Source organism: Phascolarctos cinereus, unplaced genomic scaffold (genome assembly GCF_003287225.1).
Source record: "Phascolarctos cinereus isolate Bilbo 61053 unplaced genomic scaffold, phaCin_HiC Scaffold_726;HRSCAF=1367, whole genome shotgun sequence".
Lineage (NCBI taxonomy): Eukaryota > Metazoa > Chordata > Mammalia > Diprotodontia > Phascolarctidae > Phascolarctos > Phascolarctos cinereus.
The window spans coordinates 424899709-426053141 of record NW_027556098.1 but is presented as its reverse complement, the minus strand read 5'-3'; the positions used below and the strand labels follow the sequence as shown (position 1 = coordinate 426053141).

At 42.3% G+C, this 1153433-nt stretch overlaps 22 protein-coding genes, 9 long non-coding RNA genes and 5 pseudogenes across 42 annotated transcripts; 19 read left to right on the top strand and 17 right to left on the bottom strand.

The window, feature by feature from the left end:
* The first annotated feature begins 54007 nt into the window (after positions 1 to 54007).
* Positions 54008 to 82215, top strand: LOC144454444 (uncharacterized). Its single transcript, XR_013482817.1, has 3 exons — positions 54008 to 54322; positions 55567 to 55691; positions 80654 to 82215. It is a non-coding gene; the product is annotated as an uncharacterized LOC144454444 (long non-coding RNA).
* Positions 82216 to 86146: 3931 nt separating this feature from the next.
* On the top strand, positions 86147 to 116412 carry LOC110197791 (uncharacterized). Its single transcript, XM_078146445.1, is given in 11 exon segments — positions 86147 to 87166; positions 94819 to 94934; positions 98639 to 98801; positions 99104 to 99276; positions 101217 to 101343; positions 102688 to 102783; positions 109825 to 111946; positions 112025 to 112137; positions 112140 to 112267; positions 112421 to 112965; positions 113051 to 116412. Coding segments are annotated over 8 exon segments (3804 nt in total). The 5' UTR covers positions 86147 to 87166; positions 94819 to 94934; positions 98639 to 98801; positions 99104 to 99243; the 3' UTR covers positions 113691 to 116412.
* A 44646-nt stretch (positions 116413 to 161058) lies between these two features.
* LOC110197803 (uncharacterized) lies at positions 161059 to 164789 on the bottom strand. The gene is made up of 2 exons (XR_002321575.2): positions 163902 to 164789; positions 161059 to 161701 (listed from the first exon to the last, which is right to left on the bottom strand). It is a non-coding gene; the product is annotated as an uncharacterized LOC110197803 (long non-coding RNA).
* A 15262-nt stretch (positions 164790 to 180051) lies between these two features.
* On the bottom strand, positions 180052 to 194986 carry LOC110197755 (uncharacterized). The gene is made up of 5 exons (XM_020971804.2): positions 194879 to 194986; positions 192679 to 192804; positions 190276 to 190402; positions 188658 to 188753; positions 180052 to 184528 (listed from the first exon to the last, which is right to left on the bottom strand). The coding sequence occupies exons 2-5, from the start codon at positions 192709 to 192711 to the stop codon at positions 182004 to 182006; spliced, it is 2781 nt and encodes a 926-aa protein (XP_020827463.1). The 5' UTR covers positions 192712 to 192804; positions 194879 to 194986; the 3' UTR covers positions 180052 to 182003.
* A 2512-nt stretch (positions 194987 to 197498) lies between these two features.
* Positions 197499 to 219428, top strand: LOC110197757 (uncharacterized). Its single transcript, XM_078146394.1, is given in 8 exon segments — positions 197499 to 198379; positions 199113 to 199234; positions 204356 to 204482; positions 205830 to 205925; positions 214757 to 215362; positions 215365 to 216279; positions 216282 to 216750; positions 216752 to 219428. Coding segments are annotated over 8 exon segments (2493 nt in total). The 5' UTR covers positions 197499 to 198351; the 3' UTR covers positions 216882 to 219428.
* Positions 219429 to 249361: 29933 nt separating this feature from the next.
* Positions 249362 to 259705, bottom strand: LOC110197802 (uncharacterized). Its single transcript, XR_002321574.2, has 3 exons — positions 259455 to 259705; positions 257127 to 257333; positions 249362 to 249948 (listed from the first exon to the last, which is right to left on the bottom strand). It is a non-coding gene; the product is annotated as an uncharacterized LOC110197802 (long non-coding RNA).
* Positions 254012 to 605841, top strand: LOC144454442 (uncharacterized). The gene is made up of 3 exons (XR_013482814.1): positions 254012 to 255051; positions 398484 to 398571; positions 605799 to 605841. It is a non-coding gene; the product is annotated as an uncharacterized LOC144454442 (long non-coding RNA).
* Positions 263991 to 275807, top strand: LOC110197778 (uncharacterized). Of its 2 annotated transcripts, none has more exons than XM_020971841.1 (5): positions 263991 to 264311; positions 268730 to 268854; positions 271180 to 271264; positions 272575 to 272670; positions 273719 to 275807. In XM_020971841.1, the coding sequence occupies exons 1-5, from the start codon at positions 264191 to 264193 to the stop codon at positions 274231 to 274233; spliced, it is 942 nt and encodes a 313-aa protein (XP_020827500.1). In that variant the 5' UTR covers positions 263991 to 264190; the 3' UTR covers positions 274234 to 275807. The 2 variants fall into 2 exon arrangements, with proteins under 2 accessions (XP_020827500.1, XP_020827499.1); XM_020971840.1 differs by having other exon boundaries at positions 271138 to 271264.
* Positions 278126 to 279046, top strand: LOC110197827 (dicarboxylate carrier UCP2 pseudogene; annotated as a pseudogene).
* LOC110197754 (uncharacterized) lies at positions 300294 to 720556 on the bottom strand. The gene is given in 7 exon segments (XM_078146387.1): positions 300294 to 302816; positions 302819 to 303166; positions 304921 to 305016; positions 306362 to 306421; positions 306424 to 306487; positions 309444 to 309621; positions 720470 to 720556. Coding segments are annotated over 6 exon segments (2856 nt in total). The 5' UTR covers positions 309477 to 309621; positions 720470 to 720556; the 3' UTR covers positions 300294 to 300561.
* Positions 375449 to 391340, top strand: LOC110197771 (uncharacterized). Its single transcript, XM_020971826.2, has 5 exons — positions 375449 to 375595; positions 379835 to 379958; positions 382238 to 382364; positions 383876 to 383971; positions 388120 to 391340. Exons 2-5 carry the CDS (start codon positions 379926 to 379928, stop codon positions 389466 to 389468), a joined length of 1605 nt encoding a protein of 534 aa, XP_020827485.1. The 5' UTR covers positions 375449 to 375595; positions 379835 to 379925; the 3' UTR covers positions 389469 to 391340.
* On the bottom strand, positions 405365 to 487987 carry LOC110197783 (zinc finger protein 69 homolog; annotated as a pseudogene).
* Positions 444198 to 445129, bottom strand: LOC110197780 (dicarboxylate carrier UCP2 pseudogene; annotated as a pseudogene).
* On the top strand, positions 489052 to 502654 carry LOC110197764 (uncharacterized). Its single transcript, XM_020971820.2, is given in 5 exon segments — positions 489052 to 489498; positions 493157 to 493281; positions 495497 to 495623; positions 495858 to 495953; positions 500095 to 502654. Coding segments are annotated over 4 exon segments (2223 nt in total). The 5' UTR covers positions 489052 to 489498; positions 493157 to 493248; the 3' UTR covers positions 502062 to 502654.
* On the bottom strand, positions 504147 to 534889 carry LOC110197794 (uncharacterized). 2 transcript variants are annotated; one of them, XR_013482800.1, is made up of 12 exons: positions 534806 to 534889; positions 530219 to 530297; positions 528122 to 528212; positions 527673 to 527825; positions 526274 to 526361; positions 525310 to 525444; positions 518852 to 518978; positions 517278 to 517372; positions 513351 to 514602; positions 507491 to 507617; positions 506182 to 506263; positions 504147 to 504548 (listed from the first exon to the last, which is right to left on the bottom strand). It is a non-coding gene; the product is annotated as an uncharacterized LOC110197794 (long non-coding RNA). The 2 variants fall into 2 exon arrangements; XR_013482801.1 differs by lacking the exons at positions 525310 to 525444; positions 534806 to 534889 and having other exon boundaries at positions 527673 to 527770; positions 528122 to 534259.
* LOC110197752 (uncharacterized) lies at positions 534745 to 555498 on the bottom strand (annotated as a pseudogene). The gene is made up of 5 exons (XR_013482798.1): positions 555235 to 555498; positions 553924 to 554048; positions 543010 to 543136; positions 541540 to 541635; positions 534745 to 537663 (listed from the first exon to the last, which is right to left on the bottom strand). The product of XR_013482798.1 is annotated as an uncharacterized LOC110197752 (transcript).
* On the top strand, positions 580760 to 581881 carry LOC144454305 (uncharacterized). The gene has a single exon (XM_078146064.1). The coding sequence runs from the start codon at positions 580760 to 580762 to the stop codon at positions 581879 to 581881; it is 1122 nt and encodes a 373-aa protein (XP_078002190.1).
* LOC144454438 (zinc finger protein 606-like) lies at positions 609710 to 625884 on the top strand. 3 transcript variants are annotated; one of them, XM_078146428.1, is made up of 5 exons: positions 609710 to 610033; positions 614449 to 614573; positions 616366 to 616492; positions 617773 to 617868; positions 625636 to 625884. In XM_078146428.1, exons 1-5 carry the CDS (start codon positions 609841 to 609843, stop codon positions 625647 to 625649), a joined length of 555 nt encoding a protein of 184 aa, XP_078002554.1. In that variant the 5' UTR covers positions 609710 to 609840; the 3' UTR covers positions 625650 to 625884. The 3 variants fall into 3 exon arrangements, with proteins under 3 accessions (XP_078002554.1, XP_078002552.1, XP_078002553.1); XM_078146426.1 differs by lacking the exon at positions 625636 to 625884 and adding an exon at positions 621897 to 623865 and having other exon boundaries at positions 609718 to 610033; XM_078146427.1 differs by lacking the exon at positions 625636 to 625884 and adding an exon at positions 621897 to 623865 and having other exon boundaries at positions 609945 to 610033; positions 614399 to 614573.
* Positions 645250 to 651265, top strand: LOC144454445 (uncharacterized). The gene is made up of 2 exons (XR_013482819.1): positions 645250 to 645784; positions 648168 to 651265. It is a non-coding gene; the product is annotated as an uncharacterized LOC144454445 (long non-coding RNA).
* Positions 659339 to 720556, bottom strand: LOC110197826 (uncharacterized). Its single transcript, XM_078146285.1, is given in 11 exon segments — positions 659339 to 661962; positions 666500 to 666595; positions 667953 to 668079; positions 681279 to 681403; positions 682635 to 682784; positions 704158 to 704359; positions 704361 to 706438; positions 710672 to 710767; positions 712130 to 712256; positions 718982 to 719156; positions 720470 to 720556. Coding segments are annotated over 10 exon segments (5529 nt in total). The 5' UTR covers positions 719030 to 719156; positions 720470 to 720556; the 3' UTR covers positions 659339 to 659482.
* A 16660-nt stretch (positions 720557 to 737216) lies between these two features.
* On the bottom strand, positions 737217 to 776214 carry LOC110197772 (uncharacterized). The gene is made up of 5 exons (XM_020971827.2): positions 776120 to 776214; positions 774537 to 774691; positions 758657 to 758783; positions 757541 to 757609; positions 737217 to 745349 (listed from the first exon to the last, which is right to left on the bottom strand). The coding sequence occupies exons 1-5, from the start codon at positions 776133 to 776135 to the stop codon at positions 744112 to 744114; spliced, it is 1605 nt and encodes a 534-aa protein (XP_020827486.1). The 5' UTR covers positions 776136 to 776214; the 3' UTR covers positions 737217 to 744111.
* Positions 776215 to 782580: 6366 nt separating this feature from the next.
* LOC144454443 (uncharacterized) lies at positions 782581 to 798323 on the bottom strand. Its single transcript, XR_013482816.1, has 3 exons — positions 798299 to 798323; positions 783189 to 783341; positions 782581 to 782970 (listed from the first exon to the last, which is right to left on the bottom strand). It is a non-coding gene; the product is annotated as an uncharacterized LOC144454443 (long non-coding RNA).
* A 2959-nt stretch (positions 798324 to 801282) lies between these two features.
* On the top strand, positions 801283 to 823157 carry LOC110197776 (uncharacterized). Its single transcript, XM_020971837.2, has 5 exons — positions 801283 to 801758; positions 802813 to 803044; positions 815988 to 816114; positions 817480 to 817575; positions 821706 to 823157. The coding sequence occupies exons 2-5, from the start codon at positions 803012 to 803014 to the stop codon at positions 822929 to 822931; spliced, it is 1482 nt and encodes a 493-aa protein (XP_020827496.1). The 5' UTR covers positions 801283 to 801758; positions 802813 to 803011; the 3' UTR covers positions 822932 to 823157.
* A 23171-nt stretch (positions 823158 to 846328) lies between these two features.
* Positions 846329 to 853095, bottom strand: LOC110197789 (uncharacterized). Its single transcript, XR_013482818.1, has 2 exons — positions 847947 to 853095; positions 846329 to 847366 (listed from the first exon to the last, which is right to left on the bottom strand). It is a non-coding gene; the product is annotated as an uncharacterized LOC110197789 (long non-coding RNA).
* A 2930-nt stretch (positions 853096 to 856025) lies between these two features.
* Positions 856026 to 878779, top strand: LOC144454089 (uncharacterized). Of its 2 annotated transcripts, none has more exons than XM_078146401.1 (2): positions 856026 to 856152; positions 875481 to 878779. In XM_078146401.1, the coding sequence occupies exons 1-2, from the start codon at positions 856038 to 856040 to the stop codon at positions 877295 to 877297; spliced, it is 1932 nt and encodes a 643-aa protein (XP_078002527.1). In that variant the 5' UTR covers positions 856026 to 856037; the 3' UTR covers positions 877298 to 878779. The 2 variants fall into 2 exon arrangements, with proteins under 2 accessions (XP_078002527.1, XP_078002528.1); XM_078146402.1 differs by lacking the exon at positions 856026 to 856152 and adding an exon at positions 856222 to 856521.
* Positions 878780 to 885338: 6559 nt separating this feature from the next.
* Positions 885339 to 894046, top strand: LOC110197759 (uncharacterized). Of its 2 annotated transcripts, none has more exons than XM_078146404.1 (5): positions 885339 to 888379; positions 888801 to 888883; positions 889483 to 889609; positions 890434 to 890622; positions 892146 to 894046. In XM_078146404.1, exons 1-5 carry the CDS (start codon positions 888352 to 888354, stop codon positions 893627 to 893629), a joined length of 1911 nt encoding a protein of 636 aa, XP_078002530.1. In that variant the 5' UTR covers positions 885339 to 888351; the 3' UTR covers positions 893630 to 894046. The 2 variants fall into 2 exon arrangements, with proteins under 2 accessions (XP_078002530.1, XP_078002531.1); XM_078146405.1 differs by having other exon boundaries at positions 885340 to 885592.
* A 10566-nt stretch (positions 894047 to 904612) lies between these two features.
* LOC144454437 (uncharacterized) lies at positions 904613 to 923813 on the top strand. Its single transcript, XM_078146408.1, is given in 6 exon segments — positions 904613 to 904713; positions 907882 to 907964; positions 915810 to 915936; positions 919563 to 919763; positions 922340 to 922822; positions 922825 to 923813. Coding segments are annotated over 5 exon segments (1803 nt in total). The 5' UTR covers positions 904613 to 904713; positions 907882 to 907886; the 3' UTR covers positions 923739 to 923813.
* Positions 923814 to 936907: 13094 nt separating this feature from the next.
* On the bottom strand, positions 936908 to 952505 carry LOC110197753 (uncharacterized). The gene is made up of 5 exons (XM_020971803.2): positions 952409 to 952505; positions 943557 to 943639; positions 942841 to 942967; positions 941589 to 941789; positions 936908 to 939932 (listed from the first exon to the last, which is right to left on the bottom strand). Exons 2-5 carry the CDS (start codon positions 943632 to 943634, stop codon positions 937441 to 937443), a joined length of 2898 nt encoding a protein of 965 aa, XP_020827462.1. The 5' UTR covers positions 943635 to 943639; positions 952409 to 952505; the 3' UTR covers positions 936908 to 937440.
* A 9542-nt stretch (positions 952506 to 962047) lies between these two features.
* LOC110197793 (uncharacterized) lies at positions 962048 to 994924 on the top strand. 2 transcript variants are annotated; one of them, XM_020971853.2, is made up of 6 exons: positions 962048 to 962097; positions 965031 to 965134; positions 965844 to 965977; positions 969390 to 969478; positions 969883 to 970009; positions 976123 to 979772. In XM_020971853.2, the coding sequence occupies exons 2-6, from the start codon at positions 965100 to 965102 to the stop codon at positions 977349 to 977351; spliced, it is 1614 nt and encodes a 537-aa protein (XP_020827512.2). In that variant the 5' UTR covers positions 962048 to 962097; positions 965031 to 965099; the 3' UTR covers positions 977352 to 979772. The 2 variants fall into 2 exon arrangements, with proteins under 2 accessions (XP_020827512.2, XP_078002543.1); XM_078146417.1 differs by lacking the exons at positions 962048 to 962097; positions 965031 to 965134 and adding an exon at positions 994163 to 994924 and having other exon boundaries at positions 965146 to 965977; positions 976123 to 977346.
* LOC110197740 (methylosome protein WDR77 pseudogene) lies at positions 982941 to 985010 on the top strand (annotated as a pseudogene).
* Positions 994925 to 1011030: 16106 nt separating the features above from the next.
* LOC110197769 (uncharacterized) lies at positions 1011031 to 1038071 on the bottom strand. 2 transcript variants are annotated; one of them, XM_020971823.2, is made up of 5 exons: positions 1037790 to 1038071; positions 1027087 to 1027175; positions 1026587 to 1026713; positions 1025542 to 1025718; positions 1011031 to 1021659 (listed from the first exon to the last, which is right to left on the bottom strand). In XM_020971823.2, the coding sequence occupies exons 1-5, from the start codon at positions 1037827 to 1037829 to the stop codon at positions 1020341 to 1020343; spliced, it is 1752 nt and encodes a 583-aa protein (XP_020827482.1). In that variant the 5' UTR covers positions 1037830 to 1038071; the 3' UTR covers positions 1011031 to 1020340. The 2 variants fall into 2 exon arrangements, with proteins under 2 accessions (XP_020827482.1, XP_078002539.1); XM_078146413.1 differs by lacking the exon at positions 1037790 to 1038071 and adding an exon at positions 1037568 to 1037773.
* Positions 1038072 to 1053798: 15727 nt separating this feature from the next.
* LOC110197774 (uncharacterized) lies at positions 1053799 to 1070887 on the top strand. Its single transcript, XM_020971835.2, has 5 exons — positions 1053799 to 1053924; positions 1056735 to 1056830; positions 1057341 to 1057467; positions 1068614 to 1068781; positions 1069472 to 1070887. The coding sequence occupies exons 2-5, from the start codon at positions 1056747 to 1056749 to the stop codon at positions 1070632 to 1070634; spliced, it is 1542 nt and encodes a 513-aa protein (XP_020827494.1). The 5' UTR covers positions 1053799 to 1053924; positions 1056735 to 1056746; the 3' UTR covers positions 1070635 to 1070887.
* A 5751-nt stretch (positions 1070888 to 1076638) lies between these two features.
* LOC110197800 (uncharacterized) lies at positions 1076639 to 1081272 on the bottom strand. The gene is made up of 4 exons (XR_002321572.2): positions 1079626 to 1081272; positions 1078628 to 1079212; positions 1077885 to 1077975; positions 1076639 to 1077579 (listed from the first exon to the last, which is right to left on the bottom strand). It is a non-coding gene; the product is annotated as an uncharacterized LOC110197800 (long non-coding RNA).
* Positions 1081273 to 1081348: 76 nt separating this feature from the next.
* LOC110197751 (uncharacterized) lies at positions 1081349 to 1096697 on the top strand. Its single transcript, XM_078146386.1, is given in 6 exon segments — positions 1081349 to 1081428; positions 1083610 to 1083705; positions 1084219 to 1084345; positions 1091004 to 1091171; positions 1093313 to 1095949; positions 1095952 to 1096697. Coding segments are annotated over 5 exon segments (3072 nt in total). The 5' UTR covers positions 1081349 to 1081428; positions 1083610 to 1083621; the 3' UTR covers positions 1096008 to 1096697.
* A 15390-nt stretch (positions 1096698 to 1112087) lies between these two features.
* Positions 1112088 to 1123850, bottom strand: LOC110197785 (uncharacterized). 2 transcript variants are annotated; one of them, XM_078146415.1, is made up of 5 exons: positions 1123637 to 1123850; positions 1119301 to 1119389; positions 1118743 to 1118869; positions 1117076 to 1117243; positions 1112088 to 1115494 (listed from the first exon to the last, which is right to left on the bottom strand). In XM_078146415.1, the coding sequence occupies exons 1-5, from the start codon at positions 1123701 to 1123703 to the stop codon at positions 1114320 to 1114322; spliced, it is 1626 nt and encodes a 541-aa protein (XP_078002541.1). In that variant the 5' UTR covers positions 1123704 to 1123850; the 3' UTR covers positions 1112088 to 1114319. The 2 variants fall into 2 exon arrangements, with proteins under 2 accessions (XP_078002541.1, XP_078002542.1); XM_078146416.1 differs by having other exon boundaries at positions 1119301 to 1119373; positions 1123637 to 1123839.
* Positions 1123851 to 1128465: 4615 nt separating this feature from the next.
* Positions 1128466 to 1142427, bottom strand: LOC110197792 (uncharacterized). 2 transcript variants are annotated; one of them, XM_020971852.2, is made up of 5 exons: positions 1142350 to 1142427; positions 1139390 to 1139485; positions 1138743 to 1138869; positions 1134176 to 1134343; positions 1128466 to 1131494 (listed from the first exon to the last, which is right to left on the bottom strand). In XM_020971852.2, the coding sequence occupies exons 2-5, from the start codon at positions 1139471 to 1139473 to the stop codon at positions 1129852 to 1129854; spliced, it is 2022 nt and encodes a 673-aa protein (XP_020827511.2). In that variant the 5' UTR covers positions 1139474 to 1139485; positions 1142350 to 1142427; the 3' UTR covers positions 1128466 to 1129851. The 2 variants fall into 2 exon arrangements, with proteins under 2 accessions (XP_020827511.2, XP_078002524.1); XM_078146398.1 differs by having other exon boundaries at positions 1142295 to 1142395.
* Positions 1142428 to 1153433: the final 11006 nt, after the last annotated feature.

Sequence of the window (1153433 nt, the reverse complement as noted above, 5' to 3'; positions counted from 1 at the left end):
AAAGTGTATGGGCAGTTTAATAACTCTTTGGGCATAATTCCAGATTGTTCTCCAAAATGATTGGAGTAGTTCACAATTCCATCAACAATGAATTAGTGTCCCAATTTTTCCACGTCCCCTCTAACTTATGTTGCTTTACCCTTAAATCATTTTAGCTAATCTGGTAGGTGTAAAATGATATCTCAAGGTTGTCTGAATTTGCATTTCTCTAATTAATAATGATTTAGAACATTTTTATATGGCTATACTTGTTTTGATTTCTTTATTGGAAAACTGCCTGTTCATATCCTTTGACCATTTATCAATTGGGTAAAGATTTGTATTCTTATAGATTTGGCAAAGTTCTTTATATATTTGAAATATGAGATCTTTATCTGAGAAACTATAAAAACTCCCCCCCCACATTTCCTACTTTCCCTCTGATGTTGGTGACATTTCTTTTATTTGCACAAAACTTTTTAATGTAAGGTAATAAAAATTAGTCATTATATACATACTTTTGCTTTTTATTTTTCATTTATTTATAAATTGTTCACCTTTCCATAATCTGATAAGTAGTATATTACATGTTCTTCTAATTTTCTTGTAATATCTCTCTTTATATCTAGATCATGTATCCATTTTGGCCTCATCTTGGTAAATGGTGTAAGATATTGGTCTATGGCCAGTTTCTGCCATACTGCAGTTTTCCCAACAATTTTTACCAAATATTCTTATCACAAAATCTCAAGTCTTTATACTTGTCAAATATGAGGTTCAAATACAATATTTATTTGCTGCTGTAAATTGTATGTCTACTTTGTTCCATTGATTTACCTTTTCACTTATTTATTTATTTTAATGAGGCAATTGGAGTTAAGTGACTTTCCCAGAGTCACACAGCTAGTGAGTGTTATGTGTCAGAGGCTGGATTTGATCTCAGGTCCTCCTGACTCCAGGAACGGTGCTCTATCCACTATGCCACCTAGCTGCCCCTACCTTTTTAATTTCTTAGCCAGTACCAGATAGTTTTCATAATTATTGCCTTATAATACACTTTAAGATCTGGTACTGCTAAACCTCCTTCCTTTACATTTTTTCCCCCCATCACTTCCTTTGATATTCTTGACTTTTTGTTCTTCGAAATGAATTTTATTTTATTTTTTCCAAATTCAGTAACTTTTTTTTTTGTAATTTAATTGGGGTGGCATTGAATATATAAATTAGTTTAAGCAAAATTGTCATTTTTATCATATTGACCCTGCCTATTCATGAACAATTAATATTTTTCCAATTATTTAAACCTGATTTTATTTGTATAAAAAGGTTTTGCCATTTTGTTTATATAGTTCCTAGGTTTATTTTAGGCAAATGGACTCCCAGGTATTTTATATTGTCTAGAGTTATTTTAAATGGGATATTTTTTACTATCACTTCTTGCAGGGTTTTGTTTGTGATATATAGGAATGTTCATGATTTATGTGGATTTGCTTTATATCTTGTTCTCTTACTAAAATTATTAAATGTTTCAATTAACTTTTTAGTTGAGTCTTTGGGCTTTTTCCAATTACATCAATCTGCAGAAACACGTAGTTTTATTACCTCATTTTCTATTCTAATTCCTTCTATTTCTTTTTCTTCTCTTATTGATAGGATTTCCAATACAATATTGGATAATATTGGTTACAGTAGGTGTCCTTGTTTCACTCCTGATCTTAATGGGAAGGTTTCTAGCTTATGCTCATTACAAATGATGCTTGCTGATGGTTTTTATGGAAAAATCTATTTATACCAATACCTTTAAGTGTTTTTAATAGAAATGTATGTGGTATTTTATCAAGTTTTTTCTGCATCTATTGATATCATATTTAAAAAAATTATTATTGATACAATCAATTATGTCAATAATTTTCCTTATGTTAAATTATCCCTGCATTCCCGGTGTAAATTTTACTTTATTGTCATGTGTAATCTTTGTAATATATTGCTGTAATCTTGTAGCTAGTATTTTATTTAGGATTTTTTGCATCAATATTCATTAATTAATTTGGTCTATAGTTTTCTTTCATTGTTTTTACTTTTCCTGGCTTAGATGTTAGTACCATATTTGTTTCATAAAAGGAGTTTGGTAGGATACCTGCTTTGCCTATTATTCCAAATTATTTATTTAGTATTGGAATTAGTTAATCTGTAAATGTTTGATTGAATTCACTTGTATATCTGTCTGGTCCTAGTGCTTTTTTCTTAGGAAGCTCATTGATGGCCTGTTTCATTTCTTTTTCTAAAATAGATCTATTTAGACATTCTATTTCCTCTTCTGCTAATCTAGCCAACTTATATTTTTGTAAATATTTTTCCATTTTACTTAAATTGCTCAATTTATTGGCCTATGTTTGGGCAAAATAATTCCTTATAATTCCTTAAATTTCGTCTTCTTTCATGTATAACTACCCTTTTCATTTTTGATACTAGTGACTTGGTTTTCTTCTCTCTTTTCTTAAATCAAATGAACCAGTTGTTTATTTTATTTGTTTTTTTTTTCATAAAAATGAACTACTAGTTTTATTTATTAATTCAGTGGGTTTTTTTACACTGAATTTTATTAATCTCACCTTTAAATTTTAGAATTTCTAATTTAGTGTTTAATTGGTGATTTTCAGTTTGATCTTTTTATAGTTTTTTTAAATTGCATACCCAATTCACTGGTGTGCTGTTTCTCTGTTTCATTGTTTTAAGCATTTAAAGATATAAATTTTCCTCTGATCATTGCTTTTGCATATTTCATAGCTTTTGATGTTATCTCATGTTGTAATTCTCCTTAATGAAATTATTTCTATGATTCAGTCTTTAACCCACTTGTTCTTTAAGATTAGGTTGTTTAATCTCCAATTATTTTTCAATCTGTTTCCATGGTCCCTTATTATATACATTTTTTATTGCATTTTTATCTGAAAAGGATATTTTTAGCATTTCTACTTTTCTCCTTTTAACTATAAAATGTTTATATAGTAATATATGGCCAATCTTTGTAAAGGTATCATGAACTGCTTTAAAAAAAAATATTGCTTTCTATTTCCATTCAATTCTCTCCAAATATTTATCATATCTAGCTTATCTAGAATTCTGTTCATTTCCTTGACTTCTTTCGTATTTATTTTTTGGTTTGATTTATCCAATTCTGAGAGGGGAAGATTAAAGTCTCCCACTATTATAGTACTACTATCTATTTCCACTTGCAATTCATTTAACTTTTCTTTTAAAAATTTAGACACTACAGTATTTGCTGCATACAGGTTTGGTATTGCTATTGCTTCATTATCTATGGTACCTTTTACCAAAATGTAGGTAACCTGTTTTTCTCTTTTAATTAAATCTATTTTAGCTCTAAATTAGTCTGAGATCATAATTGCTCCCCCTGCCATTTTTGCATCAGCTGAAGGATAACTTCTCCTTCAACTCTCCATTTGAAATCTGTGTGTAAACAACATATTGTTGGATTCTGATTTTTAATCCATTGTATTATCCATTTCAATTACTATTTGTGAATTTCCCTCTATCTTATTTTTACTTACTATTTTCCTTCTCAGCCTCTGTTTTTATGCTGTTCTTATTACCATATCTTCTCCCCTTACCTTCTTATTCCCTATTTTACCCACCCCTCTAAAAGTCCCTCCTATATCTCTTACTATTTTATTCACTCCACCTTCCTAATCTTTATCTACACACCTTTCTAAAAATTCTTCCCCGACCATGTCCCCCAGTTCTCTCAACTCTCCATAAGTTCAGACTTCTACATTCTTCCAACATTACCAGCCCTCTATCCCATCTGATTCCTTTGTATTAGCTCTTCATTTCAAACCCCATTTTTATAATTGCTCCCTTTTACCTTTTTCTACCCCACTTTGTTTTTTAGAATCACTCTATCATATACAACTCAGCCCCAAGCTTTCTTTCACACTACCTAATGATGACATTTTTAATAATACTTAAAACATTTTGATATATAAGTAAACAGTTGACCTTAATGAGTGCCTTTTAATTAGTGTTCAATGTTTATTCTGGATCTTTTATATTTAATTTTCCATTGAGTTCTGATCTTTTTGTTACAAATACCTGAACATCTTTCAGCATGTCAAATGTCTTTTTTTTTTTCCATTCAGGATTATACTCAACTTTGCTGGGTTATTCTTGGCTGCAACCCCAGATCTTTTGCTCTTTGAAATATAATGTTCCAAGGCCTTTTATGTAGACACTGCTGGGTCTTGTGAAATACTGACTGTATTTTTCCAGTATTTAAATTCTTTTTTTTTCCTTGTTGCTTGCAATATTTTCTCCTTAACCTGGGAGTTTTGAAACTTGACTATGACACTCCTGTAAGCTTTTCTCTTAGGATCTCTTTCACGTAGTGAATGGTTGATGTTTTCTATTTCTACTTTAGCCTCTTGTTCTAGAACTTTAGGGCAATTTTCCTTAATAATTTCTTGTAATACTGTATCTAGATTGTTTTCTTTTGATCCTAACTTTCATCTATGCCAACAATTCTTAAGTTGTATCTCCTTGATCTGTTCTCCTGATCAGTTGTTTTTTAATGAGATGTTTCAGATTCTCTTATATTTTTCTAGTTTTATCATTTTTTTTTGCTGTCTTATTGCTTCATTCAATTCCATGTGCCCAAATTTAGTTTTCAAGGACTTGTTTTCTTCCTTAAGATTTTGTACCCCTTTTTCCAATTGGTTAACTTTCTTTTCTTAATTTTCTTGAATTGCTTCCCCCCCGCCACTTTTCCCTCATTCTCTATTGATTTTTTAATTCCTTTTAAGTTCTTCTAAGAGCCCTTTTTGACTTGTAGCCATTTAACATTACTCATTTTTATTTTTATTTATTTTTAGCAGATTATTATTATAATCAAGTGTTAATCCTGAGTTGTAGGTAATGTTGCCCAAGGCCTCAGGTTCTCCTTACTGCTATTTTCAGAATTCTCTCAAGGTGCTTAACCTCAGGGGACTCTTCTCTCCTAAGCCAAAGTTGTGGCCCCCAGACACACTATCCTGAAAATGTTCTTGCTCTTTGCAGTAGTACCATACTCACTGGGCATGTACTTGCTACCACTTGGGCCCAGCCACAACCCAAGATCATATCTGGTTGGCATCTCAAGGCTTGGCTTCTGGAAACCACATTGGGAGGTGGGAGTCCTTTAATCTTCTTCTGCTCACCCATTTGTTGTTCCATAGATGAAAGTTTTTGATGTAAAGTTTGTGAGGGAAAATTTCTTGAAGTTGTATGTGAGGTGAAAGTTGAGGTGAAACTTCTTGAGACCTGGTCTACTTCCTCACAGAGCTGCTCCAGGGCATGTGACTTATTGATTCAATGGAGTTGGCCTGGAAGTGTCTATACTTCACTCAGGTCAAACTTCAGCCCCTTGAGGTCTTATCCCTTCTGAGGTCCTCTCAAGCTCTCTTAGGAGGAAAACTGGTTTACCCCCTCATTTTTGCTGCTTTCCATTCATTCTGTGGTGATTTTCTATCTGTTCGTGGACAAAACCTGGAGAGGCCAGACATCTCTGAGCTACTCCTTCATCTCTCCAGATAAGTACCTTGTCCAGGCTTCATTAGTTTTTAAATTTCATCCATTTCTGTAACAACAACAAGGATTTCTCTTTCCAACAAGGGTTTTTCTTGCCCTTCATTATCCATCTTTTCCTTCTGTTTTACCCAGATTCTTATTCTCTGATACACGATCTCTATAATCATCTGGTCTCTCTCTTTTCTCTGTGTACTCATACATCCAAAATCTCCAAGGGAACCATTCTAAGCTCCACCCACTTTTTTTTTCTGACACAGCCTTGTAGGATTCACCCTATGGTTTCCTTTTTCCATTGTGCCTTGCTTTCAGGATAATATGTATTGTTGTAGGTGTCCCTCCGTGGTAGAGAACATCTCATCGTACTGACCTATATCATCTCTTGTTGACCCTTTTACTTCTTCTACATTTGCCTGGAAATCTCATCCCTGTGTCCTTGCTCTCCTAATCCTCCAAGTGCCCATTGCTCCCAAGGTCTCAGCTCCTCCCTTCCCTCATTCCATGAGAAGTAGACTTTTCAGGCACTAAGTCACCCAGGCCTCAGTGGGACATCCTTCTCTCCCTATAAGAACATTCATCACTGGAATTCCCTACCCCCTCCAAAGACAGGTCTCCTTCTTTTCTCCACCTTTTCAATCATTCCCCCCTTCTCACCTATTCCTCTCTATGTTCTTTTCTTCCTGAGACTATAAAGCTCACCTTCTCAATCCTCGTTCTCCTTGATTTTTCTGCAGCTTTTGACACCATAGATCCCTCTCTCCTCCTTGATGCTTTCTTCTCCCTAGGTTTTTGGGACACCCCTCTTTCCTAGTTTTCATCCTATTTCTCTGGATCCTCCTTCTTATTATGCCTTTTAACTATAGGTGTCCCTCAGGCTTCTGTCCTGGATCCTCTTCTTTTCTCTCTCTATACTACTTTACTTGGTGATCTCATCAGCTCCCATAGTAATAACCATCTACACATTGATGACTTTCAAATCTACCTTACCTGTCCCTTTCTTAATGCTTACCTCCAATCTTGTATCTCTAATGTCCTCAGAGATATATCAAACTGGATGACTAGTAAATATCATAAACCTAATGTGTCCAAAACTGAATTCATTACCTCTCCCCTAAACTGTCTCCTTCCCTATTATCTTAAAGAGCAACACTATGTCCTTCGGGCTCACCATCTAGGAGTTATCCTGGACTCCTCACTATCTTTTACACCACATATTCAATATGGTGCCAAGGTCTATCCATTTCACCTTCACAACACCTCTACAATATATCCCTTCTCTCCTCCAATATTGCCACCAGCTTGATGTAGGCCCACGTCACCTCACACTTGGGTTATTAAGCTAGCCTGCTGGTGGGTCTGCCTACCTCAAGGCTCTGCCCACTCCAACACAATCTCCATTCGGTCACTGCAGTGTTTTCCCACAATGAAGTTTTAATCACGTCACCCCTGCACTCCGTAAATTCCAGTGGCTCCTGATTACCTACAGGATCAAATACAAAACACTCTATCATTTGAAAGCTATTCTAACTTAGCCCCTCACATCTTTCCAGTTTTCTTACACCTTGCTCCCCACTATATAGTCTTTGATCCAGTGACACTGGCCTCATGGCCTCTCTTGGTTGCTGCCATTTTCTATGGCTATCCTTCATGCTTGGAATACCTTCCCTTCCCAGTTCAGAGTATTAACCTTCCTGGCTTCCCTTAATCCCCTAGTAAAACCCCACCTTCTGCAGGAAGCCTTTCCTAGCCCTTCTTTATGCTCTTGTCTTCCCTCTTTTAATCATTTCCTATTTCTTCTGTCCATAATTGGTTTATATGTATGTGTTTGCATATTGTCTCCCCCATTAGATTATAAACTCCTTGAGGGAAGGGAGTGTCATTTGCCTCTTTTTTGTATCACTAGTCCTTAGCATAGGACTTGGCACATAGTAGGTGCTTAATAAATGTATATGGAATTGAATGGAAAATTTGTAGTTTTTGATAAGACCTTGGCATATCATTCTCTTCTCTCTATCCCCCTCTTCTCCTATCCCTTTTCATGTAGCTTCCCATGATGTAATGTAGTTCCACAAAAGAAGTATTCACCTATAGGTAGGAGGTCACAAGATTCTGTCCATAATAACCCCTGTCCTCTTCACTGTTACCTTTACCAGATTTCCTCCTTCACCCTGTCTCCTTGTGTATGTTTAGAAAGAAGTCTCTTGCTGATCTTTCTGTTGTCAGTCTGTTGCCATTGTTACCTGCATTTATTCACTCCTCCTGCATTCTTTTGTTTAGGGTGTTCAAAGAACAAGTAATCAGTTCAGTTCTGGTTTTCTTTCTGAAAATATTTCAGACTCTTCTTTATTATTGGACATCCCCCTTCTCCCCACATTGCTAATCTCATTTTTGCAGGATAAGTCACTTTGGGCTGCATTGAGCTACAATGCTCTCTGGAAAACATCCTTCCATTCCCTCCTCATTTCTACTGGGTTTGGATAGTGTTGCATATTTCAGTGTCCTTTCCATTGTATTTGAAAGTCTTTTCCTGGTGGCTTGTAGAACTCAGTCTCAAAAAATTGACAGTCTAGCAAAGGAAGACAACACACAAAGGAATGATGAAAAAGTGTTGGGGTGAGGAGAAGGTACCCAATTCAGGGGCACAATGGATCAGTCAGTCACAGAAGTGAGAAAGAAGTTGAGCCAGGTAAGAAATGAAATGTCTCAGATGAGCTTTCTCCTTAAATGTAGGTTTGGGGTTCATAACCCCATCCAACCCATGGAGGTGAAGTGTGGATGTGGGAGGCTTGAAAAGGAAAAACAAGGTTGAGAAGAGCTTCTGTTGGGTATTGAGTCAGGGAATCAATTAGAGATCAGTTAGCTATCAATAAAAGGAATGCCTTCCTATAGTGAGAGCCCATACAATGAATACTATGCAATGAAGAATAATGACTCGAGACCCTAGTGAAAAATAAAGATGTATAAATTCTTGGGAATCTCAAAAAGTATAAAAGTTCAATAAATACTTTAATTGTTCCAAAGTAAAATAATAGAACAAAGGCAGTGAAAGATGAAATAGACTATGAGTCACGTGTTTTAAAGAAGAAATTGCAATGATAAAAAAGTGAAATGATAATTTTGCAATATGATGGAGAATTATTCCAAAATATCAAAATCTCTAATGAAGTGAATCATATCCTTATGATGGAAATGGAAGACTATCAAATTGCAAGCACAGTGGTCAAACACACATTGTGTATATAGCATTTTGGGAATATAGATGACTGCTCCCAAATATAAAAGTATTTTCAGATCTGTAAAAAGGAACCCTTCTTTCTCCATCACAGTTAATCTTGCTCTTACATAAATAATAGCAGATTATGGGTCATTTCTCTGATGCTTGTGCTAATTTTTGCCTAACAATTAGCACCAAGAAAATAGAGGTTCTTCACCATCCACCACTATCCATATGTAAAACCACTGGTTACAGCAAAAGGAGAAATTTTGAATCCAAGTTCATTTACCTTGGCAGTATACTTTCTAGCATGTACATAAAGATGATGAGGTTGTGAAAAGAAATAACTTTTAAATCAGTTAGTACTGAATGTTTTTGATTTATTCTTAGTTTGATGGTATGATTAAGCTCCCTTCTTTTAGCTATACTGCTAAGCCAGACTAAGATCAATGGTCTCTTAAGCCTAGGTTACCTATAGATTTAGTGTATACATAGCTTGATAAGACTTTATCATTTAGTGTCAGATTATTTAGAGTAAGACATATCTTTGTAATAATAAAATAATAATGGGATTATAAGACTTTTTTTAAATGTTAAGTTCCATTTTCTAGCCTCTGGAGAAAGGTTAGGTCCATGGAATGCTAAATTCCTCATTCCAGTCTTAGTGGATTAGCTCCTTTCCCTTCCCCCATCTCCCCCCCCCCCCCATCTAGAAGTTAAGTCTAAGTCAAGTAGTGTAAACTTCTAGGGTTGGGTTTCCCTTTCTGGCAGCTTGAGGATGGAGTGTGACAGTGAACTACAAACCACAAGTTACTTGTTTCCAGTCTTTCTTTAACCTATAAGCTTCTTTAAAGTAATCTTTTTGGTTCATGTTGTTCAAATGCCAAAAGTATGTTGCCAAAAAGGCTATTTTATAGAGAGCTCACACAAGGCAAGGTGCTCACATGGTGATCAGAAGAAGCAGGGCAAGGAAATTCCCAAGGTCTCTCTGAAGAACTTTGTAATCAATAGGGAGACATGGCAGACACTGGCATAGGATCCCACAGCATGGTGTGCCTGCATCAAAGAATTTGCTATGCTGTGTGTGCAAAGCAGAATTGCAGTAGCTCAAAAGAAACATGAGATGTATAGATTTAGAGCCATCTCCACCCGAAATGTTCACATGGATTTTTTGTGTCTGACCTCAGTGGTGGTAGAGCCTTCTGGGCCCTATTAGTCTGATCATCCATGGTCAGACTCACTGTACCTTGACCCTGACATAGGGATGTCATTTTGGTCCTCCTCGAGCAAAAAGAACAACAAAAACAACCAATTATGTAACTAAATATTATAATAAAGAAATATATGTTATTGACAAATGGAAGCAATCATAAAGCGAAGGCAGAAGATGTATTATCCATGACACATCATACCCAAGGTAGCCTCAAGCCCTCATTGTAACAAGCAATCACTCAGCTTCATTTGGCTGCAAAGTCTCATAGCCCCCAGTTCAGTCCAGATTGTAATTAGTATGTCTCTAGAATCCTTTTCATGTTTTATCTAGATAAGACTTTGTTTCAGCCTCTCAGGAACTAAACTAGATCTGTTCTTTTTCTTTCCTCTCTTCTGTAATCATACATAAATTCACAAACCCCCACAGAATACACTGTACTTGCCAGCTTCTTAGAAACTGCCCACAGAATTTTCTTTATAACATATCACTCCTATCAGTTCTGAGAAGACAGAAATTGCAGATCATCTTCTGTCTGTCTCTTCCATAGAACCTCCTCCCTCACAGGTAGAATACAAACTTTTGTCTACATTCCATAGGGAGACACACTCCGTAGTAAGACCTTTCTCAACTTCATTCCAATTCACCATATCAAATGCTTTTCTCAGTATTAAGCCCATTGGGCTCTTGATGACAATGCTTTCAAGTGTTGACTTTGACACTCATCAAGGATGTGACTTTTGGGTAAACCCCCTTCCTGTGCCTCAGTTTTCTCCTCTCATTTGATGAGGGTTAGATTACAAGAATTCTGGACTCTCTTTCCACTGTAAGTCCTATGACTTCTGATGGTTCAGGAGTTGGTGACATTACAAGATGTGGCTGTGGACTTCACCCAGGAGCAGTGGGGCCTCTTGGACCATCCTCAGAAGGAGATGTACAAGGAGGTCATGCTAGAGAATGCCCAGAACCTGCTCCCCCTGGGTAAGGACACTTCCCCTGGCCACTTTGAGTCTGCAATCCAAGGGAATATCTTCATTCTTGAGTGGGCTGGTTTGGAGCATTTATCAATTGCTAGAAGGGAAAAGTGCTGGTCTCCTGTGTCCAAGAGACAAGGTCTTCCTGCTGCCTGGTTTTCCTATAAAAGGTCAGTACACTGTGTGAAGAGAACCTGGAGGTTTCCTGGTTGCTCCTGAAGCTGTCTCTTGCCAATTCTAGGTAGCTTGAGGTCAAAGATCGGATCAGTATTGAAGCATCTCAGATGTGGAAGTAATCCCACATTATGTAGTCCAGCCTCTCCCTGGACATGAATTTTGTCTGCCAAGTCTCAGAAACTGCTCAGGTGGCTTTTCCTTGTGACCCCTTCCTCTTTGGGATGGCCCTACTGTATGGAACACTCTTCTTAAGAAGCCCCAATTTATAGCTCACAGCTCCAACACGTGCCTGGTATGGCAGGTTTGTCCTGAATCTTCCTTTACAATGCTCCCATTCCAGCAGAGATGGACAGGGAGGGAATAAGCCTTTCTATTCACCTGCTGTTCACCAGCTGTTGTGCTAAGTGCTCCCTTTACAATATTATGTCTTTAGGTGATATTATTATTCCCATTCGACATTTGAGTAAACTGAAGTAAACAGAGGTAATGACTTTTGCAGAGGCACACAGCTAGTAACTGCCTGAGGCTGGATTTAAACCCTGGCATCTCTGACTCCAGGCCCAGGGCTCTCTCCACTGCATTATCAGCTGCCTCTACTTTCCAGATAATCATAACCATGCAATGAGTCCATACTTCTATGAAGGTGTGCCAAGACCAAATTTTCTGATTCCTAATTGGCTCCATGATCTTCTCCCCCACCTTTCCCCAAAGCTCCTAAAATTAAATGCTGTGGAATCCTTGCTTAAGGAGTCCTGGCAACCATCCTGTGCTTCTTGTTAGCAAGCACCTGTCAATGGCAGGAATAACAAACTGGCCAATAGTCAGAATTTGGACTAAGGTTCATTAAGCTCCCCAGCTGGAAAATCTCACCAGAAGAGGCAAAGACTCTCTGAATGAACAGTTCCAAAATTTTTATAGGTTTCAGGGAGTGAGGAGCAGGGTAGGGGACAGGGCCAAAGTTGATTCATCAAGGAACCTTTTGCTGGAGCTCAAGGCTGATTGGGAACATCCTATTTTGGGTTGCTTACATTATGAGCATTAATGGTAGAAGAAGCCACATATGTGTGAACATGGTAGAGTGATTCTCAAAATGAAGTAGCTTTGTGTGCACACTTTTTTCCCTAAAGAGAACTGAATTACTAGTTTTTCTCCATCCTCATCCCTGATTCCCCATGCCCAGGGCTGCCAGGTCCCAGAGAAGATTTGACTTCTTATTGTAAAGAAAAGGAAGCACCATGGCTGCTAGAGCAAGAAGGCCTGAGGAGCTGCTGTCCAGGTGAGTGAGGTGAAAGCAGGTGGATCAGAGCTGTGATTACAAGAGGCTTCTAGGTGTGTAGGTGAAGCAAGTGCTAGATTTGGAGACAGGAAAACCTGACCTGGAATTATTTTTTAGACACTGTTTAGCAGTGGGATCCTGGACAAGTCATTGAACTACTGAATCTCAGTTTACTCATTTGTAAAATGAAGGAGTTGGGCACCATGGCCTTTCAACTCTCTTCTGTTGATAAACCTATGATCCTGAAAAAAGTCATTGTTTGGAATTTGGGGGATTTGAAACTCCCCAGAAAGTGCAAAAAGGGGTTAGGCTTTCTACTATGGGCTCTTTCTTAGATCTTCAAGTCAATAAATATTTATTAAGTGTCTGCTATGTGGCAGGCCCTTGCTAAGCACCAGGGATATACAGAAGCAGCAGGTGATTAACAACCCTAGAGAGAATTTTATATTTGATCCTTTTCCTAGGGAGCCATAGCAGGTAGTTGAGAACATGTTGACATGGTCAGTCAAGACTTTAGGAAGATGAACTTTGAGAAGTGGATAGAGGAGTGACTGGAGTGTGTGGAGACTTGAGGCAGCTTGGCCAAGCAGCAGGTTCTTGCAATGCCTCAGGTGTGAGGTGATTGGAACCTGAACCAAGACAGTGGCAGTGTTGGGAGAGAAGGGGGTGAATGGGAGAGATGTTACCTAGGTGGAATCAGAGGACTTTGCAGCAAATTGAATATGGGGGTCAGGAGTGTGAGAGTCAGTGAGGGGTGCATGACACTTTACATATCTACCTGCACTATTGAGGGATGCCTTGGAGAACTTTAGGAAAGTAAGAAGAGGGGAGGGCTGAGGGAAAAAGAATAAGTTTAGTTTGGATACAGTAGGAGAACCAGGAGAGGAGTGTCACTACAAATGAAAGACAGAGACAGAGACACTCAAAGGGAGGAGAGGGTGATTGACTGTAAAAGGCTGCAGAGAAAGATGAAGATGAAGAAACAGCCAGTGGATTTAGCAACTTTGAGATTTTTTGGTAATTTAGGAAACAGGAGTTTCAATTGATGAATAAAATTGGGAGCTAGACTGCAGAGAATTTCAGAGCAAGCAAAGGAAAGAAGTTGGAGACACCAGTTGCAAATGGGTGTCTCCAGTTGTTTAGCCATGAAATGGAAGGAAGATATTGGAAAATATCTTTTGGATTGAATGGGTCAAGTGACTGTGTTTTCAGGATTAGAAAGAAATGGTTTTATTTGTGGCAATAAGGAAGGAGACTGTGGAAGACACTGAAAAGTAGTGAAATAATGGAAATGCTGGAGAGGCAGTATACTGAGGAAGATGGCGTACTGGAATGGTATGATTTACACATGGGGAGGAGTTTGCTTTAGCCAGCAGAGGGATGACCATTTCATCTGATACTGAGGTCAAAAAGGAAAATAAGACACCTGATTTCTGGGAGGTGAGGAGGATAAGAGAGCTCTTCATAAATGGCCAGTTTTTTTCAGTGAAATAAGAGGCAAATTTCTCTGCTGGCAAGATGAGTTGGGGGGAGGGGAGCAAGCAATAAGGGAGGGTTGGGGACGTATGATAAAACTGGGGAAATCTGCTGTGGTGAATGGGATAAGGAGGGAGTTGTGTGGTTATTCACTCATTTCAGTTTTCTCTGATTCTTCATTACCCCATTTGGTGTTTTCTTGGCAAAGATACTGCAGTAGTTTGGATTTTCTTTTCCAGCACATTTTACAAGTGAGGAAACTGGGGCAAAAAGTGTGATATGACTTGCCCAGGGCCACACAGCTAATAATGTCTGAGGCTGGATTTGAACTCATGTCTTCCTGACCCCTATGCCCAGTACTCTATCCACTGTACCACCTAGCTGCCCCAAGTGAGTAAGTCAAACAATAGCCTGGCCACAGTGAGGGCCACACTGAGATCATGTAGCCTAAATGTGTAGTAAACACAGGCAACTTTGGTTTCATGATTTTCTCTCTCTCCATTCAGCAGCATGTAAGGAATACCAAAGGCTGCTGCCCTGCTTGAAATTAGTCCAAGGCTACACTTTGTATAAATCATCAACCTGTGTCTCTTACCTGATGTCTATGACTTCATTTTTACCGTATTCTTGGAGAATCATCGACTGATTCATTGAATTGACCACCACTCTCATTCTGGGGAGATCAAAGTTAAAGACTCTCAGGTGTCCCATAGTATGAGTTGCTTCAGGGGCCTAGAAAGAAGCCCTTGTGATCTTCACTATGGGTTTGATTACTTCCCATCAGAGTTGGAACCAGAGAAAGGTCGCTCAATATAGGGGATAAAGTGCAAGAAGAGACAGAAACAGGGTGGAGACCAGAACCTGCATTTGCCAACTAAGACAGAGACTAGAATACAAGGATTAAGGTAGAGCCTGGGGCCTGGTGTCTGCACTGTCAGTCAGTCAATAAGCATGGATGAAGTACCTCCAGCTTTGTAGGCACTGGAGCAAGCCCTGGGTATACAAAGGATGGGAAAAGACAGTCTCTGATGTCATAGAGCTTGCAATCTGGTAAACAAACATGGAAATGGTTTTAGAAGAAGCAACAGATCAGGAACCTCACTCTTAGCTGATCCAGGGAAAAGAAGAGTGTTTTGCAAGGGAAAGACATTTAGTTCAATGGGAAATAAAGGAATACAAGGAGTAAGGCTAATAATGGTTGAAGAAGGAGAGCATAATTAGGGAGTAAATAATAAAAGTCAAAATAAAATTGATAAAAATACATGCACATCTCAGAGATATTGTGGGTTCGGTTCCAGGGTACCACAGTAAAGTGAATATTGCAATAAAGTGAATCACATGAATTTTTGGTTTCCCAGGGCATATAAAGATAAGGTTTACATTATACTGTCATCTATTACGTGTGCAATACTATTATGTCTTTAAAAAGAGTGTAAAAATAAAACTTAAAAATACTTTCTTGCTAATAAAGGCTAACTATCAATATGGCCTTCAGTGAATCATAATCTTTTTGCTGGTGGAGGCTCTGACCCATTGTTAATGGCTGCTGATGGATCACTGTGGTGGTTGCCTAAGGTTGGCAGTGGCTGTGACAATTTCTTAAAATCAAGTAACAGTGAAGTTTGCCACATGGATTGACTGTTCTTTTCACTTAACTTTAAAGCCCCATTGTAGGGTTATTCATTGGTCCAATTTCAATATTGTTTCTCAGGGAATAGGAAGACTCAAAGGAAAGGAGAGAATAAGTCAACATGCAATAATAAAGTAAATTTTCTTAAAAAAAAAAAGAAAAGAAAGTTCAATGGAGATATGCTGTCTAGAACCATGGACAGAGCATACCCACTTGCATGGTTGGAGTTCTAGTCTCAGCTGCAGTGATGTTGGGCAGGTCATTCAGCCATTCTGAGTTCATGGCCTGAGTTGTGAATGTAATGAGAATGCCTGCCTAGGTCACAGGTGTGCTATGAGAATCTAATGTGATTGTGTGTGAAGCCCTTTGTGAATCAAGCATCCTGCAGGTGTGAGCCAGTGATAGTTTCAAATGATTGATTCTGTCCACTGAACTTTGAAGACTTTTCTCTTACCCTGGAGAAGTAGGATGTAAATCAGTTTATTTTCTGCCCATGAAGAGAAGGGGATACAATTACATACATGTGTATATGTGTCTGTGTATATGTGTTTTGTTGTTTTTTTTTTCTTGTGGGAGAGATTAGATCTGAAATGAAAGAGGATAATGCAAAGCTAAGCATTTCTTTGGAAGAAACTCACAAGCAAAACATCATGAATGATGGTTCCTGTGATTTCACTAGGAGACAAATTTGTTCTGTATTTCACAGAAGTGACACAGGAGAGAAACATTATGATTGTCATCCTTGTAAGAAAGACTTCAGCCAACAGTCATCCGTTATTAACCATCAAAAAATTCAAATTGGAGAGAAACCACATGAACGTGGTAAAACTTTTAGTGAACGCTCTTCTTTTATTGTACATCCTAGATTCCACAATGGAGAGAAACCTAATGAATGCAATCAGTGTGGAAAGACTTTCAGATATAAAATCCATCTTGCTGTACATCACAGAATCCACACTGGAGAGAACTATTATCTATGCCATCAATGTGGAAAGGCTTTTAGAAGAAGCTCTGATCTTGCTAAACATCAAAGAATCCACACTGGAGAAAAACCTTACGAATGTAATCAATGTGGAAAGGCTTTTACAAGGAGCTCCAGTCTTGCAAAACATCAGAGACACTGCATGAATGTGATAAATGTGGAAAGACTTTGACACAGTGCTCCAGTCTTGCTGAACATCATAGAAGCCACTCTGAAGAGAAACATTTTGAATGTAATCAATGTTGTAATAATGTGGAAAGGCTTTTTGAAGAAGCTCTGATCTTGTCATACATCAGAGATGTCACACTGGAAAGAAACCTTATGAGTGTGGAAAGACTTTCAAACATTGTTGTGATCTTGCTGTACATCAGAGAATCCACACTGGAGAGAAATCTTAAGAGTGTGTAGTATGTCATAAACCTTTTCATGCATGCTCTTCCCTAACTAAACATCAAGAATCCATATTAGAGGACAAACCTCATTAATGTGATTTATGTTGAAAATCATTCAGGCTAAAGTCATCCCTTATTTTTCATCAGAGGATTTACAGGAGATAGAAATCGTATCCCCGTCATGAGTGTGAGAAGGCATACAAATGGAGTGCAGAGCTTCTTAGACATCAGAAAATTTATCTGGGGAGCAAGCCTTATAAGGACTCAATGTGGCACGAACTTCATCCTGAAATCCTCTCTTCCTTTACGTCAAGGATTCCTAATGAAGAGAGAAGACTTATGAAAGTGCTCAATGAAGTCCTGACTTTCCCTGGAAGATAGAGGTCACTCGACATCACAATTCACTATGGACAGAAGTTTTTCAAAAGCAATAATTGTGGGACGTCCTTCACTTGGAACTCATACATACATCTATATTGGAAAAGCTTGCTGGAGATAAAACTTATGGATCTAATCAATGAGGGAAGGCCTCTTCCTCCAGCACAGACCTCATTACGTATCACATATTTTATACTATTCATGAAGTCCTGAAAATAGATTGAATTTGTCTTTTAAATCCTCAGGTTTGTCGTGACTCCCCTAAAATATTCCATGGCATTCTTCAGCCATTCCTCAGTAGATTGGTACTCACTCTGTCTCATGATGTTGGCTGGCACAAAAAGTCTTAGTATAAATATTTTGGTGTCTGTTGGAAATTTATTCTTTGCAATGACTTTTTTTTTAGGCTGTGGACTGGCACAATGAATAGAGGGCTGTCCCTGAGTCCACAAGACCTCATTTCAAATTCAGTCTCTAATACTTATTGGCTGTGTGACCCTTGACAATTCACTTAGCCTGTTTCTGGATGAGTTTCCTCATCTGTAGAACGGGAATAATAATAGCTACCTGCCAGGGTTGATGAGAGGATCAAATGAGGCAGTCTTTGTCAAGTGCTTTGCAAACATTAAATCACTATGTAAAGTGAACCACTTCTGAGTTCACTATTATGATTTTTTCCTCTGCTACCTTAATTCTCATAGATATGACAGTGGACTAAAAGGTATGGACAATTTAGTCACTTTTTCTTTTTATTCAAATTGACATTCAGAAGAGTATAGATGAAAGCAATGTGTTGTAATGGATGGGGAGAAGGGTTTAGAGATGGGAAGTCTTCACTTCAAATCTCATCTCAGATGCTCTCTAGCTACCAAACTCTGGGTGAGGAATAACCTCTCTGGGCCTCCATTTACTCATCTCTAAAAAGGGGAGGTTGTATCCGATTGGCTAATGTGAAAGAAAAGTGATCAGTTTTGAGAAGATGTGGGAAAATTAGGACATAAATGCATTATTGGTGGAGTTATGAACTGATCCAACCATTCTGGAGAGTAATTTGTTACTACGCCCAAAAGGGTATAAAACTGTGCATACCCTTTGACCCAGCAATAGCACTACTAGGGCTACATCCCAAAGAAATCATAAAAAGGGGGAAAAGACCTACATGTACAAAAATATTCATAGCAGCTCTTTTTGTGGTGACAAAGAATTGGAAATTGAGGGGATGCCCATCAATTGGGGAATGGCTGAACAAATTGTGGTATATGAATGCAGTGGGATATTATTGTGCTGTAAGAAATGGTGAGCAGGCAGATTTCAGAAAAAAAAAACAGAAAGACTTACATGAACTGATGCAAAATGAAGTGACAACGTAGTACACAGTAACAGTAATACTGTGCAATGAGCAAATATGACAGATTCTCTATTATTAGCAATACAATGATATAAGGCAATTCCAAAAGAATTTTCTTTGTGAAAAATGCTATCCACATCCAGAGAAAGAACTATGAAGTCTGAATGCACATTGAAACATACCTTTTTTCACTTTTTTGGTGGCTTTTCCCTTTTGTTCTATTACTTCTTTCAGAATATGTCTAATGTGGAAATATGCTTACATGATTGCATATCTATAACGTTTATCAGATTGCTTGCCATCTTGGGGATGGAGGATGGGAGTGGGGAGGGAGAAAAAAATTAAAACTCTAAATCTTGGGAAAAAAAATGAATAGTGACAAATAAAAAAAGAAGAAATAGATGCGGTAGGGATAGAGGGAGGGAAATAGTTCAGAACTTAAAATGTAACAAAAAATATAATTTAAAAGGGAAGGTTGGCCTTCTGTGGTCTCTCCCAACTCTAGATCTGTGTTCTCATCACAAGCACATTCATGTCTCTTTCCAAAGCCTCCTTTGGTATTCCAAGGAGGCCCTGCAGGACCACATCTGAGACTACAGCAGAAAGTGGTAGTCACTGAAACTGTCTTGTACTACCAAAAAATTAGAGACCTTGTACAAATTAGATGTATAATATTGAAAAGAAAATGAGTCCATTAACCCTGTGTTCATCAGATCCCAACACCTCACCTGCTCAAACTGGATTTACTAATCACTATAACATGCAGGGAAAACTGGCAAGCAGTCTGGCAGAAACTAGGTATAGACCAACATCTCATGGTATAGACCAGGATTAGCTCCAAACGATACATGTCGGAGACATGAAAGGTCACCTCAACCAAATCAGAGGAACCACGATGGAGATACATTTTGGAGTCAGGGAGTGGGTAAAAGTGCATCCTCCAAGAAGGGGGGGAGAAGAGGATATAGAAGAAAGGGGGGAATTTTTATCATGTAAAGAAAATTATGTATCTAAAATGTAAAAGGGAAGTCATTAAATGGGGAAATGATTTGTAGCAAGGTTCTCTAGTAAAGTTCTTATTTCCAAGTACTTAAAACTTGGATACAGATGTGTAAAAGTGAGCCATTGCCCAGTAGATCTCTGGTTAAAAGGTATGCATAGATAGTTTTCAGAGGAAAAAATCCAAGTTTTCAATGATAATATTCAAAAAATGGCCCACATCTATAACCACTAATCCATATAATTAACTATTAGAAAGATTTTCGGGGGCAGCTAGGTGGCACAGTGGATAGAGCACCGGCCCTGAAGTCAGGAGTATCTGAGTTCAAATCCGACCTCAGACCAAACATTTGACACTTACTAGCTGTGTGACCCTGGGCAAGTTGCTTAACCCCAATTGCCTAAAAAAAAAAAGAAAAAAAAAGAAAGATTTTCACATTGGTAGAGGTACCAAGAAAATTATAATCACCAATATTAGAGGGAATTCACGAATGTTTATTGAGGGACAGTGTCCTTGCATTGTCTGCATCAAAGAAAAAATGATGTGTCTCATCCTGCACTCTGAGTCCTTCATTTCTATCAGGACATAGGTAACATATTCCATCTTTTGTCCTCTGCAGACATGGTTGGTCATTGCATTGATCTGAGTTCTTAAGTTTTTGGACTTATTTTTCATTACAATATTGCTTTTATGTGTAAGGCATTCTGGTTCTGCTCATTTCTCTTTACAGTAGTTGATATAAGCCTTCCCAGGGTTAGGGTTTCTTACATTTCTTACAGCATACCTTATTACATCTCATTCACAGAAATAACAAATATTTGAGGGAATTTATTTTCCTTGACTACATATTAGCTTCAGAAGTCTGGGGAACATTACATCAGATGGGGAAAAGTGAATGTGAATTCAAAAATTAAATTAAAAAAAAACAAACAAGCCAAAACATGTATGCTCAAGTTCATTAATAATTAGTAGGTACCTTAATTCCCTGTTCATGAAGGTGTGAATTTGAAAAGTGATTAAGACCAGAAGGAATCAGGACAGATTGGAAAGTGCCATGCTGAATGTTTTTAACATCTCAAAAACAAAATCAAGCCATAAATAATAGAAATTATTTCATGAGATTCCCTTTTTCTGATTGTGTGTGTATAAAAGCATATGTATATGTATATATATATATACATATATATATACATATATATATATATATATATATATATATATATACATAAAGAGAGAGAGAGAGTGCTTATTTTCTTTCATTTTTGCCAGCTTTAAAGGCATGACAAGAAATGGCAAGCTAATTTTAATTGGACTTTCTCTTACTCTTTGTGCCGTGGAACAGCTTTTTCTGTGCTTGTTTATATTTGTCAATATCTTTGTAAACTTTCTGTCCCTCCAGTGGTCATCCATTGGCCACATTGGAGCAAGTTCCCTCTGTTTCTTGGAGATACTGACTTTTGTTGTTCATTTTTCATGCAACATAATGTAATGTTCATACTATAATTTCTTATCTTAATTGGTGTTCATTTATTTTATTCCAAACTTTTAAATTTTTAGTTAGAATTATCTTTAATATATTTTTTACATTAAGGATATTACTAGTCATAGTTGTGAAAGTTAACTGAATGTGTTTTCTCATGATTTTTAAAAATCAATTTTTTTTTCAGTTTGCAGAAATTATTCCACTTGCCTGCCTCTAATTTAGAAGGGAAGGAAACAACCAAAAAAACAAACCCTCAGAATTATGCCTAATGAAGGAAAACATTCCTGCCATGTCTGTGACCAGGAAATATCTGTCCCATTTTGCACCATAAGTTCTTCATCTGTTTTAGGAGGGAGGTAGCATATTTCATCAGTTGTCCTCTAGAGTTCCTTCTTTGACTGGTTCAGATGAGACAGCTTCTCTGACCACCAGATCCTCTTCTGTAGCAAAGACTTCTACTTTCACCCTTCCCAGTCTCTAGCCTCAAGGAACTGATAATCTAAAGAAGGAAGACCACACCCAAAAGGAAGCAGGAAGTGGGGGAGGGGAGAAGGTATCCAATGTGAAGGTAGGAGAGAGAAGTGAGTCCTAGGAGGTCCCAAAGTAACCCAGGCAAGTCAGAAATGAAGGGATGTCTGAGATGAGCTTCCTCTTTAAAGGGAAGTTGGGAGTTCATAACCCTGGCCCAGGAAGGTGAGTGATATATGTGGAAAGACTGAGAAGGAAAGAGATACAGAATAGGTTCTCTTAGGAGTGATTTATTAGGAAATCAATTTGGGATCAATTATTAATCCATAAAAGGAGTCACTGCCATCTATATTGAGAGATCAAACTGTGAATAAATACTATGCAATGAAGAATAGTGACTCCATTCCCCCTGGTGTAAAGGAAAGGTTTGTAAAGTCTTGGGAATCTCCAAAAGTGGGAAAGGATCAATAAATTCATTAACTGTGCAGAAGTTAATTAATAGAAATAAAAGAGGTTAAAGAGGAAATATGGATTCTAAATAAAGCTTAAATCAGGTGTTTTATAAAAGAAATCATGGCAGCCAGGTGGTGAAAGGGCAGCCAGGTGGCAGGCCTCGAGTCAGGAAGACTCCTCTTGAGTTCAAATCTGGCCTGAGACACTATCTGTGTGCCCCTGGGCAAGTCACTTCACCCTGTTTGCCTTCACTTCCTCATCTGTAAAATAAGCTGGAGATGGAAATGGTAAACCATTCCAGTGTCTTTGCCAAGAAAACTTCAAAAGTCAAACACTACTGAAATGACTGAACAACAGAAAAGAAGAAAACAAAATGATTAAAAATTGAGGTCAATTTTCTATGCACTAACTCCTCCCTGCTCCCCCCCTCCCCCATTGCTGCCCTCCCTTGTCAGTTTTTTGGGTCCTCCCTCATCACAGCTTCCTGACCAGAATGACCACCTCACTCATTGATCTCTGTTCTATAGAGGTCATGTCTTCACTCTCCATGCCAGCCTACCTCCCCTCCTCTGCCCTCACTGTCTTCTCTTCCTTCTCTCTATTTCTGTGGCCAAACTCTCCCTTGCACCAACAGAAGCTCCAGTGCCCCATTCCCCCGAGGCTTGTCTGGGCAGGCCTGGAGCAGAGCCCTGAAGGCTCCCCCAGCTCTTGGCCTCTGCAGCCCTTATAACAAGCAGCTTAGCCCTCATAGGAACCCCCTTCTTAGCAGGCTTCTATTCTAAAGACCCTATTATTGAAACAATAAACATATCCTACACCAGCTCATGAGCCCTAACAACTACCCTAACAGCCACATACAGCTCACGAATAGTTTACTTCACACTACTCAACCAACCATGATTCACCCCTCTACCTACAATCAACGAAAGTCACCCGAACCTTAAAAACCCTATCATACACTTAACCTTAGGAAGCATCTTTGCCGGATACCTCTTAACAATAAACATCCCTCCTACCCACACAATCCCTATAACAATACCACCCATCATAAAAATATCCGCCCTCATCGTAACAATCACAGGACTATTAATTACCATTGAGCTAAACTCCTTAACCAACAAATCACCAATACCACCTTTCATACACATACACAACTTCTCAATCATGCTAGGATACTTCACACACTTATTCCACCGACTATGTCCCCTAGCAAACCTACAAATAGGCCAACACATTGCCACCATACTAATCGACCTAAACCGATACGAAAAAACCGGACCCCAAAATCAAGCACATCTCCACACTTCCACATCCTCATACATTTCCTCTGCCCCAAAAGGCCTAATCAAAATATACTTCCTATCATTTATCATTTCCATCCCTACAATAATAATCATAGCCATCTAACTACAACCATGAATAACCTCCAAAACCACACAAATAGTAATAAACAAAATCCGACCTAAAGTGCTGTTGGCAGAGCAGAAATGGTCCTGCTGGTGCTGCTCACATCCTCCTGCCTCAGCTCACACACGTCTTCCCAGGTCTCTCTGAATCCCTCTCCTTTACCATCTCTTAGGTCCAGCAACAAACATTTGGAAAGGGTAAGGACACTGTGCTAACCTACTATGAATACAGAAGAAGGAAAAACCAGTTCCTGCCCTCAGAAAGCCTATGGTCTACAAGGGGACCTTACTAATCTCCTTGTTGTCATTCACCTAGGACAGATTCTCTACACTTTAATCAGAAATGAGCTCTGCCAGTTGGGTGGCGCCCTGCCCAAGGTTGAGGAAAATATTCCCTGGGTTAGACCAATCTCACCTCCAGGCCTGTCCTTCAGAGACTGTCTGACCTTCAGGGGCTGGTCCCTAAAAGAGATGTAGAAAGAGGGAAAAAATACTACTAATAACTAATCTACAAATAATTGGTTATGAATAATAGGAAAATAATCTTTTCTCTCAATTCTATTCCATATAGTTGTTTGACTGTCACCATCAATGGCTAGACAACCTCTGATAAAAACGGCTTCCATATTAGAAACAAACTTTTAAAAACCATTCCTCACTCCCCACGCCTGGGAACCGGAGAGGTCTTAGTTACAGAGTCAGGCTTGGGCCACCTGCTTTCAGCAGCTGCTTCCCATGGGCTGATGAGATTTTAGGACCTCTTCTCCAAAGAGAATTCCCAAGACATCTGTTTAGTCCTTCTTAGATACTGAGAATTTACAAGCCCTTTTGTGCTTTCCCCAAACAGTAAGTTATCGTTATGTTTGAAGACAAAATATGCCCAATGAAATAAAGTTCTTCAATGTTGTAACCTCATTCTCAAATAGCTCAGTTTATCATTTCACAGCACGAAGATCGGAAGAGGGTTGATTTCATCAGGGAATAACTGCATCTAGAATTCACGTTTTCAATTAGCAACATTTCATACACAATAGTGTCCCCAAAATCCTAATACAAGAAATATTAGAATAAGGTATGTGATATTTGGGATTTAAAATATGAAATGAAATTACTGCCAGTCAATTGACATTGATTTAGTTGGATGCATTTCAAAATTATTGTACATAGAAAATCATGTCATGCATATATCAGCTTGGTGCTCTGGCTGCATTTAGAGACCTACGTAGTATACTTTTCATCCAATTAGTTTTATTGTTCTTACAATTTCTAACATATCACCTTCATTATCAAATTTTAAGCATATTTTGTACTAAGGTCTGCCCTCCCCATACAAGGTCAAATGTCACAATTATCCTCCCAGGCAAACACATGTGGCTTGAAATGATACCACATTATTGTTTCACTTAGACCAAGCTCAGTCCCATCCAATCTGTATTTACAGTTATAAACAGACCCACATAGAACCTCTGTGTTCCCAAGGGCCATTTGCTGGTAGCACCTAAAACTATAGGGCCCTCTACTTAACCTGATGCCCAACTTGTATCATGGCAGTCTTTGTACTGAGAAGGAGGAGGGGGCGTGGAGGGCTGGGGGAGGGGGCACTCTATAAGGCGATCAGTGGGCTGCTGCCCAGGTGGAATATGAGCCTTGGGATGGAGTCTAGAGTGGAAAAGGGGGTCTTTCCAGTGCGGAGGGCCTTCCCCAAGATGGAAGGCAGGGCTTGTCTAGTTGAGGCAGGCAGGGTCCTGAGGTCCTGAGTAGGGGGTGGGGCTCTTGGGACTGGGAGGACCCTCCCACAGTGGGCTGACTGGAAGCAAGAACTCTTCCAGCTGAGATCTCTCTGCCTTTCCTGGGTCTTTGATCTCTCTTCCGGTCTCAGGTGAGTTTGAGCCAGCCCCACTTCCTGCTCTCTGCTGGCTGCCCTTGCCTTGGGTCTCATCCTCTTCCTCTAACCACATGGTGAATGTCCTCTAGGTCTACCTGGAGCAATCTTCCTTCCCAGGCCTGGCTGCTGGATGAGCTCCCCACGCCTAGCTCTTTTGCAGACTCCCAGTCACTTTCTAAGTGTCCAGGGTTGCCCTCTTTGGATTTGGCATTGGGTCACCCTTTCCCAAACTTTAGACCTTGCCCATAAGGACCCAGGAGTCCCATCTCCCTGATCCCAGCTCTCGGTTAGAGATGCAGTTGTTCTACCTTCAAACCAGGCCCTCTCTGGAAGGATTCACAAATTCTGCCTCTCCTCGTCCCCCAGCTCCTGCCCGGCCCCCTTATCTGGACCCCCAGCTCCTGGGCTGCTTCCCTGAGAGATCCCAGGCACTGGCTCCCTGTGTCAGCTCTCCCCTGGGGATTCCAAGCCTAAGCTCTACCAGAGGGTCCCAAGAGTCCTCCTCAGCTCCTAGTGAGACCTCAGCACACAGCCATCCTGCTTTGCCAGGCTCAGTGTCCACTTGGAGCCCTTCTGTCACTCCAGTGTCCCTGACCTCCCTGCCACGAGCTGGGTTAGAATGTCTCCCTCCCAACCCCTACCTGTGCTCCCCTTCCCCAGGCCTCCTGCTTCCCTGGCCCATCTTCTTTCAGAGCCCTCAGGCCCACTGCCAGGGGGCTGAATCCCAGACTGGATTTTTCTCTGAGCCTTAGGCTTTCCCTGGTCATCCCTGCTGGCTCCTTCCCAGAGCCCTCCCATCCCCAACCTTCCCTGCCTCCTAGGTCAAACTGTCAGTCTGTTGTGTAGATAATGTGTGTGTGTGTGTGTGTGTGTTAGTTAGGGAGAGGGGAGGTAGGGAGGGCAGAGGACCAGTTGTAGGGAGAGCTCTGATTCAGGAGCCATTGAGGCTCTGCTGGTCTCATCCCATCTGGGATCCCAAGCCCCTTCTGCCTCCTGGGTCTCTGAAGGAGAATGGGGGAGGGGAGGGGACAGAAGAGAAGGAATAGGAGAGGGTGGAATCATTTCACTTCCAAGCCTGACCCTTCCTGTAGGTTGCAGTCTCTGCTCTGAGGTCTGGGTCTTACCCTCTGTAAATCTCTGCACGCTGGCCTGCTGTCCTGGAAGGCCCTGGCCCTCTGGGATCCTTCAGCCTCCCCAGCTCAATGTGCAGAAGACCAAGGACTGACCCAGCAGGGAGCCTGGAACCAGAGGGAATGGCATCTGGGAGACGCAGACCCCCAGTCCAGATGAGTGCACTCTGCCCTCAGACTTGGCCAACATCAGCCAAGGAGGCCATTTCCACAAATCCAGAGGCTTGTCTATGAGGCCAGCAAGCCCTTACCTATAGTTCATTACCTCTACAAAAGCAGACAGGAAATTGAATACTGTAATAACAACACTGCCTGGTTCTCTCCTTCTGTTTTTTAAATTGATTCTTTGGAAGTTTAGCATCTCATGCACTAACACCCCACCCCCAAAACTGCTGCCCTCCTGTGGTTGTTTTTAAGTTTCCCCCAGGATCACTGACTCACAAGGATGACCACTTCACTCATCCTTCTCTGCTCTGCAGGGCTCTTGTCTTTGCTCTCTTTATGGGTGTCCAGGACTGCTCTCTGTGTCCCTTTCTTCCTGTCTTTCTGTCTCTCTCTGACTCTGTCTCTTTCTTTCTGTCTGTCTGTTTCTCTCTGTCTTTCTGTCTCTCTCTCTCTCTCTGTCTCTTTCTGACTCTGTCTCTCTCTCTGTCTTTGTCTCTCTCTCTGCCTCTCTGACTCTGTCTCTCTCTGTGTCTCTGTCTCTGTCTGTCTCTCTCTCTTTCTGTCTCTCTGTCTCTCTCTTCTCTCTCAGTCTCTGCCTCTGTCTGTCTCTTTCTCTTTTCCTCTCTCTGTCTTTCTCTCCCTCTCTGTCTGTCTCTCTCCCTCTCTCTCTCTCCCTCCTCTCTCTCTCCCACTGTCTCTGTCTCTCCCTTTCTGTCTCTCTCTCTCTGTCTCTTTCTGACTCTGTCTCTCTCTCTGTCTTTCTCTCTCTCTCTCTCTCTGTTTCTGTCCCTGTTTTTGTCTCCCTCTCTGCCTCTGTGTCTCTGCCTCTGTCTGTCTCTCTGTCTCTCTGTCTCTCTCTTCTTCTATCTCTGTCTCTGCCTCTGTCTGTCTCTCTCTTTTCCTCTCTCTGTCTTTCTCTCCCTCTCTGTCTGTCTCTCTCTCCCTCTCTGTCTGTCTCTCTCCCTCTCTCTCTCTCCCTCCTCTCTCTCTCCCACTGTCTCTGTCTCTCCCTTTCTGTCTCTCTCTCTCTGTCTCTTTCTGACTCTGTCTCTCTCTCTGTCTTTCTCTCTCTCTCTCTCTCTCTCTCTGTTTCTGTCCCTGTTTTTGTCTCCCTCTCTGCCTCTGTGTCTCTGCCTCTGTCTGTCTCTCTGTCTCTCTGTCTCTCTCTTCTTCTGTCTCTGCCTCTGTCTGTCTCTCTTTCTCTTTTCCTCTCTCTGTCTCTCTCTCCCTCTCTGTCTCTGTCTCTCCCTCTCTGTCTCTGTCTCTGTCTCTCTCTCTCTCTCTCTCTCTCTTCTCTCTCTCTCTCTCTCTCTCTTTCTCTCTCTCTCTCTCTCTCTCTCTCTCCCTGTCTCTGTCTCTCTCTGTCTCTGTGTGTGTGTGTGTCTCTCTCCCTTTCTCTCCTCCTGAGCTACTGCCCTTGGGCAGAAAAAGGTACAGAAAAGGTCATTTTTTTAAAAACAAAGAAAGGAGCCTTAAAGTATTAAAAGACCTTTAGTAGTATTTGTACCAGAACACCACCAGGACAACCAGGAGGGCCCTCCTCAGCAGTTAGTTACTTCCCCAGCACTTGCTAAGCTCCATTACCAGCCTCATTAGATAGGATTGAGGAGACTGAGTGAGTTTCTGGAAATATTCATCTGGAAGGTGACCAGCACTGCAAGGGACCTGTTGTTGGTGGTGTTGTTCAGTTTTTTCACTCTTGTCCATGATCCTCTTTGGGTTTTTCTTGACAAAGATACTAGAGCAGTTTACCATTCTCTTCTGGAGCTCATTTTAGGGATAAAGAGCCTGAGGCAAACAGGGTGAAGTGACTTGCCCAAGGTCACACAGCTAGGAAGTGTCTGAGGCTGGATTAGAACTGAGATCCTCCTGACTCTAGGGCCTGTGTTGTATCCATTGTAGTGCTGCCTAGCTGCCCAAAGAGACCTACAGTATTGTCGAAGGGCATCTGGTATAAAGGCAAAGACTTGTAACAGAGAAAATGGAATGAGTTTACATTCCTCACGAAATCCACTTTTGACAATCTTTACAACAACCTTTTGAGTCATATAATGTCTTTATTTCACAGCAAGGAAACTGAGGCACACAGTGGTTAAGTAACTGTTAACATCACACATAGTAAGTATCCGAGGTCAGATTTGAATTCAACTCTTCTGGACTCCCAGCCTAGGATGTTCTATCCACTGAGTCAACAGTTTCCTCTAAAAAGGATAGCTTTCCTCCACCAAAAATCAATCAATCAATCAAACAAATAAATAAATAACAGAGTTATCCAAGCATTTTTTCAAATGCCCAGAAGGACTTCTGAAGGATATGTGTCGAAATTAGCACAAACTTTTAAGGTGACCTAAACATAATAACAATTCATGATTTCACCTGTGATTACTGTTTCTCTTATATTTTGCTTATGGAAATGTTTTCCCTTTTGGAGGTGTTCATTAAGTTCAGAATAAATTTAAAAACTAAAGAATCTTTCAAGGTTCTGGTCAATGGGCGCCTTTTATAGGGAACTTCGCTGCTCCCCAAACAGCCAGTGCCTTCCCCTGTGAGACTGACCACCTTCTGTCTATTCTCTGTGGAGCCTGTCGGCATCCAGGTGACCCAGGGGATAGAGAGCTGGGCTGGAGTCAGGAAGAGCTGAGTTCAAAGGTTGCCTCAAACACTTACCTCTCTAGCGTTGGCCAAGTCACTTAATCTCTATCTGCATCAGTGTCCTTATCTTAGAGAATGAAGAAGACAATAACACCGCCTCTCTAGGTTGTGGTGAGCCTAAATCAATCAGTCAATAAAGATTATTAAGGCCCTGCTTTGTGCCAGGCTGCATACTAAGCTCTGGGGCTTACCACCCACCTTTGAGGAGTTTACAGTCTAATGGGGGAGCCAACCTGTAAATACACATATAAAAGCAAGGTGGATAACAGGGAAATAATTAACAGAGAGAGCACTAGAAGTAAGAGAGGTTGGGGAAGGCTTCCTGTAAGAGGTGACATTTGAGTTTGGACTTCAGGGAAGCCAGGGAGGACAGTCTGAGCTGAGGGAGGGAGAGCATTCCCAGGCATGGAAGAAAGCCAGAGAAAATGCCAGGAGGCAGAAGAAGAGGGTCTTGTTCATGGAGCATCCAGGAGCTTACTCTCAGTAGATGGGAGAGTGCGTGTCAAGGAGTAAGGTATAAGAAGGCTGGGAAGGTGAGGGGTGGGGGGGTTCAGTTACAAAGGCCTTGGGATTTCAAACAGCGTTTTGTGTTTGATCCCGAAGGCAAAAGGGAGCCACTGCAGTATATTGAGTAGGGAGGGGAAGTGATGGGGCCCGCTCCTTGGGAACATCACTGTAGTGGCTGAATGGAGGCTGGATTGGAGTGGGCAGAGGGCTGAGGCCGCTAGACCCACCAGGAAGCTATCTCAATAACACAGGTGTAAAGTGATGAGGGCCTGCCCCAAGCAGGGGCTGTCATCTGTAAAAGGGATTTGCAAGCCTCAAAGTGATATAGAAATGCTAGTTATTTTCATAGGTAATTATTTCCTTACCTACTGTCTCCCCCACTGGGAAATTCTCCCTTTGGATCCTGAGCCAGTCCTGGCCCTTTGCCAATGCTTAGTCCATGCTACTGGCTTCCTGGCTGGAGTCATCCTTCTCCTGTTCTGACACTTCCTGGGTGATCCCTCCCTTGACTGTCACCTAGTATCTATTTGCAGACCTGCAAGGGTGAAGAGCCCCCTGCGCTCCTTGAAGCAGCTCGCCCACCTGGGGACGGCTCTCATTGTCAGAGGGTGCTTGGTTTGCATTTGGCTGAGGGTTTTGCTTTGTTTTTTATTACGCTTCAATTGGTTTCTCTATGACGCCTATGCTCATTTCTGGAGACAAAGCAGACAAGTTCAGGTATGAGCCCTGGTCCATACAATTGCTCTAGATCTTCTGGCACTGAATTCAGTGGCCACTTCCGCCCTCTTGGGTCCACCGTCTCACCCCTGTTCTGACTTCCGCCATCTGCACCTTTTGTTTTCTGATCTAAGTCCGGTGGTGAGCCGCCTCTGATTCCACATTGGCCTCTTGGGACAATAGCTTTGTCTTGTTATTGAGATTCTTTTCCTTCGTGTCTTCAGGATTAGCTGCTTCAACGTCATGTGTTACTCTTGGGCTAACTTCCCCCATAGAAGATGAGGCCCTGGAGCCTACTTATCCTTCCTCTGACTTCTTCCCTTCCTTTGTAACCTGATGTTTCCAAATCTGTGGTGCCCATCAGCCTGTCCCCTGCTATCCCCTCCTCTGCTCCACATTCTAGAAGGAATGGTCACTTCCCTCCAGAGACTCATCATTACCAAGCCTATTCCCTGATATCCCCCCTCCTCTGCCCCACATTCTAGAACACAGGTGGTCACTTCTCTTCAGGGTCCCATCATTTCCAAGCCAACATCAGGCTCCTTCCTTTTGGTGACAGTCTGATACAGAGCCGAATTTCCCCTTGTAGCCTCCTGCACCTTTTCGAAGATCAATTTATCTTGAAGATCAATCAATCTGTTATTGGCTGCTCTGCTTTTGAGAGAAATAGGAGGAGAGGTGGAGGAGAGGGGAAGGAGAAAGAGAGTGAATGGAGTTTTCCTAGCACTACTGTCTCATGGGTCTGTTCCAGGCTCTGTTCCTTTTCCTTGCAGGACCATCAGGAGCTTCCTCCTTGGATGGTTCTGGTGGATCTGTCTCCTGTTGCATGAATTGCTTTATCCTTTCCACCAGCTAATGCCAATAAGCCAGCAAGAATCAGAGAAAGAAGTTCAATCCACCCAGAGTGTGGCAAACCCCACCTGGCCTTGAAGGGAAGGTGTGGCATTTACAATTCATCAGCAGTGTTTTTTACCATACTGGAGACAAAGGAAGAAAAGGTGGCTATTCCTTCCTTGTGGTGAAAGCTGGCCTTGCAAAGACCAAAGGTTGTGCCTGTTAAGGCCATTGTGTGTCTTCACCCCCCCCCCCTGTTAGTAGAGCTAGTTAGCCTAAATCCCAGGGAGCTATTTGTCATGGTAGATGATGGAGAAAGGGCGTGCCAGGGAATCTTGGGAGTCCTTTTGCTTTTTTTAACCAATTTGAAGAGTTGACCCTGAAGTGAATCTATTGTCATAGTGGCTGGTCCTGAGGTTCATGCAGGGGTCATACAAAACAAAAGGTAGGTTATGGAAAAAAATGGAGTCAGTCATGATCTCCCAGAATCTTGCTTTCAACACTCCAGGGATGTGCTGGAGCCAGCTTGAATCAGCTTGGGAGGCTGGTTGTTAAATGTTTCATGTGAAGATCTAGTTCAAGGAAATCAGCAAAAGCTACAAGTCAGCTGTCCATGGGTTTACTGATTTTCTAGACATAAGAAAGTGATGATCTCAATGAACAGAAAATGTAAAAGTACATTATGCTCACTATTTTTTCTTCCAGAAAGCCAGTTGTGAAACCTTTACTGGCTCACCATTGTCTGACTCCCTTTTTCATTCTTTCCTATAGGGATCCCAACAAAACCCCTTCCCCCTTCATGTGAAGGCATCAGGAAAGCCACTAATCCCTTTTGCTCTGGACAAAAGAAAATGGGAGGTAGTGGGCAGAAGCAATGGGGGTTGAGTATTGGTACCCCACTAACTAAAACAAAAGGGAAAAGGAGTCTAAGGTCAAAATGATGAAGAGAGAATGGCTAGAAATTCAGCCCAGAGGCCAAGAAGGTCAACTTGTGAGAATATTAAAAAGTGAAAAATGAGGGACAGCCCTAGAAAAAAGACTCAATCAAACAATAAGTGGAGATTTATTTTTTGTTTTTTATTTTTTTAATTTTTTTCTATATTTTAAAAATTTATTTTTAGTTTTCAACATTCATTTCCACAAGATTTTGAATTCCAAAATTTTCTCCCCATCTTGTCCCTCCCCCCACTCCAAGACGGCATGCATTCTGAAAACCCCTTCCTCCAATCTCCTCTCCCTTCCATCTCCCCCTCCCCTTTTATCCCCTTCCCTTTCTATTTTCCTGTAGGGAAGAATAGATTTCTATATCCCATTGCCTGTGTATCTTACTTCCCAGTTGCATGTGAAAACAAATTTTTAATACTTGTTTTTAAAACTTTGGGTTCCAAGTTCTCTCCCTTCTTCCTTCCCCACCCACTTTCATTAAGAAGGCAAGCAACTGGATACAGGTTGTACATGTGTAGTCATGCAAAACACTTCCATGATAGCCGTGTTGTGAAAAGCTAACTATATTTCCCTTCATCCTATCCCACCCCCCCGTTTTTTCTATTCTTTCTTTTGAACCTGTCCCTCCTCAGAAGTGTTTGCTTCTGATTACCCCCTCCCCCAATCTACCCTCCCCTCTATCATTCCCTACTTATCCCCTTCTCCCCTATTTTCCTGTAGGATAAGATAGATTTCCATACCCAACTGAGTGTGTATGTTACTCCCTCCTTAAGCCAAATCCTATGAGAAGAAGATTCACTCATTCCTTCTCACCTTCCCCTATTTCCCCTCACTGTAAAAGCCTTTTTTGTCTGTTTCATGTGAGATAATTTACCCCATTCTACCTTTCCATTTCTCCTTCTCCCAGTATAATCCTCTATCACCCCTTAATTTCATTTTCCAGGTATCACCTCCTTCACCTTCAACTCACCCTGTGCCCTCTATCTATCTATCTATCTATCTATCTATCTATCTATCCATACATACATATAATTTTTTTCCCTGCAACTACCCTAATCCTGACAAATGACTCATGAGTTATAAATATCATCTTTCCATGCAGGAATGTAAACAGTTCAACCTTAATAAGTGTCTCATGATTTCTCTTTCCTGTTTACCTCTTCACGTATCTCTTGAGTCTTGTATTTGAAAGTCAAATTTTCTATTCAGCTCTAGTCTTTTCATCAAGAATGCTTAAAAGTCTCCTATTTCACTGAATGACCATTTTTTTCTCCTGAAGGATTATACTCAGTTTTGCTGGGTAGGTGATTCTTGGTTGTAATCCTATCTCCTTTGCCCTCCGGAATATTATATTCCATGTCCTCTGGTTCCCTAATGTAAAAGCTGCTCAATCTTGTGTTATCTTGATTGTGTTTTGACAATACTTGAATTGTTTCTTTCTGACTGTTTGCAATATTTTCTCCTTGACCTGGAAACTCTGGAATTTGGCTACAATATTCCTAAGAGTTTTCCTTTGGGGATCTCTTTCAGGAGGTGATCAGGGGATTCTTTCAATTTCTATTTTGCCCTCTGGTTCTAAATATCAGCACAGTTTTCCTTGATAATTTCTTGAAAGATGATGTCTAGGCTCTTTTCTTGATCATGGCTTTCAGATAGTTCAATAATTTTTAAATTCTCTCTCCTGGATCCATTTTCCAGGTCAGTTGTTTTTCTAATGAGATATTTCACATTGTTTTCTATTTTTTCATTCTTTTAGATTCATTTTACAGTGTCTCAATTTCTCATAAAGTCACTAGCTTCCAATTGCTCCATTTTAATTTTTAAGGAAGTACTTTCTTTAGTAAGCTTTTGGACTTCCTTTTCCATTTGGCCAATTTTTCTTTTTAGGGCATTTTTCTCCTTGTTGGCTTTTTGGACCTCTTTTGTCATTTGGGTTAGGCTATTTTTTAAGGTGTTATTTTCTTCAGTATTTTTTGGGTGTCCTTTAGCAAGCTGTTGACTTGTTTTTCATGATTTTCTTGCATCACTTTCATTACTCTTCCCAGTTTTTCCTCTACTTCTCTTACTTGCTTCTCAAAATCCATGGCCTGGGACTGATTCATATTTTTCTTGGAGGCTTTGGATGTAGTTTGATCTTCTTTGTTACCAAAGAAAAATTCTATAATCTGACTCTTTTTGGACCTTTGTAAACTCTTTGTTAAGGTAGGGGTCTGTTTCCAGTGTGGAGAATATACTGTCCCAGACTTCAGGGGTTTTGTGCAGCTGTTTTCAGAGATACTTCTAGGGAGCTGTAAATTTTCAGTTCTTCCAAGGTTCTATGATAAGGGGCAAGGTGTTTACTCCTTTCCTGGCCTGTGCTCTGGTCTATAAGTGACCACAAGTATTCCCTTCTGTCCTGTAACTATGAGAAGGATTCTCTCTCTACCACCACTACAAGCTCCACCACACAGTGCTCCTCCTCACCCCAGGACTGCCACTCAGAACTGTGACCCAAATCCAAGCATGGACAAAGCAAGAGAATCCGGCACCATCAGAGAGATCCCTGCAATCCCCCTCTGATCAGCCACTCGATTCCCCCTCAGTCTGTGGGCTGAGAGCTCCAGAAGCAGCCGCCACCCCAGGGCTGTGCTTGGGGACTCAGGCCGGAACCCCACAGTGCTTCTCTCTCACCACAGTCACAGACTTTTCCCACTGACCTTCTAAGTTGTGCTTGGCATTCGTAGGTTGAGAAGTCTCCAAACAGCCACAGCTGCCTGTGATTCAGTCCTCTGTGGCCTGCACACCCATGTCAAACTGTGCCCATCGTGATATACCTATGTGGTCAACCATCCTGGTTGTCTTGGGCTGGAAATTTGTTTCACTCTGTCTTTATGTGGATTATGTTGCTTTAGAATTTCTTTAGAGCCATTTTTTTATAGGTATTTGGAGGGGTTTGGGGACGAGCTCAAGCAAGTCACTGCTTTCACTCTACCATGTTGGCTCCACCCCTCCTTCGCCTCATTTCTTACCTAGCCTTAATCACTGAATGGGCCCTGCCTCAGTAAAACTGAAACCTGTTAAAGACCTTAGCTTGAAAAGCCAGGGTCACCCACTGCCATCTCCAGCTGTCCTGAGCTATATCTTGCTGCTGGACCAAGGTGGCTGCAGGGTAAACTGACGCTGGCATCCCTCACTTCAATCCAATCCAATCCACTTGCATGTCATGGCATCAACTTCCTGATATCATGATCCTCTTCAAGAACAAAGGATAATCAACAATAACGACAATTAAATTACAGGTTCCTCTCCATCCTCATGCCAAATTTATTCCCCATGCCCAGGACTTCCAATTCCCAGAGAAGATTTGATCTCCCATTTGGAGCAAGGAGGCCTGAGGAATTCCTGTCCAGGTGAGTGAGGTGAAAGCTGGAGTGTGGGGGCTGTTATTCCAGGAGGCTTCTTCACACTGCAGTAAAGGGAGTGCTAGACTTGGGGGGAGGAAGACCTGACTTGTTATTTCTTTTCAGACACTTTTTAGCAGTGATATCTTGGGCAAGACACTGAACCTTTGAGCCTCAGTTTCCTCAACTGCGAAATGAAGGGTTTGGCTTTCATGGCCTTTCAGTTGCCTTCCAGTGATAAGTCACTGATTCCATTAGAAGTCTTTGTTAGCCACTTTGGACCATGGAACTCTCCTGTAACTATCTAAAAAGTGCTGAGGCTGTTTAATATGAGCTCTTTAAGCCAACATGCATTTATTAAGTGCCTACTATGTGCCAGGCCCTTTGCTAAGCACCAGAGATATGAGGGGATACAAGGCACTTCCTCTGCTCTCAAGGAGCCCACAGTCTGGTGGGAAGGACAACATGGATACAACTTTGAAAAACTGCTATTTACAGAATAAGTTGGAACCTGTCAAGACAAGGGAGGCAGGCACTAAGTTAAGAAAGACTGGAAAAGGCTTATTGTAACAGTTTTGCTTTGAGCCTGTACTTCAGAAAAGCCCAGGTGAACATTCTAGGCATGATAGACAGCCAAGGAAATCCCATGGTGTTGGAGACACGAGTGTCCCATTCATGGAACAGAAAGGAAGCCTCTGCCCCAAAGGATTCTAGCATATGTGGAGGGGGAGCAAGGTGAAAGAAGATGAGAAAGGTAGAAGAGGGGCAGATGATGAAGTATCCTCACAGCTCAACAGAGGATTTAATCTTTGATCTTGGTTACAGGGAGCCACAGGGGTTTTTACTGTAGGGAGTGTCATGGTCAGGCAAAAGCTTAGGAAGACGATTTTGACAGCTGGTTGGAGGATTGAGTGGCCTGGGGAGAGACTTGAGGAAGTGATCCCAACCAGCTACTTCTTGTAATACCTGAGATGGGAGGTTACTGGGGCCCCAACCAAGAAAGGGGCAATGTTGGGAGAAAAAGGGATGTATTTGAGAGAGGTTACAAAGGTGGAATCAACAGGACTTTGAAAAAGACTGAATGGGGGAGAGGGAAGGCTGTGCGAGAGACAATGAGAAACTTTCCATACTGTGACACCACCCATGCTTGGCTTGATCACAGAATTTGAGCAAAACACAGGAACATAGCTTTGTCAGCATTATTGTGATTGCACAAGTGAGCTCCATAGCTAGTAAAGATGTAATGAACATTACATTAAAGGTTCGGGTTTTTTTTTTAGGCAATTGGGATTAAATGACTTGCCCAGGGTCACACAGCTAGTAAGTGTCTAAGGCCAGATTTAAACTCAGGTCTTCCTGATTCTAGCGCTGTTACTCTATCCACTGCGCCATCTAGCTGCTCCCATTACATTAAAGTTTGAGGTCTATTATAGGGACCTTCTATTAGAATCTGTATTCCTATATGACTTATACAAAGTATGGATTAATACATTTCTTATTCTTATATTATTAGGTGATTGGCTAGATATATATTACTGAGTGAATATATTAAAATAAATACCAACAATCATTACCCCTTACAAAATCATAATGAACTAATACTGATTAGAGTTTGAGTAGGGGTCCCCAATGAATCATTTCTCTCATGAATAAATTAGAGGGAAGAGAAGAGAGTATCAAGGAAAAGTGGATGGTTGACAGTATCAGAGGCTTCAGAAAGGGCAATGGCATAATGTCTATGAATTAGAATAAATGACAAGAAAAGGTGGGTCTAACAGAAAATTAGTACAGGATGTGGGAAAAGAGTAAATGTATTTCTCAGGTTTTCATGAAATTTAAAAAGAATTACCATGTGATAGAGCCTCCCAACTGCTCCATAAAGAGCAGGTGGAACACAACAGAATAAAATTGTCATCAACCAAATGCATTTGAAGAAGTATTTAAAAGAGAAATGAAGACAATCTGGCTAGTGCAGCGGACAGAGCGCAGTCACTGGGTCTGAGTTCCACTCTCAGCTGCTGAGACTGGTCAGGTCACTCAGCCATTCAGACCTCATGACCTGAGTTGTAAATTACACTGAGAATCCTCACTATGTCTGTGTCTGGGGTTTGTTTTGATAATCGAATATAATTGTGTGTGGAACTCTTTATTAATTAAATTGTCCTATTGATGAAAACTAATAGTGTTTTCAAATGATTATGCTTATTTTACTTTGAAGACTTTTTGACTGGGGAAACTAATTGTTAATCAATTTACTTTCTGCCAACAGAAGGAAGAGGTTATATTTATTTGTGTATGTGTGTAATTGTTTCCATCAGTTGTACAGACCAGTTTTGATATGACAGACAGAAGTCCAAATCTGAAAAGGATATCATGGAATGATGATTCTCAATATAGCAAAGAGAGGGCTGATCTTGCTAAACTTGAGATTATCCACACTGTTAAGAAACATTATGAATGTAATCAATATGGAAAGACTTTCAAAAGCAGCTACAGTTTTGCTGGACATCAGAGAATCCACACTAAAGAGAAACCTTACAAGTGTAATCAATGTGGACAGACTTTCAAACTCAGTGATTATCTTGAGATACATTAGAGAATCCACAGTGGAGAAAAACCTTATGAATGTAATCACTGTGGAAAGGCTTTCACACAGATTTCCAATCTTGTTCAAAATCAGAAAATCCACGCTGGAGAGAAAACATATGAGTGTCTTCAATGTAGAAAGGTTTTCCGGTGCCTTTCCACTCTTTATCAACATCAAATAATCCACAGTGTAGTCAAACCTTATGAATGTAATCAATGTGGAAAGACTTTCACAGAATATTCTGCTCTTACTTATCATCAGAGAATCCACACTGGAGAGAAACCTTAGGAATATGATCAATGTGGAAAGGCTTTCAGACAGAGATGCCATCTTACTCTACATCAGAGAATCCACACTGGAGAGAAACCTTTTGAACGTAAACAATGTGGAAAGACTTTCACAGAATATTCTGCCCTTACTTATCATCAGAGAATCCACACTGGAAAGAAACCTTATGAATGTAATCAATTTGAAAAAGCTTTCAGATGCAGTTTCAGTCTTGCTCCCCATCTGAGAATTCACACACTGGAGAAACCTGATAAGTGTCTACCACATTCTAAACCTTTTAATGTATACTCTCACCTTCCTAGATGTCAGAGAATTCACACTGGAGAGAAAGATTTTGAATTTAACCAAGGTGGAAAAACTTTCAGAACAGAATCCAGTCTTGCTGTTTACTCTACATCAGAGAATCCACGCTGGAAAGAAACCTTAAAAATGCAATTAAAGTGAAAAAGCTTTCACAGAAAGCTTGCATCTTGTTCAAGATCAGAGAATCCACACTGAAGAGAAACTTTATGACTGTCTTAAATGTGATAAAATTTTTAAGGTAATGTACACTGTCACCTTTGCAAACAACTCAGACAAATGAAAAGTCCAAGAGATATAATTTCTGGGTTATCATTTTATTCATTATGGCTAGTGAATAATTAATAAAAAAGATGGTGATTTAACTATCTCTTATAAACCAGCGATGAATCACAAAGGCCTCTCAACACTTATATGCTCTTAGAAGAGTGAATGTTACCAACAGGCATAAATCAACTGTGGTTAAAAATTAATGAGAGAATGAATACTATAATGAGGGGTGGGTTTATTCTAATGAGGGGCTGGGGGAAGTGACTGATCTCTCAATCTTAGACAAAGAGACTTAACTCTATCCAGACTACCCCTGCTTAGGGCAACAGAGCCAAAAGGGGAATCCACTTCCTTCAGACATGTCTGACTAAAGCTCAGTGGACCAGAATTCACCCAGATGAAAATCTCTTTACCTTCCAGTCAGACCTAAGTTTTTCAGTTGGGTCAGTCTTGCCCAAAATTTCATCTTATCATCAACTCTGACCTTCAAAACTTCAGTGAATCACCTACAGGGGCTGATTTCTGAATATGGAAATAGAAAGAAGGAAAAAGCTCAGTCCTAATTCAATAATTGGTTATTGATATGATAGAAATAATTTCTCTCACATCACAGAATCCATTTGAGTGGACATGTCTCATTAATATAATCAATATATCAAAGTATTCAGGCTAAAGTCATCCCTTATTTCCCATCAGAGAATTCACTTAAGATTAAAATCATTCTGGCAATGAATGTGGAAAGACATTCAGATGGATTATAGAGTTTGTTAAACATCAGAAAATTTGTCTTGTGAACAATCCCTATGTGGACTCAGTTGGGAAGGCCAGAAATCATCTCTTCCTTCATGTTAAGAATTCATAGTGAAGAGGATACTTACAAATGTGTTCAATGAGAACCTACCCTTCCCTAGAGGATGGAGATCACTAGACATCACAATATTCACACTGGAAGGAAGCCTTAGAAAAGCAATAATTGTGGAAAGGTCTTCACCTGGAACTCATGCATGTATCTACATTGGAGAAATCTTTCCTAGAGATAAAACTTATGGATCTAATTAATGAGAGAAGGCATATCCCTGCAGTACAGACCTCATTAGATATTGCATATTTCATATAGTGCACGAAGCCATAAAAACTGATTGAATTTTTCTCTGAAATCCCCAAGTTTCTCATGACTCCCCTGAAGTATTCTGTAGCCCCCTACAGTGTAGCCTAAAACTGACTTGCTCACTTAATTGCATTCTCCTCCCATTGAATTGAGACAAACCTTTCCAAGCTGTCCTAGGCTGGTAATCTGCTTCACTGCTCCAAAATTCATCCTGAGGTAGTTTGGAAGGGAATTTGGAAGAGCCCAGGCAAGTTACCACCTCACTTGCCATCTTGGCTCCACAAGTCCTCATGCCCATTTTTGAAAGAAATATTCCCTTGATAGCTCAAATTTTCCTAAAAAGATTTCTTGTCTTTCGCATTCTATTGTTTTCTTCTATTTCTTTGTATTACTTATATAAGAAAGCCTTCTTGTCTCCTTGCTATTCTCTAGAATTCTGTGTTCATTTGGGTATATCTTCTCCCTTCCTCTTTTACCTTTCCCTTTCCTTCTTTCCTCAACTGTGTGTAAGGCCACATTGGACAGCCATTTTGCATTCTTGCTCTTCTTTTTCTTTGGAATATATTTAGTTATTGCCTTCTGTACAATATTAAGAACCTCTCTCCATAGTCCTGCAGGCACTCTTATCTGCCTGACCTAATCCCCTAAATCTAGTCATTACTCCCACTTTATATCCATAAGCAATGTTAGGGCTTATCTGTAGGATCTGATGGTTTTCCATATTTTCTTCAATTTGAGTCTGAATTTTGCAATAAGAAGCTCATGGTCTGAGCCACAGTCACTACCAGGACATGTTTTGACTGATTGTATGGAACTTCACCACCTCTGCCTTTTTTCTGTAGAAAATGTTTTAGGTTTTCATAGAACTGAGCAACTTCGGCTTCTTCAAAATTGGTGGTTGGAAGATAGACTTGTTTGTGTGATGTTTAACAGTTTACCTTGGATTTGAACAGTACTTGACTATACATTGGAAAACATCTTGTTGGAGATAAAACTGATGACTGTAATTAACAAGGTTAGGTCTCTTGTTCAAGACCTCTAGATTTCCCAGGATAAGAGACCTCATTAAACAACCAAAATTTCTTAGAGTGAATAAACCTCTGTAAATGTCATGGCTTTCCCCCCTGAAACCCTGTTTTTTCCCATTACTCTACAGTAATATTCCTTTGAATTCATATATTGTAATTTCTTTAGCTATTCAACAATTGATGGTTGTTCACTTTGTTTCTTGTTCTTTGTCGGCACAAAAAGTTCTGGTATAAATATTTTGATAACTGACTGCAATCCCTCTAGAGTATTGCAATCATAGCTGGACAAAGTGATTTTCTGTGTAACATAATTTGGAAAATATATTCAATGGATTGATGTCATTTGATTGGCAACAAGTTTTTGTTTTCAAACTGTCTTCTCAAAACAATAAGATTTCTTTTTAAATCTCTGATATTGCTTTTGTTATTATTGCACTTCAAAATTTTATTTTATTGTGATCATGGGAAATTATTTGGTAACCAACACTGTTTTTAAAAATGATACCTAGAGGGTGATGCAATTGTATTCTTAGGAAATCTACTTCTTTTTTGATCTGGATTCTGTGAAATGATGAATTAAAATGTTAGAGAATGTGGTTATAATGTTTAAAAAGTGCTAAGTATTTAATCATATATATTTGGATTTACAAAGAATAATTAGAATAACTTACTGTTTGGTAAAAGAAGAAAAGACAAATTCTGCTCATCTGGGAAGTTCTTTGAGGACCAACTAAGTACTTTTTTGGGACCTTCTTTTGGGGCAAGGTCATTAAATCTTGTCAGCCCTAGGAAAGAAGTTGCTTAAAGAAGAGGTTGTCCAATTCTAAAGTAATGAAGTGCTTTATTGGGTAATTGAGATATCTAAGAGCAAAAGTAGGGTTCGGGGAGGGGAAACATAAAAGTTTGTTTGAATACCCAAGTTTTGAGAGTTTGTCGACAGATTATGGAAATTATTAAATTCCACCTAGAGTAATATGTTTGGCAGTTATACCTTTGCACCGACTCAGGCTCAACAGATTCCAGCTTTGATTCAAAGTGAGACCCCTTCCTTGAGTAAAATTGGTATTGTCAGATCTTAGAATGCAGAAAAGAAGAGTATGGCTCCAATCCCCATGATCTGGATCTTCATCATGTCAATTCAACAGGCATTGATTACATGCCAGCCACAGTGCTAAGTGCTGGGGCACAAAGCAAGGTGAAACAGCCCCTGTCCTTGAGGAGCTCACATTCTAAAGGGTTTAGTCAAGTAATTAGGTCAACAAGCTTTTGTTAAGAACCTGGTTTGGTCTAAGCAACTGTAGGCTCTTGGGATTCAAAGAATGGAAAAAGAAAACAGGAGATAATTTGCAAATAACTGCACACACACAATCACAAGGTGATCCAGTGGATAGAGTGCTGTACCTGGAGTCAGGAAAACCTGAGCTCAAATCTGGCCTTAGACACTAGCAAGTTTGCCTCAGTTTTCTCTACTGTAAAATGGAGTTAATAGGACCTACATAGCAGGGTTGTTAGGATCTAGTGAGACAATATTTTTAAAGTGCTTGTGCCTGGCAAAAAGCAGGCACTTAAACAATGTTTGTTTCCTTGTTTCCTACATACAAACTATAGACAAAATGAATTGCAAGAAATCAAACAGATGGTGGAGCAAGAAAGGCTTCTTGCAGAAGGTGGGAGTTTGCTGGAGACTTGAAGCAAGAGTGAAACCAGGAGGTGGAGACAGCATTCAAGGCAAGGTGGTTTGGGGGAACCAGTGAAAATGCAGAGTCAGAAGGAGAATCACTTGTGACAAAAAACAAGTAGGCTGATGTAACTGGTTCCTGAGTGATTGGAGAGGAGCAAGGTGTGTGAGTGACACTAATGTTTGGAGAGCAATAGGTCTTCTCTGAATTCACATGGTGGGTAACTGCTGCCAGAGAGGTATTCTCGACAAGGCAGAAATGATGGAGGTAAAGACCTAGGCTTTTGTATTATGCTCAAGCATAGGTTCAGGCCTCAGAGAAAACCTAGAGACCTCAGGATTCTGACAAGGCTTGTTGTAGGCAGAACTGTATCAGTGACAGAGAAATCGCTCGGTTTAATGTTCCAATTTTGCACATTCTTCTTAGGCCATAAAAGTTAAAGAAAAGGTAGATCCACAATCCTATGCTTTATTCAGTGGCATAGAAGTTGAACAAACTTTGTTCATCAGAGTTATAACCACATAAATCCTCTAAGGAAACAAAGATCCAACCAAAGTCTAAAGGTAAACTGAGTCAGGTTACAGATTAAATGACATTCAGAGGATTCACAAATAGACTGAGGAGGAAGGTGTCCATATAGCCAAGGAGTCAGGGACAGGTGAGATTCCTCTTTTCTAAGGAATGCTTAAGGCTCTGAGTAAAATTTCACATTTCCTGGGGCAGGTTTTGGTCTGGTAAGGCTAATATTAAACAACAGTTTCAAGAGGAATAAGAGGAAATTAAAAATCTGCATAACAGTAGGATCAGCCTGGGTGCTTAGCATGGTGTCTCTCCCATGAAAACACAAGCTCCCTGAGGGCAGGGACTGGTTTCCTTTGTTGGCTGGTGGGTCTGGTTTGTTGTTTAGAATTTTGAAACTTTAGAAAATGTCAGTTTATATATTTTCTGCTGTTTCTGTCCTTACCTAAGTTCTGTACCTGGTATAAAAGTCTTTTAAAATTTGAGGGTCTGCCTTTTAAAATTCTCAGACAGATACTTTAATAATGGGAAAATCCAAATTTGAACACTCATTACCAAAACATGCTTAAAGTTTGAATTTCCATGACAGAGAAATTTTGGAAGCCAGTAGTACATATCTATAGAATTCTTAGAGGAATCTACCTAATCCTGTTGCTTTTCTCAAAATCTGCTATCCTATTTAATTGGACATCTATCACATTACACCTTTGCTTTTTTACTTGGTCTAATCATTTCCTCCTTAGGAGGATGTTATCCCTGTGTTATTATTATTTCGCCATGAATATAGGTTAAAATTGTAAGCTATTCCTTCTTGGATCCTACTATAGTGACTCAGAGATGTTCCAGTGTCCATCTATTATTTAATAGATTTAGTATTGTTGTTATAGTAATTCTTGATGATAGAAACTTGCTATAAAAGGAAGAAGAGGGAATAGTTGTAACAATGTCATACATCATAACAGAAGGGAAAGACGTCTTTAGCTCTGTTAGATTCCAGGCATGAGTCATATCTGATAGCCAATCATGTAGTCGCTGGATGTTAAAAGCAGTGTTCAGGATTAATCAGGTGGAGAATTTTCCTTTTCAGAAAGGAAATAGCAAAATGGGGAACAGAGTCAGGAAGATGTGTGCTGAAGCTACTATTTTAAGTGTCGCTTTGCAACAAGTCATGAGTTTTGTTAAGTAGATTAGTGCAAATGTCAGTTTTCTAACTGCATTGTCAGTTTTGTAACATGCTGAAGTTGAACCATGAGGTATTCAGTGTGCATTTGCCCTATCATTCTAAAGTGTGTTGGCTATCCCAGGGACAGGTGTTAGCCAAAATGTTATCTCTGGGAGAAAACATAGTTAAATTTTATGAAGAACTGAATCAGTAATACAAATCATTGAAAGATTTCTTTAGGAATGCTGCATTTCTCTGTGAAATCATGTCCAATCAAAATGACTAGAATATTTCTCTGCAAGATAAAACTAAGTTTATATATATGTGGCAAAAAAAAAATCCAAGCATTTTGAAAAAGGTTATTTTTTTTCCAAACACTTCTTCTTCAAAAGGAAATTTTGCATGAACATTTTTCCCACTTAGCCAAAGTCATTGATGAGCTAGATGACATATGGGAATCATTTGAAATATACACAGCTGTTATAGATCTATTGATTGGAGAATACAATGAAAGGTTCACTGACTTTGAGAATCATGAAGGCACACTCAAATTAGCATTTCAGCCTCACCTAGTTGATATCAACCTGGCACCTTAAGAACTACAGGTGGAATTGATTGAACTGTCAGTACATGACATTTTAAAGTCATTGTTTGATGCTAAGAAGGATCCAATTGAACTATGGAAAAATGCAGTAGAATACCCACGACTTCAGCAACGTGTCCAAAAAATGCTTTCTCGCTTTTCAGCCACTTACTGCTGTGAAGCTACATTCTCCTACCTAACCCAAATCAAGAAGCCCTTAAGGTCAACACATGACTGATACCCATCTAGAGGACCAACTGAAACTGAGACCTCCATGCTATGAAGTCTTGGGAATCTCCAAATGTGAGACAGGATCAATAAATTCATCACCTGTTCAGAAGTTAATTAATAGAAATAAAGGAGATTAAAGATGAAATATGGATTCCAAATGGAGCACAAATCAAGTGTTTTAAAAAAGAAATTAGGGCAGCTAGATGGCACCATAGTGGATAGAGTGACAGGCCTGGAATCAGGAAGACTCCTCCTCCTGAGTTTAAATCTGACCTCAGACACCTATTAGATGTGTTACCCTGGGCATATCACTTCACTCTTTTGCCTCAGTTTCCTCATCTGTGAAATAAACTGGACAAGGAAATGGAAACCCACTCAACTATTGTTTCCAAGAAAACTCCAAATATGATGCAGAGAGTCAGACATGATTGGAAAGATTGAACAACAAAAAAGTAGAAATCAAAATGATGAAAAATGGACAACAATTTTATATTCCTGATAAAGGATTGTTCCCAAATAATAGCAGTCCCGAAGAAGTGAATCATCTCACTATCAGGGAAATGGCAGAAAATGAAATGGAAGAGCATTGGCCCAACATATCTTCTGCATGTAGCAAGTTGAAAGAACAGATGACCCCTGGAAAGGATCAAGGGATTTTCAGACCTAGCCAAGCTTTCCAGCACAACATCTTCCATCAACCCTATTTCTAAACTCATTCTATTAATATTAGTTCCCCACAGTTTTAAGAGTGTGAGGGGTATGTTTAGATCATTTTTTTTCTAGTAAAGAACCTGGCATTGCATTTCATGAATTAGTTTCAATTCTAACCCCACTTCATAAAATGATACATTTTTGATAAGTGAAGGAACTCTCCTTTCCCTATTGAAATTATTCTTATTTCTATATGAATATCAAAATTAATTAAAATGTACCATTAACAAATGAAAGCAATGGTTAGCCAAGACATAAGATATTTTGTTTCTAATATATCATACCCAGCCCCTGTAAGCCCTCAGTATAAGAATGGATATCCCTCCCTCTGTAGCAGTTAGATGGCCTGATGGGAAGAGCCCATGCCTTGATGGAAGAAGACCTGAGTTCAAATCCAGCTTTAGACATTTACTAGCTGTGTGACTCTAGACTAGTTACTTAACTCTGTTTTCCTCAGTTTCCTTGTCTGTAAAGTGAGCTGAAGAAGGAAATAACAAAGCACTCTAGTATCTCTGGCAAGGAAACTGCAAATGGGTAGTGAGGAATTGGCTTTGACTGAAACAACTCAAGCATAACAAATCTCTTCTTCACCTGCATGGAAATGGTTTCCTACCATTCAGTTTAGTTAAGATTGTGATTGGTATTTCTTAAGAATTCTCTTCATGTTTTTATGTAGATAAGACTTTATTTCTGATTTAAAGGAAATTCATTAGAAGAGCCCTCAACCAAACGAGAGACTGAGGTTTGCAGAAGATAAGACAGGTAATTTTGATTACATAAAATGTAAAACGTTTCACGGAACAAAACAATATGCAGCCAAAAGGAATTAAAATTAAATGAAAATGAAATTTAAAAAATGAATTTAAATTTTTAAATTTAAATAAAATCAAGAAACTGAGGGGCTGGAATTTTCACTTGGATAAAGTTTCTCTGGTGAAGGCCTCATTTCTTTTTTTTTCTTTTTTTTTTTTAGGCAATTAGGATTAAGTGACTTGCCCAGGGTCACACAGCTAGTAAATGTCAAGTGTTTGGTCTGAGGCTGGATTTGAACTCTGGTACTTCTGACTTCAGGGCCGGTACTCTATCCACTGCACCACCTAGCTGCCCCTCTCATTTCTCAAATATATACACAACTGAGTCAAAATTACGCATTCTTTAGTTCGTAAGTGGCCAAAATATACAAACAGCCATTTTTGGAGGAAGAAATCTAAGATATTAATTGTCATATGAAGGAGTTATTTAAATCATTAATAATAAGGGAAATGCAAATAAAAAAAGCTGAGGTTCCTCATCACCTCCATGAGATAGGGTAAGATGGGAGAAAAGGAAAATAACAAATGCTGGTGGGGATGTGGGAAAGCAGCTACAGTAATACCCTGTTGGTGGAGTTGTGAACAATCCAACCAATATGGAGGAAGATGTGGATGTGTGTCCAAAGGGCTATGTAACTGCATGCTTTTTTTTTCTTTAGTGAGGCAATTGGGGTTAAGTGACTTGCCCAGGGTCACACAGGCTAGTAAGTGTTAAGTGCCTGAGGCCACATTTGAACTCAGGTCATCCTGACTCCAAGGCTGGAGCTCTATCTGCTGTGCCACCTAGCTGCCCCACTTTGCATGATTTTTGACCCAGCAATGCTGTTATATGGTCTTTTCTCAAAGGAGATAACAGGAAAAGGATCCATACGTAGAAAAATATTTCTAGCAGCTCTTCTTGTGGTGGCAGAGAATTAGGAATGGAAGAGATGCCAATTGGGGAATGGCTGAAAAAGTTATGGTATGAGAAGGTGATGATATATAATTGTGCTGTAAGAAATGATGAAGGGAATATTTAAAAAATATCTGGGAGGACCTATATGAACTGATACAAAGTGAAGTGAGCAGAACCAGGAGAACAGTGAAAACAGCAATATCGGAAAGAAAAAACAGCAGTTAGCATACCACCTGGCACGTAGTAAGTGCTTAACAAATGTTTATTGATTGATGCATAAATGCTTCTTGAATGAACATGATCTAGTCCCCAGATCAAGAGAATCTGAGGCATTCTCTTCTTGTCTGCACCCCAAGATCTGCAATATCAGCTCTAGTCAAGGAAGGAGGCCCTTTGGGAATCAAGGCTGGGGTTTCTTGAGACTAAGATGGTTCAAAGATATCACTTCTGTACATATTGTTCCAGGTGAGATTTTATACTTTTCACAATCAGAGGTCAGATAAAAATGGCTTCTATATTAGAAGCAAACTTGTAATCAAACTTGTAAAGCCTTCTTCCCCTGGAATTGGTATGTCTCTGCCTTCTTCCCCAGGAGCATAGCTCACTCTGCCTTCCTTTGCAGCTGCAATATCTCTGCCTTCTGGAAGCTGGCTCTGCTGGTGCAGTGCCCAGGAAGGTCAGACCCTGGGCCACACAGAGTTCCTGGCTTCTGCTCACTGCCCTTTCCACCTGGTCTATCTTCTCCATCTCTGCATCCCCCCTCTTCACCTGTGAGAGGTCTTGGTTACTCAGTGAACCGCTTCATCCCTTTAGAATTGGACACCCTTTTCTCAGAACTTCTTCCCCAGGGCTCCTAAGATGTTGTGACCTTGCCAAAGAGAAGGCCCCAAGACCTTCACTTGGTCAGTTCCCAAAGAACTTCTGAGATAATATTGAACTTTATACTGACAGTGGCCCATTGTTCCCAGATGTGCTTGTCAGTCAGTGTTGGGGGAGGCATCAAGCAGTCTGCTCCTCATCACCAGGCCAGTCATCCCCTGTGCTTCTGGTAGCCCTCAGGTACTGGCAATAGGTGAGGAGCTCAGATGCAGTGGCCCATCCCATTTTACTGCTTTAGATCCAGTCAAATTGTCTTATCTCATTACAAAAGGCATCAGTAAAAGCTGGTTCCATCTTGAATCTCTTGATGACCTAAGGTGATCAGCCCCTCAATGTTTTGCTAGCTTGACATAGGATAATAGACTCCTTTCAATTTTCTTTATCTTGTTTTTTGCCTCATTAATCAGGGTGAAAGAATGAATGAAGAATTTGCAAGGTCCTTTGTACTTTTCTCAAAGAGTAAATTATTATTATTCATTTTAAAGTCAAATATACTCAATTAAATATGGGACAGTTTTTAAACATTGTAAGCTGTCTTAAGACTTAATTCATAATTTCACAGCATTCAGATCAAAAGAAGTGCTTCTGTCAATCATTTACCAAAAGTTTAGTCCAAAGAGCAAACAGAATGTGGTTCCCCCTGTCAACACCACCCCAAATTATTTTGATTCCCCATTACCCCGGAAAGGCCTAAAACCTGGATCGGCTAATTAGGAGAAAGACATTTTGGCCCTCACTGAGCTTAACTTAATATAATGCCTTGTGTGCTCTGGCATAACAGACATGCTTTGCTTTGCTCTCTGAGTGAACCCAATATGCCCTTTCTTGTGTGTGTCAGCAACTACAAGGCTCAGATGAAGCTGATCAGGAGCATTCTTCTGTTTATGACTGTCCAGGGCAGGATGCTTGAACCAGACATTATCTTGAATAATAGGACTTTTTCTTATCTTGGTATTTTATGGACAGATGTTATGTTATGTATAGTTATGTTAATGATATAAGAAACACAGGCATGCTGGATCTATAATTTCAATGGACACTTTGACACTTCTATCTTATTCTATTTACAATCCAACCAATTAAGAAATTCCTTTCTCATATCATGGTTAACACACATAGAGACTAACATTATGGATGACACAGGCATCCTGGGCCAGGAAGGGAGGGGGAAAGACATAAAATGCCCTTTGTCTGTCCTTCCTTGGGCTCATTTACAAAGAGCTCCCATGCATATCTCTACATGCTTGATCCACCAGCTTTGAGAGAAATAAACAGAAATATTCAGCCTAATTCTGTCTTTCTTAGCACAGACTCAGTAATGCTTCACATTCCTTACCAAAGATTTGTTCAAGAATAAACAGAGTGGGGATTCACCTCACCAAAGTTTTGACCAGGGAAGAAACAGAATGAGGGGGTACATGTGCTATAACGTATTTATTTATTCTCCTTACACCAGGAAGTCGTGAATGCCCGGGAGTCAGAAAATAATTCTAAACACTGAGGTAAGCAAGGTAAAAGAGACCCTTTATACACTTAGAGCACTCCCAACTCAGGATGCCTGTGTCAACCATAATTATAGTCTCCATATGTGTTTGATCATAACGTGAGAAAGGGATTTCTTAATCAGATAGATTGTAAATACAATAAGATAAATGTCAAAATGTTGATTGAAATTATAGTTCCACTATGCCCAAAGGGCTATAAAAATGTGTATACTAGTTGACCCAGCAATAGCACTTCTAAGGCTGTATCCCAAAGAGATCATACAAATGGGAAAGGGACCCACATGTACAAAAATATTTATAGCAGTTCTTTCTGTGGTGGCAAAGAATTGGAAATTGAGGGGATGCCCATCAATTGGGGAATGGATGAGCAAGTTGTGGTATATGAATGTAATGGAATACTATCACGCTATAAGAAATGATGAGCAGGGAGACTTCAGAAAAACCTGGAAAGACTTATATGGATTGATGCTGAGTGAAGTGAGCAGAACCAGGAGAACACTGTACATAGTAACAGCAACATTGAGCAATGACTGACTTTATTAGACTTAGCCTTTCTCAGCAATGCAAGGATCTGAGATATCTCCAAAAGTCTCATGATGGAAAATGCTATCCACATCCAAAGAAAGAATATGGAGTTTGAATGCAGACCGAAGCATACTATTTGCTGTTTTTTTCTTCTGTTTTGTTGTTTCCTCTTTCTTGTGATTCCTCCTATTGTTCTAATTCTTCCTTACAACACGACTAATGTGAAAATATGTATAATAGGAATGTATATGTAGAGCCTATATCAGATTGCTAGCCATCTTCTATATCAGATGGAAGTGGAGAGGGAGGTGGAGAAAATTTAAAACTCAAAAGCCTATGGAAGTGATTACTGAAAACTAAAAATAAATTACTTAATAAAAAAAAAATTATAGTTCCAAGATGTCTGTTTCTTCTACCATTAACATAACATAACACAACACAACATAACATAATGGATGAGGTAGAAAGGAGTGCTTGAGGCAGATGGAGCAAGCAGGCTCTAGGCTGAGAGATATTAGAGAAGATGCAGGATGTGGCCAGCCAGAAGAGTGATCCAAGAAAATGATGCAGTGAAGCCCCTCTGTGGACTTACCTGTGTGCTTTCACAAAGCACCCCCTCCCCTTTCCTATTCTCCTTGCTTTCTCTACCTGATAAGCCTGACATCCCCTCCTCCCATTCTCTTGTCTCTCTTCCCTCTATTCTGTAAACTTGTATTTAAACCAGGTCTTTAACCTGGCTAATTGCTCTGCTTCCTATGCAAGGCAGGGTCCCTGGTTCCTTTAGGGAGCAGGGCTGCTGCATAGACTCTGCCCCCCACAGGGGAGTAGGGCCCACCAAGGCTCTGCCTCCCTCTGCCTCACAGGAGCAGGCCCTCTTGGGTGCATCATCCCAATAAATAGCTTTCTTCAACTGGGAGAACTGTGTGAGTGAATTTCTTTTGGGACAATAGGATCCACCTGAAGAGGTCTAGGGTTTTTGGGGTGCTGCAAATTCCCAAAAATTGCGGTGCTGTGCCCTGCTGAATGAATTCAACTGAAATCTTCAGCCAGAGGAAAAGTTTATTAGTGATAAATCACATAGGCCAGGTGACGCCTGTAAGGACAGGAGGGCATGAGAGATTCTCAGACATTAGTGAGAGGGGCAGGCACGAGAAAGTCTCAGCCTTTTGAGCTTGAGATTCTCAGCCTCAGAATGGGGGCAGGGTGGATCTTAAATACTAAAGTAACTTTGGGTGGCCAGAGAAGGGGGTTAGGAAAAGGGTCTAGGTAAGAATTCTAATTGGGGAGGTCTGAGAGATTGAATAGACAATGGGAATAGTTAATGGAGGGAACAGGAAGGCAGAAGTTTGAAAGGCATCTCCCCAAGATCAAAGGGTGGGGCTAGAACTTTCAAAGGGAGATGAGGGGAGTGGATAAGGAAACATTTGAGACCAGAGTAAGGCCTTTCTGGGGCTCAGACAAAAGGGAGCCAGATTCTTTTAGGGAGGGGCAAAGGCACATCTGAATAAGATTAAAAGGTAAGACTAAGGCTTTCAAAGGGAGATGAGGAGTTGGGCCTGTAGACAAATGGGAGTCAGATTCCCTTTGGGTCAAGGGTGGAAGATCTTGGACCCCGCCCCCATCACATCCATCTATTCCTCCATCATTTCAGGTGGCACCCAAAATTATTGGGGTGCCCCTGAACTCATCATTTCCATAACATAACATAACATAACATAACATAACATAACATAACATAACATAACATAACATAACATAACATAACATAACATAACGTAACAACAACAAAAGTCCCATTACACAAGATAGTGTTCAATTCAAGGCGTCTTGTCCTTGGCATTCATAAACAGAAGAACGCCCCTGGTCAGCTTCATCTGAGCCTTGCAGTTGCTGACACACACAAGAAGGGGCATGTTGGGTTCACTCAGAGCGCAAAGCAAAGCATGCCTGGTATGCCAGAGCATGCAAGGCATTATGATAGGTGAAGCTCTGAGTGGGACAAAATGTCTTTGTCCTCTTTGGCCAATCTAGCTTTCATACGTTTCTCAGGTGAGGGGAGCCCAAAATGGTTTGGGGAAGCCCCTGGCTGGTTCACACTCCTCTTCTAAGGGTACAATTGCATGCCCCTCTAGAAATCATTGTTTCAAATTAAGAGCATAACTTATATATTGTTTTCCCCAAATCCACAATTGAGAAAAATTTGAAGTGTAATAACAACATAAACACTGTTACAATGTCAATACATGAAACAATGATGCCAGTCAAATAACATCAATTCAGTTGATTATCTTAGATATTGTGGGAAATGATTTCTCTTGGTAATCTGTATCTGGGAGACTCAGAGCTCCCCCTTTGCAAGCCTTCTGCTTCAAAGTTCTTCAGAAGGCCCTCAGTGATAATGAGATTGGCTTGTCTTGGTCAAATCCTACCCAGATCTGAATTGATTTTATCCTATTCAGGCTCGGGTGGAGACAAATCCTCCTGCCTAGATAGAAGGAGGCTAGGAGTGGTCTGGAATGATGGCAGGTTGATAGGAAGCTGAAAGAGTATATAATGCTACACCCCAAAATCCTAAAGCAAGCCAGGTTGGACTCAACTTCCATGAAATGTATGTCAAGCTAGCTTGAGAGAAATTAACCAGGGGAAACGCATAGCCCAATTTTGTTTCTCTTTTTCAGAACAAGATGTTTCAATTTGGGGTTCATGGGGTTCAGGGTTCACAATATAAAAACCAATTTATCCATTTATCTGTTTGACCCTGTAGACTGTTTGCATTCAGAGAATACAATAGGGTAATTCTACTTACATTTAATTCTTATTCAGACAGCTCCTAAGGCCAAATTTTAAGTGTATTTTATATGAAGGATGGATCTGCCCTTAGTGTCAAACATCCCAATCGTCCTCCTGCAGCTGACTTTAAATGAGCCCCATTCTAATTTAAATCAGGAGAAAAGTGCTAACTAAACTGACTGCCTTTGGTGACAGCCTCCATTCTCAAACTAAACTTGTTGGGCTGTGAATCACTTACTTGCCTGGAAATCCCAGGTTTCCTCTTCCTTCCCAGGTTCCCCCTCCCACCTCTTAAAGTTGGGTGTCTTTCCTCCAGTAAGGAATCTGGTGGCAGAGTGATGGGGGAGGAGGAGCTGTCAGAGATGACCAGCCTGGTGGTTGGTGGCCCAGGTGAATAAGAGCCCTGGGGTGGAGTTTGGAGGCCTGGGAGGGGTCTAGGGCAGGAGAGGGCTTATCTCTGGGAACAAGGAATTGCAGGTGATGGAGGGCAGGGCTTGGGGAGGAGAGGGAGACAGGGTCCTGAGCTCCTGGCCCAGGCCTCAGAGGCTGGGCATAGGCTGGAAGGACCCTCCCAGAATGGGGTGGCTGAAAACAGGAACTTGTGCTGAGATCTCTCTGCCCTTGGAATTGGGATCTCCCTGCCTTCCTGCCTCACAGCTGAAATCTCTGCTGACTTCTCTTGGACCTGAGATCTCTGTCTTCCAGACACCCGCTCTGTGGGGCACATCCCAAGGAGGTCTCAGCCAGCCCCTTGCAGATCTGCTGCCTGTTCAGGCCATTGGATCTCATCCTCCTTCTCTGAACCTTTGGTGAGTACCCTCCGGTCTACCTGGAGCAATGCTCCTGCCCAGACCAGGCTACTGGACAAGCTTTGAGCTACTCTCTTTTGCAGACTCCCAAACACTTCCCAAATGTTCAGAGTCACTCTCTTTAGATTTCAGATTGGGTCACCCTTTCCCAAAATTTAAACCTTACCTATAGGGACCCAGGAATCCTGTCTCCCTGCCTCCAGATTCTGGTTAGAGATTGAGTTGTTCTCCATTTCAACCAAGCCCCTGTAAGGACGGAAAGTTCTGACTGAGGGCAACTAGGTGACAGGGTGGGTTGAGCTCTGGCCCTGAAGTCAGGAGGACCTGAGTTCAAATCCAGCCTCAGACCAAACACTTGATATTTACTTGCTAGCTGTATGACCCTGTGCAAGTCATTTAATCCCAATTGCCTTAAAAAAAATTGTGCCTACTCTAAGAACCTATTTTGGGTGCAGGAACCAAAGCTCCTGCCTGGCCCCCTTATCTGAACTCCTAACTCCTGGGCTACTTCCCTGTCAGATCCCAGGAATTGGCTCCCTGTGTCATCTCTCCCCTGGGGATTCCAAGGCTAAGCTCTATCAGAGGGTCCCAGGAATCCTCCCAGCTCCTAGTTAGACCTCATCACACAGGCATCCTGCTTTGCCAGGCTCAGTGTCCACCTGGAGCCCTTCTGTCACTCCAGTGCCCCTGACCTCCCGGCCATGAGCTGGTTTAGAATGTCTCCCTCCCAACCCCTACCTGTACTCCTCTTCCCCAGACTTCCTGCTTCCCTGACCAGTCTTCCTTCAGAGCCTCAGGCCACTTGCCTGAGTTGGGAGGGGTGAATCCCAGACTGGATATTGCCTCCCAGCCTCAGGCTTTTTCTGGTCATTCCTGGTGGCTCCATCCCACAGCTGTCCCCATCCCCAACCTTCCCACCCTCCTAGGTCAAGCAGTCAGTCTGTTCTCTAGATAATGTGTGTATCTGTGTGTGTGTGATAGTTGGGGAGAGGGGAGGCAGGGAGGCCAGAGGACCAGTTGTAGGGAGAGTTCTGATTCAGGTGCCATTGAGGCTCTGCTGGTCTCATCCCATATGGGATCCCAAGCTCCTTCTGCCTCCTGGGTCTCTATAGGAGAATGGAGGAGAGGAAGGGGACAGAAGAGGAGTAGGATAGAGTAGAATCATCTCATTTCCAAACCTGACCCTTCTTGTAGGTTGTGCTCTCTCTCTGGCATCAGTGCCTCACCCCTGTAAATCCCTGCAGGCCATGCTCCTGCCCTGGGATCCTTCTCCCTCCCCACCTCAGTGTGCAGAAGACCAAGGCCTGAACAAGCAGGGAGGCTGGAGCCAGAGGGAATGGCCCCTGGGAGCTGCAGATCCCCAGCCAAGGTGAGTGCACCCTGCCCTCAGACTTGACCCACATCAGCCAAACAGGGCATTTCCAGAGAAAAAGAGGATTGTCTAGGAGGCTGGCCATCCCCTACTTATGGATTATTTCTTTACAAAAATAGGCAGGGAATTGAAAACAGTAGTAACAACACTGGCCTGCTCTTTCCTGTGTTTTGAACTAATTCTCAGCATTTTGGCATCACAAGCAGGAACTACTCCCTTCCCCCCATCCCATTTGCTGCCCTCCTGTGTTCATTTTTGATGTTTTCCCTCTTGATCCCTGAGTTACAACGATGACCACTTCACTCATTCCTCTCTCTTCTGCAGGGGTCTTGTCTTTGCTTCCTTTATGCATGCCTAGCACCCCTTTCCCACTCCCCTCTCCTCTTTGCTTCTTTGGTCAAGCTCTCCCTGCCACACCTTGAAGACAGGATGCCCTGCTTAACCTCCAGGGTTCCAGCTGCACAAACAGTTTAACCCTCTGGTGCACACTGACTGGTCCTGTCTTGTTGCTGGTTTGACCCTCAAGGGCACACTGAGAGGGCAGTGAGGGTTGAAAGGACCAAATTCTATGACCTGGGGCTGGGGGGTGTTCTGGCCTCCTGCATACTCTGGCCCACTGTTTCTGGAAGATATGGCAACTGCAGAAAACAGGTTAAGTTGGCTCCTGGGTCACACTGACATGTTCAAAGGCCCTTAGCAGAGCTGTTTGGAGCAGGCCAAAGCAAAGAGTACCTTCTTTGGCTGTTAGTTGGAATTTTTGAGGGGCCTAGTACTTCCCTTATTAGAGAGGATATAGGGAAAGGGCTGAGTTTGGGGAATTATTCAAAGAGTTTTCTTTTCCAATGGGGGAAAGGAGGGTATTGAAGGAGACACAGTTCTTGTCAAACAGGCATCAGGCTCAAAGCAAAGACACAATGGAGTGACTTACTTTCTCTCCAAAATCCACTTTTGACCATCTTCACAACAACTCCATATGGTAGGTATTCTTATTATCTTTATTTCACAGTTCAGGAAACTGAGGCAAACAGACCAACCAGGGTCACATAGATAGTAAGTGTCCAATGCTGGATTTGAACTCAGATCTTTATGATATTCTTCCATTTCCTAGGTCCACCAACATTGTATTAGTGTGCCCATCTTCCCAAACCCCTCCAACATTGACTGGTGCCATTTTGTCAGTTTTGCAGAGAATGAGATGAAACCTCAGTGTTGCTTTGGTTTACATTTCTCTTCCCAGTGGTTTGGAGTATTTTTTCGTGTGGTCAGGAATACTTGGCAGTTCTTCTTTTGAGAATTCTTTGTTCATATTCTTTGACCATTTATCTATTGGGGAATAGCTCTTGTACTTTTTGTGTTGTTTCAGTCATGTCTGACTCTTCCTGACACCCTTCAGGGTTTTCTTGGCAAAGTTACTGGATGTTTGACATTTCCTTCCCCAGCTCATTTTACAGAGGAGGAACTGAGGCAAACAGGCTTAAGTGACTTGCCCAGGGACACATTGCTAGTAAGTGTCAGAGGCTAAATTTGAACTCAGATCCTTCTGATTCTAGGCCTGGTGCTCTATCTACTGGACAACCTAGCTGCCATTAGCTATTAGTCTTTTTTACATACTATTTCATTTTTCCCCCAATGACATATAAAAGCATTTTTTATTCCTAAGTTTTGAGTTCCCAAATCTTTACCTGCCTCCTTCCTCTTACCTCTCCTGCTTATGGTAAACAATCAGAAATAGGTTATACATATGCAGTCATTTTGAGAAAACAACTTGAACCAAAAGGAAAAAAGTGAAAACTAGTAGTATGCTTTAGGACTGTATTCAGACTCAATTAGTTCTCTCTATGCAGGGAGATAGTGTTTTTCATCATGAGTCCTTTGGGATTGTCTTAGATCATGATATTGCTGAGAATAGCAAAGTTATTCACTGTGGTTCACCATACAATATTGCCGTTACTTTGTACAAGGTTCTCCTGGGTCTGCTCACTTCCCTCTGCATCAGTTCATGTAAGTCTTCCTAGGTGTTTCTGAAATCATACTGCTTGTCGTTTCTTATAACACAACACTGTTCTATTGCAATCATATACCACAACTTGTTAAGGCATTCCCTAATTAATGGGCATCTCCTCAATGTCCAATTCTTTTCCACCACAAAAAGAGGTATTATAAATTCCCTTCTCCTAAATAGGTCATTTTCCCTTTTCATTCTCTTTGGTATACTTTCCTATACTGACTTAATAGTGTTACTGCTGGATCAAAGGGTATGAACATTTTTATAGTTTTAAAGTGTTCTCTAGAATGATTGGATCAGTTCACAACTCCACCAAGAGTGCATTAATGTCCCAGCTTTCCTACTTCCCTCCAATATTTATCACTTTCCTTTTCTGTTTTTTCAGTCAATTTAATAGGTGTGAGGTGGTAACACAGAGTTGTTTTAGTTTGCATTTCTCTAATCAATAGGGAGTATTTTTATATAATTAGAAGTAGCTTTTTTTTTTAATGAGGCAATGCAGTTAAGTGACTTGCCCAGGGTCACACAGCTAGCTAGTGAGTGCTGTGTTGGAGGTTGTGTTTGAACTTAGGTCCTCCTTTCTCCAAGGTCAGAGCTCTATCCACTGTGCTACCTAGCTGCCCCATTGCTTTGATTTCTTTATCTGAAAACTGCATGTTCACATCCTTTGACCATTTATCAATTGGGTCAGGACGTATAAATTTGACTCAGAGCTCTACATATTTGAGAAATGAGGCCTGTATCAGAGATACTTGCTGTAAATTTTTTCCCCAGTTGTCAGCTATGCTTCTAATCTTGGTAGAATGGATTTTCTTTTTGCAAACAAAGAATTTTAATTTAATACAAACAACATGACCTATTTTATATGTAGTAATACATTCTCTTCTAAATTCTTTCCTTATCCATAAATCTGATAGGTAAACTATTCCGTGTTCCACCAATTTGCTTATGATATCACTCTTTATGTCTAATTCACATACCCATTAAGGTACATGGAAACTTACCTTCAGATATAATCTGAGATGTTGGTCTATACCCATTTTCTGTCATAACATCTTCCATTTTTCCTAGCAACGTTTGCCTAATATTCAGTTTTTGTTCCAAAAGTTTGCGGATTGGTGTAGCACTGAGTAAGTAGGTTAATTTAAGAAGAATTGTCTTTTTTGTTATATTGGCTCAGGCTATCCACGAGGAGTTCACATTTTTTCCACTTGTTTAGATCTGACTTTATTTGTGTGAAAATCTTTTTTAATTGTGGTCTTGTAGTTTCTGGGTTTCTCTTGGAAGGTAGATTCCCAGGTGTTTTTAATGTCCTCAGTTATTTTAAATGCAATTTCTGTCTGTCTTTTGCTGCATGAATTGTTGGTAACATATAGAAATGTTGATGATTTACATGAGTTTCTTTTATATCTTGCAACTTTACTAAAGTTGTCAATTATTTCAACTAGGTTCTGAGTTGATTATCTAGGATTCTTTCAGTATAGGATCATATCATCTTCAAACAGTGACAGGTTTGTTTTCTTATTGTTTATTGTAATTTCTTCCATTTCTTCTTATTGCTATAGCTAGCATTTCCAGCATTATAGGGAACAATAGTGGTGATACTGGGCAACCTTGCTCCGCTCCTGAACTTATTGGGAAGCCTAGCTTACCCCCTTACAGATGTTTGTTGACAGTTTTAGATAGATATTACTTATCATTTTATAAAAAGCTCAATTTTTTATTGTGCCCTTCTTGTGTTTTTAAAAGGAATGAGTTTTGCATCTTGTCAAAGGCTTTTTATGCATCTATTCAGATAATCGTGTGATTTCTTTCGGTTTTGCTATGGATGCGGCCAATTATGCTGATAGTTCTCCTCATATTGAAGTAGTCTTCCATTCTTTGTATAAATCCCATCTGGTCATATAGTGTATGATCCTTGTGATATTTATAACTGTAATCTCCTTGATAGTAGTTTATTAAAATTTTGTACACCAACATTGAAGAGGGAATTTTGCCTACATTTTCTTTCTGTTTTGCTTCTTTCTGATTTAGGTCTTAGCAACTTTTCGCTTTTTGGTGAGGCACTTGGGGTTAAGTGACTTGCCCAGGTCACACAGTCTTAGCAATATTTTTGTCCGATAAAAAGAATCTTTATTTGCCTATATTTGCAAATAGTTCATTTAGTATTGGAATTCGTTGTTTTTTAAATGTTTGGTAGAATTTACTTGTGAATCGAGGATATTTTTTCCTTATGGAGTTCATTGGTAGTTTGTTTAATTTCCTTTTCTAAGATTGGGTTATTTAAGCATTCTATTTTCTTTTCTGTTAATCTGGGCAATTGAGATTTTTATAAATATTCATTTACTTCACTTAGATTATCTGATTTGTTGGCACATATTTGGGCTAAATTGATGTTAGTAATTGTTTCAATTTTCTCTTCATTCCTTTCACTTTTGGTAGTGGGAATTTGGTTTTCTCTTCTTTTTTTTTTTAAATCTAATTAGCCAATAGTTTGCCTTTTTTATTGGCTCTTTTACAAAAACCAGCTGCTAGTTTTATTTATTAGTTCAGTTGTTTTCTTACTTTCAATTTTATTAATTTTTCTTTGATTTCCAGAATTTCTAATTTTGTACATAGTTAGTAGGAGTTTTCAATTTGTTCTCTTTTTAATTGCATGTGTAATTCATTGATCTGTTTTTTCCATTATATGATTGATTGAAGTGTTTAGATGTATACAAAACTTCCCCCAAGTACTGCTTTGGCTGCATCCTATGAATGTTATGTCATCTCTTTGTTGTTATTCTCTGTAATGAAATTATCATTTCTGTGATTTGTTCTTTGATGTATTTATTCTTCAGGATTAGATGTTTCATTGTTTGTGACATCTTTTAGCAAGATGTACTTTCCTTCCTTTTCTCTTTTAATTAGATCTATTTTTGCTTTTGCTTTGTCTTCAATGATCATTGTTACCCTTCTTTTTTATTTACTTCAGCTGAAGCATAATAGATTCTCCTCCAGCCCTTTACCTTTACTCTGCATGTATCTCTGCTTCGAATGTGTTTCTTGTAAATGACTGATTGTAGGGTTCTAGTTTTTAATTCATTCTGCCATTCACTTCCATTTATGGGTGAGTTCATTCCTTTCATATTTACAGTTATGATAACTGTATTTCCCTTCATCCTATTTCTCCTTCTCTCTCTCTCTCTCTCTCTCTCTCTTCTCTCTCTCTCTCTCTCTCTCTCTCTCTTTTTCTCTCCCTTTCCCTCTCTCTCTCTCTCTCACACATACATACCCTCTCACCTCACCTTTTACCCTATCTTTCCTCACCAATGTTTTGCTCCAGATGAATACCTACCCCAATCTGCCCTTCTTTCTATCAGTTCACCCTCCCCTTATCAGTGCCCCTTTCTCTTTCTCAATAGGATAAGATAGATTGCTATACCCAACTGAGCATGTATTCTTTTCTCTGTTTCAGTCAGTTTTGATAAGACTAAGGTTCAATCCCTTCCTTCCCACATCCCTCATCTTCCCCTTCACTGTAATAGCTCTTCTTCTGCTCTTTTATGGGAGATAATTTAATCCTTTTACTTCTTCCTTCCCTCTTCTTGGAATGCAATTCGCTTTCTCACCCTTTACTTTTGTTTTCTTGAATGTCATGCAATCATAGTCAGTGTATGCTGTCAATGTATACTCCTTCTAATTGCCCTAATAGTCAGAAAGGTCTTAGGAGTTTCAGGCATCATCTCCCATGTAGGAATACAAAGAGTTGAACCTTATGGAATCTCTTCTGTTTTCTCTTTCCTCTTTACCTTTTGATGCTTTTCTTGGGTCTTGTATTTGAAGACATTTTGTTCAGCACTGGTCTTTTCACTAGGAAAGCTTGATTATTCTCCATTTATTGGATGTCCATTGTTGCCCCTGAAGGATTTTACTCAGTTTTTCTGGGTATGTGATTCTTGGTTGTCATCCTAGTTAATCTGTCTTGCTGAATGTCATTCCACACCCTTTGATTTTTTTTTTTTGTAAAGTAAAAGCTGCTCAGTTTCGTGTTAGCCTGACTGTGGCTCCATGAGATTTATCTTGCTTCTTTCTGGCTGCTTGCATTCTTTTCTCCTTGACCTGGGAGCTCTGGAATTTGGCTATAAAATTCCTGAGAGTTTTCATTGTGGAATGTTTTTCAGGAGGTGATTGGTGGATTTTCAATTTCTGTTTTACCCTCTGGCTCTAGATATCAGGGCAGTTTTCCCTAATAATTTCTTTGCCAAGAAAATACCAGATGGGGTCATGGAGGGTCAGACATGACTGAAACAACTGAACAGCAACATTAACATCCATATAGAATGTCTCATAGAGTGTGGTGTAAGATGTTGGTCTAATCCTAATTTCCTTCCTGACTGCTTCCCAGTTTTTTCAGCAGTTTTTTAACCAAATAAGGAGTTTTACTGTAAGTGGTTTGTTTTCCACTTTATCAAGCACTGAGTTACTGAGTTCTAATGATTCTGAATTTCCCTTGTTTCATTTGTTCCATTCATTTATCTCTCTCTTTTTTTTATTCTTACCAAAACCAAATGTTAAATGGTATTTTGCCAAGAGCAATGGTTTTGATGACTACTGCTGTATGGTAGAGCTTGAGGTCTGGAAGTGCATTTCACCATGTAGCCTTACTTCTTTTCATCATTCTTCTTGATGATGTAAGTCTTTTGTTTTTCCAAACAAATTTTGTTATTTAGTTCAGGCTTGTAAAATATCTCTTTCATAATTTTGTGTTATCATTATTGATGGTGTTCTGTCTTGTCCAACTCTTTGTGACCCCATTTGGGGTTTTCTTGGCAAAGATATTAGAGTATTTTATTTTTCCCTTTCTCCAGCTCATTTTGCAGATGAAGCTACTGAGGCAAACAGAGTTGAATGACCTGCCCAGGATCACACAGTAATTTTCTTAGGCCAAATTTCAACTCAGATTTTCTTGACTCCAGGCTCCACATTCTATCCACTCTGCCCCCAGAATTTCATTACTATAGAATTAAAAGTGTAAATATCCTTGTTAAGTATCTGTTTAGGTTTGTATCTTTTGTGGTCCCTGAACCAATTTCCACTCTTTATTATGGAATGAAAGGATGTATAGATAACTTTTTATCTTTGTTTGCTGTATATCTGTGGCCTAGTCTAAGGTTAATTTTTGTAAAAGTTCAATGTGGTACAAAGAAACAAATTATGTCTTCAGTTCTGATTTTCTAAAAATATTTCAGACTCTTCTTTCTTATTGAACATCCACCTTTTGTTCCACATTTGTAAGGTTATATTTGCAAGATAGGTCTCCCTTGGCTGCATATTAAGCTTCACTGCTCTCTGGAATACATTCTTATATTCCCATCTCATTTCTAGAGTGTTTGGAATAGTTTTGCTTCTTGCAGTGTTCTTTCCATTGTATTTGAAAGTCTTTCTCTTGATAGCTTTTAGAACTCACTTAGCCTCAAGGACCTGACAGCCTAATAAAGAAGACAACACAGGAACAAATGATGAAAATGGGTTGGAGTGAGGAGAAGGTACCCCAGTCCAGGGGCACAATGGAGCAGTCAGTCAGAGAAGTCCCAAAGAAATCAAGTGACATGAGTAATGAGATGTCTAAATGAGCTTTCTCCATAGATGGAAGTTTGGAGGTCATAACCCCATCCCATGGTAGTGAGAGATGGTTGTGAGAGGCTTGAAAAGGAAAGAGATTTGGAATAGCTTTTGTTGGGTGTGAGTAAGGGAATCAGAAACCAGCTATCAATAAGAGGACTGCCTTCCTGCAATGAAAGCCCACATGATGAGTACTATGCAATGAAGAGACCCCAGTGGTGGGACAAATTATAAATTCTTGGGAATCTCAAAAAGTATAAAAGATCAATGAATACCCCAATTGTTCAAACTAAAATAATAAATACAGGGAGTGAAAAGTGTTACATGGGTAAAAAATAGACAATGAATCAGTTTTAAAAAAGAAATCACAAACAAAAAATTAAAAGACAGTTTTATACGTATGATGGAGAATTGTTCCAAATAACAGAATTTCTGAAAAAGTGAATCATATCCCAGTGATGGAAATGAAAGACCTTCAAAGGCCAAACACACATAGTGCCTGTAGCAGTTTGGAAACATAGATAAGTGCTCATAAGTATCAAGGTATTTTCAAATTTGGCCAGCCTTTCCTGTATATGGTCCTTTTCTTGTCTTTTGTCCTCCCAAGTTTCCAGAGTTCTAGTGGTATATTTAGATTTTTTATTTCTCTTGAAGAACTTTCTCATAAATCAGGTGAAACATAACCTACACTAATTAAATTTTGCTATTTTAATGTATGAAGGAACTTTCCACAATTACATTTATTTCTCTGCAACTAAATAGCAGAGTATAGCTCGATTCTCTGCTGCTTGTGCTAATGTTGTCCTCACAATAACACCAAGAAAATACAGGCTGTCAGAAAAGTCAAGGATGTTAAGAGAATCAGTGAAAAAAAATTTGAAGGAAGGTGGTCTAGCTATATTATAAAGCTTATTAAAATAGTCTGGTACTGGTTAAGAAATACAGTGGTAGATGAAATGGACTAGATTAGGTACAAATTACCTTATAGATTAAAGAAATGCAAATTAAAACAACTCTGAGGTACCACCTTACATTCATCACATTGGTTAATATTTTTTTTAAATTTTATTTTAGTTTTTTAGGTAATTGGGGTTAAATGACTTGCCCGGGGTCACACAGCTAGAAAGTGTCAAGTGGTTGGTATGAGGCCAGATTTGAACTCAAGGCCTCCTGACTTCAGGGCCGATGCTCCATCCACTGCACATCATATTGGCTAATAAGACAAAATGGGAAAATGACGGAATGATCGAGGGTATGTGAGAACTCTTCATTAATGCATTAATTCACTGTTGGTGGAGTTACAAACTGATCCAACCATTCTATAGAGGAATTTCGAGCTATGCCCTAAGAGGTATGAAACTGGGCATAATTTTTGATCCAGCAATACCATTGCTGGATCTATAATGCAAAGACATCAAAAAAAGAGGAAAGGACCTATTTGTACAAAAATATTTATAACACCTCTTTTAGTGGTGACTAATAATGGGAAATCAAGGAGATGCCCATCGATTGGAGAATGGCTAAACAATCTGTGGTATATGATTGGAATGGAATATTATCATGTTCTAAGAAATGACAAGGAGGGTGATTTCATAGAAACCTGGAGAGACTTACATGAAGTGATGCAGGGTGAAATAAACAGAGGCAGAAAAACATTGTGCACAGTAATAGGAATACCATTCAGTGAAGAACTGTGAATGACTCAGTCATTATCAAACAACTAATATGGAAATGTTTTACATGATTGCACATGCGTAACCCATATCTCCTTCCTTCCTGTCTCAGGGAGGAGGAAGGAAGGGAGGCAAGGAGGGAAGGAGAAAGGTCATTTCTCAAGTTAGACTGCCAAGCATTCACACTCTGCTGGAGAGAGTACAACTTCGATGGGGTGGTGATGTTCAAATGCCAAAACAATGTTTCCCTAAAAGACTGTTTTACAGAGAATGCAGGCAAAGAAGGTGCTCACAAGGTGGTCAGAAAAAGTGATACAAAGGCATTCCCATGGTCTCTCTAAAGAACTTTGGCAATGTCTCCCATGGCATGGCTCACAATTGATTACAAAGGACCACCGAGCATGTCCTGCCCGCAGAAAAGAATTTGCTGTGCTGTACTCTTCTGTGTGAGCAAAGCAGAATGTCAGCAGCTCAAAAGAATGGTGAGATGTGCAAATTCAGAGCCATCTCCAGCCCAAATGTTCACATGGACTATTTGTGCCCAACAGGGGGTGGAGCCTTCTGGGCTTTAGTAGTCTCATCATCCATGGTCAGATACACGTTGACCCTGACATAGTGATTTCATTTTGGTCCTCTTTGAGCAAAAAGAACAACAAAAATGACCAATTGTGGGAACCAAATATTTTAATAAAAAATGTTATTGATGAATGAAAATAATGATAAAGTGATGGCATAAGATGTTTTGGCCATGACACATCACACCCAGGGCAGCCTCAAGTGCTCAAAGTAACAACAGATAACTTTATCTGACAACAAACAATATGCATGTACTCATCACCTAGCTTGTTGCCTCTTTAACAACTTTCAGGTTGACAGTAGGAAACAAGGAAACAAATAATTTTTAATTTTGTGCCAGGAATAAGCACTTTACAAATATTATCAGATCCCAACAACCCTGCTGTGTAGGCCCTATTACCTCAATTTTACAGTAAAGAAAACACAGGCAAACTAGCTAGTATTAGATCCAGATATGAGCTCTGGTCTGTCTGTGAACTATATCCACTTTATCTCTTATTAAGTATGTATGTATGGGTGAATAGAGGAATCCACCCCTAAGCTTTCACCACCATGATTTTGATCTCCCTGCTGACACATGGAGAATCTTTTGTACTGAGTTTTCTACTATTCTGGTGATTATTTGCATCATACAAGGCAAGCACACAGGAAGTATTACCCCACTTATAGCAATAAGTAAGAACCATAGTACTTGTCTGCACCAGGAGCCCCATTTAAATGCTGAGATTTTCCCATGCCCACTCGTCCTTATGGGCATCACCTGGCCTATATGATTTATCTTCAACAAACTTTCCCCCTGGCTGAAAGAACTGGGCTGAACTCCTTCAGGTGGGACCCTAGTTTTGTGATCTTGGGGTCCCAGCACCCCCAAACCTCCAGACCTCATCATAACCATTATGAGAAATTAAAGGATCCTGACATAGAAGAATATACTAGTAAGAGATGTCAAGTTTGAATACTTAACTCTGAAATTCTAGGCCAAATAACCCAATCTTATACTTGCATCTCACTACAACATCCTCAGATGCTCCTGCATGAATCAATTTTATTATTTATTTATTTTTTAATTCAATATTTATGCTCACAAAACTTCTGATTATAGGAATTTGCATTGAAAGAACAAAAGTAATGGAACAATTCTTCCCCAGATTCAGGTCAATTCTGGGCAGAAGTTATATAATGACCAACTGCATTGAGCCAGGTTTAAAGTCTGCCAGGTGTCATAGTGGGGAAATGGAGTCAGGAGAATCATACCTCAGCCATGCAGAAAAGTCATCCTCCTGACCTTCCCATGAGAATACCCCCTTGCAGCTCGCAAACCTCTTTGCAGGTTGCTGACTTCATGGGTCAGTAGCTTAATCAGTTCCTTGTTAACCACACCTGGAGCCAGACTCAAAATAATAGTTCATTAACAGTTCCCAGGCACATTCCCCTTATCAGTGTTTCAGGTGTGACTATAGTTTCACATTACTTAGGGAACGTCTCCAAAGTGAGCTCTAAGTAGCTTGCATAACTTGCTACACATGTTCCAGTTCCTAATAACATCCTAAGTAAAATCAAATTTCCATTAAGATCATAAGTTGCTACTCTAAATAGATTTGCCTTTCTGTTTCCCAAGCTTGTTTATCCTTAACCATCCTTAATCTGAAACAATAAGACTGGAATCTTATACAGTAATTTTAGCTCTTGCTAGGCCATTGAATGATTTCAGATCAAAACAGTAAGACCTTTCCTACTTACAGCTTATATGCTTTAGTACTAATCACTAGCCTTAGATCTCTGACACTGCTCCCATTGAGACTGTTTCTCTAAAAGCACCCAGTGAAGTCCAGTCCAAGGACACAACAACCTAGGAACAAAACTCTAAGTTCATAGTAGGTTTGGACATAATTTTCTTGTAAATAGAAATTTAGTAGGCCCTCTAAAAGAATATCAAGATTTCAAAACACTTTTTTCATAAAAGTATCTCCCTTTCTCAAAAACAGCTTACAATTTCCTAATTACCACAAAATTCTGTTACCTAAATTCTCTAGTCAAAAGGTGTCTGTATGAGAACTATGAGATTTCACAAAATCTTTTTTTTTGCATAATTACCAACTTTCTTTTCTCTCACACGCACAAAATACTTTTACCACTGCTTGACTTAAACAATAACTCTAAATAGCTTAGTTAACAATTTTAAATTTCAGAAGTGAAAGCCAGATAATCCCAACTAAAATTTCCCTTTAAACACAGTAAAAACTTAGAAGTTCTCATTTCTTAAATTACAATACTTAAAAGGAAATGTTACAAAACAGGACCATATAGATGCCCCAACAGCCCCTATTTATTCCTTTTTCTCTTTTCTCTGAAGGCACAATTAATTTAACCACATTCTAGATTATAAAAGAAATTGCCCTTCCAGCAACATAACTAATACAATTGCTTACCACATTACATCATATAAGAAAATTCAGAACTATATAAGCAGTATATTCAAAACTTAAAACAGACCCAGTAAAAATCTTTCTTTCTGAACCCTTCTGCAGGGACATCTGGATAGGAGGGGAAATGGCTAGGGGCCGTAGGAGGGAAGACAATGGAGGGCAGATTGGGTGTAGCCACAGGGAAAGGCCAGATGATGGGATTACAGACTCAGGCTAATGCCAGAGATTTGGCCATGGGGGAAAGTCCAGGGTTTTTCCTTTCTGGGGCTCAGATCCCAACCCTATCAATTCCCCCCACAAACAAATGGGACCCAAATTCTTTTGGAGTAAGGGGGCAAGGGTCTCAACTTCTGAACTGCTTCCTGCTGGCAAGGGTCATAGAGCTATCTCTGCCAAGAAGGGGTCCCAAAGAGGAGGTTGACTGGAACTGAGCACAGGCTGCATCCAGGGAATAATGTGGGGACATTGGCTGGTCCTGGATGTTTGCTGCCAACTGTAGGTGAATGGCTTGTAGTCTAGAAGACACAAACCCTTTTCCTAAATAGGTCATTTCCCCTTTTCATTGTCTTTGGTATACTTTGCTGTACTGACTTAGTGTTACCTCTGGATCAAAGGGTATGAACACTTTATAGCCCTCTGAGTATAGTTCTAAAGTGTTCTCTAGAATGATTGGATCAGTTCACAACTCCACCAACAGTACATTAATGCCCCAATTTTCCTACTTCCCTCCAATATTTATCATTTTCCTTTTTTGTTTTATCAGTCAATTTAATAGGTATGAGGTGGTAAGCCAGAGTTGTTTTAATTTGCATTTTTGGAGCATTTTAATGTGACTAAATAGTTTCTTTGTCTGAAAATTGCCTGTTTCTATCCTTTGACCATTTATCAATTGGGTCATAACTTGTATTCTTATAAAGTTTATTCCAAGCTGTAAATATTTGAGAAATGAGGCCTTTATTACAGATACTTGGTATAAATTTTTTTACCCACTTGTTGGTTTCCCTTCTAATCTTCCTTGCATTGATATTTTTCCTGCTATTTACTTCAGTTTATGGGTGAATTCATTCCATTCATGTTTACACTTATGATAACTGACTACGTATTTCCTTCCATCTTATTTTCCCACTGTTTATCCTTCTCTCTCTCTCTCTCTCTCTCTCCCATTTTTCACCCTGTCTCTTCTCACCAGTGTTTTGCTTCTGACCAACACCTTCTCTAATCTTCCCTTCCTTCTATCAGTCCTTTCTCCCCCATCTTTGTCTCTTTCTAGTTCTCTATAAGATGAGATAGATTTCTCTACCCAGTTGAGTATGTATGTTTTTCTGTCTTTGAGCCAATACTGATAAGAATAAGGTTCAAGCCCTTCCTTTCCACATCCCCCATCTTCCCCTTCACTGTAATAGCTCTTCTTTGCCTCTTTTATATGAGGTAATAGAAGACCATCAAAGGCCAAACACACATTGTGCATGTAGCAGATTGGAAATATAGATGGCTGCTCCCTAGTATTAAGGCATTTTCAGATTTGTTGTCAGAAATATCAAGGAAATTGAGGGAATCCATAAAAAAAATGTGAATGAAGGTGATCTGGCAGTACCAGATCTCAAACTGTATTATAAAGCAGTAATTGTTAAAACAATCTGGTACTGCTTAAGAAGAAGAATGGTATAGATTAGGTACAAATGACCTTATAGTAAATGACCCTAGTAATCTGGTATATGATAAACCCAAAGAGCCAAGGTTTTGGAATAAAAACTCATTATTGCACAAAAACTGCTGGGAAAATTGAAAAACAGAATGGCAGAAACTGGGTATAGACCAACATCTCACACTGTATACCAAAATAAGCTCAAAATGGGTACATGATTTACATATAAAGGATGGTAACACAAGCAAATTAGAGGGTATGGACTTGACCACATCAAAGAACGTGCTGTGTCATGTGAGCAAAGCAGAATGGCAGTATCTTAAAAGAATGGTGAGATGTGCAAATTCGGAACCTTCTCCACCTCAAATGTTCACATGACTCTTTGTGCCCAACCTGTGGTGGAGCCTTCTGGGCTCTAGTAGTCTGTTAATTTTTAGTCAGACATACTACACCATGACCCTGACATAGAGATATCATTTTGGTTCACCTGGAGCAGAATGAACAAGAAAAATGACCAACTGTGTAACTAAATATTATAATAAATAAATGTATGTTATTGACAAATGAAAACAATCAAAAAATGAAGGCATAAGATGTTCTGGCCATGACATATCATACCCATGGCAGCCTCAAGTCCTCATTGTAACAACAGATAACTCTTCTTCCCTTGGATGGAAAGTCTCATAGCCCTTGGTTCAGTCTAGATTGTTAGTATGTCTGTAGAAGCTTTTCCATGTTTTATCTAGATAAGAGTTTGATTCAGCCTCTCAGGAAATAAACTAGACTTTTTCTCTTTCTTTCCTTTCCTGTAATCACACATAACTTCACGTACCCCAACAGAATACACTGTACTTGCCAGCTTCTTAGAAACTGTCCATAGAATTTTCTTTATAATATATCATATCAATCAGTTCTGAGAAGACAGAAATTTCAGATCATGTTTTGTGTATCTCTGCCATAGAACCTCCTACCTCACAGTTAAAACACATACTTTTGCCAACATTCCATAGGGAGACATGCTCTATAGTTGTTGCCCGCAACCAGATAGTACACCGAACAGAAAGGCGTGAAATAAGTCTTGAAGAAATAGGCCAGGCGGAGCAGAAAACTGACTCAGTTTATTTTTCTGAGGGTACAGGATATATAGAGAAAATCCATCCTCACTTCAAAGGGTCCTCCCCTGAGACACTCCTCCTTATCAGAGTTCCTAGATAGAGTTGTAAATTCCAAGGCTCTTTCCTGGTGCCTGTATAAAGGAGTGAATATGTAAATCTAAGGTTCAAAGAGTGAGAAGGAATGTCTCAGGAACCTCCTAACAGGGAGAGATTGGACAGCCTTGCTTCTTAATTATTGAGCCCTTTGGGTAAAAGCCTGGGCAGAGGTCAAACTCTGTCCTGCATCTTAAACCCATATCAGAGTCTTAAGATTGGCCCTCAACATATAGTAAGACCTTCCTCAACTTCATTGCAACTCAGCATATCAAATGCTTTACCCGGTATTAAGTCCATTGGGCTCTTGATGACTATGGTTTGAAGTATTGACTCTGACACTCATCAAAGGTACCACCTTTGGGTAAACCCCCTTCATGTGCTTCAGTTTCCATCTCTTATGTGAGGAGGGTTAGACTACAGGAATTCTGGAGTCTCCTTCAGCTCTAAATCTTATGACTTTTGATGGTCTGAGAGCTGGTGACATTCAAGGACGTGGCTGTGGACTTCACCCAAGAATAGTGGGGCTTCTTGGACCATCCTAAGGAGTTGTACAAGGAGGTCATGCTGGAGAATGCCCAGAACCTGCTCTCACTGTGTAAGGACACTACCCTTGGCCACTCTGAGTCTGCAATGCAAGGGAATATCTTCATTCCTGAGTGGGCTGGGTTTAGAGCATTTATCAATTACTAAAAGGAAAAAGTGCTGGTCTCCTGTGTCCAAGAGACAGGGTCCCCTGCTGCCTGGTTTTCCTATAACAGGTCAGTATGCTGTGTGAAGAGAACCTGGAGGTTTCCTCCTTGCTCATGAAACTGTCTCTTGCCAACTCTAGGTAGCTTGAGGTCAAAGATCACATCAGTGTTGAAGCATCTCAGATGTGGAAATAATTCCACATTGTCTAGTCCAGTCTCTTCCTGGACATGAATTTTGTCTGCCAAGTCTCTGAAAACTGCTTAGGCAGCTTTTCCTTGTGAACCCTTCCTCTTTGAGATAGCCCTACTGTATGGAACATTCTTCTTAAGAAGCTAGATTTACAGCTCACACCTCCTACATGTGCCTGGTATGGCATGTTTCTCCTGAATCTTCCTTTACAATGCCTCCACTCCAGCGAGATGGTGGGAAAGACAGGAAGGGAATAAGCCTTTCTATTCACCTGCTATTCACCAGCTGCCATGCTAAGTGCTTTCTTTACAATATTATGTCTTCAGGTGATATTATTATCCCCATTTGACATTTCATTAGACTGAAACAAATAGAGGTTAAGTGACTTTTCCAGAGGCACAGAGCTAGTAACTGCCTGAGGCTGCATTGAATCCCTGGCATTCCTGACTCCAGACCCAGGGCTCTCTGCACTGCGCTCCCAGATGCCTCTAATTTCTGCATGATGGAAACTTTGTAGTGAGTCCATCCTTCTATGAACAAGGTGTGCCAGGAGCAAATTTTCTGATTCCTGATTGGCTCCATGATCTCCTCCCCCATCTCTCCCCAAAGTTGCCAAAAATGAATGCTTGGAAACCTTGCTTAAGGAATCCTAGGAACCATCCTGTGGTCTTGCTTGCAAGCCCGTGTCAATGGCAGGAATAACACATGGCCAAGAGTCAGAATTTGGGCTAAGGTTCATTGAGTTACACAGCAGGAGAATCTCAGCAGAAGAGGCAAACACTCCCTGAGTCTTTATAGGTTTCAGGGAGTGAGGAGCAGTGTAGGGGACAGGGCCAAAGTGGGTTCCTCAAGGTTCCTTTTGTTGGAGCTCAAGGCTGATCTGGCACATCCGATTTTGAGTTACTGGCATTACAAACGTTAACGGAAGAAGAAGGTAGATATGTGTGAATGTGATGGGGTGATTCTCCAAATGCATTGCCTTTGTATGCACACTTTTTTCCCTAAAGGAAGCTAAATTACTAGTTTTTCTCCATCCTCATCCATGATTCCCCATGCCTAGAGCTGCCAGTTCCCAGAGAAGATTTGATCTGTTATCCAGATCAAAGGGAAGCACCACGGCTGCTGGAGCAAGAAGGCCTGAAGAGGTGCTGTCCAGGTGAGTGAGGTGAAGCAGGTGGATGAGAGCTGTGATCACAAGAGAGTTCTAGTTGTGGAGGTGAAGCAAATGCTAGATTGTGAGGCAGGAAGACCTGACTTGGAATTCTTTTTTAAACACTTATTAGCAGTGGGATCCCGGACAAGTCAAGGAACCTCTGAGCCTCAGGTTCCCCATCTGTAGAATGAGGGAATTAGACACCATGGCCCATTAGCTGCCTTGTAGTGATAAATCTGTGATCCCGTTTAGAATCTGTAGGCAGGAACTCCTCTGACAGTGTAAAAACGGGTTAGGCTTTCCAATATGGGCTCTTTCTTAGACCTTCTTCAAGTCAATGAGTATTTAATAAGTGTCTGCTCAGTGCCAGACCTCTGCTAAGCACTAGGGACCTAAAGACATATAAGGAACATCCCCTGCTCTCCTGGAGTTCACAGAATGGGGGGGCCTACAACAATGTAGAACCCTGTTATGGACAGGACAAATTGGAGCTCATTGAGAGGGAAGCTCTACAGTGAAGGAGGACTGAAAAGGCTCATTGTGGATGGTGGGCTCTAGCTGGGGCATCAGGGAAGCCAGGGTGAGCATTCTAGACACAGGGATGGTGAGGAAAGCCTGTGGAGTCAGGTGATGGAGTGACCTGTTCACAGAAGAGAAGGGAGGCTAATAGAATTGCATTATAGCATACTTGGTGGGGATATAAGGGGAAAGAAAATTAGAAGAGTAGGTGAAGGGTAGGTAAAGAAGCAGCAGATGACTAAGATCCCTAGATGGGATTTTATATTTGATCTCTTTCCTAGGGAGCCATAGAAGGTTGTTGAGAACATGGAGACATGGTCAGTCAAAACTTCAGGAAGATGAACTTTGACAGGTGCTTAGAGGAATGACTGGAGTAGGGGGAGACTAGAGGCAGCTGGGCCAAGCAGCAGGTTCTTGCAAAACCTCGGGTGTGAGGGGTTTGGGGCCTGAACCAAGACAGTGGCAATGTTGGGAGAGAAGGGGGTGAATGGGAGAGATGTTCCCTAGGGGGAATCACAGGACTTTGCAGCAGATTGAATATTGTGGTCAAGAGTGTGAATGTATGAGAGTCAGTGAGGAGTGCATGACACTTCATTTCTGAGTCAGCACTATTGGCAGGATGCCTTGGAGACCATTAGGAAAGGAGGGAGCTGGGAGGGTTGGGGAAAAGAGAATGAGTTTAGTTTTAAAACAAGGATAGGAGTATGAGAGAGAGAGAGAGAGAGAGAGAGAGAGAGAGAGAGAGAGAGAGAGAGAGAGAGAGAGAAATCAAGAAGAATAAGGATAAATAAATGGCCAGTGAATTTAGCAACTTTGAGAGTTTTGGCAATTTTGGAGAGGAGTTGCTATTGACAAATGAAACTCAGAACTAGATTGCAGAGTATTTCGGAGACAGCAACAGGAAGGAGTTAGAGACACCAGTTGTAAATGGGCATGTCCAGCTGTGTAGTCATGATATGGAAAAAAGAAATTAGAAAATATCTCCTGGATTGAATGGATCAAATGTATTTTGAATATTGGAAAGAAATGGTTTTATTTGTGGCAATAGGGAAGGAGACAGTAATGCAGGAGAGACTGAAAAGTAATGAAATAACAGGAATGCTAGAGAGGCAGTACACTGAGGTAAATGGTGTACTGGAATGGAATGATTTACACATGGAAAGGAGTTTCCTTTAGTAATCAGAGAAAGGAATATATTAGAAAGCAGAAATTACCATGTTGTATTAAAGAAATACCCTTGACACAAAGATTAACATAGCCTTCAAATGGAGGGATCACATTCTGTAATACCTTTGGAAATTGTTCCCTAAACTCCCTCCACCATATGTCCTTTGACTCCATGATAACCACTAGACCTATACCCTAAAGAGTTAAATTACCCATATCCACAACGTGAAATTACAGTGGATGTTTGTTATTGCTGCAAAGATCTGGAAACAGATGGTGTGTGTACATTGGGAAATGACTGAAGAAATGAGGTCTAAGAATATAATGGAAGATTATGGAGCCATCTTGTTTTCCTTCCTTTTGAAAGAGGGCCAAAATGACATCACTATCCCAGAGTCAAGTTTGAGTGTGTGCAACCTGTGGCTGATCAGGCCAATGCAAGCTCAGAATGTTATACCACAGGTGTGGCACAAATAGTCCTTGTGAACCTTTGGTGTGGATTCTCTGAGTTGGCAGAACTTGTGTTTCTCTTGAGCTACTTCAATTCTCCTTGCTTCTAAGGCACAGCACCTTTTCTGATGTGGGCACGTCATACTGTGCAGCCCTGTTCCAGGGTCTCCCATGTCACATAATCAATTCCAAAGTTTTTAAGAGAGACCTTGAGAGTGTCCTTGTATCTCTTCTTCTGTCTACCATGTGAACATGTGTCCTGTGTGAGTTCTATATGAAATAGTCTTTTTGGCAAGCTTACTTTTGGCATTCAAACAACATGGCCAGCCCATCAGAGTTGCACTCTCTAAAGTAGACTTTGAATGCTTGGCAGTTTAGTTCAAGAAAGGATCTCAGTGTCTGGTATCTTATCCTGCCAGGTGATTTTCATAATCTTCCTAAGACAATTGAAATGGAAGTGATTCAGTTTCCTGTCATGGTACTGGTATACTGTCCAGCTTTCACAGAGATACAACAATGAGGTCAACACAACAGCTCTGTAGACCTTCAGTTTGTTAGTCAGTCTAATACCTCTTCTCTCCCACACTTTCCTTCAGAGCCTCCTAAACTCGGAGCTGGCTCTGGCAATGTGTGTGTCAACCTCAGTATCAATACGTACATCCTTGGAAAGTACACTACCAAAGAAAATGAACTTCTCCCTGACATTCAAGGCTTCTCCATTTGCTGTAACCAATGGTTCCACATATGGATGGTGTGGTAGTGGCTGATAGAGCACCTGTGTTTTCTTGGTGTTAATTATTAGGCTAAATTAGCAGGAGGAGCAGATTATTGATCCATGGTTTGTTACATCTCAGCTTCAGAGGCTGCATGGAGTGTATAATCACATGCAAAGAGAAAATCATGCCTCAACACTTCCTCCAGTTTGGTCTTCTCTTGTAGCGTCTTCAAGTTGAAAAATTTACCATCAATGTGTTAGCTGATCTTAATGCCATATTCATCCTCATTGAAGTTGTTTGATGATATGGCTGAAAACATCATGCTAAAAAGGATGAGAGCAAGCTCACATCCTTGTTTCACTCCATTGGTGACTGGGAAAGCTTGAGGGTATCATCCCTGCACAAGCATGTCATCATGAAATTGGCAAACAATACTGATGAACTTCTCTAGGCAACCAAATTTTGACATAATTTTCCATAAGCCCTCATGACAGACAGTACTGAAGGACTTAGTCGTATCTACACACATTGTATACACATCTCTACTCTGCTCTTGACATTTCTCCTGCAATTGTCAGGCAGCAAACACCATATCCAGTGTTCCTTGGTCCTTTCTGAAGTCACAATGGCTGTCAGGTAGATGAGCATGTTCTAGGTGAAGGATTAGCCTTTCAAGGAGGATTCTGGCAAGAATCTTACCAGCAATGACTACAAAAGAGGACCTTCCAGCCTTCCTTCCCCTCCCCAATCCCCATGATTGTCACAGGACAATCTATTTCCTTTACCTTTTTAGAGATGGACAGGTGGCTCAGTGGATAGAGCTCCAGCCTTGAAGTCAAGAGGACATGAGTTCAAATTCAGCTTCAGACACTTGACACTTACTAGCTGTGTGACCCTGGGCAAGTCAACCCTGATTGCCTCACCAGAAAGCAAAATAATAATAAAATAATAATAAAAAAGAACAATTAGTATAGCATCAAATGGAGTCAGTTGTGGGGCCATAAGAATGTTGAAAGGCACAGTGTCAGAGAACCTGGAGAGAATTGTCTGAACTGATATAGAGAAAAGAGAGCAGAACGAGAAGAGTTTATACTGTAGGGAAACAGATCAGTCCAATGAACAACCATAAATCCACAGCAGGAGTTAGGGTTAACTTTCCCTATCCTTCCCTTTCCACTGTGTCCTTCTTTCCTCTCTATTCTTTTCAGATCATCAAGACATAATGGATCCACTCCCAGACCCTCTACTAATTACTTTTGTCACCCCTGATGATGACAGGTTTTGGAGGGAATAGGTATCATTTCCCCCTACTAGAATGTGAGCAGTTTTTCCTTGTTTTTGTCTTTAATGATTTTTTAGTTATATTTCTCTTTATTGTCTTTCTCTTGACTCCTGTCTTAGAACTTCAAAGTTTCTCTGCTGCCCTGGTCTTTTCATTAGCAATGGTTGGAAGCCCTCTATCATTACAGGGGAATTTTCTCTCTTTGTAGTCTTATACCTGGAATCAGTTAAGTCAGAGTTGGGTCAAAGACATAAATCCCAAACGTATTACTCTAGGTGGAATTTCATGAGTTTAATAACCAGTGGCCAAATACATTCTCATAAAACTTGTATATGAGGAAGAAACTTGTAAGTTTCCCCTCCCTTAACCCTACTTTGGCTCCTAAAGTTCTTAATTACTCAGTAAAGCACTTCATTACTTTATTTTTTTTAAATTTTATCAATTTATATTGATTTATCAACACGCACTTCCATATGCTTTTGAGTTGAAAATTTTTCTCCTCCTTCCTCCCTCCCACCCTCCCCAAGATGGCACAATCTTAGTCATTGCATAACGTGGCTGTTATTGTGTACAAAGTCCTCTTGGTTCTGCTCACTTTACTCAGCATCAGATCATATAAGTCTTTCCAGGTTTTTCTGAAGTCAGCCTGTTCATCATTTCTTATAGCACAACAGTATTCCATTACATTCATATACCACAACTTGCTCAGCCATTCCCCAATTGATGAGCATCCTCTCAATTTCCAATTCCTTGCCACCACTAAAAGAGCTGATATGAATATTTTTGTACATGTGGCTCCTTTTCCCATTTATTTGATCTCTTTAGGATATAGCCCTAGAAAGCACTTCGTTACTTTAGAATTAGACAATCTCTTCTTTAAACAACTTCTTTCCCAGGGCTGCTAAGATTTTATCACCTTGCCTAAACAGAAGTTCCCAAAGCACTTGGTTGGTCCCCAAAGAACTTCCCAGATGGACAGAATTTATAAGTCTGTTCTACTTTTCCCAAGCAGTAAGTTATTCTGATAATTCATTTTAAAGCCAAATACATGCAATGAATTATTAGCAGTTTTTTTATTTAATTTTTTTCATAAGCTTTTGAGTTGAAAATTTTTTCTCCCTTTTTCTCCCCCCCACCCTCCCCAAGATGGCACACAATCTGACATATTGCTTTACATTTACATACCCATTAAACATATTTTCACATTAGTGAAGTTGTAAGTAAAACTTAAAACCAATAGGAGGAACCATCAGAAAGATGAAACAAAATTCAATTTAAGTTAAAAATAAGTGAGAGCGATTCCACTTCCATAGTTCTTTGGATGTGGACAGCATTTTCCATCCCGAGGTGTCTTAGATCCTCGTAAGGCTGAGGAGGGTTCAGTTTAACATTCTTAGTCATTGCATAACGTGGCTGCTATTGTATACAAAGTCCTCTGGGTTCTGCTCACTTCACTCAGCATCAGATCATATAAGTCTTTCCAGGTTTTTCTGAAGTCAGCCTGTTCATCATTTCTTATAACACAATAGTATTCCATTACATTCATATACCACAACTTGCTCAGCCATTCCCCAATTGATGGGCATCGTCTCCATTTCCAATTCTTTGCCACCATAAAAAGAGCTGCTATGAATATTTTTGTACATGTGGCTCCTTTTCCCATTTGTTTGATCTCTTTGGGATATAGCCCTAGAAGTGCTATTGCTGGATCAAAGGGTATGCATATTTTTGTAGCCCTTTGGGCATAGTTCCAAATTGTTCTCCAAAATGGTTGGATCATTTCACAACTCCACCAACAATGTATTAGTTCCAATTTTCCCACATCTCTCCAACATTTATCATTTTCCTGTTTTGTCATGTTGGCCAATCTGATAGGTGTGATGTGGTACCTCAGAGTTGTTTTGATTTGCATTTCTCTAATCAATAATGATTTAGAGCATTTTTTCATATGACTATAGATGGCTTTAATTTCTTCATCTGAGAACTGTCTGTTCATCTCCTTTGACCATTTATCAATTGGGGAATGGCTTGTGTTCTTATAAATTTGTCTTAATTCTCTATATATTTTAGAAATGAGGCCTTTATCAGAAGACTGGTTGTAAAAATTCTTTCCCAATTTTCTACCTTCCTTCTAATCTTAGTTGCATTGGCTTTGTTTGTGCAAAAACTTTTCAATTTAATGTAATCAAAATTATCCATTTTGCTTTTCATAATGTTCTCTATCTCCTGTTTGGTCATGAATTCTTCTGTTCTCCATAGATCTGATAGGTAAACTATTCCTTGTTCTCCCAGTTTACTTATGGTATCAGCCTTTATATCTAAGTCCTGAACCCATTTTGACTTTATTTTGGTATATGGTGTGAGATTTGGGTCTATGCCTAGTTTCTGCCATACTCTTTTCCAGTTTTCCCAGCAGTTTTTTTCAAAGAGTGGGTTCTTATCCCAGAAGCTGGGGTCTTTGGGTTTATCAAATAATAGATTACTATAGTCATTGACTACTGTGTCTTGCATATTTAACCTATTCCACTGATCCACCTCTATTTCTTAGCCAGTACCAAGCAGTTTTGATGATTGCTGCTTTATAATACAATTTAAGATCTGGAATTGCTAGGCCACCTTCCCCTGCATTTCTTTTCATTAGTTCCTTTGATATTCTGGACCTTTTGTTTTTCCAAATGAATCTTGTTATTATTTTTTCTAACTCTATAAAATAATTTTTTGGTAGTTTGATTGGTATGGCACTGAATAAGTAAATTAGCTTAGGTAGGATTGTCATTTTTATTATATTAGCTTGGTCTACCCATGAGCAACTGATGTTTTTCCAATTATTTAGATCTGATTTTATTTGTGTGAAAAGTGTTTTGTCATTGTGTTCATAGAGTTCCTGAGTTTGTTTCGGAAGGTAGACTCCTAAATATTTTATAATGTCTACAGTAAGTTTAAATGGGATTTCTCTTTCTATCTCTTGCTGTTGGGCTTTGTTGGTAATATATACAAATGCTGATGATTTATGTGGGTTTATTTTATAGCCTGCAACTCTGCTAAAGTTGTTTATTATTTCAAGTAGTTTTTTACTTGATTCTCTAGGATTCTGTAAGTATATCATCATGTCATCAGCAAAGAGTGATAGCTTTATTTCTTCTTTGCCTATTCTAATGCCTTCAATTTCTTTTTCTTCTCTTATTGCTAAAGCTAAAGTTTGCAGTACAATATTGAATAACAGTGGTGATAATGGACATCCTTGTTTCACCCCCGATCTTACTGGAAATGCTTCTAGTCTGTCCCCATTACATATAATGCTTGCTGAAGGTTTTAGATATATGCTATTTATTATTTTAAGTAAGACTCCATTTACACCTATGCTTTCTAGTGTTTTTAATAGGAGTGGGTGTTGTATTTTATCAAAAGCTTTTTCTGCATTTATTGAGATGATCATGTGGTTTCTCTTGGTTTTGTTGTTGATATGCTCAATGATGCTGATAGTTTTCCTAATATTGAACCAACCCTACATTCCTGGCATAAATCCTACCTGGTCGTAGTGTATTATTCTTGTGATAAGTTGCTGGAATCTACTTGCTAATATTTTGTTTAAAATTTTTGCATCTATATTCATTAGAGAATTTGGTCTATAATTTTCTTTCTCTATTTTGAAGTGACAAGTAGGTTAAGGGGATTTCTTCTGATGGAGTGCCTGAAGGACTGGACCGAAGTTTGCAATATCGTACAGAAGGCAGCAACAAAAAATATTCCAAGGAAAAAGAAGAGCAAGAAAGCAAATTGGCTGTTTCATGAGATCTTACAAATAACTAAGGAAAGAAGGAAAGGAGAAAGGAAAAGATACACCCAAAGGAATGAGGAATTCCAGAGAATAGCAAGGAGAGATAAGAGAGTTGTGATGTGTCATGAGGTCTGTGCTGCAGTCGAAGGTCTTCAATCATTTATCAAATTCAGAAGATTTATCTCCAGGAAGATTTCTCCAACATACAAACATGTATGAGCTCCAGTTGAAGGCCTTCCCACAATTATTGCTTTTATAGGGATTCCTTCCAGTGTGAATACTATGATGTTGAATGACCTGCATCTTCCAAGGAAAGGCAGGTCTTCACTGAGCACATAAGTCTTCTCTCCACCGTGAATCCCTGATGCAAAGGAACAGGATATCTCTGCTGAAGGCATTCCCACATTGACTCCTTGGAAGGCTTGTTGCTAAGATGAATTTTCTGGAGTCTAACAAGCTCTATAGACCATCTGAATGTCTTTCCACATTCATTATAGGAATATCATTTCAATCTCATGGGAATTCTCTGATGGGAAATAGGATGTGACTTTGGCCTGAATGCTTTTTTGTATTCATTATATTAACAAGGTATATCCTCTAGAAAGGATTCTCTGATGTGAGAGCAATTATAATTTTTCTCATATTAATAACCACTTATTGCTTTGGGCCTAAGCTCTGTGTACTGTGCGCCACCCCCCTCAGCCCCCCCCCAGTTTCTACTTTCATGCAGAAATCAGCTGCTCTAGGGGATTCAGCCATTCTCTGAAGGGCAGGGCTGATGAGGAAATGAAATTTTAGGCAAGATTTACCCTGAGCAAGTTTATAGCTAACCAAAACATAAAGAGATTTTAATCTTGGGGTAAATGCTGGTCCACTGTTTTAGTCAGGCAGGTATTTGGGGCAGTGGATTCCCCCTTTCCTCTAGATTGCCCTAGGCATGGGTGGTCTAGGAAGAGATAAGGCTATTTGTCCAACATTGAGTGATGAGTCCAGTCCCTCAGCTCCTTATTAGAGTAAGTCCACCTCTGCTTATAATATACATTCACAATAATTTTTAACCAATTAGACTTGATTTGTATCTTTTAGTAACACCCACTTATCTAAGGGCATGTAAGTGTTGAGAAGCATCCAAAATTCATCTTTGGTGTACAACAGATAGCTGAATGAACATTCTTTTATTAAATATTCACTAGCCACAATTAAGGAAATGGTTACCTAGAAATGGACTTTTCATTCATCAGATTTGTTTGGATAGGAGATGGTGTACATGAAGTTTTATCACATTCTAAACACGCATAAGATTTCTCCAGTGTGGATACTCTGATGTTGAACAAGATTTGAGCTCACTGGGAAAGCCTTGTCACATTAATTACACTGATAAATTTTCTCTCCAATGTGGATTATCTCATGTAGAGCAAGTTTCCAGTTTAGTCAGAAAATTTTCCACATTGATCATATTCCTATGGTTTTTCTCCAGTGTGCATCTCTGATGTACAGAAAGACTGGTCCTGCATTTGAAATCCTTTCCACACTGATTACATTAATAAGGTTTGTGTACAATGTGGATACTCTGATGTAGACTAAGATCACTTTTACACCTGAAAGCCTTTGCTCACTGATTACATTCATAAGGTTTCTCCCCAGGGTGGATTCTCTAATGTTCAGGAAGAGTAGAACTCTTTGTGAAAGTCTTTTCACATAGATCACATTCTTAAAGTTTCTCTCCAGTGTGGATTCTCTGATGTGCAGCAAGATTGGAGATCTGTGTGAAATCCTTTCCACACTGATCACATTCATAAGTCTTCTCTTCAGTGTGGATTGCCCAATGTTGAACAAATCAGAGGTATTCCTGTTAGCCTTTCTATACTGATCACATTCACAAGGTTTCTCTCCAGTGTGGATTCCCTGATGTTTAGCAAGATGAAAGCTTCTTCTAAAAGTCTTTCCACATTGATTATATTCATAAGGTTTCCTGCCAGTGTGAATTCTCTGATGTATAATGAAGGATGAACATACACTAAAAGCTTCACCACATTCTTCATACTCACATGGTTTCAATCTAGTATTAATTTTTTGATGGCAAATGAGGGATGACTCTTGACTAGGCTCTTTCCTACAATAATGACAATTGTAACATTTCTCTCCTATGTGATTTCTGTGAAGTACAGCACATATTTGTCTCCCAGTGAAGTCACAGGAACCATCACTCATGAAGTTTTCCTTGTGAGTTTCTTTCACAGAAATGCTTAGCTTTGTAACAGTCTTCTTTCATTTCAAGTGTAATCTCTCTTTCTGCAAGAAACAAATAATAACATATATAGAGAGACACATGTACACAGATATATAATTATAATCCCTTTCCTCCATTGCCAAAAACTAAATTAACTGATCTACATTCTACTTCACCTGGCTAAGAGAAAATCTTCATAGTTAAATGGACAGAACCAATAATTTGAAAATGCCATTACCTCACATCTCAGGGATGCTTGATTTACAATCAAGCTGGATCCTCACAAACACCTGCCATACAGGTGGACCATGTATTCTACTTACACACACAACTAAGGCCATGAGCTGAGAATGGCTGAGTGACCTGCCCCACATCTGGGCAGCTGAGACTCCAACTCCAACCCTGCAAGAGGGCACACTCTGTCCATGGTATTAGATGGCCTTTCTCCATTACACTTTCTTTCATTTTGTTTTCTTTTTGAAGAACAAAAATTTTATCATTGCAAGTTGACTTATTCTCTCTTTCTCTTTGGATCTACCTATTCCCTGAGATAGAACAATGTTGAAATTAGGCCCATTAATAATCATACAATAGGGCTTTAAATTCAAGGAAAAAGGAAAGTCTATCAGTGTAGCAAGCTTCACTGTAGCCTGATTTTAAGAAATTGCCACAGCCATTGCCACACTTGAGCAAGCACCGCCCCAATCACTCAGCAGCCATCAACACTGGTCCACCAGCAATAAGATGAAGACTCAATGAAGGCTCAGTGAAGAGTTAACTTTTTTTATAATTAAGATATTTTCAAATTAACGTATGTACACTTTAAAAGACCTGATTGTACACATAACAGACAACAGTATAAAGTAACCATAACTTTTATATGTGCTTAGAAACCAAAAATTCAGGTAACTCACTTGATTGCAGTATTCACTTTAATGTGGTGCTCTACAAAAGAACCCACACTGTCTCTGAGGTGTGCCTGAAATTCTTCTCATTCTTGTTTTGACTTTGACTCTTTCCTCCCCAATTTCACTCTCCTCCTTAAACTGTTAGTAGCCTCACTCCTTGAGATTCCTCATATCCCATTGAACTACCTGTCTCTCCATTCCCAAACTCTCTCCTTTTCCTGGATCAGCTAAGAGCAAGGCTCCTGATCTGTTGCTTCTTCTCAAGCATCTCCATGTTTGTGGGCCATGTTGGCAGCTCCTTGACAGCAGGGACTGGCTTCCCCCTTCCTAAAACTTAGTGAGGTGCCTAAAAAACTAGAGGTTCTTCATCCATGCTTACTGAATAATGAGTGGTTCCAGGGCTGACACCAGGCCCCAGTCTCCACCTCAGGCCTTGTATTCTGGTCTGTGTCTTATCAACCAATCAATAAACATTTATTAAGTACCTACTATGTGTCAGCCAGTAGGCTAAGTGCTAAGGATACAAAGATTGAGTAGGAGTTCACATTCCAGTGGTTTAAGTCAACAAGGCAACAAGCATTTATTAAGCACCTACTGTAGTAGGAAATACTGGGCTCTGGAGCTCTCAGGAATGGAAAAAACAAAAAGAAAACAGTAGACAACTTGCAAACCACGAAATACACACACACACACATACATGCATGCTTACACATGTATTTTCATATCTATTTCTCAAGTAAAAGGTTTTTAGAAAGAAGCTTGTTGCATCCTCTGGCTGTGGTGAGAGCTGAAATAGGGGCTGCTCCCAGATCTTTTAGTAAGTTTTACATTCCAAAGAGTTCAGACCAAGGAATAAGGAAACCAGTGGAAGGACTAGCTGGGAGGCAGTTTCCAAATACAGCAGTTAGAGGGCCCTCAAAGGGTATATCTCAGAAAACTCCTGGCCTCCCCCTCTGGACCCCTCCCTCCCCTGAAGTTGTCTGGAGTCAGGGGGTTCTGCATGTCCTGATTGAGCCACAGATCTGATGTCAAAGCATCAAACAGATCCAGGCTGTAAACCACACAAGGTAGGTTCAAACTACACAATCCCATTTTCCCAGGGGTTCTAAATATGCTTCAAGGAGAAAATGTCCACAAAGGCTTCTGCCTCCCTGAAAGCCTCCCCCTAGAGGCAGGCCGGCTCCCAGGCTCTCCCCAGATCCAGAGGCTGTGTTTTCCACCCACCCCCCAGAAATGAGGCAAGGCCAAAGCAGGGACTTTGCAGTGTCAGGAAAAGCTTGTAGCCAAAGCCTCCCCACCGAGATCTTTCCAAGGCTCCTCTCCACTGAGATCTGTGTGATGGGCCAAAGCCAAAGGCTGGTTTAACCCGCTCCCACATCCATTAAACATGAGGGGAATGCCATCAGCTCTAAGTTATCTGACACAGACCCATGTCTGTGCCCCAGCTGAGGCCTTCTCCTCTTCCCTCCTTTGCAGGTTGTATTGGCGCATTTTGTCTACACCAGCAGGGAGACCAACACTCTCCCTTCAGGCTGGATCCTCTCTTGTAACAAAGGAAACAACTGAGGCAGGCAGTCCAGCCCCCAGCACACTGGCTGGTGGGGATGACCTTCTACCCCGGGAGGCCCCCTTTCCTTCCAGAACACCAAGTCCTGTCGGTCTCAGTTTCCTCCTCTGTAAAGTGGGCATTTCGTGGGCTGGTTTTGGGGAGCAAATAACCCACCACATGGAAAGCCTTTGTAGCCCTTCAAAGCAGCCCCTCAAGGGAAACTCTCAGCGTTGTTTGTGTTGGACATTCAGGCCCTTTTTACGCCCGCTCGGGGACCCTGGACGTGAGCCCCCCTAGGATTCAAGGGGTGGGGAACATAAAACCGTAACGCTCTCTTTGGTGAGGGGGCGGGGCCGGGGACTGAGCCAAGGCCAGTGAGAGCTCTGAGCCTGCCCTCTCCCCTCCCACCCTATCCTCCCCCGCCTTGCCCCACTCGCCCCTGGTCCCGCCCCATCTCTTTGGCCCCGCCATCACAGGAAGTGGTGATTTCCCGGCTCCACCCTGGTCGCAGCCAATTGGAGTCAGCGGCGGCCCCACGTATGCCTGGCCCCACCCATGGGCCCGGAAAACCAGCCAGAGCCGCAGTCCGGACTACATTTCCCAGAAGGGTGGTGGTCATAATCGGAAGCGGCCTCACCTGGGAACTCTCGGAGAGGTCCCGCCCCTCGACCTTGTTCCAGGCCTTGGAGAAGCTGGCTGAAACCTCTTCCGGGATGGGCCAGCTGTGCGCATGCGCAGTTTCACCCGGGGCCCGGATCGTCCTGGAGATGGCAGTTGTTAGTTGAGCTGGTGGAACCGAGAGCAAGGGTGCTGGGGTCTCTGTTGTGAGTGTGACCTGCTGGGTCCGAGGGAACGTGGGAAGGCAGAGGAGCCGGGGTGTGGGGGGGGGGAGACTGGCTGGGCGGGGCTCCCTCTTCCTGCCTCGCCTGGAGCAAAGCTCAGCCCGCTTTCTGTACTTGCAGGTCCCAGGTAGGTCGGCCCCAGCAGCCGTGCCTCGTGCCGGCTACCCTGTCTTCCGGGCTCCCCCTCCTCCCCCCCTGCTCCCCCTCCTCTTCTTCCTCCACCCTGGTGCTGAGCGGCCCTCGCTGCCCGCCCCCCAACACCGCCAGACTGCCGGGCTCTTCCCCCACTGCACATTCGCCGTCGGGGCTCACTTTGCCCGAGGGACCCAGGAGTCCTGCTTCCTGTTGGGTCCTGGGGGTAGAGAGTGTCACGAGAGTTAGAGAGGCCCGGATGTGGACTCTGCTCAGCCTTGCCACGTGGACGGTGGGCGTTGGTGGACAATATTCTATTGCCAGGTAGGCACTTAGCTTGGAGTATTGAGCCTGCATCGTTAACGGGAATTGGCTCCTCCGTGGACACGCCTACGCAGTAGGAGGACCTTGAAGAAGGGTTTATTAGGGTGTGGAGCAGGAAGCAGGAGGTTCTTTTCTTCCCCTTTTTCGGTAAGCCACTCAGTCTTGACAGTGCAGCTCGGGGATCCGAGCGGGGAAGAAGGCCAACCCGAGAAATGTAACAATTAGGCAATAAATACCTGTACAACTAAATCTGCTGTGTCGGGTGAACTGTTGACCGTGTTCTTTAGCTGGTCTAAAGAATGAAACTCTGTTCCAGTCAAAAGGATGTAAGAGGACAGGGCCAGACGCATCCCGGGAACGTCTGAAGACTGTGGTGGCTAGAAGAGTCCGGAAAGTCGGTAAGGTAAGTAGGCCAGCCCACAGAGTGGCATAGGGAACTCTGCAAGTGGCGCCGGAACGGGGGCCCGAAGGCCTACCCTCCTGGAGTCAGGAGAAGGGTCAGCAGCCTCACCTCGGTTAGACACGGTGGGAAGACTACGGTTAGAGTCCGTGGTGAAAGATGGGACAGGGAGTGGCCATCCCTGTGATCAAACCTGAGAACAAAGCAGTTTTAGCTTGTCAGGTATATAAGGCAGCAAAAGGAGCAGAACTGCAGATTCGTATTAGAGACTGCCGGAAATTTATAGAACATATTTGGATTACCTCCCCTTGGATAGAACATGCAGGAGTTGACCCATCATGTTTCACTGTTGTGGGAGAGCAGATGACTGCTTATGAGGAAAGCAATCCTGGATTATTGACTGATACAGATTTTCTCATATTGGGCATTTTAAAGGCTGTTTGGGGAAAGCCCCTTAGACAGCCAAGAAAATATGGAGAGATGGTACAAATGGGGAACAGTCTCGGAGAAACCTCGGATGAGGAAACTCCTCAGCCACGCCCATATAAACCTATATACCCCACTTTGTCCAAATTCAGAGGTAAAACCTTTACTCAAACAGAATCAGGTACTTGCCCGAAGTTACGAGCTTGAACAACAGGAAGTCGAAGCTGTGGCGCAGCAACAATTAAAAGACGAAGTTAGTCATACTGTTGGCTGTGCGCCCAGTATTGTGGCACAACAAAAAAATTTTGACTTCCCTCCGCCTCCACCGCCCATCTCACAGGAGGAGGAATTACAGTCCCTTATACAGATGCTCAAAAGTTGCTGTTTAGATAAGGAGTCAGGAACGGGAAAGTTTCATAAGTTAAAGGACATAGGTAAAAAGGAGCTCACCCCTAATTCATCTTTAGTACAACAAAGTATACTAGAGGCAGCCAAAAATGTGGAAAATGTAGGAGAATGGGCAGATATGCTGCAAGCCTTTCCTGTTATGGCAACTCCTACTGGAGGCTGTACACATACGCCTGTACCTTTTAAAATACTCAAAGACTTAAAGGAAGCAGCGGTCAAATATGGTTGTTCTCCATATTGTATACAATTGCTGAAGACATCCACAGCACTTAATCCTTGGATTTCCCATGACTGGCTGTCTGTTATGGAAAGTTGTCTTACCCCTGAACAGTTTCTCCAGTGGCGATGTTTTTATAAAAGAGAGGTTGATAAATTTATTGCAGACCATGACATTACTAATCCAGAAGAAGCTTATCAAATGATGATTGTTTCTGGTCCTTGGAGCACCACTCAGGCTCAAACAGATTTAGATGTGTTAGTTTATTTGGCTCTTACTGCATGTGCCATTAAAGCTTGTATGAAGGTGGAAAAAACGGGTCAACAATATACCAATTTATGCAATCTTAAAAAATTTGCTAAAGAAACTCCATTGGACTTCATAAGCCATGTGAAACAACAGGTTGAAAGGTCTCTTGGTGTAGATTAGGCATCCAAGCTCATTACCTTACAACTTATAAAAGAGGGCTTTGCCAAGCCATACAAAACTGTAGTACAAAATCTCCCTTCAGATGCTGATTTGGAGGATATAGACAGGGTGTCCCATGTAGACCCAGAAAATTCTAAGATGGAAGCAGTGGCTGCTGCTATTAGTAGAGGAATCGCACAAGGTATTCAAGCAAAGAACAGGTGCTTCCACTGTGGGCGGACCGGTCATATGCAAAAAGATTGCAAAAAGGCACCAAGGTTGAGACCTGGGGGAGCATGTTTCTCTTGTGGGAAACAGGGGCATGTGGCAAAGGAGTGCCGTCAACAAAAGATAAGAGGAGATCAGGGAAACGGGCGAAGGGGCCCCTTGAGGGTCCCGAAAACTGCCTATCCTATAACAGTAGGAACAGATGGCCCCATGGGACCACAACTGGAAGCAACAGATTTCCTCTCTCAATATCAAAAGGAACTCCAACACAGATTCGACTCCACTCCCCAGGAGCATCACAAGCTTACATTCCCGAAAAGGGAAACACCTTCCCAGGAACCCCCCACGGACTTCCAGGCCAAATACCGTTATCACCTGAATCGAATGAAGTATTAGCATACCCTTCACAAATCCCAGATGGACAGCTCTTAAGTGTAAAACCTTGGGGTACACTACCAGTAAAAATTTTAGCATGACCTTTCCCTAGATTGGTTATAGGGCTTTCTACATATAGCCCCTACATATAGTACATACCATCTTACTGGAAGCTGGAGATACAACTATTTATCTTACCAATCCCAATCTTTTTCCAATTACTATTGGAGGTAATGAACCAGTTGCTAAAGCAATTCCTCTACCGTGGATGGAAAATGGACAAGATTCCCCTCAGATACAGTTTTGTCAACCTATACGATTTGATCATCCTATGTTGGAGATTAACATTGAGGGACACATTTTAACAGGGATGACAGACACGGGAGCAGATATTTCGGTTATTGGCCAACAAGATTGGGCTGAATGGCCTTTACAACAATACTGTTTACAGGTCATAGGTGTTGGAGGCTCTCAAACTGATATGAAAGCAACTCGTAATTTAAAATTTCACATGGACGGTCAAGAAGGATGGTTTAAGCCTATTATGATTGTGGGCTTGGAGACGCCCCTTTGGGGTCGGGATTTATTGAGTTCTATAGGTGCAACTATTATGACAGATTTAAACTAAACCGGGGCCCTGTTGTAATGACTTGTTCAATATCAATAGAAATTCCTAGGTTGAAATGGAAAACTGAAACGCCTGTATGGGTGGAACAGTGGCCCCTCACTATAGAAAAAATGAACGCCTTACAGGCTCTTGTTAAATAACAATTAGAAGAAAATCACTTAGAACCCTCTTTCAGTCCGTATAATTCACCAGTGTTTGTCATACGCAAAAAATCAGGCGCTTACTGCTTCCTTATTGATCTCCATAAAATAAATGAGATTATGTACCCAATGGGCACTCTCCAGCCTGGACTCCCCTCACCTAGCATGATACTGAGGGATTATCAGATAATAGTCATAGACATCTAAGATTGTTTCTTTTCAATTCCTTTACACCCTAGTGACCGAGAGAAATTTGCTTTCTCTGTTCCTACCATAAACTATCAAGGACCTTATAAAAGGTATCAATGGAAGGTCCTCCCGCAAGGGATGGCAAATAGTCTTATTCTTTGTCAATGGTTCGTAGATAAGGCACTATGACCTTTAAGAGAAAAATATACAGAGTTGTACATCCTACATTATATGGATGATATACTTCCTGCACAGCCCCCGGGTTGTGACATGAGTGAGGTGTTGCGACGCACCCTTGCACAATTGGAATTATATGGCTTAGTTGTGGCTCCTAACAAAATACAAACACAGGAACCCTTTCAATATCTTGGCCATCATCTAGAAGGTTGCAGGGTAACGAAACATTCCCCTAAAATAGCAACCGATTCTATCAAAACACTGAATCAGTTTCAAAAGTTGGTGGGTAGTCTGCAATGGCTACGTAATATTATTCCTATTCCACTTTCTTTGATGCAACTGTTGTATGACATATTAAAAGGGCCCTCTGACCTTAATTCGCCATGCCACTGGACCACCGAGGTGAAAGAGGCTATACAAGAAATTCAGAGATGTTTTCAATCACATACTGTTTGTATAAGCTCTGACGAACCTTTGTCAGTCGCTCTCTTTTTGGACAAACCCCTCTATGCTTGTCTTTTTCAATCAGCCAGAGCAATAGAGTGGTTGTACCCCTCAGCCCCGTCAAAGATTTTGACCTCCCGAACGGAGTATTTAGGTCAGTTTCTTTACTCCATAGTACAGTGTGCTGTCTCATTAAGTGGGGAGCCACCAATTTTTCATGCCTTATTACCAGCCTCTGAACTCCACGTGCTGGCCTCTGACAATATTCTATGGGCCTATTTGGTGATGACCTGTCGGTTTGTTACACCCAATCTTCCTCCCTGTTTGCAAGTGTTGCCTTCTTTCCCGTTGCTACCACCACCTACACCCATATCACCGGTCCCTGTACGAGGTCCCAACATCTTTACTGATGCTACTAAGCATCATAAAGCTTCAATTTATATCTCAGGCTTTACTCCACGGTCCTGGGTGTTAACGACACCTTTTGGCTCTGCTCAGAAGAATGAGCTCTTTGGAGCCCTTCAAGCCTTGAATAATTAAAGTTCCAAGCTCCTTTAACCTTATTTCCAATAGCAAATACGTTTGTCTAGCTCTGCCGCAATTACCTTCTGCCATTATTCATGCTCATGCTTCCACTATTTCTACTTTACTCTTTCAGGCGCAACAAGTTCTTCTGGCGCGTTCCTCTCCCGTCTATGTTTTACATGTGAGATCCCATACTAATGGTCTCGGTCCTATCTTTCAAGGCAATGATACAGCCAATCGCCTGCTTTATCCTTTATCTCTTTCTCCTATGGACTCAGCAATTCAGGGCCATGCTTCCTTGCATCTCTCTGCTCGTTCTCTTCGTCGCCTCTATGGTCTCTCTAAAGAGCAAGCTCGTCGTATTGTCCTCCATTGCACTACTTGTGCTCCTTTCCGTCCTCCTCCACCGCGTATGACCGTTAACCCTCGTGGCCTCTACCCTAATCAATTGTGGCAAATGGAGGTTACTCATTTTAGGTCTCAATTAATTCACGTTACTGTGGATACTTTTTCGGGTTTTCTTATTGCTTCTCTGCAATGTTCGGAGTCCACTCAGTCTTTTCTCATCTCTTTCGATGTTTTACATTAGCCAGTACGCCTTATTATTTGAAGACTGATAATGGCCCGCCATACACCTCCTCGGCCTTTGCCCAGTTCTTTTCCGAGTTTCACATCCATCACATCACTGGTATTCCCTATAACCCTACCGGTCAGGCTATCGTTGAACGGGCTAACCGCACCCTCAAGACTCTCCTTTTTAAACAAGGAAGGGGAGTTTCAGGGAAATTAACCCATGCACAATTAGATAAAGCCACATTCACCCATAATTATTTACAATATAATCAGGACAATCTCACACTTCCCATGTGTTTCTGGCAAGCCTTTGAACATGTTACACCTCCTAAAAGACCCCACACTACGCATTGCACTCAAGCGATGTGGAAAACTCATGACGGCCAGTGGAAGGGGCCAGGTCGGATAACCATGTGGGGTCCAGGGTATGCTCATGTCATTCTAGATACTTCCCGAGATGCCGACACCAACGGGACGTGGGTTCCCCTACCATGGCTCTGAGAATTACCAGATGGAGACGGGGAAGACAAAGTGCCCCAGACCTAATTGGAGGAGACAGCGGCACCGCAGAAGGAGAGACCAGACCATGATCACTTGCCAGACTCCTCGTAAGGCCTCTCTAGAGGATGTCGTGGTTCAAGGAAACCATCAACTAATGTACTGTACCTTTTGTGTTTCCTGACTACCCTACCTTCTCTGGTAACATCTCCTCATTCCACGAGCAATTGGACTCGGATTACAGATCCGCGCCGCCTTCAGGAGGACATTAATGGACAATGGTTTTGGGGGTTGATTCCACATCCTCCTGCCTTAAAAGGCATAGGTTGGGCTGAACAGACCCCTCAGATTCATATACGTGGGAATGCATCTACGCTGGTTGGCAGGCCGAAATCTGAACAATCCATTCAGATATCCATTCAACATCTTTTTAATTTTACCTTCCATACCGCCTCTCCTCCGGTATGTGTGTTAGCAGGCCCTTATGACGCTAACACAGGCGATGACACTTGTGTATCGTTGCAGAAACATCTACTGACATCTTGGTTCCATCCAGCAGTACACTTGGCTAATCATACCTCAAGACTTAACATTTCTTTGTTAGCCTTTCCGCATGAACCATGTAATATGACTAGTAATGTATCTGCTACATGTGTACAATGTCAGGCTGGTAACGGTAATACTTGGGCTCCCATTGAACCTTGTTCCTTGGGAGTCCCTTCTTGTGGAAATGACTTGTACAATTTGACTGTGACATTTCGGTATTGGGAACAGGTGTATAGTACTCAACATTTCCGGCAAATTCCCGCACCTACACCAATAGCTCAGCCCTTTCACACCTTTCATCCATCTTTATGGCATTTGGCCATACCGTTTGAGCTAATTGAAGTAGGTCTACAAATTTGTCCATGTAAAGATACTGATCCGTTTTATAAAGACTTCCCTTTTTCTATGTGGCAGTTGGTGTTTAGGAATTTGAATTCTACCTGTCATGACACTTCAGATAGTATGGACAGATTCTGCTATATATTCGAAGGTCAAGTATATACTCCCCCTAATTATGCCTTCGGACTCTGTACACCCGATGATACTGTTTTTGCGCCTCAACAACAACGGGCAGGCTTAATTCCCTATAGGGTGACATGCTCGAATTTGACTTTAACAAATGTCCTTACGTCTGCCTATCGTAACATGTATATTTTCATTCTAACATGTCCCAAATATACCTTGGTTCCCGTAAAAGCTAGTGTCCCTTGGGTGAAAGAACCAATAGATGAGTTATGGGCCAAATTGGCTGATGAAAAACCCCACAGAAAACGGGGCGTGGAAGACTTAGGTTTTGATATCATTAATATCGTATTCAGTATTTGGGAAGAGTTTCAAATTCAAGATTTATATCAACAGCAAGGGTTCCTTGCATCTACCCTTCAAAAGTTTCTCATACAAGAAACACAGTTGTGGCATACACAGAACATAATTAACCAAAAGCTCCAAAATGAAATTAATGTGTTAGTGCCTATAGTAGAGTTGTTAGGAGGTGAATTGGCTTTACATGAATTATTATCCCAAGTTCCTTGTCATTATAAATATTATCCCCTCTGCGTTACACCTTTACCTGTGAACGGCACAAACTCTTCCTTCCCAGGTACCTGGCCATCTATTTGTGCCGCTCTTCAAGGTGCTCTTCTTGCAAATAATGCTTCCTCTGAAATCGAACAGCTTGCTGTGCTCCTAAAGGAATTGCAAGGCATTGCTGCCAATTATACCAGTCAATCAAATTCAGTTATGAATCTTGCCACTTGGCTACGTAATCTTACTAGTTGGCATTGGCTAATTACTATTATAAGTCCTTCGTTATGTAACTGCGTTGTACTGTTAATTTTGCCTTCTTTGATACGATGTTTTATCATGCTTGTGAAAACTGCAATTATGCATACCAAGGCTGACTTGCTTGCCTTACGCCCTGCTCCCTACCCTGATGCCCACCATACAGCCCCTGTTTAAATGAGGAAGGGGAGTTGTTGGGTCCTGGGGGTAGAGAGTGTCACGAGAGTTAGAGAGGCCCGGATGTGGACTCTGCTCAGCCTTGCCACGTGGACGGTGGGCGTTGGTGGACAATGTTCTATCGCCAGGTAGGCACTTAGCTTGGAGTATTGAGCCTGCATCGTTAACGGGAATTGGCTCCTCCGTGGACACGCCTACGCAGTAGGAGGACCTTGAAGAAGGGTTTATTAGGGTGTGGAGCAGGAAGCAGGAGGTTCTTTTCTTCCCCTTTTTCGGTAAGCCACTCAGTCTTGACAGTGCAGCTCGGGGATCCGAGCGGGGAAGAAGGCCAACCCGAGAAATGTAACAATAAGGCAATAAATACCTGTACAACTAAATCTGCTGTGTCAGGTGAACTGTTGACCGTGTTTTTTAGCTGGTCTAAAGAACGAAACTCTGTTCCAGTCAAAAGGATGTAAGAGGACAGGGCCAGACGCATCCCGGGAACGTCTGAAGACTGTGGTGGCTAGAAGAGTCCGGAAAGTCGGTAAGGTAAGTAGGCCAGCCCACAGAGTGGCATAGGAAACTCTGTAGCTTCCAGCTCGCTGCAAGCTCCAGGTTTTCTGGGTCCCTGTCCCCGCCCCCCCTTTAGAGGTTGAGTTGTTCTCCCTTCCGACCCCCCCGTAATGATCCGGAGTTCTACCTGCACTGAGGACCCCGCTTTGGATGCAGAACCCCCAGCTCCTGCCTGGACCCCTTATCTGGACCCCCAGCTGCTGGGCTGCTTCACTGTCACATCCCAGGCACTGGCTCCCTGTTCCCGGTCACCCCTGGGACATTCCAAGCCTAAGCACTATCAGAGGGTCCCAGGAGTCTCCCCTAATCTGTTATGCAGAAATTGGGTTAGTGGATTGTTTCACCAGATAAACCTGGAGACCCAGCAACAGGGACCTTGTTCAACTCACTTTCACCCCATTCCTGTCCTATTCCTCTGTGGCCCCTTTAAAACACTGCTTTCCTCCCTGAGTGGTGTAAACTCTCCTTGAGGGGGAGAGCCACTGTCCTATCAAATTGAATAAACCTGGCTTTGGTTTACAAGCTTATGGTGCGGTTACCTGGTTATTCTGCTCATCTCCCACAGTCCTGAGTCACAATTCTGCACTTTATCACATTTATTAATAGTATGGGCTCTCACTGTTTGGCCATCCTTTTATGGATTGTAATTGATTCACTAACTCAGTCCTAACAGAAGCTTTTCCAAACCTCTTCCCTTCTCAGTCCTCCCTCATCCATTGGGGTGGGGCCATGGACACTGACTCCCACATCTCCTCATTTCTCTCTTAGCTCTGCTGATTTGGGGCTTGTCTACCTGACTTCTCCCCCCTTCCTGAGGATGCCCAATGTACGGCATCTTCTCTGCCTTTTTAGCTTCCTTTTCTGAGCTGGCTTTTTACATCAGATAGTAAGCTCCTTGAGGGCAAGGACTGTCCTTCCATATTTGTCTTTGAATCCCCAGGCCTTAGCACAATATCTGGCTCATGGTAGGTACCTGATAAATGCTTATTGACCATTGACTGTTATAGACCACCCAAACACTTAGGGGTGGCTAGGTGGCACCATAGTGCACTTAGAGATATTTGTATGCATATGTATGTATGTGTGTATATGTATATATATGTATTATAGACCCCTCCACAAATCATTTTTCACTCCAACAACTGAGAAAGGCCTAAAACCTGGATTGGCCAATCAGGAGAGATGTTTTGGCCCACTCTGGGCTTAATCTCTGGGCTTAATCTGTCATAATGAGAGCATACTGTGCTCTCTGAGTGATCTAAGAATGCCCCTTCTTGTGTCAGCCACTACAGGACCAACTGGAGCTGACCATCACTCTTTCTGTGATCACTAAGGACAGGATGACTGGAACCAGACACTCTCTGGAAGAGTGGGACTTTTCTTGTCTTGGTATCCTATGCACATATGTAGGGAAAAACGGATATCCTGGGACTGTAATTCCAATGGACACTTTGTTTCTTCTCTTATATTTACAACCTGTTCAATTAAGAAATTTCCTTTGTCATACTACATGTTACAAATGTAGTGGCTGTGTATATATACTATATATATATATACATATATATATATATAGACTCAGACTTTCTCAGTTGGGATTGCTCTAAGAGTATAAGTTGTCTATTTCGAATTGCTTGATTCAGTCAGAGTTAAACTTCTGGCTCCATGTCCATGTCACTAACTTAAGGGAATAAACAATGAGTTTACTTATCATCTAGCTTGTTGTCTCTTTAAACAACTTCCAGGTTCACAATGTATAATATAAACATATATAAATATATACGTATGTGTGTGTGTGTGTGTGTGTGTGTGTATACATATACATACACTAAATTGTTTTATCAAGTTTAGGGGTCTTCAGTTTAGATCTCTTAGTTATTGATAAATTTAACCATAAAAGAAAATAAAGAATTAAGGTAAAGAATAAAATTTTAGAAAAGTTAGGTGATAAGACTCCTGGAGAAATTTGAATGAGAATAGAATGGAGTATAAGTGTTACTCAGCTGTGCATGGCACCTTCACAGAAATTGACTATGTCTTAAGGCATAGAAACGTCACAGGAAATGCAGAAAAATAAATCTATGAAATATACTACCTGCTATTAGTCACAATAAATAATGAAGAGTGTTAAGGGGTCCCTTGAACTTGCTTGTCTTTTTCAGTTGCCATGTCACAAGTGACCCCCGCCTGTTTGTACCTGTTAGCCCTCATGTACTGGTGATTTGTTAGATGCTAAAATGCAAGGCCCCTTTTGCTGAAGAAGGTTTATCCAAATTGATTTTTATCTCATTACAAAAATTATCAGTAAAAGCTGATTTCATCTTGAATCCCTTGCTGATCTGCAGTGATAAGAGCCTCAATGTGTTGCTACTTTGACAGAAACTTCTTTTTAATTCTTTTAGTCCTAAGTTTTGCCTGCTTCATCTGGCTGAAAGTCTAAACAAAGAATTGTCCTTTTAACGTTAAGGAGAATTTACAAGCTCCTTTGAATTTTGCTAAAAGAGTAAATTGTTATCAATATTATTTATTTTATTATTTTTCAATAATTTGATTTTTAATTTATGGAGTAAAACAAGCTTTTCCATAACGTACAATAAAAAAGATGATTGTAATTGAAACTGCAAGTCTACTGCGAATAGCACAAGTTGCTATTCCTTTCCAATATGCAACAAAATTATCTTGTAAATTTCTTTTTATTTCTTTCTTTTTCTTCCCTCAACCCCTAGCTTTGGAAATGAATACTATTAGAGACACACATACACACACACACACACACACAGAGACACGTATATAAGGTATATAAGTATATATGTATTTATATGTAAAATTATTCTATATAAGATTGTATTTCTCTGGTGCATATGCAGATAGTGCCTTTCTTCATATATCCTTTATAGTTAATTTGGATTTTTAGAATAATCAAAATAAGTTATTCTCTTAAAGTTATTCTTAAGACACTATTGCTGGTGTTGTATACAAGGTTCTCTTGCTTTCATTACATTATTTTGTACAAGTCTTTCCAGGGTTTTCTAAAATCATTGAGCTCATCATTTCTTATACCACAGTATTACTCTGTCACAATCATATACCACAATTTGTTCAGCCATTCCCCAGTTGACGGGGATCCCCACAATTTCCAGTTCTTTGCTACTGCAAGGAGAACTGCTATAAGTATTTAGGAGATGTAGGTTCTTTTCCATTTTCCCAAATCATCTTAGGAAAGAGACCTAGTAGTGGTAGTGCTGGGTCAAAGGATACTGGCAGTTTAATAACTCTTTAATCATAATTCGAAATCTATCTCCGGAATGGTTGGATCAGCTCAGAGATCAACCAATAATGAATTACAGCATTAATTTTTCCACATCGGGACCCATATTTGAATGGGGGGGGCCTCCTGGACCCCTTGTTTGGACCCCCAGCTCCTGGGCTGCTTCCCTGTCAGATCCCAGGCACTGGCTCCCTGTGTCAGCTCTCCCCTGGGAGATTCCAAGCCTCACTTTTAGCAGAGGGGTCCCAGGAATACTCCGCAGCTCCTAGTTAGACCTCAGGACACAGCCATCTTGCATTCTGAGGCTCAGTGTCCACCTGGAGCCCTTCTGTCTCTCCAGTCTCCCTGACTTCTCTACCAGGAGCTGGTTTAGAATGTCTCCCTCCCAGCCCCTACCTGTGCTCTCTTTCCCCAGGCCTTCTGCTTCCCTGCCCCCTCTTCCATCAGAGACCTCAGGATCTGCTGCCAGGGGGCTGAATCTCAGACTGGATTTCTCTCCCAGCCTCAGGGTTCCTCTGGTCATTCCTGGTGGCTCAATCCCTGAGCTGTCCCCATCACCAACCTTCCCTCCCTCCTAGGTGAACCATTCAGTCTGTTGTCTAGATAGTGTGTGTGTGTGTGTGTGTGTGTGTGTGTGTGTGTGTGTGTGTGTGTGTGTGTGTGTTATTTGGGGAGGGGGAGTCAGGGAGGGCAAAGCACCCAGTGGAGGGAGAGCTCTGATTCAGGAGCCATTGAGGCTGTCCCTGGTCTCATCCCATCTGGGATCCCAAGCCTCTTCCTCCTGGGTCTGTGTAGGAGAATGGAAGAGGGGAAGGGGATGGAAGAGAAGGAATAGGAGAGGGTGGGATCATCTCATTTCAAAACCTTACCCTTCCTGTAGGTTGCACTCTGACCCTGAAGACAGTGCCTCAACCCTGTAAATCCCTGCAGGCCAGCCTCCTGCCCTGGGATCCTTCTCCCTCCCCACCTCAGTGTGTAGAGGATCTAGGCCTGACCAGCAGGGAGCCTGAACCAGAGGGAATGTCCCCTGGCAGCTGCAGACCCCCAGCCCAGGTAAGTGCACTTTTTCCTCAGATTTGACCCATATCAGCCAAGAAGGCCATTTCATTTCCAGAGACAAAGAGGATTGTCTACAAGACTGGCCATCCTCTCTACCTATGGATTGTTTCTTTGTAAAAATATGCAGGAAATTGAAAACAGTAGTACTACCTGTCAACCATTTACCAAAGGTTTGTTCCAAAGAAACAAACAGAATCAGTTTCCCCCTTAACTGAAGGTTGGTCCCAAGAACAAACAGAATCAGGCTGCTTTTCTATTCTCATAAAGCCAGACAATTCTGTGTGATGGAGTCAGAAAATCATTCTCAACTCTGAGTAAACAAGCTGAAGGAGACCCTTGATACAGTAGTACTTCCCTTGTTAGAGAGGATATAGGGAAAGGGCTGAGTTTGGGGAACCATTCAAAGGCCTGGGAGTTTTCTTTTTAACTACTGTTGTTTTGGTTTACATTTCTCTTACTAGTTAGTGATTTGGAGCATTTTTTATTTGTAATTTTTTAAAAAATTTTAAAGAAATGTAAAATAAGGAAAGAAAGAAAAGCATTGCTATGTGCACAGAATATGAGAGAGGATTCAAAATATACAGCAATAAATTTCCATTTCAATAAAACCTGTAGGGTAAATACTACTCTTTGTGTTCAGAGTTGTCTGTCTTTTATTTTGCTTCCTTGTAAGTTTTCTTTTGTTCTCTGCTGTGCAGTTTTGACATTGTTCTTTTTTTCCTCCTTCTTCCCCACCTATCCCTGCCCCCAGTCTTTGCCTCAGGCTAAAATTAAGTGTCTGTGTTTGTGTGTGTGTGTGTGTGTGTGTGTGTGTGTGTGTGTGTGTGTGTGTGTGTGTGTTGTTTGGATATATAAATTTCCTCCCAACTACTGCATTGGCTGCATCCCTTTAATGTTGTTAGGTTGTCTCCTTGTTGTCATTCTCTTCAATTAAATTATTAATTGTTTCTATAATTTGTTCTTGGATGCATTTATTCTTTAGGATTAGATGAGTCAGTTTCCAATTAATTTTATCTCTCTTTTTACTGCCCTTTATTGAATATACTTTATATTGTGTTATGGTCTGAATAGGATGCATTTTATATTTCTACTTCTCTACATTTAATTGTGATGTTTTTATGCTCTAATCCATGGGCAATTTTTGTGTGAATGCCATGTACTACTGAGGAAAAAATGTATATTCCTTTCTGTTCTCATTCAGTTTTCTCCAAAGTCTAGCAATCTAACTTTTTAAAATTTTATTTACCTCCTTAACTTCTTTCTCGGTTTTTTTTTTTTCATTCATCTGGTTCTGAGAGGGGAAGAGTCAGGTTCCCTACTAGTACAGTTTTATTGACTATTTCCTGCTGTAATTCATTTAAGTTCTCTTTTCAACACTTAGATGGTATACCATTTGGTGAATATATGTTGAGTATTGATGTCATTTCATTGTGGCACACTTTAGTCACAGATGGAAGGCATTCAGTTTCCTGGTTTATCTAGCTAAGACTTTTTCTTTTTGGTTCTCAGGAAATAAACTAAATCCTCTCTTTTTCTTTCTTCTCTTATCAATAATCACACATAAATCCTCCCAACCATCACAGAATACGCAGTACTTCATAGCTTCTCAAAAACTCTTCACAAATTTTTTTTTAAATATATTGCTTCTATCAGTTCTGAGAAGGCAGAAATTTCAGATCATCTTCTGTCTATCTCTTCCACAGGACCTTCTACCTCACAGATAAAACATACACTTTATCGCAGGATCCACGGGGAGACACATTCCATACTAAGACTTTCCTCAACTTTCTTCCAACTGACACTCCTCAAGGGTACCACCTTTGGGTGACACCCCTGCCTGTACTTCAGTTTCCTCCTTTCATGTGATGAGGGTTAGACTACAGGAATCCTGAAGTCTCTTTCAGCTCTAAATCTTGTGACGTTTCATGGTTTAGGAGCTGGTGACATTCAAGGATGTGGCTGTGGACTTCACCCAGGAGGAGTGGGGCCTCTTAGACCATCATCAGAAGGAGTTGTACAAGGAGGTCATGCTGGAGAATGTGCAGAACCTGTTGTCCCTGGGTAAGGACGCTTCCCCTGGCTACTCTGAGTCTGCAATCCAAGGGAATGTCTTCATTCCTGAGTGGGCTGGGTTTGGAGTGTTTAAAGTTACTAAAAGGGAAAAGTGCTGGTCTCCTGTGTCCAAGAAACAGGGTCCCCTGCTACCTAGTTTTCCTATAAAAGGTCAGTACACTGTGTGAAGAGAACCTGGAGGTTTCCTGGTTGCTCCTGAAGCTGTCTCTTGCCAATTCTAGGTAGCTTGAGGTCAAAGATCAGATCACTGTTGAAGCATCTCAGATGTGGAAGTAATCCCACATTATTTAGTCCAGCCTCTCCCTGGACATGAATTTTGTCTGCCAAGTCTCTGGAAACTGCCCTGGCTGCTTTTCCTTCTGACCCCTTCCTCTTTGGAATGGCCCTACTGTATGGAACATTCTTCTTAAGAAGACTCCATTTATAGCTCACATCTCCTACGTGTGCCTGCAATGTCAGGTTTGTCCTTAATCTTCCTTTCCATTGCCCCCATTCCAGCAGAGATGGTGGGAAAGAGAGGAAGGAAATAAGCCTTTCTGTTCACCTGCTCTTCACCAGCTGTTGTGCTAAGTGCTTTCTTTACAATATTATGTCTTTAGGTGATATTATTATCCCCAGTTCACATTTGAGTAAACTGAAGCAAACAGAGGTTAAGTGACTTTTCCAGTGTCACACAGCTAGTAAGTGCTTGAGGCCGTATTTCAACCCTGGCATCTCTGACTCCAGGCCCAGGCTTGTTCCACAGCACTACCAGCAGCTTCTAATTTCCAGCTAATCATAAGTATGCAGTGAGTCCATCCTTCTATGAAGAAGGTGCACCAGGACCAAATTTTCTAATTCCTAATTGACTCCATGATCTTCTCCCCCACCTCTTCCCAAACCTCCCAAAATTTGATGGCGTGGACACCATAGTTAAGGAGTCCTGGGAACCATCCTGTGCTTCTGCCTTGTAAGCCCCTGTCAATGCTAGGAATAACAGACTGGTCAAGAATCAGAATTTGGACTAATTAAGGTTCATTGAGTTCCCCAGCAGGAGAATCTTCCCAGAGGGGGCAAAGACTCCCTGAATAAACAGTAACAAGGTGTTTATAGGTTTGAGGGAGTGAGGAGCAGTGTAGGGGACAGGGCCAAAGCTGGTTCCTCAAGGCTGATTGGGCAGATCCTATTTTGGGTTACTTGCATTACAGGCACTGATGGGAGAATGAGCCACATATGTGTGAATGTGATAGAGTGATTCTCAAAATTCAGTAGCTTTGTATGCACACTGTTTTCCCTAAAGGAATCTAAATTACTTGTTTTTCTCTTCCCTCATCCCTGATTCCCCATGCCCAGGGCTGCCGGTTCCCAGAGAAGATTTGATTTCTTATTTTGAGGAAAAGGAAGCACCATGGCTCCTGGAGCATCAAGGCCTAAGGAGCTGCTGTCCAGGTGAGTGAGCTGAAAGCAGGTTGATCAGAGCTCTGATTACAAGAGGCTTCTAGATGTGGTGGTGAAGCAAGTGCTAGAATTGGAGGCAGGAAAACCTGACCTGGAATTCTTTTTTAGATACTTTTTAGCAGTGGGATCCTGGAGAAGTCAAGGAACTTATGAGCCTCAGTTTCCCCATGTGTGAAATTGGGGAGTTGGACACTTTACGCTTTCTTCCAGTGATAAATCTGTGATCCTATAAAAACTCATTGTTCAGAATTTGCAGGCAGGGACCCTTTTGAAAATGCAAAAAGGTGTTGGGCTGGGGAGGTGGAGCCAAGATGGTGGAGTGAAAGCAGTGACTTTCTTGAGCTCTCCTCCAAACCCCTCCAAATACTCATAAAAAATGGCTCTAAACAAATTCTGAAACAGAGCAGAACCCACAAAAAGACAGTGAAACAAATTTCCAGCCCAAGACAACCTGCATGATTAATCAGAAAGATTTATTGCACCGGGCTGGGAGCGCAGCACAGTGTGGGCAACAGACCGCAGTTTGGGCGTGCAGGCCACAGGGAACCTGGAGCAGGCCACAGAGGACTCAATCTCAGGCCGCTGTGGAGGTTTTCAGACTCCTCAATCCCCCAATGCCAAAGACAACTTAGAAGGTCAGTAGGAAAGGTCTGTTTCCTTTTATGCTGAAAAAGGAAGGCAGGGTCTCAGCTCCATTCCCCAAGAGCATGGCCCTGGGCAGGGGCAGCTGCTTCCCGAGCTTCCGGCCCACACACTGAGGGGGAATCCACTGGCTGATCAGAGAGGGATTGCAGGGATCTCTTTGCTAGTGCTGAGGCAGGAATCTCTTGCTTTGCCCGTGTTTATCTAGGCCACAGTTCTCGGCGGCAGTGCTGGGATGAGGAGGAGTATTGGCTTGGTGGAGCTTGTAGTGGCTGTGGAGAGGGACCCCTCCTCATAGTTACAGGACGGAAAGGAATACTGGTGGTCACAGTGCAGGAAAGGAATAAACACCTTGCCCCTTATCATACCACCTAGGAAGAACTGAAAATTTACAGGTCCCTACACGTATCTCTGAAAATAGCTGTACAAACCCCCCGAAGCTTGGGACAGTACATTCTCCACATTGGAAACAGAATTGTACCTTGACAAAGAGTTTAAAACTCAAGTAATTGTATTATCACTGAAAAAGGAAGATCAAAAATATAAACCAACCAGAAGAAGACAACAAAGTCAAAGCTCCTACATCCAAAGCCTCCAAGAAAAATATGAATCAGTCCCAGGCCTTGGAAGAGCTCAAAAGGGATTTTGAGAAGCAAGTAAGGAAGTAGAGGAAAAACTGAGAGTGAGTGATGCAAGAAAATCATGAAAAACAAGTCAACAGCTTGCTAAAGGAGACCCAAAAAAATACTGAAGAAAATAACACCTTAAAAAATAGCCTAACCCAAATGGCAAAAGAGGTCCAAAAAGCCAATGAGGAGAAAGAATGCCCTAAAAAGAAAATTGGCCAAATGGAAAAGGAAGTCCAAAAGCTTACTGAAGAAAATACTTCCTTAAAAATTAGAATAGAGCAATTGGAAGCTAGTGACTTTATGAGAAATCAAGACACTGTAAAACAAATCCAAAAGAATGAAAAATTAGAAAACAATGTGAAATATCTCATTGGAAAAACAACTGACCTGGAAAATAGATCCAGGAGAGAGAATTTAAAAATTATTGGACTATCTGAAAGCCATGATCAAAAAAAGAGCCTAGACATCATCTTTCAAGAAATTATCAAGGAAAACTGCCCTGATATATTAGAACCAGAGGGCAAAATAGAAATTGAAAGAATCCACAGATCTCCTCCTGAAAGAGATCCCCAAAGGAAAACTCCTAGGAATATAGCCAAATTCCAGAGTTCCCAGGTCAAGGAGAAAATATTACAAGCTGCCAGAAGGAAACAGTTCAAGTACTGTGGAAACACAATCAGGATAACACAAGATTTAGCAGCTTCTACATTAAAGGACGCAGGGCATGGAATATAATATTCTGGAGGGCAAAGGAGATAGGATTACAACCAAGAATCACCTACCCAGCAAAACTGAGTATAATCCTTCAGGGGAAAAAATGGTCATTCAGTGAAATAGAGGACTTTCAAGCATTCTTGATGAAAAGACCAGAGCTGAATACAAAATTTGACTTTCAAATACAGGACTCAAGTGGAACATGAAGAGGTAAACAGGAAAGAGAAATCATAGAGACTTATTAAGATTGAACTGTTTACATTCCTGCATGGAAAGATGATATTTAACTCATGAGACCTTTGTCAGTATTAGGGTAGTTGGAGGAAAAAATTATATGTATGTATAGTAGATAGATAGATAGAGGGCACAGGGTGAGTTGAAGATTAAGGGGTCATATCTGGAGAATAAAATTAAGGGATGAGAGAGGATGATACTCAGAAGAAGAAAGGGAGAGGTAGAATGGGGTAAATTATCTCACAAAAAAAAAAACAAAAGAAAGTCTCTTACAGTGGAGGGGAAACAGGGGAAGGTGAGAGGGAATGAGTGAATCTTATTCTCATAGGATTTGGCTTAAGGAGGGAATAACATACACATTCAATTGGGTATGGAAATCTGTCTTACCCTACAGGAAAATAGGGGGAGAAGGGGACAAGAGAGCAGGGGGATGATAGAGAGAGGGCAGATTGGGAAAGGGGTAATCAGAAAATACTTCTGAGGAGGGACAGGGTCAAAAGAAAGAATAGAATAAATGGGAGGGCAGGATAGGATTAAGGGAAATAGAGTTAGTTTTTCACAACATGTCTACTGTGGAGGTGTTTTGCATAACTGCACATGAACAACCTGTATTGAGTTGCTTGCCTTTTCAATGAGGGTGGGTGGGGAGGGAGGAAGAGAGAAAATTTGAAACCTAAAGTTTTAAAAACATAAGTTTAAAAAAAATGTTTTCACATGCTACTGGGAAATAAGAAATGTAGGAAATGGGGTGCAGAAGTCTATCCTGCCCTACAGGAAAATAGAAGGGGAAGGGGATAAGAGAAAGGGAGAGAGATAGAAGAGAGGACAGACTAGGGGAAGGGATATTCAGAATGCATGCCATTTTAGCATGGGGGGGGGGGGGAGATGGGGTGAAAATTTGGAACTCAAAAACTTGTGGAAGTGAATGTTGAAAACTAAAAATAAATCTATATAAAAAAACAGAAAAAAAGGGGGTTAGGCTTTCCAATTTGATTTCTCTCTTAAACTTTCGTCAAGTCGGTAAAAATTTATTAACTGCAAGCTATTTGCCAGATTCTATGCTAAGAATCCAAAATATAAAGAGATAGAAGGAACATCCCCTGCTCTCTTGGAGCTCAGAAACTGGGAAGGGGGGTAGTTTGGCGCAGATGACATACCAACCACTATGTCGAATTCTTCTATGCACAGGAGCTCACCAAGCGAGGGACACTGGAAAGGCTTATTGTGGAAGGTGGGCTACAGCTGGGGCTTCAGGGAAGCCAGGGTGAGCATTCTAGGCACAAGAATGGTGAGGACAGTCTGTAGAGTCAGGTGATGGAGTGTCCTGTTCAAAGAAGAGAAGTGAGGCCCATAGCACTGGAGTGTAGAATATTTGGTGGAGATATAAGGTGAAAGAAGATTGGAAGAGTGGGACAGTGGTAGGTGAAGCAGGGTTAGGTGATTAATAGCCCTAGAGCAATTTTATATTTGATCCTTTTCCTAGGGAGATATGGCAGGGTGGTGGGAACACAGTTAACATGGTCAGTCAAAACTTTAGGAAGATGAACTTTGAGAAGTGGGTGAGGAATGACTGGAGTGGGGGGAGACTTGAGGCAGCTGGGCCAAGCAGCAGGTTCTGGCAGTACCTCAGGTGTGAGGTGATTGAAGCCTGAACCAAGACAGTGGCAGTGTTGGGAGAGAAGGGGGTGAATGGGAGAGATCTTACCTAGGCGGAATGACAGGACTTTGCAGCAGATTGAATATGGGGGTCAGGAGTGTGAATGTGTGAGAGTCAGTGAGGGGTGCATGACACCCCATTTGTGAGTCAGCACTGTTGAGAGGATGCCTTGGACAGCCCTAGGCCAGTAAGAAGAGGGGAAAAGTTTGAGTTTAGTTTGGGTACAGTAGCAGAACCAGGAGAAGAGTGTCACTAAAACTCAGAGACAGAGAGAGAGAGAGGAAAGGGTGATTGCCTATGTCAAAGGCTGCAGAGAAGTCAAAAAAGGGTGAAGATTAAGAAATGAGCAGTCAATTTAGCAACATTTGAGAGTTTTTGTAATTTTGGAGAGGAGTCTTCACTAAAGAATGAAACAGGGAGCTAGACTGCAGAGTATTTCAGAGAAAGCAAAAGGAAAGAGTTGGAGACAGCAGTTGTAAATGGGCGTGTCCGGCTGGTTAGTCATGACATGGAAGAAAGATATTAGAAAATATCTCTTGGATCAAATGGATCAAGTGACTGTATTTTGAGGATTAGAGAGAAAAGGTATTATTTGTGGCAACAGGGAAGGAGACATTAGTGTTGGAGAGACTGAAAAGTAGTGAAAAAAGACAATGCGGTAGAGGAAGTATACATTGAAGATGGTGTGATGGAATGGAATGATTTACCCATAGAAAGGAGTTTCCTTTAAGAAGCAGAAGGAGGACTCTTTTATCTGATACTGATGTCATAAAGGAGAAAAAGGCACTTGATTTATTGGAGATGAAGATAAGATAGCTCTTCTTAAGTATCCAGTTTTTTCAATGAAATATAAGGCAGACTTCCTTGCTGAGGAGGTGAGTGGTGGATGTAGAGAGTGGGAGCAAGAAGTAAGAGAGGGTTGGGGAAGAAAAAAAAGAATTGGAAAAGCTGCTGTGATGAATGCAACTGGGAGTCAGTCATGTGATTGTTCAGTCATTTCAGTTGTTTCTGACACTTCATGACCCAGTTTGGGGTTTTCTTGGTAAAGATAATGGAATGGTTTGCCATTTCCCTTTTAGGCTCATTTTATGCACATGAATTAACTGAGGCCAGCAGGCCTGAGTGACTTGCTCAGTGTCAAACAGCTAGTAAGTGTCTGTGCCTGGATTTGAACCCAAGTCTTCCTGACCAGTACTCTATCCACTGCACCATGTAGATGCCCCAAGGGAGTTAGTTAGGGAGATATGAAAGGATGGCCTTGCCACAGTGAGGACTGCACTGAGATTATGTAGCCTGAATGGGAAGTGGACCCAGGAAGCCTGATTCTAAGTATCTAAGTAGTCACGAAGTAGAATTGGCCCAAGGCTATGCTTTACATAAACCTTCAACCTGTGTTCTGGTCTCTGAGGCTCAATCTTTCACCAGTTCTTGGAGAATCGTTGAGTTGACAGTCACTCTCACTTTGGGGTAGTGTCAAGTGGAAACTACTTGGTATCCCTTAGTATAAGATGCCTCAGGTACCTACATAGAAGTCTCTCTGATCTTCACTGGGGATCTTGTTAGGTTCCAACATGGTTAGAACTAGAGAAAGAGGCCTGTCAATGTAGGTGATAAAGTGCAGGAAAGAGGCATGAACAGGCCTGAAACCAAAACCTTCATTGGCCAACTAAGACAGAGACCAGAATATAAGGCTTGAGGTCAAGCCTGGGGCCTGGTGTCAGCTCTGGGCCCAGTCATCAGTCAATAAGCATGGATGAAGCACCTCCATTTTTCTAGGCACCTCGCTAAGCTTTAGGAAGGGGAAAAGCCAGTCCCTGCAGTCAAGGAGCTGCCAACGTGGCCTACAAACATGGAAATGGTTGAGAAGAAGCAACAGATCAGGAGCCTTGCTCTTAGCTGATCCAGGTAAAGGAGAGTGTTTGGGAATGGAGAGACATGTAGTTCAGTGGGATGTGAGGGCAGTCAAGTAGTGAGGCTAGTAACAGTTTAAGGAGGAGAGTAGAATTAAGGAGGAAAGAATCAAAGTGAAAATACGAATGAGAAAAATTTCATGCCCACCTCAGAGACATTGTAGGTTGAGTTCTAGAGCACTACAGTAAAGTGAATACTGCAACCAAATAAGTCACATGAATTTTGTAGTTTCTCAGTGTATGTAAAAGTTATGTTTACTATATACTGTCATTTATTATGTGTGCAATACTGTTTTCTAAAATGTATATAGGGGGAGCAGTTAGGTGGCGCAGTGTATAGAGCAACAGCCCTGAAGTCAGGAGGACCTGAGTTCAAATCTGTCCAAAGACCAAACACTTCGCACTTACTAGCTTTGTGTGCCTTGGCAATTCACTTAACCCCAATTGCCAAAAAATAATAATAAAAAAAATATGTACTAAAACTTAAAAATATTTCATTGCAAATAACAGCTATCTGTCATCTGAGCCTTCAGTAAATCATAATCTTGTTACTGATGGTGACTCTAGACAAGTGTTGATGGCTGCTGAGTGATCAGGGTGGTGTTTGCTCAAAACAGTGGCTGTAGTAATTTCTTAAAAACAGGCTACAATGAAGTTTACCACATTGATTGACTGTTCTTTTCACTTGAACATAGAACCCCATTGTAGGATTATTAATTGGCCTAATTTGAATACTCTTGTGTCTCAGGGAATAGGAAAACCTGAAGAGAGAACAAGTCAACATACAATAATAAAATAATTTTTCTTAAAAAAAAAAAAGAAAACAAAGGAAAGTGCAATAGAGAAAGGCCATCTAGTACAGTGGACAGAGCATGCCCACTTGCAGGGTTGGAGTTGTAGCCTCAGCTACACAGATGTTCTGCAGGTGACCCAGCCATTCTGAGCTCCTGGCCTGAGCTGTTAATGTAATGAGAATGCTGGGCCTTCCAGTGTCATAGGGTTTTGTGAGGATCCAATGTAACTGTGTGTGCAGCTCTTTCTGAATGAAGCATCCCTCAGATGTGAGCTAATGCAATTTTCAAATGACTGATTCTGTCCATTGAACTTTGCACTTTTTTCTGAGGTTGGGGAAGTAAGATGTAGATCCTGCTTTCTCAGTAGTTTATTTTCTGGCAATGGAGGGAACAGGTAATACTTTCATATGTGCATATATGTATCTTTATATATGTTTTATTGTTTCTTGCAGAAGGAGAGATTAGACCTGAAATGAAAGAGACTACTGCAAAGCTAAGCATTTCTGTGAAAGAAACTCATAAGAAAAGTTATATGAGGGATGGTCCTTGTGACTTCACTGGGAGACAAATCTGTGCTGCATTTCATGGAATCCACAGAGGAGGAAATCCTCATGATTGTCATCACTGTGGGAAAGTGTTGAGTCAGCAGTCATCCTTTATTTACCATCAAAAAATTACTCCTGCAGTGAAACCACATGAGTGTCATGAATGTGGTAAGACTTTTAGTGAATACTCATCCTTCATTATACATCAGAGGACTCACGTTGGCAGGACACTTTATGCATGTAATCAGTGTGGAAAGGCTTTCACACAGAGTTCCAAACTTACTCAACTTCACAGACTCCACACTACAGAGAAACCTTATGAATGTATTCAGTGTGGAAGGGCTTTCACCCAGAGCTCCAGCCTTATTAAACATCAAAGACTCCACACTGGAGAGAAACGTTATGAATGTATTCAGTGTGGTAAGGCTTTCAGGTATAAAAGTGATCTTACTCTACATCAGAGAATCCACACTGGAGAGAAACCTTATGAATGTAATCAGTGTGGAAAGGCTTTCACACAGAGCTCCAACCTTTTTAGACATCAAAGACTCCATACTGGAGAGAAACCTTATAAATGTCATCATTGTGCAAAGGCTTTCACAGAGAGCTACAAACTTGCTCAACATCAAAGACTGCACACTGGAGAGAAACCTTATGAATGTAATCAGTGTGGAAAGGCTTTCACACAGAGCTCCAGACTTATTAAACATCAAAGACTTCACACTGTAGAGAAACCTTGTGAATGTTTTCAGTGTGGTAAGACTTTCAGGTATAAAAGTGATCTTACTCTACATCAGAGAATCCACACTGGAGAGAAACCTTATGAATGTAATCAGTGTGGAAAGGCTTTCACACAGAGCTCCAACCTTTTTAGACATCAAAGACTCCATACTGGAGAGAAACCTTATAAATGTCATCATTGTGGAAAGGCTTTCACAGAGAGCTACAAACTTACTCAACATCAAAGACTTCACTCTGGAGAAAAACCTTATGAATGTAATCAGTGTGGAAAGGCTTTCACACACAGCTGCAACCTTATTCAACATAAAAGACTCCACACTGGAGAGAAACCTTATCAATGTAATAAGTGTCGAAAGGCTTTCACACACAGCTGCAACCTTATTCAACACCAAAGACTCCACACTGAAGAGAAACCTTGTGAAAGTATTCAGTGTGCTAAGGCTTTCAGGGATAAAAGTGATCTTACTCTACATCAGAGAAGCCACACTGGAGAGAAACCTTATGAATGTAATCAGTGTGGAAAGGCTTTCACACAGAGCTCCAACCTTATTATACATCAGAGAAAACACACTGGAGAGAAGCCTTATGAATGTAATCAGTGTGGAAAGGCTTTCACACAGAGCTCTAACCTTATTATACATCTGAGGAAACATACCGGAGAGAAACCTTATGAATGTAATCAATGTGGAAAGGCTTTCACACAGAGCTCTAGCCTTATTATACATCAGAGAAAACACAGTGGAGAGAAACCTTATGAATGTATTCAGTGTGGAAAGGCTTTCACACAGAGCTGCAACCTTATTAAACATCAAAGATTTCACACTGGAGAGAAACCTTATGAATGTATTCAGTGTGGAAACACTTTCAGGTGTAAAGGTGATCTTACTCTACATCAGAGAATTCACACTGGAGAGAAACCTTATGAATGTAATCAGTGTGGAAAAGCTTTCTCACAGAGCTCCAACCTTATTAAACATCAGAGACTCCATACTGGAGAGAAACCTTATGAATGTAATCAGTGTGGAAAGACTTTCAGGTGTAAAAGTGATCTTACTCTACATCATAGAAGCCACACTGGAGAGAAACCTTATGAATGTAATCAATGTGGAAAGGCTTTCACACACAGCTGGAAACTTATTGAACATCAAAGACTCCACACTGGAGAGAAACCTTATCAATGTAATCAGTGTGGAAAAGCTTTCACACAGAGCTGCAACCTTATTCAACATCAAAGAATCCACACTGGAGAGAAACCTTATGAATGTATTCAGTGTGGTAAGGCTTTCAGGTATAAAGTTATTACTCATCTCAGAGAATCCACACTGGAGAGAAACCTTATGAATGTGCAGTGTAGTAAGGCTTTCAGGGATAAAAGTGATCTTACTATACATCAGAGAAGCCACACTGGAGAGAAACCTTATGAATGTAATCAGTGTGGAAAGACTTTCACACAGAGCTCCAGCCTTATTACACATCAGAGAAACACACTGGAGAGAAACCTTATGAATGTAATCACTGTGGAAAGGCTTTCACAGAGAGCTCCAACCTTATTAAACATCAGAGAATTCACACTGGAGAGAAACCTTATGAATGTAATCAGTGTGGAAAGGCTTTCACACAGAGCTCCACCTATATACATCACAGAATTCACTGGAGAGAAACCTTGATGTAATCAGTGTGGAAAGGCTTTCACAGAGCTCAACTTATGAACATCAAAGACTCCACTGCAGAGAAACCTTATGAATGTAATGAATGAGGAAAGGCTTTCAGGTGTAAAAGTGATCTTAGTCTAAATCATAGAAACCACACTGGAGAGAATCCTTATAAATGTAATCACTGTGGAAAGACTTTCAAATGTAAAAGTGATCATAGTCTACATCAGAGAATCCACACTAGAGAGAAACTGTATGAATGTGATCAATGTGGAAAAGCTTTCTGACTAAACTGGGAACTTACTCTACATGAGAAAATCCCCACTGGACAGAGACCTTACGAAGGTAATAAGTGTGGAAAAGCTTTTACACAGAGCTCCAGCCCTATTAAACGTTAAAAACTCCACACTGGAAAGAAACCTTATGCATGTAATCAGTGTGGAAAGGCTTTCACATGGAACTCCCACCTTGTTAGACATCAAAGACTCCATACTGGAGAGAAACCTTAAAAATGTCATCAGTGCGGAAAGACTTTCACAGAGAGCTACAAACTTGCTCAACATCAAAGACTCCACACTGGAGAGAAACCTTATCAATGTAATAAGTGTGGAAAGGCTTTCACACACAGCTGCAACCTTATTCAACACCAAAGACTCCACACTGAAGAGATACCTTATGAAAGTATTCAGTGTGCTAAGACTTTCAGGGATAAAAGTGATCTTACTCTATGTCGGGGGAAGCCATACTGGAGAGAAACCTTATGAATGTAATCAGTGTGGAAAAGCTTTCACACAGAGCTCCAACCTTATTAAACATCAAAGACTTCACAGTGGAGAGAAACCTTATGAATGTATTCAATGTGCAGTCGCGTTCAGGTGTAAAAGTGATCTTACTCTACATCAGAGAATCCACACTGGAGAGAAACCTTATGAATGTAATCAGTGTGGAAAGGCTTTCACACAGAGCTCCAATGGTATTGAACATCAAAGACTCCATGCTGGAGAGAAACCTTATGAATGTAATCAGTGTGGAAAGGCTTTCACAAAGAGCTCCAAACTTACTCAACATCAAAGACTCCACGATGGAGAGAAACATTATGAATGTAATCACTGTGGAAAGGCTTTCACATAGAGCTCCAGCCTCATTAAACATCAGAGACTCCACAGTAGAGAGAAATCTTATGAATGTAATCACTCTGCAAAGACTTGCACTTGTAAAAGTTGTCTTAGTCTACATCAGAGAAACCATACTGTATATAAACCTTATGAATGTAATCAGTGTGGAATGGCTTTCAAATGCAGGACCAGTCTTTCTGTACATCAGAGAATGCACACTGGGGAGAAATCGTATGAATGTAATCAATGTGGAAAAGCTTTGTGAATAAACTGGAAACTTACTCTACATGAGATAATCCATATAGGAGAGAAACCTTATCAGTGTAATTAGTGTGACGAGGCTTTCCCACTTAGCTCAAATCTTGTTCAAAATCAGAATCCACACTGGAGAAATCTTGTGAGTGTTTAGAATGTGATTAACTTTATGCACACCATCTCCTTTCCAAACAAATATGATGAATGAAAAGTCCATTTTTAAGTATCATTTCCTTTATTCTGGCTAGTGAACATTTAATAAAAGAATGGACATTTATCTGTCTCTTGTAAACCAAAGATGAATTTTGGATGTTTCTCAACACATATATACCCTTAGATAAGTGGGTGTTACTAACAGGTACAAATCAAGTCTAATTGGTTAAAAATTATTTAGAATGAAGTGGACTTGTCTAATGAGGAACTGAGGGACTGGACTCATCACTCAATTTTGGACTAATAGCCATATCTTTTCCTAGACCACCCCTGCCCAGGGCAACCTAGAAAAAAAGGGGGAATCCACTTCCCCTCAGACCTGTCTTACTAACACACGCAATGGACCAGCATTTATCTCAAGATTAAAATCTCTATCTTTTGGTTAGATCTAAACTTTCTCCCTTGGGTAAGTGTCACCCAAGATCTCATCTCCTCATAAGCCCTGCCCTTTAGAGACTGGCTGAATCACCTACAGGGGCTGATTTCTGAATGAAAATGGAAACTGGAGCGGGGGCAGGGCTTGGGCTTATATCAATAAGTGGTTATTAATGTGAGAAAAAATATAATTGCCCACTCATCAGAGAATCTGTTCTAGAGGATATACCTTGTTAATATAATCAATACAAAAAAGCGTTCAGGCTAAAGTCATATCTTTTTTCCCGTCAGAGAATTTCCATGAGATTGAAATCATATTATTATAATGAATGTGGAAAGTCATTCAGATGGTCTATAGAGCTTGTTAGACTCCAGAAAATTCATCTTAGGAACAAGCCCTCCAAGGACTCAGTGTGAGAATGCCTTTAGCAGAGATCTGTTCCTTTACATCAGGGATTCGTAGTGGAGAGAAGACTGGATCCATCCATTGTGAATGTTTGCACTTGCACGTCCGACCTTTCTGGCAATTTGGAAAAAATTTGATCTCAGGTTAAGAAACCAAAAGAATTTGTTACACTTAGTCAGAAGTGGTCCGAGTTTAGTATCATCACGGTGTGAACACGGAAATCACTGTATGCCTGCTGATGACAGATTGAAATCAGTGAAGGTAAATTTTGAAGAGTAAATGGATAATGGCTGTCCTAAAGTAGTGATGGGCCAAAACAGTATCTATTATACCCCAGGGAACTGGAAAAAATGTTTCGCAGTCATGTTGGGGTCTCAGACATGGCAACAGAAAAAAAAATAAGATTAAAAGAGTTTTCCAGTTAAATTATTATGCTTAATGATGAAGTAATGTGAACATTTACTATATGTGCATCAAACAGCAAAATATCAGTCTTAACAGAGTATAAGAAAAGTGGATATAATACTAAATAATAGTACATGACAATTAAAAAGAGTAAACCTATTTCTCATTCGTATATGAATTTTACATAGAATGACCATGGGATAGTGCATCAAAACCAATCAGTACAGAAAAGCAGGAAGATTATCTAAGACTGACAAAAGAAAAAGAAACAAAAATTAAAAGGCATTTGAAGAAAGTATTGAAAGTGCAATGGAGAGAGGTCATCTAGTGCTATGGAAAGAACACCACCCTCACAGGGTTTGAGTTCTAGTCTCAGCTGCAGGATATTGGGTCAGGTCACTCAGTCATTCTGAGCTCATGGCCTGAGGTGTGAAGTGTAATGAGAAGCCTGCCCTCACTGGATTGTAGTTCTCTTGTGAACATCCAGTGTTATTGTGTGTGAAGCTCTTTGTAAGTTAAATGATACTGCAGATGAGAGCTGATGGCATTTTTTTTTTGCCAAGCAGTTGGAGCTAAGTGACTTGCCCAAGGTCAGACTGCTCTGTCAAGTGTCTGCTCTGAGACTGGATTTGAACTCAGATCTTCCTGACTCCAGACCAGTGCTCTATCCACTGCACCACCTAGCTGCCCCTGATGGCAGTGGTTACAATTTTCTTCCATCCCACCCATGGGGAGATGAAGGAAGAATGAATGGCATTTGAGATTAATGGGTGAGCTGAATTTCTAAACTTGGTTCAGAGACACGTAAACATGGCTTGGGCAGTTTTACAGCATATTGGGGTGACAGAGAACAGTATCAGAACAATTTTATTTTCTCAATCCCCCTTGTTTTGTCAAGGGGAGACTTGTACGGTGATGACCATCAACTCACTCCCAATGTACATTTAACTGGTAAACGTTATCTTGGAATCCAGATGTCCCATATTGTTGTCTGGTCTCTGGAACATCTTTTCTTCGGGCCATCTAGAGAATGTCAAACCTTTGGTACAGTTGTTCCAGTTCCTGGTTACTTGAAGTGACTCCTTAGCTGTTCTTGCTAAAATCTTTTGCAAAACAGATTTCAATACAAATTAGTGCAGCTTGTCAAATTTTACTTCTTAAATAACTAGTTCATGCTGTGGAAACCAACTAAAATTTAGATTTTGATCTTAACAATAGAACTATAAGTGGGAACATGCAAGAAGGAACCCAGAGTTTACTTGAAGCTTCAGAAAATTTAGGTTGTCTTTTTTTTTTCACATGCCCCATTAAAATCACCTGTTTTTGACATACAGCACTGTCTGATCTTGTCACTTTCTCAAAAGTATCCACTCTGATTCCAATTCCTTTAGGAAGATCACATGTTATGAGGATTCAATCCTATACATGAAAATTGAATTAACAACACTCTTGCATATAGAAGCTTTCCACCCCTGGGTTCAATAGTTATACAAATGAATTTACTTATAAGGGGCTGACTTTATTCCAGTTATAATAACAAAATTGGGAGAATATTTAACTCCAAAACAGTACATATCAAGAAGATCTTTATAATAAAACATGTTTGTACTACAGGACATGCAATATAAACAGGTGTTAATTCCACGTTAGTAATAAACTTCAATGAAAATTACTTTTCCATTAATGTGACACAAAATATTCCATGAGTTATATGCCTCTAAGAAAATTGATTGCACTGAAATTTACTTCCACAAACCAAACTGAAGATGTTTCTGATTTAATTTCAGTAATTAATAGAATGACAGGTTCCTCAATCACTTGTACCAGTACCCAATTAATCTTACATCATTTTGAAACATTTAAGGATCTTATTTTATCTTTGCCTAATTATTCCCATATTATGCTGAAAGAATGAACTATTTCAAGGATTCAATGTTATACAAGACTGTGTATGCATTAGCAGGCTGATGACAAGCCCAAGAACTAATTTACCTCATAGCTTTGGAATATGGAATTAATGCATATTCAGATTGAAAACAAGATCTCACATACTTGCACTGTGCTCTTTTACTGACCATTTACTCTGATTATCAAAAGTCTTCCCAGGTTTCTCTGAAACCATCCCCCAAATATTTTCTTAAAAGTTATATGCCGGGGCAGAGCCAAGATGGTGGCGTGAAAGCAGTGACTTGCTTGGCCTCTCCCCCAAAGTCCTCCAAACACCCATAAAAAATGGCTCTAAACAAATTCTAAAGCAGCAGAAGCCACAAAAAGACAGAGTAAAACAAATTTCCAGCCCAAGACATCCTGGATGGTTGATCAGAAAGGCATATCACATTGGGCAGGGAAAGGAGTGGAGTTCAGTGTGGGCTCCCATGCCTCAGTGAACCTGGAGCAGGACTCAGAGGAAGGAATCACAGGCAGCTGTGGAGGTTTCCAGACTCCTCAATCCACAAAAGTTAAAGACAACTTAGAAGGTCAGTGGGAAAAGTTGGTTTTTGAGGTGAGAGAGGAGCTAGGTCAGAGTCAGTTCCAGAGCACAGAGTGCAGAGCATGGACACTGGGGCACTCGCTGCATCCCGAGCTTCTGGCCCACAGACTGAGGGGGAATCAAGTGGCTGATCAGAGGGGGACTGCGGGGATCTCTGCTGGTGCTGAGGCAGGAATCTCTTGCTTTGCCCATGCTTGGATCTAGGTCACAGTTCTGGGTGGCAGTCATGGGGTGAGGAAGAGCACTGGCGCGGTGGAGCTTGTAGTCCTGAGGAAACCCTCCTCACAGATCCAAGAGAAAAAAGACTGCTTGTGGCCAGTCACTGAAAGACCAGAGCACAGGCCAGGAAAAGAGTAAACATCTCGCCCCTTATCATACCACGTTGGAAGAACTGAAAATTTACAGGTCCTAGAAGTATCTCTGAAAACAGCTATGCAAACCCCCAAAGCTTGGGGCAGTACATTCTCCACACTGGAAGCAGTCTCCGTGATGGAAACAGACTCTTACCTTAACAAAGAGTTTAAAACTCAAGTAGTTGGCTGGGATCATGAGCAAACCTTCCAAGAAGAGTCAGATTATATTATCTTATTTTGGTGACAAAGAAGATCAAAACATACAACCAGAAGAAGACAACAAAGTCAAAGCTCCCATATCCAAAGCCTCCAACAAAAATGTAAATCTGTTCCAGGCCTTGGAAGAGCTCAAAAGGGATTTTGAGAAGCAAGTAAGAGAAGTAGAGGAAAAACTGGGAAGAGAAATGAAAGTGTTGCAAGAAAATCCTGAAAAACAAGTCAACAGCTTGCAAAAGAAGATCCAAAAACCTGCTGAAGAAAATAACATCTTAAAAAATAGCCTAACCCAAATGACAAAAGAGGTCCAAAAAGCCAACAAGGAGAAGAATGCCCTAAAAAGCAAAACTGGCCAAATGGAAAAGGAAGTCCAAATGCTTACTGCAGAAAATACTTCCTTAAAAGTTAGAATACAACAATTGGAAGATTTTTTTTAATGAGAAATCAAGACACAGTAGAACAAATCCAAAACACTGTAAAATTCGGAAACAATGTGAAGTGTCTCATTGGAAAAACAACTAACCTGGAAAATAGATCCAGGAGACAGAATTTAAAAATTCTTGGACTACCTGAAAGCCATGATCAAAACAAGAGCCTGGACATCATCTTTCAAGAAATTATCAAGGAAAACTGCCCTGATATTTTTGGAAGAATCCACCAATCTCCCCCTGAAAGAGATCCCCAAAGGAAAAGTCCTAGGAATATTGTAGCCAAATTCCGGAGTTCCCAGGTTAAGGAGAAAATATTGCAAGCAGCCAGAAAGAAACAATTCAGGTATGGTGGAAACACAATCAGGATAACACAAGATTTAGCAGCTTCTACATTAAGTGACCGGAGGGCATGGAATATAATATTCCAGGGGGGCAAAGGAGATAGGATTACAACCAAGCAAAACTGAGTATAATCCTTCATGGGAAAAATGGTCAGTCAGTGAAATAGAGGACTTTGAAGCATTCTTGATGAAATGACCAGACCTGAATAGAAAATTTGACTTCCAAATACAAGACTGAAGTGGAACATGAAGAGGTAAACAGGAAAGAGAAATCATAAGAGACTTATTAAGGCTGAACTGTTTACATTCCTGTCTGGAAAGATGATATTTATAACTCATGAGACCTTTGTCAGTATTAGGATAGTGGGAGGGGAAAAATTTTATGTATACATAGATAGATAGAAAGACAGATAGATGGCACAGGTGAGTTGAAGATGAAGGGGTAATATCTGGATAATAAAATTTAGGGGTGAGAGGATTGTAGTAGGAGAAGGAGAAAGGGAGAGGTAGAATGGGGTATATTATGTTGCACAAAACAGACAAGAAAAGGTTCTTACAATGGAGGGGAAACGGGGGAAGGTGACAGGAAATGAGGGAATCTTGGGGAGTAAGGGAACAAGAGAGCAGGGGGATGATAGAGAGAAGGGCAGATTGGGAAAGGGGTAATCAGAAGGAAGTACTTCCAAGGAGGGACAGGGTCAAAAGAAAGAATAGAATAAATGGGGGGGCAGGATAGGATTAAGGGAAATAGAGTTAGTTTTTCACAACATGTCTACTATGAAAGTATTTTGCATACTGCTCATGTATGGTCTCTATTGAGTTGCTTCCCTCTTCAATGGGGGTGGGTGTGGTGGGAGGAAGGGAGAAAATTTGGAACCCAAAGTTTTAGAAACACATTTTTTAAAAAAATGTTTCCACATGCAACTGGGAAATAAGAAATACAGGAAATGAGGTGCAGAAATCTATCCTGCCCTACAGGAAAATGGAAAGGGAAGGGGATAAGAGATGGGGGGTGGGCAGAGATAAAAGGGAGGGTAGACTAGGGGAAGGGGTATTCAGAATGCATGCCATCTTGGGGTGGGGGAGGGGCAAGATGGGGTGAAAATTTGGAATTCAAAATCTTATGGAAGTAAATATTGAAAACTAAAAATTAATAAGTTTATATAAAAAAAAGTTACATGCCATCCCTCTCCCATAGCCTCACTCATTCAGCCATTCCCAAAACGACTGCATGCTCTCAGCACCTAATTCCACACTGGGAAATGATAGCAATGTTTTTACATTCTTTAGTTTATTATGATTAAGATGAATTCCTCCATTAGTCTAGTCTCCCTCTTATTCTTCCTTCTGTTTTCCCTTGTTTCCCTGCTTCATGAAATATATTTATATACCCAAATATCTGTGTGTGCTCTTTTCTCCTTTGATTAGTTAGATGAGAGTGAGGTTCAAATGTCAGCCACTCCTTCTGCCTGATCCTCTTTTGTTGTATAGCTGTCTGTCTACCTACACATCCTGATTATGAAATGTAACTTTCCTTAACCTTCTCTTTCCTTTCCCCTGTAAGGCTCTTCCTTTCTCCTCTTTTCAGATCATCAAGACATAATGGAGCCAATCCAACCATTTTGGAGAGCAATTTGGATCTATGCCCAAAGGGCTGTATAAAAATGTGCCTGCCCTTTGACCCAGCAATAGCACTTCTAGGGCTGTATCCCAAAGAGATTATAAAAAAAAGAAAAAGGACTCACACATACAAAAAGATTTATAGCAGTTCTTTTTGTGGTGCAAAGAATTGGAAATTGAGAGGATGCCCATCACTGGGGAAATGGCTGAACAAGTTGTCCTATATGAATGTAATGGAATAGTATTGTGCTATAGGAAGTGATGAGCAGGCTGACTTCAGAAAAATCTGGAAAGACCTGTATGGTCAAATGCTGAGTGAAGTGAGCAGAACTAAGAGAACATTGTACACAAAAACACCCACATTGTGTGATGACTGATATTCATAGACTTAGCTCTTCTCAACAACGCAAGGATCTAAGACATCTCCAAAGTTCTTGTGGTGGAAAATGCTAGCCACATCCAAAGAAAGAACTATGGAGTTTGAATGCAGATTAAAGCATACTATTTGCTATTTTTTTTCTTCTGTTATGTTTTGTTTCCTCTTTCAGGTGGTTCCTCCTATTGGTTCTAATTCTTACCTACAACATCCCTAACATGAAAATATGTTTAATAGGAATGTATATGTAGAGCCTACATCAGATTGCGCCCCATTTTGGGGAGGGAGAGGGAGAAAAATTTTAAACTCAAAATCTTATGGAAGTGAATATTGATAAATCAATCTACATTAATGAAAAAAAAACCATAATGGGCCCACTCCCAGACCTTCTACTAATTAGTCTTTTCAGTCCTGATGATGACAGGTTTCAGAGGGAACACATGTATCAGTTCCCCATATTAGAATGTAAGCAGTTTATCTTTGTTTTTGTCTTTAATGATTTTTTTATTTGTAGTTCTTTATCTTTTTCTTGACATGTCTTTGAACTGCAAAGTTTCTTTCTCTGCTGCCCTGGTCTTTTCATTACCAATGGTTGGAAGCCCCATATCATTAAACGGGAGCTTTCCCCCTTTGTTGTGTTATGCGTGTTTTTGGTGAGTTGTAAAGCAATATCCCTTGTCTTCTAGAATGTCCCAACTTCTTTGTTTTGTTTCATTTGTTTTGTTTTGGTTGTAGGGATCCTGACTGTGGTTCCTCAGTGTTTGAATTATTTCTGGATGCTTACAGTATTTGGATAGGATGGTCCTGTGAGTTTTCATTCTGGGGGTTTCTTTCTGGAGGTGATCTGTGGATTTTCTCTTTTTTCACTTTGACCTCACATTCTAAAGAGACATGGACTTTTTTTTTAAAACTTTATTAAAATAGGATGTCTAAGCTCACATTTGATCATTTGGAATCAATTGTGAGACATTAGAGACACTGGCACAAAACCACCCAGCATGCTATGCCCGCATGAACATCGGTGCTGAGCTCTGGGAGCAAAGGAGAATTGTAGTAGATGCACATATTTAGAGACACCTCCAGCCCAAATATCCATATGGACTATTAGGGTCTAACAATTGGTAGAGCCTTCCAAGCTTGTACTGGTTTCATCAGCCACAGTCTGACACTCTGAACCTTAACCCAAGCATAGTGATGTCATTTTGGTTCTCTTCAAGCACAAAGGACAACTAACAATGGTCCATTGTGCCAGACACTGTGTTAAGTAGTTTAGAGGTGTGGTCTCATTTGATCCTCATAACAACCTAGGGGAATAAATGCTATTATCATCCTTATTTTACAGTTAAGGAAACTGAGATGTGAAATGGTTTCCCATGGGTCACACAGCTAGTAAGCAGCTGAGGCCAAATTTGAACTCAGATCTCTGAGACTCCTGGACTGTTGCTCCATCTACTGCATCACCGAAGGAATCCAGTGATTCTTAAATTCTCTCTCCTTCATCTGTTTTCTAGGTCAATGGTTTTTCCTATGAGCTCCCTTACATTTTCTTCTTTTTTTCAGTCTATTGATTTTATTTTAATATCACCCTTTGTCTCCTAGAGTCCTTAGCTTCCTTTTGGCCCATTCTCATTTTCCACAGATCTGTTGCTGTTGTTTTTTCTTTTGGTTCAAGTTGGTTTTTCAGAATAACTAATAAGGAAATGTTTTACATGACTGCATATGTATAACCTATTTCTGATTGGTTACCATATGCAGGAGAGGTAAGAGGAAGGAGGCAGGTAGAGATTTGGGAGCTCAAAACTTAATAATGAAAAATGTTTTTATATGTCATTGGGGAAAAAATGAAATACTATGTAAAAAAGAGTAATAGCTAATGGCAGCTAGGTTGCCCAGTAGATAGAGCACCAGGCCTAGAGTTAGGAGGATCTGAGTACAAATTTAGCCTCTGACACTTACTAGAAATGTGTCCCTTGGCAAGTCACTTAAGCCTATTTGCCTCAGTTCCTCCTTTGTAAACTGAGCTGGGGAAGGAAATGGCGAACAACCAGCATCTTTGACAAGAAAACCCCAAAGTGTGTCACAGAGAGTCAGACATGACTGAAACAACACAAAAACTACAACAGCTATTCCCCAATAGATAAATGGTCAAAGGATATGAACAAAGAATTCTCAAAAGAAGAACTGCCAAATACTTCCAACCACATTAGAAAATGCTCAAAACCACTAGGAAGAGAAATGTAAAGGAAAACAACACTGAGGCTTCATGTCATACTCTTCAAAACTGACAAAATGGCACCAGTCAATGTTGGAGGGGTTTGGGAAGATGGGGACAGTAATAACATGCTGATGGAGCTAGGAAATAATAGATTATGAAGATCTGAGTTCAAATCCAGCATTGGAAACTTACTATCTATGTGACCCTGTTTGGTATGTTTGCCTCAGTTTCTTACACTGTGAAATAAAGACAATAAGAATACCTACCATATAGATTTGTTGTGAAGATGGTCAAAAGTGGATTCGGGAGAGAAAGTAAGTCACTCCATTATGTCTTTGCTTTGAGCTTGATGCCTCTTTGACAAGAACTATTTGTCTCCTTCAATACCCTCATTTCTCCATTGTAAAAAAAAACAAAACTCTTTGAACAATTCCCCAAACTGATCAGCCCTCTTCCTATATCTTCTCTAATGGGATGTATGAGGGCCTTCACAAATGCTAATTAACAGCCAAAGAAGGTCCTCTTTCCTTTGGCCTGCTCCAAACAACTCTGCTAAGGGCCTTTGAACATGTCAGTGTGACCCAAGAGCCAACTTAACCTGTTTTCTGGAGTTGCCATATTTTCCAAAAATGCTGGGCCAGAGTATGGAGAAGGCTGGAACTCACCCTAACCCTAGCTCATAGTATTTGGTCCTTTCAATCCTCACTGCCCTCTCAGTGTGCTCTTGAGGGTCAAACCAGCTACAAGACAGGACCAGTCAGTGTGCACCAGACTGATAAACTGTTTGAGCAGCTGTGACCCTGGAGGTTAAGCAGGGCATGCTGTCTTCCAGGTCTGGCAGGGAGAGCTTGGCCAAAGAAGCAAAGGGGAGGGGAGAACAGTTCTATGGATGTGTGGGGGAGGGGGGCTAGGCATGCCTAAAAGAACAAAAGACAAGATCACTGCAGAAGAAAGAATGAGTGAAGTGGTCTTCCTTTTGACTCAGGGATCAAGAGGGAAAACTTCAAAAATGAACACAGGAGGGCAGCAACTGTGATGAGGGGAGGGTAGTAGTTAGTGCTTGTGATGCCAAAGTGCTGAGAAATAGGTCAAAACACAGAAGGAGAGAGCAGGACAGTGTTGTTACTACTGTCTTTAATTCCCTGCTTATTTTTGTAAAGAAAGAATCCATAGGCAGTGAATGGCCAGCCTGTAGACAATCCTCTTTGTCTCTGGAAATGGCCTCCTTGGCTAATGTGGGTCAAGTCTGAGGGCAGGGTGCACTCACCTGGGCTGGGGGTCTGCAGCTCCCAGGGGCCATTCTCTCTGGCTCCAGGCTCCCTGCTAGGTCAGGCCTCAGTCCTCTGCTCACTGAGCTGGGGAGGGAGAAGGATCCCAGAGCAGGAGGCTGGCCTGCAGGGATTTACAGGGGTGAGACAGTGTCCTCAGGGTGAGAGCTCAGAATACAGGAAGGGTCAGGTTTGGAAATAAGATGATCCCACCCTCTCCTATTCTCTTCTGTCCCATTCCACTCCTCTGTTCTCTTTCAGAGACCCAGGAGGCAGAAGGAGCTTGGGATCCCAGATGGGAAGACACCAGTAGAGCCTCAGTGGCTCCTGAATCAGAGCTCTCCCTACGTGCAGTTCTTGTACCTACTGTGCAGGTGTTTTACCCAGAGTTCACTAGGAAAAGCTCACAAGGTGTGGTTTTAGGCCTGCTATGTCACTAAGTTAACTAAAGGTCAGGGACAACTGAGAGTTGTCCAGTCTGCCACCAATCAATGTCTTGTTTGAAAAGATAAATGTAGGGGGTTTACATAGGTCTTAAGTCTAGAATGCAGTTAATGAGGAGCCCAGGATATAGATAATGAGGTGGGGCTGTGGTATAGATAGTCCAGTGAGTAAGAATGTCTTTATGACCCAGTGCAAAGCCAGTTCAAACTAATAAATCCTTCAGGTGCTGTTTGTAACTGCACCAAGGAAAGAGATAAAGGTCTTGCTGGGGCCCACTCATGAGTAATTGCTAGGCACGGTGTCCTTGGGCTGGGGAGAAACTGTCAGGGATAGTGTTTCTCAAGCTAGGGAGAAATTGGGGCCCAAGCACAAGCACCCAAGCACCCCATCGTAGCGTTATATACTCTTTCAACTTCCTATCAACCTGCCATCATTCCAGACCACTCCTAGCCTCCTTCTATCTAGGCAGGAAGATTTGTCTCCACCCTAGCCTGCATAGGATAAAATCAATGCAGATTTGGGTAGGGTTTGACCAAGACAAGACAATCTCATTATTAGTGACTGCCTTCTTAAGCAGAAGACTTGCAGGGTGGAGCTCTGAGTCTACAAGATACAGATTACCAAGAGAAATCATTTTCCACAATATCTAAGACAATCCATTAAATTGATATTATTTGACTGGCAACTTTGTTTCATGTATTAACATTGTGACATTGCTTATGTTGTCATTATTGTGTGGGGTATGAAGACCCTTACCAATAAATCAGAGACTCAGAGGTATTAAGAAAAATATTAGTTCGTTTATTGGCTTTCTGGAGAAAGGCTCCCTAAGAGCACCCACAAGATGGTGCCGACCAAAGAGAGTTCAGCTCAGCAGATTATATAGATCCTAACTGCAATCCCCTCCTCCCTAGCCCCTTTCTCAGGGCTCATTGGTTCGAGCTCTGAAGGTACAATCTTATTCTTGGCAATCTACTTCAATCAACAGAGATCAAAGTCAGTTTCACAAACTTGCCTTGAGAGGAAAAGAGGCAGGAAGTTTTTGAAAAGGTAAGCAGCTCCAGAGGGGGAGGGGTGCTACTTTTCCCTGCTATGTGCCTAAAAACACATTTGGGGAGAGGGGAAGACCTAGTGCAGTACAGGGTGAGTTGCAAGGCATATTTTACTAACTGTAAATGTTTCAACGGAGCAAGAAACAATTAACTCTGATAATCACTTAAGATCAATTGAGCCCCAATAAGGGTCAAAAATCTGAATTAATCTTTTCTCTCTGAGTGAACTAAAAATGCCCCTTCCTGTGTCAGCAGCTGCAGGAGCAGATGGAACTGACTAGCATTCTTCCTGTTTGTGATCACTAAGGACAGGATACCTGGGACCAGACACTCTCTTGAATGGTGGGACTTTTCTTATCTTGGTATCCTATGGACATATGTTATGTAGGGGATGCACAGATATCCTAGATCTATGACTTCAGTTGACACTTTGACAACCTATTCAACTAAGAAATGTCCTTTCCTATGCTATGTATTAAAAAAAACATATAGAGGCTGTATTTTTTTGTTGTAACACAGACATCCTGAGTCAGGGTTTAAATGTCCTCCAAAAATTGCTTGAGTTAATCAGAGTTAAAGCTGTGATTCCATGTACATGCGCTACTTAAGGGAATAAAACAATATGAATTTACCTATCATCTAGCTTGTCTCTTTAACCAACTTTCAGGTCGACAGTAATGGTGCCGTGACATCGGATTGGAACTGAAGGAATGGGAGAAAACTGCAGCCCACTCTGGCAATGCTTTAGTGGCTCAGGCACCTCAGGATCCGTTTTTTCCTGGAGTCCTAACCTTGATGTGATCGGGTGAGTTTCTCCTATTTCCAGCTTCCATGGACATCCCACTAGTTTGGCTGAAGTCTGAAAGAAAATTCCCTTTAAGTTACCTCTGGGGTCGGGGACCAAGTCGAGGTTCAGAAACTCCGGTAGAAATGGTACATATGGATTGTTCCTTTAAAAGGATGTGATAAAATTGGATGATTTGAAAACTGTTAACATTTAATGAGATATATTTGGTTGTAAGCAGGTAATTAATTGGTTCTCTTTCTAGTATTAAATACCTGATAATTAATTGTTTGTGGTATGGTTATATATCTGAGATTTTTTTTTTTGTATGGTGTAATCTGGTAAACTGCAGTGGTCTCTATCGCTGTGCACTGTCTCCTACTGAGATTAGGCAGCCAGGAACATACTCACCACAGTGGCCACTCGAGTCTTCGGAGCCTACCTGGATACACGAAAGGACTAGTCGATTGGGAGGTGTTCAATTACTTTATTAGAGCATATTGAAAGTGTAGAAGCAGAGAAAGCAACTGGGGAAAAAACGGGGAGGACTAAGCCTGAGAGCTGAAGGAGAGAGTAGGAAAAGCCCCACCAGTAACCAAACCGAGCCACTTATACTCCATAGTCCAATCCCGCCTCCGTACCGATGAAGAGCAATCACAATGCATAGGGGGCTGATGATGGAGACTTGACTAGAACCCATAGGTCTAGCCCCCTCAAGGGAGACGGAGTGGGCGTGTCGATGGAGACACGGTAGGAGTACCCTACTCCACCGCCTCGACTACATCTGCTCCACCCATACATATGTGTACCCTCATTCCGTTAGTAGAGCGAGTATCACACCATGGACATATTCGTGACCAGCCCAGAACAGTGGGCCCTAACAGTAAACAAATTGTATCAGATATTTCTTTTATAATCTAGAGATGTTAGAGCAAGAATTGATACCCCTCCAAAAAAAATTTAAAAAATAGGGGAGAATGAATGGGTTAGAATAAACTTCCAAGTTTTATTTGCTTTTAAGAGGAAGTGTCACCTAAAATTCTTATCCATTCTGTATAAAAGTTTCCTGTGTTGTGGAATTCCTGAGTAAATGAGAATCCATGTGATATGGTAATTTGGAGATTTATGGACTACTGCATTCACTATCTATGTGAGATTCCAGAATGTTAATAGTTTTTCCTAATTTCCAGTGATATATTTAAAGACAAAGGGAAAAAAATACTGAGTAAATTTTTAAAGGTTTGATAATATTTGTTATTATGATAAGGCTAATTTGATTGGGTATGTTCTTCATGCATTATAAAAACTGAATTTTTTTCTCCATTACAAACACCTTTCTGACTAAGAAACTTTGTGATATCTAGGAATTCTGTAGTAAATAGAAATTTAGTTTGTTATAGTAGTTTGGGCAGTTATTTATGTTACTTAAGTACATTTTACATCAACTTAGTTTTAATGAATTCCAATTTTAAAGGTTTATTTTTATTTTAAGGTAGAAAAGTAAGATATCTATCACTTTAAAAGTTCCCAACAAGTGTTCTTCATAAAAGTTTAGTGATTATTCTTCTTAATATCAGGATAAATTTTAAACTGTTTTTAAAGAAGGGAAATACTTTTAGAAGAAATGTCTTTAATTTTTTTGAAGGTCTACTAAATTTTCATTTGCAAGAAAACTTATTGCCAAATTGTTGTAATGAGTTGTAAAGCAGAAGAGATCTTGCTGTTTTGATCTGAATCTGTAGTCATTCCATGGCCTAAGCAAGAGTTAAATTAGTGTTTAAACTTGTATGTATAAGATTCAAATCCTGAAGTGTCTCATTCTTCCAGAATGAGTATAATTAGAGAGGAATAAACAAGCTTGTGAACAAGGACATAAATTCATCAACTTGTGAGGTTAAAGTTAGTAACCTCTTTGTTTTGTTTAAGGAACAGAAGGATTCCAGTATAATTATGTTAGTGAAGAGTAGTAACTTAGGAGCTCTTTTGTGTTACTTAACGGGAAATCTAATATTATTATGAATCTGGAATTCGAACATGTGCAGAAATTTATACAAACTTCTGAAGACTCACCTTAAGATATTCCCATTGTTTAAAGGAATTATGAGAGCAGTGTGTGGGACAGTGACCACCTTAATCAAGAGTTCGGAGTCTGAATCAGAGATCAGAAAAGGTCTTTATTCTTTCTCATGAGAAAAGGCACAGCCCTTGTGGCTGCTAAAGCAGGGACAGCCAGGGAGTGGGCAGCTGGCTGTGAGAAGCAAAGTTTTATAGCCCTAACACATGCCCCCTCCCACTCTTACCTCTTTCCCTCATTGGCTGAGTACTCAAGGCGTATAATCTGAACTCGGCAACTGATACCCAATAGAAGCAAACATACCCATATTTGGGAACTAGATGAATGTGTATAATAGGAAGCAGGAGTGACCAAGAACTGCCTGTGCTGTCATGGATTTTTGAGAAAGGTGAAACTCTACTCAGGGCTTAGGCCTGAGGAAACTGCACTTTAGACCATCTCTCACAATTCCCCCTGTGCTTTTATCATTACTTGGCAGTTTCCTCACAAGGCTGCTGATAACACTCCTATTAGGCTGTCCTCATTATGGTCATCAAGTTCAACTTTATCCAGTCTCTCGGGGAATCCACCCCTGAGCTTTAACCACCATGATTTTGATCTCCCCGCTGACACATGGAGCATCTTTTGTACTGAGTTTTGTGCTATTCAGGTGATTATTTGCATCATACAAGGCAAACAGACAGGAAGAAGTATTTCCCCACTTACAGCAATAAGTAAGAACCATAGTACTTGTCTGCACCAGGAGCCCCATTTAAACGCTGAGGTTTTCCCATGCCCACTCGTCCTTATGGGCATCACCTGGCCTATATGATTTATCATCAACAAATTACCCCCGGCTGAAAGAATTGGGCTGAACTCCTTTAGGTGGGGCCCTCATTTTGTGATCTTGGGTTCCCAGCACCCCCAAACCTCCAGACCGCATCATAACCATTATGAGAAATTAAAGGATCCTGACATACAGGAATATACTAGTAAGAGATGTCAAGATTGAATACTTAACTCTGAAATTCTAGGCCAAATAACTCAATCTTATGCTTACATCTCACTATAATATCCTCAGATGCTCCTGCATCAATCAATTTCATTATTAATTTTTTTTAATAGATTTGGTATTTATGCTCACAACACTTCTGATTGTAGGAATTTGCAATGAAAGAACTAAAGTAAGGGAACAATTCTTCCCTATATTTATGTCAGTTCCGGGCAGAAGTCATATAATGACCAAGTGCATGGAGCCAGATTTAAAGTCTGCCAGGTGTCATAGTGGGGAAATGGAGTCAGGAGAATCATACCTCAGCCATGCAGAAAAGTCATCCTCCTGACCTTCCCATGAGAACACCCCCTTGCAGCTCATAGATGCAGCTCACAAACCTCTTTGCAGGTTGCTGACTTCATGGGTCAGTAGCTTAATCAGTTCCTTGTTAACCACACCTGGAGCCAGACTCAAAATAATAGTTCATTAACAGTTCCCAGGCACATTCCCCTTATCAGTGTTTCAGGTGTGACTATAGTTTCACATTACTTAGGGAACGTCTCCAAAGTGAGCTCTAAGTAGCTTGCATAACTTGCTACACATGTTCCAGTTCCTAATAACATCCTAAGTAAAATCAAATTTCCATTAAGATCATAAGTTGCTACTCTAAATAGATTTGCCTTTCTGTTTCCCAAGCTTGTTTATCCTTAACCATCCTTAATCTGAAACAATAAGACTGGAATCTTATACAGTAATTTTAGCTCTTGCTAGGCCATTGAATGATTTCAGATCAAAACAGTAAGACCTTTCCTACTTACAGCTTATATGCTTTAGTATTAATCACTAGCCTTAGATCTCTGACACTGCTCCCATTGAGACTGTTTCTCTAAAAGCACCCAGTGAAGTCCAGTCCAAGGACACAACAAACCTAGGAACAAAACTCTAAGTTCATAGTAGGTTTGGACATAATTTTCTTGTAAATAGAAATTTAGTAGGCCCTCTAAAAGAATATCAAAGATTTCAAAACACTTTTTTCATAAAAGTATCTCCCTTTCTCAAAAACAGCTTACAATTTCCTAATTACCACAAAATTCTGTTACCTAAATTCTCTAGTCAAAAGGTGTCTGTATGAGAACTATGAGATTTCACAAAATCTTTTTTTTTGCATAATTACCAACTTTCTTTTCTCTCACACGCACAAAATACTTTTACCACTGCTTGACTTAAACAATAACTCTAAATAGCTTAGTTAACAATTTTAAATTTCAGAAGTGAAAGCCAGATAATCCCAACTAAAATTTCCCTTTAAACACAGTAAAAACTTAGAAGTTCTCATTTCTTAAATTACAATACTTAAAAGGAAATGTTACAAAACAGGACCATATAGATGCCCCAACAGCCCCTATTCATTTCTTTTTCTCTTTTCTCTGAAGGCACAATTAATTTAACCACATTCTAGATTATAAAAGAAATTGCCCTTCCAGCAACATAACTAATACAATTGCTTACCACATTACATCATATAAGAAAATTCAGAACTATATAAGCAGTATATTCAAAACTTAAAACAGACCCAGTAAAAATCTTTCTTTCTGAACCCTTCTGCAGGGACATCTGGATGGGAGGGGAAATGGCTAGGGGCCATAGGAGGGAAGACAATGGAGGGGAGATTGAGTGTAGCCACAGGGAAAGGCCAGATGATGGGATTATAGCCTCAGGTGAATGCCAGAGATTTGGCCATGGGGGAAAGTCCAGGGTTTTTCCTTTCTGGGGCTCAGATCCCAACCCTATCAATTCCCCCCACAAACAAATGGGACCCAAATTCTTTTGGAGTAAGGGGGCAAGGGTCTCAACTTCTGAAACTGCTTCCTGCTGGCAAGGGTCATAGAGCTGTCCCTGCCTAGAGGGGGTCCCAAAGAGGAGGTTGACTGGAACTGAGCACAAGCTGCATCCAGGGAACCTTGTGGGGACATTGGCTGGTCCCTGATGTTTGCTGCCAACTGTAGGTGAATGGCTTGTAGTCTAGAAGACACAAACCCTTTTCCTAAATAGGTCATTTCCCCTTTTCATTGTCTTTGGTATACTTTGCTATACTGACTTAGTAGTATTACTGCTGGATCAAAGGGTATGGACACTTTTATAGCCCTCTGAGTATAGTTTTAAAGTGTTCTCTAGAATGATTGGATCAGTTCACAACTCCACCAACAGTGCATTGATGTCCCAACTTTCCTACTTCCCTCCAATATTTATCATTTTCCTTTTTTGTTTTATCAGTCAATTTAATAGGTATGAGGTGGTAAGCCAGAGTTGTTTCAATTTGCATTTTTGGAGCATTTTAATGTGACTAAATAGTTTCTTTGTCTGAAAATTGCCTGTTTCTATCCTTTGACCATTTATCAATTGGGTCATAACTTGTATTCTTATAAATTATTCCAAGCTGTAAATATTCGAGAAATGAGGCCTTTATTAGAGATACTTGCTATAATTTTTTTCCCCCACTTGTCAGTTTTCCTTCTAATCTTCCTTGCATTGATATTTTTCCTGCTATTTACTTCAGTTTATGGGTGAATTCATTCCATTCATGTTTACACTTGTGATAACTGACTATGTATTTCCTTCCATCTTATTTTCCCACTGTTTATCCTTCTCTCTCTCTCTCTCTCTCCCATTTTTCACCCTGTCTCTTCTCACCAGTGTTTTGCTTCTGACCAACACCTTCTCCAATCTTCCCTTCCATCAGTCCTTTCTCCCCCATCTTTGTCCCTTTCTAGTTCTCTATAGGATGAGATAGATTTCTCTACCCAACTAAGTATGTATGTTATTCTCTCTTTGAGCCAATATTGGTAAGAATAAGATCCAAGCCCTTCCTTTCCACATCCCCCATCTTCCCCTTCACTGTAATAGCTCTTCTTTACCTCTTTTATGTGAGATAATGGAAGACCATCAAAGGCCAAACACACATTGTGCATGTAGCAGACCGGAACTATGGATGGCTGCTCCTAGTATTAAGGCATTTTCAGATTTGGCTAACCTCTCCTGTATATGGTCCACTCTCTTGACTTTTGTCCCCCTAGTTTCCAAAGTTCTAGTGGTATGTTTAGATCCTTTATTTCTCTTGAAGAAACTGTCAATGTATTTCCATGAATTAGCTGAAACACAATCTACATTAATTAATTCTTGCTTTTTTAATGTGTGAAGGAACTCTTCACAATTACTTTTATTTCTCTGTAACTAAATAGCAGAGTGTGGAACGATTCTCTTCTGCTTGTGTTAATGTTGGCCTGACAACATCATCAAGAAGATAGACGTTGTCAGAAATATCAAGGAAATTGAGGGAATTGATAAAAAAAAATGTGAATGAAGGTGATCTGGCAGTACCAGATCTCAAACTGTACTGTTAAGCAGTTATTGTTAAAATAATCTGGTACCTGTTAAGAAATAGAATGGTATAGATTAGGTACAAATTACTTTATAGTAAATGACCCTAGTAATCTGGTATATGATAAACCCAAAGAGCCATGGTTTTGGAATAAAAACTCATTATTGCACAAAAACTGCTGGGAAAATTAAAAAACAGAATGGTAGAAACTAGGTATAGACCAACATCTCATGCTATATAGCAAAATAAGCTCAAAATGGGTGCATGATTTACATATAAAGGATGGTAAGATAAGCAAATTAGAGGGTATGGACTTGCCCACATTAAAGAACATGCTGTGTCTTGTGAGCAAAGCAGAATGGCAGTATCTCAAAAGAATGGTGAGATGTGCAAATTCGGAATCTTCTCCACCTCAAATGTTCACATGACTCTTTGTGCCCAACCTGTGGTGGAGCCTTCTGGGCTCTAGTAGTCTGTTAATTTTTAGTCAGACATACTATACCTTGACCCTGACATAGAGATGTCATTTGATTCAGTTGGAGCAGAATGAAGAACAAAAATGACCAACTGTGTAACTAAATATTATAATAAAGAAATGTATGTTATTGGCAAATGAAAACAATCAAAAAATGAAGGCATGAGATGTCCTGGCCATGACACATCGTACCCAGGGCAGCCTCAAGCCCTCATTGTAACAACAGATAACTCTTCTTCCCCTGAATGGAAAGTCTCATGGCACTCAGTTCTGTCCAGATTATTATTAATATGTCTCTAGAAGCCTTTTCATGTTTTATCTAGATAAGACTTTGATTCAGCCTGTCAGGGAATAAACTAGACCTTTTCTCTTTCTTTCCTTTCCTGTAATCACACATAAATTCATGTACCCTCACAGAATATTCTGTACTTCCGGCTTCTTACAAACTGCCCACAGAATTTTCTTTATAATATATCATATCAATCAGTTCTGAGAAGACAGAAATTTCAGATCATGTTTTGTGTGTCTCTGCCATAGAACCTCCTACCTCACAGTTAAAACACATACTTTTCCCCACATTCCATACAGAGATACACTCTATAGTAAGACCTTTCTCAACTTCATTTGAACTCACCATAGCATTTGATACCTTTTCTCAGTATTAAGTCCATTGGGCTCTTGATGACTATGCTTTCAAGTGTTGACTGTGACACTCATTAAGGGTACCACCTTTGGGTAAACCCCGTTCATGTGCTTCAGTTTCCTCCTCTTACATGATGAGGGTTAGCCAACAGGAATTCTGAAGTCTGTTTCAGCTCTAAATCCTATAACTTCTCATGGTTTAAGAGCTGGTGACATTCAAGGACGTGGCTGTGGACTTCACCCAGCAGGAGTGGGGTGTCTTAGACCATCCTCAGAAGGAGTTGTACAAGGAGGTCATGCTGGAGAATGCCCAGAACCTGCTCTCACTGTGTAAGGACACTACCCTTGGCCACTCTGAGTCTGCAATGCAAGGGAATATCTTCATTCCTGAGTGGGCTGGGTTTAGAGCATTTATCAATTACTAAAAGGGAAAAGTGCTGGTCTCCTGTGTCCAAGAGACAGGGTCCCCTGCTGCCTGGTTTTCCTACAACAGGTCAGTACGCTGTGTGAAGAGAACCTGGAGGTTTCCTCCTTGCTCATGAAGCTGTCTCTTGCCAACTCTAGGTAGCTTGAGGTCAAAGATCACATCAGTGTTGTAGCATCTCAGATGTGGAAGTAATCCCACATTATGTAGTCCAGCCTTTTCCTGGACATGAATTTTGTCTGCCAAGTCTCTGAAAACTGCTTAGGCAGCTTTTCCTTGTGAACCCTTCCTCTTTGAGATAGCCCTACTGTATGGAACATTCTTCTTAAGAAGCCTAAATTTACAGCTCACACCTCCTACATGTGCCTGGTATGGCATGTTTCTGCTGAATCTTCCTTTACAATGCCCCCATTCCAGCAGAGATGGTGGGAAAGACAGGAAGGGAATAAACCTTTCTATTCACCTGCTGTTCACCAGCTGCTGTGCTAAGTGCTTTCTTTACAATATTATGTCTTCAGGTGATATTATTATCCCCATTTGACATTTCATTAGACTGAAACAAATAGAGGTTAAGTGACTTTTCCAGAGGCACAGAGCTAGTAACTCCCTGAGGCTGGATTTACACCCTGGCATCCTTGACTCCAGGCCCAGGGCTCTCTCTCCACTGCACTGCCAGCTGCCTCTAATTTCTGGATAATGGAAACTTTGTAGTGAGTCCATCCTTTTATGAACAAGGTGTGCCAGAAGCAAATTTTCTGATTCCTGATCGGCTCCATGATCTTCTCCCCCATCTCTCCCCAAAGCTGCCAAAAATAAATGCTTGGAAACCTTGCTTAAGGAATCCTGGGAACCATCCTGTGGTCCTTGCTTGCAAGCCCCTGTCAATGGCAGGAATAACACACTGGCCAAGAGTCAGAATTTGGGCTAAGGTTCATTGTTACCCAGCAGGAGAATCTCAGCAGCAGAGGCAAACACTCCCTGAAAGACCAGTAACAAGGTGTTTATAGGTTTCAGGGAGTAAGGAGCAGAGTAGGGGACAGGGTCAAAGTGGGTTCCTCAAGATTCGTTTTGTTGGAGCTCGAGGCTGATGTGGCACATCCTATTTTGAGTTTACTGGCATTGCAAATGTTACTGGAAGAAGAAGCCACATACGTGTGAACGTGATGGAGCAATACTTCAAATGCAGTGGCTTTATATGCACACTCTTTTCCCTAAAGGAAGCTGAATTACTAGTTTTTCTCCATCCTTATCCCTGATTCCCCATGCCCAGGGCTGCCAATTCCCAGAGAAGATGCGATCTCTTATTCGGAACAAAGGGAAGCACCATGGCTGCTGGAGCAAGAAGGCCTGAGGAGCTGCTGTCCAGGTGAGTGAGGTGAAGCAGGTGGATGTGAGCTGTAATTATAAGAGGTTTCTAGGTGTGGTGACCAAGGAAGTGCTAGATCGTGAGGGAGGAAGACCTGACTTGGAATTCTTTTTTAAACACTTATTAGCAGTGGGATCCTGGACAAGTCAAGGAACCTCTGAGCCTCACTTTCCCCATGTGTAGAATGAGGGAATTAGACACCATGGCCCATAAGCTGTCTTCCACTGATAAATCTGTGATCCAGTAAAGGGACATTGTTTAGAATCTGTAGGCAGGAACTCCGCTGACAGTGCAAAAAAGGTTTAGGCTTTCCCATATGGGCTCTTTCTTAGACCTTCTTCAAGTCAGTGAGTATTTAATAAGTGTCTGCTCAGTGCCAGACTCTCTGCTAAGCACTAGGGACCTAAAGACATATAAGGAACATCCCCTGCTGTCCTGGAGCTCACAGAATGGGGAAGCCTACAACAATGTAGAACCCTGTTATGGACAGGACAAATTGGAGCTCATTGAGAGGGAAGGCTCTACAGTGAAGGAGGACTGAAAAGGCTCATTGTGGATGGTGGGCTCTAGCTGGGGCATCAGAAAAGCCAGGGTGGGCATTCTAGGCACAGAGATGGTGAGGAAAGCCTGTGGAGTCAGGTGATGGAGTGACCTGTTCACAGAAGAGAAGGGAGGCTAATAGCATTGCATTATAGCATGCTTGGTGGGGATATAAGGTGAATGAAATTTAGAAGAGTAGGAGAGGGATAGGTAAAGAAGCAGCAGGTGATTAAGAGCCATAGAGGGGATTTCATATTTGATCCCCTTCCTGGGGAGCCATAGCAGGTTGTTGAGAACATGGTGACATGGTCAGTCAAAACTTTAGGAAGATGACCTTTGATAAGAAGGTGGAGGAATGACTGGAGTGGGGGGACTAGAGGCATCTGGGCCAAGCAGCAGGTTCTTGCAATACCTCAGGTGTGAGGTGATTGGAGCCTGAACCAAGACATTGGCAGTGTTAGGAGAGATGGGGGTGAATGGGAGAGATGTTACCTAGGTGGAATCAGAGGACTTTGCAGCTGATTGAATATGGTGGTCAGGAGTGTGAATGTATGAGAGTCAGTGAGGAGTGCATGACACTTCATTTGTGAGTCATCACTATTGGGAGGATGCCTTGGAGAACATTAGGAAGGGATGGAGATGGGAGGGTTGGGGAAAAGAAAATGAGTTTAATTTGGAGAACAAGGATAGGAGTATCAGAGAGAGAGAGAGAGAAGTCAAGAAGGATGAGGATAAATAAATGGCCAGTGAATTTAGCAACTTGGAGAGTTTTGGCAGTTTTGGAGAGGAGTTTGTATTGAAGAATGAAACTGGGAGCTAGACTGCAGAATATTTCAGAGAAAGCAAAAGGAAGGGGTTGGAGACAGCAGTTGTAAATGGGCATGTCCAGCTGTATAGTCATGACATGGAAGAAAGAAATTAGAAAATATCTCCTGGATTGAATGGATCAAATGTATTTTGAGGATTGGAATGAAATGGTTTCACTGGTGGCAATAGGGAAGGAGACATTAATGCTGGAGAGACTGAAAAGTAAAGAAATAATGGGAACACTGGAGAGGCAGTACACTGAGGTAAATAGCATACTGGAATGGAATGATTTACACATGGAAAGGAGTTTCCTTTAGTAATCAGAGAAGGGAATATACTAGAAAGTAGAAATCACCGTGTTGTATTAAAGAAATGCCCTTGACACAAAGATTCACACAGCCTTCAAATGGAGGGATCACATTATGTAATACCTTCAGAACTTGCTCCCAAAACTCCCTCTACCACATCCCCTTTGACTCCATGATAACCGCTAGACCCATAAACTAAAGAGTTAAATGACCCATACACACAACATGAAATTACAGTGGATGTTTGCTGTTGCTGCAGAGATCTGGAAAAAGATGGTTCCTGTACATTGTGAAATGAATGAAGAAATGATGGTCTAAGAATATAATGGAAGATTATGGAGCCATCTTGTTTTCCTTTGTTTTGAAAGAGAACCAAAGTGACATCACTATCCCAGAGTCAATTTTCAGTGTGCGCACCTGTGGCTGATCAGACCAATACAAGCTCGGAATGTTCTACCACAGGTTGGACACAAATAGTCCTTGTGAACCTTTGGGGTAGATTCTCTAAGTCGGCAGATCTTGTGTTTCTCTTGAGCTACTTCAATTCTGCTTTGCTCCTAGAGCACAGCACCTTTTCTGATGTGGGCACGCCTTGCTGAGTGGTCCTGTGCCAAGGTCTCACATGTCACACAATCAATTCCAAAGTTCTTAAGAGAGACCTTGAGAGTGTCCTTGTATCTCTTCTTCTGACCACCATGTGAACATTTGCCCTGGTGAGTTATCCATAAAATAGTGTTTTTGGCTTACATTGGGCATTCAAACAACATGGCCAGCCCATCAGAGTTGCACTCTCTAAAGCAGAGTTTGAATGCTTGGCAGTTTAGTTTGAGAAAGGACCTCAGTGTCTGGTATCTTATCCTCCAAGGTGATCTTCAGAATCTTCCTGAGATAATTACATGGAAGTGATTCAGTTTCCTGGCATGATACTGGTATGTTGTCCAGCTTTCTCAGACATACAACGAAGTCAACACAACAGCTCTGTAGACCTTCAGTTTTGTAGTCAGTCTAATACCTCTACTCTCCCACACTTTCCTTCAGGGCCTCTGAAACACTGAGCTGGCTCTGGCAATGTGTGGGTCAACCTCATTATCAAAGTGTACATCCTTGCAAGGTACACTACTAAGGTAAATGAACTTATCCCCAGCATTCAAAACTTTTCCATTTGCTGTAACCAATGGTTCCACATGTGGATGGTGTGGGGCTGGCTAATGGAGCACCTGTGTTGTCTTGGTGTTAATTGTTAGGCCAAAATTAGCACAATGAGCAGATTATGGATCCATTCTTTGTTACATCTCAGCTTCACAGGCTGCATGGAGCCTGCAATCATATGCAAACAGAAAATCATGTCCCAACACTCCATGCATTTTTGTCTTGGCTTGTAGCATCTTCGAGTTGAAGAATTTATCATCAGTGAGGTAGCTGATGTTAATGCCATCTTCATCCTCATTGAAGCTATTTGATGACATGGCTGAAAACATCATGTGAAAAAGCATGAGAGCAAGCTCATATCCTTGTTTCACTCCATTGGTGACTGGGAAAGCTCGAGAGTATCATCCCTGCACAAGCGTGTCATCATGAAATTGGCGAGCAGTACTGATGAACTTCTCCAGGCAACAAACAATAAAACACATGTACACACATACATAATTGTAATCCCTTCCCTCCATTGCCGGAAAGTAAACTACTGGGGAAGTAGGGTGTAGATCCTACTTCCCCAGTCTAGGAGAAAAGTCTGCAATGGACAGAATCAGTCATTTAAAAATTCCATTCATTCACATCTGAGGGATGCTTCATTTACAAAGGGCTTCACACAGGATCACATCGGGTCCTCAGAAAACCCTATGACACTGGCAGGTCCAGTATTCTCCTTACATTCACAGCTCAGGACATGAGCTCAGAATAGCTGTGTGACCTGCCTGATATCTGTGCAGCTGAGGCTAGAATGCCAACCATGCAAGTGGGCATGGTCTGTTCATGGCACTAGATGGCCTTCCTCTATTGCACTTTTTTTGTTTTATATTTTTTTAAGAAAAATTATTTTATGATTGTATATTGACTTGTTCTCTCCCTCTCTTTAGGTCTTCCTATTCCCTGAGACACAACAGTATACAAATTAGGCCAATTAATACCCCTACAGTGGGGCTATAAGTTCAAGTGAAAATAAGGGTCAATCAATGTGGCAAACTTCACTGTAGCCTGGTTTTAAGAAATTGCCACAGCCACTGCCAACTGTGAGCAACCACCACCCTGATCAGTCAGCAGCCATCAACACCTGTCTAGAGCCACCATCAATAACAAGATTATGATTCACTGAAGGCTCAGATGATAGATAGCTTGTATTTGCAATGAAATATTTTTTAAGATTGAGTATATACATTTTTATTATTATTATTATTTTTTGGCAATTGGGGTTAAGTGACTTGCCCAGGATCACACAGCTAGCTACTAAGTGTCAAGTGTTTGGTCTGAGGCCAGATTTGAACTCAGGTCCTCCTGACTTCAGGGCCAGTACTCTATCCACTGTGCCCCCCTAGTTGCCCTCAGGCAGAACTTTCCATCCTTACAGGGGCTTGGTTGGAAGGGAGAATAACTGAATCTCTAACCAAATGCTAGAGACAGGGAGACAAGATTCCTGGTTCCTTTGGGTAAGGTTTGAATTTTGGGAAAGGATGACCCAATCTTAAATCTGAAGAGAGTGACTCTGAACATTTGGGAAGTGATTAGGTGTCTGCAAAAGAGAGCAAGTGAAAGCTTGTCCAGTAGCCAGGCCTGGTGGGCAGGATTGCTCCAGGAGGAACTGGAGGGCACTCACCACATGGTCAGAGGAGGAGGATGAGATCCAGTGGCCTGAAACTGACCAGATCCACAGTGAAGATCTCAGAGTCTTCTTTCTAGGCTCCTGAAGCATCTTATACTAAGGGTTACCAAGGAATTTCCACTTGCCACTACCCAAAACAGAGAATGACTGTCAACTCCATGATTCTCCAAGAATTGGCCAAAGATTGAGCTTCAGAGACCAGGGGAGGGACACAGGTTGATGTTTATGTAAAGCATAACCTTGCCTTGATTCTACTTTGTGACTACTTAGATACTTAGACCCAGGCTTCCTGGCTCCACTTCACATTCAGGCTACATAATCTCAGTGTGGCCCTCACTGTGGCAAGGCCATCCTTTGACATCTCCCTAACTGACTCCCTTGGGACAGCTACATGGTGCAGTGGATAGAGAACTGGTCAGGAAGACTTGGGTTCAAATCGAGCCACAGACACTTACTAGCTGTGTGACCCTGGGCAAATCACTGAGGCCTGCTGGCCTTAGTTAACTCATCTGCAAAATGAGCCTGAAAAGGAAACGGCAAACTATTCCAGTATCTTTACCAAGAAAACCCACAACTGGGTCATGAAGAGTCAGAAACAACTGAAATGACTGAACAATCACATGACTGACTCCCTGTTTCATTCCCCATAGCAGCTTTTCCAGTTCTTTTTAGTCTTCCACATACCTCCCTTATTTCTTGCTCCCACTCTCTACACCCACCACTCACCTCCTCCACAGAGAAATTTGCCTTATATTTCATTGAAAAACATGGATATTTAACAAGAGCTATCTTATCTTCATCTCCCATAAATCAAGTCCCTTTTTTTCCTTCTTGACACCAGTATCAGATAAAAGCATTCTCCTTCTGCTTCCTAAAGGAAACTCCTTTCCATGTGTAAATGATCCTCTTCCATCACACCATCTTGCAGGCATACTGCCTCTACAGCATTGCCTTTTTTCATTACTTTTCAGTGTCTCCAACACTAATGTCTCCTTCCCTATTACCACAAATGATACCCTTTCTTTCTAATCCTCAAAATACAGTAACTTGATCCATTTTATCCAAGAGATATTTTCTAATATCTTTCTACCATGTCATGACTAACCAGCCGGACATGCCCATTTACAACTGCTGTCTCCAACTCTTTCCTTTTGCTTTCTCTGAAATACTCTGCACTCTGGCTCCCAGTGTCATTCTTCAATGGAAATTCCTCTCCAAAATTACCAAAACTCTCAAATGTTGCTATATTGACTGGTCATTTCTTCATCCTCACACTTTTTTGACTTCTCTGCAGCCTTTGACACAGTCAATTACACTTTCCTCTCTCTCTCTCTGAGGTTTGGTGACACTCCTCTCCTGGTTCTCCTGCTGTATCCAAACTAAACTCATTCTTTTTTCCCTCTGCCCTCTCCTCGTCCTACTGGCCTAAGCCCATCCAAGGCATCCTCTCAATAGTGCTGACTCACAAATGAGGTGTCAGACACTCCTTACTGACTCTCACACATTCACACTCCTGACCTCCATATTCAATCTGCTGCAAAGTCCTGTCATTCCGCCTAGGTAAGATCTCTCCCATTCACCCCCTTCTCTCCCAACATTGCCACTGTCTTGGTTGAGGCTCAAATCACCTCACACCTGAGGTACTGCCAGAACCTGCTGCTTGGCCCAGCTGCCTGAAGTCTCCCCCTACTCCAGTCATTCCTCCACCCACTTCTCAAAGTTCATCTTCCAAAAGTTTTGACTGACCAGGTCACCATGTTCTTGACACCTACCTAGGGTACATCTACCTAGGAAAAGAATCAAATATAAAATCCACTCTAGAGCTATTAATCACCTACCCCTTCTTTACCTTCCGCTCTCCTACTTTTCCAATCTTCTTTTACCTTTTATCTCCACCAAACATGCTATACTCCAGTGCCATGGGCCTCTGTTCTCTTCTGTGAACAAGATACACCATCACCTGACTCTACATGCTTTCCTCACCAACCTGTGCCTAGAATGCTCACCCTAGCTTCCCTGAAGCCCCAGCTAGTGTCCTCCTTCCACAATAAGCCTTTCCAGTGTCCCTACCTCGATGAGCTCCTGTCCATACAAGAATTCTACATAGTTCTTGGCATGTCATTTGCCCCATTCTCACCGGATTCCCAGTTCCTGAGCTCCAGGAGAGCAGGGGATGTTTCTTGTGTCTCTTTGTAACGTGGATTCTTAGCTGAGGGTCTGGCAGATAGCTGGCACTTAATAAATGTTCATTGACTTGAAGAAAGTCTAAGAAAGAACTCAAATTGGAAAGCTTACCCTTTTTGCATTTTCAAAAGAGTCCCTGCCTGCAAATTCTAAACAATGAGTTTTTATAAGATCACAGATTTATCACTGGAAGAAAGGTAAAAGTGTCCAACTCCTGAATTTTACACACAGGGAAACTGAGACTCAGAAGTTCAGTAACTTGTCCAGGATCCCATTGCTAAAAAGTATGTAATAAACAATTCCAAGTCAGGTTTTCCATCCTCCAAATCTAGCACTTCCTTCACCTCCAAACCTAGAAGCCTCTTGTAATCACAGCTCTCATCCACCTGCTTTCACCTCACTCACCTGGACAGTAGCTCCTCAGGCCTTCTTGCTCCAGCAGCCATGGTGCTTCCCTTTCTTCAAAATAAGAGATTGAATCTTCTCTGGGAGCTGGCAGCCCTGGGCATGGGGAATCATGGATGAGGTTGGAGAAAACCTGCAATTTAGCTTTCTTTAGGGAAAATAGTGTATACAAAGTTACCGCATTTTGAGAATCACTCCATCATGTTCACACATGTCTGACTTCTCCCATTAATGCTTATAATGCAAGTAACCCAAACTAGGATGTATGAGATCAGCCTTGAGCTCCACCAAAAGGAACCTTGAAGCATCAGCATTGGCCCTGTCTCCTACCCTGCTCCTCACACCCTGAAACCCATAAACACCTTGGGACTGTTCATGCAGGGAGTCTTTGCCTCTTCTGGTGGGATTCTCCTGCTGGGGAGCTCAGTGAGCCTTACTTATGCCAAACTGGGATTCTTGGCCAGTCTGTTACTCCTGCCATTGACAGGGGCTTGCAAACAAGGAGCACAGGATGGTTCCCAGGACTCCTCAAGCAAGGTTCCTACAGCATTTATTTTTGGGAGCTTTGTGAGGAGGTGGGGGAGAAGATCATGGAGCCAGTCAGGAATCAGAGAATTTAGTCTTGGTGCACCTTCTTCATAGAAGAATGGACTCACTGCAAAGTTTCCATTGTCTAGAAATTAGAGGCAGCTGGCACTGCAGTGAAGCGTGCCCTGGGCCTAGAGTCAGGGATGCCAGGGCTAAAATCCAGCCTCAGACAGGTACTAACTGTGTACCCCTGGAAAAGGTACTTAACCTCTGTTTGCTACAGTTTACTCAATTGTCAAATGAGAATAATAATATCACTTAGTGATGTAATGTTGCAAAGAAAGCTCTTAGCACAACAGCTGGTGAACAGCAGGTGCCATCCACAGGCACATAACACTTAGTAGGTCTGTAACCCTGGGCAAGTCATTTAACCGCATTGTCTAGCCAAAAAAAAAACCCCACAAAATGAAGGAAATGCTTATACCCTTCCTTTATTTCCCTCCATCTGTGTTGCAAAGGGGGTACTGAAAAGGAAGATTCAGGACAAACATGCCATAGCAGGCATATCTAAGAGCTCTGAGCTACAAATTGAGGCTTCTTAAGAAGGGCCATCCCAATGAGGAAGGGGTGACAAGGAAAAGCTTCCTGAGCAGTTTCCAGAGACTTGGCAGACAAAATTCATGTCCAGTGACAGACTGGGCTGCATAATGTGGGATTACTTCCACATCTGAGAAGCTTCAACACTAATCTGATCTTTGACCTCAAGCTACCTAGAATTGGAAAGAAACAGCTTCAGGAGCAACCAGGAAACCTCCAGGTTCTCTTCACACAGTGTACTGACTTTTAATGGGAAAACCAGCCAGCAGGGGACCCTGTCTCTTGGACAAATTTAGACAATGTAGGTTGTGTTTCAGCCAATTCATGAGAAAGTTTCTTCAAGAGAAATAAAAGATCTAAACATACCACTAGAACTCTGGAAACTTGAGAGGACAAAAGACAAGAAAGGACTATATACAGGAAAGGCTGGACAAATTTGAAAATACCTTGATACTTATGAGCACACATCTATATTTCCAAACTGTTACATGCACAATGTGAATTTGACCTTTGAAAGTCTTTCATTTCTGTCATTGGGATATGATTCTGGTATTTGGAACAATTCTCCAAGATATATACAAAATTTTCTTTTACTTTTTCATCTTTCTGATCTCTTCTTTAAAACACCTGATTCATGGTCTATTTTTTACCCATATAACACTTTTCACTCCCTGTATATTATTATTTTAGTTTGAAACAATTGGGGTATTCATTGATCTTTTATACTTTTTGAGATTCCCAAGAATTTATAACTTGTCCCCACACTGGGGTCTCTTCATTGCATAGTACTCATCCTGTGGGCTTTCATTGCAGGAAGGCAGTCCTCTTATTGATAGTTGGTCTCTGATTCCCTTACTCACACCCAACAAAAGCTATTCCAAATCTCTTTCCTTTTCAAGCCTCTCACAACCATCTCTCACCACCATGGGATGGGGTTATGACCTCCAAACTTCCATCTATGGAGAAATCTCATTGTAGACATCTCATGACTCATGTCACTCGATTTCTTTGGGACTTCTCTGACTGACTGCTCCATTGTGCCCCTATACTGGGGTACCTTCTCCTCACTCCAACCCATTTTCATCATTCCTTCCTGTGTTGTCTTCCTCTATTAGACTGTCAGGTCCTTGAGGCTAAGTGAGTCCAAAAGCTATCAAGGGAAAGACTTTCAAATACAATGGAAAGAACACTGCAATATGCAAGAGTATTCCAAACCCACTAGAAATGAGGAAGGAATTGCAGAATGTGTTCCAGAGAGCAGTGAATCTCAGCATGCAGCCCAGGGAGAGCTATCCTACAAATATAACCTTCCCAATGTGGGACAAAAGGTGGATGTTCAATAATAAGGAAGAGTCTGAAATCTTTTTAGAAAATCAGAACTGAAGACATAATTTGTTTTTTTGCACCACATGGAACTTTTACAAAAATTAACCTTAGACTAAGGCACAGAGATTCTGCAAACAAAGATAAAAAGTTATCTATACATCCTTTCATTCCATAATAAAATAAGACTGGAAATTGGTTCAGGGACCACAAAAGATACAAACCTAAATGGAGACTTAACAACGATATTTACACTTTTAATACTATAGTAATGAAATTATGTTAGCAGAGTGGATAGAATGTTGAGCCTGGAGTCAGGAAAATCTGAGTTCAAATTTCACCTCAGACCCTTACTAACTGTAATCCTGGGCAGGTCATTCAACTCTGTTTGCCTCAGTAGCTTCATCTGTAAAATGAGCTGGAGAAAGAAGACAAAAAGCTCTAATATCTTTTCTAAGAAAACCCCAAATGGAGTCACAAAGAGTTGGACATGACTGAATAGGATCAATAATGATAACAACAAAATTATGAAAGAGATATTTTACAAGGCTAAAGAAAATAACAAAATTCATTTAGAAAAACAAAAGACTTACAACATCAAGAGGAATGATGAAAAGAAATAAAGCTATAGGGGGAAGAGCACTTCCAGACCTCAAACTGTAGTATACAGCAGCAATCGTCAAAACCATTGGTTTTGGTAAAATACCATTTACCATTTGGTATTGGTAAAAATAAAAGAGAAAGAGAGAGAGAGACAAATGAATGGGACAAATTAAACAAGGGAAATTCAGAATCATTAGAACTCAGTAACTCAGCGTGTGGTGAGGAAGAAAACAAACTACTTAGGGTAAAATTCCTTATTTGGTTACAAAACTGCTGAGAAAACTGGGAAGCAGTCAGGAAGGACATTAGGATTAGACCAACATCTTACACCACACTCTATGAGACATTCTGTATGGACGTTAATGTTGTTGTTCAGTTTTTTCAGTCATGTCTGACCCTCCATGACCCCATCTGGTATTTTCTTTCAAAGAAATTATCAGGGGAAACTGCTCTGATATATAGAGCTAGAGGGTAAAAAAGAAATTGAAAGAATCCACCAATCACCTCCTGAAAAAGATCCCACAACAAAAACTCTCAGGAATATTATAGTGAAATTCCAGAGCTCCCAAGTCAAGGAAAAAGAATGCAAGCAGCCAGAAAGAAGCAATACAAATCTCTTGGAGCCACAGTGAGGCTAACACAAAATTGAGCAGCTTTTACATTGAAAAAAAATCAGAGGGTGTGGAATGATATTCAGCAAGACAAATTAGCTAGGATGACAACCAAAGATCATATACCCAGAAAAACTGAGTAAAATGCTTCAGGGGCAACAATGGACATCCAATAAATGGAGAATAATCAAGCTTTCCTAATGAAAATACCAGTGCTGGAAATCTCTTCAAATACAAGACACAAGAGGAGCATCAAAAGGTAAAGAGGAAAGAGAAAACAGAAGAGATTCCATAAGGTTCAACTCTTTATATTCCTACATGGGAGATGATGCCTGAAACTCCTAAGACCTTTCTGACTATTAGGGCAATTAGAAGGAGTATACATTGACAGCATACACTGACTATGATTGCATGACATTCAAGAAAACAAAAGTAAAGGGTGAGAAAGCGAATTGCATTCCAAGAAGAGGGAAGGAAGAAGTAAAAGGATTAAATTATCTCCCATAAAAGAGTAGAAGAAGAGCTATTACAGTGAAGGGGAAGATGAGGGATGTGGGAAGGAAGGGATTGAACCTTAGTCTTATCAAAACTGACTGAAACAGAGAAAAGAATACATGCTCAGTTGGGTATAGCAATCTATCTTATCCTATTGAGAAAGAGAAAGGGGCACTGATAAGGGGAGGGTGAACTGATAGAAAGAAGGGCAGATTGGGGTAGGTATTCATCTGGAGCAAAACATTGGTGAGGAAAGATAGGGTAAAAGGTGAGGTGAGAGGGTATGTATGTGTGAGAGACAGAGAGAGAGGGAAAGGGAGAGAAAGAGAGAGAGAGAGAGAGAGAGAGAGAGAGAGAGAGAGAGAGAGAGAGAGAGAGAGAGAGAGAAGAGAGAGAAAGGAGAAATAGGATGAAGGGAAATACAGTTATCATAACTGTAAATATGAAAGGAATGAACTCACCCATAAATGGAAGTGAATGGCAGAATGAATTAAAAACTAGAACCCTACAATCAGTCATTTACAAGAAACACATTCAAAGCAGAGATACATGCAGAGTAAAGGTAAAGGGCTGGAGGAGAATCTATTATGCTTCAGCTGAAGTTAAAAAAAGAGAGGGCTAACAATGATCATAGTAGACAAAGCAAAAGGAAAAATGTTCTAATTAAAAGAGATAAGGAAGAAAGAAAACTATACCTTGCTAAAAGATGTCACAATGAAATGATGTCTATACTAAATATATATGCACCAAGTGGTATAGTATCTCAGCTTTGAAAGGACAACTTAAATGAATTATAGGAGGAAATAGACAATAAAACTATTCTAGTGGGGAATCTCAACCTTCCCTCTTATAACTAGATAAATCTAACTAAAAAGTAAAGAAAGAAGTTAAGCAGGTAAATAAATTGTAGAAAAGTGAGATTTCTAGACTTTACAGAAAACTTAATGAGAATAGAAAGGAATATAATTTTTCTCAGCTGTAGATAGCATTTATACAAAAACTACCCATGGATTACATAATAAAAACCTCATAATCGTATGTAGAAAACCAGAAATATGAAATGCAGCCTATTCAGTTCATTCTGCAATAACAATTACATTCAATAAAGGGCAGTAAAAAAGATTGAAAAATTAATTGTAAACATTCCTCTAATCATAAAGAATACATGCATCAAAGAACAAATCATAGAAATCATAATTACATTAAAGAGAATAACAACAAAGAGATGACATAATATTTATAGGATGCAGCCAAAGCAATACTTGGGAGAAGGTTTATATATATGTAAACACTTCCATCAATCATATAAAGAAAGGACAGATCAGTGAACTGGAAATGCATTAAAAAAAAAAAGAACAAATTGAAAACTCCTATTAATTATATACCAAATTGGAAATTCTGAAAATCAAAGAAAAATTAATAAAATTAAAAGTGAGAAAACCACTGAACTAATAAAAAAAAAACTAGCAGCTTGTTTTTATTTAAAAAAAGCGAATAAGAACGATAAACCATTGGCTAATTAGATTTTTAAAAAGGAAGAGAAAACCAAATTCGAGTATCAAAAGTGAAAGGAATAAAGAGAAAATTAAAACAATTACTAAGATCAATTTTGCCCAAATATATGCCAACAAATCTGAAAATATAAGTGAAGTAAATGAATATTTATAAAAATCTAAATTGCCCAGATTAACAGAAGAGAAAATAGAATGCTTGAAGAACCCAATCTTAGAAAAGGAAATTGAACATATTATCAATGAACTCCATAAGGAAAAAATCTCCTAGATTCACAAGTAAATTCTACAAAACATTTAAAATGCAGCCAAAATCCCTCTTCTGTGTTGGTATAAAAAATTTTAATAAAGTACTATCAAGGAGATTACAGTCCTAAATATCACAAGGATCATACACTATATGACCAGGTGGGATTTATACAAAGAATGGAAGACTACTTCCATATGAAGAAACCTATCAGCATAATTGGCCACATTCATAAGAAAACTAAAAGAAATCGTATGATTACCTCAACAGATGCATAAAAAGCCTTTGACAAAATGCAAAATTCATTCCTTTTAAAAACGCTAGAAGAGCACAGTAAAAAAAAAGTGAGCTTTTTATAAAATAATAAGTAATATCTATCTAAAACTGTCAACCAACATCTGTAAGGGGGTAAGGTAGGCTTCCCAATAAGATCAGGAGTGGAGCAAAGTTACCCAGTATCACTTCTATTGTTCACTCTATACTACTAGAAATTCTAGCTATAGCAATAAGAAGAAAAAGAAATGCAATTACAATAAAGAATAAGAAAACAAACCTGTCACTTTTTGAAGATGATATGATCCCATACTGAAAGAATCCTAGATAATCAACTCAAAACCTCATTGAAATAATTGACAACTTTAGTAAAGTTGCAAGATATAAAAGAAACTCATGTAAATCATCAACATTTCTATATGTTACCAACAAATCCAGCAGCAAAAGACAGAAATTGCATTTAAAATAACTGAGGACAGTAAAAAATACTTGGGAGTCTACCTTCCAAGAGAAACCCATAAACTGTAAGAACACAATTAAAAAAGATTTTCACACAAATAAAGTCAGATCTCAACAAGTGGAAAAAATATGAACTGCTCATGGATAGCCTGATCCAATATAACAAAAATGACAATTCTTCTTAAATTAACCTACTTACTCAGTGCTACACCAATCCACAACCTTTTGGAACAAAAACTGAATATTAGGCAAACATTGCTAGGAAAAATGGAAGATGTTATGACAGAAACTGGGTAAAGACCAACATCTCAGATTATATCTGAAGATAAGGTTCCATGTACCTTAATGGATATGGGATTTAGACACAAAGAGTGATATCACAAGTAAATTACCGGTACATGAAATAGTTTACCCCTCAGATTTACGGATAAGGGAAGAATTTAGGAGAGAATGTATTACTATATATTAAGTCGGTTGTTTTGACTGTATTAAATTAAAATGCTTTTTTTCTAAAAGAAAATACATGCTACCAAGATTAGAAATCAAAGCAATGGGGCAGCTAGGAGGCACAGTGGATAGAGCTTTGACCTTGGGGAAGGGAGGACCTGAGTTCAAACACAGCCTCTGACACAACACTCACGAGCTGTGGGACCTTGGGCAAGTCACTTAACTCCATTGCCTCATCAAAAAAAAAAAGCTATTTGTAATCATATAAAAATAAGTGCTATTGATTAGAGAAAGGGAAATTAAAACAACTCTGTGTTACCACCTCACACCTATTAAAACGGCTAATAAAACAGAAAAGGGAAATAATAAATATTGGAGGGAAGTAGGAAAACTGGGACATTAATGCACTCTTGGTGGAGTTGTGAACCTATCCAATCATTCTAGAGGACACTTTAGAACTATACTCAGAGGGCTATAAAACTGTTCATACCCTTTGATCCAGCAGTAACACTAGTAAGTCAGTATAGCAAAGTATACCAAAGACAATGAAAAGGGAAAATGACCTATTGAAGACAAGGGTATTTATAATATCTTTTTTTCTGGTGGAAAAGAATTGGACATTGAGGAGATGCCAGAGCATCATAGATGTGCTCTCTGCAGCAGAGTGTGAATGCTTGGAAGTCTAACTTGGTGGAAGGACTTCAGTGCTCAGTACTTTATCTTGCCAAGTGATCTTCAAAATCTTCCTAAGATAATTTTCATTGAAGATATTCAGGTTCCTGGCATGGCACTAGTATACTGTCCAGGTTTCACAGGCCCACAACAATGAGGTCAGCAGAAGAGCTCTCTGGCCTTCAGTTTGGTGTGCAGTCTAATACCTCTTCTCTCTCACACTTCTCTTAGCAGCCTCCCAAGCAATGAGCTATCTATGGCAAAGCAGGTGGTCAACTTTTAAAATTAGTTATATCACATGGGAAATAATCTGAAGTACAAAATTCGCTAGCAAGTAATGATTTAATTGGAACAGTTTACAGGTTACCTTTAAGTAAGGTTGACTAATTTCTCAGTAATTTTGACAAAGGTGTGATTTACTGAGCTTTTTTTTATTATAAAAGAGAAAGAAAAAAAATTACAACAACCTTAAGAAACATGTTTTGAACAAAATTCAACTGGACAAGGCTGGTCATCTGATTACTTATCCCTCCTGGGTTTTCTTGAATCAGATTCATCCTATGTCTCAACCTGTCCTTCAAAGTGAGAAAACCTCAGAAGTCCTTGCTCTGCAGGTGATGAGTTTTGCAACCAAAAGGATTACTTTAAAGAAGCATATAGTTTGAAGAAAGATTGGAAAAGAGGAACTTGTGGTTTGTAGGTAGCAGTCATACCCCATCCTCCAGCTGCCAGAAAGGGAAACCCAACCTTAGAAAATCACACTGCTCAATGTAGACTTAACCTCCAGCTGAAGAAAACATTAAAAGGAGCTAATCCACCAAGACTGGAAAGAGAAACTTAGGCTGTTGTTACTTCTTTTCTCCAGCAGCCAGAAAGGAGAATTTAGCTTTTGACAACTCTTATATTTCTATGATTAGTTTAGTCCTCCAAAGATATATATGTTATTCTAAATTATCTATGACTAAATGACAAAGTCTTACGAATCTGTATATTCACTAATTCTATAAGTAATCTAGACTTAGGAGAATACCAATGTTAGTCTGGCCTAGCTGTGAGGGCTAGCTTTACCCAAAAAAGGGAGCCTAATGCTACAACCAAGGTAAAAATAAACCAAAGTAATTAAACAGTAACTCATTTAAAGGTTGTTTCTTTTCACAACCTCATCACCTCTGTGTACATGCTAGAAAGTGTACTGTCAAAGTAAGTGAACTCATTCAGAGGATTCAAAATTTCTACATTTGCTATAACCAATAGATGGTGCCGTGCTGAATGGTATAGAACCTCCACTTTTTAAAAAACATCTTTAACAATATATTTTCTCCCAGTAACATGTTAAATTTGTTTTAATGTTTTTTAAAATTTTGAGTTCCAAATTCTATCCCTCCTTCCTTCCCCCTCCCTAAGATAGTAAGCAATCAGATATAAGTTGTGCATGTGCAATCAGGTGGAATATTTCCATGTTAATCATTTTGTAAAGAAGATTTTGAAAAAAAAAAAGAAAAATAATGCATGAAAAAAAGTGAAAAATAGCATGCTTCCGCCTGCATGAAAACAACATCAATTCTTTCTCTGCAGGTGGATGGCATGCTTCATCATTGGTTCTTTGGGATTTTCTTGGTTCATTGTATTGCTGAGAATAACTAAATTATTTATCGTTCTTCATGAAACATTATTGCTGTTACTGTATATAATGTTCTCCTGGTTTTGTTCACTTCATTTTGTTATCAGTTCATGTAAGTCTTTCCAGACTCTTCTGAAATCATCTTGCTTTTCATTTCTGAAAGCACAGCAATATGCCATTACTATCATATACCACAGCTTCTTAAGCCATTCCCAGTTGATGGATATCCCTTCAATTTCTCATTCTCAGCCACCACAAATAGAGCTGCTATAAGTATTTTTGTACAAATAGGCACTTTCCACTTTTTTTGATGTCAGCAACCCCAACCCAAATTAAACTCAGAGACTTCTCAAGGTGGAAAGTAAAGGTTACCTTTATTACAATCTCCCGAGATGACTGTCTGCTCCTTCGATACATGTGGGGAGAGAGAGAGAGAGAGAGAGAGAGAGAGAGAGAGAGAGAGAGAGAGAGAGGGGGAAGTAACAGGGGCCACCTTATGAAAGCAAATCTCCACCCACCATGCAAACAAGCTTCCGCCCACCACACAAACAAGTTTCTACCCACCACTCCTTACTCCCTCAACTGGGGGTGGACTTACATTCTAAGCCCGAAAGTTTCTTCCTATCCAGGCCCAAAATTCAAAACAAGGAAAGAGGCCAGAAACTCAGGTTGGGGGTGGGGCAGGGCTTATTCCTTCTGTTAAGTGCTTAAAAACAGGGTCTAAGTGGGGGAGGATTTTGAAAGTAATAATCAAGAATTATTTGACCCTTTGAGGAGCCTTCACTTCTGAGAGTTCATTTCTCACACTACCTTCTGAACTCATTACCTTAATTACACTGAGAAGTCTTCACTGGGACATCCCATTCACAGCCTTTTTCTTGTCTCTGGGATAAGGGAGAAGGGGGTTGGGGAGGGGAGATTGCAGTGGATTTCAGTTTCCTAGGAATTACCTAACTCATGGGAATTCTGCCCTAAACCCCCTCCTGATCATCACACCACTGGTAAGTCAGCATTAGGTTTATTAAATAAGGATATATATATATATATATATATATATATATATATATATATATATATATATATATATATATATATATATATATATTTAGATTGGCTATGCCCTGTTTCCTTGTCTTTGAATTTTCCGGCCTAGAATGTAAGCGCACCTCCCCAGCCAACAGGAGTAAGGGATAATGGTGGGTGAAAGTTTTTGCATTAGGGTATATAATCTCATTTTGCTTTCTGTGCCTGGCCTCTCTCCTCCTGGAAGTACAGGGGGCAAACATACACCCCTTCTCATGAGATTGTAATAAAAAGTAACCTTTGCTTCCACCTTGAGAAGTCTCTAAGTTTAATAGAGTTAGAAGTGCTGTCCTGCATATTGGGATGACGCAGCCCAGATGGCCTGCTCCCTGTGAGGCAGAGGGAGGCAGAGCCTTGTTGAGCCATACTCCCCTGTGGGGGGCAGAGTCTATTCAGCAGCCCTGCTCCCTAAAGCAACTAGGGCCCCTGCCTGCATAGGAGGCAGAGTAACTGGCTAGGTTAAAGACCTGGTTTAAATACAAGTTTTCAGAGTAGAGGGAAGGGAGACAAGAGAATGGGAGGAGGGGTATCAGGGATATCAGGGAGAGAAAAGCAAGGAGAATAGGAAAGGGGGGGATGCTTTGTGAAAGCACACAGGTAAGTCCACATAGGGGCTTCACTGCACCATTTTCTTGGATCACTCTTCTGGCTGGCCACATCCTGCATCTTCTCTCATATCTCTCAGCCTGAAGCCTGCTTGTTCCATCTGCCTCAAACCCTGCTTTCTACCCCATTGTTATGTTGTGTTGTGTTGTCTCTTGTCTTGTCCTGTTGTGTTATGTTGTTAATGAAGACATCTGGGAAGTATAATTTCAATCAACATTTTGACATATATCTTATTGTACTTATAATCTATCCTATTAAGAAATTCCTTTCTCACATTATGGCCAAACACATATGGAGACTATAATTATGGTTAACACAGGCATCCTGAGTTGGGACTGCTTTGAGTGTATAAAGGGTGTCCTTCAGCTTGCTTACCTCAGTGTCAGAATTATTTTGGGACTCCAGTGCATGTATGACTCTCTGGTGTAATGAGAATAAATGAATGAGCAGGTTATAGCACAGTACAGCCTGATTCTCTTTGTTCCTGCTCAAACCTCTGGTAAAGGGAACCCCACTCTCTGTTCTTCACCAAGCCTTTGGTAAGGAGTGTTAACCATTGCTGAGTCTGCTCTAAGAAAGACAAACAGAGTTTGACTGCATGTGCGTATTTCTTTCTCTCAAGAGGGCGGGTGTGCATGGGTCCATGCACAGGAGCTCACTAGAAAATGAACTCAGAGACAGACTAAATGGAGGAGACTTCATGTCCTCAGAGCAATCCCCTTCCCCTCATGACTTGGGATGCCCATGTTCTTCCTTAGCCAAAATTATAGTTTCCATAAAACAAACAGAGTGGCCCCATGGAGTCTGGCTTTCTGCCACCCTTAAACATAGGGTGTCATAAAATAGGAGATGTCAAGAAAGAGCCTCTAATGAGGGAGAGACATAAAATTATCAGATAAGGGAAAAGTCCCATGGGCCTGGTCCTTGTCAGAAGAGTGTTGCCCTTCAGCAAAATCCAGGAGGAGAGCTTTGGGCTCTTTCAGGGAGCCAGTGAAAGCAACGTGAAGATCAGGGGGAGTTAGTGCACCTTACTCTCAACAAAATGGGCTCAGAGAGGGAATAACATATACATCCAATTGGGTATAGAATTCTATCTTACTCTACAAGAAAGTAGGAGGGGAAGGGGATAAAAGAAGAGGGGGTGATAGAAGGGAGGATGTATTGTGCTGAAAGAATGAGCTCTTTGAGGGATTCAATCTTACATAAGACTGTGTAAGCATTAGCAGACTTATGACAAGCCCGAGAACTAATTTACCTAGTTGTTTAGGATATGGAATTACTATGCATTCATACTGAAAACAGCAAGATCTCATATACCTGAATTATGCTCATATTTTTTACTGACCATTTGCTCTGACTGTAGAAATTTGCTATAAAAGGAAACACCAAAGACATGATTATACCAGCATCACACTGGTCCTTCAGGCTTAAACCTAAGGGCACATATATGACAAGATAAAGCATCCTTAGATCTGTTTGATTTCAGGTAAGAGTCACAGTTTGGCAATCAACCATGCAGTAACAATTCCACCTCATAGACAGATTCAGGAATAGCCAAGTGAGAAACATTCCTGTTCAAAGGAATGTAATGGGGAAACTGAGCCAGGAGGATCCCACTTTTGGCTGATGCCAGTGTTGTCCTCTCAGCTTTTCCCAGATGTAAACGTCCGCCTGTAACAGTTCAGGCTCATATTCCCCCTGAGTAGCTTATGGCATTTCTCTAGAATGGTGAATTATTGATTCACAACACATCTATACCTAAATTCAAAACTCAAAATAAAATTAGTTATGGCACCAAGAGCTTTTAGCTCAAATGGCAAGATTCACTAATCATGGCTTAGGGCCAGATACAATTATTTCTTACTCTCATGGAGTTGCAAGAAGCAATAAAAATTTACCAGGACTCGCATATGTAAGAGATTTCACTTAACATCTTTCAATTATTTTCCTTTTCTTCTCAAATTTACATTTTCCATGGCGTAATGACTAATTACTAGAACTTATTTCTATATTATACATAAGCTTGCAAATTCTCAGCAAGACAAGTTCATTGTTTAGTAATTCCATAACCCAAACAAACTCTTTTCCCAAGACTGATGACCTTGCCCACACAGATATTTCCCAGGGACCTGGCAAGTTTACAGAATAAGGGGAATTGAGAGGGACCTCAGAGAAGGGGCTGACCCTGATGACTCTGCCTCCCCACCCCAGGATAGATTCTTCCTCCAGACTGATGTAAACCACATACTCTTTGGATGGCAAATCCCCTAGTTTTAGTATCAACTGCATTTGTTTTGCCTTGACTGGATTTCTTCCATATCCTTCTATGGCTAGGCACTTGCCAGGATGTCATTGCGGTTCCCTTATAATATAATGCATTCTGTAGCAGTGGCTCCCAGACCTGATATGGTTTGTTTATTTTTAGGTCCCAAGTATATGGCAACTGGCATGTGGGACCTCCCTATAGGGGTCACCCCCTATAGTCTTACATTGGAGGCGACCTTAGCTATCTTCCTAAGAGAGGAATGTTTGGGTATCCACCCCATCTACAATTAGAGCTGGTATGGGTCATGTTCTTCAACATTAGCTCCTCCGAGGTGGAATGCACTACCTCTGCTGCACAGCCTCATGCCCCAAGGAGAACTACTCTAAATGAACAGAACCAGTCTAGATAAGGCTTTCACATCATCACCTCCTTTCCACATACAGTAGTCAGTTATCAATTTTAGGTTTTAACATTAAAACAATAACCCCAAATAACTTAAACAGTCTAACAACTTTCATAAGTTATAGCCGTATTGTTTTAGTTGTAACTTCCTCTTACCTAAAGGCAAAGGTTTTCTAAAGGGAATTTACAAAATATTATAAGATGGGGTTAGCAGGACTGATTAAAAAAAAAACACATAACAGAAATATTTCCCAGCACATGTCTTGTTTCTTGGAGGCAGAGCTCCAAGGAGTCACCTGAACTCTCTCCCAAACCCCTTCAAATACCTTTAAAAACTGACTTTAAACAAATTCTAGAGCAGCAGAATGCAGAAAAAGATAGAGTGAAACAAATTTCCAGCCCAAGATCACTTTGAAGGTTGGGAGGAACGGTCTTTTGCACCAGGGTGACAGAACACAGTCCAATGCAAGACAGGCCTTGGTGTGACTGAATCACTGGCAGCAGTGGCAGTTTCCAGACCTCTCAGCCCACAGATGCCAAAGACAACTTAGAAGGTCAGCACGAAAGGTCTGTTGCACCAGGGTGAGAGTGGAGCACAGTCCAGTGCAGGCCACACCAGCACAGCCCCTGCTTAAGCAAACCAGGAGCAGGCCTTGGGAGTGATTGAATCAGCAGTGGCAGCATCAGTGGCTGCTTCTGGAGCACTCAGCCCACTGACAGCATGGGGATGGAATGACTGGTCAGAAGGAGATTACAGTGGTCTTTTTACTAGCCACAAGGCAGGACTCTGTTGCTTTGCCCATACTCAGATCCAGGTCACAGTCCTGGATGGTAGTACCAAGGACACATGGTCAGAAGAAGATAACCAAATCAAAGCTCCTATATCCAAAGCCAACAAGAAAAATATGAACTGGTCTCAGGCTATGGAAAAGTTCAAAAAGGATTTTGAAAATCAAGTGAGAGAGGTAGAGGAAAAATTGGGAAGGGAAATGAGTGATGCAAGAAAATAATGAGAAAAGAGTCAACAGCTTGGGAAAGGACACTCAAAAAACTATTGAAGAAAACAGCGCCTTAAAAAAACAGACTAGGCCAAATGGCAAAAGAGGTTCAAAAAGCCAATGAGAAGAATGCCTTAAAAATCAAAATTGGCCAAATGGAAAAGGAGGTCCAAAAGCTCACTGAAGAAAATAATTCCTTTTTTTGGTTTTGTTTTGTTTTTAGGCAATTGGGGTTAAGTGACTTGCCCAGGGTCACACAGCTCGTAAGTGTCAACTGTTTGGTCTGAGTCCAGATTTGAACTCAGGTCCTCCTGACTTCAGGGCCGGTGCTCTATCCACTGAGCCACCTAGCTGCCCCAAATAATTCCTTAAAAATTAGAATGGAGCAAATGGAAGCTAATGACTTTATCAGAAATCAAGATGCAATAAAACAAAACCAAAAGAATGAAAAAAAAAAGAATACAACATGAAATATCTCATTGGGAAAACAACTGACCTGCAAAACGGATCCAGGAGAGAGAAATTAAAAATTGTTGGACTACTTGAAAGCCAGGATCAAAAAAAAAGCCTAGACATTATTTTTCAAGGTATTAACAAGGAAAACTTCCCTAATATTCCAGAACCAGAGGGTAAAATAGAAACTGAAACAATCCACTGATCACCTCCTGAAAGAGATCCCAAAAGGAAAACTGCCAGAAATATTATAGCCAGATTCCAGAGTTGCTAGGGTAAGGAGAAAATATTGCAAAGAGCCAGAAAGAAACAATTCAAGTATCATGAAGCCACTGTCAGGATAACACAAGATTTAGCAGCTTCTACATTAAAAGATCAGAGGGCTTAGAATATGATATTCCAGAGGACAAAGGAGCTAGGATTACAACCAAGAATAACTTACCCAACAAAAGTGAGTATAATCCTTCAGGAGAAAAACTAAACATTCAATGAGATATAGGACTTTCAAGCATCCTTGATGAAAACTCCAGAACTGAATAGAAAATTTACTTTCAAATACAAGACTCAAGAGAAGCATAAAAAGGTAGATAGGAAAAGGAAATCATAAGGGACTTAATAAGTTTAAACTGTTTACATTCCTAAATGGGAAGATGATATTCGCAAGTCATATAACCATTATTAGGGTAGCTAGGAGTATATATAGACAGAGGGCAGAGGTGTGAGTTGAATATGAATGGATGATATATAAAAAATCAAATTGAGGGGGTGAGAGAAGAACGTACTGGGAAAAAGAAAAAGGGGGAGGTAGAATGGGATAAATTATCTCACATAAAAGAGGCAGGAAAGTTTTTATAGTGGAAGGGAAGAGAGGGGAGGGGAGGGAGAGTGAGTGAACTTTACTTTCATCAAAATTGGCTCAAAGAGCAATAACATACACATGCAATTGGGTATAGAAATCTATCTTTAACTAACTTTGCTAAGGTTCTTTATTATTTCAAGTAGTTTTTACTTGATTCTCTAGGATTCTCTAAGTATATCATTTTTTCTCATAAAGAAACTGGCAATGCATCTCATGAATTAGTTCCAATTCCAACCATACTTCATAAAATATCACATTTTTGATAAGTGAAAAAACTCTCCTTTCCCTATTGAAATTATTCTTATTTCTATATCAACATCAAAATTAATGAAAATGTACCATTAACAAATAAAAGCAATCATTAGCCAAGACATAAGATGTTTTGTCTCTAATATAGCATACCCACAGCCTCTTGAAGGCCTCGGTATAACAGTAGATATTCCTGCCTCAGTGGCAGTTAGATGGTGTGGTGGGAAGAGCCCCAGGCCGGATGCAAGAAGACCTGAGTTCAAATGCAGCCTCAGTCATTTACCAGCTGTATGACCCTGGGCTACTCAGTTACCTCTGTTTTCCTCAATTTCCAATTTCCTCATCTGTAAAGTGAGCTGAAGAGGGCAGTGACAAATCAGTATATAGATAGATAGATAGGTAGATAGATAGATAGATAGATAGATAGATAGATAGATAGATAGATAGATATAGATATATAGATATTTGGCTAGGCAATGGGGTTAAATGACTTGCCCAGTAAGTGTTATGTGTCTGAGGTTGGATTTGAACTCAGGTCCTCCTGAATCCACTGTGCCATCTAGGTGCCCATTTTTTGTTTTTGTTTTGTTTTGTTTTTCACTTCAGTATCTTTTTGAAGGAAACCCTTAATGGGATAATGAAGAGTTGTCTATGACTGAAACAGCTCAACCACAACAAATCTCTTTTTCACTTACATGGAAACAGGTTTGTACCATGCAATTTAGTCAAGATTGTGATTAATGTTTCTTAAGAAATCTCTTCATGTTTCCAAACTTAAGGAAGTTAACCAGAAGTGTCCTTGATCAAACCAGAGACTGAGGTTTGCAGAAGATGAATGAGGTAATTTGGATTACATAAAATGCAAAAGGTTTAAGGCAACAAAACAAAATGCAGCCAAAATTAAACTAAAATTAGGAAATTGGCAGTCTGGAATTTTTACTTGGGTAAAGTTTCTGTGATGAAGGTTTGATTTCTCAAATATATAGAGAACTGAGTCAAATTTGTACATTCTCTAGTTGATAAATGGTGAAAGTACATGAACAGGAATTTTTAGAGGAAGAAATCTGAGATATTAATAGTCATATAAAGAAATTATCTAAATCGCTAACAATTAGGGAAATGTAAATGAAAAAAACAAGTGAGGTTCCATCTCACCTCCATGAAATAGGGTAAGATGGGAGAAAAGGAAAATAAGAAATGCTGGTGGGGATGTGGGAAAGTAACTACAGTAATGCCTCATTGGTGAAGTTGTGAACTAGTCCATCCAGTCTGGAGAAAAATATGGATGTATGCCCAAAGGGCTATGTAACTTTGCATGCCTTTTGACCCTGCAATGCTGTTATATGGTCTTTTCTCAAAGGAGATAACAGGAAAAGGAAAAGGATCCATATGTACAAAAATATTTCTAGCAGCTCTTCTTGTGATGGCAGAGAATTAGAAATGGAGAAGATGCCAATTGGTGAATGGCTGAATAAGTTATGGTATGAGAACGTGACGATATATAATTATGCTGTAAGAAATGATGAAGGGAATGTTTAAAAAATATCTGGGAGTACCTATATGAACGATGCAAGGTGAAGTGAGCAGAACCAGGAGAACAATGAAGACAGCAATATCAGAAAAACAATTGCCAGGGGCTGTTTGATCTTTCTTTGTATCCTCAGCAGTTAGCACACCACCTGGCACACAGTAGGTGCTTAACAAAGGTTTATTGATTGATGCATAAATACTTCTTGAATTAACATGATCTATTCCCCAGCTCAAGAGAATCTAAGGCATTCCCCTCTTTTTTGCACCCCAAGATCTGCAATGTCAGCTCTAGTCAAGGAAGGAGGCCCTTTGGGAATCAAGGATGGGGTTTCTTGAGACCAAGATGGCTCAAAGATATCACTTCTGTACATATTGTTCCAGGTGAGATTTTATACTTTTCATAATCAGAGGTCAGACAGTCCATCAGATGAAAATAGTTCCTATATTAGAAGCGAACTTGTAACCAAACTTGTAAAGCCTTCTTCCCCAGGAGCATAGCTCACTCTGCCTTCCCATGGAGTTGCGATATCTCTGCCTTCTGGAAGCTAGCTCCGTTGGTGCGGGCCTCAGGAAGGTCGGACCCTGGGCCACACAGAATTCCTGGCTTCTGCTCACTGCCCTTTCCACCTGGTCTGTCTTCCCACTCTCTGCAACGCCCCTTCACCTGCGGGAGGTCTTGGTTACTCAGTGAACCACTTCATCCCTTTAGAACTGGACACCTTTTTCTCAGCACCTTCTTCCCCAGGGCTCCTAAGATTTGCAAAGGAACTGGAGGACAGCACAGGTCAATCATTCCATGGGTTCTGTGAGAGTATAATCAGTGTAGCACAAAGAAGAAAGTTAGGTAAGAAGAAGTCTTGCCTCACAAATATTGTCTTATCTACTTAATACACGAGTTGTTATTTGCCAATAGAAAAATATATCTTTTATGTATCAGTTTCCCATTTGTTTTGTTGCCAGTCTTGGGGGCTTAAAAAAAAATGAATTTCTATCTCTGAACAATAGATTATGGAAGTTCTCCTGTCACATCCAGGTACAAGGGTGCATATTCACTGCATGCTGGTTATAAATCAAAATACAGCTGGTAATGCATTGCATGGATACACCTGGACTTTATAAATTTATAGATATATACATATACATAGTTGGACTTTATATGTACATGTATAGATATACTTGGACTAAGCAGTCAGGAAGACCTAAGTCCAAATTTCTTTTTAGACACTTGCCAGCACTCTGCAAGTCACAACCTCTGCTGCCTCTGTTCCCTCTACAGTAAAATGGAGATAACAGTACCTCCCTTTAACATTGTGGTGAGAATTAAATGAGATAATGTCTATAAATCACTAAGCCCAGTAACTAGCACATAATAGGCACTATACGAATGCTAATTATTATTGTTTTGTTGTTAGTATTCTATTAAATTAACTTGATGAAAAACCAAATCAAAGATGGCATTTGTCATGTGTTGAAGCAAATACCACAAACTTTTGTTCAGAGACAAAAGTCTAACTTTGAATTAATTTCATGTATTACATTATGTTCAATACCTTCCAAATGGCAACTTGTTTGATTAAAAATATTATTCAAAGATATTTGTAAAATAAAGAAATTTACATCAAACTCTTACAGAAAATAGTAAATATAAGGTTTTAATTTTATTGGATATGCCCTAAACAGCATTGCTTATGGATATGAAGTGGAAGTGAAGAATAGATTTAGGGGATTAGAGCTGATAGAGTGACTGAAGAACTGTGGACAGAGGTTTGTAATATTGTACAGAAGGCAGCAACAAAAAACATTCAAAAGAAAAAGAACAGCAAGAAAGCATAATGGCTGTCTGATGACGCCTTACAAATAGCTAAGGAAAGAAGGAAAGGAAAAGGGAAAAGTTATACCCAAATGAATGCAGAATTCCAGAGAATAGCAAGGAGAGATAAGAGATCTGTGCTGCAGGCAAACATCTTCTATCATTAATCAAATCCATCAGATTTATCTCCAGGTACATCTCTCCAGTATATGCACATGTATGAGCTCCAGTTGAAGGCCTTCCCACAATTACTGCTTTTATAAGGATTCCTTCCAGTGTGAATATTGTGATGTTGAGTGACCTGCATCTTCCAGGGAAAGGCAGGTCCTCACTGAGTACTTTCATAAGTCTTTTCTCCACCATGAATCCCTCATGTAAAGGAACAGGATATCTCTGCTGAAGGCATTCCCACATTGAGGCCTTGTAAGGCTTGTTGCTAAGATGAATTTTCTGGAGTCTAACAAGCTCTATAGACCATCTCAATGTCTTTCCACATTCACTATAGGAATATGATTTCAATCTCATAGGAATTCTCTGATGGCAAATAAGATACGACCTTAGCCTGAATGCTTTTTCTATTGATTATATTAACAAGGTATATCCTCTAGAATGGATTCTCTGATGTGAAAGCAATTATAATTTTTCTCATATTAATAATCACTTAGTGATTTAGGCCTCAGCTGTGCAACCTGCAGTTTCTATTTTCATTCAAAAATCAGCCCCTGTAGGTGATTCAGCCAAGTCTCTAAAGGGCAAGGCTGATGAGGAGATGAAATCCTGGGGGAGACCTACCCAAGGGAGAAAGTTTAGAACTAACCAAAAGGCAAAGAGATCTTAGTCTTGGGGTAAATGCTGGTCCATTGTGTTTGAGTCAGAAAGGTCTGAGGGGAAGTAGATTCCCCCTTTTTTCTAGATTTCCCGAGGTATGGGTGGTCTAGGAAGAGATAAGGCTATTTGTATAAAATTGAGTCATGAGTCAAGTCCCTCAACTCCTCTTTAGAGTAAGTCCACCTCTCCTTATAATATTCATTCTCAACAATTTTTAACCAATTAGGCATGATTTGTACATCCATTTATCTAAGGGCATATAAGTGTTGAGAAGCATCCAAAATTCACCTCCGGTTTACTAGAGTATAGCTAAATGACCATTCTTTTATTAAATGTTCACTAACCAGAATAAAGGAAATGATTACCTAGAAATGGACTTTTCATTCATCAGATTTGTTTGGAAAGGAGATGATGTACATAAAGTTTTATCAAATTCTAAACACTCATAAGATTTCTCCAGTGTGGATTCTCTGATGTTGAACAAGATTTGAGCTTAGTGGTAAAGCCTTGTCACGTTAATTACACTGTGGATTACCTCCAATGTGGATTATCTCATGTACAGCAAGTTTCCAGTTTAGTCAGAAAACTTTTCCACATTGAACACATTCATATGGTTTCTCTCCAGTGTGCATTCTCTGATGTAGGCTAAGATCATTTTTACATCTTAAAGCTTTTCCACACTAATTACATTTGTAAAGTTTCTCTCCAGTGTGGACTCTTTGATGTTTAATAAGGCTGGAACTCCATGTGAAAGCCTTTCCATACTGATTACATTCATAAGGTTTCTCTCTAGTGTGGAGTCTCTGATGGTTAATAAGGGTGGAGCTGTGTGTAAAATCCTTCAGATAGATTACATGTATAAGTTTTCTCCCCAGTGTGGTTTCTCTGATGTAGAGTAAGATGGCTTTTATACCTGAAAGCCTTCCCACACAGATTACATTCATAAGCTTTCCTGCCATTGTGACTTCTCCCATGTATAATGAAGGATGAGTGCTCACTAAAAGTTTTACCACATTCATGTAGTTTCACATCAGCATTAATTTTTTGATGGTAAATAAGGGATGACTGTTGACTCAACACTTTCTCACAATGACGAGAATCATAAAGTTTTTCTCCTCTGCAGATTCTGTGAAATGCAGCACAGATTTGTCTCCCAGTAAAGTCACAAGGACCATCCCTCATGAAACTTTCCTCTTGAGTTTCTTTCAAAGAAATGCTTAGCCTTGCAGTAGTCTTTTTCATTTCAGGTCTAATTTCCCCTCCTGCAAGAAACAATAAAACATATATAAAGACACATTTACACACATATATAATTGTAATCCCTTCCATCCATTGCCAGAGAGTAAACTACTGAGAAAGCAGGATCCACACTGTACTTCCCCAGTTTAAGAGAAAAGTCTCCAAATTTCAATGGACAGAATCGGTCATTTGAAAATTCAATTAGTTTACATCTGATGGATGCCTCATTTATTTTTTTTCCCCTCGGTTACATGTAAAAACAATTTTTAATATTCATCTATAAAACAGTTCAAAATTCTCTCCCTTGCTCCCTCACCACTCCCCCCTCACTAAGAAAGCAAGTGGTTCAATATAGGTTATACATGTGTAATTATGCAAAACATACCCATAATAGTCGTGTTGTGAAAGAACATAGACAAAAAAAATACTGAAGAAAAATAAAGTGAAAAAATTTTTTGCTTCAATCTGTATTGAGACTCCATCAGTTCTTTTTCTGGGGATGGATAGCATTTTTCATCATAAGATCTTCAGAGTTGTCTTGCATCATTGTATTGCTGAGAATAGCTAAGACATTCACAGCTGATCATCCTACAAATATTGCTACTACTTCTTACACAGTACATTTCACTTTGAATCAGCCCATGTAAATCTTTACAGATTTTTCTGAGAGCATCCTACTCATCATTTCTTATAGTACAATAGTATTCCATCATAATCACATGTTGCAACTTGTTCAGCCATTCCCCAGCTGATGGACAGTCTTTGCTCCCCAGAAATGAGCTGCTATAAATATTTTTGTACACATAGGTCCTTTCCCTTTTTTTTTTCATCTCTTTTGGGATATACACCTAGTAGTGGTATTGCTAAGTCAAGGGTATGCATGGTTTAATAGACCTTTGGACATAGTTCCAAACTGTTCTACAGAATAGTTGAATCAGTTCACAACTCTACCAACAGTGCATTAATGCCTTATTTTCTCCACATTCCCTCCAACATTTGTCTTTTACCTTTTCTGTCCTATTAGCTAATCTAATAGGTATGAGGTAGTATCTCAGAATGGTCTTAATTTGCATTTCTCCAATCAGTAGTGAGCTAGAGTATTTTTTCATATTTCTATATCATACATATAACAACTCAAAAGTGATCACATCTTTTGATCATTTCTCAGTTGGGGAACGGCTCATATTTTTATAGATTTCACTCAGTTCTCTATGTTTGAGAAATGAAGCCTTTATCAGAGAAATCTGCTTCAGAATTTTTTTCACTGTTACTATTGCTAACGGTATTTCCTTCCATCCTATCACCCTTCCCCCATTTATTCTCTTCTCTCTCTTTTACCCTGTCCCTCCTCAAAAATGTTTTGCTTCTGACCACCCCTTCCCTCAATCAGCCCTCCCTTCTATCAACCCCCTTCTCTTATCCTCTTCTCCTCCTGTTGTCTTATAGGATAAGATAGATTTCTATACCCAGTTGAGTATATACATTATTCTCCCTTTGAGCCAATTTTCATGAAAGTAAGGTTCACGCACTCCCCCTCACCTCCTTCCCTCCCCCTCCATTGTAAAAACTTTTTCTTGCCTCTTTTATGTAAGACAATTTACTCCATTCTACCTTTCCCTTTCTTCCAGTGTATTCCTCTCTCACCCTTTAATTTAATTTCATTTTCTTAGATATCATCCCTTCATTTTCAACTCACACCTGTGCTGTCTGTCTGTGTCAACTCCTTCTAACCACTAATAATGAGAAAGGCCTTATGAGTTACAAATATCATTTTCCCATGTAGGAATGTAAACAGTTTAATCTTATTAAGTCCCTTATAATTTCCCTTTCCTGTTTATCTTCTTATGCTTCTCTTGAGTCTTGTATTTAAAAGTTAAATTTTCTATTCAGCACTGGTCTTTTCAAGAATGCTTGAAATGCTTGAAAGCCCTCTATCTCATGGAATATCCATTTCCCCCCCTAAAGGATTATACTAAATTTTGCTAAATTAGTGATTCTTGGTAGTAATCCTAGCTCCTTTGCCCTCTGGAATATTATATTCCAAGCCCTTTGATCCTTTAATGTAGAAGCTGCTAAATCTTGTGTTATCCTGACAGTGACACCATCATACTTTAATTGTTTCTTTCTGGCTGCTTGCAGTATTTTCTTTTTGACCAGAGAACTCTGGAATTTGGCTATAATATTCCTAATAATTTTCATTTTGGGATCTCTTTCAGGAGGTGATTGGCAGATTCTTTTAATGTCTATTTTACCCTCTGGTTCTAGAATATTGGGGCAATTTTCCTTGATAATTACTTGAAAGTTGATGTCTAGGCCCTTTTCTTGATCATGGCTTTCAAGTAGTCCAATAATTGTTAAATCATCTCTCTTGGACCCATTTTCCAGGTGAATTGTTTTTTCAGTAAGATGTTTCACATTGTCTTCTATTTTTTTTTCATTCAGTTTTATTTTATTGTTTCTGATTTTTCAGAAAGTCATTAGCTTCCACTTCCTCCATTATAATTTTTAAGGAATTGTTTTCTTCAGTGAGCCCTTGGACCTCCTTTTCCATTTGGCCAATTCTGTTTTTAAGGCATTCCTGTCCTCATTGGCTTTTTGGACCTCTTTTACCATTTGGTCTAGTCTATTTTTTAAGGTGTTATTTTCTTCATTTTTTTTTGTCTCATTTATCAAGCTGTTGAGGGATGCTTCATTTACAAAGAGCTTCACACACAATCACATTGGATCCTCACAAAACCCTATGACACTGGCAGGGCCAGCATTCTCATTACATTAACAAGTCAGGCCATGAGCTCAGAATGTCTGGATGACCTGCTAACATTTGTGCAGCTGAGGCAAGAACTACAACCCTGCAAGTGGGCATGCTCTGTCCACGGTATGAGATGGCCATTCTCTCTTGCACTTTCCTTTGTTTTCTTTCCTTTTTTTTTTTAAGAAACATTATTTCAGGGGGCAGCTAGGTGGCGCAGTGGATAGAGCACTGGCCCTGGATTCAGGAGGACCTGAGTTCAAATCCGACCTCAGACATATAACACTTGTTAGCTGTGTGACTCTGGGCAAGTCACTTAACCCCATTGCCTAGCCAAATATTAAAAAAAAAAAAGAAATAAAAAGAAAAATTATTTCATTATTGTATGTTGACCTGTTCTCTCCCTCTCTTCAGGTCTTCCCATTCCCTGAGACATAACAATATACAAACTAGGCCAATTAATAACTCTACAATGGGGCTATAAGTTCAAGTGAAAGGAAGAGTCAATCAGTGTGGCAAACTTCACTGTAGCCTGGTTTTGAGAAACTGCCGCAGCCACTGCCAACTTTGAGCAACCCCCACCCTGATCATTCAGCAGCCATCAATACCTGTCTAGAGCCACCATCAGTAACAAGATTACAATTCACTGAAGGCTCAGATGATAGACAGCTTTTATTAGCAATGAAATATTTTTAAGTTTCAGTATATACATTTTTTTTATTATTATTTTTTGGCAATTGGGGTTCAGTGACTTGCCCAGGGTCACACAGCTAGTAAGTGTGAAGTGTTTGGTCTGAGGCCACATTTGAACTCAGATCCTGTTGATCTCAGGGCCGGTGCTCTATCCAATGAGCAACCTATTGGCCCCCAGTATACATTTTATACAACAGTATTGTACACATAATAGACCACTGTATATAGTAAACATAACTTTTACATACACTGAGAAACCAGAAAATTCATGTAACTTAATTGATTGCAGTATTCACTTTACTGTGGTGCTCTACAACTGAACCTACACTGTCTCTGAGGTGTGCCTGAAAGTTTTCTCACTCTTCTTTTTGATTTTGACTCTTTCCTCCCTAATTCTACTCTCCTCCTTAAAGTGTTACTAGCCTCACTCCTTGAGGATCCTCATATCCCATTAAATTACATGTCTCTCCATTCCCAAACACTCTCTTTTCCTTGTATCAGCTAAGAGCAAGGCTCCTGATCTGTTACTTCTTCTCAACCACCTCCATGTTTGTAGGCCACATTGGCAGCTCTGTGATAGCAGGGACTGCCTTTCACCTCCCTAAAGCTTAGTGAGTTACCTAGAAAAATGGAGGTGCTTCATCCATGCTTACTGACTGATGACTGGGCCCAGGGCTGACACCAGGCTCCAGGCTCTACCTCAAGCCATGTATTCTGGTCTCTGTCTTAGCAAATGCAGGTTCTGGTTTCAGGCTTGTTTATGCCTCTTTCCTGCACTTCATCTCCTGCATTGAGTGGCCTTTTTGTCTAGTTCTGACCATGTTGAAACCTGATCAGATCCACAATGAAGATCACAGAGACTTCTCAGGCAAGTGGCCTGAGGGCTCTGAAGGAAGAGGGGGCAGGGAAGCAAGAATCTTGGGGAAGGGGAGTACAGGTAGGGGTTGAGAGAGAGACATTCTAACCCAGCTCATGGCAGGGAGGTCAGGGGCACTGGAGTGACAGAAGGGCTCCAGATGGACACTGAGCCTGGCAAAGCAGGATGCTGTGTGCTGAGGTCTAGCTAGGAGCTGGGGAGGACTCTTGTGACCCTCTGGTAGAGCTTAGCCTTGGAATCCCCCAGGGGAGAGCTGATACAGGGAACCAGTGCCTGGGATTCAACAACCAAGCAGCCCAGGAGCTGGGGGTCCAGATAAGGGGGCCAGGCAGGAGCTTTGGTTCCTGCATCCAAAGTGGGTTCTCAGAATAGGCACAACTTTTTTTTTTTTGGCAATTGGGTTTAAGTGACTTGACCAGGGTCACACAGCTAGTAAGTGTGAAGTGTTTGGTCTGAGGCCACATTTGATCTCAGGTCCTCCTGACTTCAGGGCCAGAGCTCTATCCACTGGGCCCACCTAGTTGCCGTCAGGCAGAACTTTCCATCCTTACAGGGGCTTGGTTGGAAAGGAGAACAACTCAATCTCTAACCAAAAGCTGGAGGCAGGCAGACAGGATTCCTGGGTCCCTGGGGGTAAGGTTTCAATTTTGGGAAAGGGTGATCCAATCCTAAATCTGAAGAGAGTGACTCTGAACATTTGGGAAGTGTTTGGGAGTCTGCAGAAGAGAGGAGCTGAAAGGTTGTCCAGTAGCCAGGCCTGGGGCCAGAGGATTGCTCCAGGCAGACCTGGAGGGTACTCCCCAAGTGCTCAGAGAAGGATGAGATCGAATGTCCTCAACAGGCAGCAGATCTGTGAGGGGCTGGCTCAGACCTAAGTGGGATGTGCCCCACACAGCTGTTGTCTGGAAGGCAGAGATGTCAGGTCCAAGAGAAGTCAGCAGAGACTTCAGCTGTGAGGGAGGAAGGCAGGGAGATCACAATTCCAAGGGCAGAGAGATCTCAGCATAAGTTTCTATTTTCAGCCAGTCCACTCTGGGAGGGTCCTGCCAGCCTCTGCCCAGCCTCTGAGGACCCCAGGAAGGACCCTTTCCTCCAATCACACCCTGGGCCAGGAGGTCAGGACCCTGTCTCTTTGTCTTCCCCAAGCCCTGCCCTCCATCACCTGCAATCTCTTGGCCCCTGAGATGAGCTTTCTCCTGCCCTAGGCCCCTCAGAGACCTCCAAACTCCACCTCGGGGCTCTTATTCACCTGGGCCACCACCCACCAGGCTGCTCATCTCTGAGAGCTCCTCCTCCCCCATCTCTCTGCCACTAGATTCTTTACTGGAGGAAAGATTCCAGACTTTAAGAGGTGGGAGGGGGAACCTGGGAAGGAAGAGGAAACCTGGAGATTTCCAGGCAAGTAAGTGATTCACAGCCCAACAAGTTTAGTTTGAGAATGGAGGCTGTCACAAAGGCAGTCAGTTTGCTTAGCACTTTTCTCCTGACTTAAATTAGAATGGGGCTCATTTAAAGTCAGCTCCAGGAGGACAATTGGGATGTTTGATCCTAAGGGCAGACCCACCCTTAATGTAAAATACACTTAAAATTTGGCCTTAGGACCCACATGTACAAAAATATTCATAGCAGCTCTTTTTGTGGTGGCAAAGAATTGGAAATTGAGAGGATGCCCATCCACTGGGGAATGGCTGAGCAAGTTTTCATATATGAATGTAATGGAATACAATTGCGCTATAAGAAATGGTGAACAGGCTGACTTCAGAAAAACCTGGAAAGACTTATATGGTCTGATGCTGAGTGAAGTGAGCAGAACCAAGAGGACTTTGTACACAATAACAGCCATGGTATGACATGACTAATACTGTTAAACTGAACCCTTCTCAGCAATACAAGGATCTAAGACATCTCCAGAGGCCTCAGGATGGAAAATGCTGTCCACATCCAAACAAAGAACTATGGAAGTCGAATCGCTATCACTTATTTTTACCTTCTGTTGAGTTTTGTTTCATCTTTCTGATGGTTCCTCCTATTGGTTTTCATTTTTACTTACAACTTCACTAATGTGAAAATACGTTTAATAGGAATGTAAATGTAAAGCCTATATCTGCTTGTGTGCTTCTTGGGGAGGGTGGGGGGGGAAGGGGAGAAAAATTTTTACCTCAAAGCATATGGAAGTGATTGTTGATAAATCAAAATAAATTAATAAACTTTTAAAAGAGTGAAAAAAAGAGCATTTTATAGACTAAATTCCCAACCCCCAAAATGTTGTTGGAGGTAGCTGCTATTGAGGAAAGTAAATAAAACTTAGATTCACGTTTTGCTGTTTATGCTTGTTCTTAAGCTCATAGGAAATTGGATTTTTTTACTTAAACAGTTAAAATGCTATAGTTCACTTTTTAAGGTAGTTTGGAAGTGTCAAATATGTTAGCCCAGAAATGTTTAGAATCGAACTAAAATTAATGCATATTATTTTCTGGGGTACATTAAGGCTAACAATGGATGAAATTTGGGAAAAAAAATAATAATAATGGTGACTTTATGTGTAACAAAGCTTTTGATATTGGCACATATACTTGTAATACAAGACTGACAGAATAAGGAATATTTGGGTAAATGGACATGCCACTTTGAAAGTTTAAGGTCTTCCTGCCATAATTTTCTTGAGCACTTTTTAAAAATTCCTAACCTTTTTGTCATTTAACTTAAGAATGAGAGCCATGATGGGTTGACCTTCAAGGCAAGCAAAATACAAAAGTGGGTAGCTCTAAGCCCATAGCAGATTTTTCTATTTAATTTTGTAAAAATTTGTTTCATAACTAATTATGCCCTTATTATATTTTGCACATCCAAACAAGAACAAATACTGTAGCATTGTAGTTATTGTCAAATATACAAAATTAGTAACCAATAAATTCTCTAACTACAAAAAAAATTGGCCTTAGGAGCTGTTTAAGAATTAAATGTAACTGGATCAGAGTTACACTATTTTACTCTCTGAATGCAATCAGTCTACTGGGTCAAACAGATAAATGGATAAAGTGGTTTTTATATTGTGAACCCTCAACCCCATGAACCCCAAACTGAAACATTGTGTTCTAAAAAAGAGACAAACAAAATTGGGCTATGCGTGTCTCCTGCTTAATTTCTCTCAAGCTAGTTTGACATGCATTACATGGAAGTTCAGTCCAAATGGGCTTGGTTCACGATTTTGGGGTGTAGAATTATATACTCTTTCAACTTCCTACCAACCTGCCATCATTCCAGACCACCCCTAGCCTCCTTCTATCTAGGCAGGAAGATCTGTCTCCACCCTAGCCTGAATAGGATGAAATCAATTCAGATTTGGGTAGGGTTTGACCAACACAAGGCAATCTCATTATCAGTGAGGCCCTTCTAAAGAACTTTGAAGCAGAAGGCTTGCAGGGCGGAGCTGTGAGTCTCCAAGATACAGATTACCAAGAAAAATCATTTTCCTCAATATCTAAGATAATCAACTGAATTGATGTTATTTCACTGTCAACTTTGCTTCATGTATTAACATTGTAACATTGTTTATGTTGTTATCACTCTTCAAATTTTTCTCAATTTGTGGATTAAACTAATGTATAAGTTATGCTCTTAATTTGAAAAAATGATTTCTAGAGGGGCATAGAATTATACCCTTAGAAAAAGAGTGTGAACCAGCCAGGGGCCTTCCCAAACCATTGTGGGCCCCCCTCATCTGAGAAAGGTCTAAAACCCAGATTGCCCAAACATGAGAAAGAAATTTTGGCCCACTCTGAACTTCACCTACCATAATGCCTCGAGTGCTCTGGCATACGAGGCATGCTTTGCTTTGCACTCTGAGTGAACCCAACATGCCCCTTCTTGTGTGTGTCAGCAACTACAAGGCTCAGATGAAGCTGACCAGGAGCATTCTTCTGTTTATGAATGCCAAGGACAAGGCCCATTGAACTGGACACCATCTTGCATAATGGGACTTTTGTTGTTGTTATGTTTCGTTATGTTACGTTACGTTACGTTACGTTATATGACGTTATGTTATGTAATGTTATGGAAATGATGAGTTCAGCGGCACCCCAAGAATTTTGGGTGCCATCAGAAACGATGGAGGAATAGATGAGTGGGTCCTATTGTCAGAGGAGAAATTCACTCTGACTGTTCTCCTAGTTGAAGAAAGCCATTTATTGGGATGATGCACCCAAGAGCGCCTGCTCCCTGGGAGGCAGAAGGAGGCAGAACCTTGGTGGGCCCTATTCCCCTATGGGGGGGCAGAGTCAAGGGCACAGCCCTGCTCCCTAAAGGAACCAGTGACCATGCCTGCACAGAAAGTAGAGCAATTGGCCAGGGTAAAGACCTGGTTTAAATACAAGTTTTCAGAATAGAGGGAAGGGAGACAAGAGAATGGGAGGAGGGGTATCAGGGATATCAGGTAGAGAAAAGCAAGGAGAATAGAAAAGGGGAGGGGGTGCTTTGTGAAAGCACACAGCTAAGTCCACAGAGGGGCTTCACTGCACCATTTTCTTGGATCACTCTTCTGGCTGGCCACATCCTGCATCTTCTCTCACATCTCTCAGCCTGGAGCCTGCTTGTTCCATATGCCTCAAGCACTCCTTTCTACCCATTGTTATGTTGTGGTTGTGTTGTGTTGTGTCAGGTTGTGTTGTGTCATGTTATGTTATGTTGTGTTGTGTTATTTTATTTATTATTTTAGCCAAAATTTTAGTGTCATATAGACTGTACAATTATATAATATATGTAGAATTATAGAATAGATTATATAATTATAGAATCTGAGATTGGATTTTGTCTCCCAGCCTCAGGCTTTCCCTGATGACTGGCCCAGAGCTGACACCAGGCCCCAGGCTCTACCTCAAGCCCTGTATTCTGGTCTCTTAGTTAGCAAATGCGGGTTCTGGCCTCAGCCCTGTTTCTAGCTCTTTCCTGCATTTTATCTCCTATATTGAGTGGCTTTTTTGTCTAGTTCTAACCATGTTGTAATGGTATCACATCCACAGTGAAGATCACAGAGACTTCTTTCTAGGCTCCTGAAGCATCTCATTCTATGGGACAGCTGGGAGTTTCTACCTCCTATTTCTCCAAACTGAGCATGGCTGTCAACTCAATGCATCTGGCCAACAATTATCCAAGAATGGGCCAAAGACTGAGCCTCAGAGATCAGGGGAGGGATGCAGGGGGATGATTCATGTAAAGCACAGCTTTGGATTAATTCTAAGGAAGGCCCTACCTTTTGCTACTACATAGATGCTGCTGAATGGAGAGAGAGAAAATCATAAAACCAGAATACCTGGGTCCACTTCACATTCAGGCTACTTAATCTCAGTGTGACCTTCACTGTGGCAGGGCCATCCTAAGACATCTCCCTAACTGATTCCCATGGGGCAGTTGGGTTGTACAGTGGATAGAGTACTGGTCAGGAAGACTTAAGTTCAGATCCACCCTCAGACACTTCCTCACTGTGTGACCCTGGCCAAGTCACTTAGGCCTGTTGGCCTCAGTTTCCTCACTTGTAAAAGTGAAAAGGAAATGGCAAACCACTCCAGTATCTTTGGCAAGAAAACCCCAAATTGGATTGTGAAGAGTCAGAAACAACGGAAATGAGTGGAGAACCACATGAGTGACTCCGTATCATATTCACCACAGCAGCTTTTCCAATCCTTTTCAGTCTTCCCCAACCCTACCTTATTCTTTGCTCCCACTCTCCACCAACCACTCACCTTCTCACCAGAGAAATTTACCTTACATTTAATTTAAAAAAAAAGGATACTAAACAGCAGCTCTCTTATCCTCCTCATCTCCCATGAATGAGATGTCCTTTTTTTCCTTTTTGACCTCACAATCAGATGAAATGGTCCTCTCTCTGCTTGCTAAAGCAAACTCCTTTCCATGTGTAAACCACCCCATTTCAGCACGCCATTTACCTCAGTATACTGCCTCTCCAGCGTTCCCATTATTTCTTTACTTTTCAGTCTCTCCGGCATTAATGTCTCCTTCCCTATTGCCACAAATAAAACCATTTCTTTCCAATCCTCAAAATGCACTTGATCCATTCACTCCAAGAGATATTTTCTAATTTATTTCTTCCGTGTCATGACTAAAGAGCTGGACATGCCCATTTACAACTGGTGTCTCCCACTCCTTCCTTTTGCTTTCTCTGAAATCCTCTGCAGTCTAGCTCCCAGTTGCATTCTTCAATGGAAACTCCTCTCCAAAATTGCCAAAACTCTCAAAGTTGCTAAATTCACTGCCCATTTGCTTATCCTCATCCTTCTTGACTTCCCTGTCTCTGTCTCTCTCTCTCTCTCACTCTCTGATACTTCTATCCTTGCTCTCCAAACTAAACTCATTCTCCTTTCCCCAAACCTCCTATCTCATTCTTTTCCTGATGGTCTCCAAGGCATCCTCCCATTAGGGCTGACTCAGAAATGAAATGTCATGCACTCCTCACTGACTCTCATACATTCATGCTCCTGACCCCCACAGTCAATGTGCTTTAAAGTCCTGTGATTCCACCGCGGTAACATCTCTCCCATTCACCCCCTTCTTTCCCTGTCTTTGTTCAGGCCCCAAACACCTCACACCTGAGGTACTGCAAGAACTTGCTGCTTGGCCCAGCTGCCTCAAGTCTCCCCCTACTCCACGCATTCCTCCACACACTTCTCAAAGTTCATCTTCCTAAAGTTTTGACTGACCATGTCACCATGTTCTCAACACCCTGCTATGGCTCCCCAGGAAGGGGATCAAATATGAAATCCCCTCTATGGCTCTTAATCACCTGCTGCTTCTTTACCTATCCCTCTCCTACTCTTCTACTTTTCATGCACCTTGTATCCCCCCCAAGCATGCTATAATGCAATGCTATTAGCCTCCCTTCTCTTCTGTGAACAGGTCACTCCATCACCTGACTCCACAGGCTTTCCTCACCATCCCTGTTCCTAGAATGCTCACCCTGGCTTCCCTGAAGCCCCAGCTAGAGCTCCCCTTCCAAAATAAGCCTTTCCAGTCCTCCTTCACTGTAGAGTCTTCCCTCTCAATGAGCTCCAATTTGTCCTGTCCATAACAGGGTTCTCCATTGTCTGCATGTTCTCTACCCCACCAGTCTGTGAGCTCCAGGAGAGCAGGGGATGTTCCTTGTATCTCTTTAGGTCCCTTGTGCTTAGCAGAGGGTCTGGCATATCGCAGGCATTGAATAAATACTCATTGACTTGAAGGAGGTCTAAGGAAAAGCCCATATTGGAAAGCCTAACCCATTTTTGCACTTTCAGGGGAGTTCCTGCCTACACATTCTAAACAAGGTCTCTTTACCAGATCACATATTTATGACTGGAAGACAGCTTAAATGCCATGGTGTCTAATTCCCTCATTCTGCACATGGGGAGACTAATGCTCAGAGATTCCTTGACTTGTCCAGGATCCCACTGCTAATAAGTGTTTAAAAAAGAATTCCAAGTCAGGTCTTTCAGGCTCCAAACCTAGCACTTGCTTCACCTCCACACCTAGAAGCCTCTTGTCATCACAGCTCTCATACACATCCTGATTCACCTCACTCACCTGGACAGCAGCTCCTCAGGCCTTCTTGCTGCAGCAGCCATGGTGCTTCCCTTTCTTCCAAATAAGAGATCAAATCTTCTCTGGGAACTGGCAGTCCTGGGCATGGGGAATCAGGGATAAGGATGGAGAAAAACTAGTAATTCAGCTTCCTTTAGGGAAAAAAAGTGTGCATACAAAGCCGCTGCATTTGGAGAATCACTCCATCAAGTTCACACTGATTATCATTTAAGATCAATTAAGCCCCAATAAGGGCCAAAAAAACCTGAATTAATCTTTTTCTCTCTGAGTGAACTAAAAACACCCCTTCCTGTGTCAGCAAATTCCAGGAACAGATAGAACTGATCAACTAAGCCCAGGATGTCTGGGACCAGATACTCTCTTGAATAATGGGACTTTTCTTATCTTGAGTTTCTATTGACACTTTGACATTCTTCTGTTTTATTGTATTTACAACCTTATTAAATTCAGAAAATTCCTTTCCCATGGTATATGTTAAACAAACATATGGAGGCTGTATTTTTTGTAACACAGACATCCTGAGTCTGATCACTCTAAACTGTATAAAACCTCTCTCATTTTGCTTAATCTCCGAGTCAGAATCACATTCTGGCTTCCATGTTGACATGATTCGCTAGCTAAAAGGCAATAAACTATAGAATCATGTATCACCTAACTTGTTTGCCTTCTTTAACCAAACTTTCAGGTTAACAACACATATCTGGCTTCTTCTCCCATTAATGTTTGTAATGCCAGTAACCCAAAATAGGATGTGCCAGATTAGCCTTTAGCTCCAGCAAAAGGGACCCTGATGAACTAGCTTTGGGCCTGTCCCCTACCCTACTCCTCACTCACTGAAACCTATAAACACCTTGTTACTGTTCATTCCGGGAGTCTTTGCCTCCTCTGGTGAGATTCTCCTGCTGGGGAAGTCAATGAACCTTAGCGCAAATTCTGACTCTTGGGCAGTCTGTTATTCCTGCCATTGACAGGGGCTTGCAAGCAAGGACCGCAGGAGGGTTTCCAGAACTACTTAAGCAAGGATTCCACAGCATTTATTTTTGGGAGCTTTGGGGAGTGGGGGAGAAGATCATGGACCGAATTAGGAATGAGAAATTTGGTCTTGGGAAATCTCCAAAGAAGGATGGACTCACTGCAAAGTTTCCATTATCTAGAAATTAGAGGCAGCTGGGAGTACAGTGGAGAGAGCCCTGGGCCTGGAGTCAGGGATGGCAGGGTGAACCTGCCATATCAGGCACATGTAGGACCTGTGAGCTATAAATTGAAGCTTCTTAAAAAGAATGTCCCATACAGTAGGGCCATCCCAAAGAGGAAGGGGTCGCAAGGAAAAGCCTCCTGAGCAGTTTTCAGACACTTCCCAGACAAAATTCATGTCCAGGGAGAGGCTGGACTGCATAATGTGAGATTACTTCCACATCTGAGAGGCTTCAACACTGATCTAACCTTTAACTTCAAGCTACCTAGAACTGGCAAGAGACAGCTTTAGAAGCAACCAGGAACCTCCCTGTTTTTCTTCACTCAATGTACTGACATTTTATAGGAAAATCAGGCAGCCGGGGACCCTGTCTCTTGGACACAGGAGACCAGCACTTTACCCTTTTCGTAACTGATAAATGCTCTAAACCCAGGACATTCAGAAATGAAGACATTCCCTTGGATTGCAGTCTCAGAGTGGCCAGGGGAAGTGTCCTTACCCAGGGAGAGCAGGTTCTGGGCATTCTCCAACATGACCTCCTTGTATAATTCCTTCTGGGGATGGTCCAAGAGACCCCACTCCTCTGGGGTAAAGTCCACAGCCACATCCTTGAATGTCACCAGCTCCTAAACCAACAAAAGTCACAAGATTTAGAGCTGAGACTCCAGGATTCCTGTAGTCTAACCCCATCATGTGAGAGGTGGAAACTGAAGCACAGGAAGGGGATTTACCCAAAGGTGGCACCCTTGAGAAGTGTCACAGTCAACACTTGAAAGCATCATTATAAAGAGCCCAATGGGCTTAATACTAAGAAAAGCATTTGACATGGTGAGTTGGAATGAAGTTGAGAAAGGTCTTACTATGGAGTGTGTCTCCCTATGGAATGTAGACAAAAGTTTGTATTCTACCTGTGAGGGAGGAGGTTCTCTGGTAGAGACAGACAGAAGATGATCTGCAATTTCTATCTTCTCAGAACTGCCAGACGTGATTTGTTATAAAGAAAATTCTGTGGGAAGCTTCTAAGAAGCTGGCAAGTACAGTGTATTCGGTGGGGCTTCATGAATTTATGTGTTATTACAGAAGAGAGGAAAGAAAAAGAACAGATCTAGTTTAGTTCCTGAGAGGCTGACACATAGTTTTATCTAGATAAAACATGAAAAGAATTCTAGAGACTTAGCAATTACAATCTGGACTGAACTAAAAGCTATGACACTTTCTGGCCAAGGGAAGAAGAGTTATGTGTTGTTACAAGGGGCTCAAGGCTGCTGTGGGTACGATGTGTCATGGCCAAAACATGTTATGCTTTCACTTTATGATTGTTTCATTTGTCAATAGCATATTTCTTTATTATAATATTTAGTTACACAGTTGGTCATTTGTGTTGTTCCTTCTGCTCCAAGTGAATCAAAATGACATCTCTATGTCAGGGTTAAGGTATAGTGTCTCTGACCATGGATGATCAGACTAATAAAGCCCAGAAGGCTGCACCACAGATTGGGCACAAATACTCCATGTGAACATTTGGGGTAGAGATGGCTCTGAATTTGCATATCTCACCGTTATTTTGAGCCACTGCCATTCTGCTTTGCTCACACGGCACAGCACATTCTTTCACGCGGGCACAACATGCTGAGTGGTCCTTTGCCAATGTGTCCCATGACTCACAATTGATACAAAGTTCTTCAGACAGACCTTGGGAATGTCCTTTTATCACTTCTTCTGACCACGTTGTGAGTGCCTTCTTTGCATGACGTCTCTGTAAAACAGTCTTTTGGGCAAACACTCTTTTGGCATTTGAACAACGCAGCCAGTGCATCAGAGATGTACTGTCTGCAGTAGAGTGTGAATGCTTGGCAGTCTAATTTATGGGAAGGCCCTCAGTGTTCAGTACTTTATCTTGCCAGGAGATCCTCAGAATCTTCCTAAGATAATCCACACAGAAGATATTCAGTTTCCTGGCATGGCACTGGTATACTGTCCAGGTTTCACAGGCATACAACAATGGGGTCAGCACAAGAGCTCTGTAGGCCTTCAGTGTGGTATGCACTTTAACACCTCTTGTCTCCCACACTTGTCTTGGCAGCCTCCCAAGCAATGAGCTATCTCTGGTGAAGCAGGTGGTCAACTCTTAAAATTAGTTATCTCCCATGGGAAATAATCTGAAGTACAAAATTTGCCAGTAAATAATGATTTAATTCTAACAGTTTACATGTTACCTTTAAGTAAGGTCAACTAATTTCTCAGCAATTTTTGACAAAGGTGTGATTTACAGAGCTTACTTTTATTACAGAAGAAAAAGAAAAAAATTACAACAACCTTAGAAACATGTTTTGAATAAAATTCAACTGGACAAGGCAGGTCATCTGACTGTTTGTCCCTCCTGGATTTTCTTGATCCAGACTCATCTCAGGTCTATCAACCTGTCCATCAAAATGAGAAAACCTCAGAAGTCCTTGCTCTGCAGCTGATGAGTTTGGCAACCAAAAGTATTACTTTAAAGGAGCAAATAGTTTGAAGAAAGACTGGAAAAGAACAAGTTGTGGTTTGTAGACAGCAGTCATACCCCAACCACCAGCTGCCAGAAAGGGAAACCCAACCTTAGAAAATCACACTGCTCAATGTAGACTTAACCTCCACCTGAAGAAAAAAATTAAAAGGAGCTAATCCACCAAGACTGGAAAGAGGAACTTAGGGTATTGTTAACCTCTTTCCTGCTGCAGCTAGAAAGGGGAATTTAGCTTTTGACAAGTCTTACAATCCCATGATTATTTTAGTCCTACAACAATATGTGTCTTACTCTAAATTATCTATGACTAAATGATAAAGCCTTACAAATCTGTGTATTCACTAAATCTACAGATAACCTAGATTCAGGAGAATATCTATGTTAGCCTGGTTTCACTGTGAGGTCCAGCTTTTCCCAAAGACGGGAACCTAATGCTACAATCAAACTAAAAGTAAACCAAAGTAATTAAACAGTAACTCATTTAAAGGCCATTTCTTTTCACAACCTCATCACCTCTGTGTACATGCTAGAAAGTGTACTGTCAAAGTAAGTGAACTCATTCAGAAGATTCAAAATTTCTACATTTGCACCAATAGATGGTGCCATGCTGAACGGTGTAGAACCTCCACTTTGTCTTTTTTTACATATTTCACAATATATTTTCTCCCAGTGACATGTTAAATTTTTTTAATGTTTTTTAAAGTTTTGAGTTCCAAATTCTATCCCTCTTTCCTTCCCCCTACCTAAGACAGTAAGCAATCAGATACGTTATACATGTACTATCATGTAGAGTATTTCCATATTAATCATTTTGTGAAGGAAGATTTGAAAACAAAAAAGAAAAATAATGAAAGTGAAAAATATCATGCTTCAGTCTCCACGAAAATAACATCAGTTCTTTCTCTGCAGGTAGATAAGATGCTTCATCATTAGTCCTTTCTAGTTTTTTTGGATCACTGTATTGCTGAGAATAACTAAATTATTCATAGTTGTTCACTGAACATGTCAAGCTAGCTTGAGGGGAAATTAACCAGAGGACATACATACCCCAATTTTCTTTGTCTCTTTTTTAGAACAATATGTTTCAATTTGGGGTTCATAGGGGCTCAGGGTTCACAATATAAAAAACACTTTATCCATTTATCTGTTTGATCCTATAGACTGATTGCATTCAGACAGCACAATAGCATAATTCTGATATAAACTGACATAATTCTGATATAAAGGATATAAACATGCAGCTCTGATATACAGAATGATTGGTCCTGCACTTGAAAGCCTTTCCACACTGATTATATTCATAAGGTTTGTATAGTGTGGATTCTCTGATGTAGACTAAGATCACTTTTACACCTTAAAGCCTTTCCACACTAATTACATTCATAAGCTTTCTCTCCAGTGTGGATTCTCTGATTTTTAATAAGGTTGGAGCTCTGTGTGAAAGCCTTTCCACACCGATTAAATTCATAAGGTTTCTCTCCAGTGTGGATTTTCTCATGTACAGCTAGTTCCCAGTTTAGTCAGAAAGCTTTCCCACATTGATCACATTCATATGGTTTCTCTCCAGTGAGGACTCTCTGATGTAGACTAAGATCATTTTTATATCTGACTTTCCACACTAATTACATTCATAACGTTTCTCTCCAGTGTGCTTTTTCTGATGTAGACTAAGATCACTTTTATACCTGAAAGACTTACCACACTGATTACATTCATAAGGTCTCTCTCCAGTGTGGAGTCTTTGATGTACACTACGGTAGCTTTTACACGTGAAAGCCTTACCACACTGATTACATTCATAAGGTTTCTCTCCAGTGTGGATTCTTTGATGTTTAACAAGGCTGGACCTCACTGTGAAAGTCTTTTCACACTGATTACATTTATAAGGTTTCTCTCCAGTGTGGATTCTCTGATGTCGAGTAAGATGGCTTTTACACCTGAAAGCCTTTCCACACTGATTACATTCATAAGGGTTTTCTCCAGTGTGGAGTCTTTGATGTAGAGTAAGATAGCTTTTACACCTGAAAGCAGTACCACACTGATTACACTCATAAGGTTTCTCTCCAGTGTGGATACTCTGATGAACACTAAGGTTACTTTTACGCCTGAAAGCCTTTCCACACTGATTACATTCATAAGGTTTCTCTCCAGTGTGCTTTCTCTGATGTAGACTAAGTTTACTTTTAAATCTGAAAGCCTTTCCACACTGATTACATTCATAATGTTTCTCTCCAGTGTGAACTCTTTGATGTTTAATAAGGCTGGAGCTCTCTATGAAAGCCTTTGTGCACTGATTACATTCATAAGGTTTCTCTCCAGTGTGGATTCTCTGATGTTTAATAAGCTGGGAGTTCCGTATGAAAGCCTTTCCACATTGATTACATTCATAAGGTTTCTCTCCAGTGTGGATGCTTTGATGTTGAGTAAGTTTGGATTTGTGTATGAAAGACTTTCCACACTGATGACATTCATAAGGTTTCTCCCCAGTGTGGATGCTTTGATGTAGACTAAGGTAGCTTTTATTCGTGAAAGCCTTTCCACACTGATTACATTCATAAGTTTTCTTTCCAGCATGAACTCTTTGATGGTTAATAAGACTGGACCTCCATGTGAAAGTCTTTCCACACTGATGACATTCATAAGGTTTCTCTCCAGTGTGGTTTCTCTGATGTAGACTAAGTTCACTTTTATACCTGAAAGTCTTTCCACACTGATTACATTCATAAGGTTTCTCTCCAGTGTGAACTCTTAGATGTTTAGTAAGGCTGGAGCTCCCTGTGAAACCCTTTCCACACTGATGACATTCATAAGGTTTCTCTCCAGTGTGGTTTCTCTGATGTAGACTAAGTTCACTTTTATACCTGAAAGTCTTTCCACACTGATTACATTCACAAGGTTTCTCTCCAGCGTGGAGTCTTTGATGTAGACTAAGGTAGCTTTTACACCTGAAAGCCTTACCACACTGATTACATTCATAAGGTTTCTCCCCAGTGTGGAGGCTTTGATGTAGACTAAGGTAGCTTTTATACCTGAAAGCCTTTCCACACTGATTACATTCATAAGTTTTCTTTCCAGCATGAACTCTTTGATGGTTAATAAGGCTGGACCTCCGTGTGAAAGCCTTTCCACACCGATTACATGCATAAGGTTTCTCTCCAGTGTGAACTCTTAGATGTTTAGTAAGGCTGGAGCTCTCTGTGAAAGCCTTTCCACACTGATGACATTCATAAGGTTTCTCCCCAGTGTGGATGCTTTGATGTAGACTAAGGTAGCTTTTATTCGTGAAAGCCTTTCCACACTGATTACATTCATAAGTTTTCTTTCCAGCATGAACTCTTTGATGGTTAATAAGACTGGACCTCCATGTGAAAGTCTTTCCACACTGATGACATTCATAAGGTTTCTCTCCAGTGTGAACTCTTAGATGTTTAGTAAGGCTGGAGCTCCCTGTGAAACCCTTTCCACACTGATGACATTCATAAGGTTTCTCTCCAGTGTGGTTTCTCTGATGTAGACTAAGTTCACTTTTATACCTGAAAGTCTTTCCACACTGATTACATTCACAAGGTTTCTCTCCAGCGTGGAGTCTTTGATGTAGACTAAGATAGCTTTTACACCTGAAAGCCTTACCACACTGATTACATTCATAAGGTTTCTCCCCAGTGTGGAGGCTTTGATGTAGACTAAGGTAGCTTTTATACCTGAAAGCCTTTCCACACTGATTACATTCATAAGTTTTCTTTCCAGCATGAACTCTTTGATGGTTAATAAGGCTGGACCTCCGTGTGAAAGCCTTTCCACACTGATTACATGCATAAGGTTTCCTGCCAATGTGATGTCTTCCATGTATAATGAAGGCTGAGTGTTCAGAAAAAGTTTTACCACATTCAAGACACTCATGTAGTTTCACACTAGGATTAATTTTTTGAGGGTAAATAAGGGATGACTGTTGACTCAATGCTTTCCCACCACGCAGACAATCATAAGGTTTTTCTCCTCTGTGGATTCTGCGAAATGCAGCAGAGATTTGTTTCCCAGTGAAGTCATAACGACCATCCCTCACGAAACTTTCCTCGTGAGTTTCTTTCAAAGAAATGCTTAGCTTTGCAGTAGTCTCTTTCATTTCAGGTCTAATCTCTCCTTCTGTAAGAAACAGTAATACATACATAAAGACACATGTACACACATACATAATTATATTCCCTTCCCTCCACTGCCAGAAAGTAAATGACTGAGAAAGCAGGATCTACATCCTACCTCCCTAGTCTAAGAGAAAAGTCTGCAAAGTTCAATGGACAGAATCAATCATTTGAAAATTGCATTAGTTCACATCTGAGGGATGCTTCATTCACAAAGAGCTTCACACACAATCACACTGGATCCTCACAAAACCCTATGACACTGGAAGGACCAGCCTTAAGATTACATTTACAGCTCAGGCCATAAGCTGGGTGGGTGGCCTGCCTAACATCTATGCAGCTGAGGCTAGAACTCCAACCCTACAAGTAGGCATGCTCTGCCCATGGCACCAGATGGCCATTCTCTATGCACTTGCCTTTTTTTTTTTTAAGAAAAGTTATCTTACTGTTGTATGTTCACTTCTTCTCTCTTTAGGTCTTCCTATTCCCTGAGACACAACAACATACAAACTAGACCAATTAATACCCCTACAATGGGGCTATAAGTTCAAGTGAAAAGAAGAGTCAATCAATGTGGCAAACTTCACTGTAGCCTGGTTTTAAGAAACTGCCGCAGCCACTGCCAACTGTGAGCAAGCCCCACCCTGATCAGTGAGCATCCATCAACACTTGCCTAGAGCCCCCATCAGCAACAAGATTATGATTCACCGAAGGTTCACATGATAGATAGGTTTTATTTGCAATGAAAAACGTTTAAGTTTCAGTACATATATTTTTTTATTATTATTCTTCGGTAATTGGGGTTAAGTGACTCACCCATGTACACACAGCTAGTACGTGTCAAGTGTTTGGTCTGAGGCCACATTTCAACTGAGGTCCTCCTGACTTCAGGGCCACTGCTGTATCTACTGCACCACCTACCTGCCTCCAGTATATACATTTTAGTTAACAGTACTGTACACATAATAGATAACAGCACATAGGAAACATAACTTAACTGTTATATACACTGAGAAACTAAAAAATCCATGTGACTTAACTGATTGCAGTATTCACTTTACTGTGCTGCTCTAGAACAGAAACCACACTCTCTCTGAGGTGTGCCTGAAATTTTTCTCACTCTTGTTTTGACTTTGACTCTTTGCTCCCAAAACTGACCCTCCTCCCTAAACTGTTACTAGCCACACTCCTTGAGTGCCTCATATCCCATTGAAATACATGTCTCTTCATTCCCAAACACTCTCTTTTCCCTGAATGAGCTTACAGCGAGGCTCCTGATCTGTTGCTTCTTCTCAAACACCTCCATGTTTGTAGGCCATGTTGGCAGCTCCCTGAAAACAGGGACTGGCTTTTCCCTCTCCTACAGCTTAGGGCGATGTGTAGAAAACTGGAGGTGCTTCATCCAAGCTTACTAACTGATGACTTGGCCCAGGGCTGACACCAGGCCCCAGGCTCTACCACAAGCCTTGTATTCTGGTCTCTGTCTTAGCTGGCAAATGCAGGTTCTGGTTTCAGGCCTGTTTCTGACTCTTTTCTGCACTTTATCTGCTATACTGAGTGGCCTTTTTGTCTAGTGCTAACCATGTTGCAACCTGACCAGATCCACAGTGAAGATCACAGAGACTTCTTTCTAGGCTCCTGACTATCTTCTACTCCGGGACACCCGGGAGTTTCCACTTGCCACTACCCTAAACTGAGAGTGACTGTCAACTCAATGATTCTCCAACAATTGGCCAAAGATTGAGCCTCAGAGACCAGGGGCTGGACACAGGTTGATGGTTTATGTAAAGCATAGCCTTGCCTTGATTCTACTTTGTGACTACTTGGATACTTAGAACCAGGATTCCTGGGTCCACTTCACATTCAGGCTACGTAATCTCAGTGTGGCTCTCACTGTGGCAAGGCTATACTTTGACATCTCCCTGAATGACTCCTTTGGGGCATCTACATGGTGCAATGGATAGAGAACTGGTTAGAAAGACTTGGGTTCAAATCCAGCCACAGACACTTACTAGCTGTGTGACCTTGGGCAAGTCACTCAGGCCTGCTGGCCTCAGTTAACTCATGTACAAAATGAGCCTGAAAAGGAAATGGCACACCACTCCAGTATCTTTACCAAGAAAACCCCCAACTGGGCCATGAAGAGTCAGAAACAACTGAAATGACTGAACAATCACATGACTGACTCCCTGTTTCATTCAGCACAGCAGCTTTTCCACTTCTTTTTATTCTTCCCCAAGCCTCCCTTAATTCTTGCTCCCATTCTCTACACCCACCACTCACATCCTCAATAGGGATTTTTGCCTCATATTTCATTGAAAAAATTGGATACTTAACAAGAGCTATCTTATCTTCATCTCCCATAAATCAAGTGCTTTGTCTTCCTTTATGACACCAGTATCAGACAAAAGCTTCCTCCTTCTGCTTCCTAAAGGGAACTCCTTTCCATGGCTAAATCATCCCGTTCCATCACACCATCTTCAGGTATAATGCCTCTCCAGCACCGCCTGTTTTCACTACTTTTCAGTTTCTTCAACACCAATGTCTCCTTCCCTATTGTCACAAATAAAACCATTTCTTTCCAATCCTCAAAATATACTTGATCTATTCAGTCTAAGAGATATTTTCTAATTTTTCTTCCATGTCATGACTAAACAGCTGGACATGCCCATTTACAACTGGTGTCTCCAACTCCTTCCTTTTGCTTTCTCTGAAATACTCTGCAGTCTGGCTCCCAGTTGCATTTTTCAATGGAAACTCCTCTCCAAAATTACCAAAACTCTCAAATGTTGCTAAATTGACCGGTCTTTTCTTCATCCTGATCCTTTTTTTGACTTCTCTGTAGCCTTTGACACACTCAATCACCCTTTCCCCTCCTTCTCTCTGAGTTTTAGTGACACTCCTCTCCTGGTTCTGCTACTGTAGCCAAACTAAACTCATTCTTTTTCCCTCAGCCCTCCCCTCTTTCTACCTGCTTAAGGGTGTCGAAGAAATCATCTCAATAGGGCTGACTCAGAAATGAGCTGTCATGTACTCCCCACTGAGACTCAAACACTCACACTCCTGACCCCCATATTCAATCTGCTGCAAAGTCCTCTGATTCCATCTAGGTAACATCTCTCCCATTTACCCCCTTCTCTCCCAACACTGTCGCTATCTTGATTCAGGCTCCAATCACCTTATACCTGAGGTATTGCAAGAATCTGCTGCTTGGCCCAGCTGCCTCAAGTCTCTCCCCACCCCAGTCATTCTTCCACCCACTTCTAAAATTTCATCTTCCTAAAATCTTGACTGACCATGTCACCACGTTTCCACCACCCTGCTATATCTTCCTAGGAAAACAATCAAATATAAAATCCTCTCTAGGGCTGTTAATCAACTACCCCTTCTTTACCTACACCTCTCCCACTCTTCCAGTCTTCTTTCACCTTAAATCTCCACCAAACACTCTGTACTCCAGTGCCATGGGCCTCCCTTCTCTTCTGTGAACAGGACACACCATCACCTGACTCTACAGACTGTCCTCACCATCCTGTGCCTAGAATGCTCACCCTGGCTTACCTGAAGCCTCAGCTAGAGCCCACATTCCACAATAAGCCTTTCCAGTGTCCCTAGGTCAATGAGCTCCTCTCCATAGAATAATTCTACATAGTTGTTGGTATGTCATCTGTCCCAACCTCCTCCCGCCCCAGTTTCTGAGCTCCAGGACAGCAGGGGATGTTCTTTGTGTCTCTTTATATCTTGGATTCTTAGCAGAGGGTATGGCACATAGCTGGCACTTAAGAAATGTTCATTGACTTGAAGAAAGTCTAAGAAAGAATTCAAATTGGAAAGCCTAACCCCTTTTTGCATTTTCAGAAGAATCCCTGCCTGCAAATTCTGAACAATGAGTTTTTATAGGATTACAGATTTATCACTGGTAGATAGCATAAAGTGTCCAACTCCCCAATTTTACACATGGGGAAACTGAGGCTCAGAGGTTCCTTGACTTGTCCAGGATCCCACTGCTAAAAAGTGTCTAAAAAAGAATTCCAGGTCAGGTTTTCTGCCCCAAATTTAGCACTTGCTTCACCACCACACCTAGAAGCCTCTTGTATTCACAGCTCTCATCCACCTGCTTTCACCTCACTCACCTGGATAACAGCTCCTTCGGCCTTCATACTCCAGGAGCCATGGTGCTTCCTTTTCCTCAAAATAAGAGATCAAATCTTCTCTGAGAACTGGCAGCCCTGGGCATGGGGAATCAGGGATGAGGGGAGAGAAAAACTAGTAATTCAGCTTCCTTTAGGGAAAAGAGTGTGCATACAAAGTTACTGCATTTTGAGAATCACTCCATCACATTCACACATATCTGACTTATTCTCCCATCAATGTCTGTAATGCAAGTAACCCAAAATAGGATCTACCCAATCAGCCTTGAGGAACCAGCTTTGGCCCTGTCCCCTACCCTGTTCCTCACTCCCTCAAACCTATAAACACCTTGTTACTGTTCATTCAGGCAGTGTTTGCCTCTTCTGGTGAGATTCTCCTCCTGGGGAACTCAATGAACTTTATTTAGTCCAAATTCTGATTCTTGGCCAGTCTGTTATTCCCCCCATTCACAGGGGCTTACAAACAAGGAGCAAAGGATGGTTCCCAGGACTCCTTAACCACGGTGTCCACAGCATTTAATTTTGGGAACTTTGGGGAGAGGTGGGGGAGAAGATCATGGAGACAAGTAGGAATTAGAAAATTTGGTCCTGGTGCACCTTCTTCTTAGAAGGATGGACTCCCTTCATAGTTATAATTATCTGTTTTTTGTTTTTGTTTTTTTGTTTTTTGCTGGGCATTGGGGTCAAGTGACTTGCCCAAGGTCACACAGCTAGTAAGTGTTATCTGTCTGAGGACAGATTTGAACTCAGGTCCTCCCGAATACAGGGCCGGTCCTCTATTGACTGTGCCACCTAGCTCTCCCCAGTTATAATTATCTGGAAAGGAGAGGCACCTGGAAGTCTGGCAGAGAGAACCCTGGGTCTGGAGTCAGAGAAGCCAGGGTTTAAATCCAGCCTCAGGCAGTTACTAGCTGTGTGCCTTTGGAAAAGTCACTTAACCTCTGTTTGTTTCAGTTTACTCAAATGTGAAATGGGGATAATAATATCACCTAAAGACATAATATTGTAAAGAAAGCACTTAGCACAACAGCTGGTGAACAGTAGGTGAATAGAAAGGCTTATTCCCTTTCTGTCTTTCCTACCATCTCTGTTGGAATGGGGGCACTGTAAAGGAAGATTCAGGACAAATCTGCCATAGCAGGCACATGTAGGAGCTGTGAGTTATAAATTCAGGCTTCTTAAGAAGGAAGTTCCATACAGTAGGGCCATCCCAAAGAGGAAGGGGTCACAAGGAAAACCCAGCTGGGCAGTTTCCAGAGACTTGGCAGACAAAATTCATGTCCAGGGAGAGGCTGGACTACATAATGTGGGATTACTTCCACATCTGAGATGCTTCAACACTGATCTGATCTTTCACCTCAAGCTACCTAGAACTGGCAAGAGACAGCTTTAGGAGCAACCAGGAAACCTCCAGGTTCTCTTCACACAGTGTACTGACCTTTTATAGGAAAACCAGGCAGCAGGGACCCTGTCTCTTGGACACAGGAGACCAGCACTTTTCCCTTTCAGTAATTATTAAACGCTCCAAACCCAGCCCACTCAGGAATGAAGACATTCCCTTGGATTGCAGACTCAGAGTGGCCAGGGGAAATGGTCTTACCCAGGGAGAGCAGGTTCTGGGCATTCTCCAGCATGACCTCCTTGTACAACTTCTTCTGAGGATGGTCCAAAAGGCCCCACTCCTCCTGGGTGAAGTCCACAGCCACATCCTTGAATGTCAACAGCTCCTAAACCATCAAAAGTCACAAGATTTACAGCTGAAAGGGGCTCCAGGATTCCTGTAGTCTAACCCTTATCATGTGAAAGGAGGAAACTGAGGCACAGTCAGGTGGGGTTACCCAAAGGTGGTACCCTTGAGGAGTTTCAGTTGGAATGAAGGTGAGGACAGTCTTACTATGGAAAGTCTCCCCGTGGAACCTGGGACAAAGTATGTGTTTTATCTGTGAGGTAGGAGGTTCTGTGGAAGAGACAGACAGAAGATCTGAAATTTCTGCCTTCTCACAACTGATAGAAGCAATGTAATAATAAAAAAAATTTGTGAAGAGTTTTTGAGAAGCTGTCAAGTACAGTGTATTCTGTGATGGTTGGGAGGATTTATGTGTGATTATTGATAAGACAGGAAAGAAAAAGAGAAGATTTAGTTTATTTCCTGAGAAGCTAAAACAAAAAGTTTTAGCTAGATAAACCAGGAAGTTGAATCTCTTCCATTTGTGGCTAAAAGGTGCCACAATGAAATGATATCAATACTAAACATATATTCACCAAATGGTATACCATCTAAGTTTTGAAAAGAGAACTTGAATGAATTGCAGGAGGAAATAATCAATAAAACTATACTAGTGGGGAACCTCAACCTTCCCCTCTCAGAACCAGATAAATCTAAAAAAAATTAAATAAACAAGAAAGAACTTAAGGAGGTAAATAAAATTAAGAAAAGTTAGATTGCTATACTTTGGAGAAAAGTGAATGAGAGTACTCATATGTTCTTCTCAGTAATACATGGCATTTGCACAAAAATTGCCCATGGTTTAGAGCATAAAAACACCACAATCAAATGTAGAGAAGGAGAAATATAAAAAGCATCCTATTCAGATCATAACATAATATAAAGTATATATATATAAAAGGCAGTGAAAAGAGAGAGATAAAATTAATTGGAAACTTATTCATCTAATCCTAAAGAATAAATGCATCCCAGAACAAATTATAGAAATAATTAATAGTTTAATTAAAGAGAATGAGAACAAGGAGACAATCTAACAACATTTATGGGATGTAGCCAATGCAGTAGTTGGGAGGAAATTTATATATCCAAACATATATATACATACTTAATTTTAGCCTTAGGCAAAGGCTGGGGGCTGGGATAACTGGGTGGCTGGGAAAGCTGGGGAAGAAGGAGGACAAAAAGATGAAAGTCAAAAGTCCAGGGCAGAGAACAAAAGAAAACTTACAAGGCAGCAAAAAAAAAAAAAAGATAGACAGCTCTGAACACAATGAGTAGTATTTACCATGTAGGTTTTACTGAAATGGAAATTTATTGCTGTATATTTTGAATCCTCTCTCATCTTCTGCTGTGCACATATCAATGCTTTTTTTCTTTCCTTATTTTGTATTTATTTAAAAATCTTTCAAAAATTATAAATAAAAATGCTCAAAACCACTAATAAGAGAAATGTAAACCAAAACAACACTGAGGTGAAAAGTAAACTCCCAGGCCTTTGAATGGTTCCCCAAACTGAGCCCTTTCCCTACATCCTCTCTAACAAGGGAAGTATGACTGTATCAAGGGTCTCCTTCAGCTTGTTTACTCAGAGTTCTGAATGATTTTCTGACTCCATCACACAGAATTGTCTGGCTTAATGAGAATAAAAAAGCAGCCTGATTCTGTTTGTTCTTGGGACAAACGTTCAGTTAAGGGGGAAACTGATTCTGTTTGTTTCTTTGGACCAAACCTTTGGGAAATAGTTGACAGTGTTTGGGACAGTGACCACCGAAATCAAGGGTTTGGAGTCTGAATCAGAGATCAGAAAAGGTCTTTATTCTTTCTCAGGAGAAAGGGCACAGCCTTTGTGGCTGCTCAAGCAGGGACAGCCAGGGAGTGGGCAGCTGGCTGTGAGAAGCAAAGTTTTATAGCCCTAACACATGCCCCCTCCCACTCTCTTATGTCTTTCCCCCATTGGCTGGGTACTCAAGGCATACAATTTAAACCCTACAACTAATACCCAATATTTGGGAACTAGCTGTACAGGTTCCCCAGGAAGCTGGAGCGACCAGGAATGGCCTGTGCTGACATGGATTTTTGAGAAAGGTGAAACTCAACTCAGGGCTTAGTCTGGAGGAAACTGCACTTTAGTAGTAGTACTACTGTTCTCAATTTCCTGCATATTTTTACAAAGAAACAATCCATAGTTAGGGGTGGGCCTCCTAGACAATCGGCTTTATTTCTGGAAATGGCCTCCTTGGCTTATATGGGTTAAGTCTGTGGGCAGAGTGCACTCACCTGGGCTGGGGGTCGGCAGCTCCCACAGGCCATTCCATCTGGCTCCAGGCTCCCTGCTAAGTCAGGCCTTGATCCTCTTGCACACTGAGCTGGGGAGGGAGAAGGATCCCAGGACAGGAGGCTGGCCTACAGGGATTTACAGGGGTGAAGCACTGCTCTCAGGGTGAGAGTGCAGCCTACAGTAAGTGTGAGACTTGGAAATGAGATGATCCCACCCTCTCCTATTCCTTGTCTTCTGTCCCCCTCCCCTCCCCCATTCTCTTTCAGAGACCCAGGAGGCAGAAGGGGCTTGGGATCCCAGATGGGATGAGACCAGGCAGAGTCTCAATGGCTCCTGAATCAGAGCTCTCCCTACATTTGATCCTCTGCCCTCCCTGCATCCCCTCTCCCCAACACACACGCGCACACACACACACACACACACACACACACACACACACACACACACACACACGCACACACATATACATATAGCCAGTATGTTTTTAACATGTAGCATGAGAAAGGAAATTTCATATTTGAACAGGTTGTAAATATAAGAGAAGAAACAAAGTGTCCATTGCAATTATAGTTCCAGGATATGTGTTTCTTCTGTAAGTATGTGCATAGGATACCAAGACAAGAAAAGTCCCATTCTTCCAGACAGTGTCTTGTCCCAGGCATCCTGTCCTTAGGGATCACAGACAGGAAGAGTGCTGGTCACCTCCAGCTGGTCCTGTAGTGGCTGACACAGGAAGCGGCATTCTTAGATCACTCAGAGAGCACAGCATGCAAAGCATTATGAGGCATAAAGCCCAGAGTGGGCCAAAACGTCTCTTCTGATTAGCCAATCCAGGTTTTAGGCCTTTCTCAGGTGTTGAAGTTAAAAATGATTTATGGAGGGGTCTACAATACACATATATACATATATACATATGCATACAAATATCTCTAAGTGCACTATGGTGCCACCTAGCCACCCCTAAGTGTTTGGGTGCTCTATAACAGTCAATGGTCAATAAGCATTTATCAGGTACGAAACTTGAGCCAGATATTGTGCTAAGGGCTGGGGCTTCAAAGACAAAAATGGAAGGCCAGTCCTTGCCCTCAAGGAACTTACTACCTGGTGGAAAAAGCCAGCAATCAAAAAATAGCTAAAAAGGCAGGGAGGGGGCAGAGAAGATGCTGTACACTTGGCATTCTCAGGAAGCAGGGAGAAGTCAGGTAGACAGCCCCAAAGCAGCAGAGCGAAGAGAGGAATGAGGACGTGGGAGTCACAGTCCATGGCCCCACCCCTATGGATGAGGGAGGACTGAGAAGGGAAAAGGTTTGGAAAAGCTTCTGTTAGGACTGAGTTAGAGAATCAATTACAATCAGTAAAAGGATGGCCTAACAGTGAGAGCTCATAGTATTAATAAATGCAATAAAGTGAAGAATTGTGACTCAGGACGGTTGGAAGGTGAGCACAATAACCGGGTAACTGCACCATAAGCTTGTAAACCAAACCAAAGCCAGGTTTATTCAATTTGATAGGACAGTGGCTCTCCCCCTCAAGGAGAATTCACATCACTCAGGGAGGAAAGCAGTGTTTTAAAGGGGCCACTGAGGAGTGGGACGGGAATGGGGTGAAAGTGACTTGAACAAGGTCTCTGTTGTTGGGTCTCCAGGCTTATCTGGTGAAACAATCCACTAACCCAGTTTCTGCATAACAGATTAGGGGAGATTCCTGCGACCCTCTGGTACAACTTAGGCTTGGAATTCCCCAGGGGTGACCGGGCACAGGGAGCCAGTGCCTGCGATGCGACAATGAAGCAGCCCAGCAGCTGGGGTACAGATAAGGGGGCCAGAGAGAAGCTGGGGGTCCGGAGAAGGGGTCCTGCATCCAAAGCGGGGTCCTCAGGGCAGGCAGAACTCTGGATCATTTTGGGGGCGCTGGAAGGGAGCACAACCCAAACCCTAAAGGCGGGCGGGCTCAAGGACCCAGAACACCCGTAGCCTTTGGTGGGCTGGAAGCAGGATTCCTGGGTCCCTCGGGCAAAGTGAGCCCCGATGGTGAACGTGCAGAGGGAGAAGGGGCGGGCAGTCTGGAGGTGTTGGGGGCGGGCAGCGGGGGCCGGTCAGCACAAGGGTCGAGGACTAGGGGGAGGAGGAGGGGGAAGAGGGGGGGGAGCCCGGAAGGCAGGGTAGCGGGCACAACGCACGGCCCCTGGGGCCAACCTACCTGGGACCTGCAAGCACAGAGCGCGGGCTGAGCTCTGCTCCACTTAGGGCAGGAAGAGGGAGCCCCGCCCAGCCAGGCTCCGCCCCGGCTTCTCCCCCCTCCCACGTTTCCTCGGGATCCAGCCGGTCACACCCACAACAGTGACCCGCCCACCCCCCTCGCCCCGCCCCCAAAGCTCCTCTAACAACGCCCATCTCCGGGGCCAACCGGGTCCCGGGGGAAACTGCGCATGCGGAACCAGGCCCAGCCCGGAAGAGTTTCCGGCGAGCTTCCCCAAGGCCTGGGACAAGGCCGAGGGGCGGGACCTCTCTGGAACTTCCCAGGTAAAGCCGCTTCCGGTTATGACCACCAACCTTCTCGGAAATGTAGTCTGGACTGCGGCTCTGGCCGGTATTCCGGGTCGATGGGCGGGGCGAGGCACACGTAGGGTCCGCCGCTGATTCCAGGTGGCTGTGCCAAAGGCGGGGCCAATGAGATGGGGCGGGACCATGGGCGAGTGGGGTAGGGAGGGGGGAGGATAGAGTAGGCGTTTTTTACTTGGATGAAGTTTCTTTGATGAAGGTTTGATTTCTCAAATATATACAGAACTGAGCCAAATTTATACGTTCTCTAGTTGATAAATGGTGAAAGTACATGAATAGGAATTTTTAGAGGATGAAATCTCAGATATTAATACTCATATAAAGAAATTATCTAAATCAGTAATAATTAGGGAAATGTAAATGAAAAAAACAAGTGAGGTTCCACCTCACTTCCATGAAATAGAGTAAGGTGGGAGAAACGGAAAATAAGAAATGCTGGTGGGGATGTGGGAAAGTAACAACAGTAATGCCTCATTGGTGAAGTTGTGAACTAGTCCATCCAGTCTGGAGAAAAATATGGATGTATGCCCAAAGGGCTATGTAACTTTACATGCCTTTTGACCCAGTAATGCTGTTACATGGTCTTTTCTAAAAAGGAGATAACAGGAAAAGGATCCATGAATACAAAAATATTTCTAGCAGCCCTTCTTGTAGTGGCAGAGAATTAGAAATGGAGGAGATGTCAATTGGGGAATGGCTGAATAAGTTATGGTATGAGAACATGACAATATATAATTATGCTGTAAGAAATGATGAAGGGAATGTTTAAAAAATATCTGGGAGGAACTATATGAATGTTGCAAAGTGAAGTGAGCAGAACCAGGAGAATAATGAAAACAGCAATATCAGAAAGAAAAAACAACTGCCAGGGGCTGTTTCATCTTTCTTTGTATCCTCAGCAGTTAGCATACCACCTGGCACACAGTAGGTGCTTAACAAAGGTTTATTGATTGATGCACAAATGCTTCTTGAATTAACGTGGTGAAGCCCCTAGCTCAAGAGAATCTGAGGCATTCTCTTCTTTTCTGCACCCCAAGATCTGCAATGTCAGCTCTAGTCAAGGAAGGAGGCCCTTTGGGAATCAAGGATGGGGTTTCTTGAGACTAAGATGGCTCAAAGATGTCACTTCCATGCATATTGTTCCAGGTGAGATTTTATACTTTTCATAATCAGAGGTCAGACAGTCCATGAGATAAAAATAGCTCCTACATTAGAAGCAAACTTGTAACCAAGCTTGTAAAGCCTTCTTCCCCAGGAGCATAGCTAACTCTGCCTTCCCATGGAGTTGCAATATCTCTGCCTTCTGGAAACTAGCTCTGCTGGTGCAGATCCCAGGAAGGTTGGACCCTGGGCCACACAGAATTCCTGGTATATGCTCACTGCCCTTTCCACCTAGTCTCTCTTCCCACTCCCTGCAACACCCCTTCACCTGCGGGAGGTCTTGGTTACTCAGTGAACCACTTCATCCTTTTAGAATTGGACACCCTTTTCTCAGCACCTTCTTCCCCAGGGCTCTTAAGATTATGTGACCTTGACAAAGAGAAGGTCCCAAGGCCTTCACTTGGTCAGTTCCCAAAGAACTTCAGAGATAATATTGAACTTCATACTGACTCATTGTGCCATTCTTCCCAGACCTGCTTGTCAGTCAGTGTTGGGGGAGGCATCAGGTAGTCTGCTCCTCATCACCTAGCCAGTCACCCTCTGCCTGTTTGCTCCTGGTAGCCCTCATGTCCTGGCAATAGGTGAGGAGCTGAGATGCAAAGGCCCATCCCATTTTACTGGTTCCATCTTCAATCCCTTGATGACCCAAAGTGATCAACCCCTCAGTGTTCTTCTAGCTTGACATAGGATAATAAAATCCTTTTAATTTTCTTTGTCCTGTGTTTTGCCTCCTTCATCAGGGTGAAAGAATGAATGTAGAATTTACAAGATCCTTTGTACTGTTCTCAAAGAGGAAATTACTATTCATCTTAAAACCAAATATGTCCAGTGAAATATGTAAGATTTTTTCCAACTCTGTAACCACTCTTACAACTTGATTCATAATTTCACAGCATTCTTATCAAAAGAAAATTTCATTTTCTGAGGTTAAAATTGTGTGTCCTTCTAGAAATCTTTTTTTTTCAAATAGAAGCATAAGTTATATGATGCTTTCCTCCATAACCCCAAATAAGAAAAATTTAAACATAGTAACATAAACAATGTTAGTTTTAATATATGAAACAAAGTTGTCAGTCACATAACAGAAGTTCAGTTGATTATTTTAGAATTATCTTAGATATAAAAGGCAGTTTATCCATTTATCCCTTTGACCCTAAATACCCTATAGACTGATTGCATTCACAGAGTACAATAGAGTAATTTTCATCCAGTTACATTTCGTTCTCATTCTTTCATCTCCTAAACACATCACCTTTTTAAATGCCAAATTTTAAGTGTATTTTACAATAAGAGTGGATCTGCCTTTAGGGTCAAACATCCCAATTATCCTCCTGGGATCTGATTTTAAATGAGCCCCATTCTAATATAAGTCAGGAGAAACCTGATACTTCAGCTGAGCCCCATTTTGTGAACTTCCTCCAGTTTGAAAATAAACTGTTTTGCTGTGAATCACTTGCTTGCCTGGAAATCTCCAGGTTGCCACTTCCTTGCTCTCCCCCTCCCACCTCCTGAAGTCCCGAATCTTTCCTCCAATAAGGAATCAGGTGGTAGAGTGATAAGGGAGGAGGAGCTCTCAGAGATGACCAGCCTGGTGGGTGGTGGCCCAGGTGGAATAAGAGCCCTGGGGTGGAGTTTGGAGGCCTGGGAGGAGCCTAGGGCAGGAGAGGGCTCATCTTAATGGCCAAGGCATTCCATGTGATGGAGGGCAGGGCTTAGGCAGGAAAGGCAGACTGGGTCTTGAGCTGCTGGCCCTGGGTGTGATTGGAAGAAAGGGTCCTTCCTGGAGACCTCAGAGGCTGGGAGGACCCTCCCAGAGTGGGCTGGCTGAAAACAGGAACTTGTGCTGAGACTGGGCTGCCTTCTTTCCTCGGAATTGAGATTTCTCTGCCTTCCTCCCTCGCAGCTGAGATTACCACTGCCTTCTCTTGGACCTGAGATCTCTGCCTTAAGATGCCATCGCTGTGGGTGCAGATCCCAGGTAGGTCTGAGCCAGCCCCTCACAAACCTGCTGCCTGTTCAGGCCATTGGCTGTCATCCTCTTCCTCTGACCCTGCAGTACGTATCCTCCAGCTCTGCCTGGTGCAGTCTTCCTGCTCAGGCCTGGCTACTGGACAAGCTCTGCATCTCTAACCCTTTCCAGACTCCCAATCACTTCCCAAATGCCTGGGTTCACCGTCCCCAGACTTACCATTGGGTCACCTTTTCCCAAATTCAGACTTTATAACCCAGGGACCCAGAAATCGTGCTTTACATCTTCCCATCAGGACTCAGTTATCCTGGCTCCCTGCCTGACAGTTGTGGTTAGAGATTGAGTTATTCTAACTTCAGACCAAGCCTCCAACTGCCCTCCCCAACCCCTGCTCATTCCTGGTGGCTCCTTTCTAAGCTTCCCTCCTACCTAGGTCAAGTAGTCAGTCTGTTCTCTAGATTATGTGGGTGTTAGTTGGGGAGAGGGGAAGCAGGGAGGGCAGAGGAGCAACTGGAGGAAGAGCTCTGATTCAGGAGCCATTGAGGTTCTCCCTGGTCTCATCCCATCTGGGATCCCAAGCCCCTTCTGCCTCCTGAGTCTCTGTGTAGGAGAATGGGAGAGAGAAAGGGGGCAGAAAGAAGGAGTAGGAGAAGGTGGGATCATCTCATTTCCAAGCCTGACCCTTCCTGTAGGCTGCACTCTTGCCCTGAGGGCAGTGCCTCACCCCTGTAAATCCCTGCAGGCCAGCCTCCTGCCCTGGGATCCTTCTCCCTCCCCAGCTCAGTGTGCAGAGGACCGAGGCCTGATCCACAAGGGAGCCTGAGCAGAGGGAATGGCCCCAGGGAGCCACAGACCCCCAGCCTGGTGAGTGCACTCTGCCCTCAGACTTGAGCCACATTAGCCAAGGAGGCCATTTCCAGAGACAAAGAAGATTGTCTAAGAGGCTGGTCATCCCCTATCTATGGATTGTTTCTTTACAAAAATAAGCAGGGAATTGAAAACAGTAGTAACAACACTGCCCTGCTGTCTCCTGTGTTTTGAACTGATTCTCTGCACTTTGGCATCACAAGCACTAACTACTACCCTTGCCCCATTGTAGTTACTGCCCTCCTGTGTTCATTTTTGAAGTTTTCTCTCTTGATCCCTGACTCACAAGGATGAGTACTTCAGTCATTCCTCTCTCTTCTGCAGGGGTCTTGTCTTTGCTCCCTTTATGCATGCCTAGCACCCCTCCGCCACTCATTGATAGAACTGCTCTCCCCTCCCTTTGCTTCTTTGGCCAAGCTCTCCCTGCTCTGCTTAACCTCCAGCTGCACCAACAGTTTATCTGTCTGGTGTACCCTGACTAGTCTTGTCTTGTAGCTGGTTTGACCCTCAAGGGCACACTGAGAGAGGGCAGTGAGGGTTGAAAAGACCAAATTCTATGAGCTGGGGCTGGGGGGTGTTCTGGCCTCCTGCATACTCTGGCCCACTGTTTCTTGAAAATATGGCAACTCCAGAAAACAGGTTAAGTTGTCTCCTGGGTCACATTCACATGTTCAAAGGTGCTTAGCAGAGCTTTTTGGAGGAGGCCAAAAGAAAGAGTACCTTCTTTGTCTGTTAATTGGCATTTGTGAAGGGCCTAGTACTTCCCTTGTTAGAGAGGACATAGGGAAAGGGCTGAGTTTGGGGAATTATTCAAAGAGTCTTCTTTTCCAGTGGGGGATGGGAGGGTATTGAAGGAGACACAGTTCTTGTCAAAGAGGCATCAGGCTCAAAGCAAAGACACAATGGAGTGACTTACTTTCTCTCCAAAACCCGATTTTGACCAGGTTCACAACAACTCCATATGGTAGGCGTTCTTATTATCTTTATTTCACAGTTCAGGAAACTGAGGAAAACACACCAACCAGGGTCACATAGCCTATTAGAGTTTGAGGCTGCATTTGAACTCAGATCTTCATGATGTTTTACCATTTCCTAGCTCCCCCAAAGTTGTATTAGTGTGCCCATCTTCCCAAACCCCTCCAACATTAACTGGTGCCATTTTTATCAAATTCACAGGGTATGAGATGAAGCCTCAGTGTTGTTTCGGTTTACATTTCTCTTACTAGGGGTTTGGAGCATTTTTTCATGTGCTTGGGAATACTTGCCAGTTCTTTTGAGAATTTTGTTCATATTTCTTGACCATTTATGTTTTGGGGAGTGGCTATTTGTTGGGGTTTTTTTCAGTTGTTTCAGTCATGTCTGACTCTTCCTGCCACACTTTGGGGTTTTCTTGGCAGAAGTACTAGAGTGGTTTGCCATTTCCTTCCCTAGCTCATTTTACAAAGGAGGATCTGAGGCAAACAGGCTTAAGTGACTTGCCCAGGGGCACATTGCTAGTGTCTGAGGGTAAATGTGAGCTCTGATCCTCCTGATTCCAGGCCTGGTGCTCTAGCTACTGTGCCACCTAACTGCCCTTGGCTATGAGTCTTTTTTACATAATATTTCATTTTTCCCCAATGACATATACAAACATTTTCTGTTCCTACGTTTTGAGTTCCCTAATCTCAACCTGCCTCCTTCCTCTTACCTCTCAATCACAATTGATGGAAGAAATGCAAATTAAAACAACTCTGAGGTACTACCTCACACCCATGAGATTGGATCATGTGGCAAAAAAGGAAATGATGGGTGTTGGAGGGGATGTGGGAAAACTTCATTAATGCATTACTGCATTGTTGGTGGAGTTATGAACTGATCCAACCACTCTGGAGAGCAATCTGGACCTGTATCTAAAGATTTATAATAGTGTACATAATTTTTGATCCAGCAATACTCCTGTTGTGTCTATAACCAAAAGACATCAAAATAAATGGAAAATGCCTATTTGTACAAACGTATTTATACCAGCTTTTTCTGTGGTGGAGAAGAATCAGAAATTGAAGGGATTCCCATCAATTGGGAATGGCTTAACAAGCTTCGGTCTGTGATGGTAATGGAATATTGCTGTGTTTTCAGAAATGAAAAGCAGGATGATTTCAGAAAAGTCTGGAAAGACTTACATGAACTGATACAAAATGAAGTGAACAAAACCAGGAGAACATTGTATACAGTAACAGAAATAATGTTCAATAAAGAACTATGAATCATTTAGTATTCTCAGCAATACAGTGATCCAAGAAAACCCCAAAGGACTAATAATGAAGCATGCTATCCACCTGCAGAGAAAGAACTGAAGTTGTTTTCATGCAAACTGAAGCACGCTATTTTTTCACTTTCGTTCATTATTTTTCTTTTTTTTTTTTCAGATCATCCTTTACAAAATCATTAACATGGAAACACTCTGTATGATTGCACATGTATAACTTATACCTGATTATTTACAGTCTTAGGGAGGGGGAAGGAAGGAGTTTGGAACTCAAAACTTTAAAAAACATTAAAAAAATTTAACATGTCACTGGGAAGAAAATATATAGTTAAATATGTAAAAAAAAAACAAAGTGGAGGTTCTACACTGTTCAGGATGGTACCATCTATTGATGCAAATATAGAAATTTTGAATCCTCTGAATGATTTTCCTTACTTTGACAGTACTGACAGTACACTTTCTAGCGCGTACACTGAGGTGATGAGGTTGTGAAAAGAAACTGCCTTTAAATGAGTTACTGTTTAGTTACTTTGGTTTACTTTTACTTTGATTGTAGTCTTAGAGTCCCTTCTTTGGGAAAAGCTATCCCTCACAGTGAAGCCAGACTAACACAGATATTCTCCTAAGCCTAGGTTATCAGTAGCTTTAGTGAATAGACAGATTTGTAACACTTTATCATTTAGTCATAGATAATTTAGAGTAAGACACATATTGTTGTAGGACTAAAATAATCATGGGATTGTAAGACTTCTCAAAGGCTAAATTCCCCTTTCTGGCTGCTGGAGAAAAGTGGTTAACAATACCCTAAGTTCCTCCTTCAGTCTTGGTGGATTAGCTCCTTTTAATGTTTTCTTCAGCTGGAGGTTAAGTCTACATTGAGCAGTGTGATTTTCTAAGGTTGGATTTCCCTTTCTGGCAGCTGGAGGATGGAGTATGACTGGTGCCTACAAACCACAAGTTCTTCTTTCCCAGTCTTTCTTCAAACGGCATGCTGTTTTAAAGTAATACTTTTGGTTGCAAAACTCATCAGCTGCAGAGCAAGGACTTCTGAGGTTTTCTCACTTCAGTGGACAGGTTGATAGATACAGGACGAATCTGGATCAAGAAAATCCAGGAAGAATAAGTAGTCAGATGACCTCCCTTGTCCAGTTGAATTTTGTTCAAAACATGTTTCTAAGGTGGTTGTAATTGTTTTTTCTTTCTCTTCTGTAATAAAAATAAGCTCTGTAAATCACACCTTTGCCAAAAATTACTGAGGAATTAGATAACTTTACTTAAAGGTAACCTGTAAACTGTTACAATTAGATTATTATTTACTAGCAAATTTTGTAGTTCAGATTATTTCCCATGGGAGATAACTAATTTTAAGAGTTGACCACCTGCTTCACCAGAGATAGCTCATTGCTTGGGAGGCTGCCAAGACAAGTGTGGGAGACAAGAGGTGTTAAAGTGCATACCACACTGAAGGCCTACAGAGCTCTTGTGCTGACCCCCATTGTTGTATGCCTGTGAAACCTGGACAGTATACCAGTGCCGTGCCAGGAAACTGAATATCTTCAGTGTGAATTGTCTTAGGAAGATTCTGAAGATCACCTGGCAAGATAAAGTACTGAGCACTGAGGGCCTTCCCTCAAGTTAGACTTCCAAGCATTCACACTGTAGTGCAGAGAGCACATCTCTGATGCGCTGGCTGCGTTGTTCAAATGCCAAAAGAGTGTTTGCCTAAAAGACTATTTTTCAGAGACCTCATGTAAAGAAGGCACTCACAAGGTGGTCAGAAGAAGTGATACATGGACATTCCCAAGGTCTGTCTGAAGAACTTTGTAATCAGTTGTGAGTCATGGGTGACTGGCAAAGGACCACTCACCATGGTGTGCCCACATGAAAGAATGTGCTGTAGCATGTGGGCAAAGCAGAATGGCAGTAGCTCAAAAGAACGGTGAGATGTGCAAATTCAGAGCCATCTTTACCCCAAATGTTCACATGGAGTATTTGTGCCCAATCTGTGGTGCAGCCTTCTGGGCTTTATTAGTCTGATCATCCATGGTCAGAGACACTATGCCTTAACCCTGACAGAGAGAGATGTCATTTTGGTTCACTTGGAGCAGAATGAACAGCACAAATGACCAACTGTGTAACTAAATATTGTAATAAAGAAATATGTTATTGACAAATGAAAGCAATCATAAAGTGAAAGCATAAGATGTTTTGGCCATGAGACATTGTACCCACGGCAGCTTCAAGCCCCCTTGTAACGACAGATAACTGTTCTTTCCATGGCTGGAAAGTCTCATAGCCCTTAGTTCAGTCCAGATTGTAATTGCTACGTCTCTAGAATTCTTTTCATGTTTTATCTAGATAAGACTTTGTTTCAGCCTCTCAAGAAATAAGCTAGATCTTTTCATTTTCTTTCCTCTCTTCTGTAATCACGCATACACTCATGAACCCCCACCAAATGACTGTACTTGCCAGCTTCTTAGAACCTTCACACAAAACTTTCTTTATAACAAATCACGTCTATCAGTTCTGAGAAGACAGAAATTGCAGATCATCTTCTGTCTGTCTTGTCCATAGAACCTCCTCCCTCACAGGTAAAATACAAATTTTTGTCCACATTCCATAGGGAGACACACTCCATAGTAAGACCTTTCTCAACTTCATTGAAACTCACCATGTCAAATGCTTTTCTCAGTATTAAGCCCATTGGGCTCTTTATAATGATGTTTTCAAGTGTTGACTCTGACACTCCTCAAGGGTACCACATTTGGGTAAACCCCCTGCCTGTGCTTCAGTTTCCTCCTCTCGCATGATGAGGGTTAGACTATGGGAATTCTGGAGTCTCAGCTCTAAATCTTGTGCTTTTGATGGTTTAGGAGGTGGTAACATTCCAGGATGTGGCTGTGCACTTTACCCAGGAGGAGTGGAGTCTCTTGGACCATCCCCAGAAGGAGTTGTACAAGGAGGTCATGTTGGAGAATGCCCAGAACCTGCTCTCCCTGGGTAAGGACACTTCCCCTGGCCACTCTGAGTCTGCAGTCCAAGGGAACATTTTCATTCCTGATGCGCTGGCTTTAGAGCATTTATCAGTTACGAAAAGGGTAAAGTGCTGGTCTCCTGTGTCCAAGAGGCAGGGTCCCCTGCTGCCTGGTTTTCCTATAAAAGGGCAGTGCACTGTGTGAAGAGTATCTGGAGGCTTCCTCGTTGTTTACAAGTCTGTCTCTTACCAGTTCTAAGTTGCTTGAGGTTAAAAGTCAAATCAGTGTTGAAGCCTCTCAGGTGTGGAAGTAATCCCACATTATGTAGTCCAGCTTCTCCCTGGACATAAATTTTATCTGGGAAGTCTCTGAAAACTGCTCAGGTAGCTTTTCCTTGTGACCCCTTCCTCTTTGGGATGGCCCTACTGTATGGGACATTCTCCTTAAGAAGCCTCAATTTATAACTCACAGCTCCTACATGTGCCTGGTACGGCAGGTTCTTCCTTCATCTTCTTTTATGAGGCCCCCATTCCAGCAGAGATGGTGGGAAAGACAGGAAGGGAATAAGCCTTTCTATTCACCTGCTGTTCACCAGCTGTTGTGCTAAGTGCTTTCTTTACAATATTATGTCTTCAGGTGATATTATTATCCCCATTTGACAGTTGAGTAAACTGAAGCAATTAGAGGTTAAGTGACTTTACCGGACACACACAGCTAGTAACTGTGTGAGGCTGCATTTAAACCCTGGCATCCCTGGTTCCAGGCCCAGGGCTCTCTCCACTGCACTCCCAGCTGCCTCTAATTTCTGCATAATGGAAGCTTTGCAGTGAGTCCATCCTTCTATGAAGGTTTGCCAAGACCAAATTTCTGATTCCAAATTCGGTCCATGATCTGCTCCCCCACCTCTCCCCAAAGCTCCCAAAAATAAATGCTGTGGAATCCGTGCTTAAGTAGTCCTAGAAACCATTCTGTGGTCCTTGCTTGCAAGCCCCTATCAATGGGAGGAATAACAGACTGGCCAAGAGTCAGAATTTGGGCTAAGATTCGCCAGCAGGAGAATCTCATCAGAAGAGACAGACTCCCTGAATGAACAGTAACAAGGTATTTATAGGTTTCGGGAGTGAAGGGCAGGGTAGGGGAAAGGGCCAAAGCTGGTTCATCAAGGTCCCTGTTGCTGGAGCTAAAGGCTGATCTGACACATCCTATTTTGGGTTACTGGCATTACAAACATTAATGGGAGAAGAAGCCAGATATATGTGAACGTGATGGGGTGATTCTCCAAATGCAGCGGCTTTGTATGCACACTGTTTTACCTAAAGGAAGCTAAACTACTAGTTTTCCTCTATCTTCATCCCTGACTCCCCATGCCCAGGACTGCCAGTTCCCAGAGAAGATTTGATCTCTTATTTGGAAGAAAGGGAAGCACCATGGCTGCTGGAGCAAGAAGGCCTGAGGAGCTGCTGTCCAGGTGAGTGAGGTGAATCAGGATGGATGAGAGCTGTGATGACAAGAGGCTTCTAGGTGTGGAGGTGAAGCAAGTGCTAGGTTTGGAGCAGAAGACCTGACTTGGAATTCTTTTTTAAACACTTATTAGCAGTGGGATCCTGGACAAGTCAAGGAATCTCTGAGCATTAGTCTCCCCATGTGAGAATGAGGGAATTAGACACCATGGCATTTAAGCTGTCTTCCAGTCATAAATATGTGATCTGGTAAAGAGACTTGTTTAGAATTGTAGGCAGGAACTCCCCTGAAAGTGCAAAAAGGGTTAGGCTTTCCAATATGGGCTTTTCCTTAGACCTCTTCAAGTCAATGAGTATTTATTCAATGCCTGCTATGCCAGACCCTCTGCTAAGCACAGGGACCTAAAGAGATACAAGGAACATCCCCTGCTCTCCTGGAGCTCACAGACTGGTGGGGTAAGAACATGCAGACAATGGAGAACCCTGTTATGGACAGGACAAATTGGAGCTCATTGAGAGGGAAGACTCTACAGTGAAGGAGGACTGGAAAGGCTTATTTGGAAGGGGAGCTCTAGCTGGGGCTTCAGGGAAGCCAGGGTGAGCATTCTAGGAACAGGATGGTGAGGAAAGCCTGTGGAGTCAGGTGATGGAGTGACCTGTTCACAGAAGAGAAGGGAGGCTAATAGCATTGCATTATAGCATGCTTGGGGGGATACAAGGTGCATGAAAAGTAGAAGAGTAGGAGAGGGATAGGTAAAGAAGCAGCAGGTGATTAAGAGCCATAGAGGGGATTTCATATTTGATCCCTTCCTGGGAGCCATAGCAGGGTGTTGAGAACATGGTGACATGGTCAGTCAAAACTTTAGGAAGATGAACTTTGAGAAGTGTGTGGAGGAATGCTGGAGTAGGGGGAGACTTGAGGCAGCTGGGCCAAGCAGCAGTTCTTGCAGTACCTCAGGTGTGAGGTGTTTGGGGCCTGAACAAAGACAGGGAGAAGAAGGGGGTGAATGGGAGAGATGTTACCTAGGTGGAATCACAGGACTTTGCACATTGACTGTGGGGGTCAGGAGCATGAATGTATGAGAGTCAGTGAGGAGTGCATGACATTCATTTCTGAGTCAGCCCTAATGGGAGGATGCCTTGGAGACCATCAGGAAAAGAATGAGATAGGAGGTTGGGGAAAGGAAATGAGTTTAGTTTGGAGAGCAAGGATAGAAGTATCAGAGAGTGAGAGAGAGAGAGAGACAGAGACAGGAAGTCAAGAAGGATGAGGATAAGCAAATGGGCAGTGAATTTAGCAACTTTGAGAGTTTTGGCAATTTTGGAGAGGAGTTTCCATTGAAGAATGAACTGGGAGCTAGACTGCAGAGGATTTCAGAGAAAGCAAAAGGAAGGAGTGGGAGACACCAGTTGTAAATGGGCATGTCCAGCTCTTTAGTCATGACATGGAAGAAAAATTAGAAAATATCTCTTGGAGTGAATGGATCAAGTGCATTTTGAGGATTGGAAAGAAATGGTTTTATTTGTGGCAATAGGGAAGGAGACATTAATGCCGGAGAGACTGAAAAGTAAAGAAATAATGGGAACGCTGGAGAGGCAGTATACTGAGGTAAATGGCGTGCTGAAATGGGGTGGTTTACACATGGAAAGGAGTTTGCTTTAGCAAGCAGAGAGAGGACCATTTCATCTGATTGTGAGGTCAAAAAGGAAAAAAAGGACATCTCATTCATGGGAGATGAGGAGGATAAGAGAGCTGCTGTTTAGTATCCTTTTTTTTTAAATTAAATGTAAGGTAAATTTCTCTGGTGAGAAGGTGAGTGGTTGGTGGAGAGTGGGAGCAAAGAATAAGGTAGGGTTGGGGAAGACTGAAAAGGATTGGAAAAGCTGCTGTGGTGAATATGATACGGAGTCACTCATGTGGTTCTCCACTCATTTCCGTTGTTTCTGACTCTTCACAATCCAATTTGGGGTTTTCTTGCCAAAGATACTGGAGTGGTTTGCCATTTCCTTTTCACTTTTACAAGTGAGGAAACTGAGGCCAACAGGCCTAAGTGACTTGGCCAGGGTCACACAGTGAGGAAGTGTCTGAGGGTGGATCTGAACTTAAGTCTTCCTGACCAGTACTCTATCCACTGTACACCCAACTGCCCCATGGGAATCAGTTAGGGAGATGTCTTAGGATGGCCCTGCCACAGTGAAGGTCACACTGAGATTAAGTAGCCTGAATGTGAAGTGGACCCAGGTATTCTGGTTTTATGATTTTCTCTCTCTCCATTCAGCAGCATCTATGTAGTAGCAAAAGGTAGGGCCTTCCTTAGAATTAATCCAAAGCTGTGCTTTACATGAATCATCCCCCTGCATCCCTCCCCTGATCTCTGAGGCTCAGTCTTTGGCCCATTCTTGGATAATTGTTGGCCAGATGCATTGAGTTGACAGCCATGCTCAGTTTGGAGAAATAGGAGGTAGAAACTCCCAGCTGTCCCATAGAATGAGATGCTTCAGGAGCCTAGAAAGAAGTCTCTGTGATCTTCACTGTGGATGTGATACCATTACAACATGGTTAGAACTAGACAAAAAAGCCACTCAATATAGGAGATAAAATGCAGGAAAGAGCTAGAAACAGGGCTGAGGCCAGAACCCGCATTTGCTAACTAAGAGACCAGAATACAGGGCTTGAGGTAGAGCCTGGGGCCTGGTGTCAGCTCTGGGCCAGTCATCAGGGAAAGCCTGAGGCTGGGAGACAAAATCCAATCTCAGATTCTATAATTATATAGTGTATTCTATAATTCTATATATTCTATAATTATACAGTCTATATGACACTATAATTTTGGCTAAAAATAAATAAAACAACATAACCTAACGTAATGCAAGAGAACGTAACAATGGGTAGAAAGGAGTGCTTGAGGCATATGGAACAAGCAGGCTCCAGGCTGAGAGATGTGAGAGAAGATGCAGGATGTGGCCAGCCAGAAGAGTGATCCAAGAAAATGGTGCAGTGAAGCCCCTCTGTGGACTTAGCTGTGTGCTTTCACAAAGCACCCCCTCCCCTTTTCTATTCTCCTTGCTTTTCTCTACCTGATATCCCTGATACCCCTCCTCCCATTCTCTTGTCTCCCTTCCCTCTATTCTGAAAACTTGTATTTAAACCAGGTCTTTACCCTGGCCAATTGCTCTACTTTCTGTGCAGGCATGGTCACTGGTTCCTTTAGGGAGCAGGGCTGTGCCCTTGACTCTGCCCCCCCATAGGGGAATAGGGCCCACCAAGGTTCTGCCTCCTTCTGCCTCCCAGGGAGCAGGCGCTCTTGGGTGCATCATCCCAATAAATGGCTTTCTTCAACTAGGAGAACAGTCAGAGTGAATTTCTCCTCTGACAATAGGACCCACTCATCTATTCCTCCATCGTTTCTGATGGCACCTAAAATTCTTGGGGTGCCGCTGAACTCATCATTTCCATAACATCACATCACATAACATAACATAACAACAACAAAAATCACATTCTGCAAGGTAGTGTCCAGTTCAAGGCGCCTTGTCCTTGGCATTCATAAACAGAAGAATGCTCCTGGTCAGCTTCATCTGAGCCTTGTAGTTGCTGACACACACAAGAAGGGGCATGTTGGGTTCACTCACAGAGCAAAGCAAAGCATGTCTGGTATGCCAGAGCACACAAGGCATTATTATGGTAGGTGAAGTTCAGAGTGGGCCAAAATGTCTTTCTCCTGTTTGGGCAATCTAGGTTTTAGACCTTTCTCAGATGAGGGGGGCCCACAATGGTTTGGGAAGGCCCTTGGCTGGTTCACACTCTTTTTCTAAGGGTATAATTCTATGCCCCTCTAGAAATCATTTTTTCAAATTAAGAGCATAACTTATACATTGGTTTTCCCCAAATCCACAATTGAGAAAAATTTGAAGAGTGATAACAACATAAACAATGTTACAATGTTAATACATGAAGCAAAGTTGACAGTGAAATAACATCAATTCAGTTGATTATCTTAGATATTGAGGAAAATGATTTCTCCTGGTAATCTGTATCTTGGAGACTCACAGCTCTACCCTGCAAGCCTTCTGCTTCAAAGTTCTTTAGAAGGGCCTCACTCATAAAGAGATTGTCTGGTCTTGGTCAAACCCTACCAAGTCCTGAATTGATTTTGTCCTATTCAGGCTGGGGTGGAGAAAAATTCTCCTGCATAGATAGAAGGAGGCTAGGAGTGGTCTGGAATGATGGCAGGTTGATAGGAAGCTGAGAAGTATGTAATGCTATACCTTGAAAATCCTAAACTGAGACAGTTTGGACTGAACTCCCATGCAATGCATGTCAAGCTAGCTTGAGAGAAATTAACACACATAGCCTAATTTTGTTTGTCTCTTTTTTAGAACAAGATGTTTCAATTTGGGGTTCATGGGGTTCAGGGTTCACAACATGAAAACCACTTTATCCATTTATCTGTTTGACCCAGTAGACTGATTGCATTCAGAGAGTAAAATAGTGTAACTCTGATCCAGTTACATTTAATTCTTAAACAGCTCCTAAGGCCAATTTTTTTTTGTAGTTAGATAATTTATTGATTATTAATTTTGTATATTTGACAATAACTACAATGCTACGGTATTTGTTCCTGTTTGGATGTGCAAAATATAATAAGGGCATAATTAGTTATGAAACAAATTTTTACAAAATTAAATAGAAAAATCTGCTATGGGCTTAGAGCTACCCACTTTTGTATTTTGCTTGCCTTGAAGGTCAACCCATCATGGCTCTCATTCTTAAGTTAAATGACAAAATGGTTAGGAATTTTTAAAAAGTGCTCAAGAAAATTATGGCAGAAAGACCTTAAACTTTCAAAGTGGCATGTCCATTTACCCAATTATTTCCTGTTCTGTCAGTCTTGTATTACAAGTATATGTGCCAATATCAAAAGCTTTGTTACACATAAAGTCACCATTATTATTTTTTTTTTCAAAATTTCATCCATTGTTAGCCTTAATGTACATAGAAAATAATATGCATTAACTTTAGTTTGATTCTGAACTTTTCCGGGCTAACATATTTGACACTTCCAAACTACCTTAAAAAATGAACTGCAGCATTTGAATTTTTTAAATAAAAAAATCCAATTTCCTATGAGCTTAAGAACATGCATAAAACTATAAACAGTAAAATGTGAATCTAAGTTTTATTTACTTTCCTGAATAGCAGCTACCTCCAACAACATTTTGGGGGTTGGGAATTTAGTCTATAAAATGCTCTTTTTTTTGGCTTTTATTTTTTTCAAATTTTATTAATTTATTTTGATTTATCAACAATCACTTCCATATGCTTTTGAGGTAAAAATTTTTCTCCCTCTTCCCCCCCCCCCACTCTCCCCAAGACAGCACACAAGCAGATATAGGCTTTACATTTACATTCCTATTAAACGTATTTTCACATTAGTGAAGTTGTAAGTAAAAATGAAAACCAATAGGAGGAACCATCAGAAAGAGGAAACAAAACTCAACAGAAGGTAAAAATAAGTGATAGCGATTCGACTTCCATAGTTCTTTGTTTGGATGTGGACAGCATTTTCCATCCCGAGGCCTCTGGAGATGTTTTAGATCCTTGTATTGCTGAGAAGGGTTCAGTTTAACAGTTTTAGTCATGTCATACCATGGCTGTTATTGTGTACAAAGTCCTCTTGGTTCTGCTCACTTCACTCAGCATCAGACCATATAAGTCTTTCCAGGTTTTTCTGAAGTCAGCCTGTTCATCATTTCTTATAGCACAGTACTATTCCATTACATTCATATATCACAACTTGAATCTTCTTTTCACTTGAACTTATAGCTCCATTGTAGGGTTATTAATTGGCGTAATTTGTATATTTTTGTGTCTCAGGAAATAGGAAGACCTGAAGAGAGGGAGAGAACAGGTGAACATACAATAATGAAATAATTTTTCTTAAAAAAAAAAAGGAAAAGAAAAGAAAACAAAGGAAAGTGTAGTAGAGAGTGGCCATCTCATACCGTGGACAGAGCATGCCCACTTGCAGGTTTGGAGTTCTAGGCTCAGCTGCACAGATGTTAGGCAGGTCACCTATCTGTTCTGAGCTCGTGGCCTGAGCTGTTAATGTAATGAGAATGCTGGGCCTGCCTGTGTCATATGGTTTTGTGAGGATCCAATGTGATTGTGTGTGAAGCTCTTTGTAAATGAAGCATCCCTCAACAGCTTGGTAAATGAGACAAAAAAAAAAGCTGAAGAAAATAACACCTTAAAAATCAGACTAGACCAAATGGTAAAAGAGGTCCAAAAAGCAATGTTGAGAGGAATGCCTTAAAAAGCAGAATTGGCCAAATGGAAAAGGAGGTCCAAAAGCTCATTCACGAAAATAATTCCTTAAAAGTTAGGATGGAGCAAGTGGAAGCTAATGACTTCATGAAAAATCAGAAACAATAAAATAAAACCAAATGAACAAAAAAAATAGAAGACAATGTGAAATATCGTATTGAAAAAAACAATTCACAATGGGTCCACGAGAAATAATTTAACAATTATTGGACTACTTGAAAGCCATGATCAAAAAAAGTGCCTAGGCATCATCTTTTAAGAAATTATCAAGGAAAACTGCCCCAGTATTCTAGAACCAGAGGGTAAAATAGACATTAAAAGAATCTGCCAATCACCTCCTGAAAGAGATCCCAAAATGAAAATTGTTATGAATATTATAGCCAAATTCCAGAGTTCTCTGGTCAAAAAGAAAATACTGCAAGCAGCCAGAAAGAAACAATTCAAGTATGAAGGAGTCAATGTCAGGATAAGACAAGATTTAGCAGCTTCTACATTAAAAGATTAAAGGGCTTAGAATATAATATTCCAGAGGGTAAAGGAGCTAGGATTACTACCAAGAATCATTAATTTAGCAAAATTTAGTATAATCATTTGGGGGGGAAATGGACATTCTGTGAGATAGAGGGTTTTCAAGCATTCTTGATGAAAAGACTAGTGCTGAATAAAACATTTAACTTTTAAATACAAGACTCAAGAGAAGGATAAGAAGATAAACAGGAAAGGGAAATTATAAGGAACTTAATAAGATTAAACTGTTTACATTCCTCCATGGAAATATAATATTTGCAAGACCTTTCTCATCATTAGTGTAGTTACAAGGACTTTATATAGAGAGACAGCACAGTTGTGAGTTGAAAATGAAGGGATGATATCGAAAAAAATGAAATTAAATTAAAGGGTGTGAGAGGAATACACTGGGATAAAGGGAAAGGTAGAATGGGGTAAATTATCTTACATAAAAGAGGCAAGAAAAAGTTTTTACAATGGAGGGGAAGGGAAGGAGGTGAGGGGGAGTGCGTGAACCTTACTTTCATGAAAATTGGCTCAAAGGGAGAATAATGTATATACTCAACTGGGTATAGAAATCTATCTTATCCTATAAGACAACAGGAGGAGAAGAGGATAAGAGAAGGGGGTTGATAGAAGGGAGGGCTGATTGAGGGAAGGGGTGGTCAGAAGCAAAACATTTTTGAGGAGGGACAGGGTAAAAGAGAAGAGAATAAATGGGGGAAGGGTGATAGGATAGAAGGAAATAGCGTTAGCAATAGTAAGTGTGAAAAAAATTCTGAAGTAAATTTCACTGATAAAGGCCTCATTTATCAAACATAGTGAACTGAGTCAAATCTATAAAAATACGAGCCATTCCCCAATTGATAAATGATCAAAAGATGTGATCACTTTTCAGGTGATATATCTATGGTATAGAAATATGAAAAAATACTCTAGCTCACTACTGATTGGAGAAATGCAAATTAAGACAATTCTGAGATACTACCTCATACCTATTAGATTAGCTAATAGGACAGAAAATGTAAAAGACAAATGTTGGAGGGAATGTGGAGAAAATAAGGCATTAATGCAATGTTGGTAGAGTTGTGAACTGATTCAACTATTCTGTAGAACAATTTGGAACTATGTCCAAAGGTCTATTAAACCATGCATACCCTTGACTTAGCAATACCACTACTAGGTGTATATCCCAAAAGAGATGAAAAAAAAAAGGGAAAGGACCTATGTGTACAAAAATATTTATAGCAGCTCATTTCTGGGGAGCAAAGACTGTCCATCAGCTGGGGAATGGCTGAACAAGTTGCAACATGTGATTATGATGGAATACTATTGTACCAGAAGAAAAGATGAGTAGGATGCTCTAAGAAAAATCTGTAAAGATTTACATGGGCTGATTCAAAGTGAAATGTACTGTGTAAGAAGTAATAGCAATATTTGTAGGATGATCAGCTGTGAATCTCTTAGCTATTCTCAGCAATACAATGATGCAAGACAGCTCTGAAGGTCTTATGATGAAAAATGCTATCCATCCCCAGAAAAAGAACTGATGGAGTCTCAATACAGATTGAAGCAAATATTCTTTTCACTTTATTTTTCTTCAGTATTTTTTGTCTATGTTCTTTCACAACATGACTGTTATGGATATGTTTTGCATAATTACACATGTATAACCTGTACTGAACCACTTGCTTTCTCAGTGAGGGGGGAGTGGTGATGGAGCAAGGGAGAGAATTTGAAACTCTTTTATAGATGAATATTAAAAATTGTTTTTACATGTAACCGAGAGAAAAAAATAAATGAAGCATCCGTCAGATGTGAACTAATTGAGTTTTCAAATGACCGATTCTGTCCTTTGAACTTTGAAGACTTTTCTCTTAAACTGGGGAAGTACAATGTAGATCCTGCTTTCTCAGTAGTTTACTCTCTGGCAATGGATGGAAGGGATTACAATTATATATGTGTATACATGTGTCTTTATATATGTTTTATTGTTTCTTGCAGGAGGAGAGATTAGACCTGAAATGAAAGACACTACTGCAAAGCTAAGCTTTTTTGTGACAGAAACTCAAGAGGAAAGTTTCATTAGGGATAGTCCTTGTGACTTTACTGGGAGACAAATCTGTGCCATATTTCACAGAATCCACAGAGGAGAAAAACCTTATGATTGTCATCATTGTGAGAAAGTGTTGAGTCAACAATCATCCCTTATTTACCATGAAAAAATTAATGCTGGTGTGAAACTACATGAGTGTCATGAATGTGGTAAAGCTTTCAGTGAACACTCATCCTTCATTATGCATGGGAGAATTCACAATGGCAGGAAAACTTATGAATGTAATCAGTGTGGAAAGGCTTTCAGGTATAAAAGCCGACTTACTCTACATCAGAGAATCCACACTGGAGAGAAACCTTATAAATGTCATCAGTGTGAAAAGACTTTCACACACAGCTCCACCCTTATTAACCACCAGAGACTCCACACTGGAGAGAAACCTTATGAATGTAATCAGTGCGGAAAAGCTTTCATAAAGAGCTTCAAACTTACTCAACATCAAAGACTCCACACTGGAGAGAAACCTTATAAATGTCATCAGTGTGGAAAGGCTTTCACACTGAGGTCCAGCTTATTAAACATCAAAGACTCCATACTGGAGAGAAACCTTATGAATGTAATCAGTGTAGAAAGGCTTTCACACGGAGGTCCAGCCTTGTTAAACATCAGAGACTCCACACTGGAGAGAAACTTTATGAATGTGATGAGTGTGGAAAGGCTTTCATGTGTAAAAGTGACCTTAGTCTGCATCAGAGAATCCACACTGGAGAGAAACCTTATGAATGTCATCAGTGTGGAAAGGCTTTCAGGTGTAAAAGCCATCTTACTCCACATCAGAGAATCCACACTGGAGAGAAACCTTATAAATGTCATCAGTGTGAAAAGACTTTCACACACAGCTCCACCCTTATTAAACATCAGAGAACTCACACTGGAGAGAAACCTTATGAATGTAATCAGTGCGGAGAGGCTTTCACAGGGAGGTCCAGACTTATTAAACATCAAAGACTCCATACTGGAGAGAAACCTTATGAATGTAATCAGTGTCATAAGGCTTTCAGGTATAAAAGCTATCTTAGTCTACATCAGAGAATCCACACTGGAGAGAAACCTTACAAATGTAATCAGTGTGGAAAGGCTTTCACAAAGAGCTTCAAACTTACTCAACATCGAAGACTCCACACTGGAGAGAAACCTTTTGAATGTAATCAGTGTGGAAAGGCTTTCACACTGAGTTCCAGCCTTATTAAACATCAAAGACTCCATACTGGAGACAAACTTTATGAATGTAATCAGTGTGGAAAGGCTTTGATGTGTAAAAGTGACCTTAGTCTACATCAGAGAATCCACACTGGAGAGAAACCTTATGAATGTAATCAGTGTGGAAAGGCTTTAAGGTGTAAAAGTGACCTTAGTGTACATCAGAGAATCCACACTGGAGAGAAACCTTATAAATGTAATCAGTGTGAAAGGCTTTCACACAGAGCTCCAACCTTATTAACCATCAGAGAATTCACACTGGAGAGAAACCTTATGAATGTAATCAGTGTGGAAAGGCTTTCACTCAGAAGTCCAGCCTTATTAAACATCAAAGACTCCACACTGGAGAGAAACCTTATGAATGTAATCAGTGTGGAAAGTCTTTCATGTGTAAAAGTGACCTTAGTCTACATCAGAGAATTCACACGGGAGAGAAACCGTATGAATGTAGTCAGTGTGGAAAGGCTTTCACACAGAGGTCCAGCCTTATTAATCATCAAAGACTCCATACTGGAGAGAAACCTTATGAATGTAATCAGTGTGGTAAGGCTTTCAGGTGTAAAAGCCATCTTAGTCAACATCAGAGAATCCATACTGCAGAGAAGCCTTATGAATGTAATCAGTGTGGAAAGGCTTTCCCATGGAGTTCCAGCCTTATTAAACATCAGAGAGTCCACACTGGAGAGAAATCTTATGAATGTAATTAGTGTAGAAAAGCTTGAAGATGTAAAAGTGATCTTAGCCTACATCAGAGGATGCACGCTGGAGAGAAACCATATGAATGTGATCAATGTAGAAAACTTTTATGAGTGAACTGGAGACTTGCTCTACATGAGATAATCTACAGTGTAATTAATGTGATAAGGCTTTACCACTGAGCTCAAATCTTGTTCAACATCAGGGAATCCACACTGGAGAAATCTTATGAGTGTTTACAATTTGAGAAAACTTTCTGTACATCATCTCCTTTCCAAACAAATCTGATGAATGAAAAGTCCATTTCTAGGTAATCATTTCCTTTATTCTGGGTAGTGAACATTTGATAAAAGAATGGTCATTTACCTATCTCTGGTAAACCAAAGATGAATTTTGGATGCTTCTCAACACTTACATGCCCTTAGATAAATGGATGTTACTAACAGGTACAAAGTATGCCTGATTGGTTAAAAATTATTGAGAATGAATATTATAAGGAGAGGTGGACTTACTGTAATGAGAAGCTGAGGGACTAGACTCATCACTCAGTTTTAGACAAATAGCCTTATATCTTCCTAGACCACCCATGCCTCTGGAAATCTAGACAAAAGTGGGAATCTACTTCCCCTCAGACCTTTCTGACTAAAACATAATGGACCAGCATTTACCCCAAGACTAAAATCTCTCTATCTTTTGCTTACTTATAAACTTTCTCAGTTGGGTAACTCTCCCCCAAGATTTCATCTCCTCATCAGCTCTGCGCTTTAAAGACTGGCTGAATCACCTACAGGGGCTGATTTCTGAATGAAAATAGAAACTGGGGGTTGCAGAGCTGAGGACTAAATCAATAAGTGGTTATTAATATGAGAAAAATTATAATTGCTATCACATCAGAGAATCCATTCTAGAGGATATAACTTATTAATATAATCAATACAAAGAAGCATTCAGGCTAAGGTCATATCTTATTTGCCATCAGAGAATTCCTATGAGATTGAAATCACATTCCTATAGTGAATGTGGAAAGACATTGAGATGGTCTATAGAGTTTTTTAGACTCCAGAAAATTCATCTTAGCAACAAGCCTTAGAAAGACTCGATGTGGGAATGCCTTCAGCAGAGATCTCCTGTTCCTTTACATGAGGGATTCATGGTGGAGAAAAGACTTATGAAAGTACTCAGTGAGGACCTGCCTTTCCCTGGAAGATGCAGATCACTTAACATCACAATATTCACACTGGAAGGAATCCTTATAAAAGCAATGATTGTGGGAAGGCCTTCAACTGGAGCTCATACATGTGCATATATTGGAGAAATGTACCTGGAAATAAATCTGATGGATTTGATTAATGATAGAAGATGTTTGCCTGCAGCACAGATCTCTTATCTCTCCTTGCTGTTCTCTGGAATTCTGCATTCATTTGGGTATATCTTTTCCCTTTTCCTTTCCTTCTTTCCTTAGCTATTTGTAAGGCCTCATCAGACAGCCATTTTGTTTTCGTGCTCTTCTTTTTCTTTGGATTATTTTTCTTGCTGCCTTCTGTACAATATTACAAACCTCTGTCCACAGTTCTTCAGGCACTCTATCAGATCTAATCTGTAAATCTATTCATCATTTCCATTTCATATCCATAAGCAATGTTGTTTAGGGCATAGCTGTAGGGTCTGATGGCTTTCCCTATTTTCTTTGATTTGAGTCTGAATTTTGGCAATTAGAACCTCACATTCTGGGCCTCAGTCAGCTCCACATCATGTTTTGACTGACTGTATAGAACTTCACCTCATCTTCCTTTTTTCCCTAGAATATGTTTTAGCTTTTTATAGAACTGAGCAGCTTTGGCTTCTTTGGAATTAGTCATTGGGAGATAGACTTGTTAGTGTGATATTGCATGGTTTGCCTTAGATTTCAACCGTACTTGTTATATGTTGGAAAAGTCTTGCTGAAGACAAACTTTATGGATCTAATCAACAAGGTTAGGTCTCTTGTTCAAGACCTTCTTAGATTTCCCAGTAGGAGACCTCATTAAATATCCAAAATTACTTATTGTGAATAAACCCCTAGAAATGTCATGGCTTTCCCCCCTCAAATGCTCATGTTTCCCATTACTCTACAATAATGTTTCTTGGAATTATAGATTGTAGCTTCTTTAGCTGTTCAGCAATTGATGGTTACTCACTTTGTGCCTTGTCCTTTGTTGGCACAGTAAGTTCTCGTATAAATATTTTGGTAGCTGACTGTAATCTCTCCAGAGTATTACAATCACAGCTGGGCAAAGTGATTTTCTATGTTAGATCATTTGGTAATTATATTCAACTGAATTTGATGTCATTTGATTAGCAAGAAGTTATTGTTTAAATCTGTCTTGTCAAAACAATAGGATTTGTTTTAAATCTGTAACATTGCTTTTATTATTATTAAGCTTCAAAGTTTTTTTTTCATTTTGATTTTGGGAAATTCTTTGATAACCAAGGTTGTTAATTTTTTAAGTGATACCTAGAGAGTGATACAATTACATTCTTAGAAAATTAACTTCTCTTGATCTGGATACTGTAAAATGGATGAATTAAACTCTTAGAGAATGTGGTTATTGGATATATTTGGCTGTAAAAAGAATAATGAGAATAAGTTATTGTTTGGGAAAAATAGAACGGACTTATAAATTCTGCTTGTCTGGGAAGTTCTTTGGGGACCAACCAAGTGCTTTGGGAACTTCTCTTTGGGCAAGGTGATAAAATCTTAGCAGCCCTGGGAAAGAAGTTGCTTAAAGAAGAGATTGTCTAATTCTACAGGAATGAAGTGTGTAACTGAATAATTAAGACCTCTAAGTGCCAAACTCAGGTTGAGGGATGGGAAACTTACAAGCTTCTTTATCATATACAAGTTTTATGAAAATGTATTTGGCCACTGGTCATGAAACTGATGAAATTCCATCTAGAGCCATATGTTTGGCAGTTATAGCTTTGACCCAGCTCAGGCTTCACAGATTCCAGGTGTAAGACTACAAAGGGGGAAAGCTCCCTTTTAATGATAGAGAGCTTCCAACCATTGCTAATGAAAAGACCAGGGTAGCAGAGAAACTTTGAAGTTCAAAGACGAGAGTAAAGGGAAAGATAAAAAAGAGAAATATAAATAAATCATTAAAGACAAAAACAAGGATTAACTGCTTACATTCTAATATGGGGAAATGATACCTATTCCCTCTGAAACCTGTCATCAGGGGTGATAAAAATAATTAGAAGGTCTGGGAATGGGTCCATTATGTCTTCAAGATCTGAAAAGAATAGAAAGGAAAGGACACAATGGAAAGTGAAGGTTAGGGAAAGTTAACCCTAACTCCTGCTGTGGAGTCATAGTTGTTCATTGGACTGCTCAGTTTCACTATAGTATAAACACTTCTGCTTTTGCTCACTTTTTTCTACATCGCTTCAGACAACCCTCTCCAGGTTCTCTCACACTGTGCCTTTCATCATTTCTTATGGCCCCATAACTTACTCCATTTGATGTTCTACTAGCTGTACTTTATTATTTCATTATTATTATTTTGCTTTTTGGTGAGGCAATCAGGGTTGACTTGCCCAGGGTCACACAGCTAGTGTCAAGTATCTGAGGCTGAATTTGAACTAAGGTCCTCCTGACTCCAAGGCTGGAGCTCCACCCACTGTGCCACCTATCTATGTCTAACAAGGTAAAGGAAATAGATTGTCCTGTGACAGTGACTGGGGAGGGGGAGCAGGCAGTGGGAAAGGAGGGGTTGAAGGTCCTCTTATTTCATAGTCATTGCTGGCAAAATTCTTGCCATAGTTCTCCTTAATAGGCTAATCCTTCACCTGGAACATGGTCATCTACCTGAGAGCCAGTGTGACTTCAGAAAGGACCAAAGAACGCTGGATATGGTGCTTGCTGCCAGACAACTCCAGGAGAAACGCCAAGGGTAGAACAGAGGTGTGTACTCAACATTTGTAGATATATCTAAGGCCTTCAATACTGTCAGTCATGAGGACTTATGGAAAATTGTGTCAAAATTTGGTTGCCTCGAGAAGTTCATCAGTATCGTTCGCCAATTTCATGATGACACGCTTGAGCAGGAATGATACTCTCAAGCCTTCCCAGTAACCAATGGAGTGAAACAAGGATGTGAGCTTGCTTTTGTGCTTTTTAGCATGATGTTTTCAGTCATGTAATTGTGCACAACTAATTCAGCTCGCCACTAGAGCAAGGATCCTATACTAACTTTGAAGGGATAAGGCCAGCTTAACCTTCTATCTCGAATGTGCATTGATGAGGTGGGAGACAAGATGGAAGCAACTCCATTTATTTTTAGCAAAGAACTTACTTATATAGTAAAATAACAGGAACTCTTTCTCAAGGTTCAATGACTATAGCCCAGGCTGTGCTCAAGGACAGTGCATGCAGGTCCTGTGCACTTATCTGACTCCAATCCCAGAATAGACTGCTAATGACCATACAATAACTAGGGGAGTTAAAGACTGTTAAAGATCCATACAATGGAGCACTGAACCAGGCCACCTTTGCTTAAAGATCAGCACCTGAGAGGGACCTTCGCCCAGTCAGTGAGACCTCATGAACAGCCTGTGGCCCTCTACATCCTTACAGATCCCCAACCACTCCCCCTATTTGTTTTTGACGGAGACAGAGCATATGAAGCTCAGTCCCAAAGTCCTTTATCTGATTAGCTATACACCTGAGCAAACACAGTCCAAAACACAGCATGGCCAGCAATAGCAAACATAGTGGCAACAAACAAGACAGTAGAGACATAAGCCAATGTCCAAGGTTATCAAAAGGGTTATGGAGTTTATCTAGCCAATCAGGTATATGTTGGGCAGTTTTATCTGGCATCAAATCCTTGTCAGCCGCCCTTGCAATATCTTTAGCAATTTTGCATAAGTCATCAATATCCACTGCAATAGTAGAATTCCCAAACAGCCCATTTAGATGTCTATGTATTCTTTGCCAATCCCTTTGGGATTTATTGTATTTAACATTGGTAAGGCAAATGAATTCATACCTATAATCACATTTCAAACGTGTTCTATATTCTAAAATATCCAATTCATCACCTATTTCGATAATGTTTTCCTGCATTCCGTCAAGTATATAATAAAATTCATCATCTATCCTTTTTTGTGTTTCAAAACCTTTAGATACATTGTGAGCTAATTGATTCATAAAATCAGCTTGAATCATTTCATTTCTTGCGATAGATATAGATTGAGATAAAGATACATAAGCAGTTATGATAGCTATAAGTGAAACAATTCCTAATACTACACATGAAATACATCTCTTTTTCCTAGCAACTGCTAATTGATTACTTTGGTCTATTATTCCAAAAATATGATCAGAATGTGACTCATACCAATCTTTGCTTCTCACAGGCACCAAGGCAAACTTTTATTGTGTAATAACAAAATAATTTGGTCTCTAATCTTGGTTCCTATACATTCAGACATCCTGCAGTTAATACAAGTGACATTATATTCCCCTGAATGCACGGCCATTATATTAACATTCTGTGCTCTTTTCCACATAAATGCATGATTACCAGTCAAACAAGCTCGCATTGTCATATTATCATGGAAGGTCCTTTGCAAATTCGTTTATGGGACCTAAGGCTGCCCACGCCTTCCACTGATTTTCAACCCCTCTGTCTGAAGGGAGGAAATGGAAACCCACCAAAAGCCCAAGTATGGTTGTTTTTCTCCCTAGTATAATTGTGCCAGGATTGTAAGGTAAAATTCTTTTGTAACACAACACAATGATGTTCTGAAGTATGATAGGGTAACCAAGGAGGATACCCTAAGCTCTTGCTAATCGGTGTCACATGATAGCATGGCTTTGAATTACTTGGACGTCTGACAGGTATGGCATTAACACACTGTGACCCCAAGATGCCCGTGTAAGTAACCTTATAAAATTGAGAAAAGACATACCCATCAAAACAGGTGGTGACATTAAATAACTGTAAACACGTGGAGTCTTTGGTGTCATTGCCCTTTGTAACACAAATAGGCAGCACCAAAGCCACACCAGTAAAGTTCATTTTTACAGTGTGTTGAGACCGGTTCTTAGGTGATATGAAATGAAATTCCTTGCCAAAACCTGTGGAGGCATTTCCTTGCAGAATGACCTCAGGTATTGTCTCTCCCCATGTAACTAGTCTGGGCCATGGTGGTTTTGTCACAAAGGCCCATCGTGTTGTATTTCCTGTCTCTGCTGCTGCTGTATTCTGTATCCCTGCTGACGATAACGACAAGAGGCACAGCTTGGTTAAAAGTTCTTGTAGTGCCTTCTTATTCTTTCGGCTCCTTCAATTTCCTGGCCGGCCTGTGTTTTCTCTTCTGCTTGCCTTGTCCCTTCTGAATGGATAATGCAGACATCCTTTGTTCTGACCCAAAGTTCTCCATCACCTGTGAAAATAAGAACAAACCCTTGCCCCCAGGTTAGCACTTGCCCTGGACCCTGCCAGACACCGTCAACATCTCTCCACATAACTTTCATATTATGTTTAGGAGAAAGGAATCTGTTTGATTTAGTGGTGTCACTAGTACTGTTGTCATTTCCTGCCAGATATTTCATTGCAGGAGAGAGGTTACAACTATCGAATTTTAAATAATTTATAGTGTAGAGTGCAGTGTTCAATTGATGCCAAGGGGATCCCTTAGCTCCCCCTTTTTGTTTTTGGAGCACCATTTTCAAGGTACGATTGGCACGTTCAACTATGGCCTGACCACGAGGATTATAGGGAAGGCCAGTAGTGTGACTAATAGAGAACTCAGTACAAAACTTTTAAAAACCTTTAGAAATATATGCAGGACCATTATCAGTCTTTAAGCATTGGGGTGGGCCAGCGAAGGAAAAACAATGAAGCAAGTGATTAACAACATTGCCAACAGCCTCACCCACTTGAGCAGTAGCAAAAATAAAGCCTGAATAAGTATCAATAGAAACATGAACATATTTTTGTCTTCCAAAAGGAGAATAATGAGTAACATCCATTTGCCATAAGGTGTTAGGTGTAAGTCCCTTGGGGTTATGGACATCAACATGGAAAGGGGGTTGAAAAGGCACACAATAGCACAGTGCTTAACAATTTCACATGCTTGTGATTTTGTTATGCCATATAAAGTTCTTAAAGACCTAGCAGATAAATGTAACTTATTATGACTATTCCTTGCTATTTCCACATTCATTGTTAAAGACCTATCAACAATATCATTACCTTCAAAAATTGGTCCTCAGGCAAGAGTGTGGGAACGAACATGCAAAACATAAAATAATTTCTGTCCTATTCTGTATCATAAGTTGTATATCATTAAGCAGCTGACATATATTGTCACCAGTATGTTTTATTACAGCAGTCTCTAAATGTTTTAGAATTCCTTCAACATATTTACTATCTCAGATAATATTCATTGGCTCCTCATATTTTTGAAATGCACAATAGACAGCATATAATTCATTCTGTTGTGTGGATATAAAGGGTGTTTCAATCACATGTAACTCCTTTCTTTTAGGGCACCAGATAGGGGCCTTATTCATCTTAGTGTCATCAGTAAAGACATTAATCCCATGTACGGGTTCACCTGCTGTGAGTGTGGGTTGTATCCAAGGCCAATTCTCAAAGATTGCACGATATGTAAAAGGTTTTCCAAAAACAAGTGTCAAATTTACATGTATTTGCCAATTAGGCAACTTTTGTATTGCCTTTTCTATAGCTTGTTGAGGAAATGGAAGGTATATGACTTCCGGATGTGTGCCACACAACATTAATTACTTAAAGTATTTTTGGCTGAGATGGTAAATATACTCATTCTAAAAAGCCTGTGTTTCAGATGTATCACTGCTGTTGGAGAATTTGGAGTGTTAAATATAGAAGCCTCCACACTTTCGTGCATGTCAATCCTGTTTGTGTGTGCTTCAACTACTTGTTCCTGAATACAGCAATGTGTGTTTCGCCTCAGGGATCTAATTGAGGATCACCTCTAAGGCAATCACATAAAGGTAAAATCATTAAGTGTTTTCAACTTTCATGGGTCTGTTTTTGGAGGATGTGGAACTATTTTTTCTTGAAGTATCTGGTGACCTAAATATTGATATGGAGGAAGTTTTTGAATTTTTTCTGGGGCTGTTTGAAGCTCATGACTTTGCAACAAATTTTGTATTTTTAACAAGATTTCTTCCAACACTTCAGGATTGGATGAGCACATAAAATGTCATCCATGTAATGTATCATTTTTAGCTTTTTGTAATGGAATAGTAAAAAGGCAATCTTTTAAATCAATAACTATCAAAGGCTAGGAAGTCATAAAGCATCGTTAATTTTCCTGACTTCTTTGCAATAATAAAAACAGGTGAATTTTAAGGAACCCAAACAAGTTCATGGATTTCACTTTGTATTTTGTCAGTTTTATGGATAGAAAAAGCACAAACAGTGGGCGGGAGAAAATAACAGCTCTCAGTAAATGTAAAATATAGCGCCCACAAATTAGGGTGAAATGAATTGAGTTTTAGCTATCTGTTATCCTTAGTGGTTTAACTTTATCTTAAAATAATTGATTAGTGGTGATTTATTAGGCAAGCTAAAAGTAATTATATCCTTAAAAGTCATGTGAAAATTATTAAAAATTATCAAGGAATCTTGATTAATTTGTAACATTTTGGTGGTATACCTGCAGACTGCAGAACAATACACCCAAAGTAAGCAAAGGGTGACACCCTCTGTACCCTTTCAGGGGTAATTATAAATCTATGAGACTGAAAGGCTTGTTGACTGAAAATCTTGGTAAAACTTGGGCTTTAATAGGGAAATTTGGTGGTAGTAGGACAACTGCAAAGTTTATCATCCATACAATGAATTATTTTTGTCTGGGAACATTTCTGACTAACAAGTTTAATAGTGTGATGAACAAAATTTCGGCACATGGTAAGAAACATTCCTCCTTAAAGGATCATAATAGGGAAAATGGGAAATACTGATTTAATGAGACAACCATATCCAAATTCAAAGTCAAAACAAAGTTAATTATAGTTCTAAGAGTCTTTAACCTCAAGCAGTAAGTTTCAGTGATTATGGCTTAAAGCCAGATACAGTTAATTATTTTCATAGAAGTGCAATAATCAATAAAGATTTACTAGGACTCACATATATAAGAAATTTTACTTAACATCCTTTCCCACATTTAAACTTGTCTTGGTGAAAAAGCCAATTATTAGCAATCATTTATATAAAGTTGCAATTTCTCAGTAAGCTAAATGAATTGTTTAGGAACTCAATAACATAAACAAATTCTTAGAGCAGATGACCTTGACACAGTTGGTAGGAGCTTTTGGCAAGCTTACAAAGTTAAGGGAATTGCCTTGTGTCCCTCCTTTTCACTCAGAAATAATTAAGAATTCTAGGTCTTAGCTTTAAAACACTAACTTCAAATAACTTAGTTAACAATTTTGGTAATTGTTATCTGACTACCTTTCAGTTTCTTATACTTCACGTTTTAATAACATCAAAATTGTTAAAAATTGCTTGACATAACACATAAAAGTGTACCAATTTGTAATGAGACTAGATTTTTAAAACTTGAAACATACATATTACTAATGTGAATGAAATAAATTATCTTTAGATTGTGTTCCAATACTTAAAAACTTTTCTTTTTGATTTGAAGAGGAAAACTCCTTCTCCTTCTTTTCTCCCTCACCCCAACCTGGCCAGGGTTGGAATTCGAGAGAAAGGAAGAGAATATTTTAAACATAATCTTTCAATCTTACACCCAAAGCTTTGGCCAGAGCTTTAGAATGCAAAAAAGAAAGAGATTTTTTTCTCCAAAAGTTTCCAAATCTTTTATTCTCAAATCATCTATTCCTGCTATTCATGTAAACAGATTATACTAGTCTTTCTATCCATACTTTTCTTATTCCTGTATGCTTAAACTTTCTCGCCTTTTATCAAATTATATAACCTAAATAATGAAGTACTTTTTCTCCCATTCTCTCCCCCATCCACCTGCTCCCAGGAAATGCGGCTGGTATTAGGGAGGGGGAAGGGGAGAAAGTCACTAACAGCATTTCAAAATCCAGTTGCAGCCCTTGGCTGCCTTGCAGTAAAAGATTAAACAAATCACAGACATTAATCACAGACCATCACTCACACAGACACAGACAAACATAGAACAAAATGACAGGGAAAATCCAAAAGTGAGAAACTTGTCAGAAATTCCCTACACAAATGAAATAATACTATTTTTATTTTAATTTATCTTTTCTTTTCATGGTATTCTAAAACCAGGCAAAATGTTTCTTAAGGTTTTGGTTTTCATAAAAGGAAACTTTTTCACTTTGTAATGCTCCACAATGTCCACAATATAGTGCTGTGACTACACTTTTCTTTTCTACTTCCCCTTGGGGATTTTTGAAATTTCTCATGGCACATGGCAGGAGCTTCCTTTGTTCTCACAGCTCCTACAAGCCCATTTTTATAAGATTATAGATAGTGAAAGTATCCAGAGGAACTGATTTTGGGCGTTTGGTGTTATAAAATTCTGTTAATTGTTCTCCCACTATTTTCCATTGTTCTAAATCTAAACTCCCTTCTCTGGGGTTCCATGGAGATGTTATATCAATAATATCTAGAAACTCTCTTATTTTCTTAGGAGTTACCTAGCACCCCTATTCCTCAATCACTTTATATATTACTCTAACATTCTGTTGCATATCTGAGAGAGATTTTGCCTCATGTTAAGACTGTATCTTACCTCTCCATAGTTTTGTGCCACGGGATACGATTTGGAGACCTCTCACAAGGAGGCTGCCTAGCTTCCCAAAGACCTTGGTGTCCTGACCGTGGGGTGATTTCTCCCTTCTCTCCAGCCCAGCCCTTCACTTTTCAGGCTAAAAGGGGTCCCACGTTGTGAATTGTGGGTTTCTCAGCTTCCTCCACTGCCTGCCCTTCAGTCTTCAGACTACAAAAGGGAGCCCCACGTTGGGTGCCACTTTGTTCTGCACAAGTAATTCAGCTTGCCACTAGAGCAAGGATCCTATACTAACTTTGAAGGGATAAAGCCAGCTTAACCTTCTATCTCGAATGCGGATTGATGAGGCAGGAGACAAAATGGAAGCAACTCTGTTTATTTTTAGCAAAGCACTTACTTATACAGTAAAATAACAGGAACTCTTTCTCAAGTTACAATGAGGTATAGCCCATGCTGTTCTCAGGGACAGTGTGCAAGTCCTGTGCACTTATCTGACTCCAATCCCGGAATAGACTGCTAATGACCATACAATAACTAGGAGAGTTAAAGATTGTTAAAGATCCATACAATGGAGTACCGAACCAGGCAACCTTTGCTCAAAGATCAGCACCTGAGAGGGGCCTTCGTCTAGTCAGTGAGACCTCATGAACAGCCTGTGGCCCTCTACATCCTTACAGATCCGCAACATGTCATCAAACAGCTTCAATGAGGATGAACATGGCATTAAGATCAGTTACCTCACTGATGGTAAATTCTTCAACTTGAAGACACTACAAGCCAAGACTAAGGTGGGGGCAGTGTTGGGGCATGATTTTCTGTTTGCATATGATTGCGTGCTCCATGCAGCCTCTGAGGCTGAGAAGTAACAAAGCACGGATCAATAATCTCCTGCTTGTGCTAATTTTGGCCTAACAATTCACACCAAGAAAACACAGGTGCTCCATCAGCCAGCACCATACCATCCACATGTGGAACCATCGTTTACAGCAAAAGGAGAAGTTTTGAATGGTGGGGATAAGTTCATTTACCTTGATAGTGTACTTTCCAAGGATGCACACATTGATAGTGAGGTTGACCCACACATTGCCAGAGCCAGCTTCATGTTTGGGAGGCTCTGAAGGAAAGTGTGGGAGAGAAGAGGTATTAGACTGACTACCAAACTGAATGTCTACAGAGCTGTTGTGTTGACCTCATTGTTGTATGTCTGTGAAAGCTGGATAATATACCAGTACCATGCCAGGAAACTGAATCACTTCCATTTAATTGTCTCAGGAAGATTTTGAAGATCACCTGGCAGGATAAGATACCAGACACTGAGGTCCTTTCTCAAACTAAAGTTCCAAGCATTCAAACTCTGCTTTAGAGAGTTTAACTCTGATGGGCTGGCCATGTTGTTTGAATGCCCCAATGTAAGCCAAAAACACTATTTTATGGATAACTCACCAGAGCAAATGTTCACATGGTGGTCAGAAGAAGAGATACAAGGACACTCTCAAGGTCTCTCTTAAGAACTTTGGAATTGATTGTATGACATGTGAGACCCTGGCACAGGACCACTTAGCAAGGTGTGCCCACATCAGAAAAGGTGCTGTGCTCTAGGAGCAAAGCAGAATTGAAGTAGCTCAAGAGAAACACAAGATCTGCTGACTTAGAGAATCCACCCCAAAGGTTCACAAGGAGTATTTGTGTCCAACCTGTGGTAGAATATTCCGAGCTTATATTGGTCTGATTAGCCACAGGCGCACACACTCAAACTTGACTCTGGGGTAGTGATGTTATTTTGGTCCACTTTCAAAAGGAAGGAAAACAGGATGGCTCCATAATCTTCCATTATATTCTTAGACCATCATTTCTTCAGTCATTTCCCAATGTACAGGAACCATCTGTTTCCAGATCTTTGCAGCAACAACAAACGTCCACTGTAATTTCACATTGTGTATATGGGTCATTTAACTCTTTAGTGTATAGGTCTAGTGGTTATCATGGAGTCAAAGGGCATGTGGTGGAGGGAGTTTAGGGACCAAGTTCCAAAGGTATTACAGAATGTTATCCTTCCATTTGAAGGCTGTGTGAATCTTTGTGTGAAGGGTGTTTGTTTTACACAACATGGTGAATTCTGCTTTCTAATGTATTCTGCTACTCTCCTCTATTTTTACAGTTGAGTTCATTCCATAATTACATTTTCTCCATGATATCTCTGACCTTTTCTCTTTGCTTCTGCCTCAATCCTTAGAAACATAAACTAGGTGGGGGAAGAGAATGGAATCAACCCTAGTGATTAATCATTGGAGTGGCCTGATCTCCATTCCTCAGCCCACCTATTCTTCCATCCATCCCATTCCCCGATGACTCACTGGAACACTATCTTAAAAGTCTCTTATCTTCTTCTGTCCTCTATTTGAAGCATCCACTCTGGTGCAAAGTTGTTTTCCACCATAAGGCAGCCAGGTGGCACAATGGACAGAAGACTATGAGTGGAGTCAGGAAGAGCAGAGTTCAAATCCAGCCTCAGACACTTTTCCCTGGGTGATACTGGGTAAGTTGCCATTCTTCTATTTGCCTCAGTCTCCTTATCTGTAAAGTGAGGATAATAATAGAACCCTTTGCCAGGGTTCTGAGGATCAAATAAGATAATATTTGTAAATTACTTGGAACATAGTAGGCACTCTATGAATATCAGGTATTATTACTATAAATTTTACTATTTCTGTACTAATTCTACTCTTCTTATACTGCTATTCTTTTCTCTCCTTACATTCATTTATTTCCTTCTGCAGTTTAATGTTGTCATTGTTGTTGTTTGTCCTTTGTTCTCCCACAGGACCTTGACTTCAGGAAGCTGAGGCCATGACTTGTAAGTGAATTGGATTTAAGTGAGGCAGGGCAGTGAAAAGCCACCAGCCTCACTCTCTCCCCTGTAGCCATCTGAGTGGGAAGATACAGATCAAGATGACTGGAGATGACTCAGGATGCAGTGGGGGACCTTGGCCTTTTTATGCTAAGGTCTTCAACATGTCGCAGTGTGACTGAGGCAATGCTGATTCAGTGATTAAGGCAAATAAGAAATGAGGCAGAGAATGGCCTTTTTATCTAGTAAAAAAAAATCACTGTGGCAGCTAGGTGGCACCACAATAGAGATCTGGCCTTGGAGTCAGGAGGACTTGAGTTCAAATTTGGACTTAGACAGTTGACACTAGCTGTATGACCCTGGGCAAGTCACTTAACCCCAATTGCCTCATCAAAAAGCAAAAAAAAATCAATCTGGGAGGGGAAGACCCTCAGGGTTTTTGGCCAAAACAGAAACAATTGCTGCTTACATTCACTGTGAGCCTCAGGGTCCAAAGAGTGGCCAATCAAGGCTTGGCCTGAGACCTATCATTGGCAAAGGAGGGAGAGTCAGATGGATTTGGGGTTAAGTTGGTCCTTAAGGAAAAAAGTTTCAGAGATCAAGTGGCTGAATATACAAAGAAAGGCAAAAAGACAAAAAAAAAAGCAAAAAAACACCCAGACCTTCCCCCCCTACCAGGCCAGCAAACCAAACCAGTCCCCACCCTTAGGGAGCTCACAGTTTAATGAGAGACAACCTGCTAACCACCTGGGCTCTTCCTACAGTTGTGCAAATTTTAACTTTCTTCTTATTTCTCTTAAAACTATTGGTTAATATTAACCTCACCTGACTGCAACCTGCCTCATAGGATGTGAAAATTTATACACTCCTTAGATGAGAAGCCAGAGGAGAATCTTACCTGTCCCTCCCTGAGGTTTAGAGTTGGGAGGGGTGGTTTAGGTGTGAGAGAATTCACTTACACCTTCTTTGTAACCATTGGGAGCTTTATTGACACCAAAGAAGTAGGCTGGCCCTGGAAGGAGGACTAGCAACTTGCAGAGGGTCTAGGGCCTGTTTTTATGCACAATTTTTGGGCACTTAGCCAAGAGTTCCTAGTGAGTGGTTAATGGCAGGGAAAAGAGTGTCAGGAAGGTGAAGCAAATGTGCTGGGTCCAATTTAAGGATGAGATCTAACCACATACAAAGAGGGTGGGCTAAGGAAGCAAGGATTTTGTTATCTGACAGAGCTTCCCAGTTACTGGGCAGATTTAGATGAGGCCCTCATAGCTGCTGGAAAAAGTTAGCCTTGTGTGGGACAGCGACCCTAACACAAATTAAACTCAGAGACTTCTCAAGATGGAAGGCAAAAGTTACCTTTATTACAATCTCTTGAGACCACTGTCTGCTCCTCACATAGGAGGACACAAAAGGAGAGGGAGTATAAACCCTAATGCAAACAAGTCCCCACCCACCACTATCCCTTAATCCCCTTAACTGGGAGGCTGGCCCACACTCCAGGTGAGAAATTCAAAGACAAGGAATCAGGGCATAGCCACTCCAAGCACATGTACTCCCCTTCAATAACCTGATGCTGAGGTATCAGGAGGGGATTTAGGGCCAAATTCCCAAGAGCTAGGCAATTCCTAGGAAACCAAAATCCTCCCAACCCCCCCTTTTTCCCCTATCCCAGGGACGAGAAAAGAGGCTGGAAGCCAAGGGCAAACAGCTCAGGTTGGGGGGCAGGGCTTATTCTTTCTGTTATGTGCTTAAAAACAGGGTCTGAGGGGGGGAGGATTTTGAAAGTAATAATCAAGAATTATTGACCTTTGAGGAGGCCTCACTTCTGAGAGTTCATCTCTCACAATTCCCCCTTCTCATTTCTTACAATTTGAAGCCTCCTCACAAACATTACACCTTACAGATATAGAGTGTTAACCTGAAAATGTGGTTAAAGAAGGCAAACAAGTTAGGTGATACATGATTATACAGTTTATTCGCTTTCAGTTAGCAAATCATGTTAACATGGAAGCCAGAATGTGATTCTGACTCGGAGATTAAGCAAAATGAGAGGGGTTTTATACAGTTTAGAATGATCAGACTCAGGATGTCTGTGTTACAAAAAAAAAAAAAGGTATAGCCTCCATATGTTTCCTAACACACAACATAAAAAAAGGAAGTTACCCAATTGCATACATTGTAAATACAATAGAAGAATGTCAAAGTATCAATCAACATTATAGATCCAGGATATGTGTTTCCTCTACATAACATATGTCTATAGGATACAAAACAAGGAAAAGTCTCATTAATCAAGAGAGTGTTTGGTCCCAGACATCCTGGGCTCAGTGCTGACAAACAGGAAGAATGTTGGTGAGCTCCACCTGGTCCTGAAATTTGCTGACACAGGAAGGGGTGTTTTTAGTTCACTCAGAGAGAAAAAGATTAATTCAGGTTTTTGGCCCTTATTGGGGCTCAATTGATCTCAAATGATTATCAAGAGGTCCAAAAGTATTGATAAATTGCCCATTTAAAGCTTCAGAAGTCTCTTCTCATACCACTGTCTGACACTGTGCATCATCTGGTGAAGTGTTCTTATCTAACTGCTGTTCAAACAGTGTCCAGCAGACTCTCACTCTCCTCCTGCAGAGATCCTCCTTCTTGTATCCACTGTCCTACAAGATTGATCTCAACACAATTTTAAATAACCTTCCCAATAACCAGGGCAAATAATGAAAATTAACTCAAACCCTATGTCTTCACCATTACTAGATCAAAATTGGAACTTTGTCCACTTGTCATGTTTCAGGATGCTCAAATTAAAAAAAAAAATTAGAACCTAGTCTTACGCTCTGCATTACTTCTAGTTTTATACCTTGCATTAATTCATTATTCATTCCTATTCATATACCCCATCAGGAGGATGAGATTCCACTAAGGAATTAATAACACACTCCAATACATAGTACATAATTTAAAACCAGCACACATCAAATACCAAAACAATCCCAACTTCTAGTCATGTACAAATAAATAATCCTTAATTAAAATAAATGCTTCCTTTAAGGTATTTACAAGAAAAGCCATAAGCTATTCCTCTTTTAACATTAATTGCAACAAACTGAGACACATAAGTATTAACTAAGTACCAGAATAATATCCTCCTTCCACAATCTCCTGGACTAATTATCCCTTAACAATGGGGGTAAGGGTCCAAGTAGACCCCTCCCCCTTGTCCCAAAAAGAATGTGGCTCCCATCTGTCTAAAGGTCCCAGCTCCTAATTAATCATCCTTTGAAAACCCCAGCCCCACCCCTTTTGATCCTATTCGGATGCCTTTCAAACTTCCTCCCCCCAGGTCCCCCCATTATCCACTCCCCATTGTCTATTCAGCTCTTTGACACTCCAGTAGGAACTCTCCCCAAGAGCCCCCCTCCCAGCCCCTCCTCTTCTTCTCAAAGTTACTTTAGTTCATGTAAGATTCAGAGACTTTCTCATGCCCACTCCTCCCCACGGGCATTACCTGGTCCATATGGTCTATCTCCAACAAACTTCCCTCCCCCAGCTGAAAGATCTGGGCTGAACTCCTTCAGAGGGGATCCTTCTGCTGTGACCTTGGAGTCCCAGTACCCCAAAACCTCCAGACCTCATCATAACCATTATGAGAAATTAAAGGATCCTAACTTATACAGGAAGATACTTAATTCTGAATTTGCCATGAAAGAACATAACTAAAATAAGAGAACAATGCTTTCCTAGATTCATGTGAACTCCAGGCAGAAGTTATATAATAACCAACTGCATTGAGCCAGGTTTAAAATCTGCCAGGTGTCATAGTGGGGAAATTGAGTCAGGAGAATCCTACCTCAACCATGCAGAAAAGTCATTCTCCCAGACCTTCCCATGAGAACACCTTTTTGCAGCTCATAGGTGCAGCTCACAAATCTCTTTGCAGGTTGCTGACGTCATGGGTCAGTAGGCTCAATCAGTTCTTTGTTAACTATACCTGGAATTAGACTCAAAATAATAGTTCATTAACAGATTCCAAGGTCTTAGATAGTAAATTCCCCTCATCAGAGTTTCAGGTGTGACTATAATTTCACATTAATTAAGGAACATCTCCAAAGTGAGCTCTAAGTAGCTTGCATAACTTCCCACACATGTTATAGTTCCTAATAACATCCTAAGTAAAATCAAATTTCCATTAAGATCATAAGTTGCTACTCTAAATAGACTTGCCTTTCTGTTTCTCAAGCCTATCTATCCCTCTCTAACTTTAGAATTTCTATGGGCTGTGCTTTTTTTTTTTGACTAGCCCCTCAGGGGCAGTCCTTAGACTGCTCTTTTTCAACACACAGAGTAATCAGTTACCAGTTTTAAGTTTTAGCATTAAAACAACAACCAACAATCTCACAATTTTCATAAGTGATAACTAAATTGTTTTAGCTGTAACATAAACAGTAAATTTCAGATGGCAACAACTGTGTTTCTAGATCATGTAAAATTATTATTATTATTATTATTTTTGGGTTTTTTGGCAATTGGGGTTAAGTGACTTGCCCAGGGTCACACAGCTAGTAAGTGTCAAGTGTTTGGTCTGAGGCTGGATTTGAACTCAGGTCCTCCTGACTTCAGGGCCGGTGCTCTATCCACTGCACCACATAGCTGCCCCCATGTAAAATTATCGATAGAAGGATGGGCTGGTTTCTTTACCTTGACCCATCCTCTTCGAGGCTGTAGCTGCTGCCCCTCCCCCTCCTTCCTATGGGGGGGGGAGGTGAATTCGCAAGTAGGGGTGTAAAACACTCTCTTAATCCTTACACAGAGAAGCCCCCTTGAGACAAGGGGAGGGAGTGGGTGAGGGGAGTGACAAGATTGTAAAAAAAACTCCTTAATGTTCAATCTCAAAAACTTCCAGAATCTGCTAAGATGTTTTAGCTGTCCTATCTTTTTCACTTCTACATCCACCCCTTAGAAACTTACAATGGGGCACTGAACTTTCAGACCTACATTCTTGAGACCAGTGTCCTTTCTATGCTACCTGAAGCTCTAACCATTGACTCTGTTTCTCTGAAAGTACCCATTTACGTCCAATTCAAGGACATAACATACCTAGGAATGAAACTTAGAAAATTCACAGTAGATTCAGACATAACTGTTATCAGTATCAAATTATTGCAACAAATTAGTTTGCAAAAGGAAATTTAGTAGGCCCTCTAAAAGAATATCAACAATTTTATCAAAACATCTTCTTCATAAAAGTATCTCCTTTTCTTAAAAACAGCTTACAATTTCCAATTACCATTGTCGAACTGAATGTTGGTTACAGAGACCACAAGCTAGTGATAAGTGACATTAAACCCTGACTCAGGACATCTGGGTTACTCAGTTTCATAGTCTTCAAATGTTTTAGTCTGAGCATGAGAAAAGAAATTTAATTAAGATAGGCAAATGTGAGATCCAGGATATCTGTGTTTCCTTTACCACTGTCAAGGTAGTGTCTGGGTTAAAGGTGCCTCAGTGGTCATAAACATAAGAATGCTCTCGATCAGCATTAGCTCACACAGGAAGGGGCATTCTTAAGCTCACTCAGGAAGAAAAGATTGATTCAGGTTTTTGGCCCTTATTGGGGCTTAATTGATCTGAAATGATTATCACCATAAAATTCCTAGTTACCTATTTTCTTTAGTACAGAGGTGTCTGCAATGGGCCACTTAATCAGTAAGAGTCCCATCTCACAAAATTCCTGCACAAGATTGATAAGAATTGTGAGATTTTACAAAATCTTTCTTTGCATGATTACATAGTTTCTTTACACACACACAAAAATACCTCTGCTAGTAATTAACTTAAACAATAACTCCAAATAGCTTAGTTAACAATTTTAAACTTCATAAGTGAAAGCCAAATAATCCCAGCTAAAACTTTCCTTTAAACAGAGACAAAACTTGGAAGTTCTCATTTCTTAAATTACAATACTTAAAAGGAAATGTTACCAAACAGAACCATATAGAATGCCCCAACATCCCTGATTCATTCCTTTTTCTCTTTTCTCTGAAGGCACAATTCTTAATTTAACATTCTGGGTTATAAAATAACTTGCCCTTCTAACAATGTAACTAATACAATTGCTTACTAGATTACATCACATAAGAACATTCAGAAATATGTAAGCAGTATATTAAAAACTTAAAACAGGCCCAATAAAGATCTTTCTTTCTTTCTTTCTTTCTGAAATCTTTCACCAGGTCCAGTCTCCTGGGGCCATTCCCACCCCTATAGACTGGCTTTTTTTTTTTATTGAAACCCTGATATATAAGGGAACACCTCATTAATTCCAAATCAGTACATATCAATAAGTTTTTCACAATAAAGTATGTTTATACTACAGGGCATGCATTATAAAATTATTTCCACAATTGCAATAAACTTTGAAACAACCCATTACAATTTACTTAAATGCACTGCCAGATCACTTTGCACAGAGAATCATTCATCTCATCATTAATATGTGGAAACTATAACTTTAAACCACCATACATTTTTATAATAGTCAAGATTTTAAGTGAAAATCTGCCATCATAGTCTTATAACCAAATATACCTCACTAGGTATTTAACAGGTTCAAATTATCTCAATTTCATCACTAAAGATAAGGAGACATCTACACTCTTTATCACTAAAGACCCATTCCAGGCCAAGAGTTACTTTAACACCATTTCTACCTCATGATTCCTCAAATTCTACAATCTAAGAGTTTTAGAAATACAATACAATTTAGAAACATAGTAATGACTTAAACAACAACCTTTAGATAACATCAGTTGCATTTCCAGATTATCACATGTAGAAATTATCAATCTTATTATTCTTAGTATTTTAACAATTACATTAACTAATAATTCCACATTTCATAACAACCATTTTTAACAGTAAACTTAAATCCAATCAGATCTGAATTTATAATCATTAATGATAAACAATTAAAAACATTTTTGTTTTAAATCCAACACTCTTGGCCCTTTAAAAGGAAATATCTTCCACAAATTTATACATTCCCTTGAAAAGACACGTGGTAACAATTCCTGCTTTAAATCCTCCTTTTCTTTCCTACTTCCTTAAAGGAACTAAGAAAAAGTCCACTCTGCTTCTTAGAGGCTTATGAGATGGAACCTCCATCCTGAAAATTTCAGGCTTCAGCAATTTGAACAGGATGGAACTATCTATAGATAATTGAATAGGGCTCTCCCTCTCCCCCCCCTCTTCCCAAATTGATTTTACACCTTTACTATGCATTCTAAAGAATTCACTGGTCTTACACAATTTTTTTTTCTAAAACTTTCCAAACCTTATACTCTCAAACCCACTATTCACACCCATTCACACCACAGACACAAACAGGAACACAAAAGAGACATACAACAAATTGCTGCAGAATCCTCAAATCATATTTAATCATTTTTTTTTTCTTTTTATCTTTCCCTTTATAATTTGGTAGTTCGTTCCAATCTTGGAGTCTGCTCCCTAAAGGACTATCTTCCAGAATATCAAATGGCAGCTTCTGGTCTGCTGTTTGCCCATAATTCTCTTACGTGTAGGCAATACACAAATGAATTTGATTAAGAGGGATCGTTCACCTCTCTGGGTCAGTGACTTAACAATTAAATTAACCAACAGAAGAGGTAGTCCTATCCCTTACAGTCAACTGAATGCTCTTTCAACTTCCCCAGAATTTAATCAGGTGAAGTCGCCCTCAACCCCAAGTCAGAGACTCAACAATTAGTTAATTTGACTGAGAATTGTCACCTTTCCTCCAGGTCAGTGACCTACTAATGAAGGGACAGGAGAGCCACCTTTCGGGCTGCACGCCTACAACTCATGTGACTGATCCTTCAATTCTGCACTCTATTTGCTGCAGCCGGCCTGCTTCACGTGATCTCACAGCTGCCCTGCGTCTCTCTTAGAGACCTTACCCAAATGGAGGGAGGCTCCCTAAGTCCGGTCTGAGGGTTGCCGGAGAAATCTCCGAGGGCACCCTGACCCCCAGGGTCCAGACAGTAGTCTCCCTCATGAACCAGTGAAATCTCGGTGGGAATTCCAAAGCTGTGTGGGACAGCAACCCTAACCGAAATTAAACTCAGGGAGTTCTCAAGGTAGAAGGCAAAGGTTACCTTTATTACAATCTCTGGAGACAGCTGTCTGCTCCTCACACAGGAGAGAGAGAGAGACCAGCAAGCAAAAGGAGATGGATTACAAACCCTAATGCAAACAACTCCCCACCCACCACTATCCCTTATTCCCCTTAACTGGGAGGTGGGCCCAAACTCCAGGTGAGAAATTCAAAGACAAGGAAACAGGGCATAGCCAATCCAAGCACACATACTCCCATTCAGTAAATCTGATGCTGACATATCAGGAGATTTAGGGCCAAATTCCCAAGAGCTAGGCAATTCCTAGGAAACCAAATTCTTCCCAACCCCCCTTTCTCCCCTATCCCAGAAACGAAAAAAGAGGCGGGAAGCCAAGGGCAAATGATTCAGGTTGGGGGGCAGGGCTTATTCTTTCTGTTATGTGCTTAAAAACAGGGTCTGAGTGCGGCAGGGGGGGATTTTGAAAGTAATAATCAAGAATTACTGACCCTTTGAGGAGGCTTCACTTCTGAGAGTTCATCTCTTACAGACTCATCATCTCTGACTCCTTGGGTGCATGTACATCCTCCTCCTCCTCATTCTATATGTGAATGCTCTAAATGTCATTTAAACTGTAACCTGACTTATTTTAGTTGTAGAGTTTGTTCAGAACTTTATTTCCTTCCTTGGTTCACCTTCTCTGTTTGATTTTCCTGCAATTTACCTTGTATATAGGTGGTATGTAGTGATAATCATTTAAGATTGTTTGAACCCCAATAAGGGGCAAAGCCTGAATGAGTCAACCACAGGGAGCACCCCAACATAATAGATAAGCTTTTCTTTGTTCTCAGTGAACATAGAATGCCCCTTCCTGTGTCAACAACTACGAGGCCAGCTGGAGCTGACCAGCATTCTTCCCATCTGTGATCACTAAGGACAGGATGCCTCAGACCAGACACTGTCTGGAAGAGAGGGACTTTTCTTATCTTGGTATCCTACAGACATGTGTTATGTAGGGGAAACACAGATATCCTGGGACTATAATTCCAATGGACATGTTGTTACTTCTCTTGTCTTACTGTATTTACAACCTCTTCAAGTAAGAAACTTCCTTTTTCATGCTATGTGTTAAAACACATGGAGGCTATATATTTTTTTGAGTGACACAGACATCCTGAGTCAGGATTGCTCTAAGAATTTAAATTTTCTATTCCAAATTGCTTAAGTCAGTCAGAGTTAAAGCCCTGACTCCATGTACCTGTTGCTAGCTTAAGGGAACAAACAATATGAATTTATTCATCACCTAGCCTGTTGCCTCTTTAACCAACTTTCAGGTTGAAGTAGGAAACAAGGAAACAAACAATTTTTAATTTTGTGCCAGGAAGAAGCACTTTACAAATATTATCTCATCAGATCCCAACAACTCTGCTGTGTAGGCCCTATTACTTCAACTTTACAGTAAAGAAAACAGAGGCAAAGTAGCTATTGTCAGCGTTCAGATTTGAGCTCAGGTCTTCCTGTGAACTATACCTACTCTATCTCTTAGTAAGTACATATGTATGGGTGTGTGTGTGTGTGTGTGTGTGTGTATGTGTGTGTGTGCAGCTGTTTGTAAATTCTCTCCTTTCTTTTTCCATTCTTAGAATCCCAAGACCCTACTAGTTTCTTAGACCAAACCAAGTGCATAACAAATGTTTATTGACTTACTTGATGAAATGCTTTAGAATGTGAGCTCCTTGAGGGCAGGGGCTGTTTCACCTTGCTTTGCACCCCAGGACATAGCACATGATGAATGCATGTTGAATTACCATGAATGAGTCCCCAGATCATGGAGATTGGAGCCATTCTCTTATTTTCTGCATTCCAACATCTGATAATATCAATTCTACTCAATGGAGGGTGCCATTTTGAATCAAAGCTGGAGTCTGTTGAGCCTGAGTTGGGTCAAAGGTATAACTGCTATACATATTACTCTAGGTGGAATTTCATTAGTTTCATAGAACTAATTTATACATGTTGGTAACTCCCACTTATCTAGAGTCATAACAGCATGCATAAGCCCCATGATTCAGGTTTGGTTTACAAAGGATAGATAAATGATCATCACTTGTTAAATATTCACTAGCTATAATTAATGAAACAATCACCGAGAAATTATGTCTCTTATACTTTTCATAGATTAAATTTGTTTGGTAAGGAGATGGTATACATAAAAATTTTATCACATTCCAAACACTCATAAGTTTTCTCCCCAGTATGGATTCTCTGTACTACAGTAAGTTTGGAGTACATTCTGAAAACTTTTCCACATTCATTACGTTAATACCGTTTCTCTCTGTCGTGGATTCTCTAATGTGCAACAAGACTGGAGCTCTGTGTGAAAGCCTTTCCACACTAATCACATTCATAAGGTTTCTTACCAGTGCAGATTCTCTGATGTACATCAAGACAGGCCCTCTGTATGAAAGCCATTCCACATTGATCACATTCATAAACTTTCTCTCCTCTGTGGATTTTCTGCCGTGTAGCAAGACAGGCCCTCTGTATGAAAGCCATTCCACATTGATCACATTCAAAAGATTTCTCACCAGTGTGGATTCTCTGATGAGCAGCAAGATTAGAATTCCATGTGAAAGCCTTTCCACATTGATCACATTTATAAGGTTTCTCCGCAATGTGGGTTTTTTGATGTTTTGCAAGACTGGAGCTCTGTGTAAAAGCCTTTCCACATTGATCACAGTGATAAAGTTTCTCTCCAGAGTGGATTTTCTGACTTAGAGCAAGGAGGGAGTTCAGTCTGAAAGTCTTTCTACATTGATTACATAAAAAGGTTTCTCTCCAGTGTGGATTCTCTGATGTAAAACAAGACAGGAGCTCCATGTGAAAGTCTTTGCACATTGATTATATTCATAAGGTTTCTCACCAGTGTGCATTCTTTGATGTTAAATAAGAGTGGAGCTTTGTGTGAAACCCTTCCCACACTGATCACATTCATAAAGTTTCTCTCCAGTGTGGATTGCCCGATGCCAAGCAAGATCACAGATACTTGTATACTTTCTATATTGATCACATTGAAAAGGTTTCCCTCCAGTATGGATTCCCTGATGTTTAGCAAGATGAAAGCTTCTTCTAAAAGTCTTTCCACATTGATTACTTTCATAAGGTTTCCTGCCAATGTGAATTCTGTGATGTACAATGAAGGATGAACATTCGCTAAAAGCTTCACTACATTCTTGACACTAATGTGGTTTCTGTCTAGTATTAATTTTTTGATGGTAAATAAGGGATGACTCTTGACTAGGCTCTTTCCTACAATAATGACAATTGTAACATTTCTCTCCTATGTCGATTATGTGAAGTACAGCACATATTTGTCTCCCAGTGAAGTCACAGGAACCATCATTCATAAAGTTTTCCTTGTGAGTTTCTTTCATAGAAATGCTTAGCTTTGCAGTAGTCTCTTTCATTTCAGGTCTAATCTCTCTTTCTATAAGAATCAAACAACAAAACATATATAGAGACACATGTACACAATATATAATTATAATCTCTTCCCTCCATTGCCAGAAAGTAAATTAACTGATCTACATTCTACTTCACCAGACTAAGAGAAAATCTTCATAGTTAAATGGACAGAACCAATAATTTGAAAATGTCATTACCTCACATCTGAGGGATGTTTGATTTACAAAGAGCTTCACACACAATCAAATTGGATCCTCACAAACACCTGTCATGGAGGTGGACCAAGTATTCTGCTTACACACAGAACTGAGGCCAGAAGCTGAGAATGGATGAGTAACTTGTCCAACATTTGTGCAGCTGAGTATAGAACTCCAACCCTGTAAGAGGGCATGCTCTGTCCACGGTACTAGATGGCCTTTCTCCATTCCACTTTCTTCTGTTTTGTTTTGTTTTTGAAGAAAAAAAAATATTATTGCAAGTTGACTTATTCTCTCCCTCTCTTTGGACTTTTCTCCTCCCTGAGACAAAACAATATTGAAATTAGGCCAATTAATAATCACACAATGGGGCTTTGAGTTCAAGGAAAAAGAAAAGTCAATCAGTGAGGCAAACTTCACTGTAGCCTGATTTTAAGAAATTGACACAGCCATTGCCAACCTTCATCAGTCAGCAGCCATCAGTACTGGTCCACCAGCAACAAGATGAAGATTCAATGAAGGCTTAGCTGATAGATACCTTTTATTAGAAGTAAATATTTTCAAATTAAAGTATGTACATTTTTATTAGACATGATACTATTGTACACATAACAGACAACAGTATATAGTAAACATAACTTTTATATGCACTGAGAAACTAAAAATTCAGGTAACTCACTTGATTGCAGTATTCACTTTACTGTGGTGCTCTAGAACATAACCCACAATGTCTCTGAGGTGTGCCTGAAATTCTTCTCATTCTTGTTTTAATTTTGATTCTTTCCTCGCCAATTCCACTCTCCTCCTTAAACTGTTACTAGCCTCGCCCCTTGAGTTCCCTCATATCCCATTGAACTACATGTCTCTCCATTCCCAAAAACTCTCCTTTCCCTGGATCAGCTAAGAGCAAGGCTCCTGATTTGTTGCTTCTTCTCAAGCATCTCCATGTTTGCAGGCCATGCTGGCAACTCCTTGACAGCAGGGACTGGCTTTCCCCTTCCTAAAGCTGAGTGAGGTGCCTAGAAAACTGGAGGTTCTTCATCCATGCTTACTGAATAATGACTGGTTCCAGGGCTGACACCAGGCCCCAGGCTCCACCTCAGGCCTTGTATTCTGGTCTCTGTCTTAGTTGGCAAATGCGGGTTCTAGTTTCCTGTCTGTTTCTGCCTCTTTCCTGCACTGTATCTCCCATGTTTAGTGGCCTTTTTATCTAGTTGTAACCATGTTGGAACCTGATCAGACCCACAGTGATGATCACAGAGACTTCTTTCTATCCTCCTGAAACATCTCATACTATGGGACACCTGGGAGTTTCTGCCTCCTATTTCTCCAAATTGAGAGTGGCTGTCAACTCAATAAATCTGGCCAATGATTATCCAAGAATGGGCAAAAGATTGAGCCTCAGAGATCAGAGGAGGCACACAGGTGGATAATTCATGTAAAGCATAGCCTTGGATTAATTCTAAGGAAGCCCCAGCCTTTGCTACTTACATAGATGCTGATAAATGGGAAAAGAAAAAAATCATAAAACCAGACTGTCTGGGTCCACTTCATATTCAGGCTACATAATCTTACTGTGGCCCTCACTGTGGCAAGGCCATCCTAAGACTCCCTTGGGGCAGCTAGGTGGTACAGTGGATAGAGAACTATTTAGGAAGACTCAAGTTCAAATCCAGCCTCAGACACTTCCTAGCTGTGTGACCCTGGGAAAGTCACTTAGGCCTGTTGGCCTCACTTTCCTCACTTGTAAAAGTGAAAAGGAAATGGCAAATCACTCCAGTATCTTTGGCAAGGAAACCCCAAATTGGATCATCAAGAGTCAGAAACAACAGAAATGACTGAATAACCACATGAGTGACTCCGTATCACATTTACCACAGCAGCTTTTCCAATCATTTTCAGTGTTCCCTTTTTATTTGCTCTCACTGTCCACCAACCACTCACCTCCTCACCAGAGAAATTTGCCTTTTTTTGATTGAAAAAAAAAATGGATACTTAGCAGGAGCTATCCTGTTTTCCTCATCTCCGATAAATGAGGTGCCCATTTTTTCCTTTTTGACCTCAGTATCAGATGAAATGGTCCTCTCTCTGCTTGCTAAAGTAAACTCCTTTTGATGTGCAAATCTTCCCATTCCAGTACGCCATTTACGTCAGTATACTGCCTCTCCAGCGTTCCCATTATTTCTTTACTTTTCAGTCTCTCCGGCATTAATGTCTCCTTCCCTATTGCCACAAACAAAACCATTTCTTTCCAATCCTCAAAATACACTTGATCCATTCAGTCCAAGAGATATTTTCTAATTTCTTTCTTCCATGTCATGACTAAACAGCTAGACATGCCCATTTACAACTGGTGTCTCCAACTCCTTCCTTTTGCTTTCTCTGAAATACTCTGCAATCTAGTTCCCAGTTGCATTCTTCAGTGGAAACTCCTCTCCAAAATTGCTAAAACTCTCAAAGTTGCTAAATTCACTGCCCATTTGCTTATCCTCATCCTTCTTGACTTCTCTGTCTCTGTCTCTGTCTCTCTCTGATACTCCTATCCTTGTTCTCCAAACTAAACTCATTCTCTTTTCCCCAACCCTCCCATCTCCCTCCTTTCCTAATGGTCTCCAAGGCATCCTCCCAATAGTGATGACTCACAAATGAAGTGTCAAGCACTCCTCATTGACTCTCACTATTGAGCCCCATATTTAATCTACTGCAAAGGTAACATCTCTCCCATTCACCCCCATATCTCCCAACACTACCACTGTCTTGGTTCAGGATTCAATCACCTCACACCTGAGATATTGTGAGAACCTGCTGTTTGGCCCAGCTGCCTCAAGTCTCACTCCACTCCTGTCATTCCTCCATCCACTTGTCAAAGTTCACCTTCCTAAAGTTTTGACTGACCATGTTATCATGTTCTCAACAATTGGCTATGGATCAGATAGGAAAGGGATCAAACATAACATCCCCTCTAGGGCTCTTAGTCACCTGCTGCTTCTTTACCTACCCCTCTCCTACTCTTCTAGTTTTCATTATATATTCCCTTATATCCCCACCAAGCATGCTATAATGCAGTGCTATGAACCTCCCTTCTCTTCTGTGAACAGGATAGTCCATCACCTGACTCCACAGGCTTTCCTCACCATCACTGTGCCTAGAATGCTCACGCTTGCTTCCCTGAAGCCCCAGCTAGACCCCCCCTTCCACAATAAGCCTTTCCAGCATTCTTTCACTTAGTACCTTCCCTCTCAGTGAGCCCCAATTTGTCCTGTCCTTAACAGTGTTCTATACTGTTGTTGGCATGTTGTCTGCCTGCCCTCCCCCCAGTCTGTGAGCTGCAGGAGAGCAGTGGATTTTCCTTACATCTCTTTAGGTCCCTGGTGCTTGGCAGAGGGTCTGGCACATAGCAAGCATTTAATAAATACTCATTGACTTGAGGAAGGTCTAAGAAAGAGCCCATATTGGAAAACCTAACCCTTTTTGTACTTTCAGGGGAGATCCTGCCTACAAATTCTAAACAATATCTCTTTACCAGATCACAGATTTAGCACTGGAAGACAACTTAAAGGCCATGGTGTCTATTTCCCTCATTCTACATATGGGGAAACTGAGGCTCAGAGGTTCCTTGACTTGTCCAGGATCCCACTGCTAATAAGTGTTTAAAAAAGAATTCCAAGTCAGGTCTTCCTGTTTCCAAATCTAGCAGTTGCTTCACCTCCACACCTAGAAGCCTGTTCTCATCATAGTTCTCATCTACCTGCTTCACCTCACTCACCTGGACAGCACCTCTTCAGGCCTTCTTGCTCCAGCAGCCATGGTGCTTCCCTTTCTTCCAAATAACACATCAAGGGGCAGCTAGGTGGTGCAGTGGATATAGCATCGGCCTAGGATTCAGGAGGACCTGAGTTCAAATCCAACCTCAGACACATAATACCTACTACCTTTGTGACCCTGGGCAAGTCACTTAACCCCATTGCCTAGCAAAACTAAAAAAAGACAAATAACAGATCTAATCTTCTCTGGGAAATGGCAGCCCTGGACATGGGGAGTCAGGGATAAGTATAGAGGAAAAACTAGTAATTTAGTTTTCTTTAGGGAAAAGAGTGTGCACAGAAAGCCACTGCATTTGGAGAATCAGTCCATCATGTTCACACGTATCTGTATTCTTCTTCCATTAATGCTTTAATACCAGTAGCCCAAAATAGGATATATCCAATCAGCCTTGAGCTCCAGCAAAAGGGACCTTGATGAACCAGCTTTGGTCCTGTCCCCAACACTGCTCCTCACTCCCTGAAACCTATAAACACCTTGTTACTGTTCATTCAGGGAGTCTTTGCCTCTTCTGGTAAGATTCTCCAACTGGGGAACTGAAGGAACCTTAGTACAAATTCTGATTCTTGGCTAGTCTGTTATTCCTGCCATTGACAGGGGCTTGGAAACAAAAGGCACAGGATGGTTCTCAAGACTCCTTAAGCAAGGATTGCACAGCATTTATTTTTGGGAGCTTTGGGGAGAGGTTGGGGAGAAGATCATGGAGACAATTAGGAAACAGAAAATTTGGTCTTTGCAAACCTTCTTCATAGAAGGGTGAACTCACTGCAAATTTTGCATTATGCAGAAATTACACTCAGCTGGTAGAGCAATGGAGAGAGCCCTGGGCCTGGAGTTAGGTATGCCAGTGTCTAATTCCAGCCTCAGGCAATTACTAGCTGTGTGCCTCTGGAAAAGCGACTTGACCTCTGCTTCAGTTTACTCAAATGTCAAATGGGGATAATAATATTACCTAAAGATAAAGGAAGCACTTAACACAACAGCTGGTGAACAGCAGGTGAATATAAATATTTATTGCCGTCCTGTCTTTCCCACCATCTCTGCTGGAATTGGGGCACTGCAAAGGAAGATTCAGGACAAACTTGCCATACCAGACACATGTAGCAGCTGTGAGCTATAAATTGAGGCTTCTTAAGAAGAATGTTCAATACAGTAGAGCCATCCCAAAGAGGAAGGGGTCACAAGGAAAAGCCTCCCGAGCAGTTTCCAGAGAGTTGGCAGACAAAAGTCATGTCCGGGGAAAGGCTGGACTACATAATGTGGGATTATTTCCACATCTGAGATGCTTCAACACTGATCTGATCTTTGACCTCAAGCTACCTAGAATTGGCAAGAGACAGCTTCAGGAGCAACCAGGAAACCTCCAGGTTCTCTTCACACAGTGTACTGACCTTTTATAGTAAAACCATGCAGCAGGGGACCCTGTCTCTTGGACAGAGGAGACCAGCACTTTTCCCTTCTAGGAATTGATAAATATTTCCAACCCTGCACACTCAGAAATGAAGATATTCCCTTGGATTGCAGACTCCAAGTGGCCAGAGGAAGTGTCCTTACCCAGGGAGAGGAGGTTCTGGGCATTCTCCAGCATGACCTCCTTGTACAACTCCTTCTGTCCAAGAGGCCCCACTACTCCTGTGTAAAGTCCACAGCCACATCCTTGAATGTCACCAGGTCCTAAACCATGAAAAGTCATAAGATTTAGAGCAGAAAGAGACTCCAGAATTCCTGTAGTCTAATCCTCATCAAGTGACAGGAGGAAACTGAAACACAGAAAGAGGTTTACCCAAGGTGGTACCCTTGATGAGTATCGGAGTCAACACTTGAAAGCATACTCATCAAGAGTTCAATGGGCTTAATACTGAGAAAATCATTTGATATGGTCAATTGGAATAAAGTTGAGTCTGCCTATGGAATGTGAGCAAAAGTATGTATTCTACCTGTGAGATAGAGGTTCTGTAGAAGAGACAGAAGATGATCTGTAATTTCTGTCTTCTCAGAACTGATAGAAGTGATATGTTATAAAGAAAATTCTGTGGGGACTTTCTAAGAAGCTGCAAGTACAGTGTATTCTGTTGGGGTTTGTGAACTTATGTGTGATTACAGAAGAGAGGAAAGAAAAAGAAAAGACCTAGTTTATTTGCTGAGAGGCTGAAACAAAGTCTTACCTAGATAAAGCATGAAAAGGATTCTAGAGACATACTAATTGTGATCTGGACTGAACTGAGGGCTATGAGACTTTCCAGCCAAGTGAAGGAGAGTTATCTGTTGTTACATTGAGGTCTTGAGGCTGCTCTGGGCACGATGTGTCATGGTCAAAACACCTTATGCCTTCACTTTATGATTGCTTGCATTTGTCAATAACATATATTTCTTTATGATAATATTTGGTTCCCATAGTTGGTCATTTTTGTTGTTCATTCTTTTCCAGGTGAACCAAAATGACATCTCTATGTCAGGGTCAAAGTGCGTCTGACCATGGATGATCAGACTAATAGAGCCCAGAAGGCTCCACCACACATTGGGCACAAAGAGTCCATGTGCACATCTGGACTGGAGATGGCTCTGAATTTGTACATCTCACAATTCTTTTGAGCTACTGCCATTCTGCTTTGCTCACACAGCACAGCACATTCTTTGATATGGGCATGCCATGCTTAGTGGTCCTTTGCCAATGTCTCTCATGACTCACAATTGATTACAAATTTCTTCAGAGAGACCTTGGGAATGTCCTTGTGTCACTTCTTCTGACCACCTTGTGAGTGCCTTCTTTGCATGAGGTCTCTGAAAAACAGTCTTTTAGGTAAACATTCTTTTGGCATTTGAACAATGCAGCCAGCACATCAGAGATATACCCTTTGTAGTAGACTGTAAATGTTTGAAAGTCTAACTTGATGGAAGTACCTCAGTGCCCAGTACTTTATCTTGCTAGGAGATCTTCAGAATCTTCCTGAGACAGTTCAAATGGAAGAGATTCAGCTTCCTGGCCTGGCGCTGGCATGCTGTCTAGCTTTCACAGGCATACAACAATGAGGTCAGCACAAGAGCTCTGTAGGCTTTCAGTATGGTATGCAATCCAATTACTTCTCCTCTCCCACACTTGTCTTGGGAGCCTCTCAAGCACTGAATTGTCTCTGGCAAAGCAGGCATCAAGGGTTAAAATTAGTTATCTGACATAGAAAATAATCTGAGGTATAAAATTTCCTAGTAAACAATAATTTAATTGTAATAGTTGACACGTTACCTTTAAGGTCAACTAATTCCTCAGTAAGTTGTGACACAAAAGAGTGATTTAAAGAGTTAGTTTTTATAACAGAAGGAGAAGAGAAAAATTACAACAATCTTAGGAAACATATTTTGAACAAAATTCAACTGGACAAGGCAGGTCATCTGACTACCTACTCTTCCTGGGTTTTCTTGACCCAGATTCATCCTGTGTCTATCATACTGTCCATCAAAGTGAGAAATCCTTAGAAGTCCTTGCTCTGCAGCTGATGAGTTTTGCAACCAAAATATTACTTTATTTATTTTTTTATTTAAATTTTTTATTTTTTCCATGTGCTTTTGAGTTGAAAATTTTTCTCCCTTTTCCTCCCCCCTACCCTCCCCAAGACAGCGCACAATCTGATATAGGCTTTACATTTACATACCCATTAAACATATTTTCACATCAGTGAAGTTGTAAGTAAAAATTAAAACCAATACGAGGAACCATCAGAAAGATGAAACAAAACTCAACAGAAGGTAAAAATAAGTGATAGCGATTCAACTTCCATAGTTCTTTCTTTGAATGTGAACAGCATTATCCATCCTGAGGCCTCTGGAAATGTCTTAGATCCTCATAATGCTGAGAAAGGTTCCATTTAACAATCTTAGTCATTGCATAACGTGGCTGTTATTGTGTACAAAGTCCTCTTGGTTCTGCTTACTTCACTCAGCATCAAACCATATAAGTCTTTCCAGGTTTTTCTGAAGTCAGCCTGTTAATCACCAAAATATTACTTTAAAGGAGCATATAGTTTGAAGAAGTACTGGAAAAGAGGAACTAGTGGTTTGTAGGTAGCAGTCATACCCCATCCTCCAGCTGCCAGAAACGGAAACTCAACCTTAGAAGACTGCACCACTCAATGTAGACTTAACCTCCAGCTGAAGGAAAAATGAAAAGGAGCTAATCCACCAAGACTGGAAAGAGGAACTTAGGGTATTGTTAACCACTTTTCTCCAGCAGCCAGAAAGAGGAATTTAGCCTTTGAAAAGAGTTTTACAATCCCATGATTATTTTAGTTCTACAAAGATATATATGTCTTACTCTAAATTATCCATGACTAAATGATAAAGTCTTACAAATCTGTGTATTCACTAAATCTATAGGTAACCTAGACTTAGAAGAATATCTATTTTAGTGTGGCTTAATTGTGAGGGATAGCTTTTCCCTAAGAAGAGAATTTACTCCTATAATCAAACTAAAAATAAACCAAAGTTATTAAATATTAACTGATTTAAAGGTTATTTCTTTTCTTTTTTTTTTGTTTTGTTTAGTTTTTTTTTTGTAGGTTATTTCTTTTCACAGCATCATCACATTTATGTACATCCTGGAAAACATACTGCCAAGGCAAGTGAACTTATCCACAGGATTCAAAATTTCTGTAACCAATTTGCTGTAATCAATGGTTCCACATATGAATGGTGCCATGGTAGATGATGGAGAACCTCTATTTTCTTCCTTTTTTTGTTTAAATTATTAAAAAAATTATTTTTATCCCAATTACATGTTAAAAACATTTTTTGACATTTGATTTTCTTTTTTATACTTTTGAGTTCCAGATTCTATCCCTCCTTCTCTGTCCCCTCCTCAATACAGTAAGCAATCAGATATAGGTTATACATGTACAATCACGTAAAATATTTACATATTAATCATCTTGTACAGGAATACTTGAAAAAAAATAAAAAGAATGAAAGAAAGTGAAAAATAGTTTGCTTCAGTCTGTATTCAATCAATATCAGTTCTTTCTCTGGAGAAGGATAGTATGTTTCATCATTAGTCCTTTGGGATTTTCTTGGATCATTCTGTTGCTGAGAATAGCTAAATCATTCACAGTTCTTCATTGAAAAAGATTGCTGTTACTGTATACAGTGTTCTCCTGGTTCTATTCTCTTCACTTTGCATTTGTTCATGTAAGTCTTTCCAAGTTTGTTGTCATTTCTTATAGCACAATAATATTTCATTACAATCATATACTACAGTTTGTTTAACCATTTCCAAAGTGATGGGTATGCCTTCGATTTCCCATTCTTAACCCCCACATAAAGAGCTGCTATAAATATTTTTGTACAAATAGCTCCATTTCTTCTTTTTTTTTTCCTTGATGTCTTTGGGATACAGACCTAAAAGTGGATCCCAGGGTATGCGTAGTTTTATAGCTTTTTGGGCATAGTTCCAAATTGCTCTTCAGAATGGTTGGAGCAGTTCGAAAATCCACCAACAGTGTCTTAGTGTCCCGGTTTTCCCACATACCCTTCAATATCCATCATTTTCCATTTTTGTCATATTAGCCAATCTGACAGGTGTGAGGTGTGCCTCAGAGTTCGTTTAATTTACATTTCTCTAATCAATAGTAATTTAGAGCATTTTTTCATATGACTATGGATAGTTTTGATTTCTTTGTCTGAAAACTACTTGCACATATCCTTTGACCATTTATCACTTGAAGAATGACTTGCATTCTTATAAATTTGACTCACTTCTCTACATATTTGAGAAATAATGCCTTTATCACAGATATTTTCTGGAAAAAAATTTTCCCTAGTTCTCTAATCTACTTATAATTTTGGTTGCATTCATTTTGTTTCGGAAAAAAAAATTAAATAAAATCAAAATGATCTATTTTACATTTTTACATTCTCTATCTCTTGTTTGGTCATAAATTCTTCCCTTATCCATTGATCTGACAGATAAAATATTCCATGAGTCCTAATTTGCTTATGATATCGCCCTTTATGTATAAATCATATACCTATTTTGACCACATCTTGGTATACAGTGTAATATGTTGATCTATGCCTCATTTCTGCTATACAGTTTTCCCAGCAGTTTTTGTAAAAAAAAAAAAAAGAGTTTTTTCTTCAGTGTGTTTTTGGGTCTCATTTAGCAAGTGGTTGATTTGTTTTTCATGAGTTTCTTGTATCACTCTCATTTCTCTTCCCTGTTTTTCCTCTACTTCTCTTATTTGCTTCTCAAAATCCCTTCTGAGCTCTTCCATGGCCAGGGACAAATTCATATTTTTCTTGGAGGCTGTGGATGTAGGAGCTTTGATTTTGTTGTCTTCTTCTGGTTGTATGTTTTGATCTTCTTTGTCACCAAAGTAAGATTCTATGATCTTTTTTGTGCTGTTTGCTCATGTTCCCAGCCAATTACTTAACTATTAAACTCTTTGTTAACTAGGGGTCTGCTTCCAGTGTGGAGGATGTACTATCCCAAGCTTTAGGGGTTTTGTGCAGCCGTTTTCAGAGATACTTCTAGGGACCTGTAAATTTTCAGTTTTTCCAAGGTGCTATGATCAAGGGTGAGGTGTTTACTCCTTTCCTGGCCTGGGCTCTGGTCTATCAGTGACCACAAGCACTCTTTTCTGCCTTGGAAATGTGAGGAAGATTCCCTCTTCATCACCACTACAAGCTCTACCATGCCAGCGCTCTTCTTCACCCCAGGACCGCCACCCAGAAGTGCAACTCAGATCTCAGCATGGGCAAAGTAAGAGATTCCTGGCTCAGTACCAGCAAAGAGATCCCTGCAATCCTCTTCTGATCAGCCACTTTATCCCCCCACCACTGCCGTGGGGCTGTGCCAGGACTGGGGCCAGCCCAAGCTCCTCTCTCACCCAGGTCCTACAGACCTTTTCCTACTGACATTCTAAGTTGACTTTGGCTTTTGTGCATTGAGAAGTCTGGAAACTGCCACAGTTCCCCTTAATTCAATCCCCTGAGGCCTGCGCCAGGTTTGCTGAGGCCCATCTTTGCCTACACACCCATGCTGAATGCATTCCTCTCTCAGCCCAGAGCAATAGGCCTTTCCAATCAACCATCCAGGTTACCTTGCACTGCAAATTTGTTTCACTCTGTCTTTTTGTGTGTTCTGCTGCTGTAGAATTTGTTTGGAGACATTTTTTACAGGTATTTGGAAGGGTTTGGGGGACAGCTCGAGGAAGTCACTGCTTTCACTCAACCATCTTCACTCTGCCCCAAAAATGAGTTTTTCTTCCAAAGGCTTGGATCTTTAGGATCATACATCAGATTACTACAGTCATTTACTGTAATTTAATTTGTACTTAATCTATTCTACTCTATTTCTTAGCTAGTACCAGACTGATTTGATAATTATGGCTCTATAAGACAGTTTAAGATCTAGTACACCTAGACCACCTTCCTTGATATTTTTTTAAATCAATTCCATTGATATCCTTGACCTTTAGGAGAACCTCTTTTTTCTTGGTCTTATTCTCAGACCAAAATTAGCACAAGAGAATCTATTCATACTCTGCTACCTAGTTACACAGAAATAAGAGTAATTATGCAGGGTTCCTTCAAACACTAAAAAAGCAAAATTTAATGTAGGTTCTGTTTCAGCTGACTCATGAGGAAGACATTGACAATTTCCTCAAGAGAAATAAAGAATCCAATCAGACTTCTAGAACTCTGGACACGGGAGAACAAAAGTCAAGAGAATGAGTGACGTGGCCTGTTTGATGGACCATACACAGGAGAGGCTGGCCAAATCTGAAAATGCCTTGATAATTGGGAGCAGTCCTTTATATTTCCAATCTGTTACATTCACAATGTATGTTTGGTTATAAACTATGCATACCCTTTGACCCAGCAATAATGATAAGTTGGTATCCCAAAAAGATTGAAAAGGGAAAATGACCTATTTAGGACAAGGGTATTTATAACAGCTCTTTTTGTGGTGGCAAAGAATTGGAAATTGAGGAGATGTCCACCAATTGGGGAATGGATTAACACCATGTGGTATATGCTTACAATGGAATACTATTCTATAAGAAAAGAAAAGAAGGATGATTTCGGAAATACCTAGAAAGACTTACATAGGGTCAACTAGGTGGCGGCAGTGGATAACACAGTGGCCCTGGAGTCAGAGGACCTGAGTTCAAATCCGGACCTACACTTGGCACTAGCTGTGTGACCCTAGGCAAGTCACTTAACACCAACTGCCTCACCAAAAAAAAGAAAAGCAAAGAAATTAAAGACTTATATGAAAGATGCAGAGTGAACTGAGCAAAACCAGGAGAACATTGTATAAAGTAACAGCAATATCATATGATGAGTAACAGGGAATAACTTAGGTATTCTCAGCAATATCATGATCTCAGACAATCCCAAAGGGCTCATGATGAAAAACACCATCCCCCTCCATAAAGAGGACTCATTGAGTCTGAATACAGGCCTAAAGCATCCTACTATTTTTCACTTTCTTTCTTTTAGGTTCAAATTTTATCTCACAAAATGAATAATACAGAAATGCTTTACATGATTACATATGTATAACCTGTTTCTACTTGCTTACTGTATGTAGGAGAGGTAAGAGGAAGGAAGTAGGTAGAGAACTGGGAACTCAAAATTTAGGGGAAAAAAAGAATGTAAGATTTAGTATTATTTTCCCAGTCAGGGAACCATATTAAGAGGTCTAGGACTTTTGGGGTGCTGCTGGAACCCCAAAATCACAGTACTGGGCCCTGCCTGAAAGAATTCAACTCAAATCTTCTTCAGCCAGAGGAACAGTTTATTAGTGATAAAACATATAGGCTAGGTGACGCCCATGAGGACGAGTGGGCATGAGAAGGTCTCAGCCTGAGATTCTCAGCCCCAAATGAGGGCCAGGGTAGATCTTATATAATTTGAGTGACCAGGGAAGGGTCTGGGAAAATGGTCTGGGAAAAGGGTCTGGGTGAGAATTCCCAGAGATTCAAATGACTAAGAGATTGAATAGACAATGGGAATAGATAACAAAGCAACTGAAAGGCATCTGAATGAGATTAAAAGGTAGGCTAAGGCTTTCAAAGGGAGATGAGGTGTGGGGGCTGTAGACAAAGGGGAGCCAGATTCCCTTTGGGTCAAGGGGCAAAGACCCAGGCTTGGGCCATACCCCATCAGCACCAGTCAATGTTGGACAGATTTGGGAAGATGGGCACACTAATACAATGTTGGGGGAGCTATGAAATGGTAGATCATGAAGATCTGAGTTCAAATCCAGCCTCAGACACTAACAAGCTATGTGACCCTGGTTGGTAAGTCATTGAACCTCTTTTTGCTCCAGTTTCCTGAACTGTAGAATGAAGATAATAAGAACACCTACATATAGGCTGTTGTGAAGAAAGTCAAGGGTGGATTTTGGGAAGAAAGTAAGTCACTCCATTGTGTCTTTGCCATTGAGCCTGATGCCTCTGAAGAAAACTGTCTCCTTCAGCATCCCTCTTTTCCCTACTGGAAAAGAAAACTCCCAGGACTTTGAATAGCTCCCCAATCTCAGCCCATTCCCTATATCCTCTCTAACGAGAGAACATATACCATATACCATAACAAATGCTAATTAACAGCCAAAGAAGGTACTTTTTCTTTTGTTTGTTTGTTTGTTTGTTTTTGCTAGGCAATGGGGTTAAGTGACTTGCCCAGGGTCACACAACTAGTAAGTGTTATGTGTCTGAGGCCGGATTTTTGAACTCAGGTCCTCCTGAATCCAGGGCTGGTTCTCTATCCACTGCACCACCTAGCTGCCCCAGAAGGTACTTTTTCCTTTGGCCCACTCCAAACAGCTCTGCTAAGGGCCTTTGAACATGTGAATGTGACCCAGGAGCTAACTTAACTTGTTTTCTGGAGTTGCCGTATTTTCCAGAAACATTGGAGTAGAGGATGTAGGAGGGCAGAACACCCCCCAGCCCCAGGTCATAGAATTTGGTCCTTTCAATACTCACTGCCCTCTCACTGTGCCCTTGAGGGTCAAACCAGCTACGGGAAAAGAATAGTCAGTGTGCACCAGAGTAATCAACTGCTTCTGCAGCTGGGACCCTGGAGGTCAAGCAGAGCATCCTGTCTTCAAGGTCTGCCAGGGGGAGCTTGGCCAAAGAAGCAAAGGGGAGGGGGAGCAGTTCTATGGATGAGTGGGGGAGGGGTGCAAGGCATGCATAAAGGGAGCAAAGACAAGACCCCTGCAGAAGAGAGAGGAAGGAGTGACTCAGGGATCAAGGGGGAAAACTTCAAAACTAAACACAGGAGGGCAGCAACTGGGATGGGGGGAGAGTAGTAGTTAGTGTTTGTGATGCCAAAGTGCTGAGAATCAGTTCAAAACACAGAAGGGAAGACCAGGCCAGTGTTGTTACTACTGTATTGAATTCCCTGTGAATGGGATGTTCCAGTGAAGACTCCTTAGTGTAATTAAGGTTCATGATAAGGCTGAGTGGGATGAGGGGTCCCATGAAAGCTTCTTAGAAGAATAAATAGAAATTGTATTAGACTCAAGGCAGGCATAGCAGCCCAACAGGCCTAAGTTTCGATTTACTAGAATTCAACCCCAAGTACCCCCCCATGCCATTGTTCAGTAGTTAAAGTTTGCCAAGCCTGAAACTCCTGAAGAAGCCCCCCCCCCCCCGTATTTTGTTGTCTGTCTTGGTGACCTGGCTGTACAGTACAGTGTCTAGCTTGACTGCACATCTTTAATTGCTTCTTTGGTATTACTTCAGCAAACTAAGAAATATAGATATGTATATTGTGTTCATTATTTTGTTTTCATTTTCTATGGACATTGAGAATGTGAGCCACATATTGGTCAGTTGGTGGGAGGGGGATTTGCCCATTAGGGCTATTTAATCAGGTCCTTTGCTCCTGTAGTCTGTCTCCTTTCATCAGAGTATTCTGGTGGAGGGACACCCAAATCTTGAGGTTTGAAATAATAATAATAAATTAACTTTCTGTTTTTTCATGGATACTTCTGTGTGTTCTTTAATTTGAGTGGCATCCCACACACCTGCCTATTTTTGTAAAGAAACAATCCATACGTAGGGGATGGCCAGCCTTATAGACAATCCTCTTTGTCTCTGCAAATGGCCTCTTTGGCTGATGTGGGTCAAGTCTGAGGGCAGAGTTCATTTACCTGAGCTGGGGGACTGGGGATCCCAAGGGCCATTCCCTCTGACTCCAGGCTCCCTGCTGGGTCAGGCCTTGGTCTTCTGCACACTGAGCTGGGGGGGCTGAAGGGTCCCAGAAGGGCAGAGGTCTTTCCCTGGCCTTCCAGGACAGCAGGCTGGTATACAGAGATTTACAGAGGGTAAGATGCTGCCCTCAGAGCAGGGACTGCAACCTACAGGAAAGATCAGGCTTGGAAATGAGATGATCCCAACCTCTCCTATTTCTTCTCTTCTGTCCCCTTCCCTTCCCCAGATGGGATGAGACCAGGCAGAGTCTCAATGGCTCCTGAATCAGAGCTCTCCCTACAACTGGTCCTCTGCCCTCCCTGCCTCCCCTCTCCCCAGGCAAAACACACACACACACACACACACACACACACACACACACACACACACATTACCTAGACAATAGACTGACTGCTTGACCTAGGAGGGAGGGAAGGTTGGGGATGGGGAGGGCTCTGGGATGGAGCCACCAGGAATAACCAGAGGAAGCCTGAGGCTGGAACACAAAATCCAGTCTGGCATTCAGCCCCCTAGCAGGGGGCCTAAGGGCTCTGTTGGAAGAGGGGGCAGGGAAGCAGGAGGCCTGGGGAAAGAGAGCACAGGTAGGGGCTGGGAGAGAGACATTCTAACCCAGCTCATAGCAGTGAGGTCAGGGACACTGGAGTGACAGAAGGGCTCCAGGTGGACACTGAGTGTGGGAAAGCAGGATAGCTGTGTGCTGAGATCTAACTAGGAGCTCAAAAGGACTCCTGGGACCCTCTGGTAAAGCCTAGGTTTGGAATCCCCAGGGGAGAGCTGACAGAGGGAGCCAGTGTCTGGGATCTGATAGCTAAGCAGCCCAGGAGCTGGGGGTCTAGATAAAAGGGGGCCAGGCAGGATCTTTGTTTCTTGCATCCAAAATGAGTTCTCAGGGCAGGCAGAACTTTCAATCCTTTGTCGACCTGAAAGTTGGTTAAGGAGACAAGAAGCTAGGTGATAAGTAAATTCACATTGTTTCATTCTTTATTCCCTTAAGCAGCCCATGTACATGGAATCAGAGCTTTAACTCTGATTGACTCAAGCAATTTTTGCAGGACATTTAAACCCTGACTCAGGCTGTCTGTGTTACTACAAAAAAATACAGTCTCCATATGATTTTTAACATATAGTATGGCAAAGGAAATTTCTTATTTGAATAGGTTGCCAAAGTGTCAATTGAAATTATAGATCCTGGATATCTGTGTTTCCCCTACATAACATATGTATATGTATATACACACACACACACACTCTATATCTATATCTATATCTATATCTATATCTATATCTATATCTATATCTATATCTATGTCTATGTCTATGTCTATGTCTATGTCTATATCTATATCTATATCTATATACATATATATTTATATTACATATTGTCAACCTGGAAGTTGGTTAAAGAGACAACAAGCTAGGTGATATGTAAATTCATTGTTTATTCCCTTAAGTTAGTGACATGGACATGGAGCTAGAGCTTTAACTGTGAGTGAATCCAGCAATTTGAAATAGACAATTTATACTCTTAAAGCAATCCCAACTCAGAATGTCTGAGTCAATGTGTATATGTATGTGTGTGTATATATATATATACATCTATATCTATATCTATATCTATATCTATATCTATATCTATCTATCTATATATATATATATATATACACAGCCACTACATGTTTTTAACATGTAGCATGAAAAAGGAAATTTCTTGGTTGAATAGGTTGTAAATATAAGAGAAGAAGCAAGGTGTCCATTGGAATTACAGTCCCAGGATATCTGTTTTTCCCTACATATGTGCATAGGATACCAAGACAATAAAAGTCCCATTCTTCCAGACATTGTCTGGTCCCAGGCATCCTGCCCTTAGTGATCACAAACAGGAAGAATGCTTGTCAGTTCCATCTGGTCCTGTAGTTGCTGACAGAGGAAGGGGTATTTTTAGTTCACTCAGAGAGAAAAGATTAATTCAGGTTTTTGGCCCTTATTGGGGCTCAATTGATCTTTGATTATCACCTTACAGGGCCTTGGTTGGAAGGGAGAACAACTCAATCTCTAACCAAAAGCTGGGGGCAGAGAGACAGGATTCCTGGGTCCCTGTGGATAAAGTTGGAATTTTGGGAAAGGGTGACCCAATCTTAAATCTAAAGAGAGGGACTCTGAACATTTGGGAAGTGATTGGGAGTCTGCAAAAGAGAACAGCTGAAGGCTTCTGCAGTAGCCAGGCCTGGGCGGGAGGATTGCTCCAGGCAGACCTGGAGGGCACTCACCCCTGGTCAGAGGAGGAGGAAGAGATCCAATGGCCTGAACAGGCAGCAGATCTGTGAAGGGCTGGCTCAGACCTAGGAGAGATCTCCCCTACAGAGCTGGTGTCAGGAAGGCAGAGATCTAAGGTCCAAGATGTGAGAGAGGATCTCTCAGAAGTGAAGCCTCCTCAGGGAGTCAATGGTTCTTGTTAATAGTTCTTGATTGTTGCTTTCAAAACCCTTCCCCGCTCAGACCCTGTTTTTAAGTACTTAGCAGAAAGAATAGTCTGCCCCCAACAGGAAGTGCTTGTCCTTGAAAACCTTCCTGCCACTTCTTGTCTCTGGGCAAACTTGTGTCTCTGTAAATAGATGTACCCCCTGAAAGCCCAGCCAATGGGATAAGGGGCTGGGGGTTAGAAGAGGAACTGTGGTAGAGACCTATAAAATACCTGCTGTATCTATGTTTGGTGAGCTCTGACACTGAGGTTTTTTGGTGTGGGTCACCCTTTCTCACGAGATCGTAATAAAAATTCTTTTCTGCTTTCTACCTGGAGAAGCCTCTGAGTTATATTTGGAAAATAAAAATAGCTGTCCCACACAAAGAGAAGGCAGCGGTGACCTCAGCTGTGAGGGAGGAAGGCAGGGAGACAATTCCAAGGGACTCATGATGGAAAATGCTATCCACATCCAAAGAAAGAACTATCGAGTTTGAATGCAGATCTAAGCATACTATTTGCTATTTTTTTCTTATGTTTTGTTTTCTCTTTCTTGCGGTTCTTCCTATTGGTTGTAATTCTTCCTTGCAACACCATCAATGTGAAAATATGTTTAATAGGAATGTATACATATAGCCTATATCAGGTTGCTTGCTGTTTTGGGGAGGGAGACTGGGAAGAGAGGGAGGGAGAACAATTTTAAATTCAAAAGCTTATGGAAGTGATTGTTGATAAATCAAAATTTAAAAGAAAGAGTTAGAAGTGAAATTTTTTTAAAAAAAGAAAATTAGCTCCTCAAATGATAAATGTTGGAGAAGATGTGGAAAAATAGGGACACTAACACCTTGTTAGTGGAGTTGTGAACCAATCCAACCTTTCTGGAGAGCAATTTGGAGCTATGCCCAAAAGGCAATTAAACTGTGCATTCCCTTTGGTCTAACAATACCACTGCTAGGTCTGTATCCCAAAGAGGTCATGAAAAAGAGAAAAGGATTTACATGTGCAAAAATATTTCTAGCAGCTCTTTTTGTGGTGGCCAAGAATTGGAAATTGGGGGAATGGCTGAACAAGTTGTGGTATATGATTGTGATGGAATACTACTGTTCCATAAAAAATAGTAAGCAGGCAGACTTCAGAAAAACCTGGAAAGACTCGTATGGACTGATGTCGAGTGAAGTGAGCAGAACCAGGAGAACATTTTACACAGTAACAGTAACATTGTGAAATGGCCAACTGTGACAGACTTAGCTCTTCTGAGCAACGCATCTAAGACAATGCCAAAAGACTCTTGACAAAAATGCTATCCACATCCACAAAGAGAACTGAATGCAGATTGAAGCAAGCAGTTTTCTCTTTTTTGTATTGCTTTTACTTTCTCCTGCTTTTTCCCTTTTGTTCTGATTCTCCTTTCACAACATGAGTAATGTAGAAATATGTCTAATATGATTGCATGTATATAGACTACATCAGATTCCTTGCTGCGTTGGGGAGGAGGGAGAAGAAAAAAAATTTGGAACTCAAAATCTTACACGAGTGAATGTTGGAAACTATCTTACCATGTAATTGGAAAAAATAAAATATTATCAAGTTTAAAACAAGAAGCTATCTAATTCCAAGACTGGCTGTCTGGAAACCACAAATAGATATGTGAGTTCTCTAATTGATTTGCACTTCACGTAACAAATATGTAAAGAAGAATTTGCAGTCCAAATTTTAAAACGACACACCATTAAAAAAAACCTAAGTTGAAAAAAGAAAAATAACTCCTCTTTTGATCTAGATGTTATGAAATTATGAATTAAGCTGTGAGAGAGGGTGGTTACAATGTGTAAACACTGGTGAGTATTTAATTGGGCATCCCTTATTTTAACATGGATAGAAATAAAAACTTAACTCTTTGACAAAAGTACAAAGGACCTTGTAAATTCTCCTTGTCTATAATGTTTTGGGGAAACTTACAAAGTAAGGGCCTTGGAACCTTGTCTTTGGGCAAGGTCATCTAATCTTATCAGTCCTGAAGAAGAAGCTCCTGAAAAAAAAGGGTGTCCCAATTCTGAAGGGAAAGCAGGCTTACTGAGTAACTGAGATCCCTCACAGCTGAAGTGGGGGTGGGGGTGGGGGGAGAGACCCAGTAGCAAGGCATGTAAGTAGAAGCCAGACACAGACAATGGCCTGGCTCAGCCCTACCTGGGTCCTGCACCCACAGAGCTGGCTTCCAGGAGGCTGAGATCTCAGCTGCAGGGGAAGGAGGCTTTACACGTTTGGTTACAAGTTGTGGTTGTGGTTATTGTTACTATAGAAGCAATTTATCTCATGGACTGTCTGACCAGAGATTAGGAAAATGATAAAATCGCACTGGAATAATATGTATCCAAGTGACACCTTCAAGCCCCCTTAGTCTCAGCAGACTCCAGCCCTGATTCCCAATGGGCCTCCCTCCTCCCCTTGAGTACAGCTGATGTTGTCAGATCTTGGGGTGCAGAAAAGAAGAGAATGCCTTCAATCCTCTGCAACTGGGGACTGGACTCCATCAGTTAATTCAACAAGCATTTATCAACCAATCAACAAACATTAAGCACCTACTATGTGTCAGCCAGTAGGCTAAGTGCTAAGGATACAAAGATTAAGTAGGAGCTCACATTCCAGTGGTTTAAGTCAACAAGTCAACAAGCATTTATTAAGCACCTACTGTAGCAGGAAATACTCACTCTGGAGCTCTCAGGAATGGAAAAAAACAAGAGAAAACAGGAGACAACTTGGAAACCACTAAATACACACACACACACACACACACACACACACACACACACACATGCCAACACACATATTTCCATATCTATTTCTGAGGTAACAGCTTTTAGAAAGAAGCTTGTTGCATCCTCTGACTGAGGTGAGAGCTGAAATAGGGGGCTGCTCCCAGAGCTTTTAGTAAGCTTTACATTCCACAGAGTTCAGACAGAGGAATAAGGAAACCAGCAGAGGGGCCAGCTGAGAGGCAATTTGCAAATACAGCACTTACAGGGCCCTAAAAGGGCAGATCTCAGAAAGTTCCTGGCCTCCCCCTCTGGACCCCTCCCTCCCCTGAAGGTGTCTGGGGTCAGGGGGATCTGCATGTCCTGATTGAGCCACAGATCTGGTCAAAGCATCAAACAGATCCAGGCTCTAAGCCACACAAGGGGAGGTTCAAACTACACAATCCTGTTTTCCCAGGGGTTCTAAATATGCTTCAAGGAGAAAATGTCCACAAAGGCTTCTGCCTCCCTGAAAGCCTCCTCCTCAAGTCAGGCCGGCCCCCAAGCTCTCCCCAGATCCAGAGGCTATGTTTTCCACCAAGGCCCCAGAAATGGGGCAACGCCAAAGCAGGGACTTTGCAGTGTCAGAAACAGCTTGGAGCCAAAGCCTCCCCACCGAGGTCTTTCCAAGGCTCCTCTCCACTGAGATCTGTGTGATGGGCCAAAGCCAAAGGCTGGTTCAACCCTCCCCCACATCCATTAAACCCACGGGGAATTTCATCAGCTCTAAGTTATCTGACATAGACCCATGTCTGTGCCCCAGCTGAGGCCTTGTCCTCTACCCTCCTTTCCAGGTTTTATTGGCGCATTTTGTCTACACCAGCAGGGAGACCAACCCTCTCTCTCCCTCCAGACTGGATCCTCTCTTGTGACAAAGGAAACAACTGAGGCAGGGAGTCCAGCCCCCCAGCACACTGGCTGGTGGGGATGACCTTCTACCCCGGGAGGCCCCTTTCCTCCAGGGCACCATGTCCTGTCAGCCTCAGTTTCCTCCTCTGTAAAGTGGGCAATTCCTGGGCTGGTTTTGAGGAGCAAATGACCCACCACATGGAAAGCCTTTGTAGCCCTTCAAAGCAGACCCTCAAGGGAAACTCTCAGCATTGCTTGTGTTGGACATTCAGGCCCTTTTCACACCACCTCGAGTACCCTGGAATTGAGCCCCCCTAAGGTTTAAGCGGTGGGTCCCTGGGGCGTCAGGGACCAAAGGCCGTGGTGAACATAAAGCCCTAACCCCTCATTTGGTGAGGGGGCGGGGCCGGGCACTGAGTCAAGGCCAGTGAGAGCTCTTGGCCCGCCCCGCCCCCGTGCCCCGCCCTCTCCTCGCCCACTCCGTCCTCCCCCGCCCTGCCCCACTCGCCCCTGGTCCCGCCCCATCTCCTAGGTCCCGCCCCCACGTTTAGCGGCGAAGCCCCGGTTCTGCCTTGGTCGCAGCTAATTGGAATCAGCGGAGGACCCCACGTGTGCCTCGCCCCGCCCATCGGCCCAGAACACAGGCCAGAGCAGTGTGAACTACATTTCCCAGAAGTCTGGAGGTCATAACCGGAAGCCGCCTATCCCTGAAACACCCCGCACCGTTCCGCCCCTCGGCCTTCTCCCAGGCCTTGGCGAACCTCGCCGGGGCCTCTTACGGTCTGGGTCTGCTTGCGCAGGCGCAGTTTCACTTCAGGGCTGGCCCTAAAGATGGGAGTAGTTAGCGGAGCTATGTGGGGGGGTGGCGCTGGGGTGCTCGGGTCTCTGTTGTGGGTGTGACCTGATGGGTCCGAGGGAACGTGGGAGAGTAGAGGAGCCGGGGCGGAGACTGGCTGGGCGGGGCTCCCTCTTCCTGCCTCGCGTGGAGCAAAGCTTAGGCCGCGCTCTGTGCTTGCAGGTCCCAGGTAGGTCGGCCCCAGCAGCCGTGCCTCGTGCCGGCTACCCTGCCTTCCGGGCTCCCCGTCCTCTTCTTCCTCCGCCCTGGTGCTGACCGGCCCCCGCTCCCCGCCCCCCAACACCGCCAGACTGCCGGGCTCTTCCCCTTTTGCATGTTCACCACTGGGGCTTACGTTCCCTGAGGGACTCAGGAGTCCTGCTTCCAGCTCCCCTGAGGGCTCCAGGTGTTCTGGGTCCCTGACCCCGCCCACCTTAGGGATTGCGTTGTTGTCCCTTCCGACCCCCCCATAATGATCCAGAGTTCTGCCTGCGCTGAGGACCCCGCTTTGGGTGCAGGACCCCCAGCTCCTGCCTGGCCTCCTTCTCAGGACCCCCAGATCCTATCTGGTCCCCTTATCTAGTCCCTCACTTCCTTCCTGGATCCTTCTCTGGCCCCCCAGCTCCTTCCTGGCCCCCTTCTCCGGATCCCCAGCTTCTCTCTGGCCCCCTTATTTGGACCCCCGACTCCTGAGCTGCTTCACTGTGAGATCCCAGGCACTGGCTCCCTGTGCCCGGTCTCCCCTGGGGGATTCCAAGCCTTAGCTGTACCAGAGGGTCCCAGGAGTCTCCCCTAATCTTTTATGCAGAAACTGGGTCGGTGGGTTGTTTCACCAGATAAGCCTGGAGACCCGGCAACAGGGACCTTGTTCAATTCACTTTCACCCCATTCCCGTCCCACTCCTCAGTGGCCCCTTTAAAACACTGCTTTCCTCCCTGAGTGGTGTGAACTGTCCTTGAGGGGGAGAGCCGCCCTCCTATCCAACTGAATAAACCTCGCTTTGGTTTACAAGCTTGTGAAGCAGTTACCTGGTTATTCTGCTCACCTCCCACCGTCCTGAGTCACAATTCTTCACTTTATCACATTTATTAATAGTGTGGACTCTCACTGTTAGGCCATCCTTTTGTGGATTGTAATTGATTTTCTAACTCAGTCCAAACAGAAGCTTTTCCAAACCTCTTCCCTTCTCAGTCCTCCCTCATCCATGGGGGTGGGGCCATGGTCTCTGACTCCCACATCTCCTCACTCCTCTACCTGACTTCTCCCCCCTTCCTGAGGATGCCCAATGTACGGCATCTTCTCTGCCCCCTTCCTGCCTTTTTAGCTTCCTTTTGAGTGCTGGCTTTTCCCATCAGATAGTAAGCTCCTTGAGGGCAAGGACTGTCCTTCCATTTTTGTCTTTGAATCCCAGCCCTTAGCACAGTATCTGGCTCTTGGTAGGTACTTGATAAATACTTATTGACCATTGACTGTTATAGAGCACCCAAACACTTAGGGGTGGCTGGGTGGCACCATAGTGCACTTAGGGATAGGTGTATGCATATGTGTGTGTGTGTGTGTGTGTGTGTGTGTGTGTGTGTGTATATATATATATATATATATATATATGTATGTATGTATGTATTGTAGACCCCTCCCCAAATCATTTTTAACTCCAACACCTGAGAAAGGCCTAAAACCTGGATTGGCTAATCAGGAGAGACATTTTGGTCCACTCTGGGCTTCATGTGCCATAATGCGTGGCATGCTGTGCTCTCTGAGTGATCTAAGAATGCCCCTTCCTGTGTCAGCCACTACAGGACCAGCTGGAGCTGACCAGCACTCTTACTGTGTGTGATCACTAAGGCCTGGGACCAGACAATGTCTGGAAGAATGGGACTTTTCTTGTCTTGGTATCTTATGCACATATGTAGGGAAAAACAGATATCCTGGGACTGTAATTCCAATGGACACTTTGTTTCTTCTCTTATATTTACAACCTGTTCAACTAAGAAATTTCCTTTCTCATGCTACATGTTAAAAACATACTGGCTCTGTATGTATACGTATATATACATATATGTATATATTGACTCAGACATTCTGAGTTAGGGTTGCTCTAAGAGTTTAAATTGTCTATTTCAAACTGCTTAATTCAGTCAGAGTTAAAACTCTGGCTCCATGTCCATGTCACTAACTTAAGGGAATAAACGATGAGTTTACATATCACGTAGCTTGTTGTCTCTTCAACCAACTTCCAGGTTAATATATAATATAAACATGTATAAATATATACGTATGTGTGTGTGTGTACATATACATACACTAAATTGTTTTAGGAAGTTTAGGGGTCTTCAATTTAGATCTCTTAGGCTGAGATAAATTTAACCATAAAAGAAAATAAAGAATTGAAGTAAAGAATAAAGTTGTAGTAAAGTTAGCTGATAGACTCCTGGAGAAATTTGAATGTGAATAGAATGGAGAATACCTATTACTCAGCTATGCATGGCACCTTCACAGAAATTGACCATGTATTAGGGCATAGAAACCTCACAGGAAATGTAGAAAGATAAATCTATAAAAATACACTACCTGCTATTAGTCACAATGTAAATGTTGAGGAGTATTAAGGGGTCCCTTGAATTTGTTTCTCTTTTTCAGTTGCCATGTCACAAGTGACCCCCGCCTTTTTGTACCCATTAGCCCTCATGTACTGGTGATTCATGAGATGGTAAAGTGCAAGGCCTCTTTTGCTGAAGAAGGTTTATCCACATTTGTTTTTTATCTCATTAGAAAAATTATCAATAAAAGCTGGTTTCATCTTGAATCCCTTGCTGATCTGCAGTGATAAGAGTCTCAATGTGTTGCTACCTTGACATGTTTTAATTCTCTTAGTCCTGAGTTTTGCCTGCTTCATCTGGCCTAAAGTCTAAACAAAAAATTGTCCTTATAACGTTAAGGAGAATTTACGAGATGCTTTGGACTTTGTTAAAAGACTAAATTCTTATCAATATTATATATTTTATTGTTTTTGAATAATTTGATTTTTAATTTATGGAGTAAAACAAGGTTTTCCATAACATACAATAAAAAAGATGATTGTAATTGAAACTGCAAATCTACTGCAAATAACACCAGTTGCTATTCCTATGCAATATTCCATATCTTGTACATTTCCTTTTTTTTCTTTCTTTTTCTTCCCTCAACCCCCAGCCTTGGAAATGAATACTATTAGACACACACACACATATATATAGGTATATATGAATGTATATGTAAAATTATTCTATATGTGATTCTATTTCTCTGCATGCAGATAGTGCCTTTTTTTCATATGTCCTTTATGGTTAATTTGGATGTTTAGAATAATCAAAATAACTTGTTCTCTTAAAGTTATTCTTAAGACAACATTGCTGGTACTGTATCCAAGGTTCTCTTTCATTCCACTATTTTGTATAAGTCTTTCCATGGTTTTCTAAAATCGTTGAGCTTATCATTTCTTATAGCACAGTATTACTATCACAATCATATACCACAATTTGTTCAGCCATTCCCCAATTGATGGGGATCCCCACAATTTCCAGTACTTTGCCACTGCGAGGAGAGCTGCTATAAGTATTTTAGGAGATGTAGGTTCTTTTCCATTTTCCCTAATCATCTTGGGAAACGGACCTAATAGTGGTATTGCTGGGTCAAAGGATACTGGCAGTTTAATAACTCTTTGGCCATAATTCCAAATCTATCTCCAAAATGGTTGGATCAGCTCACAGATCGACCAACACTGAATTACAGTCCTAATTTTTCCACATCGTGACCCCACTTTGAATAGGGGGACCTCCTGGCCCCCCTTGCCTGGACCCATAGCTCCTGTGCTGCTTCCCTGTCAGATCCCAGGCACTGGCTCCCTGTGTCAGCTCTCCCCTGGGAGATTCAAAGGCTAAGCTCTACCAGAGGGTCCCAGGAATCCTCCCCAGCTCCTAGTTAGACCTTAGCACACAGCAGTCCTGCTTTCCCAGGCTCAGTGTCCACCTGGAGCCCTGCTGTTTCTCCAGTGTCCCTGACCACTCTGCCAGGAGTTGGATTAGAATGTCTCCCAGGCTATACCTGTGTTCTCTTTCCCCAGGCTTCCTGCTTCCCTGCCCCCTCATTGTTCAGAGCCCTCAGGCCACCTTCCAGGGGGCTGAATCTCAGACTGAATTTGTCTCCCAGTCTCAGGCTGGCCCTGGTCATTCCTGGTGGCTCCATCCCAGAGCCCTCCCCATCCCCAACCTTCAGTCCCTCCTAGGTCAAGCATTCAGTCTGTTGTCTAGATAACGTGTGTGTGTGTGTGTGTGTGTGTGTGTGTGTGTGTGTGTGTGTGTGTGTGTGAGTTGGGGAGAGGGGAGGCAGGGAGGGCAGATGACCAGTTGTAGGGAGAGCTCTGATTCAGGAGCCATTGAGACTCTGTCTGGTCTCATCCCATCTGGGATCCCAAGCCTCTTCTACCTCCTGGGTTTCTGAAAGAGAATGGGGGAGGGAATGGGGACAGAAGAGAAGGAATAGGAGAGGGTGGGATCATCTTATTTCCAAGCCTGACCCTTCCTGTAGGCTGTACTCTCACCCTGAGGACACCCCTGTAAATCCCTACAGGCTACCCTCCTGTACTGGGATCTTTCTCCCTCCCCAGCTCAGCGTGCAGAGGACCAAGGCCTGACCCAGCAGGGAGCCTAGAGCCAGAGGGAATGGCCCGTGGGAGCTGCAGACCCCCAGCCCAGGTGAGTGCACTCTGCCCCCACCTTTGACCCTTATCAGCCAAGGAGGCCATTTCCAGAAACAAAGAGGATTGTCTAGGAGGCTGGCCATCCCTACCTATGGATTGTTTCTTCGTAAAGATATGCAGGGAATTGAAAACAGTAGTACTACTACTAAAGTGCAGTTTCCTCCAGACTAAGCCCTGAGTTAACTTTCACCTTTGTCCAAAATCCATGTCAGCACAGACCATTCCTGGTTGCTCCCCTTTCCTCAGGAACCATACATCTAGTTACCAAATATGGGTATGTTTGCTTCTATTCGGTATTAGTTGCCGGGTTTAGATTGTATTCCTTGAGTACCTAGCCAGTGGGGGAAAGAGGCAAGAGAGTGGGAGGGGGCATGGGTTAGGGCTATAAAACTTTGCTTCTCACAGCCAGCTGCCAACTCCCTGGCTGCCCCTGCTTGAGCAGCTATAAGGGCTGTGCCCTTTCTCATGAGAAAGAATAAAGACCTTTCCTAATCTGTGATTCAGACTCCAAACTCTTGATTTCGGTGGTCACTGTCCCACACACTATCAACGATTTGGTCCAAAGAAACAAACAGAATCAGTTTTCCCCTTAACTGAAGGTTTGTCCCAAGAACAAACAGGATCAGGCTGCTTATCTTTTCTCATTAAGCCAGTGAATTCTGTGTAATGGAGTCAGAAAATCATTCTCAACTCTGAGTAAACAAGCTGAAGGAGACCCTTGATACGGTAGTACTTCCCTTGTTAGAGAGGATATAGGGAAAGGGCTGACTTTGGGGAACCATTCAAAGGCCTGGGAGTTTTCTTTTCACCTCAGTGTTGTTTTGGTTTATATTTCTCTTATTAGTTAGTGGTTTAGAGCATTTTTTATTTGTAATTTTTTTAAAAAATTTTAAACAAATACAAAATAAGGAGAGAAAAAAAGCATTGATATGAACATGAGAGAGGATTCAAAATATACAGCAACAAATTTCCATTTCAATAGAACCTATATGATAAATATACTCATTGTGTTCAGAGCTGTTTGTGGTTTTGGTTTTTTTTTTTTTGCTTCCTTGTAAGTTTTCTTTTGTTCTCTGCTGTGCACTTTTACTTTGGTCTTTTTTTCCTCCTTCTTCACCAACTACCCCTGCCCCCCAGCCTTTGCCTCAGGCTAAAATCAAGTGTGTGTATGTGTGTGTATGTTTGGATATATAAATTTCCTCCCAACTGCTGCATTGGCTGTATCCCATAAATGTTCTTAGATTGTCTCCTTGTTGTCATTCACTTTAATTAAATTATTAATTATTTCTGTAATTTGGTCTTGGATGCATTTATTCTTTAGGATTAGATGAATAACTTTCCAATTAATTTTATCTTTCTCTTTTCATTGCCCTTTATTGAATATACTTTATATTGTGTTATGATCTGAATATGATGCACTTTATATTTCTACTTCTCTACATTTGATTGTGATGTTTTTATACTCTAATCCATGGGCAATTTTTGTGTGAATGTCATGTACTACTGAGAAAAAATGTATATTCCTTTCTATTCTCATTGGGTTTTCTCCAAAGTCTAGCAATCTAACTTATCTCAATTTTATTTACCTCCTTAACTTCTTATTTATTTTTTATTTTTTTAGATTTGTCTGTTTCTGAGAGGGGAAGGTTGAGGTACCCCACTAGTATAGTTTTATTGACTGTTTCCTCCTGTAATTCATTTAAGTTCTCTTTTCAAAACTTGGACTCCATACCGTTTGGTGAATATATGTTTAGTGTTGATATCATTTCATTGTGGCATCTTTTAGCCACAAATACAGAAGATTCAATTTCCTGGTTTATCTAGCTAAAACTTTTTGTTTTAGCTTCTCAGGAAATAAACTAAATCTTCTCTTTTTCTTTCCTCTCTTATCAATAATCACACATAAATCCTCCCAGCCATCACATAATACACTGTACTTTCCAGTTTCTCCAAAACTCTTCACAAATTTTTTTTTAGTAATATGTTGCTTCTATCAGTTCTGAGAAGGCAGAAATTTCTGATCATCTTCTGTCTATGTCTTCCACAGAACCTCCTACCTCATAGAAAAAACATACACTTTGTCCCAGATTCCACAGGGAGACACATTACATACTAAGACTTTTCTCAACTTTATTTTAACTGACACTCCTCAAGGGTACCATCTTTGGGTAACCCCCCTGCCTATGCTCCAGTTTCCTCCTCTCACGTGATGAGGGTTAGACTACAGGAATCCTAGAGTCTCTTTTAGCTATAAATCTTGTGACTTTTGATGGTTTAGGAGTTGGTGACATTCAAGGATGTGTCTGTGGATTTCACCCAGGAGGAGTGGGGCCTCTTGGACCATCCTCAGAAGGAGTTGTACAAGGAGGTCGTGGTGGAGAATGCCCATAACCTGCTGTCCCTAGGTAAGGACACTTCCCCTGGCCACTCTGAGTCTGCAGTCCAAGGGAATGTCTTCATTCTTGAGTGGGCTGGGTTTGGAGTGTTTAATAATTACTGAAAGGGAATAGTGCTGGTGTCCTGTGTCCAAGAGAGAGGTCAGTACACAGTGTGAAGACAACCTGGAGGTTTCCTGGTTGCTCCTCAAGCTTTCTCTTGCCATTCTAGGTAGCTTGAGGTCAAAGATCAGATTAGTGTTGAAGCACCTCAGGTGTGGATATAATCCCACATTTTGTTGTCCAGCCTGTCCCTAGACATGAATGTTTTCTGCCAAGTCTTTGGAATTTACCCAGGCGGCTTTTCCTTGTGACCCCTTCCTCTTTGGGATGGCCCTACTCTATGGAACATTCTTCTTAACAAGCATCAATTTATAACTCACAGCTCCTATGTGTGCCTGCTATGGAAGGTTTCTCCTGAATCTTCCTTTACAATGCCCCCATTCCAGTAGAGATGGTGGGACAGACAGGAAGGGAATAAGCCTTTCTATTTACCTGCTATTCACCAGCTGTTGTGCAAAGTGCTTTCTTTACATTATTATGTCATTAGGTGATATTATTATCCCCATTTGACATTTGAGTAAACTGTAGCAAGCAGAGGGTAAGGAACTTTTCCAGAGGCACACAGCTAGTAATTGCCTGAGGCTGGTTTTAAACCCTGGCATCTCTGACTCCAGGACCAGGGCTTTCTCCACTGCACTACCAGCTGCCTCTGCTTTCCAGATAATTATAACTATGCAGTGAGTCCATCCTTCTATGAAGAAGGTGCACCAGGACCAAATTTTCTGATTGCTCATTAGCTCCATGATCTTCTTCCCCGCTGCTCCCCAAAGCCCCCAAAAGTAAATGGTGTGGACAACATGGTTAAGGAGTCCTAGGAACCATCCTTTGCTCTTTATTTGCAAGCTGCTGTCAATGCCAGGAATATCAGACTGGCCAAGAATCAGAATTTGGACTAAGGTTCATTGAATTCCCCAGCAGGAGAATCTCACCAGAAGAGGCAAACACTCCCTGAATGAACAGTAACAAGGTGTTTATAGGTTTCAGGGAGTGAGGAGCAGGGTAGGGCACAGGGCCAAATCATGTTCCTCAAGACTGATTAGGCAGATCCTATTTTGGGTTACTTGCATTGCAAGCATTCATGGGAGAATAAGCTAGATATGTATGAATGTGATGGAATGATTCTCAAAATGCAGTAGCTTTGTATGCACACTCTTTCTCCTAAAGGAAGCTAAATTACTAGTTTTTCTGTACCCTCATCACTAATTCCCCATGTCCAGGGCGGCCAGTTCCCAGAAAAGATTTGATGTCTTATTTTGAGGAAAAGGAAGCACCATGGCTGCTGGAGCAAGAAGGCCTGAGGAGCTGCTGTCCAGGTGAGTGAGGTGAAAGCAGGTGGATCAGAGCTGTGATTACAAGAGGCTTCTAGGTGTGGTGGTGAAGCAAGTGCTAGATTTGGAGACAGGAAAACCTGACCTGGAATTATTTTTTAGACACTGTTTAGCAGTGGGATCCTGGACAAGTTACTGAACCTCTGAGTCTCAGTTTCCCCATGTGTAAAATTGGGGATTTGACACTTACTAGCTGTGTGTCCCTGGGCAATCACTTAACCCCAATTGACAAATAATAATAATAATAAAAATGTATATACTGAAATTTAAAAATCCTTCATTGCAATTAAAAGCTATCTGTCATCTGAGCCTTCAGTGAATCATAATCTTGTTGCTGATGGTGGCTCTAGACAAGTAATGATGGCTGCTGACTGAGCAGGGTGGGGGTTGCTCACAGTTGGCAGTGGCTGCGGCAGTTTCTCAAAACCAGGCTACAGTGAAGTTTGCCACACTCATTGACTCTTCTTTTCACTTGAACTTATAGCCCCATTGTAGGGGTATTAATTGGCCTGATTTGAATACTGTTGTGTCTCAGGGAATAGGAAGGCCTGAAGAGAGAACAAGTTAACATACAACAATAAAATAATTGTTCTTCAAAAAAAAAAAAACCCCCAAAAAAGTGGAATAGACAAACACCATCTAGTATGGTTGACAGAGCATGCCCACTTACAGGTTTGGTGTTTTATCCTCAGCTACACAGATGTTGGACAGGTCACCCAACCTTTCTGAGCTCCTGGCCTGAGCTGATAATGTAATGAGAATGCTGGGCCTGCCAGTGTCATAGGGTTTTCTGAGGATCCAATGTGATTGTGGGTGAAGCTCTTTGTGAATGAAGCATCCCTCAGATGTGAACTAATGCCATTGTCAAATGAGTGATTCTGTATTTGACCTTTGCAGACATTTCTCTTAGCCTGGGAAAGTAGGATGTATATACTGCTTTCTCAGTCGTTTATTTTCTGGCAATGGAGGGAATGGATTATGATTTTATATGTGTGTACATGTGTCTTTATATATGTTTTATTGTTTCTTGCAGAAGGAGAGATTAGACCTGAAATGAAAGAGACTACTGCAAAGCTAAGAATTTCTGTGAAAGAAACTCAGGAGGAAAGTTTCATGAGGGATGGTCCTTGTGACTTCACTGGGAGACAAATCTGTGCTGCATTTCACAGAATCCACAGAGGAGGAAATCCTCATGATTGTCATCATTGTGGGAAAGTGTTGAGGCAGCAGTCATCCTTTATTTACCATCAAAAAATTAATCCTGGAGTAAAACCACATGAGTGTCATGAATGTGGTAAAGCTTTTAGCGAATACTCATCCTTCATTATGCATCAGAAAATTCACATTGGCAGGACACCTTATGAATGTAATCAGTGTGGAAAGGTTTTCACAGAGAGTTACAACCTTATTCAACATCAAAGACTCCACACTGGAGAGAAACCTTATGAATGTAATCAGTGTGGAAAGGGTTTCACACGGAACTACAACCTTATTAAACATGAAAGACTCCATAGTGGAGAGAGACTTTATGAATTCAATGGTCTATAGAGCTTGTTAGACTCCAGAAAATTCATCTTAGGAACAAGCCCTACAAGGACTCAACGTGGGAATGCCTTCAGCAGAGATCTCCTGTTCCTTTACATCAGGGTTTCATGGTGGAGAGAAGACTTATGAATGTGCTTAATGAGGACCAGCCTTTCCCTGGAAGATGCAGGTCACTCATCATGACAATATTCACAATGGAAGGAATCCTTATAAAAGCAATAATTGTGGGAAGGCCTTCAACTGGAGCTCATATATGTTTGTATATTGGGGAAATCTTCCTGGAGAAAAATCTGATGGATTTGATTAATGACAGAAGATCTTTGCCTATAGCACAGACCTCATGAGACATCACAAATCTCTTATCTCTCCTTGCTATTCTCTGGAATTCTGCATTCATTTGGGTATAACTTTTCCCTTTTCCTTTCCTTCTTTCATTAGCTATTTGTAAGGCCTCATGAGACAGCCATTTTGCTTTCTTGCTCTTCTTTTTCTTTGGAATATTTTTTGTTGCTGCCTTCTGTACAATATTACAAACCTCTGTCCACAGTTCTTCAGGCACTCTATCAGATCTAATCCGTAAATCTATTCATCATTTCCATTTCATATCCATAAGCAGTGTTGTTTAGGGCATAGCTGTAGGGTCTGATGGCTTTCCCTATTTCCTTTGATTTGAGTCTGAATTTTGCAATTACAACCTCACATTCTGGGCCTCAGTCAGCTGTACATCATGTTTTGACTGACTGTATAGAACTTCACCTCATCTACCTTTTTTCCCTAAAAAATGTTTTCGGTTTTCTTAGAACTGAGCAGTTTTGGGTTCTTTGGAATTAGTCATTGGGAGATAGACTTGTTAGTGTGACGTTGAATGGTTTGCCTTAGATTTCAACAGTACTTGATTATATGTTGGAAAAGTCTTGCTGAAGATAAACTTTATGGATCTAATCAACAAGATTAGGTCTCTTGTTCAAGACCTCCTGAGGTTTCCCAGTATTGAAACCTGATTGAACATCCAAAATTAGTTACTGTGAGTAAACCCCTAAAAATGTCATGGCTTTCCTCCCTGAAATCCTGATGTTTCCCATTACTCTACAGGAATATTTCTTTCAATTCCTGTACTGTATTTTCTTCAGGTATTCAACAGTTGATGGTTACTTACTTTGTATCTTGTTGTGTGTTGGCACAAAAAGTTCTTGTATAAATATTTTGGTAACTGACTGCAGTCCCTCTAGAGTGTTACACTCATAGCTCCACAAATTGATTTTCTATGCAAGATGATTTGGAAAATATATTAAACTGAATTATCATTTCATTGGTAACTAGTTTTTGTTTAAATCTGTCTTGTCAGAACAATAAGATTTGTTTTAAATCTGTAACATTTGTTTTATTATTATTATTATGCTTCAACATTTTCTTTCATTTTGATTTTTGGAAATTATTTGATAACCAAGGTTGTTAATTTTTAAAATGATACCTAGAGGGTGATAGAATTGTATTAGGAAATCAACTTCTCTTGATCTGGATGCTGTGAAATGATGAATTAAACTGTTAGAGAATGTGATTATAATGTCTTAAAACTGCTAATAGTTCATTGCATATATTTGGCTTTAAAAAAAACAATCAGAATAACTTACTGTTTGGGAAAAGTAGAACAGACTTATAAATTCTGCTCATCCTGGAAGTTCTTTGGGGACCAACCAAGTGCTTTGGGACCTCCTTTTAGGGCAAGGTCATAAAGTCTTGTCAACCCTGGGAAAGAAGTTGCTTAAAGAAGAGATTGTCTGATTCTAAAGTAATGAAGTGCTTTACTGAGTCATTAAGACCTCTAAGAGCCAAAGTCGGGTTGAGGGAGGGGAAACTACAAGTTTCTTCATCATATACAAGTTTTATGAGAATGTATTTGGCCATTTGGCAATTCAACAAGCACTGATTATGTGTTAAATGCTGGGGTGCAAAGCAAGGTGAAATAGCCCCTGCCCTGAATGAGCTGGAATGCCAAAGGGTTTTAATCAAGTAATTAAGTCAACAAGCTTTTGTTAAGTATCTGCTTTGGTCTAAGCAACTAGTAGGCTCTTGGGATTCCAAGAATGAATAAAGAAAATTGGAGACAATTTGCAAACAACTACATATACATACATACATACATACATACATACATACACACATACATACTTACTAGGAGATCTAATGGATAGAGTACACGGGAAGACCTGAGATCCAATCTGGTCTCAGACACTAGCTAGTTTGCCTCAGTTTTTTCAACTGTAAAATGGACTTAATGGGGCCAACATATCAGGATTGTTGGGATCTGATGAGCTAATGTTTGTGAAGTGCTTGCGGCTGGCACAAAGCAGGCACTTTTAAAAGTTTCTTGTTTCCCACACACAACGTAAATTGCAGGAAATCATATAGAGACAGTGGACCAAGGAAGACTTCTTGAAGGAAGCCAGTGAAACAACGAGGCTGAGGCAGGGAGGGACAGCATTGAAGGCATGGTGGGGAAGGGCGGTGGTGGAAACCAGTGAAAATGCAGTCAGTGGTGGCATCTCCACCATGGCAGAGTAAAGGCAGGGAGTCGCCTGAACTCTCCCCTAAACCCTTACAAATACCTCTAAAAAAATTACTCTAAAAAAATGCTAGAGTAGCAGAACCCACAAAAAGATGGAGCGAAAAAAATTTATCACCCAAGAGAACCTGGAAAGTCGACAGGAAAGGTCTGTTGCACCAGACTGAGAGAGTCACACAGCCAGGATAACACAGAGCAGGCCCCAGGAATCCTGGAGCAGGCCTCAGGGTGACTGAATTAGACGTTTCCAGACCTCTCAGCCCACAGATGCCAAAGACAACTTAGAAGGTCAGCAGGAAAGGTCTGTCACATCTGGGTCAGCATAGTGCAGCACAGCCCTGGCCACAGCAACCTACGAGCAGGTGTTGGGAGGGACTGAATCAGCAGGGGCAGTGGCAGTGGCTGCTTCTTGAGTTCTCAGCCTACAGACAGTAAGGGGGGTGGAATAACTGGTCAGAAGGAGATGACGGTCTCTTTGCTAGCACTGGGGCAGGATTCTGTTGCTTTGCCCACACTTGCTTCTGGGTTGGAGTCCCAGGGTGAGGAGGAGCACTAGCATAGCAGAGCTTGAAACTACAGTGTGGAGAACACCCACCTCACAGTTCCAAGACAGAAGAGTGCTTGTGGTCACTCACAGACCAAAGTATAAGCCAGGAGAGTAGTAAACTCCTCCCCTTAGATCATACCACCTTGGAAGAACTCAAAATTCACAGGTCCGTAGAAGTATCTCTGAAAAGGGCTGCACAAGAGCCCTGAAACTTTGGACAGTATACCTTCTACACTGGAAGCAGAGCCACACCTTAAAGAGGTAAAAAGTCAAGAAATAGGCTGGGAAAATAAACAATTAATGGGGGGAAAGATTCTGACTACAGAAACTTACTTTGATGACAAAGAAGATGAAAACACTCAGAAGAAGACAACAAAGTGAAAGGTCCGACATCCAAAGCCTCCAGAAAAATATGAATTAAGTCCTCAGTGCAGGGTCTTTGGCTTCCTACAAGACAGAGCCTTTTAGTGGGCCAGCTAAGAAACTGCAAGGCAGCCCTTCCAGCCCTCCAGACACTGACTCAGCTGTAGGCTCATGCCTCTAGCCACCTCCCTGTGTTTCCCTTTATGGTCACAATTTCCCAACAACTTTCTATGGAAAATCAAGGGAAGTGGGTCATTTTTTTTTCTTTGAAGAGCAAGAGGCCTTTAGAGAAGCTTGATCCAGGTGTCATCATGGTGAGACCTCCAAATCAGGACTGCCGCAGAGTTCCTCAGTCTCATCTTGCTCAATCTTTCCATGTCTTCTTTGCCTCCTGGGAAGTAGCAGAAAGCCAGCTTTGCATCATGGTTGGATTTAAGCCTAGAGATGTGCCTGCAACAGCCACCATAAAGTTCCTTGGGGCTGGCACCGCTGCCTGCATCACTGACCTCATCACCTTCCCCCTGGACACAGCCAAAGTCCGGCTGTAGATTCGGGGAGAGAGCTAGGGAGCCATCTGAGCTTCCTCTGCCACTGCCCAGTGTGGGGTGTCATAGGCACCATTCTCACCATGGGAAAGACTGACGGTCCTGGCCCTGGCAACCTGTACAATGGGCTGGTGGCTGAGTTGCAGAGCCAAATAAGTTTTGCCTCTGTCCTCATTGGCCTCTATGTCTCTGTCAAGCAGTTCTACACCAAGGGATCTGAGCATGCAGGCATTGGGAGCCGCCTCCTGGCAGGCTGCAACACAGGGGCACTGGCAGTGGGCGTAGCCCAACCCACAGATGTGGTGAAGGCATGTTTCCAGGCCCAGGCTCATGCAGGCGGCAGCCAGAGATACCAAGGCACAATGGATGCCTATGAAGCGGAGGGACTTCTGGGTGTATGGAAAGGAACTTCACCCAATATTGCTTACAATGCTATTGTCAACTGTGCTGAGCTGGTGACCTTTGATCTCATCAAACATGCCCTCTTGAAGGCCCACGTCATGACTGATGACCTTCTATGCCACTTCCCATCAGCCTTTGGGGCTGGCATCTGCACCACCATCATTGCATCCCTGTACATGTGGTGAAGACGAGATACAAGAACTCTGCCATGAGCCAATATGCCAGTGCTGGCCACTGTGCCCTCACCATGCTTTAGAAGGAGGGACCCCAAGCTTTCTACAAAGGGTTCATGCCTTCCTCTGCTTGGGCTCCTGGAATGTAGTGATGTTTGTCTCCTATGAGCAATTGAAACGTGCCCTCCTAGCTGCTTACACTTCCTGGGAAGTTCCTTGCTGAGCCCTCTCCTGCTAGCTTTCTGCCTTATACCACTCCCCTTTGAGTCCAGACCCCATCCTGCCTCTCCTCCCCCATTTCCCCCCTATTCCTCTCCTCCCCTGCCTTAGCTTTGAAGGAGCCCCCTGCAAACTCCCCCCCCCACTTAGAATTTGTGCCATTTAAAGCTTCTCCAGCCCACTTCTCCTGACATTGCATCCTCACTCAATCCTTAAGCTCCTTAGTCCTAATAAAGCCAGACCAGAACCCTCTCCCTTGCCCCCCCCAAAAATATGAATTAGTCTGAAGCCGTGGAGAAGCCCAAAAAGGATTTTGAAAATTAAGGAAGAGAGATAGAGGTAAAATTAGGAAGGGAAATGAGTGATGGGAGAGAATCATGAAAAAAATGAATCAACAGTTTGTAAAGGAACCCCCAAAAAATACTGAAGAAAATAACACTTTAAAAAATGGACTCATATAAATGGCAAAAGAGGTCCAAAAAGCCAATGAGGAGAAGAATTCTTTAAAAATCAGAATTAGCCAGATGAAAAAGGAGGTCAAAAAGATCCCAGAAGAAAATATTTCCTTAAAAATTAGAATGGAGCAAATGAAAACTAATGAATTTATGAGAAATCAAGGAATCATAAAATAAACCAAAAGAATGAAAAAAAATTGAAGATAATGTGGACCTGGACAATAGATCCAGGAGAGATAACTTTAAAATTATTGGACTACTTGAAAGACATGATTTAAAAAACAAAGGAGAGCATAGAGATCATCTTTCAAGAAATTATGAAGGAAAGCTGCCCTGATATTCAAGAACAAGAGGATAAAATAAAAATCAAAAGACTCCACCAATCACCTCCTGAAAGAGATCCCCAAATGAGAACTAATAGCAATTTTATAGCCAAATTGCAGAATTCCCAGGTCAAGGAGAAAACATTGCAAGGATCCAGTAAGAAATAATTCAAGCATTGTGAAGACACAATCAAGACAACACAAGAGTTAATAGCTTCTACCTTAAAGAACTGGAGGACTTGGGATATGATATTGGAGAACAAAGGAGCTAAGATAGCAATCAAGAATAACCTACCCAGTGATAATCATTTAAGATCAATTAAGCCCCAATAAGGGCAAAAACCTGAATTAATCTTTTTCTCTCTGAGTGAACTAAAAACACTCCTTCCTTTGTCAGCAAATTCCAGGAACAGATAGAACTGATCAACTAAGCCCAGGATGTCTGGGACCAGATACTCTCTTGAATAATGGGACTTTTCTTATCTTGAGTTTCTATTGACACTTTGACATTCTTCTGTTTTATTGTATTTACAACCTTATTAAATTCAGAAAATTCCTTTCCCATGGTATATGTTAAATAAACATATGGAGGCTGTATTTTTTGTAACACAGACATCCTGAGTCTGATCACTCTAAACTGTATAAAACCTCTCTCATTTTGCTTAATCTGGGAGTCAGAATCAATTTCTGGCTTCCATGTCGACATGATTCGCTAGCAAAAAGGGAAGAAACTATATAATCATATATCACCTAACCTGCTTGCCTTCTTTAACCAAACTTTCAGGTCGACACCAGCAAAACTGAGTATAATCCATGAGGGAAGATATGAACATTCAGTGAGATAGAGGAATTTCATACATTTTTGAGAAAAGACTGGAGCTGAATAGAAAATTTGACTTTTAAATACACAGACTCAAAGGAAATATGAAGAGGTAAACAGGAAAGAACAATCATAAGGGACCTATTAAAGTTAAAATGTTTACATTCCTACATGGAAAGATTTGTAACTAATAAGAGCTTTCTCATTATTAGGGTAGTTAGAAGGAGTATGTATAGATAGTGGGCAGAGGTGTGAGTTGCACATGAAGGGATGATATCAAAAAAAATAAAATTAAGGGGTGAGAGAGAGGAATGTACAGGGAGAAAGAGAAAGGCAGAGGTAGAATGGGGTAAATTATCTCGCATAAAAGAGGCAAGAAAAAGCTTTTATACTGTAGAGGGAAGGGAGGAGGTAAGAGGAACTTCACTCATCAGAACTGGCTCAAAGTGGCTATAGATATCTAACTTACCCTACATGAAAATAGAAGGGAAAGGTGTAAGAGGAAGGGGCAGTGGTGACAGAAGGGAGGGCAGATTGGGAGAGGGTAGTCAGAAGCAAGACACTTTTGAGAAGGGACAGGGTGAAAGAAGAAAGAGAAAAGAGTAAATGAGGGAAGTGATATAAGATGGAGGGAAATATAGTTAGTCTTTCACAATGTAAGTATTATGGAAGTGTTTTGCATGACTACATGTATAATCTGTATGGAATCACTTGCCTTCTCAATGAGGAGGGGTGAGGAGGGAGGAAGGGAGAGAATTCAGGAAGTTTTAAAAATGCATGTATGTTAAAATTGTTTTTACAGGTAACTGGTGAAAAATGAAATACTGAATAGAAATAATATGAAAAGAAAATGCAGAGTCAGGAGAAGGATAGTCACATGTGACAAACAAGGAGGCCTATCTTACTGCATCCTGAGTACATGGAGAGGACTGAGGTGAGTGATATCTGGAGAACTAGTGTCTGGAGAGAAATAGGTCTTCTCTGAGGCCATGTGTTGAGTAACTGCTGTCAGAAACATATTGCCCACAAGGCAGAAATGATGGAGGGAAAAACTTCAGTTTTAGTATAATGCTCTAGCATAGATTCGGGCCTCAGAGAAACCCTAAAGAGTTCTGAGAATTGTGACAAGGCTTGTTATAGGCAGAACTGCATCAGGGACAGAGAAATCATTCAGTTCATTGCTCTAATTTTGCAGGGTCCTCTTAGGCCAAAAAAGTTAATCCCATGGTTCCTTCAATGTCATAAAAGTTGAACAAACTCCATTTAATCAGAGTCATAACTGCATAAATCCTCTGAGGAAACCAAGTTCCCAAGAAACTCTACAGGTAAAGGAAGACAGGTTAGAGATTAAATGACATTCAGAGGATTCACAAATAGCCTGAGGAGGAGGTTGTACATGTAGCCCAGGAGTCTGGGACAGGTGAGATTCTTCCTCTGGCTTCTTATCTAAAGAATGCTTCAGGCTCTAAGTAAATTTGCACATCCCATGGAGCAGGTTTCAGTCTGGGGAGGTTAGTAAAGACTTTTCTAGAGGCACACAGCTAGTAACTGCCTGAGGCTGGATTTGAACCCTGGCGTCTCTGACTCCAGGCCCAGTGCTCTGTTCACTGCACTACCAGCTGCCTCCATTTTCCAGATAATCATAACTATGCAGTGCGTCCATCCCCTTCTATGAAGAAGGTGAACCAGGACCAAATTTTCTGATTTCAAATTGGCTCCATGATCTTCTCCCCCACCTCTCCCAAAAGCTCCCAAAATTAAATGTTGTGGACACCTTGGTTGAGGAGTCCTGGGAATCAACCTGTGCTCCTTGTTTGCAAGCCCCTGTCAATGCCAGGAATAACAGACTGGCCAAGAAGCAGAATTTGGACTAAGGCTCACTGAGTACCCCAGCAGGAGAATCTCACCAGAAGAGGTAAAGACTCCCTGAATGAACAGTAACAAGGTGTTTGTAGATTTCAGGGAGTGAGGAGCAGGGTAGGTTAGAGGGCCAAAGCTGATTCCTCAAGGCTGATTGGGCAGATCCTATTTAGGCTTACTTGCATTACAAGCATTGATGGGAGAATAAGCCAGATATGTGTGAACGTGATGGAGTGATTCTCCAAATGCAGTAGCTTTGTATGCACACTCTTTTCCCTAAAGGAAGCTAAATTACTAGTTTTTCTCTTCCCTTATCCCTGGTTCCCCCATGCCCAGGGCTGCCAGTTCCCAGAGAAGATTTGATCACTTATTTTGAGGAAAGGGAAGCACAATGGCTCTTGGAGCATGAAGGCCTGAGGAGCTGCTGTCCAGGTGAGTGAGGTGAAAGCAGGTGTATGAGAGCTGTGATTCCAAAAGGCTTTTAGGTGTGGTGGTGAAGCAAGTGCTAGATTTGGAGGCAGGAAGACCTGACTTGAAATTCTTTCTTAGACAGCTTCTAACAGAGGGATCCTGGAGAAATTACTGAACCTCTGAGCCTGTTTCCACATGTGTAAAATTAGGGAGTTGGACACTTTATGCTTTCTTCCAGTGACAAATCTGTGATACTATAAAAACACATTGTTTAGAATTTGGAGGCAGGGACCCTTTTGAAAATGCAAAAAGGAGTTAGACTCCAATTTGAGTTCTTTCTTAGACTTTCTTCAAGTCAATGAACATTTATTAAGTGCCAGCTATGTGCCAGACCCTCTGCTAAAAATCCAAGATATAAAGAGACACAAGGAACATCCCCTGCACTCCTGGAGCTCAGGGTGGAGGGAGGGGGGAGGTTAGGGCAGATGACATGCCAATAACTATGTAGAATTCTTCTATGGAGAGGAGCTCATTGAGATAGGGACACTGGAAAGGCTTATTGTGGAAGGTGGGCTCTAGCTGAGGCTTCAGGGAAGCCAGGGTGAGCATTCTAGGCACAAGTATGGTGTGGACAGCCTGTAGAGTCGGGTGATGGAGTATCCTGTTCACAGAAGAGAGGGGAGGCTCACAGTACTCAAGTATAACATGTTTGGTGGAGATATAAGGTGAAAGAAGATTGGAAGAGTGGGATAGGGGTAGGTAAAGAAGAGGTAGGTGATTAATAGCCCTAGAGGGGATTTTATATTTGATTCTTTTCCTAGGTAGATATAACAGGGTGTTGAGAACATGGTGACATGGTCAGTCAAAACTTTAGGAAGTTGAACTTTGAGAAGTGGGTGGAGGAATGACTGGAGTGGGGGGAGACTTGAGGCAGCTGGGCCAAGCAGCAGGTTCTTGCAATACCTCAGGTGTGAGGTGATTGGAGCCTGAACCAAGACAGTGGCCATGTTGGGAGAGAAGGGAATGAATAGGAGAGATATTACCTAGGTGGAATCACAAGACTTTGCAGCAGAATGAATATGGGGGTCAGGAATGTGCATGTGTGAGAGTCAGTGAGGGGTGCATGACAACTCATTTGTGAGTCAGCCCTAATGGGAGGATGCCTTGGAGAGCCTTAGAAAAGCAGGAAGAGGGGAGGGCTGAGGGGAAAAGAATGAGTTTAGTTTGGATACAGTAGGAGAACCAGGAGAGGAGTGTCACTAAAACTCAGAGAGAGAGAGAGAGAGAGAGAGGAAACGGTGATTGACTGTGTCAAAGGCTGCAGAAAAGTCAAAAAAGGATGAGCATGAAGAAATGACTAGTTGATTGAGCAGCTTTTGAGAGTTTTGCTAATTTTGGAGAGGAGTTTCCATTAAAGAATGAAACAGGGAGCTAGACTGCAGAGTATTTCAGAGAAAGCAAAAGGAAGAAGTTGGAGACAGTAGTTGCAAATGGGCATGTCCAGCTGTTTAGTCATGACATGGAACAACAAAGATATTAGAAAATATCTCTTGGATTGAATGGATCAAGTGAGTGTACTTTGAGGATTATAGAGAATAGGTATTATTTGTGGCAACAGGGAAAGAGACATTGGTGTTGAAGACACTGAAAAGTAGTGAAAAAAAAGAATGCTGGAGAAGCAGTATACCTGGAAGATGGTGTGATGAAATAGGATGATTTTACATGGAAACAGTTTCCTTTAGGAAGCAGAAGGAGGATGCTTTTATCTGATACTGGTGTCATAAAGGAAAAAAAGGCACTTGATTTATGGGAGATGAAGATAAGATAGTTTTTGTTAAGTATCCAGTTTTTTCAATGAAATATAAGGCAGACTTCCTTGCTGAGGAGGTGAGTGGTGGATGTAGAGAGTGGGAGCAAGAAGTAAGGGAGGGTTGGGGAAGAACAAAAAGAATTGAAAAACTGCTGTGATGAATGCAACTGGGAGTCAGTCATGTGATTGTTCAGTCGTTTTAGTTGTTTCTGACTCTTCATGACCCAGTTTGGGGTTTTCTGGGTACAGACACTGGAGTACTTTTCCATTTCCTTTTCAGGCTCCTTTTGCCCATGAGTTAACTGAGGCCAGCAGGCCTGAGTGAGTTGCTCAGGGTCACACAGCTAGTAATTGTCTGTGGCTGGATTTGAACTGCAGTCTTCCTGACTAGTACTCTATCCACTGTACCATGTAGCTGCCCCAAAGGAGTCTGTTAGGGAGGTGTCAAAGGATGGCCTTGCCACAGTGAGGGCCACACGGAGATTATGTAGCCCTGAATGTGAAGTGGACCAAGGAAGCCTGGGTCTAAGTATCCAAGTAGTCATGAAGTAGAATTAACCCAAGGCTATGCTTTACATAAACCATCAAACTGTGTCCCTCTCCTGGTCTCTGAGGCTCAATCTTTGGCCAATTCTTGGAGCATCATTGGCCAGATTCACTGCATTGACCATCATTCTCAGTTTGGGGTAGTGGTAAGTGGAAACTTCCAGGTGTCCCATAGTATAAGATACTTCAGGAGCCTAGAAAGAAGTCTCTGTGATCTTCAGTGTGGATCTGGTCAGGTTCCAACATGGTTATAACTAGACAAAAAGGCCACTCAATATAGGAGATAAAGTACAGAAAAGAGGCAGAAACAGGCCTGAAACCAGAACCTGCCTTTGCCAGCTAAGACAAAACCAGAATACAGGGAGTGAGGTAGAGCCTGTTGCCTGGTGTCAGCCCTGGACCCAGTCATCAGTCAGTAAGGGTGGATGAAGCACCTCCAGTTTTCTACACATCTCACTAAGAGGTAGGAAGGGAAAAGCCGGTCCCTGCAGTCAAGGAGCTGCCAACATGGCCTACAAACATGAAGGTGTTTGACAAGAAGGAACAGATCAGGAGCCTGGCTCTTAGCTGATTCAAGGAAAAGAGAGAGTTTGGGAATGGAGAGACATGTAGTTCAATGGGATATGAGGGATCTCAAGCAGTGATGCTAGTAACAGTTTAAGGAGGAGAGTCAAATTGGGGAGGAAAGAGACAAAGTCAAAATAAGAATGAGAAAAATTTCAGGCACACCTCAGAGACATTATAAGTTCCCTTCTAGAGCACCACAGTAAAGTGAATACTGCAATCATTTAAGTCATATGAGTTTTGTAGTTTCTCAATGTATATAAAACTTATGTGTACTATATACTATTGTCTATTATGTGTGCAATACTGTTGTCTAAAATGTATATACTGGGGGCAGCTAGGTGGCACAGTGGATAGAGCAACAGCCCTGAAGTTAGGAGGACCTGAGTTCAAATGTGGCCTCAGACCAAACACTTGACACTTTCTAGTTGTGTGTCCCTGGGCAAGTCACTTAACCCCAACTGACAACAAATAATAATAATAAAAATGTATATACTCAATCTTAAAAAACATTTCATTGCAAATAAAAGCTATCTATCATCTGAGCCTTCAGTGAATCATAATCTTATTACTGATGGTGGCTCTAGACAAGTATTGATGGCTGCTGACTCATCAGGGTAGTGGTTGCCCAAAGTTGGCAGTGGCTGTGGCAATTTCTTAAAACCAGGCTACAGTGTAGTTTGCCACATTGATCGACTCTTCTTTTCACTTGAACTTTTAGCCCCATTGTAGGATTATTAATTGGCCTAATTTGAATACTGTTGTGTCTCAGGGAATAGGAAGAACTGAAGTGAGAACAAGTCAACATAAAATAATAAAATAATTTTTCTTAAAAAAAAAAAAGAAAGAAAAGTGGAATAGAGAAAGGCTATCTAGTACCGTGGACAGAGCATGCCCACTTACAGGTTTGGTGGTGTAATTTCAGCTACAGAGATGTTGGGCAGGTCACCCAGCCTTTCTGAGCTCCTGGCCTGAGCTGTTAATGTAATGAGAATGCTGGGCCTGCCAGTGTCATAGGGTTTTCTGAGGATCCAGTGTCATTGTATGTGAAGCTCTTTGTCAATGAAGTATCCCTCAGATGTGAACTAATGCAATTTTCAAATGACTGATTCTGTACATTGAACTTTGCAGGCTTTTGTCTTCGCCTGGGGAAGTAGGATGTATATCCTGCTTTCTCAGTAGTTTATTTTCCGGCAATGGAGGGAAGGGATGATAATTTTATGTGTGTAAACATATGTCTTTATATATGTTTTATTGTTTCTTGCAGAAGGAGAGATTAGACCTGAAATGAAGAGACTACTGCAAAGCTCAGCATTTCTGTGAGAGAAATTCATGAGGAAAGTTTCATGAGGGATGGTCCTTGTGATTTCACTGGGAGACAAATCTGTGCTGCATTTCACAGAATCCACAGAGGAGAAAAACCTTATGATTGTCATCATGGTGGGAAAGTGTTGAGTCAACAGTGTTCCTTTATTTACCATCAAAAAATTAATTGGGGAGTGAAACCACATGAGTGTCATGAACATGGTAAAGCTTTTAGTGAATACTAATCCTTCCTTATACATCAGAGAATTCACATTGGCAGGACACTTTATCAATGTAATCAGGCTTTCACACAGAGCTCCAAACTTACTCAACATGAAAGACTCCACAGTAGAGAGAAACCTTATGAAAGTAATCAGTGTGGAAAGGCTTTCAAACAGAGCTACAAAGTTATTCAACATCAAAGACTCCACAGTAGAGAGAAACCTTATCAATATAGTCAATGTGGAAAGGCTTTCAGGTGTAAAAGTGATCTTAGTCTATAATCAGAGAATCCACACTGGAGAGAAAGCTTATGAATATAATCAGTGTGGAAAGGCCTTCACACAGAGCTCCAACCTTATCAAAATTAAAGACTCCATACTGGAGAGAAACCTTACTAATGTAATCAGTGTGGAAAGGCTTTCATGTGTAAAAGTGATCTTAGTCTATAATCAGAGAATCCACACTGGAGAGAAAGGGTATGAATGTAATCAGTGTGGTAAAGCTTTCAAATGCAGGGCTAGTCCTTCTGTACATCAGAGAATGCACACTGGATAGAAACTATATGAATGATCAATGTGGAAAAGCTTTCTGAATAAACTGGAAACTTAGTCTATGTGAGAAAATCCACATTGGAGAGAAACCTGATTAGTGTGATTAAAGTGACAAGGCTTTCCCAGTGAGCTCAAATCTTGTTCAACATCAGAGAATCCACACTGGAGAAATTTTATGAGTATTTAGAATGTGATAAAACTTTATGTTGACCATCTGCTTTCCAAACAAATCTGATGAATGAAAAGTCCATTTCTGGATAATCATTTCCTTAATTCTGGCTAGTGAACATTTAATAAAAGAATGGTCATTTAGCTATCTCTTGTAAACCAAAGATGAATTTTGTATGTTTTTCCACACTTATATGCCCTTAGATAAGTGGGTATTACTAACAGGTAGAAATCAAGTCTAATTGTTTAAAAAGTATTGGGAATGAATATTAAAAGGAGAGGTGGTAGGACAAAGCATCCTTAGCTATGTTTGTGAAGTGTCACAGTTTAGCAACCAACCATGTCAATTCCACCTCACAAGCAGACTCAGGAAAAGGCAGGTAGGAATCATTCTTTTCCAAAGGAATACAATGGGGAAACTGAGCCAGGAAGTTCCCACCTTTGGCTAATGCCAAGGTTGTCCTCTAAGCTTTTCCCAGATGCAAACCTCCTCCTATAACAGTCCCAAATCACATTCCCTCTGAGTAGGTTGTGGCATTTCAGTGAAATGGTGGATTACTATTTAATGATCAGATAACTATACCTAAATTCAAACCTTAAAATGAAATCAGTTACATTCCCCAGATCTTTTACCTGAAATAGCAAGTCACATTAATCACAGCTTAGGGCTAGATACAATTATTTTTACTCTCATGGAGTTGCAGGAAACAATAAAATATTTACCAGTACTTACATACATAAGAGATTTCACATAATGTATTGTTTTTCTTTTCACCTCAAATTTAAATTTGTCCTGGTATAAAAGCCAATATTAGAAATCATTTCTATATTATACATCACCTTGCAAATTCTCAGCAAGCCATGTTCATTGCTTAGCAACTCCATAACCCAAACAAACTTGTTTCCCAGGGCTGATGACCTTGCCCACATAGATGGTTTCTAGGGACCTGGCAAGTTAACAAAATAAGAGGAATTGGCATTGACCCAGAAGGGGGTGCTGATCTTGATGCCTTTGCCTATCCATCTCACGATGTATTCTTCCTCCATGCTGAGCTGATGTAAACCACATACTCTCTGGGTGGCAAGTCCCCTATTTTTAGTCTTAATTTAGCTTCTTTTGCCCTGACTGAATTTCCCTCCTATCCTTCTATGGCTACCCACTTGCCAGGATGCCTTTCAGGATTCCCATATAGCACATAAGAGTAGAAATAGTTTCTTTTTAGGACCCCCACTATATGGTAGCTGGCATTGGAGTATCTGATCACCCCCTATTGCCATAGGGAGGCTACCTTGGTCATCTTCCTAAGGGAGGGGAGTCAGGCTTTTCCTCTACATCTACCCTTAGAGCTGCTGTCAGCTGTGCTCTTTGACATCATCTCCCCTCTTCTACCTATAATGAAATAGCCAGACCCTGCTGCAAACCCTCATGTTGCAAGGAGGACTGTTCTAAATGAGCAGAACCAATCTGGATGAGACTTTCACCTCATCTCCTCCTTTCTACACACAGTAATCGATTGCTAATTTTTAGTCTTTAGCATTAAAAGAGTAACCCCAAATAAATTAGTTAACAATCTTGTAACTTCATAAATGAAAGCCAAATTGTTTTAGCTGTAACCTCCTCTTTAACTACAGGTAAAGGTGAAAAGTGTCAGTTTCTAAATGGCAGTTACAAAACATTATAAGACAGGATTAGCAGGGCTGATAAAATAACTAGTTTTAAACATTTTTTCCACTGTCTTAGTTTCTTTCAGTTCATACTCTAATATTATCCCAGTTATGCAAAGTTTGTTGATATAACTGATACAAAAATTCACTGATTTGAAACACTATTATGTGTTTGAAACTTGAAATAAACATATTAGCAATCAGGTGACTCCAGTTCTGTTGAATGCATTTCCAAATTGCCGTATTTAGACAATCAGGCATCTTATCACCATTGTCATTGTGTACTGGTCACATCTAGTTAAGGAACTAATAATAATAATTGACATTTAGAATGTTTATCCTCTGCCAGGCATTGTGTTAGGCATTAAAGTGCCTCATGTGAAAAAAAAAAGTAACACTCATGTGAAGTAAACTTAATATCATCAAGTTAACAAATTTCTCATCTGTGTGTTTTCCCTGTTTATCTTAATGGACTGAATAAAGTTGACTTGCACAGGGTCAAAAAGCCAATGAAGTGATGGTTTGCATTAGAAACATGTTCATCAAGCTTCCCCAACCATGGACAAAGGATATGATTCAGAGAGATCAGGAGCACCTGGGTGAAGAGATGGAGAAACTCTGGGAACAGCTGAAAGGGAAGGTCAGCCACCTCTTGGAAGGCCAATGTAAGCCCAAGTTGAAGGGATTTAACCTGAAGCCCCTGAACCCTTAATATCATCTTGAAAGAATGCAAGGACCAGCATTGGGACTTCAACCACTGCCTCCTAGATGTCCACGGAAGACATGCTTCACAACCATGTGATAGGGTAGAGTAGGAACTAGCACCAGGAATCTATCAGTAGCAGTTTGCTACTAAACACTTTTTGTTTGTAGGATTTGGCCATATTCAGGCCAAGAACCTACAGCTTGTTGTTGTCTACCCAGGACACCACCAGGGTGGGCTGAAACACCAAGCCTATTGGTAGTCCTTGGAGAAAATCCAAGATGAGAGGTTGGAGCAGCAGAAGTGGGAGCATTAGCATGACTGCCACAGGCCCTTCCAACAGTTTCCTGCTGTCCAGGAGTGGGCATTTTCCCTTTGCCTCAGACCCACAGTTTGCCGATTGTTCTAGATATGGGGAAGGGAGTGGGAGAGAGGGACCACTTCATTTCAGCATGACTCCTCCCTTCCCTACACTCTTTGTGGGGAAAGGATGGATGTTATCTTACCTTTATATCTTGGATATAAATAACTTACTTTGGTTGTTTTTTGGTAGTATTTGATAGATTCTACATTCTACAATTTCTCTTTGAGTTTCATTTTCATTTATTTTATTCAAACATTTAAATTTTATGTAGTTAGAATTATCTGTTTTTTAAATTGCTATCTCAAATTAAGAGTTCTTGTGCTGAGACAGCTAGGTGGTGCAGTGGATAGAACTCCAGCCTTGGAGTCAGGAGGACCTGAGTTCTAATCTGACATTTGACACTTACTAGCTGTGTGACCCTAGGGAAGCCACTCAAACCTGATTGCCTCAACAACAACAACAAAAAATTCTTGTGCCAACAGTTGTGAAGAGTACTGAGTGTCTATTTTGTCTTAATATTCTTTTAAAATAAGCAAACATTTCCCCTCTGCACACCCTTAGCCACCTCAAATTGAGAGAGAAAAATAAAATTCCTATTCAAACATGTATAATCAAGGACAACATTCCTACATTGTCCATGTCTAAGAAAAAAAATATAGGTCTTTCCCTGCACTTCAAACTCTTATCTCTTACCAGGAGGTAGGCAGCACATTTCATCACTTATTTTCAGTAGTTGTGGTTTGTCGGTGTGTTCATTGGAGTTCTCCAATCAGAGTTTGGTGTTTTTCATATTTTTGTCATCATGCAAATTGTTCTGCTCACTCTGCATTGTATCAGTTCACACAAATCTTCCCAGGTTTTTCTGAAACCATCCCCCAAATATTTTCTTCAAAGTTATATGCCAGGGGCGGAGCCAAGATGGTGGCATGAAAGCAGTGACTTGATTGAGCTCTCCCCCAAACCCCTCCAAATACCCATAAAAAAATGGCTCTAAACAAATTCTAAAGCATCAGAACCCACAAAAAGACAGAGTAAAACAAATTTCGAGTTCAAGACAGCCTGGATGGTTGATCAGAAAGGCATATTGCACTAGGCGGGGAGAGGAGTGCTAGTGGGCTTGGGCAGGGGAGGCTGCAGGGAACCTGGAGCAGGCCTCAGAAGAATGAATCACAGGCTGCTGTGGTGGTTTCCAGAGTCCTCAATCAACGAACACAGCAGACAACTTAGGTCAGTGGGAAAAGTCTGTTTTTGTGGTGAGAGAGGAGCTAGGTCAGACCCAGTTCCAGAGCACAGAATGCAGAGCATGGGCGAAGGGGCACTCGCTGCATCCTGAGCTTCTGGCCCACAGACTGAGGGGGAATCAAGTGGCTGATCAGAGGGGGACTCCAGGGGATCTCTTTGCTGGTGCTGAGGCAGGAATCTCTTGCTCTGCCTGTGCTTGGACCTGGGTCACAGTTCTGGGTGGCGGTCCTGGGGTAAGGAGGAGTGCTGGCTCAGTGGAGCTTGTAGTGGCTATGGGGGAGGGAACCCTCCTCACAGTTCCAAGAGAGAAAAGACTGCTTGTGGACCCTCACTCAAAGACCAGAGCACAGGCCAGAAAAAGAGTAAACACCTTGACCCTTATCATACCACCTTGGAAGAAACAGCTATACAAACACCCGAAGCTCAGGATATTACATACTCCACATTGGAAATAGACTTTTACATTAACAAAGAGTTTAAAACTCAAGTAGTCAGCTCGGATCATGAGCAAACCTTGGAAAAAGAGTCAGATTATATTATCTTACTTTGGTGACAAAGAAGATCAAAACATAAAACCAGAAGAAGACAACAAAGTCAAAGCTCCTACATCCAAAGCCTCCAAGAAAAATATGAATCTGTTCCAGACCTTGGAAGAGCTCAAAAGGGATTTTGAGAAGCAAGTAGGAGGAATACAGGAAAAGCTGGGAAGAGAAATGAAAGTGATGCAAGAAAATCATGAAAAACAAGTCAATAGCTTGCTAAAGGACACCCAAAAAAATACTGAAGAAAATAGCACCTTAAAAAATAGCCTAACCCAAATGGCAAAAGAGGTCTAAAAAGCCAATGAGGAGAAGAATGCCCTAAAAAGAAAAATTGGCCAAATGGAAAAGGAAGTCCAAAAGATTACTGAACAAAATACTTCCTTAAAAATTAGAATGGATTAATTGGAAGATAGTGACTTTATGAGAAATCAAGACACTGTAAAACAAATCCAAAAGAATGAAAAATTAGAAAATAATGTGAAATATCTTATTGGAAAAACAACTGACCTGGAAAATAGATCCAGGAGAGAGAGAATTTAAAAATTATTGGACTATCTGAAAGCCATGATCAAAAAAAGAGCCTACACATCATGTTTCAATAAATTATCAAGGAAAACTGCACTGATATTTTAGAACCAGAGGGCAAAATAGTAATTGAAAGAATCCACAGATCTCCCCCAAAAGAGATCCCCAAAGGAAAACTCCTAGGAATATTGTAGCCAAATTCCAGAGTTCCCAGGTCAAGGAGAAAATATTGCAAGCAGCCAGAAAAGAACAATTCAAGTATGGTAGAAACACAATCAGGATAACACAAGATTTAGCAGCTTCTACATTAAGGGACCAGAGGGCATGGAATATAATATTCTGGAGGGCAAAGGAGATAGGATTACAACTAAGAATCACCTACCCAGCAAAACTGAGTATAATCCTTACAGGGAAAAATGGTCTTTCAGTGAAATAGAGGACTTTCAAGTATTCTTATCCAGCCTCTGACCAAACACTAGATGCTTACTAGCTGTGTGACACTGGGCAAGTCACTTAACCTCAATTGCCTAAAAAAAAAAGAGAAAGAGAGAGAGAGAGAATTTCAAGCATTCTTGATGAAAAGAGCAGAGCTGAATAGAAAATTTGACTTTCAAATACAAGACTCAAGTGGAACATGAAGAGGTAAACAGGAAAGAGAAATCATAAGAGATTTATTAAGGCTGAAGTGTTTATATTCCTGCATGGAAAGATGATATTTATTAGTTATGAGACCTTTGTCAGTATTAGGGTAGTGGGAGGGGAAAAAATTATATGTGTGTATAGATAGATGGGTAGATAGATAGATAGATAGATGGCACAGGATGAGTTGAAGATGAAAGGGTGATATCTAGAGAATGAAATTAAGGGGTGAGAGAGGATTATAGTAGGAGAAGGAGAAAGGGAGAGGTAGAATGGGGTACATTATCTCCCACAAAACAGACAAGAAAAGATTCTCCCAGTGAAGGGGAAACAGGGAAGGTGAGAGGAAATGAGGGAATCTTATTTTCATAGGATTTGGCTTAAGGAGAGAATAACGTATACACTCAATTGGGTATGGAAATCTGTCTTACCCTACAGGAAAATAGGGAAGGAAGGGGGACAAGAGAGCAGGGGGATGATAGAGAGAAGTGCAGATTGGGAAAGGGGTAATCAGAAGGAAGTACTTCTGAGGAGAGACAGGGTCAAAAGAAAGAATAGAATAAATGGGGGGTAGGATAGGATTAAGGGAAATAGAGTAAGATTTTCACAACATGTCTACTATGGAAGTGTTTTGCATAACTGCACATGCATGGCCTGTATTGAGTTGCTTGCCTTTTCAATGAGGATGGGTGGAGTGGGAGGAAGGGAGAAAATTTGGAACCGAAAGTTTTAAAAACACATGTTTAAAAAAAATGTTTCCACATGCAATTGGGAAATAAGAAATAAAGGATATGAGGTACAGAAATCTATCCTGTCCTACAGGAAAATACAAGGGGAAGGGGATAAGAGGAAGGGGGGGGAGATAGAAGGGAGGGCAGACTGGAGGAAGGGGTATTCAGAATGCATGCCATCTTGGGGTGGGGGTAGGGGCAAGATGGGGTGAAAATTTGGAATTCAAAATCTTGTGGAAGCAAATGTTGAAAACTAAAAATAAATAAATTTATATATATAAAAGAAGTTATATGCCATCTAGCTCCCATAGCCTCACTCATCTAGCCATTCCTCAAACCATTGCATGCTCTCAGCATCTAATTCCACACAGGGAAGAAATAGAAATGTTTGTACATTGTTTAATTTATTATGATTAAGATGAATTCCTCCATTAATCTAGTCTCCCTGTTCTTCCTCTTTCTGTTTTCCCTTGTTTCCCTGCTTAATGAAATGTATTTATATACTCAAATATTTGTGCGTGTTCTTTCCTCCTTTGATTAGTTAGATGAGAATGAAGTTCAAATGTCAGCTACTCCTCCTACCTGATACTCTTTTGTCATATAGCTGTCTGTCTACCTACACATCTTGATTATGAAATGTAACTTTCCTTAACCTTCCCTTTCTTCTCCCCTGTATTGCTCTTCCCTTTCTCCTTTTTTCAGATCCTCAAGACATAATGGAGCCAATTCAACCATTCTGGAGAGCAATTTGGATCTATGCCCAAAGGGCTGTATAAAAATGTGCAAAGCCTTTGACCCAGCAATAGCACTTCTAGGGCTGTATCCCAAAGAGATTATAAAAAAAGAAAAAGGACTCACACATACAAAACGATTTATAGCAGTTCTTTTTGTGGTGGCAAAGAATTGGAAATTGAGCGGATGCCCATCACTGGGGGAATGGCTGAACAAGTTGTCCTACATGAATGTAATGGAATACTATTGTGCTATAGGAAATGATGAGCAGGCTGACTTCAGAAAAATCTGGAAAGACTTGTATGGTCTAATGCTGAGTGAAGTGAGCAGAACTAAGAGAACATTGTACACAAAAACACCTACATTGTGTGTTGACTGATATCAATAGACTTAGCTCCTCTCAACGCAAGGATCTAAAACATCTCCAAAGTTCTTGTGATGGAAAATGCTAGCCACATCCAAAGAAAGAACTATGGAGTTTGAATGCATATCAAAGCATACTATTTGCTGTTTTTTTCCCCCTTCTGTTATGTTTTGTTTCCTCTTTCAGGTGGTTCCTCCTATTGGTTCTAATTCTTACCTGCAACATCCCTAACAGGAAAATATGTTTAATAGGAATGTATATCTAGAGCCTACATTAGATTGTGCCCCATCTTGGGGAGGCACAGGGAGAAAAATTTAAAACTGAAAATCTTATGAAAGTGAATGTTGATAAATCAATCTAAATTAATGAAAAAGGACATAATGGACCCACTCCTAGACCTACTAATTACTCTTATCACTCCTGATGATGACAGGTTTCAGAAGGAACACATGTATCAGTTCCCCATATTAGTATGCAAGCAGTTTATCCTTGTTTTTGTCTTTAATTATTTTTTATTTTAGTTCTCTATTTTATCTTTTTCTTGACACATGTCTTTGAACTGAAAAGTTTCTCTGCTGCCCTGGTCTTTTGATTACCAATGGTTGGAAGTCCCATATCATTAAAGGGGAGCTTTCCCCCTTTGTAGTTTATATGTATTTTTGGTGAGTTGTAAAGCAATATCCCTTGTCTTCTAGAATGTTCGAAGTTCTTTGCGTTGTTTCACTTGTAGGAATCCTGACTGTGGTTCCTCAGTTTCTGAATTATTTCTGGATGCTGACAGTATTTGGATAGGATGGTCCTGTGAGTTTTCATTTTGGGGGTTTCTTTCTGGAGGTGATCAGTGGATTTTCTCTATTTCCACTTTGACCTCACATTCTAAAGAAATATGGATGCTTGGTTTTTTTTCATTTCTTAAAATAGGATGTCTACACTCACACTCTGATCATTTGGAATCAATTGTGAGACATTGGAGACACTGGCATAAAACCACACACCATGCTATGCCTGCATTGACAATGATGCTGGGCTCTGGGAGCAAAGGAGAATTGTAGTAGATGCAAATATTTAGAGACATCTCCACCCCAAATGTCCATATGGACTATTAGGCTCTGACCATTTGTAGAGCCTTCCCAGCTTGTATTGGTCTGATCAGCCAGTCTGAGACTCTGAACCTTGACCCCAACATAGTGATGTCATTTTGGTCCTCTTTAAGCACAAAGGACAACTAACAATGGTCCAATGTGCCAGACACTGTGTTAAGTAGTTTAGAGGTATGGTCTCTTTGATCCTCATAACAACCTAGGGGGATAAATGCTATTATCATCCTTATTTTACAGTTGAGGAAACTGAGGCATGCAGATGTGAAATGATTTGCCATGGGTCACACAGCTAGTAAGTAGCTGAGGCCAAATTTGAACTCAGATCTCTGAGACTCCTGGCCTGATGCTCCATGTACTGCACCACCTAAGGAATCCAGTGATTCTTAAATTCTCTCTCCTTCATCTGTTTTCAGGTCAGTGGTTTTTCCTACGAGATCCATTACATTTTCTTCTTTTTTTCAGTCTATTGATTTTACTTTAATATCACCCTTTGACTTCCTATACTCCTTACCTTCCTTTTGGCCCATTCTCATTTTCCACAGATCTGTTGCTTGGGCAAGGTTCTACACTCCTTGTGCAAAGCCCTTAATTCTCTTTCCAACTCTTTCTTCCATACTCTTATTTCCTTTCCAACTTTCCCCCTCCAGTATTCTCACATCATTTATAGAAACGTTTTGAACTGTTAAGAGTTGTTTGATCTCCTCTAAGAATTCGAGCCAGAATGTCTGGGATGGTGCTGTTTCTGCTTTCTTGGGGTGCCAAGTGGTGTGCTACTTCAGCATCCCATGGACAGCTCAGACTGGGGACCTGCAAGCTTTCAGTACTACCTACCAAAGCTATCTGGGGCCCCAACCACCTCCCTGGCTGAGCTCTGCACATCCTGACCTGTGTGTTGGGTCTGATCAATCAGGCTATAGGCTTGTCCCTTGCAGAGTTTCAGTAGGTTATTGATGGACTCAGTCACTACAAAGCAGTCGGAAAAGTATTCTGGTTTAAAGGGACAGAACCACAGCATTCCATTTCATCTGGGATTCCTTTCCTGGTTATTCTTCTGCAGGCTTCAGACTGGACTGCAAGCAGCACCTGGGACCACACTATGCTCCTGGGATCAGAACCACAGGGCTGTTGCTGGCTTCTGATTTTGTTCATTATATAATCCCCATCCTAGGGCCCAGCACCTGCCCCTCACCATGAAACTAACACCTTTAGGAACAGATCCTCCCTTCTATCACCTCTTCTTTTATCTCCTTCCCTTCTACTTTCCTGTAGAGTAAGATAGAATTCTATACGCAATTGGGTGTGTATATTATGCCTTCTTCGAGCCAATTTTGTTGAGAGTAAGGTGCACTAACTCCCTCTGATCGTCAGGTGGCTTTACCTGGCTCCCTGAAGGAGCCAGAAGCTCTCCTGCTGGACTTTACTGCTGGGGAACATTCTTCTGACAAGGACCAGGCCCATCTGACCTTTCCCATGTCTGATAATTTTACGTCTGTTCCTCATTAGAGGCTCTTTCTTGACATCTCCTATTTCATGATTCCCTGTTTACAGGAGGCAGAAAGCCAGACCCCATGGACCCACTCTGTTTTATAGACACTATAATTTTGGCTAAGAAAGAACATGGGCATTCTGAGTCAGGAGGGGAGGGGATTGCTCTGAGGACATGAAGTCCCCTCCATTTAATCTATCTTCGAGTATATTTTCTAGTGAGTTTCTGTGTATGGACCATGCACACCCACCCTCTTGAGAGAAAGAAACATGCACATGCAGTCTAACTCTGTTTGTCTTTCTTAGAACAGACTCAGTAATGGTTAACACTCCTTACCAAAGGTCTATTCAAGAAGAAAGAGAGTGGGGTTCCCTTTATAACAGGTTTGAGCAGGAACAAACAGAATTAGGCTGTACTGTGCTATAATGTGCTTATTCATTTATTCTTATTACACCAGAGAGTTGTACATGCATAGGAGTAAGAAAATAATTCTGAACACTGACGTAAGACAGCTGTAGGACACCCTTAAAAACTTAGAGCAGTCCCACCTCAGGATGCCTGTGTCAACCATAATTAGTCTCCATATGTGTTTGGCCATAATGTGAAAAAGGAATTTCTTAATAAGATAGATTGTAAGTACAATAAGACAAATGTCAAAATGTTGATTGAAATTATAGTTCCAAGTTATCTTCATTAACATAACACAACACAACCTAACATAACACAACACAACACGACACAACATAACAATGAGGTAGAAAGCAGTTCTTGAGGCAGATGGAGCAAGCAGGCTGCAGGCTGAGAGATATGAGAGAAGATGCAGGATGTGGCCAGCCAGAACAGTGATCCAAGAAAATGATGCAGTGAAGCCCCACTGTGGACTTACCTGTGTGCTTTCACAAAGCACCCCCTCCCCTTTCCTATTCTCCTTGCTTTTCTGCATCTGATATCCCTGATATTGCCTCTTCCCATTCTCTTGTCCTACTTCCCCCTATGCTGGAAAAATTGTAATCACTCTGCCTCTTAACATAAGAGAACAGAACAGAACAACAAAAGTCCCATTATTCAAGATGGTGTCCAGTTCAAGGCGCCTTGTCCTTGGCATTCATAAACAGAAGAATGCTCCTGGTCAGCTTCATCTGAGCCTTGTAGTTGCTGACACACACAAGAAAGGGCATGTTGGGTTCACTCAGAGGGCAAAACAAAGCATGTCTGTTTGCCAGAGCATGCAAGGCATTATGGTAGGTGAAGCTCAGAGTGGGCCAAAATGTCTTTCTCCTGTTTGGCCAATCTAGGATTTAGACCTTTCTCAAGTGAGGAGAACCCAAAAGGGTTTGGGGAAGCCCCTGGCTGGTGCACACTCCTTTTCTAAGGGTACAATTGCATACCCCTTTAGAAATCATTTTTTCAAATTAAGAGCATAACTTATACATTGGTTTTCCCCAAATCCACAATTGAGAAAAATCTGAAGCATAATAACATAAACACTGTTACAGTGTTAATACATGAAGCAAAGTTGCCACTCAAATAACATCAATTCAGTTGATTATCTTAGACATTGTAGAAAATGATTTCTCTTGACTCAGAGCTCCCCCATGCAAGCCTTCTGCTTCAAAGTTCTTCACAAGGCCCTCAATGATAATGAGATTGTCTTGTCTTGGTCAAACCCCATCCAAATCTGAATTGAATTTATCCTTTTCAGGCTGGGGCGGAGACAAATCCTCCTACCTAGACAGGAGGCTAGGAGTGGTCTGGAAGGATGACAGGTTGATAGGAAGTTGAAAGAGTATATAATGCTAAACCCCAAAATCCTAAACCAAGACAGTTTGGACTGAACTCCCATGCAATGCCTGTCAAGCTAGCTTCAGAGAAATTAACCAGAGGACATGCATACCCCAATTTTGTTTGTCCCTTTTTTAGAACAAGATGTTTCAATTTGGGGTTCATGGGGGCTCAGGGTTCACAATATAAAAACCACTTTATCCATTTACCTGTTTGACCCTATAGACTGATTGCATTTAGACAGTACAATAGGGTAATTCTGATATAAACTGATATAATTCTGATATAAAGGATATAAACATGCAGCTCTGATGTACAGAAAGATTGGTCCTGCATTTGAAAGCCTTTTCACACTGATTATATTCATAAGGTCTGTATACAGTGTAGTTTCTCTGATGTAGACTAAGATGGCTTTTACACCTGAAAGCCTTTCCACACAGATTACATTCATAAGGTTTCTCTCCAGTGTGGATTTCCTCACGTACAGCAAGTTTCTAGTTTAGTCAGAAAGCTTTTCCACATTGATCACATTCATATGGTTTCTCTCCAGTGAGGATTCTCTGAGGTAGAGTAAGATCACTTTTACACCTGGAAGCCTTTCCACACTACTTACATTGCATAAGGTTTCTCTCCAGTGTGCTTTCTCTGATGTTTAGTAAGACTGGAGCTATGTGTGAAAGCCTTTCCACACTGATTACATTCATAAGGTTTCTCTCCAGTGTGGATTCTCTGATGAAGACTAAGGTTACTTTTACACTTGAAAGCCTTCCCACACTGATTACATTCATAAGGTTTCTCTCCAGTGTGCCTTCTCTGATGTAGACTCAGTTTACTTTTACACCTGAAAGCCTTTCCACACTGATTACATTTGTAAGGTTTCTCTCCAGTGTGGATTCTCTGATGTATAATAAGATGGGAGTTCTGTATGAAAGCCTTACCACACTGATTACATTCATAAGATTTCTCTCCAGTGTGGTTTCTCTGATGTAGACTAAGATCACTTTTACACCTGAAAGCCTTTCCACACTGATTACATACATAAGGTTTCTCTGCACTGTGAACTCTTCGATGTCTAATAAGGTTGGAGCTGTCTGTGAAAGCCTTTCCACAGTGATTACATTTGTAAGGTTTCTCTCCAGTGTGGATTCTCCGATGCACAATAAGGTTGGAGTTCTGTGTGAAAGCCTTACCACACTGATTACACTCATAGGGTTTCTCTCCAGTGTGGAGTCTCTGATGTTGAGTAAGTTTGAAGCTCTCTGTGAAAGCCTTTCCACAATAATTACATTCATAAGGTTTCTCTCCAGTGTGCAGTCTTTGATGTCTAATAAGGTTGGAGCTCCGTGTGAAAGTCTTTCCACATTGATTACATTTATAAGGTTTCTCTCCAGTGTGATTTCTCTGATGTAGACTAAGATCACTTTTACACCTGAAAGTGTTTCCACACTGATTACACTCATAAGGTTTCTCTCCAGTGTGGAGTCTTTGATGTTGAGTAAGTTTGGATTTCTGCGTGAAAGCCTTTGCACACTGATTACATTCATAAGGTTTCTCTCCAGTGTGGATTCTTTGATGTATAATAAGGCTGGAGCTCTCTGTGAAAGCCTTTCCACACTGATTACATTCATAAGGTTTCTCTCCAGTGTGAATTCTCTGATGTACAATAAGGTTGCAGTTCTGTGTGAAAGCCTTTCCACACTGATTACATTCATAAGGTTTCTCTCCAGTGTGGTTTCTCTGATGTAGACTAAGATGACTTTTATTCCTGAAAGCCTTTCCACACTGATTACATTCATAAGGTTTCTCTCCAGTGTGCTTTCTCTGATGTAGACTAAGTTTACTTTTACACCGGAAAGCCTTTCCACACTGATTACATTTGTAAGGTTTCTCTCCAGTGTGGATTCTCTGATGTACAATTAGGTGGGAGTTCTGTGTGAAAGCCTTACCACACTGATTACACTCATAGGGTTTCTCTCCAGTGTGGAGTCTCTGATGTTGAGTAAGTTTGAAGCTCTCTGTGAAAGCCCTTCCACAGTAATTACATTCATAAGGTTTCTCTCCAGTGTGCAGTCTTTGATGTCTAATAAGGTTGGAGCTCCGTGTGAAAGCCTTTCCACATTGATTACATTCATAAGGGTTCTTTCTGGTGTGGTTTCTCTGATGTAGACTAAGATCACCTTTACACCTGAAAGTCTTTCCACACTGATTACATTCATGAGGTTTCTCTCCAGTGTGGAGTCTTTGATGTTGAGTAAGTTTGGATTTCTGCGTGAAAGCCTTTCCACACTGCTTACATTCATACGGTTTCTCTCCAGTGTGGATTCTTTGATGTATAATAAGGCTGGACCTCAGTGTGAAAGCCTTTCCACACTGATTACATTCATAAGGCTTCTCTCCAGTGTGAATTCTCTGATGTACAATAAGGTTGCAGTTCTGTTGGAAAGCCTTTCCACACTGACTGCATTCATAAGGTTTCTCTCCAGTGTGGTTTCCTTGATGTAGACTAAGATGGCTTTTATTCCTGAAAGCCTTTCCACACTGATTACATTCATAAGGTTTCTCTCCAGTGTACTTTTTCTGATGTAGACTAAGTTTACTTTTACACCGGAAAGCCTTTCCACACTGATTACATACACAAGGTTTCTCTCCAGTGCAAACTCTTTGATGTGTAATAAGACTGGAGGTCCCTGTGACAGCCTTTCCACAATAATTACATTCATAAGTCTTCTCTACAGTGTGGTTTCTATGATGTAGACTAAGTTCACTTTTACACCTGAAAGTCTTTCCACACTGATTACATTCATAAGGATTCTCTCTAGCGCGGAGTCTTTGATGTAGACTAAGTTTACTTTTACACCTGAAAGCTTTCCACACTGATTATGTTCACAAGGTCTCCTGCCAATGGGATTTCTCCCATGTATAATGAGGGCTGAGTGTGCAGAAAAAATTTTACCACATTCATGACACTCATGTGGTTTCACTCCATGATTAATTTTTTGATGGTAAATAAGGGATGACTGTTGACTCAACAATTTCCCACAACGAAGACAATCATAAGGTTTTTCTCCTCTGTGGATTCTGTGTATTGCAGCACAGATTTGTCTCCCAGTGAAATCACAAGGACCATTCCTCATGAAACTTTCTTCGTGAATTTCTTTCACAGAAATGCTTAGCTTTGCAGTAGTCTCTTTCATTTCATGTCTAACCTCTCCTTCTGTAAGAAACAGTAAAACGTACATAAAGACACATGTACACACATATAAAATGTAATCCCTTCCCTCCACTGCCAGAAAGTAAATGACTGAGAAAGCAGTATCTACATCCTACCTCCCCAGTATAAGAGAAAAGTCTGCCAAGTTCAATGGACAGAATCAGTCACTTGAAAATTGCATTAGTTCACATTTGAGGGATGCTTCATTGACAAAGAGCTTCACACACAATCACACTGGATCCTCACAAAACCGTTATGAGATTAGCAGGCCCAACATTCTCATTACATTTCCAACTCAGGCCACGAGATCAGAATTGTTGGGTGACCTGCCTAACATCTGTGCAGCTGAGCCTAGAGCTCTAAACCTGCAGGTGAGCATGCTCTGTCCATGGCACGAGATGGCCATTCTCTATTGCACTTTCCCCTGTTTTCTTTCTTTTTTAAGAAAAGTTATTTTTTTATTGTATGTTGACTTGTTCTCTCCCTCTCTTTAGGTATTCCCATTCCCTGAGACATAATAGTATACAAATTAGGCCAATTAATAACTATACAATGGAGCTATAAGCTTAAGTGAAAAGAAGACTCAATCAATGTAGCAAACTTCACTGTACACTGGATTTAAGAAATTGCCACAGTCACTTTGAGCAACCCCAACCTGATGAGTCAGCAGCCATCAACACTTGTCTAGAGCCACCATCAGTAACAAGATTATGATTCAGTGAAGGCTGAGATGACAGCTTTTCTTACCAATGAAATATTTTAAAGTTTCAGTATATACATTTTTATTATTATTATTTTTTGGCAATTGTGGTTAAGTGACTAGCCCAAGGACATACAGCTAGTAAGTGTCAAGTGTTTGGTCTGAGGCCACATTTGAACTCAGGTCCTCCTGACTTCAGGGCTGGTGCTCTATCCACTGTGCCACCTAGCGCCTCCAGTATATACATTTTATACAACAGTATTGCACACATAGTAGACAACAGTATATAGTAAACACAACTTAACTCTGATATACACTGAGAAACTAAAAAAATTCATGTGACTTAATTGACTGCAGTATTCACTTTACTGTGCTGCTCTAGAACAGAACCCACGCTGTCTCTGAGGTGTGCCTGAAATTTTTCTCATTCTTGTTTTGACTTTGATTCTTTCCTCCTCAATTTGAGTCTCCTCCTTAAACTGTTACTAGCCTCACTCCTTGAGTGCCCTCATATCCCATTGAACTACAAGTCTCTCCATTTCCAAACACTCTCTTTTCCCTGAATTAGCTAAGAGTGAAGCTCCTGATCTGTTGCTTCTTCTCAAATACCTCCAGTTTCTGAGATCCAGGAGAGCAGGAGATGTTCCTTGTGTCTCTTTATATCTTGGATTCTTAGCAGGGGGCCTGGCACATAGCTGGCACTTAATAAATGTTCATTGACTTAAGGAAAGTCTAAGAAAGAACTCAAATTGGAAAACCTAACCCTTTTTTGCATTTTCAAAAGAGTTCCTGCCTCCAAATTCTAAATAATGAGTTTTTATAGGATCACAGATTTATCAGTGGAAGAAAGCTTTAAGTGTCCAACTCCCCAATTTTACACAGGGGAAACTGAGGCTCAGAGGTTCCTTGACTTGTCCAGGATCCCACTGCTAAAAAGTGTCTAAAAAAGAATTCCAGGTCAGGTTTTCCTGTCCCAAAATTTAGCACTTGCTTCACCAACACACCTAGAAGCCTCCTGTAATCAGAGCTCTCATCCACCTGCTTTCACCTCACTCACCTGGACAGCAGCTCCTTAGGCCTTCATGCTCCAGGAGCCCTAGTGCTTTCTTTTTCTCCAAATAAGAGATCAAATCTTCTCTGGGAACTGGCAGCCCTGGGCATGGGGAATTATGGATGAGGGTAGAGAAAAACTAGTAATTTAGCTTCCTTTAGGGAAAAGAGTGTGCATACAAAGCTACTGCATTTGGAAAATCACTCTATCACATTCACACATATCTGCCTTATTCTCCCATCAATGCTTGTAATGCAAGTAACCCAAAACAGGATCTGCCCAATCAGCCTTGAGGAACCAGCTTTTGCCCTGTCCCCTACCCTGCTCCACACTCCCTGAAACCTATAAACACTTTGTTACTGTTCATTCAGGGAGTGTTTGCCTCTTCTGGTGAGATTCTCCTCCTGGGGAAGTCAATGAACCTTAGTTAGTCCAAATTCTGATTCTTGGCCAGTCTGTTATGCCTGGCATTGACAGGAGCTTACAAGCCAGAAGCACAGGATGGTTCCCAGGATTCCTTAACCATGGTGTCCACAGCATTTAATTTTGAGAGCTTTTGGGAGAGGTGGGGGAGAAGATCATGGAGCCAATTAGGAATCAGAAAATTTGGTCCTGGTGCACCTTCTTCATGGAAGGATGGACTCATTGCATAGTTATAATTATCTAGAAAGTAGAGGCAGCTGGTACTACAGTGGACAGAGCCCTGGGACTGGAATCAGAGACGCCAGGGTTTAAATCCAGCCTCAGGCAGTTACTAGCTGTGTGACTCTGGAAAAGTCACTTAACCTCTGTTTGCTTCAGTTTACTCAAATGTCAAATGGGGATAATAATATCCCCTAATGACAAAATATTGTAAAGAAAGCATGTAGAACAACAGCTGGTGAACAGCAGGTGAACAGAAAGGCTTATTCCCTTCCTGTCTTTCCTACCATCTCTGCTGGAATTGGGGCACTGCAAAGGAAGATTCAGGAAAAACCTGCCATACAAGGCACATTTAGGAGCTGTGAGCTATAAATGGAGGCTTCTTAAGAAGAAAGTTCCATACACTAGGGTCATCCCAAAGAGGAAGGGGTCACAAGAAAAAGCTGCCTGGGCACTTTTCAGAGACTTTCCAGACACAATTAACGTCCATGGAGAGTCTGGACCACATAATGTGGTATTACTTCCACAAATGAGATGCTTCAACACTGATCTGATCTTTGACCTCAAGCTACCTAGAATTGGCAAGAGACAGCTTCAGGAGCAACCAGAATACCTCCAGGTTTTCTTCACACAGCGTACTGACCTTTTATAGGAAAACCAGGGAGCAGGGGACCCCTCTCTCGGACACAGGACACCAGCACTATTCCCTTTCAGTAATTATTAAACACTCCAAACCCAGCCCACTCAGGAATGAAGACATTCCCTTGGATTGCAGACTCAGAGTGGCCAGGGGAAGTGTCCTTACCCAGGGAGAGCAGGTTATGGGCATTCTCCAGCATGACCTCCTTGTACAACTCTTCTGAGGATGGTCCAAAAGGCCCCACTCCTCCTGGGTGAAGTCCACAGACACATCCTTGAATGTCACCAGCTCCTAAACCATCAAAAGTCAGAAGATTTAGAGCTGAAAGGGACTCCAGGAGTCCTGTAGTCTAACCCTCATTACGTGAGAGGAGGAAACTGAAGCATAGGCAGGGGGGTTACCCAAAGGTGGTACCCTTGAGGAGTGTCAGTTGGAATAAAGTTGAGGAAAATCTTAGTATAGAATGTGTCTCCCAGTGGAACCTGGGACAAAGTGTATGTTTTATCTGTGAGGTAGGAGGTTCTGTGGAAGACATAGACAGAAGATGATAAGAAACTTCTGCTTTCTCAGAACTGATAGAAGCAATATATTATTTTAAAAAAATTTGTGAAGAGTTTTGAGAAGCTGTGAAGTACAGTGTATTCTGTGATGGTTGGGAGGATTTATGTGTGATTATTGATAAGAGAGGAAAGAAAAAGAGAAGATTTAGTTTATTTCTTGAGAAGCTGAATCTCTTCTATTCGTGGCTAAAAGGTGCCACAATGAAATGATATCAATACTAAACATCTTTTCACCAAATGTTACCCCATCTAAGTTTTGAAAAGAGAACTTGAATGAATTGCAGGGGGAAATAGTCAATAAAACTCTACTAGTGTGGAAACTCAACCTTCCCCTTTCAGAACCAGATAAATCTAAAAAAATAAAAAATAAAGAAGAAAGAAGTTAAGGAGGTAAATAAAACCTAGAAAAGTTAGATTACTAGATTTTGGAGAAAAATGAATGAGAATAGAAAGGAATATGTGTTTTTCTCAGTAGTACATGGCATTCACACAAAAATTGCCCATGGATTAGAGCAGAAAAACATCACAATCAAATGTAGAGAAGTAGAAATATAAAGTGCATCGTATTCAGATCATAACACAATATAAAGTATATTCAACAAAGGGCAGTGAAGAGAGAGAGATAAAATTAATTGGAAACTTATTCATTCAATCCTAACAAATAAATGCATCCAAGACCAAATTATAGAAATAATTAATAATTTAATTAAAGAGAATAACAACACGGAAACAACCTAACAACATTTATGGGATGCAGCCAATGCAGCAGTTGGGAGGAACTTTATATATCCAAACATATATATACATATATACACACTTAATTTTAGCCTGAGGGAAAGGCTGGGGGGCTGGGATAGGTGGGGAAGGAGGAAAAAAAGAATAATGTCAAAAGTGGACAGCAGAAATAGCACTTCTAAGGCTATATCCCAAAGAGATCATACAAATGGGAAAAGCACTCACATGTACAAGAATATTCATAGCAGCTCTTTTTCTGGTGGCAAAGAATTGGAAATTGAGAGGATGCTCATCAACTGGAGTATGCCTGAACAAACCGTGGTATATGAATGTGAATGGAATAGCATTGCACTATAAGAAATGATGACAGGCTGAATTCAGAAAAACTTGGAAAGACTTATATGGTCTGATGCTGAGTGAAGTGAACAGAACCAAGACAACTTTGGACACAATAACAGCCATGTTGTGAAATGACTAATATTGATAAGCTTAACCTTTCTCAGCATTACAAGGATCTAAGGCATCTCCAGAGGCCTCGTGATGGGAAATGTTATCCACATCCAAAGAAAGAACTATGGAAGTTGAATGGCTATCATTTTTTTTCTTCTGTTGAGTTTTGTTTCCTCTTTCTGATGGTCCCTCCTATTAGTTTTAATTTTTACTTACAACTTCACTAATGTGAAAATGTTTAATAGGAATGTAAATGTACAGCGTATATGAAGTGTGCGCTATCTTGGGGAAGGTGATGGGGAGGAAGGGGGAGAAAAATTTTCAACTCAAAAGCATATGGAAGTGATTGTTGATAAATGAAAATAAACTAATAAAATTAAAAAAACAAAACAAAGTGCACAGCAGAGAACAAAAGAAAACTTACAAGGAAGCAAAAAAAAAAGACAGCTCTGAATCCAATGAGTAGTATTTATCATACAAGTTTTATTGAAATGGAAATTTATTGCTGTATATTTTGAATCCTCTCTCATATTCTGCTGTGCACATATCAATGCTTTTTTCCTCTCCTTATTTTGTATTTGTTCATAATTTTAAAAGAAATTACAAATCAAAAATGCTCCAAACCACTAACTAATAAGAGAAATGTAAACCAAAACAACACTGAGGTGAAAGAAAACTCCCAGGCCTTTGAATGGTTCCCCAAACTCAGCCCTTTCCCTATATCCTCTCTAACAAGGGAAGTACTACTGTATCAAGGGTCTCCTTCAGCTTGTTTACTCAGAGTTCTGAATGATTTTCTGACTCCATCACACAGAATTGTCTGGCTTAATGAGAATAGATAAGCAGCCTGATTCTGTTTGTTCTTGGGACCAACCTTCAGTTAAGAGGGAAACTGATTCTGTTTGTTTCTTTGGACCCAATCTTTGGTAAATGGTTGACAGTGTTTGGGACAGTGACCACCGAAATCAAGAGTTTGGAATCTGAATCAGAGATTAAAAATGGTCTTTATTCTTTCTCAGGAGAAAGGGCACAGCCCTTGTGTCTGCTAAGGCAGGGACAGCCAGGCAGTAGGCAGCTGGCTGTGAGAAGCAGTTTTATAGCCCTAACCCATGCCCCCTCCCACTCTCTTACCTCTTTCCTCCACTGGCTGGGTACTCAATGCTTACAATCGAAATCTGGCAACTAATACCCATAGAAGGAAACATACCCATATTTGGGAACTAGCTGTACGGGTTCCCCAGGAAGCAGGAGCAACCAGGAATGACCTGTGCTGACATGGATTTTTGAGAAAGGTGAAACTTAACTTAGGGATTAGACCTGAGGAACCTGCACTTTAGGCCATCTCTCACAACAGGTAGTACTACTATTTTCAATTTCCTGCATATTTTTACAAAGAAACAATCCATAGGTAAGGATGGCCAGCCTCTTAGACAATTCTCTTTGTTTCTGGAAATGGCCTCCTAGGCCGAAATGGGTCAAGTCTGAGGGCAGGGTGAACTCACCTGGGCTGGGGGTCTGCAGCTCCCAGGGGCCATTACCTCGGGCTCCAGGCTCCCTGCTAGGTCAGGCCTTGATTCTCAGCACACTGAGCTGGGGAGGGAGAAGGATCCCAGGACAGGAGGCTGGCCTGCAGGGATTTACAGGGGTGAGGCACTGCCCTCAGGGCAGAGAGTGTGCAGCCTACAGGAAGGGTCAGGCTTGGAAATGAGATGATCCCACCCTCTCCTATTCCTTCTCTTCTGTCCCCCTCCCCTCCCCCATTCTCTTTCAGAGACCCAGGAGGCAGAAGGGGCTTGGGATCTCGACAGGATGAGACCAGGCAGAGTCTCAATGGCTCCTGAATCAGAGCTCTCCCTACAATTTGTACTCTGCCCTGCCTCCCCTCTCCCCAACCAACACAGACACACAGACACACCCACACACGCACGCATTATCTAGACAACAGACTGATGGGGAGGGCTCTGCAATGGAGCCACCAGGAATGACAAGGGTCAGCCTGAGGCTGGGAGAGAAATCCAGTCTGAGATTCAGCCCCCTGAGGGCTTTGTTGGAAGAGGGGGCAGGGAAGCAGGAGGCCTGGGGAAAGAGAGCACAGGTAGAGGCTGGGAGGGAAATATTCTAAGCCAGTTCCTCACAGAGAGGTCAGGGATACTGGAGAGACAGAAGGGCTCCAGTGGACACCAAGTCTGGGAAAGCAGGATGGCTGTGTGCTGAGGTCTAACTAGGAGCTGGGGAGGATTCCTGGGACCCTCTGGTAGAGCTTAGGCTTGGAATCTCTCAGGGGAGAGCTGACACAGGGAGCCAGTGCCTGGGATCTGACAGGGAAGCAGCCCAGGAGCGGGGAGTCAAGACCAGGGGGGCAAGGAGGACCCCCCCTATTCAAAGCGGGGTCCTAATGTGGAAAAATTAGGACTGTAATTCATTGTTGGTGGATATGTAAGTTGATCCAACCATTTTGGAGATAGATTTGGAATTATGGCCAAAGAGTTATTAAACTGCCAGTAAGTATCATTTCACCCAGCAATACCACTATTAGGTCCGTTTCCCAGATGATTAGGGAAAATGGAAAAGAACCTACATCTCCTAAAATACTTACAACAGCTCTCCTTGCAGTAGCAAAGAAATGGAAATTGTGGTGATCCCCGTCAATTGGGGAATGGCTGAACAAATTGTGGTATATGATTGTGATAGAATAATACTGTGCTATAAGAAATGATGAGCTCAATGATTTTAGGAAACCATGGAAAGACTTGTACAAAATAGTGGAATGAAAGCAAGAGAACCTTGTATATAGTACCAGCAATGTTGTCTTAAGAATAACTTTAAGAGAACAAGTTATTTTGATTATTCTAAACATCCAAATTAACTATAAAGGACATATGAAGAAAGGCACTATCTGCATGCAGAGAAATAGAATCACATATAGAATAATTTTACATATGCATTCATATATACCTATATATGTGTGTGTGTGTGTGTGTCTAATAGTATTCATTTCCAAGTATGGGGGTTGAGGTTAGAAAAAGAAAGAAAAAAAAAGAAATTTACAAGATAATTTTGTTGCATATTATAAAAGAATAGCAACTGGTGTTATTTGCAGTAGATTCGAAATTTCAATGACAATCATCTTTTTTATTGTACTGTTATGGAAAAGCTTGTTTTACTCAATAAATTAAAAAACAAATTATTCAAAAATAAAATAAATAATAATGATAATACTTTACTCTTTTAGCAAAGTCCAAAGGACCTAGTAAACTCTCCTGAACATTAAAAGAACAATTGTTTGTTTAGACTTTCGGCCAGATGAAGCAGGCAAAACTCAGGAGTAAGAGAATTAAAAGTTCCTAAAACATGTCAAGGTAGCAACACATTGAGGCTCTTATCACTGCAGGTCAGCAAGGGATTCAAGATGAAATTCAGCTTTTATTGATAGTTTTTGCAATGAGATAAAAACCAATTTGGATAAACCTTGTTCAGCAAAAAAGGCCTTGCATTGTAGCATCTCACCAATCACCAGTACAACCAGGCAGGGGTCACTTGTGACATGGCAACTGAAAAAGTCAAACAAGTTCAAGGGACCCCTTAACATTCCTCAACATTTGCATTGTGACTAATAGCAGGTAGTGTATTTTTATATATTTATTTTTCTGCATTTCCTGTGGCCCTGATACATGGCCAATTTCTGTGAAGGTGCCATGCACAGCTGACTAATAGGTATTCTCCATTCTATTCACATTCAAATTTCTCCAGGAGTCTATCATCTAACTTTACTAGAATTTTATTCTTTACTTTAATTCTTTATTTTATTTTATGGTTAAATTTATCCAGGCCTAAGAGACCTAAATTGAAGACCCCTAAACTTCCTAAAACAATTTAGTGTATGCATATGTATACACACACACACACACACACACACACACACACACACGCACACACGCACAAATATGTATATATATTTATATTATATATTGTCAACCTGGAAGTTGGTTAAAGAGACAACAAGCTAGGTGATATGTAAACTCACTGTTTATTCCCTTAAGTTAGTGACATGGACATGGAGCCAGAGCTTTAACTGACTGAATCAAGCAATTTGAAATAGACAATTGATATTCTTTGAGCAATCCCAACTCAGAATATCTCAGTCAATAAACATATATATATATATATATGTATATATATATATATGTTTATACACACACACACACACACACACACACACACACACACACACACATATATATGTATACATACACAGCCACTATGTGTTTAACATGTAGCACAACAAAGGAAATTTCTTAGTTCAACAGGTTGTAAATATAAGAGGAGAAACAAAGTATCCATTGGAATTACAGTCCCAAGATATGTTTTTCCCTACATTTGTGCAGAGGATACCAAAAGAAGAAAAATCCCACTCTTCCAGACATTGCCTGGTCCCAGGCATCCTGTCCTTAGTGATCACAGACAGGAAGAGTGCTGGTCAGCTCCAGCTGGTCCTGTAGTGGCTAACACAGGAAGGGGCATTCTTAGATCACTCAGAGAGCACAGCATGCAAAGCATTATGGCACATGAAACCCAGAGTGAGCTAAAATGTCTCTCCTGATTGGCCAATCCAGGTTTTAGGCCTTTCTCAGGTGTTGGGAGTTAAAAATGATTTATGGAGGGGTCTACAATACATATACATACACACACACACACACACACACACACACACACACACACACACACACACACATGCATACAAATATCTCTAAGGCACTATGGTGCCACCCAGCCACCCCTAAGTGTTTGGGTGCTCTATAACAGTCAATGGTCAATAAGCGTTTATCAAGTACCTACCATGAGCCAGATATTGTGCTAAGGGCTGGGATTCAAAGAGAAAAATGGAAGGGCAGTCCTTGCCCTCAAGGAGCTTACTATCTGATGGAAAAAGCCAGCTCTGAAAAGGAAGCTAAAAAGGCAGGAAGGGGGCAGAGAAGATGGCATATACTGGGCATCCTCAGGAAGGGGAGAGAATTCAGGTAGACAAGCCCCAAAGCAGCAGAGCCAAGAAAGGAATGAGGAGATGTGGGAGTCACAGTCCATGGCCCCACCCCCATGGGTGAGGGAGTACTGAGAAGGGAAGAGGTTTGGAAAAGCTTCTGTTAGGGCTGAGTTAGAAAAGCAATTACAATCTGTAAAAGGATGGCCTAACAGTGAGAGCCCACACTATTAATAAATGGGATAAAGTGAAGGATTGTGGCTCAGGATGGTTGGAGGTGAGCAGAATAACCAGGTAACTGCATCACAAGGTTGTAAACCACAGAGGTTTGTTTATTCAATTTGATAGGAGGGTGGCTCTCAGGGAGGAAAGCAGTGTTTTAAAGGTGCCACAGAGGACTGGGTCGGGAACTGGATGAAAGTGAATCGAACAAGGTCCCGGTTGCTGGGTCTCCAGGATAATGTGGAGAAACAACCCACTGACCCAGTTTTTCCATAACACATTAGGGGAGACTCTTGGGACCCTCTGGTAGAGTTTGGGCTTGGAATGCCTCAGGGGAGACCGGGCACAAGGAGCCAGTGCCTGGGATTGGACAGTGAAGCAGCCCAGGAGCTGGGGGTCCAGATAAGGGGGCCAGGCAGGAGGTGGGGGGGGCAGGCCGGAGCTGGGGGCCCAGACAAGGGGGCCAGGCAGGAGTTGGGGGTCCGGATAAGGGGGCCAGGCAGGAGCTGGGGGGCCAGAGAAGGGGCCAGGCAGGAGCTGGAAGTCCTGCATCCAAAGCGGGGTGCTCAGGGCAGGCAGAACTCTGGACCATTATTGGGGGGGGTCTGAAAGGAACACAACTCAATCCCTAAAGGCGGGCGGGGTCAAGGGCCCAGAACACCTGGAGCCTGCGGGGGGCTGGAAGCAGGACTCCTGGGTTCCTCGGGCAAAGTGAGCCCCAGTGGTGAACCTGCAGAGGGGGAAGAGCCCGGCAATCTGAAGGTGTTGGGGGGGCGGGCAGCTGGGGCCGGTCAGCACTACAGCGGAAGAGCAGAGGGAGGAGGAGGAGGAGGAGGTGGACGCAGAGCGGGGGAGCCCGGAAGGCAGGGTAGCCGGCACAAAGCACGGCTGCTGGAGCCGACCTACCTGGGACCTGCAAGCACAGAGCGCGGGCTGAGCTCTGCCCCACGTGGGGAAGGAAGGGGGAGTCACGCCCAGCCAGCCTCCGCCCCGGCTCCTCCCCCCTCCCATGTTCGCTCGGACCCAGCAGCTCACACCCACAACAGAGACACGCCCACCCTCTCGCCCCGCCCCCCACAGTTCCCCTAACATCTCCCTTCTCCAGGGCCAGCCTGGCCCCAGGTGAAACTGTGCCTGCAGAAGCAGGCCCAGACCGGAAGAGGCTCCACCGCGCTTCTCCAAGGCCTGGAATAAGGCCGAGGGGTGGGACAGTTCCGGGTGTTCCCGGGGAAGGCCGCTTCCGGTTACGACCACCAACCTTCTGGGAAATGTAGTCCAGACTGAAGCTCTGGCTGGTGTTCTCGGATGGGCGGGGCGATGCACACGTGGGGTCCGCAGCTGATTCCAATTGGCTCCGCCCAAGGCGGGGCCGGGGCTTCGCGAATGAATGTGGGGGCGGGGCCAAGGAGATGGGGTGGGACCTGGGGCGAGTGGGGCAGGGCGGGGGGAGGACAGAGTGAGATGGGAGAGGGTGGGTTCAGAGCTCTCACTGGCCTTGACTCAATCCCAGGCCCCGCCCCCTCACAAAAGAGAGAGGGCTTTATGTTCATCATGGTCTTTGGTCCCTGACACCCCAGGGACCCACCGCTTAAACCTTAGGGGGGCTCACATCCAGGGTCCCCCAAGGGGACATAAAAAGGCCTGAATGTCCAACACAAGCAATGCTGAGAGGTCCCCTTGAGGGGCTGCTTTGAAGGGCTACAAAGGCTTTCCATGTGGTGGGTCATTTGCTCCTCAAAACCAGCCCAGGAATTGCCCACTTTACAGAGGAGGAAACTGAGGCTGACAGGACATGGTGCCCTGGAGGAAAGGGGCCTCCCGGGGTAGAAGGTCATCCCCACCAGCCAGTGTGCCGGGGGCTAGACTCCCTGCCTCAGTTGTTTCCTTTGTCACAAGAGAGGATCCAGCCTGGAGGGAGAGAGAGGGTTGGTCTCCCCTCTGGTATAGACAAAATGCGCCAATAAAACCTGGAAAGGAGGGAAGAGGAGAAGGCCTCAGCTGGGGCACAGACATGGGTCTGCGTCAGATAACCCTAGAGCTGATGGAATTCCCCATGGGTTTAATGGATGTGGGAGAGGGTTGAACCAGCCTTTGGCTTTGGCCCATCAGACAATTCACAGGAGAGAGGAGCCTTGGAAAGACCTCGGTGGGGAGGCTTTGGCTCCAAGTTCTTTCTGACACTGTAAAGTCCCTGCTTTGGCGTTGCCTCATTTCTGGGGCCTTGGTGGAAAACATAACCTCTGGATCTGGGGAGAGCCTGGGAGCCGGCCTGCCTCTAGGGGGAGGCTTTCAGGGAGGCAGAAGCCTTTGTGGACATTTTCTCCTTGAAGCATATTTAGAACCCCTGGGAAAATGGGATTGTGTAGTTTGACCCTCCCCTTGTGTGGCTTAGAGCCTGGATCTGTTTGATGCTTTGACACCAGATCTGTGGCTCAATCAGGACATGCAGGTCCCCCTGACCCCAGACACCTTCAGGGGAGGGAGGGGTCCAGAGGGGGAGGCCAGGAACTTTCTGAGATCTGCCCTTTCAGGGCCCTGTAAGTGCTGTATTTGGAAACTGCCTCCCAGCTGGCCCCTCTGCTGGTTTCCTTATTCCTCTGTCTGAACTCTATGGAATGTAAAGCTTACTAAAAGCTCTGGGAGCAGCCCCTATTTCAGCTCTCACCTCAGCCAGAGGATGCAACAAGCTTCTTTCTAAAAGCTGTTACTTCAGAAATAGGTATGGAAATATGTGTGTTGACATGCATGTATTTCTGTGTGTGTGAGTCCCTTGGAACTGTCTCCCTGCCTTCCTCCCTCACAGCTGAGGTCACCGCTGCCTTCTCTTGGACCTGAGATCTCTGCCTTCCAGACACCAGCTCTGTGGGGCAGATCCCAAGGAGGTCTGAGCCAGCCCCTCACAGATATGCTGCCTGTTCAGGCCATCTTCAGAATCTTCCTCAGACAATTCAGATGGAAGAAATTCAGTTTCCTGACATGGTGCTGGTATACTGCCCAAGTTTCATAGGCATGCAACAATGAGATCAGCACAACGGCTCTGTAGACCTTCAGTTCAGTAGGTACCTCTTCTCTCCCACACTTTCCTTCAGAGCCTCTTGAACACTGATCTAGCTCCAGCAACGTCAGTGTCAACTTCATTGTCAACATGTACATCCCTGAAAAGTATCCTGCCAAGGTAAGTGAACTTATCTACAGTATTCAAAATGTCTCCATTTGTTCTAACCAATGGTTCTACATATGGATGGTGTGGTGCTGGCTCATGGAGCATCTGTGTTTTCTTGGCATTGATTGTTAAGCCAAAATTAGCGTTAGCAACAGGGAATCAATCCATACTTTGTTTCATCTCAATTTCAGAGGCTGCATTGAGTGCACAATCATCTGCAAAAAAAAAATATATATATATATATGCGCCAACACTCCCTGCACTTTAGTCTTGGCTTGTAGCCTTTTCAAGTTGAAGAATTTACCTTCAGTGTGGTAGCTGACCTGAATGTCATGTTTGTCCTCTGTGAAGGCATTTGACAACATGGCTGGAAACATCATGCTACAAGAATGGGAGGAAGCACAGAGCTTTGTTTTACTCCATTGGTGACTGGGAAAGTAGAAGAGCATCACCCATTATCCAGAACACAGGTAAGCATGCTGAAGTGAAATTGACATACAAGATTGGTGACCTTCTATGGGCAACCAAAGTTGGACATAATTTTCTCTAAGCCCTCATGACTGACAGTATCAAAGGCCTTGGTCAGATCTACAGATGTTGCCTACAGACCTCTGTTCTGCTCCTAGCATTTTTCCCGCAGTTGTTGGGCAACAAACATCATATGGACCATTTATTCTCAGCCTTTTCTGGAGCCACACTGGCTCTCAGGTAGATGATGATCTTCCAGGTGAACGATCCAGGAAGATTCTGGCAAGAATTTTGCCAGAAAAAAACTTCTTGAAATAATAAACTTTAGCAACATTGCAGGATATAAAATAGACCTAAATAAATCATTGGCATTTCTATATATTACCAACAAAGCCCAACAGGAAAAGATAGAAAGAAATTCCATTAAAGTTACTGCAGACATTATAAAATATTTAGGAGTCTATCTGCTAAAACAAACCCAAGAACTATGGGGTTTTTTTGCTGTTTTTTGGTGAGGCAGTTAGGGTTAAGTGACTTGCCCAGGGTCACACAGCTAGTAAATGTCATGTGTCCGAGGCTGGATTTGAACTCAGGTCCTCCTGACTCCAGGGCTGATGCTCTATCCACTGTGCCACCTAGCTGCCCCCAAATCCAAGAACTATATGAACATAATTACAGAACACTTTTCACACAAACAAAGTCAGAAGAAAATAACTGGAAAAACATCAGTTGCTCATGGGTAGGCCAAGCTAATATAATAAAAATGCCAATTCTACCTAAGGTAATGTACTTATTCAGTGCCATACCAATCACACTACCAAAAAAAATTATTTTAGAGAGCTAGAAAAAATAATAACAAGATTCCTTTGGAAGAACAAAAGGTCCAGAACATCAAGGGAACTAATGAAAAGAAATGCTTGGGAAGGTGACCTAGCCATTCCAGATCTTAAATGGTATTATTATAAAGCAGCAATCATCAAAACTACTTGGTACTGGCTAAGAAATAGAGTGGTGGGGGGCAGCTATGGAGTACAGTGGATAGAGCTCTGGACTTGGAGTCAGGGGGACCTGAGTTCAAATCTGGCCTCAGATATTTGACACTTATTAGCTGTGTGACCCTGAGCAAGTCATTTAACCTGATTTCCTTACCCTCCTCTACCCCCCAAAAAAAGAAAGAAAAAGAAATAGAGTGGTGGATCAGTGGAATAGGTTAGGTATTCAAGACACAGAAGTCAATGACTACAGTAATTTACTATTTGACAACCCCAAGACCCCAGCTTCTGGGATAAGAACTCACTGTTTGACAAAAACTGGTGGGAAAACTGGAAAAGAGTATGGCAGAAACTAGGCATAGATCAAAATCTTACAGCACATACCAAAATAAAGTCAAAATGGGTCCATGTTTTAGATATAAACACTTATGCTATAAGCAAAATGGGAGAGCAAGAAATAATTTACCTGTCAAATTTATGGAGAACGGAAGAATTTATCACCAAACAAGAGGTAGAGAACATTATGAAATGCAAAATTGATAATTTTGATGACATTAAATTGAAAAGTTTTTGCACACAAACGAAGCCAGTACAACCAAGATTAGGAAGGAAACAGAAAACTGGGAAATTTTTTGTTTTTTACAACCAGGGTCTCTGATAAGGGCCTCATTTCTCAAATATATAGAGAATTAAGTCAAATTTATAAGAATAGAAGTCATTCCCCAATTGATAAATGGTCAAAGGATATAAACAGGCACTTTTCAGATGAAGAAATTAAAGCTGTCTATAGTAATATGAAAAAAAAACTCTAAATCATTATGATTGGAGAAATGCCAGAGTTCTCCCTAATAAGCTGATACTTCATCTGGAACTTGGTCTTCTACCTGACAGCCAGTTTGACTTCAGAAAGGACCAAGGAACACTGGATATGGTGTTTGCTGCCTGACAGCTCCAGGAAAATGCCAAGAACAGAACAGAGATGTGTACACAACATTTGTAGATATGACTAAGGCCTTCAGTACTGTCAGTCACGAGGGCTTATACAAAAGTATGTCAAAATTTCGTTGCCTAGAGGAGTTCATCAGTACTGCTCGCCAATTTCATGATGACACGCTTGAGCAGGGATGATACTCTCCAGCTTTCCCAGTCACCAATGGAGTGAAACAAGCATGTGAGCTTGCTCTCATGCTTTTTAGCATAATGTTTTCAGCCATGTCATCAAACAACCTCAATGAGGATAAACATGGCATGAAGATCAGCTACCTCAGCATGGTAAATTCTTCAACTTGAAGATGCTGCAAGCCAAGACCAAAGTGAAGGGAGTGTTGGGGCATGATTCTCTGTTTGCATATGATTGCAGGCTCCATGCAGCCTCTGAAGCTAAGATGTAACAAAGGATGGATCAATAATCTACTGCTTCTGCTAATGTTGGCCTAACAATTAACACCCAGAAAACACAGGTGCTCCATCAGCCACCACCACACCATCCATACATGGAACCATTGGTTACAGCAAATAGAGAAGTTTTGAATGCTGGGGATGAGTTCATTAACTTTGGTGGAGTACTTTCCAAGGATATACACATTGATAATGAGGTTAACACACACATTGCCAGAGCCAGCTCAGTGTTTGGGAGGCTCTGAAGGAAAGTGTGGGAGAGAAGAGGTATTAGACTGACTACCAAACTGAATGTCTACAGAGCTGTTGTATTGACCTCATTGTTGTATGTCTGTGAAAGCTGGACAATATGCCAGTATCATGCCAGGAAACTGAACCACTTCCATTTGAATTGTCTTAGAAAAATTCTGAAGATCACCAGGCAGGATAAGATACCAGACCCTGAGATCCTTTCTCAAACTAAACTGCCAAGCGTTCAAACTCTGCTTTAGAGAGTGCAACTCTGATGGGCTGGCCATGTTGTTTGAATGACCAATGTAAGCCAAAAACACTATTTCATGGAGAACTCACCAGGGCAAATGTTCACATGGTGGTCAGAAGAAGAGATACGAGAACACTCTCAAGGTCTCTCTTCAGAACTTTGGAATTGATTGTATGACATGTGAGACCCTGGCACAGGACAACTCAGCAAGCCGTGCCCACATCAGAAAAGGTGCTGTGCTCTAGGAGCAAAGCAGAGTTGAAGTAGCTCAAGAGAAACACAAGATCTGCTGACTTAGAGAATCCACCCCAAAGGTTCACAAGGACTATTGGTGCCCCACCTGTGGTGGAACATTCTGAGCTTTTATTGATCTGATCAGCCACAGGTGCGCACACTCAAACTTGACTCTGGCATAGTGATATCATTTTGGTCCTCTTTCAAAAGGAAGGAAAACAGGATGGCTCCATAATCTTCTTCAGTGACCATGTGACCATCATTTCTTCAGTCATTTCCCAATGTACAGGCACCATCAGTTTCCAGATCTTTGCAGCAACAACAAACATCCACTAATTTCATGTTGTGTGTATGGGTCATTTAACTGCTTAGTTTACAGGTCTAGTGGTTATCACGGAGTCAAAGGGCATGTGGTGGAGGGAGTTTAGGGATGAAAGGTATTACAGAATGTGATCCTTCCATTTGAAGCGTGTGTGAATCTTTGTGTCAAGGGCATTTCTTTTACAGAACATGGTGAATTCTGCGTTCTAATATATTCTGCTACTCTCCTCTATTTTTATAGGTGAATTCATCGCATGCAGATGTTATTCTGAGAATTAATTATATTTTCTCCATGATATCTCTGATCTTTCCTCTTTGATTCTGCCTCAATCCTTAGAAACATAAACAGAATGGGGTCAATACTGGTAATTAATCATTGGAGTGGCCTGATCACCATTCCTCTGCCCACCTATTCTTCCATCCATCCCATTCCCAGATGACTCGCTTGAACACTATCTTAAAAGTCTCTTATCCTCTTCTTTCCTGTATTTGAAGCATTCACTCTGGTGCAAAGTTATTTTCCACCAAAAGGCAGCCAGGTGGTACAATGGACAGAGGACTATGATTGGCATCAGGAAGGGTTGAGTTCAAATCCAGCCTCGATACTTTCTCCCTGGGTGACACTGGTTAAGTCATCATTCCTCTTTTTGCCTCAGTCTCCTTATCTGTAAAGTGAGGATAATAATAGCACCCTTTGACAGGGTTCTGAAGATCAAATAAGATAATATTTGTAAATTACTTGAAACATTGTAGGTACTCTATGAATATTAGGTATTATTATTATTGTAAATTTTACTATCTCTTCACCAATTCTACTCTTCTTATACTGCTATTCTTTTCTCTCCTTGTATCCATTTATTTCCTTCTGCAGTTTAATGTTGTCATTGTTGTTGTTTGTCCTTTGTTCACCAAAAGGAAATTGACTTCAGGAAGCTAGTGAATTGGATTTAAGTGAGGCAGGGCAGTGAAAAGTCACCAGCCTCACTTTCTCCCCTGTAGCCATCTGGGTGGGAAGATATAGATCAGGATGACTGGAGATGACTCAGATACAGAGGGGGACCTTGGCCTTTTTAAGCTAAGTTCTTCAACAAGTCTAGATTGACTGAGGCAATGCTGATTTAGTGATTAAGGCTAAATAAGAAAAGAGGCAGAGAATGGCCTTTTTATTAGTAAAAAAATATATCAATGTGGCAGCTAGGTGGCAGCACAGTGTGGATAGAGATCTGGCGTTGAAGTCAGGAGACCCTGAGTTCAATTCTAGCCTTAGACAGTTGACACTAGCTGTGTGAACCTAGGCAAGTCACTTAACCCCAACTGCCTACTCAAAAAGCAAAAAAAAAAAAAAAAAATCAGTCTGGGAGGGGGAAGACCCTCAGGGTTTCTGGCCAAAACAGAAACAATTACTACTTATATTCTCTGTGAGCCAATCAGGGTCCAAAGAGTGACCAGTCAGGGCTTGGCCTGAGACCTATTACTGGCAAAGGAGGGAGAGTCAGATAGATTTGGGGTTAAGGTTGGTCCTTAAGGGAAAAAGTTTCAGAAATCAAGTAGCTGGATATACAGAGAAGCCAAAAAAACAAAAACAAGAACAAAAATAGCAAAAAAAACCACCCAGACCTTTCCCCAAGCCAGCAAACCAAACCAGTCCCTGCCCTCAGGGAGCTTACAGTTTAATGAGAGACAACCTGCTAACCACCTGGGCTCTTCCTACAGGGATGCAAATTTTAACTTTCTTCTTATTCCTCTTGAAACTTTTGGTTGATATTAACACCTGACTGAAACCTACCTCATGGAATGTGAAAATTTACACACTCCTTAGATGAGAAGCCAGAGGAGAATCTTACCTGCCCCTCCTTGAGGTTTAGAGTTGGAAGGGATGGTTTAGGTGTGAAAGGATTCACTTAGACCTTCTCTGTAACCATTGGGAGCTTTATTGACACCAAAGAAGCAGGCTGGCCCTGGAAGCAGGACTAGCCACTTGCAGAGGGAATAGGGCTTGTTTTTATTCACAAGTTTTGGGCACTTAGCCAAGAGTTCCTAGTGAGTAGTTAGTGGCAGGGAAAAGGGTGTCAGGAAGGGGAAGCAAATGTGCTGGGTCCAATTTAAGGATGTGATCTAACCACATGCACAGACTGAGAGCTAAGGAAGCAAGAATTTTGTTATCTGACAGAGCTTCCCAGTTACTGGAACAGATTTAAATGAGGCTCTTATAGGTGCAGGGAAAAGTTAGCCTCATCATGTCTGACTCCTTAGCTGCATGCACATTCTTCTCCTCATTCTATTTGTGAATGCTCTAAATTTCATTTAAACTGTAACCTGACTTATTTTACCTGTAGAGTTTTTGGGAACCTGAATAGTTTATTTCCTTCCTTGGTCCACCCTCTCTGTTTGATTTCCTGCATTTTACATTGTATATAGTTCATATGTAGCGATAAACATTTAAGATCATTTGAACCCCAATAAGGGGCAAAGCCTGAACGAATCAACCACAAGAAGCACCCCAACATAATAGACATGCTTTTCTTTGTTCTCAGTGAATCTAGAATGCCCCTTCCTGTGTCAGCAACTACAAGGCCAGCTGGAGCTGACCAGCATTCTTCCTGTCTATGATCACTAAGGACATGATGCCTGGGACCAGACACTGTCTGGAAGAGTGGGACTTTTCTTATCTTGGTATCCTATGCACATAAGTTATATAGGGGAAACACAGATATCCTGGGACTATAATTCCAATGGACACTTTGTTACTTCTCTTGTCTTATTGTATTTATAACCACTTCAACTAAGAAAATTCCTTTCCCCTGCTATATGTTAAAAACATATGGAGGTTATATATTTTTTTGAGTGACACAGACTTCCTGAGTCAGGATTGCTCTAAGAATATAAATTGTCTATTTCAAATTCCTTAAGTCAGTCAGAGTTAAAGCTCTGGCTCCATGTACATGTTGCTAACTTATGGGAACAAATATGGATGTGCTCATCACCTAGCTTGTTGCCTCTTTAACTAACTTTCAGGCTGACAGTAGGAAACAAGGAAACAAACAATTTTTAATTTTGTGCCAGGCACAAGCACTTTACAAATATTATCTCATCAGATCCCAACAATCCTGCTGTGTAGGCCCTATTACCTCAATTTTACACTAAAGAAAACAGAGGCAAACTAGCTAGTATCAGAGTCCAGATTTGAGCTCAGGTCTTCCAGTGAGCTATAACCACTACATCTTTTAGTAAGCATGTAAGTGTGTGTGTGTGTGTGTGTGTGTGTGTGTGTGTGTGTGTGTGTGTGTGTGTGTATGTGTAGTTGTTTGCAACTTCTCTCCTTTCTTTTTTGGAATGCCAAGAGCTTACTAGCTGCTTAGACCAAACCAGGTGCTTAATAAATGTTTGTTGACTTACTTGATGAAATATTTTAGAATGTGAGCTCCTTGAGGGCAGGGGCTGTTTTACCTTACTTTGCACCCCAGAACTTAGCAAATAATCAATACATGTGGAGTTACCATGAATGAGTCCTCATATCCTGGAGATTGGAGCCATTCTCTTATTTTCTGCATTCCAAGATCTGATAATATCAATTCTACTCAATGAAGGGGTGGCATTTTGAATCAAAGCTGGAGTCTGTTGAGCCTGAGTTGGGTCAAAGGTATAAATGCTATATGTATTACTCTAGGTGGAATTTCATTAGTTTCATAGCATTGATTTATACCTGTTGGCAACTCCCACTTATCTAAGGTCATATAAGTGTTCATAAGCCCCATGATTCAGCTTTGGTTTACAAAAGATAGCTAAATCATCATCATGTTATTAAATATTCACTAGCTATAATTAATGAAACTATTACTGAGAAATTATTTTCATGTTTTGAACAAAATTCAACTGGACAAGGCAGGTCATCTGACTACTTATCCCTCCTGGATTTTCTTGACCAAGATTCACCCTGTGTCTATCAATCTCTCCATCAAAGTGAGAAAACCCAAGAAGTTGTTGCTCTGCAGCTGATAAGTTTCCCAAACAAAAGTATTACTTTAAAGAAGCATATAGTTTAAAGAAAGACTGGAAAAGAAGAACTTGTGGCTTGTAGGTAGCAGTCATACCCCATCCTCCAGCTGCCAGAAAGGGAAACCCAACCTTCAAAGATTACACTGCTCAATGTAGTCTTAACCTCCAGCTGAAGAAAAAATGCAAAGTTGCTAATCCACCAAGACTGGAAAGAGGAACTTAGGGTGTTGTTAACCTCTTTTCTGCCCCAGCCAGAAAGGGGAATTTAGCCTTTGACAAGTCTTACAATCCCATGATTATTTTACTCCTACAAACATACATGTCTTGCTCTAAATTATCTGTGACTAAATGATAAAGTGTTACAAATCTGTGTACTCACTAAATCTATAAGTAACCTAGAATTAGGAGAATATCTATGTTAGTCTGGCTTATCTGTGAGGGCTAGCTTTTCCCAAAAAAGGGAACCTAAGTAAATCAATCAAACTAAAATTAAACCAAAGTAATTAAACAGTAACTCATTTAAAGGCTGTTTCTTTTCATGATTCCATCACCTCTGTGTACATGCTAGAAAGTGTACTGTCAAAGTAAGTGAACTTATTCAGAGGATTCAAAATTTCTACATTTCCTGTAACCAACAGATGGTGCCATGCTGAATGGTGAAGAACCTCTGCTTTTTTTTTTTTTACATCTTTAACAATATATTTTCTCCTAGTGACATGGTAAATTTTTTTTAATGTTTTTTAAAGTTTTGAGTTCCAAATTCTATCCCTCCTTCCTTCCCAGCTCCCTAAGACAGTAAGCAATCAGATATATTATACATGTGCAATCATGCAGAATATTTCCATGTTAATCATTTTGTAAAGGGAGATTTTGAAAAAAAAAGAAAAATAATGAATGAAAGAAACTGAAAAATAGCATGCTTCAGTCTGCATGATAACAACATCAGTTCTTTCTCTCCAGGTGGATATCATGCTTCATCATTAGTCCTTTGGGATTTTTTTGGGTCATTGTATTGCTGAGAATAACTAAATTATTCATACTTCTTCATTGAACATTATTGCTGTTACTGTATATAATGTTCTCCTGGTTCTGTTCACTTCATTTTGTATCAGTTCATGTAAGTCTTTCCAGACTTTTCTGAAATCATCTTGCTTTTCATTTCTGAAAGCACAGTAATATTCCATTACCATCATATACCACAGCTTGTTAAGCCATTCCCAACTGATGGGCATCCCTTTAATTTCTGATGCTTAGCCACCACAAAAAAAAAAGCAGCTATAAATATTTTTCTACAAATACACATTTTCCAGTTTCTTTTGATGTCTTTGGGTTATAGACCTAGCAGGGGTATTGCTTCATCAAAAATTATGTGAAGTATTAGAACTCTTTGGGTATTGCTCGAAATTGCTCTCCAGAATGGTTGCATCAGTTCATAACTCCACCAACAATGCAGTAATACATTAATAAAGTTTTCCCACATCCCCTCCAACATCCATCATTTCCCTTTTTTGCCATATTAGCCAATCTGGTGGGTGTGGGGTGGTACCTCAGAGTTGTTTTAATTTGCATTTCTTTAATCAATTGTGATTGAGAGGGAAGAGGAAGGAGGCAGGTAGAGATTTGGGAACTCAGAACTTAGGAATAAAAAATATTTGTATATGTCATTGGAAAAAATGAAATATTGTGTAAAAAAGACTAATAGCCAATGGCAGTTAGGTGGCAGAGTAGATAGAGAGCTAGGCCTGTAATCAAGAGGATCTGAGTTCAAATTTAGCCTCTGACATTTGCTAGCAATGTGCCCCTGGGTAAGTCACTTAAGCCTGTTTGCCTCAGATCCTCCTTTGTAAAATGATCTAGGGAAGGAAATGGCAAACCACTCCAGTACTTCTGCCAGGAAAACACCAAAGTGTGGCAGGAAGAGTCAGACATGACTGAAACAACTAAAAAAAGACAACAAATAGCCATTTCCCAAAAACATAAATGGTCAAAAAATATGAACAAAGAATTCTCAAAAGAACTGACAAATATTCCCAACAACATAAAAAAATGCTCCAAACCACTAGTAAGAGAAATGTAAACCAAACCAACACTGAGGCTTCATCTCATACCCTGTGAACTTGACAAAAATGGCACTAGTCCATGTTGGAGGGGTTTGGGAAGATGGGCACACTAATACAACTTTGGGGGAGCTAGGAAATGGTAGAAGATCATGAAGATCTGAGTTCAAATCCAGCATCAAACACTAACAGGCTATGGGACCCTGGTTGGTCTGTTGGCCTCAGTTTCCTGAACTGTGAAATAGAGATAATAAGAACACCTACCATATGGAGTTGTTGTGAACCTGGTCAAAAGTGGGTTTTGGAGAGAAAGTAAGTCACTCCATCATGTCTTTACCTTTGATCCTGGTGCCTCTTTGACAAGAACTGTGTCTCCTTCAATACCCTCCCATCCCCCATTGGAAAAGAAAACTCTTTGAATAATTCCCCAAAACTCAGCTCTTTCCCTATATCCTCTCCGATAAGGGAAGTACTAGGCCCTTCACAAATGCTAATTAACAGCCAAAGAAGGTACTCTTTCCTTTGGCCTCCTCCAAACAGCTCTGCTAAGGGCCTTTGAACATGTCAATGTGACCCAAGAGCCAACTTAACCTGTTTTCTGGAGTTGCCATATTTTCCAGAAACAGTGGGCCAGAGTATGCAGGAGGCCAGAACACCCCCCAGCCCCAGCTCATAGTGTTTGTTCCTTTCGATCCTTACTGCCCTCTCAGTGTGCCCTTGAGGGTCAAACCAGCTACAAGACAAGACTAGTCAGTGTGCACCAGACAGATAAACTGTGCAGCTGGGACCCTGGAGGTTAAGCAGAGCATCCTGTCTTCAAGGTCTGGAAGGGAGAGCTTGGCCAAAGAAGCAAAGAGGATGGGGGAGCAGTTCTATCAATGACTGGGGGAGGGGGGCTAGGCATACCTAAAGGAAAGAAAGACAAGACCCCAGCAAAAGAGAGAGGAATGAGTGAAGTGGTCATCCTTGTGACTCATGGACCAAGAAGGAAAACTTCAAAACTGAACATGGGAGGGCATCAACTGGGATGGGGGGAGGGTAGTAGTTAGTGCTTGTGATGCCAAAGTGCTGAGAATCAGTTAAAAACAGAGAAGGAGAGATCAGGGCAGTGTTGTTATTACTGTTTTCAATTCCCTGCCTATTTTTGTAAAGAAACAATCCACAGTAGGGGATGGCTAGCCTGTAGACAATCCTCTTTGTCTCTGGAAATGGCCTCCTTGGCTAATGTGGGTCGAGTCTGAGGGCAGGGTGCACTCACCTGGGCTGGTGGTGTGCAGCTTCCAGGGACCATTCCCTTGGGCTCCAGGCTCCCTGCTGGGTCAGTCCTTGGTCCTCTGCACACTGAGCTGGGGAGGGAGAAGGATCCCAGGGCAGGAGGCTGGCCTGCAGGGATTTACAGGGGTGAGGCACTGTCCTCAGGGTGAGAGTGCAACCTACAGGAAGGGTCGGGTTTGGAAATGAGATGATTCCACTCTGTCCTACTCCTTCTTTTCTGTCCCCTTCCCCTCCTCCATTCTCCTTCAGAGACTCAAGAGGGAGAAAGAGTTTGGGATCCCAGATAGGATGAGACCAGCAGAGCCTCAATGGCTCCTGAATCAGAGCTCTCCCTACAACTGGTCCTCTACCCTCCATGCCTCCCCTCTCCCCAACTAACACACACACACACACACACACACACATACACACACACTATCTAGACAACAGACTGACTGCTTGACCTAGGAGTGAGGGAAGGTGGGGGATGGGGAAAGCTCTGGGATGGAGTCACCAGGAATGGCCAGGGGAAGCCTGAGGCTGGGGTGATAAAATCCCATCTGGCATTCAGCCCACTGGCAGGTGGCCTGAGAGCTCTGAAAGAAGAGGATGCAGGGAAACCAGGAGGCCTGGGGAAAGAGAGCACAGGTAGGGGCTAGAAGGGAGACGTTCTAAGCTACTTCCCGGCAGAGAGGTCAGGGACACTGGAGAGACAGAAGGGCTCCAGGTGGACACTGAGCCTGGGAAAGCAGGATGCCTGTGTGCTGAGGTCTAACTAGGAGCTGGGGAGGACTCCTAGGACCCTCTGGTAGAGCTTGGGCTTGGAATCCCCCAGAGGAGAGCTGACACAGGGAGCCAGTGCCTGGGATCTGACAGTGAAGCAGCCCAGGAGCTGAAGGGCCAGATGAGGAGACCAGGTAGGCACTTTGGTTTCTGCATCCAAAGTCATTCCTCAGGACAGGTAGAGCTTTCTTTTCTTTCTTTCTTTCTTTTTTCTTTTTTTACTTAGACAATTAGGATTAAGTGACTTGCCCAGGGTCACACAGGTAGTAAGTGTCAAGTATTTGGTCTGAGGCCCTGATCCCTCCCCCTCCTCCAGTGTCAGGTAATATTCCCCCTTGCCAGCCAGATTCCTTGGCCTTGCCAGTTCAGCTGGCACTTTCCAGTCCCTCACTTAGGAGAAGTGGGACTTCCTACCTCCCTTCCCGGCAAGCCCCTGCTCCGGCAGGGCCTTCAGGGCTTTTTCCTTTAAGGGAAGTACCTGCCTCTCCTAATGGGACACTTAGGGTACATGTTCCATTCTCCATTTCAGACCTCACCCAGATTCAGGAAAGGCTGGGTCGACACTATAAAGAGCCCACTAAATTGTAGGGAAGTGTCCCTACAATTCGAACTTTCTTGCGGTGATTTGCATGTCCTCTTCTCCGCCTGTTGTACCCCTGAGGTAAATGGTCAATGGCTGCAGCATTGATTGATGATGGTCTGTTGAGAACATTATGGAAGTGTTCAGCCCACTTCTCTCTAGAATCATGTCCTTATCACTAATCAATGTGGCTCCATCAGCATGGATATTTTAGATGCACCATGGGACTTTGGCCCATAAATAGCCTTCAGAGCATCATAAAAGCACTTTGGATTGTTAGTATTAGAATAAAAATTGAATTTCATCTGCCTTCTTACTAAGCCAAGAATCCTGCATCTCTCTAAGCTTGGCTTGTGCTTTACTTTTAATGGAAGTAAATACTGCCTTCTTAGAGAGATGGATGAGCTATCCTGCTGGTAAACCCTGTGGAGTTCTCTTTTTTCATTTAGCAGCTTCTGAATTTCTCCATCATTTGCATCAAACAGGTCTTGATTTTTGTGAGTGTTCTGACCCAGATGAACAATGCAGTGCTGTACACCAAACCTCTGAAAGCTGCCAACTCCTTTGCTGCTTCACTACTGCTGTGTTGGCTCAACTTAACTTCCAAGTTAGCAAGAAACCCTTCCTGCTCCAAGAAGTGCTCTAATCTGTTCACATTAATTTTTCTGGTAGTTATTTTGTCTTGGAGCCACCAATTTTGTTGAATGCAAATATTTAGCTTGGAGGGGATAAGTCTATGATCAGTCCAGCACTCTGCACCACACATTGCCTTTGTTACTCTCACCTCCTGTCTGTCTCTTCTTACAATCACATAGTCTATTAAATGCCAATGTTTGCTGTGAGGATGCATCCAGAAAGATTTTTGTGTTTAGGTAAATGGAAGACAGTGTTGGTGATGAAGGTCATGAGGTGCACAAGTAAGTAATCATTGGTGTTCTGTTTCCAACTTCATTCCTCCCCAGGACTCCCTGCCATGTCTGGTAGTCTGAGCCTACTCTAGCATTAAAGTCACCCAGAATTATAAGATTGTCCTCTTTTGGCCCATTGATGACAAGGGTCTCCAGGTCTTCATAAATTTTTCTTTGATCTCATCAGGGTTTGTCATGGTGGGAACATACACACTGATGTTTGTGGCATGACATTTTCCTGCAAGTGGCAATTGCCTTTCCACGAACCTCTCATTCACACCTTTCTGCAGGTACATATAGGTTTATTGACTAGATTAGATTTGAATGCAAAACCTACACCAGCTTCACAGCACTCCCCTTCATTGTGCCCATTCCAGAAAAAAAAAGTGTATCCAGCTCCAACTTCAGGAAGCTGGCCTTAATTAGCCAGCCTTGTTTCACTCAGAACTGCTATTTGGATGTGATACCTGCTGAGTTCTCTTACAACAAGAGCTGTTTTTCTTGCAGGTCTACTAGATTTTATGTTGTCTGTAAGTGCTAACATTCCATGTACTTATAGTGAGTGGAATCATTTTTGCATAAGTTTTTGTACTTTGTTGTGTGTATTTGTGTTTTGACCACTGGGTGAGATCCCTACCCGCCACAGTAATAAGGCCAGGTTTCGGTAAGCAGACAATTTTGGAGCACATTTCTAGCCCCTTTTACATATCAGGAAGTGAGCAGCACTATCCTTAAAAGACTGCTTAGACCCCAGGAGGCTTTGGACCCCCACTACTGCTTCCAGTGAGAAGATGACCCTATGGATTGGGCCACCAGTGTTCAGGATTGTGACTTACAGTTCCCAGTGTATCCGCACCTACTGTTTCATCACCACAGGACTCTGAGATAGGTAAAAGTGGTAAAATGTTATAGGTGATGTCTTTTGATTCATGTATAAATTGGATTTGAGTCAGAGTTGCACAAAGTGGTAAGCTTCACTCTCTCACTTCCAGAATACTCACAGTTCAGTGGCAAGACAGAGTCAAGATGACTGGAGATGGCTCAGGATGCAGCGGAGGACCTTGGTGTCCTTGATGTCTAACCAGGCTCTAAGGCTTCACAGCGCCTGCTTCAGCTGCCTTCATGGCCATTGGAACAAATTGTTCTCATCTGCCCATTCCACTGGGTGAAGTCTTCACATGCTTGGGGTAGACAACCCCCCTACCTCACAAATGGGTTTGAGACTCCTTGGTTACCTTCAACCTGGTTTAGCCTGTCTGCAAAAGCAGTTTATCAGGGTGGGGCCATTTTGCATGCCATAGCTTCTTGGAGCCACAGAGGAGGATTAGGTGAATCCAAAGGTGGAATGCAGCCCTGAAGAGGGCTCAGCAGCCCTCACACCAGAAACACTAGCCTTCCCTGAACATACCCTACACCCCACATACACACATACATACATAGATATATACATATATCTTATATAAAAGTATACATATGTCTGTATTTATACTGTTCATTTTCTTTCATGATTCTGAATTTTAAAATTAAAAAAAAAACAAATACTGCTACTATTACAGAATGACATCTCTTCCATGTCAATGCTATGGAAATCTTTGTATTAAAAATATTTCTTACACACAATATTTTGTTGAGTTCTCCTTTCTACTACATTCTGCTACACTCCATTGTTTTTGTTAGTGAATTCATGATTTTTATATTGATTTATGATGTTTAATCATGTTTTCTTCACCATATCCTCTTATCATCTTTACTTGTTGTTCTTGCCTCTAACTTTAGAAAAAATAAGCAAGTGGGAGAAGAAAATGGGCTCAACACTACTCATCTATAATTGAAATGTCATGATCCTCACTCCTAATCCCACCTTGTCTTCCATCCAACCCAGCGACAGATGACTGGTTGTAATACCATCTTAAAAGTCTCTTATCTTTTTAATCTCCCCACTTTGAAATATCTATAATGGCAACTTATTTTCCACTATGAGGTAGCTGAGTGGTGCAGTTGATTGATATGAATTCACAGCATCATGTCTGGAATACTTGAGTTCAAATACAGACCAAGACAGTTACTAATTGTGTGACACTGGCAAATCATAATACCTGCATTTGCCTAAGATTTTTTTTTAATCTGTAAAATAAGGATAATAGCACCAATCTCCCAGTATTGTTGTGAGGATCAAATCAGATAATGTTGGTAAAGCACTTAACCCATAGTAGGTGCTATGTAAATGTTTAGCTATTAATATTATTTTGATTTTGACTATTCTGTGAGAAATAATTCATTTGGACCCCTACTCTATTCTAATCAGTATTAATCAGCTTGCTATGATTCCATAGGGGCAGTGAGTATAAGTTCTGTATATTAGGCCCCACAGCTATGAACTCCAGATTTTAAGTTTACTTGCTTAATCATAGGAAGCTAACAAGAGACCCTCCACCCTTGTTTTCCCTTCACCAGTGTGTCAGAGGTGACTTAACTACACAGGAAGTCCTTGAAATTATTTTTGTGACTCCAGACTATTCTCTCTTGTCCAGCATGATCAGGTGACCATCTTATGACCATCTTATGACCACTTAGTGGAGATGTCCCATGCTTTACTCAACCTGAGACCTCCCTGCTGACATACCGTTTTTAGGTGATGCATAATTTTTGGCCTGTGAAGTGAGGCCTATCAATCAATCATATTCTACATGTTATATATCCCCTTTAGAGTATTCACATATTAAATCTGGTATGAAGCCTCATAAAAGTAAGGCCCTAAAAGAAGGAGGCATCTCAGATCATGAAGAAGATCTAAGGTCCACTTCATGAGAGGGACCACAGACCCATTAATAAAGTGCCATTGGCTTAGAGCTCAGGCCAGCTGAGTATCTGACCTAGGTTCAGAAACAAATAAATGTGGCAGTTTTAGAACATATTGGGCATGATAGAGAACAGAATCAATTTGATTTTCTCAATTTCCCTTTTTTTGTCGAGGGAGACTTGTACAATGACAATCATCAACCTACCCCCAACGTCCATTTAATTAGCAAATTTCATCTTGGAATCCAGATATCCTTTGTAGTGATCTGGTGTCTGGAACACCTTTTCTTGAAGCTATCTGGAAAATATCTGTCCTCTGGCACAGCTCTTTAGTAGAATTGTTTTTTGCTTCCAAGTTACTTGAAGAGACTCCTTAGACATTCCTGCTAAAATCTTTTACATAACAGATCTAAATACAAGTTAGTACAGCCTCTCAAGTTTTACTTCTCCAATAACTGGTTCATATTGTGAAGACCAGTTGAAATCTTAGAGTTCTGATCTTAACAATAGAACTATAAGGGGCAACATCAAAGTGAGATCACAGAGTTTGCTTGAAGCTTTAGAAAATTTAGGGGTTTTTTTACATGCCCCATTAGAATAATTTATATTTGACATATAAGATTGTCTCATCTTGTTGCTTTCTCAAAAGTTTCTATTCTGATTCCAATTCCTTTAGGAGGATTAGATGTTATTGAGGATTCAATCCTATACATGGAAATGCAAGTAACAGCAATGTTGCAGGTAGAAACTTTCCACCCCTGGGTTCAATAGTTATACAAATGAATTTACTTATAAGAGGCTGACTTTATTCCAATTATAATAAAATAATTGGGAGGATACTTAATTCCAAAACAGTGCATATCAACAAGTGGTTTATAATAAAATGTTTCTGCTACAGGACACACAGTACAAACAGGTGTTATTTCCACATTAGTAATAAACTTTAATGAAATTGACTTTTCCATTAGTGTAACACAAAATATTCCATGAGTTACATCTAAGAAAACTGATTGCAATGAAATTCTTTCTCAGGTCAAACTGAAGATATTTCTGATTTACCTTCAGTAATTAATAAAATGAGAGCTGAGTCCTTCAATCAGTTTTACCAATGCCCAATTAGTCTTACATTGTTTTGAAACATGTAAGAACCTTATTTTATCTTTGCCTAATTTCTCCCATATTGTGGTGAAAGAATGAGGTCTTTCAGGGATTCAATCGTACATAAGACTATATATGCATTAGCAGGCTTATGACAAGGCCAAGAACTAATTTATCTAGGTGTTTAGGATATGGAATTATTAAATATTCATATTGAAAACAGCAAGATCTCATATACCTGAATTATGCTCATATGTTTTTACTGACCATTTGCTCTGACTGTAGAAATTTGCTACAAAAGAAAAAACCAAAGACACAATTATACCAGCATCACACAGGTCCTTCGGGCTTCAACATAAGGGCACATATATGACGAGATAAAGCATTCTTAGGTCTGTTTGATTTCAGGTAAGGGTCACAGTGTGGCAATCAACCATGCAGTAACAATTACACCTCATAGCCAGATTCAGGAATAGCCAGGTGAGAAACATTCCTGTTGAAAGGAATGTAATGGGGAAACTGAGCCAATAGAATCCTACCTTTGGCTGATGCCAGTGTTGTCCTGTCAGCTTTTCCCAGATGCAAACATCTACCTGTAATAGTTCAGGCTCACATTCCCTCTAAGTAGCTCATGGCATTTCTCTAGAATGGTGAATTAATGATTCATCAGACATCTATACCTAAATTCAAAACTCAAAATAAAATTAGTTATGGTGCCAACAACTTTTAGCTCAAATGGCAAGTTTCACTAATCACAGCTTAGGGCTAGGTACAATTATTTTTGCCTCTCATGGAGTTGGAAGAAGCAACAAAAATTTACCAGGACTCTCATATGTAAGAGATTTCACTTAACATCTTTCAATTACTTTTCTTTTCTTCTCAAATTTACATTTTCCATGGTGTAATGACTAATTAGTAGAACTTTTTTCTATATTATACATAAACTTGCAAATTCTCAGCAAGCCAAGTTCATTGTTTAGCAACTCCATAACCCAAACAAACTCTTTTCCCAGGACTGATGATATTGCCCACACAGATATTTCCCAGGGACCTGGCAAGTTTACAAAATAAGGGGAGTTGAGAAGGGCCTCAGAGAAGAGGCTGACCCTGATGCCTCTGCCTAGCTGCCCCGTGATAGATTCTTCCTCCAGATTGATGTAAACCACATACTCTTTGGGTGGCAAATCCCCTAGTTTTAGTCTCAATTTAATTTGTTTTGCCCTAACTGGATTTCCTTCATATCCTTCTATGGCTATGCACTTCCCAGGATGTCACTGCAGTTCCCTTATAACATCGTGCATTCTGTAGCAGTATCTCCCCAGACCTGATATAATTTGTTTACTTTTAGGTCCCAAGTATATGGTAACTGGCATGTGTGGCCTCCCTATAGGGGTCACCCCCTATAGTTCTACACTGGAGGCGACCTTAGCTGTCTTCCTAAGGGAGGGATGTTCAGGTATCCACCCCATCTATAATTAGAGCTGGTGTGGGTCATGTTCTTCAACATTAGCTCATCTGAGATGGAATGCACTACCCCTGCTGCACAGCCTCATACCCCAAGGAGGACTGCTCTGAATGAACAGAACCAGTCTAGATAAGGCTTTCACATCATCCCCTCATTTCCTCATACAGTAGTCAGTAACCAATTTTAGGTTTTAACATTAAAACAATAACCCCAAATAACTTAGTTAACAATCTTACAACTTTCATAAGTTATAGCCAAATTGTTTCAGTTGTAACTTCCTCTTACCTAAAGGCAAAGGTTTTCTAAAGGGCATTTACAAAACATTATAAGATGGGGTTAGCAGGACTGATTAAAAAAAAATACATAACAGAAATGTTTGCCAGCACATGTCTTGTTTCTTGGAGGCAGAGCCAAGATGGGGCAGGGACTCACCTGAACTCTCTCCCAAACCCCTTCAAATACCTTTAAGAACTGACTTTAAACAAATTCTAGAGCAGCAGAATCCACAAAAAGATGGAGTGAAACAAATTTCCAGCCCAAGATAACTTTGAAGGTTGGCAGGAACAGTCTGTTGCACCAGGGTGACAGAAGAACACAGTCCAGCGCAGTCCAGGCCTTGGTGTGACTGAATCAGTGGCAGCAGTGCCAGTTTCCAGACCTCTCAGCCCACAGATGCCAAAAGACAACTTAGAAGGCCAGCAGGAAAGTTCTGTTGCACCAGGGTGAGAGTGGAGCACAGTCCAGTGCAGGCCACACCAGCACAGCCCCTGCTGCAGCAACCTAGGAGCAGGTCTTGGGAGTGATTGAATCAGCAGTGGCAGCATCAGTGGCTGCTTCTGGAGCTTTCAGACCACAGACAGCATGGGGGTGGAATGACTGGTCAGAAGGCAATGACAGTGGTGTTTTCACTAGCCCCAAGGCAGGACTCTGTTGCTTTGCCCATACTCAGATCCTGGTCATAGTCCTGGATGGTAGTACCAAGGACATATGTTCAGAAGAAGATAACCAAGTCAAAGCTCCCATATCCAAAGCCTCCAAGAAAAATATGTATTGGTCTCAGGTCATGCAAGAGCTCAAAAAGGATTTTGAAAATGAAGTAAGGGGGCAGCTAGGTGGCGCAGTCGATAGAGCAACGGCCCTGGATACAGGAGGACTTGAGTTCAAATGCAGCCTCAGTCATATAACACTTATTAGCTGTGTGACCCTGGGAAAGTCATTTAACCCCATTGCCTAGCCAGAAAACAAAACAAAAATAAACAAAAAAAAAGTAAATGAAGTAAGACAGGTAGAGGAAAAATTGGGGAGGGAAATGCGTGATACAAGAAAATAATGAGAAGAGTCAACAGCTTGGGAAAGGAGACTCAAAAAAGTACTGAAGAAAATATCATCTTAATAAAACAGACTATGCCAAATGACAAAAGAGGTTCAAAAAGCCAATGAGAAGAATGCCTTAAAAATCAAAATTGGCCAAATGGAACAGGAGGTCCAAAAGTTCACTGAAGAAAATAATTCCTTAAAAATTAGAATGGAGCAAATGGAAGCTAATGACTTTATCAGAAATCAAGAAGCAACAAAACAAAACCAAAAGAATGAAAAAAAAAAAGAAGACATGAACCACCTCATTGGAAAAACAACTAAACTGGAAAATGGATCCAGAAGACAGAAATTAAAAATTATTGGACTATTTGAAAGCCAGGATTAAAAAAAAAAGAGCCTAGACATCTTTCAAGGTATTGACAAAGAAAACTACCCTAATATTCCAGAACCAGATGGTAAAATAGGAATTGAAAGAATCCACTGATCACTTCCTGAAAGAGATTACAAAATGAAAACTGCCAGAAATATTATAGCCAGATTCCAGGTCAAGGAGAAAATATTGTACAGAGCCAGAAAAAAACAATTCAAGTATCACGAAGCCACTGTCAGGATAACACAAGTTTTAGCAGCTTTTACATTAAAAGATCAGAGGGCTTGGAATATGATATTCCAGAGGGCAAAGGTGCTAGGAGTACAACCGAGAATCACTTACCAAACAAAAGTGAGCATAATCCTTCAGGAGAAAAAATAGAAATTCAATGAGATAGAGGACTTTCAAGCATCCTTGATGAAAACTCCAGAACTGAATAGAAAATTTACTTTCAAATACAAGACTCAAGAGAAGCATGAAAGGGTACATAAGAAAAGGAAATCATAAGGGACTTAATAAGTTTAAACTGTTTACATTTCTACATGGGAAGATGATATTTGTAACTCATAAGATCATCATTAGGGTAGCTAGGAGTATATACAGACAGAGGGCAGAGGTATGAGTTGAATGTGAAGGGATGATATCTAAAAAATAAAATTGAGGGGTGAGAGAAGAACTTACTTGGAGAAAGAGAAAGGGAGAGGTAGAATGGGGTGAATTATCTCAAATAAAAGGGCAGGAAAGTTTTTCTAGTGGAAGGGAAGAGAGGGGAAGTGAAAGAAAATGAGTGAACTATACTTTCATCAAAATTGGCTCAAAGAGGGAATAACATACACATGCAATTGGATATAGAAATCTATCTTACCCTACAAGAAAGTAGGAGGAGAAGAGGAGAAGAAAAGGGGGTGGTGGTGATAGAAGGGAGCACAGATTGGTGGAATGGGTGGTCAGTAACAAAACACTTTTGAAGACTGACAGGGTGAAAGGAGAGATAAAATTGAATAAATGGGAGTGGGGTGAATTGGATAGAGGAAAATAAGAGTTAGCAAGTGTAACTGCAAAAATACATTTTGCAATTAAAAGCCTCATTTCTCAAACATAGAGAACTGACTCAAATTTACAAAAATAAGAGCCATTCCTCAATTGATAAATGGTCTGAAACTATAATCAATTTTCAAATGAAGTAATCAAAACTATAGCCATATGAAAAAGTATTCTTACTCACTATTGATTGGAGAAATGTGAATTAAAACAATTCTGAGGTACTATCTCATACCTGTCAGATTGGATAATAAGACAGAAAAGGTAAATGACAAATGTTGGAGGGGATGAGGGGAAAATGAAACATTAATGCATTGTTGGCAGAGTTGTGAAGTGATTCAACCATTCTCTAGAACAATTTGGAACTATATCCAAAGGTTGATAAAATCATATATATCCTGTGACCTAGCAATACTATTAGTGGATCTGTATCCTAAAAGAGTTAAAAAAAAAAACCCAAGAAGAAAAAGGACTTGTATGTACAAAAATATTTATAGCAGCCCTTTTCTGGGAGTAGAGAATCAGAAATTGAGGGGATTGGGCAGGTAGGTGGCAGAGTGGATAGAATACCAGCCCTGAAGTCAGGAGGACCTGAGTTCAAATCTGGCCTCAGACCAAACCCTTGACACTTACTAGCTAGCTGTGTGACCTGGGTAAGTCACTTAATCCTAACTGCCAAAAAAAATTATAGAAAAAAAGAAAAGAAAAAGAAATTGAGAGGATGCCTATCAATTGGGGAATGGCTGAACAAGTGGAAGTATGTAATTATGATGGGATACTGCTATACTGTGAGAAATGATGAGCAGGATGCTCTCAGAAATACCTAGAAAGACTTACATGGGCTGATGCAAAGTGAAATGTACTGTGTACAAAGTAAAAACAATATTGTAAGATGATCAACTGTGAATGACTTAGCTCTTCTCAGTAACAAAATGATCCAAGACAATTCTGTTTTTTTTCACTTTATTAATTTATTTTCATTTATCAATAATAACTTCCACATGCTTTAGAGTTTAAAATTTTTCTCCCCCTTCCTCCCCACCACTCTTCCCAAGACTGCACACAATGTGATGTAAGCTATAAATTTACATTCAAATTAAACATACTTTCACATTTCTGGTGTTGTAAGTAAAAATTAAAACCAATAGGAGAAACCTTCAGAAAGAGGAAACAAAACTCAACAGAAGAGAAAAAAATAGCAATTCAATTCTCATAGTTTTCTCTTTGGATGTGGATAGCATTTTCCACGACGAGGCCTCTGTATATGTCTTAGATCCTTGTGTTGCTGGGAAGGGTTAAATTTATCAATATTAGTCATTTCATAATGTGGCTGTTATTGTGTAAAAGGTTCTCTTGGTTCTGCTCATTTAACTCAGCATCAGACCATATAAGTCTTCTGAAGTCAGCTTGTCCATCATTTCTTATAGCACAATAGTATTACATTGCATTCATATACCACAACTTGCTCAGCCTTTCCCCAGTTGATGGGCAACTTCTCAATTTCCAATGCTTTGTCACCACAAAAAGAGATGCTAGGAATATTTGTGTACATGTGGGTCCTTTCCCCATTTGTATGATCTCTTTGGGATATAGCCCTAGAAGTGCTATTGCTGGATCAAAGGGTATGCACATTTTTATAGCCCTTTGGGCATAGTTCCAAATTGTTCTCCAAAATGGTTGAATCATTTCACAACTCCACCAACAATGCATTAGTGTTCCAATTTTCCCACATCTTCTCCAACATTTATCATTTTCCTGTTTTGTCATGTTGGCCAATCTGATAGGTTGATGTGGTACCTCAGAGTTGTTTTGATTTGCATTTCTCTAATCAATAATGATTTAGAGCATTTTTTCATATGACTATAGATGGCTTTAATTTCTTCATCTGAGAACTGACTGTTCCTATCCTTTGACCATTTATCAATTGGGGAATGGCTTGTTCTTATAAATTTGTCTTAATTCTCTATATATTTTAGAAATGAGGCCTTTATCAGAGAGACTGGTTGTAAAAATTCTTTCCCAATTTTCTACCTTCCTTCTAATCTTAGTTGCATTGGCTTTGTTTGTGCAAAAACTTTTCAATTTAATGTAATCAAAGTTATCCATTTTGCTTTTCATAATGTTCTCTATCTCCTGTTTGGTCATGAATTCTGTTCTCCATAGATCTGATAGGTAAACTATTCCTTGTTCTCCCAGTTTACTTATGTATCAGCCTTTATATCTAAGTCATGAACCCATTTTGACTTTATTTTGGTATATGGTGTGAGATTTGGGTCTATGCCTAGTTTCTGCTTATACTCTTTTCCAGTTTTCCCAGCAGTTTTTTTCAAAGAGTGGGTTCTTATCCCAGAAGCTGGGGTCTTTGGGTTTATCAAATAATAGATTACTATAGTCATTGACTACTGTGTCTTGCATATTTAACCTATTCCACTGATCCACCTCTATTTCTTAGCCAGTACCAAGCAGTTTTGATGATTGCTGCTTTATAATACAATTTAAGATCTGGAATTGCTAGGCCACCTTCCCCTGCATTTCTTTTCATTAGTTCCTTTGATATTCTGGACCTTTTGTTTTCCAAATGAATCTTGTATTATTTTTTCTAACTCTAAAATAATTTTTGGTAGTTTGATTGGTATGGCACTGAATAAGTAAATTAGCTTAGGTAGGATTGTCATTTTTATTATATTAGCTCGCCTACCCATGAGCAACTGATGTTTTTCCAATTATTTAGATCTGATTTTATTTGTGTGAAAAGTGTTTTGTAATTGTGTTCATAGAGTTCCTGGGTTTTTTCAGGAGGTAGACTCCTAAATATTTTATAATGTCTACAGTAAGTTTAAATGGATTTCTCTTCTATCTCTTGCTGTTGGGCTTTGTTGGTAATATATAGAAATGCATGATTTATGTGGGTTTATTTTATAGCCTGCAACTTTGCTAAAGTTGTTTATTATTTCAAGTAGTTTTTTACTTGATTCTCTAGGATTCTCTAAGTATATCATCATGTCATCTGCAAAGAGTGATAGCTTTGTTTCTTCTTTGCCTATTCTAATACCTTCAATTTCTTTTTCTTCTCTTATTGCTAAAGCTAACATTTCCAGTATATTGAATAACAGTGGTGATAATGGACATCCTTGTTTCACCCCTGATCTTATTGGAAATGCTTCTAGCCTGTCCCCATTACATATAATGCTTGCTGAAGGTTTTAGATAGATGCTATTTATTATTTTAAGGAAGACTCCATTTATACCTATGCTTTCTAGTGTTTTTAATAGGAATGGGTGTTGTATTTTATCAAAAGCTTTTTCTGCATCTATTGAGATGATCATGTGGTTTCTGTTGGTTTTGGTGTTGATATGCTCAATTGTGCTGATAGTTTTCCTAATATTGAACCAACCTGCATTCCTGGTATAAATCCTACCTGGTCATAGTGTATTATTCTTGTGATAAGTTGCTGTAATCTATTGCTAATATTTTGTTTAAAATTTTTGCATCTATATTCATTAGAGAAATTGGTCTATAATTTTCTTTCTCTATTTTGACTCTTCCTGGTTTAGGTATCAGCACCATATTTGTATCATAAAAAGAATTTGGTAAGACTCCTTCTTCACCTATTTTCCCAAATAGTCTTATAGTATTGGAATTAATTGTTCTTTAAATGTTTGATAGAATTTGCATGTAAATCCATCTGGCCCTGGAGATTTTTTCCTAGGGAGTTCATCAATGGCTTGTTCAATTTCTTTTTCTGAGATGGGGTTATTTAAGTATTTTACTTCCTCTTCTGTTAATCTGGGCAATTTATATTTTTGTAAATATGTATCCATTTCACTAAGATTGTCAAATTTGTTGGCATATAGTTGGGCAAAATAATTCCTAATTATTGTTTTAATTTCCTCTTCCTTGGTGGTAGCTTCACCTTTTCATTCTTGATACTAGTAATTTGGTTTTCTTCTTTCTTTTTTTAATTAAATTAACCAAAGGTTTATCTATTTTATTGTTTTTTCATAAAACCAGCTCTTACTTTTTTTATTAGTTCAATAGTTTTCTTAATTTCAATTTTATTAATTTTTCCTTTGGTTTTCAATATTTCTAATTTGGTGTTTGAGGATTTTTAATTTGTTCTTTTTCTAGTTTTTTTAGTTGTATGCCCAATTCATTGATCTCCTCTTTTTCTATTTTATTTATGTAAGCATTTAGAGATATAAAACTTCCCTAAGAACTGCTTTCACTGCATCCTATAAGTTTTGGTATGTTGTCTCATTATTGTCATTCTCTTGAATGAAATTATTGATTGTTTTTATGATTTGCTGTTTGATCTAATCATTTTTTAGGATTAGATTATTTATTTTCCAATTATTTTTTAGTCTATCTTTCCCTGGCCCCTTTATTGCATATAATTTTTATTGCATCATGATCTGAAAAGGATGCATTTAATATTTCTGTCTTTCTGCATTTTATTGTGAGGTTTTTATGACCTAGTACATGGTCAATTTTATTGTATGTGCCATGTGCCGCCAAGAAAAAAGTATAGTCCTTTCTACCCCCATTCAGTTTTTTCCAGAGGTCTATCATACCTAATTTTTCTAATGTTCTATTTACCTCTTTAACTTCTTTGTTGTTTATTTTGTGGTTAGATTTATCTAGTTCAGAGAGGTGGAGGTTGAAGTCCCCCACTAGTATAGTGTTGCTGTCTGTCTTCCTGTAACTCCCTGAACTTCTCCTCTAAGAATTTGGATGCTATACCATTTGGTGCATATATGTTTAGTAATGATATTTCTTCGTTGTCTATGGTGCTTTTTAGCAAGATGTAGTTTCCTTCCTTATCTCTTTTGATAAGATTTATTTTTGCTTTTGTTTGTCTGAGATCAGGAGTGCTACCCCTGCTTTTTTTACTTCAGCCAAAGCAAAATATATTCTGCTCCAGCCTTTTACCTTTACCCTGTATGTATCACTCTTCTTCAAATGTTTCTTGTAAACAACATATTGTAGAATTATGGATTTTAATCCATTCTGCTATCTGTTTCTGTTTTATGGGAGAGTCCATCTCATTCACATTCATAGTTATGATTACTATCTGTGTCTTTTTCTCCATCCTTTTTTCCCCTGTTTATGCTGTTATTTCTCCATTCTCCTTCCCCACCCATTATTGTTTTGCTTTTGACCACTGCCTCCTTCAGACACTTCTCCCTTCTATTGATCCAAGACAATTCTGAAGGAGTTATGATGAAAAATGCTATCCTTTCCCAGAGAAAGAACTGATGTTGTCTGAATACAGATTGAAGCATACATTTTAAAAAATAAAAACAAATTTAAATAAGTTTAAAAAAAATTTATTTTGGGTGAAGTTTTTTTTTGCCTGTTTTCTTTCATGACAGGACTATTATGCATATGTGTTGCATGGCTACACATGCATAACCTTTATCGAATTGCTTGCCTTCTCAATGAGAGTGGGTGGGGAGGAAGGAAGGGAGAGAATTTGGAACTCAAAGTTTTAAAAACATATGTTAAAAATTGTTTTTACATGTAACTGGGGAAAAATACAATACTAAATGAATCAAATCAAATAAAAAACATGTTTTCTTTCTTTCAGATTCTTATCCTACTCAAACAGTCTTCATTTCAGTAAACATATATTTTATTTCTCTCTCTGTCTCTTGTCTTCACCCATGCAGGCTGCTGGAGTCAGCCAGGGATGGCAGGAGAGAAAGAGAAAGAGAGTCTCTCACCATTATTCATCCCTGTCTACATTCTTAATTCCCTTCAACCTAGCTCACCAGCAAACCAGCATTTCTACATATTTCTTCTAACTGGAATTCCTTTCTGTTCTCAGCCCCTGAGTCTAGGAACTTGGTAATGGCTTTTATTTTTTAATGATGTGAGGAGGAGCTAACCCTGACAGTACTTTCTTCCCTTCTTGTCCCAACATGATGGAACATAATTCCATCGGAAGGGACACTAGGCCTTTTGGCATGTGCAGGGCATCCCCCTACTTACACTGTGGTCCAACACAGGCTACATGGAGGCCATCCAGGGATCCCCCCCTCCCCAGATTATCCCCTATTTCTTTCAAATTCCTTTGGTGTAATCCCCAACTATGCTGATTGTAAGATTTGGAATTCCCCTGGCTGGGGTGTTCTTTTGATACCAAAGGAATAGGCTAGTGGGCTCCACACTGATTATAGGTAGTAGTTTAATCAATCATTATGAATACTTACAAAACGGGCAATCTGGGGTGGCTGCCAGATGGTTCTTTACCTACCTCCTTCCTCTTACCTCTCAATCACAATTGATTACAGAAATGCAAATTAAAACAACTCTGAGGTACCACCTCACACCAACCAGATTGGCTAATACAACAACAAAAAAAAGGGAAATGATGGATTTTGGAGGGGATGTGGGAAAACTTTATTAATGCATTACTGCACTGTTGGTGGAGTTATGAACTGATCCAATCATTTTGGAGAGCAATTTGGAGTTATACCTAAAGAGTCATAATACTGTACACTATTTTTGATCCAGCAATACCCCTGCTAGGTCTATAACCCAAAGACATCAAAACAAAATGGAAAGTGGCTATTTGTACAAAAATATTTATAGCAGCTCTTTTTGTGGTGGCTAAGAATCAGAAATTGAAGTGTTACCCATCAGTTGGGAATGGCTTAACAAGCTGTGGTCTATGATGGTTATAAAATATTACTGTGCTTTCAGAAATGAAAAGCAAGATGATTTCAGAAAAGTCTGGAAAGACTTACATGAAGTGATACAAAATGAAGTGACCAGAACCAGGAGAACATTATATACAGTAACAGCAATAATGTTCAATGAAGAAGTATGAATAATTTAGTTATTCTCAGCAATACAATGATCCAAGAAAATCCCAAAGGACTAATGATGAAGCATGATATCCACCTGGAGAGAAAGAACTGATGTTGTTATCATGCAGACTGAAGCATGCTATTTTTCACTTTCTTTCATTCATTATTTTTTTCTTTTTTTTCAAAATAAATAATATTGATAGCATGTATCATTTTATCTACAACCACCATTTAGGTAACTTAAAAATTACATTGGTATTCAAGAAAGTGGAAAATTACTTAAGAAGCTAAGTTATATCAGTAATTAGAAAACAAATGAACTTGTTTTCTTAATCAGGTGGGGAGGAAACTTCAAGGGTAGGAGTAAATAAACTCTCTGCTTTAGAAATTTGACATGAGCAGTTTGTATATTAAAGACAGTCTAATGCACTGTATGCATACTAAAATTTCCAGTGAAATGTAGCTTGTAAATTTTCTGAATCAGCTCTTTAGTACTAGTTAAAATCTTAATATATTTTACAGTATATAAAAGGCTATAACTTCATAAGTCCTTTTTAACATATCTCTGATAGAACTTTTTGATTTAAAAAATTATTCATTCTGAAGTTGTAAGAATATTAATAGCAATATTTTTAGGCTTTCTTTTGTCCTGGTGGTTCTTTGGGAGGATTTGCAAGTAAATTAAACAACCAAGAGTGGTAAAGGGGACATTTATTTGTCTTTGGATATTTAGAAATAGATTTTTACCCTTGCCCAACAAAACCCTCTTAAATTCAGTAGATAACTAAAGAAATTCTTTTGCTTCGCTGCAGAGTTCTACTGCCTAACTCCCCTCTTGTATTAGAAAATCCAGCGTAAATTTGTCATAGCCTGGTCAGTAGTTGAAATAACATTTCAGAGTTGAAAATAATTTTTATTAATTAAACCATTAGGGAATCTTTTTTTAACTACAGATAGGAAACTTAGTTATTTCTGTGTTTTCTGCCAAGAAGTATAGCCTTAAACACATTTCTATACATACCTGATTTCTTAGCTACTTAAACTTATGATGTTCTAAACATTACTTAATCATATTTAGTTGGATTTTTTCTACTGAACAATTACACAATGTTAGGGAGAGTCTTATTCTAAAATTCCTTTATTTCATATCAATGTGTGATTCATGTTTTTTAAGTGTAATTACAATGTATGTGTCAGAGTATGAGCAAAAAGAAAAAAGTGGGGAAAAAATGAATATCATATGAAGACAAGCAGATTCTTTGGATTAGTTACATATTTTAAGGACATAAGCAATATCATTTCTCATTTTGCTTTACTATTCTTGGCAATCCAAGACACCTCAAGACTGACAATGGTCCCACCTATACTAGCAGGAATTTTGCCCAATTTTGTCTCACCTATAATATCACTCACTCTACTGGCATCCTGTACAATCTGATTGGACAAGCCATTGTTGAAAGACGCAACAAGGATATTAAAATCCTCCTTGATAAACAGAAAAAAGAGGGAATAGAAAATAGGGTAAGAAGGAGATTGGATCAGGTAATATATACCATAAATTTTTTGACACTAGATGATCAGGGACGTACTCCTGAACAAAAACATTTTGCAGGGCAAAAGAACAGGTTCTTAGATAAGCAACCAGATGTCACAGTAATGTGGAAGGATCCAAAGATGGGTAATTGGGATGGGCCAGTAAAATTACTAACCTGGGGTCGAGGTTATGCTTGTGTTTTTCCAGAACATGCAGGAGAACCAGTCTGGGTTCCCAAGAGGAACATCCGCACCTGTCAGCATGCTGACCAGAGGGATAGAGACCCTGAGCATCACAGGAAAAACTGGTCGGAGATACAAGCAGAGGAGGAAGGCAAGACCGAGAAGACGAAGAGCCAATAACAAGATGTTGACTGTCCTTTTTGCAATGATGACTGTCACAAATGGCTCCGGGATGGAGTCATGATTACATTGGACTTATATGCCTTACCCCTCTTTGGGTTAAACCTGTGACTTGAAATGTGATTACCACTATAGTGGTAATCTTTTGTCTGTGTAACTCCCTATTTGTTTTCTAATACTACCAATGTAACTCCTGATCAAATATTGAATAAGCTTCATGGCTCTTGGCATTCCAAAAATATAACATGGATGGTATTGATCCTCAAGGTATTGTTTATAAGCTGTTGTACTATATCAAGCAACTTAACACTTTCCAGAATACTTCAAGTCTGCTGTTGCATTTTGTACCCTGATAGTATTCTTGTTACTCTTGAGTTTTCTCCTGATGTGCGTCCCACGTTCTCAAGCTAGAACAGAAGAAAAGGGGAGATGTAGAGGGCTGGCTTTGGGGAGTTGGAGGGCTTAGGCCAGCCCGGGTCTTACCTGTAGATTGTACTAAGCCTGACAGCTGTGAAACTCAGAATATTGGCTCACCACCCCCCCGTTCCATCTCTTGAGAACAGGATGCAGAAAGGGAGGAAATGGATGGGGTACAGGACAGGATGCAGGAAGGAATGTAACAGACAAGGTACAAGAAAGTAAGGAAATCACTTAATTAGATTTGTACTTTTCACGAAAAATAATGTTACTATTGCTCAATCCAGTACTCTATAAGCCTGAGCCCTCAGATCAATAAACGGAGTTCGTTCTTCGCTGCCCTCACCTGGCCCGTGATTCTTTCTCTCTTCACACTTTGCCAGCATCAGACCACAGCCGGGGATGCAGGCGCTCCCAGCACCTACCCTTGTGTGGCTTAGAGCCTGGATCTGTTTGATGCTTTGACACCAGATCTGTGGCTCAATCAGGCCATGAAGGTCCCCCTGACCCCAAGCACTGTCAGGGGAGGGAGCAGTCCAGAGGGGGAGGCCAGGAATTTTCTGAGATCTACCCTTTCAGGGCCCTGTAAGTACTGTATTTGGAAACTGCCTCCCAGCTGGCCCCTCTGCTGGTTTCCTTATTCCTAGGTCTGAACTCTATGGAATGTAAAGCTTACTAAAAGCTCCAGGAGAAGCCCCTATTTCAGCTCTCACCTCAGCCAGAGGATGCAACAAGCTTCTTTCTACAAGCTGTTACCTGAGAAATAGAAATGGAAACATGTGTGCTGGCATGCATATATTTGCGTGTGTGTGTATTTAGTGGTTTCCAAGCTCTCTCCTGTTTTCTTTTGGTTTTTTCCATTCTTGGGAGCTCCAGAGCACAGTATTTCCTACTACAGTAGGTGCTTAATAAATGCTTGTTGATTTGTTGACTTAAACCATTGGAATGTGAGCTCCTACTTAATCTTTGTGTCCTTAGCACTTAGCCTACTGTCTGACACATAGTAGGTGCTTAATAAATGTTTATTGATTGGTTGATAAATGCTTATTGAATTAACTGATGGAGTCCAGTCCCCAGTTGCAGAGGATTGGAGGCATTCTCTTCTTTTCTGCACCCCAAGATCTGACGATATCAGCTCTACTCAAGGAAGGAGGGAGGCCCATTGGGAATCAGGGCTGGGGTTTGTTGAGACTAAGGGGGCTTGAAGGTGTCACTTTGATACGTATTATTCCAGTGTGATTTTATCATTTTCCTAATCTCTGGTCAGACAGTCCATGAGATAAATTGCTTCTATAGTAACAATAACCACAACCACAACTTGTAACCAAATGTGTAAAACCTCCTTCCTCAGCAGCTAAGATCTCGGCTTCCTGGAAGCCAGCTCTGTGGGTGCAGGTCCCAGGTGGGGCTGAGCCAGGCCTTTGTCTGTGTCTGGCTTCTACTTACATGCCTTGCTACTGGATCTCTCCCCCCACCCCCATCCCCACTTCAGCTGTGAGAGATCTCAGTTACTCAGTAAGCCATGCTGTCCCTTCAGAATTGGGACACCCTTTTTGCAGGAGATTCTTCTTCAGGACTGATAAGAGTGGATGACCTTGCCCAAAGACAAGGCCCTTACTTGGTAAGTTCCCCCAAAACTTTACAGACAAGGAGAATTTACAAGGTCCTTTGTACTTTTGTCAAAGAGTTAACTTTTTATTCTTATTCATGTCAAAGTAAAGGATGCCCAATTAAATACTTACCAGTGTTTACACATTGTAACCACCCTCTCTCACAGCTTAATTCATAATTTCACAACATCTAAATCAAAGGAGGAGTTATTTTTTTTCAACTTTAGGGTTTTTTTTAAATGGTACATAGTTTTAAAATTTGGGGTACAAATTCTTCTTTATATATTTGTTACATGCAGTGCAAATCAAGTACAGAACTCACATATTTGTTTGTAGCTCCCAGACAGCCAGTCTTGGAATTAGACTGCTTCTTGTTTTAAACTTAATAATATCTTATTTTTTCCAATTACATGGTAAAATAGTTTCCAACATTCACTTTTATAAGATTTTGAGTTCCAATTTTTTTTTCTTCTCCCTCCTCCCCAAGGCAGCAAGGAATCTGATATAGTCTACATACATACAATCAAATTAGACACATTTCTACATTAGTCATGTTGTGAAAGGAGAATCAGAACAAAAGGCAAAAACCATGAGAAAGGAAAAACAACAACAAAAAAAGAGAAAACTGTATGCTTCAATCTTCATTCTGTTCTTTTTGTGGATGTGGATAGCATTTTCGTCAAGAGTCTTTTGGAAATGCTTAGATCATTGCATTGCTCAGTAGAGCTAAGTCTATCATAGTTGGCCATTTCACAATGTTACTGTTACTGTGTACAGCACTCTCCTGGTTCTGCTTTCTTCACTCGACATCAGTCCATACAAGTCTTTCCAGGTTTTGCTGAAGTCTGCCTGCTCATCATTCTTTTATGGAACAATAGTATTCCATCACAATCTTATACCACAGCTTGTTCAGCCATTCCCCCAATTTCCAATTCTTGGTCACCACAAAAAGAGCTGCTAGAAATATTTTTGCACACATGAATCCTTTTCTCTTTTTTATGACCTCTTTGGGATACAGACCTAGGAGTGGTATTGTTAGACCAAAGGGAATGCACAGTTTAATTGCCTTTTGGGCAAAGCTCCAAATTGCTCACCAGAAAAGTTGGATTGGTTCACAACTCCACCAACAATGTGTTAGTGTCCCAATTTTCCCACATCTTCTCCAGCATTTATCATTTGAGAGGTTAACTTTCTTTTTTTCATTTAATTTCACTTCTAATTCTTTTTTTAAAATGTTAATTTATCAACAATTGCTTCCATAAGCTTTTGAATTTAAAATTTTTCTCCATCCCTTCCTTCCCAGTCTCCCTCCCCAAGATAGCATGCAATCTGATATAAGCTGTACATACACATTCCTATTAAACATATTTTCACATTGGTGATGTTATAAGGAATAATTAGAACCAATAGGAAGAATCACAAGAACGAAAAAATAAAACAAAAGAAAAATGTTGCCAGCAATAAAATAGTACACCTAAAGGGAAGGGGTGAAATATATCTAAGGTTCAAAGAGTGAGAAGGAATATCTCAGGAGCCTCCCTTCCAGGGGGAGATTTGGAGAGCCCTGCCTTAAGCCCTGTGGGTTAAGCCTGGGCAAAGGGCAAGTTTGTCCTGGATCTTAAACCCAGGTAGGACACTTAAATCAGGCCCTCTGCAAACTCCTCCCTTTTAGAATTTGCAAGCCACTTGAGGACATGAACATCAGTTACCAACACTCTGATCCTTGATTCAATTAAGGTAACAATGCAGGGGATAATGAAACATAATATAATGAATTATACTGCCCAAGAAAATGCATGAAGTAAGAAGGCAGGTAAATTTTTAGATATATTCATGGCACTTAATTTCTTTAAGATCTCTACAGCCAGATTTTTTGGGTTGGCCCTAGGGGAATGACTGTCTGCAATCTCCTGAGTGATATTTAGAACTGTGCCAGCCCCCCAAATAGGTGGGCACTTGTCTTATCTCATGAGATATTGGGACCTGAAGCATCATAGGTTAATAGGTTAATGTAAATATATGAACATCTATAATAGCATTGAAATAGCAACCTTGTTTTCAAGGGTTCTAACTTATCTGCTAAATACAATACTGATTGGTCTAATAAATTGACTTTATACAATGTATCAATAGCTTCTTGTGCATTAAGTACTAAACATATATATTTTGCTAAGTCATATACAAATTATGCAGTTTAGATTTCAGATTGTAGCATAATAGGTGAAACAGTAGTAGATAAGATAAAAGAAGCAATAATGATTAAAGCAATAATAAGGAAACCAATGATTTGTTTTGATTGACTCAAGAAGGAAGTCATAATTTGAAGAACATGGTCACCAGAATTTTGAAACTATCCATGTGAAATGTTGGTAGGGAAAATAGCAAATGATGATTGTTCTACCAAAAGTACAATAGAGTTATTATTATCAATACATTGTTTGAGAGTATAATTGACACAAGTAATGCTCTATTCAAAAGTAGTATTCGATTGAGTAAAAGTTACAAATCCATTAGACAAACTGGTATTAAAAACTGATGTAACAAGGAACAGACATGATTCAATATTGATGCTAAAATTTTGAAAAACATATATGAATGGGGTGTCCCAGTAAAGACTTCTCAGTATCATTAAGGTAATGAGTTCAGAAGGTAGGATAGGGTTAAGAATAGATTTCTGTAAGGTTTTTTTTAGTGCCATATATCAGTAGTTAAAATTTGTCTAGTGGTTAAGCCTTAACCTACTTTTTAATCTTATTCAAATGCATCTTTGCCCCTAAAAAGAATCTTGCTCCAGAAAACCCTTAAAAGGTTCCTTATCTACTCCCCTTGTCTCACTTTGACAGGATCTTGTTCAGATGTCTTCCAGTTCCCAGCACTGTCTGTTCAATCCCTAAAACCTTCCAGAACAATTGTAAATTCTCTTTATGGTAGACTAGCTCCACAGTACAAAGTCTAGCCTGACTGCGCATCTTTTTATTGCTTCTTTGACATTATCTCAGCAAACTAAGAAATATAGAGGTGTATTCTATGTCCTTTGTCTTATGTTAGAGTCCCGAGTGTGAGATTGTGAGCCAGATTAACGGACAGTTGGGAGAGGGAGGGGGAATTCAACTGTCAGGGCTATTTAAACTGACTTCTGCTTCTGCGTCCTTGTCTCCCCTCATCAGAGTTTACTGGTAGAGGGACACCCAAATCTTGAGATTTGAATAAGAATAAGAATAATAAATTAACTTTCTGTTTCTCCTTGGACACCTCTGTGTTTTGTTTTATTTTTAATTTGAGTGGACCCCCACATATGTAGGTGTCCTGGACGCTAGAGACATGAGGGTAATTGTAACATTGACATTATCTTGGAGATAGGGATCTTCTTGTCTTCCAAATATACAGGTGTTATTAGTATACATATAGACCCAATTTGTCCATATATGTGATAGGTTGCATCCAGGGTGGAAGAGGAAAATAAGTCCAGTGCTGAGCACTCTGTACATTACACACTCGAGCAGAAAGTAAAGCTACTATTACTAAAAATACAAGTTCAGAAGTCTTCCATTGCTCGATGAGAGGGAGCTTTCACTGGACCCCATGTGGGAAGGCAACTCGTCACTGTAGATTGGCTCCTTCTGTGCTTTCCCCAAATTTTCATACTCTGCATTTGAGCTGTGAGTTGTTATACACGCTCTGACATCTTTCTCTGGTATCTGGACACGTTTATCAAAGTTTTCTGAAAAAATATAAGCACTCCCTCATCCCCTTGTTAGTAATGGATCCGGTAATGGATCCACGTCTCTGGATATTTTTAGGCTGGAGTGTACTCATCCTTATCAATATTTAGAAAATTAAAAGCCAATTTACAAAATCAAGTCAATTGTCAAAAAATAATAACCAATAATCAATGAGGGGTAATAGCCCAGATTCCCCCTTTTTTGTTTAAAAAGAATAATTTTAATATCTTTATTTTTAATTATATAAAATGTTTGTAATCAGAAAAATGGTATAAAAAGCATGAAAGGAAGAAATGTTTTGCTAATGCAAGCTCCTCAGGAGCATTATCTGTATTAATTCATTTAAGTACACACATAATTGTGAAGGCTTGTAAAATATGATTGATCACATGTTTAATTGTTCTACTTGTTTGTAAAGTGGCAAAAATGAAAGAAGAAAAAAATATCAATTATAACATGAATATAAGAAAGCTTTTTAAAAGAAGGCTTATAAGTTACATCCAATTGTCAAATATGTTTGGGAGAAAAGCCTCTTGATACATTTGAAACATGCTGTTAATGAAAAAAAATCATTATTCTTTATACTATGTTTCTAATACTGTAGGAGTTTATTTATTCAAAAATAGTCTTCTCTATGGTTAAGATTGTTGTATTGGCAGAATATAGTTAATAAAAGGCTCAATAAAAGCTTAATAAAAGTTAAGTGTCAGCATTGTAGTTAAGAATCAATAATGGCACTGCTTTCAGTATATAATTGTGTATTAGTAATACATTTTAACTTTGCAATCTCTGTATTTTGAGAGACATAAACAGATTACTTGTTATCAGAAACAACATTAATAAGCTCATAATATCCTGCTGTACTGTACTTAACCCATGAGTGAATGTCATGGGTGCTGAAGGAATGGGGTTAAATCTAACAATATTTTTGAAATACCCATGAATAATTAGTAAAAAAAAAAGGTTAATATCTTAAGAAATGGTAAATAATTATCAGTATCAATACGACCAGAAAAAAATAGTAATAGCAACTTGTCAGTCCTCTAAAGAGGAAACAAATGTGTCTATTTGCCTTTTATTATAAGGTTGATTAATAACAGCAAGTAAATTTCCTGTAAGTTAAAAATCGTAGGGGACACTGGAGTACTAAGAATAACACCTGGTACCTCTTCATTTAAAGAAATATGAGTGAGTTGAGCTTCAGGAATTTTTCTGTTGGACTAAATAAAGCTCCTGTTTTGCTTCAGGAGTTAATGTCCTAGGGGAATTTAGATTAGGATCTCCTCTAAATGTAAAAAAAGAAATAAGCCAGTTGTTCTGTAGTAATTTGGAATGGTGGCCAAAACTAATTAGTATCCTCTAAAAGTTTTTGAAAATCATTAAGTGCTTCACTGTTTTTTCGGTGACAATATGACCTATGTAGGAAAATGGAGACTTTTCTTAAACTTTTTCTGGGGCTATAATAAGCCCATATTCTTGTAAAGCTAATTGAGGCTGAGGAAATGTGTGAGTTTTCAGTGGAACAGCTACAAAGTACGTCACTACATAGTGTATTATTTTTGCATCGAGAAATTTTTTCCTAATTGGTTGTATAGCTTTATTAACAAAATTTTGACACATTGTAGGGCTGTTTTTCACTCCTTGAGGAAGGACTTTCTATTGAAATCAGGTTGCAGAGTGTTCTGCATTAACACTGGGCATTTTAAAAGCAAAATATTTGTCAGCTTCTTGCAGTGGAATAGTAAAAAAGCAATCTTTTAAATCAGTAACTATCAAAGGCTAGGAAACAGGAATCGTAATGGGTGAAGGGAGACTTCATTAATAGCTTGGAGGTCATAAAGTATCCTCCATTTTTCTGACTTCATTTTAATAACAAAAACAGGTGAATTCCAAGGATTTGTAAAGAATTCTATACGTCCTTTTAAAAGTCTTGTTCAACTAATTGCTTTACTGTAAAAAGCTTCCTTTTTGTCAAAAGCCACTGTTCCACCCAAACTAAATAACAGCTCCCCTTAGATGTAAAATATGGTGCCCCCACAAATTAAAGGGAATTAATTGAGTTTCAGCTATCTATTATTCTACTTAGTTTAAATTCATCTTAAAATAATTGATTAGTGGTGATCTACTAGGCAGGCTAAAGCTAATTAATATCTTAAAGAGTTTTTAAAGAATGTTGCCTATTTTGTAATATTTTGGGGGTCTAATTGTGGACTGTGAAACAATATGTCCAAAGTAAGCAAAGGGTGATTTTTTTTGTGCCTTATCAGGAGTAATTATAAATCTTTGAGACTGAAGAGCTTGTTAAAGCTCACACATTAATGAAGAGAGTTGGCTAAATTTATCATCCATATAATAAATTATTTTTTTTTCTGGGAATATCTCTACCTAACAAGTTTAATAGCGTTATGAACAAAAATTTTGCACATGGTAGAAAACATTCCTTCTTAAAGGAACATAATAGGAAAACTTCAAATACTAATTTAATAGAGATGACTATACCCAAACTAAAACTCAAAACAAAATTAGTTATAGTCCTAAGAGTCTTTTACCTTAAGCAGTAAGTTTCACTAATCATGGCTTAAAGCCAGATACGTTAATTTTACTCCCATGGAGTTGTAATAAATAACAAAGATTTAGTAGGTCTCAAATACATAAGAGATTTCAGTTAACATCTTTCTTTCTCAAATTTAAATTTGTTCTGGTAAAAAATCCAATTATTAGAAATCATTTCATATAGTTGCAGCTTCTCAGCAAGCTAAATTAATTGTTTAGGAACTGCATAACCCTAATGACTTTTTTTTTTTCAGGGCCGATGACCTTGCCCACAACAGATAGTTTCCAGGAGCCCTGGCAAATTTACAAAGTAGAGAGAATTGCTTTGTGCCCTTCTTTTTACTAATAAGTAATTAAAATTTCTAGGTTTTAACATTAAAACAGTAACTTCAAATAACTTAATTAACAATCTGGTAATTTTCATAAGTGATAGTCAAATTGTGTTAACTATAAGCTGTTCTTTAATTACAGGTAAAGGTGGAAATACCTGACTTTCTAATTGACAGTTATAAAACATTACAAAGCAAGATTAACTGGGACTTGATAAAATAATTTAGCTGGTTTTTACACAGCTTCTCCACTGTCTTTCAATCTTTTTTTAATTCACGTTTTAATAACATGTAAATTATTAAAAATTGTTTGACATAACACAAAACAATACAAAAGTTTACCAATTTGTAACAATACTAGATTTTTAAAGCTTGAAACAAATATATTACTAATTTGAATGAGCTAAATTATCTTTTGATTGAGTTCCAAATACATAAAAAACTATTCTCATTCTGTCTGCCACACCCCAACTTGGCCAAGGTTGGAATTCGAGAGAATGGAAGAGAATATTTTCCAACAACTTATCTTTCATAATCTTTCAGTTTTACACCCAAAGCTTTGGCCAGGGCTTTAGAATGCAAAAAAGAGAATTTTTTCCTAACAATTCTCAAAAAGTTTCAAAACCTTTTTACTTTCAAAACCTCTAATCACACTGTGCAAATAAATTATACCTTCCTTAAGCTTGCTACACATACTCCTCTCTCCTACATGCTTAAACTTACTTTCCTTTCACCAATCATATAACCTAAATAATAAAATATTTTTTCTCTCCTTCTCCCTCCCATCCACCTGCTCCCAGGAGATGGCTAGTATTAGGGAGGGGGGGAAGGGGAGAAAGCTAGCTAGCTGCAAATGGTTTCAGATTAAACACATGCACACAGATACTCACATGGAACAGATAACACAATGACAGAGAGACTCTTGGTTCAGAGAATTCTTAAATCCCCTACACAAATCAGACAACACATTTGGAGAATGAGCTTTCTCCACTTCAGTTGTTTAAGAGAAAGGGAATACACATCTTTCACCTCATCCTCTTCTGCAATTCTAAGCTTCTTATCAAATAGTCTATTCCTCTCTTCTTCTTCCTCTGTTCCTGCCCCCACATTTACCCTGGGCATTTTTGTTGCTAATAGCACATTCTCTGGAGGGGTGACACATATTTTTAGCATGTTCCAAAATTCCTGTAGCTGACTATTTGTAATGAATAAGACCCTTTCTGTCATTATTTCTTTGAAAAATTTTAGATAGCATTCTTTGTCTTTGATTCCGCTCTGTGTTTGACCCATCCTTCTGATCCTAGGCACGCCTCCCAAAAACAAAAGTAAGTGTGCATGGCACTTCCTAAGCAACACTATTTTTTATGCTTGAGCCCCTTTTCCTTTCTATTCTTATGCTATATTTACCGAGCCTGTTTCTAAACTTTTCACCACTGAAGCCTGGTGGTTCCCCCTTTTAGCCCTAAAACTGCTAAGGAATAATTTGTAGTGACTGTTACTCCCTTTACCTTGAATCCACAGCATCCAGCTGCCAAAGACCTTCTTCCACAGTGTAATACACGACAAGGGTTTTCTCCAGAGTACAAGGGAGCCACCTTTCTCACACTTCAGATGTGGTCACTGTTCGGGGCACCAAATGTTGCCAGCATCAAATAGTACACATACTGGGAAGGTGTGAAATAAATGTGAGAATTCGGCCAGGCGGAGCAGTAAGGACTGACTCAGTTTATTCTTCTGAGGGTACAGGATATATAGAGAAAATCTAGCCTAACTTCAAAAGAGTCATCTGGTGAGATACTCCCCAAACATCTGGTGATAAGTGACAATAGCTATTTCCTCTTTATCAGAATTCCTAGATTGGATTGTAAACTCCAAGGCTTCCTCCTGGCAACTAGGCGCCACCTGCATAAAGGAGTGAATGTGTAAATCTAAGGTTCAAAGACTGAGAAGGAATGTCTCAGGAGACTCCCTTGCAGGGGGAGATCTGGAGGGCCCTGCTTTGAGCCCTGTGGGTTAAGCCTGGGCAAAGGGCAAACTTTGTCCTGGATCTTAAACCCAGATAGGACACTTAAAACCGGCCCTCTACAGGAAAAAAAATGACTAATACTATGCTTCAATCTGCATTGAAACTCGATAGTTCTTTCTTTGGGTGTGGATAGCATTTTCCATCATGAGCCCCTCGGAATTTTCTTAGATCATTGAACTGCTGAGAAGATCTAAGTTTATCAACAGTGGTAATTGCACGGCATGGCTGTAACCATGTACAATGTTCTACTGGTTCTGCTCACAAGGAGTTAATTTCTAAGGATACAATCCCATCACCCTCTAGGAATAATTTTTCAAGTTAGCATTTTTATACTATGGTTTCCCCAAAATCCCAAAATAAGAAAGATTAGAAGCATAAAAATAACATAAAAAAGGTTACAGATTTAAAACTTGACAGAAAATGTGAAATGGCATCAAAGTATTTGAGAATTTGTGAATTACTTTCCCTAGAAAAATCACTTCCTCCTTCTGTCCATTTCACACTCAAGACTGCTTGTATTCAGAGAGACCACAGTAATTTTTCTCCAATCACACTTAACTCTTATTCTCACAGCTCCTAAACATGTCACCTTAATGCCAAATTCTAAGGGTATTTTGCATTAAGGTCCCATCTACTTGTAGAGGGTCAACCATCCCTATTATCATAATGGGAGAACAGAGCTGACTTTAAATGAGCACACATAACAATTTAGATTAGGAGAAACTCAAGTCTGGATTTACAATTGCAGCTGGCATATAGAATCCCAATTTTCCTAAGGGCCATTTGCTTCAAGCAACTCACAGTATAGGACTCACTACTTTCAATTTGACTGCCCAAGTTTTATCAAGGCAGTCTTTTAGCTCAGAAGGAGGAGGGGCAAGTCCCAGAGCAAACAGAGAGAGGGAGGGGGGTGATGGTGGGATAGGGGAGGAGGAGCTCTCAGAGATAACCAGCCTGGTAGGTGGTGGCCCTGGTGGAATAAAAGCCCTCGTTTAGAGTTTGGAGGCCTGGGAGGGGTCTAGGGCAAGAGAGGGCCCATCCCAGTGGCCAAGGCATTCCAGGTGATGGAGGGCAGGGCTTGGGCAGGAGAGGCAGGAAGGGTCTGGAGCTGCTGGCCCTGGGTGTGATTGGAGGAAAGGGCCCACCTTGGGGGCCTCAGAGGCTGGGCAGAGGCTGGGAGGACCCTCCCAGAGTGAGCTGGCTCAAAACAGGAACTTGTGCTGAGATCTCTCTGCTTTTTTTCCTTTGAAGCTGAACTGTTTTTTCCTTCCTGGTAGATGAGATCCCTCTGCCTTCTACCCTTGGAATTGGGATCTCCCTGCCTTCCTCCCTCATAGCTGACATCATTGCTGCCTTCTCTTGGACCTGAGATCTCTGCCTTCCTGACACCAGCTCTGTGGGGCAGATCCCAAGGAGGTCTGAGCCAGCCCCTCACAGATCTGCTGCCTGTTCAGACCATTGGATCTCATCCTCCTCCTCTGACCACTTGGTGAGCACCCTTCAAGTCTACCTGGATCAATCCTCTGGCCCAGGCCTGGCTACTGGACAAGCTTTCAGCTGCTCTCTTTTGCAGACTCCCAGTCATTTCCCAAATGTACAGTCACTCTCTTTAGATTTAAGATTGGGTTACCCTTTCCCAAAATTCAAACTTTACCCGTAGGGATGGAGGAATCCTGTCTCCCTGCCCCCAACTTTTGCTTAGAGATTGAGTTGTTCTCCCTGCCAACCAAGGCCCTGTAATGAGTGAAAGTTCTGCCTGCCCTGAGGACCCACTTTGGATGCAGGAAACAAAGCTCCTGCCTGGACCCCTTATCTGGACCCCCAGCTCCTAGGATGCTTCCCTGTCAGATCCCAGCCACTGTCTCCCTGTGTCAGCTCTCCCTTGAGGATTCCAAGCCTAAGCTCTACCAGAGGACCCCAGGGATCCTTCCTAGCTCCCAGTTAGACTTCAGCACAGTCATCCTGCTTTCCAATGCTCAGTGTCCACCAGGAGCCATACTCTCACTCCAGTGTCCCCAACCTCCCTGCCATGAGCTGAGTTAGAATGTCTTCCTCCCAGCCCCTACCTGTGCTCCCCTTCCCCATGCCTACTGCTTCCCTGCCCCCTCTTCCTTCAGAACCCTGAGGACCCCTGGCAGGGAGCTGAATCTCAGACTGGATTTGTCTACCGGCCTCAGGCTTCCCCTGGTCATTCCTGGCGACTCCATCCCAGAGCTGTCCTCATCCCCAAACTTCCCTCCTTTCTGGCTCATTCAGTCAGTCTGTTGTCTAGATTGTGTGTGTGTGTGTGTGTGTGTGTGTGTGTGTGTGTGTGTGTGTGTGTTAGTTGGGGAAAGGGGAGTCAGGGAGGGCAGAGGACCAGTTGTAGGGAGAGCTCTGATTCAGGAGTCACTGAGGCTCTGCCTGGTCTCATCCCATCTGGGATCCCAAGGGCCTTCTACCTCCTGGATCTGGGAAGGAGAATGGGGGAGGGGAAGGGGACAGGAGAGAAGTAATAGGCTAGGGTGAGATCATCTCATTTCCAAGCCTGACCTTTCCTGTAGGTTGCAGTCCCTGTTCTGGGGGCAGGATCTTACCCTCTGTAAATCTCTGTACACCAGCCTGCTGTCCAGGAAGGACAGGGAAAGACCTCTGCCTTTCTGGGATCCTTCAGCCTCCCCAGCTCAGTGTGCAGAGTAGCAAGGCCTGACCCAGCCGGGTGCCTGCAGCCAGAGGGAATGGCCCCTGGGAGCCACAGACCCCCAGCCCAGGTGAGTGCATTCTGCCCTCAGACTTTAACCACATCTCCAAAGCGGCCATTTCCAAAGACAAAGAGGCCATCCCCTACCTATGGGTTGTTTCTTTTCAAAAAATAGGCAGGGAATTCAAAACAGTTGTAAAAACATGGCCCTGCTCTCTCCTGTATTTTGAACTGATTCTCAGCACTTTGGCATCACAAGCACTAACTACTGCCCTCCCCCCATCCCAGTTTCTGCCCTCTCTTGTTAAGTTTTGAAGTTTTCCCCCTTGATCCCTGAGTCACAAGGATGACCACTTCACTCATTCCTCTCTCTTCTGCAGGGGTCTTGTCTTTGCTCCCTTTATGCATGCCTTGCACCCCTTCCCCACTCATCCATAGAACTGCTCCCCCTCACCTTTGGTTCTTTGGCCAAGCTCTCCCTGCCAGACCTTGAAGACAGGATGCCCTGCCTAACCTCCAGGGTCCCAGCTGCAGAAGCAGTTGATTACTCTGGTGCACACTGACTATTCTTTTCTTGTAGATGGTTTGACCCTCAAGGGCACAGTGAGAGGGCAGTGAGCACTGAGAGGACCAAATACTATGAGCTGGGGCTGGGGGGTGTTCTGGCCTTCTGCATACTCTGGTCCAGTGTTTCTAGAAAATATGGCAACTCCAGAAAACAGGTTAAGTTGGCTTGTGGGTCACATTCACACGTTCAAAGGCCCTTAGCAGAGCTGTTTGGAGCAGGCCAAAGGAAAGAATACCTTCCTTGGCTCTTAATTGGCATTTGTGAAGGGACTAGTACTTCCCTTATTAGAGAGGGTATAGGGAAAGGGCCGAGGTTGGGGAATTATTCAAAGAGGGTTTTTTTGTTCCAGTGGGAGCAAGGAGGGTATTGAAGGAGACACAGTTCTTGTCAAACAGGCATCAGGCTCAAAGCAAAGACACAATGGAGTGACTTACTTTCTCTCCAAAATCCACTTTTGCCCATCTTCACAACTCCATATGGTAGGTAATCTTATTATCTTTATTTCCCAGTTCAGGAAACTGAGGCAAACAGACCAACCAGGGTCACATAGGTAGTAAGTGTCCAATGCTGGATTTCAACTCAGATCTTCATAATCTACCATTTCCTAGCTCCATCAGCACGGTATTAGTGTGCCCATCTTCCCAAACCCCTCCAACATTGACTGGTGCCATTTTGTCAGTTTTGCAGAGTATGACATGAAGCCTCAGTGTTGCTTTGGTTTGCATTTCTCTTCCTAGTGGTTTGGAGCATTTTTTCATGTGGTTGGGAATTCTTGGCAATTCTTCTTTTGAGAATTCTTTGTTCATATCCTTTGACCATTTATCTATTGGGGAATAGCTGTTGTAGTTTTTGAGTTGTTTCAGTCATGTCTGACTCTCTGTGACACACTTTGGGGTTTTCTTGGCAAAGATGTGGGATGTTTGCCATTTCCTTCCCCAGCTCAGTTTACAAAGGAGGAATTGAGGTAAACAGGATTAAGTGACTTGCCCAGGGACACATTGCTAGTAAATGTCAGAGGCTAAATTTGAACTCAGATCCTCCTAACTCTAGGCCTGGTGCTCTATCTACTGGGCAACCTAGCTGCCATTAACTATTAGTCTTTTTTATATACTATTTCATTTTTTTCCCCAATGACATATTAAAACATTTTTCATTATTAAGTTTTGAGTTCCGAAATCTCTACCTGCCTCCTTCCTCTTACCTCTCCTGCATATGTTAAACAATCAGAAATAAGTTATATATATGTAGTTATGTAAAGCATTTCCATCTTAGTCATTTTGAGAAAACTTGAACCAAAAGAAAAAAAGTGAAAACTAGTAGTATGCTTTAGGACTGTATTCAGACTCAATTAGTTCTCTCTATGCAGGAAGATAGTATTTTTCATCATGAGTCCTTTGGGATTGTCTTAGGTCATGATATTGCTGAGAATAGCAAAGTTATTCACAGTTGTTCACCATACAATACTGCTGTTACTTTGTACAAGGTTCTTCTGGTTCTGCTCACTTCACTCTACATCAGTTCATATAAGTCTAGGTGTTTCTGAAATCATATTGCTTGTCATTTCTTATAACACAATACTATTCTATTGCAGTCATATACCACAACTTGTTAAGGCATTCCCTAATTAATGGGAATCTCCTCAATGTCCAATTCTTCTCCACCACAAAAAGATGTATTATAAATACCCTTGTCTTAAATAGGTCATTTTCCCTTTTCATTGTCTTTGGTATACTTTCCTATACTGACTTAGTAGTGTTATTGCTGGATCAAAGTGTATGAACTGTTTTATAGCCCTCTGAGTATAGTTCTAAAGTGTTCTCTAGAATGATTGCATCAGTTCACAACTCCACCAAGAGTGCATTAATGTCCCAGCTTTCCTACTTCCCTCCGATATTTATCATTTTCCTTTTCCATTTTATTAGCCAATTTCATAGGTGTGAGGTGGTAACACAGAATTGTTTTAATTTGCATTTCACTAATCAATAGGAAGTATTGTTATATGAGTACAAATAGCTTTTTTTTTTAATGATGCCATGGAGTTAAGTGTCTTGCCCAGGTCACACAGCTAGTGAGTGTTATGTGTCTGAGGTTGGATTTGAACTCAGGTCCTCCTGACTCCAAGGCCAGAGCTCTACGCACTGCACCACCTAGCTACTCCATTGCTTTGCTTTCTTTATGTGAAAACTGCATCTTCATGTCCTTTGACCATTTATCAATTGGGTCAGGACTTATAAATTTGACTCAGAGCTCTATATATTTGAGAAATTAAGCCTTTATCAGAGATACTTGCTGTAAATTTTTCCCCCAGTTATTAGCTTTGCTTCTAATCTTGATAGCATGGATTTTCTTTTTGCAAAAAAAAGAATTTTAATTTAATACAATCAAAATGACCTATTTTATATTTAGTAATACATTCTCTCCTAAATTCTTCCCTTATCCATAAATCTGATAGGTAAACTATTCCATGTTTCCCCAATTTGCTTATGATATCACTCTTTATGTTGAAATCACATACCCATTAAGGTACATGATTCCTTATCTTGATATACAATGTGAGATGTTGGTCTACACCCAGATTCTCCCATGTCATCTTCCATTTTTCCTAGCAATGTTTGCCAAATATTCAGGTTTTGCTCCAAAAGTTTGGGGATTGGTGTAGCACTGAATAAATAGGTTAATTTAGGAAGAATTGTCATTTTTATTATAAATGGCTCAGGCTATCCATGAGCAGTTCATATTTTTTCCAGTTGTTTAGATCTGACTTTATTTGTGTGAAAATCCTTTTAATTGCCTTCTTTATAGTTTCTGGGTTTGTCTTGGAAGGTAGACTCCCAGGTATTTTTTACTGTCCTCAGTTATTTTAAATGGAATTTCTTTCTGTTTTTTGCTGCTGGATTTGTTGGTAACATATAGAAATATTGATGATTTACATGAGTTTTTTTTTAAATCTGGCAACTTTACTAAAGTTGTCAATTATTTCAACTAGGTTTTGAGTTGATTATCTAGGATTCTTTCAGTATAGGATCATATCATCTTGAAAGAGTGACACATTTGTTTTCTTATTCCTAATTGTAATTTCTTCCATTTCTTTTTCTTATTAGTATAGCTTGCATTTCTAGTACTATAGAGTGAATAATAGTGGTGATACTGGTCAACCTTGCTCCACTCCTGATCTTATTGGGAAGACTTGGTTACCTCCTTGCAGATGTTTGTTGACAGTTTTAGATAGATATTACTTATCATTTTATAAAAAGCTCAATTTTTTTTACCGTGCTTTTCTATTGTTTTCAAAAGGAATTAGTTTTGCCTTTTGTCAAAGGCTTTTTATGCATCTGTTGAGGTAATCATATGATTTCTTTTAGTTTTCTTATGAATGTGGCCAATTATGCTGATAGTTTTCCTCATATTGAAGTAGTCTTCCATTCTTTGTATAAATCCCATCTGGTCATATAGTGTATGATCCTTGTGATATTTATAACTGTAATCTCCTTGATAGTAGTTTATTAAAATTTTGTACACCAACATTGAAGAGGGAATTTTGCCTACATTTTCTTTCTGTTTTGCTTCTTTCTGATTTAGGTCTTAGCAACTTTTTGCTTTTTGGTGAGGCACTTGGGGTTAAGTGAGTTGCCCAGGTCACACAGTCTTAGCAATATTTTTGTCCGATAAAAAGAATCTTTATTTGCCTATATTTGCAAATAGTTCATTTAGTATTGGAATTCATTGTTTTTTAAATGTTTGGTAGAATTTACTTGTGAATCGAGGATATTTTTTCCTTATGGAGTTCATTGGTAGTTTGTTTAATTTCCTTTTCTAAGATTGGGTTATTTAAGCATTCTATTTTCTTTTCTGTTCATCTGGGCAATTGAGATTTTTATAAATATTCATTTACTTCACTTAGATTATCTGATTTGTTGGCATATATTTGGGCTAAATTGATCTTAGTAATTGTTTCAATTTTCTCTTCATTCCTTTCACTTTTGGTAGTGGGAATTTGGTTTTCTCTTCTTTTTTTTTTTTAAATCTAATTAGCCAATAGTTTACCTTTTTTATTGGCTCTTTTACAAAAACCAGCTGCTAGTTTTATTTATTAGTTCAGTTGTTTTCTTACTTTCAATTTTATTAATTTTTCTTTGATTTCCAGAATTTCTAATTTTGTACATAGTTAGTAGGAGTTTTCAATTTGTTCTCTTTTTAATTGCATGTGTAATTCATTGGTCTGTTCTTTCTTTCTATGATTGATGGAAGTGTTTAGATATACATAAAACTTCCCCCCAGGAACTGCTTTGGCTGCATCCTATGAATGTCATGTCATCTCTTTGTTGTTATTCTCTTTAATGAAAGTATGATTTCTATGCTTTCTTCTTTGATCCATTTATTCTTTAGGATTAGATGAATGTTTCAAATTAATTTTTTTAATCCTTTTCACTGCCCTTTATTGAATGTAATTGTTATTGCAGAATGAACTGAAAGGGCTGCATTTCATATTTCTGGTTGTCTACATATGAGTATGAGGTTTTTATGATGTAATCCATGGGTAGTTTTTGTATAAATGCTATGTACAGCTGAGAAAAAGGTATGGTCCTTTCTATTCTCATTCAGTTTTCTGTAAAGTCTAGAAATCTAACTTTTCTAGAATTTGTTTACCTGCTTAACTTCTTTCTTTATTTTTAAGTTAGATTTATCTAGTTCTGAGAGGGAAGGTTGAGATTCCCCACTAGAATAGATTTATTGTCTATTTCCTCCTATAATTCATTTAAGTTGTTCTTTCAAAACTTGCATATATATTTAGTATTGACATCATTTCATTGTTTGTGACATCTTTCAGCAAGATATAGTTTTCTTTCTTCCTTATCTCTTTTAATTAGAACATTTTTTTCCTTTTGCTTTGTCTACTATGATCATTGTTAGCCCTCTTTTTTTTTTTACTTCCACTGAAGCATAATAGATTCTCCTCCAGCCCTTTACCTTTACTCTGCATGTGTCTCTGCTTCAAATGTCTTTCTTGTAAATGGCTTATTGTAGGATTCTGGTTTTTAATTCATTCTGCCATTCACTTCCATTTGTGGGTGAGTTCATTCTTTTCATATTTACAGTTATGATAACTGTATTTCCTTTCATCCTATTTCTCCCATTTCTTTTACTCTCTCTGTCTCTCTGTCTCTGTTTCTCTCTCTCTCTCTCTCTCTCTCTCTCTCTCTCTCTCTCTCTCTCTCTCTCTCTCTCTCTCTCTCTCTTTCTCACACAGACACACAGAGACACACACACACACACACACAGACACCCCATACACTCTCTCACCTCACCTTTTACCCCATCTCTCCACAACAGTGTTTTGCTCCAGATGAATACCACCCCCAATCTGCCCTTCTTTCTATCAGTCCAGCCCCCCTTATCACTGCCCCTTTATCTTTCTCAATGGGATGAGATAGGTTTGTATACCCAACTAAGCATGTATTCTTTTCTCTGTTTCAGCCAATTTTGATAAGAGTAAGGTTCAAGTCCTTCCTTCCCACATCCCCCGTCTTCCCCTTCACTGTAATAGCTCTTCTTTTCCCCTTTTATGGGAGATAATTTAATCCCTTTACTTCTTTCTTCCCTCTTCTTGGAATGCAATTCTCTTTCTCACCCCTTACTTTTGTTTTCTTGAATATCATCCCATCACAGTCAGTGTATGCTGTCAGTGTATGTGGGAACTTTTTCAGAAGGTGTTTGGTGGATTCTTTCAATTTCTATTTTACCCTATGTGTCTAGATATCAGGGCAGTTTTCCCTGATAATTTCTTTGCCAAGAAAATACCAGATGGGGTCATGCAGGGTAAGACATGATTGAAACCACCTTACAGCAACATTAACATCCATATAGAATGTCTCATAGAGTGTGGTGTAAGATGTTGGTCTAATCCTAATTTCCTTCCTGACTACTTTCCAGTGTTCTCAACAGTTCCTTAAACAACTAAGGAGTTTTACCCTAAGTAGTTTGTTTTCCACCTTATCAAACACTGAGTTACTGAGTTCTAATGATTCTAAATTTCCCTTGTTTCAGTTGTTCCATTCATTTCTCTCTCTCTCTCTCTTTTTTATTTTTACCAATACCAAATGGTGAGTGGTATTTTACCAAAACCAATGGTTTTGATGACTGCTGCTGTATAGTACAGGTCTGGAAGTGCTCTTGCCCCTATAGCTTTATTTCTTTTCATCATTCCTCTTGATGTTGTAAGTCTTTTGTTTTTCTAAATGAATTTTGTTATTTTCTTTAGCCTTGTAAAATATCTCTTCCATAATTTTGTTGTTATCATTATTGATCCTATTCAGTCATGTCCAACTCTTTGTGACCCCATTTGGGGTTTTCTTGGCAAAGATATTAGAGTGTTTTTTTTTCTTTCTCCAGCTCATTTTACAGATGAAGCTACTGAGGCAAACAGAGTTGAATGACCTGTCCAAGATTACACAGTTAGTAAGGGTCTGAGGCCACATTTGAACTCAGATTTTCTTGACTCCAGGCTCGACATTCTATCCACTCTGCTCACATAATTTCATTACTACAGTATTAAAAGTGTAAATATCATTGTCAACTCTCCATTTAGGTTTGTATCTTTTGTGGTCCCTGAATCACTTTCCAGTGTTATTTTATTGTGGAATGAAAGGATGTATAGATAACTTTTTATCTTGGTTTACAGAATCTCTGTGCCTTAGTCTAAGGTTAATTTTTGTAAAAGTTCCATGTGGTGCAATGACACAAATTATGTCTTTAGTTCTGACTTTCTAAAAATATTTCAGACTCTTCCTTATTATTGAACATCCACCTTTTGTCCCACATTGGGAAGGTTATATTTGTGGGATAGCTCTCCCTGGGTTGCATGCTGAGCTTCACTGCTCTCTGGAACACATTCTTCAATTCTTTCCTCATTGCTAGAGGGTTTGGAATACTCTTGCATATTGCAATGTTCTTTCCATTGTATTTGAAAGTCTTTCTCTTGATAGCTTTTAGAAGTCACTTAGCCTCAAGGACCTGACACCCTAATAGAGGAAGACAACACAGGAAGGAATGATGAAAATGGGTTGGAGTGAGGAGAAGGTACCCCAGTACAGGGGCACAATGGAGCAGTCAGTCAGAGAAGTCCCAAAGAAATCGAGTGACATGAGTTATGAGATGTCTAAAATGAGCTTTCTCCATAGATGGAAGTTTGGAGGTCATAGCCCCATCCCATGGTAGTGAGAGATGGTTGTGAGAGGCTTGAAAAGGAAAGAGATTTAGAGGCAGCTAGGTGGTGCAGTGGATAGAGCACTGGCCCTGAAGTCAGGAGGACCTGAGTTCAAATCTAGGCTCAGACACATAATACTCACTAGCTCTGTGACCCTGGGCAAGTCACTTAACCCCAATTGGCCTGGGGATAGATCTTGGGTGGGGATTATGTATGAGTCGAATGTTAAGTCTTCTTAGTCACTATATTCCTAGCTTCAATATCATTGATGACCAATGGCTTTTACTGTTAGGTAGGGGTTGTGAATTTCATCTATCATATATAAGATTCGTAGAGATGGTAATGCGATTAATACTAAGATTACAGCGGGTACGATAGTTCATATAGTTTCTACTTCTTGGGCATTTATAGTGTTTGTGTGGGTAAGTTTTGTAGTTAATATTAATATAATGGTATATAGGACTAGTGAGCTGATCAAGAATACAATTATTAATGTATGGTCGTGAAAGTATATTAGTTCTTCTATGATAGGAGATGTGGCATCTTGAAAGCCTAGCTGTATAGGGTAAGGCATATAAGATATACAGGATTGAAACCTATAATTTAACCATGGCAAAGTTATGTAATTGTTATTACTAATATCTTATGAGAAAGTCATAGAGGCTATGGGGTTGACTTGAAATCAATTTTGGGGGTTCAATTCCTTCCTTTCTTGTAGTTAAGTTTTGATGAATGTTGGTTGTTCAAATGTATGATAAGGTGGTGGACAGCCATATAGTCACTCAATATTGGTAGTTGTTAGTTCTAGAGTAGATACTTCACGTTTAGATGCAAATGCTTCTCAAATAATGAAGATTGTTAGTACTACAGCTGTGAATGAAATGATAGAACCGATTGATGATAGAATGTTTCATAGTGCATAGGCATCTGGGTAATCTGAGTATCGTCGTGGTATTCCAGAAAGGCCTAGGAAGTGTTGAGGGAAGAATGTTAGGTTAACTCCAATGAATATTACGGTGAAGTGAATTTTAGCTCATGTATCATTGAGCGTGTATCCGGTGAATAGAGGAAATCAGTGAACGAACCCGCCTATGACAGCAAACACGGCACCTATAGATAGTACATAGTGGAAGTGGGCTACTACGTAATAGGTATCATGGAGAACGATATCTAATGATGAGTTGGCTAAGACAATTCCTGTTAGACCTGCAATTGTGAAAAGAAAGATAAATCCAAGCGCTCATAGTATTGCGGGTGATCATTTGATATTTCCTCCATGGAGGGTAGCTAATCAGCTAAAGACTTCCACTCCTGTGGGGATAGCAATGATTATAGTGGCGGAAGTAAAGTAAGCTCGGGTATCTACATCTAATCCTACTGTAAATATATGATGGGCTCATACGATAAATCCTAGGAATCCAATGGATATTATTGCTCAGACTATTCCTATATAACCAAATGGTTCTTTTTTTCCTGAATAAAAGGTTACAATATGCGATATTATGCCAAATCCTGGTAGGATTAAGATATAAACTTCTGGGTGACCGAAGAATCAGAATAGCTGTTGGCATAGGATAGGGTCACCTCCGCCTGTTGGGTCAAAAAAGGTTGCGTTTAGGTTGCGATCGGTTAGTAGTATAGTAATTCCTGCTGCTAAGACTGGAAGAGATAGGAGAAGTAATACTGCTGTGATTATTACTGATCAGACAAATAATGGGGTCTGGTATTGAGATAGGGCTGGTGGTTTTATGTTAATGATTGTGGTAATGAAGTTGATGGCTCCTAAGATAGAGGAAATACCTGCAAGATGTAGGGAGAAAATTGCTAAGTCTACTGATGCTCTGGCATGGGCTAGATTGCTGGCTAATGGAGGGTATACTGTTCATCCAGTTCCTACACCAGCTTCTACTGTTGAAGATGCCAGTAATAAGAGAAAGGATGGAGGAAGTAATCAGAAGCTTATATTGTTTATTCGTGGGAATGCTATGTCAGGGGCACCAATTATTAGTGGGACTAGTCAGTTGCCAAAGCCACCAATTATGATAGGTACAACTATAAAGAAAATTATTACGAAAGCATGGGCAGTTACGATAACATTGTAGATTTGGTCCTAGTCCTATTCTACTACTAGACCCCTCCCAGGCCTCCAAACTCTAAACGAGGGCTTTTATTCCACCAGGGCCACCACCTACCAGGCTGGTTATCTCTGAGAGCTCCTCCTCCCCTATCCCACCATCACCCCCCTCCCTCTCTCTGTTTGCTCTGGGACTTGCCCCTCCTCCTTCTGAGCTAAAAGACTGCCTTGATAAAACTTGGGCAGTCAAATTGAAAGTAGTGAGTCCTATACTGTGAGTTGCTTGAAGCAAATGGCCCTTAGGAAAATTGGGATTCTATATGCCAGCTGCAATTGTAAATCCAGACTTGAGTTTCTCCTAATCTAAATTGTTATGTGTGCTCATTTAAAGTCAGCTCTGTTCTCCCATTATGATAATAGGGATGGTTGACCCTCTACAAGTAGATGGGACCTTAATGCAAAATACCCTTAGAATTTGGCATTAAGGTGACATGTTTAGGAGCTGTGAGAATAAGAGTTAAGTGTGATTGGAGAAAAATTACTGTGGTCTCTCTGAATACAAGCAGTCTTGAGTGTGAAATGGACAGAAGGAGGAAGTGATTTTTCTAGGGAAAGTAATTCACAAATTCTCAAATACTTTGATGCCATTTCACATTTTCTGTCAAGTTTTAAATCTGTAACCTTTTTTATGTTATTTTTATGCTTCTAATCTTTCTTATTTTGGGATTTTGGGGAAACCATAGTATAAAAATGCTAACTTGAAAAATTATTCCTAGAGGGTGATGGGATTGTATCCTTAGAAATTAACTCCTTGTGAGCAGAACCAGTAGAACATTGTACATGGTTACAGCCATGCTGTGCAATGACTATCATTGATACACTCAGATCTTCTCAGCAATTTAATGACCTAAGACAATTCCAAGGGACTCATGATGGAAAATGCTATCCACATCCAAAGAAAGAATTATCGAGTTTGAATGCAGATTGAAGCATTAGTATTTGCTATTTTTTTTCTTCTGTTTTGATTTCTCTTTATTGTGGTTCCTCCTATTGGTTCAAATTCTTCCTTATAACGTCACCAATGTGAAAACATGTTTAATAGGAATGTATATGTATAACCTGTGTCAGATTGCATGCTGTCTTGGGGAGGGAGACTGGGAAGGAAGGGATGGAGAAATGTTTTAAATTCAAAAGCTTATGGAAGTGATTGCTGATAGATCAAAAATTTTTAAAAAAAGAGATAGAAGTGAAATTAAACAAAAAAAGAAAATTAAACACTCAAATGATAAATTTGGGGAAGACGTAGGAAAATTGGGACACTAACACATTGTTGGTGGAGTTGTGAACCAATCCAACCTTTCTGGAGAGCAATTTGGAGCTATGCCCAAAAGGCAATTAAACTGTGCATTCCCTTTGGTCTAACAATACCACTCCTAGGTCTGTATCCCAAAGAGGTCATAAAAAAGAGAAAAGGATTCATGTGTGCAAAAATATTTCTAGCAGCTCTTTTTGTGGTGACCAAGAATTGGAAATTGGGGGAATGGCTGAACAAGCTGTGGTATAAGATTGTGATGGAATACTATTGTTCCATAAAAGAATGATGAGCAGGCAGACTTCAGCAAAACCTGGAAAGACTTGTATTGACTGATGCTGAGTGTAGTGAGCAGAACCAGGAGAATGGTGTACACAGTAACAGTAACATTGTGAAATGGCCAACTATGATAGACTTAGCTCTACTGAGCAATGCAACGATCTGACACATTTCCAAAAGACTCTTGAAAAAAATGCTATCCACATCCAGAAAGAGAACTGAATGCAGGTTGAAGCATGCAATTTTCTCTTTTTTTGCATTGTTTTTACATTCTCATTGTTTTTCCCTTTTCTTCTGATTCTCCTTTCACAACATGACTAATGTAGAAATATGTCTAATATGATTGTATTTATATAGACTACATCACATTCCTTGCTGCCTTGGGGAGGAGGGAGAAGAAAAAAAATTTGGTACTCAAAATCTTATACAAGTGAATGTTGGAAACTATCTTACCATGTTATTGGAAAAAATAAGATATTATTAAGTTTAAAACAAGAAGCAGTCTAATTCCAAGACTGGCTGTCTAGGAACCACAAACAGATATGTGAGTTCTGTAGTTGATTTGCACTGCATGTAACAAATATGTAAAGAAGAATTTGTACCCCAAATTTTAAAACTATGCACCATTAAAAAAAACCCTGAAATGTGAGAAAGTTGAAAAGAGAAAGAAAAAAATAACTCGTCTTTTGATCTAGATGCTGTGAAATTATGAATTAAACTGTGAGAGAGGGTGGTTACAATGTGTAAACACTGGTGAGTATTTAATTGGGCATCCTTTACTGTAACATAAATAAGAATAAAAACTTAACTCTTTGACAAAAGTATAAAGGACTTTGTAAATTCTCCTTGTCTGTAAAGTTTTGGGGGAACTTACCAAGTAAGGGCCTTGTCTTTGGGCAAGGTCATCCACTATTATCAGTACTGAAGAAGAAGCTCCTGCAAAAAGGGTGTCCCAATTCTGAAGGGACAGTGTGGCTTACTGAGTAACTGAGATCTCTAACAGCTGAAGTGGGCGTGGGGGTGGGAGGAGAGGCCCAGCAGCGAGGAATGTAGCCTGGCTGAGCGCCACCTGGGACCTGTACCCACAGAGCTGGCTTCCAGGAGGCTGAGATCTCAGCTGCAGGGGAAGGAGGCTTTACACGTTTGGGTAAAAGTTGTGGTTGTGGTTATTGTTACTATAGAGGCAATGTACCTCATGGACTGTCTGACCAGAGATTAGAAAAATGATAGAATCTCACTGGAATAATATGTATCAAAGTGACACCTTCAAGCCCCCTTAGTCTCAACAAACCCCAGCCCTGATTCCCAAAGGGCCTCCCACCTTCCTTGAGTACAGCTGATGTCAGATCTTGGGGTGCAGAAAAGAAGAGAATGCCTCCAATCCTCTGCAACTGGGGACTGGACTCCATCAGTTAATTCAATAAGCATTTATCAACCAATCAATAAACATTTATTAAGCACCTACTATGTGTCAGCCAGTAGGCTAAGGGCTAAGGACACAAAGATTAAGTAGGAGCTCACATTCCAATGGTTTAAGTCAACAAGTCAACAAGCATTTATTAAGCACCTACTGTAGCAGGAAATACAGGGCTCTGGAGCTCCCAGGAATGGAAAAAACCAAAAGAAAACAGGAGACAACTTGAAAACCATTAAATACGCGCACACAAACACACACACACACACACACACACACACACACACACACATGCCAAACACATATTTCAATATCTATTTCTGAGATAACAGCTTTTAGAAAGAAGCTTGTTGCATCCTCTGGCTGAGGTGAGAGCTGAAATAGGGGCTGCTCCCAGAGCTTTTAGTAAGCTTTACATTCCACAGAGTTCAGACTAAGGAACAAGGAAACCAGCAGAGGGGCCAGCTGGGAGGCAGTTTCCAAATACAGCACCTACAGGGCCCTGAAAGGGTAGATCTCAGAAAATTCCTGGCCTCCCCCTCTGGACCCCTCCCTCCCCTGCAGGTGTCTGGGGTCAGGGGGACCTGCATGTCCTGATTGAGCCACAGATCTGGTCGTAGTGTTGTGGTGTAAGAGGTTGAGAGGTTGTGACCCCTGAAAGACCGGAATACAGGACGGGTCGTTTGGAATGAGTTCAGAGACTCAAGCATTCTTTAAGCTAAGGTGACAAAGTTTATTGTTACACTTTACATCAGGCAAGCATTCTTGAAGGATCCTATGGGAGACAGAGAATGCAGCTAGGGTTTATATGGAAAAGAGCATGGGAAAGAAATGCCAGGAACATTGATGAGGTAATCTAAAGGTGCAGGTGTCTTTGGGGGCTATGGATGGGAAAGTACAGGGAGTATACCGGACAGGGAGGGAGATGAAACAGGTATGAATCTTTGGAGTCTGGCAGGAGGAAGAGTCTTTGGCTGGCCAAGTACAAAACTCCTTGGGGTGGGCAAGACACCCCTCTCCCTCTGTCTTGATAAGAGAATGCTCTGCAATGAGGGAAAGCTTTCTCACAACACAGGAACTTACTAAGGAATTGGGAGGCTTCCAGAGACATGATCTGAGTGCTGGGGCCTGAGCAGCCCAGCTCTGTGTAGCTGTACAAGGGAGAGAGATAAGGGTCATGCCGAGGCCCACGCATGAATAACTGCTAGGCACAGTGTCCTTGGGCTGGGGGGCGGTTGTCAGAGACAGTGTTTCTGGGACTAGGGAGAAATTGGGGCACAAGTACAAGCACGAGCACCCGAGCACCCCATCAAAAGCAGCAAACAGATCCAGGCTCTAAGCCACACAAGGGGAGGTTCAAACTACACAATCCTGTTTTCCCAGGGGTTCTAAATATGCTTCAAGGAGAAAATGTCCACAAAGGCTTCTGCCACCCTGAAAGCCTCCTCCTAGAGGCAGGCCGGCTTCCAGGCTCTCCCTAGACCCAGAGGCTGTGTTTTCCACCAAGGCCCCAGAAATGAGGCCAGGCCAAAGCGGGGACTTTGAAGTGTCAGAAAGAGCTTGGAGCCAAAGCCTCCCCAGCCGGATCTTTCCAAGGCTCCTCTCCCCTGAGACTTGGCTGGCTGGTTCAACCCTCTCCCACATCCATTAAACCTGAGGGGAATTCCATCAGCTCTAAGTTATCTGAGCAGATCCATGTCTGTGCCTCAGCTGAGGCCTTCTCTTCCCTCCTTTCCAGGTTTTATTGGTGCATTTTGTCTACACCAGAGGGGAGACCAACCCTCTCTCTCCCTCCAGGCTGGATCCTCTCTTGTGACAAAGGAAACAACTGAGGCAAGGAGTCCAGCCCCCAGCACACTGGCTTGTGTGGATGACCTTCTACCCGGGAAGGCCCCTTTCCTCCAGATCACCACGTCCTGTCGGCCTCAGTTTCCTCCTCTGTAAAGTGGGCGTTTCCTGGGCTGGTTTTGAGGAGCAAATGACCCACCACATGGAAAGCCTTTATAGCCCTTCAATGCAGCCCCTCAAAGGGACCTCTCAGCATTGCTTGTTTTGGACATTCAAGCCCTTTTTACGCCCCCTCGGGGACCCTGGACGTAAGCCCCCCTAAGGTTTAAGCGGTGGGTCCCTGGGGTGTCAGGGACCAAAGATCATGGTGAACATAAAGCCCTAACCCGCTCTTTGGGGAGGCTTCAGGGCCAGAACTGAGCCAGGGCCAGTCAGAGCTCTGGGCCCGCCCCGCCCCGGGGCCCCTCCCTGTCCCCTCCCCTCTCCTCTCCCACTCTACCGTCCCCCTCCATGCACCACTCGCCCTCGTCCCGCCCCATTTCCTTCGCCCCGCCCCCACGTTCATTCCTGAAGCCCCCGCCACGCCTGGGTCGCAGCCAATTAGAATTATGGGCGGAGCCCACACGTGCCTCGCCCCGCCCATCGACCCGGAACACCGGCCACAGCCTCAGTCAGGACTACATTTCACAGAAGGGTGGTTGTCGTAACCGGAAACGGCCTTCCCTGGGAACTCCCGGAAAGGTCCCGCCCCTCGGCCTTGTCCCAGGCCTTGGAGAAGCTCGCCGGAAGCTCTTCCGGGCTGAGCCTGCTTTGCGCCGGCGCAGTTTCACCCGGGGCCCGGATCGCCGTGGAGATGGGAATTGTTAGGTGAGCTGTGGGGGCGGGGCGAGAGGTTGGGCGGTTCTCTTTTGTGGGTGTGAGCTGCTGCGTGCGAGGGAAAGTGGGAGAGAGGAGGAGCCGGGGTGTAGGCTGGCTGGACGGGGCTTCCTCTTCCTGCCGCGCGTGGAGCAGAGCTCAGCACGCGCTCTGTGCTTGCAGGTCCCAGGTAGGTCCACCCCAGCAGTCCTGCCTTGTGCCGGGTACCCAGCCTTCGGGGCTCCCTCTGCCCCCCTCCTCTTCTTCCTCCGCCCTGGTACTGACCGGCCCACGCTGCCCGCCCCCCCCAACACCTCCACGCTGCCGGGCTCTTCCCCATCTGCAGGTTCACCGCTGGGGCTCACTTTGCCCTGGAGACCCAGGAGTCCTGCCTGCAGCCCCCCGCAGGCTCCAGATGTTCTTGGTCGCTAACCCCGCCCTCCTTTAGGGGTTGAGTTCTTCTGCCTTCCGACCCCCCCCCCCATAATAATCCAGAGTTCGGCCTGCCCTGAGGATCCCCAGCTCCTGCCTGGCGCCTTCTCTGGACCCCCAGCTTCTGGGCTGCTTCGCTGTCAGATCCCAGGAACTGGCTCCGTGTGCCCGATCTCCCCTGGGGGATTCCAAGCCTAAGCTGTACCAGAGGGTCCCAAGAGTCTCCCCTAACGTGTTATGCAGAAGCTGGGTCAGTGAGTTGTTTTACCACATAGGCCTGGAGACCCAGCAACGGGGACCTTGTTCAATTCACTTTCATCCCATTCCTGTCCCATTCCTCCCTGGCCCCTTTGAAATACAGCTTTCCTCCCTGAGTAGTGTGAACTGTCCTTGAGGGGGAGAGCCACCCTCCTATCAAATTGAATAAACCTCGCTCTGATTTACAAGCCTATGGTGCAGTTACCTGGTTATTCTGCTCACCTCCCACAGTCCTGAGTCACAGTTCTTCACTTTATCACATTTGTTAATACTGTGGACTCTCACTGTTAGGCCATCCTTTTGTGGATTGTAATTGATTTTCTAACTCAGTCCTAACAGAAGCTTTTCCAAACCTCTTCCCTTCTCAGTCCTCCCTCATCCATGGGGGTGGGGCCATGGTCTCTGACTCCCACATCTCCTCACTCCTGCCTTGGCTGTGCTGCTTTGGGGCTCCTCTACCTGACTTCTCCCCCCTTCCTGAGGATGCCCAATGTAGGGCATCTTCTCTGCCCCCTCCCTGCCTTTTTAGCTTCCTTTTGAGTGCTGGCTTTTCCCATCAGATAGTAAGCTCCTTGAGGGCAAGGACTGTCCTTCCATTTTTGTCTTTGAATACCCAGCCCTTAGCACACTATCTGGCTCTTGGTAGGTACTTGATAAATACTTATTGACCATTCACTGTTATAGAGCACCCAAACACTTAGGGGTGGCTAGGTGGCACCATAGTGCACTTAGACATATTTGTATGCATATGTATGTATGTGTATATGTGTGTGTGTGTGTGTGTGTATATATATATATATATATATATATTGTAGACCCCTCCCCAATTCACTTTTAACTCCAACACCTGAGAAAGGCCTAAAACTTGGATTGGCTAATCAGGAGAGACGTTTTGGTCCACTCTGGGCTTCATGTGCCATAATGCTTTGCATGCTGTGCTCTGTGAATGATTTAAGAATGCCCCTTCCTGTGTCAGCCACTACAGGACCAGCTGGAGCTGACCAGCACATTAAGGACAGGATGCCTGGGACCAGACAATGTCTGGAAAAATGGGAGTTTTCTTGTCTTGGTATCTTATGCGTGTACGTAGGGAAAAACAGATATCTTGGGACTGTAATTCCAATGGACACTTTGTTTCTTCTCTTGTATTTACAACCTGTTTTTCCTTTCTCATGCTACATGTTATAAACAGTGGCTATCCATATATATACATATATATGTATATATATATTTATTGACTCAGACATTCTAAGTTGGGATTGCTCTAAGAGTATAAATTGTCTATTTCAAATTGTTTGGTTCAGTCAAAGTTAAAGCTCTGGCTCTATGTCCATGTCACTAACTTAAGGGAATAAACAATGAGTTTACTTATCACCTAGCTTTTTGTCTCTGTAACTAACTTCCAGATTGACAATATACAATATAAACATATATAAATATATATGTGTGTGTGTGTGTGTGTGTGTGTGTGTGTATAAATATCCATCCACTAAATTGTTTTAGCAAGTTTGCAGGCCTTCAATTTAGATCTCTTAGGCTTAGATACATTAAACCAAAAAGTAAAATAAAGAATTAAGGTAAAGAATAAAATTGTAGTAAAGTTAGATGATAGACTCTTGGAGCAATTTGAATGTGAGTAGAATGGAGAATACCTATTACTCAGCTGTGCATGGGACCTTCACAGAAATTGGCCATGTATTAGGGCATAGAAACCTCATCGGACATGCAGAAAAATAAATCTATAAAAATACACTATCTGCTTTTAGTCACAATGCAAATGTTGAGGAATGTTAAGGCTCCCTTGAACTTCTTTGTCTTTTTTTGCAGTTGCCATGTCCCAAGTGACCCCTCCTTGTTTGTACCTGTTAGCCCTCATGTACTGGTGATTCCTGAGATGCTAAAATGCAAGGCCCCTTTGCTGTATAAGGTTTATCCACATTTGTTTTTTATCTCATTACAAAAATTATCAATAAAAGTTGGTTGCATTTTGAATCCCTTGCTGAACTGCAGTGATAAGAACCTCGATGTGTTGCTACCTTGACATGTTTCAGAAACTTCTTTTTAATTCTCTTACTCCTGAGTTTTGCCTGCTTCATCTGACTGAAAGTCTAAAAAAAGAATTGTCTTTTTAACTTTAAGGAGAGTTTACAAGGTCCTTTGGACTTTGCTAAAAAAGTAAATTATTATCATTATTGCTTATTTTATTATTTTTCAATAATTTGATTTTTAATTTATGGAATAAAACAAGCTTTTCCATAACATAGTACAATAAAAAAGATGATTGTAATTGAAACTGCAAATCTACTGCAAATAACACCAGTTGCTATTCCTTTACAAAATACAGTAAAATTATCTTGTAAATTTCTTTTTTTTTTCCTTTTTCTTCTCTTTATCCCCAGCCTAGGAAATGAATACTATTAGACACACACGCGCACACACATATAGGTATATGGCAATGTATGGGTAAAATTATTCTATATGTGATTCTATTTCTCTGGATGCAGATAGTGCCTTTCTTCATATGCCCTTTCTACTTAATTTGGATGTTTAGAATAATCAAAATAACTTATTCTCTTAAAGTTACTCTTAAGACAACATTGCTGGTACTGTATACAGGGTTCTCTTGCTTTCATTCCATTATTTTGTGCAAGACTTTCCATGGTTTTCTAAAATCAATGAGGTCATCATTTCTTATAGCACAGTATTACTCTATCACAATCATATACCACAGTTTGTTCAGCCATTCCCCAGTTGACAGGGATCCCCCGAATTTCCATTTCTTTGCTACTGCAAGGAGAGCTGCTGTATGTATTTTAGGAGATGTAAGTTCTTTTCCATTTTCCCTAATTATCTTGAGAAACAGTCCTAATATGGTATTGCTGGGTCAAAGCATACTAGGACTTTAATAACTCTTTGGCCATAATTCTAAATCTATCTCCAAAATGGTTGTATCAGCTCACAGATCCACCAACAATGAATTTTTCCACATCAGGACCCCACTTTGAATAGGAGCCCCTCCTGGCACTGGCTCCCTGTGTTAGCTCTCCCCTGGGAGATTCTAAGCCTAAGCTCTTCCAGAGGGTCCCAGGAATCCTCCCCAACTCCTAGTTAGACCTCAGCACACAGCCATCCTGCTTTCCCAGGCTCAGTGTGCACCTGGAGCCATTCTGTCTCTCCAGTGTCCCTGACCTCTCTGCCAGGAACTGACTTACAATGTCTCCCTCCCAGCCCCTACCTGTGTTCTCTTTCCCCAGACCTCCTGCTTCCCTGCCCTCTCTTCTTTCAGAATTCTCAGGCTCCCTGCCTGGTGGCTGAATCTCAGATTGGATATTGTCTCCCAGCCTCAGGCTGACCCTGCTCATTCCTGGTGGCTCCAACCCAGAGCCCTCCCCATCCCCAACCTTCCCTCCCTCCCAGGTCAAGCAGTCAGTCTGTTGTCTAGATAATATGTGTGTGTGGTGTGCGTGTTAGTTGGGGAGAGGGGAGACAGGGAGGGCAGAGGACCAACTGGAGGGAGAGCTCAGATTCAGGAGCCACTGAAGCTCTGCCTGGTCTCATCCCATCTGGGATCCCAAGCCCCTTCTGCCTCCTGGGTCTCTGAAAGAGAATGGGAGAGGGAAGGGGGACAGAAGAGAAGGAATAGGAGAGGGTGGGATCATCTCATTTCCAAGCCTTACTCTTCCTGTAGGCTGCCCTCTCTGTCCTGAGGGCAGTGCCTCACCCCTGTAAATCCCTGCAGGCCAGCCTCCTGCCCTGGGATCCTTCTCTCTCCCCAGCTCACTGTGTAGAGGATCAAGGCCTGACTTAGCAGGGAGCCTGTAGCAGAGGGAATGGCCCCTGGGAGCTGCAGACCCCCAGCCCAGGTGAGTGCACTCTGTTCTCAGACTTCACCCATATCAGGCAAGGAGGCCATTTGCAGAAACAAAGAGGATTGTCTTCCAGGCTGGCCATCCCTGCTTATGGATTGTTTCTTTGTAAAAATATGCAGGAAATTGAAAACAGTAGTACTACCTGTTGTGAGAGATGGCCTAAAGTGCAGGTTCCTCAGGTCTAAGCCCTGAGTTGAGTTTCACCTTTCTCAAAAATCCATGTCAGTACAGGCCATTCCTCCTAACTCCTGCTTCCTGGGGAACCCATACATCTAGTTCCCAAATATGGGCATGTTTTCTCCTGTTGGGTATTAGTTGTGGGGTTTAGATTGCACGCCTTGAGTACCCAGCCAATGGGGAAAATAGGTAAGGGAGTGGGAGGGGGCATGGGTTAGGGCTATAAAACGTTGCTTCTCACACCCAGCTGCCCACTCCCTGGCTGTCCCAGCTTGATCAGCCCCAAGGGCTGTGCCCTTTCTCCTGAGAAACAATAAAGACCTTTTTTGATCTCTGATTCAGATTCCAAACCCTTGATTTCAGTGGTCACTGTCCCACACACTGTCGACCATTTCCCAAAGGCTTTGTCCAAAGAAACAAATAGAATCAGGCTGCTTATCTAGTCTCATTAAGCCAGACAGTTCTGTGTGATGGAGTCAGAAAATCATTCTGAACTCTGAGTAAACAAGCTGAAGGAGACCCTTGATACAATAGTACTTCCCTTGTTAGAGAGGATATAGGTAAAGGGCTGAGTTTGGGGAACCATTCAAAGGCCTGGGAGTTTACTTTTCACCTCAGTGTTGTTTTTGGTTTACATTTCTCTTATTAGTTAGTGGTTTGGAGCATTTTTAATTTGTAATTTTTTAAAAATTTTAAATAAATGCAAAATAAAGAAAGAACAAAAGCATTGATATGTGTGCAGCAGAATATGAGAGAGGATTCAAAATATATAGAAATAAATTTCCATTTCAGTAAAGCCTATATGGTAAATACTACTCATTGTGTTCAGAGCTGTCTATCTTTTTTTTTTTTGCTTCCTTACAAGTTCTCTTTTGTTCCGTGCTGTGCACTTTGTGCTTTGTTCTTTTTTTCCTCCTTCTTCCCCAGCTATCCCAGCCCCGCGCCCCCCCCCCCCCCCCGCCTTTGCCTCAGGCTAAAATTAAGTATTTATGTATATGTTTGGATATATAAATTTCCTCCCAACTGCTGCATGAGCTGCATCCCATACATGTTGTTAGTGTGTCTCCTTGTTGTCATTCCCTTTAATTAAATTAGTAATTATTTCTATAAATTTTTTCTGGGATGCATTTATTCTTTAGCATTAGATAAATAGGTTTCCAGTTAATTTTATCTCTCTCTTTTCACTGCCCTTTATTGAATATACTTTATATTGTGTCATGATCTGAATAAGATGCTTTTTATATTTCTACTTCTCTACATTTGATTGTGATGTTTTTATGCTCTAATCCATGGTCAGTTTTTGTGTAAATGCCATGTACTTCTGAGAAAAACATATATTCCCTTCTATTCTCATTCACTTTTCTCCAAAGTATAGCAATCTAACTTTTCTTGATTTCATTTACCTCCTTAACTCTTTCTTCTTTCTTAATTTAATTTTTTTGGATTTATCTTATTCTGAGAGGAGAAGGTTGAGGTTCCCCACTAGTATAGTTTTATTGACTGTTTCCTCCTGTAATTCATTTAAGTTCTCCTTTCAAAACTTAGACCCTATACCATTTGGTGAATATATGTTTAGTACTGATGTCATTTCATTGTGGCACCTTTTAGCCACAATTGGAAGAGATTCAGTTTCCTGGTTTATCTAGCTAAAACTTTTTCTTTTAGCTTCCCAGGAAATAAACTAAATCTTCTCATTTTCTTTCCTGTCTTATCAATAATCACACATAAATCCTCCCAACCATAACAGAATACACTGTACTTCACAGCTTCTCAAAAACTCTTCACAAATCTTTTTTGAAAACGTATTGCTTCTATCAGCTCTGAGAAGGCAGAAAATTCAGATCATCTTCTGTCTCTTCCACAGAACCTCCTACCTCACAGATAAAACACTCACTTTGTCCCAGGTTCCATACGGAGACACATTCCATAGTAAGAGTTTCATCAACTTTATTCCAACTGACACTCCTCAAGGGTAACACCTTTGGGTAACCCCACTTGCCTGTGCCTCAGTTTCCTCCTCTCACGTGATAAGGGTTAGACTACAACAATCATGGAGTCTCTTTCAGCTCTAAATCTTGTGACTCTTGATGGTTTAGGAGCTGCTGACATTCAAGGATGTGTCTGTGGACTTCACCCAGGAGGAGTGGGGCCTCTTAGACCATCCTCAGAAGGAGTTGTACAAGGAGGTCATGCTGGAGAATGCCAAGAACCTGCTCTCCCTGGGTAAGGACACTTCTCCTGGCCACTCTGAGTCTGCAATCCAAGGGAATGTCTTCATTCCTGAGTGGGCTTGGTTCGGAGCATTTAATAATTACTGGAAAGGAACAGTGCTGGTCTTCTCTGTCCAAGAGACAGGGGCCCCCTGCTACCTGGTTTTCCTATAAAAGTTCAGTACACTGTGTGAAGAGAACCTAGAGGTTTCCTTGTTGCTTCTAAAGCTGTCTCTTTCCAGTTCTAGGTAGCCTGAGGTCAAAGATCAGGTCACTGTTGAAACATCTCAGATGTGGAAGTAATTTCATGTTATGTAGCCCAGCCTCTCCCTGGACATGAATTTTCTCTTCCAATTCTCTGGAAACTGCCCAGGCGGGTTTTCCTTGTGACCCCTTCCACTTTGGGATGGCCTTACTGTATGGAAATTCCTTCCTTTTTTTCTTTTTTAGGCAATTGGGGTTAAGTGACTTGCCCATGGTCACACAGCTAGTAAGTGTCTAGTGTTTGGTCTGAGACCAGATTTGAACTCTGGTACTCCTGACTTCAGGGCCGGTGCTGTATCCACTGTGCCACCTACCTGCCCCTGGAACTTCCTTCTTAAGAAGCCTTAATTTATAGCTCACAGCTCCTACATGTGCCTGCTATGACAGGTTTGTCCTGAATCTTCCTTTGCAGTTCCCCAATTCCAGCAGAGATGGTGGGAGAGACAGGAAGGGAATAAGCCTTTGTATTCACCTGCTGCTCACCAGCTGTTGTGCTAAGTGCTTTCTTTACAATATTAGGTCTTTAGGTGATATTGTTATCCCCATTTGACATTTGAGTAAACTGAAACAAAGAGAGGTTAAGTGACTTTTCCAGAGTCACACAGCTAGCAACTGCCTGAGGCTGGATTTAAACCCTGGCATCTCTGACTCTAGACCCAGGGTTCTCTCCACAGGACTTCCAGGTGCCTCTACTTTCCAGTTAATTATAACTATGCAGTGACTCCATCTTTCTAAGAAGGAGGTGTACCAGGACCAAATTTTCTGACTCCTAATTGGCTCCATGATCTTCTCCCCCACCTCTCTCCAAGGCCCTCAAAACGAAATGCTGTGGACACCATGGTTAAGGAGTCTTGGGAACCATCCTGTGCTTCTGGCTTGCAAGCCCCTGTCAATGCCGGGAATAACACACTGGCCAACAATCAGAATTTGGACTAACTAAGGTTCATTGAATTCCCCAGGAGGAGAATCTCACCAGAAGAGGCAAACACTCCCTGAATGAACAGTAACAAGGTGTTTATAGGTTTCAGAGAATGAGGAGCAGGGTAGGGGACAGGACAAAAGTATGTTGTTCAAGGCTGATTGGGCAGATCCTATTTAGGGTTACTTGCATTGCAGGCATTGATGGGAGAACAAGCCAGATATATGTGAATGTGATGGAGTGATTCTGAAAATGCAGTAGCTTTGTATGCACACTCTTTTCCCTAAAGGAAGCTGAATTACTAGTTTTTCTCTACCCTCATCCCTGATTCCCATGCCCAGGGCTGGCAGTTTCCACAGAAGACTTGATATCTTATTTTGAGGAAGAAGAAGCACCATGGCTTCTGGAGCATGAAGGCCTAAGGAGCTGCTATCCAGGTGAGTGGGGTGAAAGCAGGTGGATGAGAGCTGTGATTGCAAGTGGCTTCTAGATGTGGTGGTGAATGAAGTGGTAAATTTGGGGACAGGAAAACCTGACCTGGAATTCTTTTTTAGACACTTTTTAGCAGTGGGATCCTGGACAAGTCAAGGAACCTCTGAGCCTCAGTTTCCCCATATGTAAAATTGGGGAGTTGGACACTTAAAGCTTTCTTCCAGTGATAAATGTGTGATCCTATAAAAACTCATTCCTTAGAATTTGGAGGCAGGGGCTCTTTTGAAAATGCAAAAAGGGGTTAGGCTTTCCAGTTTGAGTTCTTTCTTAGGCTTTCTTCAAGACTATGAGCGTTTATTAAGTGCCAGCTATGTGCCAGACCCTCTGCTAAGATTCCAACATGTAAAGAGACACACGGAACATCCCCTGCTCTCGTGGAGCTCAGAAACTGGGGAGGGAGGGAGTTTGGGGCAGATGACATACCACCAGCTATGTAGAATTCTTCTATGGATACGAGCTCATTGAGTGAGGGATGCTGGAAAGGCTTATTGTGGAAGGTGGTCTCCAGCTGGGGCTTCAGGGAAGCCAGGGTGAGCATTCTAGGCACAGGATCGTGACGACAGCCTGTAAAGTCAGGTGATGGTGTGTCCTGTTCACAGAAGAGAAGGGAGGCCCATGGCACTGGAGTACAGCATGTTTGGTGGCTATATAAGGTGAAAGAAGATTGGCAAAGTAGGAGAGCAGGAGGTAAAGAAGGGGTAGGTGATTAATAGTCCTAGAGTAGATTTTGTATTTGAACCTTTTCCTAGGGGGATATAGCAGGATGTTGAGAACATGGTTACATGGTCAGTCAAAACTTTTGGAAGATGAACTTTGAGAAGTGGGTGGAGGAATGACTAGAGTGGGGGGAGACTTGAGGCAGCTGGGCCAAGCAGCAGCTTCTTGGAATACCTCATGTGTGAAGTGATTGAAGCCTGAATCAAGACAATGCCAGTATTGGGAGAGAAGGGGGTGAATGGGACAGATGTTAGCTAGCTGTAGTCACAGGACTTTGCAGGAGATTGAATATGGGGGTCAGGAGTGTCAATGTTTGAGTCTCATTCGGGAGTGCATGAGAGCTCATTTCTGAGTCAGCACTATTGAGATGATGTTTTGGACAGCCTGAGGCAGGTAGGAAGACTGGAAGGCTGAGGGAAAAAGAATGAGTTTAGTTTGGACACAGTAGCAGAACCAGGAGAGGTGTGTCACTAAAACTCAGAGAGAGAGAGAGAGAGGAAAGGGTGATTGACTGTGTCAAAGGCTGAAGACAAGACAAAAAGGGACCAGGATGAAGAAAGGCCAGTCAAATTAGCAGCATTTGAGAGTTTTGTTAATTTTGGGGAGGAGTTTCCATTGAAGAATGCAACTGGGAGTCAGATGGCAGAGTATTTCAGAGAAAGCAAAAGGAAGGAGTTGGAGACAGCAGTTGTAAATGGTCATGTCCGGCTGGTTAGTCATGACATGGAAGAAAGAAATTAGAAAATAGCTCTTGGATTGAATGAATGAAGTGACTGTATTTTGGGGATTAGAGAGAATAGGTATTATTTGTAGCAATAGGGAAGGAGACATTAGTGTTGGAGAGAGTGAAAAGTAATGAAAAAAGGCAATGCTGGAGAGGCAGTATGCCTGGAAGATGGTGTGATGGAATGGGATGATTGACACATGGAAAGGAGTTTCCTTTAGGAAGCAGAGGGAGGAAGCTTTTGTCTGACACTGGTGTCATAAAGGAAGAAAAAGCACTTGATTTATGGGAGATGAAGATGAGATAGCTCTTGTTAAGTATCCAATTTTTTCAATGAAATATGAGGCAAAAATCCCTACTGAGGACGTGAGTGGTGGCTGTAGAGAATGGGAGCAAGAATTAAGGGAGGCTTGGGGAAAAATGAAAAGACGTGGAAAAGCTGCTGTGCTGAATGAAACGGGGAGTCAGTCATGTGATTGTTCAGTCATTTCAGTTGTTTCTGACTCTTCATGACCCAGTTTGGGGTTTTCTTGGTAAAGATACTGGAGTGGTTTGCCATTTCCTTTTCAGGCTCATTTCGCACATGAGTTAACTGAGGCCACCAGGCCTGAGTGACTTGCCCAGGGCCACATGGCTAGTAAATGTCTGTGGCTGGATTTGAACCCAAGTCTTCCTGACCAGTACTCTATCCACTGTACAATGTACTTGTCCCAAGGGAGTCATTTAGGGAGATGTCAAAGGATGGACTTGCCACAGTGAGGGCCACACTGAGATTATGTAGCCTGAATGTTAAGTGGACCCAGGAAGCCTGGGTCTAACTATCTAAGTACTCACAAAGTAGAATTAACCCAAGACTATGTTTTACATAAAACATCAACCTGTGTCCCTCCCCTGGTCTCTGAGGCTCAATCTTTGCCCAATTCTTGGAGAATCATTGAGTTGACAGTCACTCTCAGTTTATGGTAGTGGCAAGTGGAAACTCCCAAGTGTCCTGTAGTAGAAGATACTCAAGACCCTAGAAAGAAGTCTCTGTGATCTTCACTGTGTATCTGGTCTGGTTCCAACATGGTTAGAACTAGACAAAAAGGCCCCTCAGTATAGCAGATAAAGTGCAGAAAAGAGGCAGAAACAGGCCTGAAACCAGAGCCTGCATTTGCCAACGAAGACAGAGACCAGAATATAAAGCTTGTGGTAGAGTCTCGGGCCTGGTGTCAGCCCTGGGCCCAGTCATCAGTCAGTAAGCATGGATGAAGCTCCTCCAGTTGTCTACACACTTCAGTAATCTGTAGGAGAGGGAAAAGCCAGTCCCTGTTGTCAAGGAGCTGCCAACATGGCCTACAAACATGGAGGTGTCTGAGAAGAAGCAACAGATCAGGAGCCTTGCTCTAAGCTCATTCAGGGAAAAGAGAGTGTTTGGGAATGAAGAGACATGTATTTCAATGGGATATGAGGCACTCAAGGAGTGTGGCTAGTAACAGTTTAAGGAGGAGGGTCAGTTTTGGGAGGAAAGAGTCAAAGTCAAAACAAGAGTGAGAAAAATTTCAGGCACACCTCAGAGAGAGTGTGGGTTCTGTTCTAGAGAAGCACAGTAAAGTGAATACTGCAATCAGTTAAGTCACATGGATTTTTTAGTTTCTCAGTGTATATAACACGTAAGTTATGTTTACTATATACTGTTGTCTATTATATGTGCAGTACTGCTACCTAAACTGTATGTACTGGAGGCAGCTAGGTGGCGCAGTGGATAGAACACCGGCCCTGAAGTCAGGAGGACCTGAGTTCAAATGTAGCCTCAGACCAAACACTTGACACTTACTAGATGTGTGTACCTAGGCGAGTCACTTAACCCTAATTGCCATATAACAATAATAACAATAAAAATGTATATACTGGAACTTAAAAATATTTCATTGCAAATAAAAGCTATCTATCATCTGAACATTCAGTGAATCGTAATCTTGTTAGTGATTGTGGCTCTAGACAGGTGTTGATAGCTGCTCACTGATCAGGGTGGGGGTTGCTCACAGTTTGCAGTGGCTGCAGCAATTTCTTAAAACCAGGCTACAGTGAAGTTTGCCACACTCATTGACTCTTCTTTTCACTTGAACTTGTAGCCCCATTGTAGGGGTATTAATTGGCTTAATGTGAATATTGTTGTGTCTCAGTAAAAGGAAGACCTGAAGAGAGAACAAGTAAACATACAATAATAAAATAGTTTTTCTTAGAAAAAAAAACAAAGGGAAGTGCATAGAGAATGGCCATCTCCTATCATGGACAGAGCATGCCCACCTGCAGGTTTGGTTTTCTACCCTCAGCTGAGCTATGCAGGTCACCTAGCCATTGTGAGGTCATGGCGTGAGTTGTAAATGTCATGTTAAGGCTGGGCCTGCCAGTGTCATAGGGTTTTGTGAGGATCCAGTGTGAGTGTGTGTGAAGCTCTGTGTGAATGAAGCGTCCCTCCGATGTGAACTCATGCAATTTTCAAATGACGGATTCTGTCCATTGAACTTTGCAGACTTTTCTCTTAGACTGAGCAGGTAGGATGTAGATCCTGCTTTCTCTGTGATTTACTTTCTGGGCAGTGGAGGGAAGGCAATATAACTATATATGTGTGTACATGTGTCTTTATGTATGTTTTACTGTTTCTTACAGAAGGAGAGATTAGACCTGAAATGAAAGAGACTACTGCAAAGCTAAGCATTTCTGTGAAAGAAACTCATGAGGAAAGTTTCATGAGGAATGGTCCTTGTGACTTCACCAGGAGACAAATCTGTGCTGCATTTCACAGAATCCACAGAGGAGAAAAACCTTACCATTGTCTTCATGGTTGGAAAGTTTTGAGTCAACAGTCATCCCTTATTTACCAACAAAAAATTAATCCTGGCGTGAAACTACATGAGTGTCATGAATGTGGTAAAACTTTTTCTAAACACTCAGCCTTCATTATACATGGGAGATATCACATTGGCAGGAAACCTTATGAATGTAATCAGTGTGGAAAGGCTTTCACACAGAGCTCCAGCATTATTAACCATGAAAGAGTTCATGCTGGAAAGAAATCTTGTGAATGTAATCAGTGTGGAAAGGCTTTCAGGTGTAAAAGTGAACTTAGTCTACATCAGAGAAAGCACACTGGAGAGAAACCTTATGAATGTAATCAATGTGGAAAGGCTTTCACAGGGAACTCCAGCCTTATTAAACATCAAAGAGTTCACACTGGAGAGAAGCCTTATGAATGTAATCAGTGTGAAAAGGCTTTCAGGTATAAAAGTAAACTTAGTCTACATCAGAGAAAGCACACTGGAGAGAAACCTTATGAATGCAATCAGTGTGGAAAGGCTTTCACACTGAGCTCCAGCCTTATTAACCATCAAAGAGTTCATGTTGGAAAGAAACCTTGTGAATGTAATCAATGTGGAAAGGCTTTCAGGTGTAAAAGTGAACTTAGTCTACATCAGAGAAAGCACACTGGAGAGAAACCTTATGAATGTAATCAATGTGGAAAGGCTTTCACAGGGAACTCCAGCCTTATTAAACATCAAAGAGTTCACACTGGAGAGAAGCCTTATGAATGTAATCAGTGTGGAAAGGCTTTCACAGTGAGGTCCAGCCTTATTAAACATCAAAGAATCCACACTGGAGAGAAACCTTATGAATGTAATCAGTGTGGAAAGACTTTGAGGTGTAAAAGTGAACTTACTCTACATCAGAGAAACCACACTGGAGAGAAACCTTATGAATGTCATCAGTGTGGAAAGGCTTTCACAGTGAGGTCTAGCCTTATTAAACATCAAAGAGTTCACACTGGAGAGAAACCTTATGAATGTAATCAGTGTGGAAAGGCTTTCAGGACTAAAAGTAACCTTAGTCTTCATCAGAGTATCCACGCTAGAGAGAATCCTTATGAATGTAATCAGTGTGGTAAGGCTTTCAGGTGTAAAAGCTATCTTAGTCTACATCAAAGACTCCACACTGGAGAGAAACCTTATGAATGTAATTAGTGTGGAAAGGCTTTCAGATGTAAAAGTGATCTTAGTCTACATCAGAGAGTCCTCACTGGAGAGAAACCATATGATGTGATCAATGTGGAAAAGCTTTCTGACTGCACTGGGAACTTGCTGTATATGAGAAAATCCACACTGGAGAGAAACTTTATGAATTTAATCAGTGTGGAAAGGCTTTCACACAGAGCTCCAACCTTATTAAAATCAGAGAATCCACACTGGAGAGAAACCTTATGAATGTAATTAGTGTGGAAAGGTTTTCAGGTGTAAAAGTGATCTTAGTCTACATCAGAGAATCCATGCTATATACAAACCTTATGAATATAATCAGCATGGAAAGGCTTTCAAATGCAGGACCAATCTTTCTGTATATCAGAGCTGCATGTTTATCTTCTTTATATCAGAATTATATCAGTTTATATCAGAATTACCCTATTGTACTGTCTGAATTCAATCAGTCTATAGGGTCAAACAGAGAAATGGATAAAGTGGTTTTTATGTTGTGAACCCTGATCCCCCATGAACCCCAAATTGAAACACCTTGTTCTAAAAAAGAGATAAAGAAAATTGGTGTATGCATGTCCTCTGGTTAATTTCCCTCAAGCTAGCTTGACATGTTCAATGAAGAACTATGAATAATTTAGTTCTTCTCAGCAATACAATGGTCCAAGAAAACCAGAAAGGATAATCATGAAGCATGCTATCCACCTGCAGAGAAAGAACTGATGTTGTTTTTGTGCAGACTGTAGCATGCTATTTTTCACTTTCTTTCATTCATTATTTTTCTTTTTTTTTCAAATCTTTCTTCACAAAATGATTAACATGGAAATATTCTACATGATTGCACATGTATAACTTACATCTGATTGCTTACTGTCTTAGAGAGGGGGAAGGAAGGAGGGATAGAATTTGGAACTCAAAACTTTAAAAACATTTAAAAAATTTAACGTCACTGGGAGAAAATATATTGTTAAATATGTAGAAAGAAAAACCCCAAAGTGGAGGTTCGACACTGTTCAGCATGGCACCATCTATTGGTGCAAATGTAGAAATTTTGAATCCTCTGAATGAGTTCACTTACTTTGACATTACACTTCTAGTATGTACACAGAGGTGATGAGGTTGTGAAAAGAAATGGCCTTTAAATGAGTTACTGTTTAATTACTTTGTTTTACTTTTAGTTAGATTGTAGCATTAGGTTCCCTTCTTTGGGAAAAGTTAGCCCTCACAGTGAAGCCAGACTAACCTAGATATTCTCTTAAGTCTAGGTTACCTGTAGATTTAGTGAATACACAGATTTGTAAGACTTTATCATTTAGTCATAGATAATTTAGAGTAAGACACATGTTGTTGTAGGACTAAAATAATCATGGGATTGTAACACTTGTCAAAGGCTAAATTCCCCTTTCTGGCTGCTGGAGAAAAGTGGTTAACAATACTCTAAGTTCCTCTTTCCAGTCTTGGTGGATTAGCTCCTTTTAATGTTTTCTTCAGCTGGAGGTTAAGTTTACATTTAGCAGTGTGATTTTCTAAGGTTGGGTTTCCCTTTCTGGCAGCTGGAGGGTGGGGTGTGACTGCTGCCTACAAAAGACAAGTTCTTCTTTTCCAGTCTTTCTTCAAACTATTTGCTCCTTTAAAGTAATACTTTTGGTTGCAAAACTCATCAGCTGCAGAGCAAGGACTTCTGAGGTTTTCTCATTTTGATGGACAGGTTGATAGACACAGGATGAATCTGGATCAAGAAAATCCAGGAGGGATAAGTAGTCAGATGACCAGCCTTCTCCAGTTGAATTTTGTTCAAAACATGTTTCTAAGGTTGTTGTAATTTTCTTCTTTCTCTTCTGTAATAAAAATAAGCTCTGTAAATTACACCTTTGTCAAAAATTACCAAGGAATTAGTTGACTTTACTTAAAGGTAACCTGTAAACTGTTACAATTAGATCATTATTCACTGGCAACTTTTGTACTTCAGATTATTTCATATATAAGACAACTGATTTTAAGAGTTGACCACCTGCTTTGCCAGAGATAGCTCATTGCTTGGGAGGCTGCTAAGACAAATGTGGGAGAGAAGAGGGATTAGACTGCACACCAAACTGAAGACCTACAGAGCTCTCGTGCTGACCTCATTGTTGTACGCCAGTGAAACCTGGACTGTATACTAGTGCCATGCCAGGAAACTGAATATCTGCAGTGTGAATTGTCTTAGGAAGATTCTGAAGATCACCTGGCAATATAAAGTCCTGGGCACTGAGGTCCTTCCCTCAAATTAGACTGCGAAGAATTCACACTCTGCTGCAGAGGGCATATCTCTGATATGCTGGCTGCGTTGTTCAAATGCCAAAACAACTTTTGCCTAAAAGACTATTTTACAGAGATCTCATGCAAAGAAGACACTCACAAGGCGGTCAGAATAAGTGATACATGAACATTCCCAAGATCTCTCTGAAGAACTTTGTAATCAATTGTGAGTCATGGGAGACACTGGCAAAGGTCCAGTCAGCATGGTGTGCCCACATGAAAGAATGTGCTGTGCCATGTGAGCAAAGCACAATGGCAGTAGCTCAAAAGAATGGTGAGATGTGCAAATTCAGAGCCATCTCTACCCCAAATGTTCACATGGAGCATTTGTGCCCAATCTGTGGTGCAGCCTTCTGGGCTTTATTAGTCTGATCATCCATGGTCAGAGACACTGTACCTTGACCCTGACATAGAGATGTCATTTTGGTTCACTTGGAGCAGAATGAACAACACAAATGACCAAGTGTGTAACTAAATATTATAGTGAAGAAATATATGTTATTGACAAATGAAACAATCATAAAGTGAAGGCATAAGATGTTTTGGCCATGACACATTGTACCCACAGCAGCCTCAAGCCCCTTGTAACAACAGATTACTCTTCTTGCCTTGCCTGGAAAGTCTCATAGCCCTTAGTTCAGTACAAACTGTAATTAATATGTCTCTAAAATTCTTTTCATGTTTTATCTAGATAAGACTTTATTTCAGCCTCTCAGGAAATGAACTAGATCTGTTCTTTTTCTTTCATCTCCTGTAATCACACATAAATTCATGAACCCCCACTAAATACACTGTGCTTGCCAGCTTCTTAGAACCTTCCCACAGAATTTTCTTTATAACAAATCACATGTATCAGTTCTGAGAAGACAGAAATTGGAGATCATCTTTTGTCTGTCTCTACCATAGAACCTCCTCCCTCACAGGTAGAATATAAACTTTTGTTCACATTCCATAGGGAGACACACTCCATAGTAAGACATTTCTCAACTACATTCCAACTCACCATATCAAATGTTTTTCTCAGTGTTAAACCTGTTGGGCTCTTGATGAAGATGCTTTCAAGTGTTGACTCTGACAGTCCTCAAGGGTACCACCTTTGTGTAAATCCCCTTCCTGTGCTTCAGTTTCCTTCTCTCATGTGACAAGGGTTAGACTACAGGAATCCTGGAGTCTCAGTTCTAAATCTTTTGACTTTTGATGGTTTAGGAGCTGGTTACATTCCGGGATGTGGCTGTGGACTTCACCTAGGAGAAGTGGGGCCTCTTGGACCATCTTCACAAGGAGTTGTACAAGTAGGTCATGCTGGAGAATGTGCAGAATCTGTTCTCCATGGGTAAGGACAATTCCCCTGGCCACTCTGAGTCCCCAATCCAAGGGAATAACTTCATTCCTCAGTGGGCTGGGTTTGGACCATTTATCAGTTACTAAAGGGGAAAAGTGCTGGTCTCTTGTGTCCAAGAGACAGGGTCCCCTGCTACCTGGTTTTCCTATAAAAGGTCAGTACACTGTGTGAAGAGAGCCTGGAGGTTTCCTGGTTGCTCCTGAAGCTGTCTTGCCAATTTTAGGTAGGTTGAAGTTAAAGATTAGATCAATGCTGAAATCTCTCAGATGTGGAAGTAAAAAACTGGGAAACGGGAAGGAAATTAGAATTAGACCACACTCTTTGAGACATTCTATGTGGATGTTAATGTTGTTCAGTTGTTTCAGTCATGTCTGAGCCTCCATGATCCCATCTGGTATTTTCTTGGCAAAGAAATTATCAGGGAAAACTGCCCTGATGTCTATAGCGAGAAGGTAAAATAGAAATTCAAAGAATCCACCAATCACCTTCTGAAAAAAGATCCCACAATGAAAACTGTCAGAAATATTATAGCCAAATTCCAGAGCTCCCAGGTCAAGGGGAAAAGAATGCAAGCAGCCAGAAAGCAGCAATACAAATCTCATGGAACCACAGACAGGTTAACACAAAATTGAGCAGCTTTTACATTACCAGAAAAAAAAATCAGAGGGTGTGGAATGATATTCAGCAAGACAGATTAAGTAGGATGACAACCAAGTATCACATACCCAGAAAAACTGAGTAAAATCCTTTGGGGACAAAAGTGGACATCCAATAAATGGAGGATGATCAAGCTTTCCTAATGAAGAGAACAGTGCTGAACAAAATCTCTTCAAATACAAGACCCAAGAGAAGCATCAAAAGGTAAACAGGAAAGAGAAAACAGAAGAGATTCCATAAGGTTCAACTGTTTGTATTCCTACATGGGAGATGATTCCTGAAACTCTTAAGACAACAAAGAGATGACATAGCATTTAGAGGAAGTAGCCAAAGCAGTACTTGGGGGAAGTTTTATATATATGTAAACACTTTCATCAATCATATAAAGAAAGAACGGATCAATGAATTGGATATGCAATTAAAAAAAGAACAAATTGAAAACTCCTACTCATTATATACCAAATTGGAAATTCTGAAAATCAAAGAAAAATTAATAGAATTGAAAGTAAGAAACCCACTGAACTTATAAATAAAACTAGCAGCTGCCCTTTCCTCCAATCACACCCTGGGCCAGCAGCTCAAGACCCAGTCTGCCTTTCCTGCCTAAGCCCTGCCCTCACATGGAATGGGTTGGCCACTAAGATGAGCCCTCTCCTGCCCTAGGCTCCTCCCAGGCCTCCAAACTCCATCCCAGGGCTCTTATTTCACCTGGGCCACCACCCACCAGTCTGGTCATTTCTGACAGCTCCTCCTCCCCCATCACTCTACCACCTGATTCCTTATTGAAGGAAAGATTCGGGACTTTAGGAGGTGGGAGGGGGAGAGCAAGGAAGTGGCAACCTGGAGATTTCCAGGCAAGCAAGTGATTCAGGGCAAAACAGTTTATTTTCAAAATGGAGGTAGCTCACAAAATGCTGTCAGCTGGGTTAGCAGGTTTCTCCTGACTTAAATTAGAATGGGGCTTATTTAAAGTCAGATCCCAGGATGATAACTGAGATGTTTGACTCTAAGGGTAGATCCACTGTTAATGTAAAATGCACTTAAAATTTGGCATTGAAGAAGGTGATGTGTGTAGGAGGTGAAAAAAATGAGAATTAAATGTAACTGGATGAAAATTACTCTATTGTACTCTCTGAATAAATCAGTATATAGGGTATATAGGGTCAAAGGGATAAATGGATGAAGCGCCTTTTATATCTAAGATAATTCTAAAATAATCAACTGAACTGATGTTATGTAACTGGCAACTTTGTTTCATGTCTTAAAACTGTAACACTGTTTATGTTATTATTTTTCAAATTTTTCTTATTTGAGGTTATGGAAGAAACTATCATATAAGTTATGCTTTTATTTGAAAAATGATTTCTAGAAGGATATGCAATTGAAACCTTAGAAAATGAACTTTTCTTTTGATCAAAATGCTGTGAAATTATGAATTTAGCTGGAAGAGTGGTTACAGTGTTGAAAAAATCTTACATATTTCATCGGACATATTTGGCTTTGTGTGGGATGCCATTCAAATGAAAAATAAAACAAAAAGCAGGTGTCCAAGGAGAAAGAGAAAGTTAATTTATTATAGCTATAATTATTATTATTAATATTTCCAATCTCGAGATTTGGGTGTCCCTCCATCAGTAAGCTCTGATGAGGGTAGACTACCCCACAGAGGTAGAAGTCAGCTTTATATAACCCTGAAGACTCAGCTCCCCCTCCCTCACAGCTGTCCATTAACTCGGCTCACAATCTCACCAGCCAGACTCTAACACAGGACAAAGGACATAGCATACACCTCCATATGTCTTAGTTTGCTGAGATAATGTCAAAGAAGCAATAAAAAGACGCGCAGTTAGGCTAGACTTTGTACTGTGGAGCTAGTCTACCATAAAGAGAATTTACAATTGTTCTGGAAGGTCTTAGGGATTGACCAGACAATGCTGGGAACTGGAAGGCATCTGAGTAAGATTCTGTCAAAGGGAGATAAGGGGAGTAGATAAGGATTTTAAGGGTTTTCTGGAGCAAGATTCTTTTTAGGTGCAAAGACGCATCTGAATAAGATTAAAAAGTAGGTTAAGGCTTAAACACTGGAGAAATTTTAACTACTGATATATGTCACTAAAAAAAAATACTCACAGAAATCTATTCTTAACCCTATCCTACCTTCTGAACTCATTACCTTAATTACCTTAAGAAGTCTTCACTGGGACATCCCATTCAATCCCTCCTCTTTTTTTCCTATACTCTCTGAAGACTTCTCACATCCCACTAAATCTTAGTAACCATCAGGGTGGCTTTTCAAAACCATCAGCTTGATTTCCTTCTCTTCTATCTTAACCAAAATGAGACAGCGAGTCCTGCATAAAGGGGAGACACAGTGGGAATAGAATAATTCCCTTCAAATGTTAAAATCTAAGTGTTTTTAGAAATACAATACACTTTAGAAACAGTAATAACTTTTGTAATACTAACAAGAAACTTAAGATAACATCAATTGCGTTTCCATATAATCACATATAGAAATTATCATTCTTATGATAGCTTTGACACTTGGCACCTTTTACATTAAATCTGAATTCAAATTCTTCTCAGCTCTCTTTTCATATCACCCCTGTAAATATAGGCATTGACAGATCAAGGGGGCAGCCCCTTCATAAAACAGATACAGAGACCCAAAAGAAAACAATAATAATGCAATTGTCCCTTTAAGATTCAAAAAGTCTTTTCTTCTACAGCTGTGTGGCAGGGAATATCATCAATGAAGTACTCTGGTCCTTGGTATTTGTTCCAGCCATCTCCAATACAGCATCTCAGCATCTTCTTCTTGTCTTCTTGTAGGAGCCAGCTTTCTGTCCATTCTCCTACAAAAGTGACCTTAGCACAATTTTAAATTTATATATATATTATTATACTGAGAAATTAGTGACTTGACCACCCAGGCTAATTTAAATTGTGGACTTTATTATATTAGCACGCGGCTGCCAGGGATATTCACATCCAAATCAAGCAGCCCTCATCAGGGGTTGAGCCAGGGTTTATATAGGGAGTATACAGGACAGGGAGGGGGATGGATCTTTGAAGTCTGGCAAGAGGAAGAGTTTTTTTTTATTTTCTTTATTTTCTTTTGGGGGGCTGGTCGAGGACACCCCTCTCCCTCTATCTAGATATGATAATGCTGTGCAAACTTTCTCACAATGGAGGCTTCCAGAGATATGATCTCAGGGCTGTGGCCTGAGCAGCCAGATAAGGGTCTTGCTAAGGAATTTGGAGTTTTCCATGGCCTAAAGGGTTCTACTACCTAAATGGTAAAATAATGTTCTGCATTACATTCCACACTTTTTTTCTGTACCATGTCATTGACGTGGTGGGGGGCTGCCTCATTATAAGGTTCAAAGAAGGCAGACACCAGGGTCTGATAACAGGGATCTCTAACCAACAGTAACTTAATTAAATTAATACGGGATCTAACAAAGTCAAGGAGCCGATTAACTAGACAAGGGTCAAGAATTAGGGCTATAGTATGGAGGAGCAAAGGCCCGGCTAAGGCAGAAATAAGAATGGTTAACCATGGGGAAGTCCGAAACAGGCTCTGGTACCAATTTTCCTTCCCTTCTCATTCCCTCTGTCTCTCTGAAATATTTTTCCATACTAGGGAAAGCTGCTCCTGAACTACACCTGAGTTGTTGGTATAGAAACAGCAGGCCTCCCCTAGGGCAGCACAAAGGCCACCTTGCCTGAGAAACAATAAGTCCAAACCCCTCCGGTTCTGCAGAACCATCTCTGCCAAGGAGTTGACCTGTCTCTCCAGTTGGGATATAGAGTGCTCCAGATGACTGAGGTCTACGTTGACCTGAGCACTAAGTTCCTGGTAACTGGCCTCTCCTCGGACTAGGGCAGCGGTACCTACAGCAGTTGATCCCACTAACCCCAACCCCACTGAGGATAGGGATGAGGAGGGGAACGGCTCGCTTGCTTCAGTAGGACACACTGCCCTCATGAGTGAAGTACTCCCAACCCTCCGGGCCCTGAAGAAGGGAGACCCTGGGGATAATGGAGACTAATATACATAGAGGCTCAGATTCTTTTAGGAACACCACAGCAGAGACACACTGTGTGATCCCATCCAGACAGGCCCACCAAGTGCCGGATGGCACTGAATAAAAAGAGGAGGAGGATTGGGGAACAACCACAGTACTATTACAGACAGGAGAGTAAGGAGAAGTTTTCAGGGATGTGGTGGATGAGGTAAGACAGGTACCTTTTCCTTGGACATCCCCAGGGTCAACTTAGGTTGTTCCCACCGACAATTTTCCGAGTCTGGGCTATGGGAAACAGAACCATTAACTGCCACTCCCACATAGTATGGGGGTTGTGCATCCATACACAGCCAGCAGCTAGGTCCTAGGTCAGGCCAGGTGGAGTTGACAACGCTATGGATGCTTCTGAGCAGTCTCATAATCAAGGGGTGAGGAGGATCTCCCTGAGGGGTCCTACTAGGAGCCAGAGGAAAAGGGAAGGAGAACCAAGGGAAAGGGGGGATGGGCAAGTAGGTGGGGGCATGTGAAACAGGGAGGGGTAGGGAGAATAGGGAAATGCAGGGGGGTCAAGAGAGATTGAATAGAGAATGGGAATAGATAATGGAGGAACAGGAAGGCAGAAGTTTGAAAGGCATCTGCACAAAATCAAGGTGGGGCTAGGACTTTCAAAAGGAGATAAAGGAAGGCCTTTCTGGGGTCTATAGACAAAAGGGAGCCAGATCTGAATAAGATTAAAAGGTAAGGCTAAGGCTTTCAAAGGGAGATGAGGGTCTGGGGCCTGGGAGTCAGATTCCCTTTGAGGCAAAGAGCAAAGATCTTGGTTTGGGCCCCGCCCCCATCATTCCCCCTCAACAAATAGGAACCAAATTCTTTTGGTGAAAGGGGCAAGGTCTCTGCTTCTGAAACTGCTTCCTGCTGGCAAGGGCGTAGAGCTGTCCCTGCCTCTCTGAGTCCCGTTCGAGGGTCAAACTTCAAAACCTGGCTGATGCCAGGTTCAGTGGACTAGAGACCTTGGGTTGGTATACAGTCATCTGGAAGTTGATGGCTCTGACCCTAAAAGAAAGGAATCTGGCAAGAATATTTAGTAAACATGGACCAAACAAACACAAGAGAAGTATGATCAGTAGTGGCCTCTGTGTTTTCTTTCTGGAGTCCCTGCAGGAACTTGGTTAAGGAAGAATTAGTGCCATTGCCCTGAGTTCCTACTCCCCCCTTTTAGTTTTTGGCAAAGGAATCATCCAAGGAAGAGGACTGCCATAAGAGCGGACCCATACTGCCAACCCCCACTAAATAGTAAACAAGAGCAAACAACAATATGCATACCTTACATTAATCCACAGGCCCCAATGCATACATAGATATATGAAAGAATCCATTTTAACACAGTGCATATATGATCTTAAATGTTTCAGTCATGCCATGTTTCTCTGATTACATGGACAAGATAAACCACAAGCCATTTCCCTTTTAACATTATTAATTGTAACACAACTTTAAACAAGTATGATATTACCCAAATAACAAAATAACATTCTCACAAACCCCTGACCTAATTGTAAAGAACCTTAACTTATATAGGAACACACACAGGAACACAAGTCCCAGTTCTATAGTACCCTAAGATGTCACATTGCCTAAGGAACATTTCCAAAATGAGCCCTAAAAAGCTTGCATGCATTTCTACTCTTGTTCATAAAACCTCACTAAATTGGTGCAAAAGTTCTTAAATAACACAAATTCCAGAGTAGTATTAAGGAAACTGAATTCCTAAGTATTCCAGAATCCCTCATAAGTCTTTAGTTAAAGGCACATAGAGATAGTTCAGTTTTCCCAGTCACACAGGACTAGGTTCAAACAATACAACAAAGTTTACTCATAATTCACAAAATTGCATAATTACATTAAGTCAGGTACAGATTAAACCAATCAGAGAGCTCACAATAGACTAGTTTGGAAAAGAGAGATTTACATGTAATCAGGGTAACAAAGAAAACCTTAGACAGGAATCATACGAATCAATACAATCAGTATTAACTGACATTAAGTTCCTTGCTCATGTACAATTGGTTTAATTCATAGGCAGTTCAAAAAGGGAGCTCTGCTTCTCTGGCTTAGTGTAAAAATCCAAAACTGTGATCTTCCTACCTAAACATGCTTAAAGCTTGGATTGCCATGATAGATACATCTTGGAAGCCAATCATATCAGTCTAATCCTATTGCTTTTCTCAAAATTTGCTATCCTATTTAATTAGACATCTATCACATTACAGCTTTGTCTATTATTGTGTGTAAACATTTCCTCCTTAGGGGGATGTTATCCCTATATTATTATTATGTGGCCATGAATGTACTTGCATCCTATTACGGTAACACAGGGATGTTCCAGAGGGACAGGGTCATATATCATATCAGAAGGAAAGAACTTCCTTAGCTCCATTTGATTCCAGGCATGAGTCATATCTGATAGGCAATCATGCAGTCACTGGATATTAAAAGCAGGGCTTGGGATTAATCAGGTGGGGATTTTCCTGTTCAGAAAGGAAATAGCACCGTTGGGAAATAGAGTCAAGAAGATCCTATCTAGGCTGTGTCCAAGGTTGTCCTCAAAAGTCTTCCCAGGCACAGACTTCCACCTTTATCAGTTATCAGCCTGCAGCACATGCCATTCTACTATTGGCTTTATGACAACTCAGACAAGTACCCTGGTAATCAAAGCTCAAAACAATAGTAAATGTCTGTCCCAAAATCACAAATCCTAGATAATAAGAATTTAATCTCACATTTAATCTCACAATACTAAGAGACTGACCACAGACAAATACTACTGCTCTAATAATTCCTTTAAACAGTGGGAACATCTTGAGGTGAGTCTCCAGAAGTTTGTATAAATTTCTGTACGTGTTCTAATTCCAGATTAAAAATAATATTAGATTTCCCATTAATTTAACACACACCAAAAAAAGCCCTTACTACTCTTCACTAACATAACTATGCTGGAATCCTATTCCTTAAACAAAACAAAGAGGTTACTAACTTCAACCTCACAAGGTGATGGATTTATGTCCTTGTTCACAAGCTTGTTTATTCTTCTCTAATTATACTTTCAGAAATTGAATTTTTTACATATGATAAATTCAAACACTGATTGTATACTTAGGCCATGGGATAACCACAAATTCAGATCAAAACAGCAAGATCTCACATACTTATATTGTGCTAATATTTTTTACTGACCACTTGCTCTGATCAGAGAAATCTACTATAAAAGGAAAAAGGCAGGGACATGTGACATCCAAATATGACGGGATAGAAAATCCTTAGCTCTGTTTGAATTCAGGTAACAGTCACAGTTCTCCAATCATGCAGTATCAATTCCACATCATAGCCAGACTCAGAAATAGTCAAGTGGGAAACATTCCTTCTCAAAAGAACACAATGGGGAAACTGAGCCAGGAGGATACCATCCTAGATTGTCCTCACAGCTTTTTCCCAGATGCAGATCTCTACCCGATAGTAGCTTGTGGCATTTCTCTCAGATACCCATATTGAAACTCAAAACAAAATTAGTTATTCACAAGAGCCTTTTACCTCATGCAGCAAGTTTCACTAACCATAGCTTAAATCCAGATACAGTTAATATACTCCCATGGAATTGCAATAAGTAATAAAGATTTACCAGGACTCACATACATAAGAGATTGCACTTAACATTTAAACTTGTCCTGGTGTAAAAGCCAATCATTAGAAATCATTTCTATCTACCATACATAAACTTGTAACTTCTCAGAAAGCCAAGTTCATTGTTTAGGAACTCCAGACAAGTTCTGTTCTCAAAGCAGATGACGTTGCTCACACAGATTTTTTTTTAAAATTTCTCAGGGACTGGGGCAAGTTTACAAAGTAAGGGGAATTGCCTTATAATACCCCAGGGAGGGGCTAATTATGGTGCCCCTGCCTGTCGACTTCATTATCCCAAGGAGGACTGTTTTGAATGGGCAGAACCAATCTGGATAAGGCTTTTACCCAATTCCCTCCTTTTCCCACAGCAATCAATTAACAATTCTAGGTTGTAACATTAAAACAGTAACTTCAAATAACTTAGTTAACAATCTTATAACTTTCAGAAGTGATAGTCAAATTGTTTTAGCTATAAACCCTTCTTTAAAAACAGATTAAAATTTATCCTGATGTTAAGAATAATCACTAGACTTTTATGAAGAACATTTGTTGGAAATTTTTAAAGTGATAGTATCTTTCCTTTCTACCTTAAAGTAAAAATAAACCTTTAAAAATGGAATTCATTAAAACTAAGTTGATGCAAAATGTCCTCAAGTAACATAAATAACTTCCCAAAGTGCCATAACAAACTAAATTCCTAGTTGTTACAGAATTCCTAGACATCACAAAGTTCCTTACTCAAAAACGGAGAAAAAAATTCAGTTTTTATAATGCGTGAAGAACATTACCACAATAACAAATATTATCAAACCTTTAAAAATTTACTCAGTTTTTATCTCAAGGATTCTCATTTACTAAGGAATTTCACAACACAGGAAACGTTTACACAGATTTGATAAGAATTATAGGTGAAACTTCCCCTTAAAAGCAAATAAAATTTGGAAGTTTATTCTAACCCATTCATTCTCCCCTATTTATTTATTTAGTTTTGGAGGGGTAGACAAAAATATATTCCCAAATGCAATACCTTTGTTAAGTTTAGAAATGTACTGGACCAGTATTCTGATTGCTTTTTCTTTCCCATAATGACCAATCTTTAAAAGGACTCATCCGGGGATCTAACCTGAAAGGTGGGTGGACATAATTCCCTCCATCTCTCCTCAAACTTCCCTTACTATGCACTCAAAACAATCCACTCGTCTGAGTTTCCTGCAATGTACCTAAGTGCAAAACAGTGTAACAAGTCCTGAAATTGAAAACATCACATTTTTACCAATTTGGATGAGTTGGGGCTGCTGGGGAAACATCACCTAAACCCAGCAAGCCGCAGTCCTCAGCACATATACCAGTTGTCTATGTTCTGGTACAGAAGAACTTTTCTCTTTGTCTCCACACTCAAACTTGGCCAGAGTTAGAATGCAGAGAGAGAGAGAGACTATTATTCATGCAAAAGTCCCAAAACCTTCTCACTTTCAAAACCTCCACTCACACCATGCAACTAAACCATATTCCGTTCAAATTTTCTACACACACACTTCTCTCTCCTACATGCTTAAACTTCCTTGCCTTTCTTTCTAATGATTTAAAATCCCCTTAAAACCTGTACATATCTCATTCCTTTCTAATTCTGACCTGACACTTCAAAAATCCTTCCCAACTTGCCCTCTACCAACCATATAACCTAAATAATAAAGTATTCTTCTCTCTTTCCCTCTCCCATCCACACACTCCTTTGAAGCTGCTGTTACCTGGGGAGGGAGAGGGGGAGAAAGAAGGCAACTTTTCAGAGTCCTGCTACAGCCTTTGGCTGTCTGGCTGCAAACAACAACCCAAAAGGGAGCCTCCCCCCCTTATTGAAGAACACAGACACAGACAAACAATAAAAGCCTGAACACAAACACATCCTCCCAATGGAAGTTAGAGGAACTGCCCTGGAGAAAACTGTCTGCAATCCAGTCTGATACCTGCCTTTCAGTATGAAACAGAGGTGGCTTCAGGCAGATGATTGCAAAACAGAATCTCTTAAAAACACAATCTCTACACATATAAACTAATAGACCGACACTGAGACAGAAACCAGGAATGAGACATGGGCCCGACAGAACTAAGACAGAAACCAGGAACCAGGAACCGGGTACCAGGAACCAGATACAGGCATAGTCCCGATGTCTCGGGTTGCCTGGGGGATTGAGGCAGTAAGTGCTCTGCCAGTCCGGCACTCGTTCCCCACCAGAAAACAGGTCTGCAGACATTTACCTCCAGAGGGTTATCAGGTCCACCAGGGCCGAAATGAGGTACAATGAGAGTTGGGGAGGGTGGCTTCTCCTAGTCCTGAGTTCTGGGGCCCTGGAACATCATCAGGGGCCGGCTCCCCTAAAAGTTAGAACAGAACAATTCCCCCCTCCCGAGGCTCATGTCCTCTCCAGGTGGGTCTCTGCAGCGACATGGTACGCTGCTATCTCTCTAGGGCCTCCAAAATGTTGAACCCAGAAATCAGCAAGTGAGACCCAGATGTAATTTAAGATGTGGATTTTATTATCACATGGCTGCCAGGGGTATGCACATCCAAATCAAGCAGCCCAGATCAGGGGTCGAGCTAGGGTTTACATGGAAAAGAGCATGGGAAAGAAATGCCAGGAACACTGATGAGGTAATCCAAAGGTGCAGGTGTCTTTGGGGGCTATGGATGGGAAAGTACAGGGAGTATACCGGACAGGGAGGCGGATGGATCTTTGGAGTCTGGCAGGAGGAAGAGTCCTTGGGGTGGTCAAGGACACCCCTCTCCCTCTGTCTTGATGAAAGAATGCTCTGCAACAAGGGAATGCTTTCTCACAACACAGGAACTTACTGAGGAATTGGGAGGCTTTCAGACACATGATCTGAGTGCTGGGGCCTGAGCAGCCCAGCTCTGTGTAGCTGTACCAGGGAGAGAGATAAAGGTCATGCTGAGGCCCATGCATGAATAACTGCTAGGCACAGTGTCCTTGGGCTGGGGAGTGGTTGTCAGAGACAGTGTTTCTGAGACTAGGGAGAAATTGGGGTACAAGTACAAGCACAAGCCCCGGAGCACCCCACCATTATGTGTCAGAGATCACACAAACTAGACCAGGTGTGCTGGTCTCTGGTATAAACATAATTATCTAAAGCATTTATATTGCAAGCTTTCTTATCCATTTGCATTGGAGGTACAGGCTATGCTGAGCTATGCAAGAGTACATTTCACTATTATTTAGATTTAGGAGGAAAGAGGTCTGGGGCAAGATTAAGCACCAACTTTTGCTTTCCATGGCTTAAAGGGCCCTACTACCTAAATGCCAAAATAATGTTCTGCTTTACATAGTTACGATTATCTGGAAAGTAGAGGCAGCTTGCAGCACAGTGGAGAGAGCCCTGGGCTGGAGTCAGGTATGCCAGGGTTTAAATCCAGCCTCAGGCAGTTACCAGATATGTGCCTCTCACTTAAACTCTGTTTGCTTCAGTTTTCTCAAATGTCAAATGGGGATAATAATATCATCTAATGACATATTATTGTAAAGAAAGCACTTAGCACAACAGCTGGTGAAAAGCAGGTGAATAGAAAGGCTTATTCCCTTTCTGTCTTTCCCAGCATCTCTGCTGGAATGGGGGCACTGAAAAGGAAGATTCCGGACAAACCTGCCATACCAGGCACATGTAGGAGCTGTGAGCTATAAATTGAGACTTCTTAAAGAAGAATGTTACATACAGTAGCGCCATCCCAAAGAGGAAGGGGTCACATGGAAAAGCCACCTGAGCAGTTTCCAGAGACTCGGCAGACAAAATTCACGTCCAGGGAGAGGCTGGACTACATAATGTGGGATTACTTCCACATCTGAGGTGCTTCAACACTGCTCTGATCTTTGACCTCAAGCTACCTAGAATTGGCAAGAGACAGCTCCAGAAGCAACCAGGAAACCTCCAGGTTCTCTTTACACAGTGTACTGACCTGTTATAGGAAAACCAGGCAGCAGGAGGACCCTGTCTCTTGGACAAAGAAGACCAGCACTTTTCCCTTCTAGTAATTGATAAATGCTTTAAACCCAACACACTCAGGAATGAAGATATTCCCTTGGATTGCAGACTCAGAGAGGCCAGGGGAAGTGTCCTTACCCAGGGACACCAGGTTCCAGGTATTCTCCAGCATGACCTCTTTATATAACTCCTTCTGAGAATGGTCCGAGAGGCCCCACTCCTCTGGGGTGAAGGCCAGTGCCACATCCTGGCATGTCACCAACTCCTTAACTATCAAAAGTCATAAGATTTAGAGCTGAAAGAGACTCCAGGATTCCTGTAGTCTAACCCTCATCAAATGAGAGAAGGAAACTGAGGCATAGGAAGGGAGTTTACTCAAAGGTGGTACCCTTGGTGAGTGTCAGAGTCAACATGTGAAACCATCGTCATTAAGAACCCAATGGAATATTGAGAAAAGCATTCAATATGGGCAGTTGGAATAAAGATGAGAAATGTCTTCTTATGGAATGTGTCTCCCAGTGGACTCTGGGAGAAAGTAGATGAGAAGGATATGTAGAAGAAAAAGAGAGAAGATGATGTGAAATTTCTTCCTTATTAGAACTGATAAACATGATAGGTTATAAAGAAAATTCTGTGAAGAGTTTCTGAGAAGTTGGCAAGTGAAATGTATTCAGGGGGTGGTGGATTTATGATTACAGAAAAGAGAGGAAAGAAAAGGAGAAGATCTAGCTTATTTCCTGAGAAGCTAAAACAAAGTCTTATGTATATAAAGCATGAAAAGGATTCTAGAGACATACTAATTATAATATGGACTGAACTTAGGGCTATGAGACTTTCCGGCTAAGTGAAGGAGTGTTATCTCTTGTTATATTGAGGGCTTGAGGCTGCCCTAGGTAAGATGTGTGATGGCCAAAAGACCTTATTCCTTTGCTTTGGAGGGCACTCACCACCTGGTCAGAGAAGGAGGATGAGATCCAATGGTCTGAACAGGCAGCAGATCTGTGAAGGGCTGGCTGAGACCTACGAGGGATCTGCACCCACAGAGCTGGTGTCAGGAAGGCAGAGATTTCAGGTCCAAGAGAAGGCAGCAGTGATCTCAGCTGTGAAGCAGGAAGGCAGGGAGATCCCAATTCCAAGGGCAGAGAGATCTCAGCACAAGTTCCAGTTTTCAGCCAGCCCACTCTGGGAGGGTTCTCCCAGCCTATGCCCAGCCTCTGAGGCCTGGGCCAGGAGCTCAGGACCCTGTCTCCCTCTCCTCCCCAAGCCCTGCCCTCCCTCCCATGGAATGCCTTGACCCCTAGGATGAGCCCTCTCCTGCCCTAGTACCCCTCCCAGGCCTCCAAACTCCACCCCAGAGCTCTTATTCACCTGGGCCACCACCCACCAGGCTGGTCATGTCTGAGAGCTCCGCCTCCCCCATCACTCTGCCACCAGATTCCTTACTGGAGGGAAGATTCCAGACTTTGAGAGGTGGGAGGGGAAACCTGGGAAGGAAGAGGTAACCTGGAGATTTCCAGACAAATAAGTGAATCACAGCCAAATAAGCTTAGTTTGAGAATGGAGGCTGTCACAAAGGGCAAGTCAGTTTGGTTAGCACTTTTCTCCTGATTTAAATTAGAATGGGGCTCATTTAAAGTCAGCTGCAGGAGGACAATTGGGATGTTTGACACTAAGGGCAGATCCATCCTTAATATAAAATACACTTAAAATTTGGCCTTAGGAGCTGTCTGAATAAGAATTAAATGTAAGTAGAATTACCCTATTGTATTCTCTGAATGCAAACAGTCTACAGGGTCAAACAGATAAATGGATAAAGTGGTTTTTATATTGTGAACCCGGATTGCCATGAACCCCAAATTTAAATATCTTGTTCTAAAAAAGAGACAAAAAAATTCTTGTAAGTGTGTCATCTGGTTAATTTCTCTCACGCTAGGTTGACATGCATTACATGAGAGTTCAGTCCAAACTGGATTGGTTTAGGATTTTGGGGTGTAGCAGTATATACTCTTTTAACTTCCTATTAATCTGCCATCATTCCAGACCATTCCTAGGCAGTGAGGATTTGTCTGCACCTAGCCTGAATAGGATAAAATCAATTCAGATTTGGGTAGGGTTGGACCAAGACAAGACAATCTCATTACCAGTAAGGACCTTCTGAAGAACTTTGAAGCAGAAGGCTTGCAGGGTTGAGCTCTGAGTCTCCAAGATACAGATTACCAATAGAAATCATTTTCCACAATATCTAAGATAATCTACTGTATTGATGTTATTTGACTGGCAACTTTGTTTCATGTATTAACATTGTAACATTGTTTATGTTGTTATTAAGCTTCAGATTTTTCTCAATTGTGGATTTGGGGAAAACAATGTATGAGTTACACTCTTAATTTGAAAAAATGATTTCTAGAGGGGCATGCAATTGTACCCTTAGAAAAGGAGTATGAACCAGCCAGGGCTTCCCCAAACCATTTTGGGCCCCCCCTCACCTGAGCAAGGTCGAAATTCTAGATTTGCCAAACAGGAGAAAGACCTTTTATACCACTCTGAGCTTCACCTACCATAATGCCTTGTGTGCTTGGGCATAACAGACATGCTTTGCTTTGCTCACTGAGTGAATCCAACATGCCCCTTCTTGTGTGTGTCAGCAACTACAAGGCTCAGATGAAGCTGACCAGGGATGTTCTTCTGTTTATGAATGCCAAGGATAAGGCACTTTGAACTGAACACTATCTTGAATAATGGGACTTTCGTTGTTATTATGTTATGATAATATTTAAGATCAATTTAGCCCCAATAAGAGCCAAAAACTTAAATTAATCTTTTCCTCTCTGAGTGAACTAAAAACACCCCTTCCTGTGTCAGCAAATTCCAAGACCAGATAGGACTGATCAACATTCTCCCTGTTCATTATCACTAAGCCCAGGATGTCCGTGACCAGATACTCTCTTGAACAATGGGACTTTTCTTATCTTGAATTTCTATTGACATATTGACATTTTCCTATTTTATTGTATTTACAACCTATTCAATTAAGAAAATTCCTTTCCCATGCTATGTGTTAAACAAACATATGGAGGCTGTCTTTTTTGTAACACAGACATCCTGAGTCTGATCACGCTAAACTGTATAAAACCTCTCTCATTTTGCTTAATCTGGGAGTCAGAATCACATTCTGGCTTCCATGTTAACATGATTCGCTAGCTAAAAGGGAATAAACTATATAATCATGTGTCACCTAACTTGTTTGCCTTCTTTAACCAAACGTTCAGGTTGACAATTATGTTACGTTACGTTACGTTACGTTACGTTACGTTACGTTACGTTACGTTACGTTACGTTACGTTACGTTACGTTACGTTACGTTACATTACGTTATGGAAGTGATGAGTTCAGGTATACCCCAAGAATTTTAGGTGCCATCTGAAATGATGGAGGAATAGATGGGTGGGTCTTATTATTTAAAAAGAAATTCACTCACACAGTTCTCTAAGTTGAAGAAAGCCATTTATTACGATGATGCACCCAAGAGGGCCTGCTCCCTGTGAGGCAGAGGGAGGTAGAGCCTTGGTGAGCCCTATTCCCCAGTGGGGGGCAAAGTCTAGGTAGCAGCTCTGCTCCCTGAAGGAACCAGGGACCCTGCTTGCATAGGAGGCAGAGCAATTGGCCAGGTTAAAGACCTGGTTTAAATACAAGTTTACAGAACAAGAGGGAAGGGAGACAAGAGAATGGGAGGAGGGGATATCAGGATATCAGGTAGAGAAAAGCAAGGAGAATAAGAAAGGGGAGGGGGTGCTTTGTGAAAGCACACAGGGAAGTCCACAGAGGGGCTTCTCTGCATCATTTTCTTGGATCACTCTTCTGCCTGGCCACATCCTGCATCTTCTCTCATATCTCTCAGCCTGCAGCCTGCTTGCTCCATCTGCCCCAAGAGATGCTTTCTACCTCATTGTTATGTTGTGCTGTGTTGTGTTGGGTTGGGTTATGTTGTGTTGTGTTGTCATGTTATGTTGTGTCATGGTGTGTTGTGTTATGTTATGTTAATGAAGATATCTTGGACCTATAGTTTCAATCAACATTTTGACGTTTATCTTATTATATTTACAATCTATCCTATTAAGAAATTCCTTTCTCACATTAAGGCCAAACACATATAGAGACTATAATTATGGTTGACATAGGCATCCTGAGTTGGGACTGCTCTAAGTGTATAAAGGGTCTCCTTCATCTTGCTTACCTCAGTGTTCAGAATTATTTTCTGACTCCTATGTATGCACAACTCTCTGGTGTAATGAGAATAAATGAATAAGCAGGTTATAGCACAGTACAGCCTGATTCTGTTTGTTCCTGGTGTGTGGGATGCCACTCAAATTAAAAATAAAACAAAACACAGAGGTGTCCAAGGAGAAACAGAAAGTTAATTTATTATAGCAATAATTATTATTATTATTTCAAATCTGGAGATCTGGGTGTCCCTCCACTAGTAAGCTCTGATGAGGGGAGACAACCCACAGAAGTAGAAGTCAGTATATATAACCCTGAAGGTTCAATTCTCCCTTCCTCCCCCAACTGCCCATTAATTCAGCTCACAATCTCACACCCAAGACTCTAACATAAGAGAAAGGATATAGCATACATCTCTAGATTTCTTAGTTTCTTAAGATAATGTGAAAGAACCAATGAAAAATGTGCAGTTAGGCTGCACTGTGTATTGTGGAATCAGTTTACCATAAAAGGTAATTTACAATTGTTTTGGAAGGTCTTAGGTATTGAACAGACAATGCTGGGAACTGGAAGACATCTGAGTAAGATCCTGTCAAAGGGAGATAATGGGAGTAGATAAGGAACCTTTTAAGGGTTTCCTGGACCCAGATTCTTTTAGGGACAAAGAAGCATTTGAATAAGATTAAAACGTAAGTTAAGACTTAACCACTAGACAAATTTTAACTACTGATATATGTCATTAAAAAAATAGCTCACAGAAATCTATTCTTAACCCTATCCTACCTTCTGAACTCGTTACCTTAATTACACTGAGAAGTCTTCACTGGGACATCCCATTCACCCCTAACAGGGCTGCTGGCATCATGGGTCAGTGGCTCAGACAGCCTTCCTTGATATTTACACCTGGAGTTGGACTCAGAAACAGTTAGTCATTAGTCTCATTAAGTCTCTGAATAACAAGTTCCAATAATCAGTTTAAGATATGACTATAATCTCACATTGCCAAAGGAACATTTCCAAAGTGAGCCCCAAATGCCCTGCATGCATTTCAACCCTTGTTCATAAAACCCTACTAAGCTGGAGCAAAGGTCCTTAAGTAACACAAATTCCAGCATATTATCAAGAAACTAAATTCCTAGTTATCACAGAATCCCTAAATATCACAAAGTTCCTTAGTCAAAAGGTGTTGTAATAGAATCTCACATTGGCAACAGTAAGGGACTGATTACAACAAAGATACTACTACTCTTAGAATCCTTTTAAACAAAGGGAATACCTTAAGGTGACTCTCAAGTACTTTGCATACATTTCTGCACATGTTCTAGTTATCATGCAGTATCTGTTTCTCCTTATAGCCAGACTCAGGTATAGTCAGGTGGGAAACATTCCTTCTCAAATTTAAACTTGTTGTGGTGTAAAAGCCAATCATTAGAAGTCATTTCTATATACTTGCAAATTCTCAGCAGGCCAAGTTCCTTGTTTAGGAACTCCATGATCCAAACAAGCTTCTTGGGCAAATTTACAATACTAAGGAGGATCAGCAGGGATCCCAGAGAAGGGGCTGTCTCATCCACCCCATCTAACTTTAGAATTTCTATGGGTGTGCCTCTTTTTTTTTTTTACTAGCCCCTTGGGGCAGTCCTCAAACTGCTCTTTTTCAACACACACACAAATCAATTACCAGTTTTAAGTTTTAACATTAAAACAATAACCAACAGTTTTACAATTTTTATAAGTGATAACTAAATTGTTTTAGCTGTAACATAAACAGTAAATTTCAGATGGCAACAACTGTGTTTCCAGATCTTGTAAAATAATCGATAGAAGGATGGGCTGGTTTTTTTACCTTGACCCATCCTTTTCCAGGCTGTAGCTGCTGCCCCTCCCCCTCCTCCCCATGGGGGGTGTGTGTGAATGTACAGGCAGGGGAGAGGGGAGGGTAAAACACTCTATTAATCCCCACATAGAGAAGCCCTCTTGAGTCCAGGGGAGGGAGTGGGGGAGGGCAGTGACAAGATTGTAAAAAAAAAAACTCAATCTCAAAAAATTCCAGAATCTGCTAAGATGTTTTAGCTGTCCTATCTTTTTCACTTCTACATCCACTCCTTGAAAACTTAGAGTGGGGCACTGAACTTTCAGACCTACATTCTTGAGACCACTGTCCTTTCTTATGCTATCTGAAACTGCAACCATTGACTCTGTTCCTCCAAAAGTACCCATTTAAGGCCAATTCAAGGACACAACATACCTAGGAATGAAATTTAGAAAATTCACATTAGATTCAGACATAACTGTTATCAGTATCAAATTATCACAACAAACTAGCTGGCAAAAGGAAATTTAGTAGGCCCTCTAAAAGAATATCAAAGATTTTATCAAAACATCTTCTTCATAAAAGTATCTCCTTTTCTTAAGTAACATTAAACCCTGACTCAGGATGTCTGGGTTCCTCAATTTCATGGTCTCCAAATGTTTTAGTCCCAGAATGAGAAAGGAAATGTAATTAAGATAGGCAAATGTGAGATCCAGGATATCTGAGTTTCCTTTACCACCATCCAGGTAGTGTCTGGATTAAAGGCACCTAGGTGGTCATAAACATAAGAATGCTCTTGATCAGCATTCTTAGCTCACTCCGGAAGAAAAGATCAGTTCAGGTTTTTGGCCCTTATTGGGGCTCAATTGATCTTAAGTGATTATTACCCTAAAATTCCTAGTTACCTAATTTCTTTAGTACAGAGGTATCTGCAGTGGGCTACATAATCAGTAAGAGTTCCATCTCACAAAACTCCTGCACAGGATTGATAAGAATTATGAGATTTTACAAAATCTTTCTTTGCATAATTACATAGTTTCCTTACACACACGTAAAAGTACTTCTACCAGTAATTAACTTAAATAATAACTCCAAATAGCTTAATCAACAATTTTAAACTTCAGAAGTAAAAGCCAAATAATCCCAGCTAAAACTTTCCTTTAAACAGAGACAAAACTTGTAAGTTATCATTTCTTAAATTACAATTTTTAAAAGGAAATGTTACAAAACAGGACCATATAGAATGCCCCAACAGCCCCGATTCATTCCTTTTTCCCTTTTCTCTGAAGGAACAATTCTTAATTTAACATTCTAGGTTATAAAATAAATTGTCCTTCCAACAACATAACTAAAACAATTGCTTACTAGATTACATCACATAAGAACATTCATAAATATGTAAGCAGTATATTAAAAACTTAAAACAGACCCAATAAAGATCTTTCTTTCTTTCTGAACTCTTTCACCAGGTCAAGTCTCCTGGGGCCACACCTACCCCACTAGACTGCCTTTTCTTTCCTATCTATGGGGTCCGATAGCCTCAGGCCACATCCAGTAAACTTCCCCACACAAGCTAGTCTCTGTCTGAAGAGCCTGGCTCATTTAGCCCATCCCCCAACAAACCCAATAGTTAGCCTAAAGAAGGTCTGGGTTGAAAAACATATATATGTACATATATTTTTCTATTTTTCTAATTTCTAATTGAGGCCCTGATATGAGAGAATCCCTCATTATTTCCAAATACATATCAATAAGTTTTCCACAATAAAACATGTTTGTACCACAGGGCATATGTTATAAAATTATTTCCACAATTGTAATAAACTTTGAAACTACCCATTATCAATTCATTCATTCATTCATGCATTCATTTATTTATTTTTTTTTTTAGTATCAAGAAAATTTATTATAAAGAAAGTCCAGAGGATTTAGACTTTTCTGGCCAAAAGAGGACTCTACCCCTCTTCAAGAGGGGTGGGCCCCGTTATCAATTTAGATGGATGTACTTCTAAGTCACTTTGTACAGAAAATCATTCATCTCATCATTCATACATTGAAACTATAACTTTAAACCACCATACGCTTTTATAATAGTCTGGATTTTAAATGAAAACCTGCTATCATAGTCTTATAACCAAATATACCTCACTAGGTATTTAACAGTTTCACATTATCTCAATTTCATCATTAAAGATAAAGAGACATCTCCACTCTTTAGCACTAAAGACCCATTCCAGGCTAAGAGTTACACCATTTCTACCTCATAATGGTCCCTCAAATTTTACAATCTAAGAGTTTTAGAAATACAATACAATTTAGAAATACAGTAATAACTTAAACAATAAACTTCAGATAACATCAATTACATTTCCAGATTATCACATATAGAAATGATCTCTCTTATTACTCTTAGTACTTTTAACAATTACCTTAAATAATAATGCCACATCTCATAACAACCATTATTTTTTTTATAGAATAGTAAACTTAAATCCAATCAGATCCTAATTTATAATTGCTAATGATACACATTTTAAAACATTTTTAATTTTAAATCCAATACTCTTGGCCCTTTAAAACAAAATATTCCCCGCAAATTTATATATTCCCTTAAAAAGACATGTAAATAATCCCTACTTCAAAGTTAACTGGGTGTAATCACTTTTCTCCCCTTAGGCAGAAATCCTCTAGGGTTCCAGTAAGTATTTGAACAGCCTAACAATCTCCAATCACAATGATTGGCAAAATTTTAGAAAAGCACTTTCCCCAATAGTTTTTATAATGTTAAAAACCCTTATTTCTGTAATGTTAAACACATTGACCCCATACCAGACACATTGGTGGGAGGGATAAAGACAGTCATTCAAACTCTTGAATTCTAATCCTCAGACATTTTTCTTCTTCCATCTTGGGCTGCAAGCTCCTTAGCAGTTAAAGGCTGTCCACTGGCCTTCCAGTAACCTCTGAGAGATTCTCTCCTTTTTCTTTCTAATCTCAATCTCCCCAAGAAAGCTTGAGGCAGGAGCTCTTTCCCACTGTTCCTTTTCCAATCTCAGACCTCAAAAATTACCCCAAAATTTTTCTGGCAGACACAAAACATCCGTAGACAGACAGACAGGGTGTGCACGATATACTTCTAACCTTGATCACTCAAAAGAAGCTCATTTTGTCCCAGGTTCCCTCTTAGGCTGTTCCTTTTCCCATGGTTCACAAGTTCTCTTCCCTTCAGGACTCACCCAATCTCCCCAAACTCCTTTTAGGGGAGCCGGAGCCTTACGGACTCGAATGGCACAAAGGTTGGCCTCTCCCCACAGTCATTCTAGTGCTTCCTCAATGTTCCCAGAAGTTAGTTGGGCAGAGTCGCCTCCAGCCCTGAGTCAAAGAATCAGCAATTAGTGAATTTGATGAGGGTCACTATCTTCCCTCCAGGTCAGAGATTCAAGAATAAAAGGACATGAGAGTCGCTTACTTCGGGCTATACTCGTAAAACTTACATGACTGATCCCCTGCACCTCTGTACTCCTGCACCCAAATTGCTACAGCTGATTTTACACAATCTTGTTGCCGCCTTGCTCTTTGCCTTTGCTTCTCTGAGATTATCTCTATAAGAGCTTACTCAAACCAGAGTTGAGGCTCCCAAAGTCTGGTCTGAGGGCTGTTAGAGAAAGCTCTCCGAGGGGGTGCCGAGCCCAGGGTCCAAACAGGGATCTCACTTACAACTGGGTGTACCTTGGTGGAACTTCCAAAGCTGTGTGGGACAGCGATTCTAAATCTATTAAACTCAGAGACTTCTCAAGGTGGAAGCAAAGGTTGCTTTTTATTACAATCTTGCGAGAAGGGGCGTCTGTTCCCCTGGTATACTTCCAGGAGGAGAGAGGCCAGGCACAGAAAGCAAAATGAGATTATATACCCTAACACAAAAAACTTCACCCACCATTATCTCTTACTCCCATTGGCTGGGGAGGCAGGCTTACATTCTAGGTAGGACAATTCAAAGACAAGGAAACAGGGTATAGACAATCCAAAACATACATGTCCGTATTTAGTAAACTTAATGCTGACTTAGTAGTGGTGTGATGATCAGGAGGGGGTTTAGGGCCGAATTCCCATGAGTTAGGTAATTCCTAGGAAACTGAAATCCACTGCAATCTCCCCTCTCCAACCCCCTTCTCCCTTATCCCAGAGACAAGAAAAAGGCAGGAAGCTAAGGGCAAACAGTTCAGATTGGGGGCAGGGCTTATTCTTTCTATTATGTGCTTAAAAACAGGGTCTGAGCAGGGGAGGATTTTGAAAGCAATAATCAAGAACTATTAACAAGAATTATTGACCTTTGAGGAGGCTTCACTTCTGAGAGTTCATCTCTCACAACAACAAATGGCTTTCTTGAACCTGGAGAACTGTCTGAGTGAATTTCTTTTCTGACAATAGAACCCACATTTCTAATCCTCCATCATTTCAGATGACATCCAAAATTCTTGGGTACCCCTGAATTCATCATTCCCATAACATAACATAACATAACACAACACAACACAACATAACACAACATAACATAACACAACACAACACAACATAACACAACATAACACAACATAACATAACATAACATAACATAACATAACATAACATAACATAACATAACATAACACAACACAACATAACACAACATAACATAACATAACATAACATAACATAACATAACATAACATAACATAACATAACATAACATAACATAACATAACAATGAAAGTCCCATTAGTCAAGATAGTGTCCAGTTCAAAGTGCCTTGTCCTTGGCATTTATAGACAGAACAATGCCCCTGGTCAGTTTCATCTGAGCCTTGTAGTTGCTGACACACACAAGAAGGGGCATGTTGGGTTTACTCAGAGAGCAAAGCAAAGCATGTCTGTTATGCCAGAGCACACAAGGCATTATGGTAAGTGAAGCTTAGAGTTGGCCAAAATGTCTTTCTGCTGTTTGGCCAATCTAGGTTTTAGACCTTTCTCAGGTGAGGTGGGCCCACAATGGTTTGGGGAGGCCCCTGGCTGGTTCACACTCCTTTTCTAAGGATACAATTGCATGCCACTCCAGACACCATTTTGTCAAATTAAGGACGTAACTTATATATTGGTTTTCCCCAAATCAACAGCTGAGAAAAATTTGAAGCGTAATAACAACATAAACAATGTTTATGCCAGTCAAATAACATCAATACAGTAGATTATCTTAGATATTGTGGAAAATGATTTCTCTTGGTAATCTGTATCTTGGAGACTCAGAGCTCAACCCTGCAAGCCTTCTGCTTTAAAGTTCTTTAGAAGGCTGTCACTGATAACGAGATTGTCTTGTCTTGGTCAAACCCTACCCAATTTTGAATTGATTTTATCCTATGTAGGCTCTGGTGGAAAGAAATCTTCCTGCCTAGATAGAAGGAGGCTAGGAGTGGTCTGGAATGATGGCAGGTTGATAGGAAGCTGAAAGAGTATATAACACTACACCCCCAAATCCTGAAACAAGCAAGTTTGGACTGAACTCCCATGGAATGCATGTCAAGCTAGCTTGAGAGAAATTAACCACAGGACATGCATACCCCAATTTTCTTTGTCTCTTTTTTAGAACAAGACGTTTCATTTTGGGGTTCATGGTTCACAATATAAAAACCACTTTATTCATTTATCTGTTTGACCCTGTACACTGATTGCATTCAGAGAGTTCAATAGGTTAATTCTGATCCATTTACATTTAATTCTTATTCAGACAGCTCCTAAAGCCAAATTTTAAGTGTATTTTACATTAAGGGTGGATCTGCCCTGAGAGTCAAACATCCCAATTATCCTCCCCTATCTGACTTTAAATGAGCCCCATTCTAATTTAAGTCAGAAGAAATGTGCTAACAATCCAGCTGACTGCCTTTTGTGACAGCCTCCATTCTCAAATTAAGCTTGTTTGGCTGTGAGTCACTTACTTGCCTGGAAATCTCCACGTTACCTCTTTCTTCCAGGGTTCCCCCTCCCACCTCTTAAAGTCTGGAATCTTTCCTCCAGTAAAGAATGTGGTGGCAGAGTGATGGGGGAGGAGGAGCTCTCAGACATGACCAGCCTGGTTGGTGGTGGCACAGGTGAATAAGAGCTCTGAGGTGGAGTTTGGAGGCCTGGGAGGGGTACTAGGACAGGACAGGGCTCATCCTAGGAGCCAAGGGATTGCAGGTGATGGAGGGCAGGGCTTGGGGAAGAGAGGGAGACAGGGTCCTGAGCTCCTGGCCCTGGGTGTGATTGGAGGAAAAGTTCCTTCCTGGGATGCTCAGAGGCTGGGCAGAGGCTGGGAGGACCCTTCCAGAGTGGCCTGGCTGAAAATAGGAACTTGTGCTGAGATCTCTCCACCCTTGGAATTGGGATCTCCCTGCCTTCCTCCCTCACAGCTGAACTTACAGATGCCTTCTCTTGGACCTGAAATCTCTGCCTTCCTGACACCAGCTCTGTGGGTGCAGGTTCCTCCTAGGTCTGAGCCAGCCCCTCACAGATCTGCTGCCTGTTCAGGCCATTGGATCTCATTCTTCTTCTCTGACCATGGTGAGTGCCCTCCAAGGTCTGCCTGGAGCAATCTTCCTGCCCAGGCCTGGCTACTGGACAAGCTTTCAGCTGCTCTTTTGCAGACTCCCAATCACTTCCCAAATATTCAGAGTCACTCTCTTTAGATTTAGGATGGGGTCACCCTTTCCCAAAATTCACACCTTACCTATAGGAACCCAGAAATCCTGTCTCCCTGCCTCCAGCTTTTCCTTAGAGACTGAGTTGTCCTCCCTTCCAACCAAGCCCCCATAAGGATCAAAAATTCTGCTTGAGGGCAACCAGGTGGCTCAGTGGATAGAGCCCTGGCCCTGAAGTTAGGAGGACATGAGTTCAAATGTGGACCTCAGACCAAACACTTGACAGTTACTAGCTGTGTGACCCTGGGCAGGTCACTTAATCGCAATTGCCTAAAAAAAGAAAAAAAAAAAGAAAGTTCTGCCTGCCCTGAGGAACCACTTTGGATGCAGAAACCAAAGCTCCTACCTTGCCTCCTTATCTGGCCCCCCAGCTCCTGCCTGGCCTCCTCATCTGGACCCCCACCTCTTGGGCTGCTTTGTTGTCAGATCCCAGTCACTGGCTCCCTGTGTCAGCTCTCCCCTAGGGGATTCCAAGCCTAAGCCCTACCACAGGGTACCAGGAGTCCTCCTCACCTCCTAGTTAGACTTCAGCACACAGCCATCCTGCTTTCCCAGGCTCTGTGTCCACCTGGAGCCCTTCTGTCACTCCAGTGTCCCTGATCTCCATTCCATGAACTGGGTTAGAACATCTCCCTCCCAGCCCCTACCTGTGCTCCCCTTCCCCAGGCCTCCTGCTTTCCCTGCACCCTCTTCTTTCAGAGCCCTCAGGTCACCTGCCAGGGGGCTGAATCCCAGACTGGATTTTGTCTCCCCGTCTCAGGCTGAACCTGGTCATTCCTGTTGGCTCCATCCCAGAGCCATCCCTCCCCATCCCCAACCTTCCCTCCCTCCTAGGTCAAGCAGTCAGTCTGTTGTCTAGATATTGTGTGTGTGTGTGTGTGTGTGTGTGTGTGTGTGTGTGTGTGTGTGTGTGTATGTGTTAGTTGGGGAGAGGGGAGACAGGGAGGGCAGACGACCAGATGTAAAGAACAGCTACAAGTTGTAGCTCTGATTCAGGAGCCATTGAGGCTCTGCCTGGTCTCATCCCATCTGGGATCCCAAACTCCTTCTGCCTCTTGGATCTCTGAAGGAGAATGGAGGAGGTGAAAGGGACAGAAAATAAGTGGGACCGAGTGGAATCATCTCATTTCCAAGTCTGACCCTTCCTGTAGGTTGCACTCTCTCTCTACCATCAGAGAGGATATAGGGAAAGGGCTGAGTTTGGGGAATTATTCAAACAGTTTTCTTTTCCAATGGGGGATGGGAGGGTATTGAAGGACACACAGAGTTCTTGTCAAAGAGGCATCAGGCTCAAAGGCAAAGACACAATGGAGTGACTTACCTTCTCTCCAAAACCCACTTTTGACCATCTTCACAACAACTCTACATGTTAGGTGTTCTTATTATCTTTATTTCACAGTTCAGGAAACCGAGGCAAACAGACCAACCAGGGTCACATAGCTTGTTAATGTCTGAGGCTGGGTTTGAACTCAGATCTTCATGATCTTCTACCATTTCCTAGCTCCCCCAAAGTTGTATTAGTGTGCCCATCTTCCCAACCCCCTCCAACATTGACTGGTGCCTTTTTTGTCAAGTTCGCAGAGTATGAGATGAAGCCTCAGTGTTGTTTTGGTTTACATTTCTCTTACTAGTGGTTTGGAGCATTTTTTGATGTGGTTGGGAATACTTGGCAGTTCTTTTGAGAATTCTTTGTTCATATTTTTTAACCATTTATCTTTTGTGGAATGGCTATTTGTTGTTCTTTTTTAGTTGTTTCAATCATGTCTGTCTCTTCCTAACACACTTTGGGGTTTTCTTGGCAGACGTACTGGAGTGGTTTGCCATTTCCTTCCCTAGCTTATTTTATAAAGAAGGATCTGAGGAAAACAGGCTTAAGTGACTTGCCTAGGGTCACATTGCTAGTAAATGTGAGAGGCTAAATTTGAACTCAGATCCTCCTGATTCCAGGCCTGCTGCTCTATCTAATATGCCATATAACTCCTATTGGCTATTAGTCTTTTTTACATAGTATTTCATATTTTCCCCAGTGTCATATAAAAACATTTTTTATTCCTAAGTTTTGAGTTCCCAAATCCCTACCTGCCTCCTTCCTCTTACCTCTCAATCACAATTGATTTAAAAACATGCAAATTAAAACAACAACACCCACCAAATTGGCTAATATGGCAAAAAGGAAATGATGCATGTTGGAGGGGATGTGGGAAAACTTTATTAAAGCATTACTGCACTGTTGGTGGGGTTATCAACTGATGCAACAATTCTGGAGAACAATTTGGAGCTATACCCAAAGAGTTCTAATACTGTACATAATTTTTCATCCAGCAATACCCCTGCTAGGTCTATAACCCAAGACATCAAAACAAAGTGGAAAATGCCTATTCATACAAAAATATTTATAGCAGCTCTTTTTGTGGTGGCTAAGCATCAGAAATTAAAGGGATGCCCATCAATTGGGAATGGCTTAACAAGCTGTGGTATATGATGGTAATGGAATATTACTGTGCTTTCAGAAATGAAAAGCAAGATGATTTCAGAAAAGTCTGGAATGACTTACATGAACTGATACAAAATGAAGTGAACAGAACCAGGAGAACATTATATACAGTAACAGCAATAATGTTCAATGAAGAAGTATGAATAATTGAGTTATTCTCAGCAATACAATGATCCAAGAAAATCTCAAAGGACTAATGATGAAGCATGCTATCCACCTGGAGAGAAAAAACTGAAGTTGTTTTCATGGAGACTGGAGCATGCTGTTTTTCACTTTCTTTCATTCATTATTTTTCTCTTTTTTTCCCCCAAATCTTCCTTTACAAATGATTAACATGGAAATATTCTGCATGATTGCACATGTATAACTTATATCTGATTGCTTACTGCCTTAGGGAGGTGGGAAGGAAGGAGGGATAGAATTTGGAACTCAAAAATTTAAAAAACATTAAAAAAATTTAAAATGTCAATGGGAGAAAATATATTGTTTAAGATGTAAAAAAAAGCAGAGGTTCTTTGCCATTCAGTATGGCAGCACCTATTGGTTACAACAAATGTAGAAATTTTGAATCCTCTGAATAAGTTCACTTACTTTGATAGTACACTTTCTAGTATGTACACAGAGGTAATGAGGTTGTGAAAAGAAATGACCTTTGAATGAGTTACTGTTTAATTGCTTTGGTTTATTTTTAGTTTGATTGTAGCATTAGGTTCCCTTCTTTGGGAAAAACTAGCCCTCGAAGCAAAGCCAGACTAACAAAGATATTCTCCTAAGTCTAGGTTACCTATAGATTTAGTGAATACACAGATCTGTAAGACTTTCTCATTTAGTCATAGGTAATTTAGAGTAAGAAATATATCTTTGTAGGACTAAAATAATCATGGGATTGTAACACTTGTCAAAGGCTAAATTCCCCTTTCTGGCTGCTGCAGAAAAGAGGTTAACAATACCCTAAGTTCCTCTTTCCAGTCTTGGTGAATTAGCTCCTTTTAATTCTTTCTTCAGCTGGAGGTTAAGACTACATTAAGCAGTGCAATCTTTTTTTTTCCATATGCTTTTGAGTTGAAAATTTTTTCTCCCTTTTTCCCCCGCCCCTACCCTCCCCAAGACGGTGCACAATCTGACATAGGCTTTACATTTACATACCCATTAAACATATTTTCACATTAGTGAAGTTGTAAGTAAAAATTAAAACCAATAGGAGGAACCATCAGAAAGATGAAACAAAACTCAACTGAAGGTAAAAACAAGTGAGAGCGATTCGACTTCCATAGTTCTTTCTTTGGATGTGGACGGCATTTTCCATCCCGAGGCCTCTGGAGATGTCTTAGATCCTTGTAATGCTGAGAAGGGTTCCATTTAACATTCTTAGTCATTGCATAATGTGGCTGCTATTGTATACAAAGTCCTTTTGGTTCAAGCAGTGTAATCTTTGAAGGTTGGGTTTCACTTTCTGGCAGCTGGAGGATGTGACTGCTACCTACAAACCACAATTCCTCTTTTCTAGTCTTTCTTCAAACCATATGCTCCTTTAAAGTGACACTTTTGTTTGGAAAACTTAGCTGCAGAGCAAAGATTTCTGCGGTTTTGTCACTTTGATGGACAGGTTGATAGACACAGGATGAATCTGAATCAAGAAAATCCAAGAGGGATAAGTAGTCAGATGACCTGCCTTGTCCAGTTGAATTTTGTTCAAAACATGAAAATAATTTCTCGGTAATAGTTTCATTAATTATAGCCAGTGGATATTTAATAACATGATGATCATTTAGCTATCCTTTGTAAAGCAAAGCTGAATCATGGGGCTGATGAACACTTATATGACCTTAGATAAGTGGGAGTTGCTAACAGGTATAAATCAATGCTATGAAACTAATGAAATTCCACCTAGAGTAATACGTATAGCATTTATACCTTTGACCCAACTCAGGCTCAACAGACTCCAGCTTTGATTCAAAATGCCACCCCTTCATTGAGCAGAATTGATATTATCAGATGTTGGAATGCAGAAAATAAGAGAACAGTTCCAATCTCCATGATCTGGGAACTCATTCATGCATTCATTATTTGCTAAGTTCTGGGGTGCAAAGCAAGGTGAAACAGCCCCTGCCCTTAAGGAGCTCACATTCTAAAACATTTCATCAGGTAAGTCAACAAACATTTGGTAAGCAGCTGCTTGGTCTAAGCAACTTGTAGGCTCTTGGCATTCCAAGAATGGAAAAAGAAAGGAGAGAATTTGCAAATACATACACACATACACACATATACATACACACACACCCATACACCCATACATACATAGATAACTAAGAGATATAGTGGTTATAGTTCAGAGGAAACCTGAGCTCAAATCTGGACTCTAATACTAGCTAGTTTGCCTCTGTTTTTTTACTGTAAAATTGAGGTAATAGGGCCTACACAGCAGGGTTGTTGGGATCTGATGAGATAATATTTGTAAAGTGATTGTGCCTGGCACAAAATTAAAAATTGTTTGTTTCTTTGTTGCCTACTGTCAACCTGAAAGTTAAAGAGGCAACAAGCTAGGTGATGAGTACATTCATATTGTTTGTTCCCATAAGTTAGCAACATGTATATGGAGCCAGAGCTCTGCCTTAAGCAATTTGAAATAGACAATTTATATTCTTAGAGCAATCCTGACTCAGGATGTCTGTGTCACTCAAAAAAATATATAGCCTCCATATGTTTTTAACATATAGCATGAAAAAGAAAGTTTCTTAGTGGAAGTGGTTGTAAATACAGTAAGAGAAGAGAAGTAACTAAGTGTCCATTGGAATTATAGTCCCAGGATATCTGTGTTTCCCCTACATAACTTATGTCCATAGGATACCAAGATAAGAAAAATCCCACTCTTCCAGACAGTGTCTATTCCCAGGCATCCTGTCCTTAGTGATCACAGACAGGAAGAATGCTGGTCAGCTCCAGCTGGCCCTGTAGTTGCTGACACAGGAAGGGGCATTCTAGGTTCACTGAGAAGAAAGATAAGCATATCTATTATGTTGGGGTGCTGCTTGTGGTTGACTCGTTCAGGCTTTGGACCTTATTGGGGTTCCAATGATCTTAAATGATTATTACTGCATACCAACTATATACAAGATAAATTGCAGGAAATCAAACAGAGAAGGTGGGCCAAGGAAGGAAATAAAGTTCCCAACAAACTCTAGAGCTGAAATAAGTGAGGTTACAGTTTAAATGACATTTAGAGCATTCACAAATAGAATGAGGAGGAGGAGGATGTACATGTAGCCAAGGAGTCAGAGATGATTAGGCTAATTTTTCCCAGCAGCTATGCGGGCCTCATCTAAATCTGCTCAGTAACGGGGGAGCTCTGTCAGATAACAAAATCCTTGCTTTCTTAGCCCTTACTCTGGGTATGTGGTTAGATCTCATCCTTAAATTGGACCCAGCACATTTGCTTCCCTTTTCTGACACCCTTTTCCCTGCCATTAACTACTCACTAGGAACTCTTGGCTAAGTGTTGCCCACAACCAGATAGTACACCGAATGGAGAGGCGTGAAATAACTTATGACATGGGCCAGGCGGAGTAGAATTACTGACTCAGTTTATTCATCTGAGGGCACAGAATATATAGGGAAGATCTAGCCTAACTTCAAAGAGTCCTTCCTGTGAGATACTCCCCAGAACATCTGCTGAGGTTGTAACAATCATGAATTTCCTCCTTATCAGGGTTCCTAGATTGGCTGTTGATTCCAAGGTTTTCCCAGGTGCCTAGGCGCCACCTGCATAGAGGAGTAAATATGTAAACTTAAGGTTCAAAGAGAGAGAAGGGATGTCTCAGAGACCTCTTTATCAGGAAGGAATTTGGGGAGCCATACCACTTAATCCCTGAGCCCTTTGGGGTGAAAGCCTGAGCAGAGGTCAAACTCTGCCTTGGATCTTAAACCCTTATCAGACTCTTAAGATCGGCCCTCAACAGCTAAGTGCCCAAAATTTTGTGTAAAAACAAGCTCTAGTCCCTCTGCAAGTTGCTAGTCCTGCTCCCAGGGCCAGCCTGCTTCTTTGGTTTCAATAAAGCTCCCAATGGTTACAAAGAAGGTCTAAGTGAATTTTCTCACACCTAAACCATCCCTCCCAACTCTAAACCTCAAGGAGGGACAGGTAAGATTCTCTGGCTTCTCATCTAAGGAGTGTGTAAATTTTCACATTCCATGAGGTAGGTTTCAGTCAGGTGAGGTTAATATCAACCAAAAGTTTCAAGAGGAATAAGAAGAAAGTTAAAATTTGCATCCCTGTAGGAAGAGCCCAGTTGGTCAGCAGGTTGTCTCTCATTAAATTGTAAGCTCCCTGAGGGCAGGGACTGGTTTGGTTTGCTGGCTTTGGGAAAGGTCTGGGTGTTTCTTTGTTATTTTTGTTCTTGTTTTTATTTTTTTGGTCTCTCTTTGTATATCTAGCTGCTTGATCTCTGAAACTTTTTTTCCATAAGGACCAACCTTAAACCCAAATGAATCTGACTCTCCCTCCTTTGCCAATAATAGATCTCAGGCCAAGCCCTGATTGGTCACTCTGTGGACCCTGAGGCTCATACTGAATGTAAGTAGCAGTTGTTTCTGTTTTGGCCAGAAACCCTGAGAGTCTTCCCTGCCCAGATTGATTTTTTTTTTTTTTTGCTTTTTGAGGAGGCAGTTGGTGGACCCAGGGTCACACAGCTAGTGTCAACTGTCTAAGGCTGAATTTGAACTCTGGTCCTCCTGGCTGCAAGGCCAAATCTCTGTCCACACTGTGTTGCCACCTAGCTGCCACATTGATTTTTTTTTACTAGACAAAGAGGCCATTCTTTGCCTCTTTTCATATTTAGCCTTAATCACTGAATCAGCATTGACTCAGTCACACTGAGACCTCTTGAAGACCTTAGTTTAAAAAGGCCAAGGTCCCCCACTGCATCCTGAGTCATCTCCAGTCATCCTGTTCTATATCTTCCCACCGAGATGGCTACAGGGGAGAGAGTGAGGCTGGTGACTTTGCACTGCCCTGCCTCACTTAAATCCAATTCATTTGCAAGTCATGGCCTCAGCTAACTGAAGTCAAGGTCCTCTCGGAGAACAAAGGACAAACAACAACAATGACAACATTAAACTGGAGAAGGAAATAAATGGATACAAGGAGAGAAAAGAATAGCAGTGTAAGAAGAGTGGAATTGGTGAAGAAATAGTAAAATTTACAATAATAATAATACATAATATTCACAGAATGCCTACTATGTTCCAAGAAATTTACCAATATGATCTTATGTGATCCTCAGAACCCTGGCAAAGGGTGCTATTATTATCCTCATTTTACAGATAAGGAGACTGAGGCAAATAGAGGAAAGGTGACTTGCCCAGTGTCACACAGGGAGAAAATATCTGAGGCTGGATTTGAACTCAGCTCTTCCTGACTCCGGTCATACTCTTCTCTTCATTGAGCCACCTGGCTGCCTTATGGTGGAAAATAACTTTACACCAGAGTGGATGCTTCAAATAGGGGAGAGGAGAGGATAAGAGACTTTTAAGATAGTATTCCGGAGAGTCATCTGGTAATGGGATGGGTGGAAGAACAGGTGGGCTGAGGAATGCAGATCAGGCCACTCCAGTGATTAATTACTAATGTTGATCCCATTCTCTTCCCCCACCTACTTTATATTTCTAAGGATTGAGCCAGAAGGAAAGAGGAAAGGTCAGAGATACCATGGAGAAAATGTAATTAATTCTCAGAATAACATCTGCATGCAATGAATTCACCTGTAAAAATACAGGAGAGTAGCAGAATATATTAGAAAGCAGAATTCATCATGTTATTTAAAAGAAATGCCCTTGACACAAAGGTTCAGATAGCCTTCAAATGGAGGGATCACGTTCTGTAATACCTTTGGAACTTGGTCCCTAAACACCTTCCACACCTGCCCTTTGACTCCATGATAACCAGTAGACCTGTAAACTAAAGAGTTAAATGGCCCATATACACTACATGAAATTACATGTTTGTTGTTGCTGCAAAGATCTGGAAACTGATGGTGCCTGTACATTGGGAAATGACTGAAGAAATGATGGTCTAAGAATGTAATGGAAAAGTATGGAGCCATCTTGTTTTCCTTCCTTTTGAAAGAGGACCAAAGTGACATCACTACCCCAGAGTCAAGTTTGAGTCTGTGCACCTGTGGCTGATAACATCAATACAAGTTCGGAATGTTCTACCACAGGTTGGGCACAAATAGTCCTGGTGAACCTTTGGGGTGGCTTCTCTAAGTTTGCAGATCTTGTGTTTCTCTTGAGCTACTTCAATTCTGCTTTGCTCCTATAGCACAGCACCTTTTCTGATGGTGGCACGCCATACTGAGAGGTCCTGTGCCAGGGTTTCCTGTGTCACACAATCAATTCCAAAGTTCTGAAGAGAGACCTTGAGAGTGTCCTTGTATCTCTTCTTCTGACCACCATGTGAACTTTTGCCATGATGAGTTCTCCATAAACTAGTCTTTTTGGCAAGCTTACATTTGGCATTCAAACAACATGGCCAGCCCATCAGAGTTGCACTCTCTAAAGCAGGGTTTGAGTGCTTGGCAGTTTAGTTCAAGAAAGGATCTCAGTGTCTGGTATCTTATCCTGCCAGGTGATCTTCATAATCTTCCTATGGCAATTTAAATGGAAGTGATTCAGTTTGCTGGCATGGTACTGGTATACTGTCTAGCTTTCACAGACATACAACAACGAGGTCAACACAACCTCATTGTCAATGTGTACATCGTTGGAAAGTACACTATGAAAGTAAATGAACTTATGCCCGGCATTCAAAACTTTTCCATTTGCTGTAACCAATGGTTCTATGCATATGGATGGTGTGGTGATGGCTGATGGAGCACCTGTGTTTCCTGGGTGTTAAGTGTTAGACCAAAATTAGCACAAGCAGCAGAGTATTGATCCATATTTTGTTACATCTCAGCTTCAGATGCTGCATGGAGTGTTCAATCATATACAAACAGAAAATCATGCCCCTACACCCCCTCCACTTTGGTCTTGGCTTATAGTGTCTTCAAGTAGAAGAATTTACCACCAGTGAGGTAGCTTATCCTAATGCCATGTTCAACCTCATTGAAGTTGTTTGACGATATGGCTGAAAACATCATGCTAAAAAGCATGAGAGTAAGCTCACATCCTTGTTTCACTCCATTGGTGAGTGGGAAAGCTCACAAGTGTCACCCTGCACAAGCGTGTAATCATGAAATTGGCAAACAATACTGATGAACTTGTCTAGGCAATGAAATTTTGACATAATTTTCCATAAGCCCTCGTGACTGACAGTATTGAAGGCCTTAGCCATATCTACAAATGTTGTGTACACACCTCTGTTCTACTCTTGGCATTTCTCCTGGAGTTGTCATTCAACAAGCACCATATCCAGTGTTCCTTGGTCCTTTTTGGAGTCACACTGGCTCTCAGGTAGATGACCATGGTCCAGGTGAAGGATCAGCCTATTAAGTAGAACTCTGGCAAGAATCTTGCCAGCAATGAGTACAAAAGAGGGCCTTCCATCCCTCCCTTCCTTTCCCTCACCCCCATCCCCAGTGATTGTCACAATCTATTTCCTTTAATTTTTTAGAGATGTATAGGTGGTGCAGTGGATAGAGCTCCAGTCTTGATGTCAGGAGGACCTGAGTTCAAATTCGGCCTCAGACACTGTGACCCTGGGAAAGTCAAACGTGAGTGCCTCACCAGAAAACAAAACAATAATAATGAAATAATTTTTTAAAAAGAACAGTATAGCATGAAATGGAGTCAGTCATGGGGCCATAAGGAGTGATGAAAGGCACAGTGTCAGAGAACATAGAGAGAATTGCCTGAACTGATGTAGAGAAAAGGAAGCAGAACCAGAAGAGTTTATACTACAGGGAAACTGATCAGTAAAATGAACAACCCTGACTCCAGAGCAGGAGTTAGGGTTAACTTCCCCTAACCTTCCCTTTCCACTGTATACTTTCCTTTCTGTTCTTTTCAAATCATGAAGACATAATGGACCCACTCCCAGACCTACTAATCCTATCACCCCTGATGATGACAGGTTTCAGAGGCAACAGGTATCAGTTCCCCATATTAGAATGTAACCAGTTCATCCTTAATTTTGTCTTTAATGAATTTTTATTTGTATTTCTTTTTCTTATCTTTCCCTTGACTCTTGTCTTTGAAGTTCAAAGTTTCTCTGCTGCCCTGGTCTTTTCATTAGCCATGGTTTGAAGCCCTCTAGCATTAAAGGGAATTTCCCCCCTTTGTAGTCTTATACTTATTTTTGGTGAGTAAGTTCTAAGTTGTAAGGCAATATCCCTTGTCTTCTAGAATGTTCGAAGTTCTTTGTTTTGTTTTGCTTGTAGGAATCCTGACTGTGGCTTCTCAGTGCTTGAATTATTTCTGGATGCTTACAATATTTGCATAGGATGGTCCTGTGAGTTTTCATTTTGGGTTTTTTTTTTCTGGAGGTGATCTGAGGATTTTCTCTATTTTCACTTTGACCTCACATTCTAAAGAGACATAGACATGTTTTTGAAAAATTTCTTAAAATAGGATGTCTAAGCTCTCATTCTGATCATTTGGAATCAATTGTGAGTTATTGGAGACACTGGCACAGGACCACCCAGCATGCTATGCCCACATCAACAATGGTGCTGTGCTCTGGGAGCAAAGGAGAATTGTAGTAGATGCACAAATTTAGAGACATCTCCACCCCAAATGTCCATATGGACTATTAGGGTCTGACCATTGGTAGAGCCTTCCAAGCTTGTACTGGTCTGAGCAGCCAGAGTGTGACACTCTGAACCTTGACCCCATCATAGTAATATCATTTTGGTCTTCTTCAAGCAGAAAGGATGACAAACAATAGTCTATTGTGCCAGATACTGTGTTAAGTGGTTTACAGGTATGGTCTCATTTGATCCTCATAACAACCTAGGGGGATAAATGCTATTATCATCCTTATTTTACAATTGAGGAAACTGAGGCATGCAGGTGTGAAATGAAGTGCCATGGGTCACACAGCTAGTAAGCAGCTGAGGTCAAATCTGAACTCAGATCTCTGAGACTTCTGGCCTGATGATCCATCTACTGCACCACCTAAGGAATCCAGTGATTCTTAAATTCCTTCTCCTTCATCTGTTTTGCAGGTCAGTGGTTTTTTCTATGAGATCCCTTACATTTTCTTCTTTTTTTCAGTCTATTGATTTTACTTTAATCTCACTCTTTGTCTCCTGGAGTCCTTAGCTTCCTTTTGGCCCATTCTCATTTTCCACAGATCTGTTGCTTGGGGAAGGTTCTGCACCCCATGTACCAAGCCCTCAATTCTCTTTCCAACTCTTTCTTCCATACTCTCATTTCCTTTCCAACTTTCCCCCTCTAGTGTTCCCATATCATTTATAGAAGCATTTTGAACAGTTCACAGTTGTTTGATCTCCTCTAAGAATTCAAGAAAAAATGTCTCAGATGGTGCTGTTGCTGCTTTCTTGGGGTGCCAAGTGGTGTGTTACTTCAGGATCCCAGGGACAGCTTAGACTGGGGACCTGCAAGCTTTCAGTACTACCTACCAAAGCTATCTGAGGCCTCACCCACCACCCTGGCTGAGCTCTGCAAATCCTGACCTGTGTGTTGGGTCTGATCAATCAGGCTATAGGCTTGTCCCTTGCAGAGTTTCAGTAGGTTATTGATGGACTCAGTCACTACAAAGCAGTCAGAAAAGTACTCTGGTTTAAAGGGACAGAACCACAGCAATCCATTTCATCTGGGATTCCTTTCCTGGGTATTCTTCTGCAGACTTCAGACTGGACTGGAAGCAGTACCTGGACCACACTACACTCCTGGGATCAGAACCACAGGGCTGTTGCTGGCTACTGATTTTGTTCCTTGTTTAATCCCCATCCTAGGGCCCAGCACCTGCCCCTCACCATGAAACTACCACCCCTAGCAACAAATTCTCCGTCTTCCTTGTATGTACGATCCTGAAATAGGTAGTAAGCAACAACGCTTGCTGTTGCCACCTATTCCTACACCTTAATCAAGTTGAATTCCCCCAGCGGTGACTCTGGGACCCCTTCTTGGCCTGCTGAACAGCCTTTCTGTGAGCTGAAATGCTCTGCAGGTGTCCATAGAACTCTCTGTCTCCATAGAATGATCTGGAGCAATACCTCAATGTGGTTTCTTGGCTTTCCTGCTCCGTAGGCGGTGTGGGAGTTGTGAGCTTATGCTTCTTTTTCCAGCTGCTCTGCCATCTTCCTCCTTAAAGGTTTAATTTGGTGGCTTTTAAGGACAGCTGGGTGGCCCAGGGGATAGAGTGCTGGGCCTGAAAGCAAGGAGTTCATCTTGCTGAATTTAACTCTGGCCTCAGACACTGCTTACTAGCTGTGTGACCCTGGTCTCTTCACCCTCTTAGCCTCAGTTTCCTCACCTGTAAAATGAGCTGGAGAAGGAAATGAGAAATGACTCCAGTGTCTTTGTGAAGAAAAGTCCAAAAGGGGTCACAAAGAATTGGATATGAATGAAATGACTGAAAAATAGTCAGATCCAGTCTCTATTTTGAGGTCCATGTTTCAACTCCCAGTTGGAGGCTGGGAGTCCAAACCTGATTTCTACCAAAACAGCTTACCAGTTTTCTCTCCAATTCTTTTCAGAAAAGTAAATCCTTCCCTTGACCATTTATGTTCTTTAGTTCATCAAATTCTCGGCAACTGCTTTCCATTATTCTTTCTCATCCAGTTTGTTTGTTTCTTTTTGTTTCTTGGTAGGCAATGGGGTTAAGCGACTTGCCCAGGGTCATATAGCTAGTAAGTGTCAAGTGTCTGTAGCCGGATTTGAACTCAGATCCTCCTGAATCTAGGGCTGGCGTTACATTGCACTGCCTAGCTTCCCCTCTCATCCAGTTTTTACCCCTTCATCTTGTATGAACTGATGTGCACACAAATGAGTGGAACCTCATGAAACATTTACAGTGTGTACTACGCAGACCCAATGACTACATTAATATAAATGGAAATACTGAAGCAAGCAGCCCTCTGAATAACTGTCCAAAAGAGTTGATGTCTCTGGGATCAGATAATGAAAAGTAGTTCCCTCTTCACCAAGAGGCTCTGTGGACTCTCTGACAGGGTGGAAGGTTACCTCTGCTAGCCAATGTTCCCGTGGGATTGGATTCCTGGACCTAATTATTTTTCTCAAGAGAATTCCTGTCCTGTCCTGATCCCCACTCAGTTGGTCAAGAGTTAGTCATCAAGCAGTTATTCTGTGCCAGACATTGTGCTGAGTGCTGGAGATACAGAGGCAGTTGTTGTTTGCCCTTCATTCTCAGAGACGATCATGACTTCAGGGAAGTGATACCATGACATGCAAGTGAGGTGCATTTAAGTGAGGGAAGGCTGTGCAGAGTCACCAGCCTCACTTTCTTCTCCAAAGTCATCTGGGTCCAGTGGCCAGATCTAGATCAGGATGACTGTAGATGGTCCAGGATGTAGCTGGGAACCTACACCTTTTTAAGCTAAGGTCTTTAACAGGTCTAAGTTTGTTTGAGGCAGTACCCTTTCAGTGATTAAGGTTAAATAAGAAAAGAGGCAGAGAATGGCCTTTTTACCTAGTTAAAAACAAAACTCTATCTGGGAGGGGAAGACCGTCAGGGTTTCTTGCCAAAAGAGAAACAGTTTCTATTGGCATTCACCATGAGTCAATCAGGGCCCAAACAGTGACCAAGTAGGGTTTGGCCAGGGCCCTATTGCTCTCCAAGGAAGGAGAGACAGAGTGATTTGATGTTGGGACTGGTCAGAGCACATGAAAATAAGGGCATGGTACCCTTTGTGGACAGAGAGGGAAAGAAATAAACAAAGAAAAAAAGAACAAAAAGAAAAACAAAGAAAGAGAAAAAAAGAAAGACAGCAAGCAAGCTGTGTTGCCCAGACAACTTGTTCCAGCTGAGTCCCCCATGAGGCAGCTCCCTTTCTACTCAAAAGTTGTTCTTTGTCCTTCATTCTCGAAGAGGACCATGACATCTGGGAGGTGACATCATGATATGCACCTGAATTGGATGGAAGTGAGGCAGGGCTGTGCAGAGTCACCAGCCTCACTTTCTTCTCCAGGGCCATCTGGGTCCAGTGTCCAGATATAGATCAGGGCTGCTGAAGATGGCTCATGATGCAGTGGGAGACATTGGCTAGACAAGAAATGAGACAAAGAATGGCCTCTTTTACCTAGTCAAAAAAAAAATCTGGGAAGGGAAGACCTGGCTATTAGCAGGTTGTTGAGAACATGGTGAGATGGTCAGTCAAACCTTTAGGAATATTAACTTTGAGAAGTGTGTGGAGGAATGACTGGAGTGTGGGGAGATTTAAGGCAGCTGGGCCAAGCAGCAGGTTCTTGCAATACCTCAGGTGTGCGGTGATTGGAACCTAAACCAAGCCAGTGGCAGTGTTGGGAGAGAACGGTGTGAATGGGAGAGATGTTACCTAGGTGGAATCACAGGACTTTGCAGCAGATTGAATATGAGGACCAGGAGTGTGAATGTGTGAGAGTCAGTGAGGGGTGCATGAAACCTCATTTGTAAGTCAGCACTATTGGGAGGATGCCTTGGACAGCCTTAGGCAAATAGGAAGACTGGAGGGCTGAGGGAAAAAGGAGGAGTTTAGTTTGGATACAGTAGGAGAACCAGGAGAGGAATGTCACTAAAACTCAGAGAGAGGAAACGGTGATTGTGTCAAAGGCTGCAGAGAAGTCAAAAAAGGATGAGGATGAAGAAATGACCAGTCAATTTAGCAACTTTTGAGAGTTTTGCTAATTTTAGAGGGGAGTCTCCATTGAAGAATGAAACTGGGAGCTAGACTGCAGAGTGTTTCAGAGAAAGTAAAAGGAAGGAGTTGGAGACAGCAGTTGTAAATGGGCATGTCCAGCTGTTTAGTCATGACATGGAAGAAAGAAATTAGAAAATATCTTTTGGATTGAATGGATCAAGTGAGTGTATTTTGAGGATTAGAGAGAAAAGTTATTATTTGTAGCAGTAGGGAAAGAGACATTAGTGTTGAAGAGACTGAAAAGTAGTGAAAACAGGCGATGCTGGAGAGGCATTATACCTAGAAGATGGTGGGATGGAATGGGATGATTTACCCATGGAAAGGAGTTTCCTTTAGGAAGCAGAAGGAGGATGCTTTTATCTGATACTGGTGTCATAAAGGAAAAATGGCACTTGATTTACAGGAGATAAAGATAAGATAGCTCTTGTTAAGTATCCAGTTCTTTCAGTGAAATACAAGGCAAATTTCACTGCTGAGGAGGTGAGTATTGGGTGTAGAGAGTGGGAGCAAGAAATACAGGAGGGCTGGGGAAAAATAAAAAGAAGTGGAAAAGCTGCTGTGGTGAAAGAAACTGGGAGTCAGTCATGTGATTGTTCAGTCATTTCAGTTGTTTCTGATACTTCATGACCCAGTTTGGGTTTTTCTTGGTAAAGATACTGGAGTGGTTTGCCATTTCCTTTTCAGGCTCATTTTGTGCATGAGTTAACTGAGGCCAGCAGGCCTGAGTGAGTTGCCCAGGGTCACACAGGGAGTAACTGTCTGTGGCTGGATTTGAACTTGAGTCTTCCTGACCACTATGCTATCCACTGCATCGTGTAGCTGTCCCAAGAGAGTCAGTTAGGGAGATGTCGAAGGATGGCCTTGCCACAGTGAAATTATGTAGTCTTAATGTGAAGTGGACCCAGAAAGCCTGGGTCTGAGTATCTAAGTAGTCAAGAAGTAGAGTTGACCGTAGGCTATTCTTTACATAAACCTTCCACCTGTGTCCAGCTCTTGGTCTCTGAGGCTCAATCTTTGGCCAATTCTTGGAGAATCATTGAGTAGACAGTCACTCTCAGTTTAGGGTAGTGGCAAGTGGAAACTCCCAGGTTTCCCACAGTATAAGATGCTTCAGGAGCCTAGAAAGAAGTCTCTGTGATCTTCACTGTGGATCTGGTCAGGTTACAACATGGTTAGAACTAGACAAAAAGGCCACTCAATATAGGAGATAAAGTGCAGGAAAAAGGCAGAAACAGGGCTGAAACCAGAACCTGGATTTGGTAACTACAACAGAAGCAGAATACAGGGAGTGAGGTCGAGCCTGGGGCCTCCTGTCTGGGCCCAGTCATTATTCAGTAAGAGTCCATGAATACCTCCTGTTTTCTAGGCACCTCATTGAGCTTTAGGAAGGGAAAAGCCAGTCCCTGCTGAAAAGGAGTTGCCAACATGGCCTACAAACATGGAGGTGGTTGAAAACAAGCAACAAGTCAGGACCCTGGCTCTTAGCTGATCCAGGGAAAAGAGACAGTTTGGGAATGGAGAGATATGTAGTTCAGTGGGATATGAGGGATCTCAAGCAGTGATGCTAGTAACAGTTTAAGGAGGAGAGTCAAATTGGGGAGGAAAGAGTCAAAGTCAAAACAACAATGAGAAAAATTTCAGGCACGCCTCAGAGACATTGTGGGTTCTGTTCTAGAGCACCACAGTAAAGTGAATACTGCAATCAATTAAGTCACATGAATTTTTTAGTGTCTCAGTGTATATAAAAGTTATGTTTACTGTATACTCTTGTCTATTATGGTAGCAGTACTGGTGTCTAAAATGTATATACTGGAGGTTCTAGGTGGCACAGTGGATAGAGCACTGGCCCTGAAGTTAGGAGGACCTGAGTTCAAATCTGGCCTGAGGCCAAACACTTGACACTTACTAGCTGTGTGACTTTGTGCAAGTCACTTAACACCAGTTGCCAAAAAATAATAATAATGAAAATGTATATACTGAAACTTAAAAATATTTCATTGCAAATAAAAGCTATCTCTCATCTGAGCCTTCAGTGAATTCTAATCTTGTTACTGATGGTGGCTCTAGACAAATGTTGATGGCTGCTGACTGACCAGGGTGAGGGTTGCTCAAAGTTGGCAGTGGCTGTAGCAATTTCTTAAAATCAGTCTACAATGAAGTTTGCCACAGTGATTGAGTCTTCTTTTCACTTAAACTTATAGCTCCATTGTGGGGTTATTAATTGGCCTAATTTGAATACTGTTCTGTCTCAGGGAATAGGAAGACCTGAAGAGAGGCAGAGAATAAGTCAACATACAATAATAAAAGAACTTTTCTGAACAATAACAAAAAAACCAAAAACATAAGAAAGTGCAATAGAAAATGGCCATCTAGTACCATGGACAGAGCATACACACTTTCAGGTTTAAAGTTCTAGCCTCAGCTGCACAGATGTTAGGCAAGTCACCCAGCCATTCTGAGCCATGGCCTGAGTTGTAAGTGTAATGATAATGTTGGGCCTGCCAGTGTCACAGGGTTTTGTGAGGATCCAATATGATTCTGTGTGAATGAAGCATCCCTCAGATGTGAACTAATGGCATTCTCAAATGACTGATTCTGTCCATTGAACTTTACAGACTTTTCTCTTAGACTGGGGCGGTAGGATGTAGATCCAGCTTTCTCAGTCATTTACTTTCTGACAATGCAGGGAAGGGATTATAATTATATATTTGTCTACATGTGTCTTTCTGTGTGTCTTACTGTTTCTTACACAAGGAGAGATTACACCTGAAATGAAAGAGACTACTGCAAAGCTAAGCATTTCTGTGAAAGAAACTCAGGAGGAAAGTTTCATGAGGGATGGTCCTTGTGACTTCACTTGGAGACAAATCTGTGCTGCATTTCACCGAATTCGCAGAGGAGAAATAAGTTATGATTATCTTCACTGTGGGAAAGTGCTGAGTCAACAGTCATCCCTCATTTTCCATCAAAATATTAATCCTGGTGTGAAACTACATGAGTGTCATGAATGTGGTAAATCTTTTTGTGAACACTCAACCTTCATTACACATGGGAGAAATCACATTGGCAGAAAACCTTATGAATGTAATCAGTGTGGAAAGGCTTTCAAATGCAGGACCAATCTTTCTGTGCATCAGAGCTGCATGTTTATATCCTTTATATCAGAATTATATCAGTTTATATCAAAATTACCCTGTTCTACTGTCTGAATGCAATCAGTCTATAGGGTCAAACAGATAAATGAAGTGGTTTTTATATTGTGAACCTTGAACCCAATGAACCTCAAATTGAAACATCCTGTTCTAAAAAAGAGACAACCAAATTGGGGTACGCATGTCTTCTGGTTAATTCCTCTCAAACTAGCTTGACATGTGTTGTATGGGAGTTTAGTCCAAACTGACTTGGTTTAGGATTTTGGGGTGTAGCATTATATACTCTTTCAACTTCCTATCAACCTGTTATCCTTCCAGACCATTCCTAGCCTCCTTCTATCTAGGTAGGAGGATTTGTCTCCACTGGAGCCTGAGAAGGATAAAACCAATTCAGATTTGGGTAGGGCTTGACCAAGACAAGACAATCACATTATCATTGAGGGCCTTGTGAAGAACTTTGAAGCAGAAGGCTTGCAGGGTGGAGCTCTGAGTCTCCAAGATATAGATTACCAAGAAGAATCATTTTCTACAATATCTAAGATAATCAACTGAATTGATGTTATCTGACTGGCAATTTTGTTTCATGTATTAACATTGTAACAGTGTTCATGTTGTTATTATGTTTCAGATTTTTCTCAATTGCAGATTTGGGGAAAACCAATGTATAAATCATGCTCTTAATTTGAAACAATGATTTCTAGAGGGGCATGCAATTGTACCCTTAGAAAAGAAGTGTGAACCAGCCAGGGGATTCCCCAAACCATTTTGGGACCCCCTCACCCGAAAAAGGTCTAAATCCTACATTGGCCAAACAGGACAAAGACATTTTATCCCACTCTGCGCTTCTCCTACCATAATGCTTTGCGTGCTCTGGCATAACAGACATGCTTTGCTCTGCTTTCTGAGTGAACCCAACATGCCCTTTCTTGTGTGTGTCAGCAACTACAAGGCTCAGATGAAGCTGATCAGGGTCATTCTTCTGTTTATGAATGCCAAGGACAAGGTGCCTTGAACTGGACACTATCTTGTGTAAGGGGACTTTTGTTATTGTTATGTTATCCAGCATAGGGGGAAGTAGGAGAAGAGAATGGGAAAAGGGGATATCACGGATGTCAGATACAGAAAAGCAAGGAGAATAGGAAAGGGGAGGGGGTGCTTTGTGGAAGCACACAGGTAAGTCCAGAGAGGGGCTTCACTGCATCATTTTCTTGGGTCACTCTTCTGGCTGGCCACATCCTGCATCTTCTCTCACATCTCTCAGCCTGCAGCCTGCTTGCTCCATCTGCCTCAAGCACTCCTCTCTACCTCATTGTTATGTTGCATAGTGTTGTGTTGTGTTATGTTAATGAAGATATCTTGGAACTATAATTTCTATCACCATTTTGACGTTTATCTTATTGTACTTACAATCTATCTTACTAAGAAATTCCTTTCTCCCATTATGGCCAAACTCATACATAGACTACAATGATGGTTGGCAGAGGCATCCTGAGTTGGGACTGCTCTAAGTGTATAAAGGGTCTCCTCCAGCTTCCTTACCTCAGTGTTCAGAATTATTTTGTGACTCCCGTGCATGCACGACTCTCTGGTGTAATAAGAATAAATGAATAAGCACGTTATAATGCAGTACAGCCTAGTTCTGTTTGTTCCTGCTCAAATCTGTTGTAAAGGGAACCCCAGTCTGCTCTCGAACACACCTTTGGTAAGGAGTGTTAACCTTTACTGAGTCTGTTCTAAGAAAGACAAACAGAGGTAGGCTGCGTATGCATGTTTAGTTCTCTCAAGAGGGCGGGTGTGCATGGGTCCATACAGGGGAGCTCACTAGAAAATATACTCAAAGACAGACTAAATGGAGGACACTTGATGTTCTCAGAGCAGTCCCCCTCCCCTGCTGACTCAGGATGCCCATGTTCTTCCTTAGCCAAAATTATAGATTCCATAAAACAAACATGATCTTCCATTATATTCTTAGACTATCATTTCTTCCATCAACTCCCAGTATACAGGCACCATCTTTCCAGATCTTTGCAGCAACAACAAACATCCAGAATAATTTCATCTTGTATATATGGGTCATTTAACTCTTTAGTTTATAGGTCTAGTGGTTGTTATGGGGTCAAAGGGCACACAGGGGAATGAATTTAGGGGCCACGTTCCAAAAGGTGAAATAATTATATTTTCTCCACGATATGCTCTGATTTTTCCTACTTGCTCCTGCCCCAACACAAAGTAGGTGGGGAACAGAGTGAGATCAACACTAGTAATTGGTCATTGGAGTGTCCTGATCCCCATTCCTCAGCCCACCTATTCTTCTATCCATATTGTTCCCAGATGACTCGCTGGAACACTGTCTGAAAAGTCTGTTATCCTCCTCTCTCCTCTATTTGAAGCATCCACTCTGGTGCAAAGTTATCTTCCACCATGAGGCAGCCGGGTGGCACAATGCACTATGTCTGGAGTCAGAAAGAGTTGAGTTGAAATCCAGGCACAGACACTTTCTGCCTGGGTGACAGTAGGCAAGTCACAATTCCTCTATTTGCCTCAGTTTCTTTATCTGTAAAATGAAGATAATAACATCGTTTCCCAGGGTTCTGAAGATCAAATAAGATAATATTTGTAAATTACTTGGAATGTAGTAGGTACTCTATGAATATTAGCTATTATTATTTTAAATTTTACTATTTCTTCAACAATTGTAGTATCCTTATACTGCTATTCTTTTATGTCCTTGTATTCACATTTTTTCCTTCTTGAGTTTGATGTTATCAGTATTGCTTTTTCTGTTTTTTTTTTATTAATTTATTTTGATATATCAACATTCACTTCCATAAGCTTTTAGTTTAAAATTTTTCTACCCCCTCCCTCTCCAATTCAGTAGACAGTGTGACATAGGCTCTACATATACATTTCTATTAAATATATTTTTGCATTAGTGATGTTATAAGGAAGAATTAGAACCAATAGGACGAACCACAAGAAAGAAGAAACAAAGCAAAACAGAAGGAAAAAAAAAACGGCAAATACTATGCTTCAATCTGCATTCAAACTCCATAGTTCTTTCTTTGGATGTGGATAGCATTTTCCATCATGAGATTTTTGGAGATGTCTTAGATCCTTGCATTGCTGTGAAAAGGTAAGTCTATCATATTAGTCATCACACAACGTGGCTGTTACTGCGTACAATGTTCTCCTGGTTCTGCTTACTTCACTCAGCCTTAGACCACAAAAGTCTTTCTAGGTTTTTCTGAAGTCTGTCTGCTCATCATTTCTTATAGCATAATAGTATTCCATTAATTCATATACCACAACTTGTTCAGACATTTCCTAATTGATGGGCATCCTCTGAATTTCCAATTCTTTGCCACCACAAAAAGAGCTGCTATAAATATTTTTATACATGTGGGTCCTTTTTCCATTTGTATGATCTCTTTGGGATACAGCCCTAGAAGTGCTATTGCTGGGTTAAAGGGTATGCACATTTTTATAGCCTTTTGGGCATAGTTCCAAATTGCTCTCCAAAATAGTTGGATCAGTTCACAACTCCACCAACAATGCATTAGTGTTCCAATTTTCCCACGTCTTCTGCAACATTCATCATTTTCTGTTTTGTCACATTGGCCAATCTGATAGGTGTGATGTGGTACCTCAGAGTTGTTTTGATTTGCACTTCTCTAATCAATAACGATTGAGAGCATTTTTTTGGTATGAGTAGATGGCTTAAATTTCTTCATCTGAGAACTGCCTATTCATATCCTTTGACCATTTATCAATTGGGGAATGATTTGTATTCTTATAAATTTGACTTAATTTTCTATATTTTAGAAATGAGACCCTTATCAGACTGGTTGTAAAAATTCTTTCCCACTCTTGTACTTCCCCTGTAATCTTGGTTGCATTGGCTTTGTTTGTGCAAAAACTTTTCAATTTAATTTAATCAAAGGTATCCATTTTACACTTCATAATGTTCTCTATCTCCTGTTTGGTCACTAATTCTTCTGTTCTCCATATACCTGACATACAAATTATTCCTTGCTCTCCCAGTTTGCTTAGAGTATCAGCCTTTACATCTAAATCACGAACCCATTTTGACTTCATTTTGGTATGTGGTGTGAGATTTTGATCTATGCCTAGTTTCTGCCATACTCCTTTCCAGTTTTTCCATCAGTTTTTGTCAAATAGTGAGTTCTTACCCCATAAGCTGGTGTCTTTGGGTGTTGTTTTTGTCCTTGTTCTCCAAGAGGACCATGCCTTCAGGAAGCTGATGGTAGGACTTGGAAGTGAATTGGATTTAAGTGAGTCAGGGCAGTGCAAAGTCAGCAGCCTCATTCTCTCCCCTGAAGCCTTCTGGATTCAGTGGGAAGATGTAGATCAGGGAAAACTGGAGATGGCCTAGGATGCAGTGAGGGACCTTGGCCTTTTTCAAGCTAAGGTCTTTAACAGTCTCAGTTGAACTGAAGAAATGCTGATTGAGTGATTAAGGCTAAATAAGAAAAGAGCAGAGAATGGCCTTTTTACCTAGTCAAAAAAAAAAATCAATTTGGGAGGGGAAGACCCTTATTGTTTCTGGCCAAAACAGAAACAATTGCTATTTACATTCACTGTGAGCCAATCAGGACTAGGCCTGGGACCTATTGTTTGTTGAAAGAGGGAAAGTCAGATTGATTTGGGGTTAAGGGTGGTCCTTAAGGAAAAAAGTTTTAGAGATAAAATAGCTGGAATAGAAAGAGAGGCAAAAAAACAAAACAAAAAACCCTACCAAAACCAGACTCCCACCACCTAGCAAACCAAACCAGTCCCTGCCTCAAGGAGCTTAGAGTTTAATGAGAAACAACATACTAACACACTTGGGCTCTTTCTACTGTTATGCAGATTTTAAATTTCCTTTTATTCCTCTCTAAACTTTTACTCAATATTAACCTCACCTGACTGAAACCAGCCACATGGAATGTGAAAATTTACTCAGAGCCTGAAGCATTCTTTAGATAAGAAGCCAGAGGGAAGAATCTCACCTGTCCCAGACTCCTTGGCTACATGTACAACCTCCTCCTCAGGCTATCTGTGAATTCTCTGAATGTCATTTAATCTGTAACCTGTCTTCCTTTACCTGTAGAGTTTCTTGGGGACTTGGTTTCCTCAGAGGATTTATGCAGTATGACTCTGATTAATGGAGTTTGTTCAACTTTTATGACATTGAAGGAACCATGGGATTAACTTTTTTGGCCTAAGAAGACCCTGTAAAATTAGAGCAATGAACTGAATGATTTCTCTGTCCCTGATGCAGTTCTGCCTATAAGAAGCCTTTTCAGAATCCTCAGGACTGTTTAGGTTTTCTCTGAGGCCTGAACCTATGCTAGAGCATTATACTAAAGCCTAAGTTTTTCCCTCCATCATTTCTGCCTTGTGGGCAATAGGTCTCTGGCAGCAGTTACCCACCACGTGAACTCAGAGAAGACCTATTTCTCTCCAGACACTAGTTCTCCAGATGTCACTCACCTCAGTCCTTTCCATGTACTCAGGATGCAGTAACATAGGCCTCCTTGTTTGTCACATGTGAGTCTCCTTCTGACTGCATTTTCTTTTCATAGTATTCATATTTAGTATTTTATTTTTCCCCAGTTACCTGTAAAAACAATTTTAACATACATTTAAAAAACTTCCTGAATTCTCTCCCTTCCTCCCTCCTCACCCCTCCTCATTGAGAAGGCAAGCAATTCAATATAGATTATACATGTAGAGTTATGCAAAGACTTCCATAATAGTTACATTGTGAAAGACTAACTGTATTTCCCTCCATCTTATATCACTTCCCTCATTCTATTTTCTTTCTTCTTTTACCTTGTCCGTTCTCAAAAGTGTTTTGCTTCTGACTACCCTCTCCCAATCTGCCCTCCCTTCTATCACCACTACCCCTTTCCCCTCTACTTTCCTATAGGGTAAGTTAGATATCTATAGCCAATTGAATGTGTATGTTATACTCACTTTGAGCCAATTCTGATGAGTGAAGTTCCTCTTACCTCCTCCCTTTCCCTCTACAGTATAAAAGCTTTTTCTTGCCTCTTTTATGTGAGATAATTTACCCCATTCTACCTCTGCCTTTCTCTTTCTCACAGTACATTCCTCTTTCTCACCCCTTAATTTTGTTTGTTTGATATCATCCCTTCATGTGCAACTCACACCTCTGCCCACTATCTATACATACTCCCTCTAACTACCCTAATAATGAGAAAGCTCTTATTAGTTACAAATTTTTCCATGTAGGATTGTAAACAATTTAACTTCAGTAGGTCCCTTATGATTACTCTTTCTTGTTTACCTCTTCGTATTTCTTGAGTGTTGTATTTAAAAGTCAAATTTTCTATTCAGGGCTGGTCTTTTCTCAAAAATGCATGAAATTCCTGCATCTCGTTGAATATCCTTCTTTTACCCTCATGGATTGTACTCAGTTTTGCCGGGTAGGTGATTCTTGATTGCAATCTTAGCTCCTTTGTTCTCCAATATCATATCCCAAGCCCTCCAGTCCTTTAAGGTAGAAGCTGTTAAATCTTGTGTTGTCTTGATTGTGTCTTCACAATACTTGAATTGTTTCTTACTGGATCCTTTCAATATTTTCTCCTTGACCTGGGAATTCTGCAATTTGGCTATAAGATTGGTATTAGTTCTCATTTGGGGATCTCTTTCAGGAGGTGATTTGTGGATTCTTTTGGTTTTTATTTTATCCTCTTGTTCTAGAATGTCAGGGCAGTTTTCCTTCATAATTTCTTGAAAGATGATCTCTATGCTTTTCTGTTTTTAAATCACGTCTTTCAAGTAGTCTAATAGTTTTAAAGTTATCTCTCCTGGATCTATTTTTGAGGTCCACATTGTCTTCTACTTTTTTCCTTCTTTTGGTTTATTTTATGATTTCTTGATTTCTCATAAATTCATTAGTTTCCATTTGCTCCATTCTAATTTTTAAGGAAATATTTTCTTCTGTGATCCTTTTCGACCTCCTTTTTCATCTGGCTAATTCTGCTTTTTAAAGCATTCTTCTCCTCATTGCCTTTTTGGACCTCTTTTGCCATTTGATCTAGTCTATTTTTAAAGTGTTTTTTCTTCACTATTTTTTGGGGTCTCCTTTACCAAGCCGTTGATTCATTTTTTCATGATTCTCTCCCATCACTCATTTATCTTCCTACTTTTACCTCTATCTCTCTTCCTTGATTTTAAAAATCCTTTTTGAGCTTTTCCATGGCTTGAGACTAATTCATATTTTTCCTTCTTTTTGAGGGGGCAGGGGGTTCTGGTCTGGCTTTATTAGGACTAAGGAGCTTAAGGATTGAGTGAAGATGCAATGCAATGACAGGAGAAGTGGGCTGGAGAAGGTTTAAATGGTGCTAACTCTAAGGTGGGGGGAGTTTGTAGGAGGCTCCTTCAAAGCTAAGGCAGGGGAGGAGAGGAATAGGGGGGAAATGGGGGATGAGAGACAGGATGGGGTCTGGACTCAAAGGGGAGGGGTATAAGGCAGAAAGCTAGCAGGAGGGAGCTCAGAAAGGAACTTCCCAGGAAGTGTGAGTGGTCATCAGGCCCCATTTCAATTGCTCATAGGAGACAAACATCGCTACATCAGAAGCCCAAGGAGAGGAAGGCATGAACCCTTCATAGAAGGCTTGCGGTCCCCCCCTTCCAAAGCATAGTGAGGGCACAGTGGCCAGCACTGGCATACTGGCGCATGGCAGAGTTCATGTATCTCATCTTCACCACCTGCATGGCAAAGCAATGAAGGTGGTGCAGAAGCCAGCCCCAAAGGCTGATGGGAAGTAGCATGGAAGGTCACCAGTCATGACTTGGGCCTTCAGGAGGGCATCTTAGATGAGATCCTAGGTCACCATCTCAGCACACTTGACAATAACATTGTGAGCAATATTGGGTAAAGTTCCTTTCCATAAACCCAGAATTCCCTCCGCTCAGGTGACAGCTTCATAGGCATCCATTGTGCCCTGGTATCTCTGGCTGCTGCCTGCATGAGCCTAGGCCTGGAAATGTGCCTTCACCATATCTGTGGGTTGGGCTGCGCCCACTGCCAGTGCCCCTGTGATGCAGCCTGCCAGGAGGCAGCTCCCAATGCCTGCATGCTCAGATCCCTTGGTGTAGAACTGCTTGACAGAGACATAGAGACCAATGAGGACAGAGACAAAACTCATTTGGCTCTGCAACTCAGCCATCAGCCCATTGTACAGTTTGCCGGGGCCAGGGCCCTCAGTCTTCACCATGGTGAGAATGTTCTCTCTGATACCCCATACTGGGCAGTGGCAGAGGAAGCTCAGATGGCTCCCTAGCTCTCTCCCCACATCTGCAGCCAGACTTTGGCTGTGTTCAGGGCAAAGGTGATGAGGTTAGTGATGCAGGCAGTGGTGCCAGCCCCAAGGAACTTTATGGTGGCTGTTGCTGGCACATCTGTAGGCTTAAATCCAAACATGGTGCAATGCTGGCTTTCTGCTACTGCCCAGGAGGCAAAGGGAACATGGAAAGATTGAACACAATGAGACAGAGGAACTCTGCTGCATTATTGATCTGGAGATCTCACCGTGATGACACCTGGATCAAGCTTCTCTAAAGGCCTCTTGCTCTTCAAAGTTGCTCACAACAACCATGACCCACTTCCCTTGATTTTCCTTAGAAAGTTGTTGGGAAACTGAACACATAATGATGATAATATGTGCATATCTTCTTTGACATCAAAGTAAGTTTCTGTAGTCAGGATTTCCCCCCCCCCATTAATTGTTCATTTTCCCAGCCTATTTCTTGACTTTTTACCTCTTTAAGGTGTGGCTTTCCTTCCAGTGTGGAGGGTGTAGTGTCCAAAGTTTCAGGGCTTTTGTGCAGCTATTTTCAAAGATATTTCTAGGGACCTGTGAATTTTGAGTTCTTTCAACGTGGCATGATCTAAGGGGAGGTGTTTACTACTCGCCTGGCCTATATTCTGGTCTGTGAGTGACCACAAGCACTCTTCTGTCTTGGAACTGTGAGGTGGGTGTCCTCCACACTGTAGCTTCAAGCTCTGCTATGCGAGTGCTCCTCCTCACCCTAGGACTCCAATCCAGAAGCAAGTGTGGGCAAAGCAACAGAGTCCTGCCCCAGTGCTAGCAAAGAGACCCCGTCATGTCCTTCTGACCAGTTATTCCATCCCCTTACTGTCTATAGACTGAGAACTCAAGAAGTAGCCACTGTCACTGCCCCTGCTGATTGAGTCCCTCCCAACACCTGCTCCTAGATTGCTGTAGCCAGGGCTGTGCTGCACTATGCTGACCCAGATGTGACAGACCTTTCCTGCTGACCTTCTAAGTTGTCTTTGGCATCTGTGGGCTGAGAGGTCTGGAAACATCTAATTCAGTCACCCTGAGGCCTGCTCCAGGATTGCTGGGGCCTGACTTGTGTGACTCTCTCAGTCTGGTGAAACAGACCTTTCCTGTTGACCTTCCAGGTTCTCTTGGGCTATAATCTTTTTCACTCTCTTTTTGAAGGTTCTGCTACTCTAGTATTTGTTTAGAGTAATTTTTTTAGATGTATTTGTAAGGGTTTAGGGGAGAGTTCAGGCAAGTCCCTGCCTTTACTCTGCCCTCATGGCCATGACCCCACTGACTCTGCATTTTCAAAGTTTCCACCACTGCCCCTCCCCACCATGCCTTGAAAGCTGTCCCTCCTTGTCTTAGCCTCATTGTTTCCTGGCTTACTTGAAGAAGCCTTCCTTGGTCCACTGTCTCTGTTTGATTTCCTGCAATTTACCTTGTATGTAGGAAACAAGGAAACAAGCTTGTTGACTTAATTACTTGACCAAAACCCTTTGGAATGTGAGCTCCTTGAGGGCAGGAGCTGTTTCACCTTGCTTTGCACCCCAGCACTTAACACATAATCAGTGCTTGTTGAATTGCCATGAGGGAGTCCCCAGTCATGGGGATTGGAGCCATTTTCTTATTTTCTGCATTCTAAGATCTAATAATATTAATTCTACACAAGGAAGGGGCAACACTTTGAATCCAAGCTGGAATCTGTTAAGTCAGAGCTGGGGCAAAGATATAACTGCCAAACATATTACTCTAGGTGGAATTTCATCAGTTTCATAACCAGTGGCCAAATACATTCTCATAAAACTTGTACATGATAAAGAAACTTGTAAGTTTCCCCTCCCTCAACTTGACTTTGGCTCTTAGAGGTCTTAATGACTCAGTAAAGCACTTCATTACTTCAGAATTAGACAATCTCTTCTTTAAGCAGCTTCTTTCCCAGGGCTGACAAGACTTTATGACCTTGCCCTAAAAGGAGGTCCCAAAGCACTTGGTTGGTCCCCAAAGAACTTCCAGGATGAGCAGAATGTATAAGTCTGTTTTTCTTTTCCCAAATAGTAAGTTATTCCGATTATTGTTTTCAAAGGCAAATATATGCAATGAACTAAAAGCAGTGTTAAAACATTATAACCACATTCTCTAACAGTTTAATTCATCATTTCACAGTGTCCAGATGAAGAGAAGTTGATTTCCTAAGAAAACAATTGTATCACCCTCTAGGTATCATTTCAAAAATTAACAACCTTGGTTATCAAATAATTTCCAAAAATGAAAATGAAAGAAAACTTCGAAGCAAATAACAAAAGCAAGGTTACAGATTTAAAGCAAATCTTACTGTTTTGACAAGACAGATTTAAACAAAAACCAGTTGCCAGTGAAATGACAATTCAGTTGAATGTAATTTCCAAATTATCTTACATAGAGAATCACTTTGCCCAGCCGTGATTGTTACACTCTAGAGGGATTGCAGTCAGTTACCAAAATATTTATACCAGAACTTTTTGTGCAAGCAACAAACAAGGTACAAAGTAAGTAACCATCAATTGTTCAATAGCTGAAGAAAATACAGTACAGGAATTCAAAGGAATATTATTGTAGAGTAATTGGAAACATCAGGATTTCAGGGGGGAAAGCCATGACATTTGTAGGCGTTTATTCACAGTAAGTAATTTTGGATGTTTAATGAGGTCTCCTACTGGGAGATCTGAGGAAATCTTGAACAAGAGACCTAATCTTGTTAAGTAGATCCATAAAGTTTATGTTCAGCAAGATTTTCCAACTTACAATCAAGTACTGTTGAAATCTAAGGCAAAACATTCAACATCACACTAACCAGTCTATCTCCCAATGACTAATTCCAAAGAAGCCAAAGCCTCTCAGTTCTTTGAAAACCTAAAACATTTTCTAGGGAAAAAAGGCAGATGAGGTGAAGTTCTATACAGTCAGTCAAAACATAACCTGAAGCTGACTGAGACTCAGAATGTGAGGTTCTAATTGCAAAATTCAGACTCAAATCAAAGAAAATAGGGAAAGCCATCAGACCTTACAGTTATGCCCTAAACAACATTGCTTATAGATATGAAATTGAAATGATGAATAGATCTAGGGATTAGATCTGATAGAGTGCCTGAAGAACTGTGGACAGAGGTTTGCATTATTGTACAGAAGGCAGCAACAAAAAGTATTCCAAAGAAAAAGAAGAGCAAGAAAGCAAAATGGCTGTCTGATGAGGCCTTAAAAATAGCTAAGGAGAGAAGGAAAGGAAAAGGGAAAAGATATACCCAAATGAATGCAGAATTCCAGATAATAGCAAGGAGAGATAAGAGATTTGTGATGTCTCATGAGGTCTGTGCTGCAGGCAAAGGTCTTCTGTCATTAATCAAATCCATCAGACTTATCTCCAGGAAGATTACTCCAATATATAAACATGTAGGAGATCCAGTTGAAGGCCTTCCCACAATTATTGCTTTTACAAGGATTCCTTCCAGTGTGAATATTGTGATGTTCAGTGACCTGTGTCTTCCAGGGAAAGGCAGGTCCTCATTAAGCACATTCATAAGTCTTCTCTCCACCATGAATCCCGAAGTAAAGGAACAGGAGAACTCTGCTGAAGGCATTCCCACATTGAGTTCTTCTAGGGATCGTTTCTGAGATGAATTTTCTGGAGTCTAAGAAGCTCTATAGACCATCTGAATGACTTTCCACATTCATTATAGTAATATGATTTCAATCTCATGGGAATTCTCTGATGGGAAATAAGATATGACTTTAGCCGGATTGCTTTTTTGTATTGATTATATTAACAAGATATATACTCCAGAATGGATTCTTGGATGTAAGAGCAATTATAATTTGTCTCATATTAATAACCACTTATTGATTTAGGCCTAAGCTCTACACCCCCTAGTTTCTATTTTCATTCAGAAATCAGCCCCTGTAGGTGATTCAGCCAGTCTCCAATGGGCAGGGCTGATGAAGAAATGAAATCTTGGGTGAGAGTTACCCAACTGAGAAAGTTTGGATCTAACCAAAATATAAAGAGATTTTAGTCTTGGGGTAAATATTGGCCCATTGTGTGTTTTAGTAAGACAGGTCTGAGGGGAAGTGGATTCCCCCTTTTTGCTAGATTTCCTGAGGCATGGGTGGTCTAGGAAGGGATAAGGCTATTTCTCCAAAATTGAGTGATGAGTCCAGTCCCTCAGCTACTCATTAGAGTAAGTCCACCTCCGCTTATAATGTTCATTCTCAATAATTTTTTTAATATAAATTTATTTTTAGTTTTTAAAATTTACTTCCACAAGAATTTGAATTCCAAATTTTCACCCCATCTTGCCCCTCCCCCTGCTCCAAGATGGCACACATTTTGAATATCCCTTCCCTTAGTCTGCCCTCCCTTCTATCTCTCCCCCACTTCTCTTATCCCCTTCCCCTTCTATTTTCCTGTAGGGCAGGATAGATTTCTGTACCTCATTTCTTGTATTTCTTATTTCCCAGTTGCATGTGGAAACTTTTTTTTTAAACATGTGTTTTTAAAACTTTGGGTTTCCAAATTTTCTCCCTTTCTCCCACCACACCCACCCTTATTGAAAAGGGAAGCAAGTCAATACAGGCCATATATGTGCAGTTATGCAAAACACTTCCATAGTAGACATGTTGTGGCAAACTAATTCTATTGCCCTTCATCCTATCCTGCCTGCTAATTGCACATCTCACCATTCTTTTCAGCTATGCCATTCTGTTTTGCTCACACAGGACAGCACACCACAGCACAGCACATTCTTTGATGTAGGCAGGCCATGCTGGGTGGTCCTTTGGCAATGTCTCCCATGGCTCACAATTGATTACAAAGTTCTTTAAAGACACCATGGGAATGCCCTTGTATCACTTTTTCTCACCACCTTGTGAGTACCTTCTTTGTGTGCATTCTCTGTAAAATAGTCTTTTAGGCAAACATCTTTTTGGCATTTGAACAACATGACCAGGCCATTGAAGTTGTCCTCTCTGCAGTAGAGTGTGAATGCTTGGCAGTGTAAATTGAGAAATGACCTTTCTCCATCCCTCCTTGCCTCCCTTCCTTCCTCCTCCCTGAGACAGTAAGCAAGGAGATATAAGTTATGTATGTGCAATCATGTAAAACATTTCCATATTAGTTGTTTTATACAGGAAGACTAAAACAAATGAATAAAAGTTAAAAACAGCAAGCTTCAATGTGTATGCAAAAAGTGTCAGTTCTTTCTCTGTAGATTGATAATATGCTCCATCATTAGTCCTTAGGGATTTTCTTGGATCATGATATTGTTCGATTGATTTCATTGATAATGACTAAGTCATTTACGATTCTTCACTGAACAGTATTGCTGTTACTGTGTACAATGTTTTCCTGGTTCTCTTCATTTCACCCTGCATCACTTCATGTAAGTCTTTCCAGGTTTCTCTGAAATCACCGTCCTCATAATTTCTGACAACATAATAATATTCCATTCCAATCATATACCACAGATAGTTTAGCCATTCTCCAATCGATGGGCATCTCTTTGATTTCCCATTTTTAGCCACCACAAAAGAGCTGTTATAAATATTTTTGTACAAATAGGTCCTTTCCTCTTTTTTTTTAAATGTCTGGGTTATATATAAAACTTGTTAAAATGGTCTGGTAGTGGTCTAGCAATGGTATTGCTAAATCAAAAATTATGCCTAGTTTTATATCTCTAAGGGCATAGCTCCAAATTGCTCTCTAGAATGGTTGGATCAGTTTGTAACGCTACCAACAGTGAATTAATGCATTAATAAAGATTTCCCACATACCTTCTAACATCCATCATTTTCCCTTTTTGTCATATTAGCCAATATGAGGGGCAGCTAAGTGGTACAGTGCATAGACGACCAGTCCTGAAGTCAGGAGGACTTGAGTTCAATTCTAGCCTCAGACCAACCACTTGACACTTACTAGCTGTGTGACCCTAGGCAAGTCACTTAACCCCAGTTGCCTAAAAAAAAATGAAATAAAATAAATTTAAAAATATATTAACCAATATGATGGGTGTGAGGTGGTACCTCAGAATTGTTTTAACTTGCATTTCTTTAATCCATAGTGATTAAGAGCATTTTTTCATATTATTGCAGATAGCTTTGGTTTCTTTGTCTGAAAACTGCCTATTCATATCTTTTGACCATTTGTCAGTTGGAGAATGACTTGTTTTTTTATAAATTAGACTCAGTTCTCAATATATTTAAAAAAGGAGATCTTTATCAGAGATACTTGGAAAAAAATTCTCCAGTTTTCTGCTTTTCTTTTAATTTTAGTTGTATTGGTTTTGTTAGTGCTAAAACTTTTCAATTTTATATGATCAAAATTATGAATTTTACATCTTTTAATGTTCTCTATCTCTTGTTTGATCATAAATTCTTCCCTTAACTATAGATTTGACAGATAAATGAATCCATAGCCTCCTAATTTGCATAAGTTACCATCCTTTATGTACTCATACATATAATCATGTACCCATTTTGAGCTTATTTTCATATACAGTGTGAGAAGTTGGTCTATATCTAGTTTCTGCCATTCTATTTTTCAGTTTTCCTAGCAGCTTTTATTCCAACAGCTTGGATCTTTGGGTTCATCATGTACCAGATTACTAGGGTCATTTACTATACGGTAATTTGTACTCATCTCCCATTCTATTTCTTAACCACTACCAGACCATTTTAACAAGTTTTATAGTATAGCTAGGCCATCTTCCTTCATATTTTTTTCCATCGATTCCCTTAACATCCTTGACCTTTCCGACAACCTCTATTTTCTTGGTGTTACTGTCAGGAAAAAATTAGCCCAAGCAATAAAGAATGGATCCATACTCTGCTACTCAGTTGCAGAGAATTAAGAGGAACTGTGGAACATTCCTTCACATATCAAAATAGCAAAATTTGGTTAATATAGGTTATGCTTCACCTAATTTATGAGAAAGTTTCTTCAAGAGACATAAAAGATCTAAATATACCACTAGAACTTTGGAAACTTGGGAAGACAAAAGACAAGAAAGGACTATATACAGGAAAGGCTGGCCAAATTTGAAAATACCTTGGTACTTATGAGCACTTATCTATATTTCCAAACTGCTACATGCACAATGTGTGTTTGGCCTTTGAAGGTCTTTCATTTCCATCATCTGGATATAATTCATTTTATCAGAAATTCTGATATTTGGAACAATTCTCCATCATATATACAAAATCATCTTTTAATTTTTCATCTTTCTGATTTCTTCTTTAAAAAACCTGATTAATGGTCTATTTTTTACCCATAAAACACTTTTCACTCCCTGTATTCTATCATTTTATTTTGGAATAATTGGGGTATTTATTAATCATTTATACTTTTTGAGATTCCCAAGAATTTATAATTCTTGACCCCCCCCACTGGGGTCTCTTTATCTCATAGTACTCATCACGTAGGCTTTCATTGCAGGAAGGCAGTCCTCTTATAGATAGTTGGCCTCTGATTCCTTTACTCACACCCAACAAAAGCTATTCCAAATCTCTTTCCTTTTCAAGCTTCTCACAACCATCTCTCACCACCATGGGATGGGGTTATGACCTCCAGCTTCCATTTACGGAGAAAGCTCATTTTAGACATCTCAGTACTCATGTCACTCAATTTCTTTGGGACTTGTCTGACTGACTGCTCCATTGTGCCCCTGTACTGGGGTACCTTCTCTTCACTCCAACCCATTTTCAAAATTCCTTCCTGTGTCGTCTTCCTCCATTAGACTGTCAGGTCCTTGAGGCTAAGTGAGCTCTAAAAGCCATCAGAAAGGGCACCTAAGTGGCACAGTGAATAGAGCTCTGGCCTTGGAGTCAGAAGGACCTGAATTCAAATCCAGCCTCAGACACTTAACATTTACTAGCTTGGGCAAGTCACTTAGCCCCGACTGGCACAGCAAAAAGCAAATAAAAATAAAAATAAAGAAAAGCTATCAAGAGAAAGGCTTTCACATACAATGGAAAGAACACTGCAATATGCAACACTATTCCAAATCCTCTAGAAATGAGGAGGGAATGGAAGAATGTATTCCAGAGAGAATGAAGCTCAGTATGTGGTCCTGGGAGATCTACCATGCAAATATGAGCTTAGCAACATGGGACAAAAAGTGGATGTTCAATGATAAAGAAAAATCTGACATCTTTTTAGAAAATCAGAACTGAAGACATAATTTGTTTCTTTGTACCACATGGAACTTTTACAAAAATTAACCTTAGACTAGGGCAGAGAGATACTACAAACAAAGTTAAAAAGTTATCTAGACATGCTATCATTCCATAATTAAATAAGAATGGAAATTGGTTAATGGACCACAAAAGATACAAACCTCAATGGAGACTTAACAGTGATATTTACATTTTTAATACTATAGTAATGAAATTCTAGGGGCTGAGTGGATAAAATGTCGAGCCTGGAGTCAGGGAAATCTGGGTTCCAATTTGGCCTCAGACCCTTACTAACTGTATGATCCTGGGCAGGTCACTCAACTCTGTTTGCCTCAGTAGCTTCATCTGTAAAATGAGCTGGAGAAAGAAAAAAAACCATTCTAATATCTTTGCCAAGAACACCCCAAATGGAGTCACAAAGAGTTGGACAAGACAGAACAGCATCAATAATGATAACAACAAAATTATGAAAGAGATATTTTACAAGCCTGAAGAAAAATAACAAAATTCATTTGGAAAAATGAAAGACTTACAACATCAAGAGGAATGATGAAAAGAAGTAAGGCTATAGGGGGGAAAGCACTTCCAGACCTCAAACTGTACTATACAGCAGCAGTCATCAAAACCATGGGTTTTGGTAAAATTCCATTTACCATTTGGTATTGGTACAAATAAAAAGAGAGAGAGAGAGAAAGAGAGAGAGAGAGAGAGAGAGAGAGAGAGAGAGAGAGAGAGAGAGAGAGAGAGAGAGAAATGAATGGAACAAATGAAACAAGGGAAATTCAGAATCACTAGAACTCAGTAACTCAGTGTTTGATAAGGTGGAAAACAAACTACTTAGAGTAAAACTCCTTATTTGGTTAAAAAACTGCTGAGAAAACTGGGAAGCAGTCAGGAAGGAAATTAGGATTAGACTAACTTGTTTCACCATACTCCATGAGACATTCTATATGGATGTTAATGTTGCTGTAAGGTGGTTTCAATCATGTCTGACCTTGCATGACCCCATCTGGTATTTTCTTGGCAAAGAAATTATCAGGGAAAACTGCCCTGATATCTAGAGACATAGGGTAAAACAGAAATTGAAAGAATCCACCAAACAGCTTCTGAAAAATATCCCACAATGAAAACTCTTAGGAATATTATACCCAAATTCCAGAGCTCTTAGGTCAAGGGGAAAAGAATGCAAGCAGCCAGAAAGAAGTAATACAAATCTCGTGGAGCCACAGACAGGCTAACACAAAATTGAGCAGCTTTTACACTACAAAAAAAAAATCAGAGCATGTGGAATGATATTCAGCAAGACAAATTAACTGGGATTATAACTAAGCATCACATACCCAGAAAAACTGAGTAAAATCCTTCAGGGGCAACAATGGACATCCAATAAATGGAGGATAATCAAGCTTTCCTAGTGAAGAGACCAGTGCTGAACAAAATCTCTTCAAGTACAACATCCAAGAGAAGCATCAAAAGGTAAACAGAAAACAGCAAATAGAAAAGATTCAAAAGATTTAGCTGTTTATATTCCTACATGGGAGATGATACCAGAAAGACCCTTCCGATTATTAGGGCAATTCGAAGGAGTATACAATGCCAGCATACACTGACTGTGATGGGATGATATTCAAGAAAACAAAAGTAAGGGGTGAGAAAGAGAATTGCATTTCAAGAAGAGGGAAGGAAGAAGTAAAGGGATTAAATTATCTCCCATAAATGAGGAAAAGAAGAGTTATTACAGCGAAGGGGAAGATGGGGAATGTGGGAAGGAAGGGCTTGAATGTTACTCTTCTCAAAATTGGCTGAAACAGAGAAAAGAATACATGCTGAGTTGGGTACAGAAATCTATCTCATCCCATTGAGAGAGAGAAAGGGGCAGTGATAAGGGGAAGGTGGACTGATAGAAAGAAGGGCAGATTGGGGGAGGTATTCATCTGGAGCAAAACACTGGTGAGGAGAGATAGGGTAAAAGGTGAGAGGGTGTGTGTGTGTGTGTGTGAGAGAGAGAGAGAGAGAGAGAGAGAGAGAGAGTGGGAGAGGAGAAATAGGAAAAATAGGATGAAGGGAAATACAGTTATCATAACTGTAAATATGAAAGGAATGAACTCACCCATAAATGGAAGTGAGTAGTAGAATGAATTAAAAACCAGAATCCTACAATAAACCATTTACAAGAAATACATTTGAAGCAGAGACACATGCAGAGTAAACATAAAGGGCTAGAGGAGAATGTAGTATGCTTCAGCTGAAGTAAAAAAAAAAGGGGGTAATAATGATCATCAGAGACAAAGCAAAAGCAAAAATAGATCTAATTAAAAGAGGTAAGGAAGGAAAGTATATCTTGCTAAAAGATGTCAAAAACAATGAATTGATGTCAGTACTAAACATATATGCACCAAGTGGTATAGTATCTAAGTTTTGAAAGGACAACTTAAATGAGTTATAGGAGGAAATAGACAATAAAACTATACTAGTGGGGAATGTCAACCTTCCCTCTCAGAAGTAGATAAATCTAAATAAAAAATAAAGAAAGAAGTTAAGGAGGTAAATAAATTGAAGAAAAGTTAGATTGCTAGACTTTAGAGAAAACTGAATGAGAAGAGAAAGGAATATACCTTTTTCTCAGCTGTATGTAGCATTTATACAAAAACTGTCCATGGATTAGATCATAAAAACCTCATAATCAAATGTAGAAAATCAGAAATATGAAATTCAGCCTATTTAGTTCAATCTGCGATAAAAATCATATTCAATAAAGGTGCTGAAAAAGATTTAAAAAATTAATTGAAACATTCATCTAATCCTAAAGAACAAATTCATCAAAGAACAAATCATAGAAATAATAATTTCATTAAAGAGAATAACAACAAAGAGATGACAAAGATAAACCATTGGCTAATTAGATTAAAAAAAAAAGAGAAAACCAAATTTCCAGTATCAAAAGTGAAAGGAATGAAGAGAAAAATTTAAACAATTAATAGAATACTTGAATAACCCAATCTTATAAAAGGAACTTGAACAAATCATCAATGAACTCCATAAGGAAAAAGTCTCCCAGATTTACAAGTAAATTCTACCAAACATTTAAAAAACAATGAATTCCAATACTAAATAAACTATTTGGAAATACAGGTAAAGAAAGATTCCTTTTATCACAGAAAAATATTGCTAAGACTGTGTAACTCTGGGTAAGTCACTTAACCCCAAATGCCACACCAAAAAACCAAAAGTTGATAAGATCTAAATCAGAAAGAAGGAAAACAGAAGGCAAATGCAGACAAATTTCCCTCTTTAATATTGGTGTAAAAAAATTTTAATGAAGTGCTAGCAAGTAGATTACAGTCATAAATACCACAAGGATCATATACTATGTGACCACTGGGAATTTATACAAAGAATGGAAGACTGCTTTAATGTTAGGAAAACTATCAGCATAAGTGGCCACATTGATAACAAAAAACTACAACAGCCATTCCCCCATAGATAAATGGTCAAAGGATATGAAGAAAGAATGATCAGAAGAAGAATGGCCAAGTATTCCCAAACAGATGAAAAAATGCCCCAAACAATTAGGAAGAGAAATGTAAACCAAAACAACACTGAGGCTGCATCTCATTCTCTACAAAACTGACAGAAGTGGTACTAGTCAATGTTGGAGGGGTTTGAGAAGATGGGCACACTAATACCATGCTGATGGAGCTAGGAAATGGTAGAAGATCATGAAGATCTGAGTTCAAGCCCAGCATTGGACACTTATTCTCTATGTGACCCTGGTTGGTCTGTTTGCCTCAGTTACCTGAAATGTTAAGTAAAGATAATAAAAATACGTACCATACAGAATTGTCGTGAAGATGGTTAAAAGTGGATTTTGGAGAGAAAGTAAGTCACTCCATTGTGTGTTTGCTTTGAGCCTGATGCCTCTTTGACATCTCCTTCAATGTGTCTCCTTCAATACCCTCCTTTCCCCCACTGGAAAAAAAAACTCTTTGAATAATTCCCTAAACTCAGCCTTTCCTCTATATCCTCTCTAATAAGGGAAGTACCAGTCTCTTCACAAATGCTAATTAGAGCCAAAGAAGGTACTCTTTGCTTTGGCCTGCTCCAAAAAGCTCTGCTAAGGGCCTTTGAACATGTGAATGTGACCCACAAGCCAACTTAACCTGTTTTCTGGAGTTGTCATATTTTCCAGAAACACTGGGCCAGAGTATGCAGGAGGCCAGAACACCCCCCAGCCCCAGCTCATAGTATTTGGTCCTTTCAACCCTCACTGCCCTCTCAGTGTGCCTTTGAGGGTCAAACCAGCTACGAGACAGGACCAGTCAGTGTGCACCAGATCGATAAACTGTGCAGCTGGGACCCTGGAGGTTAAGCAGGGCATCCTGTGTTCAAGGTTTGCCAGGGAGAGCTTGGCCAAAAAAGCAAAGCAGAGGGGGAGCAGTTCTATGGATGTGTGGGGGAGGGGGCTAGGCATGCTTAAAGGGAGCAAAGACAAGACCCCAGCAGAAGAGAGAGGAATGAGTGAAGTGGTCATCCTTGTGACTCAGGAATCAAGGGGGAAAACTTCAAAACTGAACAGGGGAGGGCAGCAACTGGGATCGGGGGAGGGTAGTATGTAGTGCTTGTGATGCCAAAGTGCTGAGAATCAGTTCAAAACACAGAAGGAGAGAGAAGGGCAGTGTTGTTTCTACTGTTTTCAATTGCTTGCCTATTTTTGCAAAGAAACAATCCATAGGTAGGCAATGGACAGCCTCTGAGACAATCCTCTTTGTCTCTGGAAATGGCCTCTTTGGCTGATATGGGTCAAGTCTGAGGGCAGGGTGCACTCACCTGGGCTGGAGGTCTGCAGCTCCCATGGGACATTCCCTCTGGCTCCAGGCTCCCTGCTGGGTCAGACCTTGGTCTTCTGCTCACGGAGCTGGGAAGGGAAAGGGAGAATGACCTCAGGGCAGGAGGCTGGCCTGCAGGGATTTACAGGGTGTGGCACTACCCTCAGGGTGAAAGTGCCCCCTACTGGAATGGTCAGGTTAGGAAATGAAATGAGATGAAAGGTCTGGCCTGGAAATGAGATGATCCCACCCTCTCCTACTCCTTCTCTTCTGTCCCCTTCCTCTCCTCCATTCTTCTACAGAGACCCAAGAGGCAGAAGGAGTTTGGGATCCCAGATGGGGTGAGACCAGCAGAGCCTCAGTGGCTCCTGAATCAGAGCTCTCCCTACAACTGGTCCTCTGGTCTCCCTGCCTCCCCTCTCCCCCAACTCACACACACACACACACACACACACACACACACACACACACACACACACACATATGCACACACACATTATCTAGACAACAGACTGACTGCTTGACCTAGGAGGGAGGGAAGGTTGGGAATGGGTACAGCTCTGGAATGGAGCCACCAGAAATGACCAGGATCAGCCTGAGGCTGGGAGACACAATTCTGTCTGGGATTCAGCACCCTGGCTGGGACCCTGAGGGCTCTGAAAGAAAGGGGGGCAGGGAAAGCAGGAGGCCTGGGGAAGGGGAGCACAGATAGGGACTGGGAGGGAGATATTCTAAGCCAGTTTAGGGCAGGAAGGTTAGGGAAACTGGAGTGACAGAAGGGCTCCAGGTAGACACTGAGCCTGGGAAAGCAGGATGGCTGTGTGCTTAGGGATAACTGGGGAGGACTCCTAGGACCCTCTGGTAGAGCTTAGGCTTGGAATCCCCCAGGGGAGAGCTGACACAGGAAGCCAAAGCCTGGGATCTGACAGAGAAGCAGCCCAGGAGCTGGGGGTCCAGATAAGGGGATCCGGCAGGAGCTTTGGTTCCTACATCCAAAGTTGGGTCTCAAGGCAGGCAGAATTTTTTTTTAAGCAATTTCCCAGGGTCACACAGCTGTCAAGGTACCTGAGGCCAGATTTGAGCTCAGGTCCTCCTGACTTCCAGGCCAGTCCTCTATCCACTGAGAAACCTAGTTGCCCCCAGGCAGAACTTTCCATCCTTACAAGGGCTTGGTTGTAAGGGAGAACAACTCTATCTCTAACCAAAAGCTGGAGACAGGGAGACAGGATTCCTGGGTCCCTGGGGGGTAAAGTTTGAATTTTGGGAAAGGGTGATCCAATCTTAAATCTGAAGAGAGTGACTCTGAATGTTTGGGAACTGATTGGGAGACTGCAAAAGAGAGCAGCTGAAAGGTTGTCCAGTAGCCAGGCCTGGGCAGGACGATTGCTGCAGGTGGACCTGGAGGGCACTTACCACATAGTCAGAGGAGGAGGATGAGATCCAATGGCCTGAACAGGCAGCAGATCTATGATGGGCTGGCTTAGAACTAAGGATGTGCCCCACAGAGCTGGTGTCAGGAAGATAGAGATCTCAGGTCAAAGAGAAGGCAGCTCTCCTCAGCTTTGAGGGAGGAAGACAGGGAGATCTCAGCACAAGTTCGTGTTTTCAGCCAGCCCACTCTGGGAGGGTCCTCCCAGCCTTTGCCCAGAGTCTGAGGACCCCAGGAAGGGCCCTTTCCTCCAATCACACCCTGGGCCAGGAGCTCAGGACCCTGTCTCCCTCTCCTCCCCAAGCCCTGCCCTCCTTCTTCTGCAATGCCTTGGCCCCTGGGATGAGCCTTCTGACCTAGACCCCTCCCAGGCCTGCAAATTCCACCCCAGGGCTCTTATTCACCTGGGCCACCACCCACCAGGCTGGTCATCTCTGAGAGCTCCTCCTCCCCCATCTCTCTGCCACTAGATTCTTTACTGGAGGAAAGATTCCAGACTTTAAGAGGTGGGAGGGGGAACCTTGGAAGGAAGAGGTAACCTGGAGATTTCCCGGCAAGAAAGTGATTCACAGCCAAACCAGTTTAGTTTGAGAATGGAGGCTGTCACCAAAGGCAGTCAGTTTCCTTAGCACTTTTCTCCTGGCTTAAATTCGAATGGGGCTCATTTAAAGTCACCTCTAGGAGGACAATTGGGATGTTTGACCCTAAGGGCAGATCCACCCTCAATGTAAAATACACTTAAAATTTGGCTTTAGGAGCTGCCTGAATAAGAATTAAATGTAACTGGTTCAGAATTACTCTACTGAACTCTCTGAATGCAAGCAGTCTACAGGGTCAAACAGATAAATGGATAAAGTGGTTTTTATATTGTGAACCCTGAACCCCAAGAACCCAAAATTGAAACATCTTGTTCTAAAAAAGACAAACAAAATTGGAGTATGCATGCCCCCTGGTTAATTTCTCTCAAGTTATCTTGACATGCATTGCATGGGAGTTCAGTCCAAACTGGCTTGGTTTAGGATTTTGGGGTTTAGCATTATATACTCTTTCAACTTCCTACCAACCTACCATCATTCCAGACCACTCCTAGCCTCCTTCTATCTAGGCAGAAGGATTTCTCTCTCCAGGTTCTCTGATGCTGTGCCTTTCATCATTCCCGATGAAGAGGTCTAGGACTTTTGGGGTGTGCTTGGGGGACACCCCAAGATCGCGGCACTGGGCTCTGCCTTAATGAATTCAACTCAAATCTTCTTCAGCCACAGGAAAAATTTATTAGTGATAAAACACTTAGGACAGGTGACGCCCCTAAGGACGAATGGGCATGAGATTCTCAGCACCTGAATGGGGGCCAGGGTGGAATTTTTTCTGCACTAAAGTAATTTTGGGTGGCCAGAGAAGGGGGCTGGGAAAAGGGTCTAGGTGAGAATTCAGCTTGGAAGGTCTGAGAGACTGAATAGACAATGGGAATAGCTAATGGAGGGAACTGGAAGGCAGAAGTTTGAAAAGCATCTGCACAAGATCAAACGGTGGGGCTAGGACTTTCAAAGGGAGATAAGGGAAGTCAATATGGAACCATTTGAGACCAGAGTAAGGGCTTTCTAGGGCCTATAGACAAAGGGAAGCCAGATTCCCTTTGGGTTAAGGGAGGAAGACCTTGGCTTGGGCCACACCCCATCACTTAATGGTCCCTTAACTGACTCCATTTGATGCTATACTCCATGTTCTTTTTTTTGTAGTATTATTTTATTATTATTATTTTGCTTTTGGGTGATACAATCAGGGTTGACTTGCCCAGGCTCACACAGCTAGCAAGTGTCCAGTGTTTGAGGCTGAATTTGAACTCAGGTCATCCTGACTCCAAGGCTGGAGCTCTATCCACTGAGCCACCTGTCCATCTCTAAAAAGGTAAAGGAAATAGATTGTCCTGTGACAATCACGGCTGAGGAGAGGGGAGAGGAAAGTGGAGTGGAAAGTCCTCTTTTGTAGTCATTGCTGGCAAGATTCTTGCCAGAGTTCTACTTAATAGGCTGATCCTTCACCTGGACCATGGTCATCTGCCTGAGAGCCAGCATGACTTTAGAAAGGACCAAAGAACACTGGATGTGGTGTTTGCTGCCTGACAACTCCAGGAGAAATGCCAAGAGCAGAACAGAGGTGTGTACACAACGTTTGTAGATATGACTAAGGCCTTCAATACTGTCAGTCATGAGGGCTTATGGAAAATTATGCCAAAATTTGGTTGCCTAGAGAAGTTCATCAGTATTGTCCGCCAATTGCATGATGACATGCTTGAGCAGGGATGATACTTTCGAGCTTTCCCAGTCACCAATGGAGTGAAACAAGGATGTGAGCTTGCTGTCATGCTTTTTAGCATAATGTTTTCAGCCATGTTATCAAACAGCTTCAATAAGTATGAACATGGCATGAAGATCAGCTACCTCACTGATGGTAAATTTTTTAACTTGAGGATGCTACAAGCCAAGACCAAAGTGGAGGGAGTGTTGGGGCATGATTTTCTGTTTGCATATGATTGCAGGCTCCATGCAGCCTCTGAAGCTGAGATGTAACAAAGTATGGATCAATAATCTGCTGCTTGTGCAAATTTTGGCCTAACAATTAACATCAAGAAAACACAGGTGATCCATCAGCCACCACCACACCATCCATATGTGGAACCCTCGGTTACAGCAAATGGAGAAGTTTTGAGTGCTGGGGATAAGTTCATTGACTTTGGCAGTGTACTTTCCAAGGATGTACACATTGATAATGAGGTTGACACACACATTGCCAGAGCCAGTTCAGTGTTTAGGAGGCTCTGAAGGAAAGTATGGGAGAGAAAAGGTATTAGACTGACTACTAAACTCAAGGTCTACAGAGCTGTTGTGTTCACCTCGTTGTTCTATGTCTGTGAAAGCTGGACAGTATACCAGTACCATGCTAGCAAATTGAATCACTTCCATTTAAATTGCCATAGGAAGATTATGAAGATCACCTGGCAGGATAAGATACCAGACACTGAGATCCTTTCTTGAACTAAACTGCCAAGCATTCAAACTCTGCTTTAGAGAGTGCAACTCTGATGGGCTGGCCATGTTGTTTGAATGCCAAATGTAAGCTTGCCAAAAAGACTAGTTTATGGAGAACTCATCATGGCAAAAGTTCACATGGTGGTCAGAAGAAGAGATACAAGGACACTCTCAAGGTCTCTTTTCAGAACTTTGGAATTGATTGTGTGACACAGGAAACCCTGGCACAGGACCTCTCAGTATGGCGTGCCACCATCAGAAAAGGTGCTGTGCTATAGGAGCAGAGCAGAATTGAAGTAGCTCAAGAGAAACACAACATCTGCAAACTTAGAGAAGCCACCCCAAAGGTTCACCAGGACTATTTGTGCCCAACCTGTGGTAGAACATTCCGAACTTGTATTGATGTTATCAGCCACAGGTGCACAGACTCAAACTTGACTCTGGGGTAGTGATGTCACTTTGGTCCTCTTTCAAAAGGAAGGAAAACAAGATGGCTCCATACTTTTCCATTACATTCTTAGACCATCATTTCTTCAGTCATTTCCCAATGTACAGGCACCATCAGTTTCCAGATCTTTGCAGCAACAACAAACATGTAATTTCATGTAGTGTATATGGGCCATTTAACTCTTTAGTTTATAGGTCTAGTGGTTATCATGAAGTCAAAGGGCAGGTGGTGGAAGGTGTTTAGGGACCAAGTTCCAAAGGTATCACAGAATGTGATCCATCCATTTGAAGGCTGTGTGAATCTTTGTGTCAAGGGCATTTCTTTTAAATAACATGGTGAATTCTGCTTTCTAATATATTCTGCTACTCTACTTTTACAGGTGAATTCATCACATCCAAATATTGTTGTGAGAATTAATTACATCTTCTCCATGATATCTCTGATCTTTCCTCTTTGCTTCTGCCTCAATCCTTAGAAACATAAAGAGAATGAGATCAACACTAGTAATTAATCATTGGAGTGTCCTGATCACCATTCCTCAGCCCACCTATTTTTCCATGCATCCCATTCCCAGATGACTCGCTGAAACACTATCTTACGAGAAATGAGCGAGTTGATGACCCAAGCTAATTTTAAATTGTGGACTTTATTAGCGTGCGGCTGCCAGGGATATTCACATCCAAATCAAGCAGCCCCCATCAGGGGTTGAGCTAGGGTTTATATAGGGAGTATACAGGACAGGGAGGGGGATGGATCTTTGAAGTCTGGCTGGTCAAGGATACCCTTCTCCCTCTGTGTAGATATGATAATGCTCTGCAAACTTTCCTGAGCAGCCAGATAAGGATCTTGCTGAGGCCCATGCATGAATACTGCTAGGCACAGTGTCCTTGGTTTGGGGAGTGGTTGTCAGAGACAGTGTTTCTGAGACTAGGGAGGCATTTTTGGGGCAAAAGTATAAGCACAAGCACCCGAGCACCCCATCATTACAGGTCAGGGATCCCACAAACCAGACCAGGTGTCCTGGTTTCTGGTGTAAACATAATTATCTAAAGCCATTGTATTGCAAGTTTTCTTATCCATTTGCTTTGCAGGTATGGGCTGTGCGTAAGCCATGCAGGAGTACATTTCACTATTGTTTAGATTTAGGAGCAAAGAGGTCTGGGGCAAGATTAAGCAGCAACTTCTGCTTTCCATTGCCTAAAGGGCCCTACTACCTAAATGGTAAAATAATGTTCTGCATTACACCATATCTTCTTTTCTCCTCTATTTGAAGCATCCACTCTAGTTATAAGTTGTTTTCTACAAGAAGGCAGCCAGGTGACACAATAGGTAGAGGACTATGACTGGATCAGGAAGAGCTGAGTTCAAATCCAGCTTCAGACACTTTCTCAGTGGGTGACACTGGGCAAGTCACCTTTCCTCTATTTGCCTCAGTCTCCTTATCTGTAAAGTGAGGACAATAATAGCCCCCTTTGACAGGGTCTGAGGATCAAATAAGATCATATTTGTAAATTGCTTGGAACATAGTAGGGACTCTATGAATATTAGGTATTATTACCGTAAATTTTACTATTTCTTCACCAATTCCACTCTTCTTACACTGCTATTTTTTTCTCTCCTTGCATTCATTTGTTTCCTTCTCCAGTTTAATGTTGTCGTTGTTGTTTGTCCTTTGTTCTCCCACAGGACCTTAACTTCAGGAAATTAAGGCCATGACTTGCAAGTGAATTGGATTTAAGTGAGGCAGGGCAGAGCAAAGTCACCAGCCTCACTCTCTCCCCTGTAGCCATCTGGGTGGGAAGATATAGATCAGGATGACTGGAGATGACTCAGGATGCAGTGGGGGACCTTGGCCTTTTTAAGCTAAGGGCTTCAACAGGTTTCAGTGTGACTGAGTCAATGCTGATTCAGTGATTAAGGCTAAATAAGAAAAGAGGCAGAGAATGGCCTTTTTATCCAGTAAAAAAAAAATCAGTGGGGCAGCTAGGTGGCAGGGCAGTGTGGATAGAGATCTGGCCTTGCAGTCAGGAGGACCAGAGTTCAAATTCAGCCTTAGACAGTTGACACTAGCTGTGTGACCCTGGCAAGTCACTTAACCCCAATTTCTTCATCCAAAAGCAAAAAAATTTATTCTGGGAAGGGAAGACCCTCAGGGTTTCTGGCCAAAACAGAAACAATTGCTACTTACATTCACTGTGAGCCTCAGAGTCAAAAGAGTGACCAATCAAGGCTTGGCCTGACACCAAAGGCTGGAGAGTCAGATGGATTTGGGGTTAAAGTTGATCCTTAAGGAAAAAAGTTTCAGAGATCAAGTGGCTGGATATACAAAGAGAGGCCAAAAAACAAAAACAAAAAACACCTCCCAGACCTTTCTCCCCTCCCAAGCCAGCAAACCAAACCAGTCCCTGCCCTCAGGGGTCCTACAGTTTAGTGAGGGAAAACCTGCTAACCACCTGGGCTCTTCCTACAGTTATGCAAATTTTAACTTTCATCTCATTCCCCTTGAAACTTTGGGTTCATATTAACCTCACCTGACTGAAATATGCCTCATGGAATGTGAAAATTTACACACTCCTTAGATGAGAAGCCAGAGGAGAATCTTACCTGTCCCTCCTTGAGGTTTAGAGTTGGGAGGGATGGTTTAGGTGTGAAAGGATTCACTTAGACCTTTGTTGGGGATCTGTAAGGATGTAGAGGGCCACAGGTTGTTCATGAGGTCTCACTGAGGCCAGAGGCCCCTGTCGGGTGCTGATCTCTGAGCAAAGGTCTGCCTGGTTTGGTGCTGCATTGTCTGGATCTTTAACAATCTTTAACTCCCCTAACTATTGTATGGTCATTAGCAGTCTATTCTGGGATTGGAGTCAGATAAGCGCACAGGCGGTGCATGCACTGTCCTTGAGCACAGCATGGGCTATACGTCATTGTAACTTGAGAAAGGGTTCCTGTCATTTTACTATATATAAGTAAGTGCTTTGCTAAAAATAAACGGAGTTGCTTCTATCTAGTCTCCCGCATTGGAGACAGAAAATCAAGCTGGTCTTGATTCATCAGGTGATTGGGAAATCCTGGGCCCTAGGTAGGCTCTACAGCCAAGTAAACTAGTTGTGCACAACAAACTGGCGCCCAACGTGGGGCTGCACTGCTGCCGTGAAGAAGATACGGAGAGTAAGACAGCTGCGTGAAACAGTGGGGAAACGTCTGGACCAAGAAGACGCGACACCCACATCAAGACACCGAGGTCCGTTGGAGCCAGGCAGCCTCCTTGTGAGAGGTCTCCGAATCGTATTCCCGTGGCACAAAACTACGGAGAGGTAAGGTAAAGTCTTATCATGAGGCAACATCTAGGTAAACTCTTAGATAAGGAACAGAATGTTAGAGTAATATATAAAGTGATTGGGGAACAGGGGTGCTCGGTAACTCCTAAGAAAATAAGAGAGTTTCTAGATATTATTGATATAAAATCTCCATGGCACCCCAGAGAAGGGAGTTTAGATTTAGAATAATGGAAAATAGTGGGAGAACAATCGACAGAATTTTATAACACCAAAGGCCCAAAATCAGTTCCTCTGGGTACTTTCACTATCTATAATCTTATAAAAATGAGCTTGTAGGAGCTGTGAGAACAAAGGAAGCCCCTGCCGTGTGCCATTAGGAATTTCAAAAATCCCCAAGGGGAAGTAGAAAAGAAACGTGTAGTCACAGCACTATATTGTGGACATTATGGAGCATTACAAAGTGAAAAAGTTTCCTTTTATAAAAACCAAAACCTTAAGAAAGATTTTGCCTGGTTTTAGAATACCATGAAAAAAAAATAAAAAAAATAGTATTATTTCATTTGTGTGGGGAATTTCTGACAAGTTTCTCACTTTTGGATTCTCCCTGTCATTTTGTTCTATGTTTGCCTGTGTCTGTGTGAATGATGGTCTGTGCTGAAATGCTGTTAGTGACTTTCTTTCCCCTCCCTAATACCAGCAGCATTTCCCGGGAGTGGGTGGGTGGGGGAGAGAATGGGAGAAAAAGTACTTCATTATTTAGGTTATATAATTTGATAAAAGGCAAGAAAGTTTAAGCATACAGGAATAAGAAAAGTATGTATAGAAAGAATAATATAATCTGTTTGCATGAATAGCAAGAATAGATGATTTGAGAGTAAAAGATTTGGAAACTTTTGGAGAAAAAATTCTCTTTCTCTTTTGCATTCTAAAGCTCTGGCCAAAGCTTTGGGTGTAAGATTGAAAGATTATGTTGAAAAATATTCTCTTCCTTTCTCTGAATTCCAACCCTGGCCAGGTTGGGGTGGGGGAGAAAAGAAGGAGGAGGAGGAGGAGTTTTCCTCTTCAAATCAAAAAGAAAAGTTTTTAAGTATTGGAACACAATCTAAAGATAATTTAGTTCATTCACATTGGCAATATGCATGTTTCAAGTTTTAAAAATCTAGTCTCATTACAAATTGGTACACTTTTATGTGTTATGTCAAGCAATTTTTAATAATTTTGATGTTATTAAAATGTGAACTAAAAGAAACTGAAAGGTAGTGAGATAACTGTGTAAATCCAGCTAAATTATTTTATCAAGTCTGGTTAATTTTGTTCTATGATGTTTTATAACTATCATTTAAAATCAGGTATTTCTATCTTTACCTATGATTAAAAGAACAGCTTAGAGCTAAAATAATTTAACTATCACTCATGAAAATTGCCAAAATTGTTAACTAAGTTATTTGAAGTTACTGTTTTAAAGCTAAGACCTAGAATTCTTAATTACTTCTGAGTGAAAAGGAGGGACACAAGGAAATTCCCTTAACTTTGTAAGCTTGCCAAAAGCTCCTACCAACTGGCAAGGTTGTCTGCTCTGAGAGAAGAATTTGTTTATGTTATTGAGTTCCTAAACAATTCATTTAGCTTACTGAGAAATTGCAACTTTATATAAATGATTTCTAATAATTGGCTTTTTCACCAAGACAAGTTTAAATGTGGGAAAGAAAGGATGTTAAGTAAAATTTCTTATATATGTGAGTCCTAGTAAATCTTTATTCATTATTGCACTTCTATGAAAATAATTAACTGTATCTGATTTAAGCCATAATCAGTGAAACTTACAGCTTGAGGTAAAAGACTCTTAGAACTATAATTAACTTTGTTTTGATTTTGTGAATTTGGATATGGTTGTCTCATTAAATCAGTATTTCCCATTTTCCCTATTATGATCCTTTAAGGAGGAATGTTTCTTACCATGTGCCGAAATTTTGTTCATCACACTATTAAACTTGTTAGTCAGAAATATTCCCAGACAAAAATAATTTATTGTATGGATGATAAACTTTGCAGTTGTCCTACTACTACCAAACTTTCCTTATTAATGCCCAAGTTTTAACAAGCTTTTCAGTCAACAAGCCTTTCAGTCTCATAGATTTATAATTACCCCTGAAAGGGTACAGAGGGTGTCACCCTTTGCTTACTTTGGGTGTATTGTTCTGCAGTCTGCAGGTATACCACCAAAATGTTACAAATTAATCAAGATTCCTTGATAATTTTTAATAATTTTCACATGACTTTTAAGGATATTAATTACTTTTAGCTTGCCTAATAAATCACCACTAATCAATTATTTTAAGATTAAGTTAAACTACTAGGATAACAGATAGCTAAAACTCAATTCATTTCCCCTAATTTGTGGGCGCTATATTTTACATTTACTGAGAGCTGTTATTTTCTCCCGCCCACTGTTTGTGCTTTTTCTATCCATAAAACTGACAAAATACAAAGTGAAATCCAGTGAACTTGTTTGGGCTCCTTAAAATTCACCTGTTTTTATTATTGCAAAGAAGTCAGGAAAATTAACGATGCTTTATGACTTCCTAGCCTTTGATAGTTATTGATTTAAAAGATTGCCTTTTTACTATTCCATTACAAAAAGCTAAAAATGATACATTACATGGATGACGTTTTATGTGCTCATTCCAATCCTGAAGTGTTGGAAGAAATCTTGTTAAAAATACAAAATTTGTTGCAAAGTCATGAGCTTCAAACAGCCCCAGAAAAAATTCAAAAACATCCTCCATAAATATAGGTCACAGAACTTCAAGAAAAAATAGTTCACATCCTAAAAACAGACCCATGAAGTTGAAAACATTAATGATTTTACCTTTATGTGATTGCCTTAGAGGTGATCCTCAATTAGATCCCTGAGGCGAAACACACATTGCTGTGTATTCAGGAACAAGTAGTTGAAGCACACACAAACAGGATTGACATGCATGAAAGTGTGGAGGCTTCTATATTTAACACTCCAAATTCTCCAACAGCAGTGATACATCTGAAACACAGGCTTTTTAGAATGAGTATATTTACCATCTCAGCCAAAAATACTTTAAGTAATTAATGTTGTGTGGCACACATCCGGAAGTCATATACCTTCCATTTCCTCAACAAGCTATAGAAAAGGCAATACAAAAGTTGCCTAATTGGCAAATACATGTAAATTTGACACTTGTTTTTGGAAAACCTTTAATATCGCAATCTTTGAGAATTGGCCTTGGATACAACCCACACTTACAGCAGGTGAACCCGTACAGGATTAATGTCTTTACTGATGCCACTAAGATGAATAAGGCCTCTATCTGGTGCCCTAAAAGAAAGGAGTTACATGTGATTGAAACACCCTTTATATCCACACAACAGAATGAATTATATGCTGTCTATTGTGCATTTCAAAAATATGAGGAGCCAATGAATATTATCTGAGATAGTAAATATGTTGAAGGAATTCTAAAACATTTAGAGACTGCTGTAATAAAAAATACTGGTAACAATATATGTCAGCTGCTTAATGATATACAACTTATGATACAGAATAGGACAAAATTTTATGTTTTGCATGTTCGTTCCCACACTCTTGCCCCAGGACCAATTTTTGAAGGTAATGATATTGTTGATAGGTCTTTAACAATGAATGTGGAAATAGCAAGGAATAGTCATAATAAGTTACATTTATCTGCTAGGTCTTTAAGAACTTTATATGGCATAACAAAATCACAAGCACGTGAAATTGTTAAGCACTGTGCTATTGTGTGCCTTTTCAACCCCCTTTCCATGTTGATGTCCATAACCCCAAGGGACTTACACCTAACACCTTATGGCAAATGGATGTTACTCATTATTCTCCTTTTGGAAGACAAAAATATGTTCATGTTTCTATTGATACTTATTCAGGCTTTATTTTTGCTACTGCTCAAGCGGTGAGGCTGTTCGCAATGTTGTTAATCATTTGCTTCATTGTTTTTCCTTCGCTGGCCCACCCCAATGCTTAAAGACTGATAATGGTCCTGCATATATTTCAAGGTTTTAAAAAGTTTTGTACTGAGTTCTCTATTAGTACACTACTGGCCTTCCCTATAATCCTGTGGTCAGGCCATAGTTGAACGTGCCAATCGTACCTTGAAAATGGTGCTCCAAAAACAAAAAAGGGGAGCTAAGGGATCCCCTTGGCATCAATTGAACACTGCACTCTACACTATAAATTATTTAAAATTCGATAGTTGTAACCTCTCTCCTGCAATGAAATATCTGGCAGGAAATGACAACAGTACTAGTGACACCACTAAATCAAACAGATTCCTTTCTCCTAAACATAATATGAAAGTTATGTGGAGAGACGTTGACGGTGTCTGGCAGGGTCCAGGGCAAGTGCTAACCTGGGGGCAAGGGTTTGTTCTTATTTTCACAGGTGATGGAGAACTCTGGGTCAGAACAAAGGATGTCCGCATTATCCATTCAGAAGGGACAAGGCAAGCAGAAGAGAAAACACAGGCCGGCCAGGAAATTGAAGGAGCCGAAAGAATAAGAAGAAGGCACTACAAGAACTTTTAACCAAGCTGTGCCTCTTGTCGTTATCGTCAGCAGGGATACAGAATACAGCAGCAGCAGAGACAGGAAATACAACATGATGGGCCTTTGTGACAAAACCACCATGGCCCAGACTAGTTACATGGGGAGAGACAATACCTGAGGTCATTCTGCAAGGAAATGCCTCCACAGGTTTTGGCAAGGAATTTCATTTCATATCACCTAAGAACCGGTCTCAACACACTGTAAAAATGAACTTTACTGGTGTGGCTTTGGTGCTGCCTATTTGTGTTACAAAAGGCAATGACAGGAAAGACTCCATGTGTTTACAATTATTTAATGTCACCACCCATTTTGATGGGTGTGTGTTTAGTAACACGGCACCCCCTCCTTATACTGTTGTCTTTTCCAATTTTATAAGGTTTCTTACATGGGCATCTTGGGGTCACAGTGTGTTAATGACAGACCTATCAGATGTCCAAGTAATTCAAAGCCATGCTATCATGTGACACCGATTAGCAAGAGCTTAGGGTATCCTCCTTGGTTACTCTATCATACTTCAGAACATCATTGTGTTGTGTTACAAAAGAATTTTACCTTACAATCCTGGCACAATTATACTAGGGAGAAAAACAATCATACTTGGGCTTTTGGCAGGTTTCCATTTCCTCAGTGGGTTTCCCTCCATGACAGAGGGGCTGAAAATCAGTTGTGGAAGGCGTGGGCAGCCTTAGGCCTTCATAAACATCACGAATTTGCAAGGGACCTTCCACGATAATTTGACAATGCGAGCTTGTTTGACTGGTAATCATGCATTTATGTGGGGAAGAGCACAGAATGTTAATATAACACTGTGGATTCAGGGGAATATAATGTCACTTGTATTAATTGCAGGATGTCTGAATGTATAGGAGCCAAGATTAGAGACCAAATTATTTTCATTATTACGCAACAAAAGTTTGCCTTGGTGCCTGTAAAAAGCAAAGATTGGTATGAGTCATGTTCTGATCATATTTTTGGAATACTAGACCAAAGTAATCAATCAGCAGTTGCTAGGAAAAAGAGATGTATTTTATATGTAGCATTAGGAATTGTTTCACTTATAGGTATCATAACTGCTTCTGTATCTTCATCTCAATCTATATCTATCGCAAGAAAAGAAATGATTTTATGAATCAATTAGCTCGCAATGTATCTAAAGGTTTTCAAACACGAAAAAGGATAGATGATGAAATTTACCATATGCTTAAGGGAATGAAGGAAACCATTATTGAAATAGGTGATGAATTGGATATATTAGAATATAGAACACATTTGAAATGTGATTATAGGTATGAATTCATTTGCCTTACCAATGTTAAATACAATAAATCCCAATGGGATTGGCAAAGAATACGTAGACATCTAAATGGGCTGTTTGGAAATTCTACTATTGCAGTGGATATTGATGACTTATATGAAATTGCTAAAGACATTGCAAGGGTGGCTGATAAGGATTTGATGCCAGATTAAACTGCCCAACATGTACTTGATTGGATAGATAAACTCCATAATCCTTTTAATGACCTTGGACATTGGGTTTACATCTCTATTGTGTTCCTTATTGCCATTATGTTTGATTTTGCTGGCCATGCTGTGTTTTGGACCGTGTCTGCTCAGGTGCATAGCTAATTAGATAAAGGATTTTGGAACTGAGCTTCATATGCTCTGTCTCAGTCAAAAACAAATAGGGGGAGTTGTTGGGGATCTGTAAGGATGTAGAGGGCCACAGGCTGTTCATGCTGATCTCTGAGCAAGGGTCTGCCTGGTTCATGGTTCTTTAACAATCTGTAACTCCCCTAGCTGTTGTATGGTCATTAGCAGTCTATTCTGGGATTGCAGTCAGATAAATGCACAGGACGTGCATTCACTGTCCTTGAGCACAGCATGGGCTATATGTCATTGTAACTTGAGAAAGGGTTCCTGTCATTTTACTATATAAGTAAGTGCTTTGCTAAAAATAAACAGAGTTGCTTCCATCTTGTCTCCTGCCTCATCAATGCGCATTCGAGATAGAAGGTTAAGCTGGTCTTGTTCCTTCAAAGTTAGGATCCTGGCTCTAGTGGTGAGCTGAGTTAGCTGTGCACAGCAGACCTTCTCCATAGTCATTGGGAGCTTTATTGACACCAAAGAAGCAGCTTGACCCTGGCAACTTACAGAGGGACTAGGGCTTGTTTTTATGCACAATTTTTGGGTACTTAGCCAAAAGTTCCTAGCGAGTAGTTAATGGCAGGGAAAAGGGTGTCAGGAAGGGGGGAAGCAAATGTGATGGGTCCAATTTAAGGAGATGATCTAACCACATACACAGAGTGTGGGCTAAGGAAGCAAGGATTTTGTTATCTGACAGAGCTTCCCAGTTACTGGGCAGATTTAGATGAGGCTGTCATAGCTGCTGGGAAAAGTTAGCCTCATCATCTCTGACTCCTTGGCTGCATGTACATCCTCCTCCACCTCATTCTATTTGTGAATGCTCTAAATGTCATTTAAACTTGTGTGGGATGCCACTGAAATTAAAAAACACAGAGGTATCCAAGGAAAAACAGAAAATTAATTTATTATTATTATTTCAAACCTTGAGATTTGGGTATCACTCCACCAGGATGCTCTGATGAGGGGAGACACAGTAGAAGAGCAAAGGACCTGATTAAATAGCCCTAAAGGGAAAATTCCCCCTCCTACCAACTGTCCAATATTTGGCTCACATTCTCAATGCCCATAGAAACTGAAAAAAAAAACCAATGAACACAATATACATATCTATATTTCTTACTTTGCTGAAGTAATACCAAAGAAGCAATTAAAGATATGCAGTTAAGCTAGACACTGTACTGTATGGCCAGGTCACCATGACTGAGAAGAAAATATGGGGGGCTTCTTCAGGAGTTTCAGGCTTGGCAAACTTTAACTAGTGAATAATCCATAAGAAGGGGCAGTACTTGGGGTTGAATTCCCACAAATGAGGTGATTTTTAGTAAATCGAAACTTAGGCCTGCCAGGCTGCTATACCTGCCTGCCTTGATTCTAATACAATTTCTATTCTTCTAAGAAGTTTTCACAGGACCCCTCATCCCACTCAGCCTTATCCCAAACCTTAATTACACTGAGGAGTCTTCACTGGGACATCCCATTCAAACTGTAACCTGACTTAATTTACCTGTAGAGTTTGTTGGGAACTTTATTTCCTTCTGTAGTCTACCTTCTCTGATTTCCTGCAATTTACCTTGTACATAGTTGGTATGTAGTGATAATCATTTAAGATCATTTGAACCCCAATAAGGGCCAAAGGCTGAATGTGTCAACCACAAGGAGCACCCCAACATAATAGATATGCTTTTCTTTGTTCTCTGAGTGAACCTGGAGTGCCCCTTCCTGTGTCAGCAACTACAGGGCCAGCTGGAGCTGACCAGCATTCTTCCTATCTGTGATCACTAAGGACGGGATGCCTGGGAACAGACACTGTCTGGAAGAGTGGGACTTTTCTTATCTTGGTATCCTGTGGACATAAGTTATGTAGGGGAAACACACATATCCTGGGACTATAATTCCAATGGACACTTTGTTACTTCTCTTGTCTTATTGTATTTACAAACTCTTCAACTAAGAAACTTCTTTTCCCATGGTATATGTTAAAAACATATGGAGGCTACACATTTTTTTGAGTGACTCAGACATCCTGAGTTAGGATTGCTCTAAGAATATAAATTGTCTATTTCAAATTGCTTAAGTCAGTCAGAGTTAAAGTTCTGGCCCCATATACGAATTTACTCATCATCTAGCTTGTTGCCTCTTTAACCAACTTTCAGGTTGACAGTAGGAAACAAGGAAACAATTTTTAATTTTGTGCCAGGCACAATCACTTTACAAATATTATCTCATCAGATCCCAACAACCCTGCTGTGTAGGCCCTATTACCTCAATTTTACAGTAAAAAAACAGAGGTAAACTAGCTAGTATTACATCCAGATTTGACCTCAGGTCTTCCTATGAACTATAACCACTGTATGTCTTAGTAAGTATGTATGTATAGGGGTGTGTGTGTGTGTGTGTGTGTGTGTGTGTGTGTGCGTGTGTGTGTGTAGTTGTTGGTAAATTTTCTCCTTTCTTTTTCCATTCTTGGAATCCCAAGACCCTACTAGTTGCTTAGTCCAAACCAGGTGCTTAACAAATATTTGTTGACTTACTTGATGAAATGCTTTAGAATGCGAGCTCCTTAAGGGCAGGGGCTGTTTCACCTTGCTTTGCACCCCAGAACTTAGCACATAATCAATACATGTTGAATTACCATGAATGAGTCCCCAGATCATGGAGATTGGAGCCATTCTCCTATTTTCTGCATTCCAAGATCTGATAATATCAATTCTACTCAATGAAGGGGTGGCATTTTGAATCAAAGCTGGAGTCTGTTGAGCCTGAGTTGGGTCAAAGGTATAACTGGTATACATATTACTCTAGGTGGAATTTCATTAGTTTCATAGAATTTATTTATACCTGTTGGTAACTCCCACTTATCTAGGGTCACATAAGCATGCATAAGCCCCATGATTCAGCTTTGCTTTACGAAGCATACCTAAATGATCATCATGTTATTAAATGTTCACTAGCTATAATTAATGAAACAATTACCGAAAGAAATTATGTCTCTTATACTTTACATTGATTAGATTTGCTTGGTAAGGAGATGGTGTACACAAAAATTTTATCACAGTCCAAACACTCATAAGTTTTCTCTCCAGTATGGATTCTCTGAAGTACAGTACGTTTGGACTTCAGTCTGAAAGCTCTTTCACATTAATTACGTTCATACCGTTTCTCTCCAGTGTGAATTCTCTAATATGCAGCAAGACTGGAGCTCTGTGTGAAAGCCTTTCCACGTTGATCACATTCATAAGGTTTCTGTCCAGTGTGGATTCTCTGATGTATAATGAAGGTTGAACGTTCACTAAAAGCTTCACCACATTCTTGACACTCATGTGGTTTCTTTCTAGTATTAATTTTTTGGTGGTAGATAAGGGATGCCTGTTTACTGGGTTCTTTCCTATAATGATGACAATTGTAACATTTCTCTCCTGTGTGGATTCTGTGAAGTACAGCACATATTTGTCTCCCACTGAAGTTGCAAGAACCATCACTCATGAAGTTTTCCTTGTGAGTTTGTTTCACAGAAATGCTTAACTTTCCAGTAGTCTCTTTCATTTCAGGTCTAATCTCTCTTTCTGCAAGAAACAAACAATAAAGCATATATAGAGACACATGAACACACATATATAATTATAATCCCTTCCCTCCATTGCCAGAAAGTAAATTAACTGATCTACATTCTACTTCACCAGGCTAAGAGAAAATCTTCATAGTGAAATGGACAAAACAAATCATTTCAAAATGCCATTACCTCACATCTCAGGGATGCTTGATTTACAAAGAGCTTTACACACAATCAAATTGGATCCTCACAAACACTTGAAATGCAGGTGCACCAAATATTCTACTTACACACACAACTCAGGCCATGAGCTGAGAATGGCTGAGTGACCTGCCCAACACCTGTGCAGCTGAGGCTAGAACTCCAACCCTGCAAGAGGGCATGCTCTCTCCATGGTACTAGATGGCCTTTCTTCATTCCACTTTCTTTTGTTTTGTTTTCTTTTTTAAGAAAAAAAAATTATTATAGCAATTTGACTTATTCTCTCCCCCTCTTTGGATCTTCCTATTCTCTGAGACACAACAATATTGAAATTAGACCAAGTGCTAATCATACAATGGGCCTTTAAGTTCAAGGGAAAAGAAGAGTCAATCAGTGTAGCAAGCTTCACTGTAGCCTGATTTTAAGAAATTGCCACAGCCATTGCCAACCTTGAGCAAGCACCGCCCCAATCAGTCAACACCATCAACACTGGTCCACCAGCAGTAAGATGAAGACTCAATGAAGGCTCAGCACATAGTTACTTTTAAGAATTAAAATATTTTCAAATTAAAGTATGTACTTTTTTTAGACATGATAGTATTGTACACATAATAGACAACAGTATAAAGTAACCATAACTTTTATATCCACTGAGAAACCAAAAATTCAGCTGACTCACTTGACTGCATTATTCACTGTATTGTTGTGCTCTAGAGCAGAATCCACAATGTCTCTGAGGTGTGCCACTCTTTCCTCCCCAGTTTCACTCTCCTCCTTAAAGTATTACTAGCCTCACTCCTTGAGATCCCTCATATCCCATTGAACTACATGTCTCTCCATTCCCAAACACTCTCTTTTCCCTGGATCAGTTAAGTCCGAGGCCCCTGATCTGTTGCTTCTTCTCAACCACCTCCATGTTTGTAGGCCACGTTGGCAGCTCCTTGTCAGCAGGTACTGGCCTTCCCCTTCCTAAAGCTTAGTGAGGTGCTTCATCCATGCTTACTGAATAATAACTGGGCCCAGGGCTGACACCAGATCCCATGCCCTACCTCAAGCCCTGTATTCTGGTCTCTGTCTTAGTTGGCAAAGGCATGTTCTGGCCTCAGCCCTGTTTCTGCCTCTTTCCTGAACTTTATCTCCTATATTGAATGGCCTTTTTGTCTAGTTCTAACCATGTTGGAACCTGACCAGATCCACAGTGAAGATCACAGAGACTTCTTTCTAGGCTCCTGAAGCATCTCATACTATGTGACAGCTGGGAGTTTCTACCCCTATTTCTCAAAATTGAGAGTGGCTGTCAACTCAATGAATCTGGCCAATGATTATCCAAGAATGGGCCAAAGATTGAGCCTCAGAGATCAGGGGAGGGACACAGGTGGATGATTCGTGTAACACACAGCCTTGGATTAATTCTAAGGAAGCCCCAACCTTTGCTACTACATAGATACTGCTGAATGGAGAGAGAAAAAATCATAAAACCAGGCTGCCTCAGTCCACTACACATTTAGGATACATAATCTTAGTGTGGCCCTCACTGTGGGAAGGTTATCCTTTGACATCTCCCTAAATGACTCTATTGGGGTAGCTAGGTGGTACAGTAGATAGACAACTATTCAGGAAGACTAGAGTTCAAATTCAGCCTCAGACACTTCCTAGCTGTGTGACCTTGGGAAGTCACTTAGGACTGTTAGCCTCACTTTCCTCACTTGTAAAAGTGAAAAGGAAATGGCAAACAACTCCAGTATCTTTGGCAAGAAAACCCCAAATTGGATCATGAAGAGTCAGAAACAATGGAAATGACTGAATAACCATGAGTGATTCTGTGTCATATTCACCACAGCAGCTTTTCCAATATTTTTCAGTCTTACCCAACCCTTCCTTATTGTTTGCTCTCACTCTCCACCAACCACTGATCTCCTCACCAGAGAAATTTGCCTTACATTTAATTGAAAAAAAAAAAGGATACTTAACAGGAGGTATCTTGGGGCAGCCAGGTGTCACAGTGGATAGAGCACTGGCCCTGAAGTCTGGAGTACCTGAGTTCAAATCTGGCCTATGACCAAACACTTCACACTTACTAGCTGTGTGACCTTAGGCAAGTCATGTAACCCCAATTGCCTAAAACAAAACAACAAAAAAAACGGAGCTATCTTATCCTCCTCATCTCCCACAAATAAGGTGCCCTTTTTCCCTTTTTGACCTCAGTATCAGATGAAACGGTCCTCTCTCTGCTTGCTAAATCAAACTCCTTTCCATGTGTAAACCATCCCATTCCAGTATACCATTTACCTCAGTATACTGCCTCTCCAGTGCTCCCATTATTTCATTACTTTTCAGTCTCTCCCACATAAATGTCTCCTTCCTATTGCCACAAATAAAACCATTCCTTTCCAATCCTCAAAATACACTTGATCCATTCAGTCCAAGAGATATTTTCTAATTTCTTTCTTCCACTTCATGACTAAACAGCTGGACATGCCCATTTACAACTGTTGTCTCCAACTCATTCCTTTTGCTTTCTCTGAAATACTCTGCAGTCTAGCTCCCAGTTTCATTCTTCAATAGAAACTCCTCTCCAAAAAAGCCAAAACTCTCAAAGTTGCTAAATTCACTGGCCATTTATCCTCATCCTTCTTGACCTCTCTCTCTCTCTCTCTCTCTCTCTCTCTCTCTCTCTCTCTCTCTCCCCTCTCTCTGTCTCTGACACTCCTATCATTGTTCTCCAAACTAAACTCATTCTCTTCTCCCCAACCTTCTCATCTTCATCCTTTCCTGATGGTCTCCAAGGCATCTTCCCAATAGTGATGACTCAGAAATGAAGTGTCATGCACTCCTCACTGATTCTCATGCATTCACACTCCTGACCCCCATATTCATTCTGCTGCAAAGTCCTGTGATCCCACCTAGGTAACATCTCTCCCATTCACTCCCTTCTCTCCCAACACTGCCACTGTCTTGGTTCAGGTCCCAATCACCTCACACCTGAGGTACCGCAAGAACCTGCTGCTTGGCCCAGCTGCCTCAAGTCTCCCCTCACTCTAGTCATTCCTGTACCCACTTGTCAAATTTCATCTTCCTAAAGTTTTGACTGACCATGTCACCATGTTCTCAACAACCTGCTATGGCTCCCTAGGAAAGGGATCAAATATGAAATCCCCTCTAGGGCTATTAATCATCTGCTGCTTCTTTACCTACCCCTCTCCTGCTCTTCTAGTTTTCATTCACCTTATATCCCCACCAAACATGCTATAATGCAGTGGTATGGGCCTCCCTTCTCTTCTGTGAACAGGACACTCCATCACCTGACTCCACAGGCTTTCCTCACCATCCCTGTGCCTAGAATGCTAACGCTGGCTTCCCTGAAGCCCCAACTAGAGCCCCCCTTCCACAATAAGCCTTTCCAGTCCTCCTTCACTGTACAGTCTTCCCTCTCAATGAGCTCCAATTTGTCCTGTCCATAACAGGGTTCTACATTGTGGTCGGCCCCCCAAGTCTGTGAGCTCCAGGAGAGCAGGGGATGTTCCTTGTATCTCTTTAGGTCCCTGGTGCTTAGAAGAGGGTCTGGCACATAGCAGGCATTTAATAAATACTCATTGACTTGAAGAAGGTCTAAGAAAGAGCCCATATGGGAAAGTGTAACCCCTTTTTGCACTGTCAGGGAAGTTCCTGACAGAAATTATAAAAAATGTCTCTTTACCAGATCACAGATTTAGCACTGGAAGACAGCTTAAAGGCCATGGTGTCTAATTCCCTCATTCTACACATGGGGAAACTGAGGCTCAGAGGTTCCTTGACTTGTCAAGGATCCCACTGCTAATAAGTGTTTAAAAAAGAATTCCAAGTCAGTTCTTCCTGCCTCACAATCTAGCACTTGCTTTACTACCACACCTAGAAGCCTCCTGTGATCACAGCTCTCATCCAGCTGCTTCACCTCACTCACCTGGACAACAGCTCTTCAGGCCTTCTTGCTCCAGCAGCCATGGTGCTTCCTTTTCTTCCAAATAAGAGATCAAATCTTCTTTGGGAACTGGCAGCCCTGGGCATGGGATGTCAGAGATGAGGATAGAACAAAACTAGTAATTTAGCTTCCTTGAGGGAAAAGAGTGTGCATACAAAGCTACTGCATTTGGAGAATCACTCCATCACGTTCACACATATCTGGCTTCTTCTTCCATCAATGCTTGTGATGTCAATAACCCAAAACAGGATGTGCCAGATTAGCCGTTAGCTCCAGCAAAAGGGACCTTGATGAACCAGCTTTGGCCCTGTCCCCTACCCTGCTCCTCACTCCCTGAAACCTATAAACACCTTGTTTCTGTTCATTCAGGGAGTGTTTGCCTCTTCTGGTGAGGTTCTCCTGCTGGGTAACTCAATGAACCTTAGTCCCAATTATGATTCTTGGCCAGTCTGTTATTCCTGCCGTTGACAGGGGCTTGCAAGGAAGGAGCACAGGATAGTTCCCAGGACTCCTTAAGCAAGGATTCCACAGCATTTATTTTTGGGACCTTTGGGGAGAGGTGGGGGAGAAAATCATGGAGCCACTTAGGAATTAGAAAACGTGTTCTTGGCAAACCTTCTGTATAGAAGGATAAACTCACTGCAAAGTTTCCATTATCCAGAAATTATATGCAGCTGGTAGTGCAGTGGAGAGAGCCCTGGGCCTGGAGTCAGGGATGCCTGGGTTTAAATTCAGCCTCAGGCAGTTACTAGCTGTGTGCCTCTGGAAAAGTCACTTAACCTCTGTTTGCTTCAGTTTAGTCAAATGTCATATGGGGATAATAATATCACCTAATGACATAATATTTTAAAGAAAGCGATTAGCACAACAGCTAGTGAAAAGCAGGTGAATAGAAATGTTTATTACCTTCCTGTGTTTCCCACCATCTGTGCTGGAATGGGGGCAGTGTAAAGGAAGATTCAGAACAGACCTGCCATACCAGGCATATGTAGGAGTTGTGAGCTATAAATTGAGGCTTCTTAAGAAGAATGTTCCATACAGTAGGGACATCCCAAAGAGGAAGGGGTCACAAGGAAAAGCTGCCTGAGCAGTTCTCAGAGATGTGGCAGAGAAAATTAATGTCAGGGAAAGGCTGCACTACATAATGTGAGATTATTTCTACATCTGAGATGCTTCAACACTGACCTGATCTTTGATCTCCAGCTACCTAGAATTGGCAAGAGACAGCTTCAGGAGGAATCAGGAAACCTCCAGGTTCTCTTCACACAGGGCACTGACCTTTTATAGAAAAACATCCCCTGCTCTCCTGGAGCTCACAGACTTGGGGAGCCGACCACAGTGTAGAACCCTGTTATGGACAGGACAAATTAGAACTCATTAAGAGGGAAGGCTCTACAGCGAAGGAGGACTAGAAAGGCTTATTGTGGATGGGGGGCTCTAGCGGGGGCTTCAGGGAAGCCAGGGTGAGCATTCTAGGCACAGGGACGGTGAGGATTGGAGCTTACCCCAAGGTGGTACCCTTGATGAGTATCAGAGTCAACACTTGAAAGCATCGTCATCAAGAGCCCAAAGGGCATAATACTGAGAAAAGCAAAGAGTTGGAAATTGAGGAGATGTCCACCAATTACGGAATGCATTAACACCATGTGGTATATGCTTACAATGGAATACTATTGTGCTTTAAGAAAAGAAAAGAAGGATGATTTCAGAAATACCTAGAAAGACTTACATGGGGACAGTTAGGCAGCAGCAGTGGATAGCACATTGGCCCTGGAGTCAGAGGACCTGAGTTCAAATCTGGCCTCAGACACTTGATAGTAGCTAGGCAAGTCACTTACCCCCAATTGCCTCACCAAAATAAAAAAGAAAGGAAAGAAATGAAAGACTGACATGAAAGATGCAGAGTGAAGTGAGAAAAACTAGAGCATTGTATAAAGTAACAGCAATATTGTATGATGAACAACAGTGAATAACTTAGCTATTCTCAGCAATATCATGAAGGTGAAAGTGTTTCTAGGACACAGGAGACCAGCACTTTTCCCTTCTAGGAATTGATAAATGATTCCAAATCCAGCCCACTCAAGAATGAAGATATTCCCTTGGATTGCAGACTCAGAGTGGCCAGGGGAAGTGTCCTTACCCAGGGAGAGCAGGTTCTGGGCGTTCTCCAGCATGACCTCCTTGTACCACTCTTTGTGAGGATGGTCCAAGAGGCCCCACTCCTCCTGGGTAAAGTCGACAGCCACATCCTTGAATGTCACCATCTCCTTAACCATCAAAGGTCACAAGACACAGAGCTGAAAGAGACTCCAGGATTCCTGTAGTCTAACCCTCATGAAATGAGAGAAGGAAACTAAGGCATAGGAAGGGAGTTTACCCCAAGGTGGTACCCTTGATGAGTATCAGAGTCAACACTTGAAAGCATCATCATCAAGAGCCCAAAGGGCATAATACTGAGAAAAGCAGTTGATATGGTGAGTTGGAATGAAGTTGAGAAAGGTCTTACTATGGAGTGTATCTCCCTATGGAATGTGGCCAAAGTTTGTATTCTACCTGTGAGGGAGGAGGTTCTGTGGTAGAGACAGAAGATGATCTGCAATTTCTTTCTTCTCAGAACTGATAAAAGTGATATGTTATAAAGAAAATTCTGTGGGGAGTTTCTAAGAAGCTGGCAAGTATTGTGTATACTGTGGGGGTTTGTGAATTTATGTGTGATGATAGAAGAGAGGAAAGAAAAAGAACAGATCTACTTTATTTCCTGAGAGGCTGAAACAAAATCTTACATAAATAAAACATGAAAAGAATTCTAGAGACTTACCAATCACAATCTGGACTGAACCAAGGGCTATGAGATTTTCCAGCAAAGTGAAGGAGAGTTATCTGTTATTACACTGAGGGCTTGAGGCTGCCCTGGGTACGATGTGTCATGGCCAAAACACCTTATGCCTTCACTTTATGATTGCTTTCATTTGTCAATAAGATATATTGCCTCTTTATAGTATTATTTATATAGTTGGTCATTTTTGTTGTTCTTTTTGCTCAAGGAGGACTAAAATGACATCACTATGTCAGGGTGAAGGTATAGTGTGTCTGATCATGGATGATCAGACTAATAGATCCCCGAAGGCTCCACCACAGGTTGGGTGCAAAGAGTCCATGTGAACATCTGTGATGGAGATGGCTCTGAATTTGCACATCTCACCACTCTTTTGAGCTACTGCCATTCTGCTTTGCTCACACAGCACAACACATTCTTTGATGTGGGCAGGCCACATGTCCTTTGACAATGTCTCCCATGGCTCACAATTGATTACAAAGTTCTTCAGAGAGACCTTGGGAATGTCCTTGTATCACTTCTTCTGACCACCTTGTGAGTGTCTTCTTTGCATGAGATCTCTGTAAAATAGTCTTTTAGGCAAGCATTCTTTTGGCATTTGAACAATGCAGCCAGCGCATCAGAGATGTGCTCTCTGCAGTAGAGTGTGAATGCTTGGCAGTCTAACTTGAGGGAAGGACCTCAGTGCTCAGTATTTTATCTTGCCAGGAGATCCTCAGAATCTTCCTAAGATAATGTGGTGGCAAAGAGATGGAAATTGAGATGTCCACCAATTAGGGAATGCATTAACACCATATGGTATATGCTTACAATGGAATACTATTGTGCTTTAAGAAAAGAAAAGAAGGATGATTTCAGAAATACCTAGAAAGACTTACATGGGGACAGTTAGATGGCAGCAGTGGATAGCACATTGGCCCTGGAGTCAGAGGACCTGAGTTCAAATCCAGCCTCAGACACTTGACACTAGCTAGGCAAGTCACTTACCCCCAATTGCCTCACCAAAATAAAAAAGAAAGGAAAGAAATGAAAGACTGACATGAAAGATACAGAGTGAAATGAGCAAAACTAGGAGAACATTGTATAAAGTAACAGCAATATTGTATGATGAACAACAGTGAATAACTTAGCTATTCTCAGCAATATCATAATCTAAGACAATCCCAAAGGACTCATGAAGAAAAACACCATCCCCCTCCATAAAGAGAACTCATTAAGTCTGAATAGAGGCCTAAAGCATCCTACTATTTTTCACTTTCTTTCTTTTTGGTTCAAATTTTCTTTCACAAAATGAGTAATATGGAAGTGCTTTCCATGATTGCATATGTATAACCTGTTTCTGCTTGCTTACTCTATGCAGGAGGGGTAAGAGGAAGGACATAGGTACAGAACTGGGAACTCAAAATTTAGGGGAAAAAAAAAGAATGTTAAAAAATGTTTTTATATGTAATTGGGGAACAAAATGAAGTATGATTTTTTAAAAAGACTTATAGCCAATGGCAGTTAGGTGGCATAGTAGATAGAGCACCAGGCCTGGAATCAGGAGGATCTGAGTTCAAATTTAGCCTCAGACACTAGGAATGTGACCCTGGGCAAGTCACTTAAGCCTGTTTGCCTCAGATCCTCCTTTCTAAAATGACCTGGGGAAGGAAATGGCTAACCACTCTGGTACTTCTGCCAAGAAAACCCCAAAGTGTGTCACAAAGAGTCAGACGTGACTGAGACAACTCAAAAACTACAATAACTGCTATTCCCCAATAGATAAATGGTCAAAGGATATGAACAAAGAATTCTCAAAAGAATTGCCAAGTATTTCCAACCACATGAAAAAATGCTCCAACCCACTAGGAAATGTAAAGCAAAACACTGAGGCTTCATGTCATACTCTGCAAAACTGACAAAAATGGCATCAGTCAATGTTGGGGGGGTTTGGGAAGATGGGCACACCAATTCCATGTTGGGGGAGCTAGGAAATGGTAGATCATGAAGATCTGAGTTCAAATCTGTTGCCCACAACCAGATTGTACACCGAACGGAGAGGCATGAAGTAACTTTTGACATGGGCCAGGCGGGGTAGAATTACTGACTCAGTGTATTCATCTGAGGGCTCAGAATTTATAGGGAAGATCTAGCCTAACTTCAAAGAGTGCTCCCCGTGAGATACTCCCCAGAACATCTGCTGAGGATGTGACAATCACAAATTTCCTCCTTATCAGGGTTCCTAGATTGGGCTGTAAATTCCAAGGTTTTCCCAGGCGCCTAGGGGCCACCTGCATAGAGGAGTAAATATGTAAATCTAAGGTTCAAAGAGACAGAAGGGATGTCTTAGAGACCTCTTTATCAGGAAGGAATTGGGGAGCCGTACCACTTAATCCATGAGCCCTTTTGGGTGAAAGCCTGAGCAGAGGTCAAACTCTGCCTTGGATCTTAAACCCTTATCAGACTCTTAAGATCGGCCCTCAACACAAATCCAGCCTCAGACACTAACGAGGTATGTGACCCTGGTTGGTAAGTCATTGAACCTCTGTTTGCTCCAGTCTCCTGAACCGTGAAATGAAGATAATAAGAATACCTCCATACAGGTTGTTGTGAAGACGGTCAAGGGTGGATTTTGGGGAGAAAGTGAGTCACTCCATTATGTCTTTGCCTTTGAGCCTGATGCCTCTGAAGAAAACTGTCTCCTTCAGTATCCTCCTTTGCCCCACAGGAAAAGAAAACTCCCGGGACTTTGAATAGCTCCCCAATCTCAGCCCATTCCCTATATCCTGTCTAACAACGAACATATACTATATACCATAACAAATGCTAATTAAGAGAGAAAGAAGATACTCTTCCCTTTTGCCTGCTCCAAACAGCTCTGCTAAGGGCCTTTGAACATGTGAATGTGACCCACAAGCCAACTTAACCTGTTTTCTGGAGTTGCCATATTTTCCAGAAACACTGGATCAAAGTATGCGGGAGGCCAGAACACCCCCAGACCCAGCTCATAGTATTTGGTGCTTTCAACCCTCACTGCCCTTGAGGGTCAAACCAGCTACAAGACAGGACCAGTCAGTATGCACCAGATGGATAAACTATGCAGCTGGGACCCTGGAGGTTAAGCAGAGCATCCTGTCTTCAAGGTCTGCCAGGGGGAGCTTGACCAAAGAAGCAAAGGGGAGGGAGAGCAGTTCTATGGATGTGTGGGGGAGGGGTGGTAGGTATGCATAAAGGCAGCAAAGACAAGACCCCTGCAGAAGAGAGAGGAAGGAGTGAAGTGGTCATCCTTGTGACTCAGGGATCAAGAGGGAAAAGTTCAAAAATGAACACGGGAGGGCAGCAACTGGGATGGGGGGAGGGTAGTAGTTAGTGCTTGTGATGCCAAAGTGCTGAGAATCAGTTCAAAACACAGAATGGGAGAGCAGGCCAGTGTTTTTACTACTGTATTGAATTCCCTGACTATTTTCATAAAGAAACAATCCATAGGTAGGGGATGGGCAGCCTCTGAGACAATCTTCTTTGTCTCTGGAAATGGCCTCCTCGGCTGCTGTGGGTCAAGTCTGAGGACAGAGTGCACTCACCTGGGCTGGGGGTCTTCGGCTCCCAGCGACCATTCCCCCTGGTTCTAGGCTCCCTGCTGGGTCAGGCCTTGGTCTTCTGCACACTGAGCTGGGGAGGCTGAAGGATCCCAGAGGGGCAGAGGTCTTTCCCTGTCCTTCCAGGACAGCAGGCTGGTGTACAGAGATTTATAGAGGGTAAGATGCTGCCCTCAGAGCAGAGACTGCAACCTATAGGAAAGGTCAGGCCTGGAAATGAGATGATCCCACCCTCTCCTATTCCTTCTCTTCTGTCCCCTTCCCCATCCCCATCCTCCTTCAGAGACTCAGGAGGCAGAAGGGGCTCGGGATCCCAGATGGAATGAGACCAGGCAGAGCTTCAATGGCTCCTGAATCAGAACTCTCCCTACAACTGGTTCTCTGCCCCGCCTGCCTCCCCTCTCCCCAGCTAACACATGCATACACACACACACACACACACACACACACACACGTGCACACACACACACACACACACACACACACACACACACACACACACACACTATCTAGACAACAGACTGACTGCTTGACCTAGGAGGGAGGGAAGGTTGGGAATGGGGACAGCTCTGGAATGGAGCCACCAGGAATGATCAGGGCCAACTTGAGGCTGGGAGACAATGTGCAGTCTGAGATTCAGCCCCCTAGCAGGGGGCCTGAAGGCTCTGAAAGAAGAGAAGGCAGGGAAGCAGGAGGCCTGGGGAAAGGGAGCACCGGAAAGGGCTGGGAGGGAGACATTTCAAGCCAGCTCCTGGCAGAGAGGTTAGTGACACTCGAGAGACAGACAGAAGGGCTCCAGGTGAACACTGAGCCTGGGAAAACCTAGGCCTGGGCCACCACCCACCAGGCTGGTCATCTCTGAGAGCTCCTCCTCCCCTCTCCCACCATCACCTCCCTCTGCTCCGGGACTTCCCGTGCTACTTCTGAGCTAAAAGACTGCTTGGATAAAAACTTGGGCAGTCAAATTGAAAGTAGTGAGTCCTATACTCTGAGGTGCTTGAAGCAAATGGCCCTTAGGAAAATTGGGATTCTATATGCCAGCTGCAACTGTAAATCCAGACTTGAGTTTCTCCTAATCTAAATTGTAATGTGGGCTTCTTTAAAGTCACCTGTGTTCTCCCATTATGATAATAGGGGTGTTTGACCCTCTACAAGTACATCAGATCTTAATGCAAAATACCCTTAGAATTTGGCATTAAGGTGATATGTTTAGGAGGTGTGAGAATAAGAGTTAAGTGTGACTGCATCATAATTACTGTGTTCTCTCTGAATACAAGCAGTCTTGAGGCAGTTTCCAAATACAGCACTTACAGGGCACTGAAAGGGCAGATCTCAGAAAGTTCCTGGCCTCCCCCTCTGGACCCCTCACTTCCCTGAAGGTGTCTGGGGTCAGGGGGACCTTCATGTCCTGATTGAGCCACAGATCTGGTGTCAAAGCATCAAACAGATCCAGGCTCTAAGCCACACAAGGGAGGTTCAAACTACACAATCCCATTTTCCAGGGGTTCTAAATATGCTTCAAGGAGAAAACATCCACAAAGGCTTCTGCCGCCCTGAAAGCCTCCTCCTAGAATGAGGCCGGCTCCCAGGCTCTCCCCAGATCCAGAGGCTGTGTTTTCCACCAACCCCAGAAATGAGGCCAGGCCAAAGCAGGGACTTTGCAGTGTCTCAAAGGGCTTGGAGCCAAAGCCTCCCCAGCAGGACCTTTACAAGGCTCCTGTCCCCTGAGACCTGTCTGATGGGCCAAAAAGCTGGTTCAACCCTCTCCCACATTCATTAAACAAGAGGGGAATTCCATCAGCTCTAAGTTATCTGACACAGACCCCAGCTGAGGCCTTCTCCTCTTCCCTCCTTTCCAGGTTTCATTGGTGCATTTTGTCTACACCAGCAGGAAGACCAACCCTCTCTCTCCCTCCAGACTGGATCCTCTCTTGTGACAAAGGAAACAACTGAGGCAGGGAGTCCAGCCCCCAGCATACTGGCTGGTGGGGATGACCTTCTACCCTGAGAGGCCCCTTTCCTCCAGAACACCACGTCTTGTCGGCCTCAGTTTCCTCCTCTGTAAAGTGGGCATTTCCTGGGCTGGTTTTGAGGAGCAAGTGACCCACCACGTGGAAAGCCTTTGTAGCCCTTCAAAGCAGCCCCTCAAGGGGAACTCTCAGTGTTGCTTGTGTTGGACATTCAGGCCCTTTTTACACCCCCTCGGGGACCCTGGAAGTGAGCCCCCGTAAGGTTTAAGCGCTAGGTCCCTGGGTTATCAGGCACCAAAGACGATGGTGCACATAAAGCCCTAACCCTTTCTTTGGTGGAGCTGCAGGGCCAGGATTGAGCCAAGGCCAGTGAGAGCACTGGGCCCGCACCGCCGCGCCCGCCCCCGGGCCCAGCCCCTCCCACTCTATCCGGCCCTGGTCCCGCCCCATCCCCTTGGCTCCGCCCCCACTTTCAGTGGTAAAGCCCCGGCTCCACCTTGGGCGCAGTCAACTGGAATCAGCGGCGGACCCTACGTGGGCCTCGCCCCGCCCATCCGCCGAGAACACCGGCAGAGCCCAAGTCCGGACTACATTTCCCAGAAGGATGGTGTTCGTAACCGGAAGCGGCCTTCCCTCGGAACCCCAGGAGCGGTCCCGCCCCTCGGCCTTGTCCCAGGCCTTGCAGAAGCTCGCCGGAAGCTCTTCCGGTCTGGGTCTGCTTGCGCAGGCGCAGTTTCACCTGGCGCCCGGCTGGCCCTGGAGAAGGGAGTTGTTAGGGGAGCTGTAGGGGCTGGGTATTACGGTGCTGGGGTCTCCGTTGTGGGTGTCAGCTGCTGGGTCCGAGGGAGGAGAGAGGAGCCGGGGCGGAGCCTTGCTGGGCGGGGCTCCCTCTTCCTGCCCCGCGTAGAGCAGAGCTCAGTCCTTGTTCTGTGCTTGCAGGTCCCAGGTAGGTCAGCTCCAGCAGCTGTGCCTTGTGCGGTCTACCCTGCCTTCCGGGCTCCCCCATCACCGCTTGCTCCCCCTCCTCTTCTTCCTGCACCCTGGTGCTGAGCGGCCCCCGCTGCCCGCCCCCCAACACCTCCACGCTGTCGGGCTCTTCCCCGTCTGCAGGTTCACCATCGGGGCTCACTTTGCCCTGGAAACCCAGGAGTCCTGCCACCAGCCCCCCCACAGGCTCCAGATGTTCTGGGTCCCTGACCCCGCCCGCCTTTAGGGGTTGAGTTGTTCTCCCTTCCGACCCCCCCCATAATGATCCAGAGTTCTGCCTGACCTGAGGACCCCTCTTTGGATGCAGAACCCCCAGATCCTGCCTGGCCCCTTCTCTGGCCCCCCAGTTCCTGCCTGGCCCCCTTATCTGGACCCCCAGCTCCTGTTTGGCCCCCTTATCTGGACCCCCAGCTGCTGGTCTGCTTCGCTATCAGATCCCAGGCACTGGCTCCCTGTGCCCGGTCTCCCCTGGGGGATTCCAAGCCTAAGCTCTATCAGAGGGTCGCAGGAGGCTCCCCTAATCTGTTATGGAGAAACTGGGTCAATGAGTTGTTTCACCAGATAAGCCTGTAGACCCGGCAACAGGGACCTTGTTCAATTCACTTTCACCCCGTTCCTGTCCCACTCCTTTGTGGCCCCTTTAAAACACTGCTTTCCTGCCTGAGTGGTGTGAACTCTCCTTGAGGGGGAGAGCCACCCTCCTATCAAATTGAATAAACCTGGCTTTGGTTTACAAGCTTATGGTGCAGTTACCTGGTTATTCTGCTCACCTCCCACCGTCCTGAGTCACAGTTCTTCACTTTATCACATTTATTAATAGTGTGGGAACTCACTGTTAGGCCATCCTGTTACCGATTGTAATTGATTCTCTAACTCAGTCCTAACAGAAGTTTTTCCAAACCTCTTCCCTTCTCAGTCCTCCCTCATCCATTCCTCAACACCATGGGGGTGGGGCCCTGGACTCTGACTCCCACATCTCCTCACTCCTCTCTTTGCTCTGCTGCTTTGGGGCTCCTCTACCTGACTTCTCCCCCCTACCTGAGGATGCCCAGTGTATGGCATCTTCTCTGCCCCCTCCCTGCCTTTTTAGCTATTTTTTGAGTGCTGGCTTTTTCCATCAGATAGTAAGCTCCTTGAGGGCAAGGACTGTCCTTCCATTTTTGTCTTTGAATCCCCAGTCCTTAGCAGAATATCTGGCTCATGCTAGGTACTTGATAAATACTTATTGACCATTGACTGTTATAGAGCACCCAAACACTTAGGGGTGGCTAGGTGGCACCATAGTGCACTTAGGGATATGTGTATGCATATGTATGTATGTGTGTATATGTATATATATGTATTGTAGACCCCTCCACAAATCATTTTTAACTCCAGCACCTGAGAAAGGCCTAAAACCTGGATTGGCTAATGAGGAGAGACATTTTGGCCCACTCTCGGCTTCATCTGCCATAATGCTTTGCATGCTGTGCTCTCTGAGTGATCTAAGAATGCCCCTTCCTGTGTCAGCCACTACAAGACCAGCTGGAGCTGACCAGCACTCTTCCTGTGTGTGATCACTAAGGTCAGGATGCCTGGGGCCAGACAGTGCCTGGAAGAATGGGAGTTTTCTTGTCTTGGTATCCTATGCACATATGTAGGGAAAAACAGATATCCTGGGACTGTAATTCCAATGGACACTTTGTTTCTTCTCTTATATTTACGACCTGTTCAACTAAGAAATTTCCTTTCTCATGTTACATGTTAAAAACATATAGTGGCTGTGTGTGTGTGTGTGTATATATATATAATATATATATATATATACACATACATATATATATGTATATATATATGTATATATATATGTATATATATATTTGTTTATTTATTTATTGACTCAGATATTCTGCGTGGGGATTGTTCTAAGAATATGAATTGTCTATTTCAAATTACTTGATTCAGTCAGAGTTAAAGGTCTGGCTCCATGTCCATGTCACTAACTTAAGGGAATAAAAAATGAGTTTACTTATCACCTAGCTTGTTGTCTCTTTAACCAACTTCCAGGTTGACAATATATAATATAAGCATACATAGATATATACATGTGTGTCTATATACATATACATACACTAAACTTTTTAGCAAGTTTAGTGGTCTTCAGTTTAGATCACTTAGGCCTAGATAAATTTAATCATAAAATAAAATAAGGGATTAAAGTAAAGAATGAAATTGTAGTAAAGTTAGATGATAGACTCTTGGAGCAATTTGAATGTGAGTAGAATGGAGAATACCTATTACTCAGCTATACATGGCACCTTCACAGAAATTGACCATGTATTAGGGCATAGAAACCTCACAGGAAATGCAGAAAGATAAATGTATAAAATACACCACCTGCTATTAGTCACAATGCAAATGTTGAGGAGTGTCAAGGGGTCCTTTGAAGTTGTTTTGTCTTTTTCAGTTGCCATGTCACAAGTGACCCCCGCCTGTTTGTATCTGTTAGCCCTCATGTACTGGCGATGGGTGAGATGCTAAAATGCAAGGCCCCTTTTGCTAAAGAAAGTTTATCCACAATTGGTTTTTATCTCATTACAAAAATTATCAATAAGAGGTGGTTTCATCTTAAATCCCTTGCTGATCTGCAGTGATAAGAGCCTCAATATATTGCTACCTTGACATGTTTCAGAAACTTCTTTTTAATTCTCTTAGTCCTGAGTTTTGCCTGGGTCATCTGGGGAAAAGTCTAAACAAAGAATTGTCCTTTTAACATTAAGGAGAATTTACAAGGTCCTTTGGACTTTGATAAAAGAGCAAATTATTATCGTTATCATTTATTTTATTAGTTTCAATCAATTTGATTTTTAATTTATGGAGTAAAACAAGCTTTTCCATAACATAGTACAATAAAAAAGATAATTGTAATTGAAACTGCACATCTGCTGCAAATAACACAAGTTGCTATTCCTTTACAATATGCAACAAAATTATCTTGTAAATTTCTTTTTTTTTTCCTTTCTTTTTCTTCCCTCAACCCCCAGCCTTGGAAATGAATACTGTTAGACACACACACACACACACACACACACACACACACACACACACATATATAGGTATATATGAATGTATGTGTAAAATTATCCTATATATGATTTTATTTCTCTGGATGCGGACTGTGCCTTTCTTCATATATCCTTTATAGTTATTTTGGATGTCTAGAATAATGAAAATAACTTATTCTCTTAAAGTTATTGTTAAGACAACATTGCTGGTACTATATGCAGGGTTCTCTTGCTTTCATTCCATTATTTTGTCAAGCAGTCAGTCTGGTGTCTAGATGTGTGTGTGTGTGTGTGTGTGTGTGTGTGTGTGTGAGTTGGGGAGAGGTGAGGCAGGGAGGGCAGAGGACCAACTGGAGGGAGAGTTCTGATTCAGGAACCATTGAGGCACTGCCTGGTCTCATCCCATCTGGGATCCCAAGCCTCCTGGGTCTCTGAAAGAGAATGGGGGAGGGGAGGGGGACAGAAGAGAAGGAATAGGAGAGGATGGGGTCATCTCATTTCCAAGCCTGACCCTTCTTGTAGGCTGCACTCTTGTCCCTGAGGGCAGTGCCTCACCCCTGTAAATTCCTGCAGGCCAGACTCCTGTCCTGGGATCCTTCCACCTTCCCAGCTCAGTGTGCAGAGGATCAAGGCCTGATCTAGCAGGGAGCCTGGAGCCAGAGGTAATGTCCCTTGGGACCTGCAGACCCCCAGCACAGGTGAGTGCACTCTGCCCTCAGACTTGCCCCATGTCAGCCAAGGAGTCCATTTCCAGAAACAAAGAGGATTGTTTAGGAGGCTGGCCATCCCTACCTACGGATTGTTTCTTTGTACAAATGTGCAGGAAGTTGAAAACAGTTGTGAGAGAGGGCCTAAAGTGCAGTTTCCTCAGGTCTAAGCCCTGAGTTAAGTTTCAGCTTTCTCAAATATCCATGTTAGCACAGGCCATTCCTGGTCGCTCCCACTTCCTGTGGAACCCATACATCTAGTCCCCAAATATAGGTATGTTTGCTTCTGTGGGTATTAGTTGCTGGGTTTAGATTGTATGCTTTTAGTACCCAGCCAGTGAGGGAAATAGGTAAGAGAGTGGGAGGGGGCATGGGTTAGGGCTATAAAACTGCTTCTCACAGCCAGCTGCCCACTCCCTGTCTGTCCCTGCTTCAGCAGCCACAAGGGCTGTGCCATTTCTCGTGAGAAAGAGTAAAGACCTTTTCTGATCTCTGATTCAGACTCCAAACCCTTGATTTCAGTGGTCACTGTCCCACACACTGTCAACCATTTCCCAAAGGCTTTGTCCAAAGAAACAAATAGAATCAGGCTGCTTATCTATTCTCATTAAGCCAGACAGTTCTGTGTGATGGAGTCAGAAAATCATTCTGAACTCTGAGTAAACAAGCTGAAGGAGACCTTTGATACAGTAGTACTTCATTGTTAGAGAGGATATAGGGAAAGGTCTGAGTTTGGGGAACAATTTTCAAAGGCCTGGGAGTTTTGTTTTCACCTCAGTGTTGTTTTGGTTTACATTTCTCTTATTAATTAGTGGTTCGGAGCACTTTTGATTTGTAATTTTTTTTTAAATTTTAAATACATACAAAATAAGGAAAGAAAAAAAGCATTGATATGTGCAGAGCACAATATGAGAGAGGATTCAAAATATACAGCAATAAATTTCCATTTCAGTAAAACCTATGTGGTAAATAACTATTTATTGTGTTCAGAACTGTCCATCTCTTTTTTTCTTCCTTGTAAGTTTTCTTTTGTTCTCTGCTGTGCATTTTTGACTTTGTTCTTTTTTTCCTACTTCTTCCCCATCTATCCCCACCCCCCAGCCTTTGCCTCAGGCTAAAATTAAGTGTGTATATATATGTTTGGATATATAAATTTCCTCCCAAGTACTGCATTAGCTGCATCCCATAAATGTTGTTAGGTTGTCTCCTTGTTGTATTTCTCTTTAATTAACCTATGAATTATTTGTATAATTTGGTCTTAGATGCATTTATTCTTTAGGATTAGATGAATAAGTTTCCAATTAATTTTATCTCTTTCTTTTCACTGCTCTTTATTGAATATACTTTACATCGTGTTATGATCTGAATAGGATGCATTTTATATTTCTACATTTGATATTGATGCTTTTATGCTCTAATCCATGGGCAGTTTTTGTGTGAATGCCATGTACTACTGAGAAAAATGTATATTCCTTTCTGTTCTCATTCAGTTTTCTCCAAAGTCTAGCAATCTAACTTCTTTCTTTCTTTCTTTCTTTTTTTTTTAGATTTATCTGGTTCTGAGAGGGAAAGATTGAGGTTCCCCACTAGTATAGTTTTATTGACTGTTTCCACCTGTAATTCATTTAACTTCTCTTTTCAAAACTTAGACACTATATACCATTTGGTGAATATATGTTTAGCATTGATATCATTCCATTGTGGCACCTTTTAGCTACAAATGGAAGAGATTCAGTTTCCTGGTTTATCTAGCTAAAACTTTTTGTTTTAGCTTCTCAGGAAATAAACTAAATCTTCCCTTTTTCTTTCCTCTCTTATCAATAATCACACATAAATCCTTCCAACCATCACAGAATACACTGTACTTGACAGCTTCTCTAAAACTCTTCACAAATTCTTTTTTTGATAATATATTCCTTCTATCAGTTCTTAGAAGGCAGAAATTTCAGATCATTTCTGTCTGTGTCTTCCACAGAACCTCCCACCCCAAAGATAAAACACACACTTTGTCCCAGGTTCCACAGGGAGACACATTCCATGGTAAGACTTTCCTCAACTTTATTCCAACTGATGCTCCTCAAGGGTACCACCTTTGGGTAACTCCCCTGACTGTGCTTCAGTTTCCTCCTCTCAGGTGATGAGGGTTAGACTACAGGAATCCTGGACTCTCTTTCAGCTCTAAATCTTGTGACTTTTGATGGTTTAGGAGCTGGTGACATTCAAGGATGTGTCTGTGGACTTCACCCAGGAGGAGTGGGGCCTCTTGGACCATCCTCAGAAGGAGTTGTACAAGGAGGTCATGCTGGAGAATGCCCAGAACTTGCTCTCCCTGGGTAAGGACACTTCCCCTGGCCACTCTGAGTCTGCAATCCAAGGGAATGTCTTCATTCCTGAGTGGGCTGGGTTTGGAGTGTTTAATAATTACTAAAAGGGAAAAATGCTGGTCTCCTGTGTCCAAGAGAGAGAGAGTCCTCCTGCTGCGTGGTTCTCCCATAAAAGGTCATTACACTGTGTGAAGAGAACCTGGAGGTTATTCTCTACCCTCATCCACGATTCCCCATGCCCAGGGCTGCCAGTTCCCAGAGAAGATCTGGTCTCTTATTTTGAGGAAAAGGACGCACCACAGCTCCTGGAGCATGAAGGCCTAAGGAGCTGTTATCCAGGTGAGTGAGATGAAAGCAGGTGGATGAGAGCTGTGATTCCAAGAGGCTTCTAGGTGTGGTGGTGAAGGAAGTGCTAGATTTGGGGACAGGAAAACCTGACCTGGAATTCTGTTTTAGACACTTTTTAGCAGTGGGATGGTGGACAAGTCAAGGAACCTCTGAGCCTCAGTTTCCCCATGGTTAAAATTGGGGAGTTGGACACTTTCAGCTTTCTTCCAGTAATAAATCTGTGATGCTATAAAAACTCATTGTTTAGAATTTGGAGACAGGGGCTCTTTTGAAAATGGAAAAAGGGGTTAGGCTTTCCAGTTTGAGTTTTTTCTTAGGCTTTCTTCAAGTCAATGAACATTTATTAAGTGCCAGCTATGTGCCAGACCCTCTGCTAAGAATCCAAGATATAAAGAGATGCAAGGAACATCCCCTGCTCTCATGGAGCTCAGAAAGTGGGGAGGAGGGAGGTTGGGGCAGATGACATACCAACAACTATGTAGAATTCTATGGATACGAGCTCATTGAGTGAGGGACACTGGAAAGGCTTATTGTGGAAGGTGGGCTTTAGCTGGGGCTTCAGGGAAGCCAGGGTGAGCATTCTAGGCATAAGGATGTTGAGGACAGCCTGTAGAGTCAGGGAATGGAGTGTCCTGTTTACAGAAAAGGAGGGAGGCCCATGGCACTGGAATATAGCATGTTGGGTGGAGATAGAAGGTGAAAGAAGACTGGAAGAGTGGGAGAGGGGTAGGTAAAGAAGGACTAGGTGATTAATAGCCCTAGAGGGGATTTTATATTTGGTCCTTTTCCTAGGGAGATCTAGCAGGTTGTTGAGAACGTGATGACATGGTCAGTCAAAACTTTAGGAATATCAACTTTGAGAAGTGGGTGCAGGAATAATTGGAGTGGGGGGAGATTTGAGGGAGCTGGGCCAAGCAGCAAGTTCTTGCAGTACCTCAGGTGTTAAGTGATTGATTCCTGGACAAAGACAGCGGCAGTGTTGGCACAGAAAGGGGTGAATGGTAGAGATGTTACCTAGGTGGAAATACAGGACTTTGCAGGAAATTGAATATGGGGGTTAGGAGTGTGCATGTGTGAGAGTCAGTGAGGGGTGCATGACACCTCATTTGTGAGTCAGCACTATTGGGAGGATATGTTGGACAGCCTTAGGCAAGTAGGAAGAGGGGAGGGCTGAGGGGAAAAGAATGAGTTTAGTTTGGATACAGTAGGAGAACCAGGAGAGGAGTGTCACTAAAACTCAGAGAGAGAGAGAGAGAGAGAGAGGAAACGGTGATTGACTGTGTCAAAGGCTGCAGAGAAGTCGAAAAAGGATGAGGATGAAGAAATGGCCAGTCAATTTAGCAACTTTTGAGAGTTTTGGTAATTTTGGAGAGGAGTTTCCATTGAAGAATGCAACTGGGAGCCAGACTGCAGAGTATTTCAGAGAAAGGAAAAGCAAGGAGTTGGAGACACCAGTTGTAAATGGGCATGTCCAGCTGTTTAGTCATGACATGGAAGAAAGAAATTAGAAAATATGTCTTAGATTGAATGGATCAAGTGAGTGTATTTTGAGGATTAGAGAGAAAAGTTATTGTTTGTAGTAGTAGGGAAGGAGACTTTAGTGTTGAAGAGACTGAAAAGCAGTGAAAACAGGCGATGCTGGAGAGGCATTATACCTAGAAGATGGTGGGATGGAATGGGATGATTTACCCATGGAAAGGAGTTTAATTTAGGAAGCAGGAGGATGCTTTTATGTGATACTGTTGTCATAAAGGAAAAAAAGGCACTTGATTTATGGGAGATGAAGATGAGATACCTCTTGTTAAGTATCCAATTTTTTCAATGAAATACAAGGCAAATTTCCCCGCTGGGGAGGTGAGTGTTGGGTGTAGAGTGTGGGAGCAAGAAATAAAGGAGGGCTGGGGAAGAATAAAAAGAATTGGAAAAGCTGCTGTGGTGAATCAAAGAGGGAGTCAGTCATGTGATTGTTCAGTCATTTCCATTGTTTCTGACTCTTCATGACCCAGTTTGGGGCTTTCTTGGTAAAGATACTAGAGTGATTTGCTATTTCCTTTTCAGGCACATTTTGCACATGAGTTAACTGAGGCAGCAGGCCTGAGTGACTTCCTCAGGGTCACACAGCTAGTAAGTGTCTGTGCCTGGGTTTGAACTACAGTCTTTGTGACCAGTACTCTATCCACTGCAGCATGTAGCTGCCCCAAGGGACTCAGGGAGATGTCAAAGAATGGCCTTGTCACAGTGAGGGCCACAGTGAGATTATATAGTCTTAATGTGAAGTGTACCCAGGAAGCCTGGGTGTAAGTATCTTAGTAGTCACAAACTACAGTTAGCCCAAGGCTATGCATTAGATGAACCATCAACCTGTGTCCCTCCCCTGGTCTCTGAGGCTCAATCTTTGGCCAATTCTTGGAGAATCCTTGAGTTGAAAGTCACTGTTAGTTTGGGGTAATGGTAAGTGGAAACTCCCAGGTTTCCCACAGTATAAGATGCTTCAGGAGCCTAGAAAGAATTCTCTGTGATCTTCACTGTGGATCTGGTCAAGTTCTTACATGGTTAGAACTAAACAAAAAGGCCACTCAATATAGGAGATAAAGTACAGGAAAAAGGCAGAAAAGAGGCCTGAAACCAGAAACTGCATTTGGCAACTACAACAGAAGCAGAATACAGGGAGTGAGGTCGAGCCTGGGACCTCCTGTCAGCTGTGGGCCCACTCATTATTCGGTCCATGAATACCTCCTGTTTTCTAGGCAGCTCACTAAGCTTTAGGAAGGGAAAAGCCAGTCCCTGCTGTCAAAGAGCTGCCAGTGTGGCTGCAAAACATGGAGGTGTCTGAGAAGAAGCCACAGATCAGGAACCTGGCTGTTAGCTGATCCAGGGAAAAGAGAGTGTTTGGGAATGGAGAGATGTGTAGTTCAGTGGGATATAAGGACACTCAAGGAGTGAGGCTAGTAACAATTTAAGGAGAGTTAAATTGGGGAGGAAAGAGTCAAAGTCAAATCAAGAATGAGAAAAATTTCAGGCACACCTCAAAGACATTGTGGGTTCTGTTCTAGTGCACCACAGTAAAGTGAATACTGCATTAATTAAGTCACATGAATTTTTTTAGTTTCTCAGTGTATATAACAGTTCAGTTATATTTACTATATGCTGTTATCTATTATGTGTGCAGTACTGTTGTCTAAAATGTATATACTGGAGGCTCTAGGTGGCACAGTGGATAGAGCACTGGCCCTGAAGTTAGGAGGACCTGAGTTCAAATGTGGCTGCAGAGCAAACACTTGACACTTACTAGCTGTGTGAATTTGTGCAAGTCGCTTAACACCAATTGCCAGAAAATAATAGTAATGAAAATGTATATACTGAAACTTAAAAACATTTCATTGCAAATAAAAGCTATCTATCATCTCAGCCTTCAGGGAACCATAATCTTGTTACTGATGGTGGCTCTAGACAAGTGTTGATGGTTGCTGACTGATCAGGGTGGGGGTTGCTCAAAGTTGGCAGTGGCTGTATCAATTTCTTAAAACCAGGCTACAGTGAAGTTTGCCACATTGATTTTACTCTTATTTTTGCCTGAACTTATAGCCCCATTGTAGGGTTATTAATTGGCCTAATTTGTATACTCTTGTGTCTCAGGGAGTAGGAGGACCTGAAGAGAGGGAGAGAACAAGTCAACATAGAATAATAAAATAACTTTTCTTAAAAAAAAAAAAGGAAATGCAATAGACAATGGCCATCTCGTACCATGGACAGAGCATACCCACTTGCAGTTTTGAAGTTCTAGCCTCAGTTGCACAGATGTTAGGCAGGTCACCTAGCCATTCTGATCTCATGGCCTGAGTTGTAAGTGTAATGAGAATGTTGGGCCTGCCAGTGTCATAGGGTTTTGTGAGGATCCAGTGTGAGTGTGTGTGAAGCTCTGTGTGAATGAAGCATCCCTCCGATGTGAACTAATGCAATTTTCAAATGACTGATTCTGTCCATTGAACTTTACAGACTTTTCTCTTAGACTGGGGAGTTAGGATGTAGATCCTGCTTTCTCAGTCATTTACTTTGTGGCAATCAAGGAAAAGGATTGTAATTATATATGTGTGTACATGTGTCTTTCTGTATGTTTTACTGTTTCTTACAGAAGGAGATGTTAGACCTGAAATTAAAGAGACTACTGCAAAGTTAAGCATTTCTGTGAAAGAAACTCACCAGGAAAGTTTCATGAGGGGTGGTCCTTCTGACTTCACTGGGAGACAAATCTGTGCTGCATTTCACAGAATCCACAAAGGAGAAAAATGTTATAATTGTCATCATTGTGGGAAAGTGTTGAGTCAACAGTCATCCCTTATTTACCATCAAAAAGTTAATTCTGGTGTGAAACTACATGAGTGTCATGAATATGGTAAAACTATTTGTGAACATTCAACCTTCATTATGCATGGGAGAGATCACATTTGCAGGACACCTTATGAATGTAATCAGTGCGGAAAGGCTTTCACACAGAACTCTAGCCTTATTGTGCATCAGAGAATTCACACTGGAGAGAAACCTTATAAATGTAATCAATGTGGAAAGTCTTTCACACTGAGGTCCAGCCTTATGAAACATCAAACAAGCCACAGTGGAGAGAAACCTTATGAATGCAATCAGTGTGGAAAGGATTTCAGGTATAAAAGCCACCTTACTCTACATCAGAGAAACCACACTGGAGAGAAACCTTATGAATGTAATCAGTGTGGAAAGACTTTCAGGCGTAAAAGTCATCTTACTCTACATCAGAGAAAGCACACTGGAGAAAAGCCTTATGAATGTAATCAGTGTGGAAAGGCTTTCGCACGGAACTCCAGCCTTATTAAACATCACAGACTGCATACTGGAGAGAAACCTTATGAATGTAATCAGTGTGGAAGGGCCTTCACACAGAGCTCCAAACTTACTGAACATCAAAGACTCCACACTGGGGAAAAACCTTATAAATGTAATCAGTGTGGTAAGGCTTTCACACAGAACTTCCACCTTATAATACATCAGAGAATTCACACTGGAGAGAAACCTTATGAATGTAATCACTGTGGAAAGGCTTTCAGGTGTAAAAGTGATCTTAGTCTACATCAGAGAAAGTACACTGGAGAGAAACCTTATGAATGTAATCAGTGTGGAAAGGCTTTCAGCTGCAAAAGTAAACTTAGTCTACATCAGAGAAAGCACACTGGAGAGAAACCTTACAAATGTAATCAGTGTGGAAAGCCTTTCAGCTGTAAAAGTAAACTTAGTCTACATCAGAGAATCCACACTGGAGAGAAACCTTATGAATGTAATCAGTGTGGTAAGGCTTTCAGGTGTAAAAGCTATCTTAGTCTACATCAGAGAATCCACACTGGAGAGAAACCTTATAAATGTAATCAGTGTGGAAAGGCTTTCACAGAGAGCTCCAGCTTTATGAAACATCAAAGAGTTCACACTGGAGAGAAACCTTATGAATGTAATCAGTGTGAAAAGGCTTTCAGGTACAAAAGTAGCCTTACTCTTCATCAGAGAATTCACACTGGAGAGAAACCTTATGAATGTAATCAGTGTGGAAAGGCTTTCACACACAGCTCCAGCCTTATTAAACATCACAGAATCCACACTGGAGAGAAACCTTATCAATGTAATCAGTGTGGAAAGGCTTTCAGCTGTAAAAGTGACCTTAGTCGTCATCAGAGAATCCACACTGGAGAGAAACCTTATCAATGTAATCAGTGTGGTAAGGCTTTCAGATGTAAAAGTGATCTTAGTCTACATCAGAGAATCCTCAATGGAGAGAAACCATATGAATGTGATCAACGTGGAAAAGCTTTCTGACTAAACTGGGAACTAGCTGTACATGAGAAAATCCACACTGGAGAGAAACCTTGTGAATGTAATCAATGTGGAAAGGCTTTCAGGTGTAAAAGTGATCTTGGTCTACATCAGAGAATCCACACTGCATACAAATATAAATATCATCAGTGTGGAAAGGCTTTCAAATGCAGGACCAATCTTTCTGTACATCAGAGCTGCATGGTTATGTCCTTTATATCAGATTTTTATCAGTTTATATCAGAATTACCCTATTGTACTGTCTGAATGCAATCAGTCTATAGGGTCAAACAGATAAATGGAGAAAGTGGTTTTCATATTGTGAACCCTGAATTGAAACATCTTGTTCTAAAAAACAGACAAATAAAATTGGGGTACGCATGTCTTCTGGTTAATTCCTCTCAAGGTAGCTTGACATGTGTTGTATGGGAGTTTAGTCCAAACTGACTTGGTTTAGGATTTTGGGGTGTAGCATTATATACTCTTTCAACTTCCTATCAACCTGTTATCCTTCCAGACCATTCCTAGCCTCCTTCTATCTAGGTAGGAGGATTTGTCTCCACTGGAGCCTGAGAAGGATAAAACCAATTCAGATTTGGGTAGGGCTTGACCAAGACAAGACAATCACATTATCATTGAGGGCCTTGTGAAGAACTTTGAAGCAGAAGGCTTGCAGGGTGGAGCTCTGAGTCTCCAAGATATAGATTACCAAGAAGAATCATTTTCTACAATATCTAAGATAATCAACTGAATTGATGTTATCTGACTGGCAATTTTGTTTCATGTATTAACATTGTAACAGTGTTCATGTTGTTATTATGTTTCAGATTTTTCTCAATTGCAGATTTGGGGAAAACCAATGTATAAATCATGCTCTTAATTTGAAACAATGATTTCTAGAGGGGCATGCAATTGTACCCTTAGAAAAGGAGTGTGAACCAGCCAGGGGATTCCCCAAACCATTTTGGGACCCCCTCACCCGAAAAAGGTCTAAATCCTACATTGGCCAAACAGGACAAAGACATTTTATCCCACTCTGCGCTTCTCCTACCATAATGCTTTGCGTGCTCTGGCATAACAGACATGCTTTGCTCTGCTTTCTGAGTGAACCCAACATGCCCTTTCTTGTGTGTGTCAGCAACTACAAGGCTCAGATGAAGCTGATCAGGGTCATTCTTCTGTTTATGAATGCCAAGGACAAGGTGCCTTGAACTGGACACTATCTTGTGTAAGGGGACTTTTGTTATTGTTATGTTATCCAGCATAGGGGGAAGTAGGAGAAGAGAATGGGAAAAGGGGATATCACGGATGTCAGATACAGAAAAGCAAGGAGAATAGGAAAGGGGAGGGGGTGCTTTGTGGAAGCACACAGGTAAGTCCAGAGAGGGGCTTCACTGCATCATTTTCTTGGGTCACTCTTCTGGCTGGCCACATCCTGCATCTTCTCTCACATCTCTCAGCCTGCAGCCTGCTTGCTCCATCTGCCTCAAGCACTCCTCTCTACCTCATTGTTATGTTGCATAGTGTTGTGTTGTGTTATGTTAATGAAGATATCTTGGAACTATAATTTCTATCACCATTTTGACGTTTATCTTATTGTACTTACAATCTATCTTACTAAGAAATTCCTTTCTCCCATTATGGCCAAACTCATACATAGACTACAATGATGGTTGGCAGAGGCATCCTGAGTTGGGACTGCTCTAAGTGTATAAAGGGTCTCCTCCAGCTTCCTTACCTCAGTGTTCAGAATTATTTTGTGACTCCCGTGCATGCACGACTCTCTGGTGTAATAAGAATAAATGAATAAGCACGTTATAATGCAGTACAGCCTAGTTCTGTTTGTTCCTGCTCAAATCTGTTGTAAAGGGAACCCCAGTCTGCTCTCGAACACACCTTTGGTAAGGAGTGTTAACCTTTACTGAGTCTGTTCTAAGAAAGACAAACAGAGGTAGGCTGCGTATGCATGTTTAGTTCTCTCAAGAGGGCGGGTGTGCATGGGTCCATACAGGGGAGCTCACTAGAAAATATACTCAAAGACAGACTAAATGGAGGACACTTGATGTTCTCAGAGCAGTCCCCCTCCCCTGCTGACTCAGGATGCCCATGTTCTTCCTTAGCCAAAATTATAGATTCCATAAAACAAACATGATCTTCCATTATATTCTTAGACTATCATTTCTTCCATCAACTCCCAGTATACAGGCACCATCTTTCCAGATCTTTGCAGCAACAACAAACATCCAGAATAATTTCATCTTGTATATATGGGTCATTTAACTCTTTAGTTTATAGGTCTAGTGGTTGTTATGGGGTCAAAGGGCACACAGGGGAATGAATTTAGGGGCCACGTTCCAAAAGGTGAAATAATTATATTTTCTCCACGATATGCTCTGATTTTTCCTACTTGCTCCTGCCCCAACACAAAGTAGGTGGGGGAACAGAGTGAGATCAACACTAGTAATTGGTCATTGGAGTGTCCTGATCCCCATTCCTCAGCCCACCTATTCTTCTATCCATATTGTTCCCAGATGACTCGCTGGAACACTGTCTGAAAAGTCTGTTATCCTCCTCTCTCCTCTATTTGAAGCATCCACTCTGGTGCAAAGTTATCTTCCACCATGAGGCAGCCGGGTGGCACAATGCACTATGTCTGGAGTCAGAAAGAGTTGAGTTGAAATCCAGGCACAGACACTTTCTGCCTGGGTGACAGTAGGCAAGTCACAATTCCTCTATTTGCCTCAGTTTCTTTATCTGTAAAATGAAGATAATAACATCGTTTCCCAGGGTTCTGAAGATCAAATAAGATAATATTTGTAAATTACTTGGAATGTAGTAGGTACTCTATGAATATTAGCTATTATTATTTTAAATTTTACTATTTCTTCAACAATTGTAGTATCCTTATACTGCTATTCTTTTATGTCCTTGTATTCACATTTTTTCCTTCTTGAGTTTGATGTTATCAGTATTACTTTTTCTGTTTTTTTATTAATTTATTTTGATATATCAACATTCACTTCCATAAGCTTTTAGTTTAAAATTTTTCTACCCCCTCCCTCTCCAATTCAGTACACAGTGTGACATAGGCTCTACATATACATTCTATTAAATATTTTTGCATTAGTGATGTTATAAGGAAGAATTAGAACCAATAGGACGAACCACAAGAAAGAAGAAACAAAGCAAAACAGAAGGAAAAAAAAAACGGCAAATACTATGCTTCAATCTGCATTCAAACTCCATAGTTCTTTCTTTGGATGTGGATAGCATTTTCCATCATGAGATTTTTGGAGATGTCTTAGATCCTTGCATTGCTGTGAAAAGGTAAGTCTATCATATTAGTCATCACACAACGTGGCTGTTACTGCGTACAATGTTCTCCTGGTTCTGCTTACTTCACTCAGCCTTAGACCACAAAAGTCTTTCTAGGTTTTTCTGAAGTCTGTCTGCTCATCATTTCTTATAGCATAATAGTATTCCATTAATTCATATACCACAACTTGTTCAGACATTTCCTAATTGATGGGCATCCTCTGAATTTCCAATTCTTTGCCACCACAAAAAGAGCTGCTATAAATATTTTTATACATGTGGGTCCTTTTTCCATTTGTATGATCTCTTTGGGATACAGCCCTAGAAGTGCTATTGCTGGGTTAAAGGGTATGCACATTTTTATAGCCTTTTGGGCATAGTTCCAAATTGCTCTCCAAAATAGTTGGATCAGTTCACAACTCCACCAACAATGCATTAGTGTTCCAATTTTCCCACGTCTTCTGCAACATTCATCATTTTTCTGTTTTGTCACATTGGCCAATCTGATAGGTGTGATGTGGTACCTCAGAGTTGTTTTGATTTGCACTTCTCTAATCAATAACGATTGAGAGCATTTTTTTGGTATGAGTAGATGGCTTAAATTTCTTCATCTGAGAACTGCCTATTCATATCCTTTGACCATTTATCAATTGGGGAATGATTTGTATTCTTATAAATTTGACTTAATTTTCTACATATTTTAGAAATGAGACCCTTATCAGACTGGTTGTAAAAATTCTTTCCCACTCTTGTACTTCCCCTGTAATCTTGGTTGCATTGGCTTTGTTTGTGCAAAAACTTTTCAATTTAATTTAATCAAAGGTATCCATTTTACACTTCATAATGTTCTCTATCTCCTGTTTGGTCACTAATTCTTCTGTTCTCCATATACCTGACATACAAATTATTCCTTGCTCTCCCAGTTTGCTTAGAGTATCAGCCTTTACATCTAAATCACGAACCCATTTTGACTTCATTTTGGTATGTGGTGTGAGATTTTGATCTATGCCTAGTTTCTGCCATACTCCTTTCCAGTTTTTCCATCAGTTTTTGTCAAATAGTGAGTTCTTACCCCATAAGCTGGTGTCTTTGGGTGTTGTTGTTTGTCCTTGGTTCTCCAAGAGGACCATGCCTTCAGGAAGCTGATGGTAGGACTTGGAAGTGAATTGGATTTAAGTGAGTCAGGGCAGTGCAAAGTCAGCAGCCTCATTCTCTCCCCTGAAGCCTTCTGGATTCAGTGGGAAGATGTAGATCAGGGAAAACTGGAGATGGCCTAGGATGCAGTGAGGGACCTTGGCCTTTTTCAAGCTAAGGTCTTTAACAGTCTCAGTTGAACTGAAGAAATGCTGATTGAGTGATTAAGGCTAAATAAGAAAAGAGGCAGAGAATGGCCTTTTTACCTAGTCAAAAAAAAAATAATCAATTTGGGAGGGGAAGACCCTTATTGTTTCTGGCCAAAACAGAAACAATTGCTATTTACATTCACTGTGAGCCAATCAGGACTAGGCCTGGGACCTATTGTTGGTGAAAGAGGGAAAGTCAGATTGATTTGGGGTTAAGGGTGGTCCTTAAGGAAAAAAGTTTTAGAGATAAAATAGCTGGGAATAGAAAGAGAGGCAAAACAAAACAAAACAAAAAACCCTACAAAACCAGACTCCCACCACCTAGCAAACCAAACCAGTCCCTGCCCTCAAGGAGCTTAGAGTTTAATGAGAAACAACATACTAACCACTTGGGCTCTTTCTACTGTTATGCAGATTTTAAATTTCCTTTTATTCCTCTCTAAACTTTTACTCAATATTAACCTCACCTGACTGAAACCAGCCACATGGAATGTGAAAATTTACTCAGAGCCTGAAGCATTCTTTAGATAAGAAGCCAGAGGGAAGAATCTCACCTGTCCCAGACTCCTTGGCTACATGTACAACCTCCTCCTCAGGCTATCTGTGAATTCTCTGAATGTCATTTAATCTGTAACTGTCTTCCTTTACCTGTAGAGTTTCTTGGGGACTTGGTTTCCTCAGAGGATTTATGCAGGTATGACTCTGATTAATGGAGTTTGTTCAACTTTTATGACATTGAAGGAACCATGGGATTAACTTTTTTGGCCTAAGAAGACCCTGTAAAATTAGAGCAATGAACTGAATGATTTCTCTGTCCCTGATGCAGTTCTGCCTATAAGAAGCCTTTTCAGAATCCTCAGGACTGTTTAGGTTTTCTCTGAGGCCTGAACCTATGCTAGAGCATTATACTAAAGCCTAAGTTTTTCCCTCCATCATTTCTGCCTTGTGGGCAATATGTCTCTGGCAGCAGTTACCCACCACGTGAACTCAGAGAAGACCTATTTCTCTCCAGACACTAGTTCTCCAGATGTCACTCACCTCAGTCCTTTCCATGTACTCAGGATGCAGTAACATAGGCCTCCTTGTTTGTCACATGTGAGTCTCCTTCTGACTGCATTTTCTTTTCATAGTATTCATATTTAGTATTTTATTTTTCCCCAGTTACCTGTAAAAACAATTTTAACATACATTTAAAAAACTTCCTGAATTCTCTCCCTTCCTCCCTCCTCACCCCTCCTCATTGAGAAGGCAAGCAATTCAATATAGATTATACATGTAGAGTTATGCAAAGACTTCCATAATAGTTACATTGTGAAAGACTAACTGTATTTCCCTCCATCTTATATCACTTCCCTCATTCTATTTTCTTTCTTCTTTTACCTTGTCCGTTCTCAAAAGTGTTTTGCTTCTGACTACCCTCTCCCAATCTGCCCTCCCTTCTATCACCACTACCCCTTTCTCTTATCCCTTTCCCCTCTACTTTCCTATAGGGTAAGTTAGATATCTATAGCCAATTGAATGTGTATGTTATACTCACTTTGAGCCAATTCTGATGAGTGAAGTTCCTCTTACCTCCTCCCTTTCCCTCTACAGTATAAAAGCTTTTTCTTGCCTCTTTTATGTGAGATAATTTACCCCATTCTACCTCTGCCTTTCTCTTTCTCACAGTACATTCCTCTTTCTCACCCCTTAATTTTGTTTGTTTGATATCATCCCTTCATGTGCAACTCACACCTCTGCCCACTATCTATACATACTCCTTCTAACTACCCTAATAATGAGAAAGCTCTTATTAGTTACAAATTTTTCCATGTAGGATTGTAAACAATTTAACTTCAGTAAGTCCCTTATGATTACTCTTTCTTGTTTACCTCTTCGTATTTCTTGAGTGTTGTATTTAAAAGTCAAATTTTCTATTCAGGGCTGGTCTTTTCTCAAAAATGCATGAAATTCCTCTATCTCACTGAATATCCTTCTTTTACCCTCATGGATTGTACTCAGTTTTGCCGGGTAGGTGATTCTTGATTGTTATCCTATCTCCTTTGTTCTCCAGAATATCATATTCCAAGCCCTCCAGTCCTTTAAGGTAGAAGCTGTTAAATCTTGTGTTGTCTTGATTGTGTCTTCACAATACTTGAATTATTTCATATTGGATCCTTTCAATATTTTTTCCTTGAACTGGGAATGCTGCAGTTTGGCTATAATATTGCTATTAGTTCTCATTTGGGGATCTTTTTTAGGAGATGATTGGTAGATTCTTTTGATTTTTATTTTGTCCTCCTGTTCTAGAATATTAGGGCAGTTTTCCTTGATAATCTCTTGAAAGATGATCTCCATGCTCTTTTTTTTTTAATCATAGCTTTTAAATAGTCTGATAATTTTAAAGTTATCTCTCCTGGATCTATTTTCCAGGTCCACATTGTCTTCTAATTTTTCCTTCTTTTGGTTTATTTTATGATTTCTTGATTTCTCATAAATTCATTAGTTTCCATTTGTTGCATTGTAATTTTTAAGGAAGTATTTTCTTCTTTAATCTTTTTGACCTCCTTTTTCATCCTGCCAATTCTGCTTTTTAAAGCATTCTTTTCCCCATTGGCTTTTTGGAACTCTTTTGCCATTTGTTCTAGTCTATTTTTTTTTAAATTTTTATTTATTTTTTAATTTAATTTAATTTTTTTGCTTTTTGGCAATTGGGGTTAAGTGACTTGCCCAGGGTCACACAGTTAGTAAGTGTCAAGTGTTTGGTCTGAGGCCGGATTTGAACTCAGGTCCTCCTGACTTCAGGGCCGGTGCTCTATCCACTGCGCCCACCTAGCTCCCCCAGTCTATTTTTTAAAGTGTTATTTTCTTCAGTATTTTTGGGGTCTCCTTCACCTAGCCATTGATTCATTTTTTCATGATTCTCTCCCATCACTCATTTTCCTTCCTAATTTTACCTCTATCTCTCTTCCTTGATTTTCAAAATCATTTTTGAGCTTTTCCCTGGCTTGAGACCAATTCATATTTTTCTTTTTTTGGGGGGGAAGAAGGGGGTTCTGGTCTGGCTTTAGTAGAAGTAAGGAGGTTAAGAATTGAGTGAGGATGCAATGGCAGGAGAAGTGGGCTGGAGAAGGTTTAAATGGTCTAAATCCAAGTGGGTGGGAGTTTATAGGGGGTTCCTTGAAAGCTAAGGTAGGGGAGGAGAAGAATAGGGAGGAAATGGGGGAGGAGAGGCAAGATGGGTCTAGACTCAAAGGGGAGGGATAAAAGGCAGAAAGGTAGCAGGAGATGGCTCGGAAAGCAGCTTCCCAGGAAGTGTGAGTGGCCATCAGGCCTCATTTCAGTTGCTCATAGGAGACAAACATCACTACATTCCAGGAGCCCAAGCAGAGGAAGGCATGAACCCTTCATAGAAGGCTTGGGGTCCTTCCTCCCGAAACACGGTGAAGGCACAGTGGCCAGCACTGGCATACTGGCCCACAGCAGAGTTCATGTATCTTGTCTTCACCATATGTGGGCTTTCTGCTACTTCCCAGGAGCAAAAGAGAAATGGAAAGATTGAGCAAGATGAGACAGAGGAACTCTGCTGCAGCCCTGATTTGGAGGTCTCACCATGATGACACCTGGATCAAGCTTCTCTGAGGGCATGTTGCTCTTCAGAGTTGCTCATGGCAGACATGGCCCACTTCCCTTGATTTTCCATAGAAAGTTGTTGGGGAAACTGAACACTTAATGATGATACTATGTGCCTGTGACCATAAAGGGAAACAAGGGGATGTGGTGGGAGGCATGAGCCTACAGCTGAGTCAGTGTGTGGTGGGCTGGAAGGGCCACCTTGAGGTTTCTTAGCTGGCCCACTAAAAGGCTCTGTCTCGTAGGAAGTCAAGGACTCTGCACTGAGGGCTTCATTCATATTTTTCTTGGAGGCTTTGGATGTAGGACCTTTGACTTTGTTGTCTTCTTCTGAGTGTTTTCATCTTCTTTGTCATCAAAGTAAGTTTCTGTAGTCAGAATCTTTTCCCCCATTAATTGTTCATTTTCCCAGCCTATTTCTTGCCTTTTTACCTCTTTAAGGTGTGGCTCTGCTTCCAGTGTAGAAGGTATACTGTCCAAAGTTTCAGGGCTCTTGTGCAGCCCTTTTCAGAGATACTTCTACGGACCTGTGAATTTTGAGTTCTTCCAAGGTGGTATGATCTAAGGGGAGGAGTTTACTACTCTCCTGGCTTATACTTTGGTCCGTGAGTGACCACAAGCACTCTTCTGTCTTGGAACTGTGAGGTGGGTGTCCTCCACACTGTAGTTTCAAGCTCTGCTATGCTAGTGCTCCTCCTCACCCTAGGACTCCAATCCAGAAGCAAGTGTGGGCAAAGCAACAGAGTCCTGCCCCAGTGCTAGCAAAGAGACCCCGTCATCGTTTGTAGGCTGAGAACTCGAGAAGTAGCCACTGCCACTACCCCTGCTGATTCAGTCCCTCCCAACACCTGCTCCTGGTTTGCTGTGGCCAGGACTGTGCTGCATTATGCTGACCTAAGTTGTCTTTGGCATCTGTGGGCTGAGAGGTCTGGAGACGTCTAATTCAGTCACCCTGAGGCCTGCTCTGTGTTAGCATGAACTGTGTGACTCAGTCTGGTGCAACAGACCTTTCGTGTCGAACTTCCAGGTTCTCTTGGGTGAGAAATTTTTTTCTTGCCATCTTTCTGTGGTTTGTGCTCCTCTAGTATTTGTTTAGAGTAAGTTTTTTAGAGGTATTTGTTAAGGGTTTAGGGGAGAGTTCAGGGAAGTCCCTGCCTTTACTCTGCCATGGTGGAGATGACCCCACTGACTCTGCATTTTCACTGATTTCCACCACTGCCCCTCCCCAGCATGCCTTGAAAGCTGTCCCTCCTTGTCTTAGCCTCATTGTTTCCTGGCTTACTTGAAGAAGCCTTCCTTGGTCCACTGTCTCTGTTTGATTTTCTGCAATTTACCTTGTATGTAGTAAACAAGGAAAGAAACTTTTAAAAGTGCCTGCTTTTGTGCCAGCCACAAGCACTTCACAAATGTTAGCTCATTAGATCCCAACAATCCTGATATGTAGGCCCCATTAAGTCCATTTTACAGTAGAAAAAACTGAGGCAAACTAGCTAGTTTCTGAGACCAGATTTGATCTCAGGTCTTCTTGTGTACTCTGTCCACTAGATCTCCTAGTAAGTATGTATGTATGTATGTATCTATATGAAGTTGTTTGCAAATTGTCTTCTATTTTCTTTATTTATTCTTGGAATCCCAAGAGCCTACTAGTTGCTTAGACCAAAGCAGATGTTTAGCAAAATCTTGTTGACTTAATTACTTGACCAAAACCCTTTGGAATGTGAGCTCCTTGAGGGCAGGGGCTGTTTCACCTTGCTTTGCACCCCAGCACTTAACACATAATCAGTGCTTGTTGAATTGCCATGAGTGAGTCCCCAATCATGGGGAGTGGAGCCATTTTCTTATTTTCTGCATTCTAAGATCTAATAATATTAATTCTACACAAGGAAGGGGCAACACTTTGAATCCAAGCTGGAATCTGTTAAGTCAGAGCTGGGGCAAAGATATAACTGCCAAACATATTACTCTAGGTGAAATTTCATCAGTTTCATAACCAATGGCCAAATACATTCTCATAAAACTTGTACATGATAAAGAAACTTGTAAGTTTCCCTTCCCTCAACCCGACTTTGGCTCTTAGAGGTCTTAATGACTCAGTAAAGCACTTCATTACTTTAGAATTAGACAGTCTCTTCTTTAAGCAACTTCTTTCCCAGGGCTAACAAGATTTTGTGACCTTGCCCAAAAAGGAGGTCCCAAAGCACTTGGTTGGTCCCCAAAGAACTTCCAGGATGAGCAGAATTTAAAAGTCTGTTCTGCTTTTCCCAAATAGTAAGTTATTCTGATTGTTCTTTTTAAAACCAAACATATGCAATGAACTAAAAGCAGTGTTAAAACATTATAACCACATTCTCTAACAGTTTAATTCATCATTTCACAGTGTCCAGATGAAGAGAAGTTGATTTCCTAAGAAAACAATTGTATCACCCTCTCGGTATCATTGTAAAAATTAACCATCTTGGTTATCAAATAATTTCTCAAAATCAAAATGAAAGGAAACTTTGAAGCATAATAATAACAAAAGCAATGTTACAGATTTAAAATACATCTTACTGTTTTAACAAGACAGATTTAAAGAAAAACATGTTGCCAGTCAAATGACATCAATTCCATTGAATATATTTTCCAAATTATCTTACATAGAAAATCACTTGGCCCAGGTATGATTGTAAGATTCTACAGGGATTGCAGTCAACTATCAAAATATTCATACCAGAACTTTTTGTGCCAGCAAAGAACAAGATACAAAGTGAGTAACCATCAATTGTTGAACAGCTAAAGAAAATAAGTACAGGAATTCAAAGGAATATTACTGTAGAGTAATGGGAAACATTAAGATTTCAAGGGGGAAAGTCATGACATTTGTAGGGGTTTATTCACAGTAAGTAATTTTGGATGTTTAACGAGGTCTCCTACTGGGAGATCTAAGGAGGTCTTGAACAAGAGACTTAACCTTGCTAATTAGATCCATAAAGTTTATCTTCAGCAAGATTTTCCAACTTATAATCAAGTACTGTTGAAATCTAAGGCAAAACATTCAACATCACACTAACCAGTCTATCTCCCAATGACTAATTCCAAAGAAGCCAAAGCCTCTCATTTCTATGAAAATCTAAAATATTTTCTAGGGAAAAAAGGCAGATGAGGTGAAGTTCTATACAATTCATCAAAACATTACCTGGAGCTAAGTGAGGCTCAGAATGTGAGGTTCTAATTACAAAATTCAGACACAAAGAAAATAGGGAAAGCCATTAAACCCTATAGCTATGCCCTAAACAACATTACTTACTGATATGAAGTAGAAGTGATGAATAGATTTAGGGGATTAGATCTGATAGAGTGTTTGCTTGTTTCTGAGATGAATCTTCTGGAATGTAACAAGCTGTGTAGACCATCTGAATGTCTTTTCATGTTCATTATAGGAATATGATTTCAATGTCAGTGGAATTCTCTGATGGGAAATAAGATATGATTTTAGCCTGAATGCTTTTTTTCTACTGATTATATTAACCAGAATTATGTTAGCCAGAATTAATGAAATGATTATCTAGAAATGGACTTTTCATTCATCAGATTTGTTTGGAAAGGAGATGGTGTACATAAAATTTTATCACATTCTAAACACTCATAAGATTTCTCCATTGTGGGTTCTCTGATGTTGAACAAGATTTGAGCTCAGTGGGAAAGCCTTGTTACATTAATTACACTGGTAAGGTTTCTCTCCAATGTGGATTGTCTCATGCAGAGCAAGTTTCCAGTTTAGTCAGAAAGCTTTTCCACAGTGATAACATTCATATGGTTTCTCTCCAGTGTGCATTCTCTCATTGACAGAAAGACTGGTCCTGCATTTGAAGGCCTTTCCATACTGATTACATTCATAAGGTTTGTATACAGTATGGATGTCTGATGTACAGCAAGATTGGAGCAGTAACTGAAAGCCTTTCCACCCTGATTACATTCATAAGGTTTCTTTCCAGTGTGGATTCTCTGATGTAGACTAAGATCACTTTTACACATGATAGAATTTCCACATTAATTACATTCATAAGGCTTCTCTCCAGTGTGGAGTTTTTGATGTTCAATAAGGTTGGAGCTCTGTGTGGAAGCCTTTCCACACTGATTACATTCATAAGGGTTTCTCTCCATTGTGGAGTCTCTGATGTTTAACAAGGCTGGACCTCTGTGTGAAAGCTTTTCCACACTGATTACATTCATAAGGTGTTCTGCCAATGTGAATTTTCTGAAGTATAATGAAGTATGAGTGTTCACTAAAAGTTTACCACATTCATGACACTCACTTGGTTTCACTCCATGATTAATTTTTTGATGTTAAATAAGGGATGACTGTTGACTCAACACTTTCCCACAATGATGACAATCATAAGGTTTTTCTCCTCTGTGGATTGTGCGAAAGGTAGCACAGATTTGTCTCCCAGTGAAGTCACAAGGACCATTCCTCATGAAACTTTCCTCCTGAGTTTCTTTCACAGAAATGCTTAGCTTTGCTGTAGTTGCTTTCATTTCAGGTCCAATCTCTCCTTCTGCAAGAAACAATAAAACATACATAAAGACACATGTACACACATATATAATTATAATCCCTTCCCTCCATTGCCAGAAAGTAAATGAGTGAGAAAACAGGAACTACATCCTACCTCCCCAGTCTAAGAGAAAAGTCTTCAAAGTTCAATGGACAGAATCAGTCATTTTAAAATTCCATTAGTTCACATCTGAGGGATGCTTCATTTACAAAGAGCTTCGCACACAATCACATCATACCCTCACATAACCCTATGACACTGGCAAGGCCAGCATTCACATTATATTTACAACTCAGGCCATGAGCTCAGAATGGCTGGGTGACCTGCCCAACATGTATGCAGCTGAGGCTACAACTCCAAACCTGCAAGTAGGCATGCTCTGTCCGTGGTACTAGATGGCCTTTTTCTATTGTACTTTGTTTTCTTTTTTTTTTTTTTAGAAAAATTACTTTATTATTGTATGTTGACATCTTCTCTCCCTCTCTTCAGGTCTTCCTATTCCCTGAGACAGAACAGTATTCAAATTAGGCCAATTAATAACCCCACAATGGAGCTATAAGTTTAAGTGAAAAGAAGAGTCAATCACTGTGGCAAACTTCATTGTAGACTGGTTTTAAGAAAATGCCACAGCCACTTCCAACTTTGAGCAACCCTCACCCTGGTTAGTCAGCAGCCATCAACATTTGTCTAGAGCCACCATCAGTAACAAGATTATAATTCACTGAAGGCTCAGATGAGAGATAGCTTTTATTAGCAATGAAATATTTTTAAGTTTGAGTATATACATTTTTTAAATTATCATTATTATTATTTTTTGGCAATTGGGGTTAAGTGACTTGCCCAGGGACACACAGCTACTAAGTGTCAAGTGTTTGGTTTGAGGTCAGATTTGAACTGAGGTCCTCCTGACTTCAGGTCTGCTCCTCTATCCACTGTGACAAGTAGCTGCCCCCAGTACACACATTTAAGACAATAGTATATAGCAAACCTAACTTTTGTATACACTGAGAAACTACAAAATGCATGTGACTTAATTGATTGCAGTATTCACTTTACTGTGATGCTCTAGAACAGAACCTACAATATCTCTGAGGTGTGCCTGAAATTTTTCTCATTTTTGTTTTGATTTTCACTCTTTCCTCCCTAGTTCTACTCCCTTCCTTAACCTGTTACTAGCTGGACATGCCCATTTACAACTGCTGTCTCCAACTCCTTCCTTTTGCTTTCTCTGAAATACTCTGCAGTCTGGTTCCCAGTTTCATTCTTCAATGGAAACTCCTCTCCAAAATTACCAGCACTCAAAAGCTGTTAAATCGACTGGCCATTTCTTCATCTTCATCCTTTTTTGACTTCTCTGCAGTCTTTGACACAATAAATCACCTTTTCCTCTCTCTCTCTCTCTCTCTCTCTCTCTCTCTCTCTCTCTCTCTCTCTCTCTGTGAGTTGTAGTGACACTCCTCTCCTGCTTCTCCTACTGTATCTGAACTAAACTCATTCTTTTTCCCTCAGCTCTCCTGTCTTCCTACTTGCCTAAGGCTGTCCAAGGCATCCTGTCAATAGTGCTGACTCACGAATGAGGTGTCACGCACCTCTCACTCTCACACTGACCCCCATATTCAAATTACTGCAAAGTCCTGTGATTCCACCTAGGTAACATCTCTCCCATTCACCCCCTTCTCTCCCAACACTGCCAGTGTCCTGGTTCAGGCTCAAATCACCTCAAACCTGAGGTATTGCAAGAACTTGCTGTGTGGCCCAGCTCCTTCAAGTCTCCCCCCACTCCAGGCATTCCTCCACCCACTTCTCAAAATTTATCTTCCAAAAGTTTTGACTGACCATGTCACCACGTTCTCAACAATGCGCTATGTCTACCTAGGAAAAGGATCAAATGTAAAATCCCCTCTGGGGCTATTAATCATCTACCCCTTCTTTACCTACCCCTCTCCCACTCTTCCAGTCTTCCTTCACCTTATATCTCCACCCAACATGCTACACTCCAGTGTTACAGGCATCCCTTGTCTTCTGTGAACAGGACACTCCATCACCTGACTCTACAGGCTGTCCTAACCATCCTGTGCCTAGAATGCTCACCCTGGCTTCCCTGAATCCCCAGCTGGAGCCCTCCTTCCACAATAAGCCTTTCCAGTGTCCCTAGCTCAATGAGCTCCTCTCCATAGAAGAATTCTACATAGCTGTTGGTATGTCATCTGCCTCAACCTCCCACCCACCCACTTTCTAAGCTCCAGGAGAGCAGGGGATGTTCCTTGTGTCTCTTTATATCTTGGTTTCTTAGCAAAGGGTCTGGCACATAGCTGGCACTTAATAAATGTTTATTGACTTAAAGAAAGTCTACGAAAGAACTCAAATTGGGAAGTCTAACCCATTTTTGTATTTTGAAAAAAGTCCTTGCCTCCAAATTCTAAACAATGAGTTTTTATAGGATCACAGATTTATCACTGGAAGAAAGCTGAAAGTGTCCAACTCCCCAATTTTACACATCGGGAAGCTGGGACTCAGAGGTTCAGTAAGTTGTCCAGGATGCCACTGGGAAAAAGTGTGTAAAAAAGAATTCCAGGTCAGGTTTTCCTGCCTCCAAACATAGCACTTGCTTCACCTCCACACCTAGAAGCCTCTTGTCATCACAGCTCTCATCCACCTGCTTTCACCTCACTCACCTGGGCAGCAGCTCCTCAGGCCTTCATGTACAGGAGTCATGGTGCTTCCTTTTCCTCATAATAGGAGATCAAATCTTCCCTGGGAACTGGCAGCCCTGGGCACAGGGAATCAAGGATGAGGACAGAGAAAACCTGTAATTTAGATTTCCCTAGGGAAAACTGTGTGTTATACAAAGCTACCACATTTTGAGAATCACTCCATCATGTTCACATATACCTGGCTTCTCCCATTAATGGTTACAGTGTAAGCAACCCAAAATAGAGTGTGCCAGATCAGCCTTGAGCTCCAGCAAAAGGAACCATGAAGAATTAGCTTTGGCCCTATCCCCTACCCTGTTACTCACTCCCTGAAACCTATAAACACCTTGTTACTGTTCATTCAAGGAGACTTTGACTCCTCCGGTGGGATTCTCCTGCTGGGGAGCTCAATGAACCTTACTTAGTTCAAATTCTGATTCTTGGCCAGTCTGTTATTCCTGCTTTTGACAGGGGTTTGCAAACAAGGAGCACAGGATGGTTTCCAGGACTCCTTAAGCACAGTTTCCATAGCATTTATTGTCGGAGCTTTGAGGAGAGGTGGGGGAGATCACAGAGCCAATTAGGAATCAGAAAATTTGGTCTTGGCAAACCTTCTTCATAGAAGGATGGACTCATTGCATAGTTATGATTATCTGAAAAGTAGAAGCAGCTGGTAGTACAGTGGACAGAGCCCTGGGCCTGGAGTCAGGCATGCCAGGGTTTAAATCCAGCCTCAGGCAGTTACTAGATGTGTATGTCTGGTAAAGTCACTTAACCTCTAATTGCTTCAGTTTACTCAGATATCTAATGGGGACAATAATATCACCTAAAGACATAAAATTGTAAAGAAAGCACTTAGCACAACAGCTGGTGAACAGCAGGTAGAATAGAAAGGCTTATTCCCTCCAGCCTCAGACACATGACACTTACTAGATGTGTGACCTGGCCAAGTTACTTAATCCTATTGCCTAATTAAAAAAAAAAAGCACAAAATGAGAAAATGATTATTCCTTTCCTTTTTTCCCACCATCTGTGCTGGAATGGGGGCACTGAAAAGGAAGATTCAGGACAAACCTGGCATACCAGTCATATGTAGGAGCTGTGAGCTACAAATTGAGGCTTCTTAAGAAGAATGTTCCATACTGTAGGGCCATCCCAAAGAGGAAGGGGTCACAAGGAAAAGCCACCTGAGCAGTTTCCAGAGACTTGGCAGACAAAATTCATGTCCAGGGACAGGCTGAACTACATAATGTGGGATTATTTCCACATCTGAGATGCTTCAATTCTGGTCTGATCTTTGACCTCAAGCTAACTAGAAATGGGAAGAGATAACTTCAGGAGCAACCAGGAAAACTCCAGTTTCTCTTCAACCAATGTACTGACCTTTTATAGGAAAACCAGGCAGGAGGGGACCCTGTCTCTTGGGCACAGGAGACCAGCACTTTTCTCTTCTAGTAACTTCCAGTAACTGATAAATGCTCTAAAGCCAGCACACTCAGGAATGAAGATATTCATTTGGATTGCATACTCAGAGTGATCAGGGGAAGTGTCCTTACCCGGGGAGAGCAGCTTCTGGGCATTCTCCAGCATGACCTCCTTGTACAACTGCTTCTGAGGGTGGTCTAAGAAGTCTCACTTCTCCTGGGTGAAGTCCACAGCCACATCCTGGAATGTTACCAGCTCCTAAACCATCAAAAGTCACAAGATTTGGAGCTGAAAGAGACTCCAGAATTCCTGTAGTCTAACCCTCATTAAGTGAGAGGAGGAAACTGAAACACAGAAAGTAGATTTACTCAAAGGTTGTACCCTTGAGGAGTGTCAGAGTCAGCACTTGAAACCATCATCATGAAGAGCCCAATGGAATATTGAGCAAAGTATTTCATATGGTCAGCTGGAATGAAGTTGAGACAGGTCTTACTATGGAATGTGTCTCACTATAAAACCTGGGGCAAAGTATGTGTTTTAACTGTGAGGTAGGAAATTCTGTGGAATAGGCAGATAGAAGATGATCTGAAATTTCTGTTTCTCAGAACTAATAGAAGGAATATATTATTAAAAAAATTTGAAAATGGTTTCTGGGAAGTTGACAAGTACAGTTTATTTGGGAGAGGGGCTGAGTTTGTATGAATACAGAAGAGGGGAAAGAAAAGAAAAGATTTATTTATTTCCTGAGAAGCTAAAACAAAGTCTTATCTAGATGAAACATGGAAAGGATTCTAGAGACATACTAATTACAATCTGGACTGAATTTAGGATTATGAGACTTTCCAGCCAAGCAAGGAGAGTTATCTGTTGTTACTTTGAGGGCTTGAAGCTACCCTGGGTATGATTTGTCATGGCCACAATATCTTATGCCTTCACTTTATGATTGTTTTCATTCATCAATAACATTTTTTATTTAAATATGTGGTTTCCACAGTTGGTCATTTTTGTTGTTCTTTTTGCTCAAAGTGGACCAAAATGACATCATTATGTCAGGGACAAAGTGTGTCTGACCATGGATGATCACACTACTAAAGCCCAGAAGGCTCCACCCCAGGTTGGGCACAAATAGTCCATGTGAACATTTGGGCTGGAGATGGCTCTGAATTTGCACATCTCACCATTCTTTTGAGCTACTTTGCTCAAACACCACAGCACAGCACATTCTTTGATGTAGGACAGCCATGCTGGGTAGTCCTTTGGCAATATCTCCCATGGCTCACAATTCATTACAAAGTTCTTTAGAGAGGTCATGGGAATGCCCTTGTATCACTTTTTCTGACCACCTTCTTTGTGTGCGTTCTCTGTAAAATAGTCTTTTAAGGAAACATCCTTTTGGCATTTGAACATGATCAGCCCATTGAAGTTGTGCTCTCTGCAGCAGAGTGTGAATGCTTGGCAGTCTAACTTGAGAAATGATCTTTCTCCATTCCTCCTTGCCTCCCTTCCTTCCTCCTCTCTGAGACAGTAAGCAATGAGATATTAGTTATGCATGTGCAATCATGTAAACATTTCCATATTAGTTGTTTTATACAGGAAGATTAAGAAAATGAATGAAAGTGAAAAATAACATGCTTCAATTTATATGGAAACAATATCAGTTCTTTCTGTGTAGGTGGATAATATGCTCCATCATTAGTCCTTTGGGATTTTCTTGGATCACTGTATTGTTTGATTGATTTGATTGATAATGACTAAGTCACTCACAGTTCTTCACTGAACATTATTGCTTTTACTGTGTACAATGTTTTCCTTGTTCTGTTCATTTCGCCCTACATCACTTCATGTAAGTCTTTCCAGGTTTCTCTGAAATCACCCTCCTCCTCATTTCTTAGAACATAATAATATACCATTTCAATCATATACCACAGATAGTTTAGCCATTCTCCAATCAATGGGTATCACTTGGATTTCCCACTCTTACCCACCACTAAAAGAGCTGTTATAAATATTTTTGTACAAATAGATCCTTTCCTCTTTTTTTTTTTGATGTCTTTGCGTTACAGATCTAGCAATGGTATTGCTGGATCAAAAATTATGCCCAGTTTCATACCTCTTAGGGCATAGCTCCAAATTGCTCTCTAGCGTGGTTGGTTCAGTTTCTAACTCCACCAACAGTGAATTAATGCATTAATAAAGATTTCCAATGTACCCTCCCACATCCATCATTTTCCCTTTTTGTCATATTAGGAAATATGAGGTACAGTTAGGCAGTACAGTGGGTAGAGCACAGGCCCTGAAGTCAGGAGGACTTCAGTTCAGATCTTCCCTGAGACCAACCATTTGACACTTACTAGCTGTGTGACCCTGGGCAACTCACTTAACCCCAATTGCCTAAAAAAAAGAATTTAAAAAGATATTAACCAATATGATGGGTGTGAGGTGGTACCTCAGAGGTGTTTTCACTTGCATTTCTTTAATCTATAGTGATTAAGAGCATATTTTCATATGATTATAGATAGCTTTGGTTTTTTTTTTCTGAAAACTGTCTATTCACATCCTTTGATCATTTGTCAATTGGAGAATGACTTGTATTTTTATAAATTAGACTCAGTTCTCAATATATTTCAAAAAGGAGGCCTTTATCAGAGATACTTGGAAAAGAATTCTCCAGTTTTCTGCTTTCCTTATAATTTTAGTTGCATTGGTTTTGTTTGTGCTAAAACTTTTCAATTTTATATGATGACAAATATGGATTTTACATTTTCTAATGTTCTCTGTCTCTTGTTTGGTCATAAATTCTTCCCTTAACTATAAATTTGACAGATAAATGAATCTATACTCTCCTAATTTGTATATGTTACAATCCTTTATGTACTCATGTGCATAATCAGGTACTATTTCGAGCTTATTTTCGTATACAGTATGAGATGTTGATCTATACCTACTTTCTGCCATTCTGTCTTTCAGTTTTCCCAGCAGTTTTTGTTCCAAAAGTTTGGCTCTTTGGGTTTATCATATGCCAGATTACTAGGGTCATTTACTATAAGGTAATTTGTACCTAATCTGGTCCACTCATCTACCACTCTATTTCTTAACCACTACCAGACCATTTTAACAAGCTTTATAATATAACTAAACCATCTTCCTTCATATTTTTTTTTCATTGATTCCCTTAACATTCTTGACCTTTCTGACCACCTCTGTTTTCTTGGTGTTATTGTCAGGACAACATTAGCACAAGCAGCAGAGAATCGATTCATACTCTGCTATTGAGTCACAGAGAAACAAGAGTAATTGTGGAAAGTTCCTTCATACATTAAAATAGCAAAAATTCAGTTAATGTAGGTTATGTTTCAGCTAATTCATGAGAAAGTTTCTTCAAGAGAAATAAAAGATGTAAATATGCCACTAGAACTCTGGAAACTTGGGAGTACAAAAGAAAAGAAAGGAACATATGCAGGAAGGGCTGGCCAAATTTGAAAATACCTTGATACTTCTGAGAAGTTATCTATATTTCCAAACTGCTACATGCACAATGTATCAGCATAATTGGCCACATCGATAAGAAAACTCAAAGAAATCATGTGATTATCTCAGTAGAAGCATAAAAAGCCTTTGATGAAATACAAAATGCACTTTTTAAAAACACTAGGAGAGCACAGTGAAAAAAGCGAGGTTTTTATAAAATAATAAGTAATATCTATCTACAACTGTCAACAAACATCTGTTAAGATCAGGAGTGGAGCAAGGCTGCCCAGTATCACCACTATTGTTCACTCTATAGTACTAGAAATGCTAGCTATAGCAAGAAGAAGTGCAAGAAATGGAAGGAATTACAATAAGGAATAAGAAAACAAACTTGTCACTCTTTGAAGATGGTATGATCCTATATTGAAAGAATCCTAGATGATCAACTCAAAACCTAGGTGAAATAATTGACAACTTTAGTGAAGTTGCAAGATATAAAAGAAACTCATGTAAATCATCAACATTTCTTTTTTTTTTATTTTTAGGCAGTTGGGGTTAAGTGACCTGCCCAGGGTTACACAGCCAGTAAGTGTCAAGTGTTTGGTCTGAGGCCGCATTTGAACTCAGGTCCTCCTGACTTCAGGGCCGGCGCTCTATTCACTGCACCACCTAGCTGCCCTAATCATCAACATTTCTATATGTTACCAACAAACCCAGCAACAAAAGACCGAAAGCAATTCCATTTAAAATAACTGAGGATGGTAAAAAATACTGGGGACTCTACCTTCTAAGACAAACCCAGAAAGTATAAGAACACAATTAAAAAGGATTTTCTTAAAGTCAGATCTAAACAAGTGGAAAAAATATGAACTGCTCGTGGATAGCCTGAGCCAATATAATTAAAATGATAATTCTTCCTAAATTAACCTACATATTCAGTGCTACACCAATCTCAACCTTTTGGAACAAAAACTGAATATTTGGCAAACACTGCTAGGAAAAATGGAAGATGATATGGAAGAAACTGGGTGTAGACCAACATCTCACATTGTATATCAAGATAAGGCACCATCTACCTTAGAGGGTATGTGATGTAGACATAAAAAGGGATATCATAAGCAAATTAGCAGAACATGGAATAGTTTACCTATCAGATTTATGAATAAGGAAAGAATTTAGGAGAGAATGTATTACTAAATATAAAATAGGTCATTTTGATTGTATTAAATTAAAATTCTTTTTTTTGCAAAAAGAAAATCCATGCTATCAAGATTAGAAACAAAGCTAATAACTGGGGGAAAAATTTACAGCAAGTATCTCTGATAAAGGCTTAATTTCTCAAATATATAGAGCTCTGAGTCAAATTTGTAAGTCATGACCGAAGTGATAAATGGTCAAAGGATATGAACACGCAGTTTTCAGATAAAGAAATCAAAGCAATGGGGCAGCTAGGTGGTACAGTGCATAGAGCTCTGACCTTGGAGTCAGCAGGACCTCAATTCAAATCCAACCTCAGACACATAACACTCACTAGCTGTGTGACCTTGGGCAAGTCATTTAACTCCATTGCCTCATCAAAAAAAAAACCTATTTGTAATCATATAGAAATATTCCCTATTGATTAGAGAAATGCTAATTAAAACAACTCTGTGTTACCACCTCACACCTAGTAAAATGGATAATAAAACAGAAAAGGAAAATGATAAATATTGGAGGGAAATAGGAAAACTAGGACATTCATGTAATCTTGGTGGAGTTGTGAACTGATCCAATCATTCTAGAGAACACTTTGGAACTATACTCAGAGGGCTATAAAACTGTTTGTACCCTTTGATCCAGCAGTAACACTACTAAGTCAGTGTAGCAAAGTACACCAAAGACAATGAAAAGGGAAAATGACCTATTTAGGGGAAGGGTATTTGTAATATCTCTTTTTGTGGTGGAAAAGAATTGGACATTGAGGAGATGCCCAATAATTAGGGAATGCATTAACAAGTTGTGGTATATGATTGCAATAGAACAGTAATGTGCTATAATAAATGACAAGCAGTATGATTTCGGAAACACCTAGGAAGACTTACATGAACCGATGCAAAGTGAAGTGAGCAGAACCAGGAGAACCTTGGACAAAGTAACAGCAATATTGTAGGGTGAACAACAGTAAATAACTTTGCTGTTCTCAGCAATATCATGATCTAAGACAATCCCAAAAGACTCAGGGTGAAAAATACTATCTCCCTCCATAGAGAGAATTCATTGAGTCTGAATACAGACCTAAAGCATACTACTAGTTTTCATTTTCTTTTGGTTCAAGTTGTTTTCACAAAATGACTAACATGGAAATACTTTACATGACTGCATATGTGTAACCTATTTCTGATTCTTTACCATATGCAGGACAGGTAAGAGGAAGGAGGCTGGTAGAGATTTGGGAACTCAAAACTTAGGAATAAAAAATATTTTTTAATGTCATTGAGGAAAAATGAAATAGTATGTAAAAAAGACTAATAGCTAATGGCAGCTAGGTTGCCCAGTAGATAGAGCACCAGGCCTAGAATCAGGAGGATCTGAGTTCGAATTTAGATCTGACACTTACTAGCAATGTGTCCCTGGGCAAGTCACTTAAGCCTGTTTGACTCAGTTCCTCCTTTGTAAACTGAGCTGGGGAAGGAAATGGCGAACATCCAGTATCTTTGCCAAGAAAACCCCAAAGTGTGTCACACAGAGTCAGACATGACTGAAACAATTAAAAAACTACAACAGCTATTCCCCAGTAGATAAATGGTCAAAGGATATGAAGAAAGAATGATCAAAAGAACTGCCAAGTATTCCCAACCACATGAAAAAATGCTCCAAACCACTGGGAAGAGAAATGCAAACCAAAGCAACACTGAGGCTTTATGTCATACTCTGCAAAACTGACAAAATGGCACCAGTCAATGCTGAAGGGGTTTGGGAAGATGGGCACACTAATACCATGCTGATGGAGCTAGGAAATGGTAGAAGATCATGAAGATCTGAGTTCAAATCCAGCATTGGACACTTACTATCTATGTGACCCTGGCTGGTCTGTTTGCCTCAGTTTCCTGAACTGTGAAATAAAGATAATAAGAATACCTACCATATGGAGTTGTTGTGAAGATTATCAAAAGTGGATTTTGGAGAGAAAGTAAGTCACTCCATTGTGTCTTTGCTTTGAGCCTGATGCCTCTTTGACAAGCACTGTGTGTCTCCTTCAATATCCTCCTTTCCCCCACTGGAAAAGAAATCTCTTTGAATAATTCCCCAAACTCAGCCCTTTCCTTGTATCCTCTCTAACAATGGAAGTACTAGTCCCTTCACAAATGCCAATTAACAGCCTAAGAAGGTATTCTTTCTTTTGGCTTGCTCCAAACAGCTCAGCTAAGGGCCTTTGAACATGTTAATGTGTCCCACAAGCCAAATTAACATGTTTTCTGGAGTTGCAGGAGGGCAGAACACCCCCAGCCCCAGCTCATAGTATTTGGTCCTTTCAACCCTCACTGCCCTCTCAGTGTGCCCTTAAGGGTCAAACCAGCTACAAGATAGGACCAGTCAGTGTGCACCAGACAGATACACTGTTTGTACAGCTGGGACCCTGGAGGTTAAGCAGGGCATCCTGTGTTCAAGGTTTGCCAGGGAGAGCTTGGCCAAAAAAGCAAAGCAGAGGGGGAGCAGTTCTATGGATGTGTGGGGGAGGGGGCTAGGCATGCTTAAAGGGAGCAAAGACAAGACCCCAGCAGAAGAGAGAGGAATGAGTGAAGTGGTCATCCTTGTGACTCAGGAATCAAGGGGGAAAACTTCAAAACTGAACAGGGGAGGGCAGCAACTGGGATCGGGGGAGGGTAGTATGTAGTGCTTGTGATGCCAAAGTGCTGAGAATCAGTTCAAAACACAGAAGGAGAGAGAAGGGCAGTGTTGTTTCTACTGTTTTCAATTCCTTGCCTATTTTTGCAAAGAAACAATCCATAGGTAGGCAATGGACAGCCTCTGAGACAATCCTCTTTGTCTCTGGAAATGGCCTCTTTGGCTGATATGGGTCAAGTCTGAGGGCAGGGTGCACTCACCTGGGCTGGAGGTCTGCAGCTCCCATGGGACATTCCCTCTGGCTCCAGGCTCCCTGCTGGGTCAGACCTTGGTCTTCTGCTCACGGAGCTGGGAAGGGAAAGGGAGAATGACCTCAGGGCAGGAGGCTGGCCTGCAGGGATTTACAGGGGTGTGGCACTACCCTCAGGGTGAAAGTGCCCCCTACTGGAATGGTCAGGTTAGGAAATGAAATGAGATGAAAGGTCTGGCCTGGAAATGAGATGATCCCACCCTCTCCTACTCCTTCTCTTCTGTCCCCTTCCTCTCCTCCATTCTTCTACAGAGACCCAAGAGGCAGAAGGAGTTTGGGATCCCAGATGGGGTGAGACCAGCAGAGCCTCAGTGGCTCCTGAATCAGAGCTCTCCCTACAACTGGTCCTCTGGTCTCCCTGCCTCCCCTCTCCCCAACCAACACACACACACACAGAGACACACAGATGCATCATCTAGACAACAGACTGACTGCTTGACCTAGGAGGGAGGGAAGGTTGGGGGTGGGGACAGCTCTGGGATGGATCCATCAGCAATGGCCAGGGAAAGCCTGAGGCTCGGAGACAAAATCCAGTCTGGGATTCAGCCCACTGGCATAAGGCCTGAGGGCTCTGAAGGAAAAGGGGCAGGGAAGCAGGAGACCTGGGGGAAGAGTGCACAGGTAGGGCCTGGGAGGGAGACATTCTCACCCAGCTTATGGCAGGGAGATCAGGGACACTGGAGTGACAGAAGGGCTCCAGGTGGACATGGAGCCTGGGAAAGCAGGATGGCTGTGTGCTGAGGTCTAACTAGGAGCTGGGGAGGATTCCTGGGACCCTGTGGTAGAGCTTAGGCTTGGAATCCCCCAGAGGAGACCCAGCATAGGGAGCCAGTGCCTGGGATCTGATAGCGAAGCAGCCCAGGTGCTGGGGGCCAGGCAGGAGCTTTAGTTCCTGCATCCAAAGTAGGTTCTCAGGGTAGGCAGAACTGTTTTTTTTTTTTTTAGGCAAATGGGATTAAGTGACTTGCTCAGGGTCACACATCTATGAAGTGGCAAGTGTTTGGTCTGAGGCCACATCTGAACTCAGATCCTCCTGACTTCAGGGCCAGAGCTCTATCCACTGGGCCACCTAGTTGCCCTCAGGCAGAACTTTCCATCCTTACAGGGGCTTGGTTGGAAGGGAGAACAACTCGGTCTCTAACCAAAAGCTGGAGGCAGGGAGACAGAATTCCTGGGTCCCTATGGGTAAGGTTTGCATTATGGGAAAGGTGACCCAATCTTAAATCTAAAGAGAGTGACTGAACATTTGGGAAGTGTTTGGGAGTCTGCAAAATAGAGCAGCTGAAACCTTGTCCAGTAGCCAGGCCTGGGCCAGAGGATTGCTCCAGGCAGACCTGGAGGGCACTCACCACTTGGTCAGAGAAGGAGGATAAGATCCAATGGCCTGAACAGGCAGCAGATCTGTGAGGGGCTGGCTCAGACTTAGGAGGGACCTGCACCTACAAAGCTGGTGTCCAGAAAGCAGAGATCTGAGGTCCAAGAGAAGGCAGCAGTGATCTCAGCTGTGAAGGAGGGAAGGGAGATTCCAATTCCAAGGGCAGAGAGATCACAGCATAAGTTCCTGTTTTCAGCCAGCCCACTCTGGGAGGGTCTTCCTAGTCTCTGCCCAGCCTTTGAGGACCCCAGGAAGGGCCCTTTCCTCCAATCACACTGAGGGCCAGCAGCTCCAGACCCTGCCTGCCTGTCCTCCCCAAGCCCTGCCCTCCATCACCTGCAATGCCTTGGCCCCTGGGATGATCCCTCTCCTGCCCTAAACCCCTCCCAGGCCTCCAAACTCCACCCCAGGGCTATTACTCACCTGGGCCACCATCCATCAGGCTGCTCATCTCCGAGAGCTCCTCCTCCTCCATCACTAGGTTGAGGTTGGAGAGGCTGTGACCCCTCAAAGGCTGAAGTCAAGTTGGCAAAAAGTTTATTGTTAGGATTTTCAGTGGGCAAGGATTCTTAAGGATCCTGCAACCTTAGACTGGCATAGTTAAAGTTTATATACGATAAAATACAATTAAAACATGTGTCAAATATGGTAACTAGGTGATTCAGGGTGGAATTAGGGAGTGGTTAAGGAATGGTCAGTTCTTAAAAGAACGTGCATTTCTTGTACCTAGTGTGCAGGTGTTTTACCCAGAGTTCACTAGGAAAAGCCCACAAGGTGGGCCACATGGAGGTGTGGTTTTAGGCCTGCTATGTCAGTAAGTTAACTAGTGGTCAGGGATGTGTTGGACAGATATCCTTATTTTCCAAATTAAAGTTAAAGGCTTCATAAGGTAGAAAGCAGAAAATAATTTTTGTTATGATATCTCGAGAAAGGGTGATCCACACTGAAAAACCTCTCAATGTCAGAGTTCACCAAACATAGATATAGCAGGTTTTTTATAGATCCATACTGCAGTTCTCCTCCCCAACCTCCTTCCCTTATGGCATAGTTACAAGCCTTGAAGGTATAAGCCATAAAACTTCCTGGATACAAACAAACAGACGTGGTTATCTTGAAATGTTCGAATTCTGCAGACCCCTGGGAAATTCCTGTTCCCACCCCACCCCCAGGTGCCCGGGTAGACATGATATAGCCATTTGTTCACACAGTTGGGCAAAAGGCCTGTATTTTGAGTTTACATTTTATGAGGGGTTTTCACCACATTCCATTCACTCCCTCCTCTCATTGGCTCATTGAAAACCCCTCACAGCACTCCCCATACACTCCCTTCACTATCTCATCCTGTATCCCTGACCCATCTGACCTGATTCTATATCATTATTTTCATGGATCCCTCTGCCCTAACTTCTGATCGAAGTAATTTTGAGAGAGAATCCTTGACTAACCATAAAATTTGTCTATCATGTCTTCTTCATTGCCTCCTTGACTTCCTTACGAATCAAAGGGGTAGTCCCCTTTATAAATGAAGATACAGAGACCCAAGAGAAAACAATAATATAATTGTCCCTTTAAGATTCAAAAAGTCTTTTCCTATACAGCTGTCTGGCAGGGAACATTGTCAATGAAGTCCTCTGGTCTTTGGTATTTGTTCCAGCCATCTCTAGCACAGCATCTTAGCATCTTCTACTTGTCTTCTTGTAGGAACCAGCTTTCTGTCCATCCTCCTACAAAAGTGACCTTAGCACAATTTTAAATTACCATTTCTAATCCTTATAACCCTGATCATTTTTACAAACTCAAAATTGGAACCATGGCCAGTAGTCATGTTTAAGAAATTCACATCAGAACTCAGTGTCTCATACTTTACATTAATCCATTATTAATTTCCTCACCAGGAGGATGAGATTTCAGGCTCCCTACATACATAAATATATTAAATAATCAATTTTAACACAGTACATATAAAGTCTTAAACTTTTACTCAGGCCGTGTTTCTTTGATGGCATTTACAAAATAAACCACCAGCCATTCCTCTTTTAATGTAACAAAACTTTAGATAATGATATTAACCAAATAACGAAATAACCTTCTCCCAAGCCCCTGACCTAAGTGTCTCCATACCATTACCAAGAATTAACGAATCCTAACTCTTATGGGAATACATACAGGAACACTAGTCCAAGTTCTATAGTAACCTAAGATATTTCATAATCAATTACTTTAGTAAATTTCTTACTGTATTTGCAAACCTTCTGATTATAGAAACTTGCCACTAAGAGAGTTTATATATATATATATATATATATATACACACACACACACACACATAAGAGATTTATAGCAAGGGAACAATATTTCCCCAACTTCCTGTTAACTCCAGGCAGAGTGTTCTGTCAAACTGCAAACTGCATCGAGCAAGACTTAAAGTCTGCCAGGTTTCAGGTAAGGAATCAAGTCAAGAGGGTCGCACCTCAGCACATGCAGAACAGTTGCCCTCTCAACCTTCCAAGAAAACCATACCTGCAGTTCATACTTGCCCTTAACAGGACTGCTGGCATCATGGGTCAGTGGCTCAGACAGCCTTCCTTGATAGTTACATCTGGAGTTAGAAACAGTCAGTCATTAGTCTCATTAAGTCTTTGGATAACAAGTTCCAATAATAAGTTTAGGATATGAGTATAATCTCACATTGCCTAAGGAACATTTCCAAAGGGAGCCCCAAATACCTTGCGTGCATTTCCACCCTTGTTCATAAAACCCTAAGCTGGAGCAAAGGTCCTTAAGTAACACAAATTCCAGCGTATTATCAAGAAACTAAATTCCTAGTTATCACAGAATTCCTAAATATCACAAAGTTCCTTAGTCACAAGGTGTTGTAATAGAATCTCGCATTGGTAGCAGTAGGAGACTGATTACAGGAAAGATACTACTGCTCTTACAATCCTTTTAAACAAAGGGAACATCTTAAGGTGACTCTCAAGTAGTTTGCATACATTTCTACACATGTTCTAGTTATCATGCAGTATCTGTTTCTCCTTATAGCCAGACTCAGGAATAGTCAGGTGGGAAACATTCCTTCTCAAAGGAACACAATGGGGAAACTGAGCCAGGAGGATCCCATCCTAGATTAAGGTTAAGATTGTCCTTACAGGTTTTCCTAGATGCAGAACAGTACAGGATGACATTCCTTTTAAGTGCTTGTGGCATCTCTCTCTCAGATTTCTGATTTAATGCGGACAACTGTACCCAAATTCAAGCTCAAAACAAAATTAGTTATAGTTCCAAGAGCCTTTTACCTTAAACAGCAAATTTCACAAATTGCAGCTGAAAGCCAGATACAGTTAATTTTATTCTCATGGAGTAGCAATAAGCAGTAAAGATCTACCAGGACTCACATACATAAGAGATTTCACTTTACATCTTTCCTTCTCAAATTTAAACTTGTTCTGGTGCAAAAGCCAGTCATTAGAAGTCATTTCTATATACTTGCAAATTCTCAGCAGGCCAAGTTTCTTGTTTAGGAATTCCATGATCCAAACAAGCTTCTTGGGCAAGTTTAGGATACTAAGGAGGATCAGCAGGGATCCCACAGAAGGGGCTGCCTCATCCACCCCTTCTAACTTTAGAATTTCTATGGGTTGTGCTTTCTGATTAGTCCCTCAGGGGCAGTCCTCAGACTGCTCTTTTTCAACACACACACACAGAGTAATCAATTACCAGTTTTAATTTTTAACATTGAAACAGTAACCAACAATCTTACAATTTTCATAAGTGATAACTAAATTGTTTTAGCTGTAACATAAACAATAAACTTCAGATGGCAACAACTGTGTTTCCAGATCATGTAAAAGTATTGATAGAAGGATGGGCTGATTTACCAAGTATAGACACAGACTGGTTTCTTTGGCTTGACCCATCCTCTTTTACTCTCTCCTCACCGCTGTGTGCTGGAAGATACTTCCAGCCTGTAGCTGCTGCCCATCCCCCTCCTTCCTATAGCCAGGAGGGAAAGGTGAATTTGCAAGCAGCGGAGAGGGGGGTGAAACACTCTCTTCCTCATCTGATCTGGGATGAAAGGGGTTAACAGAAAAACCCGGAGCTGTTTGGAATCCCCACACAGAGAAACCCTCTTGACTCAAGGGGAGGGAGTGGGGGAAGGGAGCGACAGCATTGTAAGGAGGTGTTAGAAAACTCCTTAATGATCAATCTCAAAAACTTCCAGAATCTGCTAAGATGTTTTAGCTGTCCTAACCTTTTCAGTTCTACACCCACCTCGTAAAAGTTTAGAGTGTGGCATTAAACCTTCAGACCTACATTCCAGAGACCAGTGCCCTTTCTTATGCTACCTGAAGCAAGAACCATTGATTCTGTTTCTCTGAAAGCACCCGGTTAAGGCCAATTCAAGGACACAACATGCATAGGAATGAAACTTAGATAAGTCACAGTAGATTCGGACATAATTGCTATCAGTACCAAATTATTGCAACAGATTAGCTTGCAAAAGGAAAGTTAGTAGGCCCTCTAAAAGAATATCAAAGATTTTATCAAAACATCTTCTTCATAAAAGTATCTCCATTTCTTAAAAACAGCTTACAGTTTCCAATTACCATTGTTGACCTGAATGTTGGTTAAAGAGAACACAAGCTAGTGATAAGTGACATTAAACCCTGACTCAGGACTTCTGGGTTACTCAGTTTCATGGCCTCCAAATGTTTAACCTGAGCATGAGAAAGGAAATTTAATTAGGATAGGCAAATGTCAGATCCAGGATATCTGTGTTTGCTCTGCCATCATCAAGGTAGTGTCTGGGTTAAAGGCTCTTATGGTCATAAACATAAGAATGCTCTTGATCAGCTTTAGCTGTGGACACAGGAAGGGGCACTCTCAGCTCACTCAGGAAGAAAAAGCAACTCAGGTCCCTGGCCCCTATTGGGGCTCAATTGATCCCAAATGATTATCACCATAAAATTCCCAGCTATCCAATTTCTCTAGTCCAGAGGTGTCTGCAATGGGCCACTCAATCAGCAAGAGTTCCATCTCACAAAACTCCTGCACAGGATTGACAAGAATTATGAGATCCTACAAAATCTATCTTTGCATAATTACATAGCTTCTTTACACATACACAAAAATACTTCTACCAGTAATTCACTTAAACAATAACTCCAAATAGCCTAGTTAACAATTTAAAACTTCATAAAGTGAAAGCCAAATAATCCCAGCTAAAACTTACCTTTAAACAGAGACAAAACTTGGAAGTTCTCATTTCTTAAATTACAATTCTTAAAAGGAAATGTTACAAAACAGTACCATAAAGAATGCCCCAACAGCCCTGATTCATTCCTTTTTCTCTTTTCTCTGAAGGCCCAATTAATTTGACAACGTTTTAGATTGTAAAAGAGATTGCCCTTCCAGCAACATAACTAATACAATTGCTTACCACATCACATCATATAAGAGAATTCAGAAATATGTAAGCAGTATGTTAAAAACTTAAAACAGACCCAATAAAAAAATCTTTCTTATAGTATCAGACTTTACATCTAAATCATGAACCCATTTTGACTTTATTTTGGTATATGGTGTGAGATTTGGGTCTATGCCTAGTTTCTGCCATACTGTTTTCCAGTTTTCCCAGCAGTTTTTTCAAAGAGTGGGTTCTTGTCCCCAGAAACTGGGGTCTTTGGGTTTATGAAATAATAGTTTACTATAGTCATTGACTACTGTGTCTTGCATATTTAACCTATTCCACTGATCCACCATTCTATTTCTTAGCCAGTACCAAGCAGTTTTGATGATTGCTGCTTTATAATACAATTTAAGATCTGGAACTGCTAGGCCACCTTCCCCCTGCATTTCTTTTCATTAGTTCCTTTGATATTCTGGACCTTTTGTTCTTCCAAAGAATCTTGTTATTATTTTTTCTAACTATAAAATAATTTTTTGGTAGTTTGATTGGTATGGCACTGAATAAGTAAATTAGCTTAGGTAGGATTGTCATTTTTATTCTATTAGCTAGGCCTATCCATGAGCAGCTGATGTTTTTCCAATTATTTAGATCTGATTTTATTTGTGTGAAAAGTGTTTTGTAATTGTGTTCATAGAATTCCTGGGTTTGTTTCGAGAGGTAGGCTCCCAAATATTTTATAATGTCTACACTAAGTTTAAATGGAATTTCTCTTCCTATCTCTTGCTGTTGGGTTTTGTTGGTAAAATATAGAAATGCCGATGATTTATGTGGGTTCTTTATTTTATGTGGGTCTGCTGAAGGTATTCCCACATTGAGTCCTTGTAGGGCTTGTTCCTAAGATGAATTTTCTGGAGTCTAACAAGCTCTATAGACCATCTGAATGTCTTTCCACATTCATTATAGGAATATCATTTCAATCTCATGGGAATTCTCTGATGGGAAATAAGATATGACTTTACCCTGAATGCTTTTTTGTATTGATTATATTAACAAGGCATATCCTCTAGAATGGATTCTCTGATGTGAGAGCAAGTATAATTTTTCTAATATTAATGACCACTTATTGATTTAGGCCTAAGCTCTGAGTGCTGCTTGGCCCTCCCCTGACACCCCCCCCCCCCCCCCCCCCCGTTTTCTATTCTCATTCAGAAATCAGCCCCTGTAGGGGATTCAGCCATTCTCTGAAGGGCAGGGCTGATGAGGAGATGAAATTTTAGGCAAGACTTACCCAACTTAGAAAGTTTACATCTAACCAAAAGATAAAGAGATTTTAGTCTTGGGGTAAATACTGGTCCAGTATTTTAGTCAGACAGGTATTGGGGGAAGTGGATTTCCCCTTTTGTCTAGATAACCCTAGGCATGGGTGCTCTAGGAAGAGATAAGGCTATTTGACCAAAATTGAGTCATGAGTCAAGTCCTTCAGCTCCTCAATAGAGTAAGTCCACCTCTGCTTATAATATTCATTCTCAATAATTTTTAACCAATTAGGCATGATTTCTACCTGTTAGTAACATCCATTTATCTAAGGGCATAGAAGTGTTGAGAAGCATCCAAAATTCATCTTTGGTTTACAAGAGATAGCTAAATGACTATTCTTTTATTAAATATTCACTAGCCAGGATTAAGGAAATGATTACCCAGAAATGGACTTTTCATTCATCAGATTTGTTTGGAAAGGAGATGGTGTACATAAAGTTTTATCACATTCTAAACACTCGTAAGATTTTTGAAGTGTGGATTCTCTGATGTTGACCAGGATTTGAGCTCAGTGGGAAAGCCTTGTCACATTAATTACACTGATAAGGTTTCTCTCCAATGTGGATTATCTCATGTAGAGCAAGTTTCCAGTTTAATCAGAAAGCTTTTCCACATTGATCACATTTATATAGTTTCTCTCCAGTGTGGAGTCTCTGATGTAGACTATAATCACTTTTATACTTGAAAGCCTTTCCACACTGATTTACATTCATAAGGTTTCCCTCCAGTGTGGATTCTTTGATGATTAATAAGGCTGGAGTTCCATGTGAAAGCCTTTCCACATTGATTACATTCATAAGGTTTCTCTCCAGTGTGGATTCTCTGATGTAGACTAAGATGGCTTTTATACCTGAAAGCCTTACCACACTGATGACATTCAACAGGTTTCTCTCTAGTGAGGAGTCTTTGATGTTGAATAAGTTTGGAGCTCTGTGTGACAGCTTATCCACACTGATTATATTCATAAGGTTTCTCTCCAGTATGGTTTCCCTGATGTAGACTAAGATCACTTTTACACATGAAAGCCTTTCTATAGTGCATACATTCATAAGGCTTCTCTCCAGTGTGGACTCTTTGATGGTAAGTTTGGAGCTTTGATGGTAAGTTTGGAGCTTTGATGGTAAGTTTCCACACTGATTACATTCATAAGGTCTCTCTCCACTGTGGAGTCTCTGATGTAGACTAAGGTCACTTTTACATCTCAAAGCCTTTGCACACTAATTACATCTATAACATTTCTCTCCTGTGTGGTTTCTCTGATGCAGACTAATATGGCTTTTGCATCTGAAAGCCTTTCCACACAGATTACATTCATAAGGTTTCTCTACAGTGTGGTTTCTATGATGTTTAATAAGGTGTGAGCTCTGTGTGAAAGCCTTTCCACACTGATTACATTCATAAGGTTTCTCTCCAGTGTGGTTTCTTTGATGTAGAGTAAGATGACTTCTACACCTGAAAGCCTTTCCACAATGATTACATTCATAAGGTTTTTCTCCAGTGTGGAGTCTTTGATGTTTAATAAGGCTGCAGGTCTGTGTGAAAGCCTTTCCACATTGATCACATTCATAAGGTTTCTCTTCAGTGTGGACTGCCCTATGTTGAGCAAGACCAGAGGTACTTCTACAAGCCTTTCTATATTGATCACATTCATGAGGTTTCTCTTCAGTGTGGATTCTCTGATGTTTAGCAAGACTGGAGCTGCACCTGAAAGCCTTTCCACATTGATCACATTCATAAGGTTTCTCTCCAGTGTGAATTCTCTTATGTACAGTAAGACTGGAACTCTGTGTGAAAGACTTTCCACATTGATTGCACTCATAAGGTTTCTCTCCAGTGTGGATTCTCTGATGTACAGCAAGATGGGAGTTCTGTGTGAAAGACTTTCCACATTGATTGCATTTATAAGGTTTCTCTCCAGTGTGGATTCTCTGATGTGCAGCAAGACTGGAGATCTGTGTGAAAGCCTTTCCACACTGATCACATTCATAAGTTTTCTCTTCAATGTGGATTGCCCGATGTTGAGCAAGATCAGAGGTACTTCTACAAGCCTTTCCACATTGACCACATTCATAAGGTTTCTCTCCAGTGTGGATTCTCTTATGTACAGAAAGACTGGAGATCTGTGTAAAAGACTTTCCACACTGATCACATTCATGAGTTTTCTCTTCACAGTGGATTGCCCAATGTCGAACAAGATCAGAGGTACTTCTACAAGCCTTCCTATATTGATCACATTCACAAGGTTTCTCTCCAGTGTGGAGTCTTTGATGTTTAATAAGGCTGCAGCTCTGTGTGAAAGCCTTTCCACACTGATTACATTCATAAGGTTTCTCTCCAGTGTGGATTCTCTGATGTGCAGCAAGATGGGAGTTCTGTGTGAAAGACTTTCCACATTGATTGCATTCATAAGGTTTCTCTCCAGTGTGGATTCTCTGATGTACAGCAAGATGGGAGTTATGTGTGAAAGACTTTCCACACTGATTGCATTCATAAGGTTTCTCTCCAGTGTGGATTCTCTGATGTGCAGCAAGATGGGAGTTATGTGTGAAAGACTTTCCACACTGATTGCATTTATAAGGTTTCTCTCCAGTGTGGATTCTCTGATGTGCAGCAAGATGGGAGTTCTGTGTGAAAGACTTTCCACATTGATTGCATTTATAAGGTTTCTCTCCAGTGTGGATTCTCTGATGTGCAGCAAGACTGGAGATCTGTGTGAAAGACTTACCACACTGATCACATTCATAAGTTTTCTCTTCAATGTGGATTGCCCTATGTTGAGCAAGATCAGAGGTACTTCTACAAGGCTTTCTATATTGATCACATTCATAAAGTTTCTCTCCAGTGTGGATTCCCTGATGTTTAGCAAGATGAAAGCTTCTTCTAAAAGTCTTTCCACATTGATTACATTCATAAGGTTTCCTGCCAGTGTGATTTCTCTGATGTATAATGAGGGATGAATGTTCGCTAAAAGCTTCGCCATATTCTTGACACTCATGGGGTTTCTCTCTAGTATTAATTTTGTTATGGTAAATGAGGGATGACTGTTGACAAGGCTCTTTCCTACAATGCTGACAATTGTAACATTTCTCTCCTGTGTGGATTTTGTGAAGTACAGCACATATTTGTCTCCCAGTGAAGTCACAGGAACCATCACTCATGAAGTTTTCCTTGTGAGTTTCTTTCACAGAAATGCTTAGCTTTGCTGTAGTCTCTTTCATTTTAGGTCTAATCTCTTTTTCTGCAAGAAACAAACAATACAGCATATATAGAGCCACATGAACACACACATATAATTATAATCCCTTCCCACCACTGCCAGAAAGTAAATTAACTGATCTACATTCTACTTCACCAGGATAAGAGAAAATCTTCATACTTAAATGGACAGAAGTAATCATTTCAAAATGCCATTACCTCACATCTCAGGGATGCTTGATTTACAAAGAGCTTCACACATAATCAAATTGAACCCTCACAAACACCTGTCACACAGGTGGACCAAGTATTCTACTTACATACACAGCTGAGGCCATGAGCTGAGTATGGCTGAGTAACCTGCCCAATATTTGTGCAGCTGAGGCTAGAACTCCAACCCTGCAAGAGGGCATGCTCTCTCCATGGTACTGGATGGCCTTTTTCCATTTCACTTTCTTTTCTTTTGTTTTCTTTTTTAAGAAAAAAAATTTTATTATTGCAAGTTGACTTATTCTCTCCCTCTCTTTGGATCTTTCTATTTCCTGAGACACAACAATATTGAAATTAGGCCCATTAATAATCATACAATGGGGCTTTAAATTCAAGGAAAAAGGAAAGTCAATCAGTGTATCAAGCTTCACTGTAGCCTGATTTTAAGAAATTGCCACAGCCATTGCCAACCTTGAGCAACCACCACCCCGATCAGTCAGCAGCCATCAACAATGGTCCACCAGCAATAAGATGAAGACTCAGTGAAGGCTCAGCAGACAGTTAACTTTTTAAAAATTAAAATTAAAGTATGTACATTTTTTTAGACATGATCCTATTGCACACATAATAGACAACAGCATATAGAAACATAACTTTCATATGCACTGAGAAACCAAAAATTCAGGTGACTCACTTGACTGCAGTATTCACTTTCCTGTGCTGCTCTAGAACTGAACCCACAATATCTCTGAGGTGTGCCTGAAATTTTTCTCATTCTTGTTTTGATTTTGACTCTTTCCTCCTTAGTTCTACTCTCCTCTTTAAACTGTTAGTACTAGCCTCACTCCTTGAGTTCCCTCATATCCCATTGAACTACATGTCTCTCTCCATTCCCAAACACCCTGTTTTCCCTGAGTCAGCTAAGAGCAAGGCTTCTGATTTGTTGCTTCTTCTCAACCATCTCCATGTTTGTAGGCCATGTTGGCAGCTCTTTGACAGCAGAGACTGGCTTTTCCCCCTCCTACAGCTTAGCGAGGTGTGTAGAAAACTGGGGGTGCTTCATCCATGCTTACTAATAATAACTGGGCCGAGGGCTGACACCAGGCCACAGGCTCTACCTCAAGCCCTGTATTCTGGTCTCTTTCTTAGTTGGCAAAGGCAGTTTCTGGCCTCAGCCCTGTTTCTGCCTCTTTCCTGCACTATATTGTGCGGCCTTTTTGTCTGGGTTTAACCACATTGGAACCTGACTAGATGCACAATGAAGATCATAGAGACTTCTTTCTAGGCTCCTGAAGCATCTTATACTATGGGACACGTGGGAGTTTCAACTTGCCACTACTCCAAACTGAGAGTGACTGTAAACTCAATGGATCTGGCCAATGATTCTAAAAGAATTGCCAAAGATTGAGCCTCAGAGACCAGGGGAGGGACACAGGTTGATGGTTTATGTAAAGCATAGCCTTGGGTTAATTCCACTTTGTGGTTACTTAGATACTTAGAACCAGGCTTCCTGACTTCACTTCACATTCAGGCTACATAATCTCAGTGTGGCCCTCACTGTGGCAAGGCCATCCTTTGACATCTCCATAACTGACTCCACTAGGGCAGCTACATGGTGCAGTGGATAGAGTACTGGTCAGGAAGACTCAAGTTCAAATCCAGCCACAGACACTTACTAGGTATGTGACCCTGGGCAAGTCACTCAGGCCTGCTGGCCTCAGTTAATTCATGTGCAAAATGAGCCTGAAAAGGAAATTGCAAACCACTCTAGTATCTTTACCAAGAAAATGCCAAAATGGGTCATGAAGAGTCAGAAGCAACTGAAATGACTGAACAATCACATGACTGACTCCCTCTTTGATTCACCACAGCAGCTTTTCCAATTCTTTCTATTTTCCCCCAACCCTCACTTATTTATTGCTCCCACCCTCTACTCCCACCAATCACCTCCTCAGCAGGGAAATTTGGCTTATATTTCATTGAAAAAATTGGATACTTAACAAGAGCTATCTTATCTTCATCTCCCATAAATCAAGTGTCTTTTTTTCCATTATGACACCAGCATCAGATAAAAGCATCTTCCTTCTGCTTCCTAAAGGAAACTCTTTCCATGTGTAAATCATCCCATTCCATCACACCATCTTCCAGGTATAATGCCTGTCCAGCATCACCTTTTTTCACTACTTTTCAGTTTCTTCAACACCAATGTCTCCTTCCCTATTGTCACAAGTAATACCTTTTCTCTCTAATCCTCACAATACAGTCTCTTGATCCATTCAATCCAAGCGACATTTTCTAATATCTTTCTTCCGTGTCATGACTAAACAGCTGGACATGCCCATTTACAATTGGTGTCTCCAACTGCTTCCTTTTGCTTTCCCTGAAATACTCTGCAGTCTAGCTCCCAGTTGCATTCTTCAATGGAAACTCCTCTCCAAAATTAGCAAAACTCTTATAAGTTGCTAAATCATTGCTAAAGGTTATTTCTTCATCCTCATGCTTTTTTGACTTCTCTGCAGCCTTTAATATAGTCAATCACCCTTTCCTCTCTCTCTCTCTCTTTCTCTGAGTTTTAGTAACACTGCTCTCCTGGTTCTCCTACTTTATCCAAACTAAATTCATTCTTTTTCCCTCAGCCCTCCCCTCTTCCTACCTGCCTAAGGCTGTCCAAGGCATCATTTCAATACTGCAGACTCACAAATGAAGTGTCATGCACTCCTCACTGACTCTCACACATTCGCACTCCTGACTCACACATTCAATCTGCTGCAAAGTCCTGTGATTCCACCTAAGTAACATCTCTCCCATTCACCCCCTTCTCTCCCAACACTGCCACTGTCTTGATTCAGGCTCCAATTACCTCACACCTGCTGCTTGGCCCAGCTGCCTCAAGTCTCCCCCTACTCCAGTCATTCCTCCCCCCACTTGTCAAAGTTCATCTTCCAAAAGTTTTGACTGATCATGTCACCATGTTCTCAACAACCTGCTATATCTCCTAGGAAAAGGATCAAATATAAAATCCCCTCTAAGGCTATTAATCACCTACCCCTTCTTTACCTACCCCTCTCCCACTCTTCCAGTCTTCTTTCACCTTACATCTCCATCAAACACACTATATTCCAGTGCTATGGGCCTCCCTTCTTTTCTATGAACAGGACACTCCATCACCTGACTCTCCAGGCTGTCCTCACCATCCTTGTGCCTAGAATGCTCACCCTTGCTTCCTTGAAGCCCCAGCTAGAGCCCACCTTCCACAATAAGCCTTTCCAGTGTCCCTCACTCAATGAGCTCCTGTCCACAGAAGAATTCTACATAGTTGTTGGTATGTCATCTGCCCCAATCTACACCCCTCCCCAGTTTCTGAGCTCCAAACAGCAGGGGATGTTGAAAGAATTCAAATTGGAAAGCCTAACCCCTTTGTGCATTTTCAAAAGAGTCCCTGTTCCCAAATTCTAAACAATGAGTTTTTAATAGGATCACAGATTTATCACTGGAAGAAATCTTAAAGTGTCCAAATCCCCAATTTTACACATGGGGAAACTGAGACTCAGAGGTTCAGTAACTTGTGCAGGATCCCATTGCTACAAAGTGTCTAAAAAAGAATTCCGAGTCAGGTCTTCTATCCTCCAAACCTAGCACTTGCTACACCACCACACCTAGAGGCCTCCTGTAATCACATCCCTCATCCACCTGCTTTCATCTAATTCACCTGGGCAGCAGCTCCTGAGGCCTTCTTGCTCCAGCAGCCATGGTGCTTCTTTTTCTTCAAAATAAGAGATCAATTCTTGCCTGGGAACTGGAAGCCCTGGGCATGGGGAATCAGGGATGAGGACAGAGAAAACCTGTAATTTAGATTTCTTTAGGGAAAATAGTGTGTATACAAAGCTACTGCATTTTGAAAATCACTCAATCATGTTCACACGTATCTGGCTTCCTCTCCCATTAATGTTTATAATGTAAGTAACTCAAAATAGGATATGCCAGATCAGCCTTGAGCTCCAGCAAAAGGAACCTTGAAGAATCAGCTTTGGCCCTTTCTCCTACCCTGCTCCTCACTCACTGAGTCCTATAAAAACCTTGGGACTGTTCATTCAGGGAGTCTTTGATTCTTCTGGTGGGATTCTCCTGCTGGGGAGCTCAATGAACCTTACTTAGTCCAAATTCTGATTCTTGGCCTGTCTGTTACTCTTGCCTTTGACAGGAGCTTGCAAACAACGAGCACAGGATGGTTCCCAGGACTCCTTAAGCAAGGTTTCATAGCGTTTATTTTTGGTAGCTTTGGGAAGAGGTGGGGGAGAAGATCATGGAGCCAATTAGGAATCAAAAAATTTGGTCTTGGCAAACTTTCTTCATAGGATAGACTCATTGCAAAGTTTCCATTATCTAGAAATTAGAGGCAGCTGGTAGTGCAGTGGAGAGAGCCCTGGGGGCCTGGAGTCAGAGATGCCAGGGACTAATTGTAGCCTCAGGCAGTTACTGGCTGTGCACCTGTGGAAAAGTCCCTTAACCTCCGTTTGCTTCAGTTTTCTCAAATGTCAAATGGGGATAATAATATCACCTAACGACACGATATTGTAAAGAAAGCACATAGCACAACAGCTGGTGAATAACACGTAAATAGAAAGGCTTATTCCCTTCCTGTCTTTCCCACCATCTTTGCTGGAATGGGGGCACTTCAATGGAATATTCAGGACAAACATGCCATAGCAGGCATATCTAGGAGCTCTGACCTACAAATTGAGGCTTCTTAAGAAGAATGTCCCATACTGTAGGGCCATCCCAAAGAGGAAGGGGTCACAAGGAAAAGCTGCCTGAGCAGTTTCCAGAGACTTGGCAGACAAAATTCATGTCCAGGGAGAGGCTGGACTAAATAATGTGGGATTATTTCCACATCTGAGATGCTTCAATACTGATCTGACCTTTGACCTCAATCTACCTAGAATTGGCAAGAGACAGCTTCAGGAGCAACCAGGAAAGCTCCAGGTTCTCTTCAACCAGTGTACTGACCTTTTATAGGAAAACCAGGTAGCAGGGGACCCTGTCTCTTGGGCACAAGAGACCAGCATTTTTCCCTTCCAGTAACTTCCAGTAATTTATAAATGCTGCAAACTCAGTACACTCAGGAATAAAGATATTCCTTTGGATTGCAGATGCAGAGTGGCTAGGGAACTGTTCTTACCCAGGGAGAGCAGGTTCTGGGCATTCTCCAGCATGACCTCCTTGTACAACTCCTTCTGAGGATGGTCCAAGAGGCCCCACTCCTCCTGGGTAAAGTCCACAGCCACCTCTTTGAATGTCACCAACTCCTAAACCATCAAAAGTCACAAGATTTAGAACTGAAAGAGACTCCATAATTTATGTAGTCTAACCCTCATCAACTGAGAGGAGGAAACAGAACCAAAGAAAGGGGTTTATGCAAAGGCTGTACCCTTCAGGAGAGTCAGAGTCAACATTTGAAACAATCATCATCCAGAGCCCAATGGAATATTGAGAAAAGTATTTCATATGATCAGTTGGAATAAAGTTGGAATAAAGTCTTACTATGGAATGTGTCTCACTATAAAACCTGGGGTAAAGTATGTGTTTTAACTGTGAGTTAGGAGATTCTGTGAAAGAGATAGATAGAAGATGATCTGAAATTCCTGCCTTCCCAGAACAGAAGCAATATATTATTAAAAAAAAATTTGCAAAGAGTTTGTGAGAGGTTGAGAAGTACAGTGTATTTGGGAGAGGGGCTGAATTTGTATGAATACAAAAGAGAAGAAAGACAAAGAAAAGATTTATTTCCTGAGAAGATAAAACAAAGTCTTATCTAGATGAAACATGAAAAAGGTTCTAGAGACATACTAATTACAATGTGGACTGAATTTAGGGTTATGAGAATTTCCAGCCAAGTGAAGGAGAGTTATCTGTTATTACTTAGAGGGCTTGAGGATGCCCTGGGTATGATGTGTCATGGCCAAAACATCTTATGCCTTCACATTATGATTGTTTTCATTCATTGATAACATTTTTTATTGAAATATCTGGTTTCCACAGTTGGTCCTTTTTGTTGTTCTTTTTCCTCAAAGAAGACCAAAATGACATCACTATGTCAGGGTCAAAGTGTTTCTGACCATGGATGATCAGACTACCAGAGCCCAGAAGGCTCCACCACAGGTTGGGCACAAAGAGTCCATGTGACCATTTGGGCTGGAGATGGCTCTGAATTTGCACATCTCACCATTCTTTTGAGCTACTGCCATTCTGCTTTGCTCACACAGCACAGCATAGGACATTCTTTGATGTAGGCAGGTCATGTGCTGGGTGGTCCTTTGGCAATATCTCCCATGGCTCACAATTGATTATAAAGTTCTTTAGAGAGACCATGGGAATGCCCCTGTATCACTTTTTCTGACCACCTTGTGAGCACCTTCTTTGCATGTAAAACAATATTTTAGGCAAATATTCCCTTGGCATTTGAACAACAGGAGAAGCCCATCGAAGTTGTCCTCTCTGCAGTAGAGTGTGAATGCTTGGCAGTCTAACTTGAGAAATGACCTTTCTCCATCCCTCTTTGCCTCCCTTCCTTCCTCCTCCATGAGACAGTAAGCAAGGAGATATAAGTTATGCATGTGCAATCATGTAAAACATTTCCATATTAGTTGTTTTGTACAGGAAGATTAAAAAAATGAATGAAAGTGAAAAATAGCATGCGTCAATGTGTATGCAAACAACATCAGTTCTTTCTCTGTAGGTGGATAATATGCTCCATCATTAGTTGTTCAGGATTTTCTTGGATCATTTTATTGTTTGATTGATGTGATTGATAATGACTAAGTCATTCACAGTTCTTCACTTAACAATATTGCTGTTACTGTGTACAATGTTTTCCTGGTTCTGTTCATTTAACCCTGCATCATTTCATGTAAGTCTTTCCAGGTTTCTCTGAAATCACCCTCCTCCTCATTTCTTAGAACATAATAATATTCCGTTCCAATCATATAACAGAGATTGTTTAGTCATTCTATAATTGATGGGCATCTCTTTGATTTTCCATTCTTAGCCACTACTAAAAGAGCTGTTATAAATATTTTTGTACAAATAGGTCTTTACTCTTTTTTTTTAAATGTCTTTGGGTTATAGATCTGGCAATGGTATTGCTGGATCAAAAATTATGCCTAGTTTTATACCTCTTAGGGCATAGCTCCAAATTGCTCTCTATAATGGTTGGATCAGTTTGTAACTCCAGCAACAGTGAATTAATGCATTAATAAAGATTTCCCACATACCCTCCAACATCCATCATTTTTCCATTTTTGTCATATTAACCAATATGAGGTGCAGCTAGTTGGTACAGTGGATAGGGCACCGGCCTTGAAGTCAGGAGGACTTGAATCCAATTCAGCCTCAGACCAACCACTTGACACTTACTAACTGTGTGACCCTGAGCAACTCAGTTAATCCCAATTGCCTAAAAAAATAAAATAAATTAAAAAAAATATTAACCAATATGACGGGTGTGAGGTTGTACCTCAGAATTAACTTGCATTTCTTTAACCTATAGTGATTAAGAGCATTTTTTCATATGATTGTAGATAGCTTTGGTTTCTTTGTCTGAAAACTGCCTATTCATATCCTTTCCCCATTTGTCAATTGGAGAATGACCTGTATTTTTATAAATTATACTCAGTTCTCAATATATTTCAAAAAGGAGGCCTTTATCAGAGATACTTGGAAAAGAATTCTCCAGTTTTCTGCTTTCCTTATAATTTTAGTTGTATTGGTTTTCTTAGTGCTAAAACTTTTCAATTTTATATGACGAAAATTATGTATTTTACATCTTCTAATTTTCTCTATCTCTTGTTTGGTCATAATCTCTTCCCTTAACCATAGATTTGACAGATAAATGAATCTATATCCTCCTAATTTGCACATGGTACCATCTTTTATGTACCCATGTACATAATCTTACCCATTTTGAGCTTATTTTCATATACAGTGTGAGATGTTGGTCTATACCTAGTTTCTGCCATTCTGTTTTTCAGTTTTCCCAGCAGTTTTTGTTCCAAAGCTTGGATCTTTGGGTTAATCATATACCAGATTACTAGGGTCATTTACTATAAGGGAATTTGGGCCTAATCTAGTCCACTCATCTACCCCTCTATTTCTTAACCAGAACCAGAGTATTTTAACAAGCTTTTCAATATAGCTAGACCACTTCCCTTCATATTTTTTTACATTGATTCCCTTAACATCCTTGAGCTTTCTGACCACCTCTATTTTCTTGGCATTATTGTCAGGACAACATTAGCACAAGTAGCAGAGAATCGATCCATACTCTGCTATTGAGTTGCAGAGAAATAAAAGTAAGTGTGGAAAGTTCCTTCATACATTAAAATAGCAAACTTTAGATAATGTAGGTTATGTTTCAGCTAATTCATGAGAAAGTTTCCTCAAGACAAATAAAAGATCTAAATATACTGGTAGAACTCTGGAAACTTGGGAGGACAAAAGACAAGAAAGGACCATATACAAGAAAGGCTGGCCAAATTTGAAAATACCTTGATACTTATGAGCACTTATCTGTATTTCCAAACTGCTACATGTACAATGTGTGTTGGGCCTTTGAAGGTCTTTCATTTCCATCATTGGGACATGATTCACTTTATCAGAAATTCTGATATTTGGAACAATTCTCCATCATATGTACAAAATTGTCCTTTGCTTTTTTATCTTTGTGATTTCGTCTTTAAAATACCTGATTCGTGGTCCATGTTTTACCCATATAACACTTTTCACTGCCAGTATTCCAATATTTTAGTTTGGAACAACTGAGGCATTTATTGATCTTTTAAACTTTTTGAGATTTCCAAGAATTTATAATTCCCCCCCCCACTGGGGTCTCTTTATCTCATACTATTCATCATGTGGGCTTTCATGGCAGGAAGACAGCACTCTAATTGATAGTTGGTCTCTCATTCCCTTACTCACCCCAACAAAAGCTATTCAAATCTCTTTCCTTTTCAAGCCTCTCACAACCATCTCTCACCATGATGGGATGGGGTTATGACCTCCAAACTTCCATTTATGGAGAAAGCTCATTTTAGACATCTCATTACTCATGTCACTTGATTTCTTTGGGACTTCTCTGACTGACTGCTCCATTGTGCCCCTATACTGGGGTACCTTCTCCTCACTCCAACCCATTTTCATCATTCCTTCCTGTGTTGTATTCCTCTATTAGACTGTCAGGTCCTTGAGGCTAAGTGAGTCCAAAAAGCTATCAAGGGAAAGACTTTCAAATACAATGGAAAGAACACTGCAATAAGCAAAACTATTCAAAACCCTCTAGAAATGAGAACGGAATGGAAGAATGTATTCCAGAGAGCAATGAAGCTCAGCACGTAGCCCAGGGAGACCTATCTTGCCAATATGAGCTTAGCAATGTGGGACAAAAAGTAGATGTTCAGTGATAAAGAAGAGTCTGAAATATTTTTAGAAAATCAGAACTGAAGACAGAATTTGTTTCTTTGCACCACGTGGTATGTTTACAAAAATCAACCTTACACTAGGTTGCAGAGATACTGCAAACAAAGATAAAAAGTTATCCAGACATGCTTTCATTCCATAACGAAATAAGAATGGAAATTGGTTCATGGACCACAAAAGATACAAACCTAAATGGAGACTTAACAATGATATCTACACTTTTAATACTATAGTAATGAAATTCTGGGGGCAGAGTGGATAGAATGTTGAGCCTGGAGTCAGGAAAACCTGTGTTCAAATTTGTTCTCAGACCCTTACTAACTGTGTGATACTGGGCAGGTCACTCAGCTCTGTTTGCCTCAGTAGCTTCATCTGTAAAATGAGCTGGAGAAAGAAAAAAACACTCTAATATCTTTGCCAAGAAAACCCCAAATGGGGTCATAAAGAGTTGGACATGACTGAACAGCATCAATAACGATAAAACAAAATTATGAAAGACATTTTACAAGACTGAAGAAAATAATAAAATTCATTTGGAAAAACAAAAGACTTACAACATCAGAAGGAATGATGAAGAGAATTAAGGCTATAGGGGGAAGAGCACTTCCAGACCTCAAACTGTACTATATAGCAGCAGTCATCAAAACCATGGGTTTTGGTAAAATACCATTTAGTTGGTATTGGTAAAAATAAAAGATTCAGAGAGAGACAAATGAATGGCACAAATGAAACAAGGGAAATGCAGAATCATTAGAACTCAGTAACTCAGTGTTTGATAAGGTGGAAAACAAACTACTTAGGGTAAACTCCTTAGCTGGTTACAAAACTGCTGAGAAAACTAGGAAGCAGTCAGAAGGAAATTAGGATTAGACCAACATCTTACACCACACTCTATGAGATATTCTATATGGATGTTAATGTTGCTGTAAGGTGGTTTCAGTCATGTCTGACCTTGCATGACCCCATCTGGTATTTTCTTGGCAAAGAAATTATCAGGGAAAACTGCCTTGATATCTAGAGCCAGAGGGTAAAACAGAAATTGAAAGAATCCACCAATCACCTCCTGAAAAAGATCCCACAATGAAAACTCTCAGGAATATTATAGCCAAATTCCAGGGCTCCGAGGTCAAGGAGAAAAGAATGCAAGCAGCCAGAAAGAAGCAAAACAAATGTCATGCACCCACAGTCAGGCTAACACAAAATTGAGCAGCTTTTACATTGAAACAAAAAATCAGAGGGTGTGGAATGATATTCAGCAAGAGAAATTAACTAGAATGACAACCAAGGATCATATACCCAGAAAAACTGAGTAAAATCCTTCAGGGGCAACAATGGACATCCAATAAATGGAGGATAATCAAACTTTCCTAATGAAGAGACCAGTGCTGAACAAAATCTCTTCAAATACAAGACCCAAGAGAAGCATCAAAAGGTAAACAGGAAATAGAAAACAGAAGAGATTCCAGAAGGTTCAACTGTTTATATTCCTACACGGGAGATGATACCTGAAACTCTTAAGACCTTTCTGACTATTAGGGCAATTCGAAGGAGTATACATTGACAGCATACGCTGACTGTGTTGGGATGCTATTCAAGAAAACAAAAGTAAGGGGTGAGAAAGAGAATTGCATTGCAAGAAGAGGGAAGGAAGAAGTAAAGGGATTAAATTATCTCCCATAAAAGAGGAAGAGAAGAGCTATTACAGTAAAGGGGAAGATGGGGGATGTGGGAAGGAAGGGCTTGAACCTTACTCTTATCAAAATTGGCTGAAACAGAAAAGAATACATGCTCAGTTGGGTATAGAAATCTATCTCATCCTATTGAGAACAAGAAAGGGCAGTGGTAAGGGGAGGGTGGACTGATAGAAAGAAGGGCAGATTGGGGGAGGTATTCATCTGGAGCAAAATACTGGTGAGGCCAGATAGAGTAAAAGGTGAGAGAGTGTGTGAGTGTGTGTGTGTGTGTGTGTGTGTGTGTGTGTGTGTGTGTGTGTGAGAGAGAGACAGAGAGAGAGAGAGAGAGAGAGAGAGAGAGAGAGAGAGAGAGAGAAGGATAAATAGGAGAAATAGCATGAATGGAAATAAAGTTGTCATAACTGTAAACATGAAACGAATGAACTCACCCATAATAAATTGAAGTGAATGGCAGAATGAATTAAAAGCCAGAATCCTACAATAAGTCATTTACAAGAAACACATTTGAAGCAGAGACACATGCAGAGTAAAGGTAAAGGGCTGGAGGAGAATGTATTATGCTTCAGCTGAAGTAACAAAAAAAAAATGATCATCGCAGACAAATCAAAAGCAAAAATAGATCTAATTAAAAGAGATAAGGAAGGAAAGTATATCTTGCTAAAAGATGTCACAAACAATGAAAAGATGTCAATACTAAACACATACGCACCAAGTGGTGTATTATCTAAGTTTTGAAAGGACAACTTAAATGAGTTACAGAGGGAAATAGACAATAAAACTATACTAGTGGGGAATGTCAATCTTCTCTCTCAGAACTAGATAAATCTAACTAAAAAATAAAGAAGTTAAGCAGGTAAATAAATTGCAGAAAAGTTAGATTGCTAGACTTTAGAGAAAACTGAATGAGAATTGAAAGGAATATGCCTTTTTCTCAGCTGTACATAGCATTTATACAAAAACTCCCCATGGATTAGATCATAAAAACCTCATAATCAAATGTAGAAAACCAGAAATATGAAATGTAGCCTATTCAGTTCAATGTGCAATAAAAATTACATTCAATAAAGGGCAGTGAAAAACATTAAAAAATTAACTGGAAACATCTAACCCTAAAGAATAAATACACCAAAGAAGAAATCATAGAATAATTTAAATAAAGAGAATAACAACAAAGACATGGCACAACATTTATAGGATGCAGCCAAAGCAGTACTTGGGGGAAGTTTTTTATATACCTAAACACTTCCATCAATCATATAAAGAAAGAACAGATCAATGAATTGGACATGCAATTAAAAAAAAGAACAAATTGAAAACTCCTACTAATTATATACCAAATTGGAAATTCTGAAAACAAAGCAAAATTTATAAAATTGAAAATAAGAAACCCATTGAAATGATAAATAAAACTAGCAAATGGTTTTTATAAAGAAAAAAAGCCAATAAGATAAACCATTGGCTAATCAGATTTTTTTTTAAAAGGGAAAACCAAATTCCCAGTATCAAAAGTGAAAAGAATGAAGGGAAAATAAAAAGTTACTAAGATCAATTTTGCCCAAATATGTGGCAAGAAATCTGAAAATCTAAGTGAAGTAAATGAATATTTATAAAAATCTAAATAGCCCAGATTAACAGAAGAGAAAATGAATACTTGAATAACCCAATCTTAGAAAAGGAAATTCAACATCTATCAATGAACTCCATAAGGAAAAAATCTCCTAGATTGACAAGTAAATTCTACCAAATATTTAAAAAACAACGAATTCCAATACTAAATAAACTATTTGGATATAAGGCAAAGAAAGATTCCTTTTATCACACAAAAATATTACTAAGACTGTGTGAGCCTGGGCAAGTCACTTAACCCCAACTACCTCATCAAAAAGTAAAAAGTTGCTAAACCCTAAATCAGGAAGAAGGAAAACTGAAGGAAAATGTGGACAAAATTCCCTCATCAATAGTGGTGTAAAATATTTTAATAAAGTACTAGCAAGTAGACTACAGTCATAAGTATCTCAAGGATCATACACTATACAACCAGGTGGGATCTATACAAAGAATGGAAGACGATGTCAATATGAGGAAAACTCTCAGCATAATTGGCCACATCCATAACAAAACCAAAAGCAACCTTATGATTATCTCAATAGATGCATAAAAAGCCTTTGACAAAATGCAAAACTCATTCCTTTTAAAAACACTAGAAGAACATGGTAAAAAAATTAAGCTTTTTATAAAATAATAAGTAATATCTATCTAAAACTGTCAACAAACACATGTAAGGGGGTTATCTTCCCATTAAGATCAGGAGTGGAGCAAGGCTGCCCGGTATCAGCACTATTGTTCACTATCGAACTAGAAATGCTAGGTATAGCAATAAGAAGAAAAAGAAATGAAAGGAATTACAATGAGGAATAAGAAAACAAACCTGTCACTCTTTGAAGATGATATGATCCTATACTGAAAGAATCCTACATAATCAACTCAAAACCTAGTTGAAATAATTGACAACTGTAGTAAAGTTACAAGATATAAAAGAAACTCATGTAAATCATCAATGTTTCTATATGTTACCAACAAATCCAGCAGCAAAACACAGAACGAAATTCCATTTAAAATAACTCAGGACAGTAAAAAATACCTGGGAGTCTACCTTCCAAGACAAACCCAGAAACTACAAGAATACAATTAAAAAAAGATTTTCACACAAATAAAGTCAGATCTAAAGAAGTAGAAAAAACGTGAACTGCTCATGGATAGCCTGAGCCAATATAATAAAAATGACAATTCTTCCTAAATTAACCTACTTATTCAGTGCTACACCAATCCCCAACCTTTTGGAACAGAAACTGAATATTTGGCAAACTTTGCTAGGAAAAATGGAAGATGATATGGCAGAAACTGTGTATAGAGCAATATCTCACATTGTATATGAGATAAGGTACCATGTACCTTAATGGGTATGTGATTTAGACTTAAAGAGTGATATCATAAGCAAATTAGCAGAACATGGAATAGTTTACCTATCAGATTTATGGATAAGGGAAGAATTTAGGAGAGAATGTATTATACATATTAAATAGTTTGTTTTGACTGTATTAAATTAAAAACCATTTTTAGAAAAAGAAAATCCATGCTACCAAGATTAGAACAAAAGCTAATAACTGGGGGAAAAATTTACAGCAAGTATCTCTGATAAAGGCCTCATTTCTCAAATATATAGAGCTCTGAGTCAAATCTATAAGTCATAACCCAATTGATAAATGGTTGAAGGATATGAACATGCAGTTTTCAGATAAAGAAATCAAATCAGTGGGGCAGCTAGGTGTTGCAGTGCATAGAGCTCTGACCTTGGAGTCAAGAGGACTTGAGTTCAAATCCAACCTCAGACACACAACACTCACTAGCTGTGTTACGCTGGGGAAGTCACTTAACTCCATTGTCTCATCAAAAAAAATAACTGTAATCATATAAAAATACTCCCTATTAATTAGAGAAATACAAATTAAAACAACTCTGTGTTACAACCTCACACCTATACATTGGCTAATAAAACAAAAAAGGAAAATGATAAATATTGGAGGGAAGTAGGAAAACTGGGACATTAATTCACTCTTGGTGGAGTTGTGAACTGATCCAATCATTCTAGAGAACACTTTGGAACTATACTCAGAGGGCTATAAAACTGTTCATACCCTTTGATCCAGGAGTAACACTACTAAGTCAGTGTAGTAAAGTATACCAAAGAGAATGAAAAGGGAAAATAGCTATTTAGGAGAAGGGTAGCTGATGGAGCTAGGAAATGGTTGAAGATCATGAAGATCTGAGTTCAAATCCAGCATTGGACACTTACTATCTATGTGACCCTGACTGGTCTGTTTGCCTTAGTTTCCTGAACTGTGAAATAAAGATAATAAGAATATCTACCATATAGGGTTTTTCTGAAGATGGTCAAAAGTGAATTTTGGAGAGAAAGTAAGTCATTCCATTCTGTCTTTCCTTTTAGCCGGATTCCTCCTTGACAAGAACTGTGTGCCTTCTTCAATATCCTCTTTTCCCCCACTGGAAAAGAAAACTCTTTGAATAATTCCCTAAACTCAGCCCTTTCTCTATGTCCTCTTTAATAAGGGAAGTACTAGGCCCTTCCCAAATGCTAATTAACAGCCAAAGAAGGTACTTTTTCCTTTAGCCTGCTCCAAACAGCTCTGCTAAGCACCTTTGAACATGTGAATTTGACCCAGGAGCCAACTTAACCTGTTTTCTGGAGTTGCCATATTTTCCAGAAACAGTGGACCAGAGTATGCAGGAGGCCAGAACACCCCCCAGCCCTAGCTCATAGAATTTGGTCCTTTCAACCCTCACTGCCCTCTCAGTGTGCCCTGGAGGGTCAAACCAGCTACGAGACAGGACCAGTCAGTGTGCACCAGAGAGATAAACTGTTTGTGCAGCTGGGACCCTGGAGGTTAAGCAGGGCATCCTGTCTTCAAGGTCTGGCAGGGAGAGATTGGCCAAAGAAGCAAAGGGGAGGGGGAAGCAGTTCTATGGATGTGTGGGGGAGGGGGGCTAGGCATGCATAAAGGGAGCAAAGACAAGACCCCTGCAGAAGAGAGAGGAATGAGTTAAGTGGTTATCCTGGTGAATCAGGGATCAAGAGGGAAAACTTCAAAACTGAACATGACAGGGCAGCAACTGGGATGGGGGAACAGTAGTATGTAGTGCTTGTGATGCCAAAGTGCTGAGAATCAGTTCAAAACACAGAAGGAGAGAGAAGGGCAGTGTTGTTACTACTGTTTTCAATTCCCTGCCTATTTTTGTAAAGAAACAATCCAAAGGTAGGGGGATGGCCAGCCTCTGAGACAATCCTCTTTGTCTCTGGAAATGGCCTCCTCGGCTGATGTGGGTCAAGTCTGAGGGCAGAGTGCACTCACCTGGGCTGAGGGTCTGCGGCTCCCAGGGACCATTCCCTCTGGTTCCAGGCTCCCTGCTAGGTGAGGCCTTGGTCCTCTGCACACTGAGCTGGGGAGGGAGAAGGATCCCAGGGCAGGAGGCTGGCCTGCAGGAATTTACAGGGGTGAGGCACTGCCCTCAGGGAGAGAGTGCAGCCTACAGGAAGGGTCAGGTTTGGAAATGAGATGATCCCACCCTCTCCTAGTCCTTCTCTTCTGTCCCCTTCCCCTCATCCATTGTCCTTCAGAGACCCAAGAGGCAGAAGGAGCTTGGGATCCCAGATGGGATGAGACCAGGCAGAGCCTCAATGGCTCCTGAATCAGAGCTCTCCCTCCAGTTCGTCTTCTGCCCTCCCTGCCTCCCCCTCTCTCCAAGTAACACCCACATAATCCAGAAAACAGACTGACTGCTTTACCTAGGTAGGAGGGAAGCTTAGAAAGGAGCCACCAGGAATGACGAGGGGAAGCCTGAGGCTAGAAGACAAAATCCAGTCTGGCATTCAGCCCCCTGCCAGGGAGGCTGAGGGCTCAGAAGGAAGAGGGGGCAGGAAAGCAGGAGGCCTGGGGAAGAGGAGCACAGGTAGGGGCTGGGAGGGAGATATTCTAACCCACCTCATGGCAGGGAGGTCAGGGACATTGGAGAGACAGAGAGCTTCAGTTACACACTGGGCCTGAGAAAGCAGAACGACTATGTCCCGAGGTCTAACCAGGAGCTGGGGAGTACTCCTGGGACCCTCTAGTAGAGCTTAGGCTTGGAATCCCCCAAGGGAGAGCTGACAGGGAGCCAGTGTCTGGGATCTGACAGCGCAGCAGCCCAGGAACTGGGGGTCCAGAGAAGGGGCCAGGCAGGAGCTGGGGGTTCTGCATAAAAAGTTGGGTACTCAGGGCAGGCAGAACTTTTGGTTCTTTATCGAGGGTGGGGGAGGGTAGTTGGAGGCTTGGTCTGAAGTTAGAATAAATCAACCTCTAACCACAACCGGCAGGCAGGGAAACAGGATAACTGGGTCCTGATGGGAAGATGGAAAGCACGATTTCTGAGTCCCTGGGTTATAAAGTCTGAATTTGGGAAAAGGTGACCCAATGGTAAGTCTGAGGAGGCTGACCCCAGGCATTTGGGAAGTGACTGGGAGTCTGGAAAGGGTTAGGGATGCAGAGCTTGTCCAGTAGCCAGGCCTGGGCAGGAGGACTGCTCCAGGTGGACCTGGAGGACACATACCACAGGGTCAGAGGAAGGGGATGAGAGCCAATGGCCTGAACAGGCAGCAGGTCTGTGAGGGGCTGGCTCAAACCTACCTGGGATCTGCACCCACAGAGATAGCATCAAGAAGGCAGAGATCTCAGGTACAAGAGAAGGCAGCAGTGATCTCAGCTGTGAGGGAGGAAGGCAGAGAAATCTTAATTTGGAGGGAAGAAGGCAGCCCAGTCTCAGCACAACTTCCGGTTTTCAGCCAGCGTACTCTGGGAGGGTCCTCCCAGCCTCTGAGTCCCCCAGGAAGGACCCTTTCTTCCAATCACATCCAGGGCCAGCTGCTCAAGACCCAGTCTGCCTTTCCTGCCTAAGCCCTGCCCTCCATCACATGGAATGCCTTGGCCACTGGGACGAGCTCTCTCCTGCCCTAGGCTCCTCCCAGGCCTCCAAACTCCACCCCAGGGCTCTTATTCCACCTGGGCCACCACCCATCAGGCTGGTCATCTCCTGCTCCCCTCTCACTCTGCCACCTGATTCCTTATTGGAGGAAAGATTCGGGACTTTAGGAGGTGGGAGGGGGAGAGCAAGGAAGTGGCAACCTGGAGATTTCCAGGCAAGCAAGTGATTCACGGCAAAACAGTTTAACGGAGGTTGTTCAAAAAATGCAGTCAGATGGGTTAGCACGTTTCTCCTGACTTAAATTAGAATGGGGTTCATTTAAAGTCAGATCCCAGGAGGGATCTCAGTTTGACCCTAAGGGCAGATCCACTCTTAATGGAAGATACACTTAAAATTTGGCATTTAAAAAGGTGTTGTGTTTAGGAGCTGAAAGAATGAGAACTAAATGTAACTGGATGAAAATTACTCTATTGTACTCTGTGAATGCAATCAGTCTATAGGGTATATAGGGTTAAAGGGATAAATGGATAAAGTGTTTTTTATATCTAAGATAATTCTAAAATAATTGAACTGATGTTATGTGACTGGCAACTTTGTTTCATGTATTAAAACTAACATTGTTTATGTTACTATGTTTCAAATTTTTGTTATTTCTGGTTATGGAGGAAACTATCATTTAACTTATGCTTTCATTTGCAAAATGATTTCTAGAAGAATATTCAATTGAAACCTTAGAAAATTAACTTCTTTTGATCAGAATGCAGTGAAATTATGAATTAAGGTGTAAGAGTGGTTACAGTGTTGAAAAAATCTTACATATTTCTTTGGACATATTTGGTTTAAGATGAATAATAATAATTTCCTCTTTCAGAACAGTACAAAAGACCTTGTATATTCTTCATTCATTCTTTCACCCTGATGAAGGAGGCAAAACACAGGACAAAGAGAATTAAAAGGAGTCTATTATCCTGTGTCAAGCTAGCAGAACACTGAGGGGTTCATCACCTTAGGTCATCAGGGGATTCATGATAGAACCAGCTTTTACTGATGCCTTTTGTAATGAGATAAGACAATTTGTCTTGGTCTGAAGCAGTAAAATGGGATGGGCCTTTGCATCTCAGCTCCTCACCTATTGCCAGGACATGAGGGCTACCAGGAGCAAACAGGCAGGGGGTGACTGGCTAGGGGATGAGGAGCAGGCTGCCTAATGCCTCTCCCAACACCGACTGACAAGCAGGTCTGAGAACAATGGGCCACTGAGTCAGTATGAAGTTCAATATTATCTCTGAAGTTCTTTGGGAACTGACCAAGTGAAGGCCTTTGGACCTTCTCTTTGGCAAGGTCACAACATCTTAGCAGTCCTGGGGAAGAAGGTACTGAGAAAAGGGTGTCCAATTCTAAAGGGATGAAGTGGTTCACTCAGTAACCAAGACTTCTTGCAGGTGAAGGGGTGGAGTGCAGAGAGGGGCGAAGAGAAACCAGGTGGAAAGGACAGTGAGCATAAGCCAGGAACTCTGTGTTGCCCACGGTCTGACCTTCCTGGGCCCTGCAGCAGCAGAGGTAGCTTCCAGAAGGCACAGATATCGCAGCTCCAAGGCTATGCTCCTGGAGAAGGAGGCTTTACAAGTTTGGTTACAAGTTCACTTCTAATATAAGAGTCATTTTTATTTGATAGACTGTCTGACCTCTGATTATGAAAAGGATAAAATCTCACCTGAATCCATATGTATGGCAGTGACATCTTTGAGCCATCTCAGTCTCAAGAAACCCCAACCTTGATTCCCAGAAGGTCTCCTTCCTTGACTAGAGCTGACATTGCAGATCTTGGAGTGCAAGAAAGAAGAAAATGCCTCAGATTCTCTTGAGCTGGGGGAATGATCATGTTAATTGAAAAACATTTATGCATCAATCAATAAATATCTGTTCAGCACCTACTAAGTGCCAGCTGGTATGCTGACTGCTGAGGATACAAAGAAAGATTAAACACCCCCTGGCAGTTGTTTTTTCTTTCTGATATTGCTGTCTTCATTGTTCTCCTGGTTCTGCTTACTTCACTTTGCATCATTCATATAGGTCCTTCCAGATATTTTTTAAACATTCCCTTCATCATTTGTTACAGCATAATTATATACCATCACGTTCTCATACCATAACTGCTTCAGCCATTCACCAGTTGGCATCTCCTTCATTTCTACTTCTCTACCACCACAAAATGAGATGCTAGAAATATTTTTCTATATATGGATCCTTTTTGTTTTCCTGTTATCTCCTTTGAGAAAAGACCATGTGACAGCATTGCCAGGTCAAAAGGCATGTAAAGTTGCATAGCCTTTTGGGCATACATCCATATTTTTCTCCAGATTGGATGGACTAGTTCACAACTTCACCAATGAGGCATTATTGTAGTTACTTTCCCACATCCCCACCAACATTTGTTATTTTCCTTTCCTCCCATCTTACCCTATTTCATGGAGGTGAGGTAGAACCTCACTTGTTTTTTCATTTACATTTCCCTAATTATTAGTGATTTAGATAATTTCTTTATATGACTATTAATATCCCAGATTTCTTCCTCTAAAATTTCCTGTTCATATACTTTCACCATTTATCAACTAGAGAATGTATAAATTTGAGTCAGTTCTCTATATATTTGAGAAATGAAACCTTCATCAGAGAAATTTTATCCAGGTAAAAATGCCAGCCTTCCAGTTTCCTGATTTTAGTTTAATTTTGGCTGCATTTTGTTTTGTTGCCATGAACCTTTTACATTTTATGTAATCCAAATTACCTGATTCATCTTCTGCAAACCTCAGTCTCTGGTTTGATCAAGGTTAATTTCTGGTTAATTTCCTTCAGTTTGGAAACATGAAGAGATTTCTTAAGAAATATTAATCACAGTCTTGACTAAATTGAATGGTATGAGCCTGTTTCCATATAAGTAAAGAAGAGATTTGTTGTGGTTGAGCTGTTTCAGTCAGAGACAACTCTTCATTATCCCATTTAGGGTTTTCTTCAAAAAGATATTGAAGTGGTTTGTCATTCCCCTCTTCAGCTCACTTTACAGATGAGGAAACTGAGGAAAACAGAGTTAAATGACTAGGCCAGGGTCACACAGCTGCTAAATGACTGAGGCTGCATTTGAACTCAGGTCTTCTTGCATCCAGGCCTGGGGCTCTTCCCACCACACCATCTAACTGCCACTGAGGCAGGAATATCTACTGTTATACCAAGGGCTTCAAGAGGCTGTGGGTGTGATGTGTTAGAGACAAAACATCTTATGTCTTGGCTAACGATTGCTTTCATTTGTTAATGGCATATTTTCATTAATTTTGATGTTCATACAGAAAGAAGAGTAATTTCAATGCGGAAAGGAGAGTTTTTTCACGTATCAAAAATGTAATATTTTATGAAGTGGAGTTGGAATTGGAACTAATTCATGAGATGCATTGCCAGGTTCTTTATCAGAAAAAATGATCTAAATATGCTCTTCAGAACTCTAGAACACTGGAGGACGAAAGTCAAGAGAATGAATTTTGGTTCAGGGTTGATAGAAGATGTTTGGCTGGAGAGCATGGCCAGGTCTGGAAATCCCTTGATCCTTCCCTGGGAGTCATCTGTTTGTCCAGTCTGTGACTTGCAGAACATGTTCGGCCAAGGTGATTGTTCCCTGGTGTGCTTCCATTTCAATTTCTACCATTTCCTTAATAGTGACATGATGGACTGTGTTTCCCCCATTGTTGTGAGGTCCTTGAGAGAACAGTCTGCTATTTACTTTTTTTTTTCCTCCGCACTAAACATAATGCCTGGCACATAAGAAATGTTTATTGAATGAATAAATACTCCCCTTCTCTCCATATCAAAACCCCTTCATGTAATCTTCTAGCAGCTTCTTTCTTCCAGGCTCTCAGAAGGAGATTGTCTTTATCTTTGACAAGGCCAACCCTCTACATGGGCTTTTGATCCCAGCCCATACTGTCTTCTCCAACAGTTTGCAGGCTCACTCATCTTTCTCATCTCTCAAATTTTCAACCTTTCTCTACCAGCTGGTTCCTTTCCTTCTGCCTTCAAATACACTTGCCTCCTGCATCCATAAGGGACCCTTTACTAGACCCTCTCCAGCCCTTCAGCTATCTTTCTCTCTTACATCCTTTTCTTAGCCAAACTCCCTGAAAAACCACTCTGAACCCACTGAACTCTCTGCTCTCTACCTCACTCCTCCAAAATTGTTCTCTCTAGAGTTATCAGTGAACTTTTAAGTGGCCCAGCCTGAAGTACTTTTCTCTGTACTGGACATTGTTACCCACTCTCTCCTCCTGGATTCTCATTCCTCTGGGGTTTTCTCTACTTCTTCACTGCCTACCTGTCTGACTACACCTTTTCAGTCTTCCTTCACAGCCCATGGACCACATGCAACCCAACAGTGCATGTTCCCCAAGGCTCTGTCCTGGGTCCTTTGCTCTTTTTCCTTCTGGATTAATTTAATTATTATCTCTATACAAATGACTGTGATCTAGAAACCTCAATTCCTCCTCTGTACTTCAGTCCCATCACCCATTCCCTTTTGGAAATTTCCAACTCACTGTCTCACAGACCATTTAACCCCAAACTGCTCAAACCTAAACGCAATTTTTTTTTGCCCTGCACTTTCCTTCTCTTTCAAACTTCCCTCTTTCTATGGAAGGCACCACCATCTTTCAGCCTCCCAGCTCCACAAGGTTGTCATTATCCTGCACTCCTCTCCTTCATAGCACATATACAATGAGCTGCCAAATCTCACCTTGGCTACCTTCACTCTATCTCTCATTATGATAGTTTTAGGATTTATTTATGATCCTTAAAGACAATTTATACTAGTTTTCATAAATTCCGGTTTTTAGAATGTATTTTTGCTTTAAGGTTGTATAAGAGATATCTATAAGTTTAGATGAGAGCTGCACAACATATGGCCCACATCCTGCCAAAGAGGCCTGGAGCCCAGGTGTCCTCCCTCTGTCTATTTTCTATAATTACCACAGGGATTTTTTGTTTCTTTACCAGAGATCAATAGAACTACCTGGCAGCCACCCCAGATTGCCCATTTTGTAAGTATTCATAATGATTGATTAAACTACTACCTATAATCAATCTGGAGCCCCCTGGGCTCTTATTTTGGTATAAAAAGAACACCCCATGGTTATGGGGAAGGTACCAGGGTCCCCAGACAGGGGAATTCCAAATCTTACAATAGGCATAGTTGGCCAGGACACCAAAGGAATGCTAAAGCAGTAGGGGACAATCTGGGGAGGGGGGAATCCCTGGATGGCCTCCATATGGCCAGTGTTGGACCACAGTGTAAGCAGGGGGATGCCCTGCACATGCCAAAAGCCCTGGTGTTCCTTCTGATGGAATTATGTTCCATCACATTGGAATAAGAATGGGAAGAATGTATTGGTAGTATGTTAGACCCTCCTCACAGCATTAATAAAAAGAAAAAAGCCATTACTAAGTTCCTAGACTCAGGGGCTGAGAACAGAAAGGAATTCCAGTTAGAAGAAATATGTAGAAATTCTGGTTTGCTGATGAGCTAGGTTGAAGGAAAGTAAGCATGTAGACAAGGGCATGTAATGGTGAGAGAGTCTCTTTCTCTTTCTCTCCTTCCATCCCTGGCTGACTCCAGCAGCTTGCATGTGTGAAGAGAAGAGAGAGAGAGAAATAAATATATATGTTTAGTGAAATGAAGATTATTTGAGTAGGATCAGAATCTGAAAGAAACAAAACATGTTTTTTATTTGTTTGATTTATTTAGTATTTTATTTTTCCCCAGTTACAAGTGAAAACAATTTTTAACATTTGTTTTTAAAACTTTGAGTTCCAAATTCCCTCCCTTCCTTCCTTCCCACCCATCCTCATTGAGAAGGGCAAGTATTTTGATATAGATTGTACATGTGTAGCCATGCAAAACATATGCATAATAGTCATGTCATGAAAGAAAACAGGTAAAAAAAAAACAAAGAAATTTTTTTTAAAAAGGTATGCTTCAATCTGTATTCAGACACCATCAATTCTTTCTCTGGGGAAGGATAGCATTTTTCATCATAACTCCTTCAGAATTGTCTTAGATCAATAGAAGGGAGGAAGCACTGAAGGAGGCAGTGGTCAAAAGCAAAACACTAGTGGGGGGGGAAGGAGAAAGGAGAAATAAAAGCATAAATGGAGGGAAAGGATGGAGAAAAAGACGCAGATAGTAATCATAAGTATGAATGTGAATGGGATGGACTCTCCCCATAAAAGAGAAACAGATAGCAGAATGGATTAAAAACCACAATCCTACAATATGTTGTTTATAGGAAACACATTTGAAGAAGAGTGACACATACAGTGTAAAGGTAAAAAGCTGAAAGAGAATATATTATGCTTCAGCTGAAGTGAAAAAAGCAGGGGTAGCAATCCTGATCTCAGACAAACCAAAACCAAAAATAAATCTTATCAAACGAGATAAGGAAGGAAACTACATCTTGCTAAAAGGCACCATAAACAATGAAGAAATATCATTACTAAACATATATGCACCAAATGGTATAGCATCCAGATTCTTAGAGGAGAAGTTCAGGGAGTTACAGGAAGAAATAGACAGCAAAACTGTACTAGTGGGGGACCTCAACCTCCCCCTCTCTGAACTAGATAAATCCAACCACAAAATAAACAAGAAAGAAGTTAAGGAGGTGAATAGAACATTAGAAAAGTTAGGCATGATAGACCCTCTGGAGAAAACTGAATGGGGATAGAAAGGAATATACTTTTTTCTTGGTGGTACCTAGTACATACCCAAAAATTGAACATGTACTAGGTCATAAAAACCTCACAATGAAATGCAGAAAGGCAAAAATAGTAAATGCATCCTTTTCAGATCATGATGCAATAAAAATTATATGTAATAAAGGGCCATGGAAAGATAGACTGAAAAATAATTGGAAAGTAAATAATCTAATCCTAAAAAATGATCGGGTCGAACAACAAATCATAGAAATAATGAATAATTTCATTCAAGAGAATGAAAATAATGAGACACCATACCAAAATTTATGGGATGCAGAAAAAGCAGTTCTTAGGGGAAGTTCTATATCTCTAAATGCTTACATTAAAAAAAATAGAAAAAAAAGACATCAATGAATTGGTCATGCAACTAAAAAAAACTAGAAAAATAACAAATTAAAAATCCTCACTTAAACACCAAATTTGAAATAATGAAAACCAAAGGAAAAATTAATAAATTAAAATTCAGAAAAGTATTGAACTAATAAATAAAACTAAGAGCTGGTTTTATGAAAAAACCAATAAAATAGATAAACCTTTGGTTAATTAAATTTTTTAAAAAAAGAAAGAAGAAAACCAAATTACTAGCATCAAGAATGAAAAGGGTGAAGCTAGCACCAAGGAAGAGGAAATTAAAAGTATAATTAGGAATAATTTTGCCCAACTATATGCCACCAAATTTGACAATCTTAGTAAAATGGATACATATTTACAAAAATATAAATTTCCCAGATTAACAGAAGGGAAGTAAAATACTTAAATAATCCAATGTCAGAAAAAAAAATTGAGCAAGCCATTGATGAATTCCATAGGAAAAATCTCCAGGGCCAGATGGATTTACATGCGAATTCTATCAAACATTTAAAGAACAATTAATTCCAATACTATACAGACTATTTGGGAAAATAGGTGAAGAAAGAATCTTACCAAATTCTTTTTATGATACAAATATGGGTGATTTTAATGGTAGAGTCGGCTCAGACTACCAGACATGGCAGGGAGTCCTGGGAAGGAATGAAGTTGAAAACAGAACAGCAATGAGTACTTACTACTGAAGACTTGTGCACTTCATGACCTTCATCACCAACATCATCTTCCATTTACCTAAACACAAAAAAACTTCATGGATGCATCCTCACAGCAAACATTGGCATTTAATAGACTATGTGATTGTAAGAAGAGACAGACAGGAGGTGAGAGTAACAAAGGCAATGTGTGGTACAGAGTGCTCGACTGATCATAGACTTATCCCCTCCAAGCTAAATATTTGCATTCAACAAAATTGGTGGCTCCAAGACAAAATAACTACCAGAAAAATTAATGTGAACAGATTAGAGCACTTCCCTGAGCAGGAACAGTGTCTTGCTAACTTGGAAGTTAAGTTGAGCCAATACATTCAGCAGTAGTGGAGCAGAAAAGGAATGGGCAGCCTTCAGAGGTTTGGTGTACAGCACTGCATTGTTCATCTGGGTCAGAACACTCGCAAAAATCAAGACTTGTTTGATGCAAATGATGGGGAAATTCAGAAGCTGCTAAATGAAAAAAGAAAACTGCACAGGGTTTACCAGCAAGATAGTTCATCCATCTCTCTAAGAAGGCAGTATTTACTTCCCTTAAAAATAAAGTACAAACCAAGCTTAGAGAGACGCAGGATTCTTGGCTTAGTAAGAAGGCACATGAAATTCAATTTTTATTCTAATACTAATACTCCAAAGTGCTTTTATGATGTCCTGAAGGCTATTTATGGGCCAAAGTCCCATGGTGCATCTAAAATATCCATGCTGATGGAGCCACATTGATTAGTGATAAGGACATGATTCTAGAGAGAGGTGGGCTGAACCTTTCCATTATGTTCCCAACAGACCATCATCAATCAATGCTGAAGCCATTGACCATTTACCTCAGGTTGAAGTCAATCCTTCCCTAGCTGAAGTTCCAACTGAAGAGGGTTTGAATGCCATTAAGCTCCTTTCATGTGGTGAAGCACCTGGTGCTGATTCTATTTCAGATGAGAATTACAATGTGGAGGGTCCATTACTCATACAAAAGTTGACAGACATTTTCTGGGTTATATGGCAAGAGGAGATTATCCTCCAGGAGTTCAAGGATGCCTCCATTGTCCATCTCTATAAAGATAAAGCAAATAGATTTTCCTGTGAAAATCACAGGGGGTTCTCTCTCTTAGTCACCTCTAGGAAGATTCTTGCTAGACTCCTCCTTAGTAGGCTAATCTTTACCTGGAAGATCATCATCTGTCTGAGAGCCAGAGTGGCTTCAGAAAAGGCCAGGAGGAATGGTCAGTATGGGGCTTGTTGCTTGACAACTGCAGGAGAAATGCTAGGAGCAGAACAGAGGTCTGCTTGCAATGTTTGTAGATCTGACCAGGTCCTTTGACACTGTCAGTCATGACAGCTTATGGAAAATTATGTCAAAATTTGGTTACCCAGAGAAGTTCATCAGTATTGTGTGTCACTTTCATGATGGCATGGTTGTGTGGGTTCTGGATAACAGACAATGCTCTTGCACTTTCCCAGTTGCTGATTGAGTGAAACAAAGCTATGTTTGGGCTCTTTGTTTTAAAAAATTTATGAATTTAAATTCATTTTTTTCCCCCTCTCATCTGATCTTCCCCAGACTTCTCTGAAGCTAATATGTACTCAAGGAAAATAAATTCCTCCAAATATCCATCATTTCCGTGAATGAGATGAAAGAAGGTATTCTGTAAAAAATGAAGGTGAGGTTTGGAAAAGAACGTGGAAACATTTATATCAACTACTATAAAGAAAAATGGGGAGAACCAGAACACCTTACAAATAAAAACAATAAAGCAATGAAAAATCAGTCTGAAAGTCTTAAGAACTCACATAAATGCAATGACCAATCATGTCTGCAGAGGACAAAAGATGAAATGTTACCTATGTCCTGATAGAGTTGAATGATGCACAGTGTAGGATGACACATTTTCATTTGATAAAGACAATGCAGGAACACTGTTTGTCAACAAACGTTTGTGAATTCCCTCTAATATTAGTGATTGTCATTTTCTTATCACCTTTACTGACCTGAAAATCTTTCTAATTGTTAGTGATGTGGATTAGCGGTTAGAGACGTGGATCATTCCCCCACCACCAGTTAATAGTATTTTATTTTTTCCAATTACAGGTAAAGACAGTTTTCCACATTCACTTTTATAAGATTTTGAGTTCCAAATTTTTTTTCTCCTACTTTTCCTCCTCTCACCCCTCCCAAAGAGAGTAAGCAATCTAATATAGGCTATACATGTATACTCACATTATATTTCCACATCAGTTATGATGTGAAAGAATCAGAAGAAAAGAGGAAAACCACAAGAAAAAGAAAGAAATATGCTTTGCTCTGCATTCAGGACCTGGGCCATTTTATTAAATATGGTCATTGAAAACTTAGATTTCTCCCTTGGAAATCTATTCATACCTTTTGAGAAGAGATCGACTGGGGAATGGCTCGTTTTTATATATTTGTATTCATTCTTTAAATACTTGGAAATGAGACCTTTGTTGCAGAAATGGTCCGAATCAATCCCCCATTTAATTGCTTCCCTTTTACATTTTAGATACATTTAGTTCCTCTGTGTGATAAAAAAAAAATCACCATTTCATTCTGTATACTTTCCTCCACTTCTTCTCGGGGGATGCACTTTTTTCCACTCCAAAATTACAAAATGAATATTCATTATGGTTTTTCTGCTTTGTTTCAAGTGACCTTTCATATCTCAGGTATGTATCCATTTGGAGCTAATCCTATTCTGCACTATGAGATGTTGGTCTACACCTAGTTTCAGCCAAACTGCTTGCCAGTTTTACCAGCATTTTGTAGTGATTAGTAAATCCTATTGTAGCAGGAGAGGTCTTGGCATCTGTTGAACATGGAGTTAGCGTATTCCTTTTTTTTCTTTTAGCATATTATACATTTAATTAGCATAAGGTCTCTATTTTGTAAGTAACACAGGACTATTCCAGTGACTAACAACCTGGTCCTCCTAGGCCTCCTTCCTGAAATACCAGAGGAGCTTTGGAAAGGGACATATGAATGTACTTTTCATGAGAACTCCAATTTTGAGTTGGAAGGGACCATAGAAGGCATTGAGTCCAAACTCCCCATTTTATGTTGTATTTATTTTGGTTGTTCCATTTTAAGTAGTGAACTATCTGCTTTCTTCCCTCCTTCCCCACCTAATTTTTTTTGGCCAACATTTTTTTTATAAGATTTTGAGTTTCAATTTTTATTTCTGCCTACCTTCCTCCCATTCACCCTCCCCAAGATGGCACCAATTTGGTATAGGTTATACAAGTGCAATCATGTAAACATATTTCCACATTAATCATATTGTGAAAGAAAAAAATGGAACAAAAGGGTGTCACGGGTCCCTGACAGTGTTTATTTTCAGGTGAGTATGAGAGAGATAAAGAGATATGTGGGCCAGGTGGGTAACAGGTTCAGAACCAGTCCTTTTATTGATCTGAGGGCTAGAGTTTTTATACCCTAGTCATGGGAACAGAACCCAGAGTGGAAAAAGCCAAGTATCAACAATAATTTTTATCATGGTAACAGTAATTGAGGGTAGTCTCCCCCGGAGTCATCTCCTCATTTCCCGCTTATCTTTCAAGGTTTGTTGAAAATCCTTCATCTTCTCAAGGTAAAGACAGCACCTGGGAGAGGTTGGAGAGCATAAGTTCTGATCTAGGTGGCTCTTAGATAATGGACAGGAACAGGAACAACCTGGCATGACCTAAATCCTCAAACCCATCAGTGCAAGCCCTCAACAAAAGGGAAAAGCCATTAAAAAAGTGAAAAGAGTATGCTTTGATCTGCATTCAAAATTTATATTTCTTTCTCTGGATGTGGACAGCATTTTCCATCATGAGTCTTTTGGAATTGTCTTTGATCATTGTATTGCTGAGAAGAGCTAAGTCTGCCATAGCTAACCATCACACAACATCATTGTTACTGCATACAATATTCTGTTGATTCTGCTCACACCACTTTGTATCAGTTCATGTAAGTCTTTCCAGGTTTTTCTGAAATCTACCTGCTCATCATTTCTTACAGCACAATAGTATTCCATTGCATTGATATACCACAACTTCCTCAGCTATTCCCCAACTGATAGGGTTTCCTCAACTACCAATTTACTACCACAAAAAGAGCTGCTATATTTTTGCATACATAGGTCCTTTTCCTTTTTTTGTGATGTCTTTGGGATACAGATCTAGTAGTGGTATTGTTGGATCAAAGGGTATGCATAGTTTAATTGCCTATTGGGCATAATTCCAAAGTGTTCTCAATAATGGTTAGATAAATATACAACTCCACAGACAATGCATTAGTGTCTCAATTTTCCCATATCTTCTCCAACATTTATCATTTTCCTTTTCTGTCATATTGACTAATCTGACACAACCTCCCCTTTTCAGAGATGAGTAAATGGAGGTAAAGAAAGGTTATTCCTCAACCAGAGTTACACACTGAGAGAGCATCTAAAACAAGATTTGAAGTCAAGTCTTGCAACTCTACCCCTTTTCCCTATCCATTACAACACACTGCTTTCACCTACATTCTTCTGAATGTCAATTTGAATAAAAGGGAAAAGTGACTAAACTATCTATAACTTTTGACATTGTTATGAGGCTCATGATTCCACATTACATGGTGACTTAATGCTTGCAAAGTGCTTGACAAATACTGTCTCATTTGATCCACTCATTGACCCTGGCAGGTAGATGCTATTATTACTCTCATTCTACAAATGGAGAAATTCATCCAGGAATAGGTTAAAACATAACTTGTCCTGGGTCACATAACCAGGGAGCATCAGAGGTTTAATTTGAACTGAGGTCTTGTGGACTCACAGAGAGCCCTCTATTCATTGTGCCACCTAGCAGAGTAAAACATCATTACAAAAATGAGCATCTGATAGATAGCAAAATATTTATATTAACATGTTTTGTGCCAGACAACATCATGAGACAAAGTGAGTACCAATCAACTGGGGAATGGCAGAAGAATGCCACAGAATATTTTAGGGAAGTCATAAGAAAACTTAGAATTTCAGAGAAAAATTCAATCCATTTTCAGGGCTTCATACCCAGTATAAAATATGTGATGTCTAATGAAGTCTGTGTTGCAGGAAGAGGCCTTCTTTCATTAATTAGATCCCTTTTATCTCCAGCAGGTTTTTCCAATGAAGATGCACGTATGAACTCCACTTGAAGGACTTCCCACAATTGCTGCTTTTGTAAAGCTTCTGTCCATAGTGAATATAGTGATGTCAAATGAGTTCCACCATCCTGGGAAAGACAGGATCTCATTGAGCACATTCTTAAGTCTTCTCTCCAGTATGAATCCTTGATGTAAAGGAAGAGATGATCTCTGGTTGAAGGCCTTCCAATACTGAGTCCTTAGAGGGCTTGTTTCCAAGGTGAATTTTCTGATGTCTAACAGGCTCTGTACTCCATTTGGATGAATGTCCACATTCATGACAGGGATATTATTTCTATCTCCTGTAAATTCTATGATGAGAAATAAGGGAAGGCTTCAGCCTAAATGATTTTCCATGTTGATTATATTAATGAGGTTTATCCTCTAGTATAGATTCTCTGATGTTTAGTCAGGGAAGAGCATGCATTAAAAGGTTTATGACATACTACACACTCCTAAGATTTCTCTCCAGTGTGGATTCTCTGATGTACAGAAAGATCACAACAATGTTTGAAAGCCTTTCCACATTGATTACATTCATAAGGTTTCTCTCCAGAGTGACATCTCTGATGTACAACAAGGTCAGAGCTTCTTCTAAAAGCCTTTCCACATTTATCACATTCATAAGTTTTTTCTCCAGTGTGGATTCTCTGAGGTTCAGTAAGGCTGGAGCTGCAACTGAAAGCCTTTCCACATTGATTACATTCATGAGGTTTCTCTCCAGTGTGACATCTCTGATGTACAAGATCAGAGCTTCTTCGAAAAGCCTTTCCACAGTGATTACATTCATGAGGTTTCTCTCCACTGTGGACTTTCTGATGTACAGCAAGATTGCAACTCTGTGTGAAAGCCTTTCCATGTTTATCACATTCATAAGTTTTTCTCCACTGTGGATTCTTTGATGTAGAGCTTAATGGGCCCTCTTTTTGAAGGCATTTCCACACTGATTACATCCATAAGTTTTCTCTCCAGAATGGATGCTCTAATGTAGAGCAAGTTTGGAGTTCTCTCTGAAAGCCTTTCCACATTGATCACATCTATAAGGTTTCCTGCCAGTCTGAATTCTCTGATGTATAATGAAGGATAAGTCTTTCCTAAAAGCTTTACCACATTCATGACACTCATGTGGTTTCTCCCCAGTATTAATTTTTTGATGGTAAATAAAGGATGACTGTTGACTCAAGTCTTTCCCACAATGATAAGAATCATAACATTTTTCTCCTGTGTGGATTCTGTGAAATACAGCACAGATCTGTCTCTTAGTGAAGTGACAGGGACCATCCCTCATGAAACTTTCCTCGTGAATTTCTTCCACAGAAATGCTTAGCTTTGCAGTAATCTCTTTCATTTCAGGTCTAATCTCTATTTCTGTAAGAAACAAACAAAAAGACATACAGACAGACAAATGAACACACACATATAATTTTATCCTCTTCCTTCCATTGGGAGAAAGTAAACTTTTTTTTTGTGAAGCAGTTGGGGTTAAGTGATTTGCCCAGGGTCACACAGCTAGTAAGTGTCAAGTTTTGAGATCGGATTTGAACTCAGGTCCTCCTGACTCCAGGGCCAGTGCTCTATCCACTGTGCCACCTAGCTGCCCCCAGGGGGGAAGTAAACTAATGGATCTACATTCTACTTCCCCAGGCTAAGACAAAAGTCTACATAGATAAATGGACAGAATCAGTCATTTGAAAATGCCATTAGCTCACATCTGCAGGATAACTTGATTTAAAAAGAGCTTCAGACACAATCACATTGGATCCTCACAAATACCTGTGACACCAGTAGACCCAGCATTCTCATTACATTCACAGCTCAGGCCATGAGTGTAGAATGGCTGGGTGACCTGACCAACATCCCTGCAGCTGAGAGAACTCCAACCCTGTGACTGGGCATGCTCGTCCACAGTGCTACACAGCTTTTCTCCATTGAATTTTCTTTTGTTTTGTTTTCCTTTTAAGAAAATTTATTTTATTATTACATGTTGATTTGTTCTGTCCCTCTCTTCAGCTCTTCCTATTTCCTGAGGCACAACAGTATTCAAATCAGGCTAATTAATAACCCTACAATGGGGCTTTAAGTTCAAGGGAAAAGAAGAGTCAATTCTTGTGCAAACTTCAGTGTTACCTTATTTTAAGAAATTGCCACAGCCGTCAACAACCTTGAGCAACCACCACCCTGATCAATCAGCAGCCATCAACACTGTGCCAAAGACTCCACCAGCAATAAGATTAAGAATCACTGAAAGCTCAAATGATAGATGGCTTTTATTTATTCATTTCTTTTGGGCGAGGCAATGGGGTTAAGTGATTTGCCCAGGGTCACACAGCTAGTAAGTGTCAAGCTTCTGAGGCCAGATTTGAACTCAGGTCCCCCTGACTCCAGGGCTGCTGCTCTATCCATGATAGATAACTTTCATTAGCAATGAAATATTTTAAAATTTAAGTATGTACATTTTTAAGATACAATAGGATTGGACATGTAACAGACAACAGTATATTGAAAAAAAATAACTTGTATATGCACAGGGAAACAAAATAATTCAGGTGACTTATTTCATTGCAATATTAACTTTACTGTGGAGCTCTGGAACTGAACCCACAATACCTCTGAGGTGTAACTGAAATTTTTCTCATTCTTGTTTTGATTTTGAGTCTTTGCTCCCTAATTCTACTCTTCTTAAACTGTTACTAGCCTCACTCCTTGAGTTCCCTCATATCCTTTTGAACTACATGTCTCTCCATTCCCAAACACTCTCCTTTCCCTGGATCAGCTAAGAGCAAGGCTCCTGATCTGTTACTTCTTCTCAAGCATCTCCATGTTTGTAGGCCACATTGGCAGTTCCTTGACAGCAGGGACTGGCTTTCCGCCTCCTAAAGCTTAGTGAGGTGCTTAGAAAACTTGAGGTGCTTCATCCATGCTTACTAATAATGACTGGGCCCAGGGCTGAAACCAGGCCCCAGGCTGTACCTCAGTCCCTGTATTCTGGTCTCTATCTTAGTTAGCCAACCCAGGTTATGGCCTCAGACCCATTTCTGGCCCTTTCTTCCACCTTATCCCCTGTGTTGAGTGACTTCTGTTTGATTCTAACCTTGTTGGAACCTGACCAGATGAAGACCACAAACAGTTCTTTCTAGGCTCCTGAAGCATCTCATACTATTGGACACCTGGGAGTTTCTGCCTCCCATTTCCCCAAACTGAGAGTGGCTGTCAACTCAATGAATCTAGCCAACGATTATGCAAGAATGGGCCAAAGATTGAGCCTCAGAGATCAGGGGAGGGAAAGAGGTTGATAATTTATGTAAAGCACAGCCTTAGATTAATTCTGAGGCAGCAACCTTTGCAACTATTTACATGCTGCTGAATGGACAGAAAGAAAATCATAAAAACCAGGCTGACTGGTCCACTTCACATTCAGGCTACATAATCTTAGTGTGGCATTCACTGTGGAAAGGCCATGCTAAGACATCTCACTAACTGACTCCCTTGGGGCAGCTCGGTGCTGAAGGGGATAGAGTACTGGTCAAGAAGACTGAAATTCAAATCCAGCGTCACACACTTACCAGCTGTGTGACCCTGGACAAGTCACTTAGGCCTGCTGACTTCAGTTTCCTCATCTGCAAAATAGGCCAGAAAAGTAAATGGCAAACCATTCTAGTTATCTTTGCCAAGAAAACCCCAAATTGGGTCATGAAGAGTCAGAAACAACTGAAATGAGTGAATAACCATGATTGACTCCCTATTACATTTACCAGAGCAGCTTTTCCAATTCTTTTATTCCTCCCCAACCCTTCCTTATTTCTTGTTCTTACTCTATCCACTCACTACTCACCTTCTCAGCAGGGAAATTTGCCCCATATTTCATTAAAAAAAAAATTGGATACTTAACAAGAGCTATCTTATCCTCCTCATCTCCAATAAGTGAAGTGCCTTTTTTTCCTCTATGATACCAGTAATAGATGAAAGCAGTCCTCCCTCTGCTAGCTAAAGCAAACTCCTTTCCATGTGTAAATGATCCCATTCCAGCACGGCACCTTCCTCAGTATACTGCCTCTTCAGCCTTGCCTTTTTTTAGTACTTTTCAGTCTCTCCCACACTAACGACTCCTTCCCTGTTGTCACAAATAAAGTCATTTCTCTCTAATCATCAAAACACCGCCACTTGAGTCATTCAACCTAGGAGATAGTTTCCAATTTCTTTTTTCCATTTCTTGGCTAAACAAATGGAGAAGCCCATTAACAATGGGTGTCTCCAACTCATTTCCTTTGCTTTCTCTGAAATTCTCTGCAGTCTAGCACCCAATGTCATTGTCCAATGGAAACTCCTTTCTCCAAAATGGCCCCAAATCTCAACGTTGCTAAGTCCACTGGCCATTTCTTCATCCTCATCCTTCTTGACTTCTCTGTAGCCTTTGCCAGTCAATCACCCATTCCTCTCTCTCTGGGTTTTAGTGACCCTCCTCTCCTGGTGCTCCAAACTAAATACATTCTTTCCCCCCGATGGTTCCATCTCCCTACTCTTCTAAAATTCTTCAAGGCATCTTCACAATAGTGCACACTCACACATGAAGTGTCATGCATTCCTCACCGACTCTCACAATTCACACTCCTGACCCCCATACTCAATCTGCTGCAAAGTCCTGTGATTCCACCTTGGTAAACATCTCTCCCATATACCCCCTTCTCTTCCAACACTGCCACTACACACCCTTTTATCACCAACCCCTCTCCTACTCTTCCAGTCTTCTTTTACCTTATATCTCCACCAAACATGCTATACTCTAGTGCTACGGGCTCCCTTCTCTTCTGTGAACAGGACACTCCACTTCATGACTCCACAGGCTATCCTCACCATTCCTACACCTAGAATGCTCACCCTGGCTTCCCTGAATCCCCAGCTAGAGCCCCCCTTCCACAGTAAGCTTTTCTCAGTCCTTCACTTTAGTGCCTTCCTTCTCTCAATGAGCTCTGATTTGTCCTACCCATAACAGGTTTCTATGTAGTTGTTGGCATGTTGTCTGCCCCACCAGTCTGTGAGCTCCAGGAGAGCAGGGGATGTTCTTTGTATCTCTTTAGATCACTGGTGCTTAGCACAGCACATAACAGACCCTTAAAAAAATGTTCATTGAATTGAAGAAGATCTAAAAGCCCATCTTGGAAAACCTAACCCTTTTTTGCATTTGCAGGGGAGTTCCATGCCCTCAAATTCAAAACAATAACTTTTTATAGAATCAGAGATTTATCACTGGAAGACAGCTTAAAGGCCATGGTGTTCAACTCCTTCATTTCACGCGTGAGGAAACTGAGACTCAGTGGTTTTCTGGCTTATCCAGATCCCACTGATAAAGTGTCTAAAAAAGAATTCCAAGTCAGTTCTTCCATCCTCCAAACCTAACACTTGCTTCACCTCCACACCTAGAAGTCATTTGTCATCACAACTCTCATCCACCTGTTTTCACCTCACTCACCAGGACACTCACCTCAGGCCTTCTTGCTCCAGCAGCCATGGTGCTTCCTTTTCCTCAAAATAAGACATCATACCTTCTCTGGGAACTGGCAGCCCTGGACATGGGGAATCAGGGATGAGGATGGAGAAAAACTAGTAATTTAGCTGCCTTTAGGGAAAAGAGTGTGCATACAAAGCCACTGCATTTGAAAAATCACTCCATCATGTTCACACATATCTGGCTTCTTCTCCCATCAATGCTTGTAATGCAAGTAACCCAAAATAGGATGTGCCTGATCAGCCTTGGAGAATCAGCTTTGGCCCTGTACCCTACCCTGGTCCTCACTCCCTGAAACCTATAAACACCTTGTTACTGTTCATTCAGGGAATCTTTGCCTCTTCTGGTGAAATTCTCCTGCTGGGCAGCTCAGTGTACCTTAGTTAATCCAAATTCTGATTCTTGGCCTGTCTGTTATTCCTGCCATTGACAGGGTCTGGCAAGCAAAGAGCACAGGATGGGTCCCAGGACTTCTTGAGCAAGGATTCCACAGTATTTATTTTTGGGAGCTTTGGGGAGAGGTGGGAGTGAAGATCATGGAGCCAATTAGGAATCAGAAAATTTGGTCCTGGTACACCTTCTTCATAGAAGGATGGATTCATTGCATAGTTATGATTATCTGGAAGGTAGAGGCAGATGGGAGTGCAGTAGAGAGAGCCCTGGGTCTGGAGTCAAGGATGCCAGGGTTTAAATCCAGCCTCAGGCAGTTACTAGCTGTGTGCCTCTCACTTAACCTCCGTTTGCTTCAGTTTTCTCAAACGTCAAATGGGGAAAATAATATCACCTAATGGCATACTATTGTGAATTGGCATTTGTGAAGGGACTAGTACTTCCCTTGATAGAGAGGATATAGGGAAAGAGCTGAGTTTTGGGGAATTATTCAAAGAGTTTTCTTTTCCAATAGGGGATGGGAGGGTATTGAAGGAGACACACAGTTCTTGTCAAAGAGGCATCAGGATCAAAGGTAAAGACACAATGGAGTGACTTACTTTCTCTCCAAAACCCACTTTTGACCAGGTTCACAACAACTCTACATGTTAGGTGTTCTTATTATCTTTATTTCACAGTTCAGGAAACTGAGGCAAACAGACCAACCAGGGTCACATAGCCTGTTAGAGTCTGAGGCTGGATTTGAACTCAGATCTTCATGATCTTCTACCATTTCCTACCTCCCCCAAAGTTGTATTAGTGTGCCCATCTTCCCAAACCCCTCCAACGTTGACTGGTGCCATTTTTGTCAATTTTTGAGGAGTATGAGATGAAGCCTCTCTGTTGTTTTGGTTTACATTTCTCTTTCTAGTGGTTGGGAGCATTTTTTTCATGTGGTTGGGAATACTTGGCAGTTCTTTTGAGAATCCTTTATTCATATTTTTGACCATTTATGTTTTGGGGAATGGCTATTTATCATTGTTTTTCAGTTGTTTCAGTCATGTCTGACTCTTCCTGCCACACTTTGGGGTTTTCTTGGTAGATGTACTAGAGTGGTTTGCCATTTCCTTCCCTAGATCATTTTACAAAGGAGGATCTGAGGTAAACAGGCTTAAGTGACTTGCCCAGGGGCACATTGCTAGTGTCTGAGGGTATATGTGAACTCAGATCCTCCTGATTCCAGGCCTGGTGCTCTATCTACTGTGCCACCTAACTGCCATTGGCTATGAGTCTTTTTTACATATTTCATGTTTTCCCCAATGATATATAAAAACATTTTTTATTCCTAAATTTTGAGTTCCCAAATATCTACCTGCCTCCTTCCTCTTACCTCTCAATCACAATTGATTAAAGAAGTGCAAATTAAAACAACTCTGAGGTACCATCTCACACCCACCAGATTGGCTAATATGGCAAAAAAGGAGGGGATGTGGGAAAACTTTATTAATGCATTACTGCACTGTTGGTGGAGTTATGAACTGATCCAACCATTCTGGAGAGCAATTTCGAGCAATACCCAAAGAGTTCTAATACTTCACATAATTTTTAATCCAGCAATACCCCTGCTAGGTATATAACCCGAAGCCATAAAAAAAAGTGGAAAGTGCCTATTTGTACAAAAAAATATATATAGTGGCTCTATTTGTGGTGGCTAAGAATCAGAAATTGAAGGGATGCCAATCAACTGGGAATGGCTTAACAAGCTGTGGTGTATGATGGTAATGGAATATTACTGTGCTTTCAGAAACAAAAAGCAAGATAATTTCAGAAAAGTCTGGAAAGACTTACATGAACTCATACAAAATGAAGTGAACAGAACCAGGAGAACATTATATACAGTAACAGCAATAATGTTCAATGAAGAACTATGAATAATTTAGTTATTCTCAGCAATACAATGACCCACAAAAAAATCCCAAAGGACTAATGATGAAGCATGCTATCCACCTGCAGAGAAAGAACTGTGTTGTTTTCATGGATGATATTGTTTTCGCTTTCTTTCATTCATTATTTTTCTTTTTTTTTCAAAATCTCCCTTTACAAAATGATTAACATGGAAATATTCTGCATGATTGCACATGTATAATATATCTGATTGCTTACTGTCTTAGGGAGCTGGGAAGGAAGGAGGGATAGAATTTGGAACTCAAAACTTTAAAAAACATTAAAAAAAATTTACCATGTCACTAGGAGAAAATATATTGTTAAAGATGTAAAAAAAAAAAGCAAAGGTTCTTCACCATTCAGCATGGCACCATCTGTTAGTTACAGGAAATGTAGAAATTTTGAATCCTCTGAACAAGTTCACTTACTTTGACAGTACACTTTCTAGCATGTACACAGAGGTCATGAGGTTGTGAAAAGAAACTACCTTTAAATGAATTACTATTTAATTTCTTTGCTTTATTTTTAGTTTGATTGTAGCATTAGGTTCACTTCTTTGGGAAAAGCTAGCCCTCACAGCTAAGCCAGAGTAACATAGATATTCTTCTAAATCTAGGTTACCTGTAGATTTAGCAAATACACAGATTTGTAAGACTTTATCATTTAGTCATAGATAATTTACAGTAAGACATATATCTTTGTAGGAGTAAAATAATCATAGGGCTATAAGACTTGTGACAGGCTAAATTCCCATTTCTGGCTGCTGCAGAAAAGAGGTTAACAATACCCTAAGTTCCTCTTTCCTGCCATAGTGGATTAGCTTCTTTTAATGTTTTCTTCAGCTGGAGGTTTAGTCTACATTGAGCAGTATTATTTTCTAAGGTTGGGTTTCACTTTCTGACAGCTGGAGGATGCGATATGACTGCTACCTACAAATCACAAGTTCTTTTCCAATCTTCCTTCAAACTATTTGCTCCTTTAAAGTAAAGTAAACTTTTGGTTGCAAAACTCATCAGCTGCAGAGCAAGGACTTCTGAGGTTTTCTCACTTTGATGGACAGTATGATAGACACAGGATGAATCTGGGTCAAGAAAACTCAGGAGGGATAAGTAATCAGATGACCAGCCTTGTCCAGTTGAATTTTGTTCAAAACATGTTTCTAAGGTTGTTGTAATTTTTTTCTTTCTCTTCTGTAATAAAAATAAACTGTGTAAATCACACCTTTGTCAAAAATTACTGAGTAATTAGTTGACCTTACTTAAAGGTAACCTGTAAGCTGTTACAATTAGATCATTATTTACTAGCAAATTATGTACTTCAGATTATTTCATATGTGATATAACTAATTTTAAGAGTTGACCACCTGCTTTGCCAGAGATAGCTCATTGCTTGGGAGGCTGCCAAGACAACTGTAGGAAAGAAGAGGTATTAGAGTGCATACCACACTGAAAGCTTACAGAGCTCTTGTGCTGACCTCATTGTTATTTGCCTGTGATAGCTGGACAGCATACTACTGCCATGCCAGGAAACTGAATTTCTTCAATGTGAATTCTTTCAGGAAAGTTCTAAAGATCACCTGGCAAGAAAAAGTGCTGGACACTGAGGTCCTTCCCTCAAGTTAGACTTCCAAGCATTCACACTCTATTGCAGAGAGCACATCTCTGATGCGCTGGATGCAATGTCCAAATGCCAAAAGAATGTTTGCCTAAAAGACCATTTAGAGAGAACTCATACAAAGAAGGCACTTACAAGGTAGTCAGAAGAAGTGATACAAGGACATTCCCAAGCTCTCTCTGAAGAACATTGTAATCAATTGTGAGTCATGGGAGACATTGGCAAAGGACCACACAGCATGTCGTGCCCACATCAAAGAATGTGCTGTGCCATGTGAGCAATGCAGAAAGGTAGTAGCTCAAAAGAATGGTGAGATATGCAAATTCAGAGCCATCTCTACCTCAAATGTTCATGTGAACTCTTTGTGCCCAAACTGGGGAGGAGCCTTCTGGGCTCTAGTAGTCTGATCATCCATGGTCAGATACACTATACCTTGACCCTGACTTAGAGATGTCATTTTGGTTCACTTGGAGCAAAAAGACCAACAGAAATGACCAACTGTAGAAACCAAATATTTTAATAAAAAATGTTATTGATGAGTGAAAATAATCATAAAGTGAAGGCAAAAGATGTTTTGGCCATGACACATTGTACCCAGGGCAGCCTCAAGCTCTCATTGTCACAACAGATACCTCTTCTTCCCTTCGCTGGAAAGCCTCATAGCCCTTGGTTCAGTCCAGACTGTAGTTAGTATGCCACTTGAATTCTTTTCATGTTTTATCTAGATAAGACTTTGTTTCAACCTCTCAGGAAATTAACTAGATCTTTTCTTTTTCTTTCCTTTCTTCTGTAGTCACACATAAATTCACAAACCCCTACAGAATACACTGTACTTGCCAGCTTCTAAGAAACTCCCTACAGAATTTTCTTCATAGCGTATCGCTTCTATCAGTTCTGAGAAAAAAGAAATTGCAGATCATCTTCTGTCTGTCTCTTCCATAGAACCCACTCTGTCACAGGGAAAATACATACTTTTGACCACATTCCATAGGGAGACACACTCCATAGTAATGCCTATCTCAACTTCATTCCAACTCACTATATCAAATGCTTTTCTAGGTATTAAGCCCATTGGACTCGATAATGATGCTTTCAAGTGCTGACTCTGACAATCCTCAAGGGTACCACCTTTGGCTAAACCCCTTTCCACACTTCAGTTTCCTCCTCTCGTTTGATGAGGGTTAGATGACAGGAATTCTGGAGTCTCTTTCAGCTCTAAATCTTGTGATTTTTGATGGTTTAGAACTTGGTTATATTCAAGGATGTGGCTGTCATCAGACAGTAAGCATGGATGAAGCACCTCCATTTTTCTAGGCACCTCGCTAAGCTTTAGGTAGGGGAAAAGCCAGTCCCTGCAGTCAAGGAGCTGCCAACATTGCCTACAAACAGGTTGATGCTTGAGAAGAAGCAACAGATCAGGAACCTTGCTCTTAGGTGACCCAGGGAAAAGAGAGTGTTTGAGAATAGAGAGACATGTAGTTCTATGGGATATAAGGGCACTCAAGGAGTGAGGCTAGTAACAATTTAAGGAGGAGAGTAGAATTAGGGAGGAAAGAATCAAAGTGAAAAGAAGAATGAGAAAAATTTGAGGCACACCTCAGAGACATTATAAGTTCCCTTCTAGAGCACCACAGTAAAGTGAATACTGCAATCATTTAAGTCATATGAGTTTTGTAGTTTCTCAATGTATATAAAACTTATGTGTACTATATACTGTTGTCTATTATGTGTGCAATACTGTTGTCTAAAATATATATGCTGGGGGCAGCTAGGTGGCGCAGTGGATAAAGCACCAGCCCTGAAGTCAGGAGCACCTGAGTTTAAATCTGTTCTCAGACCAAACACTTGACACTTACTAGCTTTGTGTTCCTGGGCAAGTCACTTAACCCCAATGGCCAAAAAATAATAATAATAATAAATGTATATACTAAAACTTAAAAATATTTCATTGCTAATAAAAGGTATCTGTCATCTGAGCCTTCAGTGAATCATAATCTTGTTACTGATGGTGCCTCTAGACAAGTGTTGATGGCTGCTGACTGACCAGGGTGGGGGTTGCTCAAAGTTGGCAGTGGCTGTGGCAATTTCTTAAAACCAGGCTACAGTGAAGTTTACCACATTGATTGACTTGTTTTCACTTGAAGTTATAGCCCCAATATAGGACTATTAATTGGCCTAATTTGAATAACATTGTTTCTCAGGGAATAGGAAAACCTGAAGAGAGAACAAGTCAACATACAATAATAAAATGATTTTTCTTAAAAAAGAAAAAGAAAAGAAAGGAAAATGCAATAGAGAAATAACATCTAGTACAGTGGACAGAGCATGCCCACTTGCAGGGTTGGAGTTCTAGCCTCAGCTGCATAGATGTTAGGCAGGCCACCCACCCAGCTTATGGCCTGAGCTGTAAATGTAATCTTAAGGCTGGTCCTTCCAGTGTCATAGGGTTTTGTGAGGATCCAATGTGATTGTGTGTGAAGCTCTTTGTGAATGAAGCATCCCTCAGATGTGAACTAATGCAATTTTCAAAAGATTGATTCTGTCCATTGAACTTTGCTGACTTTTCTCTGAGACAGGGAAGTAAGATGCACATCCTGCTTTCTCAGTAGTTTATTTTCTGGCAATGGAGGGAAGGGATTATAATTTTATATGTGTGTCCATGTGTCTTTATATATGTTTTATTGTTCCTTGCAGGAGAGATTAGACCTGAAATGAAAGAGACTACTGCAAAGCTAAGCATTTCTGTGAAAGAAACTCAGGAGGAAAGTTTCATGAGGGATGGTCCTTGTGACTTCACTGGGAGACAAATATGTGCTGCATTTCATGGAATCCACAGAGGAGGAAATCCTCATGATTGTCATCATTGTGGGAAAGTGTTGAGTCAGCAGTCATCCTTTATTTACCATCAAAAAACTAATTCTGCAGTGAAACCACCTGAGTGTCAAGAATGTGGTAAGGCTTTTAGTGAATACTCATCCTTCATTATACATCAGAGGACTCACGTTGGCAGGACACTTTATGAATGTAATCAGTGCGGAAAAACTTTCACACAGAGCTCCAAACTTACTGAACTTCAATGTCTCCACACTAGAAAGAAACCTTATGAATGTACTCAGTGTAGAAAGGCTTTCACACAGAGCTCCAACCTTGTTAGACATCAAAGACTCCACACTGGAGAGAAACCTTATGAATGGCATCAGTGTGAAAAGACTTTCACACACAGCTCCACCCTTATTAACCATCAGAGACTCCACACTGGAGAGAAACCTTATGAATGTAATCAGTGCGGAAAAGCTTTCATAAAGAGCTTCAAACTTACTCAACATCAAAGACTCCACACTGAAGAGAAACCTTATGAAAGTATTCAGTGTGCTAAGGCTTTCAGGTATAAAAGTGATCTTACTCTACATCAGAGAAGCCACACTAGAGAGAAACCATATGAATGCAATCAGTGTGGAAAGGCTTTCACACAGAGCTCCAACCTTATTATACATCACAGAAAACACACTGGAGAGAAACCTTATGAATGTAATCAGTGTGGAAAGACTTTCACACAGAGCTCCAGCCTTATTATACATCAGAGAAAACACAGTGGAGAGAAATCTTATGAATATATTCAGCGTGGAAAGACTTTCACACAGAGCTGCAACCTTATGAAACATCAAAGATTCCACACTGGAGAGAAACCTTATGAATGTATTCAGTGTGGTAAGGGTTTCAGGGCTAAAAGTGATCTTACTATACATCAGAGAAGCCACACTGGAGAGAAACCTTATGAATGTAATCAGTGTGGAAAGGCTTTCAAATATAAAAGTGATCTTAGTCTACATCAGAGAATCCACAGTATGGAGAAACTATATGAATGTGATCAGTGTGAGTTCTCTGATGTATAAGGAAGGATTAGTATTCACTAAAAGCTTTCGACATTCATGACACTCATGTGGTTTCACTCCAGGATTAATTTTTTTATGGTAAATAAGGGATATTGACTAAACACTTTCCCACAATGATAATAATCATAAGGTTTTTCTCCTCTGTGGATTCTGTGAAATGTAGCACATTAAAAAAAACGCGGAATAGAGAAAGGCCATCTAGTACCATGGACAGAGCATGCCCACTTACAGATTTGGAGTTCTAGCCTAAGGCTTTCAGGTGTAAAAGCTATCTTAGTCTATATCAGAGAATCCACACTGGAGAGAAACTTTACAAATGTAATTAGTGTGGAAAAGCTTTAAGATGTAAAAGTGATCTTAGCCTACATCAGAAAATGCACCCTGGGGAGAAACCATATGAATGTGATCAATGTGGAAAAGTTTTCTGACTAAACTGGAAACTTGCTGTGCATGAGATAATCCACAATGGAGATAATCCACAGTGTAATTAATGTACAAGGCTTTACCACTGAGCTCAAATCTTGTTCAACATCAGAAAATCCACACTGGAGAAATCTTACGAGTGTTTAGAATTTGATAAAACTTTATGTACACCATCTCCTTTCCTAACAAATCTGATGAATGAAAAGTCCATTTCTAGGTATCATTTCCTTTATTCTGGTTACTGAACAGTTAATAAAAGAATCGTCATTTAGCTATCTCTAGTAAACCTAAGATGAATTTTGGATGCTTCTCAACACTTCTATGCCCTTAGATAAATGGATGTTACTAACAGGTAGAAATCATGCCTAATTGGTTAAAAATTATTGAGAATGAATATTATAAGCTGAAGTGGACTTACTCTAATGAGGAGCTGAGGGACTGGATTCATCACTCAATTTCAGACAAACAGCCTTATCCCTTCCTAGACCACCCATGCCTCGGGAAATCTAGAAGAAAGGGGGAATCTACTTCCCCTCAGACCTTTCTGACTAAAACACAATGGACCAGTATTTACCCCAAGACCAAAATCTCTTTATCTTTTGGTTAGTTCTAAACTTTCTCCCTTGGTTAAGTCTCCCCCAGGATTTCATCTCCTCATCAACCCTGCCCTTTAGAGACTTGGCTGAATCACCTAGAAGGGCTGATTTCTGAATGAAAATAGAAACTGTGGGTTGCAGAGTTGAGGCCTAAATCAATGAGTGGTTATTAATATGAGAAAAATTATAATTGCTCTCACATCAGAGAATCCATTCTAGAGGATATACCTTCTTAATATAATCAATACAAAAAAGCATTCAAGCTAAAGTCACATCTTTTTTCCCATGAGAGAATTTCCATGAGATTGAAATCATATTCCTATAATGAATGTGGAAAGACATTAAGATGGTCTATAGAACTTGTTAGACTCCAGAAAATTCATCTTAGGATCAAGCCCTCCAAGGACTCAGTGTGAGAATGCCTTTTGCAGAGATCTGTTCCTTTACATCAGGGATTCATGGTGGAGAGAACACTGGATCCATCCATGGGGAATGTTTGCACTTGCACATCAAACCTTTGTGGCAGTTTGGAAACAATTTGATCTCAGGTTGAGAAACCAAAAGAATTTGTTACACTTAGTCAGCAGTGGTCCGAGTTTAGTATCATCACGGCATGAACATGGAAATCACTCTATGCCTGCTCATGACAGATTGGAATCAGTAAAGGTAAACTTTGAAAAGTAAATAGATAACGGCTGTCCTAAAGAAGTGATGGGCCAAACCAATATCTATTATACCCCAGGGAACTGGAAAAAATGTTGGCAATCATGTTGGGGTCTCAGACATGGCAACAGAAAAAAAATAAGATTAAAAGGGTTCTCCAGGGAAATTACGATGCTTAATGATTTAATAGATGATGAAGTAATGTGAGCATTTACTATATTTGCATCAAACAGCAAAATATCTATCAGTCTTAACAGAATATAAGAAAAGTTGGATATAACACTGAATATTAGTACATGGCAGTTAGAAAGAGTAAGCCTATTTCTCATTCGTATATGAATTTTACAAAGAATGACCATGTGATAGTGCATCAAAACCAATCACTATAGAAAAGCAGGAAGATTATCTAAGATTGACAAAAGAAAAAGCAAAAAAAAAAATTAAAAGGCATTTGAAGAAAGTATTGAAAGTGAGATAGGGAAAGGTCATCTAGTGCTATGGAAGGAACACCCCCCTCACAGGGTTTGAGTTCTAGTCTCAGCTGCAGGATACTGGGTCAGGTCACTCAGTCATTCTGAGCCCATGGCCTGAGGTGTGAAGTGTAATGAGAAGCCTGCCCTGACTGTATTGTACTTCTGTTGTGAACATCCAGTGTTATTGTGTGTGAAGCTCTTTGTAAGTTACATGATGCTGCAGATGAGAGCTGATGGCATTTTTTTTTTGCTAGGCAATTGGAGTTAAGTGACTTGCCCAGAGGCATATAGCTGTGTCAAGTGTCTGGTCTGAGACTGGATTAGAACTCAGGTCTACCTGACTCCAGGCCAGTGCTCTATCCACTGCACCACTTAGCTGCTCCTGATGACATTTTCAAATGATTTAATTTTGCACATTTAAATTTGAAAACTCTTCTTTGTGACTGGGCAAATAGAATAAAAACCAGTTTCCTTTCTGCTAAAGGAGGAAAAAGGATATATTTAGATGTTTGCATGTCTGTGTACATATGTTTGTTTGTTTCTTCAGGTGCAGTAACCAGGTTGGAGGGGAATGAGACTGCTGCAAATCTGAACATTTCTGTGGAAGAATCTTGGCAACAGAGACTTGTGGGTAACTATCCCTAGGACTTGAGTTCAAGAGAAATCTGTTACTCTGATGTTAAGACAGATCAAAATCCAAAGAATCTCTGTGATTTTGATGAAGTTGGGAAGAGCTTCACACAATATTCAGTTCTAAATCATTGTAACAAAATGAACTCAAGTAATAACTATTGTCAGTATAGTAAATACAGGGAATGCTTTACAGAACAGGTGGAGCTTAATTAGTCTCAAGAGAAGCCTCCTGACATGCAAATAAGTCAAGGAAATCAAAGGAAAATGGCCTTCAGTTTAAGTTTGGACCTCATTAGACATCAGCAAAGTTATACTGTCAAAAAAAAATCTTTAAATATGTGATATGTAAAAATGCCATCAGATAATTTACACTAGAAAGCAAACTTATGAATGTAAAGAAGGTGCAGCAACCTTGACCCATCAGTCAACTCTTCCTTACCATCATAGATTTCATAATGGAATGAAAACATATGCATGTAATCAGGATGGGAAGGTCCTTCATTGGAATTGAGATCATGTTAAAAATCAGAAGATTCAACTAGAGAGAAGCCTTATAAATGTAAGAATGTGAGAAGGCCTTCTGTTACAAATAAGTCCTTACTGGCCATCAGAGAATTCATGCTGGGACAAAATTTATAAATATAATCAATGTGGAAAGGCTTTCGAATGTAACTCTAGTCTTGTTTTTCATGAGAGAATTCACACTGGAGAGAAACCACATGAGCGTCACAAATGTGGTAAAGCTTTGAGTGAACACTTGTCTCTTATTATACATCAGAGAATCCACCCTGGAGAGAAATCTTATGAATGGAATCAGTATGGAAAGGCTTTCCTACAGAGCTCCAGTCTTACTAAATATCAGTAGAAACTCCATGAATACTGTGAATGTAGCAGATCTTTTAATTACCGATCCAAGTCTATTGAACATAAGAGATTCCACATTGGAGAGAAACTTTAGGAATATTAGCAATGACATAAAGCCTTCAAACAACAGTCAGCCCTTATATCCCATCAGACAATTTATAGTAGATAGAGATTTATCACTGTCATGAGTGAGGAAAGACATTCAAATGGAGCATCAAGCTGGTTCAACATTAGAAAAATTATTCTGGGGGCAGCTAGATAGTGTAGTGGATAGAACACTGGCCCTGAAGTCAGGGGGACCTGAGTTCAAATCCAACCTCAGACCAAACACATGACACTTAATATCTGTGTGACCCTGGGCAAGTCACTTAACCCCAATTGCCAAAAAAAGAAAGAAAAATCATTCTGAGGAGAAGTTGCATATGGATTCAATGTCAGGCAGCCAGGGATCATCTCTTATTTTGCATGAGAGTGTTCATAGTGGAGAGAAGTCTTAAGAATATTCTCAAAGGGGATAAGTTTTCTCTGGTAGAAGGAGATTAGAAGATGACATAATAGTCATATTGGAATGAAGACTTATAGAAGCAATGATTGTGGGAAGGGTTTCCTTCACCTAGAGCTCGTACTTTAATGTACATTGGAGAAAACATGACACAGATGAAACTTATGGATCTAATTAACAAGTGAAGGAAGGCCTCTTTCTGCAGTACAAATTTCATTGACCTCTCAATATGAGACCTCATGAGACAGCCCAAATTTCATCTTGTGCATAAATTCCTCTGAATGTATTGAATTTTTCTTTGAAATCCTGATCTTTGTCTTTACTCCTCAATATACCATGGCATATAACTTCTTCAGCTATTCCCCAGCTGATTGGACCTCACTTTGTTTCCTGTTATTTGCTGCTACAAAAATCTTCATCAAAATGATATAGTAACTGTTGCATGTCTATTGCTATAATGCTTTCTCTAAACAGCTAGGTAGTACAGTGGATAGAGTACTGTACTTGGAGTCACAAATGTTGAGTTCAAATATAGTCTCTGAAACTTACTAGCTATGTGACCCTGGGCAAGTGACTTAACCTATTCCTACCTGAGTTATCCCATCTGTAGAAGGCTAATATGAGCATCTGCCTCCCAGTGTTGTTGTGAGCATCCAAAGAGACAATATTTGTAAAATGCTTTGTAATACCATGGAAGTACCAGCCTTTTTTTCCCCTAATGATTATTGATCCTTGGATCATTAGTTTCATAATGAGTTCAGTATGCTAAAACATACGGAATCAAATCACTTTTACTTCACATTGACATTTAAAATGGTGTAGATGAAGATATTGCTTGTAAAGAATAGAACTCTGGGTTTGGTATCAAGAAGATTTGGGTTCAAATCCTGACTCAGGAACTCTCTGGCTCTGTAAATCTGGACAAGGAACAACCCTCTCTGTGCCTCACTTTACTCATCTCTAAAATGACGAAGTTGGACTCAGTGGCTTCTATGGTCCTTTCTAGCTCTAAAAATATGTTCTCATCAAAAGTACATTGATCTCTCTCTCCCACAGCCTCTTCCTATAATCTAGGAAGGAATCCCAGTAGGACCAAATCTGCAGTTATACCAGAATATTGAGAAATAAAGAGTTTGAGAAACTGAAGAGATCAGGTGTGTAATATACAAAAGAAGATGAGTATGGTAAGGATGTGTTTAATTAATCCAAAAACCTTCACTATAGATCTAGGACTTACTAATCACTACAAAATGCTGTAGACATTGGAAAATAGTATGGCAGAAAATAGATATGCAGCAGTATCTCATGCTGTAGACCAAGATTAGCTCCTAATGTATACATGATGTAGATATGAAAGGTCACCTCAAACAAAGGAAATAGAAAGAACATATAGTTATGGCTAGTGGAAGAGTTCATCACCAAATGTGGGACAGAGAGGATTACAGAAAACAAAATGAACAATTTTTATCACCCAAAACACCCCACTGCATCTTTTTAAAAGGAAGTAATTAACTGGGGAAAAGATTGCAGCAAACTTTTTTTTTAATATAAATTTATTTATTTTTAGTTTTCAATATTCACTTCCGCAAGTTTTTGAGTTCCAAATTTCTCACCCCTACCCCCACCCCAAGATGGCATGCATTCTGAATACCCCTTCCCCTGGTCTGCCTTCTCTTCTATCTCTCCCCCCTCCCTTCTCTTATCCCCTTCCCCTTCTATTTTCCTGTACAGCAGGATAGACTTCTGTACCCCATTTCCTGTATTTCTTATTTCCCAGTTGCATGTGAAAATTTTTTTTTAAAAAACAGGTGTTTTCAAAACTTTGAGTTCCAAATTTTCTCCCTTCCTCCTTCCCCCCCACCCTCATTGAAAAGGCAAGCAACTCAATATAGGTTGTACATGTGCAGTTATGCAAAACACTTCCTTAGTAGACATGTTGTGAAAAACTAACTCTATTTCCCTTAATCCTATCCTGCCCTCCCATTTATTCTATTCTTTCTTTTGACCCTGTCCCTCCTCAGAAGTATTTCCTTCTGATTACCCTCTTTCCCAATCTGACCTCCTCTCTATCATCCCCCTGCTCTCTTGTCCCCTTCTCCCCTATTTTCCTGTAGGGTAAGACAGATTTCCATACCCAATTGAATGTGTATGTTATTCTCTCCTTAAGCCAAATCCTATGAGAATAAGATTCATTCATTCCCTCTCACCTTCCCCTGTTTCCCCTCCACTGTGAGAGACTTTTCTTTCTGTTTTTTTTGTGAGATAATTTAAACCATTCTACCTCTCCCTTTCTTCTCCAAGTATCATCATGTCTCATCCCTTAATTTTATTCTCCAGATATGACCCCTTAATCTTCAACTCACCCTGTGCCCTCTATCTATCTATACATACATACATACATACAATTTTTTTCCTTCAACTACCCTAATACTGACAAAGTTCTCATGAGTTACAAATATCATCTTTCCATGCAGGAATGTAAACAGTTCAATCTTAATAAGTCTCTTATGATTTCTCTTTCCTGTTTACCTCTTCATGTTCCACTGGAGTCCTGTATTTGAAAGTCAAATTTTCTGTTTAGCTCTGGTCTTTTCATCAGGAATGCTTGAAAGTCCTCTATTTCACTGAATGACCATTTTTTCCCCTGAAGGATTATACTCAGTTTTGCTGGGTAGGTGATTCTTGGTTGTAATCCTATCTCCTTTGCCCTCTGGAATATTATATTCCATGCCCTCTGGTCCTTTAATGTAGAAGCTGCTAAATCTTGTGTTATCCTGATTGTGTTTCCACAGTACTTGAATTGTTTCCTTCTGGCAGCTTGTAATATTTCTCCTTGACCTGGGAACTCTGGAATTTGGCTACAATATTCCTAGGAGTTTTCCTTTGGGGATCTCTTTCAGGAGGAGATCTGTGGATTCTTTCAATTTCTATTTTGCCCTCTGGTTCTAAATATCAGGGCAGTTTTCCTTGATAATTTCTTGAAAGATGATGTCTAGGCTCTTTTTTTGATCATGGCTTTCAGATAGTCCAATAATTTTTAAATTCTCTCTCCTGGATCTATTTTCCAGGTCAGTTGTTTTTCCAATGAGATATTTCACATTGTTTTCTAATTTTTCATTCTTTTGGATTTGTTTTACAGTGTCTTGATTTCTCATAAAGTCACTGCTTCCAATTGCTCTATTCTAATTTTTAAGGAAGTATTTTCTTCAGTAATTTTTGGACTTCCTTTTCCATTTGGCCAATTTTTCTTTTTAGGGCATTTTTCTCCTCATTGGCTTTTTGGCCTCTTTTGCCATTTGGGTTAGGCTATTTTTTAAGGTGTTTTCTTCAGTATTTTTTGGATCTCCTTTAGGAAGCTGTTGACTTGTTTTTCATGATTTTCTTGCATCACTCTCATTTCTCTTCCGAGTTTTTCCTCTACTTCCTTACTTGCTTCTCAAAATCCCTTTTGAGTTCTTCCAAGGCCTGGGACTGATTCATATTTTTCTTGGAGGCTTTGGATGTAGGAGCTTTGACTTTGTTGTCTTCTTCTGGTTGTATATTTTGATCTTCTTTTTCACCAAAGTAAGATAATATAGTCTGACTCTTTTTGCGCTGCTTGCTCATGATCCCAGCCAATTACTTGAGTTTTAAACTCTTGTTAAGGTAAGAGTCTGCTTCCAATGTGGAGAGTGTACTGTCCCAAGCTTCAGGGGTTTGTGTAGCTGTTTTCAGAGATACTTGTAGGGACCTGTAAATTTTCAGTTCTTCCAAGGTGGTATGATAAGGGGCAAGGTGTTTACTCCTTTCCTGGCCTGTGACCACAAGTATTCCTTTCTGTTCAGTAACTGTGAGGAGGGTTCTCTCCACAGCCACTACAAGCTCCACCAGCAGCCTCCTCCTCACCCCAGCACGCTGCCCAGAACTGTGACCCAGATCCAAACACGGGCAAAGCAAGAGATTCCTGCCTCAGCACTGGCAAATAGATCCCTGCAGTCCCTCTTTGATCAGCCACTGGATTCCCCCTCAGTCTCTGGGCTGGATGCTCGGGAAGTAGCTGCCCCCCCCCAGGGCCAGGCTCTTGGGGAATGGAGCTGAGACCCCGCCTTCCTCTCTGACCACCGACAGAAACAGACTTTTCCCACTGACCTTCTAAGTTGTCTTTGGCATTGGTGAATTGAGGAGTCTGGAAACCTCCACAGCTGCCCGTGATTCAGTCCTCTGAGACCTGCTCCAGGTTTGCTGCTGCCTGTGCGCCCACGCTGCGCTCCCAGCCCGGCGCGATACACCTTTCTGAGCAATCATCCAGGTTGTCTTCGGCTGGACATTTCTTTCACTCTGTCTTTTTGTGGATTCTGCTGCTTCAGAATTTGTTTAGAGCCATTTTGTATGAGCATTTGGAGGGGTTTGGGGGAGAGCTCAAGGAAGTCACTGCTTTCACTCTGCCATCTTGGCTCCGTCCCCTGCAGCAAGCTTTCTTCATAAAGGTCTAATTTACAATGTGTATAAAGAAGAGATCCAGATTATATACAGGTATATAAAGAATGGATATAATAGATATATGGTCAAAAACAAGAACAGACAATTTTCAAAGGCAGAAATGCACATTTTCAACCACTATAAGGGAAAAAAAAGCTTCCCATCTATAATCACTAATCCAAATCGCTAATAATGTGAAAGATTCTCAGATTGGTAAAGTTGATAAGGAAATGGGAATCACAAATAGGAAAGGGAATTTGTTTTGATTGATTGCAAATTTGTTGAAGAGTTTTGTATTTTGTTTGTCCTTTTCACCTGAGTGAGGGCAGATTGAAAGTGGAGAAAAATAAATAAGTTAAAAGAAATACAAGCTTAAGGGGAAAAAATGCTCCAAATCAGTAATGATTAGATAAACACAAATTAAATCATCTCTTAGGTTCTGCCTTGCACCCATGTAATTGGCAAAGATGACAAGAAAAGAAAAGAAGTGTTGGAATAGTGGGAAATGAATTAATTAAGACATTAATTGATTTACTTTTGGTGAAGCTGTGACTTGCCTCTCCCCTTTCCCTTCCAAATCATGAAATTTTATATTCCCTTTGTCTCAGTGATACCACTAGAGGGCATATTTCCCTAAATCAAATAAAGGAAATGATCTGCAATGCAGGAAAGAACTGGAAATTAAGGTGTGATGCCCTAAGGTAAGGTAACAGCTGAACAAATTTTGGTATATGAATCGTGGAACGTTAATATCCCATAAAACACAGGCAATTTCAGAGAAAGCTTAGAAGAGTTGTAAGGCCCAGAATCCTCCTGCTCAGGGAACCCCATACATACCCCATGGAGTGTTCTTTTGATAGCAAAGGAAAGAGACCACAAGCTCTAGATTATTACAGGTAGTAGTTTAATCAGTCATTATGAATACTTACAAACAGGAGAAATCTTTGGTCTGGGGCAGCAGACAAACAGTGTGGTGGATCCTCACTAAAGAACCTAAAACATCCCCCTGGTAATTATAGAAAACAGACAAAGACAAGAGGAGCTAGATAGTGCATCAGTACTGATTGGTGGCTAGTTTTGATTTTCAGGGAGTTAAGTCAATGTTATGCCCAAACATAAGTCTGTGTTGATCATGTCCCAGTCACCTATAGGTCACAATATTCTTGTTCTGGCTTTCATAGGTAATAGCATCTTAATTTATGACCCAGTGTCTAAGTTATAATTATATACAAGTCAGCATGTTTGGGCTTCTACCTTTCATAGAGTTTCAGTTTTCATGTTTTTTCACTTATTACTGTATTTTAGGGCTTTTTCCCAGTTCTAACCCTATAATCCACCCCTCAGTAGGGATCCATACATTCTTTTTTTTTCCCCCAAGGCAATTGGGGTGAAATAATTTGCTCAGGATCATGCAACTAGTAAGTGTCAAGTGACTTGCATGAGACTGGATATGAACTCAGGTCCTCCTGACTGCAGGGCCAATACTCTATCCACAGGTCCATACATTCTTTCCGAATATCTAACATAATGGGATGACTCTATAGTTAGGTGCTTTAAGGCCTTTATGTGTACAGCCAGTATGATCTCATTTGTAAGTATAAACCGCATAAGCAATATAAGCACAGACAGGAAAATAACATGACCAATAAGAAAATTATCCCAATTGTTACAATTTTCTTCCATCCCACTCCTGGGAAGGTGAAGGAAGAATGAATGGCATTTGAGATTAATGGGTGAGCTGAATTTCTAATGTTGGTTTACAGACACGTAAACATGGCTTGGGCAGTTTTACAACATATTGGGGTGACAGAAAACAGGATCAGAACAATTTGATTGTCTCAATCCTCCTTGTTTTGTCAAGGGGAGACTTGTACAGTGATAACCATCAACCTGCTCCCAATGTACATTTAACTGGTAAACTTTATCTTGGAATCCAGATGTCCCATGTCATTGTCTGGTCTCTGGAACATCTTTTCTTGGGGCCATCTGGACAATGTCTTGTCATCAGGGGCAAACCTTTGGTAGAATTGTTGTTCCAGTTCCAGGTTACTTGAAGAGACTCCTTAGATATTCTTGCTAAAATCTTTTGCAAAACAGATCTCAATACAAATTAGTACAGTCTGTCAAATTTTACTTCATAAATAACTAGTTCATGCTGTGGAGTTCCATGTGAAAGCCTTTGCACATTGATTACATTCATAAGCTTTCTCCCCAGTGTGGATTCTCTGATGTTGAGTAAGAGTGGAACTCTGTGTGAAAGCCTTTCCACATTGATCACATTCATAAGGTTTCTCTCCAGTGTAAATTCTCTGATGTACAATGAAGGATGAACTTTCACCAAAAGCTGTACCACATTCTTGACACTCATGTAGTTTCTTTCTATTATTAATTTTTTGATGGTAAATAAGAGATACCTATTGACTAGTCTCTTTCCTACAATGATGACAATAGTAACATTTCTCTCCTGTGTGGATTCTGTGAAGTACAGCACATATTTCTCTCCCAGTGAGGTTGTAAGAACTACCACGCACAAAGTTTTCCTTGTGAGTTTCTTTCACAGAATGCTTAGCTTTGCAGTAGTCTCTTTCATTTCAGGTCTAATCTCTCTTTCTGCAGGAAACAAACAATAAAACATATATAGAGACACATGTACACACATATATAATTTTTTTAATATAAATTTATTTATTTTTGGTTTTCAACATTTACTTCCACAAGATTTTGAATTCCAAATTTTCACCCCATCTTGCCCCTCCCCCCCACCCCAAGATGGCATGCATTCTGAATACACCTTCCCCTACTCTTCCCTCCCTTCTATCTCTCTCCCCTTTCTCTTATCCTCTTCCCCTTCTATTTTCCTGTAGGGCAGGATAGATTTCTGTACCTCATTTCCTGTATTTCTTATTTCCCAGTTGCATGTGGAAACTTTATTTTTAAAACATGTGTTTTCAAAACTTTGGGTTCCAAATTTTCTCCCTTCCTCCCACCCCACCCACCCTCATTGAAAAGGCAAGCAAATCAATATAGGCCATACATGCACATTTATGCAAAACACTTCCATAGTACACATGTTGTGAAATACTAACTCTATTTCCCTTAATCCTATCATCCCCCCTCATTTATTCTATTCTTTCATTTGACTTTGTCCCTCCACAGAAGTATTTCCTTCTGATTATCCCTTTCCCAATCTGCCCTTCTCTCTATCATCCCCCTTATCTCTTGTCCCCTTCCTCCCCTATTTTCCTGTAGTGTAAGACAGATTTCCATACCCAACTGAGTGTGTATGTTATTCGCTCCTTAAGCCAAATCCTGTGAGAATAAGATTCCCTCATTTCCTCTCACCTTCCCCTGTTCCCCCCTCCACTGTAAGAACCTTTTCTTGTCTGTTTTGTGCTAGATAATGTACCCCATTCTACCTCTCCCTTTTTGCTTCTCCTATTATAATCCTCTCTCACCCTTTAATTTTATTCTCCAGATATCACCCCTTCATCTTCAACTCACCCTGTGCCATCTATCTCTCTCTCTCTCTCCCTCTCTCTCTCTCTCTCTCTCTCTCTCTATCTATCTCTATCTATCTATCTATCTATCTATCTATCTATCCATACATATAATTTTTCCCCTCCCACTACCCTAATACTGACAAAAGGTCTCATGAGTTGTAAATGTCATCTTTCCATGCAGGAATATAAACAGTTCAGCCTTCACAATCTCTTATGATTTCTCTTTCCTGTTTACCTCTTCATGTTCCACTCGAGTCTTGTATTTGAAAGTCAAATTTTCTATTCAGCTCTGGTCTTTTCATCAAGAATGCTTGAAAGTCCTCTATTTCACTGAATGACCATTTTTTTCCCGTGAAGGATTATACTCAGTTTTGCTGGGTAGGTGATTCTTGGTTGTAATCCTATCTCCTTTGCCCTCCAGAATATTATATTCTATGCCCTCCGGTCTTTAATGTAGAAGCTGCTAAATCTTGTGTTATCCTGATTGTGTTTCCACCATACATGAATTGGTTCTTTCTGGCTGCTTGCAATATTTTCTCCTTGACCTGGGAACTCTGGAATTTGGCTACAATATTCCTAGGACTTTTCCTTTGGGGATCTCTTTCAGGGGGAGATTGGTGGATTCTTTCAATTTCTATTTTGCCCTCTGGTTCTAAAATATCAGGGCAGTTTTCCTTGACAATTTCTTGAAACATGATGTCTAGGGTCTGTTTTTTCATCATGGCTTTCAGACAGTCCAATAATTTTTAAATTCTCTCTCCTGGATCTATTTTCCAGGTCAGTTGTTTTTCCAGTGAGATATTTCACATTGTTTTCTAATTTTTCATTCTTTTGGATTTGTTCTACTGTGTCGTGATTTCTCATAAAGTCACTAGCTTCCAATTGCTCTATTCTAATTTTTAAGGAAGTATTTTCTTCAGTAATGTTTTGGACTTCCTTTTCCATTTGGCCAATTTTTCTTTTTAGGGCATTTTTCTCCTCATTGACTTTTTGGACTTCTTTTGCCATTTGGGTTAGGCTCTTTTTTAAGGTGTTATTTTCTTCAGTATTTTTTTGAGTCTCCTTTAGCAAGCTGTTGACTTGTTTTTCATGGTTTTCTTGCATCACTTTCATTTCTCTTCCCAGTTTTTCCTCTACTTCCCTTACTTGCTTTTCAAAATCCCTTTTGAGCTCTTCCAAGGCCTGAAATGGATTCATATTTTTCTTGGAGGCTTTGGATGTGGGAGCTTTGACTTTGTTGTCTTCTTCTGGTTGTATATTTTAATCTTTTTTGTCACCAAAGTAAGACAATATAGTCTGACTCTGTTTGCGAGGTTTGCTCATGATCCCAGCCAACTACTTGAGTTTTAAACTCTTTGTCAAGGTAACAGTCTGTTTCCATCATGGAGAATGTACTGTCCCAGTGTTTGGGGGTTTGTATAGCTGTTTTCGGAGATACTTCTAGGGACCTGTAAATTTTCAGTTCTTGCAAGGTGGTATGATAAGGGTCGAGGTGTTTACTCTTTTCCTGGCCTGTGCTCTGGTCTTTGAGTGACCGGCCACAAGCAGTCTTTTCTGTCTTGGAACTGTGAGGAAGGTTTCCTCTCCACAGCCACTACAAGCTCCACTGCTCCAGCGCTCCTCCTCACCCTGCCCCCCAGCAGGAGAATCTCACCAGAAGAGGTAAAGACTCTCTTAATGAACAGTAACAAGGTGTTCATAGGTTTGAGGGAGTGAGGAGCAGGGTAGGGGACAGGGCCAAAGCTGGTTCATCAAGTTCCCTTTTGCTGGAGCTAAAGGCTGATCTGGCACATCCTATTTTGGGTTACTGGCATTACAAGCATTGATGGAAGGAGAAGCCAGATATGTGTCAATGTGATGGAGTGCCAGATCAGCATTGAGCTCCAGCAAAAGGGACCTTGATGAACCAGCTTTGGCCCTGTCCCCTACCCTGTTCCTCACTCCCTGAAACCTATAAACACCTTGTTACTGTTCATTCAGGGAATCTTTGCCTCTTCTGCTGAGATTCTCCTGCTGGGGAGCTCAAGGAACCCTACTTAGTCTAAATTCTGATTCTTGGACAGTCTGTTATTCCCGGCATTCACAGGGGCTTGCAAACAAGAAGCACATGATGGTTGCCAGGACTCCTTAGGTAATGAGTCCAGAGCATTTATTTTTGGGAGCTTTGGGGAGAGATGGGGGAGAAAATGATGGAGCCAATTAGGAATCAGAAAATTTGGTCTTGGCAAACCTTCTTCATGGAAGGATAAACTCATTGCAGTTTCCATTATCCAGAAATTAGAGGCAGCTGGCAGTGCAGTGGAGAGAGCCCTGGGCCTGGAGTCAGGTATGCCAGGGTTTAAGTCCAGCCTCAGGCAGTTACTAGGTGTGTGCCTCTGGAAAAATCACTTAACCTCTGTTTGCTTCAGTTTACTCAAATGTCAAATGGGGATAATAATATCACCTAATGACATAATATTGTAAAGAGAGCAATTAGCAGAACAGTTAGTGAACAGCAGATGAATAGAAATGTTTATTCCCTTCCTGTCTTTCCCACCATCTATGCTGGAATCGGGGCACTGTAAAGGAAGATTCAGAACAAACCTGTCATACCAGGCACATGTAGGAGTTGTGAGCTATAAATTGAGGCTTCTCAAGAAGAATGTTCCATACAGTAGGGCTATTCCAAAGATGAAGGGGTCACAAGGAAAAGCTGCCTGAGCAGTTTCTAGAGACTTGGCAGACAAAATTCATGTCCAGGCAGAGGCTGGACAACATAATGCAGAATTACTTCCACATCTGAGATGCTTCAACACTGATCTGATCTTTGATCTCAAGCTACCTAGAATTGGCAAGAGACAGCTTCAGGAGCAACCAGGAAACCTCCAGTTTCTCTTCACACGGCGCACTGCCCTTTTACAGGAAAACCAGGCAGCAGGGACCCTGTCTCTTGGACACAGGAGACCAGCACTTTTCCCTTCCAGTAATTGCTAAATGCTCCAAACCCAGCACATTCAGGAATGAAGACATTCCCTTGGATTGCAGAGTGAGAGTGTCCAGGGGAAGTGTCCTTACCCAGGGAGAGCAGGTTCTGGGCATTCTCCAGCATGATCTCCTTGTACAGCTCCTTCTGAGGATGGTCCAAGAGGCCCCACTCCTCCTGGGTGAAGTCCACAGCCACATCCTGGAATGTCACCAGCTCCTAAACCATTAAAAGTCACAAGATGTTGAGCTGAAAGAGACTCCAGGATTCCTGTAGTCTAACTCCCATCACATGAGAGGAGGAAACTGAAACAGAGAAAGAGGTTTACCCAAAAGTGATACCGTTTGGATGAGTGTTGGAGTCAACACTTGAAACCATTGTCATCAAGAGCTCAATGGGCTTAATACTGAGAAAAGCATCTGATATGGTGAGTTGTAATGAAGCTGAGAAAGGTCTGACTATGGAATGTGTCTCCCTATGGAATGTGGGCAAAAGTATGTGTTTTAACTGTCAGGTAGGAGGTTCTATGGAAGAGACAGACTGAAGATGATCTGCAATTTCTGTCTTCTCAGAACTCATAGAAGTGATATGTTGCAAGGAAAATTTTGTGGGGAGTATCTAAGAAGCTGGCAAGAACAGTGTATTCTGTGGGGATTTGCGAATTTATGTGGATTACAGAAGAGAGGAAAGAAAAAGAAAAGGTCTAGTTGATTTCCTGAGAGCCTGAAACAAAGTGCTATCTAGATAAAACATGAGAAGAATTCTAGAGACATACTAATTACAATCTGGACTGAACCAAGGCATATGAGATTTTCCAGCAAAGTGAAAGAGAGTTATCTGTTATTACACTGAGGGCTTGAGGCTGCCCTGGGTACGATGTGGCATGGCCAAAACATCTTATGCCTTCACTTTATGATTGCTTTCATTTGTCAATAAGATATATTGCTTTTTTATAGTGTTATTTACATAGTTGGTCATTTTTGTTGTTCTTTTTGCTCAAGGAGGACTAAAATGTCATCACTATGTCAGGGTCAAGTTATAGTGTGTCTGACCATGGATGATCACACTAATAGAGCCCCGAAGGCTCCACCACAGGTTGGGCACAAAGAGTTCATGTGAACATCTGTGATGGAGATGGCTCTGAATTTGCACATCTCACCACTCTTTTGAGCTACTGCCATTCTGCTTTGCTCACACAGCACAACACATTCTTTGATGTGGGCAGGCCACATGTCCTTTGACAATGTCTCCCATGGCTCACAATTGATTACAAAGTTCTTCAGAGAGACCTTGGGAATGTCCTTGTATCACTTCTTCTGACCACCTTGTGAGTGTCTTCTTTGCATGAGATCTCTGTAAAATAGTCTTTTAGGCAAGCATTCTTTTGGCATTTGAACAATGCAGCCAGCGCATCAGAGATGTGCTCTCTGCAGTAGAGTGTGAATGCTTGGCAGTCTAACTTGAGGGAAGGACCTCAGTGCTCAGTATTTTATCTTGCCAGGAGATCCTCAGAATCTTCCTAAGATAATGTGGTGGCAAAGAGATGGAAATTGAGATGTCCACCAATTAGGGAATGCATTAACACCATGTGGTATATGCTTACAATGGAATACTATTGTGCTATAAGAAAAGAAAAGAAGGATGATTTCAGAAATACCTAGAAAGACTTACATGGGGACAGTTAGGTGGCAGCAGTGGATAGCACATTGGCCCTGGAGTCAGAGGACCTGAGTTCAAATCCAGCCTCAGACACTTGACACTAGCTAGGCAAGTCACTTACCCCCAATTGCCTCACCAAAATAAAAAAGAAAGGAAAGAAAGGAAAGACTGACATGAAAGATACAGAGTGAAATGAGCAAAACTAGGAGAACATTGTATAAAGTAACAGCAATATTGTATGATGAACAACAGTGAATAACTTAGCTATTCTCAGCAATATCATAATCTAAGACAATCCCAAAGGACTCATGAAGAAAAACACCATCCCCCTCCATAAAGAGAACTCATTAAGTCTGAATAGAGGCCTAAAGCATCCTACTATTTTTCACTTTCTTTCTTTTTGGTTCAAATTTTCTTTCACAAAATGAGTAATATGGAAGTGCTTTCTATGATTGCATATGTATAACTGTTTCTGCTTGCTTACTCTACGCAGGAGGGGTAAGAGGAAGGACATAGGTACAGAACTGGGAACTCAAAATTTAGGGGAAAAAAAAGAATGTTAAAAAATGTTTTTATATGTAATTGGGGAACAAAATGAAGTATGATTTTTTAAAAAGACTTATAGCCAATGGCAGTTAGGTGGCATAGCAGATAGAGCACCAGGCCTGGAATCAGGAGGATCTGAGTTCAAATTTAGCCTCAGACACTAGGAATGTGACCCTGGGCAAGTCACTTAAGCCTGTTTGCCTCAGATCCTCCTTTCTAAAATGACCTGGGGAAGGAAATGGCTAACCACTCTGGTACTTCTGCCAAGAAAACCCCAAAGTGTGTCACAAAGAGTCAGATGTGACTGAGACAACTCAAAAACTACAATAACAGCTATTCCCCAATAGATAAATGGTCAAAGGATATGAACAAAGAATTCTCAAAAGAACTGCCAGGTATTCCCAACCACATGAAAAAATGTTCCAACCCACTAGGAAGAGAAATGTAAAGCAAAACACTGAGGCTTCATGTCATACTCTGCAAAACTGACAAAAATGGTATCAGTCTATGTTGTAGGGGTTTGGGAAGATGGGCACACTAATACCATGTTGGGGAGCTAGGAAATGGTAGATGATGAAGATCTGAATTCAAATCCAGCCTCAGACACTAACAAGCTATGTGACCCTGGCTGGTAAGTCATTAAACCTCTGTTTGCTCCAGTTTCCTGAACTGTGAAATAAAGATAATAAGAACACCTACATACAGGGTGTTGTGAAGGTGGTCAAGGGTGGATTTTGGAGAGAAAGTAAGTCACTCCGTTGTGTCTTCTCCTTTGCGCCTGATGCCTCTGAAGAAAACTGTCTCCTTCAGTATCCCCCTTTTCCCTACTGGAAAAGAAAACTCCCAGGACTTTGAATAGCTCCCCAATCTCAGCCCATTCCCTGTATCCTTTCTAACAAGGGAACATATACCATATACCATAACAAATACTAATTAACAGCCAAAGAAGGGACTCTTTCCTTTGCCCTGCTCCAAACAGCTCTGCTAAGGGCCTTTCAACATGTGAAGGTCACTCACAAGCCAACTTAACCTGTTTTCTGGAGTTGCCATATTTTCCAGAAACACTGACAGAAGGGCTCCAGGTGGACATTGAACCTGGGAAAGCAGGATGGCTCTGTCCTAACTGTGAGCTGGGGAGGATTCCTGGGGCCCTCCGGGGAGAGCTAACACAGGGAGCCAGTGCCTGGGATCTGATAGCAAAGCAGCCCAGGAGCTAGGGGTCCAGATAAGGGGGCCAGGCAGGAGCTTTGTTTCCTGCATCCAAAGTGGGTCCTCAGGGCAGGCAGAACTTTCAATCCTTACAGGGCCTTGGTTGGAAGGGAGAACAACTCTACCTCTAACCAAAAGCTGGGGGCAGGGAGACAAGGTTCCTGGGTCCCTATGGATAAAGTTTGAATTTTAGGAAAGGGTGACCCAATCTTTTTTTTTTAATTATATATATATATATATATATATATATATGTGTGTGTGTGTGTGTGTGTGTGTGTGTATGTATGTATATATATATATATATATATATATGTGTGTGTGTGTGTATGTATGTATATATATATGTGTGTGTGTGTGTGTATCTATCTATCTATCTATCTATCTATATATGCACACATATCTTTATAACATAAATTCATTTATTTTCAGTTTTCAACATTCACTTCCACAAGTTTTTGAGTTCCAAATTTTCATCCCACCTCACCCCTCCCCCACCCCAAGATGGCATGCATTTTGAATATCCGTTCCCCTAGTCTGTCCTTTCTTCTCTCTCTTCCCCCCTCTTCTCTTATCCCCTTTCTTTTCTATTTTCCTGTAGGGCAGGATAGACTTCTGTACCCCATTTCCTGTATTTCTTACTTCCTGGTAGCATGTGAAAATAATTATTTAAAACATATGTTTTTAGAACTTTAGGTTTCTGTTTTTCTTTCTTCCTCTCTCCCCACCCACCCTCACTGAAAAGGCAAGCAACTCAATATACGTTGTACGTTCTCAGTTTGGCAAAACACTTCCATAGTAGACAGGTTGTGAAAAACTAACTCTATTTCCCTTAATCCTATCCTGCTCTCCCATTTATTCTGTTTTTTCTTTTGACCCTGTCCCTCCTCAGCAGTATTTACTTCTGATTACACCCTTTCCCAATCTGCCCTCCTCTCTATCTTCCCCCTGCTTTCTTGTCCCCTTCTCCCCCTATTTTCCTATAGGGTGAGACAGATTTCCATACCCAATTGAATATGTATATTATTCCCTCCTTAAGCCAAATCCTATGAAAATAAGATTCATTCATTCCCTCTTACCTTCCCCTGTTTCCCCTCCACTGTAAGAGACTTTTCTTTTGGTTTTTTTTGGTGTGTGTATGAGATAATTTACCCCATTATAGCTCTCCCTTTCTTCTTCTCCAAGTATAATCCTCCCTCATCCCTTAATTTTATTCTCCAGATATGACCCCTTAATCTTCAACTCACCCTGTGCCCTCTATCTATCTATCTATCTATCTACATATACATATATATAATTTTTTCCCTCCAACTACCCTAATACTGACAAAGGTCCCATGAGTTATAAATATCATCTTTCCATGCAGGAATGTAAACAGTTCAATCTTAATAAGTCTGTTATGATTTCTATTTCCTGTTTACCTCTTCATGTTCCACTGGAGTCCTGTATTTGAAAGTCAAATTTTCTATTTAGCTCTGGTCTTTTCATCAGGAATGCTTGAAAGTCCTCTATTTCACTGAATGACCATTTTTTCCCCTGAAGGATCATACTCAGTTTTGCTGGGTAGGTGATTCTTGGTTGTAATCCTATCTCCTTTGCCCTCTGGAATATTATATTCCATGCCCTCTGGTCCCTTAATGTAGAAGCTGCTAAATCTTGTGTTACCCTGATTGTGTTTCCACAATACTTGAATTGTTTCCTTCTGGCAGCTTGTAATATTTTCTCCTTGACCTGGGAACTCTGGAATTTGGCTACAATATTCCTAGGAGTTTACCTTTGGGTATCTCTTTCAGGAGGAGATCAGTGGATTCTTTCAATTTCTATTTTGCCCTCTGGTTCTAATATATCAGGGCAGTTTTCCTTGATAATTTCTTGAAAGATGATGTCTAGGCTCTTTTTTTGATCATGGCTTTCAGATAGTCCAATAATTTTTAAATTCTCTCTCCTGGATGTATTTTCCAGGTCAGTTGTTTTTCCAATGAGATATTTCACATTGTTTTCTAATATTTCCATTCTTTTGGATTTGTTTTACAGTGTCTCGATTTCTCATAAAGTCACTAGCTTCCAATTGCTCTATCCTAATTTTTAAGGAAGTATTTTCTTCAGTAATCTTTTGGACTTCCCTTTCCACTTGGCCAATTTTTCTTTTTAGGGCATTTTTCTCCTCATTGGCTTTTTGGACCTCTTTTGCCATTTGGGTTAGGCTATTTTTTAAGGTGTTATTTTCTTCAGTATTTTTTTGGGTGTCCTTTAGCAAGCTGTTGACTTGTTTTTCATGATTTTCTTGCATCACTCTTTTTTCTCTTCCCAGTTTTTCCTCTACTTCCCTTACTTGCTTCTCAAAATCCCTTTTGAGCTCTTCCAAGGCCTGGGACTGATTCATATTTTTCTTGGAGGCTTTTGGATGTAGGAGCTTTGAGTTTGTTTTCTTCTGGTTGTATATTTTGATCTTCTTTTTTCATGAAAGTAAGATAGTATAGTCTGACTCTTTTTGCACTGCTTGCTCATGATCCTGGCCAATTACTTGAGTTTTAAACTCTTTGTTAAGGTAAGAGTCTGCTTCCAGTGTGGAGAATGTACTCTCCCAAGCTTCAGGGGTTGTACAGCTGTTTTCAGAGATACTTGTAGGGACCTGTAAATTTTCAGTTCTTCCAAGGTGGTATGATAAGGGGCAAGGTGTTTACTCCTTTCCTGGCCTGTGACCACAGGTACTCCTTTCTGTTCAGTAACTGTGAGGAGGGGTTTCTCTGTACCACCACTACAAGCTCCACAATGCCAGTGGTCATCGTTACCCCAGCACCGCTGTCCAGAACTGTGACCCAGATCCAAACATGGGCAAAACAAGAGATTCCTGCCTTAGCACTGGCATAGAGATCCCTGCAATCCCTCCCTGATCAGCCACTGGATTCCCCCTCAGTCTGTGGGCCAGAACCTGGGGAAGCACCTGCCCCTCCCCCAGGGCCAGGCTGTTGGGGAATGGAGCTGAGACCCCACCTTCCTTTCTCAGCACCAACAGAAACAGACTTTTCCCACTGACCTTCTATGTTGTCTTTGGCATTGGTGGATTGAGGAGTCTGGAAACCTCCACAGCTGCCTGTGATTTAGTACTCTGAGGCCTGCTCCAGGTTTGCTGTGGCCTGTGCTCCCACGCCCCGCTGCACTGTGCTCTCAGCCCAGGAGGATATACCTTTCCAATCAACCATCCAGGTTGTCTTGGGCTGGAAATTTGTTTCACTCTGTCTTTTTGTGGGTTCTGCTGCTTCAGAATTTGTTTAGAGCCATTTTTTATAGGTATTTGGAGGAGTTTGGGGGAGAGCTCATGCAAGTCACTCCTTTCACTCTGCCATCCTGGCTCCACCCCCTAAGGGTGACCCAATCTTAAATCTAAAGAGAGTGACTCTGAACATTTGGGAAGTGATTGGGAGTCTGCAAAAGAGAGCAGCTGAAAGCTTGTCCAGTAGCCAGGCCTGGGAGGGAGGATTGCTCCAGGTGGACTTGAAGGGTGCTCACCAAGTGGTCAGAGAAGGAGGATGAGATGCAATGGCCTGAACAGATAGTAGATCTGTGAGGGACTGGCTCAGACCTATGCGGGATCTGCCCCACAGAGCTGGTGTCAGGAAGGCAGAGATCTCAGGTCCAAGAGAAGACAGAGGTGACCTCAGCTGTGAGGGAGGACGGCAGGGAGATCCCAATTCCAAGGGTAGAAGGCAAAGAGATCTCAGCTCCAGGGAAGGCAGAGGAATCTCATCAACCAGGAAGGAAAAAATAGTTCAGCTTCAAGGGAAAAAAGCAGAGAAATCTCAGCACAAGTTCCTGTTTTGAGCCAGCTCACTCTGGGAGGGTCCTCCCAGCCTCTGAGGCCCCCAGGGTGGGCCCTTTTGTCCAATCACACCTAGGGCCAGCAGCTACACACCCTGCCTGCCTCTCCTCCCGAAGCCCTGCCCTCTCTCTCATGGAATGCCTTGGCCCCTGGGCTGAGCCCTCTCCTGCCCTAGACCCCTCCCAGGCCTCCAGACTCCATCCCAGGGCTCTTACTCCACCTGGGCTACCACCCACCAGGCTAGTCATCTCTGAGAGCTCCTCCTCCTCTTTCCCACAGTCACCTCCCTCCCTCTCTCCCTTTGCTCTGGGACTTGCCCCTCCTTCTTCTGAGCTAAAAGATTGCCTGGATAAAACTTGGGCAGCAGTCTAATTGAAAGTAGTGAGTCCTATACCCTGAGGTGCTTGAAGCAAATGGCCCTTAGGAAAATTGGAATTCTATATGCCAGCTGTAACTGTAAATCCAGACTTGAGTTTCTTCTAATCTAAATTATAATGTGTGCTCATTTAAAGTCAGCTCTGTTCTCCCATTATGATAATAGCGACGTTTGATGCTCTACAAGTAGATCAGACCTTAATGCAAAATACCCTTAGAATTTGGCATTAAGGTGATATTTTTAGGAGCTGTGAGAAGAAGACTTAAGTGTGACTGCATCAGAATTACTGTGTTGTCTCTGAATTCAAGCAGTCTTCAGTGTCAAATGGACAGAAGGAGGAAGTGATTTTTCTAGGGAAGATAATTCACAAATTCTCAAATGCTTTGATGCCATTTCACATTTTCTTTCATGTTTTAAATCTGTAACCTTGTTTATGTTATTATTATGCTTCTAATTTTTCTCATCTTGGGATTTTTGGGAAACCATTGCATAAAAATGGTAAATTAAAAAATGATTCCTAGAGGGTGATGTGATTGTATCCTTAGAAATTAGCTCCTTGTGAGCAGAACCAGGAGAACACAGTTACAGCCATGCTGTGCAATGACTACTGCTGATAAACTTAGTTCTTCTCAGCAATTCAATGATCTAAGACAATTCCAAGGGACTCATGATGGAAAATGCTATCCATATCCAAAGAAAGAATTATGTACTTTGAATGCAGATCGAAGAATACTATTTCCTATTTTTTTCTTCTATTTGTTTTCTCTTTCTTGTAGTTCCTCCTATTGGTTCTAATTCTTCCATACAACATCACCAATGTGAAAATATGTTTAATAGTAATGTATATGTATAGCCTATATCAGATTGCATGCTGTCTTGGGGAGGAAGACTGGGAAGGGAGGGAGAAAGAAAAATTTTAAATTCAAAAGCTTATGGAAGTGATTGTGGATAAATTAAAATTTTTAAAAAAGGGTTGGAAGTGAAATAAAAAAATAAAATTAACTTCTTAAATGATAAATGTTGGAGAAGATGTGGGAAAATTGGGACACTAACGCATTGCTGGTGGAGTTGTGAACCAATCCAACCTTCCTGGAGAGCAATTTGGAGCTATGCTCAAAAGGCAATTAAACTGTGCATTCCCTTTCGTCTAACAATACTGATGGGGGAATCTGACTCACAGGCCCCAGACCCTCATCTCCCTTGAAAGCCTTAGCCTTATGTTTCAATCTTATTCAGGTCTGGCTCCCTTTTGTCTATAGGCCCCAGAAAGGCCTTCCTTATGGACTCCCCTTATCTCCTTTTGAAAGTCGTGGCCCCACCTTGGTTTTGTGCAGATGCCTTTCAAACTTCTGCCTTCCTGTTCCCTCCATTAGCTATTCCCATCATCTATGCAATCTCTCAGATCTCCCCAATTAGAATAGTTACCTAGACCATTTTCCCACCCCCCTTCTCTGACCACCCAAAGTTACTTTAGTATTTAAGATCCACCTTGGCCCTCATTCAGATGCTGAGAATCTCATGCTCAAAAGGCTGAGAACCTCTCATGCGGGCTTGTCTGTATGGGCATCACCCAGCTGAGAATCTCAGGCCCACAAGGCTGAGAATCTCTCATGCCCGCTCCTCTTTACGGGCGTCACCCGGCTGAGAATCTCTCGTGCCCCAAAGGCTGAGCCTTTCTCATGCCCGCCTGTCCTTATGGGCATCACCTGGCCTCTGTGATTTATCACTAATAAACTTTTCCTCTGGCTGAAGAAGATTTGAGTTGAATTCATTCAGCAGGGCTCAGTACCGCAATCTTGGGGTCCCAGCACCCCCAAAACCCCTAGACCTCTTCAATACCACTACTAGGTCTGTACCCCAAAGAGGTCATAAAAAAGAGAAAAGGATTTACATGGGCAAAAATATTTCTAGCAGCTCTTTATGTGGTGGCTAAGAATTGGAAATCAGAGGAATGGCTGAACAAGCAGAATATGATAGTGATGGAATACTATTGTTCCATAAAAACTGATGAGCAGGCAGACTTCAGAAAAATCTGGAAAGACTTATATGGACTGATGCTGAGTGAAGTGAGCAGAACCAGGAGAACATTGTACACAGTAACAGTAACATTGAGGGATGGCCAACTACGATAGGCTTAGCTCTTCTAAGCATTGCAATTATCTAAGACATTTCCAAAAGACTCTTGACGAAAATGCTGTCCACATCCACAAAAAGAACTGATTGAGGACTGAGGCATGCAGTTTTCTCTTTTTCGTGTTGTTTTTATTTTCTCATCGTTTTTCCCTTTTGCTCTGATTCTCCTTTCACAAAATGACTAACAGAAATATGATTAATATGATTGTATGTATATAGACTACATCAGATTCCTTGTTGCCTTGGGGAGGAGGGAGAAGAAAAAAAATTTGGAACTCAAAATCTTATACAAGTGAATGTTGGAAACTATCTTACCATGTAATTGGAAAAAATAAAATATTATTAAGTTTAAAACAAGAAGCAGTCTAATTCCAAGACTGGCTGTCTGGGAACCACAAACAGATATGTGAGTTCTGTAGTTGATTTGCACTGCATGTAACAAATATGTAAAGAAGAATTTGCAGCCCAAATTTTAAAACTATGCACCATTAAAAAAACAACCCAGAAGTTGAAAAAAGAAAGAAAAATAACTCCTGTTTCGATGTAGATGCTATGAAATTATGAATTAAGCTGTGAAAGAGGGTGGTTACAATGTATAAACACTGGTAAGTACTTAATTGGGCATCTTTTACTTTAACATGAATAAGAATAAAAACTTAACGCTTTGACAGAGGTACAAAGGACCTTGTAAATTCTCCTTACCTGTAAAGTTTTGGGGAAATTACTAAGTAAGGGCTTTGGGACCTTGCCTTTGGGCAAGGTCATCCAATCTTATCAGTCCTGAAGAAGCTCCTGAAAAAAGGGTGTCCCAATTCTGAAGGGACAGTATGGCTTACTGAGTAACTGAGATCTCTCAGAGCTGAAGTGGGGGTGGGTGGGGGGAGAGACCCAGTAGCGAGGCATGTAAGTAGAAGCCAGACACAGACAATGGCCTGGCTGAGCCCTACCTGGGACCTGCACCCACAGAGCTGGCTTCCAGGAGGCTGAGATCTCAGCTGCAGGCGGAAGGAGGCTTTACACATTTAGTTACAAGTTGTGGTTTGGTTACAAGTTGTGGTTGTTGTTATTGTTACTATGGAAGTGATTTATCTCATGGACTGTCTGACCAGAGATTAGGAAAATGATAAAATCGCACTAGAATAATATGTATCAAAGTGACACCTTCAAGCCCCCTTAGTCTCAGCAGACCCCAGCCCTGATTCCCAATGGGCCTCAAGCCTTCCTTGAGTACAGCTGATGTTGTCAGATCTTGGGGTGCAGAAAAGAAGAGAATGCCTCCAATCCTCTGCAACTGGGGACTGGACTCCATCAGTTAATTCAACAAGCATTTATCAACCAATCAATAAACATGGTATTAAGCACCTACTATGTGTCAGACAGCAGGCTAAGTGCTAAGGATACAAAGATTAAGTAGGAGCTCACATTCCAGTGGTTTAAGTCAACAAATCAACAAGCATTTATTAAGCACCTACTGTAGCAGGAAATACTCACTCTGGAGCTCTCAGGAATGGAAAAAACCAAAAGAAAACAGGAGACAACTTGCAAACCACTAAATACACACACACACACACACACACACACACACACATGCCAACACACATATTTCCATATCTATTTCTGAGGTAACAGCTTTTAGAAAGAAGCTTGTTGCATCCTCTGGCTGAGGTGAGAGCTGAAATAGGGGGCTGCTCCCAGAGCTTTTAGTAAGCTTTACATTCCACAGAGTTCAGACAGGAATAAGGAAACCAGCAGAGGGGCCAGCTGGGAGGCAGTTTCCAAATACAGCACTTACAGGGCCCTGAAAGGGCAGATCTCAGAAAGTTCCTGGCCTCCCCCTCTGGACCTCTCCCTCCCCTGAAGGTGTCTGGGGTCAGGGGGCCCTGCATGTCCTGATTGAGCCACAGATCTGGTGTCAAAGCATCAAACAGATCCAGGCTCTAAGCCACACAAGGGGAGGTTCAAACTATGCAATCCGGTTTTCCCAGGGGTTCTAAATATGTTTCAAGGAGAAAATGTCCACAAAGGCTTCCACTGCACTGAAAGCCTCCTCCTAGAGTCAGGCTGGCTCCCAGGCTCTCCCCAGATCCAGAGGCTGTGTTTTCCACCAAGACCCCAGAAATGAGGCAAGGCCAAAGTGGGGACTTTGCCGTGTCAGAAAGAGCTTGGAGCCAAAGCCTCCCCACCAAGGTCTTTCCAAGGCTCCTCTCCCCTGAGAACTGTCTGATGGGCCAAAGCCAAAGGCTGGTTCAACCCTCTCCCACATCCATTAAACCCATGGGGAATTCCATCAGCTCTAAGTTAGCAGACCCATGTCTGTGCCCCAGCTGAGGCCTTCTCCTCTTCCCTCCTTTCCAGGTTTTCTTGGCGCATTTTGTCTACACCAGAGGGGAGACCAATCCTCTCTCTCCCTTCAGGCTGGATCCTCTCTTGTGACAAAGGAAAACAACTGAAGCAGGGAGTCTAGCCCCCAGCACACTGGCTGGTGGGGACGACCTTCTACCCCGGGAGGCCCCTTTCCTCCAGAACACCAGGTCCTGTTGGCCTCAGCTTCCTCCTCTGTAAAGTGGGTATTTCATGGGCTGCTTTTGAGGAGCAAATGACCCACCACATGGAAAGCCTTTGTAGAGCTTCAAAGCAGCCCCTTCAGAGAACTCTCAGCGTTGCTTGTGTTGGGCATTCAGGCCCTTTCTATGCCCCCTCGGGGACCCTGGACGTGAGCCCCCCTAAGCTTTAAGGGGTGGCGAACATAAAGACCTAACCCTCTCTTCGGTGAGTGGGCGGGGCCGGGATCTGAGCCAAGCACTCTGGGCCCGCCCCGCCCTCGGGTCCCGCCCTCTCCCCTCCCACTCTATCCTCCCCCGCCCTGCCTCACTCGCCCCTGGTCCCGCCCCATCTCATTGGCCCCGCCCTCACGATCAGTGGCGAAGCCAACTCCAATCAGCGGCGGACCCCACCATAGCCGCAGTCTGGCCTACATTTCCCAGAAGGATGGTGGTGGTTACCGGAAGCGGCCCTCCTTGGGAACTCCCAGAGAGGTCCCGCCCCTCGGCCTTCTCCGTGGCCTTGGAGAAGCTCGCCGGAACCTCTTCGGGGCTGGGCCTGCTTCCGCAGGCGCAGTTTCACCCGGGGCCGGCTGGCCCCGCAGATGGGAGTTCTTAGGGAGCTGTGGGCGCGGGGCGCTGGGGGTGCTCGGGTCTCTCTTGTGGGTGTGAGGTGCTGGGTCCGAGGGAACGTGGGAGTGGGGGAGAAGCCGGGGCGGAGGCTGGCTGGGCGGGGCTCCCTTTTCCTGCCTCGCGTGGAGCAGAGCTCCGTCCGTTCTCTGTGCTTGCAGGTCCCAGGTAGGTCGGCCCCAGCAGCCGTGCCTTGTGCCATCTACCCTGCCTTCCGGGCCCCCCCCCCTCTTCTTCCTCCGCTCTGGTGCTGAGCGGCCCCCGCTGCGCGCCCCCCAACACCTCCACGCTGTCGGGCTCTTCCCCCTCTGCAGGTTCACCATCGGGGCTTATTTTGCCCTGGAGACCCAGGAGTCCTGCCACCAGCCCCCCACAGGCTCCAGATGTTCTGGGTCCCTGACCCCGCCCGCCTTTAGGGGTTGAGTTGTTCTCCCTTCCGACCCCCCCCATAATGATCCAGAGTTCTGCCTGACCTGAGGACCCCGCTTTGGATGCAGAACCCCCAGATCCTGCCTGGCCCCTTAACTGGCCCCCCAGTTCCTGCCTGGCCCCCTTCTCCGGATCCCCAGCTTCTCTCCGGCCCCCTTATCTGGACCCTCGGCTCCTGGGCTGCTTCACTGTCAGATCCCAGGCACTGGCTCCCTGTGCCCGGTCTCCCCTGGGGGATTCCAAGCCTAAGGTCTGTCAGAGGGTCGCAGGAGTCTCCCCTAACGTGTTATGCAGAAGCTGGGTCAGTGGGTTGTTTCACCACATAAGCCTGTAGACCCAGCAACAGGGACCTTGTTCAGTTCACTTTCACCCCGTTCCTGTCCCACTCCTCTGTGGCCCCTTTAAAACACTGCTTTCCTCCCTGAGTGGTGTGAACTCTCCTTGAGGGGGAGAGCCACCCTCCTATCAAATTGAATAAACCTGGCTTTGGTTTACAAGCTTATGGTGCAGTTACCTGGTTATTCTGCTCACCTCCCACCGTCCTGAGTCACAATTCTTCACTTTATCACATTTGTTAATAGTGTGGACTCTCACTGTTAGTCCATCCTTTTACATATTGTAATTGATTCTCTAATTCAGTCCTAACAGAAGCTTTTCCAAACCTCTTCCCTTCTCAGTCCTCCCTCATCCATTCCTCAACACCATGGGGGTGGGGCCCTGGACTCTGACTCCCACATCTTCTCACTCCTTTCTTTGCTCTGCTGCTTTGGGGCTCCTCTACCTGACTTCTCCCCCCTACCTGAGGATGCCCAGTGTACAGCATCTTCTCTGCCCCCTCCCTGCCTTTTTAGCTATTTTTTGAGTGCTGGCTTTTTCCATCAGATAGTAAGCTCCTTGAGGGCAAAGACTGTCCTTCCATTTTTGTCTTTGAATCCCCAGTCCTTAGCACAATATCTGGCTCATGCTAGGTACTTGATAAATACTTATTGACCATTGACTGTTATAGAGCACCCAAACACTTAGGGGTGGCTAGGTGGCACCATAGTGCACTTAGGGTTATGTGTATGCATATGTATGTGTGTGTGTGTGTGTGTGTGTGTGTGTGTGTGTGTATATATATATATGCATATATATATATATATATATATATGTATAAATTGTAGACCCCTCCCAAAACTATTTTTAACTCCAACACCTGAGAAAGGCCTAAAACCTGGATCGGCTAATCAGAAGAGACGTTTTGGCCCACTCTGGGCTTCATGTGCCATAATGCTTTGCATGCTGTGCTCTCTGAGTGATCTCAGAATGCCCCTTCCTCTGTCAGCCACTACAGGACCAGCTGGAGCTGACTGGCACTCTTCCTGTGTGTGATCACTAAGGATGGGATGCCTGGGACCAGACAATGTCTGGAAGAGTGGCACTTTTCTTGTCTTGGTGTCCTATGCACATACGTAGGGAAAAACAGATATCCTGGAACTATAATTGCAATGGACACTTTGTTTCTTCTCCTATATTTACAACGTGTTCAAATATGAAATTTCCTTTCTCATGCTACATGTTAAAAACATATAGTGGTGCTATACATATATATATATGTGTGTGTGTGTGTGTTTGTGTATGTATATTGACTCAAGACATTCTGAGTTGAGATTGCTCTGACAGTATAAATTGTCTGTTTCAAATTGCTTAATTCAGTCAGAGTTAAAGCTCTGTCTCCATGTCCATGTCACTAACTTAAGGGAATAAACAATGAGTTTACTTATCACCTAGCTTGTCAACTTCCAGGTTGACAATATATAATATGAACATATGTAAATGTGTGTGTGTGTGTGTGTGTGTATGTATACATACACTAAATTGTTTTAGAAAGTTTAGGGAGTCTTCAGTTTAGATCTCTTAGGCGCAGATAAATTTAGCCATAAAATAAAATAAAGAATTAAGGTAAAGAATAAAATTTTAGAAAAGTTAGATGATAAGACTCCTGGAGAAATTTGAATGAGAATAGAATGGAGTATACCTATTACTCAGCTGTACATGGCACCTTCACAGAAATGGACCTTGTGTTAGGGCTTAGAAACCTCATAGGAAATGCAGAAAAATGAATCTATAAAATACACTACCTGCCATTAGTTGCAATGCAAATGTTAGAGTGTTAGGGGTCCCTTGAACTTGTTTGTCTTTTTCAGTTGTCATGTCACAAGTGACCCCTGTCTGTACCTGTTAGCCCTCATGTACTGGTGATTCCTGAGATGCTAAAAATGCAAGGTCCCTTTTACTGAAGAAGGTTTATCCACATTTGGTTTTTATCTCATTGCAAAAATTATCAATAAAAGCTGGTTTCATGTTGAATCTCTTGCTGATCTGCAGTGATAAGAGCCTCAATGTGTTGCTACCTTGACATGTTTCAGAAACTTCTTTTTAATTCTCTTAGTCCCAAGTTTTGCCTGCTTCATCTGGCCGAAAGTCTAAACAAAGAATTGTCCTTTTAACGTTAAGGAGAATTTACAAGGTCCTTTGGACTTTGCTAAAAGAGTAAATTATTATCAGTATTATTTATTTTGTTATTTTTGAACAATTTGATTTTTAATTTATGGAGTAAAACAAGCTTTTCCATGACATAGTACAATAAAAAAAGATGATTGTAAATCTACTGCAGATAACACCAGTTGCTATTCCTTTACAATATGCACCAAAATTATCTTGTAAATTTCTCTATTTTTTCTTTCTTTTTCTTCCCTCAACCCCCAGCCTTGGAAATGAATACTATTAGACACAGACACAGACACACACACACACACACACACACATAGGTATATATGAATGTATGTGTAAAATTATTCTATACATGATTATTTCTCTGGATGCAGATAGTGCTTTTCTTCATATGTCCTTTATAGTTAATTTGGATGTTTAGAATAATCAAAATAACTTATTCTCTTAAAGTTATTCTTAAAACAACATTGCTGGTACTGTATACAAGGTTCTCTTGCTTTCATTCCACTATTTTGTGCAGGTCTTTCCATGGTTTTCTAAAATCATTGAGCTCATCATTTTTTATAGCACAGTAGTACTCTACCACAATCATATACCATAATTTGTTCTGCCATTTCCCAATTGATGGGGGGTCCCTACAATTTCCAGTTCTTTGCTACTGCAAGGAGAGCTGCTGTAAGTATTTTAGGAGATATAGGTTCTTTTCCATTTTCCCTAATCATCTTCGGAAACAGACCTAATAGTGGTATTGCTGGGTCAAAGAGTTTAATAACTTTTTGGCCATAATTCCAAATCTATCTCCAAAATGGTTGGATCAACTTACATATCCACCAACAATGAATTACAATCCTAATTTTTCCACATTGGGATCCCACTTTGAAGATGGGGGATGGCCTTGCCCCCCTTGTCTGGACCCCCAGCTCCTGGGCTGCTTCTCTGTCAGATCCCAGGCGCTGGCTCCCTCTGTCAGCTCTCTCTTAGGAGATTCCAAGCCTAAGCTCTACCAGAGGGTTCCAGGAATCCTCCCCAGCTCCTAGTTAGACCTCAGGACACAGCCATCCTGCTTTCCCAGGCTCAGTGTCCACCTGGAGCCCTTCTGTCTCTCCAGTGTCTCTTATGTCCCTTCCATAAACTGGCTTAGAATGTCTCCCCACCCTTACCTGTGCTCCCTTTCGCCAGGCCTCCTGCTTCCCTGCCCCGTCTTCTTTCAGAGCCCTCAGGCACCCTGCTAGGGGGCTGAATCTCAGATTGGATTTTGTCTCCCAGCCTCAGGCTTCCTCTAGTCATTCCTGGTGGCTCCATGGCAGAGCTGTCCCCATCCCCAATCGTCCCTCCCTCCTAGGTCAAGCAGTCAGTCTGTTGTCTAAATAATATTTGTGTGTGTGTGTGTGTGTTATTTGGGGAGGGGGAGGCAGGGAGGGGAGAGACCAAGTGGAGGGAGAGCTCTGATTCAGGAGCCATTGAGGCTCTGCCTGGTCTCATCCCATCTGGGATCCCAAGCTCCTTCTGCCTCCTGGGTCTCTGTAGGAGAATGGGGGAAGGGAGGGGACAGAAGACAAGGGGTAGGACTGAGTGGAATCATCTCATTTCCAAACCTGACCCTTCCTGTAGGTTGCACTCTCACCCTGAGGGCAGTGCCTCACCCCTGTAAATCCCTGCAGGCCAGCCTCCTGCCCTGGGATCCTTCTGCCTCCCCAGCTCAGTGTGTAGAGGATCAAGGCCTGACCTAGGAGGGAGCCTGGAGTCAGGGGGAATGGCCCCTGGGAGCTGCAGACCCCTAGCCCAGGTGAGTGCATCCTGCCCTCAGACTTGACCCACATTAGCCAAGGAGGCCATTTCCAGAGACAAAGATGATTGTCTATGAGGCTGGAAGCTGGCCATCCCTACCTATGGATTGTTTCTTTATAAAAATATACAGGAAACTGAAAACACTAGTTCTACCTGTCAACCATTTACCAAAGGTTTGGTCCCAAGAACAAACAGAATCAGACTGCTTATCTTTTCTCATTATGCCAGAGAATTCTGTGTGATGGAGTCAGAAAATCATTCTGAACTCTGAGCAGAGAGGATGTAGGGAAAGGGCTGAGTTTGGGGAACCATTCAAAGGCCTGGGAGTTTTCTTTTCACCTCAGTGTTGTTTTGGTTTACATTTCTCATATTAGTTAGTGGTTTGGAGCATTTTTTATTTGCAATTTTTAAAAAAATTTAAATAAATACAAAATAAGGAAAGAAAAAAAGCACTGATATGTGCACAGTAGAAGGAGAGTCAATTTAAAATATACAGCAGTAAATTTCCATTTCAATAAAACAGTGTTGTAAATACCACTCTTTGTGTTCAGAGCCGGATATCTTTTTTTTCTTTGCTTCCTTGTAAGTTTTCTTTTGTTCTCTGCTCTGTACTTTTGACTTTGTTCTTTTTTTCCTCCTTCTTCCCCACCTATCCCTGCCCTCCAGCCTTTGCCTCAGGCTAAAATTAAGTATGTATGTATATGTTTAGATATATAAATTTCCTCCTAACTACTGCATTGGCTGCATCCCATAAATGTTGTTAGGTTGTCTCCTTGTTGTCATTCTCTTTAATTTATTAATTATTTCTATAATTTGTTCTTGCAATGCATTTATTCCTTAGGATTAGATGAATAAGTTTCCAATTAATTTTTTCTCTCTCTTTTCACCGCCTTATATTGAATATACTTTATATTGTGTTATGATCTGAATAGAATGCATGTTGTATTTCTACTTCTCTACATTTGATTGTGATGTTTTTATGCTCTAATCCATGGGCAATTTTTATGTGAATGCCATGCACTACTGAGAAAAATGTATATTCCTTTATATTCTCATTCAGTTTTCTCCAAAGTCTACAACTCTAACTTTTCTAAATTTTATTTATTTGCTTAACTTCTTTCTTGTTTATTTTTTTTTTAGATTTATCTGGTTCTGAGAGGGGAAGGTTGAGATTCCCCACTAGTATACTTTTATTGACTATTTCCTCCTGTAATTCATTTAAGTTCTCTTTTCAAAACTTAGACATTATACCATTTGGTGAACATATGTTTAGTATTGATATCATTTCATTGTGGCACCTTTTAGCCACAAGTGGAAGACATTCAGTTTCCTGGTTTATCTACCTAAGACTTTTTTTTAGCTTCTCAGGAAGTAACCTAAATCTTCTCTTTTTCTTTCCTCTCTTATCAGTAATCACACATAAATCCTCCCAACCATAAGAGAATACACTGTACTTGACAGCTTCTCAAAAACTCTTCACAATTTTTTTTTGGTAATATATTCCTCCTATCAGTTCTGAGAAGGCAGAAATTGCAGATCATCTTCCATCTCTTCCACAGAACCTCCTGCCTCACAGATAAAACACACACTTTGTCCCAGGTTCCATGGGGAGATACATTCCATAGTAAGACTTTCCTCAACTTTATTCCAACTGACACTCCTCAAGGGTACCACCTTTGGGTAACCCACCTGCCTGTGCCTCAGTTTCCTCCTCTTGCATGATGAGGGTTAGACTGCAGGAATCCTGGAGTCTCTTTCAGCTCTAAATCTTGTGACTTTTGATGGTTTAGGAGCTGGTGACATTCAAGGATGTGGCTGTGGACTTCACCCAGGAGGAGTGGGGCCTCTTGGACCATCCTCAGAAGGAGTTGTACAAGGAGGTCATGCTGGAGAATGCCCAGAACTTGCTCTCCCTGGGTAAGGACACTTCCCCTGGCCACTCTGAGTCTGCAATCCAAGGGAATGTCTTCATTCCTGAGTGGGCTGGGTTTGGAGTGTTTAATAATTACTAAAAGGGAAAAATGCTGGTCTCCTGTGTCCAAGAGAGAGAGAGTCCTCCTGCTGCGTGGTTCTCCCATAAAAGGTCAGTACATTGTGTGAAGAGACCCTGGAGGTTTCCTGGTTGCTCCTGAATTTGTGTCTTGCCAATTCTGGATAGCTTGAGGTCAAAGATCAGATCAGTATTGAAGCATCTCAGGTGTGGAAGTAATCCCACATTATGTAGTCCAGCCTCTCCCTGGACATGAATTTTCTCTGCCAAGTCTCTGGAAAGTGCCCAGGTGGCTTTTCCTTGTGACCCCTTCCTCTTTGGGATGGCCCTACTATATGGAACATTCTTCTTAAGAAGCATCAATTTATAGCTCACAGTTCCTACATGTGCCTGCTATGGCAGGTTTGTCCTGAATCTTCCATTGCATTGCCCACATTCCAGCAGGAGTGATGGGAAAGACAGGAAGCCTTTCTATTCACCTGCTGCTCACCAGCTGTTGTGCTAAGTGCTTTCTTTAAAATATTATGTTGTTAGGTGATATTATCATCCCCATTTGACATTTGAGTAAACTGAAGCAAACAGAGGTTAAGTGACTTTTCCTGACAGGCTGCATTTAAACCCTGGCATCCCTGACTCCAGGCCCAGGGCTCTCTGCACTGCACTACCAGCTGCCTCTAATTTCTGGATAATGGAAACTGCAGTGAGTTTATCCTTCTGTGAAGGAGGTTTTCCAAGACCAATTTTCTGATTCCTAATTGGCCCTGTGATCTTCTCCCCCACCTCTCCCCAAAGCTCCCAAAAATAAATGCTGTGGAATCCCTTAAGGAGTCCTGGGAACCATCCTGTGCTCCTTGCTTGCAAGCCCCTGTCAATGCCAGGAATAACAGACTGGCCAAGAATCAGAATTTGGACTAAGGTTCATTGAATTTCCCAGCTGGAAAATCTCACCCGAAGAAGCAAACACTCCCTGAATGAACAGTAACAAGGTGTTTATAGGTTTGAGGGAGTGAGGAGCAGGGTAGGGGACAGGGCCAAATCGTGTTCCTCCAGACTGATTGGGCATATCCTGTTTTGGGTTACTTGCAGTACAAGCATTGATGGGAGAAGAAACTAGATATGTGTAAACATGATGGAGTGATTCTCCAAATGTAGTAGGTTTCTATGTATACTGTTTTCTCTGTCCTCATCCCTGATTCCCCATGCCCAGGACTGCCAGTTCCCAGAGAAGATTTGATCTCTTATTTTGCGGAAAGGGAAGCACCATGGCTGCTGGAGCAAGAAGGCCTGAGGAGCTGCTGTCCAGGTGAGTGAGGTGAAAGCAGGTGGATGAGAGCTGTGATGACAAGAGGCTTCTAGGTGTGGTGATGAAGGAAGTACAAGGTTTGGGGCTGGGAAAACCTGACTTGGAATTGTTTTTTCAACACTTATTAGCAGTGGGATCCTGGAGAAGTCAAGGAACCTGTGAGCCTCAGTTTCCCCATGTGTAGAATGAGGGAGTTGGGCTCTATGGCCTTTAAGCTGATTCCACTGATAAATCTCTGACCCTATAAAAAGTCATTGTTTAGAATTTGTAGGCAGGAATTCCCCTGCAAGTGCAAAAAGGCTTTAGGCTTTCCAATATGAGTTCTTTCTTAGACCTTCTTCAAGTCAATGAACATTTATTAAATGCCTGCTGTATGCCAGACACTCTGATAAGCACCAAGGACCTAAAGAGATACAAGGAGCATCCCCTGCTGTCCTGGAGCTCACAGACTTGGGGGGCCGACAATATGCCGACCATAATGGAGAACCCTGTTAAGGACAGGACAAATTGGAGCTCATTGAGGGGGAAGGCTGTACAGTGAAGGAGGACTGGAAAGGCTTATTGTGGATGGGGGAGCTCCAGCTGGAGCTTCAGGGAAGCCGGGGTGAGCATTCTAGGTACAGGGAGGGTGAGGACAGCCTGTGGAGTCAGGTGATGGAGAGTCCTGTTCACAGAAGAGAAGGGAGCCTATAGCACTGCAGTATAGTGTGTTCTGTGGGGATATGAAATGAAAGAAGTCTAGATGAATCGGAGAGGGGTTGGTGCTAAAGGGGTGTGTAGTGGCAGTGTGGGGAGAGAAGGGGGTAAATGGGAGAGTTGTTACCTAGGTGAAATCACAGGACTGTGCAGCTGATTGAATATGGGGGTCAGGAGTGTGATTGTGTGAGAGTCAATAAGGAGTGCATGACACTTCATTTGTGAGTCTGGACTACTGGTAGGATGCCTTGGAGAGCATTAGGAAAGTAGGAAGAGAGGAGGGTTGGGAGAAAGTGAATGAGTTTGGTTTAGACATTGTAGGAGAACTAGGAGAAGAGAATCACTGAGAGAAAGAGAGAGAGAGAGAGAGAGAGAGAGAGAGAGAGAGAGAGAGAGAGAGAGAGACAAGTGTGATTGTGTCAAAGGCTAAGGAGAAGTCAAGAAGAATGAGAATGAACAAATGGTTCATCAGCTTTGAGGTTTTTGGTCATTTTTGGAAGAGGAGTTTCCATTGAACAATGAACCTGACAGCTAGCCTTTAGGGAATTTCAGAGAAAGCAAAGGAAGGGAGTTGGGGACACCAGTTGTAAGTGTGTATCTCCAGCTGTTTAGTCATGAAATGGAAGAAATATACTGGAAAATATCTCTTAGGTTGAATGGATCACGTGACTGTATTTTGAGCATTAGAGAGACAGGGTTTTATTTGTGGCAATAGGGAAGGAGTTGTTAGTGTGGGAGAGACTGAAAAGTAGTGAAATAATGGGGATGCTCAAGTACTGAATATCCTGAGGAAGATGGCCTGCTGGAATGGGATGATTTACATGTGGAAAGGAATTTGCTTTAGGCAGCAGAGGGAGGACCGTTTCATCTGGTAGTGCTATCGAAAAGGAACAAAAGGGGGCAGCGAGGTGGCACAGTGGACAGAGCGCTGACCCTGCAGTCAGGAGGACCTGAGTTCAAATCCGGCCTTGGACTAAACACTTGACACTTGCTAGCTGTGTGACCCTGGGCAAGTCGCTTAACCCCAACTGCCTGAAGAAAATAAAATAAAGGAACAAAGGCACTTGATGTTTAGAAGATGAGGAGAATAGGAGAGCTCCTGTTAAGTATCCAGTGTTTTCAAGGTAATGTAAGGCAGATTTCCCTGCTGAGGAAAAGCTGCAGTGGTGAATGAAAGAGGGAGTCAGTCATGTGATTGTTCAGACATTTCAGTCGTTTCTGACTCCTCATGACCCAGTTTGGGGTTTTCTTGCCAAAGATACTGGGCTGGTTTGCCATTTCCTTTTCACTTTTACAAGTGAGGAAACCAAGGCCAACAGGCCTAAGTGACTTGCCCAGGGTCACGCAGTTAGGAAGTGTCTGAGGGTGGATCTGAAGTCGAGTCTTCCTAAATAGTTCTCTATCCACTGAACCACCTATCTGCCCCAAGGGAGTCAGTTAGGGAGATGTCTTAGGATGGCCTTGCCACAGTAAGGGCCACCCAGAAATGATGTAGCCTGAATGGGTAGTGGACCGAGGCAGCCTGGTTTAATGATTTTCTCCCTGTCCATTCAGCAGCATCTACGTAGTTGCAAAGTAGAATTACTCCAAGGGTATACTTGACATAAATCATTTACCTGTGTCCCTGCCCTGATCTGTGAGGCCCAGCCTTTGGCCCATTCTTGCATAATCGTTGGCCAGATTCATTGAGTTGACAGCCACTCTCAGTTTGGGGAAAAGGGAGGTAGAAACTCCCAGCTGTCCCATAGTATGAGATGCTTCAGGAGCCTAGAAAGAAGTCTCTCTGGTCTTCACTATGGGTCTGGTCAGGTTCCATGGTTAGAACTAGACAAAAGCCTCTCAATAGAGGAGATAACAGGGCTGAGGCCAGAACCCTCACTGACCAACTAAGACAGAGACCAGAATACAGGGAGTGAGGTAGAGCCTGGGGCCTGGTGTCAGCCCTGGGCCAGTCATTATTCAGGAAGCATGGATGAAGCACCTCCAGATTTCTAGGCACCTCGCTAAGCTTTAGGAAGGGAAAAGCCAGTCTCTGCTGCCAAGGAGCTGCCAACATGGCCTACAAACATGGAGATGCTTGAGAAGAAGCAACAGATCAGGGACTTCACTCTTAGCTGATCCAGGGGAAAGAGAGTGTTTGGAAATGGAGAGACATGTAGTTCAGTGGGATATGAGGGAACTTAAGGAGTGAGGCTAATAATGGTTTAAGGAGGAGAGTGGAATTGGGGAGGAAAGAGTCAAAGTCAAAACAAGAACAAGAAGAATTTCAGGCACACCTCAGAGACAGCGTGGGTTCTGTTCTAGAGCGCCACAGTAAAGTGAAAACTGCAGTCAAGTGAGTCACCTGAATCTTTGGTTTCTCGGTGTATATGAAAGTTGTGTTTACAATATGCTGTTGTCTGTTACCTGTGCAGTACAATGTTATTTGTGTAAAAATGTACATATTTTAATGTTCTCTGTCATCTGAGCCTTCGGTGATTCTTCCTCTTGCTGCTGGCGGCCCACTGTGGTGGCTGCCTACTGATCAGGGGGCTGGTTGCTCAAGGCTGGCAGTGGCTGTGGCAGTTTCTTACGATAAGGCAATGGTGAAGTTTGCCACGTTGATTGACTCTTCTCTTCACTTGAACATTTACAGGCCCATTGTAGGATTGTTAATTGGCCTAATTTGAATACTGTTGTGTCTCAGGGACAGGAAGACCTAAAAAGAGGGAGAGAACAAGTGAACATGCAATAATAAAATTTTCTTTCTTAAAAAAAAAACAAAACCAAAGGGCAGCCAAGTGGTACACTGTGGTACAATGGAGAGAGTACCAGCCCTGAAGTCAGGAGGACCTGAGTTCAAATCCGGCCTCAGACGGAACACTTGACACTTAGTGGCTGTGTGACCCTGGGAAGTCACTTAACCCCAATTACCTATAAAAAAACCCCCAGCAACAACAACAACAACACCCCCAGAGAAATGGAGAAAGGCCGTGTAGGACTGTGGACAGAGCATGCCCACTTGCAGGGCTGGAGTTCTAGTCTCCGCTGCACAGAGGGTGGGCAGGTCACCAGCCATTCTGAGCTCATGGCCTGAGTTGTGGATGTAATGAGAATGCTGAGCCTGCCTAGGTCACAGGCGTGATTGTGTCTGAAGCGCTTTTTAAATCAAGTTCTCCTGTAGATGTGAGCTAATGGCATTTGCAAATGACTGATTCTGTCCATTTGTCTATGAGGTCGTTCCTCTTAGCCTGGGGAAGTAGGATGTAGATCCAGTAGTTTACTTTCTGGCCATGGAGGGATGTGTGTGTACATGTGTCTCTGTACATAGTTGTATTGTTTGTGTCTTGCAGAAGGAGAGATTAGATCTGAGATGAAAGAGACTACTGCAAAGCTCAGCATTTCTGTGAAAGAAACTGACCAGGAAAGGTTCATGAGGAATGGTCCTTGTGACTTCACTGGGAGACAAATGTGTGCTGCATTTCACGGAATCCACAGAGGAGAAAAACCTTATGATTGTCCTCACTGTGGGAAAGTCTTGAGTCAACAGTCATCCCTTATTTACCGTCACAAAATCAGTACTGGAGAGAAACCACATGAGTGTCCTGAACGTGGTAAAACTTTTCATGAACTTTCAGCCTTCGTTATATATCGCAGTTTTCACAGTGACAGGAAACCTTATGCATGTCATCAGTGTGGAAAGGCTTTTAGAAGAAGCTCTGATTTTGCTCTACATCAGAGAATCCACACTGGAGAGAAACCTTATGCATGTGATCCTTGTGGAAAGGCTTTCCGACAGAAATGCAATATTGCTGTACATCAGAGAATCCATAATGGAGAAAAACATTTTGAAAGTAATAAATATTTCATTGTTTGCTTATATTTCTTTGCATTGTTTTTTTGTTTGTTTTTGCTTTTGCTTTTTGGTGAGGCAATCAGGGTTTAAGTGACTTGCCCAGGGTCACATGCAGCTAGTAAGTGTCAAGTGTCTGAGGTCACATTTGAACTCAGGTCCTACCGACTCCAAGGCCAGAGCTCTATCTGCTGTGCCACCTAGCTGCCTCCATTTGCATTGTTTTTTAAGAAAACTTTTCTGTCTCTCCTTGGCATTCTCTGGAATTGTGCATTCATTTGTATATGTATTTTCCCTTTCTCTTTTCCCTTTCCCTTTCTTTTTCAGACAGCCATTTTGCTTTCTTGCTCTTCTTTTTCTTTGGAATATATGTAGTTGCTGCCTTCTGTACGAACCTCTGCTGCAAACCTCGGTCCACAGTTCTTCAGGCACTCTGTCTACCAGATCTAATCCCCTGAATCTAGTCATCACTTCCACTTCCTATCCAGAATCAATGTTATATAATAAGGTCACATCTATAAGGTCTGATAGTTTTTCCTATTTTCTTCAATTTGAGTCTGAATTTTGCAATAAGAAGCTCATGATCTGCGCTGCAGTCTGCTCCTGAATCAGGTCTAGTTTTAACTGATTGTATAGAACTTTTCCACCTCTGCCTTTTTTCCCTAGAAAATCTTTTAGGTTTTCGTAGAACTGAGCAACGTTGGCCTCTTTCAAATCAGTGGTTGGAAGATAGACTTCTTAGTGTGATATTGAATGGTTTGACTTGGATTTGAATAGTACTTGACTGTATGTTGGAAAATCCTTGCTTAGAGATAAAATTTGTGGATCTAATTAACAAAGTTAGGTCTCTTGTTCAAAGACCTCTTTAGATTTCCCAGTATTAAGAGACCTCATTAAACATCTGAAGTTTCTTTCTGTGAATAAACCCCTGTAAATGTCATGGCTGTCCTCCCTGAGATCCTGATATTTCTCATTATTCTACAACAATATTCCTTTGAATTCATATATTGTAGTTTCTTTAGCTATTCAGCAATAGATGGTTACTCACTTTGTTTCTTGTTCTTTGCCAGCACAAAAAGTTCTGGTATAAATATTTTGATAACTGACTGCAGTCAGTCTAGAGTATTAAAATCATAACTGGATGAAGTGATTTTCTTTGTAAGATAATTTGGAAAATATATTCAACTGAATTGATGTCATGTGATTGACAACAAATTTTTGTTTTAAATCTGTTTTGTCAAAACACTGAGATTTGTTTTAAATCTGTAATATTGCTATTTATTAGTATGTTTCAAAATTTTCTTTTATTATGGTTTTGGGAAATTATTTGATAAAAATATTGTTAATTTGAAAAATGATACCTAGAGGGTGATATAGTTGTATTCTTAGGAAATTAACTCCTCTTTTGATCTGGATGCTGTGAAGTGATAAATTAAACAGTCAGAGAATGTGGTTACAATGTTTAAGAACTGCTAAGTATTTTTTTTTCTTTGCTTTTTGGTGAGGCAATGGTTAAGTGACTTGCCCAGGGTCACACAGTAAGTGTCATGTGTCTGAGGGCAGATTTGAACTCAGATCCTCCTGATTCCAGGGCTAGAGCTCTATCCACTGTGCCACCTAGCTGCCCCCTAAGTATTAATTGTATGTATTTGGCTTTAAAAAGAATAATAACATTGTTTGGGAAAAGTAAAAAAGTTACATAAATTATCCTTATCTGCGAAATTCTTTGGGTACTAACCAAATGCTTTGGAGACCTTCTCTTTGATCAGGGTCACCAAATCTTTTTTTTGGGGGGGGGTAGGCAGTGGGGTTAAATGACTTGCCCAGGGTCACACAGCTAGTAAGTGTTATGTGTCTGAGACCAGATTTGAACGCAGGTCCTACTGAATCCAGTGCCAGTGCTCTATCCACTGCGCCACCATGCTGCTCCTGGTTCACCAAATCTTGTCAGCCCTGGGAAAGAAGTTGCTTAAAGAAGAGATTGTCTAATTCTAAAGTAATGAGTGCTTTACTGAGTCATTAAGACCTTTAACAGCCAAAGTCGGGTTGAAGGAGGGGAAACTTACGAGTTTTTTATAATATACAAGTTTTATGAGAATTTGTCTGGCCACTGATCATGAAAATTATGAAATTCCACCTAGAGTAATATGTATGGCAGTTATACCTTTCAATCAACTCAGGTTCAATAGACTCCAGCTTCGATTCAAAATGACAGCCCTTCCATGAGTAGAATTGATATTGTCAGATCTTGGAATGCAGGAAATAAGAGAATGGCTCCAATCCCCATGATTGGGGACTCAGTCATGGCAATTCAACAAGCACTGATTATGTGCTAAGTGCTGGGGTGCAAAGCAAGGTGAAACAGCCCCTGCCCTCAAGGAGCTCACATTCCAAAAGGCTTAGTCAAGCTTTTCTTAAGAACCTCATTTGGGCTAAGCAACTAGGCTCTTGGGATTCAAAGAATGGGAAAAGAAGATAGGAGATAATTTGCAAATTAACTACAAACACACACACACACACACACACACACACACACACACACACATACTGTGAATAGGGTGCTGGGCTGGAGTCAACACCATGAGCTCAGATCTGGTCTCAGACACTAGCTAGTTTGCCTCAGTTTTCTCTACTGTAAAATGGAGGTAATAGGACCTACTTAGCAGGGTGGTTGTTAGGATCTAGTGAGATAATATTTGTAAAGTGCTTCTGCCTGGCACAAAGTAGGCATTTAAAAAAAAATGTTTGTTTCCTTATTTCCTACATACAAACTATATACAAGGTAAATTGCAGGAAATCAAACAGATGGTGGACCAAAGAAGGCTTCTTTTCTTTTTTTATTTATTAATTTATTTTGATTTATCAACAATCACTTCCATAAGGTTTTGAGTTTTAAATTTTTCTCCCCCTCCCTCCCTTCCCAGTCTCTCTCCCCAAGACTGCGCATAATCTGATATAGGCTCTACATTTACATTCCTATTAAACATTTGCACATTAGTCATGTTGTAAGTAAAAATTAAAACCAATAGGAGGAGCCACCAGAAAGAGGAAACAAAACTCAACAGAAGAGAAAAAAAAATAGCAAATAGCATATGTTTTGATCTGCATTCAAACTCCATAGTTCTTTCTCTGGATGTGGATAGCATTTTCCATCATGAGATTTTTGGGGATGTCTTAGATCCTTGTATTGCTGAGAAGGGCTAAATCTATCTTTTTTGTTTGTTTCTTGTTTTTTTCAGGCAACTGGGGTTAAGTGAGTTGCCCAGGGTCACACAGCTAGTGTCAAGTGTTTGGTCTGAGGGCAGATTTGAACTCAAGTCTTCTTCACTTCAGGGTCGGTGCTCCATCCACTGCCACCTAGCTGCCCCGGGCTAAGTCTGTCAATGTTAGTCATCACACAACATGGCTGTTACTGTGTACAACATTCTCCTGGTTCTGCTAACTTCACTCAGCATCAGACAATACAAGTCTTTCCAGGTTTATCTGAAGTCAGCCTGCCATTTCTTATAGCACAATAGTATTCCCTTACATTCATATTATCACATTCACAGTTATGATTACTATCTGTGTCTTTCTCTCCGTCCCCCCTCCTCATTTATGCTTTTCTTTCTCCTTTCTCCTTTTTCCTTCCAAGGAAGGCTTCTTGAAAGAAGCCAGTGAAACCAGGAGGGCCAGCACTGAAAGCATAGAGGGAGGGGTGTTGGTGGGAACCAGTGAAAATAGAGTCAGGAAAAGGAGAGTCACATGTAACAAACAAGGAGGCCTATGTTACTGGATCCTGAGTACGTGGAGAGGACCAAGGTGAGTGACATCTAGAGAACTGGAGTGTCTGGAGTGAAAAAGGTCTTCTCTGAGTTCATGTGGTGGGTAACTGCTGCCAGAGACATAATTGCTCACAGGCAGAAATTATGTACATAAAAACCTAAGCTTTAGTAGAAAACCTGAACAGTCATGAGGATTCTGATAAGTCTTGTTTTAGGCAGAACTGCATCAGTGACAGAGAAGTCATTCGGTTCAATATTCCAACTTTGCACCTTCCTCTGAGGCCATAAAAGTTAAACAGAAGGTAGATCCACAGTCCCGTGTTTCCTTTAATGTTATAAAAATTGAACAAACTTTGTTAATCAGTCATAACCACATAAATCCTCTAAGGAAACAAAGATCCAACCAAACGCTACAGGTAAACTAAGTCAGGTTCCAGATTAAATGGCATTCAGAGAATTCACAAATAGACTGAGGAGGAGGAGGACATACATGGTGGCAAGGAGTCAAGGACAGGTGAGATTCTTCCTCTGGCTTCTTATCTAAGGAATGCTTCAGGCTCTGAGTAAATGTTCACATTCCATGGGGCAGGTTTTGGTCAGGTGAAGTTAATATTAACCAAAAGTTTAGAGAGGAATAAAAGGAAATTTAAAATTTGTGTCACAGTAGGAAGACCCCAGGTGGTTAGCATGTTGTCTCTCCTATTAAAACATGAACTCCCTGAGGGCAGGGACTGGCTTGGTTTGTTGGCTTGGGGGTTTTGTTTTGTTTTGTGATGTTGTCTTGGGTCTTTATCTCTAGCACTCAGCACAATGTGTCGCATATAATAAGTGCTTAGTGAGTAACTGTTGACCAAATGAGTGTGGGTCAGGACAGGACTTGAATTCCTTCCTCCAGTGAGGATGCCCAAGGTTGGAAAGTGCCTCTAGCTGCCATCATTGCAAGATTTCCACAGGTGCCGCTGCTACAAACACACTAAGGAGAGGGCTCTGGTCCTCAAGGAGAAGAGGTTCTAAGCCTGCTTCCAAGACAAATGTTCACAAAGCAGAAAGCATCATCTCAATTACAGGATGGTGTTAGACTTCCAACAGGTGTGATAGGCCATTGGGATCACCCAGTTTACAGCATGGTTAAGAGAAGGTTGTGTGATTAGGAAAACAAGATATAACCAACTGGAAAAAGACCAGGACTGGTTGTGCCCAAAGTGTCAAGGATGAGAAACAGCCTTGATAAGTTAGGCTGGCAATATGGGTCTATGGGGCAGGAATATGTGACTTTGTGGTCCTGAATAGTAACTACATCTGTTGTCTGTTTCAATCAGGCAGCCTCCAGTCAGGCCAGCTCGGTAGCCCTCTCCCAAGTTTCATAGAGTTTCTTTTCCACCAATGTCCCAGAAACAAGGCAAGCCAACATGGGGGCTTTCTAGGCCTCAGAAATAGACCCAAGTCTAAAGCCTTCCCATGGTGATTATATTTACAAGGCTCTTCTCTAATAATATCATCTTGTGGTAATAACCAAAATAAAAACTGGAAGTGTGGGTTGAACACTTCCAAATCCATTAAACATGTTAGGAATACTCTCCACTATAAATTATCTAATGTTTACTAGGATTTGTGCTCTAGGCAAAGTTTGTCTTTACACCAGTGCCATTTCAGAGGCAAACAAGACCTCTTTCTCTCTCCAGAATGAATTCTCTCTTGTGACAAAGAAAAGTAACTAGGTCCAGGAATCCAATCCCATGGGCACGTTGGCTAGTGGAGATAACCTTCCATCCTGGTAGAGAGTCCCCAGGGCCTCTTGGTGAAGAGGGATCTACCTTTCATTATCTGATCCCAAAGACAGTTTTGGACAGTTACTCAGAGGGCTACTTGCTTTTGTCTTTCCATTTACATTAATGTAATCATTGGGTTTGTATAGTATACATTGTAAATGTTTCATGAAGGTTCTACTCATTTCTCTCTGCAACAATTCATACAAGAGCAAAAGAAACACATTAGATAAGAAAAAGCAGAAACAATTGAATTCAATGGCCCAGAATTTGATAAACTAAAGAACGTAAATGGTCAGGGGAAGGATCCCCCTTTTTTGAAAAGAACTGGGGAGAAAACTGCAAAGCTGTTTTGGTAGAAATCAGGTTTGGACTCCCAGCCTCCAATGGGTGGTTGAAACATTAAACTCAAAATGGAAACTGGACCTGACTATGGTTCAGTCATTTCAGTCATATCCAATTCTTTGTGACCCCTTTTGGAGTTTTCTTGGCAAAGATACTGGAGTCTCTTGTCATTTCCTTCTCCAGCTCATTCTACAGATGAAGAAACTGAGGCTAATAGGGAGAAGTGACTTGCCCAGGGTCACACAGCTAGTAAATAATGTCTGAGGCCAGAGTTGAACTCAGGAAGATGAACTTCTTGGCTCCATGCTCAGAACTCTATTCCCCTGGGCCACCTCACTGTTGATAAAAGCCACTAATTTAAAACTTTAGGAAGGAAAATGACAGAGGAACGGGAAAAAGAACCATGAGCTCACAATTCTCACAACTCCTACTGAGTGGGAAACCCAAGAAACCACAATGAGGTATTGTTCCAGGTCAGGCCATTCTAGGGAGACAGAGAGATCTATGGGCACTCAGAAGGAGTCTAGACAGGAAGGGCATTGCAGAGCCTTCCAGCTCAGGGAGAGGCTGTTCAGCAGGCCAACGAGTCCCAGATTCAGCATTGGGGGATTCAACTTGATACCTCAGGAAAGCAGCATTAGCACTGATGAGGGCGGGGCCCAAGCCAAGATCTTCACCCTTTGCCTCAAAGGGAATCTGACTCACAGGCCCCAGACCCTCATCTCCCTTTGAAAGCCTTAGCTTTACCTTTTAATCTTTATTCAGATGCGCCCTAAAAGCCTTAGACTCCCTCTTGTCTATAGGCCCCAGAAAGGCCTTCCTTTATCTCCTTTTGTGAGTCCTAGCCCCACCTTGATTTTGTGCAGAAGCCTTTCAAACTTCTGCCTTCCTGTTCCTCCATTATCTATTCCCATTGTCTAGTCAATCTCTCCGACCTCCCCAATTAGAATTGTTACCTACACCCTTTACCCAACCCCCTTCTCTGGCCACCCAAAGTTACTTTAGTATTTAAGATCCACCTTGGCCCTCATTCAGATGCTGAGAATCTCATGCTCAAAAGGCTGAGAACCTCTCATGCCTGCTCATCTTTATGGGTGTCACCTGGCCTATATGTTTTACCACTAATAAACTTTTCCACCTGGCTGAAGAAGATTTGAGTTGAATTCTTTCAGACAGGGCCCGGTACCGCGATCTTGGGGTCCCAGCACCCCAAAACCCCTAGACCTCTTCAGCACCATCCCAGACATTCTGTCTTGAATTCCTAGAGGAGATCAGCAACCATTAAGAGTTCAAAATGTTTTCATAAATGATAGGAGAACACTAGAAGGAAAAATTGGAATGGAAATAGGAGTATAGAAGAAAGAATTGGAAAGAGAATTAAGGGCTTGGCACACGGGCTGCAGAACCTTGCCCAAACAACAGATCTGTGGAAAATGAGAATGGGCCGAAAGGAAGCTAAGGACTCCAGGATACAAAGAGTGAGATTAAAATAAAATCAACAGACTGAAAAAAAGAAGAAAATGTAAGGGCTCTCATAGGAAACACCACTGGCCTGGAAAACAGATGAAGGAGAGAGAATTTAAGAATCACTGGACCCCCCAAGTGGTGCAGTAGATAGAGCACCAGGCCAGGAGTCTCAAAGACCCGAGTTCAAATTTGACCTCAGACACTTACTAGTTGCATGACCCTGAGCAATCATTTCACCTCAGCATGCCTCAGTTTGATCTGTAAAATTAGGATGATGATTGTGTTTATCCCCCCAAGTTGTTATGAAGATCAAATGAATTCATACATATAAAGCACTTCACACATCGTTGTTCTTTGTGCTCGAAGAGGACAAAAATGGCATTATTATAGTGGGGTCAAGGTACAGAGTATCAGACTGATCAAACCAATAGAAGCCTGGAAGGCTCTACCAATGGTCCATATGGACCTTCGAGGTGGAGAGGTCTCTACACTTGTGCGTCTCACATTTCTTTCGAGCTACAATTCTGCTTTGGTCATACAGCATGGCACCTTTTTTGATACAGGTGGAAGGAGGAATAAGAAAAAGGGCAGATTAAGGGATGAATTTATCTTAATCATAACAAATTAATGGATACAGGAAAAAATCTATCTTTTCACAGTGGTGAGGGCATGCCCATCAATTGGGGAATGGTTGAACAAGTGAGGGTATGTGAATATGATAGAATATAACTTTTAAGAAATCACTGAGGGAATGGCTTCAGAGAAATCTGGGGAAGACTTCTGTGAACTGATACAATGCAGAACAAGCCAAGTAATTTATATAATAACAAAAATAGAGAAAACACAAAACCAAAAAACCTCTGACTTAAATTAACACACAGTTAACGCAGTGATAAACCATAGCTCCAGAGGATAAGTGATGAAATATGCTGCCCACCTCCTGATAAGAGATGAAGAACTCAGAGTGCAGGGAAAGACCTATATTTTTTTTTTTGTCTTGGACATGGACAATGCAGGAATGTTGTCCTTGATTATACATGTTTGTAATAGGGGTTTTATTTTACTTTTTCAATTTGAGGTGGCGGTGGGGGTGGGGGGGTATGTTTGCTTATTTAAAAAAAAAAGACAAAACAGAAGGAAACAGACTCAGTACTTTCCACAATTGTGGCCACAAGAATTCTCATTCTGAGACAGCAATTTTTTAAAAAATAAATAATTCTAACTATAAAAAATTAAATGTTTGAGTAAAATAAATGAAAATCAAACTCAAAGAGAAATTGTAGCATGTAGAATCTATCAAATACTACCAAAAATTGACCAAGGAAAGTAATTTACATCCAAGATATGGAGGGAACTGACCCCCAAGTGTACCAGGAGCCATTGCCAATAGATGACTGTTGAAGGGATAGGAAGGTTTGCCTGTGGTTTCACTCCAGGGTCTTCATTTCTCTCAGTTCTTTTATGGCTCTTTGGAAGCTCATTGGGTATGGTTGTGTGGTGTGTCCACCTCAAGGAAGGGGCTCTGGGAAATTCCATGAAGCTATGGGAGTGGAGATAGGGAGAGCATTATCAGGGAAATGTCCAATGATGAATTTCCCCTAACCCTGCCTGGGCTATTCCCCTTTGCCTGAGAGATGTTAAGAAGACAAAGTCTCAGTCTGAGCAACAAGATGTTACAAAGAGTCTGTTAAAGCTCTGATGTAATGAGAATTCAGAAAGGACTAAAAGGGGAGTTGTGCTGTGAAATGTGAGCTGTCTTCACATTAGTTGCATGAGCTGTGTGATAAATATGGAGCTATTTCACAAATACAGAAGGTTTCCTGTCAATCACAAACCACCATTGAGCTTTGCTGTTCTATTCATAACTGCTATAAACTCTCCATCAGCCCCCTGTGAAGGATCTCTCCTCCATCCTTTCCCCACAATGAGGGTAGGGAAGGGAGAAGTCATGCTGGAATGAAGTGCTCCCTCTCTCCCACTCCCTTCCCCATATCTAGAACAATCGGCAAACTGTGGGTCTGAGGCAAAGGGAAAATGCCCACTCCTGGACAGCAGGACACTGTTGGAAGGGCCTGTGGCAGTCATGCTAATGCTCCCACTTCTGCTGCTCCAACCTCTCATCTTGGATTTTCTCCAAGGACTACCAATAGGCTTGGTGTTTCAGCCCACCCTGGTGGTGTCCTGGGTAGACAACAACAAGCTGTAGGTTCTTGGCCTGAATATGGCCAAATCCTACAAACAAAAAGTGTTTAGTAGCAAACTGCTACTGATAGATTCCTGGTGCTAGTTACTACTCTACCCTATCATGTGGTTGTGAAGTGCGTCTTCTGTGGACATCTAGGAATCAGTCGCTGAGGTCTCCATGCTGGTCCTTACATTCTTTCAAGATGACATCAAGGGCTCAGGGGCTTCAGGTTAAATCCCTTCAACTAGGTCTTACATTGGCCTTCCAAGAGGTGGCTGACCTTCCCTTTCAGCTGTTTCCAGAGTTTCTCCATCTCCTCATCCAGGTGCTTCTGATCTCTCTGAATCATATCCTTTGTCCATGGTTGGGGAAGCTTGATGAACATGCTTCCAAAGCAAACCATCACTTCCTTGGCTTTTTGACCCTGTGCAAGTCAACTTCACTATTCTGAGACCGTTTCCTCACCCTTTGGGCTAGGATCTCACTGCAAGGCCTTCAGTGCTCCCCGGTTCTGGTACCTTTTCAAGTCCAGGTCCACTATTTGCTGCTTGTTGGCCAGCTCCTCTGCCTTGGCCAGGTAGCATAGCACATGTTAGGCTTCCAGCCCCAAAGTGGCTTCCAAAGAAAGGAAGTTTTCCAAAGTCCTGACAACCAAAAATGACACATAAAAACATGTTCCAAAGCACTGATAAAAAGAGAAAGTTATACTAAGATGTTGCCATTTCTTGACATGCCTTCAAAATTGGCAAAAAAGGAAACCATCAATATTTGTTTTTTTAAAATTTTGAAATTTACAAATATGAAATAAAATGAACATTTTATATACACCATCAAACAGAAAAAGGGGATTGCACATGAAATAAGTTCTAATAGGCATAGCTTGATTTTCCTTTTGAGTAACTAAAAAATTCAACATGACACCTTCAAAGCTGTCCCCATTCCTTCTGACCTTCATTTTGTTCTATTCTGTATATTATTAAAAATCCATCAATTTAATTTTTTTTATTTTCTGGGGTGTTGGGAAAAGGGGGGAGGACAATCCTCTTCCAAATCCCTCCCACATTGTTTTTCTCTCCTACCTAAAATTAAAAAAAAAAGTAACAAAAGCACACAGTCAAGCAAAATCAGTTTCCACAATGTCCATTTCTCAAAATGTACTTTTTAATGTATATCTTGTATCCATCACCTTTTGGTCAGGAGGCTGGTTGACAGATCTTTGTAACTCCACTGCCACAGAGGTTGATCGTCACAATAATCGGAGGTGGGACATCTTTCAAGATTGTTGACCCTTACAATTTTGATTATTATCAATTACTGTTTGCAGTCTGATTACTTGGTTCAACTCTTCCAAGCTTTCTCTGAAAATACTATGTTTTATGGGATATTCATGTTCCACAATTTGTATACCAAAATTTGTTCAGCTGTTACTTTACTGTAGGTTATCACACCTTAGTTCTCAGTTTTTCTTCCTACACTGGGGACCTTTTCCTTTCTTTGATTTAGAGGAACATGCCCTCTAGTGGTATCACTGAGACAGAAGGAATACAAAATTTTGTAATTTGGCAGGGAAGATGGAGTGGGGAGGCACCTTACAGCTTCACGAATAGCAAACAAATTAATGTGTTAACTAATTACTTAATTAATTCCAACATTACATGAGTGCAAGGCAGAAACTGAGAGTTGATTTAGTTTGCATTTCTCTGATTATTACTGATTTGGAGCCTTTCTTTTCTTAAGCTTGTTTTTCTTTTAACTTATTTATTTTTCTCCCCCTTCAGTCTGCCCTCTCCTGGGTGAAAAGGAAAAGCAAAATACAAACCTCTTGAACAAATATGAAATCAAGCAAAACAAATTCCTTCTAATATCTGTGATTCTCATTTCCTTATCACCTTTATCAATCTAAAAATCTTTCTAATTATTAGTGACTTAGATTAGTGGTTATGGATGTGAAGCTTTTTTTCCCCATATGGTGGTTGATAATAGCATTTCTACCTTTGAAAATTGTCTGGTCATGCTTTTGACCATGTATCTATTGTATCCGTCCTTTATATTCCTGAATATAATCTGGATCTCTTCTTTATACGCTTTGTAAATGTAACCTTTCTGAGGGAAACTTGCTTCAACCTTTGCCCCAGTTAATTACTTTCTTTAAAATTTTTTGATGCAGTGTTTTTTTTTTCTGGTGTGTGTGACAAAAATTGGCCATTTTCTTTTCTGTGGTCCTCTCTGTCCTACATTTGGTGATGAACTCTTCCACTAGCCATAACTATGTCCTTATTTGAGGTGACTTTTCATATCCAGATGATATATTCATTAAGAGCTAATCTTGGTCTACAGTGTGAGATGCTGGTCCATACCTATTTTCTGCCAGACTATTTTCCAGTATTTCCAGCATTTTGTAGTGATTAGCAAGCCCTAGCTCCACAGTGAAGGTCTCTGGATTAATTAAACACATTCTCATTGTACTCATCTTTTGTGTATTACATGCCTGATCTCTTCAGTTTCTCAAACTCTTTATTTCTAAGTAGTCTGGTATAACTGCAGATTTGGTCCTACTGGACTTCCTTCCTAGATTATAGGAAGAGGCTGTGGGAGAGAGATACAAATATACTTTTGATGAGAACATTTATTTAGGGCTAGAAAGGAGCATAGAAGCCACTGACTACAACTTCGTCATTTTAGGGATGAGTAAAGTGAGGCACAGAGAGGTTGTTCCTTGTCCAGATTTACAGAGCTAGAGAATTCCTGAGTCAGGATCTGAACCCAAATCTTCTTGATCCCAACCCAGAGTTCTATTCTTTACAAGTAATGTCTTCATCTGCACTGTTCTGAATGCCAATTTGAAGTAAAAGAAAATTGACTCAAGTGTCCAGATGTTTTAGCCTACTGACTTCTCTATGACACTAATGATCCAAGGAACAAGTCATTTAAAAAAGAGTCTGGCGTTTCTATAATGATTGAAGTCTTGTAAAGCATTTTGCAATTACTGTCCCTTTTGATGTTTGCAGAAACTCTGGGAGGTAGGTGCTCTTAGCCCCATTCTACAGATGGGAAAACTCAGGTAGGAATAGGTTAAATAAGTTTCCAGGATCCAGACACAGCCCTCTATAAATACATGTCCAACAGTTACCAAATCATTTCCATGAGGACTTTTTGTGGCAGCAAATAACAGGAAATAAAGTGAGTCCCAATCAGCTGGGGAATGGCTGAAGAAGTTACAGTATGTGAATGTCATGGAATACTGAGGAATAAAGACATAGATCAAGATTTCAGAGAAAATCCATTGTATTTATACAAATTTGTGCACAAGATGAAATCTGGAATGTCTAATGAGGTCTCTTCTGTTGAGAAGTCCATGAAGTCTGTGATGCAGCAATAGGCTTTCCCTTGTTAATTAGATCCATAAGTTTCATCTGTGACATGATTTCTCCAATGTACATTCAGTTATGGGCTCTAAGTGAAGGAAGCCCTTCCCACAATCATTGCTTCTATAAGCCTTCATTCCAACATGACCATTACGTCATCTTCTGATCACCCTCTACCAGAGAAAAGCATGTCCCCTTTGAGAACATTCTTAAGGCTTCTCTCTACTATGAATCCTCTCATGCAAAGTAAGAGATGATCTCTGGCTGCCTGACATTGAATTTCTATGCAGCTTCTCCTCAGAATGATTTTTCTAATGAATCAGCTCGATGCTCCATTTGAATGCCTTTCCTCACTCATGACAGTGATAAAAACTCTACTGTGAATTGCCTGATGGGATATAAGGGCTGACTGTTGTTTGAAGGCTTTACATCATTGATTATATTCCTAAACTTTCTCTCCAATGTGGAATCTCTTATGTTCAATAGACTTGGAGCAGTAATTAAAATGCTACATTGCTGGCATCCATGAAGTTACTACCATGGATTCTCTGACGTTCAGCAAGAATGGAGCTCTGTGCGAAAGCCTTTTCGCATTGATTGCATTCATACCATTTCTCTCCTGTGTGAATTATCTGGTGTATAATAAGAGATGAATGTTCACTCAAAGCTTTACCACATTTGTGACAGTCATGTGGTTTTTCTCCAGTGTGGATTCTCTCATGGAAAACAAAACCATAGTTACATTCGAAAGCCTTTCCACACTGATTACATTTATAAATTTTCTCTCAACATGAATTCTCTGATGGCCAAGAAGGATGGATCTGTAACAGAAGGCCTTCCCACATTCTCACATTTATGAGGCTTTTCTCTAGTTTGAATCTTCTGATTTTTAACATGATCTGAGTTCCAGTGAAGGGCCTTCCCATCCTGATTACATGCATATGTTTTCATTCCAGTATGAAATCTATGACAGTAAGGAAAAGTTGACTGATGGGTTAAGGTTGCTGCACCTACTTTACATTCATAAGGTTTCTTTCCAGTGTGAATTTTCTGATGGCTAGTGATCTCAGAGTTCTGGCTGAAGGCCTTTCCTCCTTCATTACATATATAAAATTTTTTGCCAGTATGACTTTGCTGATGTCTAATGAGGTCTGAACCCAAGCTGAAGGCCATTTTCCTTGGATTACCTTGACCTATTTGCACGTCAAGAGGCTTCTCTTGAGACTAAGTAAGCTCTACCTGTTCTGTAAAGCATTCCCTATATTTACTGTACTGACTAGTTATTTCTTGAGTTCATTTTCTTACAGTGATTTAGGACTAAATATTGTGTGAAGCTCTTTCCAACTTCATCAAAATCACAGAGATTCTTTGGATTTTGATCTGTCTTGACATCAGAGTCACAGATTTCTCTCAAACTGAAGTCATGGGGTCTATTATGTTACCCATGAGTCTCTGCTGCCAAGATTCTTCCACAGAAATGCTCAGGTTTGTAGCAGTCTCTGGTTACTGCATCTGAATAAACAAACATATATACCCAGACACACCAGCATTTAAATATATCCTCTTCCCTCCTTTGGCAGAGAGGAAACTGATTTTTTATTCTATTTCCCCAGTCACAAAGAAGAGTTTTCAAATTTAAACATGCAAAATTAATCATTTGAAAATGTCATCAGCTCTCATCTGTAGTATCACTTAACTTCCTAAGAGCTTCACACACAATAACACTGGATGTTCATGACAGATGAACAATACAGTCAGAGCAGGCTTCTCATTATGCTTCACACCTCAGGCCATGAGCACAGGATGGTGGTGTGACAGGCCCCAAATCATTAAATCAAAGGAACAAGGAGGAAATTTCTTACCTTCCTTGCAACAATCACCAGATGCCCTGGAAAGTTTCTGAGGTCAGCATGACCTGTATGTCCTTGCTTCACACCTCAGGCCCTGAGCTCAGAATGACTGAGTGACCTGACCCAAATCCCTGCAGCTGAGACTAGAACACAAACCCTGTGAATGGGGTGTTCCTTCCATAGCACTAGATGACTTTTCTCCATTGCACTTTCAGTACTTTCTTCAAATGTCTTTTTAAAACTTTTTACTTTTTATTTTGTTAATCTTAGATAATATTCCTGCTTCTCTGTATTGACCAGTTTTGATGCACTATCACATGGTCATTCTTTGTAAAATTCATATATGAAGATGAGAAATAGGTTGACTCTTTTTAACTGCCATGTAATAATATTCAGTGTTATATCCAACTTTTCTTATATTCTATCACAACATATAAATATTTTGCTGTTTGCTGCACATATAGTAAATCTTCACATTATTTCATTATACTAAATCATTAAGCACAATAATTTCCTGGAGAGGCCTTTTAATCTTATTTTTTTTTCTATTGCCATGTCTGAGACCCCAACAAGACTGCCAACATTTGTTCCATTTCCCTGGGGTATAATAGATACTGTTTTGGAGCATCACTTCTTTAGGATAGCCATCATCCATTTACTTTTCAAAATTTATCTTCAGTGATTCCATTCTGTCATCATCAGGCATAGACTGATTTCAGTGTTCATGCCATGATGATATTAAACTCTGACCACTTCTAAGTGCAACAGATTCTTTTGGTTTCTCAACCTGAGATCAAATTGTTTCCAAACTGCCAGAAAGGTCTGGCATGCAAGTGCAAACATTCCCAATGGATGGATCCAGGTATGCACATATCCTCATTTACTTTCTATACACTGCACCAAAGCAATGGCCTCATTCCAAGGTTACCTTGTAATCTCATCTCATCAGCCCGGTAATCACCACATCAAGATGCTAAAAATGTTTGCATTCTTCCTGTACAGGTGACAGGCTCTTTGGAAAACATGATCACAAGGCACACACTTTACAAACCATCTTGAAAGCATTGCAGGCCATCAAAAACATTCTACAAAGGGACCTTACATAGTCACTCACAGTATTAAGGCTACTTTGTGATTTGAACTTATTTTCTATTTAAAATTACTCTTCCTTTATCTAGTAGACTTGCAAGGGAATTAGATGACAACACAGTTCAGTCATTCCACAGTTTCTGTGAGAGTGTAGTCAGTATAGTAGAAGGAAGAAATTTAGGTAAGAACAGGTCTTTCCTTACAAAGACTGTTATATCTACTTAATACACGACTTGTCATTTGCCAATAGAAAAATACGTGTTTTATGTATCAACTAGCCATTTGTTTTGTTGCCTGGCTTGGGGGCTAAAAATAAAAAATGCATTTCCATCTCCCAAGAATAGATTCTATAAATTCTATTATATCCAGATACAACAGAGCATTTTCACTGTATACTGGGTATAAATCAAAACACAGCTGGTAACGCATTGCATAGACAGTTGGACCATAGATAGAAAGAGAAAGAGAGAGAGAAAATTGGATTTTATATATATCAATATATAGATGTAGTTTGACTTAGCAGTTCGGAAGACCTAAGTTCAAATTCTTCTTTAGACACCTGCTAGCACTCTGATTCTAAGCAAGACACAACCTTTGTCTGCCTGTTTCCTCTACTGTAAAATGGAGATAACAGTAAATACCTTTAACCATTGTTGTGAGGATCAAATGAGATGATGTCTATATATCTGTATATATAGATAATGTTTATATAATCACTTAGCCCAGCAATTAGCTCATAACAGGCACTATACAAATACTAATTATCATTGTTTTGTTGTTAGTATTATTATTAAATTAACTTGATGCAAAAACAAATCAAAGATGTCATTTGTCAGGTGTTGAACCAAGTACTGCAAACCATTATTCAGAGAAAAAAGTCCAACTTTGAATTAATTTCACATATTGCATTATGTTCAACACCTTCCAAGTTATAACTTCTTTGATTAAAAATATTATTCCTATTCAACAAAATCTGTAAAATAAAGAAATTTACATTGAAGTCTTGAAGGAAATAGTAAATATGAGGTTTTATTGTCTTAAAATTTTTTTCCAGAAAGCCCCATATTAAATTTTTATAGTTTAAAGTAGGATAAAATTTTATATTTTACAATTTTACAGTGGAATGAAAGCATTATTTTGGAGCTTTGGAGGCAAAAGTTATCTAGGTCATTTTCATAAGTACTTAATGCGCAAATTTAAAAGAATATTATGAGTAGTAGATTAAATGACTATGGGGCTTCACAACCACTTTATTTTTGTTCTTCAAAGGTAGACACATTTCTTCAGTCATTTCCCAATGTACAGGCACCATCTTTCCAGATCTTTGCAATGACAACAAACATCCACAGTAATTTCATGTTGTGTATATGAATATGTATACTCTTTAGTTTATAGGTCTAGCGATTATCATGGGGTCAAAGGCCATACAGTGGAGTGAGTTTAGGGGCCAAGTTCCAAAGGTATTACAGAATGTGAAGCATTCTTTAGATAAGAAGCCAGAGGAAGAATCTCACCTGTCCTTGACTCCTTGCCACCATGTACATCCTCCTCCTCCTCAGTCTATTTGTGAATTCTCTGAATGCCATTTAATCTGTAACCTGACTTAGTTTACCTGAAGAGTTTGTTGGGAACTTTGTTTCCTTACAGCATTTATGAAGTTATGACTCTGATTAACAAAGTTTGTTCAACTTTTATGACATTGAAGAAAGCTTGGGATTGTGGATCTACCTTCTCTTTAACTTTTATGGCCTCAGAGGAAGGTGCAAAATTGGAACATTGAACCAAATGATTTCCCTGTCACTCTGATGCAGTTCTGCCTATAACAAGCCTTGTCAGAATCCTCATGACTGTTTAGGTTTTCTCTGAGGCCTGAACCTATGCTTTTATGCTTGAGCATAATACTAAGCCTAAGTTTTTACCTCCATCATTTCTGCCTTGTGGAGAATCCCTCTCTGGCAGCAGTTACCCACCACATGAACTCAGAGAAGACCTATTTCTCTCCAGACACTAGTTCTCCAGATGTCACTCACCTTGGTCCTTTCCACGTACTCAGGATCCAGTGACATCGGCATCCTCATTGTTCATCACATGTGACTCACCCTCTCCTGACTCTACATTTTCACTGGTTCCCACCAACACCCCTCCCTCCATGCTTTCAATGCTGTCCCTCCTTGTCTCAGCCTCCAGGTCTCACTGGCTTCCTTCAATTCTCGACCAAAATCCCATCTTCTGCTTTCCTTGGTCCACCATCTCTGATTTCCTGTAATTTACCTTGTATATAGGAAACAAGGAAACAAACATTTTTTAAGTGCCCACATTGTGCCAGGTACAAGCACTTTACAAATATTATCTCATCAGACCCTAACATCAACTCTGATAAGTAGGTCCTATTACCTCCGTTTTACAGTAGAGAAAACTGAGGCAAAATAGCTAGTGTCTGAGGCCAGATTTGAGTTCAGGTTTTCCTGACTCTAGGCCCAGCACTCTATCCACTGTATCTCCTAGTGATTATGTATGTATATATGTATGTATGTATGTATGTATGTATGTATGTGTGTATGTGTATGTAGTTCTTTGCAAATTGTCTCTTATTTTCCTTTTCCATTCTTGGAATTCCAATGATGGGGTGCTTGGATTCCAGTCCTAGGACCATATCTCTCACCCAGTCCAAAGACCATATCTCTGGCAATAACTCATGAGTGGCCACCAGTAAAGCATGCTATCTCTCTCCCTCTCTCTCCCTGGTACAGTAATAAGTTGATCCTGTAAGAATTTCCCTTGCCATAAACAGGATTATCTTGTATTGGCTCCTAAGCTATCTGGTACCAACATTACTATACATTCTAAATGTTGATACATCCATTCCCCAATCTATCCTGTCTAACAAGGCATTGACTACCTGCCACTCCCCAGTTCCACCCTGGACCACCCAAATAGCATACTTGGTACACTCACTGAACTTCTATTTAAGTTTTAGCATCACTCCTGTTTGGTTGCAAGTTCCATAAGGATCATGGCCCACTTTATTAATATTATAATAAACTTTTACCACTTGACTGGCAGACTGTTTGAGTCCTCAAATTCTTTCCAGATGACTCTGCCCTGTACCTCAGTATTTTGGGGTCCCTGAACCCCTAAACTGCCTGGTGCCCAACATGGGGCATGTCTGAGTTCTCAAGCCTTCTCTCACTCAAGGTAAGCCACCCTTCCCTTTACTCTGTAGTCAAGTCACTTCCTCAAACCCCTAGGAAGGCTTGATGGGATTTTAGGTCAAGCCTGCCACAGGTTCTTGGCAGAATTCCCTCTTGACAAAGGTCACCTTATTTTGGGAACTCATATGGTCATTCCCTCTCTAGGAGGCCAGTAGAGGAGTGACTACAAATCTGGAAAAAGCTCAGTCTCCAAGGCCCCAAAAAGGAATGTCTTGCCTGGCCTCAATATGATGTAGAAGACCAAGAAAAATTGTCTGATTTGTGAAGGGGATTTCTAACTCTGAGATTTTGGACTCCTCCCTCTCCCTGTCATTACCTGTATTGTTGTGTTCTGTGTTTGTGTCTCAGTGTGGTGTGTCTGTCTATAATCTGACCCCTTGTAAGATTTAAAATGCAGCCAGCCAGCAAGAAAAACTTCTGTGAGATGTGTCAATTAAAAGTTTCAAGGCTTGCACTTTGGAATAGACTTAGCACTTAACCCTTTCCTGCCTCACATAAAAGGAAAAGTTTTTGTGTACCAGGATACAACCAAAAAGCAATTGAATTCATTCTGGTCTCATTTTATGTGAAATATGTCTCTCCTAATCTGATGTGTAAGTCTGAATTTATAATGCTATTTGGCAGTAAGACAAGTTGGGAAAATTCATAGGTAGGAAATTTGTTAACTGGGTGACTTTAAGCAAATGATTATTATTAGTTCCTTAATTAGATGTGACCAGTATACAATGCCAATAGTGATGAGATGCCTGATTTTCTGTGCAAAATAATTTGGAAATGTTGGTTTATGCATTCAACAAAATTGAAGTCACCTAATTGGTAATGGGTTTGTTTCAAGTTTCAAATACATGTTGTTTCAACTTTGTAAACTTTTGTATTAGTTCCAGAAAATAAGTAATTCACATTTGTCCAGACTCCAGACTTCTTTCTCAGGATGTAGATACCATTTTCCATCACGAGTCTTTTGGAATTATCTTGGATCATTGTATTGCTGAGGGGAACTAAGTCTAACAAAGTTGATCATCCCAAAACATCACTATTAGTGTGCACAATATTCTTTTGGTTCTGCTCACTTCACTTTGCATCAGTTCATATAAGTCTCCCCAGGTTTTTTCTGAAACCTGCCTACTCATCATTTCTTATAGCAAAATAGTATTCCATTACATTCATATGCCACAACTTGTTCAGCCATTCTCGAATGAATGGGCATTATCTCATTTTCCAATTCTTTTCCACCACAAAAAGAGATGTCATAAAGATTTTTGTACACATAGGTCCTTTCCCTTTTTTAATAATCTTTTTGGTATACAGACATAGTAGTGGTATTGTTGGATCAAAGGGTATGCATGGCTTAATTGCTTTTTTGGGCATAGTTCCAAATTGCTCTCCAGAAAGGTGGGTTCAGTTCACAACTCCACCAACACTGCATTAATTCCCAATTTTCCCACATCTTCTCCAAGATTTATCATTTTCCTTTTCTGTCACATTAGCCAATCTGATACAAGCTCCCCTTTTTAGAGAGGAGTAAATGAAGGCATACAGAGGTTATTTCTCATTCAGGGTTATATCACTAGAGAGCATCTGAAATAAGATTTGAGGCCAAGTCTTCCCAATTTGAAACCCTCCCTCCTATTCATTACAATATACTGGTTTCACTACTACACTTTTGTTAATGTTGATTTGAATAAAAAGAAAAAGTGACTAAGCTATCCAAACCTTTTAGACAACTGACATTGCTATGCAACTTATGATCCCAGGTAAAAATTCTAATAGTGAGCTCAAGAGTAGCTAATTTACATTGTGATTTAATGCTTGCAAATCACTTGACAAATGATCCCATTTGATGTTCTCATTGACCCTGGCAGGTAGGTACTAGTATTATTCCCATTCTACAGATGGGGAAACTTGTCCAAGAATAGGTTAAGATATAACTTGTCCAGGGTCACAAAGCCAGTAACCATCAGAGAGCAAATCTGAACTGAACTTTCTGAGACAATCTGAACTGAGGTCTTGTGGACTAACAGAAAGCCTTCTATCCATTGTGCCACCCAGCAGAGTAAAACATCATTACAAAAATGAATGATAGCAAAATATTTATACTAGGACTTTTTGTGCCAGCCAACATCATGAGACAAAGTGAGTACCAATCAGCTGGGGAATGGCAGAAGAATGCCATGGAATATTTTAGGGGTGTCATGAGAAAACTTGGAATTTCAGAGAAATATTCAATCCATTTTTCAGGCTTCATACACAGGATAAAATATGTGATGTCTAATGAGGGTTTTGCTACAGGAAGAGGCTGTCTCTCATTAGATCCATAAGTTTTATTTCCAGCAAGATTTTTCCATTGTAGATGCATATATGAACTCCAGGTGAAGTCTTTCCCATAATTGTTGCTTTTATAAAGCTTCTGTCAATAGTGAATATTGTGGTATCTAGTGAGCTCCATCTTCCAGGGAAAGGCAGGACCTCATTGAGCACATTCATAGGTCTTCTCTGGACTATGAATCCTTGATGTAAAGGAAGAGATGATCTCTGGTTGAAGACCTTAACAAGGATCTCTTTATATCCCTGGTGCTTAACAGAGGGCCTGGCATGTAGTAGGCACTTAATAAATGTTCAGTGACTTGAAGAAGGTCTAAGAAAGAGCTCATATTGGAAAGCCTAGCCCCTTTTTGCACTTTCAGGGGTGTTCCTACCCCCTAATTCCAAATAATGACTTTTATATGATCACAGATTTATCAGCAGAAGAGAAGTTTAAGGCCATGGGGCCAACTCCCTCATTTTACAAATGAGAAAACTGAGACTCAGTGTTTTTGTGACTTATCCAGGATCCTGCTGCTAAAAAGTGTCTAAAAAAGAATTCCAAGTCAGGTCTTCCTGTCTCCAAACCTAGCACTTGCTTTGCCTCCACACCTAGAAGCCTCTGGTCATCACAGCTCTCATCCACCTGCTTTCACCTCACTCACCGGGACAGCAGCTCCTGAGGCCTTCATGCTCCAGCAGCCATTGTGCTTCCTTTTCCTAAAATAAGAAATCAAATCTTCTCAGGGAACTGGCAGCCCTAGGCATGGGGAATCAGAGATGAGGATAGAGAAAAACTAGTAATTCAGCTTCCTTTAGGGAAAAGAGTATGCATACTAGGCTATTGCATTTTGGGAATCACTCCATCATGTTCACACATATCTGGCTTTTTCTCCCATTAATGCTTGTAATGCCAGTAACCCAAAATAGGATGTGCCAGATCAGCCTTGAGCTCCAGCAAGAACCACCTTTGGCCCTGCTCCTCACTCCCTGAAACCTATAAACACGTTGTTACTGTTGATTCAGGGAGTCTTTGCCTTTACTGGTGAGATTCTCCAGCTGGAGAACTCAATGAACTTTACTTAATCCAAATTCTGACTCTTGACCAGTCTGTTATTCCTGCCATTGGCAGGGGCTTGCAAACAAGAAGCACAAGATTGTTCCCAGGATTCCTTAAGCAAGGATACCACAGCATTTAATTTTGGGAGCTTTCGGGAGAGGTGGGGAAGATCATGGAGCCAATTAAGAATCAGAAAATTTGGTCCTGGTGCACCTTCCTCATAGAAGGATGGACTCACTGCAAAGTTATGATTATCTGGAAAGTAGAGGTAGCTGGGAATGCAGTGGAGAGTGCCCTGGAACTGGTGTCAGAGATGCCAGGGTTTAAATCCAACCTCAGGAATTTACTAGCTGTGTGCCTCTGGAAAAGTCACTTAACCTCTCTTTGCTTCAGTTTGCTCAAATGTCAAATGGGGATAATAATATTACCTAATGACATACTATTGTAAAGGAAGCACATAGCACAACAGCTGGTGAACAGCAGGTGAATAGAAATGTTTATTCCCTTCCTGCCTTTCCCACTGAAATGGAAATTGGAAATTCCCCTTTAAATTAATAAGATCACTCAAATAAATAGGTTCAGTTCAAATCTCGGTCATGACCGTTCCATATCTCCTGAGTGTTCTTGGCCTAGCATTCCAGGAACTAGCCATTCCTAGGTCACGTTGACATGGAGGGTTGGCTCCTCTCCTTGTGAGACGTGATGTTATTAAAAAACAAAATACCAAGCCTCAGGCGGATGGGAGCGTGGCTAAGGTCAGATGTGTATTGGACAAACCATGAATAGCGCAAGCATCAAAAAGGGGTTCTTGGCCCCAAGCCTTCTTTGTTTAGAACAATATAAAAACACTGCGTCCTGTAAGCCCGCTGAGCCTCACCCGCGGGAAGGACGCTTCGCCCGGGAAAATCTTTACACAATTCAAGTTTGTACAGGCTGCAACGGGGCTCCCAGCCGTTGATTGACTTTGGAGGTTCCCTTGAATTGGTGATGTATTCTCTTCCATTACCGACTCTCTTGATCGGTGCTATATTATTGATTGTTCTTATTATTTATGCTTTCTATGCAAATTCAAACTATCTGTGCTTTGCTTCTTCTAAATAAATTATCTATTTCCTATTATTTTCTGGTGCATTGGAGAGTGTCATTTATAGGAGCGAATCCGAACCTCACTAAATCCTATTAATACAAAATTGGCGTCACGAACAGGATTCGCTGTATAAATGCCTTTCTTTAAGAGAAATGTTGAGCCCCGGGCTCCGGTAGAGGTCCCCGGTTGGGAGGACCCTCCGTTTTCCTCGCTCGCAAAAACCTGGTCACAGTGTACAGGACCTAGTGAGGATTGGGGGTGTTGGGGGTTCTCGTTTGGGGTGCGACGGATGGGCCGGTTGCCAGCAGGGATAATGGGGGGATACGACCAGTACATCATTTCCCTCCCTTTTGGGTTGTTTGCAGCCAGACAGCCAAAGGCTGCAGCAGGACTCTGAAAAGTTGCCTTCATTCTCCCCCTCTCCCTCCCCAGGTAACAGCAGCTTCAAAGCAGTGCGTGGATGGGAGAGGGAAAGAGAGAAGAATACTTTATTACTTAGGTTATATGGTTGGTAGAGGGCAAGTTGGGAAGGATTGTTGAAGTGTTAGGTCAGAATTAGAAAGGAATGAGATATGTACAGGTTTTAAGGGGATTTTAAATCATTAGAAAGAAAGGCAAGGAAGTTTAAGCATGTAGGAGAGAGGAGTGTGTGTAGAAAATTTGAAGGGTGAGTAAAAGGAAAGTGCATGCTGTAATAGCTGTAGCAAATATGAATTGGGACCCTGATACTTGGGAAGGTGATATTTGGGATGAAGATGATGATAGGTGGGGGGAAGTAATAGAGGAAGATGTTCCGGATGTTGTAGACGGGGAAGCTCGGCCGATAGTTAGGAGAAAAGCCGAAAAGGAGGGAGCTAACCCACCCCAGGTGACTGAAATCACGGAAGATTACTCCCAAAGAGAAATTACTGATTTGCTTAGTAGGTTTTCACAGCGATCAGGAGAGCCTGCAATCTCCTGGCTTGTAAGATTAAGTGATGGGGGAGCTGGAGGAGTGTGGCTAGACCCCAAGGATTGTCTAAAATTTTTGAGTTTGACCTCTATATTTTAATACAGGCAGAGAATAAAGAGGTGGTAGAGAAAAGATTAACTCAACTAATAGAATATATGAAGGAGAAGGGATGGGAGATTAATCCTGATAAAATTCAAGGTCCAGCTCAAAGTGTGAAGTTTTTAGGAATAATTTGGAATAAGGGTCATAGAGAAATCCTCCCCAAGGCCAAGCAAAAAATATTAGATTTTTCACCTCCTAGGGACAAAAGAGAAGCTCAAAAGTTCGTTGGGTTGTTTGGTTTCTGGAAGAATCACATTCCTCATTTAGGTCAGATTTTGAAGCCATTGTATAAAGTTACCCGGAAAAAGTATGCATTTGAATGGGGGGAAACAGAATCGAAAGCCTTTGAGGAAGCCAAAATAGCTATTCAAACTGCCCTGGATCTTTGGCCTGTACAGCCAGGGCCGATGGAATTGCAAGTTACAGTTTTGCATGGATATGCTGATTGGAGTTTATGGCAAAAACAACAGGGCAGGAATGTTCCTTTAGGATTTTGGTCGCGAAACTGCCACCTGCTGGCCAAAATTATACTCCTTTTGAACAACAATTATTGGCTGCATATTGGGCCCTGGTAGAGACAGAACATTTAACTTTAAACCATGAAGTTGTATTGAGGCCAGCCATACCCATTATGAGTTGGATTATGGGGACCCCCGCCTCACATAAAATAGGACATGCCCAAGAATCATCAATTATTAAATGGAAATGGTATTTGCAAAATAGAGTCAAGACAGGCAGATCGGGTATTTCCACCTTGCATGAAAAGGTATTAGAATTACCAAAACATTCAAATGATATTGATATACCACCAAAGTCTTATGATCAATCACCTGTTTCTTGGAATAATGGATATGATTCTCTAACCCCCGAGCAGAAGAAGCATGCTTGGTTTACTGATGGCTCGGCTAAATATATAGGATCTAAGCGATGTTGGAAAGCTGTAGCCTATAACCCTTCATGCAATACTATTTTGGAAAGCTCTGGTGAAGGCCAGAGTAGCCAATGGGCCGAATTAGTGGCTGTCTATCAAGTAATTCAAAAGGAACAAGGTGGCCAATGTCATATATATACTGATTCCTGGGCCGTAGCCAATGGCCTAGCAGTTTGGATGCCAATTTGGAAGAAACACGAATGGAAAATTAGAGACAAAGATGTGTGGGGAAAAGAATTATGGGAACAAATATGGGAATGGTGTCAATGTACTAATGTATCTGTATTTCATGTAGATGCCCATGTGAATCAAGATTCTGTGGAACGTGAGTATAATGCCCGTGCTGATGAATTATCCAAACTTCAAGGAAAAGCTTTAAAGGTCACCCCCAGAGAGGAAAATGAAACACAATTAGGAAAATGGGTCCATATCACCGCAGGACATCTTGGCGCTCTTGCATCTTACAGGTGGGCATTAGACAGAGGGACTAACATACCTCTGGATCTATTTAAGCAAATAGTACAAAACTGCATACAATGTCAATTATTTGCTCATCGGCCTGTGCCGAAGAAAATCACTGGAGAATTGGCTAGAGGGTCTTTACCTGCTCAAATTTGGCAAATAGACTATATTGGACCATTACCTGTTAGTCAGGGGTGTCAATATGCCTGCACTTGTGTGGACACCTACTCTGGGGTATTAGTTGCCTGCCCCTATAAACGGGCTACCCAGAAAAACACTTGTAAAACCCTAGATATTATTTCTCTTTATTATGGACCCCCCTACAAATACAGAGTGATAATGGTACTAAAGTTTGGATAAAGAAGCATCAATCTGATAGACCAAGGCCAGCTGAGCTCATAGCACAAGGAAACACTAATACTGCCATAGTAGTATACCCTGGTGATGATAAATGGTATCATGTCCCACTAACCCAAATGTTTTTACGATATTAAGTGTTTTACAGTGTTTGCCTGCTATACGCTAACTATGGCATGAACTCCAGGTATTCCAGTGGGGAATCCTCAGCAAGGACCGCGTACTGATTCCATCTACGCTGGTGAAAACAACACCACATCATGAATTGGTCATACCCATTCAACGTAGAAGTTTGGGACGCCCCTTATTTCCCCTAATGAGAATCAATTTAACTAGTTTTAATCTAACTGTAACTGCAGCAAACGGTACCAATATATCCTGTACCCTTACAAGTTGGCCACCTAGTCCATATTTTCCTAAAAGGTTAAGATCTGTAACATATAATTGGACACAAGTAAACTCCACCTACACTGTCTCACTATCACAAGCGGACGACAGAAAATATTTTTATTGTCGTAACACCTCCAATGGGCTGTATGAAGAATATCTAAACCAATTAGTATGGGTTGTACCTGTGACTCCGAAACCTCCTGGAATAATTCGTGTCCCCGCTCATGTACTAACACCTCTATCTTGCAACACAAAATAGTGTTTCATTATAATGTAACTTTTCCCTCTTTAGAAAGTTGTGTCAGGAAAAAAAGAGCTTGGTATGATACATTACTTGGTGGTGCAGGAACTGGTTTGGGTATAGTTAATTCTATAGACCTTGAGACCTTGGCTAGCAGACTGCGCAGTGCTGGACAAGATGTTTCTCAAGCTTTGACTGTGAATGCCCAATGGTTACCCACAACGATCCTGCCACACCAAAATACATTACAATATCAAGGCCAATTTTTACAAGTCTTTAATAATAGCATCCTCGTTAATTTACACCTTATGAAAAACATTGGTGTTTTATTTAATTGGACTAAATGTTCCTTGCAAAACTTATATACCCTCATACAGAAGGAAAATGCCCAAAGATTACTACAGGAAGGTAACTCTCACATATGGAACGATATACTTGACTTGTCAGATGTATGGAAAAAGCAAAAACCTGAGAATGCTAGATGCACTCCACTTTGGTGCGCTGGAACTATTATACTCTACCAAGTTAAAACTTGGACTGTTATGTGTCAATTTCATGTAATACCTTTTGTCTTACATAAATACTTTGCTTTACCTTATATCTATGGAAACTATATAGATTGGTATAATGTAACTCATACTCTGTCTGATTGTGTTGTAACTAATGGAGGGATTGTTTGTGGGATGATGACTCGGCAGATGGAACCCTGCCTTCTCTCACATTCATCCAATTTGTGTGATCTAACTTTATACCCAGTGAGTAACTTTTCTATGATATATGAAGTATCTACTCAATATGTTTGTATAGCCTCTAATAATCACTCTGACCTTCTATCTGTAAATGTTACTACTGTCCCATTTTCTGGTTGCTTACATAATGTATCTTTCCTACGCTGGCAAGGAAATGATTTTTACTTTCCACCAGACACTAACCTAGTTAAAAATTTTGCTTGGGTACCCCAATCTTTGCCTCTACCTCATGTGTCTCTATCTCTATATCCCCTTATGAACATCTTGAATCAGTCGACTGAAATCAAAAAGTTATTAGAGTCCAACCAACGCGCGTTAAATGAACATCGAATACAGACTCTTATAGCGCAGGAAGACTAGTCGAAGCTTCTCATTTAGTGATCTCAGATACTAATCATCATTGGTATGATTTTCTTTTTAAATCTCCTACTGCTACTATGTATTTTAATTCCTTAGCTACCCCCATACTACTACTTGCTTTGTTCTTTTTATGTCTTTGTATATGCAATTGTTGTATGTATACCAAAATACGCACTATATACACTCATGTCACACCTTTGCCCCTCACCTATTATTCTCATGATCTTAAGGCCAAGTGAAATGGAAATTGGAAATTCCCCTTTAAATTAATAAGATCACTCAAATAAATAGGTTCAGTTCAAATCTCGGTCATGACCGTTCCATATCTCCTGAGTGTTCTTGGCCTAGCATTCCAGGAACTAGCCATTCCTAGGTCACGTTGACATGGAGGGTTGGCTCCTCTCCTTGTGAGACGTGATGTTATTAAAAAACAAAATACCAAGCCTCAGGCGGATGGGAGCGTGGCTAAGGTCAGATGTGTATTGGACAAACCATGAATAGCGCAAGCATCAAAAAGGGGTTCTTGGCCCCAAGCCTTCTTTGTTTAGAACAATATAAAAACACTGCGTCCTGTAAGCCCGCTGAGCCTCACCCGCGGGAAGGACGCTTCGCCCGGGAAAATCTTTACACAATTCAAGTTTGTACAGGCTGCAACGGGGCTCCCAGCCGTTGATTGACTTTGGAGGTTCCCTTGAATTGGTGATGTATTCTCTTCCATTACCGACTCTCTTGATCGGTGCTATATTATTGATTGTTCTTATTATTTATGCTTTCTATGCAAATTCAAACTATCTGTGCTTTACTTCTTCTAAATAAATTATCTATTTCCTATTATTTTCTGGTGCATTGGAGAGTGTCATTTATAGGAGCGAATCCGAACCTCACTAAATCCTACTAATACACCCACCATCTGTGCTGGAATGGGGGCACTATAAAGGAAGATTCAGGATGAACATGCCATAGCAGACATTATCTAGGAGCTCTGAGCTATAAATTGAGGCTTCTTAAGAAGAATGTTCCATTCAGTAGAGCAATCCCAAAGAGGAAAGGATCACAAGGAAAAGCCACCTAAACAGTTTCCAGAGACTTAGCAGGCAAAATTCATGTCCAGGCAGAGGCTGGACTACATAATGTGGGATTACTTCCACACCTGAGATGCTTCAACACTGATCTGACCTTGGACCTCAAGCTACTTAGAATTGGCAAGAGACAGCTGCAGGAGCAACCAGGAAACCTCCAGGTTCTCTTCACACGGTGCACTGCCCTTTTATAGGAAAACCAGGCAGCAGGGACCCTGTCTCTTGGACACAGGAGACCAGCACTTTTCCCTTCCAGTAACTTCCAGTAACTGATAAATGCTCCAAACCCAGCGCACTCAGGAATGAAGACATTCCCTTGGATTTCAGGCTCAGAGTGGCCAGGGGAAGTGTCCTTACCCAGGGAGAGCATTTATGAAATTTACGTGGGATCACAGAAGATCTGAAAGAAAAAGAAAAGGTCTAGTTTATTTCCTGAGAGGCTGAACCAAAGTCTCATCTAGATAAACCATGAAAAGGATTCTAGAGACATACTAATTACAATCTGGACTGAACTGGGGGCTATGAGACTTTCCAGCCAAGGGAAGGAGTGTTAGCTCTTGTTACATTGAGGGCTTGAGGCTGCCCTAGGTATGATGTGTCATGGCCAAAACACCTTGTACCTTCACTTTATGATTGCTTTCATTTGTCAATAAGATACATTTCTTTATGATAATATTTAGTTCCCATAGTTGGTCATTTTTGTTGTTCTTTCTGCTCCAAGTGAATTAAAATGACATCTCTATGTCAGGGTCAAGGTATAGTGTGTCTGACCATGGATGATCAGACTACTAGAGCCCAGAAGACTGTACCACAGGTTGGGCACAAAAGTCCATGTGAACATTTGGGGTGGAGATGGCTCTGAATTTGCACATCTCACCATTCTTTTGAGCTACTGCAATTCTGCTTTACTCACACAGCACAGCATATTCTTTGATGTGGATACACCATGCTGAGTGGTCCTTTGCCAATGTCTCCCATGACTCACAATTGATTATATAGTTCTTCAGAGACACCTTGGGAATGTCTTTGTATCACTTCTTCTGATCACCTTGTAAGCACCTTCTTTGCTTGTGTTCTCTGTAAAATAGTCTTTTAGGCAAAGATTCTTTTAGCATTTGAACAACATGGCCAGGCCACTGGAGCTGTGCCCTCTGCAGTAGAATGTGAACGCCTGGCAATCTCACTTGAGAAATAACCTGTGTTCAGTACCTTATCGTGCCAGGTGATCTTCAGAATCTTTCTAAGACAATTCACATTGAAGATATTCAGTTTCCTGGCATAGCGCTGGCATACTGCCCAGCTTTCACAGGCATACAACAATGAGGTCAGCACAACAGCTCTGTAGACCTTTAGTTTGGTATGCAGTCTAATACCTCTCCTGTACCACATTTTTCTTGTGAGCCTCTCAAGCACTGAACTATCTTGAGCAAAGCAGACATCAACAGTTAAAATTAGTTATCTGACATAGAAAATAATCTGAGGTACAAAATTTCCTAGTAAATACTGATTTAATTGTAATAGTTGAGATGTTACCTTTAAAAAGGTCAACTGATTTCTCAGTAATTTGACAAAGGAGTGATTTACAGAGCTTATTTTTATAACAGAAGAGATAGAAAAAATTCCATCTATCTTAGGAAACTTGTTTTGAATATAATTCAGTTGGACAAGGCAGATCATCTGATGACTACTTACTCCTACTGGATTTTCTTAACCAGGATTCATCCTGTGTCCATCAACCTGTCCATCAAAGGGGGAAAATCTGAGAAGCCTTTGCTCTGCAGCTGATAAGTTTTCCAAACAAAAGTATTACTTTAAAGGAGCATATAGTTTGAGGACTGGAAAAGAAGAACTTCTGGTTTGTAGTTAGCAATCACACCCCATCCTGCAGCTGCGAGAAAGGAAAACCCAGTCTTACAAGACTATTCCACTTAACCTCCAGCTGAAGAAAAAAATAAAGAAGCTTATCTGCTAAGAGCTGTAGCTACAACCCTGTACATAGGTGGCTCAGGCCATAGGGTCATCTTCTCACTGGAAGCAGCAGTGACAGTTACCAGCCCCCTGAATGTCTGAACAGCCTTTTAAGGATTGCACTGTTCACCTCCTGGTGTAAGGAAGTGCTAGAAAAGGTGGCCTAAAAATTATCTACTTATCCAACCCTGGCCTGATTACTGTGGGGATCAAAGGTGTGAATGACAGGCTCATGACAAGGCAATTGCCACTGGCAGGAAATGTCACACCACCATCATCAGTGCCTATCTTCCCCCCATGATGAACAGTGATGAGGTCAAAGAAAAATTTTATGAAGACCTGAAGACCCTTCTTGTCAATGTGTCAAAAGAGGACAAGCTTATAGTTCTGGGTGACTTTAATGCTAGAGTAGGCTCAGACTACCAAACATGCCAGGGAGTCCTTGGGAAGAATGAAGTTGTTAACAGCAATAGCAATGATCACTTACTACTGAAGACTTGTGCATCTAATGACCCTCTCATCAACACTGTTCTCCATTTACTTAACCACAACAAAACTTTATGGATGCACGCTTGATGAAAACATTGACACTTAAGGAGACAGTGTCATTGTACGAGAAAAGATAGACAGGATGTGAGAGTGACAAAGACAATCAATGCTAGACGATCATAGACTTATTCCCTCCAAGCTAAATATTTGCATTCAACAAAAGCAGTGACCCCATGGCAAAATGACTACCAGAAGAATTAATGTGAACAGATTAGAGTGCTTCTCAGAGTGGGAACAGTTTGTTGCTAACTTGGAAGTTGAGCCAACACACAGTTTGCAACAGTGGAGCAGAAAAGGAACAGGCAGATTTCAAACATTTGGTGTCTAGCACTGCATTTGTTCATCTGGGGCAGAACCACTCAAAAACATCAAGACTAGTTTGATGAAAATGATGGGAAAATTCAGAAGCTGCTAAACGAAAAGTGACAACTCCACAGAGTTTACCAGCAGGATAGTTCATCCATCTCTAAGAAGGCAGCATTTAACTCCATCAAAAGTTAAGTACAAGTGAAGCTTAGAGAGATGAAGGATTTTTGGCCTTCTTAGGCAGATGAAATTCAGCTTTATGGTACAGCAAAAATCCGAAGTATTTTTATGATGCCCTGAAGGTTATTTATGGGCCAAAGAGCTATGGTGTATCTTAACTACTCAATGCTAATGGAGCCACAGAGATTAGTGATAAGGACATGATCCTGGAGAGATGGGCTGAACCCTTCCATAGTGCTCAACAGACCATCATCAATCACTGCTGAAACCACTGACCATTTACTTCAGGCTGAAGTCAATCCCTCCCTAGCTGAAGTTCCAACTGAAGAAGAGGTCTGGAATGCCATTAGGCTTCTTTCATGTGGCAAAGCACCTGGTGCTGATTCTATTCCAGCTGAGATTTACAAGGTGGGGGCGGGGGTCCATTGCTCATACAAAAGCTAACTGAAAATTTCCAGGTTATGTGGCAAGAGGTTATCCCCCAGGAGTTCAAGGATGCCTCCACTGTAAATCTCTATAAAGATAAAGGAAATTGATTGTCCTGTGATTATCACAGGTGGGTCTCTCAGTCACTGTTGGCAAGATTCTTGCTGGATTCTTCTTTAATAGGCTGATCCTTCACCTGGAAGATCCTCATCTACCTGAGAGCCAGTGTGGCTTCAGAAAAGGACAAGAGGAATGGTCAATATGGTGTTTGCTGCCAGACAACTCCAGAAGAAATGGTAGGAGCAGAACAGAGGTCTGCTTACAATGTTTGTAGATCTGACCAAGGCCTTTGACACTGTCAGTCATGGTGGCTTATGGAAATTATGTCAAAATTTGGTTGCCCAGAAGTTCATTACCATTGTACATCAATTTCGTGATAGCATAAACTTGCCCAGGTTCTGGATAATAGACAATGCTTTTGCACTTTTCTTGTCACCATTTGAGTGAAACAAGGCTGTGTTCTTGCTCCATGCTTTTTAGCATGATGTTTTGTCATGTTGTCAAATGCCTTCATTGAGGATAAAACAGCCATTAAGGTTAGCTACCACACGGAGTGTTGGTGCATGATTTTCTGTTTGCAGATGATTGTGCATTCAATGCAGACTCTGAAGTTGAGATGCAACAAAGTATGGATTGATTCTTTGCTGCTTGTGTTAATTTTGGCCTAACAATTAACACCAAGAAAAAACGGGGCACCATCAGCCAGCATCGTGCCATCCATATGTGGAACCATTGGTTACAGCAAATGCAGAAGTGTTCAATGCTGTGGATAAGTTCACTTACCATGGCAGTATATTTTCCAGGGATGTACACATTGATAATGAGGTTGTTGCACACACTGCCAGAGCTAGCTCAGTGAGAGGCTGTGAAGGAAAGTGTGGGAGAGAAGAGGTATTAGACTGACCACCAAACTGAAGGTCTACAGAGCTGCTGTTCTGACCTACTTGTTGTATGCCTGTGAAAGCTGGACAGTATACCAGCTTTATGCTCCATTCAGGAAACTGAATCTCTTCCACTTGAATTGTCTTAGGAAGATTCTGAAGATCACCTGGCAGGATAAGATACCAGACATTGAGGTCCTTTCTTGAGCTGAACTGCCAAGCATTCAAACCATTGTAGAGAGTGCAACTCCAATGGGCTAGCCACATTGTTCAAATGCCAACTATGTCTGAAAAGGACAAAAGATGGAATGTTACCCATGTCCTAATAGCAATGAAGGACTCGAGTGTGTGATGAATCATTTTTCTTTGACATAGTCAATGCAGGAACATTGCCCTTTAATACATGTTTGTAAATTCCCTCCAAAATTGATGATTGTCATTTTCTTATCACCTTTACCAATCTGAAAATCTTTCTGATTATTAGTGACGTAGATTAGTGGTTCAGATGTGGACCATTTCCCCCCACTTACTAGTATTTTATTTTTTTCCAATTACATGTAAAGTTTTTCACATTCACTTTTACATGATTTTGAGTACCAAAATTTTCTCCCTCCTGCCCTCCCTTCCCCAAGATAGCCAACAATTTCATATAGGCTTTACATGTACAATCATACTAAACATATTTCCATGTTAGTTATGTTGTGAAGGAAAATCAAAAGGTAAAAACCATGAGAAAGAAAAAAAGAAAGAAAATAATATGATTCAATCTGCATTTAGACCATGAAGCATGGTCATTGAAAATTTGGATTTCTTCCTTGGAAACTATTCATGCCTTTTGACTGGAGGTCTGTTGAGGAATGGCTCATTTTTATATGTCTATATCCATTCTTTAAATATTTGGAAATGAGGCTTTTGGAGAAAATTGTTGCAAACCAATTCCCCATTTAATTTCTTCCCTTTTCCATTTTAGATACGTTTAGGGTTTTTTGTGTAATATAAATCCCCCATTCTATTCCATATGCTCTTCACCACCCCTTCTCTGAGGATACACTTTTCCTCACTCCCTATCTACAAAATGAGTCTTCATTACAGTTTCTCTGATTTGTTTCAAGTGACCTTTCATATCTCAGCCATGTAACCATTTGGAGCTAATCCTGGTCTACATCATGAAATGCTGGGCTACACCTAGTTTCAGCCAGACTGCTTACCAGTTTTGCCAGCACTTGTAGTGATTAGTAAATCTAGTTCTAGCAGGTGATGTCTTGGGATTTGTTGAACACAGAGTATACTCACTTTTTTGTGTGTATTACATATCTAATTTGCACAAGGTCTCTTATTTTTAAGTAGCACAGCACAGTTTTAGTGACTACCAACTTGATTCTGCTAGGTCTCCTTCCTGAAATACCAGAGGAGGCTCTGGAAAGAGACATATGAATGTCCTTCTGATGAGAACCCAAATTTTTAGTTGGAAGGGACCATAGAAGGCACTGAGTCCAAACTCCTCATTTTATGGTCTATTTAGTTTTTTTGTTACATTTTAAGTTCTGAACTCTCTCACTCCCTTGCTCTCTACCCCAGTTATTTCTTTTTTGTTTGTTTTCAACATTTCCCCCTCCCTCCCTGCCTCTCTTCTCCCCTCCCCAAAATGGCAACTGATCTTAGAGGTGATACATGTGCAATCATGTAAACATATTTCAAAATTAATCATGTTGTGAAAGAAGAAATGGGGGAAAAAAAGGGAAGAGTCAAACACAAAAGAAAAAAACAGTGGGGGAAAAAAGTATGCTTCAATCTGCATTCAGACTTCATAATTCTTTTTCTGGATGTGGACACCATTTTCTATCAAAAGTCTTTTGGAATTGTCTCGGATCATTGTGTTGCTGAGAAGAGCTAAGTCTATTATATATATATATATTTTAGGCAACTTGGGTTAAGTGACTTGCCCAGGGTCACACAGCTAGTAAATGTCAAGCATTTGGTCTGAGGCCAGATTTGAACTCAGGTCCTCCTGACTTCAGGGCTGGCACTCTATCCACTGCGCCACCTAGCTGCCCCTAGCTAAGTCTATTATACCTGATCATCTCAAAACATTACTATTACTGTGTACAATATTCTCTTAGTTCTGTTGACTTCACTTTGTGTTGGTTCATGTAAGTCTTCATAGGTTTTTCATCATTTCTTATAGCAAAATAGTATTCCATTACATTCATATGCCACAACTCGTTCAGATATTCTTCAATTAATGGTCATTCCCTCAGTTTCCAATTCTTTGCTACCACAAACAGAGCCACTATAAATATTTTTGTATATGTAGGTCCTTTTTACTTTTTAATGATCTCTTTGGAATACAGACCTAGGAGTGGTATTGTTGGATCAAAGGGTATGCACAGTTTAATTGCCTTTTGGGCATAGTTCCAAATTGCTCTCCAGAATGCTGGATCAATTCACAACTTCACCAACAATGCATTAGTGTCCTAATTTTCCCATATCTTCTCCAACATTTATTATTTTTATTTTCTCTCATATTATCCAATCTGACATAACCTCCCCTTTTTAGAGATGAGTAAATGGACACACAGAGAGGTTTTTCCTCACCCAGAGTTACACAGTGAGAGAGCATTTGAAACAATATTTGGAGCCAAGTCTTCCAAACTCTAAACCCTTCTCCCCATCCATTACAACATACTACTTTCACCTACATTCTTCTGAACATCAATTTGAATAAAAAGAAAAAGTGACTAAACTATACCTTTTAGGCCACTGACATTGCTATGCAACTTATGATCATAATAGCAAGCTCACAAGTAGTTCAGTTTACATAGTGATTTAATGCTTGCAAAGCACTTGACGAATATTGGAAACTCATCCAGGAATAGGTTACATAACTTGTCCAGGGTCACATAGCCAGTAACCATCAGACACTGAATTTGAACTGAGGTCTTAATTGCACCACCCAGTAGACTAAAACATCATAACAAAAATAAATGTCCAACAAATACCAAAATATTTATACCAGGACTTACATTATCAAACAAAGTGAGAGCCAATCAACTGGGGAATAGCAGAAGAATGCCATGGAATATTTTAGGGGACTTATGAGAAACCTTGGGATTTCAGAGAAAAATTCAATCCATTTTCAGGGCTTCATGCACGGTATAAACTATGTGGCACCTAATGAGGTCTGTAGTATAGGAAGAGGCTTTTCCTTATTAATTAGATCCGTAAGTTCTATCTCCAGCAGGATTTTTCCAATGCAGATGCATGTATGAGCTCCAGGCCACGTCCTTCCCATACCTGTTGCTTTTATAAAGTTTCTTTCTATTTTTAATGTTGTGATGTCTAGTGACCTGCATCCTCCAGGGAAAGGCAACACCTCCTTGAGCTCACTCAGAAGTCATCTCTCCAGTGTGAATCCTTGATGTAAAGGTAGAGATGATCTCTGGCTGAAGACCTTTCCACATTAAGTCCTTATAGGGTTTGTTACCAATATGAATTTTCTGATGTCTAGCAAGCTCTGTACTCCATCTGTATGCCTTTCCACATCCATTACAAGCATGATTTCTATCTCTTGTGAGTTTTCTAAAGAGAAATAAGGGATAACTTTAGCCTGAATAACTTTCCATGTAGATCATATTAATGAGGTATATCCTCATTATAGTATAGTTTATAGTATGGATTCTCTGATGTTTAGCAAGGGAAGAGTATGCATTAAAAGCTTTACCACATTCTAGATACCCATAAGGTTTCTCTCCAATGTGGATCCTCTGATAAAGAGTAAGATCAGAGGAATATTTGAAAGCTTTCCCATGTTGATTACATTCAAAAGCTTTCTCTTCAGTGTGGCTTCTATGATGTTTGGAAAGACTGGAGGTCAATGTGAAAGTTGTTCCACATTTCTCAAATTCAAAAGGTTTCCCTCCAGTGTGGATTCTCTGATGTAGAGCAAAATGAGCCCTATGTTTGAAAGCCTTTCTACACTGATTACATTCATAAGGTTTCTCTCCACTGTGGATTTTCTGATGTTTAGCAAGCTTGGATCTCAGTGTGAAAGCCTTTCCACATTGATTACATGTATAAGGTTTCTCTCCAGTGCAGATTCTCTGATGTGCAGCAAGATGGGAGCAAAGTGTGAAAGCCTTTCCACATTTATCACATTTATAAGGTTTCTCTCAAGTGTGGATTCTCTGATGTGCAACAAGATAGGAGCTGCAATTGAATGCTTTTCCACAATGTTTACATTCATAAGGTTTCCCTCCAGTGTGGATTCTCTGATGTTTAACAAGTTTGGAATTCAATCTGAAAGCCTTTCCACATTGATTACATTCAAAAGGTTTCTCTCCAGTATGGCTTCTCTGATGCAGAGCAAGTTTGGAGCTCTGTGTGAAAGCCTTTCCACATTTATCACATTCATAAGGTTTCTCTCCAGTGTGAATTCTCTGATGTACAGCAAGACTGAAGCTGCAACGGAAAGCCTTCCCACATTGATTACATTCATAAGGTTTCTCTCCAGTGTGGATTCTCTGATGTACAGCAAGACTGGAGTTGCAACGGAAAGCCTTACCACATTGATTACATTCATAAGGTTTCTCTCCAGTGTGGATTCTCTGATGTTTAGCAAGTTTGGAGTTCAGTCTGAAAGCTTTCCCACATTGATCACATTCATAAGGTTTCTCTCCAGTGTGGATTCTCTGATGTAGAGCAAAATGAGCCCTATGTTTGAAAGCCTTTCCACACTGATTACATTCATAAGGTTTCTCTCCACTGTGGATTTTCTGATGTTTAGCAAGCTTGGAGCTCAGTCTGAAAGCCTTTCCACATTGATTACATTCATAAGGTTTCTTTCCAGTATGGATTCTCTGATGTGCAGTAAGATCAGAGTTTCTTCTAAAAGCCTTTCCACATTGACTACATTCATAAGGTTTCTCTCCAGTGTGGATTCTCTGATGTAATGCAAGGTTGGAGTTCAGTCTGAAAGCCTTTCCACATTGATTACATTCGTAAGGTTTCTCTCCAGTGTGGATTCTCTGATGTGCAACAAGATTGGTGCTGCAACTGAAAGCCTTACCACATTGATTACATTCATAAGGTTTCTCTCCAGTGTGGATTCTCTCATGCACAGCAAGATCAGAGCTTCTTCTGAAACTCTTTCCACATTGGTTACATTCATAAGGTTTTTCTCCAGTGTGGATTCTCTGATGTAGAGCAAGTTTGTAGTTCAGTCTGAAAGCCTTCCCACATTGATAACATTCATAAGGTTTCTCTCCAGTGTGGATTCTCTGATGTGCAACAAGATTGGTGCTGCAGCTGAAAGCCTTTTCACATTTATCACATTCATAAGGTTTCTCTCCAGTATGAATTCTCTGATGTGCAGCAAGATTAGAGCTTCTTCTAAAAGCCTTTCCACACTGATTACATTCATAAGGTTTCTCTCCAGTGTGGATTCTCTGATGTACAGCAAGCTTGTAGTTCAGTCTGAAAGCCTTTCCACATTGATCACATTCATAAGGTTTCTCTCCAGTGTGGATTCTCTGATGTAGAGTAAGATGGCTTTTAAATCTGAAAGCATTTCCACACTGATTACATTCATAAGGTTTCTCACCAGTGTGGATTCTCTGATGTTGAGTAAGTTTGGAGCTCTGTGTAAAAGTCTTTCCACATTTATCACATTCATAAGTTTTCTCTCCAGTGTGATTTCTCTGATGTACAGCAAGATGAGAACTGCAACTGAAAGTGTTCACCCATTGATTACATTCATAAGGTTTCTGGTCCGTGTGAATTCTCTGATGTACAATGAAGGATGAATGTTCACTAAAAGCTTTACCACATTCATGACACTCATGTGGTTTCACTCCAGGATTAATTTTTTGAAGGTAAATAAGGGATGATTGTTGACTCAACACTTTCCCACAATGATTAGAATCATAAGGTTTCTCTCCTGTGCGGATTCTGTGAAATACAGCACAGATTTGTCTCCTAGTGAACTCACAATGACCTTCACTCCTGAAGTTTTGCTCATAAGTTTGTTCCACAGAAATCCTTAGCTTTGTAGTAGTCTCTTTCATTTCAGGTCTAATCTCTCCTTCTGCAAGAAACAAACAATAAAATATATATACAGAGACACATATACACCCATATATAATTATCATCCCTTCTCTCCATTGGGATAAAGTAAACTGCCTGATCTACATCCTATTTCCCCAGGCAAGAGAAAAGTGTTCAAAGTGAAATGGACAGAATCAATCATTTGAAACTGCCATTAACTCACATCTGCAGGATGCTTAATTTGCAAAGAACTTCATTCATAATTACATCAGATCTTCACAACACAGCTCCAAAGGCAGGCCAAGCATTTTCATTACATTCACAAGTCAGGCCATGAGTTCAGAATCAAACTCTTTTGAGGAGGGACAGGGTGAAAGGAGAGAATAGAATAAACAGTGGTAGCAATGGGATAGAGGGAAATACAGTTAGCAATAGTAACTGCAAAAAAATTTTGAAGCAAGTTTCTCTGATGAAGGCCTCATTTTCAAACACATTGAAAACTGAGTCAAAATTTATAAAAATAAGAGCCGTTCATCAATTAATCAATGATCAAGGGATATGATCAGTTTTCAGATGAAGTAATCTAAGCTATCAATAGCCATATGAAAAAATACTCTATCTCACTATTGATTGGAGAAATTAAAACAATTCTGAGATACTATCTCATAACTATTAGATTGGCTAATAGGACAGAAAAAGGTAAATGACAAAGATCGGAAAGGATGTGGGAAAATTAGACATTAAGACTCTATTAGTGGAGTTGTGAACTGATTCAACCATTCTGTAGAGCAGTTTGGAGCTATACACAAAGTGCTATAAAACCATGCATATCCTTTGACCTAGCAATACCACTACTAAGTCTGTACCCAAAACAGATTGAAAAAAAAAAGGAAAAAGACTTATATGTAGAAAAATATTTGTAGCAGCTCATTTTGGGGTGCAAAGATTTAGAAATTGAGGAGATGCCCATCAACTGGGAAATATCTGAACAAGCTATGATATGTTATGATGGTGGAATACTACTATACTATAAGAAACGATGAGTAGGATGCTTAGAAAAACCTGGAAAGACCTGGATAGGTTGATGCAAAATGAAATGTACTTTGTACAAAGTAACAGCAATATTGTAAGATGATAAGCTGTGAATGATGTAGCTATTCTCAGGAATACAATAATCCAAGACAACTCTGACTATCCCCAGAGAAAGAACTAATGGTGTCTGAATACAGATTGAAGCAGACTTTTTTTTAACTTTTTTTCCTACGTTTTCTTTCATGACTGCACATGTATAACCTATATCGAACTGCTTGACTTCTCATTGAGGGTGGGGTGGGGAGGGAGGAAGGGAGAGAATTTGGAACTGAAAATTTTAAAAATAAGTGTTAAAAATTGTTTTTACATGTAACTGGGGGAAAATAAAAAGAAAATACTAAAAAAAATGATTAAGACTCACTGAAGGCTCAGATGATAGGGTTTATTAGCAATAAAATATTTTTAAATGAAAGTATGTACATTTTTAGACATAATAATATTGCACATGTAATGGACAATAGATATTGTAAACATAACTTATATGCACTGAGAAACCAAAAAATTCAGGTGACTCACTTGACTGCAGTGTTCACTTTACTGTGGTGCTCTAGAACAGAACCCACAGTGTCTCTCAGGTATGCCTGAAATTCTTCTCATTCTTGTTTTGACTTTGACTCTTTCCTCCCCAATTCCACTCTCCTCCTTAAACCATTATTAGCCTCACTCCTTGAGTTCCCTCATATCCCATTGTACTACATGTCTCTCCATTCCCAAACACTCTCTTTTCCCTGGATCAGCTAAGAACAAGGCTCCTGATCTGTTGCTTCTTCTCAAGCATCTCCATGTTTGTAGGCCATGTTGGCAGCTCCTTGACAGCAGAGACTGGCTTTTCCCTTCCTAAAGCTTAGCGAGGTGCCTAGAAATCTGGAGGCATTTCATCCATGCTTATTGACTGATGACTGGGCCCAGGGCTGACACCAGACCCCAGGCTCCATCTCAGGCCCTGTATTCTGGTTCTGTCTTAGTTAGCAAATGTGGGTTCTGGCCTCAGACCCATTTCTGATCCTTTCTTGCACTTTATCCGCTATGTTGAGTGACTTCTGTTTGATTCTAACTCTGATGGAACCTGACCAGACCCATAGTGAAGACCACAAACAGTTCTTTCTAGGCTCCTGAAGCATCTCATTCTATGGGACACCTGGGAGATTCTGCCTCCCATTTCCCCAATCTGAGAGTGGCTGTCAACTCAATGAATCTAGCCAACGATTATGCAAGAATGGGCCAAAGATTGAGCCTCAGAGATCAGGGAAGGGACACAGGTGGGTGATTCATGTAAAGCACAGCCTTGGATTAATTCTAAGTAAGGCCCTACCCTTTGCTACCACTTACATGCTGCTGAATGGAGAGAGAAAATCATAAAACCAGGCTGCCTGGGTCCACTTCACATTCAGGCTACATAATCTCAGTGTGGCCCTCACTATGACAAGACCATCTTATGACATCTCCCCAACTGACTCCCTTGGGGCAGCTAGGTGCTGAAGAGGATAGAGAACTATTCAGGAAGACTAGAGTTCAAATCCAGCCACAGATACTTCCTAGCTGTGTGACCCTGGGCAAGTCATTTAGGCCTGTTGGCCTTACTTTCCTCATCTGTAAAATAAGACTGAAAAGCAAATGGCAAACCACTCCAGTATCTTTGCCCAGAAAACTCAAAAGGGGGATCCTGAAGAGCCAGAAATCACTGAGGTCACTGAACAACAGCATAACTGCCTTGCCATCCCACTCATTATGGCACCTTTTCTAGTTCTCTTTATTCTTTCCCAACCCTCCTTTATTGCTTGCTCCAACTCTCCACCCCCCCCCCCGCAACTTAGCAGAGAAATTTGCCTCAAATTTCACTGAAAAAGAAAATTGGATATTTATCGAGAGCTATCTTATCTTCATCTCCCATAAATCAAGTGCATTTTTTTCCTTGTTGATACCACTATCACATGAAATGGTCCTCCCTCTGCTTGCTAACACAGACTCACAGCTGGAGATGCCCATTTACAACCAGTGTCTCCAGCTCCTTAACTCTGCTCCCTCTGAAATGCTCTGCAGTCCAGCTCTCAATGTCATTGTTCATCTGAAAGTCCTTTCTCCAAAATGACCCAAAATCTCCAAGTTGCTAAATCCACTGGCCCTTTATTCATCCTCACCCTTCTTGACCTCTCTATGGCTTTTGTCACAGGAAAGCTCCCTTCTCTCACTCTCTCTGTCTCTATCTCTCTCTGTTTCTCTCTCTCTGTAGTTTAATCCCACTCCTCTCCTGGTTCTCCAAACTAAATTCATTCTCTTTTACCCAAGCCCTCCCATCTTCCTACTTTCCTAATAGTCTCCAGGACCTCCTTTCAGTACTACAAGAGGATAAGTAAAGTGTCAAATATTCCTCATTGACTCACACAGTCACACGCCTGACCCCCATATTCAATCTGCTGCAAAGTCCTCTGATTCCACCTAGGTAACATCTCTGCCAGTCACCCCCTTCTCTCCCAACACTGCCACTGTCTTGGTTCAGGCTCCAATCACCTCACACCTGAGGTACTGCAAGAACCTGCTGCTTGGCCCAGCTGCCTCAAGTCTCCCCCTACTCCAGTCATTCCTCTACCCACTTCTCAAAGTTCATCTTCTTAAAGTTTTGACTGACCATGTCACCATGATCTCAACAACCTGCTATGGCTCCCTCGAAAAAAGATCAAATATAAAATCCCCTCTAGGGCTATTAATCACCTACCCCTTCTTTACCTACCCCTTTCCCACTCTTCCAGTCTTCTTTCACCTTATATCTCCACCAAACATGCTATACTCCAGTATTATGGGCCTCCCTTTTCTTCTGTGAATGGGACACTCCATCACCTGATTCCACAGGCTTTCCTCACCATCCCTGTGCCTGGAATGCTCACCCTGGCTTCCCTTAAGCCCCAGCTGGAGCCCACCTTCCACAATAAGCCTTTCCAGTCCTCCTTCCCTTTAGAGCCTTCCCTCTCAATGAGCTCCAATTTGTCCTCTCCTTAACAGAGTTCTACACTGTTGTTGGTATGTTGTCTGCCCCCCGAGTCTGTGAGCTCCAGAAGAGCAAGGGATGTTTCTTGTATCTCTTTAGGTCCCTGGTGCTTAGTGGAGGATCTGGCACACAGCAGGCACTTATTAAATGCTTATTGATTAGAAGAAAGTGTAAGAAAGAGCCCATGTTGGAAAGCCTAACCCCTTTTTGCACTTTCAGGGGAGTTCCTATGCCCTAATTCCAAATGATGACTTTTTATAGGATCAGAGATTTTTCACTGAAAGACAGCTTAAAGGTGATGGTATCTGATTCCCTCCTTCTACACATGGGGAAACTGAGGCTCAGAGGTTCCTTGACTTGTCCAGGATCCCACTGCTAATAAGTGTTTAAAAAAGAATTCCAAGTCAGGTCTTCCTGCCTCCAAATCTAGCACTTGCTTCACCTCCACTCCTAGAAGCCTCTTCTCATCACAGCTGTCATCCACCTGCTTCACCTCACTCACCTGGACAACAGCTCTTCAGGCCTTCTTGCTCCAGCAGCCATGGTGTTTCCCTTTCCTCCAAATAAGAGATCAGATCTTCTCTGGGAACTGGCAGCCCTGGGTATGGGGAATCAGGGATGAGGATGGAGAAAAACTAGTAATTTAGTTCTCTTTAGGGAAAAGAGTGTGCATACAAAGCTATTGTATTTGGAGAATCACTGTATCATGTTCGCACATATCTGGCTTCTTCTCCCATTAATGCTTGTAATGCCAGTAACCCAAAATAGGATGTGCCAGATCAGCCTTTAGCTCCAGCAAAAGGGAACTTGATGAACCAGCTTTGGCCCTGTCCCTACCCTGCTCCTCACTCCCTCAAACCTATGAACACCTTGTTACTGTTCATTAAGAGAGTCTTTACCTCTTCTGGTGAGATTCTCCTGCTGGGGAGCTCAATGAACCTTAGTCCAAATTCTGACTCTTGGCCAGTCCTGCCATTGACAGGCGCTTGCAAACAAGGAGCACAGGATGGTTCCCAGGACTCCTTGAGCAAGGTTTCCACAGCATTTATTTTTGGGAGCTCTTAGGAGAGGTGGGGGAGAATATCATGGAGCCAATTAGGAATCAGAAAATTGGGTCCTGGTGCACCTTCTTCATAGAAGGATGGACTCATTGCATAGTTATGATTATCTGGAAAGCAGAGGCAGCTGGTAGTGCAGTGGAAAGAGCTCTGGGCCTGGAGTCAGAGATGCCAGGGTTGAAATCCAACCTCAGGCAGTTACTATCTGTGTGCCTCTGCAAAAGTCACTTAACCTCTGTTTGCTTCAGTTTCCTCAAATGTCAAATGGGGATAATAACATCACCTAATAACATACTATTGTAAAGAAAGCACTTAGCACAACATCTGGTGAACAGCAGGTGAACAGACAGGCTTATTCCCTTCCTGTCTTTCCCACCATCTGTGTTGGAGAATGGGGGCACTGCAAAGGAAGATTCAGGACAAACCTGCCATAGCAGGCACATGTAAGAGCTCTGAGCTACAGATTGAGGTTTCTTAAGAAGAATGTTCCACACACTAGGGCCATCTCATAGAAGAAGGGGTCACAAGGAGAAGCTGCCTGAGCAGTTTCCAGAGACTTGGCAGGCAAAATTCATGTCCGGGCAGAGGCTGGACAACATAATGCAGGATTACTTCCTCATCTGAGATGCTTTAATACTGATCTGATCTTTGACCTCAAGCTACTTAGAATTGGCAAGAGACAGCTTCAGGAGCAACCAGGAAACCTCCAGGTTCTCTTCACACAGTGTACTGACCTTTTATAGGAAAACCAGGCAGCAGGGGACCCTGTCTCTTGGACACAGGAGACCGGCACTTTTCCCTTCCAGTAACTGATAAATGCTCCAAACCCAGCCCACTCAGGAATGAAGATATTCCCTTGGATTGCAGACTGAGAGTGGCCAGGGGAAGTGTCCTTACCCAGGGAGAGCAGGTTCTGGGCATTCTCCACCATGACCTCCTTGTACAACTCCTTCTGAGGATGGTCCAAGAGGCCCCACTCCTCCTGGGTGAAGTCCACAGCCACATCCTTGAATGTCACCAGCTCCTAAACCATCAAAAGTCACAAGATTTAGCACTGAAAGAGACTCCAGGACTCCTGTAGTCTAACCCTCATCATGTGAGAGGAGGAAACTGAAGTGCAGGAAGGGGGGTTACCCAAAGGTGGTACCCTTGATGAGTATCAGAGTCAACACTTGAAAGCATCATCATTAAGAGCCCAATGGAATTATGAGAAAAGCATTTGATATAGGCAGTTGAAATAAAGATGAGAAATGTGTTACTATGGAATGTGTCTCCCTATGGAATCTGGGACAAACTGTGTGTTTTATCTGTGAGGTAGGAGGATATGTGGAGGAGAAAGAGAAAAGATGATGTGAAATTCTGTCCATATCAGAACTGGTAAAAGCCATGTTATAAAGAAAATTCTGCAGGGAGTTTCTGAGAAGCTTACAAGTACAGTGTATTCAGGGGCATGGGGGTAGAATTTATGTATGCTTATAGAAAACAGAGGGGGAAAAAAGAGATCTAGTTTATTTCCTGAGAAGCTAAAACAAAGTCTTATGTAGATAAACCATGAAAAGGATTCTAGAGACATACTAATTATAAACTGGACTGAACTGAGGGCTATGAGACTTTCTAGCCAAGTGAAGGAGTGTTATCTGTTGTTACACTGAGGGCTTAAGGCTCCCCTGGGTAAGATGTGTCATGGCCAAAACAACTCATTCCTTTGCTTTGCAATTGCTTTCATTTGTCAATTGCATATATTTCTTTATGATAATATTTAGTTACATAGTGGTCATTTTTGTGGTTCTTTGTGCTCAAAGTGAACCAAAATGACATCACTATGTCAGGGTCAAAGTGTGTCTGACCATGGACGATCAGACTAATAGAGCCAAGAAGGCTCTATCACAGGTTGGGCACAAAGAGTCCATGTGAACATCTGGGCTGGAGATGGCTCTGGATTTGCACATCTCACAATTCTTTCAAGCTATTGCCATTCTGCTTTGCTCACACGGCACAGCACATTCTATGATGTGGCATGCCATGCTGGGTGGTCCTTTGCCAGGATCTCCTATGTCTCACAATTGATTACAAAGTTCTTCAGAAAGACCTTGGGATTGTCCTTGTATGACTTCTTGTGACCACATTGTGAGCACCTTCTTTGCATGAGTTCTCTGTAAAATAGACTTTTAGGGAAACATAGTTTTGGCATTTGAACAACATAGCCAGTCCACCAGAGCTGGGCCCTCTGCAGTACAGTATGAATGCCTACAGTCTAACCTGAGGGAAGGACTTTAGTGTCAAGTACCTTATCTTGCCAGGTGATCTTCAGAATCTTCCTAAGACAATTCAAATGGAAGTGATTCAGTTTCCTGGCCTGGTGCTGGTATGCTGTCCAGCTTTCATGGCATACAACAATGAGGTCAGCACAAGAGCTCAGTAGGCCTTCAGTTTGGTATGCACTCTGATACCTCTTCTCTCTCACACTTGTCTTGGCAGCCTCCCAACTAGTGAACTATCTTTGGCAAAGCGGGCATCAACTCTTAAAATTAGTTATCTCACATAGGAAATAATCTGAAGTACAAAATTTGCAGGTAAATAATGATCTAATTGTAACAGTTTACAGGTTACCTTTACGTAAGGTCAACTAATTCCTCAATGATTTGTGACAAAGGAGAGATTTACGGAGCTTATTTTTATAACAGAAGAGAAAGAAAAAAATTATAACAGCCTTGGTAAACATGTTTTGAACATAATTAAATTGGACAAGGCAGGTCATCTGACTACTTACTCCTGGGTTTTCTTGACCCAGATTCATCCTGTGTCTGTCAACCTGTCCATCAAAGTGAGAAAACCCTAGAAGTCCTTGCTCTGCAGCTGATGAGTTTTGCGACCAAAATATTAGTTTAAAGGAGCATATAGTTTGAAGAAAGACTAGAAAAGGGGAACTTGTGGTTTGTACTTAGCAATCACACTCCATCCTCCAGATGCCAGAAAGGAAAACTCAATCTTAGAAGATTATTCTACTTAACTTAGACTTAACCTCCAGCTGAAGAAAAAATGAAAAGGAGCTAATCCACCAAGACTGGAACCTCTTTTCTCCAGTAGGCAGAAAGGTGAATTTAGCCTTTGAAAAGAGTCTTACAATCCCATGATTATTTTAGTTCTACAAAGATATATGTCTTTTTATAAACAGTCTGCTACTAAGTGATAAAATCTTATCAATCCATGTATTCACTATATCTGCCAGTAACCTAGACTTAAAAGAATATATAAGTTACTCTGGCTGAGCTGTGAGGGCTAAGCTTTTCCCAAAGAAGGGAATTCATCCTAGATACCAAAAATAAAACCCATTCCTCTTAAAAAGACTAGAGAGCATAATAAAAGATGGAGCTTTTTATAGAACAATAAGTAATACCTATCTAAAATCATCAACAAGCATTATGTGTAATGGGGATAAGCTAGAAGCCTTCCCAAAAGGATCAGGGGTGGAGCTGATTTTTGTCCTTTTTTTTTTTTTTGCTTTTTAGGCAATTGGGGTTAAGTGACTTGCCCAGGGTCACACAGCTAATAAGTGTCAAGTGTTTGGTTTGAGGTCGGATTTGAACTCAGGTCCTCCTGACTTCAGGGCTGGTGCTCTACACTGTGGCGCCTAGCTGCCCCATTGTCCTTTATTCTTGAAGAGGACCAAAATGACATCACTACATTAGAGTCAAGTTACAGCATGTTGACTATGGCTGATCAGACCAATACGAGCTTGGAATGTTCTACCACAGGTCAAACTCAAATAGGCCATGTACATATTTGGGGTGGATTCTTGCATCATGTTTTTCTTTCGAGCTATTTCAATTTTGCTTTGTTGAGAAAGCACAGCACCTTCTCTGATGAAGGCAGCCATGCTGAGCAGGTCTGTACCAATGTCTCCCATGGCACACAATCAATTCCAAAGTTCTCATGAGAGACCTTGAGAGTGTCTTTGTATCTCTTCTTCTGACCTCCATGCAAGCACTTGCCTTGTGTGAGTTCTCCATAAAATAATCTTTTTGGCAAGTGTAGGCTTTGCATTCGAACAACATGACCAGCCCATCATACATGCACTCTCTGCAGCAGGGTTTGAATGCTTGGCAATTTAGCTTGAGAATGGACCTCAGTGTCTGGTATCTTATCCTGCCAGGTGATCTTCATAATCTTCCTAAGACAATTCAAATGGAAGGGATTCAGTTTCCTGGCATGGTACTGGCATACTGTCCAGCTTTCAAGACATACAACAATGAGGTCAACACAACAGCTCTGTAGACCTTCAGTTTGGTAGTCAGTCTAATCCCTCTTCCCTCCCACACTTTCCTTCAGAGCCTCCCAAACACCGAGCTAGCTATGACAATATGTGCATCAATGACATCAATGTGTACCTCCCTGGAAAGTACACTACCGAGGTAAGTGAACTCATCCCCAGCATTCAAAACTTCTCCATTTGCTGTAACCAATGGTTCCACATATGGACGGTGTGATGCTGGCTGATGGAGCATCTGTGTTTTCTTGGTGTTAATTGCTAGGCCAAAATTACCACAAGCAGCAGAGAATTAATCCTTACTTTCCTTGAGATGTTACATTGAGTGCACAATCATCTGCAAACAAAAAAAAAATCAAGCACCAACACTCCCTCCACTTTAGTCTTGACTTGTAGCTTTTTTAAGTTGAAGAATTTACCATCCATATGGTAGCTAACCTTAATGCCCTGTTCATCCTCACTGAAGGTGTTTGACAACATGGGTGAAAACATCATGTTAAAAAGCATGGGACAAGCCACATAACCCCATTGCCTAACAAAAAACCAAAAACAAAACAAAAATTAGGGCAGCTAGGTGGCACCATGGATAGAGCTCTGGCCCTGAAGTCAGGAGGATCTCAATTCAAATCCATCCTCAGACCAAACACTTGACACTTACTAGCTGTGTGACCCTGGGCAAGTCACTTAACCCCATTGCTTAGCAAAAAAACCAAAAACCAAAAACAAATTAAAAACATGGGGGCAAGCACACAGCTTTGTTTCATTCCCTTGGTGACTGGGAAAGCACAAGAGCATTGTCCATTAACCAGAACCTGGGCAAGCATGCTGTCATGGAATTGACATACAATGCTGATGAGCTTCTCTGGACAAAATTTTCCATAAGCCCTCATGATTGACAGTATCAAAAGGCTTGGTCAGCTCTACACATGATGCATGAAGACTTCTGTTCTTCTAGAATTTCTGCTAGAATTGTTGGGCAGCAAACACCATATCAACCATTACTATTAGTCCTTTCTGAAGCCACAGTGGCTTCAGTAGATGATGATCCTCCAGGTGAAGGAGCAGCCTATTAAGGAGGAGTCTGGGAAGAATCTATTTCCTTTACCTTTATAGAGATGGACAATGGAGGCATCCTTGAATCCTGGGGGATAACCTCCTCTTGCCATAAACCTGGAAAATTTCAGTCAGCTTTGGTATGAGTAGTGGACTCCCCACCTTGTAAATCTCAGCTGGAATAGAATCAGCACCAGGAGCTTTGCCACATGAAAGAAGCTCAATAGCATTCAAACCCTCTTCTTCAGTTAGAACTTCAGCTAGGGAGGGATTGACTTCAACCTGAGGAAATGGTCAGTGGCTTCAGCAGTGACTGATGATGGTATGTTGAGAACACTTTGGAAGTGCCCACATCTCTAGGATCATGTCCTTATCAGTAATCAATGTGGCTCCATCAGCACTGAGTAGTTAAGATGCACTATAGGTCTTTGGCCCATAAATAGCCTTCAGGGCATCATAAAAGTACTTTGAATTGTTACTATCAGCATAAAACTGAATTTCATCTGCCCAAGAAGGCCAAGAATCCTATATCTCTCTAAGCTTTGCTTATACTTTAATTTCAATGGAATTAAATGCCGCCTTCTTAGAGAGACATGAACTATCCTGCTGGTAAACCCTGTGGAGTTCTCATTTTTCATTTAGCAGCTTCTCAATTTCCCCATCATTTTCATCAAATCAGTCTTGATGTTCGGGAGTGTTCTGACCCAGATGAGCAAATGCAATGCTATACACCAAGTCTCTGAAAGCTGCCCACTCCTTTTCTGCTCCACTGTTGCAAATTGTGTGTTGACTTGGCTTAACTTTCAAGTTAGCAACAAACTGTTCCCTCCCAAAGGAGAGCTCTGATCTGTTGCCATTAATTCTCAGGGTAGTCATTTTGCCTTGGGGCCACTGCTTCGTTGAATGCAAATACTTATCCTCTCCAAGCTAAGTCTCTGATCAGTCCAGCACTCTGTGACACACATTGCTTTTGTTACTCGCACCTCATGTCTATCTCTTCTCCTTACAATCAGATAGTCTATTAGATGCCAATGTTTGCTTCGAGGGTGCATCCACCAACTTTTATTGCATTTAGGTAAACAGAAGACAGTGTGGGTGATGAGAAGGTCATGACATGCACAAGTCATCAGTAGTAAGTGACCATTGCTGTTGCTGTTTACAACTCCATTCCTCTCAAGGACTCCCTGCCCTGTCTGCTAGTCTGAGCTTACTCTAGCAGTAAAGTCACGCAGAATTATAAGTTTGTCTTCTCTTTTTTTTTGATATAAACTTATTTACTTTTAGTTATCAACATTCACTTCCACAAGTTTTTGAGTTCCAAATTTTTACCCCATCTCCCCCTTCCCCCCACCCCAAGATGGATGCATTCTGAATACCCCTTCCCCTAGTCTGCTTCTCTTCTATCTCTCCTCCCCTTCTCTTATCCCCTTCCCCTTCTATTTTCCTGTACAGCAGGATAGACTTCTGTACCCCATTTCCTGTATTTCTTATTTCCCAGCTGCATGTGAAAACATTTTTTTTTAAAACATGCATTTTTAAAACTTTGAGTTCCAAATTTTCTCCCTTCCTCCCTCCCCACCCACCCTCACTGAAAAGGTAAGCAACTCAATATAGGTTGTACATATGCAGTTATGCAAAACACTTCCATAGTAGACATGTAGTGAAAAACTACCTCTGTTTGCCTCAATCCTATCCTGCCTCCCATTTATTCTATTCTTTCTCTTGACCCTGTCCCTCCTCAGAAGTATTTACTTCTGATTACCCTTTCCCAATCTGCCCTCCTCTCTATCATCCCCCTGCTCTCTTGTCCCCTTCTCCCCCTATTTTCCTGTAGGGTAAGACAGATTTCCATACCCAATTGAATGTGTATGTTATTCTCTCCTTAAGCCAAATCCTATGAGAATAAGATTCCTCATTCCCTCTCACCTTCCCCTGTTTCCCCTCCACTGTGAGAGACTTTTCTTTTCTGTTTTTTTTGTGAGATAATTTACCCCATTCTACCTCTCCCTTTCTTCTTCTCTGAGTATCATCCTCTCTCATCCCTTAATTTTATTCTCCAGATATGACCCCTTAATCTTCAACTCACCCTGTGCCCTCTATCTATTATCTATCTATATATACATATAATTTTTTTCCTTCAACTACCCTAATACTGACAAAGTTCTCATGAGTTACAAATATCATCTTTCCATGCAGGAATGTAAACAGTTCAATCTTAATAAGTCTCTTATGATTTCTCTTTCCTGTTTACCTCTTCATGTTCCACTGAGTCCTGTATTTGAAAGTCAAATTTTCTATTCAGCTCTGGTCTTTTCATCAGGAATGCTTGAAAGTCCTCTATTTCACTGAATGACCATTTTTTCCCCTGAAGGATTATACTCAGTTTTGCTGGGTAGGTGATTCTTGGTTGTAATCCTATCTCCTTTGCCCTCTGGAATATTATATTCCATGCCCTCGGCCTTTAATGTAGAAGCTGCTAAATCTTGTGTTATCCTGATTGTGTTTCCACAGTACTTGAATTGTTTTCTTCTGGCAGCTTGTAATATTTTCTCCTTGACCTGGGAACTCTGGAATTTGGCTACAATATTCCTAGGAGTTTTCCTTTGGGGATCTCTTTCAGGAGGAGATCTGTGGATTCTTTCAATTTCTATTTTGCCCTCTGGTTCTAAATATCAGGGCAGTTTTCCTTGATAATTTCTTGAAAGATGATGTCTAGGCTCTTTTTTTGATCATGGCTTTCAGATAGTCCAATAATTTTTAAATTCTCTCTCCTGGATCTATTTTCCAGGTCAGTTGTTTTTCCAATGAGATATTTCACATTGTTTTCTAATTTTTCATTCTTTTGGATTTGTTTTACAGTGTCTTGATTTCTCATAAAGTCACTATCTTCCAATTGCTCTATTCTAATTTTTAAGGAAGTATTTTCTTCAGTAATTCCTTTTTTTGGCCAATTTTTTTTTAGGGCATTTTCTCCTCATTGGCTTTTTGGACCTCTTTTGCCATTTGGGTTAGGCTATTTTTTAAGGTGTTATTTTCTTCAGTATTTTTTGGGTCTCCTTTAGCAAGCTGTTGACTTGTTTTTCATGATTTTCTTGCATCACTCTCATTTCTCTTCCCAGTTTTTCCTCTACTTCCCTTACTTGCTTCTCAAAATCCCTTTTGAGCTCTTCCAAGGCCTGGGACTGATTCATATTTTTCTTGGAGGCTTTGGATGTAGGAGCTTTGACTTTGTTGTCTTCTTCTGGTTGTATATTTTGATCTTCTTTTTCACCAAAGTAAGATAATATAGTCTGACTCTTTTTGCGCTGCTTGCTCATGATCCTGGCCAATTACTTGAGTTTTAAACTCTTTGTTAAGGTAAGAATCTGCTTCCAATGTGGAGAATGTACTGTCCCAAGCTTCAGGGGTTTGTACAGCTGTTTTCAGAGATACTTGTAGGGACCTGTAAATTTTCAGTTCTTCCAAGGTGGTATGATAAGGGGCAAGGTGTTTACTCCTTTCCTGGCCTGTGACCACAAGTATTCCTTTCTGTCCTGTAACTGTGAGGAGGGGTCCTCTCCACAGCCACTACAAGCTCCACCAAGCCAGCACTCCTCCTCACCCCAGCACCGCCACCCAGAACTGTGACCCAGATCCAAACACGGGCAAAGCAAGAGATTCCTGCCTCAGCACTGGCAAAGAGATCCCTGCTATCCCTCTCTGATCAGCCACTGGATTCCCCCTCAGTCTGTAGGCCAGAAGCTCGGGAAGCAGCTGCCCCTCCCCCCAGGCCACACTCTTGGGGAATGGAGCTGAAACCCCGCCTTCCTCTCTGAGCACCAACAGAAACAGACTTTTCCCACTGACCTTCTAAGTTGTCCTTGGCATTGGTGGATTGAGGAGTCTGGAAACCTCCACAGCTGCCTGCAATTCAGTCCTTTGAGGCCTGCTCCAGGTTTGCTGTGGCCTGTGCTCCCATGCCACGCTGCACTGTGCTCCCCGCCCAGCGACATACCTTTCTGATCAATCATCCAGGTTGTCTTGGGCTGGAAATTTGTTTCAGTCTTTTTGTGGGTTCTGATACTTCAGAATTTGTTTAGAGCCATTTTTGATGAGTGTTTGGAGGGGTTTGGGGGAGAGCTCATGCAAGTCACTGCTTTCACTCTGCCATCTTGGCTCCACCCCCAAGGTTGTCTTCTCTTGACACAATGATGATGAGGGTCTCCAGTCCTCATAATTTTTTTTCTTCAACCTCATCAGGGTTCATCACGGTGGGAGCATAGTTACTGATAATGGTGGCGTGATGTTTTACTACAACTGGCAATTACATTGTCATGAACCTGTAGTTCACTCCTTGTGGTTGGCATACAAGCTTGTTGACTAGATTAGTGTTGATTGTAAAACCTACACCAGCTTCGTGGCACTGCCCTTTACTGCAGCCACTCCAGAAAAATGTGTATCTAGCTCTGACTTCAGTGAGCTGCCTCCATTTCCAGCCTCATTTCACTCAAAGCTGCTATTTGGCTGTGATCCCTGCTGAGTTCTTTCACAACAAGAGCTGTTTGTCTTGCAGGTCTCCTGGATTTTGTGTTGTCTATAAGTGTGTGCACATCCCATGTACTGACTGATGGTAAGTGGTATCATCTTTACAGAGGTTTTAGTGCATTTTGGGGGGTTTGACCATAAGGTGGGATCCCCACCTGCTGTGGTAATCAGGCCAGGGTTGAGTAAGCAGACAATTTTAGGGCACCTTTTCTAGCCCCTTCCTCACACCAGAAGGTGAGCGGTGTGATCCTTAAAAGCTTCTCAGACACACAGGGGCTGCCAAGTCCCACTGCTGCTTCCAGTGAGAAGATGACCCTATGGCCTGGGCCTGGGTTCAAGGTTGTGACTCCAGCTCCCAGTGTCTCCTCATCTGCTGCTTTGTCATTTGCCTGTCACCATGGGACTTTGAGATAGGTCAAAATGGAATGGGTGATGTCTTTAGATTCATATGTAAATCGGATTTAAGTGAGACAGAGTTGCACAAAATCATGAGCCTTACTCTCTCCTCTGGAGTCATCACAATCCAGTAGCAGGACAGAGTCAGGATGACTGGTGATGGCCCGAGACACAGTAGATGACCTTGGTGTCCTTGACGTCTAACCAAACTCTAGGTGCCCTGCAGCACCTGCTTCAGCCGCCTCCACAGCCGTTGGAACAAATCATTCTCATCTACCCACCCCACTAGAAGTCTTCACCCCCTCAACTCACCAATGAATTTGATCTGGTTTAGCTAGTCTGCTGAAATGATTGAACAGGGTGTGGCTGCTGTGCATGCTACAGCTTCTTGGAGCCCCAGGTGAGAGCTGGGTGGATCAGGTGAACACCAGAGATGGAAAGCAGCCCTCACATTGGAGATACTTCCCTGAACACAACATACACCCCAAACTGTGGAGCAAGGTTGCCAAGTATCACCATTATCATTTGCTATTGTATTAGAAATACCAGCTACAGTAGTAAGAGAAGAAAAATAAATGGAAGGATTTAGAATAAGCAGTGGGAAAACAAGCCTATCACTCTTTGCAGATGATACTATGCTATACATAGAGAATCCTAGAGAATCAACTCAAAAACTAACTGAAATAACTGACAACTTTAGCAAAGTTGCAAGATATAAAATAAACCTATATAAATCACCAGTATTTCTATATATTACCAAGAAGTCCAGGAGCAAAAGACAGAAAGAGAAAATACATTTAAAATAACTGAGGACAATATAAAATACCTGGGATTCTGCCTTCCAGGACAAACCAGAAACCAGAAGAACACAAATAAACATTTTCACACAAAGTCAGATCTAGACAAGTGGAAAGATATGACCTGCTCATGGGTAGGCTGAGCCAATATAATAAAAATGACAATTCTTCCTAAATTAATCTACTTATTCAATGCTACACCAATCCCAAACCTTTTAGGACAAAAACTGAATATTTTCTAAGACAGTATGGCAGAAACTGGGTATAGGCCAACATCTCACATTGTACACCAAGATAAAGTCAAAATGGGTACATGATTTAGACATAAAGGGTGATACCATAAGCAAATTAGGAGAGCAGGGAACAGTTTACATGTCAGATTTATGAATAAGGGAAGAATTTAGGACCAAACAACAGAAAGGATGGACTACTAGATGTAAAATGGGTCATTTTGATTGTATTAAATTAAAAAGGGTTTTTGCAGAAAAAAATCAATGCAACCAAGATTAGAAGGAGAGCTGACAACTGGGGGAAAAAATACAGCAACTATCTCTGATAAAGGCCTCATTTCTCAGATATATAGAGGAGTAAGTCAAGTTTATAAGAATACAAGTCATGAGCCAATTGATAAATGCTCAAAGGGTAGGAACAGGCAGGTTTCAGACGAAGAAATCAAAGTTATTTACAGCCATATAAAAATGCTCTAAATCCCAATTGATTAGAAAAATGCAAATTAAAACAACTCTAGATTACCACCACACACCTATTAAATTGGCTAATAAAACAGAAAAGGAAAATGATAAATACTGGAAGTAGGAAAACTGGGACATTCATGTACTACTGGTGGAGTTGTGAACTGATCCAACCATTTTGAAGAGGAATTTGGAACTATCCTCAGAGGGCTATAAACTATGCATTCCCTTTGACTCAGCAATAACAATAAATCGGTACCCCAAAGAGACTGAAAAAGGAAAATGACCTATTTAGGACAAGGGTATTTATAACAGCTCTTCTTGTGGTGGCAAAGAACTGGAAACTGAGGGGATGCCCATTAATTAGGGAAGGCCTTTACAAGTTGTGGTATATGATTGCAATGGAATACTACTGTGCTATAAGGAATGACAAGCAGGATGATTTCAGAAACACCTAGAAAGACTTACATGAACTGATGCAGAGTGAAGTGAACAGAACCAGGCACTTTGTAGACAGTAACAGTAATACTGTATGGTGAACAACAGTGAATAACTTAGCTATTCTCAGTGATACCATGATCTAAGACAATCTGAAAGGACTCATGATGAAAATGCTATCCCACTCCACAGAAAGAACTAAATGACTCTGAATACAGACCTAAAGCATAATATTTTTCACTGTTTTTCTTTCTTTTTAGTTCAAGTTTTCTTTCACAAAATGACTAATATGGAAATGCTTTACATGACTGCATATCTATAACCTGTTTCTGCTTGCTTACTGTATGCAGGAGGCAGGTAAAGAACTCAAAATTTAGGAATAAAAAATGTTTTTATATGTAATTGTGCAGAAGTGAAATATTATTAGAAAAGACTAATAGCTAATGGCAGCTAGGTTGCCCAGTAGATAGAGCACTAGGCTTAGAATCAGGAGGATCTGAGTTCAAATTTAGCCTCAGACACTTACTAGCAATGTGACCCTGGGCAAGTCATTTAAGCCTGTTTGCCTCAGTTCCTCCTTCATAAAATGAGCTGGGGAAGGGAATGGCAAACCACTCCAGTATTTCTGCCGAGACAACCCCAGAGTGTGGCAGGAAGAGACATACATGACTGAAACAACTCAAAAACTACAACAACAGGTATTCCCCAATAGATAAATGGTCAAAGGATATGAACAAAGAATGATCAGAAGAAGAAAGTACTCCCAACCATGTGAAAAAATGCTCCAACCCACTAGTAAGAGAAATGTAAAGCAAAACAACACTGAGGCTTCATGTTATACTCTACAAAACTGACAAAAATGGCACCAGTCAATGTTGGAGGGGTTTGGGAAGATGGGCACACTAATACCATGTTGGGGAAGCTAGGAAATGGTAGATGATGAAGATCTGAGTTCAAATCCAGCCTCAGACACTAATAAGCTATGTGACCCTGGTTGGTAAGTCATTGAACCTCTGTTTGCCTGAGTTTCCTGAACTGTGAAATGAAGATAATAAGAACACCTCCATATAGGTTGTTGTGAAGATGGTCAAGGGTGGATTTTGGGGAGAAAGTAAGTCACTCCATTATGTCTTTGCCTTTGAGCCTGATGCCTCTGAAGAAAACCGTCTCCTTTTCCCTACTGGAAAAGAAACCTCCCAGGACTTTGAATACCTCCCCAGTCTCAGCCCATTCCCTATATCCTCTCTAACAAGGGAACATATACCATATACCATAACAAATGCTAATTAACAGCCAAAGAAGGTACTCTTTCCTTTAGCCTGCTCCAAACAACTCTGCTAAGGGCCTTTGAACATGTGAATGTGACCCAAGAGCCAACTTAACCTGTTTTCTGGAGTTGCCATATTTTCCAGAAACACTGGACCAGAGTATGCAGGAGGCCAGAACACCCTCCAGCCCCAGCTCATAGTATTTGGTCCTTTCAAACCTCACTGCACTCTCAGTGTGCCCTTGAGGGTCAAACCAGCTACAAGACAGCACCAGTCAGTGTGTACCAGATGGATAAACTGTTTGTGCAGCTGGGACCATGGAGGTTAGGCAGAGCATCCTGTCTTCAAGGTCTGGCAGGGAGAGCTTGGCCAAAGAAGCAAAGGGGAGAGGGGAGCAGTTCTGTGGATGTGTGGGGGAGGGGTGCTAGGCAGCCTAAAGGAAGCAAAAACAAGACCCCAGTAGAAGAGAGAGGAATGAGTGAAGTGGTCATCCTTGTGACTCAGGGATCAAGAGGGAAAACTTCAAAACTGAACAGGGGTGGGCAGCAACTGGGATGGGGGGGAGGGTAGTAGTTAGTACTTGTGATGCCAAAGTGCTGAGAATCAGTTCAAAATACAGGAGGAGAGACCAGGGCAGTGTTGTTACTACTGTTTTCAATTCCCTGCCTATTTTTGTAAAGAAACAATCCAAAGGTAGGGGATGGCCAGCCTCACAGACAATCCTCTCTGTCTCTGGAAATGGCCTCTTTGGCTGATGTGGGTCAAGTCTGAGGGCAGAGTGCACTCACCTGGGCTGGGGGTCTGCAGCTCCCAGGGTCCATTCCCTCTGACTCCAGGATCCCTGCTGGGTCAGGCCTTGGTCTTCTGCACACTGAGCTGGGGAGGGAGAAGGATCCCAGGGCAGGAGGCTGGCCTGCAGGGATTTACAGGGGTGAAGCACTGCCCTCAGGGTGAGAGTGTAGCCTACAGGAACAGTCAGGCTTGGAAATGAGATGATCCCACCCTCTCCTATTACTTCTATTTTGTCCCCTTCTCCTCCCCCATTCTCTTTCAGAGACCCAGGAAGCAGAAGGAGCTTGGGATCCCAGATGGGATGAGACCAGCAGGGCCTCAATGGCTCCTAAATCAGAGCTCTCCCTACAACTGGTCCTCTGCCCTCCCTGCCTCCCCTCTCCCCAACTAACACACACACACACACACACACACACACACACACACACAGAGTCACACACATTCACACACATTATCTAGACAACAGACTGACTGCTTAACCTAGGGAAGCCTAGAAAGGAGACACCAGGAATGACTACGGGAAGCCTGAGGCTGGGAGACAAAATCCAGTGTGAGATTCAGCCCCCTCGCAGGGGCCTGAGGTCTCTGAAGGAAGAGGGGGCAGGGAAAGCAGGAGGCCTGGGGAAGGGGAGCACAGATAGGGGCTGGGAGGGAGACATTCTAACCCAGCTCATGGCAGGGAGGTTAGGGACACCGGAGTGACAGAAGGGCTCCAGGTGGACGCTGAGCCTGGGAAAGCAGGATGGCTGTGTGCTGAGGTCTAACTAGGAGCTGGGGAGGATTCCTGGGACCCTCTAGTAGAGCTTAGGCTTGGAATCCCCCGGGGAGAGCTGACAGAGGGAGCCAGTGCCTGGGATCTGACAGCGAAGCAGCCCAGGAGCTGGGGGTCCAGAGAAGGGGCCAGGCAGGAGCTGGGAGTTCTGCATACAAAGTTGGGTACTCAGGGCAGGCAGAACTTTTGGATCCCTATCGAGGGTGGGGGAGGGTAGTTGGAGGCTTGGTCTGAAGTTAGAATAAGTCAATCTCTAACCACAACCGGCAGGCAGGGAGACAGGATAACTGGGTCCTGATGGGAAGATGGAAAGCACGATTTCTGAGTCCCTGGGTTATAAAGTCTGAATCTGGGAAAAGGTGACCCAATGGTGTGTCTGGGGAGGGTGACCCCAGGCATCTGGGAAGTGATTGGGATTCTGGAAAAGGTTAGGGATACACAGCCTGTCCAGTAGCCAGGCCTAGGCAGGAGGACTGCTCCGGGTGGACCTGGAGGACACGTACCACAGGGTCGGAGGAGGAGGATGAGACCCAGTGGCCTGAACAGGCAGCAGGTCTGTGAGGGGCTGGCTCAGACCTACCTGGGATCTGCACCCACAGCGATGGCATCAAGAAGACAGAGATCTCAGGTCCAAGACAAGGCAGCAGTGATCTCAGCTGTGAAGGAGGAAGGCAAAGAAATCTCAATTCCGAGGGAATAGGGCTGCCCAGTCTCAGCACAACTTCCAGTTTTCAGCCAGCCCACTCTGGGAGGGTCCTCCCAGCCTCTGCCCAGCCTCTGAGGCCTCCAGGAAGGACCCTTTCCTCCAATCACACTCGGGGCCATCAGCTCAAGACCCAGTCTGCCTTTCCTGCCTAAGCCCTGCCCTCCATCACATGGAATGCCTTGGCCACTGGGATGAGTCCTCTCCTGCCCTAGGCTCCTCCCAGGCCTCCAAACTCCACCCCAGGGCTCTTATTCCACCTGGGCCACCACCCACCAGGCTGGTCATCTCTGAGAGCTCCTCCTCCCCCATCACTCTACCACCTGATTCCTTATTGGAGGAAAGATTCGGGACTTTAGGAGGTGGGAGGGGAGAGCAAGGAAGTGGCAACCTGGAGATTTCCAGGCAAGCAAGTGATTCACAGCAAAACAGTTTATTTTCAAAATGGAGGTTGTTCAAAAAATGCGGTCAGCTGGGTTAGCACGTTTCTCCTGACTTAAATTAGAATGGGGCTCATTTAAAATCAGATCCCAGGAGGATAACTGAGATGTTTGACCCTAAGGGCAGATCCACTTTTAATGGAAGATACACTTAAAATTTGGCATTTAAAAAGGTGATGTGTTTAGGAGCTGAAAGAATGAGAACTAAATGTAACTGGATGAAAATTACTCTACTGTACTCTCTGAATGCAATCAGTCTATAGGGTATATAGGGCCAAAGGGATAAATGGATAAAGTGGTTTTTATATCTGAGATAATTCTAAAATAATCAACTGAACTGATGTTATGTAACTGACAACTTTGTTTCACGTATTAAAACTGTAATATAGTTTATGTTATGTTTCAAATTTTTCTTATTTGAGGTTATGGAGGAAACTCTCATATAAGTTATGCTTTTACTTGAAAAATGATTTCTAGAAGTATATACAATTGTAACCTTAGAAAACGAACTTTTCTTTTGATCAGAATGCAGTGAAATTATGAATTAAGTTGTAAGAGTGGTTACAGAGTTGAAAAAAATCTTACATATTTCATTGGACATGTTTGGCTTTAGGAGGAATAATAATAATTTACTCTTTGAGAACAGTACAAAGGACCTTGTAAATTCTTCATTCATTCTTTCACCCTGATGAAGGAGGCAAAATACAGGACAAGGAGAATTAAAAGGAGTTTATTATCCTATGTCAAGCTAGCAAAACACGGAGGGGTTCATCACCTTAGGTCATCAAGGGATTCAAGATGGAACCAGCTTTTACTGATGCCTTTTGTAATGAGATAAGACAATTTGGCTTGGTGTAAAGAAGTAAAATGGGATGGGTCCTTGCATCTCAGCTCCCAGCCTGTAATGCAGAACATTATTTTACCATTTAGGTAGTAGGGCCCTTTAGGCAATGGAAAGCAGAAGCTGCTGCTTAATCTTGCCCCAGACCTCTTTCCTCCTAAATCTAAACAATAGTGAAATGTACTCCTGCATAGCTTAAGCACAGCCCATACCTGCAAAGCAAATGGATAAGAAAACTTGCAATACAATGGCTTTAGATAATTATGTTTATACCAGAAACCAGGACACCTGGTCTGGTTTGTGTGATCCCTGACCTGTAATGATGGGGTGCTCGGATGCTTGTGCTTATACTTTTGCCCCAAAATGCCTCCCTAGTCTCAGAAACACTATCTCTAACAACCACTCCCCAGCCCAAGGACGCTGTGCCTAGCAGTATTCATGCATGGGCCTCAGCAAGATCTTTATCTGGCTGCTCAGGTCCTAGCCCTCAGATCATATCTCCGGAAAACTCCAAATTCCTTAGCAAGACCTTTATCTGGCTGCTCAGGAAAGTCTGCAGAGCATTTTCATATCTGCACAGAGGGAGAAGGGTGTCCTTGACCAGCCAGACTTCAAAGATCCATCCCCCTCCCTGTCCTGTATACTCCCTATATAAACCCTAGCTCAACCCCTGATGGGGGCTGCTTGATTTGGATGTGAATATCCCTGGCAGTCGCGCGCTAATAAAGTCCACAATTTAAAATTAGCCTGGGTGGTCAACTCGCTAATTTCTTGGTATAACAGCCTATTGCCAGTACATGAGGGCTACCAGGAGCAAACAGGCAGGGGGTGACTGGCTAGGTGATGAGAAGCAGGGTCCGACCTTCCTGGGACCTGCACCAGCACAGCTAGCTTCCAGAAGGCAGAGATATCACAACTCCAAGGGAAGGCAGAGTGAGCTATGCTCCTGGGGAAGAAGGCTTTACAAGTTTGGTTACAAGTTTTCTTCTAATATAGGAGCCATTTTTATCTGATGGACTGTCTGACCTCTGATTATGAAAAGTATAAAATCTCGCCTGGAACACTATGTATGGAAGTGACATCTTTGAGCCATCTTAGTCTCAAGAAACCCCAGCCTTGATTCCCAAAGGGCCTCCTTCCTTGACTGGAGCTGACATTGCAGATCTTGGGGTGCAGAAAAGAAGAGAACACCTCAGATTCTCTTGAGCAGGGGATTACGTTATTTGAAGAAGCATTTATGCATCACTCAATAAATATTTGTTAAGCACCTACTATGTCCCAGGTGGTATGCTAACTGCTGAGAATACAAAGAAAGATTAAACAGCCCCTGGCAGTTGTTTTTTCTTTCCGATATTGCTGTTTCCATTGTTCTTCTGTTCTGCTCACTTTGCATCAGTTCATATAGGTCCTCCCAGATATTTCTTAAACATTCCCTTCATCATTTGTTACAGCATAACTATATATAATCACGTTCTTGTACCATAACTTCTTCAGCCATTCACCAATTGACATCTCCTCCATTTCTAATTCTCTGCCACCACAAGAAGGGCTGCTAGAAATATTTTTGTACATATGGATCCTTTTCCTTTTCCTGTTATCTCCTTTGAGAAAAGACCATATAACAGCATTGCAGGGTCAAAAGGCATGCAAAGTCACCTAGCCCTTTGGGCATACATCCATATTTTTCTCCAGATTGGATGGACTAGTTCACAACTTCACCAATGAGGCATTACTGTAGTTACTTTCCCACATTCCCACCAGCATTTCTTATTTTCCTTTTCTCCCATCTTATCCTATTTCATGGAGGTGAGGTAGAACCTCACTTGTTTTTTTATTTATATTTCCCTAATTATTAGTGATTTAGATAATTTCTTTATATGACCATCAATATCTTAGATTTCTTCCTCTAAAAATTCCTGTTCATATAGCTTCACCATTTATCAACTAGAGAATGTATAAATTTGATTCAGTTATCTATATATTTGAGAAATGAAACCTTCATCAGAGAAATTTTATCCAGGTAAAAATGCCAGCCTTCCAGTTTCCTGATTTTAGTTTAATTTTGGCTGCATTTTGTTTTGTTGCCTTAAACCTTTTACATTTTATGTAATCCAAATTACCTGATTTATCTTCTGCAAACCTCAGTCTCTGGTTTGATCAAGGACCCTTCTGGTGAATTTCCTTAAGTTTGGAAACATGAAGAGATTTCTTAAGACACATTAATCACAATCTTGACTAAATTGAATGATATGAACCTGTTTCCATGTAAGTGAAGAAGAGATTTGTTGTGGTTGAGCTGTTTCAGTCAGAGACAACTCTTCATTATCCCATTTAGGGTTTCCTTCAAAAAGATACCGACGTGGTTTGTTAGTCTCCTCTTCAGCTCACTTTACACATGAGGAAACTGAGGAAAACAGAGTTAAATAACTAGCCCAGGGTCACACAGCTGGTAAATGACTGAGGCTGCATTTGAACTCAGGTCTTCTTGCATCCACGACTAGGGCTCTTCCCACCACACCATCTAACTGCCACTGAGGCAGGAATATCTATGGTTATACCAAGGGCTTCAAGAGGCTGTGGGTATGATGTGTTAGAGACAAAACATCTTATGTCTTGGCTAACGATTGCTTTCATTTGTTAATGGTATATTTTCATTAATTTTGATGTTCATATAGAAATAAGAGTAATTTCAATGGGGAAAGGAGAGTCTTTTCACTTATCAAAAATGTAATATTTTATGAAGTAGGGTTGGAATTGGAACTAATTCATGAAATGCATTGCCAGGTTCTTTATGAGAAAAAATGATCTAAACATGCCCTTCAGAACTCTAGAACACTGGGAATGAAAGTCGATAGAATGAGTTCCGGAACATGGTTGATGGAAGACATTCTGCTGGAGAGCTTGGCCAGGTCTGAAAATCCCTTGATCCTTGCCGGGGGTCATCTATTTGTCCAGTCTGTGACCTGCAGAACACATTTGTCCAGGGTGATTGTTCTCTGATGTGCTTCCATTTCATTTTCTACCATTTCCTTAATAGTGACATAATGGAATGTATTTCCCCCATTATGTTATGAGGTCCTTGAGAGCACAGTCTGGTATTTACTTTTTTTTTTTATCCTCAGCACTGAACATAATGCCTGGCACATAAGAAATGTTTATTGAATGAATAAATGCTCCCCTTCTCTCCATATCAAAACTGCTTCATGCAATCTTCTAGCAGCTTCTTTCTTCCAGGCTCTCACAAGGAGGTTGTCCTTATCTTTGCCAAGGCCAACCCTCTACATGGGCATTTGATCCTAGCCTATACTGTGTTCTCCAACAGTATGCAGTCTCACTCATCTTCCCCACCTCTCAAATTTTCAACCTTGCTCTACCAGCTGGTTCCTTTCCTTCTGCCTTCAAATACACTTGCCTCCTGCATCCATAAGGGACCCTTTACCAGATCCCCTCCAGCCCTTGAGCTATCTTCCTCTCTTACCTCCTTTTCTTAGCCAAACTCCCTGAAAAACCACTCTGAACTTACTGAACTCTCTGCTGTCTGCCTCACTCCTCCAAAATTGTTCTTTCTAAAGTTATCAGTGAACTTTTAAGTGGCCCAGCCTGAAGGACATTTCTCTGTACTGGACATTGTCGCTCACTCTCTCCTCCTCCCTTCTCACTACTCTGGGGGTTTTCTCTACTTCTTCACTGCCTACGTGTCTGACCACACCTTTTCAGTCTTCTTTGACAGCCCGTAGACCACATGCAACCCAACAGTGCATGTTCCCCAAGGCTCTGTCCTGGGTCCTTTGTTCTTTTCCCTCTTGGATTAATTTAATTATTATCTCTATACAAATGACTCTGTGATCTAGAAACCTCCAACCCTCCTCTGTACTTCAGTCTTATCACCCATTCCCTTTCGGAAATTTCCAACTCACTGTCTCAAAGACCATTTAACCCCAATATGCTCAAACCTAAACGCACTTTTTTTTGCCCTGCACTTTCCCTCTCTTAAAAACTTCCCTCTTTCTATGGAAGGCACCACCATCTTTCAGCCTCCCAGCTCCACAGGGTTGTCATTATCCTGTACTCCTCTCCTTCATAGTACATATACAATGAGCTGCCAAATCTCACCTTGGCTACCTTCACTCCATCTCTCATGATGATAGTTTTGGGATTTATTTATGATCCTTAAAGACAATCTATACTAGTTTTGATAAATTCCAGTTTTTAGGATTTATATTTGCTTCAAGGTTGAATAAGAGATATTTATAAGTTTACATGAGGCCCGCACAACATATGGCCCACAGCCTGCCAAAGAGGCCTGGAGCCCAAGTGTCCTCCCTCTGTCTATTTTCTATAATTACCACAGGAATTTTTGGTTTCTTTAGCAGAGATCAATAGAACCATCTGGCAGCCACCCCAGATTGCCTGTTTTGTAAGTATTCATAATGATTGATTAAACTACTACCTATAATCAATCTGGAGCCCCTGGCCTCTTCCTTTGGTATCAAAAGAACACCCCATGGTTATGGCGAAGGTATGAGGTTCCCCAAACAGGGGAATTCCAAATGTTACAATCGGCATAGATGGCAGGACACCAAAGGAATGCCAAAGCAGTACAGGACAATCTGGGGAGGGGGGAATCCCTGGATGGCCTCCATGTGGCCTGTGTTGGACCACAGTATAAGTAAGAGGATGCCCTGCATATACCAAAAGGCCTAGGGTCCCCTCTGATGGAATTATGTTCCATCACGTTGGGACAAGAAGGGAAGAAAGGAGTGGCAGTAAGTTAGCCCCTCCTCACAGTATTTAAAAAAAAAAAGCCATTACCAAGTTCCTAGACTCAGGGGCTGAGAAAAGAAAGGAATTCCAGTTAGAAGAAACATATAGAAATGCTGGTTTGCTGGTGAGCTAGGTTGAAGGGAATTAAGCACGTAGACAGGGACGCGCCAAGGCATGTAATGGTGAGAAAGTCTCTTTCTCTTTCTCTCCTTCCATCCCTGGCTGACTACAACAGCCTGTGTGGATGAAGAGAAGAGAGAGAGAGAAATAAAATATATGTTTAGTGAAATGAAGACTGTTTGAGTAGGATCAGAATCTGAAAGAAACAAAACATGTTTTTTATTTGTTTGATTTATTTAGTATTTTATTTTTCCTCAGTTACATGTAAAAACAATTTTTGACATTTGTTTTGAAAACTTTGAGCTCCAAATTCTCTCCCTTCCTGCCTTACCACCCTCCCCCATTGAGAAAGCAAGCAATTCAATATAGGTTATACATGTGTAGCCATGCAAAACATATGCAAAATAGTCATGTTATGAAAGAAAACAAGGGAAAAAAACCTTAATAAAAGTAAAGAATATTTTTTTTAAAAAAGTATGCTTCAATCTGTATTCAGACACCATCAGTTCTTTCTCTGGGGAAGGATAGAATTTTTCATCATAACTCCTTCAGAGTTGTCTTTGATCATTGTATTACTGAGAAGAGCTAAGTCATTCACAGTTATCTTACAATATTGCTGTTACTTTGTACACAGTACATTTCACTTTGCATCAGCCCATGCAAGTCTTTCTAGGTATTTCTGAGAGCATCTTGCTCATCATTTCTTACAGTATAATAGTATCCCATCATAATGACATACTACAACTTGTTCAGCCATTCCCCAATTGATAGGCATCCTCTCAATCTCTTTTTTTTCTTTTTTCTTTTTTCGGCAATTAGGATTGAGTTACTTGCCCGGGATCACACAGCTAGTAAGTGTCAAGTGTTTGGTCTGAGGCCAGATTTGAACTCAGGTCCTCCTGACTTCAGGGCCAGTACTCTATCCACTGTGCCCCCTAGCTGCCCCAGTCCCCTCAATTTCTAATTCTTTACCCCCAGAAAAGAGCTGCTATAAATATTTTTGTACATATAAGTCCTTTTCCTTTTTGTTTTTTTATCTCTTTTAGGATACAGATCTACTAGTGGTATTGCTAGGTCACAGAATGTATACAATTTTTATCACCCTTTGGATATAGTTCCAAATTGTTCTAGAGAATAGTTGAATCACTTCACAACTCTGCCAACAGTGCATTAATGTCTCATTTTCCCCACATCCCCTCCCACATTTTGTCATTTACCTTTTCCGTCTTATTATCCAATCTAATAGATATGAAATAGTACCTCAGAATTGTTTTAATTCACATTTCTCTAATCAATAGTAAGAATACTTTTTCATGTGGCTATACTTTTGATTCCTTCATTTGAAAACTGATTATAGTTTTAGATCATTTATCAATTGAGGAATGGCTCTTATTTTTGTGAATTTGATTCAGTTCTCTATGTTTGAGAAATGAGGCTTTTAATGGCAAATTTTTTTTGCAGTTACAATTGCTATTATTTCCCTCCAACCAATTCACCCCCTCCCGTTTATTGTTTTATCTCTCCTTTCACCCTGTCCCTTCTCAAAAGTGTTTTGCTACTGACCACCACTTCCACCAATCTGCTCTCCCTTCTATCACCACCACCCCTTTCTTTTATCCTCTTCTTCTCCTACTTTCCTGTAGGGTAAGATAGATTTCTATACCCAATTGCATGTGTATGTTATTCCCTCTTTGAAGCAATTTTGATGAAAGTAAAGTTCACTCACTCTCCCTCCCCTCCCCTCTCTTCCCTTCCACTATAAAAACTTTCTTGCCTCTTTTATGTGAGATAATTTACCCCATTCTACCTCTGCCTTTCTCTTTCTCCAAGTACATTCCTCTCTCACCCCTTAATTTTATTTTTTAGATAGCATCCCTTCATTTTCAATTCACACATCTGACCTCTGTGTATATGTACTCTTAACTACCCTAATAATGGTGTTATGAGTTACAAATATCATCTTCCCATGTAGGAATGTAAACAGTTTAAACTTATTAAATCCCTTATGATTTCCTTTTCCTATTTACCTTTTTATGCTTCTCTTGAGTCTTGCATTTGGAAGTAAATTTTCTATTCAGTTGTGGAGTTTTCATCAAGGATGCTTGAAAGTCCTCTATCTTATTAAATATCTATTTTTTCCTCCTGAAGGATTATACTCAGTTTTGTTGGGTAGGTGATTCTTGGCTATAATCCTAGCCCCTTTGCCCTCTGGAATATCATATTCCAAGCCCTCTGATCTTTTAAGTAGAAGCTGCTAAATTTTGTGTTATCCTGACAGTGGCTTCATGATACTGGAATTGTTTCTTTCTGGCTCTTTGCAATATTTTCTCCTTGACCTAGCAACTCTGGCATCTGGCTATAATATTTGTGACAGTTTTCTTTTTGGGATCTCTTTCAGGAGGTGATCAATTGATTCTTTCAATTTCTATTTTACCCTCTGGTTCTGGAATATTAGGGCAGTTTTCTTGTTAATGCCTTGAAAGATAATGTCTAGGCTCTCTTTTTTTTTTTTTTGATCATGGTTTTCAAGTAGTACAATACTTTTTAAATTCTCTCTCCTGGATCCATTTTCAAGGGCAGTTGTTTTTCCAATGAGATATTTCACGTTGTCTTCTTTTTTTTTTTCATTCTATTGGTTTTGTTTTATTGCTTCTTTATTTCTCATAAAGTCATTAGCTTCCATTTGCTCCATTCCACTCTTTAAGGAATTATTTTCTTTTTTTAAAAATTTTTTAAATTTATTTTAATTTATCAACAATCACTTCCATATTCTTTTGAGTTGAAAAATTTTCTCCCCCTTCCTCCCCCCGACCCTCCCCAAGACAGCACACAATCTGATATAGGCTTTACATTTACATTCCTATTAAACATATTTTCACCTTAGTGAAGTTACAAGTAAAAATTAAAACCAATAGGAGGAACCATCAGAAAGATGAAACAAAACTCAACAGAAGGTAAAAATAAGTGACAGCAATTCAACTTCCATAGTTCTTTCTTTGGACATGGACAGCATTTTCCATCTGGAGGCCTCTGGAGATGTCTTAGATCCTTGTAATGCTGAGAAGGGCTCAGTTTAACAGTATTAGTCATTGCATAATGTGGCTGTTATTGTGTACAAAGTCCTCTTGGTTCTGCTCACTTCACTCAGTATCAGATCATATAAGTCTTTCCAGGTTTTTCTGAAGTCAGCCTGCTCATCATTTCTCATAGCACAATGGTATTCCATTACATTCATATACCACAACTTGCTCAGCCATTCCCCAATTGATGGGCATCCTCTCAATTTCCAATTCTTTGCCACCACAAAAAGAGCTGCTATGAATATTTTTGTACATGTGGGTCCTTTTCCCATTTATATGATCTCTTTGGGATATAGCCCTAGAAGTGCTATTGCTGGAAGGGAATTATTTTCTTCAGTGAACTTTTGGACCTCCTTTTCCATTTGGCCAATTTTGATTTTTAAGGCATTCTTCTCATTAGCTTTTTGAACCTCTTTTGCCATTTGGCCTAGTCTGTTTTTTTAAGATGATATTTTCTTCAGTACTTTTTTGAGTCTCCTTTCCCAAGCTGTTGACTCTTTTCTCATTATTTTCTTGCATCACTCATTTCCCTCCTCAATTTTTCCTCTACCTCTCTTAGTTGATTTTCAAAATCCTTTTTGAGTTTTTCCATGGCCTGAGACCAATTCATATTTTTCTTGGAGGCTTTGGATATAGGAGTTTTGACTTGGTTGTCTACTTCTGAGCATGTGTCCTTGGTACTATAATCCAGGACTGCAACCTGGATCTGAGTATGGGCAAAGCAACAGAGTCCTGCCTTAGGGCTAGTAAAAAGACTGTTGTAATCTCTTTCTGACCAGTCATTCCACCCCCATGCTGTCTGTGGGCTGAGAGCTCCAGCAGCCACTGATGCTGCCGCTGCTGATTCAATCACTCCCAAGGCCTGTTCCTGGTATGCTACAGCAGGGGTGTGCTGGTGTGGCCTGCACTGGACTGTGCTCCACTCTCTCCCTGGTGCAACAGACCTTTCCTGCTGGCCTTCTAAGTTGTCTTTGGCATCTGTGGGCTAAGAGGTCTGGAAACTGCCACTGCTGCCAGTGACTCAGTCACACCAAGGCCTGGCCTGTGCTGGACTCTGTTCTTCTGTCACCCTGGTGCAAAAGACCATTCCTGCCAACCTTCAAAGTTATCTTGTGCTAGAAAATTGTTTCACTCCTTCTTTTTGTGGATTCTGCTGCTCTTGAATTTGTTTAAAGTCAATTTTTAAAGGTATTTGCAGGGGTTTGGGAGAGAGTTCAGGTGAGTCCCTGCCCCATCTTGGCTCTGCCTCCAAGAAACAAGACATGTGCTGGCAAATATTTGTTGTGTGTGTTTGTTTGTTTTTTTTTAATCAGTCCTGCTAACCCCATCTTATAATGTTTTGTAAATTCCCTTTAGAAAACTGGTATTTCCACCTTTGTCTTTAGGTAAGAGGAAGTTACAACTAAAACAATTTGGCTATAACTTATGAAAGTTGCAAGACTGTTAACTAAGTCATTTGGCGTTATTGTTTTAACGTTAAAACCTAAAATTGCTAACTGATTACTGTATGTGGAAAGGAGGGGATGACATGAAAGCCTTATCTAGATTGGTTCTGTTCATTCAGAGCAGTCCTCCTTGGTGTATGAGGCTGTGCAGCAGGGTTAGTGCATTCCACTTCGGAGGAGGGAATGTTGAAGAACATGACCCACACCAGCTCTAATTATAGATGGGGTGGATACCTGAACATCCCTCCCTTAGGAAGACAGCTAAGGTCGCCTCCAGTGTAGAACTATAGGGGGTGACTCCTATAGGGAGGCCCCACATGCTAGTTACCATATACTTGGGACCTAAAAATAAACAAACATTTCAGCTCTGGGAGATACTGCTACAGAATGCACAATGTTATAAGGGAAGCACAATGACATCCTGGCAAGTGCATAGCCATAGAAGGATATGAAGGAAATCTAGTCAGGGGAAAACAAATTAAATTGAGACTAAAACTAGGGGATTTGCCACCCACAGACTATGTGGTTTACATCAGTCTGGAGGAAGAATCTATCATGGGGCAGATAGGCAGAGGCATCAGGGTCAGCCCCTTCTCTGAGGTCCCTCTCAATTCCCCTTATTTTGTAAACTTCCCAAGTCCCTGGGAAATATCTGTGTGGGCAAGGTCATCAGTCCTGGGAAAAGAGTTTGTTTGGGTTATGGAGTTACTAAACAACAAATTTGGCTTGCTGAGAATTTGCAAGTTTATGTATAATATAGAAATAAGTTCTAGTAAACATGAGAGTAAAAAATAATTGTACGTAGCCCTAAGTTATGATTAGTGAAACTTGCCACTTGAGCTAAAAGCTATTGGCACTGTAACTAATTTTATTTTGAGCTTTGAATTTAGGTATAGATGTCTGATGAATCAGTAATTCACCATTCCAGAGAAATGCCATAAGCTACTCAGAGAGAATGTGAACCTGAACTGTTACAGGTGGGACGTTTGCATCTGGGAAAAGCTGAGAGGACAGCATTGGCATCAGCCAAAGGTGGGATCCTCCTGGCTCAGTTTCCCCATTGTGTTTCTTTGAACAGGAATGTTTCTCACCTGGCTATTCCTGAATCTGGCTATGAGGTGGAACTGTTACTGCATGGTTGATTGCCAAACTGTGACTCTTACCTGAAATGAAACAGAGCTAAGGATGTTTTATCTTGTCATATATGTGCCCTTAGGTTTAAGCCTGATGATCCAGTGTGATGCTGGTACAATCACGTCTTTGGTTTTTCCTTTTATAGCAAATTTCTACAGTCAGAGCTAATGGTCAGTAAAAAAATATGAGCATAATTTAGGTATATGAGATCTTGTTGTTTTCAATATGAATGTGCAGTAATTCCATATCCTAAACAACTAGGTAAATTAGTTCTCGGGCTTGTCATAAGCCTGCTAATGCATACACAATCTTATGTAAGCTTGAATCCCTGAAATAGCTCATTCTTTCAGCACAATATGGGAACATTTTAGGCAAAGACAAAATAAGGTTACATGTTTCAAAACAATGTAAGACTAATTGGGTATTGGTACATCTGATTGGAGGACTCAGCTGTTATTTTATTAATAACTGAAGCTAAATCAGAAATATCTTCAGTTTGACCTGAGAAAGAGAATTTCATTGCAATCAGTTTTCTTAGAGAGATGTAACTCATGGAATATTTTGTGTTACACTAATGGAAAAGTCAATTTCATTAAAGTTTATCACTAATGGGGAAATAACACCTGTTTGTACTGTGTGTCCTTTAGCAGAAACATTTTATTATAAACCACTTGTTGATATGCACTGTTTTGGAATTAAGTATTCTCCAAATTATTGTATTATAATTGGAATAAAGTCAGCCTCTTATAAGTAAATTCATTTGTATAACTATTGAACCCAGGGGTGGAAATCTTCTACCTGCAAGAATCTTGTTACTTATATTTCCATGTATAGGATTGAATCCTCAATGGTATCTAATCCTCCTAAAGGAATTGGAATCAGAGTAAAAACTTTTGAGAAATCAACAAGATGAGACAATCTTTTATGTCAGTATAAATTATTCTAATGGGGCGTGTAAAAAAAAAACCTTAAATTTTTTGAAGTTTCAAGGAAACTCTGTGATCTCACTTTGATGTTGCCCCTTATAGTTCTATTGTTCAGACCAGAATGCTAAGATTTCAACTGGTCTTCACAATATGAACTAGTTATTGGAGAAGTAAAATTTAAGAGGCCATATTAACTTGTATTGAGATTTATTATGTAAAAGATTTTAGCAGGAATATCTAAGGAGTCTTTTCAAGTAACTTGGAAGTGAAAAACAATTATACTAACGAGTCGTCCTGGAGGACAGATATTTTCCAGATAGCTCCAAGAAAAGATGTTCCAGACACCAAACAACTACAAAGGATATCTGGATTCCAAGACAAAATTTGCTAATTAAATGGACATTGTGGGTAGGTTGATGATTGTCATTGTACAAGTCTCCCTTGACAAAAGGGAAATTGAGAAAATCAAATTGTTCTGATCCCATTCTGCAATTGATTCTATTCTCTGTCACCCCCAATATGTTGTAAAACTGCCACATTTATTTGTTTCTGAACCTAGTTCAGATACTCAGCTGGCCTGGGCTCTAAGCCAATGACACTTTATTAATGGGTCTGTGTTCCCCTCCCATGAAGTGGACCTCAGATCTTTCTCATGATGTGAGATGCCTCCTTCTTTTAGGGCCTTATTTTTATAAGGCTTGATATCAGATTTGATGGCTGAATACTCTAAAGGGGATATACAAAGTATAGAATACCATTGGTTGATAGGCCTTGCTTCGATGGCCAAAAATGATGCATCACCTAAAAATGGCATGTCAGCAGGGAGGTCTCAGGTTGAGCAAAGCATGGGACATCTCCACGGACTACGTGGTCATAAGATGGTCATAAGATGGTCACCTGATCGTGTTGGACAAGAGAGAATGGTCTGGAGGCACAAAAAATAATTTCAAGGACTTTCTGTGTAATCGAGTCACCTCTGATACACTGGTCAAGGAAAAACAAGGGTGGAGGGCCTCTTGTTAGCTTCCTATGATTAAGCAAGTAAACTTAAAATCTGGAGTTCATAGCTCTGGGGCCTAATATACAGAACTTATAATTACTATGAAATTACAGCAGGCTGATTAATACTAACTAGAATAGAGTAGGGGTCCAAATGAATTATTTCTCACAGAATATTCAAAATCAAAATAGCTAAATATTTACATAGCACCTACTATGGGTCAAGTGCTTTACCAATATTATCTGATTTGATCCTCACAACAGTCCTGGGAGATTAGTGCTATTATTATCCTTATTTTATAAATAAAAAAAAATCTTAGGCAAATGGAGGTATTGTGATTTGCCAGTGTCACACAATTAGTAAATGTCTTGGTCTGTATTTGAACTCAAGTATCCCCGACATGATGCTGTGAACTCATATCAGTCAACTGCACCACTCAGCTACCTCACAGTGGAAAATAAGTTGCCACTATAGATGTTTCAAAGTGGGGAGCTTAGAGAGATAAGAGACTTTTAAGATGGTTTTACAACCAGTCATCTGTTGCTGGGTTGGATGGAAGACAAGGTGGGATTAGGAGTGGGGATCATGACATTTCAATTATAGATGACTAGTGTTGATCCCATTTCCTTCTCCCACTTACTTATTTTTTCTAAAGTTAGAGGCAAGAACAAAAAAGAAAGATGATAAGAGGATATGGTGAAGAAAACATGATTAAATGTCAGATCAATATAAAAATCACGAATTCACTAACAAAAACAATGGAGGGTAGCAGAATGCATTAGAAAGCAGAACCCAACAAAATATTATGCGTAAGAAATATTTTTGAAACAAAGATTTCCATAGCATTGACATGGAAGAGAGATCATTCTGTAATAGTATCAGTATTAGGTTTTTTTTTTAATTTTAAAATTCAGAACCATGAAAGAATATGAACATGATAAATACATACATATGTATACTTATATATATATATATATATATATATGTGTATATGTATATATATATGTGTATATGTGTATATATATATATATATATATATATATATATATGTATATATCCATGTATCTATCTGTGTATGTGGGGTGTAGGGTATGTTCAAGGAAGGCTACTGTCTCTGGTGTGAGGGCTGCTGAGCCATCTTCAGGGCTGCATTCCACCTTTGGATCCACCTAATTCTCATCTGTGGCTCCAAGAAGCTATGGCATGCAAAATGGCCCCACCCTGAAAAACTGCTTTTGCAGACAGGCTAAACCAGGTTGAAGGTAACCAAGGGGTCTCAAACCCATTGGTGAAGTAGGTGGGTGTCTACCCCAAGCATGTGAAGACTTCACCCAGTGGAATGGGCAAATGAGAACAATTTGTTCCAATGGCCATGAAGGCAGCTGAAGCAGACGCTGTGGAGCCTTGGAGCCTGGTTAGGCATCAAGGACACCAAGGTCATCCACTGCATCCTGAGCCATCACCAGTCATCTTGATTCTGTCCTGCTACTAGACGGTGACTATTCTGGAAGTGAGAGAGTGAAGCTTACCACTTTGTGCAACTTTGACTCAAATCCAATTTATACATGAATCAAAAGACATCACCCATAACATTTTACCACTTTTACCTATCTCAGAGTCCTGTAGTAATGAAGTGATGAAGCAGTAGGTGTGGAGACACAGGGAGCTGTAGTCACAATCCTGAATACTGGTGGCCCAAGCCATAAGGTCGTTTTCTCACTGGATGCAGTAGTGGGAGTCCAAAGCCTCTTGGGGTCTGAGCAGACTTTTAAGGATAGTGCTACTCACTTCCTGATGTGTAAAAGGGGCTAGAAATGTGCTCCAAAATTGTCTGCCTACCCAAACCTGGCCTCATTACTGTGGCAGATGGGGATCTCACCCAGTGGTCAAAACACAAATACACACACACAAACACAAAATACAAAAACTTCTACAAAAATGATTCCACTCACCATAAGTACATGGAATGTGTGCACTTATAGACAACATAAAATCTAGTAGACCTGCCAAGAAAAATAGCACTTGTAAGAAAACTCAGCAGGTATCATATCCAAATAGCAGTTCTGAGTGAAACAAGGCTGGCAAATTAAGGCCAGCTTCCTGAAGTTGGAGCTGGATACTTTTTTCTGGAATGGGCACAATGAAGGGGAGTGCTGTGAAGCTGGTGTAGGTTTCACAATCAAATCTAATCTAGTCAATAAGCCTGTATGTACCTGCCAAAAGGTGTGAATGACAGGTTCATGGAAAGGCAATTGCCACTTGCAGGAAAATGTCATGCCACAAACATCAGTGTTTATGCTCCCACCATGGCAAACCCTGAGGAGGTCAAAGAAAAAATTTATGAAGACCTGGAGACCCTTATCATCAATGGGCCAAAAGAGGACGAACTTATAATTCTGGGTGACTTTAACGGTAGAGTAGGCTCAGACTACCAGACATGGCAGGGAGTCCTGGGAAGGAATGAAGTTGGAAACAGAACAGCAATGGCTACTTACTACTGAAGACTTGTGCACCTCACGACCTTCATCACCAACACTGTCTTCCATTTACCTAAACACAAAAAAACTTCATGGATGCATCCTCACAGCAAACATTGTCATTTAATAGACTATGTGATTGTAAGAAGAGACAGACAGGAGGCGAGAGTAACAAAGGCAATGTGTGGTACAGAGTGCTGGACTGATCATAGACTTATCCCCTCCAAGCTAAATATTTGCATTCAACAAAATTGGTAGCCCCAAGGCAAAATAACTACCAGAAAAATTAATGTGAACAGATTAGAGCACTTCCCTGAGCAAGAACAGTTTCTTGCTAACTTGGAAGTTGTTGAGCCAACACAGTCAGCAGTAGTGAAGCAGCAAAGGAGTTGGCAGCTTTCAGAGGTTTGGTGTACAGCACTGCATTGTTCATCTGGGTCAGAACACTTGTAAAAATCAAGACCTGTTTGATGCAAATGATGGGGAAATTCAGAAGCTGCTAAATGAAAAAAGAGAACTCCACAGGGTTTACCAGCAGGATAGCTCATCCATTTCTGTAAGAAGGGGGTATTTACTTCCATTAAAAGTAAAGTATAGGGGCAGCTAGGTGGCACAGTGGATAGAGCACCTGCCCTGGATTCAGGAGGACCTGAGTTCAAATCCAGCCTCAGACACATAACACTTACTAGCTGTGTGACCCTGGGCAAGTCACTTAACCCCATTGCCTAACCAAAAAAAAAAAAAAAGTAAAGTATAAGCCAAGCTTAGAGAGATGCAGGATTCTTGGCTCAGTAAGAAGGCAGCTGAAATTCAGTTTTTATTCTAATACTACCAAATCCAAAGTGCTTTTATGATGCTCTGAAGGCTATTTATGGGCCAAAGACCCACGGTGCATCTAAAATATCCATGCTGATGGAGCCACATTGATTAGTGATAAGGACATGATTCTAGAGAGAGGTGGCCTGAACACTTCCATAATGTTTTCAACAGACCATCATCAATCAATGCTGAAGCCATTGACCACATACCTCAGGTTGAAGCCAATCCTTCCCTAGCTGAAGTTCGAACTGAAGAAGTTTTGAATGCCATTAAGCTTCTTTCATGTGGTGAAGCACCTGGTGCTGATTCTATTTCAGATGAGAATTACAATGTGGAGGGTCCATTGCTCATACAAAAGTTGACTGACATTTTCTGGATTATATGGCAAGAGGAGGTTATCCCCCAGGAGTTCAAGGATGCCTCCATTGTCCATCTCTATAAAGATAAAGCAAATAGATTTTCCTGTGAAAATCACAGGGGGTTCTCTGTCTTAGTCACCTCTGGGAAGATTCTTGCTAGACTCCTCCTTAGCAGGCTAATCTTTACCTGGAAAATCATCATCTATCTGAGAGCCAGTGTGGCTTCAGAAAAGGCCAGGAGGAATGGTCAGTATGGGGCTTGCTGCTCGACAACTGCAGGAGAAATGCTAGGAGCAGAACAGAGGTCTGCTTGCAATGTTTGTAGATCTGACCAGATCTTTTGACATTGTCAGTCATGACAGCTTATGGAAAATTATGTCAAAATTTGGTTACCCAGAGAAGTTCATCAGTATTGTATGTCACTTTCATGATGGCATGCTTGTGTGGGTTCTGGATAACAGACAATGCTCTTGCACTTTCCCAGTACTGATTGAGTGAAACAAAGCTATGTTTTGCCTTTTTTTTTTAATTTATGAATTTAAATTCATTTTCTCTCACCCCCCCTCCCATCTGATCTTCCCCAGACTTCTCTGAAGCTAATATGTACTCAAGGAAAATAAATTCCTCCAAATATCCATCATTTCTGTGAATGAGATGAAAGAAGACATGCTGTAAAAAATGATGGTGGGGGTTGGAAAAGAACCTGGAAAGATTTATATCAACTACTGTAAAGAGAAATGAGGAGAACCAGAACACCTTACAAAACAACAGAGCAATGAAAAATAAGTCTGAAAGTCTCAAGAATTCACATAAATGCAATGACCAATCATGTCTGCAGAGGACAGAAGATGAAATGTTAACCACGTCCTGATAGAGACGAATGATGCACAGTGTAGGATGAGACACACTTTTCCTTTGATAAGGACAATGCAGGAACAGTGCTCCTCAATAAACGTTTGTGAATTTCCTCTAATATTAGTGATTGTCATTTTCTTATCACCTTTATTAACCTAAAAAATCTTTCTAATTCTTAGTGATGTGGATTAGCGGTTAGAGATGTGGATCATTCCCTCCCCCCCCAATAGTATTTTTTTTTCCAATTACAGGTAAAGACAATTTTTTACATTCACTTTTATAAGATTTTGAGTTCCAATTTTTTTTTCTCCTATTTTTCCTCCTCTCACCCCTCCCAAAGACAGCAAGCAATCTAATATAGGCTATACACGTATAACCACATTAAATATATTTCCACATCAGTCATGATGTGAAATAATCAGAAAAGAGGAAAACCATGAAAAAAAGAAATAAATATGCTTTTATCGGCATTCAGGACCTGTACCATTTTATTAAATATGGTCATAAAAAACTTGGATTTCTTCCTTGGAAATCTATTCATACCTTTTGAGCAGAAATCGACTGGGGAATGGTTCATTTTTATATATTTGCATTCATTCTTTAAATACTTGGAAATGAGAGCTTTATTGCAGAAATGGTGCAAATCAATCCCCCATTTAATTGCTTCCCTTTTACATTTTAGATATATTTAGTTTCTTTGTGTGATGAAAAATCCCCATTTTATTCTATATACTTTTCTCCATTTCTTCTCTGGGGATGCACTTTTTTCCACTCCAAAATTACAAAATGAATCTTCATTATGGTTTCTCTGATTTGTTTCAAGTGACCTTTCATATATCAGGTAGGTATCCATTTGGAGATAATCCTATTCTTCACTATGAGATGTTGGTCTACACCTAGTTTCAGCCAGATTGCTTGCCAATTTTGCCAGCATTTTGTACTGATTAGTAAATCCTATTCTAGCAGGAGAGGTGTTAGAATCTGTTGAACATGGAAATAGCATATTCCTTTTTTTTTAAAGCATATTACACATCTAATTAGTACAAGGTCTCTATTTTTTAAGTAGCACAGGACAATTCCAGTGACTACCAACCTGGTCCTCCTAGGCCTCCTTCCTGAAACCAGAGGTGCTTTGCAAAGGGACATATGAATGTACTTTTGATAAGAACTCCAATTTTGAGTTGGAAGAGACCATAGAATGCACTGAGTCCAAACTCCCCATTTTATGTTGTATTTATTTTGGTTGCTACATTTTAAGTTATGAACTATCTGCTTTCTTCCCTCCTTCCCCACCTAATTTTTTTGGTTAACATTTGTTTTTTTATAAGATTTGGAGTTTCAATTTTTTTTTCTCCCTCCCTCCCTCCCATTCACCCTCCCCAAGATGGCAACCAATTTGATATAGGTTATACAAGTGCAATCACGTAAACATATTTCCATATTAATCATATTGTAAAAGAAAAAATGGAACAAAAGGGAAAAGCCATTAAAAAAAGTGAAAAGAGTATGCTTTGATGTACATTCAAAATTTATATTTCTTTCTCTGGATGTGAACAACATTTTCCATCACAAGTCTTTTGGAATTGTCTTTGATCACTGCATTGCTGAGAAGAGCTAAGTCTACCATACCTAGCCATCACACAACATAATTGCTACTGCATACAACATTCTGTTGGTTCTGCTCACATCACTTTGTATCAGTTCATGTAAGTCTTTCCAGGTTTTTCTGAAATCTACCTGCTCATCATTTCTTATAGCACAATAGTATTCCATTACATTAATATACCACAACTTGCTCAGCTATTCCCCAACTGATAGGGTTTCCTCAATTATCAATTTACCACCACAAAAAGAGCTGCTATAAATATTTTTGCATACATAGGTCCTTTTCCTTTTTTTATGATGTCTTCGGGATACAGATCTAGTAGTGGTATTGTTGGATCAAAGGGTATGCATAGTTTAATCGCCTATTGGGCATAGTTCCAAAGTGTTCTCCACAATGGTTGGAGAAATATACAACTCCACAGACAATGCAGTAGTGTCTCAATTTTCCCACATATTTTCCAACATTTATTATTTTCCTTTTCTGTCATATTGGCTAATCTGACATGACCTCCCCTTTACAGAGATGAGTAAATGGAGGCAAAGAAAGGTTATTCCTCAACCACAGTTACACATTGAGAGAGCATCTAAACCAAGATTTGAAGTCAAGTCTTCCAACTTTGCTTCTTCTCCCTATCCATTACAACACACTGCTTTCACCTACACTCTTCCGAATGTCAATTTGAATAAAAGGGAAAAGTGACTAAACTATCTATAACTTTTGACATTGTTATGAGACTTATGATCCCAGGGGAAAATAATAATAGTAACAGTGAGCTTACGAGTAGTTCATGTTACATGGTGACTTAATGCTTGCAAAGTGCTTGACAAATACTGTCTCATTTGATCCCCTCATTGACTCTGGCAGGTAGATGCTATTATTACTCTCATTCTACAAATGGAGAAATTCATCCAGGAATAGGTTAAAACATAACTTGTCCTGGGTCACATAACCAGGGAGCATCAGAGGTTTAATTTGAACTGAGGTCTTGTGGACTCACAGAGAGCCCTCTATTCATTGTGCCACCTAGCAGAGTAAAATATCATTACAAAAATGAGCATCCTATAGATAGCAAAATATTTATACTAGCACGCTTTGTGCCAAACAACATCATGAGACAAAGTGAGTACCAATCAACTGGGGAATGGCAGAAGAATGCCATGGAATATTTTAGGGGAGTCATAAGAAAACTCAGAATTTTAGAGAAAAATTCAATCCATTTTCAGGGCTTCATACCCAGTATAAAATATGTGATGTCTAAGGAGGTCTGTGCTGCAGGAAGAGGCCTTCTCTCATTAATTAGATCCCTAACTTTTATCTCCAGCAAGGTTTTTCCAATGAAGATGCATGTATGAGCTCCACTTGAAGGACTTCCCACAATTGCTGCTTTTGTAAAGCTTCTGTCCATAGTGAAAACTGTGATGTCAAGTGAGTTCCACTATCCAGGGAAAGACAGGATCTCATTGAGCACATTCATAAGTCTTCTCTCCAGTATGAATCCTTGATGTAAAGGAAGAGATGATCTCTGGTTAAAGGCCTTCCAACATTGTGTCCTTAGAGGGCTTGTTTCCAAGGTGAATTTTCTGATGTCTAACAGGCTCTGTACTCCATTTGGATGAATTTCCACATTCATGACAGGGATATTATTTCTATTTCCTGTAAATTCTCTGATGAGAAATAAGGGAAGACTTCAGCCTAAATGATTTTCCATGTTGATTATATTAATGAAGTTTATCCTCTAGTACGGATTCTCTGATGTTTAGTTAGGGAAGAGCATGCATTAAGAGGTTTACGACATACTACACACTCCTAAGATTTCTCTCCAGTGTGGATTCTTTGATGTACAGCAAGATCACAGCAGTGTTTGAAAGCCTTTCCACCTTGATTACATTCATAAGGTTTCTCTCCAGTGTGGATTCTCTGATGTTTAACAAGACCAGAACTGCACCTGAAATTCTTTCCACATTGATTACATTCATAAGGTTTCTCTCCAGTGTGGATTCTCTGATGTACAACAAGATCACAACTTCTTCTAAAAGCCTTTCCACACTGATTACATTCATAAGGTTTCTCTCCAGTGTGACATCTCTGATGTACAACAAGATGAGAGCTTCTTCTAAAAGCCTTTTCACATTGATTACATTCATATGGTTTCTCTCTAGTGTGGATTCTCTGATGAAGAGTAAGGTTGGAGCTGCAACTGAAAGCCTTTCCACATTCATCACATTCATAAGGTTTCTCTCCAGTGTGGATTCTCTGATGTGCAGCAAGACTGGAGCTGTATCTGAAAGCCTTTCCACATTGATTACATTCATAAGGTTTCTCTCCAGTATGGATTCTCTGATGTACAGCAAGATTGGAGCTACAACTGCAAGCTTTTCCACATTGATTACATTCATAAGGTTTCTCTCCAGTGTGGATTCTCTGATGTACAGCAAGATTTGTGCTGCAATTGAAAGTCTTTCCACATTGATGACATTCATAAGGTTTCTCTACAGTGTGGATTTTCTGATGTAAAGAATAATGGGCCCTCTTTTTGAAGAAATTTCCACACTGATTACATTCATAAGATTTTTCTCCAGTGTGGATTCTCTGATGTACAAAAAGATGAGAGCTTCTTCTAAAAGCCTTTCCACAGTGATTACATTCATAAGGTTTCTCTCCAGTGTGGATTCTCTGATGTACTGCAAGATTGGTGCTACAACGGAAAGCCTTTCCACAGTGATTACATTCATAAGGTTTTTCTCCAGTGTGCATTCTCTGATGTACAGCAAGATTGGTGCTGCAACTGAAAGCCTTTCCACACTGATTACATTCATAAGGTTTCTCTCCAGTATGGACTCTCTGATGTACAGCAAGATTGCAACTCTGTATGAAAGCCTTTCCACATTTATCACATTCGTAAGTTTTTTCTCTAGTGTGGATTCTCTGATGTAGAGTAAGGTTGGAGCTGCAACTGAAAGCCTTTCCACATTGATTACATTCATAAGGTTTGTCTCCAGTGTGACATCTCTGATGTACAACAAGATCAGAGCTTCTTCGAAAAGCCTTTCCACAGTGATTACATTCATAAGGTTTCTCTCCAGTGTGGATTCTCTGATGAGCAGCAAGGTCGCAATAATGTTTGAAAGTCTTTCCACACTGATCACATTCATAAGGTTTCTTTCCAGTGTGACATCTCTGATGTACAACAAGATCAGAGCTTCTTCGAAAAGCTTTTCCACATTGATTACATTCATGAGGTTTCTCTCCACTGTGGACTTTCTGATGTACAGCAAGATTGCAACTCTGTGTGAAAGCCTTTACACGTTTATCACATTCATAACTTTTCTCTCCACTGTGGATTCTTTGACGTAGAGCATAATGAGCCCTCTTTTTGGAGGCATTTCCACACCGATTACATTCATAAGGTTTTTCTCTAGAATGGATTCTCTGATGTAGAGCAAGTTTGGAATTCTCTCTGAAAGCCTTTCCACATTGATCACATCGATAAGGTTTCCTGCCAGTCTGAATTCTCTGATGTATAATGAAGGATGAGTCTTCCCTAAAAGCTTTACCACATTCATGACACTCATGTGGTTTCTCCCCAGTATTAATTTTTTGATGGTAAATAAAGGATGACTGTTGACTCAAGTCTTTCCCACAATGATAAGAATCATAACATTTTTCTCCTGTGTGGATTCTGTGAAATACAGCACAAATCTGTCTCTTAGTGAAGTTACAGGGACCATCCCTCATGAAACTTTCCTCGTGAAGTTCTTTCACAGAAATGCTTAGCTTTGCAGTAATCTCTTTCATTTCAGGTCTAATCTCTGTTTCTGTAAGAAACAAAGAAAAAGACATACAGACAGACAAATGAATACACATATATAATTTTATCCTCCTCCTTCCATTGGGAGAAAGTAAACTTTTTTTTTGGTGAGGCAATTGGGGTTAAGTGATTTACCCAGGGTCACACAGCTAGTAGGTGTCAAGTTTTGAGATTGGATTTGAACTCAGGTCCTCCTGACTCCAGGGCCAGTGCTCTATCCACTGTGCCACCTAGCTGCCCCCAGGGAGAAAGTAAACTAATGGATCTACAGCTTACTTCCCCAGGCTAAGAGAAAAGTCTTCATAGATAAATGGACAGAATCAGTCATTTGAAAATGCCATTAGCTCACATCTACAGGATAACTTGATTTAAAAAGAACTTCAGACACAATCACATTGGATCCTCACAAACACCTGTGATACCAGTAAACCCAACATTCTTATTACATTCATAAGGCAGACCATGAGCTCAAAATGGCTGGGTGACCCGACCAACATCCCTGCAGCTGAGAGAAGAACTCCAACCCTGTGGCTGGGCATGCTCTGTCCACAGTGCTAGACAGCTTTTCTCCATTGAATTTTCTTTTGTTTTCTTTTTAAGAAAATTTATTTTGGGGGGCAGCTAGGTGTTGTGGTGGATAGAGCACCGGCCCTGAAGTCAGGAGTACCTGAGTTCAAATCCAGCCTCAGACACATAACACTCACTAGCTGTGTGACTCTGGGCAAGTCACTTAACCCCAACTGCCTTACTAAAAAAAAAAAAATTATTATTGCATGTTCATTTGTTCTGTCCCCGTCTTACGGTCTTCCTATTCCCTGAGAAACAACAATATTGAAAGTACACCAATTACTAACCAAACAATGGGGCTTTAAGTTCAAGGGAAAAGAAGAGTCAATCTGTGTGGCAAACTTCAGTGTTGCCTTATTTTAAGAAACTGCCATAGCCACCAATAACCGTGAGCAACCACCACTCTGATCAGTCAGCAGCCACCAACACTGTGCCAGAGACTCCACCAGCAATAAGATTAAGAATCACTGAAAGTTCAAATGATAGATAGCTTTTATTTATTCATTTATTTTGGGCTAGGCAATGGGGTTAAGTGACTTGCCCAGGGTCACACAGCTAGTAAGTGTCAAGCGTCTCAGGCCAGATTTGAACTCAGGTCCTCCTGACTCCAGCGCCGGTGCTCTATCCATGATAGATGGCTTTAATTAACGATGAAATATTTTAAAATTAAAGTATGTATATTTTTAAGACATAATAGGATTGCACATGTAAGAGACAACAGTATATTGAAAAAATAACTTTTACATGCACAGAGAAATAAAAAAATACAGGTGACTTATTTTATTGCAATATTCACTTTACTGTGGAGCTCTGGAACTGAACCCAGAATATCTCTGAGGTGTGACTGAAATTTTTTCATTCTTGTTTTGATTTTGACTCTTTCCTCCCTAATTCTACTCTCCTCCTTAAACTGTTACTACCCTCACTCCTTGAGTTCCCTCATATCCCATTGAACTACATGTGTCTCCATTCCCAAACACTCTCTTTTCCTTGGATCAGCTAAGAGTGAAGTCCACGATCTGTTGCTTCTTCTGAAGCATCTCCATATTTTTAGACCACGTTGGCAGCTCCTTGTCAGCAGGGTCTGGCTTTTCCCTTCCTAAAGCTTAGTGAGGTGCCTAGAAAACTGGAGGTGCTTTATCCATGCTTACTAATAATGACTGAGCCCAGGGCTGACACCAGGCCCCAGGCTCTACCTCAAGCCCTGTATTCTGGTCTCTGTCTTAGTTGGCCAATGCAGGTTCTGGCCTCAGACCCGTTTCTGGCCCTTACTTGCACCTTATCCCCTATGTTGAGTGACTTCTGTTTGATTCTAACCCTGATGGAACCTGACCAGATCCACAGTGAAGACCACAGAGACTTCTTTCTAGGCTCCTGAAGCATCTCATACTATTTGGACACCTGGGAGTTTCTGCCTCCCATTTCCCCAAACTGAAAGTGGCTGTCAACTCAATGAACGTGGCCAATGATTGTCCAAGAATGGGCCAAAGATTGAGCCTCAGAGATCAGGGGAGGGACACAGGTTGATAATTTATGTAAAGAACAGCCTTGGATTAATTCTAAGGCAGCAACCTTTGCAACTACTTACATGCTGCTGAATGGACAGAAAGAAAATCACAAAACCAGGCTGCCTGCCGTCCACTTCACCTTCAGGCTACATAATCTCAGTGTGGCCCTCACTGTGGAAAGGCCATCCTTTCACACCTCCCTAACTGACTCCCTTGGGGCAGCTAGGTGCTGAAGAGGATAGAGTACTGGTGAAGAAGACTGGAGTTCAAATCCAACCAAGTCACTTAGGCCTGCTGACTTCATTTTCCTTATCTGCAAAATAGGCCAGAAAAGTAAATGGCAAACCACACCAGTATCTTTGCCAAGAAAATCCCAAATTGGGTCATGAAGAGTCAGAAACAACTGAAATGACTGAATAACCACAGTTGAATCCCTATTACATTTACCAGAGCAGCTTTTCCAATTCTTTTTATTCTTCCCCAACCCTCCCTTATTTCTTGCTCTCACTCTCTCCACTTGCCACTAACCTTCTCAGCAGAGAAATTTGCCCCATATTTCATTAAAAAAAATTGGATACTTAACAAGAGCTATCTTATCCTCCTCTTCTCCAATAAATCAAGGGCCTTTTTTTTCCTCTATAATACTGGTAATAGATAAAAATGGTCCTCCCTCTGCTGGCTAAAGCAAATTCCTTTCCATGTGTAAATCATCCCGTTCCAGCACAGCATCTTCCTCAGTATACTGCCTCTTCAGCACTGCCTTTTTTCACTACTTTTCAGTCTCTCCTACACTAATGACTCCTTCCCTATTGTCACAAATAAAGTCATTTCTCTCCAATCCTCAAAACATTGTCGCTTGAGTCATTCAACCTAGGAGATAGTTTCTGATATCTTTCTTCCATTTCTTGGCTAAACAAGTGGAGGGAGCCCATTTACAATGGGTGTCTCCAACTCTTTTCCTTTGCTTTCTCTGAAATTCTCTGCAGTCTAGCTCCCAATGTCATTGTCCAATGGAAACTCCTTTCTCCAAAATGGCCCCAAAACTCAACGTTGCTAAGTCCACTGGCCACTTCTTCATCCTCATCCTTCTTGACTTCTCTGTAGCCTTTGCCAGTCAACCACCCATTCCTCTCCCTCTGGGTTTTAGTGACCCTCCTCTCCTGGTTCTCCAAACTAAATATATTCTTTCCCCTCAATGCTCCCATCTGCCTACTCTTCTAAAGCTCTCCAAGGCATCTTCCCAATACTGCAGACTCACAAATGAAGTGTCATGCACTCCTCACTGACTCACACAATTCACACTCCTGACCCCCATATTCAATCTGCTGCACAGCCCTGTGATTCCACCTAGGTAACATAACATCTCTCCATATACCCCCTTCTCTCCAACACTGCCATTATACACCCTTTTATCACCAACCCCTCTCCTACTCTTCCAGTCTTCTTTTATCTTATATCTCCACCAAACATGCTATACTTCACTGCTACGGGCACCCTTCTCTTCTGTGAACAAGACACTCCACTTCCTGACTCCACAGGCTTTCCTCACCATTCCTACACCTAGAATGCTCACCCTGGCTTCCCTCAAGCCCCAGCTAGAGCCCCCCTTCCACAATAAGCCTTTCCCAGTCCTTCACTTTAGTGCCTTCCCTCTCTCAATGAGCTCCAATTTGTCCTATCCATAACAGGTTTCCACATTGTGTTGACATGTTGTCTGCCGCACCAGTCTGTGAGCTCCAGGAGAGCAGGGGACGTTTTTTACATCTCTTTACATCACTGGTGCTTAGCACAACACACAGCAGACCCTTAAAAAATGTTCGTTGAATTGAAGAAGATCTAAGAGCCCATACTGGAAAGCCTAACCCCTTTTTGCATTTTCAGGGGAGTTCCATGTCCTCAAATTCAAAACAATACCTTTTTATAGGATCAGACATTTATCACTGGAAGAGAGCTTAAAGGCCACAGTGTCCAACTCCTTCATTTCACACATGGGGAAACTGAGGCTCAGAGGTTTTGTAATTTGTCCAGGATTCCACTGCTAAAAGTGTCTAAAAGAGAATTCCAAGTCAGGTCTTCCTGCCTCCAAATCTAGCACTTGCTTCACCTTCACACCTAGAAGCCTCTTGTAATCACAGCTCTCATCCACCTGCTTTCACCTCACTCACCTGGGCAGCAGCTCCTCAGGCCTTCTTGCTCCAGCAGCCATGGTGCTTCCCTTTCCTCAAAATAAAAGATCACATCTTCTCTGGGAACTGGCAGCCCTGGGCATGGGGAATCAGGGATAAGGATGGAAAAAACTAGTAATTTAGCTTCCTTTAGGTAAAAGAGTGTGCATACAAAGCGACTGCATTTTGAGAATCACTCCATCACGTTCACACATCTTTGGCTTCTCCCATTAATGCTTATCATGCCAGTAACCCAAAATAGGATGTGCCAGATCAGCCTTGAGCTCCAGCAAAAGGGACCTTGAAGAACTAGGTTTGGCCCTGTCCTCTACCCTGCTCCACACTCCCTAAAACCTATAAACACCTTGTTACTGTTCATTCAGAGAGTCTTTGCCTCTTCTGGAAGGATTCTCCAGCTGGAGAACTCAATGAACCTTAGTCCAAATTCTGACTCTTGGCCAGTCTGTTATTCCTGCCATTCACAGGGGCTTGCAAGCAAGGAGCACAGGATGGTTCCCAGGACTCCTTAAAAGCAAGGACTCCATAGCATTTATTTTTGGGAGCTCTGAGGAGAGGTGGGAGAGATCATGGAGCCAAATGGGAATCAGAAATTTTGGTCTTGGCACACTTTCTTCATAGAAGAATGGACTCACTGCAAAGTTTCCATTATGCAGAAATCAGAGGCAGCTGGGAGTGCAGTGGAGAGAGCCCTGGGCCTGGAGTCAGAGATGCCAGGGTTGAAATCCAACCTCAGGCAGTTACTAGCTGTGTGCCTCTGCAAAAGTCACTTAACCTCTGTTTGCTTCAGTTTACTCAAATGTCAAATGGGGATAATAATATCACCTAATGACATAATATTGTAAAGGAAGCACTTAGCACAACAGCTGGTGAACAGCAGGTGAACAGACAGGCTTATTCCCTTCCTGTCTTTCCCACTATCTGTGTTGGAGAATGGGGGCACTGCAAAGGAAGATTCAGGACAAACCTGCCATACCAGGCACATGTAGGAGCTGTGAGCTATAAATTGAGGCTTCTTAAGAAGAATGTTCCATACAGTAGGGCTATCCCAAAGAGGAAGGGGTCGCAAGGAAAATCTGCCTGAGCAGTTTCCAGACACCTGGCAGATAAAATTCATGTCCAGGGAGAGGCTGGACTACATAATGTGGGATTACTTCCACATCTGAGAGGCTTTAACACTGATCTGATCTTTGACCTAAAGTTACCTAGAATTGGCAAGAGACAGCTTCAGGAGCAACCAGGAAACCTCCAGGGTCTCTTCACACAATGTACTGACCTTTTATAGGAAAACCAGGCAGCAGGGGACCCTGTCTCTTGGACACAGGAGACCAGCACTTTTCCCTTTCTAGTAATTGCTAAATGCTCCAAACCCAGCGCACTCAGGAATGAAGACATTCCCTTGGATTGCAGACTGAGAGTGGCCAGGGGAAGTGTCCTTACCCAGGGAGAGCAGGTTCTGGGCATTCTCCACCATGACCTCCTTGTACAACTCCTTCTGAGGATGGTCCAAGAGGCCCCACTCCTCCTGGGTGAAGTCCACAGCCACATCCTGGAATGTTACCAGCTCCTAAACCATCAAAAGTCACAAGATTTAGCACTGAAAGAGACTCCAGAATTCCTGTAGTCTAACCCTCATTAAGTGAGAGGAGGAAACCGAAGCACAGAAAGGGGGTTTACCCAAAGGTGGTACCCTTGATGAGTGTCAGAGTCAACACTTTAAACCATCATCATCAAGAGCCCAATGGGCTTAATACTGAGAAAAGCATTCAATATGGGCAGTTGGAATAACAATGAGAATTGTCTTACTATCGAATGTGTCTCCTATGGACTCTGGGAGAAAGCAGGTGAGACAGAAGTATATGTAGAAGAAAAAGAGAGAAGATGATGTGAAATATCTTCCTTATTAGAACTAATAAACATGATAGGTTATAAAAAAAATTCTGTGAAGAGTTTCTGAGAAGTTGGCAGGTGAAACGTATTCAGAGGGTGGTGGATTTATAATTATAAAAAAGAGAGGAAAGAAAATGAGAAGATCTAGTTTATTTCCTGAGAAGCTAAAACAAAGTCTTATGTAGATAAATCACGAAAAGGATTCTAGAGACATGCTAATTACAATCTGGACTGAACTGAGGGCTATGAGACTTTCCAGCCAAGGGAAGGAGTGTTAGCTCTTGTTACACTAAGGGCTTGAGGCTGCCCTGGGTAAGATGTGTCATGGCCAAAACACCTTATTCCTTTGCTTTGTGATTGGTTTCATTTGTCAATAACATATATTTCCTCATTATAATATTTAATTCCCATAGTTGGTCATTTTGTTGTTCTTTTTGCTCAAAGAGAACCAAAATGACACCACTACATCAGGGTCAAAGTGTGTGTGACTATAGGATGATCAGACTACTAGAGCCCAGAAGGCTGCACCACAGGTTGGGCACAAAGAGTTCATGTGAACATCTGGGGTAGAGATGGCTCTGAATTTGCACATCTCACCGTTCTTTTGCTCTGCTGCCATTCTGCTTTGCTCACACAGCACAATACATTCTTTGATGTGGGTACACCATGCTGGGTAGTCCTTTGCCAGTGTCTCCCATGTCTCACAACTGATTACAAAGTTCTTCAGAGAGACCTTGGGAATGTCCTTCTATCCCTTCTTCTGCCCACATTGTGAGCGTCTTCTTTGCATGAGTTCTCTGTAAAATAGTCTTTCAGGCAAACATCCTTCTGGCATTTGAAGAACATGGCCAACCCATTAGAGCTGTGCTCTCTGCAGCAGACTGTGAATGCCTGGCAATCTCACATGAGAAATGACCTCAGTGTCCAGTACATTATCCTGCCAGATGATCTTCAGAATCTTCTTGACACAATTCAAGTGGAAGAGATTCAGGTTCCTGGAGTGGCGCTGGTATGCTGTCCAGCTTTCACAGGCATATAACAATGAGGTCAGCACAAGAGCTCTGTAGGCCTTCAGTATGGTATGCAGTCCAATACTTGTCCTCTCCCACACTTGTCTTGGCAGCCTCTCAAGCACTGAACTATCTCTGGCGAAGCAGGCATCAACTCTTAAAACTAGTTATCCCACATAGGAAATGATCTGAAGTACAAAATTTGCTAGTAAATAATGATCTAACTGTAACAGTTTACAGGTTACCTTTAAGTAAGGTCAACTAATTCCTCAGTAATCTGTGACAAAGGAGAGATTTACAGAGCTTATTTTTATTACAGAAGAGGAAGAAAAAAAATTACAACACCCTTAGAGACATGTTTTGAACAAAATTCAAGGACAAGGCAGGTCACCTGACTACTTACTCCTCCTATAGTTTCTTGACCCAGATTCATCCTGCGTCTGTCAACCTGTCCATCAAAGTGAGAAAACCCCAGAAGTCCTTGCTCTGCAGCTGATGAGTTTTACAACCAAAATATCACTTCATTTATTTAGTTATTTGTTTGTTTGTTTGTTTTTAGGCAATCAGGGTTAAGTGATTTGTCCAGGGTCACACAGCTAGTAAATGTCAAGGGTTAGGTTTGAGGCTGGATTTGAACAAAATATTAATTTAAAGGAGTATATAGTCTGAAGAAAGACTGGAAAAGAAGAACTTGTGGTTTGTAGACAGCAGTCATACCCCATCCTCCAGCTGTCAGAAAGGGAAACTCAACCTTAGAAAATCACACTGCTCAATGTAGACTTAGCCTCCAGCTGAAGAAAACATTAAAAGGAGCTAATCCACCAAGATTGGAAAGAGGAACTTAGGCTATTGTTAACCACTTTTCTCCAGCAGCCAGAAAGGGGAATTTAGCCTTTGACAAGTGTTACAATCCCATGATTATTTTAGTCCTACAACAATATGTGTCTTACTCTAAATTATCTATGACTAAATGATAAAGTCTTACAAATCTGTGTATTCACTAAATCTACAAGTAACCCAGACTTAAGAGAATATTTGTGTTACTCTGGCTTAGCTATGAAGGCTGGCTTTTCCCAAAGAAGGGAACTTAATACTATAATGAAACTAAAAATAAATCAAAGTAATTAAATAATAACTGATCTACAGATTATTTCTTTTCACAACCTCTTCCTCTGTGTACATGGAGGAAAGTATACTGTCAAGGTAAATGAGCTTATCCACAGGATTCAAAATTTGCTGTAATTAATGGTTCCACATACGCATGGTGCCTTTCATTCCATAATATAATAAAAAAGGAAATTGGTTCAGGGACCACAAAAGATACAAACTCAAATAAAGACTTAACAATATTTACACTTTTTATACTATAGTAATAAAATTATGGGCGCAGCTAGGTGGCAGAGTGGATGGAATACTGGGCCTCGAGTCGGGAAAATCTGAGTTCAAATTTGGCCTCAGACCCTTACTAGCTGTGTGATCCTGGGCAAGTCATTTAACTCTGTCTCAGTAGCCTCATCTGTAATATGAGCTGGAAAAAGAAAAAAACATACTCTAATATCTTTGCCAAGAAAACCCCAAATGGGGTCACAAAGAGTTGGACATGACTGAATAGGATCAATAATGATAACAAAATTGCTCAGAAGATATTTTACAGGCCTGAAGAAAACAACAAAATTCATTTGGAAAAACAAAAAACCTACAATATTCAAGGGGAATGAAGAAAAGAAATAAGGCTATACGGGGAAAAGCACTTCCAGACCTCAAACGGTACTAGACAGCAGCAGTCATCAAACACATGGGTTTTGGTAAAATACCATTTACCATTTGGTATTGGTAAAAATAAAAGAGAGAGAGAGACGAATGAATGGAACAAATGAAACAAGGGAAATTCAGAATCACTAGAACTCAGTAAGTCAGCATTTGATAAAGTGCAAAACAGACTACTTAGGGTAAAATTCCTTATTTGGTTAAGACACTGCTGAGAAAACTAGGAAGCAGTCAGGAAGGACATTAGGATTAGACCAACATCTTACACCACACTCTATGAGACATTCTATATGGATGCTATTGTTGTTGTTCAGTTGTTTCAGTTATGTCTGACCCTCCACGACCCCTTCTGGTATTTTCTTGGTAAAGAAATTAGCAAGGAAAACAGCCCTGATATCTAGAGCCAGAGGGTAAAATAGAAATTGAAAGAACTCCCCAATCACCTCCTAAAAAAGATCCCACAATGAAAATTCCCAGGGCAAGGAGAAAAGAGTATAAGCATCCAGAAAGAAGTAATTCAAACGTCCTGGAGCCACAGTCAGGCTAACACAAAACTGAGCAGCTTTTACATTAAAAAATCAGAGGGTGTGGAATACGATACTCAGCAAGACAAAGGAACTGGGATTACAACCAAGTATCACATACTGAGAAAAACTGAGTAAAATCCTTCAGGGGCAAAAATGGACATCCAATAAATGAAGGATAATCACGCATTCCTAATGAAAAGACTAGGGCTTGGGGCAGCTAGGTGATGCAATGGATAGAGCACTGGCCCTGGAGTCAGGAGAACCTGAGTTCAAATCCAGCCTCAGACGCATAACACTCACTAGCTGTGTGACCCTGGGCAAGTCACTTAACCCCAATGCCTGGCCAAAAAAAAAGAAAAAGAAAAAAGAAAAGAAAAGGAAAGGAAAGACCAGGGCTGAACAACAACAACAAAAAATCTTCAAAGATAAGACCCAAGAGAAGCATCAAAAGGTAAACAGGAAAGAGAAAACAGAAGATATTTAATAAGGTCAAACTGTTTCTATTCCTACATGGGAAGATGATACCAGAAATTCTTAAGACCTTTCTGACTATTAGGGCAATTAGAAGGAGTACACATTGACAGTATACACTGACTGTGATGGGATGATATTCAAGAAGACAAAATTAAGGGGTGAGAAAGAGAACTGCATTCCAAGAAGGGGGAAGGGAAAAAAAAAGAAGGGGGAGAATTATCTCACATAAAGAGGCAAAGAAGAGCTATTACAGTGAAGGTGAAGATCAGGGAGGTGGAATGGAGGGCTTGGGCCTCACTGTCATCAAATTTGGCTCAAAGACGGATAACATACATGCTCAGATGGCTATAGAAATGTCTCTCATCCTATAGGGAAGTAAAAAGGATGGGAATTGGGCAGGGGAGAACTGACAGAAAGAAAGGCAGATGGGAGGATGCATTGGTCAAAAGCAAAACACTGGTAAAGAGAGAAAGAGAGGATAAATAGGGCAAAATAGGATGGAGGGAAATACACAGCTAGTTACAATAACTGAAATATGAATGGAATGAATTCACTCATAAACTGAAGAAGACAGAATAAATTAAAAACCAGAATCCTACAATAAGCCATATATAAGGTACACATTTGAAGCAAAGAGTAAAGGTAAGGGGCTGGAGAAGAATCTATTATGCTTCAGTTGAAGTTAAAAAAAAAGAGTGGGAGTAATGATCATCTGTGACAAAGCAAAAGCAAAAACAGATCTAATTCAAAGAGATAAGGATGAAAACTATATCTTGCTAAAAGGTGTCACAAACAATGAAGTGATGTCAGTACTAAACATATATGTACCAAATGGTATAGCATCTAACTTTTGAAAGGACAACTTAAATGAGTTACAGGAGGAAATAGACAATAAAACTATACTAGTGGGGAAACTCAACCTTCCCTTCTCAGAACTACATAAATCTAACTAAAAAATACACAAGAAATAAGTTAAGGAGGTAAATAAATTTTAGATAAGTAAGATTTCTAGACTTTGGAGAAAATTGAATGAAAATAGAAAGGAATATACCTCTTTCTCAGTAGTATATAATATTTACACAAAAATTGCTCATGGATTAGAGCACAGAAAGCTCACAATCAAATGCAGAGAAGCAGAAATATAAAACACAAAGCCTATTCAGATCAAAATGCAATAAAAATTACATTCAATAAAGGGCAGTGAAAAGATAGATAAAAATTATTTGGAAACTTATTCATCTAATCCTAAAGAATAAATGCATAAAAGAATAAATCATAGAAATAATGATTTCAGGAAAGAGAATGACAACAGTGAAACAACTTAACAACATTTATAGGATGCATCAGAAGCAGTAGTTTGTGGGAAATCGATATACCCAAACACTCATATACATCTACACTTAATTGCAGCCAGGAAAAAAAAAATGGTAGCCATGGTGGGGGGTGAAAAGGGAAGGTGGAAGAAGGGGGAAAAAAGAGCAAAGTAAAAAGTGTACATCAGAGAACAAAAGAAAACTGACAAGGAATCAAAGAAAAGAGATAGGTAAAACACAAGGCATAGTTTTTACTATATAGGTTTTATTGAAATGGAAATTTATTGCTCTATATTTTGAATCCTCTCATGTTGTTTTGCACGTGGCAATGGTTGTTTTCCCCTTTCCTTATTTTGTATTTAAGTTTAAAATAAAAAAAATTACAAATTAAAAAAAATATATATATTCCAAACCACTTACATTTGTAAAGCAAAAACAACATTGAGGTGAAAAGAAAATGCCCAGGACTTCGAATAGTTCCCCAAACTCAGCCCTTTACCTATGTCCTCTCTAACAAGGGAAGTACTAGGTCCTTCACAAATGCTAATTAACCGCCAAAGAAGGTACACTTCTCTTTGGCCTCCTCCAAACAGCTCTGCTAAGGGCCTTTGAACATGTGAATGTGACCCACAAGCCAACTTAACTTGTTTTCTGGAGTTGCCATATTTTCCAGAAACACTGGACCAGAGTATGCAGGAGGCCAGAATAACCCCCAGCCCCAGCTCATAGTATTTGGACCTTTCAACCCTCACTGCCCTCTCAGTGTGCCCTTGAGTGTCAAACCAGCTACAAGACAGGACTAGTCACTGTGTACCATATGGATAAACTGTGCAGCTGGGACCCTGGAAATTAAGCAGAGCATCCTGTCTTCAAGGTCTGGTAGGGAGAGCTTGGCCAAAAAAGCAAAGGGGAGGGGGGAGCAGTTCTATGGATGTGTGGGGGAGGGGGGCTAGGCATGCATAAAGTAAACAAAGACAAGACCCCTGCAGAAGAGAGGAATGAGTGAAGTGGTCATCCCGGTGACTCAGGGATCAAGAGGGAAAACTTCAAAAATGAACACAGGAGGGCAGCAACTGGGATGGGGGGAGAGTAGTAAGTAGTGCTTGTGATGCCAAAGTGCTGAGAATCAGTTCAAAACACAGAAGGAGAGACCAGGGCAGTGTTGTTACTACTGTTTTCAATTCCCTGCCTATTTCTGTAAAGAAACAATCCAAAGGTAGGGGATGGCCAGCCTCACAGACAATCCTCTTTGTCTCTGGAAATGGCCTCTTTGGCTGATGTGGGTCAAGTCTGAAGACAGAGTGCACTCACCTGAGCTGAGGGTCTGCAGCTCCCAGGGGCCATTCCCTCTGGCTCCATGCTCCCTACTTGGTCAGGCCTTGGTTCTCTGGAGACTGAGCTGGGGAGGGAGAAGGATCCCAGGGCAGGAGGCTGACCAGCAGGGATTTACAGGGGTGAGGCACTGCCCTCAGGGTGAGAGTGCAACCTACAGGAAGGGTCAGGTTTGGAAATGAGATGATTCCACTCTGTCCTACTCCTTCACTTCTGTCCCCTCCCCTCCCCCATTCTCTTTCAGAGACCCAGGAGGCAGAAGGGGCTTGGGATCCCAGGTGGGATGAGACCAGTCAGAGCCTCAATGGCTCCTGAATCAGAGCTCTCCCTACACTTGGTCCTCTGTCCTCCTTGCCTCCCCTCTCCCCAGCTAACACACCCACATTATCTAGACAACAGACTGAATGCTTGACCTAGGTAGGAGGGAAGCTTAGAAAGGAGTCACTATGGAATGACCAGAGGAAGCCTGAGGCTGGGAGACAAAATCCAGTCTGGGATTCAGCCCCCTGGCAGGAGGGCTGACGGCTCTGAAGAAGAGGGGGCAGGAAAGCAGAAGGCCTGGGGAAGGGGAGCACAAGTAGGGGCTGGGAGACATTCTAACCCAGCTCATGGTAGGGAGGTCGGGGACACTGGAGTGACAGAAGGGCTCCAGGTGGACACTGAGCCTGGGAAAGCAGGATGGCTGTGTGCTGAGGTCTAATTAGGAGCTGGGGGGGAAGCAGCCAGGCGGCATAGTCGATAGAGCATTGGCCCTGGAGTCCGGAGGACCTGAGTTCAAATCTGGTCCTTACTTACTAGCTGTGTGATCCTGGGCAAGTCACTTAACTCCAATTGCCTCATCAAAAATATAAAAATAAATAAAAATTCAAAAAAAGAGTTGGGCAGGACTCCTGGGACCCTCTGGAAGAGCTTAGACTTGGAATCCCTCAAGGGAGACTGAGCACAGGGAGCCAATGCCTAGGATCTGATAGCGAAGCAGCCCAGGAGTTGGGGGAACAAATAAGGGGGCCAGGAGCTTTGGTTCCTGCATCCAAAGTGGGGTCAGACTTTGGATCCTTACAAGGGGCTTGGTCTGAAGGAAGAACAACTCAGTCTCTAAAAGCTTGGGGTAAGGAGACCAGACACCTGGGTCCTGATGGGAAGACAGAAAGCAGGATTCCTGGGTTTCTAGGGTGTAAAGTCTGAATTTTGGGAAAAGGTGACCCCATGGTAAGTCTGGGGAGGGTGACTCCAGGCATTTGCAAAGTGACTGAAAGTCTGGAAAGGGTTAGGAGTGGTGAGCTTGTCCAGTAGCCAGGCCTGGGAAGAAGGATTGCTGTAGGTGGACCCAGAGGATATGTACCACAAAATCAGGTGAGGAGGATGAGACCCAATGGTGAGAGAAGCCAGCAGAAGCCAGGAGATGGGAGGAGCCAGCAGAAGCCAGGAGATGGGAGGTGGGGTGGGAGGGGGCTGGCTCAGACCTACCTAGATATGCACCCACAGAGCTGGCTTCCAGAAGCTCTCAGAGATCTCAGCTCCTGGGGAAGAAGTCAGAGAGATCTCTGCTCTAAGGCAGAGAGATCTCAGTTTTAAGGGAACACACAGAGATCTCATCTCCAAGAGAAGAAGGCAGCACGATCTGAACTCAAGAGCAGGTAGAGAGATCTCAGCTCCAAGGAGGTAGTTCAGCTGCAAGGGAAGAAGGCAGAGCAATCTCAGGAACAAGTTCTTGTTTTCAGCCAGCCCACTCAGGGAGAGTCCTCCTAGTCCAGGGCTGGGAAACCTGCAGCCTTAAGGCCACGTGTGGCCTTCTAGTTCCTTAAGTGCAGCCTTTTGACTGAATCCAAATTGTACAGAACAAATTCTTTTATTTTTACTAATACATTTTTGTTCATCTTTTATATTTTTATTTTATTTTTAAATGAACACATTTAAAATATCAAAGAATAAAATAAGTTTCAATGAAATAATCCTCTCAGATTAACCAGCACAATTAGAACATTAGTAAGCCATAAGAGCTAAATTGACTTGGCAAGAGTTTATAGGGGTGGGGCACACCAGTCTGTTATCAGCTTTTGACTATGGTGTACTGTTTCTGTTTGAAGTGAAATTTGTGAATAGTTGCATAACTAAAGAATATTTTTTAATTCTGTCTGCTTAACAGACCATCATATCAAAGAAGACCAAGAGAACGCTGAAGGAAGAACACAGATTTTTAATGAAGATTGGGAATTGCAATATTATCTTGTTCTGCTAAAGATGATTTGTTTGCTTTTTAATACTACAATATCAACATTAAAGAAATTCAGTGCTCATCAGCATTATAACACTCATAAGGACCACAAATATTTTCAATCAGAAGGAGAGGCACAAAAGGTTGTATTGCAGAAGTTAAAAGATGAAAAGCAAAAGCAAAGACAATTCTTTTAAGTAGCAATAAGACCTGGAAATAATGCCACTGAAGCAACTCACAAAGCACATATATTTGGGGGAAAAGGAGAGACATTCAGTGATGTAGAAATTGTACTGTCAGGGGACTTCTGGGAGCCAAGATGGTAGAGTAAGCAGTACATCACTATCACTCTCCCTTTTTGACCTCTTAAAAAAAAAACAGAAAATAGTGCCCCAGGAAAAACCCTGGAACAGCAGAGCCAGCAGAAAGATAGGGTGTAGCAGTCTCTTAACCTGGGGAATTTGGAGGATCAGCAAGAAAGGTCCATTTCACTAAGGTAAAAGGGGATCACATTCGGGGACCTGAAGTATCCCAGCAAGCCAAAGGCAAGCCTCACCTCAGCAAACCAGCAGAAGAACCTAAGTCCCATGAAATGGAAGTGGATAGCAGAATGCATTAAAAACCATAATCCCACAATTCACCTCCTTGACTTCTTTCTTGTTTATTTTGTGGTTAGATTTTTCTAGTTCTGAGAGGGGGAGGTTGAGGTCCCCCACTAGTAGAGTTTTGATGTCTATTTCTTCCTGTAACTCCCTGCACTTCTCTAAGAATCTGGATAGTATACCACTTGGTGCATGTATGTTTAGTATATGTTGTTTACAAGAAACACATCTGAAGCAAAGAGACACACACAGAGGAAAGATAAAAGACTGTAGTGGAATATATTATGTTTCAGCGGAGGTAAAAAAAGCAAGGGTAGCAATCCTGATCTCAAACAAAGCAAAAACAAAACCATATCTAATTAAAAGGGATAAAGAAGGAAAATGCTATAAGGTACCATAGGCAATATTTGACCATCTAAAGGCAGAACCACCCTTAATGTAAAATACAGTTAAAATTTAGCATTTAAAGTGATATGTTTAGGAGATGTAAGAATAAGAATTAAGTGAAATTGGATCAGAACTGCCCTATTCTACCCTCTGCATGGAATCAGTCTACAGAGTCAAAGGGATAAATGGCTAAAGTGGTTTTTATATCTAAGATAATTCTAAGATAATCAACTGAATTGATGTCATTTAACTGGCAATTTTGTTTCATGTATTAAAATTGTAACATTGTTTATGCTATTATTATGCTTCTAATTTTTCTCATTTTTGGATTTGTGCAATACATCTTATAAGAATGCTGTTTATTTGAAAAAATGATTTTTAGATGGTTATATAATGGTACCCTTAGAAAATGAACTGTTCTTTTGATATGGACAGTGTAAAATTATGACTTAACCTGTAAAAATGTAGTTACAATGTTCAAAAACTGTTACATATTTAATTGAGTATATTTTGCTTCAAAATGAATAATTTTTACCAAGTAATGAATTCTTATGCCAAAATCTTAAATCTTTACATTTGTCAAATACAAGTTTATTATGTTTATTTGATATCTCACACGATTTACCAAGATAAAGTCAAAATGGATACACAATCTAGATATAAAGAGAGATTTTACAAGAAAATTAGAAAAACATGGGACATATTGTTGTCAGACTTATGGATAGGTGAACAATTTATGAATCAACAAGAGATATAGAGGGAAATTAGGAAAAAATGGATAATTTCAATTACATCAAATTAAAAGGTTTTTGTACAAATAAAACATGTATAGCCAAGATCGGAAGGCAAACTGGAAACTGGAGAAAAAAATTTATATACAGTTTATCAGATAAAGGTGTCATATCTAAAACATATAAAGAACTCTGTCAAATCTATAACAATATGAGTCATTCCCCAACTGATACATAGTCAAAGGATATGAACAGACAGTTCTCCAATGAAGAAATAAAAATAATTTACAGTCAGATGAAAAAAATGCTCTATATCATTACTGATCAGAGAAAGGCAGATTAAAACAATTGGCTAAACTGATAGAAGAGGAAAGCAACAAATGCTGGAGTGCAGTTGGAAAAACTGGGCTACTAATTCATTGTTGGTGGACCTGTAAAATGCTCCATTCATTCTGGAGAGCAATCTGGAATTGTGCCCAAAGAGTTTTTAAACTACCTATACCCACTGACCCAGCAATACCACTACTTGGTCTGTCTCCAAAGAGGATTAGGGGAAAAGGAAAAGAATCCATATGTTCTGAAATGTTTATATCAGCTCTCTTTGTGGTAGCAAAGAAATGGAAATTGCAGGGATGTCCATCAGTTGGGGAATGGCTGAACAAGTTGTGGTGTATGATTTTGATGGAATACTACGGTGCTATAAGAAAGGATAAGCGGAAAGATTTTAGAAAAACATAGAAAGGCTTGCACAAAAAAAGAAAGAGTGAAACCAAGAGAACATCGTATACAATGATAGCAATGTTGTTTTAAGAACAATTTTAAGCAACTAAATTATTTTGTCTATTATAAATATCCAAATTAACTGTAAAGGACGTATAAAGAAAGACGCTACCTGCATCCAGAGAAAGAACTGATAAATAGAAGTATGTGTAGAATAATTTTACATATATGCATATGTGTGTGTGTGTGTGCATATATGTATACATCGTGTGTCTAATGGCAGTCAACATTAGGATTGGGGATTGAGAAAAGAAAAAGAAAGAAAAAAAGAAATTTACAAGATAATTTTGTTGCATATAGCAACTTGTATTATTTGCAGTAGACGTGCAGTTTCAAGTACAATCATCTTTTTTATTGTACTATGTTATGGAAATGCTTGTTTTACTCCATAAATTATAAATCAAACTATTTAAAAATAATAAATCATGGAAAGTACAAAGAACCTTGCAAATTTTCCTTATTGTTAAAAGGACAATTCTTCATTCAGACTTTCACCTGGATTAAGGAGGCAAAACTCAGGACTAAGACAATTAAAAGAAGTTTCTGATAACATGTTAAGTTGGCAAAACATTGCGGAACTTATCATTGCAGATCAGCAAGGGATTCAAGGTAAAACCTGCTTTTATTAATAATTTTTGTAATGAGATAAAAGACAATTTGGATAAGCTCAAGTCAGGAAAAGGGCACTGCATCTCAGCACCTCCTTAATCACCAGTACATGAGGGCTAACAGGCACAAACAGGCAACTCAAAAAGACAAATTCAAGGGGCCCCTTAACATTCCTCAACATGTGCAATGTCATGAACAGCACGTAGTACCAAAGCAGAGGACTGAAGGAGGCCTTCCCCAATGCTGATTTCCTTATGAACTAGAAAAACTGTATTTTATAGTGATTTTTCTGCATTTCCTGTGAGGTTTCTATGGCCTAATACATGGTCAATTTTTGTGAAAGTGTCATGCGCGGCTGAGTAGTAATAGGTGTACTCCATCCTATTTTCCTTCAAATTTCTCCAGGAGTCTATCATCTAACTTTTCTAAAATTCCATTCTTTTCCTTAATTCTTTACTTTATTTTATGATTAGATTTAGTTGGCCTAAGAGATCTAAATTGAAGACCCCTAAATTTGCTAAAACAATTTAGCATGTATTTCTTTCAAAGCTACACATACAGACACACACATATCCCTAAGTGCACTGTGGTGCCACCTAGCCACCCCTAAGTGTTTGGGTGCTCTGTAACAGTCAATGGTCAATAAGTATTTATCAAGTACCTACCAAGAGCCAGATATTGTGCTAAGGACTGGGGATTCAAAGACAAAAATGGAAGGACAGTCTTTGCCCTCAAGGAGCTTACTATCTGATGGGAAAAGCCAGCACTCAAAAGGAAGCTAAAAAGGCAGGGAGGGGGCAGAGAAGATGCTGTACACTGGGCATCCTCAGGAAGGGGGGAGAAGTCAGGTAGAGGAGTGAGGAGATGTGGGAGTCAGAGTCCAGGGCCCCACCCCCATGGTGTTGAGGAATGGATGAGGGAGGACTGAGAAGGGAAGAGGTTTGGAAAAGCTTCTGTTAGGACTGAGTTAGAGAATCAATTACAATCAGTAAAAGGATGGCCTAACAGTGAGAGCCCACACTATTAATAAATGTGATAAAGTGAAGAATTGTGACTCAGGACGGTGGGAGGTGAGCAGAATAACCAGGTAACTGCTTCACAAGCTTGTAAACCAAAGCCAGGTTTATTCAATTTGATAGGAGGGTGGCTCTCCCCCTCAAGGAAAGTTCACACCTCTCAGGGAGGAAAGCAGCGTTTTAAAGGGGCCACTGAGGAGTGGGACGGGAATGGGGTGAAAGTGAATTGAACAAGGTCCCTGTTACCGGGTCTCCAAGCTTATGTGGTGAAACAACCCACTGACCCAGTTTCTCCATAACAGATTAGGGGAGCCTCCTGCGACCCTCTGGTAGAGCTTAGGCTTGGAATCCCCCAGGGGAGACCGGGCACAGGAAGCCAGTGCCTGGGATCTGACAGTGAAGCAGCCCAGGAGCTAGGGGTCCAGAGAGAAGCTGGGGATCCGGAGAAGGAGGCTAGGCAGGAATTCGGGGTCCTGAGAAAGGTGCCAGGCAGAAGCTGGGGGGACCAGGAAGGAACTGGTGGTCCATATAAGGGGACCAGGCAGAAGCTGGAGGTCCAGAGAAGGGGCCAGGCAGGAGCTGGGTGGCCAGAGAAGGGGGCCAGGCAGGAGCTGGGGGTCCTGCTTCCAAAGCAGGGTCCTCAGGGCAGGCAGAACTCCGGATCATGATGGGGGGGTCGGAAGGGACAACAACTCAACCCCTAAAGGCGGGCGGGGTCAGGGACCCAGAACACCTGGAGCCTGCGGGGGGCTGGAAACAGGACTCCTGGGTCTCCAGCACAAAGTGAGCCCCGATGGTGAACCTGCAGAGGGAGATGAGCCCGGCAGTCTGGCGGTGTTGGGGGGTGGGCAGTGGGGGCTCAGCACCAGGGCGGACAAAGAAGAGGGGAAGCAAGGGGTGAGGGGCGGAGCCCCGAAGGCAGGGTAGCCGGCACAAGACACGACCGCTGGGGCCGACCTACCTGGGACCTGCAAGCACTGAGAGCGGAACGAGCTCTGCTCCACGCGAGGCAGGAAGAGGGAGCCCCGCCCGGCCAGGCTCCGCCCCGGGTCCTCTCCCCTGCCACGTTCGTCCGGACCCAGCAGCTGACACCCACAACAGAGACCCGCCCACCCTCGCTCCCCGCCCCCACAGCTCACCTAACACAACCCCCATCTCCCTGGCCAGCCGGGCCCCGGGTGAAACTGCGCCTGCGTAAGCAGACCCAGACCGGAAGAGGCCGGCAAGCTTCTCCAAGGCCTGGGACAAGGCCGAGGGGCGGTACCGCTCCGGGAGTTCCAAGGGAAGGCCGCCTCCGGTTGCGACCACCACCCTTCTGGGAAATGTAGTCCGGGCTGCGGCTCTGGCCTGTGTTCTGGGCGGATGGATGGGGCGGGGCCCAAGTGTTGTCCGCCGCTGATTCCAATTGGCTGCGCCCAAGGCGGGGCTGGGCCTTCACCACTGAAAGTGAGGGCGGGGCCAAGGAGATGGGGCAGGGTGGGGGAGGATAGAGGGGGAGGAGACGGGCCCGGGGGCGGGGCGGGCCCGGCCCAGAGCTCTGAGTGGCCTTGACTCAGTAGCCGACCGGCCCCTCACCAAAGAGAGGGTTAGGGCTTTATGTTCACCACCCCTTAAAGCTTAGGGGGGCTCACGTCCAGGGTCCCCCGAGGGGGCGTAGAATGGGCCTGAATGTCCAATACAAGCAACGCTGAGAGTTCCCCTTGAGGGGCTGCTTTGAAGGGCTACAAAGGCTTTCCATGTGGTGGGTCATTTGCTCCTCAAAACCCGCCCAGGAAATGCCCACTTTACAGAGGAGGAAACTGAGGCTGACAGGACTTAGTGCACTGGAGCTGGCTCCTGCCAGTGCAGGAGAGCTGGTGGTTAAATTTTCAGTGTGAACATTGACACCTCAGATATCAGCAAATGGTTCAAATCAGCTCTTGATTTAGTGTCCGGTTACTTGTCTAGCAGCAGCCAGACTGACCGGTAGATAGAGCGAGAGGCCTGCAGTCAGGAGGACCTGAGTTCAGATTCCACCTCAGACACTTAATGGCTGTGTGACAAGTCACTTTAGCGCTGTTGGCCTCAGTTTCCTCATCTGTAAAATGGGAACAATAATAGCACCTACCTCTCCATATTCTCCTGAGGATCAGATGAGATCATTGTCAAGCAATTGTGCTAAGGCACAATGCCTGGCCCATGGTGGGCTCCCTATAAATGACTGCTATTATTATTACTAAGAAAATGATGGAGAAAATATTTGAATGCAGATTAAATGTAAAAGTGTGTTGTGTATATAACCCCCCTCCCAGAGAGCTAGTTGTTAAATATTTACTGGGACAACCTGGTGACACATCTAATGAGTGTCTGAGGCCAGATTCAAGGCTGACCCCAAGTCTGGAGCTCTTTGTCACCCAGCAGCCTCCAGTCCAATATGGGACAGGTATTTATTTCTGACAAACAAAGAACTGTCATACTCATGTATTGGCAAGAAAAAAAGGAAAAAAAATAAGCATTGGTAAAAAAAAAAATTACAAAAAAAAAAGATTATTCTGCAGGGAAATGAGGCTTAGCACTGTCCACACCCAGAGCATTGGCCAAGACTGCTGAATGGGCAGTTTTCCTTTTTCCCCAAGCCCGACACAGAACTCCTTCCACTTCCTAGCTCTCCCCAGTGAAGTCTGGGCAGGGCTGGGGCTCGTCCTTCAGTTGAAGGTCACCCAAGGAGGGTCATCTTGTCAACCTGATCTATATGTGGCCACTGGACCCAGGTGGCTCTAGAACAGAAAGTGAGGTTGGTGACTTTGCACAGCCCTCTCCAAGTCCAATTCTCTTGCATGTCATGGCATCACCTCCCTGAAGTCTAGGTCCTCTGGAAGAAGGAAGGACAAACAACAACATCGCCAAGGCCACAGGAGGATTTCTGTGGCTTGACTCGAAGGTGCACTATATCCTCATTCTCCCACATGAGGGCTCTCTATACTCCAGCAATTCCATAGGCTGCATTTCCAAGTCAACTGGAATGAGGAGATGCTTATAGCCATCCTCCCTCTCTTAGGAAGCATGTGTAGCATGTTTCATCATCTCTCCTTGGGAGTTCCTCCTTTGACTAGTCCAGATGAGACAGCTTCTCTGTCTACCAGATTCTCCTCTGTTGTAGACTTCTGCTTCCACACCTCCATTTCCCTTCAATCTCCCTGGTGCCCAGCCTGGTATCTTTCCCTGACCTTCCCTTTCCATGCTTTTAAGAACACTGAGACATAGGAAAACTACTCCTGTAGTTAGTTTAGGCTTTCTGTCTAATTACTCTTATCACCCCCAGACCACAGTTCCAAGGAGACTTATGTATCTCATCTCTCCACATTAGAATGTAAGCAACATAGCCTTATTTTCTCCTTACTGATTTTTTAATTCATTTTTCCCTTTTTGTGTTTCTCTTGACTCCTGCCTTTGTATTTCAAAGTTTCTGTGCTGCCCTGGTTTTTTCATCACTAATGGCTGAAGCCCTCTATTTCATTAAAGTGTCATTTCTCCTTCATGTAGAATTTTACTCATTTATGGTGGGTAAGTCATTTTTGGTTGAAAGCTGATAGCCTTAGTTTTCTGGAGTGGTCCAAGCTCTACAGTCCTTTGTAGCAGGGGAAGCTAAATCAGGTGTGATCCTGACTGTGGCTCCTTGGTGTTTGGATTCTTTCTGGATGCTTGCAGTATTTTTTCTTGGACCTTAAAGCTCTGTATTTTGACTAGGATGGTCCTGTAAGTTTTCATTTGTGAGAGTTTCTTTCCAGAGTTGACCAGTGGATTGTTTCTACTTCTAGTTTAACCTCCAGTTCTAAAGAGACCTGGCAGTGTTTTTAGAAATAGTTTCTTGAAATAAGATGTATGGTCATAGTTTTAAGGTAATCTGGTGATTCTAAAATTCTCTTTCCTAAATATAATTTCCAGGTTAGTACTTTTTCCTAAGAGATACCCTAACATTTCTTTTTTTTTTCCAGTTTTTTTTTTTATTATTTTTCATTGTCTCATGGAGATATAGCTTTGCTTTGCCTATTATATTTTCCCATATATTTATTACTTGGGTAAGTTCTACAGCTCTGGGGAAAGCCCTTAATTCTTTTTGATTCTTCCTCAACTGTCATTTCTTTTCCATTTTTTCCTCTAGTGTTCTCATATACTTTTTAAAAACTGGTTTCATTCTTTTAACAGTTACATGCTCATTTCCAGAAATTCTCATTGAAACTAAGCGGATAGTGTGCTTTTCTATGAGGCTTTGCTTGGAGATGGTATGAAGTTATTCTCTTCTTCTGAGTTTGTCTTGAGCCTCTCTGTCACCAAGGTCACCTTTGTGGTGGGGTTCTTTATTTTTTACTTCATCCTCCAGGCTCTTTTCTGATCATGGATTTGATGTCAGCACCAAGCTCTCTCCTCATTCTGGAGGGAATGTCCACAATAATCTTGCTGCTGCTTTCTTGGGGTATTGAGTTTTCTGTTATTCCAGGATCTCAGGCAAGGCTGATGTCAAGAGCCTGCAAGCTTTCAGCACTGACAAAATGCTTTGATTCCTTTTCCTTCTCCTTGTTATAGATCCAAAATTCCTGAACTGTGTTTGGGTCTGAGCAATGTGTCTGTGGGCTGGCTCTGTGTGGGGTCTTAGTAAATTACAGATGGACTCCATCTCTATGAGCCAGCTGGTCAAAAGTAATAGAAATGCTGGGTCCCATTTTGCCTGAGAGTCCTTCCACAGGCTTCAGACTGGGCTGGAAGCTGGACCTGAAACTCCACTCTGCTCCTGGGCTCAGAACCATGCAGTTGCTGCTTGTTGTCAATGTGTTCCTTGCTGAATGCCCAGCACCTGCCCTCACCCTGGAACTGCCACCTCTAGGGGCAAGTCCCCTCAGTCTGCCCTGGGTGTCCAACCAGAATTGGGCAGTGAGTGATAGGGCTGCCAGGCGCCTCCTGTTCCTGCAGACCGCACAAGTTGAAGCCTCTTTATGCTGCCTCTGGGACTCCTTGTTGGCCTGCTGGACAGCCTTTCCCTGGTCTGGAATGCTCAGCAATGACCTTCCTGACTAGACCCCTTCCCCCACATCCACAGACCTCTCAGTCCCTCTATACTGACCTGGTCTGGAACAAGGCCTCCCTGTGATTTCTTGGATTTCCCACTCAGGATTCAGGTTGGGCCCCCTTTATCTTCACCCATGGCTCAAGGGCTGCTTCCCTATCAGATCCTAAGCATTGGCTCCCTATGCCCAGTCTCCCTGGAAGGATTCCAAGCCTAAGCTCTACCAGAGGGTCCCAGGAGTCCTCCTGAGCTCCTAGTTAGACCTCAGGACACAGCCATCCTGCTTTTCCAGGTTTGGCTGCCCACCTAAAACACTGCTGACACTTAAGGATCCTTGTCCCCTTTACCCAGGCCTCCTGCTTCCCTGCCCCCTCTTCTCTCTCTCTCTCTCTCTCTCTCTCTCTCTCTCTCTCTCTCTCTCTCTCTCTCTCTCTCTCTCTCTACTGTTTATTTATTTTTGGATTTATTTAGTAAGTTATTTTTCCCCAGTTAGATGTAAAAACAATTTTTAACATGTGTTTTTAAAACTTTGAGTTCCAAATTCTCTCCCTTCCTCCCCCCTACCCCATTGAGAAGGCAAGCAATTTGATATAGGTTATACATGTGCAGTACTGCAAAACATATCCATAATAGTCATGTTGTGAAAAAAAAAAACACAGACCAAAAAAGAGTCTGCTTCAATTTATATTCAGACACCATCAGTTCTTTCTCTGGGGAGGGATAGCATTTTTCATCCTAAGTCCTTCAGAGTTGTCATGGATCACTGTACTGCTGAGAATAGCTAAGTCATTAATTGCTGATCTTCTTACAATATTGCTGTTACTTTGTACCCAGTACATTTCACTTTGCATCAGCCCACGCAAGTCTTTCTAGGTATTTCTCAGAGCATCCTGCTCATCATTTCTCACAGCACAATAGTATTCCATCTTAATCACATACCGCAACTTATTCAGCCATTCCCCAATTGATGGGCATCCCCTCAACTTCTAATTGTTTATCCCTAGAAAAGAGCTGTTATAAATATTTTTGTACATATAAGTCTTTCCTTTTTGTTTTTTATCTCTTTTGTAATACAGACTTAGTAGTGGTTTTGCTGGGTCAAAGGGTATAGCCCTTTGGGCATAGTTCCAAATTGCTCTACAGAGTGGCTGAATCAGTTCACAATTCCACCAACAATGTATTAATGTCTTATTTTTCCCACATCCCTTCCAACATGTGTCATTTTCCTTTTCTGTTCTATTAGCCAATCTAACAGGTACGAGGTAGTACCTCAGAACTGTTTTAATTTGCATTTCTCCATTCAATAGTGAGTTAGAATATTTTTTCATATGGCTATAGAGAGCTTTGATTACATCAATTAAAAATTGATCATATATCAATTGGGGAATGGCTCTTATTTTATAAATTTGACAGTTCTCTATATGTTAGAAAAAGGAGACTTTTATCAGAAGACTTGCTTCAACTTTTTTTTCATAGTTACTATTACTAACTATATTTCCCTCCATCCTATTTCCCTACCCCCATTTATTCAATGTTCTTTCACTCTATCCCTCCTCAAAAGTGTTTTGCTTCTGACTACCCCTCCCCCAATCTGCCCTCCCTTCTATCCCCCCCCATCCCCTTCCCCTTCTACCTTTCTACAGGGCAAGATAGATTTCTATATCCAATTGCCTGTGTATGTTATCTCTCCTGGACCTGTTTTCCAGACCAGTTGTTTTTCCAGTGAGATATTTCACATTGTCTTCTATTTTTTTCATTCTTTTGGTTTTGTTTTATTGCTTCTTGGTTTCTTATAAAGTCATTAGCTTCCATTTGCTCCTTTCTAATTTTTAAAGAATTAGTTTCTTCAGTGAGCTTTTGGACCTCCTTTTCCATTTGGTCAATTCTGCTTTTTAAGGTATTCTTCTCCTTATTGGCTTTTTGGACCTCTTTTGCCATTTGGCCTAATCTGTTTTTTAAGGTGTTGTTTTCTTCGGTATTTTTTTTGTATGTCTCTAAAAAATTATTGACTCTTCTCTCATGGTTTTCTTATATCATTCTCATTTCTCTTCCCAATTATTCCTCTAACCTCTCACTTGATTTTCAAAATCCTTTTTGAGCTCTTCCATGGACTGAAACCAATTCATACTTTTCTTGGAGGATTTGGGTGTACTAGCTTTGACTTTGGTATCTTCTTCTTGGTGTAAGTTTTGATCTTCCTTGTCACCATAACTTTCTATGTCAGAGTTGTTGGTTTTTTCCTGTTGTTTGCTCATTTCCCCAGCCTATTATTTGACTTTTAACCATTTGTTAAAGTAGGGCTCTGCTTCCAGTGTGGAGGGTGCACTGTCCCAAGCTTCAGGGGTTTTGTGCAATTGTTTTCAGAGATACTTCTAGGGACCTGTAAGTTTTCAGTTCTCCCAAGGTGGTATGATCTAAGGAGAGGTATTTTCTACTCTCCTGGCCTGTGCTCTGGTCTGTGAGTGACCACAAGCATTCTTTTCTGCTCTGGAACTGTGAGGAGGGTCCCCCCTCCTCTGTGGCTGCAAATTCTGCTATGCTGCTAGTGCTCCTCGTTAGCCTGGGACCGCCACCTAGGACTGCAACCTAGATCTGAGTATGGGCAAAGCAACAGAGTCCTGCCTCAGTGCTAGCAGAGACCTCTGTAATCTCCTTCTGACCAGTTGTTTGATACCTTTACTGTCTGTGGGCTGAGAACCCTGGAAGCATCCACTACCCCTGCTGATTCAGTCCCTCCAAAGTCCTGCTCCTGGATTGCTGCGACCAGCTGTGCTGGTGGGATCCATGTTGGACTGCACTCCACTCCCACCCCAGCACCAGAGACCCTTCCTGCTGACCTTCTAAGTTGTCCCTAGTGTCTATGGGCTGAGAGGTCTCAAAACTGCCACTGCTGTCAGTGACTCAGTTGCTCCAAGGCTGTTCACTGGGGCCCTGTCTGTGCTGGTGTGGCCTGCACTGGACTGTACTCCTTTCTCATTCTGGTGCAAGAAACCTTACCTGCTGACCTTCCAAGTTGTCTTTGGCTGGAAATTTGTTTCACTCCTTTTTTAAATGTGTTCTGCCGCTCTAGAATTTGTTTAGTCATTTTTTAAAGGTACTTGGAGGGTTTTGGAGGAGAGCTCAGGCAAGTCCCTGCCTTTATACCACCATCTTGGCCTGTCCCCTGCCCCATCTTCTTTCAGAGGCCTCAGGGCTCCTGCCAGGGGGCTGAACCCCAGACTCGATTTTGTCTCCCAGCCTCAGGCTTACCCTGGTCATTCTCTGATGGTTCCATCCCAGAGTCTTCTTCCCTCCAAGGTCAAGTAGTTAGTCTGTTGTCTAGATAATGTGTATGTATTAGTTAGGGAGAGGGAATGCAGGGAGGGCAGAGGACCAATTGGAGGGAGAGCTCTGACTCAGGAGCCATTAAGGCTCTGACTGGTCTCATTCCATCTGGGATCCCAAAGCCCCTTCTACGAGTAAGAGAGGGTGAGATTATCTTCATTTTTATAAAATCCCATCAAAGTAAACTTATTCCCATCTCAGATGTTTTTGTTTTTGTTTTTGGACTAGGTTTAAGAAGCCATTCTTAGGATTAGGGTTAGAGTTGGAGGCATTTGCCTCATTTCTTTTCTACCCTTAGTTAGACCTGGAAAAGACCCTAGCTTAAAAAGGCTAAGGTCTCCCACTGCATCCAGGGTCATCACCAATTGTCCTGATCTATATCTTCCCACTGGACCCAGATGGCTCCAGAGGAAACAGACAGATGACTTTGCACAACCCTCCCTCACTTAAATCCAACTCACTTGCAAGTCATGGCATCATCTTCCTTCTGTCATGGTCCTCTTGGAGAATGAAGGACAAGTAAGAGCAACCCAAAAGTGATACAGTTCTTAAGAATTAAAGGTATCATCTTCCTGTGAAGGGATGTAAACAGCTTAACCTTATTGAATAATTTAGGTGGGGTTTTTTGGTATCTTTTTTACCTTTTTATGCATTTGAGTCTTTTATTTGAAAACTGAATTTTCTGCTCTGCTCTGGTGTTTTCTTCAAGAAGGTTCAAAAATTCTCTATTTCATTGAATATCCATTTTTCCCCCTGAAAGATTATACTCAATTTTGCTGGGTAGTTGATTCTTGATTGTAATCCAAGCTCCTTTGCCCTCTGGAATATCATATTCTAAACCCTCCACTCCTTTAATATAGAACCTGCTAAATCCTGTGTAATTCTGAGTGTGACTCCACAATAGTTCAATTGTTTCTAGCTACTTTCAGTATTTTCTCCTTGACCCAGAGTTTTCATTTTGGGATCTCTTTCAGGAGGTGATCAGTGGATTCTTTCAATTTCTATTTTACCCTCTTGAGCTAGGATATCAGGGCAGTTTTCCTTAATAATTTTTTGAAAGATGCTGTCCAGGCCCTTTTTTTGATCATGGCTTTCAGGTAGTCCAGGAATTCTTAAATTATCTCTCCTGGATCTACTTTCCAGGTCAGTTGTTTTTCCAATAAGGTATTTTACATTTTCTTCTATTTTTTTTTATTCCTTTGATTTTGTTTTATTGGTTTTTGATGTCTCATGGAGTCATTAGCTTTCACTTGGCTAATTTTCATTTTTAGGGAATTATTTTCTTCAATGAGCTTTTATATCTCCTTTTCCAATTGGCCAATTCTTATTGTTAAGGAATTGTTTTCTTTGGTGGATTTTTGTTCTTCCTTTACCAAACTGTTGACTTTTTTTCATGATTCTCTTACAACACTCTCATTTCTTTTTCTAATTTTTCTTCTACCTCTCTTATTTGATTTTTAAAATCCTTTTTGAGCTCTTCCAAGAAGACTTTTGGGCTCGAGACCAATTCATATTTCTCTTTGAAGCTTCACATGCAGGCATTTTGATACTGTTGTCCTCTTCTGAGTGTGTCTTTTGACCTTCCCTGTCATCACAGTACCTTTCTATGGTCAGGGCTCTCTTTGGCTTTGCTTTTGCTCATTTTCCAGCTTATATTATGACTTTTAAGGTGGAGCTCTGCTCCTGGGGCACAGAAGGAACTGCCCCAAGCTTTTTGCTCTGGGATCAGAAGCTTGGTCACTGGCTTGCTATGTCAAAGCCTCAGGGGCTGGCCCCTTATCTGTTATCCAGGGGCTCTGGGGCTGGCAGCCTGCTATGCCCACGTCACTTCCTACTTTTACCTGCTGCACTGTAGCCTACAGGGAAGGGGTAGGGTAGCTCACCTGCTGTACCAGGGATTGAAGGGTCTACGTTGCTGATCTGTGCTGGGGTCAAATAGCGCCTGGTCTGGCCTGTGCTTGCCTTTTACCCAAACGAGACAGACTTTTCCTGCAGTGTTTCACCCCATCCTTTTGAAGGTTCTGTGACTTCAGAATTCATTTAGAAGCTTGACAAAGTTGTTTCACAGGAGACTGGAGAAAGCTCGGGTAACTTCCTGTCTTTTCTCCCTCATCTTGGCTCCAACTATTGGACCATCTTCCTTTTTAAACTTGACTCCACTCAGTGCCTCTCTACCTCTAGGTTTGACCTAAGGCATGGCCAGGCTCTTTGTCATTCCCATGGGACCTCACTTTCCACAAATCCCTGTAGACCAGCCCTGGAGAAAAGGGAAAGACTTCTGCACCTCTGGGACCCTTTAGCCCCCACAGCTCAGCCTGCAGAGGACCAGGCCCTGACCAAGCAGGGAGCTTGGAGCCAGAGGGCAAGGCCCCTGGGAGCCACAGACCCCCAGCTCAGGTGAGTGCACTCTGTCCAAAGACTTGACTAACATCAGCCAAAGAGGCCACTTGCAGAGACAAAGAGGATTGTCTACGAGGCTGGCCATCCCCTACCTATGGATCATTACTTTACAAGGATATGCATGAAGTTGAATACAATAGTCACAATAGTGCCCTGCACTCTCCTGTGTTTTCAACTGATTCATATCACTTTGGCATCTTGTGCATTTCTTCTCCTCACTCCAGGTGCTGCCCTCCCATGTTTGTTTTTTAAGTTCTCCCTCATTATAACTGACAAGAATGAGCACTTCACTCAGTCTCTATTCTGTAGGATGTCTTTGCTTTTTTTATGCATGTCCAGCACACTTCCATTCTACACACACAAACACAAAACTCCTCCCTCCTCCTTTTTTCTTTCTTTTGGCCAAGCTGTCCCTTGTAGAAACTGAAGGTCCAGGAAATCCCTTCACCCTGAGGCCTGGAGCAGAGCCCTGATGGCTCCCCCAGCTCTTGTCCTCTGCAGTGCTGTCAGCAGAGCAGAAATTGTCCTGCTGGTGCTGCTCACATCCTCCGGCCTCAGCTCACACACGTCTTCCCAGGTCTCTCTGAATCCCTCTCCTTTACCATTTCTTAGATCAAGTCAACAAGTAGTTAGAAAGGGAAGGGGCTCTGTAGGAATATACAGATAAAAATGAGGGAAAATCTAGTCCCCACCCTCAAGGAGTTCACAGTCTAATAAAGGAGACAGCATGTCAGCAGTTGTGTCCACACAAACTCTATGCAGTACTGATTGGAGGCACTCTGAGAGGGAATGTTCCAACAGTATGGGGGACCTGGAAAAGGAATTTTTAAGATGGTGAGATTTTAGCTAAGGGTTGAAGGAAGCCAAGAGGCTCTGGTGAGGAGGAACATTCCAAGCATGAGAGAAAGCCATTGGAAAGGCACACAGGAGATGGGGGGGAGGGTCTTCATCAAGGATCAGCCAGGAGGCCAGTGTCTCTAGGTTATGGGAGTCAAGTGTAAGGAAACAAGAAAGAAGGTACAGGCTATTTATATGGCACGTACTATGTGCCAAGCACATACATTGAGGGCTTTATATCCACTCAAAGGGCGACTCCCACAGCCAGTACGGAATAGACACTGTGTCCTTTATTTGCACAAATGTCACATATATTCTCTACTCCTGAGCTACCTAACCCAGAGAGAGAAAAAATTGGATTCTTAAAATTCAAAATTAGATGATGAAAGCCTTAAAGGGCTGTTAGCATGGCCATTTTCACTAGACCAAAGAAAACTATTTTTTTTAAATCAGTCAGTTGATTAGCATGTTAACTACTTTGTACTTGCCTTATTAGATAGGATAGAGAGAAGCCGGCTAGTTAATGCAGAAATATTCAAAGTCCTATTGGTTTTCTTTTCTTATTTGGGGAAGGGAGGTACTTAAGGAGACATTCCATACTTGTCAAAAAGTCACCAGACAGAAAAGCAAAGAATTATAATAACAGGCAAAATGAAGTGAGTTATGTTCTCCCAAAGGTCCATTTTCAACAATCATCACAACCCTGTGCGATAGGTGCTATTTATTAGCTTTATTTCACAATTGAGGAAATGAAGGCAAAAAGTGTTTGAAGTGACTTGCCCAGGATCACAAGCCAGACATGATGTCTCCTTCACTTGGATGGAAGCAGTCTCATAACATTCAGTTTAGTCCATTTGCTGATTATGATTATTTAAGAATACTCTCTATGTTTCTATCTCGATAATAATTTCAGCCTTTTAGGAAATAAACTAGATTATTCTTTTTTCCCTTCATTTTCTATTCAATGATCATAAGAAACCTTTTATCCCCAGAATATATTACTTATTAGCTTCTCACCAATTTTCCATTGAGTTTTCTTAATATAGCATTTATGCCAGTTTTGATTGGGAAGAGGATTTATTCCCCGTGCCTCCAGTTACACAACCAATCATGTTGCCCTTAACCCCATGATGTCACCTGCCCTGTTCTGTTCTTTATTGTGTGCTCCCCAAAGTCTATAAGAAGGGATGGATCTTTTTGCTCAAGGTCTTTGGCTAGAAACTGAGGAAGCTATTGACCCATCTCAGGGTCATGCCCTGTTAATACAATGTTATCTGGCTCAGAGAAACTTGCCTCAGTGATTTTGTTTTGTTTTGTTTTGTTTTTGGTAAAATTTCACTCATCATGCAGCATTACTGATGAAAAACCAGGTCAGCACACAAACTTTGAAGTGCAAAGACAGTATTGAAGACACCATTTTATGGATGAGGAAATTTGCAGCAAACAGGGTTAAGCGACTTGGCCAGGGTCAAACAGCCAGTAAGTGTCTGAGGCCAAATCTGAACTCAGAAAAATGAGTATTCCTGACCTCAAGCCTGGTACTCTACCATTGCACCATCTAGCTGTCCTAAAGGATAAATTGCTTACATTCTAATGTGGGAAGATGATAAACAAATCTCCTTTGAACCATGATCAGAGGCAAAAAACATAATCAGACATTCTTAGGGTAGTTTTGAATGTCTCAATGTTCTTAAAGCATGAGAAGGGAAAGTCAGAAGAATACACTGGGCTGGGGACCAGGAAGGATTAGGAAAAATGATGTCACATAATGGAGCTTTCTAAATAGAAATCTCTACCACAGAAGATCTGGTGGAAGAAGCTGTCTCTTCCAAACTAGTTAAAAGAGGACCTCCAAGGGACAGATGATAGAATATGCTACCCCTCTCTTAATGGAGATATAGGACTACACACACACACACACACACACACACACACACACACACACACACACACGTGCAGAGTGGGACATATTTTTTTTGGACATGGACAAGGCTGGAATGTTGTCCTTTGTTATTCATGTTTGTAACTTTTTTTTGTTTCCTTTCTGAATTAGAGGGTAAGCAAGACAGTCAAGGGGAATTTCTGTTGATTAAAAAAAAATAAAATTAATTTTTAAAAATCATAAGAAAACATACTGATAACTTTCACAACTATGGAAAAGAGAATTCCTAATATAAGACAATTTTTTACTGCATAAAATCTAAAAGATTTGGAAAAGAAATGAGGATAAAATAAGATAAAAATTACAGTTTAAAGATTATTTCAAATGTTACATCAAAAATAGACAATAAAAGTCATTCTAGCAAAAAATAGAGAAAATACCTTCAAAATTGACAAAAAAATTACAAAAAGGAAACTATCAATATTTGATTTTTTTATTACAAAATTTGCAACCATGAAATAAAAGGCATGTGTGTGTGTGTGTGTGTGTGTGTGTGTGTGTATGCACACATACACACACACATACACACACATGATGTTGGTCTATACCTAGGTTCTGCTAGATTTCTTGTCAGTTTTCCCACCATTTTGTAGTGATTAGTAAATCCAATTCCAGCAGTTGAGGTCTTCGGATTTGTTCAACATAGGATTATGAGACAGTTTGTGCTTTATGTATGTATGTCATTGTATAGACCTCTGTGTAAAGTGATTTTTTTTATGTAAAGTGAATTTGTTGGAGGATGTGGCAAAGGGAAGGAAGAAGACAAGGAGACTGTAAGTCCTTGCAGGCAAGTGGCCTACACAAAATTCAAGGACAAATGGAGGCCTAGGATAGAGAAAGGAGAGCAAGAGGAGGAACATGGGGGCTGCAGCTAGCCAGGTGGGAATTTGGCTAGAACTGAGAACAACATGTGGGGGGCATACACATGGGGACACAGACACAGACATGGAAAGGACCAGTGACACATAGGGGCCAAAGATAGACATGTGGTACCTGAGCATGGATGGATGGAAGACAGATATGAGGACTAGACATGGGTTGGGTGGGGCAAAGGTCTCTCTTGGTGCTGGAGATCTCAAACCAAGCCCCTGATCCTGGAGCTGTTGTGGTGGTTTCTCTGCACATCTGTTCTGCTTTCACTTGAAGAGTTTTCTTTTTTTTGTTTTTTTTCGGGGGGGTGGGGCATGGGAGGCTGTGGACTGACCCCAGGAGCAGGAGCAGAGAGAGCACAGCACTGTAACATGAGCATAGGTTTTTTTGGAATGCGGATTTCTTTCAAAATTCTTTACATAAAGTTGAATTTATATAATGCAAATTTACATAAAGCAAGAACTGTCTGTGCTCATTTTCTTTTGTATATGACACATGTAATCTGCACATGCTCTCTGTTTTGAAGTAGTGCAAGATAATTTAGTGACTACCACTTTCTACTACAGTTTCAGATTTGATTATGGTAGCACTCCTTGGAATACTACAAGAGGCTTTGGAAACAAATGAACATACTTCAAAAAAAACCCCTTTTTTTCTCTTGTTAATTATTTCCCAATTACATGTAAAAATTTTTAACAATAAATTTAAAAAAATTTTGAGTTCCAAATTTACTCCCTTACTCCCACTCATCACTCCAACTATGAGAAGCCAAGAACTTTTATTTCAATTATACAAGGTGGTCATGCCAAGCACATTTCTATATTTGTTGTTGTTTAGTCATTTCAGTTGTGTCCAACTCTTCATGACCTCTTTTGGGGTTTTCTTGGCAAAGATATTGGAGTAATTTGCTATTTCCTTCTCCAGGTAATTTTACAGATGAAAAAACTGAGGCAAACAGGGTTAAAGAATTTGCCCAGGATCAAACATCTCGTAAAGTGTCTGAGGCTCGATTTGAACTCAGAAAGATGAGTTTTCCTGACTCCAGGCCTGGCACTCTATCCACTGTGCCATTTAGCCGCCTGATTTCCATATTAGCCATTTTGTAAAAGAAAATATAAACAATACAAATACAGGAAATAAAATATTCCTCAACAGCATTCAGAATTCACCAGTTTACTCTCTAGACATGCACAGCATTTTTTTTTCCATGACAGGTCCTTTGGAATTGCCTTGGATCACTGCCTGTATCAGAGTAGCTAAGTCTTTCACAATTTCACAACAAAATCCAGCAAGAAGAGATAGAAAAATAAATTACATTTAAAATAACTGTAGACAGTATGAATACTTGGGAATCTACCTGCCAAGAGAAACTTAGGGATTATATGAACACAATTACAAAACACTTTTCACACAAAGAAAGACATTGAAACAATTGGAGAAATATAAATTTCTCATGGGTAGGCTGAGTCAATATAATAAAAATAACAATGCTACTTAAGTTAATCTACCTGTTCAATGCCATATCAATCAAACTACCAAAGAATTACAGAGTTAGAAAAAAATAGTAACAAAAAAAATTCATATGGAAGAACAAAAGGTCCATGATACCAAGGGAACTAATGAACAGAAATGCAGGGGAAGGGGGCCTAGCCATTCCAGATCTTAAATTGTATTATAAAGCAGCAATCATCAAAACTGCTTGGTACTGGCTAAGAAATAGAGTGGTGGATCAGTGGAATAGGTTAAGTATGCAAGACACAGTAGTCAATGACTATAGTAATCTATTATTTGATAAACCCAAAGACCCCAACTTCTGGGATAAGAACTCACTCTTTGACAAAAACTGCTGAGAAAACTGGAAAAGAGTATGGCAGAAACTAGGCATACATCAAAATCTCACACCATATACCAAAATAAAGTCAAAATGGGTTCATGATTTAGATATAAAGGCTGATGATGTAAGTAAGCTGAGAGAACAAAGAATGGTTTACCTATCAGATTTATGGAGAACAGAAGAATTCATGACTAAACAGGAAACAGAGAACATTATGAAATGCAAACTGGATAACTTTGATTACACTAAATTGAAAAGTTTTTGCATAGGCAAAGCCAATGCAACTAAGATTAGAAAGAAAGTAGAAAACTGGGAAAGAATTTTTGTAACCAGTCTCTCTGATAAGGGCCTCATTTCTAAAGTATATAGAGAATTAAGTCAAATTTATAAGAATACAAGTCATTCCCCATTTGATAAATGGTCAGGGGATATGAACAGGCAGTTCTCAGATGAAGAAATTCAAGCCATCTATAGTCACATGAAAAAATGCTCTAGATCACCACTGATTAGAGAAATGCCAATCAAAACAACTCTGAGGTACCACATCACACCTATCAGATTGGCCAACATGACAAAACAGGAAGATGATAAATGCTGGAGAAGATGTGGGGAAATTGGAACACTACTGCATTGTTGGTGGAGTTGTGAAATGATCCAACCGTTTTGGAGAGCAATTTGGAACTATGCCCAAAGTGCTATAAAAATGTGCATGCCCCTTGACCCAGTAATAGCACTTCTAGGGCTGTATCCCAAAGAGATCATACAAATGGGAAAATGACCCACATGTACAAAAATATTTATACTGGCTCTTTTTGTGGTGGCAAAGAATTGGAAATTGAGAGGATGCCCATCAATTGGGGAATGGCTGAACAAGTTGTGGTATATAAATGTAATGAAATACCATTGTGCTATAGGAAATGATGAACACACAGACTTCAGAAAAACCTGGAAAGACTTATATGGTCTGATGCCAAGTGAAGTGAGCAGAATCAAAAGAGTGTCGTACACGGTAACAGCCACATTGTGCGATGACTGATACTGATAGACTTAACCCTTCTCAGCAATACAAGCATCTAAGACATCTCCAAAGGCCTCATGATGGAAAATGCTATCCACATCCAAAGAAAGAACTATGGAGTTTGAATGCAAATCGAAGCATACTATTTGCTATATTTTGTCTTCTGTTGTGTTTTGTTTCCTCTTTCTGGTGGCTCCTCCTATTGGTTCTAATTCTTACTTACAACATCACTAATGTGAAAATATGTTTAATAGGCACGTATCTGTATAGCCTATATCAGATTGTGTGCTATCTTGGGGAGACAGGTGGAGAGGCAGGGGGAGAAAAATTTAAAACTCAAAAGCTTTTGGAAGTGATTGTGGATAATTCAAAATAAATTAATTAATGAAAACAAAACAAAAGAAAAGATAAGGGCAAAATGGATAAATTATTTAGACATAAAGAGTGATATCATAAGTGAACTAGGGGAGCATGGAAAAATGTACCTGTTTGATCTATGGATAAGGGAAGAGTTTAGAACCAAACAAGAGATAGAGATTATAGTAAGCAATACAGATAAATTTGATTACAAGAAATTAAGAGTATTACACAAACAAGACCAATGCAGCCACGATTTGAAGGAAAATGGGAAACAGAAAAAAATTGCAACTAGTTTCTCTGATAAACACCTCATTTCTCAAATATATAGGGAACTAAGCCAAACTTATAAAAATATGAATGTAATTTTGATAAGAACACAGATTTAGTGTTGGAAGGGAGCATAGAAGCCAGCCTCCTCATTTTGGAGATGAAGAAACTGAATCACAGAGAGGTTGTTCCTCACCCAGAGTCAGACATCTAGACAACACCTAAAGCAGGATTTGAACCTGTCTTCCCCACCTTAACCCAGAGCCCTATCCATTACAATAGACTGATTTCATCTATACTGTTCTGAATATCAATTTGAATAGAAACAAAAGTGATTGAACTATCCAGATATTTTAGCCCACTGACTCTGCTCAAAAAGAAGAGCTCAAAAAGGATTTTGAAAACAAAGGAAGAGAGATAGAGGAAAAATTGGGGAGAGAAATGAGAGTGATGCAAGACAATTATGAAAAATGAGTCAACAGCTTGGTAAAGGAGACACAAAAAAAATGCTGCCATTTACATAGTGATCCAATGCTTGCAAAGCAGTTGACAAATATTGTCCATTTGATCCTTTCATCAACTCTTGCTATTATTATCCCCCTTCTACGGCACCATTGTGCCACCAGGAGCTTAAAGAAATCATTACAAAAATAAATATTTATGCCAGGACTTTTTGTGCCTACTAATATGAAAAAAAAAGTGGGCATCAATCAACTGGGGAATGGCTGAAGAAGTTATGGCACAGGAATGCCATGCCATATTACAGAGGACTAACAAGAAATGGTGAGATTTCAGAGAAAAATTCAATTCATTTTTAGGGCTTTATGCACAGTATGAAATAAGAGATTTTTTAGTCTGAATGATTTTCCACATTGATTATATTAGTGAGGTTTTTCCCTTAATATAGATACTCTGATGTCTAGTAAGGGGAAAATGTACATTAAAAGTTTTACCACATCCCAGACACTCGTAAGGTTTCCCTCCAGTGCGGATTCTATTATGACGACTAAGAAGGCAGTGTTTTGTGAAAGCCTTTCCACATTGATGACATTCATAAGGTTTCTCTCCACTGTGGATTCTCTGATGTTTAAGAAGAGTTGAGCGTTGTGTGAAAGCCTTTCCACAATGATTACATTCATGAGGTTTTTCTCCAGTGTGGATTCTTTGATGTAGAGCAAGACTGTTGCTATATCTGAAAATCTTTCCACAGTGATTACATTCATAAGGTTTCTCTCCACTGTGGATTCGCTGATGTAGACAAAGATGGGAGTTTCTGTTGAAAGCCTTTCCACATTGATTACATTCATAAGGTTTCTCGCCAGTGTGGATTCTCTGATGATGAGTAAGAGTAGAGCTGCATCTGAAAGCCTTGCCACATTGCTTGCATTCATAAGGTTTCTCTCCACTGTGGATTCTCTGATGATATGTAAGACTGGATCGATCTGTGAAAGCTGTTCCACATTGCTTGCATTCATAAGGTTTCTCTCCACTGTGGATTCTCTGATGATATGTAAGACTGGATCGATCTGTGAAAGCTGTTCCACATTGATTACATTCATAAGGTTTCTCTCCACTGTGGATTCTCTGATGCTTAATAAGGGAAGAGTGAACACTAAAACCTCTGCCACATTCATGACACTCATGAGGTTTCTCTTCAGTGTGGATTGTGTGATGAGCAGTAAGATGGGCCCTCCGTGAGAAAGCCTTTCCACACTGATTACATTCATAAGGTTTCTCTCCAGTGTGGATTCTTTTATGTACAGCAAGATTGGAGCTCTTTCTGAAAGTTTTTCCACATTGATTACATTCAAAAGATTTCTCTCCACTGTGAATTCTTTGATGTACAATAAGGGAAGACTGTATACTAAAAGACTTACCACATTCAGGACATTCATAAAGTTTCTCTCCAGTGTGGATTCTCTTGCCTTTAGCAACATTGGAACTCTTTCTGAAAGCTTTTTCATGTTGATTGCAATCATAATGGCCCTTTCCAGTATGGGTTGTCTCATGTGTAGCAAGACCAGCCCTGTATTCACTATATTGAGAATAGTTGTTCCATGGGGTCACTTTCAGATGTGCACTCATCTCCTTCACATCTAGTCTGTTCTCTGTATCTGATGGAAACAAACACACACATACACTATAAATACATTCTCTTCCTTCTGTTGACAGAAAGTAAAGTGATTGACATCTAATTTCCCCAGTCAAAAAGAAGTCTTTAAACTCAAATGAAAATACTAACAGATCACACCAATAAGATGATTTAATTAACAAAGAGTTCCACATGCAGGCCCACTGGATCCTGGAAACAGCCCGAGACACAGGCAGAATGAGGATTCTCATTATACTTCACAATTGAGTTCACGAGCTTCGAACGGCTGAGTGACCTGACCTAAATCTCAGCAGCTAAAACTGGAACACAAGCCCAGTGACTATGCTCTGTCCACTGCACTAGACAGATGTTCTCCATCTCACTTTCAATGCTTTCTTCAAATGCATTTTGTTAATTACAATTTTATTTTGTTGTGTTCAGGTACTCTATGGTTCTGTATGGACCAGTTTTGATGCTCTATCATATGGTCAGTTTTTGTAAATTTCATGCAGACCTGAGAATAAGATTTACTCTTTTCAGTTGTAATAATTTTCAGAGTTATATTCACCATTTCTTATAATCTATTTAGGTCTATAGATATTATATTTGTTGCAATATACCAAATATTCACATTATTTCACTATTTTGTCTTTAATATACTGTGATTTCTCTGATGATCATATTTAAAATTATATTTTGTTGCTGTAGCTGAGACCCCATCACGATTGCCAATCGTGTTTTTTACATCCATCTGAGGTATATTAGATTCTGTTCTGGCCCATCACTTTTTTAAGACAGCCAATATCTCTTTATTTTTAAATTTTTATCTTTGAGTGCCTCTGTTCCCTAAATAAAAAAAGAAAAACTAAAAATCTTTTAATAAACACAATTTTAAAAACCTATGCATTTCCCATGTCCAAAAATAGTATTTCTGAACAGCATGTTGCCCTATTAGTCGTTCGATAATATTTCCCATTTAGGCAATCAAGAATCCCTTGGGAGTTGGTGATGATTGCCCAAGTGGTTTGAGCTCAAAATTCTTTAGACACTTTAAGTTCAATTTTCTTACACATACATTTTTCCTCTGGGAAAACAAGTATGTGTATAACTGTAGCATAAAAGACCTAGTTAAAAGAGATAAGCAGGGAAAATACATTTTGCTAAAATGTACCATATAAAATGGCATAGCATCCAAATTTCAAAGGAAAACTTAAATGAATTACAATAGGAAATAAATAGTAAAACTATACATAGTGGGATCTCTGCCAAGAATGCAGGGATGGTTCATTATTAGAAAACTATCAGTACAACTGACTATATCAACAAAAAATAAACAAAAATCATATGTTTATCTCAATAGATACAAAGATTTTGACAAAATGCAACACTCATTTCTATTAAAAATAATAAAAAGCATAGGAATAAATGGAGTTTTCCTTAAAATAATATGTAGTATCTATCTAAAATCATCAGCAAGCATTACCTGTAACAGGGATAAGCTAGAAGCCTTCCTAGTAAGATCAGGGGTAAATCAAGGATGTCCATTATCAACACTATTATTCAATATTGTACTAGAAATGCTAGCTATAGCAATAAGAGAAGAAAAAGAAACTAAAGGAATTAGAATACACAATGAGGAAACAAAACTATTACTCTGCAGATGATATGATGATATACTTACAAAATTCTAGAGAATCAGCTAAAATACTACTTGAATTAACTTTACTAAAGCAGGATATAAAATAAACCCACATAAATCATCAGCATTTCTATATACTAACCACAAAGTCCAGCAGGAAGAGATAGAAAGAGAACTTCCACTTAAAATAACTGCAGACAATATAAAATATTTTGGAGTCTACTTGCTAACACAAACCTAGGAACTATGTGAACAAAATTACAAAACATTTTTCATGCAAATAAACTCAGATCTAAACAAGTGGAGGTATATCAATTTCCCATGGGTATGTCAAGCCAATATAATAAAAATAACAATTCTGCCCAAATTAATCTACCTATTCAGTGCCATATTGGTCAAATTACCAAAAAAAAAAGTATTTTATAGAGCTAGAGCAAATAACAAAATTCATCTAGGAGAACAAAATATCAAGACTATTAAAGGAATCAATAAAAAAAAATGTGAAGGAAAGTAGCTTACCAGTATCAGATCTCAAACTGTAATACAAAGTGCTCACCACCAAAATGATCTGGTACTGGCTAAGAAACAGAGTGGTGGATTAATAGAATAGATTAGGTACATAATGCACAGTAAAAAATGACCATAGTAATCTAGTGTTTGATAAAACACAAAGATCTAAGCTTTTAAGACAAAAAATCATTATTTGACCAAAACTGCTGGGAAAACCAGAAAGCAATTTTGGAGAAATAAGGTATAGACCAATATAAGTGAAGCATAATCTTGCTTTTTTCTGCAGTGATTCCAAAAATCATGATAAGACCTACAATGCTTTTGGTGTTCAAGTAGCAAATAAATACATCAGTCTCTGACTGTTTCTGACTAAGAACAACATATTCCTTCAGTTTCTCTACCTGTCATCAAACTGTCTCCTAACCCTGAGAAATGCTGAACATTTGTGTGTGGATCTATTATTCCCAATGGAAGGTCACAAGCATGCACAGATCGTCATTTGGTGTGACTGCAATGGAGGTGTTCCTTCCTTCACCAGTTAACTTGTAATCACATCTCATCAGGGATGTAATCACCAGATCAAGATTTCATAAATGTTTTTGTTCCTGCAAACGACAGACTTCAGCTACCTGACCGTGATCCATAATCATTAGGCATTCACATGACAAGCATTCTTGAAAGAAATCGTGGATCATCACAAAGTGTTAACCCTATCTTCAAATTATATTAGTATTCTCAAATGAGGTCAATATTCAAAGGAAATGGCCAGCTGCCTGAGGTAGCCCTTCAGTAGTTTCTGTGAGAATGTGGTATGTGCTCCAGGGTAGAAAAAAAAAAGTTAAAGAGATCTTCCCTTAAAAAGGTTGTTTTACATGTAAACATGTTTTTTTAAAAATAAGAAAATCAAAGCAATATATGTAATTGATCTTCAAGTATATTTATCAATTAATACACTATTTGTTATTAGCCAATTATAAAAATATATAAATCCACTACAAATCTTATATATACTGACTAAAGATTAATTTTGTTTATGGGTTAGGGAACTAAGAACGAAAAATGAATTTCCATCCCTTACCAGGAGAGCTTGTAAAATTCTCCTCCCATTTTCCACCTCATACATATGTAAGGGACCATTTCACTGTATTCTGGTTATAAATTAAAATATAGTTGGTGGTAGAGAAGATAGAGAGCTGGGCCTGGAGTCAAGAAGACCTGAGTTCAAGTCTGACCTCAGACACTTATTAGCTGTGTGACCCTAGGAAGCCATTTAATTTCTGTTTGTCTCCTTTTCCTCAACTGTGAAATAAAGTTCATAAGAGTACCTACCTCTTAGGGTTGTTGAAAGAATCAAATTAATTACTTTAAAATGCTTAGCACAGTGCCCAGTGTGGATCCACAGTTCCTCTATTTTGAGAATCACTCCATTTCATTCACAAATATATGTCTGCACTCTCCCACTAGTACCTGCAATGCAAGTAACCCCAAATGGGCTATGCCATGGAATCTTCTGCAATCTATTCTTAGAAACAGCCGAGATCCCCACATTCTGTTATACAAAAACCCCTAACATTGCAACTGGGTAAAAGGTTTATTGCCCCAGATCATTCTCAAGTGCCCCAACAGAAGCCTTAATCAATCACTTTTCCCCCACCTCCCTATTCTGTTCCTTACTCCCTAAAACCTATATAAACCTTGGGTACTCTTCATTTGGGGAGTCTTTGCCTCTTTGGGTCAGACTCCCTGCTAGAAAACTCAACAAACCTTAATTCATCCAAATCTTCTTTCTTAGTCAATCTATTGTTCCTGTTCCTGATATCAACATTGACATGTATTTGATCATATGTAAATGTCAGTCATTATCATTTATTTATTTATGCTGATTCTTAGAGAAAGCCCACTATGAAATTTTCAAAATTATTTTAAAATTCTGGATTTATAATTTTATATTTAGTTTTCAAAATTACAAGGAGAATAAAATGTTATATTTTATAATAGAGACTAGTGTAAATAGTAATTTGGAACTTTGGGGGGCAACATTATTAATGTCACTATTGTAAGCCCTTAATGCCTATATTAAAACAATTTTTTCTGAGTATCACACTAAACAAGCAGTGAGGATCACAACACACTTTTTACAGTGGCTGTTGAAAGGGATTCTAAGAACAAAAGATTTTGGGAGACCCTGCTCTGCTCTGGGGTCCTACTTGTTCATTGCATTGAACACTGTTTTAACAGCATACATTATTCTCCTGGTTCTGCTCACTGTTCTCTGAGCCAGTTCAGAGAACTCTTCCCAGGTTTCTATGAAATTGAGCCTTTCATCATCTCCTCTGAAAAAATGAGGTTCCATTATCTTCTTAGACCATCATGTCCTCAGTCATTTGCCAATATAGGGGCATCACCATGGTTTAGATTTATTGTTTGCAACAACAAAAAACAGCATCTATAATATTTTGTGCCAATGTGCCTTTTTTCTCTTTCTTTGATCTCTTTAGTTTATAGGTCTACTTGTAGTTATTGTTTATTTAAAGGCCATATAAATGAATGACTTTGGGGGCATAATTCCAAACTGCTTTAGAGAATGACATCCCTCCATTTTTAAAGCTGTGTGAATCTTTGTATCAAGGGTGTTTCTTACATACATGTTGTTGGGTTCTCCTTTTTTTCCCTCTTCAAAAAATTATTTTAAACTTAAATACTAAAACATAAATACACAATAAGAGAAGAAAAAGAAACATTATAAACTTAAATGTTAAAACTTAAATACAAAATAAGAAAAAAAAGCATTGCCATGTGCACTAAATGTAAGAGGATTAAAATATACAGCAATAAATTTCCATTTCAAGAAAGCCTATATGACAAATACTACACATTGTGTTCAGAGCTGTCTATCTTTTCTTTGTTTCCTTGTAAATTTTCTTTTGTTCTCTGCTGTGTACTTTTTACTTTGTTCTTTTCTCCTCATTTTTCCATCTCTCCCCCAAGAAGGCTACAATTAAGTGTGGATACACACACACACACACACACACACACACAAAGATATATGTGTGTGTGTGTGTAATGCACATACACATATACACATACATATGCTTAGATATCTATAATCATACTCACATACAGACATATACATTCATATGCGTCTATGTAAGACCATATTATACTTGTTTGTCCTCTGTTTTTCTGAGGGTGGATAACATCTTCTTTCATAAGTCTGAGTCTTTCCATATTTTTCTAACTCCACCAACTTGTCATTTCCTAAACCACAGCAATATTCCAAACTTATACTTTTAGTTATTTTAAATATTCTAAAACAATACTCATTAATATGACTGACACACAGTATATTTTCCCTATTTTTTTCTTATGATTAAATCTATTTTAGCTTTCACTTTGTCTAAGATCATGATTACTACTCCTGTTTTTTTTCCCCTAATAAATTCTACTCCTGGTATTTATTTTTATATTTGTATATATCTCTTATTTTCTATCCCTCCTGAGTCTTATATTTTACTTCTACCTGCTACCTTGCCCTCCTATTACTTAACCTATGCCCCCTCTAAGGATCCCTCCCTTATGCTTCTATTTCCATTAATCTAAACACCCTTCTATTACCCTCCCCTTATATGATTCCCTCACACTCCCCTCTAAAAATCCCTCTCTTATACTCTCCATGCTCCCTGCCCCTTTAGATTTTTATTTCCTTCTGAATTTAAGACTTTTATACCCTTCTAGATATATATATGTATTGTTCCCTCTTAAGCCCATTCCTGATGAAAGTAGGGTTCCAGAACTACCAGCACTCCTCCCCCATCTGTGTCACTTCTTCCTCTCACACCTCATTTGTGTAAGATGATTACTCTTTTTACCTTTTCCTAAAGTTTTACTTTTCAGAATCACACCATTCTCAGGTCTACCCCAATCTTTCTTACAAAGCACCCAATTACTAATAACAATCTTAAACATATGTCTTACATCTCCTCATATAAAAAGTAAAGAATCTGTCCTTATTAAGTCCCTTGTAATTACTCTTTGATACATACCTTATATTTCTCTTGGATCTTATATGTCAAATCTTCTATTAAGTTCAGGTTTTTATTTTTTAACAAAATCCTGAAAGTGTAACAATTCATTATATATCCTTTTTTTTTCATTCAGGATTATGCTTAACTTTGCTGGGTATGATATTCTTGGCTGCAACTCCAGTTCCTTTGCTCTTCAATATAGTGTTCCAAGACTTGCTGTCTTGTAGGGCTGCTGCTGCTAGGTCTTGTGTGATTCTAATTGTGGCACTGCCATATTTAAATTGTGGGGTTTTTTTTCTTGTTGCTTGTAATGTTTTATCCTTGAGCATGGGGATTTCGAAATTTGACAATGATATTCCTGTAGGTTTTCCTCATAGAATCTCTTTCAGGTGGTGACCAGTGGATTTTTTTCTATTTCTATTTTCCCCTCTTGTTCTAATGCTTCAGGACAATTTTCTTTAATTATTTCTTGTATTATTGTATCAGGATTTTTTTTTGATTGTAGTTTTCAGGTGTTCTGGTGTTTTCTCTTTTAGATCTGTTCTCTAGATCATTTGTTTTTCTTATAAGAGGTTTCACACTTTCTTCTATTTTTTTCAGTCTTTGTTTTGTTTTGTTTTGTTTTATTGTTTCTTGATCTCTTATAACTTCACTGGCTTTCTCTTGCCCAATTCTAATTTTCAAGGAGTCATTTTCTTCCTTAAGATTCTAGATCTCCTTTTCTAATTGGTTGACTTTCTTTTTATAATCTTGTTTTTCTTGGAGTCTTATTTTTCTTTCTATTTTTTCCTCAATATCTCTCATTTGATTTTTAAAGTCTTTTAAAAATTCTTCTATGAATTATTTTTGGGCAGGTGACCATTTCACATTACTCTTTGGGTTAGGAGAGGCTTTTTTTTCTTCAGTATCTTCCTCTGAAGATGAACTCTGGTCTTCTCTATTCCCATAGTAACTTTCTATGGCTGGATTCTTTTTCTTTTGCCCTTTCTTTTTGGTAGCAGCTTATGTTTTTGTAATTATCTCTAGCCCTGGGGTACAGGGGATGGTGCCTCCTGGATCCTCCTTCAGTTCTCACCTCTACCTTGGAACCGAAATCAAGAACTCCACCCTCCTGTAAGTGCCCACAGCCAGCTGCATCCCTGCCCCCCTGCTTCTACACTCATCAGGCATGTGCTGGTTCCTTCCTGCGCAGGGCGGAGTCTGGGCAGCACAGCTGGGTCTGGCATTCTTTATCAGCAGAGGTTCCCTCAATCTTGCCCACTTTCCTACACTGTCCAGGAGGTGAAAGCTCCTGTGGCTGGGGCTTAGGCTACCTCCCAACCCAGCTACCTGCAGGGTTGCCTCTTGTTTCAAGGGAACTAGCCTGAAGGTATTGATACTTCACAGGGACAAAACCTTGGGCCAGGAATTTTTCTTCAGATCTTCTGCAATTGTCCCAGGAGGACCACTGTTTTGCCCTGACTCTTGTTCATTTTTACTGCTCTATGTTCAACCTGGGGCGCTATTTTATCTTGTTTGTGGGGAAAAATCCAGAGAGTTTGGAATTTTCTGATCTACTCTACCGTCTTCCCTGAATCCTCCCCTGGGTTCTCCATCCTAATGCACTGTGCTATCATTTTCAGTTTTCATGAAGGAATTTATTTCATTTTAATTTATTTGTGATGAAAAATTATCTTTTCTCCATCATATCCTCTTAACATCTTTCCTCTTTGTCCCTGTCTCCATATTTAGAAGGGGAAAAAAAAAAGATGGGGGAAGGGAAAGGGATCAACTCTAGCCATCTATAATTGAAATGGCATGATCCCCACCACTCACCACACCTTTTTTCCTTCTATCCCAGTCCCAGATGACTGGATATAACCCTAGCTTAAGAGTTGCTTATCTTTTTCATCTCTCCTAGTTGAAGAATCCTCTAGAGCAGAAACTTATTTTCCACCACCAGGCAGTTAGGTTGCCCAATGGGTAGAGCAATGTGCCAGGAGTCAGGTAGACTTGAGTTCAAACATAGCGTCAGACACTTACTAGCTCTATGACACTGGGAAAATCACAGTACTTCTTTGCTTCAGTTTATCTGGAAAATGTGGGTAATAATAACACCTACTCTCAGGGTTGTTGTAAGGATCAAATGAGATAATATTTGTAAAACTCTTGGCACACAGTAGGCACCATATAATTGCTAGTTATTACTGTTACTAGGATTTGATTCTTTCCACCCTGACAATTCTCTCCTTCATAAACCACCATTCTCTTCTCTCCTTGTATTCATCTATGTGCCTGTTGAACTTAAGGTATTTCCAAACCAAAACACTCTCCTTTGCCTGGATCAGCTAAGAGTAAGTTCTATGATCTGTTGCTTCTTCTCAAACTGTCTCCATGTCTACATACTGGATTTTGAACTGCCCGACAGCAGGAAGTATCTTTTGCATCTCTTTGTACCTTCCTTTTGCCACCTCCCGTAGTCCTGATCGATATCTGGCCACTGGACCCAGATGGCTTAGGAGGAGAGAGTGAGGCTGGTGACCTTGCACAGCCTTCCTCAGTTAAATCCAATTCACTTTCAAGTCATGACATCAGCTTCCTGATGTAATTTTGAGAAAGAAGGACAAATAACAACCCCACCCTAAGAGTAGCAATCACCTACATGAATCTGGCCGATGATTCTCCAAGAATAGGCCAAAGATTGGGCCACAGGAACCAGAAAAAGGATGAAGGTTGATGATTTACACCTGAATTACTTCCCAGTACGGCAATGGCCTTCACTCTTATTCATGTACTGATAAATGGAGAGAGAGAAAACCATGAAACTAGGTTGCCTGGGTCAACTACAATTTTACATTACATATCCTCAGCTGGGCCTTCACTGTGGCAAGGCAATCCTTGGACAGTTTACCAAATGACTTCCTATTCTACTCACTACCAAGCTTTTCCAGATCTTTTCATGCCTCCTCAATTATCAGGCACGTTTAAGAAGTGAGTCAAGGGAGGGCCCCTTTAATAAAAAGAAAAAAATCAAACTGGGAGGGGAAGATCCTCAGAGTTGCTGGCCAAAAGAGAAACAATTACTATTTATGTTCACTCTGAGCCATCAGGACCCAAAAAAATAACCATTAAGTGGTACTTGGGCAGGGACCTATTGTTGGCCAATCAATGAGAGTCAGTGAATTGGGTTTAAGGCTTGGTTTTTGAAAAAAGAACTATAGCCAATAAACCCCAAGATAACTAGGCAGGTTTCAGCCACCAAAATTTACCTTCCTTTGGGCAGAACACTGTCAGGTAAGGGCATGATACCCCTTGTGGGGAGGGGAGGTGAAAGGAAGAGAAGAGGAACTGAGATGCCCAACTGGAACTAGCCAGCTGGCTGCCCACTGGGGCAGCTTGGACAACTCACAGGTTGTGGTTTGTCCTTCGTTCTCGAAGAGGACCATGACATCAGGAAGATGATGCTATGGCTTACAAGTGAACTGGATTTAAGTGAATAGACATTGCCTCACTCAAAGTGAGAACTTGGAAAGACCTTAGCCTAAAAAGGCCAAGGTCTCCCATTGCATCCTGGACCATCTCCAGTTGTCCTGATCTGTATCTGGCCACTGGACCCAGATGGCTCTGCTGAGGAGAAAGTGAGGCTGGTGACTTTGCACGGCTCTCTCTCCTCTCCTCTCTGCTCTTTTCTTTTCCTCTCCTTTCCCCATATGGGGCATCATGTCCCTTCCTGATGGTATTCTGCTCAAAGGAAGGTAACCAATAGGTCCCTACCCAAGCACCATTTAATGGTATTTTGGGGGACCCTGATGCCACAGAATGAATGTAAATAGTAATTATTTCTCTTTTAATCTCTATTTTTTTAATTTTTAAAATTAATTTATTTTGATTTATCAATAATCACTTCCATAAACTTTTGAGTTTTACATTTTTCTCTCCCTACCTCCCTCCCTAAGATGGCACACAATTTGATATAGGTTATACATATACACTCCCATTAAACATATTTTCACAATAGTCATGTTATTAGAATCATTTCTCTTAGCCAGCAGCCCTGAGGGTCTTCCCCTCCCGGTTTCATTTTTTTTTTTTTATTCAAGGGGCCATCCCTTGACTCATTTCTTAAACAGGCCTAATCACTGAATGGGAGTTGCCTCACCAAAAGTGAGAGCTAAGAAAGACGTTAGCTTAAAAAGGCCAGCATCCTTGGCCATCACCAGTCATCCTGATCTACATGTGGCCACTGGACCCAGATGGCTCTGGAAGAGAAAGTGAGGCTGGTGACTATGTACAGCCCTCCCTCACTTAAATCCAATTCAATTGCAAGTCTTGGCATCAGCCTCCTGATGTCACAGTCCTCTTTGAGAATGAAGGATAAACCACAGCACATAGGCCTCCTCAACCTTTCCATATCATTTGTTCCCCACTAAACTCTCTGATGAGAACTTGGCTTTGTGTTTCAGTGAAAAAAATAGGACATTTACCTAAAGCTATTTCATCTCCTCATTTGACATATATCAGATGCCTTCTTTTCTCCAGTCTCATGTGAAGAGGAGGCCCTCCTGCTTGACAAAGTAAACCCATGGACATACATAAATGACACTACTCCCTTCCATCCTCTCCCCAGCACATTCCTTCCTTGATTACTCTCATTCCCCCCCCTCCCATTTTTAAATCTCTCTGTCTACTGGCTCCTTCTCTAGTTCCATGAATATAACCATGTATCCCTGATCTATCACTTCTTCGCTCCCTTCCTCCTCATGATACATTGTCCCATACCTTCCAAGCCTTTTGTGGCTAAACAGCGGGACATGGCCATCCACATTAGCAGTGCCATGTCTTTTCCTCTTCGTTTTTTCCAAATTCTCTGTAATCTGGCTCCCAGCTTCCCTACTCAACAGCTCTTTCCAAAATTACCCAATCACTAAAACCAATGGCCTTTTCTCAATCCTCATTCCTCTTGACCTTTCTGCAGCCTCTGATACTGACAATTATCCAATCATCATTCCCTTAACACTCTCTTCTCTTGCCTTTCTCTCCCCACTCTGTTTTTGGGGCATGACTCTCTCCTGGTACTACTTATACCACAACCGAACTAAACTTATCATCTCCCTTCCAGTGCTCCCATCTTCTCGCTTTCCTATTACTATTCAGGACACTCAAAACCTAGGCATCATCTATTCCTCATCATCTCTCCTGCACTTTCCCCCACATTCAATTCAAAGTTACATTGATTCCATCTTTGTAGTATCTTTTGACTCTATCCCTCTCTCTCTCCTTTCATGGTTGGAGGGCCCAGTGACCCCACATCTGAGGTTCACAAGAACTGGCTGCTTGGGCTCACTCCCTCAAGTTGCTCCCCATCCACTCAATCCTCCAACCAGCTGCCAAATTCATCTTCTTACGCTCTTGCCTGATCATGTTACTCCCTACACTAAAAACCCCTATGGTTCCCTACCATCAAGGTCAAAGATAAAATCCTCTGTTGGGCTGTTAGAGCCCTTCATCATCACTCCTTTTCTACCTTCCTAGTCTCCTTGCACCTTGTTCCCCCTCCTGAAAGTCCATCCCCTCATTAATTGTTCACCAATCGGTTTAATTTTTCAGCTGTCAGGGGCAACCTCCTTTCCAGTTATTTAAGTACTCAGTAAGCTCCATGGTTTTGTCTCTGGTTACTGAGAGAGACCATCTCCAATTTATTGATTATTAATTAACTTAATTAATCTAATTAATAATTGATTATTACTTACCCAGAAACTCTGTCTTTTGGGCTTTTCATTTATCTCACCCCAAAGTTTCCAACAAAGACTTATAATAGGACCACTGATTCATCAATACAAGGGTACTGGAAGGCCATGGAGTCCAAACCCCTCATTTTACAGATAAGGAAACTGAGGCTTGGAGCTTCAGTGACTTGCCCAAGATCTCACTGCTAGAAAGTGCCTGAAAAACAATTCCAAGACAGGTCTTCCTCTCCCCAAGTCTAGCACTCCCTTCACTGCAACATGAAGAAGACTCCTGGGATAACAGCCCACATACACCAGCTTTCGCCTCACTCACCTGGACAGCAGTTCCTCAGGCCTCCTTGCTCAAAATGGGAGATCAAATCTTCTCTGGGAACTGGAAGTCCTAGGCAGGGGGAATAAATTAGACAGGAAGATGGAGAGAAACTTGTCATTTAATCCTCATTAGGGAAAGGGGGATACAAGCAAAGACCAGAAGGTGGTCCAAGGACTACCCAAAGATGGTTTTCAGAGTGTTTACTGGTGGGAAATTTGGGAGGCAGAGGGTAAGGAAGATCTCATAACCAATTTGGAATCAGAAAATTCCAACTTTGTCTCTTTCATAGGAAGATGGCTACATTCCATAGCTGCTTCTTTTTTTTTTTTAAATTAGAGGCCACTGGTAGTGCAGAGGAGAAAGCACTGGGCCTGGAGTCAGGAAGACCTGAACTCAGATCTGGCCTCAGACTGGCTGTGTGCCCATGAGGTAAGTCACTTAATCACCGTTTTCTTCAGCGTCTACAACTATAAAGTGGGTATAATAAAGGCATCGAAACTAAAAGACTGTGGTGAAGATCAAGAGAGATAACATGCCTGAAGAAAGCCCTGAGCACAGTGCCTAGTTCACAGCAGATGGCTATTCATGTCCATTTAGAACCAGAGGCTCTAGGACTGACACCAGAAGCAACAGGCTACAAATTCATCCAATAACAAGCACTGAAAACAAATGTGAAAGACAAAATGTTTCCCACAGAGGAAGGGCAGCCTTGGGAGGAAGGGGGTTCCCTTCACTGCCCATGTTCAAGGCACGAACAGTTTTTAGAGATTCTGCAGACAAAATTCACATCCACATAGAGGTTAAACTTGTAACACCTGAGATCCATCCCAAATCTCAGATTCAGGATCACTGTCTCGGTCCTTGACCTAAAGCTGCCTAGAATCAGAAGGAGACCCTTTAGGAGACATAAAGAAGACTCCCAGCTCCCTATCTCACAACACCAAGAACTCTCTTAGGAAAACCAGGCAACAGGAGGACCTTGTTTGTAGGACACAGGAGCACAGCACTTTGGCCTTTCTAAGAATTGATAAATGCCTGAAACTCTACACACTAGGGAGGGAATGAAGACACTCCTTTGATGGCAAATTCAGAGTTCCCAGAGGAAGTGGTCCTTACCCAGGGAGAGCAAGGTCTGAGCATTCTCCAGCATGACAGTCTTGTACAGCTCTTTCTGAGCATGGTCCAACAGACCCCACTCCTCTGGGGTGAAGTCCACAGCCACATCCTTGTATGTCACCAACTCCTAAAACATCAAGACCCACAGGACTTAGAGTAGAAACACATTTCAGAATTGATACTGTCCAATGCAAACTGAAGCATAGAGAAGGGATTTGCCCAAAGATCACACCCTTTATGAGAGTCAGAGCCAACACTTGAAACCACAATCATGAAAAGCCCAATGGAATATTGAGAGAAGCATTTAATATTTTCAGTTGGGATAAAGCTAAAAATGTCTTACTGTGAATTATTATTCTCTGTGCAATCAGAAAAGTTAAGAAATTATGTGTTCTAATAGAGAGATATGAGGGGCTCTGGAGGAGAAAGACAGAAGGTGGTGCAAAATTTCTTCATAATAAAAACTGGCATAAATGCTATGTTAAGAAAACTCTATGAAGGACTTGTGAGAAGCTGTCGAGTTACATGTATTCTAGGGATAAACTGTTTCCTGTGATCAATGAATAGAGAATAAAGAAAAAGGAATAATAGTTGTTTTTTTTCCTAAAAGGCTGAAATAAATTGTTATCTAGATGGAAACATGAAGAGTTTTCCTAAGTGATATTAATTAGAATCTGGACTAAATTGAATGATGTGAGACTGTTTCCATCTAAGTGAAGGAGATATCTATTGTTATAATGAGAGCTTGAGGTATTATGAGTCAAAGCCAAAATATTTTATGTTTTGGCTTTATGATTGATTTTATTTCTTAATGGCACATATTCATGAATTTTGATAGTCACATAGAAATGACTAAAAAGGAGGATTCTTTCACTTATTTAAAATGTATTATTTTATTACCAGGCATTGGAGCTAATTTATGAGACAGACATTGCTAGTTCCTCTTCTTTTCTTTTTTAAATTAATTTATTTTTTAGTTTTCAACAATCACTTCCATAAGCTTTTGAGTTTTCAATTTTCTCCCTCTCCCTCCCCAAGATGGTGTGCAATCTGATATAGGCTCCACATATACATTCCTATTAAGCATATTTTTCACATTAGTCATGTTGTAAAGAAGAATTAGAAACAATAGGAGGAACCACAAGAAAGAAACAAAACAAAACAGAAGGGAAAAAAGAGAAAATAGTACATTTTTCTCTGGATGTGGATAGCATTTTCTATCATGAGACTTTTGGAGATGTCTTAGAGTCTTGCATTGCTGAGAAGAGATAAGTCTATTAAAGTTAGTCATCGAATAACATGGCTGTTACTGTGTACAACGTTCTTCTGGTTCTGCTCATTTCACTCAGCATCAATATATACAAGTCATTCCAGGTTTTTCTGAAGTCCACCTCTCATCATTTCTTATAGTATAATAATATTCCATTACATTCATATACCACAACTTGTTCAGCCATTCCCTAGTTGATGGGAATCCCCACAATTTCCAATTCTTTGCCACCACAGAAAGAGCTGCTATATTTTTGTACATGTGGGTCCTTTTCCCATTTTTATGATATCTTTGGGATACAAGTGCTATTGCTGGGTCAAAGGTATGCACGTTTTTATAGCACTTTGGGCACAGTTCCAAATTACTCTCTAAAACAGTTGGATCATTTCACAACTCCACCAACAATGTATTAGTGTTCCAAATTTCCCACATCTCCTCCAACATTGATCATTTTCCTGTTTTGTCATGTTAGCCAACCTGATAGGTGTGATGTGGTACCTCAGAGTAGTTTTGATTTGCATTTCTCTAATCAATAATGATTTAGAGCATTTTTTCATATGACTATAGATAGCTTTAATTTCTTCATCTAAAAAGTGCTTGTTCATATCCTTTGATCATTTATCAATTGGGGAATAACTTGTATTCTTATAAATTTGACTTAGTTCTCTATATACTTTAGAAATGAGGCCCTTATCAGAGACACTGGTTGTAAAAATTCTTTCCCAGTGAAATTGCCAGTTTTATCTCCAGTAGGAGATATATGATCTAAACATCCCTAGAACTCTGGACCTTCAGAAAACAAAAGGCAAGAGAATGTGAGGCAGACAGAAGAATCACATATAGGACAGATTGTTCAGATCTGAAAATACTTTGATACATGGCAGGGATCACCTATTTTTCCCACCTTTTATTTGCAGAACACATCTGGCCAATGCACTTGGTATCATTTCTTCCATTTCAATCATAGTAATATTCACTTTATCAGAGATGCTATTGCTTTTTAGGGCAATTTCTCCATCATGTGCATAAAACTACCTGCTTTTTAAAAATAATTTTGATTTATGTTCTATTTGTAAACAATATTTCATCTTTATTTCTATTCTGAACAACATTCCTAATTTAATGACAACCCTATGGCTGTTATGATCCTGGGGTACAGTGAGGTTTCTATTAAGTCAACTAGGGGAGACATAGTTGGCTTGATTGGGACATCACTGTCTTTCAGAGACAACAAATAAACAGTCTATAATGATGGGATTCCTGTGTGAGTCTTTTAAAAGCCAAATGGAGAAAACTCTTGGCCTTCTGCAGAGTCTATACTGGAACCCTAACAATCTACCTACTGACATCAGGCTATTGCAAATTTGGAGAATAGAGGCATCCACCACCATCCCTCCCCCCAAATATAATCAATCTCAAGAAGTTAGACAAGAGAATGAAACCCCTAGGTGCTCTCATTAAAATGCTAACTGGTATGCAGGGTCAAATTCCACAGGGGCTGGGGTGAGCTCAGTAGCTGTTAGATTAAATCCTCCCAGTCCAAAGGCTAAGGAGTTCATTCTAGCCTTTGTCAATCAATTTAACCAAGGAAGAGGTGGCATTTTGTTAAGTGCTGTCTCTTAGATTATCATGATTATTTTTACTGCCATAAGGGATAGAAAATGTTTTAATTGTGATGAGAGGGGCCACCTTGTCAGGAACTGTATTAAGAGGGAGTGAGACTTAAGCAAAAGTAAAACCAGCCTCAGATTAGGACTTTACGACCTTACTGGAGGCCCTCACCATCCCTGGAAGGCTAGATCATCTCAGATGGTAACTGTTGGGTTTTTTATATTTGAACATACTGACAGACGGTCTGTCTCATAGCAAAGATTTTTTAAAAAGCAGTATTACGGGAACCTCTCTCTTTTTCAAGAGAAGACTGAAATGTACAGAAAATATCATTAAGTGGTGCAAAAAGGAAGGTGATTTCACTGGCTACAGTAAGGGGAATGAAGACAAGCTTATCCAGGAATGAAGCCAAACTTGTCTGGGCTAACTTCACTTCCTCTTTCACAGTCTAACAGTGAAATTTGTAATAGTTGTAGTCTACCTCAATGAAATGAAGGACTTTTGCAATTAAGGAGGGTCCTAAGACATGGCCAAAAGATAAGAGGAATTAAAAGTGGTTAAAAAATCTGCATGTAAAATAGACAGGATGAAAGAAAGTTTAAGCAAGTTGAAAAAGGGAATGAGTTGAGGCTTTGAAGGTAAAGGATTTTTATTTCATTCAGATAAGGATATTAAAGAAATGATAATAGCACCAATCTCCCACAGGGTTGGAGAGTCAAATAAATGTAGTAATTGATGTTTGACTCTCCCAATAAAACTGAGCTGTGATTTGGCATATTACTTCTGTTCATCAATACCCATTCTTCACAGAAACTACTTAGGGTATTGCATCTATTGTTGACATCCTTGCCTGAATAAATGAAGAACACTGTTGTTTTTCTCACTCGTTATAAATTTTTCACTGAATTCCTTACTGATTACATCTAAAATCCAACCCATTCTTGTTTCTGCTATTCCTTATACTGCTACATGTTTTGCAGCAACAAACTGATGTGCAGCTTTCATTAAGCATTCCCATTCAGTCCCCAGGGCAGAGCATGCTGCCTTCACTTTTCCCAGGACGTGGCCATGTGCTTCATCTTTGCCATTGATGATCTTCCTTTTCTCTACAACCGAGGCCAGATGTTTCTAGGGTTGATGACTGCAGAAGGTAAGCTACCTTCCCCCCTCCCAAAACTTCTGTCACCAAGGTGCATATCAGATAGCCGCTTTGGCATTCCTGAGTTATCCCCGACAATCCACTTGGAGCTGTCCAGCACAGTGTTTATTTTCTTAATCTACAGGCTCCATCTTTCTCTGGCCATCACCCTTCTGAAGTCCTTCTCATACCACATTATAGGTTCTCTCTCCCTTCTTTCATCTGCTGAAGCACATCAAGGGGCAAATTACATTACTGCTTCTAAATTGTGTGACTTTTAATTTTCTGTGACCATTCTCCTATAAAAGCAAAGCCTTTTATCTCCATTATATCACAGTTGGGAGGAGTTTTTTTGAATTGCAACACAAACCAAGCCTTTGAATTTTTCAATCCACTTGTGAAGGCCTATTCTAAGTGTTGCTGCTAATGCCAACTGTGATAAAAACTTTAATTTTGTTACCTATTGCTCACTGGGAATAGGTAAGTAATACTATCCTAAGATTTTGCTATTTAAGATAAAAATCTCTTGGGAGTGTAATATTGTCTTAAGTCTGATTTCAGGTATTAGTGTCTAAACTACTATAAAGCTAATACTCTTTGATAAAGAAATACCACTGCTGCTCAAATGGAGTGCAGTCTAATGACTGCCAGAAGTGGATGACTGTGCCTCAGAGAGTTGAGAAGTATGTGAAGGCAAAGGCAGGATCTTCTTGACTCCACTGAGATATTTCCCTTCTGAAAAGGAACTTCCCCACCTGATTATCTCTAAATCTGATCTTTACACTGTATCAAAATTGGAGTGGCTGTCATATATGATTCTTGTCTGGAATCCAAAAAAACCATGTCCCTCCTTTTTCCTCTCAAAGCAAACTTCTATAAGCAAAGCACATGAACAGTGAAAGAAATCTATCAAAGATTAAATCACTTGCCCAATATCACACAGCTAAGTAAGCAAATGTTCTAGATATAATAGGGACATCATTAGAAACTACAGACTGATAAACAAAATGTTCTAATTAATTGATATGCACAATTGGCTTCCAAATGTTACCAATAGAATATATATGCCATGAAGTTACATTGTATTAAATTGTATCAAGTCTTTGGCTGGCACCCAGAACTCAGCTCTTTTCTGATCAGAGACTGGTGAGATATGAGATCACCCTTCCCAAGTATAACTCAGCACTTTCCAACCTGCCCGCTTCTGATGACCCTATTGTGTGCATGACCATGTGGCCCTGTGACGATCTAGCACCCTTGCTGAACTTGAGAGTGCCCCGTTATCAGCTCTAAGACTAGGACTAAGCCTTTTTACTTTGTCCATGAACAAAGTGGAGTGGTTTCTGGTGGAACCAGGCTTCTGTTCTTTCCATTTGCCCAATTACTCTGGGAGTCTGCAAATGACCAGATTGAGACCTATGACGAAGAGAAGATGTTTCCAGACACCTGGGATGCCTGCAGCTCAAGATGCAATGTGCTAATTGTATGGACAATGGAAATGCATTACAAAGACCTATATTTGATATCATTTAACATTACTGGCCATTATTTTATGACTTTTCACAATGGGGTGTATGCGGTGTTCAGGGAGGATTAGCACCTCTAGAGTGAGGGCCTGAAAAGCCCTTAGAGTTGCTCATCCACCTTCTGTGTCCACCTTCACTTAACTTCACCTGTGGCTCCAATAAGCTGTGGCATGAGCCAAGGCCACACCCCAGTAAACTATCTTGGCAGACAGGCTAACCCAGGCTGAGGGACTGACAGACCTCAAAACCCATGGGGAATTAGGGGAATGTCTACCCTAAGCACATAAAGGCATCCCTCAGTAGAACCGGCAGAACAGAGCAATTTATTCCAATAGGTATGAAGGCAACTGAAGCAGAAACTGGGGAGCACTTAGAGCTTGGGCAGATTTTGAAGACGCCAAGGCCATCCACTGGATCCTTGGCCATCATCAGTCATCTTGACTTTTGTCTTCTCATTGGACTTCAATGACTCTGGAAGAGTGAGGTTGATGACTTTGTGCACTTAAACTCAATTCATGTACAAATGATGTCACTGGTCCTCTTTGAAAATGAAGGACAAGGGGCAGGTAGGTGGTGCAGTGGTTAGAGCTTCAGCCTTGGAGTCAGGAGGACTTGAGTTCAAATCTGACCTCAGACACTTGACACTTACTAGCTGTGTGACCCCAGGCAAGTCACTTGACCCCACTTGACTCACAAAAAAAAAGGACAAACAGCAACTTTTCACAATGTTTATGTTTGCTGAATTTTCTTGGACATCTTGATAGCATGTAAATCTTTCCTTTCCTTCCACACCCATGCACTGCTCTCTCTGTCGGTTGTTGTCCTTCATTCTTGAAGAGGACCAAAATGACATCAATATGCTAGAGTCAAGTTACAATGTCTCCTACTGTGGCTGATCAAACTAACATGAGCTCAGAATGCTCCATCATATGTCAAATAGTCCATGTGAATATTTGGGATGGATTCTCTAAATATGCTCATCCGGTATTTCCTTTGGGCTGTTTCAATTCGGCTTTGCTCACAGAGTCCAGCACCTTCTCTGATGAAGGCATGCCGTGCTCGGTGGTCCTGTTCCAGTGTCTCCCATATCACATAATCAATTTCAAAGTTCTTTAGAGAGACCTTAAGAGTGTCCTTGTATTGCTTTTTCTGACCACCATGTGAGTGCTTTGTGAGTTCTCCATAAAATAATCTTTTTGGTGTATCTTTGGCATTCCAACAATGTGGCCAGCCCAAAGGAGTTATGCTGAGTAGAGTTTGAACGCTTGGCAGCTTAGTTTGAGAAAGGACCTCAGTGGCTGGTACCTTATCTTGCCAGGTAATCTTCAGAATATTCCTGAGACAATCCAAATGAAAGCGATTCTGTTTCCTGGAATGGCACTGGTATAATATCCAGGTTGCACAGGCATACAAAAATGAAGTCAGCACAATGGCTCCATAGGCCTTCAGTTTGGTAGTCAGCCTAATATCTCTTCTCTCCCACATTTTCCTTTGGAGCCTCTCACTTATCCACAGGATTCAAAACTTCTCCATTTGCTGTAACCAATGGTTCCATGTATGCATGGTGTGGTGATGGCTGATGGAGCAACTTTGTGTGTGTGTGTGTGTGTGTGTGTGTGTGTGTGTGTGTGTTAATTGTTAGGCCAGAATTAGCACAAGCAGCTGAGAATCAATCCATACTTTGTTGCATCCCAGCTTCAGAGGTTACGTTGAGTGCGAAATCATTTGCAATAAAAAAAAATATCACGCACCAACATTCCCCACAACTTTGTCTTGGCTTGTAGACTTTGCAAGTTGGAGAATTCGCCATCAGTGTGACAGCCGACCTTTATGCCATGTTCATTCTCACTGAAGGAGTTTAACAACATGGCTGAAAACATCATGCTAAAAAGCATGGAAGCAGGCACACAGCCTTGTTCCATTCAAATGGTGACAAGAAAAGTGCAAAAGTATAGTCTATTATCCAGAACTCAGGCAAGCATGCCATCATGAAATGGATGTACAATGCTGATAAACTTCTGGGCAACCAAATTTTGACATAATTCCCATAAGCCACCATGCCTGACAGTGTCAAAGGCCTTGGTCAGATCTACAAACATTGCAAGCAGACCTCCCTTCTGCTCCTAGCTTTTCTTCTGGAGTTGTCTGGCAGCAAACACCATATTGACAATTCCTCTTGTCCTTTTCTGAAGCCACACTGGTTCTCCAGTAGAAGAGGATCTTCCAGGTGAAGGATCAGCCTATGAAGGAGGACTCTAACAGAATCTTGCCAGCAATGACTAAGAGACAGACCACCCTGCAACTGTCACAGGGCAATCTATTTCCTTTACCTTTATGGAGATGGACAAAGGAGGCATCCTTGAACTCCTGGGGGATAACCTCCTCTTGCCATTTAACCTGGAAAATTTCAGCCAACTTTTGTATGAGCAATGGACCCCCATTGCTGGAATAGAATCAGCACCAGGTGCTTTGACATGAAAGAAGTCTAATCACATTCTAAACCTCTTCTTCAGTTGAAACTTCAGCTAGGGAGGGATTGACTTCAACCTGGGGTAAATGGTCAATGGCTTCAGCATTGTTTGACGATGCTCTATTGAGAACACTTTGGAAGTGTTCAGCCCATCTCTCTAAGATCATGTCCTTATCACTAATCAATGTGGCTCCATCAGCACTGAGTGCTGAGATGCACCATAGGTCTTTGGCCCATAAATAACCTTCAGGGCATCATAAAAGCACTTTGGACTGTTACTATCAACATAAAGCTGAATCTCACCTGCCTTCTTACTGAGCCAAGAATCCTGCATCTCTCTAAGCTTCACTTGTACTTGGCTTTTTTTTTTTTTTGGTGAGACAATCGGGGTTAAGTGACTTGCCCAACGTCACACAGCTAGTAAGTTTGTCAAGTGTCTGAGGCTGGATTTGAACTCAGGTCCTCCTGACTCCAAGGCCAGAACTCTATCCACTGCACCACCCAGCTGCCCCAGTGTACTTTACTTTTGATGGAATTAAATGCTGCCTTCTTAGAGATGGATGAACTATCTCGCTGGTAATCCCTATGGAGTTCTCATTTTTCATTCAGTAGCTTCCTAATTTCCCCACCATTTTCGTCAAACTAGTCTGGATGTTTGCAAGTGTTCTGACCCAGATGAGCCAATTCAGTGCTGTACACCAAACCTCTGAAAGCTGCCCACTCCCTTTCTGCTCCCCTGTTGCCAGCCATGTGCTGGCTCAAGTTTCCCTTCAAGTTAACAACAAACTGTTCTGGCTCAGAGAAGAGCTCTAATCTGTTGACATTAATTCTTCTGGTAGTCATTTTGCCCTACGGCTGCCACTTGTGTTGAATGCAAATATTTAGCTTGGAGAGGATAAGTCCCTGATCAGTCCAGTGCTCAGCAACACCCATCACCTTTGTCACTCTCACATTCTGTCTCTTCTCCTTACAATCACACAGTCTATTAAATGCCAGTGTCTGCTGTGAGGATGCATCCACAAAGCTTTATTGCATTTAGGTAAATGGAAAACAGTATGGGTGATGAAAAGGTTATGACATGTACAGGTCTTCAGTAGTAAGTGACCATTGCTGTTGCTGTTTCCAACTCTGTTCCTCCCTAGGACTCCCTGCCATGCCCGCTAGTCTGAGGCTACTTTACTATTAAAGTCACCCAGAATTATAAGCTTGTCCTCTTTTGGCACATTGATTACAAGGGTCTCTAGATCCTCATAAAATTTTTCTTTAACCTCATCAGAGTTCATCACGGTGGAAGCACTGGCACTGATGGGGTTAGAGTGATGTGTTCCTGCAAGTGGCATTCACATTGTCATGAGCCTGTTGTTCAATCCTTTGGGGAGGCATACAAGCTTGTTGACTAGATTAGTGTTGATTGTAAAACCTACACTAGCTTCATAGCACTCCCCTTCACTGTGCCCACCCCAGAAAAAAAGTGTATCCAGCTCTGACTTCAGTAAGGTGGCCTTCATTTGCCAGCCTTGTTTTATTCAAGGCTAATATTTGGATGTGACACCTGCTGAGTTCTCTTGCACCAAGAGCTGTTCATCTTTCAGGTCTACTGGATTTTGCATTGTCTATAAGTGTGCACACTTCTCATGTACTGATGATGAGTAGAATCATCTTTGCAAGAAGGGGTGTGTGTGTGTGTGTGTGTGGTGTGTGTGTGTGTGTGTGTGTGTGCGTGTGTATGTGTGCACGCGTGTGTGTGTTTCAACCACAGGGTGGAATCCCCACCTGCCACAGTAATCAGGCCAGGGTTGAGTAAGCAGACAATTTTTAGGGCACCTTTTCTAGCCCCTTCCTCACACCAGAAGGTGAGTGGTATGATCCTTAAAAGGCTTCTCAGACACCCAAGGAGCTGCCAAATCCCATGGCTGCTTCCAGTGAGAAGTCAACCCTATGGCCTGGGCCGCCTGTGAGCAGGGTTGTGATGACAGCTCCCAGTGTATCCACACCTGCTGCTTCATCACTTGCTTGTCACCACTTTTGAGGTAAGTAAAAATGGTAAAATGGCATGGGTGATGTCTTTCGATTTGTGCCTAAATTGTATTTAAGTGAAGCAGAGTTGCACGAGGTTGTCAGTCTCACTCTCTTCTCCAGAATCATCACAGTCCAGTGGCAGGACAAAGTCAAGATGCAGTGGATGGTCTTGGCATCTTCAATGTCTAACCAGGCTCTAAGTGCTCCACAGCACCTGCTTCAGCTGCCTTCATGGCCACTGAAACAAACTGTTCTCATCCACCCATCCCATCAGGGGAAGTCTTCACATGCTTGGGGTAGACACCCCCCTAACCATCTACCAAAACGGTTACAGGGTGTGGCTGTTGCACATGCTATAGCTTCTTGAAGCTCCTGGTGAGGATGAGGTGGAACAGGTGAACACCAAAGATGGAAAGCAGCCCTGAAAAGGTCTCAGCAAGCCCTCCCATCAGAGGTCCTACTCTTCCCTGAACACACCCGACATCCCACTCTCTCTGTAAGACCTATTTATAGCAGGGGACTGTCCCTGACAGATTTTATCAACATGTTGGTCATGGATGGTCTCAAAGTCCCAAGGGGTAGATTGTTATTGTGATGGTCTTGAAGCCATCAGGGCAGTCTCCCCTAAAGGAGGGTTGTAACTAACTCATGGGAAAATACCCATAATAACTTTTGAGAACTAATACAGCTATATCCCCAAATTCATGTAACGTCAGGATACCCCACGCTGGAACCCCTCTTCCTGTTTTCTTTGTTATTCTCCTAATTATAAGGAAGCTACCACAGTAAAATGAGCTCTCATTGTCCTATACCTCTGCACCAAAGCTTACTGTAAAGTTAGCTGAAAACTAATGATGGTTCAGGATACTGATCATGAATATCAATAAGTGATTCATTAAGGAAACTTAGTTCCTCAAAGAATCAAAGCCAGGGATGGGGGTGGGGGGGAAGGTTTGAAGAAATTGAATCAATAATCAAGATCAGACTTAAGATTTATAGCAATGCTTAGCTTCTTAAGGCTGAATCAAACCAATACATTGTCTATCATTCCCCCTTCATGTGCATTGCCATATTGTGCATCATGCATATTATTTATTGCCATTATGATGGCATTGCTGTATTATGCATTGCCAGCTAAGCCATCCTATTATTGCTTCACCTCAAGGTGCCTCATGTGCGTGCCATTAACCACAAGGGCACACAACTTGACCCTGTCCTAGAATCTCCCTCACAACCAAAACAATCCTCTGTGCTAGATTCTCTTTTCTGGGCACTTTACAGAAACAAAATCCCTATTAAGGAATCAATAACATGTGCCGGTCAAGTAATCACAAGGGATGGATGGCTTTCTTGATGTCCTCATATGATGGGTGAAGGGGCTCTGGTGGGATGCCTATAGTAGAGAAACCAAAAGTGGCGATCAGCTACAAGAGGAAGAAGCCAGACAGTGGAATGCTAGTACATGTTTCATATCTGGCTTCCGGGGGGGGAAATGTAAGCATATCACACTTTTGTTTTATGTTCACCATGAACATCACTTCCTTATGTCTAGACCAGGTCCGCACAACATCACACACCACTAGTGGCCTGCCAAAGGATTTCGGGCAGCCTGCAAAAATGCAAATCCCTCAGCAAAACTACATGAAGCTGCCTTAGGAAAGGCTTGCACAACATAAGGCTGCTTGTGTCTGCCAAAAGATTTGCAGTGGCCTGCAAAAAATGTAGAGAATGTAAAATAGGCCTGCACAACCTCTACTAGTGGGTTAGCAGAATAGGATTAAGTTTATGTTAGTTAAGTATGGATGACTTTTTTTATATATACATATATATATATATGTAAAGACCAAATAGCCTCTTATGTACCAGTGAATTTTATGATGTAGAAATCAGCTCATTGCAGATTACAGGATAAAATCATATAACTGTCTGTTACAGAAGAGCACACTACATTTAACCCTGATGCTCGCCGTTGATGCATCTGCACCCGTCACCCATAGGAAGCATTTTCACTGCTCCCTGCTGACCTTTCCTCTCACCCATTGCTTCCTTCACAGCTGGATCATTGCTGACCAAAACACCAGATGTTTGACTTCCTAGGAAAACCTCTGCTGAGGCAGAAGGGGGAAGGCCTTTTCTGAGGAAAACCTGCAGCTAATGACGTAGAACGCATGACTTGGGTTTTATCAGCACAAAGTGATTATGATTAATGTGCATGTCTCTCAGCCAACCACAGCATTTTCCCCTCTTCTGGGGTTAACCGATTGTGAACTAGCACTGCCTCCTGCAATTTTTCATATGCTCTCCCCCTGTATCGATGATGCCGCTCAAGCAGCAGGCACCCACAATCACAAGGAAGGTCTTGGATCTGGATGGCTCCCTAAATAAGTCGCTGATTGCTCATGCCTCAGTTGCCCTTGGTTGCTGACTGGAAATGTTGTGACCCACATTCCATTTGAGCCTGACGCCTTTTTGACAAGAATAGAATGTCTCCTTCAGTACTTCCCTTCTCCAAATTAGAAAAGAAAACCAGCAGGTCTTGGAATATTTCTGCATTAACTTGCCCCTTTCCCTCTATCCTAGCTAATAAAGCAAGGTGCTTAACACATGCTAATTAACTAAATGACTGATAAAGAAGATAAGAGTTTTCTCAGCCTAGTAAAAATAGCTATGTTAAAGGCCCTTTAAGGCTTCAAGCATCTAATTTTTTTTAAAAAAAAATCATCTATTCTGTAAGTATTTCCACATAAAGGCCAAACCTGATCTTACCCCAACTGCTTTTGACTCTCGCTAGGTTTCAGGTAACTCGGGAGGACAGAATATGACACCTGTGCAAATGAAGGACATTGGTGTCCAGTCTCTACTGATAGGGTGAGTCACCTTTTGAGTGGATAGGAACGCTGTAATGGAGCTGCTGGCTGCACTCTGCACTGCCTCATTCAGGCCGTCGCAAGAAAGGACCCTGATCACTCCTGCAACAAGATCCAATGAGATGTTACTGATGAGGCGCCCAGCGTACAGTCGGTGCCACATAACCAGCCCAGCCTGGCTTTCCAGCCTCACTGCCACAATGACTACTGAGGGAAGTGAACTGACCCACAGCATTCCACATGTCTCCATTTACTGGAACCAACAGTTCCACATGTGGAGGGTGTGGGGCTGGCTGTGGAGAACCTCTGTTTTCTTGGTGTTACAGGCCACACAGAATCGATCCATACTCTGTTGCATCTCAGCCTCAGAGGCTGCACTGAGGGCACCGTCACCTGTGAACAGAGTCGTGCACCAAATATTCCTCCACTTACCTTGGCAGCATGCTTTGCAGGGATGTACACATAGATGAAGAGATGACACACACTGCCAGAACTAGTTCAGTGTGACGGAGTCTCCCAAGGAAAGCATGAGAGGGAAGAGGTATTAGAGTGACTACCAAACTGAAGGTCTACAGAGCCATTGTGCTGACTTCATCGTTGTATGCCTGTAAAACCTGGACGGTCTACCAGTGCCATGATGGAAACTGAATGGCTTCCATCTGAATTGTGTTAGGAAGATTCTGAAGATCACCTGGCAGGATAAGATGCCAGATGCTGAGGTCCTTTCCTGAACTGAACTGACCAGCTTTCAAACTCTACTACAGAGATCATATCTCCAACAGGCCAACTACATTGTTCAAATGCAAAACATACGTTTGCCTAAAATACTCTTATACTGTGGATTCACACAAGGCAGGTGCTCACAGGGAAGTCAAAAGAAGAGACACGAGGATATTCTCCAGGTCTCTTTGAAGAACTCTGTATTCAATTATGAGATATGGGAGACAGTGGCAAATGGCCGTCCAATGCGGTATGCCCACATCAAAGAAGGCACTGTGCTCCATGGGCAAAGCAGAGCCAAATGTCCATATGGACTATCTGGGCCCCACCTCTGAGCATCTTCCAGGCTCATCTTGGTTTGATCAGCCACAGTCGGACACACTGTACGTCGGTCCCAGCACAGGGAAGTCATTTTGGTCCTCTTCAAGTACAAAGGACAGCAATTGATGCAGGGACAGTGGGCTCCATCTCCTGGGTGCCTTTCCAAAGGCTATCTCTCATTTTTGCAATGTTCTTCCTTGTCACATGGGCCTCCTGGCTTCATTCAAGTCTCAGATAAACTCACTTTCTAAAAAAAGGATTTTCCTGATCCCTAAAACAGCTAGAGTCTTCTCTCCCAGCGTACTTCCTTTCTGTATTGTACAGAACTTTGGACACAGATGCTGACAGGATGTTGCCCCCATTCAGGTAGGAGCTCCTGGAGGGCAGGAACTGGTTCTTCCTTCCTTTGCATCTCCAGTAGGTCACAGCAAACGGAGAAACGCCGAACACTGGGGATCAGTTCACTTACCTGGTGGTGTACTTTCCGGGGATGGCCATAGATGATGAGGTTAACACACACACTGCCAGAGCTAGCTCAGTGTTTGGAAGACTCTCAATGAAAGTGTGGGAGAGAAGAGGTATTAGACTGACTACCAAACTGCAGGTCTACAGAGCCCTTGTGCTGACCTCATTGTTGTATGCCTGTGAAAGCTGGACAGCATACCAGCGCCATGCCAGGAACCTGAACTGCTTCCATTTGAATTGTCTTAGGAAGAGTCTGAAGATCACCTGGCAGGATAAGATACCAGACACTGAGGTCCTTTCTCAAGCTAAGCTGCCAAGCATTCAAACTCTACTGCAAAGAGTGCAACTGGGCTAGTGATATGCCTGAATGCCAAATGTATGCTTGCCTAAAGACTATTTTACAGAGAACTCACACAAGGCAAGCTTTCACATCGGGGTCAGACGAAGCGATACAAGGATACTCTCAAGATTTCTCTGAAGAACTCTGGAAATAATTGTGAGACATGGGAGACCCTGGCACAGAACCACCCAGCATGGTGTGCCCTCATCAGAGAAGGTGCTCTGCTCTATGAGCAAAGCAAAACTGAAGTAGCTCAAAAGAAACTGAAGATGCACAAATTCAGAGAAGCCATCCCAAATGTTCACACAAACTATTTCTGTCCAACCTGTGGTAGAGTCTTGTGAGCTCATGCTGATCTGATCAGCCACAGCTGGGTACACCATACCTTGACCCTGACATACTGAAGGCATTTTGAGCATGAGAGAGGACGACCAATGTTTCCACACAGAGCCTTCACTTACAAAATGACTGGACCTAAAAAATGGTAATGGAGAGGGATTCAAAGGGACCTGGGAAGAAAGAAATGAGCAGGACCAGGACAATATCAGCCCTGACACAACATTGCAATTACAACAGCTGCGGAACCTTTGGGTGTGTATGTGTGCATGTGTGTGTGTGTGTGTGTGTGTGTGTGTGAACAGTTAGGAAAGCCTTCAGGGCTCTGCTTCTGGCGTGTTCAGATAAGACTGCTGGTGAGGGGCTTCCTGGACCAGCAGCTGGTGCATAACAGAGCTTGGCCACAAGAAACAAAGAGGAAGGGGGAGAAGAGTGTGGGGGGTGAGGCAGATGAGAGGAGGCATACACAAAGCAAGCAAAGACACAGAGTCTATGGAATAGAGACTCATAAGTCAAGTGGACATCCATGTCAAATCAGTTGCAATGAGTAAGAACTTGAAAAAACAACAAAGGGAGGGCAGCAATTTGGATAGGAGGGAGGGAGTGCTGGAGATGCCAAAGTGCAAATGAATCAATCCAAAACAAGAGAGCAGGACAGTATTATTACTACTGTATTCAATTTCATACTTATTTTTGTAAAGAAATGATCCATAAGTGAGGTATTGCCAGCTACACAGACAATCCTCTATTTCTATGGAAATGGCCTTAAATGTTGATAAAGGATGGACTGCACTTACCTGGGCTTGGGGTCTGAGGCTCCCAGGGGCCATTCCCTCTGGCTCCAGGCTCCCTGCTGGGACGGGTCTTGGTCCTCTGCAGGCTGAGCTGGAGAGGGAGAAGGATCCCAGAAGGGCAGAGGTCTTTCCCTGTTCTTCCCAGGCAGGAGGCTGGCCTACAGGGATTTACAGAGGGTGAGATCCCACAGGAGTTACAAAGGCCCTGGCTCTGCAGTTAGAGGACAGACTACAACCTACAGAGAGCAAGAGGCATCAGGAAAGGTCAGGTTTGGAAATGAGATGATCCCACCGTCTCCCATTCCTCCTCTTCCGTTCCCTCCTCTCCCCCATTCTCTTTCAGAGACCCAGGAGGCAGAAGGGGCTTGGGATCCCAGATGGGATGAGACCAGCAGAGCCTCAATGGCTCCTGAATCATAGCACTCCCTACAACTGGTCCTCTGCCCTCCCTGCCTCCCCTCTCCCCAACCAACACACACACACACACACACACACACACACACACACACACACACACACACACACACACATTATCTAGACAACAGACTGACTGCTTGACCTAGGAGGGAGGGAAGGTTGGGGATGGGGAGGGCTCTGGGAAGGAGCCAGCAGGGATGACCAGAGAAAGCCTAAGGCTCAGAGAGAAATCCAGTCTGGGATTCAGCCCCCTGGCAGGGGGCCTGAGGGCTCTGAAAGAAGAGGGTACAAGAAAGCAGGAGGCCTGGGGAAGGGAAGCACAGGTAGGGGCTGGGAGGGAGACATTCTAAGCCAGTTCCTGGCAGAGAGGTCAGGGACACTGGAGAGACAGAAGGGCTCCAGGTGGACACTGAGCCTGGGAAAGCAGGATGGCTGTGTGCTGAGGTCTAACTAGGTGCTGGGGAGGATTCCTGGGACCCTCTGGCAGAGCTTAGGCTTGGAATCTCCCAGGGAAGAGCTGACACAGGGGGCCAATTCCTGGGATCTGACAGGGAAGCAGCCCAAGACCTGGGGGTCCAGATAAGGGGGCCAGGCAGGAGCTGGGGGGCCAGGTGAGGGGGCCAGGCAGGAGCTGCGGGTCCTGCATCCAAAGCAGGGTCCTCAGCGCAGGCAGAATTCTGGGCCATTATTGGGGGGGGTCGGAAGGGAGAACAACTCAACCCCTAAGGCGGGCGGGGTCAGGGACCCAGAACACCTGGAGCCTGCAGGGGAGCTGGAAGCAGGACTCCTGGGTCTCCAGGGCAAATTGAGCTCCGATGGTGATCCTGCAGAGGGGGAAGAGCCCGGCAGTCTGGCGGCGATGGGGGGAGCGCAGCGGGGACCGGTCAGCACCAAGGCGGAGGAAGAAGAGGAGGGGGAGCAGGGGAGGAGGGGGGGAGCCCAGAAGGTAGGGTAGCAGGCACAAGGCACAGCTGCTGGGGCCGACCTACCTGGGACCTGCAAGCACAGAACAAGGACTGAGCTCTGCTCCCCGCGGGGCAGGAAAAGGGAGCCCCGCCCAGCCAGGCTCCGCCCCGGCTCCTCTCCCCTCCCACGTTCCCTCGGACCCAGCAGCTCACACCCCCAAACACCGACCCGCCCCCCCTCACGCCCCACCCCCCACAGCTCACCTAACGCAACCCCCATTTCCAGGGCCAGCCCGACCCCGGGTGAAACTGCGCCTGCGCAAGCAGACCCACCCGGAAGAGGTTCCGGCGAGCTTCTCCAAGGCCTGGGACAAGGCCGAGGGGCGGGACCGCTCCGGGAGTTCCAAGGAAAGGCCGCTTCCGGTTATGTCCACCAGCCTTCTGGGAAATGTAGTCCGGACTGAGGCTCTGGCCCGTGTTCTCGGCGGATGGGCGGGGCGAGGCCCACGTGGGGTCCGCCGCTGATTCCAATTGGCTGCGCCCAAGGCGGAGCCGGGCCTTCACCGCTGAACGTGAAGGAGGGGCCAAAGAGATGGGGCGGGACCAGAGTGTTGTGATTTTGGGTACCTGCACCCCTAGCATCTAAACCTCAACACCTGCACCCTCTGTTTATGTATACTCCTAACTGCCTCAATGGCCAGGAACCCTGAGGGTCTTCCCCTCACAGATTTAGTTTGCATTTTTTTTTTACTAGGTAAAAGAGACCATTCTTTGCCTCATTTCTTGCCTAGCCAGTGTCTCCTAATGCATCTGGGGCCATCTCCACTGTCCTGGTTTAGATCTGGCCACTGGGCCCAGATGACTCTGGAGGAGACAGTGAGGCTGATGACTCTGCACAGCCCTGCCTCACTTAAATCTAATGCACTTGCATGCCATGGCATCGCCTCCCTGAAGCCATGGTGCTCTTTGAGAATGAAGGACAAACATCAACAGCCTCTGTATTTCCAGGGTTAACACAATGGCTGGCACATAATAAGTGTTTGGTCACTAACTACTGACTGAGTGTGGATAAGGACAAGACAGGAATTCCTTCCTCCCCTGAATGTGAGGGGTGAGGATGCCCAAGGTTGGAAAGTGCCTCTAGATGCCATCATTGTCTGTTAATTAATTAGCATTTATGAAGGGCCTAGGACTTCCCTCTTTAGAAAGGACATAGGGAAAGGGCTGAGTTTGGGGAGTTATTCAAAGTCCTGGGAGTTTTCTAATAGAAGAAAAGAGGGTCCTGAAGGAGACACTCAGTTCTTGTCAAAGAGGCATCAGGCTCACAGGCAAAGACACAATGAGTGACTTACTTTCTCCCCCAAATCTGCCCTTAACCATCTTCACCACAACCCTATATGGTAGGTGTTCTTATTATCTTCATTTCGCAGTTCAGGAAACTGAGGCAAACAGAGGTTCGATGACTTACCAACCAGGGTCACATAGCTTGTTAGTGTCTGAGGCTGGATCTGAACTCAGATCTTCATGATCTTCTACCATTTCCTAGCTCTTCCAACATGGTATGAGTGTGCCCATCTTCCCACAACCCCTCCAATGTTGACTGGTGCCATTTTTGTCAGTTTTGCAGAGTATGACATGAAGCCTCAGTGTTGTTGTGGTTTATGTTTCTCTTATTATGGTTTGGAGCATTTTTTCAGGTGGTTGGGAATACTTGGCAGTTCTTTTGAGAATTCGTTGTTCCTATCCTTTGACCATTTCTCTTTTGGGGAATGGCTATTTGTTGTTGTTTTTCAGTTGTTTCAGTCATGTCTGACTCTTCGTGACACACTTTGGAGTTTTCCGGGCAAAGACACTGGAGAGGTTTGCCATTTCCTTCCCCTTCTCATTTTACAGATAAAGAACAGAGGCGAACAGGCTTATGTGACTGTTGACTTACGTGACTTGGCAGCTTCAAAGGGCTTGGAATGAGATATTCCAGAAGGTAAAGGATCTTGAATTACAACCAATAATCAACTACTCAGTGAAATTAAACATAGTCTTTCAGGGGGAAAACGTGAATTCAATGAAATAGGAGACTTTCAAATCTTCCTGATGAAAAGACCAGAAAATTCGCTCTTAAAACACAAGATTCAAGGGAAGCATAAAATGGTAAACAGGAAAAAAAATCTTATTTAATGAAGTTAAACTGTTTATATCCTTACGTGGGATGATGATACTTGTGACTCTTGAGAATTGTATCTCTATTAGGGCAGTTAGAAGGAGTGTACATAGACAAAAGTTATGGCTATAAGTTGACTTTGATATGATGATATTAAAAAAAATAAGTGCGGGCAGCTAGGTGGCACACTTGGAAAGAACACCAGCCTTGGAGTCAGGGGGACCTCAGTTCAAATCCAGTCTCAGACACTTAACAGCTAGTTGTGTGATCCTGGCCAAGTCACTTAACCCCCATTGCCTCCAAAATTAAAAAAAAAGTGGTGGAAAAAAGGATTGTACTGGGAGAAGAGGAAAAGGGGAGGCAGACTGGGGTAAATTATACCACATGAAAAGGTGCAAAAGACCTGTACAGTAGAGGGAATGAAGGGAGGGGATGAGCATTGTTTGAACCTCACTTATTGAATTTGGCTCAAAGAGGGAATAACATACACCCTTGGTTGATACAGACATCTATCCTACCCTACAGAAAAGTAGGAGGAGAACGGGGAAAGAAAAAAGCAGTGGTGCTGATAGAAAAGAGGGCAGATTGAGGGAGGCAGGGGTTAGAGAAGCAAAACCCTTGTGAGGAGGGACAGGGTGAAAGGACAGAGAAAAAAGCATAAATAGGAAAAATAGGATGTAGAGAAATACAAAGTAATCATAACTGTGAATATGATTAGGATGAACTCTCCCATAAAACAGAAGCAGCAGAGTGGTTGAAAAACCAGAATCCTACAATTTGTTGTTTACAAGAAACACATTTATAGTAGTGAGACACAGAGTAAATGTAAAATACTTCAGCAGAAGGACACAAAAGCAGAGGTAGGAATCCTGATCTCAGACAAAGCAAAAGAAGAAATAGAGCTAATTAAAAGGGGGAAGGAAGGAAACTACATCTTGCTAAAAGGTACCACAGACAATATTATAATATCAGTACTAAACATATATGCACCAAGTGGTAGAGCATTCATAATTTTAGAAGAGAAGTTCAAGTTCAGTAAGTTACAGTAAGAAATAAACAGAATAGAAACAGGGTAGGGACCTCAACTTCCCCCTGTTAGAACTAGATAAATCTAACCACAAAATAAACAAGAAAGAAGTTGAGCAGGTAAATAGAATATTAGAAAAGTTAGGCATGACAGACTTTTGGAGAAAACTGAGTGGGAACAGAAAGGAATATACCTTTTTCTCAGTGGTACATGGCACCTAAGCAAAAAGTTTTATTTGTGTTTCCATTTTTATGTCCCTCTTGACTCTTACCTTTACAATTCAAAGTTTCTGTGCTGCCCTGTCTTCATCATCAGTAATGACTAGAAGTCCTCTGTTTCATTAAAGTGACATTTCCCCCCATGTAGAACTTAATTTTTTATCATGGGTTATTCTTGGTTGAAAATGGATATCCTTTTTCTTCTGGAATATTCTAAGTTCTCTACTCCTTTGAAGTGGTGACAGCTAAATCATGTGTGATCCTGATTGTGGTTCCTCAGTGTCTGAATTCTTTCTAGACCCTTACAGTATTTTTTCTTTAACCTTAAAGCTTTGGGTTTTGTCTAGGATGATCCTGTGAGTTTTCGTTTTGGAGTGTCTTTCCAGAGATGACCAGTGAATTCTTTCTATTTCTAGTGTGACCTCTAGCACTAAGAAGACTTGGCAGTGTTTTTTGACATGTTTTCTTGAAATAAGATGTATGGTCATTCTTTTAAAGTAGTCCAATGATTCTTAAATTTTCTTTCCCCTTCTCTGATTTCCAGGTCAGTACTTTATCTATGAGACACTTCACATTTTCTTCTCATTTGATTTCATTTTAATATTGCACATTGTCTCATAGAGATATAGCTTTGCTTTGCCAATCACATTCTTCCATATGTTTATTGCTTGGGCAAGTTTTGAAGCTCTTGGGCTGAGGCCTTACTTCCCCTTTGGATTCTTTCTTCCTCATTTCTCATCTCTTTTCCAATTTCTCCCTCCAGTGTTCTCATGTCATTTCTAAAAATATTTTAAATTTTCTTAATCTGGTTCAATCTTTTCCATGATTTCTAGGTGAATTTACACACACACACATTGAACTTTTCTTTGAGGTTTACTTGATGATGTTTTAAAGTCATTCTCTTCTTCTGCGCTTGTATCTTGAGCACCCCTGTCAACCACAGTAGCTCTAGTTGTGAGATTCTTCATTGTTTGTTCATCCTTCTAGCCTCCTTCCTGAGTTTGGAGTTGATGTCAGGGCCAGGATCTCTACAGTTCTGGATGGAATGTCTGACAAGATCCTGTGTGAGTGGGAGGGGTAAGAGGAAGGAGGCAAGTCAAGAATTGGGAACTCAAAACTTATGGGAAAAAATGAATGTTAAAAAATGTTTTTAATATGTAATTGGGGAAAAATGAAACATTATTTTTAAAAAGCCTAATCGCCAATGGCAGCTAGGTTTCCAGTGGATAGAGCACCAAACCTAGAGTCAGGAGAACCTGAGTTCAAGTTCAACCTCACACACTTGCTAGCAATGTGACCCTGGGCAAGTCACTTAAGTCTGTTTGCCTCAGTTCCTCTCATGTAAGCTGAGTTGGGGAAGGAAATGGCAAACCTCTCCAGTGTCTTCAGCAAGAAAACACCAATGAGTATCACAAAGAGTCAGGCATGACTGAAACAACTCAAAAACAACAATAGCCATTCCCCAATAGATAAATGGTTAAAGGATATGAACAAAGAATTCTCAAAAGAACTGCCAAGTATTCCCAACCACCTGAAAAAATGCTCCAAACTACTAATAAGAGAAACATAAACCAAAACACTGAGGCTTCATGTCATACTCAACAAAACTGACAAAAATGGCACCAGTCAATATTGGAGGGGTTGTGGGAAGATGGGCACACTAATATCATGTTGGGGTAACTAGGAAATGATAGAAGATCATGAAGATCTGAGTTCAAATCCAGCCTCAGACACTAACAAGCTATGTGACTCTTGTTGGTAAGTCATTGGACCTCTGTTTGCCTCAGTTTCCTGAACTGTCAAATAAAGATGATAAGAACACCTACCATATACGGTTGTTGTGAAGATGGTCAAGGGTGGATTTGGGGGAGAAAATAAGTCACTCCATTGTGTCTTTGCCTTTGAGGCTGATGCCTCTGAAGAAAACTGAGTGTCTCCTTCAGTACTCCCCTTGTCCCCATTGGAAAAGAAAACTCCCAGGACATCGAATAGTTCCCCAAATGCAGCTCCTTCCCCAAATCCTCTCTAACCAGGGAAGTACTAGGCCCTTCACAAATGCTAATTAACAGCTAAAGAAGGTGCTTTTCTTTGGCTTGGTCCAAACAGCTCTGATAAAGGCCTGTGAACACGAGGATATGACCCAGAAGCCAACTTAACCTGTTTTCTTGAGTGGCCATATTTAACAGAAAGCACTGGGCCAGAATATGCAGGAGGCCAGCAACACTCCCCAATCCCAGCTCATAGTATTTGGTCCTTTCAAACCTCATTGCTCTCTCAGTGTGCCCTTGAGGGTTAAACCAGCTACAAGACAGGACTAGTCAGTGTGCACCAGATGGATAAACTGTTTGTGCAGCTGGGACCCTGGAGGTAAAGCAGAGCATCTTGTCTTCAAGGTCTGGCAGGGAGAGATTGGCCAAAGAAGCAAAGGGGAGGGGGGAGCAGTTCTATGGATGTGTGGGGGAGGGATGCTAGGCATAGATAAAGGGAGCAAAGATAAGACCCCGTCAGAAGAAAGAGGAATGAGTGAAGTGGTCATCCTTGTGACTCAGGGATGAAGAGGGAAAACTTTAAAAAGCACACAAGAAGGCAGAAATTGGGGAGTGGGGAAAGTAAGGCTGGGTGTTAGTGCTTGTGATGCTAAAGTACACTGAATCAATTCAAAGTACAGAATTAGAGAACAGAGAGGTATTGTTACTACTATTTCAAATTTCTTGGCTATTTTTGTAAAGAAATAATCCATAGGTAAGGGGATTGCCAGCTTCATAGACAATCCTCTTTGTTTCTGGAAATGGTCTCTTAGATTGATGTTGGTCAAGTCTGAGGACAGAGTACACTCAACTGGGCTGGGGTCTGTGGCTCCCAGGGACCATTCCCTCTAGCTCCAGGCTCCCTGTTTCGTCAGGCCTTGGTCCTCTACATACTGAGCTGGAGAGACTGAAGGATCAGATCTGCCCAGAGGGGCAGAGATCTTTCCCTTTTCTTCCAGGGTAGAGCCTGGCCTATAAGGATTTACAGAGGGTGAGACACTGCCCTCAGGGTAGAGAGTGCAACCTATAGGTAAAGTAGGGCTTGAAAAAGAAGATGATCCCACTGGCTTCTAATCCTCCTTTTCTGTACCTCTCCTCTTCCTTATTTTCCTTCAGAGACCCAAGAGACAGAATGGACTTTGAGATCCCAGATGGAATGAGACCAGTCAGAGTCTCAATGATTCCTGAATCAGAGATCTCCCTCCAGTTGGTCCTCTGCTCTCTCATCGACATGAAAGTTGGTTAAAGAGACAACAAGCTAGTTGATAATTAAATCCATACTGTTTATTCTCTTAAGTTAATGACATATACATGGAGTCAAAGCTTTAACTCTGACTGAATCAAGCAATTTTAGGAGGACATTTAAACCCTAACTCAGGATGTCTGTTACTCAGATTTGCGGTCTCCATATATGTTTAACCAGAGCATGAGAAAGGAATTTTCTTAATTGAATAGGTTGTAAATACAATAAGATAGGAGAATGTCAAAGTGTCAACTGAAATTATAGATCCAGGATATTTGTGTTTAACATAGCATATGTCCATAAAATACCAAGATAAGAAAAAGTTCCATTATTCAAAAGAGTGTCAGGGTCTAAGGCACCTTAGTGATCATAAACAGAAGGATGCCGATCAGCTTCATCTGGTCTTGTGGTTGCTGACAGAGGAAGGCGCATTTTGAGTTCACTAAAAGAACAAAGAAAAACACATCTATTATGTTGGGGTGCTTCTTCTTATTGCTTAGTTCAGGGTTTGGCCCTTATTGGGGCTCAAATGGTCTTAAATGATTATCAACTGCCAAGCATTCAAACTCCACTTCAAAGCATCCAAATCTGATGGGTTGGCCACACTGTTTGAATGCAAAATGTGGGCTTGCCAAAAAGACTATTTTATGGAGAACTCACACAGGGCAAGCATTCACATGGTGGTCAGAAGAAGCTATACAAGGACACTCTCAAGGTCTCTCTGAAGAACTTCGGAATTGTTTGTGTGACATGGGAGACACTGGCACAGGACTGCTCAGCATGGCATACATTCATCAGAGAAGGTGCTGTGCTCTATAAGCAAAGCAGAATTGAAATAGCTCAAAAGACATGCAAGATACGTAAATTTAGAGAATCCATCTGAAATCTTCACATGGACTCTTTGTGCCCAACCTGCAGTAGAACATTCTGAGCTTGTATTGATCAGCCAGTCAGATACACTGAAATTGGACCCTAGCACAGTAATGTCATTTTGGTCCTCTTTGAGAACAAAGGACAACCAGTACTAAGCCCCAGTACTAAGCCCCAGGGATACAAAAAGAGGCAAAAGATAGCCCCTGCCTTTGAGGAGCTTACAGTCTAATGGGGGAGACAACATACAAACAAATATACTCAAAGCAAGCTCTGTAGAGGATAAATAGGAAATAATGAATAGAGGGAAGGCACTGGAGTTAAGAGTTGATGAGGAAGGCTTCCTGTGGGAAGTCAGTAATTGGAGCACAGGAGGAAGAGTGTAAGAGACAGGGGTGACAGCCAGAGAAGGAGGGTCTTGGTGGTGGGCCAGCCAGGAGGCCAGTGTTACTGGATGGAAGATAGGTTATAATGTGTTTTGGATTTCAAACAGCATTTTGTATTTGATCTTGGAAGCAGTAGGAGATCACTGGAATTTATTGAGTAGGAGGGATGAAATGATGGGACCTGGTCTTTGGGAAAAATCCCTGTAGTGGTTGAATAAAGGCTAGAATGGAATGGGAAGAGGGCTAAGGCCACTAGAACCACCAGGAAGGTATTGTAATAAGTCAGGTGTGAGGTGAAAAGGGCCTGCCCCAGATTGGGAGCTGTCATCTATGAAAGGGATTTGCAAACCTTGAAGTGATATAGAAATGCTAGCTATTTTTATAGGTAATTATTTCCTTACCTACTGTTTCCCCTATTGGGACCTTTTCCCTTTGAATCCTGAGCCAATCCTGGCCCATTGTAAATGCTCAATCCATGTTACTGGCTTCCTGGTTGGAGTCATCCTTCTCTTGTTCTGACACTTCCTTGGTGATCTATCCCTTGAGGTTGTCTGTGACACACAACCGGAGTAGTGGAAGAGCCCTCAAGGACACTTGGTTTGATCCATACCCAAAGTGAATCTCCAGTAAGAGCCAGAAGTGGTCACCCAGCCTCTACTGAGCTCCCTGCACACCTTGAAGCAGCTCACCCCACCTGGAAAGGCTCTCATTGGCAGCAGGTGTTTAGTTTAGCTTTGGTTGAGGGTTTTTTTAATTAACCTTCAATTGGTTTCTCTATTACATCTATGCTTGTTTCTTGGTTTTCTTCTCTGGAGACAGAGCGAACAAGTTCAAGTATGACCCACTCGCCATATGATTGCCCTTGAATTTCTTTTTTTGCTGTTGTTGTTGTTGTTTTGTTTTGGTTTTTTTTAGGCAATTGGGGTTAAGTGACTTGCCCAAGGTCACACAGCTAGTAAGTAAGTGTCGAGTGTTTGGTCTGAGACCGGATTTGAACTCAAGTCCTCCTGACTTCAGGGCCAGTGCTCTATCCACTGCTCTACCTAGCTGCCCCTGCCCTTGAATTTCTAACACTAAATTTGCTGGATAGTTTCACACTCTTTGTGTCATCCTCTCATTCCTGTTCTTGCTTCCTTCATCCCTACATTTTGTTTTCCATTTGTTTGTTTTTGTCTAGGCAATGGGGTTAAGTGACTTGCCCAAGATCACACAGCTAGTAAGTGTTATGTGTCTGAGGCAGGATTTGAACTCAGGTCTTCCTGACTTCAGGGCTGATGCTCTATCCAATGTGCCACCTAGCTGCCCCCTACATTTTGTTTTCTGATCTAAGTCCGGTGGTGAGCCGCCTCTGACTCCATATTGGCCTCTTGGGACAATAGCTTTATCTTGTTATTGACATTATTTTCCTTCGCGTCTTCAAGATTAGCTACTTCAATATCATGTGTTACTCTTGAGCTAACTTCCCCCATGGAAGATGAGGCCCTGGAGCCTACTTGTGCTTCCTCTGAGCCCTTTGTAACGTGATGTTTCCAAAGCTATGGTGCCCATCAGCCTATCCCTGGATATCTCCTCCTCTGTTCTACATTGTAGAAGGGGTGGTCACTTTCCTCCGGAGGCTCATCATTACCAAGCCAACATCAAGTTCCTTCCTTTTGGTGGCAATCTGATATAAAATTTCCCTCTTGTAGGTTCTGCACCTTTCGAAAGATTACTTTATCTTGAAGACCAATCAGTCTGTTATTGGCTCCTCTGCTTTTGAGAGAAATAGGAGTTGAGAAAAGGGGAGAGAAGGAAAAATAGACCAAATAGAGTTTTCCTAGCACTACTGTCTCATGTGTCTGTTCCAGGCTCTGTTCCTTTCCCTTGCAGGACCAGCAGGAGCTTCCTTCTTGGATGGTTTTGGTGGATCTGGCTCCTGTTGTATGAATTGCCTTATCCTTTCCACCAGATAATGCCAATGAACTAGTAAGAATCAGAGAAAGAGGTTTAATGTACCCAGAGTGTGGCAAACCCCACCTGGCCTTGAAGGGAAGATGTGGCATTCACAATTCAGTCAACAGTATTTTTACCATACAGGAGACAAAGGAAAAAAGGTGGCTCTTCCTTGTGGTGAAGCTGGTTATGCAAAGACCAAAAGGTGTGCCTGTTAAGGGCCTTGTATATAACTTGGCTGAAGTGATGGAGCCTGATGAGAGTTGACTGAGTTGACTCAATTGTTAATGCCCTCAGTGTGGAGTCTTTTAGAATATTCTTCTCTTGTGCCATGTAAGCACATCTAATCTGAACTGTTGAAAGGCTTAGGAGGACCTGATGTTGTTCAATCTAGAACCTAAACTTCCAGGGATCACTTTGAGTCAGGAACATCCCAGAACAGAGGCTATTGCACCAACTTAGGGGAAGATGTCATGAAGTCCTGAAAGAAGGTGGTTGCTGTGAGAGTAGAAAGAAAGGCTCAGATTTGAGAGACAGAGTGAAGGTAGCAAAAGTGAGATTTGGCAGCTGATTGGATATGTGCTATGAAAGGGAAGAGTGCAGTATAATAACCTTATGAAGCTGGGAGGCTGAAAGATGGTGGTGACTTTCATAGAAAGAAGGAGGGTACAGGGCAAAAAAAAATGGTGTTCAGGTTTAGATATGTTGGTGTTATGTGGTCTTTGAGATGGTGAGTTGGAAATTTCCAAAACAGAATGGGTGGTGGGACTGAAACACAGAGGAGGGATTGAGGTTTTGAGATATCAGTCATGTGTATAGACATGATATTTAGGTCAATCCAAGGGGGAGAATAGCAAAGGACCCAGAATGGACCTTGGGCAACATGCATTGTTTGGGTTGTATGTGGTCCATAGTCCATCAAGAAACACTGAAAAAGTGTGGTCAGACAGGTAGGAGGTGAAGCAACAGAGAAAACCCCTGAGGAGTGAGAATCCAGGAGGAGAGAGTGGGCATCAATGTCTAGTACAAGGAAAAAGCTGCCAGATTGGGCAATTAAGAGTTCATTGATAACTGTAGAGAGAACAGTTCTAGGAAAATTGAGGGTGAAAGCCAGTTTGCAAGGGATTTCAGAGGGAGGGAGAAAGCAGTGAATTCAGATTGATTTTTCAATAAGTTCAATTAAGAAAAGAACTTACAGTTCAAGAGCTGATGAGGGTCTGATAAAGGGTCCCTTATGGATGGAGGAGGCAAGTGTATTTGAAGGAAGCAGGAAAGTCTCAAGGAATTTTCAGATCTTGTTAAGCTGTCCAATAGAACATCTTCTATCAACCTCATTTCTAAACTCATTCTCTTGGCTCCTGTTCTCCAATGTTCTAGAGTTCTAAGAAGTATGTTTAGATCACCTTTTTTTTTTTCTGATAAAGAACCTGGCAATGAATTTCTCATGAATTAGCTCCAATCCCAACCCCACTTCATATCTTACATTTTTGATAAGTGAAGGAACGATCTTGTCCCCATCATAATTACTCTTATTTCCATATAAACAAACATCAAAATTAATGATTATATACCATTAACAAATGAAATAATCATTAACCAAGGCACAAAATATTTTCTCTCTGACACATCATACCCAGAGCCTCTTCATGCCCTCAACATAAGAATACATATTTCTTTTTCAGGGTCAGCCAGGTGGCACAGTGGATGGCACCAGACCTGGATGCAGGAAAGACCTGATTTCAAATCCATCCTCAGAAACTCACTAGGTATGTGACCCTGGGCAAGTCACTTAACCCTGTTTTCCTCAGTTTCTTCATCTGTAAAATGAACTGGAGAAGAAAGTGGCAAACTATTCTAGTATCTGTGCCAAGGAAACCCCAAATGGGGTCACAAAGAGTGACATATGACTGAAACAATTCTACAACAACAATAAACCTCTTCTTCATTTCGATGGAAACAGTTTATACTACTGAGTTCAATCCAGACTGTAATTAATATCTCCTAAGGATCTTCTTTATATTTTCATGTAGATAACAGTTTATTTTTGACTTTAAGGAAATTAATTAGTTTTTTTCCTCTCTAGCATCCTACAATATTTTTGTTACTATGTACAATATCTTCTGTTTCTGCTCATTTCACTTTGCATCAGTTCATGTAAGTCATTACAGATTTTTCTGAGAGAATCCTGTTCATCATGTCTTATGGTACAGTAGTATTTCATCAAAATCATACACCACAACTTGTTCAGCCATTCCCCAATTGATGGGCATCCACTCAATTTCCAATTTATTGCCACCACTTAAAGAGTTGCTATAAATATTTTTGCACATTTAGGTCCTTTCCTTTTTTCTCCCTTTCAGATACAGACCTCTATCAGATTCACATTTCAAATTCAGATTGCTCGATGATGCATGGTTTTATAATCCTTTGGGCATTGTTCCACATTGCTCCTCAGAATGGTTGAATCAGTTCACTGCTCCACCAATGGTGCATCAGTGTCCCAATTTTCCCACGTCTCCTCCATCATTTGTTATTTTTCTTTTCTGTCATATTAGCCAATCTCACGGTTGTGAAGTGGCACCTCAGAGTTATTTTAATTTGCACTTTTCTATTCAATAGTGATTGAGAGCATTTTTTTATATGACTATAGATAGCTTTGATTGCTTTGTCTGAAAACTGCCTGTTCATATCCTTTGACCATTTGTCAATTGGGGAATGGCTCATATATATACATATGTATGTGTGTGTGTGTGTGTGTGTGTGTGTGTACATTATACATATATATATGTACAAATTTGACTCAGTTCTCTATGTATTTGAGAAATGAGACATTAATCAGAGATATAGTTAAAAAAAATTTTCAGTTATGGTTATCATGTACTTACCTCTATCCTAGTTCTCCCCTGTTTATCTCATTCTTTCTCTCCTTTAACTTTGTCCATCCTCAAAAGCGTTTTGCTTCTGACTAGCACTTCTCCCAATCATCCTTCATTTATATCAGCCCCTTTTTTTCTCTTATTCCCTTCCTCTCCTACTTTCCTGTAGGGTAAGGTAGATTTCTATACCCAAACATGTATTTTACTCCCTCTTTCAGCCATTTCCAAGAAGAGCAAGGTTCAAGCCTTTTTCTCTAGTCTCCCTTATCTCCCATGCCACTGTAAAAGGTCTTTCATGTCTCTTAGGTGAGGTAATTTACCCCATTCTACCTTTCCCTTTCCCCTTCTACAATTGGGTTCCCATTTCTCATACCTTAATTCTATTTTTGAAGATATCCTCCTCTCATATTCCACTCACAACCTTACCTTGTATACTCCTTCTAAGCGTCCAAATCAGGAGAAAGTTCTTGGAAGTTACAAGGGTCATCTCCACATGTAGCAATGTCAACAGTTCAACCTTATTGAATCCCTTATGGTTTCTGTTTCCTGTTTGCCTTTTTATGCTTCTCTTGAGTCTTGTATTTGAAAGCCAAATTTTCTATTTAGCTGTGGTCTGTTCATCAGAAATGCTTATAGATCCTCTATTTCATTGAATATCCATTTTTTTTCCCACTGAAGGATTATACTTACTTTTGCAGTGTAGGTGATTCTTGCTTGTTATCCTAGCTCCTTTGCCCTTCAGAACATCATATTACTCTGATTCTTTAACATAAAAGCTGCTAAATTTTGTGTTATCCTAACTGTGGCACAAAAACTTTTTTTGGGGGGGTGAGGCAATTGGGGTTAAATGACTTGCCCAGGGTCACAAAGGTAGTAAGTGTCAAGTGTCCGAGGTCAGATTTGAACTCAGGTCCTCCTGACTCCAAAGCCATAGCTCTATCCACTGTACCACACAGCTGCCCCCCAAAAACTTAAAAAAAAATTTTTTGGATGCTTGCAATATTTTCTCCTTGACCTGGAAGCTCTGGAATTTAGCTATAATAATTCCAAAGAGTTTTCATTTTGGGATCTCAGGAAGTTTTCAGTGGATTCTTTAATTTTTTTTATTTTTACCAACTAGTTCCTGAATACCAGGGCAGTTTTCTTTGATAATTTCTTTAAAGATGATTTCTAGCCTCTTTGTTAAAATCACAGTTCTCAGGTTGTCCAATAATTCTTAAATTATCACTCGATCTATTTTCTAGCTTAGTTGTTTCTTCAATGAGATATTTTGTATTTTCTTCTATTTTTTTCATTCATTTGGGTTGGTTTGGTTGTTTCTTGATGTCTCATGGAGTCATGACCTTCCCCTTGCATAATTCTAACTTTTGCAGAATTATTTTCTTCACTGAATTTTTTTAGATCTCTTTCCCATGTGGCAAATAATGCTTTTTATGTTCTTTTTACAGAGTTCTTCTTTCCAGTGGCAGCTAGGTGGTGCAGTGCATGCAGCTGTGGGCCAAGAGTCAGGAAGACTCGTCTTTCTGAGTTTAAATCTCATCTCAGACACTTACTAGCTGAGTGACCCTAGCAGTTAACACTATTTGCCTCAGTTCCTCCTCTATGAAATGAGCTGGAGAAAGAAATGGCAAACCACTCCAGTATCTTTGCCAAGTAAACCCAAATAGGGTCACAAAGAGTCAGAGTCACATGACTGAAAAATGCCTGAACAAAAAAAACCCATTCAGTGAATTTTTTAATATCCTTGCTATTTGACCAATTCTGCTTTTTGAGGAATTATCTTCTTCTGTGGATTTGTTTTAATATCTTTTTCCATTTAATCAATTCTGCTTATGATCAAGTACTTCTCTCAGTGAATCTTTGTACTCCATTTACCATTTGTACTATCTTGGTTTTAAGGTGTTTTTTCTTCAGTATCTTTGTTGCCTCTTGTACCAAGCTGTTGACTCTTTTTCATGATTTTCTTTCATCACTCTCATTTCCCCCAATTTTTCCACTCCCTGTCTTATTTGATTTTTCCAATCCTTTCTGAGTTCTTCCAGGAATTATTTTAGAGCCTGAGACCAGTTCACATTTTTCTGAGTCTTTTGATGTAGCAGTTTTGACTTTGTTGTCTTCTTCTGAATTTCTGTTTTTATTTTTTAATTTGTAAAATAATTTCTTTTTAGTTTTCAATATTAACTTCGTTAAGATTTTGAATTGTAAATTTTCTCCACTTTCCTCCCCTCCCCCTCCCCAAGATGGTGTGCAATCTAATATAGGTTCTACATTTACATGCTTATTAAACATATATTCACATTAGTCATGTTGCAAAGAAGAATTAGAACCAACAGGAGGAACCACAAGAAAGAAGAAATAAAACAAAAAGAGAGAGAGAAAGCAAATAGCATGCTTCCATCTGTGTGCAGACTCTGAAATTCTTTCTCTGGATGTGGATAGCATTTTCCATCATAAATCTTTTGAGGTTGTCTTACATCCTTGCATTGCCGAGAAGAGCTAAGTCTATCAAAGTCAGTCATCACACAACGTGGCTGTTACTGTATACAATATTCTCTTGGTTCTGCTCACTTCACTCACCATCAGTTCATATAAGTCCTTCCAGGTTTTTCTGAACTCTGCCTGCTCATAATTTCTTATAGCACAGTAGTATTCCATTACATTCATATACCATGACTTGTTCAGCCATTCCCCAATGGATAGGCATCTCCACAATTTCTAATTCTTGGCCACCACAAAAAGAGCTGCTATAAGTATTTTTGTCCATGTGGGTCCTTTTCCCGTTTTTATGATCTCTTGGGATACAGCCCTAGAAGTGGTATTACTGGGTCAAAGAGTATGCAGAGCTTTTTAGCCCTTTGTGCATAGTTCCAAATTGCTCTCCAGAATGGCTGGATCAGTTCACAACTCCACTAACAATGCATTAGTGTTCCAATTTTCCCACATATTCTCCAACATTTATCATTGTCCTGTTTTGTCATGTTAGCCAATCTGATAGCTATGATGTTGTACCTCAGAGTTGTTTTGATTTGCATTTCTCTAATCAATAGTGATTTAGAGCATTTTTTCATATGACTATAGATGGCTTTAATTTCTTCATCTGAGAACTGCCTATTCATATCTTTGACCATTTATTAATTGGGGAATGACTTCTATTCTTATAAATTTGATTCAGTTCTCTATATGTTTTAGAAATGATGCCCTTATCAGAGACACTAGTTGTAAAAATTCTTTCCCAATTTTCTACTTCTCTCCTAATCTTAGTTGCATTGGCTTTGTTTGTGCAAAAACTTTTCAATTTAATGTCGTCAAAATTATCCATTTTGCATTTCATAATGTTCTGTATCTCTTGTTTGGTCATAAATTCTTCTGTTCTCTATAATCTGACAGGTACACAATTCCTTGCTCTCCCAGTTTGCTTATAGTATCAGCCTTTATATCTAAATTGTGTACCCACTTAGTCTTTATCTTGGTATATGGTGTAAGATGTTGGTCGATGTCTAGTTTTTGTCATATTTTCCCAGAAGTTTTTGTCAAATAGTGAGTTCTTATCCCAGAAGCTGGGGTCTTTAGGTTTATCAAATAGTAGATTACTATAGTCATTGACTACTGTTTCTTGCATACATAACCTATTCCACCGATCCACCACTTTATTTCTTAGCCAGTACCAAACAGTTTTGATGATTGCTGCTTTATAATACAATTTAACATCTGGTGTGGCTAGGCCACTTTCCCTAGCATTTCTTTTCATTAATTCCCTTGATATTCTAGACTTTTTGTTCTTCCAGATGAATTTTGTTGTTATTTTTTCTAGCTCTATAAAATAATTTTTGGTAGTTTGATTGGCATGGCACTGAATAAGTAAATTAATTTAGGTAGAATTGTTATTTTTATTATATTGGCTCAGCCTACCCATGATCAACTGATGTTTTTCCAATTATTTAGATCTGACTTTATTTGTGTGAAAGGTGTTTTGTAATTGTGTTCATATAGTTCCTGGGTTTGTTTTGGCAGGTAAACTCCCGGATATTTTATAATGTCTATAGTAACATTGAATGGAATTTTTCTTTCTGCCTCTTGCTGTTGGGTTTTGTTAGTAATATATAGAAATGCCAATGATTTATGTGGGTTTATTTTATATCCTGCAACTTTGCCAAATTTGTTTATTATTTCAAGTAAGTTTTTACTTGATTCTCTAGGATTCTGTAAGTATATCATAATATCATCTGCAAAGAGTGATAGCTTAGTTTCTTCTTGCTATTTCAATTTCTTTAATTCCTTTTTCTTCTCTTATTGCTAAAGCTAACACTTCTAGTACAATAATGAATAACAGTGGTGATAATGGACATCCTTGTTTCACTGCCGATCTTACTGGAAATGCTTCCAGCTTATCCCCATTATATATGATGCTTGCTGGTGGTTCTAGGGAGATGCTATGTATCATTTTAAAGAAGGCTCCATTTATTCCTATGTTCTCTAGGTTTTTTTAAAAATAGGAATGGGTGTTGTATTTTGTCAATAGCTTTTTCTGCATCTATTGAGATGATTGTGTGGTTTCTGTTGGTTTTGTTGTTGATATGGTCAATTATGCTGATAGTTTTCTTAATATTGAATCAGCCCTGCATTCCTGGTCAAAGTTGTGATGGAACAGGGGCCCTACTTGTGTAAGGACCAGAGTGCAGACCACAAGGTCAATAATCAGACCTTTGCCTAGATCACAGCACTTTGGAAGCACCCCAAACCTACAAGGCCCGTAGACCTAGCATGAAAGAAGCAGGATATAAAATTCAGAAACTGGGACCAAATGATCCCTGCTGTCCCCCCACCTCCACTGGTAAGAAAAGCCAAACTCTAACATGAAGTACAAAGTTAGAAATAGCCTGGGAAAATGAGTGAACAACAGCAACAACAAAGAACTGGACCATAAGGAACTACTTTGGTGACAAGGAAGCTCAAGACTCAAACACAGAAAATGACAATGACTTGAAAACATCTATAAGTGAAGCCTTAAAGGTGGGGAGTGGGGGGAAAGATGCATATTGGACATAAATCCTGAATATCTGAAGAGCTAAAGAAAGAAATTTTTTTTTTGAAAGAGTACAAAATCATTCTTTAAATTAAAATGAATGTTAGAGGAAAAAATAGGAAAAGAAATAAGGACAATGGAAGAAAATGATGTTAAAAGAGAACATTTTAGCAAAAGAGCCATAAAAATTATTGTGAAATATCCTCTAAATATTATAACTGGACAAATGGTAAAAGATGTAAAAAAATAACTCCTTTAAAATTAGAATTTGTCAAGTTGAACTTAATGACTCTTTGAGATATCTAGAAACAATAATAGAGATTCAAACCACTAAAAAAAAGAAGAAGAAAATATGAAATATATTCTAGGAAAAAGTACTGACCTGGAAAAGAGATTAAGGAGAGATATTTTAAGAATTCTTAGACTACCCAAATGCCACAATAAAACAAAAAGAGCCCAGACATCCAATACCAAGAAATTATGGGCTCAGATTCTTATAATCTAGCCACTGCTTATCCATGTTCAGTCTCCTTAAGAGTCTGCCCAGTATGATGGGTGTTCTAATAAACCTTCTCTTTGGCTAAAAACAGGCTTGGGTTGAATTCATTCAGGCAGGACCTGCATGTTGTGATTTTGGGGTCCCAGTACCCTTGAACCCCTAAACCACATATTTTGGTGGCCTGTACAAGGAAACTGCCTAACTCCAAGTTCTTCTCCAGCCAAGACTGGAAGGTATGTAAGCCTCCCCTCCCTCCTTTCTTGCTCTGCAGTTGGGGTTGCTCTCCAAGCACCAAGGCTTGGAGATGCTTTTCAGGTATACAGTTATGAGGCTGTCTAACACTCAGCCTGACACTCTCAGGCTCTTGGTCCACTGGATTGGTTCAAGGCCATGAACCTGGGTACACCTTCCGCAGCATAGAGGACAAGGATGGATGCCCTATCCAGAAGTGTATGCTCATTTCTGTTAATTCTCTCGGTGCTAAGGAATTGGGGAAAACTGCAGTTGCTTTTTGGTTCCCTGAGGCTTACTTACTCCCTTCCCTCTGCATCTCTGAATCCTCCTTCATGGAGGTTACAGGGAAAGTTAGAACAGCTAAAAATATCTTGGCATATTCTGGGGTGTTTGTGATTGATCATTAAGGAGTTTTGAAACACTTGTACAATCTGGTCACTCCCTTCCCTTACGTCAAGAGGGTATCTGTTAACCCCTCTCATAGGAGAAGATAGTTTCACCCTTAACCACTCACATTTGATTTTGCCCTCTCCCACCTGGGAAAGGAAGGAGGGGGAAGGGGCAGCAGCTACAGTGTGGGCCCCCCTGGCAATGGCCTTGGGTTCTAGGGCAACCTTTGCCTGGAAGCATCACTCAGGTTCAGCATACCCTGCTCAAGGTAATGAAGCTAGCCTCCGAACTTGGGTAAGAACTCTCTTTTAAATTTATAGTTTTAACTGTTAATGATGAGATGTTGATTCTCTGTGTAAAGTAATTTGGAAGTGCATTTAACAAAACTGAAGTCACCTGATTGGTAATGGGTTTGTTTCAAGTTTCAAATTGGTGAACTTTCTGTATCAGTATGTCAAGCAACTTTTCATAATTTGGTTACAGCTAAAATAATTTAGCTATTGTTGGTTATTGTTTTAATGTGTAAACTAGCCAAAAAGCTTGTTTGGGTTATGCATGGCTTGCTGAGAATTTGCAAGTATATAGAAATCTCCAATGATTGGCTTTTTACATCAGGACAAATTTAAGTTTGAGATATAAATCCTGGAAAAGTTTTTCCTAAGCTGTCTTAGTAAAACTTGCTGTTTGAGTTAAAAGATCATAGGATTTCATTTTGAGTTGTCTGATGAGTCATAATCCATCGATAATCAATAAGCCACCATCTGAGAGAAATGCCACAAGCTACTCAGAGAAAGTGATACTGGTGGGAAGTCAGCATTAGGAAAAGCTGAGAAGACAATTTTAGCCTCAGTCCAACATGGGATCCTCCTGGCTCAGTTTCCCCATTATGTTCCTTTGAAAGGGAATGTTACCTACCTGGCTATTCCTGAGTCTGGCTATGAGGTGGATTTGATACTGCATGGTTGGAAAACTGAATCCAAACAGAGCTAAGGATGTTTTATCCTCTCAAATTTGGACCCTAAATCTAGTCCTTACTTTATATCTGGGCCCTGCAGTCTTTTCTGTCAGATTTGTGTCTTCCAGCCTACAGTCATTCACCTACAGTTGGTAGCAAACAGAGAGTACCAGCCGATGTCTCCACAGCATTCCCTGGATGCAGCCTGTGCTTGGTTCCAGCCAACCTCCTCTTTGGGAGGTTCAACTCTACACCCCTTGCCAGCAGGAAGTGGTTTCAGAAGCCGAGACCTTTGTTGCTTACTCCAAAAGAATTTGGGTCCCATTTGTTTGGGGTGGGGGGAATGATGGGATTGGGATCTGGGCCCCAGAAAGTAAAAACCCTGGATTTTCCCACATGGCCAAATCTCTGGAGTTCACCTGAGGCTATAATCCCATCAACTGGTCTTTCATTGTGGACCTCCCTGGGGCCCCAGGCCACTTCTCCATTCTCCCTTGGACATGTGGTCCAGGTCCCTGGAATTCTATTACCTCATAGATTACTTGGCTACTCCTAGATCCCTCCCATGTCCTTCTGTATATAAGGTCATCTTGTCTCCATTAAGATGCTCAGATTCTTACAATCTAGCCACTGCTCAGATTCCTAAAACCTAGCCAGTGCACAGATTTTTATAATCTAGCCAATAGCCCATAGATGCTCAGATTCCTTAAGAGTCTAGCTAATATGGCAAATCTTCAATAACCCTTGTTTTTGGCTGAAGAAAAAAAGAAATTATGAAGCAAAACCACCCATCTTATAACTTAATGGAAAAGTAGAATTTTTTGTTTGATCTATGCAGTGGGGTTAAGTGACTTGCCCAGGGTCACACAGCTATTAAGTGTTATGTGTCTGACACCAGATTTGAACTCAGGTCCTCCTGACTCCAGGGTCAGTGCTCTATCCACTGTGCCACCTAGCTGCCCCAGAAAAGTAGAATTTATGGGTCACCACCTGAAAGTAATCTCAAAATGAAAACTCTCAGGAATATTATAGGCAGTATCAAGAGCTCTTAGGTCAAAAAGAAAGTATTGTAAACACCTAGCAAGAAAGAATTCAAATACCATGAAGCCACAACCAGGATCACACAAAATTTAGCAGCCATTATATTACAGCCTGTAGAATTTGGAATATGATATTCAAGAAGACAAAAGAGATGGCATTAAATCCAAGAATAAACTACTCAAAAACTCAGTATAAACCTAAAAATAAAAAAGAATATTTAATGAAAAGAGGACTTTTAAATATTCCTGAAGACTCTAGAACAGAATATGAAGTTCAAACACAATATGCAAAATAAGTACAAAAAGATAAATATGAATGAGAAATCATAAGGGACTTGAAAAGGTCAAACTGTTTACATTCCTATATGGGAGGATGGTTAATACATGTATCCTCTAAGATGTTTATGGCCATTAGCAGGGTTAGAAGTAGTCTAGTTAGAGAGCATGAATCTATTTTATTAAGATCATCCCCAAAGAAGAATGAAAGGGTGAGAAAAATAGATGCACTGGAGGAAGGCAGATGGTAGACAGGTAAAGGAGAAATTTTTCTCATAGAAGAGGCGTGCAAGGAAAAGTTTTTATAATGGAGGATGAAATGAACTGGTTAAAAGTAGGGAAAACACACACACCTATACATATACATATACAAATGCACACACATGCAATACAAATAACTATACACACATATGTATACATGTATCAATCTGTGCGTGTATATACACACACAGTTGAAAATAGAAATTCATATAACCTAACACAAAAGTAGGAGAGGAAAGGACCAAGGAAGGGTGGGGTAAGAGAGAGGTTGGATTCAGGGAGGTTAGCAAAACAGACTTTTGAGGAAGGCACAGGGTAAAAAATCGAAGGATAAATAGAAAAGAATAAGATGGAAGAAAATGCACATTTAGCAGTTATAATTGTGAATGTGAATAGGATCCATAAAATGGATGAAGATAGCAGAATGGATTAGAAACTAGAATCCAAGAACATGTTGTTTATAAGATACGTACTTCAAACAAAAAGACACTCAGAGAGTTAAAATAGAGAAGTCGAGTAAAATCTATTATGCTTCAGCTGAAATGAAAGAAGCAGGGGTATCCATCATAATCTCAGACAAAGCAAAGGCAAAAATAGCCCTGATTAAAAGAGATAATCAGGGAAACTATATTTTGCTAAAATGAGCCATACTAAAGATAAATTCATGAAATGGCAGAGCATCCAAAATGATAACGCAAATGTTAAGTGAGTTACAGGAGGAAATACAGTAGAACAATGCTAGTTTTAGTGTGCGCACACACACACACACACAAGCACAAACAAACACACACAAAACCAAATTGTTTTAGCAAACTTAGGGGTCTCCAATTTATACCTCTCAGGCCTAGATAAATCTAACCATAAAATAAAAGAAAGAATAAAGAAAAGTTAGATATGATAGACTCCTGGAGAAATTTTAATGAGAATAGGATGGAATATACTTATTACTCAGCTGTGCCTGGCACCTTCACAAAAATTTACCATATATTAGGGCATAGAAACCTCACAAGAAATGCAGAAAAACAAACCTTTAAATTGCAAGTTTTCCAATCTATACGGCAATCAGAGTTAAGGAAGGCATCACCCAGTCCACTGCTTTGGTACTACTTGCTGTTCATCACATTGCAAATGTTGAGGAGTGTTAGGGGACCCTTGAACTTGTCTTTTTGAGTTGCCATATCACACGTGACCTCTGCCTGTTTGTACCTGTTAACCTTCAGGTACTGGTGATTGGGGAAATATTGAGATGCAATGCCCCTTTTGCTGACATGGGCCTATCTAAATTGTCTTTTATCTCTGTACAAAAATTATCAATAAAAGCTGGCTGCATCTTGAATCCCTTGCTGATCTACAGTGATGAGCCCCTCAATGTGTTGCTACCTTGACATATTATAATAAACTTCCTATAATTCTCTTTGTCCTGAGTTTTGCCCACTTAATCGAGGTGAAAGCCTGAACAAAGAATTATCCTTTTAATGATAAGAAGAATTTACAAGGTCCTTTGGACTTTCCTCAAAGACTTTGTAATTATTATTATTATTATTATTATTAATCATTACTTTAAAAAATAATTTATTTTTTAATTTATGGAATAAAACAAACATTTCAATAACCTATACAGTGCAATAAAAAAGATGATTGTACATAAAACTGCAAATCTACTGCAAATAGGACAACTTGCTATTCCTTTCAAATATATGACAAATTTATCGTGTAAATTTCTTTTTTCTCTTTTTTTTCTTTCCCTCAACACCTATGCCTAGGATGACTACCACGACACATACATGCATGTATGTAGGCATGTAAAATTATTCTATATATACTTCTATTTCTCAGTTCTTTCTCTGGATACAGATAATGTCTTTATTCACATGTCCTTTAGAGTTAATTTGGGTATTTATAATAAACAGAATAATCAAAATAATTCTTAAAATAACATTGCTATTACTGCATACAATCTTCCATTGGTTTCACTCTTCATTGTTTTGTACAAGTCTTTCCCTGTTTTTCTAAAATCATTGAGTTCATCATTTCTTAAAGGACAATAGCACTCCATCACAATCATATGCAAGAATTTGATCAGCCATTCCCCAATTGATGGGCATCCCTGAAATTTCCAATTCTTTGCCACTACAAAGAGAGATGCTATAAACATTTCAGAACATATGGACTCTTTCCCCTTTTTCCCCAATTATCTTTGGAAATAGACCAAATAGTGGTAGTGCTGGGTCCAAGTGGAAAATGTAGTTTAGTAGCTCTTTGGGTATAATTTCAGATTGCTTTCCAAAATGGTTGGATCATTTTACGATTCCACCAACAATGAATTTGTGTCCCAATTTCTCCCTAGCCTCTCCGACATTTGTCACTTTCCTCTTTTATCATTTTAGCCAATTGTTTTAATCTTCTTTTCTCTAATCAATAATGATTTGGAGCATTTTTATCTGACTATAAATTGTTTTGATTTCTTCATTGGAAAATTGTCTGTTTATATACTTTCACTATTTATCAATTGGGGAATGTCTTATATTCTTACAGATTTGACAAAGTTCTTTCCATATTTTAGATATGAGACCTTTACCTGATAAACTGTCTATAATCCTCCCCCAAAATTTTCTGCTTTCCTTTTGATCTTGGCTATATTTGTTTTCATTGTAGAAAAATCTTTTAATTTAAGGTAATTGAAATTATCCATTGTACACCTAATTTTCCTCTATATAACTTGTTCGTTCACCTATCCATAAATCTGATAAGTAACATGTCCTGTGTTTAATTGTCTTGTCAAAATCTCTTTATCTATATGGATCATGTATCCATTTTGAACTTAGTAAATGGTGTGAGATACCAAATTAACATAATAACCTTGTATTTGACAAGTGTAAAGACTTAAGATTTTGGGATAAGAATTCATTATGTGGTAAAAATTATTCATTTTAAAGCAAAATTTGCCCAATTAAATATGTAACAGTTTTAAAATATTGTAACTACATTTTTACAGCTTAATTCATGATTTTAAACTATCCAGATCAAAAGAAGAGTTCAGCTTCTAAAGGGACAATTACATAACCTTCTAGAAATCATTTTTCAAATTAACAGCATTTCTTATAAAATATTTTCTCCAAAATCTCCAAATGAGAAAAATTAGAAGCATAATAATAACATAAACAATGGTACAATTTTAAAACATGAAACAAAGTTGTCAAAGGACATCAATTCAGTTGATTATGTTAGAATTATCTTAGTTAGAAAAATCACTTTTTCCTTTTATCCATTTGACTTCTAGATCGACTCCATTCAGAGAGCAGAATGGGGCAGTTCTTATATTTATTTCTTATTTTTACAGCTCCTAAACACATCACCTTAAATGCAAAATTTGAAGTGTATTTTGCATTAGGGGTTCACTATCCTTAGAGGGTCAAACATCCCAATTATCTTCCTGTTAAAGACCTTGGCTTAAAAAGGATATGGTCTCCTACTGCTTCCTGGGCCATCTCCAGTCTTCCTGATCCACATCTGGCCACTGGACCCAGATGGCTCTGGAGCAGAAAGTAAGGCTGGTCACTTTGCACAGCCCTCCCTCTCTTCAATCCAATTCACTTGCATAGCACGGTATCAGCTTCCTGATGTCGTGGTCCTGTACGAGAACGAAGGACAAACAGCAACCTGGGAGAACACATCTGACTTTAACTGAGCCCCATTCTAATTTGAGTCAGGAGAAACGTGCTAACCCAGCTGACTGCATTTTGTGACAACCTCCATTCTGAAACTAAGCTTGTTTGGCTGTGGATCCCTTGCCTGGAAATCTCCAGGTTGCCTCTTCCTTGCTCTCCCCCTCCCACCTCCTAAAGTCCCGCATCTTTCCTCCAATAAGGAATCAGGTGGCAGAGAATGGGGGAGGAGGAGCTGTCAGAGATGACCAGCCTGCTGGGTGGTGGCCCACGTGGAATAAGAGCCCTGGGGTGGAGTTTGGAGGCCTGGGAGGGGTTTAGGGCAGAAGAGGGCTCATCCCAGTGGCCAAGGCATTCCATGTGAGGGAGGGCAAGGGTTGGGGAGGAGAGGCAGGCAGGATCTGGAGCGGCTGGCCTGGGCGTGATTGGAGGAAACGGCCCTTCCTGGGGGCCTTAGCAGCTGGGCAGAGCGTGGGAGGACCCTCCCAGAGTGGGCTGGCTGAAAACAGGAACTTGGGCTGAGACTGGTCTGCCTTCTTCCTTTGCAGCTGAACTATCGCTACCTTCTCTCGGAGCTGAGCTCTCTCTGCCTTCCCTGGAGCTGAGACCTTTCCGCCTTCTCCAGAATTCAGATCGTGCTGCCTTCTCTCGGAGCTGAGAACTCACCACATTCCCTGGATCTGGGGTCTCTCTTCTGGAAGCCAGCTCTGCGGGTGCAGGTCCCAGCAGGTCTGAGCCAGTCCCCTCCCACCCCACCCCCCACCTCCTGGCTTCTGCTGGCTGCTCTTGCAATTGGGTCTTATGCTCCTCATCTGACCACGTGGTGAGTGTCCTCCAGGTCTACCTGGAGCAATCCTCCTGCTCAGGCCTGGCTACCTTTCCAGACTCCCAATCACTTCCCAAATGCCTGGGGTCACCCTCCCCAGACTTACCATTGGGTCACCTTTTCCCAAAATTCATACTTTACACCCATCAGATCAAAGAATCCTGCTTTCCATCTTCCCATCAGGATGCAGGAATCCTGTCTCCTTGCCCCCAACCTTTCGTTAGAGATTGAGTTGTTCTGCCTTCAGACCAAGCCCCTTGCAAGGATCCAAAGGTCTTATCCTGCTTTGGATGCAGGACCCCCCAGCTCCTGCCTTATCTGGACCCCCAGCTCCTGGGCTGCTTCCCTGTCAGATCCCAGGCACTGGCTCCCTGCATGAGCTCTCCTCTGGGGGATTCCAAACCTAAACTCTACCAGAGAGTCCCAGGAATCCTCCCCAGCTCCTAGTTAGACCTCAGCACACAGCCATCCTGCTTTCCGAGGCTCAGTGTCCACCTGGAGCCCTTCTGTCTCTCCAGTGTCCCTGACCTCCCTGCCATGAGCTGGCTCAGAATGTCTCCCTTCCAACCCCATCTGTGCTCCTCTTCCCCAGACCTCCTGCTTTCCCTGCCCCCTCTTCTTTCAGAGACCTCAGGGCCCCTGCCAGGGAGCTGAATGCCAGACTGGATTTTGTCTCCCAGCCTCAGGCTTTTCCCTGGTCATTCTTGGTGGCTCCATCCCAGAGCCCTCTCCATCTCCAACCTTCCCTCCCTCCTAGGTCTAGCAGTCAGTCTGTTGTCTAGATAATGTGTGTGTGTGTTAGTTGGGGAGAGGGGAGGCAGGGAGGGTAGAGGACCAAGTGTAGGGAGAGCTCTGATTCAGGAGCCATTGAGGCTCTGCCTGGTCTCATCCCATCTGGGATCTCAAGCCCCTTCTGCCTCCTGGGTCTCTGAAAGAGAATGGGGGAGAGGAAGGGGGCAGAAAGAAAGAGTGGGAGAGGGATGTAGCCTTCCTATTTAGACCATCTTCATTTCCAAACCAGACCCTACCTGCTTTCTCCCTCCCTGTGTAGGTTGGGGTCTCTGCCCTGAGGACAGGGCAGGGTCTTTGTAACACCTGTAGGACCTCACTCTCAGTAAATCCCTGTACACCAGCCTGCTGCTCAGGAAGATAAGGGAAAGACCTCTGCCCCTCTGGGATCCTTTGGCCTCCCCAGCTCAGTGTGCAGAAGACCAAGGCCTGACCAAGCAGGGAGCCAGGAACCAGAGGGAATGGCCTCTGGGAGCCGCAGACCCCCAACCCAGGTGAGTGCACTCTGTCCTCAGACTTGACCCACATCAGCAAAGGAGGCCATTTCTAGAGACGAAGAGGATTGTCTACAAGGTTCGCCATCCCCTACCTATGGATTTCCTTTACAAAAATAGGCACGGAATTGAAAATAGTAATAACAATACTGCACTGTTCTCTCCTGTGTTTTAAAATGATGCATTGACATTTTGGCATTTCGTCCACCACCACCACCCCTTTCCCAAATTGCTGCCCTCCCATGTTGGTTTTTGAAGTTTCCCCTCCTGATCCCTGAGTCACAAGGATGACCACTTCACTCATTCCTCTCTCTTCTGCAGGGGTCTTGTCTTTGTGTTACACCCTTCCCCCACACATCCATAGAACTTCTCCCCCTCCTCTTTGTTTCCTTTAACCCACCTCTCCCTTGTATCAAATGAAGGCCCAGAAAATCCCTTTACCCTAAGGCTTGTCTGGGCAGGCCTGGAGCAGAGCCCTGAAGGCTCCCCCAGCCCTCCTCCTTTGCAGTACAGTCAGCAGAGCAGAAATGGTCCTGCTGGTGCTGCTCATGTCCTCCTCTGGCCTCAGCTCACACATGTCTTCCCACATCTCTCTGAATCCTTCTTATTTACCATTTCTTAGGTGAAGACCACAAGCATTTTGAAAGGGTAGTGACATTGTGCTAATCTACTGTGTAAACAAAGGAAGGAAAAACCAGGCCCTGCCCTCAACAGGCTCCCAGTCTGATGGGGGAGACACGCCAGCAGCCGTGTCCACACAAGCTCTCCACGGTATAGAAGGGAGATATTCTTAGAGTTTCTAAAAGGAAAATCAGTTTTTAAGAAGGTAAGATTTTAGCTGATACTCGAAGGAAGCAAGAACTAATACATATATATATATATATATATATATATATATATATGTGTGTGTGTGTGTGTGTACATGTATGTATAAATGTGTATATATACATACATATGTGCACACATACATATACACACATATGTATCTTCTCCTCCTGAGCTACCAAACCCAGAGAGAGTCAAAATAGTTTTGAATGACACCAGATACAGCCACTAATCAGAAAAAGGTACAGAAATGGTGCTTTTCCCCCAAAAAGCCTAGCTTCAAGTGTTCATAGGCCCTTAGCAGAGCTGTTTGGCCCAGGCCAAAGAAAAAGAGTACCTTCCTTAGCTGTTAATTGGCATTTGTGAAGGGCCTAGGACTTCTCTGGTTAGAGAGGACATAGGGAAAGGGCTAAGTTTGGGGAACTGTTCAAAGTCCTGGGAATTTTCTTTTCCAACTGGGGAAAGAGGCACACTGAAGGAGATGCTCAGTTCTTGTCAAAGAGGCATCAGAATCAAAGGCAAAGAATTATGACAGACACAATGAGTGACTTACTTTCTCCCCAAAATCCACTTTTGACCATCTTCACAACAACCCTATATGTGTCCTTTTTATCTTTATTTCACAGTTCAGGAAACTAAGGCAAACAGAGGTTCAGTGACTTACTAACCAGGGTCACATAGCTTGTTAGTATCTGAGTCTGGATTTGAACTCAGATCTTCATGATCTTCTACCATTTCCTAGCTCCTCCAACATGGTGTTAGTGTGCCTATCTTCCCACAACCCCTCCAACGTTGACTGGTGCCATTTTTGTCAATTTTGCTGAGTATGACATGATGCCTCAGTGTTTTGGTATACGTTTCTCTTGTTAGTGGTTTGGAGCGTTTTCCCATGTGGTTGGGAATACTTGGCTGTTCTTTTGAGAATTCTTTGTTCCTATCCTTTGACCATTTTTCTATTGGGAATGGTTGTTAGTCTTATGTTCATTAATTGTTTATAGATCTTGGACACCAAACACTTATCACTGAAATGTCATACCAAGGTTTTTGTTTTTGTTTTTGTTTCCTATTGTCCTTCATGTGTTTTGTTTTGGTGAGGCAATTGGGGTTAAGAGACTTGACCAGGGTCACACAGCTAGTGATTGTTTTGTGTCTGAGGCCGGATTTGAACTCGGGTCCTCCTGACTCCAGGGCTAATGCTCTCTCCACTGTTCCACCTAGCTGCCCCTAGTCCTTCATGTCTTTAAAGACTGCTTTGTATTTTGAAGCTATACAACTCTGCTGTGCTTTGGGAAGTTGAGCCCCAGATATTGTCTACATATTTTCCTTATTTGGAATGGGATTTCTCTTTCTGTTATTCCTTCTTCCATGTTATTATTATCATAGAAAAATACTATTGATTTTTGAGGACTTATTTTGTAACTGCAACTTTGCTTAAGCTATCATTTATCTCAGTATCTTTGCTGATTCCCTGGGATTTTCCAAGTAAACAGGAATCATTAGATCGCTTCTTTATCTACCTGTATTCCTTTCATTCCTTTCTCTTGTCTTATTGCTGTTACTGGCATTTCCAGAATTACATCAAATGATTGTGGAGAGGGGAGCCATCCTTGCTTCACCTCCAGCCTTATGGAAAAAGGTTCTAATGTATCCCCATTTCATGTGTAATTGCTTTTGGTTTTAGGTAAATGTCTTAGTGATATTGAAGAAGGTCCCAGTGGGCCGATACTTTTTATGGAGTTTTTAGCATAAATGAGTGTTGTACTTTGTCAGAGGCTTTTTCTGCATCTATTCAGATGGCCAAGTGGTTTTGGATGCTTTGGTTTTGAATCTGATTGATTATGTTTTCCTAATGTTGAAGTATCCTTGCATTCCTGGTATAAATCCCATTTGATGATAATGAATGATTTCTTGAATAAGTCACTATGGGAATTTTTTAATAATATTTTATTTTTCCTCAATTACATTTAAAACAACTTTAAATATTCATTGTTTTCAGACCTAAATTCTATCCTTCACTCCCTGCCTAACCCCTACCTGAGATGGTAAGCAATCTGATGTAGATTATACATGTGTAATCATGTCAAACATTTCCATATTCATTTTGTGGCATTTTTTCATCTTGAATGTTTAGGGATTATCTTGGACCATTCTATGGCCGAGAATAGCTCACTCACTCACAGGTGTTCATTATATAGTATCACTGTTACTGTGTATGATATGCTGCTCACTTCACTCTGTATCAGTCCATGTAAGTCTTTCAAGGTGTTCTGAAATTCTCCAGCGGGTCTACTCTAGTTGTATTGATAGTGTCGTTTAAAATTTTTCAGTCACTTTTCATCAGTGATACTGCCTTGTAGGTTACTTGCTGTGTTTTCTCGTTCTCTGGTTTAAGTATTAGGTCTGTATTTGAGGAAAGGATTCTGGTTGGATACTTTCTTATTTGAGGGAATTATTTAAGAAATCTGGGTGCCAACTCTTTACAAATTATAGAAGTCTCCTGGGAGTTTGTGAAAACTTTGATAATTCCTTTACATCGTAATCTATTTTCATTTCTGGTTTTCTCTATGTGGTCTTCTGATTCTGTGAGTAATTCATGTTTTTGGAGATGTTCCTCTATTTCTTTTGGGTTCTCAGTTTCAGTAGTATAACATTGTGCGTCATATGTTCTGATTGTCCATTTTCTTTTTTCTGATTTTGCAGTCATTTCACCTTGCTCATTTCTTATTTTATGGATTCAATTTTCTGCTCTCTTCTTTTCTTTTTTTTAAAAAACATATGTTTTTAAAACTTTGGGTTCCAAATTTTCTCCCTTCCCCCCACCCCACCCACCCTCATTGAAAAGACAAGCAACTCAATATGGGCCATACATATGCAGTTATGCAAAACACTTCCATAGTAGACAAGTTCTGAAAAACTAAGTATATTTCCCTTAATCCTATCCTGACCCTAACCCTAACCCTAATTGCGCTCTAACCCCATTTTTTCTATTCTTTCTTTTGACCTTCCTCAAAAGTACTTCCTTCTGATTACCCCTTTCCCAATCTGCCCTTCTCTCTATCATCCCCCTGCTCTCTTGTCCCCTTCCTCCCCTATTTTCCTGTAGTGTAAGACAGAATTCCATACCCAATTGAGTGTGTATGTTATTCCCTCCTTAAGCCAAGTCCTGTGAGAATAAGATTCCCTCATTTCCTCTTACCTTCCCCTGTTTCCCCTCCACTGTAAGAGCCTTTTCTTTTCTGTTTTGTGCCATTCCACCTCTCCCTTTCTCCTTCTCCTAGTATAATTCTCTCTCACCCCTTAATTTTATTCTTCAGATATCACCCCTTAATCTTCAACTCACCCTGTGCCCTCTATCTATCTATCTATCTATCTGTATATACATACATATAATTTTTTTCCTTCAACTACCCTAATACTGACAAAGTTCTCATGAGTTACAAATATCATCTTTCCATGCAGGAATGTAAACAGTTCAATCTTAATAAGTCTCTTATGATTTCTCTTTCCTGTTTACCTCTTCATGTTCCACCTGAGTCCTGTATTTGAAAGTCAAATTTTCTATTCAGCTCTGGTCTTTTCACCAGGGAATGCTTGAAAGTCCTCTATTTCACTGAATGACCATTTTTTCCCCTGAAGGATTATACTCAGTTTTGCTGGGTAGGTGATTCTTGGTTGTAATCCTATCTCCTTTGCCCTCTGGAACATTATATTCCATGCCCTCGGTCCTTAATGTAGAAGCTGCTAAATCTTGTGTTATCCTGATTGTGTTTCCACAGTACTTGAACTGTTTCTTTCTGGCTGCTTGCAATATTTTCTCCTTGACCTGGGAACTCTGGAATTTGGCTACAATATTCCTAGGAGTTTTCCTTTGGGGATCTCTTTCAGGAGGAGATCTGTGGATTCTTTCAATTTCTATTTTGCCCTCTGGTTCTAAAATATCAGGGCAGTTTTCCTTGATAATTTCTTGAAAGATGATGTCTAGGCTCTTTTTTGATCATGGCTTTCAGATAGTCCAATAATTTTTAAATTCTCTTTCCTGGATCTATTTTCCAGGTCAGTTGTTTTTCCAATGAGATATTTCACATTGTTTTCTAATTTTTCATTCTTTTGGATTTGTTCTATGTGTCTGATTTCTCATAAAGTCACTATCTTCCAATTGCTCTATTCTAATTTTTAAGGAAGTATTTTCTTCAAGTAAGCTTTTGTACTTCCTTTTCCATTTGGCCAATTTTTCTTTTTAGGGCATTCTTCTCCTCATTGGGTTTTTGGGCCTCTTTTGCCATTTGGGTTAGGCTATTTTTTAAGGTGTTATTTTCTTCAGTATTTTTTTGGGTCTCTTTTAGCTAGCTGTTGACTTTTTTTTAATGATTTTCTTGCATCACTTTCATTTCTCTTCCCAGTTTTTCCTCTACTTCTCTTACTTGCTTCTCAAAATCCCTTTTGAGCTCTTCCAAGGCCTGGAACAGAATCATATTTTTCTTGGAGGCTTTGGATGTGGGAGCTTTGACTTTGTTGTCTTCGTCTGGTTGTATGTTTTGATCTTCTTTGTCACCAAAGGCTATGTTATCTGACTCTTTTTGTGAGGTTTGCTCATGATCCCAGCCAACTACTTGAGTTTTAAACTCTTTGTTAAGGTAAGAGTCTGTTTCCATCGTGGAGAATGTACTGTCCCAATCTTCGGGGGTTTGTATAGCTGTTTTCAGAGATTCTTGTAGGGACCTGTAAATTTTCAGTTCTTCCAAGGTGGTATGATAAGGGGCAAGGTGTTTGCTCTTTTCCTGGCCTGTGCTCTGGTTTTTGAGTGAGGGCCCACAAGCAGTCTTTTCTGTCTTGGAACTGTGAGGAGGGTTTTCTCTCCACAGCCACTATAAGCTCTAGCTTGCCAGAGCTCCTCCTCACCCCAGGACCATCACTCAGAACTGTTGACCCAGATCCAAGCATGGGCAAAGCAAGAGATTCCTGCCTCAGCACCAGCAAATAGATCCCTGCAGTCCCCCTCTGATTAGCCACTTGATTCCCCCTCAGTCTGTGGGCCAGAAGTTCAGGAAGCAGCCACCACCCTGGTGCCCATGCTCTGTGCTCTGCACTCTGCGCTCTGGAACTGGCTCTGACCTAGCTCCTCTCTCAATGCAAAAACAGACTTTTCACACAGACCTTCTAAGTTGTCTTTGGCATTCATGGATTGAGGAGTCTGGAAACTGCCACCGCTGCCTGTGATTCATTCCTCTGAGGGCTGCTCCAGGTTCGCGAGCCCATGTGGAACTATGCTCCTCTCCCCGACCACCACAATATGCCTTTCCAATCAACCATCCAGGCTGTCTTGGGCTGGAAATTTGTTTTACTCTGTCTTTTTGTGGTTCTGCTGCTTTAGAATTTGTTTAGAGCCATTTTTTTATGGGTATTTGGAGGGGTTTGGGGGAGAGCTCAAGCAAGTCACTGCTTTCATGCTGCCATCTTGGCTCCGCCCCCTGCTCTCTTCCTTTATCATGTGTCTGGGTTTTTTTTTTTGTTTCCAAGGTATCAATTTCCTTTTTTACTATCTTCTCTTTTGTAATTATTTTAGGTTTATTTGTTTGATTTTCTATTTTATTAAAATGCATATTCATTTGATTAATCTATTTTCTTTATTTCTTCTTTCTGTTTTCTTAATATAGGAGTGTAAGAATATGTTTTCCCTTTGGGAACTACTTCAACTGAATCCTCCAAATTTTGGCATATTGCTTCATCACGATGATTTTCTTTTTACAAATAATCATTTCTGTGATTTGTTAATGGACTTGTCATTTTTTATTTAATAGTATTTTATTTTTTCCAATTACACGTAAAGATAGTTTTCAACCTTCAATTTTTGAAAAATTTTGAGTTCCAAATTTTTCTCCCTCCATCCCTTCACTCTCCCCTCCCCAAAACAGCAAACAGTCTAACATAGGTTATACATGTTGCAATCATATAAAACATTTCCACATTACTCATGTTGTGAAAGGAGAAATGGAGGAAAAGGGAAAAAAACCCACACAAGCTCCCCCAAAGTGACAATAGTATGCTTTGATCTGCATTCAGACTCCATCAGTTCTTTCTCTGACTAGGTCATTATGAAAGATATCATTATTGAGTCTCCATTTAGGTTTATATATTTGTTTCTGATCCCTGAATCAATTTCCACTCTTATTTCGTTATGGAATGAAAGGATATATTGATAATTTCTGCCTTTTTACATTAGTTTGCAGTATCTCTGTGCCCTAGTCCTTGGTTTTGGTCCAAAGAAACATGCTTTCCCATTTAGAAGCTGCCCTAAGCCTTTTAGTTCTAGTTTCTCCAGAAATTCACCCATCCCTCCTGCTTTTATCTCATACTATTGTTTCTTCCTCTCAGTCATGTAGATTCCACTTCCTGTTTTCTCTCTATTAGTCCTGTTCATGAGTTTTTTAATTTCATCCATTTTTGTGCCCTTTTCCAACAAGGATTTTTCTCCCTCTCTTTATTATCCATCTTTTCTTTCTGTTCTGGGGTAGGGAACCTGCTGCTTCCTGGGCACATGTGGGCCTCTAGGTCCTCAAGTGTGGTCCTCTTGACTGAACCCAAACTTCACAAAACAAATCCTCTTAATAAAAGGATTTGTTCTGTAAAACTTTGACTCAGTCCAAAGGCCACACCCAAGGAGCTAGAAGACCACATGAGGCCCCAAGGCCACAGGTTTCCCCACCCCTGAGACTCTCATTCTCTCATTCATGACCCCTAAAATCATCTGAATGCTTTCTTTTCTCTGTGTACTTCATACATTCCAATCCTCCAAGGTATCCATTATAAGCTCTGTCCTCCAGTGCTTTCTGGCACTGACTTGTAGGGCTTACCCCATGGGTTTCAGCTTTTCCCGTTGTGTGCCTTACTTTCAGAATATTCGGTGTCCCTCCATAATAGGGAACAACTCATCCTACTCACCTATACCCTCTCATGTTGACCCTTTTCTCCTTCTACATTTGCCTGGAAATCTCATGCAGATATCCATGCTCTCCTAGTCCTCCAAGTGCCAGTTGCCCCTGGGGTCCAAAGCCGCAACCCCCTCTGCACAAGTAGACTTTTCAGGCCTAAATCCCTCAGGCTTCAGTGTGAGATCCTTATCTCCCTTCACCCAGAACATCCCTCAGTGGAACCCCTTGCCCCCTCCAAAGTGAGGTCTCCTTCTCTCCACCTTTTCAATCTTTCCCCCTTCTTACCTACTCCCCCTCCTTGCTCTTTTCCTGAGACCATAGAGGTCACCTCCATCCTCATTCTCCTTGATATTTCTGCAGCCTTTGATGCTTTTGATCCCTCTCTCCTCCTGGATGCTTTCTTCTCTCTGAGTATTTTGGACACCCAGCTCTCTCCTAGTTTTCTTTCCACTTCTCTGACCTTTTCTTTGGAAGTATCCTTCTCCTGAGTATGCCCTTTAAACATGCATAGGTGTCCCTCAGGCGTCTGTCCTGGGTGCTCCTGTCTTCTTCCTCTATACCCCTTTACTTGGTGATCTCATCATCTCCCATGGACTGAATTACCATCTCTATGTGGATGATTCTCCCATGTACCTCTCCTGCCCTATCTCTGTGCTCATCTCCAGTCTTGTATCTGATTCCTCAGAGATATCTCAAATTGGGCGACCAGTAGATATCTTAAACTTAATCTGTCCAAAACAGAATTTGTTACCTCCCCCCAAATCACTCCTTCCCATTGTATTGTAGAGGGCTATACTACTCTCCCTTAGGGTCATCACATAGGAGTCATCCTGGACTCCCTACTATCTCTTACTCCACATATCCACAAATCCAAGACGGTGCCAAGGTCTGTCCCTTTCACCTTCTCCACATCTCTACAATACACCCCTGTTCTCCTCTGACACTGCCACCAGCCTGGTGCTGACCCACCTCGCCTCACAGCTGGCCTATTAAGATAGCTGGCCTCCCTCAGGGCTCTGCCCATCCAGGCCATTCTCCATTCACCCACTAGAGTGATTTTCCTACGATGCACTTCTGACCTTGTCACTCCTCTACTCAAGAAACTCCAGTGGCTCCCGCTTGTCTCCAGGATCAAATACAAAGTCTTCCATTTCTCATTTAAAGCCCATTATAATCTAGCCCCTTCTATCTTTCCAGTCTTCTTACTCCTTACTCCCCAGCATGTATTATCTGATCCAGTGATGCTGGCCTCCTGGCCTCTCTCACCTCCAGGCATTTTCCATGGCTCTCTCCCATGCCTGGAATACTCTCCTTCCCCAGTTCAGACTCCTGGTGTTCCTGGCTTCCCTCAGGTCCACCTTCTGCAGGAAGCCTTCCCTAACCCCTCCTAATTATCTTGTCTTTCCTCTTTTAATTATTTCCTATTTGTTCTACTGGTGGTTTGCTTTGTTTTTATTTGTTTGCATATTGTTTCCCCCAGTAGAGTGTAAACTCCTTGAGGGCAAGGACTATCTTTTGCCTCTTTATGTATCCCAGGTGTTTAGTATAGTGCCTGGCACATAGTGGGTGCTTAATAAATATATGTGGAAGAGAATTGAAAATGTCCAGTCTCTATCCCCCTGTTCTCCTACCACCTTTCAGGTATCTTCCTACGGCATAATGTAGTCTCACAAAGGAAGCCTTCACCTGTAGGCAGGATGTCACAAGATTCTGTCCTCCCCTTCACTGTTACCTTCACCAGATTTCCTAGTTTGTCTCTGTCTCCTTGTGTACTTTAAGGGAAAATCTCCTACTGGTCTTTCTGTTGTCGCTCTGTTGCCTTTGTTGTTTGCAATTATTTACTCCCCCTGCATTTCTGTTATTTATGGTGTTTGAGATGCAAATAATCTCTTCAGTTCTACTTTTGTTTCTTTCTTTTTTTTGGAGGCAATCAGTGCTAAGTGACTTGCATAGGGTCCCACTGCTAGTAAGTATCTGAAGCCACATTTGAATTCAGGTCCTCTTCACTTCAGGGCCAGTGCTCTGGAAGCAGATGCAGTGGTGGTATTACTGGATCAAAGGGTATAGGCAGGTTAATAACTCTTTGGTCCTAATTCCGGATTGCTCTCCAAGATGGTTGGATCAGTTCACAATTCCACCCACAATCAATTAGTGTCCCATTTTTATCACATCCTCTCCAACATTTGTTGCTTTCCCATCAATCATCTTAACCAATCTGATAGGTGTAAAAAGATATCTCAAGGGGGTTTTAATTTGCATTTCTCTAATCAATAATGATTTAGAGCATTTTTTATATCACTATAAATTGTTTTCATTTCGTCATCAAAGACTGCCTGTTCATATTCATTGACTATCCCCTGGGGAATGACTCATATGCTTAAAGATTTGACAAAGTTCTTTGTGTATTTGAGAAATGAGACCTTTAGATAAGAATCTCTCTATAATTCCCCCCCCCAATTTTCTGGTTTCCTTCGGATCTTGGCTACATTTTAAAAATTTAATGTAATCAAAATTATCCATTTTACACCTCATGCTGCTCTCTATCTTTTCTTTATTCATAAATTGTTCACCTAGCCATAAATCTGGCAGGTAATATATTCCATGTTCTTTGCATTTTCTTTTAATATCTCTTTTTATGTCTGGTTATGTAAGCATTTTGACATTGTCTTGGTAAATGGTATAAGATATCGGTTTATACCCAATTTCTGCCAGACAGCTTTCTAGTTTTCCCAACAGTTTTTACCAAATAATGAATTTTTATCCCCAAAACTTCAGTCTTTACACTCGCAAAATACAAGGTTAGTATATTTATTCACTGCCATCATTGTATGTCTACTCTGTTCCACTGATTTACCTTTCCATTGCTTTTTACCAGATAGTCTTAGTAATTACAGCCTTATACTAAAGTTAGGATCTAGTACTACACCTCCTTCCTTTACATTTTTTTTTCAGTAGTTCCTTTGATGTTCCTGACTTTTTGTCCTTCCAAATGAATTTTGTTATTTTTTTCTAATTCAGTAAAATAATTTTTTGGTACTTTAATTAAGATGGCATTGACTATATAAATTAGTTTAGGTAAAATTGTCATTTTTATTACACTGTTGCTTCCTACACATGGATATTTAATATGTCTCCAATTATTTAAATCTGATTTTATTTGCATAAATTTTAAAAATAATTTTGTTCTTTTATTGTCTATTTTTAATGGGGTGTCAGCTGGTTTCTTTCTAGAAATATTTCAGACTCTTCTTTATTATTGAACATTCACTTTTTCTCCATATTGCTAAGCTCACATTTGCAGGATAGGTCACCCTGGGCTTCATCCTGAACTTTACTGTTCTCCAGAACACATTCTTCCATTCCCTTCTCATTTCTAGTGGGTTTGGAATAGTCTTGCATATTTCAGTATCCTTTCCATTGTATCTGAAAGTCTTTCTCCTGATGGCTTGTAGAACTCACTTAGCCTCAAGGAACTGACAGTCTAACAGAGGAAGACACCATACAAAAGAATGATGAAGAGGGGTCCAGGAGAGGAGAAGGTATCCGATTCAGGAGCATTGTGGAGAAGTCAGTCAGAGAAGTCTCAAAGAAGTTGAGCCAGGTGAGAAATGAGATGTCTCAGATAAGCTTTCTCCTTCAACAGTGGTTTGGAGTTCTTAACTCCATCCCATTGTGATGAAGGAAGGATGTGGGAGGCTTGAAAAGGAAACAGGTTTGGAATAGCTTCTGTTGGGTGTAAGTTAGGGAATAAATTAGAGATCAGTTATAGATCAATAAGGGGAATACCTTCCAATAGTGAGAGCCCACACAATGAATACTGTGTAGTGAAGAGGGTCAAGAGACCCTAGTGAAAAAGAAAGATTTCTAATTTTTGGGAATCACAGAAAATGTAAAAGTTCAATAGATATCTCGATTTTTCCAAGGCAAAATAACAGGACAATGGCAATAAAGGGCAAAATATGGATTAAAAATAGATAATGAGTCAGGTGTTTAAAGAGAAAAATCACAGTGATAAAAAAAATAAAAAGACAACTTTGTACATATAATGGAGAAGTTTTTCTCAAATATCAGAATCTCTGATAACATGAATCATGTGCTTCTGATGGAAATGGAAGACCATCAAATTCCAAAACCATTGGCCAAACACACATTGTGCATGTAGCAGACTGGAAGTATAGATGACCGCTACCAAGTATCAGGATGTTTTCAGAACTAGCCAACCTCTACTGTATGTGCTCTGCCAGCAGGCCTCTTGACTCCTTCTCTTGATTTTTGTTCTCTGAAGTTCCCAGAATTCTAGGGGTGTCCTTAGATCTTTCATTTCTCTTGGAGTTCCTGGCAATGTCTTTCTCATGACTTAGCTCAAACACAACCCACATTTGCTTTTTTTTTTTTAATGAATTAAGGAACAGTCCTTTCTCCATGACAGTTACTATTATTTCTATGTAACTAAATATTATAATTGAGGAATATATGCTATCATGAAACGAAAGCAATCATAAAGAAAGGCAAAAGGTGTTTTTGCTGTGACACATTAAACCCAAAGTAGCTTCAAGCCCTCTATGTAACAAGTGATAACTTACCTTCACTTGACTGGAAAGGCTCATGATACTCAATTCAGTCCAGATTGTAATTAATATCTCTTTGGAATTCTCTTTTGAATAATCTAGAAAAGACTTTATTTAAACCTCTCAGGAAATAAACAAGACATATTCTATTCCTTTCCTCTCTTTTCTACACTCACACATAAATCCCCCCTCCACCCCCTGTAATTCACTGTACTTTTGAGCTTCTCACAAACTCCCCACACAATTTGTTTATAACATATCAATTCTAACAGTTCTAAGAAGGCAGAAATTTCAGATCACCGTTTTTCTGTCTCTTCCACAGAACCTCATACCTCACAAGTAAAACACACAATTTGTCACAGATAGCATAGAAAGACATATTTCATAGTAAGACATTTCTGAATTTTATTCCAACTGACCATATCAAATGCTTTTCTCAATATTCCATTGGGCTTTAATGATGATGGTTTCAAGTATTGACTCTGACACTCATCAAGGGTACAACCTTTGGGTAAATCCCCTTTCTGTGCTTCAATTTCATCTCCTCATGTGATGAGGGTTAGACTACAGGAATTCTGGAGTCTCTTTCAGCTCCAAATCTTGTGACTTTTGATGGTTTAGGAGCTGGTGACATTCAAGGATGTGGCTGTGGACTTCACCCAGGAGGAGTGGGGCCTCTTGGACCATCCTCAGAAGGAGTTGTACAAGGAGGTCATGCTGGAGAATGCCCAGAACCTGCTTTCCCTGGGTAAGGACACTTCCCCTGGCCACTCTCAGTCTGCAATCCAAGGGAATATCTTTATTCCTGAGTGTGCAAGGTTGAAAGCATTTATAAATAACTAAAAGGGAAATGTGCTGGTCTCCTGTGTCCAAGAGACAGGGTCCCCTGCTGCCTGGTTTTCCTATAAAAGGGCAGTACACTGTGTGAAGAGAACCTGGAGGTTTCCTGGTTGCTCCTGAAGCTGTCTCTTGCCAATTCTAGGTAGCTTGAGATCAAAGATCAGATCAGTGTTGAAGCCTCTCAGATGTGGAAGTAATCTCACATTATGTAGTCCAGCCTCTCCCTGGACATGAATTTTGTCTGCCAAGTCCCTGGAAACTGCTCAGGCAGCTTTTCCTTGTGACCCCTTCTTCTTTGGGATGGCCCTACTGTATGGAATGTTCTTCTTAAGAAGCCTCAATTTGTAGCTCACAACTCCTACATGTGCCTGGCATGGCAGGTTTGTCCTGAACCTTCCTTTACAGTGCCCCCATTCCAGCAAAGATAGTGGGAAAGAAGGGAAGGGAATAAGCATTTCTATTCATCTGCTGTTCACCAGCTGTTGTGCTAAGTGCTTTCTTTACAATATTATGCCTTTAGGTGATATTATTAACCCCATTTGACATTTGAGGAAACTGAAGCAAACAGAGGTTAAGTGACTTTTGCAGAAGCACATAGCTAGTAACTGCCTGAGCCTGGATTTAAACCCTGGCATGCCTGACTCCAGGCCCAGGGCTTTCTCCACTGCACTACCAGCTACCTCTACTTTCCCGATAATCATAATTATGCAGTGAGTCCATCCTTCTGTGAAGAAGGTGTACCAGGACCAAATTTTCTGATTCCTAATTGGCTCCATGATCTTCTCCCCCACCTCTCCCCAAAGCTCCCAAAAATAAATGCTGTGGGCTCATTGCTTTTAAGGAGTCCTGGGAACCATCCTGTGCTTCTTGTTTGCAAACCCTTGTCAATGGCAGGAATAGCAGACTGGCCAAGAATCAGAATTTGGACTAAGGTTCATTGAGTTCCCCACCAGGAGAATCTCACCAGAAGAGGCAAAGACTCCCTGAATGAAGAGTAACAAGGTGTTTATAGGTTTTAGGGAGTGAGGAGAAGCGTAGGAGACAGGGCCAAAGCTGGTTCCTTAAGGTCCCTTTTGCTGGAGCTCAAGGCTGATCTGGTACATCCTATTTTGGGTTACTGGAATTATGAGCACTAAAGAGCGAAGAAGCCAGATATGTGTGAACATGATGCAGTGATTCTCCAAATGCAGTGGCTTTGTATGCACACTCTTTTCCCTAAAAAAATCTAAATTACAAGTTTTCTCTGTCCTCATCCCTGATTCCCCATGCTCAGGGCTGCCAGTTCCCAGAGAATATCTGATCTCTTATTTGGAAGAAAGGGAAGCACCATGGCTGCTGGAGCAAGAAGGCCTGAGGAGCTGCTGTCCAGGTGAGTGAGAGGCAAGCAGGTGTATGTGAGTTATGATTACAAGAGGCTTCTAGGTGTGGTAGTGAAGCAAGTGCTAGATTTGGAGGATGGAAGATCTGACTTGGAATTCTTTTCTTTTTTTTTTCAAGTGAGGCAGTTGGGGTTAAGTGGCTTGCCCAGAGTCACACAGTTAGTGAGTGTTATGTGTCTGAGGCTGAATTTGAACTCAGGTCCTCCTGACTACAGGAGCTGTGCTCCATCCACTGCGCCAGCTACCTGCCCCTTGGGATTCTTTTTTAGACACTTTTTAGCAGCAGGATCCTTGATAAGTTACAGAATCACTGAGCTTCATTTTGGCTATTGGTAAGATGAGGGAGTTGGGCACTATGGCCTCTAAGCTCTCTTCCAGTGATAAATCTCTGATCTTATAAAAAGTCATTGTTTGGAACTTGGGGGCATAGAAATCCCCAGAAAGTGCAAAAAGGGTTAGGCTTTCCAATGTGGTCTCTTTCTTAGACCTTCTTCAAGTCAGTGAGCATTTGTGAAGTTTCTGCTATGTGCCACACCCTCTGCTAAGCACTAAGGGATATAAAGATGTAAGTAACATCTCCTGCTCTCCTGGAGCTCACAGACTGGGGGGTGGCGGGGCAGACAACATGCCAACAAAAACGTAGGAACTTATTTTGGACACGATAAATTGGAGCTCATTGAGAGGGAAGGCACTGAAGTGAAGGAGGACTGGAAAGGTTTATTGAGGAAGGGGGGCTCTAGCTGGGGCTTCAGGGAAGCCAGGGTTAGCATTCTAGGCACAGGTTGTGAGGAAAGCCTGTGGAGTCAGGTGATGGAGTGTCCTGTTCAGAGAACAGAAGGGAGGCCCATAGCACTGGAGTATAGCAAGTTTGGTGGAGATAAAAGGTGAAAGAAGACTGGAAGAGTGGGAGAGGGGTAAGTAAAGAAGGGGTGGATGAGTCACAACCCAAGAGAGGATTTTATATTTGATCCTTTTCCTAGGGAGCCATAGCAGATTGTTGAGAACATGGTGATATCATCAGTCAAGAACTTTAGGAAGATGAACTTTGATAAGTGGGTGGAGGAATGACTGGAGTGGGGGGAGACTTGAGGCAGCTGGGCCAAGCAGCAGGTTCTTGCAATACCTCAGGTGTGAGGGGATTGAAGCCTGAACCAAGACAGTGGCAGTGTTGGGAGAATGGGAGAGATTTTACATAGATGGAATCACAGGACTTTGCAGCAGATTGAATATGGGAGTCAGGAGTGAGAGCCAGTGAGGGGTACATGACACCTTGTTTGTGAGTCTGCACTATTGAGAGGATGCTTTGGGAGCATTAGGAAAGTAGGAAAATGGGAGGGTTGGGGGGAAAAAGAATGAGTTTAGTTTGGATACAGTAGGAGAACCAAGAGAGAAGTGTCACTAAATCCCAGAGAGAGGGGAAAGGGTGATTGACTATGTTGAAGGTTGTAGCAAAGTCAAGAAGGATGAGGATGAAGCAATGACCAGTGGAATTGGAGCTTAGAGAATTTTGGTCATTTTGGAGAGAGGAGTTTCCAGTGAACAATGACATTGGGAGCTAGACTGCAGAGAATTTCAGAGAAGGCAAAGGAAAGGAGTTGGAGACACCAGTTGTAAATGGGCATCTGCAGCTGTTTAGCCATGAAATGGAAGAAAGGTACTGTAAAATATCTCTTGGGCTGAGTAGATCAAGTGACCGTGTTTTGAGGATTAGAGAGAGATGATCTTATTTGTTGAAGTAGGGAAGGGGGCATTAGTGTAGGAGAGACTGTAAAGTAGTGAATTAATGGGGATACTGTAGAGGTAGTAACCTGAGGAAAATGACATGATGGAATGGGATGATTTACACGTGGAAAGAAATTTGCTTTAGCAAGCAGAGAGAGGACCATTTCATCTGATAGTGCTATCAAAAAGGAAAAGAAGACACCTGATTTGTGGGAGGTGAGGAAGATAAGAGGGCTGTTTAAAAGTATTCAATTTCTTCATTGAAATATAAGGGAAATTTCTCTGCTGAGGTGAGTGGGGGGTGTAGAGTGGAGCAGCAGTGAGGGAGAGTTAGGGAAAAATGAAAAGAATTGGAAAAGCTGCTGTGGTGAGTTGGTTATGTTGTTGTTCAGTCATTTCAGTCGTGTCTGACTCTTCCTGACCCCGTTTGGGGTTTTCTTGGCAAAGATACTGGAGCGGTTTGCCCTTTCCTTTTCAGGCTCATTTTGCACATGAGTTAACTGAGGCCAGCAGGCCTGAGTGACTTGCCCAGGATCACACAGCTAGTAAGTGTCTGAGGCTGAATTTCAACTTGAGTCTTCCTGACCAGTACTCTATCCACTGCACCAAGGGAGTCAGTTAGGAAAATCTCAAAGGATAGCCTTGCCACACTGAGATTATGTAGCCTGAATGTGTAGTGAACCCAAGGGGACTAGTTTCATGATTTTTTCTCTCTCCATTCAGCAGCATGTAAGTAGTAGCAAAGTCTACAGCCTTACTTAGAATTAATCCAAGGCTATGCTTCACATAAATCATCAACTTGTATCCCTCTCCTGATCTCCAAGGCTCAATATTTGGCCCATTCTTGGAGAATCATTGGCCAGATTCATTGAGTTGACGGTCACTCTCAGTTTGGGGAAATGGGAGGAAGAGACTGCCAGGTGTCCCACAGAATGAAATGCTCCAGGAGCCACGTGAGAAGCCTTTGTGAGAAGCCTTCACTATCGGTCTGGTTAGGGCCCATCAAGATTAGAACTAGAGAAAGGTCACTCAATATAGAGGTTAATGTGCAAGAAAGAGACACAAACAGGGTGAAGCCAGAGCTGGCATTTGCCAACTAAGAATCTTAGACTAGAATAGAGGGATTGAGGTAGAGCCTGGGGAGTGGTGTCAGCCCTGGGCCCAGTCAGTCAGTCAATGAGCATGGATTAAGCACCTCCAGTTTTCTAGGTGCTGTCCTAAGCCTTGGGGATACATAGGAAGGGAAAAGCCAGTCCCTGCTGTCAAGGAGCTCCCATGCTGGCACAGAAACATATAGATGGCTTGAGAAGAAGCACCAGATTGGGAACCTCACTCTTAGCTGATCTAGGGAAAAGAGAGTGTTTGGGAATGGAGAGACATGTAGTTCAGTGGGATATGAGGGAACTCAAGGAGTGAGGCTAACAGCAGTTTAAGAAGGAGAGCAGAATTGGGGAGGAAAGTCAAAATCAAAATAAAATTGATAAAAATATAGGCACACCTCAGAGATATGGTGGGTTTGGTTCCAGAGCACCTCAGTAAAGTGAATATTGCAATAAAATGAGTCACATGAATTTTTTGGTATCTCAGTATATGTAAAAGTTATGTCTACACTGCATTGTTGTCTGTTGCGCGTGTTATACTGTTATGTCTAAAAAAATGTACATGCTTTAAAAATATTTTATTGCTATTAAAAGCTACCCATCACCTGAGCCTTCAGTGAGTTGTAATCTTGTTGCCAGTGGAGGCTCTGGCCCACTGTGGATGGCTGCTGACTGATCAGAGTAGTGGTTGCTTAAAGTTGGCAGTGGCTGTGGCAATTTCTTAAGATAAGGTGACGGTGAAGTTTTCCACATTGATTGACTCTTCTTTTCACTTCAGCACTTAAAGCCCTATTATAGGGTTATTAATTGGCCTGATTTCAGTATCTCAGAGAATAGGAAGAGAGGGAGAAAACATGTCAACATGCAATAATAAAATAATTTTTCTTAAAAAAAAAAAAAGAAAATGCAATGGAGAAAGGCCTTCTAGTACCATGGGCAGAGCATGCCCACTTGCAGTGTTGGAGTTCTAGTCTCAGCTACGGGGATGTTGTTCAGATCACTCAGCCATTCTGAGCTCATGGCCTGAGCTGTGAATGTAATGAGAATGCTGGGCCTGCCAGTGTCATAGGTATTTTTGAGGATCCAATTTGATTATGTGTGAAGGTCTTTTTAAATCAAGTTGTCCTGCAGATGTGAGTTAATGGCATCTTTAAATGATTGATCCTGTTCATTAAATTTGAAGATTTTTCTGTTAGCTTGGGGAAGTAGGATGTAGATCACTTTCTGCCACTGGATTATAATTATATGTGTGTGTACATGTATCTTTCTATATATGTTTTATTGCTTGTTTTTTGCAGGAGAGATTAGACCTGAAATGCAAGAGACTGCTGCAAACCTAAGCATTTCTGTGGAAGAAACTCAGGAGCAAAATTTCATGAGGGATGGTCCCTGTGACTTCACTGGGAGACAAATCTGTGCTGTATTTCACAGAATCCACGCAGGAGAGAAAGCTTATGATTGTCATCATTGTGGGAAAGACTTGAGTCAACAGTCATCCCTTATTTATCATAAAAAAATGCAGACTGGACAGAAACCACATGAGTGTTATGAATGTGGTAAAGCTTTTAGTGAACACTCATCCTTTCTTATACATCAGAGAATTCACACTAATAAGAAACCTTATGAATGTAATCAGTGTGGAAAGGCCTTCAGATATAAAAGCCATCTTGCTAAACATCAGAGAGTCCACACTGGAGAGAAACCTTATGAATGTAATCAATGTGGAAAGGCTTTCACACAGAGCTCCAATCTTGCTGAACATCAGAGAATCCACACTGGTGAGAAACCTTATGAATGTAATCAATGTGGAAAGGCTTTCAGATATAAAAGCCATCTTGCTCTACATCTGAGAATCCACACTGGAGAGAAACCTTATGAATGTGATCAATGTGGAAAGACTTTCACACAGAGCTCCAGTCTCGCTACACATCAGAGAATCCACACTGGAGAGAAACCATATGAATGTAATCAATGTGGAAAGGCTTTCAGATGCAGCTTCAGTCTTGCTGTACATCTGAGAAGCCACACTGGAGAGAAGCCTTATGAATGTAATCAATGTGAAAAGGCTTTCAGATGCAGTTTCAGTCTTGCTGTACATCAGAGAAGCCACACTGGAGAGAAACCTTATGAATGTAATCAGTGTGGAAAGGCTTTCAAACAGTGGGCACATTTTGCTAGACATCAGAGAATTCACACTGGAGAGAAACCTTATGAATGTAAGGAATGTGGAAAGGCTTTCAAACAGAGGACCCATTTTGCTCTACATCAGAGAATTCACACTGGAGAGAAACCTTATGAATGTGATAAATGTGGAAAGGCTTTCACACAGAGGGCCAGTCTTGCTGTACATCAGAGAATCCACACTGGAGAGAAACCTTATCAATGTAATCAATGTGGAAAGGCTTTCAGATGCAACTCCAGTCTTGCTGTACATCAGAGGATTCACACTGGAGAGAAACCATATCACTGTAATCAATGTGGAAAGTCTTTCAAATGTAGCGCCAATCTTGCTGTACATCAGTGAAGCCACATTGAAGAGAAACCTTATGAATGTAATCTATGTGAAAAGGCTCTCAGATGCAGCTCCACTCTTGCCATACATCAGAGAATCCACACTGGAGAGAAATCTTAGGAGAACCTTTTAATGTATGCTCTTCCCTGACTAAACATCAGAGAATCCATACTAGAGGATAAACCTCATTAATATGATCAACATGGAAAATCACTCAGGTTCAAGTCATCCCTTATGTCTCATCAGAAAATTCACAAGAGAAATAAATCATATCCCTGTAATGAATGTGGAAAGGCATACAAATGGAATACAGAGCTTGTCAGACATCAGAAAATTCACCATGGGAACAAGCCCTAGAAGGACTCAACGTGGGAAGGTCTTCAGACCAAGATCATCTCTTCCTTTACATCAAGGATTCATAGTGGAGAGAAGACTTATGAATGTGCTCAATGAGGTCCTGCCTTTCCCTAGAGGATGGAGCTCACTCAACTTCACAATATTCACTATGGACAGAAGATTTACAAAAGCAGTGATTGTGGGAAATCTTTCACCTGGAGCTCATACATGCATCTTCATTTGAAAAACCTTGCTGGAGATAAAACTTGGGGATCTAATTAATGAAAGAAGGCCTCTTCCTGCAGTACAGACCTCATCAGACATCACATATTTTATCCTGTACATCAAGCCCTGAAAATGGATTGAATTTTTCTATGAAATCCTAAGGTTTCTCATGACTACCCTAAAATATTCCATGGCATCCTTCAGCCATTCTTGAGTTGATAGGTACTCACTTTGTCTCGTGATGTTGGCTGGCACAAAAAGTCCTAGTATAAATATTTGTTGGACATTAATTTTGTAATTATGTTTTACTCTGTGGGGTGGCACAATGGCTAGAGGGCTGTCCCTGAATCCACAAGACCTCAGTTCAATTTCAGCTTCTGATGGCTACTGGCTCTGTGTCCCTGGATGAGGCACTTAACCTATTCCTGCCTTAGTTTCCTCATCTGTATAATGGGAGTAATAATAGCACCTGTCTGCCAGGATTGATGAGAGGATTAAATGAGACAATATTTGTCAAGTGCTTTGTAAGCATTAAATCACTATGTAAAGTTAGCTACTTGTGAACTCACTACCATTATTATTTTTCCCTTGGTCATAAGTCTCAGCAAAGTCAGTGGCCTAAAAGGTATGGATAGCTTAGTCACTTTTTCTTTTCCTTCAAATTGACATTCAGGGGCAGCTAGATGGTGCAGTGGATAGAGCACCGGCCCTGAAGTCAGGAGGACCTGAGTTCAAATACGGCCTCAGACCAAACACTTGACACTTACTAGCTGTGTGACCCTGGGCAAGTCACTTAACCCCAATTGCCTAAAAAAGAAAAACCAAATTGACATTCAGAAGAGTGTAGATGAAAGCAGTATGTTGTAATGAATAGGGAGAAGGGTTTAGAGTTGGGAAGACTAGGCTTCACATCTTCTCTCAGATGCCCTTTCACTATGTAACTCTGGGGGAAAAATAACCTCTCTGTGCCTCTGTTTATTCATCTCTAAAAAGGTGAGGTTGTATCAGATTGGCTAACATGACAAAAAAGGAAAATGATCAATGTTGGAAAAGATGTGGGAAAATTAGGACACTAATGCATTGTTAGTGCAGTTGTAAACTTATCCAACCATTCTGGAGAGTGATTTGGAGCTATTCCCAGAAGGCAATTAAACTGTGCATGCCCTTTGATCCAACCATACCACTACTAGGTCTATATCCCAAAGAGATTATAAAAAAGGGAAAAGGACCTACATGCACAAAAAAAAATATTTATAGCAGTTCTTTTTGTAGTGGCCAAGAATTGGAAATTGAGGGGATGCCTATCCATTGGAGAATGGCTGAAGAAGTTGTGGTATATGAATGTAATAGAATACTATTGTGCTATAAGAGATGATGAGCAGACAGATTTCAGAAAAACCTGGAAAGAGTTGCATGATCTAGTGCAAAATAAAGTGAGAAGAGCCAGGAGAACATTGTACACAGTAATAGTAATGCTTTGTGATGATCAACTATGATAGACTTAGCTCTTCTCAGCAATACAATCATCCAAGCAAGTCCAAAAGACTCATGATGGAAAATGCCATGCACATCCAGAGAAAGAACTGATGGAGTCTGAATGCAGATCGAAGCATATGGTTTTCACTTTTTTTTTCTTTTTGTATCCTTTCTCTTTTGTTTCTTCTTTCAGAACATGACTAATGTGGAAATATGTTTAGATGATTGCATATCTATAAGCTCTGTCAGATTGGTTGCTGTTTTGGGGAGGAGGGATTGGAGGGAGAGAGGGAGAAAAATTTGAAACTCAAAATCTTATTAAAAATGAATGTTGAAAGGGGCAGCTAAGTAGCACAGTGGATGCAGCACCGGCCCTGAAGTCAGAAGGACCTGAGTTCGAATCTGGCCTCAGACCAAACACTTGACACTTACTAGCTGTGTGACCCTGGGCAAGTCACTTAGCCCCAGTTGCCTAGAAAATAAGAAAAAAAAGATAAAAATGAATGTTGAAAACTAAAAAAAAAAAGGAATTAGGCAGGGCAGCGAAGGAGGGAGATAGTTCAGAACTTAAAATATAACAAAAATATATAATTCAAAATGGAGAGATTGGACTCAGTGCCTTCTATCCTTCCTTCCAAATCAAAATTGGTATCTCATTAAAAGTACATTTATGTCTCTTTCTGAAGCCTCCTCCAATATTCTGCAAAAGTATTCTCAGACCAAGTCTGAGCTTATAGCAGAAAGTGGTGGTCACTGCAACTGTCCATGCTACTGAAAAATAGGGTACAAATTATACTCTTGTACAAATTAGATGTGTAATGTATGAAAGAAAATGAGTCTACTAACCATGTGTTCAACAAATCCCAAGACCTCACCTCCTCGAACTGGATTTACTAATCACTACAAAATGCTGGGAAAACTGGCAAGCAGTCTGGCAGAAAAGTCTACACATCTCATGGTGTAGACCAGGATTGACTCCAAATGGATGCATGTCTGGGATATGAAAGGACACCTCAAACAAATCAGAGGAAGGAACCATGAAGGAGATTCATTTTGTAATTATGAAGTGGGGAAAAGTGCGTCCCCAGAGAAGGGTTGGAGATTATATAGAATAAAAAGGATTTTTATCACAGGAAGAAACTAATGTATCTAAAATGCAAAAGGGAAGCAATTAAATGTGGAATGGATTGTAGCAAGTTTCTCAAAAAAAAAGTCTCATTTCCAAATATTTAAAAAATCAATACAGACATATAAAATGATCCATTGCCCAGTAGATCTCTGCTCAAAAGGTATAAATAGTTTTCCAAGGAAGAAATCCAAGTTTTCAATGACTATATTTTAAAAATGGTCCACATCTCTAACCACTAATCCACATCACTAATAATTAGAAAGATTTTAAGATTAGTAAAGGTGATAAGAAAATGGCAATCACCAGTATTAGAGGGAATTCACAAACACTTATTGAGGGACAATGTTCCTGCATTGTTCGTGTCAAAGGAAAAATGATGTGTCTCATCCTGCACTCTGAGTCCTTCATCTCCATCAGGACATTGTTAATATTCCAACTTTTGTACTCTGCAGACATGGTTGGTCATTGCATTGATCAGAGTTCTTAAATTTTTGGACTTATTTTTCATTACAATATTGCTTTTATGAGTAAGTCATTCTGGTTCTGCTCACTTCTCTTTACACTAGTTGATATAAGCCTTCCCAGGTTCTTTTCCAATCCTCACCATCATCATTTCTTACAGTATACCTTATTTCATCTCATTTATGGAAATGACAAATATTTGAGAGAATTTATTTTCCTTGACTACATATTCGCTTCAAAAGTTGGGGAAGATCAGGTCAGAGAGGGAGAAAATACATATAAATTCAAAAAGGCAAAAAAAGTATGCTCAAATTCATTTATAATTAGTGGTACCTTAATTCACTGTTGATGAAGGTGTGAAGCACCAAAAGTGACTAACACAAAGAAGACCAGAGGGAAGCCAGACAGTCGTGAAAGTGCCATGTTGACTTTATTATCTCAAAAACAATCAAGCAATAAATAAGAGAAATCATTTCATGTGGAATCCTCTTTTTCTCATTAGATATGGTTGGTTGTTCTTCATTTTTTTTTTTTAGGCAATTGGGGCTAAATGACTTGCCCAGGGTCACACAGCTATGGTTGCTCTTCATTCTTCAAGAGGACCAAAATGACATCACTATACTAGAGTCGAGTTACAGTATCTCCCACTGTGGCTGATCAGACTAATATGAACTTGGAATGTTCTGCCACAGGTCGGTTGCAAACAGTCCATGTGAACATTTGGGGTGGATTCTCTAAATTTGGGCATTTCATGTTTCTTTTGAGCTACTTCACCTCTCCTTTGCTCATAGAGCACAGCATCTTCTCTGATGTGGGCACAACATGCTAAGCAGTCCCATCTTAGTGTCTCCCTTGTCACATACTCAAATCCAAAGTTCTTAAGAGAGATCTTGAGAGTATCCTTGTATCTCTTCTTCTGACCACCACGTGAATGCTTGCCCTGTGTGAGTTCTCCATAAAAAAGTCTTTGTTGCAAGCATACATTTGGAATTTGAGCAACATGGCCAGCCTATCCTAAAAGAAGTAGTAAGGCAAAAGGGAAAGAAAATGGAAGGAGATAATAGAAGGGAGGGAAGATTGAAGGAGGTGGTGGTCAAAAGCAAAAGTCTAGTTAGGAGGGAAAGGGAGAAAGGGGAGAAAAGCATAAACAGGGGGAAATAATATGGAGAGAAAGACACAGAGACTTATCATAACTGAATGGAATGAACTCTCCAATAAAACAGAAGCAGATAGCAGAGTAGATTAAAAACCATAATGCTACAGTATGTTGTTTACAAGAAACATTTGAAGCAGAGGGATACACACAGAGAAAAGGTAAAAGGCTGGAGTCAAATATATTATGCTTCAGCTGAATTTAAAAAAAAAGCAAGGATAGCAATCCTGATCTCAGACAAAGCAAAAGCAAAATTAGGTCTAGTTAAAAAAGGAAGGAAACTACATCCTGCTAAAATGTACCATAGACAATGAAGTGATGTCATTACTACACATACATGCACCAAGTGGTATAGAATCCGTATCTTTAGAGCAGAAGTTAAGGGAGTTACAGGAAGAAATAGACAGCAAACCTAAACTAGTGGGGGACCTCAACCTCCCCCCTCTCAAAACTAGAGAAATCTAACCAGAAAATAAACAAGAAAGAAGTTAAAGAGGTGAATAGAACATTAGAAAAGTTAGATATGATAGACCTCCGGAGAAAACTGAATGGGGATAGAAAGGAATATATCTTTCTTTCAGGGGTACATGGCACTTACACAAAAATTGACCATGTATTAGGGGGATAAAAACCTTACAATCCAATGCAGAAAGGCAGAAATATTAAAGCATCCTTTTCAGATCATGGTGCAATAAAAATTACATATAATAAAGGGCCATGGAAAGATAGACTAAAATTTAATTGGAAACAAAATAATCCTAAAGAATGGGTGGGTCAAATAACAAATCATAGAAACAATAACTTCATAAAAGAGAATGACAATAATGAGATGACATGTCAAAACTTATGGAATGCAGTGAATGCAGTTCTTAGGGGTAAGTTTTCTATCTCAATGCTTACGCGAATAAAATAGAGAAAGAAGAGATCAATGAATTGGGAATGCAACTAAAAAAAGCTAGAAAAAGAACAAATTAAAAACCCCCAATTAAATACCAAATTAGAAATTCTGAAAACCAAAGGGCAAACTAATAAAATTGAAATTAAGAAAATTATTGAACTAATAAATAAAACTAAGAGCTGGTTTTATGAGAAAAAACCAAAAAAAATAGATAAACCTTTGGTTAATTTGATTTTAAAAAAAGAAAACCAAGTTACCAGTATCAAAAATGAAAATAGCGAATTCATCACCAGTGAAGAGGAAATTAAAGCAATAATTATGAGTTATTTTGCCCAACTATGTCCCAATAAATTTGACGTTCTTAGTGAAATGAATGTACATATATATACACACACACACACATATATATGTATACATGTGTGTGTATCCCAGATGAACAGAAGAGGAAATGAAATACTTAAATAACTCTTTCTGAAAAAGAAATTGAACAAGCCATCAATGAACTTCCTAAGAAAAAATCTGCAGGGCCAGATGGATTTACAAGTGAATGCTATCAAACATTTAAAGAACAATTAATTCCAATACTATGCAAAGTATTTGGGAAAATAGGTGAAGGAGTCCTACCAAGTTCTTTTTATGATATAAATATGGTGCTGAACCAGAAAGAGCCAAAACAGAGAAAGAAAATTATAGGCCAATTTCCCTAATGAATATAGATGCAAAAAAAAATTAAATGTTAGCAAAGAGATTACAGCAACTTATCACAAGGATAATACACTATGACCAGGCAGGATTTATACCAGGAATGCAGGACTGGTTCAATATTAGGAAAACTTTCAGCATAATTGACCATATTGACATATAACACCATTCCTATTAAAAAAAAAACACTGGAAAGCATAGGAATAAATGGAGTCTTCCTTAAAATGATAAGTAGTATTTATCAACAGCCATCAGCAAGCATTATGTGTAATGAGGATAAGCTAGAACCATTTCCAATAAGATTGGTGGTGAAACAAGGATGTCCATTATCACCACTGTTATATTCATTATTGTACTAGAAATGACCAACATCGACCAACATCTTACACCATATACCAAGATAAAGACTAAATGGGTACAGTATTTAGATATAAAGTCTGATACTATAAGCAAACTAGGATAAATAAAAATAGTTTACCTATCATTTATGGAGAACAGAAGAATTTATCACCAAACAAGAGGTAGAGAATATTATGAAATGCAAAATGGATAATTTTAATGACATTAAATTGAAATTTTTTTTGCACAAACAAAGCCAATGCAACCAAGATTAGGAGGGAAGCAGAAAACTGGGAAACAATTTTTACAGCCACTGTCTCTGATAAAGGACTCATTTCTAAAATATAGAGAGAACTGAGTTAAATTTATAAGTACAAGTCATTCCCCAATTGATAAATGGTCAAAGACATGAATAAGCAGTTTTCAGATGAAGAAATTAAAACTGTCTAAAATCATATGAAAACATGCTCTAAATCACTATTGATTGGAGAAATGCAAATCAAAACAACTCTGAAGTACCACATCACACCTATCAGGTTGGCTAACATGACAAAACAGGACAATGATAAATGTTGAAGAATATGTGGGAAAATTGGAACGTTAACGCACCGTTGGTGGAGTTGTGAACTTATTCAAGCATTCTGGAGAGCAATTTGGAACTATGCACAAAAGGCCAAAAAGCTATGCATTCTCTTTGACCCAGTAATACCATTTCTAGGGCTATATCCCAAAGAGATCATAGAAATAGAAAAAGGACACACATGGACAAAAATATTTATAGCAGCTCTTTTTGTGGTGGCCAAGAATTGGAAACTGTGCGGATGCCTATCCATTGAGGAATGGCTGAACAAGTCGTGGTATATGAATGAGAAAAGATTTTGAATGCCATTAATCTCCTTTCATGTGGCAAAGCTCCTGGTGCTGATTCTACTCCAGCTGAGATTTACAAGGAGGAGGTTCGTTGCTCATACAAAAATTGACTGACATTTTCTGGGTTATATGGCAAGAACAGGATATCCCCCAGGAGTTCAAGGATGCCTCCATCATCCAGCTCTATAAAGGTAAAAGAAATAGATTGTCCTGTGACAATTACAGGGAGCTCTCTCTCTTAGTCATTGCTGGCAAGATTCTTGCCAGAGTCCCCCTTGATAGGCTGCTCCTTCACTTGGAAGATGGTCATCAAGATGAGAGCCAGTGTGGCTTCAGAAAAGGCCAAGGAACAATTGATTTGGTGTTTGCTGTCCAACAACTCCAGGAGAAATGCCAGGAGCAGAACAGAAATCTGAACACATTTGTAGGTCTGACCAAGGCCTTTGATACTGTCAGTCATGAGGGCTTCTGGAAAATTATGTCACAATTCGGTTGCCCAGTGAAGCTCATCAGCATTGGCCATCAATTTCACAACAATATTCTTGCCCGGGTACTGGATAATGGACAATGCTCTCATGCTTTCCCAGTCACCAATGGTGTGAAACAAGGCTGTGTGCTTGCTCCCATGCTTTTTAGCACAAAGTTTTCAGCCATGTTGTCAAATGTTTTCAATGAAGACAAACACAGCATCAAGGTCAGCGACCTCATTGATGCTAACTTCTTCCAACTTGAAAAGACTACAAGCCAAGACTAAAGTGGAGGGAGTGGTGGTGCATGACTTTCTGTTTACAGATGATTGTAAACTCAGTGCAGCCTCTGAAGCTGAAATGCAGTAAAGTATGGATCGATTTTCTGTGCTTATGCTAATTTCAGCCTCACCAAGAAAACACAAGTGCTCCATCAGCCCCCACCACACCATCCATATGTGGAACCATCTGTTATAGCAAATGGAGAAGTTTTGAATGCTATGGATAAGTTCACTTACCTTGGCAGTATATTTTCTAAGTATGTGCACATTGATAATGGGATGAACACACACATTTCCAGATCTAGGTCAGTGTTTGAGAGGCTCTGAAGGAAAGCATGGGACAGAAGAGGTATTAGACTGACCAATAAACTGAAGGTCTACAAGAGCCCTGTGCTGACCTCCTTGTTGTATGCCTGTGAAACCTGGAGAGTCTGCCAGGAAACTGAATCACATCCATTTGAATTGTCGTAAGAAGATCACCTGGCAGGATAAAATACCAGACACTGAAGTTCTTTCTTGAAGTAAACTGCCAAGCATTCAAATTTTGCTGCCGAAAGTGCAATTCCAGTGGGCTGGCCATGTTATTTGAATGCCAAATGCTTGCCCAAAAGGCTATTTTATAGAGAACTCACACAGGGCAAGCACTCACATGTTGGTCAGAAGTGATACAAGGAGACTCTCAAGGTCTCTCTGAAGAACTTTGGAATTGATTGTGTGACATGGGAGACACTGGCACAGGACTGCTCAGCATGGCATGCCCTCGTCAGAGAAGCTGCTGTGCTCTAGGAGCAAAGCAGAACTGAAGTAGCTCAAAAGAAATGGGAGATGCACAAATTTAGAGAATCCACCCCAAATATTCACAAGGACTCTTTGTGCCCAACCTGTGGTAGAACATTCTGAGCTTATATTGGCCAGATCAGCCATAGTCAGACACACTGAAACTTGACTCCAGCACAGTGATGTCATTTTGGTCCTCTTTGAGAACAAAAGACAATAACCAACCAACCAAGCTAAATTAGGCAAAAATAATATGTCAGCAGGGTCACAAGTTGGGTGAAGCAAGGAATATCTCCACCAACTAGGTGGTCACAAGATGTATAAGCTCCTTCTTAGGTTAGGCAGGAGGAGATGGTTCCACCCATACTTGGTTTAGTCATGAAATGTGAGCAAAACAGGATGGAGATATCTTTGTCAGCATTCTTGTGGTTGCCCAAGTGAGGTCAATAGTTGGTAAACAAGTAATGGACATTACATTAAAGTTTGAGGCTGATTATAGGGCCCTTCTATTTGAAACTATATTCCTATGTGACGTACACAAAGCCTGCATTAACATATTGCTTTTTCTTATACCTGTTATCAGCTGATTGAAGAGATATGTATTAATAGATGAATATATTAAAATAACTACTAACAATCACTACCCCTTGTAAAATCATAATGAATTAACACTGATTAGAGTATTATGAATCGTTTCTGTCATGAAAAAATTAGAGGGAAGAGAAGAGAGTATCAAGGAAAAGTGGATGATTGACAGTATCAGAGGCTGCAGAAAGGGCAATGGCATAATGCCTATGAATTAGAATAAATGACAAGAAAAGGTAGGGCTAATGGAAAATTAGTACAAGACACGTGAAAAGAGTAAATGTATTCCTCGGGTTTCCATGAGATTTAAAAAGAATGATGATGTGTTAGAGCCTCCCAACTGGTCCATACAGAGCAGTAGGACGATGACTTGAACACAACAGAATAAAATTGTCATCAACCAAATGCATTTGAAGAAATATTTAAAAGAGAAATGAAGACCATCAGGTTAGTGCAGTGGACAGAGCACAGTTGCTGGGTCTGAGTTCGAGTCTCAGCTTCTGAGATTTAGGCCAGGTCACTCAAACAGATGCAGTTGAATGCAGCAGCCCAGAATCTGATAAAGTAAGGAATATAAATGGTTGGGGAAAGGATTCCCCTTCTTGACAAGAATTGGGAAGAAAATTAGAAAGCTGTTTTGGTAGAAATCAGGTTTGGACTCCCAGCCTCCTACTGGGAGTTTGAAACATAAACTCAAAATGGAGACTGGACCTGACTATTATTCATTCATTTCAGTCATTTACTTCTCTGTGACCCCTTTTGGAGTTTTCTTGGCAAAGATGCTGGAGTCGTGTGTCATTTCCTTCTCAAGCTCATTCTACAGATGAGGAAGCTGAGGCTAACAGGGTAGAGTGACTTGCCCCGGGTCACATAGCTAGTAAGTAGTGTGGATTTGAACTCAGGAAGATGAACTTCTTGGCTCCATGCTCAGCACTCTATCCCCTGAGCCACCTCGCTGTCGATAAAAGCCACCAGTTAAAACCTTGTAGAAGGAAGATGGCAGAGCAGCAGGAAAAGGAAGCATGAGCCCACAACTCCCACAACTCCTACTGAGCAGAAAATCCAAGAAACCACAGTGAGGAATTACTCCAGATCAGGTCATTCTAGGGAGTTAGAGAGATCTATGGACACTCACAAGGGGTCTAGGCGGGAAGGGCATTGCAGAGCCTTCCAGCTCAGGGAGAGGCTGTTCAGCAGGCCAGTGAGTCCCAGATTATGCATTGGGGGGAATTCAACTTGAGTAAAGTGCAGGAGTAGGTGGCAACTGCAAGTTTTGTTGCTTGCTATCTATTTCAGGGTTTTGCATCCAAGGAAGACTGAGGATCTGTTCCTAGAAGTGGTAGTTTCATGGTGAGGGGCAGTGCTGGGCCCTAGGATGGGGATTAAACAAGGAACAAAATCAGAAGCCAGCAACAGCCACATGGTTCTTATTCCAGGAGCATAGTGTGGTCTCAGGTCCTGCTTCCAGTCCAGTCTGAAGCCTGCAGAAGAATAACAAAGGAAGGAATCCCAGATGAAACAGAATGCTGTGGTTCTGTCCCTTTAAACCAGAATAATTTTCCAACTGCCTTGTAAGGACTGAGTCCATCAATAACCTACTGAAACTCTGCATGGGACAAGCCTATAGCCTGATTTATCAGACCCAAACACAGGTCAGGATGTGCAGAGCTCAGCCAGGGAGGTGGGTGGGGCCTCAGATAGCTTTGGTAGGTAGCACTGAAAGCTTGTAGGTCCCCAGTCTGAACCCTACCTGGGATCCTGAAATAACATGACACCCCAAGAAAGCAGCAACAGCACCATCCCAGACATTCTGTCTTGAATTCCTAGAGGAGATCAAACAACCATTAACCATTCAAAACATTTTTCTAAATGATATGAGAACACTGGAGGGGAAAAGTTGGAAAGGAAAAGAAAGTATGGAAGAAAGAGTTGGAAAGAGAATTATGGGCTTGGCACACAGGGTGCAGAACCTTGCCCAAGCAACAGATCGGTGGAAAATGAGAATAGATCAAAGGAAGCTAAGGACTCCAGGAGACAAAGAGTGAGACTAAAATAAAATCAATAGACTGAAAAAAGAGGAGAAAATGTAAGAGATCTCATAGGAAACACCGCTGACCTAGAAAACAGATGAAGGAGAGAGATTTTAAGAATCACTGGATTCCTTAGGTGGTACAGGCCAGGAGTCTCAAAGACCTGAGTTCAAATTTGGCCTCAGACACTTACTAGCTGTGTGACCCTGGGCAAATCATTTTACTTCTGCATGCCTCTATTTCCTTGTCTGTAAAGTGAGGATGATAATAGTATTTATCCCCCTGGGTTGTTATGAGGATCAAATGAAATCATACCTATAAACCACTTCACACACTATCTGGCACATAGATTTCCTTTTTCCATTTCCAAAATGACATCACTATGTTGGGGTCAAGATACAGAGTGTCCAACTGTGGCTGACCAGACCAATATGAGCTTGGAAGGCTCTACTACAGGTTGGGCACAAATAGGCCATATGAGCAATTAGAGTGGAGATGTCTTTAAATTTGTGTATCTCACGGTATCTCACATTCCTTTCAAGCTACTACAAGCCTCTGTTGCTCATAGAGCACAGCACCTTTTTTGATGCAGGCATATCATGCTGGGTGGTTGTATGCCAGTGTCTCCCACGTCTCACAATTGATTCCAATTGACCAGAATAAGAGCCTAGACATCCTATTTCAAGAATTTTTTTTTAACTGTCCATGTCTCTTCATAAGGCAAGGTCAAAGTGGAAATAGAGAAAAAGTCCAGATCACCTCCCAAAAGAAATCCCGAAATGAAAACTCACTTGACCATCCTATCTAAAAATAATTCAGATACTGAGGAGCCACAGCCAAGATCACTACAAAGGACCAGAGATAAGCAAAGGATAATGGCTTACAACTAAGAAGAACTTACTCACCAAAAATATATAGAATCTTACAAAGGGGAAAAGTGCCGTTTAATGAAACAGAGGGCTTCCAACCATTGCTAATGAAAAGACCAGGGCAGCAGAGAAACTTTGAAGTTCAAAGACAGGAGTCAAGAGAAAGATAAAAAAGAGAAATACAAATAAAAAAATCATTAAAGATTAAACAAGGATAAACTGCTTACATTCCTATATGGGGAAATGATACACGTGTTCCCTCTGAAGCCTATCACCATCAAAGGAGATGAGAATAATTAGTAGAAGGTCTGGGAGTGGTCTATTATGTCTTGATGATCAGAAAAGAATACAAAGGGAAGAAGAATATGGTGGACAGGAAAGGGGAAAGTGAAGGTTAGGGAAAGTTAAGTCACATATTCAAGATGTGTAGGTAGATAGACATCTACACAACAAAAGATCAGGTTAGAGGAGTAGCTGACATTTGAACTTCACTCTCATCTAACTAATCAAAGGAGGAAAGAGTACACACAGATATTTGGGTATATAAATACATTTCATTAAGCAGGGAAACAAGGAAAAACATAGAAGGAGGGGGGCAGCTAGGTGGTGCAGTGGATAGAGCACCTGCCCTGAAGTCAGGAGGACCTGAGTTCAAATCTGGCCTCAGACCAAACACTTGACACTTACTAGCTGTGTGACCCTGGGCAAGTCACTTAACCCCAATTGCCTTTAAAAAAAAACATAGAAGGAGGAATAAGAGGGAGAGTAGATTAATGGAGGAATTCATCTTAATCATAACAAATTAAAGGATGTACAAAAACATTTCTATCTTTTCAAAGTGTGGAATTAGATGCTGAGGGCATGCCCATCAATTGGGGAATGGCTGAACAAGTGAGAGTATGTGAGTGGGATGGTATATAACTGTTTTAAGAAAACATGTGGGGGGGGGCAGCTAGATGGCACAGTGGATAGAGCACCTGCCCTGAAGTCAGGAGGACCTGAGTTCAAATTCGGCCTCGGACCAAACACTTGACACTTACTAGCTGTGTGACCCTGGGCAAGTCAGTTAACCCCAACTGCCTAAAAAAAAGAAATATGTGGGGGATGGTTTCAGAGAAACCTGGAAAGACTTGTATGAACTGAAACAATGCATAGTAAGCAGAAAAATTTATATGACAAAAATATAAAAAAAACCCCAAAAAACTCTGACTCAAGGACTCCAATGAACACAACGACAAACCCCAACTCCAAAGGAAAAGTGATGAAATGTGCTGCCTACCTCCTGATAAGAGATAAGAGCTTGGAAGATGAGAAATAGGTTGGGTCTTTTTAACTGCCATGTAATAATATTCAGTGTTATAGCCAACTTTTAAAATATTCTATTAAAACAGATAGGTATTTTGCCGTTTGCTGCACATACAGTAAATCTTTACATTATTTCATGATAGTAAACCATTAAGCACAATAATTTCCCTGGAGAGGCCTTTTAATCTTATTTTTTTTTCTGTTGCCATGTCTGAGACCACAACATGACTGCGAAACATTTTCTCCTATTACTCTGAGTATAATAGATACTGTTTTGGAGCATCACTTCTTTAGGACAGCCATCATCCATTTACTTTTCAAAATTTATCTTCAGTGATTCCAAACTGTCATCATCAGGCATAGACTGATTTCAGTGTTCATGCAGCGCTCACACTAAACTCTGATCACTTGTAAGTGCAACAAATTCTGTGGTTTCTCAACCTGAGATCAAATTGTTTCCAAACTGCCAGAAAGGTCTGGCATGCAAGTGCAAACGTTCCCCATGGATGGATCCGGGTGTGCACATATCCCCATTTACTTTCTACACACTGCACCAAAGTAATGGCCTCATTCCAAGGTCACCCTGTGATCTCATCTCATCAGCGCTGTAATCACCACATCAAGATGTTAAGAATGTTTGCATTCTTCCAGCACAGGTGGCAGGCTCTTTGAAAAACATGATCACAAGGCACACACTTTACAAACCATCTTGAAACCATCATGGGCCATCAAAAACATTCTACAAAAACAGACGTTGCATTGCCTCTCATTGCAATATTAAAGCTGCTTTATGATTTGAACTTGTTTTCTGTTTATGTTAATATTCTATCTAGTGCAGTGGTGGGGAAATCTGTGGCCTCAAGGCCACATGTGCCCCTGTAGGTCCTCAAGCACAGCCCTTTGACTGGAGGATTTGTTCTGTGAAGTTGGATTCAGTCCAAGGTCTGCGCTTGAGGACCTAGAGGGGCACATCTGGTCTCAAAGCTGCAGGTTCCCCACCCCTGATAGTGGATTTGCAAGGGAACCGAATGGCAACACAGGTCAGTCATTCCATTGTTTTTGTGAGAGTGTCATCAGTGTGGTAGAATGAAGAAAGTTAGGTAAAGAGAGGTCTTTTCTTACAAAAGTTGTTTTATCTATTTAATACACAACTTGTCATTTGCCAATAGAAAAATACATGTTTATGTATCAACTAGCCATTTGTTTTGTTGCCTGGTTTGGGGGCTAAAAACAAAAAAGTGAATTTTCATCTCTTAAGAACAGATTCTATAAATCCCCTATCGCATCCAGGTAAAAAGGAGCACTTTCACTGTATACTGGTTATTAATCAAAATACAGCTGATAACGCACTGCATATATATAGTTGGACTATATGTATAGATATAGATATATATTAGATAGATAGATAGATAGATAGATAGATAGATAGATAGATAGGTAGATAGATGTACTTGGACTTAGCAGGCAGGAAGACCTAAGTTCAAATTCCTCTTCAGACACTTGCTAGCACTTTTTTCCTGGGCAAGTCACAACCTCTGCTTGACTCTGTTTCCTCTGTTGTAAAATGGAGATAACCATTGTTGTGAGGATCAAAGGAGATAATGCCTATAAATCATTTAGCCCAGTAACTAGCACATAACAGGTACTGTATGTTAATTATTACTGTTTTGCTGTTATTATTATCATTATTATTAAATCAACTTGATGCAGAACCAAATCAAAGATGGCATTTGTCAAGTATTGAACCAAATACTGCAAACTTTTGTTCAGAGAAAAAAGTCCAACTTTAGATTAATTTCATATATTGCATTATGTTCAACATCTTCCAAGTTATGACTTATTTATTAAAATGTTATTTTTATTCAACAAAAACTGTGAAATGAATAAATTTGTATTGAAGTCTCACAGGAAATAGTAAATATGAAGTTTTATTGGATTAAAATAATTCTTCCAGAAAGACCAATATTAAATTTTTATAATTTAAAGTAGGATAAAATTTTATATTTTATAATTTTACAGTGGAATGAAATTATGATTTTGGAGCTTTGGGGACAAAAGTTATCTAGGTCATTCTCATAAGTACTTAATGCATAAATTTAAAAGAATATTATGAGTAGTGGAATAAATGACTATGGGGCTTCATGACCAATTTATTTTTGTTCTTGAAAGGCATTCTAAGAGTAAAAGATTTGGAGAACTACTGCTCTGGAGTCATGGTTGTTCATTGGACTGATCAGTTTTGATATAGTATAAACTCTTCCGGTTCTGCCCGCTTCTCTCTATATCAGTTCAGACAACTCTCTCCAGGTTCTCTGACACCATGACTTTCATCATTTCTTATGGCTCCGTAATCTTCCATTATATTCTTAGACCATCATTTCTTCAGTCATTTCCCAATGTATGGGCACCATCTTTGTTTCCAGATCTTTGCAGAAACAACAAACATCCACTGTAATTTCATGTTGTGTATATGAGTCATTTAACTCCTTAGTTTACAGGTCTAGTGGTTATCATGGGGTCAAAGGGCACACAGTAGAGTGACTTTAGGCACGAAGTTCCAAAAGGTGTTACAGAATGTGATCCTTCCATTTGAAGGCTGTGTGAACCTTTGTGTCAAGGGTGTTTCTTTTACACAACATGAGGCAGTTAGGTGGTACAATGGATAGAGCACTATGCCTAGAGTCAGGAAGATTTGAGTTCAAATTCAGACTAAGACACTTTCTACCTGGGTGACCCTGGGCAAGTCACAATACCTCTGTTTACCTCAGTTTCCTTATCTGTAAAGTGAGGATAATAATAGTACCCTTACCCAGGGTTCTAAGGATTAAGATAATATTTGTAAATTGCTTGGAATGTAGTAGGTACTCTATGAATATTAGCTATTATTTTGGTAAATTTTACCATTATTTGACCAACTCTACTCTCCTTCTTATGCTGCTATTCTCTTCTCTCCTTGTGTCCACTTATTTCCTTCTTGAATTTAATGTATTTCCATACCAAAACACTCTCTTTTGCTGGACTCAGCTAAGAGTGATGTTCGTGATCTGCTGCTTCTTCTGAAAACATCTCTATATTTGTATAGTATAAGGCGAGCTCCTAAACAGCAGGAATTATTTTTTTTTACCTTCCTTTGTATCCCCAGGGATTACTACAGTGCCTAGAAAATGGTAGGTGCTTTATCAGTGCTTATTTACTGACTGTCTGGGCTCATAGTTGATACCAGGGCCAATCATTACCTCATTCCCCGGATTCTTATCTCTCTCCTCCTCCTTAAATATAGGTTCTGGCCTCAACTCATTTTCTCTCTTTCTTGCACCATATCGACTACAAGAAGCTACCTTTGCCCAGTTAAAACCCTGATGGGACCTGACAGGACCAAATACTGGAGATCACAAAGGCATCTAGGCTTTTAGAGGGTCTGGTTTTATGGGAACCTGGGAGTCTCTACCTCCACACTTCCTAACCTTAGGGTGGTCACCTACATGAATTGGACCATTTATTTTCTGAGAATGGAGACAAATATTGGGCCATAAAGATCAGGAAATGGGACCTTGGATGGAAGACTTTTGCAAGCTTCAGCCTTGTATTACTACTTCCAGTAAGGCAGTGGCCTCCATTCCTACCCATATGGTGCTGAATGGAGACAAAGAAAATTATGAAACTGGGCTGCCTGGGTCCATCACCAATTTTGGTTACATAGTTTCAGGTGGGCCCTCACTGTGGCAAGTCAATTTTTTGACATCTCCCAAACTGACTCCCCATCCCACTCACACAGAAGCTTTTCCAGATCTTTTCATTATTCCCCAACCTTGTCATTTGGATTGCTCCCCCCCCCCAACTCAACTGAGAACTTGACCTCCTATTTTACTTAAAGACAAAAATTGGACACTTACTAAGAGCTCTCTCATCTCCTCCTTATCTCACATAAATTAGATGCCTTCTTTTTCCTCCATTGCTATGGTCTCACACGAAGAGGTGGCCCTTCTGGTTGCCAAGGCAAAGCCCTTTATGTGCATAAATGATCCCAGTCCATCCAATCTTCTCTCCAAGAATATTCTCTCTTGTGTCATCCCCATGTCTTCTCTAAATTTCAATCTCTCTTTGTCTACTGGCTCCTTCCCTGCTGCCATAAATAAAATGATGCCTTCTTGATCCTGAAAAAAAAGCCTCCCGTGATCCATTCATATCCACTACATGTTTGCCTATATCTTTCCTTCCATTTGTGGCTAAATACTAAGAGAGGGTCATCTACATGTGGCATTTCCCATTCCTTTCATCTTCATCTCTTCCAGATTCTGCACGCCCGCTTCCATCTTCAATGTTTAGCTCAAACTGCTCTCTGCAAAGTTACCAATAATCCCCTAATTGCTACATCTGGTGATTTTTTTTCTCAAACTTTCACCTTCTTGCCCTCTCTGTGGCCTTTGACACAGCTAATTACCCCCTTTTTTTGATACTCTTTTTTTCCAGGTTTTGGCGACAATACTGTCTCCTGGTTCTCCTCTTACAATGTCCAAACCCAAACACTATGTTTCTCCCAATCTTCCCATCTTCTTACTTTCCTATTACTGTCCAGGGCACCATCCTCCCAATTGTCCAGCCTCATAACCTAGATGCCATCTACTCTTCATCATCTCATTGTCTCTCACATACTAACCCCCCCAATCCCAATTAACCTTATGGAAAGTCCTATTGATTCTACCTTTGTAATATATGTCACATGCTTCACTTTCTCTCCCAACATTGCCATTTTCTTGGTTCAGTCTCCAGTCCCCCCTGACACAGGAGGTATTAAAGAGTCTTCTGGTTGGCCTCCCCATGCCAAGTGTCTTCTCCATCTACTCAATCCTCCACTCAGCTGTTAAATTCATCTTCCTAAAGTGCACTTCTGATCATGTCACTGCCTATTCCATAAACTCCCTTGGCTCCCTATTCCCAGGATCAAATATAAAATCCTCTGATTGGCTCTTAAAGCCCTCCATCATCTGCCTCTCTCCTGCCTCCCCAGTCTTCTTTCACCTCACTCCCCCTCCACATGTGTGATAATCAATGGTGCAGGCCTCCTCTTTGTTCCCTGACCAGGACACTCCCCCTCCCTACTCCACGTCTTCTCTGGCTGCCCCTCCTGCTCACTCTGGCTTCCCTGAAGTCCCACCTAAAACCCCTCATTCCACAATAAGTCCTCTCCAGTCCTCCTTAGCCTTGGTGCCTTCTCTCTCTTGATTAGCTCTAATTTATCCTGGACGTAGTGGGTATCTACATAGTTGTTTGCATGTTGTCTTCCCCACTAGACTATGAATTCCTTGAGAGCAGGGCTCGTCCTCTGCCTTTCTTTACATCCCTGGTGCTCAGCACATGGTCTGGAATGTAGTAGGTGCTTAATAAACACTTTCTGACTTAAAGAAAATCTAGTAAAGTGTTCCTATTGGAAACCCTTGGCCCTTTTTGAATGATTTCAGGCGAGTTCTATGTCCCAAGTTCTATGTTTCAAACAATGACTTCTTATAAGATCGTAGCTTATCACTGGAAGGAAACTGAAAGCCATGGAGTCCAATCACCTCACTTTACATATAGGGAAACTGAGGCTTGTAGGTTCAGTGACTTGTCTCAGGATCACATTGCTAAAAAGAGTATCTAAAAAGGAATTCCAGGTCAGGTCTTCCCATCCCCAAGCCTAACATTTCCTTCACTACAACACATAATTATACCATGATAGCCTCATACATTTGCTTTCGTCTCTCTCACCTGGATAATAGTTCCTTGGGCCTTCACCCCTCCCCCCACAATGCATAGTGCTTCCCCTTCCTGAAACAGGTCAGGTCTTCCATGGCAACTGGAAGCCCTAGGATGATGATGGAGAGAAATTCATAATTTGGTCCTCTTTAGGGGAAGGGGACATGCAAGCAAGGACCACAGGATGGTTCCCATTATTCTTCAGGGATGGTTTACATGATATTTTTTGTTGAGATCTTTGGAGGGGTGATCATGGAGTCATGCAGCCAATTTGGAATCAGAAAATTCCATGTGAAGGATGGGCACATTCCAGAGCTTCCACGATTTAGAAACTAGAGGCAGCCAGTAGTGCAGTGGTAAGAGCCTTGGGACTGGAGTCAAGAAAACTTGATTTCAAATCCAGCCTTAGACACTTAGTAGCTATATTTCCCTAGGCAAATTACTTCACTTATGTTTGCCTCAGTTTCCTCAGCCATAATATAGGGATAATGATACTACCACACTCACAGAGATATTGTGAGGATCAAATGAGAAAATATTCATAAATTACTGAGCACAGTGCCTGACACATAGGAGGTGTATATAAATGCTTATTCCTTTCCCTTCTTTTGTGCCGGAATTTGGAACAATGAAGGAAGAATAAGGATAAACTTGCTATACCAGGCAGGTTTAGGAGCAGTGAGCTACCAATTTATGCTTCTTAAGGTCATTCTAGAGGGACAGAGCTAAGATGGTGGAGAAAAGTCAGGGACTCACCTGAGCTCTCTCCCAAACCTTTCCAAAGACCTTTAAATAATACCCTAAAATAAATTTTGGAGTAGCAGAACCAACAAAAGGACAAGGTGAAGCAATTTTCCAGCCCAAGAAAACTTAGAAGGTCAGCAGGAAAGGTCTGTTACACCTGGGTGACAGTGGAGCACAGTTCAGCGCAGGCTGCACCAGCACAGACCCAGCCCGAGCAAATCAGGAGCAGGCCTTGGGAGCCACTGAGTCAACAGCAGCAGCAGCTGCTTCCAGAGCTCTCAGCCCATAGATGTCAGAGGAGTCAAACATCTGGTAAGTAGGAGATTACAAGGGTCTCTTTGCTGGCACTGGGTATAAGACTTTGTTGTCTGCCCATAGTTGGATCCAGGTTGCAGTTTTGGGTTGCAGTCCCAGGGCAAGGAGGAGCACTAGCACACCACAGCTTGTGGCCTCAGTGGAGTGGGGACCCTCCTCACAGTTCCAGAGCAGAAAAGAGTGCTTGTGCTCACTCACAGAGCACAGCACAGGTAAGGAGAGTAGCAAACACACCTCTCCTTAGATTATAACACCTTGCAGGTCCCCAGAAGTATCTCTGAAAACAGTGCACCCTCCACCTTGGAAGCAGAGCCCCACTTCTGCAAAGAGTTGAAAGTCAAGAAATGGGCTGAAAAAAATGAGCAAACAACAGGAAAAAATTCTGATTATAAAAAAGTTACTATGGTGACAAGGAAGATCAAAACAAGCACTGAGAGGATAGCAAACTCAAAACTCCTATATCCAAAGCCTCAAAGAAAAATGTGAATTGGTCTCAGTCTATGGAAGAGCTCAAAAATGATTTGAACGATCAACTAAGAGAGGTACAGGAAAAATCGGGACGAGAAATGAAAGTTATGCAAGAAAATCATGAAAAAAGAGTCAATAGCTTGGTAAAAGAGGTAAAAAAAAAAATCCAGTGAGAAGAAGGCCTTGAACAGTAAAACTGGCAAATAGAAAAAAGAGGCACAAAAATTCACTGAGCAAAAGAACTCCTTAAAAAATAGAATTGGCCAAATGGAAAAGGAAGTACAAAACCTCACTGAAGAAATTAATTCCTTAAAAATTAGAATTCAGCAAGTGGAAGCTAATGACTCTATGAAACATGAAGAAACAAACAAAACTAAAAGAATGCAAAATAGAAGACAATGTGAAATATCTCATTAGAAAAACAACTGACCTGGAAAATAGCTCCAGGAGAGGTCATTTAAAAATTATTAAGCTTTCTGAAAGCCATGATCAAAAAAAAAGCCTAGAAATCATCTTTCAAGAATTTATTAAGGAAAGCTACCCTGATATTCTAAAACCAGAAGGGAAAACAGAAATTGAAAGAATCCACCAATCACCTCCTGAAAGAGATCCCAAAACGGAAATTCCCAGGAATATTATAGCCAAATTCCAGAGCTCTCAGGTCAAGGATAAAATATTGCAAGCAGCCAGAAAGAAATAATACAAGTATCATGGAGCCACAGGATAACACAAGATTTAGCAGAGAACAAAGGAGCTAGGTTACAACCAAGAATCACCTACCCAGCAAAAGTGACTATAATCCTTCAGGGGAAAAATGCCCATTCAGTGAAATGCAAGGCTTTCAAGCACTCCTGATGGAAAGAACAGAGCTGAATAGAAAATCTTACTTTCAAATACAAGACTCAAGAGAAGCATGACAAGGTAAACAGGAAAGGAAAATCAAAAGGGACTTAATACAGTTAAACTGTTTACATTCCTACATGGGAAGATGATACTTGTAACTCATAAGAACTTTCTCATTATTAGGGCAGTTAAAAGGATTACATCTAGATAGAGGGCACAGGTGTGAGTTGAATATGATGGGATGCTATCTGAAAAATGTAAAATTAAGGGCTGAGAAAGAGGAATGCACTGGGAGAAAGGGAAAGAGAGAGGTAGAATGGGGTAAATAATCTCACCAAAAAAAGGCAAGAAAGAGATTTTACAGTGGAGGGGGAAATGAGGGAGGAGGTAGGGAATACTTGAACCTTACTCTCATCAGAATTGGCTCAAAGATGGAATAACATACACACTTAATTGGGTGTAGAAATCTATCTTACCCTATAGTAAAGTAGGCAGGTAAAGAGATAAAAGAAAAGAGTGGTGCTCATAGAAGGAAGGGAGGATTTGGGGAGGGGTAGTCAGAAGCAAAATACTTTTGAGAAGGGACAGGGTGAAAGGAGAGAGAATACAATAAATGGGGGGAGGGATAGGATGAAGGAAATACAGTTAGCAATCATAACAGTGAAAAAAAATGCGAAACAAGTTTCTCTGATAAAGGTCTCATCTCTCAAATGTATAGAGAAATGAGAAATTTATAAGAATAAGAGCCATTCCCCAATTGACAAATGATCAAAAAATATGAAGTCAGTTATCAGATAAAGTAATCAAAAATATCTCTAGCCATATGAAAAAATCCTCTAAATGACTATTGATTGGAGAAATGCACATTAAAACAATTCTTAGGTACTACCTCACACCTAAGATTGGCTAATAGAACAGAAAAGGAAAATGACAAATGCTGGATGGGATGTAGGAAAACTGAAACACGAATGCACTGTTGGTGGAGTTGTGAACTGATTCAACCATTATGTAGAGCAATTTGGAACTATGCCCAAATATTTATCACAGCTCTTTTCTTGTGGCAAAGAATTGGAAATTGAGGGGATGCCCATCAATTGGGGAATGGCTGAACAATTTGTGGCATATATCTGTGATGGAATACTATTGTGCTATAAGAAATGATGAGCTAGATGCTCTCAGAAAAACCTGGAAAAGACTTACATGAACTGATACAAAGTGAAATGAGTAGAAGCAGGGAAATACTGTACACAGTAACAGCAACACTGTGTTATGATCAACTGTGAATGACTTACCTATTCTTAGCAATATAGTGATCCAAGACACTATGAAGGACTTATGATGAAAAAAAATGCTGTCCGTCCCCAGAGAGAGAACTGATGGAGTCTGAATACAAACTGAAGCATACTTTTAAACTTTCTTTATTGTTCTCAGGGTTTTATTTTGGTCTGTGTTTTCTTTAACAACATGACTAATACCAAAATATGTTTTGCATGACTACACATGTATAACCTGGGCTACTTGCCTTCTCAATGAGGGGGGTATGGAAGGAGGGATAGAATTTTGAACTCAGTTTTTAAAATGAATGTTGAAAATTGTTTTTACATGTAATTGGGGAAAGATAAAATACTAAATTTAAAAAAAAGACCATTCTAAAGTCTACCTATCCCAAACAGGAAGAGGTTGCCTTTGCAGGCAGAAGTTCCCTTCCCTTCCTAACTTCAAGGAAAGGCTGCATGGGCAATTTTTAGAGATTTTGCTGACAAAATTCATGACCAGTTAAAAGTTAGACTAGATAGAATGTCTAAGATTAGGTCCAAGTCTGTGATTCTACAACAATAGTTTAATTTTTTTTTAACCTGAAGCTATGTAAAATAGCAAAGAGACAGTGTTAGAAGCAACAAAGGAAAGTCCCAGCTTCCCATCATAAACTTCTATGACATTTTATAGAAAAATCAGGGAGCAGGAGGACCCTGTGGAGAGACCAGCACTATTATTGTCTTTTGAATAATTGATAAACGCTTAAATCCTGCACGCTAAGGAGGGAATGAAGACATTGCTTTGATGGCAGATTCAGTTGCCAGAGGAAATGGTCCTTACCCAGAGCAAACAGGTTCTGGGCACTCTCCAGCATGACCTCCTCATACAGATCTTTCTGAGAATGGTCCAAGAGGCCCCACTCCTCTGGGATGAAGTCCACAGTCACATCCTTGAATGTCACCAACATTCATAACCTTAACCTTAAACTCATAACCATAAAGAGTATCAGGGCCAACATTTGAAACCAGTCATTCAGAACCCAATGGAATGTTGAGAAAACCATTTGATATTTGAAGTGAGAATCATGTTGGAATAATTAAACTTGGAGAAATGTCTTACTATGAAATGCTTCTCCTATGGAATCAGGGAAAAGGTATGTGCTCCATCCGTGAAGTATAAGAATCTGGGGAGGAGAAAGAGAGAAGGTGGTATGAAATACTCATCATCAGAAGGGTTATGAGTGATTGTCTTAAGAAAATTCTATGGGGCAACTAGATGGCACAGTGGATAGAGCACTGGTTCTCTCTCCCTTTGCTCTGGGACTCACCCTTCCTCCTTCTGAGCAGAAAGACTGTCTGGATAAAACATGGGTAGCAGTCTAATTGAAAGTGGTGAGTCCTACTACTGCACTGTTGGTGGAGTTGTGAACTGATCCAACCATTCTAGGGAGCAATTTGGAACTATGCCCAAGGGGCTATAAAAATGTGTGTACCTTTTGATCTAATAATACCACTGTATCCCAAAAGAGATCTGTATCACAGAAGAGGTTTGTATCCCAAAGAGATAAAGAAAAAAAGGAAAGGACCTATTTGTACAAAAATATTTATAGCAGCTCTTTTTGTGGTGGCAAAGAATTGGAAATCAAAGGGCTGTTCATCAACTAGGGAATGGCTGAACAAGCTGCGGTATACGATTGTAATGGAATATTATTATGCTATAGAAAGACAAGCAGAATGATTTCAGACAAACCTGGAAAGACTTACATGAACTGATGCTGAGTGAAGTGAGTAGAACCAGGAGAATGTTGTACACAGTAACAGCAACATTGTAACAATGATCAACTGTGAATGACTTAGCTCTTCTCAGTGATACAATGATCTAAGACAATCCCAAAGGAGTAATGATGAAGCATTCTATCTGCCTGCAGAGAAAGAACTGATATTGACTGAATACAGACTGAAGCAAGCTATGTTTCACTTTCTTTCTTTTTTCTTTTATTTGAGCCTTCCTGTACAAAATGATTAACACGGAAATGTTTTACATGATTGCACGTGTATAACCTATATGTGATTGCTTACAATCACAGGGAAAGGGTAAGGGAGGGAGGGATAGAATTTGGGACTCAAAACCTTCAATAAAAATATTTTTTAAAATTGAAAAAAAATGCTTAAAATTGAACATATTTAACCTGCATCAATTTGCTTATTGTTTCTGGGAGAGGGTAAGGGAGGGAGAGAAAAGATTTTTTAACTTGACAAATTTTTAAATGAATGTTTAATTTTCTTTCCATGTGCCTGGGGGAAAATAAAAGTATTTCAAAAATTGTTTTGAAAAAGAAAAAAAATACATAATGCTCTTCATGGAAAAAAAAAAGTAGCTGGCCCTATACTTTCAGGTGCTGGTAGCAAATGGCCCTTAGGAAAACTGGGATTCTATATGCGGGCTGCAACTATAAATCCAGGCTTGATTGGACTGAGTTTGTCCTAATCTCAATTTGAATGTGGGCTCATTTAAAGTCAGCTGTGTTCTCCCAAAGTGATGAGAGGGATGTTTGACCCTCTACAGGTAGATCAGACCTTAATGCAAAATACATTTAGAATTTGGCATTAAGGTGATATGTTTAGGAGCTGTGAGAATAAGAATTAAGTGTGACTGGATCAGAATTACTCTGTTCTACTCTCTGAATGCAAGCAGTCTTGAGTGTCAAATGGACAAAAAGAGGAAGTGATTTTTCTAAGGAAGATAATTAACAAATGCTTTGATGTCATTTCACTGGCAATTTTCTTTCATATTTTAAATCTGTAACCTTGTTTATGTTATGATTATACTTCTAATTTTTCTCATCTCAGGACTTTGGGGAAACCATAGTATAAAAATGCTAATTTGAAAAACGATTCCTAGAGGGTGGTGCAATTATATCCTTAGAAAATTAACTCCTCTGTTGATCTGGATGCTGAGAAATTATGAATTAAGCTGTGAGAGGGTGGTTACAATGTGTAAACACTGGTTAAGTATTTAATTGGGCATCTTTTACTTTAACATGAATAAGAATAAAAATTTACTCTGAGAAAAGTAAAAAGGACCCCTGTAAATTCTCCTTATCTGTAAAGTTTTGGGGGATCTTACCAAGTAAGGGCCTTGGGACCTTCTCTTTGGGCAAGGTCATCAAATCTTATCAGTCCTGGAGAAGAAGCTCCTGAAAGAAGGGTGTCCCAATTCTGAAGGGACAGTGTGGCTTACTGAGTAACTGAGATCTTTCATAGCTGAAGTTGGGGTGGGGGTGGGGGAAGAGACCCAGTGGGAAGGCATGTAAGTAGAAGCCAGATCCATACAATGGCCTGGCTCAGCCCCACTTGGGACCTGCACCCACAGAACTGGCTTCCAGGAGGCACAGATCTCAGCTGCAGGGGAAGAAGGCTTTACAAGTCTGGTTACATGTTATAGCTGTTGTTATTGTTAATATAGAAGGGATTTTATCTCATGGACTGTCTGACCACTGATTATGAAAATGATAAAATCACGCTGGAATAATATGTATCAAAGTGACACCTTCGAGCCAGCTTAGTCTCAACAGACCCCAGCCCTGATTCCCAATGGGCCTCCCTCCTTCCTTGAGTAGAGCTGATGTCATCAGGTCTCAGGGCACAGAAAAGAAGAGAATGCCTCCAATCCTCTGCAACTGGGGGCTCAAATCAGTTAATTCAACAAGCATTTATCAACCAATCAATAAACATTTATTAAGCACCTACTATGTGTCAGCCAGTAGGCTAAGTGGTAAGGATACAAAGGTTAAGCAGGAGCTCACATTCCAATGGTTTAAGTCAACAAGTCAACAAGCATTTATTAAGCACCTACTAAGGCACAAAATACTGGGCTCTGGAGCCCCTGAGAATGGAAAAAACCAAAACAAAACAGGAGACAATTTGCAAACCACTAAATATACAACACACACACACACACACACACACACACAAATACATGCATGCTGACACACATATTTCCATATCTACTTTTGAGGTAACAGCTTTCAGAAAGAAGCTTGTTGCATCCTTGGGTGAGGTGAGGGCCAAAATAGGGGCCACTCCCAGAGCTTTTAGTAAGCTTTACATTCCATAGAGTTCAGACCCAGGAACAAGGAAACAAGTGGAGGGGCCAGCTGGGAGGCAGTTTCCAAATACCATACTTACAGGGTGCTGAAAGGGTAGATCTCAGAAAATTTCTGGCCTCCCCCTCTGGACTGCTCCCTCCCCTGAAGGTGTCTGGGGTCAGGGGGACCTGCATGTCCTGACTGAGCCGCAGATCTGGTGTTAAAGCATCAAACAGACCCAGGCTCTAAGCCAAACAAGGTGAGGTTCAACCAATACAATCCTGTTTTCCCACGGGTTCTAAATATGACTCAAAGAGAAATGTCCACAAAGACTTCTGCCACACTGAAAGCCTCCTCTTACAGGCAGGCCGGCTCCCAGGCTCTCCCAAGATCCAGAGGCTGTGTTTTCCACCAACGTCCCAGAAATGAGGCAAGGCCACAGTGGGGACTTTCCAGTGTCAGAAAGAGGTTCAACCCCAAAGCCTTCCCACCTTGATCATTTTACAAGGCTCCGCTCCACTGAGATTTGTCTGATGGGCCAAAACTAAAGGCTGGTTCAACTCTCTCCCACATCCATTAAACATATGGGGAATACCATCAACTCTAAGTTATCTGATGCAGACAAATGTCTGCATCAGTTGAGTCCTTCTCCTCTTCCCTCCTTTCCAGGTTTTATTGGTGCATTTTGTTTACACCAGCGGGGAGACCAACTCTCTCTCTCCCTCCAGATTGGATCCTCTCTTGTGACAAAGGAAAACAACTGAGGCAAGCAGTCCAGCCCCTGGCACTCTGGCTGGTGGAGATGACCTTCTACCCCAGGAGGCCCCTTTCCTCATCTGATCTCAGGGACAGTCCCTCTGAGGTCTATGTGCTTCAGTCTTTCCATGGACATTGCTGCAGTCACTGGTTGGTGTCACACACACTGTATGTGGTTCACGAGGTTCTGCTCATCTCTCCCTGCCTTGGGTGATAAAAGACAAAGGGGAACAGACTGGATGGAAAAGACTAGGACAGGTCAGTGCAGAGCCCAGGACTGGACAAGTTCAGGGACAGAAATGGCCGGGGAGGGTCCCTTTGTGCCGAGCACAGCAGAGAAAATTGGAAAGTGGTTCAGCAGAAATCAGGTTTAGACTGCCAGCCTCTGCCTCCTACTTCACTGAACTTAAAAGAGAGACTGGACCTGACCATAAGTCACCTGTAAAAACCTCCAAGAAAGAAGCTGGAGGAGAAGGAAAGAGAACCATGATCTCAAGACCCCCACACCTCCTGAAAGCAGATGAAGAACATCATGGCCCAGCCTGAATCCTGAGTGGGAAATCCAAGAAACCACAGGGAGGCCTTGTTCCAGACCAGGTCAGTCTGTGCACGTGGGGGTAGGGGTCTAGTCAGGAAGGGCATTGCTGAGCATTCCAGACCAGGGAGAGGCTGTCCAGCAGGCCAACAAGGAGTCCCAGAGGCAGCTTGTGCAGTCTGCAGGAACAGGAGGCGCCTGGCAGCCCTATCACTCACTGCCCAATTCTGGTTGGACACCCAGGACAGACTGAGGGGACTTGCCCCTAGAGATAGCAGTTCCAGGGTGAGGGCAGGTGCTGGGCATTAAGCAAGGAACACATTCACAACAAGCAGCAACTTCGTGGTTCTGAGCCCAGGAGCAGAGTGGAGTTTCAGGTCCAGCTTCCAGCCCAGTCTGAAGCCTGTAGAAGGACTCTCAAGTAAAATGGGACCCAGCATTTCTATTACTTTTGACCAGCTGGCTCATAGAGACGGAGTCCATCTGTAATTTACTAAGACCCCGCACAGAGCCAGCCCACAGACGCATTGCTCAGACCTAAACACAGTTTAGGAATTTTGGATCTATAACGAGGAGAAGGAAAGGGAATCAAAGCATTTTGGCAGCGCTGAAAGCTTGCAGGCTCTTGACACCAGCTTTGCCTGAGATCCTGGAATAACAGAAAACTCAATACCCCAAGAAAGCAGCAACGAGATTATCGTGGACATTCCCTCCAGGATGAGGAGAGAGCTTGGTGCTGACATCAAATCCATGGTCAGATGGGAGCCTGGAGGATGAAGTAAAAAATAAAGAACCCCGCCACAAAGGTGACCTTGGTGACGGAGAGGCTCAAGACAAACTCAGAAGATGAGAATAACTTCAAAACTTCACCAAGTTTACTTACATATGAAAATGCTATCAGAATTCTTAAAACTGTCATCGTTACTGAGGAAGTTTGAAAGAAAGATTGGAGCTGAGTGGTATATGATGGGGTGATTCTCAAAAACAAAACTGGGTGAAGAATTATCTCATAAAAATGAGGCATGAAAGGAAGAACTGTTACAGAGGAAGCCAGTGGGTGGACGGCTGGTGATGTTGGAATTTTACTCTCATCTGGGTTGAAGAGGAAACAACTTATACATGTGGAAGAGTACAGAAGTCTTCTGAACTTCTAAAGAGGTGGAAAACTGGGGGTCGGGGAGGGGAAGGGTGGTGGGGAGAGGATAAGGGAGGGACTCTTAGAGGGGCAGGTAGAATAAGGAAGAGGAGGGTAAGGGAAGAAGATAAGGTAACCGAGATAAGGTAAAAAGGCCGAAAAGGACAACAGACAGCAAAAATAAGATGGAGGGAAATTCACAAACAGTAATTCTAAAAAAGACAATGAAATAGATAAATCATTGCTTAATTTGATTTAAAAAATAGAGAACACCAAATCACTAATGTCAAAGATGGAGGGTGACTATACCACAAATGAAGATGAAATGAAAGCAATCAGAAGGAGTTATTTGGTCCAATTATGTACCAATAAATTTAACAATTTAAGTGAAATGGAAAAATATTTACAAAAATATTAATATTTTTGATAAATTACTTTTATTAATATAGTTAATAAATTTAATAAATATTAAATTAACTATTTGGAATAACAGGCAAAGAAGGGATCCTACCAAACTCCCTTTATGAAACAAAAATGATACTGATACCTAAACCAGGAAGAGTAAAAACAAGAGAAAGAAAATTATAGACAAATTTCATTACTGAATATCAATGAAAAAATTGTAAACAAAATATTACAAAGATTATACATTATGACCAAGTGGGATTATACCAGGAATGCAGGGATGGTTTAACACAAGGAAAACTATTAACATAATTGATTATATCAGTAATAAAAAATCTTTTCAAAATCACATGATTGTATCAATAGATGCAGAAAAAGCTTTTGATAAAGTACCACACTATTTTCTATTAAAAACACTTCAAAGTATTGGTATAAATGAATTTTTCCTTAAATTGATTAAAAAAAGAGATTTCTCTAAAACCATCAGCAAGCACTACTACAATGGGGCTAAGCCAGAAGCCTTCCCAGTAAGATCAGGTGTGAAACAAGAATGCCCACTGTCACCAATATTATTCAGTTATTGTATTGGAAATCCTAGCAATAGCAATAAGAGAAGAAAAAGAAATAAAATGAATCAGAATAGGGAACAAATTAATAGAACTGTCTCTTTTTGCAGACAATACGATGATATACTTGGAAAATCCTAAAGACTCAACTAAAAAGTTAGGTAAAACAATAATTAATTTTAGCAAAATAGCAGGATATAAAGTAAATCCATATAAATCATCAGCATCCCTATATGTCTCAAACAAAACCCTGCAAGAAGATATATTAAGAGACACCCCATTTAAAATAACTCTAGACATTATAAAATACCTGGGAGTACACTTGCCAAAACAATCCCAGGGACTATATAAACAAAATTATAAAAATTTTTTATACAAATAAAACCATATGTAAATAATTGGAGAAATATTAATTGTTCACGGGTAGGCAGGGCCAATATAATAAAAATGACAATTTCACCTAAAATAATTTATATATTCAATGCCATCCCAATTAAATTACCAAAAATTATTTTACTGAATTAGAAAAAAATAACAAAATTCATTTGGAAGAACAAAAAGTCAAGAACGTCAAAGGAACTATTTTAAAATGTAAAGGAAGGAGGTTTAGCAGTACCAGATCTTAAACTATATCATAAGGCAGTAATTATCAAAATTATCTGGTAAAGATCAACAAAACAAAACAGATACACAAGTTAGAGCAGCAAATACATATAGTAACCTTGTACTTGACAAGGGTAAGGCTTAAGCGTAAAGATGGGGTAAGAATTTATTACTTGCTTTTAAAAAATATTGGGAAAACTGGAAAGCAGTAAAGTAGAAAAGTGGGCATAGACCAACATCTAACACCATTTACCAAGATAAGGTCAAAATGGATACATGACCTAGATATAAAGAGAGACATTACAAGAAAATCTGAAGAACATGGAACATACTGCTTATTAGATTTAGGGATAGGTGAACAATTTATGAATAAACAAGAGATGGCAGAGTGAGGTGTAAAATGCATAATTTTGATTACATTAAATTAAAAAGGGTTTTTACAATAAAACAAATGTAGCCATGATCAGAAGGAAAGCAGAAAATTGGGGGCGGGAAATTTATGGAGAGTATCTCAGATAAAGGTCTCATATCTCAAATACATAAAGAACAATGTAAAACCTATGAGAATACAAGTCATTCCCCAATTGATAAATGGTCAAAGGATATGAACAGTCAGCTTTCCAATGAAGATGTCAAAACAATTTATAGTCATATGAAAAAATGCTCTAAATCATTATTGATTAAAGAAATGCAAATTAGAACAAGCTTCAGATACCATTTGACACCTATCAGATTGGTTAAAATGAAGGGAAAAGCAGCAAATGTTGGAGGGGATGTGGAAAAGTTGAGACAGGAATCCATTATTGGTGGAATTATGAACCGATCCAACCATTTTGGAGAGCAATCTGGAATTATGATCAAAGAGTTATTAAATTACCTATACACTTTGACCCAGCAATACCACTATTAAATCTGTTTCCAAAGATGATTAGGGCAAAAGCTCTCTTTGTGGTAGCAAAGAACTTGAAATTATGGGGATGCCTGTCGATCAGAGAATGGCTGAACAAGTTGCAGTATATGATTGTGACTGAATACTGATGATCAGCTCAATGATTTTAGAAAAACATGGAAAGACTTGCATGAAATAATGAAGAGCAAAATGAGCAGAAACTAGCTCAGAAGTTCCCAGGGGCCATTCCCTCCGGCCCAAGTTGAGTTGGGAAGGCTGAAGGATCCCAGAGGGGCAGAGGTCTTTCCTTTCTCTGCCCTGACAGGAGGCTGGCCTACAGGGATTTACAAAGGGTGAGGTCTCACAAGAGTTACAAAGGCCCAGGCCCTGCCCTCACAGCAGAAACGCCAATCTACAGCGGGAGGGAGGAAGCAGAGAGGGTTCCAAGCAGGCTTGGAAATAAAGGTGATCCCACCTTTCTTACTCCTTCATTTCTGCCCATCCTCCTACAGAGACCCAAGAGGCAGATGGGGCTTTGAGATCCCAGAAGGGGTAAGAACAGTCAGAGCCTCAATAAACCTATGAACCCCGAGTCCGAGTTCTCTCTCTCTCTAAGAAGAGGGGGCAGAGAAGCAGGCGCTCCAGTCCCTGGGTCCAAGACCGGGTCCTAGCAGAAAGGAGGCCCAACTGCGGGACCCCTCCAGGGTGTGTTAAAAACTGTTATAGTGTTCTGGTCCCCCCGAGCATCCCGTCCTCTTCTACTTAGGAAATAAGACTGCCAAGGGGAAGCTGGTGGTCCCGTCCGAAGTGCCCCACAGACTACAGGAAAAGGGTTTACATACTGTATCACAAAGTAACCACAATGACATCCTAGTAACATGTGTCGAATCGGCAGAAGCCATCCGGGCGCTGCTCGTGCCATAACGCAGCCCGACCTGGCCAGCTTCGGAGCCTCGGCACACCAGAGGGGATCCTCCCTTTGGGAAGATTTGGGTAAGTAACGAACTGGCCCCAGGTGGCCCAGGGGAGGCTGGCCCCTCCCCAAAAACCCTATGAAAAGGAGACCTCAATGCCCGCCCCAACCACAGCCGGGCGCTCCCAGCTCTAACAGGGTGGGGGTGGCGGATGCTCTCAGCCCCCTCCCCTCCTCCGCTGGTCCCTCCTCCCCCTCTGCGAGCCACGCCCTCTGCCTCAGTACCCCTCCCCACTTTTCACTGCAGTCTCGGGCCGCCCCATTTCCCCGCTGCCAAGCGTGGCCCGGGAGTACCCAAAGAGCCAGGCGCGCCTACCCCCATTCCTTCATTTTATAAATTGATTAACATTCACTTGGCACGGGAAGCTCCGTGGGACACGTCAAGGCTGGTAAGGAGCCATGCGGGTCAAACCACTTGGAATTGTAGGGAGAGGTGTAGACGGCGCCATCCCCGCCTGACTTCCTGTATCCCAGAGGCCTCCGGGCCGGATTGTCCCGCGCTGGGGTGCTCCAGCCCTTCGCCCCCCCCACCAACACTGAACCCCACCCCCCGGTTCTTTTCCCCTCCACTTGCCCGTACCCCGCTCCTCCTCGTGGCTTCTGCCGCACCTCCCCCTCCCCTCTTCCATGGGCGCCCGGAAGGAAATGTTGGTCAAGGGGGGTGCCGTTTCTGCGCTCGCCTAGTTTGGGAGAGCTCCTGTCCCGGGGGTGTGGAGATGAAAGAAAAAAGGGCCGAGGGGACTCATTTGTCCTGGGTTCCAGGCTGTTTTAGGCTATAATACGGTTTGGAGGGATAAAAAAATTATATCCCCCCCTCCTATAAATGGGGGGGCGGGAGCTGGGTGTCGCGGGGGTGGGGTCCTCAAAAGCTAGGGCCAAGTAGTGACCTACCTCGGGTTTGCGCAGGGGGCAGGGGGAAGGGAAGCCACCGGAAGAAGAAAAAGCCGGGTGGGGTGGGGGGCGTCGCTAGTCTGAGCCCTCCTGCTAGGGTCTCTCCTGCTTAGGTGTCTCTAGCCATGCCCCTCCCACCCACCCTAACACCACCCCCTTCTGTTTGGGGTTTCTAGCCCCAACCCTCCTGCTCAGGTGTCCCAAGACCCACCTGGGGTGGTGTTATAAACGATTAGAAGTTGGATAAGACTATGCCTTTGGGAGCTCTTTAGAACCCCAAAAGCAAGAACACTATTACAATTAACCAGGGTTGTATGGAAAATTATGAATAAGGAAATCTTTTGAGGCAGCTAGGTGGTAGAGTGGATAGAGCACCTGGAGTCAGGAGGACCTGAGTTCACATTTAGTCTCAGACCAAACATTTGACACTAACTGTGTGACCCTGGGCAAGTCACTTAACCCCAACTGCATAAAATTTTAAAAAATAAATAAATAAAGGAAGGAGGGAAATCTGTTAAGGAAAAATTCAGCGGAATGAAGATGGGTATTATAAATTGTCTGGGATATGAAGGAGAGGAAGCAGATCAGGACATGAAAGGAGAAAAAGAAAGGTTCTGTTTTGAAGGGATTTCATCACAGTCCACTGGAGAGATTTTTAGAGAGGAAGATTGAGCAAGTGGGGTTTGAAAGGAAAGGGGGTTTGGAGTTTTGAAAGACAGGCTTGAGGGAGGGTTTTGATCTCTTGAGATAAGAACAGGAGAAACGTTTTGTGGTTATTCTTGATGATATGGACACTATAGTAATATATTTGCAGCATGGAATTATTTAAAGATCATGTGCTAAATTTTGTCCTTGAAGGACCATTAGAAGAGTATATTTTAAAACAAAAAAAAAGATCCTGAGCCCAAGTAGCTTCTGTGGTGCCAGGGGAGCTCAAGAGCCAGACCCAGAAGACAATGACTAGACATCTGGGAGGAAAAAATGCAGGGGGGACATAAGCCCAATAATAATTAAATAAATAGGTAAAATAAGCAAACAAAAGGTTTTTCAAAAATTAGATAAGGGGGTAGATGAAAAAAGTGAGAAAAAAACTGAGCTATGTGAGAAAGTTATGAAAAGACAATTCACAATATTTTTGAAGAAAATAACTCCTTTTTAAAAATTGGCCAAGTGGAAGCTAATGACTTATGAGCAATATCGAAAGGAAATCAAAAGACTGAAACAGTGGAAGAAGAGGTGAAATATCTCGTGGGGAAAAAAAACAACCAGAAAAATTGATCAAAGAGAGAGAATTTAAGAATCATTGGACTACCTAGACCACCATGAACAAAAAAAGGGCCCGACATCATATTTTGAGAAATTCTAAAGGAAAACTGCCCAAATACTTTAGAAGCAGAGGATTAAGTAGAAGTTGAAAGAATCTATGGATCACCTCTTGAAGGAAACCTCAAAATGAAAACTCCCACGAATATTATAGCCAAAATCCAGACCAGCCAGGTCAAGAGAAAATACTGCCAGCAGCCAGAAAGAAAGAATTCAAGTACCATGAAGCCACAGTCAGGATCATCTAGGATTAGCAGCCACTACTCTAAAGGAATGGAGAGTTTGGAATATGATATTCTGGAAGGCAAAGGATCTAGGATTACAATCAAGAATAATCTACCCTGCAGAATTAAGTATAATCCTAGGGAACAAAATATGGATGTTCAGTGAAATAATGGATTTTAAGCATTTCTGATAAAAACAGACCAGCACTGAACAGAAAGTTTGACTTCAAACGCAGGACTCAAGAAAAGCGTAAAAAGGTAATTGTGACTGAGAAATCACAGGAGACTAAGTATCCATTCTTATGTGGCCAGAGGATGGTGGTGTGTCTGCCAGCCTCAGTTCTATCCCCACTAGAATCTGTGGGCCCCAGCATGTCCGATTTGTAAGAAAAACTGCTGAGGCAGAGCTCTAAGCCAATAACCATTTATTAAAGGGACCTGGCCCACCTCAGATCTTCCTCACCATCTGAGAAGCCCCCTTCCTCCAGGGCCTTAGTTTTATAGTGCTTGCTACCCCAATGCAGATGAAGTAAACTAAAATACAGTCTCTCTTATGGCTAGATCTTGCCCTCAGTCCTCCAGGAGGGGCTACACAAAATACAGAATCCCATTGGTTGACAAAACAGGATAATGAGCAGACCTCGACAGGCCTTTCAGGAGATTCTACCAAGCTGAAGAGCAGACCCATAGGTTGGATTGATAAACAGATGTCAAAATATCTACATGGGCCAATAGGCCCACAAAAAGTCAGGCCGCAGGCCATCAACCAAGTTTACACATTGGCCAAATGCTCATAGCCATCACCCCATGTTGGCCAATAAGAGGATGATGAAGGACAGAGGGACAATGAAATGGCTGGGGGACTTTCCATATCATTGAGTCACCCGTATCATGCTGGGCTTGGTCCCCTGGTCTGCCCGAAGAAAGGGTGGTCTTCTAGTTAGCTTCCTGTGATTAGGCAAGTGGACTTAGAGTGAATTTGTGAATTTGTAATTTACAGTTTGGGCTCTTTTATAAGAAAGAACCTATCCTATTTTATTATTCCTGAATATACATGTATTAGTTGATCAACTAAAAATATATTGATAAACAAGTATAATGTTATGAACCTTCACTACCCTGATGAAATCACTAGCTGATTAAAACTGATTGTGATAAAATGGGGGCTGGTCATCCATTTCCAATCCATCCTCCATTCAGCCACTAAAGGGATTTTCCTAAAATACAGGTCTGATCATGTCACACACACACACACACACACACACACACACACACACAAATTTCTACTGGTTCCCTGTTGCATGCAAGGACAAATACAAAATGCTCTGTTTGGCTTCAAAGTTTGTCATAACCTAGTCCATTCCTCCCTTTCTAGTCTTCTTCAAAAAAATATCAGGCTGAACGGCAAAGAAATAGACTATAAGAAAAAAATGGAGTCAGTTATGTTTTTTAAAAAATCCACTTTAGACAATGTTTACAACAACTCTATGAGGTACGTGTTATTATTATTTCACAGTTGAAGAAATTGAGGCAAGCAGTGATTCAGTGACTTGCCCAAGATCACACATGTCTGTGGCTGGATTTAAACTCAGATCTTGCAGATTACAGGCCCAGGATTCCTCCACTGAGTCAGCCCCCCCCCAATTAGAAATAGTCTTGCCCTACCCTCCACAATGCCCTTCTAAGAAAAGAGAGTCATAAAAGCATTTCTTAAAATGCCCAGAAGGAAACAGAATGACTTGGGAAAGTTATATAGAGAAGCCAAAGAGCTTTGAAAGGACATGTTGAAATGATCATATGCTTTTTAAAGCCAGCAGATTTATGATTTCACCTATAAACAATCCACTTTGTCTTCTGCTTTGTTTATAGAAATGTTTCCCCTTGGGGAGGAGGGAGAGGGAATTCTTAAATTCAGCATAAATTTTAAAAATAAAGAATCTTTGACTTCCTTCAAAACTTAGCTCAAAAGCACCATTTTCAGGAAGTTTTTCTGATCCCCCAACAGTTAGTACTTTCTCCTGTGAGACTACCTTCTGTCTACTCTTTATGGGTATTATAAACAGCTAGGTAACCCAGTGAATAGGTTGGGTCTGGATTCAGGAAGAACTCTGTGTGTGTGTGTGTGTGTGTGTGTGTGTGTGTGTGTGTGTGTGTGTGTGTGTGTGTGAGAGAGAGAGAGAGAGAGAGAGAGAGAGATCCTAGGAAAATCACTTAACTGCTGTCTGCCTCAGTTTCCCTATCTGTAAGAATGGGGATGATAATAACAGCATCTCTCTAGGTTGTTCTGAGGATAAGTCAATCAGTAAACAATTATTAAGGCTTTACTATGAATCAGGCCCTGTGCTAAGCCATGGGACTACAAAAAGAAGCCAAAGATAGTCCCTGCCCGCAAGGCATTTCAGGGGTGGCGAACAGCCAGGGGGAATGCCCACAGCCAAGACATCTGGTGTCTTGTTTGTGGAACAGTCAGGAGGCCTCAGGAACTAAGGTCTGAGAAGACTGGAAAGGTAGGTGGGGATAGGTCATGAAGGGCTTTGAATGCCAAACAGAGGATTTTGTATTCGGTCCTGTAGCTGGTACAGACGTGCTGAAGGTTATTGCATAGAGAAGTGACATGGTCATACCTGCCCTTTAGTGGCCAAAGGGATGATGTGGACTGAGCAGTCTTGAGGCAGGCAGACCCTCCAGCAGGTGATTGCAATAGGTGAAGGCTGAAGTTGGGGGAGGGGGGGAAGGGATGGCAGGATGCTGCATGAACATGTCTGCCCTGTCAAAGAGAAGAGGCCTCATGTGTGAGAGTTGTTGTGCAGGTGAAATGCACAGGCCTTGGCCACAAATCAGATAAAGGGAGGAGAGCCAGCAGTCTAGGACGACCCCCAGGTTCTGAACCTGAAGGATGGCAGGGCAAGGCTGCCTTGGACAGAATTCAGGAAGGCAGGTGGGAGGAGACACTCTGTGAGGAAGGTGAATGACCTCCATTTTGTCTGGATGTGCTGGGTTCTAGACATCCAGTTTGAGGTGTCTGAAAGGCTCAGGTGGAATGAGCTCCATTTGTAAAGTTAAGAAGTAAAGAGGTTTGGAAAAGCTTCTGTTAGGACTGAGTTAGAGAATCAATTACAATCCACAAAAGGATGGCCTAACAGTGAGGGCCCACACTATTAATAAATGTGATAAAGTGAAGAATTGTGACTCAGGAGGGTGGGAATAACCAGGTAACTGCACCATAAGCTTGTAAACCAAAGCGAGGTTTATTGAGTTTGATAGGAGGGTGGCTCTCCCCCTCAAGGAGAGTTCACACCACTCAGGGAGGAAAGCAGTGTTTTAAAGGGGCCACAGAGGAGTGGGATGGGAATGGGGTGAAAGTGAATTGAACAAGGTCCCTCTTGCCGGGTCTCCAGGTTTATGTGGTGAAACAACCCACTGACCCAGTTTCTGCATAACACATTTGGGAATTGGGTGGCCAGATTGGCTGTTTCCCAGAACAGGTTCCACAACAGGATAATGTGGCATGTTCTTATTCTGAATTTCTCACATTGCAAATGATGTTGGGTGTGAAAATACTCCTGAGACTACCATTTCTGTTTTCCATGACTTACCTTACTATACAGATCTAGGGGACACCGAGTAAGCCTGTTTGCAAAAAAGGAGCCAATCAAAAACCTGCAGTGAATCAAAAGTCTTGCTCACTCCCGTACACGTTCACTGATGTTCACTGGCTGACCTTGCTGACTTGTGCCCCTCAAACTGGCTTAAACCAGCCTTCTGGTCAGCTGTTCCTGCAAAACATCCTGCTTCTGTGTCCCACCTGTTCCTGGAAAAGATTGTCTTTTCACTACCATAACCCCTCCCTTTTGTGGTTTTCAAGCATAAATTGTCCCTGTCCCTCCTGGGCTGTTGGCTCCATTGTAGCTTTGGATTGTGGGGGGGTGAGATTTTTCCCTTTTAATAAATAATTTTGTTCCAACTCAACCAGAACTGCTCTATATTTCAGGGGTGGGTTTTTCATGTTGACACTGGGGACTACAGACACATATGTGTCAAAAAGACAATTCTCAAAATTGAGTAGCCATGGATCCACAAGAACCTGATGAAAGGAAAGGCATGGAAATTCTTAGGAATCTCAAACAGTATGAAATGAACAACAGATTCTGTAATTGTCCAGAAGTAAAATGATGGAAATGAAGGAAGCGAAACATGAAATGTGGAGAACAAATAGAGCATAAAGCAGATCTTGAAAGAAGAAATCAAAATGATGACAAAGTGAAAAAGTAATTTTGTCCACACGATAGAGAATTTCCCCCAAATAGCAGAATGTCTGTTGAAGTGAATCATATTACTGTGATGGAAAGGGAAGAACAGCACCAAACACGTTTTCAGCTTGGAGCAGGTTGGAGAACTAGATGACCTCTTCCAAGTAGCAGGGTATTTTCAGACCTGCCTGAGTTCTCCCATATCATGCATCAGTCTGTCTCTTAACTCCTGTTCTCCCAAGTTCCAGAAATCAAGGGATATGTTTAGATCATTTTTTTTTTTTGCTTTTTGGTGAGGCAGTTGGGGTTAAGTGACTTGCCCAGTGTCACACGCTAGTGTGTCTGTGTCATGTGTCTGAGGCCGGATTTGAACTCAAGTCCTCCTGACTCGAAGGCTGGAGCTCTATCCACTGTGCCACCTAGCTGCCCCTAGATCATTTATTTTTGATAAAGAAACTGTCAGTGTCTTTCTTATTATTTGAATATATGAATTAGCTTAAATCCCCACCCCAGTTCATAAAATATTGCATTTTTAATAAATAGAGGTACCCTCCTTTCCCCTATCATAGTTACTCTTATTTTCATATAAATAAATATGAAAATTAAGGAACATATGCCATTAAAAAGTGAAAGCAATTATAAATCAAATACAGAAGATGTTTTGGCCATGACACATCATATGCAGTCACCTCAAGCCCTCAACATAGTAATCGATAACTCTAATTCATTTGGTTAGAAACAGTCACATACCACTCAGTTTAGTTTCAGAATGGGAGTAATATCTCTTAAGAATCCTCTTCATGTTTTCATCTAGATAAGACTATTTCTGACTTCTAGGAAACTAAATATATTATTCCTTTTTTTATTCTCTCTTCATTGATAGGATTGTTTTATCCCCACAACACACAGCACTTGCTAGCATCTCACAAACTCTTCACAGAATTTTCTCAATGTATCACTTATGACCCTGAGATATAGAGCAGTTCTGGTTGAGTTAGAACAAAATTATTCATTAAAAGTGAAAAATCGCCCCCTCCTCAAATCCAAACATACAATGGAGCCCACAGCCCAGGAGGGACAAGGGCAATTTATGCTTGAAAACCACAAAAGGGAGGGGTTATGGTAGAAAGAAGACAGTCTTTTCCAGGAACAGGTGGGACACAGAAGCAGGATGTTTTGCAGGAACAGCTGACCGGAAGGCTGGTTTAAGTCAGTTTGAGGGGCACAGCTCAGCAAGGAAGAAATTTCATGTCAGCTTTCCTCTTTTTCCTACACAGATCTTCATACTCTCCTGATAGAACATATACATTCTCCCTGATTCTCTAGGAACAAGCATTTCTTAGTAAGACATTTCTCAACTTTATTCCAACTAAAAATATCAAATGATTTCCTTCAACTTTTAATGACTGTGGATGATTTCAAGTGTTGGCTCTCAGACTCATAAAAGGTATGACCTATGGGCAAATCCCCTCTCTGTGCTTCAGTTTCCTCCTGTCAGTTGATTATGGTTGGAGTAGATAAATTCTGAAGTCTTTTTCAGCTCTAAGTCTTATGACTTTTAATGGTTTAGGAGTTGGTGACATTCAACTGTGTGACTGTGGATTTTACCCAGGAAAAGTGGCACCTCTTGGCCCATTCTCAGAAAAAGCTTTACAAGAATGTTATAGCAGAGAAATCTCAGAACCTGTTCTCCCTAGGTAAGGAACTCTTTTTCCTGGTTACTGATTCTGCCATCGAAGTAGTGTCTTTATTCCTTCCCTGGTGTGCAGGGTTTTGAGAATTTATCAGTTCTTAGAAAGTCAAAAGTGCTGATCTCCTATGCTTAAGACACAGGATCCTTCAACTACCTACTTTTCCTGGAATTTCCCTGTAGTCCTCTGTTTTCTCTGTTCCTCTATTTTTCCACATTTTCCTCTATTTTTTAAGTTAGACTTATATTTCAGTTTTAAATTAAGTTTTATGTGTGATGGATGAACCAGAAATGTAATATAATGAAGATATTGATTTATGAAATCCTACTGACCATATCAAGTAACAAATACATGTTGCTATGTTTTTTGTAAAGTCTTTGCATTGTGTTCTAGGAGGCCCCAAGTTTCCTTTGTTGCTCCCAAAGCTGTTTTCTTACCAGTTGTAGGTAGCTTCAAGTCAAAGATCAAACCAGTGTTGCAGAATTTTCTACTTGGAGCTAATCTCAGAGGTTAAATGTAGTCTAATCTCTACCTGGACATGAATTTTGTCTGCAAAATCTCTGAAAAACTGATCATGCAGCTTTTCAGCAGTGAAGGAACCTTCATCACCAGCAGCTCCCAAAGCAACCCCTTCCTCTTTGGGATGCAGCTAGCCTTTGTATGTTCTTCTTGTTGACAAGCCTAAATTTGTAACTCACATCTCCAAGTCCTGCCTAGTACAGCAGGTTTGTCCTCATTCTTTCTTCCTATTTCCCCCAAATTCCCACATAATTTCCATGCAGGAAATAAATGGAACAGAGTTCTTGGTAAATGTCCAGTTCTTTCAGTGAAATGTGAGGCTAAATTCTCTGCTGACAGGGTAGAGTGGGGAGCAAGCCATAAGGAAACTTTGGGGTAAGTGAATAGATATGGAAAGCTGCAGTGGTGTGTGGGATACTGAGATGTCAGAGGATTACCTTGCCATGGTAAGGGCCCAGCTGAAATTCTGTAACCTTAATTTGTCGTGGAGCCAGGCATCTGGGTTTCATGATTTTCTCTGTCTCCATCCAGCATCACATGAGTAAGACTGAATATCACTGCTTTACTTGGAAGTAATTCAAGGCTAAGGTTTGCATAAGCCATCAGCCCAAGTTCCTTTCTTATCTAATGGCCCATTCTTTCTCTGATTCTTGGAGAATCATGGGGCAGATTCATGTAGGTGACTCTCACTTTAGAGAGATGGAAGGGAGAACCTTCCATTCATGCCATAGTACGAGACCCTCTAGGAGCCTAGAACCCTTTGTGATCCCCAGTATGTGTTCTAGTCCAGTCTCATGAAGGTTAGAACCAGACAAAGGTCATTCATTGTAGGTGATAAGATTCCAGAAATGGAAACAGGGCTAAGGCCAGAACATGCATTTGCCAATTAGAAGAGAGACCAGAGATAGAAGTTGGGAGTCTGGTATCAGTCCTGTATCCAATATATCCATCAATAAATATTGATTAAGTGCCTACTATGTTCTAGACATTGTGTTAAACCCTGGGGATACAAAGAGAGGCAAAAGACAGTTTCTGCTATTAAGAAGTTCAAAATCTAATATATGAACATGGAGATGGTTTGAGAATAAACTCTGGTCTTAGAGTCAGGAAGACCTGAGTTCAAATCTGACCTCAGACACTTGATACTTATTAGCTGTGTGATCCTGAGCAGGTCACTTAACCCCAATTGCCTCACCAAAAAAAAAAAAGAAAAGAAAAGAAAATCAGTTTCATGGTGGAATAGTACTCTAAGTCAAAGATGAGGTCAAATCAGAAAATAGCCTTAACACTTCATTAAGAAAAACCATAATTCAGGGTAGCTAGCTGGTGCAGTGGATGGAGCACTGGTCCTGGATTCAGGAGGACCTGAGTTCAAATCCAGCCTCAGACACATAATACTTACTAGCTGTGTGACCCTGGGCGAGTCACTTAACCCCACTGCCTAAAATAATAACAACAACAACAAAAAAAAAACCCCATAATGTCTCTTGTCTATGTAGAATGTTTGGGATGATCCAGGATTTTTTTCAAGATGGTGAGAGAAATGATTATTTTATTTTTATAAACCAGAGTGGTCTTAGGTAGAGATGGATTCTTTTGTCCAGATTGCTTGAGGCAGCTGAGTCTCATGATCAGGTCATATTCTCAGCAAGAGGAGCTGGAGTCATTTTGCTTACCTCTTCATTAATGTATCCAGCTTCTCACTGATTATGGACTAGTCAAAGTTGATTTCCACCCTCAGGGGCCACTACCCCTCCCCCTGTTTTTTAAAGTATTTTAAGCATTCAGTGTCGGAGGGCAGATCTTTGGTTTCTGAGAGAATCACTGATCTCAATTTGTTATTTGCTAACCATAATTAATAAATTGATTATTAATTACCCAGAAACTATGTCTCTTGGACTTTTCATTCATCTCAATGGTGAATGCCTAATGATCATTGATCATGATCAGGGTGCCTACCGTCTGTCCTGCAGGCACAAAAACTTTTTAACATCTTGAGCTGGTGATTTCATCACTGATGCGATGTGATTACAAATTAGCTGGAGAAGAAAGGAACACCTCTACTACAGTAACAGAAAGCAAATGAGGGGGTGGGCGTGACTGTGACCATCTGCTGGGAATCACTTTGCACATGAATGTCCAACATTTCTGGGGGTTTCAAGACAATTTCATGACAGGTTGAGAAACTGAATCCATTGTTGTTAGTCAGGAGCACCCAGAGATTAGTGTTTGAACTGTGTGAACACCAAAGGCATCGTATGCCTGATCATGATTTATGGGAATCACTGCAGAAAGAAACTGATTATGCTTCCATTATATTGATTTGTACCTAGTTTCTGCCAAACTGCTTTCTAGCTTCCCCAGCAAATTTTTGTTAAATGATGATTTCTTTTCTTACAAAGCTTAGAACTTTGGGTTTATCAAACACTAGATTACTATGGTCATTTACTACTCTGTTTTATATACCTAACTTATTCCACTAATCCACCATTGTTTCTTAGCCAGTACCAGATTGTTTTGTTGATGACCACTTTGTAATACAGTTTGAGATCTGGTACTGCTAAGCCACCTTCCTTCACATTTTTTTTTCCAGTGATTCCCTTGATAGTCTTGACCTTTTGTTCTTTCTAATGAATTTTATTATTTTTCCTAGCTCTGCAAAATACTTTTTTTTGGTAATTTGATCAATATGGCACTGAATAAGTAAATTAATTTAGGTGGAATTGTCATTTTTATTATATTGGCTCAGCCTACCCATGGGAAGTTGATATTTCTCCAGTTGTTTAGATTTTCCTTTATGTGAAAAAAGTTTTGTAATTCTGTTCATATAGTTCCTGGGTTTGTCTTAGCAGATATACTTCCAAGTATTTCATATTGTCAGCAATTATTTTAAATGGACTCTCTCTCTCTCTCTCTCTCTCTCTCTCTCTCTCTCAAGGTATTTGGGGTTAAATGACTTGCCTGGGGTCACACAGCTAGTAAGTGTCAAGTGTCTGAGGCTAGACTTGAACTCAAATCCTCCTGACTCCAGGGCCAATGCTCTATCCATTGTGCCAACTAACTGCCACTGGAATTTCTCTTTCTATCTCTTCCTACTAGATTTTGTGAGAAATGTATAAAAATGCTGATGATTTATGTGGGTTTATTTTATGTCCTACAACTTTGCTGAAGTTATTCATTATTTCAACTAGCTTTTTAGTTGATTCTCTGGAGTGTTAGGTGTATTCAGAGAAGACTAATGTCTCTGGTGGGAGGTCTGCCAAGCCCTTTTCAGGGCTGCTCATCTACCTTTGGTGTCCACCTGATTCACCCCAAACTCTCTTATGGCTCCAAAGCAGTAGCATGTGCAGTGGCCACACCCTGGTAAACATTTTGTCAGATGGGCTAAACCAGGTTGAAGGTAACTGAGGGGTTTCAAACCCTTCAGTGAGTTAGGGGGGTGTCTACCCCCAGCAGGTGAAGACTTCCCCTGGTGAAATGGGTAGATGAGAAAAGTCTTTTCTGTCAGCCATCAAGGCAGCTGAAGCAGGTACTGTGGAGTACTTAGAGCTTGGCTAGACATCAGAGATACCAAGGTCACCCCCTGCATCTTGAACCATCACCAGTCATCTTGGCTTTGTCCTGCCAATGGCCTTTGATGACTCTGAAAGATAGTGAGGCTGACAACTTCACCCAATTCTGCCTTACTTAAATCTAATTTATGTGTAAATCAAAAGACATTACCCATACCATTTTACCAATTTTACCTATCCCAAAGTCATATGGTAACAAGGCAAATGATGAAGCAGTGAGTGCGGATACACAAGAAGCTGTAGTCACAACCCTGCACAGAGGCAGCCCAAGCCATAGGGTCATCTTCTTACTGGACTGGAGTAGCAGTGGGATTAAGCAGCCCCCTGGGTGTTTGAACAACCTTTTAAGACTCATGCTACCCATGTGCTGCTGTGAGGAAGGGGCTAGAAAAGGTGCCCTAAAAATTGTCTGCTTCACCCAACCCTTGCCTGCTTACCCACCCTGTGCTCAACACACACACACACACACACACACACACACACACAAATGTACAAAAACTTTTGCAAAGTTGATTCCACTCACCATTGACACATGGAATGTGCACACACTTATGGATAACATGAAATCTAGTAGACATGAAAGACAAAACAGCTCTTGTTTCAAGAGAACTCAGCAGGTATCACAGCCAAATAGCAATCCTGAGTGAAACAAGGCCAAGCAAATGAAGTTGGAGTTGCATACATGTTTTTCTGGAGTGGCCCCTGTGAAGGGGAGTGCCATGAAGCTGACATAGGTTCCACAATCAAAACCAATCTAGTGAACAAGCTTGGTGCCTACCAAAAGGAGTGAACAGGGACAGCTAGGTGGCCCAGTGGATAGAGCATTGGCCCTGAAGTCAGGAGGACCTGAGTTCAAATCCGGCCTCAGACCAAACAAAACTTGACCCTGGGCCAGTCACTTAACCCCAATTATCTAAAAAAAACCCAAAAAACAAAAAAAGAGTGAATGACAGGCTTATGAGAATGTGATCACCACTTGCAGGAAAGTGCCATGCCACCATCATCAGTACATATGCTCCCATCATGATAAACCATAATGAGGTCAAAGGAAAAATTTATGAAGACCTGAAGACCCTCATGTGCTGAAAGAAAACTACTAGCTTATAACTCTGGGTGAATTTAATGCAAGAGTAGGCACAAACTACCAGACATGGCAGGGAGTCATTGGGAGGAATGGAGTCACAAACAGAAACAGCAATGATTACATTCTGTTAATTTGTACATCTCATGACCTCATCACCAGCACTATCTTCCATTTGCTTAAAAATAATAAAACTTCACCAATGTACCCTCATAGCAACCACTGGCATTTAATAGACTATGTCATTGCAAGGAGAAGAGACAGACAGGATGTGAGAGTGATGAAGGTAATGTGTGGCATAGAGTGCTGGACTGATCATAGACTTAGCCTCTTCAAGCTAAATATCAGCATTTGACAAAAGTGCCAGCCCCAAAGCAAGACTTAATGTGACCAGATTAGAGTGCTTCTCTGAGCAGGAATGTTTCATTGTTAACTTGGAGGGAAAGCCCAGCCAGCACACAGCTGGCAATAATGGAGCAGAAAAGGAGTGGGCAGCTTTCAGAGATTTGGTGTACAGCAGTGCATTTATTCATCTGGGCCAGAAGACTCACAAACATCAAGACTGGTTTGATGAAAATGATGGGAAAATCCTGAAGCTGCTAAATAAAAAATGAGAACTCCACAGAGTTTACCAGCAACATAGTTCATCCATCTCTTAGAAGGCAGCATTTCATTCCATCAAAAGTAAAGTACAAGTGAAGCTTACAGAGATGCAGGATTCTTGGCTCAGTAAGAAAGCAGATGAAATTCAGTTTTATGCTGATAGTAACAATCCAAAGCACTTTTATGATGCCCTGATTACTATTTATGGGCCAAAGAGCCATGGTGCATCTCAGTGCAGACAGAGCCACATTGATTAGTGATAAGGACATGATCCTGGAGAGATGAGCTGAATACTTTCATGGTGTTCTCAACAGAATGTCATCAATCAGTGCTGAAGCCACTGACCATTAACCTTGGGTTGAAGTCAATCCCTCCTTAGCTAAAGCTGCAACTGAAGAAGAGGTTTTGAATGCCATTACACTTCTCTTGTGTGGCAAAGCACCTGGTACATAGAAAAGCTGACTGAAATTTTCCAGGTTATATGGCAAGAAGTTAAACCCCCAGGAGTTCAAGGATGCCTCCATTGTCCATCTCTATAAAGGAAATAGATTGTCTTGTGACAGTCACAGGGAGGGGGGTATCCCCTCTCTTGGTCATTGTTGGCAAAATTCTCACCAGAGTCCTCCTTAATAGGCTGATCCTTCACCTGGAAGATGATCACCTACCTGACAGCCAGTGTGGCTTCAGAAAAGGTTGAGGAATGGACAGTATGGTGTTTACTGCCTGACAACTCCAGGAGAAATGCCAGGAGCAGAAGAGAAACCTGTACACAATGTTCATCAATCTGACCAAGGCCTTTGATACTGTCAGTCATGAGGGCTTGTGGAAAATTATGTCAGAATTTTTGCCCAGAGAAGTTCATAAGTATTTTATGCCAGTTCCCTGATAACATGCTTGCTTGGGTTCTGGATAAAGGATGATGCTCTCATGCTTTTCCAGACACCAATGGAGTAAAGCAAGGCTGTGTGCTTCTTCTCATGCTTTTTAGCATGATGTTTTCAGATGCCTTCGACAAGGACAAAAATGGCATCAAAGTCACCTACCACATGGATGGTAAATTATTTAACTTGAAAAGGCTACAAGCTAAGACTAAAGTACAGGGAGAGTTGGTGCATGATTTTTTTGTTTGCAGATGATTGTGCACTCAATGCTACCTCTGAAGCTGAGATGGAACAAAATATGGATTGATTCTCTGCTGATTGTGCTAATTTTGGCCTAACAATTAACACCAAGAAAACACATGTGCTCCACCAGCCAGCATGACACTATCCATTTGTGGAACCATTAGTTACAGCAAATGGAGGAGTTTTGAATACTGTGGATAGGTTCACTTACCTTGGCAGTATACTTTCCAGGAATGTCTACATAGATGATGAGGTTGATGTACGCATTGCCAGAGCTAGCTCAGTGTTGTTTTTATTGGGGGGGGGTGCTCTGAAGGAAAGTGTGGGAGAGAAGAGGTTTTAGACTGCCTACCAAACTGAAAGTCTACAGAGACATTGTGCTGACCTCACTGTTGTATGCATATGAAACGTGGACAGTATACCAGACCATGCCTATAAGACTATTTTATGGAAAATTCACACAAAGCAGACGCTGACATGGAGGTCAGAAGAAGTCATACAAGGACACTCTCAAGGTCTCTCTACAGAACTCTAGAATCAGTTGTATGACATGGAAGACACTGTCAAAGGACCACCCAGCATGGTGCGCCCATGTCAGAGAAGGCGCTGTGCTCTGTAAACAGAATTGCAGTAGCTCAAAAAAATGGGTGATGCACAAATTTAGAGACATCTCCACTACAAATGTTCATATGGACTATCTGTGCCCAACTGTGGCAGACTTTTCAAAGCTTATATTAGTCAAATCATCAGCAGTTGGACACACTGTACCTTGACCCCCAACATAGCTGATGTCATTTTGGTCCTCTTTAAGAACAAAGGACAATAACCAACCAACCAATTAGTTGATTCTCTAGGATTCTCTAAATACGCTGTTATATCATCTGCAGTGATAGGTTTGTTTTCTCATTACCTATTCTAATACTTTCAATTTCTTCTTCTTTCATTACTATAGCTAGCACTTTTTACATTTGTTTTTTTACATGTAAAAACAATTTTTAACATTTGTTTTAAAAACTGAGTTCCAACTTCTCTCCATTCCTCCCCACACTACATTCGAGAAGGCAAGTAGTTTTATATAGTTTATATACATGCAGTCACAAAACATATTTCTATATTATTCATGTTGTGAAAGAAAATACAGACAAATGAGAAAAAAAAGTTTTTAAAAATCCAGTATGCTTCGATCTGCATTTAGACTCCATCAATTCCTTCTCTGACAGTAGATAGCATTTTTCATCATAAGTCCCCCAAAATTGTCTTGGATTTTTGTATTACTGAGAATACCTAAGTTATACACAGTTGATCATTTTACAGTTTTGGTGTTACTGTGTACAATGTTTTCCTGGTTCTGCTCACTTCACTTTTCATTAATTCATGCAAATCTTTCCAGGTTTTTCTAAAATCAACCCTCTCATTTCTTACAGCACAGTTGTATTCTACCACAATCATATACCGCAATTTGTTTAGCCATTTCCCAGTTGATGGGTATCCCCTCAATTTCTTGTTCTTTGCTACCACAAAAAGAGACACTATCAATATTTTTGAAAATATATTTTTTTTTCCTTTTTACCTGATCACCATGGAAAATAGGCCTAATAGTTGTATTGCTGAGTAAAAACATAGTTTTACAACTCTTTAAGCATAACTCTAGATTGCTCTCCAAAATGGTTAGATCAATTCATAGTTCCACCAACAGTATATTAATGTCCCAATTTTTCCACATCCCCTTCAGCATTTGTCATTTCCCCTTTCTATCATTTTAACCAATCTGATAGGTATGAGATGTTATCTCAATGTTGTTTTAATTTGCGTTTCTCTAATCAATATTGATTTAAAGCATCTTTTTCATATAACTACATACAGACTTGATACCCTTTTCATTTTTGATACTGGTAATTTGGTTTTGTTTCTTTTTTGCAAATTACCCAATGATTTTTCTATTATATTGTGGTTTTTTAATAAAATTAGCTCTTAGTTTTATTTATTATATCATTTTCAATTTTATTAATCTCTCCTTTGAATTCAGCATTTCCAATTTAGTGTTTAAATTGGGGTTATAAATTTATTCTTTTTTCTAGACTTTTTAGTCACATGCCCAATTAATTGATCTGTTCTTTCTATATTTTATGGATGTAAGCATTTAGAGATATAAAATTTCCCCTAGGTTCTGTTTTGGCTGCCTCCCATAAATTTTGGTATGTTGTCTCATTACTGTCATCCTCTTTAGTGAAATTGTTCCTGTGATTTGTTCTTTTGCCCATTCATTCTTTAAGATTAGATTATTTAGTTTCCAATTAACCTCGAATCTATGTTTCCATGGCCCTTTACTGAATATAGTTGTTACTTCATTATGTGCTGAAAAGTATGCATTTAATATTTGTTTTTCTGAATTTGGTTGTGAGGTTTTTATGCCTTAAAACATATTCATTTTTTAAGGTGTCATTTATAGCCAGAAAAATGGTATACTCTTTCTGTTTCCATTCAGTTTTCTCTAGAGGTCTGTCACATATAACTTTTCCAAAATTCTATTCATCTCACTGACTTCTTATTAATTTTATGATTAGATTAATCTAGTTTAGAGAGGAGGAACTTTAGGTCCCCCACTAGTATAGCTTTACTGTCTATTTTCTCATGTAACTCATTTAACTTTTCCTGTAAGAATTTGGATGCTATTCCATTTACTATATGTATGTTTAGTATTGATATTACTTCATTGTGTATGGTAAGTATTAACAAAATGTAGTTTCCCTGCTTATCTCTTTTAATTAGGTCTGTTATGCTTCAATTATGCACATGCTTGTTTTTCCAGGGAGAAAAAGTATTTGTAACAAAATCCAGCATTATTTATTTAAGGTAGCATTAAAGAATTTTTAGCTCAAACCCCTTGGACCCTCATCACCAACTCCTAAGGGATTCTTGATTCCCTAAGAGAGAAGGACTAATAGTGCACAATGCTCTTCGCTTCCTGACAAAGTGATGGTGGACTCCAGGTCCAGAATAATAAATAACATTTTTAGACACGGGAAATGAAAAGATTTTAAAAATTGTTTATCAAAAGGATTTTTTTTTTATTTAGGGAGCAGAAGCATTCAAAGATAAAATTTAAAAATAAAGAGATAATGGCTATCCTAAAAAAGTGATGGGGTATAACAGAATCTAATACAAAAAAAGAGAATAAAAAAACAGGGTTGGCTCATGATGGGGTCTTATTTACATCAACAAAAAATAATTTTAAAAGGGACTACCTGGGAAATTACATTATGCTTAAAGATATGATAGTTAAATAATATGAATGCTTAGAAATTTGAATAGATTATAAGAAAATATGGATATAACTGAAAATGATTACAAGACAACTGAAAAAAATAAATCTATTTCTCAAGTTAGCATGAGATTTACAAGGAATGACCATTTGACAGTGCATCAAAACTGGTCAAAACAGAACAGCATAGAGATTACCTGAACAGAACAGAATAAAATTGTCATAAAAACGCATTTAAAGGGGCGGCTAGGTGGCACAGTGGATAAAGCTCTGGCCTTGGAGTCAGGAGGACCTGAGTTGAAATCCGGCCTCAGACACTTGAAACTTACTAGCTGTGTGACCCTGGGCAAGTCACTTAACCCTGCCTCACCAAAGGGGGAAAAAAAGGCAGAAAATGCATTTAAGGAAAGGATTGAAAGTAAAATGGAGAACTTCTGTCTAGTGCCATGGACAGAGTACACTCAATCACTAGGTTTGAGTTCTAATCTCTGCTGCAGGGATTTGGGTCAAATCACTCAGCCATTCAGAGCTCCTGGCCTGATTTGTAAAGTATAAAGAGAATCCTCACTTTTCCAGTGTCTCAAGTTTGTTGTGAGGGTCCAATGTGACTGGATTGTGTGTGGAACTCTGTGTTAATTAAATCATCTTATTGATGTGAACTAATAGCATTTTAAAATGATTGATTCTGTCCATTTCAGTTTGAAAACTCTTATTTTTGACTGCATAAATTGAAAGTCAATCATTTTATTGTATGTCAACAGAAAAGGATATATTTATACATGTGTATGTGTTTGTTTGTTTCTATCAGATGCAGAGACCAGGTTTGATGTGAAGGAGACAAGTGCAAAACTGAAAATGACTTCATGGAAAGACTATACTGAAAATAGGTCTGGTCTTGATAAACATGAGAAAATACAGACTGGAGAGAAGCATTGTGAATCCAGTCCACATAAAAAAGCTTTGAGAAAGAATTCCAGTGTTGCTAAAGATGCTAAAGATAAGAGAATACATACTGAAGAGAAACCACATGAGTGTCATGAATGTGGAAAAGCTTTTAGTGAACACTCTTCCCTTATTGTACATCACAGAATCCACACTGGAGAGAAACCTTATGAATGTAATAAACCTAGAAAGACTTTAGGAGAGAGATCTACCCTTGCAAAAGACAAGAGGATCCATACTGGAGAACAATCTTACATATGTAATCAATGTGGAAAGAATTTTCGGTGTTACTCCAAATTTGCTGAACATCAGAGAATCCACACTGGGGAGAAACCTTATGAATGTAATGAATGTGGAAGGGCTTTCACACAGCACTCCAATCTTGTGAAACATCGGAAAATCCATGCTGGAGAGAAACCTTATGAATGTAATGAATGTGGAAAGGCTTTCACACAGCACTCCAATCTTGCTAAACATCAGAGAATCCACACTGGAGAGAAACCTTATGAATGTAACGAATGTGGAAGGGCTTTCACACAGCACTCTAATCTTGCTAAACATCAGAGAATCCATGCTGGAGAGAAACCTTATCAATGTAATGAATGTGGAAAGGCTTTCACACAGAGCTCAAATCTTGCTAAACATCAGAGAATCCACACTGGAGAGAAACCTTATGAATGTAATAAATATAGAAAAACTTTCAGAGAGAGATCTACTCCTGATGAACATCAGAGAATATACACTGGAGAACAATCTTATATATGTGATCAATGTGGAAAGAATTTTCGGTGTTACTCCAAATTTGCTGAACATCAGAGAATCCACACTGGAGAGAAGCCTTATGAATGTAATGAATGTGGAAGGGCTTTCACACAGCACTCCAATCTTGCTAAACATCAGAGAATCCACACTGGAGAGAAACCTTATGAATGTAACGAATGTGGAAGGGCTTTCACACAGCACTCCAATCTTGCTAAACATCAGAGAATCCATGCTGGAGAGAAACCTTATCAATGTAATGAATGTGGAAAGGCTTTCACACAGAGCTCAAATCTTGCCAAACATCAGAGAATCCATGCTGGAGAGAAACCTTATGAGTGTCATACATGTGGTAAAGCTTTTAGTGCATACTGTTCCCTTATTAAACATCAGAGAATCCACACTAGAGAGAAACTTAATGAATGTAATAAACATAGAAAGAATTTTGGAGAGAGATCTACTCTTGCTAAACATCAGAGAATCCACACTGGAGAACAATCTTACATATGTAATCAATGTGGAAAGAATGTCCGATGTTACTCCAAATTCGCTGAACATCAGAGGATCCACACTGGGGAAAAACCTTATGAATGTAATGAATGTGGAAGGGCTTTCACACAGCACTCCAATCTTGCTAAACATCAGAGAATCCATGCTGGAGAGAAACCTTATGAATGTGATGAATGTGGAAAGGCTTTCACACAGCGCTCCAATCTTGCTAAACATCAGAGAATCCACACTGGAGAAAAACCTTTTGAATGTAATGAATGTGGAAAGGCTTTCACACAGAGCTCCAATCTTGCTAAACACCAGAGAATCCATGCTGGAGAAAAACCTTATGAATGTAATGAATGTGGAAAGGCCTTCACACAGAGCTCAAATCTTGCTAAACATCAGAGAGTCCATACTGGAGAGAAACTTTGAGTATCTGGAATGTGGGAAAGCTTTTAATGTGCATTTTTCTCTGTTCAGACATTAGAGAATCTATTCTAGAGGAAAAAAATCTCATTAATATAATCTGTGGAAAATCATTCAGACTAAAGTCATCCCTTATTTCTTGTCAGAAAATTCATAAGAGATAGAAATCACATCCCTGTAATGAATATGGAAAGGCACACAAATGAAGTACAGACCTTGCTAGAAATCAGGAAATTCATCTTGGGAATAAGATCTATATGGACTTAATGTGGAAAAATCTTCAGCTTAGATCATCTCTTGCTTTACATCAGAGCATACATGGTGGAGAGAAGACTTAAGAAGGTGTTGAATGGGGACCTGCCTTTCCCTGGAAAATGGAGGTTACCAAACATTACAATATTCACAATGGAAAAAGCCTTATAAAAATTTGTGAGAAGGCCTTGACCCAGAGCTAATACTTGTGTGTTCATTGAAAAAATCTTGCCGGACATAAAACTTACAGATCTAATTGATGAGGGAAAATCTTTTCCTGCACAACAGATCTCATTAGATACTGCAGTTTTTATACTGTGCATAAAGCCTGGAAAATGGTTTGAATTTTTCTCTGAAATCCTAAGGATTTCATGTATCCTCTCTAATATGCCATGGCATTCCTATGCCATAACTTCTTCAGCCATTCTCCATTTGATTGGTACTCAATTTGTTTCACGATATTAACTGGTGCAAAAAGTCCTAGTATAAATATTTTGGAATCTGTTGGATATCTATTTTTGTAATGCTTCTTTTTTAGATTGCTGGGTGGCACAACAGATAGAGGGCTTTCCCTGAATGCACAAGACCTGAGTTTAAATTCAGTCTCTGATATTTACTTCCTGTGTGACCCTGGGCAAGTCACTTAACCTAATCCTGCATGAGTTTCCCCATCTGCATAATGGGGATAGTAATAGAACCTACCAAATGACAAATAGAATGATTTAAAAAAAAACAAACAAACCTCAGAAGACTTATATGAATTAAAGAAAGTGAAGTGAGCAGAACCAGAACACTGCACAGAGCAACAGCAATATTGTATAATGAAGAACTGTGGATGACTTAGCTCTTCTCAGCAATACAATAATCCAAGACAATCCCAAAGGACTCTAATGAAAAATGCTATACATCTCCAAAGAAAGAACTGATGTTGTCTGAATACAGAATGAAGCATGCTATTTTCACTTTTTTTTGTTTGAGTCTTCTTACACAAAATGACAATTTTTTCAATGTTTTACATGATTGCACATGCATAACCTGTATCAGATTGCTTACTATCTCAGGGAGGGCTGAGGGGAGGGAAGGAGGGATAGAGTTTGGAACTCAGAACTTTAAAAAAATGTTAAAAATTGTTTTTACATAAAATTGGGAAGAAAAAATAAAATACTATTTTTTTTAAAAAATGAAAGGCATTATAGGTTGACCAGCAGTTTTTAAATAAAGCATGTTTTAATGAGATTTTTTGAGAAGTTCATTGAGTTTGGAATGTCATAATAAATTAGTATCATTTATTAACAATAAATGAAATCTCTGGTTCAAAAAAAAAAGTACTAGCACCTACCTCCAAGAGGAGATGAGAAGATCTAATGAGACAATGTATGTCAGGTGCTTTGCAGGCATCAAATCAACATGTAAATGGCAGCTATCTTAGTGTTTCCCCTTAGATCTTAAGTGTCATAGCAAACTCTGTGGTCTAAAAGGCATGGATAATTTAATCACTTTTTGTTCGAGTTGATATTTAAAACAGCATAGATGAAAGCAGTGTGTTGTAATGGATAGGGAACAGGGTTTAAAGTTGGAAAGACTTGGGTTCAAATCCTGCCTTAGCTGCTCTCTAGCTATGTAAGGATAGGGAATGTTTTTCTGCCTCAGTTTACTCATCTCTAAAATGAGATTGGGCCAAGTGGCTTCTGTGGCTCCTACAACTCTAAATCTGTGTTTTGATTAAAATTATGTTCATGTGTCTCTTTCCAAAGGCTCTTCCAGTATTCCGGGAGGGAGGTCCCTCAGGACCAAGTCTGAGACTATATCAGAAAGTGGGAGTCACTGAAACTCTCTTGCCCTACTTAAAAATAGAGCTTGTACACATTATGTGTATGAGATATCAAAGAAAATAAGCCTCGCAGCCCTGCGTTGAACAAAGTCATTGAAGTGCGTCCCCAAACAAGGGATGGAGCAAGTCATACAAAAGATGATATGAAATAAAACAGTAGGTTTTTTATCACGCAAAGAAATGAATATATCTAGGGGCAGCTAGGGGGCGCAGTGGATAGAGCTCTGGCCTTGAAGTCAGGAGGACCTGAGTTCAAATCCAGTCTCAGACATATGACACTTACTAACTGTGTGACCCTGGGCAAGTCACTTAACCCTAATTGCCTTACCCCCCCAAAAAAAGCAATGAATATATCTAAAATGTAAGAATGAAACAATTAACTGGAGAAATGATTTGCAGCACGTTTCTCCAAAAAAGGTCTAATTTCCAAGTATTTAAAGAATAGATACAAATGTATAAAAATGAGCCATTCCCCAACAGACCGCTGGTCAAAAGCTATGGATAGACATGTTTCAAAAGAAGAAATCCATGTTATCAATGATCAAATGAAAAAATGCTTCAAATCCGTAATCACTAGTCCAAAGCACTAATAATTGGAAAGACTGGCAAAGATAAGGGCAGCTGGGTGAGGTGACGGATCAAATGTTGGGCCTGGAGTTAGGAAGATCTGAGTTCAAATCTGGCCTCAGACACTTCCTAGCTAGGTGACCTTCGGCAAGGCACTTAATTATGTTTGCTTCAATTTCCTTACCTGTAAAATGAGCTGGAGAAGGAAATGGCAAACCACTCCAGTATCTTTGCCAAGAAAATTCCATAGAGCCATCAAGAGTCGGACACAACTGAAATTACAGGACACCAACAAAAGTGATAAGGAAATGACAATCAAACATTGGAGGGAATTTACAAACATATATTGAGGGACAATTTTCCTGCATTGTCCATGTCAAAGAAAAAATTATATGGCTTATCCTGCACTCTTGAGACCCTCATCTCTAACAGGAGTTGGGTAGCATATTTCATCTTTGGTCCTCTGGACACATGGTTGGTCATTGCATTGATCAGGGTTCTTAAGTCTTCCAGACTTATTTTTCATTACAATATTGTTTCTACTTGTAAAATATTCTGGTTCTGCTCACTTTACATTAGTTTGTACACTATTCCTTTCTCAGCAACCCTCATTTCTTACAGCACATGATATATCATCACATTCATGGAAAAAACTATTTGGGGGAATTTATTTTTCTTGACTACATAATAGTTTCAAGAGTCTGGAGGAGATCTAGTCAGAGGAGGGAAATGAATATCAATTTTAAAATTAAATAAAAACAAACTGAAGCATGTATGCTCAATTTCACTAATAATTATAGGTACCTTAATTAATTCACTGTTGGTGAAACTGAAGCCTCAAAAGTGACTACCATATTTCACTGCATAATCATCACAAATTTTATGACAATTTTTTTGCAAAAAAGTGGGGTGCGACCATTATGTGAAGCTTTAAAAACCATTTGTGCCAATATTACTTAAAAATCATTTATTACTATACTGTACTGCTGGCAGATGAACTGTGCAGTTTAGCTAGCCAGGGAAGATTTAAGCCTTACTATATCATGTGACTTGTCCATGGCAGCTTCACCTGCTGCCCATTCCCTTTGCCCCATGGCTCTTCATTGTGTTAAGTGACAATACCATTAGTAGTGCAGTGCTGTAAACAAACCTTGCAAGTTGGCTTTCAGAAATACACTGACAATGCCAGTGGGCTGAGATTTCTAGGCTCACCACTTTTTGGACTGAAAAAATAAGGGCGATGATTGTGTGGTAGTGACAATTATGAGGTGAAATACAGTAATACCCTTTGACCCAGTAGATGTGTGTGTGTATGTCTATTCTCTTAAGTCAAAGACAGAGGAAAAGGACTCAAGTATAAAAAAATATTTATAACAGGTCCTGTTATGATAAAGAACTGGAAATTGAGGTATGACGTTCTGCTGTAGGGCAACAGCTGAACAAATATTGGCATACGAATGGAACTGAACAGTCAAAGACAGGCAATTATTGGAAACTCAGAAGAGTCACATGAACTGATGCAGAGGGAACAGAATCACAGTAAGAGAATCACTGTTAACAATAACATTTCTAAAGATGAAGGACTTTGAAAGATGTCACAAGGCTGATAATTATAACCACCAACCACTCTTCCAGAAGACTTATAAAGAAGATCCGTGCCACCTCTCTCCTGACCAAAGTGTGATAGATTCAAGATGGTGAATAAAGAGTAGATCTGGGGTTCAGCTTTACTATGTGCTTTTGTTTCAAATATTTTGGGGTCTTTTTGTCATTTTTGTAGGAATATTTGGCATTTTCATGGAAACTAGGAATAGCATTGCCCTTCCACCACCCTACAAAAAACCAAAAGGATGTTCTTAATACTCATACAATAGAACAGGAGGATGGTCAGAATGATTCAGGACAGATTTGAAAGTGCCATACTAACTTTTTTAATATCTCAAAATGAACACCAAGAAATAAGTAATAGAAATTATTTCATGTGCAACCTTTTTAGGATTTATTGTACATACATGTATAATGTAGTAATTTTATTTCATAGTTGTGAATTTTAAAATTAAAAACTTAAACTTCTTTTTTGGTCATTTTTGCCTATTTTGAAGGCATTCTGTCTATTCCTTGGATATAATGACTCATATTGTTCCTTTTTGATGTCACCTTTGATATAATCTCCAGGCTATAATCTTTAGTCTTATTTGATCTTTATTTATTTCATTCAAATCTTTTAAATTATATGTAGTTAGAATTTAAAATATATACACACACACACACACACATATATATATATATATATATATATATTACATTCAGAATTCTCCTAGCCATTGTTGTGAAAGTTACCTGAATGTGTTTTCTTATGATTTTGAAATCAATGTCATTGAAGTCCCTCTTTTCTATGGTGGGCCTGGGGGCAGAAGGATCTGAGTTCAGATTTGGCCTTGGTCACTTATTAGCTGTGTGACCCAGGGAAAGTCACTTTAACTTCAATTTCTTTAGCTGTAAAATGGAGGTAATACTGCCAAGACAAACCCAGGAACTATGTGAATACAATTACAAAATACTTTTCACACAAATAAAGTCAGATCTAAACTATTGGAAAAATATGAATTGCTCATGAGTAGGCTGAGCCTATATAATAAAAAAGACAATTCTGCCCAAACTAATTTACTTATTCAGTGCCATACCAATCAAACTACCAAAAAAATTATTTCATAGAGCTAAAAAAAAAAATTCATCTGGAAGTACAAAAGCTCAAGGATATTAAGGGAATTAATGAAGAAAAAAAAATGCAAAGGTGGCCTAGCCGTACCAGATCTAAAACTGTTTTATAAAGCAGCAACTATCAAAACTATTTGGTCCTGGCTAAGAAATAAAGTAGTGGGGGCAGCGAGGTGGTGCAGTGAGTAGAGCACCAGCCCTGCAGTCAGGAGGACCTGAGTTCAAATCCAATCTCAGACACTTGATACTAGCTGTGTGACCCTCATCAAATCACTTAACCCTGATTGCCCCAAAAAGGGAGAAAAAAGAAATAAAGTGGAATAGGTTAGTACACAAGACAGTAATAAATGACTATAGTAATCTGCTATTTGATAAATCCAAAGACTCCAGCTTCTGGGATAAAAGCTCACTGTTTGACAAAAACTGCTGGGAAAACTGGAAAAGAGTATGACAGAAAATAGGCATAGACCAACATCTTACAACGTATACCAACATAAGGTCAAAATGGGTGCAGAATTTAAACATAAAGGGTGATACCTTAAGCAAATTAGGAGAGCAAGGAATAGTTTGCCTGTCAGATCTATGGAGAAGGGAGGAATTTATGACCAAACAAGAGATAGAGAACATTATGAAATGCAAAATGGATAGTTTTGGTTACATTAAATTAAAACGGGGGTAATAATAGTATCTACTTCCCAGGGTAGTTGTGAGGATGAAATGGGATGATAATCATAAAGCATTTGGCATAGGGCCTGGCACTTAGTGGGTACAAAGTAAATAAATGTAAGCTTATTTCAACTCATCTTGGGGGTCTGTTCCAATGCTTCAGTGACAAAATGTCTTGTCAGTCAACATGCATTTAACGAGTGCCTACTAAGTGCCAGGTCTCATGTGCTGAGCCCTACACCATTTCCTAACGCCTCCTTCATTAGGATTATCATATCATCAAAATTGTTCTCATGGTCTCTGATCTTCTCTATTGGAGTTTCACTGAGTTTCCCCCCAAACCATCTATCTGAAGGGTTTTCCCTATTCTCATATAATTTGCTTGTTTCTGTATTCAAATAATTTAACATTTTATAGTGTGACCCTTTTTTAAGATTGCTGATATTTTCTGAGCTTCTTTTAGTCCATGTGGTGTCAAACTGTTGTAAAAACAGATTCCCAGGAGATGCATATTGACTCTAAGTTGTATTTTTGTCAGGTGTCTCCTTCAATCAAATGTCTCCCACCCTTCCACTAACCGTCTGAAGCCCCCCATCACTATCCCATCATGCCTCCTTCCCAAGACTGTGACCTGCCTCCTGAACTCTTCATCCTGTCCATCTTCTTGGCCAGGCTGTCTGCACACTCCAATGACCGTGTTTGGTCGGTCACTTAATATGCCTAGTATGCACTTGTCTTGTGCTAAGCCACAGACCCACAGATGCTCCTCTTTCCTAAGATTAGCTTCGCTATACCCCTAGATGCTAGTGCCATTTCCCTGTTGGAATGTGAGCTTTTTACGTTTTACAAGGCCAGAATCATTTCCAGAATCTATTGATCTCTCTCCGTGTGTGGCTGTTTTCCACAAAACCATGGATCTGAAAGACACTTCCTAGTTTCCTACAATCTGCTTATTTTTTATTTGAAAATAAGAACGTGGCATCTGCTCCTTCTCTTTTAGGGTGTCCCATGTTTCCCTCCACTTCACTTCTTCCCAAATTGCGTCCTAGCGCTCCTCCTCCGGAGGGAGCTTCGGACCAAGTTAATCACCTCGGATAACTGAAATGTGATAATTAACACTTCCTCTTCTTCTAATGAGAGCCTCACAATAGCCTTGGGAGGTCCAGCTCATGGGATCCCCGTTCTACAGAAGGGAAAACTGAGGCTGGGAAAGGGGGAGTGACTTACCTAGAGTCACCCCCCCCCCCGTAAGTGGCTGAGGCAGGATCAGGACTGAGGACTTCCCCACTTCTGGTGGCCCCCCCTTAAGTCGCACTTTTAATTCTTAGGCTGCTGTTCTGGCCAGTGAGGTGAGGATGGCACCAGTGTACAAACATTTAAGATGGGGTCTTACTGCGCCTCTACTTTCCTTGTATCCACCCTCATTCTATGGTAACCAGCTTGGGTGACGGCTACTCAGATTTCCAACTTCTGTAAGACTTGGGCCATCTTGTTGGGGCCGGGGGGCTTCCCCCTTCCCCAAAGTTTTTGTTCTAAAGCCCTTAATACACAGTTTCCCCAACAGAATGGAAGTTCCTTGAGGGCACAGAATGGCTCCTTTTCGTGTGGGGATTCCCAGTGACTGGCGTGGTGACTCTGGCTGATTGACTTTCCTGATGACGCCTGAAAAGTGGGGGGATCAACAGCGGGAAATCCTCTTCCAGGCCCCATTTTCACAAGGAGAAAGAACTGGTGGCTGGGGTGGGAATGTCGGGAATCTGGGGGAAAGGGACGAGTGGTGTGAGGATCTGTGACAGGAAAAGACAAAGGACAGCCGAGGCTGACGTGCACGGACCCAACAAACCCAAGCTTAGTACAAAGAAAGATGCCATTGAGTCTACATTCAAGTTCACGGCCATGGAGGGGGCTGGGGAAGAAGCACGCATGCGCACAGAGAGGCGGGTTTGGCCGGATTTGCGTGGGGGCGGAGAGGAGGCCATTAGCTCTTTCTCTACAGCATTAGAGTCCTGGTCTGCAAGGTTGGTTTTCAAAATGCGCAGGCCCGGAAACATCACCCAGCCCCTTCCACCCGCCCCGGCCCCTACACCCACCCATGTCCGGTCCGACAACCGGAACTGTCCTTCCTCTGTCCTCATCCCCAGAGAGCCCCAGTCCAGAGTGAGCCCATGCGCGGAGGGCAGGCTGCTCTGCCTCGGTCCTGCCACCTCCGCTTCCCGCGGGGCGGGGGGAGCCTCCATCTCAGCCGGCCAAGAAGAGAGCTGGCCCAGGTGCGTCCTTCTCACCCTCGCGTGCCCGTGTGCGCCACAGCACGTCTTTGCGCGGGTGAGGCCGCGTGGGTGTACGTGCGCAGAGGCTTGTGTGTCTGCCTGCGTGGGCGTGGACAGCGGGGGGTGGGCAGCGAGAAGGAGGCTCGCGCTTCCCTAAGTGTGCCTGTGTAGGCCATTGTGCGCCTGGAAAGGAGGGAGGAGGGACGACTGAGGGCGCTCCCCAGGGGGATACGGCCTGGGCAAAGGAAGGGAAAGGCTGGGTCTTTCCCCAAGGCAAACTCACACTGCAGCCCCAGAGTCTTTCTACAAGGGAGGAGAGTCTGGCCTCGCGTGGAGCCTGTGAGCCTGGGAAGTCAAACTCGAAGTCACAGGCAGAGGGACAGAGGCAGGATTAGAAGCCAGCTCCTCCAAGACCCAGTCCAGTGTTCTGGACCCTGGATGTGCTTGAGGCCCCTTTCAGGTCCGCGGCCAGACTGTTTCTCAGTCTCCTGTTCAGCCTGCTGCTTGGTCTCCTCTCCTTGGGGCCCTGGGCAGGCCATGGACTCCTCCACCTCAGAGCCAGCTTGCCCTCCTGGCATCGGCCTCTTTCACGCACTTTCTGCATTTGCAAACACTCCGGGACGTCTGACGTCAAGAGTTCCCTCTCTGGCTCCTTTCTGGCTTCTGGCTTCCTTGAATTTCTGGACACCGATATTGCACGCCCTCTGTCCAGATGAAGCTGCTGTGGCCAGGGTGGCCAATAGGAAGAAGCAGCTTTCTCCATCCCCCCTCCTTCTCACCTTGAAAGAGCTTCTTGATTCACTTGTGAGATGCTCTGCCAAAAAACCCTCCTTCTGTCCCTGGTCAGGTATACTCTCACGGGCTTTTGGGGGGAGCGAGTTGTTTATTGGAAAGAATTCTGTTTGAGATACTTATGGTCCATCTTGGAAGAGAGGCCCAGTGGCCATGGAGACAGAGAGGTCAGCCCTCCTGCTCAGGAAGTGCTTCAGCACCCTGGACAGAGCCTGGCCCAGCCTCTTAGCAAAAGGTGCTGCATTCCATTGAATGCAAAGAGATGATGGAGGCTAATTGAGGACAGTCAGCACTGTGGACAGCGCCTGGCCCAGCCTCTTAGGAAAGATGCTGTATTCCATTGAATGCACACTGATGATAGAGGCTGGATGTGGACAGTGAGCACCGTGGACAGCGACTGGCCCAGCCTCTTAGCAAAAGGTGCTCTATGCATTGAATGCATAGAGATGATGGAGGCTGGATGAGGACAGTCACGTGGACAGAGATGACTATTGTGCCCGTGAAGATGGAAGCAGTCCCTAAGTGTTGAGAAAGAAGCCTGCCCAGGCCAGAGCCTTGGGGGGTGGGTAGTAGGCCATGCTTTCTACCTGGATGATTTCCTCAGCCCCTGTAGGCTCCACCATATCTGCTGTAGCCTTCCCCTCTCTCTCCTCAACTCCAGTCTGGCCTCTCATGCCCACCTTATGCAGCACGGGACATCTCTGCTCAAGACCTGCAAGGCTTGCTCACAGCATCCAGGAGAAATGCAAAGAAAGCCATCTGCTGGCATTTCCCTGGCAGACTCTGGACTGCCCTTCCCACCCCTACCCACTTACTGGGCATTCCGTTTGTGTCTGTGTTCTAACTACTTGTGAGTGGGTATCCTGTTTCCCTCAATGGAATAGAAGGCCCCCCGTGGACAGGGGACTGATCTCATTTTTGTCTTTGTGGCCTCGAACCTCACACAGTAGGCACTTGGTAGATGCTTGTGAATTGGTTCTTCCATGAGGAGCTATTGGTACCAGGAAAGCCAGACAGAGTGTCATCCCTGAAACCAAAGGATGATCCAGTATCTCCAAGGAGGGAGGGTTTATCATTGCCAGAACCTGTGGAGAAGCAGCAGGGTAGTGTAGTGGTTAGAGCCTTGGAACTGGAGTCAGGAAGACCTGAGTTCAAATTTGGACTCAGATACCTATTAGCTGTGTGACTCTGGGCAAGTCACTTCACCTGAGTTTGCCTTGGTTTCCTCAACTGTAATATGGAGGTGAAAAGAACACTATCCAGGGCAGCTAGGTGGGGCATAAAATAAAGCATGGCTCTAAAGTCAGGAGGACCTGAGTTCAAATCTGGCCCCAGACACCAGCTGTTACCCTGGGCAAGTCACTTAACCCCAAGTGCCAAAAAAAAAGAAAAAGAGTAGAAGCCTCTTTAGGTTCTAGCCAGTATATTCTATTAGGCTGGAGTTGAAATGGTCAGCAGGTAACCCTGAAGAAATGAAGCACAGAAGCTCAAAGGGTGCAATACCCAGCAAGGACTGTGCACCTAGCAGCCGGCACAATTCCATTGGAAATCAGAACACTAGGTGGAGCCACAGCACCTACTGGGGAGCAGACATACTGAAAGAGTTGTGACATCCCCAGAAAACATGAGTGTTTCTTTAGCATTAAAGGCATGGATTGCCCCTCCATATATTTTCCCAGATATAGCCCTACCCTTGTCAGGAAGATTATCCTTGTCTAGCTACTCTGCTACAATAGACTGGAGCTGGGAGGACAATGTACATGATCCTCATGCAGAATCCCTATGTGCATCCACTCCTCTCACTGGTGTGTGGAGTTGTGAGGGAGTGTTTGGTGGGAGGAATGTTCTATTGTGATCTTACTAATTTAATGGACCAAATGTCTTCACTTTAAATAAACGAAGAAAAGGGAAGAGCACCTTCTTCCCAGGGTGGTTGTGAAGAACAAATGAGATCATATTTGTAGAGCATGTGGCACCATCCCTGGCACACAGCAGGTGCTGAATAAATGCTTATTCTCTTCCCCTTCTCCCCCAAGGAAATGGAGTTAGTAGTCTGGGTAGAGCTTGAGTTCAGGTAGAGTATTGTGCTCAGAAACTGGGTTTGCCAAGGATCTATAAGTAAGTGGGAGGAAGTGCAGACAAGAAAGGGCACATTGCCCCTTCTACAAATTGGACTGCAAAAAGGAAGAGAGATACAGAGCAATCTGATGAGAGGTTGGTAGAAACAATTCATAATTCAATTCTAAGGATGAGGGAGACTGAGGCATGTTTGTGGCAACAGGGAAGAAGCCAGTGGATGAAACAAGACTGAAGATCTCCTGAGTCTATGTGTGTCGGGAGGAGTGGAGAGAGCTTGCCTAATTAGTTCAGAGACTGAAAATCTAGCCCCCAACCTCCTTACTCTCTCTTCCCACAGGCCTGATGTCTCTTGATTGTATCCAAGTGGGGAGCTCAGAGGAAGATGGAGCATCCACCAGGGGTCTGTTGGCCCTGGGAGAGGTGAGTTGCCATGGCCAGGCTGCCATCCTGAGGCTCTTGCACGTGGCTGTCAGTGAAGAGAACTAGCTGCTGAGTAGTTGGACTTGACCTCTGGCTGTGAGTGTACCTCTGAGGCCCTTTCCTGGCTCTGGCAGTGAGGGAAGGTAACTGGAGGTCATCAGGTCCGACTCTCTTTCTTTAGTCTGGAACTGAAGCCAGGCAGGGAGTGTCATTTACCCAGAGTCCACCAGGAGGTCAGTAGCTGTGCTGTCTCAGGCTGAATGTGGACTCTGAGGAGCTGTGTCAGAATCCTGCCTCTGCTGTTTATTTGCTGTGTGACCTGTGACAAACCAGATACTGTCTGGGGTCCACAGTTTTCTCATCTGCACACTAGGGGGATTGGACTAGGTGACCTCTAAGTATAAATGCCTGTTCCTGTGGTCCCAGCTCTCCTGTCCTCCGAGTACTGGGCAGTCCCCTCTCCTTCTGCCAGGTCACCATTTCTTTCCCCTGTCTCCAGAACACTTTTACATCTACTTTTTCTCAATTCTTGCCCTTCCTCAAGTTTCCCTTTTCCCTATGTGGCTTCTGGGCCAGGATGAATGTGTTTGGTGTTTCAGGAAGCAGTCACATTCAGGGATGTGGCCTTGGACTTCACCTGGGAGGAGTGGGGATGCTTGAGCGCTGCTCAGAGAGAGCTCTACAAAGATGTGATGCTGGAGAACTACAGGAACCTGGTCTCCCTGGGTAAGGATACCTCCCCCTGGGAATAGGGATCTGCCGTGGGGGAATCAGGACTCACATCTGTGAAGCACAGACCTGTAGGACTCTTTCATTGGCTCAACTGAGGGGCTTCTGAAAGCAGAGGCTCCTGTTTTCTTTTGGTCCTAGAGAGAAGGTCTGTCTTCACCTTCACTGGGCTCTTCTTGATCAGCAGACTCTACTCAAGATGCCCCTGTAAGGACATCCATGGGTTAGAGTTATTCCCCTTGTAACAGGGAAAGGCACACAAGACATTTCTCTACAAATTATTAATACTGTAAAATATTGGACTCTGGAAGATCATTGGAGGTCATTTACTGCAACCTCTTCATTTTAAAGGGAAGAAACTGGCCCAAAAGTGAGGAAGAGATTGATCCAAGGCTACCCTGCAAGGGAATAACAGATAGGGGATTTGAACTGGGGTCTCTTAAGTCCCAGCTAAGGCAAATTTTGATGGGAATCCCATAGTATCTCTCCTTCCACCCACATGAGAAACACCATCCAGCCTTCTGGGTCTCCTGGGTCCAAGGTTCCTCAGGGTCTGCCAAGGTCATGTTGTATTTGTGCCAACTAAGACCCAGAGAAGTGATGGCTTGGTGAGCCCTTCTGTGGGCATTTCCAGAGGGGTTCTGTGCTTCTGAGGAGAGCTGGGAGATGACCTGGTTTTGTGACTCTCTCGAGATCACAGAATCACAGCCCCCTGGACCTCATCTCAGTCACTACTCCCACCACAGCTTGCCTCTCTCCTTCCTGACCTTTTTCCACCTTCAGCACATGCAGAGCTATCTCATTTTCTCCCCCATGAGCAGGGCTTCCTGGTCCCAAGCCAGGCCTCATCTCCTGGTTGGAGGGAGAGGAAGAGCCACATCCATGGGATTCACTGGTACATGCTGCCAGAAGCACATCTTTGTCTAAAGCAGAAAATCCCAGGAGTCAGCTAGGAGCCAGTGGGTGCAGCAGCCCAGCTGGGCTCTTCTTTGAAGCGCTGGAGGGTGCAGGTAGGTGTGTGGAGATGACCAGCAGTGGTCACATGGCCAAGTAGGGGAGACTCACTCCCAAAGACTGGAAAGCAGGAACCTGTCTCCCCACAGTTCAGCAAAGCAGTCCTTTCTTCCCCAGTCTTGGGACTCAGAATCAAGGGATAGAAAGGGCAGGGTTCAACTCTGGGAGGACAGAGTTAATGAAACACTAGAACTAATCCTTCAATAGAGGGATGCTTTCCAGGGTAACCTGCTAAGGCCTGCTCTGCCTTGGGAAAGCCTCCAGACCAGGGGTTCTTCACCTCTTTTGTTTCATGGACCCCTTGGGCAGCCTGGCAAATCTTGTGGACCCCTTCTTGTCTTTCCTTTTTAAAAACATTTAATTAATTTATTTGGAGCTAGAAAAATTTCTTGAGTTTACCATAAACAAATTAAGCAACTTGCTCAAATGCACACAGTTAGTAATTGTCTGAGGTAGATTTAAGCCCAAGTGTTGTTGACTTGTGGACCCCTTCTTGGAATAATCTTAAATGCATAAAGTAAATACATAGGGGATTACAAAAGAAATCAATCTATGGAAGGCCACCAAAATGTTACTTTTAGAAAGTTCATAGATCCTGGGTTAAGAACCCTCTTCTCTATTCAGAAGAAAAGTAAAAGAGAAACCAATAATTATCAAAACTATCCCAGCAGGTAGCCCAGGCCTTCTGCTAGGAGTGATTCAGGCACCACTACCATCACTAGACAGACCATGTTAATTAAGGCCCTGTGATTCCATTACCATTCCTTCTGACATGTTCCCCTGTATGTGCTGAAATCACCTCTTACATCAGCTTCCTGAGGACACATACAGCTCTGCTGGCTTGTGTTTGTATACCAAGCATTTAGCACAGTCCCCTTGCCTCACTGATCGATAATTCTGCAGAGTGGGAGGGCTTTTACCAGATCCCTCATGCCAATGCTACCCAGAGCCCTTCGCACTAATGCCAAGCTTCTAGATGGACAACAAGATATGAGGCCCAGGATGGAGTAGGCCTGCCTGATGAGTTCACACACACCCAGTGGGGATTTCCCCAGCTCTTTATCCTGGACTCTGAAGTTGTGGGAGTCCTTAAGAGTGTGTTCTTCATATAGGGCAGGATGGTCCCTCTGGAGAGGGAACACCTGAATGCACATGCGCACTTCAGCAAGTTCAAGTTCTCTGAGCCCCACTGTCTCCATTTGTCCCATGAGAAGGATGTGACTGCCTGGTGCTTTCCAGCTCTGGCATTCAGTGATTGCTATCCCATCTCTGCACTGATGCAGGTTTTGAAGTTGAATAATGTCCTTCCCTCTCTGGGATTACATTTTTTAAAGTGTAAAATCTAGAGTTGAAGAGGAAGTCCCAAGTGCAGCCTGGAGAGGAATGAGATGGAAAGATTCATGATTCTGATACAAGTTTGACTAATAATAAGCTTTTCACAGGACTTTATACATTCTCTAGGATGAGCTTTCTAGCCCTCTGCATTCAACTTCTGTTTCCTTTTTTTTTTTTTTCTCAGCTTGGGATACTAAACTCAAGAACCAGGAGTCAACTGAAAAGCAAGATTTAGGATCAGAAGAGACATTAGTGGAAAGACTCCCTGGGGATGTTCTCAGGAACAAAACCTTTGTGGCTGGTCCAATCCAAGAGATCAGGGTATGGAAGCAAATTCAAAACCTGGCAGGGGAGATTCCAAAGCAAATCATTTCCCAGCAAAGTGATTTGAGGCCATTGATTCTGGACTGGAAAACTCCTATTGGGCACAGAGGCCATGAATGTGTTGACATTCGCAAAAAAATCCACAGGAGTACCTGCAGGCCCAAGAGGTCATGCAGTGAGAATGAAGGTGAGGGTCTCCCAGCTTTGATTCCACCTTCAAGTCTGTGTAGGATAGAGAAATCCTGGGATTGTGAGGAGTTTGAAAAGACTTACAGCCAGAATGCAGGGATGATCCAACATCAGAGAATTCACACTGGAGAGAAAACTGAGGAGTCCAAGGAATGTGGGAAGAACTTCCAGGAAATCTCCCATCTTACGGAAGACCAGAGAATTCACACTGGAGAGAAACCTTATACATGTAAGGACTGTGGAAAGTTTTTTACCCAGTATTCATACCTCATCAATCATGAAAGGACGCATAATGGAGAAAGACTTTATGAATGTAAGGAATGTGGAAAGGCTTTCAACTGGAAGTCATACCTCATTGGACACCAGAGAATTCACACTGGAGAGAAACCTTATGAATGTAAGGGATGTGGAAAAGCCTTTAGCCATAGCTCAGCCCTTATTGCACACCAGAGAGTTCACACTGAAGAGAAGCCCTATCAATGTAAGGAATGTGGGAAGGCCTTCAAATGGAAGTCAGGCCTCAACCAACATCAGAGAATTCATAGTGGAGAAAAACCATATCAATGTAAGGAATGTGGGAAGGCCTTCAGCCAGAGTTCAGCTCTCATTGCTCATCAGAGCATTCATTCTGAAGAGAAACTTTATAAATGTAAAGAATGTGGGAAGGCCTTCAACTGGAAGTCACCTCTCATTCAACACCAGAGAATTCACACTGGAGAAAAACCTTATAAATGTGGTGAATGTGGTAAAGCCTTCAGCCAGAACTCAGCTCTTATTGTACACAAAAGTATTCATACTGGAGAGAAACCTTATCAATGTAAGGACTGTGGGAAGGCTTTCCACTGGAATTCATACCTCATTCAACATCAGAGAATTCACACTGGAGAGAAACCTTATGAATGTAAGGAATGTGGGAAGGCCTTTAGCCAAAGCTCAGCCCTTACTGTACACCAGAGAATTCACACTGGAGAGAAACCTTATCAATGTAAGGAATGTAAGAAGGCTTTCAGTCGGAGTTCAGCTCTTATTGAACATAACAAAGTTCATACTGGAGAGAAACCTCATAAATGTAAGGAATGTGGAAAGTCCTTTAATAGGAAGTCACATCTCATGCGACATCAGCATTCTCACTGGAGAAAACCCCTAAAAGTGTAGTGAAATATGAGCAGAATCATATGGCTTGATGCAGAGTGAAGACAGCACAGGCAAAATTAGAATCTATTTGACTACAGCAGCATTCACAAATATAGCACTAAAGGCTAGCAAAACAGATGAACAATAAACTTTGTTGGTTCTGGGCTATTAAAGTTACACCTTTCCTTTCTGCTAATAATTGACAAACTTCAAAAATGGAAAATGATATTTTGTTAGTCAAAATTAGCCCATTATCCACTATCACTTATCTTTTGATAGAGAATTTGTTTTTTACCTTTTATGAAATGAGAGGGAAGCTTCCTGGGAAAGAACTCTCATATCAAAAGCAAATATCAGTGTATTAATATTGGAAAGCTTTCAGATGCAATTCATCCCTTGTTGAAGGTTAGTTCATTAAATGGGAAAGATTGATCAGTATGGTGAATGTGGAAAATCCTTTTTTTATTTTTAATTAATTTATTTTGAATTATCAACAATCACTTCCATTAGCTTTTGAGTTTTAAATTTTTCTCCCCCTTCATCCCCAAGACAGTGCACAATCTGGTATAGGCTATACATATATATTCCTATCAAACATATTTTCACATTAGTGATGTTGTAGGTAAGAATTAGAACCAATAGGAGTAACCACCGGAAAGAGGAAACAAAACACACAGAAGAAAAAAAAATAGCAAACAGTATGCTTCAAACTGCATTCACACTCCATAGTTCTTTCTTTGGATGTGGATAGCATTTTCCATTGTGGAAAATCCTTCTAAAGCAGGAAACAAAAGCCTGGATAATCACATGGAAAGATAGACCCCAGGTACATCATGCATATGGGGAAAAAGTCATTGCAACTTTACTGTCAGAAGAGAAACTTTGTGGCTGGAATAGAGGTGGGGTAATTTTGCAGGGCCTCATGAAACCCTAGCTTTGGATTTAGCCTTGAAGGGCTTACATTGTGGCTATGAGGCCTCAGGAAAGTCATTTCATAATGTGCCTTGGTTTCCTCCTTTGACTACCAAGGTTAGTAGTTCTTAACACTGCCTGTCAGAATATCATGAAGATCACATATGAGAATGCCTCTAATCATAATCCATCATCATATATGTGTAGAAACTGTACAAGGTAGGGAGAGATGTGGGTAAAGGAGGGGCATATATGTTAACACATTATGTTTGTATGTTAGATATGTGTAAACTATAAATAAGCTTTAGATGCTACAGAAAAGGAAGACCATGAATGTGGGTATAATTTTGGTGAGGTCTTCTCTCCAACACAAGCATGTATGAGATACTAAGAAACATTTGGAATGGCTTTTGGGCTAACCTGAATGTGAGTCTGACATAATGGGCATAGGACTATTCTAGCTGCTCCCCGCCCCCCCGCCCCCGCATTAGAGACTTTACCATAGTTTGCATTTGTCTCCCAATTACTCTCATTCAGAGTACTTCCCAGTACCCCGTTCTGGGGCCTCTAAGACAATGGCATCTTAGGTCAGAAGAGTGCAATCCCATTTCTGTTTTCCCCAAATGATGATTTTATTTGAACTGGGCAGTCCTGAAGAACTGGCTAAATTTTAAAGTCTATGTAGATGTATTAGCAAAAGTCAAAAATGGGAGGAAATTTGAAGTGTGTTGGCCTCATCCTGCTACCAGTATAGAATTTATTCAGTCATTCCCTCACTCCTTCAGCAAATATTGATTAAGCGATTGCTGCTTGAGGCCAACCTGCTAGGTAAGATTGGAGGCTTAGGACACTAAGTGCTGAACTTGGGACTCTGCAGATAAAAGGATTTTTATAAAGATTGACAGAGCTCTGTAAAAATTTATTAAGTGGTTCATATACATTATCTAATTTGAGCCTCACAATAATCCTGTTGAGTTAGGGATTTAAGGTATTATTTTCTCCATTTTATAGATGAAGACAGTAAAGCTCCCAAAGGTGAAACGACTTGCCCATGGCCACTTATTAAATAAGTGTCAGAGGTAGGAATTGAACCCAGGTCCTTCCTTTCTCAAAGTCCAACATCCTATTTCCAAGGTTTTGTTGATGTAGTACCTGCCTTCCACAGACTTAACTTTTACAAAGGAGTTGGGGAAGAATGGCTGATAACGTGAGTACAGATCATTGAGGTAACATTCTGGCCTATTCTCTATGAGACCTCAGGAAAGTCATTTCACTGTGTGCTTTAGTTTCCTCCTTCTACTACCAAGATTAGTAATTTTTACACCACCTGTCAGGTTTCTTATGAAGATCACATATGAGAATGTCTCTAATCACAAATATTATCATCTATGTGTAAAAAGAATACAAAACACAGATGTGGGTAAAGAAGAGGTCCAGAATTTGACTAGAGAATTTTGGGAGGTAGAGAGCACTTTGAGCTTGATGTAATCCATCAAGGGAAGGATTGTAGAGAAGGTACATGCGAGCTGAACCTTGAAGGAAGAGAAAGGATTCTGAAAGGCAGAGGTGAAGAGAGAACATTCTTGTCACGGAGGATGGATTCTACAAATGCACAGAAGAGCAAGAGAGAAGTCAAACTCAGGAATGATAACATTTACTCAGTAGAAGACAGCCTACCCATAAACCTGGATCACAGTTTCCCACTAAGTCATTTGGTGACTGTAGAGAAGAGAGAGCACACTGACATAGCAGGGAGTCCCACAAATACACAAATCTACATAAGTCACAACTCTAGAGGGTAACTCACAACTATGTCTTTGGATTTTTTAAGAGAACAATCTGGTTCCCCATCACCTGCTATCTGCTGCCCTTCTGGTTCTCGCAGCCCTTCCACCAAGCAAAGCAGTTTCTCTATTTTACATCTGATGGAATGCAGTCAAGATTGTTTTGGCACATAGCTACCTTTGAGAGTGCTGAGAAAGTGTTCTAAATTTTTAGAAGAAAAAATCATTGCTAGCATGTATATAGTATGTTAAGTTTTACCAAATGCTTTATGAAAATTATCTCGATTCTTACAACAGCCCTGGGAAGTGCTATCATCCCCCATTTTCACATATGAGAAAACTGAGGCTAACAAGTTAAATGACTTGCCCTGGATCACAGAGCTAGTAAGCATAGCTCAAAACAATGGCAAAAGCTGCTTTTACCCTCTGCCTTAGGCTATAGAGGGAAATAAAGACAACACTGGCACCCTAGAGAGGTTTCCTTTCTCTTGGGCTATAGATGGTTGTAGAGGGCAAGAAGTCCAGTTAACTGTACACAGAGCAGCAGCAGCTCTTTTTTAATCAGATTCTAGCAACTGCAGGGCCTGTCTTGCTTCAGTCGACTCTTAAATGACTCAGAACTTTTCCAGGTGATCAGCTCTCAGCAACGCAACATTTCTATATCATCCCAGAAAATCAGTTGCAGGGCCTTCCCGTCAGTTTAGCTTCTAACACTCTGTGTATTTTGTGTCTATTCCTCCCCTGTTCATCTTTCTCTCTCACTTCTGTCTTCCTTAGGCCATCTCTTACCCTCCTCAATCTGGCTTCTCCTGCCTTAAACCAGAGTCTCCTCATGAGCAGTAACCCCTCTCAACATGAAACAAAAAATCCAGTAACTGTCAGATATGACCTCAACAATCCATATAGACTTCTCTTAAACTCTTGAAAGAATAATTTGCAAACAGCTAACTGACCACCAAGCACAAGGAGAAGTTTTCTCCCAAGTGGAACAGTCTTGCGTCTTCCCTCTAGCACTTATCCCACGGGCTGGAGGAGCTTTGTTTGTTCTTCAGCTGATTTTATCACTATACCTTATACAAATGTTCTTTTTCTGTCCCTTTCAGCAAACAAATGGGCATATAACAAAGGGACAACACTTGTGACTCCACTTCTCTATCCTCATGCCACATATACATTCTGTTTCCAAATCTTGCTATTTCTTTCTCTACAGTGTCTCCAACCCCAGATCACTCAGCCAGACCCCTGGTCACCATCCTAGAATCACTATCTTTTCTTTTCTGTCCCATCCCTCAAAGTCCTTATGGGAGGGTTGCCAGGATCCCTTTTTCTCAGGATGTCGCTTGTTATGAGATTAAGGGCCAGTGAAGTCTCCTTGTACATGCATCTCTTATACTGGGCAGAGTCATCTGTGAACAGGGCAAATGGTGTTCCACAGAACCAAGTCTTCCTAGCAGGTGACCACTGGGTTACTAGAAGGGGTAAAACATAAAGCTACCATTGGAGGTCTAAGCCTCCACCAAAGTCACAGTCTGTTTCTGAAAAGCCTAAGGGCAGTTAGGTGGTGCAGTGGATTGAGCACAGGCCTGGGTTCAGGAGGAGGTGAGTTCAAATCAGGCCTAAGACACATAACACTTACTAGCTATGTGACCCTGGACAAGTCCATAACCCCATTGCCTAGCCAAAAACAAAAACAAACAAACAAACAAACAAAGAGCCTGAGGGGCACAATGGTGAATGTGTTCATTTCCCTTGTCAACCATTACTGAGTTTGTTCTAAGAAAGAAGAACAGAATTAGGTTGCATGTGAGTGTTTATTTCTCTCAAAGCTTGCAGAACATGTATATAGAGATATGCATGGGAGCTCATTGTAGAAAATGAACCCAAAGATGGACAGACAAAAGGAGATTTTGTATTTTCACGGCAATTCCCCCTCACTCCTCCCTCCCTTCCTGACTCACAATGCCTATGTCAGCCAAAATTATAGTCTCCATATGTGTTAACCACAATATGAGAAAGGAATTTCTTAAGTGGATAGATTGTAAATACAATAAGATAGGAGAATGTCAAAGTGTCAATTGAAATTATAGACCCAGGATGTCTGGGTTTCTTCTATCATTAACATGATATAATGTAACATAACATGTGTCTATAGAATATGATAAGAAAGATAAGAAAAGTCCCATTATTCAAGATAGTGGCTGGTTCAAGGTATCCTGCCCTGGACAGTCATAAACAGAAGAATGCTCCTGGTCAGCTTCATCTGACCTTGCAGTTGCTGACACAGGAAAGGGCATTTTGGGTTCACTCAGAGAGCAAAGCAAAGCATGTCTGTTGTGCCAGAGCATGCAAAGCATTATGGTATATTAAATTCAGAGTGGACCAAAATGTCTGTCCTGATAGGCCAATCCAGGCTTTAGGGCTTTCTCAGGTGATGGGGGGGGGGGCCTCAAAATGGTTTGGGGAGGGGGCCACACCCTTTTAGAAGTTTCTTATGTCCTACTCATCTTGTTCAACTGTCTTGCATAATCCACCTCATAATGGGACCCCTGGATGAAGGGTGATAGTATGACTTTGCATGATCTGTTCAGAAGCTAGTAAGGTCTAGTAATGTGCCAAGAGCTGCTTCCCAAATTGGTATAATAAGCAGCCAATTCTAGGAGCTCCTAGATTAGGGTCTAACAGGCATTTAACTTGACCACACCTTGCCTTCCAAGGGTCCATTCACCATTGTTTTTGTAGCCAGAAACCTACAAAAACAAAATTCCCAAAGAGTCATAAGCACCCAAAGGTAAAGACTGCTGGAGAGTGAGCTTTCTATCTTCCAGATCTATAGCCCGTTCTGGGCCCACCTGGGAAAAGGCAGACTTGCAGGTGACTCAATCAATAGGGGTCATCAAAATACCAAGGGTTTAGAAGAAAAGTGGAGCCAGACTTTCCTCTGATCCTGAGCACCTTCCTTTTCCTGCTGCAAGTGTCCCCAGAAGGAAGGCAGCAAAGGGCTGAGCTGACTTCCATCTGGCTCAAGGTGACTTCTCCCTGCACTGCTAGGAAGACTTCCACCTCCTACACCCCCCTGATCTCCAGTCTCAGATAAGAAAAGGAGAGAGAAATTTCTCTGATAGTGATCCTTTCATCTCCTTCTGGGAAATGGCACCTTGTGTCTTCTATCTCTTGCAGGGCATCTTCCATCTATCCCAAATCAATGACTTCCATCTATGCAAGCATAAAGCAAATTTCTGCTGTCAGTCCAACCTCCCAACTGGGAGGTGGAGAACTTCTGGTGCAAAGAGGAACCATCTTCCCTTTGACTTTAGCCCTCACCTCCCCTTCTGCCCCTGTCCCTTGAAGGAAGAGGAAGAGGAGAGTCATTGGGGAACAGGACTTCCTTCTCCTGCTATGCCCTTTCCTATCTAATCTCTACCCTTTGGACAGAAGAAGAGTAGTAAAGCAGGGCCTCCCATCTGACCATGTGGCTTTCCATCTCATACTGCACTTCCCTCCAGTCCAATATCCAATCACTACTGGGAAGATTGTTGCCCTCTACTTAATAATAAACATCCTCACCTGGTTATACCCTTCATATTCCTGTGATTCTGACCCTCTGTAGGGCACCATCCAAACCCCAATCCATTCCTCCCATTACCTGATGGCATATTCCCATCTCCCTCAAATCTGCTACCCCAAAGTTCAAACCTAACTCCACCTACATCTCCCACTGTGCCCTCTGAAATGCCTATTCCATAGGCAACAAGCTCCCCTTCATGCTAAATCTTTTCCTTTCTCAATCCTTTCATCTACTAGCTCTTATTGAAACCTGGATCCCCCATGTCTGTTTTTGTTTGGGGTGCTGGGAACCCCAAAATGCAAGGGTACAGGGAGTCTGCCTTGAAAGAATTCAGCCATTCAAGCCTCCTTTCAGTGAAGGAGCAAGGCTTTATTAAAACACCAGTTAGGTGGGCAAGATTCCTAGTAAATCTGCAATATTGCGATGCCAATAGAAGCAGGTGAGATTCTAAGAATTTGCACAATTTAAATTGGGGGGGGGGAAGGCAAAATTAGTACTTACATGCAAGAAAAGAAGTGAGAAGATCTAGATGGGATTAAGAAGCAGCAAACAGCCTGGGGTGGGCCAGGTGCAGACAATGAAAGGAATTAGGTGGTCGGAGAACCATACTGAAAGGGAAGTTAAAATGATTATTGAGTATCTAGGTGGGCTGTGATGGATCAGATGCCTCAGGGAAAATGCCAGGGACTGGGTTGTGTGTGGGAAAGATCAGGGCTTGAGTTGCTTTCAAACACATGGTCTTTTCCTTTTAGGGGTCCAGGTTCCATCACCCTATCACTGATGGCACAGCCTCCCTGGCCACCCTTTCCAGTACTGGCTGCACCTTCATTCATCCCCTTCAGTAAGGGAGTTGAAATACTCCTTGCCCTTACTCTTAGGTTCTCCTCCTACCTCCATTACTCAGTATCCTCTCCTCCTTTGTGGTTCATGCTATTTATATCTTCCACTCAATCTAAATCCTGGTAGCTGTTGTCTATAGACAGTTCACTCCCCTTCTTTTCTTAAAGAGTTTGGTACATGGTTCACAAATTTTCTCTCCTACCCAGCTCCTGCTTCATACTATGGGACTTCCACATATATACTGACTCTCAAACACCCTAATAACTCAATTCCTCAACTGACTCTCCTCCCATGAGCTATTCCTCTACCCCACTTCAGCCAGTCCTGACTTCGCAGACAACTAAAAGGGTTTTCTTCACTAAGTAGTAAGTGGATAGGTTGGCTGGTTGGTTGTTATCCTTCATGTCAACAACGACCAAAATGTCCTCACTATGTCGGGGTCAAGTGTGTCCAACTGTGGCTGCTCAGACCAACATGAGCTCGGAGGCTCTATCACAGGTCAGCCACAAATAGTCCATAGGAACATCTGAAGTGGAGATGTCTCTAAATTTGAACATCTCATGTTTAACACAAGGTAGGATCCCCACCTGCCTGTCTCCTGGATTTCATGTCCACAAACATGCACACATTCCACGTACCAATGGCGAGTGAAGTTACCTTTACAAAGCTTTTGTACATGTTGTGTTTCACCTGCAAAGTAGGATCCCTGCCTGCCCTGGAAAGCAGGCAGGGTTAGGAGAAGTGAAGCAGACAATTTTGAAGACACCTTTTCTAGCCCCTTCCTCATGCCAGGAGGAGAGCTGGTCCCTCAAAAAGGCTGCTCAGATACCTAGGGGGCTGCCAAATTGCATTGCTGCCTTTAGTCTAGTGAAAAGCTGACCCTATGCTTTGGGCCCCCCAGTGTTCAAGGTTCTCACTACAGCTCCCGATGTATCCACACCTGCTGCTTCATCCCTTGCCTGTTGTTTCAGGTAGGTAAAAATGGTAAAATGGTATGGGGAATATCTTTTGACTCACAAATAAATTGGTATTAAGTCAGTCAGAATTGTATGAAGTCATCAGTCTCACTTTCTCTTCCAGAGTCATCAGAGTTCAGGGGCAAGACAAAAGTCAAGACGACTGGCGATAACCCAGAATGCAGTGGATGACCTTGGTGTCTTCCATGTCTAACCAAGCTCTAAGCACTCCACGGCACCTGCTACCACTGCTTTCATGACTATGGGAACAAATTATTCACATCCACCCATTCTGCCTGGGGAAATCTCTGAGTGCTTGGGCTAGACACCCCCTTAACTCACTGATGTGTTTGAGGCCTCTTAGTTAACCTCAACCTGGTTTAGCCTGTCTGCAGAAATGGTTTTCCAGGGGTGTGGCCATTGTGCACATAACAGCTTCTTGGAGCCACAGGTGAGAGTTGGGTGGCAGGAGAACACCAAAGGTGGATAAGCAGCCCTGAAAAGGGCTTGGCAGCCTCACCCCAGAGGTACTAGTCTTTCTTGAACACTTGTACACTCCAGGAAACAGTCACAGAATGCCTGTACATGGTTGCAATCCTATACCAGCACCCCTCTATTACAGATCATCTCATATTTCTAGAAGGCTCTATGTGGTTTGGCAGTATATGGGAGGCCCTCTGTGCCTGCCCTAGGACTGAACCCTCTTTGGTCAGGCTCCCCATACACTCATATTTTTAGATTCATCCCAAAGCTCTAGCCCATGAAAATCATTTTAGACCTTGACTCTGTCAAACACCATGTTAGCTGCCCCTCCTAACTTTGCTATGTTTAAATTTGTTGACAATGTGATCTAACTCTTTGTCCAAGTCATTGATAAAAATATTAAAACAGAGCAGGGCCAGCCAGCACAGATCCCTTGGGACACTTCATTAGAGACTTCATGCCAAGTTCATATCAATCACCATATTAATGTTTCTTTAAGTTGATCTATCCAACTGGATGTCATTGTATTGTTGCTGGGTTCAAATATCTCTCTCCACATAAATATTAGAGCAGTATAGGATACTTTATCAAAATGTTTGCTAAAGCCTATGTAAACTACAGCCACAGCATTTCCCTAATCAAATAATTTAGTAACTTTGTCAAAATGAAGGAAATAAAATTATATGGCATGATCTATTTCTGATTGAAAGGGAAGGGAAATGTGATTCCCAGCACAATTGGTGATTCTGGGCCCCCTTAATTCTAAATTGTTTTCATTTTCGAACTTTTCCCCTACAAATGAACTTATTTAGTGAAGATTACTGAGTAATCAGTAGGCAAAGAATATAATCACAAAGCATGAAGAAGTATTGTAAATGAAGTCTTAAGGAGTGGTCCTTCAACCCTATAACAATGTCTGAATAAATTCTTTAATCAGGTTGAGATAATTATAGGTCTCTGGCTACTGGAGAAAGGCAATCATTTAGGAAACCTCTTGTGATTGGGTGTGAATCAGATTTTTCTCTCCTCTGTCACAAACTCTAGGAAAGAGGGGTCACTTCCCCTACTTTCCCATCATTTCCATTCCACTGACCAATTCCTCTGTGGTCACAATAATCAGATATGCAATTGAATACGCCTTTGTTGGTCCCTCCACCTTTTGAACAATGAAATTATCATTAAGACTAGTGAGAAAGTTATTAGGTGCTGTTCTTTTATCATAGAGTTGAATAAGTTCAATTCAGTAGACATTTATTAAGCACTTACCATGTGCCAAGCACTGTGCTACATGCTAGAGACACAAAAAAAGAAGCAAAATATAGTCTTCTCTCTCAATGAGCTTAGAAGCCAATGGGTGAGATGAGAGGAAAACAATATTACAAAGCAAGCTTTCCATAGGATAAATAGGAAAAAACTATCAGAGGGAAGGTAATGGAATCGAGAGGGGAAAGTTTCCTGTGGGAGGTGGGCCTTTAGCTGGGATTTAAAGAAGCCCCTGAGGTCAGCAGTCTTCGCAGAAGAGGGAGAGCACTCCAGACATGGTGGATGGCCAGAGAAAATGCAGAAGCCAAGAGACAAGGGCCTTGTTCTGGGAACACCCAGGAAGCTGGTGTCGCTGGACCGAAGAGTACGTGGTGGGGCGTTAGGTGTAAGATGACTGCAAAGGTGGGAGGGAGGCAGCTCGAATGCCAAGGGGCATTTTGTGCTAGCTCCTGGAAGCAATGGGGGCCCCCTGGAGTTTATTGAGTAGGGGTGGCATGATCAGACTTGTGTTCTTCAAGGACCACTTTGGTGAATGAATGAAGGAGAGATTGGACTGGGGAGAGACCGGAGGCAGGCAGACCGGGTGTGAGATGATGAGGGTCTGTCCCAGGGTGGGGGCAGGATCGGAGGAGAGGCCACATTCAGGAGGATGCTGGGAAGGTGAAATGGGCCCCACCATTCCTCCTCTGGGCCAGGCCGGGGACCTCCCTCCCAAGCGCTTCACCTATTTCCGCTTTCCTAGTCAAACACTAACAACATTGCTCCTGTTTCTTCCCTCGTTAACCTTCCGTCCATTTTTTGTTGCTCTCCCCAGCTGGCATACAGTAGGAGCTTCATAAATGCTGCTAATCCGGGACCGATTCTAGGCAAGACCAAAGAACTGGGGATGAGCTGGGAATGTGGGGACTCCTCGGGGGAGGGGAGGGCCACGAGGACCAAATCCCAGGCGGGGACCAGAGGGAGAAGCCGAGAGCGTGCGCACTCGAAAAGGTTTGATTTCTCAACGCGTGTGCAGCAGGGTGAGCATTCTCTTTAAGGGACCGAGGTCCCTGAAGTTTGCTTTCGAAGTGCGGACGCGCAAAATCATAAGCTTTCCATGCCGTCCCAAACGCCAACCTCGAGCCGGAAGTGACGTACCTCATCCTCGGCTCTGAAGCAAAGGGCTCAGCGCTCAGCCCTGGGCGCATGCGCGAGAAATAACTTCTCAGCCGGACTTCCGACTTCCGGAATACGTCCGCTTCCCAGAAGCTCCCCTGGCCTGACCTTCGTCCTTGGGGGCCGTGCGGACTTCAGGTTTCGGAGGTAAGTAGGGGCGGCCCAGGTGCGTCCTTCTCCTTCCCTGCGGCCGTACGTGGGTGTGCATGCATGTGTGTCAGTGAGCATGCGTGTGTGCGTGCGCGTGCATGAGCATGTGTGCGTGCATAATAAGTGGGTGCGGGGGTCGGGGGAGGCGTGCCCTTCCCGAGTGTCCCCGGGTCATCATTGTGCTCCTTCAAAGGAGGGAGGAGGGAGGGCTTCTTTGGACTCCTCCGCCTCAGAGCCAGCTTGGCCTCCCGGCATCGGCCTCTTTCACGCCCTTTCTGCATTTGCAAACACTCAGGGATGTCTGACGTCAAGAGTTCCCTCTCTGGTTCCTTTCTGGCTTCTGGCTTCCTTGAATTTCTGGACACCGATATTGCACGCCCTCTGTCCAGATGAAGCTGCTGTGGCCAGGGTGGCCAGTAAGAAGTAGCAGCTTTCGCCATCCTCCCTCCTTCTCACTTTGAAAGAGCTTCTTGATTCACTTGTGAGATGCTCTGCCAAAAAACCCTCCTTCTGTCCCTGGTCAGGTATACTCTCACGAGCTTTGGGGGGAGCGAGTTGTTTATTGGAAAGAATTCTGTTTGAGATACTTACAATCCATCTGGGAAGAGAGGCCCAGGTGGCCATGGAGGCAGAGAGGTCAGGAGCAGTCCTGCTTAGGCAGTGCTTCAGCACCCCTGGACAGTGCCTGGCCCAGGCACTTACCTAAAGGTGCTGTGTTCCATTGAAAGCATAGAGATAATTGAGGCTGGATGAGGGCTGTCAGAACCGTGGACAGCGCCTGGACCAGCCTCTTGGCAAAAGGTGCTGTATTCCATTGAATGCATAGAGGTGATAGAAGCTGGATGTAGATAGATGACTGTTGTGCCCATGAAGGTGGAAGCAGTCCGTAAGTGTTCAGAGAGAAGCCAGCCCAGGCCAGAGCATTGGGGTTGGTAGTAGGCCACGCTTTCTGCTTGGATGATTTCCTCAGCTCCCCTGGGCTCCGCCATGTCTGCTGTAGCCCTCCTGTCTCTTCTTGGCTCCAATCTTGGCATCTCACACCCACCTTGTGCAGGACAGGACACCTCTACTTGACCTGCAAGGCTTCCTCATGGCATCCAGGAGAAATGCAAAGAAAGCCATCTGCTGGCATTTCCCTGGCAGACTCTGGACTGCCCTTCCCACACCTACTCACCTTACTAGGCATTCTCTTTGTTTCTGTGTTCTGTCTACTTGTGAGTGGGTATCCTGTTTCCCTCAGTGGAATGGAAGACCCTTGAGGACCGGGGACTGATCTCATTTTTGTCTTTCTGGCCCCGAACCTCACACAGTGGGTACTTGATAGATGCTTTTGAATTGGTTCCTCCATTAGGAGCAATCTTCTTAGTACCAGGAAAGCCAGAGTGTCATCTCTGAAACCAAAGGATGACCCAGTATCTCAGAGGAGGGAGGGTTTATCATTGCTAGAACCTGTGGAGAAGCAGCAGGGTGGTGCAGTGAATGGAGCCTTGGAACTGGAGTCAGGAAGACCTAAGTTCAAATCTGGACTCAGATACTTAGCTGTGTGACTCTGGGCAAGTCACTTCACCTGAGTTTGCCTTGGTTTCCTCAACTGTAATGTGGGGGTGAAAACACCTTGCTCCCAGGGTTGTTGTGAAGAGCAAATGAGATCATATTTATAGAGCACCTGGCACAGTCCTTCACACATAATAGGTGCTTAATCAATGCTTATTCCCTTCCCCTTCTCCCCAGAGAAGTGAGAAGAGGTCACTAGAGTTAGTAGTCTGTTTAGAGCTTGAATTCAGATAGAGATGAGTGTTGTGGTCACAAACGGGATTTCAAAGGAAGTGGGAGGAAATGCAAGCAAGGAAGGGCAGATTGTCCCTTCTAGAAATTAAACTGCAGAAAAGAAGAGAGATATAGGGCAATCTGATGAGAAGTTGGTAGGAACAATTCGTAATTGCCTAAGGATGAGGGAGATGGAGGCATGTTTGTAGCAACAGGGAAGGAGCCAGTGGATAAAACAAGACTGAAGATCTCCTGAGTCTGTGTGTGTGGGGAGGGGTGGAGAGAGCTTCAAAAAAGCATAATGTTGGGGCATCTAGGTGATGCAGTGGATAGAGCACCAGCCCTGAAGTCAGGACTACCTGAGTTCAAATCTGGCCTCAGACCGCACACTTGACACTTACTAGCTGTGTGACCCTGGGCAAGTCACTTAACCCCAGTTGCCTTAAAAAAAAAAAAAAGAAGAAGCATAATGTTCACTAGTCATCCCAGCCAGGTTTTCCCCTGTGAACCTCAGAATTTCACTCGTTTTTGCCTATGGGGCTAATGGAATATCACTAACACCAGCAGCAATCACTCTTCACCATATATAGTAGAGCAGCTAGAGGATAACTTTTAACTTATTTCTCTTTTGAAAAAATGGAATAAATCAAAGAAAATTCACAAGAGTGTATAAAGTCAAGACAACTCTCATCAGTGAGGCCCAGGGACATGCTCAGTTCTTGGCCTCATTGCACCACCCTGGTTTTCAGGTTTCTGCTTCTCCCATCACCAGCTCCCTCTTTTTCCCGCTTCTTTATTGCCTTCTCTATCTCCCAGCCCTCAAAGGAGGAGGCCTCTAAGACTCAGCCTGGGACTTTCTCTCTATACCAGGGGTTCTAAGCCTGGATTCCATGGACTTTTAAAAATTAGGTATTTTGGTAACTGCCTTTCATTGTAATTGGTTTGCCTTACAATTCTATGTATTTTATTGCCAACCTTAAAACTGTGCTTCTAAGAAGGTTGTTTCTAGGCTTCACCAGACTGACTGCCCATGGGGCCTAAGACACAAAAAAATGCTAAGAATTCCTTCTCTGCACTTTTCCTTGTGGGGATCTCCCTCTTTTCCATGTCTGAGTTATCACTTCTCTGCAGATGATTCCCCAGTCTGTAACTTCACCTCCAACCTCTTTTCAGAGCTCTCTGACCTTAGGGCTGTCTCTTCTAAGAGAGAGGGAGAGAGAGAGAGAGAGAGAGAGAGAGAGAGAGAGAGAGAGAGAGAGAGTTTGTATATACCCATGCACATGTGTACCTGCTTCCTGGGTGATGGAGTACTTCTAGCTACTGTTAGGTGGTGTCTTGCCTAATTGGTTCAGAAACTGAAAAGTCAGCCCCCAACTTCCTTACTCTCTCTTCCCACAGGCCTGATGTCTCTTGATTGTATCCAAGTGGGGAGCTCAGAGGAAGATGGAGCATCCACCAGGGGTCTGTTGGCCCTGGGAGAGGTGAGTTGGGGTCTCCTCTCTCCCTAGGACACTCTCATTGCCATGGCCAGGCTGCCATCCTGAGGCTCTTGCACGTGGCTGTCAGTGAAGAGAACTAGCTGCTGAGTAGCTGGACTTGACCTCTGGCTGTGAGTGTACCTCTGAGGCCCCTTCCTGGCTCTGGCAGTGAGGGAAGGTACCTGGAGGTCATCAGGTCCAACTCTCTCTCCTTAGTCTGGAAACTGAAGCCAGGCAGGGAGTGTCATTTACCCAGAGTCCACCAGGAGGTCAGTAGCTGTGCTGTCTCAGGCTGAATGTGGGCTCTGAGGAGCTGTGTCAGAATCCTGGCTCTGCTGTTTATTTGCTGCATGACCTGTGACAAACCAGATACCGTCCAGGGGCTGCAGTTTTCTCATCTGCACACTAGGGGGATTGGACTAGGTGACCTCTAAGTATAAATGCCTATTCCTGTGGTCCCAGCTCTCCTGTCCTCCGAGTACTGGGCAGTCCCCTCTCCATTTGCCAGGTCACCATTTCTTTCCCCTGTCTCCAGAACACTTTCACATACAATTTTTTTTCTTTTTCTTTTAAAAATAATTCTTTGCTGATATTTTCTGTACCATACATCATTATAGTATCATATATTTCCCTCCCCAAGAGCCATCCTATATGACAAATAATAGAGGTTTTTAGAGAGAAAAAAAATTCTATACAGTTGATCAATTAGTTGAGAAAGTTTGAAAAAATGTGCTCTGTGTAACCCCTGTGGACCCCCACCCTCCATAAAATGGTGACTTGAGGCTGTCTTCTCATCTCTCTTCATTCCAGTCTCACTTGATCTTTAAAATTTTGTGTTCACTTTTGATTTTTTGTCTGTCATTGTTCTTTCCATTTACATTGCTGTAGTTCCTGTGTAGATTGTCTTCTTGGTTCCACTGACTCCTCTCTGTGTCAGTACATGTGGATATTTCCATGCTTTTCTGTAGTATGATCTTTAATATTAAGGTCCCATGACCATTTAGAATGTATTGTGGAGTGTGGTGTGTGGTGCTTGTCTAAGCCTCATTTCTGCCAGGCTGCTTTTTCTCAGTAGTTTCTATCAAACAGGGAGTCTTTTTCTAGATAAGTTATATTTTCCATTTTATCCAACACTGGGTTGTAGAGTGATACTGTTTCTGAAGCTCCCTTCTCTAGGCTGTTCCACTGCTCTAAGTCTACTTTTTATCTAGGACCAGAGAGTGCTGCTGCTGCTGCTTTATTGTAAGATAGTTGGAGGGCTGGAAGTGCTGTTCACCCTCTGTCCTTGCTTCCTTTCATCATTTCTCTTCACATTCTAGATTTGGTTTTCTGAGTGAATTTTGTTATTATTTTATCAAGCTCTATACTGTGTCCTCTTGTAACTGATTAATATAGCATTAAAAGTATAAACTAATTGTGGTAGTATTATCCTTTTTATTATTTTGGCATGGCCTAGCTGAGAGCCCTGAATAATCTTCCAGCAATTTAGGTTGTCCTTCAGTTCTTTCATTTTTTTTTTTTGGTGAGGCAATTGGGATTAAGTGACTTGCCCAGAGTCACACAGCTAGTGAGTGCTATGTGTCTGAGGCCAGATTTGAACTTAGGTCCTCCTGACTCCAGGGCCAGTGCTCTATCCACTGCACCATCTAGCTGCCCCTGTCCTTCAGTTCTTTAAGAAGTGCTTTGTAATTAAATCTACATGTCTTTTGTGTGCTTTTTGGGGTTGCTCCCCAAATATTGTATGCATTCTGTAATTGTTTGGGATGGAGTTTCCCTTTCTATTAGTGTTTCTTGTGTTTTGTTCTTATTATCTTAAAATGCTATTAGTTTTTGAGGATTTATTTTTTAACCTGCCACTTTGCTTAAGTTATTGTCTCGGTTAGTATCTTTGCTGATTCCCTAGGGTTTTCCAAATAAACCATCATATCATTAGCAGACAGGGATTGTTTTATCTCCTCTTTACCTATCCTTATTCCTTTAATTTCTTTCTCTTCTCTTATTTGCTATCACTCACATTTCCAGCACTATATCAAATAATAGGGGGCAGAGTAGGCATACTTGCTTCATTCTCATGTTTATTAGAAAAAATTCTCATGTATCCCCATTTCACACGGTACTTGATTTCAGTTTTATGATTTTTTTTTTAAATATTCCTTTAGGCCTATGCTTTTTGTTGGATGTTTAGCTTTAAAAGTGTTGTACTTTATCAAGGACTTTTTTGCATCTGTCAGGATGATCATGTGGTTTCACATATTTGGGGTTTTAATATGGTTAATTATGCTCATTGTTTTCATCATGTTGAACTATCCTTACATCCCTGATATAAATTGCATGTCTGGTATAAATTCAAGTTGAGTATAACAAATGATTTCATGGATAAATTGCTGTAATCTGTTTGATAGGATTCTGTTTAAAATTTTTGAGTTAATATTCATAAATATATTGGCCTATGGTTTTCTTTTCTTGTTTTTATCTTTCCCTGGTTCAAGTATTAGTGGTATATTTATCTCAAAAAAAAAAGGATTCTGGTAGAGTCTTTCTTTCTCAGATTTTGAGAATACTTTGTAAAGTATGGGTACTAAGTATTCCTTAAAAGTGTGATAAAATTCTCCAGGAATCCATCAGGTCCAGGGCTTTTTGGTAGTTCCTTTACAGCTAGATCTGTTAACTTTTCTGAGATTGGGTTATTTAAGATCTCTAGCTGATCTTCTGATAGTGTGGGTATTTTGTATTTTTGAAGGTATTTCTATATTTCTTTCGGGTTTCAGTTTTGTTAACATCTTTATTATTGTTTAGTTGTTTGCAGGTGTATCTGACTTTTTGTGAACCCATTTGGGGTTTTCTAGGCTAAGATACTGGAGTGTTTGCCATTTCTTTCTCTAGCTCACTTTGCAGATAAGGAAATGGAGGCAAACAGAATTAAGTGACTTGCCCAGAGTCACACAGCTAGTAAGAGTCTGAGGCCAGATTTGAACTCAGGAAGATGAGTCTTCCTGACTCCAGGCCCCAGCCCTCTACCCACCCTACCACCTAGTTGCCCTTTGTTGGCATAACTATGCATAATATGTTCAGCTTTAAAAAATTTCCTTTTGTTTCCTGTGATTTCACCTTGCTCATTTGCTATTTTATTGATTTTATTTTCTGCGCTCTTCTTTTTAATCAAATTAGCTAAGGGTTTATAAACCAATTATCAGTCTTTTCAAGAAACCAGCTTTTAGTTTTAGTTTGATCATTTCTGGAGGGGGTTGTTTCAAATGCATCTGCTCTAATTTTTAATATCTTCTTTTGTGCTTATTTTAGGCTTATTTGTTAATTCTCTAATTTTTTGAAGTGCACATTCAGTTCATTAGTTTATTTCTTTTTCTCTTTTGTTAACATATCAATGTAAGGATAGGATTTTTCCCCTGAGGACCACTTTAGCTGCATTTTAGAAACTTGGGTGTGCTGCTTCATCTTTAGCATTTTCTTTTACATAGTTATTCATTATTTCTGTGGTTTCCTCTTTTAAAATTTTTTTTTCATTTATTTATTTTGAACATTCATTTAAAAATTTTTTCAGTTCCAGAGTCTCTTCTTCTCTCCATACCCAATGAGAAGACAGGCAATATGATACCAGTTATACAAGTGATGCTATGAAAAACATATTTCTCTTTTACCCATGTTGCCAAAAAAATTTTTTTTTCAAGGCAAGAAATATAAAACAATATCCTTCAATCTGCTCTCAGAGTTCATCAGTTATTTCTCTGGAGGAGGATAGCATTTTTCATTATGAGTCTTTTGCAATTGTATTGCATCATTGTATTGATCAGAGTAACTAAGTCTTTCACATTTGATCATCATTACAATGTTGATGTTAATGTGTACAATGTTCTCCTGGTTCTATTCACTTCTCTGTGCATCAGTTCATATAAGTCTTGCCAGGTTTTTCTACAAACCTGCTCATCATTTCTTATAGCACAATAATGTTCCATCACAATCTACAGTTTGTTCTTTAGTCTGCTCATTATTTAAGATTTCATTGTTAATTCTCCATTTGGGTCTGTGTGTTTTGTTTATGATCGCTAAACCAATTTATATTCTTATTACATTATGGTCTAAAGGATGTATTGACTATTTTTGCCTTTTTACATGTGTTTGCAATATCTTTGTGCTTTAGTACATGGTCATATTTTGTAAAAAGGTCCATATGATTAAGAGAAATATGTACCTTCTCTTGCTGTCCCATTTAGAAGAAACCAAAAGTCTTTTAATTCTAGTTTCTCCAGAATTTTGTTCACTTCCATATTTTCCCTTTTGTTTATTTTTCAATTAGTCTTATCCCAGACTGATAGAGGGATATTGAAGTCTCCTGTCACTGTTGCATTACTGTCTGTGTCTTATTGAAGCTCTGATAATGTTTCTTTCATGAATTCGGATACTAAGGCATTTGGAGCATATCGTTAGTGATATTGGTTTATTGTCTGTGGTTCCTTTTAGCCTGGCATAGTTTTTTTGTTTATCCCTTTTTATTTTTGGAATGTTTGTTTTTGCTTTGGCTGCTAGCATGATAGCATCTCTCGTCTTTTTGGATTTACCTGATTCATAGTAAAAATTTTTTTCCATCTCCTTTTATTTTGTGTATGTCTTTGTTTTTTAAATGTGTTTCTTTTAAGCAACAGATTGTGGGTTTTGTTTTCTTATCTGACCTATCACTCTTTTTTGTTTTATTGGATTACTTGATTCATTTACATTTAAAATTAAGAGTTAGGTAACCTACCATTTTCTTCTATCTCCAAGACTGGGTTTTTTTTTAAGTTTTGATTTTCCCCCCAGTCTGCTGTAAATAAAATATTTTGTTTCTTAAGTTACTTTACTTTTGTCTTTTTTTTTTAAGGTGGCCCTGCTCCCTGGCTCTTTTCCCCTTACCCCTGATCCCCTTCTTAATTGCTCCCCCTTTCCCTTTAGGTTTTTTTTTAGTTCCTCTATCCTACTTTTATATGATTATCTATTTCTACCCCCTCTTTTTTCTCTGTCAGATTCCCCCTTCCTCCCTGCCCCTTCAACTTGTCTTGTTCATTAGTTCTTTTAATTTTACCTTTTGCACCCCTTTCAAAAAAGAATTTCTTTCATTCCCTTCACTATCTATCTTCTCTTTCTGTTTACTCAGGTACCCCTTCTCAGATTCATGACCCCTATAATCTTCTGGTCTCTCTCTTTTCTCTGTAGTCATCTCATCAAAGTTTCCAGGGTGTCCATTCTAGGCTATGCTTTCTGGGCACTTTCTGCCACTGCTTGGAAGAGCTTCCCCCAGGGATCCTCTTTTCTACTGTGCCTCACTGTCAGAACAATGTCACTTACTGCAGGCATCAAAGAGGACACTGTCCCATAGTCAGGTAACCTTGCCCTCATCTACCGTCCCCTTCCTTGTTAATCTTTTTTTTCCCCTATGTTTACTTGGAGATCTCCCTAAGTGGAGCATTCTCTTCCCTCTCCTCAAGGAGACATTTGCCCCCAGGAGTTCCACCTCCTCCCTTACCAGGGCAAGGGGACTTTTCAGGCACCAAATCCCCTAGGCCTCATCCAGTAAAAAGAATTCATCAGGAAAATGCCCTTCCACCTCCAATGTAAGGCCTTCTTCTGTTTGCTTCCTTTCCAATCATTCCTTTCCTCCTCATCCACTCCCCTGCAGGCTCTTCTGCTCTTTGCTAGCACTTGATTTGACCCCAGTTCATTACTCCCTCCTTTTTTATTCCCCTGTTCCTTTCCCCACCTTCATGTACTCTCCCGTGTTGTAAAAATAGTCCCACAAAAGAAGCCTCAGTTCACCTTTGGAGTGTATTGCCAGGTTCTGTCCACCTCTTCACTGATTCCTGTCCCAGACTTCTACCTTCACCCAATCTGCTTGTGTGCATTTAGAAAGAAGTCTCTTCCTGGTCTCTCTCTTATCCTCTGTTGCTATTGTTTTTCTTACCTGATGCATTTATTCATTCTTCCTGCATTTCTGTTGTTTGGGGTGTTCAGAAGCTAATAACCTCTTTAGTCCAGGTTTTCTTTCTAAGAATGTTTCAAACTTTTCTTTCTCATTTAACATCCCTCTTTTGTCTCATGGTTAAGGTCACATTTGCAGGATAGGTCATCCTGGGCTGCATCCTGAACTTTAATGCTCTTTGGATCATATACTTTCTTTCTCTTTTCCATTTTCTAATGGATGAGAAATATTCTTGTGTTATTCAAATTTGCTTTGTATTTGAAGGTCTTTCTCCTGAAGACTTTCAGAACTTGTTGATTCTGAATTGGATTATTAAATGTAACCACTGTGTCTCTTGGAGTTTGCAGGTTGGGTTGGTTGGGTTTGTTTTATTTTCCTGCAGGCAATATGTGAAGTCTTTCCATTGGAATTTCATTTTCTATGTTTAGAAGTTCTGGATGGTTCTGTTCTATTATTTATTTCATTATGGTGTTAAGTTTTTTGTCCTGTCATGTTCTTCTGGGAGGCTTCTTAAGATCTTTAGCTTGCCTTCATCCATCCTATCTTAATGTTTTGCTTACATAGTGAGCATTTTTTCTTTCAGTATTCTTATTTTTTTCTCCTCTACTTCTAGATTGTCTTTCATGTCTGTGCATTTGCATTCCTAATCTATTGTTGTCTCTTTAGTTTCTTTGGAGAGGCTTGCCATGGCAGATTCAAGGTTTTCTATCCTTCTAGTTTTGCTGTGCAGGCCAGAAATTCTGCCCTCATAGTTCTTATTTTTTGTTTTAAACACACAGAATCAGAATGCTGTGGCTCTATGTCCTCAAATTCCACAGATTCCACTGTCTCTTTATTCTGCAGTATTTATTCATGATACCCGAACACATTTACCAGATATGGAGGCCAGATTTCCTTCTGTTGTTACTGTTTTTCCTATTGACTTATCTGTTTATGTTCAGGGTCTTTGAGATTTCTTCTTCCTGAAATCTTAGGTACTCTCTGTCTTCTCTCCCCCTGCCCCCACCTCCTTAATTTCTTTATTTTTCATTTCTGACTCTCTCTGCTCTGCTTGTGGTTTCCTTGGGGGCTAGATCTCTAAGCATCTCAACCTCCTTCCACTCTGCCCAAATGGATTTTGGGATGGTCACAATTGGCCCCAGCTGGATGCTGGGCTCTTTCCTTTAGGCTTGGTGGAGTGATGCACAGGCCTATTTTTTCATGGTCTCCTATCCTGGTGACTTTTCCCATTCTCTGTTCCTTAGCTCTCCAGCTTAGCAGTGGAAGGTCAGAGCCTGCTTTCCTTGCATGAACAGTTCAGAGCTTTGCAGCACTGGTGCTTCTTGGTTGCAGCTCCTGGCAGGCTTTTGCTCCTGAAGGGTTGTGATTAAGCTGGCTGTTGAGACTCAAGATAACCTACACAGCCTGCAGCTGAGGTCTTCATAGTACTGGAAAAAGGGAGGGGGAACAGGGATGCAGGGGTAGGATTTGATGTAAGCCAGTTGTCATGTCCTTGGGTCTGCTAGTCCAGCTTCATTGCCAGTATTGTGGGAGGTAGCAAAGGAGTCCTGAATGAGCCTAGGGGCATTAATTGTCAGTGTCTGGGTTTGAGGGGTTTTGTTTTTTGCCTTGTTTTAGATTCTTGTTGTCTTAGACCATGGAAACAGCTTAAGTAGCTTTATTTTTGGTGCATAATTTGTTTTGGGAACATTTGAGAGGTTGTAGGAGCTGGAGGAAGATATCTAGCCCACCATTTTAGTGCTCATGTGACCAAGAAGTCATCTACATCCATTCTGTATCCATTACAGGCCCTTCCCCAGTGCCAACATTTCCTTCTCTGTCCACCAGGGCTGTATAAGAATATGGCATGTGGGCCAGCATGAGTGTGTTTGGTGTTTCAGGAAGCAGTGACCTTTAGGGATGTGGCCTTGGACTTCACCTGGGAGGAGTGGGGATGCTTGAGCGCTGCTCAGAGGGAGCTCTACAGAAATGTGATGCTGGAGAACTACAGGAACCTGGTCTCCCTGGGTAAGGATGCTTCTGCTTGGGAACTGGGGTCTGCCCCTGGGGAATCAGGTCTCTTGGATGTGAAGTACAGACCTGTAGGATCGCTTCATTGGCTCAGCTGAGGGGCTTCTGAAATCAGGGGTTCTTGTTCTCTTTTAGGCCTAGAGACAGGGCCTGTCTTCACCTTCCCTGGGCTCTTCTTGGTCAGGGGGACTCCCCAAGATGCTCCTGTAGAGAGTTCCCTAGGTAGGAGTTACTTCTCTAGTACTGGAAGGACCATTGGAGGTCATCCGCTGCAAACCTTTCATTGTAAGTGGAAGAAACTGGCCCAAATGTTGGGAAGTGATAGATGCAAGGTCACCCTGCAAGGGAACATTAGATTGGGGACTTGAACTGGGATCTTTGTAGTCCCAGCCCAGGATAATTTTTGTTGGCAATCAATCAAGCAAACATACATTTGTTAAGTGCCTACTGTATACCAGGAACTGTGCTAAGCAGCAGGTGTACAGAAAGAGGTAAAAGACAGTTTCTGCTCTCAAAGGGCTCACAGTCTAACAGGGGAGCCAACATGCAAATAAACATATACAAATCAAGTTCTGTGTAGGTCAAATAGGAAATCATTAAAAGAGGAAAAGCCCTAGAATTAAGAGAGGTGTGAATGGGCTTCCTGTGCATGGTGGGTTTTTAGTTGAGACTTGAAGGAAGCCAGGGAGGTCAGTGGTCTGAGGAGAGGAGGAAGAGCATTCCAGGCCTGGGGGACAGCCAAAGAAAATGCCAGGAAGAGAGAGATGATCTTATTTGTAGTTTAACCAGGAGGTGATGTTCACTGGGTTGAAGAATAGGTATAGGGGAGTGAGTTGTAAGAAGAGGGGAAGGTCGTGAAGGGCTTTGAAGGCCAAGAAGAGAATTTTGTATCAGATCCTAGAGGCAAAGGAGGTCATTGACTGGGGTTGGGGGGGGGGTTGATGTGATCAGACCTATGCTTTAGGAATATGGGGGATGGATTGGAGAGAGGTGGGTCTTGAGGAACGTAGACCCCAGCAGCCATTGCAGTAGCCCAAGGTGAGGAGGGCCTGCACCAGTGTTGGGGCAATATCAGAGGAGAGAAGGAGGCATATTAGGGAGATATTACAAAGATGAAGTCAACAGACCTTGGGACATGAGAGATACTGAGGAATTCAGGCTGGCTCCTAGGTTGTGAGCCTGGGGATTGAAAGGATAGTGGGAGGGAGAGTTTAAATGGAAAGATGATGATACCTGTTTGGGACATTTTGAATTTAAAATGACCATGGCCATCCTGTAAAATGATCTGGAGAAGAAAATGGCAAACCACTCCAGTATCTTTGAAAAGAAAACCCCAAATGGGGTCATAAAGAGTTGGACATGCCTGAAAAATGACTGAACTAGAAAACTGGACATCTAGTTCAGGATGTCAGAAAGGGAGTTGGAGAATAACAGAGAGACTGGGGCAGGAAAGGTCTATTTGAGAACCATCAGCAGAGATGATAATTAGATCCATGTGAACCGATGAAACCCCCAAGTGAAGACGTATGGAGGGAAAAGAAAAGAGGATCCAGGACAGAGCCCTGAGGGACACCCAAGGTTAGAGGGCATGAGCAAGGCAAAGGAATCAGAGAAGGCAGGGTCATGTACTTAGGAGGAGGAGAACCAGGAAAGAGCAGTGTCCAGAAAACCTGGAGAGAAGAGAACATCTATAAAGGGGGGTAACCAGTGGTGCTGGAAGCTACAGAGAGGTCAGGAAGGATGAGGACTAGGGAAAGGCCATTGGCTTTGGCCACTAAGATATCATTAGTCACTTTGGAGAGCGCACTTTCAGTGGAATGATGAGGTCAGAAGCCAGATTATAAGGGGTTAAAAAAAGTAGGAGGAGAGAAAGTGGAGGCACATTTGGTATCCTTTGAAGCCTTTTTGAGGAGTTTCACTGTCAAGGGCAAAAGAGCTATAGGACCATAATTACTGGGGATGGAGTAATCAAAAGAGGAGTTTTTGAGAGGTCAGCCTTGGTCTGGAATCAGGCCACCTCATCATGTGAAACGGGGGAAGGACGGGAGAGGCAGAAGGCCCTGAGTGATGGAAGGTGCGGAGAAGGATCTCAAGGTAAATGGCCTGTTTTTTTCTGTAAAATGGGAGGCATGGTCTCAATGGAGAGTAGGAGGAAGGGGAGCCATGGGAGATTGGAGGAGAGGTGAAAAGGTTTCGAAGAGCTGTTATGCAGACGGGGACAGGGGGTTGATAAGGGAGGTAGAGTAGGATTGCCTCACAGCAGTGAGGGCCCAGATGAGGCTGTGTAACATAAATTTGTAGAAGACCCAGTCAGAATGATTGCATAATTTTCCCTATCTTTATTTAGCAGCAAGTGTTGTAGGAGCAAAAGTGACAAATGGTTGAAATGATCTAAGGCTGAGGCTCTGCTGGGTGTAATTGGAGATGTCATAAAGGCGCTGGGGTTCAAGAGAAGAGTGCAGTGTAGTGTTGTACTGGTTCACCGAGGGGTCAGGGTGTGGAGAAGAGGAGAGGGAGATAGCCTGGGGGAGAGTTGAAGGGTCAAGGGTTCTGAGATTTCGGTGTGGATGAAGAATAGGGCTGTGTAAAGGGAGAATGAGGGAGAGGTGAAAAACCCATAAATAATGGTAAGATAAGGGGATTTCAGAATTCTGGACCATAGAAGTAGCACACTGGTTGGTGATGGCAAGATTAAGGGTATGACCATCTTTGTGTGTGGCTGGGATAGGGTGGAGGTGGAGGATGAATGGTTAGTTTGAAAGAGAGGCATTATTTATTTGGAATCACCTACTTTGAGGGCCTGAGTTGGGAAGGAAAGAAAAATTGTAAGCCAGGTATCAGACTCATTTAGGAAGGAAGGGGAGTGATCTGGGGGGTCTGTAGACATGAGCTACCAAGGTTTTTTTTGGGTGATAGAGATTAATCATCTGAACCTCAAAGGAAGAGAGTTAATAAGTGAATGAGGAAGGGGGAGAACCTGGAAGTGCCAATGGGGAGTAAAGAGGATTCCAACTCTTCCCCCATTACCAATGAGCCAATGAGAATGAGAGAAGGGGCAGCCAAGACTGGGGAGGGTGGCCAGGGGGCTGGTTCCTTGTGAGGAGCCTGATTTCAGTAAGAGCTAGTAGATGGAAAGAGTAGGGAAAGACTAGATTGAAGATGAAAGGAACTGTGTTGTTTATGGAGCAGGTATTGCAGAGGGTGCACTGGATGGGGTAGGTGGAGTTAAGAGGAAGCTTTGGGGTGGGAGGGTGGGGGGGATGGGAATGAGGAATGGGGGGAGGTGGAGTGAGTGGGTTTGCATGATGATCTGCAGGAGCCTTCTGGGTCTCCTGGGTCCAAGGTTCCTCAGGGTCTGCCAAGGTCATGTTGTATTTGTGCCAACTAAGACCCAGAGAAGTGATGGCTTGGTGAGCCCTTCTGTGGGCATTTCCAGAGGGGTTCTGTGCTTCTGAGGAGAGCTGGGAGATGACCTGGTTTTGTGACTCTCTCGAGATCACAGAATCACAGCCCCCTGGACCTCATCTCAGTCACTACTCCCACCACAGCTTGCCTCTCTCCTTCCTGACCTTTTTCCACCTTCAGCACATGCAGAGCTATCTCATTTTCTCCCCCATGAGCAGGGCTTCCTGGTCCCAAGCCAGGCCTCATCTCCTGGTTGGAGGGAGAGGAAGAGCCACATCCATGGGATTCACTGGTACATGCTGCCAGAAGCACGTCTTTGTCTAAAGCAGAAAATCCCAGGAGTCAGCTAGGAGCCAGTGGGTGCAGCAGCCCAGCTGGGCTCTTCTGTGTGGCCATCTTTGAAGCGCTGGAGGGTGCAGGTAGGTGTGTGGAGATGACCAGCAGTGGTCACATGGCCAAGTAGGGGAGACTCACTCCCAAAGACTGGAAAGCAGGAACCTGTCTCCCCACAGTTCAGCAAAGCAGTCCTTTCTTCCCCAGTCTTGGGACTCAGAATCAAGGGATAGAAAGGGCAGGGTTCAACTCTGGGAGGACAGAGTTAATGAAACACTAGAACTAATCCTTCAATAGAGGGATGCTTTCCAGGGTAACCTGCTAAGGCCTGCTCTGCCTTGGGAAAGCCTCCAGACCAGGGGTTCTTCACCTCTTTTGTTTCACGGACCCACTGGGCAGCCTGACAAATCCTGTGGACCCTTTCTTGTCTTTCCTTTTTAAAAAAAAATATTTTTAATTGACATTCAATGACGAAGAGGAATTTAATGCATTCTTGAGAAGCCAGAGCTAAATTGAAAAATTGGCTCTCAAGAGAAGCATGAAAAGGTAAACAGGAAAGAGAAATCATAAGGGACTTATTAAAATGGAACTGTTCACATTCCTATGTGGAAAGATGATACTTGCAACTCATGAGACCTTTGTCAGTATTAGGGTAGTTGGAGGGAATATATATAGACAGAGGGCACAGGGTAAGTTGAATATGGAGGGATGATAAAAAAAATAAAATCAAGAGGTTGAGAGAGGAATGTACTGGAAGAAAGAGAAAGGGAGAGGTAGAATGGGGTAAATTATCTCACACAAAGATGCAAGAAAAAGCTTTTACAGTGGAGGAGAAGGTGGGGGGAGGTGAGAAGGAGTGAATGAACTTTACTCTCATTGGATTTGGCTTAAGGAGGGAATAACATACACACCCAATTGGGTATGGAAATCTATCTCACACTACAGGAAAGTAGGGGGGAAGGGAATGAGAGAGGGAGGGGTGATAGGAGGGAGACGGGGAGGCAGTAATCAGAAGCAGCACTTTTGAGGAGGGACAAGTCAAAGGAGAGAATAGAATACATGGGGTATGGGATAGGATGAAGGAAAATATAGGTAGTCTTTCACAACATGACTGTTATGGAAGTGTTTTGCATCCCTGCACATGTATATAGCCTATGTCGAATTGCTTGCCTTCTCAGTGAGGGGGAGGGGGGGAGGGAGGAGGGGAGAGAATTTGGAACTCAAAGTTTTAGAAACAAATGTTAGAAATTGTTTCTGCATGCAACTGGGAAATCAGATACACAGGCAAAGGGGTATAGAAAACTATCTTACCCTAAGAAGGGGATGAGGGGGTTGGGGAAAAGAAGGGAGAACAGATCAGAAGAAGGCAGAATCAGAATTCAGGCCATCGTGGGGTGGAGAGAGGGGATGGATGGGGAGAAAATTTGGAACTCAGAATCTTGTGGAAGTGAATGTTGAAAACTAAAAATAAATAAATAAATAAATTTAAAATTAGAAATTAAAAAAAATTTAATTTATTTGGAGCTAGAAAAGTTTCTTGAGTTTACCACAAACAAATTAAGCAATTTGCTCAGACACACAGTTAGTAATTGTCTGAGGCGGGTTTAAGCCCAAGTGTTGTTGACTTGTGGACCCCTTCTTGGAATAATCTTGAATACGTAAAGTAAATACATAGGGGATTACAAAGGAAATCAATCATATAGAAGGCCACTTTACTTTTAGAAAGTTCACCGATCCTGGGTTAAGAACCCTCTGCTCTGTTCAGAAGAAAAGTAAAAGACAAACCAGTAATTATCAAAAAACTATCCCAGCAGGTAGCCCAGGCCTTCTGTCAGGAGTGATTCAGGCACCACTACCATCACTAGACAGACCATGTTAATTAAGGCCCTGTGATTCCATTACCATTCCTTCTGACATGTTCCCCTGTATGTGCTGAAATCACCTCTTACATCAGCTTCCTGAGGACACATACAGCTCTGCTGGCTTGTGTTTGTATACCAAGCATTTAGCACAGTCCCCTTGCCTCACTGATCCATAATTCTGCAGAGTGGGAGGGCTTTTACCAGATCCCTCATGCCAATGCTACCCAGAGCCCTTCGCACTAATGCCAAGCTTCTAGATGGACAACAAGATATGAGGCCCAGGATGGAGTAGGCCTGCCTGATGAGTTCACACACACCCAGTGGGGATTTCCCCAGCTCTTTATCCTGGACTCTGAAGTTGTGGGAGTCCTTAAGAGTGTGTTCTTCATATAGGGCAGGATGGTCCCTCTGGAGAGGGAACACCTGAATGCACATGCGCACTTCAGCAAGTTCAAGTTCTCTGAGCCCCACTGTCTCCATTTGTCCCATGAGAAGGATGTGACTGCCTGGTGCTTTCCAGCTCTGGCATTCAGTGATTGCTGTCCCATCTCTGCACTGATGCAGGTTTTGAAGTTGAATAATGTCCTTCCCTCTCTGGGATTACATTTTTTAAAGTGTAAAATCTAGAGTTGAAGAGGAGGGTCCCAAGTGCAGCCTGGAGAGGAATGAGATGGAAAGATTCATGATTCTGATACAAGTTTGACTAATAATAAGCTTTTCACAGGACTTTATACATTCTCTAGGATGAGCTTTCTAGCCCTCTGCATTCAACTTCTGTTTCCTTTTTTTTTTTTTCTCAGCTTGGGATACTAAACTCAAGAACCAGGAGTCAACTGAAAAGCAAGATTTAGGATCAGAAGAGACATTAGTGGAAAGACTCCCTGGGGATGTTCTCAGGAACAAAACCTTTGTGGCTGGTCCAATCCAAGAGATCAGGGTATGGAAGCAAATTCAAAACCTGGCAGGGGAGATTCCAAAGCAAATCATTTCCCAGCAAAGTGATTTGAGGCCATTGATTCTGGACTGGAAAACTCCTATTGGGCACAGAGGCCATGAATGTGTTGACATTCGCAAAAAAATCCACAGGAGTACCTGCAGGCCCAAGAGGTCATGCAGTGAGAATGAAGGTGAGGGTCTCCCAGCTTTGATTCCACCTTCAAGTCTGTGTAGGATAGAGAAATCCTGGGATTGTGAGGAGTTTGAAAAGACTTACAGCCAGAATGCAGGGATGATCCAACATCAGAGAATTCACACTGGAGAGAAAACTGAGGAGTCCAAGGAATGTGGAAGAACTTCCAGGAAATCTCCCATCTTACGGAAGACCAGAGAATTCACACTGGAGAGAAACCTTATACATGTAAGGACTGTGGAAAGTTTTTTACCCAGTATTCATACCTCATCAATCATGAAAGGACGCATAATGGAGAAAGACTTTATGAATGTAAGGAATGTGGAAAGGCTTTCAACTGGAAGTCATACCTCATTGGACACCAGAGAATTCACACTGGAGAGAAACCTTATGAATGTAAGGGATGTGGAAAAGCCTTTAGCCATAGCTCAGCCCTTATTGCACACCAGAGAGTTCACACTGAAGAGAAGCCCTATCAATGTAAGGAATGTGGGAAGGCCTTCAAATGGAAGTCAGGCCTCAACCAACATCAGAGAATTCATAGTGGAGAAAAACCATATCAATGTAAGGAATGTGGGAAGGCCTTCAACTGGAAGACACCTCTCATTCAACACCAGAGAATTCACACTGGAGAAAAGCCTTATAAATGTGGTGAATGTGGAAAGGCCTTCAGCCAAAACTCAGCTCTTATTGTACATAAGAATATTCATACTGGAGAGAAACCTTATCAATGTAAGGAATGTGGGAAGGCTTTTCACTTGAATTCACACCTCATTCAACACCAGAGAATTCATACTGGAGAGAAACCGTATGAATGTAAGGAATGTGGGAAGGCCTTTAGCCAAAGTTCATCACTTATTATACACCAGAGAATGCACACTGGAGAGAAACCTTATGAATGTAAAGAATGTGGGAAGGCCTTCAGTAGGAGCTCATCCCTTTTTGAACACCATAGAGTTCATACTGGAGAGAGACCTTTTAAATGTAAGGAATGTGGGAAGTCATTTAATAGGAATTCATATCTCGTTCAGCATCAAAATTCTCATTGGACAGAAACCCTGGAAGTATAAGGAAACACAGGCAGAGTTGTTTAGTATGATGCAGACAGCAGGTCAAAAAGTATAATATATTTGACCATAACAGTGTGTTGAAATTGTAATTTATTCTTGTTCCTTTGACCCTTCTCTCTCTCTCTCTCTCTCTCTCTCTCTCTCTCTCTCTCTCTCTCTCTCTCTCTCTCTCTCTCTCTCTCTCTCTCTCTCTCTCTCTCTCTCTCTCTCTTCTCTCTCTCTCTCTCTCTCTCTCTCTGTCTTTCTCTCTGTCTCTCATACACACACACACACACACACACACACACACACACCCACCAGGTAACTAGTATAAGGTAACAGTAATAGGAAGGAAGATTTAAAAGAAGAACCTAGAAGTCACTTGCAGACTGTTCCATGAATTGAGGATCATAGCAATTACTTGCAAACTGTCTCATGAATTAGTGGAGAACAAGAGCCATTGCCAACTGCCTCATAAATTAACTGAGACCACATCCTAAGACAATGTGCTCAATTCGGGGAGCCAGCTAGGCCTTACTGTAAGGGTCCCTGCATCCTGCTGACTGCCTATGGTCTAGAAGCCTCAGATAAGCTCCAGGCTCCCACCCTTAAGACCAGCAGAACCCCAGCAAATGTTAAATTAATGAACTAACCATAAAGTGTTGCAGATAACTTTGAGGTGGTGTGGCTACGCTAATGAACCAAGAGAAAGGTGGCATGTGTAAGAGTTAGGCCTCCCCCCACCCCCATCACTGAAATCCCACAAAAATGAGATCTCCCACACTTCTGCTCCCCCACCCCCCATACCAGCACTCCTCCATTTGCTGCTGGTCTATGCTGTAGAGTGTTTGCAACTCCAGTCCTCAATTACATAAGTGATCAGTGCCCGCGCACCTCCCCATTGTCTTGCCCACATCTACCTCCCTTAATCACGCCGTCCCATATTCCCAAGCCGTCTGCCTCTGTGCCTTATTAAAGTGTGATTGAAGCATTATTCCCACTTGCTGCTATCATGATCTTTTCCAGTGGGTATCCAAAGACCGTGCCTGCCACCTTTGAACCCCAGATGCCTCCACTGTGGCTCCTCTTTCCTTTAGCTATAAACTGGAAGTGCCAGGACTGGAGTGTCCCCCGCATATAGCTGCCCTTACCATGAACAAGTATGGCACAGTGAATGAGCAAGGGTGGCAGATGAACCTCAGGTCCCTTTATCAAGAGGATATTCCCCTTATTTGGGTCACGGTAAATTCATACATAATTCCATACAGATTAATAATTCCATAAATTCCACATATAAATAATAACAAATGTATAAATAATAAATGATTCTATATAATTCCATGAATTAATACTTCAAGCAGCATTCATAACCAGCACTAAAGGGAACAAAAGAGCTAAAGAGACTATGTTGGTTGCGGCTGTTGACATTAAATGACATCCTTCCTTCTGCTAATTATTGGCCAATATAAAACCCACCAGAAAATGACATTATAGGAGTCAAAATCTGCCCATTAACCACTATCGCTTAACTTTTTAAAGAGAATCTACTTCATACCTTTTGTAGGATGAGGGGAAGCTTCCTGGGGAAGATTTGTCATGTCATGTCATGTCATGTCACGTCAAAAGCAAATATCAGTTTACTAATGTTGGAAAGCTTTCAACTGTAACATATCCCTTGTTGAGGGTTAGTTCATTCAATGGGGAAGATTGGTCAGTATAGTGAGTGTGAGAAATCCTCTAGAGCAGAAAACAAAAACCTGGAAGAATCACATGGGAAATAGACATATGGGAGAAACAAGTCATTGGGATTTACTGTCTTAGTCTGTGTTGAGGAGAAACTTTCTGGCTGGATTAGAGGTAGTGCAATTGAACAGGGCTCCACAGGACCCTTCACTGTCTGGCTTGACTTCCATGAGGCCTTAGGAAAGTCCTTTCACTGTGTGTTTTGGTTTCCCCCTCCAACTACCTGGGTTAGTCATTCTTACACTACCTGTCAGGATCATTATGAAGATCACGTGTGAGAATGCCTCTAATAACAAACCATCATCATCTATGTGTAAAAACAACACAAAGTAGAGAGAGGTATGGGTGAGGGAGAGGTCCAGACAAAATTTCATTAAGAATTTCAGGAAGTAGAGAGCACTTTGAGCTTGATGGATTAGGGAAGGATTGTGGAGAAAGTCCATGTGAGCTGAGCCTTGAAGGAAGAGAAAGGATTCTGAAAGACAGAAGTGAGAAGAGAGTATTCCTGTCCCAGAGGATGGATTCTACAGATCCACAGAAGAACAAGGGAGCATGCTGCACTGGGGGAAAAAGAGACCCTGGATGCAAGTGGAATGTGGAGTGAATCAAGGGGGAAAATAGAATAAAAAATGTCAGAAGCCCCACACGGGCCTCTTGTATTGTTGTTCATTTGCTTTAGTCATGTCTAACTCTTCAGGACTGCATTTGGGATTTTCATGGCAGAGATACTGGAGTAGTTTGCCATTTCCTTCTCTAGCTCATTTTTATAGATGAACAAATGAGGCAAACAGGGTTGAATGACTTGCCCAGGGTCACACATCCAGGAAGTGTCTGAGTCCAGATTTTAACTCAGGGAGGTGAGTCTTCCTGACTCCAAGACCAGCACTCCATCCACTGAGCCACCTAGCTGACACTGGGCCTCCTCTAGGGAGGGCCCAAGCTCTCTTTACAGTATTCTTTCTCTTCTCTCACCTAATGCCATCAGCAAGATGGAATTAACCTAACAGAAAGATGCAAGGCACTGGTCATCTGGTGCCTTTTGAATAGTCCCCAATCATATCTATGCAGCCACAGGCTATTAAAGGGGTTCTCACTTGCCCCACAATTAGATTAGAACCAGTCACAGTGTGTGTCCTCCAGATTTCTTCAGGGAGCTTCCATTACATATGAATTTGCTGAGTGAAGAATAAAGGAGAGTGAAGAGTCAAAGATAACTGAAATTTCAAACTTGGATCTCTGAGAAGGTGATGATACCATCCACAAAAATAGGGGAGTTGAGAGGAGAGGCAAATGGGGGAGGGGGAGAAGAGATGGGCTCCACTTTGGACAGGCTGATTTAGGGTGCCAGTAGGACATTCTTGTGAAGTTCTGCAAGGAGTTGATAATTTGGGACTGAGGTTTAGGAGAAAGCAATTAGTGCCAGATATATAGAATTGGGGATCATTGGTATAGCAATGACCATCGAATCCTTTGGAGTAGAGGAAATCACTAAGGAGTGGAGAACAAGATAAGAACATAGGATAGAGTCGGAAAGCACAGCCATTTTTAGACCCAGCCTACACACTAAAATATGCACACCGAATCTACACATTCTTGTACAATCTACTCAAATCACAAACACAAATCTACAGACAAAAGCCATTTCATTTTTTAAAATATAAAGTTGTAAATTTTGTCTGATCATCCTTGTGTGGTCATGAAATCACCTAATCATAGTTATGGAAGACAATTCATTAAGTTTTCCCACAATTAGGGTCTATGTAAGTCATATCCCTTGACAGTTTATGGCATAAGATGCTGATCTGAACCTATTTTCTGCTAAGCTCTTTCATTTTCCCAGCAGTTGTCCAACTGGGAGTCATCGCTGTCCTTCCTTTCCTCCATAATCTAGGGCCTTGGGTTCATTCCATATGGCATGGCTGGATTCCTTTGCTTCTGATACCCGCTTGTCTTGGCTATTCCACTGGTTGACTTTTCTATTTTTAACCAGTACCAAATGGTATTGATAATGATTTATAATCACTATCTGATAATGCTCATTCTTCTTCATTCCTACTCTTTTATTATTATTTTCCCTGAGATTCTAGACTTTTTGTTTTTTTAAGTTGTGTTGTTTCTATTTTTATGCAGTGAGTCCTTAACTTACTGAGTCTTTATGTATATAATTTTTATTATATTGATGCAGCCAAACCACAACAGTGGATTTGTCTCTGATTATTTGTTTTTCTTTGTTTTTGGATACTATTAGTTTTCAATTAGTCTTAAGTATGTTGTAGACTTTCAGATATTTTATGGATCTTGTTTGTTTTTTTCATGGAATTTCTCATTTTCAAAGACGCTTCCTAAAAAGGTTTTGCACAAATAAAATCAATGCAATTAGAATAAATGAAAATGTTGCATGCTAAAAATATCTTTGTATCAAAAGCCCATGAACAGAAAGAAGTCTGATATCCAAAACACACAGGGATGCCTAAGATACACCCTCCAGTGCATAAGTTGAAAAAGAATAAAAAGAAATCCTTTTTTCTGTTTTTAGAATGTTTATTGATGTTTTGCGCCATCTTCATTTCCAAATATACCCTATCTCATCCTCACTCCATAGAAAGCATAAACGGGGAGAAAAGAATGGAGAAAAAGACACAGATAGTAATCATAAATGTGAAAGTTGAATCGCTATCTTTTCTTTTTCTCTTCTGTTGAGTTTTGTTTCCTCTTTCTGATGGTTCCTCCTATTGGTTTTAATTTTTACTTACAACTTCACCAATGTGAAAATATGTTTAATAGGAATGTAAATGTATAGCCTATATCAGATTGTGTGCCATCTTGGGGAGGATGGTGGGGAGGAACGGGGAGAAAAATTTTAAACTCAAAAGCATATGGAAGTGATTGTTGATAAATCAAAATAAATTAATAAAATTTAAAAATATATATCATCATCATCATCATCACCACCACCACCACCACCGTCATTCTCATCATCATAGCTAGCATTTATTTTATGTTCTAAAGTTTACAAAGTGCTTTACAAAAATCATCTCATTTGATCCTCACAACAGCCCTGGGAAGTAGATGCTGTATCATCTCCAGTTTTACAGATGAGAAAACTGAGGCAAACTTAAATGACTTTCCCAGGGTCATGCAGCTAGTAAGCATAGCTCAAAACAACTGCACAACCTGCCTTTCACCTACACCTTTCCTTTCTCTGAAGCTATAGAGGGAAATAAATGGCAAAACAGGTACCCTCCTTTAGGCTATAGATGGTTGTAGTGGGTAAGAAGCCCACTTAGCTGTTCACAGAGCAGCAGGACTCAGCTTTCCTCCAATCAGGTTGCAGCAACTACAGGCCTGTCTGGCTTCAGTCCAGCTCTTTCAGATGACTCAGGATTTTTCCAGTTGATCAGCTCTCAGCAAAGCAACGCTTCTGTTTTAATCATCACAGTTCCCAGAAAATCAGTGGCAGAGCCTGCCTGAATTAATGGTCACGTCCCCTTCAAATATCTCTTCAAGCCATGGTAGTATTGATTCAATTACCCCTCCTAGCAAAGGAGATGAATTGGTGGCATCAGGGCAGGTGTCTGGATGGCTGTGAAGGGAAGTCTAGATTACTACTAACTGATATATCAACAGAGATAGTTCAGCCCCAATTAAAGACTTCCAAAGCATCATCTCTGGAAATGCAGCAGACTTGGAAGGTGCAGAACAGGAGATCCCAGCCAGAAGGTGAATGGGGTGGGAAGAAGATTTTGGTTGGTCTGAAGCCTGCTAGATGTACTCATGGAGGAGTTGGGAGGGTTCCTGGACAGTTAAGCTGTGACTGCCACAATATCTTCCATAATGTCAGTTTTCTTGTTGCTATATAACAGTAAATAAAAGTGCTGGGCTTGAAATCAGGAAGACCTGGGTTCAAATCCAGCTTCAAACACTTACTATCTGTGCGGTACTGGAGAAGTCACTAACTTTTGCCTGCCTCAGTTTCATCATCTGTAAAATGGGATAATGATAGCACTTGCCTCAGGGTTGTCACAAAGACCAAATAATATTTTGTAAAACACTTAGCACATGGTGCCTGGCACATAGTAGACCTAATAAGTGATTGTTTCTTTCTGATGAGATACCTTATGTTTTCTTCTGTTTTTCTCAGTCTTGATGTTTAAATATTTCTTGTTATCTTATAGAGTCATTGGCTTTTATTTGGAGACTTGGTGGAGGCATGTGCAAGAAATGTTGTGAAAGTAGAAATAACATGATTTGTCGATGGACTGGTCATGTAGAGTGAATGTAAGTGAAGAATCAAGCATGGCTCGGACATTGGGAGCCCTAGGGACTGGGAGGATGGTGGTGCCCTCAACAGTGATAGGACCCTGGAAAGAAGGGAGAGTTTAGGGAGGAAGATCAGGAGTCCAGGGCTTCCCACTTGGGATTGGAACAAAATGAGACATTCACAGACCATCCAACATGTAACAAAACATTTACTTAACAACAGTGTGAAAAGCAGTTTCATCCAGGATAGAGCTGATTGATTCGCCCATCTAGTTCTTCCAGCCACAGGGGGCTCTCTCAGGCACCAGCAAAGGCTCAGTGGGCAGGGCTCCAGGATGTGACATTCCTCAGGAGCCCCAGGACTCTTCTTGCCCTGATGTCCCACCACACCCATTCTACAGATACACCTCTCAAAGGGCCCACCTCAGACTGTGAGACTGGGGGGTTAAGGGTCCAGGTCCTATGGAAAGTGGGAACAGAAAAGGGCCAGGCAGCCCAGCAGACACATGACTGTAATTTTAGGAAATGGGGAATGCTCTCAGTTGGGGGGTTTGAGGCAAGACAGTGGCAAGCAATCATTCACATAGGCAACTAGGAAAATAAACAAGCAGGATGAACTCTGTAGTAATACGTTGAGCAGGTAAACAGGTTTAAAGGTCAGTATGAACTCAGAACATGCTAACAGCATTCCTGTTATCCTTAAATCACTTGGCTACAGCTGAAGGAAACAGCCTAGAAGCCTGCTCTCTAGTGAAAAGATGATAGGGTGCTTACTTAAGGAATCTGAGTGTTCGGTTTTCTAGCAAGCCATGACAGAGACAGAATAGTACTGGCAATAAAAGCCCCAAACGCCAATACCAAACACAGCTCTAGGCACACATCCAGTCACTGCAGAACAGTTGGCACCAGTCAGTACAAACGGCCAGGAACTTTCCCTGCTCATGCAGAATGCAGGGGTCATCTAGTGCCCTTTCCAAGGCTGCCATGTCTAGGGCTTGGTGTAGGCAGGTTTTGTCTCCCCCTCCTACCCCCCTCCCCCAACCGCAGCACCTGTGCAGTCTCCACACGCCTCTTCCCAACTGAAGGGACCCACATCTGTTCCAGCTTCGGGTCTCTTCTTTTCATCTCTTCTTCCTTTTACAGTCCCACTCCCAAAGGTCTAGCTCAGAGGTTCCCAAACTTATTTGACCTACCACCCCCTTTTTAAAAAATTACTCAGTGCCCCCTGGAAACCTACTTTCTTTAACCCTTTAGTGGTTTTTTAATTTGCATAATTTCAAAACATATGTTTTGAAATGACACATCTTAAATTTAATAATTTATTATAAATTTCTGGGGTTTTTCCTGCATTGAAATTTTGATGGCACAGCATTGCATCATGTAACCCTATACTATCATATTGTAAACAAATCATCACACGCATGTACTCCTGCTGATGCATGCTGGACTTCACAATGCACAACACATTTGCCTGCCAACACTTGCTTGTTAAGACCTGTCACTGGACTTGATCACTGATGGGTTATAACTTGCATTTTGTGCGTTTCTTTGGAAAATAATGTAATCACTATGACTTTAACTCTGTTACACAACAGATGAAACGTAGTTTTTCAAAATGTTCTTATCTTCTCTTCTTTCCTTATGCTTCCACTGCCCTGATTTTTATTCAATGCCCCCCCACTTGCACCCAAGGCTTATATACCCCACCTCGGATCTTTTCAGCACCTCCAGGGGGCTGTATTGCCCACGTTGGGAACCTCTGGCTCATATCTACAATACTAAGCATGACTCAATAACACCTCCCCCACCCTCAATCCAGGATACAATCAATGGGGATGGCCAATCCTAGCAAAGAGATATAACCAGTTTCAAACAAAACCTCAACTCCTTTAGCCTCATCCCCAGACCCTTCCAGTTAAAATTTAGTGATCCTTGCAAATACACCAGGGTGCCAATGGGTCCACTGCCCAGGGTGCCAGTGGGTCCATTGCTCCACATCAACCCCACCTTGCACCTCGCGGGACTTAAAAAAACACTCCCTTCGCCAGGTGAGGCAGTTCCTTGGAATCAGCAGTGTCCTCTTTCACTAAGTCTCCCAGTTTAACAATCTTTGGTGCACACCTCCCATACTAGATGAGGCCAGCCATTACACTCCCCTGAGCAAATAAGTACAAAGTTTCTTTTGTGACTACAACATCAGTGAGAAGAATGACAAAGAAATCCAGACTGGGCACTGCCCCATGCCAACAACCGGAGAAGAGATGGGACAAGGCCCCATCCCTACTTTCTTTGTGGGGGGGGGGTGCTGCCTAAATGCCAGACTTCTTCAACACGACAGTCAGTTTAGCTGAGCCCTATCCCCCCTCCTTTTTGTTCCTTATTGTAAAGAATGGCTCTGTGGGAGGGATTGAGGGCATAGGAGGGACACACTGGGAGATGTAGGTGACGTAAAAACAAAAGTATTGACAAAAATGACTTTAAAACTCAAAATTCCTTCCATTGTCAAAGCAGTAAGATCTTTTTAAAAAAATAGCAAACAAGTATCCCTCACCCTCCACCCAACAGGGGAAAGCACTTGGGAATGTTTCATTCAGCACATCCCCCTTCACCCACTGGTATGGACTGACCTACCACCCATAAGGACCCAAACAAACCACCACAAACACAGTGCAAGTGGCCATTCTACCAACTTAGAGTTAGGGGCCTCTAGCTGAGGCACAGTCTGGCTGCATCCCAAACAATCCTGGCTGACCTCTGCCTGCTACCATGCTGTCTGGGGCCCCAACCCCCAAAGTCTGGGTGTACACAAATTGGGCTGGTTCTTGGGGGCTACCCAGCAAATCTCACTGCCTTCTCCACTCCCACCTGGCCTTCCATGAGAACCTCAAAGCTGCCTCAGTTTCATCAGGCTCTGCCCTGGGTCTACCAGAATATAGTTCATGACTGTTTGCTCAAATGAGGGTAAGTCCCTTATGATTTTGTGCATGTGTGTGTGTGTGCACATGCGTGTGTTTGTGTGTGTGTGTGTGTGCATGTGCAACATCACATATAGGACAGCCTTTACCTCAGGCAAGAGGAAGCAAGAAACCAATCAACAGAGTGCCAGGCATTGGACATCCAAAGACCAAAGCAAAATAGTCCCTGCTCTCAAGGAGCTGGGGAGGAGGGGAAGGAAAGAGGAAGAGAACAAGCATTTATTAAGCACCTACTGTGTGCCAAATACTGTGCTAAATGTTTTAGAAATGTCTCATTTGAACTCACAACAACCCTGGAAGGTAAGTGCTGTTGGTATCCCCATTTTACAGATAAGGAAACTGAGGTAGACAGCAGTTAAGTGACTGCCTAGCTATTAAGTGTTGAGGCTGGATTTTAACTCTGGTCTGCCTGGCACTAAGTCCAGTGTTCTATCCACTGGGCTACCTGGCTACCTCTAAGCAGGTAAATACAAATTCTATATAAGGCAATGGGGGTGAGAAGAACTAGCGGGGGAGGGGGGCGTCACATAGAAGACAGTGCTTAAGCTAAGTCTTGGCAGAACTCTAAGGGGCAGCTGTGAGGAAGGAGTATGTTTCAGGCATGGCAAGGGAGCCTGGAATCTGTGCAAAGCCAGAACACACACATGGAGATGGGAGATAGAGCATTGTGTGTGAAGCACAGTGAGAAGGCCTCTTCAGCTGGGCCACAGGTGGACAAAGGCAAGGAGAGTATAGTGAAGCAGGAAAGGTACATTGAGACCAAGTCAAAATGAGCTCTGAATGCCAGACAGGGGGGTTCAAATTTGATCTCTGCAGTGATGTGGAGCCACTGAGGTTTACTGAGTATAGGACTGACACAGTTAGCCGTGTGCTGGAGGAGAACATAGTTTGGATTAGGGAGAGACAAAGCAAGACCATTTAAAAGCCCATGGTAATCATCCAGGTGGGAGATGATGCGGGTCTGCTGAGGGTGGCGGCTGTGTGGTGGAGACAAGGGGCTAATCCAAGCTTTGACTGTGGGAGGCGTGTGAATGAGGAGTCTGGGCAGGACATCCCAGGCAACCTGAAGAACCTTGGTGCCAGGGAAATGCAGAGAGGGGTGGCTGGCAGAGGGGAAGGAGGGAGATGGTTTCTGTCCATGGTATTTCCAGGTGAAAATGTCCACCAGGCAGCTGGTGATGCAGGAATGGCACTCCTGGGAGAGAAACTGGTGTGGGAAACAGATGTGAGAGAGATTTGAATAGGAATGGGACCTGATGAGGCCACAAAGAGGGGAGCATCAAGAGAAAAGAGGGCCCAGGATAAAGCCATGGAGGGACACTGGTATGGATGACGATCAAATGAGATAATAATGGAAAGGCACTTTGCAAACCATAGTGGGCCATATATATGCTAGCTATTATCATTAAGCAAAGGAGACTGAGAATCTGAAAGGTAGGAAGAGTTCAGCATCATGAAAATTCTATAAAGAGGAAGTATCCAGGAAGAGAGGGCAGCCCACAGAGTCAAATGAGAGAGACAGGTTAAGAACAAGAGTCCTGAAAAGGCTCCATGAGATCTGGCGATGATGACATCAGAGAGCTGTGCTGGTGCTGTGAGCAGGCCAGGAGCGAGACTATACAAGGATGAGAAGTGAGGAAGCACAGACGGAGCCAAGGCAACGAGTGTGGACAAGCTTTCTCTGTGAGTTAGGTTAAGGAAGAGAGGAGACATTCTGGACAAGAGCTTGAGGGCCTATAGGGCCATGGGAAGTTTTTTAAGGAGGGAGACTTGGGCATGTCTGCAAGCAGTAGGAAAAGAGCTGATAGGGAGAGAATAAAGATTAGGGAGTGAAAGGCAATTTGGGGATGATCTGCTGGATAAGGCTCTAGGGGTAAGAACAAGGACACACATGGAGGGCACATCTTTAGTAAAGAAAAGGGCCAACTCTTCATTAGAGACTAAAGGAAGAGGTGACAGATGATGTCAAGAGGTCTAAGATACAAGGAATAGGGGGAAAGGGCGCTCACAGAGAATGGCCTCAATTTACTCTGTGAAGGACAAGGCAAAGTCTTCATGAAAAAAAAAAACAAGCACCATCCTACCAAACACACACACACACACACACACACACACACACACACACACACAGAAAAGCCAAGAACAATTGCAGAACACAAAAGACTCATAGGAGCAATTACAAGACACTCTCCTTCATTCCGGTGACTCCCATCTTGTCTTCTGGACCTGCAGCAGCAGACACTGTTGACCAACCTCTCCTCCTGGACACTTTCTCCTCTTTGGGTTTTTGTAACACTGCTCTCTCCTGGGTCTTTTCCCATTGGGATGATCTGACCATTCCTCCACCTCCTTTGCTGGCTTATCATCCATGTCACTCCACCCAACTATGGGTGTGCATTACCTAAGTCTCTTCTCTCCTCCCTCTATACTCTTTCAATAACCTCATCTGTTTCCAAGGGCTTAACTACCATGTCTATGCAGATGATCAACAGATGTGTGTGTGTGTGTGTCTGTGTCTGTGTCTGTGTGTGCATGGAGGTGTATATATGGAGATATATATATATACACACACATATATTTCCATAAATACACACACACAGAGGAGGCATACATCTCCACATGTGTGTGCAGGCCTTTTCACCCAAAGCCTCCCCTCTTCCAAAGTTCCCCTTTCCTGTTGAAGGTAGCCCCTTTGCTCTAGCCTCCCAGGTTCTCACCTCTGGCTTCTTCTCACCCCACAGATCCAGTCAGAAGGCAGTTCCTGCCATTTCTACCTTTACAATATCTCTCCTCTGCCCTCTTTTCTCCATTACCTCTTGCCTAGAGTACAGCAACGGCCTCCTATTCCATTTCCCTGACTCACCCCCTCACCACTTCAATCCATCTACTCCCTGCTATCAAAGTCACCTTCCATAAGCCCAGATCTGGCCATGTAACTCCTCCACTCAGCCAATTCCAACAGCCTTCCTACTACCACTAGTATAAAATATACAATCCTCTCTTTAGTTTTGAAATGGTTTACAACATGGACCCTTTCTGGCCTCATTGTACATTACTCCTCCTCTTAAATGCTGCAGTCCAGCCAAAACCACTTTCTTTTCTCATACGTTACACTCAATCTCCTCCCCTCTGCCTCCTAGAGTCCCTCCTTCTAGGACCCAGCTCAAGCCCTATCTTCTGAATGAAGCCTTTCCTTATCCAATGGCCCTTCCTCCCAAACTGCCTTGTGTTGAATTATTTGATATATTTGTATTTATTCATTGCACATGCACACACACATATGCATACACATGTGCACACACACACACACACACACACACACACACATTAAAAGATACTTATTTCCCCCATCAGGATGCCAGCTCCTAACGACCAGGGATTGTTTCATTCTTTGTATTTATACCTCTGACACCTAGGAAAGTACCTGGCATATAGTGTTTAATAAGTGGTTACTGATTGACTGAATCATGTCCTTGAAGGCTCTACACTTCTCTTTTCAGAGTATCCATTGCTCTAAGATCTTCTGCCTTCTGTTCCAAACAACCTAATCAGTTTGTCTTTTCAAAGTCTTTTTAAAGAGCTCTAATCTCCTTTAATTTTGGAAATCAGCTCAATCACTCTGGGGCTCTTGTGGTAGTTTTATAATCACTTCATGGTATCTAGCTGCTGTTACTGAAACATTGTGTTCTTCTCCATTTCCTGTCTCCAAACCTCTGCTCTGGCTGTGCACTATACCTCAAATATACTTCTCCTGCCTCACTTCTGCCTCTTAGAATTTCTGTTTCACTGCAGACTCAGATCAGATCCTGCCTACTAGAGGAAGCCTTTCCTGATCTTTCCAGCTATGGGTGCTCTGCCTGTCCCAGCCTACCCCCATCACCCTGTGATTATTTTGTATGTAGTTCATATATATATATATATATATATATATATATATATATATATATATATATATATATATATATATAATATATATATATATATATATATATATATATATATATATATATATAATATATATATATATATATATATATATATATATATATACACACACACATATATTGTCTTCCCCCTTACACTGCCCCTGGCTAGAATGTAACCACCTTGACAGCACAGACAGATATTTCTGTCTTTGTATCTCCAGCTCCTAGCACTGCCCCTGGCCCACAGTAAATAATAAATAAATATGATTAATTGATTTTTCTGCAGTTATCACTTTAGGCCATGCCATTGAGCTCTTTTTTATTTACTCATTTCTTCAGTCTCTTTGTTGGTATTTCAAGTTCTCACTATGAATGTGTCCTCCTTTATTTTTCTTTTCCTTTACTTGCAGTATTCCTTGCTGTTTGGAGGCCATGAAGAAGAATGGGGTTTAGACACGATCACTCACATTTTCCCCACATTTTTTATACTTGTAGAAATTCCCTCCAGGATGAGTTCATTGATGGTAAAAATAGGGTAGACCTCTGAGCAGAGACTTTTCCCAGTCACTGTATTCTTAGAGTTTGGCGATGCTCAATGAGACCTTCCCTTTGGGAAACCAAAGACTTTCCCCAGCACCAGAATCCTCTGCTGAAGGCCTTCATACAGTCATGTCATCCATGGTTTTCTCTAGTGTGAATTCTCTGATGTGGAAGATTTGAGTCCATAAGGATTTTCCATATATTTCACATCCATAGGGTCTCCAGTAAGAATGTTTTATGGTGAATAAGGGCTGAAATATATCTGAATACTCTTTCATGTTACTTACATTCATAGGATCTCACTCCTTTATGATTTTTTTCATGGTTATAAAGGGCTGAACAGTTGCTGAAAACCTTGTCACATTCCTTACATTTATATGGTTTCTCTCCAGTATGAATTCTCTGATGTTGAATGAGATATGACCTCTTCCTAAATGCTGTCCCACATTCCTTACAATGATATGGTTTTTCACCCGTGTGAATTCTTTGATGTTGAATAAGAACTGAGTTCTGCCTGAAGGCTTTCCCACATTCTCTACATTTATATGGCTTTTCTCCAGTGTGAATTAGCTGATGTGAAATAAGGTCTGATCTCCGTATGAAGGCCTTCCCACATCTGATACACTCATAAGGCTTTTCTCCTGTGTGAATTCTCTGGTGGTGAACAAGGACTGAGTACTGCCTGAAGACTTTCCCACATTCCTTGCATTGAAAAGGTTTTTCTTCAGTATGAATTCTCTGGTGTTGAATAAGGACTGAGTTCTGCCTAAAGGACTTCCCACATTCTTTGCATTGATAAGGTTTCTCTTCAGTGTGAACCTTTCGGTGTTGAATAAAGACAGAGTTCTGTCTGAAGGCCTTCCCACATTCCCTGCATTTATAAGGTTTCTCTCCAGTATGAATTCTTTGGTGTTGAATGAGATGCGACCTCTGCCTAAATGCTGTCCCACATTCCTTACATTGATAAGGTTTCTCTCCAGTGTGAATTCTCTGATGTATAGCAAGGTATGACTTCTGGCTGAATACAGTCCCACAATCTTTACATTGGTATGATTTCTCTTCAGTATGAACACCCTGGTGTTGGGTAAGGCCTGAGTTGTGTCTGAAGGCCTTTCCACACTCTTGACATTTATAAGGCTTCTCTCCTGTGTGAATGTTCTGATGTGCAATGAGGGTTAGGCTCCGGCTAAAGGCTTTCCCACATCTAGTACATTCATAAGGTTTCTCTCCAGTATGGATTTTCTGGTGTCGAGTCAGGTGTGATTTGCAATTGAAAGCCTTCCCACATCCCTTACACTGATAAGGTTTCTCTTCAGCATGAATGCTCTGGTGTTGGACAAGGACTGAGTTCTGCCTAAAGGCCTTCCCACATTCCCTACATTTATAAGGCTTCTCTCCAGTATGAATTCTCTGATGATGAATGAGGTGTGACCTCTGCCTAAATGCTGCCCCACACTCCTTACATTGATAGGGTCTTTCTCCAGTGTGAATTCTCTGGTGTTTAGTAAGGTATGACCTCTGGCTGAAGGCTATCCCACATTCATTACATGAATAAGGCTTCTCTCCAGTGTGAATTCGCTGGTGTTTAGTAAGGTATGACCTCTGGCTAAAGGCAGTCCCACATTCCTTACATGGGTAAGGCTTCTCTCCAGCATGAATTCTCTGGTGCTGTTTGAGATGTGACTTCTGCCTAAAAGCTGCTCCACATTCCTTACAAGGATAAGGTCTCTCTCCAGTGTGAATTTTTTGATGTTTAGTAAGGTATGACTTTTGGCTAAAGGCTGTCCCACATTCCTTACATGGATAAGGCTTCTCTCCAGTGTGAATTCTCTGATGTTTAGTGAGATATGACCTTTGCCTAAAGGCTGCCCCACATTCCTTACATTGATAGGGTTTTTCTCCAGTATGAATACTCTGGTGTTTAGTGAGATATGACTTCTGGCTGAAGGCTGTCCCACATTCCTTACACTGATAAGGTTTGTCTCCAGAGTGAATGTTCTGATGTTGAACAAGAACTGAGTTGTGTCTGAAGGCCTTCCCACATTCCTTACATTTATAAGGTTTTTCTTCACCACGAACTTTCTGATGTTGAACAAGGGGTGAACTTTGCCTGACCACCTTCCTACATTCCTTATATTCAAAAAGTTTGTCTCCAGAATGAATTCTTTCATGATTAATAAGGCATGAATGGCTGGTAAAGATCTTTTCACAGTCCTTACATTTATAAGGTTTGTCTTCATTATGCATTATCTGATCTTGAGTAGGGTGGGACCTTTCCCTGGTCTTCTCACCCTCCTGGTAAGGCTTCTCTCCAGCAGGAATTCTCTTAGGTTGAATAACATGTACATCCTGACTGAAAGTCTTCCCAAATTTCTCACAATCATAAGGTTTCTCTTGCCTATTTATTCTCTGTTGTTGAATAAGGGCTGTGAGATTCCTAAATACATTATTATCCCATGATCTCTTGAGCCCACAGATGCTCTGACCAAAACTTTTCCCAACATCAATACAACCATGGCCTATCTGCACATTGGGAGTTTTACTGTGGAAGAAAATCAATTTCTTGAAACCACTTTCATGGGTGAGGAATTTCCTTGGAGTGTCCTTTGGAACACTTCCCATTTGCTTCCATAATGGAATCTCTTGGGCAGGATCTCCCACAAACATGGAGCCCTGGAGGACATCTTCAGGGAGTCTTTCCCTTAATGTCTCTGGTGATCCTGCTTCTTGATTTCGAGGTAACTTCTGGTTCTTAAGATTAGACTCCCAAGCTAAAACAAATTAGGAATGAAAATAATTGAAAATGAGTGAGTTAAAAGACCAGCCCAACCCTTACCAGACTCATGAATCTTCCTAGTCCAGAGACAAGTGGAAGCCAAGAAAGTTAAGGCAATCCTAGAAAGCATTAAGGGAGGCACGGTACCCAAAGCTATGGTGGTGATCAATCCTCGCTACTCTGCCCTGGTCATATACAACTGGAGTTGTGTGTTCATCTGGGGAAATCACATTTTAAGAATGATGTAAAAAGAGTAAGAGAGTATAGAGAAGAAAGCAACAAGGTTGATGAAGGGCCTTGAGTTTGTGACACATGAGGATGGGGAGGCTGATGAAATTCATGAATGTGCAGACTTACAGGAGAGACAAGAGTGGTCTGAAGGAATTCAAACGGCTCAGATCCAGATGACACAACTAGGGACAGTGGATGAAAATTATCCAAGGAATCTTTAGGCATAATCTGAGAAGATATTTCCTAAGGGTCTGATTGCCCAAAAGTGGAATGAACTCCCTTGGGGGTGTGGGTGTGCCCCTACACTGGGAGACTCCAAGGAAGGGCTGCACAGGCAACCCGTTAGGGAGGGAAAGGGGGCTGGGCGAGATGGCCTCTGAGGCTGCTTCTGATTCCCTGGATTCATTGAGCTTTTAGCCCATTGGAACTGGAATGCCATCTGAGTGCCTCATTTGAAAGACAAGGAACTGCATGTTCCAAGAGTTGACTTGATTTCCCTAAACTCATAAAGTGAATTAGTAACAGATCTGAGACAAGGAGCCAGGTGCCTGGGCTCCTCCTCCTCTGTTCTAATCCACTGTCTGTCTAAATATCTCTGTATCCCTCTATGCAGAAGGAGGAAATTGCTAAGTGATGATGATGATGATGAAGCTGTGGAAAAGGCAACAAGAAAGAGCAAGGCCTTGATAGTTATTAAAATATCCTGGTCACCCAGAGAGTTAATGGAGAGGTGGTGGGAGATGGAGTGACAGCAGAGAGAGGTGTGGTAGCAGCAGGAAAGGGAAGCTGTGAGGTTAAGACCACTTTAAGAAGACTCATGTAAGAGCCTGGTGTACAGAACAAGATAATCTAAATCTTGGCTCCTACATTTTAGAGACTACCTAGTTCAAGCACATATTTTACAGAAAAGGAAACTGAGGCTCAGGGGGAAAATGATGTGTCCAACACCATAGTTTGTGTCAAAGGCAGAGCAGGGTCAAGGGTTGGTGAATGTCGGAACCAGGATGGATCATTTAATCATGCCCTCATTTGACAAAGAAACAGAGGCTGAGAGGAATTAAATGAGTTGCTGACGTGTAGACACCACCATCTTCTGGGCATATATTTAGTTACAGCTTCGCAGGTGAGCTCTGTGTTGCCCTTTGGACAGGGTGCACTTCTTACCATTTTTATGTTCTGGAGCCCTTGGGCATTGAAGCCTGGGAACTCATCAGAATCATGGTTTTAAATGCATAAAATATATAGGATAACAAAGGAAACCAATTATATTGAAAAAAAGCTATCAAGATATTTTTTAAAAAATAAGTTGATAAAGGCCAGGTAAAGGATTTGTATCTTAGGGGCAGTCTTAACTTCAGAGATCAGAGGAAGGAATCAGGAAAGTCTTCACTGGGGTCCCCCCTGCCCTCCATGCACACACCTGCACCATCCAGCGCTTTGAAGATGGCTGTACACGGGTGATAAGCAGAGTTGCTCCTTCCCCTGGATCCTGACTGCCGGCTGGATCTCCCTCCTTCACACAGACAGGTGCATCTGGCAAGGCATCCCAGGGGATCCCAGATCTCAGTCTCTTCCCCTTGTTCCAACCAGGAGATCAGATCTGGCTTGGGACCAAGAAGCCCTGCTCAAGGGAGAGAAACGAGATGGGTCTGTATGCACTGGAGTGGGTAGGGGTCACGTGGTCAAAGGAAGGCTGCAGCAGCTGACAACAGCCCAGCCTTGGACTAGAGCTATCCAATGGTGTGATCATCGAGAGAAACAGATAAGCTCATGATTCACAAGGGACCATGCTGTAGACCTGGCCTAACCTCTCCTCAAAACTATGACTTTCACATTTCTCAGAAACACGCCTCCTAGCTGGCCATCTGGTGCCTACTTCAACATCTCTAGTGTCAAGGAAGTCATGACCTCTCTGGGCCTCAGTTTCCACAAATGTAAAATGGGCCCACTGTCCATCCCAGCTGAGCTTATGACACTCCAGACTTTGTTCCTAGGACTCAGCTGCCTTCTCATCATCACCTGGAGCCTTCCCACCCCAGAACGTCCCTCTCCACTTCTTCCATTGGTGAATTCCTACTAGGAGCTTCCACTTTGGGGACTGCTTAGACCAGCCATCCTTCATTCAGCTTCTGACTCTACCTCATCTTTTCTTTGAAATCTCCTCCCTCTTACAGTGCATTTCCCTCATTAGAATGGAAGCTCTTTGAAGGCAGAGGACAGCTTCTTTTTTTGCTTATATTTGTATTATTGGTGCTTAGCACAGAGCCAGGCACAGAGCATGCATTTGCTGCCTGCTTGCAAACTAGGAGGAGGGCTGGACTGAGACCCAGAAGGATGCTGGTCAGATGTATTTGTAAACTGCGTGGGAGGAGAGAGGAAGTGCCCTGGGCTGGGGCTGCAGAGAACTGGCTCAAGCCCCCATCTGCATTTCCTTGCTGGACGACCTTGGACAAATCATTTCCCCACTTTGGGCCCGTTTCCTCCATTGTAAAGTAAAGGGGTGGGAGTGAATGACCTCCAATGGCCCCAAGAGTGCCATCGTTCTATAGTTTTATGACCTATTGGGGAATGTCTGGAAACATGGGTCCCTTTCCCAGTCAGGAGGAGAGGAACACCAAGCTATGGAAGCCTTTACAGAGGGTGCCCCAACTCCCCGGGGGAGGCATCCTTACCCAGGGAGACCAGGTTCCTGTAGTTCTCCAGCATCACATCTCTGTAGAGCTCCCTCTGAGCAGCACTCAAGCATCCCCACTCCTCCCAGGTGAAGTCCAAGGCCACATCCCTGAAGGTCACTGCTTCCTGAAACACCAAACACACTCATGCTGGGCCAGGGGGCAGAGGGGGAAGGGCCCAGAATGGACACGGAGTAGATGTGAAGGTGTTCTGGAGGGAGGGAGGGGAAAGAAAGGGAGACTAGGGAATGCCCAGTCCTGGGAGGCCAGGAGAGTTGGGACTGGAGGGATTAGAGCTGGGAGGGACCCCAGAGGGCATCAAGTCCAATCAATCTCATTTTGCAAATCAGGAAACTGAATCCTAGGGAGGTGAGTGCTCCGACAAAGGCGGCCCAAGAAGAAGCGCCAGGACTGGAACTCAGGTCCTCTTGCTCCAGAGCCGGCCCCTCTCCCCAGTTATTGGGCATTGAGAAAATCCCTTCCCCCTCTGGCCTTCAATTTTCAGAGTAAAGGGAGAAAGCTGGCAGGTGAGATGATCTCTAGGCCCCGTATCTGACTTTCAGGAGCAAAGAGAATGGCCCCCAGCTCCCAGAGTACAAGAGGGACTCAGCGGCTGATCTTCTGCCAGGACTGCCACACGCAAGAAGCTGAAGAAGCAAACATGTCTGTGCTGTGGGAAGGGGGCGAGCTCATCGAGAGAGGAGCCTGTCACTCACCTGGGATCTGGCCCCCAGGATTCTGGCGGGTGCTCCAGCCTCCTCAAGGCTCCCCTCCCAGGTGCAGTTGTGAAGCATCAGAGCTGTGGGGCAAGAGAGGAGCCCCTGAAGGCGGGCTGGCTTTCCAGCCTCTGAACTCCTTTGGATACCCACCTACCTAAACCCGCCCACACACAGGGCATCCCCTAGGATTGGAGACATAGATAAAGGAGTCTTTGGCAGAGAAGCAGTGACCCACATCATGGGCACAGGTGATAGATCATGGGAGAAAATATAGAAGAAAAGACAATCCAGGTCAGTCTTAGGGCCACTCACTGGAGGGGCAGGAGGCAGAGGAAGAGGCCACAAAGGAGACTGCTGAGAAATAATCTGAGACTGGGAAACCAGGCAGGAAGAGCAATTGATCTAGCAATAAGCATTCATTAAGCACCTATTATATGCCAGGCATTGTGTATGTGTGTGGGAGAACAAAGACAAAAATGAAAGAGTCCCTACCATCAGTGAGCTTACATTTTGATGAGGGAAAACAACATATACATATGTAAATATACATGTATGTTCATGTATACATACACAAATATATGTATATGTTTGTATTTGTATCTGTGTGTAGGTACATGTATAAGTACACAAATATATGTACATGTTGTATATTTGTGTGTGTGTGTGTGTGTGTGTGTGTGTGTAGACAGAATACACACAAAATGAGTACAAGGTGTTTTGGGGCACCAGGGACCTAGCGGAAGAATCTCCCTGCAGCAGATAGCATTTGACCTGGGGCTTCAAAGAAACTGGGGGTTTCAGAATTTGTGAAAGTGGAGGCTGATGCTCAGACAATGGTCCTAGGAGGTGGGAAGTGTGGTGATGCCACCAAGAGTTGTATGAAAGTTGAGAACTCTTACGGACATAATGAATTTCTTTGGCCTGTGGGATACATGAAGTACCCAGGAAGGGGTTCCCTATTGGACAAGAATTGTTGGAAAACCTGTAGAGCAGTCTGGAAGAAATCACATTCAGACTAATATTTTATACCATAGACTATAACAAACTCAAAATGGACAACTGACTTGAATATGAAAGTTCATACCATAAAAAAATTATAAAAAACCAGATCAGGCACTTTTCACAGCTATGTCTAGAAGAATTTTTTAAATTCAATTTTATTTTTTTTCAATCAATGAAAATCCATCTTCTCCCCCTTCCCTGCCCTTTGAGAAAGAAAGAAAAAGAAAACCCTTGTTACAAATGTATATAGTTAAGTAAAACAAATTCTCACATTAGGCATATCCAAAACCTAGGGAGTGAATTCTTGACCAAATAAGGGCTAGCAGACATTAGAAAAACAAAAACCAAATGTCAGTTATATGAAATGGAAAAGTTTGCATGAATAAAATCAATGCAACTAAAATAGGAAGGTAAGCAGTCAAATAGGGGGAAAACCCTTCTATATCAAACATCTTTAATAATGGTTAGATAGGCAAGATATATAGACAACTAATTGAAATGTATGGCCAAAATCTATTTATTCTCTAATAGATAAATGGTCAAAGGATATGAACAAATGATTCTGAAATAATTCTAATCTATTAACATCTATATGCTCCAAATGACAAAGAAGAATGAAAGCCAAACAATTCTAAGGCTTCACATCAAACTGACAAAGTGACGAAGAAGACAAAAGATGGAAAGTCTACCCAGGAGGGGCTGCGACAAGGCAGGCATCCTGACATGTGCTGGGTGGGGCTGTGAATCCTGGAAAAGTGATTTTAATCGTGTGAAGATAGCGACCAGAATGCCTATTCCCTTTGACCCAGAGGAGGTCAATGACAAAAGGAAAGCATCTGTGTTTAGAGCAGTACTCTTTGAAGCAACTGCTATAAAAAAGACAGCAAATGGGAAACGGCTGGACCACTGCAAGACACAGATGTCATGGAATATAAAGTAATGAGTAAAACGGAAATGCATGAGAAAACTTGCAGGCACTGAAACCAAGTGAAGTAAACAGATCCAGGAAGACAGATAACACAACAATGCAAATGGAAAAGAGTAACCAAAGAAAAGGCTAGCCACTCAGGCTGGCCTGAAGGAAAGATCTGAGAGGACCTCTCCCCTGCTTCTTTGTAGGTAGGGGCGGGGAACTGTGGGTGAGAAACCAGCTTATCTGACATGTTGGTGAGTTTTGGGGAACTGCTTCCTCCCCACCCTCCCAACCCATTTTAAAATTTTCATTATAAGAAATTGGTTTCTAGGAGGTACAGGAATACATTGGAAAATGTAGGTATGACCAATGAAATACATTTTTTAAAAAAGGGGGGGTGAAAGGAGAGGAGATAAAGGTACTGAGTGTGGACAACTTTTTCAAGGATATCAGCTGAGAAAAGGAGAGGCATAGATCAGCACCTAGGAAGGGATTTGCAGTAGCTCATGAGGGTTTAGTAAGGATGGAGAATGGGAAGGAACCAGGAGGTAAAGAGAGCTTGAAAAGGGGAAAGGGGATGCTAGTGGGAGTGGAGGTGGGAGGGGTTTGGAAGAAGTGGCCTTGTGGCAAGCTTGAGATTACGTAATAAATCTGTCTCGAACCCAGTCAGGACAGTAGAAGAGTGTGCCAGGGTAGGGCTGGAGAAGGTAATTGTGAGCCAGGCACTAAATTCATTGAGAAATGAAGGAGAATGCTGGGTGGGGGGAGGGGGATAGATAACAGCCACCAGAATTTAGATTCGTTGAAAAAAAAGTGGATTGAGAGAATCTTCAAATAAAGGAGGAGAGGATGCTGATGAATGGCAGGACAAGGGAGGTCTAAAGAGGCAGTGGGGAGTAAGGAGCATTTCAACTCCACTAGCTCAAACAAATGAGTCAGAGAGGCATAAGAATGCAGACCTGAAAAGAGTAGCTAGATTAGACATCCAGCCAAACAGGTAGAAGTTTAGTTTAGTAAACCTACAAAAAAATTAAAAATAAAAATAAAAACAATCTTAGGACCAGGATTCATTATTCAACAAATGGACTTGGGAAAATGATTTAGCAATCTGGCAAGAAATTAATTTAGTCCCACATCTCACATCGTTTATATTCATGGATTCCAGCTGGATGATAGAACTAAAACACTTTTTAAAGAAATGCAAAAGAGAAGGAAGGCAACAGAATAATGTATTTATCTTGGCTGTAAAAAGAAGTGAGGATTTTTTTTTCTATTCAACAAATAAGACAGATTATTAGGAACAAGACATGTTTGTCCCTAATGAAAATAAATACACGAACAATACATGAAATACATTAACAAAACATGAAAAAATAAAAATAAAATATAAAGTGGAAAAATAATAGATCATGAGAAATATTTATGGGAAATTTAACAAATTTAAATTATTTTTCAATTAACATGCATTTGTTTTATCTCCCTCAATCTTCCTTGCCATTGAAAAAACAAAATCTGTGTAACAAAAACATGCAAAGTCCATCACAACAAATTCCCACATGGGCCATATCAAAATAAATGTGTCTCAGTCTGCACCCCAAGTCCATTATCTCTCTTAAGAGATGGGTAGCATACAGCATTACATTGGACTTGGAGTCAGAAAGACCTGAGTTCAAACCCACCCTCAGATACTTACTAGCTATGAGACCCTGGACAAGCCACTTAATCTTTGTCTGCCCATTTTCTTATTTATAAGATAGGGATAATAACAGCACCTCCCTTTCCTCTCTAAACTCCTTGAAAAACTATCTAGAATTGGGACCCCTGCTTTCTCTCCTCTCACTCTCCTTGTAATTCTCTGCTATCTGGTTTCAGACCTCATTATTCTATGGAAATTGCCCCCTCCAAAATTATCAGTGATGGGGTGGAGTTAAGATGGTGAGGTGAGAGGAACAATTTTGCCTAGTTCACCCAGCAAACCTCTTCTACAACCTAGAAAATGTGCCAGACCAAATTCTGATCAGGCAAGCCAAGAAAAAAAGTCACAAGTTAACGTTCCAGGGCAGTGTAATTTAGAGAAAGAGACATAAAGGTCTGCAGGTCCTAGAGACAGTGTCTGGCCAGAATTGCAGAATTCCATTGCCAGGGACTGAAACAGAGTCAAGATGGGGCACCAGGGCAGGAAGCTTCAGAGTAGAATCCAAGGGGGCAAAATCTAGAGGTCCCACAAAGGAGAAAGTACTGCAAGCAGGCAGAAAGAAAGGATTCAAGTACTGAGGAGCTACAGTCAGGATCACACAAGATTTAGCAGCTACCATGTTAAAGGAGTAGAGGGCTTGGAATGTGATATTCCACAGGGAAAGAAAATAGGCTTACAGCCAAGAATCACCTACCCAATAAAACTGAATGAGTGTGTGTGTGTGTGTGTGTGTGTGAACACATAGTATATAGGTGGAAAAAATGTACTTTTAACAAAAGAGGTCTCCCAAGCATTCTTAATGAAATGACCAGAGCTGAGTAGAAAATGTGACATACAAACACAAGAGACAAGAGAAACATAAAAAGGTAAACATGAGTGAGCAATCATAAGGGATTAAGCAAGGTTAAACTGTTTATATTCTCATATGGGGAGATAACACATGGAGCCCCTCAGAACTATAATCATCAGGGGTCATTTTCACTTGTTCAGTCATGTTTGACTCTTCATGACACCATTTAAGGTTTTCTTAGCAAATATACTAGAGTGGTTTGCCATTTCCTTCTCTAGCTCATTTTACAGATGAGGAAACTGAGGCAAACAGGATTAAGTGACTGAACCAGGGTCACACAGCTAGTAAGTTTCTGAGGCCAGACATTAACTCCAAGCCTGGCACTCTACCTACCACATCACAAAGCTGTCCCTCAGGGGTCACAGAAAGAATCTAATTAGACAGGGAATCTCAGAGTGATTTGATTATCTTTTAATGATCTCAAAAGAAGAATGGACAAGGTAGGTAGGTAGCATAGTGGATAGCGCACTGGCTCTGGAGTCAGTAGGACCTGAGTTCAAATCCAGCTTCAGACCAGATACTTGACACATACTAGCTGTGTGACCCTGGGCAAGTCACTTAACCCCAATTGCCTCACCAAAAGAAAAAATGGAAAAGGTGAGGAAAAGGAACACACTGAGAAAGGAGGGAAGCGAGAGGGAGAATGGAGGAAATTATCTCACATAAATGAAATAAATGTACAAGAACTTTACCCAAGAAAAAGGGAATGCCTCCCTTCCCCCTCTCAGAGTGGGCCACTCTTGAACCTCACTCTCCTCTGAAGTGGTCAAAGGAGGGAAGAATACACACACATAGAGTTGGGTACAGAAAAACATCTTACCCAACAGAGAAAGGGGTCAAGGGAAAGAGGGGAAGGGCATAAGAAGGATGGATAGATTAAGAGGCATTAGTCATAAGCAAAATGAAGTTATCAGTTATCTCTTCATTACTAAATACAATGGTCTTTTCTTGATTCTCCTCACTCTTGACCTCTCTGTAGCTTCTGACACTGTTGATCACACATTTCTCTGAATACACTCTCCTCTAGGTTTTTGTGACCCCACTCTCTCTACCACTTTCCTGGATCCCCATCCAGGTCATGCTCACCAACCACGAGGGGGGCCCAAGGCTCTGTCTAGGGCCCTCCTCTCTTCTCCTTCTATACTACCTCAATGGGTGATCTCAGAAGCTACCATGAGTTCAATCATCAACTGTCCACCATCTCTGAAGGAGCCTGGGGAATGGGAGATGTACCAGAATCCTGGAAGAAGGCTCAGGTTGTACTGGTTTTCAAAACACAGAGGAAAATGGAGCCTGCAAACCACAGGTCACTGAGTTCAGCCTTGATTCCTGGCCAAGTTCTAGACCATTTTATTAAAAGAATAGTCAATCAACAGCTAGAAAAAAATAGGGAGCTAAGAAAGTTAATGATCCATTTAGGCCGCATTTAGATAGGCACAGAATCCAGGAATAAAGAGGTAAACGTTCTCCAGGACTCTGTCCTGGTCAGAGCACACCTGGCTTACCATGTTTAGAGACAGCCAAGAGACCCAGGGAATATAGTGCTAGTCTTGCAACAAGGGGGATCTGAGTTCAAATCCTGCCTCAGCTCCAGTTTCCTCATCTGTCAAATGGGGATAACAGTAGCATGTACCTGCCAAGTTCCACCCCTTTCTTCCTCTTTCTATATTTGTCCTTTTACCCTCCTTTCTCTTCTTCCCCATAAACCCATCAGAACAGACCCAAACTGCCCCCGACCTCCCCATCTTATCTAATTCTCTCAATGCCTTAGGAAGACATAAAGGTTTCACGAGGATAATTGTTCCCCCCTCAATAGAATGTTATCACTTTGACATCACATGACCCCTTCCAATTGCACAAATAAATTGACCTTCCTACTCTTCTCTTGACTTTCATGTTTGTATTTCAAAGTTTCTGCTTCCCTGTGGCCTTTTCACAAGGAATGCCTGAGGTCATCTCTTCCATGTCCATTTCCTCCTCCATAGGAGGACGGCACTCAGCTATAGTTTTGCACTTTTGGAATACCACTTTCCAAGAGCTCCTTTCGAATTCAGGTGTGTGAGAAGAAGCGGATACAAACATGGGGGGGGGGCCCAGCATCCAATGCAATCACCTTTACTGGACCTGAACAACGAACAAAGGGGTGTACACACACACACACACACACACACACACACACACACACACGCACACACACGCGCACAAGTTGGGTTTAGAAATACAACAAACTCAGCAGGGAAACAGGCAGGAATGGTGGCGGGGGAGCGGGGTGTAATACAGGGAAGGAACAGTAGTGAGCAAAGCAAAACAAACTTCACAGGACAGGTGCTAAAGAGGAAGTAAAAGGAAAGAAAAAGGAAACCAATGGACTGGAAATTCATAAAGATGTTCATTAACTGAGAAATAGTTCAATAAATTGTGAGAAATGAATGTAGTGGAACATTACTGTACTGTAAGAAATTCAGGAAGAGACCTTTTCAAAGAATCTAGGGAAAACTTGTATGAGTAGATGCAGAAGGAAATGAGAACCTAAGAATTAACTTGCACAGTAACAAAAACATGGTCAAGAAGAACAATGACCAACCATGACTCCAAAGGTCAGGTAATAATATGATAGCTAGTATTTGTATAGCACCTACTACGTGCCAGGAACTCTGCTAAGTGCTTTACAATGATTATAATAGCTAATATTTATATAGCACCTACTATGTGCCAGGCACTCTGCTAAGTGCTTTACAATGATTATAATAGCTAACAAAAGCTAACATTTGTATAGCACCTACTATGTGCCAGGCACTCTGCTAAGTGCTTTACAATTATTATGATAATAACTCCTTCACCAGGAGGAGAGAGCAGCTCTTTCCAGGGAGCTCTGAATCTAGGATTCGAACCAGTGTCTTATTTAATTTAGCCAAGCTTTCCCCTTGCAAGTTTTATGTCAGTTTCTGTTGCTGTTTGTCCTTTGCTCTCCAAAAGTTCCATGACATCAGGGAGGTGATGCCATGACATGTAAGTGAACTGGATTTAAGTGAGGGAGGGCTGTTATGCTCAGTAGGGCAGCTAGGTGGCACAGTGAATAGAGCGCAGGGCCCAGAGTCAGATCCAAGTTCAAATCTAGATTCAGACACTTACTGGCTGTGTGACCCTGGGCGAGTCACTTCACCCAGTTTGCCTCAGTTTCCTCATCTGTAAAAGGGGTTGGAAAAGGAAATGGCAAACTGCTCCAGTGTGTCTGCCAAAAAAAATCCCAAATGGGGTCCGGGAGAGTCAGACACAAATGAAAAAGGACCGCACAACAACAAAAATGACTTAGGTATCTGCTTGCTGTCTTCCCCTTGGATTCTAAGGGTTAGGATGTGACTGACCTTCTTGAGGGCTGGATTATGTTTTTGCCTTTATTTGTATCCCGGAGGTTGGCGTGCTGCTGAGCACAAGTGAGTGCTTAATTCACAGCCCCTATGCCGGACACTTCCCTTTCCAGTTTCCTTTTAGCCTCTCCAGTGCTAGGGGCGTTTTCTCTCATGCCCCCGGCCTCACCTGGGCCAGGGCTCTCGAAGTCTCTGAGAATCTCCCTCTCCCACAGGGATTAAGCTACTTCCCTTCCTTGGAAGCTGCCCTATCCAAATCCATCCCCTTGGCGCTGGCTTCCAGCGCCAAGGGGAGCCCCGGAAACTCGCCTTCCTGCCTTTACGAGGTCCGCGGCGGACTCCTGGTCCGATTCTCCGGCCCCCTACCCTGGGAGACAGCATTACATGGGACAGAGGAACAGGCTGAGAGAGTGCCAAAAGTGCACCCCAGAGTCAGACACGAACACACACACACACACACACACACACAGAGTGCACAGACAAAGAGCACACAAACACATAGGGACATCAGTGCACACAATGGACACACAAACACACAAGGACGTTATTAGTGCATAAACGGACCCACAAGCACATAGAACTTCAGTGTATATACAAGAGACACACACAACTGACAAACACACAAGGACGTTCTCAGTGCACACGCAACAGACACACAAACACACACAGGGACATCACCACACTCACAACGGACAAGCTATGAACACACAAATGCATCAGACACACAATCACACAACAGATGCACAAACACACAGAGGACACAGACACAACAGCGGCGCACACAACAGACACACAAACACACGCAGGGACGTCAGTGCCCACATAGCGGACACACACGGGCGCGGCCGTCCCCGGGGCACAACTACACTACTATACTACACAACCCACGCCCCGCCCCCACCACCCGCCACGATGCGACACAGCCCAGGCCAGTCACTGGGGGCCATCGCAGGAAGCCTCCTCAAGTGGGGGACACAAGGGCCCCGCCCCTCCCGCCCCCGCTCCCTCACCCGGCCTCACCTCCCTTCGCGCCCCTCCAATATCACCCCGGTATCCCCCCACAGACACAGAAGCCTGCGGGTGGTCGCTGTGCCTGCGCAGACGCAGTGTAGGCTGGGGGGGGAAGGAGAGGGTTAAGGAAGGCAACCCCAGGCGCATGCGTACCCCAAGCTTCTCTTCCCCCCTCCCTACTCGAGCTTGCGGGGCGGGGCCTGAAGCAGTCACTTCCTTTGTAAGTATCCGTGGGTGTGTAATGCTCCGTCTCTCTGAGAGTGCAAGTCTCTTGGCATTTCATGTGTGTCTGTGGGTGCGTGTTCTTGTCTAAGAGAGGGTGTGCGTGTGTGTGAGTGTGTCTCGGGCTTGTACACGCGGGGGCTCCCTCCTGGTCTCCTGCCTTCTCTTGGGAATGTGCTCCCAGCTCCCTTGATCTGTTGGGCCAAGCCCGTGGTCAGTCATTCATGGGCCAAGGGCCCCTTGGAGCCTCTCCTGTGAGCCTCCCTTTTCTCTCAGCATCCATTAAAACCCCACCTTGACTGTTCTCCACTTACCCTGAGTTACTGGTCCTGACCCACTGTACGTGTGTTCGCCACCCTCCTGCAATCACCCTCTGTTACCTGACGTCTCCTATATGTTTCCTTTTAAAATTTAAGGGGAGGTGGGTGGGAGGAAGAGTTCCCTGAGTGTCCACGTAGATCTCTTCAGATAAATCGTGTTTTTCTTCCTCACTGCAATTGTTTCCCTCTGGGTCTACAGACTTTGGTTCTTGGAGCATCTGCCATCCCCCTGGGCTGATTTCCCCTACAGCATTTTAATCCTTAGGATCTTCCCTTTTCCTCCGAATCCTTGAGAACCTTTCCTTTCTTTGTATTCCCCAGAATTTAGCACAGTGCCTGGCACATAGGCGCTTAATAAAAGCTTATTGGCTGACGGATGGTCGCCGCTCTCAAGGAGCTTACAGTCTTAATACGAGAAACAACGCGCAGCTATGTACAAACACGATGCCTACCGAGTAAATGGGAGATGATGGGCAGAGGACCGGAGCTAGAATTAAGGGAGATTGGGCAAGGCTTCTTCTAGAAGACAGGATTTTAGCTGACTTGAAAGAAGCCAGGAGATTCTAGGCGTGGGGACAGAAATGCCCAGAGTTGGGGAGATGCAGTGGCTTTTTCTAAGGATCAACGAGGCGGCTGGTGAATAAATGGAGGGGACTAAGAGGTAAAAACAATGGAAAGGCTGGGGTGGGAGGCAGGTAAGAAAAGGCTTCAAAAGCTAAACAGTGGAGTTTATATTTGATACTGCAGGTAACAGGGTGCCGCTGGAGTTTATTGAATAGGGGATGGCATGTGCTTTAGGAAGATCGATTTGTGGGGCAGCTAGGTGGTGCAGTGCATAAACCTCCAGCCTTGGAGTCAGGAGGACCTGAGTTCAAATCTGACCTCAGACACTTGATACTTAACTAGCTGTGTGACCCTGGGCAAGTCACTTAACCCCAATTGCCTCACCAAAAAAAAAAAAAAAGAAAGATCAATTTGATTACTGAGTCTCAGAGGATGGACTGGAGTGGGGAGAGACATGAGGCAGGGGAATCAATGCTATTGCAATAGTCCACGTGTGAGGGGATAAGGGCCAGCATCATCAAGGGGCAATCAGAGGAGAAAATGAGGGCTATTTAAGAGAGATATTGTGAAAATAAAATCAACAGGATATGGCAATTGATTGGATATGGGGAGGAGAGTGAGAAAGAGCAAGGAATGGAGGAGGCCACCTAAATTGTTAGGCTGGGAGATTATAAAAATGGTGGTCCTCAACAGTAATAGGGAAATTAGGAGGAGGGAGGAATTGGGGGTGAGAGGAATGAGTTCCTTTTTGAACATGTTCAATTTAAAATGTTTATGAGATATCCAATTTGAAATGTCCAATAGGCAGTTGGAGATGCAGTCTGGTGAAAGGTTAGGGCTGGAAAAGTAAATCTGAGAATTATTTACATAGAAATGATCATTGAATCCATGGGAATCGAGATCACCAAGCAAAATAGTTATAGAGCGAGAAGAGAAGAATTTCCAGGACACACAGGGTTACCAGGGGAGACCCAGCCAAAGATCCAGCAAAGGAAAATGAGAAGGACCAAACCATAGTTTTTAGTTGCCATAACATACTGTTAATTTATATTAAGCTTACACCATGCTGAGACCCTAATATCTACTTCAACTGGTAATAATGCCTCCCTCAGCTTGCATTTGTAAAGTTAATTTTTAAATGTAAATGTATGATATTTTATATGTATTTACATTTATGGTTCAAAAAGCATTTATAGTGTTCAGAGGAAAAGTAAGATCCGAAGGATGAGCATGCTACAGGGGAAATCAGCCTAAAAGGATGGGAGATGTTCAAAGAATAAAATTTTAAAGATACAAAGGGAAGCAATTCCAGTGAGGAGGAATTTATCTGAAGAGACTGATGTAGAAGCCCAGGAAACTCACCCCTCCCCCAAGTTCGATTTTTAAAATAAATGTACAAAAAATAAAGAGTCAGGCAACTGAAGGTGACTACATGGGGGCTGCAAGCACAGATACAATAAGGTCAGGAGCAATAAAGTTCAGGGTGAGATGGCCAGGAAGTATCTTTGCATTTTGGTTCATCATATTACACCAGTTTTTCCTTTTATTTCTTATTGTTGTCCTGTGAGATTTGATTTTGGCTTCCTTTGTAAGCTTATAGAGTAGCTTATCATATAGCATTTCTGAATTATATTAGAAGCATTTTTTATTTGTGTGTTGTTTCAGTCTCTCTGCTATTTTTGTTTATTTGGGCAGATTTCCCTTGAGTAGGAGTAGCTAGGTGGCACAGTCCATAGAGACTGGGCCTGGTCCAATCACACACTATGGCATTACCCTTTGCCTTGCAATGCAAGCACTTCCAGATAATTATTTGTATGTGTGTGAGGTTTCTTGAAATATGGTAGACAAGAATTGTGTTTTTCTTGCAGGAAAACATTTCATATAGCCTCACCAAGCTCTAGCTTCAAGGTCAGTTGCTTTTGTTTATTAAAATCTCAGTTGGTTTCCCAGGGTTGCTGTCTTTTGCTTTCCCTCTGATGATTCTTTGTCATGTTCAGCATTTTTATCCTCTGTCTCAGTCAAAGAAGACTTGGCTTCAAATCTGGAGTCAAACACTTATTAACTGTGTGACCCTGAGAAAGTCACAACCTCTGTCTCCCTTAGGTTCCTTAACTATAAAATGGGGATAATATAGCACCTGCCTCCCAGGACCACTGAAAAATGCTCAGTATAGTGCCTGGCACATAGGGCACTTAACACATGTTTCTTCTCTTCTCCTTTTGGTTGTTTTCTTCCTTTATTAACGTAGTTTCTTGATGATTTGAAGTGATGGAGAGCTGGCTTAGATACCACCACTCACTTCTTTCCTGTATACTTTATATTTGTAGCAATTCTCTGGAGGATGGAGTTCATTGATGGTTAAATATGGTAGACTTCTAACTGAAGGCTTTTCACATTCACTGCATTCTTAGGATTTCTGTCCAGAATACATTTGATGAATGCTTAATGAGACCTTCTCCTTCATATTGAAAGCTTTCCCATATTCATCACATTTATAAAGTAATGAATGAATAATTTCCTGTTGAAGGGTTGCCCCAGTGACTGAAGGCATTCACGCAGTCATAGATTCCCAGAATTTCTGTCCAGCGTGAATCCTCTGGGATTCAGTGTCTAGGGGCCCTACCACATCCCTTGCATTTATAAAGTTTCTCTCTATTATAAATTCTCTGATGTTCAATGAATCTTGATTCTTACTTTCACAGGGCTTCTTTCCTCTATTGCTGAAGGTATTTATATTTTCCTTATATACTAGTTTCTCCCTGCTATGAATCATTTTATGTTTAAGGGCAGCTAGGTGGTGCCATAGTGCACAGGGCATGGGACGTGGAGTCAGGAAAACTCATCTTCCTGAGTTCAAATCCAGCCTCAGACACATACTAGCTGTGTGGTCCTGGGCAAGTCACTTCAGCCTGTTTATCTCAGTTTCCTTACCTGTAAAATGAGCTGGAGAAGAAAATGGCACAAATCACTCCAGCATCTTTGTTAAGAAAACTCCAAATGGGGTCATGGAAAAGCAAATATGACTGAACTGGTGGAACAACTCAAAACAACAAGGGCTGAGCTCCAGCTGAAGAACTTCTCACTCACATTTTTTACATTTACAAAAAAAAAAAAAGGGTTTCTCTCTAGCCTGAATTTGCTGATGAGCAATGTGTATGAGCTCCAAGGCTGTTCCACAGCCCTTGAAGTCATAGTTTTTCTCCCATACAAATTCTCTGGTGTTGTCATGAATGGATCCTGATGTCAATTAAGATCTGAAGGTTTGATAAAGCTCTTTCCACAATGTTCAGAATCACAGGGTTTCTTTCCTCTCTGTGGACTTTGATATTGAATCAAGGCTGTGTGGTAATAAAAAGAGACTCCCTTATTATAATTCCATGGTCTTATATGGCTGGAGATGATCAGATTAGAGATTCCTTCAAGTGTTCCTGTTCCCATACAGTAGGAGCTTTCTTGTGGAGGACAGTCAATCAGTTGGCTGAAATCTGTTCACCAATAAAGGTATTTCTTTGGCATCTTATCTAGAAAGTTTGCCACTTGCATCCATAACCAGGTTTCTTGGACAGTACCCTCTCCAAATATGTGGCTCTGGAGAAGGTTCCCTCAGAGTTTTTCCGTAGCTGCTTCTGGTGACTTCCCTTCTCTGATGTTTGAGGGGATGCATGAATTGCAAGTCTATGACCCCAGGCAGACAGAAATTAAAACCAAAAATCATTGGAATCCAAGTTGTCAGAGATGTTAGAGGGTTAGCTGAGCCCTAGCCAGAATCTGGAATCCCCTTATTCCGTAGAGAATTGGCATCTAGAAAAGCTGATGATGTCATTGGCTGCATTGAGGGCCACAGTGTCCAGGAATCACAAAGAGACAAATTTAGTCCTGATATAAAGAAAAATCTAGGAAGCCTTGGGAGTGTCCCAGATTGGCCTGGACTGCCTCAGAAGGTCATGGTCTTCAAGCAGAAGCTAGAGGATGATTGTCAAGGATGTTCTAGAGGACAGCCTGGTGCAGTTCTGGGTTGGACCTCGGGAATCCTTTCTCCACCTGACATGCCATCATTCTGTGAACTGTCTGAGATTTTAGATCATTTGAGTTCGAGGGACCTTAAAGATTACAAAGTTTGGACCCCTCATTTTGCCTGGGGAATCTGCGGCACCAGGGATAACAACAACAGCACTAACTTACATTATGTAACATTGTAAGGTTTGCAAAGCACTTTACCTATTTTATCTCCTTTGATATCCTTAATAACCCTGGGAAGTAGCTGCTATTATTATCCTCATTTTATAGATAAGAAAACTGAAGCACAGAGACATTAGATGGCTTGCCTAGAGTCACACAGCTAGTAAGTATCTGAAGCTGGATTTGAACTCAGGTCCTTCTGATTCCAGGGCCAGTGCTCTATCCTCTGTGACAGCTAGCAAGTTTGGAGGCAGGATCTGAACTCAGGTCTCCCTAGTCCAGCGATCCATCCACCACTGTGCCACCTAGGTGTCTGGCCCACTGCATGGAAGGGGTGTTCCCAAGGTCACAGAATAGATTAGCTGAAGAACAGGGACTAGAATCTGGCTGTCCAGCCTCTCATTTCAGTATGGAAGAGGCTAGAAAACCTTCCCCCTGGATGTCTACAGGACAATGATAATGTCACTGAAAATAAGGCCATACCCTTGACCATCTTTAACAATGATAGTGGCCTCTGGAGCATGGGCTGAAAGAGGGAGAGCAGGAAGGGGACTGATTGGGGAATAGGAATGATGGAAGGGAGGCTGGCACAATATTAATGGAGGACAAGTAGGTAAGAGACCACATCACCAAATGGCAACCTCTCTGCATTGTGAGGGACCCCAGGGCCCATCCAGTTCAGCCCAAACCTGAACAAGAATCCTTTTGGCAGCAGCCCACACCCCAGCGGGTGTGGGGGAGCCCACTGGGGAACAGCCTGTTCCACTTGTGTGGGGTGCTAAGAGGCCTTGAACCTCCCCTTAGTGTGGCATGGGCCTCTTGTCTACCGAGTCAGCTGATGGACCTCTTCTCAAATCACAGTTTTAAGTGCATAAAAGAAAATATTTGAGATCAAAAAGGAAATTGGTTATGACCAGAAAGGTTAAAAAAAAAAGCCAGGTGATAAAAGGTTTTACAAACCAAATCAAGGGTTTTGTATTTGCACTGGGCCTGAAATTAGGAAGACTCCTCTTCCTGAGTTCAAAAAAACTTACTAGGTGTGTGACCTTGGGCAAATCACTTGACTCTGTTTGCCTCAGTTTCCTCTTCTGTAAAATGAACTGGAGAAGAAAATGACCAATCCCTCCAGTTATCTCTGCCAAGAAAACCTCAAATGGGGTCACTGACAGTCAGATATGAGTGAAATGAATGAACAAAGGGCTTTACAAACCAAATCAAAGATTTTCTATTTGCTGCTGGAGGCAATAGGGAGTCACTGAAGTTTATTGAGTAGGGAGGGACACAGTCAGACCTGTGCTCTAGGAAAATCACTTTGTACATCTGGCAATGAGTTCACATTGTTTAACTTTCAGGATGAAACAGTTACTGGTGTTGAACTCCTTTCCTCCCCTTAATTTTCATGTTTCTCAGTTAATAATTCATTTAAGTGGGTCATGTTGGAATTTGTGTATGTTGTAGTTTATTGGACTACCTGAAAGCCATGATCAGAAAAAAAGCCTGGACAACATCTTTCAAGAAATTATCAAGGAACACTGCCCTGATGTCCTAGTACCAGAGGGTAAAATAGAAATGGAAAGAATTCACCAATCACTACCTGGAAGAGATCCCAAAATGAAACCTTCCAGGAACACCATAGCCAAATTCTAGAGCTCACAGATCAAGGACAAAGTGCTGCAAGCAGCCAAAGAGAAACAATTCAAATATCATGGAGCCACAGTCAGGATTACATAGGATTTGGCAGCTTCCACATTGAAGAACCAAAGGGCTGGGAATGGTGTACGAGAAGGCAAAAGACTTAGGATTACAACCAAGAATCACCTACCCAGCAAAACTAAATATAATCTTGGGGAGGTGGAGGATGGATATTTAACAAAATAGAGGACTTTCAAGCATACCTAATTAAAAGACCAAAGCCAAATTAAAAAAAAAAATTGACCTCCAAATACCAGTCTCAAGGGAAACATAAAAAGGTAAAATAGAAACAAGACAGAGAAAAATAAGAGATTCAATAAGGTTAAACTGTTTCTATTTCTATATGACAAGAATATTTGTAACTCTGAAGAGCTTTATTACTGTTAGGGCAATTAGAAGACATATACATAGACCTAGAATGCAAATATAAGGTGACCGATGGGATGATAGCCCAGAGAACAGAATAAAAAGGTGAGAAAGAAGATTGCACTGGAAGAAGGGGGGGGGAAATAGAATGGGGGTAAATTATCCCACATAAAAGAGACATGAAAGAGCTATTATAATGGAAGGGAAGGGGGGGAAGGTGAGGGAGGGGAGGATGGTGGGCATTTATGAAAGCCTTACTCTCATCAGAATCAGCTCAAAGAGGAAATAACATACACACTCAGTAGGATACGGAAATCTATCTTACCCTATAAGGAAGCAAAAAGAGATAGGGATAATAGAAGGGGAGGGGGACTGACAAAAGGAAGGGCAGATTGGGCAAGGTGGTGATCAGAAGTAAAACACTTGGGAGCTTGTGAGGAGGGAAATGGTATGGGTAAGAGAGGGTGGAGGAGAGATAAACAACAGAAAAATAGCATGGAGGGAAATACACAGTTATCATAATTATAAATGTGAATTGGATAAACTCACCCATAAAAATGGAAGCAGATAGCAGAATGGATTAAAAAAAATAGAATCCTAAAATATGTCATTTGCAAGAAACATATTTGAAGCACAGAGACATACACAGAGTAAACATAAGGGGCTGGAACAGAATCTATCATGCTTCAGCTGGACCAAAGAAGATATAGAAAGCATTATAAAATGTCAAATAGATAATTTAGATTATATGAAATTAAAAAGGTTTTGCACAAACAAAACCAATGCAACCAAAATTAAAAAGAAAGCAGAAAACTGGGGGGGGGAATTTTGCAACAAGTATCTATGATAAAGGCCTCATTTTTCAAATATCTAGAGAACTGAATCAAATTTATAAAAATACAAGTCATTCCCCAGTTGATAAATGGTCAAAGGATATGAATAGGGAGTTTTCAGACAAAGAAATCAAAGTTATCTATACTCATAAAAAAAGTGCTCTAAATCACTACTGATCAGAGAACTGCAAATTAAAACATCTCTGAGGTATTTCCTCACACCTATCTGAGTGCCTAAGAAGACAAAGAAAGAAAATGATGAATGTTGGAGGGGGTGTGGGAAAACTGGGACACTAATGCATTATTGGTAGAGTTGTGAACTGATCCAACCATTCTGGAGAGCAATTTGGAACTATGGCCAAAAGGCTATAAAACTCTACATACCCTTTGATCTAGCAATATTTATTGCTAGGTCTGTATCCCAGAGATATCAAAAATAGAGAGGGGGGCAGAACCTATTTGTACAAATATTTCTAGCTGTTCTTTTTGTGGTGGCTAAGAATTGGAAATTGAAGGGACATCCATCAATTGGGGAATGGCTGAACCAGTGGTGGTATATGATTATGATGGAATATTATTGTACTCTAACAAATGACAAGCAGGATGATTTCAGACAAACCTGGAAAGACTCACGTGAACTAATGCTGAGTGAAGTGAGCAAAACCAGAAGAACTTTGTACACAGTAATAGCAACATTGTAACAATGATCAACTGTGAATGACTTAGCTCTTCTCAGTGATACAATGATCTAAAACAATCCCAAAGAACTCATGATGAAACATACTATCTACCTCCAGAGAAACAGCTGATATTGCCTGAAGCAGGCTGCTTTCCACTTTCTTTCATTCTTTCTCTTTTACTCTAGTCTTCTTGTACAAAATGACTGATATGGAAATGTTTTGTGTAATTGCACATGTATAACCTATGTCGGTTTACTTCCCATCTCAAGGAGAGAGGTATAGAATTTGGAACTCAAAACCTTAAAAAACTTAAAAAATTGTTTTAACATGTAATTGGAGGGGAGGATACAATTAGATACAATTAAACGTAAATCTGATTCGGTGTCAACACTATATTTTCAGTAATTATTAGGTTATTGAATAACTAATTAACTATATCTAAAATATAAATAGACATTTAAATTCCATAATTAGATGCCGCCCGGTGTAGGGGATGCAGGTAGGAGACTTGAAGTCAGCAGAGACTCGCTGGCGATCCACGCAGGACACAGGGGTAGGGGGCGGGGGTCAAGTGTAGCTGCCGGCCCAGAACAATGCCCCCTCCTTTCTGACCACTGCCTACTGCGTCAGCGCGGGTATGACCTCTTCCCCGCCTTCCTTCCATTCCCCGCCTTCCCCCCCGCCCCCGACAGTGTGTGAAGAAAAGGGCGGGACATGGAGCACGCAGGCGCAATGACGTCCTAAAGTCCCACCATAGAGGGGGAGGGGCGGGCCCCTGCTGTGTGACGTCATGGGCCGGCGGGCTGGGCTGTGTTTGTGGTCTGCAGCCGAAGACCTTGCCTGTGAGTTTCCTTGTGTGTTGTGTCCGCGTGGGGCTACTGGGCGTGTGTGTCCTTGTCTTCCTCCGTGTGCGTGCATGTATGTGCGTGGTTGTATGTTCCCATGTGGGTGTGCGTGTGTGATTGTATGTCCCTGTGTGGTGGCTTCCCTTGCAGTCGCGTTTACAGAGTGGTGGTGCGTGATTTGTGTCTCTTTTTGTTTCTGTGTGTGTCCGTGTTTTGTCGGGGGTATGTCCACACGTGTACCTGTGTGTGTACTCGCGCCGTGGGCTTTCCTCACGGGCTTTGGTTTGCCCTGAATGCCTACAGCGATTTCTGTTAGGCTTTTGTCCCCCGGCCCCTACCCGTGACCATGCTTGTGTGTGTATATGTGTGTGCGCGCGCCCGCGCCGTGGGCTTCTCTCGAGGGCTCTGGTTTGCCCTGGATGCCTACAGCGATTTCTGTTCGGCTTTTGTCCCCCGTCCCTGCCCCCGACCCGTGACCACGCTTGTATATGTGTGCCCACGCCTTGGTCTCCCCTCGGGGGCTCTGGGCCCTTGTGTCGCAGGGGTCCGCACCCTGCTGCCGGCATTCCTAGAACGCCTGCTGTGTGCCAGGCATCCCCCCCCATCCCACCCACGCACCCACTCCTCAGCTTTTTCTAGACTGGAGGAAGGAGGGAGACCCGACCCGAGGGGCAGCAGGAGGAGGTGGCAGCCCCAGGAAAGGGTTTCCGAATCATCCTCAGAACTGCCAACATTTCCATGGCCCCGTAAAGGACTTGGCCAAGTGCCTGGGTGCATCGAGAGCTGGACCACGGCCCAGGAAATTCGTCCCAGCCTGGAGAGTTCCCCAGAGCCCCAAGTCCCTTCACAGGGCTGGGTCCCAGGCGGCCTCAAAGCCAGATCCTCCATCCCCTGCGCCCCATTCTAGGCTGCCTCCCTCCGATAGCATTTGCTGTCCTTCCCTGGTCTTAGAGGTCAGTGACCCAGCCGGTTCGAGGGCATCGTCATCCTGGATCTTCCTGATTCCAGGCCCAGAGATCCAGCTTCGAGGCCAAGCTGCTGCTCAAGGCTGAGCCTTAGGTTGCTTTGAAAGCAGTAGGGAAAGAACCAATAAAGATATAGGGAAAGGCTGAGGAGCAGAAGGGAGGGGAGATGATGATTAGGGGGCAATCCGCTGGAGAGGGGGCGACCAGAGTAAAGGAGAAGAGAACGGGGGTGAGGTCAAGGAGCTAGGAGATGCTTCAGTGTCGGTCAGATGGGAGGCAGGGTCCTGAGGAGGCAGGGGAAGGCATCCGTGCTTCAGGGCTGTGAGCAGTGGGCTCGAGGCTGCCTCCGGCAGGAGAGAAAGATCGCCGGTCTGTGGCGCGGGAAGGGGCCTCTGGACCCCGTCTGACAGATTTCCAGCACAGTTTTAGGAGTCCCTCCTGCCCCAGCCAGCAGCCCCTGAGTAGGCTCAGAGGAGGCCGCTGATGGGAGGGAGGGAGGCCTGGGGCTTGGCAAGGCATGAGATAGGGAGTGAGGGCTTTCAGAGATGGGAAGAGCGCAGAGCTGGACAGGTGAACCCAGGGCTCGGAACTGGGGATAGGAAAGTGGAGGCCCCGAAGCTGAGTGAAGGCCCTGATGATTTGTTTTTTATCCTTGGCTCCCGAAAAAGCCCATCGATGTCCCAGCGTTGGAGTCGGGTCCGCTGGTTGGACCGTGGCTCAGAAGTCCAAGGCGAGTTGGGAAGGCGCTGCCCCAGGGTCCCTTAGAACATTTAAGCTGGAGGTGGCGGCCCCGGGCAGCCCACATTCGTTTTTGTTTCTTTTATTTTATTTTTAATGTCTTTCTTTTTAGTTTTCAACATTCACTTCCACAGGATTGCGAGTTCCAAATTTTCTCTCCATCTTTCCCCTTCCCCCACCCCAAGACGGGCATGAATTCAGAATACCCTTCCCCCAATCTGCCCTCCCTTCTATCACTCCCCCCCCCATCTCCTTCCTCTTCTCTCTTCCTGTAGGGTAAGATAGAGTTCTATACTCCATTGCCTGTATATCTTATTTCCCAGTTGCATGGAAACACAATTTTTTAACGTTCGTTTTAAAACTTTGGTTTCCAAATTCTCTCCCTTCCTCCTTGCCCGCCCACCCTCATTGAGAATGCAAGCAACTCGATACAGGTCATACATGTGTAGTCATGCAAAAACACTTCCATAATAGTCATATTGTGAAACACTGACTCTATTACTCTCCATCCTATCCCCCTTCCCCACCCATTTATTCTATTCTCTCCTTTGACCCTGTCCCTCCTCAGAAGCGTTTGCTTCTGATTACCCCTCCCTGAATCTCCCCTCCCTTCTATCATCCCCCTGCTCTCCCATTCTCTTCTCCCCTATTTTCCTGTAGGGTAAGATAGATTTCCATACCCAACTTAGTGTGTATGTTATTCCCTCCTTAAGCCAAATGAGTAAAGTCCACTCATTCCTTCTCACCTCTCATCTCTTTCCCTCCACTGTAAAAGCTTTTTCTTGCCTCTTTTATGTGAGATAATTTACCCCTTTTCTACTTCTTCCTTTCTCTTTCTCCAAGTAATTCCTCTCTCTCACCCCTTAATTTTATTTTTTAAATATCATCCCTTCATATTCAACTCACCCTGTGCCCTCTGTCTATATATATTCCCTCCAACTACCCTAATACTGACAAAGGTCTCATGAGTTGCAAATATCATCTTTCCATGTAGGAATGTAAACAGTTCCATTTTAATAAGTCCCTTATGATTTTTCTTTCCTGTTTACCTTTTCATGCTTCTCTTGAGTCTTGTATTTGAAAGTCAATTTTTCTATTTAGCTCTGGCTTCTCGAGAATGCATTAAATTCCTCTTCCTCACTGAATGTCAATTTTTGCCTTTCATTGATTCCACTCAGTTTTGCTGGGTAGGCGACTTGGTTTTAATCCTAGCTCCTTTGACTTCAGGAATATCATATTCCAAGCCCTAGCCCACGTTTCCTTTGTGCTTCTGTGATTCTGCTTTGCTCTTGGAGTATGGAGCCTTCTTTGATGGGAAGAAGTGAGAACAGGTATGGTCTAGTCTAGGGAAAGCAGAATGGTCAGTTAGAATTGGATAAAAGCATTTGGTTTTGGGGTTTGGTTTTTTTTTTTAGTTCTTTATCACGGAAATAGAATAGTTGTGGGGGAGGAGGGAATCAAGGGTATGATTCTCCCAGCCCACCTCTCTGCACCCCCACCCCAGACTGAGGAGTGCAGGGATGGGTCAGGGTCACTGAGTCTCCTGAGGAACTAGGAGTTTAGAGTGTATGAAGGAACACGTACATTGTAAACCATGATCTGATTTCCTTGGAAAAGGGGAGAGAATGATGCCTGCGGGCTGGTGGGCATTTATGACCAGGATCTGAGTGAATGAATGAATGGAACAGCATTTATTAAGCATGGGTTCTAGGAATAGCTAGACAGTCATTCTAGAACGTTCCTGTTCTCCAGGAACTCCCATCAAAATGGGAGAGACAACTCCCATGGGAGGCTTCAGTTGAGGGCAAATGGCAAGGGGACAGATACATCTGGACAGAGTGAATGTGGAAGTTGCTGAGTAATGATAGGAGAGGAAGAGTCTGGAAGTGCCCATAGGGAGCCAGGAGAATCCTGACCAGTGGAGGTGGGGGGCAAGGAGGGGAGAAGGCAGCCTGGGGGGAGCTAGGAGATGGAGGGCAGGAGCTTTGGGGAGCAGGGCATCATTCTGAGATCCTTGGGACATCCCCCCTGCTCCTGCAGGCTAGGACAGCAGGACCTCCTCATCGCTTTCCCCAGGAGCAGAGCTGCCAGGTTGGAACCAGAGATGATCTCCCCAATGGAGAGAGCAGCACCAAGGAGGATGGAGAGGAAGGAGGCAGGAGAGCCCTGTCCAGGTGAGTGCAGGAAGGTGGCCGGGGGTGGTTGGGGGCTGCTGGGGGCAGCCTCCACCTTGGTAGGCACAGGGCTTTTTCTCTGCAGTACTTATGGGTCAGGAGCTCTCCCACAAGCCTCCCCAGCAAGAAGACATTCTAATGGGGGATTGGAGGTATCTTGGGACATAGGGTCTGTGTGTGACAGTGATTGTGTCTCTGTGTGGCTGACTCTGTATGTCTCTGTGTATTCATGCTTGTGTCTGGCTTTCTGTGTTTCTCTGACTTTGTCTTTGCCGCAGCCCCTGGGTTTGAAGGTGAGCTTTGCAGAAGGGTGGCAGTCCCACAGGGTGGGGGGAAACTGAGAAGCCTTCAGGGTATTTGCCTCTGCCACACACCTGAGTCTCAGGGCTCTCACCTCCTTCCCCCTAGACTCAAAGGACATGTTCCTTCTTTCTCGTCAGGCCCGAGCTCTCAGTCCCCTTCCTTTCTAACTCCTCTTAGACCTCTGCCCAGCCATGATCTGCCCCTCCCTGTGCCCTTGGGAGTTCTCTCACCCCTTGTCCCTTCAATCCAATGAAAAAACATTTACACCTAAGAAGTATGAGATATGGTGAGACAAAACCATGACAGTCTATGCCCTCAAGAAAGAGGGTTCTACTAGGGGAAGGGGAGAGGGTCACCCCACCCCCAGCCCCAGATAAGCAAACATAAGGTGGTTTGAAGGAGAGAAGCCCTCTAGGCAGGATCATCTGAGCTGAGCCTAGAAGGAAGGTGAAGGATTCTTAGACATGCAGGTGAGGGGGATTGTGCTCCAGGCCTGGGGCAGAGCCTATGCAAAGGTGTGGGTGCAGGAGATGGCATGTCCTGTGCCTTAATGATTTGGCAGCTGAGGGGAAAATGAAAAGAAAAAGTCAGAAAGAGACTGAAATGGGAGGACCAGTGAGGAGGTGAGAGGTGATGAGGAAGGCTTGGACAGGGGGGAAGGGAGGAAGCTGACATATGCTGTGGGGGGTCTGGCTACAAGACTTGCACCTAATTGGATCTGAGGGCTGAGGGACAGGGAAGGGGCCTGGATGACTCTGAGATTGCACCCCAGGGTCATGGGGGGGGGCCTGACACAGCTAACACAGGATCTCACACTGGGAAGGGCATCAGAGGCCAGTTATTCCAACCTGCCCCTGAACAGGAATCCCTCTATGATATATCCAAGAAACAGTCATTAGGCCTTGGCTTTGGGTCCTCGGGGAGATAGGAGGTGCAGCTCAGAGCACAATTAGAACAATAATAAACACTATGGGATGTTGGGAGGCTCAAGTGGTAGAGTGTAAACAGCCACATGAGCTACTTGGTAACATAAGAGGATAGCTATTATTGTTCCCATTTTCCAGATGAAGAAACTGAGACCCTGGAGAAGTTAAATTACAGGTCCAAAATCATCCCACAAATGAGTATCTGAGGTGGAACTAGAACCCACCTTTCTCTCCTGTTCAAGCTCACTGCTTTTTCTGTCCCACACAGACTGGGGGCTTGGGCTCAAGCAGACACTTGAGAGTAGGACCTGGAGACTGATTCTTGGTAAAACTAGACTATATCTTCAGAGGTGTGGCAGGCAGATGTCTGCTAGAGGCAACACTGAGTCCAAAGAGAAGCTCCAGCTCTTGTCTGGCCAATGTCCACTCCTTTGTTATTGACTGCATAGTTGGGGGCTATCACAGACCCAGGAAGACTGGACATAGTTTGTCCTGAGGCAAGGAGACTGGTAAGGAGATAATGGCTTTGGCCTGGGCCTCGTGGGGGTAGAGAAGGTGACAGATTCACGGGGGGGGCAAATTCAAGGATGCCTCACAGGTTTTGAGCCGAGGTGACTACAAAGGTTGTGCTTCCTTTGGGGGGGAAATAGTGAGGGAAGGAGGAGAGGTGGGGTGGGAGGAAGATGATGCTGAGTCTGAGGAGCCTATAGGCCATCCAGGTGATGTCCAACAGGCCTGTGATGATGGACGGCTAGAGCTCAGATGAGAGGAGGCAGCTGGGGTGTCCCAAAAGTCAGCATGCACTTTGAAGCTTTAATGACTTCAGAAGAGTAAAGGCCACAAATTTCCAAAAAACCTGTCATTTCAAAGTTTAATTATTTAGATTTCTTTTTAGCTCATTTAGTTGTGTGCATTGTAGATTGCATGTGAACGTGGTGGGGCACCTTGCCGTCATGCATCGCATGTGCACGTTTCTGGCGGGCGCTCTCTCAGAGCAGGCTGGAGAGGCTCCTCTTGGTGGGCTGCCTCGGTCATTGGTGCCTCCAGTAGGTTATTTCTTAGCGAGTCCCATCAAAGTGGTCATGTGAATTCTCTGGAAGATCTTAAGGCTAGAATTAGAAATGCAAGCCTTTGAATCACTGAGCTGCTGTGATGTAACATGAAGTCAGGGCGTTTGGAATCTTAAGAAGAAACCTAGCCACATTTTTTAAATGGAAATGATTTACCTTTCAAATGTTCTTTGTCAGTCTGTATCCTTTATACTTAGAAAGGGATTAAAGCTGAAAACTGCTACCAGCCTTCTGGGATGCCCTGTAGAGCTCTGGGAGCTATCTGCTTAGGGGCGATCATGGAAACTGTAGAATCTGAGATCACTAAGAGAGAAGGTGAAAAAGGAGAGCCCAGGTAGAGCCCAGTGGGACACTCAGAGCTAGGAGGCAGGACGTGGTAATTGACCAAGGCAGCCTGAGAAGCAGCAAGCAGAGAAGGAGGAGGAGAACCAAGAGAGAAGGTTGTGGTGCAAAGCAGAGGGAGGGGGCATCCTGGAGGGGAGGGGGGCCAGCCCTCAGTGTTCCAGTTTGCATTTATGACTTGTCCTCACCTGACAGAATGTCGGCACTTGATGAACACTCTGTCTTTTGGGCTCTCTATTTATCTGTCTATTGTCTATGTATCTATATCTACCTATGCATCTGTTCATACAACTATCTATCTGCCTGTCTGTCTGCCTATCTGTCTATGCCTCTATTCATCCCTCTTATATGGCTATCTGTCCTTCTATCCATCCATTTATATAGCTATCTATCTCTATCTATCCATCTATCTGTATATCTGTATGTCCATCCATCTATCCACCTATATATATGGCACTCCCCCCCCACCACCAAATTACTTCAGAGTTGAAGAATGACTTCAGTCAGAGCAATTTAATTTAACAGTTAAGAAATCCTGGTAACCTCGGAGAGTGAATCTTCTGCAGATACTCCCTGTTTCCAGAGCTCTCTGCCCAGGGGTGCCCCAGGGCTCCCTCTCATCTCTGTGTGTGTCTGTGTGTTAGGGAAGAGACATCTAACAGGGATAGGGCCCTCTCCAGCTCTCCATGGGAGGCCAGTGAAAGACCACAGGTGAGAGGCGAAAAGAACCAGCCAGACCTTCCTTCTTGTATATCCTCTCATGTCCCTCAGATGGACTGTCTCTGAACCTTGCCCTTCCTCAAGAGGTGAGCCCAGAGGAGAATGGAGTGATCACAGGGGGCCTGATGGCCCAAGGTGAGGTGAGTGAAGGTTTCCTTCCTGAATCCTGGGTAGGTTATTGGGGCTGACATTCAAGGCTTGATCCATGCCTGAGAGCTTGACTCTGAGGCCTCCATGTCTCCAGCATTGAGGAAAATTCCCAGAGACCCCCAGTCTTACTCTGGAGACCTGAGTCTACTGCAAAGAATGCCTTCCCCAATACCACATGAGAAAGAATAGCATTTCTGGGCTTGGAGCTTGGAGTCTCCTCAACAACCAGTACCTGGGACCTTCATCCCCCTCCATCTGCCCACAGTATCCAGAGCCCCTCCAGGTCCACTTGCTGTCCATCTGACCCTACCACTGTGCCCTCTCTTGCCTTCCTCTTCCCAAAGGCCTGTGCCAGGGGAGGCCACTGGCTCAGCACGGACACGTTCTGTTACAGGAAGCAGTGACGTTCAGGGACGTGGCTGTGGACTTTACAGAGGAGGAATGGGGGTGCCTGAGCCCGGCTCAGAGGGAGCTCTACTGGGAGGTGATGCTGGAGAACTACAGGAACTTGGTGTCCCTGGGTAAGGCCACCTCCCCTGGGCTCAGGCTCTGACCTACAGATACCTCCCCCTGAAAGATAGCCCTGACTTCTGGAGTCTAGAATGTGGAGTCTGTGATAGGCTCAGCTGAAGTGGTTCAGAAATGAGACTCCTCTTCTTTGGGGGGCCAGAAACAGGGTGTGTTCATGCTTTCCTGCCCTTCCCCTGGCTAGAGATTGCCCCGAGACCAATAAATAGAGAACTCCATAGGATGGGGTGCTATCGCCAGAATGGACAAGGGGAAAAGGACCCTGGATTATTGGGGGTGACAAGCAGGAGAACTTCTGAGTGTTAGGGATGACCCACAGCAAGCCCTTTGCTTTACAGAAGAGGAGACTGAGGCAGAAAGGTCAGTGACATTTTCTAAGTTCACACAGAATGGCAGAAATGTGGCTAGACATGGGGCCTCTTGTGTCCTGGGCAGGGGCTCTCCCACCCGAACCCCAGCACTTCTCTGCTTACACCTCTTTTGGGGTCAAAGGCCAACCAATCTGGCTCTCTTCAGTCCCAGTCTGGCATTTTTTCTAGTTGAGCCAGCTCATTTTACTTATGGGGAAACTGAGGACAGGGAGGTGATAAATTGCCTGGCAACAAAGATCCTTCAGCTGCAGGATGAGTTTTAAGGAATGTTCCAGAAATTCTTTGGGCTGCAGAGGAAGGGTGGCACCAGATGGCTTCCCAGGTTGCTTTCAGCTCCTGAGACTCTATGCCCCCTCTGACTTGCCCAAGCTCACTCCAGGAGAGACCTTCAGGGGTGGAGCCAAGATGGCAGAGTAAAAGCAGTGACTTGCTTGAGCTCTCCCTCAAACCACTCCAAATATCTATTAAAAATGGGTCTAAACAAATTCTAAAGCAGTAGAACCCACAAAAAGACAGAGTGAAACAAATTTCCAGCCCAAGACGGCCAAGGTCACTCCAGGCTGGCTCCAGGCTCCACAGCTGCCCCCTCCTTTGAAGTCTATCCCCACCTTCCTGCTTCCTTCTGCACATCCAGAGATGCCTCATTTCTGCAGACTCTCCCATTTCCACAGACTCTCCCATTTCCTAGGGTCTTGGATCACCAGCTGGAGCCCTTAGAGCCCATTGGAGCCAAGCCCCTGCCCTGACAGTGAAGATTCTGAGGTTCCTGCCCAGGGTCTTACAGCTAAGCTAGGAAGTTTCTGAGGCAGGATTCAAACCCAGGGCTTTGGGACTCCAGCTCTGGGGCTCTACTCACCACACTACACTGATTGTCTTTCCATTCACTATTTAGGTCGGGAATGCTTAGGACAGCAGGTTGATTTTAGGAGGACTGTAACTTGAGTGTGAAAAATTATACCTTTATTTTCACTAACCTCTAATGGAAATTTAGCGTTTCCTTCAGTTACTTAAAAACAGTATTCTGAAAAGGAGTCCTTAGGCTTCAGCAGCCTGCCTGGTGCCCGAGTGATCCAAGGGGCAAAACCCTTCCTCTTTGAACTTCAAGTTGGCCATCTTGAAAATGAAGGGCTCAGACCATGGGATCTGGTCTAAGATGGAAAAGAACTCATGGAATGACTTGAGCCCTGAAGGAGCCATCTAATCCACCCTCCCATTCCCATGCCACGTGTCCAACAAGTTGGTGGGGACCATCCCTGAGGGAGGCCACCCTACCACTGCCTCCATTTTTCAGAAGCTTTCAGTTAGCTTGACATATAATTGGTAACAGTAAATGTTCTCTCCATGGGTTGTGTTTCCCTCTTCATATTTTTTTTATTTTAGTCATTTGTTCTTCCTTGATTGTGAAAGAAAAAAATATATCACATAGTTATTGTTTTTTCTGGCATTGAGTCTTAAAAAAAAAAAAGACAGGCACCTAGGTGGCACAGTGGATAGAGCACTGGGCTTGGAATTGGGAAATTTGGAACTCATCTTCCTGAGTTCAAATCCAGCCTCAGACACTTCTTACTAGCTGGGTGACCCTGGGCAAGTCACTTAACCCTGTTTGCCTCAGTTCCCTCATCTGTAAAATGAGCTGGAGAAGGAAATAGCAATCTGTCCAGTATCTCTGCCAAGAAAACCCCAAATGGGTCATGGAGAGTCACAGGTGACTGAAACAACTGAACTGATGTTTACCATCTCAAATGTCTTTTTAATTTTGATTACCATTATGTCTTCTTTGCTTTCCAGGGCTTCTGCATTTCTGTTTGTCTTGAAGTTAGTAACTTACTGATTTTCTAGTTTGTTTTTTTTTTAGTTGCATGGTCAGTTCACTGGTCTGATTTTTTTTTAATATAAATTTTCCCTGAAGGCTTGCTTTAGCTTATCCCACCAACTTTTTAATACCTCAACATTATTAGAAGAATTTTCTACAACTTCTGTGACTCACTCATATTTTAGAATTGTGTTAGTTGGTCTCCATTTAAGTCTTGGTCCTTTGTTCACATTTCCATGATGGATTCTAGTTTTTATGGTATTAGAGCCAACATAACATAACTTAACTCAACACAACACAACACAACACAACACAAGGTTAGCATGCTGAGAGCCAGGTAGACCTGGGCTGAAATCCCCAGTTCTGATGCATAGTGGCTGTGGCTGTCACTCAGGGCAAAACACTCAGCCTACCAGAGCTCTAGGGAACCCTCCAAACCCAGAAGGTTATGCATTGGTGGAGAGAATTTCATCACACAGTAGTTCCTTATACTGGTGAAATCTTGGGTCCAGTCACTATTCCTATTGCCTCCAAAGTATGAGGTTCACATTTCTGCCTTTCTGCATGCATTGATGAATTGGGTTCTACATGCAGTTCCATGAGGTCACTTTTTGGAGAGATGATAGGCAATGCCGGAAAGGATCTATATTTCACAAGATACTCATTCATTAATCACTCGAGATCCATCATATTAAATTTTTCCATCTTTCTGTTCAGAACCTTAATTTTTATTATTTAGTTTTCTATTAGCCTTGTCCAGGGCTCAAAGAGAGATGTTGAATTCCCCACCAATGGTTGTCTACCACCCAGGTCCTCCTGTAATTCATGTAGCTTTTCCCCTAAGTACAGATATCATTTGGCACACGTGTAATATAGACATTGTTTCATTATCTTTGATGACTTTAAACATGTAGTTTCCCTTCTTCATCTTTTCTACATATCTATTTTTGTTATTGCTGTGTCTGAGGTCAAGAATGCCAATCTTGCTTTTGGGGGGATTCTGTTGAGGCATAATAAATAATGTGCCCATATTAACAGAACCAGAGAGAGAGAACCCCACCAACCCAATCTAAGGAAGACATCAACTGAGCAAACCCAGGTCCTAGTGGATTGATAAGTGACTTCTAGTAGACACTGAAAGAATAATGAACCCCAGGAGATAGAAATGATTTACGAAAATAGAGAAAAGGGGCATCTTCCCTTCTTTTCGTATCTTATCCAACTCTTAGCCTTTTATACAGAGAAACAAAACCGTAGACCAATATCACCAGTGGATATTGATGCAAAAATATTGAATAAATCATTAGCAAAACAGTATAGTCAAAGCATTATTCACTGTGACCCAGTTGGGTTTATGCCAAGAATGGAGGAGTGGTTCAACATTAGGAAAATGATCAACATAAAAAAATTATATTAAGGGTGAGGAAGAGCCATTTATTAAGCGCCAACTATGTGCCAGGCACTGTTCTAAGTGCTTTTACAAATGTTATGTCAATTAATCCTCACAAAAACCCTGGGGGGTAGGTGCTTTTATTGTCCCCATTTTTGAATTGAGAAAATGGAGGCAAACAAGTTAAGTGACTTGCTCAAGGTCACACAACTAGTGTCAGAGGCCTGATTTGAACTCAGGTCTTCCAGACACTGAGCCCAATACTTTGTCCTCTGTACCACCAGTAATAGAATAATTAAAACTCCATGCTTATCATAGATTCAGGGAGAAAAGCCTTTGACAAAATGTGCCATTTATTTATGATCAAGATGCCAGAGAACATGGGAACAAAAGGATTCCTCTACAACATAAAGCTTCTATTTGAACTCTGACACCTGGAAAGGTTAAAGGTCATGCTGAGTCAGCATGTTCTCAGGCAAGATAAGGGCTTGTGTGGAGGGCAAGATAAAGACCTTTCTCAGAGGTAGCACTGATGAAAAAGAAAACTGGGCTTTAAAAATGCTATTAGCTTTTGATAACTCTTCATAATTTAAATCAATTAGCAAAGAAGAAATCAATTATAAAATTAGGAAGAGAAAGGAAGAGAAAAGAAAGGTCTCATATTATTTGTTTTTTAAAATTTTTATTTGTGAAGTTGACAAATATCAAGTGTGAACATTTCTGTATACTAAGAACAGAAGATAGATAGATATAGGTATCTAAAACTGTGCACGGTAGTGCCAACACTGCCCTGTTTGTCTGTGTCTCCTTCCAAACTTCCTTCCACTTTCCTCTGCGCATTTTTTAAAAATGTTAGTGATGGGGGCAGCTAGGTGGCGCAGTGGATAGAGCACCAGCCCTGAAGTCAGGAGGACCTGAGTTCAAATGTGGCCTCAGACCGAACACTTGACACTCACTAGCTCTGTGACCCTGGGCAAGTCACTTAACCCCAACTGCCTAAAAAAAAAAAGTCAATGACATTAATTTCTTTATTTTTTCTTTTTTTGTGTAACTATCCTGTTCCCTCAAAAAACACACACATGCCCTACTCCCAGCTCTCCCTTGTCTCAAATAAGTATAATCAAGCAAGACAACTCGTGCATTAGTTGTGCCTGAAAACCTTAGGTCCCGTTCCACGTCTGCAGCCTGTCACCTCTCAGTCTTCTGGAGGCAAAACTGGCCCTGCCTTCCTTATTTGATGCTAGAAGCTCTGTTAATGATATCATAGGAGTAAAGCAAAGACATCTACTTTATGATGGAGTTCTAGAAAGGCTAGCTATAGGAATATGACAAGAAAAGGAAATTAAGCACTTAAGCCTAGACAAAAAGGAGGAAAAATCATCTCCATTAGCCAATGACAGGATTGTTTACGTAGAAAACCCCAGAGATTCAACAAAAAAGCATCGTTTCAATAAAATAGGAAACAAAATAAACCAACAAAAATGTTTGTACCTATCCCTATTAATGCAAGAGGAGAAGTTTAAATCAAAACAACTTCAAAATGCATTAAATGTCTACATGCTAGTTTACCAAAATGCACCATAACGCTAATCTCCTTACAGAGAACCTCCCACGTCACAGAAGAAGTGTTCCACTTTTAGACAGCTCTAATTAGTAGGAAGTTTTTCCTTACATCAGCTTTATTTTTTTTGTTTGTTTGCTTTTTCCGTTTTTAAAATTAATTTATTTTGATTTATCAACAATCACTTCCATATTCTTTTGAGTTGAAAATTTTTCTCCCCGTTCCTCCCCCCCCAGACGGTGCACGATCTGATATAGGTTTTACATTTAAATACCCATTAAACATATTTTCACATTAATGAAGTTGTAAATAAAAGTTAAAACCAATAGGAGGAACCTACATCAGCTTTAAATTGATCTCTTCACAATTTCCACCCATCAGTCCTACTTCTGGGCCAGGCAGAGGAAATCAGACCTCTAATACCTAGCAGTATGAGATCAGGGATAGAGCACTAGACTTGGAGTCAGGAAGACCTGGGTTCAAATATAGTCTCAAACACTTATCAGTGGGGTAACCCTTGGCGACTCACTTCATCTCCTTGGGCCTCAGTTTCCTCATCTGAAAAATGAGGGGGTTGGACTCAATGACCTCTAAGGTCCCTTCCAGCTCTGAATTTCTGATTCTATGATCTTCTTGTCACCAATATGAATGGCCCCAGTTACTTCAGCTAATATTTATATGATCTAAATCAGAGGCCCTCTACTGCCTTAGAGGTTCTCCAGCTTCTCAATGTGTCCCTTCTAACATGTGGTAGGGAGAACTGAGGACTGTGATCCAGATGTGATCTGACCAGGGTAGAGGACAACAACAGTATAACCCAAACTCTCAGTGTGCCCAAGAGTGCCCTAGCACCTTTGGTGGCCAGCTCACTCTGGGCTAGTGAGATTCAGGATTTTGGCAGGAACTGGACTAGCCTTCTGAAGTCCCTTACAACTTGGAAGCAAATACTCTTCATTGTCTGTTCCTTTCAGTCTGGGACACAAGATTGGAGAACCAGAAATTAGTGGAAACACAAGAAGTATCATCAGGCACATTCATGGGAAGAGGAAATATTCTTCAGAATGACCTAGTGGAGGAGAGTCCTGTTGAGGAATTCAGGCTGTGGGAGCAAATGAGAAATCTTGCAGTGGAAGCTCCAGAGGAAGTCCTTGCCCAAGAAGGGGACTTCAGTGAACTGACTCTCCTTCCCAAGGAAACCTCCAGTGGTCAGAGAGGTGATGAATACAATGACTTTGAGAGTAAATCCAGGCACACAAGCTCATGCCATCATAACAGATGTCGGAATCTCTCCTATTACCAGCCAACCTTTATTCCACACGAGAGGCTACAGAGGACTGAGAGGGCCTCTGAATGTGAGGACTATGAAAAGGCTGTTAGCCAGAACTCACATCCTGTCCAACCTCAGAGTGTTCGTACTATAAAGAAACCTTTTGAATGTAAGGAATGTGGAAAGTGTTTTAGCTGGAGTTCAGGACTTATTGAACATCAGAGAATTCACACTGGAGAGAAACCATACAAATGTAAAGAATGTGGGAAGGCCTTCAGCCAAAACTCAACTCTTACTCGCCATGACAGAATTCACACTAGAGAGAAACCATATACATGTAAGGAATGTGGGAAGGCCTTTACCTACTCTTCATCCCTTATTAAACATAAAAGAATTCATAGTGGAGAAAAACCCTATGGATGTAATGAATGTGGGTCAGCCTTCAGGCATAGGTCATATCTCACTAAACACCAGAAAATACACAATGAAGAGAAACATTACATATGTATGGAATGTGGGAAGGCTTTCACACGGAGCTCACACCTTCTTCAACATCATAAAATTCACACTGGAGAGAAACCCTATAAATGTAAGGAATGTGGGAAGGCCTTCATCCAGATCTCAGCCCTTATTATGCATGAAAGAACTCACAGTGGAGAAAAACCTTATAAATGTGAGGAATGTGGAAAATTCTTCAGTCAGCGCTCCAATCTTGCACAACATCATAAAATTCACACTGGAGAGAAACCTTATAAATGTAAAGAATGTGGGAAAGCCTTCAGCCAGAGCTCAGCCCTTACCACACATGAAAGAATTCACAGTGGAGAGAAACCTTATGAATGTGAGAAATGTGGAAAATCCTTCAGTCAACGCTCAAACCTCACTCAGCATCAGAGAATCCACACAGGAGAGAAACATTATGAATGCCATTGACGTTCACTCAGAGGAAGGACCTTTACCGTCTGAGGATTCATGCTGGAGAAATGCTCTGTAGAAATGTAATGACTGGAGGCAGCTAGGTGGCACAGTGGATAGAGCACCAGCCCTGAAAGCAGCAGGATCTGAGTTCAAATCTGGCCTCAGATCAAACACTTGACTTACTGACTGTGTGACCCTGGGCAAGTCACTTAACCCCAATTGACTAAAAATAAAAATAAATAAAAGAAATGTAATAATTACCATGGCATAACTTTCACTGTGGAGAAGCCTTATTGAAAATTGTAAATACCACCCTGGACAGAAACCCTAAGAATCCCAAGAAACGTAGAAAAGCCTTCAAACAGTGGTGTCCCTGCTCCACCATAAGTGAACTTGTTCTGGATGGATTCCTACAAAGGGAAAGATTGTAGTTTTCTGATTTCATGATGTGTTGTGACAGAACCGTCTCAAAATGCAGTCAGACCACCTCTAATCCATGTATAAGCATTCATTGAGATGGACGCCTCTCATGAAGCAGGCTAAGTTCCAAGGAACCAGCAACTTTAGTGAAAGAAAGATAGTTTTTTATAGGGTAAAGATGCCATTACATAACAGAAATGATGAATATTATAAGGGCTGGAGGGGTTTGTTAAGGGATTGGGTGATAGGGGAGGGATCCCAGCCTCAGTGGAACTATGCATGTGATTTCCCACAATGTGTATAGAAAAGCCCATGTAGGCTATGTCGTATGTATGATAATGATATTATAAAAAGCCTCTGAATATATTATAATAAGCCTCTCTAAATTCACCTAAAGGACAACTTTTTCTATTACCATGCAGGTGCCTACTTAGGGAAAATCCCTTCTATTTTTGGGGGGTCCATATCATGTTCAGGCATCCTGGTGGTGATGCTTTCTGATTGGCTGGCTATTGTGGTCCTGTCTGAGACTAGATGGATGTGGTTGAGTGCATGGATGCATCTGCTGTTTCCCTGTTGTTCTAGTGAGCAGTGAGGCACATATGAAGAAGTTAGGACAATAAGTGGGGCTGGGGGAAGGCAGTGGCTACGTAGGGGAAGTGGGCCTGCTGTTCATTGGGGCCTATAAGGAAGTGTGAACATTGGGCCTGGGGCCAGCTTTATTACGATTCCATCCATAGGAAAGGGATAAGTGGTCATGTCTAAGCTCAGCTTTCCTCCATCACCACAGAAAAAGAAATGTGCCACATAAAATGACATAAAATGCTTACATGATATAAATAAGAGGAAGAGACAGAAATCCCCATAAGAAAAATCCTGCAGAAAGGCCAGCTAAAAGACAGAAGTACTGAATAAACTGAAAACTCCTAATATTCTAATTAGATACTATGGGCAAAAAAGTTCCAAGAAATCTTGGAGGACAAGGAAGTATATTGTGATATCAATTACAAATCCCCAGAAATAAGAATACAACTATTGCAAGAAGCCTGATGTCCTTCATAGTTGAGAAACTTTTAAAAGATTAAAAGCAGGCAGTATGGTGTAGTCTTTAGAGATCTGGCCTCAGAATTAGGAAAATTTGTATTTAAGTCCTGTCTCTGATACATGCTAACTATGGCTGTGGGCAAGTCACTTAATCAGTCAGTCAATAAACATCAAATGCGTACTATGTTCCAGGCACTGTGCTAAGTGCTGAGGATACAAAAAGAGCCAAAAGGTAGTCTCTACCCTCAAGAAGCTTACAATCTAATGGGGCAAAGATATACAAAGTAAGCTATATAAAGGATAAATGGGGAAATAACAGAGGGAATCTCAGTGACCCAGGTAGCTTTATAAAACTAGATGCCAACTTCAATTGATGGAGGGAGTTTACTCAGTGAGAATTCCCTATATCAATGGAATCACAAGTACAGTTTTTAAAAAAAAGATTAAAAGGAGATATGAAGGAAATTCAAGTCTTAAATATAAATTCAGAAATGCAAACAAGAGGAATCAGTTTAGAGGAGCAGTTGTATAAAAGATTAACAAATAGCGGACACCCTGATAGACAGTGGTAGAAGTAGACCCCCAAAATATCAAGATGCAACAAGAGACAGAAGAGCAACATTGAAAGACAGAAATATTGGAACAATTGAGATCTCACCCAACTCAGAAGCATAGAACTTATAGAAAGAGCTTGGCCAAGACCCAGAAGCAACCCAGTTTAGTAGTCCTATGCTCAATAAATCCCCAAACACACTCCCAAGGGAAGGAGTTCTTATTTTGTAAGAGCCTCTGGGAAAACTGGAAAAATGGTTTCACTATTTACACTGGTTCTTTTTAAAATTAATTTTTGTTTTTTCTTCTGAACTTAAATACCAAAAAAAATTTCAACATATACAACAGACACTGTGAATCTCCATTTTATACCCCCTTTTTTTAGTATATAATAAATTCCATGTTACTTCCAAAACTGTCCTACTTGTCTTTGCTTCTTTCTGAAATTTCTCCGTTCTCTTCTGTGTATTTTAAAATACTTAAATGAAAACGATGTTCTGTGAACACAGATTATAAGCAACTTTTGTTTTTTGTTTTGTTTTGTTTAGTTTTTTCACTTTGTTTTTCTTGAGGTTTTTTTTTGGTCCATGTTTTTTCCCCCCACAACATGACTATTATGGATATATTTTGCATGACTACATATATATAACTTATTTGGAATTTCTTACCTTCTCAATGAGGGGAGGGAGATAGGGAGAGAATTTGGAACTCAAAGTCTTAAAAAGGAATGTTATAAAAAAATAGAATAAGTATTTTAATGAACTTCTTTTGGTTTCACTATTGCTAACATTCTCTTTCTCCCCTCCATCCTCCCTGCATTCAAAAAATGAGAAAAAGAGAGGAAATAAAAATCTATTGTAGGGTATGGTGAAAGTATTAGTGTATTAAAAAGGAGGAAATGAATAGTAAAGAACTAAAATGTAAGGGGGTCCCTTAGATTGCCTCTTAGTTGGGGAATGGCTAAACAAATTGTGCTAAATGAATGTAATAAAATATTATTGGGTAGTTAGAAATCATGAAGAGCCAGTATCAGAGAATCCTGAGGGGGGGGAATACACTGGACAGGGGAAGGAAGATTAGGGGAAAATATCTCACATAATCAAAGTGCCAAATAGACATCTATACAAACATGGAGAGGGGAGCAGCTAACATCTGAACTTTCATCTGAACTTGTTAAAGGAACAAAGAATATACACACAGTTGGGTACAGAAATCTATCTTACCCTATAAGGAGGTAAAAATGGACAGGGATAATAGAAGGGGAGGGGGACTGATAAAAGGAAGGGCAGATTGGGGAAGGTGGTGATGAGAAGTAAAACACTTGGGAGCTTGTGAGGAGGGAAATGGTATGGGTAAAAGGGAGAGAGAGGGAGAGATAAACAACAGAAAAATAGCATGGAGGGAAATACACAGTTAAATGTGAATGGGATAAATACGCCCATAAAAATTGAAGCAGATAGCAGAATGAATTTAAAAAAACCAGAATCCTACAATATGTCATTTACAAGAAACAGATTTGAAGCACAGAGACATATACAGAGTAAAGGTAAGGGGCTGGAACAGAATCTATTATGCTTCAGCTGGACCAAAGAAGATATAGAAAGCATTATAAAAGGTTAAATAGATAATTTGGATTATATAAAATTTAAAAGGTTTTTACAAACAAAACCAATGCAACCAAAATTAAAAGGAAAACAGAAAACTGGGGGAAATTTTTGCAACAAATATCTATGATAAAGGCCTCATTTTTCAAATATATAGAATCAAATTTATAAAAATACAAGTCATTCTCCAATTGTTAAATGGTCAAAGGATATGAACAGGCAGTTTTCAAAGAAATCAAAGCTATCTCAAGTCATAAGAAAAAGAAGGGCTCTAAATCACTATTGATTAGAGAAATGCAAATTTAAACAACTTTGAGGTACTGCCTCACACTTATCAGACTGGCTAAGAGTACAAAAAAAAAAAAAGAAAATGATGGATGTTGGAGGGGATGTGGAAAAACTAGGACACTAATGCATTGTTGGTGGAATTGTGAACTGATCCAACCATTGTGGAGAGCAATTTGGAACTACAGCCAAAAGGCTATAAAACTGCATATACCTTCTGATCCAGCAATATTACTACTAGGTCTGTATCCCAAAGACATAAAAAAATGGCAGGGGCGGGGTAGAGAAGGACCTATTTGTACAAAAATATTTACAGCAGTTCTTTCTGTGGTGGCTGAGAATTGGAAATTGAAGGGATGCCCTTCAATGCCAATTGGGGAATGGCTGAACAGCTGGTGGTATAGGATTATTATGGAATATTATTGTACTCTAAGAAATGACAAGCAGGATGATTTCAGACAAACCTGGAAAGACTCACATGAACTGATGCTGAATGAAGTGAGCAGAACCAGAAGAACTTTGTACACAGTAATAGCAACATTGTAACAATGATCAACAATGAATGACTTAGCTCTTCTCAGTGATACAATGATCTAAAACAATCCCAAAGGACTCATGATGAAACATACTATCTGCCTCCAGAGAAAGAACTGATATTGACTGAAGCAGGCTGGTTTCTACTTTCATTCTTTCTCTTTTACTCTAGTCTTCTTGTACAAAATGACTGATATGGAAATGTTTTGTGTAACCTCCCATCTCAGTGAGGGAGGGATAGAATTTGGAACTCAAAACCTTAAAAAACTTTAAAAATTGTTTTAACATGTTATGGAGGGGAAAATAAATTTAATTAGATACAATAAAATATAAATTTGATTCGATGTTAATAATGTATTTTCAATAATTATTAAATATATAGAAATTAATATAAATAGACATGTAATTAGATGCCGCCTGGTGCAGTGGATCCAGGTAGGGAGCTTGAAGGCTTGAAGAAACGATAGCAGTTCCACAGCGTGGGATCCACGCAAGACATAGGGGGTTGGGGGGCGGGGGCGGAGTGTACCTCCTCGTCCTAGATCAAGGGTCCCTTCCTTTCGAACCATTGCCTACTGCGCCTGCGCGAGTACGATCTCTCTCTCTCTCTCTCTCTCTCTCTCTCTCTCTCTCTCTCTCTCTCTCTCTCTCTCTCTCTCTCTCTCTCTCTCTCTCTCTCTCTCTCTCTCTCTCTCTCTCTCTCTCTCTCTCTCTCTCTCTCTCTCTCTCTCTCTCTCTCTCTCTCTCTCTCTCTCTCTCTCTCTCTCTCTCTCTCTCTCTCTTCCCTCCTTTCTCTTTCTCTTTCCTCTATCTCTCTCCGTGGCTTCCCAACATAGGGGCAGAAGAGAGAGGCCCCTGTGTGACGTCACGAGCCTGAGGGCGGGGCGGTGTTTCTGGTCCGCCCAAGACCATGCCCGTGAGTGTCTTTGTGTGTCATTGGTCCCCTTGGGGCTGCTGGGTTTGTGTGTCCTTGTCTTCCTCCGTGTGCGTGAATGTATGTGCGTGGTTGTATATTCCCGTGTGGGTGTGCGTGTGTGATTGTATGTCGCTGTGTGGTGGCTTCCCTTGCAGTCGCGTTTACAAAGTGCTGGTGCGTGATTTGTGTCCCTTTTTATCCCTGTGCGTGTCCGTGTTTTGTCGGGGGTGTGTCCACACATGTCCCTGTATGTGTACCCGCGCCTTGGGCTTCCCTCACGGGCTCTGGTTTGCCCTGGATGCCTACAGCGATTTCTGTTCGGCTTTTGTCCCCCGGCCCCCACCCGTGACCACGCTTGTGTGTGTGTGTGTGTGTATATGTGTGTGTGTGTGTGCGCGCGCGTGTCCGCGCCGTGGGCTTCCCTCACGGGCTCTGGTTTGCCCTGGATGCCTACAGCGATTTCTGTTCGGCTTTTGTGCCCCGTCCCTCCCCCCCACCCGTGACCACGCTTGTATACGTGTGCCCACGCCTTGGGCTCCCCTCGGGGGCTCTAGGCCCTTGTGTCGCAGGGGTCCACACCCTGCTGCCAGCATTCCTAGAACGCCTGCTGTGTGCCAGGCATCCCCCCCCATCCCACCCACGCACCCACTCCTCAGCTTTTTCTAGACTGGAGGAAGGAGGGAGACCCGACCCGAGGGGCAGCAGGAGGAGGTGGCAGCCCCAGGAAAGGGTTTCCGAATCATCCTCAGAACTGCCAACATTTCCATGGCCCCGTAGAGGACTTGGCCAAGTGCCTGGGTGCATCGAGAGCTGGACCACGGCCCAGGAAACTCATCCCAGCCTGGAGAGTTCCCCAGAGCCCCAAGTCCCTTCACAGGGCTGGGTCCCAGGCCGGCCTCAAAGCCAGATCCTCCATCCCCTGCGCCCCATTCTAGGCTGCCTCCCCCTATAGCATTTGCTGTCCTTCCCTTAGAGGTCAGTGACCCAGCCGGTTGGAGGGCAGCATCCACTTCCTGACTCCAGCCCAGAGATCCAGCTTTGAGGCCAAGCTGCTGCTCAAGGCTGAGCCTTAGGTTGGTTTGAAAGCAGTAGGGAAAGAACCAATAAAGACATAGGGAATGTGTACTCTACAGTGTACATGATCTGAATTCCTTGAAAAAGGGGAGAGAATGATGCCTGCGGGCTGGTGGATATTTATCACCGGGATCTGAATGAATGAATGAATGAATGAATGAATGAATGAATGAATGAATGAATGAAACAGCATTTATTAAGCATGGGTTCTAGGAATAGCTAGACAATCATTCTAGAATGTTCCTGTTCTCCAGGAACTCCTGTCAAAATGGGGGAGACAACTTCCACGGGAGGCTTCAGTTGAGGGCAAATGGCAAGGGGACATATACATCGCCTGGGTGGGGAACCTCGGTATCTTCGTGGCCTCTGACTCTGGTGCTGTGGAGTTGTGGGAGCTGGATGAGGGCGAGACACTCATCGTCAACAAGTTCTGCAACTATGAAGTGGTGTCAGCATTCTGATCAATGGCACTGGGGCCATCTGTGGCAGCAAGGACTTCTAGGTCAAAGTTTGGAACCTTGCTAGAGAAAAAGCCCTGAACTCCTATAGAGTTCACTCTGGCCAAGTCTTCTGTGGTGCTGCTTGTCCCTACAAGGAGTCTAAGTTCTTGTCATGCAGTGAGGACAATAGAATTTTACTTTGGGATACCTGGCACCCCAAGCCAGCTACACATATTGGCCAAAGTGCCACCCATCACCTTCCTACCTCACTGGCCTGGCATCCTCAGAAGGAAAAAGTTTTTGCTTTTGCTGATGAGAATGGCACTGTCTTCCTTGTGGACATCAAGAGCCCTAAAACTCTCCTCAGTTCCTCTGTGCACTCCCAGAGCATCACAAAGCTGGTGTTCTCGCTAGACAATATTCCCCTGCTGGGGTCCCTCAGTGAAGACTGTTCTCCCCAGTGGTGCTTGACTCTGGCCTTGAAGAGGGGTTCAGAAGCCAAGCCCACAGAGACTGTTTGTTGGGTTTTTTTTTTTTTGGTGAGGCAATCAGGGTTAAGTGACTTACCCAGGGTCACACAGCTAGTAAGTGTCATGTGTCTGAAGCCCGGATTTGAACTCAGGTCCTCCTGAGTCCAAGACTGGAGCTCTATCCACTGCACCACCTAGCTGCCCCCCACAGAGACTTTGTGAGAGATGCTATGTGGCCCCCACTCAAGCACTTCCTGCTCACCACTGTGGGCTGGGACCACACTGTACCCTCAGAGCCACTTACAATTCCTGATCCCAGCGATGCCAGCAAGTAGATTTGAGGGGAAAAAAGGCAAACTCCTACAAATCCACATCCACCTACCCCCTGGTTTGTGAGAAGACAAGTCCTGTATGTAGCAGGTTTGATATGTTAGAGCTGAACAGTTGAGGCACCGAGGTTCTCTGCCTGGGGTCCTGTACAGTCATAAAGAGAGGAGCACCTAGGTGGCATGGTGGATATAGCTCTGGCCTTGGAGTCAGGAGGACCTGAGTTCAAATGTGACCTCAGACATGTGACACTTACCAGCTGCATGACCCTGGGCAAATCACTTAACCCCAAGTGCCTTGCCAAAAAAAAAAAAGTCATAAGGAGACAGCTATTTCTGTTTTTAGAATATATTTAAATTTTTTTAAAAAGTGATGATCAGGACTGTCTGTTCCCACATCTAGTTACTTCCCCTTGTTTCTCCTTCTCAAAAAGTCCATAAAGGGTAGAGAAGTGTCTCTTCATTTCCCTCTGGTGGTGAGGAATTTGCAAAATCCTGGGGATCAAGTGAGACTTAGGCATCCCTGTGTCCTAGGGATGGTGTTCTTCACTTGCCCTTTGGGGTTTTCGGTTATTGTGATTATAGAACTGGGACGGAAACGGGAAACTCTTCCAAAGCCTTTCTCAGCTTGGGTAACACTAGGACAACCTCTTCCCTTGCTCACTTAAAGTGGTTTCTTTCCCTTAACATGAATCCTTCTGTGGCTGAGCAGTAAGCAAAAAGGTCAATTTTTCCTAGGTTTTTGGGACCCTGTTCCCCTAATGCAGCCACAGCACTCAGGGAGATTCCTTACCACCTTCTTGCCCTAATCCTAAGAGACAAGTTCAATGTTTTCTTTTGGCTAGATGCCAGAGGTGGAGTGGCTTAGAGTTGGTTTGGGGACATCCGGAGAGATTTGAGGAGAGAATGGGAGGTGGGGCAAGACAGAAAATGGACAGACTAGAGGGGGGCTTTGGGATCTGCTCCTCTGATACCAAAGTACCCTGACCACCTTCTTCTGAGGCTTCTCAGCTTTCAAGAGTTGGCTTGCTGTGGTTGGGGCCATGTCAATTATAGAGATTCCATTGCCAAGAGCCATCCCAGTGGAGAATCTTAGATGATTTGGTGAAATACAATTCTCTGTTTTGGGTTAAAAAAAAAAAAAAAGAATGAATAGCAGTTCTGGGCTTGGAGCTTGGAGTCTCCTCAACAACCAGTACCTGGGACCTTCATCCCCCTCCATCTGCCCACAGTATCCAGAGCCCTTCCAGGTCCACTTGCTGTCCATCTGACCCTACCACTGTGCCCTCTCTTGCCTTCCTCTTCCCAAAGGCCTGTGCCAGGGGAGGCCACTGGCTCAGCACGGACACGTTCTGTTACAGGAAGCAGTGACGTTCAGGGACGTGGCTGTGGACTTTACAGAGGAGGAATGGGGGTGCCTGAGCCCGGCTCAGAGGGAGCTCTACTGGGAGGTGATGCTGGAGAACTACAGGAACTTGGTGTCCCTGGGTAAGGCCACCTCCCCTGGGCTCAGGCTCTGACCTACAGATACCTCCCCCTGAAAGATAGCCCTGACTTCTGGAGTCTAGAATGTGGAGTCTGTGATAGGCTCAGCTGAAGTGGTTCAGAAATGAGACTCCTCTTCTTTGGGGGGCCAGAAACAGGGTGTGTTCATGCTTTCCTGCCCTTCCCCTGGCTAGAGATTGCCCCGAGACCAATAAATAGAGAACTCCATAGGATGGGGTGCTATCGCCAGAATGGACAAGGGGAAAAGGACCCTGGATTATTGGGGGTGACAAGCAGGAGAACTTCTGAGTGTTAGGGATGACCCACAGCAAGCCCTTTGCTTTACAGAAGAGGAGACTGAGGCAGAAAGGTCAGTGACATTTTCTAAGTTCACACAGAATGGCAGAAATGTGGCTAGACATGGGGCCTCTTGTGTCCGGGCAGGGGCTCTCCCACCCGAACCCCAGCACTTCTCTGCTTACACCTCTTTTGGGGTCAAAGGCCAACCAATCTGGCTCTCTTCAGTCCCAGTCTGGCATTTTTTCTAGTTGAGCCAGCTCATTTTACTTATGGGGAAACTGAGGACAGGGAGGTGATAAATTGCCTGGCAACAAAGATCCTTCAGCTGCAGGATGAGTTTTAAGGAATGTTCCAGAGATTCTTTGGGCTGCAGAGGAAGGGTGGCACCAGATGGCTTCCCAGGTTGCTTTCAGCTCCTGAGACTCTATGCCCCCTCTGACTTGCCCAAGCTCACTCCAGGAGAGACCTTCAGGGGTGGAGCCAAGATGGCAGAGTAAAAGCAGTGACTTGCTTGAGCTCTCCCTCAAACCACTCCAAATATCTATTAAAAATGGGTCTAAACAAATTCTAAAGCAGTAGAACCCACAAAAAGACAGAGTGAAACAAATTTCCAGCCCAAGACGGCCAAGGTCACTCCAGGCTGGCTCCAGGCTCCACAGCTGCCCCCTCCTTTGAAGTCCATCCCCACCTTCCTGCTTCCTTCTGCACATCCAGAGATGCCTCATTTCTGCAGACTCTCCCATTTCCGCAGACTCTCCCATTTCCTAGGGTCTTGGATCACCAGCTGGAGCCCTTAGAGCCCATTGGAGCCAAGCCCCTGCCCTGACAGTGAAGATTCTGAGGTTCCCTGCCCAGGGTCTTACAGCTAAGCTAGGAAGTTTCTGAGGCAGGATTCAAACCCAGGGCTTTGGGACTCCAGCTCTGGGGCTCTACTCACCACACTACACTGATTGTCTTTCCATTCACTATTTAGGTCGGGAATGCTTAGGACAGCAGGTTGATTTTAGGAGGACTGTAATTTGAGTGTGAAAAATTATACCTTTATTTTCACTAACCTCTAATGGAAATTTAGCGTTTCCTTCAGTTACTTAAAAACAGTATTCTGAAAAGGAGTCCTTAGGCTTCAGCAGCCTGCCTGGCGCCCGAGTGATCCAAGGGGCAAAACCCTTCCTCTTTGAACTTCAAGTTGGCCATCTTGAAAATGAAGGGCTCAGACCATGGGATCTGGTCTAAGATGGAAAAGAACTCATGGAATGACTTGAGCCCTGAAGGAGCCATCTAATCCACCCTCCCATTCCCATGCCACGTGTCCAACAAGTTGGTGGGGACCATCCCTGAGGGAGGCCACCCTACCACTGCCTCCATTTTTCAGAAGCTTTCAGTTAGCTTGACATATAATTGGTAACAGTAAATGTTCTCTCCATGGGTTGTGTTTCCCTCTTTATTTTTTTTTGTTTTAGTCATTTGTTCTTCCCTTTCTTAAAAAAAAAATCAAATAGTTAATGGCTTCTCTAGTTTTGAGTCTCGTTTTATTTTTTTAATTAGTGTATTTATTTTTTGTTTTCAACATTTACTTCCATTTGATTTTAATTTCCATATTTTCTCCCCATCCCTCCCCTCCCCACACTTCCAGATAGCATGCAATGTAATATAGGCTCAACATATACATTCCTATTAAACCTATTTTCACATTGTCATATTGTAAAGAAGAATTAAAATCAATGGGAGAAATCAGGAGAAATAAGGAACAAAGCAAAAAAAAAAAGAGAGAGAGAGAGCGAATAATATGCTTGATCTGCATTCAGATTCTACAATTCTTTTTCTGGATGTGGATAGCATTTTACATCATGAGACTTTTGGAGATGTCTTAGATCCTTGCATTGCTGAGAAGGGCTAAGTGTATCAATATTAGCCATTGAACAACAAGGCTGTTACTGTGTACAACGTTCTCCTGGTTCTGCTCACTTAACTCAGCATCAGTGCATACAAGTCTTTCCAGGTTTTTCTGAAGTCTGCCTGCTCATCCTTTCTTATAGCACAATAGTATTCCATTGCATTCATATACCACAACTTATTCAGCCATTCCCCAATTGTCAGACACCTCTCAATTTCCCATTCTATGCCACCACAAAAACAACTGCTATCAATATTTTTCTACGTGGGGGTCCTTTTCCCATTTGTATGATCTCTTTGGGATACATACCAAGAAGTAGTATCGCTAGGTCAAAGGTTATGCACATTTTACAGCCCTTTGGGCATAGCTCCAAATTGCTCCCAGAATGGTTAGATTAGTTCACAACTCCACCAACAATGAATTAGTTGTCCAATTTTCCCACATTTAAACCTTATTAAAAAAAAAAGCCTAGGTGGTTCAGTGGATAGGGCACTGGGCCTATCAGAAGACTCATCTTCCTGATTTCAAATCCAGCCTCAGACACTTCTTACTAGCTGGGTGACCCTAAACAAGTCACTTAACCCTGTTTGCCTCAATTTCCGCACCTGTAAAATGAGCTGGAGAAGGAAATAGCAATCCGTCCAGTATCTCTGCTAAGAAAATCCCAGATGGGTCATGGAATGTCACAGGTGACTGAAACAACTGAACTGATTTATCATCTCACACGTCTTTTTAATTTTGATTATCATTATGTTTTCTTTGATTTCCAAGGCTTCTGCATTTGTATTTGTCTTGAAGTTACTAGCTTGTTGATTTTCTAGTTGGTTTTTTTTTCAGTTGCATGGTCAGTTCACTGATTGATTCTAGTTTTTATGGTATTAGAGCCAACATAGCATAACTTAACTCAACACAACACAACACAACACAACACAAGGTTAACATGCTGAGAGCCAGGTAGACCTGGGCTGAAATCCCCAGTTCTGATGCATAGTGGCTGTGGCTGTCACTCAGGGCAAAACACTCAGCCTACCAGAGCTCTAGGGAACCCTCCAAACCCAGAAGGTTATGCATTGGTGGAGAGAGTTTCGTCACACAGTAGTTCCTTATACTGGTGAAATCTTGGGTCCAGTCACTATTCCTATTGCCTCCAAAGTATGAGGTTCACATTTCTGCCTTTCTGCATGCATTGATGAATTGGGTTCTACATGCGGTTCCATGAGGTCACTTTTTGGAGAGTTGATAGGCAATGTTGAAAAGGATCTATATTTCACAAGATACTCATCCATTAATCACTCGAGATCCATCACATTAAATTTTTCCATCTTTCTGTTCAGAACCTTAACTTCTTTATTATTTACTTTTCTATTAGACTTGTCCAGATCTCAAAGAGATATGTTGAATTCCCCACCAATAATTGTCTACTATCCAGGTCCTCCTGTAATTCATGTAGCTTTTCCCCTAAGTACAGTTATCATTTGGCACACATGTGTAATATAGACATTGTTTCATTATCTTTGATGACTTTAAACACAGTGTAGTTTCCCTTCTTAACTATTTTCACCATATTTGTTTTTATTGTTGCTATGTCTAAGGTCAAGAATGCCAATCTTGGGGCAGCTAGGTGGCGCAGTAGTTAGAGTACTGACCCTGGATTCAGGAGCACCTGAGTTCAAATCCGGCCTCAGACATGTAACACTTCCTAGTTGTATGATCCTGAGCAAGTCACCTAACCCCATTTCCCAGCCAAAAAAAAAAAAAGAATTCCAGTCTTGCTTTTTGGGAGATTCTATTGAGGCATAATAAATAATATGTGTCCATATTAACAGAACCAAAGGGAGAGAAACCAAACAACTCAATCTAAGAAAGACATCAACTGAGCAAACCCAGGTTCCAGTGGATTAATAAGTGACTCCTACTAGACACTCAAAGAATAACGAACCCCAGGAGATAGAAATGGTTTATGAAAATAGAGAAAAGGGGCATCTTCCCTTCTCTTCCCATCTTATCCAACTCTTAGCCTTTTATACAGAGAAATAGAACCATAGACCAATATCACCAGTGAATATTGATGCAAAAATATACATATACATTAGCAAAACAGTACAGTCAAAGAATTATTCGCTGTGACCCAGTTGGATTTATGCCAAGAATAGAGGAGTGGTTCAACATCAGGAAAATGATCAACATAAAAAAATTATATTAAGGAAGAGCCATTTATTAAGCTCCAACTACGTGCCAGGCACTGTCCTAAGTGCTTTTACAAATGTTATGTCAATTAGTCTTCACAACAACCCTGGGGGGGTAGGTGCTTTTATTGCCCCCATTTTTGAACTGAGGAAATGGAGGCAAACAAGTTAAGTGACTTGCTCAAGGCCACATAACTAGTAAGTGTCAGAGGCCAGACTTGAACTCAAGTCTTCCAGACACTGGGTCCAACATTTTCTCCTCTGCACCACCAGTAATAAAATAATTAAAATTCCATGATTATCATAGATTCAGGGAGAAAAACCTTTGACAAAATGCGCCATTTATTTATGATCAAGATGCCAGAGAACATGGGAACAAAAGGATTCTTCCACAATATAAAGCTTCTATTTAAACTCTGAGAGCTGGAAAGGTTAAAGGGACAGAGTCAGCATGTTTTCAGGCAAAGCGTGGGCTTGTGTGGAGGGCAAGACAAGGACCTCTCAGAGGCAGCATTGACGAGAAAGAAAACAGGGCTTTAAAGGTTCTGTTACCTTTTGATAACTCTTCATAATTTAAATCAAGTAGCAAAAAGGAAACAAATTATAAAATTAGGAAGAGAAAGGAAAATCAAAGGAAGATCTCATTATTTTTTTATTATGAAGTTGACAAACATCAAGTATGAACATTTCCCTATACAAAGAACAGGAGAAGGGGGTTGTACATGAGAGTGTGAATCTTATGCTTCACTTTGGTTTATATGGATGTGTGTGTGTGTGTGTGTGTGTGTGTTCAAATTGGACATAGTAGTGCCAACGCTGCTCTGTTTGTCTGTGTCCCCTTCTCCACGTCCTTCCATTTTCTTTTCCTTGTTTTCTTCTTCTTCGTTTGTGTAACTATCTATTTCCTCAAAAAAGGGAAGGGAGGTTTATGAGGGCAACCTCAGCCTCCCTTCTATTAAATAAATGTAGTCGACCAAAACAAATTCACACATTGGTTGTGCCTGAAAACCTTTGGTCCCATCCTACACCTGTAGTCTATCACCTGTATGCCAAGAGGAAGAAAACACGTTTCCCATCCTCAGTCTTCTGGGGGCACAACTGGTCATTCCTTCCTTCCTTGGCTGTAGAAGCCTTCTTAATGACATCGCAGGGGTAGAACAACGACGTCTACTTATGATACAGTTCTAGAAAGGCTAGCTACAGGAGCATGAGAAGTAAAGGAAACCAAGCATATAAACCTAGGCAAAGGAGACGAGAAATCGTCTCCATTAGCCAATGACAGGATTGTTTACACAGAAAACCCCAGAAATTCTACAAAAAAGCATAGTTTCAATAAAATAGGAAACAAAATAAACCAACAAAGAATGTTTGTACATCTCCCTACTAATCCCTACTAATCAAAATAGCTTCAAGATACATTAAATGTCTAGGGGCTAGTTTACCAAAACACACCCTAACAGTAATCTCCTTACAGAGAATCCCACATGTCACAGAACAGGTGCTCCACTTTTAGACAGCTCTAATTAGTAGGAAGTTTTTTCTTATATCAGCTCTAAACTGATCTATTCAAAATTTCCACCCATCAGTCCTACTTCTGGGCAGGCAGAAGAAATCAGACCTCTAATACCTAGCAGTACGAGATCAGGGATAGAGCACTGGACTTGGAGTCGGGAAGACCTGGGTTCAAATATAGCCTCAGACACTTATCAGTGGGGTGACCCTTGGCAAGTCACTTTGAATAGGTCTAGAGGTCTAGAGGTTTGGGGTGCTCCTGGGAACCCCTGAGATTGAGACGCCAGGACCTGGGTGAAAGAATTCAACTCAACTCTTCTTCCAGCCAGAGGAAAAGTTTATTAGCGATAAATCACATAGGCCAGGTGATGCCCGTAAGGATGAGTGAGCATGAGAAAGTCTCAGCCTTTTGCGCATGAGATTCTCAGCGTCTCAATGGGAGCCAGAGTAGATCTTACAAAGTAATTTTGGGTGGCCAGACTAGGGGGCTGGGAAAAGGGTCTAGGTAAGAATTGCAATTGGAAGGTCTGAGAGATTGAATAGACAATGGGAATAGGTAATGAAGGGAACTGGACGGCAGAAGTTTGAAAGGTATCTGCATGAGATCAAAAGGTGGGGTGCTAGGGCTTTCAAAGGGAGATAAGGGGAGTCCACAAGGAACCGTTTGACACCAGACTAAGGGCTTTCTGGGGCCCATAGACAAAAGGGAGCCAGATTCTTTTAGGGCAAGGGGCAAAGGTACATCTGAATAAGCTTAAAAGGTAAGGCTAAGGCTTTCAAAGGGAGATGAGAGGCTGGGGCCTGTAGACAAAGAGGAGCCAGATTTCCTTTGGATCAAGGGGCTAAGACCTTGGCTTGGGCCACACCCCATCAACTTCATCTCTCTGGGCCTCAGTTTCCTCATCTGAAAAATGAGGGGTTGGACTCAATGACCTCTAAGGTCCCTTCCAGCTCTGAATTTCTGATTCTATGATCTTCTTGTCACCAATATGAATGGCCCCAGTTACTTCAGCTAATATTTATATGATCTAAATCAGAGGCCCTCTACTGCCTTAGAGGTTCTCCAGCTTCTCAATGTGTCCCTTCTAACATGTGGTAGGGAGAACTGAGGACTGTGATCCAGATGTGATCTGACCAGGGTAGAGGACAACAACAGTATAACCCAAACTCTCAGTGTGCCCAAGAGTGCCCTAGCACCTTTGGTGGCCAGCTCACTCTGGGCTAGTGAGATTCAGGATTTTGGCAGGAACTGGACTAGCCTTCTGAAGTCCCTTACAACTTGGAAGCAAATACTCTTCATTGTCTGTTCCTTTCAGTCTGGGACACAAGATTGGAGAACCAGAAATTAGTGGAAACACAAGAAGTATCATCAGGCACATTCATGGGAAGAGGAAATATTCTTCAGAATGACCTAGTGGAGGAGAGTCCTGTTGAGGAATTCAGGCTGTGGGAGCAAATGAGAAATCTTGCAGTGGAAGCTCCAGAGGAAGTCCTTGCCCAAGAAGGGGACTTCAGTGAACTGACTCTCCTTCCCAAGGAAACCTCCAGTGGTCAGAGAGGTGATGAATACAATGACTTTGAGAGTAAATCCAGGCACACAAGCTCATGCCATCATAACAGATGTCGGAATCTCTCCTATTACCAGCCAACCTTTATTCCACACGAGAGGCTACAGAGGACTGAGAGGGCCTCTGAATGTGAGGACTATGAAAAGGCTGTTAGCCAGAACTCACATCCTGTCCAACCTCAGAGTGTTCGTACTATAAAGAAACCTTTTGAATGTAAGGAATGTGGAAAGTGTTTTAGCTGGAGTTCAGGACTTATTGAACATCAGAGAATTCACACTGGAGAGAAACCATACAAATGTAAAGAATGTGGGAAGGCCTTCAGCCAAAACTCAACTCTTACTCGCCATGACAGAATTCACACTAGAGAGAAACCATATACATGTAAGGAATGTGGGAAGGCCTTCATCCAGATCTCAGCCCTTATTATGCATGAAAGAACTCACAGTGGAGAAAAACCTTATAAATGTGAGGAATGTGGAAAATTCTTCAGTCAGCGCTCCAATCTTGCACAACATCATAAAATTCACACTGGAGAGAAACCTTATAAATGTAAAGAATGTGGGAAAGCCTTCAGCCAGAGCTCAGCCCTTACCACACATGAAAGAATTCACAGTGGAGAGAAACCTTATGAATGTGAGAAATGTGGAAAATCCTTCAGTCAACGCTCAAACCTCACTCAGCATCAGAGAATCCACACAGGAGAGAAACATTATGAATGCCATTGACGTTCATTCAGAGGAAGGACCTTTACCGTCTGAGGATTCATGCTGGAGAAATGCTCTGTAGAAATGTAATGACTGGAGGCAGCTAGGTGGCACAGTGGATAGAGCACCAGCCCTGAAAGCAGCAGGATCTGAGTTCAAATCTGGCCTCAGATCAAACACTTGACTTACTGACTGTGTGACCCTGGGCAAGTCACTTAACCCCAATTGACTAAAAATAAAAATAAATAAAAGAAATGTAATTACCATGGCATAACTTTCACTGTGGAGAAGACTTATTGAAAATTGTAAACACCACCCTGGACAGAAACCCTAAGAATCCCAAGAAATGTCGAAAAGCCTTCAAACTGTGGTCTCCCCTGATCCACCATAAATGAACTTGTTCTGGAGGGATTCCTACAAAGGGAAAGATTGTAGGAAATGGATAAGTGGTCATGTCTAAGCTCAGCTTTCCTCCATCACCACAAAACAAGAAATATTCCACATAAAATGATATAAAATGTTTAAACGAAATAAATAGGAAGAACAGACAGAAATCCGTATAGGAAAAATCCTGCAGAAAGGCCAGCTAAAAGACAGAAATACTGAATAAACAGGAAGCTCCTAATATTCTAAATAGATTCTATGGGCAAAAAAGTTCCAACAAATCTTGGAGGAGAGGAAGTATATTGTGATATCAATTACACATCCCCAGAAATGAGAATACAACTATTGCAAGACACCTGATGTCCACCACAATTAAAAAACTTTTAAAGGATTAAAAGGGGGCCGCATGGTATGGTCTTTAGAGATCTGGCCTCAGAATTAGGAAAATTTGGATTTAAGTCCTGTCTCTGATACATGCTATCCAAGGCTGTGTGCAAATCACCTAATAAGTCAATCCATAAACATCAAATGCCTACTATGTTCCAGGCACTGTGCTAAGTGCTGAGGATACAAAAAGAGCCAAAAGATAGTCTCTGCCCTCAAGGAGCTTACAATCTAATGGGGTAAACAACATACAAAGATATACAAAGTAAGCGATGTAAAGGATAAATGGGAAATAACAGAGGGAATCTCAGTGACCCAGGTAGCTTTATAAAACTAGATGCCAACTCAATTCATGGAGGAGTTTACTCAGTGAGAATTCCCTATATCAATGGAATCACAAATGCAGTTTAAAAAAAAAGATTAAAAGGAGATATGAAGGAAATTCAAGTTCTTAAATATAAATTCAGAAATGCAAACAAAAGAATTAGTTTAGAAGAACAGTTGGAAAGTATTAACAAATAGTGGACACCCTGATAGACAGTGGTAGAAGTAGACCCCCAAAATATCAAGATGCAACAAGAGATAGAAGAGCAACATTGAAAGACAGAAATATTGGAACAATTGAGATCTCACCAACTCAGAAGCATAGAACTTATAGAAAGAGCTTGGCCAAGACCCAGAAGCAACCCAGTTTAGTAGTCCTATGTTCAATAAATACCCAAACACAGACTCCCAAGGGAAAGAGTTCTTATTTTATAAGGACCTCTGGGAAAACTGGGGAAATGGTTTCACTATTTACACTGGTTCTTTTTAAAATTAATTTTTATTTTTTCTTCTAAACTTAAACACCAAAAAAAAATCGTTATGTACAACAGAGACTGTGAATCTACATTTTATAACCACTTTTTTTAGTATATAATAAATACATTTCAAAGCTGTCCTATTTGTCTATGCTTCTTTCTGAAATTCCTCCTATTCTGTTCTGTGTCTTAAAATATTTTAATGGACTTCTTTTGGCATCACTATTGCTAACATTCCCTCTCTCACCTCCTTCCTCCCTCCATTAAAAATGAGAAAAAGAAATGAAATAAAAACCTATTGTAGGATATGGTGAAAGGCATTAGTGTAATTAAAAAGGAGGAAATGAAAAGTAAAGAACAAAAAGTAAGGGAGTTCCTTAGATTGCCTCTTAGTTGGGGAATGGTTAAACAAATTGTGCTAGATGAATGTAATAAAATATTATTGGGTAGTTAGAAATCATGAAGAGCCAGTATCAGAGAATCCTGAGAGGGGAGGGGGAATACACTGGACAGGGGAAGGAGGATGAGAGGAAAATATCTCATATAATCAGGGTGCACAAGTAGGCATCTATACAAACAAGGAGGAGGAAATGAGAGGGGAGCAGCTAACATCTGTACTTTCATCTAAACTAGTTAAAGGAAGAAAGCATATACACAGAGTTGGGTACAGAAATATATATTCAATGAGTAAATAGGAAAAGGGAGAAGAGGACAGGGGAAATTCAAGGGAAGCTAGCTTAAAAAATATTTTGGGAAGATAATGGAGGGCCTAGTGTGCTATGGTCCATAGGATCACAAAGAGTCAGTCATGACTGAATGACTGAATAACAAAGATTAAGAAAGGGATTTTTCCTTAGCAAAACAAAGCCTAAGGATGTAAAAAATGTATATTTATAGCTCTTTTTGAGGTGGCAAAGAGTGGGAATCTGAGGGTGTTACCTATAAATTGGGGAAAAGATGAAGAGGTTATGGTATATAAATGTGATAGAATAGTACTGGACTTTAAGAAATGATGAAGTAGATGGTTTCAGAGAAACTGAAGATGTGTATGAACTGATGCTGAGTGAAGTAAGCAGAACCAGGACAGCAAGTTTTATAATGATATGGTAAAAGCAAACAACTTCCAAAGATTTAGGGACTCTCATCAGCATAATGATGATTCTGAAGGACTGATGATGAAACATGCTATCCACCTCTTGACTGACAGATGAAGGACTCAGAGTGAAGAATGAGGCAAGGTTTTTTGGTGGGGGAAGGGGGATGTGACCAATGTGGAAATTTGTTTTGATCAACTACACATTTAATATGAAGTGGTTTTTCTTCAGTTTATTTGGGGGAGGGGTAAGAATGGGAGGTTGGAAAGGCAAATTTTTGCTGATTGAAACATAATTTTTAAATTGCTTACTTCACGAGAAGCAAACAATCACCCTCAAAGCACAGGCATATGCTTTTCCTATCACCATTTACTCCAATCTCTTGATTTTACTTTTTATCTATCTAATCCTTTTTTTTTTAATCCCTCACTGGTAATATTGTGGTTCATTTGCTTGATAAATAAGTGAACTCCCTCCTCTTGTAATATCCAAGTTTCTTTGATACAGCATTTCTGGATTATATAATTCCATTTCTCAGTGAGACAAATCTGGAGTTTGCACCTAATTGTATTCTATGAATTCCGTGTTCCTGAACATTACCCTTGTCATCACAATACTTTTGGGCAATGCTCTTGAAATTTGGTGTCTGACCACTTTGTTTCTTTTCTGTTTTTTTGTTTTGTTTTGTTTTTTGGTTTGTTTGGCTTTTTTTTTTTTGTGAGGTCAACGATTCCGAGATTGTCTCACTTCAGTCTATCCTTTAAAAATATTTTTAGATGCTTTTGAAAAACTTTCCTATCACTTTCCACTACTCTTTCCCAATATAATGTTCCCTTGTAACAAAGTACAGATAATCAAAACAAACCAACCCTTTGACCATACCTGACTGACATGCTTAATTCTATACTTATACTCCATAACCCCTCTACTGAGAGGAGGAAGGTATGTTTCCCTTATCCTTCTCCTCAAATCCAGATTGTTTATTGCAATGACATGAATGATGATCTCTTCTAGTACTTTTTTCCTTTATGTTGTTGTGGTCCCTGTTCCCCTGGTCCTGGTTATGTTCTGCTGCATTAGCTCATATAAGACTTCCCAAGCTGCCTTGTCATCATTTCTTAACATCCCAGCATTGACTGTTTTGGTCTATTATCACTGTTACCAGCTAGATGAACATTTGGTAAAGGTCATGAAAGAAAGATAGATGAAGACAGACCAAAAAAAGTCTATGTTTCTTTAATTTGTATATCTCTTATTAGTGATTTGGGGCATTTTTTTCTATATTGTTGTTGATAGATTCTTCTTTTGAGAACTGTTTGAAATCAATTCCCTCTAGATTTTAGATAACAGAAGTTTATCAAAGATACTTGAGGGAAGTTTTTCCCAGGCAAGTTTCTCTTCTTATTCTGATTACAACTGACTTAATTCTTGAAAAAGTTTTCTGAACTGTCTATCAAAAATGAGAGGTAGCTTGGTGTAGTGGATATAGAGCTGGCCTTGGACCAGGAAGACCAGGATTCAGGTCTTGCTGATACATCCTGACTGTATGACCCTGTGGAAGTCATTTAACTTCTCAGGATCCCTGCAAATTCTCTAAGACTGGAAGTTGAAGAGCTGGTGCTAGCCTACACTAGTAGAGGCAGCTTCCTCAACAGGTAGTTCCCTAGACCAATGAAATCACAGGTTGAGCCCCTATTCCTAGAATCAAAATGGTACATTTTGTTCTTTCTATCTCTTGGTTAGTTTTGAATTATCCAACACACCACAGATGTGAAACATGACTCCTCCCATTCTCCTTCAGTTTGGTTTGGGGGCTGGAGGAGTGCCGTGAGTTTTATGCGAAGGCCCAGTGTGTTCCCTTTCCCCTCGCTTTCCATTCTTCTCTTAAGCTCATCAAGACAAGAGAAGTGCTCCCCCCCCCTGATGATATCAGGGCTCATGTTATCCCCTTATATTAGAATGTAAGCAGCTGGTCTTGCTTAGTCAATGATCATTGTTTATCCATGTTGAGCTTTTTATGTTTCTCTTAACTCCTATGTTTGAACTTCAGAGTTTCTTGTAGCTCCATTCTTTCTCTTTAGGAATGCCTAGACCTCTATCTCATCAAAGATCCAATTTTTTTTCCCTGTAGAACTACAGTCAGAGTTGATGGGTAGCATTCTTGGCTGCAAGCCCATTTCTCCTGCTCTCTGGAATGTCATATTCCAGTTTTTTGGCCCAGATGCCAAAATGTGTGTAACCTGGACTGACCTCTCCTTCTTTCTGGCTGCATGCAACATTCATTCCCTGACCTGGAAGCCCTGGATTCTGCCTGGGATCCTGGGAGTTTTTACTTTAGGATTTCCTCCAGAAGAAGAATATTGGACTCCTATTTCCACCTTACCCTTGGGTGGCTTTCTTCCAAGATCTCTTGCAACTTGTCTGGACCTTTTTTTTGCTCAAGGCATTCAGAGAGTCCTATGATTCTTATTTTCTTATTAGTTTATTTTTCTTCTTATTATTATTTTATATTATTATAGTATAATATTATATATAATTATATACCACCTTGTTATATACAATTATTGTATAATATATTAATTAATATAAAAATATATTAATTTTATATTTGTTTTTCTTATTATTATTCATTTTTCACCTTGATCTGTTTTCAGCTCAGCTGCCTTTGCCATGAGATACTTCATATTCGCCTCCACTTTTCAGCCTTTAGACTTTGCTTCAATAGCTCCTGTGGTCTCATGGAGTCACTCACTGACTTCTATTTCTAAATTTGTTGGTTGGGTAAGATTTTGCACCTCCTACGCTAAGTTGCCAATTCCCCCTCCAATTTTTTTTCTTCCCTAGATCTCTCACCTCTTCCCTAATTCCTTCCTTAAGCACTCTCATTTCATTTACAAAAACATTTTCTCTTTCCCCAACTCTTGCTGCATTTCTCCCAGGAATTCTAGTTGAATTTGTGCCAAGCTGGGTTTTGCTCTGAGGCTTTGCTTGTGATGTTTTGGAGTCATTCTTCCCTTCTTCATCTGTGACCTGCAGACTCACACCACCATTAACAGCTGATTGTGGTGGGGTTCTTTTTTTGTTTGCCCATTCTTCCAGCCCACTTCCAACTTCAGACTTGGTGTAAGGTCTGGGCTGGTTCTGTTGTTGCTTTCTTGGGGTATTGAGTGTTGTGTTATTCCAGGATCTCAGGGAACCTACAAGATTACAGTGCTCCCAAAGTGTACTGATACAAAGCATAGGCTGATCGCTGCCCCTCTGGCCTAAGTGCCGCCATTTCCTGACCTGGGTTTTGGTCAGAGCAGCAATGGAAGGCTGCTGGACTCAGCCTGTCAGACAGCTAGGAAATCCTGTTGTTCAGTGACCAACATTAAAGTTCCCCTTTGGTCTGAGAAATCCTGCTATGCTCATGTGGTCTGAGGCAAACTGCTGCTGCTGTGTACTTCTAAACTGCCTCCTTTCTCAGGCCACCACTAAGGGCAGGGAAAGCCACACCTTGTGTGCAGGTCCTGTCTCAGTCAGCTCCAGAGCAGTGACACAGAACTAGGTGGTGGATGATAAAGTTGCTTGTGGGCACCTGTCCCTGTCACAGTACCCGGGGCTCTGGGGCTAGGGGTGCCCTGACATGGGTTTCAGATGTCCTCTTGCCCTAGTGAACAGCTTCTTCCCATGTTCCTGCCCTCACCTCATGCCCAATGTCTGTAGATCTTTCTGTCTGTCTGCAGACAAAGGACTTGCTGTGACTATTTCTGGATTTCCCCATTAGGATATGGTCTGGTGCATTTTCTGGGTCTGTTTAGAGGAGTTTTATGGAAAGGAACTCATCCATTCTGGTTCCTACCACTCCTCCATCTTGGCTCCCCCACCTCCATGTAATCTCTATTGTCACTCCTTGGTATTTGAATGATTCTTTTTTGGCTGTTTGTAGGATTTTTTTTCTTTTACCTAGGAGCTGTGTATTTTTGACTAGTCAATCAGTCAACTAGAATTTACCAAGCATCTACTACATGCCAGTCACTATACTTAGGTGCTAGGAATACAGAGAAAAGGCCAAAGACAGTCCTTGCTCTCAAGGAGTCTGATGCATTGGGGGGGGGGGCACAGGGAAACAACTATATACAAATGAGATATGGACAAGATAAATTGGGCTATGATATTACTGGGAGTTTACATCTTAGGGTTTCTCTCTGGAAGTGACTGCTGGATTCTTTCTATTTTTATTTTTCCCTCTAGTTCTAAGATTTCTGGGCAACTTTCATGTATGATTTCCTGAAATACGGTAGCCCAGATTTTTTTCATTTGGTTTTCAGGTAGGCTAATAATTCTGAAGTTGTCTCTCTTTGATCTGTTTCCCAGGTCAGTTGTATTTTTTTGTGTTTTTTTTGGATTTCTTAGATTTTCTTCCATTTTTTCCAAATTGGGCAGGGGGACGGAACCTTCATTTTGATATTTCTTTTATTGTTGAATCATTGGGTTCTATCTGACCCATTCTCAATTTTAGGGCATTCAGTTCTTGAGTGACCTTTCCTTTTGCAAAGGAACCCCTGAGTTCTGATGTCTCTCTATAAATGTACAAAGTGGGTATAACAAGCAGGATGGATTTGAGACCCTAATGCAAAGAGGGAAGAATTTGAGCTTAATGGTGTCACTAAGACTTGGGTGTGTGGGTGGTAAGGAACAAAGTAAAAACAAGATTGGGGAAATATGTGAGGGGAATAGCCACATATACTAAGCACTGAAGAAATCAGAGAGGGGTAGGGGATGTATGGTGGGCAGTGTGGACTGGCACATGGCAGAGGCTAAATAAATGCTGATCAGATTGGGTAAACTCTCCTTGTCTTGTTCTTATCATCTATCAAATGCTCCAGTGACCAGATCACATCTATTTCTGTCTCCCATTGATCAATTCTATGTTCTTGGCACTAGGCTGAGAGCTAAGAACACAAGCCGAAAAGGCCACAGTGACTGCCACCAAGTTTATATTCTACTGGAGGGAGAGTCACATTTACTCAGGCAGACAAATACAAAACTTGATAAAGTGTCACTCCATCCACAAGCATATATTAAGTGCCTACTGTGTACCAGGCACTATGCTAAGCACCAGGAATACAAAAGCCAAAAGTCCTGCACTCAAGGATCAAACAGTCTAATGATTCAAACAACTTTGGACAAATAATCTATAGATAGAATAAATTGGAAATAATCGACAGAGGGAATACACTAGAATTTAGAGGGACTGGGAAAGTTTTCCTACAGGTGGGATTTTAACTGAGACTTGAAGAAATGACAGGAAGTCTTTCCTGTTCCCCTGTAATGCTGGTGCCTTTACCCCATTAAGTTTCTCCAGTCTATCCTATCTATAGCTTATTTGTACATAGGTATTTGCATGTTGTCCCCCACTACCACGGTTAGACTGTGAGCTCCCTGCAGGGAGGGATTGTCTTTGGCCTTTCTTTATATCTCCAGAACTCAGCACAGTGCCTGGCACATAGTAGGTGCTTAATAAATGCTAATTGACTGACTAGGTGGGCACCAGGCAAAGCCTCCTGGTGGCGGTGGAGATATGAGGGTTTTTAAGGGCTGCAATCTCCAGAGTGACATAGCAGTTAAAAAGTGAATGCCATCTTAGCTGGCATCAAGGGAAGCCTGGTGCCCAAGACCAGGCAGATGATGGGCCCTCTGTCCAATAGCCTCATCAGGCCCTAGCTGTAGCACAGTGGTCAGTTCTGGGGGCTACTTTTCAGGAAGGACAGTCATTAGCTAGCAGCACGGCGCTAACATAGCTCCTAGATCTGAGCTGTCTATCTAGGTCTACCCTTTCTGGTACATTCCTGATGTGTATTAGCTAGAATCCTTAGGTTCCCTCAAAGCAAGGTCAGTAGGGGAATTGTGAGGAGGACCAGCCCCAGCCAGGAAGGGCTTCTTGGAGGAGATGACACCTGAGCTGAGAAGGAGGGAAGGCATTCCAGGTTTAGGATAACACAGGCAAAGAAGGGAAGCATGGGAGGGTCCAGGATCAGACCCCTCATCCCCACTGGGAACTTAGGCTTCCTTCTCCTGCCTTCACTTTTGCTCACTTCACCTGCATATCAGAATCCCTAGACTCATCTTCTAGAAGCCTCAAAATCCTTTTTGAGCTCTTCCAAGGCCTGAGACTGATTCATATTTTTCTTGGAGGCTTTGGATGTAGGAGCTTTGACTTTGTTGTCTTCTGTTGTATGTTTTGATCTTCCTTGTTACCAAAAAAAAAAAGATTCTATGGTCTGACACTTCTTGCGAGGTTTGCTCATGATCCCAGTCAATTGCCTGAGTTATAAACTCTTTATTAAGGTAGAGGTCTGCTTCCAATGTGTAGAATGTACTGTCCTAAACTTCAGGGGTTTGTACAGCTGTTTTCAGAGATACTTCTAGGGACCTGTAAATTTTCAGTTCTTCCAAGGTGGTATGATAAGGGGGTGAGGTGTTTACTCCTTTCCTGGCCTGTGCTCTGGTCTATGAGTGACCACAAGCACTCTTTTCTGTCTTGGAACTGTGAGGAAGATTTTCTCTGCACAGCCACTACAAGCTTCACCACGGAAGCACTCCTCCTCACCCCAGGACAGCCCCTCAGAACTGTGACCCAGATCCAAGCACAGGCAAAGCAAGAGATTCCTGCTTCAGCACTGGCAAAGAGATCCCTGCAATCCCCCTCTGATCAGCCACTTGATTCCCCCTCAGTCTGTGGGCTGGAAGCTCAGGAGGCAGCCACCACCCCAGGGGCCACACTGTCTTGGGAACTGAGGCTGAGACCTAGCTTCTGTCTCACAGCAAAAACAGACTTTTCCCACTGACCTTCTAAGTTGTCTTTGGCTTTTGTGAGTTGAGAAGTCTGGAAACTGCCACAGCTGCCTGCAATTCAGTCCTCTGAGGCCTACTCCGGGTTTGCTGTGGCCTGTGCACCCACGCCAAACTGCACTCCTCTACCAGCCCAGCACAATATACCTTTCCAATCAACCATCCAGGTTGTCTTGCACTGGAAATTTGTTTCACTCTGTCTTTTTGCGGATTCTGCTGCTTTAGAATTTGTTTAGAGCAATTTTTCATAGGTATTTGGAGGGGTTTGGGGGAGAGCTCAAGCAAGTCACTGCTTTCACTCCACTATCTTGGCTCCACTCCCCTCCCAGAAGCCTCCATGGCCACCACACAAAGCTGGTGTGGAGAATTCTGTCCCTAAGTATTCAAGTGGTGTGTTTGTGATTACAAGGATCGTGACTGTGTGGATACTACATAGTCATAAGTGGGGTTGTGTCTGTGTCATCCATCCTTCATGTGGTGTGTGTGTGTGAGTGTGTGCATGTGTGTGCTCATGTACACACACATGTGTGTGTTCACACACAGGTGTGTTTTGTTGCTGTGGCTGCAGGTGTGTCTTTTTCCCAACCTCAGTGTCTGTTACTCCCTCACAGATGCCCAGGGTCACCCAGGTAGTGAGTCTTCCATCTTGGAGTAGAGCTCAGATCCTCCCCAAACTTCTAAAGCCAATGCTCTTCACAGTGAATTAGGCTCCTGACCCATCTGCAACCTGAGTGTGCTCTGAGCTGGGCTTGCACAAGCTTGTTTCCTTCAGGGGAATAGTGCTTCTCAATCTTCTCCCCTGTTCTGTGACTCAGTTTCTCTGTCAGGCTCAGTGACCCTAAAGCACAAAGGGCTCCAGAGAGGGAAAGACCTTAGGAGTAATTTCATTCAATCCCCTCATTTTTTTTTTCCTTTTCACTTGGCTTGGATGCAACTGATGCTTCACCAGCCATATACTCACTTCCCCACAAACACCAAATGATCCCCTACTCCCACCCCCAAATGAAACCCAACTGTAGAATAATGGGATTCAGATAGGATAACTTTGCCCTTTTGGTATTTTGGGGCTATGAACAGAAAGAAAGGATACATTTGAACCTGGAGAATCCAGCTGTATTGTCACTGTGGAGGGAGCTTTTGGAGCTCTGGCTGAGGACGCATTTCCTCCTGCTATTTCTGCATTCTTCACAAACTTTCCAATGCAGGGATGCTCCATTACATTCATCTACAGCCTCTTGGTCAGTCATTCCTCCACCTTTTTGTTGCCACAAATATAATGCTAGAATATTTCTGTACCCCTGGATCTTTTCTGACTAACATTCAGCTCCTTGGAACAACTCCATCTTTTTACAGAGGAGGACACTGAGGGGCAGAGTGATGAAGAGATTTGTCTAAGGTAACGGCAATAGCAATGAGTGTAGCTGAGATTTGAAGCCAGGCTGACCCACACTAACTGGAGAGCTCTTTCCCCTGCACTGACTCTGCCATACGACTCTATTGTTCAGTTGCTTCAGTTCAGTCTGATTCTTTATGATCCCTTTTGAGGTTTTCTTGGCGGAGGTACTGAACTGATCTGCGTTTCCTTCTCTAGCTCATTTTCCAGATGAGAAAACAAGCAAACAGGATTAAAGTGACTTGCCCAGGGTCACATAGCTACCATCTGAAGCCAGATTTAAACTCAGGAAGATGAGTTTTCCTGACTTCAGGCCTGGCACTCTATCCACTGCACCATCTAGCTGCCCCTGGTTCTGCCATAGGGGTGACCAAAGTGGGGGTCACTAGCCAGGGTGCTGATTTTCAGGCCAACAAGTACAGAAGTTTATGTGGGCAAGGGATCTTGCAGTTAGCAAGAATCTCCACCCCACCAGGAGGCCTTTGCTGATCACCTCCAGTGATGATACCCTTCCCAGAATGACTTTACTTTCAATATTTTGTATTCACTTGGCTGAGGACATGTTGTACCTCCCCCCAAATGGACTCCTTGGTGACAGGCACTGTGATTTTTTTGTCCTGTTCCCAGATTAGTACCTGGAAATAATTCTGGGTGGATTGTCTTAGACTTCCTTTTTGGAGCCATGTCTGCTGCAGGGGTTCCCTGGGGCCTCAAGTCTCTGCATTCCAGTCCATCCTTTGCTCAGCTGTCAAAGTGATCTTTGTAACCTAGCTAGATGCTTACCCTTCCAGCCTTTTTGAACCTAATTCCCTGCCATGAACTTTGCAATCCAGTGACGCTGGCCATCTCCCCACTCCAGTCATCTTCTCTGGCTGTCCTCCATGCCTAGACTCCCTCCCTTCTCACTGCCACATCCCCACTCCCCCATTTTCCTTCAAGACTTTGAAAGGCCCATTTCCTACAAGGAGCCCCGTAACGCTCAACCTTCCACCTGCGGATTATCTCCAGTTTAGGCTGTCTGCATCATGCCCGTACAGGATCGTTTGCATGTTTCCCCATTAGTCTGGGAACTCTTTGACAGTAGAGAGTGTTTTTTTTTTAAAGCTTTCTTTCCATCCCAAGTGCTTAGTACCATGACTAGCATATAGTGGGCACTTCAGTGCTTGTTGACTTGTCTTTACTCTTCCTGTCCATGTTAACTTTAGAATGCTCCAATGACTATATTGGGTAGCTGGGTGGTGCAGTGGATGGAGTGCTGGGTCTGAAATCAGGAACACTCATCTTCCTGCATTCAAATCTGGCTTCAGAAGCTTCCTAACTGTGTGACCCTGGGCAAGTCACTATACCCTGTTTGCCTCAGTTTCCTCATCTGTAAAATGAGCTGGAGAAGGAAGTGGCAAACCACTCCAGTATCTGCCAAGAAAACCCCAAATGAGGTCACAACTAAAATGACTGAACAATGATTACATTGCTTGTTTCTGTCTACCATTGATCTTCATAGACATTGTTCCCATGGGACACCCTGCCCTTCACTGGTTCCTAGATGTCCTTATATGAACATACCATGCTTAATATATACCTCTCTTGTCTCTACTTTCTTCTTTTTGAAAAGGGCCATATTTTAGTAATAGAATATCCATCTTCTGGTCCACTGAGTCTCAGTGAGACTGGGGAGCTCAAATTCTCTTCTCCTGGTTACACACTTTGTGCATTTGTATAGACATCTGAGCTCAGGGGTTTTGACTCCTGCTTTCTGTCTTGTGTTTCTGGGTATCTTTCCTTCCTAGGTTGTAGCTACTGTCTAAGATATCAGACTTGATAGACCTACATGGCAATTTTCTCCCATCCCCTCCCTTGTCTGTTTAGATTCCACTGTTTGGATGTAGAAGACTAAAGGTAAATGCCTTCTTGCCCTTTCATTGCTAGGTGTACTCCCTAGAAGTAGAAGTGATCAAAGGTGGGTGAGCCTAGGGTGACAGAGGATGACTTCTATTAAGTCTTTGTGGACTTTGAGATGCCTATGGGGCAGCAAGCAACAGGCGGGTGCTATCTAGGGGGCTAGCCTGGGTGTCCCCATCTAGGGCAGATGTGGTAAATGGTAGTCACTCCAAAGCTCCCTTGTGACAGAGAGAGAGAGAGAGAGAGAGAGAAAGAGAGAGAGAGAGAGAGAGAGAGAGAGAGAGAGAGAGAGAGAGAGAGAGAGAGAGAGAGAGAGAGAGAGAGAGAGAGAGAGAGAGAGAGAGAGTACATGGACATGCACACACAAACCTGAAACTCTTAACAGAGAAATGACAGGGTCATTACCTCTTCATTGAAAATAAACCTTATAATATTTTGGAAAATTACTGAGTATTGGACTGAATTGCTACATTAAAGTACAAATAGCATTTAATTTTATATAAAATAAATCACAATTATATGTGAGCTGTAGGACAATCAGCAGCATATTAAAGATTGCTTGGACCTGAGCCTGGATCAGAGAAGCCACGCAGAACTTCATAGAGGTGGGGGCACTGGAAAAGGCTTGCAGATTTGTCCAGTGTGTCAGGGTGAAAAGAGCTTCTTCCACTTTTGGAGACTGTGATCTCATCAACATGGTTATTTCTTTTCCCTTCCCCCTTCTCCAATGTGCCTTTCTTTACTTCCTTTGAAAGTGTGTGGATGACAGTGGACCATGGGGTTGTCCCCCAGCTACCCCTTGCTCTCTTCATGTGAACAACTCCCTTTCCTTTTCAATCACACCTGTCCTGGAGGGATCCCTCTGGTGGTCTGACTGGTATGGCTTTAAATCTGTGAACTAACTTTGAAAGTATTATCTCTTTTGTTACATAGTCATGGCCTAGCACGTGAGCACTGACTATTCCTCCATTTAAGAGGTTCTTTATTTCTTTATGGAGTATTTTGCTGTCAGATCAGTACAAGTACTGAGTGATCGACTGCTTTTCATGAAAGAAAAAAGAAAACCATGTTTGTGAACCACATATACCTTGGGCTCTTCTTTCTTCTACCAGTTCAGTAACTCTGTCAAAAATGGACCTAAGGTTAGTTCCCCATGGCTTTTCTTACTGAAGCCTTGTCTTTTTCTCAATGTTCAATGCAATGTGGTCCAATAAAGCACCTACTATATGCCAGATATTGTGCTAAGTGTGAGGATGCAATTAATAAAAAGATGGGGTGTTCAGGAGGCCTAGCACCTCTCATGTGAGAGTTTGCCAAGCCCTTCTCAGGGCTGCTCATCCACCTTTGGCGTACACCTGATTCACCTGACTCTCACACGTGGCTCCAAGAAGCTGTAGCTTATGTGTCAGCCACATCCCAGTAAAAATGGCTCAGCAGAAAGGCTAAACCAGGTTGTGGCCTTAAACTCACCAGTGAGTTAGGGGGGTGTCCATCCCAAGCATGTGAAAACTTCCCCCTGGTGGAATAGGCAGATGAGAGCAATTTGTTCCAAGGCCATGAAGGTGGCTGAAGCAGGCACTGGGGAGTGCTTAGAGCTTGGTCAGGCATCAAAGAGGCCAAGGCCATCCATTGTAACCCAGGCCATTTCCAGTCATCTTGACTTTTGTCTTGCTCCTGGACTTTGATGACTCAGGAAAAGTGAGGCTGATGACACTGCAGCTCTGCCTCACTTAAATCCAATTCACACACAAGCACAAGTCAAGCAAGACTTCACCCCATGACATCGGTGATCCTCTTAGAAAACAAAGGACAAATGACAATAAGAAGACAGTCCCTGCCCTCAAGGATCCCATAATCTAAAGGGGAGATGAGGCACAAAGGAGGCAGGAAACTGGGTGGGGGGAGCCAGGGGATGCCCAGCTCAGGGGCATCTTGTTCAGTGGAGCTGAAGCCAGGCAGAGCAGCAGATGCAGAGGGGACACATCCCCAAGTCCAGGCTCTGCCCTCCATAAATAAAGGTACTGGGAGGAGTTTTGTGCTCCACCCCCCCACCCTCAGCCCTCCAGTCCAAGGGGAGAGGAGGCTGAGGGAGGTGGGGTCAGTCCAGGCTTGAGTTAGCAGAATGGCAATGAGCTTATCCTGGGCAGATATCTCCTTCCAGGCAAGGCAGCAGCTGCAGAGTGAAGCTAGGTGCTCACTAATGCTTGTTCCCTCCCTCCCCTTATTCCTTTTCCCTAGTGTGCCTCCTCCCACATGCCCCTCAATAATGACTGTTTCCCTTTTTTGTCAGTTCTGCCAATTTGTAGGATCTGGGGTGAAACTTCAAAGTCACTGTAATTTTTTTATTATTATAAGTGATTTGGAGGATGTTTCCAAAAGCTCCTTCATGGTTTGCAATTACTGGGGAGTGGGGTTAGGGACACTTTTTTTATTCATGTCCTTTGACCATTAACTACTCTTGGTGTAACATTTGCATCAATATTTCATGGAAAAATTTTTTCCCACTTGACTGCTTGTCTTTGTATTCTAGCTGCATTACTTTTGTTTGTGCAAAAATGTTTACATTTCATATAATTAAAAATTTATATTTTGCCTTCTTATGATGTTCTCTATGTTCCACCCCATAGGAATTCTCCCACTAGTTGGAGCCATAAAAGGAATTGTCGTAACTGTCTCTCCTGAGGTCCTGCGTTCATCTGAGCTTATTATTACACAATTATCATACGTGGGGTAAGATGTTGGCTTTGCAGAGGACACAACAGTGTCCTTTGAAAACAGAAAATAATCAAGATGACTAATAGCTTTGTGAAAGTGGCAGACTGCAGAAGTTTCCACACTGTGCTCTCAAAAGCCACTCACCATAACTACAAAGGGCATGCAATACTGGGAGCTAACCTTCCAAGACACACACAAGACTGACATCATCAAAGGACTAGGGACACACTCTATGCAAACCGAGGAAACAAGAACAAAAGTCATTCAGAAGAATGAAAGGCCCAGAGCAGGGGCAGGGAGGATTTGTTCTATGAAGTCTGGACTCAGTCAAAAAGCCGGTCCAGAGGTCCTAGAGCCCACTCCTACACCAGAACCTCAAGGGAAACAAGGAATTCTTTCAAGTTTGATCAAGGTTGAGCCGTTGTCGAAGGCCTCTGCCTCAGGTGGATTTAATGAGTCCAAGGGCTGGGCCCAGCTGAAGGCCTTTTGACCTTACTTACATTTATAAGGTTTCTTTCCTTTTTAAAAAAAAAAAAGATATATTTTGCTTTAATATAACCTACATTCCCCTCTGTATTTCTTTCCCTCCCTCCTCCCAGAGAGGAGGAATAATTATTTAAACAACACCTACTATGTGCCAGGCACTAGACTGAGCACTTTACAAATATCTCATTTGATCCAACAACCTTGCAAGGTAAATGCTATTTTACAGCTGAGGAAATGAGACAGACAGAAGTCAAGGGACCTGTCCAGGGTCCCACACCTAATAAGTGTCTGAGGCTGGACTTGAACTCAGATCTTCCTGTTCCAAACCCAGCGCCCCGTGCCACCTAGCCAGCCTATATAATGAACAAAGACATACGGTTTCTTTTCAATGTGAATTCTTTTGCATTTAATAAGGGCTGATCTTTAGCTGGAGACAACATTGATTACACTCATGATTCTCTTGTGCAGGATGAGCACCAACAGACAGTAGCCTCACAGCACTCACATTCAATCTCTCTCCAGCATAAATCATGTCAGTAATCCGTGAGCTGAAGCTGAATGCTCTGGACACCTATGGAGGTTCTCAGCATTGTGAATATTCTGATGTTCTGTAAAGGCTCGGCTGGGGCTGAAGGCCCTTCCATAATCCTGACATTCGTGCTTCCTGCCAGGCTGAGGTCCCTGCTGTCGAGTGGATTGCTCCCATGTTCCATATGTGTGCACAAGGCCTCCCTCTCCTGGGGGTTCTCCGCTATTGAAGGAGGTATGAGTTCAGGCTGAAGCTTCCCCCACGTGGATTCCTCCCATCTACAAGACCTCTCCACTAGAAGTTTTCTGATGTGAACATCTCCTAAAGGTCTATCCACATTCCTTACGGTGATCAAGTTTCTGCCTAGCATTAATTAGGTCCCTTATTCAAAATGGAAGTTCTAGCTTCACTCACAATTTCCCTCCCCTCTCTATAGGGGTCACAAAGGACTGTGTGGCAACAGGAAATATTCCCATGTCTATTATAATTCCATGACCTCAAGGCTCCTAAGGTCTCCCAAAAGGAGACATTTATGGACTCCCTTCCCAAATGAGGTTGTGTTTCCAAAGACAGTCATCTTCCTGAAACCACTTTGCTGGGAAAGGGATTTCCCAGAGTCTCTGCTGGAAAGTCTCAATTTCCTTCCATGACCCAATCTTCAGACACATCCTGTTAGAGTCTGCCCATTGGTGTCCCTGGGGAGGCTGCTTCTCCTGGATTTCAAGGTGGCTCCAGGTTATGAAGTCTAAAATCCCAGGCTGAAAGAAACTGGGAAAGAAAATCATTTGGATCTGTTACAAGGGACTTCGAAGGTCTCATCCAAGCATCGCCAGAATCGTCAATCATCACCCTCAGCCACACAGAGAGTTGGCAGCCCACAAGCAAATGCCACTTTAGGGGTCATCCTATGGGAGGTGGCCAGGTGCCTCCCGACTTCCTTCTACGGGACCTTTCCCAGTCCCCTCCTCTGCCAGTGCCTCCCCTCTGAGGGGACACAGTTGTTTGCACATTGTCTCTCTCCCTACCAGGGCATGAACTCTACTTGTATTTACCTCATTTATCCCCAGGACTTAGCACTGTTCCTGGCACACAAGAAGGGCTTAATTAATGCTTGCTCTATCTGTATGCACCTATGCATGTATGTGTGGTCTTCCTCAATACACTGTAAACTCCCTGGGGGCAGAGCTGTCTCACACCTGTCTTTGTATTCTGGTTCTAAGCACAACGCCTGGCACAGAGTGGGCACTCAATGGGAGCTTGCTGACGAACACTTTGTAGATGCCCTCCATCCAGCAACCCCTGGCTGCCTGTTAGAGCTCCCACCTTCACAGACAGCTGCTTGTTGGGACACCACCTACAGATCCCATGTTTATACCTCTTCCCCTTGTTCCAAATCTGACCCAGACCTTACTAGCTGTGTGACTTGAGGTGAATCACTTAATTCTGTTTGCTTCAGTTTCCTCATCTGTAGATGAGCTGGAGAAGGAAATGACAAAGTACTCAATATCTTTTTCCAAGAAAACACCAAAAAGGATCATGAAGAATCAGACACAGCTGAAAAATGACGAAACAATGCTCATGCCCACCAGATTAGCTAAGATATCAAAGATGGAAGATGACAAATGCTGGAAGGGATGTGGAAAAATGGTCATGGGGCAGCTAGGTGAAACAGTGGATAGAGCACCGGCCCTGGGTTCAGGAAGACCTGAGTTCAAATCTGGCCTCAGACACACAACACTTACTAGCTGTGTGACCCTGGGCAAGCCACTTAACCCCCATTGCCCAACAAAAAAAAAAAAAAAGGAAAAACAGGGTCACAAATGCATGGCTGGTGGGGCTGTGAACTGGGCCAGCCTTTTTGGAAAACAATTTGAAATTACACCCAAAAAACTATTAAACTATATATACCCTTTGACCCAGCAATACCACCACTCAATCCATACCCCAAAGAGGTCAAAGAAAGAAAAGGACCCACATGTACAAAGACATTTATAGCAGCTCTTTCTGTGGCAAAAAAGAACTAGAAAGTGAGGGGATGCCCATCAACTGGGGAATGGCTGAACAAGTGGTGGCATGTGAATGGGACGGAACACTACTGTGCTGTAAGAAATCCCCATGATGGGGATGGTTCCACAGAAACCTGGGAAGACCACTTGAACTGATGCAGAGCGAAGGGAGCAGAAGCTGGCCAGCGTACACTTAAACAGCATTTACAGACAAACGGAGGAGCTCTGGCATGACTGACCACGATTCCAGAGGACCCGTGATGAGACATACAGAATGCAGACTGAGACACATTTCTGTGGCTGTGGCCAATGTAGGGTTCTGCTTTGTTTGGCCGTACGTGTTTGTAACATTGATTGCGCTTTTCTAACACGCTTGATGGGGCTGAGGGGAGCAGAGATGGGAGGGAGGGAATTCAGATCTGAAAATGAAATAAAATTGAAAGAAAAAGCCACCGCCAAGAAAAGGCAAGAGGCAGGCAGGCGTGGAAGGCCTGTGGCGCAGCATGTGCACACACACGCACACATCATATACACATACACTCACACACTAGTGCATGCACACACCATATATACACCATAAACACATGTGCATGCATACAGACACCCCATACACAGACACACACACACACATACACACACACAGTCTCTGGGGCCAAGAGAGAACAGGTGTTTGTGCTGGGAACAAGCCCAGTTGGGTACTGCAGCTGTCCCCCCCGCTCTCAGTTCCCAACTCCCCAGTGGCAGAGCTCAAGGGTCATGGGGGAGGCTCAGCTCCTCAGCCGGGCTCAACCTCTGCGCCCACCCCCCCCAAGCTCGGTGCTTCACCACATCCCAGAATGTCACCACTTTCTTCAAACAGCCACCACATTCTGGCCACCCAAGTGGCTGCCCCCTATGTAGCCGTGGGGAGAGAAAGGATGTTTGGTGCTACAGGAAGGGGAAATGGGTGTAAAGGTGTCCTGGAGGGCAGGGGTGCGTGCAGGGAGAGGCTACATGGTGCTCATCATTGTCAGGATATTGAGGTTCTGTTCCACCTCTACAACTCATTTGCTGGGTATCTTAGGAAAGTAATTTCCCCTCTCTGGGCCTGTCCTCTCTAAGGACAATACTTTACTATAGGACAAGGAGGGCAGCAGCTTCAGTGTCTCCCTCACACATGGAGCTAGGCTGTGAGTGGGACAGCAGGAAGGTTCTGGAACTGCAGCCAGGGAACCTGGGTTCACATACCAGCTCTGCTGCTTTCTATAGACCTGTGGGACCTCAGGCAGGAATCAACAAACACGAAGCGCCTACTACGTGCCAGGCACTGTGCTGGATGCTTGGCCATTGACGCTGCCAAGCATGTCCCTCCACCTTCAGTTTTCTCATCTGCAAAATGGAGGGGTTGGCCTAGAGGGCCCTTATGGTCTGTGGTCCATAGTCTATAACCTGTGTGAGCCTGAGTCTTATTGTAGGGGGTGAGCTGGAGCACCTCCCATGCAGACTGTGCTGATTCCCCCCGGCAGTCTCAGAGTCACATGGGGCTCAGCAATGGAGCTGGCTGACTCAGGGGCCCCAAGAAGGGGTGATGCCACCCTCTAGACCTCTCTTCCTGCATCATGGCCAAGCCTCTGACTGCAGAAACAGAACGCTTGCTTGCTGGCCTCTGGGGCTTGAGGAGATCTCAAAGCCGCAGTCCCTCATTGGCTTTGTGCCTTTTCCCTAGAAAAGGTGACCAAGTGGAGATCCAAGATGGACACTGCCAGCCTTGAAAGCAACAAGTTGGGAACTGAGCCCTTCTAGGACAAGAGGAAGGCTGTAGGAAGCTGAGACCAGCCCTGCTTGGCCTGGCTTGCCAGAGACATGAACCTGGAGGGGTTTGTTAAGAAAAATGTATAATCAGCAGTCACACAAAACACTCCATGTTTGACTCGTTAGGTGCATAATGTAGTTCTAAGGTTTAAGGCTTTTTTAATATGCTCTCATGAGTCTTATGTAGAGGAAATAAATAGCTGTCCTATACCTGGTCTATACCATACACTAAATACTTTTCCCTACCCTCTTCTGGGAACATTCTAGACATGAGGCAAACCTAGGTTAAGTGATTCTCCCCAAAGCTCTTGGGTGGGGTGCAAAGAGCTAGAGAGTTTGAGACTGGAGCTGGACCTCTCAGCTCAGTCTAAAGCTGAGAGGAGCCCCCTTAGAGAGGAAGAAGGCAAGGGCTGTAGCCCTCCTGGCCTCACTGCTGTCATCCCCAAGAAGCTGACCAGGAATCAAGGAACTGGGATGACAGGCCTAAGTCCTAAGGAGAAAGGAGACCTCAGCTCACCTGGGCTCTGGCCAACAGGACCCAAGCTGCCATCCCATCCTTCTCTGGTAAAGGGCAAGACTCAGGGACAGCCAATCTGAGGGACGAGAGAGGAACTGTGAAGTCAGCTACACCTGGCTAAAAAATGTCCTAAGATGGGCGCCCCTAGACGTGCCCTTCCCATTCCCCACACAGACATGAGGAGGAGCTCCTAGGGTCAGAGAGCCCTTGGGAGAGCTTGGGGATGGTAAGAAAGGTCAGCATCACTTCCAAAAATCAGTCATATAAGCCAAGGGAAGGAGGAGGGGTGCAGAGAGAGGGCAAGAGTGAGCCCTGTACACAGCTTTGGGGATACCCACATCTCAGAGCTAGAAGGAAGGTTAAGAGCCATGAAGGACACAGGGATGGAATAGTCCAAGGGGGAGGAGGACCAGGACACAAAGCTCCCTTTTCTGTGTTATCTTCCCCCTTCAAATATAAGCTCTTTGAGGGCAGGGACTGATGAATTTGTTTGTATTTGTCTTTCTTAACACTTAACTGTCAGGCCCAAGTTTCTAGGTCGATTGATTGTTGATGTGGATTCCTAGATGGTCTAATTCTTCTAAGAAGCCTCCTCTCTATCTAAGCAATGGGGCCCCTCATCCTCAAAGCACCCTTCCCTCACAAAATCAAGTAAACCTAATGGTGTAATCATGATTGACAGAAGCTCATTTTTCATTTCTGAAGTCTGAATGGGCCAGGGGGAGCTTTCCCTCACACTGGCTTTTAGTTCTGCCATCTTCATTCAGCATCCCGTCATAAAGCTGCCTTTGGTTTCTGAAGTTTTCCCATTCCTAAATCTCTATGATGCAGTCAAATTCCACCAAATTCATACTCCAGATTGCTCAGCCATTCTCCCAACACTGGACTGGCTTCTCCAGCAATGTTAATGTGAATCTCTTTGTACCTACTCTGTACATACAGAGTCTGGGTCTTTACTCACTGAGATTCACCCCTTTTGGGATGTAAGAACATGAGCAATGACTGTGGGTCAAAGGATATGACAACTGCTAACTCTTCTCCCCTCACTCCAAACATTATTCCCCATTTGACTGCACTCCTGGACATCACAATCTTTGGAAACTCCTAGCCTTGCAAGATGAAATCAATTTGGAATCTCGCCCCTCCTCAGCTGCCCTTGAGAACCCTCCGTCCCTCTGACTGGAGAAGGTGTAGGTGGGCATTGGAGAGACCTCCCTCCCCAATCCTCTACCACCAGTGAGGACACTCGGAAATTCCCCTCATCATTTTCCACGTGGCTGCTTTCCAGGAACTCATCATTCTGCAAGGTGACATCAACTTTGTAACTCCCTCCTTTGCGCATCGCCCACCCTGGCTGCGGACGCCCCCATCAGGCCCCAGGGCCAGGCCCTGCCCCCCACAGGCCCCAGCCCCCCACAATTTGCAGCTTCTGTTTGTGTTTTCCTCTCCATTAGACTGAAAGCTCCTTGAGGACGGGGCCTGTCTTTCGCGCAGTGCCCAGGAGGTATCTAATACATGTTCAGTGACTCTGACGGCTCTCCAAAAACGTGGACCAGTGCATAGCCCCTTGAACAGTGACTCAGTAAGCCTATCTTCCTACAGCCCTCCCACCCTGAATCTTCTCATCTTTGCTAATCGGTGTGTGTGGCGAGACCTAGGAGTTATTTTAATATGTATTTCTCTGATGAAAATTTTTTCAAAATTAAGAGTCAGCATTTACATAGCACTTTAAGGTTTGCAATCCCATTTGATCTTTCACAACATCCCTGAAAGGCAGGTGCTACTATTATCATCCCCATTTTTACAGATGAGGAAACTGAGGCAGAAAGATGAAGTGGATTGTCTGGGTCCCTCAGCCACACAGTGCCTGAGGCCGGATTTGAACTCGGGTCCTCCCGACTCCACGGCTGGTGCTCGCTCCACTGCAGCGCCACCTAGCTGCCCCTTGGATATCACTCAATTCTTCCTCCCCCTTTTATCCCATTAAGATAATTCTGGCTGATCAGAACTAAAAGCTCTCACTTGATCTGACCACCTCCATTTGCTATAGAAGGTGGCGCAGTACACAGAGTGCTGGGCCTAGAGTCAGGAGACCCGAGTTCAAATACAGCCTCAGACATTTACTAGCCCTGTGACCCTGGGAAAATCACTTGGCCTCTGTTTGACAGTTTCCTCAACTATAAAATGGGGATCATAGTAGTACCTACCTCCCAGAGTTGCTGTAAGGATCCGATGAGATGATATTTGTAAAGTGCTAGTAGGTGCTCAGTAAACACTTATTCCCCTCCCTTCATGGCCAAAGTCCCGAGCGGGCCACCTACAGTCAGCATCTTCCCTTCTCTCTGCTCACTCTCTTCATTCTACAGTCTGGCCTCCAACCGCATCCCTCTCCAGTTACCAGCCACCTCTTTAACTACCAAATCTAACAGTGTTTCCTCAATCCTCATCTGTCCTGAACTCTCTGTGACGTCTGACGCTCACCAACTTTCCCGCTGGGATGCCACCTCTTCCGGGCTCCATGACACTACTACCTCCCGGTCCTTGTCCTGGCTGAGGAATCCTCAGCCTTCTCTGTGGCCTCCATGTCACACCTACTCACCCAAGGCTCCGTACTGCACAGTCTTCTCACTCTGCGTGATCGTATCTGGCGAGCTCCTCCGCTACAGTCTCTGTGCAGACAACACCCAGATCTCCGCACCCCGCCCTAGTCTCTTTCCTGAGCTTCGGTCACACCCTGACCTGGGTGTGCCAGAGGCATCTCAAGCTCAACATGTCCACAACAGATCCCCAAACCCTTCCCGGGTCCCCCAGCATTGCAACCACTTTGTCATGTTCACTCTCACTCACCCTATGGATCCAATCTGTTGCCCAACCTTGTTTTTACCTTCATAGTATTTCTCATATCTATCACCTGTCCTCACACACCGTCAAGCCTTAGTTCAGCTCTCATCCCTCCCTTGGACTACTGCAATAGCCTTTTGATTGGTATCCTCCCCACTCCAATCTATTCTCCTCTCAGCCTTCATAAAGTCAGTCTGACCATGTCACTCCCCTGCTCATAATCTCCATTGGCTCCCTATTACCTCCAGGATAAAATACAGCATCTTGTTTGGCATCTGAAGCTCTTCAGAGCCTGGTTCTTCCTGCCTTCCCATGTTTCTTCCCTTACATCTCTCCACACACGCTCCATTCCAGCTAAGTGGGCACCTTGCTGTTCCTCAAACAGGACACTCCAGGACTTTGCATTAGCTGCTTTTTGTGCCTGGAATACTGTGCCTTCTCATTGCTGCCTCTTGGCTTTTCTGGCTTCCTTCAAGATTCAGCTCGAATGCCACCTCACAGGGAGCCTCTGGCTGGGTGCCTTCCCCTCTGAGATGAATTTCCAGTGGCTCGGTGTCTGTCTTCTATGTCCCTAGCTATTTGCATGTTGTTTCCTCCATCAGAAGGAAAGCTCCCTGGGGATAGGGATTACTTTTCCCTGCTCATGTTTGACTTTCTCAGAAAGAATAAATGGAAGTCACTGAGTGCTCAACTCTGTGGGACAAGTTATTCTTGCATAGAAACCATTTTTATTTGCTTGTCAGTATATGGAATTTTTTCTTACTTTTTCTTCCATCATCAATGAGTAGTCTTCAAGGCACCAGACACAGGGTTCCCTGATAAGTGAACCTCCTGCAGTTTGCAAGATTCTTCAACTCTGAAGCACTAGACGTCCTTGACTATATTTCTTGATAAGTTAAAGTGGTGGCAGGAATGGGGGAAGATTCTTCTTTGACAAATTCCTGTGGACTCTTAATTCCAACATTTCCAGGCAATTGTTTTGTATGATTTCAAGAAATATGGTATTCAGGGTCTTTGTTTCTGGGGGTAGGGGGCAACCGTTTTCAGACTGGCTCACTAAGCTCCTCTCTAAGCTCATCTGCCGTATTCTACAGAGTTCTCAACTGTTCTTCTGATTTTGCTCTTTTACCTTTGTTCCAATATTTCTTGCTACATCTTAGCATTTTTGTGATCTGTTTCTGCTGTTCTCTTTTCATGGTATCCAGTCCTCTATTAACACCTTCTACCTTTTATTCTACACAGTCAGTTCTGTTTATCTTTTGAAATTCTTTTTTGAGTTCCAAATTTTCTCCTCACATCTTTTACTTTGATAAGATTCTCACCCTCTCTGGTGGTTCTAGTCTCATTTCTCAAGGCTAGATATTGCAGAGTAGTATCGTTCCTTTCTTCTGGGGATTTTTCATTGCTTTCTTTTCTCTCATGGTAGAGGATTTCTTTTTATTCACTCATTAGTTTGACCTCTCTGCTGACTTTTCTGCAAAGTTTTCTCAGTAATAATCTCTTTCCTCACTTCTCTTTATTGCATTAAAAAATATTTTTTGCTAAATTTCTTACTGTTTTGAGGTGGCAATGTGGAGTTAGGTATAGATAGAGTCACTTTATTCTTTCCCACATTTTTTACATTTGTAGCAATTCCCTCCAGGATGACTCCATGGGTGGTAAAGTCAGCTAGATCTTTGCCTGGAGGCTTTCCCAAATTTTCTGCCCTCTTAGGGTTATTGCCCAGGATGAACTGCATGATGTGCAATTAAACCTCACCATCATACTGAAGGCTATTCATTACATTTCCCTAGTGGATGAATGATTTGATGGAGTGAGAGTCTTCCTCTGACTAAAGGCCTTTCAACATTCATGGAATTCAGTTTCCCTCCAATATGAATTCTCTGATATAGACTAAAGTTTGAACTTTATATGAAGGGCTTTATACACTTCTCACTTACATAGGGGTATTTCTCCTCTAAAAATTCTTTCCTGAATAAGGGATGACTTGTGGCTGAAGGCTTTCATCTTTCATTTTTTAAGATTTCTCTTCAGTGTGGATTTGCTGGTGTTGAACAAGAGCTGAGCTCCAATGGAAAGTTGTCCCACATTTTTTATATTCATAGGGTTTCTCTCTACTATGAATTCTTTTATGTTTAATAAGGGCTGAGCTCTGGCTGAAGGCCTTCCCACACTGCTTGCATACATAAGGTTTCTCACCAGTATGAATTCTATAATGTTGAATAAGGGCTGAGCTCCAACTAAAAGATGTACCACATTCCTTACATTCATAGGGTTTCTCTCCACTGTGAATCCTTTCATGTTTAATAAGGGCTGAGCTCTGGCTGAAGGCCTTCCCACATTCCTTACATTCATAGGGTTTTTCTCCAGTATGAATTCTATGATGTTTAGTAAGGAGTGAACTAAAGCTGAAGGCCTTCCCACATTCCTTACATTTGTAAGGTTTTTCTCCAGTGTGAATTCTTTGATGATTAGTAAGGGCTGAGCTCCAGCTGAAGGCCTTCCCACAGTCTTTACATTTGTAAGGTTTCTCACCACTGTGAAGTCTTTGATGTTGAGTAAGGGCTGAGCTCCTGCTAAAAGCCTTTCCACATTCCTTACATTCATAAGGTTTCTCTCCGGTGTGAATTCTCTGGTGTTGAATAAGATGTGAGCTCCTGCTGAAGGCCTTCCCACATTCTTTACAATGATAAGGTTTCTCTCCAGTGTGAATTCTTTGATGTCTAACAAGATGTGAGTTCTGGCTAAAGGCTGTTCCACATTCATTGCATTTATAAGACTTCTCTCCACTATGAATTCTCTGGTGCTGAATAAGGTGTGAACTTCGTTTGAAACTCTTCCCACATTCCTTACACTCATAAAGTTTCTCTCCAGTGTGAATCCTCTGGTGTTGAGTGAGATTGGAGGCCTTTTCACATTGCTGCTCAAAATCATAAGGTTTCTCTCCCCTCTTGAGTCCCTGGTGTTGAATGAGGGCTATGTGGTAATGAGAGAGATTCTCATATACATTATAATTCCATGGTCTTGTGGGCCAGCAGATACTGTGACTAAAGCTTTTCTCAAGATCAATACAGGCATGGACTCCTTGCTGATTATGGATTCCCCCGGGGAGAAAAGACAATGGCGCCAAGCCTCTTTCCTGTAACATGAATTTCCCTGGAGGGTCCCCTGTAAGGCCTGCCATGTGCTTCCACACACTGAGGGCTTGGATAGGAAGCTCCCCTAGCAGGTGGTCCTTGGGAACACTCCCCCTGAATCTCTTCACTAAGGTTCTGCGTGATCCTCCTCCTCCTTTCTTTTGACATGACTCCTCATTCTCAAGTTTAATATTCCAGGCTGAAAAAAATAATGAAAACAAATTGAACCCAAGTTGTAAGGAACCTCTAGTAAAGGCTAGGCCAATGGGTCAGACTCAAATGGAAACAGATCCCTGCAGGCCACATATTGACTTGGAAAACCACAAATGAGCATTATCTCTATTGTGCTGTATTTGTATTTATTTTGTTACACCTTTCACAATTACATTTTAATCTAGTTCAGGATGCAGGGGTGGGGGAGATTTTGTTCTGCAAATTTGACCCATCTGGACTAGGTCATCCTTCACCCAGATCATAAATCCTACTAGTCTACTGAAAACTGGCAGCCAGGAAGGATAGACAATCCTAGGATACATTAAGAGGGATGCCGCTGAGCCCTAGAAAGGGGAGAGACTCAAGGTCCTGGGTTCCACCACATCTGAAGCAAGTACTGGGCAGAAATGACACACTGAAAGATGGCAGAGTGAAAAGGTAGTAGCTCTCACCCTCCCCTATCAATCTCTGAAAACCTGGAAAATATCACCCCAGAAAAAAAAAAACCCTGGAACAGCTGAACTAGAAGAAAGACAGGGAACACCAGTGCAGCAGCCCAGCAAATGGGTCTCCTGGTGCCTCAGCAAAAATAAGGGAAGCAGCACTACAAAGGGCCCCAGGCCAATAAGCACCCTGCAGCATTCATCTGAAAGGAGCTAAAGAAAGCAACCTAGGGTCTTCCTAAAGTCCCAGCCTTGCTGATTCCAACCCGATACCAGGTAAGCTGTCAGAACCCTACAGCCTCCAATTGTCAACCAGGAAGAGATCCTGAAGCCCAGGTGGTAGAGCAGGCAAATACCAACACCTGGACCTCTGAGTGACTCAGTGGGGGGGGGGGACCAGTGGAAACCAGCTCAGAAAACCACCAGGTGCCTTGGCACTCTACCACAAAAGAATCTCCCAGCACATTAGCAGAAATGAGGGAGGCAGCATTGCAAGGGGCCCCAGGCAGATAAACACCCTGCAGCACCCATCTAAAAGGAGCTGAAGAAAGCTAAAGGAAAGGAAAAGCAGGCAACCTAGAATTGCCTGAAAGTTCCAGCCTTGCTGATGCCAGCCCAACACAAAGTAAGCTGCCAGAAACCTATAGCCTGCAATTGCCAACTTAACAGGCCCCAACACACAAAGCCAGTGACCAAGACCTAGGCTCCCAACACAAGAAGCTTGGGTCAGTGCCCTCTGTTCCCTAGCAGGAGAGCTCAATATCTTTAAAGGCCAGGGAATAAAGAAACACCATGAGTAAAAGGAAACGTACCATAGATTCATATTATGAGAAGAGTGAAGATCAAAACAGAAATTCTGAAGAGGACAATATTGTCAACAAACCCACATCTGCAACATCAAAAGGGAATATGAACTGGTCTGAAGCCCAAAAAGCCTCCTTAGAAGAGCTCAAGAAGGATTTTAAAAGTCTAATGAGAGAGGTAGAAGAGTCCTTAAAAAATACAATTGGCCAATTGAAAAAAAAGTACACTGAAGAAAATAAATCCCTTAAAAACACAATTGGCCAATTGAAGAAGGAAGTACAAAAACTAACAAAAGAAAACAATCTGTTAAAAACTAGAATTGGACAAATGGAAACTAATGACTCTATGAGAGAGCAAGAATCAGTCAAACAAAAACAAAAAAATGAAAAAAATAGATAGATGAAAACATAAAATACCTCTTAGGTAAAACAACCGACCTGGAAAATCGATCCAGGAGAGACAATTTAAAAATCATTGGACTACCTGAAAGTCAGGATGGAAAAAAGAGTTTGGACAGTATCTTTCAGGAAATCTTAAAGGAAAACTGCCCGGAAGTCCTAGAACCAGAGGGTAAGGTAACCACAGAAAGAATACACCGCTCACCACCTGAAAGAGACCCCAAATTGACAACGCCAAGGAATATAATAACAAAATTCCAAAATTACCAGATGAAAGAGAAGGTGCTGCAAGCAGCCAGAAGGAAACAATTTAAATATTATGGAACCAGTTAAAAGACTGCAGGGCATGGAACATGATATTCCATAAGGCAAAGGAGCTTGGATTGCAGCCAAGGATCAACTACTCTGCAAAAATGAGCATGATTTTTCAAGGGAGGAGATGGATATTCAATGAAATAGGTGACTTCCAAAACTTCCTCATAAAAAGATGAGAGCTCAACAAAAAATTTGATCTTCAAGTATAAGATTCAAGAAAGACATAAAAAGGTAAATGGCACAGAAAGATACAAATTGTTGTTAATAAGGGCAGACTATTTACATCCCTACAAGGGAAGATGGCACTTGCAACTCTTGAGAACTGTATTGTTATTATACCATGTTAAAGGAGTATATATAAAGGGGGGTGGATATTAGTTGACTTTGATGTAATGATAAAAAAAAAATCTAATCAAGTGGGTTAAATGGATCCAAGTAAGTGGATTAATCTGATCTTAGAAAACTACTGAGAAAGAAGGAGGCAGACAAGGGTAAATTACATTGCAGGAAAGACAGAAAATCCTATTACAGCAGAGGGACAGAAGGGGCAGGGTGAGCATTGTTTGAACCTTACTCTCATCAGATTTGGCTCAAGAAGGGAATAATATAGTTGGGTATAGAAATCTAACTTGCCGTATGGACAGTGGGAGGAAAGGGGGGAAAGAAAAAGGAGGAGGGATAGAAGGGAGGGAAGAAGCAGTAAGGGCAAAGGGGAAGAAAAGGGAAAGGGATAATAGAAGGGAGGAGAGGCTGAAGGAGGCGGTGATCAAGAGCAAAACGCTAGTGAGGAGGGAAAAGGAGAAAGGAGAAAGAAAAGCATAAATGCAGGAAAAAGGATGGAGAAAAAGACACAGATAGTAATCATAGCTGTGAAGGTTAAATTGCTTTTTTTTCTCTTCTGTTGAGTTTTGTTTCCTCTTTCTGATGGTTCCTCCTATTGGTTTTAAATTTTACTTACAACTTCACCAATGTGAAAATATATTTAATAGGAATGTAAATGTATAGCCTATATCAGATTGTGCGCCATCTTGGGGGAGGGTGGTGGGGAGGAAGGGAGAGAAAAATTTTAAACTCAAAAAAATATGGAAGTGATTGTTGATAAATCAAAATAAACAAATTAAATAAATAAATATATAAATGAATGAATGAATGAAAAAGAAATATACAAGACAAAACTGAAAAAAAAAAAAGAAATGACACACTGAGAATGGTGAAGGACTTTGAGTCTGCCAGCTGTGGATGGTCTGGATGAGTTAAAGATGGACGAGTAGCCTAAAGAAAGAGCCAAAGGGACGCCCCTGGAGCCATCTTTGAGAACTTAAGGGGCCGTCACAGGGGAAGCCTCTGAGGAGTAGATTTGAGGGTGAAGTTCCAAAGAGGCAAATTTGGGTTTTAAACACAGGAAGCCTTGCTAGCCACTAGAACTATGCAGAACTGGAGCTGGCCATCTCCAGAGGCAGTAGGTCTTCTCTCACAGGACATCCTCAAGAAAGAGGTGGTGAACCATTTGGGCTCTGCTGTGAAGGGGATTCTGATGCAGACACCATAGAGCAGGGGTCCTTAACCTTGGGGCCTTGAGCTTTATTTTTAAATTTTTGGTGGCTGTATTTGGATATAATTAGCTTCCTTTGTAATATTATGCATTTTATTCCATGCAATTAAAACAGCATTCTGAGAAGTGGTCCATGGCTAAAGGGGTCTTCTCAAAGTAATATTCTTAAATAAATAAAATAAAATATATACCCTTACAAAGGAAACCAATTTCTTGTTATCAAAAAATTTTCTTTAAGTTCACAAACCACAGGTTAAGGACTCCTGTATTAAATGTATCAGTTACAAGCTGGATGGAAAGGCCCTGTGGTCCTTAAGGTGCTCCCCCATCCCACCCCCACCCTCCCCTACACCCACCTGTCCAGTCCCATCCTTCCGAGGCAGCTGGGCGGCTCCCCCTGGCTCCCGGCTCCCTGCTGAAGGGCCCTCCTGTGCATGCGCAGACACTGCCAGAGGCCCCTTCCTGCACCTCCCACACCTGTGGCTCTTCTTGTTCCAGCCGGGAGATCAGGTCTGGCTTGGCCTCCAGAAGCCCTGCTCATGGAAAGAAACCACAAAGCTCTGCATGTGCTCCTGGCACAAGGGTCGAGCTGCCCCAGAGTGCCAACCGCGTTAGACTGATGGGCAAGTGGGAGATGCCGGTCCGCGGAAAGCCAATGAAGCAAGACCGTTGTGAGCCAGAAAGGCCCCCTGGAGAGGGCCTGAGAAAATGCTCTACCCTACCCTTCTGCCAAGGTGGGAGACACTGGGTATGAGGCGGGGAATGCTGGGGATGAGGAGGGGGAGCAGGGACATGAGACAGGGATGCCAGGCACAAGGCAGGGGGATTATGGGTAGGGCATTTCATCCTGTCAGATGGGGCCTTGCCATTCTTTAGTTTTGTCCAGCTGTTTTATTTCTCTTTCTTTTTAAATCTGTTACAAGAATGGGTTGCTGGGGCAGGGTGATACCCACCGAGAGGGGCATATTTGGAAATGAATGTGATGTAAAAACATAAGCCATCCATATTTTTTAAGAACAATAAGTGACCATTTTATTTTTCTTGTCTTACAGCTACAGCCAATGATTCTGGAGTAGTCTCCTCCAGAGACCCCACACTTGGTCATAGTTTGGCCATTCTCTGGCTGGTTGACCTTGAGAACAATCACTCTCTCAGCGGTGGTCTCCTCCAGGACAAAATGCAGAGGCCGAAATGGCCGTGCCTAACACCTGTCAGCTGTGTAACTGGCCAGGGAATGACTCCAGTCCCTCTCCTAACTTGGGATGTGCATGGGGATGTGAAGAGAGGGGCAGGCACGCCTCCGGCCTCAGAACAACCTTGGCTGAGCCCCGTGGTGCCTCCTCAGTTCTCAGAGCTGCCTCCCTCAGCGTAGAGTCCACCACCCCACGGAAGGGTCCTTACCCAGCGACACCAGGTGCCTGTAGTTCTCCAGCATGACTTCCCTGTAGAGCTCCTTCTGAGAAGGGCAGAGATAGCCCCACTCCTCCATGTCAAAGTCCACTGCCAGGTCCCTGAAGGTCACTGATTCCTGAAACACCAAGCCCAGTCATACCCCTGGGGGCAGGGAGGGAGCCCTTGGCACTGGGGAAGGAACAGGGCAGACAGGAAGTGCATCTGAAGGTACATATCTGGAGGGACGTGACAGTGTGGCTGGAGCAGAGGGGGAGAGGCAGTCAGGACAGCTGTGCCCCAGGCCAGCAGCTCACTGTGTGAGGCTGAGAAGGCACTCTTCCTGGCCTGGGCCTGTTTCCAAAGTAGAGCAAAGGGCCTCACCCAGGAGTTCTCTAAGGGCCTTTCCTCACTATTTCTGAGTTGGAGGGAAACAGGCCTCGAGAAGGAAAGGTGTCTGTGGTCCAGGAGCTCAGAGGACACTCCTGGGGAGGAAGGAGACCCCGACTCACCTGCACGATGGCCAACACGCCCCTGGATGACACTCCACGCTCCTCTGGGCTCCCCTCCTGGGGAGGTACAAGATTCACAGACCTTATATCTGAGGGATGAGAGAGGAAAAGCTGTGAAGAAAGGGAGGGCGGCTTTTCAGGCCCCATCTCCCATCCCTGTGGCAGGCAGCTTCAGCATCTCCTGGTGTCCGAGACCTGCCATCTGAGGGAAAGTGCCAACTACACTGAACGTTAAGGGGGATGAGCTCCCCGTCGACTTATGGAGCCGCACTGTGCCGGGCACTGGAGAACAAAGCTGCCCATCCCTCAGGGAAAGGGTAATTCTCCTGGGGGGGGGGCAGAGGGGATGCACACAGCTAAATGAGTCACGAGTGTGGGGAAGGCCTTTGCCACACATATGCAAGGACGGAGTATGGCAAGGTTTTGTTGCCTGCTAGGTCCTCCCCTGCTCCCATTAATTTTTCATTGCATGAGACACTGAAGGAGGACTAGGGCTGAAAAACTGGGGAATGAGGGCAAGCCCAAAGAAACCTTGGCAGTTTGTTGGAAGCACGGCCTCCAAACTGATTCTGACTGGCGGCAATTCAACCACTAGGGCTTAAACAGAGATGCAAGGAATTTCTAACCCTAAGTCACAGTGAAGCCCTCAGACAGAGACCTTGTCCTTGGTGAAAAACAGGTTAAGTGACAGGCACTGCTTGGGGGGAGGGGGCTGTGTTTCAGTGATCCTCCAATGTGAGGAGGAGGCCCCAGCCAAAGATCCCTTCCTTTTTCTCTGGGCTGTGCTGCTGACTCAACGCCCCAGGGCTCTCTCCAGCATTCTGCCCCCTCCTCTATGGCTCCCTTTTACACGCTGTCTTTGTTTCTGCTGCTAGATGTGTTCCCAGGGGTCCGCACCATGCCTGGCACCCAGCCAAGAGTTTAACGGAGGCCTGTTGACTAACAACTTGGCTGGAATGGACGTCTCCCACCCAAGAAGATATTCTTGTCCCAGGAGCCAAGTGCTTTGGAACACAGCACAGACCAGAGTTAAGGTAGAAGGAGGAGGGGTGACAGAGACGCTACATGCATGAACCCCAGGTATGTACTGATGCAGATGCCTGGAGAGAAGGAATACCTGCAGAGCCTCCGTGTGAGCAACAAGCCAGGGACCTCCATCAGGCCAGGGGAATGGGGTGGGCAGGGCCTCAAGCCCCAACTCCTCCTCTGCTTCCTGTGATTGTCAACCTCCAAAGAGATGAAGGTCCTCCCCAGACTCCCAGCCTCCTCCCTTCTGCCCTCCCACTCCAACAAGGCATGGCTTCTTCTGACCTCCCGGTCCACCGTGACACCCGACACAGAGGGCTAGCTGGAGCTGTCCTGCCTTCATGGAGCCGATGTTCTAGCAGGGGATGACACCCGGACACAAAGGGCTAGCTGGCATGTGCAGAGATTGGGAGGCTATTGTTTTGTTTTTTAGGAAAGTGCTTCACACATATTAGGTCATTTGGTCTTCACTAGAACCCTGGGAGGTAAATGTACTACCACCCCTCCCCAGGGTCAGCAGTAAGGCAGTATCTGAGGTGGGATCAGAACTCGGGTCTCTGTGACTCCAGTCCAGCCCTGCATCCACAGTGCCACACACAATACCTATACAGAGTAAACGCAAGGCCTTTCAGGCGGGGGATGGGGTCTTTCCTCTCCAGGAGGGGGAGGAGCTGAGGTCTCCCTCTCCACTGCCTGCTCCCACCTTCTTCCCAGTGTCCCCATCACCAGATTCTCTCCCTGACCACCAGCCCTGGGGTGCTTTGCCCTTTTTTCTCAAGGGCACCTCAGTCCTGGCTTAGGGCTTTGTCTCCAACCCTAAGCTGCCTCCTGCATGGAGGCAATTTCTTTTACTCACAATGCCTCACACTCTTGCTCTAAAGATCAAGAAAAACCTCATTTCACTTTGGTGCCTCTCAATCAGGACTCCCCCTCACCCACCGGGCCTCCAAGACCGAAGCGGCATAGAGCCACGAGTCGGCACCACCAGGAGGCCAAAGGCAAAGGAGAGGAAAAGTCCCATAGGACAACTCGGGAACGCCGCGACAGAGGAAGGTGCAGAACTCAGAGAAAGCCGTTTTAGGCCTGCTGGCCTCTGACACATACTGGCTTATGTGACCCTGGGCAAGTCACTCACCTCTCTGGGCATCAGTCACCTCCTCTGTAGAATGGGGACGATAGGCTTGTTGGGAAGCCTTTGGCAGGCCTTGAAGCAGGGAGACGTGCTAGCTAGCTGGCCACTGTGCCCTTCCTAAGGCTCCTCCTGTAACACCGCATTTCCACAGTGCGCAGACAGCGCCTGCCAGAGAGGCTGGGAGCTCCTGCTGGGCCGGGGCTCTTCTGCCTTGGTCACTGAGGCCCTGGCACCCAGCCTACACCCGGGACGCTGTGGCCCCTTAACAAAGGATGCTAGGAAAAGGAAGGAGAGGCAGAGGGGACAAGGGCACACCTCAGACCGTGTGCATGAGATTGGGGTACAGAACAGCAGGGGCCCTGGAGGGGAGGGGGCACTGCCTCCTTTGGGCCTTGGGCTGCCTAGCGGCTCAGAAAAGCCAGACTGGGGGCAGGGGGGCAGCTAGGTGGCACAGTGGATAGAGCTCCAGCCTTGGAATCAGGAGGATTTGAGTTCAAATCCGGCTTCAGACACATAACACTTACTACCTGTGTGACCCTGGGCAAGTCACTTAACCCCACTGCCTAACAAAAACCAAAAAAAAGAAAAGAAAAGAAAAGCCAGACAGGACACTCCCTAGGCGGCCTGGGCTGGTAAAGGCCAGATGAGGAGCTGGGACCAAGGTCCAGTTTTTAAAGAGAGGTCAGGGTTTTACGAAGGGAAAAGCGACTTTCTCAATCACAGCCTTGAACACTCCTTCCTGCGAGCTGGCCACCAACGGGTGGTTATGGAAGGTTTTCAGAGGAAACCGAACTGATAAAAATAAGGAAGGCCCAGAGGGCCCAGATCCCCATAGCTCCAAAGTCCTGCCACCCACCCATCACCCTGGCCACGATGGCAGGCCTGGAAAAGCTCAGCAGAAAGAGGGCAGGACAGGGTAAATGTGCATCATCAGGAAAATCAGGGTCAGAGAAACTGAGGCCCAGAATGAAGGGGCTTGACCAGAGTCCTCCAGGTGGTCAGCATCGGGGGCAGGATCCAACCCCAGGTCCTCAGCCCATACTACTCGCTCCCCTGGGTACCGAGTTAGTCTAACCCCACGACTGGGTTAGACCCCCAGGAAAGGACCAGAGACCGGCCCTTGGTGATGGGCCTTGGAGGAACTGAGGCAGCCTCGAAGAGCCTCCCTGAGGTTGTACCTGGAGTCTGGGATCCAGGCCCACCTTGAAGACTGGAGAGCAAGGCAGGCATCTGTGAAAGAAGAGGGGTGGCCTTGGTGGGCTCAAAGGTTCCTTCCACCTCTGAGTCTGTGTTCCTATTGCTGGGGGATGGGCAGTGTGGCACAGTGAACAGAGCCATCTTCAAAATCGAGAGGACCTGCATTCAGGTCCTGCCACGTGCCGGCTGTACGACCTTGGGTAAGTCTCATAACTTACCAGCTTCTTGCTTGGGGCTGAGTTGCAGAGAAGGTACCGACCTGCTCTGGTAGAGGAAATCACAGGCTTGGGCACTGCCTTAATGTCGCCCTGGCCCCTCTTCCACTCAGGTGACAGTGACTTTCCTAACGCCGGGTCCAACCAAGTCACCCCCTACTCAATAACCTCTGGAGGCTCCCTATTGCCCTGGGATCACACCCCCTACCCCGAGGCCCTTCACGCCCAAGCCGCCCTGCTTCCCCCCCCCCACTGCCCCCCCCAGCCGATGATCCAGCCGGCCCACCTCCTGCTCCTCATGTGGGCCCCCCAACCTGCCTTTTCTCTGGCCCTTCCCACCTCCTCCTCATTTCTGCCTCCTGGCTTCCCAGCTCTCCACAGGTACAGGAAGCCTGTCCTGGTGCCCCTTCCCTCTGAGAGGACCCCAATGCACCCTGGCTATCGCTGGTCCATACTGGACTGGGGGCCTCGAGGGCACAGACTGGTGGGTTTGTCCTCCTCTTTGTATCCAAGCATGAAGTAGGTGCTTAATAAATGGAGGGGGTGGGGGAAGACAGGCACTTTGTGGGACTATTGGAGGTGTCTAGTTTTCTAAATAAAATACTAATCTAAACATGAACGTGGGAAAGCTTGAGGTGGGGCTCGTGCTTTGATTCAGCAGCTCCTCTGCATGGGGTGCCAGGCCACACACTGGGGAAAAAAAGTGAAAAACAGCAGCCAACCGTCAGAGAGCACTGAGAGGTCTGTGGACCCTCAGAGAAGTAAGGGACGGCCTGGGCCAGGGGCAGCTGGGGGGAATCTCAGTCCCACCCGGCCCCTTCAAGCCTGCCAAACCGCCCAGAGGTCAGCACCCCCTTGGAGGCCAGAGAGGTCCACGGGCCCCCTCCCCGTCCTGGTTCTCTCTTTCCCCCTCCTGGTTCTCTCTTTCCCCCTCCTGGTTCTCCCCCTCTCCCTCTTGGTTCTCCTCCTCCCTCTCTGACTGCTCCTCCATCTCCTTGGTGGGGCCTTTACCCAGGGTTCACCACTAACAGCAGCTGTTTCCTTAAGGTCCTGGACCCCCTCCTCTTCTCCCTCCATATGACTTCTCTTGGGGATCTCATTGGCTGCCATAGATTTCATGGCCATCTCTATGCTGAGGGCTTTCAAATCGACTTTCCCTCCTGCTTTCTCTTGGCTGACCTCCAATGTCTCAGACATCTCCAACTGGAAGTCCAGCAGACATCGCAACTCAACGCATCTGAACCAGAGCTCATCTTTCCCCCAGGCCCTCCCTTCTGCCTATCTTTCCTGTTACTACAAAGGGCACCCCCATCCTCCCCATCCCCTGGGCTCCCAACCCAGGGGTCATCCTGGATGCCTTATCCTCTCACCCCCATGTCCAATACGGCGCTAAAGCCCATCGATTTCACCTCGGCACCATCTCTCCAATACGCCCCCTTCTCTCCTCTGCTGCTGCTACCCACCTGGGACAGACCCTCATCGCCTCATGCCTGGACAATGGCCATAGCTGCTGGGGGTCTACCTGCCTCCGGTCTCCCCCCACTCCAGTCAATCCTCCTCAGAGTGATCTTCCTAAAATTCAGGTCTGACCAGACCCCCTACGCCCACCCCAAAACTCCAGCGGCCCCTCCCTATTGCCCCAGAATCAAACACAAAGTATTTGGCACTCAAAGCCCCCCAACCTTTCCAGTCTCCTTACACCCACCCCCCAGCACACACTCTTCCATCCAGTGCCCCCAGCCTCCTGGCTGTCCCAGCTCTCGCTCCCGGCATTCTCTCTGGCTGTACCCTAGACCCGGACTCTCTCCGCTGCTCCCACTACTGACCTGCCCGGCTTCCTCCAAGTCTCCATGAAAGCCCCCTCCACAGGAAGCCCTCCCCAGCCCCCACTTCCAGCACCTGCCCCCATTAATGATCTATTTATTCTGTTTCAGGCTCATCTGCACATATTCCGTGCCTGGCTGTCTCCCCCGCTGGACTGTGAGCTCCTGGAGGGCAGGGACTGTCCTCTGCCTCTCTCTGCATCCCCAGCTCTTAGCACAGCACAGCGCACAGTAGGTGCTCAATCAGTGCTTGTGGACGGGCAGACAAAAATAGAGCAGATGGTGTACAGAGGGCCCACCCCTTACGTGGGTCACACTCACTGGATTTCAGAGAGAGAGGCTCAAACACATACACACATGCATGTACACATCACACACATGCGCACATGCACTGCACATACACACACACACGCCCTCCTGACTTGCCTCCATCACACAGCTCACCACGGGGGGGGGGGGGCTGGAAAAAAGGCCCTCACTTCCTCTACCACAAGTAGCTTAAATGACAAAAAGTGGAGCCATGGTGGGCAGAGGCCTGTGCTCGCTGGGGACGTGGGCCCAGGAGGGAGGGAAGGTCCTCAATGGCCTTCTCTATCCTGAAGCGTTAGGGGTCCCACAAAGCCCTCGCCTTTGCCCGGGCTTGGTGTATGGGATGGGGAAGTGTGTGTGCCCAGGGCACAGCCACCCTCCTCTCACTTCCAGGAAGGCCAGGACCAGCTGTGCCCCATATAATATTCCTGGATATTACAGGTTGTGAGGAGGGAGGATGGGGAAGAGGCTAAGGCCGTCCGGGTGCAGCCAGTCTGTCCAGCGGTCATCACTCTGCCCCAGACCAGCTCAGAGCAGCCCCTGACTCCCCCTTGACACCCTGGAACACACAGACGGTGTGTGTGCGTGGGTGTGTGCCTCCCTGTCTCTGCCTCCTCATCCAGGGCCAGATGAGATGGCAGCTGAGGGGCATTCTCACTCCCACGCTCTGGGACCATGGGAGCCCCTCTACCCACACTGTCATGCTGGCACGAAGGAAGCCCTGGCATAGGTGAGACGCCCTTGCTTGGCATTATGTCTCTAGCAAGCACGGCCTCCAGAATCCTCCCTTGCAGGACGAGGCTGGCCTTCCCGCCAGCTCTAAGGCCACAAGCCAGGAATACTGACCTTGAGTCTGGGAGAGACGGGCCTGAGCCAAATGGCCAGACCTTGGGGCCAGGCTGAGAAGTGGGCCTCCCCCGGCATACCCTGGGTCACAGAGGTAGGACAAAAAAATGGCAGAGCCCGGCCAGCTGACCCACAGGCACATCTGTAAACCCAGACTCGGCAGGCCCCTGAGCAACAGAGAAGCTGCCAGGCTGAGAGACTCTCCGCCCATTGCCCCAGGCAAGGCTGGCTCATGGGATAGTGGATGGGGAGTCCCCCTTCCCTCCCTCGTGTGGCCCCCACCCCATCACTGCGGGGGTCCTGGAAAGCGCCCATCACCCTCCCACATCTCCCCCTGTATCCTTCCCTTGGACCCAGCCGGGCTCCTTTCCTTTAGGGAAAAGAGAAAGATCCCTTTGGTCTTGCCACCCCCAGCAAGGACCCACATCACTTATCTCCTCAAAGACAAATTTGTGAAAGGGTTCCTTGTCCAGGGCCTCCAAATCCCCGTGGCTCCCCCACCCACTCCTCAATCTCCTGGGAATCAGCCTGGTCTCAACCACTGGGCTGAAATAGCCCTTTTCAAGGTCCCCAAGAACTAGACCTCACGGCCACCCTCTCAGTGGCTTCTTCTGTGTTCCCGGGGCTCCCCCCCTGCCTCTCTGTAGCTACTGCCCACCCCAAAGCCTCTGACTTCCACCTGCTCCCCTCGGCTCCCACGGCCCCTCTACTCTCTCCTGCTTCTCCCCCCTCCTCTCAGACCATCCCCCCTTTCTAGTTCTCCCCCCACTTCCCAGACCACCCCCTCACTGGTTCCCCCCTACCTCTCAGACCACCCCCTTTCCTGCTTGTTCCCTCCCACCTCTCAGACCACGCTCCCCTCCTGCTTTCCCCCCCTCCCCTCAGACCACCCTCCTTCCTAGTTCCCCCCTCACCTCTCAGTCCACCCCTTCTCTAGCCCTTCCAAAGCCTCCTCATCCTCAGTCTACTCCCTTGAACCCAGATGTCCCCCAAGCTGCTATCTTGGACCTACTTCCTTTGTCTCCTTGGCAATGGATGTATCAGAAAGAATGCTGGAGGACGCCTCAGCAGGCCAGCTGTCCAAGCCCAGTTCTGCCTACTGCGAGTTGAGCAACTTTGGACAGGCCCTCTCCCTTGCTAGGGGCTAACAAGAGCTTTAGGATTCACAACAACCTAGAGGAAAAACCATCAGAAAAATAGGGAAAAAAGAAGGAAGGGGGAGGAGCTCTTCCAGGCCTTAAATTACAATCAGCTGCAGTCACCAAAATCATTTAATATTGGTTTAAGAAACCAAAGAAGTCAATCAGTAAGCAGACCAGACAAGGAAGAATCAGAAATAACGGAACTGGATAACTCAGGGCTCAGGAAACTGGGAGCACCCATTACCTAGGAAAGGGTTCCCTGATCTGACCAGAACTGCCCAGAATACTGAAAAGCAGTCTGGCGGAAACTAAGTTTAGACCAACACTTAACACTACGTGGGTAGATAAATTCAAAACGATCATGGGTCCTGAACACGAAAGTTGAGACCATGAAAGAAGAAGAGAAGCAGATGGGGGGGGGGGTCTTCCGCAGCTCCAGCAAAAGGATGAACTCTCACCTAAACACGGGGCGGCAGCACCAAGACGTCACTGAAAAACCTCGACCCAGACAAAATGACGGCACGGGCTAAGAAAAGCAGCAGGTCACCTGGGAAAACCTGCATCAAATACCAAAAACAAAACCCTGGGGTCTGATGATCCAGGACAGGCAACTAGCAGAAATATGGGAGACCAAAGGCCATGTGCCGACAGAAATGTCGTACAACCAGTTCTTAGAAGAGGAATTTCAAACTCCTATAAACCAGAGAAAAAACCTCCCAATCACTAATGACAAAAGAAACACAAATCAGAACAACCCGGACAAACGGGCAGAGGTGACAAAGGCCAGGGAGAGTCGCTGATGGCTAAGGAAGCTGCAGACATGCAGGCGCTGTGCACGGAATGAGAACGGCCGGCGGTTCTGGAAATCCAGGTGAACTCCAAGAAGCCAGCTACTACCACGTCCATGTCCTTCGACCCAGAGATTCCACTGGCAGGCACCAAGCAGATGCCCACTGACCGCAGAACAGCTCAGCAAACTGGTCCATATAGAGAATGGGATGCTCCCATATTGTAAGAAACACGGCTGGGACGAAGAAAGAGAAGTAGGAAGCAGAACGACACCAAAACTACTGGAGTGAAGCCCCTGAGAGGCCGGGAGAAGGGGCCGCTTCTTGTGAGAGGCAGTGGTCTACGGGTGTGGAACACTAACTCTCCCCAGCCTTTTATCCCTTTATTATAAGGGACAGGAAGGAGGTGGTAAAACCCAAAGCTATCGCTAAACTTTTATTTTACATCTCTAAGGATTTCTAGCACACCTCAGGGCTCTTGCCCTGGAAGCCAGGGACCTTTGTCCCCTGAATCCTGCACCCTCCTTTGATTAATCCCAGCAGCCTTTCTTTCCTCCTCACCAAGCTTCAGATGGACAGCCTCCACTACGGTCCAGCTCTGGTCACTCATTGTGCCCAGGAGAGGACCCTGGATCGTCCAAGGCCAGCTCGTGAGGTCCTCTCAAGCACAGAAGGCCGCCCTGAGCACACACGTGGCTCTGGGGAGGCTCTCCACCAGAAGGCGGGCCATGCTCTGGAGGGCATGCCCATGCCGGTGAAGTCACAGACGTTCTGAGACAATCAGCTACGGATGCCCTTTGGCGGACGATGCATCGAGTCTTACAGGCTATCTGGGCACTCCTCAGAGAGGTCTAGGCACTCCCTTGGCCACCTCCAACTGGTCTGCCCACCTTTCCCCTCTCTGCGAAGATGCCCAAACACTCTTCCTGCCAAGGCTCCCCTCTGCCTCCAGGAAAAGTGCTTAGCCTTGGCACTTCAGGCCCTTCCTGCTCCAGCCCATTCGCAGGGCCGGCCCCTCAGCCTCTGCACGGGGGCCCCCGTGCCAGACGGCCCTCCCTGAGCTCTCTCCCCTTCGAGGCTCCACTCAGAGAGCATCCTGGGAAGCCTCCCCTGACCCCCTTCCCCTAGGCGAGCCCTACCCCTGCCCTCCTCAAAGGACCCTGGATTTGCCCGTGTGCTCGCCGCTGCCTCCCTCTAGGAGAAGGCTAGCTCCCACCCTTCCTCGTCTGACATGTAGGAGACACAATGAGATGGGAAGTTCTAACAGGAAGAAATGGAGTAGGGCCACTCCAAAAAGCAGCGGAAAAGTGGGAGGGAATAAGTATTTATAGAGTGCCTATGGTATGCCGGGTGAAGCACTTTACAATGCTATTCCACTTGAGAGAGGACAGAACGGGGGTTGTGTTGGGGGCCCACAGAGCAGGTGAAGACATCTGGGGGGAGTGAAGCAGAAGTGGGATGCAGAAGGCCCAGCACGCTCTCCAAGGACACCGGGCAGGTCCGGACCACAGATCCTCGTTTTAGGAAGGATACTGACCAGCCAGAGAGCCGGGAGCAGAGCAGGAGGCTGGGGCCACGGAGGAGGAGGAGCCTGCAGCCGGAGAAGACCTGGGCAGAGCGGGTTATGAGGGTCCTCTGCTCACTACCTCCAGGCCAGAGGGCACGCAGGCAGAGGAGCTAGAGCTGCTCAGCAGAGACCCCAAGGCAGAACCAGCGCCAATTTGCGGGCATCTCCGCACCGAGATGGGAGCTGTTCACATCCGAAGCAGTGAGCTCCCTGTCCCCAGAGGTCTTCTAGGCTGGATGGCTACTGGCAGGGCAGACATGTGAACCTTCGTGTCCTGGATCCTGCTCTCTCCTAACCACTCAGGCGTGGCTAGACTTTCCCCTCTAACTTCCAAGAGTCCTGGACTCTCAATGACATTTTAAAACCCCCGGGGTGGGCGACAAATGACACGGTCTCCCGCCCACATCACGCTCACCCCTTAACTAGACCACCTTACCCATCAGACAGATAGTGAGGTCCCCGTCTCTGGTGGTGTTCAGCCGTCCAACTCGGGGTGCAGTGGGGGTACTGCGCCAGACACGCGTGCCCCAGCACACTCGCTGCACTCACACAACCGCCCACGGGGCAAACGGGCACCCAGCAGCGTGGACACGCGTGCGCACGCGCATCAGTTCACCCTCGCAGGTACTCACACCGACCCACAGCCACTCCCACCTACCAAGGGACTGCAAGCACAGGGACAGGCAGCACCAGAGCATCCACGAGGCCGCCTCGCAAGCCTACAGCTCCTCCGGCCCCGCCCCTCCATGACCACGCCCCCTAGCGGGCCCGCCCTCTCCCAGGCCTCCTGCGGATCCGCCCCGCCCAGCCTGGGACAAAGGCCGCATCCCTCTGGCCCCCCGCTGTGAGCACAAAAGCTGCGCCTGCGCACTGCGCACCTAGCCCCCCCGGGGCGTCGCTTCCCAGAGACCTCCACGGCGGCGCCTCTTTTTCATACAGGCCGCGGGTACCTGTGGGAAATGAAGTCCGCCGGCCTTGGGCTCCCGGGGTGGGGGAGGGGGCGGGGATGTGCACCTGCGCAATGACGGGGGTGGGCTGGGGGGAGGTGGCGATGTCTGTGGATGTTTGTGCGTGACCTCCGTCACGTGGGGTCCTCCCCCCACGTCACACTCCCACCGAGTGTGCGCGCGCCCTGCCCCCCGTGTCCGTGGACTGGGTGGGTATGTGTGACCTGTGGGGCCCCCTGAATTCACTTCATCCCCTCCTGGAGCGGGAAGCACCCACTGTGCACCGGGCACTCTACCGACCATTCACAGAGCACCTACTGTGTCCCAGGCAGGGCTTTTGTGGTTCAATCATCCTAACCTCCGTGACCCCTTTTGGCGTTTCCTTGGCAGAGGTCCTGGAGCGGTTTGCCACTTCCTTCTCCAGCCCATTTTACAGATGAGGAAACTGAGGCATGCAGGATGAAGTGACTTGCCCAGGGTCACACAGCCAGGGAGTGCCTGAGGCTGGATTTGAACTCCGGTCCTTCCTGCTCCAGCCCCAGCGCAATTTGGGCCATTGTGCCACCTAGCCCAGATGTAAGCTCCTGGAGGGCAGGGACCGTCTGCCTGTTGTCCTGCATCCCTCACACCTGGACCAGCGCTGGCCATCCCGCGGGACTTAATCCAGCTTGCTGTTGTCCCTGCATCTGGGTGCCTGCTGAGCAGACCAGGCCTCCGCGATAGGCCCTGTTACGAGTGGGGCTTCCGAGGATGGGGAGGGAGGAGGACGTTCCACAAGAGCTCCATCCTGTCCTCCTCCAGGACCTCTCCATCCTTCATGCTCTTCTCCTTCCTGCGTCTTCCCCACTCCTCCATTCAGTCCCATTCCTCACACGTTCAATGGACACCTCTTCCGTGCGAGTTGCTCTGTTCGTGAAACCTTTTTTCCTATCTCCTTAAAGTAGATTTTCAGGGATATTTTCCTCTGAGGGCTGCTTTAGCTGCATCTTAAAATTTTCTATGTATTTTGTCATTTTATCTTGCCTTTATATCATTGTAGTTTCTATGATTTGTTCTTTGAGCCATTCGTTATTCTAGATGTCATTACTCAGCATCTGTATCTGTAACTTTTCCTTACGTCCCCTTGTAGTTATGTTTATCTCCGTGTAGTCTGCAAAGGATTGTTTACTATCTCTCACGCGTTTATAACTTCTCTGTGCGCTACTGCTTGATCAGTGTGTTATTTAACGTACCCACGCGGAAGATGCCAAAGATCGTGCATTTAAAGATTTCCAGCAGTCTCTTCAGTTCTTTCTTTTCCATTTTACCTCTTAGATTTATCCAGCTCTGAAAGAGATACGCACATTAATGTTCCCTAGCACCATCGTGTCAGTCAGCAAGCGTTACTATCCGTGCATTTTTGCAATTCGGTTAGCTTTGCTTTTGTGAATGAAAATGCTCTATCACGTGGTGCCTCTATGCTTAATGATGACACTGTTTCGCTAAACCTTTAAGGATAATGTAGTTTACCTGCTTCTTTTGACAGTGTGAATTTTTATTCTGGCCCAGTTAGTACAGTTCCAGCTTCTGGTTTTCTGGAATAGCCTGACCCATGCTAATTTTTGTTCCAGTCTCTCATTTTCATTCTGTATAGGCTTTTATTTTTTAAAAAGATGTTTCTTATCATACATCATCCCCATTTTTGAAAAGGACACCCATTGGATCTCCTCCAAAAATCGTGTTGTATACTATGCCCAGAGTCTTCATTTTAGAATCCATGTACTTGCACTTCTCAACATGAAGTTCTGAGAGTATGACCCAAGGATTCAAAGGTGACTGAAGAGCAGAAAGGGCTTCCGGGTTAAGTATTTTGTTTTAAGCATGTGTGCATTGCCTCTCTTCCTTATATATAAAATAGGTGTTTGTGCGTGTGCATGTGTGTGTGTGTGTGTGTGTGTGAGAGAGAGAGAGAGAGAGAGAGAGAGAGAGAGAGAGAGAGAGAGAAAGAGGGAAAGAGTGTGTAAAATAGAAGTATTTCTCTCTTTCTGTGTGTGAGGCAATCAAGGTTAAATGACTTGCCCAGGGTCACACAGCTAGTGAGTATCATGTACCTGAGACTGGAGAAAGGGAAGTATTTCAGATATGTTGCCTGGGGTTTTCTTCAGTTTCTGCCAAAAGCAGGGCTTTTTTTCTCCGCGTTCCTTTCTGGTAACTAACTGCCTGATCCAGTTCTTCCAGCCACTTCCCTAACGAAGTATATGTTGACACAGGATTGATGTACTACCATATGTGTATGGAAGAGTGAGCTACATGGCAGATGATACTTGAGCAACTGTGCCAAAAAATAAGGGCAACAAAAGACAAGGAAACTATTTATGAGACAAATTCCCAACCTGAAATTCAATAATTTTCTTAAAAAATAAAAAAAACTTCTTGTGTGTAACAAATTGTGAAATACTGCCTTCTTACCTGTTCTGCCATGTTTTCATTTTACTGAGAGTTTAAATCTACTCAGTTTATGGTTATTATTAGTTTATGTTTTCCTCCATTTCTTTCTTTTGCTTCATTTTCCCCCTTCCTCTTTAAAGTCAGCACTTTGCCCATGAGTTTTGCTCAAGGAGACTTGATGCTGAATGAGTCCTTTCCCCCTCCCCAACCTCTCTTCCTGGGCTGTTTGAAGTTCCTTGAATTTACTAAATCCCTGAGTCCCCCACCACCCCTTCAACTTCTTAACCTGAATAGTTGGTCCTAAAGTAAACAAGTGTTTACTTCTCTAATTTGTGCTAAAATTAGATGTTAGACTGTTAAGTGTCTAATTGTCCTTTGTGTTTCATTTCTTTGAGGGAAGCTCTGATTTCTAACTTCAAAAATTCTTTCTTTAAAGGTGCCATTTCTCTTTTGAGTCTTTCAGAGTTTCTTACTGTTTGCTCCACGATCTTGGGGGATTTCACAGAATTTCTTGTTTTCCCCTCTTTTTTCTCCTTGGTGTTTTTGGCTTGCTTCCCTTCAAGGCATGATATTTACTACATCATGGCCTTTTCAGGGATGCTTGGTCATTTCTCCTCCTTCATAAGTCATGTTGTTGGACTAAAGTTACTCTGCCTTACTTTTTGTCCTTTTTTTTTTTTTTAACTATTTTCCCCGAAAGAATGTAAGAAGGCCACTGTGGCTCAAAGGGAGGCAGAACAGACATCTTTAGCCTCTTCTCCTCCCACCCTTCCCCAGGGGAGACTTTAATTCCTACCAGGAATAGAAGCAGGAGGTTGGGACCAGAAGCCAGCACTCTACTTCCCTCAGAGAGAGGAGTACTGGGCTAGAACTGTATCTATCTGTTCCCTTAAGTATTATTTGTGTAGAAGATATGATCAGGTTCTATCTAATTCTTATTGCTTTGTCATTTTGGGTGGGAGACCCCAAGTTCCGTATCCAAGATCTGACCCCTTTCCAGGCTAATACAATTCCACAATGAACGCACATAGGGAATAGCAAAGAAACCCATTTATCCAAATCAAAGCCAACCAGAAATCAGATAAGATATACCTTGGAGATATCTACCAAACAACAGAGTGAAGGAGCTCTGCAATTAGGAGTGAGATACTCAGCTCAACCAAGCGAGAGGGCCTCACCCAAGAGGAAACTTCAAGAAGTCTATAGAGTGGCAAACAGGCTGGAGGCTGCTGGCTTCTGCCCAAAGTCTTTTCCTTTGGCACCCTGCAGTGCAGCCAGCCTCTTCCATCTTCTCTCTCAAAGCTGGAAGCCAGGAGCACTGAGCAAGACTTGACTGGGAGCTTACTGAGTCTTCTTGCCCTGAAGAGTCCCAAAGGGGCCTGGCCTGGAACTGAAGCTCTCCCCTCTCATCAGCTCCTTCCTTCCCTACACACAGGTCAGGGCGTTCATCTCTACAATAAGGAGAGAGTCCCAATGGGCTTTGGGACCAAATGTTTGAGGAATTGCCTTCTCTCTGCCCCTCCTGCCCCCTCTCCCCACTGAGGATGCAAGAAAACCAAAATCACCCGTTATAGACAGGTACACTCAAGCAAGACATAATTCCTTCCTCGTCTGCCTCAGTCTGCACCTGGAACCCCTCATCCTTCTGTCTGGAAGTGAGCAACATGTTTCATCAAGAGTCCTCTGGAATTGTGGTTGGCCCTTGAATTGATCAGAGTTGCTAAGTCCTTCCAAGTTGTTTGTCTTTATGTATAGTTGTTACTGTGTTCCTAACTCTGCTCACTTCACCCTATCAATTCAAACAGGCCTTCCCAGGTTTTTCTGAACCATCCCCCTTGTCATTTCTTAGAGCACAATAATATTCCATCACAATATATACCACAACTTGTTCAGCCATTCCCCAGTTGATGGGCATCCCCTCAGATTTCAATTCTATGCTGCCACAGAAAGATCTTCGGTAACCCTCTTTGTCCACTGAGGGCCTTTTGTCTTTGGGGTATAGACCTAGCAGCAGTATATCTGGGTCAAAGGATATGCACAGTTCAATAGCTTTTTGGGCATGGTTCCAAATTGCTCTCCCCAAGGACTGGGCCAGTTCACAACTCTACCAATAGTGCAGTAAATTAGCACCTGCTGTCCCACATCCCTCCAGCCTTTGTCATTTTCCTTTTCTATAATGTTGCCAATTTGGTCAGTGTGTAGCAGAACCTTGGAGTTAATTTATTTCGCATTTCTCTCATTATTAGTGACTTCGATAATTTTCCTTATGGCTATTAATCGATACCGTGGATTTCTTCCTTTGACCCACTCCTAGTGGGTTTGCATGAAGCATTCCTTTGCACCCTCTCTGCTGTCTGGGCCTGTTTTCTCCTGCACAGACCTCCAAAGCTGGGGGTGGAGGAAGAGTCCTCTGCCACCTCAGATCTGAGGATGGATGGTTAGACTGAGCTCTTGGCAGCTCTAAGTACTTTGTCTCTCTGCACAGAAAACTTTGCCTGGCGTGGGGGCATTTCTGTCTTCTCTTCTTGCTCTGGTTTTAATCTGGCACATTTCTTGCTGTTCTGAGGTTGCAGGGTAGGGGAACTGAGCTGAGAACACCTGAGCTGGTACCTCATGAACCTTCCAGCCCTGTTCAACCCACCTCTGTCCATCATCTCTAAAAGAATAGCAGGAAGGACTCTGTTAGATGCCCTGCTAGAGTCCAGATGAATGAGACACAGAGCACTTCCTGAATCCTGCAGGTCAGTAACCGTGCTCCAAAGGGACATAAGATGAGCTGGACCTGACTGGCTGTTGAAAGCATGAGATTTATTGATGCTTTTAAAAATACATCCTAGCCACTGGGAGGCAGAAAGATGTGGGGGATAGAGGGCTGGCCTTGGAGTTACTAAGTCAGTCAACAGGCACCTATTCTTCATGGGGCACTGTGCTATATGCTGAGGATACAAAGACAAGTGTACAACCGCCCTTGAGGCACTAACATGCTATCAGAAAGACCTGGGTTCAGGTCCTGCCGATGATCCGTGGTAGCTATGTAAGCATGGGCAAGTCATGTAACTTCCCATTGCCTTCTACCCCTTAATCTCCCTCAGCCCCCATTTCCATCCACTGCCAAAGCTTGCCGTTTCTACCCCTGTAGCATCTCCTGAATGCGTCCCCTTCACTCCTCTCTGTGGCCTCGCCCTCATCACCTCACATTTCAACTGCTGCACTAGCCTCCTCATTGGTCTCCCTACCTCCCTCCCCACTCCATCCATCTTCCACACGGCAGCCAGGTGACTTTTCCTTAAGCACAGGTCTGATCGTGGCATTACCTTAGTCCAGTAGAAACAGGGGCCGTGAATTATCTGTACATAAGGATCCCTGCAGGATGCTCAACTTGGTTTTAAAAGACAATATTATCTATGCTTTGTTTTACTGTTATGTATCTTCAATACATAATTACATTAGCTGCTCACAGTGGTGCTGTGGGTCAAATGCACCTACAGGTGCATATTTAGGAACTCCACCTCAGTCAGTAAACCTAAGTGGCCCCCTATTGCCTCTGGGTCAAAATATAAACCCTGTTTGGTTGTAAAGCTCTCCAACCTGCCCCAGTGCACTGTTCCAGCCTTCCCCACACCCCACAGTCTAGCCACACTGACCTTCCTGTTCCTCACACTCGGCACTCAGTCTCCCACCCCCGTGCTTTGGCACTGGCCAGGACCCTATTGGGGATGCTCTTCCTCCTCACTTCCACTTTCTACCTCTCTTCCTTCAAGGTGTAGCTTGAGCATCGGTCAGTATTAAGCATCTACTGTGTGCCAGGCAGCTAGACGGCACCATGGTTAGAGCTTGGCATTAGGAAGACTAGAGTCCAGATCCTGACTGGAGACTCTACTAGCTGTGGGACCCAAGGTAATTCGCTTTTCGTCTCAGTTTCTTCATTGGTAAAATGAGGAGGTTGGACTCAAGGGCCTCTAAGGTTCCTTCTGGCTCCAAAGCTATGATCTATGTACTTGTAACCCAAGTTGTTCCATACAACCAATCGACAGGCATTTACCAAGCGCCTGGGCTGGGTGCTGGAGAACAAAGACAAAGAATAAAAGGATTCTTGCCCCAAGGACTTTCACTTCTCTTGGGGAGACAAAGTGGACAGCAAATATAGAATAAATACTATAAGGGAATTAGGGAGGGAGGGCACTGGCAGCTGGAGGAAGATTAGGAAATGCTTCACGTAGAATGTCCCCCTTGACCTCTTGGAATAGGCTGGGGTGGCAGGGCTCTACCTGTCTCCAGCTCCTCCCCCCTCCAATCCATCTTCATGTATTCCCAGTGGTTTTCCCAAAGCACAGCTCTGACCATGTCACCCCCCTGCTCAGTAAACTCCAGTTACTGCCTATTGCTTCCATGAAAGCCCTTCATGACCTGGCCTCTCCTACCTTGCCAGGCTTCTCACACCTTGCTCCAGGACTCAGTATTCTTCACTCACAGACTGGTCATCCCAAGGACAAGACCCTCCACCTCTTGGCTCTGGGCATTCTCTCTGGCTGTCCAAAGGATTCATGATGAACCATGCTATCAGCCTCCACAGTAAGAACTGATATTATCTGATTACAGACTGAAGAAGCATACTATTTTTCTCTTTCTTCCTTTCTTGTTCAAGTCTTCTTGTACAAAATGACTAATTAGGACATGTTTTACATGATTGCACATGTATAACCTATATCAGATCGCTTACCATCTCAGGGAGGAGGGAGGAAGGAACAGAATTTGGAACTCAAAACTTTTTTTTAAAAAACCAAATATTAAAAATTGTTTTAATATGGAATTGGGGAAAATAAAATATTATTTTTAAAAAAGAAGTAAAAAAATATGATCGATTCAATATGTTATGTTCAAAGCTGTCCTGCTTGCTGGGGTTGCCTTCTTCACATTAAAAAAATGCTTCCATGATCTTCTCTTCTTTTTTCCCTTTTATCGGCAACCCCATTGATATCCATGCCTCAATGGGAGACTCCTTATTTTCCAGTGGATACCTAGCCTGGGTCCAAGCCTTTGTCCTGCACTTCATGTCCCTCACCTTTTTCCTCTCCCATTGACAAAATAAGCAGACTTTCTTTCTCTAATGAGGCTGTGGGCCCAGCATGACTGTGAAAGCCAATGGTTTTGGCCCATGTCAGACTTGGGTAAAAGAATAAACCCTATGTTTCCTTATTCTCTGCATATTATGCAAGTTCCTGATCTGGGTTTCAGTTTGAGCAATGGGTCTGTAGGCTTGCCTCTTTGGGGTCACACAGGTAGCAAACATCAGAAGTGGGATCCTTCTTATGCTGAATTCTGCTCTGAGGAAAATCTTTATTTTTTTAAATTCTGAGGTTAGACACCAGTAAGATAAGCATTTCCATATATGAAATAGAACAGAAAAAAAAATGTGGGTCTACAAAACACTTGTGAATTTCTAGCATGTGCCATTTGATTTCCCTTTTAAGTATATGACCAATTGTTCTATTACAACTGCTATGGTCTGGGTGACCTAGCCTTCTTAATGTTCCTCATACATGACACTCATCTCCAGCCTCTAGACCTTTGCTCTGGTTGTCCCCCCTCCTTGCCTTCATCTCTTAGGATCCTAAGTTCTCTTTCAAGGCTCCGCTCAAGTGCCTTTCTCAATGCCCCCAGCCGATAGCACCTCCCCACCAAAGTAACCTTGTATCTTCATTTTGTATCTATCAATCTAAGGATGAGTTATCTCCCCAACAGAGGCATAGACTCAGCTCCTCAAGAGCAGAGACTGGCTGTTGCCTTCGTATCTTTAGTGCTTGTACAGTGCCTGGTTATAGTAGATTGCTAAATGCAGGTTGACTGAGTAAATTCTGGATTTTACCTGGTTTTTAGAAAGCAGTGGAGGTTTCCTAGGCACACTGGGGGGACTTGCAGCCAAGTATCTGAGGTGAGAAGTATGATGCTCTAGCCTATTTCTGGGCTTGGTGCTGGTGACCTGCTAAAATCTATGGGCACCCACTTATAAGCAAAAAGAGGCAAGACAGTCCCTGCCCTCAAGGAGCTTATAATTTAGTGGGAGAGATGACATGTAAACAAATATGTACAAAGCAAGCTACAGACAGGATACATAGGGAATAATTAAAGGAGGGAAGGCACTGGAATTAGGTGGGGGACAGCTTCCTATAGGAAGCGGGATTTTAGTTGGGACCTAAAGGAAGCCAGGGAGGTCAGTAGTCAGAGGGGAGGAGAGAGAGCAGTCTAGGCATGAGGGATGATGGCCAGGGAAATGCTCAGAGCTGCAAAATGGAGGGTCTTGTTTCTGGAGCAGCAGGGAGACCAGTCACCATACTGGGGAGTCAGGTGTAAGAAGATGAAAAATCAAGGAGATGGCAGGCTATGAAGGGCTTTGAGACTCGGGTTATACAACTTGTCTGAGGTCCCAGGGCCAGTAAGTGTCTGAGGTAAAAAACCAATCTGGGCCTTTCCAGCTGCAAGACTACATTGTGTCAACATTCCAAGCACAGGAAACAATCTGTGCTAAGCCAGAGAAACATGAGGATAGAATGTCACATGGTGAGAATATCAAAGGTGCTCAATCAATAAAGCACCTACTGTGTGCCAGGCATTATGCTAAGTGCTGGAGATACAAAGCAGCAAAAGACAGTCCCTGCCCTCGAGGCGCTCACAATCTAGTGGGAGCACATGAGGTGTAGCCACATGTAATCAGGCCAGAAATCTAGGTTGGAGTCATACATCCTCATTACAAGGAAAAGACCAGCATTGAAAACTTCTTAAAAAAAGAAAAAAAGAAAAAAACTAAAAAAAGAGCGGGTAGCTAAACTAGGAAGGGATTGAAATTCCAGAAGTGGGTATGTTTTATCCCAGAGGTGATAGGGAGCCACTGAAGCTGCTTGGGCAGGGGAATTCCATGGTCAGATTTATACTTCAGGAATCTCAGTCTGGCAGCTTTATGGAAGATAGACTAGGGAGAGGGCCTGGACACAGAGAGATCAGTGCTGTGAAAAAGTGAAGATTCCCAGATAGCCATCATTAGGTGGGGAGTTCCTTGAGAGCAGGAACTGGTTGGGCTTTTCTTCGTATCCCTGGCACCTGGCACACAGTAGGTGTTTAATAAATGCATGTTGTCTTGTTGGCGTTCTTTAGCATGTCTTCACATTATGACCAGTGACAACATTCCAGGGTATTTGGTACTTTATTTGGAAGTTATGTAATAGGCTACATATTGTTTTCTAGGTCCTATTATCACTGTTTCACTGGGGTGGAGGGCAGGGAGAAAGGGTGAGTTCCCTGCCTCTAGAAATTACTTTGTATTTAACTCTGTGGTGTTGCTGTTCTCAGAAGATTTAAGCTCCATGATGACAGGGGCTGTCTTGCTTTGTACTCCTACACCTAACACAAAAGCTTGTGTGTCGTTCAGTCATTCAGCTGTGTCCAACTCGGTTATCTCATGGACACTGTCCATGGCACTTTCTGAGCAAAGATACTGGAGTGGTGTGCGATTTCCTTCTCCAGCACATCTCCATTTTACAAAGGAGGAACTGAGGCAAATAGGGGTTAAGTGACTTGCCCAGGGTCACATAGCCAATAAATGTGAGACCACATTTGAACTCCAGGCCCTGTGCCCTATCCACTGTGCCACTTAGCTGCATGCAGTTGGCGATTAATAAATGCATATTCAATTAAATTGCTTAGCTACTTTTCTTCGCTGGGGTTATTTTCCATTTTCTTAAACCTGTACCAGATAGTTTTGATAATTATTTCTTTCTGATATAGTTTGAAGGCTGAGATGCTACACCCCACCCCCCACTTCTACCTTTTTTTGTTACTTCTTTGAGATTTGAGAGCTCTTCCAAAAGCCGTGCTAGCTTTTGACCACAGCTATTTTCTTCTCTTGGTATTCATTAATAATTATAGTAACCAATAACCTATTAATAGGTTCTAGAATTTTTCTAGGAATCAAAGTCAAGCACACTGGCCTATAGATGCCATTCACTTCCCCTTTTTAGATTTGATTTTTGTTTTTGTTTTTGTTTTTGCTAGGCAGTTGGGTTAAGTGACTCACCCAGGGTTACACAGATAGGAAACATTATATGCCTGAGGCCAGATTTTAACTCTGGTCCTCCTGACTCCAGGGCCAGTGCTCTATCTACTGCACCACCTGGCTGCCCCCATGTCCCCTTTCTGAAAATCTGGGTACGCATCCGTCTCCTCTCCCAGATGCCCTTCCTGTCACTCTGGAGCAGTGGCTCAGCAATCACATGCAATCCCTTTGGGCGTGGGGACTCGGACTCCGCCAGGCCTCCCTCGAAGGAGGTCTGCCATTTGTGTTCAGTTTTTTCCAATCTGAAGACCCTTCTCTTTGGCAGAGGAAATGGAAACAAAATAGGAGCTGAGCAGCTTACTTTATTGACTTTGTCCATTACCACTGTTTCAGCCCTCACCCTTTCTTCAATGCTCATAATTTTCCCTATGTATCTTTAAAAAAAGTCTCTTCATTGTTCTCAGCTTTCCTCATGCGCCTTATCTTATTTTGAGCTTTAGGACTTCTGTTGCTGTTTGGTGTTTTAGTCATGCCCAACTCTTTGTGACCCCATTTAGGGTTTTCTTGGCAAAGATAATTATGTAGTTTGCCATTTCCTTCTCCTAGGACCTCTAGTGTTCTTCTCTTAGGATGATGCTACGTTGGCTTTTCTTTGCTTGCTTTTCCTTTGTTAATTGTTTTTTAGTCCGTCTTCTGTACTTGTCTTTTTTTAAACATCTGAGTCAACAAATATTTATTAAGTGTCTGCTGTATACCAGGTACTGTGATAAGTGCTGAGGATACAAAGAAAGGCAAAAACTAGAAAGGCTGTTCTGCCATCCTGGTTTGCCTCCTTTGGACACTGGGTTGATTGGTGTCCTTCTTATCCTTGGTCTCCCACTATGGAACCCCCTACTACAATTGAGCCAGGGCAGAGCCTTACAGCAGGTCTGTCACCTCACTAGCCCTGAACACTTTGCCTCCTTCAACAGAGCTTAATGTAGCATTGCCTTTTGAGGGTGTCTTTTTTTGTGGGTGAAGAAGACTCATAACTGTGATGACCTGAATCCAGGTTAATTTCATTTTCAATTCTTTTCAGCTAGGGACATGAGATGTGAGAACCTGGAGCCGCTGCAAAACCAGGAAGGAGGAGCATCACCTGAGAAGTTAGTGGAATGGCTAAGAAAGGATATTCTCCAGGGCTGTGCATCTAAGGAGGGTTCTGTCCCAGAGATCTGGTTATGGAAACAAATGGGAATTTTTGCCAAGGAAAGGCTTTGGTCACAAGGCAGCTTCCAATCCATTGAGTGTCCTCCAGAAAATACCCTCTGCCAAGCAAGGAACCCATGAATGGAACAACTTCATGAGAAGTGCAAGTAGCAACATCTACAGAACCAAGAGTTCACGGAATTACAATGGATACGGGAATCTCTCTTATCACCACATCCCCCTTTACCAAAATAAGAGACCACGTAAGACAAAAAAGCCCTAGGATTGTGAGGAATGTAGCAAGGCCTGCACAAAGCACACAAACCTTATTCTGCATCAGAGAGTTCACGTTGGAGAAAAACCATATGAATGCAAAGAATACGGGAAGGCCTTCAGCTGCAGCTCCTCTCTCACTCATCATCAGAGAGTTCATACACAAGAGAAGCCTTATAAATGTAAGGAATGTGGGAAGATTTTTAACTGGAGCTCATCCCTTACTCGACATCAGAGAGTTAACACTGGAGAGAAACCTTATAAATATAAGGTATGTGGGAAGGCATTTATCAAGTTGGTTGCCTCCCTCCCTCCCTCCCTTCCTTCCTTCCTTCCTATCTCCCTCCCTTCTAGGGGCAGGAGACACCATCAGGTAAAAGGGAGGAAGTATCCCTGTCTTCTCTTACTTTGACTCCCCAAGTCCCTGATGGGTGGGAGAATCCAGGGCAGCTGTAAGCACACACCACTAACACCCACAGCCTGTCTAAACCAGCTTGAGCCTAGGTTTCCAAGCCCAGGCTGCTTCTTCTGCTTTGCATTTCTTTGTCTGATCGTAGGTGATTGGACAGCAATCCTGAGATGAACATCTCCAGCCCTAGAGGCCACCTTGTGAGTTTGAGGGCTCCAGAAAAACTGGGTCTTCAGTGGGGCGATCTACATCTACTACAGCTGGAGAAGACAACCACCAGCTGCAAGATGAGCCCAACCCTGGCCTCAAGGTAGCCACAGAGGGAAGTATTTGGACAAAGCAGAGCTGAGGGGAAACACAAAATCGAAATCACCCACAAACCATTCACCAGTGAACTCAGTATCTGCAGGGGAAGTAGAAACACAGCTGATTGTCAAGAGTTAAATTTGGCCTCATCAATATCACTGTATGCAGTGTTCCTCAGGACTCAAACACAGTTCTAGAAGTGTATTTCCTAGTTCTTTAACTGAATCCAAACTTCACAGAACAAATCTCCTTAATAAAAGGATTTGTTCTGTAAAATTTGGACTCAGTCAAAAGGCTGTACCCAAGGACCTAGAAGGCCACATGTGGCCTCAAGACTGCAGGTTCCACACCTGTCCTACTCAAAAGAAACACAGAGCAGCTCAGGGAGAAGAAGAAAGTACAAGCATTACATGTGGAATAGATATACTTATGAAAAAAAGAGAAAAAGAACAGAGAACATGTTAGTGAAGAGAGATGAGAAGGAGAAGCAATCTTGGCATGGAAGTATCTTACAGACTAACTCCACAGAGGGAGAAATTACCTCCTCCATCTGTCCTTGACCTCATCTTCTCTAGCAAATTGCCCCCACTATCATTCCCAAGCTTGCTCTCATCTTCAATTTCTCCCAATCTACTGGCTCCTTCCCTGCTGTCTACAAACATGCTCACGAATCCTCCATCTTGAAAAAATTCCTCACATGATTCAATCATCCCTGCCTCTGATCCTACATTTCCCCTCCTGTTCCTGGCTAAACTGATGGAGAAAGCCATGTACAATGTAATCTGGCTCCCAACCTCATCATTCAGCTCCCCCAAATCACCATGATCTCTTCTCTTTTCTCAATCCTGATCCTTCTTGACCAGTCCTCAGCATTTGGCACTGTCAATCAAGAAGCATTATTAAGCATCTGCTGTATGCCAAGCACTGTGCCCTGGACAGAGCCTTTGGGTATACTCACAGTTGTCGTTCATCCTTTATTCTCCAAGAGAACCAATGACATCATGAGGGTGAAGTCTTGACTTTACTGTGAACTGGATTCAAGTGAGGCAGAGTATTAAGTCATCAGCCTCACCCTCTACTCCAGAGTCATCAAAGTCCAGTGGCAAGACAAGAGTCAAGGCAACTGGTGGTGGCCCAGGATGCAGTGGATAGCCTTGGCCTTTCTAAATTAAAATCTTTCCTAGGTCTCAGTTTGCCTGAGGCAACATCCATTCAGTGTCTAAGGGCTAGGTAAGAATTGAGACTCCCAGTTAGTGAGAGTGACTTAGATGAAGATCTAGTAAAGGAATGGTCAGAGAGGAAGGAGGAGAACCAGGAAAAACTGGGGTCACAATAACCTAGAGGGTAGAAAGTATCCAGGAGAAAAGGGTGATCCACAGTGTTAAATGATGCAGAAGAAGTCCCAGAACTCTGCCCTCAACCCTCTTCTCTTCTGTCTCTATGCTGTTTCACTGGGTGATCTTATCAGCTCCCATGGACTCAATCTTCATCTCAATGTTGAGGCTTCCCAGACCTACCTATATTCTTAATCTCTCTCCTGGCCTGAAGTCTCCCATCCCCAACTGCCTCTCAGACATCTTGACCTGGATATCCGGCAAATAACTCCCAACTCACCACATCAAAACAGAACTTGTCATCTCACCGTCTCTATCATTGGAGAGTACTGCCAATCTCCCAGGCTCCCAACCTAGGCAGCATCCTCGACTTCTCCTCATTCTCCCCTCTCCTCCCATCCCATATCCCATCAGTTAAGTCCTGGGATTTCCACCTTGGTAACATCTCTCGAGTACACCCCCTTTTCTCCTCTGACCTGAACCACTGCAATAGATGCTGAGGGACGTCTGCCCGCCTCAAGTCTCTCCCGATTCCAGTCCAGCCTCCATTCCACTGCCAAAGTGCTTTTCCTAGATACGCACCCGTCCCTCCCTACTCGATAAACTGCAGTGGCTCCCTATCGTCTTCTGGATCATGCAGAAAATGCTCCGGTATTTAAAGTCTTTCATAACCGGGTTCCTTCCTACCAGCCTACTCGGGCCTCCTAGCCCGGGATGCTCCATCTCTTGACGCCCCGCATGTTCCTAGCTAGCCTCCGCGCCTGGGCTGCTCTCCCTCTTCGTCTCCCGCAGGAAGCCTTTTCCCCACTTATGCTAGTGACTTCTCTCAAGGTGGTCTCCACCCCCCCCACCCCACCCCCATCTGGAGTTCATGTGCATGGTCTCCTCACTGGAGCTCCCGGGCAGCACGGGCTTAGCCGGTGTCCTGCCCACAGTGGCGTCCAGCGGGCACGCCGGGCTCCTCGTGGGCTAGAGCAGTACAGAAAGGGGGACGAAGCCGAGGACAGAGCGGCCCCTGAAACCATTAGTAAAGACGAGCTGTCAGCGGCATGTCCACAGGAGCCAAAGCTTCCTTTGGGATTTTGTGGGTTCTACTTCGGGGCCCGAGGGGTCCAGGACACACACACACACACACACACACACTCCAGGTGTGTCCTGGAGGAGCACCCCGATATCAAGGAAGGCTGGAGGTCTGGAGCCTGGGGGGAGGGGCTGGGGGTCCGGAGCCTGGGGTCCAGGGCCCGGAGGGGGAGGAGCTGGGGTCCTGCACGTCGCGGAGCCGGGCTGCGTAAACGCCAGCTGCACATGGAGCGTCTACACTGGGGGAACGGTTCCTTGGCGGTTCTCGCGGCAATCCACGCTCAGAAAGCGTTAGAAAGGCGGCCCACGGGCTTCAGAGAGGGTCCCAGAACCCGGGCCCTTTCCTTGCTCCGTTCCTTCACGCCCCCAAGAACAACGAGCAGGAGAGCGTCCCCCTTCCCCCAGCGGGGCGGCCAAGGCTTGCGCCGCTGTCTCGTGAGGTAGTGAGCTCCCCGTCCCGGCACCCGTGTAAGCAGAGCCAGGGGCTCCGGGCACGGACAGCTCCACACGAACACACAGGTTCAAGGGCAGTGACACACGCGCTGAGCCCCTACGCCCGGAGGAGGCAGGGCGGCGCACGCGCACTGCACAGGCCCAGTCCAACGCGGCCCCAAGGCCATAGCCTCCTGCTGCGCCTGCGCACTGAACGGCCCGCGAAGATTCCCAGAAGTCTCTGCGCTCGCTCCTGCCCGGTCCACAGCCTGCGGGCGGCTCCGGATGCGCAGGCGTAGATCGAGGGCCGAGCGAACGAGGAAGCGCCGGGAGCTGAGGGGGAGCGAGAGGTGAGTGCGGGGTGTGTGACGTCACGGGCCTGGGGGAAGGGAGAAAGGGAGGGGGAGGGGGAGTGATCGGGTGTCCACACAGGGGGCCGAGATTGGAAGGGATTGGGGGTGTGTGTGTGTCACCGTGGGTTGTGTAGAGGTGTGTGTGTGTGTGTGAGACCTGGGCGCCTGGGGGGGGGTCCTGTCCCCAGGGCTGCGTCTGTCACTGGGGCGGGGGACAGGGGCCCCTGGGAGCACCGCGGACCTGGGTTCAAGTCCTGCCTCTGACCCCACCCCCACCCCACTCTCGCTGAGCCTGTGAATGGCCATGGAGGGGCCCCAGCTGCCCCGGCAGAGGGAGTTTCCTCCCCTGGGACTTCCCTGTCCTACAGACCCCCGCCCCCGGCCCCTCCCCCAAGACTGCCTAGCTGTCCCGGGGGCTTGGGGGAGGGGCGTGGGTGTGGAGGGGGCAGGGAGCCTTCCTTCAGACTTGTCACTGGTCAGTGTGCCCCCTGGCATCCCTAAGGACTGGGGAAGCTCACTCCCTGTTTCAGGAAGTGCTTCCACTGCTCAGCCCGGGCCGGCCCGCCCATGGGCACTGGGTGTCCTGGGGGAGCATCTGGACCCTCTGGAGCAGAGCTCCTTAACCACATGTGTGTGTGCGTGCACATATGTGCACTAGGTGTGAGTGTGCGTTGTGTGTGCACGTGTGTGTATGCATGTGTGTGCACTAGGTGTGAGTGTGCATTGTGTGTGCACGTGTGTGCATGCGTGTGTCTGTAAAGGTGCTAGGTATAAGTGTGCATTATGTGTGTGTGCACATGTATGTGCATCTCCTCATGGGCTGGTGCCACCCTTTCCAGGCCCTGTGGAGGCCCCCTTCTCCCTCAAAGCCCCCAGGCTTCTAGTCCCATCTCCTGCCTAGGAACTTCCTTCCTCTCTGCCTGGCCTCCCACCTGGCACCCCCCCCCCCAGGGTGGGTGCTGCCGGGATGTCCCCATTCCCCATCATGGTTTGTCCTCCGGGATTCTGCCCTCTGGACACCCCTCCGTGGGAGCATTATTCCTCCCCATGCCCCCCCCTCACATTCCCAGCCCTTCACCTCAGTGCCCCCTGTCCTGCCCCTCCCTCGCACCGCTGCCCTCGCTGCCAGTGTGCGGCCTCATCTCGGCCCAGCGGCAGCCCTTGTGGTCATCCTTTATTGCCTCTTGTGCCCCACAGTGACCCCCAAGTCCTCTGCCTGAGGAGAGCTCCTGCCTCTTGCTGCGGGGAGAAGATGAGGCTGTTTCTCTCGAGCTCCCTTCTCCGGCCCTTCTCCAGCCACGGTCATCCCTCGGGTGCACTCAGGATGCCCGTCCCTCTTTCATGTTCAGGCTGTCCTTGGCCACGGGCGCCGTCCACACCCGGGCTCAGGCCTCCTCCATCCCCTCCCTTGCTCTCCTCTCAGGCCGTATTCTCCACCCTCAGGCTTTCCCAGTGATGTGCCCTCTGACCTCCCCCTCCGGCCACACCACTCCAAAGCTGCCACGGTGGTGTAACGCCGAGGTCTGATGGCCTTTCCTCTGCTGTCCTCCTCCTTCACAGGGCTTGATGTCAACAGTGAGGTGGTGTGGGGGGGCAGAATGCCGGGCCTAGAATTAGGAAGGCATGGGTTCAAATGCAGCCTCAGATGAGTACGAGTCTCTGCCTCAGTCTCCTCATCTGTAAAATGGGGATAACAACAGCACATCTCTTCCAGGATTGTTCATACTATTTGTAGCACTCAGCACAGTGCCTGGCACCCAGCAAGCACTTCCTTCCCATCGGCCTCCCCTCCTCCGTACTTCCTTCTGGATACCCGGCCTTTCTGTCCTGTCCCTCACTCCTATGACCAGCCTCAAATACCCTCTTAATTGAACTCTTCTTTCAGTGTCCCTCTGCCCTCTTCAGTCTGTCTCCCCCACGGACGCCAAAATCATCTTCGAGGGACAAAAGTTACTCCCGCTTAGTACCTTCAGTAGCTCCTGTGGTCTCTGGGAGGACCCACAGACTCGCAGCCCAGATCCAGCCCCAAGGTTCTGGGCCATGCCGGCTGCTTGCCTTTCTCTGCAACATTCATCCCTTGCCCATGCCTTTGCCCTGGCTGTCCTCCGAGCCTGCAAGGCTCCCTGTTCTCCCCTCAGCCTCTTGGGATCCTCAGACCCTTCCAGGCACAGCCCCAGCATCACCTCCTCCAGGAAGTCCTCCCCCAGCCTGGCGAGCACATCACACTTACCAGGAACTGACCTATCTTTGCCCATGCCGTGACTCCCCTTAGCATGTAGGGACTGTGTCTCTCCTGTCTTTGTGCCCTGTGCACCCTGCCCCTGGTGGGGACTTAATAGAGGGTGCAGAATTGGACTGAATGGGGGGGTCTCTCTCCTGCAACTGCATCCTCCAGTTAATACGTCTGCCCTATGAGTCTCTGATCCCTGCGTGTCTCCCCCCTTGGTCTCTCCTGAAGAGCCTGGGGGATGCCAGGACTGCTACTGTGATTGATATGTGTGTGTGTGTGTGTGTGTGTGTGTGTGTTGTGTGTTTACACTTCTGTGTATATATGTGTATGTATTTACACATTGTGTGTGTGTTTACACTTATGTGTATGTATGTGTATGTGTTTACACATTGTATGTGTATGTGTTTACACATTTTGTGTGTGTGTGTGTGTGTGTGTGTGTGTGTGTGTGTGTGTGTGTGTGTGTGTAAGGCCTGGGAGGTGGGTCACTACCCGGCAGGCAGCTGGTCCCTCGCCAGGCCGGCAGGGGCTGAAGGCTGGTTCTTTCCCTGACAGAGGCTCCTCTCTCCACCCTCAGGTCTCAGGTCTCATGGCTCTGAATCTCCTTCTTCCCCATGAGGGAAGCCCGGAGGAGGATGGTGGGTCCCCCAGGGGCCCCTTGGCCCCAGACCAGGTGAGTCGGGGTCTCCTCCTGCCCCAGGACTGTCCTCCGGGCTCCCAGACCGCTCTTTGCTGCCCCTGAGTCCTCAGGGAATTCTTAAAGTTGGTGGTCAGTCATGAGAATTACCATAGACTAGGCTGGCCAGCCCCTGGGCTGCAGGCCTGGCTCAGAGGCCTCCTTCCCTGAGGTCATCTGGTCCAGCCTCCAAGAAGAGGGTTCCAGCAGAGCCTGCAGACTACCCGCTGCCTCCCCAGTTTGCTGTAGGGCATAGGGCCCCCAACCCCCAGATCCACTTCCTCACCATCGGGGACCCTTCTCCCCAGGGCTCCCAGGGCCATGTCTGGGCTGAGAGGAGTATAGATGGACAGCTGGAAGGGTTCTTGGAGGGCATCTGGTTCAAGCCCTTGGTTTTAGGGTTAGGAAACCGAGGCACAAAGCCTTGCCCACAAAGGCCCACCTGCCTTCCCCCCCCCCCGGGGTCCAGTGCCCCCCGGGCCAGCACGCCTGTGTTTGGTGTTGCAGGAAGTGGTGTCGTTCAGGGACGTGGCTGTGGACTTTACCGAGGAGGAGTGGGAGTGCCTGAGCCCTGCTCAGTGGCAGCTCTACAAGGAGGTGATGCTGGAGAACTACAGGAACCTGGTGTCCCTGGGTAAGGCCACCTCCCCCGGGCCCAGGGTTGGGGGGTGTCTCTTCTGGTCCGGGGCTCTAGGATGGTGTGGCCTCTGGCCTTCTCTTTCCTGTCCCCACAGACCCAGCAGAGGCTGCCTGGGCCCAGGGCTCCCTGGTCCTCTGGGGGGAGGGAGACGTGGCTCTTCCCTGGCTGTTGGTGCTGCCGAGGCTGTTGGGGAGACCCTGCGGTGGTCCCAGAGCTGGAAAGGACTCCAGAGACCACAGATTCCTGCCCATGCCTGAAGGGAATCCCCATGAAAGCCTGTGGTCCTCCCCCTCTGCTTAAAGAGCTCCATGCCTGGGTCCGTGCGCCCATCTTCGTGTGGCCTGGACTCCTGGCAGCCCTTCTCCAGGTGGACATTCCCCCTTTTCTCAATGTCCTTCTTAAGCCATGGCCCCCAAGACTGACCCAGTCTTCCAGGTGAGGTCTGCTGAGGGCAGAGTGTGTCCAGGGGGACCATCCCCTTCCCTTCCTGGAAGTGCCTTCTCTCAATGTAGCCCAAGGTCTCATGAACACTTTTGGCAGCCACAGTGCACCCGACTCCTCTGGAGCTGGCAGGCCTCTCAGACCCCCAGATCTTCAGAGCAGCCACCGTCTGACCAGGCCTCCTGGCTTGCACTTGCCGGGTTGATGTTCTTGGACCCAAACATACGACTTGGCGTTTGTCTTGTTGAATTTCATTCTTGATCGAGCCCAGGGTTCTGGGCTGCCGAGGTCTTTAGATCCTGTCTGTGTCGCCCGTTGGGTGAGCCGGGCATCCGTGCCTTTCTCCAGGTCACCGACGCCAGTGTTGCAATGCAGAGAACTCCACTGGAGACCTCCTGCCGCACTGACCCGGGGCTGCTCACGCTGCCCTTTGGGCTCTGAGCCCCCAGAAGTGCATTATCATGGACTCCGCACCTCCCTGTCTTCTCCACACTGGTCTGAAAGATGTGACCAGTGGCTTTGCAGAAGTCCTTGGCCTCCCCCTCGTGACCTAGGTATTCATCTTGTTCCAGGCAGAGTGGAGGGCTGCATGAGGTGAAGCGCGGCTGGCCCTGCCCTCGCTGCTCCTCGGCCCGGATCTCCCCAGCCCGCAGGCCCATTGTTTGTAGATTCTTCTTTCCTGTTTGGGTGATCAGGCCGGAGTTGGCCATAGTCCCCCTTTCCACGGCGTCTGCCGTGTGCCTGGTAACGGCCCAGTTGGGCCAGGTGCCCTGTGGCCCTTGTGCCGTGTGCCTCACAGCCTGTGTGCCCTGTGGCCCATGTGCCGTGTGCCCCGCAGCCTGTGCGCCTCCCATTCAGGGCACCCAGACACTCGCCTCGGGGAAGGATCGTCCATTCATTCTCGCTTGGTTTTCCGTTTCTCTTCAGTGAAGAAAACAGATTCCGAATGAGAACCCAGCATTCTGCTCGGCCCTTGTGGTCAGACTCCATCCTGAGGCAGCCAAGGGGTGGGAGACGGTGAGACAGGACGTCCAGAAGCCTGGGGGCCTTACTGCTGTCTGCCTCAGTTTCCTTATTGGTAAAATGACGATGCTACTGGCCCTTCCCTCCAAGGGTCGTTGTGTAGATCAACTGAGAAAGTATTTGTAAAGTGCTTAGCAGACTAGATAGGTATTAACTGCTGTGCTTGCTGTCCAGGTTTCTGTCCCTTCTTTCAACCTTTTCCTCCCTGTAGAGCTGTAAAACACCTGTTTTTGTCGTCCTTAGGTCCCTTTGCCAGCCTCAGTCCTTCTGAGCCTGAGCCCTCCTGACGTCACTCCACAAACGCATGTCCCCCTGTCCCCTTCGCTCCGTTGCCTGGCTGCGTGTCACAGTGTCTTCTTTGCTCTGTCACCTGGCCACATTTCCTTTCCCACCAAACCCCTCCCTTTCTCTCTGTCTCCTGACCATGTATCCAACTGTCCCCTTCACTCTGTCGCCTGGCCACGTGTCCCCCCGTCCCGTGTGTCCATCCCCTTCATTCCGTTGCCTGGCTGCGTGTCACGGTGTCTTCTTTGTTCTGTCACCTGGCCACATTTCCTTTCCCCCCAAACCCCTCCCTTTCGCTCTGTCTCTTGACCACGTATCCAGCTGTCCCCTTCACTCTGTCTCCTGGCCACGTGTCCCCCCATCCCATGTGTCCGTCCCCTTCACTCTGTCGCCTGGCCGAGCACCTCCCCCCTCACCATCCTCTTCTGTCCATTGCCTGGTCGCGTGTCTTCCCCCCGCCACTGTCCCCTTCGCTCCATCGGCTGGCCGCGTGAGTCAGCTGCTGAGCTCCTGTGCATCCACGTCAGCCTCTTTGGACTGATCCCGCTTTTCCTCTGCCCCGGATCTTTGTCCTCTCCGTTTCTGGAGGATTTCATTCTCGAGCGCTTCCCACGCTCCTGGGATGACCTCCTGTAGACTTTTAGTCTGTGGGCTCTTTCCTGTCTTTCCCTTCGGCCCTCTGATGTCTGCTTCACCAGACCCTAGTGCACATGTCAGATGACACTGGATTTCCTTGCGTTCTCTTTTGTAAAGTCTAGAGGCTGTGGTCGTTTCGCTCCCAGGTTCCCCTCCTTACTCTCTCAGCGATCAGCTCCTTTATTAGGTGCTAGGTGACCCACTGGATAGAGCATGGGCCTAGAAGACCTGAGTTTGAGTCTTACCTCTGAAACTTACTAGCTGTGTGACTCTGAGCAAGTCACTTAATCCCTGCCTCAGTTTCCTTATCTGTAAAATGAGGATAATAGTGGCACCTACCTCCCAGGGTTGTTCTGAGGATGAGATGAGATAACATTTGTAAAGTGCTTTGCCAGCCTGGAGCACCATAGAAATGCTGGCTTTTGGGGGTAGCGAGGCGGCGCAGTGGATAGAGCGCCAGCCCTGGAGTCAGGAGGACCTGAGTGCAAATCCAGCATCAGACACATGACACTTCCTAGCTGTCTGACTCTGGGCAAGTCACTTAACCCCAGTTGCCTCACTTAAAAAAAAAAAGGAAAGCTAGCTTTTATAATTGTTATTATTATTGTTGTTGTTAGTGAGAATCAGACGTAGAACAGAAATCCACCTTGTTGATCCCTCCTCTTCTCTGTCAGTCAACAAGAATTTCTGAAGGATTTTTCATGTGTGGGCTCTGAGCATAGAAAGGAAGGCAAAAACAAGTGTCTGCCTTCAAGGAGATGACACTCTAGCGGGGAGATGGCAGGCAGCGCAGGGCGCACAAGATGTGGGAAAGGCCCTATCAGCAGGGGCCGAGGAGGGAAGATCTTGGCAGAGGAGGGGGGCCAGAGCGGTTCAGGCCTGCAGGACGACATACTGCAGCGAGAGATGCAGGCTGGAGGGTGACAAGGGGCCTTGGACTATCACATAGAAGAGCTTCTGTTGGGTCCCGGGGATGGGACGGAGTCCGTGGCTTCAGCAAGCAGGGGGGCGACGTGGTCAGAGCAGGCGTGCCGGGTGGAGGATGGATCTGGGGAGAGATTTGTGCCGGGGGGGGAGCAAACAGAGGAACAGTGCGTCCAGGCATGAGGCGTTGAGGACCTGCACGGTAGTGCAGCGAATAGGGACATCCGGGAGACAGGGTGGGGAGGCCAGAACAGGGAGACTTCTGAAGGACAAAACAATCCGGGAGGCCCATCTGGAGTCATTTGCTGCTCTGCTTTGGGAGAGACAGAGATGGGGAGAGGGAGGGTGGAGACAGGGGGAAAGTGAGAGGGGGAGAGAGAAGGAAAGTGAGAGAGGGAAAGTGAGGGGGAGGGGGGGAGACAGAGAGGGAAAGTGGGGGGGGAGAGGGAAAGAAGTGAGGGTTGGGGAGAGAGAAGGAAAGTGAGAGAGGGAGAGAGGGAAAGTGAGGGAGAGGGGGGGAGAGAGAAGGAAAGTGAGAGAGGGAGAGAGAGAGGGAAAGTGAGGGAGAGGGGGGGAGAGAGAAGGAAAGTGAGAGAGGGGGAGAGAGAGAAAGGAGAGAGGAGGGAGATGGTATGAGACCCAGCCCGCAGGGTCCAAGGCTCCAGCACCGCACTCTCACAGACGGTGTTCCAGGCTCCTGATCTGTCTCTCAGCCTCTTCATCCATTTCCTCTTTCTGTCCAGACGGGCTATGGCACATGCTCCATCATTGGACATTAACCCCAGATCTTCTCCCCTCTGGTTTCTGGATTTCCCCTCCTGCAGAGCCTGAGCTCTGGGCTCACTAGCCCCCTTCATGTTAGAACTGCTAGATCCTCTCGCTTATGGAGCCCCCGGGGGCATCGTCTTGTAGACACTGGAGTCACTGGGTTTTGTTCCTGCCTCTTTTCTTGGATTTTTTTTCCTCCTTGGCACTTTCGGGTAGCCCAACAGACACTCTGCTCTCCATCATAGTTACTATCTGTGTTAGTAATAGCAGGTAATAATGATAACGTTGTCGTAGCCCTCGAAGGTTTGCGGAGCACTTTACTGATGGTCATTCACCTGATCCTCCCCTTACGGGTGAGGCTGGAGGAGCTCTGAGTTGCTGCTAAGTGGCCAAAACAGATTTGAGTTCCTGTGCCCTGTCCTCCGTGCCCCCTAGCTGGGCTGTGTGCGTGGATGGTTTGATCTCCTGATTAAATCTGCTCGACAGCAGGCCAGCCATAGCCATTCTCCCCAGGCTTTGCCATTGTCTCCACCACCCTGTTCCTGTAGGCCACGGCCCCAGAGGCCCCTTCATAGGCAGCAGGGGATTTCCCAAATGATTGCTCTCTTTTTCTCCCACATTTTCAATGGGAACAGTGTGCTAAATAACGTCGGTGTGTGTGCGCGCAGCGCAGTCTTCAGTGCTCTTGGGGGCCGCCTCTGGTGTTGGCGCCCCTGGGGAGCACCAGCCGAGCCCCTTGGGAGAGCCTTGGGAGGGCCTCGGCGCCCCCTGGGTTGTCCAGGGGACGGAAGGACGCTGCCTCGGTGCCCCAGCAGAGGATCACTAACTGCTCCCCCTCTTCTCTCCCTCCGTGGTCCTGACCGGATGATCTCTCTCCCCTGTGGATTCTGCTCTGTCATTCTTTGGAGGACCAGCAGCTTCTTCTTCAGAGCATCTGACTAGGGGGCGCAGTGGATAGAGCTCTGGACCTGCATTCAGGAAGACCTGAGTTCAAATCGTGCCTCAGACCCTTATTAGCTGTGTGACCCAGGGCAAGTCACGTAACCTCTACTGCCTCAGTTTCCCCATCTGTAAAATGGGGATAATAATAGCACCTACCTCCCAGGGTTGTTGTGAGGATAAAATGAGATAATATTTGTAAAGTGTTTTGCAAACCTTAAAGCTTTCCACAAATGCTTGGTATTATCATTATCTCCTGCTGAAAGAGCCTCAAACTTTCTTCTGAGCTCTAGTTGTGCAGCTCTCCTTTCAGCTCTGTGTAACTCTCCTCTGCTGTGCAGCCACTCTCCAGCTTCCTTCAGGGCCATGTCTCCCCTCCTCCACCTCAGATGCCCTTCCCCCACCAAAGCCGCCATTTTGTTTCCTTTAGTAACAGCCTGGACTTGAGGCACCTTCACCGCAAAGGAGAGGCGTCCAAAGGTCCGGCTCCCTGGCCTCTGCTCTGAGGTGTGGGGCACGTTTGTGGAATGTAGCACCTAACGTCACACGCTGTCCACGTTTTGTTAGTTTTGCTGAAATGTCTTTTCCTTTTTTTGAGGTGAGGGAGTGGGTGGATGAGTAAGGAAATATATTTAATATAAAAACAAGAGATGTCAATAAAATATATTTTTTAAAAGATGACACTGATAGAGCTTGGTCCCAAGGAAGAGAGATGAGTGCCCCTCCCTTCTGCTTTTTCGAAAGAAAACTGTGGGGGAAACTGGAAATAAATTTATAAATCAATTAAAAACATGTATTTGGCTGCTACTGTGAGCTGGGCATTGGGAATAGAAAGACAAGAATGAAACCAGCCCTGCCCTCAGGAAACCTGTATTTGGGGAGTGGGAGTGGGAGACAGCCATATGTGTGTACAAGTGGGTACAAATTATACACAAAATAAATACATGGGGGGAGGGCACCAGGCACCTGGAGGAATTAGGAAAGATGGTGCTCACGCTGAACTTTGAAGAAGACGACAGCTGGGGTTGTGAGGGACGGAAGGCCCATGTAAAGTCAGGGAGGTTGGAGCCGGAGGGGGAAGTGGGGAGAGGCAGCTTTGACTAGACCCTCTAGAGTGAGAGCATGGAGGAAAGTAGTAAGACTGCAGAAGGGGCTGGAGAGCCTGTGTCTCTGCCTCTGCGTCGCAGGGGAGACTTTTTATTTTGCGGAGTGCAGGTTTGGGGAAGATCAATGAGGAGTGAAATGGAAGGAGCACCAATGCAGAGAGCCAGGCTGGGCTGACTGAGCGTTCTTGTCTTACCCTTATCCTGAAAGACTGGAATGGACATTCAGGGCTCAGAAGACCTACCGTCTTACTTTCCTGTTCTTTCTGTGATGAAATGGTCAGGTTTGTTAAGTTCATGATAGAGGCAGGGAGTTGAAGCCAGGCGGTGAAGGCTTTTTGATGTCCCACAGAGGTGTTTGTGTTTGACCCCAGAGGCTGTAGGGAGCCACTGGGCTCTAAGGAGCAGGGGAGTGACTCGGTCAGACCCGGGCTTTAGGACTGGCCCTTTGGTGGCGTGTTAGTGTGAAGGGCGGGTCGGAGAAAGAACAGGCTGGAGGTCAACATCATGTTTACACCGATGGGAAGATACATTCCCAGTGGATAAACTACCAGAAGGAGTCTGGAAGGAGGTAACTTTCAGATTCGTGCTTTGGGAGAAATTCTGGTAAGAGAACAGACCAGGGGTAGAGATGACAGAAGACAGCAAAGACTGAGTTCTTCCTCCATCACTTACCAGCTGTGTGACCCAGGGCAGGTCACTGGATTTCTCCCCCTCAGCCTCCTTATCTGCATAGCTTCTTCCTCACAGGATTGCCCTAAGGATAACGTGAGTTGTGCAACACATGCAAAGCACTTTGAGAAACTAAAGAGAGCTCTGTAAATGTTAACTATTATTAAATTAGGCAATTGTGATTCTGTAAAATTAAAAAGCTTCTGTGTGAACAACAGTGTAACTAGGAGAGAAAATGTTGCCTGTGGGGTACCCTTCTTACCAAACCTTGCTGATAGGTGGCTGCTCATGCAGACCCATCACCATCTCGGGGGCTGCCTCCCCCACCCCTCCCCAGCTCTGCCTCTCAGAAGCCTTCATTTCCTTGTAAGCTTGATTCCGGCACCCCTCCTGATGCGAAGTCTTTCTTGGTCCCTTCAGCCGCCGGTGCCTGCCCTCCTCCAATTTCCATGTCTTTTCTCATAAGTATATTGCATATATTTACATAGGTTCATATTGTTTTCCCTTGTCATAGAAGAATTTGTGGGGGCAGCTAGGTGGCACAGTGAATAGAGCACCAGCCCTGAAGTCAGCAGGACCTGAGTTCAAATGCGGCCTCAGACCAAACACTCGACACCTACTAGCTGTGTGACCCTGGGCAAGTCACTTAACCCCAATTGCCTCACTAAAAAAAAAAAAAAGAATTTGTGGCTTAGCTTTCTTCCTACCATTTACTTAAAATGAGGACAGCCTGTAACTAGCTAGACTCTGCAAAATCAAGCAGAGACGACAGCTCTAGCCCCGGAGTTCACTGGTTAGTGCTGGAGATGCCAGCTAAAGCTCCGAGGTTACCCTAACACAGATCTTCCCTCCGCCACCTGTTCTTTGGTCTGTAAATCATTATCTCCCCTTACTTGTTCTTTGAAATTCCTTGGTAGCTATCCTGCTTAGGTAACCCAAGCCGATAAAAGGCTGTTTGCCCAGTGACGCCTGCGCTCTGAGCCTGATGAACAGTCTCTGCGTCTGGGCTGTGTGATCGGCAGCAGCTCCTGATCAGAGGATCCTTGGACCGTTTCTGTCACACCTCAAAGGCGGGGACTGCTGTACTTTGCCTTTGTGCCTGAGGCCCCATTTCCTTGTGCACCAGGAAGGTCATTCCACCTGGTCTCCTGTGTCTTCAGTCTCAAGTGCTTGTCCCTGGCCTCAGCTGTCTGTGGCCCAGAGAGGATTCTGCCTGAAGCCAGACCCCTGTGGACAATGAAAACTTACCTAAATACCTGCCCCCGACCCTTTTTACTGTGCCTCTGGAGTTCCTGTTCCACAAGCAACAAACTAGGTTTCACCTTAAAGTCTTCTCCATTCTTTCCTGGCTCTCATAGAGACCTCTGCCCCCTCTAGATGACACCACCTCCTGGCCACCCTTTCTAGCACTGGCTGTGCCTTCAGCCAAACTCCAAATCACTGTTCTGGGTGGTGGCTACGGCAGGCAGTGGTGGTGGTGGTGGCAGTGGGCAGTCGTGGTGGGGTGGTGGTGGGCAGTGGTGGTGGTGGTGGCAGTAGCTGTGGTGGTGGTGGGGTAGTGGCAGTGGTGGTGGTGGCAGTAGCCAAGGTGGTGGTGGGGTGGTGGGCAGTGGTGGTGGTGGTGGGTAGCTGTGGTGGTGGTAGTGGTGGTGGCAGCGGTGGGCAGTGGTGGTGGGGTGGTGGCAGTGGGCAGTGGTGGTGGTGGCAGCGGGCAGTGGGGGTAGTGGGGTGGTGGCAGTGGCCGAGGTCGTGGTAGTTGGATTTCTCTTGGCTCCTCATTGCCACTTTCAGGCTCTCCCTCTACCATCATTACTCAGTAACCTCTCCTCCCTTGAGGAGGAGCCGTCGTTTGCCCACTGCTTGCATTCCCTGGCTCAGGCACAGGCTCACCCTTTCGCTGCTCCCCAGCTCCTGCCCTCCTGCTGAGGGATGCCAGCACGCACCCTGACGCTCCATTCCTCACCCTCCGTGATGGCCTCCTCCACCCCACCTCAGTCACACCCACGATGGTCATGGTGTGATCTTGCTGTCACCTGCCAGTGCACCGCGTCCCTGCTCACAAACTGAAATCCCCTCACCTGACCTGGAATCTGATGTCATTCCACTTTTCCCTCCTTGCAACCCCCGGCACATTTCTGTCCACACTTGTAATTGGCTTCCAATCTGCCGTTCTCCAACATTGGCTGCACTCTTCTCCTTCCCCATCTTGGCCCCTAGTGAGCCAGTTCAGCCCTACACCCTCCTTGTGAATCCCTCCCCTGTCCCCATCCCAGCTGATCCCCAGTTGTGACTCACTCTCACCATCACCTGTCTTCCCTCCTGCAAATGTATTGCTGAATGAAGCCATGGGGAAGACCATCACAGAACCGTTCTAACTGGGTTCCCTACAAACTTGTTACACCACCTCCAGAGCCCTCACTGCTGCCGGGCGGTCCTGCTCCGCCTCCCTTATCAGCTCACTCTTCCCCACTCCACAGCAGCCCTTCCCAACCTTCTCATCCCTCCTCAAGCCTCGGTGGCTCTCTTTCCCCCACCCTCTCAGCTGACAAGCTGGCCTCGTTCCAGTGAAAGACTTGAGGCCGTTGGCTGAGGACTTCCCCTTCCTCCTCCTCCATATCTTCTCTCCCCCACATGCTCCTTCTTCCCCCTGCCTCCTCCCTTCTGCTATCCTGTCTCACTTACAGAAGTGGACCTTCTCCTGACCATGGTCAACCACTCCACATGCACAAATTCTCTTATTCTGGACTGTGGACCCCACAGCAGAGTGCCCCCTCTATTATGCCCACTCTCATTTATCTTCAGTCTCTCCCTGTCTGCTGCCTACAAACATGCCCATGTCTCCCCTGTCTTCTAAAACCTCCTCACTTGATCCTGGGTCCTATCATCTCCTATCTCTCCTCCCTAAACTTGTCTACAGTAGGCCTCTCACTCTCCTGTCTGAAGTCTGACGTCATTCCCTAAACTGCTCTCTCCAAGCATAACAGTGACCTCTTAATTGCTAAGTCCTATGGCCTTTTTTCAGATCTCATCCTTCTTGACCTCTTGGCTTTCTCCTGATTCTCCTCCTGCCTCTCTGACTACTCTGCTGAGAACACCCAGATCCAACCTGCCACGCGGGGCTGCCTCTTCTCCCTCTAGCCTACGTCACCTAATGAGCTCATCAGCTCCTAGGGATTCAATTATCTCTATGCTGATGGTTCTTAAGTCTACCCCTCTCTGCTTTCCTCCAGACTTGCATCTCCAATTGTATGTCCCATAGACAGCTTAAACTAAATGTGTCCAAAAAGGCACTCATTATCTTACCCCCCTCCAAACTTATTATTGTAGAGGGCACCTCCATCCTCCCAGTTCCCTGGGTATGATCCTCTACTCCCATCACTGCTCCCATCCCAGATCCAATGTGGTGCCAAGAGTTGTCGATTTCACCTTGGCAGCATCCTTCCTGTGCCCCTGCCCCCATCCTGATGCAGGCCTTCATCTCCTCACGCCTGGACCCCAGCAGTAGCCTGCCTCATGGCTGTGCCCGCTCGAGCCCGACCTCCATTCAGCTGTGGGTTACCTTCCTAAATCATGTCCACCCTCTGCTCAGTAAGCTCCATCAAATGCTCTGTCAAAGCCCTTCTTAACTGAGTGCCCCCCTCCCTTTCCAGCCTTTTTACACCTTATTCTCCACCACGTCCTCCCCAGTCCAGTGACCCTGGGCTCCTGACTGTTCCATGAACAAGACCCTCCATCCCTCAGGCATTTTCTTGGGCTGTTTGGAGCACTCCACCTCCTCTTCTCTGACCATTGACTTCCTGGCTTCCTGTAAGTCCCAGTTAAAATCCCATCTTTCACAGGAAGTTTTCCCCATACCCTGTTACTTCTAGTCTGTTAATGATTTCCCATTTCTCCTATGCACAGCTTGCTTGTATATCTTTGTTTACATGCTGTCTCCCCCGTTAGACTGCAAGCTCTTGGGCGGCCAGGGCTGTCTTTTGCCTCTTTTCGTATCCCCAGCACTTAGCCTGACACACACTAAGTGCCTAACAAATGTTTGTTGATTGGCTGATTGATTGATTATAGTTTTGGAGAGTTGAGCATTTTAGTGTCCAGGGTTGTAAGGCTAGTATGCCTTAGAGATGGGACTTGCCTTCAGGACTGGCTCCATATCTACTCCACAGCTTCTCACCTCACACTCAGTAGGCACTTAATAGATGCTAGTGGATTAATTGATTTTGACAAGTGTAGTCATTTGCTACCAATAGGTAAAACCTGCCTCTCCTCCTCCACGGTCCATGGGCAGTCACACCTGAGCCCCCTTCCCCCATTCCCCAGTACAGAGCTGTCTCCTTTCCTCCTGTGGGCAGGGCTGTTGGAGGACAAACCAGACCTGGTCTCCCGGCTGGAACAAGGGGAAGAGGCATGGGCCTCGGACATGCAGGAAGAGGGCCCCAGGAGCCCCTGTCCCTGGGGAGGAGACCCTTCCGCCAGGTGTCGAGGAGCCCGTGGATGCCACAGCCCCTCTGGGCCGTCAGGTATGGCCTTCTCTGAAGTGTGGGGAGGGTCCCCAGGGCAGGTGCTGCTGGGGATTTACCCACCACCTCCCTGGTCTGCGAGGGTTGAGAAGTCCAAGGCCTGAGGCTGATGGAGACATCGCTCTGTGTCTTCTCAGTGCACACACGGGACAACTCGGTGTGTCCTGGAGTGTTCACGTACCCCCTCGTCCTCAGTTTTCTAATTGGTAAAATGAGAGGCCTTTAAAAATAATCTCTGAATGCTGTTCTGCCTCTCAGAGGTCCCTGCCACCACTGCCTGTCAGCATTTCTAAAGCCCAAGGCTCACCAGGTCACACCCTGCTCAGTGAGCTGCTGGCTTCCTGGGGTCTTTAGGATGCCATGACTTCTCTGTGACATGAAGGCCTTTCCCCAGATCTCACACGTCCCTCCTTGTCATGCCCTCTTCAGGCCAGCCGCACTGGCCTTCCTGCTGCTCCTCCCCCCAGGGTCACATTGCCATGCCTTTGCACACAGCTGTACCCCATGCCTGGGATGCCCTCCCTCTTCCCCTATGCCCCCTAGGAGCCCCGATTTCTCAGCTCATGTGCCACCTCCTACCCAAGGCTCAGCCAGATGCCCCAGCTGCTGGTAGTTAATGCTTTCTATCCCTGAAATTATTTGGATTTGCTTTGTATATTTTTATATATGTGCATGTTATCTCCCCAATAGAATGTCAACTTTTTGAGAAAAAAAAGAAAGGAGGAAGAAAAATGAAAACCTTCATTGAGCAGAGAAGTCATCAATATGTTGACTTCGGGGGCAACTTTCATCGGAGCATGTGCAAGCATCTGGGGTCATGGGATTATGATGAATATGGGAATCACTCTCATAGTTACATACTCCTTAATCGGTATCATAGAACCCAACCCTGTGACTTGAGAAGTGGACAGGATTTCCCGAAGAACTCATTTCTCATTCAAAACCAGAGAATTCGTGCTCAAGAGAAATCTTATAAATGTGGAAAGGCTTTCATGAACTACTCAACCATTATAAACTATGAAAGAAATCATGATGGAGGGAAACATAAATGTAGCCAATGTGGAAAATCCTTTAGATGGCTGTCAGTTCTTACTGAGCACGAGAAAATTCACACTTGTGAGAAATCCTATGACTGTAAGGAATTTGGGGAGGTCTTCAGCCAAAATTCAGACTTTATTGGACACGAAAGAATTCATAGTGGAAAGAAACCATATGATTGCAAGCAGCGCGGAACAGCCTTCAGTTGGCGTTCATACCTCATGGAACATCAGAGAATTCATACTGGTGAGAAACCTTATAAATGTAAGGAATGTGGAAAGGCTTTCAGGCAGAGCTCAAGTCTTACTAAACATCAGAGAAGTCACACTGGTGAAAAGCCTTATGAATGTAACGAATGTGGGAAGGCCTTTAGCCAGAGCTCATCCCTTAGTCAACACTTTAGAATTCATACTGGAGAGAAACCTTATAAATGTAAAGAATGTGAGAAGGTCTTCAGACAGAACTCACATCTTATTCGACATCAGCTAATTCACACTAGAAAGAAACCTTATGAATACAAGGAAATTGGTGTGATTGTTAGCCAATGTTCAGACATTGTTAAATGTGAAATAAATTATGATGGAGAGATATATCGAAGTCAAACTGGTGAGAATCATTATGAATGTAAGGAATGTGGCAAAACCTTCAGCGAGAGCTCAAGCCTTAATAAACACCAGAGAATTCACACTGGAGAAAAGCCATATAAATGCAAGGAATGTGGGAATGCCTTCAGGCAGAACTCACATCTTATTGGCATCAGAAAATTCACACTAGAAAGAAACCTTGTTCAAGTCAAGTCAGCAAGCATTTATTAAGTGTGTACTATGTGCCAGGTACCGTGCTAACTGCTAGGAATACAAAGGAAGAAAGAAAAAACATTCCCTGCTGTCAAGGAGCTCCCAGTCTAATGGGGAAGAAAATATTAATGCAAGGAATGTGGGGAGACATTTAGCCAGAGATCAGACATTATTAAACATGAAAGAATCCATAGTGGAAAGAAGTCACATAGGTTTAAGGAATGTGGGCCAATTGGAACTCATACCTCATTAAACACAGGATAATTCACAATGTGGAGGAATCTTATGAATGTAAGGACTGTGGGAAGACCTCTAGTCAGGGCTCCACCCTTATTCATCATCAGATAGTTCACACTAGAGAGAATTCTTATAAATGTAAAGAGTTAGAGAAGGCCTGCCAGAACACAGTTCTTACCCAACAATAGAGAGTCCACACTGGAGAGATCCCTTTAGAATGCCAGGAATTAGCTCTTGATCAGCATCAAAGAATTCATTACTTACAATCTAATACAATAAACATGTAATAAGTGCCTACTGTATGCCAGGCACTGTTCTAAGCACTGGGGATACAAAAAGAGGTAAAAGAAAGTCCCTGCCCTCAAGGAGCTTACAATCTAATGGGGGTGACAACAGGCAAGCAAACATATACAAAGCAAGCTCTATACAAGATAAATGGGAAGTAATTAAAAGAGGGAAGGCACTGGAATTAAGAGAGATTGGGAAGGGCTTCCAGTAGGAGGTGGGATTTTAGTTGGGACTTAAAGGAAGCCAGGGAGGTCAGTAGTCAGGAGGAGAGAGAGCAGTCCAGGCCTGGAGCACAGCCAGAGAACACACCTGGAGCTGAGAGGTGGAGGATTGTTCAGAGAATATCAAGAAGCCAGTATCCCTGGATCAGAATGTGGTGGGGAGTAAGGCATAAGAAGATTGGACAGGTTATGAAGGAACTCATACCTCACACCTGGTCGTGGAGGCCATAGGAAACCACTGGGATTCTTTGAGTATGGGGTGGTGTGATGAGACCTGTACTTTAGGAAGAACCCTTTGGTGAATGCAGGGAGGGTGGACTGGAGTGGGGAGGGACTTGAGGCAGGCAGACACCCCCCCCCACACCAGCATCCATTGCAGATACTCCAGGTATGAGGTGATGAAGGCCCGTACCAGGAGGGAGAGGGGTAGCAGCACCAGAGAAGGGACATACTCAGATGTTTCAAAGGTAAAAGCAACAGGCCTTGAGAGGTAGGGAAGAGTCCAGGATGACTCCTAGTTTGGGAGCCTGAGCAACCAGGAGGATGGTGTTGAGCTCTATAATAATGGGGAAGGTAGGAGTGGGGGAAAGATAAAGAATTCTGCTTTGGACATGTTGAGGTTATGATGTCAAGATGTCAGAAAGGCAGTTGGAGATGTGAGATTGGAGGTCAGCAGAGAGGGAGAGCAAAGGTTGATTTGAAAATGATTGGCATAAAAATGGCAATTAAATCCATGGGAGCTGATCAGATCACCAGAGAGAGAAGAGAAGAGGGCCCAGGACAGAACCCTGAGGGCCGTCTATGGTGAGAGGGCATGACCTGGAGGAGGATCTAGCAAAGGAAGCAGAGCAGGAAGCAGTGGTCAGAGTGGGAGGAGAGCCAGGAGAGAGAGTGGCGTCCTATCAAGGAGTAAGGGGCGATCACAGCTGCAGGGAGGCCAAGGAGAATGTGGATTTAGACTAGGCCACTGCGTTTAGCAACTGAAAGATCATGAGTAACTTTGGAGACAGCAGTTTCAGTGGAATGTTAAGTTTGGAAGCCTGCTTATAGGGGGCTAAGAAGAGAGTGAGACAAAAGCAGGTGGAGACACCAGTTATAGATGGCCTTTTCTAGGAGTTTAGCTACAAAGGGCAGAAGAGACAGGATGATATTTAGCAGGGATGGGAGATCAAGCGAGGGTATTTTCAGCATAGGGAAAACATGGGCATGTTTGTAGGCATTTAGGAAATGAGTCAGTAGAGAGGGAGAGACTGAAAATAAGTGAGAAAGAAGGGATGACAGCAGAAGGAGAAAACTGAGGAGATGGGATTCAATGGCATCACTTGAACCAGGTTAGGAGTAAGACCACTTCATCACAGGAGACAAGAGTGAAGGAGGAGAAAGTGGCAGAACACACCTGAGTGACGGAAGATGAGGAGAGGGAGCTTACAGCAAACGGCCTCATTGTTTTCTATGAAATATGAAATGAGGTTTCCCACTGAGAAAGCAGGGAGGGAGAGCTATGGTAGGTTTGAGGTTGGAAGATCCACTTTGGGGGGTGGGCAAGTGAGCAGATAAGGGAGCTATGGAGTAGGATTGCCTAGCAGCAGCGAGGGCCCAGTGAAGGCCCAGTGAAGGGTGTATAACATCAATTTGTAAAGGACCCAGTCAGAGTGGTCGTGTGATTCTTTCCCACCTTGTCCAGCAGCTGTGTGTAGGAATAAAAAGAATGAATGGTGGAAGTGATCCAAGGCAGAGGCTTGGCTGGAAATAATCAAGGGGGCTAGGGATTCAAGAGAGGAGGACACTATAGAGTTTAACTGGTTCATCGGGAGTCGAAATGGGGAGGAGAGGAGTGTCTAGTACAGGGAAGAGAAGTTTCGGGATCAAGGGACTGGAAATTACTGTGTGAATAGAGAGTAGAGTTACGTAAGGGAAGGCAGAGGAAGAGGTGAAAGGCAGTAGATTACGGTCAGATGAGGGGATTTCAGAATTCTTGGCCATCGAGGTGGTCCATTTGTGAGTGATGGCAAGATCCATCTTTGTGTGTGGCTCGGGTCGGGTGGAGGGGTAGCTCGTGGAAGGTGACTAGGTTGAGAAAGTGAGTGATGAGAGTGTTTGAGGGAGATCCTTGTGGATGTGGAAGTCGCCTAATATGAGGGCAGGAGTTTGGGAGGAGAGGAAAAATTATAAGCCAGGTGCTGATCTCATTGAAAAATGACCTAAGGTTCTGTAGACAGCTCCCAGGATTTTAAGTGGGTGGTAGCGATGAATAGCATGAGCCTTAAGGGAGGAGGTTACTGAGTGATGGAGGAAGGGGGAGAACCTGGAAGTGGCAAAGGGGAGCAAGGAGGATTTTGACTTCCCCACCTCGCCCAGTGAGCTAAGGAGAGTGAGTGAAGGGACAGCCAGGGCTGGAGAGGGAGGCCTGGAGGGTTGGGTCATCAGAGGGGAGCCAGGTCTCAGAGCTAGAAGACGGGTGGAGTGGGAGAGGAGAAGATGTAAGATGAATGGAAGCATGCTGCCCAGGGAGGAGGCATTTCAGAGAGAACGATGGAAGGGATAGCTGGAGTTAGGTTGAAACTTTGGAGTGGGAGGGTTGAGGGGGATGGGCATGGGAAATCAGGTGAGGGGGTGAGGAGTGGGGTTTGGTGATTATCCACAGGAATTCAGAGTCACTGGGAGGTGTGACCAGGTGTGAGAACTGTCGTCATTGAGCGGAGGGCCCCGCCCTGCTCCCCTCAAAGGAGCTGGGAGGCCTGGAGCCAGGGAGGGCTGCCTTTCTCTGCCCTGGAAGTTCTCCACCTTGCAGTTGGAAGACTGGGCTGGAGCAGGAGGTGGAAGAGACTGAGCCTGGCCCCAACTGCCCAGCAGATGGAAGGCTCTGGGCACGAGGGGACCTGTGTTCTGAGCTCTTCTCATCCCGCAAACTTGGGCCCAAGCAGTGAAGGGATGGACACTGGATGAAAATGAGGATTTTGAAGTGCTTCTGCAGTGGGTATAGCAGCTGTGGCCCTTGTGTTCTGTGAAATCCCCAGCCCGTGCTCCCCATCGCAGTCCTTCACCTCATTTCTCCTCTCTAGGTTCTCCTCATTCTCTTCCTACCTCCCAGTCCTTCTCAGTCTGCTTTGCTGTCTCTTTATCCAGCTCACTCTTGCTCAGTGTGGCTGTCCCCAGGGCTCTCTCCTCAGTCTTCTTTTCTCCTTCTTTGCTATTTCACTGGAGAAAAACCTTACCAATGTGAGAAGTGGGAAGGCCTTCATGCAGAAGTCAGTCACTATGAGATATATTAATAATGGAGAGAAACCTTACGAATATAAGGTATGTGGGGCAGTGTTCAGCCAGCTCTCAGCCCTAGTGAACATAAAGAAGTGATACTCAAGAGAAAATTTGAGTTTAAGTAATTAGAGGAAGGGGTAGCTAGGTGGTGCAGTGGATAGAGCACTGGGCCTGGAGGCAGGAAGACCTGAGTTCAAATCCAGCTTCAGATACTTGACTAGCTGTGTGACCCTGGGCAAGTCTTCACCCTGTTTGCCTCAGTTTCCTCATCTGCAAAATGAGCTGGAGAAGGAAATGGGAAAGCACTCCAGCACCTTTGCCAAGAAAACCCCAAGTGGGGTCACAACTAAAATGACTGAACAATGACCATGTTGCTTGTTTCTGCCTCCCCTTGATCTTCACAGACATTGTTCCCATGTCCCCCCTGCCCTTCACTGGTTCCTAGATGTCCTTGTGTGAACATACCATGCTTAATATATACCTCTCTTGTTTCTACTTCCTTCTTTTTGAAAAGGGCCATATTTTAGTAATAGAATATCCGTCTCCTGGTCTCCTGAGTCTCAGTGAGACTGGAGAGCTCAAATTCTCTTCTCCGCATTAGGGTCTCACCCTGGTTACAAACTTTGCCCATTGATATAGGCGTCTGAGCTCAGGGGTTTTGGCTCCTGGTTTCTGTTTTGTGTTTCTGGGTATCTTTCCTTCCTAGGTTGCAGCTGCTGTCTAGGATATCTGACTTGATAGACCCACATGGCAATTTTCTCCCACCCCCTCCCTTGTCTGTTTAGATTCCATGGATTGGATATAGAAGACTAAAGGTAAATGCCTTCTTGCCCTTCCCTAAAAGTAGGGGTGATTAAAGGTTGGGGAGCCTAGGGTGACAGAGGGTGACTTCTATTATGTCTTTGTGAAAAAAGAAGGAAAAAAAAGGGCGTCTCTTTTCACAATCACTGCTGCTAAGGGAGGAATCCGTAAGCAAACAAAGAACAGAGAAGAGCATAAGAGAGAAAACAAGGAGGAAACCAAACTACTGCATTTTGCCGATGGTGTGAGGATTTCCTTTGGAAATTCTAAAGAGTTGATCCCAAAATTACCTGAAAAAATTCATAAATGCAGCATTAATAAATGCAGGAGGTAAAAAGACTCAGCTAAATCATCAGCATTTCTGTACGTTACCCATAAAACCCAGCAAGAACAGCTAGGAAGAAACTCCTTTCAAAACAACTGCAGGAGCTGTCAGCTATTTGGGGTGTATGTACTAAGATATATCCGAGATCAATATGAATACACAATGATAAAATGCTCTTTGAAGAAATAAAGGCATCTAAATAATTAGAGAAAATCCATTGTTCGTGGGGGTATGAAGCCAATATAAAATGGCAATAGGACATAAATTAATTTACTTATTTGATGTTGTACCAGCTAACTACCAAAAGGCATTTTATGATGCTAGGGAAAATAATAATGAAATTTATGTGGAGGAGCAAAAGGTCAAGAATCTCAATAGTAGTACTGAAAAATAAGTGATAAAGAAGGGGATCTATGGGGCAGCTAGGTGGCACAGTGGATAAAGTACCGACCTTGAAGTCAGGAGGTCCTGAGTTCAAATCTGACCTCAGAGGAAACACTTGACGCTATCTGTATGACCCTGGGCAAGTCACTTAACCCCAATTGTCTAAAAAAAAAAAAGGGGGGGGTCTATCAGTACCAGATCTCAAACTATACCACACAACAGTAATGATTAAAAGAATTCGGCCCAGTCTTTGGTCCTTCACTGAGAGAGGCCATTGACCTCATTTACTAGTCACCGCTACCCTAACTTAATAAGTTGATCATGCTCAGAACCCTATCTTTGAGTTTCCCTTGACTTTCACATGTAACAGTGCTCCGTGTAAACCAATATTCTCTCACCAATTCACTGGCCTGTGAGTGCAGAGGTGATGGGCAGTGGGAGGAGAATAACCCAGAAGGTGATTGGTGTCATTTGGATGCAGGAAATTCTCCACTCCAAGGGGCCTTGCTAAATGTAAGAATATGATTATATTTTTAATACTGATATTACTGAATATGATGCTGAATGAGTGTCCAGCGCACTCTACAAGTGCCGATTGAGGAAAGAAGGCTCGCCTTCAAGCAGCCTACATTCTACCTCAGGTTTCCTTTAGCTCTTTCAAGGATGGAAGGAGTTAGGAAGGAACTGGGCAAAGTCAGTAATGTGCTAAAATGGTGGTAAAGCAGTCATGCTTCTAGAGGATGTCCCATGAGCAAGATCACCAGAAGACCCAAGAGGAAGGCTGGTGAGGACAGGGCTTGGGAATAATTTTCTGCTCATTCATCTCTATATTGAGCACAGAAGTAAGGAGAACAGTGGGTGCCGAGAATCAGTCTATCAACCAGCCAGGTCTAGAGATGAGGGAGCGTCATCCAATGTCCATCTTTTTTCACTGCTTGGGCCCAAGTTTGTAGGATGAGAAGAGCTCAGAATGCAGGTGTGCTCGTACCCAGAGCCTTCCATCTGCTCGGCAGTTGGGGCCAGGCCCGGCATCTTCCACCTCCTGCTCCAGCCCTGTCTTCCACATATGAGGTGGCAAACTTCCAGGGCAGAGAAAGGGATGGGATAATAATAAAATAAAATAATACTTTTGTACCAGTTATAAAATAGAAAAATTGAAACAGATTAGTCCAACATCCAGAAGCAAGCAAACAGTAGCGCAGTGTTAAGTAAGCCCAAAGACCATGATTACTGGGGAAGGACTCACTATTTCCCCAAACTGCTGTCTTTCTTATTCTTTTATTTGTATTGTATTGCATTATTGCATTAGCTTCATGATGGCAGGCTTGCATGGCCTCTAGATAATAGATGATGCTCTCATACTTTTCCAGGCATTAGTGGAGTGAAGCAAAGCTGTGAGTTTGTTCCCATGCTTTTTGGCATGATGTTTTGTGTGATGTTGTCAGACACCTTAAATGAGGATGGAAACAGTATCAAGGTCAGCTGCTGCATTGATGGAAAAGCCTACAAGCCAAGACTAAAGAGGAAGAGTCGATGTACGACTTTCTGTTCACAGATGACTGCATATTCAATGCAGCCGCTGAGGCTGAGATGCAAAAAGGTATGGATCAATTCTCTGCTGCTTGTGCTAATTTTGGCCTAATAATTAGCACCAAGAAAACAGAGTTTCTCCACCAGCCAGCACTACACCATCCATACGTGGAACCACCAGTTACAGCAAATGGAGAAATTTTGGATACTGTAAGTTCACTTACCTTGACAGTATACTTTCCAAGGACGTCCACAATTAGAGGTTCCCAAAGTGGGCAATACCATCCCCTGGAGAGTGGAATGATCCAGGGGAGTCTTGAATAAAAATAAGGGGGTGGTGGAAGCATAAGGAAAGAAGAGAAGAAAATTTTGAAAAACTGTTCATACATGTTTCATCTGTAGTACAACAGTTAGTTGTAGTGAGTACATTATTTTCCAAATAAACACACACAATGCAAGTTATAACTGATAAGTGGTCAAGCCTACGTACAGGTCTTGACAAGCAAGTGTTGGCAGGTGAGCTTGTCACGCATTTTTGGGAAGTCCAGCATGCATTGGTAGGAATATGTGCTTGTAATGACTTGTTTACAATATGATACTATACAGTTACATGATGCAATATTGCATCAAAATTTCAATGCAGGAACCCCCCCACACACACACAAATTTACAATAATTAAATTTAAGGTGTGTCATTTCAAAAAATTCTTTTTAAAATTATGCAAATTTCAAAAAACCATTAAAGGGTTAAAGAAGGATTTCCAGGGGAGGCACTGAGTAAATTTTTTTTTTTTTATAAAAGGGAAGTAGGCCAGATAAGTTTGGGAACCTCTGACATAAATTATGAGGTTTATATATGCATTGCCAAAGCTAGCTCAGTGTTTGGGAGGCTCCCAAGGAAAGTGTGAGAGAGAAGAGGTATTAGACTGCTTACCACACTGAAGGTCTACAGAGCCGTTGTACTGACCTCACTGGTGTATGCCTGTGAAACCTGGACAGTCTACCAGCGCCGTGCCAGGAAACTGAATCACCTCCATTTGAATTGTCTTAGAAAGATTCTGAAGATTACCTGGCAAGATAAATAAGGTCCTAGACACTGAGGTCCTTTCTCCAGCTGAACTGCCAAGCATTCAAACTCTTCTGCAGAGAGCGCAATATTGATGGGCTGGTCATGTTATTCAAACACCAAACAGACATTTGCCTAAAAGACTATTTTACAGAGCAAGGCAAGCACCCACGTGGTCGTCAGAAGAAGTGATACAAGGACACTCTCCAGGTCCCTCTGAAGAACTTTGGAATTGATTGGGAGACATGGGAGACACGGGCAAAGGACCGCCCAGCATGGGGTGCCCTCATCAGAGAAGGCGCTGTGCTCTATGAGCAAAGCAGAATGAATGAGATGCACAAATCTAGAGGCACCTCCGCTCCAAATGTTCACATAGCCTATTTGTGCTGGACCTGTGGTAGAGCCTTCCAAGCTCTTGCTGGTCTGATGAGCCACAGTTGGACACATTGCACCTGGACTCCCACATAGCGAAGTCACTTTGGTTCTCTGAAAACAAAGGACAACCACTATTTGCATTGCTGGTGCTCAGTACAGTGCCTGACACAGAGTAAATGCTAAACAAATACTTCTTGATTTGGCCTGATATTCATGTATATCAGTAACTATATACATACTGAGGGTTCTTGCTCAAATTTTTTAACTGATAGTTAAATAGCCAGAGCGGACTGTGGTCCCACAAAATTAAAAAAAATGAATGGGTGAAAGAGAAATGAATTATTATTTTATTCTAGAGTTAAAGGGGAAGCTTATTGAGTAGCTGGTCCTAACACTTTTGTTGATGAGCACGCACTAGCATATTTCCCCAAGAGCAAATCAGCTACTAACATTCAATCAACTTTAAACAAAATATTTAACAAAAAGTAAAGCAAATATGTATTTGCATAATATCCAGCCCATACTTTTGGATCACACTCTCCCACACAAAGCATGCAGTGTCCATGAGAGACAGCAGACACTCCTGTGAAGTCCCTGACTAGTCAGGCTCAGCGCAGGAAATTCATGGAGTCTGGGAAACCAACAGCTTTAGAATTGTAAACGTTGTTATCATCTTTCTGTCCCAGAAACTGTCCACACGAGTTTTTTGCTGGGCATGCATCCATTGCTAAGCTGAGCTGACCCATGTCGTGCTGGACCGGTGCTTCCCTGGGCACAGCGTCTCAGCGGGAAGTGCCAACCTGCTGAGCTCCTTTCACGATGCTCGCCTCTGCTATTCCTCCGCTTCCCCGGGCTCACTCCTCCATACCGACCCCTAGCATCTGTCGTTTTCAGGGTCAGCCTCAGCCGAAGTAAGAAAAGGCAGCACCGTTCTGCTGACTTAGGGCCAAGGGCCTCCCGGGCTCCGCACCTCCGGGCATCCCAGGGGGCCGAGGAAGAGCGCAGGCTCGTCACTTATCTCTCCCCTCGGCAGCAGGGGCGGTGGAGAGCGGGGCAGAGCACCCCGGCCCCTGCGCAGGTGACGGATGGAGGGAAGGCTCTCCCCTCCCCTCTCATCGTCCCCAGCTTCAGGGGGCAGCCAAAAGAGAGCCCCAGGCTCCTTCTGGGAATGAAGAGGCGGTGGAGGGAGATGGAAGAGACCTCACATTATCTGATGATTATCAACCAAATTCTGTTTTCAGCACTAAGCCTTGGGTCCCCTAATCAAGAAGCAGCTCCGGGATCCACATTTCCCTGAGCTGTTAACTTCAAATGCTAACGAACCTCTGGGGGCGGATGCTGAACCCTCCTCCTGTCCATCGAGTCTCAGAAGCGATGCCCCCAACCTCCAGACACCAGGCTTGTGCTCATTCATTCCAGCAGCAGCAGATGCGGGTCGACCCCCCATCCTCCAGGCACCGGGCTTGTCCCCATTCATTCCGCAGGCGGCGGCAGCAGATGCGGGGCACACCACGCCACCTGCCCGCTCCCATTCTGTGTAAAGTCCATCCGTATTCTAGATAAAAGCGTGCTTCACCATACCCCCCCCCCCCCGTACTCCCCAAAAGGGGCGGGAGGGGCAGCTCTTTCTGAGGCCCCCGGGCTGCGGGCGGCGCACGGCTCGTGCTCAATGACGGGCCGGCGCGGGGGTCAAAGGGGGCGTTCCTGAGAGGCAGGGGAGCGCCCCTGACCCCTCATTGAGAAAGGTGGAGCCCAAATCCCGGCGGGGAGGAAGGCGGGGAAACAGGGCGAGGGGATGCGCCCCGCCCCTCCGCAGCCCCCAAGTCCACCGGCTCTTCTACGCCACGCCTTCCTCACCGTCCCGACCAATAGCGCGCCTCCAAGGCCGAGCACAGACCAATGGGGGGGTCGCCTCTCAGGCTTCCCCCTGAGCCGGGCTCCCCGTGTGGGGGACGTCCGACCTGCACAGATCCATACAAACACACCGGTTCTGTGGCAGTGACACACACGCCCCTCTCAGTCACACGCGTGTCCACGGACACACGCAGAGGGAAATGACACACCGGAGGACGAGGAGGCGAGGGGCGCATGCGCGCCCGAGGCCTCGCCCCTTAAGCCGCCCGATCCCTCCGGGCCAGGTCGCATAGCGTGGGTCTGCGCTTGCGCACGGAGCTGTCCGACGGGGGTTCCCAGAGGCCTCCGCGTGCATCTCTGCCTTTGTACCCGGCCGCGGGCCGAGCTCCGGGCGCGCAGGCGCAGATCCACCGGGGCGAGCGAGCGCGAAGCCGCCGCGGCGGGAGCTTCCAGAACTGCGAGAGGGCGCGGAGGTGCGTGACGTCACGGGCCCGCGGGGAGGGGGAGGTGTGTGTGACGTCACGGGCCCCGGGGGCGGGGAGGCAGAGGGGGTGTGGGGTTTTGTCATTGTGTCTGTGTATCCGTGTGTGTCTTTGTGTGCACGCGAGCGTGATGTGACTGGGATGCATCGCGTGTGTGTGTGTGTGTGTGTGCCCACTGGTGTGGCGTGGACTTGGTGATGTGTCCGAGGGTGGGTTGTGTGTCACCGTGGGTTGTGTAGAGGTGTGTATGTGTGTGAGACCTGGGTGCCTGGGGGGGGGGTCCTGTCCCCAGGGCTGCGTCTGTCACTGGGGCGGGGGACAGGGGCCCCTGGGAGCACCGCGGACCTGGGTTCAAGTCCTGCCTCTGACCCACCCACCCCACTCTCGCTGAGCCTGTGAATGGCCATGGAGGGGCCCCAGCTGCCCCGGCAGAGGGAGTTTCCTCCCTGGGACTTCCCTGTCCTACAGACCCCCGCCCCCGGCCCCTCCCCCAAGACTGCCTAGCTGTCCCGGGGGCTTGGGGGAGGGGCGTGGGTGTGGAGGGGGCAGGGAGCCTTCCTTCAGACTTGTCACTGGTCAGTGTGCCCCCTGGCATCCCTAAGAAGTGGGGAAGCTCACTCCCTGTTTCAGGAAGTGCTTCCACTGCTCAGCCCAGGCCGGCCCGCCCATGGGCACTGGGTGTCCTGGGGGAGCATCTGGACCCTCTGGAGCAGAGCTCCTTAACCACATGTGTGTGTGCGTGCACATATGTGCACTAGGTGTGAGTGTGCGTTGTGTGTGCATGTGTGTGCACTAGGTATGTATTGTGTGTGCATGTATGTATGCATGCACGTGTATGTGTGCACTAGGTATGAGTGTGCCGTGTGTGCATGTGTGTATGCATGTGTCTGTGTATGCACTAGGTATATAAGTGCATTATGTGTGTGCATAAAGATATGTATGTGCACACTAGGTGTAAGTGTGCATTGTATGTGCATGTTTGTATGCATGCATGTGTATGTGTGCTCACTAGGTGTAAATGAGCATTGTGTGTGTGTAGACAGATGTGTGTGGTGGGGCCCTTGGGTAGCCAGGACCATTTCTGTGAATGCCTGCAACACACCACGCCTTGGCCTGGGCCCGGGCCCTTGGGTCTCTATAGCCCCTCCCCAGAGTTCCCATTGAGGAGATCCCCTGTTGGCCCCACTGAGCCGGCCTGCCCACACTCCCCAGACAAGCCAACTTTCCCCTTCTGCTGGTGGAGGCAGCAGGGGGACCCTGGGAATAGAGAGGGTCCCCTTCCTCCACTTGGGGCTCCCAGGGACCCCGCCTCCTCCCCAGGCTGGGGCCCCCTCTCCCATTTCCCCCTTCCATTTCTCCCTTCCCCCTTCTTGGGTTCCCAGCCCTTCAGCTCAGCTAGGGCCTCCCTTGGCTCACTTCCAAATCCACCCAGTGCCCCCACGTCTCCCCCATCCTCACCCTGTCCCCTCACTGCCAGTTTGCTGCCTCATCTCGGGGCTCCCGGGTGCCCGGTGACAGCCCTCTTGCCTCTTTACCCCCACAGTGACACCCCGAAGTCCTCCCCCTGAGGAGAGCTCCTGCCTCCTGCACTCTGTAATACTTTATTATTTTGTTTTTTCAATTAATCCATTTCTCATCTTTCCCCCACCCCACCCCCCACCCATGACCAAAGTAAAATGAAAAAACACCCTCAGGCCGCTCCGTATTTTGAGCAAAGAGACAAGATTCTGTGGGGGAGGGTCCTGTTTCCTCCTCATCCTGCTTGGTCAGAGCTCCATGGTCAGTATCTGACCTGGACAGAATGCACCTGCATGGGTCATGATGCCTGCCCCCGGAGTCTCTCTGTTCTGAGGAGCCTGGCACTGGGGATGCCAGGGCTCTGTGATGTGTGTGTATGTGTGTTAACACATTTGTGTATGTGTGTTTACATGTGTATGTATATGTGTGTCTGTTTACACATTTGTGTGTTTGTATGTTTAGATTTATGTGTATGTATATGTATGTGTATGTGTTTACACATTTGTGTATGTTTGTGTGCGTGTGTGTGTGTGTGTGTGTGTGTGTAAGGCCTGGGAGGTGGGTCACTACCCGGCAGGCAGCTGGTCCTTGCCAGGCCGGCAGGGGCTGAAGGCTGGTTCTTTCCCTGACAGAGGCTCCTCTCTCCACCCTCAGGTCTCAGGTCTCATGGCTCTGAATCTCCTTCTTCCCCATGAGGGAAGCCCGGAGGAGGATGGCGGGTCCCCCAGGGGCCCCTTGGCCCCAGACCAGGTAAGTCGGGGTCTCCTCCTGCCCCAGGACTGTCCTCCGGGCTCCCAGACCGCTCTTTGCTGCCCCTGAGTCCTCAGGGAATTCTTAAAGTTGGTGGTCAGTCATGAGAATTACCATAGACTAGGCTGGCCAGCCCCTGGGCTGCAGGCCTGGCTCAGAGGCCTCCTTCCCTGAGGTCATCTGGTCCAGCCTCCAAGAAGAGGGTTCCAGCAGAGCCTGCAGACTACCCGCTGCCTCCCCAGTTTGCTGTAGGGCATAGGGCCCCCACCCCCCAGATCCACTTCCTCACCATCGGAGGCCCTTCTCCCCAGGGCTCCCAGGGCCATGTCTGGGCTGAGAGGAGTGTAGATGGACAGCTGGAAGGGTTCTTGGAGGGCATCTGGTTCAAGCCCTTGGTTTTAGGGTTAGGAAACCGAGGCACAAAGCCTTGCCCACAAAGGCCCACCTGCCTTCCCCCCCCTCTCCCGGGGTCCAGTGCCCCCCGGGCCAGCACGCCTGTGTTTGGTGTTGCAGGAAGTGGTGTCGTTCAGGGACGTGGCTGTGGACTTTACCGAGGAGGAGTGGGAGTGCCTGAGCCCTGCTCAGTGGCAGCTCTACAAGGAGGTGATGCTGGAGAACTACAGGAACCTGGTGTCCCTGGGTAAGGCTGCCTCCCCTGGGCCCAGGGTTGGGGGGTGTCTCTTCTGGTCCGGGGCTCCAGGATGGTGTGGCCTCTGGCCTCTCTTTCCTGTCGCCACAGACCCAGCAGAGGCTGCCTGGGCCCAGGGCTCCCTGGTCCTCTGGGGGGAGGGAGACGTGGCTCTTCCCTGGCTGTTGGTGCTGCCGAGGCTGTTGGGGAGACCCTGCGGTGGTCTCAGAGTTGGAAGGGACCCCGGAGGCCACTGATTCCTGCCTATGCCTGAAGGGAATCCCCATGAAAGCCTGTGGTCCTCCGCCTCTGCTTAAAGAGCTCCATGCCTGAGTCCTTCCACCCATCCTTGTGTGGCCTGGGCTCCTGGTGGCCCTTCTCTGGGTGGCCACGCCCCCTCTTCTCAATGTCCTTCTTAAGCCACGGCCCCCAAGACTGACCCCAGTCCTCCAGGTGAGGTCTGCTGAGGGCAGAGTGTGTCCAGGGGTCCGTCCCCTCCCCTTCCTGGAAGCGCCCCCTCTCTCAATGTAGCCCAAGGTCTCATGAACACTTTTGGCAGCCATGGTCATGGTGCACCTCCAACTCCTCTCAAGCTGACAGGCCCCTCAGATCCCTAGATCTTCAAAACAGCTGGGAAATGCTTTCTGCAGAAGGTGGTCTTTGAGGTTAGTTTTGAAATACTAATGAAGAAGCAGGAGTCAGAGGAGAGGATGTTCCAAGCATGAGGGATAAATGAGACAGACACAGAGGAGGGAGGGAAGGAGGAAGGAAGGAGAAGAGAGGGAGGGAGAGAAAGAGAGAGTGAGAAAGAGAAAAAGAGGGGGGGAAGGGAGACAGATGGAGGAGGAAGAGAGACAAGGGGGAGAAAAAGAGAAGGAGAGAGAAACACAGACAGAAGGGAGTCAGATGGAAGGTGGGGTACTGACTAGGAGAAAGGGGGGGAGAGACAGACAGACAGACAAGGAGTGAGCTCCAGCCAACGCCTGTGTACTCCAAGACTCCATCACTTCTCTGGCATTCATTGTGTTCCAGACTCTTCTGCTTCTTCCTTCTCTCCAGGTGGTCTATAGTATATTCTACAGTGATCAAAGTGCTTGCTTCTCCATCCATTGAGCTTTGCCCAAATACTCCCTCGTGTTTCCCTGCTCTGCTTCTTGGAGGTCCCAACATGACTCTACTTTCTAAGTGTGTGATGTGACCCCATCCCACTTTTTCTGTCTCCTGTTACTTTTGAATAAGGGAACCCTCTCCCGATCTGTGATCCAGGCCACAGTCCCTTCCCACCGAACCTCAGTGCCAGGGTCACTTTGCCTCCTGTCAGAACCTCTGCACCCCCCTGGGGGCTTCTTGCTCCAATTGAGGGGCAGAGGGGAGATGCTTTGGGTCCTGTGTTATATTTTCTTATGCCTGGATAGCCTTCTCTTTCCCTCATTGTTTTTAGTTGAAGACCCTTTTGATTAAATCTGCTCGACAGCAGGCCAGCCGTAGCCATTCTCCCCAGGCTTTGCCATTGTCTCCACCACCCTGTTCCTGTAGGCCATGGCCCCAGAGGCCCCTTCGTAGGCAGCAGGGGACTTCCCAAAATGATTGTTCTCTTTTTCTCCCACATTTTCAATGGGAACAGTGTGCTAAATAACGTCACTCTGTGTGTGCGCACAGCGCGGTCTTCAGTGCTCTTGGGGGTGGCCTCTGGCATTGGCGCCCCTGGGGAGCACCAGCCGAGCCCCTTGGGAGAGTCTTGGGAGGGCCTCGGCACCCCCTGGGTTGTCCAGGGGACAGAAGGACGCTGCCTCGGTGCCCCAGCAGAGGATCACTAACTGCTCCCCCTCTTCTCTCCCTCCCTGGTCCTGGCTGGATGATCTCTCCCCTGTGGATTCGGTGGGCCTACTCTGTCATTCTTTGAAGGACCAGCAGCTTCTTCCCCAGAGCTTCTGGAGTCAGGAGGACCTGAGTTCAAATCTGGCCTCAGACCCTTCCTAGCTGGGTGACCCTGGGCAGGTCATTAAACCTCATCTGTGAAATGGGGATAACAGCTGCTACCCCCCAGGGTTATCGTGAGGATAAAATGAGATCAGACTTTAAGGTGCTCTGCTAACTTGGAAGCATTCACCCGAGTGCTAGTTAGTAGTGGTAGTAGTGGTGAAAATCACCGTCATCATCATCTGCTTCCAGGAGAGCTCACACCGTTTCTAAACTCTAGTTGTGCAGCTCTCCTTTCAGCACTCTGCAGCCACTCTCCAGCTTCCTTCAGGGCCGTGTCTCCCCTGCTCCACCTTAGATGCCCTTCCCCCACCAAAGCTGCCATTTTGTTTCCTTTATTAACAGCCTGGACTTGAGGCGCCTTCACCGCAAAGGAGAGGTGTCCAAAAGTCCGGCTCCCTGGCCTCTGCTCTGAGGTGTGGGGCACGTTTGTGGAATGTCAGACGTTGTCCGTGGCTTGGTTAGTTTTGCTGAAATGTTTTTTCCTTTTTTTTGAGGTGAGGGAGTGGGCGGATGAGTAAGGAAATGTATTTAGTACAAAAACAAGAGATGTCAACCAAATGTATCTTCAGGAAGATACCAAGGAGAGAGATGAGTGCCCCTCCCCCGCCTGCTGAGGCGGGGCGGGGCTGCGGAGCACCGCGTGCACGGCCAAGTTCAGCGGATGTGGGGCTGTTCCAATGAACCTCCCCCCTTTTTTATTCTTTGTTAAGATGGATGGCTCTCTGGGAAGGCTGGGAGTCGGAGGTTGGGAAATGCAGGTGACAGAAAACAAACCTCCCGAACAGGGGAGGAAGGATTTGTGGAGCAGCCTGGAGAGCTCTTCAGTGTTGTTGTGCTTTAGTTTTCAGCGTTCACTTTTATAAGATGTGGAGTTCCACATTCTGCCCCCCACCTCCCCTCCATCCTCCCTGAGATGGCAAGCAATCTGATATAGGCTCTACATGTAGAATCATATTAAACTTACTTCCACATTAGTCACGTTGTAAAAGAAGAATCAGAATAAAAGGGAAAAGACATGAGAAAGAAAAAAAAAGAGCAGATAGGATGCTTGGATCTGCATTCAAACTCCATAGTTCTTTCTCTGGATGTGAATGGCATTTTCCATCATTAGGCCTTTGGAGATGTCTTAGATCCTTGCATTGCTGAGAAGGGCTACGTCTGTCAATGTTAGTCATCACACAACATGGCTGTTGCTGTGTATGAACGTTCTCCTGGTTCTGCCCTCTTCACTCAGCATTAGTCCATACAAGTCTTTCCAGGTTTTTCTAAAGTCGGTCTGCTCATCATTTCTTGTAGCACAGTAGTATCCGTTACATTCATATCCCACAACTTGTTCAGCCATTCCCCAATGGATGGGCATCCCCTCAATCTGGAAAGCCCTTTGTAAACCAGTTAAACTGTGGCAACAGAAAGACCACCACGGAACAGGAACATAGGTTCCTTTGGGGGGAACAATGGGGATACATAATAACGATAATGATAGTGAAAGCTCACCTCTATAGTGCTCTGAGGTTTGAAAGGCGCTTTACAAATGCTGTCTCATCTGATCCTCACAACTCTGGCAGGTAGGTGCAGTTATGGTCCCCATTTTACAGATGAGAAAACTGAGGCAGGCAGAGGTTGTGACTTCCTCAGGATCACACAGCTTATAGTGCCTGAGGCAGGATTTGAACTTAAGTCTTCCTGACTTCAGGTCCAGTGCTGTATATGTAACAGTTGTTTGTGGGCAGGCACCAGACTGCTGGGGTCATCCTTCTTGACTTCTCTGCTGCCTTGGACATTGGAGATCACCCTCTCTAGGTTTTCAGGACCTCCTCACTTTCTCTCCTCCCTTTTCTCCACTCTCTAAGTCTGTCTGTCTGTCTTTCCTTCTCCCTCCCCCCCGTCCCTGTCCCTCTCCGTCCCTCCTCTCTCTCTCCTTCCCCCTCTCCATCCCCTTTGTCTCTCTCTCTCTCCCTCTCTGTCCTCTGTCCCTTCCTCCTCTCCCTCCCCCCCATGCCTCTCCATCTCTCTCTCTCTCTCTCTCTCTCTCTCTCTCTCTCTCTCTCTCTCTCTCTCTCTCTCTCTCTCTCTCCCTCTCCCTCCCTCTCTCCCTCCCTCCTCTCTGTCTCTTTCTCTCTCCTCCTCCTCCCCCCTCCTCTTCCCCCTCTCCCTTGGCTGGATCTTGAGCCCGATCTTGCCTGTTAACCACGGTTGTCCCCCAAGGCTCCGTCCCTGACCGTGGAGTCTTTTTCTCTTGGTGAACTCCTGGGCTCCTTTGAATTCCACGATCATCTCTATGCAGACGATCGTCCAGCCTTAACTTCTTTCCTCGCCTTCAGTCTGTTTCTGCTGCCTAGCGGACATCTCCAGCTGGAAGTCTCATAGACATTTCAGCCCAACTTGTCCAAAATCGAACTCGCTCCCTTTCCTCCCCAATCCTTTCCTCTTCCCCGCCTCGAGGTCACTCTCAGCGCCTCCCAGTCTATCCTCTCTATGTCCTCAGAGTCTCTGTACGCGCCTCCCCCTGGCCCTCTATCCAGACTATTGCAATAGTCGGTGGCTCGCTCTCCCTGAGAGAGTCTCTGCCCCCCGCCCCCCGCCCTGATCTTCCAAAGCGCAGGGAAGGCCGCTCACTCTCATTCGGTGGCTCTAGCACCTGCCACCCCCAGGATCCGATGCATTCAGAGCCCCTCCTGACCTGCCCGCTCTTCCCTTCCCGGTCACGCCTCAAGCGCATCCAACCCCCAGGCCGGACTCTGCCCCCTACGCCTAGAACGTCTCCCTCCTCACTCCCCTGACTCCCTTCAAGCCTCAGCGAAAGTCCCGCGTTCTGCCAGAAGTAATGATAGCTCTCTCCCGCTGCGCTGTCCCCAAGGACTCTCTGTATGAAGCCGTTACGGTCCCGGGGCTCCTCGAGCAGGGCTTGTTTTCTCTTTCTTTGTACCTCCAGAGGCTGACCGACCAACTGGCAGACTGCCCAGAACGGGTGGTGTTTCCAAAACGGGAGGCAAGAGGCGATGGCCTCTGGCCGCTGGCCGGGCAGCCGGGGCAGGGGGCCTGCGCGCAGTCCTGGGGGTGGGAGCCGGCTCTAGGACAGGGCCTGTGGCTGCTAGATGGAGGGCTGGTGCCTCGGGGAGAACTCGCAGAGAAGGAAGAGGAAGCATGAATGGAGGTTAGGAAATTAGTGGTAATTGGGGAGGACTGTTTCAGTTGGATGACGAAGTTGGAAGCCAGAGAGAGGCGAGGAAGAGGAGCGCACGGCCTTCCCACGGAGGTCAGCTCCAAAAGGGAAGAGAGATTGGAAACATACAGTGATGGAGAGAGAGACACACACAGAGACTGAGAGAGAGACAAACAGAGATAGACCGACAGAGACAGAGAAACAGAGAGAGACTTAACTGAGACAGAGAAACACAGAGACTGAGAGACTCAATACACACACACACTGACAGAGAGAAAAAGAGAGAGAGATTCGATTTACACCGAGGAGGAAAACAAGTTCTTGCTGGACAAAGCAGCGTGCAGCAGCAGGCCAGACTGGAAGGGGCACCTTGTAGATTTGTGCTTTGGGGAAATGCATAGTCAGAAATAACTACATAAGGGGTACAGGCAATCACACCTGGTGGGGCAGTGGGCGGAGCACTGGGCCTGGAGGGAGGCAGGAAGACCTGAGTTCAAATCCAGCCTGAGACACTCTGCCTGGGTGACCCTGGGCAAGTCTCTTACCCTCTGTCTGCCTCAGCTTCCTGATCTGTGCAATGGGCCCATCAGTGGCACCTTCCTCCCAGGATTGTTTTGAGGATAAAATGAGTCAGTATATATAAAGCACTTTGCAAAACTTAAAAGAGTTATATAAACGTAAACTGTTATTAAATTAGGCCATTGTGAGTCCATAGAAAGCTTCTGTGTGAACAACAGTGTAACTAGAAGACAAAATATTGATTTGGGGGATACCCTTCTTACCAAACTTTGCTGATAAGTGGCTGCTCATGTAGACCCATCGCCATCTCAGGGGCCACCTCCCCCGGCCCCTCCCCAGCTCTGCCTCTCAGAAGCCTTCGTGTGCCCGCTGCCCCTCCCAACACGAAGTCTTTCTTGGTCCCGTCAGCTGCGGGTGCCTCAACTTTTGTGTGTGTACATAGGCACTTGGCACAGCTCAGTAGGAAGCGAAGGGATGACTGGCCCAGGCCCCCCCTTAGCTGGAGGCTCTGGAAGGCTCTCTATTCCCCATTCAGAGGAGGGGCTGAGGGCAGGATGAGGTGTGAGTTGCAGAGCAGAAAGGACCCTGCTAGAGAACTCCAGAGGAAGGCTTAATTGTGGATTAACTGATTCAGACGTTGACTTTAGCCAGTTGCTACAAATAGGTAAAATAGGGCTCTTCAGTGGTGCCATACTACATAGAGCATTGGGCCTGGAGTCAGAAGACCTCAGTTCAAATGTGCCTTCAGATACTAACTGCGTGACCCTGCACAAGTCACTTAACCCTTTTTGCCTCAGTTTCCTCATCTGAAGAAGGAAATGAAAGATCAGTATCTTTGCCAAGAATACCCCACACGGGGTCATGAAGAGTCGGACACGGCTGAAACAACTCAAAAACTAATAGGTAAAACCTGCCTCTCCTCTTCCACCGTCCATGGACAGTCACAGCTGAGCCCCCTTCCCCCATCCCCCAGTACAGAGCTGTCTCCTTTCCTCCCATGGGCAGGGCTGTTGGAGGACAAACCAGACCTGGTCTCCCGGCTGGAACAAGGGGAAGAGGCATGGGCCTCGGACATGCAGGAAGAGGGCCCCAGGAGCCCCCGTCCCTGGGGAGGAGACCCTTCCTCCAGGTGTCGAGGAGCCCGTGGATGCCACAGCCCCTCTGGGCCCTCAGGTATGGCCTTCTCTGAAGTGTGGGGTGGTGCAGGTGGGGTCTGGAGGGTCTCCAGGGCAGGTGCTGCTGGGGATTTACCCACCACCTCCCTGGTCTGCGAGGGTCGGGAAGTCCAAGGCCTGAGGCTGACGGAGACATCACTCTGTGTCTTCTGAGTACACACACGGGATAACTCAGTGTGTGCCCTGGAGTGTTCACGTGCCCCCTCATCCTCAGTTTTCTAATTGGTAAAATGAGAGGCCTTTAAAAATGATCTCTGAATGCTGTTCTGCTTCTCAGAGGTCCCTGCCACCACTGCCTGTCAGCATTTCTAAAGCCCAAGGCTCACCAGGTCACACCCTGCTCAGTGAGCTGCTGGCTTCCTGGGGTCTTTAGGATGCCATGACTTCTCTGTGACATGAAGGCCTTTCCCCAGATCTCACACGTCCCTCCTTGTCATGCCCTCTTCGGGCCAGCCGCACTGGCCTTCCTGCTGCTCCTCCCCCCAGGGTCACATTGCCATGCCTTTGCACACAGCTGTACCCCATGCCTGGGATGCCCTCCCTCTTCCCCTGTGCCTCCTAGGAGCCCTGATTCCTCAGCTCATGTGCCACCTCCTACCCAAGACTCAGCCAGATGCCCCAGTTGCCAGGGTCTACCCCACCTCCCCAGACAGCTTGGTATATTTGTCCACATGTGCGTGTTCTCTTCCCATGGAGTGTAAGTTCTTGGGGGTCAGGGACCATTTCCCTTCTGGTTTTGTGTCCCTGTGCTGGCACAGCGTGGGCCCTCAAAACGGGCTTGTCAGTCAGTTGAGTGACTGGGCGATCGGTGGCAGCCAGGGTCATACCCTCCTTCTGTGATGAGCTGACCTGGCTGCCTCCCACAGTGTACTTTCCCCCCTCCCTTGGGGGGCTCCTCCTGCCCACTGGGCCAGCTCCCTCTGACCAGCCCCCTTGCCACGTCTCTCTCATCACTTTCTAAATGGAAAGGGCCCATGCAACGGCTCTCCTCATCAGTCCCATTGGCCATCCCTTCATCCTCATCCCAGGGCAGACTGCTCCTTCTCCATGTAGTCAGCCACGTGGCTCAGTGGGGAGGGCACAGAGGTAGGGGTCAGCAGGCCAGGCCTGAGGCCTGGTCCCAGCCCTGGGACTAACCTGTCATGGCCACATTGGCCACCTCTTAACCTCAGCTTCTTCATCCCCAGAAAGAGAGGCTGCCCCTGGGTCAGTGAGGACACAGCAGACTGTCAGGGGCCTCAGAGGTCCACCCCAGAGTCCCCCTGGAAGACCCCAGTGAGGGCCACTCCCTGCTTCCTTCCTCAGGCAGCCCATTCACATTCTGGAGGCCTGAGCTGCTCCAAAGGTTTTCCATGTTTATAGGAAGGCAGGATTTGCCTCTTGGAACGTCTACCCATTGTCCTTATTTCTGTCTTTGGTGGCCAAGAAGACAAACTCTAATCCAGGGGTGGGGAACCTGGGCCTCAGGACCATATGTGGTCCTCTAGGTCCTCAAGTGCGGCTGTTTGACTGAATCCAAACTTCATAGAACAAATCCCCTTCAGAAAAGGATTTGTTCTGTAAAACTTGGACTTGGTCAAAAGGCCGAACTCAAGGACCTAGAAGGCCACGTGTGACCTGGAGGCCACAGGGTTCCCTGCCTCTGGGAATCCTTCATCCACATGGCTGGGCCTCAGATACTCAAAGACAGCTGCCGTGTCTTCTGTCCTTCAGACTAAATGTCCCTAGAGCTTTCAAGCTATGAATGAAGGAATGAGAAGCCTTTATTTAATGCTTAATATGTGCCCAATACTGTGCTAGGTCCTGGGAATACATACTAAAGGGAGACAGCCTGCCCTCATTCAAACATGTGGCCCTTCTCTGTCCTGGTGTCCCTCCTCAGGACCCACTCCTGGTCACCAATGCCCTTCCTCAAATGTGATTTCTTCAATTGAACCTCAAACTTCCAGTGTGGTCTGACCGTGGTCAGATACAGTGGGACTATGTCCTCCCTCTGCATGTCCTGTGCTTGCATTACCTCCAGAGGCTGCCAGTTTTCTGTGGGCTAGTGAGAGTCACGATTCTAATAAGGGTTGGACCAGCTCTCTGAGGTCACCTACAATTTAAACACAAATTATTTTCATTCTCACTATCTTTCAGCCTGGGATACTAGAACTGAGAGCCAGGAGGAGTCACTTCATGAAGAAGAACAAGGAACATCAGAAACATTAATGGAAAGCCCCAGAAGGGATGTTGTTCCCCAGATCCCTGAATTTTGGGAAGGTCCTATTCAGGAGATCACATTATGGAAGCAAATAGGAAACCTTGCAGGAGAGACTACAAGGAAAGAATTTTGGGAATGGCCTGTTCAAGACATCTCATTATGGAAACAAATGGGAAATCTTACAGAGGAGACTCCAAAGAAAGTATTTTGGGAGGGTCCTGTCCAAGACATCACATTATGGAAACAAATGGAAAATATTGCAGGGGAAACTCCAAGGAAAGAATTTTGGGAGTATCCTATTCAAGATACCATGTTATGGAAGCAAATGGGAAACCTTGCACAGGAGGGTCCAAGGAAAGTATTTTGGGAGGGTCCTGCCCAAGAGATCACATTATGGAAGCAAATGGGACACCGTGCAGGAGAGACTCCAAGGAAAGTCCTTCCCCAGGAAACAGGTTTCTGCGACCCAACTGTCCTCCCTAAGAAAAATCCCACTGAGCAGGGAAGCCGTGAATGTACTGACTTTGGTAAAAGCTTTAATCAGAACATTCCCAAGCACAAAGGATCATGGGATTATAATCAGTGTGGGAATCTCTCCCATTACTATACACTCTTTAATCAATATCAGAGAAATGAACCCTGTGATTTGGAAGGTGGACAGGATTTTAGCAAGAACTCATTTCTTATTCAAAATCAGAGAATCTGTTCAGAAGAGAATCCTTATAAATGTGAAGAATGTGGGAAGGCTTTCACCAACTATTCAGACATTATCAATCATGAAAGAACTCATGGTGGAGAGAAACATTATAAGTATAGGCAATGTGGAGCAGCTTTTATGTGGAGCTCAGTTCTTACTGAACACCAGAAAATTAAAATTTGTGATAAACCCTGTGAATATAAGGAGTTTAAGGAGGTCTTCAGCCAGAATTCAGACATTACTAAATATGAAGGAATTAGTAGTGGAAAGAAACCATCTGAGTATAGTGACTGTGGGACAGCCTTTATTTGGCATTCAAACCTCATGGGACGTCAGAGAATTCTCACTAGTGAGAAACCTTATGAATGTAAGGTATGTGGGAAAGCCTTCAGCCAGAACTCATCCCTTACTCAACACTTCAGAATTCATACTGGAGAGAAACCTTATAAATGTAAGGAGTGTGGCAAGGCCTTCAGGCAGAATTCACATCTTATTCGACATCAGCTAATTCACACTAGAGAGAAACCTTATGAATGCCAGGAATGTGGAAAGCCCTTCAATCAGAGCTCAGATATCATATATCATGGAAGAAATCATGATGGAGGAATTTATTATAAGTGCAGGCAATGTGGAAAGGCCTTTACATGGAGTGCCATTCTTACCGAACAACAGAAAATTCACACTTTTGAGAAATCCTATAAATATAAGGAATTTGGAATGGCCTTCAGCCAAAGCTCAGGCATTATTAAATATGAAGGAATTCATAGCGGAAAGAAACCATTTGAGTGTAAAGACTGTGGGGCAGCTTTCAGTTGGCACTCAAACCTTTTGGAACATCAGAGAACTCACACAGGTGAGAAACCTTATGAATGTAAGGTATGTGGGAAAGCCTTCAGTCAGAGCTCTTCCCTTACTCAACACTTCAGAATTCATACTGGAGAGAAACCTTATAAATGTAAGGAGTGTGGCAAGGCCTTCAGGCAGAATTCACATCTTATTCGACATCAGCTAATTCACACTAGAGAGAAACCTTATGAATGCAAGGAATGTGGAAAGGCCTTTAGCCAGAGCTCAGACATTATTAAACATGAAAGAATACACAGTGGAAAGAAACCATATGAGTGTAAGGAATGTGGGGCAGCCTTCAGTTGGCGCTCATACCTCATTCAACATCAGAGAACTCACACTGTTGAGAAACCTTATGAATGTAAGGAATGTGGGAAAGCCTTTAGCCAGAGCTCATCCCTTATTCAACATCATCGAATTCATACTGGTGAGAAACCTTATGAATGTAAGGAATGTGGGAAGGCCTTTAGCCAGAGATCGTCCCTTATTCAACATCATCGAATTCATACTGGAGAGAAACCTTACAAATGTAAGGATTGTGGGGCAGTCTTCAGTGGGCACTCAGGCCTTATCCAACATGAGAGGATTCACACTGGTGAGAAACCTTATGAATGTAAAGAATGTGGGAAAGCCTTTAGGCAGAGCTCTGCCCTCATACATCATCAGATAATTCATACTGGAGAAAAACCTTACAAATGTAAAGACTGTGGGAAGGCATTTCGCTGGAATGCAGTTTTTACTGAACATCAGAAAATCCACACTGGAGAGATACCTTATGAATGTAAGGAATGTGGCAAGGCCTTCATCCAGAGAGCAGCTCTTACCCATCATCAGAGAATTCATACCGGAGAGAAGCCTTACAGATGTAAGCAATGTGGGAAGGCCTTCATCCAGAGATCATCCCTTACTCATCATCAGAGAACTCATACTGGAGAGAAGCCTTACAAATGTAAGCAGTGTGGGAAGGCTTTTATCCAGAGATCAGACCTCACTCGACATCACATAATTCATACTGGAGAGAAACCTTATGAATGAAGGAATGTGGGACAGCCTCCATCCAGACCTTAGCCCTTATTAAACCTCAATAAAATCATATTGGAGAAAAAACACTGAATGTAAGGAATGAGGGAAAGACTTCAGTTGGGTCTCAGCCCTTAAAGGATGTGAATTAACTCATGGTACATACTGGCATACATGGTGCAGTTGTTTTACGGAAGCATCCTTTTTAGTTCAACTGAAAATATTAAGAAATAATATTTCTTTCAGTCAAAAATCCTTTCAAGACTTTTACCTTTAGAAAAGTAGCTAAGGTCTTAGGAATAGGGATTAAGGATAGTAACCAAACTTAGAACTGAGACATCCCTGTTGTCTAGTTGTGACCCTTGCCTTCCCCACCCCTGAAGTGACTGATGCTAAGACCCACTGAAAGGAAGTGACCTCTTCCATTTAAGGATTAAGATATGGAACGCAGTCAGGAAACCCTTTCAGTTCTTTAGGGGAGTGGTCAAGGAAGGAATCTGGTAGTTTAGTTGAAGATTAAGTGACTATTCTAGAATGTTGAACCCCCACCCCCAACAAAAGCCCTGTTTTAATATTGTGACCTTTTCCTTGTTCAAGATTGCTATAAATGTTACCTCAAAATTGTTTTGGGGTAGAGATATGTCCTGGGGGCTGTGTCAGTTTGGACATTTTTCTCTCTAGGATAGAAGTACTAGGATTTAGAATGCTGTTTAATAAAATTGTTTCTGACAGACTTGTGCCTAAAATACAAAGTATAATGTTGGTATTTTCTTTATGCCTACACCAGGAGCATCAAACTCAGATAGAAGCAGATCCCCAAAGGCCTCATAGTGATTTAGAAAGAATCAAATTAACATTATTTACATTGTATTATATTTTTATTTAAATCATTTCCTGATTTTAATTTAGTTGAGGCAGTTTTGCAGGCCCTATGCTGCCTGAGGATCTCAGGACAAGAATGTAATACATCTGTTCTACAGCACCAATATGAAGATTATAGAAGATCCTTCAGTCAGCTCAAACTTTACTCAACATTGGAGAATTTACACTGGAGAGATTCTCTGAATTCCATGAAAGTGGGAAAGCCTTCAGTGTGAGGAGGACCCTTATCCTGCAACCAGAGAATTCCTCCTGGTGGGTGGAATACACCCTATAAATGTATTGAATATTGGAGTGGCTTATTATTGAGGGAAAGGTCTCAGTTGACATCACCAAGTTCCTCCTAAACAGAAACTCTGTGAATGCATTGAATATAGAAAGGCAGAGATCAAGCATTAGTGATTGCATGTTGGAGGGCATTTCTTCAGATCTAAGGCATAGAGGTAAGGAGTAACTGGTTATGTCTAGCTTCCTTTCACTTCAAAACTTCAAGAAATGTGCCTATCGAAGTAAAAGAAAGAAATTCTCACAAAGAAAACCTTGCATATACTTGTCATGAGTAAATGTAAAAGGACTCCTAGTATAATACAAGAAGGTTGTTTCACAGAAGTCTCACTTTATCTGAAGGCCACTGTAGTAACATAGAGGAAGAAATTCTCTTTGAGGAAGGGAAGGATGGGGGAGAAAGTGACAACCATCTCTGGAAATCAGAGTGCTGCTGCTGAAAAACAGTCATTTATCCGAGTTAAGTTAGGAAAGTGGAATGTCACTATTATTTCATTAAATCTGGTTTGGCGAGGCAAGTTAGAGGAGGGAAGTGGCTTCAGTCAAGTGAAAACCTTCAGATACCTAGGCTCAGCGGATAGAGCAGTGGGTCTGGAGTCAAGAAGATTCATCTTCCTGAGTTCAAATCTGGCCTCAGACACTTACCAGCTGTGTGAACCTGGGCGTGTCATTTAACCCTGTTTGCCTCTGTTTCTCATCTGTAAAATGAGCTGGAGAAGGAAATGGCAGACCATTCCAGTATCTTTACCAAGAAAATCCCAAATGGGATCACAGAGAGTCTGACATGATTAAAAATGGCAGAACAACAACAACAGAAAGGATTCTGTTTGTTTTTGAGGAGGCAACTGAGGTTAAGTGACTTGCCCAGAGTCACACAGCCAGTAAGTGTCCTGTGTCTGAGGCCTGATTTGAACTCGGGTCCTCCTGACTATCCACTGTGCTGCATCACCTAGCTGCCCCTGGGTTTATTCTTTAAAAAGCGATGTCCTATGATCTGGATCTAGGTTAGGATGAGAAGTTGTGGAGGATACACCATTGAAATTTGTGCTAAGTCAGTCTGGGTGACTCCACTTTAAAACCTTGTTTAAAATTTCTCTCCTGCATAAGATGGTGGTCACAGATTGAATCCATGCTGGTCCACCAACTGGTGCTGCCTTGGTATGTTATTAGACTCTCTTTTAACTTTCTCTTTAAACAGGATGAATCTGTAATGAAGATTTTTTTTTCCTTTTAACTATATGAAGACTGGATTGTTTCAAGCACAAGCTGTAGGTACCAAGTGCTGTTTCTTTTTCCCCCAAAAAGAGGAATATAACAAAATTTAGTGGAATTAACAATAACTTTGAATATTTTAAAAATATTTTCCAAATACATGTAAAAACAATTTTTAACATTCTTTTTAAAATTAATTTTAGAATAACTTGGAAGGATTAATGGGCTTTGATATCTAAAATCTATAGGGAATTGAAAGCAAGCTGCAAGATTAAGTCATTCTCTAAAGACAAATGATCAAAGGATATGAACAGTTTACCAAAGAAGTACTTCAAACTAACAGTAATCATTCGAAAATTTGAAATGATTAACAGAAATGCAACTGGATTCACCTCACATCCCTCTAGGTAAAAGATGGGAAGAGTAGATATCTGAGGGGTATAAAAGGACAAGCATGTTAGTCACTGCTGAATTAGCATTGAACTGGTCCAACAATTCTGGAAAAGAATTTGGAATTAATGTGAGAAAAGTTCAAAAAAAGTTCATACATTTTGATCCAAAGATTCCATTTCAGTGTTTGTAACCCAAGGAGACCAATGACAACAAAAAATGAAATAAAATAAAAACAAATAACTAAACTTATATTCATTTCAACAGAAAAATCCATTTTACAGAGGCATTAATCACCGCATTATTGGTAGCAAAGCAAAATATGTGCTTAACAAGTGCAGAATGGCTGTATAAAGTAGCATATACGTGTTTGAGAATATTATTGTACCATGAGAAATTCGGAGGAACATGGGAAGGCAACTAGGAGGTGCTATAGTAGACAGAGCACTGGACCTGCAGTCAGGAAGACCTGAGTTTAAATCCTGACCTCAGACATTTCCTAGCTGGGTGACCCTGGGCACTTATTAAATGCTTATTCCCTTCTCCCTTCCCTTCATATTGGAACTGCCCATCACAGGATGGCTAATCTCTGACCTGAGCTCAGAAAACAGAAAAAGGCAGCCAGAACCCCCCCTCTCAGCCTCACCAGAGTAAGCACACATCACTTGCCCTATCAACGAAGATCACAGGTGGAACCATCTGTGCCATATTGTCTTAGAGAGCTGCCTAAAGCTGAGAGAAATTAAGTGAATTGTCCATGATCATACAACTAGTAAGGGTCCCAGGCAGAATTTAAACCCAGATCTTCCTGGCTTTAAATTCAGCACTCAGAGCTATGCCACATTTATTCTTAATATGAATATATTGACAACTAAGAAGAGTGTAGGGAAACATTGGTTGAATTGTATGAAGTGATAAAGTGTGGACTGCAGAGCCAAAATAATAGTACACAGGATAGTAATAAAGGACAGTGAAATTCATTGAACTACCAGAAAGCCATCACCAAAAAAAGGAGCCCAGACATTATATTTTAAGAAATCATTAAAAAAAAAAACCCCTAGCTTGATCTTTAGGAACAAGATGGCAAAGTGGAAATAGAAAGAATCCATTGGTCACCTCCTGAAAGAAACAGCAAAAAGAAAAGTCATGGCAACATTATAGCCAAAATCCAGTTTCTACATCAAAGGAAAATACTACAAGCGTTCAGAAGGAAAGAATTCAAGTCCTGAGGAGTCACAATCAGGAGGATACAAGATTTATCAGCCACTGTTTTGAAGGAGTGGAGATCTTGGAACATGATACTCCAGAAAACAAAGCATATGGACTTGCTGCCAGAAACAATTTGCCCAACAAAACATTTGAATATAATCCTACAAGGGAAAAAATGAATTTTTAATGAGAGGACTTCCAAGCATTCCTGACAAAAAGACCAGCACTCCAAAAAAGACTTAAAGTGGAAATATGGGAATCAAGAGAAAAACAAACAGATAAATACAAATGAACCATCATAAAGGCCTACACAAGGACAAAGCTGTTCACATTTTAATATGAGATGATAATGTGTCCCCTCTGAACCCTGTCATTCTTGAGTAGAGAGCCTGGGAATGGTTCTGCTATGTCTTGATCTTTTCTTTTTCTTTTCCTTTCTTTCTTTCTTTCTTTCTTTCTTTCTTTCTTTCTTTCTTTCTTTCTTTCTTTCTTTCTTTCTTTCTTTTTTTTGCCTAGGCAACAGGGTTAAGTGACTTGCCCAGGGTCACACAGCTAGTAAGTGTTATGTGTCTGAGGCTGGATTTGAACTCAGGTCCTCCTGAATCCAGGGCTAGTACTCTCTCCACTGCGCCATCTAGCTACCCCAATCTTTTTTTTTCAATGTTCTTAAAAGAATAGAAAAGGAAAGGAAGAGGAGGACACTAGGGCAGGAGAAAGGAAGAAGGTTAGGGAAAATTATCTCACATCACAGTTCATGAGCAGAAGTCTAAACAAATGAAAAGATGGAGAGTGGCTGACCCTTGAACTTTACTATCATCTGAACTAGTCACAGATGAATACAGAAATACATTTCACCTATCAGAGAACTAAAAGGAAAAGGTGAGAAGGAAGAGGAAAAAATAAGAAAGAAGAGGGATTAATGGGGGAATTAGTCCTTTGCAAAATAATAACAATAATAGCACTTTCATATAGCACTTTAAGGTTTTCAAAGTCATTTACAAATATCTCATTTTAACCTCAGAACAACCCTGGGAAATAGGTGCTATTATCATCCTCATTTTATAGATGAGGGAACTGAGGCAGACAGTGGTCAGGTGACCTACCCAAGTAGTAAGCATCTGATTCAAGATTTGAACTCAGGTCTTCCTAACTCGAGGTCCAGGGCTCTATCCACTGTACCATTTGGCTGCCTCTGCTTTGTATGCAAAAACAAACAAAAACCAACCCTAATGTATTAAAATATTTATAGCTCCTTTTTCAGTAGCAAAGAATTGGAAATTTAGAGGATGTCCAGTTGGGGAATGACTGAACACGTTAGGGCATATAAATGTTATGGAATACTATCATGTTAGAAGAAATGATGAAAGGAGTGGTTTCAGAGAAACCTGGGAAGACTTTATAAACTAATGCAGTGAAGTGAGCAGAACCATAATTTATATGACAACAACATTGTAGAACAAACAACTTTAAAGAATTAAAAATGCTGATTGGTGTAATGACTAATCATGACCCTAGAGTACTCATGATAAAACCTGCTACCCATCTCTTGATAAGTGATGGACTCATAGTGCAGAGTGAGACATATTTTTGGAGGCAGATGGCCAATGCAGGAATGTTTTGCTTAACGATACGTATGTGTAATAGGGGTTTTGTTTCCTTCTCTTTCTCACTGGGGGTGGGGATGGAAAAGTAGGTGGATTTTTGCTAATTAGAAATAATTCCATAAGACCTCATTCTACTGGGGAGACATATACACAAAATCACAGGTAATTTTGGCAGCCCAGGAATCAGGAAAGGTCTCATGTAGGTGGTGGCATTTGAGCTGAGTTTTAAAAGAAACTAAGGATTCCAAGAAGTGGAAGTGGAGGTACAAATAGTGGAACTGAAATGTCATTGGTAAAGAAAGGTAAGAAGGCTGATTTGACTAGATAATAGAGTACACAAAGGGGAAGAATGTATAATAAGACTGGAATGGTAAACTTGAGTTTTCTTGAGCCAAGAAAACTTGACAAGGGGTTAGATATGCGGTAAGAGGGTGAGGAGTCGAGGATGATTTGAAGGTTGCAAACCTGGGTGACCAGAAGGATACTGGGGCCCTTGTCAGAAAGATGACATTTCAGAATAAAGGTGGGTTGGGGGCAGGGACAAAATGAGCAAGATGTGGACTTCATCGGTCCAAGTGCTTTTTGATCATAAAATGTTATCAAATGAGTGTAACTTGTAATTCAGCTCCCCAGTTCTGAAGACTGCACATAAAGGAATGCCATGAACTAGAGGTGAGAGGGGAAGAAGGAAACTTCATTGAGGTCCTCTGATAATAGGTGGTAATAAGAGAACAGATGAAAGATTTGAAGCAGTCTGTGGACTGGCCTTGTGCATGTCTGATTCCTCAGGCACAGAACCTATTTTGGGGCCCCTAAAAAAGGCCTGAAGATTCATGGATTAAAAATTTCCTCTTAGAGGTTCTGCCTTCCTCCTCTTAGGAAGTCCCAATTCCTGAGCCCATGGGAATGTGGTAGATGGTATTGGAACACTTTTTTTTTTAATTTTCCAAAGGAGAGATTTATTTGAGCAACACAGAGAAACACAAGACTAGGTTTGAAAAAGGGTAGATTTATTGACAAATGTGGATAAAGGAGGAGTCAGGTATGTGGGGATGTTTGCAGGTCCAAACACAACCTATCCCTTCTTCCGCTCATTTCCCTTCAAAATTGTGCTGCCTTGGATGATTTCAGAAAGACATGGAAAGACTTACATGAACTGACACAGAGTGAAGTGAGCAGAACCAGAAGAATGTTGTACACAGTAACAGTACAATGAAAAACTGTGAATGACCTAGCTATTCTCAGCAATACAATGATCCAAGACAATCCCAAAGGATTCATGAGGAAAAACGCTATCCACCTCCAGAGAAAGAAGCGATGGCATCTGACTACCAACCAAAGCATACTACTTTTCTCTTTTTCTTTCTTTCTTTTTTCTTCCTTGTGTTCTTCCACAAAATGACTAATATTGAACTATGTTCTACATGGATTGCACATGTATAACCTATATCAGATTGCTTACCATCTCAGGGAGGTGGAAAGAGAGAGGAAGAATAGAATTTGAAACTTAAAATTAAAACAAGGTTTTTTTTAAAAAGTCACTTGCCATAGAGGAAGCAACTTTTCAACAACCCAGATGCCAATACACTTTTCTCAGAAAATTATTTGTATATATTTTGTATTTAGTTTTCTATGTTTGTAACTCCCCAGAAGTAGAACACAAACTTCGTGAGAGCATAGACTGCTTTGTTTTGTTTTTTACATAATGAGCATCTAGTATAGTGCCTGCAAAAAAAGAAAAAAAAACCCAACTTAATAAATGTTTATTGAATGAAAAAAAAATGTGCTGCCTTCATCTTAGACTGACTTCTGAGCATATTTGGTCTGGCCCAGCAATATTTCCCATCTTGGTTTCCCTCAAAAGGTCATTGTCACTTCCTTTGGCAGCACTTCCTAAACTCTAATGGGAAAGTCGAAATATTGTGGCTCCACTGTCCTTGATCTTGAGAGTTAATGAAAATCTTTCCAGATATTTTCCATTTTTATCATTTTCCCCCCTTTCTGCTGTTCACTTTAAATGTCCTTGGGATGACTTTGCTCAGTTGGGTCTTCTGCCAACCTTTCTTTAGCTTTTCACATCCACCAAGTCTGCTTCCTCTGCCACTTCATGAGTTCTGCTCATGGTCATTCACCACCTCTCTCCATGGGATTTTTTTCTTTTATAAAAGGATTTATTGTCTTTTGTTTTTACAGAAACCATTTCCCTTTAACTCCCTTCATTGAACTCTTCTTTGTAACAACAAAAGAGATTTAAGCAAAGCCTACCGACCCAGTGACCTCATCCTACTGTGAATATCACATTTCACCACCCGAGAAAAAGATGTGTTTGGGGTTAAACAACAAGTCAGCATTTCTTCAGGACAGAGATCGTTCAACACAACTCATCAGACTGGCAGCTTTTTAGTGTCATCATTTACATTATTGTAGTCATGCTGCTCAGAATATAGCCACTTAATAATTGCTCCATTGACTGTATATATAGTTCTTTGACTTCTGGCTTTATTCACTCTGCATCACCTCATATGTCTTTCCATGTTTCTCTGAAATCTTTATATTTGGAATTTTATAGGGAAATGATATTTCATTACATTTATAGACTTCAATTTGCTCAGTCATTCCCCAGTCAAAGGCCATTCATTTTGTTTCCAGTTTTTCACTATTGCAAAAAGTGCCATCATGATATTTTGTTAAGCATAGAACATTTCTTTCTGCCACTGTCCTCTTAGTTCTAATAGTAGGATCTCTGAGTCATAACATAGTATGAACTGTTTAGTAACTTCTCTCATGATTCCAAATTAATTTCCAGAACAGTTGAACCAATTCACTGCTCCACCAATAGTGTATTAATGTCTATATTCCCCCAACCCCTCCAATATTGATTATTGTCATTTTTAATAATCTTTTGTCAATTTGGAGGGCATGAGGTGAAACCTCAGAGTTATTTAATTTGCATTTCTCTTACTAATATTTGGAACAATATTTCATATGGTGATCACTTGCATTTCCTTTGGAAATGTTTGGGGGGGTTTTGACCACTTATCTATTAGGGTCATATATTTGCCCAGTCATGTATTTGCCTCACTATATTGGACTCTTATGATAACTATTTAATGCAAAGATTTTTTTTTCCATTCCAGTATTTCCTCTTTATCCTAGTTGAATTTGCTTTACTCTTGAAAAAGCTTTTTAAAATTTTTATGTAATTGAAAGGGTCTATTTTACTTTTTGGACTCACCTCTCACTCCAACTATGGTCATGAAAGGTGCCTCTTTCCATTTAAACAGTAGTATGACCTTTTATATTTTGGTCAAGTATCCATTTGGAGCCTATTGGAGCTTAATTTTATATTATTATAAGATGCTAGTATAAACCTAATTTTCTGCAGTTTTCATAATAGTTCTTGCCAAATACAGAGTCCCTCTCAGTAGGTGGTGTTCTTAGGCTTCTCAAACATTGGGCTCCATTGTTTCTGATTCTTGCTTATCCAGTCTGTTCCATTTATCTATTTTTCTATTAACCAGCATCAAACCATTTTGACAATTCTTGCTTTGTAATATCGTTTTAAAACTGCAACACCTTCATTTCAGCTGGGTTTTCCCCCCCTGAGATTCTGGACCAGGGAGTCTTAATTTTTTGTGTGTGTCATGAATCTCTTTGGCAGTATGATGAAACCCATGGACCCATTCTCAGAATAATGTTTTCAGATACATAAAGTAAAATACACACGGTTACAAATGAACTCAATTTTATTGAAACACAATCATAAAAATGTTTTTAAAAAGAACTCCTGTTTTCATTTTTTTAAGGGTCTAATTCTATCAGGTAACCCATTGGCAGTTTGGTGTAACATTAAATCTTCAAACTGCTTCAGGTAGTACCAATGTTTTTTATTACATTGACAAAGGTGGAGACAGTTGGGTTTTAAGAAAAAGTAAGAAGCAGTTTCTTTAGTCCCTTGACTGCTTAGGGAGAAGGAATTGGGGAGGAGCCAGTGTGGTAACAGTGGCAAGAAGACACATGCGATGTCAGCAGATTTCATCTTAGATGAAGGAACATCAAAATGCCCTTCTCTGAAAAGGGGGAAATGTTGGGGTCCCCACAACAGGTTTCATTTTCCGGTATCTCAGGAGAGCTCTTCTTTATGCAAGGGCGCGTGCATCCCATCCCAGGAAAGAGAGTATGTAAGCTCCCAAGGACATTGAATATCTGCGTGGGAGAGGGGACACAATTTGAGGCAGAGCATAGAAGGCCCTGGAGATAGGCCAGAGATGAGTTAAGGCCCAGACGTCCTAACTTAGGAAACTGTCTATCTCTCACCACATCAAAACGTCTCTCTTCTTGAATTGAGAGCTCAGGGAGTGAGGCTTCTTCATCATCGAACAAGCATTATTGTTGTTGTTTGCTCATTCAGCCATGTCCTACTCTTCATGACCCCATGGGGGTTTTCTTGGCAAAGATACTGGACTGGTTTGCCATTTCCTTCTCCAGTGGATTAGAAAGAGAGAGTAAGCGACTTGCCCAGGGCTACACTCAGGTCTTCCTGACTCCACTCCCAGTGTTCTATCCACAGAGCCACCTATCTGCCTAATCACTTATTAATTACCTACAAGTGTCATTTTGGTTCTCTTAAAGAACAAAAAAACAACCGACCAAGTGTAGGGCATTGTGCTCAGTGCTGGAAATGCAAAGAAAGGCAAAAACAGCCCCTGCCTTCAAGGAGTTCACAGAATGAGGGAGACAACAGGCAAGACAGGAGGCAGCACGTGCCAGGTAAGTAAAAACCAGCACCACCTTGATCACCATCTCCCCCAGACTCTGGTGGAGACAGCCCAGGACCCCCTAGGCAATAACAGGGCTTTCATCCCAGTGCTCTCTCCTTGGTCCTGGGAAGCAACCCCTACAGAGATGCAGCCTGGATGCTGACTGCTTCCCCAGGGGCTACGTCCCCAGCTACTGAAGCCCAGAATCCCCAAAATCCTCGGCACTGTCAGAGGGCTGCACAGAAATAACAACTAGTAGATGGTGTTCCTCATTTCCTCTTGTAGTGCCTTCCCTCTTTTAATTGCCCTCTATTTATTCCATCTGTAGCTTGTTTGTATATATCAGTTTGCTTGTTCTCTCCCCGTCAGGCTGTGAGCTCCTTGAGGGCAGGGACTTTCTTGGCACAGTGCCTGGCACAGAGTAGGTGCGGAATAAATGCTTCTTCGCGGACTGATGTTAAAGAAGAGGCGTTGCCATCTTAGGCCCATGCGTCTGACATGCAGCTGTAACCTCCACTGGGTGTCGTCTCTGCGTTAGATCCCGAGTTCCTGGAGAGCAGAGGCTGTTCGTCGTCTGAGTTTGTATTGCCAGGCTTAGCTCGGTGCTTTTCACATAGTAGGTGCTTAATAAATACTTTTTTATTCATTCACTCCAATAACTAGGCACACACTGACAGAGTAGCTGGAGGAGAGTGTTGGAGGAGAAGACACTTGCAGCTCCAGGCATGGGGAGAAGCCAGAGAAAATGGCAGGTGCCAAGAGATGGAGGGTCTTGTTCTGGAACAGCCAGGAGGCCAAGCTCACTGGATGGAGTGTCAAGAGTGAGGTGAAAGAACACTGGAAAGGTAGGTGGGGGCTGGGATTGGAATGCCAAACAGCCTTTTGTATTCGATCCTGGAGGCAGCAGGGAGCCACTGAAGTTTGAGTGGGGGGGGGGGTGGAGGGGTGGCATGGTCAAACCTGAACTTTAGGAAAATCACTCTAGTAGAGTTAGGGTTGGGAATTGGGAATGGGAGAGAGCCCATGGGAAGAAACTGGGATCAAATGAATGTAAACAAACCTAGATCAGGTATTCATGTCAAAGCAGGAGCTGGTATAAAGCAATACCAAAGAATTAAATAGAGGAAATATGAACATAACAATTATAACTGGAAAATGTGAATAAATGAAAATTCCCCCAAAAAGAAAATAATAGAATGGATAAGGAAACAAAATTCAATAGTTGCTACACAGAATGAAAATGAAGGGTTGAAATAAAAATATCTGTGTATCAAGTGATCCAGAATACATACATGTTACAAATGAGTTTATATTCTAAACCGGTGTTGCTCTGGGTTATCATCTTTCTCCCTCTATTGAGAACAGGGACTGTCTTCATCCTGTTTGTATCCCTAGCCCATAGCGCCGTGCTTTGTATACAGTAATCACTTAATAAATGCATTCTTTAATTCATGGTACAGAGATCAAGTGTTTGCTTGGTGAGATGGTGTCTAGCTTTGTCCTAAGTCTTTTAGCAGCTGATTTAAATCAGCCAAACTTAAAATAATTGCTAACATTTATACAGTGTTTTAAGGTTTGCAAAGCACTTTTCACATGCTATCTCATCTGATGTTCACAACTCCATGGGATAAGTGCTTTATTAGCCCCATTTTATAGATGAGGAAATTGAGTGTTTGAGATGGGACTTGAACTTGGGTCTTCCTCACTCCAAGTCCAGCACTCCATCCATTGTACCACCTAGTTATCTTAAAACTGTACAAAATTGGGGCAGCTAGGTGGTGCAGTGGATAGAGCACCAGCCCTGGATTCAGAAGGACCTGAGTTCAAATCAGGCCTCAGACATAGAACACAAGCTGTGTGATCCTGGGCAAGTCACTTAACCCCACTGCCTAACCAAAAAGAAAAAAAAACTGTACAAAATCATCATAATTAATGTTGATGTTCTTTCCCCTCTCCAGGTCATTTAAACAGATTGACATGGTTGTTCTGATTTACTGACACATTTCTCTTACAATTTCTATTGAGTTTGGCTGTTCCCCTGACACCTCAGTGGTCTGACTATACACAGAGAACTGATTCAGAAATTACTTCCACTTCAATAACCAATTATTTCCTGTCAAAATGATTAATATATTCCATTTTTGTGATGTTACCCAGTTCTTGCTACATCCATCACCTCCCGATTCTGTTCTTGAAGAAAACATCCTTGATATATCAACGTGAGGCTTCCATAAAATCTATAAGCCTCCAGCCATAACTTTTATACTCCTGAGCCATTTTAAATCTATTTTTGTTCTCTTACCTATCCCTAGTTTTCATTGTAGCTATGTGGCTAATTCAAGGCAGAGTTTCTGAAAACAGAAAATCTTTGGTCTTTTCCTTGTCCCATTCATCATTTATTGCAATAATGTCATACACACTCCTTGTCTCCTCTTTTTCTGTTGTTAGTTTGTTTGATTTTTAAGGTGGTGGTGGGGGTTCTTCCTACTTTCCCAACATCTCTTGTGTGAAACAAAAGTTGATTAAGTCAGCCTTTTTACCCCCTCCCATTATTATCATCCTGTTAGCCCTCCCTAAGCAGTAGCTCCAATCTTTCTTTGATGCTAGCCTTCTTTCCAACATAATTAAAAAACACTGCTGAATCAGTAGAGGCAGCTAGAGGTATGGTGAGGAGGGCCTGAGTTCAAATCCAGCTTCAGACACTAGCTGTATAACCTTGGGCAAGTCACTTAAACTCTGCCTCAATTTCCTCATCTGTAAAATTGGGACAATATTAATAGCATTTACAGCTCAGGGTTATTGTAAGGATCAAATGAGATACTTGTAAAAAGTGCTTAACATAATGCCTGATACATAATAAGCACTTAGATGCTTGTTGACTTTGTTAAAATTCACTATCTGAGATTGGCTTAAGAACTCTACTTTAAAATTCCTTAACTTGGATATTCTATAATTTTGCAGGTAATCATCCCATTCCTTTAAATTCTCAATTTTGTTATAATTGTATATAGCAGATTCTGTTCATTCTTTTAATTTCCTTCATGTTTGTTGGGTTCACTCTCATTTTTTATTTCAGTAATTTGATTTTCTTTTTTCTTTAACATCATGTTAAAGGATTATCAATTTTCTCAGGCTTTTCAAAGAGTCAGCTTTCACAGTTTCCTTCATCATCTTGTATTTTTATTTTCCATTTTGATCTTTTTCTCCTCCAGTTTTCAAGATTTCTTCTTTTGTGCTTATTTTTGGTTAATTTGATTCTCTAGTTTTTAAAACTGCACACCCAATTCATTAATCTAATTTTCCTATTTTGTTCATGTATGTTTGCAGAGATACAATTTTTCTTCTGAGGATTGCTTTTGCTGCATGCCAAAAATGTTGGTATGCTGTGCTTTTTAAAAAATCATTTTATTTTATAGTTACGTGATTTGTTCTTTACACCACTCATTATTGAAGATGATTATTGCATCTCCACCTAGATCTGCATCTTCTGCTTATGTTACCCATGTTAATTACAATTTTGTGTCATGGATTGTAAAGGATGGCTTTGATATTTGTATTTTTACATTTCTTTATAATTTTGCTCCCTTATATGATGGTCTATTTTGCTGAAAAGATTGCATGAAGATGAAGGAATAATGTAGAAGGCACAATAATATACATTTCCAAGTTATCCGGGGCTCCTATTCAGAAAATGCCATCAGCCTTTCAAATCAAACTTTTCCAATAGCCCCGTTCAGTTCTCTTTTTTTTTCTTTATCTTTCTGTGAAGACTCATACAGCTTTGGGAGAGGAACATTAATGTCTCCTACAATTAGTGCATTATTTTGTAATTTGGCTAACTTTTCCTTTATGATTTAGGTATGTTATGTGATTTGGTGCATATGTTTACTAATGATAATTTCATAGTCCATGGTGCCTCTAAGAATAATGTAGTTTCTCTGTTTTTCTCCCTTACATTGTGACTTTTTTTTTTGCTTTGTCTGATAGCATGATTACAACTTCTAATAATCAAGAGCTTAAGGAGCATAAATACTTATGCCAGGCTAAGTATTCTAAATATTTGAGGGGGAGAAAGCATTCTTCCAAACTCTTTTTATGAGATGAATATGGTCTCAATACCAAAACCGGGAAGAGATGAAGCAGAGGATTAGACATCGTTGTCACTAATGACTACTGATGTGAAACTTTTAACAAAATCTAGCAAACAACTGACAATAATAGATCTAAAAAATTATTCACTCTAAGAAGTTTGGATTTATACCATAGAATGCAAGGAAGGTTCAATATTAGGAAAACAATCAGTGGACTCAATTACATTAACAAAACCAGCCAAAACCACAGGATTATATCAAAAGATGCAGAAAAAGACAACAAGCTATAGCAGCCATTTGTTTAAAACTCTAAAAACCGTAGGCATAGAGAGCCCATTTCTTAAAATGACCAACAGCATAAACCCAAACCCCAAAGCTATTAACTACAAGGTGAAATACTGAATGCCAGGTGGCACAGTGAAGGGTGCTGGCCCTGGAGCAAGAAAGATCTGAGGTCAAGTCAGGCCACAGAGACACTAACTCTGTGGCTCTGGGCAAGTCCCTTAATCCCTGTTTGCCTCTGGTTCCTCATTTGTAAAAATGAGCCAGAGAAGGAAACAGCAACCCACTCCAGTATCTGTGCTGAGGAAACCCCAAATGGGGTCATGAAGAGTCAGACATGACTGGAAAATGATTAAACAGGTGGTGCTGTGGACAAAGTGTCAGGCCTTTCATGACTTTCCCCATTGAGTTTTCAATATATCATGGCCTGGCCTAAGAAATTAAATGGGAATTTTTGCAGAGTTTTATGGATACTACAGATGACACAGAAAAAGTTTAGAAACTCAAAAATGCATAAAATATATGTGTAGTATTGTATAATGTCAATATGTTTTATCTTTTAATACCATAATTCAAACTTCTTCTCTGGTATGAAAGGGGGGGGAGACACACACACACACACACACACACACACACACACACACACAGAGAGAGAGAGAGAGAGAGAGAGAGAGAGAGAGAGAGAGAGAGAGAGAGAGAGAGAGAGAGAGAGAGAATGATCACTGTTTACAGACAACAGGATGATTTTCTTAGGAAACCCTGAAGAATCACTAAGGGACTGGGAGAAAAGCTTCATTAAAGTAGGATACAAACATCTACAAAAATAGTCAATTTTTCTATATAACAAAAGCAAAAACGAGAAGCAATGGTAGAAAGATAAGTCTTACCTAAAACAACTACAAAGTAGATATCTGGGAGTCTACCTCAGACACAGCCAAGACGCATAAATACAAATATAAGGGAAGACAAATAATTGGAAAGCTATTCATTGCTCATGGTTTAAGTTATGCCCATATAATACAAATAATGATACTACCTATTGTAAATTTTTTTTACAGATTTAGTGTAATAGCAACTAAACTATCAAGGGATGATTTTATTTGTTGTTCACTCATTTCAATTACATCCAACTCTTCATGACCCCTTTAGGGGTTTTCTTGGCAAAGATACTGGATGCCATTTCCTTCTCCAGATTATTTTATAGATGGGCAACTAAGGCAAACAGGGTGAAGTGACTTGCCCAGAGTCACACAGCCAGTAAGCGTCTGAGGCCAGATATGAACTCAGGTCCTCCTGACTCCAGGGCTGGTGCTCTATTTGCTGCACCACCTAGCTGCCCCTGGTTCTCGGTATTCTGTAGTTGTATCAATATCCTACATACCCTGGATATTGGTCCTTTATCAGAGATAACTGCTCTATAAAATGTTTTCAAATCATTCTCATTTTTTTTAAAGTTTTATTTATGCCTTTTCTTTTTACAACATAGTTATCTCCCATTATACCATCTCTTCTGTGTCCCTAAACTGTATCTTCTCTTGTATCAAAGAAAGACAATTCGGCAAATACAATCCACACAGTGACCTCAACCCACAAAGTAACATTCTGCCCAAGCAGTCCAGGACCCCTAGAGCCCTTCTTCATTCGCTTTCCTTTGGACGTTCTTTGAAGTTCCACTGTGATAGCTACTGTTTATTTGTTCGGGTACTGCTGATGTCACTGTTAGTTCCTACAAATGCCCCATGTTTCTCAGAATTCCTCATATTCATTACTTCTTGCAACAAAATGATACTCCTTACATTCACATGTCAGTTGTCCTGCCTTTCCCAAAATGTAGGCACCTACTTTGTCTCCAGTTCTTCGCTACCACACACACACACGTGCACACACATGCACACACATACACATTCACATGCATGTGCACACATGCACATACACAGCTGCCATGAATATTTTGGTATATACTGAATCTATTTCTGATTGACATTCATGGGGGGTTCTAAATGGTATGAACCATTTAGTCACGTTTCATGTATAATATTAAACTGTTATCCAGAATGGTTGGGGCAATTCATATCTTTACCCAAAGTTCATTCATATGCCTATATTCCCTCCACTCCTTCAATGGTGACTGTTCTCCTTTTTTGGTCACCTTTACCAACTCGTAGGGCTTGAAGTGAAACCTTTTAAATGTTTTTTTGAGTTTGTATTTCTTTTGTGATGAGTAAATCAAGAGTATGTTTTCATCAGGCCATTATGGTTTCAATTCTTTTATTTTGAAAACGATGTATATCCTCTGACCACGTGGTTATTTTAGTGTTATACAGTTCTGTTAATTCCCTAGACATCTTCGTTTATCAGACTTTTATCAGTGATATTTGACACAGATTTTCCCTCCCAGTGTAGTTTCTCTTCCTATTCTTGTGGCATCACTTCTGTTTGTGCAAAACCTTTTTTGTTTTGTGTAACTTAATTGTCTCTTTTGACTTAAGTGATCACTTCAATCTATGGTTTGGTCAAGAATTCTTTACTTCACTATAGCTGTAAAAAAATAGATAATTCCTTCTTTCCCCCTTTATTTTTAATGGTGTGACTATTTGTATTCAAGGTTCATATCCATTTGTAGTTTATTTTGGCGTGAGTTGCATATCTAAAGCTCATTTCTGCCAAACATTTCCAATTTTCCCAGTTCTTGTCAAATTGGGAGTCCTTACCATAGAAGTCTGTGTTCTTAGATTTAATGAATTCTAGGCTACTCATTCAAATCCTTCTGGGCTCTTTTTGAGCAGGATTTATTAAAATATGGAATTCAGGCTCTATATTTTATCAGTTTTTTTTTCTGGGATGCCAACAGTTCTCAGATTGTCTAGACCACTACCTTTAAGGTCAATTGCTTTGCTTTTGTCCAAAAAGACTTCAGTTGTTCTTCAAATTTGCCAATTTTCAAGCCTGTTCCAATATTCCTTTTTGCACATTGGAATGTTTGGATTATAGCTCTGATACTCTTAGTGCAGCCACTGAAATTAAGAATTTCCACTTTCTGTTCTGAACTATTAATTTTCTTGTTTATCTTTTCTAATTCTATTTGATGAGCTCCAATGTTCCTTCTAAAATTGTCAATTCTTTTTAGAAGCCTTTCAATCACTTTGGGGGTCTTCGTGGCAGTCTCATTTTCATGAGTGTCTAGTTAGTATTGCGCTATTATTCTCTTCTTTCGGAGATGTCTGTTAACTTTCTTTTACCTAATATCATTCTTTCATTATATTTGGAGCTCTTTTTTGTATGCTCGATACTACAATCTGACTGCTATTTTTTTTCTGAAAGGTTTTTCCTTGTAATGATTTCTTTGCCCTCTATATTTTGGGGGTTTTCCTTCACTTTTGGCAAATATATTACTCTTTGGAAGTGATGAAAGAGAACAAGGCTGACTTGAAACCACTCATTTCTTTCCCACACTCTTTACATTTGTAGGCATTCCCTACAAAGTGATTTCAGTAGTGGTAAAGCCTGAAAGATTTTCCACATTCACTGCATTCTTGGGGTTTCTGTCCAGGATGGATTTACTGAAATTCAGTAAGACCTCACCCCTTCATACACAAGGCTTTCCCATATTCATTACATTAATGAATACTCCTCCAGGATACTTTTTAAAATATACATTGAGTAAGAACTTAGCTCCAACTGAAGGCTGATTCGCATTGCTTAAATTCATAGACTCTTTCTCCACTATGAATTCTTTTGTGATTATTAAGGGATGAACAGTTGGTGAATGCCTTTCCACATTCTTTGCATTTATAAGGCTTCTCTCCACTGTGCATTCTCTGATGTTTAGTAAGATTGGAGCTATTACTGAAAGCCTTCCCACATTCCTTACATTCATAAGGCTTCTCTTCAGTGTGAATTCTCTGGTGCCGAGTCAGGGAAGACATCTGCCTGAAGGCCTTGCCACATTCTTTACAAGTATACGGCTTCTCTCCAGTGTGAATTCTATGATGTTGAGTAAATAATGAGCTCTTTCTGAAGGCTTTGCCACATTCTAGACATTTATAAGGTTCCTCTCCAGTGTGAATTCTAATATGTTCAGTGAGAGATGAGCTCCAGTTGAAGGCCTTCCCACATTCCTTACATTGATAAGGTTTCTCTCCACTATGAATTCTTTCATGCTTAATAAGGGAGGACTGGTTGGTGAAGGCCTTCCCACATTCCTTACATTGATAAGGTTTTTCCCCAGTGTGAATTCTCTGGTGTTTAGTAAGGTTTGATCTCTGAATGAAGGCTGTCCCACATTCCTCACATTCATAGGGTTTCTCTCCACTATGAGTTCTTTCATGTTTAATAAGGGAGGCTCGGTTGGTAAAGGCCTTCCCACATTCCTTACATTGATAAGGTTTTTCTCCAGTGTGAATTCTATGATGTTGAGTAAGGGATGAGCTCCAGTTGAAGGCCTTTCCACATTCCTTACATTGATAAGGTTTTTCTTTAGTGTGAACTCTCTGGTGTTGAGTAAGGGATGAATTGCAGCTGAAGGCCTTCCCACATTCTTTACATTTATAGAGTTTCTCTCCAGTATGAAGTCTCTGGTGTAGAATAAGGTTTGTATGCCTTGTGAAGAATTTTCCACATTCCTCACAATCATAGAGTTTACCTTTGTTATGTAGTCTCTTATGTTGATTAAGATGTGTGTGGTGATATGGGAATGTCTCCCACAACCTGATCTCTTTGATAGGACCCTCCCCAAATGTGCAGCTTTGGGAAAAATCCTCACTGAATCTTTCTAAGATCCCAGGTGATTCTCCTCCTTCTTGATTGGGAGGTGATTCCTGGTTCTCAAATCTAGTATCCCAGGCTGAAAGAAATTGAGAATGAAAACAATTTTAATTTCAGTTATAAAGGACCTCAGAGAGCTAAGCTGACCCTCACCACAGTCATCCTAACCCAGAAAAGATCAAGCAATCTCAGGCTACACTAGAAGAGGCATAGGATGCTTAGACTAGTGAGATAATAAACTGGCTATACATACTCAGCCTTGGTCAAACTACATTTTCAGTAATAAATTAGGTGATACACTGTTAAGTTTGGTGAACAAAGCAGGGGAAGGAGGATGGTGAAGGGCCCCAATTTCACATGACAACTGGCTGAAGAACCTGATGATTCTGGCCTAGAGAAAAATAGTCTAATGGGGGACATGGGAGTTGTCTTCCAGTATTTAAGGGCAGACAAATGGAAGAGTGATGACAGAATCAGAATTTTAGAGCTGGAAGGGACCTCAGTGGTGACCTAGTCCAGCCCATACCAGAAAAAAAAAATCTCTAAACTAGAACATACAGGACACATTGTAACGATCCAGGGTGCCCTCAAAGGCTTCCATTCCACTGTGGGCTACCTCAAATCATTAGGGAGTAATTCTTAACATCAACCTAAATTTTCCTCTTGTAATCTCTACACATGGCTCCTAATTCTGTCCTCTGGGGCAAAGCAGAACAAACTTCCATCCTCTTTCACATGCCAACCCTTCCACTACTAACACATGGCTCTCATTCCCCCTGAACCTTCTCTTCAAACCTTCCCAGCTTCTCTGGCTGACGCTCATGACATCTGGGTCCCCTGCACCCCTGAGCGCTCTCCTCTGCACTGTCTTGAGCTTACCAATATCCTTGTCTAGGGTGGCAGATCCGGACACCCCAAAATGAGGTCAACTGCCAGAGACAACAGTGACTGAGGAATAAGGCTACAACTAGGTCTTCACTCTCTTGACTCAACCATCCTCTTCATTGTTTACCATGGGCCTAAAGGTCTCCTGATCCGGGGGTGGCAAATGAAGAAACTGCTGCGTGATGAGATCCAAGAAGGGTCAATGAGGAGACTACAACCTCAACAGACCTTTCCAATGCCCCTGCCCTCCGGAGCTCAGGCGGAAGGGGTTAGCTGGGAAGAGGAGTGGGGAGGAGGAGGACCCACAGAAGGGGAATAGTAGAGCGGGAGTACCTCAAAAGCAGGGATCCTGTCACAGAACGATGTGGTCATCCTTGGTCACTAGAGGGGGAGAACTCTAAGAAACTTTGGAAATCAACTAACCCCAAGTCTATACTACACAAGGAGGCAAGAGAAGCTCAGAAAGGAGAATGACTCGGCCAAAGTCCCCCTTTGAAGACCTGGGGTCACGGGGTCCTTGAATGTCAGAGCTGGAAGGACCCTTCACTCCAAGCACTCCGTGTGAGAGGGAGCAGGTAGGGACATTACTGCTCCAGGGTCTCTGAGGAACACCCCCCTTGGTCTGGGAGCACGGACCAAGCACTCAGGGTGCCACGGTCAAAACCACCCTGACCTCAGATTCAGGGAGAGGGCCGGGAAATCTACCACCACCAGAGACCAGCTCCAACCCTCATCTCACCCCGCCGCACTATCCATCACTCTAACACGGCCATACCCAACGGCCCAGACGGGCTGTTCCATGTGCTGGCTCCTAGCTGCCTGCCGGAACTGCCTCCTTCAGGTGGATGGGCGCTTCTTGGGGCCCTTCCCTGCAGATCCTGTGCCAGGGGCTCTTCTGCTTCTTTCAACCAGGAGATGGAGCCTGATGTGGGATCCAGAAGCCCTAGATGGGGGGGGGGGGGAGAAGATGAGAAGACTCTCTAGGTGCTGGCATGACAGCTTCCTTCTGGTCCCCGGTTCACAACTTCAGAGGCGTCCTCGGCCCCCCTCAGCTGCCAAGCATTACTGATTCTACATTCCCAAAGCATCTCACACCATCCCCAGCATCCTCTCTCTTTGTTACCACTTTGGGTCAGGCCCTTATTCCTGCCTGCCTCGATGACTGTGATGGCCAAACAACTGGCCTTGCTTCCCGTCTCTCCCATCTTCAGGACACGCTCCACAGGGCTGCCCAAGCGGTCTCCCCAACCACAGGTCTGACCAGGTCACTCCTGGCCCAGGGGCTCCCCTGGCTGCTAGGATCAAGCATCAGCTACCTGCCATGACAAGGCTCCAGGCTAACTTTCTGGAATTATCCCACATCACTTCCCTTCACACACCCTCCAGCCCATCCACACCGGCCCCCTGGTTACTTCTTGCACACCACGTCCCTCTGTTCTCCAGGCCTGAAACCCACCCCCTCCTCACGCCTGCCTCACTCTTGGAATCCCTGGGGTCTGTCAAAATGCAGCTGCTCCATGAAACCTTTCTGGATCCTCCCTTCTTACTGCTGTCCACCCCAATCACCTGGTGAGCTAACTGTGTCTGTGCTTATCTGTGCCTAGAAGTTACCTCCAAGAGACTCTAAGATCTTTGAGGGCAGGGACACTTTGGTTCAGTCTTTGCACACCAAGTACCTGATACTCAGTAGGTGCTTAATAAATGCTTACTGATTCCCTGAAGGCAGCAAGGGGGCAGGATTTCCTTCAAAAGAATGAGGAGAGGCGGCAGGAGTGCAGTGGTTGCGAAGACTGGGCTACAGCACCCTAGATCTGACCATAGGACCCCCAGGTCAGCTGGCCCAGACTCCCCTTCGAAGCCTGCGTCTCCAAGATGTCCTCAGAACTAGTCAGTCAGCCTCTGCCTCTTCCTGAAGATTCCCCTCCCATGACAGTAAGACTTTGTTCCCAGGACAGGGCAGGAGAGGGGTGGTGGGGCTAAGTCGGACACGGCCTGGGGTGGGACTCTGCCAGTGTGGTTTGAGACACGTTTCTGGCCCTCTCCCAGCAGAACCTTGGAGAAATTGCTTGCCCTTTCTAGACCTCATCTTCCACCCCACTAAAGGGACAGCACAGGATGGAAAATCTCCAACCACCCTCCTGATACTGACACTCTAAAGTTTGGTCATTTGTTGGGGCAAAACTGAACATTCCACTCCTAAGGGGGAGGGGAGTGGCCCTCACCTGCAGACATCTGTCCAGAGTACCTTGGGGAGAGTCCCTGCCCCGGGAGCCGAGACCTGGGAGGCGAGTCCAGGAGGACGCACAGGTGTGTCTGGGTCCACGAGAGGAGCAGTCTCTCTTTCACAACCGCGTGAATGGAGCGCTCAGGGCCCCAAGACTGTGCTCCTCACTTTTCAACCCAGACTCCTGAAGGTAAAGCCTCACTGGGAGGCGGCCTTACCCAGGGATACCAGGTTCCTGTAGTTCTCCAGCATCACCTCCCTGTAGAGCTCCCTCTGAACAGGGCTCAGGAACCCCCATTCCTCCTGGGTAAAGTCCACAGACACATCCTTGAATGTCACTGCCTCCTGCAACACCAAACATATGCATTCTGGCCTGGTGGCCACCCTGCCAAAGCCCTGGGGATGAGGACAAGCCCAGGAGGGACAGAGGCGTATCCGAAGAGGTTCTGGGGGTCCAGCTGGTCCTGGTGAGTCAGGCTATCTGGGCTCAGGGCCCAACTCTGTTACTAACTTAGGGAAGGCTAGAAAAATAAGTTTTCCTCTGAGTCTCAGTTTCCATAGTAAAGTTAAGGAGATGGACCAGGTCCATCTCTAATAGACCTTTACTATTAGAGACAAGGAGGACAGCTTCAGACACAAGTCTAGACAGGTCAGCTTGTTGCTAATTCTCATCAACTGCCATCCCCCAGAACTTGACCATAACTTGGGAAAACTGCCTGTCTATGGTCTGGAACCTGGGAAATCAGTCCTACAGAGAAAAGAGACCTCCAACTCACCTGGACTCTGGCCAGCAGAACCACAGAAGCCATTCCCTCTTCCTCTGGACTGTCCTCTCGAGGAAGGGCAAAACTGAAAGACAGTAAATCTGTGGCACAAGAAAGGAGTCACAGCAAGGTGGCTGAGGCTGGCTGTTCAGTCCATAGACTCACCTAATCAGAAGTCTCCTGCCCTCAAGTAGGTGAGCCCCACCTCCCCCTACACACACACACACATACTCTCTCTCTCTCTCTCTCTCTCTCTCTCTCTCTCTCTCTCTCTCTCTCTCTCTCTTCCCAGAGACAGCCCTGTTGTCTCCTAGGACCAGAGATTCACAGAATTTCAGAAGTGGAGGGACCTCAGTGGCCTTATCCACACATAAAGTTAGGGGTAAAGATACAGACTGGAGACTTATATGCAGGAATGTGTTAACTAAATCCTTGAGAATGGATGAGACCCTTTCAAGGAGAAAAGAGAGCCCAGGAGAATAGGGTTGGGGGAAGCTGAGGAGTCAGCAGGGACACGGGAGTGGTTAGAAAAGACAGGCAGAGTCATGGAAAGGGGTAATTGTGCAAAAAGAGTGCTGAGGGAGCACCCGGCCCTCACCGCCCAATTCCGGCTTGACAAAGACAAGAAATGCACTCGAGGACAGAGGATGGATCCCAAAGCGTGGCACCAGGCTCGGGGCAAAGCGTCAGGAGCCTGAAAGCTCACAATAGGAAAGCCGAGGACAAGAGTGAAAAAGGGACTGCATAGCTCCACTGATGATATCAAGAAAGGGCAAGGACGTTTGCTCAGATGGATAGAGCAGTAATAGAGCTGCTCAGCTCATCTGTTTCCTTCTCTGTGTCCATGGAGGACAACCCTTAGACTGGAAGGGACGGAAACAATGTGGTGCATTGGCACTGGCAACCAATAAGAGAAGGCTGCTCTGCATGAGCCCACGGCACTGGGCCAGATGAACCACATCCTGGGGTCCTGAGAGAAGTGTCAGACGTGACTGCCCAGCCCCTCCCAGTGACCCTACAGGACTGTTGGGAGAGGTACCCCAGGGCTGGAAAGGGCAAGTGTTGCCATATTTTCAGATCAGGGAAGGGAATGAATTCTGCAGACCACTGGCCAATCCTGGCAAGATTCTAGGAAAGGAATAGTTCATAAAAACCTAGAAGAGGAAGCAGGGGGACAAGAGGGGTCACATATTCTGAAGAACAAAGGTCAAGGTCAGAGGTTCTTAATCTTTGCTAGGTCCAGGACGCCTTTGGCAGCTGGGTGGAGACTATGGAAGACCTCTTCTTTGCATCACAGTTTTAAATGCATAAAATAAATAGGATTAAAAAAGGAAACCAATTCTACTGAAACACACTTACCAAAATATATGTGTTTCTTTAACCCAGCAAGTTCACAAATGCCCGGTTAAGTACCCTTGGTCTAGAATTTCAGGGGAAGTAATGTTAAAAAAAAGAAAAAAAAAGAAGGAAAGGGATGTAGTACTTCCAGACCTCAAATTTATAATAAAGCAGTTATCATTAACAGCCTTGGTGCATGTTAAAAAACAGAAAAGTAGATCAATGGGACAGAAAGCTAGAAAAGCAATTTGATTAGCCAAACATTTAAAAACATTACTACTTGCAAAGCAGCACTGCTTTTGCCAGGCCTTAGGGACACAGAGTCCAGAACAAAGCAGTCCTTGCCCACAAGGAGCTTAATTCTGCTACTGTAACCACAAGTACAGAGATAAATACACGCCATTTCAGAGGAAGGGAGCTTTCCCATTAAGCAGAGTAGGTCCTAGAAAAATATCAGATCTTTACCTGTGGGCCCCGGATCAGTGACCATGGCCTGGAGGCCACGGCTCTTTCAACTCCAGAATTGCAGGCTGGATGGAGAGCACTGTCCTGAGGCTGTGAGTGCCTCCCCGGGCCCCCTCTCTTCAGACCTCTTCCAGCACACTTTCCCACTAACGCTCCTCCATCTTCTCCTCTTCCTCAGTCCGCACCCTTAACCCCAACCTTACTTTCCAGCTCCTCATCCAATCTACACTGTGATTGTCCCTGCAAACACTGAGTCAATCTCTCCACCCCTAAATGCCTCTCCTTCTCCACAGGCGTGATGCCCCACTGGAGTACAAGCTTCCTGACGGCAGGGACGGCCCACACCTGTATTTGTATCCTTCGTGCTTGGTATCTATCAGCACCTACGATGGCCGGGCATCTCCTGATGACACCAGAACACAAAACACTCCAACATCTTGGGCTTTTTCATTGCTTGCACACTGACTGATACCGCTCACTGTGGCGGACCAGGTTCAAGTCAGACCTCCGTGCCCCGGCGGCCTCAGAATCCTTGTCCGTCCACCAGGCTGGGCTCTCCATCGAGGGCCACAATATCCGCTAGTACTTCAGGCCTCCTCTTGGCCTCTCTGCCTCCAGCCTTCCCATTCTGACAGACCTTCCGTGAGCAGAGAGAGGTCAGGCTGTCACTTAACTGTTCAAGAACCATTCGTGCCTAGACAAAGTGTAAACCAGCTTTGTTCGGCATTTAAAGCCCTCCAAAATCTGGTTCTAGGCTCTTCTCTTCACCTGCATGGGTGTGTGGAATGTTTTATGGATGCAGTTACCAAGTGCTTACCACATGCTCAGGAGCAGGAAGTACAAAGCACACAGGACCGTCTCAGATATAAACACTAAATGGAACAGTATCTAAAGTCCCACGTATAAAGGGAACCAGGCTGCCCAAGGACAGTCATTGACACCATCAGGCACATGCACGTTATTCTTTCATGGACAGATTAATCTGACCAAAGAATAAACAAAAAAGAAAACACAAAACTGAGCAGACTGGAGACGTGAGATTGGAGAAACACATAGTGTATCTCTGAATGTAGAGAGAAGAGTGACCGAGAAACTTCTCAGGACTCTGATAGGTCAGTGCTGGAGCAGAGAGAGCAGAGGGAAGTGGAGAAAAGTGAGAACGTTTCAGCATCCTCTACAGACCAAAGTGCCACACAAATGCAGGTGACTCGAGGGCGATGCCGGGAAAGAGAACCGGGAGCAACAGCTGGTGTGAGTGGGATAGAGACCACCTACCCACATAAAAACTCAAGAGGTTTCTCTCAGTAGAAACAGAAGTTATATCTTAGCAAGTCTCGCCCGAGAGTTGGGCATCACCTACCCAGGGCGGACTGGAGTAGTGAGGCCAGATACAACAGCAAGCAACCAGTTATATACCCCTAGACAAACCACTCCAAGAAACCCCCCTCCCCACTTGTTTAACTCAATCTCTTTATCCTCATTGGTTGAAGCAAGAGATCTTACAATCTATATTTAGAACCCAAGAGATACATTTTACCCAAACCAAGCTTGGGAGCTAGAGGATTGCCTTATTTGGCAAAGACAAGGCTGGGGTGGTGGTTACAAAACAAGGGAGGGGGTGGGCAACAGGTGTATGACCCTATTACATGATTTACAGGAAAACAAAACTTAGGCCCAGCTAATGCTAAAGCCTTAACTAAATTTTTGGGGCACAGCTTCCATTTCATATGAGAAACTTTCACTTGTCCCACACATGGTGTAACAAAAGAGCTGGGGGTGCATCCAGAAAACCGAAAGACCAGGTTAGCAGACTGAACACCATCTTCTTTAGAAAAGAAAACACAATTTGTAAAAGCCATGGTTAGCACACCCACTGGAAGCCCAGAGCACACAAACAGAAGGGGTGAAATTTGCACTCTGGGTGGGCATTACATGGCCCGGGGCGCACAAGCTCCCTGAGGGCAGGGGCTGGCTCTTCCTTTGGCAGCAGGGAGGGGGAGGAGGGAGAGGAGGGAGAGAAGAAGGGAGAGGGGGGAGAGGAGGAGAGGGGAGGGGAAGGAGGAAGGCCCTGGCCTTTAGGCTGTCAGCTCCCTGAGGGCAGTGGCCCTGTCTGGTCTCTTTTTGTAAGCCCAGTCCTTAGGCACACAGTAGGTGTTTAATGAATGTTTATCATACTGTACAGTAAAATAAACCTTGGGCTTGCCCACACCAGGGACGGCCAAAGAACAGGGACCAAGGAGCCTTGGAAACCATGAAACTGGTCTAATGAAGCCTATCACCTCCAATGCACACCCGCAGGCAGTCTCACACCCAGCATTCACACACAAGTGCACACCCAGCAGGCACTCTCTCACGCACAAAGTGCTCACAATCACACTCTCCCTGTCACGAGGATTCACGCGAACACACTGGGAGGCGCAGGCGCACATATGTAAATGAACCTCCCTCACCCACCCCCCACCGGAATCACACGCGGACACACGCACAGCCCCCTCCTGGCCCTCTCCCCTCCCCTCCCCGTGACGTCACCCAGGAGGGGACTCACCTCGTGGTGCGCCTCTCCCTGGGCTCCCGGGGCACACCGCAGCTCGCTCCCAGCGCCAGCTGAACATTGCGCCTGCGCAGAAGCTCTTCCTTACTCCGCCCCAGCCGTGGAGACGCCTTATGGAGACTTCTGGGAAACGGAGTCCTGAGCCTCTCTAAGAGCGCGCAGGCGCAATGGGGAGGCTGGTGAAGGTGAGGCTTTTTTTACGGGGGGCGGGGGCCTGGAGGGGTGGGGCCTTATGGGGCGGGGCCGGGCGGGCACATAAGTAAAGCCTGGTTTGCCTGAGCTCGCGTGAGCAGGTGCTGCATGTGTGCACGCCGAGATGTGCACGCAGGTGAGCTCTTCGCAGACCTCCCCACTCCCCCGACACACACAGCTGAGTAAGGTTTCACACACCACCACACCCCATCCCCCACTTGAACACTGATATGAACGGAGATCTCACTTGCTGTGCGCCCGCCTGTTAGCAGGGAGAGGGCTGTCCCTTGTCATGCGTTCCCTAGACCCTGCATGGAGCTAGGCATACAGTAGGCGATTTAGAATGTAGACCCGAAGAAAACAACTTTGCAGAAGTCAGGAGGGGTGGACAAGAGCACACGTTCCAGCCAGCTCTGGAAAGCCCGTTGTTAAATGTTCAGTGTGAACATTTCCATCATGGAAATCGAAGGCTACAAATAAGGGCTTCGTTTGTTTAGTTGACTGTTTGGACTTAAGACAGTGTGAAAAATGCAGATTAACTTAAGAGTGCATCTCCCTCCCATCTTTTCAGGAGATTCAGGTTGTTAAACATCGACCAGAACGTCCCTAGGAACATAGTACACCTTATTAGACTTTTTTTCATGTTGCGCAGTTATTTCAGTCCTGCCCACTCTTTGCGAACTCGTTTGGGGTTTTCTTGGCAAAGATACTGGAGTGTTTGTCATTTCTTTCTCTGGCTCATTTTACCGATGAGGAAACTGAGGCAGACAAGGTTAACTGATTGCCCAGAGTCACATAGCTAGCATATCTGAGACTGGATGTGAGCTTCGGTCTTCCTGACTTCAGGCCCAGCTCCACTGTGCCACCCACGTGCCCTTTTTTCATAGTTTTGATCAATTTTGCTGATTCTCCCCCCCCCTGCCTTTCTCTTTTAAATAAATTTTTGGATCTCAGGAGCAGCTGGGGCCTGGGGTCCAGAAAGACCCGGGTTCCTGATGCTGGACAAGTCACTTGACCCCTGTTTGCCTTGGTTTCCTCATCTGTAAAATGAGTTAGAGAAGGAAATGGCAAACCACTCCAGCATCTTTGCCAAGATAACCCCAAATGGGGTCACAGAGAGTCGGACACAACTGAATGGCAGCAGCTAGTACACCCCAACGTGTCCAGGGTAGCCGTGAGGGTCAAATGAGAGAATATTTGTAAAGCACTTTGTCCTGCGCCTGGCACTTAGTAGGTGCTATATAAATGTTAGCTATCATGAAGAAGATGATGATGATGGTGCTGTGGGAGAGAAAAGGGGAGGAAAACGGAGGGAAATGAAGGCCAAGTCAAAACAAAAAGGTACCAATCATTTTTTGTCTTGGACCCAAAAGACTCTGGGCAAGATGGGGAGGTGTCAGGGCTATGCTGGGGTGGGCCAGGACCTAAGACACAGAGTCTCAGAGAGTCGGAAGGGTGCCCAGGAGACCTCCAGTCTAACCCGTGCTTGAACAAGAATCCTTTCTACAACCAAGAGCAGTCAGGCAGTCATGCAGCCTCCCCTAGAAGACCTCCAGGAATGGGGAGCTCACTCCCTTTGGAGGCAGAGGTAGCCACGCTGGATGTCTGGGGCTTCCCAGGTCTTCAGTTCTCCAGCTTCAACCTGCCTTTGTGGCCCAGGTCTCCCACCCTCCTGCTCACTCTTCTCTCCTTGCTCAGGCACAGAACAGTTGGCTCAGCTCAGTCCACCAGTTTCAGAGTCTGATGAGGAGCTAGTCTAGCTGAGGGACTTCCTTGGTCCAGCCAGCCCAGCAGCAGACTGACCCTTCCAGCTAAGACATTAAATCCTAGGGGGAACAAACCAGCTGGGCCACTAGTGCCAGTGCAGACACTATATCCTGAGGACCCAATAAAACAATTCATAGAGAACTTCATGAGAAAGCCCATTGAAGGTCTCCAGTTTTGAAGATGTAAGTTGCCTTGGCTAAGTGTGTCTCCATATGTGTGTCTTACTACCAGTGTACTTTGGGCTCCTCCTGGATCCCTCTTGGACTCAGGATATATTTGTAGAAAAGTGTGTTCCTAGTGTTGGGGAAAATGAATTGAAATTAATGAATGTGTAAATGCCTCTGCTTAAGGTTTGAGTCTACTGGCTGATTCTTAAGAAGAAGCACACCAGCTGAGGCTTGTGAGCTAGGGTACGGGAGGATGGTCACCTCCAGGACTACCCTGAGAATCTTTGGAGTAGTAAAAGCCACCCCCTTGGGGACTCAATAGGCCAGTGGTGGTCTGGGTAGGGCAAGTGAGCCCTGAGGGGTGTCAAACAGGTTTCTCTGAATCTCTCCCTCTTATCATTTCTTAAAGTGCTATAGTATTTTATTATATGCATATAAGGTTCCCCTTCTAATTGTGACTGCATTGATTTTGTTTGTGCAGATATGTTCAATGTCATGCAATACAAATTGTCCATTTTATTTCCTGTGATCTTTTCTATCCCTTGTTTGATCAAGAACTCTTCCCTTCTCCATAGTTGTAAAAGCTACCTTTTTCCTTAGCTCCTCAAATGGGTTTATGAGATTGACTTTTGTATCTAGGCCACAAGCCTTTTAGAAGTTATTACGGTATATGGTATAGGTCAAAGCCTACCTTCTGCTGGACAGCTGCCCAGTCTCCTCAGGATTAGGTGGGTTCGATTTATCCAACTGGATAAGTTTATCCAACACTGAGCTACTGTGTTTATTTGTTTCTGGATCTTGTCTACCTAATCTGTTCTACTGGTCTATTGTCTAGGTCTTCAACTACCAAACAGTTTAGATGATTACTGCTTTGCAGGATAATCTGAGATCTGGAACTGTAAGGTCCCCTTTCTTTCCACTTCTTTTCATTATTTCACTTGAGACTCACGAGCTTTTATTTTTCCAGATGAAGCTTGTTATTGTTTTTTTCTGGTTCTATAGAGTAATATTTTGGTAGTTGAATGTTATGGCTCCAAACAAGTAAGATAATTTAGGTGGAATTGTCATTTTTGTTGTATTAGCATAACCCAACCATGAACAAGTAATAGCATTCTAATTATTTAGGTCTAATTATTCTAATTATTTAGGTTACATTCATAGAGTCCCTATGAGGCTTGATTGGTGGGCTCCCCAATATTTTATACATTCTGTAGTTATTTTGGATGGAATTTCTCTATCTCTGTCTTCTGGGTTCTGTGGGTGCCATACCCACAAAAGCCAATGATTTATATGGGTTTCTTTTATATTCTGCTACTTCGCAGGTAAGTGGCAACAAAGTGATTAAGATTTTGTGGGGAAGCAGGAGTCACCCACAGACTCTCTGTTAACCACCAAGGTGCTTCATTGGTAGTTGGAGAAAAGAGAGGGGCCAAAGGGCATGTGTCCTTGAAGAGGCTCCACAACACTGCTCACCTGGCCACACTGCCACAGCATCTGGGACATGGGATCTCAGTTCTCTGGTGGGTGTTCCAGGCACGTCTTATGCCACAACTGAGGAGCCCCAACTTTCAAGGGCAAGGCTGGCCATCACTCAATCAGGATGGAAAGTTAGATCACTTAGGATAAAAACTGGTGAGTATCTGAAGATTGAAGAAGGGTTTTAAAACCTAGGGCATAACTCGTCCCATTCAAGACCTGCTTGGTTAACCAGACTGTTTTCCTTCTTTTCTAGGATATGTGCCAGGAACATCCCAGCCTCATGTCACCTTTTAGAGGACTTTTCATTCTATAGCATGTCTTACAATTAATACTTCTTTCCATGATGTTCTGAAATCTTTGAGTCATACAATTACATATGTGATAGCTAGCATTTACATAGTGTTTGAAGGTTTGCAAAGTGCCTTACAAATATTATCTCATTTGTCATTCACAACCCTGGAGGTGGGTGCTATTATTATCCCCATTTTACGGATGAGAAGACCAAGGCAGGCAGAGGCAAAGTGATTTGCCCAGCATCACACAACTAGGAAGTGTCTGGGGCTGGACTTGAATTCAGGTCTTCCTGACTTCAGGTCTGGTGCTGTTACCCACTCTGCCACCAGCTGCCCATGTAGACATATACACACGCATATACAAAGTAGTGTGTTAAGCTGTGCGAAGCACTCTCTTTACATCTCCCTCCTTTAGATCCTCACAACCCTGGGAGGCAGGTGCTATTATTATTCTCATTACATTCATATGCCAGCTCTTAGTCATACAGGGCACTCCTTGGCATAGATTTTGCTCCCAGTTTTTTATTACCCATGATGCTGTGATGAATGTTTCTGCACATAGATATTTTCTATGTGCATGTTTGCTGTTGAAATAAATATGAATCTCTTCTTGCTGTTACTGACCTCCTAGGGTTACAGATCCAGTAATCAGATCTGTGGACCAAAGGTATGAGCAATTTTAGAACTGTTCTCACAAAACTCCACATGCTTCCTGGCAGCTGGACCAGTTCCCAACTCCAGTAGCAGAGAGCCCATTTGTCTGTCTTCTCACTCCCTGCCTGACATTGATTTTCCCATCTTCTACCCTCCTTGCTAACCTGAGGGCTGTTAGGTGACACCTGGGGATTAGGCTCATTTGCATTTCTATGATTATTAAGGAGTTTGGATTTTTCAAATAGCCCAGTGATGGTATGTAGACAGTGTGTGTCTATATACTTTGCCTGCTAGTTTATTGAAGGGCATGGCTTGTAATCTTAGAGATGTTCTGTCAATTCCTTAGGGATGCTGGATGTCAGAGACCATTAATATTCAAGGTTATTACTAGTAAATATGTTTTCCCTTCCATTAAATAGTTAGATTATCTCCTTTGGTGGTGGTGGGTGGGTGGTTGGGGGCATCAGTAGAAGGTACCTGCAGCTCATGCTTGAAACACTCCAGCCCCAGGATCCTGCCCGACCTCTTCTCCCAACCCACACCCAGATCCCAGGCCCCTGTCTTTTTAAGTGAAGCAAGTGTTAGGCATCCGTAATTTCTTCCCATTGAAATGATCCACTCATACTGGCCCTTAGATACATACATCCTCCTCCCCAGCTTGTCTTGGCTGACCAGGCCACTTTTACTGGGATCTGAACCTTTTATGCTCCTCTTGCCCAGCCCAGATAACAACATGGTTCCTGAGCCCTGGTTCCCCCACTCCCTCAACCCCAGACTTGTTGGTTCCAATGTTCTTAATCTGCAGCACCCTGATTTCAACAAATAGTTACTTCCCTTCTTGAAGACAATTCTGTCTGCTTCCTACTCATGGGATTAGCACTATCGGTTCTCTCTTTGCTCACTCAGTGATCTTCAGAAAAAGTGGGATTTCTAAGAGGCAATACTCTTGCATTCTACTGGGACTCTGTTTTGATTGACTCATTACAATGGTTTCTATGCTGATTTTTCTGCAAGTTTTCTTTGTGAGAATTTATTTCTTTTTCTCTCTGTGATTCTTTCACTTTAATAGGTGCATTTCTTGAAGTTCTAAGGGGAAGGGAAGTCGGGCTTTGGCAGAACCTTTTCCTTCTGTATCACTTTGATTTGAGGGAAGTTCCTCTAGCATGAGTTCACTGATGGTGAAGCAGGCTGGACCTCTGAGTGGGAGCTTTTCCACATTCGCTACCTTCACAGGGATTCTGTCTCGGATATTTGGTGATGTCAGTAATGAAAGCTTTCCCATATTCCATACATTTGTAGGCTTTCCTACCAGGTGGAATTCTCTGATACAGATTAAGAGTCTTCTTAAGACTGAAGGGTTTACCACATCCTTGACATTCATAGTTTCTCTCCAAAGTAAATTCTGTGATTCTAAGTAAGATCTGATCTCCAGATGACAAGCAGTTTTCACATTCATGGCTCTATGCACGTTGATTAGTTCATGTTCAGTAATGGCTCAGATCTAACTGAATCAGGCTTTCTCTAATTACTAAACACTCAACTTTTCTCTCTAGCATTATTTCTTCAGGTTAATAAGGTCTGAGCTCTGCCTAAAGGTTTTTCACATTCCTTACATTCATAAGGTTTCTCTCTCTCTGGACAAAGGCCTTTCCATTGCTTACATAGGTAAGACTTGTTTCCAGTAATGAATTCTCTGATGTTGATTAAGAGCTGATCTCTGGATGAAGGCTTTGCCACATTCCTTACATTTGTAAGGTATTTCTCCAGTGTGAATTCTCTGATGTTCAGTAAGAACCGTGTTCCTGCGGAATGCCTTCCCACAGTCTTTGCATTTGTAAGGTTTCTCTCCAGTATGAGTTATCTGATGATGTATGAGGGCAGAGCTCTGCCTAAAGGCTTTCCCACATTCCTTACATTCATAAGGTTTCTCACCAGTGTGAATTCTCTGATGGTGAATAAGACCTGAGTGCCCACTGAAGACTGCCCCACATTCTTTACATCCAAAAGGTTTCTCTCCAGTATGAATTCTATAATGCTGAATAAGGGATGATCTCTGTTTGAAGGCCTTCCCACATTCATTACATTCATAAGGTTTTTCTCCAGTATGAATTCTCTGATGTTGAATAAGGGATGAATTCTGGCTAAAGGCCTTCCCACAATCCTTACATTCATAAGGTTTCTCAACAGTGTGAGTTCTTTGATGCTCAATGAGGTATGAGCGCCAACTGAAGGCTGCCCCACATTCCTTACACTCATATGGTTTATTTCCACTATGAATTCTTTCATGTTTAATAATGTCTGATCTCTGGCTGAATGCCTTCCCACATTCCTTGCACTCATAAGGTTTCTCTCCAGTGTGAATTCTCTGGTGTCGAATAAGATGTGAGTTCTGCCTGAAAGCATTTCCACATTCCTTACATGTATATGGCTTCTCTCCAGTGTGAATTCTCTGGTGTTTGGTAAGGCTGGAGCTCTGACTGAAAGCCTTCCCACATTCCTTGCATTCATAAGGTTTCTCACCAGTGTGAGTTCTCTGGTGTTCCATGAGGTATGAGCGCCAAGTGAAGGCGGTCCCACATTCCTTACACTTGTATGGCTTCTTTCCACTCTGAAGTTGGTCATTTTTAGTAACATCTGAGTTCTGGTTGAAGGCCTCCCCAAACTCTGTATAGTCACAGGCTCTCTCACAAGAGTGGGTTTTCTGGTGTTTAGTGAGACCTGAGCTCCACCGAAAGGCCTTTCCACAATGACTACACTTATAGGGTTTCTCTGTCTCTCGAGTTCTCTCACAATTTATGATGTCTGAATGGTTGCTGAAAGCCTTGCCATATTCCCTGCATTTATAAGGTTTCTCTTCACCATGAGATCTCTGATTTTGAATACAAGGTGACCGCTTGCCAGAATTCTGTCTACCTTCTTCCAAATCACAGGGTTCATTTCTGTTCTGCTGATCATGGGGAAGATTCCCATGTTCATCAGGAGCCCTCAGTCCTGGGTGCTTGGGCATGCTCTGACCAAAGCTCCTTCCCAAGTCAGTACATGCATGGTCTCCCTGTGCAGTGGGTGCCAGGACAGTCGACTGGCTGAGATCTTTTTCCTGGGAAAGGCCTTTCCTTGGAGTCTCCCCTGCAAGGCTTCCCATTTGTTTCCATAACATGACCTCCCGGTAAGGACTCTCCCAAAATGTGGGGACCTGGGGAACAACGCACCTTCTAGGGCCGTCCACAAATGTCCACAACAATCCTCTTCCTTTTTGTCTTCCAAGTGACTCCTCCTGGTTCTCAAGTCTAGAATCCCAGGCTGAAAAAAAATTCAGAAGGAAAAGAATTTGAATCTAAGCCGCCAATGACCTCAGAGGGCAAAGGCCCACCCTTACCACTATCGTGAATCTTGCTAACCCACAGAAAACTGGCAGCTAAGGAAGCCAATGCAGGCGTAGGGCACACTAACAGAGGAACGGTGTCTACGGAGCTGCTAACAGCAATAATAGTAACAATATGGAGGAGGCTGCTATCAAATGAGATAATACTTGTAAAGTAGTTACTGCCTGACACATAGTATTTTATAAATGTTAGCTATTACTAATAACAGTAACCACAGCTAGCATTTACATACATCTATAAAGTTATATATGAAAGATACATATATACATATATGAAATATACATAGATACATATGCATACATATATACGTGTGTTTGTGTGTGTGTGTGTGTGTGTGTGTGTGAAACCTCAATTTATCCTCAAGAAACCCCTGGCAGTTAGGTGCTAATATTACCCACATTTTGTCGATCAGTTATTTCAGTCCTGTCTGACTCTTGGTGATCCCATTCGGGGTTTTCTTGGCTGAGACACTGGAGTCCTTTGCCATTTCCTTCTCCGACTCATTTTACAGATGAATAAACTGAGGCAAAAGGGGTTAAGTGATTGGCCCAGGGTCACACTGAGGCAGATTTGCACTCTGGCTTTCCTGCCTCCATCCACTGTGCCCCAAGCTGCCTGGTATCCGACTATATCTGACCACGGTCAGACCACACTGGAAGTTTGAGGTTCAATTGAAGAAATCACATTTGAGGAAGGGCATTGGTGACCAGGAGTGGGTCCTGAGGAGGGACACCAGGACAGAGAAGGGCCACATGTTTGAATGAGGGCAGGCTGTCTCCCTTTAGTATGTATTCCCAGGACCTAGCACAGTATTGGGCACATATTAAGCATTAAATAAAGGCTTCTCATTCCTTCATTCATAGCTTGAAAGCTCTAGGGACATTTAGTCTGAAGGACAGAAGACACGGCAGCTGTCTTTGAGTATCTGAGGCCCAGCCATGTGGATGAAGGATTCCCAGAGGCAGGGAACCCTGTGGCCTCCAGGTCACACGTGGCCTTCTAGGTCCTTGAGTTCGGCCTTTTGACCAAGTCCAAGTTTTACAGAACAAATCCTTTTCTGAAGGGGATTTGTTCTATGAAGTTTGGATTCAGTCAAACAGCCGCACTTGAGGACCTAGAGGACCACATATGGTCCTGAGGCCCAGGTTCCCCACCCCTGGATTAGAGTTTGTCTTCTTGGCCACCAAAGACAGAAATAAGGACAATGGGTAGACGTTCCAAGAGGCAAATCCTGCCTTCCTATAAACATGGAAAACCTTTGGAGCAGCTCAGGCCTCCAGAATGTGAATGGGCTGCCTGAGGAAGGAAGCAGGGAGTGGCCCTCACTGGGGTCTTCCAGGGGGACTCTGGGGTGGACCTCTGAGGCCCCTGACAGTCTGCTGTGTCCTCACTGACCCAGGGGCAGCCTCTCTTTCTGGGGATGAAGAAGCTGAGGTTAAGAGGTGGCCAATGTGGCCATGACAGGTTAGTCCCAGGGCTGGGACCAGGCCTCAGGCCTGGCCTGCTGACCCCTACCTCTGTGCCCTCCCCACTGAGCCACGTGGCTGACTACATGGAGAAGGAGCAGTCTGCCCTGGGATGAGGATGAAGGGATGGCCAACGGGACTGATGAGGAGAGCCGTTGCATGGGCCCTTTCCATTTAGAAAGTGATGAGAGAGACGTGGCAAGGGGGCTGGTCAGAGGGAGCTGGCCCAGTGGGCAGGAGGAGCCCCCCAAGGGAGGGGGGAAAGTACACTGTGGGAGGCAGCCAGGTCAGCTCATCACAGAAGGAGGGTATGACCCTGGCTGCCACCGATCGCCCAGTCACTCAACTGACTGATAAGCCCATTTTCAGGGCCCACGCTGCGCCAGCACAGGGACACCCAGAAGGGAAATGGTCCTTGCCCTCCAAGAGCTTACACTCCATGGGAAGAGAACATGTACACGTGGACAAATATACCAAGCTGTTTGGGGAGGTGGGGTAGGCCCTGGCAACTGGGGCATCTAGCTGAGCCTTCAGTAGGAGGTGGCACATAAGCTGAGGAATCAGGGCTCCTAGGGGGCACAGGGGAAGAGGGAGGGCATCCCAGGCATGGGGTACAGCTGTGTGCAAAGGCGTGGCAATGTGACCCTGGGGGAGGAGCAGCAGGAAGGCCAGTGCGGCTGGCCTGAAGAGGGCATGACAAGGAGGGACGTGTGAGATCTGGGGAAAGGCCTTCATGTCACAGAGGAGTCATGGCATCCTAAAGACCCCAGGGAGCCAGCAGCTCACTGAGCAGGGTGTGACCTGGTGAGCCTTGGGCTTTAGAAATGCTGACAGGCAGCGGTGGCAGGGACCTCTGAGAAGCAGAACAGCATTCAGAGATCATTTTTAAAGGCCTCTCATTTTACCAATTAGAAAACTGAGGATGAGGGGGCACGTGAACACTCCAGGGCACACACTGAGTTATCCCGTGTGTGCACTCAGAAGACACAGAGTGATGTCTCCGTCAGCCTCAGGCCTTGGACTTCCCGACCCTTGCAGACCAGGGAGGTGGTGGGTAAATCCCCAGCAGCACCTGCCCTGGGGACCCTCCAGACTCCACCTGCACCACCCCACACTTCAGAGAAGGCCATACCTGAGGGCCCAGAGGGGCTGTGACATCCACGGGCTCCTCGACACCGGGCGGAAGGGTCTCCTCCCCAGGGACAGGGGCTCCTGGGGCCCTCTCCCTGCAGGTCCAAGGCCCATGGCTCTTCCTCTTGTTCCAGCCAGGAGACCAGGTCTGGTTTGTCCTCTATGAGCCCTGCCCACAGGAGAAAAGGAGACAGCTCTGTACTGGTGGAAGGGGGCTCAGCTGTGACCGCCCTTGGATGGTGGAGGAGAAGAGGCAGGTTTTACCTATTGGTAGCAAATGACTACACCTGTCAGAATCAATTATTCTGCAAGCATGTATTAAGTACCTCCTGCATTTGAGGTGAGAGGGTATGCTGGGGGCCGGCCTTGGAGTCAGGTCCCACCTGCAACCCTCACTAGCTGTGTGACCCAGGGGACTCCCCAGGACTACAAGTGACTGAGGAGGTGTTGTTGGGCAGGTGTCTGATAGACAGAGCTCCCTCATAGGAGCTTCCCTACAGCAATTCAGTCACATGGGTCTGGGGGTAAAGCAACAAAACTGCTCATGTACCTGGTGCTCAGATACGGAGATACAAAGACCCCAGTTCCTGCTTCCAAAGCTTAGATTGAATCAGTATGTCCACTTCATCTACACACACACACACACACACACACACACAGAGTAACTGGGGGCAGGCATTAGCAGATAATGGGATCAAGAAGGATTTCACATCAGGAGGAATGGGAGCTGAGCTCTGAAGGGAGGGAGGCCTTCTGAGAAGCAGAAGCAAAGCAGGGGGCCCGCAGGTATGGGGGTGGGGGAATAGTCCTTAGAGGCCTGAGGTGGAGCTTCAAAGGAGCCGCTATCAGAGATATTTGACAGAAAAATGATGGCCCCCAATGGATACTTTTATCCTCCAGTCATAACCCAAATGTACAGGTTGTCTCTTGTGTTCAACCCTACCCCTTTGTTTAAAAAATTATTTTCCCCAAATCATAAATGTGAAAGGGACCCTTTTCCATTCTCTGCCACTTTTAAAATGATTTGACCTCTTGATCAGCTGTCCATGTGGAACGGGCACCACCACGTGGTGTGACATGTTGGTCTAGGTCTGCTTACTGCCTTGAGGCTCTCCAGTCCTCCCTGTCCACCTTCCACACAGCTGCCAAAGTGGTTTTTCTCAAGGGCAGGTGTGCTTGCACCTGCCCTAATCACTGCGTGCCAGCTGCCTGGCACCCAGCACCGAAAGCCCTTCACCTCCTGGTCCCAACTGCCTTCCTCTCTCTCTAAAAATGCCTCTCTTTCATTGTGATGGACATCCACCAGGTTTTTCTTTGCTCTGCCTCCACAAAAAGTCTGCTACAGACAGTCAGTTGTAAACGGGACCTTCAGAACCAGCCTCTTCTGTGGCACTGAAGAAAGCGTGCCCCACGAATGCAGTCGGCGCCAACCGCAGAGTGGTGGATGGCAGGTGAGGAAGGGGCTGGCAGAGGGGATGGCTTATTCCCCTTTCCTAGACTTCCTTTGGGAGAGGGCAGAACGGTGATACTGTAAAAACATCAATCAAGGGCACAATTTTTAAAATCAGGAGAGGAAAATGCCCTAAGTAGGGTTAAAATGATCTGCCTGTGGGATCTCAGGAAAGTCACAGAACTGAACCCTTCTGGGTGGAATTCAGGAGACCAGGACCATCCCATCCACCCTCCCTCCAAAGGAGCATGTCCTCTAGACCCGCCTCCTCCCTGACCCTCCAGCCTCTCCTTCAAGCTCTCGGGGGATGGGGAAATCAGCCCCACTCTGGGCCCAGTTTCCTCTTGTTTAAATGAGGTCAGGGAACTTAGGGGCAATGCCTGATTGAGAGGAGAGTCCAGCAGAAACAAAACGGCTCAATTATGTTCCCAAAACGGGGAGAATGACGGGTATTTTAAGACTGTCAAAAAAGCCCTGGGCAGGGACTCAAGGAACCTCATTTCCCAGCCCATCTGGGCCAAGTTTGCTGTGTGACCTTGGATAAATCCCTCACCCAGCCTCAGTTCCCACCAATGTAAAATGAAGGCATTGGGGCAGATTCTACTTCTGGCTTCTGAGGGAGATGAGAGAAGGAAGGACTTTAGGGAAAGAGAAAGCAGGATACCGTGGAGGGGTGCAGAGCTGGGGGTCAGTGTCCAGGCAGGCTTTCCAGTTCAGTCTGAACCAGATCAGTGGAATTGGAAATGCTTAAGAAAGTAAATAAAAATAAGGCACTATCACAGATAATGGTATTTTGTGGTTTTCTAAGTCAAGACACGGCCAGCAGGGATCAGTTCCATTTGAGTTTGACACCACTGACTTAGAGAACTGGCTTAGTGACAAAGACCTAGGGGTGAATCTGAGGGAAACTGAGGAAGTGAGAAGGATTCTCTCTTGGCCCAGGGAACATCCAAGCTCTCCCTCCAGCTTCAAAGAGGAATGGGATCCCCACCAATGAGCCCGGGGGATGTTTCCCCACGATAAAATGCTGCAGGACTCCAGGGCCGCTCCGGATCCTCCTCGCTGTAAAGTGATAGCCCAAGGACTAAGCAGGACCAAAGAGGGTAGAGAAAAGACCCAGAGTAGGAGGAGGGCTCAGGAGGGAGACAAGAGAAAGGGAGAGTTCACCAAGCAGGTGGAGCGGACAAGCAGAATGCAATAGGTTCTGGGGAAAATTCTCTGGGGAAAGCTATCCCAGGACGGACAGAAGATGCTCAAGAATGAAATTCTGAGATAAAAAGGGGGAAATGCCAGCGAGGAGGAAAATAGGAATTGTCTAGAGAGATGTGGCTGCACAAAGAACTCTCCCACCAAGCTTCTATAAAGCAACGTTCAGAAGACGCAAGCAATGAACACAAGAGGGCAGCACTGCCCGGGAAGGCAGTATTAAGGGTGCTCAAGCTCAGAACAAGGGAAGGCTGGTGGGGTAGGGGAGCCAACCAAAAAGGGGAGGGGCTCCTTTGAACAAGATTGAGAGGAAAAGGAGTCTAAGAAGGGATGAGACCTTTGCTTGGGGTGGATTGTATATAACATAAAGCTAACATTGACCTAGGGGCTGTGAGGGGACACAGTGCATAGAGCACCTAGAGTTCAAATCTAGCCTAGCTGTGTGACCCTGGGCAAGTCACTTCCTCCTGTTTGCCTCTGTTTCCTTCTGTGTAAAATCAGCTGGAGAAGGAAATGGCAAACCACTGCAGTATCTCTGCCAAGAATGGGGCCATGGAAGAATTGGACATGACTGCAAAGATTGAGCACACAACAAAACATTGATGTGGATGTCTGAGGTTCGCAAAATGCTTTACACAGACTGTCTCATTTGCTGGTAGAGAGATGAAGCCTGACTCCATGCCAGGCTCAGGGCCCAGCTGCCCACTGATCCAGGAGACCATGGCATCACACAATGATGACAACTGCAGCTGAGGTTTGCATGGAGCTGGAATGACTTGCCTGAGCCACAGCTGCTCAGCGGGCTTCCTGCCTCCACTTCCCACACCCTAGTGGGCCACTGCAGGACCATGACTGCCAGCAGACAGTGCAGAGTGACCCAAGGCCCCTGTTCCTCCTGTTTTCTCTGCCTAGGGGAAGGCCTGGAAAGGAAGGACCTGCCCTGACGGACCCAAGTTCCCTGGGCATGATGAACTGTATCCCCGGCCCCCAGACTGGACAGCGTGGTCGCTGACCCGCCATCTGTGACACAGGAAAGATCTTGGACAGTGGGCAGAGAATGGGGCCTGCCAACCATCCAAGAGTAAGCCTGACTTTGATGCCCAGGAAATTCCAGACCCTCAAAGCAATGGTGGGCAAATACCCAGAAAAGGAAGTCCCCCAGAATGGGCCACACCCAACCCACCTTGGCCACTTTTCTGAGCACCTGTGATGAAAGACCCCCACGGGAAGTTCCCCACAACTGAAATGAAGGATTTCCTACCATTCTTGGAGAGAAGGGGTCAGTCAGTCAGCAAACCCTTGCCAAGCACTCAGGGGTGCCAGGAGCTGTGCTACCTGCCTGTCTGGGGCAGAGCACAAGCGGCTCCGAACAAACAAGACAGAGATAAGAGGAGCGACATCCCCCAGGAGAGAAGGCCCTGGTGCTCCAGGGACCAGCAAAGGCTTCGTCCAGCATGTGCCACGGTGGGGAGGCCAGGAGGGGCTCCAGGTGATGACCCCAGAACACTTGGTCCCTAGCCAGCCCTCTTCTGGCTTTTCCTGTCTAGACCTCATTGGGACACATTTGTTTACTTGTCTCCCCATCAGACTGTGTGCTGTTAGAGGGCAGGGACTGGCTTCTGCCTCTTTTTGTGACCCTTGTGCCTGGCTCAGTGCCTGGCACACAGCAGGTGCTTAATAAATGTTTACTGTCTGACTGACCACCGCAGGGTCTCCCCAACAGCCTCGGCAGCACCAACAGCCAGGGAAGAGCCACGTCTCCCTCCCACCAAAGGGCCAAGAAGCCCCTGGCCTAGGCAGCCTCTGCTGGGTCTGTGGGGACAGGAAAGAGAGGGCCAGAGGCCACACCATCCTGGAGGCCTGGACCAGAAAAGATGCCCCCCAGCCCTGGGCCCAGCGGAGGCAGCCTTACCCAGGGACACCAGGTTCCTGTAGTTCTCCAGCATCACCTCCTTGTAGAGCTGCCACTGAGCAGGGCTCAGGCACCCCCTTTCCTCCTCGGTAAAGTCCACAGCCACGTCCCTGAACGACACCACTTCCTGCAACACCAAACACAGGCGTGCTGGCCCGGGGGGCACTGGACCCCGGAGGAGGGGGGAAAGGCAGCAGGAGGTGGGCGTTTGTGGGCAAGGCTTTGTGCCTCGGTTTCCTAACCCTAAAACCAGGGGCTTGAACCAGACACCCTCCGAGAACCCTTCCAACTGTCCATCTACACTCCTCTCAGCCCAGACATGGCCCTGGGAGCCCTGGGGAGAAGGGCCCCCGATGGTGAGGAAGTGGATCTGGGGGAGGCAGGGGCCCTATGCCCTACAGCAAACTGGGGAGGCAACGGGTGGTCTGCAGGCTCTGCTGGAACCCTCTTCTTGGAGGCTGGACCAGATGACCTCAGGGAAGGAGGCCTCTGAGCCAGGCCTGCAGCCCAGGGGCTGGCCAGCCTGGTCTATGGTAATTCTCATGACTGACCACCAACTTTAAGAAGCCCCTGAGGACTCAGGGGCAGCAAAGAGCGGTCTGGGAGCCCGGAGGACAGTCCTGGGGCAGGAGGAGACCCCGACTCACCTGGTCTGGGGCCAAGGGGTCCCTGGGGGACCCGCCATCCTCCTCCAGGCTTCCCTCATGGGGAAGAAGGAGATTCAGAGCCATGAGACCTGAGACCTGAGGGTGGAGAGAAGAGCCTCTGTCAGGGAAAGAACCAGCCTTTTAGCCCCTGCCGGCCTGGTGAGGACCAGCTGCCTGCCGGGTAGTGACCCACCTCCCAGGCCCTCCACACAAGTACAAAAACATACACACACACACAAATGTAAAATATAGATACACACATAAATGTGTGAAAACACACACACACAAATGTATAAATACAGATACACACACATACACATACACACATAAATGTGGGAACACACACATGTACACATACTGACATGTACACACATATCACAGTAGCAGCCCTGGCATCTCCCAGTGCCAGGCTTCTCAGGAGAGACCGAGGGGGGAGACATGCAGGGATCAGGGACTCATGGGGCAGATGTACTAACTGGAGGGTGCAGGTGCAGGAGAGAGACCCCCCATTCAGTCCAATTCTGCATCCTCTTTTAAGTCCCCACCAGGGGCAGGGTGCCCAGGGCACAAAGACAGGAGAGACACAGTCCCTGCCTGCCAAGGGGAGTCACAGTATGGGCAGAGATAGGCCCGTTCCCAGTAGGTGTGATGTGCTCTCGGGGCTGGGGGAGAGCTTCCTGGAGGAGGTGATGCTGGGGCTGCACCTGGAAGGGGCTGAGGATCCCAAGAGGCCGAGGGGAGAACAGGTAGCCTTGCAGGCACGAATGAAGGAGTGCTTACACAGTTAACGCCTCCAGAGCAAGTCCTGCACTAAATGAGAAGGTGATGCCCCCCGGCTCTCCAGGAGCTCCCCTCAGATGAGGCGCCAAAGACAGATGTGTCTTCCTCTGGGCAATGGGACAGATCCAGACCGTGAGGGGCTTCAAATGCCGAGCCTAGGCACTAGTCCTTTATCCTGGAGACAAAAGCAGCCCCCAAAGATGGCTGAGCGTGGACAGCCAGACACTCTGAGATCTCGGTGGCAGTGATGTGGAGCTGGTGGTCCTGGAGGTCAGCGGAAGGGGCGTGACCAACCACAGGATGCTCTAGCCCTGTCGGTGGGAAGCCAGGGGAGGACGGCGTGGAGCGGGGAGATTGGAAGCAGGCCACCAGCTCCAGGCTGTTCAAGTAGGGTTTGAGAAGGGTCAGGAGGAAGGCCACGAGAGAGAAGCCCGTAAGAGCCGTGGAAGGAGGACACGTTCTGCGGTAGGAGAGGCCAACGGGGTCCACACTGGACTGCTACACGTGGCAAGTAAGAAATCAGCGGCAGCTGGTCAAAGGGTAGATTAGCAGCAGACGTCCGTCCACAAGCGGAGTGTGGCAGTGACAGGAACCGAAAGTGGCCCTAAGAAGCAATGGCCAGGAAGAATTGGGAGCGGCTGCGGAAGACTCCTGGACTGATGCAAAGGGACGTGAGCAGAACAAGAAGAAGGTACACCATCGTGAACGCCTGCATGAAAAAGCCTTTATTCCGCTCTTACTGAGCGCCAAGCACCGTGCCCTGTACAGTGAAACGATATCCCTGCCCTCCAGGGGCTTACAGTCTAAGTGAAGGCTGAAGGAAGGAGGCCGGAGGGCGGGGGAGGGGGAAGGGGGAGGGAGAGGGGGCCTGCGGGCACCGAACAGATCTGGAGGTGAACCGAGCGAAGCAGAGCGGAGGTAAAGGGCTGGGTACCCTTGGGTGGGCGGGCCTGGGAGCCCCACGGAGGCACAGAGGGATTCAGGGTTAGCGTTGCCCTAAATTCGTTGTTTTGGCCTTGGAAGGGCAGCTTCGGTCCAGTACGGAGGCAGCGAGAGGCTTGACCACGGACGGTGAGAAGAGAGAGGGACGAACAAAGCGTGAACTGCGGCAAAGGCGCTGTCCCTTCCGAGAGGCTGAAGCCTGATCGTTGGTGGGAGGGTGGGGCCGCCAGGGTCAGCTCCAAGGATGACCAGCGGGGCAAGGAGAGGGCGGCAGCTCTCCTGGAAGATGCCTCCTTCCTGGTACCCAGGGTGCCCAGGGCAGTGACTGGCTGAGGGGGACGTGAGTGGGGGCAGTCGGTCGTGTTCATGAGCTAGACCCCGAGGTCCAGTCCTTGCCCCCGAGCCCACCATGGGAGTCACTCTTGGAGGGAAGACGCCCCAGAGGCCTGCAGAAGGTAGGGAGGGGCTGGAGTCAGCACGTGGAGTGAGGCCCTGCGGAGGGGAAGAAGCCTGGAAAGGGAGCAGGGGTCCCTGCCAGAGCATGTTGTGTTTGCCTCTGAAGTGGTGGGGAGCCCCTGGGGTTTACTGGGGAAGGGAGTGACACAGGAATTCAAAGCTTGCCTTCGGGGGGAACCAATGAAAGTCCACCGCCCTATTTCACGGGGCCACACCTTCACCCACGGTCACAAGAGGGAAAAGCCTCCCTAAAGAGCAGGAGCGTAACTAGGGACGCCTGGCAGCTGGGCAGCTGTCCCCCCGCCACGTGCGCACAGGTCCATCGGTCCTCTGGGGCAGCGGGCGCCTCCAAGGTCCGAGACATTGCGCACAGGCAGAGATGCACGGACCCCACCTCGTGCCCACCTGGGGACAGGGAGCGGCTCGGGCGCCGCTGCCAGCACCCCCATGGACACGCACCCCCACGAGAACCCACAGGGCAGAGACGATCTCAGTGACACAGCGCACGCTGTCAGCCAGGTCGCGCCCACGGACACACAACCACAATGACACGCTGTCCCCACGGTCGCACCCACAAACATACAAATACAACGACACACTGTCAGCCAGGTCGCGCACACGGACGCACAACCACAAGGACACGCTGTTACCCGCGATCGCACCCACAAGCACAGGACAGACACACACACACACACACACACACACACAAGAGTGGACAATTACTCACGGCCACACGTGGACACACAACCACACCCGTCCGCCGATGACGTCACAGGGCTCACCTCCTGAAGCTGCCGCTGCCTCTTCCCTACGTCAGGCTCCAGCACCCCAGCAGAGAAGTGACACCAGAGCAACTGGAACCCCCCCCCCCCGGCTCTCTGGGAATTGTAGTCCAGAAGCTTCCTACGCATGCGCAATGAGCGAGGCGGGCCCTGGGAGGCGGGAGCGGGCCCTGGGCGGGCGGGGCGTCCAAGTTGGGGAGAAGGAGAAGAGAAGGAGGGAGAGGGGAGGGGCGAGGGGCGCAAATGGCCCTGGAGCCCCAACACGTGCCCCTCACGCCTCTCGTCCCTCCCGTCTGTGCAGTTGTGGCGCGGGCCGCCAGAGGGCGCGTCGGGCCACAAAGCATGAGGCCGGTGGGCAGGAGGGCCCGAGTTCAAATGTGACCTCAGACACTGCCGAGCTGTGGGCCCCAGTGCGGGTCACTTCACAGCTGCCTGCCTCCGCTTCCCCATGTGTAAATTGGGGGACATAATGGCACCCCCTCCCAGGCTTGCTGGGAGCGGCCCACAGGATCACGTTTGTAAAGCGCTTTCTTGGCTCCGTGCCAGCACGCAGTAGGCCCACACAGCCGCGATGTTTCCCGCTTCCCCGGGGGTCTGTTCTTCCATGTTAGGGCAGAGGCTGCTCCTCGGTAGCCCAGGAGAGGAGGCCGGGAGTTTGGGGTCCGGCAGTCCGGCCCACGGGGCACTTGCGGCCAGACCAGCACGGACGGACCTAGGGCACTCCACCCCGCAGCGTGAGTGTCAGGGACGCCGCACCGGCACAAGCGGAGGGACCGGGGCTATCGAGAAGCTGCTGGGGGCTCGGGGAGCCCCGGGGCCCGGGCAGTGTGCGCCCCCAGGAACAGAGCTCGCCGGGCTCTTTGTTACGGCCGCATCTCGGGGCCAGCCAGGCCGCGGTTAAAGCTCATCGACACTGACCGCTTACCTGCTCCTGGGGGCGGTCACTCGGAAACGTCGGGAAGGGAAGCAGGCTGCACGCCCAGAGACCTGCCATTCAGGCGGATGCCCTTTCTTCCACTCGGTACATGAAATGTTAGCTTTATTGTCTGTTTAAATTCAGAATAAGAAACGATAAAATTGAGGAAAGAAGAACGTCAGCTCCTTGAGTGGCACCCGGGGAGATAGCGCTTGGCACAGCGAGCGCTCAGCTGCCTGGTTTCATTCCTCCTTGGCCGCGGTGCCCCACGGGGCGCTGCGGCAGAGCCTGCTGGGCTGATGGGGCCAACACCCCACGATTTCACCGCATCTTCAGCAATAACCAAGCGTCCCGTATCTGCCTGCAAGGAGAGCAGTGACCGCCCACGGAGGCCTCTGCCCAAAGGGTCCCCACAGGACCATGCGGCCTCATCCTCCTGTTAGCTTCACCACGAATTCCACGAGCCCACTGTATGAACCAGGAAGAAGCTTTAACAGCCTGGGAAGGCTGGGCGTCCCACATGTGGGAGCACACCTTTTATTCCCTTTTCCCCATTCGAATTTCCCTCCGTTTCCCCATTGGCTGGGTCCTATAGGGGTTACAGCCCATCCGCAGCGCCTCATTTCCCCACCTGTGTCTCCACCCCCAATTACATCTCCCACTCCCCACAATTCCGGGACCAGGCTCTTATTTGGGAACACCCCTTTTGATGTTAATCTATACCCAACCTCAGAACCGGTTTTCAGGAGGTTAGTCTATTCACCTACCAATTATGTTTTCTTATTCCAATTTATGGTTTCCCTTGTTCAACTTCCCCCTAACCCCTAGGTTGCATTTCTCAGGCGACTTTTTGTGAAAATGAAAAATTGCTATTTCTCACAGACGTGAATCCCTGTTTAAACGGACTCCAATGCTATTCTGCTGTCACATAGATGTCCACACCCTGATGAGTGCTACAGAAGCAACAACCCCAACCACATTTTCCACACTCCCCCCAGCTTCCAGCTGCCTCCAGCTCTGGAAACCGAGATCAAATCAACTCCACCTCTTGAAAGGGTGTGCCAACTGGACTGCCATATTGTTCCACTCACCATTTTCTTTGACTTGCCAGAATACACAACCTTTTTCTGGCCACCCCTCTCCTATGTATGCTTTCTTCTGCAAGCTCCCTGAGGGCAGGAGCTATCTCACTTTTGTATTTATAGCCCTAGTTTGGAACAGTAAGTACTTAATAAAGGTTATTCATTAATTCACTTGTTCACTCACTCGTTCATACATACATTCATTCATGCACTCACTCACTTCACTCATTCATTCATGGGTCACCCAGCGAAGGTAATGAAATACCCTCAGCCCAAAAGAATATAAGTCTCTGATTTCGGCACCATCAGGGTGAGGGGTACATCGAGGGCCCAAAGTTCTATGCTCAGGCCTCAGGGCCAGGCTTAGGCCTCCCCACTGCCCCCATCCCTCCATTACTCCTCAATGAATTCTTAGGCAAGTTCTTAAATGTAACTAGTACCTGCAGCCTTGTCTCTCCATAAGCACTACTCCTTTGCTCCCTGTCCCCCAGTTCCCTTCCTCCTCTTGCTCTGAGAACTGAAAATCATCACCATCATTATCTGTGGAATGGATTTCACAAGAGACTGCCTTATTGTTCCACCCACTATCCCAGGCACAAACTACCCTTCCCTGACCATCACTCCCCTATATGCAGCTCTTGGCTCCTTGAATTTCTCACTGTCTCACTTATATGTTTATGTCCCTACTCTGTGGCTTATCATAAGTGCTTCATACTATTTTTAATGAATGCCTTTTCATTCATCCATTTACCCATCCATCCATTTATTTACTCATCCATCCATCTATCCACCCATTTATTTACTCATCCATCCATACATCCATTTATTTACTCATCCATCCATCCATTCATTTATTTATTCACTCATCCATCCATTCACCTATCCATTCAATAATGTATTCATTGACTTCTCCATCCATTCAGTCATCCATCTGAGGGAGCTGGGGAGAGGGGGGGTCCCTGGCACATGCCACTGCTTGACCCTGTTGTGGTGGTGGTGGGAGGGAACTTGGTACTGGACAGACCCCTCAGGCAGTAAAAAGATCTAATAAAATTAGTGACAATCTATTAATTTGGATTTGTCATTGCTGTTTGTCCAGACATTTCAGTTGTGTCTGATTCTTCATGACGTCATAATTTGGATACTCTTCCAATATTCTTTTTTTAATTAATTTATTTTGATTTATCAATCACTTCCATATGCTTTTGAGTTTAAAATTTTTCTCCCCCTTCCTCCCCACCACCCTCCCCAAGACTGCACGCAATCTGATATAGGCTATACATATACATTCCTATTAAACATATTTTCACATTAATCATGTTGTAAGGAAGAATTAGAACCAATAGGAGGAACCATCAGAAAGAGGAAACAAAACTCAACAGAAGAAAAAAAAATAGCAAATAGTATATTTTGATCTGCATTCAAACGCCATAGTTCTTTCTTTGGATGTGGATAGCATTTAACATCAGGAGGCCTTTGGCGATGTCTTAGATCCTTGTATTGCTGGGAAGGGTTAAGTCTATCAGTGTTAGTCATCGCACAACGTGGCTGTTACTGTGTACAACGTTCTCTTGGTTCTGCTCACTTCACTCAGCATCAGACCATAGAAGTGTTTCCAGGTTTTTCTTCAGTCTGCCTGCTCATCATTTCTTATAGCACAATAGTATTCCATTACGTGCATACACCACAACTTCTTCAGCCATCCCCCAATTGATGGGCATACTCTCAATTTCTAATTCTTTGTCACCACAAAAAGAGCTGCTATAAATACTTTTGTACATGTGCGTCCTTTTCCCATTTGTATGATCTCTTTGGGATATAGCCCTAGAAGGTCTATTGCTGGGTCGAAGGGTTCTTCCAATATTCTTAAAAGAGGTAGTAGAAGCACCACTAAACAGGGAAGCCAGTAGTAATAAATAAATAATAATAGTCATAACAGCAATGTTTATGTAGCACTTTAAGGTTTCCTATTGTTGTTCAGTATGTCTGACCCTTTGTGACCCCATTCGGGGCTTTCTTGGCAGAGATACAAGAGCAGTTTGCCATTTACTTCTCCAGATCATTTTATAGATGAGAAAACTGGGGCAGACAGGGTGAAGAGACTTAGCCAGGGTCACACAGCTAGTAAGTATCTAAGGCTGGTTATGAACTCAGGTCTTCCTTACAGTAAGCCCAGCACTCTATCCACTGTGCCACCTAGTTTACTGCTTTACAAATACTATCTCATTTGTTCCTCCCAATAAACCTAGGAGGTTATCATTATTGTCCCCATTTGATTAGGAAATTGAGCCTGAGAGAAGTTAAGTGACTGGTCCAGGGTCACAGAGCTAGTAAGTATCTGAGGTCACATTTGAACTCAGGTCTGCCTGACTCAGTCATCTAAATTTTGCGGTATCCTTAAATGATTTTTAGAGTGTTTTTGTTATCATATTGACAATAAAAATTTTAAATAAAAATTTCTGAAAACTTAATTTTCTGAATTTAGTCACTCATCATTATATATACAAGTAAATAATGTCAAAGCATATTCTAACGTAATGAAAACAAAATTGGGCTTATACTTTCCTTTGTTGTCTGAAATTCAGAGTGTATAATTTTATTTATTGGATCACCCAAAGAAACTATGTTGATAATTCACTAAAGAAAATAACCTGCTGAATTATTTTTAAAATTTTTTTAAAAGGCAATTGGGGTTAAATGACTTGCCCAGGGTCACACAGCTAGTAAGTGTCAAGTGTTTGGTCTGAGGCCAATTTGAACTCAGGTCCTCCTGACTTCAGGGCCAGTGCTCTATCCACTGTGCCACCTAGCTGCCCCTGAATTATTTCCTAAAGAGTTAAAATGGTCCTTTATGTAGCTCATCCACTTTATGAGCACAATTTTGCAGAATTAATCACTATAAAGAAATATTTCTTGGATAAGGCTATATCTACCTATAACAATATATTTGTCAGTTGAAGGCTAGGGGCCAATTAGATGCAACAAATATCTGTAAATGGACTCTAATTATAATTACCTGTTGCTCCTATTAACAGGATTAAAGTTGATAATTTTCTCCTTATATTTATCAGCTCAGATGATTCTTCCATGAAAATAAAGAATAAAGCAATTATGTCTTATTAATTAGTAGGTAGCAAAGTGACCTTTTGTGTTAGTAGTGTGAGATCAACAATGAAGTAATTTTTTTTAATGTTGATAAAAATCAATCAATAAGCATTTATTATCCGTGTCAGTCGCTGGAGACACAAAAACCCTAAATGAAACAATCCCTGCCCTCAAGCAGTTAACTTTCTAGCAGGAGAGACAACAAGGACATACATACACAAATATGGAATATATTTAAAGAGAATAAATATGAAATAGTTAAATCCAATACGGTTGGAAAGGGAGGGAACTAGAAGGTGTGTGGGTGTATTTATACTGTATGTCTGTATTTAATACAGTTGGTTTCCTTTGTAGTCCTATGTATTCTATTTTATGCCTTTCAAAACATGAGTCTGAGAGGGAGTCCATAGGCTCTACCAGTATGCCAGAGGAGCCCATCACATACACACACACACACACACACACACACACACACACACACACACACACACACAGAGAGACGTTGAGAACCCCTGATGAAAAGGAACAGAAATCTACTAGACAATAAGCCATGGGAATCATGAGCCATGCCCTAGTGAGGCAGGCAGGCCTCTAAATGGAAAGAGAGCTCAGGTGATATGGACTTTGCCTACCTTGCACATCTCAACAGGTGAAATTAATGAGTTGAATTGTCTGAAAGTTCCCTTTCCCTCCAAGAGCCCAATATAGTATTCTTAAATGGAGTGTATGGGGTGTTCAGGGAGAATTGGCACCTCAGGTGAGAGGGCTTGCTGAGCCCTTTTCAGGGCTACTCAGCCACCTTTGTTGTCCACTTGTCACCCAACTCTCACCTGTGGCTCCAAGAAGCTGTAACATGAGTAGCGGCCATACCCTAGTAAAAATTGTCTCAGCAGGAGGGCTAACCCAGGTAAAGGGTAACTGCCAGGCCTCAAACCCATCAGTGAGTTAGGTGGATAGCAACCCCAAGCATGTGAAGACTTCCTCCAGCAGAATGGTCAGATAAGAACAATTTGTTCCAATGGCCATGAAGGCAACTGAAGCAGGCACTTTGGAGCCTTAGAGCTTGGTCAGACAATGAAGATGCCAAGGTCATCCATTGCATCCAGGGCCATAGCTGGTGGTCTTGACTTTTGTCCTGTCACTGGACTTCAATGCCTCTTTTTATGTCTTTCTTGAATCTTGTACTTGAAGATCAAATTTTTTGTTGAGCTCTGGTCTTTTTATCAGGAAGGCTTGGAAGTCCCCTATTTCACTGAATATCCATCTCCTCCCTTGAAAAATCATGCTCATTTTTGCTGGGTAGTTGATCCTTGGCTGCAATCCAAGCTCCTTTGCCTGATGGAATATCATGTTCCACACCCTGTGATCTTTTAATGTAGAAGCTGCAAGGTTCTGTGTAATCCTGACTGTGGTTCCATGATATTTAAATTGTTTCTTTCTGGCTGCTTGCAACACCTTCTCTTTCATCTGGTAATTTTGGAATTTTGCTATTATATTCCTTGGTGTTGCCAATTTGGGATCTCTTTCAGGTGGTGAGAAGTATATTCTTTCTATGGTTATTTTGCCTTCTGGTTCTAGGACTTCCAGGCAGTTTTCCTTTATGATTTCCTGAAAGATACTGTCCAGGCTCTTTTTTTCATCATGATTTTCAAGTAGTCCCATAATTTTTAAATTGTCTCTCCTGAATAGATTTTCCAGGTCGGTTGTTTTACTGACAAGGTATTTTATGTTTTCATCTATTTTTTCATTTTTTTGTTTCTGTTTGACTGATTCTTGCTCCTTCATAGAGACTTTATTTTCCATTTGTCCAATTCTAGTTTTTTAACAGATTGTTTTCTTCTGTTAGTTTTTGTACTTCCTTCTCCAATTGGCCAATTGTGTTTTTTAGGGATTTGTTTTCTTCAGTGTACTGTTTTTCCAGTTTGCCAATTGTGTTTTTTAGGGACTTGTTTTCTTCAGTGTACTTTTTTTCTAAATGGCCAATTGTATTTTTTAAGGACTCTTTTACCTCTCTCATTTGACTTTTAAAATCCTTCTTGAGCAGCTAGGTGGCGCAGTGGATAGAGCACTGGCCCTGGATTCAGGAGGACCTGAGTTCAAATCCGGCCTCAGACACATAACACTTACTAGCTATGTGACCCTGGGCAAGTCACTTAACTCCATTACCTAGTCAAAAACAAACAAACAAACAAACAAACAAACAAAAACAAAAAAATCCTTCTTGAGCTCTTCTAAGAAGACTTTTTGGGCTTCAGACCAGTTCATATTCCCTTTTGACGTTGCAGATGTGGGTTTGTTGACAATGTTGTCCTCTTCAGAATTTCTGTCTTGATCTTCACTCTTCTCATAACATGAATCTATGACACATTTCTTTTTACTCATGGCTTCTTTATTCCCTGGCCTTTAAAGAGATTGAGATCTCCTGCTGGGGAACAGAGGGCACTGATCCAAGCTTCTTGTGTTGGGAGCCTAGGTCTTGGTCACTGGCTTTGAGTGCTGGGGCCTCTTATGTTGGCAGTTGGAGGCTGTAGGGTTTTGGCAGCTTACCTGGTATTGGGCTGGAATCAGCAAGGCTGGAACTTTCAGGCAATTCTAGGTTGCCTGCTTTTCCTTTCCTTTAGCTTTCTTCAGCTCCTTTTAGATGGGTGCTGCAGGGTGTTTTTTTTCTGCCTGGGGCCCCTTGCAGTTCTGCCTCTCTTGTTTCTGCTAATGCACTGGGAGATTCTTTTGTGGTAGAGTGCCAAGGCAGCTGGTGGTTTTCTGAGCTGGTTTCTATCGGTTCCCCCACCCTCCTTGAGGCACTCGAAGGTCCAGGTGTTGGTATTTGCCTGCTCTACCACCTGGGCTTCAGAATCTCTTCCTGGTTGACAGTTGGAGGCTATAGGGTTCTGACAGCTCACCTGGTGTTGGGTTGGAATCAGCAAGGCTGGAACTTTAGTAGGACTCTAGGTTGCTTTCTTCAGCTCCTTTTAGATGAATGCTGGAGGGTGCTTATTGGCCTGGGGCCCTTTGCAGTGCTGCTTTCCTTATTTTTGCTGAGGCATTGGGAGACCCATTTGCTGAGCTGCTGCACTGCTGTTCCCTGTCTTTCTTCTAGTTTAGCTGTTCCAGGGTTTTTTTTTCTGGGGTGATATTTTCTGGGTTTTCAGAGGTCGATAGAGGAGAGTGAAAGCGACTACCTTTTTACTCCGCCATCTTGGCTCCAATGAAGTAGATTTTTGACCCATTCCAAGTCACTACCTAATGTAACACGCCCTCCATCCCTTTTACGTTGGGGGTAGGGAGTAGGAAACATTAGTCTTTTTTTTTTCCTGCTAAGGTATTTATCAATTTCCCTTTAAAAAGAAAAACAACAACTTTATCCCTGTGACACTTTTTACTTGTTTACTTCAGTTACTGTCTCAAGTGATGCTTATTGGCTTTGACCAAGACGGCTTCATTACATTTCCAGGTAGTTGTCTCTTCCAAATAAATTGGTCTTGATTATTAGCTTTTTTCTTAGGGTTATGCTGAGAGCCCCCAACTCTTTGTATCACCACAATTGCATAATTTAGAAGGTATAGTTACTAACGAATATTCAAGTTTTAGGGTTGGGGCTTCATATTTTCCTTTATAGGAAAATACAATATATTATTCTGTCTTTAATATAGTCTCTGGGTCACAGAATCAGGACTGAAAACGACTGAAAAAGTCCCAGGCCAGAGCTCTGCTGCCACCTAGTGGCAAGTAGCAGAACTTTAAATAACAGCTCACTAAATTTTTTAGCAATTCTGCATTATCAGATTAAAAAAATAAAGATGGAAAATTTTTAACAATTGCATGAGTGGACCAGACTTCCAGACAAGAATGTTGGACTTTATCCAACAAGTGCAGGATGATTTTAAAGGCAATCGTATTTGGAAGAATTTCAGAAATAAGCCTAAAATTTGAAATCCTACAGGAGAAGCAGCCGGGATCCCAAGGCCTTACAGGACTAACTGCCCTCCCGCCTCTGATGAAATCACCAGTGGAGCTTTGCCCCTCGGTCAGATGGCCGCTAAAGTCATCTTCTATCAGTATTTTACAGGGGCTTTTGATGTACCACATTCCCCACAGCTTTGCACCCGCAAGTGCCGAGCTAGGACGCTCTGGCTGATCCTTGGCCTGATCTGCCCATGATGAGGTTTGGGTTGGCCCGAGGCACTGGCATGGATGAACAACTATTTTTGAATAGTTCTCATTTCCATTTCCTGGCTGCCTTTGAGTCTCGGCCAAAGTCCTTCTGCAAGAAGCCTTCCCCAGCCCTCCTCCATCCTGGTGCCTTCCTGCCGGGGTTACCCACAAAGTGTCCCATCTATACCTTGCTTGTGCACACCTGTCACCCCCCTTGGACTGGGAGCTCCCTGAGGGCAGGGGCTGTCTTGTGCCTTCCTTTGTATCCCCAGCACTCAGCACTGGGCCTGGCACAATTTGGTGTTGAGTCATTTCAGTCGTGTCCGACCCTTTGTGACCCCATTTGGGGATTTCTTAGCAGAAATAATGGAGTGGTTTGCCATTTCCTTCTCCAGCTCATTTTACAGATGAGGAAACTGAGGCAAACAGGGTTGAGTAACTTGCCCAGGGTCACACAGCTAGTAATGTCTGAGGCCAGATTTGAGCTGAGGAAGATGAGTCTTCCTGATTCCAAGCCCAGGACTCTCCCCACTGGGCTACCTTTGGAGATAGTCTTTGAGATAGAACAATTAAAAAGAATGGTAGGAGGCAGCTGTACCTCCTTCAAGGAACCAGCGTCCAAACCTCGTACCTCCACTACAGTACGAGGGAGTAAACTGGATGCTGCTGGCCATAACGGTGGATATTGGACAGGGGTCCATGGGGTGAGGCCACTGGTCTCAGTGGACCCGAGTGGGCCATTTCACCATCTCCTTAGTGATTTGATGAGGAACAGAAGTAAGCATGACCCCTGGCTGGGGTGGACCATGGAGGACTGTGCCACTCATCCCAGCGGTTCTGTGGAGAGAGGATCTGGCAATGAAAGTGTAATATCATGGAACATCTGGTCCCGACTGTAGGCAGCCTCTCATTGGTGGCCCACGCAGACCCAAATCCAGTGGAGGGCAGCCAACCGGAGGCTTAATCAGCAGGTTTTAAAAGAAGTGCTTAGCTAATGTTGTAAATGACACTAGTCAATGAACTATACCAGAGCAGGCGCATTCCATCATCTCTGTGGCCTTAGCCTAACGATCCTTCACCCAATTTGCAGACTGGGATTCTATCCACAGGTGGGTCAATTGTGGAATGACTAAATAAACTGTGGTGTGTGATTGTAATGGACATCATTGTGCTCTAAGAAACAAGGAGCAGGCTGATTTCAGAAAAACCTGGAAAGGCTTACATGAGCTGAGGCAAAATGAAGTGAACAGAGCCAGCAGACCATTGTACGCAGGAAGAGCAACATTGTGGGATGACTGACTTTGATAGACTTAGCTCTTCTTTGCAATGCCAGGGTCTAAGACAATCCCAAAAGGATTAGTTAACAATGAAGTATACTACCCTCCTCCACAGAAAGAACTGATGATGTCTGAACACAGACCAAAGCAGGCTATTTTTCACTTTCTTCCATTCTTTTCCTTTAATTCAAGTCTTCTTGTACAAAATGACTAATATGGGAATGTTTTACATGATAGCACACATTTAACCTATATCTGATTGCTTACATTCTTGGGAGGGTAGGGTGGGAGGGATAGAATTTGGAACTCAAATTTTTTTTAAAAAAGCCAAATGTTAAAAAATTGTTTTAATATGTAATTAAGGGGAAAACAAAATATTAAAAAATAAATGCTTGCTGACTTAACTTGATATGACTGGCATGAGACAGTCTACAGAATAAATATAAATAATAAATATTCATTTTTGCTATTTTAGCAGGAAATTATTTTTAAAAAATTTTTCAGGAAGTAACTATTGTCCTTGTAAGGAAAGTCCTTTCTTTGAAAGGATTA

Bases quoted from the DNA above. Each gene is read 5' to 3' on its own strand.
- LOC110197753 (XM_020971803.2), bottom strand. From the start codon at position 943,634: ATGCTTCACAACTGCACCTGGGAGGGGAGCCTTGAGGAGGCTGGAGCA. The intron at 942,968-943,556 runs GTGAGTGACAGG...TTGGTGTTTCAG, and splicing joins TCCTGGGGGCCAGATCCCAG to GAAGCAGTGACCTTCAGGGA. The intron at 941,790-942,840 runs GTAAGGATGCCT...TCCCTTGAGCAG, and splicing joins CAGGAACCTGGTCTCCCTGG to GGCTTCTTGGTCCCAAGCCA.
- LOC110197769 (XM_020971823.2), bottom strand. From the start codon at position 1,037,829: ATGCTCTGGTGCTGCCTGTCCCTGTGCTTGCAGTCCCTTG. The intron at 1,027,176-1,037,789 runs GTAGGTGGGAGT...CTCATCCCTCAG, and splicing joins CCTGTGCTTGCAGTCCCTTG to ATATAAGGTCTGTGAATCTT. The intron at 1,025,719-1,026,586 runs GTAAGGACCCTT...TTCCATGAGCAG, and splicing joins CAGGCACCTGGTGTCGCTGG to GGCTTCTGGAGGCCAAGCCA.
- LOC110197755 (XM_020971804.2), bottom strand. From the start codon at position 192,711: ATGGCCTGTGGGAGCTGCCGACCCCCAGCCCAG. The intron at 190,403-192,678 runs GTGAGTGCACTC...TTGATGGTTTAG, and splicing joins GCTGCCGACCCCCAGCCCAG to GAGCTGTTGACATTCAAGGA. The intron at 188,754-190,275 runs GTAAGACCATTT...CCCCATGCCCAG, and splicing joins CCAGAACCTGCTCTCCCTGG to GGCTGCCAGTTCTCAGAGAA.
- LOC144454438 (XM_078146426.1), top strand. From the start codon at position 609,841: ATGGGAGTTCTTAGGGAGCTGTGGGCGCGGGGCGCTGGGGGTGCTCGG. The intron at 614,574-616,365 runs GTGAGTGCATCC...TTGATGGTTTAG, and splicing joins GCTGCAGACCCCTAGCCCAG to GAGCTGGTGACATTCAAGGA. The intron at 616,493-617,772 runs GTAAGGACACTT...CCCCATGCCCAG, and splicing joins CCAGAACTTGCTCTCCCTGG to GACTGCCAGTTCCCAGAGAA.
- LOC110197776 (XM_020971837.2), top strand. From the start codon at position 803,012: ATGGCCTCTGGGAGCCGCAGACCCCCAACCCAG. The intron at 803,045-815,987 runs GTGAGTGCACTC...TTGATGGTTTAG, and splicing joins GCCGCAGACCCCCAACCCAG to GAGCTGGTGACATTCAAGGA. The intron at 817,576-821,705 runs GTGAGTGAGAGG...TGTTTTTTGCAG, and splicing joins CCTGAGGAGCTGCTGTCCAG to GAGAGATTAGACCTGAAATG.
- LOC110197772 (XM_020971827.2), bottom strand. The intron at 758,784-774,536 runs GTAAGTGCAGTC...TTGATGTTTTAG, and splicing joins GCCTCAGACCCCAAGCCCAG to GAGTTGGTGACATACAAGGA. The intron at 745,350-757,540 runs GTGAGTGAGGCG...TGTTTCCATCAG, and splicing joins CCTGAGGAACTGCTGTCCAG to ATACAGAGAACAGACTAGAT.
- LOC110197759 (XM_078146404.1), top strand. From the start codon at position 888,352: ATGTGGCACCATCCCTGGCACACAGCAG. The intron at 888,884-889,482 runs GTGAGTTGCCAT...TTGGTGTTTCAG, and splicing joins GTCTGTTGGCCCTGGGAGAG to GAAGCAGTCACATTCAGGGA. The intron at 890,623-892,145 runs GTAGGTGTGTGG...TTTTTTTCTCAG, and splicing joins TGAAGCGCTGGAGGGTGCAG to CTTGGGATACTAAACTCAAG.
- LOC110197793 (XM_078146417.1), top strand. From the start codon at position 965,773: ATGGAGGGCAGGAGCTTTGGGGAGCAGGGCATCATTCTGAGATCCTTG. The intron at 969,479-969,882 runs GTGAGTGAAGGT...GTTCTGTTACAG, and splicing joins GCCTGATGGCCCAAGGTGAG to GAAGCAGTGACGTTCAGGGA. The intron at 977,347-994,162 runs ATTGACGTTCAC...CTTTTGAATGTA, and splicing joins AGAGAAACATTATGAATGCC to AGGAATGTGGAAAGTGTTTT.
- LOC110197774 (XM_020971835.2), top strand. From the start codon at position 1,056,747: ATGGCTCTGAATCTCCTTCTTCCCCATGAGGGAAGCCCGGAGGAGGAT. The intron at 1,056,831-1,057,340 runs GTGAGTCGGGGT...TTGGTGTTGCAG, and splicing joins GCCCCTTGGCCCCAGACCAG to GAAGTGGTGTCGTTCAGGGA. The intron at 1,068,782-1,069,471 runs GTATGGCCTTCT...TCTCCCCAATAG, and splicing joins CAGCCCCTCTGGGCCGTCAG to AATGTCAACTTTTTGAGAAA.
- LOC110197792 (XM_020971852.2), bottom strand. From the start codon at position 1,139,473: ATGGCTCTGAATCTCCTTCTTCCCCATGAGGGAAGCCTGGAGGAGGAT. The intron at 1,134,344-1,138,742 runs GTAAGGCTGCCT...TCCTGTGGGCAG, and splicing joins CAGGAACCTGGTGTCCCTGG to GGCTCATAGAGGACAAACCA. The intron at 1,131,495-1,134,175 runs GTATGGCCTTCT...ATTTTTTTTCAG, and splicing joins CAGCCCCTCTGGGCCCTCAG to CCTGGGATTCTAGACTTGAG.
- LOC144454305 (XM_078146064.1), top strand. From the start codon at position 580,760: ATGAGGGATGGTCCTTGTGACTTCACTGGGAGACAAATATGTGCTGCA.
- LOC144454089 (XM_078146401.1), top strand. From the start codon at position 856,038: ATGTGTCGAATCGGCAGAAGCCATCCGGGCGCTGCTCGTGCCATAACG. The intron at 856,153-875,480 runs GTAAGTAACGAA...TGTTTCTATCAG, and splicing joins CTCCCTTTGGGAAGATTTGG to ATGCAGAGACCAGGTTTGAT.
- LOC110197785 (XM_078146415.1), bottom strand. From the start codon at position 1,123,703: ATGTTCAGCTGGCGCTGGGAGCGAGCTGCGGTGTGCCCCGGGAGCCCA. The intron at 1,119,390-1,123,636 runs GTGAGTCCCCTC...CTTGTGCCACAG, and splicing joins AGGGAGAGGCGCACCACGAG to ATTTACTGTCTTTCAGTTTT. The intron at 1,118,870-1,119,300 runs GTGAGTTGGAGG...TTGGTGTTGCAG, and splicing joins TTCTGCTGGCCAGAGTCCAG to GAGGCAGTGACATTCAAGGA.
- LOC110197778 (XM_020971840.1), top strand. From the start codon at position 264,191: ATGGGTCCGAGGGAACGTGGGAGAGTAGAGGAGCCGGGGCGGAGACTG. The intron at 271,265-272,574 runs GTAAGGACACTT...CCCCATGTCCAG, and splicing joins CCATAACCTGCTGTCCCTAG to GGCGGCCAGTTCCCAGAAAA. The intron at 272,671-273,718 runs GTGAGTGAGGTG...TGTTTCTTGCAG, and splicing joins CCTGAGGAGCTGCTGTCCAG to AAGGAGAGATTAGACCTGAA.
- LOC110197771 (XM_020971826.2), top strand. From the start codon at position 379,926: ATGGCCCCTGGGAGCTGCAGACCCCCAGCCCAG. The intron at 379,959-382,237 runs GTGAGTGCACTC...TTGATGGTTTAG, and splicing joins GCTGCAGACCCCCAGCCCAG to GAGCTGCTGACATTCAAGGA. The intron at 383,972-388,119 runs GTGAGTGGGGTG...TGTTTCTTACAG, and splicing joins CCTAAGGAGCTGCTATCCAG to AAGGAGAGATTAGACCTGAA.